This window comes from Dendrobates tinctorius, unplaced genomic scaffold (genome assembly GCF_039654945.1).
Source record: "Dendrobates tinctorius isolate UK_male_01 unplaced genomic scaffold, ASM3965494v1 ptg000046l, whole genome shotgun sequence".
Taxonomy (NCBI): domain Eukaryota; kingdom Metazoa; phylum Chordata; class Amphibia; order Anura; family Dendrobatidae; genus Dendrobates; species Dendrobates tinctorius.
The window spans coordinates 39,674,118-40,827,550 of NW_027361714.1; the positions used below are offsets into that span (position 1 = coordinate 39,674,118).

The 1,153,433-nt window shown below is 43.4% G+C and overlaps 1 protein-coding gene across 3 annotated transcripts; it reads left to right on the forward strand.

Annotated features, from left to right (window-relative positions):
* Positions 1 to 192,342: 192,342 nt before the first annotated feature.
* On the forward strand, positions 192,343 to 811,712 carry EYA4 (EYA transcriptional coactivator and phosphatase 4). Of its 3 annotated transcripts, none has more exons than XM_073575843.1 (19): positions 192,343 to 192,891; positions 301,874 to 301,968; positions 515,638 to 515,687; positions 545,501 to 545,619; positions 625,208 to 625,300; positions 653,012 to 653,078; positions 665,864 to 666,006; positions 666,110 to 666,253; positions 666,835 to 666,914; positions 668,694 to 668,874; positions 694,375 to 694,511; positions 709,311 to 709,394; positions 747,926 to 748,015; positions 759,187 to 759,245; positions 771,169 to 771,329; positions 772,391 to 772,505; positions 774,052 to 774,173; positions 786,193 to 786,293; positions 810,773 to 811,712. In XM_073575843.1, exons 2-19 carry the CDS (start codon positions 301,936 to 301,938, stop codon positions 810,851 to 810,853), a joined length of 1,860 nt encoding a protein of 619 aa, XP_073431944.1. In that variant the 5' UTR covers positions 192,343 to 192,891; positions 301,874 to 301,935; the 3' UTR covers positions 810,854 to 811,712. The 3 variants fall into 3 exon arrangements, with proteins under 3 accessions (XP_073431944.1, XP_073431945.1, XP_073431946.1); XM_073575844.1 differs by having other exon boundaries at positions 625,223 to 625,300; XM_073575845.1 differs by lacking the exon at positions 625,208 to 625,300.
* The last annotated feature ends 341,721 nt before the right edge of the window (positions 811,713 to 1,153,433 follow it).

A 1,153,433-nucleotide genomic window follows, 5' to 3' on the forward strand; every position in this document is an offset into this window, starting at 1 on the left:
ATCACACATGTGGGCCAATGTTCCAGGTGTCAATGATGCACTGCGAGTGCTGGGTGGAGGAGCACTTTCTGGCAAATCTACTGCCCTCTAGTCACGCATAAACCCTGTACCTGACCTTGCCACGCCAACATTTTCTCTTGCGCCCTGAGAAGCATCCTCCTCCCCAAAATAATCATCCCCATCATCTTCCTCCTCCTCCTCTTCCTCTTCTTCCTCCACCTCGTCCAGGAGAGTTCCCTGAACAGACAATGGCTGACTGTCATCAAGGCTTCCCTCCTCTTCATCCTCGGCAGCAGACGCCTGCTCCTTAAGGTGCGTCAAAGTTTGCATGAGCAGACGCATAAGTGGGATGCTCATGCGTATGATGGCTTAGTCTGCGCTTACCAGCCATGTGCATTCCTCAAAACACTGAAGGACTTTACAGAGGTCTTTCAGCTTCGACCACTGCACACCAGACAACTCCATGTCTGCCCTCATACTGCCTGCCCCTGTATCCTCCCACAAATGCATTACAGCCTGTCTCTGTTCGCACAGCCTCTGAACCATGTGCAGGGTGGAGTTCCACCTTGTTGCAACGTCGATAATAAGACGGTGCTTGGGAAGGTGGAGCAATCGCTGCAGCTTCTGCATACGACTGGTGTTATGATTGAGTCACCGTAGGAGGCAAAAACAGAAATGCTAGCTAAGTCCAGAAAACCAGAGAGGTTGGCAGCTATCGGATTGCAGACCCCTGAACCTATCAACACAACTAGCAGTAGCCGTGGGGGGTTCCTACGATGCCCTAGACCCCTCGATCACAGCTGGAGAATTAAATAGGCCTAAAGAAAGAAAGGGGAAATCTAAACTGCCCCAGAGCAGACCCCAAAGCCATAGGCAGCCCCCAACATATAATGACGGTGAAGCAAGATGAAAACACTAACACAGGCAGAAAGACAGACTGAGCAAAGACGGGGCCCAAGCTAACTAGATAGAAAAGGACAGGAAGGCTGCTGTCTGCAATCAAAAATGGCCTGTACCTTGGCTGGGTCCATTTCAATAGCTGACGGAGACAAAATAAATCCCAAAAATGAAATCCTCTGTACTCCAAAAAGGCATTTCGATCCTTTGACATACAGGGAATTCTCCCTCAAGATCCGGAACACAGTCCGAATATGTTCCACATGAGAATCCCAATCCTTGGAGAAGATCAAAATATCATCCAGATAGATAATCAAAAATTTATCGACAAAGTCTCGGAAAATATCGTTCATGAAGCACTGGAAGACAGAAGGGGCATTAGTGAGCCCAAAAGGCATCACCAGGTACTCAAAATGTCCCTCCGGAGTATTAAACGCCGTCTTCCATTCATCCCCCTGCTTAATGCGGATAAGATTATACTCCCCCCTGAGGTCAAGCTTGGTAAACCAGCAAGCACCTCTAACTCTAGAGAATAGATCCGAAATCAGGGGTAACGGATACTGATATTTAATAGTAATTTTATTGAGGGCACGATAATCAATACAAGGCCTTAAAGAACCATCCTTTTTGGCCACGAAAAAAAACCCGGCACCTAAGGGTGAAGAGGATGGTCTAATATGACCCTTCTCCAACGCCTCCTTAATATAGGACCACATAGCCTCGTGCTCGGGTAGAGATAAATTGAAGAGCCGACCCTTGGGAAATTTACACCCCAGGCTTAGTTCAATTGCACAGTCATAACTCCTATGAGGAGGCAAGGACGCAGACTCATTCTCACTAAATACATCATAAAAGTCCGCCAAATAGTCAGGAACATCATGCGACGAAGGAGAGGTGGAAAAAACCGGAGCCTCACTAAAGGCACACCGACAACCCCAACTCACCACAGACACAGATTTCCAATCCAAAACTGGATTATGAATTTGCAACCAGGGAAACCCCAGAACAACGGCATCATGCAGGCCATGCAACACCAAAAATCTGCAATTTTCTTGATGGTCTGGGGCGACCCGCATGACCACCTGGGTCCAAAACTGAGGTTTATTTTTAGCCAAAGGAGTAGCATCAATCCCCCTCAAAGGGATAGGCGTCTGCAGAGGTGTCATCGGAAATCCAGAACGTTTAGCAAAATCCAAGTCCATTAGGTTTAGCGCTGCTCCCGAATCCACAAAAGCCTTGGCGGAAAATGTGGACAGGGAGCAGATCAGAGTAATTGCCAGAAGAAACTTAGGTTGAACACCACCAACAGAAAACGTGTGTGCAAAGCGTTTCTCTCGTTTAGGACAAACAGAAATAATATGCGAGGCATCTCCACAGAAAAAACACAGCTTATTACGCCTTCTGAACTCCTGACATTGCGCCTTATACAATACTCTATCACATTGCATAGGTTCAGACGTCTGTTCAACCAGTGGCAACACCTCTCGAGCAATCCTGTGTTCACGTAAACGCCGATCAACCTGAATGGCTAATGACATAGAATCGTCCAGACAAGAGGGAACAGGAAATCCCACCATAGTATCTTTTACGGCTTCTGACAAACCCTTCCGAAAGAGAGCAGCCAAGGCATTATCATTCCAGGTAGTAAGGACCGCCCACTTTCGGAACTTTTGACAGTACATCTCTGCAGAATCTCGACCATGGTTCAATGCCAACACGGTCTTTTCAGCCTGATCAATAGCATTAGGTTCGTCATACAACAACCCCAAAGCTTGAAAGAATGCGTTCACATTAGTCAGAATAGGATCAACTGGTTTCAAAGAAAATGCCCAATCCTGGGGATCGCCACGCAGCAAAGAGATGACAATTTTAACCTGCTGTGCGGAGCTCCCGGACGAGTTAGGCTTCAAGGCAAAAAATAATTTACAATTATTTTTGAAACTCAAAAATTTAGATCGATCCCCAAAAAATACATCAGGTGTAGGGATCTTTGGTTCAACAACATGCGAACGAGCAAGGTAAGCGGAAATTCCCCGCACTTCCGCAGCGAGCTGCTCCACACGATCAGACAATTGCTTCATCTTCATTGAGAGAAAAAAAAAATTCCCCCTACGGCCTCAGAGATAAAGAGGAAAGAATATACACACACTTTTTTTTTTTCTTTTTAAACACAATTCTTTCCTGCTATTGAGTACCCTAGGATCTGCGGTATGGCGGGTGATTCTGTTATGATTGAGTCACCGTAGGAGGCAAAAACAGAAATGCTAGCTAAGTCCAGAAAACCAGAGAGGTTGGCAGCTATCGTATTGCAGACCCCTGAACCTATCAACACAACTAGCAGTAGCCGTGGGGGGTTCCTACGATGCCCTAGACCCCTCGATCACAGCCGGAGAATTAAATAGGCCTAAAGAAAGAAAGGGGAAATCTAAACTGCCCCAGAGCAGACCCCAAAGCAATAGGCAGCCCCCAACATATAATGACGGTGAAGCAAGATGAAAACACTAACACAGGCAGAAAGACAGACTGAGCAAAGACGGGGCCCAAGCTAACTAGATAGAAAAGGACAGGAAGGCTGCTGTCTGCAATCCATGAAAAAACCTATGAAAATAGTGCTCTAGAATCACTGCGTTGAGAAACACGTGATGGTGTCTCCGCAGTGTCGGATGTTGATCTCCATGAGGTCAATCATCCTCCTTTTTCATAGTCTTCCACTAGGCATTGCTCCTACTAGCCAGTTTCCTACTCCACACTGATGAGGGGCAAATACCCCAAAACAGCTGTCTGTGGATGGATACCATGTTTTGGCATAGGTGGCTTCCTTCATTGGAGACTGCCCTTCCCGTGGTTGTTCCTTCCCGGTGAAAGACCTGGCTAGTCATTGCTTGCGTTGAGAAACATGTGATGGTGTCTCCGCGGCTTCTGTTTTGCATGTTTTACATATTTCCCATAAGGGATGGGGGCAGTGCTCTAGAATCACTGCGTTGAGAAACACGTGATGGTGTCTCCGCAGTGTCGGATGTTGATCTCCATGAGGTCAATCATCCTCCTTTTTCATAGTCTTCCACTAGGCATTGCTCCTACTAGCCAGTTTCCTACTCCACATTGATGAGGGGCAAATACCCCGAAACAGCTGTCTGTGGATGGATACCATGTTTTGGCATAGGTGGCTTCCTTCATTGGAGACTGCCCTTCCCGTGGTTGTTCCTTCCCGGTGAAAGACCTGGCTAGTCATTGCTTGCGTTGAGAAACATGTGATGGTGTCTCCGCGGCTTCTGTTTTGCATGTTTTACATATTTCCCATAAGGGATGGGGGCAGTGCTCTAGAATCACTGCGTTGAGAAACACGTGATGGTGTCTCCGCAGTGTCGGATGTTGATCTCCATGAGGTCAACCATCCTCCTTTTTCATAGTCTTCCACTAGGCATTGCTCCTACTAGCCAGTTTCCTACTCCACACTGATGAGGGGCAAATACCTCGAAACAGCTGTCTGTGGATGGATACCATGTTTTGGCATAGGTGGCTTCCTTCATTGGAGACTGCCCTTCCCGTGGTTGTTCCTTCCCGGTGAAAGACCTGGCTAGTCATTGCTTGCGTTGAGAAACATGTGATGGTGTCTCCGCGGCTTCTGTTTTGCATGTTTTACATATTTCCCATAAGGGATGGGGGCAGTGCTCTAGAATCACTGCGTTGAGAAACACGTGATGGTGTCTCCGCAGTGTCAGATGTTGATCTCCATGAGGTCAATCATCCTCCTTTTTCATAGTCTTCCACTAGGCATTGCTCCTACTAGCCAGTTTCCTACTCCACACTGATGAGGGGCAAATACCCCGAAACAGCTGTCTGTGGATGGATACCATGTTTTGGCATAGGTGGCTTCCTTCATTGGAGACTGCCCTTCCCGTGGTTGTTCCTTTCCGGTGAAAGACCTGGCTAGTCATTGCTTGCGTTGAGAAACATGTGATGGTGTCTCCGTGGCTTCTGTTTTGCATGTTTTACATATTTCCCATAAGGGATGGGGGCAGTGCTCTAGAATCACTGCGTTGAGAAACACGTGATGGTGTCTCCGCAGTGTCGGATGTTGATCTCCATGAGGTCAATCATCCTCCTTTTTCATAGTCTTCCACTAGGCATTGCTCCTACTAGCCAGTTTCCTACTCCACATTGATGAGGGGCAAATACCCCGAAACAGCTGTCTGTGGATGGATACCATGTTTTGGCATAGGTGGCTTCCTTCATTGGAGACTGCCCTTCCCGTGGTTGTTCCTTCCCGGTGAAAGACCTGGCTAGTCATTGCTTGCGTTGAGAAACATGTGATGGTGTCTCCGCGGCTTCTGTTTTGCATGTTTTACATATTTCCCATAAGGGATGGGGGCAGTGCTCTAGAATCACTGCGTTGAGAAACACGTGATGGTGTCTCCGCAGTGTCGGATGTTGATCTCCATGAGGTCAATCATCCTCCTTTTTCATAGTCTTCCACTAGGCATTGCTCCTACTAGCCAGTTTCCTACTCCACACTGATGAGGGGCAAATACCCCGAAACAGCTGTCTGTGGATGGATACCATGTTTTGGCATAGGTGGCTTCCTTCATTGGAGACTGCCCTTCCCGTGGTTGTTCCTTCCCGGTGAAAGACCTGGCTAGTCATTGCTTGCGTTGAGAAACATGTGATGGTGTCTCCGCGGCTTCTGTTTTGCATGTTTTACATATTTCCCATAAGGGTTGGGGGCAGTGCTCTAGAATCACTGCGTTGAGAAACACGTGATGGTGTCTCCGCAGTGTCGGATGTTGATCTCCATGAGGTCAATCATCCTCCTTTTTCATTGCCTCAAGATGTAGACTGCCCAGCCATGACTCACTTTGTCGCTGCAAGTAGTCGGCCAGTACCTCCGCGGTGTGTCTGTTGTCGCCGAAACACATCATCTTCAATACAGCCTGCTGATGCTTACCACTTGCTATTCGATAGTGGGACACCTTGTGTGCAACACTGGCAGCTGCGGATGGAGTGCTCATGCGACTGCGCTCAGTGGACGAGCTTTCGCTTCTGGAGGAGGAGGAGGGTCGAACGCCTACAGCCAACGGTTTTCTATACCATGGGCTAGGCAGCACTGTCCCACCACCGCTGTCCCCTGTGGACCCTGCATCCACCACATTAACATTAACCCAGTGCGCAGTGATGGACACGTAACGGCCCTGGCCATGCCTACTGGACCATGCATCTGTTGTGAGGTGCACATTTCCACTCACTGATTGCTTGAGTGCATGGACAATGTGGTCTTTCACATGTAGGTGGAGGGCTGGGATGGCTTTTCGAGAAAAGAAGTGCCGACTGGGTAGGTCATAGCGTGGTACTGTGTAGGCCATGAGCTCGCGGAAAGCTTCGCTTTCAACCAACCGGTAGGGCATCATCACTAATGAGATTAGTTTGGCAATGTGGGCGCTCAAACACTGTGTACGCGGATGAGAGGATGAGTACTTTCTTGTCCTACTGAGAGTCTCTGGTAGGGTGAGCTGGACTTGAGAGCTGCATATGGTGGAACTAGCGGTGGACATGGCGGACTGAGAGAGGGTTGGTGATGGTGATGGTGTTGGTGGTCTTGCTGATGGCCTAGATTCAGTATTTCGTAGCAATAACATTGTGATTCCCTGACTGCTTTGGCCTTGCGACGACACCTCAACATTTGCTGCTGGTGGTGGGCTTACAGTGGGGGATGTAGCGTTGCTGACTACGTTCATTCGGAGCAGGTGCACATGTGGTACGTGAGGTTTGCTAGTCCGTCCACGCTTGCAAGTGCATGGTGGTTAAATGTCTAAGCATGCCACTGGTATTCAAATTTCTCAGATTTTTCCCTCGGCTAGAGGTCTTTGCGCACTTCTTACAGATAACCATTGCCTGATCATTAGGATTTTGTTCAAAAAAGTGCCACACTGCACTCTTCCTACTATGGAAGGCATTTGAGGCCTTGCATGCTATGCTAATTTGACTGTCCGGCCAAGCTGTCCTGCAACTCTTTTGGTTTTTGTAACCCCTTTTTTGGGCTGCTACGGGCCTGCCAGATAACAGCTGTTGCGATGTCGGTGCCTGCTGCGGATCCTCCTTCTCCTCTTCTGAGCTATTTGCAGCGGCACCCTCTTCCCCCAATGGATTCCAATCTGGGTCAGCAACTGGGTCATCCATCACCACCTCTTCAATTTCATGTGTATCTTCCTCTGTGTCACCGTGTAAGGTGGTATAGTATGCGGGAAGGGGCACCTGAGTTTCATCAGAGTCAGATTCTGGCTCAGTACACTGCGAGGACAATGTAGTGCTCAGAGTGAATGTACCAGCAGAAAAATCTAGCAGTGGCTGTGCATCAGTGCACTCTATGTCCGATTCATCTTGGACTGGGGAATTCACGATTTGACTTGCTAACCCAGGCATGGTATGTGAAAAGAGCTCCATGGCGTAATCTGTAGTGTGGCCTGCCGCATCCTTCAATTTTAGTAGGGGTGAAGGACACAAGGAAAGGTGTTGTTCCTGACCAGGCGCCTCCACTGACGACTCAGTGCTTTTATTTTTTGAAACTTAAGAAGAGGAGGCAGTAGAGCTGGAGGCTGTGTCAGCAATGTAAGCCAAAACTTGTTCCTGAAGCTCCGGCTTTAAAAGCGGTTTACCTACTCCCAGAAAAGGGAGCCTTTGAGGCCTTGTGGAGCCAGACGATGACGCAGGCTCAACACCTCCTGCCTTAGGTGCTATTGTGCTTTTGCCACTACCAGCAGATGCACCCCCACCCCCACCACCATCAGTACCACCTGGCAACCCCCGCCCACTTCCACGGCCTCCTCCACCATACTTCCTCAATTTCTGGAAAAATGTACCCAAAATACCACCAGCTATATGGTACTGTAAAACAAGGTACATGGTGTATATAGTATTGGGGAGAATTGGAAGCTTCCTAGAGATTTTAGGAGGATGAACTATTATCTCAGGCCAACTACAGATTACACCTCAATTTAACAGGCTGAAATAGGCAGGTGTATGACCAGGCACAAGGTGTGTATATAGTATTGGGGAGAATTGGAAGCTCCCTATAGATTTTAGGAGGCTGAACTATTATCTCAGGCCAACTATAGATTACACCTCAATGTAACAGTCTGAAATTGGCTGGTGTATGACAAAGTACAAGGTGTATATAGTATTATGGAGAATTTGAATATCCCTAGAGATTTTATGAGGCTGAACTAATATCTCAGGCCCAGTACAGATTACACCTCAATTTAACAGGCTGAAATTGACTGGTGTATGACAAAGTACAAGGTGTATATAGTATTGGGGAGAATTTGAATCTCCTTAGAGATTTTAGGAGGCTGACAATGATGCTCTCAGTCCAAGTATGGCAGCAGGCAGCCTAATAAGCAGGACTGCTGCACACAAAAGTGTGGAAAAATGAACGCTTGGTAACTGTGCAGAAAAGAGGAAGAAAAGTATTTTTGCTTTTAAAAAAGCAGTTTGCACAGCAGTGTGCAAACAGCAATGCAGCTATCAGGGAGCCTTATAAGGCAGCCTAATAGCCAACAGAGCTGATGGACAAAAAATATAGCCTCCCCTGTCACTGCACACAAACTGTTGTGTTGTACAGTGGAAATCGCTAACAGCAGAAGCAGTTTTTTTGTTCTTCTTCCCTGCCTAACGCTCTCCCTTATTCAGAATCAGCAGCTGCAACCTCTCCCTAATGCTAATATCGGCAGAAGTAAGATGGCGGTCGGCGTGCACGCCCTTTTATAGCCCCTGTGACGCCACACAAAGCAAGCCAGTCACTTGCATGCCCTTCTCAAAGATGGTGGTAACCGATGCCCATGTCACAGTGTGCGTCCTCCATCATTGGCAGCTCTTTGGTCTTGGCCATGTGGACAGGTTGGAGTGTGATTGATTGAGTGTATTTACACAGTTAGCAAGTTCAATCAGATGCAATAATACAATAGACTTGTATAAAGGTAAGCTCTCTAGTGCTGCTGCCATTATATTCTTGTCAGTGTAGGGATAGAACGCATCTGGAGTGGACAAATTCTGACTGTGCACTCTGCAAACATAACACTGTGTGTACTCTGCAACCCCTATATGTGCTACTTCTGTGGTAAAAGTCACTATGTGTACTCTGCAAACCTGTCTGTGAGAGTATTCTGTTGTTAAAATCCGCTGTATGTACTCTGCACCTCCACTTGTGGGAGTACTGTCTTTTAAGCTGCTGTGTGTACTCAGCACCCCCACCTGTAGAAGTACTGTCCTTTAAGCTGCTCTGTGTTCTCTGCACCCCATCTGTGGGAGTACTGACCTTTAAGATGCTGTGTGTTCTCAGCACTCCCCAGCTATGAGAGTGCTGTCCATTAAGCCACTGCGTGTACTCTGCACCCTCTACCTGTTGTAGCACTATCCTTTAAGCCACTGTGTGTACTCTGCACACCCATCTGTGAGAGTACTGTCCTTTAAACTGATGCGCATACTCTGAATCCCCCACCTTTGGGAGTACTGTCCTTACACTGTGTGTACTCCTCACTTGCCTGTCTGTGGAATGCTGTCTTTGAAGCCACTGTGTGTACTCCGCACCATCCTGCCTGTGGGTGTATTGTCCTTGAAGCTGCTGTGTGTACTTTGTACCCCCCAGCTGTGGGAGTAATGTCAGTTAAGCTGCTGTGTATACGCTGCATCCCCACCTGTGGGAGTACTGTCCTTTAAGCTGTTGTGTGCACTCTGCACCCTCAACTTGTGGGAGTACTGTATGTTAAGCTGCTGTGTGTACTCTTCACTCCCCCACCTGTGGGAGTACTGTCCATCAAGCTGCTGTGTGTACTCTGCACCCCCTGCCTGTGGGAGTACGGTGCCTTTAAGCTGCTGTGTGTACTTTGCACCCCTTGCCTGTGGGAGTACTGTCCTTGAAGCCTCTGTATGTACTCTGCACCCTCCTGCCTGTGGGAGTACTCTCATTGAAGCCTCTGTGTGTACTCTGCCTCCCCCTGCCTGTGGGAGTATTGTCCTTGAAGTCAATGTGTGTACTCTGCCTCCCTCCACCTGTGGGAGTATTATCCTTCAAGTTGCTTCGGTTACTCAGTACACCCCGCCTGTGAGAGTACTGTCCTTTAAGCCACTGAGTGTTTTCTATTAGTCTGAGAAATCAATTATCGACATCAGTCGTCTCATTGCTATTAGTCGCATCAGCCATTTCGTTGGCCTTTGTAAGCCACAAAAATATTTCATCAGCCCTGGTGTCTGTTTTCTAGCAATTTTGAAAATCAATATATCGCATCAGCCTTCTTGTTGTCATTTGTAAGCCCTAAAAATAATTTTTAAGGCATGATGTGTGTTTTCTAGTACTTTTGCAAATCAATATATCGCAGCAGCCTTCTCGTTTCTATTTCTAGGCCTCAAAAATATTTTTTAAGGCCTGGTATGTGTTTTCTAGAACTCTTGGAAATCAATATGTCACATCAGTCGTGCCGTTGGCATTTCTAGACCACTAAATTACTTTTTCAGGCTTAGTGTGTGTTTTGTAGTACTTTGGGAAATCAATAGATCGCATTAGCTGAAAAAATACTTTTTGCAGCCTGGTGTCCGTTTCCTATTAGTTTTGCAAATCATTATATTGAATCAGTCTTCTCGTTGCCATTTCTAGATCGCAAAAATATTTTTTCAGGTCTGGTGTCTGTTTTCTAGTAGTTTTGCAAATCAATATATTGCATTAGCCGTGTCACTGCCATTTCTAGGCCCCAAAACTAATTTTTCAGGGCTGGTGTGTGATTTTTATGAGGCTGGAAAAAAATAATTGGCATCAGCTGTCTATTTGCCATATTTAGGCCAAAGACATAGGTTTTCAGGACTGCCATGTTTTTTCAAGTACTATTGCAAATAAATAAATCTACTCTTCAACCATCTCTTTGCGAGTAGTGTTTACAAAATCAATTTCCAAAAATGAAGAGCGCATCAAATAAGGGATGTGGCCATGGTGAAGCTGGTGTAGCTGCTGGTGGTGGTGTAGCTGATGCAGGGAGAGGACATGATTGTTCTGTACCTGCTATGTGCCCAAATATAACACCTGCTTCTGGTGCATGCAGGCAACAGGACATTATGCATCCTTTTGCAGGCTCGAATACTGCTAAACATATAGAGAGGCCACAAGATGTTGAAAAGCTGTTAGATTGGATGGCTGAAAGTGGCTCCAGTTCTTTTACATTATCTTCCACATGGTCCAGTGCAGAAAATGCACAATTTGCACCTGAGGACCATGGTCACCCTGCTTCCAACTCATTATCTTGCAAATCAACAAAGCAGTCTGAGCCCCAAGTCATGCAGCAGTCTCTTCTGCTTTTTAATGACTCTGTTAGCAAGGGTTCCATGGCCCATCTATGTGCAGCTGCTCAAGGGAAGAAAATGAGTGCACTGATGCCCAACAACTTGTTATGTTGGATGATAAGTGGAGCGCCCTCACTCCCCAGGGCCGTGGGGTACTCAGTACCGGGCCGGTTGATCTTCTCAACAGGGGGTTGTCACGGCAGCAGTGACCCGATCCATGGCCCTGGGGTTCCATTACAAAAGGGGGATGTTCAGTGTGCTTATGGTAGTGAAAGTTTATAAGTGATTCGTGACGCCACCTGTGATATTCGGCAATAGAGATGTAAGCCGATGCTACAGACAGATCCTCTGGGACAGATGTTGTGGTGCAGCAGTGATGTTATAGCCCTCCACAGGCAGGGCTGTAGTCCCAGGGCAGTGTAGGTGAAGTGACACTTAGATGATGTAGTGTCAGGCGTGAGGGATGTAGCAGTGCTGGGCAGGTTGGCGCAGGAATAAGTGGAGGACACCAGGACATGTAGTTCCAAAGCTTTACTCACAGTCCGTTGTACAAACAGGTGCCCACTTCTGTGCCATGTCCTCCGGGCTAGGGACTCAGTCAACCTCCAGGCCAGATGGAATACTCCCTTCCAACACTACGCCAACATATGTGCCTTTTCTGAACGTCTCCTCTTATAGCGCCTTTGAGTGAACTACTCTTAGTACTGAGTTACACTGGAGTTCCTCCTGTCAGATGTTCCTATGAACTCTACTTGCATGGCAGAAAGCTGTAGCCTGCTTCTGGGACTCCTTGCTATTAAGTCCTGGCTCACTAATATGTTGCTGTTGTGCCACCAAGTCTTGTGTAGGAATAAAGTGGTCACTACTTCTATTCCTCCGGTGTCTGCTGCAGGACCATTAGCATCCGTACAACCTCGGGGACCGGACTTCGGCCTTGCGCTTAGAACTTGAAAAGGGTTCTCTTCTAACCCTAATCCTTGTCCTCTTATTCTCCTCATGTTCCATGCTAATCCTTCTTCCCAATGGAGAATCAAGATTCCTTTCTCTATCTCTTTTCCTGTGCCAGCAGACCCAGATCACTGTGGCCTGCTGCAGCACTTCCTTCTTCCATCCCTCTCCCGGGGATCTTCTCTGTCTCACATTCTGTCCTTCTACATCCTCACCCATTGACTGAGTGGAAGACTGACTGACTGACTCAACTCTTCCTGCTCTTTTGGTGCGAACTAAACTCCACCCACCTCCCAGCACGTTTCATGTTCCAAGCAGGGAGCCACCAAGGGGTGCTTTGCTATACTCCAAGCAGGGAGCCGCCGAAGGTGCTTTGCTACACTACTTTGTGGTGTGGGGTGCAGGTGTTGGAGTGTGGTCAGGTGCTCCCACCTTACCTGGATGGTGGGGTACCACACCTCAGGAGGAGGTGCAGTACCTCTGTGGTGACTGAGCCTCAGGGGCGCCACAATAAGTAAGTGGGAAGACTGGTGCACATAGTCAGTGGACCACCGCAGCACATGTCAGATGATGACAAAACTCAGTTGCCAACTGCAGCATCTTCATGCAGAGTGCAGACTGGCAAGGAGGGCAGGGTTAAGGAGTTGGTAAAAGATGATGTGGGGGATGATGAGGTCCTATACCCCACATTGAGCGGAGGCCAGCAAATTGACATGCGCAGTTCGGAGGACGAGGAGGTAGCCACAGTGCCTCAACAGTACAGCAAAATAGGAAGCAGGGTGCAAAGGCACAGAAGCTGCTACTGCCCACCACCCTGCTGCTATAAGCACACCAAAAACACCTCAGAAGAGCTCCATGGTGTGGTATTTCTTCAGGGAATGTGCTGCCGACAAGCCACAGGTGGTTAGTCCTGTGCACCCTCAGACCCTGAAGCGAGGCATAGATGTTCTGACCCTGAGCACTATCTATATGAAAGGGTATCTGAATTCCAAGCACAAGGTGCAGTGGAGTTCACACCTTAAAAACCATGACAGATCTGAGCCTCATACCGCTCCTTCTTCTGCTGCAGTTTTAGCCTCTTCCTCCCGCTCATGATCAACTGGACTACCTGCCTCCCTGCATTTAAGGGATGTAACAGCATCACTACTACCACCCCCAGTGTCACCACTGCAGCATCACTTCTGTTTACCCACTCTCTGGCTGATATGCGACATATGAACAAGGTGAAACTCCACCTTGCATATGCTGAAGAGACTGTGCAAACAACAGCAGGCAATATGCACTGTTCATCTACAGCACACACATGTATGTTGCACTGCAGAACAACACCACTTCACCACCAATGAGTGGGCCTCCATGTGGGACATGTGTGCAATATTCCACCATTATGGCCAATGCTGAGGATGCCATCATCAGTGTTACTATACCACTCATATGCCTGCTGGAAAAGAACAATTCACGCCATTATGGATGAGGTGGTGGCACAGGAGGAAGAGGAACAAAGCCAATTCACACTGTTATCAGAACTGTCATCCACACATGGCTCAGAGGGTGAGTTACTGTCCCAACATTGGCCAGGTATCTAACTGTACAGGTATGTGACAGTTTGGTAGGATGATGATGATGATGATAAGGAGGAGGTGTGGAAGAATGAACAACTGTTTTCACAGCAGGGTGGCACTCAGATCCGCTCACGGACATCACTGGAGCATGCCTAGAGGGACACAGAGTACCCAGATGATATACCTCCCACTGAGGTCAGCTGCATACCCAAAACTTTGTAGAATCTACAACTGAGTCGGTGGGAGTGACGTGTGTGTCAAAAAAAATTTCTACTTTTTTGTAACCGTGTCTGTTACAACAGTTGCTGTGTGTATTCTTGAACCCATATTTGTTGGAGTAGTTTGCCAAAAGCCGCTGTGTACTCTGTAACCCTGCTTGTGGGGGTACTGTGTGCTATTGTCTGAGTGTGAAAATTTTTATGAGCTTCTGTGGGGGATATTTGGAAACATGCTTTGTGGGTACAATTTTGAACTGGACTGCTCGCCTCGTTGTGGACTGCCAGCTAGATCCAAGATCATACTACAAGCTTTTAATTGGCAGAATTTGGAAGATAGTCTACTGGAGCAGACAATTTGAAACTGTGGAGGTACTCTGCCCCATAGTCTGTGGGTGAAATTTGGAAGCTGCTTCTTAGGGGGTACTCAGCCTCATGTTCTGTGGGTGAAATTTGTAATCTACTTCTTAAGAGGTACTCTGCCTTTGTTCTGTGGGTGAAATGCATAAGCTGCTTCTGAGGGGGTACTCTGCCCCATGGTCTGTGGGTGAAATTTGTAAGCAGCTTCTTAGGGAGTATTCTGCCCTATGGTCTGTGGGTGAAATGTATAAGCTTCTTCTAAGGAGGTACTCTGCCCAATGGTCTGTGAATGAAATTTGTAAGCTGGTAATGTAGGGTTACCGTGTCCCATGCTCTGTGCCTGAAATCTGTAACGGGACTGGAAGCGGCGATCCTCACTCTAACGCCACTGTTAAAATTTTTATATTACTCATTTACTTCCTATTTTTGAGTGTGAAATTTTTGATCAGCTTCTGTGCGAGACATTTGGAAACTTGCTATGTGGGTGCAATTTTTAACTGGACTGCTCGCCTCGCTGTGGACTGCCAGCTTGATCAAAGATCATACTACAAGCTTTTCATTGGGGGCATTTGGGAAGATAGACTACTGGAGCAGACATTTTGAAGCTAGGGGGTACTGTGCCCCATGCTCTTTGGGTGAAATGTATAAGCTACTTCTTAGGGAGTACTCTGCGCTATGGTGTGTGTAAATTTTTTTCTCGCTTCTTAGAGGGTACACTGCCCCGTGGTCTGTGGGTGAAATTTGAAAGCTGTTTCTTAGGGGGTACTCTGCACAATGTTGTGTGGGTGAAATTTGTAAGCTGCTTTTTGGAGGGTACTCTGACCCATGGTCTGTGGGTAAAATTCATAATATGCTTCTTAGGTGATACTCTTCCTTATAGTGTGTGGGTGAAATTTGAAAGCTGCTTCTTAGGGGGTACTTTGCCCCATGGTTTGTGGGTAAGATTTGTAAGCTGCTTTTTAAGTGGTACTCTGCCCCATCTTATGTAGGTGAAATTTGTAAGCTGCTTCTTAGGGGGTACTCTGCCCCATGGTCTGTGGTTAAAATTTGTAAGCTGCTTCTAAGGGGGGTTCTCTGCCCCATGGTCTGAAACTGACATTTGTAAGCTGCTAATGTAGGGGTGCCGTGCCCTAAGACCTGTGGCTGAAATTTTTAGCTGGAATGGAAGTAGCTATCCTCAGTCTCTATGTTGCCACGTTGACATTTTTATATTGCTCATTTACTTCCTATTTTTCCAATGATTGCTATGGTGACAGGACCACTTTAAGTAATTTCCCCATTTTTTTGCAGGGCAGTTGTCCTGCCTTCACCCCCATTTAGCTTCCTTATGCAGCCCACTAGACCTTACTATGACCATTTTACAGCCATTTGAAAGCACTGTAGTTCGGATCTCCATAGACTTCTATTGGGTTCGGGTCTGGGGTCAAGTTTAAGGTCAAGTTCGGACTTGAACCAAAATTTTTGCTGTATGTTTGTCGAACCCAGCGAACTCGACCATCAATGGGTTCGCTCATCTCTGGTTTTCACCTTTTCTATGGATAGAAAATAACTTATATTCACCAGACAGCCACTTTAAGGATGCAGTCAGGTGGGTGTAAGTGCTGCCAAATTGCCTTAAATTTTATCTATTAGAATTTTTTCTTACTTGCTTAAAAGTATGTTTTAAATCCAGTAAAACTTGATATATATGGTATTATGTGTCTAGCAAAGCAGTTTGTTTACAGTACAGTGGTATGATTTATCTGTGCAGTATATTGGTGCAATTATTATTCACAATGGAGCTGTATTATTTACGTGCATGATATAACAATAATGTGTATATAAACAGCATAATGGTTTTACATGTTTGCATAATATAGTAGTGTTATCTATATGTATGGGGCATTACTTTACTTTTTCTGGGGAAGTAGTGACTCGACACAATTAGTTAACTGCTAGCAACACACAGACCATATAACCAAAATGAAGGAAAGCTTAACTTCATCTATTTAATCAAATGTCATCATTTTTGTCTATTCTCTTTTTGCATAATCTGTGTCCTATGCATATCAAGAAGCTTTCCAAAACACATAACATAAAGTTGTCAGTGTCTCTTCTAACACACCTTACACAGCTATTCCAATGTTGGCAACCATATGAGCACTTGCACATAGACATTTGTATTTCATTAGGGGTGTCAGTTTACAGCCATTAGCTAAACAGATTGGCCACATCCAAAATGCTTTTTCTGTGCCTTATCTCCAGATCTCTCCTCCATTATGCAGGTCTTTAAAAAGTCTTTAAGTGCATTATGTTTTGTGGCTTGTCTCTGTCCTCCAGCCAGATCAGTCTCAAATAGGTTTTTCATTGGAAATCATTAAATTCCAGCACAGTGGAGAATATTGATCTATGGAATGTAATGATTCCCAGACTGCAAAATGAAACAGAAAGGGTCTTTGAATAAGCCAACATAATGTCAGCAACAATTCATTTTTTCGCTTGTTGTAATATTGGTTTAATATCCTGAAATAGGCACTTAACACCAAGGTCCGTATAAGATCTGTCAGGGCACTTGCACTTGACTGTTTCTCTTACTTTGTGCTTGCAGAATTCTATAGCAGATCTCCTTGTGTTGAGAACAGCTGAAGAAAATTTACTGGGCGCTCCTAAATGTTCGATATATATGACATGCAAATATATAACATGATAAAAGCTGTCTTGTGTTCTCTGTGCCGGCACATTGTAAGTGGGTGGTACAGTGAGCGAGCTTATACCAGAGACATGTCTATGTCTATTCTGCATTAAAAAATACATTTCAACAAAATATGCAAATATATAAAATTTGTAAGTAGTTGCAAATACTTCTACGAACTTTAGATCTGTTGCTTCAGCATCAAATCTACTTACGAATATTTGGCATCAAAACTACACATTGTTCCAGTAATGTGGAGTAATACGGTGTTCTCTGGAACCAATCAATTAAAATGTAGCTTTCTGTCATCAAATCGTTTATTTTCTAACATATCACTTAATATTGAAATATTTTGGCTATGAATGCTAGTATTTTAAAGATCTTTATTTTTTTGTTAAATCCTAAGGGCCTAGTCGCATGATGAAAAAGTAGAAGTAGTTCCAGCTTCTGGTAAAAAGTCAAGTAGCCCAAATTTATTCCATCAATGATAAATAATATCCAAGGCAAGATGACCAGTAAGCGACGCTTTTCGAACATAGTTATTTTTTTTCTTGGCTTGGTCACATGACCCTACAGCGCCTGTATTTTGTCGTCCATATTACAGCCACAATGGAAAGTCTCCTTACCTGACTTAACAGTGTTACGTCCTTTCCCATCCCTCGGTTGAACTTGATGGACATTTGTGTTTTTTTCATTGTGCTAACTATGTAGCAATATGCCTATAAGGCTGTTAATTTGGGTCAGAAGACCTATGATCAGATTTGGAATTGCAGTCATAACAAGGACTGCACAATACAAAATCCCTAGATCTATATACACTAGCATAGTTTCTACTTATCCGCAGTTGTCATATTTTAGGAAAGAGGGGAAAGAAAGCAGATGACCGTTTGCACAACCATGAACATTAACTGTACTTGTTTTCTTGGCCATGCTCTGTGGTTCAAGCAGGACCTAAGTGGGCCTAATGCTTCCTCCAGGATCCTTCAAAGTAAATTTTGGGAAATGCATCATCATGAGCCATGGTTTTTTGTTCTGTATTATGTGTAATAATAAATATATATATGAATTTCATGTATAATTTAAAAGTGTATGTCTATACAAACAGTAGTGGAATGAAGTCAAAACCTCTGATAAGTTTGCTCCAGGAAACTGTTTAAAATAAAATAATAAATAGCTATACTATGCTTCAAGTAGAGATGAGCGGATCAGACAACATTCAAATTTACCAATCAGCGCAGATTTTACCGGGAAATTCAATTTGCAAAGAAGATATTCTCCCTGAATTCAATGATCCTTATTATGTTTTGGGATCTCTCCAGACTCAGAAGCAAAATAAATGTTAGATGTAAAAAAAAAAAAAGAAATACTTATACTCACCTCACCGGTTGCTCCAACTGCTACCAGCCCACTGTAGTCATCCACGCCTGTGTTGTATCACTTCTTCAGACCAGTGTTCACTGTAGGCCAGGTCATCCAGCTGTGAGCAAGCACTGGAGTTAACCACATGTGTACAATGACTTCCAACACCTGCAGTCGGACGTTGTGATCACGTATTCAATCTAACCTGGAACATCCAGCCACAAGCATGCACAATTAACTCTGGGGCCTGTTTAAATTCAGAGGCCAATGTCTATAGTGAACACCAGGCTAGACATGTGATACAATAGAGGTGAGGAGGACTGGACAGTGGACAAGGAGCAGCAAGGGCAATGGAAGAGGTAACTAGCCGGTAAAAGGTTAATAAGAAAAAAGTCATGTAAAGGTATTGCTGGACTCTGAAAAACCTTATGCACATATAAGTAGTTTGGGGAAAAATCCTGCTCAACAGGTTTCCTTTAAATCCACCGTAACTGCTTTACCTGCTACCCAGCATGTAACGTCCATGGTGATAAAGCATTGTTTTGATTAATCACATTTAGAAAGCATTGGGATATTGGAAAGGATTAAGACTTGTGTTTATAGTGCCCAAGGAGCATCGATGTACTTATAATATTACTAGATGGAGGCCCGATGCTGTCGCATTGGGAGGGCGGTAATGTCACAATGGGGGCAGGCTCCCATCTGTGCTCTCTTCTTTGACCTGTCTACCCCATGTGCTATCCCCCTTGTCTGCTGTCTCTCTCCTTCCTGTGCTGTGTTCTCCAATCATGTGCTGTCCCGTTTGAGCTGTTGCCCCCCTGTGCTCATTCTCTCTCACCCCTGTGTCTGACCGTGTACAAAACATACCAAAGCTCCTGGGCAGGGGAGGAAGCAAAAGACAATACTGAGATTACAGCAGGAGATTGCAGAGGATACATTTTGTGAAGTAAAATGTTGCTTAAAAACAGTCAGTGAAATATTTTACCTCAAGAAATGAATCCTCTGTGATCTCCTGCTGTAATGTCAGTATTTTCTTTTGCTACCTCCCATGCCCAGGATATGTGGTATGCTCTGTACACGGTCAGACACAGAGTATTTTTTTAAATGAACTTTCGTTCATGGGAAAACCCCTTTAATGTGACCGGTTTCCTCTGCCTGTAGACACGTCGCACAACTGCCGCCGGGATCAGCCGAATGTTTCACTGCGCCTGCGTGGAATTCGCGCAGGAGCAGTGCGCTAGTGTTCTGCTGGTGGTACCATGTGAGTGAGTGAGTGTGAGTGTCGTGTGTACGGCATATAGAGTGTGTGTGTGTGTGTGGTGCGTACGGTGTACAGAGTATGTGTGTGGTGCATATGGCGTATAGAATGTGTGTGTGTGGTGCATACGGCATATAGAGTGTGTCTGTGGTGCAATGGTGTTCCGTTGGTGGTACCGCGCAATAGGTTGGTACTAGCAGCAGTTTCCATATTGAGACACCCATCACTTGGGTGTCCCAATATGGAGGTCGGTGAACTTCCTCCGCTTGGAATTCTGGGATACGGTGACATCTGGACAGAACAGGAAATGAAAACATTACAAGGCAATTATATAAATAGATGTACCCACATTTTTCAGAAAACAAAATGTGATGATGGCTTCATGACTGGGATTAAATCCAGATTGTCTGTGACACTTCTTTCAGTGACAAACTCAATTGGGATAATTGGCCATAAGCTATAGTTCTAAATAGACTTTACAAATGCATATAGGATTATTACCATCCTTGCAACTACAGCAGTCAATAACTAACCCTTATTTAACTGTACAGTTCTTGTTCTCTCTGAGGACTTTTGTCTTAAATCCTCAACATATGAAGAATTACTGATTTGCTCTGCGTGCTACATAAATCAGAGTCTGGGTGCAATTTCCTTCAAGGGAATTTTTTATTGGACATTGGTTTGGTGGTTTGGTACAGCTATATGAGTCAAAGCATTTACAGAACAAAAAAATCTGGTTTATTCTACATTTGGATCAATTTAGTAAGGTTAGGCTAGAAAGAGTTAAATTACCCCTAATTTCATTTAAACAAATACAGTATGCTAGCACAAAGAATTACATCTCATACTGTTATGCCTGATTATACTAGGATTTATAACCCATTTTTATATTTTACACTGTTTGATCAAACCACCAAAATGAGAGATAAATTTACATCAATTTTATCAACTATGGCAAAGTTGAAAGGGCAAATATTTACTTTTCATTATTATATCCCATTACATAAAACCATTGAAGTCAAATAGGGTGTACTTATTTTTTTCACATCTGTTTGATACTTTTCAATGTCTGAAAAGGCCTGAGAATTAGACATTTGTACACCTTAATTATTGATTTTTAGTAAACCTTTTTGGCGATCCACAAACCAACAGAGGGAAATGTTTATGAAGAGAACAACATCTGGGCAAGTAATCAGAAGTGCCAATCCATTTTTATGAGATTGTTTCTAAACATAAAATAATCTTTTTCAAGCTCAAGGGGCTTTTAAAATGAGTAAAATTAGTCCGCAGAGTATTAATCATATAAACTACAATATAGATTGATAATATGTTGTGCCCCAGGGACATGGAGATGAACACATGCAGAACTGTACTGGAAACAGGCATTACTGTAAAGAAAAAGCAAAAAAAAAGAAGAAAAAAACGGCATGTATGAACTATAGAGTTGAGCGACTTTTGGTTTTTTAGGGTCGCGTTTCGTTTCGTGAAACCCGACTTTTCCAAAAGTCGGGTCGAGCAAGATCGTCCGATTATAGGGAGAAGTCGGGGTCGTCCCGAAACACGAAACCCAATGTAAGTCAATGGGGAATAAAAGTTGGCAGTGAGAGGAGGACAGGAAACACACCAACAGTGCCCATTTGAATGCCAAAAGCATCAATTCTTCTTACTTAAGCTTGTCAACCTTAATTAACTTCATAATACAAGTTACGCACTGAAAAATGGGGGTTATTTGGCTAAAGTTGTGGGGGGGGCTGGCTCCAGGTTATCATGTGCCCTGGGCGAAAGAGCGCCCCTTTAACACATACCACAACTCATCATGCTCCGATACGGCAGAGAAATAGCGGTATAGTACAATGAAAAATACTTCACTTTTTACATCTCATGACAAGGCCCATCTATTTCTCCATACAGAATCATTGGTCCCATATAATGTTTGAAACAGTATATGATGAGCTCCACATAATGCTACAGTATATGTTGGTCCCCATGGATGAAGCTCCACTGTCTTATGGGCCCAAATAATGCTCCAAACATAATGGGCCTCATTTCTAATGCTCTAGTGTATAATGGGCCCTGTAAATGCTGCTCCAGTGTCTGATGTCCACCTTTGGAATGTTCCAGTGTATGGTGGGCCCCATCTTTCATTCTCCAGAGTATAGTGCTCCCCAAAAATTGCTGTCCCAACATTGAAAACAATCAAATAAGTCTCCTCGCTAGGGAATCCCTGTACTAGTCTGGACTCCTCGTCGTTCCCATCTTCCATCTCACTGCACAGTATTTCAACCTTGCAAGTGCTGTGATCCTGAGCAAGCAGGGGGGGCCCACTCGTTGGCGACGGCACTGGCACAGGGCCCCTGATAGTACGGTGGTGTGTCTGATGGCGGGTGGGCCGAACCTGCACTTTCATCTGCAGCTTCCTCTTTGTCACCGTGTAAGATGGAACTGTATATGGGAAGGGTAACCTGAGTTTCATCAGGGTCAGATTCAGGCCGTGTAGCGTGCGAGGGGAATGTAGTGGTCTGGGTCAATGTACCAGCAGATTCATCGAGCAGTGGCTGGGCATCAGTGCACTTGTGTCGCCCCCAGGAGTACGGTCGCCACAGTGGCATTACCTTCCTCCTAGGGAGTGTGATGTCATGCTTGGGAGCAACGAAGGATCTCTCTAGCAGGTTAACTGATTGGGCGGCGTTATTCCCATGAGTCATGACCCTCTAAACAGCGTTCATGAAGGCAAAGTGTTTGTTTTACGTGGGCAGTATGGTTGCAAAGCTGAACCTTAAAGGAATGTCCAGAAGGGCACCACCAGGAGTGGAGCCTACGGTTTAATTCGACTCCACCTGGGAAACCTCAACCATGCAAGCTACAGAACAGATGCACACATTGCAAGCTTAATTCCGTTAACGAACGAGACTCCGTCATGCCCCGCGGTCCGAGTCTGGCTTACTAGAGGGACACATGAGGCTCTGGCACATGAGATTGGCCAATAACTGGTGTGTCATGCCCTTACATGTCCGTGGCTGCATGTGCGCTACACTGAAAAGGCCAGCGTTTGTTGCTTACAGGTGCAGATAACCCGCTGAACAACGTTAGTGATGGGGATCTGTGATTACAATTATTACCCGCGAACGATGATTTCCCAGTAAGTGCAGGTCAACCACAGTTCCGGAATTAGGCCTAACCGTCATTCCTGAAAAAATGAAAAACTTACGTGTGCAAACCACAGGTGCTGTAGCTTGCTTAACAGCTCGCCATCTGTTCTCAGGCCCAGTATGGATTACACGTGATTGCACAAAGGTGAGAAAGGGTACCGTATCCCCGGATAACATGTATGGATAGCATAGTGTACACATTCAAAATACACTCACTGGCCACTTTATTAGGTACACCTGTCCAACTGTGTGTTAAGACTTAATTTCTAATCAGCCAATCACATGGCGGCAACTCAGTGCATTTAGGCATGTAGACATGGTCAAGACAATCTCCTGCAGTTCAAACCGAGCATCAGTATGGGGAAGAAAGGTGATTTGAGTGCCTTTGAACGTGGCATGATTGTTGGTGCCAGAAGGGCTGGTCTGAGAATTTCAGAAACTGCTGATCTACTGGGATTTTCACGCACAACCATCTCTAGGGTTTACAGAGAATGGTCCGAAAAAGAAAAAAAATCCAGTGAGCGGCAGTTCTGTGGCCGGAAATGCCATGTTGATGCCAGAGGTCAGAGGAGAATGGGCAGACTGGTTCGAGCTGATAGAAAGGCAACAGTGACTCAAATTGCCACCAGTTACAACCAAGGTAGGCAGAAGAGCATCTCTGAACGCACAGTGCGTCGAACTTTGAGGCAGATGGGCTACAGCAGCAGAAGACCACACTGGGTACCACTCCTCTCAGCTAAGAACAGGAAACTGAGACTACAATTTGCACAAGCTCATCGAAATTGGACAGTAGAAGATTGGAAAAACGTTGCCTGGTCTGATGAGTCTCGATTTCTGCTGCGACATTCGGATGGTAGGGTCAGAATTTGGCGTAAACAACATGAAAGCATGGATCCATCCTGCCTTGTATCAACGGTTCAGGCTGGTGGTGGTGGTGTCATGGTGTGGGGAATTTTTTCTGGGCACTCTTTGGGCCCCTTGGTACCAATTGAGCATCGTTGCAACGCCACAGCCTACCTGAGTATTGTTGCTGACCATGTCCATCCCTTTATGACCACAATGTACCCAACATCTGATGGCTACTTTCAGCAGGATAATGCGCCATGTCATAAAGCTCGAATCATCTCAGATTGGTTTCTTGAACATGACAATGAGTTTACTGTACTCAAATGGCCTCCTCAGTCACCAGATCTCAATCCAATAGAGCATCTTTGGGATGTGGTGGAACGGGAGATTCGCATCAGGGATGTGCAGCCGACAAATCTGCGCCAACTGTGTGATGCCATCATGTCAATATGGTCCAAAATCTCTGAGGAATGCTTCCAGCACCTTGTTGAATCTCTGCCACGAAGAATTGAGGCAGTTCTGAAGGCAAAAGGGGGTCCAACCCCTTACTAGCATGGTGTACCTAATAAAGTGGCCAGTGAGTGTATATGTCTATACATCAGGAGGCAGGCTCAGACGGTGTCAGGCCCAGTATGGATTGCACGTGATTGCACAAAGGTGAGAAAGGGTTCCGTATCCCCAGATAACATGTATGGCTAGCGTACACATTCAAAATATATGTCTATACATCAGGAGGCAGGCTCAGACGGTGTCAGGCCCAGTATGGATTGCACGTGATTGCACAAAGGTGAGAAAGGGTTCCGTATCCCCAGATAACATGTATGGATAGCGTACACATTCAAAATATATGTCTATACATCAGGAGGCAGGCTCAGACGGTGTCAGGCCCAGTATGGATTGCACGTGATTGCACAAAGGTGAGAAAGGGTTCCGTATCCCCAGATAACATGTATGGATAGCGTACACATTCAAAATATATGTCTATACATCAGGAGGCAGGCTCAGACGGTGTCAGGCCCAGTATGGATTGCACGTGATTGCACAAAGGTGAGAAAGGGTTCCGTATCCCCAGATAACATGTATGGATAGCGTACACATTCAAAATATATGTCTATACATCAGGAGGCAGGCTCAGACGGTGTCAGGCCCAGTATGGATTGCACGTGATTGCACAAAGGTGAGAAAGGGTTCCGTATCCCCAGATAACATGTATGGATAGCGTACACATTCAACATATATGTCTATACATCAGGAGGCAGGCTCAGAGGGTGTTAGGCCCAGTATGGATTGCACATGATTGCACAAAGGTGAGAAAGGGTTCCGTATCCCCAGATAACATGTATGGATAGCGTACACATTCAAAATATATGTCTATACATCAGGAGGCAGGCTCAAACGGTGTCAGGCCCAGTATGGATTTGACGACCCAGACTACACAGCGGAGGAGCAGGGAGAGGTAAAGATTGCAAATGCTGGGGCCCTGCCCAAGCAAGGGGGGCCCACTCGTGGGCGTCGGTACTGGCACTGGGCCCCTCATAGTACGGCGGTGTGTCTGACGGCGGGTGTGCACCACCACCGTCAGAGACACTTGATTGCACTATGAGGGACCCTGTGCCAGTGCCCGCGCCCAAGAGTCGGCCTACCCACCTGTCCAGGGCAACGGCACTCGCACGGTGTCGTGCACTAGGTGGTGACCCCGGCCATGAGGGGGGGAGGCAGCACAGTTAGGGAGTTTTAGAAAATGGCATATGTTGATGCTGGACATTCAGCTGATGCAAAAGGTGAAATAGGTCAAGTCCCAGGAAGAGGTGGACCAAAGCAAGCCATTTTTCTGTCACCCTATGTGTCATCAGGGGAAGGTGGGACAAAATCCTTGGAAACCCATGCGTGGTTCATTTTAATGAAGGTTAGATCATCCACATTTTGGGTTGACAGACGGGTCCTTTTTTCTGTCAGGATTGATCCAGCTGCACTGAAGACTCTTTCCGATAGCACACTTGCAGCTGGGCAAGCGAGCTCCTGTAAGGCATATTGTGCCAATTCAGGCCAGGTGTCCAGTTTAGCGGCTCAATAGTCAAAGGGGAATGACCTGTGTGGGAGAACATCGATATGGGAGGAAAAGTAGTTTGTAACCATAGTTGACAACTGCTGTCTCCTGTCACTTTCCATCGATGCAGTATTACCAGTTGTGTGAGCGGTACTTGAAAAATCAGTCCACAACATTGTCATGAAACCCCTGTCTCCAACGCCACTTCTGCTGTGTGCACCACGAACACCTCTGCCAAGCTGACCCCGGCCCGTACGGCTCGTGTGAGAACCATCACCACTGCTGTGTGCTGGGAATGCCTCAAGCAACCGATTTACCAGAGTTGCTTGTTTATTAGCCAATATTAGGTCAAGGTTCTCCTGTGGCATGATGTTTTGTAATTTGCCTTTATAGCGTGGATCCAGGATGCTGGCCAACCAGCAGTCATCATCGTTCATCATTTTGGCAATGCGGGGGTCCCTTTTTAGGATCTGCAAGGCATAATCTGACATGTGGGCCAATGTTCCCGGTGTCAATGATGCACTGCGAGTGTTGGTTGGAGGAGCACTTTCTGGCAAATCCACATCCCTCCAGTCATGCACAAACCCTGTACCAGACCTTGCCAAGCCAACATTTTCACTTGCCCCACGAGATGCATCCTCCTCCCCTAAGTAATCATCCCCATCATCCTCCTCCTCCTCCTCCTCTTCTTGCTCCACCTCGTCCAGGAGAGGTCCCTGAGCAGACAATGGCTGAATGTCATCAAGGATTCCCTCCTCCTCTTCCTCCTCATCAACATTGGCTGCAGAAGCCTGCTCCTTAAGGTGCGTCAAAGTTTGCATGAGCAGACGCATAAGTGGGATGCTCATGCTTAGGATGGCGTCGTCTGCACTTACCAACCGTGTGCATTCCTCAAAACACTGAAGGACTTTACAGAGGTCTTTCAGCTTCGACCACTGCACACCTGTCAACTCCATGTCTGCTCTCAAAGTGCCTGGCCGTGTATCCTCCCACAAATGCATTATGGCCTGCCTCTGCTCGCACAGCCGCTCCACCATGTGCAGGGTGGAGTTCCACCTTGTTGCAATGTCGATAATGAGGCGGTGGTTGGGAAGGTGGAGCAATCGCTGCAGCTTCTGCATACGAACGGAGTGTACTGGCGACCGGCGGATGTGCGCGCACAGTCTTCGCACCTTCTGGAGCAGGGCTGTTAACTCCGGATAATTTTTGAGGAAGCACTGCACCACCAGGTTCAAGGTGTGAGCCAAGCAAGGTATGTGGCTGAGTTTTGAAAGGGCTATGGCTGCCACAAAATTACGGCCATTATCACTAACTACCTTGCCTGCCTCAAGATGTACACTGCCCAGCCATGACTCAGTTTGTCCCTGAAAGTACTCGGCCAGCACCTCGGCGGTGTGTCTGTCATCCAAACACATCATCTGCAACACAGCCTGCTGACGCTTTCCACTAGCTGCTCGATAGGGGGACACCTCGTGTGCAACAGTCGCAGCTGCAGATGGAGTGCTCGTACGACTGCGCTCTGTGGACGAGCTTTCGCTTCTGGAGGAGGAGGAGGAGGGTCGAACGCCTAGAGCCAACTGTTTCCTATACCGTGGGCTAGGCAGCACTGTCCCACCACCGCTGTCCCCTGTGGACCCTGCATCCATCACATTAACCCAGTGCGCAGTGATGGACACGTAACGGCCCTGGCCATGGCGACTGGATCATGCATCAGTTGTGAGGTGCACCTTTCCGCTCACTGACTGCTTGAGTGCATGGACAATGCGGTCTTTCACATGATGGTGGAGGGCTGGGATGGCTTTGCGAGAGAAGAAGTGGCGACTGGGTAGGTCATAGCGTGGTACTGCATAGGCCATGAGTTCGCGGAAAGCTTCGCTTTCCACCAACCGAAAGGGCATCATCTCAAACGAGATTAGTTTGGCAATGTGGGCGTTCAAACCCAGTGTACGCGGATGAGAGACTGAGTACTTTCTTGACCTACTCATAGTGTCTGGGAGGGTGAGCTGGACTTGAGAGCTGCATATGGTGGAAGTAGCGGTGGACAGGGCGGACTGAGAGAGGGTTGATGATGGTGATGGAGTTGGTGTTCTTTCTGATGGCCTAGAATCAGTCTTTCGTTGATATAACAGTGGGATTCCCTGACTGCTGTGGCCTTGCAACGACACCTCAACATTTGCTGCTGTGCTAACCGGTGGGCTTACAGTGGGGGAAACAATGTAGCGTTGCTTACTACCTTCGTTGTGATCAGTTACACATGTGGCACTTGAGGTTTGGTGTTGTGTCCACGCTTGCAAGTGCATGCTGGTTAAATGTCTAAGCATGCAACTGGTATTCAAATTTTTCAGATTTTTCTCTCGGCTAAAGGTCTTTGCGCACTTCTTACAGATAACCTTGGCCTGAACATGAGGATTTTGTTCAAAAAAGTGCCACACTGCACTCTTCCTACTTTGGCAGACATTTTGCAGCCTAGCACGCTGTGATGTATTGACCCTCTGGACAAGCTGTCCAGCAACTATTTTGATTTTTGGAACCTGTCTTTGGAGTGCTCCGGGCCTGCCGGATAACAGCTGTTGCGATGTCGATGTCTGCTGTGGATGCTCCTCATCTGAGCTATTGGAAGCAGCACCCTCTTCCCCCAATGGATGCCAATCTGGGTCAACAACTGGGTCATCCATCACCTCCTCTTCAATGTCATGTGCACCTTCCTCTGTGTCACCGTGTATGGTGGTATAGTGTGCGGGAAGGGGCACCTGAGTCTCATCATGGTCAGAATCTGGCTCTGTACACTGCGAGGACAATGTAGTGCTCTGAGTGAATGTACCAGCAGAATCATCCATCAGCGGCTGTGCATCAGTGCACTCCATGTCAGATTCATCTTGGCCTGGGTAATTCACCATTTCACTTGATAATCCAGGCATGGTATGTGAAAACAGCTCCATGGAGTAATCAGTAGTATGGCCTGCGTCATCCTTCAATCTTGGTTGGGGTGAAGGACACAAGGAAAGGTGTGGTTCATGAACATGAGCCTCCAATGACGGCTCAGTGCTTTTACTTTTTACAACTGAAGAAGAGGAGGCGATAGAGCTGGAGGCTGAGTCAGCAATGTAAGACAAAACTTTTTCCTGATGCTCTGGCTTTAAAAGCGGTTTGCCAACTCCTAGAAAACTAAACCTTCGAAGCCTTATGGAGCCAGACAATGACGCAGGCTCAACACCTCCTGCATTCGGTCCTATTTTGCTCTTGCCACTACCATCAGATCCACCACCAACACCATCATTACCAGCCGGCAACCCCCGCCCAATTCCACGGCCTCTTCCACCAGCCTTCCTCATTTTTGGTAAAAATGTAGACAAAATCCAACAAACTATATAGTAATGTAAAACAAGGTACAAGCTGTCTATAGGACAGGGGATATTTTGAATTTCTTCTCACACTAGTGGACACTGGACACTTTTGGATTGTGTGAGGCCCAATGAATATCTGAGCGCTATGTGACAGGCTCGATGGCACTGCTGTGACCAAAGTGACTAGAGGATAAGTGAGATTTTGAATTTCTTCTCACACTAGTGGACACTGGACACTTTTGGATTGTGTGAGGCCCAATGAATATCTGAGCGCTATGTGACAGGCTCGATGGCACTGCTGTGACCAAAGTGACTAGAGGATAAGTGAGATTTTGAATTTCTTCTCACACTTGTGGACACTGGACACTTTTGGATTGTGTGAGGCCCAATGAATATCTGAGCGCTATGTGACAGGCTCGATGGCACTGCTGTGACCAAAGTGACTAGAGGATAAGTGAGATTTTGAATTTCTTCTCACACTAGTGGACACTGGACACTTTTGGATTGTGTGAGGCCCAATGAATATCTGAGCGCTATGTGACAGGCTCGATGGCACAGCTGTGACCAAAGTGACTAGACGATAAGTGAGATTTTGAATTTCAGCAGACACTTGTGGACACTGGACACTTTTGGATTGTGTGAGGCCCAATGAATATCTGAGCGCTATGTGACAGGCTCGATGGCACTGCTGTGACCAAAGTGACTTGAGGATAAGTGAGATTTTGAATTTCTTCTCACACTTGTGGACACTGGACACTTTTGGATTGTGTGAGGCCCAATGAATATCTGAGCGCTATGTGACAGGCTCGATGGCACTGCTGTGACCAAAGTGACTAGAGGATAAGTGAGATTTTGAATTTCTTCTCACACTAGTGGACACAGGACACTTTTGGATTGTGTGAGGCCCAATGAATATCTGAGCGCTATGTGACAGGCTCGATGGCACTGCTGTGACCAAAGTGACTAGAGGATAAGTGAGATTTTGAATTTCTTCTCACACTTGTGGACACTGGACACTTTTGGATTGTGTGAGGCCCAATGAATATCTGAGCGCTATGTGACAGGCTCGATGGCACTGCTGTGACCAAAGTGACTAGAGGATAAGTGAGATTTTGAATTTCTTCTCACACTAGTGGACACTGGACACTTTTGGATTGTGTGAGGCCCAATGAATATCTGAGCGCTATGTGACAGGCTCGATGGCACAGCTGTGACCAAAGTGACTAGAGGATAAGTGAGATTTTGAATTTCAGCAGACACTTGTGGACACTGGACACTTTTGGATTGTGTGAGGCCCAATGAATATCTGAGCGCTATGTGACAGGCTCGATGGCACTGCTGTGACCAAAGTGACTAGAGGATAAGTGAGATTTTGAATTTCTTCTCACACTTGTGGACACTGGACACTTTTGGATTGTGTGAGGCCCAATGAATATCTGAGCGCTATGTGACAGGCTCGATGGCACTGCTGTGACCAAAGTGACTAGAGGATAAGTGAGATTTTGAATTTCTTCTCACACTAGTGGACACTGGACACTTTTGGATTGTGTGAGGCCCAATGAATATCTGAGCGCTATGTGACAGGCTCGATGGCACTGCTGTGACCAAAGTGACTAGAGGATAAGTGAGATTTTGAATTTCTTCTCACACTTGTGGACACTGGACACTTTTGGATTGTGTGAGGCCCAATGAATATCTGAGTGCTATGTGACAGGCTCGATGGCACTGCTGTGACCAAAGTGACTAGAGGATAAGTGAGATTTTGAATTTCTTCTCACACTAGTGGACACTGGACACTTTTGGATTGTGTGAGGCCCAATGAATATCTGAGCGCTATGTGACAGGCTCGATGGCACAGCTGTGACCAAAGTGACTAGAGGATAAGTGAGATTTTGAATTTCAGCAGACACTTGTGGACACTGGACACTTTTGGATTGTGTGAGGCCCAATGAATATCTGAGCGCTATGTGACAGGCTCGATGGCACTGCTGTGACCAAAGTGACTAGAGGATAAGTGAGATTTTGAATTTCTTCTCACACTTGTGGACACTGGACACTTTTGGATTGTGTGAGGCCCAATGAATATCTGAGCGCTATGTGACAGGCTCGATGGCACTGCTATGAGCAAAGTGACTATAGGATAAGTGAGATTTTGAATTTCAGCAGACACTTGTGGACACTGGACACTTTTGGATTGTGTGAGGCCCAATGAATATCTGAGCGCTATGTGACAGGCTCGATGGCACTGCTGTGACCAAAGTGACTAGAGGATAAGTGAGATTTTGAATTTCTTCTCACAGTAGTGGACACTGGACACTTTTGGATTGTGTGAGGCCCAATGATTATCTGAGCGCTATGTGACAGGCTCGATGGCACTGCTGTGAGCAAAGTGACTAGAGGATAAGTGAAATTTTGAATTTCTTCTCACACTAGTGGACACTGGACACTTTTGGATTGTGTGAGGCCCAATGAATATCTGAGCGCTATGTGACAGGCTCGATGGCACAGCTGTGACCAAAGTGACTAGAGGATAAGGGAGATTTTGAATTTCTGCAGACACTTGTGGACACTGGACACTTTTGGATTGTGTGAGGCCCACTGATATCTGAGCGCTATGTCACAGGCTCGATGGCACAGCTGTGACAAAAGTGACTAGAGGATAAGGGAGATTGGATTGCTTTTAAAAAAGCAGTTTGCAGAGCAGTGGGTAAACAGCAATGCCAGCCTGTCAGGAAGCCTTAAAAGGCAGCCCAACAACCAACACCACTGATACACCACAATATAGCCTCCCCTTGCACTGCACACAGTGACTGGTGTGTTGTGCAGGCCAAATCGCTAGCAGCAGAAGCAGTTTTTTTGTCTTCTTCCCTGCCTAACGCTCTCCCTACAGAATCAGCAGCAACCTCTCCCTATACTGAGATCGGCAGAAGTATGATGGCGGTCGGCGTGCACGCCCTTTTATACCCCCTGTGACGCCCACCAAAGCAAGCCAATCACTTGCATGCCCTTCTGAAAGATGGTGGTGACCCCTGCCTATGTCATCACATTGCCCACAGTGTCCGTGGATCCTGATTGGCTGAAAAAGAGCGCAAAACAAACTTTTGAAACGCGACTTTGGCGCGTAAGTCGCCGACCTCGTGGCCGACCTCATCCTAGGGTTGGATTTCGTTTCATGAAACCCGACTTTGCCAAAAGTCGGGGACTTTTGAAATTTTTCGACCCGTTTCGCTCAACTCTAATGAACTATATAAAATATACACTGCAACTCTGAAGATGAAAAAGTCAGAATTATGAAAATCACAGGATTCATAGACATGATAATGATAGGCAAATAATGACAAAATGTAAACCAAATTTTCAAAACATTTTGATTTCCTTAGTACCTAATTCGAGCACCACATAAGGAAACATGCACTTACACACCTTGGTATGCTACTAATGAGGTATTTTATAGTTGTTTTAGGAATATTCTGTCACACTGGATGTACTTGGGCATGCAAATCATCAAGATTCAATGCTGCGGCCTGCAGCGTCTCCAGACTTGTCTCCCATTGAGAACATCTGGGACTTCATTGGTCGGCAATTACAAAGGTAGCTGCCAGCAGCAGATATTGGTGATTTCCATGCTAAAGGGCATTCAGCACACCGTTCCTCAACCATTAATAACCTCATTGATAGCAACCAAGACATGTAAGCCCATGCATTTCTGAATGTGACACTCATTCTCGATACTGAATAAATTAAAAAATTGTAAATTTCTCTTCCATTTTTAATCATTTTTATATAATTAACATTGATCTCAGTCCTGTGATATCCATAATTCCATGACTTTTACATATTGGTGTTGCAATCTTAATGTTGAGGAATGTAGTGAACTGCTCACTTAACTTCTTGGCATGTCTTTCTTGTCAATCTCTTATTCTGTAATTTTATTGGCAGCCAGATTTTCTCTTTTATAAAATGAAAATACCATATATACTCAAGTATAAGCTGACCCAGAATAAGCCGAGGCACCTAATTTTACCACAAAAAGCTGGGAAAACTTATTGACTCGAGTATAAGCCGGGTATGCATTGTCCCCTCATACCCATCCTGGCATGCATGGCCTCCTCATTCCCATCCTGGTATGCATGGCTCCTCATCCCTATCCTGATAGGCATGGCTCCTCATCCCTATCCTGGTAGGCATGGCTCCTCATCCCTATCCTGGTAGGCATGGCTCCTCATCCCTATCCTGGTGCGCACTGTCCTCTCATCCCTATCCTTATATATATGGCTCGTCAACCTTATCCTTGAATGCATGGCTCCATCCCTTTCCTTGTATTCATGGCTCCATCGCTAGCCTTGTATACATGGCCCCTTCCCTATCCCTATATTCATGGCTCCATACCTATCCTTGTTTACATGGCCCCATCCCTATCCTTGAATGCATGGCTCCATCCCTGTCCTTGTATTCATGGCTCCATCACTATCCTTGTATGCATGACCCCATCCTTATCCTGGTATGATTGACCCCCATCAAAAAAACAGTAAAAAAAGAAACTATTATACTTACCTTCCTGCACTTCGTCGCAGCGTCTTGTTCCATGCCAACAGCTGCTTTATGCTTGTAAGCAGCACATGGCAGGGACATCATGCGCTGTTTACAAGAATACTCACGGCTCCCCAAGCTGGAACTATATGCATGGAGGGCAGTGAGTATAAAGTAGTGTGTACAGCTTTTACTCGAGTATATATGGTACCTCTTATTTGAGTGACTAGAAAGCACAAACGAGAAAAGGCAGAGCTATAGGGGAGTATGGCTGGTAGTGGTAAAATCTAGAGCCTGATGCTTGAATGGGCCTGAAATTCCATCTGTCTGAGAAAAATACCTACAGTATATTGTAAATGACATTTGGTAGGTAAAGGGCTCAAAGAAGTCACCATTAAAAACACTTGTGTTTTCTTCATTGCTGATGATTTTTCATTGTGCATAGAGCATCAATTAACAAAATACTAAATTTTTCCTTGCCAAGGATGCATTGACTGCCTGTGCATGGTCTGAACAGTCATTTGTACCACAGTCTCCCTTTAAAAATGTTTTCTAACAGCAGGAAATGTAAAATAAAAAAACACCCAAGCAATATTATGTACCTGTTAAATCTTGTCACTCCAGCTCTTCATCTCAGATGTTCCTATATAAATTGCATAGTTAGATAGTTGAATAGGTTTAAAAAAGACCTAGGTCCATCAAGTTCAACCTGCTAGATTGGTTGGATTGGATTGTGGTCTGCTAGATGTTTGGCAAGGTATTATGCCATTCGTATAGGCATCATCACTGAGGCTAGCGACTGATCGCAAATTATCAAATTAGGTGGATGTTCTGAGATGGAAGTAAAAGAATTCCAAAGGCATAAGATGTTTGTAACATCTATACATAAACAGATGATCAAAGGAGGGGAAAAAGGGGTACAACTCAGCAGGCTAGTAGCTCGTGCATTGAAAGGTCAGGAGTTGGGGTATGTGCACACACTGAGCATTTGCAGCAGATTTTTTCTGCACCAAAACCCAGTGTTGGCAGTAAAAATTCTGTTTAAAATATGTGAATGCTTTACAATTTTGTCACGAATTTTTAATTGTGTTTTTTTTCCTCCATTTTTTGAATGGATGAAAAATTATGCAAAACTGCCGACATTTGGCAGATTTGAAAAAATGCATTTGATAGTTCAAATTTGCAAGAAAAAAGAATAGCAAGTGCATGAGATTTCAGAAATCAAATTTACTTTGCTAGTATTATAATGTGCAGGTTTTTTTTACCTTGTAAAAGTGTAGTGCATATACAAGTCCTTATAGTATAAACCTAATGTTCTATGCACAGAAGCTACTGAACCAAGGAACAATGCTAGTAAATACAAAAAGTAGACAACATTCCAAACTTGGTGAAAAAAAATTAATCCCTTATCCAGTCTTGACTAAAAACTGATATATCCATTTGCTGTGGTCAGAAGCAAATTCTACAGGTTTCGACTGTGCCCAACCTTAGCTGAAATGAAGGATTGCATTGAGATGGATTTTTATAAATAGTAAAAAAAAGTTTTATTTTATGAAGATAAGATAAAATTGAAAAGCAAGTGATTTTTCCTGCCCTGTGTGTTAAGCCCCCTTCACACATAGCGAGATCACTAGCGATCTCGCTAAAGCATCACCGATTTTGTGACGCAACAGCGATATCGATAGCGATCTCGCTACATGTGACACTTACCTCTGACCCGGCTCCCCGCTGGATATTGCTGATCGCGCGAGATCGGCCTGGTCCATTTCTCGTCGTCGGCTTCCTGCTCGACTCCATGGACGCAGGCGGAAGACGTCACCCTCGCTGCGTGTGACAGGTAAGTATCGACCGATGACCGACGCAGCACGTCGCTGGTGAGATCTGCCTGTTTGACAGCTCACTAGCGACCATTTAGCGATGCACCAGCGATCCTGACCGGGTCGTATCGTTATCGGGATTGCTTGTGCATCGCTAACTGTAACGGGGCCTTTAGTTAGTACATTAGTACATTGGTTATATCAGCTTTTGAGAGGTTTAGTTGTCATGTTATCTGATTCATCCACAAATCCCAGCAGACTTTGAATCCCCTACAACTAAATAACTAGTGGTGGGCAATGCTTCTTTGTGTCCATGATGTAATGTGTGTGCCATATTATTCATGCTGATCAGGTAATAATGGTCGATGGTCATTTTTTATACAACAACATAAAAATAAGGAAAAGTAATTTTTAAAGGAAATGAAAAAAACGTACTTAGCTAGTTACATAAAATACATCTGTCTTTTCAGACCATTTACAGTAGATATGTAAACAATGTGTTCAAAACCACAAAGACAATAGACCCTTTTATTGAAAATGAATTTTAAGAGTAGATTTTCTTCCTTAGGAAGTAGATTTTAATTTCTTGGTAATCAAGGTTATTGTTAACTCATCAAGTTCTGGGAAAGAACATTGCGTTGTAGACATTAAGCTACCAGACTAGTTCCTCTGTGGGTTTTTTAAATAAAATATTAGACATGCTTGTCGTTGGGAGTGGGGTGTGAATGACAACACAAAACCAAAGCAGAAATTAGTATAGAGAGATTTTATGAAAAAGTGAAACACAAGTATAAATACCAGCATTTGTGTCATTTCAAAGAGAAGTTGAGTTACCTGGGCAGAAAAGAGCAAAAATGTGAATGTGGTTAATGTGCAAAAACTATGTAGCAAATTGAGACCAATCTCTCAATTTACACACATGAAGTGATGTTTCTGTGCAGGACAACATTAAGGTCACATTCATTTTGAGTTCTGGTTTTATGTGACTATTGTGATGTTTGCTTCTGCTTTCTAGTGCATTAAGAAGGAATAAAAAATGTGCAATTGTAATTCAAATGCAGCAGGACATATGCCAGCCACATCATATCACTGGTCAATCACACTGAGTCTGTCACTACTGCTGTCACCTGTCATCTCTCTCTTTCCCATTATCAATAGGCCATGTTCACACATTCAGTGTTTGGTCAATATTTTACATGAGTATTTGTAAGCCAAAATCGGGAGTGCAACAGTCAGATGAAAAGTATAATAGAAATAGAAGTCACTAGGGATGAGCGACTTTGCCTTTTTTAGGGTCGAGTCAGGTTTCATGAAACCCGACTTTCTCAAAAGTCGAGTTGAACGAAATCGGCCGACTATCGTGAAAAGTCGGAGGTCCGACTGAAACACGAAACCCAATGCAAGAGGGAGTAGAGGACAGTAAACACACCAACAGTGCCCATTTCAATACCAAGAACATAAATTCTTATTACTTAAGCTTGTCAACCTTAATTTACTTTATAATAAGAGTTATGCATTGAAAACTGGGGGGTATTTGGCTAAAGTTGTGGGGAGGGGAGGTAGGGCTGGCTCCAGATTTTCATGTGCCCCAGGCGAAAGAGTGTAAGTGCGCCCCTTTAACACATACCACAATTCATGATGCTCCGATACGGCAGAGAAATATTGGAATAGTGCAATGACAAATACTTCACTTCTTACATTACATGACTGATATCTATTTTAACCCCATTCCTACAATGGATGTACTATTCTGTCCATGTGACCTGGGACCTAAGTCCAAAGGACGGAATAGTACGTCTAGTGAGATCAGCGGCGCTCACGTGGTGAGCGACGCTGATCGCGGCCAGGTGTCAGCTGATTATCACAGCTGACACCTGGCACAATGTGTCGGGGCGGTCACAGACTGCCCCCGGCACGTTAACCACTTGCACACCGCGATCAAACACGATCGCGGTGTACCAGGGGTTAAAGGGAAGCATCGGCAGGGAGGGGGCTCCCTCCGTGCTTCCCTGAGCCCCCCACCGCATCGCAATGTGCAGAGCTGTTGCAGGGGTCTCTTTCCCTACGGTCCCCGGATCCAATATGGCAACAGGGACCTTCGGGAGCCTGCAGGGAGCTGACTTCCTCAGTGCCTGCAAAGCGCAGGCATGAGGAAGTCTGCGTCTATGCCTGTGACAGATTGCTGATCTGTCACAGTGATCTGTGATGTGACAAATCAGCGATCTGTCACAGGACAATGATGTCCCCCCTGGGACAACCTAATAGTTAAAAAAAGTGTAAAAATAATTTTTTAAAAATCGCTAAATAAATTAAAAAAAAAATATTCCCTAATAAATTCATTTTTTGGAAATAAAAAAAAACAATAAAAGTGCACATATTTAGTATCACCACGTCCGTAACGACCCGCCCTATAAAACTGCCCCATTAGTTAACCCCTTTAGCAAACCCCTTAAAAAATAAAAATAAAAAACGAAGCAAAAAATGATTTATTATCATACTGCCGAACAAAAAGTGCAACAACGCACGATCAAAAAGACGCATATAAATATCCATGGTACCACTGAAAATGTCATCTTGTCCTGCTAAAAACGAGCCACCACACAGCATCATCAGCGAAAAAATAAAAAAGTTATTGCTCGCAGAATAAAGCGATGCAAAAATAATTATTTTTTATATAAAATTTTCATTGCATAAAAGCGCCAAAACATTAAAAAATGACATAAATGAGGTATCGCTGTAACCGTACTGACCCGAAGAATAAAAGGGCTTTATCAATTTTACCGCATGCGGAACAGTGTAAACGCACCCCCCAAAAGAAATTCATGAAACGCTGGTTTTTGTTCATTCTGCGTCCTAAAAATCAGAATAAAAAGCGATAAAAAGATGTCACGTGCCCGAAAATTATACCAATAAAAACGTCAACTCGTCCCGCAAAAAGTAAGACCTCTCATGACTCAGTGGATCAAAATATGGAAAAATTATAGCTCTCAATATGTGGTGATGCAAAAACTATTTTTACAATAAAAAGCGTCTTTTAGCGAGTGACAGCTGCCAAATATAAAAACCGTTAATAAATAGTAAATCAAACCCCCCGTTATCACCCCCTTAGTTAGGGAAAAATAATAAAATTTAAAAAATGTATTTATTTCCATTTTCCCATTAGGGTTAGGGTTAGGGCTAGGGTTAGGGCTAGGGTTAGGGTTAGGGTTAGGGTTAGGGCTAGGGTTAAGGTTAGGGCTGTGTTGGGGTTAGGGTTGGAGTTAGAATTGGGGGGTTTCCACTGTTTGGGCACATCAGGTGCTCTCCAAACGCAACATGGTATCTGATCTCAATTCCAGCCAATTCTGCGTTGAAAAAAATCAAATGATGCTCCTTCCCTTCCAAGCTCTGCCATGCACCCAAACAGTGTTTTACCCCCACATATGGGGTATCAGCCTACTCAGGACAAATTGCAGAACAACTTTTGGGGTCCAATTTCTTCTGTTGCCCTTAGGAAAATAAAATATGGGGGGTAAAAATATCATTTTTGTGGAAAAAAAATGATTTTTTTATTTTCATGCCCGGGCGTTATAAACTTCTATGAAGCACTTGGGGGTTCAAAGTGCTCACCACACATCTAGATGAGGGGGGTCTAGTTTCTAAAATGTGGTCACTTGTGGGGAGTTTGAATAGTTTAGGCACATCAGAGGCTCTCCAAGCGCACATGACACCCGCAGACCATTCCATCATAGTCTGCATTCCAAAACGTCACTCCTACTTTCCGAGCCCCGACGTGTGCCCATAGAATAGTTTTCTCCCACATATGAGGTACCAGCGTACTCAGGACAAATTGGACAACAACTTTTGGGGTCCAATTTCTCCTGTTACCCTTGGGAAAATAAAAAATTGGGGACTAAATGATCATGTTTGTGGAAAAAATACGATTTTTTTATTTTCACGCCCGGGCATTATAAACTTCTGTGAAGCACTGGGGGGTTCAAAGTGCTCACACCACATCTATATAAGTTCCTTGGGGGATCTAGTTTCCAAAATGGTGTCATTTCTGGGGGGGTTTCCACTGTTTTGGTACATCAGGGGCTTTCCAAACGCAACATGGTGTCCGATCTCAATTCCAGCCAAAAACGTCAAATGGCGCTGCTTCCCTTCCGAACTCTGCCATGCGCCCAAATAGTCATTTACACCCACATATGGGGTATCAGCGTACTCAGAACAAATTGCACAATAACTTTTAGGGTCCTGTTACCCTTGGAAAAATAAGAAATAAAGGTGAAAAGATAATTTTTTTGGAAAAAATATGATATTTTAATTGTACGGCTGTACGTTATAAACTTCTGTGAAGCCCTTGGGGGTTCAAAGTTCTCATCACACATCTAAATAAGTTCCTTGGGGGGTCTAGTTTCCAAAATGGTGTCATTTGTGGGGGGTTTCCACTGTTTTGGTACAACAGGGGCTTTCCAAAAGTGACATGGCGTCCGATCTGAATTCCAGCCAATTTTGCATTGAAAAAGTCAAACGTCGCTCATTCCCTTCTGAGCTCTGCCATGCACCGAAACAGTGGTTCCCCCCCACATATCAGGTATCAGCGTACTCAGGACAAATTGCACAATAACTTTTGCAGTCCAATTTCTCCTGTTACCCTTGGTAAAATAAAAAAAATTTAACTTGAAATATTTTTTTTGTGAAAAAAAGTTAAATGTTCATTTTTTTTAAATATTCAAAAAATCCTGCGAAGCACCTGAAGGGTTAATAAACTTCTTTAATGTGGTTTTGAGCACCTTAAGGGGTGCAGTTTTTAGAATGGTGTCACTTTTGAGTATTTTCTATCATATAGACCCCTCAAAGTGGCTTCAAATGTGATGTGGCCCTTAAAAATAAACTGGTGTTGCAAAAATGAGAAATCGCTGGTCAACTTTTAACCCTTATAACTTCCTAACAAAAAAAGATTTTGGTTCCAAAATTGTGCTGATGTAAAGTAAATATGTGGGAAATGTTACTTATTAAGTTTTTTTTGTGCTGTATCTCTGTGATTTAAGAGCATAAAAATTCAAAGTTGGAAAATTGCAACATTTTCAAAATTTTCGCCATATTTCTGTTTTTTTCACAAATAAACACATGTTATTTGAATGAAATTTTACCACTATCATGAAGTACAATATGTCATGAGAAAACATTGTCAGAATCACCAAGATCCATGGAAGCATTCCAGAGTTATTACCTCATAAAGGGACAGTGGTCAGAATAGTAAAAATTGGCCCGGGAGTTAATGTGCAAACCACCCTTGGTAGTGAAGGGGTTAAATTCTACAATGGCTCAAAAACCGGACAGTATATCTCTCCATACAGTATTATGGCCACCACATAGTGCGCCATACAGAATAATGAGCCCCATATATTGCTCCATACAGAATAATTGGTCCCATATAATGTTCCATACAGTATATGATGAGCTCCACATAACGCTACAGTATATGATGGTCCCCATATAATGTGCCATACAGTATAATATGGTCCCCATAGAGTAGAATGAGCCCCACATATTGCTTCATATCATATAATGAGTCGCATATAAAGCTCCATACAGTATATGATGGGCCCCATATATTGCGCCATACAGAATGGGCTTCATATAATGCTCCATACATAATAGGCCTCATATGTGCTCCATATAATGCTCCATACCCTATATGATGCCCCATAAATAATGAACTCCATATGATGCTCTAGTATATGATGGGCCCCATGGATGATGCTCCATTGTATGATGGGCCTATACAATGCTCCATATATAATGGGCCCCATATGATGCTCTAGTATATGATGGGCCCCATATGATGCTCCAGTGTATGATGGGCCTATACACTGTGTGCACAATTATTAGGCAAATGAGTATTTTGATCACATCATTCTTTTTATACATGTTGTCCTACGCCAAGCTGTATAGGCCTACGTAAATCAGGTGATTTGCATCTCTGTAATGAGGAGTGGTGTGGTCAAACGACATAAACACCCTATATAAGGTGTGCTTAATTTTTAGGTGACTTCTTTTCCTTTGGCAAAATGGGTCAGAAGAGAGATTTGACTGACTCTGAAAAGTCAAAAATTGTGCGATGCCTTGCAGAGGGATGCAGCAGTCTTGAAATTGCCAAACTTTTGAAGTGTGATCACCGAACAATCAAGCGTTTCATACAAATAGCTAACAGGGTCGCAAGCGTGTTGATAAAAAAAGGCTCAAAATAACTGCCCATGTATTGAGGAAAATCATGAGTGAAGCTGCCAAGATGCCATTTGATGCCAGTTTTGCCATATTTCAGAGCTGCAACGTCACTGGAGTATCAAAAAGCACAAGGTGTGCCATACTTAGGGACATGGCCAAGGTAAGGATGGCTGGAAAACGATCACCTTTGAACAAGAAACATAAGATAAAATGTCAAGACTGGGCCAAGAAATATGTTAAGACAGATTTTTGTAAGGTTTTATGGACTGATGAAATGAGAGTGACTCTTGATGGGCCAGATGGATGGGCCCGAGGCTGGATCAGTAAAGGGCAGAGAGCTCCACTCTGACTCAGACGCCAGCAAGGTGGAGGTGGGGTACTGGTATGGGCTGGTCTCAAAGATGAACTTGTGGGGCCTTTTCGGGTTGAGGATGGAGTGAAGCTCAACTCCCAGACCTACTGGTAATTTTTGGAAGACACCTTCTTCAAGCAGTGTTACCGGAAGAAGTCGGTATCGTTCAAGAAAAACATGATTTTCATGCAGGACAATGCTCCATCACATGCATCCAAATACTCCACAGTGTGGCTGGCCAGTAAAGGTCTAAAAGAAGAAAAAATAATGACATGGCCCCCTTGTTCATCTGATCTGAACCCCATAGAAAACCTGTGGTCCTTCATAAAATGTGAGATCTACAGGGAGTGAAAACATTACACCTCTTGGAACAGTGTCAGGAAGGCTGTGGTGGCTGCTGCATGCAATGTTAATCCTAAACAGATCAAGCAACTAACAGAATCTATGGATGGAAGGCTTTTGAGTGTCATCGTAAAGAAAGCTGGCTATGTTGGTCCCTTTTTTTTTTTGAATGTCAGAAATGTTTATTTCTAAATTTTGTGTTGTTATATTGGTTTGCCTGGTGAAAACAAACAAGTGAGATGGGTATATATTTGGTTTTTATTAAGTTGGCTAATAATTATGCACAGTAATAGTTATCTGCACAAACAGATATCCTCCTAAGATAGCCAAATCTAAAAAAACCCCACTCCAACTTCCAAAAATATGAAGCTTTGAAATTTATGAGCCTTTCGGTTGATTGACAACATAGTTGTTGGTCAATAATAAAAAGAATCCTCTCAAATACAACTTGCCTAATAATAATTATGCAAACAGTGTATAATGGGCCCCGTATATGATGCTCCAGTGTATGATGGGCACCATGGATGATGCTCCAGTGTATGATGGGCCCCATTTATAATGCTCCAGTGTATGATGGGCCCATATAATGCTCCATATGTAATGGGCCCCATACGATGCTCCAGTGTATAATGGACCCTATCTATGATGCTCAAGTGTATGATGGACACCATATATAATGCTCCAGTGTATAATGCTCCACATATATTGCTCCAAACATTCAAAAAATGAAATACCTCTCCTCGCTGGACACTGCTCTACTCTAGACTCCTCAGTGTCGCCATTTTCCAGCTCTGTGCACTTGGACTGTTCAGGCAAAGGGCGTACAGACGTGACGTCATCGTGCTCTCTGACCTGAATATCACTGTCAGGAAACGCGGAAGAGGTCACAGCAGTGGCGCAGGGAGAGGTAAGTATTGCAAGTGCTGGTGCCCTGAGCAAGCAGGGGGGGCCCACTCCTGGGCGACGGCACTGGCACAGGGCCCCTCATAGTACGACGGTGTCTGTAAGGGCGAGTGGGTCCCCCCACCTGCTCAGGGCTCCGACAATTGCCCGGGTGCGCCAGGTGCTGACGCTGGCCCTGGGGGGGACAGCCCAGTTAGGGAGGTGGAAAAACTGGCATATGTTGAGGTGTAGGCTGGATGTTCAGCAGCTGTAAATGGAGGAATTTGAGTAGTCGGAGGAAGAGGAGGACAAAGCGAGCCATTTTGCTGGCAACCTATGTGTCATCAGGGGAAGGTGGGACAAAATCCTTTGAAACCCATGCATGGTTCATTTTAATGAAGGTGAGATCATCAACAGTTTGGGTCGACAGCCGGGTCCTTTTTTCTGTCAGGATTGCTCCAGCAGCACTGAAGACTCTTTCTGATAGCACACTACCAGCAGGGCAAGCGAGCTCCTGTAAGGCATATTGTGCCAACTCAGGCCAGGTGTCCAGTTTACAGTAGTCAAAAGGGAATGAAATGTGAGGGAGAACATCAATAGGGGAGGAGAGGTAATTTTGAACCATAGTTGATAACTGCTGTCTCCTGTCTGTTACAATCGATTCAGTATTATCAGTCGTGTGAGCGGTCCTCGAGAAATCAGTCCACAACATGATCATGAAACCCCTGTCTTCAACGCCAGTTCGGCTGTGTGCACCACGAACACCTCTTCCATTTGGCCCAGTATGGCTCATGGTAGAACCTGCACCGCTTCTGTGTGCTGGGAATGCCTCTGACAAACAGTTCACCAGAGTTGCTTGTTTGTTTGCCAATATTAACTCTAGGTTCTCCTGTGGCATGATGTTCTGTAATTTGCCTTTATATCGTGGATCGAGGATTCTGGCCAACCAGTCGTCATCATCCTTCATAATTCTGACAATGCGGGGGTCACTTTTTAGGATCCGCAAGAGATAATCACACATGTGGGCCAATGTTCCAGGTGTGAATGATGCACTGACAGTGGTGGGTGGAGGAGCACTTTCTGCCAAATCCACATCCCTCCAGTCACGCACAAACCCTGTACCTGACCTTGGCTAGCCAACATTTTCTCTTGCCCCCCGAGAAGCATCCTCCTCCCCAAAATAATCATCACACTCATCCTCCTCCTCTTCCTCTTCTTCCTCCACCTCATCCAGGAGAGTTCCCTGAGCAGACGATGGCTGACTGTCATCAAGGCTTCCCTCCTCCTCCTCCACTGCAGATGCCTGATCCTTATTGTGCATCAAAGTTTGCATGAGCAGACACATAAGTGGGATGCACATGCTTATGATGACGTCGTCTGCGCTTACCAGCCATGTGCATTCCTCAAAACACTGAAGGACTTTACAGAGGTCTTTCTGCTTTGACCACTGCACACCTGACAACTCGATGTCTGCCCTCAAGCTGCCTGCCCGTGTATCCTCCCACAAATGCATTACAGCCTGCCTCTGTTCGCACAGCCTCTCAACCATGTGCATGGTGGAGTTCCACCTTGTTGCAACGTCTATGATTAGGCGGTGCTTGAGGAGTTTAAGCGATCGCTACAGCCTCTGCATACGACTGGAGTCTACGGGCGAGCGACGGATGTGCGAGCACAGTCTTCGCACCTTATGGAGCAGGGCTGCTAACTCCGGATAATTATTCAGGAAGCACTGCACCACCAGGTTCAAGGTGTGAGCAAGGCAAGGTATGTGTCTGTGTTTTGCAAGGGCTATGGCCGCCACAAAATTAGGGCCGTTATCACTGACTATCTTTCCTGGCTCAAGATGTAGACTGCCCAGCCATGACTCAGGTTCTCGCTGCATTTAGTCGGCCAGTACCTCCGCGGTGAGTCTGTTGTCGCCCTAAGACATCATCTTTAAAACAGCCTGCGGACACTTACCACTAGCTGTTCGATAGTGGGACACCTAATTAATTTAAAAGGACCATGTTTCCAGCAGCATGAGCTGAGCACAATATATGGGTAATAGTAATATGTAGTAGTATGGTTACTGTATGGGCACAATAATGTGCGGGCAATTCAGTGGCAGATTTGCAATTTTCACTCAGCAAAATTCACTGCTGCTAGTTTCTGGCAAACACCCATGGAGTCAAACTCATCACTGTAGATACATTCCCAAAGGGGTGTAATTTCCAAAATGCGGTCACTTGAGGGGAATTTTGTTCATCTGGTACTTAAGGGCTCTGTATATGGAGTCAGAAAAAATATTCTATGATAATTTTTCAGCAAAAGTCAAATAGCGCTCCTTCCGTTCCGAGTAAAACCGTGTGGCACATTCTGCACAAAATGTTGTGATAAATTGTGGTGCCATTTTCAGCCAATTCAATGTAAAATATGGTGCCAAAACAAAGTTTTTATGGTAAAAATGTAATTATTTTTTCTTCACCGCCCAATAGTATAAAATTCTGTCACACTTTTGTGGTGTCAGTATGATCACTGCACCCCTAAATGAATTCATTGTGAGGTGCAGTTTTTAAAATAAGATCACTTGTGGGGGTTTCTGCTGTTTTGGCACCTCAGAGGTTCTGCCAATGTGACATGACACACTCATACCATTCCAGCAAAATGTGCACTACACTATGGCGCTCGTTCCCTCTAGAGCTTTGCACTGTGTCATAACCCCTTTACGACCTTGGACACATAGGTACATCCAAGGTCACCTCCCCCTGTTTGATGCGGGCTCCAACAATGAACCCGCAACTTTTCCAGCACATGTCAGCTGATTTCAACTGTTAACAATGTTAAATGTCACTGTCAATCTCTGACAGCGGAATTTACTTAGATCACACCGGAAGCGTGTCACAGTATTTAGCACTATGTCACTAAGCAAAATTAATATGTGGCTCGATGAAGTAAATATTAAAATCTTGAGTCCATGGCCAGGAAACTCCCCAGAACGCAATCACATTGAGAACCTTTTGGTTAATCCTCAATGAGCGGATAGAGAAATAAAAACACAGAAATTCTGAAAAACTCCAATTACTTATTAGGCAAGAATGGGTAGCTATCAAAATTTGGCCCATAAGCTGATATCCAGCATGTCAGTTCTAACCGCAGAAGTCTTGCAAAATAAGGTCAACACTGTAATTATTGAGTCTTTGAGTAAACTTGACGTTTTTATTAAAAGTTTAAAACATTATGAAATGCTTATAATTGTACTTCTGTAACCATAGAAAAATCTGATTAGACAATCTAAAACCACTGAAGCAGCAAAATTTTGAAAAATTTGAAAAATTGTGTCAGTATCAAAACTTTTGGCCATGCCTGTATTGATTGTTATGGATGCAGTAATATCCTACATGTTTCTTTTATTAGATACTTGTTTTTTATTAGATTAAACTGCAATTTATTTGTAGAGATGAATGAACCTTAGTGGCCGGTGCTGAACTCTGAACACAGACTTCTCCTGGAAGTCTGTTTCAGTCTTCGGAGTTCCAGGAAAACTGAGAGAGAGAGGAAAAGAGGGACACAGAGAGAACCTATGTAGGGGTACTTTGCTTCCTTTATCATTCCTCTAGCCCTTACTATGACCATTGTACAGCACCAAAGTTCAGCACCCCATTGACTTCTATTGGGTAGAGTTCTGGTACTCCAACCGAATTTTGGACAAAAGTTCGGCTGAACATCATGAACCCGAACATTCAAGAGTCCTCTCATCCCAATTTATTTTAAAAAGCAGATTTCTTTCTTCCTTTTTACAATTTTTTTTTCTTTTACAATAACAATATTTATTTGCCCCAAAAAGGCTCATGCACATGACCGTATTTTAGGTCCAAGTGCTGTCAATAAAAAAAAATGGACTGCACTCGAACCAATGCTTTTTTTAATGGTGCAGTGGATGAGACTCCCCCACTGAAGTCTTTGGATGTGCAAAAACAAAAATCAGTGGGGGGCAAGCAAGAGAGGTGAGGTATTAAATGTGTTTTTCTTTTTCTACATCTTCTTTTTATTTTGTTTGTGGTCTAGAGAAAATAAGGGACATTCAGTTCTAGGACAATCAATTTGCTGCTAATTCAATTTCTTGGAGAAATCTGCATGATTTAACATATTTGAATCTCATCAGATCCGCTCATCTCTAGTAGAGCGGAATTATTTGACTGAAATTCTTAAGGGTACCATATGAATTATTAAATAGGCAATATACAAGTGTTATTTGTATACTGTGTATTATGTAGAAACAATTGATAGTGGTAAACAATGAGGAATGTACAGTTTTACACGTGTGTGTTAGAATGGTGGACAGTTTTTTTTATGTCTGCTCCGGGCTCCATTTTCTCTACTACTACAAATAGATATACAATTAGTTTGTAGTTTGTCTTCTGTAATTTGTTTCAAGTTTGATTACATAAAATCTAAAATTGTTGTGCATCATTATTTGTATGATATTGTCCTTCTGTTAATAAGGACTAATTGTAAATTTATTAAACATGAAACTGATCAAATGTAAGGCACAACAGGCCAACATTACTATAATTAGCAACTGTCCATAATTACGCTTACGGAGTTCATATCCCATGTGACAAACTGTCAAGCCAAGCAATAGTTCACATTCTGTAACTTGCTTGAAGCCAGCATACAGATAAATATGGCTAATGATCGATGAATTCAGAATAATTTTAATAACAATCCTATTTTAAGATGATTGTAATAATTTGTTATATATTGTCTCTATAGTAGAACACATTTTGTGAATGCAATTCTTTCTATTTATTTGCAAAGTTTCTTTTGCAGCACGGTGGTTCAGTGGTTAGCGCTGCAGCCTTGCAGCGCTGGGGTCCTGGGTTCGAATCCGACCAAGGACAACATCTGCAAGGAGTTTGTATGTTCTCCCCGTGTTTGCGTGGGTTTCCTCCGGGTACTCCGGTTTCCTCCCACACTCCAAAGACATACTGATAGGGAATTTAGATTGTGATCCCTATTGGGGACAGCGATGAAAATGTGTGTAAAGCGCTGCGGAATATGTTAGCGCTATATAAAAATAAAGATTATTATTATTATTTTGTTTTTAAAGGTTAAAATGAATTGAGTGACTAATGCGTCAATAAAAAAGAAACGAGGAGCCATCGGCATGCAATTGAGGGCCTTTTGAAAGATACATAAAACATTTTTAACACCACAAAACAACTTTGGAGTGTATTTGCCAAATTTATCTTTTAATCCTTTGCTTTGCAAATATACACATCTGTAAATTTTCTTATAGATAAAGGAGAAACAATAGCAGCAAATTGCTGATTTCTTCCTTTCTAGGTGTATTTGGAGCCCTATTAACAAAGACAGCAATACGGTACAAGCCATGGTGAAGTCGCAGTGGTTGGGGCTGATGGATTGCTCCCTGACACTCCAAGGATTAAATGCATTTGATGCTCATGTATGTTATGAAAGGATAATACACACTGGGGCTGCATTTAGTTGAGACAGGGTTAACTGTTTGGGAGGTGGCACTGAGAGTTGGTAGCAGGTACAGGAAGTGACAAGGTTAGTCAGTGTGTGGACAGCAATGAGTAAAGTAGCAGGCCTGGGACAAAAGGCTGCTAGGGACAGTGTGGGCCTAATACTCTGGGAAGTGGATTGCCGAAAATGCCCTTCCATTTAATTCCATCTAAATGGCCTGGGGCAATCTCGAGATGGACATCGGGGGCCTGGAGCACACTCAACCTATGAAGCTACAGGGAAAAATGGACTCAGACTACATGGGGCAGATGGTGTTGCAATCCGAATATACTGCTATTGGTGGAGAAGATTCCCTAGGGCTAGAAAAGCAAGTGAGAGGGACATTCTACCGATACCGAGGACCAGGGCTGAAGTTGTATCAGGTACCTGTGGGAAAGATGACATCCTGTTGGACCTTATCCTCTACATCTGCCTGTAAATATTGCAAATACTGCTATTCGCCAAGTAAATCTTTGGTTGGTTTTATGAACCACGTGTCTCCTGGAGTTTTTTGCTGCCCTGGTTCCAGAAGAAGGATTCTTGGACTCAGAAGAAAAAGAGGTCTGTAGCCTTAAAGTATGTGTGATGCACCTCACACACAGCAGCACACCGGGATTGTGACATGAGATGTCTGTAGGATACGAAAGCGAGTGGGAAGAGAAACTTACCCATAACTACCTCGCTTGAGCATCTTGCAGTGGTATTAAACCAATTCTCTTTGGTTTGGCCTAACCAGTTATTGAAATCACAACTGGTTCACTAAACCAGTGAGAAATATGTCCCAATCCAGTTCTTTTTAATATTCAATGTGGATAGAGCTTTAGTTTTGCGTTCTTACTGAATAGGTGGAATTAAGTTGGACAGACAGAAAAATGCAGAAAGATGCAGACTTTAGAGCCTTCAGAGTGATGATGCAGTCACGTGACACATGTGCTATGGCGCGATAACCTCTTACAGCATTACTGCATCCCCATTCTGACAGATCTGTAATCTGCTTCACCCCTGCACTATGCTGATATACCATGGGGCAGTTTTTGTGAGTGTGATGTCACCAGGAGGAAGTGGAGCCTTCTGCATTCCAATGCAGAGCTTATAACAGATAGCAGTTTACAGGCAACTTAGAAGAGGGATCAATTACAGAATGTGACTGTAATTAGATGGGTGTAGAGGAGTAATGTTTTGCAGAATGGAGCTGCATATGAATGAAATAGATGAATGGAGTGATTTACTGCAGTAGCTAGTTGCGACTGTAGGAGCTAAGAAGTGATATATTCTTGTTATTATTTTTTATTTTTAGAGCTCTATTGATTCAATGGTGTTACATCAAAAGAGGGTACATACAAGATACAAATATAAATTACAGTGAACAGACTAACCATAACTACATGGTAGAAAGGAGAGGATCCTGCCCTAGCAGCCTTTCAGTCTACAGGATAATGGGGAAGGAGACAGTGGGTTGGGGGGTTGTGGCATTTCTAGTGGTGGTGAGGTGGCAGCGGGGTCATTGCAGGCTGCAAGTTTTCTTGAAGAGATGGGTTTTCAAGTTCAGCCTGTAGGTTCCGAGTGTAGCGGAAAACCAAACTTGTTGAGGAACAGAATTCCAGAGGATGAGGGATACTCGGGAGAAGTCTTGAAGGCAATTAGGTGAGGAATGTATGAGTGGAAGAGGGAAAGAGGTCTTGGAAGGACTGGAGGTTGTTTGTAGGAAGATATAGAGGGATGAGTTTGGAGATATATGGAGTAGACAGATTATGGACTTTTTTGTAGGTCAGCATTAGTAGTTTGAACTGGATATGTTTGGGAATTGGGGAGATACTGGAGGATAAAAGTGTATGTAGAGCGGCTGAGATGATCAATATATTGCAGGAAAGGGCTGTGTAAATTTGGCTGAGATTAGCAATGTATTGCAAGATGGGGCTGCATATAGCAAGGCTGAAGGGATTGATGTACTGCAGTGTTGTGTTATATAAAGAGGAATTATGTATTTCAGACTGGAGCTACAGTTGTGCTCAAACATTTACATACCCCAGCAGAAATTTTGCTTTCTTGGCCTTTTTTCAGAGAATATGAATGATAATACCAAAACTTTTTCTCCACTCATGGTTAGTGGTTGGGTGAAGCCATTTATTGTCAAATTACTGTGTTTTCTCTTTTTATATCATAATGACAACCCAAAACATCCAAATGACCCTGATGAAAAGTTTACATACTCTGGTGATTTTGGCCTGATAACATGCACAGAAGTTGACAAAATGGGTTTGAATGGCTATTAAAGGTATAACATCCTCACCTGTGATCTTTGACAAATGCCAGAAAAATTGTTGAGGATGGAAAGAAAAATCTACAAACAACATCAGCTGAAATACTGAACTCTATGAAAACTAGTGTGGCTGTTTCAAAATGCACAATAAGGAGGCACTTGAAGAAAAATGGGCTGCATGGTCGAGTTGCCAGAAGAAAGCCATTACTGTGCAAATGTCACAAGGTATCTCGCCTACAATATGCAAAACAGCCCAGAGACAAGCCTCAAAACTTCTGGAACAAAGTAATTTGAAGTGATGAGATCAAAATTGAACTTTTTGGCCACAACCATAAACGTTATATTTGGAGAGAGGTTAACAAGGCCTATGATGAAACGAACACCATTCCTACTGTAAAGCCCGGAGGTTGATCGCTGATGTTTTGTGGATGTGTGAGCTACAAAGGCACAGGAAACTTGGTCAAAGTTGAAGGAAAGATGAATGCAGCACGTTATCTGCAAATACTGGAGGCAAATTTTCAATCATCAGCCCTGAAGTTGTGCATGGGACATACTTGGACGTTCCAACATGACAATAATCAAAAACACAAGGCCAAGTCAACCTGTCACTGGCTACCGCAGAACAAAATGAAGGTTCTGGAGTGTCAATCTCAGTCTCCTGACCTCAATATCATGGAGCCACTCTGGGGAAATCTCAAGCGCGTATTTTATTCTAGACAGCCCAGGAATTTACAGGAACTGGATGCTTTTTGCCAAAAAGAGTGGACAGCTTTACCATGTGAGAAAATAAAGAACCTCATCCACAACTACCACAAAAGACTTCAAGCTGTCATTGATGTTAGAGGGGGCAATACATGGTATTAAGAAATGGGGTATGTGAACTTTTGATAAGGGTCACTTTGCTTTCTTTTGGCGACTCAACCATGCAGCCCATTTTTCTTTAAGTGCCTCCTTATTGTGCATCTTGAAACAGGTACACCGCTAGTTTTCAGAGACCAGTATTTCAGCAGATGATATTTGTGGGTTTTTCTTTGCATCCCAAGCAATTTTTCTGGCATTTGTCACAGGTCCCTGGTGAGGATGTTACGTTTAGTAGCCATTCAAACCCATTTGTGTCAACTTCTGTGCATGTTAACAGGTCAAAATCACCAGGGTATGTAAACTTTTTATCAGTCATTTGGGTGTTTTGGGTTGTCATTATGATTTAAAAAGAGATAACACAGTAGTTTGACAATAATTGGCTTCACCCAACCACTAACTAATGAGTGGAGAAAAAGTTTTTGTGTTATCATTCATATTCTCTGAAAAAATGGCCAAGAAAGCAAAAATTCTACAGGGGAATGTAAACTTTTGAGCACAACTATATATAAAGAGAACAACTCCAATCAGAGAACAGGTCGCCTGCTTTGTTATACTCTCTGCATCTAATCAGTACAGTGGATGCTGTATGGTCTGCAGTCTGATCTTGGCTGGTAACAACAACTCCTAGCATCTCCTTAGCACTGTTAAGGTTATACTGGAAGGTATAAGTTTATTTGAGACAAGTGTATATGGAAAAGATTGACCTGACATTAAATATGATAACTGCACTAAGCTTAATACTATATTCATACATTGATGATGGTTCTGTTACTACAGTTATCTACTAATGGTGGGACTGGTGCTGTGTTCATGCACTGATGGTTATTTTGGTGTTCTGTGCATGTACTGATGATTATTTTGGTGCTGAATTCATGTATTGATTTTGGTTCTGGTGCTGTATTCATATACTGTTATTGATTCTGATTCTGTATAGATGCAGCAATCCTTAACTTTCCAGATGACACATGCTATATGGCTAGATTAATAAAGTAGTGTGCCATCTGACCAGTTGTGAATTAGAACAAATAGAGAGCACCGCGCTAAAGTTGCTACTATGTATGCCAGAAATGCCCAAACAAATTTTCATCAAGACAGCAATGACTTTTTATGTAGGTCATATAAATGTAACGTGCTTCTAAATTGCAAATAAATGCCTACATACCTTGGGGTGGATCTACAATCCAGCAAAGGCAATGACGCTTGCGTAAATTTCAATGTTCATGCAAGGTAAACTTCTAGGTAACTAACCCACGGGTTACTCCACAAGAGTAGCTGCAACAGGGGGATCCTAGACGCTGGTGCAGGAAGATGTGAACTGAACAGTTCACCAGTGCTCGCGTTGGACAACAGCAGCACGTAGGATAAATGAAGTGCAACCACTGTGAAGGGAGAATGGGGGCCGGGGAGTATCCCCCCCTGAATGGAACTCACCTTAGCCCTCACCGGAGGTAGGAAGCACACGGCATGCGTCGGCCGGGAGACGCCGCTGACAGTGCCGAAGTCTTGGGGACGTGGTCTGGGTGACGAAGAAGGTCCGTGCACCTTCGAAATGCCTTGGCGATTGGTCCTTCTCAACCTCCGTCTCCCAGCTTCCAGCTCTCTGCTCTACGTGACGTCACCCAGACCACGCCCCCCATGGGCATGGTTTCTCTTCATGCAAACTGGGAACCTATTCTTAAAATTTTGAATCTCATCCCTAAGTACAAGTAAAATGTAAGCTACAGTTCATCATAAAGAAAGAGGCCCAAGCCTTACTATGCAAATGGAAAAATATTCAGGATTGAGAGTCCTCAGTAGTTGATAGTAGTTGACTCTCAATCCTGAATATTTTTCTATCTACTGGCTAACACGGTACAAAGATATACATCTTCCCTGTATGCAAATGGAAAAACCCATGCCACATCATACCGAGAGATTTATTAGTGCTGCCATAGGTTCCCATACACACTGTAATTTTTTTTTGCCTCAAAAATATGCTAATTATTGCACTTTTGAGATACTTGCTCTCTTCCTTACTGCCACCTAAACTCATCATTCATTCTGGAAAAAACTGCTAAAATGCAATTCAGTCAATACAAGCTGGACAACCAGCTTACTGACGGATCATATTACAGCTTTATATTGAGATCTATGGAGTGTGGGGAAGAGATAGAAGAGGTGCAGAATGAAGGAAATCCAGACATGCACAAAATGATGCTGCTGCTCTCATGACTAATATGGATTTATTAGAAAGGAATCTGACTAGTATTGTCCTCACCACAGAGCAGAATTCACAGCTATGCTGCTCAGTACTAATATATGATATTCTCAGTTCAGGAGAGCAGGAATTCCTTATGCTTCTCTGTGCTCTGTAAGGAAGACAATATTGTAGCTAGTCTATACCCAGTAACCGAGAGTCAACTGAAGATCAGAGAAAGAGCCTGCAGAGGGGAAAACTATTGCAAAATACATGATACAAGTCAACTATTGACCGGAAATGACAGTTTATTTTGAAAAGTAATCTGAAATGACAGGTATACTTCTTTAATGAGACAACATTGAAAAAATCCATGCGTAAACAGCATAACCTATACATTTCTTAAAACTATTACATAAGGCAGCATCTCCTTTTCGCTTTCCTTACAATTTCAAAAATGTATAGTCATGTATAAAGGAATATTAAAATTCCAATTTTACAACTTGTGAAATGGATGGTACTGATAATATTAGTACCTTAAAAAGTAGGAACGGAGAAAAAAAAAGCATTCAACAGCTCACCATCTACTTTTTTAAAGTGAACTTGAAATTACTCTCAAATTCTGGCTTTAAATGTGTAATCTGAGCTCAAGCCACTCTGCAGGACGCCAAAAGAATTTACGATGTGCTAAATATTCCCTTTGTTCTTCACAGTGGTAGCCTGCTGTAGCAATTAGAAAGCAAATGTCTGCATGTGTTATCCGTGACTGTTTTCTGAAGAAATATCAATAACATGGTAAACTCCCCGTAACAACAGCTTAACCTTTTCAGATTGCAGGAATCTATACAATATATATCATTTCCTTCAAGACAACTCAGCTTAGATGTTATTGAAGACACACTTCTAATTAGATAATATGAGGCGCTGGCAAATCTAGGCCTGATGTGTTTCAGCTGACATTAGACTAGAACTTTTGAGGTCTGGCTCAAATTCATTCATCCGTTTGGCATGCAATCAGAAGTGCCTAAAAAATGCCATTTCCAGCTGCTAAGATTTATTTGTAACAGGCAATAATGATGCAACAGGTAACCTCGCACAATATAAAAAATACATTTTAGCGCATTACATAAAGGGGTTCTTTCCCTTGCCGTTGCTGCACAAAGATAGATCAATTATTTGCCAGTCCCCTTTGTATTGTAATGATTAATAGTATTTTGGTGTCTAGAGAATCAATCCAAAGAGTCAAATGTGTCTGTACATGTCATATCGAATAGAGCTGCCATATGACGGCATGACCATTGCTAAACAAGAAATCTCTGTGTGCCATTACATCACATTTCAAAACATTTTTTACTATGAAAAAATGCACATGCAAAATTTGACATAACTTTCATTTGCTGTAATTATTATGGCTAAAAAGAAATCATTGCATTTGTGTTAGGGTACGTTTCCATGTACCGTAATCACAGCGCTTTGGATGGAGAGGAAAGCCCGCTCCGCCCAAAGTCTCGCCCCCTTCTGTACGCACAGTGATTCCGGATGTGCTCATTGAACACATCCGGAATTGCCGCAGCGTATCCATAAAGTAATAAATATATGTATATACCAATGGCGCTAAAGCGTACACCCACAGAACACAAAGCAGCAAGTAATAAGGCAACACGCCACTCAAGTTGTCTCCATAAAATAATAATAATAAATAAACCTGATAGAAACTTGCGCTAATTAAATGTGTCTTGGTTAAATAAAGATATCTTATGAAGAAATCTATTACCTTTACTGAAGCTAAAAACTGGCGAGGCAGGGAAAAAGGTCTTCAGAATGCAGGGTGGATTTCCAGGTCCTTTCCCAATAATACTCCCCGACACAGGTATATAAAAAGTTACTGGAGCTAAAGGGTGCTACCTCCTAGCATGCCGCCGTCCCGGCCGGTGACTGGCGCACAGCTGGAGGTGTATATGGGCAGGCTGTAAGAGTACCAGCCGCCGCTTGCAAAAGCAGGCCTGCAAGGTCCGAAAAAGCTGAAGGACCTTGCGTGACGTCACAGTCACGTGATAGATCACGTGACAGGCAAGAAAGCCCTATGGGGCGCTGGTGGGGCCAGAAAGCAATGGCAAATCCTACGCATTGTGGAATTCACTGATTCCTTCTTCCTGGTACTTCCTGGTACTCTTACAGCCTGCCGATATAAACCTCCAGCTGCGCGCCAGTCACCGGCCGGGATGGCGGCATGCTAGGAGGTAGCACCCTTTAGCTCCAGTAACTTTTTATATACCTGTGTCGGGGAGTATCATTGGGAAAGGACCTGGAAATCCACCCTGCATTCTGAAGACCTTTTTCCCTGCCTCGCCAGTTTTTAGCTTCAGTAAAGGTAATAGATTTCTTCATAAGATATCTTTATTTAACCAAGACACATTTAATTAGCGCAAGTTTCTATCAGGTTTATTTATTATTAGTATCCATAAAGTAGGCTGTTTACGTTGCGGAGACTGAGCGTCTCCGCAAGGTAAACCGACATGCTGCGGTCTAAAAAGAAGCGCCACATGTCCGGTTTAGCTGGTGTGTCACCCACATAATTGGACACATAGTGGAGACGTGATTTCATAAAATCCCCTCCACTATGCAGGAACATCTGGCCGCAGCGTTCAATCCGCAGCAAATATTGAATGTTTCCAGACCGTGGAAACATGCTCTTAATATCTGAAAGTACTGTATGTTTAGGTAAATATATTTAGCAAACATGAACATTTTACCATAGCACACACTAGGTTCCAGCTGACAAAGAAAAAATCTAGGGTTGCTTTCGGCACAAGCAATTGGATAAAAAATGTAAGTTTATGGAATCAAGATAAAAGTCCATTAATAAACTTATAATTTTTATCCAGTTGATTGTGCCGAAAACTACCCTCATTTTTTTTTCAGGTGCACTCACCCGCAGGTGTCTGGTTTCTAGTCAGAACAACAAATTCATCCATGTTACTGGCATGAACAGCTCTAAGGCCGGAGTCACACTACTGTACAACAGAGATGAGCGACTTTGCCTTTTTTCGGGTCGAGTCGGGTTTCATGAAACCCGACTTTCTTAAAAGTCGGGTAGAACGAAATCGGCCAACTATAGGGAAAAGTCGGAGGCCGACTGAAACACGAAACCCAATGCAAGTCAATGGGGAAGCAAAGTCGGCAGGGAGTGGAGGACAGTAAACACACCTACAGTGCCCATTTCAATGCCAAAAACATCAATTCTTATAACTGCACCTTGTCAACCTTAATTTACGTCCTAATAATAGTTATGCATTGAAAACTGGGAGTTATTTGGCTAAAGGTGTGGGGGGGTTGGGCAGGCTCCAGGTTTTCGTGTGCCCTGGGCCAAAGAGTGTCAGTGCGCCCCTTTAACACATACCACAACTCATGATGCTCCGATACGCCAAAGAAATATAGGTATAGTACAATACACATACTTCACTGCTTACATGAAATGACTGATCTATTTTAAATTGTACAATAACTCAAAAACAGGACAGTATATTACTCCATACAGTGTTATGGCCACCACATTGTGCACCATACAGAATAAGGAGCCCCATATATTTCTCCATAGCAAATAATTAGTCACATATAATGTTCCATACAGTATCTGATGAGCTCCATATAATGCTCCATATATAATGGGCCCCATTTGTAATGCTCCAGTGCATAATGTGCCCCTTAGATGCTGCTCCAGTGTCTGATCTGCCCCATTTACATTGCTCCAGTACATGATGGGCCTCATGGATTCATGGATGATGCTCCAGTGTATGATGGGCTCCAATAATGCTCCATATATAATGGGCCCCATTTGTAATGCTCCAGTATATAATGTGCCTCTTAGATGCTGCTCCTGTGTCTGATCTGCCCCATTTACAATGCTCCAGTACATGATGGGCCTCATGGATGATGTTCTAGTGTATCATGGGCCCTAATAATGCTCCATATATAATGGGCCCCATTTGTAATGTTCCAGTGTATAATGTGCCCCTTAGATGCTGCTCCAGTGTCTGATCAGCCCCATTTACATTGCTCCAGTACATCATGGGCCTCATGGATGATGCTCCAGTGTATGATGGGCTCTAATAATGCTCCATATATAATGGGCCACATTTGTTATGCTCTAGTGTATAATCTGTCCCTTAGATGTTGCTCCAGTGTGTGATCAGCCCCATTTACATTGCACCAGTACATGATGGGCCCTATTTTTAATTAACCCAGGCATGGTATGCGAAAAGAGCTCCATGGAATAATCTGAGGTGTGTGCTTCCACATCCTTCACTTTTGGTGTGGGTGAAGGACACAAGGAAAGGGGTTGCTCCTGACCAGAAGCCTGCAGTTTCGACTCAGTGCTTGCACTTTTTACAACTTCAGAATAGGAGGCGATAGAGCTGGAGGCTGTTTCAGCAAGTAAGCCACAAACAGTTCCTGATACTCCGGCTTTAAAAGCAGTCTACCTACTCCCAGAAAAGGGAGTCTTACAGGCCTTCCAGAGCTACACCATGACGCTGGCTCAACACCTCCTGCCTTTGCTGCTATTGTGCTTTTGGCACTACCAGCAGATGCACCACCACCACCATCAGTACCAGGTGGCCCTCCATGCCCACATGCGCGTCCTCTTCCACCGTACTTCCTCATGTTTTTGAAAATGGACCCAAAATGCCAGCAGATATATGGTACTGTATCATAAACGTACAGCTCTATACAGTCTATGGATAACAGTAAATATCCGTATATATTTCATGAGGCATACACATACACTCACAGGCTCAGTATGGATTACCCAATAAAATAACAAGTTGAAAAAGGTACAGTATCACCAGATAAAAGGTTTATATAGTATAGTGTAAACATTCTGATTCTCCGTATACATTTCAGGAGGCAGACACAAGCGCTCTCAGGCCCAGTATGGATTACACAAGAATATGAAAAGCTGTAAATGGGTTATGTAACACAAGCGTACAGCTGTATACAGTGTTGGGGTAATCTTAAAGTTCCAAATATATTGCCGGAGTAACAGACATTTACAGGCTCATTATGGATTACACCAGAATCTAAATAGCTAAAAAGGTTACTGTATCAGAAGCGTTCTGCTGTATACAGTGTTGGCCAAATTGAAAATATCGGTATATATTTCCGTAGTCACCCTCAGACGCTCATTCAGTTTTGTTTTGACCATTTGACCATAATAAAAAATGTTGTAAAAAGGTTCATGGATAACAAGATAGCAAGTATATATTTTTTAGGGGACAATTGAAATCTCCGTATAAATAGTCCCGTAGTCACTCTCAGACGCTTACACAGTATGGATTGGACCGTAATGCTAAATGTCGAACAAAGGTACTGTATAACAAGATACAAGCTGTATCGAGTATAGTGTAAAAATTTGCTTCTCCAATTCACCATATATATAGAAGGGGTAACCCACACATGCTCACTCACTATGGATGATGTAGGGAAGGTGGACTGACAGACAAACCAGCCTATAGTGAGAAGCAGCGGTGTAGCGCAGTGTAGGTGTGAAACCGCTAAGATAAAGAGAAAGGGTGCAGTGTTTTAGCTTGCTCATTGGAGGGCAGTGGAGAGTGTAGGAGTGGGACTGAATAACTGCCATTGGTCAGAGAAACTGTTAGGTGATGGTGGGCGGAGTTATCAGAACTGGAAGTATAAAAGGCTGAGGGAAGGTTCTGGAAGAGTCAGTCAGCATTTGTTTCTCCGATTCACCATATATATAGAAGGCGTAACCCACACACGCTCACTCACTATGGATGATGTAGGGAAGGTGGACTGACAGACAAACCAGCCTGTAGTGAGAAGCAGAGGTGTAGAGCAGTGTAGGTGTGAAACCACTAAGAAAAAGAGAAAGGATGCAGTGTTTTAGCTTGCCCATTGGAGGGCAGTGGAGAGTGAAGGAGTGGGACTAAATAACTGCCATTGGTCGGAGAAACTGATAGGTGATGGTGGGCGGAGTTACCAGAACTGGAAGTATAAAAGGCTGAGGGAAAGTTCTGGAAGAATCAGTCAGCGAAGGGAGCACAGTAAAGAGGAAGTTCTGCTTGTTGTAGTGGATGTTTGAGAGACGGATGTGCGAGCACAGTCTTCGCACCTTATGGAGCAGGGCTGTCAACTCCGTATAATTATTTAGGAAGCACTGCACCACCAGGTTCAAGGTGTGAGCCAGGCAAGGTATATGTGTGAGTTTTGAAAGGGCTATGGCTGCCACAAAATTCCGCCCATTATCACTGACTACCTTGCCTAGCTCAAGATGTAGACTGCCCAGCCATGACTCAGTTTGTTGATACAAGTAGTTGGCCAGTACCTCAGCAGTGTCTGCTGTCGCCCAAAGACATCACTTTTAAAACAGCCTGCTGCCGCTTACCACTAGCTGTTCATTAGTGGGACACCTCGTATGCAACGCTGACAGATGTGGTTGGAGTGCTCGTGCGACTGCGCTTTTGCTACTGTGGAGGAGGAGGGTCGAACGCCTACAGCCAACTGTTTCCTATACCGTGGACTAGGCAGCACTGTCCCACCGCCGCTGTCCCCTGTGGAGCCTGCATCCACCACTTTACACCAGCGCGCAGTGATGGACATGTAACGGCCCTGGCCATGCCTACTGGTCCATGCATCTGTTGTGTGGTGCACCTTTCCACTAACTGATTGTTTTAGTGCATGGACAATGTGGTCTTTCACATGCTGGTGGAGGGCAGGGATGGCTTTTCGAGAAAAGAAGTGCTGACTGGGTAGGTCATAGTGTGGAACAGCATAGGCCATGAGCTCTCGGAAAGCTTCTCTTTCTACCGAACGGAAGGGCATCATCTCTAATGAGATCAGTTTGGCAATGTAGGTGTTCAAAGCCAGTGTACGCAGATGAGAGGATGAGTACTTTCTTGTCCTACTCAGAGTGTCTGGTAGGGTGAGCTGGACTTGAGAGCTGCATATGGGGGCACTAGCATTGGACATGACGGACTGAGAAGGGGTTGGTGATGGTGAGGGTGTTGATGGCCTAGTCTCAGTGTTTCCTCGCGAAAATATTGTGATTGCCTGACTGCTTTGGCCTAGCGACGACACTTCAACATTTCTTGATGGTGGTGTGCTTAACGGTGGCCTTACAGTGGAGAAAGCAATGGAGCGTTGCTGGCTAACTTCAGTCAGAGCAGGTGCACATGTGCTACCTGAGGTTTTGTAGTCCGCCACGCTTGCAATTGCATGTTGGTTAAATGTCTAAACATGCAACTGGTATTCAAATTTCGTAGATTTTTACCTCTGCTAAAGGTCCTTCGGCACTTCTTACAGATAACCTTTGTGTCATCAGTAGGATTTTGTACAAAAAAGTGCCACACTGCATTCTACCTACTATGGTACAAATTTTCAGGGCTTGCATGCTGTGCTAATTTGACCATCTGGCCAAGCCGTCCTGCAACTCTTTTAGTTTTCTTAGCAAGTTTTTTGACAGCTATGGGCCTGCCGGATAACCGCTGCTGCAATGACGACTAGCACCTTCTTCCTCCAATGGATGCTAATCCGGGTCAACAACTGGGTCATTCATGACCTCATCTTCAATGTCATCTGCACCTTCCTCTGCACCTTCCTCTGTGTCACCGTGTAAGGTGGTATAGTATGCGGGAAGGGGCACCTGAGTTTCATCAGGGTCTGATTCGGGCTCAGTAGACTGTGAGGGCAATGTAGTGCTGTGGGTGAATGTACCAGCAGAATCATCTAGCAGTGGCTGCGCATCAGTGCACTCCATGTCAGATTGATCTTGGACTGGGGAATTCAGGATTTGACTTGATAACTCAGGAATGGTATGTGAAAAGAGCTCCATGGAGTAATCTGAAGTGTGTGCTGCAGCATCCTTCACTTTTGGTGTGGGTGAAGGACACAAGGAAAGTTGTTGTTCCTGACCAGAAGCCTGCACTGACGACTCTGTGCTTGCAGTTTTTGTAACTTCAGAAGAGGAGGCAATAGAGTTGGAGGCTGTTTCAGCAATGTAAGCCAAAACCTGTTCCTGATGCTCCGGCTTTAAAACCGGTTTACCTACTCCCAGAAAAGGGAACCTTAAAGGCCTTCTTGTGCCATACAATGACACAGGCTCAACACTTCCTGCCTTAGCTGCTATTGTGCTTTTGCCAGAACCAGTCGATGCACCACCACCATCCGTACCAGCTGCGCCCCCCGCCCACGTCCGCATCCTCTTCCACCATACTTCCTCATGTTTGGGGAAAATGTACAAAAAATAACAGCAGAGAAATGGTACTGTATGAGTAGCGTACAGCTGTGTAAGGTGTATGTAAAAAGTGAAATCTCCGTATATATTTGGTGAGTCACAGACGCTCACCCAGTACGTATTTCACCGTAATCCAACAAGCATATATACGGTACTGTATCAGAAGTGTACAGCTGTATACTTTGTGGGTGAAACTGTCAATCTCTGTATATGTATTTACGGAATGACACACACACACGCTGACTCTGTCTAGATGTGACCGTAATAAGAACAGCTGATATACAATACTGTTTGAGAATCGGACAGATCAATACGGTGTATGGAGAAATGGAAATGTCAGTATATGTATTTACGGAATATCACACACACTCGCTGACTCTGTGTAGACGTGACCATAATAAAACAGCAGATATACAATACTGTTTGAGAATCGGACAGATCAATATGGTGTATGGAGAAATGGAAATGTCTGTATATGTATTTATTTACGGAATGTCACACACACACGCTGACTCTGTGTAGATGTGAATGTAATAAGAACAGCAGATATACAATACTGTTTGAGAATCGGACAGATCAATACGGTGTATGGAGAAATGGAAATGTCCGTATATGTATTTATTTACGGAATGTCACACACTCACGCTGACTCTGTGTAGATATGATCATAATAAGAACAGCAGATATACAATACGGTTTGAAAATCGGACTGCTCAATATGGTGTATGGAAAAATGGAAATGTCTGTATATATATTTATTTATGGAATGTCACACACACACGCTGACTCTGTGTAGATGTGACCGTAATAAGAACAGCAGATATACATTACTGTTTGAGAATCGGACACCTCTATATGGAGTATGTATGGAAAAATGTTTCTCCGTGGTTTTTTAACGGAGTCACACACATATAGCATGTACTTGTCCGTGATGCCAGCCAATACTCGGTAGTGTGTGAAGAGCGTACACCTCTATACAGTGTGTGCAAAAATTTATGCTCAGTATCTACTGTGCAGAGAAAAGGAATAGAAGTTTTTTGCTTTTAAAAAAGCAGTCTGCACAGCAGTGTGCAAACAGCAATGCAGATATCAGGTAGCCTTATAAAGCAGCCTAATCACCAAAAGAGCTGCTGCACACAAAAGAGTGAAAAAATGAACGCTTGGTAACTGTGCAGAGAAAAGGAATAATTTTTTTTTTTGCTTTTAACCCCTTAATGTCCGTCATCATCAGACATCTCCCCTGCTTTGATGTGGGCTCCGGCGCTGAGCCCGCATCAAAGCCGGGACATGTCAGCTGTTATGAACAGCTGACATGTGCCCACAGTAGGCGCCAGCGGAATCGCAGTCCGCCCGCGCCTATTAACTAGTTTAATCCCGCTGTCAAAGCTGACAGCGGGCATTTAAATAGCATTTCCGGCCGCCGGGCCAGAAATGACCTCATCGCCGACTCCTGTCACGTGATCGGGGGTCAACGTCATGTTGCCTGGACAACCAGAGGTCTCTATGAGACCTCCATGGTTGTTCCAGGCATATGGCTTTCAGCGCCACTTGGTGGTCGGCGCTGAAAGCACAGCAGTAAATCTGCTACATATGGGCGATCTGCTCATCGCCCATATGTAGCAGAGCCGATCGGGTTGCGCATGCTTCTAGCCTCCTATGGAGGCTATTGAAGCATGCCAAAAGTAAAAAAAAATGTTTGATAATAAAAAAATTAAAAAACCTAAAAGTTCAAATCACCCCCCTTTCGCCCCAATCAAAATAAAACAGTAAAAAAAAAAAATCACACATGCACATATTAGGTATCGCCGTGTTCAGAATCGCCCGATCTATGAACAAAAAAAAGCATTAACCCGATCGCAAAACGGCGTAGCGAGAAAAAAATTCAAAACTCCAGAATTACGTTTTTTTGGTCGCCAAGACATTGCATTAAAATGCAATAATGGGCGATCAAAAGAATGTATCTGCACAATAGTGGTATCGTTAAAAACATCAGCCTGGCACGGAAAAAATAAGCCCTCACCCGACCCAGATCATGAAAAATGGAGATGCTACTGGTCTCGGAAAATTGCGCAAATTTTTTTTTTGAGCAAACTTTGGAATTTTTTTCACCACTTAGATAAAAGAGGACATTGACATGTTTGGTGTCTATGAACTCATAATGACCTGGAGAATCATAATGGCAGGTCAGATTTAGCATCTAGTGAACCTAGTAAAAAAAGCCAAGCAAAAAACAAGTGTGGGATTGCACTTTTTTTGCAATTTCACCGCACTTGGAATTTTTTTTCCCGTTTTCGAGTACAAGACATGGTAAAACCAATCATGTCATTTAAAAGTACAACTCGTCCTGCAAAAAATAAGCCCTCACATGGCCATATAGATGGAAAATTATAAAAGTTTTGGCTCTGGAAAGAAGGGGAGGGAAAAATGAAAATGCAAAACCAAAAATACCCCTGGTCGTTAAGTGGTTAAAAAAGCACTCTGCACAGCAGTGTGCAAACAGCAATGCAGCTATCAGGGAGCCTATAAGGCAGCCTAATCACCAACAGAGCTGCTGCACACAAATATTTCCTCCGCTGTCACTGCACACTATACAGTTGTGTTGTACAGTGAAAATCGCTATCAGCAGAAGCACTTTTTTTTTCCTGCCTAAACACTCTCTCTATTGAGAACGAGCAGCAGCAACCTCTCCCTATGCTAAGATTGGCAGAAGTAAGATGGAGGTTGGCGGGCACGGCCTTTTATAGCCACTGTGACGCCACACACAGCCAGCCAATCACTTGGATGCCCTTCTCTAAGATGGTGGGGGCCGCTGCTTATGTCATCGCGTTGCCCACAGTGTACGTCCTTGATGATTGGTTGAGAAAAGGCACAGGAAGCATAGTGGGAAACACGACTTTGGCGCTCAAGTCGACGACCTCATGGCCAACCTCACGCTATGGTCGGGTTTCGATCGGCGAAACCCGACTTTAGCAAAAGTCGGCGAATTCTGAATTTGGCCGACCCGTTTCGCTCAACTCTACTGTACAACACAGCCGAGTGCTATGTGATAACACTCAGTCCAGAGTTATTCTATGGGGCAGATCACATCTATGATTATTTTCTTTTACCGAATCGTCAGCATAATGTGATTGGCATCGAGACTCAGCGAGACTTGCACCCATATAAGTCTACGGGTGCGAGTGACACAACGCATATCATCCGAGTGTGGCACGATACATGCTGACGCTGGCAGAAGAGTATATGGAGAAATTAATTTCTCCGTCTCCTCCGCATCTGTGCTCCGATCCTCTCAGTAGGTTCATCAACAGTATCCACAAGATAAGAATAAAGGTACTTGACAAAAAAATTATGATCAAAGTGTTCTGGACTGTGAATACACACAATTCATTCAGTCATTCACTACATGTATTACTTATGGAGTATATAAATATATCTCTTAATGCCAGGAAAACTCTTAAGTTAAGTTCCAATGAGTTTTTGCTGTGTATTTTCATTGTGGATGGGATTTATAGAAATCTCCTATTAAGTGTGCTATTTTTATACTGGATAAAGTGATCTGTGGTGCATTTTTTAAATCCTCAATTTGTCAATTTCTCTTACAGGTACACTGAGGTTTATGTGCAGATTTTCCTCAAATGCAAAATCAGCAGGTAAAAAATGCAAATATAATGTTAGTGCATTTTCACTGTGTAAGTGCTAAAGCTAAATACCAGGAAGTATCAAAAATAAAGCATCTTAATTTAAAAGATGACATAGGAAAAAGAGACAAAAACTGCAACATCAAAAATGAGGTAAAAATGCATATAAAAAGCGCACTCAAAATTACAATGAATAAAAAGCAAGTAGCCTCATTCAGCTAATAGCTGCAAAAATGCTCCAGAAGATCTGCAAAATTAAAAATGCACCAAATAAATTATATTTTGACAGATTTTTTATATGATTTTCATGCATTTATTTGAAGGAGTAAAAAATTGCAACTTTAGCTAAAAAAAACTAAGGTAAAGATGCACTCTGTGAATAAAATTTTAGAAATCTCATTTATTTTACTGCTACAATAAAATGTTAAACTTTTTACACACAAAAAATAAAAGGAGAAAATGGAGCAAAAATGCTACATGAGTACAAGCCCATGTACATTGTGAGAACTAAGCCAAAAAGTAGTATGTAACAAAACCCGTCCTGTGAATGCTGTAAAAGAAATCATCAAAAACACTTAGGCCGGGGTCACACTAGCGAGAAACTTGCACGAGTCTTGCGTCTCAATACCCAGCACTGCCGTCTGTACTCGAGAGCGGAGCGTTCAGCTGCATAGAAATACAAGCAGTCGCAAACTCCGGTATGAGTGCCGGCGGCAGTGCCAGGTATTGAGACGCAAGACTTGTGCAAGTTTCTCGCAAGTGTGACCCTGGCCTTACTGTGTTTTTGTCATCTTGCCTCCAATTAAATAAATATAGCAAGAAAAATGTCACAAAATATATACAAAGTAATAAAGTATAACTAAATAATGCAAATTTGGTATAGCTGTGTTTCTATGTTACATAGTTATGTTGATGAAAAAGTTTAATGGTTACAGTTCTTACAATATGACGAAACATAAAAACATAATTTTTTTATTGGATTTCATTACAAAAAAAGAATAAAATATAAATGACCAATACATGGTTCATATAATGAAGACTGTAATGACCCAAAAGTTAAAATGAGCATGCTTTTTATCCTGCCCAATGAACGCTATAAAATAAACATAATACATAAATAAAAAGAAAGCCGAAATTCCTGCATTTTGACAACTTGTCTCACATAAAAAGGAGTAAAAATCTATAAAAATACATATATTCCTCAAAATAAAAAATGTAATCTTGCAAAAATAAGACTACATATACATGAATTGAAAAATCAAAAAAGGTATGTTTCTGTAAATATGGTGGTGATGATAAATTTAGTATTAGGTTAATTGTGCCGAGCCACAGAATAAAGTTATGTCACAATTAAAAAAATAATCCTAATTAGGGAAAAATTGAAATGATCACTTTCTGCCTTCTTCCACACAGAATGTAAATTTTTTTGCAACACTGCTTGACAAGTGTCTTGAGGAGTATAGTTTTCAAGAAAAATTCTCTGTTTCTACTGCACTAATCTCAGGGGCCCTGGAAATGTGATTTAGTGACCAGAAACAATACCAGAATAAGGTCGGGATCAAATGGAATGCAGAAGTAATGCACTGTTTAAAAAGAGTGGAACAATCAGATGAAAAGTACAGTGGTGTGAAAAAGTGTTTGCTCCCTTGCTGATTTCTTATTCTTTTGCATGTTTGTCAAACTTAAATGTTTCAGATCACCAAACAGATGTATATGTTAGACAAAGATAACACAAGTAAACCCAAAATGCAGTTTTTTAATTAATGTCTTTATTATTAAAGGAAAAAGAAATCCAAACCTACAAGGTCCTGTGAAAAAAAGTGATTGCCCCTAAACCTAAAAACTTGTTGGGCCACCCTTAGCAGCAACAGCTACAATCAAGCATTTGCAATAACAATGCTCTGGAGGAATTTTGTCTCAGAGTCCGTCATTGGACGCCTCCCCGTTTGGTGCACGCTCCGGCGATGAGCCCTCACCTTTTCCGGCACATGACAGCTGATCAGTACAGCTGACATGTGGCCGAAACAGCAGCAGGTGGTATTGCGATTCACCTACAGCTGTTAACATGTTAAATGCCGCTGTCAAACTCTGATGGCGGAATTTAACATGCACGCACAGGAAGTGCTTCATTACTTCCTCCCATTGGTGCCCATGTCACATGACGGTGGGTCGCCGATGGGTTGGCATGACAACTCGGGATCAGCGGAAGACCCCTGTCATTGTCATTGCTGGATCGCTATCAAATATACAAATATTTGGCATTGCAACATTCAAAATCGCCCAATCACCCCTAGGATTCTTTACTGTTAGGACACAGAGAAACTGGAATTCCTTGCTTGAGGAGGTGGTGATGAAGAACTCAGTAGAGGGGTTCAAGAGAGGCCTGGAAGTCTTCCTGGAGCATAACAATATTGTATCTTACAGTTATTAGGTTCTTTAGAAGGACGTAGATCTGGGGATTTATTCTGATGGAATATAGGCTGAACTTGATGGACAAATGTCATTTTTCGGCCTTCCCAACTATGTTACTATCACTAGAATTAGAGTTACCAACACCAGAATTACATTCTTTTTGGTCGCTGCAACATTGCAATAAAATGCAATAACGGGCGATCAAATGAACGTATCTGCACCAAAATGGTATCAATAAAAAATGTCAGATGGGCGCAAAAGAAATAACCCATCACCCAGCCCCAGATCCCGAAATATGGAGATGCTACAGGTCTCGAAAAATGGCAATTTTTTTTTTTACAAACTTTGGAATTTTTTTTCACCACTTAAATGAAATAAAACCTAGGTATGTTTGTTGTCTATGAACTGGTAATGACCTGGAGAATCATAATGACAGATCATTTTTAGCACTTAGTGAACCTAGTAAAAAGCCAAACAAAAAACAAGTGTGGGTTTGCACTTTTTTTGCAATTTCACCGCACTTGGAATTTTTTTTCCATATTCTGTTACACGACATGGTAAAACCATGACAATTTTGACTAAAAAATAAAAAAAGTTATGGCTTTGGGAAGAAGTGGAGCAAAAAATGAAAATGCAAAACAAAAAATACCCCTGGTCATTAAGAAGTTAAGGTCGTACCACAGCATCTCAATCAGATTAAGGTCAGGACTTTAACTAGGACACTCAATTGTTTTCATTTTGTTTTTCTTAAGCCATTTAGAGCTGGACTTGCTGGTGTATTTTGGATCATTGTCCTGCAGCATAACCCAAGTGCGCTTCAGCTTGAGGTCACGAAAAGATGGCCAGACATTCTCCTTCAAGATTTTTGATAGACAGTAGAATTCATGCTTCCATTTACCACAGTAATTTTTCCAGGCAAAAGAACAGCCCCAGACCATCACACTACCACCACCATATTTTACTGTTGGTATGATGTTCCTTTTTTGAATGCTGTGTTACTTCTATGCCAGATGTAACGGGACACACACCTGTTATGAATGGGTCGCCGAGGAGGAAATAAAAAACAACACACGCTAAGTCTCAGAAAACCAAAGAGGTTGGTAACTATGCAGACTGCAGACCCCTGATCCTAACCACGCAACTAGTAGCAGTCGTGGAGCGTTCCTACGGTGGTCCTAGACGCCTCATCACAATCGGAGAGCTAAATAAGCCTAAAGCAGGAAAAGAGGAAAACTAACTGCCCCAGAGCAGACCCCAAAGGAAAGACAGCCCCCACATGTATTGACGGTGACACAAGATGAAAACACAAACAAAGGCAGGAAAATAGGCTGAGCAAATGATGAGGCCAAACTAACTAGAAAGGACAGGAAAGGAAAGAAACTGTCTGCAATCTGCCAAAAACCCTACCAAAAATAATGTCCAACACAACTGATAGCAAAATTAACCCTGAAGTCACTAGACTTCCCCCACTATATCAGCACTCTGAAATATTCTGAGACAGAGCAAAAAGAGGCCAATCTAATAAGGGACAAAAAAAGGCAAGTTGGCAAATACAGATAAATAAGAGTGGAATTTCAGCACAGCCCAGCTGGGCTGGCTGACCACACAAAAAACTGAATTAACCAACAAGAGCAAGAGTGAACATTAGCAAAAACAAACCTAACTTGAGAAGACTGGAACAGAGCTGAGTCCAAGACCTGAGAAGCAGACTGAATCACCAGCACCAGGATAGGGCATCGGCTGTCTTATATCCAGTCTGATACTCCAGAGATCCAATCGTTATCTTCCTCACCAGGTGGCAGATCACTACCAATTAAACCAACCTCACTACCTCCTGTCACCACCAGAAGGAGAACGGAAGGAGAACTCTCAACTGGTGGAGCAGAAAATGAGCTCATAACAGTACCCCCCTTGAGGAGGGGTCACTGAACCCTCATCCATGCCACCAGGCCGATCAGGATGGGCCTGGTGAAAAGTATGAACCAATTTATTGGCATGAATATTAGAGGCAGAGACCCAAGAATTATCCTCCTGGCCATAACCCTTCCATTTGACCAAATACTGGATTCTCCGTCGAACGAAACGAGAATCCAATATTTTCTCTACCTTATATTCCATATTGCCTTTAACCAATACAGGGTCAGGAGGTGCCGCCACAGGAACTACTGGCTCAACAAACCTCTTCAACAGTGATTTGTGAAATACGTTATGGATTTTGAACGTAACTGGAAGAGCCAATTGAAAAGAAACAGGATTAAGAATCTCCAAAATCCTATAAGGTCCAATAAATCTTGGCTTAAATTTTGGAGATGCAACCTTCATAGGAATATTCTTAGATGACAACCAAACCATATCACTCACCTTAAACCGGGGACCAATGGTCCTATGCCGGTTGGAAAAACGCTGCGCCTTTTCCTGAGAGAGTGACAACTTATCCACCACTTGGTCCCATATCTGCTGCATTCTCACAACCACAGTGTCCACACCTGGGCAGGACGAAGATTCCACTTGCCCTGAAGAGAATCGAGGATGAAACCCAAAATTACAGAAAAAGGGTGACATCAAAGTGGCAGAACTAGCTCTATTGTTCAGCGCAAATTCAGCCAAGGGCAAAAATGAGACCCAATCATCTTGATCAGCAGATATAAAACATCTTAAATAAGACTCCAGGGTCTAGTTTGTTCTCTCAGTCTGCCCATTGGTCTGGGGATGAAACGTGGAGAAGGATAACTGAATTCCCAGATTGGAACAAAAGGCTTTCCAAAATCTGGAAACAAACTGAACCCCTCTATCGGGCACAATGTTCTCAGGAATCCCATGTAACTGAACCACCTGTTGTAAAAACAAGGGTACCAACTCAGCAGAAGATGGCAACTTTGGGAGTGGTACAAGATGGACCATCTTCGAAAATATATCACAAATTACCCAGATAACAGTCATTCTCTGAGAGACAGGAAGATCAGAAATAAAATCCATTGAGATATGGGTCCATGGCCTCTTGGGTACCGGGAGGGGCATCAGCAACCCACTAGAACGAGAACAGGGTTTAGACCGAGAACAAGTCCCACAGGACTGTACAAAATTCCTGACATCACGAGATAAGGCAGGCCACCAAAATGACCAACTCACCAAATCTCTGGTACAAAAAATACCTGGATGACCAGCCAATGCGGAGCAATGGACTTCAGACATCACTCTCTTTCTCCACTGGTCAGGAACATACAATCTTCCCATAGGGCAACACTCAGGTTTATCCTCCTGAAATTCCTCCAGGGCGCGTCTCAAATCGGGCGAAATGGCAGAAAGAGCTACCCCCTCACCTAGGCTAGTAGTAGGCTCGGTCACATTAAGAGAATCAACAAAGAAACTCCTAGAAAGGGCGCCTGCCTTAACATTCTTAGTGCCCGGAAGAAAAGAGACCACAAAATTAAAACGCGTGAAAAACAAGGCCCATCTAGCCTGTCTAGGATTCAAGCGTTTGGCCGACTCCAGATAAATCAGATTCTTGTGATCGGTGAGGACCACAAATTGATGTCTAGCTCCCTCCAACCAATGTCTCCACTCCTCAAATGCCCATTTCATGGCCAACAATTCCCGATTCCCCACGTCATAGTTGCGTTCAGATGGGGAGAACTTTCGAGAAAAAAAGGCACAGGGATTCATCTTAGAAGTCACAGGGTCTTTTTGGGACAAAACAGCTCCTGCACCAATCTCAGAAGTGTCTACCTCTACTTGAAATGGAAGTGAGACATCAGGTTGCCTGTTAAACTGGAGCTGAAGTAAATCTCCGCTTAAGCTCCTGAAATGCTGAGACAGCCTCAGGAGACCAATTCAGCACATCAGCTCCCTTCTTGGTCAGATCAGTCAGTGGTTTGACAATACTAGAAAAATTACCTATAAATTTACAATAGAAATTAGCAAAACCCAAAAACTTCTGAAGAGCCTTCAAAGAAGTAGGCTGAACCCAATCATAAATGGCCTGTACCTTGGACAGGTCCATTTCAATAGTCAATGGAGATAAGATAAATCCCAAAAATGAAATCCTTTGTACACCAAAGAGACATTTCGATCCCTTAGCAAACAGGGAATTCTCCCTCAAAATCCGGAACACAGTCCGGACATGTTCCACATGGGAATCCCAATCTCTAGAAAAGATCAAAATATCATCCAGATAGATGATCAAAAACTTATCCACAAAGTCTCGGAAAATATCATTCATAAAGGACTGGAAGACAGAAGGGGCATTAGAGAGCCCAAAAGGCATCACCAGGTTCTCAAAATGTCCCTCCGGAGTATTAAACGCCATCTTCCATTCATTCCCGTGCTTGATGCGAATAAGATTATACGCCCCCCTGACGTCAAGCTAAGTAAACCAGCAGGCACTCTTAACTCTGGAGAATAAATCAGACATCAGAGGTAACTGGTACTGATATTTAACCGTCATCTTGTTAAGGGGACGATAATCAATACATGGTCTTAATGAACTATCTTTCTTGGTCACAAAAAAAACCCCAGCACCTAAAAGTGATGAGGATGGTCTAATATGACCCTTCTCCAACGACTCCTTAATATAGGATCGCATAGCATCATGTTCGGGTACAGATAAGTTGAAAAGCCGACCCTTGGGAAATTTACACCCAGGCACCAACTCAATTGCACAATCATAACTGCTATGAGGGGGCAAAGACGCAGACTTACTCTCACTAAATATATCAGAGAAATCAGCCAGATAATCAGGAATATCATGAGACTGAGGAGAGGTGGAGAAAACAGGAGCATCCCTAAGAACACACTGACAACCCCAACTCACCACAGACACAGATCTCCAATCCAAAACTGGGTTATGAGTTTGCAACCAGGGGAAACCAAGAACAATAGTATCATGCAAATTATGCAAAAATTTACAATTTTCTTGGTGGTCTGGGGCAACTCGCATTATCACCTGGGTCCAAAACTGTGGTTTATTCTCCGCCAAAAGAGTAGCATCAATACCCCTCAAAGGAATAGGCATCTGCAGAGGTGTCATGGACAAACCACAATGTTTAGAAAAGTCCAAATCCATCAGATTGAGAGCTGCTCCTGAATCCACAAAAGCCTTGGTGGAAAACGTGGACAAGGAGCAGATCAGAGTAATTGCCAAAAGCAACTTAGGTTGTACACTGCCCACAGCAAATGTGTGTGCAAAACGTTTCTCTTGTTTAGGGCAGACAGAAATAGTATGAGAGACGTCTCCACAGAAAAAACACAGCTTATTACGCCTTCTAAACTCCTGACGTTGCGCCCTAGACAAAGCCCCATCACATTGCATAGGTTCTGACATTTGTTCAAAAGGTGGCAGCGCATCCTATGTAGTTTTAGGTTCACGTAAACGCCGATCAACTTGAATGGCTAATGACATAGAGCCATCCAGACCAGAGGGAACAGAAAATCCCACCATAACATCTTTTACGGTCTCTGATAAACCTTTCCGAAAGAGGGCTGCCAATGCACTATCATTCCATGTAGTGAGGACTGCCCACTTTTGGAATTTTTGACAGTATAACTCTGCAGGACCCTGACCCTGGTTTAATGCCAACAGGGTTCTCTCAGCTTGATCAACGGCATTAGGTTCATCATGCAACAACCCCAAGGCCTGAAAAAATGCATCCACATTAGTCAGAATAGGATTTTCAGGTGTCAGAGAAAACGCCCAATCCTGGGGATCGCCACGCAGCAAGGAGATGACAATTTTAACCTGCTGCACAGAGCTCCCCGATGAGTTGGGCTTCAAGGCAAGAAATAATTTACAATTATTCTTAAAATTCAGAAATTTAGACCGATCCCCCAAAAACACATCAGGAGTAGTGATCTTAGGTTCAGCAGCATGTGACTGAATGAGGTAGGTGGAAATTCCCTGTACATCAGCAGCAAGTTGCTCCACATGATCAGACAATTGCTTGATCGCCATTAAAAAAAAAAATCCTCCTACGGCCCCAGAAAAAAAAGAGGAAAAAAAAAATTAAAAAAAAAAAAAAAAAAAAATTTTGACACTTTTTTTCCCCCTATTTTTAACAACTTTTTCCTGCTTTTGAGTACCCTAGAATCTGCGGTATGGCTGGTGATTCTGTTATGAATGGGTCGCCGAGGAGGAAATAAAAAAAACACACGCTAAATCTCAGAAAACCAAAGAGGTTGGTAACTATGCAGACTGCAGACCCCTGATCCTAACCACGCAACTAGTAGCAGTCGTGGAGCGTTCCTTGTGGTGGTCCTAGACACCTCGTCACAACCGGAGAGCTAAATAAGCCTAAAGCAGGAAAAGAGGAAAACTAACTGCCCCAGAGCAGACCCCAAAGGAAAGACAGCCCCCCACATGTATTGACGGTGACACAAGATGAAAACACAAACAAAGGCAGGAAAATAGCTGAGCAAACGATGGGGCCAAACTATCTAGAAAGGGCAGGAAAGGAAAGAAACTGTCTGCAATCTGCCAAAAACCCTACCAAAAATAATGTCCAACACAACTGATAGCAAAATTAACCCTGAAGTCACTAGACTTCTCCCACTATATCAGCACTCTGAAATATTCTGAGACAGAGCAAAAAGAGGCCAATCTAATAAGGGACAAAAAAAGGCAAATTGATAAATACAGATAAATAAGAGTGGAAATTCAGCACAGCCCAGCCGGGCTGGCTGACCACACAAAAAACTGAATTAACCAACAAGAGCAAGTGTGAACATTAGCAAAAACAAACTTAACTTGAGAAGACTGGAACAGAGCTGAGTCCAAGACCTGAGAAGCAGACTGAATCACCAGCACCAGGATAGGGCATCTGCTGTCTTATATCCAGTCTGATACTCCAGAGATCCAATCGTTATCTTCCTCACCAGGTGGCAGATCACTACCAATTAAACCAACCTCACTACCTCCTGTCACCACCAGAGGGAGAACGGAAGGAGAACTCTCAACTGGTGGAGCAGAAAATGAGCTCATAACAGTACCCCCCTTGAGGAGGGGTCACCGAACCCTCATCCATGCCACCAGGCCGATCAGGATGGGCCCGGTGAAAAGTACGAACCAATTTCACCAATTACACCTTCCAAAAAGTTCAACTTTTGTCTTTGGGGATCATCAAGATGTTTTCTAGAAAAACTGAGACAAGCCTTTATGTTCTTATTGTGACGTTAATCACTTCTCACGGCTAAGCCATGAGTCAGAGTGGTCAGAGAGTTCAAGGTCAGGAGTGTAAACAGAAGGAAGAGACAAAATGTGTAGTCAGGTAATGTTTCGAGGTCAGAGTACCTGGAGAATGAAGTCCAAAGTCAGGCAGTAGATCAAGAATAAAGAAAGCAAGGCACAGGGAGCACAAAGCACAAACCTCACAAGATGAATGTACATCTGGCAGTGGTCTAGGAGAAGCTGCTCAGTTATGTAGGCATGGCAATTACCTGGGATAGTGAACACCTGAGACACCCAACGCCTGTCAGTCACAGATTGGCTAGTTGAGCTCTCAATAAACACACTGACAGCTCAGCACACCACTGAACCAAACTGGATGGTCATGCTGTCAGTAAAAGTACTGACAGCTTCAGCACACCCCTGTACCAGATTGGATGGCTGAGCTGTCAGAAACTGCATCCAAGACACCCTGAGGGGTGGAACTGTGACAGTACCCCCTCTTCTATGGGGGTCACCAGACCCCCAGGCTTCTGAGGAAATTTTAGATGTTAGGCTCTGACTAACTGATTGGCCTTCACATCTCGAGCAAGAACCCAGGATTTCTCCTATGCTCCAAATCACCTCCAGTGGATGGGGTACTGGAGGGAATTACAGACCCTATGAAAATTTCCAACCCTCTGAACCTCATACTCCAGACCACCATCAACCGAAATGGGAGGAGGCGGGGATGAGGGAGACAATGCAGAAGGGACAAACTCCTTTAATGGGGATTTATGGAATACATTAGGGATGCAAAGGGATGGAGGAAGCTTTAAGCTAAATGCCACAGGATTGACCACCTCTAGAATCTCATATGGACCAATAAACTTCTTCTATCAGCCTTACATTTTTGGCAAATCTGAGCAGTCCTAATATTCTTTTGAACCTCCCTCCAGAAATCCCAGAGTCTCTGCACGGTGACCTCCACCCCATGGCATTCAGAACTAATCCTAGAAAATTTACCAAAATGGGGATGAAAACCATAATTTCAGAAGAATGTTGAGATTCCAGTAGATTGATTTACTCGACTGCTGAAAGAAAACTCAGCGAGAGGTAAAAATGAAGACCAGTCCTCCTGTTGCGCTGCCACAAAGTACCTTAAAATTTGTTCCAAAGATTGATTTGTCCTTTCAGTCTGACCATTGGTTTCAGGGTGATAAGCAGATGAAAATGACAAGCCAATCCCTAGTTTATTGCAAATAGTTCTCCAAAATTTGGAGACAAATCGTACTCCCCTATTAGACACAATGCCCAGAGGGATCCATGTAACCTTACAATATGAGAAATAAGCAACCTGGAGAGTATCTCTGCATTAGGTAATCATGACAAAGGAGCAAAATGAGCTTGTTTGCTGAATCGATCAACTACCACCCTGAGAGCAGTCTTTCCATCAGACAGGCAAATCTGTAATCAAATCTATGGACAAATGAGTCCATGGTCTTTCTGGATTAAGCAATGTAGCCAATTCCCCAGCCGGCTATGACTGACTTTGGCGTGTGCGCAGACTTCACAAGCAAATGCAAAATCTTTAATACCCTTATGCATGGATGGCCACAAAAAAAGGCTAGTGATGGCTTTCCTTGTGGCAGTAACCCCAGGTTGGCCATTTAAAATGGAATCATGAAATTCCTGTAACACCCGCAACCTTAGATACACAAGCACAAATAATTTGAACCCTGGGAATGTAGAAGGAGTCAACGACTGGGCTTTACGAATCTCCTATTCCAGCTCTGAGGTTACCATAGACACCACAATACCCTGAGGAATAATGGAGAATGAAGGTTCTGAAGGAGTAATGGAATCTAGACTATGAGATAAAGCACCATCTTTCACAGTCTTAGACCATGGCTTAAATGTAAGAGAAAAAATAAATTGAGAGAAAACAAGGACCATCTGGCTTGTCTAGGAGTTAACCTTTTAACCGATTCAATGAAAGCTAAATTCTTGTGAGCTGCGATCACTGTAACTGGTTGAACCGCAGCCTCCAAAAAATGCCTCCATTCCTCAAAGGCCAATTTGACATCAAGTAACTCCCGATTCCCAACATCGTAATTTGTCTCTGCCGGTGAAATTTTTTTAGAAAGAAAAGCAAATGGACACAGGTTAGTCAGAGTTTTGGGCCCCTGCGATAAGACTGCCCCCACTCCGATCTCCGAAGCATCCACCTCCACAATGAACAGCTCTTGGAGATCAGGTTGGATCAGAATGGGTGCGGACATAAAACACTCTTTTAATCTTTCAAAAGTCCTGATAGCCCCCAGCGACCAAACCTTTGAGATTCACCCCCTTGCGTGTAAGGTCAGCAAGTGGTTTAGGAATTTGTGAAAACCCCTTGATAAATGTTCTATAATAGTAGGCGAATCCCAGAAAATGCTGCAATACCTTAAGATCACGAGGTTGAACCCAATCAATTATGGCCTACACCTTGCCAGGGTCCATCGTAAACCCTTCGGCTGACAGGATAAACCCCAAGAATGTAATTTCCTGAACAGAAGAAACACATTTCTCTAATTTAGCAAACAAAGAGTTCTCCCTCAGTCACTGTAACACCACACGGACATGTTCCTGGTGAGTGTCCAAGTCTGGCGAGAAAATTAAAATGTCATCGACGTATATTACAACAAATCTTCCAATGCAATCAGAGAAAATATCATTCATAAAATACTGAAACACAGCAGGTGCATTAGATAATCCAAAAGGCATGACAGGGTGTTCAAACAGACCCTCAGATGTTAAAAACGCCATTTTCCACTCATCACCCTTTCGGATGCGTATCAAATTGTAAGCCCCTCTAAGATCAAGTTTAGAAAATGCCCTCACCCCCCAGAAGCTGATTACATAGGTTGGGGATGAGTGGAAGTGGGTAGGTATTTTAAATCGTGATCTTGTTTAGTTCTCGGAAATCAATGCAAGGACAGAGACCCCATCTTTCATTTTAACAAGGAAAAATCCAGAAGCTACAGGGAAGGAGGAAGGATGGATATGACCCTTCAGTAATCTTTCAATAATACTGTAAATTTTTTCATGGCGGTCTGTTCAGGCCCCGACAAATTGTAAAGATAAGCTTTTGGCAATTTGACGCTAGGAATAAGAGCAATAGCACAATCATAGGCTCGATGGGAAGGTAGTATCTACACCTCTTTTCCCCAGAACACATCTCCAAAGTCCTTCAGGAACCCCTGAAGACCCTCCAGACTAGCGGAGCATATTTGTACATTTTTAGACATTTCTTAGAACAGTTGGGGCTCCATTTCACAATCATCTTCAGACACCAATCAATAACTGGATTGTGAGTCTGCAACCATGGAAACCCCAGTACCAATCCAACAGGTAAATTATCCAACACAAAACAGGTGATGGATTCAGAGTGGAGTGCCTCAAGTTGGAGAGTGAAATCCACCATTGCTCTTTTGACCAAATTGTGAGCTAATGGTTTCTTGTCAAGGGCGATGATTTGAATGGGTCTTTTTAAACTAACTGTCCCTAACCCTAACTTTAGAACCAGTCCCAAATCAATAAAGTTAGCAGCAGACCGAGAGTCAGTGAATGCCAATGTTGATAACACCTGGTTCTCAAATGAAATCATAGTATGTATCAGTATTTTGAGGAGGAAAAAGGTACATGGGAGTCTGGGTGACCTCTTCGGTCATCACCCAGACTCAGATGTTCTCTCAATGGTTTGGTGGCTTGAGGACGAGTTGGACAATTCTTAAGAAAATGTCCAGAGAGACCACAGTATAGATAGAGTCCGAGATCTTGTCTCCGTCTTTTTTCCGCAACATGAAGACTGGCAACTCTAACCTCGGGTAAATGGACCTGCTCCGGGGAAGTATAACATGTGGCCTGCTGTTCACCTTGTCTCTCATGGATTCTGCGGTCCATTCGTATGGCTTGTGTCATGGCCTCCATCAGAGAACAAGGGGCGTCATGGAGGGCCATAGCATCCTTGAGTGTCTCAGAAAAGCCTTTTTGGAACTGGCACCTGAAAGCAGCATTGTTCCATAGAATTTCTGTGGACCACTGCCGGAACTCAGTATAGTAGTCCTCAGCTGTGTGACCCCACCTGTGCCAGGTTCATGATCTTAGCCTCAGCGACCTGGATTCTGTTGTGTTCATCATAGATCAGACCTAAACTGTCAAAAAAGGCATCAACAGAAAACCATTCTGGGGCTTGTGGGGACAAATAAAATGCCCAGGTCAGAAGACCCCTCGCAATAGGGACATGATTATGTTCACCCGCTGGAGCTCCTCCCCTGACGATCGGGGGGGGCACAGGGTAAAAAATAACTTACAGCTCTTTCTGAATGCCCTGAACTGGTCTCTCTCTCCCAAAAATTTATCAGGGAGGGATATGACAGGTTCGGGAAAGACCAACTGTGAATCAAAGGATACTGATGTCATAGCCACTGCCAGCAGCAGTAGGGGGCTATGGGAGGTCTTCATCAAGTTATTTATCTGGCACTGCAAATTATATTGTGATGACTCCAGACTCTGGCAATCCTTCACCATATCCTGAGTCATCTGCATCAAATTCGCCACCTGGTCACAAAGCGTGAGAACAGGATCCATACTGGCAAAAAAGAGAAACATATCGGCCAGACGTAATGTGACACTAGTCACTTTTCACAGCTAAGCTGTGAGTCAGAGTGGTCAGGGAGTCCAAGGTCAGAAGCCAGGTGGGTACGTCAAAAACAGAAGGAAAAGACAAAAAACGTAGTCAGGTAACATTCCGCGGTCAGAGTACTGGGAACACTAGAAGTCCAGACAGTAGTTAAGCACAGACAGCATCAAAGATGCATAGAGGACAGTAGGCAGCATAACATGGAGAGGCAGAGCACCGAATAACAAGCAGCAGCAGCAGGGAGTCCACCAGTAGTCAGGCAGGAGCTCAGGAGCCAACAGCAACAAAATACTCAGGCAAAGAGGAACACACGGCCCGGACTTAAATAATCAGAATAGACAGGAAGTTCCATGACAAGGCAAGCAACAAGACTACATCTTGGAAAAGGGTGAAGAGGCACAAAGGAAAGTCTGGAATCCTTACAAGCTGCTCAGTTAAGTAAGCATGGCCATTACCTGGGATAGTGAACACTTGAGACAGCCGACGCCTCCCTGTCACAGATTGGCTAGTTGAGCTGTGAATAAACACACTGACAGCTCAGCATGCCACTGAACCAGACTGGATGGTCATGCTGTCAATCAAAGTACTGACAGCTTCAGCACGCCCCTGTACCAGATTGGACGGCCAAGCTGTCAGTAACTGCATCCCAGAGACCCTGAAGGGTGGAATCGTGAAATTTATTGCTCAATAGTTGTTTTTGTCTTGGAACTCGGCCAATTTTGCACAGTCTCTTTCTTATGGTGGAGTCATGAACACTGACCTTAACTGAGGCAAGTGAGGCCTGCAGCTCTTTGGATGTTGTTGTGGGGTCTTTTGTGACCTCTTGGATGAATCGTCGCTACGCTCTTGGAGTAATTTTGGTTGGCTGGCCACTCCTGGGAAGGTCCACCACTGTAGCATGATTTTACCATTTGTGGATAATGTCTCTCACCGTAGTTCACTGGCATCCCAAAGCTTTAGAAATGGCTTAGAATCATAGAATCATAGAGTTGGAAGAGACCTCCTGGGCCATCTGGTCCAACCCCCTGGTCAAAGCAGGATTCACAAAATCATCTCACACAGATGTCTGTACAGCCTCTGTTTGAATACTTCCATTGAAGGAGAACTCACCACTTCTCGTGGCAGCCTGTTCCACTCTTTGATCACTCTGTCAAAAAGTGTTTCTAATATCTAATCTGTGTCTCCTCCCATTCAGTTTCATCCCATTGCTTCTAGTATTTCCTTGTGCAAATGAGAATAAAGATGATCCTTCTACAATGTGACAGCCCTTGAAATATTTATAGACAGCTATCAAGTCTCCTCTCAGTCTTCTCTTTTGAAAGATAAACATTTCCAAATCATGCAACCTTTCCTCATAAGACAGGGTTTGCAGACCGGTCACCATTCTGGTCACTCTTTTCTTAACTTGCTCCAGTTTGTTGATGTCTTTTTTAAAATGTGGCGCCCAAAACTGGACACAGTATTCCAGATGAGGTCTGACCAAAGAGGAGTAGAGGGCAATAATGACTTCACGTGATCTAGACTGTATGCTTCTATTAATACATCCTAGCATTGCATTTGCCTTTTTTTGCTGCTGCATCACACTGTTGACTCATATTCAGTCTGTGATCTATTAGTATACCCAAGTCTTTTTCACATGTGCTGTTGCTTAGCCCTATTCCTCCCATTCTGTATTTGCTTTTTCATTTTTATTCCCCAGATGAAGTATTTGCATTTTTCCCTGTTAAAAACCATTCTGTTAGTTGCTGCCCACTGCTCCAGTTTATTTATATCTTTTTGAATCGTCTCTCTCTCTTCTCTAGTATTAGCTATCCCTCCTAGCTTTGTGTCATCAGCAAATTTAATCAGTTTACCCTCAATTCCTTCATCTAAATCATTGATAAAGATGTTGAACAATACAGGACCCAGGACAGAGCCCTGTGGTACCCCACTTGAGACATTCTTCCAACTGGATGTGCAGCCACTTATGACCACTCTTTGGGTCCGATCACTAAGCCAGTTATGAATCCACCTAACAGTTGCCTTGTCCATTCCATACTTAGTCATTTTTTCAATAAGGATTGTATGAGATAATTTGTCAAATGCTTTGCTGAAGTCAAGATATACTATATCTACAGCATTTCCCTGATCCACCCAATCAGTGATTCCATCATAGAAGGAAATTAAGTTAGTCTGACATGACTTATTAGTTACAAACCCATGCTGACTCTGTTTAATCACATCATTCATATCCAGGTACTGACATACATGTTGTTTAATAATATGTTCAAAGAATTTTCAAAGATTATGGAGAGGGGTTCAAAAATTTCTTCTGCTATCTCCTTCAGTACTCTGGGTTGTACTTCATCTGGACCTGGAGACTTGAATTAATTTAAGTTAGCTAAGTGTTTCTTCACTATCTTTCGGTTTTTAGATATCCTGGATTCTTCTATTCCCTTAAAAGGACAGTGAAGAACAGTTGATGTTACATTGCCTTTCTGAGAGAAAACAGATGCAAAATAGGAATTTAAAAGTTCAGCGTTCTCAACATCCTGTCTTACCATTTCATCATTTTTATCCTGTAAAAATCCTATAGCATCTTTGACTTTTCTTTTACTTTTGACATATCCCCAAAATCCTTTATTATTGCTTTTGATGTCTCTTGCAAGCCTCAATTCATTGTCAGCTTTAGTAATCTGATTTGTGCCCTGCAGGTTCTGCAGGCAGCATTATATTCTTCTTTAGATATGTCTCCCTCTTTCCATTTTAACAACATTTCTTTCTTCCTTTTTAGCATGTGCTTTATAACCTTTTCCAGACTGATAGATCTCAATTACTTTCTTTCTCACTAGTTCCGGAATTTCTTTGGATCACAGCATGATGTCTAGCTTTGAGTATCTTTTGGTCTACTTCACTTTGTCAGGCAGATCCTATTTAAGTGATTTCCTGATTTAGAACAGTTGTGGCAGTAATCAGGCCTGGGTGTGGCTAGGGAATTTGAACTCAGCTTCCCACAGATGTGATAAACCACAGTTAATTTATGCTTTAAGCTGGGGGGGAATCACTTTTTCACACAGGGCCCTGTAGGATTGGATTTTTTTTTTCCTTAATAATAAAGACCTTCTTTTATAAACTGCATTTTGTGTTTATATATGGTATCTTTGTCTAATATTTAAAATTGTTTCTTGATCTGAAACATTTAAGTGTGGCAAACTTGTAAAAGAATAGGAAATCAGGATGAGTGAAAACACTTTTTCACACCACTGTATACTTTTCATCTGATTGTTTCACTCATTTTGGCTTACAAATACTGATTTTAAATATTTAACAAATACTGAAAGTGTGAATGTGACCTAATATAGAGATTCAATTGATAATGGGAAGGCGAAATATGACATGTGGCAGCAGCATTGACAGACTCTGTGATTGATCAGTGACATGATGTGGCTACTGGCTGGCATATGTCCTGCTGCACTTGAATTACAATTGCATATTTGTGATTCCTTCTTAATGCACTAGAAAGCAGAGGCAAACAGCAAAATAGTCAAATAAAATTAGAAATCAAAGTGATTGCTTCTTGCTTATCATAAGTGACAATACTGAGTTTTAGCATTTCTATTTGTTGTGCAATCCTTTTAGAGAAAGGAGGAATTATTGATTTTTTTTCAATTCAAAATAAAATTAAATAAAATCCAAACATTTAAATGTGACTGACCAATTCACAATGTATGTGAGTCTTTTTGCATAGTTAAATTTTAAACAGATACATGCCACATAAATACAGTGCCCTGTTGCAGGTGCTGGCACTTTCGTTGTGTACCTATATAGCATTTGTTATTTTGCCATTTTTGGGAAGAATACATTTCAGTGAAAAAATGAAAAAAAAGTAAATATTTATCTGTGCATTGCTGTTTTTTCACACATGCTTTACTAATACAATTTGACAACTGTACAAGCAACAACTATACTGTGGGCTGCTGCCACATTTTTCTTTCAGTATATGTACATGCCTACCTATGATTTACTCCAGCCATCCGCCTATAGTACTATGAAATGCAGGCCACATTTGTCCTCAACTTCTGAAATAGAAGAGGAGGGCATTAAGGAATATATGACATCTCACTCATTTCTGTCACCACACGATGATGTTACCTGTAAGGTTATGTTTACATGATGTATTTTTCAGGCGGCCAAAAATTGTCCATTTTTCAAACTGAAGTCGGTTCCGAAATAACTCATTTTCTCTGGTGTTTTGTAAGCCATAAGTATCCTTATAGCAGGGCAATTTCCAGGCATTTTTTGAGCCTTTACTCTTATTAGTAATGGAACGTGTAGAGCGTCTTTAGATTGGAAGATGCCTGGATACTTTTCATGTCACATATTTTAAATGCTTGGTGTCTTTGGAGACCTGAAGTGGTTAAAAGACAAGTAAAAGCCTTAAAGGTACTGTCACACTTAGCGATGTACCAGCGATCCCGACCAGCGATTTGACGCGGTCAGGATCGCTGGTGCATCGCTAGGTGGTCACTAGTGAGCTGCCACACTGGCAGATCTCACCAGCGACATAGCAGCGGTCGGGGGTCGCTACTTACCTGTCACACTAGGCGATCCTGCGTCCTCCAGCCCGGCTCCACGCTCGTCACTCGTCTCTCCACAGGAAGCGCCGCAGGAAGCTGACGATGAGAAACAGTCCTGGACGTTCTCGTGCGATCAGCGATAACCATCGGGGGAGCGGGTCGTAGGTAAGTATCAGACACAGCGATATCGCTAGCAATATCGCTATAACGTCACAAGTATCGCTTAGTGTGACAGGCCCTCAACACATAACCAGCATGTCTTTGGTTTACATTTTTTAGTATTTTTTGAGTGCTTTTCCAAGTGGGTTTTAAGAGCAATGCTGTTCATCGAGCCTAAAGTATATATCAGGAACTTTTACCACGCAGAGTCTGATGTACCTTGACCTTGGATTTAACCTCTAATCTTTTTAGAAACTGTTCTGGGCTCTTTGGTTACCTTTCGTATTGTCCATCGCTTTGATTTGTCATAAATTTTCCTCTAACAACCACCTTCAGAAAGTTTGGCAATAGTCCCATAGACTTTAAACTTCTAAATAATATGTACATCTGTAGTAACAAGAAAATCAAGCTCTCCTTAGCTTTCTTTGGTCCATGTTCAGTTTGGTACACGCCATGATACTAAACAGTACAATGACTACTTTTCATCCTTTAAATAATCTGACTGACTGGTCTCAAGATCTAGACACCTGTGATGCTAATTACAGAAGATACAGTACCTTAGGTTAACATGTCCATATGGTCAAATTATTTTCAGTCTTTCCTAGAGGTATCCTCATTTTAGTCCAGACAATTTTCATTATTTTTTTTTCAGTTGAAAGAAATACAAATGCAATTTCTGATTTTTATTAGTTGATATTTAATAAATTTAAAGTGAAAATTACTTTAGTCAGTTTTAAGTTATTTCAGTGACCATTGTGGGTTTTTAAACATTAACAGAAAGGTCGCAACAATTTTGCCCTTGTGTGTTGAAGACTGCTGAAAAGAAATGGTATAGATTTCTTTACATTCAGACACTATGGTAAATAAGTACCTGGCTGTCCATTCTAACAGTGTACGCTGCCGGGTACATACCTCCTGATTTGTTTTATATTATCAACCCTCACAGTGGTCATAAACGTAGTATGGATCGAATCTAAGAGAGATAATTTTTTAACTTTTTTTATTTTATTACCATGGAAAGTCTTTCAATGCACTGTGTCTACATTTGTTCTATATACAATTTCTCAAATTGGAGTACCTCTAATTTTATATATACAGTCATGGCCAAAAGTATTGACACCCCTGAAATTCTGTCAGATAATATTCAGTTTCTTCCTGAAAATGATTGCAAACACAAATTCTTTGGTATTATTATCTTCATTTAATTTGTCTTAAGTGAAAAAACACAAAAGAGAATGAAGCAAAAAGCAAAACATTGATCATTTCACACAAAACTCCAAAAATGGGCCGGACAAAAGTATTGGCACCCTCAGCCTAATACTTGGTTGCACAACCTTTAGCTAAAATAACTGCCACCAACCGCTTCCGGTAACCATCAATGAGTTTCTTACAATGCTCTGCTGGAATTTTAGACCATTCTTCTTTGGCAAACTACTCCAGGTCCCTGATATTTGAAGAGTGCCTTCTCCAAAGTGCCATTTTTAGATCTCTCCACAGGTGTTCTATGGGATTCAGGTCTGGACTCATTGCTGGCCACCTTAGAAGTCTCCAGTGCTTTCTCTCAAACCATTTTCTAGTGCTTTTTGAAGTGTGTCTTGGGTTATTGTCCTGCTGGAAGACCCATGACCTCTGAGGTAGACCCAGCTTTCTCACACTGGGCCCTAAATTATGCTGCAAAATTTGTTGGTAGTCTTCAGACTTCATAATGCCATGCACACGGTCAAGCAGTCCAGTGCCAGAGACAGCAAAGCAACCCCAAAACATCAGGGAACCTCCGCCATGTTTGACTGTAGGGACCGTGTACTTTTCTTTGAATGCCTCTTTTTTCTCCTGTAAACTCTATGTTGATGCTTTTGCCCTAAAAGCTCTACTTTTGTTTCATCTGACCAAAGAACATTCTTCCAAAATGTTTTAGGCTTTTTCAGGTAAGTTTTGGCAAACTCCAGCCTGGCTTTTTTATGTCTCGGGGTAAGAAGTGGAGTCTTCCTGGGTCTCCTACCATACAGTCCCTTTTCATTCAGATGCCGACGGACAGTACGGGTTGACACCGTTGTACCCTCGAACTGCAGGGCAGCTTGAACTTGTTTGGATGTTAGTGGAGGTTCTTTATCCAACATCCGCACAATCTTGCGTTGAAATCTCTTGTCAATTTTTCTTTTCCGTCCACATCTAGGGAGGTTAGCCACAGTGCCATGGGCTTTAAACTTCTTGATGACACTGCGCACGGTAGACACAGGAACATTCAGGTCTTTGGAGATGGACTTGTAGCCTTGAGATTGCTCATGCTTCCTCACAATTTGGTTTCTCAAGTCCTCAGACAGTTCTTTGGTCTTCTTTCTTTTCTCCATGCTCAATGTGGTACACACAAGGACACAGGACAGAGGTTGAGTCAACTTTAATCCATGTCAACTGGCTGCAAGTGTGATTTAGTTATTGCCAACACCTGTTAGGTGCCACAGGTAAGTTACAGGTGCTGTTAATTACACAAATTAGAGAAGCATCACATGATTTTTCGCACAGTGCCAATACTTTTGTCCACCCTCTTTTTTATGTTTGGTGTGGAATTATATCCAATTTGGCTTTAGGACAATTCTTTTTGTGTTTTTTCATTTAAGACAAATTAAATGAAGATAATAATACCAAAGAATTTGTGTTTGCAATCATTTTCAGGAAGAAACTGAGTATTATCTGACAGAATTGCAGGGGTGTCAATACTTTTGGCCATGACTGTAAATATCCCTATATATGTCATGGAGAAAAATTAAAAATCCATAAGACCTCCCCTCACATTTAACATATGTGATCAATTGTAGTTGGGAAGAGACAAACTACTTATAACTGGGGAAAAGAAAAAACTAATCATAACTAAGAAATCAGAGAGCTGGCACTTATATCTCCATTGAAGTAAGGGTAACCTGCAATGTCCAGGTAATTACAGCAGATACCTGCTCTGAGGAAAAGACACACAGTCTGAGATTCGTGTATTCAAGAGAAGAGAAGTGAAAAATCTAACAACTTCAGAGGTAAGTCTTGTTCTCTTAAAAGAAAAATGAAGATATCCTGTATTGGGGGTCTCAGAAAATTCTGAAAGACCTAGCAAATCTCACAATCAGCCCCCACATGAGCTCACCAAAGGAAGGTATGTGGGTGCAACCTTGATCTAATATAAATAAAAGTTTGGGTCTCTGTCATGGTCCTTCTGGAAGTCATAGTTCACTGTGAGAGTGTTTCATTTTCCCAATCAGAGTGCTTCCCTCCATAAAGATAAGAGCCATTCCTGCACTGTCAGGTTTAGCAAATCTCTTTTGATATTCCATTTTATGTTATGTAATTGTGTATATTGCACTGTTTTGTTCCCATTTTGTATCATCTTTGTATATTTTTTAGAAACATTGCCTACCTTTCTGAATTAAATAAAATAAAATTTAACAGCTCTGTTTCTCTTTTTCTCTTGCTCTATAAACTGCACCCCTGAACCTATATGCTACTTATAACGAATCGTTTAGAATCGGCCTGTATAAATTATTGGTGGTGGCAGCTAGTAGAGGTTCTATTTTTGTTATTGTGGATCTGGCAGTGACTGAGGTATACAGTATATCTAATATATAAAGCTCAATGTTTGTGTGTATGTATGTGTGTATGTCCGGGATTGGCATCTGCACCGTCGCAGCTACAGCCACAAAATTGTGCACAGTCACATGTCTGGACCTCGAGAGCATCATAGGCTATGTTGTGAGGGGAAATTTTTAACCCCGCGCATTCCAATTCACCAAACAATTTTGCCCCTATCTTACATAATGGGGAAAAAGTGTATGTATGTATGCATGTGTGTATGTCCGGGATTGGCATCTGCACCGTCGCAGCTACAGCCTCAAAATTTTGCACAGTCACACGTCTGGACCCAGAGAGCGTCATAGGCTATGTTGTGAGGCAAAATTTTAACCCCGCGCGTTCCAATTCACCAAACAATTTGGCCTATTATTCTTATCATTTCTGTGGTGTTATCGTCCTTCTGTAAAGCTGGAAATAAAACAATTTATTACCATGCCAACACAGACCACCCTCTGACACAGACTGCAGGGGGAGCCCAGTATCACACAGGATAGGATTAGATACACAGCTCAGCAGTCAGTATCACACAGGATAGGATTAGATACCCAGCTCAGCAGTCAGTAACACACAGGATAGGATTAGATACACAGCTCAGCAGTCAGTACCACACAGGATAGGATTAGATACACAGCTCAGCAGTCAGTATCACACAGGATACGAATAGATACACGGCTCAGCAGACAGTATCACACAGGATAGGATTAGATACACTGCTCAGCACACAGTATTACACAGAACAGTATTAGAGACATGGCTCAGCAGACAGTTTCACACAGAATATGATTAGATACACGGCTCAGCAGTCAGTATCACACAGGATAGGATTAGATACACGGCTGAGCAGTCAGTACACACATGATAGAATTAGAGACACAGCTCAGCAGTCAGTATCACACAGGATAGGATTAGATACATGGCTCAGCAGTCAGTATCACACAGGATAGGATTATATACACAACTCAGCAGTCAGTATCACACAGGAGAGGATTAGGTACACAGCTCAGCAGTCAGTATCACACAGAAAATGATTAGACACACGGCTCAGCAGTCAGTATCACACAGGATAGGAATAGATACACGGCTCAGCAGACAGTTTCACACAGGATAGGATTAGATACACAGCTCAGCACACAGTATCACACAGAATAGTATTAGATACATGGCTCAGCAGACAGTATCACACAGAATAGGATTAGATACGTGGCTCAGCAGTCAGTACACACATGATAGGATTAGGTACACAGTTCAGCAGTCAGTTTCACATAGCATAGGGTTAGATACACAGCTCAGCAGACGGTATCACACAGGATAGGATTAGATACACTGCTCAGCAGTCAGTATCACACAGAATAGTATTAGATACACGGCTCAGCAGATAGTATCACACAGGATAGGATTAGATACACAGCTCAGCATTCAGTATCACACAGGAGAAGGTTAGGTACACAGCTCAGCAGTCAGTATCACACAGAAGAGGATTAGACACACGGCTCAGCAGTCAGTATCACACAGGATAGGATTAGACACACAGCTCAGCAGTCAGTATCACACAGGATAGGATTAGATACACAGCTCAGCAGTCGGTATCATACAGGATAGGAATAGATACACGGCTCAGCAGACAGTATCACACAGGATAGGATTAGATACGCGGCTCAGCAGTCAGTATCACACAGGATAGGATTAGATGCACGGTTTTTATGTGCAATATGATCATTATAATTTGTTATAACTAACCACAGCTTGTTGCTATGCCCAATCAACGCCGGGCTCTTCAGCTAGTATATATATATTCCATGAGGTGGAATCAGAGGTTTTATATACCACACTCTCACTGTGAGTTCCTCAATAACTGTCCTAGTAATGGAAGCAGTCGTGGCCTCGTCCATCCCTCATTAGTCAATTGTGTAATTGACCTGACAATTAGTGGCACTGGAGTTGTATTCCCCTGACAGCAATGGTATCTGTATGACCCCCGCCGCTATTATCCTTGACAACTGGTGGCAGCGGTTGGATCTGAGTGATCTCTCCTGTGTCATGTGCGACAAAGTGTAACAGCATCTTATATTGCGGATGTACCGGCTCTGGCTGTGGTGGAGAGGTGGGGGAGCAGCATTGACAGAGCAGCGGGTCACAGAGGCAGAAGCAGGCTGCTGCGGCTAAGTCCTGTGCCTGATGCTAAAGAGAAATTAATATTCACTGCATTCCTTGCCAAGGGCATGGAGGGTAATGAAAATTCATTTCTCTTTAGCATCCTGGTATGATTGGCCCCCACCCTCATGCTGGTATGCATGGCCCCATCAAAAAACACAGAAAAAAAACCAAAACAGTAGCACACACAGAGCCGACGGCCTCCTGCAGCTGCCAGGGGAATGAATGTTCACTGCATTCTATGTCCATGGGAGTGGAGTGTGATGAATATTCATTTCTCTTAAATACAGCACATGTGACCACTGATAGCTGCAGGAAGCCAGTGGCTGACACTGTGCGCACTACTGAAGAGTAATGTTTACTCACTGCTCTGTGTGCACACAGTCTCGGCATGCAGAACAGTGAGTATTCTGGCAGCTGCCCTTTGGATTGCAAGCAGCGCATTATGTCTCTGCCATGTGCTGCTGACAAGCATAAAGCAGATGCTGCTAGGGAGCGATGGGAAGTTAAGTGTAATTTTTTTTTATATATGTTTTCTGATGGGGCCAATCGTACCAGAAAAAGGATGGGGCCATGCATACCAGGACTGGAATGGGGGCCATTTATAGCAGATTAAGGATGGGGCCCTGCAACTCAGGATAGGGATGGGGCCCTGCATACTAGGGTGAGATGGGGACTCTGCATACCAGGATAGGGATGAGGGCGATCATTGCTGCCAGGACAGGGATGAGGAGGCCATGCATACCAGGATAGGGATGAGGAGGCCATGCATACCAGGAGAGGGATAAGGGGGACCATTCCTATCGGGATAGGGATGAGGGGGCTATGCCTACCAGGACTGAGATAAGGGATACATGCATACCAGGCTAGGGATGAGGAGGCATGCATACCAGGATGGAGATGAGGGCCATGCACACCTGGATAGAGATGAGGGGGCCATGCATACCAGGATAGGGATGAGGGGGCCATGCACACCAGGATAGGGTTGAGGGAGCCATGCATACCAGGATAGGGATGAGGTGGCCTTGTGTATCAGGATGGGGATGAGGGGACCATATTTACAAGGATAAGGGATATTAAGTCCTGAATTGAACACATTTTTTGCTTCAATTTTTTTTCCTAATTATCACCCCTAAAACCTAAGTGCGTCTTATGGTCTGGTGCGTCTTGTAGTCTGAACAATACAGTGTATATATATTCATATACATATATCAGCACATAATAGAAGTCAGTGTTTCTTGGAAATCGAGCTCAAAGCAGCTATAAAATCAGAAAGCAGTTGCACAGTAGTGTAAAGTAATACATTCTCAGTAGATTAAATAATAAGATATTAATTTACAATGCAATAAACAGCAAAGATTGCTGCAGTTTTCTGTTACACTAACTTTTCTATTTCAATCACCCTTTTGTTTCTGTTACTTACATTTTGTATTATTATATATGGTTTCAAATGCAGATGTTCAGATGTTATATAAAACATGTTTTTATACAGGTCCTACACGTACATCTGGGTTAGGTGTAAAATTGTATTCATTCTTCTAAGTGCCAGATGGGTTGAAGGATCATACTGCCTCTGTAAATTCTAAAATTTGGCCTAGGACATGTAAAGAGTCATAGCATTAACATATTTGAAGAGATAAAAATAATGCATTTTATTCTTTGCTAAATTTTGTCCATATGTATAAAGCCTCAAACTAATTTTCTATCTTGGAAGCAGCCTATTTTAGGCTACCTTCACAAGTTGCATTTTGGTAAAAGCAATGAGATTTCAAAAATATCCTGCACACGCATTGTTTTTTTTTCCTGACAGAATTGGAAAATTGCTGAGTTTTTGAAAACTACAGCATGTCAATTATTTCAGCATTTTTGCAGCATGTTTTCACCCATAGAAAGCAATGAGAAAGAGCAAAACAACAACAAAAATGCAGGAATCAGGTATTGCTGCCTTTTTAGTGCCAAAAACGCAGGACAAGTACTAAACTGTATCAGGATGCATAATAGACAAATGTACCTGAAAAATAATGCAAAAAAAATGCAGCAAAACCTGTTTTTTTAAGCATCTTCTTTAGCGCCAAGAGAGCAAATTTTGAGTGCAAAGAAAAAAGACGCAACAAAAACAAGTGCCTTAAGATTGTGCAGACATACAACGAAGGACCAGAACAATTCTTTACCTGTTGGTAAAAGACAATTTCAGCAGCCAAACAGGAAAGTGTTCTTAACAGCTAGAGTAGCCATACTGTATAATGCCCTGCCGCAAAATGTAGTAATGGCTGACATTATGAGCCCCAATTCATCATTTGCAGTCTTTTTGAACGTCTTGTAGTATTAGTTGCTGTTTTTACATATTCTTCAAAATGGTGCATGCAATTAATGAATTTGGTGCAAAGTCAAAATGCTTTTCTATTGACTTGAACTGCTTTTACAACAATTTTGTGCCAAAAGTTGAACATTTCACAAAAGATGCAAAAATTGTGCAAAAGTACTGAAGTAGAGTTGTGCCAAACTTTGCGACTTTTAACCCCATCATCGGTCGTATCCCCACATCAGATGTGGTCTTCAATGCTGAGCCCACATCTTTCCCTGCACATGACAGTTAATTTGATCATCTGTCATGTGCCGAAGGCCTCTTTCAACTACCGGCGTATGTTACTGACATCACAGAGGTATTTCCTCCACACATGCTGGAGCTGAGTGCCAGAATGCAATGCACCTGAGACTCGGGGACCGCGGTGACATGAGCAACAGATGATTTGCTATGCTTTTGGATGTTATTGTATAAAATGCTCTGCTTAGGTAAGATGAGACACACTCCCCTTGATAAAGCATACCCACAAAATGCGCGTCGGGGCATTCGTGGCATCGTGGACGGGCACTCTGATCATTAATATGGGTAAGCTTAATATGGGTAAGCTATGAAATTCTACTGTCCTATGTTTGTCTTTATGGCTGGTATTTTGTGACCACTATGGTCAACACTATATGCATTTTAGTATCAGCCGGACAACTTAGGTCTCTTCCACTTTAGTATGTATCAGTATACAGCTACCATATAATCTGTTACCATTCCACTTTACCACTTAATGTATTTGAGCACTATCCTGTCCTTGGTTATGTCCTCATTTTTTTATTTGATGTATTTGATATGTGATGCATTTTAAAAATTAATAGTAAAAATTATATTTTATTCATTCACATACTTTTGTTAGTGGTGTGTTTGAGTTTTTGGTACCTGTAGTTTCAAGTGGTATTTAATATGCGCTAGAAGTAAGTGCCTTACAAGACATATCTATTGTATTTTCTCATCGCTTAAAAAAAAAAAGAACCTTTACATGTTTGATATCTGCATACTCATAACGACCTGGAGAATCATAATGGAAAATATAAAAAAAAATAATAATTGTAATAATAATTGTGGAATTGCACTTTTTTTTTTGCAATTTCAACACACGTGGATTTTTTTTTTCGTTTTCCAGTACATTATATGATAAAATCATTGGTGTCATTGAAAAGTATAAGGCCGGAGTCACACTACAGCGAGATACGGCCAAGTCTCGCATGTTAAAACCAAGCTCTTGCAGTGTGCAGCTCCATGTATTGCTGTGCAGCTGCACTCTCCGCTCCGGAGTGCCGGCACCAGAGCTTGGTTTTAACCTGCGAGACTCGGCCGTATCTCGCTATGTGTGATCCCTAACTTTCGTCCCACAAAAAACAAGCCTGATATGGCTATATTGATGGAAAAACAAGCTATGACTCTGGGAGGAAGGGAGCAAGAAACAAAAATGTAAAAACAGCAAATAACCCAGGAATGAGAGGGTTAAAAAGTCATACTTGATTAATCAGGTTTCGGTATCTTGAATCACTAACTCCAAAAAAAAGAATACAAGAATACGAGCACATACAAAATAGACTTCAAGAACAGGCTGAAATACAATATTACAGGGATGAGCAATTAATTTTCTCGAGGAGCCACATGGGAACCCATGGGTGCTGTGGAGGGTCGAATAGGATTATGTCATTCTTGTGCACTTTCTAAGACAAATTAGTTGGGCCTCAGTCTAGATTGTGAGCCCCATCGGGGACAGTGATGATAATCTGTGCAAACTGTAAAGCGCTGCGGAATATGTTAGCGTTATATAAAAATAAAGATTATTATTATTATACACAAGTGACATACTCTAAGTCTAATATTCTTTTCATATGCATTAATCCACAGCGCATATGTGCATGAGGCCCAAATATATGTTCCAGAAAAACACCTAGTGCCTGGCAAAAATACAGTATATTTGGCTCATTCAACATACAAGCCTCAATTTGTCTCTGTATGACCTAAGCCTATCAAGCTGACTGGTAGTGAACCTAGGAGATCGGTCATTTCTCTTTCTTCCACCTGGTGCACACACATTTTGCTTTTTACAAACACAACATGCAACATGACTGAGTCATGTGATGTACTGCTTTTTGGGGCACACCTATTATCTAGTGCGACTGTATTGCATGTATTGTTATCTGAGGCTTGAAAACAACTATTCGACAGCCCTGACTTCACTTCCAGGTTAATGATATGCACAGTAAAGGACTTTCCTCTGTCTTTAGTAGAACAGAACATAGAAAACTTGTGAAAACCTGCACTTTGACTGCGCAGGCACAAAATTTGCGTTGACCTATGGATATCCTAGGATGCGCCATCTACATCAATCAAGGCAGGAGAGCGGCAATTCTGCACAAAGAAAATGCACGAAGAAAAGACGCCCATCGGCCTGAGCTGCACAGTATGCCCAAAGTATAAAAGGTATTTTTTTGAATATGCAGGGGGAATTCAGGGCTTAGATGCAAGCCGATAGATTGCAGTAATAGAGCAGTCAATGATAGTGGCTTTAGTTTACATTGGGAAAACGCGGTGACAGGTTACCTTTAACATACCAAATTTTGAGGGAAAATGGGTGTGTTTCTTATAATCCAAATTGTAGCTGTGGTGAAACCTACTTGCTGTGGTGAAGCTGGACCCTATGGTCGTTGCTGCTGGAAGCTTCTGCCTGAGTCAGGAATTGGACGATGGCTGTGGGCTCCAGGCTGGTATGACGAGGTATTTGGTGGTGTAGGGGCTCCGCCAATATTTTGTGACTGCCATGCACTTTCCTTACTACCTTACTAGATATGCGGTGGACTCCAGGAAAATGGCTGCCGGAGGGGGTACATGCACAAATTGAGATTTTGGCACCATGATTTCATCTCTCGAGATCTTGACTCACGAGATCTCAATTACGCATGCGCCACCTCCTCAGGCCATTTTCCCTGAGTCCACCTGATTAGAAAGTATGGAAGGTGCAGGGTTCCGGGCTGTCACAAAATATCGGTGGAGCCCCCGCACCACTGATCACCTCGTCTTACCAGCCTGGGGCTCAAAGCCATGTCCCAACTCCTGCTGCTGAACACCCTGTCCTACCATCCTGGAGCCCGCAGCATCTCATGCCTCTGCCAGCAGCTACCATGCCACCTGAGAACCCCCTTCAGCACTGCTGCCCCCCAGGTAAGCTACCACAAAAGCAGACAATAACACACTCCAGTTTATTAATAAAAAGCATTTTTTTCCTATTTCCTTCCCCAAATTTGGGGTGCGTCTTATAAACCGCTGCGTCCTATAATCCGCAATATAAGGTGAATCTTTTTTTTCGGTCCAGTTTATGTCATTCATACTATGGTTATTTTTTCTTCATTTTGTCCCTTGCATATCACTAAAATATTTACAATATGACAATGAAAGGCACAGCTCAGTCTGTAATAATAGTATCGAATATATGGTAAAATATGTATGCTACTGTGAAACTATACCAGGCTCTACAGTGACTTGGACGCCAGAAGTCTGACTGGTCGGACTGATGGACTCTGATTATTTTTGTACTTTGTTTGACAGACACTTCTGGAAATATCTTCTTGTTTTACATCGTCAGCACAGCTTCCAGGCAGAGTTCCTTACGTGTCTTTAAATACTGCTAAGCTGATTGGCATTTACTCGCCCCCTCTGTATAAGAATCATAGGTTCTGCCTTGGCAGGGGATGATCTTTTTTTTTTTTACAGAACAGCTGACATCAACCAACTTGCTTTATAAATACTAATAAGGAGAAATAATAGACTAGATTTTGCCAATCTGAGGCCATTCGATGTGTTCTGAGCTGGTGTTTACACAATGAGTTTACTTGCTTACATGGTTCTTAGACCTGTGTTCTTTTTTTACGCAACATATGTTCTCTGCCAAGTTCTCGCTTGGACGTGCTGCGAGTGATTTTTGGATCAGCAGTAGCTCCTTCTATTTTAGGCTGTGACACAGCTTGAAGTTTCAATTTATTTTGATGATCCTGTCAATCACATTGCGACAGTTCTTGTTTCTGCTTAAGAAGATTTTCTAGCAGAGGAAATCACAGTAGATTTAGTGGTGTCATAACATCGGGCTGTAATGAATCTTTCAGTGGACAGGAGAGCATCACACATTATCGCTTTCTTTGCAAGATTTATTATTTTATTTTTATTAACAAGGTCTGGACATAAGAAAACAGGAAACTCATCTAGAGAAGCAAACAATAACTAAAAACAATTGTTGCATAACCCCTTAATGTCCAATGACGGAAACAGTCTGTCATTGGACTTCTCCCCTGCTTTGATGAGGGCTCGGGCGCTGAGCCCGTATCAAAGCCGGGACATGTCAGCTGTTTTGAAGCGATCCACCTGCACCTAGTAACCCGTTAAACGCTGCTGTCAAACGCTGACAACGGCGTTTAACGCCGGGCCGGAAATGAGGTCATCGCTGACCCCCGTCATGTGATCGGGGGTCAGTGATGCATTGGCACAATCAGAGGTCTCTTGGAGACCTCTTTGATTGTTGATGCCGCTTTGCTATGAGCACCACCAGGTGGTCGGCGCTCATAGCTATGCAGTATTTCTGCTACATATAGGTGATCTGCTCATCGCCTATATGTAGCTGAGCCGATCAAGTATGGCATGCTTCTAACCTACCATGGATGCTATTGAAGCATGACAAAATTAAAAAAAAGTATTTTAAAAAATATGAAAAAAAATAAAAAAAATATAAAAGTTCAAATCACCCCCACTTTCGCCCTATTCAAATTAAAACAGTTAAAAAAAATTACACATACACATATTTGGTATCGCCTCGTTCAGAATCGCCCGATCTACCAATTAAAAAAGCATTAACCCGATCGCTAAACGGTGTAGTGAGAAAAAATATAAAAACCCCAGAATTACATTTTTTTTTACCTCTTTGACGATGCATTAAAATGCAATAACGGGCGATTAAAAGAACGTGTCTGCATAAAAGTGGTATCATTAAAAATGTCAGCTCGGCACGCAAAAATAAGCTCTCACCCGACCCCAGATCACGAAAAATGGAGACGCTACGGGTCTCGGAAAACGGTGTTTTTTTTTTTTGCTTTTTTTAGCAAAGTTTGTTTTTTTTTTCACCACTTGGATAAAAAAGAATCTAGACATGTTTGGTGTCTATGAACTCGTAATGACCTGGCAAATCATAATGGTGGGTCAGTTTTAGCATTTAGTGAACTTAGCAAAAAAGGCAAGCAAAAAACAAGTGCGGGATAGCACTTTTTTGCAATTTCACCGCGCCTGGAATTTTTTTCCCGTTTTGTAGTACACGACATGGTAAAATCAAAGGTATTGTTCAAAAGTACAACTCATCCCACAAAAAATAAGCCCTCACATGGCTATATTGATGGAAAAGTAAAAAAGTTATGGCTCTGGGAAGAAAGGGAGCGAAAAACAAAAACACAAAAACGAAAATAACCCCAGTCCTTAAGAGGTTAATTCCAACAGTGTTTAGCATTTGAAAATAAATCTAGTATAATGGTAATAAATTGCGCAGTCTTTCCACAAAAGGAAAATATTATTTAAATGCTAATTCCTCCTCCAAGATGATTCCCCACCCTAGCCTGCATAGTAGCAGCTCTCAGCTCTCTCCAAGAGCTGCTACTGTGCATGCGCTAGCGGCGCCATCTAACTGGAGAATAAAAAAATTTCTCCTCCAAGATGGGGCTGCCGGCAAATGCGCAGTAGCATCTTGGAGATAGCCGACAGCTGCTACTGAGCAGTCACTGGGGGTGCCATCTTGGAAGAGGACATTTTTTTTCTTCTCCAGTAAGATTGCGCCGCCGGTGCATGTACAGTAACAGCTCTCAGATCACAACTACACCAATAGCAGCTATTGCGCAGGCATGGTGGGCATCATTTTCAAATTGAAGTTTTTTTTTCTATCCCCTAATTGAATAACTTGAATAAAACGTATTAATGGCACATAAAACTTGTAATTTTGCTGCAGAGCAGGTGTCACGGCCGGATTCCAGGAAACCAGGAATAGAAAAAAACTATAGAATTAAAGGAAATGTCATCTAATATATACTTACCTTGTAGTGTCTTCACATTCAGTTCCATCCAGATGTGTCCGGATACCAGAATTCCAAGAGGCGGAAGTTCACTGACCGCCATATTGGGACAACCAAGTGATGGGTGTCTCAATATGAAAATTGCTGGTGGTACCAGCCTCTTGCACGGTACCACCAGCAGAACACCGTCGCACCACACACACATACACTGTATATGCCATACACACCACACACAAACACAAACTCACACTGTATATGCCCTACGCCGTATGCACCACACACACACTCTGTATATGCCGTACTCACCACACACACACACTGTATACGCCGTATGCATCCTCTTGCGCAGTACCACCAACGGAACACTGTCACGAACACGCCACCACCGGGATCAGCCAAATGATTCACTGAACACTGCCATCTTTGTGCAGGAGGAGCACATGTGCAGTTTTAATGTGACCACCGCTATCTGTCTGCACAAAGATGGCAGCAGGTGCAGTGAATCATTCGGCTGATCCCGGCAGCAGATGTGCGATGTGTCTAAAGGCAGAGGAAACTGGTTAAATTTAAGGGGTTTTCCCACGAACGAAAGTTCATTTTAAAAATTGTCTGTGTCTGACCGTGTACGGAGCAAACCACATAACCTAGGTAGTGGAGAAAATAAAAGACAATACTGACATTACAGCAGGGGATCACAGAGGATTCATTTTGTGAGGTAAAATATTTCAATGACTGTTTTAAACAATATTTTACCTCACAAAATGTATCCTCTGCGATCTCTTGCTGTAATGTCAGAATTGTCTTTTGCTTCCTCCCCTGCCCAGAAGGGATAGCACATGGGGTAGGCAGGTCAACGAAGAGAGCACAGGCGGGAGAAGTCAGCACATGGGGAAAGAGAGAGTAGATAGGTGGGTGAGCACATGGGGGGAGAGATTTTCAATGCTGCAAGGCCAACCCCCATCGTGACATTACCGCCCTCCCGATGCAATAGCATCAGGCCTCCATCTAGTAAAAAATAAATTCCTAAATACATTTAATTAACAAATCACAACTGATTTGTCTAGGAAAGTAATCACTAAAGAATTAAAATAACCGCCTCTTTCCTAGGAGAGAAACCAGTCCTGGAATGTTAGGACAGGAGCCTGTGAGCATGTGCAGTAGGAAGCTCAGCTCCACTAACACTACTGAAGATAAGTGCTGAGGTAAGAAGAGGTCACTAACACTGCCGTATGCCCTGTCTTTCTGAAAAACAAGTCACAGCGGCGGGCTTTATACTGCACATGCTCACAGGCTCCTGTCCTAACATTCCAGGAATAGTTTCGGACTGTGTTAAAAAAAAAAAGAAGGCCATTTTAATTCCATAACGATTATCTAGATAAAACAATTGTAATTTGCTAATGAATTGAGGAATTTATTTATAATGACATTTCCTTTAGTTATTTAGTTTTTTCCAATCTCGGAGAACCCCTTTTAGCCAGATTTATTTATTCATTTATCTTTTTTACCTCAGTAGAAATTGTTTCACCTAGTAAATATTTGTTCTTTTCAAATATCCATTAGTCCAGTAAATAATAGCAGTGGTTGGACATCCGTCAGCATCCCAGTTTAGAAACTTGTCACAAAATTAATGTAGACTGCAATGTTGCAAAATCTTGATTAATATTAGTGACCACATTGATGCAAAATTATGACAGCTTTCAGAATTTTATGTGTTTACTGGAGAACCAATTTAGTAAGGGTTAAAATATCAAAGGTATGTTTTGTTAAAAAAAAACAGTTTAAATTTGATGCAATTGTGTTTCAATTTGTGCCAGATTTATTATTCAATTTTGTACCTCATTAAACAGTTTTTCTAGGTGTCTATAAAAGGAACATGGTTTAAAATGTAGCAAAACTAGGTCAAAACTGCATTAAAATTTGGCATAAAATATTGACAGAGAAAGCAGCTCTTCCTCCAGCAGGGCCTATTGCATTGAAGAACCTTGGATCCAGTCAGTTATAAGGGAATCATCCAAGTGATGGTTCCAAGAAGAGAAGCTGAAATGGTTCTGGACACGTATCACAACCAGTCTGGTTCACTTTGGGATCAAAAAGACAGAGTCCACCATCAGGCGGTGGTTCTATTGGATAAACCTGAGAACTGACATCAAGGCAAGAGTGCTCCACCTGTAATATGGCCAGGGATGAAAGGCATAATCAACCTTCTCATCTTCATCTCATTATAAAAGCCCCTTTGATCTGGTAGCCATTGACCATGTCAAACTGGAGCCTAGTCACCCTGGGTATACTTACTATGACAATCATTGACCACTGCACTAAGTTCATGGTGCCCATCCCCGTGAGAGACCTTACTGCCAGGACCTCTGCTGGTGTACTTATATTTGCAACATGATCTTTAATGATTTTTTTTTAGAAGAATTACTTTTGATGTGCCAAATGACAAATATTGTTTGAGATCAACTGCTCACATTTATATGAGTATTTTGTAGTATTGTAACACCTAAAAAATGTTGAGTGTTCTACATACTAAGGGATAACACTTTATATAAATAAGTGATTACATTGTATACCAAGGTTGGCACTATACTACTATTATAAGGGTGGTTGTTTTACAAACAAGAGTTTTACTCCAATTTTCTCTCTGCAAGTCAAAGTGTAGATACAATATAAATATTTACATTCAATAACTTACAACTCATATGATAGCTAAATTTTCTTTAGTTTTTTTATCTGCTCAGACTTTTGAGTCAATATCTTCCAATCGTAACTGATCTTATGACGGTGATCAATCACAGTAGCCTTGAAAATAAGGTCACATATATCATACATTTTTTTGCCTTATGATTAAAAAATCTCCTACACTGAGTCTCTGATTGTAAACATGAAAAAAATCAATAATTTATGATTAGCCAGGCACCATTCAACAGAAAACAGTGCCCCCTATTACCTTTAATTATAACTAGCCATATTTCCACCACCCAATAAACATTAATTAATGAGTCACTGCGACTTTCTCATTACATTCATTACAAATCACTGTCTTGTGTACTATCTCCCACTGCTCCAATTTTGTATGACTCAGTCCTCTCTCCCACCACCAGTTCATCATAAGTCCCTATGTTGTGTCCTTTTCCCCACCTCCTACTTCACTATAAATCTCTGTATAGTGTCGTTTCTTGTCACCTCCACAATTCAATATAAGTTCCTGTATATTTTCCTTTCTCCCCAAATAATTATAAGTCCCTTTATTGTGTCCTTTCCCCTATACCTAATTCTTTATAAGTCACTGTATTGTGTCCTCTCTCCCACCACAAATTCATTATAAGTTTTTTCTCTTATCCCCATTGTGCTCTCCTACAACTGTATTGTTAATCCTCCATGGTGCCTCTGCCATCCTATTGTGGACGTGCACCTGGCAGATCATGCACCAGCCAAGTCTTAGAGAAAACATTGGGGCGGAAGCAAAAAGAGGGCAAAATGGCCCTTGACCCTCCTTGGCCTTGAGTACTGAATGGTAGGCCAGATTGTCCTCATAATAATACGGCCCTGTATAACTGGCATGGACCCCCCTCCACCTCTAGATCTATGTGCAGGTGAATTGGTTGCACCAGTGGTATGTCTGGCTCTGGTGAGACAGTTTTGTGACCTAAACCAATACATTTTAGTAGCACACTGGACTGATTATGGATAATTACCTTGATGGCACTCCTGTGGCATATAGAAGCAGATGAGATTGGTAGGCATCCGACACTCAGTACCCCCAACTGTCGGCTGATAACTCCTTTGGGAGTAGACAGATGTAAGCAATGTATGCTGCAACGCCGTACATTGTTTATAAGCAGCTGCCAAATACACAGTAACTGAGAACAATGGCTTATGGGGTAGGGTGAGCTGCCGTGACATGGGCAGGTGCGCCAATGTTCCAGGAATAAAACGTTTATGTTTTTCTTTTTTATCCTGGACAATCCTTTTAATCTGTTGCCTAATTTTTGACACTAGTGCATTGAGCTATCTGTTAGTCCCTGCTCCGAGAAGTTAGAACTAAAATGCCGATGCCAGAAATAGTAAATCTCATAAACCTAGGTCCTCAATATTTTTAAATAAGCAAGAAAGTAACAAACTTGGTGGGCTAAGCAATGTGTGCAATCAATTGATAGCAAAGGTCCGCAATGCTCGATATACTCTATCGTTGATAACATTATGGACATGTTGTGGAAGGTGACTTAGTGGTTTAATAAAAGTATGCATTTTCTGTTAAATCGCAAACACACCTTCACTATATTAGAATATTTCACAAACCCACATGTACTGTCTATTTATTACTCCGTATAAATCTAAGCTGAATTGTGGTAACTATATTCTGAAATTATTATTTTTTTTTTAGTTTTCCCAGTAATTGTAAATATAATATTCCAGTAATTAAGTTTTCTATTTTTATTTGCAGAGTGGCATTAAAAATATTGCTGGAAATGTATAGCTAAGGCTCTGTTTTAATGGAAGCAAATAAGTAATTTTAGAAAAAAAAACAATGAAGAAAAATTATTAAATCTCATGATCCATTATGTTTGACCATGCACAGAGATTAAATAACATTTTTGTTGAAAGACAAAAGCAAAGGTCTTGGTGCCAAGAGGAAATGATCTCTCAGAAAGGAAATGATACATTGAATAGCTGCAGTTGTACTTTCACCTTTGGGAACTTGGTTTAAAGCCATCGTTGCTCTACTTGACAAGTAAAAGAATCCATTGAGAGTGAAAACTACTGTGGGACTGTTGTGGTATTAGCTCATATCCTAAAGGGGTAACTAGACACATGAAGAAATGCACAGCACAGACATTGGGAATTCACATCTAGAAATGCAGTGTATATTTCAGCTGGATGCATTCTTAACTACTTTTTCAGTTTTATATATATATTTTTTTATTATAGTTTGTGTGTTAAATTGCATTATACATTTACTTTAAAAATTAAAACAGATTGTTAGAAAAATTCTGAAACTTAATAACCCTTTCGCGCCTGAGCCTGTTTTTGCCTTCGTGACCAGGCCAATTTTTTCAATTCTGACCAGTGTCACTTTATGAGGCCATAACTCTAGAACGCTTCAACGGATCCTGCTGATTCTGACATTGTTTTCTCATGACATATTGTACTTCAGGATAGTGGTAAAATTTCTTAGATATGAACTGCGCTTATATGTTAAAAAAATCGAAATTTGGCAAAAATTTTGAAAATTTTGCAATTTTCAAACTTTTAATTTTTATGCCCTTAAATCAGAGAGTGATATCGCACAAAATAGTTAATAAATAACATTTCCCACATGTCTACTTTACATCTGCACAATTTTGGAAACATAATTTTTTTTTTTTAGGAAGTTATAAGGGTTAAAAGTTGACCAGCGATTTCTCATTTTTACAACAAAATTTACAACACCATTTTTTTTAGGTACCACCTCACATTTGAAGTGAGTTTGGGGGGTCAATATGACAGAAAATACCCAAAAGTGACACCATTCTAAAAACTGCACCTCTCAATGTACTCAAAACCACATTCAAGAAGTTTATTAACCCTTCAGGTGCTTCACATGAATGAATGGAATGTGGAAGGAAAAAATAAACATTTAACTTTTTTTCACAAACATTTTACTTCAGAACCATTTTTTTTATTTTCACAAGTGTAAAAACAGAAAATGAACCACAAAATTTTTTGTGCAATTTCTCCCAAATACGCCGATACCCCGTATGTGGGGCTAAACCACTGTTTGAGCACACGGCAGAGCTCAGAAAGGAAGGAGTGCCGTTTGACTTTTTCAATGCAGAATTGGCTGGAATTGAGATAGGACGCCATGTCGCATTTGGAGAGCCCCTAATGTGCCTAAACAGTGGAAACCCCCACAAGTGACCCCATTTTGGAAACTAGACCCCTTAAAGAACTTATCTAGATGTGTCATGAGCACTTTGAACCCCCAAGTGCTTCACAGAAGTTTATAACGTAGAGCCATAAAAATAAAAAAATCATTTTTTTTCCACAAAAATGATCTTTTAGCTCCCAATTTTTATTTTCACAAGGGTAACAGGAGAAATTGGACCCTAAGAGTTGTTGTCCAATTTGTCCTGAGTACGCTGGTACCCCACATGTGGGGGGGGACCACTGTTTGGGCACACGGTGGGGCTTGGAAGGGAAGTAGTGACGTTCTGGAATGCAGACTTTGATGGAATGGTCTGCGGGCGTCATATTGCATTTACAGAGCCCCTGATGTGCCTAAACAGTGGAAATCCTCCACAAGTGACCCCTTTTTGGAAACTAGACCCCCCCAAGGAACTTATCTAGATGTGTGGTGAGCACTTTGAACCCCCAAGTGTTTCACTAAAGTTTATAATGTAGAGCCGTGAAAATAAAAAAATCTTTTTTTTCCACAAAAATGATCTTTTAGCTCCCAATTTTTATTTTCACAAGGGTAACAGGAGAAATTGGACCCTAAGAGTTGTTGTCCAATTTGTCCTGAGTACGCTGGTACCCCACATGTGGGGGGGGACCACTGTTTGGGCACACGGTGGGGCTCGGAAGGGAAGTAGTGACGTTCTGGAATGCAGACTTTGATGGAATGGTCTGCGGGCGTCATATTGCATTTACAGAGCCCCTGATGTGCCTAAACAGTGGAAATCCTCCACAAGTGACCCCTTTTTGGAAACTAGACCCCCCCAAGGAACTTATCTAGATGTGTGGTGAGCACTTTGAACCCCCAAGTGCTTCACAGAAGTTTATAACGTAGAGCCATGAAAATAAAAAAATCATTTTTTTTCCACAAAAATGATCTTTTAGCTCCCAATTTTTATTTTCACAAGGGTAACAGGAGAAATTGGACCCTAAGAGTTGTTGTCCAATTTGTCCTGAGTACGCTGGTACCCCACATGTGGGGGGGACCACTGTTTGGGCACACGGTGGGGCTCGGAAGGGAAGTAGTGACGTTCTGGAATGCAGACTTTGATGGAATGGTCTGCGGGCGTCATATTGCATTTACAGAGCCCCTGATGTGCCTAAACAGTGGAAATCCTCCACAAGTGACCCCTTTTTGGAAACTAGACCCCCCCAAGGAACTTATCTAGATGTGTGGTGAGCACTTTGAACCCCCAAGTGTTTCACTAAAGTTTATAATGTAGAGCCGTGAAAATAAAAAAATCATTTTTTTTCCACAAAAATGATCTTTTAGCTCCCAATTTTTATTTTCACAAGGGTAACAGGAGAAATTGGACCCTAAGAGTTGTTGTCCAATTTGTCCTGAGTACGCTGGTACCCCACATGTGGGGGGGACCACTGTTTGGGCACACGGAGGGGCTCAGAAGGGAAGTAGTGACGTTCTGGAATGCAGACTTTGATGGAATGGTCTGCGGGCGTCATATTGCATTTACAGAGCCCCTGATGTGCCTAAACAGTGGAAATCCTCCACAAGTGACCCCTTTTTGGAAACTAGACCCCCCCAAGGAACTTATCTAGATGTGTGGTGAGCACTTTGAACCCCCAAGTGTTTCACTAAAGTTTATAATGTAGAGCCGTGAAAATAAAAAAATCATTTTTTTTCCACAAAAATGATCTTTTAGCTCCCAATTTTTATTTTCACAAGGGTAACAGGAGAAATTGGACCCTAAGAGTTGTCCAATTTGTCCTGAGTACGCTGGTACCCCACATGTGCGGGGGGACCACTGTTTGGGCACACGGTGGGGTTCGGAAGGGAAGTAGTGACGTTCTGGAATGCAGACTTTGATGGAATGGTCTGCGGGCGTCATATTGCATTTACAGAGCCCCTGATGTACCTAAACAGTGGAAACCCCCAATTCTAATTCCAACCCTAACCCCAACACACCCCTAACCCTAGCCCTAACCCTAGCCCTAACCCTAGCCCTAACCCTAGCCCTAGCCCTAACCCTAGACCTAGCCCTAGCCTGCCTACCTGCTTTTTTTTTCTTTACTTTTTTTAATTTTTGTGTTTTTTATTTTTTGTATTTTTGACTCATAGTAACGCCACTTCTCCTCTGATCTCACACTGGCAGATGATCAGAGGAGAAGCAGCGTTACTATGTGACAAGATCGCTGCCCGGCACATAGTAACGCCACTTCTCCTCTGATCTCACACTGACAGATGAGCAGAGGTGAAGCAGCGTTACTGTGTGACAAGATCGCTGCCTGACACAGCTATGCCAGGCAGCGATCAGCTGTGCCAGGCAGCGATCTAGTCACACTGTAACGCTGCTTCACCTCTGCTCATCTGTCAGCATGAGCTCAGAGGAGAAGTCGCGTTATAATGAGGGAGATCGCCGGGAAACAAGCAGCTTTCCCAGCGAGCTCTCTCATTGGCTGCTGTGACGCGACGTCATCAGGACCTGAACCAATCAGGTCTCGATGACGTCGGGGGTCCCAGCATGCATTGTGCACCGGGATCCCCGCGTTATAAGGTATGAGGGGGTCCCGGGGGGCACAAAACCGCCGACAGTAGATAAACGTCAGCGCTGCACAAAGCCCAGCAAGTGCCAACGTTTATCTACTGTGGGCGGTCGCGAAGAGGTTAATTCAAAAGGTTTTTTTTCAGAACTTTCCAGCTGCATTATTACGTCTTGTTGATGAGCCGGGAGTGCCCTGCTTGATATCTTCCCATGCAAGGTCAAAAGTCACCAGATTTCCCTCATATTTTTTTCCCTCTTCTCACAAGTTTTCTTTTTTTTCTTTTTTTCTTTTAATCCACCCGTGTTGAAGATATGGCCATTTTAGTTAGTGCTAATTTTTACGTTCTTTACTGAGGGGGCGGTTCTTTCAGGATTCCCAGGGGTATGACTTTATACTGCTTTGCTTAATTACCCTGTGAGTAATGCTCCCTTTGTAACAACCATAAAAAATGAAACCAAATAGAAATACCCATATTTCTGAAACCATTTGGTAGATTTAAAAAAAATGGAATAATCGGGAGCAGCGAAAATAAAACAGGAAGAATAAATAGGAACAAAAACTTGGAGACTTTTGACTTTGTGACAGGTACTCCTTAAAGGGGTTTTCTCATCTCCAAGATCCTGTCCCAATATGTAGAAGGTTACATATCAAAATAAGAAAGTGGTTGCACTCAAATTGCATTAAGGCATAGCATATTTGATATGCCTTAATGCAATTGAGTGCAACCATTTTCTTATTTTGATATGTAAGCTGTTTTTTGGTATGCACCTATTCAGACTAGGATGTGCGGTCAGTTTTTTCTGTCATTAATATGTAGTAGGTGTCATGATAATAATTAGGGATGGGCGAGTCTACTCGCTAGGACTCGTTACTCGGCGAATAGTAAGGGACTCGCTGGACTCGTTACTCGGCGAGTCTCCCAGTCATTACTCGCACAGTAACAAGTCCAATGCAAGTCAATGGCAATCCTAGTTTTGTCAGAGTTTTTTTTTCTCACTCGCTAGACTCGCTATATCACATCGCTGTCAACAGCGAGTCTGAGCGAGTCTGAGCGAGTCTACGATTCTGAGTCCTGTATACTGGATTCGGGACTCGCTTATACAGAATCTGTTATGTTCCTACAAGTTTCCAAGACAGCCTATGTCAACACACAGTGATTGTGAGCGAGTCTGAGCGAGTCTACGAATCCCGAGTCCTGTATACTGGATTCGGGACTCACAAATATAGAATCTGTTATGTTCCTACAAAGCTTCTGAGACAGCCTAGCGTGTTAGGTCAGAAAGCTTTTTTAGATGGACAAGCATGTTAGCCAATCATATTCAGTAATGTTGGTTGTGGCAGGACTATGATTGGCTTCTGTCCATCGTGATGCCTATGTCATGTATGAGAGGCGAGGCTGTATATAAGCCTTTTCCACCGCCATTTCCTCTACATTCCTGAGAGATCTGAGATAGAGCAGGGTGAGGTAGATGCTTGAGCAGATCATAGGGATTGTCAGTTAGTGTAGGGAAACTTCAAGATTCCTTATATTAAACCCAAACAGCTCTTCTGAGAGCTACCAGGAGGACAGAGGAGTACTGTGTAGACTGTAGGCAGGCAGGCAGGGAGGATCAAGCCTTACAGTGCAGTGCACAGTGCAGGGACTAGTGTGTAGCTTCACTGCTAGGTGTCAGCACACACACTTACCCCGCCAGCAAGTGACGCCTACAGCACCACCTAACTCCATCTCGGTGACTGTGCATTTGTCAACAATGTCACAAAAACCACAATTTCCCAAAAAAGAGGTTGCAAAGGGACGAGGTCGTGGCCGTAGCAGTGCAGGGAACATCACTTGCGCGATCTCCCTCCAGGCTGTAGTCCGCTGGATGTTATGCCCATAGGCAGGGTCAGTGGGGAGCCAAAGCAGGGGCCGAGCCTCCACCAGATCAATCAACTGCAGCGTGTTGACAGTGACACGGGCCATGATTGCTCTGTATTGCTCTGTGTGTGTGTGCGTATGTCAACTCGACTCGGATTATTTCCTGTTTGCTCAAAGCATGGTGTGTGCTAGAGAAAATCGCTTCCCTCGCCTCATCGGCGCTAAATAAGACAAACAAATGCGAGTTTGGACTCGGACACAGCAGCAACAAACTGTTGCGAGTGGGGTTTACAAATCGCCAATGCAAGCGCTTTCCGAGACACATCTGCGATTTGTAAATCGCACATTACTCGCTAAGACTCGCTTCCCCATTCATTAACATTGGACTTGCTAGACTCGCAACGAGTAGCGAGTCCCGGGCTCGGACTCGCTAGAGTCAAGCGATTCCGAGTAATTTATGACTCGCCCATCACTAATAATAATATTAGCAAATATTAGCAAATATCATTAGCAAACCTGTTTCTTAGGTTATTGGGGTGCGTCCAAATTTTGAGAAGGCCTTGAATTCACTTCAAGGGAAAACTTTCTGGTAGTAAAAAAATCATAAAAATGGGAACTTTGTTTTCATGTGGCCATTCAGGACATCTGTTCAATGGGATATTGGGGTGTGTCCAAAATTGGGTTCATGTCTTGCATTCAATGCATCAAAATAACAGTATAGAAGACCCACTGTTTAATAATGGGAACTACAAAGCATAGCCGGCTGATGGCTCTCTAAGAATAGTGAAGACCATCTGCTGTCCCTTTAAGAATATTAAAGTCCACCTGACGGCCCTCATAAATGAAACAGGATGTGTCTGATGATGTGTCACACACCACATGGCCAGCTAAGGCTTTAAACTGTTAAAATGACATTTCCCAGTGAATGCATTTGCCTTGTTTGAAAGCAATGCTAAAGTTGAAAAACGCATCAAAAACGCTGCGTGTGAACATAGCCCAAGTGGTGGGGGAACATTTTTGTTTGGGGTTATTTATTTTGCCTACATATAAATCATTACCCTGTAAAGGATGTTCCTTAACATATTTCCCAGGAAAATTCATTTTTGTTTAGTTTTTGGAATGTTTTATTGTGCGCCCGGAAAAATGGCGTAATACTCTGACAACATTGTTCACAGCAGTGACCTAGGAGACAGAAATGCTTCCAGGGATCTTCCCAATGATGTTCCCATGTCATTTCAGCACTGTTCCTATCGATTTCTGACATTTTTAGACCCCCTGGGGGAACTCGGGGCAGAAATGCTCGGGTTTCCCATAGACTTACATTGGGCTCGTTGCTCAGGTCAAGCACCTTAGCATTCCAATTTGCTTGACCCGAGCAACGAGCACCCGAGCATTTTAGTGCTCGCCCATCACTAATGAGTATGTTATCACAAGTACACCACATTACATTCGCATTTACAAAGGTTTGGGGAATTAAAAAAATCATGGGAGTACTTCTTGAAGATGAGTCAATTAAACAATGAAGTGAAGCAAATAATAAGCTGTTACACCACGCTGGCAGCAACTTAGCTGCTCATCTCTTGTGGGAACATAGGATCAAACATGTTGAAATAAAATGTTCTTGTTCCCTGTGTCTTGAGACATCTGTGATAATGGGGTGGTTGTGAAGCCTCCATGCAAAAGTGATCATTGCCCAATCCAATGGTTGAGTTGGTTACTCAGGATTTATTACTCAACTGATAATGGTACACTTTTCTTGGCAATTGGGATCAGAAAAGTTTCCATAAATTCAAACTGACCTGTTTTTAACAATTGTGGCCTACTACTTTGGCTGATTGCTGATTTATGATGCACAGTGATCATAATTTAATGAACTATTCTTAGAAATTCTTTTCCAAAAGTGGTAAGAGGTATATTGCGTGAGTAGCAAATTATAATCCAGATCGTAGGTTGAGAGAATTTTAGAAGTTGTATTCACATTGAGGAAAGGTTTGACTTCTTGAAGAGTATATACCCAGCTGTCACAGAAGATTGGGGCCTAGGTCTGGGGAAGAGACGAAGTATGTACTTTTTCCTGCTTTTACCTGCAGAGCAGCTGATTCGTACCAATGAAAAGTTAGTCCAACACGGAGGCGTTCTTTGGTGGTTTGAGAGAAAACTAGCTTGAATAGTGGAATGAGAAAGGTCTTTAAATGTTGTCAAAGGGGGTTGGAAGATTTTTGTAGCGTCTAATCAATTTTAATAGATCACTTCTTATTAAAGGAGAGTGGAAGGAAATTAGTATTATTATTATTTATTTATATAGGATCATTGATTCCATGGTGCTGTATATGAGAAGGGGTTGCATACAAATTACAGGCATTACAGAATGCTGTAGATAAGCCCCTGATGGCGGTGGCCGCAGCTTATAGGCCGAAAATGGGGTGACAGATTCCCTTTAAAGTGGTTGTCCACTGCTTGGACAACCCTTCTCATTCCCCACTCTTGGCCCCGATAAAATAAAAAAGCCTATACTCACCTCCAGTGTCAGTGCTGTTCCTGTGGTGCCGGCACTCACTGTCCCGAGGCTCTCATGCAGTTTTATAACACGTGAGCATGGCGCCTAGTCAGCGCTGCTGTCACTGCCCTCATCATCAGATAAAAATTGAACATGAGGAGGAAGTCAGGGCTGAGGCTGTTCACTGACTTCCTCTTCATGTTCAATTTGTACAAAGGCGGAGACAGTGATGCCAGCACTGTTTTCGTACCAGGCTCAAGTGTCATCACAACCACACCAGAACACTGGGACCGCGCATGCAAACTTCGCAGGAATTGTGCTGGCAAAGGAGGTGAGTATAGGCTTTTTTATTTTATCGGGGTCACGCATGGGGAATGAAAAGGGGTTTTCCTAGCAGTGTACAATCCCTTTAATGTACGTGTTTGCATATTTATTGTTCATATCATGATTATGTAAGATTTGAGTGTCGGTAAATTCTTCTGATCAAATTTCTTCATATCCAATGTCAGCTTGTTGAGAAAAGTCATCTAATTCAGAATGATGAGAGGAAATTGTGTCAGAGCAGTCTATAGCATGACTGCTACTCTATTGCAATGTGGACATTATTAAGTAGATTTCCATTTTGGGAGGTTGCAGAGGGAATAGAAATAGGTGTAATACTCTTTTTACAATAATTGTCCAGCATCTCTTCAATCTCCATAAGTATACCATAATTATCCTTCTTCTCCTTTTGCTTAATAAAGTGCTTGTTCTCTAAAGAGATAGATGTTAATACTGATATTGAGTCCATTCAACCAGTGTTAATAGGTTTACGTTCCGTTTTTTGCGTCATTCTCAATAGATTGCTATTTTGGCTTTCAATGCTGATATGTGACAGTGTGGGTATCTCTGCAACAGCAGAAAACTGTCCATTGATCACACCATTTTGCTTCAGTGAAAGAGATTCAGCAGGGACAATGTTCCCTATCTGTATCCCTTCAGCAGCTGACTTGTATACAATCTCCCCATCACCTCCATATCAGCCACAAGATAGCAAAAACTCCAATAAGCCAGACTGTTTAGTTGCTTCAGTGGAGAAGCTGCCATATGCTCTGCTTCTGAAGCGATGGCTGGGGGACCACCACAATGCAGGGAGACTACGGTACACAAGATGAGGTGCAAAGAACAAAGGGTTAATTTATTTACAGGCAAGGAATGCAGTGTTAGGAAAGTTTAAACAGGGTTATGCAATGACATAATACATTTTACAAAAGTGATAATCTCTAGCTGGTCCGTACAAATGGCACGGTGCACCAACTATCACAGATCAGTGTATTTTTCAAAAGGCAAAACAATACAATAAAGTACAGTATGCTGCTACTTTAACTATAGCCTGACTGGCCGCTGCTACTTCAGCCGCACGGCTACTGTGCTCTGTCTATTGCAATCCCACAGTTGATTTTCGGAAACAACTGTATGAAATTACTGAACAGGCCTTCCTTGATGGTATTATCACTAAGGAATTGAGTACGGTGTTGGTTCCTGATAAACCAAGAACACCTTGCTTATATTTGTTGCCCAAGGTACATAAATCCATTACAAACCCCCTTGGGCGACTCATTGTATCGGGCAGTGGTGGATTGTGTGAGATTGTTAACAAATTTTTGGATTACCACCTTAAACCTGTGGTGGAATCACTACCGTCTTACATTAAGGATACCAATGACGTAAATTAAATAAACTAGAAGGGATTCCATTTGAAAAGAACATGTGGTTGGTTAGCTATGATGTTGAATCCTTGTACACGTCAGGCGGTGAGGCATTTCTTAGGCTAGTTTCACACTAGCTTATTTTCCACGCAGCGCTCGGTGCCGCTAAGCCCCACCCCCTGCCGGCTCCCTGCCCTCCCCTTCCGGTCATCGCCACCTGCTATCACACACGGCTACATGCGATTTGCGCACCCTATCTTTAGCATAGGGTGCGCTGGCCATGCGCTAGTAGGATTTTAGCGTGCGCTGCACACTTTTGAAGGTGCACCTAGCGTGCCAAAATGCCACATGGTGCGTTCAAAAGTGTGCAGCGCATGCTAAAATCCTACTAGCGCACGGTCTGCGCACCCTATGCTAAAGATAGGCTGCGCAGATCGCATGCAGCCATGTGCAATAGTAGGCGGTGATGACCGAATGGGGCGGGCAGGGAGCCGGCAGGGGGCGGGGCTTAGTGGCGCCGAGCGCTGTGTGGAAAATAAGCTAGTGTGAAACTAGCCTCGCAGATGTCGAATAATGACAATGGGTTGAATGAATTTCTTCTCACTTTATTGGATTTTGCTTTAACACATAACTTCTTTATATTTAAGGAAGTTTTGTATCTTTCGCGCCCTCGCACGTGAATTTATTTTTAGGAGCTTGGTAATGTGACATTTTTCAAACAAATTGTGTCCCTCTCATTGAACAGGTTTCTACCTGGATGCGCTTTATAGATGACATTCTGGTTATCTGGCAGGGCTCTGAAACTGATTTATTGCTCTTCACTCAATATTTGAATGAGAATGTCTTGAACATCAAACTAACATGCAAATATAGTCAAGTAAGTATTGACTTTTTGGATACACAAATTTTTAAGGGGGAAGATGGCTTTTTGCATACAGAAGTTTTTAGAAAATCTACTGCCGTTAATTCGGTTTTACATGCCACTTCCTTTCATCCTAAACCCCTAAAGGACAGTAATCTGGATCTAATGAGGTGAGATTCATTACAACATATAATGGAAAATGGAACCTCATGAAACCAGCTCTATCAAAATTTTGGCCAATTATTATGAGTGACTCTACTCTGGCCAGGAGTCTCAACACCTCACCCTCAATGACGTATAGGAGAGCAAAGAGTTTAAAGGATGAATTGGTTCATAGCCACTATAAAGGCATGACTGTGGATGGCCATTTTGGCACTAAGGGACCCAGATGGGGTTTTTTCCCTTGTAAGAGTTGTTTGGCTTGTACCAACATGGACAAAGCTAAACAATTTAAGGATGCTAAGGGTGAGAGGATTTTTAACATCACCCACAACATTACATGCAATACTGACCATGTTATCTATTACACTACCTGTTCATGTCCTTTAGTTTATGTGGGAATGACCACCCATCCACTTAAAGTGCGTACACGTGAACATGTACGTGAAATCATATATGCTCAAGAGGTCAATGATTTGGCTTTGTTGAAACCGATACCACGCCATTTTAAAAAGGTACATAACTGCAATACCAATTTACTTCGGGTGATTGGGATTGATCGCATCTTGATTGATTCACGTGGTGGCGACATGAGAATGAAATTGGGTCAGATGGAGACACGTTGGATCTCCAAAATCGGTTCTATACAACCATATGGTTTAAATGAGGTGATTAGTTTTGCTCCCTTTCTCTAAGTATATACAAAATACGTTGATAGTGTTTTATTTCTTTTTATTTGATTTTAACATGTGTTTATCTTTTTCAGTATTTTTAGCCTTGATGGGTTTGCGATTACACAGGTCAACGAAAAAAAATTTTTTTTCTGGTGTCCAAAATATTTTAATGAATTTGGGGTATTTTTGGGGTGCTGATTCTGAATATGTCATCAGTTTTGCCAGATTGGCTCAAGTTTTTGAGATTTTTGGTATCTTATTTATAGCACTTGTTGGTAAATGCGACGCATCATCTCATTAATTTCTTTGGATTAGTACTTGAACTGAGCAGTTCTCAATATAGTTTTGTGTTAATTAGTGTTCTAAAAGTTTGTTCATAGCTTGATTTTTGCACTAACTTTATGTTGTTGTCTGTTTTCCAGTGAAAAGCATGAACTCATCATGAAGAAGTTGTCTTAACGATCCAGACTCATTCTGTTACATTTGTGGTGAATATACACTGCCAAAACATAGAAGAAACATAACACACTTCGTAAAAAAAGTGTATTTTGCCTATTTTGGGGTTATGCTTGGGGACCAAGACAAGTTTTGGGCACCACACATAGTGTGCAAAGCATGTATCGAATTATTACGAAAATGGAGCAAAGGACAAAGAAAAAGCTTCAAATTTGGTGTTCCAATGGTGTGGAGAGAGCCAAAAAATCATCATGATGACTGTTATTTCTGTGCAGTGCAAGTGCAAGGATTCAATAAGCATAAGAAACGAAAATGGGAGTAACATGGAATCTGCAAGAAGGCCTGTCCCTCATTGTGAAGATGTGCCTGTACCTGTGTTTACCATAAATAACAGTCATCATGATGATTTTTTGGCTCTCTCCACACCATTGGAACACCAAATTTGAAGCTTTTTCTTTGTCCTTTGCTCCATTTTCGTAATAATTCGATACATGCTTTGCACACTATGTGTGGTGCCCAAAACTTGTCTTGGTCCCCAAGCATAACCCCAAAATAGGCAAAATACACTTTTTTTACGAAGTGTGTTATGTTTCTTCTATGTTTTGGCAGTGTATATTCACCACAAATGTAACAGAATGAGTCTGGATCGTTAAGACAACTTCTTCATGATGAGTTCATGCTTTTCACTGGAAAACAGACAACAACATAAAGTTAGTGCAAAAATCAAGCTATGAACAAACTTTTAGAACACTAATTAACACAAAACTATATTGAGAACTGCTCAGTTCAAGTACTAATCCAAAGAAATTAATGAGATGATGCGTCGCATTTACCAACAAGTGCTATAAATAAGATACCAAAAATCTCAAAAACTTGAGCCAATCTGGCAAAACTGATGACATATTCAGAATCAGCACCCCAAAAATACCCTAAATTCGATGAAATATCTTTGGCACCAAAAATGCTGTTGACCAGTGTTATTAGTATATTCTTCAATCGGACTGACAGCCCTCTTTGAGTGTCATGGACCATCGTGTCAAGATGAGATTATTATATATGATTTTGTTTTGTTTTTTTAGTTTTTTATATTTTTTATATATATTTTTTTATTTTTTATTTGTGCACCTATACATATATGTTTATCATATATTTATATATTAATAAATGTATTGTACACTTTTTACAATGATTACTTAAAGAAAAATATGTCTTGATTTTGTGTATGTATATGTATATGTATTTGCATTTATACACTTTCACATATATAATGTATATTTGCATTTATATACTTTTACACTGGGTCTTATAAATGATTCTCACTTCTTATATATTTCTGTCACTTTTGTGTATTTGTTATACACTGACACTTTTTTATCTGTCTTGACAGTATTCCCATTATACTTCTTTCAGTCCAGTTTTTATTACAACTTTTTTGCCCCTTTCATCATGGCATGCTTCATCCTTCCTGCACTGTGCACTTGCGTGAGCCTGCAGCGTCCGGGCACCGTGGCAATGCGTCCCTCAGCGTTGTCTTCCCCTCCCTCTGGCACGTCAGAGGTGGGCGGGGACTGATGACGTGGGACGCCGGACCCGCCGCTTCCGGTCTCTGTGTGGCCTCCGTCAGCGCCGCTTCATGCGCGGTGTGAGTATAAATAGCTGACACTATCACTGTATACACTGACGCCCCCTATTGAAGAAGCCATTCAGCGAAATGCGCTTCGGGGTTTTTCTGCCTCCATGCCATCAATTGACAGGTATTATTCTAAGCATTTGGCTAATATCTATTCCATATGCACTTTATCCCTCTATTATACACTTCATTAGTAATTCTGCTTGACAATGGCATTATGTGGAATAATCCATGCGTACAGATCCTTTTAGCACTGCAGCAGTATGCACTTTTTTAGCACCTTAATTCCTAAACCATGAACCTGAATTTATGTAGCACTATGCACTTTATATATTATAATATGGCTCATGAATTAACATACATCTAACACTGTCTATTGTATGATTATCCACTTGGATGTCTTTTCTAGTTTTGAATATTAGTGTTGGTAACACATTGTGTACTTTATCAGTGCTTTTTGTGCGTATACCATTTATGCGTCCTGCTCTGATTGCATGGAGTACTCTCTGCCATGTTCTGAATATTTTGTATTGAAATTTTAGATTGTATCTAATAAAAGAGCATTTTATAGCAACATTATTTGGTCTTGAGCTTCCCCTTTTTGGATTCTTGTAGATTGTCGGAGGATGACCTTAGCATTGGTCATGTTTTTTCTTTGGGTTACTACTTTAACTATAGCCTGACTGGCCGCTGCTACTCCAGCCGCACGGCTACTGTGCTCTGTCTATTGCAGCCTATTCTAAGCCCTAAACATGTGCGCACATGGGGTTAACACTCCCAGTAATGTTGGTGTCTTAGTTCCTTCCCGTGGGCCCCCTGCAGTTCTCTGCAAGATGATGTGACGTCCTCCCTGGAAGCTCTGTGCAACGTGGTCTTGTCCTTGTGTGAAGATCCCAAGACTGCTCCTAGAAATGGTGAATTCCCTCCTCTGGATTCCTTCCTTGAAAATCTTCGTGGCTCCTCGCAGTAACACAGGAAAGCCACCTTTGCTATCACCAGAAGGGTATACACAATCCCACAAGTTCAGTCAGTTATAAGCTGCATGTTTTTCTCGTCACAGAATCCAGTACGCCAGCTTCCTGCAGACTCCCAGCTCAGAACACTCACAGGAAAAACAGCCCCTCCCCTCTCATAGCTGGCAGAACAAACCAAAACAGTCATATTGCAGGGAGAGCCAAATGTCCCATTGCTCTAGCCAAGGGGGTTCTGTCTCTTAAAGTGGCAGTTTGTCTCTACTGTCCATAGCAATACCACCTGTTATGAATGGGTCACCGAGGAGGAAAAAGCCTAAACATGCTAAGCCCACAAAAACCAGAGAGGTTGGTAACTATGCAGATTGCAGATCCCTGATCCTAACCACACAAGTAGCAGCAGCCGTGGAGCGTAACTACGATGAACCTAGACACCTCATCATGGCCAGAGGACTAAATAAGCCTAAAGCAAGAAAAGGGGAAAACTAACTGCCCTAGAGCAGACCCCCAAAGGAATAGACATCCCCCACACATGTATTGACAGTGAAACAAGATGAAAACACAAACACAGGCAGGAAAATAGGCTAAGAAAACGATGGGGCCCAAACCAACTAGAAAGGAGAGGAAAGGAAAGACACTGTCTGCAATCTGCCCAAAACCCTACAAAATAATGTCCAACACTTCTGATAAAAAAAATTAACCCTGAAGTCACTAGACTTCTCCCACTATATCAGCACTCTGAAATATTCTGGGACAGAGCAAAAAGAGGCCAATCTAATAAGGGACAAAAAGCAAATTGGCAAATACAGATAAATAAGAGTGGAAATTCAGCACAGCCCCAGCCGGGGCTGGCTGACTACACAAAAAACTGAATAGAACAGCAAAATCAAGTGTGAACATTAGCAGAGAAACTTAGCTTGAGCTGACTGGAACAGAGCTGAGAACCAAGACCAGACAAGCAAAAGGAATCACCAGCACCAGAGTAGGGCGTCGACTATCTTAAATCCAATCTGAGATTCCTGAGGTCCAATCGTCATCCTCATTATCAGGTGGCAGGTCTCTACTGATTATATCAGCCTCACTACCTCCTGTTTCCACCAGAGGGAGCCTGGAAGGAGAATTCACAACTGGTAGACCAGAAAATGAACTCACAACAGTACCCCCCCTTGAGGAGGGGTCACCGAACCCTCATCCACGCCACCAGGCCGATCAGGATGGGCACGGTGAAAAGCACGAACCAATCTATTGGCATGAATATTAGAGGCAGAGACCCAAGAATTATCCTCCTGGCCATAACCCTTCCATTTGACCAAATACTGGAGTCTCCGTCTAACCAAACGAGAATCCAATATTTTCTCTACCTCAGATTCCACATTGCCTTCAACCAACACAGGGTCAGGAGGTGCTGCCATAGGAACCACTGGCTCAACAAACCTCTTCAACAGAGATTTGTGAAATACGTTATGGATCTTGAACCTAACTGGAAGAGCCAATCAAAAAGAAACAGGATTAAGAATCTCCAAAATCTTATAAGGTCCAATAAATCTTGACTTAAATTTTGGAGATGCAACCTTTATAGGAATATTCTTAGACGACAACCAAACCATATCACCCACTTTAAACCGGGGACCAATGGTCCTATGCCGGTTGGAAAATCGCTGGGCCTTTTCCTGAGAGAGTGACAACTTATCCACCACTTGGTCCCATATTTGCTGCCTTCTCTCAACCACAGTGTCCACACCTGGGCAGGATGAAGATTCCACTTGCCCTGAAGAGAATCGAGGATGAAACCCAAAATTGCAGAAAAAGGGTGACATCAAAGTGGCAGAACTAGCTCTTTTGTTCAGCGCGAATTCGGCCAAGGGCAAAAATGAGACCCAATCATCATGATCAGCAGATATAAATCATCTTAAATAAGACTCCAAGGTCTGGTTTGTTCTCTTAGTCTGTCCATTGGTCTAGGGATGAAACGCGGAGGAGGATAACTGAATTCCCAGACTGGAACAAAAGGCTTTCTAGAATCTGGAAACAAACTGAACTCCTCTGTTTGACGCAATGTTCTCAGGAATCCCATGTAACCGAACCACCTGTTGTAAAAACAAGGGCACCAACTCAGTGGAAGATGGCAACTTTGGGAGTGGTACAAGATGGACCATCTTCGAAAATATATCACAAATCACCCAGATAACAGTCATTCTCTGAGAAACAGGAAGATCAGAAATAAAATCCATTGAGATATGGGCCCATGGCCTCTTGGGCACCGGCAGGGGCATCAGCAACCCACTAGAACGAGAACAGGGCTTAGACCGAGAACAAGTCCCACAGGACTGTACAAAATTCCTGACATCACAAGATAAGGCAGGCCACCAAAAGGTCCGACACCAAATCTCTGGTACCAAAAATACCTGGATGACCAGCCAATGCGGAGCAATGAATTTCAGACATCACTCTCTTTCTCCACTGGTCAGGAACATACAATTTTCCCATAGGGCAACGCTCAGGTTTATCCTCCTGAAATTCCTCCAGGGCGCGTCTCAAAACGGGCGAAAGGGCAGAAAGAACTACCCCCTCACCTAGGATGGTAGTAGGCTCGGTCACATTAAGAGAATCGGCAAAGAAACTCCTAGAAAGGGCGTCTGCCTTAACATTCTTAGTGCCCGGAAGAAAAGAGACCACAAAATTAAAACACATGAAAAACAAGACCCATCTAGCCTGTCTAGGATTCAAGCGTTTGGCCGACTTCAGATAAATCAAATTCTTGTGATCGGTGAGGACCACAACTTGATGTCTAGCTCCCTCCAACCAATGTCTCCACTCCTTAAATGCCCATTTCATGGCCAACAATTCCCAATTCCCCATGTCATAGTTGCGTTCAGATGGGGAGAACTTTCGAGAAAAGAAGGTACAGGGATTCATCTTAGAAGTCACAGGGTCTTTTTGGGACAAAACAGCTCCTGCACTAATCTCAGAAGCATCTACCTCCACCTGAAATGGAAGTGAGACATCAGGTTGCCGTAAAACCAGAGCTGAAGTAAATCTCCACTTAAGCTCCTGAAATGCTGAGACAGACTCAGGATACCAATTCAGCACATCAGCGCCCTTCTTGGTCAGATCAGTCAGTGGTTTGACAATACCAGAAAAATTACCTATAAATTTACGATAGAAATTAGCAAAACCCAAAAACTTCTGGAGGGCCTTCAAAGAAGTAGGCTGAACCCAATCATAAATGGCCTGTACCTTGGCCGGGTCCATTTCGATAGTCGATGGAGACAAGATATATCCCGAAAATGAAATCCTCTGTACACCAAAGAGGCATTTCGATCCCTTAACAAACAGGGAATTCTCCCTCAAAATCCGGAACACAGTCCGGACGTGTTCCACATGAGAATCCTAATCACTAGAAAAGATCAAAATATCATCCAGATACATGATCAAAAACTTATCCACAAAGTCACGGAAAATATCATTCATAAAGGACTGGAAGACAGAAAGGGCATTAGTGAGCCCAAAAGGCATCACCAGGTACTCAAAATGTCCCTCCGGAGTATTAAAGGCCATGTTCCATTCATCCCCGTGCTTGATGCGAATAAGATTATGCGCCCCCCTGAGGTCAAGCTTAGTAAAGCAACAGGCACTCTTAACTCTGGAGAATAAATCAGACATCAGAGGTAACGGGTACTGATATTTAACCATCATCTTGTTAAGGGAACGATAATCAATACACGGTCTTAATGAACCATCTTTCTTGGCCACAAAAAGAACCCAGCACCTAAAGATGACGAGGATGGTCTAATATGACCCTTCTCCAATGACTCCTTAATATAGGATCGCATAGCATCATGTTCTGGTGCTGATAAGTTGAAAAGCCGACCCTTCGGAAATTTACACCCAGTCATCAACTCAATTGCACAGTCATAACTCCTAAGAGGAGGCAAAGATGCAGACTTACTCTCACTAAATACATCAGAAAAATCAGCCAGAAAATCAGGAATATCATGAGACTGAGTAGAGGTGGAGAAAACAAGAGCATCCCTAAGAACACACTGACACCCCCAACTCACCACAGACTCAGATTTCCAATCCAAAACAGGATTATGAGTTTGCAACCAGGGAAAACCCAGAGCAATAATATCATGCAAATTATGCAGCACCAAAAATTTACAATTTTCTTGGTGGTCTGGGGTAACTCGCATTATCACCTGGGTCCAAAACTGAGGTTTATTCTCTGATAAAGGAGTAGCATCAATACCCCTCAAAGGAATATGCATCCGCAGATGCGAACGAAAAAACCACAATGTTTAGCAAAGTCCAAATCCATCAGATTCAACGCTGCTCCTGAATCCACAAAAGCCTTAGTGGAAAACGTGGACAAGGAGCAGATCAGAGTAATTGCCAAAAGGAACTAAGGTTGTACATTGCCCACAGCAAATGTGTGTGCAAAACGTCTCTCTCATTTAGGGCAGACAGAAATAGTATGAGAGGCATCTCCACAAAAAAAACACAGCTTATTACGCCTTCTAAACTCTTGATGTTGCGCCCTAGACAAATCCCCATCACATTGAATAGGTTCAGACGTTTGTTCAAAAGGTGGCAGCTCCTCCCGTGTAGCTTTATGTTCATGTAAACGCCGATCAACTTGAATAGCTAATGACATGGAATCATCCAGACCAGAGGGAACAGGAAATCCCACCATAACATCTTTTGCGGTCTCTGATAAACCCTTCCAAAAGAGAGCTGCCAAAGCACTATTAGTCCATGTAGTAAGGACCGCCCACTTTCGGAATTTTTTACAGTATAACTCTGCAGAATCCTGACCCTGGTTTAATGCCAACAGGGTTCTCTCAGCTTGATCAACAGCATTAGGTTCATCATACAACAAATCCAAGGCTTGAAAAAAATGCATCTACATTAGTCAGAATAGGATTTTCAGGTGTCAGAGAAAAAGCCCAATCCTGGGTATCGCCGCGCAGCAAGGAGATGACAATTTTAACCTGCTGCGCAGAGCTCCCCGATGAGTTAGGCTTCAAGACAAGAAATAATTTACAATTATTCTTAAAATTCAGAAATTTAGACCGATCCCCAGAAAACACATCAGGAGTAGGGATCTTTAGTTCAGCAGCATGTGACTGAATGAGGTAGGTGGAAATTCCCTGCACTTCAGCAGCAAGTTGCTCCACACGATCAGACAATTGCTTAATCTCCATTAGGCAAAAAAAAATCCTCATACGGCCCCAGAGAAAAAGAGGAAAAAATACATATAAAAAAAAATTCTGACACTTTTTTTTTTTAGCAACTTTTTCCTGCTTTTGAGTACCCTAGAATCTGCAGTATGGCTGGTGATTCTGTTATGAATATGTCACCGAGTGTGACGGTGAAGCAAAATGAAAACACAAACACAGGCAGGAAAATAGGCTGAGCAAACGATGGGGCCCAAACCAACTAGAAAGGAGAGGAAAGGAAAGACACTGTCTGCAATCTGCCCAAAACCCTACAAAATAATGTCCAACACTTCTGATAACAAAATTAATCCTGAAGTCACTAGACTTCTCCCACTATATCAGCACTCTGAAATATTCTGAGACCGAGCAAAAAGAGGCCAATCTAATAAGGGACAAAAAGCAAATTGGCAAATACAGATAAATAAGAGTGGAAATTTAGCACAGCCCCAGCCGGGGCTGGCTGACCACACAAAAAGCTGAATAGAACAACAAAATTAAGTGTGAACATTAGCAGAGAAACTTAGCTTGAGCTGACTGGAACAGAGCTGAGAACCAAGACCTGACAAGCAGAAGGAATCACCAGCGCCAGAGTAGTGCGTCGGCTGTCTTAATCCAATCTGAGATTCCTGAGGTCCAATCATCATCCTCATTATCAGGTGGCAGATCTCTACTGATTAAATCAGCCTCACTACCTCCTGTTACCACCAGAGGGAGCCTGGAAGAACTCACAACTGGTAGACCAGAAAATGAACTCACAACAGCCACCCCCTTACATTAATGCCACTCCCTAATTAAAGATGGTCATTCTCGACCATCACATCATCAAGGTTGCAGTGGGAAGAAGAAACTTGCAATGCAGAATAGCACCTATAGGGGAGGCAACACAAGCGGAAAAACAGACAGGGAACACTGTTCTACATAACGGACTGTTGGAACCTCTGTAGTAGACCTCTGGGATCTCCGGAGGTCTTGAGTATCTTCCAAAGGAATACTTGCTGCAGGAGCTGTAGGCTCCTGTCTGGACTCATCGTCACGTGGCGGTTGTGGTACCTCCAGAGGATTACCATCTCTGTCTGGCTGAGGACCCCACGGTCTCAGGGTCGATCCACCATTCATCATTGATTTCACCAGCAGACAAGACAGGTTCAGGAAGTGGAGCAACATCTTCTGGTGGCACTGGTACAGGACGGGGCCCGGACCGGCATGGCCACAGCATATTTCTTTGAAGCACTCTAGGGGCGGACGCCACATTCTCAACCAGCACCTTGTAGACTGGACCGTCAGCATACATTCGCTGGATGACTTTGTAAGGCTGTACTTCCCATCTGTCACTTAGTTTACCCTTGGGGCGTTTCTCTCTGACTAATACTCGGTCCGCAGGCCAGAGCGGTATCTCTTGAATCGGTTTACGGCCCATATGTTCTTTGTCCTGTTTGCAGTCGTTTCCGACGTTCTTTCACTCATGAAGCGACTCTTCGCTCCATCAGCTCCTCTTGCTGTTCCAACTTCAATTCAATGATCTTCCAAACAGCAGCAGATAGAGGGTGTAACCCATGGTGCAATGGACCCTATTGTTTTAGGTCCAGACCAACTCTTGCAGGAAATCTGGCCAGCATGCCTTCTTGACCGCTTCCAGCATCCTCAGCATTTGAACTAAGGTTTGGTTGATGCGTTCACATGCTCCGCTGCCTTGAGGATGGTAAGGGGTGGTCTGGGACCACTCAATGCCATACAAACAATACAGTTCTTCCATCACCTTGCCTTGGAAACATGCACCTTGGTCAGAGTGGATGCGCTTTGGGCACCCATACACTCGGATGAACTCTTGACAGATGGCCCGCATTGCTGACTCGGCAGTCTGACCTCTAGTCGGGGTGACTACCGCGAACTTGGAGAAATGATCGGTCATCACCAAACAGTACTGTGGCCCCCGGGCTGAGTGTCCCACAAGGAGATAGTCGATCATCAAGACTTCTAACGGTTCCTTAGTATGTATGGTCTGGATGGGTGCCCTTTGTTCAGTACTCTTAATGAGGTCTCATACCCGACATGGTCGGCAAACCTCTTCTACCACGGACTCCAACCAGGGGCAGTACACGTGCCGCTGTAACCACTGGTAGGTCTTTGTGGGCCTGAAGTGGGCTCCGAATTCTTGGGCATCTTTAGCCTTTTCTTGGGCCATTCCTCCTGGGATGATCACCTGCCACCTTACTTCAGTATCTTTTGGCTGTTGCCTCTTGCGATATAGCACTGATTCTCGCACCTCCAGCCTATCCCACTGATGTAAGATACTCTTCATCTCAGCGTCCAGACTATCTCTCTCTTGTTTGACTGGCTTCGGCTTCTGCGCTAACCAGCATTTCATCTGTCTCAGCCCTCCATTTTCATCTTGAACATTTCTCCACTGTTCATTGGCTCTCTCCAGAGATCGGGGTAGTGCGCAGGCCTCCCTACTCGACTGGACCGCAACCACTGAGGTCTTGAACTTACGGAAGTCTGGGGTTTCTTCCTCTTCGAGTTGTTCATCAAGATCTACCACTGGAGCTTCCACCGTCACTCATGACAGGCCATCGGCACTTGCATTTTCAGAGCGATAACGGATGGTAAAGTCAAACTTGGCCAGGCGAGCCACCCACCATTGTTCTAAGGCCCCCTCCATTCAAACTTGAATCTTGGTCCCTGTCATGGCCCACACAAGGGCCAGGAGCTCTAACCGCAAAGAGCTGTAGTTATGGGGGTTTCTTTCACTGTCTCACAGGGACCTATTGGCATACCCGATGACTCTCTCATGTCCATCCTGTATTTGGGAAAGTCATGTCCATCCTGTATTTGGGAAAGTACTACACCGAGTTCATGAAGGCTACCATCTGTGTACAACAGGAACGGTTGATCGAAATCTGTGTAGGCCAAAATTGGGGCTGAAGTAAGAGCATTCTTTATAGCCTGGAAGGCCGTATCTTGCCTCTGGTCCCAGGTAGAGATGAGCGACTTTGCCTTTTTTTAGGGTCGAGTCGGGTTTCATGAAACCAGACTTTCGGAAAAGTCAGGTCGAGTGAAATCGGCCAACTATAGGGAAAAGTCGGAGGCCAACTGAAGCACGAAACCCAATGCAAGTCAATGGGGAAGCAAAGTCGGCAGGGAGTGGAGGACAGTAAACACACCTACAGTGCCCATTTCAATGCCAAAAACATCAATTCTAATTACTGAAGCTTGTCAACCTCAATTTACTTCATAATAATAGTTACGCATTGAAAAATGGGGGTTATTTGGCTAACGTTGTGGGGGGGTAGGGCTGGCTCCAGGTTTTCGTGTGCCCTGGGCCAAAGAGTGTCAGTGCGCCTCTTTAACACATACCACAACTCATGATGCTCCGATACGCCAAAGAAATATAGGTATAGCAGAATGACAAATACTTCACTGCTTACATGACATGACTGATCTATTTTAAATTGTACAATAGCTCAAAAAAAGGACAGTATATTACTCCATATAGTATTATGGCCACCACATTGTGCACCATACAGAATAATGAGCCCCATATATTTCTCTATACAGAATAATTGGTCACATATAATGTTCCATACAGTATATGATGAGCTTCACATAATGCTCCAGTATATGATGGGCCTCATGGATGATGCTCCAGTGTATGATGAGCCCAGCCCAGTGTATGATGAGCCCTAATAATGCTCCATATATAATGGGCCCCATTTCTAATGCTCCAGTGTATCATGTGACCCATAGATGCTGCTCCAGTGTCTGATCTTCCCCATTTATAGTGCTCCAGTATATGATGGGCCTCATGGATGATGCTCCAGTGTATAATGCTCCATATATAATGGGCCCCATTTCTAAAGCTCCAGTGTATCATGTGCCCCATAGATGCTGCTCCAGTGTCTGATCTGCCCCATTTATAATGCTCCAGTATATGATGGTCCTCATGGATGATGCTCCAGTGTATGATGGGCCCTAATAATGCTCCATATGTAATGGGCCCCATTTCTAATGCTCCAGTGTATAATGGGCCCCGTAAATGCTGCTCCAGTGTCTGATGTCCCTCATTTGGAATGCTCCAGTGTATGATGGGCCCCATTTTTAATTAACCCAGGCATGGTATGTGAAAAGAGCTCCATGGAGTAATCTGAAGTGTGTGCTGCCGCATCCTTTACTTTTGGTGTGGGTGAAGGACAAAAGGAAAGGGGTTGCTCCTGACCAGAATCCTGCACTTACGACTCTTAGTTTGCATTTTGCTAAACTTCAAAAGAGGAGGCGATAGAGCTGGAGGCTATTTCAGCAATGTAAGCCAAAAACAGTTCCTGATGCTTCGGCTTTAAAAGCAGTCTACCTACTACCAGAAAACAGAGCTTTACAGGCCTTCCAGAGCTACACCATGACGCAAGCTCAACACCTCCTGCCTTAGCTGCTATTGTGTTTTTGGCACTACCAGCAGATGCACCACCACCACCATCAGTACCAGGTGGCCCCCCACGGCCACGTACACGTCCTCTTCCTCCATACTTCCTCATGTTTTGGAAAATGGACCCAAAATACCAGCAGATATATGGTACTGTATCAGAAGCGTACAGCTCTATACAGTCTAGGGATAACAGTAAATCTATGTATATTTTTCATGATTCATACACAGATGCTCACAGGCTCAGTATGGATTACCTAATAAAATAAAAAGTTGAAAAAGGGTACAGTATCACCAGATACAAGGTATATATAATATAGTGTAAACATTCTGAAGCTCCATATACATTTCAGGAGGCAGACACAAACGCTCTCAGGCCCAGTACGGATAACACAAGAATATGAAAAACTGTAAATGGGTAATGTAACACAAGCGTACAGCTGTATACAGTGTTGGGGTAATCTTAAAGCTCCTAATATATTGCCGGAGTAACAGACAGACATTCACAGGCTCATTATGGATTACACCAGAATCTAAATAGCTAAAAAGGTTACTGTATCAGAAGCGTACAGCTGTATACAGTGTTGGACAAATTTGAAATCTCGGTATATAATTCTGGAGTCACCCTCAGATGCTCACTCAGTGTTATGAATGAGTCACCGAAGGAGGAAAAAACAAAAATAAAAGCTAAGTCCAGAAAACTGGAGAGGTTGGTAGCTATCGGATTGCAGACCCCTGATCCTATCCACAACAACTAACAGTAGCCGTGGGGGGTTCCTACGATGCCCTAGACCCCTCGATCACAGCCGGAGAACTAAATAGGCCTAAAGAAAGAAAGGGGAAATCTAAACTGCCCCAGAGCAGACCCCAAAGCAATAGGCAGCCCCCAACATATAATGACGGTGAAGCAAGATGAAAACACTAACACAGATAGAAAGATAGGTTGAGCAAACGATGGGGCCCAAGCTAACTAAAAAGGACAGGATAGAAAAGCTGCTGTCTGCAATCCGCAAAAAAACCCTACCAAAAAATGTCCCAACCGTCTGATAGGAAAAACAGGCCCTGAAGTCGCTAGGACTTCAAAATGACTATATCAGCACTCAGGTAAATTCTGAAGACAGAGCAAAGAGACAAACTGATCAGAGACAAAAATGGAACTCAGCACACCCCCGACCGGGGATGGCTGAACTCCAAAAAACAAGGTAAACAAAACAAAACTAATAAGTTCAATAGCAGAGCAAAAACTTATCTTTGGGAAGCAGGAATCAGACTGGTCTCCAAGAATCCAGCAGAGAAATCACCAACGACTCAGAAGAGCGTCGGCTGCCTTATATCCAGTCAGCAGTTCCTGTTACCCAGTCATCATCTACCAGATCAGGTGTTTGGTAATCACCCTCACTACCTTCCTTCACCAGAAGAGGGAGTTCATCAGACATTGACGGTGAAGGGGAAAATGAACTCACAACAGTACCTCCCCCTTGAGGAGGGGTCACCAAACCCTCATCCACGCCACCAGGGCGATCAGGATGGACCCGATGAAAGGCACGAACCAATCTTTCGGCATGAATAGCGGATGCAGGGACCCAAGAATTATCCTCCTGGCCATAACCCTTCCATTTAACCAAATACTGGAGTCTCCATCTAGCCAGGCGAGAATCCAGTATCTTCTCAACCTCATATTCCACATTACCTTCAACCAATACCGGGTCAGGAGGTGCCACCACAGGAACTACTGCCTCAACAAACCTCTTTAACAGAGACTTATGAAACACGTTATGGATCTTAAATGTAACAGGAAGAGCCAATCGAAAAGAGACTAGATTAAGAATCTCCAAAATCTTGTAAGGTCCAATAAACCTAGGTTTAAACTTTGGAGAAGCCACCTTCATAGCGATATTCTTTGATGACAACCAAACCACATCACCCACCTTAAACTGGGGACCAATGGTCCTATGCCTGTTGGAAAACCGCTGGGCCTTTTCCTGGGAGAGAGACAACTTATCCACCACTTGGTCCCAGATCTGGTGCATTCTCTCCACCACAGTGTCAACACCTGGGCAGGCAGAAGGCTCCACCTGCCCTAAAGAGAATCGAGGATGAAACCCAAAGTTACAAAAAAAAGGTGACATCAAAGTGGCAGAACTAGCTCTATTATTTAAAGCAAATTCGGCCAAGGGCAAAAATGAAACCCAATCATCCTGATCAGAAGAAATAAAACATCTCAAATACGACTCCAAAGTCTGGTTTGTTCTCTCCGTCTGCCCATTGGTCTGAGGGTGAAACGCAGAGGAGAAGGACAACTGAATTCCCAGCTTGGAATAGAAAGTCCTCCAAAATCTAGACACAAACTGAACTCCTCTGTCAGATACAATGTTCTCAGGAATCCCGTGCAAGCGAACCACCTGTTGCAAAAACAAGGGCACCAACTCTGAGGAAGATGGCAACTTAGGGAGTGGTACAAGAAGGACCATCTTAGAGAATCTATCACAAATCACCCAAATAACAGTCATTCTCTGAGAGACAGGCATATCAGAGATAAAATCCATTGAAATATGGGGCCATGGCCTCCTGGGCACCGGCAAAGGCATCAACAACCTACTAGAGCGAGAACAAGGTTTAGACCGAGAGCAAGGTGGGCCACCAAAAAGACCGACTCACCTAGTACCAAAAATACCTGGATGACCAGCCAATGCAGAGCAATGAACTTCAGACATCACTCTCTTCCTCCACTGGTCAGGAACATACAATTTTCCAATGGGACAACGCTCAGGTTTGTCATCCTGAAACTCTTCCAGAGCACGTCTCAAATCGGGCGAGATGGCAGAAAGAACTACCCCCTCACCTAAGATGGTAGCAGGTTTGGTCACAACAGGAGAATCAGCAAAGAAACTCCTAGAGAGGGCGTCTGCCTTGACATTCTTAGTGCCCGAAGAAAAGAGACCACAAAATCAAAACGTGTGAAAAACAAGGCCCACCTAGCCTGTCTAGGATTCAAGCGTTTGGCCGACTTCAGGTAAATCAAATTCTTGTGGTCAGTAAGGACCACTACTTGATGTTTAGCTCCCTCCAACCAATGTCTCCACTCCTCAAATGCCCATTTCATGGCTAACAGTTCCCGATTCCCCACATCATAGTTACGTTCGGATGGGGAGAACTTTCGGGAAAAGAAAGCACAGGGATTCATTTTAGATGTTACAGGATCCTTTTGGGACAAAACAGCTCCTGCACCAATCTCAGAAGCGTCCACCTCTACCTGAAACGGGAGTGAGACATCAGGTTGACGCAAAACCGGAACAGAAGTGAACCTTCACTTCAGCTCCTGAAAGGAAGAAACAGCCTCCGGAGACCAATTCAGCACCCTTCTTAGTCAAATCAGTCAATGGTTTGGCAATACCAGAAAAATTAGCTATAAATTTACGATAAAAATTAGCGAAACCCAAAATCTTCTGGAGGGCCTTCAAAGAAGTGGGCTGAACCCAATCATAAATGGCCTGTACCTTGACTGGGTCCATTTCAATAGTTGACGGAGACAAAATAAATCCCAAAAATGAAATCCTCTGTACACCAAAAAGGCATTTCGATCCCTTGACATACAGGGAGTTCTCCCTCAAAATCCGGAACACAGTCTGAACATGTTCCACATGAGAGTCCCAATCCTTGGAAAAGATCAAAATATCATTCAGATAGATGATCAAAAATTTATCCACCAAGTCTCGGAAAATATAATTCATGAAGCACTGGAAGACAGAAGGGGCATTAGTGAGCCCAAAAGGCATCACCAGGTACTCAAAATGTCCCTCCGGAGTATTAAACGCCGTCTTCCATTCATCCCCATGCTTAATGCGAATAAGATTATACGCCCCCTGAGGTCAAGCTTTGTAAACCAGCAAGCACCTTTAACTCTGGAGAATAGATCAGAAATCAGGGGTAACGGATACTGATATTTAACAGTAATTTTGTTGAGGGAACGATAGTCAATACAAGGCCTTAATGACCTATCTTTCTTAGCCACGAAAAAAACCCCAGCACCTAAGGGTGAAGAGGATGGTCTAATATGACCCTTCTCCAACGACTCCTTAATATAGGATCGCATAGCCTCGTGCTCGGGTACAGATAAATTGAAAAGTCGACCCTTGGGAAATTTACACCCAGGGCTCAGCTCAATTGCACAGTCATGACTCCTATGAGGAGGCAAAGACGCAGACTCATTCTCACTAAATACATCATAAAAATCAGCCAAATAGTCAGGAACATCATGCGACTGGGGAGAGGTGGAGAAAACAGGAGCATCACTAAGGGCACACCGACAACCCCAACTCACCACAGACACAGATTTCCAATCCAAAACTGGATTATGGATTTGCAACCAAGGAAACCCCAGAACAATGGTATCATGCAAATTATGCAACACCAAAAATCTGCAATTCTCTTGATGGTCTGGGGCGACCCGCATTACCACCTGGGTCCAAAACTGAGGCTTATTCTTCGCCAAAGGAGTAGCATAAATACCCCTCAAAGGGATAGGCATCCGCAGAGGTGTCATAGTAAATCCACAACGTTTAGCAAAATCCAAGTCCATCAGGTTCAGAGCTGCTCCCGAATCCACAAAAGCCTTAGCGGAAAATGTGGACAGGGAGCAGATCAGAGTAATTGCCAGAAGAAACTTAGGTTGAACACCACGCACAGAAAATGTGTGTGCAAAATGTTTCTCTCATTTAGGGCAGACAGAAATGATATGCGAGGCATCACCACAGAAGAAACACAGCTTATTACGCCTTCTGAACTCCTGACGCTGCGCCCCAGACAAAACTCTATCACATTGCATAGGTTCAGACATTTGTTCACCAGGTGGCAACACATCATGAGTAGGGATCTTTGGTTCAGCAGCATGTGAATGAGCAAGATAGGCGGAAATTCCCCGCACTTCCGCAGTGAGCTGCTGCACACGATCAGACAATTGCTTCATCTCCATTGAGAAAGAAAAAAAAAATTCCCCCTGCGGCCTCAGATACATAGAGGAAAAAATATACACAAAAAAAAAATATTCTGACAAACTCTTTTTTTTTTTTTTTTACAATTCTCTCCTACTATTGAGTACCCTAGGATCTGCGGTATGGCTAGTGATTCTGTTATGAATGAGTCACCGAAGGAGGAAAAAACAAAAATAAAAGCTAAGTCCAGAAAAACGGAGAGGTTGGTAGCTATCAGATTGCAGACCCCTAATCCTATCCACAACAACTAACAGTAGCCGTGGGGGGTTCCTACGATGCCCTAGACCCCTCGATCACAGCCGGAGAACTAAATAGGCCTAAAGAAAGAAAGGGGAAATCTAAACTGCCCCAGAGCAGACCCCAAAGCAATAGGCAGCCCCCAACATATAATGACGGTGAAGCAAGATGAAAGCACTAACACAGATAGAAAGATAGGTTGAGCAAACGATGGGGCCCAAGCTAACTAAAAAGGACAGGATAGAAAAGCTGCTGTCTGCAATCTGCAAAAAACCCTACCAAAAAATGTCCCAACCGTCTGATAGGAAAAACAGGCCCTGAAGTCGCTAGGACTTCAAAATGACTATATCAGCACTCAGGTAAATTCTGAAGACAGAGCAAAGAGACAAACTGATCAGAGACAAAAATGGAACTCAGCACACCCCCGACAGGGGATGGCTGAACTCCAAAAAACAAGGTAAACAAAACAAAACTAATAAGTTCAATAGCAGAGCAAAAACTTATCTTTGGGAAGCAGGAATCAGACTGGTCTCCAAGAATCCAGCAGAGAAATCACCAGCGACTCAGAAGGGCGTCGGCTGCCTTATATCCAGTCAGCAGTTCCTGTTACCCATTCATCATCTACCAGATCAGGTGTTTGGTAATCAGCCTCGCTACCTTCCTTCACCAGAAGAGGGAGTTCATCAGACATCGACGGTGAGGGGGAAAATGAACTCACAACACTCAGTCTGGGTTTGACCATAATAAAAAATGTTGTAAGAAAGGTACTGGATAAGAAGATAGCAAGTATATATATATTACAGGGTACAATTGAAATCTCCATATACATAGTCCCATAGTCACTCTCAGACGCTTACTCAGTATGGATTTGACCGTAATACTAAATGTCAAACAAAGGTACTGTATAACAAGATACAAGCTGTATCGAGTATAGGGTAAAAATTGGTATCTCCGATTCACCATATATATAGAAGGCGAAAACCACACACGCTCACTCACTATGGATGATACCGTAATACAAAATTTTGAACAAAGGTACTGTATCAGCACATAGCAGGTGTATACAGTCTAGGGGTATTTGTAAATTTCCGTCTATACTTCCGGCGTCAGACACAGACACTCACAGGCTCACTATGTATTACACCAGAATTTAAAAAGTAGAAAAAGGGAAAGGTATTCATAGCGTACATCAGTATACAGTGTTGTGGTACTTTTAAATCTTCGCATATATTTCAATCTCAGTAAGCTAGTCCATACTCTCCGCTACTGGAAACTACATGGATACAAGTACAGACAGAAAGTCGAGTGTTAGCAGAAATTTGGGAATTACTCATCGTGGGAAAACCTCCTGGTAGATGTTGCAGATGCGATGCAGACCCTCAATTACTGTGCCTGTGGAGACAGTAAAAAAGGTTCTTTGTGAAGAAAGGATTGCTTTATCGCAGTAGATCACATCACCGTTACTCATCTCCATCAAATTGTGATCACAGGGAGAGATGTAGACATGGTCCTCACTGCCTATCATGATGTGTCTGGTCATTTTGGAGTGCAAAAGACAGAAGCCACAGGCCGTAGGCGATTCTATTGGATTAGCATGAGAGGAGACATTGAAAAATGGTGGCAGGAATGTCACACGTCTGTGACTATCACAACTGTGAAATGTGATCATAAAGCACCACTGCATCCACTTGTAAGCTGATGTCCATTACAAATGGTAGCCATTAATCATCTGAAGGTAGAGGCCAGCAGGACAGGCCACAGCTACATCTTATCCATCCTCGATCAATACCCCAAATTTCTAGTAACCGTCCCTGTGAAGGATTTAACTGCCCAGACTACACAGCGGTGGAGCAGGGAGAGGTAAGTATTGCAACTTGCAAGAGCTGTGGCCATGACCAAGCAGGGGGGGCACACTCGTGGTCGACGGTACTTGCACTGGGCCCCTCATAGTACGCTGGTGTGTCTGACGGCGAGTGGGCCCCCCACCATCAGAGACACTGTATTGTACTATGAGGGGCCCTGTGCAAGTGCCGTCGGCCATCAGTGGCCCCATCCACCTGCTCAGAGCAACGGCACTTGCCCGGGTGTGCCAGGTTTTGACCCCAGCCCTTGAGGGGGGTGGGCAGCCCAGTTAGGGAGGTTTAAAAAATGGCATATGTTGATGTGTTGGCTGGACATTCAGCTGATGCAAAAGGGCGGAATTGGGCGAGTCCGAGGAAGAGGAGGACAAAAGCTAGACAGTTTTCTGGCAAGCTATGTGCCATCAGGGGAAGGTGGGACAAAATCCTTTGAAACCCATGCATGGTTCATTTTAATGAAGGTTAGATCATCAACATTTTGGGTCGACAGACGGGTGCTTTTTACTGTCAGGATTGATCAAGCAGCACTGAAGACTCTTTCAGATAACACACTAGCAGTAGGGCAAGCGAGCTCCTGTAAGGCATATTGTGCCAATTCAGGCCAGGTGTCCAGTTTATAGGCCCAGTAGTCAAAGGGGACTGACCTGTGAGGGAGAACATCGATATGGGAGGGAAGTAGTTTGTAACCATAGTTTACAACTGCTGTCTCCTGTCACTTTTAATCGATGCAGTATTAGCAGTCATGGAGCGGTACTTGAGAAATCATTCCACAACATGGTCATTAAACCCTTTTCTCCAACGCCACTTCAGCTGTGTGCACCACGATCACCTCTTCCATTGTGCCCACTACGGCTCGTGGGAGAACCATCACTGCTGCTGTGTGCTGGGAAAGCCTCAAACAAACGGTTTACCAGAGTTGCTTGTTTGTTAGCCAATATTATCTCTAGGTTCTCCTGTGGCATGATGTTGTGTAATTTGCTTTCGTAGCGAGGATCGAGGATGCTGGCCAGCCAGCAGTCATCATCCCTCAACATTTTGGCAATGTGGGGGTCCCTTTTTAGGATCCGCAAGGCATAACCGTACATGTGGGCCAATGTTCCAGGTGTCAATGCTGCACTGCCACTGCTGGGTGGAGGAGCACTTTCTGGCAAATCCACATCCCTACAGTCACACACAAGCACTGTACCTGACCTTGGCACGCCCACATGTTCTCTTGCCCCCTGAGAAGCATCCTCTTGCCAAAAATAATCATCCCCCTCATTCTCCTCCTCCTCCTCTTCATCTTCTTCCTCCACCTCATCCAGGACAGTTCCCTGCCCAGACAATGGCTGACTGTCATCAAGGCTTCCCTCCTCCTCCACTGCAGACGCCTGATCCTTAATGTGCATCAAACTTTGCATGAGCAGACGCATAAGTGGGATGCTCCTGCTTATGATGGTGTCATCTGTGCTTACTAGCCGTGTGCATTCCTCAAAACACTGAAGGACTTTACAGAGGTCTTTCAGCTTTGACCACAGCACACCCAACAATTCCATGTCTTCCCTCAAACTGCCTGCCCGTGTATCCTCCCACAAATGCATTACAGCCTGCCTCTGTTCGCACAGCCTCTCAACCATGTGCAGGGTGGAGTTCCACCTTGTTGCAACGTCTATGTTTAGGCGGTGCTTGGGGAGGTGGAGTAATCGCTGCAGCTTCTGCATATGAGTGGAGTGGACGTTTGAGCGACGGATGTGCGAGCACAGTCTTTGCACCTTATGTAGCAGGGATGTTAACTCCGGATAATTATTAAGGAGGCACTGCACCACCAGGTTCAAGGTGTGAGCCAGACAAGGTATGTGTGTGAGTTTTGCACGGGCTATGGCTGCCACAAAATTATGGCCGTTATCACTGACTACCTTGCCTACCTCAAGATGAGGTCACTCATCCTTATGTTCATAGCCTTTCACTAGGCATTGCTCCTACTAGCCAGTTTCCTACTCCACACTGATGAGGGGCAATACCCCGAAACAGCTGTCTGTGGATGGATACCATGTTTTGGCATAGGTGGTTTCCTTCATTGGAGACTGCCCTTCCCGTGGTTGTTCCTTCCCGGGGAAAGACCTGGCTAGTCATTGCTTGCGTTGAGAAACATGTGATGGTGTCTCCGCGGCTGTTGATTTACATGCTTTTGCATATTTCCCATAAGGGATGGGGGCATTGCTCTAGATCACTGCGTTGAGAAACATGTGATGGTGTCTCCGCAGTGTTGGATGTTGATCTCCATGAGGTCACTCATCCTTATGTTCATAGCCTTTCACTAGGCATTGCTCCTACTAGCCAGTTTCCTACTCCACACTGATGAGGGGCAATACCCCGAAACAGCTGTCTGTGGATGGATACCATGTTTTGGCATAGGTGGTTTCCTTCATTGGAGACTGCCCTTCCCGTGGTTGTTCCTTCCCGGGGAAAGACCTGGCTAGTCATTGCTTGCGTTGAGAAACATGTGATGGTGTCTCCGCGGCTGTTGATTTACATGCTTTTGCATATTTCCCATAAGGGATGGGGGCATTGCTCTAGATCACTGCGTTGAGAAACATGTGATGGTGTCTCCGCAGTGTTGGATGTTGATCTCCATGAGGTCACTCATCCTTATGTTCATAGCCTTTCACTAGGCATTGCTCCTACTAGCCAGTTTCCTACTCCACACTGATGAGGGGCAATACCCCGAAACAGCTGTCTGTGGATGGATACCATGTTTTGGCATAGGTGGTTTCCTTCATTGGAGACTGCCCTTCCCGTGGTTGTTCCTTCCCGGGGAAAGACCTGGCTAGTCATTGCTTGCGTTGAGAAACATGTGATGGTGTCTCCGCGGCTGTTGATTTACATGCTTTTGCATATTTCCCATAAGGGATGGGGGCATTGCTCTAGATCACTGCGTTGAGAAACATGTGATGGTGTCTCCGCAGTGTTGGATGTTGATCTCCATGAGGTCACTCATCCTTATGTTCATATACCTCAAGATGTAGACTGCCCAGCCATGACTCAGTTTGTCGCTGCAAGTAGTCGGCCAGTACCTCCGTGTTGTGTCTGTTGTCACACAAAGACATCATCTTTAACACAGCCTGCTGACGCTTACCACTAGCTGTTCAATAGTGGGACACCTCGTGTGCAACACTGCCAGCTGTGGATGGAGTGCTCGTGCAACTGCGCTCTGTGGACAAGTTTTCGCTGATGGAGGAAGAGGAGGGTCGAAAGCCTACAGCCAACTGTTTCCTATACCGTGGGCTAGGCGCATTGTTCCACCGCCGCTGTTCCCTGCGGAGCCTGCATCCATCACATTAACGCAGTGCGCAGTGATGGACATGTAACGTCCCTGGCCATGTCTACTGGTCCATGCATCTGTTGTGAGGTGCACCTTTCCACTCACTGACTGTTTTAGCGCATGGACAATGCGGTCTTTCACATGCCGGTGTCGGGCAGGGATGGCTTTTCGAGAAAAGAAGTGCTGACTGGGTAGGTCATAGCGTGGGACAGCATAGGCCATGAGCTCGCAGAAAGCTTCGCTTTCAACTAAACAGTAGGGCATCATCTCTAATGAGATTAGTTTGGCAATGTAGGCATTCAAACACAGTGTACACGGATGAGAGGATGAGTACTTTCTTGTCCTACTCAGAGTGTCTGGTAGAGTGAGCTGGACAGGAGAGCTGCATATGGGGGAAGTAGTGGTGGACCGGATGGACGGAGTGCTTTGGCCTTGCAACGACACCTCCACATTTAGTGCTGGTGGTGTGCGTAACGGTGGCGGTGGTCTTACAGTGAGGGAAGCGATGGAGCGTTGCTGGCTACCTTCAGTCGAAGCACCTCCTTTTCAATGTCGTCTGCACCTTCCTCTTTATCTTCCTCTGTGTCACCGTGCAAGGTGGTATAGTATGTGGGAAGGGGCACCTGAGTTTCATCAGGGTCAGAGTCTGGCTCAATAAACTGCAAGGGCAATGTAGTGCTCTGGGTCAATGTACCAGCAGAATCATCTAGCTGTGGCTGTGCATCAGTGCACTCGATGTCAGATTCATCTTGGACTGGGGAATTCAGGATTTGTCTGGATAACCCAGGCATGGTATGTGAAAACAGCTCCATAGAGTAATCTGAAGTTTGGGCTGCCGCATCCTTAACTTTTGGTGGAGGTGAAAGACACAAAGAAAGGTGTTTTTCCTGACCAGAATCCTGCACTGACGACTCTGTGCTTGCAGGTTTCGAACGTTCAGAAGAGGAGGCAATAGAGCTGGTGTGTTGTGAGTTCATTTTTCCCTTCACCGTTGAGGTCTGATGAGCTACCTCCTCTGGTGAAGGAAGGTAGTGAGGCTGATTACCAAACACCTGGGCAGCTAGATGATGACTGGGTGGCTGGAATTGAGGACTGGATATAAGGCAGCCGACGCCCTTCTGCCTTGCTGGTGATCCTGCTGGATTCTTGGAGACCAGTCTGACTCCTGCGTCTCAAAGCTAAGTTTTTCTGCTCTGCTTTGTACACTTCAGTTTTGTTTTTGCTTTGCCTTGTTTTTTGGGAGTTCTGCCATCCCCGGCCGGAGGTGAGCTGAATTCCATTTTTGTCTCTGATCTGTTGATCTTTTGCTCTGTCTTCAGAATATACCTGAGTGCTGATATAGTCTTTTGAAGCCTAGCGACTTCAGGGCCTGTTTTTCCTATCAGTCGGTTGGCACATTTTGGATAGGGTTTTTGCGGATGGCAGACAGCGGCTTTCCTATCCTGTCCTATTTAGTTAGCTTGGGCCCCATCATTTGCTCAACCTATCTTTCTATCTGTGTTAGTGTTTTCATCTTGCTTCACCGTCATTATATGTTGAGGGCTGCCTATTGCTTTGGGATCTGCTCTGGGGCAGTTTAGTTTTTCCCCTTTCTGTCTTTAGGCTATGTAGTTCTCCGGCTGTGATCGAGGGGTCTAGGGCACCGTAGGAACCCCCCCACAGCTACTGCTAGTTGTTGTGGATAGGTTCAGGGGTCTGCAATCCGATAGCTGCCAACCCCTCTGGTTTTTCTGGACTTAGCTAGTATTTTGTTTTTTCCTCCTGCGGTGACTCATCATAACAGAATCACCAGCCATACCGCAGATCCTAGGGTACTCAATAGCAGGAGAGAATTGAAAAAAAAAAAAAAAAGTGTGTCAGAATTTTTTTTTTTTTTTGTGCATATTTTTTTTCCTCTATATCTCTGAGGCCGTAGGGGGAATTTTTCTCTCAATGGAGATGAAGCAATTGTCTGATCATGTGGAGCAGCTCGCTGCTGAAGTGCGGGGAATTTACGCCTATCTTGCTCATTCACATGCTGCTGAACCAAAGATTCATACTCCTGATGTGATTTTTGGGGATCGGTCTAAATTCTTGAATTTCAAGAATAATTGTAAATTATTTTTTGCCTTGAAGCCTAACTCGTCGGGAACTCCGCACAGCAGGTTAAAATTGTCATCTCTTTGCTGCGCGGCGATCCCCAGGATTGGGCGTTTTCTTTGAAACCTGATGATCCTATTCTGAATAATGTGAATGCATTTTTTCAAGCCTTGGGGTTGTTGTATGATGAACCTAATGCTATTGATCAGGCTGAAAAGACCCTGTTGTCATTAAGCCAGGGTCGGGATTCGGCAGAGTTGTACTGTCAAAAATTCCAAAAGTGGGCAGTCCTTACTACCTGGAATGATTGTGCCTTTGCAGGCCTCTTTCGGAAGGGTTTGTCAGAAACTGTAAAAGATACTATGGTGGGATTTCCTGTTCCCTCTGATCTTGACGATTCTATGTCATTAGCCATTCAGGTGGATCGGCGTTTACGTGAACGCAAAACTACATGAGAGATCTTGCCACCTGTTGAACAAATGTCTGAACCTATGCAATGTGATAGAGTTTTGTCTAGGGCGCAACGTCAGGAGTTCAGAAGGCGTAATAAGCTGTGTTTTTTTTGTGGAGATGCCTCGCATATTATTTCTGTCTGCCCTAAACGAGAGAAACGTTGTGCACACACGTTTTCTGTGGGTGGTGTTCAACCTAAGTTTCTTCTGGCAATTACTCTGATCTGCTCCCTGTCCACATTTTCCGCCAAGGCTTTTGTGGATTCGGGAGCTGCTCTGAACCTGATGGACTTGGATTTTGCTAAACGTTGCGGATTTCCTATGACACCTCTGCGGACGCCTATCCCTTTGAGGGGTATTGATGCTACTCCTTTGGCAAAGAATAAACCTCAGTTTTGGACCCAGGTGGTAATGCGGGTCGCCCCAGACCATCAAGAAAATTGCAGATTTTTGGTGTTGCATAATTTGCATGATACCATTGTTCTGGGGTTTCCCTGGTTGCAAATCCATAATCCAGTTCTGGATTGGAAATCTTTGTCTGTGGTGAGTTGGGGTTGTCGGTGTGCCCTTAGTGATGCTCCTGTTTTCTCCACCTCTCCCCAGTCGCCTGATGTTCCTGACTATTTGGCTGACTTTTATGATGTATTTAGCGAGAATGAGTTTGCGTCTTTGCCTCCTCATAGGAGTTATGACTGTGCAATTGAGCTGAACCCGGGGTGTAAATTCCCCAAGGGTCGGCTTTTCAATTTATCTGTACCCGAGCATGCGGCTATGCGATCCTATATTAAGGAGTCGTTGGAGAAGGGTCATATTAGACCATCCTCTTCACCCTTAGGTGCTGTTTTTTTTTTCGTGGCTAAAAAGGATGGTTCATTAAGGCCTTGTATTGACTATCGTGCCCTCAACAAAATTACTGTTAAATATCAGTATCCGTTACCCCTGATTTCTGATCTATTCTCCAGAGTTAAAGGTGCTTGCTGGTTTACCAAGCTTGACCTCAGGGGGTCATATAATCTTATTCGCATTAAGCATGGGGATGAATGGAAGATGGCGTTTTATACTCCGGAGGGACATTTTGAGTACCTGGTGATGCCTTTTGGGCTCACTAATGCCCCTTCTGTCTTCCAGTGCTTCATGAACGATATATTCCGAGACTTTGTGGATACATTTTTGATTATCTATCTGGATGATATTTTGATCTTCTCCAAGAATTGGGACTCTCATGTGGAACATGTTCGGACTGTGTTCCGGATTTTGAGGGAGAATTCCCTGTATGTCAAGGGATCGAAATGCCTTTTTGGGGTACAGAGGATTTCATTTTTGGGATTTATTTTGTCTCCGTCAACTATTGAAATGGACCCGGTCAAGGTACAGGCCATTTATGATTGGGTTCAGCCCACTTCTTTGAAGGCCCTCCAGAAGTTTTTGGGTTTTGCTAATTTTTATCGGAAATTTATAGCTAATTTTTCTGGTGTTGCCAAGCCATTGACTGATTTGACTAGGAAGGGTGCTGATGTGCTGAATTGGTCTCCGGAGGCTGTTTCTTCCATTCAGGAGCTGAAGCGAAGATTCACTTCTGCTCCGGTTTTGCGGCAACCTGATGTCTCACTCCCTTTTCAGGTGGAGGTGGACGCTTCTGAGATTGGTGCAGGAGCGGTGTTGTCCTAAAAAGATCCTGTGACATCTAAAATGAATCCTTGTGCTTTCTTTTCCTGAAAGTTCTCCCCATCCGAACGTAACTATGATGTGGGGAATCGGGAACTGTTGGCCATGAAATGGGCATTTGAGGAGTGGAGACATTGGTTGGAGGGAGCCAAACACCAAGTCGTGATCCTTACTGACCACAAGAATTTGATTTACCTGGAGTCGGCCAAGCGCTTGAATCCTAGACAGACTAGGTGGGCCTTGTTTTTCACACGTTTTGATTTTGTGGTCTCTTTTCTTCCGGGCACTAAGAATGTCAAGGCAGACGCCCTCTCTAGGAGTTTCCTTGCTGATTCTCCGGTTGTGACTAAGCCTTCTACCATCTTAGGCGAGGGGGTAGTTCTTTCTGCCATCTCGCCCGATTTGAGACGTGCTCTGGAAGAGTTTCAGGAGGACATACCTGAGCGTTGTCCCAGTGGAAAGTTGTATGTTCCTGACCAGTGGAGGAAGAGAGTGATGTCTGAAGTTCATTGCTCTGCATTGGCTGGTCATCCAGGTATTTTTGGTACTAGAGATCTGGTGAGTTGATCTTTTTGGTGGCAAGCCTTGTCTCGTGATGTCAGGAATTTAGTGCAGTCCTGTGGGACTTGCTCCCAGTCTAAACCTTTGTTCTCGCTCTAGTGGCTTGTTGATGCCTTTGCCGGTGCCCAGGAGGCCATGGACCCATATTTCAATGGATTTTATCTCTGATATGCCTGTCTCTCAGAGAATGACTGTTATTTCGGTGATTTGTGATAGATTCTCTAAGATGGTCCATCTTGTACCACTCCCTAAGTTGCCATCTTCCTCTGAGTTGGTGCCCTTGTTTTTGCAACAGGTGGTTCGCTTGCACGGGATTCCTGAGAACATTGTATCTGACAGAGGAGTTCAGTTTGTGTCTAGATTTTGGAGGACTTTCTGTTCTAAGCTGGGAATTCAGTTGTCATGCTCCTCTGCATTTCATCCTCAGACCAATGGGCAGACGGAGAGAACAAACCAGACTTTGGAGTCGTACTTGAGATGTTTTATTTCTGCCGATCAGGATGATTGGGTTTCATTTTTGCCCTTGGCCGAATTTGCTTTAAATAATAGAGCTAGTTCTGCCACTTTGATGTCACCTTTTTTTTGTAACTTTGGTTTTCACCCTCGATTTTCTTCAGGGCAGGTGGAGCCTTCTGCCTGCCCAGGTGTTGACACTGTGGTGGAGAGAATGCACCAGATCTGGGACCAAGTAGTGGATAAGTTGTCTCTCTCCCAGGAAAAGGCCCATTGGTTTTCCAACCGGCATAGCACCGTTGATCCCCAGTTTAAGGTGGGTGATATGGTTTGGTTGTCATCAAAATATATCGCCATGAAGGTGGCTTCTCCTAAGTTTAATCCTAGATTTATTGGACCTTACAAGATTTTGGAGATTATTAATCTGGTCTCTTTTCGGTTGGCTCTTCCTGTCACATTTAAAATTCATAATGTGTTTCATAAGTCCTTGTTGAAGAGGTTTGTTGAACCAGTAGTTCCTGTGGTGGCACCTCCTGACCCTATATTGGTTGAAGGTAACATGGAATATGAGGTAGAGAAGATACTGGATTCCCGTCTGGCTAGACGGAGACTCCAGTATTTGGTTAAGTGGAAGGGTTATGGTCAGGAGGATAATTCCTGGGTCTCTGCCTCTGATATTCATGCCGAAAGATTGGTGCGTGCCTTTCATCGGGCTCACCCGGATCACCCTGTTGGCATGGATGAGGGTTCGGTGACCCCTCCTCAAGGGGGAGGTACTGTTGTGAGTTCATTTTTCCCTTCACCATTGAGGTCTGGTGAACTCCCTCCTCTAGTGAAGGAAGGTAGTGAGACTGATTACCAAACACCTGGGCAGCTAGATGATGACTGGGTGGCTGGAATTGAGGACTGAATATAAGGCTGCCGACGCCCTTCTTCCTGGCTGGTGATTTTCCTGCTGGTTTCTTGGAGACCAGTCTGATTCCTGCATCTCAAAGCTAAGTTTTTCTGCTCTGCTTTGTACTCTTCAGTTTTGTTTTTGTTTTGCCTTGTTTTTTGGGAGTTCTGCCATCCCCGGCCGGGGGTGAGCTGAATTCCATTTTTGTCTCTGATCTGTTGATCTTTTGCTCTGTCTTCAGAATATACCTGAGTGCTGATATAGTCTTTTGAAGCCTAGCGACTTCAGGGCCTGTTTTTCCTATCAGTCGGTTGGCTCATTTTGATAGGGTTTTTGCGGATGGCAGACAGCAGCTTTCCTATCCTGTCCTATGTAGTTAGCTTGGGCCCTCTCATTTGCTCAACCTATCTTTCTATCTGTGTTAGTGTTTTCATCTTGCTTCACCGTCATTATATGTTGGGGACTGCCTATTGCTTTGGGGTCTGCTCTGGGGCAGTTTAGTTTTTCCCCTTTCTGTCTTTAGGCTATATAGTTCTCCGGCTGTGATCGAGGGGTCTAGGGCACCGTAGGAACCCCCCACGGCTACTGCTAGTTGTTGTGGATAGGTTCAGGGGTCTGCAATCCGATAGCTGCCAACCTCTCTGGTTTTTCTGGACTTAGCTGGTATTTTGTTTTTTCCTCCTTCGGTGACTCATCATAACACCTCTGGCTCCACTGTCTCTAGTATTTCCCCTGGCCTCCAACCCCGCCAGTGACAGCTCTGAAGTGGCGTCAGCACAATCCACACTTGTTCCTGTGTTACTTGGCCTCAGTCCCGTCAGTTGATCCTCCGATGTGTGTCCGGCAAGGTCTCCTGCTTTGTCCTCATTCACACTACTAGTAATCGGAATGTGGACAGAGCAGGAGACCTTTACGGACACACATCAGGGGATCAACTGACGTGACTGAGGCCAAGTAACACAGGAACAAGTGTGGATTGTGCAGACGCCACTTCAGAGCTGTCACTGGCGGGGTTGGAGGCCAGGGGAAATACTAGAGACAGTGGAGCCAGAGGCTTAAGTGGAGCAGGGTTAAAAATCAGTAGTAGTTTGAATGTGGATGGAGCAGGAGACTTTGCCGTCCACACAGCAGGGGAGCAGCTGGCATTACTGAACCCCACTAACACAGGAGCGAGTGTTTCTATCTGTGCGGACGGCACTTCCAGGCTACAACTGGCTGTGTTGTAGCCCAGGATCAATGCTCCGAGCAGGCTGAGGCCTACATGGAGCGAGGAGAAAAAGCATTGTAGTGTGAGTTTGGAGGCAGCAGGAGACTTTGCCGTCCACACAGCAGGGGAACAGCTGGCGTTACTGAACCCCACTAACACAGGAGCGAGTGTTTATATCTGTGCAGACGGCACTTCCAGGCTACAACAGGCTGTGTTGTAGCCCAGGATCAATGCTCCGAGCAGGCTGAGGCCTACTTGGAGCGAGGAGAAAAAGCGTTGTAGTGTGAGTTTGGAGGCAGCAGGAGACTTTGCCGTCCACACAGCAGGGGAACAGCTGGCGTTACTGAACCCCACTAACACAGGAGCGAGTGTTTATATCTGTGCAGACGGCACTTCCAGGCTACAACTGGCTGTGTTGTAGCCCAGGATGAAGCATGCAGCAGGCGGAGGACAACTTGCAGCTGGTTTTATAGAGGTTGTAGACTACTACTGATTGTCACCGAGCTCCACTATGGCCTCTGGCTCCACTGTCTCTAGTATTTCCCCTGGCCAACAACCCCGCCAGTTTCAGCTGTGAAGTGGCGTCTGCACAATCCACACTTGTTCCTGTGTAACTGTGGCTCAGTCCTGTCTGTTGATCCCCTGATGTGTGTCTGGCAAGCTCTCCTGCTCAGTCCTCATTCACACTACTAGTAATGTGAATGTGGACAGAGCAGGAGACCTTGTCGGACACACATCAGGGGATCAACTGACGGGACTGAGCCACAGTAACTCAGGAACAAGTGTGAATTGTGCAGACGCCACTTCACAGCTGTAACTGGCGTGGTTGTTGGCCAGGGGAAATACTAGAGACAGTGGAGCCAGAGGCCTAAGTTGACCAAAGTTACAGATCTGTAGTAGTTTGCATGTGGATGGAGCAGAAGACATTGCCGTCTACACAGCAGGGGAACAGCTGGCATTACTGAACCCCACAGACACAGTAGCGAGTGTGTTTTTCTCTGTGAATACGGCACTTCTGAACACCAACTGGCGTTGTTGGAGCCCAGGATGAGGCATGGAGCAGGTTGAGTCCTGATGGTGTTGGCATGTGGAGGCAGCAGGAGACTTTGCCATCTACACAGCAGGGGAACAGCTGGCATTACTGAACCCCACTGACACAGGAGCTAGTGTGTTTTTCTCTGTGAAGACGGCACTTCTGAACACCAACTGGCGTTGTTGGAGCCCAGGATGAGGCATGGAGCAGGCTGAGGCCTGATGGTGTTGGCATGTGGAGTTAGCAGGAGACTTTGCCATCTACACAGCAGGGGAACAGCTGGCATTACTGAACCCCACTGACCCAGGAGCTAGTGTGCTTTTCTCTGTGAAGACGGCACTTCTGAACACCAACTTGCATTGTTGGAGCCCAGGATGAGGCATGGAGCTGGCTGAGGCCAACTTGCAGCATGTTTTATAGAGGTAGTAGACTACAACTGATTGCAACCGTGCTCTACTATGGCCTCCGGCTCCACTGTCTCTAGTATTTCCCCTGGCCTCCAACCCCGCCAGTGACAGCTCTGAAGTGGCGTCAGCACAATCCACACTTGTTCCTGTGTTACGTGGGCGCAGTCCCGTCTGTTGATCCCCTGATGTGTGTCCGGCAAAGTCTCCTGCTCTGTCCTCATTCACAATACTAGTAAAGGGAATGTGGCCAGAGCAGGAGACCTTGCCGGACACACATCAGGGGATCAACTGACGTGACTGAGGCCAAGTAACACAGGAACAAGTGTGGATTATGCAGACGCCACTTAAGAGCTGTCACTGGCAGGGTTGGAGGCCAGGGGAAATACTAGAGACAGTGGAGCCAGAGGCCTAAGTGGAGCAGGGTTAAAAATCAGTAGTAGTTTGAGTGTGGATGGAGCAGGAGACTTTGCCGTCCACACAGCAGGGGAGCAGCTGGCGTTACTGAACCCCACTAACACAGGAGCTAGTGTTTTTCTCTGTGCAGACGACACATCTGAGCGACAACTGGCTGTGTTGAAGCCCAGGGATTATAGTTCAGGTGGTAGAAACATGAACACAACAGGAGACCTGGATACAGTTGCCAACCAATTATTTAGTCGGGAAGAGGACAGGCAAATTCTGGGGAGATCCAGGCCTTGTTCATTTTGAGAAAAGTAAGCCGGTCAACGTTATCGGAAGAAAGTCGCGTGCGACGGTCTGTTAGTACACCACCTGCGGCACTAAAGACGCGTTCCGATAATACACTGGCAGTAGGGCAAGCCAGCACCTCCAATGCATACTGGCTAAGCTCTGGCCATGTATCCAGCTTAGAGACCCAAAACTTGAAGGGGGAAGAGCCATCTGGGAGTACACTCACAGGGCAAGACATGAAGTCTGTCACAATCTGACGGAAGCGTAGCCTCCTGCTGACTGGAGCCGTCAGTGATGGTGTAGACAATAGTGGCGGACACACAAAACTTTGCCACATTTGGGCCATAGTGGTCTTGCCTTGTGCTGAGGCGCTGCCTCTGCTCCCTCTTTATGCCGAGTTTCCTCCACTGGCTCGACGCACAGAGGTGCTTTGTAAAGCACTAGCACCACTGCTGTCGGGTGGAATGGAAAACATGATGGACTGCACCAGTGGGTCTTGGTACTCCCGCAGTTAATGCTCCCGGTTCAACGTTGGTATGAGGGTTTGCAAGTTGTCCCGGTAGCGAGGATCTAGGAGGGTGTACACCCAATAATCAGCCGTGTAGAGAATGTGGGCGATGCGGCGGTTGTTTCTCAGGCACTGCAGCATGAAGTCAACCATGTGCTGCAGACTCCCATCTGCCAAAGAACCGCTGTCCCCTGCTTGAGGCGTGATCTCCTGTGGAGAGATGTCTTCCACCTCCATCGACTCCTCCTCATCCTGCTCACAAAGTGTCCCCTGCCTAGGCCTTTGTGAGGAAGCACGTAGCGCAGACTGTCCAGAAGCAGATGACATTTGGGACTCCTCATCCTCCACCTCTTCCAAAACCTCATCCCTTAGTGCTTGCAGTGTTTTTGGAAGCATGCAGATAAAGGGGACAGTCATGCTGACTAGTGCATCATCTGCACTTGCCATCCGCATGGAATCATCGAAGGCACGCAAAACGAAGCAGATGTCCTTCATAGAGGCCCACTCAGTGGTGCTGAAGTGTGACCGGCGCACATTGCGACTTGTTTGCGCCTGATACAGCTGGTACTCCATGACTGCTGCCTGCTGCTCACACAACCTCTCCAACATATGTAACGTTGAATTCCACCTGGTGGGTTGGTCACATATGATGCGATGTTCCGGAAGGCATAATCGGCGCTGCAGAGCAGCAAGGCGCGATCTTGCCGTGCTGGAACGACGCAAGTGACCGCACTCTATGCGGACCTTGTGCAGCAGTGCATCAAGATCCGGATAGTCCCTCAGAAAGCTCTGCATGACCAAGTTGAGCACATGTGCCAGACATGGGATGTGAGTGAGGTTGCCTAGGCCAAGAGCTGCCACCAGATTTCGGCCACTGTCAAACACTACCAAGCCCGGCTGGAGATTCGCTGGCACAAACCACACGTCGCTCTCCTGCTTGATGGCATTCCAGAGCTCCTGCGCTGTGTGGCTTCGATTCCCCAATGAAATTAATTTCAGTACGGCCTGTTGACATTTGGCCACGGCTGTGCTCATATCGGTTGTAACAGGCTCCTGCTGCGCTGTTTCAGAGGAACTGGAGTAGGAGGAGAAGTCAATATGTACAGACTGGATTCCTGCAATCCGTGGAGTTGGCAGAACACGTAGAGCGCCACTCTCCAGATCTGTACCCGGCTCCACAACATTGACCCAATGGGCAGTGAGGGAAAGGTATCGTCCCTGTCCATGGTTACTGGTCCACGCATAAGTGGTCAGGTGGACCTTGCTACTGACGGCGTTTAGTAGTGCATGTTTTATGTTTGCCTCCACGTGTTTCTGCAGGGCAGGGGCGGCTTGCCTGCTGAAATAAAAGCGGCTGGGCACGGTGTATTGTGGGACTGCCAATGCCATGAAGTCCCGGAAGGTGTCAGTCTCCACCAGCCTGAATGACAGCATTTCAAGGGCCAGTAGTTTGGCAATGCCAGCATTCAGAGCCTCTGCTCGGGGATGGTTTGCCGAGTACGGCCGCCTTTTCTCCCATGCCTGTGCTACCGATGGCTGCCGAGTGGCCTGGGAGTGTGAGGATGACTTGGAACGTGGTGCTGTGGGTGGAATGTCACAGGGTCTCCGGACAACAGTGCCAGAGGTTCTTCCTTGGCGATCCTGTGAGGAAGCCGAACCAGCTGTGTGTGAGCTGGAGGAAGAGGCCCCAACCCGAGCTGAAGAGGTGGTAGGTGGTGCTGTACGCTGGCCTACGTCTTCAGTGTGTCTGTGTAACTCCAGCTCGTGCTTGGTCCGCACATGTTTCCACATATTAGTGGTATGGAGGTTGCTGACATTTCTCCCTCTTTTGACTCTCTGATGACACAGCTTGCATTTGACAAAGCAAATGTCATCTGCAACTGTGTCAAAAAAGGAACACGCACTGCAAGTCTTGGGAGCGCCCTTTTTGCCTTTTGAAAGAGGAATGCTCCTAACGGGTGCCGAAGTGGAGTCTACAGGCAACCAAGTCTGCCCCCTCCCTCTCCCTCTGGTTTTGGCCGTTTGGGGAATCTCTTCCTCAGAGCTGCTCCCACCACCTTCCTGTTCCTCACGCCATGATGGGTCAAGGACCTCATCATCTACACTCCCCTCTTCAAACACCTGCTTCTCCTGGGTTGTCTCGCCAGCACCGTACGCACCAGAAAGTGGTAACTGAGTCTCGTCATCATCTGATGCGTACTGAGGTGTGCTGACCATAGGCACTGGCCCACCCGCCTCTTCAGATTCAGAGGGACAAAGAAGTTGCGCATCACTGCATACTCCCTCTTCTTCACATTCTGGAATGCTGCTTGGCTGGCCCCCTCTTTTCAAACCAACAGATTCCGAGAACAGAAGTAGAGACTGTGATGGCTTCTGTCCAAGGCTCTCTGACTGCCTGGGCACTTTGGCAGGTGGTGAAGAGACAGATGGTTGCTCTTCGGTGCTCTGGCCCTGAGAGGATGTGGAAGTAATTGAAGTCGATGCGTTAGCTGCCTTCCATCCGACAACGGCTTCAATTTGTTCCTCCCGCAGCAGTGGGTTACGGTGAGGTCCTACAAAGCTGCGCATAAAGGACTGTTGCCTGCTAAAACTGGGGGATGCTGACTCACTGGTGCCAACAGCAGGCACAGAATCCCCACGTCCTCTCCCTGCAGAATCCCCACGTCCTCTCCCTGCTGAAACTCCACGCCCACGGCCACGTGCCTTACTCCCTGCCTTCTTCATCTTGCTAGACTGAGAAAGATAGGCAGAAAAGTACAAAGGGGGGCCATAGTGTGCTTATTCCTGAACAGCTGGTTGCAGGTATAAGAAGCACTAATTTTATGAAGTGTGTGTGTCGACTACACTTTAATGGGAGCTAATGTGGCCTACACAACTTTCAAATGTAGTGTTTGGCGAACTTTGTTGCTTTTTTTTGGGGGGGGGGAAACTAAAAGGATGTGACCAAAGATTTGAAAGTCAGAGTATCACCAACTTTCTGGAGCTATTACAATGCAGGCAGGTAGCCTACAATGCAAAAGATGAGGCTCCAAAAAAATTGGGTAATACTAATCTGGCTGCAGCTGAAGGGCACAAGCCAGAAAAAAGGCTCCTCTATCTACTCCTATATAGTGTTTGAAACCAACCAATGTAGATGGATATGGATGGATGCAATTGCACACTAATAGGAGAAGAAAAAATGAGCTGCAATTAAAGAAAAATATGTGTGAGGCAGTGACGCACGCTGAGCAGCCTACAACCAGACGTAGCTGCAGGACACACTACTCAGCGTGAGCTGCACTCACACACAGTCAGAGACCTCTCAGACAGCCGTGAACAGTGCAGCTAAGTGGGCACTAGCACTGAAAGGCTGCAGAAAGGCTCCGCTGTCTACTACTAGTGTTTGCAACCAACGTATATGGATACGGATGGAAGCACACTAGATAGAATTTTTTAAAAATAAGCAGCTCAAAAAGAAAAATATGTATGAGGCAGCAGTGAGGCACGCTGGGTGGCCTACAACCAGACGAGGCTGCAGGACCCACTTCACAGCGTGAGCTGCACTCACACAGCCCTTGCAGACAGCTGTGAACACTGCTGCTAGGGAAAAGCAAGCTACAGTGGTGGTTTATGTAGCCTGGGTAAAGCACAATATTGTTTTGAGAATCGCTATTTCTAACTGTCCCTCACAGTCTTCAACAGCAGCCTGTCCCTAACTGAATTCACAGCAGAGTGTCCAGAAATGGCGGCGGCAGTGGCTTTTATAGTGCATCATGACATCATTTCAGCAGCCAATCACAGCCATGCCAATAGTTAACATGCCTACATGCCTAACAGGATGTGCCCACACTTCTGAGGATTCCCATTGGCTGAATCAAAGCGAGCGGGCTGATAGCATTATGGGAACTTCCGATTCCGGTATCCGATATGAAAAAAGTATCGGAAGTCAGTATCGGAATTCCGATACAGCTAATATCGGCCAATACCCGATAGTTGTGGTATCGGAAAGCGCAACACTAGTCACGGATATTGGAAGGCAGTGATTCTACAAGTGGTTTCAAATAGAAGTCAACGAATTGACATACGGGTTCACACATGCCACCTGTACCCGACATGATAGGGTGCCCCTGAGGGTCATGGGCATCCTTGTGGATCTTTGTATTGTGTTGATACGTAGAACATTTGTGCAGTTTATATTTTTCATAATTTTTCCTTGTTTTTTGCCTCCACATTATCCCGTATCTCCCCATGGTTTCTTATCAGCCTTTTCTTTCCTTGTTTTTAAATGCTTTTAATATTATAAGTGTTTTTTCACTAATTTTATATTTTTTTCGTTTTTCATATTTAGTTCTGTAGTCTACAGTATCCCTCTGCTTTGGCCACTGATGTGGGTTCACTCCATACCTGGACTGCTGCTATCAAATATATGCAGCATTACATGGACAGTAATACTTGTTCTACAATCCGGTTTTTCTTTGCCGTTACTCTGCTGTATATCTTCTACAATACTGCCATATGTTCTATTTATCCTTGTATTTTTCATAATTAAATAATTAAATGTGGTTACTATATGTGTGCTTTTGGGGTAATGCTATACATACATATATTGTGGCATGTTATTTACATGTGGTGGGTATTTAAATATTGGATGTACTTTGTATGGCATGTACATTAATTTATCATGTAACTTTTTGTCCCATGCATTTGCTGCATTTACTCTTTTCTATCTTTTGTCCTTTTTCTGCAATTAATGGCCGTGTGCATCGCTCCTGACATCAGCAGCTCCGCCTTGCAGCCGGCATCTATATGTGCTGTGCTCGCATCCGGGCAAATGACCGGCACGTGCGCGTTTGTACATGATGCCCGCTCTGCTCTGTGGGACCTGCTGTTGCGAGGGCGCATGCGCCGAGGGCGCCATTGTTATTGGTTAACTCAGGTCACGTGACCGGGTTCAGGGGCTATTTCCAGGTTCTGTGTGGACCTTTTTATGAGACTCCTCTTAATAAAGCAGCCTGAGGCGCCACGAAACGCGCGTCAGGGGTGGCATGACCTGGTTCTCCCTCTCCTCCCTTCTCCGGTAAGCTTCTTTGTGACCAACCTTGATATTGCCTTGCCGCTGTTCACGGCTGGCTATTATATTACAGAGGCACTCTTTTTCACGGCCATTGCGGTGATTGACTTTGGATCTTCGATTTGGGCGCCATTATTGTACACTTTATTGTTTACTGGATATATGTCCACAATGAGGATGCCTGCTGGGACCTTTTTTCCATCTTGTTGGGAGGAGTGGGTCATTTGGGTTGATACCGTCTGTATTGTCTGATTGGCACTTTGTCATAAACATATTACCTGTAGTACTTTTTTCTAAATAAAGTTTTGATAATTTTATATGCGAATTACCGCATGCTTTCATGTTTTCTCCTTGATTTTATAGACTACAGGGGAATGCAGATGCCCTGTCCAGAGTTCACTGTATGTCATGTGTCCACCCCCCTTGGGTTGAACATAGGAGAGAGGTATGTGGTACAGCAAAGGTTGTTTTACTGGATGGGAGATACATTTCTCCCAGCAGGTTAATGTTTGGCTGGGATTTTCCCTAAAGACAAGGACCTACGATGATGTCATGGTCACGTGATCAGCCCATGTGGTGTCTACCTCACCTATGGGAGGTGTTATGGGCTATGTAATGGAGGTTGGTATTTGGCACATGGTGAGTGTGTGTGGAAGATACAGGAACTTGGCTGGAGTTAGCCTGAATCTGTTGGTTGGACTGCACATGCTGCAGAGCTATATGTTACGTCCATCTGCAAGTCTGGGCTGCAGAAAGACAGCGCCCCGAGTAGCACCGACACCCTTTACCCCTATACAGGGATCTGGATTTACTGCAGAGCCCAGGAAGCACTGTCTGAACAGGAGCAGAGTGCCAGAGCAGAACGGTCGCAATAGAAAAGCAGTGAGGGAGCCAAAAATGAAGTCGGAAACCAGGCGAGCAGTGGAGGTACAGAAACGGCAGGCAGAGGCAGAGTCGAGAGTCCAGGCAGAGGTCACAAACCGGGAGAGTAGTGGAGGTACAAAATCGTCAGGCAGTAGAGGGGGGTCAGGAATCCAGGCCAAGGTCAGCATCAGTAATCGGGAGAAATGCAAGGTACTAAAACGGCAGGCAATAGAGTAGTCAGAAATTCAGGCTGGGGTCAGAGTTAACGATAGGCAACCACAAAGTAACACGTAGGGGAACCAAGAATATATCCGGCGGCTTGCAAGACCAGTCCCAAAGTATTTGAGGGATCAGGTCATCCCTCACAGGCTCCCGGACTGCTGATGTCATCAGAACCGCCCCCAGGACCAGACCCGATGATGATGCACAAACCCCTTCATGACAGACAGCAGAGCGGAGTCTGCGTCCACTAGACGCCTGTGCAGGAACCCTTTCACTGTTGCTGCCATCCCTCGGGCGCGAACCATGGCGCCTCCCAATGGCCGAGGTGGGAACAGCAGGCCCTGAGCTCGACGGCGATGTGTCAGTCCGGTGCCTCCTGGTGGTCGAGGCCCAGACCGCAGCCCCCGAGCCCATGGGCAGTGTGACCGTCCATCGCCTCCTCGTGGCTAAGGGCGGAACAGCAGGCCCCGAGTCTGATGGCGACGTGACAGTACCCCCTTCTCTAAGAGGGGCCTCCGGACCCTCAAAACCTGGTTTATCAGGATGAAGGAGATGAAATTTCCTAATTAATGCCTTGGCATGGACGTTCCTCGCAGGAACTCAGGATCTCTCCTCCGGGCCATAGCCCCTCCAGTGTACCAGATACTGTACTGAGCCCCTCACAAGGCGGGAGTCAAGGATACCCTGGACTTCATACTCCAAGGTACCCCCGACCGAAACAGGAGGAGGAGGGGACAGGACAGGGTGAACTGGTGAGCGATACAGTTTGAGAAGGCATTTGTGGAACACGTTAGGTAATTTAAATGACTGCGGAAGTTTCAAACGGAAGGCTACCGGGTTAACCACTTCTATAATTTTGTATGGGCCGATAAATCTGGGACCCAGTTTGGCAGATGGTACTTTAAGTTTGATGTTTTTAGTAGAAAGCCAAACCTTGTCCCCAACCCCCAAGTGTGGCCCCTTGGATCGTCGTTGGTTTGCAGCTGAAGCCTATCTAACCTGAGCCCCTTTCAAATTCGCATTTACTTCAGACCATATTGTTTTCAAGCAATGTATGTTTTTCTCCACCCCAGGGAGCTCAGACATCCTAGCCGAGAACGACCCAAAGCGCGGATGCAATCCAAGGTTACAAAAAAAGGGGTAGTTTTAATGGAGTCCTGGTAGCGATTATTTAAGGCAAATTCAGCCAATGGCAGATGTTCCACCCAATTGGACTGGTGTCCTGACACGTAACAATGGAGGTATTGCTCCAGAGCTTGATTAGTACGTTCGGTTTGCCCATTGGTTTCGGGGTGGTAGGCCGAGGAGAAGGATAACAACACCGATGCGTTTACAGAACGCCTTCCAGAATTTCGAGACGAACTGGGTACTAGAGTTGAGCGAAACGGGTCGAAAAAATTCAAAAGTCGCCGACTTTTGGCAAAGTCGGGTTTCATGAAACGAAACCCGACCCTAGGATGAGGTCGGCCACGAGGTCGGCGACTTACGCGCCAAAGTCGCGTTTCAAAAGTTTGTTTTGCGCTCTTTTTCAGCCAATCAGGATCCACAGACACTGTGGGCAACGTGATGACATAGGCACGGGTCACCACCATCTTTCAGAAGGGCATGCAAGTGATTGGCTTGCTTTGGTGGGCGTCACAGGGGGTATAAAAGGGCGTGCACGCCGACCGCCTTCTTACTTCTGCCGATCTTAGTATAGGGAGAGGTTGCTGCTGATTCTGTAGGGAGAGCGTTAGGCAGGGAAGAAGACAAAAAAACTGCTTCTGCTGCTAGCGATTTGGCCTGCACAACACACCAGTCACTGTGTGTGCAGTGCAAGGGGAGGCTATATAGTGGTGTATCAGTGGTGTTGGTTTTTGGGCTGCCTTCTAAGGCTTCTTGACATTCCTGCATTGCTGTTTACCCACTGCTCCGCAAACTGCTTTTTTAAAAGCAATCCCAATTTTTTTTTTGTCCTGCTGAGAAGAAAAAAAAACTGCTTCTGCTGCTAGCAATTTGGCCTGCACAACACACCAGTCACTGTGTGTGCAGTGCAAGGGGAGGCTATATAGTGGTGTATCAGTGGTGTTGGTTGTTGGGCTGCCTTCTAAGGCTTCCTGACATTCCTGCATTGCTGTTTACCCACTGCTCCGCAAACTGCTTTTTTAAAAGCAATCCAATCTCCCTTATCCTCTAGTCACTTTTGTCACAGCTGTGCCATCGAGCCTGTCACATAGCGCTCAGATATTCATTGGGCCTCATACAATCCAAAAGTGTCCAGTGTCCAAAAGTGTGTGCAGAGATTCAAAATCTCCCTTATCCTCTAGTCACTTTGGTCACAGCTGTGCCATTGAGCCTGTCACATAGCGCTCAGATATCAGTGGGCCTCACACAATCCAAAAGTGTCCAGTGTCCAAAAGTGTGTGCAGAGATTCAAAATCTCCCTTATCTTCTAGTCACTTTGGTCACAGCTGTGCCATCGAGCCTGTCACATAGCGCTCAGATATCAGTGGGCCTCACACAATCCAAAAGTGTCCATCCAGTGTCCAAAAGTGTGTGCAGAGATTCAAAACCTCCCTTATCCTCTAGTCACTTTGGTCACAGCTGTGCCATCGAGCCTGTCACATAGCGCTCAGATATCAGTGGGCCTCACACAATCCAAAAGTGTCCAGTGTCCAAAAGTGTGTGCAGAGATTCAAAATCTCCCTTATCCTCTAGTCACTTTGGTCACAGCTGTGCCATCGAGCCTGTCACATAGCGCTCAGATATCAGTGGGCCTCACACAATCCAAAAGTGTCCAGTGTCCAAAAGTGTGTGCAGAGATTCAGAATCTCCCTTATCCTCTAGTCACTTTGGTCACAGCTGTGCCATCGAGCCTGTCACATAGCGCTCAGATATCAGTGGGCCTCACACAATCCAAAAGTGTCCATCCAGTGTCCAAAAGTGTGTGCAGAGATTCAAAATCTCCCTTATCCTCTAGTCACTTTGGTCACAGCTGTGCCATCGAGCCTGTCACATAGCGCTCAGATATCAGTGGGCCTCACACAATCCAAAAGTGTCCATCCAGTGTCCAAAAGTGTGTGCAGAGATTCAAAATCTCCCTTATCCTCTAGTCACTTTGGTCACAGCTGTGCCATCGAGCCTGTCACATAGCGCTCAGATATCAGTGGGCTTCACACAATCCAAAAGTGTCCAGTGTCCAAAAGTGTGTGCAGAGATTCAAAATCTCCCTTATCCTCTAGTCACTTTGGTCACAGCTGTGCCATCGAGCCTGTCACATAACGCTCAGATATCAGTGGGCCTCACACAATCCAAAAGTGTCCATCCAGTGTCCAAAAGTGTGTGCAGAGATTCAAAATCTCCCTTATCCTCTAGTCACTTTGGTCACAGCTGTGCCATCGAGCCTGTCACATAGCGCTCAGATATCAGCGGGCCTCACACAATCCAAAAGTGTCCATCCAGTGTCCAAAAGTGTGTGCAGAGATTCAAAATCTCCCTTATCCTCTAGTCACTTTGGTCACAGCTGTGCCATCGAGCCTGTCACATAGCGCTCAGATATCAGTGGGCCTCACACAATCCAAAAGTGTCCAGTGTCCAAAAGTGTGTGCAAAGATTCAAAATCTCCCTTATCCTCTAGTCACTTTGGTCACAGCTGTGCCATCGAGCCTGTCACATAGCGCTCAGATATCAGTGGGCCTCACACAATCCAAAAGTGTCCATCCAGTGTCCAAAAGTGTGTGCAGAGATTCAAAATCTCCCTTATCCTCTAGTCACTTTGGTCACAGCTGTGCCATCGAGCCTGTCACATAGCGCTCAGATATCAGTGGGCCTCACACAATCCAAAAGTGTCCAGTGTCCAAAAGTGTGTGCAGAGATTCAAAATCTCCCTTATCCTCTAGTCACTTTGGTCACAGCTGTGCCATCGAGCCTGTCACATAGCGCTCAGATATCAGTGGGCCTCACACAATCCAAAAGTGTCCAGTGTCCAAAAGTGTCTGCAGAAATTCAAAATCTCCCCTGTCCTATAGACACCTTGTACCTTGTTTTACATTACTATATAGTTTGTTGGATTTTGTCTACATTTCTACCAAAAATGAGGAAGGCTGGTGGAAGAGGCCGTGGAATTGGGCGGAGGTTGGCAGCTGGTAATGATGGTGTTGGTGGTGGATCTGATGGTAGTGGCAAGAGCAAAATAGGACCGAATGCAGGAGGTGCTGACCCTGCGTCATCGTCTGGCTACATAAGGCCTCGAACGCTTAGTTTTCTAGGAGTTGGCAAACCGCTTTTAAAGCCAGAGCATCAGGAAAAAGTTTTGTCTTACATTGCTGACTCAGCCTCCAGCTCTATCGCCTCCTCTTCTTCAGTTGTAAAAAGTAAAAGCACTGAGTCGTCATTGGAGGCTCATGTTCATGAACCACAACTTTCCTTGTGTCCTTCACCCCAACCAAGATTGAAGGATGACGCAGGCCATACTACTGATTACTCCATGGAGCTGTTTTCACATACCATGCCTGGATTATCAAGTGAAATGGTGAATTACCCAGGCCAAGATGAATCTGACATGGAGTGCACTGATGCACAGCCGCTGATGGATGATTCTGCTGGTACATTCACTCAGAGCACTACATTGTCCTCGCAGTGTACAGAGCCAGATTCTGACCCTGATGAGACTCAGGTGCCCCTTCCCGCACACTATACCACCATACACGGTGACACAGAGGAAGGTGCACATGACATAGAAGAGGAGGTGATGGATGACCCAGTTGTTGACCCAGATTGGCATCCATTGGGGGAAGAGGGTGCTGCTTCCAATAGCTCAGATGAGGAGCATCCACAGCAGACATCGACATCGCAACAGCTGTTATCTGGCAGGCCCGGAGCACTCCAAAGACAGGTTCCAAACATCAAAAGAGTTGCTGGACAGCTCGTCCAGAGGGTCAAAAGATCACAGCGTGCTAGGCCGCAAAATGTCTGCCAAAGTAGGAAGAGTGCAGTGTGGCACTTTTTTGACCAAAATCCTCATGATCAGGCCAAGGTTATCTGTAAGAAGTGCGCAAAGACCTTTAGCCGAGGGAAAAATCTGAAAAATTTGAATACCAGTTGCATGCTTAGACATTTAACCAGCATGCACTTGCAAGCGTGGACACAACGCCAAACCTCAAGTGCCACATGTGCAACTGATCACAACGAAGGTAGTCAGCAACGCTACATTGTTTCCCCCACTGTAAGCCCACCGGTTAGCACAGAAGCAAATGTTGAGGTGTCGTTGCAAGACCACAGCAGTCAGGGAATCCCACTGTTATATCAACGAAAGACTGATTCTAGGCCATCAGAAAGAACACCAACTCTATCACCATCATCAACCCTCTCTCAGTCCGCCCTGTCCACCGCTACTTCCACCATATGCAGCTCTCAAGTCCAGCTCACCCTCCCAGACACTATGAGTAGGTCAAGAAAGTACTCAGTCTCTCATCCGCGTACACTGGGTTTGAACGCCCACATTGCCAAACTAATCTCGTTTGAGATGATGCCCTTTCGGTTGGTGGAAAGCACAGCTTTCCGCGAACTCATGGCCTATGCAGTACCACGCTATGACCTACCCAGTCGCCACTTCTTCTCTCGCAAAGCCATCCCAGCCCTCCACCATCATGTGAAAGACCGCATTGTCCATGCACTCAAGCAGTCAGTGAGCGGAAAGGTGCACCTCACAACTGATGCATGGTCCAGTCGGCATGGCCAGGGCCGTTACGTGTCCATCACTGCGCACTGGGTTAATGTGGTGGATCCAGGGTCCACAGGGGACAGCGGTGGTGGGACAGTGCTGCCTAGCCCACGGTATAGGAAACAGTTGGCTGTAGGCGTTCGACCCTCCTCCTCCTCCTCCTCCAGAAGCGAAAGCTCGTCCACAGAGCGCAGTCGTACGAGCACTCCATCTGCAGCTGCCACTGTTGCACACGATGTGTCCCCCTATCGAGCAGCTAGTGGAAAGCGTCAGCAGGCTGTGTTGCAGATGATGTGTTTGGGCGACAGACACACCGCCGAGGTGCTGGCCGAGTACTTGAAGCGACAAACTGAGTCATGGCTGGGCAGTGTACATCTTGAGGCAGGCAAGGTAGTTAGTGATAACGGCGTAATTTTGTGGCAGCCATAGCCCTTTCAAAACTCAGCCACATACCTTGCTTGGCTCACACCTTGAACCTGGTGGTGCAGTGCTTCCTCAAAAATTATCCGGAGTTAACAGCCCTGCTCCAGAAGGTGCGAAGACTGTGCGCGCACATCCGCCGGTCGCCTGTACACTCCGTTCGTATGCAGATGCTGCAGCGATTGCTCCACCTTCCCAACCACCGCCTCATTATCGACATTGCAACAAGGTGAAACTCCACCCTGCACATGGTGGAGCGGCTGTGCGAGCAGAGGCAGGCCATAATGCATTTGTGGGAGGATACACGGCCAGGCACTTTGAGAGCAGACATGGAGTTGACAGGTGTGCAGTGGTCGAAGCTGAAAGACCTTTGTAAAGTCCTTCAGTGTTTTGAGGAATGCACACGGCTGGTAAGCGCAGACGACGCCATCCTAAGCATGAGCATCCCACTTATGCGTCTGCTCATGCAAACTTTGACGCACCTTAAGGAGCAGGCGTCTGCAGCCAATGTTGATGAGGAGGAAGAGGAGGAGGGAATCCTTGATGACATTCAGCCATTGTCTGCTCAGGGACCTCTCCTGGACGAGGTGGAGGAAGAAGAGGAGGATGATGATGGGGATGATTACTTAGGGGAGGAGGAAGCATCTCGTGGGGCAAGTGAAAATGTTGGCTTTGCAAGGTCTGGTACAGGGTTTGTGCGTGACTGGAGGGATGTGGATTTGCCAGAAAGTGCTCCTCCACCCAGCACTCGCAGTGCATCATTGACACCGGGAACATTGGCCCACATGTCAGATTATGCCTTGCGGATCCTAAAAAGGGACCCCCGCATTGCTAAAATGATGAACGATGACGACTACTGGTTGGCCAGCATCCTGGATCCACGCTATAAAGGCAAATTACAAAACATCATGCCACAGGAGAACCTTGACCTAATATTGGCTAATAAACAAGCAACTCTGGTAAATCGGTTGCTTGAGGCATTCCCAGCACACAGCAGCGGTGATGGTTCTCACACGAGCCGTACGGGCCGGGGGCAGCTTGGCAGAGGTGTTCGTGGTGCACACAGCAGAAGTGGCGTTGGAGACAGGGGTTTCATGACAATGTTGTGGACTGATTTTTCAAATACCGCTCACACAACTGGTAATACTGCATCGATGGAAAGTGACAGGAGACAGCAGTTGTCAACTATGGTTACAAACTACTTTTCCTCCCATATCGATGTTCTCCCACACAGGTCATTCCCCTTTGACTATTGGGCCGCTAAACTGGACACCTGGCCTAAATTGGCCCAATATGCCTTACAGGAGCTCGCTTGCCCAGCTGCAAGTGTGCTATCGGAAAGAGTCTTCAGTGCAGCTGGATCAATCCTGACAGAAAAAAGGACCCGTCTGTCAACCCAAAATGTGGATGATCTAACCTTCATTAAAATGAACCACGCATGGGTTTCCAAGGATTTTGTCCCACCTTCCCCTGATGACACATAGGGTGACAGAAAAATGGCTTGCTTTGGTCCACCTCTTCCTGGTACTTCACCTATTTCGCCTTTTGCATCAGCTGAATGTCCAACATCAACATATGCCACTTTCTAAAACTCCCTAACTGTGCTGCCTCCCCCTCCATGGCCGGGGTCACACCTAGCGCACGACACCGTGCGAGTGCCGTTGCCCTGGACAGGTGGGTAGGCCGACTCTTGGGCGCGGGCACTGGCACAGGGTCCCTCATAGTGCAATCAAGTGTCTCTGACGGTGGTGGTGCACACCCGCCGTCAGACACACCGCTGTACTATGAGGGGCCCAGTGCCAGTACCGACGCCCACGAGTGGGCCCCCCTTGCTTGGGTAGGGCCCCAGCATTTGCAATCTTTACCTCTCCCTGCTCCTCCGCTGTGTAATCTGGGCCGTCAAATCCATACTGTGCCTGACACCGTCTGAGCCTGCCTCCTGATGTATAGACATATATTTTGAATGTGTACGCTATCCATACATGTTATCCGGGGAAACGGTACCCTTTCTAACCTTTGTGCAATCATGTGCAATCCATACTGGGCCTAACACCGTCTGAGCCTGCCTCCTGAGACATATATTTTGAATGTGTACGCTATCCATACATGTTATCTGGGGATACGGTACCCTTTCTAACCTTTGTGCAATCACGTGCAATCCATACTGGGCCTAACACCGTCTGAGCCTGCCTCCTGAGACATATATTTTGAATGTGTACGCTATCCATACATGTTATCCGGCGATACGGTACCCTTTCTAACCTTTGTGCAATCACGTGCAATCCATACTGGGCCTAACACCGTCTGAGCCTGCCTCCTGAGACATATATTTTGAATGTGTACGCTATCCATACATGTTATCTGGGGATACGGTACCCTTTCTAACCTTTGTGCAATCACGTGCAATCCATACTGTGCCTAACACCGTCTGAGCCTGCCTCCTGAGACATATATTTTGAATGTGTACGCTATCCATACATGTTATCTGGGGATACGGTACCATTTCTAACCTTTGTGCAATCACGTGCAATCCATACTGGGCCTAACACCGTCTGAGCCTGCCTCCTGAGACATATATTTTGAATGTGTACGCTATCCATACATGTTATCTGGGGATATGGTACCCTTTCTAACCTTTGTGCAATCACGTGCAATCCATACTGGGCCTAACACCGTTTGAGCCTGCCTCCCGAGACATATATTTTGAATGTGTACGCTATCCATACATGTTATCTGGGGATACGGTACCCTTTCTAACCTTTGTGCAATCACGTGCAATCCATACTGGGCCTAACACCGTCTGAGCCTGCCTCCTGAGACATATATTTTGAATGTGTACGCTATCCATACATGTTATCTGGGGATACGGTACACTTTCTAACCTTTGTGCAATCACGTGCAATCCATACTGGGCCTGACACCGTCTGAGCCTGCCTCCTGAGACATATATTTTGAATGTGTACGCTATCCATACATGTTATCTGGGGATACGGTACCCTTTCTAACCTTTGTGCAATCACGTGCAATCCATACTGGGCCTGACACCGTCTGAGCCTGCCTCCTGAGACATATATTTTGAATGTGTACGCTATCCATACATGTTATCCGGGGATACGGTACCCTTTCTAACCTTTGTGCAATCACGTGTAATCCATACTGGGCGTGAGAACGGCTGGCGAGCTGTTAAGCAAGCTACAGCACCTGTGGTTTGCACACGTAAGTTTTTCATTTTTTCAGGAATGACGGTTAGGCCTAATTCCGGAACTGCGGTTGACCTGCACTTACTGGGAAATCATTGTTCGCAGGTAATAATTGTAATCAGTGATCCCCATCACTAACGTTGTTCAGCGGGTTATCTGCACCTGTAAGCGACAAACGCTGGCCTTTTCAGTGTAGCGCACATGCAGCCACGGACATGTAAGGGCATGACACACCAGTTATTGGCCAATCTCATGTGCCAGAGCCTCACATGTCCCTCTAGTAAGCCGGACTCGGACCGCGGGGCATGACGGAGTCTCGTTCGTTAACGAAATTAAGCTTGCAATGTGTGCATCTTTTCTGTAGCTGGCATGGTTGAGGTTTCCCAGGTGGAGTCGAATTTAACCGTAGGCTCCACTCCTGGTGGTGCCCTTCTGGACATTCCTTTAAGGTTCAGCTTTGCAACCATACTGCCCACGTAAAACAAACATTTTGCATTCATGAACGCTGTTTGGAGGGTCATGACTCGTGGGAATAACGCCGCCCAATCAGTTAACCTGCTAGAGAGATCCTTCGTTGCTCCCAAGCATGACATCACACTCCCTAGGAAGAAGGTAATGCCACTGTGGCGACCGTACTCCTGGGGGCGACACAAGTGCACTGATGCCCAGCCACAGCTCGATGAATCTGCTGGTACATTGACCCAGACCACTACATTCCCCTCGCACGCTACACGACCTGAATCTGACCCTGATGAAACTCAGGTTACCCTTCCCATATACAGTTCCATCTTACACGGTGACAAAGAGGAAGCTGCAGATGAAAGTGCAGGTTCGGCCCACCCGCCATCAGACACACCACCGTACTATCAGGGGCCCTGTGCCAGTGCCGTCACCAACGAGTGGGCCCCCCCTGCTTGCCCAGGATCACAGCACTTGCAAAGTTGAAATACTGTGCAGTGAGATGGAAGATGGGGACGACGAGGAGTCCAGACAAGTACAGGGATTCCCTAGCGAGGAGACTTATTTGATTGTTTTCAATGTTGGGACAGCAATTTTTGGGGAGCACTATACTCTGGAGAATGATAGATGGGGCCCACCATACACTGGAACATTCCAAAGGTGGACATCAGACACTGGAGCAGCATTTACAGGGCCCATTATACACTAGAGCATTAGAAATGGGGCCCATTATGTTTGGAGCATTATTTGGGCCCATAAGACAGTGGAGCTTCATCCATGGGGACCAACATATACTGTAGCATTATGTGGAGCTCATCATATACTGTTTCAAACATTATATGGGACCAATGATTCTGTATGGAGAAATAGATGGGCCTCGTCATGAGATGTAAAAAGTGAGGTATTTTTCATTGTACTATAACGCTATTTCTCTGCCGTATCGGAGCATGATGAGTTGTGGTATGTGTTAAAGGGGCGCTCTTTCGCCCAGGGCACATGAAAACCTAGAGCCAGCCCTCCCCCCCCACAGTCTGTAGCCAAATAACCCCCATTTTTCAGTGCGTAACTTGTATTATGAAGTTAATTAAGGTTGACAAGCTTAAGTAAGAAGAATTGATGCTTTTGGCATTCAAATGGGCACTGTTGGTGTGTTTCCTGTCCTCATCTCACTGCCGACTTTTATTCCCCATTGACTTACATTGGGTTTCGTGTTTCGGGACGACCCCGACTTTTCCCTATAATCGGACGATCTTGCTCGACCCAACTTTTGGAAAAGTCGGGTTTCACGAAACGAAACGCGACCCTAAAAAACCAAAAGTCGCTCAACTCTACTGGGTACCTCTGTCAGACACAATATTTGAAGGAACACCATGAAGACGTATAATGTGCACCAGGAACAATTTGATCAAGGTTTTGGAGTTAGGTAACCCAGACAGGGGAATAAAATGGCACTGTTTGCTGAACCTGTCTACCACCACCCAGATACATGTTTTCCCATCTGAGGGAGGCAGGTCTGTAATGAAGTCCATGGATATGTGGGTCCATGGACTCTCAGGGGTGGGCAAGGACTGAAGCCAGCCAGCAGGGCGATTATGGGGGGGATTTGGCGCGGGCACAGACTTCACATGCTGAAACATAGTTCTTACAGTCCTTGACCACCGTCGGCCACCAAAAGTTCCTAGTTACCAACCTGGTGGTATTATTGAGCCCAGGATGGCCTGCCAGAACAGAGTCATGTGTCTCCTTATGAACTTGAAGGCGAAAGGTATTCGGAACGAACAATTTTTGGGGGGGTGTAGTGTCCGAAGCTCGTTCTGGAGACCTACGGATCTCCTCCAGAAGGTCTAAGGAAACTGCCGACACGACGATCCCATTGGCTAATATCGGAACGGGTTCACAGTCTTCGGCTTGTGTGGGGCAAAAGCTGCGAGAGAGGGCATTGGCCCTCACATTTTTCGTACCAGGGCGAAAGGTGATTAAAAAATCAAACCTTGAAAAGAACAAGGCCCACCTGGCCTGCCAGGAATTCAGTCTTTTAGCTGACTCCAGGTAGGTCAGGTTTTTGTGGTCAGTAATGACGGTGACCTTGTGTTTTGGCGCCTTCGAGAAAGTGACGCCATTCCTCGAAGGCCCATTTTATTGCTAGTAATTCCCGATTACCAATATCATAGTTCTTCTCTGTGGCAGAGAACTTTCGGGAAAAAAAAGCGCATGGGCGCAGCTGAGTGAGGGCTGCAGTGCCTTGCGATAGCACTGCTCCCACTCCGACTTCGGAGGCATCCACCTCCACAATAAATGGGCAGTCTAAGTCAGGTTGTACTAAAACTGGGTTGGCCACAAAGCACTCCTTTAACGTAGAAAATGCTTGAATTGCCTCAGGATTCCAATTGGCCACGTCCGCTCCTTTCCAGGTTAGATCCGTGAGTGGCTTGGCGATCTCTGAGAAACCCCTGATAAACTTACGGTAGTAATTGGCAAATCCCAAAAATCGCTGCAGTGCTTTCAGCGATTTGGGTTGCATCCAAGCCTTAATAGGTTGGATCTTGGCAGTATCCATGCGGAACCCTCTGCCTGAGACCATGTACCCCAAAAATTGTACCTCCTCAGCAAAAAAGACACATTTCTCCAATTTAGCAAACAAGGAGTTCTCTCGCTGTCTCTGCAGTACCGAACGGACGTGTTGAGCATGTGTCACAGGGTCAGTAGAGTAAATTAAAATGTCATCCAAGTACACAACGACATACACACCACAGATGTCCCTGAAAATATCGTTGACAAAGTGCTGAAACACTGCAGGAGCATTACTGAGTCCGAACAGCATTACCAGGTACTCAAAGTGACCAAGAGGTGTATTAAACGCTGTCTTCCACTCATCGCCATCTCTTATGCGGATTAGATTGTATGCCCCCAGAGGTCAAGTTTAGTAAACCAATGGGCTCCCATTAGCTGATTAAAAAGATCAGGGATGAGTGGAAGCGGGTACTGGTTCTTTATAGTGATTGCGTTTAATTCTCGGTGGTAAATGCAGGGTCTGAGACCACCATCTTTCTTCTCTACAAAGAAGAACCCAGCTCCAACTGGTGAAATAGATGGTCTAATGAACCCCTTTTTTAAGCTATCTGCTATGTACTCATTCCTGGCCTGACGCTCTTGGACCAGAGAGATTAAATATTCTCCCTTTTGGAAGACGGACATCTGGAATTAGGTCTATAGGACAATCATACTCTCTGTGGGGTGGTAGTTTCTCAGATTCTATAACGGAAAAGACATCTCCATAATCCCTGAGAGCAAACGGTATGAAGGGGTTTTTTTTTAGCTTGGCTTGATTTACTGCTACAGATATGCAATTATCCTGGCATTGCGAACTCCAGCGCACCACATCACCCAGGTGCTAGTCAATGACAGGGTTGTGTTGACGTAGCCACGGCATCCCCAAAATGACTGCAGAAGATAGATTGTCCAACACAAAAAAGGAAATAAGCTCAGTATGTAGTGCTCCTACTGACATAGCAATCTTAGCAGTAACAAATTTAACCCCCTCCTGAATAATGGATGTGCCGTTAATAGCCGTGGTTTTAAGTTTCAGTAGTGGGACACCAAGTTTTTTAGCAGCAAAAGAGTCCATAAAATTCCCTTCAGACCCGCTATCGACATAGGCTTTTAAACACAGAGAATCCTGACCAAAATACAAAGAAATAGGTAGTAAAACTTTGGCCACATCTGCGGGCGGTACCTGAGCCTCTGCGCAACCATAGCCAGGGCTGCTCAGAGGCTGATGTTCCCGGGGTACGGATCTCTGACGTTCAGCTTTGTCCCTGGAGTCTCCTAACTGCAGCATGCTCAAGCAGGAAGGTGAGACTGATCCTCCAGGCTGTATACTGAGGCTTAGTAACAGGTGTTTTAGGCCAACAATCAGCTCAGGCAAGAGAGGAAAGAAAAAAAAATTCAGAGAAACTGTCTTTATATATGTGTGATATATATATATATATATATATATATATATATATATATATATATACACAAGAGACAATTTTATTTTTTGGGCCGGATATAATGTTACGTCCGTCTGCAAGTCTGGGCTGCAGAAAGACAGCGCCCCGCGTAGCACCGGCACCCTTTACCCCTATACAGGGATCTGGATTTACTGCAGAGCCCAGGAAGCGCTGTCTGAACAGGAGCAGAGTGCCAGAGCAGAACGGTCGCAATAGAAAAGCAGTGAGGGAGCCAAAAATGAAGTCGGAAACCAGGCGAGCAGTGGAGGTACAGAAACGGCAGGCAGAGGCAGAGTCGAGAGTCCAGGCAGAGGTCACAAACCGGGAGAGTAGCGGAGGTACAAAATTGTCAGGCAGTAGAGGGGGGTCAGGAATCCAGGCCAAGGTCAGCGTCAGTAATCGGGAGAAATGCAAGGTACAAAAACGGCAGGCAATAGAGTCGTCCGAAATTCAGGCTGGGGTCAGAGTTAACGATAGGCAATCACAAAGTAACACGTAGGGGAACCAAGAATATATCCGGCAGCTTGCAAGACCAGTCCCAAAGTATTTGAGGGATTAGGTCATCCCTCACAGTCTCCCGGACTGCTGATGTCATCAGAACCGCCCCCAGGACCAGACCCGATGATGATGCACAAACCCCTTCATGACAGACAGCGGAGCGGAGTCTGCATCCATTAGACGCCTGCGCAGGAACCCTTTCACTGTTGCTGCCATCCCTCGAGCGCGAACCACGGCGCCTCCCAATGGCCGAGGCGGGAACAGCAGGCCCTGAGCTCGACGGCGATGTGTCAGTCCGGCGCCTCCTGGGGGTCGAGGCTCGGACCGCAGCCCCCTGAGACCATGGGCAGCGTGACCGTCCGTCGCCTCCTCGTGGCTAAGGGCGGAACAGCAGGCCCTGAGTCTGATGGCGACGTGACACTATAGCAGCAAGACTCCAAACAAACCCTGAGAATGGCACCTGGTGGATGTCGCTGACCTGGCAGCCGCTTAGTTAAGCCCGTCCCATGCAAGGGTGAGTCTGGGACCAGCAGGAGGATATTTGTGTTTTTCCGTTACTTTCTGTTAACCTGCTGTCTTAAAGTGACATTAAACCATTGAAGTTGGACTCTAAGCCTGTGTGTTGCCTCATTACTGCGTCCCTGCCATTGCCTACCAGAGCAAATCCCTTCAACTGACACACGTAGTCTATGCACATGTCAGCGTGGTGTCATGGACCGTGTGTACATGTGCCTTTTTTTTTTTTTTTTTAAATGGTAGCACGGTCCACAAATCGTCACAGACACACGTGTACACGAAGAACACACATGGATGTCCTCCCTGTGACACACATTGGCGCTGAAAAAGTGCCACAGTAAGCACTGTCCCCCGGCGGCAGGTGCTGAAGATGCTCTCATTATTCTCCCCGGCTCAGCTGGTGATTGGCGCAAACAGTTTATAATGATAGACGTTTTCTGCACCTGCTGCCGGCGACCAGTGCTTGTAGCACTTCTTCCACGGTGGACAGCCATGTGTTAATAATGCGTCACATGTGTGGTACACAGTTGCTAAATGTCTGTCGCATGTATTACACACCCATACACATGTACACATATCTCTGGTAAGGTTTTTTCCATTACCGTTAATACCATGACATGCCAAACCAACCTGTCAGCCTTTTATGCCGCTATAACATGCAAACAACGGGCGTATCCACTGCTTTGTATAAATAAATTCTTTAACCCCAATAGTTCTAACAAGCTAAGATAAATTACTTTTATCATATTTACCTGTGGGGCCGTACACTCTGATGGGTGTCGCAGGTCTGGTTCCGGCGCCTCCTATGTTCATGCTCGACGACACCCTCCAGCTTGCTTCATTGTTCGAATGTGCATGCGTAGTTTTCTGCCCAGCTGAGGATAGAGCAAAGTACTGAGGCGCGCATGTGCCGTGACAGTCTGACGTTTCCCCGTGCCTGCACCATGCATGAATTTGCTCTGCCCTTAACAAGGAAGGTAAGTACGGCTGCACAGTAGAGCGATGAACCTAGCAGGAGGGTGTCGGTGAGGCGCTGGGCAATGACCTGCAAAACCCATCTGACTGGACTGGCCCCTCGCAGTTAAGTTGACCCAAAATTATTATTGCTATCTTTCCAGTTGGACTTGGGACTTATCTACAGCCTTCGAGAACGCTGTACAAAAACCCTGAAAGGCGGTGGCCGCATCTTATAGCAGCCCTAACTGCTCACAGCTTCCCTTAGGGTGACATTTCTAATAATCTTTTCTTTTTCTTTGCTGATTTTTGGCCACAGGAGAAAGCTATACATTCCTACACCTCCAATTTAGAGTTGGTAAATCCAACATCTCTCAAATTGTGAGGTGCACATGTAACGTGATCTGGCATAAGTTGCAGCCCATCATGATGTTGTCCCCAGCTGAAGAGACTTGGCTGCAGGTTGCAGCAGGCTTTTAGTCTGTGGCCAATTTCCCAAACTCCATAGGTGCAGTTGATGGTAAACATGTGATAGTGCAGAAGCCACCACTATCAGAATCACGCTTCTTTAATTACAAGAAGTATTTTTCGGTGATCCTGATGGCGGGGGCTGATGCACACTACAAATTTGTTGCCATTGACATTGGTGCCTATGGCAGTACTGGGGATTCTCGGGTGTTGCGAACGTCACAGATTGGTCTGCAAATTATTCAAGATTGCAGAAGGCTTCCATCCCCACGACATTTGCCGGGTTCCACACATCCAGTGACCTTTGTGATGGTATCAGATAAGGTGTTTCCCTTAACGACCAACATGCTGCACCCATACCCACGAAGGGGACTGAATGCCCGGCTGAGGATTTTTAATTATCGCCTGCGTCGTGCATGAAGATATGTGGAATGCACCTTCGGGATCATGACGCTGTGATTCAGGCATGCTGTGTACTCCACAACTATGCTTGTGACTACAGAAATGACATAGATGTGGAGTACCAGCAGCCAGTATTTAATCCAGTGACCAACGTGTGTCATGGAAAGCCATCCAGCTCCGGTGCGTGTGTGAGAGAAACCTTTACTGATTACTTTATGAGTCCAGAAGGTGCCGTGAACTGGCAATACTCCTGTGTCGGTGATGTGCAGCCGTACCAGCAGAGGAGGGAAGAAAACTGATCCGAAGACAAAGAGAAATCGTAACTTTTTTATTGGAAAACTTTGTATTCTATTTTCATGAATTAAAAAAAAGATAACTCATCTTACTCTGTTGTATTTTTTTTCTATTATATTTTATTATTATATTATTACAATTATGAGTAATGGGAGAGAGAGTGTAAAATGACTCTCTCTCTCCTCCATCACTGCTTTGTTTATCAGCGTATTTTATGCAGATAGACAATTGTTGTGTGTGGGATGTTGTGTGCGGCGCCGTGACCTCAGGGTAACCATAGTGGCTGCATAGGGGCCCCTTCAGGAGGTGTTGCCCTAGGCAGATATTTAGATCATGTATGTTCAATAGATCAGATAATAAAATTGTCGCACCACTCCAGCAAAAACATATCTATAGCACTGTCAAAAGTGTGTTATTTATCTAAAGAGCCCTGGTATATATGTTAATATGGTATATATTAATTTTGATAAAATACTCCATGAAACAAGACTGTTGCCTTTATTACAATAAGGAATATGGTCTCTTGTTAGAGAAGCAGGTCTTGTGTCAGCAACGCTCAACTGTGTGGCAGACTTTAACATCATGGACCTGCCTTATGGCTTGTCTGCGACACTTTTAACCAATTTAAAATACTGTAGTCTGGGCTATACCCAAAGTTTTCTGAGTATGAATCAGAGTAGTAAGAGTAGTTGCTTTGTGGCCGGTGCTAGCGTTGGTCGTCACGCTGTTGTGGTGGTGGTGGCGGCCTTGCCCATATACTCTGAATGACCCCCGATCACAATTTCCACTAATGGTTCGATTGGTGCAGGGTCTTCAAATGCAGACAGACAGTAGAGCATGCACACTTGTCATAAACTTGGTCTGCCTTTCAGGTGACATTAACCGAGCCTTGCTGGATATACTGGCGCCAAAGAAATCCAAGTAGTCTTCCCTGAAAGACTTGTGGATGAGATCTATGGTGTCATTTACCCTCTTAGTTGTCGCATCCTTTTTTTTGGTTTTGCTTTTTTTTGGTTGGGGCTCAGTTAATGCCACCGGATTGGCAGCTCTTTGTGTGGTTAGGGTGGCATCAGTTTGGGGCGCAGAAGCAGATGCCGTCCCTGAAGATGCCGTCCCAGCAGATGCCGCAGCCGACGTTACAGTTACAACAGAACAAGGTGGAGAGTCAGATCCGCAGAATGAAGATCCATCCATCATATCAGCGGTTCCTGTTGGCTCTTGGCTGGCGTTTTCTGCGGCCTCAGGAGCAGAAATGTTTCCTTCAGTACTGTGAAAATAAACAAAAAGAAGTCTTCAGTATTAATTCAATTTATATTGATCATTACTATATTCAAATTATATATAACAAATCACCTCCTCAAAGTCCTGCTGATGACCAAAAAACTCAATTCGTCATAAAGACTAAAGTGGACTTTGGCTGGTGAAGAACCACTCTTCCCAATGGTGTTGATTTTTTGGAAGCGATCTCACACCGACCTCCACCGGTTTTTAACATCTTTATCTAAAATAAAAAATCAAAACACACTATCATCCTTACATTCTGTTTTAAAATGACTGGTATTAAGGTTTAAAGACCGTAAAAACGTAATTACTAATTTTCTGCTGCAGGGCACAGGTGTAGCCATCAAAATTGGGATATAGGTCCACTAATATTCTGCTCTAACATATATCCCTTGCATATTTATCTTTGTAGGCGTCATCGGCCGAGTCCCAGATGGCTGACATGTCCCTTATCTAGAATGGACAACAATATGTAATTAAATAACATATTCATGTTTATTTGGTTATCATATAAAATATATATATATATATATACACATCTATATATGTTATATATAATATATATAATGTATATATTATCTAGATACACATGTATACAGAAATAAAGAGCGATAGATGAGTGAGGTCAGATATGAGCCAAGAAAGGGAGCATGGTTTTTGAAACCCCCCTGGCTCCAAACATCTGCCCCCAGACACCCCAGAAAAAGGCGTAGCAGTAATATGCGGCACTTAGCCCCTCTCTTCCTCCTGCCCGGTAGCAGGGGCAGATGGGGTAATAACGTGTTACCATCACCTTGCTATTGTAAGGTGACATTAATCCGGGTTAATAATGGAGAGGTGTCAATAAGACACCATTAGAGATGAGCGGCTTTGCCTTTTTTCGGGTCGAGTCGGGTTTCGTGAAACCCAACTTTCGCAAAAGTCGGGTCGAACGAAATCGGCCGATTATCGTGAAAAGTCGAAGGCCGACTGAAACACGAAACCCAATGCAAGTCAATGGTGAAGCAAAGTCGGCAGGGAGTGGAGGACAGGAAACACACCTACAGTGCCCTTTTGAATGCCAAAAACATGAATTCTGATTACTGAAGCTTTTCAACCTTAATTTACTTCATAATACTAGTTACGCACTGAAAAATGGGGGTTATTTGGCTAAATTTGTGGGGGGGTAGGACTGGTTCCAAGTTTTCATGTGCCCTGGGCCAAAGAGCGCCCCTTTAACACATACCACAACTCATGATGCTCCGATACCGCAGAGAAATAGCGGCATAGTACAATGAAAAATACTTCACTTTTTACATCTCATGACTGATATCCATTTTAAATTCTCCAATAGCTCCAAAAATGGACAGTATCTTACTCCATACAGTATTATGGCCACCGCATAGTGCGCTATACAGAGTAATGAGGCCCATATATTTCTCCATACAGAATCATTGGTCCCATATAAAGTTTGAAACAGTATATGATGAGCTCCATATAATGCTACAGTATATGCTGGTCCCCATGGATGAAGCTGCACTGTCTTATGGGCCCAAATAATGCTCCATATATAATGGGCCCCATTTCTAATGCTCTAGTGTATAGTGGGCCCTGTAAATGCTGCTCCAGTGTCTGATGTCCACCTTTGGAATGCTCCAGGGTATGGGTCCCATATATCATTCTCCAGAGTATAGTGCTCCACAAAAATTGCTGTCCCAACATTGAAAACAAATAAGTCTCCTCAAATAAGTCTCCTCGCTAGGGAATCCCTGTACTAGTCTGGGCGTACAGACGTGATGTCATTGCGCTCTCTGATCAGAATATCACTGTCAGGAAACGCGGAAGACGTCATGGCAGTGGAGCAGGGAGAGGTAAGTATTTCAACTTTGCAAGTGCTATGATCCTGAGCAAGCAGGGGGGGCCCACTTGTTGGCGACGGCACTGGCACAGGGCCCCTCATAGTACGGCGGTGTGTCTGACAGCGGGTGTGCACCCCCACCATCAGAGACACTTGATTGCACTATGAGGGACCCTGTGCCAGTGCCCGCGCCCAAGAGTTGGCCCACCCACCTGTCCAGGGCAATGGCCCTCGCACGGTTGCGTGCGCTAGGTGGTGACCCCGGCCATGGGGGGAGGAGGCAGCCCAGTTAGGGAGGTTTACAAAATGGCATATGTTGATGTGGGACATTCACCTGCTGCTAAAGGCGAAATTGGTCAAGTCCCAGGAAGAGGAGGACCAAAGAAAGCTATTTTTCTGGCAACCTATGTGTCATCAGGGTAAGGTGTGACAAAATCCTTGGAAACCCATGCATGGTTTATTTTAATGAAGGTTAGATCATACACATTTTGGGTCAAGAGACGGGTCCTTTATTCTGTCAGGATTGATCCAGCAGCACTGAAGACTCTTTCCGATAACACACTTGCAGCTGGGCAAGCGAGCTCCTGTAAGGCATATCGTGCCAATTCAGGCCAGGTGTCCAGTTTAGCGGCCCAATAGTCAAATGGGAATGACCTGTGAGGGAGAACATCGATATGGGACGAGAAGTAGTTTGTAACCATAGTTGACAAGTGCTCTCTCCTGTCACTTTTAATCGATGCAGTATTACCAGTCGTGTGAGCGGGACTTGAAAAATGAGTCCACAACATGGTCATGAAACCCCTGTCTCCAACGCTACTTCAGATGTGTGCACCACCAACACCTCTTCCAAGCTGCTCCCGGCCCCTACGGCTCATGTGAGAACCATCACCGCTGCTGTGTGCTGGAAATGCCTCAACCAACCGGTTTACCAGAGTTGCTTGTTTGTTAGCCAATATTAGGTCAAGGTTCTCCTGTGGCATGATGTTTTGGAATTTGCCTTTATAGCGTGGATTCAGGATGCAGGCCAACCAGTAGTCGTCATCGTTCATCATTTTGGCAATGCGGGGGTCCCTTTTTAGGATCTACAAGGCATAATCTGACATGTGGGCCAATGTTCCCGGTGTCAATGATGCACTGCGAATGCTGGGTGGAGGAGCACTTTCTGGCAAATCCACATCCCTCCAGTCACGCACAAACCCTGTACCAGACCTTGCAAAGCCAACATTTTCTCTTGCCCCACGAGAAGCATCCTCCTCCCCTAAATAATCATCCCCATCATCATCCTCCTCTTCCTCTTCTTCCTCCACCTCGTCCAGGAGAGTTCCCGGAGCATACAATGGCTGACTGTCACCAAGGCTTCCCTCCTCCTCTTCCTCATCATCCTCGGCTGCAGATGCCGGCTCCTTAATGTGCGTCAAAGTTTGCATGAGCAGATGCATAAGTGGGATGCTCATGCTTATGATGGCGTCGTCTGCGCTTACCAGCCATGTGCATTCCTCAAAACACTGAAGGACTTTACAGAGGTCTTTCAGCTACGACACTGCACACCTGTCAACTCCATGTCTGCCCTCAAAGTGCCTGCCCATGTATTCTCCCACAAATGCATTACGGCCTGCCTCTGTTCATACAGCCGCTCAACCATGTGCAGTGTGGAGTTCCACCTTGTTGCTATGTCGATAATTAGGCAGTGCTTGGGAAGGTGGAGCAATCGCTGCAGCTTCTGCATACGACTGGGGTGTACCGGCGACCTGCGGATGTGCGAGCACAGTCTTCGGACCTTATGGAGCAGGCCTGTTAACTCCGGATAATTATTGAGGAAGCACTGCACCACCAGGTTCAAGGTGTGAGCCAAACAAGGTATGTGTCTGAGTTTTGAAAGGGCTATAGCTGCCACAAAAGTCCGGCCGTTATCACTAACTACCTTGCCTGCCTCAAGATGTAGACTGCCCAGCCATGACTCAGTTTGTAGCTGAAAGTAGTCGGCCAGTACCTCCGCGATGTGTCTGCCGCCCAGACACATCATCTTCAACACAGCCTGCTGACGCTTTCCACTAGCTGATCGATAGGGGGACACCTCATGTGCAACACTGGCAGCTGTGGATGGAGTGCTCGTGCGACTGCGTTCTGTGGACGAGCTTTCGCTTCTGGAGGAGTAGGAGGAGGAGGGTCGAACGCCTACAGTCTACTGTTTCCTATACCGTGGGCTAGGCAGCACTGTCCCACCACCGCTGTCCCCTGTGGACCCTGCATCCACCACATTAACCCAGTGCACAGTGATGGACACGTAACGGCCCTGGCCATGCCTACTGGACCATGCATCAGTTGTGAGGTGCACCTTTCCACTCACTGATTGCTTGAGTGTATGTACAATGAGGTCTTTCACATGAAGGTGGAGGGCTGGGATGGCGAGAAAAGAAGTGGCGACTGGGCAGGTCATAGCGTGGTACTGCGTAGGCCATGAGTTCGCGGAAAGCTGCGCTTTCAACCAACCGATAGGGCATCATCTCTAACGAGATTAGTTTGGCAATGTGGGAGTTCAAGCCCAGTGTACGCAGATGAGAGGATGAGTACTTTCTTGTCCTTCTCATAGTCTCTGGTAGGGTGAGCAGGACTTGAGAGCTGCATATGGTCGAACTAGCGGTGGACATGGCGGACTGAGAGAGGGTTGATGATGGTGATGGAGTTGGTGTTCTTTCTGATGGCCTAGATTCAGTCTTTCGCTGCAATAACAGTGTGATTCCCTGACTGATTTGCCCTTGCGACGACAACTCAACATTTGCTGCTGGTGGTGTGTTAACCGGTGGGCTTACAGTGGGGGAAACAATGTAGTGTAGCTGACTACCTTCTTTGGGAGCAGTTGCACATGTGGTACGTGAGTTTTGGTAGTCCCTCCACGCTTGCAAGTGCATGGTGGTTAAATGTCTTAGCATGCAACTGGTATTCAAATTTCTCAGATTTTTCCCTCGGCTAAAGGTCTTTGCGCACTTCTTACATATAACCTTTGCCTGATCATTAGGATTTTGTTCAAAAAAGTGCCACACTGCACTCTTCCTACTATGGAAGACATTTTGAGGCCTTGCATGCTGTGCTATTTTGACCGTCTGGCCAAGCTGTCCTGCAACTCTTTTGGTTTTTGTAATCTGTTTTTGGACTGCTCCGGGCCTGCCAGATAACAGCTGTTGTGATGTCGATGCCCCCTGCGGATGCTCCTCCTCCTCTTCTGAGCTATTGGCAGCGGCACCCTCTTCTCCCAATGGATGCCAATCTGGGTCAACAACTGGGTCATCCATCACTTCCTCTTCAATGTCATGTGCACCTTCTTCTGTGTCACCGTGTATGATGGTATAGTATGCGGGAAGGGGCACCTGAGTTTCATCAGGGTCAGATTCTGCCTCAGTACACTGCGAGGACAATGTAGTGCTCTGAGTGAATGTACCAGCAGAATCATCTATCAGTGGCTGTGCATCAGTGCACAACATGTCAGATTCATCTTGGCCTGGGTAATTCACGATTTGACTTGATAACCCAGGTATGGTATGTGAAAACAGCTCCATGGAGTAATCTGTAGTGTGGCCTGCCGCATCCTTCAATTTTGGTTGGGGTGAAGGACACAAGGAAAGGTGTGGTTCATGACCATGAGCCTCCAATGATGACTCAGTGCTTTTATTTTTTAAACTTCAGAAGAGGAGGCGATAGAGCTGGAGGCTGAGTCAGCAATGTAAGCCAAAACTTGTTCTTGAAGCTCCGGCTTTAAAAGCAGTTTACCTACTCCCAGAAAAGGGAGCCTTCGAGGCCTTGTGGAGCCAGGCGATGACGCAGGCTCAACGCCTCCTGCATTAGGTGCTATTTTGCTTTTGCCACTACCAGCAGATCCACCACCAACACCAACACCATCATTACCAGCTGCCAACCCCCGCCCACTTCCACGGACTCTTCCACCACACTTCCTCATTTTTGGGGAAAATGTACCCAAAAAAACACCAACTATATGATACTGTTAAATAAGGTACAAGGAGTGGGGAGAATTTGAATCTCTCTAGACTTCAGGACACAGTTGGATTCTGTCAGGCCCTGTTTATATTACACCGCAATGTGACAGGCAGATTCTGGATGGTGTAAGAAAGGTGTATAGAGGACTGTGGAGAATTGGAATCTCTCTAGACTTCAGGACACAGTTGGATTCTGTCAGGCCCTGTTTATATTACACCGCAATGTGACAGGCAGAAATTTCCTAGTGTGTGACAAACTACAAGGTGTATATAGAATTGGGCAGAATTGGAATCTCCGCAGAGTGTAGGTCCGTAAGAACGGACAAACTCCTCGGCTTTTCCTTACAGAGTCACACACTTAGATAGCTTCAATTTGGCCGTGATAACAGCCGTTACACGGTACTGAGAGAGGAGCGTGCACGTACACCGCTGTACGGTGTATGTAAAATTGTCAAGCTCCGTGTTTTTGTATACGGACTGACACACGCTGTCTCTCTCTAGTTTTGAATGTAATCAAACAGCAAATATACTAAACTGTTTGAAAAACGGACAAAACTATAAAGGTGTAGATCTGTAAGAATGGACAAACTCCTCGACTTTTCCTTACAGAGTCACACACGTAGATAGCTTCAATTTGGCCGTGATAGCAGCCATTACACGGTACTGTGTGAGGAGTGTACACCGCTGTACGGTGTGTGAAAAAATGAACGCTCTCTACCTCACCAGGACAAAACAATACAATTTGGATTGCTTTTAAAAAAGCAGTTTGAACACCAATGTGCACACAGCAATGCAGCTAGCCTTAAAAGGCAGGCTAATCACCACCAGCGCTGCTGCACAAAAGCAAAAATCTTCACCTTTCACTGCACAGTAACTACAGTGAAAAGCGCTAGCAGCAGAAGCAGTTTTTTTTTCTTTTTGCTTTCCTAACGCTCTCCCTACAGAATCAGCAGCTGCAGCAGCAGCTCTCCCTATTCTGAGATCAGCATAAGTAACATGGCGGTCGGCGTCCCCACCCTTTTATACCCCCTGTGATGCCACACAAAGCAAGCCAATCACTTGCATGCCCTTCTCCAAGATGGTGGTGACCGCTGCCTATGTCATCACGTTGCCCACAGTGTCCGTTCTTCCTGATTTGCTGAAAAAGGGCGCTAAAGCATCTTTTGAAATGCGACTTTGGCACTAAAGCCGCCGACCTCGTGGCCGACCTCACGCTAAGGTCGGGTTTCGTTTCATGAAACCCGACTTTGGCGAAAGTGGGCGACTTTTGAATTTTTTCGACCCGTTTCGCTCAACTCTGCTATCCATTATTAATTGAAGGAAAAAATTGGTGTGGGCTCACACCCAAATTTCCCATCCAGAAAGGGATAGCCAGCGACTGAGCGCTGATATTTTGTAGCCTGGGAAGTTGTAAATCTTCCCAGGCTATGAATATCAGCCCACAGTTGTCTGCGTAGCCTTTCTGGCTATAAAATATAGGGGTACCCCAAGTCAAGTTTTTTTGGGGGGTCCCCCTATTTTAATAGCCATTAAAGGCTCTTCAGACAGCTGTGGGCTGATATTCATAGCCTGGGAAGATTAACCCCTTCACAGGCTATAAAAATCAGCACTCAGTCACTGGCTTTCCCTCTTTGGACTTGAAAAAAATGGTGTGGGTTCCCGCCCAATTTTCAAGTCCAGAGAGGGAAAGCTAGCGACTGTGGGCTGATTTTTTGAAGCCTGGGAAGGGGTAAATCTTCCTAGGCTATGAATATCAGCCCGCAGCTGTCTGCAGAGCCTTTTATGGCTATTAAAATAGGGGGAACTCCCCCCCAAAAAATGACGTGGGGTCCCCCTATATTTTATAGCCTGAAAAGGCTGTGCCGACAGCTGCGGGCTGATATTTATAGTTGAGGATTTTGGCCCCCCCTGGCTACAAATACCAGCCCGCAGCTGCCCCAGAAATGGCGCATCTGTAAGATGCGCTAAATCTGGCACTTAGCCTCTCTCTTCCCACTCCTGTGTAGTGGTGGGAGATGGGGTAATAAGGGGTTACTGTCACGGTGACATTAAGCCCGGTTAATAATGGAAAGGCGTCAATAAGACGCCGATGCTTTATTAATCCTAGAGTAGAAAGAAAAAAAAACACAGACACAGAAAAAAATATTTTAATGTCCTGAATTTTACCATACTTACGAATACACCTAATTCCCCGAATCCCTCGATCACCTGTAACAAAAATAAAATTTTAAACCAACAATATACCACCTGTTCCGACATAGTTCAATTAATATCGAGTGTCCCACGATGATCTATAGTGGAGAACAGTCACATCAGGAGATGTAACTGCTCTCCATGGCTTCCAAAACACACTGACAGGAGCTAAAGCTCCTGCAGTGTGACTGCGCATGCACAAGAGTTTACCAGAGTTCAATGAACTCCGGGAATCTCATTTTACGGCACCATAAAGTGAGATCCCAGAGTTCATTGAACTGCGGTAAACTACCGGGGAGCTGCGATACACTGCAGGAGCGATTAACTCTTGCAGTGTATCACCGGAGGACGTCGTGGGATAGTCTATTGGATTACGGCGGACCAGGGATTTTTTAATTTTATTTTTTTTTAATTTTCAGATGATCGAGGGAGGGCTTCTGGGGCAAGGCGTATGTGGTGAGTATGTACTATATGTTGTATGTTGTGTGCACTGTAACATGTTTGTACTCTGTTTGTGTTTTTAACCAATTGTAGTCATTTGCCTGATGATGGGACAACTCTCCCATCATCATATTTGGATTGGAGCAGTTGTCCCATCCAACAAAAGACTATAATCAGTCCCTACAGACACACAGACTGACGAACAGACTGACACACAGACTGACACACACAGACCATATTTACCAAGTCAACCATACGCCTCACATCAATCCCCATGCGACGGTATGACTCCATTTTCTCTACACTCCGCCCACACACTTTCTCCTGTGACATCACTTCCCTCTGCTGCTTTTCTGACACCCAAAACTGCACCAAATCAGCAGCAACTCTGCAGATGTTTTTTACATCTGCGGTTTTGCTGCAGATTTGCATGACACAATGGAAGTCAATGGGTGCAGAAACGCTGCAGATCCGCACTAGAGAAGTGACTTGCTGCAGAAAAGGAAATGCTACGATTCTGTGTGGATTTTTCAGCAGCATGTGCACATCCAGTCTGCGGTTCCCATAGACTAACATTGGTTGTGCACTACACTGCGGATTTGATGCAATTCTGACCTGAATAAACACTGCGGATCTGCAATTAAATCCTCAGCATGTGCACATAGCCTAAAAAATTAATATCAAATAAACAATGTGTGAACTTGTTCAGATATCTAGATCTTTGTTTTAAGCATCTCTGTACCTTTTATATTATTACTGAAATCTATACAACTATTCAGAAACCCACATTTATATAATAGAAGTTTCACCCCTACATTTAATTTATGAGTTAACCACACTATTTAATAAATGAATAATGACCTTGTTCTCTGTAAATAAAATTAAAATATTTTAAAAAATGTTTTACTGCAGATCTGAACAATGCTCTAGCCACAAACATCTCAGTAAAAACTATATATGTGTGTGTGTGTATATATATATATATATATATATATATATATATATATATATATATATATATATACTGTATTTAAGTGGTGGTAGCTTTCATTCAAATTCCTAAGTTTATGCTGTTTTTGTTTCCATGATCCACTATAATATATTTGAGGCAAAGTTCACTGTTTTGGGGAGGTATTCATATATAATAAAGTCAAAGACATATAGCCAAAATAAAATTATTTTACAAACACTAAGGCGGAACCTGTAGTGGTTAATGCCTGAGAAAGACCCACGACATAAACTAGCCAGAAAGGCAGTCTATTAAATAAAGTATTCTAAAATATGTTGGAATATTCAGAATGATGTCACATGTCATGGCAAATTGCTCCATAATGAAATTGTGTACTTGTCAGTGATCCGAGCTGATAAAACAGATTACAAATACAAGCAAATTAGTTTGGAATGCAATGAAGTGTATTTATTCAAAAAGAATAATGCGCAATGTATCTATGCTTATAAATAACTCCCTAAGGACCTTGCTTTTTTCTGCTTAGACTCATTTGAAATTTGGGATCATAGAAATTCTTTTGTGTTAAGCATATTTCTGATAACCCAATTTTCTCTCACCAGTTTTAGATTTCTTAGAGTTAGGATGTTTTATCCTCATGGGGAAATTTAAAATGTGTGAATTATTGTCCATCATATAGATTTTATTAACTAAATATATTTTGCATCTCTTTTCCCTATTTTGTTACATTTTTTCACTAATATTGTGATCCCATTTATTATATGCATTATTTCCCTAGTCATCACCAAGGAAGGTACTCATAGATATAAATGTGTTTCTTTAAATTGTGAGGATCTCGGACATTGCTCCAAACCGGTGGTACTATATATTCTTCTTAAGACAATGAGAGCCATATCTTTTTTCAATATCCACCTATTTTTTGTTTGGTGTAGAAACTAATAGTTTTGTGAATGGAGGCAAAATAATCTATATTAATAGACTAATTTTCTGCTATTGGTATTAAGATTATTAAAAATCTAGACATGGTAGAAGGTAGGATTTGTCACTGGAGGCCTTAGAATCTGGATTTTACATCCTATGAACCATATATGATGATAATTATCCCATTGTAAACAATTGGGGTTTTAGAATAAGTATTTATTGGTTTTAAAGGTGACAGCTACATACTTACAAAAATTATATTTTTCAAAATGTACACCCTGTCCTAAAACACTTGGCATCTCTCCTAAAGAATATAGAATTATTTTTGTCAGGGCAAACATTGCTCAGGCACTGTCTCTTTTTTTGCTATGGCTACCAGTGTACAAGATTTCTTTAGGTGAAATATACATTCAGAAACGATAGTTTTGGCCAATACTTTGACATTTCGTTATTCTAAATGGACAAACCTAAAGGTAGAGAGATTTCAAAGATGATTCTTGGAAGAATAACCATTAGGTAGGCTTTTCTGACTAGTGGAGGTGAAATCTTTATAATATAATATATTATTCATAGTAACATAGTTAGCAAGGCCGAAAAAAGACATTTGTCCATCCAGTTCATCCTTTATTCCGTCAAAATAAATCTCCAGATCTACGTCCTTCTAAAGAACCTAATAACTGTAAGATACAATATTCTTGCGCTACAGGAAGACATCCAGGCCTCTCTAGAACCACTCGACTGAGTTTGCCATCACCACCTCCTCAGGCAAGGAATTCCAGATTCTCACTGCCCTAACAGTAAATATAATATAATATACAAGTAATCAGTTATACCTTTTGAAGACGTGCCTTTATTATTTATAACATACTAGCTGCTGGCCTGATTCTAAAGCATCGGGTACTCTAGAATATGGCCAGTGCGAGATTAAAATAAAAAAGTGATATACTCACCATCCGACGGCCCACGGACTCTGTCCCTCCTCTCCACACTCCCGGCATCTTCCGTTCCCAGTACTGCTTTGCGCCCGTGTGCCCGGAGATGACCCACGGCAACCGTCAGGAGATCAATGGCTAGCGCCGCTGATATCCCGACGGTGGCGGTGGTGTGCGTCCTTCTAATTGAGGACTGCACCTGCGCACTGCGCCTGTCGCTGATTGTGTTGCCTTTACACCAAACATATCATATCATATCAAAAGACTGATCAGAGATGCAGCCAAAAGGCCCATGATCACTCTGGATGAACTGCAGAGATCTACAGCTGAGGTGGGACAGTGTGTCCATAGGACAACAATCAGTCATACACTGCACAAATCTGGCCTTTATGGAAGAGTGGCAAGTAGAAAGCCATTTCTCAAAGATAGCCATATGTCTCCCAGGTGGCTTGTTGCAAACATTAAACAACACTTTTTATGGCTATCTTTGGGGACTGTTCCGTAGAGGCCTGTGTGAATGTCTGAAGGATGCCCTGGCACTCCATCCTCCACCTGACTCCCTGGAGGATGCCATGACCCAAGTGGTTCGCATGGATCGCAGACTGCAGGCTAGAGGTGTTATGCAACTGGAAACACCATTATTCTTCAGTGGAGATGAGACCCGGACTCTTCCTGTGGCTATGGAGGTGAGCGCGTCACCTGTGAGGAAAAGGAAAGAAGACGCCGCTGGGCGAAGCAGTTGTGCTTCTATTGTGGGGAATCTGGACACTGGAAGAAGGACTGTCCCTCCTGTCCGTCATCCTCCAAGATGGCGGGAAACGACTAGGTCTGGGTAGTAATCGAGGAGGCTACCCAGACCTTCAGGTACAATTTTCCTCATGTGCAAAGATGGTGCTGCAGGTGGAACTGGAACTTGGTAATGGTCTGGTTCAAACTACAGCTTTTGTTGACTGTGGTTCTGCCGTGAACTTGATTGATACCAAAATTATGACTCTTAATAAGATATGGACAGTCAGGCTTCAGGATCCTGTTAAACTTGTGGCAATTGACTCGTCCCCTCTTACCCAGGATGGTATCTGTTGCAGGTCTGAACTTTTTTCTCTAAAAGTGGGTTCCACTCATGTGGAAAAACTAAGTTGTCTTGTGCTAGATAACTTGCCTGCAGGACTGGTACTGGGGATGCCTTGGCTTCAACGCCATAATCCTACCATTGATTGGGTTACAGGGGAGATCACTCAATGGGGATGCAAGGATAAATGTGGTAACCTGGGACATCTTGCTAACAAAGACATTTTTTCCGAATGTGAAGCTGAGGCGCTGCCACCACATAGACCCTACGATTATGCCATTGATTCAGTACCCGGAGCCAAGTTACCTAAGGCTCGATTGTTCAATTTGTCCGGGCCCGAGCGCCTAGCCATGAAGGAGTACATAGCTGAGAGTCTCCGCAAAGGGCATATCAGGCCTTCTGTGTCACCTGTGGCAGCAGGATTCTTCTTTGTGAAGAAAAAAGATGGTGGTTTGCGTCTGTGCCTCGACTTTCGGGAACTGAACAAGATAATGGTTAGGAACACTTACCTGCTTCCCCTCATCCCAGAATTATGTAACCAGTTAGCTGGGGCCCAATGGTTCTTCAAGTTAGATCTCCGGGGGGCCTACAATCTGATAAGGGTTCGGGAACGGGACGAGTGGAAAACTGTACTCCTCACATCAGAAGGACTCTTTGAAAACCTGGTAATGCCGATTGGGTTAACTAATGCACCCGCTATTTTCCAGAATTTCATCAATGTTGTGTTTTCTGACCTGACAGACCATTTTGTTATTATTTATTTGGATGACATTTTGGTGTATTCCCCAGACAGCCAATCTCACTTGCAACATCTACAGACAGTTCTCCAGAGACTCAGGGAGAACCAATTGTTCGCTAAATTGGAAAAATGTTCATTTTTTGTACAGGAACTGTCTTTTTTGGGGTTGATTGTGTCCTGTGAGGGGTTTTGTATGGATCCTAAGAAGGTGCTGACAATCGCTGACTGGGTTCAGTCTTGAGATCTCAAGGGGCTCCAGCGCTTCTTAGGATTTGCAAACTATTATCGGAGATTCATTAAAGTTTTCTCACAAGTGGTTAAACCACTCACGGATCTTACCCAGAAGGGCGCTGATGTAAAAAATTGGTCTGTACTCGCTAAGGAGTCCTTCTCAGCTATTAAGAAATGTTTCATGTCCGCCCCGGTGTTGGTACAACCAGACCCGTCCAAACCATTCATTGTGGAGGTGGATGCTTCTGAAGTGGGGGTGGGGGCTGTGCTGTCCCAGAGTCTGGCCACCCTTACCAATCTCAAACCCTGTGCCTTCATCTCCAGGAAGTTCTCTTCAGCCATGAGAAACTATGATGTAAGTAATAGAGAACTTCTTGCGGTCAAGCTGGCGTTTGAGGAATGGAGGCACTTTTTGGAAGGGGCGGCTCACCCTATCACGGTTGTCACGGACCATAAAAATTTGGCATACCTTCAATCTGCTAAGAGGCTTACTCCAAGTCAAGCCTGTTGATCACTTTTTTTTTCACGATTTCAATTCTCCATTACTGTTCGACCGGGGTCCAAAAATGTTAAAGCGGATGCCCTGTCCAGAAGTTTTGACCCGGTGTCTCCCCCCAAGCAGCCATCCTCCATTCTTCCCCCAGGGGTGGTAGTGGCAGGGGTCTCATCTGAGTTGGAACAAGAAGTTCTAAGGGCTCAGGCCCTAGATCCGGCAACCAGGCCACGGGATAAAATGTTTGTTCCAGATTTTTTGCGGCCTAGACTTCTGCAGGAGTTTCATGAGTCTAGATTGAGTGCTCATCCAGGTATCACGGCCACTAGAGAGGCAGTAGCCAGGGGTTTTTGGTGGCCTTCACTAAGGTCCGATGTCAAGAATTTTGTTTCTGCTTGTGGTGTGTGTGCCCATTACAAAAGCTCGCATAACCGACCGGCTGGGGAACGCATACCTTTACCGGTTCATGATAGGCCATGGACTCATCTTTCCATGGATTTTATTATCGGCCTTCCACCTTCCAGGGGCAATACCGTGATCTGGGTGGTGGTGGATAGGTTTTCTAAACAGGCCCATTTCATTCCCTTGGCAGCATTACCCTCAGCAGAAACATTGTCAAGGTTGTTTGTGCAGCATGTGGTCCGATTGCATGGGGTACCCCTGAATGTTGTGTCTGACAGAGGTGTGCAGTTTGTGGCCAAATTTTGGAGGGCGTTCTGTATGAAATTGGGCATCTCACTCTCCTTCTCATCTGCATATCACCCGGAGAGTAATGGTCAGACAGAACGCACCAATCAATCCCTGGAACAAATTCTTAGGTGTCTGTCCTCCGCCAGACAGGAGGATTGGTATGATACGTTACCGTTGACGGAATTCGCTCTTTACAACCGGGTGAGTCAGTCCACCAACATGTCCCCATTCCTGATTAACTATGGGTTCAATCCACATTTTGGTGAGTTTTCACAGGTGGATTCCGGTTGTCCAGGGGTAGAGGGGTCCGTTCAACGGTTAAAAAACCTCTGGGCTGAAGTCCAGCGTAATATCTCTCAGGTCCAGGGGAGGTACAAATATTTTGCTGACAAAAAGAGAGCCTTGGGAGACATGTTTCAGGTGGGAGAGAAGGCTTGGCTTTCCACACGTAACATCAACTTGAAGGTACATCAGCTAAATTGGTACCAAAGTTCATTGGTCCGTACGAGATTATGGAGATAGCCAACCCAGTGGCATATAGGTTGCGTCTCCCCGCCTCCTTGAAAATATCCAATGTGTTCCAAAAATCTCTGTGGAGATTGTGGAGGGTCAGTTGGAGTATGAGGTAGGACATATTGTGGACTCTCGGCGCGTGCGCCACTCTTTGCAGTACCTGGTCCACTGGAAGGGATATGGACCAGAGGAGTGCTCATGGGTCCCTGCTCGCTCTGTAGATGCAGATCGCCTGGTTCGGGATTTCCATGCCAAGTACCCGGGGAAACCTGGGGGTCCAGAGGCCCCCCGTTGAGAGGGGGGTACTGTCATGATCCCAGTGCAGGTTTTTGAGCTGCACGTCAGGGGTTAATGTCTGGAGCTCAGTGCAGGTTTTGACCTGCACACTTGGGGTTTATGATTGTGGCCTCGTTTTGGTTCTGGGAGAGCTTCTTAAACCCCTGGGAAGCTCTAATCCATGTCAGTTATACTTTTGCCTTTGGCCGAGTGTGGTGACCTCTGTGTGCCTGTGCCTGTTCGTTGTTATAGCTTGTTTATATGGTTCTGACCCAGTTCTGTTCCCCCGTTGTGAGTTGCCTGTTGATTCTGTACTTCGCTACCCTCCCTGTGTATGACTCATTGCCTTTGATCTGACTACTCTCTGCTCGTCCCTCTTGTACCTTGCAGCTATCTCTGTGTATGACTCATTGGCTACATCCTGACTATCCTCCCTGTCTATGCCCCTTGGTAACTTTGTCTCGCAGTTACCCTGCTAGGAGTTCTCTTGCAGCTCCTAGCTCTCTGGAGTTTAGGTCACGCCCCCAGCAGTCACGTGCTCCAGGTCCTGCTGTTCTGAAGTACGCACCTACTCAGCTGCTGCCCGCTCCACAGGTATCTTTGAACACAGTTAGCTTTACTCAGGACACGCGCACTGGCTCAGTGAGCAAGTGCAGTGCGGTGTTCCTGACAGTATCTTTATGTTAGAAGCATGATATGTGGGAAAAGGTTGAAAAGTTCCAGGGATCCAAATACTTTCGAAAGGCACTGTAACTTATAATCTGCAATATTTGAGCCACACATGGCCTTTTACAAGTCATAAATTTCCAATTTGTGGCTTGTAAAAGGCCATTTGTGGCCAAACCACTGTCGCTTTTAGGTTTTCAATGTTGTAAACAATAAAGGAGCTTCTTGAGAAATTTCTGAGTGCGTTGGATACTTTTTTGGGGGATTTACTGGCAATATGGCGGAGAAGTGACTCAACAAAGCACTGGTCTGATAGAGTAACGCACAGAATTCCTTTATTATGAACTGCTCTTTATCAGTTGGACTAAATACCAGAAATTTATTGGTCACAATTAAAATAAATCAGATGCAAAAAGATATACAGAACAAGGCACAGTGTACTTCTTGTGACTATCAATTTAGATCAAATGAACCAGGTAAATAAGACAGCAGAAACACTATATTAGTAAAAAACCAGAAGTATATAACCACTAAATGTAAAACAATATATCCATGTGGGTATGAAGCAGTGGAATAAGACTGGTATATATGACAAATAATAAAAAATTCATAGAATGCCATATAAAGAGCACTGTGCTGGAATATTAAATGTCATGATTCATAGTGTAGTATAAAGTGCGCTGTGCTGCAGTGAAAAGCCATAATAAAGTAAACCTTGGAAGAAGTGACATTAGCGAAATGCGCGTCGGGGTTCCTCTCTCCTCGCCATTATCACCAGGCATACATTTTATCATATTGCTGGCAACCTTGTGGTTAATTTATTAATACTGGCCCTTGCTTGCACTTTGCATCACTTTGGCATTATACAGTGGGATATTCCCTGGGCTTATAGGTTTACTTTATTATGTCATATATACAAGTCTTATTCCACTGCTTCATACCCATATGGATATATTGTTTTACATTTAGTGGTTATGTACTTCTGTTTTTTTACTAATATAGTGTTTCCGCTGTCTTATTTACCTGGTTCACTTGATCTAAATTGATAGTGGCAAGGAGTACACTGTGCCTTGTTCTGTATATAATAATAATCTTTATTTATATATCTTGTGACCAATAAATTTCTAGTATTTTAGATTGTCTGGCACTTCCTCTTTTTGGGTATATTTAGTTACTTTTTGGAAGTTGACATCCACTATTTATGGTCTTCTTTTTGGATTTCTTTATCAGTTGGGCAGAGAGAGAAAAACTTGGTTTTTACCAGTCAGAGCATGGAACACTTCATATTCAAGAGATATTCTATTTTATGTGTAATATGTTTTATTGAAGTAAAAAAACAGTATTATTAAGGATTTTAGAGCTAATGGCTTGCCAATTGACACCTCATCAATGAACATATTTTTGAATACGTGTATCATTAGAAGCAGAGAGTTCCCTCAAAATTCTAGTACTTGGCAATAAACCTAGATAAATATCACTGTAGATTCCCTTTAAAACAATGGACAGGCAAAAAATATGATATTATATTTACTTGTGGAGAATTGTGCTTGTCCTCACATGGAAACAATTGCCATTTTGATGCTTACAAATATTTCCGCTTCATTATTTGAAAGCTCACTACTTCTACATTTTACACACAGCTCTATAGACATGTCTAAGGATAAATTGCTTGGCCCATAATGCACTAAAGTACATTTTAATTAAAATAAATGTGCATGTCCAGCGCTAACAAAAGTTAATGAGTTTTTTAATGCCTTTAAGTAATGTACTGTGGTAGTAGCCATAGCTGCATTAAGTAACTCTGGTTATGACTTGTATGTATTCTCTGCTCTGACGGCAGTAACTTTAAATGCTAATTGTAGGATAAGTTACCATATGGATGTAATTGTGTTATAACGCAACAGCATTCAAGAGCCACTAAGTGACTAATGGATTCCTTGACTAATGGATTGCTTGGCTGTATGTATGGGCCTTTAAAGTGTATGTATTTACAGGGACACTAAATATAAAATGTGTTATATCTTCATTTTCCATACTTATGATTGCAATCCATCGTTATTCCATAAGTAGTCATTTCAAGTAGGACTGATGCTGTACTAGGGGCTTCCACAAAGAATGTCCGCATCCACGATGACTATGTTATCTTAATTAGCAGCTCAAGTAAAAAGTAATTGTGGAAGCCATAATAATGTACATTGTAATACTGTTTACAGAGGATTCTTAATAAAATATTAGCCAATGGATGGAGTACAAGTCTAAAATATGGAATTAGAGAGACCAACGTGTTTAACTACTCAACTTTGCAGTATATGTCAAGAGATAGACCCACATTTTGCAAATTCAGTAGATGATCAAGAAGATAAATTGAATTGTATTTTACAAGTTTTCATAAATATCCACATAAAGCCTGTTTCTAAATATATTATTTTTTTTATTATGAATAATTAGGGTAAATAGTTTAAACCATAAAAACAAAAAAATAAAAATTAAATTTGAGAATTAGAAGAGTTTTGCATAAATTCTAGTTGTACTAATGTGATACAAACTCAAACAATACTCCCATTTGACTACCTGACACTTAGGGCTAGTGAATCTCCAATAAGAACATCACTTCCATGTGACCATTACGGGCTGGTGACTCTCCAATAAGATCATCAATTTCATGTGACCATTATGGGCTAGTGAGTCTCCAATAAGAGCATCACTTCCATGTGACCATTACGGGCTAGTGGCTCTCCAATAAGAACATCACTTCCATGTGACCATTACGGGCTGGTGACTCTCCAATAAGATCATCAATTTCATGTGACCATTATGGGCTAGTGAGTCTCCAATAAGAGCATCACTTCCATGTGACCATTACGGGCTAGTGACTCTCCAATAAGAACATCACTTCAATGTGACCATTACGGGCTGGTGACTCTCCAATAAGAACATCACTTCAATGGGACCATTACGGGCTGGTGACTCTCCAATAAGAGGGCTAGTGACTCTCCAATAAGAACATGATTTCCATGTGACCATTACGGGCTAGTGACTCCCCAATAAGAACATCACTTCCATGTGACCATTACAGGCTAGTGACTTTCCAATAAGATCATCACTTCCATGTGACCATTACGGGCTAGTGACTCTCCAAAAAGAACATCACTTCCATGTGACCATTACGGGCTAGTGACTCTCCAATAAGAATATCACTTCCATGTGACCATTACGGTGGGTGACTCTCCAATTTATCTACCACCCCAATGATGTCACAATTGACTTCCTAAATGGTGAGACCTAGTCACATGAGTGGATCTCAGATCTATATATCAGTCTTTGCTATTTGGTCACAGGTTCAGTCATCAAGGCCAGTCCAATATTTGCACAATAGTTTTAACAGCTAAATGATATCCTTTCCATTTTATCAGAGGGTTTGTTATAGGTCATGTCACCTATTTTATGTGTATTAGATAAATCATGTGACTATATATTACATATTGATTGTTTATGCTCATTTTTAATTGTTACTTAATTAACCAATTAATAAAACTGCACATTCATTGTTTTCCATATTGTATGCATGGTTGTTTTGAATTGTCTCTTGTTGTGAATATCTATATTTGTAACGTTATAGGAGCATTTCATCTAAGCCCCGGTGAAGGCCACATTTAGCTTTCAATAGTTCTAGGTGTCCTTACAAGTAATTAATTTTCAGCTGTTTTATACAATTGTTAAACTTTTTCCTAACATTCACAGTGAGGTTTCTTGAAGGAATAGCATAGTATAATGCGCATTAGCCTGAATTTTATTTCCATTTATGCACTGGCATCTAGTGGAGAGGAAAGAAAGGTAAATGTTCTACAATAACGTATGTAGATAAAATGACTTATTTCTATGGCACGGCTGCAGATGTGAGCACACAAGAACATATAGCAGTGTAAAGAACAGGGCAGAGAGCTGTGCACTGTCACAGGCTGGTAATGTGAGAGACTATCAGTAGAAAAAGAAGCAGAAAGGGGGAAGGAGGGCGAGAGAATTCCTGAGGACTTGGACTCTGTGTGCTGCACTCAGACTCTGTGTGGGAAGAAAAAACACCAGTGTAAACCTGACCAGAAGGAACTACTCTACTTAAACACATGCTACACACAGCAAAGGAGCCAATGACAACCGGCAGCTAGCTTCTCTGAAGACCAACATGAGCTCAGAGTCCTCAACACCAGCAGAAGCGCCTCTATGCTGAGCAGCATTACACATGGGATTCTAACTGCCCAGACCCTTGAGCTCTCAGTTGTCTCTTTCCTTCTGATAACTCTATGCTCTGCAATCTTCTTGAAGTGAATACTGCTGGAGTAATACTGGAGCTGCTGCTCTTCTGATTGCTTATGTGATCTGAAACTGTTGTGCAGGGGACAGTCAGTCTCAGTAGTGGGGACTTGAACTTCAAGAAGCCACCTCTAGTAACTGTCAGGAGGAGCAAGGATAAGGTAGCAGGATTGTAACAGAAGGTGAGTTATTCTATCCCACTCCAGCTCTCTTCCAGCAAAACAAAACTAGAAAATGTGGTGGTTGCTATCAGATCACCAGTTATGGGTGGTGTGTGGGTTAAGGGATCAATCAGTGACAGAAGTCTGGGAAGGAGCCTCCTAATGTCAAGAAGGAAAAGTTTTAGGGGGAGGTGTCCTGTTTGTTTGGGGTCATCTCTTCCTCGTGTGCTTTTTTTTTCTTTTTAAGTCACAGCATTGTGTTTCTCACTGTACTATTCTGCTTTATTACCCCTTTGCGCAGTTTAATAAAGGAAGATGTCAAAGATATTATTATGGTTAATGGAATTTCAGAGCAACTTTTACACTTATCACTCATAGCTTTAGAAATCTGTAGATTTAATTTTAGCTTAAGTTCTGTTTCATTTTATGCATTTATAATTCTCATTCTAAACTAAAATGTGTTACTATTTTATTACACTTCCATTATAAAAGTATTTTGATATTAAAATTTTAAAAAATATTGCAGGAAAAGCAATTATATATATTATATACAGTATATATAATGTACATATGTTTATTTCCTATATTTACATGGACTTCTATTAATGACACTTCAAAACCTAATGTCTATCTGTTACATTATGTCCAATGTTGTTAACAGAAGTACACGTTACCATACAATATGCACATATATATATATATATATATACAGTATGTATATATATATATATATACATACAGTTTATATATATTTATATTATATAATTTATTATATATATATGCATATATAGATATATATAAATATATATATATATCTATACATACATCTTTCTATCTATCTATCTATTAGAAATGTATCAGATTATATATATGTGTGTATACACATACACATATTATAGCCCTTTTACTGTTTCCCTATGGATTCTTCCCTACATTTCTGAGGCTTCCTCTTCCTTGATAGAAAAATATTCAGGATTGAGAGTCCTCAGTAGTTGATACCTTTTAATGGCTAACTGAAAAGATGGTAACACATTGCAAGCTTTCGAGACTACTCAGGTCTCTTCATCAGGCTAACTAATACAAAATCTGAAGTCACATATTTATGCATATCTCTTCCTTGATAGAGACACGAAGCATTGCTCCTAGCTCTTGTGTTTTGGTAAGAAGACAGTTCCACGTGGAGACTGTGTGTGTATCTGTTTTCATTAGATCAGTATGAAGGCAACAAGATTCTCTGTTTTCAAACCAAATGGGCTTTCGGCCATATGTTTGCCGATCTGGCCGTATTTCTCAGCACTTCGAAAACTTGATACCCTAGGAATAATGCTTTAGCTTGAATTTCACACATTGGCCCTAAATGCTTAACACTTCTGCTTGTTCACATCATTGTACTTTCACCTAAAAGATAAACACTTTTTTATCAAATACCATGAGAATACACATATGGAGTTTTTTTTAGATTTTTGTACAATTTATGGATACATTATTTCCCTACACTTTTTAAGAGATGCCGTTCAGAATAGTTTAGAATATGTATGCGATTTCTTTATCTAGTTACAGTACACGTAACTACAAAATATTAACAGAAACAGAAATGAATAATACAAACAATACATTAAAAAACATTAATATAACACCATTAATCTCCAATATCGTGAATAAACGTGAACTATCATAAATAAAACTGAACAGTAAAGTTATTCATGCAGCGTTAATATACGCCACAGACAGAAATATGGCCTTTAATGGAAGTAGGAAACATATTTATTCATGATAATAGACAGTTACATTAATGTGCTATTTAAGCTACTAGTTAAACGGGTGAATCAAATTGCTTACGTTTATGCTTTTTTGGAGTTCTTGGCCTTTATATACAAAATATATATGGTAGTTGTGTAAGTGTGAAATTAGGTATTTTTGTGTTGACTTTTTTATTTTTATACAAAACTATTAATTATTATACTAAACAATGGTGGTGCCTCTCCTTTTTTCATTGTAGTAATATTTTGGCATTACTCCAAACAATTCCTGTACTAAAGTGTAGTTTACTTCTTTAGTATCTCACATAGCGTTCTACACAAGTTCTTTTTATACATGCTATGTGTTTTGATCACATTTTATGCAATTATTTTCTATTTAGGTGAACTATTGTGTGTAGATCTACAATACATGTTACAAATAACACAAGCTAAAATATAGCTAATATTGGCGTAATGATATTTCTCTACCATCACCATGTTATCTTACTACTATGGGACAGGGAACATAATAATAATAATAATAATAATAATAATATGCATATTCTGGCCCGTGAACATGTAAAATATTATATAGTGTAAACACCAATGTAATAATAATCTATAAAATGTAAGTGTCAGTAAATGTTCAAGGTTCATGTTAAGGATCCGAATGGCCTGTTCGTCAGAGAGAGATTGTCTCATTCTGCATGATGCCTGAATAGCTGTGATGCATTCAGCATACTTCTGTGTTGCAGCTGCTGATCGTATTTCATAGAACTGGTAAAGCACTTAAAAACTAAAATTAGGCACTGTCTGGTTGTAAATATTTCAGATTGCAACATGAAGAACTAAACAGGGAGGCTTTCCCAATGAAGTCGAATATGTCAGGTTCTAGCTGCTTCCATAATTGTTTTTGTGAGGCCATTTCACGTCTATACTGAACGTGCTGTTACCTAGAAATGTGCTTCTAAGTGAATATATAGGGATTTTAAAGTCACTGCTTTCTTCGCATCTACAGAAATGTTACAGATACGTCCGTAGTCATGTACAAGATCTGGTTTGCCCGGTTGATACGAAATATTCCAATAATTTTAAAATTTTCTGATAGCATACAAAATATTCCAATAAATACAATAAATCATACAATTAAAAACATTTGGTGAACTTTTTGCCACTCTGTTGTTTTCTATTTTGTTTATTTCTGGGCCTTTAGGTACTCCTATAGTCATTAATATAACAAAGTAACCCTATTCCCTTTATTTTATTAAAACAGCTAAGCATTTCCAAGCCATTATTTTTTTTATTAAAACTTCACGTATATTTATATTTTACTTTATTTAGTGTATTATTAGTCACTAATGTACATTCTACAGTTTATTGTATGGTGCTGTCTCTACCATTGCTATTTGCCGTTACTTATCTGCTTGGGGCGCTATTAGGGTGTGTGCACATGGTGCGGATTCTGCTGCGGATCCGCAGCGGTTTTGGCTCAGCGGGTCTGCAGCAGACTCTGCTGCGTTGTACAGTACCTTTATTTCCTATGTAAAAAAAAAAAACGCAGTGCACATGCTGCAGATTTTTCCACGCGGTTTTGCTGCGGGTTACAATCCGCAGCATGTCAATTCTTTGTGCGATTTCCGCTGCGGTTTCACACCTTATTATTATGAGATGTGAAACCGCAGGGCAAAACCGCAGGCTAATCCGCAGATACACTGCAGGAATTTTGTCCTGCGGATTTACCTGAGGATTTCTCTACAAAATCCGCACAACCAAAAAACTACGTGTGCACTTACCCTTAGTACTGGAGAAGGTGTAGATTAACAGCACTTCCTAATCAGTCCCTTTTCATATTTACATATATTACTTTTTCTGGTTTTTGCCATCCCCTGTGAAACAAAATCCAGTAATTTTATGAAAAAATGCAGATGAACATGCTCTTAGACTAAATAATTATTCTCACCCATCAATGAAAGCATTAAAGGGCACTTGGTTGAGGTTCCTGCACTTCTCATGTTATGGTTTCTAAATCTGAAAAAGTGTAAAATAAACTAAAACAAGATTAACATTTTGGAAGTTTGTTAGAGACAGTTGTATGCGCTGTGCAGGTTCTCAGGGGCTCGCTGCTCTCTTGAAACCACATTTTGTCACAAGGGATGTGATATAAATGAGCCTGACTGTAACCTTTCATGTCATTGAAATGTGCTAATTGATCGCAGAGACCCTGACAGAATAGCATAGTTTGATATTTGAAACCTTTCAGCATTGGCATGGTTCTGTTGCCCCAGAGATTTCGGGGCATGGTTTTGCCGATGAAGTAAAATATTTTACTACTGTTGAAGTGCAAAGGAAAGGAGCTTATGAAAAATAAACATGATTAATGTAGGTGAACATACCCTGATACTATTTGCGGACAGCTCTTTATTTTGATTGGCATATACTTTTCTGAAAATTTATTTTTTAATGTTAATTTGCTTCTACAGACACAGAAGTCTATTTAGAAATTACTTATTTTTTACCATATATCATAGTATCTGCCTATGTGACATTTTGGTTAACTCAGATCGGTTGTGAGAGATTTTCTCAAATTTTTTCTAATTTGTAGGTGCCAAATACCTGATATCTATCTGCTGTTAATAGAATTTAATCAGTAACGTAAAGAAATATTGCTAATAATAATTATATTTTTTTAATATAATTAATTATAAGCTATTCTATTTCCTCCAAAAAACGCGAAATGTAGAAACATAATTTTAGGAAATATTGCGATGCTCATAACCTAAATAAATTTTCAGATAAATTGTAAAAGTTGCAAAATTGTGTTCGCGTATGCGGAGTACTGGAAGCTGATGAATATAGGTATATTCATGTATGTGATCAGTTACTTTCTTGTAATTATTTAATTGATTATATACTCACAAATGATGGTAATGCAACCTACAGCTAACCTAAAGTAGCTATACTCACATGTGATAATGGAGTGTGACAGAATTGTGTAAACTCCTATATACCCGGGTGTATGCCGTGTAAGTGGAGGAAAGTTTGTCATACAGATTATTTACATGGGGCAAAAATACTGGTCCTGTGACTATATCATGTAATGTATGAGAGGGGTTTGTGCTATGTCCCTTTCCATATACATTTTTGTATGATTTAACATTTTGGCATTAATTACAGCCAAACTCAATGTGCAAACAGTCTAATCTATATAGCAATATGATTATATTACATTGCATATTCCTGCAGTGACAATTTTGTAGAACGATTATGTCACATGAAATAAATGGCAGTGGTGTATGTTGTGGTTGTAACATTACAATTTTGTCAAAAAAAAGTTTGACTCACAAATTATATATTTGTTTGATTTGTATAAGCTTAAATTTATAAGATAAATTTGGATTGGGGGTTATTGTCTGAGAAATTTCCCAGTACAATTTGTTGTACTACATTGAGTTTTTTTATTCATTTATTTTATTATTTCGTAAATTAATGTGAGCATTACGGATGTGGCATCCATCCCTGTCCATGCACAGTTTTAATGTCAAATCACAAGAACATAATTGTTATAAATGAGATTTTTGGTGCTTATATTGCCTGCAGAATGTAGTACATTCATTCAATGTGCCTACCGCTGTCAAACACTGATTCAGATGCTTATAAACACTTAGGCTATGTGCACACATTGCGGATTGGGCTGCGAATTTTTCCGTGCTGATTTGGTAAAATCAGCAGGTAAATCCGCAGGTCAAAAGACCTGAGGTTTATCTGCGGATTAGCCTGCGGTTTAGCCCTGAGGTTTCACACCTCTACAATGTTAAAGGTGTGAAACCGCTGCGGATTCCGCACAAACAATTGACATGCTGCGGATTGTAATCCATGGAAGAAAATGCAGCGTGGGCACAGCGGACTTTAAAATCCATAGGCTGACATGGTACTGTACCATGTCAGCAGAACTGCTGCGGATCCGCAGAGCCAAATCCGCAGCGGATCCTCAGCAGAATCTGCACCGTGTGCACATAGCCTTAGGCCACATTCACACGTTCAGTATTTGGTCAATATTTTCAAACAGTATGTGTAAGCCAAAACCAGGAGTGGGTGAAAAATGCAGAAGTGGTGACGGGTTTCTATTATAATATTCCTCTGATTGCTCCACTCCTGGTTTTGGCTTTCAAATTCTGATGTAAAAAAAACTCACTAAATACTCAACATGTGCATGTGTCTTTATAGGACTACCTTCCCTATTATATACTCTTTACTTAATGATACTATCAATTACACTTTTTGGTTTTGAAACTTCAACTCCAGGGATATAACGAGTAACCATGGAGCCTCCTAGCAAAACTTACGTTGGACCTTTTCTCAAAAGATCAAGAAAGATGTATGACTTTTTTCTAGGTCTTCAAAAGGTCTCCCATGTTGTTTCCCATGATTTTTTAGGCTCCTAGTGGCTATCTTCAACTGGACTTATCTTTTTGGAGGGTCTTATAGCATCTGCTTTGCCAGCTACACATGATTAAAGATGTTCAAATCTGGAAGATTCGAAGTAGCTTAATAACATGGATTTTACAAGGAATTTAAAGTTGCGTTGACGTTGCATTGAAATTGTTTACTGTGAATTGGATGTTCCTTATTATGCTCTGGAGTCTCTCCAGACCCCAAACCACAATAAAGAGAGGATGTGAAATAAAGAATAATATTCACCTCAATGCTCGCCTTTCAAGCCACTAAACTGTCCCACTGCAAATGGAGCAGTTCATCTATTTCTCTGTGCCTCTTTTCACTTCACACTCAGGCTGTGGGCCCACGTAGCGTTTTAAAACGCTCACTAAAAACCGGACTCCTTCCCAGAAATCGCGCGTTTTTTTCCGCGCGATTTGACCGCGATTTTACCGCGATTATGATCGCGATTTTGCCGCGATTGTCGCGTGCGATATTCAAGCACTTTCCAAGCGATTTGAAGCATCGCTTGGAAAGTGATTGACAGGTTGGTCACACTCGTCAAACATAGTGTTTGACAAGTGTGACCAGGTTTTTACTATTGAGGCTGCCTATGCGGCATCAATAGTAAAGATAGAATGTTAAAATGCTAAAAAAAATAAAAAAATCGGGGTATATTTACCTTCCGGCGTCCCGCGCTGCATTCCCGGGCCTCAGCGTTCCCAGTAATGCCTTGCGAGACCTGTGATGACGTAGTCTCGCATTGCTATAGCGATCTCGCGAGACCGCTAGAGTCACACGAGACTACGTCATTACAGGGCCTTGCCGCAAGGCATTACTGGGAACGCTTAGGCCGGGAATGCAGCGCCGGACGCCGGAAGGTAAATATACCCCGATTTTTTATTTTTTATTCTTTTTTTTACAGGGGTATGGTACCCAGGGCCTGGAGGACAGTCTCCTCTCCTCCACACCGTGGGTACCAACCGCACATGAGACGCTTAACTTCCCGCATGGTGGGCATAGCCACATGCGGGAAGTAAGCGGTTCTCATGCATTCCTATGGGTGCGGAATCGCGGCAATTCTTTGCGATTCCACACAAAAGAATGAGCATGCTGCGATTTTTTCCGCGATGCGATTCCGCCTCAGAAAAAAGCGCAGCATTAGCACAGCATGTGCGGAATGCCATAGGAATGCATGGGGTGCGTTCTGTACACGATTTTTAAAAGTTTTCGCTGCGCTTTCGCGCCGAACATCGCGGCAAAAATGCTTAAAAATCGCTACGTGGGCACATAGCCTCATACTCTTTGGCTTGTTTTTCGCTATATTGGGTCTTACGGATTGACTAGGTCTCTGATGTCACTGTGTGTCATGTTGTAACATCACAACATTACTATTTGCTTTACTCGAGATATATTCAGTGTGCAGTATCATCGGAGGCCTCCTTGGTGTCAGAAGACATGTCATAAAGTAAAATTGGCCAAAGAGGATGGGGGTGATCAGAGAAGATGAAAATAAGCATCACAGATGACTGGTCTGTGGGGGCAGCAAGACAGGTGTGCAGTGAGGTGTTCTTTTTTAATTCTTTTGCCAGCCCTATACAGTTCATTAAATTGGTTGACATTGCTAGCGCTATATTGCTGAATTCACAAGGCAAAAACAGCAACAACAAAAAAAAAATCAGTTTTCTGGATGAATCATATTCTTGTGAGATTCAAGGAGAATTAACTTTCCACTCCAATAAATTTGCTAATCTACATTCTTGATTATGCAAACATTATACAGAATCACAGCATCTTGTCAAACAGAAAAGTTGCCCAGGAACTTGACAATTATTTACTTTAGTGACAATTATGGCTTCTGTTACAATTATCAGCACTTTGTACAAGCATCAATAGTACATTTCTGGAGCTATCAATTGCCATTGTTATACTCCCACACAAAGACTGTTCTGAAGCAGCTCATGTGAGTGAACATTTCAATCCAACCTCTTATGGTCACTCCTAAAACCCGGACCGAAAAATCTGGCCCCTTACTCTTGTTGGAACCTTTCATTTACAGGACATCAATGAGGCTAGCCACCTCAGTAACACATACAGTGGGGAAAAAAATATTTAGTCAGCCACCAATTGTGCAAGTTCTCCCACTTGAGAGATGCCTGTAATTAATATCATAGGTAGACCACAACTATGAGAGTTAAAATGAGAAAACAAATCCAGAAAATCACCTTGTCTGATTTGGCAAGATTTAGTTTGCAAATTATGGTGGAAAAAAAGTATTTGGTCGCCTAACAACATAGAAGATTTCTGGCTCTCACACACCTGTAACTTCTTATTTAAGAGGCTCCTCTGTCCTTCACTTATTACCTGTAGCAATGGAACCTGTTTAAACTTGTTATCATATACACCAGATTGAGGCTCAAACAGAGCCCCGAATAGAACATGAGCATTAACCCTTGAATTTAAATATCAAAAATTTATTAATCAATCATTAAAAATATTTGCATAATTAAGTTACAAAGTACAGAAACAATATTAATGACAAACTGGCTCCATAATAATAATACATATTGCCGCATGGTACGTGACATGGCACCATCTCTAAAAAGTGCATATTAGATATAATCATCCCTGTGTGAAACAATCCCCCCCGCATTTACTATGTAGCCACACAAATCAAATAATGCAGCACAGGGATTCACATCAGGGAATCAGTGGCCATGAACCCACTATATTTCTGTCTGAGTGCTTTTTGCTATTTACTTTGTTGGACGCATTGGACCCTGGTTTTTACTTTTCAAATAATTTTATTGGTTTTCAGTCATTAAACAGGGTAAGGGAAGGAAGGTAGGAAGGGAGGAAAGGGAATGGGAAGTAAAGAACCTTGTACAGGTACGGAAAAAATTTAAAACTAGAGAACCCACAAATAGGCATTAAATTGCATATAGCAAATAACAACAAAAAAGGAAAAGAAAATCGACAATCCTTATTATGGGGTAACATTCTTGGAAGGAGATACGACATCCCGGTACTACAACGGCCATGTTTAGGCCTCAAAATATAATACCTCTTAATAGGTGTATTTGATATGGAATTTGTTGTTCCAAGTCTTCCATTTTTTTGTATATTTGTGGATGTGATTGTTGTTAATCGCAAATCTGAGTTCTAAAGCACTATGTTGGCCTATTTTATCAAGTATGTCCGAAAACTTAGGAACCTCGACTTTCTTCCACCATTGTGCTAACATGGTCTTAGTCACTAAGAGGATGTGGATGATAATATGTCTTACCAAATCATCAAATTGTTCCATGTCTAATGAAAGAAGTGCTCTTTCAGGCGTAATTGTGAAGTCCTTAGCAATGAGGTTAATGGCTGTGTGACCTGGAACCAGAGGTTTTTGATCTTTGAACAACCCCAAAATATATGGTAAAGGTTCCCTTGATGTCCACAGCCTCTCCAGTACAAGGAAGATAATTCTGTGTTAAAATGTGATAACCTTGTCGGGGTATAGTACCACCTATTTAACAGTTTAAAATAACCCTCGTGAAGACCCATTGATATGTTGGAATTGTAAGTGAATTTGATGGCATTATTCCAATTCTCGAGACAGATATCAGCACCTAAATCGGACTCCCATCTCTTCATGTATATGTTTTTGTGGCTCGTTAGGTTCTTGACGACAGATCTATACAAATAACGCAGACTTATTTTTAAGGTTGCACAACAGTGAAGTTAGCATTTCATTATTTAAAGTCTTCCCTTTTATGATTTTCAAAATTCTGTCTTTCAACATGGTGTAAAAGACCAGCTCAGATGATGGTAGATTATATTTAGCCTTGATCTCACTGAATTTCAAGAACTCCACTCCACTAAAAACATCCCCCACCTTTTTGATTCCAGATTTCCCCCATACCTCCGGCATCGGGAGATCATCCATCAGTGCAAATGAAGATAGGGGTAGTTTTAAGATTTGCTTTGCTTTTTTGATATTTTTAGTCGGCTTAATGAGTTCCCTCCACGCTGAGATTATTGACCGAAATATAGGATGCGATGAGTTTGCACTGTGCTTTTGCAGAAGGAAGTAAAAGAAAAGCTTTCGCGTGGAACATCTATCACTAGCATCTCTCTCCAAGCCATACCAAGCTGGATGTGTCATGTTTTCCATAAACCAGTGCCAGCTCTGTTTAATAAGTGAGGCCTGATAATAAGCGTATATGTTGGGCAGTCCTGCACCCCCATGTTTTTTATTTTTATAAAGTAAGTCTGCAGATATTCTTGCTTTCTTAACTTTCCAAATAAATAGTCGGATGAGCTCTTGAATTTTATCAATGCATTGGCGTGGAAAGCTAACTGACAAAATCCTAAATATGTATAAAATTTTGGGAAGGATAAAGGCTTTGACTGCCAGTATCTTCCCAAAAATGGAAGTCTCTAACTGAGCCATAAAGGATAGATTGCCTGTAATAGTCTTTATAATTGGACCCTGGTTTTAACCCTTACTAGCAAGATCCCAGGTGGAGAAGCTTTTAGTGATGGGAGTTAATATATAGTGGGTTCATGGCCCCTGATTCCCTGATGTGAATCCCTGTGCTGCATTATTTGATTTGTGTGGCTACATAGTAAATGCGGGGGGGATTGTTTCACACAGGGATGCTTATATCTAATATGCACTTTTTTTGAGATGGTGCCATGTCACATACCATGCGGCAATATATTAATATTATGGAACCAGTGTGTCATTAATATTTGTTTCTGTACTTTGTAACTTAATTATGCCAATATTTTTAATGATTGATTAATACATTTTTGATATTTAAATTCAAGGGTTAATACTCATGGTCTATTCGGGGCTCTGTTTGAGCCTCAATCTGGTGTATATAGTCTGTGACTGGTGAGCTTAAAGTTATATTCACTTGGCAAATTTAAGATGATTAAACTTGTTATCAGCATAAAAGACACCTGTCCAAAACCTCAAAAAGTCACACTCCAAACTCCACTATGTAAAGACCAAGGAGCTGTTGAAGGACACCAGAAACAAAATTGTAGCCCTGCACCAGGCTGGGAAGATTGAATCTGCAATAAGCAAGCAGCTTAGTCTCCCTCGATCTGGGGCTCCACACAAGATATCACCCCATGGGGTCAATATGATCACAAAAACGGTGAGCAAAAATCCCAGAAACACATGGTGGGACCTAGTCAATGACCTGCATAGAGCTGGGACCACCGTAACAAAGGCTACCATCAGTAACACACTACGCCATCAGGGACTCAGATCCTTCAGTGCCAGACATGTCCCCCTGCTTAAGCCAGTACATGTCCAGGCCCATCTGAAGTTTGCTAGAGAGCATTTGGATTGTCCAGAAGAGTATTGGGAGAATAACATATGGTCTGATGAAGCCAAAGTAGAACTGTTTGGTTGAAACAAAACTCGTTGTGTTTGGAGGAGACAGAATGCTGAGTTGCATCCAAAGAACATCATACCTACTGTGAAGCATGGGGGAGGCAACATCATGCTTTGAGGCTGTTTCTCTGCAAAGGGACCAGGACGACTGCTCCGTGTACATGAAAGAATGAATGGGGCCATGTATCGTGAGATTTTTAGTGCAAACCTCCTTCCATCAGCAAGGGTATTGAAGATGAAACGTGGATGGGTCTTTCAGCTGGTAATGATCCCAAGCACACCACCAGGGCAATGAAGGAGTGAATTCGTAAGAAGCTTATGAAGGTCCTGAAGAGGCCTAGCCAGTTTCCAGATCTCAGCCCCATTGAAAACCTTTGGAGGGATTTGAAAGTCTGTGTTGCCCAGCGACAGGCCCAAATCATCACTGCTCTAGAGGAGAGCTGCATGGAGGAATTGACCAACATAGTATCAACAGTGTGTGCCAACCTTTTGAAGACTTACAGAAAACGTTTAACCTCTGTCATTGCCAACAAAGGATAATATAACAAAATATTGAGATGAACTTTTGGTAATGACCAAATACTTATTTTCCACCATAATTTGTAAAATAAATCTTGCCAAATCAGATAAGGTGATTTCTGGATTTGTTTTCTCATTTTGACTCTCATAGTTGTGGTCTACCTATGATATCAATTTCAGGAATCTCTCATCTATTTAAGTGGGAGAACTTGCACCTCCCATCCAGAACTTTACCAGATGTTTTCCTACACATCATACCTTAAATATCAGCATTGATTATGTCTAATCAAGTAAGATAGTCCACACATACCACAAATATTATTGTCTGAATCATTCAGTCTTAAACAGCCGCAATTAAAAGTGACAGTAATGTATCACCACTCCTGTTTGCCTTGGATGGGAGCCTCTACTCTGCTTCCTCTGTGTGAGCATTTTCCGTATACAGCACACATTGTCTTTTCTGCCTCTTTCATGTATTTGTTTTTCACGAAAGTGTTCCATTTGTGGTTTTCAAGGTTAGAAAACATACCTTTTACAGTCTATGTGGCTGATTATACGTGTGTGATATTTTTCGTGGAAAGTACTGTATGTCTGTGCAAAAATCATGTAGACATGTTCATTTTTTATTGGCATCACAAAGTATCAATGCAAGTCTATGGGTCCATGGAATGCAAGGGCAGCACACAGATGACATCAGTGTGAAGTCAGTGTGCTATTCATGGTAACATTTGTAACACTAATGGTAAAACCAAGACACTCACCAAACACTGATGAAACTAGTATACAAAACATTGATGCCACTTGCACCACTTCTTTGCGTATGTGAACAAACACCAAGGTCTTAATGAGGCCTTAGACTTTCTACGGAATCCTTCAGCTGCCTAACATCCTCACAAAGCAAAGTATCTCATAAGGCTTATTGACACATCAGCATTTTTTATTAGTGTTTGTATGCCAAAACCAGGAGTTTCTACAAAATACAAAACAGTTGTCATTTTATTATTATAGTTTCTTTCTGTTAGTTCCACTCCTGGATTTTGGCATACAAACATTGATGAAAAATACTGACCAAATACTGACTTTTGAATAAGTCCTAAGACAATGTCTCTTGATCTCAATTTACAATAATGCCAGGAGAACCACGGGTGTAAAATGACACACTGTGTGGCCCCTGATTAAAAAGGATTATTTTGCTACTTATTTTATTACACTCACTATGCTGATTCTTGTTTCATAGCATTAAAAATCACAGATGATGCCTGACTAGTTTCACCTTCCAGAATTGCCACTTCCTATTGTGGTTCTTTACGATATTGATTAAAGGGGTCATTTGGGACATACTGTACATATTGACGACCAATCCCAGAATCATCAATATCTGAGGCTAGTTTCACACTAGCGTTTATTCGATGCAGCACACGGCGCAGCTAAGCCCCGCCCCCTGCCGGCTCCCTGCCTGCCCCATCCGGTCATCGCCGCCTACTAGATCACATGGAGGCTTGCGATCTGCGCACCCTATCTTTAGCAAAGGGTGCGCAGATCGTGCGCTGGCCGTGCGCTAGTAGGATTTTGGCGTGCGCGGCGCACTTTTGAAGGTACGCCGTGTTCGCCGAAATGCAGCATGCTGCGTTCGGTGCGCACGGGCGCACCTTCAAAAGTGCGCAGCGCACGCCAAAATCCTACTAACGCACGGCCAGCGCACGATCTGCACACCCTATGCTAAAGATAGGGTGCGCAGATCGCAAGCGTCCATGTGCGATAGTAGGCGGCGATGACCGGATGGGGCGGGCAGGGAGCTGGCAGGGGGCGGGGCTTAGCGGCGTCGTGTGCTGCGTCGAATAAACGCTAGTGTGAAACTAGCCTAAGTCCCCCCAAAAAACCCTTAACGACCACAGACAGAATTTTTTAGAATAAGGAGGCAGACTATCCTACTTGAATATAATCAGTGCTGATATTTAAGCTGTGGTGTTGTTTTGTCTTTTGAAAAGATTAGTTGATATTTTCCTGTTTTGGTATATGTGACTTTATGTATATGTTTTAAAAGGTGTTTTTTAATGAAATTTCACAGGGGAACATTAGGATAGCAATATATAGCTCTGGGAAGCTTCTTGAACTCTGTTACTTGTCTAGATGTGGAAATTGGATTTTTCCTATTGTATCTTTGCGAATAAACATTGCATTGTTTCTGAAAATATATATAGGCACATTTTGACATCATTCCTAACCCCTATGTGGCTGCAATGTGATATTGTAATTACAGTTATTTCCTGCTTGTATTGCTGACTATACAGAAGGGCATTGGGGCATCACTAGGAAAGAGAAGACTGAAGAATTAATTGTTAGCACAGATAGGTTTCTCTCTCATTAGCCTTCTCTCCCTTCTCTCTCATTTGCATTTAACGCAGAAAGTTCACTTAAAGCAAAAGAGAAATACCATGCTGCTTTTTTAGAAAGAACAAAATGACATAAAGAAATATATCATCCCAATATAGTAATAAATCATAGAGTGAGCTCTATGTAGAAACATTATTATTTTGAAAAAACAGTAATTTGTGTTGATGGATCTGCTCTCTGTGGGCAGAGACATTGCTAAAAGCTCCTAGACCCTAGTGAAAATTCTGTAGCAAGTCCCCCGCCAAGTCTACCATGTGCCATTTATAATACTAATGTTTTGTTATATTGCAATGGAGTACTTGCCCTCTGCCTCTCCCATGACCAGGTGTGATAGCTACATTTACACCACTATTGCTCCCCTTCCTCATGTGTATTGGATTTAAAAGTACTTAATACAAATATTGAATTAGCAAATGAAAATTTTATTTCAATTTATTTCTATTGATTTGCAGACACTGAATGGAAAACACTAGTGTGGACAGAATCTAAGGGTCCTGCAAAAAATAAAAATAAAACTGAATAATGAACTCACATACATTTATATTACTTTATCATTTAGCTTTGCACTCAATTTAGTTCACCCGTAAGAAAAATGAAATTTCAAAAACTGCAAATGGTGCTGATAGAAACATTATGGAGAGACCAGCTTCACTTGTGCTGTTTGGTTAAAGTATAACTATTTTGCATCATATTTTACCAAACATCCAAAGTGAAACTTCAGTTGGATTTTTATTTTTATAAAAGTATAAGGTTTGAGGTATATTTGGAAGGACAAGCAAACAGCCCGACTGGTGTAGGGCTGCAGTGATAGTTGACTTTGTGGAACTTTCTCCCATCTCCCTACTGCATCTGTGGATCTCAGCCACAGTGATCTTGGAGTTCTTCTTTACCTCCTCTCATCATGACTCTTCTCTCATGATTGCTCAGTTTGGCTGGACGGCCAGGTCTAGAAAGACTTCTGGTGGTCCTAAACTTCTTCCATTTAAGGATTATGGAGGCCACTGTGCTCAGAGGAACCTTGAGTACTGCAGAAATTCTTTTGTAATCTGTGCCAGATCTGTGACTTGCTTCAGTTCTGTCTCTGATCTCCTTGGTCAGTTCCTTTGACCTCATGATTCTCATTTAGTCTGACATGTACTTTGAGCTGTGAGGTCTTATATAGACAGGTGTGTGCCTTTACAAATCAAGTCCTATCAGTTTAATTAAACACAGCTGGACTCCAATGAAGGAGTTGAACCATCTCAAGGAGGATTGCAAGGAAATGGACAGCATGTGACTTAAATATGAGTGTCTGATCAAAGGGTCTGAATGCTTATGATCATGTGATATTTCAGTTTTTCTTTTTTAATAAATTTGCAAAAATTTCTACATTTCTAGTTTTTGTCAATCAAGATGGGGTGCAGAGTGTACATTACTGAGAAATACAATGATCTTTTTTGAATTTACCAAATGGCTGCAATGAAACAAAGAGTGAAAAATTTAAAGGGGCCTGAATACTTTCCGTACCCACTGTATGCCATATTGAGAGTCATTGATCTAAATAATTGATTCTTAAGGAAAACAAATTTTCAGAAACAGTTTCAAATATAGCATAATCCTGAAACTTCATTTTGCATGATTTCTCCTGTGCTTAACACTAGGACTACTGGACTCGTGACCCCGCCTAGAACTACTGAAAGGAGTCATTTTGACTCCTTGCTTGTTTTCGTTTATTTTTAGAGTTTCATTTGTGGTTATTTATTAATAATTATATTTTTTGTAATGTATTATTATTGTGAGATCCAACAGTAATGCTTTTGATTGTTTTTTTTCTGCTTTTCTTATTTTTCTACAGAAAATAACAATAATTATAATAGACGTTTTTCAAACATTTTTTTTTATTCAAGTGCACACATATAAACAACAACTGAAGAACAAAAAGCAGAGAAAATGTAGGTGGAGGAGCATAAAAATGAAAATATGGCGCAGAATTCACCTTCTAAACATTTGGTGTTTCGCATTTTAGGCATTGCCTTTGATTTATGGCAGTACATTGCCCACACAAAGACTTACCACAAGTCTTACAATTGCCGACAGATCTATTTTTCTTGCACTTTTCTTTGATCTGGCAAAATTTTGTTTGAACCATCACTTCTGAGCATGTAGAAACTTGGGACGTGGAACCCTTTTCCCTATCTGTGACATAAGGACCACTCAACTCTCTCACAAGCATTTGCAAAAATGCCTTGCGTGACATTTTTTGGTGGGTAATCTCCTTGAATATTATCCATGCATTTATACCCACAAAGTCTAAGGCATTTTCAAATGCATGAACAGGCCATCTCCTTGTGCATGTTCGTGTGGTATATTTTCGTGCCATCTGATCCACTACATCTACTCCATATTTTGTTTCATTGTAAAACTTTACCGTTTCTGGAGTTTTTTTAGCGGAATCAGACGCAACAACAACATCTGGATGGACGGAACTCAAAATGACAACATTTTTGTTGGGCTTTCCTTGATATACTGTAAGTGTAAAATTGTCTTCATTTCTAAACACTTTAGTGTTGTACAATTCCTCTTTCATGGATTTTATTTCTTTAGGCACTTCTCGCCTTATCTTGTTCAGTGTTCCCATGATGGTTGTTCCTTTGCTTTTTAGCTATTTAGCTAATTTTACTGAAGTAAAATAATTATCGGTTGTAACATTGCGACCTTTTTTCAAAAACGGGTCCAATAACTTCATTACCACATGGTCAGCTAAACGGTCCTCAGCACGGCGTGTGTCATCTTTTGCCTAGATAAGGGAAGCCATTTGCCAGATATTTGCTCTCCTTATCAACAGCTAGCCAATATTTGTGGCCATATTTATCTGGTTTGGAAGGCATGTACTGCGTGAATGGACACCTAGTTTTGCTTGGGAAAAGTTGCTCATCCACCGTTATGTATGGGCCAGGTTTGTAACACGCAATACAATTTTCAATAAACCTGTCCCACACAGTAGAAAATAGAGCCAACTTGTCCGTTTGCAGTCTCTCCGATCGAGTAGATTTCTCATCAAATCTGATAAGATAAGAGCCTAGAGTAAACAAGCTATTTTGTTCAGCATTACACAGTAATACAAGCAGGTAAAACACAAGGAAAATGTGAAAAGTTGACATGTAAATTGAACTACATCTATATGAACATCAGGGTAAATAAGACAGAGTGAAAAAATTATGCACAAAACTTTATAGCAACATTTAGTGACAAAAGGACCTCAAAATATAGTAGGGAGTCAATATGACTCCCTTCAGTAGTTCTTGGTAAATTTTGAAAAAAACGCGCAAATTTTTCACCAAAATTATTTATTCTCACAAAATCTTTTTTCACATCATATTTGAGGAAAAGTCACCGAGTTTCAAGCCGGAATTCTGAAAAATGTAGTCACAGAAGAGAAATAAAAAACGAAAGGAGTCAAAATGACTCCATCAGTAGTTCTAGTGTACCTGTCACCTGTTTTGGCCGCTATAAGATGCGGCCGCTGCTTCTCAGGGCTTATCTACAGCATTCTATAATGCTGTAGATACGCCCCCGGTCCGACCTGTTAGATAAAAATAAGTTTTATTATACTCACCCGGGGGTACAGTCCGGTCCAATGGGTGTCGTAGGTCCGGGTCTGGCACCTCCGATCATCTTGTGATGTCGTCCTTCTGCTTGCTTCATTGCTGTTTTGTGCAGACACACTTCTCTGCCCTGTTGAGGGCAGAGCATAGTACTGCAGTGCACATGTGCACGGCCTCTCTGACCTTTCCTGGCGCCTGCGCACTGCAGTACTTTGCTCTGCCCTCAACAGGGCAGAGAAGTACGCCTACGCAGAAGTGCGATACCGGGAGCGAGGAAGCAAGCAAGAGGGCGCCGTCACAAGAAGATGGGAGGCATCAGACGTGAACCTGCGACACTCATCGGACCGGACTGCAGCGGATTGCCCTCCCGGGTGAGTATAACAAAACTTATTTTTCTTGTTTTGCAGGTCGGACAGGGGGCTTATCTATAGCATTATAGAAAGGTGGTGGCCGCATCTTATAGCGGCCAAAACAGGTGTCAGGTGCACTTTAAAGTAGTAATGAGACTGCAGCTCTATCAGTTGAAAAAAAGATGAGAACATATATAAATAAACTTAAAAAGAAGGCGCAAATAAAATAATGAATTGCGTGTAAACAAAAAAATGCACAAAACACACAAAACCAGACAAACAAAATAGACACAACAGCAATGTGAATCACAGGGCCATTATGTTTAACCCTTTCATACCAGAGCCTGTTTTCACCTTATTGACCAGGCCAAATTTTTCAATTGTGACCAGTGTCACTTTGTGTGGTAATAACTGTGAAATGCTTCAATGTGTCCCATTGATTCTGAGATTGATTTTTCATGACAGATTCTACTTCATATATATGTACACACAACCTCCTGAGAATTATTTGGAGGCAAGATGAAAAAAATGCCAAAACTTTTTTTGTAAGAGGAGTAATTAAATAATTTTTTACATACATTCTTGTATTTTTCATGCATTGATTTTTAAAGTAATTTGTGTGTGTTCTTGGTACTCACCTTACATTTCCCAGTGCTGTTCTTCATCATGTTCCGTTAGCTTGATGTGTAAAAAACTTTTTAACCATTTTATTATATTTCAATGAATAAAGATTTTTTTAATCTTACAAAAAAATTTTTGGCATTTTTTTCGTCACGCCTCCAAATAATTCTCAGGAGGTTGTGTGTACATATATGCGAAATATTGACATTTGTTTGCTTCATTTATTAGTTATAAGACTGTGTTTATTAATATTCTACTTCATGTTAATGATAAATTTATGTCAATATTTTTTTCATTATGTCAAAAAATATCGGAATTCTGGAAAAAAATTTAGCAATTTTCAAAATCTAATTTTTATGCCCATAAACCGGTTAATTATATCACACAAAATAGTTAATAAATAACATTTACCACATGTCTACTTTACATCAGCATCATGTCTGAAAGATTTTTTTTGTTAGGTGGTTAGGAGGGTTAAAAGTTTATCAGCAATTTCTCATTTTTCCAACAACATTTAGAAAATGAATTTTTCATGTGCTTCACAAAAACTAAATCAATATGTAAGGAAAAACTAAAAATTTTATTTTTCCCACAAAAATGTTACTTTAGCCCCAAAGTTTGCATTTTCACAGGGGTAACAGGAGAAATTGGACCATGCATTTTGTTATGCAATTTCTCCTGAGTATGCCAATAACCCATATGTGGTGGAAAACTGCTGTGTGGGTGCACGACAAGGCTTTGAAGGGAAGGAGAACCATTTGACTTTTGGATCTCAAAATGGGCTGGACTAGATAGCAGGCGCCATGTCACGTTTGTAGATCCCCTGATGTGCCTAAACAGTGAAAACACCCTACAAGTTATCCCATTTTTGAAAATACACCCCCTACGGAATTTATATAGATGTGTGATGAGCATCTTGAATCACAGGTACTTCACAGAATTTTACAACGCTGAGACGTGAAAATTAAAGAATCACATTTTTCATACAAAAATGTTTTTTTAGTCCCAATTTTTTTTATTTTAGAAGAAGTTAAAGAAGAAAATGGATTGCACAATTTGTTGTGAAGTTTCTACTGAGTATGCAGATTCCTCACATGTGGTAGAAAACTACAATTTGGGCACATGGCACAACTCGAAAGGGAAGGGACACCATTTTGGCTGCAATAGGTTGCGGACGCCTTGTCACATTTGAATAGCCCCTGGCCTGCCAAAACAGCAGAAACCTCCACAAGTGACCCCATTATGGAAACTACACCTCTTGAAGAAGGGGAGTAGTGAGTATTTTTAAACCTCAGGTGATTCACAGAAATTTAAAACTATGGGCTGAGTAAATAAAATATTACAATTTTTTTAAGCTAAAATGTTGCTTTAATTGTTATTTGAGTCCTATCATCCTTGGTCAGGAACTAATGAATATAATATGCATCATTAATTTCTTGTATAGATGGAAAGAGCATTTTCATGATTAACTATATCCTGACATTGGATCATTTTGGATTATTGCTACATTGTCAAGATATTATGGCTTAATATTTTAATGGTACAATATAAGTTAATTTTTAGAGTATCCTCTAGGTTGGTAATATATCTGTATGATTATACTGATGAAGTGCCCTGTTATATATAAAACAAGGGGTTGTGCTTCATATTGATAATTTTGGCCAGATATGGCATTTTTTTTGGAGGTCATGCTCAATACTGACCAGTGGCTGACAGAGGTTAAAGATATATTTTCAGACAGAACGTTTACTCAGAAAAAATACACCCCCTACATTTAATGCAGCTTAATAGAGCTGGCAAAACTGTATAAAGAACAAGTCTTATCAAGAATGGAGGTTCAGAGTTTGGAAAACTATTTTAAAAATGGAATTGTACCTCAAGGACTAAGAATTATGCTCCTTCCCACAATAAGAAGTAGGAGCACATAATTACTCTCTAAGTGGGAGAAGGAGGCCACGAGTAGCTCCATTAGGTTCATGCAGCTATTTTTGGAGGAGGAAAGGTTAAACTTGACAACACTTAATGAGACATTGAGGGAACAACTAGATCTTGCTAAAAAATTTCAGAATGGCCCCGAATTAAAAAATAAATAAACACTATTACAGAACACTGTTGAAAGGTTAAAGTACCAACCTAACCCCTTTACTCCCAAGGGTGGTTTGCATGTTAATGACCAGGCAAATTTTTACAATTCTGACCACTGTCCTTTATGAGGTAATAACTCTGGGAAGATTCCATGGATCCTGGTGATTCTGACATTGTGTTCTTGTGACATATTGTACTTCATGATAGTGGTAAAATTTCTTTGATATGACTTGCGTTTATTTGTGAAAAAAAATGAAAATTTGGCGAAAATTTTGAAAATTTCTCCATTTTTCAACTTTGAATTTTCATGCCCTTAAAACAGAGAAATATGTCACACAATATAGATAATCAATAACATTTCCCACATGTCTTCTTTACATCAGCACGATTTGGAAACAAATTTTTTTTTTAGGAAGTTATAAGGGTTAAAAGTTGACCAGCGATTTCTCATTTTTACAACACCATTTTTTCAGGGACCATATCACATTTGAAGTCACTTTGAGGGGTCTATATGATAGAAAATATGCAAAAGTGACACCATTCTAACAAATGCACCCCTCAAGCTGGTCAAAACCACATTCAAGAAGTTTATTAACCCTTCAGGTGCTTAACAGGAATTTTTTGGAATGTTTAAAAAAAATGAGCATTTAACTTTTCTTCACAAAAAATTAATTCAGATCCAAATTGTTTTATTTTACCAAGGGTAACAAGAGATATTGGACCCCAAAAGTTGTTGTACAATTTGTCCTGAGTACGCGGGTAACCCATATATGCAGGTAAACCATTGTTGAAGCTCATGGCAGAGCTCAGACGGGAAGGAGTGCAGTTTGACTTTTCAATGCAAAATTGGCTGGAATTGAGATCGGACACAATGTCGCATTTGGAGAGCCTCTGATGGGCCTAAACAGTGGAAACCACCAGCAGTTACACCATTTTGGAAAGTAGACCCCCTAAGGAATTTATCTAGATGTGTGTTGAGCACTTTGATCCCCCAAGTGCTTCACAGAAGTTTATAATGTAGAGCTGTAAAAATAAAAAATCTTATTTTTTTTCACAAAAATGATCTTTTTGCTCCCAATTTTTTATTTTGCCAAGGGTAACAGGAGAAATTGGACCATAAAAGTTGTTGTGCAATTTGTCCTGAGTATGGTGATACCTCAAAAGTGGGGGAAAACAATGTTTGGGTGCATGGCAGAGCTCGGAAGGGAAGGAGCACGTTTGACTTTTTCAACACTGAATTGGCTGAAATTGAGATTGAACGCTGTGTCACGTTTGGAGAGCCACTGATGTGCCTAAACAGTGGAAACCCCCCAATTCTAACTCCAACCCTAACCCCAACACACCCATAACCCTAATCCCAATCCTAACCCTAATCCCAAGCCTAACCATAATCCTAACTTTAACCCCAACCCTAACCTTAACTTTAGCCCCAACACTAACCTAAATTTAGCCCCAACCCTAACGGGAAAATGGAAATAAACACTTTTTTTAATTTTATTATTTTTCCCTAAATAAGGGGGTGATAAAAGGAGGTTTGATTTACTATTTTTAGCTGGTTTTTATAGTGGGTTTTTATCTTTGGCAGCTGTCACACACTAAAAGACGCTTTTTATTTCAAAAAATATTTTTTGAATCACCACATATTGAGAGCTATAATTTTTCCGTATTTTGACCCACTGAGTCATGTGAGGTTTTTTTTTTGCGGGATGAGTTGACGTTTTTATTGGTACCATTTTCGGGCACGTGACATTTTTGATTACTTTTTTTCCGATTTTTGGGAGACAGAATGAACAAAAACCAGCGATTCATGAATTTCTTTTGGGGGGAGCCGTTTATGCCATTCCCTGTGTGGTAAAACTGATAAAGCTGTTTTATTCTTTGGGTCAGTATGATGACAGCGATACCTCATTTATATAATGTTTTGGCGCTTTTATACAATAAAAACTATTTTATAGAAAAAATGATTATTTTTGCATCGCTTTATTCTGAGAGCTATAACTTTTCTTGTTTTTTACTGATGATGCTGTATGGTGGCTGTTTTTTGCGGTACAAGATGACATTTTCAGTGGTACCACATTTATTTATATCCATCTTTTTTTTGATCGTGTGTAATTCCAATTTTTGTTCAGAAATATGATGATAAAACATTGTTTTTTGCCTTTTTTAGTGGTATTCACTAAACTAACTAGAGGGACAGTTTTATAGGTTGGGTCATTACGGATGCGGCGATACTAAATATGTGTACTTCTATTGTTAGATTTTTTTAATTTAAACATTGATTTAATGATAGAATAAATATTGATTTTTTTAATTATTTTTTAATTTTTTATATTTTTACAATTATTTAAAAAAATATTTTTTATTTCATTTTTACTTTTACACTGTGTCCCAATATGGGAGACTCATTTTGTGCAGGCTGATCGCTTATATGGCATGCAAATCTGCATGCCATATAAGCTGTCAGCGCTGCACTCTGTGCACACTGACCACAGAGACTTCTTGACATGCATTGCGCATAACAGGAAGTCACTCAGCTCTGGTAATTCAGATGTCATCATGACGACATTGGGTTACCATGGGAGAGGGGTCTCCGATCCAAAGGCAGAGGGGCTGTCAGTCCCTCTGCCAGCTTCGGAACGCTGCGATCATATTTGATCGCAGTGTTCCAGGGGTTAAAGTGCCGTGAGCAGTCCGTGACCGCTCCTGGCACTTAGTGCCGGGTGTCAGCTGTGAGAATCTGCTGACATCTGGCCGCGATCAGCCGCGCTACCCACATGAGAGCGGCTGATCGTGTATGACGTCCTATTCCGTCCATGGGCATTAAGTTCCAGGGCACATGGACGGAATAGTACGTCCAATGTCAGGAAGGGTTAAATAATGAAAACATAGGCAATACTTACACGATTCACAGGACTTTAAGGACAATAAAGTCTACCAATTCATCAATGAGAGATCTCAATGAAAAGATAGGGAAACAGATCTCTCATCCACAGAAAACAAACATTCCATGGGGATCACTCTATTCTTGATAACCAACCTTGCTGAAGCTGACAGCTAAGGGTTTCAGCCCCCTGCTGTGAGTTTTGCCAGGCTATTTATCAAAAATACAGGGGAACCCAAGGCATTTTTTTTCTTTAATCATTTATTTACAGCGCAGGTACTGTCTGATGAATACTCCCATCAACTGTTCTTGCAGTCACTGCTATTAGCAGCAGCAGACGTCGGCTGATGGGAGCGATAGTACAAACAGCTGACACGAGTGACCGGAGATGAACTTTATACCTCTGATCCAGGCTCGGACTGGCCCATAGAGTAACAGGGGAATCCCCTGGTGGGCCCCTGTGCAATGTGGGCCTCAAACCCCACTATTTGGGTAGTAGTTGGCATAATTCACATGATTTACACTGTATAGAAAAAAATTGCATGTTATTCATTAACCAAACTACCCAGTTTATTATTATATAGAGATATGGATAAATTTGTGAACACGGGTAGTGTAATATTTGTATGCAGGTGAAAAGTGGGGTCCCCCAAAGTCAGTGTTACTGGTGGGCCCTTAGCAGCCCAGTCTGACACTGCTCCGATCACAGCTGCATGCTCACGCTGTCATTTGACCAGAGGGGATGATTTAATCGCCGATCAGAAGTGGTGTTTGCCACATTGTCATGCACATGACAGCATGACAAACACCCGGTGTTCGGGCAGCCAAACCCAAACAGTAACATGGACTTCCTGTTATAGCCTGTGTTTGGTGTCTGTGCCCGAACAGTAGGTGTTTGGTACAGATGCCGAACTTTACTGTTTGGGTTTGCTCATCTCTACTTATCACCAATGTTTTTCTTTTTGATAACAAGATCTTCCACCTGCTCAGGGGCAATGTTATGGGAAATTCCTGTGCACAGACTTACGCTAATCTCTCCTGGGCTGGTGGAGGAGATGGTGGTCTTTGTAGACGGGATGAATGATTATGCAATGCATGTGGAAAGATGGGAGGAATACTAAAGTAATCTCTTTCACCGGCACTGACTGTATTAAGAAAAATATCAGAGGGGGGAATTTTGAATTTTGATAAAAAAACTTACAGCAAAACGGAACAAAGTGGATATTCTGCTTGCAAACAATGGCACCTCATGGGGCTTAATGAGTAGCTCAATTATATCACTTTTATTTAGAACCCCAGAACCCAAAGGCCACAAACAAATAAATATGTTTGGATCCTTTATTTTGAATCATGTGGAGGCTTATAGATTTATGTAATACTATATATGCCTTTCTCTTAATTATGATGGCGTCTCCACACAAGCAATGTTTTTGCCATTCTTTTAAACAAATTATACGTAAGAGTCTGACTTCAAAGACATGTTCACGAATCTATCTCTATTTAATGCCTTGTGGATGATATTCATATGCTTATATTGAACACATTGACACCCTTGGATCATGAGAAGTCCCCTTTTTGTCAATTGGTTGAGCTGTAGTGATGATCTTAAAAAGGTCTTATCCAGGGATAAACGCTGCCCATAGAGGGATTATGATAAACTTGATTTTCATTTCCCCCTGAATAGCTATTTTCATTCTTCATCTTTTCCCTTCTTTTGGTTATATACAGTAGTGTAAAATTCCTTCACTCTCTGCCCCTTCTGTCTGTTCACCTGTATTCTGGTGGGGATATTCATGTACGGAGATAGGCTGTCTGCAGATGTGTGCCGATAATGCTGCGGATGGTGCTTCCTGGGCATGTGTTGCTATGAGCAGCTGGGATGCTATTAGTGGGTAGGCGTATGAGCAGGAGATGTACATGACGCCATGGTAATGACCGAGCCCAGCGATCACATGATCGTGGGAGATGGGAAGAGACTAAGATTACCATGAAGACATTTAGGTGTAAGAAACACAATACCGCATGTGAGGTGAGGGTACGAACCTCCTTACCAGACTACTGGATCCCCTTATGAATCCCAGTAAAGGAAGAACTACGCATTGAGAGGAGGTCTTCTGTTCTATTAATATCCTCCACATTGCCCTTTAGAATGGATGCATAGCAGAAAGGGGTGATATTCCGCAATCTTGACTTCAACCAAACCTTGGGTGAGTAAGTTCCACTATCTATCACTAGTTTGATATATGTACACCAAAATGGAACATGACACTCACCTTTGCTTGTACAATAGCTGCATATCATTATTTTTGATTATTTAGCATCTAGGGTACTGGCTACCTTCACAAGTTATACACTTTATAAAGCATGTGAGTAGGTGTTTCTTGTGAGCCTATATCTAAAATTCTACCACTCTTCTGTTAATCATTAGGTGTATCTGTGTAGGGGTTATAATGCTTTTCTAGTACTAATAGTGGGTATATGGCAGCTACTCTTATGGTGTGGCGACTCCTGGAGTGGACCCTCTGGGTCATGGCACCAACCCGCCCAGGGCAAGCTGACCTAGTGAGGACCACCCCCTATACAGGGAGTGTCAGGGGCAAGCCCCAGGGGGTTAGGTACCACGGCTGCTGGCACCAGGCGGCCGGCTCACAGGAGACACGAGTGAGTGTGTCTGCAGGAACATGCAAAGCGGGATGCGTGCAAAGGAGCACGCCAGAATACAGAGCTAGACAGCAGGTCTGCCAGGAGGCACAACAGAGTACTGGAACGGAGTACAGGATAGAGCGAGTGCCAGGAGGCACAACAGAGTACCAGGCAGAGTGCAGGATCAGAGCGTAAGCCAGGAGGCACAATGGAGTACAAGGCGGAGTGCAGGATCAGAGCGTGTGTCAAGAGGCACAATAGAGTACAAGGCAGAGTACAGGTTCAGAGCGTGTGCCAAGAGGCACAATAGAGTACAAGGCAGAGTGCAGGTTCAGAGCGTGTGCCAAGAGGCACAATAGAGTACAAGGCAGAGTACAGGTTCAGAGCATGTGCCAAGAGGCACAATAGAGTACAAGGCAGAGTGCAGGTTCAGAGCGTGTGCCAAGAGGCACAATAGAGTACAATGCAGAGTGCAGGTTCAGAGCGTGTGCCAAGAGGCACAATAGAGTACAAGGCAGAGGACCCGAATACAGCGCATAGCCAGGCAGGGACAAGGCAGACCAAGCCAGGAAGTACAATAATAATCAGGCACCTCCCATAGGAAGAGGTAGCCTGATATAGCACCTGAGTCCTAGAACTTCCGGGTCAAGTCCGCCAATATCATAGAGAGGACAAGACCAAAGACAGAGCTGGGCAGAGCGCGCGTGCACACTGGAACATAGCACAACCAAGGAGCTAGGAGCGAGAGGTGCGCGTGCGCACCCGACAGGACCCTCAGAGCGGCCACCGCACCGAAGGTGGTGACGACGAACCCGAGGTCCCGCCCTCAGGTGGGAGCGACGTGACAGACGGCGTGACATATGGTACATATCACTCACTCACCTGTGTTTTTGATACCTATTATTGCATACAGTCATATTCTATATACCGTATTTTTCGGATTATAAGACGCACTTTTGCTCCCCCAAATTTTAGGGGAAAGTGGGGGGGTGCATCTTATAATGCGAATCTGTGTGCTGCTGACTCCTGCTCCAAGCTCCCCCCGTGGCTTTCCTGTGTCTGCTGAGATCCTCCTCCTACAGGGAGTGCGGAAGCAGCTGCTCATTCAGGCAGGTCATCGCTTCAGGACCTTCCATGATGTGACCAATAGGACCTGCGGTCACATGACTACCAGTGTGCACTGCGAGTCACGTGAGCGCAGGTCCTATTGGTCACATCATGGAAGGTCCTGTTGCTACAATGAGCTGCCTGAATGAGCAGCAGGTGTGCACACTCTGCAGGAGGAGGATCTCAGCAGACACAGGAAAGCCACAGGGGGAACTGGGAGCAGGAGCCATCATCAGAAGGTGAGTTATCTGTTTATTATTTTATCATGTGCTTGCCAGCAGGGGGAAATATAGGGATGGGGGCCATGTGTGACAGCAGGGGGGAATATAGGGACAGGGGGGACAATGTGTGCTAGCAGGGGGAATATATGAACGAGGGGCCATGTGTGCCAGCAGGGGGGAATATATGGATGGGAGGAAAATGTGTGCCAGCAGGGGGGAATATAGGGATGGGGGGACAATGTGTGCCTGCAGGGGGGAATATAGGAACAGGGGGCAGTGTGAATGCCAGCAGGGGGAATATAGGGATGCGGGGGCCATGTGCGTACCAGCAGGGAGGCATATAGAGAGAGGGGGGCCATGTGCGTGCCAGCAGGGGGGCATATAGAGAGAGGGGGGCCATGTGAGTGCCAGCAGGGGGGCACATAGAGAGAGGGAGGCCATGTGAGTGCCAGCAGGGGGGCATATAGTGACCGGGGGGGCCATATCCAGGATGTCCAGGATGGGATGGGGGGGCTATGTGCCAGCACAAGGGGGCAATGTGCCAGGATGGGGGTCATATAGATACCAGGAAGAGGGACATATACGGTATATGATTTGAAATACGGACACTGGCATTATAAGAAACACCTCGATTTAACATTAAAAAAAAATGTTTTCTCTTTTTCTTCATCAAATTTGGGGGTGCGTCTTATAATCAGGTGCGTCTTGTAAAGCGAAAAATATGGTACTCTCTCGACCCTGGATGGTCTGATGGGAAAATAGGAGGAAATTTTTCAATTATATGCCTCTCGGGCTATTATGTTAATATTAAGTAATTAACTGGTTTAACTACCTGACCCTAGATATTTGGGTTTGTTGTATGTTTTGTGTGTCTAGTTGTGTGTTTTAATTCTCCTTATCTTAATTAGCACATTAAAAGTTATGTTTTAAAATTCCAACACCGCTATAGCCACCTGTATCATTTGAGCTCCAGCTGCCGCGACAACCCTCGGCTCCCCCGTGATCACATCATGCCCAATGTCTATAATGTAAAAGAAAAAAAATGACATCTGCATACAGCCTAAATATAAACATATATAAACTTGAATGGGGCAGTATTACTTGCGATTTTCCATTCTTGCGCTTTCAATTTTCCTCCCCTTCTTCCATAAGCCTTAAATTTTTTATTTTTCCGGCAATGTAGCGATAGGAGGGCTTGTTTTTTGCAAGATGAATTGTACTTTTGAATGACTCTATTGATTTTACAATATAGTATACTGGAAAACAGGAAATAAAATCTAAGTGAAGTGCAGTGAAATTTCAAAAAAGTGCAATTCCCCAATTTTTTTGGGGGGGGGGTTAATTTAGGGAAGCACGGTGGCTCAGTGGTTAGCGCTGCAGCCTTGAGAGGAGGAGTTCTCTCACAAACTTCTAAATGCTGCAAGTACTCTCGATCACAGCATCCAGAAGATAACACAGGTTGAGCATAATTGGCACCTAAGCCAATCAGGTCTCAATGATGTCGTCGGTAAGAGCTGTCACTATACACCGGAACCCCAGTGCTTGCAGGACTCTGGGGGTCTTGAGCACTGCAAAACTGCTGACCATAGAGAAAAATCGGCACTGCACAAAGTCCATCAAGCACCGACATTTATTTACCGCTTGATGGGCTTTGTGCAGTGCCCATTTATTTACATTTATTATATGTGAAGGGTTAAAGTAGCATCAATTCAGAAGAATTGCTATCCATAAAACCTACAGTATAGCATTAGAATATATGGCTATCATAGATGGTTGTTTGCAATTCAGGAACTCCTTTTGTCAGAGACTTTTAGATGTCTCCAATAGTGATAATTAGAGATGAGCGACTTTGCCTTTTTTCGGGTCGAGTCGGGTTTCATGAAACCCGACTTTCTAAAAAGTCGGGTAGAACAAAATCAGCCGAATATAGGGAAAAGTTGGGGTCCGACTGAAACACGAAACCCAATGCAAGTCAATGGGGAAGCAAAGTCAGCAGGGAGTGGAGGACAGTAAACACACCTACAGTGCCCATTTCAATGCCAACGATATCAATTCTTATTACTTAAGCTTGGCAACCTTAATTTACTTTATAATAATAGTTTTGCATTGAAAACTGGGGGTTATTTGGCTAAAGTTGTGGGGGAGTAGGACTGGCGCCAGGTCTTCGTGTGCCCTGGGCCAAAGAGTGTCAGTGCGCCCTTTTAACACATGCCACAATTCATAATGCTCCGATACGATACGGCATAGAAAAATAGGTATAGTACAATGAAAAATACTTCACTGCTTACATGACATGACTGATATCTATTTTAAATTCTACAATAGCTCAAAAAACGTACAGTATATTACTCCATACAGTATTATGGCCACCACCTAGTGCGCCATACAGAATAATGAGCCCCATACATTTCTCCATACAGAATAATTGGTCCCATATAACGTTCCATACAATATATGATGAGCTCCACATAATGCTACAGTATATGTTGGTCCCCATGGACGATGCTCCAGTGTGTTATGGGCCCAAATAATGCTCCATATATAATGGGCACCATTTCTAATGCTCCAGTGTACAATGGGCCCCATAAATGCTGCTCCAGTGTCTGATGTTCCCCATTTGGAATGCTCCAGTATATGATGGGCCAAATGGATGATGCTCCAGTGTATGATGGGCCCCATATATCATTCTCCTGTGTATATTGCTCCCCAAAAAATGCTCAAACATTTTAAAAAAATTAAATGCCTCTCCTCGCTGGGCACTGCTCTACTCTGGACTCCTCAGCATTGCCATTTTAAAGCTCTCTGCACTTGTACTGTTTCAGTAGAGGGCATACAGACGTGATGTCATCGCGCTCTGTAACCTGAATGTCACTGTCAGGAAAGGCGGAAGACGTCACGGCGGTGGAGCAGGGAGAAGTAGGTTTTGCAAGTGCTGTGGCCCTGAGCAAGCATTGGGGGCCCACTCGTGGGCGACAGCACTGGTACAGGGCCCCTCTTAGTACGATGGTATGTCTGACGGCGAGTGGGCCCACCCACCGGCAGAGACACTTTTGCGTGCTATGAGGGGCCCTGTGCCACTGCCATCACCCATGAGTAGGACCCCCCTACCTGCTCAGGGAACCGGCACTTTCATCTGCACCTTCCTCTGTGTCACCGTGTAAGGTGGTATAGTATGCGGGAAGGGGCACCTGAGTTTCATCAGTGTCACATTCTGGCTCTGTAGAGTGAGAGGGGAATGTAGTGCTGTGGGTCAATGTACCAGCAGAATCATCTAGCAGTGGCTGTGCATCAGTGCACTCCATCTCCAATTCATGTTGGACTGGGGAATTCAGAATTTCACTTGATAAGCCAGGCATAGCCTGTGAAAAGAGCTCCATGGAGTAAGTGTGGGCTGCCGCATCCTTCAATTTTAGTGGGGGTGAAGAAGACAAGGAAAGGGGTGGTTCCTGACCAGAAGCCTGCACTGACGACTCAGTGCTTGCATTTTTTTAAACTTCAGAAGAGGAGGCAACAGAGCTGGAGGATTTTTCAGCAATGTAAGGCAAAACCAGTTCCTGATGCTCTGGCTTTACACTGTGTTCCAAATTATTAAGCAAATGATATTTTTCTCTGATTTTCCTAAATAGTCGGTACAAATGACAGTCAGTCTAATAAAGGTCATCACTGGTTAGAGTATACGTCAAATTTTATTGAAGAAACCTCTCAATGATAACAGTATAATCTCCAAAATGAATAAAAACTCAAATTGCACTGTTCCAAATTATTAGGCACATTAGAATTTCTAAACATTTGATATGTTTTAAAGAACTGTAAATGCTCATTTGTGGAATTTGCAGCATTAGGAGGTCACATTCACTGAACAAAAAAGCTATTTAACTTCAAAACATTCCTAACAGGCCAAGTTACATGTTAACATAGGAACCCTTCTTTGATATCACCTTCACAATTCTTGCATCCATTGAAATTGTGAGTTTTTGGAGAGTTTCTGCTTGTATTTCTTTGCATGAAGTCAGAATAGCCTCCCAGAGTTGCTGTCTTGATGTGAACTGCCTCCCACCCTCATAGATCTTTTGCTTGATGATACTCCAAAGGTTCTCCATAGGGTTGAGGTCAGGGGAAGATGGTGGCCACACCATGAGTTTATCTCCTTTTATGCCCATAGCAGTCAATGACTCAGAGGTATTCTTTGCAGCATGAGATGGTGCATTGTCATGCATGAAGATGATTTTGCTCCTGAAGGCACGTTTCTGCTTTTTATACCATGGAAGACAGCTGTCAGTCAGAAACTCTATATACTTTGCAGAGGTCATTTTTACACCTTCAGGAACCTTAACACTAGGACTACTGGACTCGTGACCCCGCCTAGAACTACTGAAAGGAGTCATTTTGACTCCTTGCTTGTTTTCGTTTATTTTTAGAGTTTCATTTGTGGTTATTTATTAATAATTATATTTTTTGTAATGTATTATTATTGTGAGATCCAACAGTAATGCTTTTGATTGTTTTTTTTCTGCTTTTCTTATTTTTCTACAGAAAATAACAATAATTATAATAGACGTTTTTCAAACATTTTTTTTTATTCAAGTGCACACATATAAACAACAACTGAAGAACAAAAAGCAGAGAAAATGTAGGTGGAGGAGCATAAAAATGAAAATATGGCGCAGAATCCACCTTCTAAACATTTGGTGTTTCGCATTTTAGGCATTGCCTTTGATTTATGGCAGTACATTGCCCACACAAAGACTTACCACAAGTCTTACAATTGCCGACAGATCTATTTTTCTTGCACTTTTCTTTGATCTGGCAAAATTTTGTTTGAACCATCACTTCTGAGCATGTAGAAACTTGGGACGTGGAACCCTTTTCCCTATCTGTGACATAAGGACCACTCAACTCTCTCACAAGCGTTTGCAAAAATGCCTTGCGTGACATTTTTTGGTGGGTAATCTCCTTGAATATTATCCATGCATTTATACCCGCAAAGTCTAAGGCATTTTCAAATGCATGAACAGGCCATCTCCTTGTGCATGTTCGTGTGGTATATTTTCGTGCCATCTGATCCACTACATCTACTCCATATTTTGTTTCATTGTAAAACTTTACCGTTTCTGGAGTTTTTTTAGCGGAATCAGACGCAACAACAACATCTGGATGGACGGAACTCAAAATGACAACATTTTTGTTGGGCTTTCCTTGATATACTGTAAGTGTAAAATTGTCTTCATTTCTAAACACTTTAGTGTTGTACAATTCCTCTTTCATGGATTTTATTGCTTTAGGCACTTCTCGCCTTATCTTGTTCAGTGTTCCCACGATGGTTGTTCCTTTGCTTTTTAGCTGTTTAGCTAATTTTACTGAAGTAAAATAATTATCGGTTGTAACATTGCGACCTTTTTTCAAAAACGGGTCCAATAACTTCATTACCACATGGTCAGCTAAACGGTCCTCAGCACGGCGTGTGTCATCTTTTGCCTAGATAAGGGAAGCCATTTGCCAGATATTTGCTCTCCTTATCAACAGCTAGCCAATATTTGTGGCCATATTTATCTGGTTTGGAAGGCATGTACTGCGTGAATGGACACCTAGTTTTGCTTGGGAAAAGTTGCTCATCCACCGTTATGTATGGGCCAGGTTTGTAACACGCAATACAATTTTCAATAAACCTGTCCCACACAGTAGAAAATAGAGCAAACTTGTCCGTTTGCAGTCTCTCCGATCGAGTAGATTTCTCATCAAATCTGATAAGATAAGAGCCTAGAGTAAACAAGCTATTTTGTTCAGTATTACACAGTAATACAAGCAGGTAAAACACAAGGAAAATGTGAAAAGTTGACATGTAAATTGAACTACATCTATATGAACATCAGGGTAAATAAGACAGAGTGAAAAAATTATGCACAAAACTTTATAGCAACATTTAGTGACAAAAGGACCTCAAAATATAGTAGGGAGTCAAAATGACTCCCTTCAGTAGTTCTTGGTAAATTTTGAAAAAAACGCGCACATTTTTCACCAAAATTATTTATTCTCACAAAATCTTTTTTCACATCATATTTGAGGAAAAGTCACCGAGTTTCAAGCCGTAATTCTGAAAAATGTAGTCACAGAAGAGAAATAAAAAACGAAAGGAGTCAAAATGACTCCATCAGTAGTTCTAGTGAGCCCTACCAGCTGTTTCCCCATGATTCCGGCCCAAAACATGACTTCCACCTCCTTGCTGATGTCGCAGCCTTGTTGGGGCATAGTGGCCATCCACCAACCATCCACTACTCCATCCATCTGGACCATCCAGGGTTGCTCGACACTCATCAGTAAACAAGACTGTTTGAAAATTAGTCTTCATGTATCTCTGGGCCCACTGCAACCATTTCTGCTTGTGAACACTGTTTAGGGGTGGCTGAATAGTAGATTTATGCACCATAGCAAGCCTTTGAAGGATCCTACACCTAGAGGCTTGAGGGACTCCAGAGGCACCAGCAGCTTTAAATATCTGTTTGCTGGTTTGTAATGGCTTTTTAGCAGCCACTCTCTTAATCCGATGAACTTGCCTGGCAGAAACTTTCCTCATTCTGCCTTTATCAGCACAACATGTCTGTGCTCAGAATCAACCACAAATCTCTTAACAGTACGATGATCACGTTTAAGTTTTGGGGAAATATCTAATGTTTTCATCTCTTGACCAAGGCATTACACTATTTGATGCTTTTCAGCAGCAGAGAGATCCTTTTTATTTCCTAAATTCCTTGAAACCTGTGCCCTGCTTAATAATGTGGAACATCATTCTTAAGTAGTTTTCCTTTAATTGAGCTCATCTTGTAAACTAATTATCACAGGCGTTTGAGATTGATTTCAGTGATCCAAAGAGCCCTGATACACAATACCATCTATGAGTTTATTTGAAAAACAAAAAATTACATCTTTGGGACACTTAAATCCAATTTGCATAATAATTTGGAACACAGTGTAAAAGCAGTTTACCTACTCCCAGAAAAGGGAGCCTTAAAGGCCTTCTTGTGCCAGCTGATGACACAGGCTCAACACCTCCTGCCTTAGCTGCTATTGTACTTTTGGCAATACCAGCAGATGCACCACCACCATCAGTACCAGCTGGCCCCCCCACACCCACGTTCGCGGCCTCTTCCACCATACGTAATAATTTTTGTGAAAATGGAATAAAAATACCAGCAGATATATGGTACTGTTTCAGAAGTGGACAGCTCTATACAGTCTAGGGATAACTGTAAATCTCCATATATATTTCACGAGTCAGACACAGATGGTCACAGGCTCAGTATGGATTAGACAATGATATAAAAATTTGTAAAAGGGTACAGTATCACTAGATACAAGGTATATATAGCATAGCTTAAACATACTGAATCTCCGCATACATTTCAGGAGGCAAACACAGACGCTCTCAGGCCCAGTATGGATCCGACAACAATATAGATAGTTGAGAAAGGGTACTATGGTGCCCCTGAGGGTTCGGTCACCACAGAGGTACTGCACCTCATCCAAAGGTGTGGTATCCCACCCTCAGGTAAGGAGGGATCACCACTCAGGACTCCTAACCCTACACTCAACACACACACTAGTTAGTCAGTGCATTCTGGGTGTACCCGGTGGGAGGATGGCCTCATCCCAGACTGACTAGGAAAGGGTGTTGGGGGTTAGTGTGGAAGGTAGGTACAGTGGGAGGAGCATAGGTAATGGAGTGATTGTGGGCATCCAATCAGAGAGAGCAAGCTGACAGTTGATGGGTGCAGCTAGTCTGAGGTAAATGGATCTTTCTAGAGAGTTGTCAGGCGGTGACAGGACAGAGTAAGAGCAGGATTGCTGTGAGAGGGCTGAGGGTCGGAGAAGAGAGAAAAATCTTGTCCAAGCTCCTAGATTGGAAGGAAGGGGTCCTTTGGGGACGAGAAGTGCACTAAGCCACCTGTGAAGCCATGTCAGGAGAAGGAAGGACCAGGCCTCGTTGGGGAAGGTGGCTCCTGAAGGTACTGGAGAAATACAGGGCTCAGCTAGAAAGACGGAGGCTGAGGTAACTTTAAGTGCCTCAGTCGCAGCCGCATTCAATACTCAAAAAGGCAGCAGTTGGAATAAAGGACCCCGGAGCCTGATCCAGGTCACCCAGTGTGATCCGTGGCTGCCTGGCATGGGACACTGTTTGCGAAGGCGCACAGCAGGAAGGAAGTGAGAGATCAGTGCAGAGACACGGCCTAGAAAGGATACACAAGGAGGAGTCTTGAACAGGTGTTCCTGATCTACCTTTGAGTTTGCCGGTCCCCTCCCTCGGATGACACAGTACCAATCGGGTCATCTTGTACACAAAACTTTTGAGGAAAAACTCAGAACCTGCACCCAACTGTGTCCTTGGTGTCTTTTACAACTCGCCTGCTACACATGCTACACTCACCATCACTGTCAACGGTTCACAAACACCATCTCAACTGCCCTGGGATACAGCTCTGCCCATGAAGAGCATCATCATCTTGTCTGCTTTAACACCGGCCCAGAGGATCTGCATTGCATCGTCGGCTACCCTAGCCGAGTACCACGGGTGACGTCACGACGGGTGACGTTAATTTTCCAAATTAATTATCATACCATCTTCCCCCTCGTCTGAACTGTCATCTTCTTTATTGGACACCCAGGGCCACGGACTGAGTCCCAGTCACCACCGTGACATGCTTCCCCTTAAAAGAGCCTGAAAGGCCCGGTACTGAGTAACCCCTGGCCCTGCATGGCGTTTCATTTTAACACCAGATAACAGGGATATATTGTACAGTTTCAACATTATAAATCTACGTATATATTTGAGGAGGCAGACACAGACGCTGTCATGGCCAGTATGGATTCGACAACAAACTAAAAACTAGAAAAAGGGTACAGTATCACCAGATCCAAGGTATATAAAGTATAGTTTCAACATTCAAAATCTCCGTATTTATTTCAGGAGGCAGACACAGACGCTCTGAGGCCCAGTATGGATTACACAACAATATAAAAAGCAGTAAAAGGGGAATGGATCCCATGCGTACTGCTGTATACAGTGTTGGGGTCATTTGGCGATCTACATATATATTTCAAGAGTAACACACAGCCTCTCACAGGCTCAGTATGGATCACACCATAATATAAAGAGAAGATCCGCAAGAAATAATCACACATGCGTGCCAATGTTCCAGGTGTCAATGATGCACTTTGAGTGGTGGGTGGAGGATGAATTTTGGGCACAAAGGGTACTGGATCAACAGATACAAGGTATATATAGTGTACTTAAAATACAAACAAATCTCCGTATGTATTTCTGGAGGCAGACACTTATGCTCACACGCTCAGTATGGATTTGACAATAATGTAACTAGTTGAAAAAGGGTACAGTATGACCAGATACAAGGTATATATAGTATAGTTTAAACATTCTAAATCTTCGTAGACACTTCATGAGGCAGACACAGACACTCTCAGTCCCAGTATGCATTAGTCAAGAATATAAAAGTATAAAAAGGTTACTGTATCACCAGATACAAGGTACATACAGTCATGGCCAAAAGTATTGACACCCCTGCAATTCTGTCAGATAATATTCAGTTTCTTCCTGAAAATGATTGCAAACACAAATTCTTTGGTATTATTATCTTCATTTAATTTGTCTTAAATGAAAAAACACAAAAGAGAATGAAGCAAAAAGCAAAACATTGATCATTTCACACAAAACTCCAAAAATGGGCCGGACAAAAGTATTGGCACCCTCAGCCTAATACTTGATTGCACAACCTTTAGCCAAAATAACTGCGACCAACCGCTTCCGGTAACCATCAATGAGTTTCTTACAATGCTCTGCTGGAATTTTAAACCATTCTTCTTTGGCAAACTACTCCAGGTCCCTGATATTTGAAGGGTGCCTTCTCCAAACTGCCATTTTTAGATCTCTCCACAGGTGTTCTATGGGATTCAGGTCTGGACTCATTGCTGGCCACCTTAGAAGTCTCCAGTGCTTTCTCTCAATTCATTTTCTAGTGCTTTTTGAAGTGTGTTTTGGGTTATTGTCCTACTGGAAGACCCATGACCTCTGAGGTAGACCCAGCTTTCTCACACTGGGCTCTAAATTATGCTGCAAAATTTGTTGGTAGTCTTCTGACTTCATAATGCCATGCATACGGTCAAGCAGTCCAGTGCCAGAGGCAGCAAAGCAGCCCCAAAACATCAGGGAACCTCCGCCATGTTTGACTGTAGGGACCGTGTACTTTTCTTTGAATGCCTCTTTTTTCTCCTGTAAACTCTATGTTGATGCTTTTGCCCTAAAAGCTCTACTTTTGTCTCATCTGACCAGAGAACATTCTTCCTAAATGTTTTAGGCTTTTTCAGGTAAGTTTTGGCAAACTCCAGCCTGGCTTTTTTATGTCTCGGGGTAAGAAGTGGAGTCTTCCTGGGTCTCCTACCATACAGTCCCTTTTCATTCAGATGCCGACGGATAGTACGGGTTGACACCGTTGTACCCTCTGACTGCAGGGCAGCTTGAACTTGTTTGGATGTTAGTGGAGGTTCTTTATCCAGCATCTGCACAATCTTGCATTGAAATCTCTTGTCAATTTTTCTTTTCCGTCCACATCTAGGGAGGTTAGCCACAGTGCCATGGGCTTTAAACTTCTTGATGACACTGCGCACGGTAGACACAGGAACATTCAGGTCTTTGGAGATGGACTTGTAGCCTTGAGATTGCTCATGCTTCCTCACAATTTGGTTTCTCAAGTCCTCAGACAGTTCTTTGGTCTTCTTTCTTTTCTCCATGCTCAATGTGGTACACACAAGGACACAGGACAGAGGTTGAGTCAACTTTAATCCATGTTAACTGGCTGCAAGTGTGATTTAGTTATTGCCAACACCTGTTAGGTGCCACAGGTAAGTTATAGGTGCTGTTAATTACACAAATTAGAGAAGCATCACATGATTTTTCGAACAGTGCCAATACTTTTGTCCACCCTCTTTGTTATGTTTGGTGTGGAATTATATCCAATTTGGCTTTAGGACAATTCTTTTTGTGTTTTTTCATTTAAGACAAATTAAATGAAGATAATAATACCAAAGAATTTGTGTTTGCAATCATTTTCAGGAAGAAACTGAGTATTATCTGACAGAATTGCAGGGGTGTCAATACTTTTGGCCATGACTGTATAGTATTGTTTAAACATTATAAATCTCCTTATTTTTTTCAGGAGGCAGACACAGACGCTCAGGGTCCGTATGGATTGCACAATATAAAAAGCAGTAAAGGGGAAATTGGATCAGAAGCGTACAGCTGCATACAGTGTTGGGGTAATTGTAAATCTCAGTAGATATTTCAAGAGGCAGAAACAGACTCTCACTGGCTCAGTATGGATTAGACCACTATATAAAAATCAGTAAATGGGTAAGGTATCACAAGCGTACAGCTGTATACAGTGTTGAGTTAATCTTAAATCTACAAATATATTTCTGGAGTTACATACAGACATTCACAGGCTCAGTATGGATTACACAAGAATATAAAAACTTGAAAAAGGGTAATGTTTTACAAGCGTTCAGCTGCATACAGTTTTGGTGTCATTTTAAATCTCCTTATATTTTAGCAGAGTAAGACACAAACTCTCACAGGCTCAGTATGGATTACACCGGAATATAAAAATGAGAAAAAGGGAAATATATTCGAAATGTACACTAGTATACAGTGTTGGAGTACTTTGAAATCTTCATTTATATTTCAGTGTCAGTGTGCCAGTCCAGACTCGCCACTAAAGGAAGGTAGATGGATAAAAGTACAGACGTAAAGTCGAGTGATTTTAGATGTTTTTGAATTAGTAATCACGGGAAAACCTCCCAGGAGAATTCACAAAGGCGATGCTGACCGACAATAACTTTAACTGTGGATACAGCTAAAACGCAAATTAGTGAAGAAAGGGTTGTTAAGTCGCAGTAGCGTCGATCCCATCACCGTAACTTTTCTCCATCAAATTGTGATCACAGGGAGAGCTGTAGACATGGTCCTCACTGCCTATCATGATCTGTCTGGTCATTTTGGAGTGAAAAACACACAAGCCACAGGCCGTAGGGAATTCTTTTGGATTGCCATGAGAGGACACATTGAAAAATGGTGGCAGGAATGTCACACGTCTGTGACTATGAAAAATGTGAAAGGTGATCATAAAGCACCACTGTATCCGATTGGGAGTTGACGTCCATTACAAATGGTAGCCATTGGTAATCTGAAGGTAGAGGCCAGCAGGAAAGGACATAACTACATCTTAACCATCATGGATCAGTACACCAAATTTGTAGTGGCCGTCCCTGTGACGGATTTAACTGGCCAGAGTACACAGCGGTGGAGCAGGGAGAGGTATGCATTGCAAGTGCTGTGTCCCTGAGCAAGCAGGGGGGACCCACTGATGGGAGCCGGTACTAGCACAGGGCCCCTCATAGTACGCCAGTGTGTCTGATGGCAAGTGGGCCCCCACACCATCAGAGACACTTTATTTACTATGAGAGGCCCTGTGCCAGTGCCGTCGCCCAAGGGTGGGGCCACACACCTGTTCAGGGCAACAGCACTTGCCCGGATGCGGCAGGTGTTGATCCCGGGCCTGTGGTGGGGGGGGGCAGCCCATTTCGGTTGGTTTAAAAAATGGCATATGTTGATGTGTAGGCTGGACTTTCAGCTGCTGCAAATGGAGGAATTGGAGAAGTCAGTGGAAGAGGAGGACAAAAGCGAGCCTTTTTTCTGGCAAACTGTGTTATCAGGTGGGACAAAATCTTTTGAAACCCATGCATGGTTCATTTTAATGAAGGTTAGAACATCAACATTTTGGGTCGACAGACAGCTCCTTTTTTCTGTCAGGATTGAACCAGCAGCACTGAAGACTAGAGTTGAGTGACTTTGGTCGGATCGGGTTTCATGAAACAAAATTTGTTTCAGATGAAACTGGTCCGACTAGGGCAAAAAAAGTCAGAGTTTCGTCTTAAACCCGACCCCAATGCAAGTCAATGGGAATTAAAAGTCGGCATTGAGCGGATGACATTCATGTACTCAATACCGACTTTTAATTCACATTGACTTGCACTGGGGTCGGGTTTCAGACGAAACTCCAACTTTTTTTGCCCTAGTCGGACCAGTTTCATCTGAAACAAATTTTGTTTCATGAAACCCGATCCGACCAAAGTCGCTCAAATCTACTGAAGACTCTTTCAGATAGCACACTATCAGCAGGGCAAGCGAGCTCCTGTAAGGCATATTGTGCCAATTCAGGCCATGTGTCCAGTTTTGAGGCCCAATAATCAAAGGGGAATGACCTGTGAGGGAGAACCTCGATATGGGAGAAGTAGTTTGTAACCATAGTTGACAACTGCTGTCTCCAGTCACTTGCAATCGATTCTGTATTAGCTGTCGTGTGCGCGGGACTTGAGAAATCAGACCACAACATGGTCAGGAAACCCCTGTCTCCAACGCCATTTCGGCTGTGTGCACCATGAACACCTCTTCCATTTTGCCCACTACGGCTCGTGGGAGAACCAGCTCCGATGCTGTGTGCTGGGAATGCCTCAAACAACTTGTTTACAAGAGTTGCTTGTTTGTTAGCCAATATTAGCTCTAGGTTCTCCTGTGGCATGATGTGTAATTTGCCTTTATAGCGTGGATCGAGGATGAAGGCCAACCAGTTGTCGTCATCCCTCATCATTTTGGCAATGGGGGGGTCCCTTTTTAGGATCTGCAAGGCATAGTCATACATGTGGGCTAATGTTCCAGGTGTCAATGCTGCACTGCCAGTGGTGGGTGGAGGAGCACTTTCTGGCAAATCCTCCTCCCTCCAGTCACGCACAAACCCTGTACCTGACCTTGGCACACCCACATGTTTTCTTGCCCCCTGAGAAGCATCTTCCTCCCCAAAATAATCATCCTCCTCCTCATCTTCCTCTTCTTCCTCCACCTCCTCCACAACAGTTCCCTAACCAGACAATGGCTGACTGTCATCAAGGCTTCCCTCCTCCTCCTGTTGCTCCTCAGCTGCAGATGCCTGATCCTTGATGTGCGTCAAAGTTTGCATGAGCAGACGCATAAGTGGGATGCTCATGCTTATGATGTTGTCGTCTGCGCTTACCAGCCGTGAGCATTCTTCAAAACACTGAAGGACTTTACAGAGGTCTTTCTGCTTTTACCACTGCACACCTGACAATTCCATGTCTGCCCTCAAACTGCCTGACCGTGTATCCTCCCACAAATGCATTACAGCCTGCCTCAGTTCACACAGCCTCTCAACCATGTGCATGGTGGAGTTCCATCTTGTAGCAACATCTATGATTAGGCGGTGCTTGGGGAGGTTGAGTGATCGCTGCAGCTTCTGCATACGACTGGAGTGGATGTTTGAGCGACGGATGTGCGAGCACAGTCTTGGCACCTTATGGAGCAGGGCTGTCAACTCCGGATAATTATTTAGGAAGCACTGCACCACCAGGTTCAAGGTGTGAGCCAGGTAAGGTATGTGTGTGAGTTTTGAAAGGGTTATGGCTGCCACAAAATTCCGCCCATTATCACTGACTACCTTGCCTAGCTCAAGATGTAGACTGCCCAGCCTTGACTCAGTTTGTCGATACAAGTAGTTGGCCAGTACCTCCGCGGTGTCTACTGTCGCCCAAAGATATCATTTTTAAAACAGCCTGCTGCCGCTTACCACTAGCTGTTCGATAGTGGGACACCTCGTATGCAACGCTGACAGATGTGGTTGGAGTGCTCGTGCGACTGCGCTTTCGCTTCTGGTGGAGGAGGAGGGTCGAACGCCTACAGCCAACTGTTTCCTATACCGTGGACTAGGCAGCACTGTTCCACCGCCGCTGTCCCCTGTGGAGCCTGCATATTATCCCAGTGCACAGTGATGGACACGTAACGGCCCTGACCATGCCTACTGGTCCATGCATCTGTTGTGAGGTGCACCTTTCCACTCACTGATTGCTTGAGTGCATGGACAATGCGGTCTTTCACATGCCGGAGGAGGGCAGGGATGGCTTTTCGAGAAAAGAAGTGCCGACTGGGTAGGTCATAGGGTGGGACAGCGTAGGCCATGAGCTCTCGGAAAGCTTTGCTTTCAGCCAAATGGAAGGGCATCATCTCTAATGAGATCAGTTTGGCAATGTAGGTGTTCAAAGCCAGTGTACGCGGATGAGAGGATGAGTACTTTCTTGTCCTACTCAGAGTGTCTGGTAGGGTGAGCTGGACTTGAGAGCTGCATATGGGGGAACTAGCATTGGACACGATGGACTGAGAAGGGGTTGGTGATGGTGAGGGTGTTGATGGCCTAGATTCAGTGTTTCCTCACGAAAATATTGTGATTGCTTGACTGGTTTGGCCTAGCGACGACACCTCAACATTTCTTGATGGTGATGTGCTTAGCGGTGGCCTCACAGTGGGGGAAGCAATAGAGCGTTGCTATCTTGAGTCGGAGCAGGTGCACATGTGTTACCTGAGCTTTTCTAGTCCGACCACGCTTGCTAGTGCATGTTGGTTAAATGTCTAAGCATGCAACTGGTATTCAAAAATCTTAGATTTTTCCCTCTGCTAAAGGTCCTTCGGCAATTCTTACAGATAACCATTCCGTCATCAGTAGGATTTTGTTGAAAAAAGTGCCATACTGCACTCTTCCTACTATGGTACAAATTTTCAGGTCTTGCACGCTGTGCTAATTTGACCGTCTGGCCAAGCTGTCCTGCAACTCTTTTAGTTTTCTTGCCAAGTTTTTTGACAGCTACGGGCCTGCCGGATAACCGCTGCTGTGATGACGATGCCTGCTGCGGATCCTTCTCCTGTTCTGGCCTATTGTCACCAGCACCCTCTTCCCCCAATGGATGCCAAACCGGGTCAACAACTGGGTCATCCATGACCTCGTCTTTAATGTCATCTGCACCTTCCTCTGTACCTTCCTCTGTGTCACCGTGTAAGGTGGTATAGTATGCAGGAAGGGGCACCTGAGTTTCATCAGGGTCCGATTTGGGCTCAGTAGACTGCGAGGGCAATGTAGTGCTGTGGGTGAATGTACCACCAGATTCGTCTAGCAGTGGCTGTGCATCAGTGCACTCCATGTCAGATTCATCTTGGACTAGGGAATTCAGGATTTGACTTGATAACCCAGGAATGGTATGTGAAAAGAGCTCCATGGAGTAATCTGAAGTGTGTGCTGCAGCATCCTTCACTTTTGGTGTGGGTGAAGGACACAACAAAAGGTGTTTTTCCTGACCAGAGGCCTGCACTGATGACTCTGTGTTTGCAGTTTTTGTAACTTTAGAAGAGGAGGCAATAGAGCTGGAGGCTGTTTCGGCAATGTAAGCCAAAACCTGTTCCTGATGCACCGGCTTTAAAAGCGGTTTACCTACTTCCAGAAAAGGGAACCATAAAGGCCTTCTTGTGCCAGATGATGACATAGGCTCAACACCTCCTGCCTTAGCTGCTATTGTGCTTTTGCCAGAACCAGCTGATGCACCACCACCACCACCCTCAGTAGCAGCCCCCCGCCCACGTCCGCAGCCTCTTCCACCAGACTTCCTCATGTTTGGGAGAATGTACCAAAAATACCAGCAGAGAAATGGTACTGTATGAGTAACGTACAGCTGTGCAAGGTGTATGTGAGAAGTGAAATCTCCGTATATATTTTGTGAGTCACAGACGCTCACCCAGTATGTATTTCACCGTAATCCAACAAGCAGATATACAGTACTGTATCAGTGGTGTACAGCTGTATACGCTGTTGGTGAAACTGTCAATCTCCGTATATGTATTTACGGAATGTCACACGCTGACTCTGTGTAGATGTGACCGTAATAAGAACACCAGATATCCAATACTGTTTGAGAATCGGACAGCTCAATACTGTGTATAGAGAAATGGAAATGTCCGTATATGTATTTATGGAGTGTCACACACACACCCTGACTCTGTGTAGATGTGACCGTAATAAGAACACCAGATATCCGATACTGTTTGATAATCGGACTGCTCAATACGGTTTATAAAGAAATGGAAATGTCCGTATATGTATTTATGGAGTGTCACACACACACGCTGACTCTGTGTAGATGTGACTGTAATAAGAACACCAGATATCTGATACTGTTTGAGAATCAGACTGCTCAATACGGTGTATAAAGAAATGGAAATGTCCGTATGTGTATTTATGAAGTGTCACACACACACGCTGACTCTGTGTAGATGTGACTGTAATAAGAACACCAGATATCCGATACTGTTTGAGAATCGGACTGCTCAATACGGTGTATAAAGAAATGGAAATGTCCGTATGTGTATTTATGAAGTGTCACACACACACGCTGACTCTGTGTAGATGTGACTGTAATAAGAACACCAGATATCCAATACTGTTTGATAATCGGACTGCTTAATACGGTTTATAGAGAAATGGAAATGTCCGTATATGTATTTATGGAGTGTCACACACACACGCTGACTCTCTGTAGATGTGACTGTAATAAGAACACCAGATATCCAATACTGTTTGATAATCGGACTGCTCAATACGGTTTATAGAGAAATGGAAATGTCCGTATATGTATTTATGGAGTGTCACACACACACCCTGACTCTGTGTAGATGTGACCGTAATAAGAACACCAGATATCCGATACTGTTTGATAATCGGACTGCTCAATACGGTTTATAGAGAAATGGAAATGTCCGTATATGTATTTATGGAGTGTCACACACACACGCTGACTCTGTGTAGATGTGACTGTAATAAGAACACCAGATATCTGATACTGTTTGAGAATCGGACTGCTCAATACGGTGTATAAAGAAATGGAAATGTCCGTATATGTATTTATGAAGTGTCACACACACACGCTGACTCTGTGTAGATGTGACTGTAATAAGAACACCAGATATCCGATACTGTTTGATAATAAGGACAGCTTAATACGGTTTATAGAGAAATGGAAATGTCCGTATATGTATTTATGGAGTGTCACACACACACGCTGACTCTGTGTAGATGTGACTGTAATAAGAACACCAGATATCTGATACTGTTTGAGAATCGGACTGCTCAATACGGTGTATAAAGAAATGGAAATGTCCGTATGTGTATTTATGAAGTGTCACACACACACGCTGACTCTGTGTAGATGTGACTGTAATAAGAACACCAGATATCCGATACTGTTTGATAATCGGACAGCTTAATACGGTTTATAGAGAAATGGAAATGTCCGTATATGTATTTATGGAGTGTCACACACACACGCTGACTCTCTGTAGATGTGACTGTAATAAGAACACCAGATATCCAATACTGTTTGATAATCGGACTGCTCAATACGGTTTATAGAGAAATGGAAATGTCCGTATATGTATTTATGGAGTGTCACACACACACCCTGACTCTGTGTAGAGGTGACCGTAATAAGAACACCAGATATCCAATACTGTTTGATAATCGGACTGCTCAATACGGTTTATAGAGAAATGGAAATGTCCGTATATGTATTTATGGAGTGTCACACACACACGCTGACTCTGTGTAGATGTGACTGTAATAAGAACACCAGATATCTGATACTGTTTGAGAATCGGACTGCTCAATATGGTGTATAAAGAAATGGAAATGTCCGTATATGTATTTATGGAGTGTCACACACACACGCTGACTCTGTGTAGATGTGACCGTAATAAGAACACCAGATATCCAATACTGTTTGATAATCGGACACCTCTATATGGTGTATGTATGGAAAAATGTTAATCTCCGTGTATTTTTTTTACAGAGTCACACACATATATCATGTATTTGTCCGTGATACCAGCCGGTACACAGTAGTGTGTGAGGAGCATACACCTCTATACGTTGTGTAAAAAAATGTACGCTCAGTATCTACTGTGCAGAAGAAAAGGAAGAAAAGGATTTTTGCTTTTAAAAAAGCAGTCTGCACAGCAGTGTACAAACAGCAATGCAGCTATCAGGGAGCCTTATAAGGCAGCCTATTAACCAACAGAGCTGCTGCACACAAATATAGCCTCCCCTGTCACTGCACACTGTACTGTTATGTTGTACAGTGACATTCACTATCAGCAGAAGCAATTTTTTTTTTTTTTTGCCTGCCTAAACACTCTCCCTATTGAGAACGAGCAGCAGCAACCTCCCTCTATGCTAAGATCGGCAGAAGTAAGATGGCTGTCGGCGGTCACGGCCTTTTATAGGCACTGTGACGCCACACAAAGCCAGCCAATCACTTTAATGCCCTTCTCAAACATGGTGGGGGCCGCTGCCTATGTAATCGTGTTGCCCACAGTGTGCGTCCTTGATGATTGGATGACAAAAGGTGCTGGAAGCATTGTGGGTAACACGACTTTGGCGTGCGGGTCGGCGACCTCATAGCCGACCTCACGCTATGGTCGGGTTTCGATCAGCGAAACCCGACTTTAGCCAAAGTCGGCGGATTCTGAATTTGGCTGACCCATTTCTCTCAACTCTAGTGATAATTGATTAAGAATAATGAAGTTAGTCTTTTAGCAATAAGATTTAAAGTGATTGTTCAAGAAAATAAAATTTTGCCCAGGGGTCAAGATATGTAAAAATGATTATTCTCAGTCATACTCATCTGCCGGCACTCACCTGTATCCAGTGCAGGCTGCTCCTTAGGGGTACTTCACACTAAGCGAGATCGCTAGGGAGATTGCTGATGCATCACCGATTTTGTGACGCAACAGCGATCTTGCCAACAATCTCGCTGTGTGTGGCACGCATCAGCGACCGACCCCCCCGCCGGGTATCGCTGATCGTGCTGGAATGTCCCAGGCTATTTTTTGATCGCTGGTCTCCCGCTGGCCAGCACACATTGCGTGTGGCAGCGGGAGACCAACGATCAGCGAGCTCCCAGCGCTGTAAGCAGACGCTGGGAGCTGGTATCCAAGGTAAACAGCACCGCGCCCGCTTAGTTACCCATTGTTTACCCTGGATACCAGCTCCCAGCGCGAGCATGCTGGTATCCAGGGTAAACAGTGGGTAACTAAGCGATGCGCGCGCTTAGTTACCCGCTATTTACTGTAGATACCAGCGTCCTCGCTGGTCCTGATCGCTGGTGAGTCTGCCTGTTTGACAGGTCACCAGCGATCATGTAGCGACGCACCAGCGATCCTGACCAGGTCGTATCAGTGGTCACTGGACCACTGATACCTGTGATTTCCTGCAGCAATGACGTTAGTTTAACTAGCACAATATTATATAGTATTCAATAGCATGCTGCTCATGGTTGCAAGAGAGTATTGCTTATACTGTGTTTCTTAATTTTTACATATTTCATTCTCTGTGCACAGTTTTATTATGGACAACCCCCTTATTCCTTATTCTCACAAGTGATAAAAACCGGACTAATTGTTATCATTATGCTAGATCAGATTTTCATCAGTTTTATCAACTTTTTCATCAGTGATTTATTAGTATTTGTCATACGCCATAAAAATGGAAATTTCTCAAGCATATCTTACTAAACAGTCTGTGAAAAGCTGACCCATTCACTTGAATCTGTAAGTTTGATCCACAAATTCAATCAGATTGTGGATAATTTCTGTGCGAATAGAATGGGAATCTGAACACGCCCAATGTCTATAATGTAGAAGAAAAAATTATGTCTGCATGGAGCCTAAATATAAGCACCACTTATGTAAACTTGAATGGGCCAGTATTACTTTAACTGCTTTATGACCTTGCTATTTTCCATTCTTGCACTTTATATTTTTCGATTTTTCCTCCCCTTCTTCCATGACCATAACTTTTTGATTTTTTCCATCAATGTAGTCATATGAGGGCTTTTTTCTTGCGGGATGAATTGTACTTTTGAATGACACCATTGATTCTAGCATACAGTATACTGGAAAGCAGGAAAAAAAATTATGTGCTGTTAAATTTAAAAAAAAAGTGCATTTCCACAATATTTTTTTTTTTTAGTCGGGGGGGGGGGGTTATTTATCATGTTATCTATATGGTAAAACTGACTTGCCACTAGGATTCCCCACGTCAGTATGACTATACAGATATCAAAGATGTGTATTTTTTTTAATTACATGGTGAAATTTTTTTTTTTATCCTTTTATTGCCATATTCCAAGACCCATAGAGGTTTTAAATGTCGAGATCTCGGGCTGGCTGAGGGCTTATTTTTTGTGCCCTGAACTGTTGTTTTTATTATTTATTTATATTTTTTGGGGTTAGATATGATGTTTTGATCGCCTCTTATTGCATTTTATTGCAATGTTACAGAGGCCAAAAATACTTAATTCTGGTGTTTTGATTTTATTTCTCGTTACGCCATTTACCGATCGGATTCATCTATTTTTTGATAGATTAGACATTTCTGAACACAGTGATTGTAAAAATGTGCAACCTATAAGAGACTAGGAGCTAAAGTCCAGAGAGTTTTTGTTTAGAAAAATATCAAAAAGTTTATTACAAAAAAAGTTACAAAAGCAATAACAGAAGGAAAGTAAAGATAATAAAAATGTACCTTTCAATGGTGATGGCACAGGATGTCACAATGCTGCAAATCCACAATACAGTGCAGGGTACAGGTAAGTTTTGAGACCTATATATGCATATACAAAACATATAGTAGCCACAGTGCAGACATGTGCATAAGGCCCCTTTCACACTTCACACTTCCAGTTTTTTGCCATCAATCACAATCCATTGGCTAGTGGATCCGGTGAAAAAAATGGATCCGTTGCATAATTTTTTCCATCCCTTTCTTCCGTTTTTCGACTGGTCCGTTTTTAAAAAGCCGGCAATTGAGTGTGCTGTACAGTAAAATCACACTGACATGTAGAATCGAAAGGATATATACACACACACATATATATATATATATATATATATATATGTATATACACACGTCATTTAGACACATATATATTTATAGTTCATAGAGTTCTACATAGCATAATAGCCGCTAGATCAATTGCAGGCTTCTGTAAAATCATTCCTGAACTTGACAAAAGACACATGGTTTACATATAGTAAACCATGTCACATCAAAGCGATTTATATATGTCAGTGTTTAATCAATTTAGTAGTTTGTGTTAGGAAAAATTTGGAACTCTAGGGGTTAAATTTAAAGCTATAATCGTGGAAAACAATTGTGTGGGCTCCTGGAAAGCCAGTGAGTAAGGGCAGGAATTAATAGCCTAGAGAGGGACCATTGTTTTGCCCCCCCCAGACTACAAAAATCTGCCCCAGCCACCCCAGAAAAGGTGCACCTATAAGATGCGCCTTTTTCTGGCACTTAGCCTCTCTATTCACATGGCCTTTGGTGGTGGCTCGTGGGTTAATAATAATGGTTTAATGTCACCTTGCTATTGAAAGGTGACATTAAGTTGGTTTAATAATGGAGAGGTGTCAATAAGATACCTATCCATTATTAACCCTAGAATAGTAAAGGGTTAGTGAAATAAATACTCCAAGTTTTTGACCAGATTTATTATTCTGCCAATCCAAAAAAAGACCGCTGCAATCCATCACAAAGGGTTAATTAGTTTACAACAGGAACCCCTGCTGGTCTGTAGCTTTTTTGTCCCCAATGTCTGCTGCTTGACCTTGTTGTAATGGACTGCCATCTTAGAAATTTAAAGGATGGAGGCAACATGACACTCAGCGTATCCCTCTGCTAGTAAAGCCAGAATTGAGTCCTTCTTTTCCTCACTCAAGACTTTTCTTTTCAACTCCTTTAACATAGTTAAAAGTTATTTTTTCATTCCTATTACTTTTGGGATATTACTAGTACTTGTTTTGCTATCCAGCTTGTCCCATTACAAGAGGATTGTGAACACCACAGCAGGGTTTTTTATACTTTACTTAATTAAATAAGATTTGGTTCAAGTGATCACCTAACCAGAAGCTGATTGTTATAAAACAGTGGTCTCTTATTTTTTGCCAGAGCTATATATGTAACAAAATGTAAATGGTGCCATATCTTGCTTTTTTTCTGTTTGTTAGCTATATCTAGCTCATTTATTTATGTATAGAAATTAACTACTCACTTCACTCCCTTTCCCTCTCTGCTCCTGACAAGGTGCTGTTATAAATCTTGCAAAATAACAAGCCCACAGCATTGACCTCTCCCAGATCATGTCTCCTTATCCTATGTATCTTCAAATGGCTTGCTATATTTAAATTTTACTGTAATGATAAGTGTACACTCCAGGACAAACTACTAATTTCTGAATGTGCTATAGCAGAACTTGTACTGAGCTTTATAGTTCTACTAATACTACAGCTCTACTTCTTCTTTGAACTGTCACTCAAGGCATGAGTATTTTTCATCCTCTCAGCAGGGACTCCAGCGTGTTTGCTCATCCTCCTGTGCTGCTCCATTCTCTGCAGTGTCTGATTCCACCCAGGTCCTGAGTAGGGTGCGCAGGTCCCCTGGGAAGATGCTTAGGGCACGTGTGCTCTCTGCTTCTTAAGGGGGCCGCGCGTGTGCTTCTGAAAATGTCCTAAGCCAATGGCTAAGAAGCATCAGGTATTTAATGCACCCTCCTCAATGCCTTAGCAACTCTAGTCTATTAGTGTTTTCATTTCCATCTAAGCTGTAAGGTTCCTGTACCCATGCTCCCTGTTCTTGAACTCGTCCAGCCTTTTTGCACCTGCTCCTGATCCATCCTGCCTATATCAAGTCCTCATCCTGGCCATCCTGATCCACAAGTTTTAATGTGCCTTCATACTTCCAGGCTGAACCCTATCCTGTGGTCCTGCACCAGTCCATGCTGCGTTCTTGCAACCTGTCCCATCTGTTCCTGGTTTCCAATTCCAGTCCTGTCTACCAGTCGAGCAGTATCCACCCTCCTGCTATCCAGATCCTGGTCATCTAGTCTCTACAAGTCTACCCCTGCTTCCATAAACCCCATAGGGGGTCAGCTGCTGCAGCTCTGGACTCTGTCCTGGAGTGGTACCTGGCATCAACCTGGATCCAAGTCCACCACCAGGGGCTCTAACATAGCACCAGGTGGTCACTTAGTTACACCCCTTCTGGCTCTCTTCAAATCATAGCACAGTAGTTCCACAACCACATGCTTAATAGTAATCCCAGTCTGCAATTACTGTGTCGACACATAAGTTTATATTTAGAGAATGTCCCAACAACTCATGTGAATAACGAGAAATGTGAATAGAGTATGTTTGATTTTTTTCCCTTTATGACCATAACATGCTTTGTATATTTTTGGCATAGTTTTCTGATACCTATCAAGTGCTTCCATCTGTCAGATCCAGGTGTCAGAAACTTGCCTAAAAATGCCGTTAACAGGAATGTCATAGGGTCAGCATTCAACTCAATTTGTTTGCTAATTATTTTAACATAATTATATGTTTACATGAAAATTTAGACTTATTCATAGAAGTTTGTAAACTATAAATGTGTTTGATTTGGATTAACTAAAATATATGTCAAAAATGGCATTGAACTTGGTAACCGTGAAGCCTGAAACAGACAGTAATGGCAAGCACATAAAAAAATAATTTTTTGCACATATTTTATACATGTTATATAGTAGAGTTTGTGTCAACACAGCATTACTTCACAGAATAGATTATCTGAAAATAAAGTAAAATATACGCAATAACTTGAGTTTTAAGGGAAGAGTGTGAATCAAGACCCTACTCCTCTTTATGATTACCTCAAATTTGTTTTTTCACTAATTAGAAACATTTATCTTGATTATTAAACATTATGAAACAATAAATAATATTTGTAATATTTGTAAATTGTAATATTTATTAACGGTAACATGTTTCTACAAGACTTCAGAACTGCCACCAGTCATACATGTGTATGCCTTGACCTTTTCACCTTTGTGGACAATATGCAAATAAAATCTTTTGCTCACTTTCAAAAAGTATTAGAATTTCTCAAAATTAAATCTCTTGACCAGTGCAAATGGCCAACATAACTTCTAGGAATGAAACAACATATTAGTCGCTAGGATGCTTAGTGTCAGCATATTGGGTAAGGTATGACTGTAATTGGCAAAATGATGAAATAAAAGAGTAAGAGACAAAAAAATCCATAGGAGCACCACACCACAGAACATTCGCTTGTGAGAGAATAGAGTCTCATATTTAAGTGTCACTGGAAGGGGTTAACATGACTTGCTCTTTCCATATTCATGAACTAACTATCCTCAGATATACCTAGCAACATGGGGACATAATATCCTCCAATATTCCCCTAGTAGGCTCCCCATATTAAGCCCTACATAAACCTAGTGATGCTAATAAACACATGTGTGAGCACTAAGAAAAACCATGTACTGGTGGCGCTTCCTGGAAAGTCCCTCATGCCCCGACGCGCGTTTCGCTGTGCTTCATCAAGGAGGTGTGATCTGACAGCAGCATAATGTAGGAAGAGAACCCCATTCCTGCAATGTATAAGCTAATTCACTGGGTGCAGCAGTTGTGACACTGAGTTGTTTTTCCATGTAGCTGAGAAAGCTGACCCCCGCCAACACCAGGCTCTGTATGTACATAGTCTATTAATATTGAGCTGCTTATTGTAAGAGGGGCGAAGTCAGACTAGGGCTTGTGTGCATTGATGTCCAGGCAGTGATAATCTCCTGATGATAAAACCTTCATTCTAAGTAAACAACACTACACAGTCTAATAAGGGCCACATCCATGATATCTGTATCTCAGCGACTTCAGATTACATAGCGAAAACCTTCTGATAGGTTCCCTTTAATGTTGTCCTATTTTTTATGCTAGCCCTTAAAAACGAAATCTGAATTGTAATATTAGTAAATGGTATAAGTTATGTTTATGTGGCATTAATGTAGGCAAATGTATTGTCCATGGACATCCTCTTAATCTGTATGCTCTGTAGTTTGTGCTCCAATACCGGTCATGTAATCTTGTAATATAATTTTTAGACTTTACAAATACAGCAGAAGTCTTATATATCACTGAGACACAGGTCCGCACAGATGTCAGCTGGAAAGTTTCTCTTCTAACCTAGTTCTATGATAAAAAACCACTAATGCATTATTTGAGCACTATACTACTTTACACCATATTAAATACAGACCCTGGAGTCAACATAGTGCCAAATTTGGTTTAACTTGATGAGATGTTGTTCCTAAACCTGTTGATATATGTATACAGCATACAAAGCTGTTTTTTTTTATATATGGCTAGACCAGAAACCTGATCAAATTGTCTACGTGAGATGTGAGTGTATTATGTATGACCCACTGCATAGTATTAGACAAGCATCAGCAGTGGGTTAGTGTATGCTTGCATGTACAAAAGAAGTCTCAGTAAAACGCTGGCTTTTAATTATGCTTTTAAGATGTCAGTAGAAAATGTAAGAAAATCTAATAGCCATCAAATCAAATGCTAGCATTTCACAGGAGAGAATGCTCAGCTTGTGTCACTTATAAAGACAGTGAAATCATTGAGGATAGAAATATTCAACCAATTTATTAAAATGACATTATATCCACTGTTATTGCATTGAGCAGGAGGTACAAATTGAAAAAACAGAGCAAAGGCTCAACTTTGCACTATAAGAACTGATTATGTAAATACACATGTCTGATCATAAAATGTTATTTCATTTCATTTTTGTATGAACTACAGGAAACTAGGCAAATAGGCTGTTGTATCCAGATTCTCAAGCTTTTTAAGCTCTGTGTCATCAGAGCTGAATTGGAAGAGGCAAATATTCACAAGTGAATATATTTACTAGAAATAAGCAGATCAAGGAAAAAGAATCACACAAATACAGCGCTGTGCAAATTAATTGGGACAAAGCATTTTATTAAGTAAAATCATAAGTTGGTTACCAGTCAGTGGTTCAAACCAGTTTTAACTGCTTTGAACAGGCACTCACTGACTGGTAACCAACTTATGATTTTACTTAACAAAATGCTTTGTCCCAATTAATTTGCACAGCACTTTATACTCACACAAACAACAGAGGTATACACTGGGGAGTGGAGGAAGGGGTCAAACCATAGTAGGAGAAAGAGTAGAATTAACACAAACCCATAACCTAGCAACAATCTCAGATAAATCCACCAAATGCCTTCTCAAACAGCAATCTCCAACCACCATCTATTAATCATGCAGCCTAAGCTAGTTCTGGCAATGAGTGCTTGCCAGGGCCCAGAATATACAGGAGATGGGAGTGGCTAACAGTGAACATCTGAGAGCCTTAATGCAGGAAAGCTTCTATGAGCTCTAAACTGAGCAGATTATCCCCTGCACTGTTAAAAGAAAGCTTCACTGTTTAATATGAAGTTGAAGTTCTTGTAATCAGTGCAGGAGTAGGAAAAATTAAATGCTGCTCTCTTCTGACTCCTCTCTGTCATGGTAAACCTGTGACAAAGAGTTTTAATATGACTAATTTTTGTTATCATAAAAAGCCGTGACTAGAGTTGAGCGAAACGGGTCGAAAAAATTCAAAAGTCGCCGACTTTTGGCAAAGTCGGGTTTCATGAAACGAAACCCGACCCTAGGATGAGGTAGGCCACGAGGTCGGCGACTTACGCGCCAAAGTCGCGTTTCAAAAGTTTGTTTTGCGCTCTTTTTCAGCCAATCAGGATCCACGGACACTGTGGGCAACGTGATGACATAGGCACGGGTCACCACCATCTTTCAGAAGGGCATGCAAGTGATTGGCTTGCTTTGGTGGTCGTCACAGGGGGTATAAAAGGGCGTGCACGCCGACCGCCATCTTACTTCTGCCGATCTTAGTATAGGGAGAGGTTGCTGCTGATTCTGTAGGGAGAGCGTTAGGCAGGGAAGAAGACAAAAAAACTGCTTCTGCTGCTAGCGATTTGGCCTGCACAACACACAAGTCACTGTGTGTGCAGTGCAAGGGGAGGCTATATTGTGGTGTATCAGTGGTGTTGGTTGTTGGGCTGCCTTCTAAGGCTTCCTGACACGCTGGCATTGCTGTTTACCCACTGCTCCGCAAACTGCTTTTTTAAAAGCAATCCAATCTCCCTTATCCTCTCGTCACTTTGGTCACAGGCAGCTGTGCCATCGAGCGTGTCACATAGCGCTCAGATATCAGTGGGCCGCACACAATCCACAAGTGTCCAAAAGTGTACGCAGAGATTCAAAATCTCCATTATCCTCTCGTCACTTTGGTCACAGGCAGCTGTGCCATCGAGCGTGTGACATAGCGCTCAGATATCAGTGGGCCGCACACAATCCACAAGTGTCCAGTGTCCAAAAGTGTACGCAGAGATTCAAAATCTCCATTATCCTCTCGTCACTTTGGTCACAGGCAGCTGTGCCATCGAGCGTGTCACATAGCGCTCAGATATCAGTGGGCCGCACACAATCCACAAGTGTCCACTGTCCACAAGTGTACGCAGAGATTCAAAATCTCCATTATCCTCTCGTCACTTTGGTCACAGGCAGCTGTGCCATCGAGCGTGTCACATAGCGCTCAGATATCAGTGGGCCGCACACAATCCACAAGTGTCCACTGTCCACAAGTGTACGCAGAGATTCAAAATCTCCATTATCCTCTCGTCACTTTGGTCACAGGCAGCTGTGCCATCGAGCGTGTCACATAGCGCTCAGATATCAGTGGGCCGCACACAATCCACAAGTGTCCAGTGTCCAAAAGTGTACGCAGAGATTCAAAATCTCCATTATCCTCTCGTCACTTTGGTCACAGGCAGCTGTGCCATCGAGCGTGTCACATAGCGCTCAGATATCAGCGGGCCGCACACAATCCACAAGTGTCCAGTGTCCAAAAGTGTACGCAGAGATTCAAAATCTCCATTATCCTCTCGTCACTTTGGTCACAGGCAGCTGTGCCATCGAGCGTGTCACATAGCGCTCAGATATCAGTGGGCCGCACACAATCCACAAGTGTCCACTGTCCACAAGTGTACGCAGAGATTCAAAATCTCCATTATCCTCTCGTCACTTTGGTCACAGGCAGCTGTGCCATCGAGCGTGTCACATAGCGCTCAGATATCAGTGGGCCGCACACAATCCACAAGTGTCCAGTGTCCACAAGTGTGTGCAGAAATTCTAAAACTCCCCTGTCCTATAGACACCTTGTACCTTGTTTTACATTACTATATAGTTTGTTGGATTTTGTCTACATTTCTACCAAAAATGAGGAAGGCTGGTGGAAGAGGCCGTGGAATTGGGCGGGGGTTGGCAGCTGGTAATGATGGTGTTGGTGGTGGATCTGATGGTAGTGGCAAGAGCAAAATAGGACCAAATGCAGGAGGTGCTGACCCTGCGTCATCGTCTGTCTACATAAGGCCTCGAACGCTTAGTTTTCTAGGAGTTGGCAAACCGCTTTTAAAGGCAGAGCATCAGGAAAAAGTTTTGAGCTGTTTTCACATACCATGCCTGGATTATCAAGTCAAATGGTGAATTACCCAGGCCAAGATGATTCTGCTGGTACATTCACTCAGAGCACTACATTGTCCTCGCAGTGTACAGAGCCAGATTTTGACCCTGATGAGACTCAGGTGCCCCTTCCCGCACACTATACCACCATACACGGTGACACAGAGAAAGGTGCACATGACATAGAAGAGGAGGTGATGGATGACCCAGTTGTTGACCCAGATTGGCATCCATTGGGGGAAGAGGGTGCTGCTTCCAATAGCTCAGATGAGGAGCATCCACAGCAGACATCGACATCACAACAGCTGTTATCTGGCAGGCCCGGAGCACTCCAAAGACAGGTTCCAAACATCAAAAGAGTTGCTGGACAGCTTGTCCAGAGGGTCAAAAGATCACAGCGTGCTAGGCCGCAAAATGTCTGCCAAAGTAGGAAGAGTGCAGTGTGGCAGTTTTTTGAACAAAATCCTCATGATCAGGCCAAGGTTATCTGTAAGAAGTGCGCAAAGACCTTTAGCCGAGGGAAAAATTTGAATACCAGTTGCATGCTTAGACATTTAACCAGCATGCACTTGCAAGCGTGGACACAACACCAAACCTCAAGTGCCACATGTGCAACTGATCACAACGAATGTAGTCAGCAACGCTACATTGTTTCCCCCACTGTAAGCACACCGGTTAGCACAGCAGCAAATGTTGAGGGGTCGTTGCAAGGCCACAGCAGTCAGGGAATCCCACTGTTATATCAACGAAAGACTGATTCTAGGCCATCAGAAAGAACACCAACTCCATCACCATCATCAACCCTCTCTCAGTCCGCCCTGTCCACCGCTACTTCCACCATATGCAGCTCTCAAGTCCAGCTCACCCTCCCAGACACTATGAGTAGGTCAAGAAAGTACTCAGTCTCTCATCCGCGTACACTGGGTTTGAACGCCCACATTGCCAAACTAATCTCGTTTGAGATGATGCCCTTTCGGTTGGTGGAAAGCACAGCTTTCCGCGAACTCATGGCCTATGCAGTACCACGCTATGACCTACCCAGTCGCCACTTCTTCTCTCGCAAAGCCATCCCAGCCCTCCACCATCATGTGACAGACCGCATTGTCCATGCACTCAAGCAGTCAGTGAGTGGAAAGGTGCACCTCACAACTGATGCATGGTCCAGTCGGCATGGCCAGGGCCGTTACGTGTCCATCACTGCGCACTGGGTTAATGTGGTGGATGCAGGGTCCACAGGGGACAGCGGTGGTGGGACAGTGCTGCCTAGCCCACGGTCTAGGAAACAGTTGGCTGTAGGCGTTCGACCCTCCTCCTCCTCCTCCTCCTCCAGAAGCCACAGCTCGTCCACAGAGCGCAGTCGTACGAGCACTCCATCTGCAGCTGCCACTGTTGCACACGATGTGTCCCCTATCGAGCAGCTAGTGGAAAGCGTCAGCAGGCTGTGTTGCAGATGATGTGTTTGGGCGACAGACACACCGCCGAGGTGCTGGCCGAGTACTTGAAGCGACAAACTGAGTCATGGCTGGGCAGTGTACATCTTGAGGCAGGCAAGGTAGTTAGTGATAACGGCCGTAATTTTGTGGCAGCCATAGCCCTTTCAAAACTCAGCCACATACCTTGCTTGGCTCACACCTTGAACCTGGTGGTGCAGTGCTTCCTCAAAAATTATCCGGAGTTAACAGCCCTGCTCCAGAAGGTGCGAAGACTGTGCGCGCACATCCGCCGGTCGCCTGTACACTCCGTTCGTATGCAGAAGCTGCAGCGATTGCTCCACCTTCCCAACCACCGCCTCATTATCGACATTGCAACAAGGTGGAACTCCACCCTGCACATGGTGGAGCAGCTGTGCGAGCAGAGGCAGGCCATAATGCATTTGTGGGAGGATACACGGCCAGGCACTTTGAGAGCAGACATGGAGTTGACAGGCGTGCAGTGGTCGAAGCTGAAAGACCTTTGTAAAGTCCTTCAGTGTTTTGAGGAATGCACACGGCTGGTAAGCGCAGACGACGCCATCCTAAGCATGAGCATCCCACTTATGTGTCTGCTCATGCAAACTTTGACGCACCTTAAGGAGCAGGCGTCTGCAGCCAATGTTGATGAGGAGGAAGAGGAGGAGGGAATCCTTGATGACATTCAGCCATTGTCTGCTCAGGGACCTCTCCTGGACGAGGTGGAGGAAGAAGAGGAGGAGGAGGAGGAGGATGATGGGGATGATTACTTAGGGGAGGAGGATGCATCTCGTGGGGCAAGTGAAAATGTTGGCTTTGCAAGGTCTGGTACAGGGTTTGTGCGTGACTGGAGGGATGTGGATTTGCCAGAAAGTGCTCCTCCACCCAGCACTCGCAGTGCATCATTGACACCGGGAACATTGGCCCACATGTCAGATTATGCCTTGCGGATCCTAAAAAGGGACCCCCGCATTGCCAAAATGATGAACGATGACGACTACTGGTTGGCCAGCATCCTGGATCCACGCTATAAAGGCAAATTACAAAACATCATGCCACAGGAGAACCTTGACCTAATATTGGCTAATAAACAAGCAACTCTGGTAAATCGGTTGCTTGAGGCATTCCCAGCACACAGCAGCGGTGATGGTTCTCACACGAGCCGTACGGGCCGGGGGCAGCTTGGCAGAGGTGTTCGTGGTGCACACAGCAGAAGTGGCGTTGGAGACAGGGGTTTCATGACAATGTTGTGGACTGATTTTTCAAATACCGCTCACACAACTGGTAATACTGCATCGATGGAAAGTGACAGGAGACAGCAGTTGTCAACTATGGTTACAAACTACTTTTCCTCCCATATCGATGTTCTCCCACACAGGTCATTCCCCTTTGACTATTGGGCCGCTAAACTGGACACCTGGCCTGAATTGGCCCAATATGCCTTACAGGAGCTCGCTTGCCCAGCTGCAAGTGTGCTATCGGAAAGAGTCTTCAGTGCAGCTGGATCAATCCTGACAGAAAAAAGGACCCGTCTGTCAACCCAAAATGTGGATGATCTAACCTTCATTAAAATGAACCATGCATGGGTTTCCAAGGATTTTGTCCCACCTTCCCCTGATGACACATAGGGTGACAGAAAATGGCTTGCTTTGGTCCACCTCTTCCTGGTACTTCACCTATTTCGCCTTTTGCATCAGTTGAATGTCCAACATCAACATATGCCACTTTCTAAAACTCCCTAACTGTGCTGCCTCCCCCCCCATGGCCGGGGTCACCACCTAGCGCACGACACCGTGCGAGTGCCGTTGCCCTGGACAGGTGGGTAGGCCGACTCTTGGGCGCGGGCACTGGCACAGGGTCCCTCATAGTGCAATCAAGTGTCTCTGACGGTGGTGGTGCACACCTGCCGTCAGACACACCGCTGTACTATGAGGGGCCCAGTGCCAGTACCGACGCCCACGAGTGGGCCCCCCTTGCTTGGCCAGGGCCCCAGCATTTGCAATCTTTACCTCTCCCTGCTCCTCCGCTGTGTAATCTGGGCCGTCAAATCCATACTGTGCCTGACACCGTCTGAGCCTGCCTCCTGATGTATAGACATATATTTTGAATGTGTACGCTATCCATACATGTTATCCGGGGATACGTTACCCCTTCTAAACTTTGTGCAATGACGTGCAATCCATACTGGGCCTAACACCGTCTGAGCCTGCCTCATGCTGTATAGACATATATTTTGAATGTGTACGCTATCCATACATGTTATCCGGGGATACGGTACCCCTTCTAACCTTTGTGCAATGACGTGCAATCCATACTGGGCCTAACACCGTCTGAGCCTGCCTCATGCTGTATAGACATATATTTTGAATGTGTACGCTATCCATACATGTTATCCAGGGATACGGTACCCTTTCTAACCTTTGTGCAATCACGTGCAATCCATACTGGGCCTAACACCGTCTGAGCCTGCCTCATGCTGTATAGACATATATTTTGAATGTGTACGCTATCCATACATGTTATCCGGGGATACGGTACCCCTTCTAACCTTTGTGCAATGACGTGCAATCCATACTGGGCCTAACACCGTCTGAGCCTGCCTCATGCTGTATAGACATATATTTTGAATGTGTACGCTATCCATACATGTTATCCGGGGATACGGTACCCCTTCTAACCTTTGTGCAATGACGTGCAATCCATACTGGGCCTAACACCGTCTGAGCCTGCCTCATGCTGTATAGACATATATTTTGAATGTGTACACTATCCATACATGTTATCCAGGGATACGGTACCCTTTCTAACCTTTGTGCATTGACGTGCAATCCATACTGGGCCTAACACCATCTGAGCCTGCCTCATGCTGTATAGACATATATTTTGAATGTGTACGCTATCCATACATGTTATCCAGGGATACGGTACCCTTTCTAACCTTTGTGCAATGACGTGCAATCCATACTGGGCCTAACACCGTCTGAGCCTGCCTCATGCTGTATAGACATATATTTTGAATGTGTACGCTATCCATACATGTTATCCAGGGATACGGTACCCTTTCTAACCTTTGTGCAATGACGTGCAATCCATACTGGGCATAACACCGTCTGAGCCTGCCTCATGCTGTATAGACATATATTTTGAATGTGTACGCTATCATACATGTTATCCGGGGATACGGTACCCCTTCTAACCTTTGTGCAATGATGTGCAATCCATACTGGGCCTAACACCGTCTGAGCCTGCCTCATGCTATATAGACATATATTTTGAATGTGTACGCTATCCATACATGTTATCCGGGGATACGGTACCCCTTCTAACCTTTGTGCAATGACGTGCAATCCATACTGGGCCTAACACCGTCTGAGCCTGCCTCATGCTGTATAGACATATATTTTGAATGTGTACGCTATCCATACATGTTATCCAGGGATACGGTACCCTTTCTAACCTTTGTGCAATCACGTGCAATCCATACTGGGCCTAACACCGTCTGAACCTGCCTCATGCTGTATAGACATATATTTTGAATGTGTACGCTATCCATACATGTTATCCGGGGATACGGTACCCCTTCTAACCTTTGTGCAATGACGTGCAATCCATACTGGGCCTAACACCGTCTGAGCCTGCCTCATGCTGTATAGACATATATTTTGAATGTGTACGCTATCCATACATGTTATCCGGGGATACGGTACCCCTTCTAACCTTTGTGCAATGACTTGCAATCCATACTGGGCCTAACACCGTCTGAGCCTGCCTCATGCTGTATAGACATATATTTTGAATGTGTACGCTATCCATACATGTTATCCGGGGATACGGTACCCCTTCTAACCTTTGTGCAATGACGTGCAATCCATACTGGGCCTAACACCGTCTGAGCCTGCCTCATGCTGTATAGACATATATTTTGAATGTGTACGCTATCCATACATGTTATCCGGGGATACGGTACCCCTTCTAACCTTTGTGCAATGACGTGCAATCCATACTGGGCCTAACACCGTCTGAGCCTGCCTCATGCTGTATAGACATATATTTTGAATGTGTACGCTATCCATACATGTTATCCGGGGATACGGTACCCCTTCTAACCTTTGTGCATTGACGTACAATCCATACTGGGCCTAACACCGTCTGAGCCTGCCTCATGCTGTATAGACATATATTTTGAATGTGTACGCTATCCATACATGTTATCCAGGGATACGGTACCCTTTCTAACCTTTGTGCAATGACGTGCAATCCATACTGGGCCTAACACCGTCTGAGCCTGCCTCATGCTGTATAGACATATATTTTGAATGTGTACGCTATCCATACATGTTATCCGGGGATACGGTACCCCTTCTAACCTTTGTGCAATGACGTGCAATCCATACTGGGCCTAACACCGTCTGAGCCTGCCTCATGCTGTATAGACATATATTTTGAATGTGTTCGCTATCCATACATGTTATCCAGGGATACGGTACCCTTTCTAACCTTTGTGCAATCACGTGCAATCCATACTGGGCGTGAGAACGGCTGGCGAGCTGTTAAGCAAGTTACAGCACCTGTCCAGACAAGTACAGGGATTCCCTAGCGAGGAGACTTATTTGATTGTTTTCTATGTTGGGACAGCAATTTTTGGGGAGCACTATACTCTGGAGAATGATAGATGGGGCCCACCATACACTGGAACATTCCAAAGGTGGACATCAGACACTGGAGCAGCATTTACAGGGCCCATTATACACTAGAGCATTAGAAATGGGGCCCATTATGTTTGGAGCATTATTTGGGCCCATAAGACAGTGGAGCTTCATCCATGGGGACCAACATATACTGTAGCATTATGTGGAGCTCATCATATACTGTTTCAAACGTTATATGGGACCAATGATTTTGTATGGAGAAATAGATGGGCCTCGTCAGGAGATGTAAAAAGTGAGGTATTTTTCATTGTACTATACCGCTATTTCTCTGCCGTATCGGAGCATGATGAGTTGTGGTATGTGTTAAAGGGGCGCTCTTTCGCCCAGGGCACATGAAAACCTGCAGCCAGCCCTCCCCCCCCACAAATTTAGCCAAATAACCCCCATTTTTCAGTGCGTAACTTGTATTATGAAGTTAATTAAGGTTGACAAGCTTAAGTAAGAAGAATTGATGCTTTTGGCATTCAAATGGGCACTGTAGGTGTGTTTCCTGTCCTCCTCTCACTGCCGACTTTTATTCCCCATTGACTTACATTGGGTTTTGTGTTTCGGGATGACCCCGACTTTTCCCTATAATCGGACGATCTTGCTCGACCCGACTTTTGGAAAAGTCGGGTTTCACGAAACGAAACGCGACCCTAAAAAAGCAAAAGTCGCTCAACTCTAGCCGTGACCTATTCCCTGTTCTCGATTGAGAGCGCATGCACAATGAGACAAGCATACATGTGTATGAGGGAGACAGGAATAATAGCTCTAGGATGAATGCTGTGGTAAGCCAATAGCTAAAATGAAAATATAGGCCCATGTGGTCTCTTATATTGAAGCACACACCCAAACAGTACCCTAAGATATGAAATTTTGATTTGAAATAAATTTAAATTGGTTGCCTGGGTCTAATATATTGATGACTCATCTTTATAATTCTTTAACAATGTTATAACTATGGGGCCCCAACACCTGGTACCCCCACCAATCAACTGCTATCTGCTCCAACAATGTACAGAACAGTGCACTGCTGATTGGCATTACCTGGGAATGGCCACTAAACAACGTATGGAGCCTCGGACTCTCGAAATACTATGCCATGTGACTTTCAAAAAAAAAGCCAAAACAGAAATTCCATTTGTAGTCAAGTTTCATGTTGTTTTAACTAACCAGTAAATTGTTTTTTTTGTAATGCTCTCCACCTTCTAACTAATATTTTTTTATGACAAGTTTTACATAATTTGGAATGCAGGGAAATTACTTAGAAGATTTAGCCTTTTGCTGCTCAAATAACTGATCATTGTTGCCTTTTAGTTAGTTTCATTTTTTTCTTATTGCAATAATAGTAAGCCTTTGTTTTTTTCTTTGCAAAATCCTTTACTGATGAATAATTTCAGTTTTGTAATCAAAAGCTAAAAAAAACATGGTAACTTCTCATATGAGGAGGACATTAAATAACGGGTTCTACTGTACTTGAGGGCTCTGGAATAGATTTTTAAGGGATACAAGTAGCCCATCAGTTCTTCATGTTCTTGTATAAAGTATTTTGAAGCCTATATTTAGTTTAGTATAAATATATACTAAATGTTTTAATTTTCTGTATTGGGTTTTAACAGAGAAATAGTCTTTGTCTACTCCCCTTCGACTGCTCATTCACTGAAATACAACTAAAATCTGTCTTGCTAAAGACAAGATGAATTGCCAGATCACTAAGGGATCAGATGACACCTTCCTGTTAAAGTCTGTTAACCTGGATAAGGTGAAGGAGGGAAGATAAATGAGAGAAAGGCAGAAAAATTGTGATGACTAGGTTTATCTCACCCCAGAGTGGGATTCAAAGCTAATCTGCTCAGTACTGTTCCATGTTGGAAGTATGTTGCCCTGTATGCTGATGTTGCTTCTAAACACATATTATTTAGACTAGAGGAAGAGGAACAGTAACCTTTTTGAACTCTACTGTGTATTTGAGACATCATAGCAGCTAGTATTCCTCCACTAGCTCAGAAAACTGAAAATTTGAGATAGAGCCAGCAGAAGATAAAACTGGTGGGAAATGCAGCATGCAAGTCATATAATGATCAGAAACATGATTATTCTTCAGACAGAAACACTTGAGAGCTTATTCTGAAAAGTCACCTGAAAAGACATTTTAATATGGGTTTTTTTTACAAAGAAATTTCAGCTATCCATCTTTTTTCAAATCAACAACAAATGGAATGGACACAGTGGGCAGAAAAGACGAAATGTTGCAGGACAACAGTTTATTGGTTGGAATGACTCAACCAAGTTGACATTGCACCAGGTGATGCTAGAGGTAGTATGGAGGGTAGATTAATGAGTGATAATGAGTGGTAAAACTGTAACACAAGTTTTCAAAGTTTTTAATATGCAGGGTTGGTTGTGAGAAGGTTTCCTTTTATTTATAACTAGCTGAAGAGCCCGGCGTTGCCTGGGCATAATAACCAACTGTGGTTAGTTATAACAAATTATAATGATTATATTGCACATAAAAACATTTCACATCATATATTCAACACTACAGATTTGCAACACAAATTAACTAAACGATTACCAAGTATTGGTAGTATTTTATTTTCAACTCATTCAAGATTTTTGGTTTTTCCTTTCGGTGCAAAGATGAACAGATTTTTGGCAGTTCCAACTCTTGAACAGACCACATAAAGTTGACCATGAGAAAAGCATGGAGATTGCAAATCGATCCCTACTAATTTCAAGGACTGACCCTGAGCATTGTTAATGGACATTGCAAATAGCAGTTGAACTGAAAACTGGAGGTGTTTACAATTAAAAAACAAATCAAATGGAATGAGTGGAATTCTTGGAATGAAAATGTCCTCTCCTTTGGCATATCCTGTTTCTGAGCTGTGTATCTAACCCTATCCTGTGTGATAATGTCTGCTGAGCTGTGTACCTAATCCTCTCCTGTGTGATACTTTCTGCTGAGCTGTGTATCTAATCCTATCGTGTGTTACTGGCTGCTCAGCCGTGTATCTAGTCCTATCCTGTGTGATACTGACTGCTGAGCTGTGTACCTAATCCTATCCTGTGTGTTACTGACAGCTCAGCCGTGTATCTAATCCTATCCTGTGTGATACTGACTGCTGAGCCGTGTATCAAATCCTATCCTGTGTGATACTGGGCTCCCCCTGCAGTCTGTGTTGGCACGGTAATAGATTGTGTTATTTCCAGCTTTACAGAAGGATGATAACACCATAGAAATGATAAGAATAACAGGCCAAATTGTTTGGTGAATTGGAATGCGCGGGGTTAAAATTTCGCCTCACAACATAGCCTATGCGCTCTTGGGGTCCAGACGTGTGACTGTGCAAAATGTTGTGGCTGTAGCTGCGACAGTGCAGATTCCAATCCCAGACATACACACACATACATTCACTTTTACCCCATTATGTGCCTAGGGGCAAAATTGTTTGGTGAATTGGAACATGCGGGGTTAAAATTTCACCTCACAACATAGCCTATGACGCTCTTTGGGTCCAGACGTGTGACTGCAAAATTTTATGGCTGTAGCTGCGACGGTGCAGATGCCAATCCAGGACATACACACATACATACATACAAACATACACACACACACACATTCAACTTTATATATTAGATTAGAGATGAGAGAACCTGAAGTTCAGAGTTCATACTGGACAGTTAGTGTCCAGTGCGAAACGCTGAACACGGACCTCTCCCAGAAATCCGTTGCAATGTTTAGAGTTCTGGAGGAAGTCCGTTGCAGAGATAAGAGGGATTTTTGTACAGCTCAAAAGTTTGGGTCCACATTATTTTCAATAGGGTTTGGGTTCAGATTCAAGTTCTGGTACCCGAACCAAACTATAGAATAAAGTTTGGTCAGTTACAAGAACTCGACCTTTCACAGGTCCGCTTATCCCTATTTATCATTTAATAAAATATCACCCACAGAGTGAAAATTCCGATAAGATTGCTAAACAAAGGTTAAAGTAAGAACCTTACCTTAAAAAAATGGTGTCTCTGCTGATTGTTCTCTATTAATCCAATAATAGAGCCTGAAAATACAAATAAATACATAACACACACTTAAAATTGAGGAGAAGCTAGTTTTTATGTTTTTTTCATACTAGCTTGGAAGTACCAAGACGTTTGCAAGCAAGGGAAGAGCTCTGGCTCTATGCTTCCTCTTTGTGTTGAGTGACTGGTCCAACATTTGTTGTGGCACTTACCCAACATTTTGGAGGAAGTTCATTAGCAGTGGCTTTTTCAGTTTCAAGAAATGGCTACTGTATTGCACATGTACTACCAATGGACTGCATGATGCTGCCATAAGATTTCAGGGTAGCAAATGAAGGCAAAGCCTGTTAGTTTATACACAGTAACAATTTCGGGTTCACTATCAAGCCTGTGCCCTAATGGCCTGAATAAAGTAAAAGAAACTGCTTTATTAGACCTGACATTTTGTAACTAGAGTTTTTTTGGGGAATATTCCTTTTAATCTACTAACACTGTTATTGGTTCAGTGAAAAATCTGCTGACAGATTGCATTTCATATTTCATATATTGATTGAATTATGTGTAGACTGCATAGCTTTACACAGCTGCAGCTTCCAAGATCACAGTGACAATGTATTTTAGGTACTTGAGGCACAACTTTACTTGCACAAGGTCAGAGTTATTTCAATGACAGGAATAAAAGAAGAACACAATACTTTTTGCAGGCTTATAACTAGACATGTCCCGAATGACGTGGTGGGATGGCTTTTCTGTTTTTGGATCAAAATTATGTTTACCAAGTACTTTATATTATTTTCTTGCACTATTGTTATTTACTGCAGAGTATTTGTTCATTTTGTTTTTATTTTAGGTTTTGTCTGTTTAGTGACCAGTGTAAAAATGTGCCTACATGCTGCATACACACCGACTACCGTAATAGTGCAGTTAATTGCTTTTGGTTTTGGGTTCAATTTTTAAACTCTGTGTAAATAAGGACATGACCTCCCTTTTTCAGTCCTGATTGGCCTATATTCACATTTGTGTCATTGAACACATGGTAAGGTTGTAATACAAGATGATAGGACCATACAGAATAGGGTCACTGTAACGTGGTGGGATGGCTTTTACATTTTATCAAAATTATGTGGACCAAAAAACCTATATTATTTTCATACACTATTTTTATCTTAGGTTTTGTGTGTCTATTTATTAGTCTGTTAGGCTACTTTCACACTAACGTTTTTTTGTGCTGCGTTTTTGCGCTGCGTTTTTGCGCATACATGCTCATGCGTTTTTTTCCCTATACTTAACATGGGTGCGCATTGTCATGCGTTTATACGCGTTGGTATGCGCATGCGTTTTTTTGTAGTGTGCGCCCGGGTGCACAAAATGCATCCTGTTGCATTTTTTTGTGCGTCCGACCTGTCTCAAAAAAACGCATGCGCACAAAATTCACCCAAAAACCCATTAAAGTCTATGGGAGCGCATGGTCCTGCGTACGTCAGTGCAAAAAAACGCATGTTTTTTTGCAAACACCATGCGCAAAAAACAAGAAAACGCGTAAAAAATGCATGATGCGTTTTTTATGCGCGTTTGCACTGCGCACGCAGCACAGCGCAAAAAAACGCAAGTGTGAAAGTAGCCTTATGTTTACACAGAACTGGAAAACTTTCAGACAGGTGTGGAAAAAGTGTTGCAAAGCAAGAATGCTTTTAAAAAAAGTGTTAATATAATAAGAAATGAACCAAAAAAATCTAAACCAAGTCAATCTAACATTGAGAAAAGCATTTGCCTTCAAAACAGTCTCAAAGCATCACTTTTTTTGGGTACATTTGCACACAGTTTTGAAGAAGTTTGCCCTAAGCATCTTGGAGAACCGACCACAGACCATTTGTGGACATAGGCTTATGTAAATCCTTCTGCGTCCTCATGTGATTACAACAAACTTAACAAAGTTGACATTAGTGTTCTGTGGAAGACATATCATAACTATCACAGCTTCTTATTCTTTACACTGAAGACAGTTTTTAAATACATTGACTGTGTGTTTGGGGTCATTGTCCTGTTGAGGAATAAAGTTGGAGCCAATTAGATGCCTCCTTCATGTAACTGCATGATAGATACGTATCTGCCTGTTTCTCAGCATTCAGGCCACCAAGAAACGAACAACATTGAAAATTGCTGAGAAAACACTGTGAAATACAGTCAGATACTTATCAATTATTCACTACCATTAGGAGGCATCTGATTGGCTCCAAACTTTTTCTCCATCAAGACATTACAGCTAATTTCATTATGAGCTATCTTCAGCATTTAGAGGAACAAGGAACCATGGTTGTGATGATTAATGATGGGCGAACCTATACGGCAAATTTCAGGGTCCGTACCTAACACCTACAGTAGTATCAGTGCATGGACCCCGAACATGGATGTCTCCAAGAAGTCCATGTTACTGTTTGGGTATGGCAGCCTTAACATTGGATGTTTCCAAACTGTCATCTGTATGATTGCGAGAAAAACATTGGCACTGATCAGCAGTAAGTTCAATACCGCCAGTTAGGGCACTGCAGTTCTCATGCTGTCATCTGTAATGTTACCACCAGTCACAGGAGTCAGATGATGAGAGTACTACTCTCAGCATCATACACCTGCTCCTGCTTATAAGCAGCCAGAGCAGGTGTACGATGATGACTGTATTCACCAGCCGGTGCCTGTCCAATAAATATATAAATAAATAAATAATGATTTGCAGTCATCTCTATTTTTGACAACCAGGGCATGCACAACTGACTGCTCTGCGCTACAGCCCTCAGCTGTCAGTGCTATCTTCACTGGTTGAGAAAAATAGAGGGGCCCCACATTTTTGACAACCAGCCAAGCAAAAGCAAACAGCTGGGGGCTAATATTCTTAGACTGGGAAGAGGACATGGATATTTACACCTCATGCTAAAAACAACAGCCCACAGCCACCCCAAAAAATGTGCATCTATTTAATGCAATTCTGGCACTTTGTCAGGTGCTTCCCACTTGCCCTGGTGCAGTGGCAGGTGGGGTAATATTTGTGGGGTTGATCTCAGCTTTGCGTTATCAGCTGACATCAAGACCATAGGTTTTTAATGGAGAGGTGTCTATAAGATGCCCCCATTACTAACCTCATTAGTAGGATTGTAATAAAGACACAGGAAGAATAGTCTTTTATTTGAAATAAAACTCTCCACCCTCTTTTATCCATTTATTACTTTAAAATAAAAAATAATAAAACGCCATATTCTTCATCTGTGCGTTGATAAGATAATCCATATCTGTCCACAAAGAAGTCTAGCACTGCTACATCTGGGTAGTTTGTTCAGGGCTGGCATGATGCAACAGCTTAGCAAGCCATCCAGGACACACTGATACAGGAGAGTGATTATGCTCCAGCAGCGTATGACTTTTTGATGTGAGAAAAGGTCACCGGAGTTCATAGCAGATGAACTCTAGTCCCTTCACTGATATCACCATTCGTTACCACGAAGCGAGTGGTGACAGTGAGGTGACCATGGTTCATCAGCTATGAACTCAGATGACCTTCCTCACATCAGCGCTACAGCTGGACTTCTTCGTGGGACAGATATGGATATCTTCTCTTTCAACAGCTCAGGAATATGTTGTTTTTTACTTTTTAAAAATTAATGGGTAAAATAGTGTGGGGAGTTTTATTTCACGTAAAGGACTTTATTACTGCTGTGTTTTTATTACAAATTTACTATGGGGTTAGTAATGGGGGCATCTTGTATATGCTTCTCCATTACTAACCTGTGTGTTTGATGTCATCAACCACACAACTGTTACCCCACTTGCCACCGTCCCTGGGCAACTGAGAAGAGTTAGGCTAAGCACCATAATTGACACATCTATTGGATGCACCATTTCTGGGGTGGCTGAGAGTTGATGTTTTTGTTCTGGAAAAGGACAATATCCATTGCCTTTTCCAAGGCTATTCATATCAGCACATAGCTGTCTATTAAGCCTTTGATGATTATTGATTATAGGGGAAACAACACATCTTTTTCTAGGGTTTCTCCCTTATAATAACTAGTAAAGTGTTGTGAATTCTCTTGATCGGACTTCTGAGTCGGGGCTCCCTCTGGTGGTTATTGCAGGTAGTGGAGCTGGCCGGGTTGATAGAAGTCTGCCACCTGACGACGATCAGGGGTTACTGATTGGGAGGATATAAGTGAGCAGGCTTCCCTCAGTTGTTGCTGGTGATTAATTCTTTCTGTGCATTCTGAGGTCTGCTGTCTCCTGCCTGATCCTGCATTTTTCAGTTAAGTTGTTTATTTGCTAATCCTTTGCATCTGATCTGGTTTTGCCAATTTCTGCTTTGCTGTGAGGGTTCAGCGTGCTCACTGCTGGGGCTGTGCTGGACCCCGCTCCATATTTTGCAACTTGTGTCAGTTTGTTCAGTCCCCTGTTATATTAGTCTCTTTTGCTTTGCTTTGCTGCCAGTTTCACCAGAATGCTGATATAGTGGGGGAGAGGTTGTGAGAACTCAGTGTTTTTTGTACATCAGATGTGTTGGATTTTTTAGGGTTTTTGCATGATTGCAGACAGTGTCTTTCCTTTCCTATCCTATCTAGACAGTTTGGGCCCCATCATTTGCTCAGTCTATTTTCTGTCTGTGTTTGTGACTCATCTTGTCTCACCGACAATATATGTTTGGAGGCTATTTCTTTGGGGTTCTACTCAGGGGCAGTTTAGATTTCACCTTTCTTGCTTTAGGCTTAGTTAGCTCTCCGGCTGTGCAGAGGCGTCAAGGGCATCATAGGTACGCCCCACGGCTACTGCTAGTTGTGTTGTTAGGATTAGGGGTCTGCAATCTGCTAAGTTACCAACTTTTCTGGTTTCCTGGTGCCCTAGCCTATTCCTGCCATACTCCTCGGTGAACCAATTCATAAGAGTAAAGGCTAAGCCAACAGCTGTGAACTGATTTTAATAGCCTGTCAACCTTTATGGCTATTGGCCCATTCCCAGAATATTAACATTAGCCCCCAGGTGTCAGCTTTCCCTCAGCTGGCTATGAAAATTATGGTGGACCCATCTCCTTTTTTTATTTATTAACAAGTACATTAAGGTCACTTGATTTCATAGAAGTTGTTTTTTTTGCTTTGCAAGTGCCAGTGCCAGAGTGATGAACGGCAGCGAGTTCAACACTTGGAACTCTGGCATTCATCAGTTGAGCTACCATGAGATCCGATGGCTGTGAATTCAGGTAAACTTTCAGGTTACTAGAGCTCCAGGCAGCTGCGAGGCCTAGAACCTTTGAAGGACATTTTAAGTTACTGGAGTTACCTTGGGTGTTTGTCATTGTACTTGTCAGTAATGCAACCACTCTCAACATCAGTTGGAACACACTGGGCAGAGCCTGAGAAGCTCTTCCTGTGATAGTCTTATGCTCTGGTCAGTGTGCTTTGGCTGGAATGGAGAGCATTCACCCTCTTGATGTGACTGCTCTCCAAACCATTTGGATCAGCATGGGACACATATGGATAATCTCATCCGACAGGTGAGGAATATGTTGTTTTTATTATTTTTATTTTTTTCAAATAAATGGGTAAAAGTGGGTTGAGAGTTTTGTTTCAAATAAAGAACTTTATTTTTGCTGTGTCTTTATTACAGTCTTACTATGGAGTTGATAATAGTGGCATCTTATAAATGCCTCTCCATTACTAACATGTAGGCTTGATGTCAGCTGACATTACAAAGCTGAAATCAACCCCATAAATATTACTCTACTTGCCATCACACCAAGTGGTAAGAGTTGGGCAAGAATTGGTGCATCTAAGAGAAGTGTATTTTCTCGGGCATCTGTGGAATGCTATTTTTAGCCTCAGGGGGCAATATCCATGGTTCCTTCCCAGTCTGAGAATGCCAGCCTCCAGCTGTCTGCATTAGCTTGGTTTGCTATGAAAAATTGGAGGGACCCCACACTATTTTTTTTAATTATTTATTTGAATAATTAAAAATGGTGTGGGACCCCTCTATTTTTGATAACCAGCCAAGATAATGATGACAGCTGGGGGTTGCAGCCCTCAGTTGTCAGTTTTGCCTGCACTAGTTGTCAAAAATAGAGGTGACCACACGTCATTTTTAAAATTGTATTTATTTATTGTCAAAAATTGAAGTGACCACACGTCATTTTTAAAATTTTATTTAGTTATTGCACCGGAGTCAGCTGGTGAATACGCCAATCATTGTACTCCCGCTCTCACTTCTATCAGCGAGACTAGGTGTAGGATGATGAGAGTGACACTTTCATCAGTAGACGCCTATGATTGGCGATAACTTTCTAACCGCTAATCACAGTGCTGGCTCACGTGCTGTCATCTCTCTTTGACAGCTTGGGAACCACAGCACTCTGACGGCGGTAAGGAACTTATCACCAGAGTTGGTGTTTTTCACCCTGTCACGAAGATGACAGTGTGGGAAACACCCAATGTTCGGGCCCCCCTTTTATTTCAATGGAGTCCAGGTTTGGGATTGAGTTCGGGTACTCTTCTGTTACTGGAACCAAACCTTTTAAAAATGTTCGACCTAACCCGCCAGACCAGAACATCCACAGGTTCACTCATCTCCAATAATGATATGACCCATATAGAGCCCTAATCTCAACATCATTGAGTCTGTCTGTAATTACAGGTTTTTCCACAAGCTTACAGCCACAGAAAATCTGTGATTAATTCTCCAAGATGCTTGTGACAACCTTTCTGCCAAGTTCCTTCAAAAACTGTGTGCAAATGTGCCTAGAAAAACTGATGCTTTGATGCTGTTTTGAAGGCAAAAGCAGTCACACCAAATATTGATTTGATTTAGAATCCTCTTGTGTTTACTCACTTTGCATTTTATTAATTGATAAAAATAAACTACTAACTCACCTACTTTTATTTTTTAAAGCATTTTTAATTTGCAGAACTTTTTCCACTCCTTCACAAAACTTTTGCACACATCAGGGTTTGCCACTATATCAGGATATGACATTATCAGGAATGTTCCTTTTTATCTCAATAGTATATTATATACTGTTTTGGCAATAAATGCCACTAGATAGAGTACATATAGATGGAAATAAAGGACCATATTCTTGGAATTCCATTGTACACCTGGGCCAAGGTTGGATTATACAGCACATTTATATATAACATTCACTATTTATGTCATTGACTCGTTGTGCTTAAATAAATGGTCCATAATCTACCTATAAAAAAGACAGATTTGAGAGAAATATGTCCCTTAAAATTTATACCTATACTATACTTTTAAGAAAATCAAAACATTAAGAAATATAATATAGAAATTAACAAGAAATTGTGGTGAATTATTAGGGGAAAAAATGAGGAAAGTTTATTTAATTTCCAGTGAGAAATATTTTCCTGCAGAGAGGTGCACTACAGTGCACAATTATTAGAACACTGTGAATTATTGTAAAACTCTAATAGCATTGCTTGTTGTTTTAATGGATTGCTCTTATAAAAACAGCTTTGGAGGCCCACTTAAAAACTGAACTTTCCAAAGAGCAGAATGTTTTTATTAAACAAATTACTTCCATGGGAAGGAACAAATTTAAGATTTATAAGTGGAATGTACTTATAGCAAAAATTAAAGTTTTTTAAAACAAGGTATAAAAGGACACTTCAACAGGCCTGTTTAAACATACTATGATACATTGCATAACATGTGCAGTACAATGATGTATATACTGCAGATGAACAAAGTTCTGACCAAATCAAAGACGTTTGCCAATAAATATGCTAAATATTCAGCACAGGAGACATTTTATTTATATAATAGGCAATAATAAGCAAATTCTTCTGTTATGATCCATTCTCTTCTAGCCAACAGATGCTCAGGGCTTAGCTACATATGGGTCAAGGGGTTGCAGTTGCATCTAGGGCCTAAGGTCTAGAGAAGGATAATAACAGATCCTTTTGGCCCATAGAAGAAGACTAATGCTTTTAAAGAGGTTATGCGGACCTTTAACATTGATGGCCTATCCTTAGGTTGGGTCATCAATGTCTGATCGAGGAGGTGTGACATCCGGCACCCCTCCGATTAGCTGTTTCATGTGTCGACATTGGCAGGAACTGGTCAGTTACAAAGCTGAACAGCTCCATTGACCGTATAGTGGCCGTAGCCAGGTATTGCACATCTGCCACGTATTCAAACACAGTTTCATAGGAAAACTCAATAAGCTGCGTCATAAAAGTTCTCTACAAAAGAGAAAAATGGAGGAACACAATAAACGATTCAGAATTGACTTTTCTGTGTAATCCTTTTATAAAATACATGGAAACATGTTAAATCATTTAAAAATCCCGTGACACACAGATTATGTCTTATTGAATGAATTCTTTAGGTGACTACAGAGTCTTCAGGACTATACTGTACACTAGAAATGAATGGATCCATCTGATGAGAATCGTCTCAGTATAGTCGGACAAATTGCAAAAACATTTACAAAAAAAGTTCCAGAACTATTTCTCACATTGCTGAAGTTTGCATCAGCAAGAGAACATGCTCATAACATCAGTCGTGGCAGTGTTGGCATCACCATAATGCCTTGCATGCTAGCACATCACATGTTCCAGCACATTCAATCAGGTGGGACTATCATAGAGACCAGAGGGGGATTAAGAGAAGACAGGGACCCTGACAGTTTAAAAGGTGTGGGCCGCCCAGGAACCCAATGTATCACATGACATGTCACATGATCGCCTTTAATAGATCATGTAATCATGTGATTTGCTGTGCCACACAAATTTTTCCTTTATGTACAGCACTATCCATAACACAGCACTATATAATATAGAGCAGGGATGAGAGAATAATTTAGAGGCAGTGACTGTTGTGGAGGCCAAACCAATAGGCTGAAATTAATTCTGTCCAATATTAATATTAAGTTTACGGACATCACCTATATACGGTATGAGCCCCCACATAGCCCCCTTCATACAAGAAGAGACCCACATAGCCCCCTCAATCAGTAACCAAAGACATCAACTTATCCGGCCCATATACATGTAAACCACGAAAAAAACCATAATAAATTAAACCTTTTTTTATATCACAGATCCACCTATCAGAGTGTCTGGGATGCAGTTACTGACAGCTTGGCCATCCAATCTGGAATAGGGGTGTGTTGCAGCTGACAACTTGGTCCATATATATTTGGACAGAGACAACATTTTTCTAATTTTGGTTCTAGACATTACCACAATGAATTTTAAACAAAACAATTCAGATGCAGTTGAAGTTCAGACTTTCAGCTTTCATTTGAGCGTATCCACATTAAAATTGGATGAAGGGTTTAGGAGTTTCAGCTCCTTAACATGTGCCACCCTGTTTTTAAAGGGACCAAAAGTAATTGGACAATTGACTCCAAGTTTATTTCATGGACAGGTGTGGGCAATCCCTTCGTTATGTCATTCTCAATTAAGCAGATAAAAGGCCTGGAGTTGATTTGAGGTGTGGTGCTTGCATTTGGAAGGTTTTGCTTTGTTACCGTGGTCCTAGCTCTATGCAGGCCATTCACTAGGTCCCCCCATGTGGTTCTGGGATTTTTGCTCAACTTTCTTGTGATCATTTTGACCCCATGGGATGAGATCTTGTGTGGAGCCCCAGATCGAGGGAGATTGTCAGTGGTCTTGTATGTCTTCCATTTTTTATTATTGCTCCCACAGTTGATATAATCACACCAAGATGCTTGCCTATTGCAGATTCAGTCTTCAAATCCTGGTGCAGGGCTACAATTTTGTTTTCGGTGTCATTCGACATGCCTTTTGTCTTCATCATAGTGGAGTTTGGAGTATGACTGAGGTTGTGTACAGGTTTCTTTTATACTAATGACAAGTTCAAACAGGTGACATTACTACAGGTAATGAGTGGAGGACAGAGGAGCCTCTTAAAGAAGAAGGTCTGTGAGAACCAGAAATCTTGCATGTTTTTAGATGACCAAATACTTATTTTCCATCATAATTTGAAAAATAAATTTTGCCAAAACAGACAAGGTGTTTTTCTGGATTTGTTATCTCATTTTGACTCTCATAGTTGTGGTTTACCTATGACGTCAATTACAGACCTCTCTCATCTTTTTAAGTGGGAGAACTTGCACAATTGGTGGCTGACTAAATACTTTTTTCCCCCACTGTATGACAAACCCGTCAGAATCCAGGTTGCTGAGGCTAAGATCATGAACCTGGCATGGGGGGGAGGGATGGCACAGCTGAGGACTACTGTACTGAGTTTCGGCAGTGTTTCCACCGAAGTTCTATGGAATGATGCTGCTCTCATGTGCCACTTCCAAAAGGCCTTTCTGAGACACTCAAGGATGCTCTGGTCCTCCATGACGCTCCTTGTTCTCTGATGGAGGCCATGACTCAGGCCATATGAATGGACTGCAGTATCTATGAGAGACATGGTGAATAGCAGGCTGCATGTTATACTTCCCCAGAGCAGGTCCATTTACCAGAGGTTAGAGTTGCCAGTCTTCACATTGTGGAGAGAAGACAGAGACAAGATCTCGGACTCTGTCTATACTGTGGTCTCTCTGGACATTTTCTTAAGAATTTCCCAACTCGTCCTTAAGCTATCAATCCATTGGGAGAATATCTGAGTCTGTGTGATGGCCGAGGAGGTCACCCAGACTCCTAGGTACCTTTTCCTTCTTCTCATAAAGTGCTGTTAAATACGTTGATTTACTTTGAGAACTAGGTGTTATCAACATTGGCATTTATTGACTGTGTCTACTACTAACTTTATTGATTCAGGACTGGTTCTGAAGTTAGGGTTAGGGACAGTTAGTTTAGAAAGACCCATTCAAATCATCGCCCTTGACAAGACACCATTAATTCACGATTTGGTCAAGAGAGCAATGGTGGATTTCACTCTCCAAGTGGGAACACTCCACTCTAAATCCATCTCCTATTTTGTGTTAGATAATTTACCAGCTGGATTGGTACTGGGGTTTGCAGATTTACAATCCAGTTATTGATTGTTGTCAGAAGGAGCTTGTGAAATGGAGCCCCAAGTCTTACATGAAATGTCTATAAAAAATATACAATTATTTTCCACTATTCTGGAGGGTCTTCCGGGGTACCTGAAGGACTTCGGAGATGTGTTCTCGGAAAAAGAGGTGGAGATACTACTACCTCCTCATCATCCCTTTGATTCTGCTATTGATCTTATTCCTAGTGCCAAGTTGCCAAAAGCTCACCTTTAGAATTTGTCGAGACCTGAATGGACCGCCATGAAAAAAATGTTAACGAAAGTTTACGGAAGGGCCATATCCATCCTTCCTCCTCCCCTATAGGTGCTGGATTTTTCTTTGATAAAGAGCTAAATAAGATCACAGTTAAAAATACTTACCTACTTCCACTCATCCCCGACCTATATAATCAGCTTCTGGAGGCCAGGGTGTTTTTGTAAATTTGATCTTATAGGGGCTTACAATTTGATATGCATCCGGAAGGGTGATGAGTGGAAAATGGTGTTTTTAATGTCTGAGGGTCTGTTTGAAAACCTTGTCATTAGTGTTGAGCATTCCGATTGGTATCGGCCGATATTCGCGGTATCGGAATTCCGATACTGAGTTCCGATACTTTTTGCATATCGAATACCGGAATCGGAAGATCCCATAATGCTATGAGCCAGTCTGATTTGATTCAGCCAATGAGGAATCCTAAGAAGTGTGGGCACATCCTGTTAGGCATGTAGGCATATTAACTAATGGCATGGCTTTGATTGGCTGCGAGCAGACCACCCAGCTGCTCCTCCCCCAGACACACGCTGAACAGTGATCTATGGAAAGTGAAACTAGTGAGGGAGGAGGAAACGACAAGTTCTCATTTCAATGCCAGAACACACCCCCTGGACGTTTATCTTAGAAGCAAGAGATGATATGTTGGAAACCGTGCAGACAAGCCACAGAAGGTATATTACTTATTGTCAGCATTCTGCAGCCTAGATATGCACTGAGATTCTGTGAAAAGCCCGGACAACCTGTTCTGTTATGTATTTCCGCCAAGTTGGATCACCTGCCAGGGCTGGTGGGGTACTCGGTACCGGGCCCGTTGGTTTCAATGGGAGATGTCACGGTAGCTGTGACCCGGTCCGTGGCCCTGGGAGTCCATTATAAAAGGGAAATGTTGAACGTGTGGATAATGATTAAAGTTTATGAGTGAATGATTCGTGACGCCACCTGTGGTTTTCGACAATGAAGATGTTAAGCCGACGCTGCAGACAGATCCTCTGGGACAGATGGTGTGGTGCTGCAATGATGTTGTGGCCCTCAACAGGTAGGGCTGTAGTCCCATGGCAGTGTAGATGGAGAGGTAGTGAAGAGACATAGATGGTGCAGTGCCAGGTACAGAGATGTAGCAGTGCTGAGTGTGTTGGCGCAGTAATAACTGGAGGACACCAGGGCATGTAGTTCCAAAGCTTTACTCACAGTCTGTTGTGCATACAGGTGCTCGCATCCGTGCCGTGTCCTCCGGGTCAGGGGCTCAGTCAACCTCCAAGCTAGATGAAGCACTCCGCTCCAACACTCTGCCAACATGTGCCTTTTCTGAACGTCTCCCTCTATTGCTACACAACCCCTTTAACATAGTCAATATCTTTGTAACTCCGAACGTCTTAAAAAAAAATTAATTCCTGCTATTCCATTTGATTGGGCTAAACCTCTATGCCTTTAATGTCTCCTCTACCTCCCCCAACACATTCTACATTATTCTTAGTTGTTTTCCTTCATGTAGAATTAACCTACAAGGAAAGAAAGGGTTTATTTTAATTCCGATATTTCTGTCCCATTGACTTGCATTGGTTTCCGGTATCGGAATCGGCGATATCCGATACTTTTTGGGTATCGGTCCGATCCAATCCGATCCGATATTTCCCGATATCGGAAGGTATCGCTTAACACTACTTGTCATGCCTTTCAGAGTATATAGTGCACCTGCTGTGCTTCCAAATTTTATGAATGATATTTTCTCTGATTGCATTGGAAGCTTTGTTGTGAGTTACCTCGATGACATTCTAATTTTCTTGCCAGACTTGGACTCTCACCAGGAACATGTCCGTGTTGTGTTACAGAGATTGAGGGAGAACTCTGTTTGCTAAATTAGAGAAATATGTTTTTTTCTGTACAGGAAATCTCTTTCTTGGGGTTTATCTTGTCTTCAGAAGGGTTTAAGATCGACCCTAGAAAGGTGCAGGCCATAATTGATTGGGTTCAACCTCGTAATCTTAAGGCTTTGCAGTGTTTTTTGTGATTCGACAACTATTACAGAAAATTTATCTAGGGGTTTTTACAGATTGCTAAACCACTTCCTGACCTTACACATAAGGGGGCGAATCTCAAGGTTTGGTCGCTGGGTGCTCTCAGGGCTTTTGTAAGATTAAGTGAGCGTTTTATGTCTGCACCCATTGTAATCTAACCTGATCTCCAAGAACCGTTCATTGTGGAGGTGGATGCTTTGGAGATTGGAGTGTGGGCAGTTTTATCACAGGGGCACAAAACTCTGACTAACCTGCGCTCCATGTGCTTTTCTTTCTAAAAAAATTTTCACCGATGGAGAGAAATTATGATGTTGGGAATCGGGAGTTACTTGCTGTGAAATTGGCCTTTGAGGAATGAAGGCATTTTTTTGGGGGGGATGTTCATTCAGTTACGGTGATCACAGATCACAAGAATTTAGCTTACATTTAATTGGCTAAAAGGTTAACTCTGAGACAGGCCAAATGGCCTTTGTTTTTCTCTCAGTTTAATTTTTCTATTACATTCAGGCCAGGGTCTAAGAATGTGAAAGCTGATGCTTTATCTAGTAGTCTAGATTAAATTTCTCCTCCAGAACCTCCATCCTCCATTATTACATGGGTATTTTGGTGTCTATGGTAACCTCAGAGCTGGAAGAGGAGATTCGTAGAGCCCAGGTTTCAAATTATTTGTGCCTGTGTACCTAAGATTGTGGGTGTTACAGAAATTTCATTATTCCATTTTAAGTGGTCATCCTGGGGTTACTACCACAAGGAAAGCCATCGCTAGACTTTTTTAGTGGCCGTCCATGCGTAATGTCATAAAAGATTTGTATCTGCTTGTGATGCCTGAGCATGCGCCAAGGTCAGTCATAGGCGGCCAGCTAGGGAATTGGCTCCATTGCCTATTCAAGAAAGACCATGGACTCATTTGTCCATGGATTTCATTATAGATTTGCCTCTGTCTGATGGGAAGACTTCTATTTGGTGGTAGTTGATCGAATCAGCAAACAAACTCATTTTGTTCCTTTGTCAGGATTACCTAATGCAGAGACACTCTCCGGATTGTTTATTTCTCAAATTGTAAGGTTACATGGGATCCCGCTGAACATTGTATCTCTTAGAGTACAATTTGTCTCTAAATTTTGTAAAGCTTTTTGCTGTAAACTAGGGATTGACTTATCATTTTCATCTGCTTATCACCCTGAAACCAATGGTCAGATTGAGAGGACAAATCAATCATTGCAACAAATTTTATGGTGCTTTGTGGCAGCACGACAGGAGGACTGGTCTTCGTTTTTACCTCTCGCTGAATTTGCTTTTAACAGTCGAGTAAATCAATCTACCGTTACCTCACCATTCTTCTGTAATTATGCTTTTCATCCCCATTTTGGTGAATTTTCTAGAATTAGTTCTGAATGCCCTGGGATGGAGGTCACCATGCAGAGACTTGGGGATGTCTGGAGGGAGGTTCAAAAGAATATTGGGACTGCCCAGATTCACCAAAAATGAAAGGCCGATAGAAGATGCTCGGTGGGTCCTGTTTTTAAGATTAAGGATAAGGTTTGGATGTCTTCCAGGAATATTAAACTTAAAGTGCTGTCAGCAAAGTTGGGTCCAAAATTTTTTGGTCCATATGAAATCAAAGAAGTGACCAATCCTGTGGCATTTAGATTAAAGCTTCCTCCATCCCTTTGCATCCCTAACGTATTCCATAAATCCCTATTAAAGGAGTATGTCCCTTCTGTATTACCTCCCTCATCCATGCCTCCTCCGCTTTCAGTAGACAGTGGCCTGGAGTATGAGGTACAGAGGCTTGAAAGTAATACGGACAAGAGGAGAGATCCTGGGTCACGTCTCGAGATGTGAAGACCAATCATTTAGTCAGGGCCTTCCATCTAAAATTTCCTAGGAAGCCTGGGGGTCGGGTGGCCACCCTTGAAGAGGGGCTACTGTCATGGCTCCACCCCTCAGTGTGTCTGGGATGCAGTTACTGACAGCGCGGCCATCCAATCTGGTATAGGGGTCTGGTGAAGCTGTTGGTACTGCTAACATAGGAAAAAATTAAAAAAAATACACATATGAAAGGTTGACTCACCAAACCCTGACTAAGACACTAGCAGGATGCAGCAGACCTCCATTGATAAAGGCTGGGGCAGCATGGGTGCAACCCACTGATAAAGACAGCCAGTAACCCAGCAAAAGATGGGCTGACTGCCTAGTGGGAAGCTGTTCAGATTTAGTGTTAGGGACTCGCAAAATCTGGGGACCCTTGACGTTTGGGTTGCAAGCTTATCTACTTTGTCCAAAATAGTAACTAATACCCTGTATTATATTGGCTTGTTTTTTTCTGTGTGATGCATGTATGTAGTGCTGAACAGCCCACCTGCTAATACTATGGGTGCGATCAATAGGTTATTCAGACATTTTGCACCACACTGATCTGTGGTGTGACTGCTGTCCTACGCAAGCCTTATCTGTGTGCATTTTTCCCACTAGGGAGTCAGCCCTCTTTTGCTGGGTTACTGGCTGTCTTCATCAGTGGGTTGCACCTGTGCTTCCCCAGCCTTTATCAATGAAGGTCTGCTGCATCCTGCTAGTGCATTAGTCAGGGTTTGGTGAAGCTGTTGGTACTTTGATTGACAGTTTGGCCATCCAATCTGGTACAGGGGCATGCTGAGCTCTCAAAGTTTTGATTGACAGCTCAACTATCCAATTTGAGACTGTGAGGCATCAGCTGTCTCCATGTGTTCATTATTCCAGTTAATTGCCTTGCTTCTTAACCAAGCTGTGTCTCCCAGAATTCTGCCAGACGTACATTCAGTATGTGAGGGTTGTGCTTTCTTGTGCCTTGAGTTCTGTATGCTTGATCTGTTGCCAGACCGTGGACTTCGTTCTGACCATCCGCCTGTTAACCCCTTCAGCACTGTTCCGTTATCCTCCTGGTACTCTGATGTCGGAACGTTACCTTACTACGCTTTTGTCTCTTCCTTCTGCTTATGATGTATCCTCCTGACTTCTGGCCTTGGACTCCTTGGCCACTCTGACTCATGGCTTGGCCATGAGAACTGACTAGCATAATTTTACTCAGTTTTAAAACTAATACATACAAAACATAAATGCACTCATTTTTCACAGAAAAATGGTGATTTAAAAAAAGAGCTTAATACAGAATGAGTGGACATAGGGACTAGCTTTGCCCTTCACAACTCCTTTCATGACAGTGGCAGTTGGCACCCTACAGTCATATGTAAAAGTTTGGGCACCCCTATTAATGTTAACCTTTTTTCTTTATAACAATTTTGGTTTTTGCAACAGCTATTTCAGTTTCATATATCTAATAACTGATAGACTCAGTTATATTTCTGGATTCAAATGAGGTTTATTGTACTAACAGAAAATGTGCAATCTGCATTTAAACAAAATTTGACCGGTGCAAAAGTATGGGCACCCTTATCATTTTCTTGATTTAAACACTCCTAACTACTTTTTACTGACTTCCTGAAGCACTAAATTGGTTTTGTAACCTCATTGAGCTTTGAACTTCATAGCCAGGTGTATCAAATCATGAGAAAAGGTATTTAAAGTGGCCACTTGCAAGTAGTTCTCCTATTTGATTCTCCTATGAAGAGTGGCATCATGGGCTCCTCAAAACAACTCTCAAATTATCTGAAAACAAAGATTATTCAACATAGCTTTTCAGGGGAAGGATGCAAAAAGTTGTCTCAGAGATTTAACCTGTCAGTTTCCACTGTGAGGAACATAGTAAGGAAATGGAAGAACACAGGTACAGTTCTTGTTAAGCCCAGAAGTGGCAGGCCAAGAAAAATATCAGAAAGGCAGAGAAGAAGAATGCTGAGAACAGTCAAGGACAATCCACAGACCACCTCCAAAGACCTGCAGCATCATCTTGCTGCAGATGGTGTCACTGTGCATCGGTCAACAATACAGCGCATGCATAACGCCTTTTTGTATGACCAAACAACTCAATCTTTGTTTCATCAGTCCACAGGACCTTCTTCCAAAATGTAACTGGCTTGTTCTAATGTGCTTTTTCATACCTCAGGTGACTCTGTTTGTGGCGTGCTTGCAGAAACGGCTTCTTTCGCATCACTCTCCCATACAGCTTCTCCTTGTGCAAAGTGCGCTGTATTGTTGACCGATGCACAGTGACACCATCTGCAGCAAGATGATGCTGCAGGTCTTTGGAGGTGGTCTGTGGATTGTCCTTGACTGTTCTCAGCATTCTTCTTCTCTGCCTTTCTGATATTTTTCTTGGCCTGCCACTTCTGGGCTTAACAAGAACTGTACCTGTGTTCTTCCATTTCCTTACTATGTTCCTCACAGTGGAAACTGACAGGTTAAATCTCTGAGACAACTTTTTGTATCCTTCCCCTGAAAAGCTATGTTGAATAATCTTTGTTTTCAGATCATTTGAGAGTTGTTTTGAGGAGCCCATGATGCCACTCTTCATAGGAGAATCAAATAGGAGAACTACTTGCAAGTGGCCACTTTAAATACCTTTTCTCATGATTTGATACACCTGGCTATGAAGTTCAAAGCTCAATGAGGTTACAAAACCAATTTAGTGCTTCAGGAAGTCAGTAAAAAGTAGTTAGGAGTGTTCAAATCAAGAAAATGATAAGGGTGCCCATACTTTTACACCGGTCAAATTTTGTTTAAATGCAGATTGCACATTTTCTGTTAGTACAATAAACCTCATTTGAATCCAGAAATATAACTGAGTCCATCAGTTATTAGATATATGAAACTGAAATACCTGTTGCAAAAACCAAAATTGCTATTAAGAATAAAGGTTAACATTAATAGGGGTGCCCAAACGTTTACATATGACTGTATATACAGTATGTGTCCCCGCATACCACATTGGATACAGGATAAATATCAGCCCCCACATAGCTTCCTATATACAGTATGAGCCCCTCATATGGCCTCCTCTACACAGTTTAGCCGACACTGCCTCCTATATACATTATATACAATATAAACCCCCACATAATCCCTTATATACAGTATGAGCCCACACAGTCTCCGTGTATACAGTATGAATTCGCACAGTTAGGTCCATATATATTTGGACAGAGACAACGTTTTTCTAATTTTGATTCTAGACATTACCACAATGAATTTTAAACAAAACAATTCAGATGCAGTTGAAGTTCAGACTTTCATCTTTCATTTAAGGGTATCCACATTAAAATTGGATGAAGGGTTTAGGAGTTTCAGCTCCTTAACATGTGCCACCCTGTTTTTAAAGGGACCAAAAGTAATTGGACAATTGACTCCAAGGCTATTTCATGGACAGGTGTGGGCAATCCCTTCATTATGTCATTCTCAGTTAAGCAGATAAAAGGCCTTGAGTTGATTTGAGGTGTGGTGCTTGCATTTGGAAGGTTTGCTGTGAAGGAAACATGCGGTCAAAGGAGCTCTCCATGCAGGTGAAACAAGCCATCCTTAACCCCTTCATGACCAAGCCTATTTTGACCTTAATGACCAGTGTCCCTATATGAGGTAATAACTCAGGAACGCTTCAACAGATCCTAGCGATTCTGAGATTGCTTTTTCGTGACATATTGGGATTCATGTTAGTGATAAATTTAGGTCGATAATTTTTGTTTATTTGTGAAAAAATCAGAAATTTGGCGAAAGTTTAGAAAATTTCACAATTTTCAAATTTTGAATTTTTATTCTGTTAAACCAGAGAGTTATGTGACACAAAATACTGTAGCTACTAAATAACATTTCCCACATGACTACTTAACATAAGCACAATTTTGGAAACAAGATATTTTTTTGTTAGGAAGTTATAAGGGTTAAAAGTTGACCAGCGATTTCTCATTTTTACAACAAAATTTACAAAAAAACATTTTTTTTTAGGGACAACCTCACATTTGAAGTCACTTTGAGGGGTCTATATGGCAGAAAATACCCAAAAGTGACACCATTCTAAAAACTGTACCCCTCAAGCTACTCAAAACTACATTAAAAAAGATTATTAACCCTTCAGGTGTTTCACAGAACTAAAGCAACGTGGAAATAAAAAATGGACATTTTAATTTTTCCAACAAAAATTTTCTTTTAGCATCAATTTTTTCATTTTCACATGGGCAACAGGATAAAATGGATCCTAAAATTTGTTGGGCAATTTCTCCTGAGTACACCGATACCTCATATGTGGTCATAAACCACTGTTTGGGTGCACGGCAGGGCTCAGAAGGGAAGGAGCACCATTTGACTTTTTGAATGGAAAATATGCTGGAATATTTAGCGGTTGCCATGTCACGTTTGGAGAGCCCCTGTGTGCCTAAACATTGGAGCTCCCCCACAAATGACCACATTTTGGAAACTAGACCCCCAAGGAACTTATCTAGATGCAAAGTGAGCACTTTGAACCCCCAAGTGCTTCACAAAAGTTTACAACGCAGAGCCGTGAAAATAAAAAATATTTTTTTTCCTCAAAAAAATGATTTTTAGCCAGCAATTTTTTTTTCACAAGGGTAGCAGGATAAATTGGACCACAAAAGTTGTTGTCCAGTTTGTCCTGAGTACGCTGGTACCCCATATATGGGTGGGGACCACTGTTTGGGTACACATCGGGGCTCGGAAGGGAAGTAATGACATTATGAAATGCTGACTTTGATGGAATGGTCTGTGGGCATCATGTTATATTGGCAGAGCCCCTGATGTACCTAAACTGTGGAACCCCCCCACAAGTGGCCCCATTTTGGAAACTAGACCCCCTCAAGGAACTTATCTAGATGTGTGGTGAGCACCTAGAACCCCCAAGTGCTTCACAGAAGTTTATAACGCAGAGCCGTGAAAATAAAAAGCAAATTTTTTTCCTCAAAAAAATTATTTTTTAGCCAGCAATTTTTTATGTTCACAAGGGTAGCAGGATAAATTGGACCCCTAAAGTTGTTGTCCAGTTTGTCCTGAGTGCGCTGGTACCCCATATATGGGAGGGAACCATTGTTTGGGCACACGTAAGGGCTCGGAATGGAAGTAGTGACGTTTTGAAATGCAGACTTTGATGGAATGGTCTGCGGTCATCGTTGCGTTTGCAGAGCCCCTGATGTGTCTAAGCAATAGAAACCCCCCACAAATGACCCCATTTTGGAAACTAGACCCCCAAAGGAACTTATCTAGATGCCTGGTGAGCACTTTGAACCCCCAAGTGCTTCACAGAAGTTTATAACGCAGAGACGTGAAAATAAAAAATGAATAAAAAATAAAAATTTTCCACAAAAATAATTTTTTAGCCCCCAATTTTTAGCCCCAAATTTTTTATTTTCCCAAGGGTAGCAGGATAAATTAGACCCCCAAAGTTGTTGTGCAATTTTTCCTGAGTACGCTGATACCCCATTTGTTGGGGTAAACCACTGTTTGGGCACACGTCGGGGCTTGGAAGGGAGGGAGCACCGTTTGACTTTTTTAACACAAAATTGGCTGGAATCAATGGTGGCGTGGTCACGTTTGGAGACCCTTTGATGTGCCTAAACAGCGGAAACCCCTCAATTCTAACTTCAACCCTAACCCCAACACACCCCTAACCACAGCCCTAACCCCAACACATCCCTAACCCTAATCCCAACCCTAACCATAATGCTAACCCCAACACACCCCTAACCCTAATCCCAACCCTAACCATAACCCTAACCACAAGCCTAACCCTAATTCCAACCCTAACCCTAATTCCAACCCTAACCCTAATTCTAACCCTAACCCTAATTCTAACCTTAACCCTAATTCCAACCCTAACCCTAATTCCACCCTAACCCTAACCCTAATTCCAACCCTAACTCAAACTCTAATTCCAACCCTAACCCTAACCCTTTTTCCAACCCTAACCCTCTTTCCAACCCTAACCCCAACCCTCTTTCCAACCCTAACCCTCTTTCCAACCCTAACCCTCTTTCCAACCATAACCCTAAGCCTAATGGAAAAAAACAAAACAAAAATAATTTCTTTATTTTATTGTTTGTTCCTGTCTATGGGGGTGATAAAGGGGGGGGTTATTTACTTTTCATTCTATTTTGATCACTGTGAGAGTTTATCATAGTGATCAAAATGAATGAATGGAAATTGCAGCCGGCGGGCGCACTAAGCATGCGCCCACCATTTTCCAATATGAGAACCGGGGGGTAGGATGGGGGGTGATCGGAAGGCTGGGGGAGCAGAGGGAATGCAGGGGGGCAGATGATGACAGCGGTGGCACATCGCCGCTGTCATTCAGTGGCAGGGGCAGATCTCCCCCGCTAACCGTGGGGGGGTCGAATCGGTGTCACCAGCCACGTCCGATGCTACAGCAGTGTCGGACATGGCTGGATTGTAATATTTCACCAATTTTCATTGATGAAATATTACTATTGCTCTGATTGGCTGTTTCACTTTTAACAGCCAATCAGAGCGATCGTAGCCACGTGGGGGCGAAGCCACACCCCCCGTGGTGAAGTACAAAGCCCCCTGTATCTGCGGGTCGGGTGACCTTTCAGTGACCTAGGTCACCTGACCCGCAGGGGGGGCTTTAAAGTCATGACGCCACATAGGCATCACTGGTCATAATGGCACCTGTTTTCATGATGCCTATGTGGCGTAATTGGTCATGAAGGGGTTAAGCTGCAAAAACAAAAAACCCATCCGAGAAATTGCTAGAACATTAGGAGTGGCATAATCTACAGTTTGGTACATCCTGAGAAAGAAAGAAAGCACTGGTGAACTCACCAACTTCCCATCTCCCTTGCTACTATATGAACCCCCATATAGCTTCCTATATACAGTATGAGCTCGCACATAGCTCCCTAGATACAGAATGAGCCCTCATATAGCCTCCTATATACAGTTTTAGCCTGCACATAGCTTCAATATAAAAGTATGAGCCTGCACATAGATCCCTATATACACTTTGAGCCCACAGATCGTTCCTTATATACAGTATGAGCCCCCATATAGCCTTCTATATACAGTATGAGTCTGCTGTATACTGTAGGAAGCCTCACATACAGTGGGGAAAATAAGCATTTTACACTTTAATGATTATGCAAATTTTCCCACCAACAAAGAATGTAGATGTCTGTAGTTTTTATTGTAGGTACACTTCAACTGTGAGCAACAGAATCAAACAATTGTTGCCTTCTCATCAAGCTTCTTGCCTATTATCCTGTGGCCAATCCCAGCCTTGTGCAGGTCTAACATTTTTTCTTCATGGTGGAGAGGTTGGCGTGTGATTAATTGTGTGTGTGGACAGATGTCTTTTATGTTCCGGTCTGGGCATGTAGGGTTTAACCTTTCTCAGCCTAAGTCTGGGTTCAGGTTGCCTATTTATCGCAGCTGCTTCCAGCAGGTGATGTCAGTTATAGTTTTTGCCTAAGGCTGCTGTTGCTGACTTTGATTGGTCTGATTGGTCCTGCTATGTTTGCTATCTGATCCCATGTTTCTGTTTTCCCCTATTCCTGTCCAGACTCAGTGTTTCCCATTAGTGTGCTGACTACCTGGTTTTGGCTTGGCTTGTATCCTGACCTGCTTCTCTCTTTTGTCTTTTGTCTTATCTGCTTCCAACCATTGCTGATTCGCTGGCTTGTCTTTGACAGCAAGTTTTACTTATTCCTTCGGTACTGCACTACAGTCTAGGATTTGACTCGGCTTGTCTGACTATTCTGCTGTCACCTGTGGTAGCCTCATTGCTGAACTGTAGGCCAGCTCTGTTTAGGTGCATTTCTGCTTCCATTCTACTGTCATCTTGTGGAGCCTGCGCATTAATGCATTGCAGCAGCATGATATTTTATACACGTAACAAGTTCAAACAGGTATAATCTATACAGGTAATGAGTACAGAGTAGGAAGGCTTCTTAAAGAAAAACTGACAGGTCTGTGAGAGACATAATACGTGCTGGTTGGTAGGTGATCAAATACTTATTTTGTGCGATATAATGCAATTAATTTAAAAGCCATACATTGTGATTGTGTACCTGTAATAAAAATTACAGACCTCTCCATTCTTTGTAGATGGGAAAATTAGCAAATTCATCAGTGTATCAAATACTTATTTCCCTGCACTCTAGGCTCCTATATATAGTACAAGTCCTCAAGTAGCCCCCTGTATACAGTATGACCCTTCACATAGGCTCCTATATACAGTACAAGCCTTCACACGGCGTCCTACATACAGTATGAACTGTCACATAACTCACCATATACAGTATGAACCTCCCACATAGCAACCTATATATAGTATGAGTCCTTACAGTCTATATATATATATATATATAGGCACACATCCCATACACATATTAATTAAAAAAAAAATCACATACCTCGCTCCCGTTCCCTTGATGCTCTGCTCCGGTCCTTGAAGCTCCACTTCTGCTTGTGGCAGCATCTGATGATGTCATCATGCTGCACATCACAGCAGAGGTGACTGGAGAGACCCTGGAGCTGTGCTACCAATCAGTATCATGGAAAGCGGAGCTTCAGGAAAGCACCCTGCATAAATATTAGTGCCACCAATGGTGGCGCACAAAACATTACAATGAGGGCCATCTGGCTATGGGTCCCCTAAGGACGCGGGCCCTGGGCGGTAGCCCAGATTGCCCTCATTATAATCCTCCTATGATAGGGACTATAAAAGATAAGGTATAGGAAAGCAACAGCTATTTTAGGATTTTACAACCTATGGATAGGATTTTAGAGTGCATAGAAAAGAAGGTCTAAATGTAATTGTGATATACTACTGCAGCACTGAAAAATATTGAAAATTCTCAATCTGTGAATAATAATACAAATATTCAATTGATAGGAATGTGTAGTAACTTTGACTTTGAATTGATAACTCACGATATACTGCAGTACAGCACCTTTATATCATCATATATTTTTTCTTGATGCATTGAAACAGTAAAGGCAATTTAAATATCTGTTTGTCTGTACTTAATTTGTTACATAAAATGTGCTTACCCTTTTGTGACCCTTATTTTTTATATAATTGTCTAATTCTGTCTCTCTGTCTGTAATGGAAATCCCACTTCGCTGATTGGTCGCGGCAGTTAGGTCGTGACCAATCAGCGACAGTTGCTTAGTCGTCATGGCAGCACGGCTGCATTGCTTATTGCACAGGCACATTACAGCCGTTAAAGGCATCACTGCTGCATCGCTCATTACACAGGCACAGTTCTGTACATATTCTTGAGTATAATACATTAGGTAATTAGGTAACAGTAGAACAGTGACTGAAGCTCTGGGTGTAACTTGCGTACAATACATTAGGTAACAGCAGAAAAGTGCCTGCAGCTCTGGGTGTAACTGGAGTACAATATATTAGGTAAGATCTGAACAGTGACTGCAGCTCTGGCTGTAACAGGAGTATAATACATTAGGTAAGAGCAGAACTGTGACTGCAGCTCTGGGTATAACTGGACTACAATACATTAGGTAAAAGCAGAACAGTGACTGCAGCTCTGGGAGTAACTGGAGTACAATACAATAGATAACTGCAGAACAGTGACAGCAGCTCTGGGTGTAACTGGAGTACAATACATTAGGTAACAGCAGAACAGTGAGTGCGGATCTGGGTGTAACTGGAGCACACTACATTAGGTAACAGCAGAACAGTGATTGCAGATCTGGGTGTAACTGGAGTACACTACATTAGGTAACAGCAGAACAGTGACTGCAGCTCTGGGTGTAACTGGAGTACACTACATTAGGTAACAGCAGAACAGTGACTGCAGCTCTGGGTATAACTGGAGTACAATACATTAGGTAACAGCAGAACAGTGATTGCAGATCTGGGTGTAACTGGAGTACACTACATTAGGTAACAGCAGAACAGTGACTGCAGCTCTGGCTGTAACAGGAGTATAATACATTAGGTAAGAGCAGAATGGTGACTGCAGCTCTGGGTGTAACTGGACTACAATACATTAGGTAAAAGCATAACAGTGACTGCAGCTCTGGGATTAACTGGAGTACAATATATTAGATAACAGCAGAACAGTGACAGCAGCTCTGGGTGTAACTGGAGTACAATACATTAGGTAACAGCAGAACAGTGACAGCAGCTCCGGGTGTAACAGGAGTATAATACACTAGTTTGTGGCCCGATTCTATCGCATTGGGTACTCAAGAGTCTCTGTTAAAATGAAAAATAGTTATATAGTCACCTTCCGATGGCCCCCGGACTCTGTCCCACCTCTCACCACGCTCCCGGCATTTTCCGGTCCCAGTAATGCTTAGCGAGAAGTGCCGGAGATGACGTCACTCTCATGTGAGCGCGACGTCATCAGCGGTGTTTCACGCAAAGCATTACTGGGACCAGAAGATGGCGGGAGCATGGAGAGGAGAGAAAGAGTCCAGGGGCCGTCGGAAGGTGAGTATATAACTATTTTTTAGTTTAACAGAGACTCTAGAATTCCCGATGCGATAGAATCGGGCCACCATCTAGTTTTTAATATTTTTTGTCTTTCATTTATTTTTTATAAAGGTTTTGTTTTAAGAAAAAAAAAAGACAAAATAAATATTTCTGCAATTTAGAAATTGAAATGAACCTGTCTACCACACAGTGTGTTGGAAAATAAAAAAATGACTACATGCTGTTGCAACTTGCTCCGTTCCTGGCGTGGAACTACATGAAGCTACTTAGCAATGTAGAATTTTAGTGTTATGGTTCATTTTTGATCAATGGTGGGATAAATTAAAAATGCATGTATAAATAACCTAAAAAAGTTAAGGTTTTGCAACTGTTTTAATAGCCCAATTTAACAGACCCATGAGGATCAATACTGCTGGCTACTGCAACTTCCTTTCTGTGCATGTGCATGTCTAGCAAATAAATTGTTAAGGGTTACAGAATTTTTGTTAAAGGGATGAGGGCATCTTTAAACCAAAAAAAAGTTATAAGAAATATATTTTTTTTACATATTTTCACAACTGTATTGCAAGTACAATTTAACAAGTGTAAGAGATATAACAATACTGTTTTTCGTGCATGTACCTACCAGCCAATGTAACATTCATGGTTGCATGTTGTTTTTTCATGAGTGGATGAGATGATGTAATAATGTTTTAAAAAAGATATACAGTGGGGAAAAAAAGTATTTAGTCAGTCAGCAATAGTGCAAGTTCCACCACTTAAAAAGATGAGAGGCGTCTGTAATTTACATCATACAGTAGGTAGACCTCAACTATGGGAGACAAACTGAGAAAAAAAAATCCAGAAAATCACATTGTCTGTTTTTTTTTTCATTTTATTTGCATATTATGGTGGAAAATAAGTATTTGGTCAGAAACAAGCAATCAAGATTTCTGGCTCTCACAGACCTGTAACTTCTTCTTTAAGAGTCTCCTCTTTCCTCCACTCATTACCTGTAGTAATGGCACCTGTTTAAACTTGTTATCAGTATAAAAAGACACCTGTGCACACCCTCAAACAGTCTGACTCCAAACTCCACTATGGTGAAGACCAAAGAGCTGTCAAAGGACACCAGAAACAAAATTGTAGCCCTGCACCAGGCTGGGAAGACTGAATCTGCAATAGCCAACCAGCTTGGAGTGAAGAAATCAATTGTGGGAGCAATAATTAGAAAATGGAAGACATACAAGACCACTGATAATCTCCCTCGATCTGGTGCTCCACGCAAAATCCCACCCCGTGGGGTCAGAATGATCACAAGAACGGTGAGCAAAAATCCCAGAACCACGCGGGGGGACCTAGTGAATGAACTGCAGAGAGCTGGGACCAATGTAACAAGGCCTACCATAAGTAACACACTACGCCACCATGCACTCAGATCCTGCAGTGCCAGACGTGTCCCACTGCTTAAGCCTGTACAGGTCCGGGCCCGTCTGAAGTTTGCTAGAGAGCATTTGGATGATCCAGAGGAGTTTTGGGAGAATGTCCTATGGTCTGATGAAACCAAACTGGAACTGTTTGGTAGAAACACAACTTGTCGTGTTTGGAGGAAAAAGAATACTGAGTTGCATCCATCAAACACCATACCTACTGTAAAGCATGGTGGTGGAAACATCATGCTTTGGGGCTGTTTCTCTGCAAAGGGGCCAGGACGACTGATCCGGGTACATGAAAGAATGAATGGGGCCATGTATCGTGAGATTTTGAGTGCAAACCTCCTTCCATCAGCAAGGGCATTGAAGATGAAAAGTGGCTGGGTCTTTCAACATGACAATGATCCAAAGCACACCGCCAGGGCAACGAAGGAGTGGCTTCGTAAGAAGCATTTCAAGGTCCTGGAGTGGCCTAGTCAGTCTCCAGATCTCAACCCTATAGAAAACCTTTGGAGGGAGTTGAAAGTCCGTGTTGCCAAGCGAAAAGCCAAAAACATCACTGCTCTAGAGGAGATCTGCATGGAGGAATGGGCCAACATACCAACAACAGTGTGTGGCAACCTTGTGAAGACTTACAGAAAACGTTTGACCTCTGTCATTGCCAACAAAGGATATATCACAAAGTATTGAGATGAAATTTTGTTTCTGACCAAATACTTATTTTCCACCATAATATGCAAATAAAATGAAAAAAAAACAGACAATGTGATTTTCTGGATTTTTTTTTCTCAGTTTGTCTCCCATAGTTGAGGTCTACCTATGATGTAAATTACAGACGCCTCTCATCTTTTTAAGTGGTGGAACTTGCACTATTGCTGACTGACTAAATACTTTTTTTCCCCACTGTATACCTTTTAAATGTTACACACATTCTTTTTGCATTCCTGTTTTAATACTTAAATTTGGCAATTTTATACCCCACAACTATACTGTGGGCTGTGGCATCATTTTTATGCCATGTTCCTAACTCCTGACATTTGCTGTTATGTCATTCTTTTAGGGCAGGAGGGATTAACCTGCTTAATCAAATTTTTTTTAAAGAAATTATTACTCTAAATTAAGACATTTAATTGTGCAGGTCTGTTTTGGCATAATTGTTTAAGTTGTCAGATTGCAGATACATAAACAACTTTTGTTGCATTAGCCTCTTTGGCTATCACAAGTAACCCTACCTAGGTTTTCTCATTAAATTCCATACTTTTCTACTATTAGGTAAGTGTGGAAATATTATTGTAAATGTTATAATTGATTTCGAATTGCTTGTTAAAGTAAAAAGTGCAACGGACTTGGTAGTATGACAGAAAAAGAACAAAACTTATCTTAATCAGAATAGGATTATGTTACCTCTGACAGTGTCACAATCAGTTTGAGTCAGTGTGCTATACAGTCAATATCTTTCACCACAAAGAAACATAATTTTTGAAATAGAAGACTTTTAATTCTGTTAATCACACTTCAATCCATTTAACCTCTTGGCCAATAACCAACAATACCCCAGAGACTAAAGCCTCCGTTACACATAGCGATATCGCTAGCAATATCTCTGTAACGTCACTGATTTTGTGATGTAGCAGCGATATTGCTAGCGATATTGCTATGTCTGATACTTACCTCCGACCGGCTCCCCCACTGCTCATCGCTGGTCGTGCGAGAACGTCCTGGATCATTTCTCGTCGTCAGCTTCCTGCTGGGCTTCCTGTGGTGCCGACGAGCGACGCGTGGACGCGGACGGGAGGACGTCAGGATCGCCGCATCTGACAGATAAGTAACGACCCCGACCCCTGCTATGCCTCTGGTGAGATCTGCCTGTGTGGCAGCTCACTAGCGACCACTTAGCGATGCACCAGCGATCCATATTGTTGTCAGGATTGCTGGTGCATCGCTAAGTGTAACAGTGCCTTAAGGAAAATACTCAACAAGAAAAACTTATTTCAGCTAATTTACTGGATGATTTGGAAAGTGAGGAATTGAACTGGGATACCATGGGAGGAGAGGAGATAAAGTACATGATTCAAACACGTGTTGCTGTCTCTACAAGCTGTGGTTGTAGGTTCAATGACATTGGTAGTGGCATCCTGAGATAGGCAAATCTAAATATCTAAACCAGATGAGGAGGAATTGAATGCAGAAAATGCTCTATACTGAGACAAATGTGAGCCAAGTCATGGACAATACTCTTAGTAATTGGGAACTAGATCAGGGTGCAGAGTTTGTGTGCTGCCAGCAGATCTTCTTAGAGAAGATTTGTTTATTTTCTGGTTTAATTTTGGAAGTAGATGATGTCACAACTGATGTTGGTCAAGGAGGCTCAATAGTGCATTAAAGCTCTCTTGGTGGTCATGATGAGGGAGAGTCCTATGTGTGAGAATCTCTGATGTGAAAATTATTTTCTACTTTGCCAAAGGACAAATGTGTTGCATTGTGCAGCCTCTGCTGTTATAATATAGGCTGAGTACATCCTTACACACAACAAGGAACTACCTCTCTGTCAGTACATGAAATGGCATCACCAGCTCACATGGGGAAAATTAACTAACCAGCAAATTTAGCAAAGCTCCAGTAGTCCTCCTTCTTCTCATGATCAATTTTCTGGTAACCTGTCAAGAATTGCAAGTAATGTCTTGTCAAAGTTATTAGTCTGTCTTTTCATTTTTGTCAGTTATCCTTTTATGTGCTCAAGAAACATGCATACAGTCTTTCATTTGTAATGAAACTGAACAGTACTAAGGAATTATATGCATTCAGCCAAGATGGACAATACCTAGCCACCATTATTTATCGATAAAACCACATCTGTGTGCAGTTCAGGACACAAAATGCAATCTTTTTTGTAAAACTTGTCAAACAAAATTAATCATGTTCCATGCATCACATTTTTTCTTATTCTCTGCTTCTTTTTTTGTGAAATTGAATTTTTTTGTGCCTGCATCTGGTGTTATATTTCCATATAAGACCCTTTACAAGATTGGGACCCCTTGCAGATTTGGGCACAAAATGCTTAAATATTTCCAAAACAAAATTTGTAGTGTTATATGCATCACATTTTTTGCTACATCTCGTCTTCTTAATCTTTTTTTGTGAAAGTACCGTAATCTTTTTTGTGCCTGCATCTGGGATGACTTTTACTAATAGGACTATGTGCATGATTGGGTCCCTACACTGGTCTGGGCACAAATTGTAAACTATTTTCAAAAACAAAATTCATGGTATTCTGTGCATTAAATTTTTGCTATGTCTCAGCTTCTATATCATGTTTTGTGAAATATAATTTTTTTGTGCATGCATCTAGAGAGAATTCCACAGCTAGAAGCCTGTACAAGATTAGGCCCTTTTGTAGGGGTGGCAAAAAAATAGCCATAACTTCTTTAAATAACATTTTGGCTTACTGAAAATTTCTAGGGCATATAAGAAGTTTTTGGAGAGCACACACTGAGCTCACTTTTCCTTGTGAAATTTTGTGGGGGACTGGGCCCCATGCATAGAGCAGGGCACAAAAGGCAAAATTGTTGTAACTTAGCATTCAAACATTTTTGGTATTCCATAATTTAAATATTATTTAACAAAAGTCTTATTTTTTTCTAAATGGTCAATTATTTTTGGGGCTAAAAGTGAAGTTCCCTGGTCAGATTCAGCACAAGATTGTGTCCCTGTTTTTGAGCTAAATGCACCATTATTTCTAAAATATTTTTTCATTTTTTTATGTTAAATTTAATTTTTTTCATGCTTGCATCTGGGTGCCTTTCTCCATTAGAACCTTGTGCAGGAGGTCTGGGCACATAATGCAAATATATTTCTTAAACAACAATCATCATGTTACGTGCATCAAAATTTTGCTACATCTCAGCTTCTTTATCACTTTTTGTGAAATTATCTTTTTTTGTGCATGCATCTTCTCCCGGTAGTATTCTTCACAAGAATGGGCCCATGCAAAGGGCACAAAGGGCAAATTTATTGTATCTTATTTAGGGATTCACGCTCTCAGGTAGGCAGCATTCACATACACTCCCTGACAGAAGTTATGTTGCTTATCCATGTTATGTAAATAAAAGCTTGTAACCAGACATTAAATTCATCCATTGATTGTATAAATTATTCTTTTGAAAGCTGAAACTCTGAAATGTGGTTTAGGTTAAGAAAATAAATTGCCATCAATGCAGAAATATTGATCATTTACTGAACACAGAAAGGTCAGATTTTGGCAAGACAAAAGTTTTGTTGCCTGGTCATATAATGCACCCAATCCTAGTTTGCATCCTCACCTGCGCTCAGTAAATGATCGGTAATTAGTGGGTGTGTATAAAAAGAAACCCAGCACCCCAGACCTTCACTTGAGCTGCAATTTGAGCTCCGACAATATGCCAAAAACCCACCCTGCGACCAAAGCCTTGATTATCAAGAGGCTGAAGGCCAGATCCATTGCAGAGGTGACTTTATTGTGTCTCAGCATCAAGTACAAAAAAAAAAAGATTTGAAGAGACTGGAGATGTGTTTGACAAGCCCAGGTCTGGCAGACCCCGCAAGAAAACTGCTCAGGAGGAACGTTTGTTGGTTAGAAAATCCAAAGCAAACCCCTCTTCCACTGCAGCAGAGCTCCAATAGGCCTGATCACCTCAAGTCCCTATGTCACCTAGAACAGTTTGTAGGATTCTGTCTCAAAATGGCCTCCATGATCGAGTCAGTACCCAGAAGCCAGCACTAAACAAAAGGCAAATAAAAAACCGTGTGGCATTTGCAAAGTCCCACAGCCTGCTAAACAGATGGACGCTGGAAAAGTAGCAGAAGGTGGATTTCTCTGATGAATCTTCAGTAGAATTACACCACAGCCACCGCAAATACTGCTGGAGACCTAATGGAACCCTTATGGATCCAAAATACCCACAGAAAAAAGTTCAATTTGGTGGTGGAAAGATCATGGTCTGTGGTTACAATCAGTATGGGGGTGTGCAAAACATTTGCAAGTTGGAAGGCAATATCAATAACCTAAAATATCAAGAAGTATTAGCTGCCTCTTATATTCCAAATCATAAAAGGGGTTAAATTCTGCAGCAGGATGGTGCTCCAACTCATACATCCATCTCTACAAGAAAGTTCATCAAGGCAAAAAAGATCAAGGTGCTCAAGGACTGGCCAGTCCAGTCACCAGACATGAACATCATTGAGATTGTTTGGAGTAGGATGAAAGAGGAAGCTTGGAAGACAAAACCAAAGAATCTAGATGAACTCCGGGAGGCATGTAAGACTGCATTCTTTGCTATTCCTGATGACTTCATTAATAAATTGTATGAATCATTGTTGAACCGCATGGATGCAGTCCTTCAAGCTCTTGGAAGTCACAAAAAGTATTAAATATGACTCTAATAGTTAATTATTTGTTTGAATATCACATTACTTTCTTTGGGCGACAAAACTTTTGTCTTGCCAAAATCTGACCATTCTGTGTCCATTAAATGATCAATATTTCTGCATTGATGGCAATCTATTTTCTTATCCTAAACCACATTTCGGAGAGTTTCAGCTTTCAAAATAATAATTTATACAACCAATGGATTAACTTAACGTCAGGTAATAAACTTTTATTTACATGACATGGATAAGCTACATAACTTCTGTCAGGGAGTGCAGGTACTGAATTCTTGTATCAAAACTATGTGACATTTACTTTTCACTTTCTTGGTTTGGGCCTCTTGTGCCAACTAGCAGAGCCTACAAAGCTGTAAATTGATCCAAACATGAGGTTCCTGTTTAATGACACGCGGTTGACCTAGCAACTCCAAGAACCTGCCACTATTTATGAGTACCGACTTTTGATCTTGCTGTTTTATGGAAAGCAGCAAAGTTCCTGCCACACCCATGATGTTGGCTGATGACCAGGCCTCCCTTTTCCCTGGTTAGTGTACTTTATAGGTGACCTCTCCCACCTTTTCCAACACCTTATAGGGCCTCTGTCACTGTGTAAGGAGATTGCTCTCCCCTGTGAGCACTAACACAAGTACCGGATCCTCAGCATTAACTTGACTCAGTCAAGCAGACAAATTATACCTCTTATATTTTTCCTATTGGGCCTTTAGGAGGCTCTCTTTTGCCTGTCACTTCACTTTGTTACCATGACAGAACACAACATTATGTCTGGCCCCTTGCGGAAACTGACTATCAGCTCCTGTCTACTGGGGAACTCCGTTTACATTTTCCAGAGTACCTTTTGCTGTTAGGTCCCTGAACTGGGCAGTCTTAAGATGTTCTTGGACTCCTCCAGGTTAGGGATATTTGCTTCAGAGGATGCTTTCTCATCCTTCAGTACAGTGAACAGAAATTCATGATTTACATCATGGGCCTTTGTTACTATATCTGACTTCTGGCAACAAACTGGACGATTTAGTGTTACCACTTTAGTCCATAAGTCCCAGAACAAAGAAAAATCTCAACTGATAACAATACCATGCAGCAAGTGCTTGACCACTACCACTTGGTGTGACTTGGACCCACAGTCGATGTGCATGCTAACCTGGGCTATGGGATAATTTTTGGCATCTGCATGGATACACCTTACCCCCACCCGCTTTCCAGAGATTAGCACAAGCGGAAGTGTGGACCTTGCCAGGGTCACAAAACTGTCTGAGTCCAGAAGTCCTATCACTATCACTTGGACACTGTTTAGTCACTTTGAATTCCTAAGTCCCCTCTCACTAGGATGACGAACAACACTGTAGCCAGCCTATGCTGCAGTCCATCAGATCCGAGGTCAAAGGACAGTTGGCTGATATATGACCCAGGGCATGACACCTAGAACAGACAATGTTGCAAGATAAACCCCGTGAACCCGGCTTTGACCCCTTCTGATTCTTTGGGTGCCCCTTTTTTTGGGTAGCCCAGAGCAAGGTCACAAGGTCATCTGCACTCTGTGAATCTCATTGGGCAACTCAGCATTGCATTGATTTTGGTAGCTAAATCAGTCCGCTACAAATCTTTCCACCATGTGTGCTGTAGACTAGGTCTCGGACTCCATCCATTTTTGCACATGTAAATCAAGAAAGACACATCCAGCCCACGAATGGCAGTGCTTCCCAGGACTCACATCCAAAGATGATATTTCATATTTTTTATTATTTTTTATTTTTATGTAGCTCAGTCTAAAATACTAAAAATAAAATTTAAGTAAAAAAGATACCCAAAAAATTTGATAAATAGTGCATACAGCGATAACAAAGTAGAAACACAGGAGGAATGTTTAAAAGGAAAAAATAGGAAGGAGGATAATTTGACCATTGGTAAAGAAGAAGTGATGATCGCTGGAAATTGAATTTTGTGCCAACATTCAATAGGGGAAATAAAGTCATAAGAACTGTGCTTTCAAAATATTGGTATATCTTGAAGCGTGACCCTGTTTTGGGAAAACATTTCCCTGATAAACCAGGGATTACATATAGAAGGGGGAAAGCTTTGAAAAATATGGTAGCCCCCAGTAAATTAAAAAACAGTTAGATTTAAAAGGAAAAAACATTAAAAAAGTACTGATCAAATTTTTTGTGGTGTTTCTCAAGGAACTGGAGATTTTAAATGCACCTCTAAAAAATGTTGTACCTGTGGGATCCTAGATCACGGAGCTAAAACTATCAAATGTAATAATACTGGTGAGGTCTTTGAGATCTCACAAAGACTCAGCTGTAACACTGATTTTGTTGTATATGTCATCACATGCAGTTGCGGTTTGCAATATGTGGGACGCACTGTGCAGACACTGCGGTCCCGCTTTAATGGTCACAGAAATAGAGCAAAAAACGGCTTTTTAAAACATAGTCTCTCAAGGCATCTGCTAATTAAACATAACAAAATTTTTAACATAAAATTAACTCCAGTGGAGCAGATACCCTCTGGTGTTGCAAATAGGAATGCTCTTTTAAACCGGAAATAAACATTTTGGATATATCGTCTGGGAACATTATATCCAAATGGATTGAATGATATCATAGAAGGAGTTTGAACGTTGCCTTTTTTTTTTTCTTCTGGGTTTTTTTTTTACTCTGGGTTTTTTTACTCTGGGGTTTTTTTTTCTTTTCTTCTTCTTGCATCTATGTTGTCATGGTTGGATCAATCAGTGGGTGTTTTCCTGAACTTGGTCCACACCCTAAATCAAGTTTCTGAGACTGGGATAAAAGGTTGCTGCCATACATAAGTGTAACTGAATTTTATACTATTAGGATTTGTACTGTGTTTTTATGATACCTGATGAAGGATATACCGTATATACTCGTGTATAAGCCGAGATTTTCAGCCCATTTTTTTGGGCTGAAAGTCCCCCTCTCGGCTTATACACGAGTCATATACCTGGGGGGATCAGCGGGGGAGGGGGAGCGGGGGTGTCAGAAATCATACTCACCCTTCTCTGCAGCTCCCCTGCTTGTTCCTTGTTGTCGGCGCTGCTCTCTTCCTGCTTCAGCTGTCAAATGGCACCCGCTCATTAAATATGCACATATTTAATGAGCGGGTACCCCGTGACAGCTGAACCAGGAAGAGAGCAGCGCCGACAACATGGAACAAGCAGGGGAGCTGCAGAGACAAGCACCAGGACCGGGTGAGTATGGGGGGTATATTCACCTGTCCCTGCGCTCCGCTGTCTTGCATCCGCTGCCGTGACAATCAGGTCAGAGGGCGCTATCGTGCTCTCTGCCTGCACAGTCACTGCAGAGCCCGCAACGCTGATGAGCAGGGGGCAGCGATGGAGGTGAGTATACAGTTTTTTGTTTTTTTTGTAAGGGAGGCAGCGGCAGCAGCAACATGATGGGGCCACTCACTGTGCATCATAACTGGGGCCACTCACTGTGCAGCATTATCTGGGGCCACTCGCTGTGCAGCATAACTGGGGCCACTCACTGTGCATCATAACTGGGGCCGCTCACTGTGCAGCATAACTGGGGCAACTCACTGTGCAGATAACTGGGTCTACATACTGTGCATCATAACTGGGGCCACATACTGTGCATCATAACTAGGGCCACATACTGTGCATCATAACTGGGGCCACATACTGTGCATCATAACTGGGGCCACATACTGTGCATCATAACTGGGGCCACACACTGTGCAGATAACTGAGGCCATGCACTGTGCACTCTCGGCTTATACACGAGTCAATAAGTTTTCCTAGTTTTTTGTGGCAAAATTAGGGGGTCAGCTTATACTCGGGTCGGCTTATACTCGAGTACATACGGTACACTGTATCCGAAACGTGTTGTGTCTCCTCTTTTTTAACCTATCAAATAAAAAAATATGAAATATCATCTTTGGATGTGAGTCCTGGGAAGCGCTGCCATTCATGGGCTGGATGTGTCTTTCTTGATTTACTCATCCTGTGTGAGCCTGAATCTGGCTCTTTCACTTGGATCCACCCGAGGCAAGATGCAAGCCCTGTCTATTGAGAAGTATCCCAGAAGGAAGGATTTTTGAGGATACACAATCTAAAGCCATATTAGTCTTCTATGAGGTGAGTGCATAAAATTGTGCACCCTTTAAAGGCTACAATATTGTGTTTGCGCAGTTAGGGCGCCGTGATTTGTGTGTTCTTCTCTCCCAAACAGGGTGTTTTTTGCATTTTTGCACATGTGTAACAGGTAAAACATGTGGGACCTTGGAAGTTTGTCCTGTTGGTAGTGTGACAGGTGCACCCATTGTGCCTGGACTGACAGTGGGATGCCCAAACGTACCATAATTTCTGCCTTCAGCTTGCTGTACTCCTTGCCATCTTGCAAAGCAAGATCATCTATACTGTACTGCTGCTGCCAGGGATGGCACTGCTGGTCATACACTGCAAGACATTCCTTTGCCTGATCTACCATATTGTTAACCAATGTAAATTCTGCCGCTGCTACTGTGGTGTCCCTGAGGGTTCAGTCACCACAGAGGTACTGCACCTCCTTCTGAGGTGTGGTACCCCACCATTCAGGTAAGGTGGAGACACCTGACCACGCTCCAACACCTGCATCCCACACAACATAGTAATGTAGCAAAGCACCCTTTGGTGGCTCCCTGCTTGGAACACGAAGCATGCTGGGAGGCGGGTGGAGTTTAGTTTTGCACTAAAAAGAGCGGGAAGAGGATAGGATTTAGGCTGTTAGTCACAGGAGTCTGACGACATCAGTCTGTGAAAGTAGATCCCCTGAGAGGGATGGATGAAGGAAGTGCTGCAGCCGACCTCAGTGATCTGGGTCCGCTGGCACAGGAAAGGAACTTTAATAGAAAGCCTGACTCTCCATAAGAAGGAAAGGATTAGTACGGGACATGAGGCGAAGAAGAGAACCAAGGATCAGGGTTAGAGGAGAACCCTTCCCAAGTTCTAAGCACAAGGCCGGGGTCCGGTCCCCGAGGTTGTATGATTACTAATGGTCCTGCAGCAGACAACGGAGGAATAGAAGTTGTCACCACTTTATTCCCACACCATACTTGGGGGCACAACAGCAACGATAGTGAGCCGGGAATAGGTAGCAAGGAGTCCCCGAAGCAGGCTACAGTTGTCTTCCGTACAAGTAGAGTTCATAGGAACATCTGACAGGAGGAACTCCAGTGTAACTCAGTACTGTGAGTACTTCACTAAAAGCGCTAAGAGGTAGACGTTCAGAAAAGGCACATATGTTGGTGGAGTGTTGGAAAGGAGTACTTCATCTTGCCTGGAAGTTGGCTGAGCTCCTGACCCGGAGGACACGGCACCGATGCGGGCTCTGGTGCCACAACAGACTGTGAGTAAAGCTTTGGAACTACATGCCCCGGTGTCCTCCACTTATTCCAGCGTCAACCTGCCCAGCACTGCTACATCCCCTGCGCCCGACACTACACCATCTAAGTGTCACTTCACCTCCTATGCCCTGGGACTACAGCCCTGCCTGTAGAGGGCTATAACATCATTGCTACACCACACCTTCTGTCCCAGAGGATCTGTCTGCAGCGTCGGCTTAACACCTTCATTGTCGAACACCACAGGTGGCGTCACGACTCATTCATTCATTCTAATCATCATAAGCACACTGAACATTTCCCCACTTTTTAAAATGGGCACCCAGGGCCACGGGCCGGGTCCCAGCTGCCGTGACAACTCCCATTGAAGCTCATCGGGACCGGTACCGAGTAACCCAGGGCCCTGGGAGGGCGACCCAACACTACTGCCACAGCACTACCACATCAGCCACACATGTCTTGACTGAATACTATATTTTCTAGAGCAAAGATCCAAATATTCCAGCACATCTTCTTACTTAAAAGTAGAATCTTTATTGAGAAATCTTCATTAAAAATCCAAAAGCAGGATACAGGTTAAAAAACCATGGTAAAGACAGGCATTTACGCATTTCAACTCAACAAAGTCTTACTCATAATGACCACATACTACAATTTCCCAACCATATATCCTGCGCTAGGAACTGAAGACAAATCAGTATGCACCTGATGAATTAACTCAATGTGAACCGCAAATAAACTCAAAAGGATCATATGATTGCAAAGAGTACAGTCAAACCATCTACATGTAAAGGCAACCAACCCAGTATATATTATAGGATTGAAAACGCATGAGACACAAAAAAAAAAGACACAAAAAAACACCACAAAGAAAAAAAAAACAAAAAACGCATGCGTTTACAATACAATTCCCCTTTTCCCTTCAATATAAAAAACTCAGATCATTTTTCAAATTTAAACCACTAGGCGTTCTTGTATTTTCTAGAGCACAATTGTACTGCCTAAGCCGCTGTTGTTAGCCCTATTCTGCCAGACACCTCCTTCACTGGTTCATCTTTTTTTCTACCATGCATCTTCTTCTGCTGCCACTGCCTTTGCACAGCCATGCTGGCCACACAAATCCTGCTTGCACACTGTGCTTTATAGCGCTATATTGTTCTGCGACTGAATGGGCTGCCATTGCTGAGCCTACACTGCCAGATGCCTAATTGCTAGCTATACATCTGCTAGGGAGCATACCCTCTTCACTATGCAAAACATGAAATAGTTCCTAAAATAGAAATAATACCAACTTCGGTCTCAGCTTCTCTCCTTCTCCACCCCACCTCCTCCCCTACCTTGGACTTTACAATAAGGTAGAATTGTAATTCTAGTGAAGGCTCACACAGGTAAAAAAGACTTCTGGTTTCTACATAGAGCTTAGAAGGATTCAGCTAGTCTCTTTTTAATCGCCTAATGTTATAGACCTAATGGAAAAGAGAAGAATTAGCACGGTAGAAAGTCAAAATGAGCACTAGTAAGCACACAGTGCCATATGATATGATGACTGTAATATATTAAAAGGATAAATTATAATGGGAATGCTTCTTCAATTATCCTGCAGAAAATCACAAATCAGATTCAGGTGAGCAATGTTTTGGGAAAAATTAAAGATGAATTTCATTCACCTTGAATCAATTTTCTCATCTCTACTCAACAATTAAAATGTATATCAAGTGATGTTTGTGTGGCACTCCTGCGGTCTCAGTCGCCACAGGGTGCTGCACTTCATCCAGAGGTGCGGTACTCTGCTCTCAGGTAAGGAAGGGGCACTGCCAGGACTCACACACCAGCACCCAATACTAGTCCCCATCTGGCCAGGGAGGAGTTAAGTAGAGGGTGTGGGTGGAGAAAGTAGAGAAGGGGTGGAGCTTAAGGGAGTGACAGTTGGTGGGAGGAGTTAGTGCTAAGGCAAAGAGATTGTTCTGGAAATGTCAGTCAATCAGTAGGGAGTGATAAGGAGTCGCTTATGGACATTGAAGCTGAGTGCAGCTTGTCTCCAGACTAAAGAAAGTGAGAGCGACGGAGTGAAGATAGAGAAGAAAGGAAGGAAAGCTCAAGGAAGAAGAGGTCCTGGGGCAGGGATAGTGAGCAATCCATCCGTGGGACCCACATCCACCGGTGTGGTCGGTGAAAGGACCAGGTCATAGTTAGAGGACCGGCCCCAAAACTAGTGAAGAAACTAAGGACTCAGCTAGGAAACCGGAGGCAGCAGTATCTTTAAGTCTTGCAGCCGACCCCACACTCATTCGCTGAAAAAGCAGACATATAGGATCCAGGGGTCTGACCAACGTCGCCCGACAAGATCTGAATCGGTTGGCTCGGGACACTGTGTGTGAAGATGCAGGGCAGGGGAGATGGTAGCCAGCGGAGTGAGATGGCCAGGAAAGGAACATCAAAGGAAGCCCTGGCAATGTGCACCCCAAGCTACCTGAGAGCTGTCTGGACCACAAGCCTGGAGGATACAGAATCCCGATTGGGGACTGTAACAATTGAACAGTGAGTAAAAATGTGCAGACTGCACTCTGCTGTGCCCTCAGAATTATTTACTGCATCATCCACTCTGCACTGCACTACCACCACTACCACCATCTTAAATTATATCATTACCACTGCCCTGGGGCCCAGTTCTGCCTGTGGAGAGCTGAACCAACTCTGCTGCATCAACAATGGCCCCAGCGGACTGAATCTGCAGCATTGGCTAACACATTATTTGCTGAATACCACAGGTGGCGTCACAAACTATATAATTTATCCCCCTTTTATCCTCATTTTCATTGGACACCCAGGGCCACGGACCAGGTCACTGCTGCCATGACACATCCCCTGAAGTAACAGAACTGGCCCGGTACTGAATACCCCACGGCCCTGCGAGGCGCTCCATTTACACTAGTGTCCTCTTAAGTACCATTCAGCAGGGCCTATGCTCTAAAAGAAAAGGCCGCTGGTCACAATTGCCTAACCACAAAATTCTTCTAATTTTACTTCTTATTGGCTGAATGTTGACTGATTGGCTTTACATGACCCCTGCCTTTCTATCCTTTTAGTCAAAGTGTTTTGTAGAGAAATAAAAAGTACCCAAAGTAAACTATATATTCTTATGAGAAATGCACCATATCAGAGAGGAAGATTGATGTCTTTCTTGACTTTATTTTTTTAAATAATATATATTAGTCCAGAACATATAGGCCCTGATTCATCAAGATTGATCATTTTGTCGTAGGTCTTGAGTAGGGGGAATGTTGGAGTCATCGCTTCAGATTCAGTAAGAGGCGCATGACTCCTAATTCATCAGGAATGTCTGATGATTGGTGGGCACCTCTGTGCACCTCACCACAAGTCTTACTACATTGTGCAAACATTTAGTGACTTTTTAAAGCAATTTACTCCAGAATTCTGGAAAAATACTACAATGAATTGTGGCCTTAATATTTAATGCTTTCAATGAAAATGAAGCATGGCTGCTTACTAAACAATATAGAAATAAATATACTTACTCATTTTTGGTCACCCTGTAAATTTAGACTTCACTTTTCTTTGAACAACCACTGAGTAAAATATCTTTTCTTGTCATCCTTAATTTCAGGAATTATACTGTGTTTACAAGGTGAGATCACTTAAAAATTTGGACCTTCTAGAGAAACCTTAATGGACGACGCTCAAGACTTGAATGAGCAATCAGTAAGTACTCATCTACAAATGCTACATGATGCAGTGCTGTTAATTGGTAATTCTTATTATGCAGAAAGGAAAAAATGTACAATATCCGTGCGTTTCGAACCTTTTTTTTTGTCCAGAAGGAGCAGCATGATGTTTCAAAACACATAGACGTAGTAACAACCATATAATCTCATGGTGTGGACCTAGATTTGCCTTTATCTACCAAAAAAGAGAAAACACAGTAGTTTGACAATAAAAGGCTTCACCCAACCACTAACCATGACTGGACAAAAAGTTTTGGTGTTATCAATCATATTCTCTGAAAAAAGGCCAAGAAAGCAAAAATTCTGCCGGGGTATGTGACCTTTTGAGCAAGCCATGTTCTTCTCATTTGCACTGTATTTATAAAATATCTTATGATTAGCAGCTGAAGTATTTTCTATTTAGAAATGTGATATTAAGAAATATTTTTCAACAAAACTCTAAATTAATGTGTGCCATTTTTTGCAATAGGCACATAAATAATTAATGGGTAGACAATATTGAATTATTTGTTTTATCTTAATTCATTAAGCATTACCATGTTGGTCCTCACCCTGTGTCCTTCATAAAAAGTACCAGTATTAAGTATTAGCAAATGAAAGGGCTGGTTAGCCAAATACTGATTTAATTTTTCCATCTTTCCATGGCTCCTGCCATAGCAAAGACATTAAAGTTTTCCCACAGAAAGCATTTTATTACATGAATTCCCAAATTCCAATTTCTAAGAGCCCCGAGATCCATTATGATACAAAGTGAAAAACAATTGTCCACATTTAACAACCTCATAAGAAGGTCTTACTTGGTGTTTTGCAGATTTTTCTACAATATCACATTAATTTTTGCAAGTTTCCAAAAATTTATAAGAACGTATAACATATAAGAATGGCTGCAGTCCTGAAATTAAATTGCATTTCTTATAAGGAGACAAAATGTACATAAGGTTCTTTGATGTGGTTTCTAGGAGCTGTACTAGGAACATCTACTTGGTGGTTGATTAGAACTACTATCATAACCGATATGTAATTTTGCTGCTACTACACTGTGCCAAATGTGATTCTAGTTGTACCAGTCACATAATAAATTTCCTTTTTTTATTATTATTATTATTATTATTATTATTATTATGCATTTATATAGTGCCATTTATTCCATGGTGCTTTACATGTGAAAAGGGGAAATATAGACAAGTATAATAAACATGTGTATGACAAGGGACACACAAGTACATAAGGAGAGGGGACCCTGCCTGTGAGGGCTCACAGTCTATAGGGATGGGTGAGGATACAGTAGGAGAGGGTAGAGCAGGTCGTGTGGTGGTTCAGTAAATCATTGCAGGCTGTAGGCTTGTCGGAACAGGTGGGTCTTCAGGTTCTTCTTGAAGGTTTCCGTTGCTGGTGAAAGTCTGATGTGTTGCGGCAGAGAGTTCCAGAGTATGGGGGAAGCATGGGAGAAGTCTTGTATGCGGTTGTGGGAAGAAGAGATAAGGGGGGAGTAGAGAAGGAGATCTTGAGATGATCGAAGGTTGCGTGCGGATAGGTACCTAGAGACCATGTCACAGATGTATGGAGGAGACAGGTTGTGGATGGCTTTGTATGTCATGGTTAGGGTTTTGATTTGGAGCCTCTGGGCGATAGGAAGCCAGTGAAGGGCCTGGCATAGGGGGGAGGCTGGGGAATAGCGGGGAGACAGGTGGATTAGTCGGACAGCAGAGTGTAGGGTGGACTGGAGCGGAGCCAGAGTGCTAGAGGGGAGGCCAGAGAGGAGAAGGTTGCAGTAGTAATTTCTTTTACTTTTATCTATAACAAGATTGTGAAAGTGATTAGGTATACCAACCTGCAATATTTTATTGGTTGAGTTTCAGCCTTTTTTCCCACTGTTTGTTTTCTTGGGATTAACCAGGAGCAATTTCTGTGGATCGTATGTTCTGTATATCAATTGTGTTTCTATTACCCAAAGATTGCCCCTTTAAGTTTTGTTCTATTGTAATACAAGATTAAGATTTGATAAATCACCACGTTCAGTCAGTGATGGCTTGACAGGTTGTTGTAGTTTCCTGGTGTAATTTCATCTTGTGAATCTCTTGTACTTAGAGCTGTGTTTTTTTGTTTGTTATGGTGTTAAGAAAGCATTAAACAATGGACTAAACAGATGGCACTACAATATTTGGTTTAGTTTATAAAGACGTATACATCATCCAAAGAGAGATTATTTTCTCCTTCATTGAATAAAGCAAAAGCTTTTAACCCACTTTACTGGTGGCAATGCAATCACAATTTAACCCCTACTACACGAAGGCTCACACTGAATGTCACTTGAAGGTTGTTATATTTACATGATATTTATGATTCATTATTAATTTTATTTCTAGCCAGAAGAAAATTTGCGATGAAGTGACTTTTTGATACTCTATTTTGTTTTTACACATATTTAGTCAGTAAAAACTTTCATTCTTAAATATAGGTTGTTTCAGGTTATCCTTGAGGAAATCCAAGTGGTGTATGTGACTTCATGGCCCAATTCATCAAAGCTTTGTGCTAGAATTTTATTGTAAAAACTTTGAAAAGTTGGATATTTTAGGCTCAACTTGGAGTTGTCCCAAAGTGTTCCATTTTTGGCATCTTCACATAAGTTTCGCAGCTCCGCGATTATGTTGCATGATGCCACAGCTCGTCTAATTCCTGACAAGTTGTGATGTTCTCTAAGTTAGAAATCAGGTACTGGAGTGAGGTTTCTCTCATAGCATATGGAGGTGCATGTTGTTTGTCAGGTGCTTCAGATTCATGAAGAGGTGTGCACTTTTTCATGAACCAGGAGAGTCTGACTCAGGCACCATCGTGCCCTCTCATTAATACCGGAATGAATTACAGTCTTGAAGAATCATGCACACAGTATTTACTTGAAACTTTCATTGAAAACTATTAAAATATTGTCTAAATCAGACACACAAGAGTCTAAAAACAGATTGAAGATAAAGGATTTCCAGCTCAGTCAATCAGAGGGGACTGTCACAGGGACAATAAAAGATGGGAGCAATGGCCATTTTAGAGTTTTTCAGCCTAGGGATAGGAGGTCAGAACGCACAACTCATCATTACAGCTATTGGATATATAGGCTTAAATTTGATTGTGGTGTGCTACTGCAATGCTGAAAAATATGAAATGGGAATGGCAGTCTCATTCTATGAATAATAATATAAAGATTCAGTGACAGGGAGGTGCTGTACCTGCAGAGTCAGCCTGACTATGAATTGATTGATCTGTGATATACAGCCCCTTAATGACAATATTTTTTTCTTTGCTGACACACTGCAAACAAGGAGGGCAGTTTAATACCCCTTTGTCAGAATTTTGTGTTTGTATTATAGAGCTCACATGGGTTTAACACATTAGCAGAGTGTTATACATGTCTTTTCCAGGCATTTGGAAGCTTTGCAATATTGAGATTTACATTGATTTTTTGGGGATAAAAATGAGTGAAGCTTTCAATTTTTAATTTCAAAAGATCCTTTTATGTCTAGTGGCCAGTAATCGATTATACTGGGATGATGGTATGCCTTCTAAAAGAGACAGAAATTTTGTTTATTATTTTAAATGGAAATGAAGAACATTTTGTAGTATGAAAATGTCATGCGGTGAATTATTCATTCTTTTGCTGGTTTAATATGTTAACAATGATAAATACCCATGTCTTTGTTAGTGTATTGCTTAGGTATATTGCATGTCATTTCTAGAAGGTTGTATATCGGAAGGAATAGCTGGGAAGCAGACCTCCATGTCTAGACTGTGACAGATTTGGCTTGCAGCCCAGAAAATCTAGACTTTAGTTATGAGAGCAAACACGTAATTAGAAAAAACTATTTATCAACATAGGTTTACTCATACATTGTCAGCGGTGTCGATATTTCCATATCCAATTTGATTATGCCTTATATTTAATTAGCCCCTAAGGTTTTCCATTTATTGTTTAATTATTTATTTCCCAAAGTCTGCTTCCTTCCTTTCCTGCCGTCTCCCAAGTTCCTCAGATATACTTGTTGGAACAGGAATTTGTCCCCCATTCAGCTTTCCACTTTCAGTACACCAGATGTTGGAAGCAAATTTTACAATACAGCGCAGAATAAGCCTCACATCTGAATGGAGTGGATAAATGGCGGTTTCATATTCATTTAATGCAATAATAAGTCACTGTTATAAAATGTTTTGGTTCATTTGGGAAAAGGGTTAAGTGTAGGATCCAAATGATGCTTAACACTTGTGCACCCTGCCACAAATTATTGAAACATAATTAGTACCTTTTTATGTATCTCAGATGGATTGCAGAGAAGGCTTTAAGTAACTGACTGTGATGAAAGTTGGACGCTCCATATAACCGGTCACTGCTTTCAGTTCTTGTTTAATGTGGCAGTATAGCACTTTATGATGCACACGTGTATCTCGGAGCTTCCTGTAGCTCTGCCTCGGTGCTGCAAATGAGCAATAGAAAAATGTCATTATTTTGACTTACTTGAATAATCACTTCAAAATGGAGGCATGACCTTTGGAGCTTCTTTGCTGAACACTGAATAGCAATTAGTTAAGAATCTGATACATTTAATGAATCAATTTATTTTTTACTAAAGCTAAGTATTCCAAAATAACACATTATTGTTATTTTTTCTCTTGGAAATTATAAATATGATCATGGTGTCTCAGCAGCCAGTGAGCCCATTATTGGTGCATGTATACTTCAAACATAACTATAGGGGGCTATTGATTCATAAAAAACAGTGAGAATAGCATTTGTGCATTTACTGAATGAGCACACATTTGCCTAGCTGTTCCATGCATGTGCATAAGGTAAAAAAACAAAACAAGCACACATTTTATTTACAGTTGAAAAACTTATGACACTGTATGCCTGTACTGCATCATACAAGTGTTAGGTTAACCAGGTGAGGTTGACCCACTAGGCCTACATTCGGTGGGTAAACTGTCCACGAGCATCAGTGCAGCTGGCAGGTTGGCACACAGGAAGAGTGGACAAAGAATGCTCAGGAGTCTGCAGGGTAGTAAAGTCAGAAGGGGTAGCAGCAAAAAGCACAGTGTGCACAGGACAGGAGAGAAACAAACTAAGGTCTCGAACAGCTATCCAAATATACAGGTGTATGTTCTATTGGGCCTTAAGTAGGTCTACGGAGGTGATGTTTCACACCGGGCAATCTGCAAAGCCCATGTGGAACACAACATACAGCTCTGGCAAAAATTAAGAGACCACCACATCAAAACCATGTCATGGGCAGCCTATTCTTCAGACCTGAACCCCATTGTAAACCTCTGGAATGTAATCAAGAGGATGATGGATAGTCACAAGTCATCAAACAAAGAAGAACTGCTTACATTTTTGTGCCAGAAGCAGTGTGAAAGACTGGTGGAAAGCATGTCAAGACGCATGAAAACTGTGATTAAAAATCATGGTTATTCCACACAATATTGATTTCAGAACTCTTTCTGAGTTAAAACATTAGTATTGTTGTTTCTAAATGATTATGAACTTGTTTGCTTTGCATTATTTGAGTTCTGAAAGCACAGGGTTTTTTTTTAATTTTGACCATTTCTCATTTTCAGAAAAAAAACAATTTATTACTTGGAAATTCGGAGACATGTTGTCAGAAGCTTATAGACTAAAAGAACAATTTACATTTATTCAAAAATATACCTATAATGAGAAAAATCAGACAAACTGAACATTTGGAAGTGGTCTCTTAATTTTTGCCAGATCTATATAATTTACAGGAGCTTTTTAACCTACAGATATAGGCTCTGACTCATCAACATAGAAAACTGACATAGATAGATTTGAAAAGTTGCAACATTTTTACACAACATGAGGTTTTACAAAGTTGCAATTGACTTTCGGACCAAAATATTACACCCTAATATAGTTGACAGAAACAAGATCCATGTGAGTAACTGAAAGCAAGAAAATACTTTGTAACAACCCAATGACATTAGAAATTAAAATCTGGACAGAATTACTGCACATAAAGAATTAGGAGCACAGTCAAATGTTCAATTTTGGCTGGAGGTATGCTTCACCCATAACAGTACACGTTTAACAAAGTGATTGTAACCTCAATGTTCTTCTGACGGTAAACTTATTACAACTGATCCATCAAAGCACCTGACAGGAAGGGTAAAGTGAACATTGTATGTTATAATACTTATTCAGTATCACTTGTTTCAATGTATAGAATTTGTAATGAAAATAATATTCATGCACAAAATAAATAGCATTTAAGCAGAAAGTGAACGGAACGAGGGCTTCACATCTCAGTTACATCTTGGCTTATGACTTTTCCACAAATTAGGAATAGTACAACATGTGACCAGTCTGCCCAATGTGATATGAATATTGCAGAAATATATTTTTTGCTTGCAAAGAGTTCCCAACCAGTATACATTACTTTATGCAAGGTAACATATTATAAATGGGAATATTTTCCATTGCTCTCCATCATGATCTCATACACTCATGAATAAGGTGAGAGAACTATATTAACAGGAGCAGTCTACAACAAGTGATGAATGAGCTAAAGGGCCCAGGTTATTGGCAATATAAAAAATATGTACATACATTTAAGAGGGTACCCCTTCATTGCATTCAATGCATCCCCCAACAATCTTCTGGTATCCCTTTCTGGTAAAGTTAAATGGAACTTTTTTATGGATTTAGTGTTATTATATAAAATAACATTATCTGCATATCATATATATTTTATCTGTAAATTAAATAAAGAGATAATGTTATTTTATATAAAATTGAATGATCGATTACAATCATGTGATTAGTGTATATGTCACAGTATGAACTTTGACTTTTTTCCCAAAACATGTGACTATTGGCGCCAATTTTTTTCAAATGTCAAGTGTATTTAACTTGCAAGCAACGTTATTTTCTTCTGTATATCATCCCCTGAGGAAGAAGTGATTTGTACTTCGAAACGCGTTGGGAAAATGAATAAAACATCGATCTGTTAATGCACGAGTAATTGTGTGTCAAGTTAAGCAGCGCACTAAATCCATAAAAAAGTTCCGTTTAACTATATGTTTCGGTGGTCACTAGTTTGACCTGTGGATGTATGGCAGCTAACTGATAATTTCATGCATTATACCTCTCCTATATCAGGTGAGTAGAATTTTAACACCTCTCGTACCCTGTTTATCGGATAAGACCCTATTTGAGCTTCTTTCAGTTCCTATAGTGTGAATCAGTGATCCTTTTCTGGTAGAGATATCAGGTGACACCCCACATCCAAACAGTGACTGCAGACTGCAGCATGCACTTGATACCTCCGGCCAAAACAGGAACTCAAGCAGGAATGGACTGGGGGTGAAATTCAGCCCTGGCATTTACAATCCCACAAGCCCATGCTGTTCCTGTTCCCAAGCACTAGATAGCATATATTACTAATATTACCCTGGATGGTGGAAAGCAAGATTTAATACAAGACCAATATTTCTATTGATACCCGTGGCCTGCTGGGGTAAGTGACGCAGTCAGCAACTTTGTGCTCCATCACAACTCTTAACAATATGAGATCACTGATTCTGTTAACAACATAGCAGACAAGACAGCCCACAATCAGACAGGCCCTTCTAGTATTTGCCAGAATTGCCAGATGGCCAGTCTGGCCCTGAAGTCAAGAGACTAAGCAATTGGCATGGAATATGGAGGATTTGCACTTGTCCCATAGGTGAGTATGTTTAATATTTTTTATTCTACCACCATCTTGTGCCCATTAGAATATTAATCAAATGTGTGCAAAAATTAGTTTACTTTTCTTTTTAGCCATGTTTCATAATAGGCATGCAATTTTTTATTTATTCCTTTTTTATCACCAACATAACTTTATGAGGACTTGTTTTTATGGGACAAGTTGCATTTTTTAATGGCAAAATTTATTATAAAATTTAGTGTATTGAAAACCTGTGTTGGCTTGTATAAGGTTTATTTGTAGAGGGCTGTAGCTTTTATTGATGCCATTTTTGGGTATGCATGACTTTTATTATATTTTTGTGGAGATATTTAAAAAAAATGATAGTTCTGGCATTTTTATAGGATTCACATGAGATATGGAATAAAGGATCCACTTCTATCTGCTGCTTCAGGAATAAGAGAATATTACTACTGGTTACACAGGCTTCGAAGAAAAGATGGGGAAGTGAAATTTGGCTCAGGCCGCTTGTAATGTTTGTTACATGGATTTTATTGATTTATTAGGTGCGCCTTTTCTGGGGAAGCTGCCGGCTGCTGTTTTTAGGCTGGGGAGGGCCAATATCCATGGCTCCTTCCCAGTATGATAATATCAGCCCCCAGCTGTCTGCTTTAGCTTGGCTGGCTATCAAAAATGGAGGGATACCCCATTTATTCAAATAACTAAAAAATACTGTGTTGGACCCCTCTATTGTTGATAACTAGCCATGATAAAGCTGACAACTGGGGGTTGCAGCCCACAGCTGATAGTTTTACTTGCACAGGTTATCAAAAATAGATGAAACCCCAAGTCATTTTTTTAATTTTTTGCACAGGATTTGGATGATGAAAACTCTCTTCAGCCTCACCTGCTCTCACTATCTGCAACAGCAGGAGTACTCTTGTCAGCCCATGCCTGTGACTGGCGGTAACCTTTTTTCTGCTGGTCACAGTGCTGGCTCACCACAGCTGTGGGAACCACAGCTCTCATACAGATGGTAATGATCATACAGCTGATGAGAGCTGCCGGTGTTAGTGGTGCCGAAGCCAAACAGTTACAGTAATTCCTGAAGAAGTCCCTTGATCTGGGTCCATGAACAGACACTAGGTGTTCTGGTTCACTCATCAATAGTTACAAGTGTAAGTAGCCGAGATCATTCCCTCTTTTGGTTCATATTTGCATCTAAGCCTCCATTTGATTCAAACTTTGCAACTTTCTCCCTATATTTCAATAAGGAAAAGCACAACATGATGTTAATGATATAGTCTGGTACTATTCATGTCCACCATAGGTTGGATAAGTCTCATATACAGTGGGGAAAACAAGTATTTGATACACTGTCGATTTTACAAGTTTTCCTACATACAAGGAAAGGAGAGGTCTGTAACTTTTATTGTAGGTACATTTCCACTGGGAAAGACAAAATCTAAAAATAAAAAACAGAAAATCACATTGTATGATTTTTAAAAAATTAAATTGCATTTTACTGCATGAACTTAGTATTTGATCACCTATCAACCAGCAAGAATTTTGGCTCTCACAGACCGGTTAGTTTGTCTTTTAGTAGCCATCCTACTCTACACACCTTACTAGTATTAATTGCACCTATTTGAATTTGTTACCTTATAAAACCTGTATAAAAGACACCTGTCCACACACTCAATCAATCACAGTCCAACTTCTCCAGCATGGCCAAGATCAAAGAGCTGTCTAACAACACCAGGGACAAAATTTTAGACCTTCACAAGGCTGCGATGGGCTACAGGTCAATAGGCAAGCAGACTGTAATGTCACGTGTGACTGAATACACTGCCTCCAGCAGGGCGAATTTCTATAACACTCGTGACCCTGGATACACCGCCTCCAGCAGGGCCCTGCAATAGGGAATGGGGACGTGGAGTCCTCCTGCACTCCCCTGAGTCAGTGTCCCTACACTCCTGACGATTCCTAGGCAGGTTCCGCACCTGGCGACGAGCTGGATACCTCAAATCCCTAGCTCGCCCTGCACCTATCCCTTTCTAGTGAATTGGACGGTGCAGAAACTAATCCCACCACTGCAATAATACACACAAAAGGAAAGTAACAAACAGGGAAAAACACCACTTAGCTTTGCCCTGTTGCTATTGCTCCCAACAACAGAGTACGACACCAAAGTTCAGCTTCACCCCTGAAGCTCGACACCTGAATTCAGCTTCCGCCTGAAGCTATTACACCAGAGCTCCCCTGAGCTGCCAGGAACTCCTCTCGGTAGTTCCTTCCTTCACCAGACATGGTTGAAAATGAGCAATATCACCAACAGTGAGTGAGGCCACATGCAACTCCTTTATAGGTAGGAGCCAGGGAATCACACCTGCTTCATAATCACAGGCAATAACACTAGCGGCCACCGGGGGGACTAAACTAAAGTAACCAGAGTGCAATGACCCTAACGTCAAGGGGGGCCCACAACGATAGGTGCTGGCTTTTCCTCCAAGACATAGTATGACTGGAACTCATCATGATGTCCACTATGCAGCACAATGTCTTCTACGACTTGGTTTAACTCCTGGCTCAGTTGGACAGAGTCAATGGCTTGGACGCTTATAGGTTTGTCCGGTGCCTCACACCTCAGACCATGACTCTGGACAAACTGATCATCCATCGGACTGACTTCTGCTCCACTGTTAACAAGCACTGGTATGCCCTCAGGTACCTCGCCAACCATCACCTCTGCTGACATAGTACCTACTGAGGGCGAGGAGGAAATATACACTCCCAGGTCGTCTTCTTCCTCACGACCAGGGGGACATGGCTTCTTTGATATTACCGAAGTTTCGGCGTGCATGCCAAGGACTAGGTCATTAGTCTGCTCACTACAGGGACATTCCCCTTCACCTTGTGGAACACCAAGCAGCACCATGGGGACACCAACTCCTCCCACCTTCCTGGGTACGTCCACCTGTATAAGCAAGTCCTGCTCCCCAGCAGGGACTCCAAGGCGCATCTTCGCCAAAGCCACAAATGGACCCTCTAGTTGAGGCATAGGGTAGGCCTTAGACCCATAATTCCGCTGCAGGTGCTGCTTACACACCTCATTCAGCTCCTGACTCATCTCAGTGAGGACCAGCAGCAACTGCTCACTGGTCTGAACTTGGCCCATGGCTCACCAGAGAAAAATGATAGGGATTGGTGATAATGTAATGTCACGTGTGACTGGATACACCGCCTCCAGCAGGGTGAATTTCTATAACACCTGTGACCCTGGATACACCGTCGCAAGCGGGGCGAATTTAAACAGAGTTAAGGGAGACACTGGGGAAACAGTTACAATGGAGGGCCCTGCCATAGGGAACAGGGATGTGGAGACCTCCTGCACTCCCCTGAGTCAGTGCCCCTACACTCCTGACGATCCCTAGGCAGGTTCCGCACCTGGCGACGAGCTGGATACCTCAAATCACTAGCTCGCCCTGCACCTATCACTTTCTAGTGAATTGGATGGTGCAGAAACTAATCCCACCACTGCACTAATACACACAAGGAAAGTAACAAACAGGGAAAAACACCACTTAGCTTTGCTCTGTTGCTATTGCTCCCAGCAAAGTTCAGCTTCACCCCTTAAGCTCAACACCTGAATTCAGCTTCCGTCTGAAGCTATTACACCAGAGCTCCCCTGAGCTGCCAGGAATTCCTTTCTGTAGTTCCTTCCTTCACCAGACATGGTTGAAAATGAGCAATATCACCAACAGTGAGTGAGACCACATGCAACTCCTTTATAGGTAGGAGCCAGGGAATCACACCTGCTTCATAATCACGTGCAATAACACTAGTGGCCACCAGGGGCAACTAAACTAAAGTAACCAGAGTGCAATGACCCTAACGGCCACCGGGAGCAAAACTAGAACTAAAACAACCACAGTGTAATGACCCTAATGGCCACCGGGGTCAAAACTAACTTTAAGCAAACAGCTTAAAGGAAAAAAAAAGGTTACTTGTGCAAAATCTGTCATAATCCAACCTGGATCATGACACAGACTAGTAAGCAGGCAACAACTGTTGGCACAATTATTAGAAAGTGGAAGAAACACAAGATGACTGTCAATCTACATGGAGTACCTGGTCGATGACCTGAAAAGAGCTGGGACCACAGTCTTAAATATTATCATTAGTAACACACTAGGCCGTCATGGATTAAAATCCTGCAGGGCATCCAAGGTCCCCCTGCTCATGCAAGCACATGTCCAGGCCCATTTGAAGTTCACCAATGACCATCTGGACGATCCAGAGAAAGCATGGGAGAAGGTCATGTGGTCAGATGAGACCAAAATAGAACTTTTTGGTGTCAGCTCCACTCGCAGTGTTTGGAGGAAGACTAAGGATAAATACAACCCCAAAAACACTGTCCTAGCCGTGAAGCATGGTGAGGGAAACATCATACATCATTTCAAAGTCCTGTAGTGGCCTAGACAGTCTCCAGACCTGAACCATATAGAAAGTCTTTGAAAGGAGCTGAAAATCAATGTTGCCCAGTGACAACCCTGAAACCAGAAATATCTGAAGAAAATATGTATGGAGGATAGGCCAAAATCCCTGATGCAGTGTGTGCAAACTTGGTCAAGAATACAGGAAACGTCTGACCTCTTTAATTGCAAACAAAGGTTTCTGTACCAAATATTAAGTTCTGTTTTTCTATTGAATTCAATACTTTTTTTCATGCAATAAAATGTAAATTAATTATGTAAAAATCATGCAATGTGATTTTCTGGATTTTTTAAAGATTCTGTCTCTCACAGTTGAAGTGTACCTAAGATAAAAAATACAGATCTCTCCTTTCTTTGTAGGTGGGAAGACTTGTAAAATCGGCAATGTATCAAATACTTATTTTCCTCACTGTAGAAGCTCCAATTTTCTATTCCTATGATGAAACAAAAAATAAATGGAACACAGAACACTGTGAACAAGATTGCTAAACTGTATGGAAAGTAGAAGATAAATTACAATTTTTCTCTTGTGTGTCTAAAGGCCAATTGTATAAAATTTGTAATATTACACATATACAGAATAGAAATATTTAACTTAATATAAAACATGGTAAGTATGGTAAGTCACAGAAAGAGATCACAAAACTGTAACTGGACACTTGACGTGGGCAATTCTCTCGAACATGACAAATTATGTGTCAGCTTCTATGGCATTATTTTCTGTATCTTGCTGCATCAACATATGCATCATGAAAGGAAATATTACCTCTGTAATACATAAAGCATGCAATAGCCCCAGGAGAACACATTGATACTGTATATCTTTTATATAGATATTTTACTTTTTCTTTCAGAGAGACAGAATAGAAAAAGGGGATCCCAATCCCACAGTCACAATCTGTGATACTATTTTTAAGCAGTTCTCAATATTATAGTGGAAACTACCTTTGTAAGAGAATTTGTAGAGTTGTACTGCATTTGTTGATTTCAGCAGTTTTACAAAGAAATAACGCTTTGGACCATTTTTTTTTTGTTTTCATTTGTAAATCTGATCAAATTACATTAAAACATTACATATTAATATATTAAAAAGGATCTAAATAGTGATGTCAATCAAGGTTGGGCTGTAATGTATCAGGGCTCTTTATAGTAACTATGGGTAATGGGTGCTAAAGTAATATCAAATATTTAACTGAGCAGCAAAATTTGAGCAGCAGTTTGATAAAATGTTACATAAAGCTTACATTGCAGTTGGGCAAAGGTCCCAGATGTCACACATGAAAGAGATTGTTTGGTGATAGTGTGCCTTTTTAAGAATATAGGATACAATTGCCCTTGCTGATAGTGTGGCTTCCCCACTTAGGGATGATGGAAGGAATACAAGCAAACACATAAGACAGTTCAGAAGAGGCTTCACTCAGAAAAAGCCAGTGAGAATTTGATGATTGCAGACACTCTCCGGGACAGATAGGTATATACAAGGAGTCCAGTAAAAAACTTTCTAACAAAAAGAGGCTCCCCTTCCCATCTAACCACTTAGATGACATGGTAACTGTTCACTACAGAATCTAAGAGGTTAAACTGCTGTGATCAGAGCCAACTCCAGGTGCATAAGTTAAAGGGACATATGTCTGCTGTGTAAAACAGCTGGCATTCCACTCCATTCACAGGCCATAGAGCTTTTGGACTTAGGATAAAAGCCAAAACTAAAATCTCAATTTGCAGACACTGTGTTTTGGGGTATTGCCCCTCGTCAGTGCAAAGTATGAATAAGTCATGTGACAAGGCTCGTTAGAGAGTTAATATTGACGCTTACGATTGCTACTTCCTCTATGAAGAGACAATTTTCTTATTTTCCAGAGGAGCATTGTAGCTTAAAAGTCTCCTCACCTTGACATGTCAGGCTTGACATGTTACTCTCCACAAAGATAACGTTACCCCTTGTGTCAAGCTTGCACACTTCTACGGCATGCTCACTCATTTAATATGTATAAGTCCCTCCCACTGAGGCAACAGGCACCAGGTTCTACAGTCATAACCAAAAGTTTTGAGAATTACATAATTATTTTTTTCACAAAGTTGCTGTTCTAGTGTCTGTAGTGACAATTAACATTAACACTACATTGCTATTAAGAATGGTCAGATGAATTGCAAATGTAAACAAACCATTTATTAGATCATCAAGAACTTCAAAGAGAAATGTTCAATTCCTATGAAGTAGGTTTCAGGGCACCCACAATAATCCAGCATGTGCCATGACCATCTCTTAAAGCGGATACAGCTATGGTATCAATTCCCCACCAATGCAGAGCTTGTATATTAGTGGCAGCAGGCAGGTGTCAGTGCATCTGCATGCACAATTTGGCAATAACTTTTGGAGGCTGGCCTGGTGTCCAGAATGGCAGCAAAAGAAGCTACATCTCTCCATGAAAAACCTCAAAGACACACTGACCTTCTGCATAAAGTACAAGAATTGGACTGCAGGGATCTGGGGTAAAATTATTTCCTCCATAATAGCCCCCTTAAGACTGTTTGGGACATCAGGAAGAATGATTGTTTGGAGAGCAAAAAGTGAGTGCTGCCATGAGTTCTGTGTCATGTCAACAGTGAAGCATCCTAAAAACATTAATGTGAGATGTTGATTTGAATCCAATGTATTGGGTTTACTCGCAATTTTGACAAAGAATATTGCCATGAACACAGAGCAGTATCTAAATATCCTCTGAGAATATTTTCTCTGAATTAACCAATGTGGTATTAAACAATTCTTTTTGTGTCATGATGGGGAGCAAAAATATCCTTCTGAGGTGACAGATGACTCTTGTACTGGTTTTTATATACAGGTGATGAACAATGATGACGCCAGATCTTGTCAAGCGGTAGTCCAAAAATTATCCCTATTGGGGTGTAACAACAGATTTCTTATTTGTTAAATTAGGAAGGTATACATTTTTTTATTAACCTTCAAAAAATTATCATCTCATTTTAAGAGTAGCTGTAGGATTGTACACTCAGTGCTTCCCAAGGTAGACACAGGAACGTTTCTTGTAGTAAATCACCTGCTGCTTTATTATGGACAGCGTAAACCATAGCAAGGTTCAGAAAAATAAACAGAGTGAAAAATAAAATGAGCCTTTCTGGCATATTGGTAAAACAAAAAAAGATAACATATTACTAAGTCCACTTGTCTGAGGGATTCACCTGCTCAGATCACCAGGTGTATTCATCTCCGCCTAGAGCCACCGTTTGGAGACTTGCTCTCTCCAAATCACAATCCACATTGTATCTCAAGTCAAGCTTTTTAAGCCAGACAATGTGATGATCACATGACCGTCACATGATCCCAGGTCCTGTCAGTACACCTGCCAGTGTCGACTCTGCAGATGGAGATATGGTGGACACCTTCCCACCCACTCTATAGGTGTCCACCTAAAACCAGCCCATGTCTACAACTTGAATTTAACCCTCCCAACACATAGGGTGCTGGAGGAAAATATCCTGGTTTCATATCACTGATGCAATTATGCGCAGTGACACATACGAGGGGCGCCTGAAAACTTCGAGGCCCACCCATGAAATCTTTTTTGCATGGTCTTGTTTTGCAATGCAATATGTTGTTTAGTTAGTTGAATGGTCTCATGAGCAATCTGGATTTATTTTGATTTTTTTTGTTTCCGTTACAGCATTTTAAAGTTTGGTCGCAAGGCTGAAATATGGAAATGGAGATGTTGGCAAAGTTCACACATCGGCTGTTGCAATGGCTGCAAAGGCTGCAATTCCACCTTCCACCAAGATGCTTTTTCATCTGTGGGAATAAGTGATAGTCCGAGGGAGCCAAATCAGGGGAATAGGGTGGGTGCTGAAGCAGTTGGAAACCACAGGAGTGAATTGCAGCAGCCGATGTGTGAACTTTGCCAACTTCTCCATTTCCATATTTCAGCCTTGCGACCCAACTTTAAAATGCTGTAACGGAAACAAAAAAAATCAAAATAAATCCAGATTGCTCATGAGACCATTCAACTAACTAAATAACATATTGCATTGCAAAACAAGACCATGCAAAAAAGATTTCATGGGTGGGCCTCAAAGTTTTCATGCGCCCCTCGTATCTCCCCTCATACACTGTGTCAGTGACCCTGTGACATCGTTTAACAAGCGGGTGATTTTCCATTTTTTAAATGTTGTCATTTCCTCCCTTCTTCCAAGATCCATAACCAATTTATTTGTCTGTCCACAAAGAAGCCATGTGAGGGCTCATCTCTTGCAGAATCAGTTGTACTTTTTAAGTGTCACTATTCATTTCATCATATACTGTAATACATGACAAAGCAGTAAGAAAAAAAATCCAAGTGCTTTCAAATTGCAAAAAAAGTGCAATTCCACAATTGTTGTTTTGTTTTTTACTCACCTCGTTCACTATATAGTAAAATTGACCTGGCAATACGACTCTCCAGGACAGTAGGATTAGGCTGATAGCAAATATGCATTTTTTTATTTACGTTGTGAAAAAATGTGGAAATTTGCAAAAAAAAAATAGGCTTGTTTTGTCATTTTCATAGACATGTTACATTTTACATTTTTGAGGTTATGGGGCTGTGTGAGGGCTAATATTTTGCACTGTGAGCAGAAATTTTTGTTGATACCTGTTTTGGGTAGAAATTATGTTTTCAATGCCTTTTATTGAATTTTATTGCAATGTTGCAGTGGCCAAAAAAACGTAATCTGGGTGTCTTGATTTTTATTTTCTTGTATCCAGCACTGCTATGGATAGCTAACATCATGATCTCCTATGATCTCCTACGTTGTGGACCTTATTTTATGAGATTTACACGTAAACCTTGATACCTTCACTCAGCATAGAGTTGAGCCTTATTCAGATCTCTGGGAAGCAGAACACACAAATCAACAGCAATTATAGAATTGATTTTATTTACTTTTTATGCTTTTCCTTGTGTGGTATAAGTGATAAGACTGCTTTATTCTTTGGGTCAGTGCGAATACAAAAATACCGGACTTATATAAAAAAAAATATATTTGGTTACTATCACACACTAAAAATCGCTTTTTTTAACAAAAAGTTTTTGCATCACATTGCTTTGAGACTTATAGTTGTTCTATTTTTTCTGCTGCCAGAGTCATGTTAGGGCTTATTTTTCCAAGTTAAGGCGAAGGTTTTAATGGCACCATTTTTAGGCACATAACTTTTTTTTATTGCTTTCTATTCTGATTTTTGAAAGGCAGAATGAACAAACCCAGAAATTCAGGAACTGTTTTTTGTTTTTTATTTTTTATCCTATCTCGTAAAATTGATAAGATATATTTATTCTTCAGATCAGTACCACTACATTTATATAATTTTTTTTTAAATGTTTTGCCACTTTTACACAATAAAAACAATTTTTCAGAAAAAAATAATTGTTTTTTGCATAATTGTTTATATTCTGAGAGCTATTGCTCTTTTATTTCTCCACTGATTATGCTGAGTGGGGGGCTTTTCTTTTGTGGGACAAGATTTTGTTTTCAGTTATAACTTTTTTTTGCATTTGACTTTTTGATCTTGTTTTATTCCACTTTTTTGGTGTTAAAGCATAGTTTTTGCCTCATTTTTAATGAATTTTCAATTATGGTGTTGACTGAAGGGGTAACTAGTGTGATAGGTTTACAGATCTGGTCATTCTGTATGTGGTGATACCAAATATATGTTTACTTTTTTATTTATTTTTGCTTTTATATTAATATTTTTTTTCGTTTTTTAATTTGTGATGTTTTAAAAAAATATTTACAATTTTTTTTGATAATTAAAAAACATTGGTCAGACAGTAGGAAAGCTGGCTAAACAAAAACTAAACTAAACTAAACTACACTAAAAAATGGAAAAGATAAAGTATGCAGAAAGCTATTGTCTTTTTTCTACAATTATGGCATATTGCATACTGTTCCGTCTTTATTATCTTTGCTTTCAACTCAGTCTGATCAGAATGTTAAACTAATAACCTCATGTTCATTTTTGAAAATTTTTGCTTAGCTAGAATAGATCATTGTGAGAGTTTTGGTTGTGTGGTGTGTGCGTTTTTTCTACAGATGAACACAGCTTATTGCATACTGTCCCCTCTCTTTTTTTTTCACTTGGACCAACACTCCTCCCATTTGTTCCAGGTGCTTTTAATTAGCAGGAGACTGCAATATGGGTGCCACCTATTTTTGCTTTCAGCTTACAGTTTGAGAACATGTGGAGGGGGAGAATTTTTCATCTCCAATACTTGGTGTTGCAGTGATGATGTGCCTGTGTCAAGTCTCAGCCTCACTGCATGGATGCTGTGGGGCACCAGGTCACTCCTGCTGGCTTGCTGTTGCTTTGGCGGTGGTGGGAGCATGGTGAAACACTTCTTATGTCAAGGAACCACTGAGAGGTTTGCTGTGACGTGGCAGTGGCTTTCATAAAGTCTGATCAGAATGTTAAACTAAGAAACTCACCTTCAGTTTTATAAACTCTTATTTACCTGCAATAGAACAATTCATGATTTTTGGAGTTGTGCGAAGTGCCTTTTTTTCCAACAGTTACTTTACCTTAACATTTAATTATGCGCTTTTTATTTTTTTTATAAAGGCTATATCCCTCTATATTATGTTGGGAGTGACAGACTCCCAATAAGTAAGTTTTAAAATCATTGCACATGACAAATGTTTTGTTCGTTTATCAGGTGATTAACAGACTGTTTAGATAAAATGATAGCAGACCTCAAGCATTCATTCAAAATACAGTTCCTCTTAGAATAAGCAGCTTAGGAGGATGTACACACAGTGCAGAGCGGATACATTAGAGAGTCATAGTGCTGTATCCTGAGCTGTATACTTCTGGGAGGTATTTTGAACCATTTGGTGGATTTTTTTTTCAGGTCCCAGACTTGTGCCTATCTTCTTAGAATCAATGGACATAACATATCTTCCAAAAGTTAAAGGGGTTTCCCATAAAGAACAATGTAACCAATATATCTTGTTATAACATTTCCAAAATAGGATCTTTGCTAAAAAAAAATGTTCCTGTGCTGAGATAACCTTATAAATGTGCCCCTGCTGTGTACTGTGTAATGGCTGTGTCTGACTGTACAGCAGGGGTGGGGAATGTCTGGCCCATGGCCCATGGGCCGTATATGGCCTGCCATATCATGTTTGTGCGGCCCGCAGCCACTTTCCAGGTGCGGCAGTATTGTGCTCAGCAGGGCTGTGTTTTCCATTCACACCCCCCCGATCATACTCACCTCCTCCAGCCGTGCCTGCGCTGCAGCTCCCATGGTCCTGCTCTTCCTGTGTGAGTGCACGCAGTCACGTGGTACTGCTCATTAAAATCATGAATATGGACGTCTCTCCTCTCTCATAGGCGTGGCACCCATATTCATGATCTTAATAAGTGATACCACGTGACGGTGCGCTCCGCTCACACACAAACAGGAAGAAGCTGTGGCAGGGAATGGACGGTCCAAGCCACAGGTGAGCCAGGGGGAGAAAGAATGGTGGGGGGTAGAAAGAGCAGCAGCGGCTGGGCGGAGAATGAGTGCTGGGGGGTGGCAATGGGCGCTTGGGGGGTATAGAATGAGCGCCGGGGGGGATGGCTGCACTAGGGAGATGGCTGTACTAGGGAGATGACTGCACTGGGGAGACGGCTGCACTGGGGAAACGGGTGCACTGAGGAGATGGCTGCACTGAGGAAACGGGTCCACTGAGGAGTTGACTGCACTGAGGAGTTGGCTGCACTGAGGAGATGGCTGCACTGAGGAGATGGCTGCACTGAGGAGACGGCTGCACTGGGGAAATGGGTGCACTGGGGAGATGGCTGCACTGGGGAAACGGCTGCAGTGTGCAGGGTAATCACGGTACCTCAGGCCCGTTGCTCGAGGTTTCCTGAGCATGCTCGAGTGTCCTTAGAGTATTTTGGCATGCTTGGAGATATAGTTTGTCGACGCATTTGCATGATTTGTGGCTGCTGGACATCCTGAATACGTTTGAGGAATGCCTGTTTGTTAAGGAATCCCCACACGTATTCAGGCTGTCCATCAGCCACAAATCATGCAAATGCGTCGACAAACTAAATTTCCGAGCACACCAAAATACTCAGAGGACACCCGAGCATGCTCGGGAAAACCCGAGCATCGAGTATACTCGCTTATTATTATTAATAATTTTATACGGCACCCGAACGCTATTATATAATTCCAAATGGCCCTCGGGAGAAAAAAGTTTCCCCACCCCTGCCGTACAGGGACATGGTCTGATCATATCACATCTCCTTGGCAGGGGACAAAGGAAAAGAGTATACTGACATGACAGCAGGGGATCACAGCTGATCCTTTTCGTGAGGTAAAATATTTGCTGCTCGTTTTAAAACCCCTACCTGAGTGTGTGTGTGTTTCTCTTTTTTTTCTCCTCTCCTGTTATTCCAATAGCTATAACTTTTGTTCTACCCTTTGGCATAGGCATAGTAAGGGGTTGTTTTTACAAGACGAACTGTACTTTAACCATCCATTTTTTCATATCATGTCCTGGAAAGTTAGGAAAAAATTAAGTGTGCAAAAAGCATTCCACTGGTTTTCTTTTCTGAGAATTTTGGTATAGAGAAAATGAACGCCCTCCCCTTAGTGAATGCAAGTGGGATCGCATGATAACGCGGCTCCCATAACTATTAATTTGATGGTGTTCAGTTGGTTTGTTAAGCTCTGGTTTACAAAGAGCTAATGTTTCAGTAAGCTGTGATATTTCATGAGCAGGTTCCCTGTTGTCAGGCAGATTTGGCTTCCCGCTCTTTTTTTGAACCTGTTTTGATTGGCTGACAGAGTTTGAGCAGGAAGAACTTGTTATATAATCAGCTGTGTGAGACAGTTACCTCAGTTTACCTCAAGAAGATTTCAAGATGAGCAGGATGGAGATGGATTCACTACTTCAGCAGTTACTTATGAGGCATCGCAAGAACTCCAGCGAAGCCGGTCCACATCATCAGACACAGACGCCGGCACGTCAGTGAGGCGACGGGGAGGAGCACCCGGGGAAACAGCGGTGAATTTGAACTTACCGGAGACATCTAGCCGCGGCAGCCGTAAAAGAGCTGCAGCAGCCCAGGAAACCCCAGTACAAGCCAGGCAGCGTTCAGGCATTCAGCAGCGGTCTGTGCAAATGAAGACAGCGAGGCTGTGGCTGCTGCTTTATCTTGGAGAGCAGTCTCGACGGCAATGGATACCGAAGTATGCCAGGAATCATCTCCTCAGCAGCATTCGCCTTCCGTGACAGGCTTGAGTGCCGAAGCTTCCTTGGACCCGGTCGACACACATGATCAGAGGGGTGAGATTTTTAATGTCCCTTTATCTACCCCATTGTATGCTAATTTGAAGTGTTTGGTTAAAGAAGTGTTAAGTGAATGTATAGGTACTGTCACACTTAGCGATGTACCAACGATATGACGCGGTCAGGATCGCTGGTACATCGCTAAGTGGTCGCTAGTGAGCTGCCACACAGGCAGATCTCACCAGCAACATCGCAGGGTCGGGGGTCGCTACTTACCTGTCAGATGCGGCGATCCTGACGTCCTCCCGCCCGCGTCCAGGCGTCGCTCGTCGTCACAGCAGGAATCCCAGCAGGAAGCTGACAACGAGAAATGGTCCAGGACGTTCTCGCGTGATCAGCAATAACCAGCGGGGGAGCGGTCAGAGGTAAGTATCATGCAGCTTTATATGAAAATCCCTATTATAATTGCCAGACCTGAATTAACAAGCATTTTTCACCTACTGTGTCCCCCCATTTCCTTGTAGATTGTAAGCTTGCGAGCAGGGACCTCACTCCTAATGTCACTGTTTGAATTGTCTTAACTTGTATTGAATTTATTGTCTGTACATGTCCCCGCTTAATTGTAAAGTGCTGCGGAATATGTTGGCGCTATATAAATAAAAATTATTATTATTATTATTATTATTAAGTATCAGACATAGCGATATCGCTAGCAATATCGCTATAATGTCACAAAAACCAGTGACGTTATAGCGATATTGCTAGCGATATCACTTAGTGTGACAGGCCCTTATGTCTGCAGGAACAGCCCCAGTGTTACGCCCTCATGAGGTTTGCAGCCAGCAGCAGAGTAGTTGTAAAAACAGGGCTGCTAGAAGTCCTGTTAAAAGAATCTTTGTCATGTGAGATGTCCCCACTTGGCTTCCATATTAATATGTCAGTAAAAGAACAAATTTGGCATGGGGAATACATTGATATTTTCTCCCTTTTACCGTAAATTAAAGAACAATATCATAGATATGAAAGAGAAGATGAACCGGAAGAAAAGAAATGGGTGGTTATTCAGAGGTCATTTAATAATTGGCTTCAGGCATTTGCTATCTATGCTGCTGTATTGGGTGAAAAACACCCTTCGTTATATTCGGGGCTGTTTCAGCATTTAGATTCAATTTTGGATGCATATCGGAACTTTGGGGGCATGTCATGGTTACAATATGACGAAGCATTTCTTCAAAAATTAGCCATGCACCCTAACCTATCATGGGGTAAATAAAGACCTGGGATTATGGCTAATTTTGATGTTGCCCCAGAAGTTCCCATCATATAAGCAGAATATGTCTACACCTAATAAAAAAGGGGTGTGTTTTGCATTCAATGATTCAAGCTGTAAGTGGGCTGCAAACTGTCATTTTTGCCATGAGTGCTCGTTTTGCGGGGGTACACATGCAATGTTTAGATGCTTCAAACATCAGTCACAAAATGGTCAACAAGGACCCAATAAAGATGCACTTTCAAAGAGCGCTGACTCCAGTGAAGTTACAAAATATGGTCCCATGGTTAGAAATGTACCCAGACATGGAGAGTAGTTACATGCTAAAAAATGGTTTCTGTAACGGATTTTTTGGTCCAACATTTTCAGGTACTGGCTGTAAACAATGGAACAATTTGCGATCATAGTTAGATTATCCAATGATAGTTGAGGAAAAAATATTAAAAGAGATTGAAGCAGGTAGATTAGAGGGCCCATTTGACTCTCCTCCGTTTGATAATTTCAGGGTCTCTCCCTTGGGTTTAGTTCCTAAAAAAGAGGTGGGTTCGTTTAGATTGATTCATCACTTATCGTATCCCATAGGAAGTTCCCTAAACGATTAAGTGGATGCAGAAATTTTTTCATTGAAGTACACTTCGTGTGATGTTGCAGTAGAGTTTCTGCAAAGTTTTGATCACAAGTCATTGCTAGCAAAATCTGACATAAAAGCTGCGTTCAGGTTGTTACCAGTTGATCCGAGAGGTTTCAATTCCCTTGGTTTTGGTTTTAAAGATAATTTTTTTTTTTTTTATAAATGTCTCCCTATGGGGTTTTTTCATTATCTTGTTATTATTTTGAGACGTTTTCAACTTTTCTTCAATGGGTAGTGGAGTCAAAATCAAAAGGTGGCGGAGTAGTGCATTATCTTGATGATTTCTTGTTTATTGGTCCCAGAGATTCTGATGTTTGTTTTGCTTTGATGGATAAGTTTGTTAAAGTTTGCGAGCATTTTGGAATACCTATGGCAGAAAAAAAAAAGTGTCTCCTTGTACTTCTTTGGAATTTTTGGGTATTCTGATAGATTCTGAATCTATGACATGCTCTCTCCCTGCTGAAAAGATTGACAAAATTTGTTATATGATTAATCTGTTTTTTGTCAAAGGAAAAAGTTTTATTGAAAAAATTTGCAGTCGTTGTTAGGTTCCTTGAACTTTGCCTTAAAAATCATACCCATGGGTAGGGTTTTTTCGAGAAGGCTATGCGATGCCACAGCAGGTAACCTTGCGCCTAATTCACACCTGAGATTAGGTAGCGAGCTTAAGGAGGATTTGAAAACTTGGTTGTCGTTTCCTATCTAAATTTAATGGCAAGACAATGTGTAAAACCCTGTTTGTATTTGCCAAAGATTTGGATTTGTATATTGTTACGGACGAATCAGAAGGTTTTGGTTTATCTTTTAAATCACACTGGTCATCAAACAGATGGCCTAGTTTTTGGTCTTACATAGAGTTGAGCGATACCGTCCGATACTTCAAAGTATCGTATCGGATGGTATCGGCCGATCTTTAAAAAAAGTATCGGTATCGCCGATTCCGATACCGGAAGTCCCATTCAAGTCTATGGGACTTCCGGTATCGGAATAAGAAAAACCCTTTCCTGCCCTTGTACAGCCTCTCTGGGGTCTGTACGGGCCTTTCGGGGGGCTGTGCCGGCCTGCCAGGGGGTCTGTGCAGGCTCTGGTGGTCTGTGCCGGCCTGCCGGGGGGCTGTGCAGGCTCCGGTGGGCTGTGCCGGCCTGCCGGGGGGCTGTGCCGGCCTGCCGGGGGGCTGTGCAGGCTCCGGGGGGCTGTGCCGGCCTGCCGGGGGGCTGTGCCGGCCTGCCGGGGGGCTGTGCAGGCTCCGGGGGGCTGTGCCGGCCTGCCGGGGGGCTGTGCCGGCCTGCCGGTGGTCTGTGCAGGCTTCGGGGGTCTGTGCAGGCATCGTCCGATGGGACTACAAGTCCCATCGGGCGATGCCTGCTACCATGACAGTGATTGACACATTAGCCAATGATGGGACAGTAGTAGTCCCATCATCCGGCTAATGTGTTAAATGTAAAAAAAAAAAAAAAAATATTACATGCTACATACATACAACATGCATACTACATACATGCTACATTCATACTACATACTACATACATGCTACATTCATACTACATAAATACTACATGCAACATACATACTACATATATACTACATACATACTACATATATACTACATGCATGCTACATACATACTACATGCTACATACTACATACATACTACATGCATGCTATATACTACATGCATGCAACATACATACTACATATATACTACATGCATGCTACATACATACTACATGCTACATACATACCACATATATACTACATGCATGCTACATACATACTACATGCTACATACTACATACATACTACATGCATGCTACATACATACTACATGCTACATACATACTACATACTACATGCATGCTACATACATACTACATGCTACATACTACATACATACTACATGCATGCTACATACATACTACATGCTACATTCATACTACATACTACATACATGCTACATTCATACTACATAAATACTACATGCAACATACATACTACATATATACTACATACATACTACATACATACTACATGCATGCTACATACATACTACATGCTACATACATACTACATACATACTACATGCATGCTACATACATACATACATACATACTACATACATACTACATATATACTACATGCATGCTACATACATACTGCATGCTACATACATACCACATATATACTACATACATACAATACATTCATACAATACATACATAGACATACAGTACATATAACATAGAGTAACATACTTACCAATACTTGTCACATTGTTCCCCGAAGCCATTGTCGTCTACGGAATAAATATTAACATAACAAACCACAAAAATACTCACCCACGATCCGAAGCAGTCCACGAGTGTGTCCCACGACGATCTTGGGTAGAGAACTGCAGCATCAGATGATGCTGCCGTTCTCTACGGGCTGCAGGAATCCAATGACGGAAGGTAGGTATCCTTCCGCACTGTATTCCTCCGCCACTTAAAAAAAAAAAGTCCCTAGTCTCACTTTATGCCATTGCTGCGTGGGAAATTCCCACACAGCAATGGCATAAAGTGAGACTAGGGACTTTTTTTTTTTAAGTGGCGGAGGAATACAGTGCGGAAGGATACCTACCTTCCGTCATTGGATTCCTGCAGCCCGTAGAGAACGGCAGCATCATCTGATGCTGCCGTTCTCTACCCAAGATCGTCGTGGGACACACTCGTGGACTGCTTCGGATCGTGGGTGAGTATTTTTGTGGTTTGTTATGTTAATATTTATTCCGTAGACGACAATGGCTTCGGGGAACAATGTGACAAGTATTGGTAAGTATGTTACTCTATGTTATATGTACTGTATGTCTATGTATGTATTGTATGAATGTATTGTATGTATGTAGTATATATGTGGTATGTATGTAGTATGTATGTAGTATGTATGTAGCATGCAGTATGTATGTAGCATGCATGTAGTATATATGTAGTATGTATGTAGCATGTATGTAGTATATATGTAGTATGTATGTAGCATGTATGTATGTGGTATGTATGTAGCATGTAGTATGTATGTGGTATGTATGTAGCATGTAGTATGTATGTAGCATGCATGTAGTATATATGTAGTATGTATGTAGCATGTAGTATGTATGTAGCATGCATGTAGTATGTAGCATGCATGTAGTATATATGTAGTATGTATGTAGCATGCATGTAGTATATATGTAGTATGTATGTAGCATGTAGTATGTATGTAGCATGCATGTAGTATGTATGTAGCATGCATGTAGTATGTATGTAGTATGTATGTAGCATGCATGTAGTATATATGTAGTATGTATGTAGCATGTAGTATGTATGTAGCATGCATGTAGTATGTAGCATGCATGTAGTATATATGTAGTATGTATGTAGCATGCATGTAGTATATATGTAGTATGTATGTAGCATGTAGTATGTATGTAGCATGCATGTAGTATGTATGTAGCATGCATGTAGTATGTATGTAGTATGTATGTAGCATGCATGTAGTATATATGTAGTATGTATGTAGCATGCATGTAGTATATATGTAGTATGTATGTATGTAGCATGTAGTATGTATGTAGCATGCATGTAGTATGTATGTAGCATGCATGTAGTATGTATGTAGTATGTATGTAGCATGCATGTAGCATGCATGTAGCATGTATGTAGTATGTATGTAGTATGTAGCATGTATGTAGTATGTATGTGGTATGTATGTAGCATGTAGTATGTATGTAGCATGCATGTAGTATATATGTAGTATGTAGTATGTATGTGGTATGTATGTAGCATGCAGTATGTATGTAGCATGTATGTAGTATATATGTAGTATGTATGTAGCATGTAGTATGTATGTAGCATGCATGTAGTATGTATGTAGTATGTATGTAGCATGCAGTATGTATGTAGCATGTAGTATGTATGTAGCATGCATGTAGTATGTATGTAGTATTATTTTTTTTTTTTTTTTTTTTTAACATTTAACACATTAGCCGGATGATGGGACTACTACTGTCCCATCATTGGCTAATGTGTCAATCACTGTCATGGTAGCAGGCATCGCCCGATGGGACTTGTAGTCCCATCGGACGATGCCTGCACAGACCCCCGAAGCCTGCACAGACCACCGGCAGGCCGGCACAGCCCCCCGGCAGGCCGGCACAGCCCCCCGGAGCCTGCACAGACCACCGGCAGGCCGGCACAGCCCCCCGGCAGGCCGGCACAGCCCCCCGGAGCCTGCACAGCCCCCCGGCAGGCCGGCACAGCCCCCCGGCAGGCCGGCACAGACCCCCACAGGGTGCACAGACCACCGGCAGGCCGGCACAGCCCCCCGGCAGGCCGGTACAGACCCCGGGCAGTCCACACAGCCCCCCCGGCAGGCCGGCACAGCCCCCCGGCAGGCCGGCAGAGACCCCCGGAAGGCCCGAAATGACGGCGCATCATGATGCGCACACACCGCGCATCATGATGACGTCAGGCCGTCAATCAACTTTGAACTTCCGATTCCGATGCCGAATTCCGATATTGAAAAAATATCGGAAGTCGGTATCGGAATTCCGATACAGCAAGTATCGGCCGATACCCGATACTTGCGGTATCGGAATGCTCAACACTAGTCTTACAGTAATATTATTAAGAAGGGAGCAATTTTAGACCTTTTCGCCATATATGTAGCCATTCTTTTGTGGGGGCCTAGCCTTTGCAGTAAGCGTATATTATTTCGTTCTAACAACCAAGGTTTGGTTTTTATGTTAAATACATTTTCGGATAAAAACAGATGGGCTAACCAGATTCTTAGGCCATTAGTTCTTGCCTGTATGGACTGTAATATCTGGTTAAAAGCGTCATTTTCAAATGAGTTAATTAATGATTGTGCTAAACTTATTTGTCACCGCCAGTGGTCAAAGTTTTTGGAGCATGTTCCCGGAGCCGACAAAGAAGGAACGATTTGCCCAGAGAATATATGGGACATAGTACAGGTCTAATTCAATATTTTATTGGAAAGTTCTTGGCTAAAAAAAAAAAAAAAACTTGGTCCGAGTATTCGGGCGCTTGGAATGTATGGATAAGATTTTGTACAGCAAACAGTTACTCATATAAAAAAGCTAAGGAAGAAACAGCTCTGAAATTTGCAGAGCATTTGGTTTTGAATGGTCTGTCTTATTCAGCGTTAGCAAAACACATTGCTGGTGTTTCATTTTTCCTTAAAACTTTGGGCAAGAAACCGTTGTATGACAATTTTTTGATGAAACAATTGTTAAAAGGATTCAGAAGGGCTAATTTTAAACAGGATGATCGTCGTCCCATATCATTTCACTTGCTAAAAGACATTTGCGTGTCTCTCCCATCAGTTTGTGACAATTTTGAAGAAAGTTGTTTGTTTTCAGCAACATTTACATTAGCATTTTTTGCAGCTGTTCGTGTCGGGGAAATAGTTTCTCAGTCAAAAAATTCACCTTCTGGCCTGTTAATGGAGGATATAAAGGTATTTGAATCCTCTGTCGTTTTATTTATAAAAAGTCAAAAACGGATCAGTTAGGAAGAGGAGCTTCAGTTAGCTTATCTGCAATCTCAGATTCAGTCATTTGTCCAGTCTCGAATGTGAAGAGATGGCTTAGCATGAGACCAAGTTTAGAAGGTCCATTTTTCATTCACTGCAATGGTAAACCGGTGACTGTTTTTTCAATTTAATTTTATTTTTAAAAAATGTCTGGTCCAATTGGGCTTGAAAAATGTTAAAATCACGTCTCACTCTTTTCGTATTGGAGCAGCAACGGAAGCGGCTAGGTTGGGTTTTCAAGACAATAATATAATGAAAATTGGAAGGTGGGAATCAAAAAGGTTCAAATTGTATGTTCGGCCAAATTTATATGAATGCTAACATCTTATTCATTTTGTAGGTCCACTAATTGTGTGGATCATTGGACACTCGTATATTTATTGGGCCGAAAAAAGGGCGACGATGCGGTACTATACAGAGAATCTCTCATTTAATACTTCTTCCCTCCACATTTTTTGGTTTAGCAGAAGAGGAATGTTATGGAAGAATTTGGTTGGATGAATACAACAGCTGTCAAAGAGTCATCCATATCCTGATTTAATAATTTTGCATTTAGAGGGTAACGATTTAGGTAAAGTTAACACACTCGATTTATTAGCCTTCATGAGGAAGGATTTGAGTTTACAAAAAATGGAATTGTTTAAATCATTTTTTGTATTTTCAGAAATTGTTCCTAGATTGTTATGGGCAGAATACAATATGTTGTTTGTTTAAAAAAATAAGAAAAAGGGTTAACAGGTGTATGCAGAAGTTTATGGCTTTGATTGATGGATTTTCTTACAGACACGTCGACTTGGAAGAAAAGTTCCCCGGTATGTACAGAGGGGACCTTGTGCACCTTTCATATGTTGGCCTGGACATCTTTAACTTGGTTTTCCAGGACATCATCGAAAAATGGTTGTGGCGTTTTGGGGGGGCCATGCATTAATATGCCTGGCGTGTGGATAATCTCCCTGTTTTAGGGAGGATTGGGTCATGAGAGTAATAATTTTGATGGAGGTATTTAATGGTTTTAATGGTTAGGATGAAATAAAATTGGTTGTTGAGCAACTCAAAATAAACGCCACGGCCATTTTATGCCAAACTTAGAACTCGGTGTCCTGTGGTCTTTTTTCTTATGTATGAGAGTGGGACCTGTGTTATCATGTTTTAATCTGCTTATTAATTTTTTTTGTGGTGGATGAAAAACAGCACTTTTTCACAGTTTCTTATGAATGCCAGCTTTCACAGGAGTACATACATGACAGTCACAGACATCTTCATCAAAAAACAACCCATTAGCACCCCATAATCACATTTCCATCACCAAACTCCCATAATCTCCTTACCATTGTTAAAGGGATTATATCGGCACAAGATGACTGTTTAAACTAAGGGTACCGTTACTCTTAGCGATGCACCAGCAATCCCAACCACGATATGACCCGGTCAGGATTGCTGGTGCATCGCTAACTGGTCGTTAGTGAGCTGCCAAACAGGCAGATCTCACCAGCGACATAGCAGCAGTTGGGGGTCGCTACTTACCTGTCAGACGAGGCGATCCTGACGTCCTCCCGCCTGCGTCCACACGTCGCTCGTCAGCGCCAGCAGGAAGCCTAGCAGGAAGCTGATGACGAGAAACGGTCCAGGACGTTGTCGCGCAATCAGTGGGGGAGCCGGTCGGAGGTAAGTATCACACATAGTGATATCGCTAGCAATATCGCTGCTGCGTCACAAAACCAGTGATGTTATAGCGATATTGCTAGCGATATCGCTATGTGTAACGGGCCCTTTAGTCCTGACACTCGGCGCTAAACAACATGGCCAATCATTTTAAATACACCGACCTGTTTGTTTTCCCTCTATCTCCACAACCTCTATTTTGATTAATGTTTCTGGCTTCATAGAGGCAGAAAAGGGTGGAGATGGATAAAAACCAAGCAGGCAGGAAGGTGTGCCTGTACTTGATTTGAACAGTCATTTTGTGCTAACAGTCCCTGTAAGAACTTACTGGGAGTTGCAGTTTCACACGATAAGGGCTCATACTCACTTGCGAGAGTCTCGCACGATTCTCGTGGGAGTCACTTGCATGAAAACCTGGCAATGCTGCCAGCACTGGGATTGAAGCATGCGGCTGCATAGAAATACATGTAGCCGCATGCTCCGGGCTGAGTGCCGGTGGCTGTGCCAGGTTTTCATGCGAGAGACTCGTATGAGAATCATGTGAGTCTCATGCAAGTGAGTATGAGCCTTAAATTGTACATTCTGAGTACTGACATTGCAATTGATCGCTATACTATGTTTGTATTTGTATTCGTATGCTTAAATAGTTCTGGTGTCGCAGTCTTATACTGATGATGATTCTGTTAGTGTAGACATGTCATATTGAAGGCTTTGGTGATTGATACTCATATATACTGATGGGTCTGGTGCTGTAGACATGTACTGATGATGTTTCTGGCAATGGGGTCATGTACTGATGGTGGTTCTTGGTAATATATCTGTGCTTCTGATGGTGTATTAATGTTGTAATATTTTATTTGAGCTGCTACTAGATCTTTATAGGGCCAGTGTGCAGTCCATTGCTCATATGGACAACAGAAAGACTGAAATTAGAGCTATCTAAATGACTCCATATTTGCTCCCAAACACTGTAAACAGCTGTCCAATTATTTGAGTGGTTGCTATCTTGCCCAACTCTCCCATACACAGGACCACTCACTCTGCCAAGCGCTTCTTCTGTGTTGCCTGTGAGAAAACCGCTGTTTGAGATCATTTGTGACTGTTATAAGTAAGAACAAAATAATCTGCAGTCTGAAATTAAATATCCTGGATACTTATACCTCCACCCCCCCTCCCGACAATCATGAGTCATAGGCACTCTTACACATTGGAATGTAGGCTGAACCTTCAGGTATTATCAAGGTTTTATAAGGGTATGTTCCCACGGTCAGTGAAAGCTGCGGGTTGAACGCTGCATACATCCACAGCATCCAACCTGCAGTGGCCAGATGTTACAGCATAGTGGAAGAGAGTTCAAAAAATCCCATGCCCACTACATGTGCATAGACAGACAAGTGGCCCATATTCCCAGACTGCAACATGTCAATTTATTGTGCAGAGACGCAATGTATTGGACGTGGTGATTCCACACGGTTCAATGAACACATGCAGAATTGCCTGCTTTTAACGGACATGTGCTGTGTCCAAAGTACTGCCTAATACTGAAAGTCTGCACATATCCATACTGGCCTCAATTACTATAAAAATGGTATGCGCACTTGTAGCATATGTGCACCGAATCATCTTCTAGATGTCAATTATCCCCACAGGGCTTTCAGGTGGAAGATGTTTCAGGACTTGCTATCATCTTATGTCCTGAAACGACTTTTCCAGTTCACCATCCTGACAGCACCATGGAGGATGTCCTTCTTATCCTCACTGGGACAGGAAACAACGAGAGGTTTAAAGGACCCTGCTATCTCCACCCCTCAATGTTTTTTCCTGTCCCAATGAGGATAAGAATGACGAGAGGAAGCTCCTATCCCTGGTTGCACCGGGCAGATCAGTGTGAATCAGGGGCACAGCCTTTCACTTCCTGCTAGCAAGAGATCTGCTGCTGACACCCTCTGATGGGGGGGGTCCCTCAGCCTACCTCAGTGAAGCGCTGCTCCTGAGTTGTGAGCCGCTTTCCATTACCTGGGGGCTCTCGGCTTGGGCATGTGTCTCCGGCACACTGGAAGCCCTGCGGGCGCGCTTCCGGCAACATCATCTCTGCATGCTAGGCAGAGTACTTCTGGGTTGCGGCCAGCATACGTTCCAGTGTGTGTTCCAAGGTGGAATGCAGGAACAGAATCTGGCGAGGACATCAGCAGAAAAGTCCGACACATGGGTATCGTATAAATAGGGTCCTGGAATGTGTGTAGGCTGCCCTACTGTAAAGTTTGGAGATGGAGGATTCTGTTAAGGCTAGCATCACACTTGTATGGAAAATTGGTCCTAGTCTCCCTGCCGAGAGTCGCAGGAGTGTATTGTGAGTGTATTGCAAGTGCAATCCGATTTCTCGCACCAAGCATCTGATTTACATCCGAATACATTGCGATTGCTATCCGATTGCAATGTAATTTTTTTAACATGAGCTTTTACATACAGCAATTGTTTGTCATTTACATATCGTTTTCAAAACACACACTTACATATGGTGATATCAACTTCATGCTTGTGGCACATTAGTATATGGGAGGGGAAAAAATTTCCAGATGGGTGGTGACCATGGCGGCCATTTTGAAGTCAGCCATTTTGGATTCAGCTTTATTTTTTTAATAGGAAGAGGGTCATGTGACACATCAACCTTATTGAGAATTTCGCAAGAAAAACAATGGTGTGCTTGGTTTCAGCGTAACTTTATTCTTTCATGAGTTATTTACAAGTTTGTCTTTGTTTACAGCCATTGACATGTCGCAGAGGTTAACATGTGAGGAGCGGATAGAAATTGTGTTGCTGTCTGATGAACGCAGTACCCGGGTCATTGCAGCAGATTTCAATGCAAGACACCCATCACAAGAAAACTGTCACCATTTCGATTTTATTTAGGTGTATAATGTTCTGTGTAAACTTGGGGTCCTGTTCCAATTTTTGTTCTGCCCATTCTGCAAATTCAGCGCATCAATCTGGGTCATCAAACATTCCTATTTTATTTAGGTGTATCCATATAAATGGCCTACCCTGTGTATATATACAGCTCTGGCAAAAATTAAGAGACCACTGCAAAATTTTCAGTTTGTCTGATTTTTCTCTTTGTAGGTATATTTTTGAGTAAAATATAAATTTATCTTTTATTCTATAAACTACTGACAACATGTCTTCGAATTTCCAGGCACTAAATTTTGCATTTTCAGAATATTAGATATGGTCAAAAGAAAAAAAATCCAATGCTTGCAGACCTCAAATAATGCTAAGAAAGCCAGTTCGTAATAACTTAGAAACAACAATACTAATGTTTTAACACAGGAAGAGTTCAGAAATCAATATTTTGTGGAAAAACCCTGATTTTTAATCACCGCTTTCATGCGTCTTGGCATGCTTTCCACCAGTCTTTCAAAAATTTAACTCCTTCATGACATTTCATGTACTATACCGTCCATGTGCCATGGGCCTTAATGCCTATGGACGGTATAGTACATCATTTGCGATCAGCTGTGCTCACTGGTGAAGTGCGGCTGATCACGGCCTGGTGTCAGCTGATTCTCACAGCTGACACCTGGCACTAAGTGCCAGGAGCGGTCACGGACTCCCAGTAGGCGTGTCTCAAGGGATTTATATATATATATATATATATATATAGACACACTGCACTGAGGAAATCCTCGTCTTTGGCTGCTGTATCTAGCTGCAAGATGGATCTTGACCTGGACAGCTTCTTAGAAGATCTGGATTTACAATTGAAGTTGGCTGCTGCCTTTGCTTTTGCTTGTCAAGAACACAGAAGAGAGATACTGAGAAGATGTCATCATCGCTATTGGCAACACCTCATGCTTGAACTCCAAGAGAGCTGTGGAGCCTACCACTCCTTGTACACCGAGCTGCAGCAAAACCAGGAGAAGTTTTTTGTCACAACAGAGCTTCCATGAGTTGTTGCTACGTGTCCAAGGATCCATCACCAGGCAGGACACACAGCTCCAGCGAGCAATTCCTGCTGAGGAACGTCTCTTGGTCATCCTGAGGTACGTAGTGTTAAATCCTATCCCTAACCAGTGTACTCATTTTTGTTTTTCATTTTCCGCAGATTCCTGGCTACTGGAGAGACATTGTCTTCATTACATTTCAAATTCCAGATTGGGGTATCCACCCTTTTTGGGATTATTGTAGACACTTGTTGTGCTTTAGCTGGCATTCTGCAGCAAGAATTCCTCCCCAACCCACAACTGAACTCTGGATTGAAAATACTTCCAAATTCCAGGAAATTTGCAATTTTCCTAATTGCGTGGGGGGCTGTGGACAGCAAACACATTAGGATTATGAAACCAGCTGGAAGTGGAACAGAGTACTTCTATTATAAAAAAAACATTTTTCCATAGTTCTAACGGCTGTTGAAGATGCCGATTTTGTAAATTTGTTGCCGTGGACATTGTCTCTTTCGGACGAGGCAATGACTCGCAGACGTTCTAAAATTCAGACATGGGCCAACGTCTGTATGGGAATGATTTTAATTTTCTGCCTCCCCGACCTCTGCCCACCACTGATGGACTGCCAATGCCTTTTGTTGTTGGTGGTGGTAAGGCCTTCCAAATGTGTGCCAACCTCATTAAACCATACTCTAGTAGAAACTTAAATCACATCAAAAAAATTTTCAACTACAGACTGACAAGGGCACAAAAAATTGTGGAGTGTGCATTTGGATTGCTGGTATCGAAATGGCACATTTTGTGTACATATATTAACCTAACAATTGACACTATTGATGAGGTTGTAAAAGCATGTGTTCTTTTGCACAGCTACATAATGTTAAAAAAGCGACCAGCTTACAACCTGAGGAACCTGTTACATTGCATGTTTACCAATTTCACCCTCTGAGAACCACTGTTGAAGTTGCCCAGATGAGGGATAAGTTTGTCGCTTACTTTGTTTCAGATAATGGACATGTGGCCTGGCAAGACAAAATAATTTAAGCCGCAAAGCTAAATGTACCTGTTATGTTTTGTACGAGTTATGTACTCACATGCTATACACCCGACTTCATGTGCTCCATTGCAATTTTATTGAATTGAAATAAAAAGTTACATTTTAGCTGCCTTCTACTCTGCTGGATCCTTCCTTTCTGCTGTTCCATATGTTTGCTCCAAACTGGTACCGTACTGGGCGCTAGCTGGCATTGAGGAATCTTCACAGTTGTAGCTGATCTTTTTTTTGCTTATTTGTTATGTTTAAATGTACCTGTGATGTTAACATGTACAAGTAATAATTTACCCCTAATGTTTCCTTGTTTAAATATAAACTATCCTCCGTCCCAAAAAGTGTGTGTGTATGTGTTGTATTTTACCTCAAAAAACAAGTGTATTTGTGTCAAAAAAATAAAACAAGGTCAAGTGGTAACAAAATGCAACAAATTTTATTTTCAACATTTTTAACAAAATAAGGGTTAAGATTGTGGTTATTTTGTTTTTTCTTTGGGGTTTACGTGAGGGTGAAATGGGTAGGACCTTGGGGGTGTGGAGCTGTGAGGATTGTGTGGTAGTTGATGAGGATGGGGTTACAAGGGAAGGGTCTACAGGGGAAGGGGCAACCAATTGAAGGATTTGATCAGGGATGGCAGTGGAGACATTGGAGATTGATGACAAAGTGGAATCATGGGAATCGGAAGAAACAGACAGAGACACAAGGGAAGGTAGTGACAAATTGATAGGTTAGGGTGGAGGTGGTGGGTTCAAGGTGGGTAGACTTTTTTTTTTTGGCTCCTGGTGTTGGTCCTGTTGCCAAGATTTTTTCTTTCTATTTTTAGACCTTGCTTTTCTTGGCAGAGTGGGAGTGGTGGGCTCTGTAGCAGTCATTGTGGGCATGGTGCTGTACTGGGAAAGGGGTGGTGGACATTGTAGATTCTGATGGCTGCAGGGGTGCTGTACACTGGAGCATAGTGAATGCTGCAGGGCTGAAGGACTTGGCAGCGTGGTCATCCGATGAACTGGAGGCAGTGGTGGTGATGGCTAGTTCAGTGCTGTGGGAGCTGGATAGTACATTTGCTGCTGGTAGTATCCTCTGGCCTGTTGAGTGTAGGATTGTGACTGCTGCTGCTGTAATGCGTGGCTGTAAGCAACCTGGCAGACCTCTCCCAGGCCCTCAGCTGCTGATGAGAAGACCCAGCAAAAGCAGAGGCAGAGGGCTGGCAGAGGATAAAACCTGATGGACCGGCTGCCTCTTCCCCAGCCTATGAAGCCTGCAACGTTGCTCCATTGCTGGTGGATGACTGGGACTGTGTCTGTTCAGTGGCTGGTAGATGAGGGGCTGCTTCAACTGAGGAGGCTCTGGGTTGTGTTGTGCTGCTCCAGATTCTGTGTGGGAAAAATTAAACATTAGTCAAAAGAAAAAAAAATCTATACTTACGTTCACTGAGCAAGCATAGGCCTCAGAAAGGCAAGGTCCTGGTGGTACTTGTATTTTCTGAAACTTGCAGCAGAACCACTTCAAACTCGAAGCTCCTCTATCATGTCCTTGTTGAAGTGGTCCTTCATCGAGCGCCAATAGATTTTGATTCGCTTCACTTTGAAGGGGAAAAAATAATTAAAAAACAATGCACATCCATTCACAGGTTCACTGCTGTTTGAGACCACATTGCAATACTTACCAAAATCTGTTCTGGCATGCGGCATGACACGGTCCCAACCAGACAGCAGTGATGTTGCCACTTGTTCCCAGAGCCGTCGAATCACCACATTGTCGGAGTGCTGATGGTCACAGGTGTCTCACAATGGTACTCGCTCTTGCACTATGTGGATGAGTTTTATTATCTATATCCAGTGTGGCTTCTTCCTGTTGTGAAACCTAGAGATAAAATAGTAAATACAATTTTTTCAGTTTTACTTAAAATTCTTATTACATCTCTGATAAAACAAACACTTACACCCCATCTTTCCTCCTGAGACACATGAGCCCGATGACCCTGGGAAGAAGGCGCACTGGATATAGATCACTGCCAGGCACCAAATCAGAGTAAATCAAGTTCAAAAATGACCTACAATCCACAAAAGCTGAAGTGGAGGTACAACCGTTCTTGACACAAAGTTCTACTTCCTACAGCAGTTTAAGAGATGAGGAAAAAGGTACCGGAGAGTCTGGACAACCTCCTCGACAGTTAACCAGACTAAGACATTTCCCGGCACCTTGGGAGTAGGTGGACAGGAAGGACAGTCATTTTCCAGTGTCCCGAACTACCACAGTAGAAGCAGAGTCTCCCATCACATCATTGTCTACAATCTCTTTCCTTGACGGTGGTGACCCCCACCTCCATGGGCTCGGACTGGGGCGTAGCATCAGGGTTACTCGTAAGCATAGGAACTTCATGCTGCATGACACACCTCTCCCTTAGTCTTTGATCCATTCAGATGGCCTGACTCATAGCCTCCTCCAAAGAACTAGGTGGTGAATGGAGAGCCAGAGCATCCTTCAAATGGTCAGACAGACCACTCTGGAACTGGCACCTGAGTGGAGAGTCATTCCATAAGACCTCTGGGGACCATTGTCTAAGCTCCGAGCAGTAACACTCAGCTGAGAGCTTTCCCTGAGCAAGACCTATGATAGTATCCTCTGCCACCCTGACATGGTCTAGTTCATCATAGATAAGTCCTAGGGCCTCAAAAAACCTATCCATCGACATTCATTCAAGAGCAGTAGGGGACAACAAGCAGGCCTACGATTGGGGACCTTCCCTGAGTAAAGTAATAATTATTTCCACCCGCTGACTTTCATCCCCAGAGGATCGAGGTCTAAGTGAAAACAGCAATTTGCAACCCTTCCTGCATGTACAAATCTTATCCTTCTCACAAGTTAAGGTGTTAGGGAGATTGACCGAGTGTTCTGGAGAGTGCCAAATGACATCTACAGAATCGCCAGACCTGCTGACAACATGAGGGGTGGTAACCTGCATCATCTTAACTGTCACCATCAACTCTTTCTGCAATTGAGTATGGTATGTGGCCAGGGCCCTATCTTCCACTGACAATTCCCACATCATCTGCATCAAACTAGACACCTGGCTAGCCAGATTGTGCAGCAGATTCATTGCAAGGGAAAAAAAATGATTAAACCCCTCTAAATATATAGTCAGTTATAATGCTATCCCTGCTGCAGCGCAGTAAAACCCAACCTCCACCATGGGGTGAGGGTGAAGGAAAATGGGTACGCTCACAGTGAAACCACAGAGCAGCAAGTAGGAGCCTCTAGATGGTAGAAGAATAGTTAGAAAAGTAGTAGTAGAGTAGTTATAAAAGCCAGGCCAGCAACAGAGAGGGAACGAAGTACCAGAGGTCACAGCAATACGCGTTGTCAGAAACAAGCCATAAAAGTCAGAGCTGGACGGGAGCAGGAAAGCCAGAGATGAACGACAGTAACTCAGGCCAAAGGACAAGCCGAGTCAAACACCAAGAGGTCACAACACAGAGAGCGAGTACTAAGATGAGCAAAGTCACAGGGAAAAACAGGAATGGGACCTAGGTAAATGGGCAGAGGACAAATATGGGTATAATGGGGTCAGCTGCTTGAGCCAGAGACAGGAACTATAACTGATGCTTGCAGGTACCAGCGGACTGAAAAAGCCAGACAGATACCAAAAGGAGGCAGGGATGATTAACCCCCGCATAACCATCCCGGAGAGAGAATAATCAGAAACAAATCCCGGACTGGATCATGGCACTAATCATTACTATGCTGGGATCATATTGCAGATAGTGCAGCAAGAAGGCACTAAAGTCGAGTTCTACCATGAGGTCCAAGCCCATGCTGTGTTGGTGGCTGGGTAACAATGAGGCTCATTTCCTCCATCCCCCACCAGCCAGCCCCAAACAAGAGAGAGGGGAGGATCATCAAACAGTTGCTCGCCTATCACCTCTTCCTCTTCCATTAGTTCCTCGGATCTTGCACCTTTAATAGCAGTTTGTCTGTTATCACCAGCCCCCCTCGATCACAGCACTCCACTCTCCCTTGGCACCCGCCTGTGTAAGGACAGTCTTGAACTTTGAGACAATGTTATCCCTTCTGCAGCCTCCTCTGCTTCCTCCTTTTCTTCTGGGACTGCCATCACCTGCCGCAGACTATTCAAAGTCTGCTCCAGCATATAAATGAATGGAATAGTGATGTTGATGACAGCGCCATCAGAGCTAACCATCTTAGTATCCATTTCAAAACTGTGCAGAAGGGTTCAGAGGTCCTTAATCTGTGCCCACTCTGTAAATCTGATATACGCCACCTTCATTCTGCGTTGGCGCAGGCTATGCGACATGACACACTGTGTCAGGGCTTGTTGTTGCTGTCACAGTCGCTGCAAAATGTGCAGAGTGGAATTCCACCATGCCTGCACACTGCATATCAACCTGTTAACTGGCATGGACAAAAAGCTCTGTATTGATGCAAGACGATGAGCAGAGGGGTGCGACCAGCCGAAATGAGCACACAGCTTACATGCTTTCTGGAGCAGGTCATCCAGGCAAGGATAGTGGCTGAGTAAATGCTGCAAAGCCAGGCTGAGGATGTGAGCCATGCAAGGCATGTGTGTGAGCTTGCGTCACCGTAGGGCGACCACAAGGTTCACGCCACTATCAGACATGGCTTTCCCTGGATGCAGGTTCTGCAGAAACAGCCATTAATCAAATTCAGCCTGGAGAGCTGTCCACAACTCTTCAGCTGTATGACTGCGATCTCCAAGGCATATCAATTTTAAGACTGCCTGATTGCATTGAGCCCTGGCTGCACAATATGGAGGTGGTGAGGGTTTGCTTTTCATTGTTGGAATGCGTGTCTCGTGAAGGCAGAGGTTGAGGGCGCAGGTGGAGGCCCTAGAGGAGGCAGAAGCAGTGGAGGAAGTTTTAAATGTAGAGGTTTGGCCTGCAAGCCTTGTGGATTCCAAGACTTGTGGAGCAGCGCCTGTCCCCACAGCCACTAGAGTCACCCAGTGTCCAGTCAGTGAGATGTACGCCCTTGGCCATGCTTACTGGTTCAAGTGTCTGTGGTGAAATGCACCCTGGCAGACAGAGATTTAGTCAAGGAACAGGTGATGTTGTCTGCTACATACTGGTGAAGCGCAGGCACAGCTTTCTTCGAAAAATAATAGTGACTGGGTAATTGGTACTGGGGGACTGCAATGGCCATCAGCTTTCTGAAACCATCGATATCCACCAGGCGGAAAGGCAGCATTTCCATCGCCAACAAATTGAGATGGAGATGGCGGAGTTCAACCTCTTAGCTTTGTCATGCATAGGAGGAAACAATCTTTTCTCTTTCCCCCATGACAGCACCAAGGAGAGAGGGATCCACCCTCATCGACAGGAAACCTAGAGATGGAAAAGGTGGTACCTCTCTCCCACATCAATTGGTTTCCTGTCCCTGTCGGGGAACCTACAGCACGTACCTGCAGATTGACGCGGGATGCCGGGGACCGAACCAGTGCGGCAACAGGAAGTGGGGCTCCCTGCCTTGGCTGGGTCGGGGCCATGTGTTGGCTTCCCCCGAAGCACCACCACCAAGGTCGGCGGGCCTTGAGGGTGAGTGGGGAGAGGCAGTGAAGAATGAAGAAGTCTGCCGATCCCAAAAAACAAAAGGGGGTGTTGCCTCCTCCAAGAATAGTGGTGGCGGTCACTAAAGGAGAGCCGGGCCTCAGAGCGGCCAGTGGGGGTGGTGGCGGCCACCGGGAGCCACGGTATACAGGTCCTCTGCAGCAGGACGCCGGCATCGGACGCAGCAAGTGGATTCAGCTGTGGAAATAATCCCTACACCCAAGATGGTATCTCTCGTTCCACAAGGAGGGTGAGTGATCTCCGTGAAAGCCTGCTCACTAATGTGCAATTATTAATTTCTTTCAGGGGTGTAAATGCACAGCCAAATCCAAACACACGGTATTTGCTATATGCACGGAGGAGCTACCGCCTACGTGGGAGAAAAAGCTCTGTGCGGCATGCATAGAACAGACAATTCAGAACGAATCCTTGAGGTTTGCTTCAGGCCTCAAAACACTGCTAAGGACCCAGGTCAAAGGCGCCCTTAAGGGCGTTAGAGCCTCAAAGAAAAAATGTAGATCCAGGCATAGGTCTCCAGAGTCCAGTGTTAGTGAGTCAGGAAGTGAACTATCTGACTCAAGTAATTCATCATCCTCCCAGTCCTCTTCATCATCCTCAGAAGGGGGACGCAGCTGATTCCCTATTGAAGAAACGGACTCCCTGGTAAAAGCCGTGAGGATAACTATGGGGCTGGTAGATGTGCGCCCTAAGAAAACGGCCCAAGATTTAATGTCCAGTGGGCTAGAACAAAAAAAAAAGGAGGGCTTTTCCGGTCAACGAGAAAATCCACTCCCTAATTAAACGAGAATGGAAAAAGCCAAAGTCCTCCTAACACCCAAGAGAAAATACCCCTTTGACGACCCGGCCTTCTCCCTATGGAGTAAATCACCTAAATTAGACATAGCGGTGGCAAAAGCTTCTAAAAAATTTGCCCTGCCCTTCGAAGATATGGGCACCCTGAAGGACCAAATGTATAAAAAAGCAGAAACTTTTTTAAAAAATTCTTGAGAGGCGGCAGGAGGTGGTCTAAAGCCAGCCATAGCAGTCACGTGCATGGCACGCACTCTAATGGACTGGCTGGATCACTTAGATTCCCAAATAAAGGAAAAAGTTCCAAGAGAAACAATGCAAAGATCAGAGTCTGTAATTAAGTGAGCAGCAGCTTTTCTGGCGGATGCGTCTGTAGACTCGACTAGGTTGGCAGCTAGAGCAGCCTCCTTCTCGAATGCCGCGAGACGCGCCTTATGGCTGAAATGCTGGCCGGGAGACATGCAGACTAAAACAAAATTGTGTGCAATCTAATGTGAGGGGGAATTTTTGTTTGGGCCAACGCTAGACAACATCTTGGACAAGGCAGGGGACAAGAAAAAATCCTTTCCCGGGTTCCCTAGTCAGTCATACAAATGGCCTTTTCGGAACAGAAGATTTATGCGATGAAAACCCCCAAAAGGAAACAAGGAAGGATGGGACTATAAAAGAAATAAAAACAAAGGCTTTATGTTTAACAAACCCCCCTACAAAAAAACGCCACAATGAAGTTGCTCCCCGGGTCAGGGGAAGATTGTCCTACTTCCTCCAGGCCTGGGAAAAAATATCCGCGAGTGTGTGGATACTGAGCATAATAAAGGAAGGTCTGAGGCTAAAATTCAATACCCTCCCAAACAATTCTTTCGTGATAACACCCCAAAAGACATCACGCGAGCAGCTGGCTCTGCAACAAGAAATCGCGAATCTAAGGGAGAAGGACATATTAAAAGAAGTCCCCTACCAGGACAGAGGCAAAGGTTTCTACTCCCCTCTCTTCCTTCGCAGAAAGCCAGACGGAACGTACAGGGCGATCATAAATCTGAAAAGGCTGAACAAGTTCCTGGAAGTTCAGCATTTCAAAATGGAGACAATAAAATGTAAAAATGCTTCCCCCATCGTGCTTCATGGCTGTATTAGACTTGAGAGATGCATATTACCATGTGACTATTCACAGAGACCACAGGAAGTACCTCAGGGTGGCGGTGACAATCCAGGGGGAGATGAAACAGTATCAGTTCAGAGCTCTCCCCTGTGGGCTAGCTATTGCTCCAAGAGTATTTACAAATATGATGTCAGAAGTAATGGCCCACATAAGAGAGCAAAACATCCTGATAGTCCCATACCTGTACGATCTCTTAGTAGTAGGCGTTACTTTTCACCACTGCAGACAACAATTGGACATGGTCATGAGATCTCTACTGAGTCTAGGATGGATGCTGAATTTGCCAAAATCCAGACTTGTACCAAGTCAGGTACAGGAGTACTTGGGGATAATACTGGACTCAACCGAACAGAAATGTTATCTTCCGCAGACGAAGATTCAAAAGATGACACTAATGGTATCACAAATGATAGCTTCCTTAGTCACTACCATGAGAAAAGCAATGTCTCTATTGGGGTCAATGACTGCCTGCATGCCAGCAGTACAGTGGGCACAAAGCCACACCCAAGAATTACAGTGGGAAATATTAGACGGAGACGTTTCCCTACACGGGAATTTACAGTAGACAGGCAATTAGACATCTCACCAAACACAATACACTCCTTAACATGGTGGACAGATCCAGCCAATCTAACCAAGGGGGTTCCTTGGGTGTTACCAGCAACAAAGATCCTAACGACGGACGCAAGTCCCTGGGGGTAGGGTGCACATCTAGGCAGCCAGGTGGCGCAAGGGCCCTGGACTCAGGGAAGAGAGTCAGCTTCCTCAAACATGAAGGAGTTGCTGGCAGTAAAGCTAGCTCTCGTACATTTTTTGGATTCACTTCACTCACAACACACAAGGGTCTTCTCAGACAACTGGGTAGTGGTAGCATATCTAAACCACCAGGGGGGCACCAGATCTCGAGCGTTGATGGAGGTAACAAAATCCATCTTTCACCTAGCAGAACATAATCTAGAATCCCTGACAGCCCTCCACATAAAAGGTTCAGAAAACTGAACAGTGGATTTCCTAAGCCAAACACATCTAAAACAGGGGGAGTGGGAACTAAGTCAGTTAGTCTTCAACCAGATGAAACTCTGGAGCCAGCCAGAAATAAACTTATTTGCGAACAGTCAGAACCGGAAATTAGAAACCTTCTGCTCGATCGATCCCCGGGGGGGCCCAGTAGCTCTAGACGCCTTCACAATACCCTGGGATTATGGTCTGGCTTACGCTTTCCCACCAATATCTCTCATCCCTTTAGTACTGAGGAAAATACGGGGGAACAAAGCGATGGTAGTGGTAATAGCGCCCTTCTGGCCTCGGAGGATATGGTTCCTCTGGCTGAGAAGAATGTCCGTTACAGACCCCTGGGTTCTACCAGAAACCCCAGACCTTCTATCCCAGGGACCGGTGTATCACCCCCATATAAAAAACGTACACATGACAGCTTGGCTTTTGAGAGGAAACTCCTAAGCAATAGGGGCTTCTCGTCAAACTTGGTAACCCGCTACTACAAAGTAGAAAGCCAGTTACCACTAAGGCATATGGGAAAGTATGGAAAAAATTCATGTCAGTATCTGGTTCTGACCCAATCGGAGAAATCCCAATAAACAAAATTCTGGAATTCCTACAGGGGGCTGGAAAAGGGGTTAGCTACCAGCACCTTGAAAGTACAGGTGGCGGCCTTAGGAGCTTTGTATAACCATGACTTAGCCAGAAATCGGTGGGTTAGAAGATTCATGAGAGCCTCAAGTAGATCCAGGCCTATCCCTCTATGCAACACCCCCCCTGGGATCTAAACCTAGTGTTAAACGCACTGACCAACTCTCCCTTTGAACTCCTAGAGGAAGCTCCCCTAAAAATATTGTCCCTTAACACCTCCCTCCTCATAGCCTTAACTTCGGCCCGTCACATTAGTGATATGCAAGCTTTATCTGCCCACTCACCCTTCACTCAAATACTGGATGATAGGCTGGGTCGGTTTTGAGAATTACCCTATCTCCCCAAGGTTCCGTCACAGTTTCATAGGACCCAGGAGATCTCCTTACCCTCCTTCTACCCAATCCCAAGAACAAAACAGAGGAGGTACTGCACACCTTAGATGTAAAAAGGTGCCTGGTCCAATACTTCTTAACCACAAGGGACTTTAGGAAGGATAGGGCTCTGTTTGTCTGTTTTCAGTGTCCACGGAAGGGTCACAAAGCATTGAAGGCCACACTGGTGAGATGGATAAGAGAGGCCATCACCCTATCCTACTCCTCTTGTGGGACGCCCATCCCGGAGGACGTAAGGGCCCATTCAACCAGGGCAGTGGCATCATCCTGGGTGGAGAAAGCCGGCTGTTGTGAACTCATTTTCTAGTCTACCAGTTGTGAGTTCTCCTTTCGGGCTCCCTCTGGTGGTAACAGGAGGTAGTGAGGTTGATTTAATTAGTAGAGATCTGCCATCTGATGATGAGGATAACGATTGGATCTCTGGAATCTCAGACTGGATTTAAGACAGTCGACGCCCTATTCTGGTGCTGGTGATTCCTTCTGGCTTTTCAGGTCTTGGTTTTCAGCTCTGTTCCAGTCATCTCAAGCTAAGGGTTTCTGCTAAAGTTCACACTTGATTTTGTTGGTCTATTCAGTTTTTTGTGTGGTCAGCCAGCCCCGGCTGGGGCTGTGCTGAATTTTCACTCTTATTTATCTGTATTTGCCAATTTGCTTTTTGTCCCTTATTAGATTGGCCTCTTTTTTGCTCTGTCTCAGAATATTTCAGAGTGCTGATATAGTGGGAGAAGTCTAGTGACTTCAGGGTTAATTTTGTTATCAGGAGTGTTGGACATTATTTTTGTAGGGTTTTTTGGACAGATTGCAGACAGTGTCTTTCCTTTCCTGTCCTTTCTAGTTAGTTTGGGCCCCATCGTTTGCTCAGCCTATTTTCCTGCCTGTGTTTGTGTTTTCATCTTGTTTCACCGTCAATACATGTGTGGGGACTGTCTATTCCTTTGGGGTCTGCTCTGGGGCAGTTAGTTTTCCCCTTTTCTTGCTTTAGGCTTATTTAGTCCTCCGGCTGTGACGAGGTGTCTAGATTTATTGTAGGAATGCTCCACGGCTGCTGTTAGTTGTGTGGTTAGGATCAGGGGTCTGCAATCTGCATAGTTATCAACCTCTCTGGTTTTCTGTGACTTAGCTTGTTTAGTTTTCCTCCTTGGTGACCGATTCATAACAGAATCACCAGCCATACCGCAGATTCTAGGGTACTTAAAAGCAGGAAAGAGTTTTTAAAAAAGAAAAAGTGTCAGAATTTTTTTTTTATGTATTTTTTCCTCTTTTTCTCTGGGGCCGTAGGAGGATTTTTTTTTCTAATGGAGATTAAGCAATTGTCTGATCGTGTGGAGCAACTTGCTGCTGAAGTGCAGGGAATTTCCACCTACCTCATTCAGTCACATGCTGCTGAACCTAAGATCCCTACTCCTGATGTGTTTTCTGGGGATCAGTCGAATTTTTTGAATTTTAAGAATAATTGTAAATTATTTCTTGCCTTGAAGCCTAACTCATCGGGGAGCTCTGCGCAGCAGGTTATAATTGTCATCTCCTTGCTGCGCGGCGATCCCCAGGATTGGGCTTTTTCTCTGACACCTGAAAATCCTATTCTCACTAATGTGGAGGCATTTTTTCAAGCCTTGGGGTTGTTCTATGATAAACCTAATGCTGTTGATCAAGCTGAGAGAACCCTGTTGGCATTAAACCAGGGTCAGGATTCTGCAGAATTATACTGTCAAAAATTCCTAAAGTGGGCGGTCCTTACTACATGGAATGATAGTGCTTTGGCAGCTCTCTTTCGGAAGGGTTTATCAGAGACCGTAAAAGATGTTATGGTGGGATTTCCTGTTCCCACTGGTCTGGATGATTCTATGTCATTAGCCATTCAAGTTGATCGGCGTTTTACGTAAACGTATAACTACACGGCAGGTGCTGCCACCTTTTGAACAAACGTCTGAACCTATGCAATGTGATGGGGTTTTGTCTAGGGCGCAACATCAGGAGTTTAGAAGGCATAATAAGCTGTGTTTTTTCTGTGGAGACACCTCTCATACTATTTCTGTCTGCCCTCAACGAGAGAAACGTTTTGCACACACATTTGCTGTGGATAGTGTACAACCTAAGTTTCTTTTGGCAATTACTCAGATCTGCTCCTTATCCACGTTTTCCACTAAGGCTTTTGTCGATTCAGGAGCAGCTTTGAATCTGATGGATTTGGACTTTGCTAATCGTTATGGTTTTTCCATGACGCCTCTGCAGACGCCTATTCCTTTGAGGAGTATTGATGCTACTCCTTTGGCGGAGAATAAACCTCAGTTTTGGACCCAGGTGATAATGCGAGTTACCCCAGACCACCAAGAAAATTGTAAATTTTTGGTGCTGCATAATTTACATGATACTATTGTTCTGGGTTTTCCCTGGTTGCAAACTCATAATCCAGTTTTGGATTGGAAATCTGGGTCTGTGGTGAGTTGGAGTTGTCAGTGTGTTCTTAGGGACGCTCCTGTTTTCTCCACCTCTCCTCAGTCTCATGATATTCCTGATTATCTGGCCGATTTTATTTTTCTAATGTATTTAGTGAGAGTAAGTCTGCATCTTTGCCTCCTCATAGGAGTTATGACTGTGCATTTGAGTTGATGCCTGGGTGTAAATTTCCCAAAGGTCGGCTTTTCAACTTATCAGTACCCGAACATGATGCTATGCGATCCTATATTAAGGAGTCGTTGGAGAAGGGTCATATTAGACCATCCTTGTCACCTTTAGGTGATGGGTTTTTTTTGTGGCCAAGAAAGATGGTTCATTAAGACCGTGTATTGATTATCGTTCCCTTAACAAGATGACGGTTAAATATCAGTACCTGTTACCTCTGATGTCTGATTTATTCTCCAGAGTTAAGAGTGCCTGCTGGTTTACTAAGCTTGACCTCAGGGGGGGCGTATAATCTTATTCACATCAAGCACCGGGATGAATGGAAGACGGTGTTTAATACTCCGGAGGGACATTTTGAGTTCCTGGTGATGCCTTTTGGGCTCACTAATGCCCCTTCTGTCTTCCAGTCCTTTATGAATTATATTTTCCAAGAGTTTGTGGATAAGTTTTTGATCATCTATCTGGATGATATTTTGATCTTTTCTAGTGATTGGGATTCCCATGTGGAACATGTCCGGACTGTGTTCCGGATTTTGAGGGAGAATTCCCTGTTTGTTAAGGGATCGAAATGCCTCTTTGGTGTACAGAGGATTTCGTTTTTGGAATTTATCTTGTCTCCGTCGACTATTGAAATGGACCCGGCCAAGGTACAGACCATTTATCATTGGGTTCAGCCTACTTCTTTGAAGGCTCTCCAGAAGTTTTTGGGTTTTGCTATTTCTATCGTAAATTTATAGGTAATTTTTCTGGTATTGTCAAACCACTGACTGATCTGACCAAGAAGGGCGCTGATGTGCTGAATTGGTCTCTTGAGGCTGTCTCATCATTTCAGGAGCTTAAGCGGAGATTTACTTCAGCTCCAGTTTCACGGCAACCTAATGTCTCACTTCCATTTCAGGTGGAGGTAGATGCTTCTGAGATTAGTGCAGGAGCTGTTTTGTCCCAAAAAGATACTGTGACTTCTAAGATGAATCCCTGTGCCTTCTTTTCTCGAAAGTTCTCCCCATCTGAATGCAACTATGACGTGGGGAATCGGGAATTGTTGGCCATGAAATGGGCATTTGAGGAGTGGAGACATTGGTTGGAGGGAGCTAGACATCAAGTTGTGGTCCTCACCGATCACAAGAATTTGATTTATCTGGAGTCGGCCAAGCGCTTGAATCCTAGACAGGCTAGATGGGCCTTGTTTTTCACGCGTTTTAATTTTGTGGTCTCTTTTCTTCCGGGCACTAAGAATGTTAAGGCGGACGCCCTTTCTAGCAGTTTCTTTGTCGATTCTCTTAATGTGACCGAGCCTATTACCATCCTAGGTGAGGGGGTAGTTCTTTCTGCCATTTCGCCCGATTTGAGACGTGCCCTGGAGGAATTTCAGGAGGATAAACCTGAGTGTTGCCCTATGGGAAAATTGTATGTTCCTGACCAGTGGAGAAAGAGAGTGATGTCTGAAGTTCATTGCTCCGCATTGGCTGGTCATCCAGGTATTTTTGGTACCAGAGATTTGGTGAGTCGGTCTTTTTGGTGGCCTGCCTTATCTCGTAATGTCAGGAATTTTGTACAGTCCTGTGGGACTTGTTCTCTGTCTAAACCCTGTTCTTGTTCTAGTGGGTTGCTGATGCCCCTGCCGGTGCCCAAGAGGCAATGGACCCATATCTCAATGGATTTTATTTCTAATCTTCCTGTCTCTCAGAGAATTGCTGTTATCTGGGTGATTTGTGATAGATTTTCAAAGATGGTTCATCTTGTACAACTCCCAAAGTTGCCATCTTCCTCTGAGTTGGTGCCCTTGTTTTTACAACGGGTGGTTCGGTTACATGGAATTCCTGAGAACATTGTTTCGGACAGAGGAGTCCAGTTTGTTTCCAGATTCTGGAAAGCCTTTTGTTCCAATCTGGGAATTCAGTTATCCTTCTCCTCCGCATTTCATCCCCAGACCAATGGGCAGACTGAGAGAACACACCAGACCTTGGAGTCTTATTTCAGATGTTTTATATCTGCTGATCAGGATGATTGGGTCTCATTTTTGCCCTTGGCCGAATTTGCGCTGAACAATAGAGCTAGTTCTGCAACTTTGATGTCACCCTTTTTCTGTAATTTTGGGTTTCATGCTCGATTCTCTTCAGGGCAAGTGGAATCTTCGTCCTGCCCAGGTGTGGACACTGTGGTTGAGAGAATACAGCAGATATGGGACCAAGTGGTGGATAAGTTGTCACTCTCTCAGGAAAAGGCCCAGCGATTTTCCAACCGGCATAGGACCATTGGTCCCCGGTTTAAAGTGGGTGATATGGTTTGGTTGTCATTAGAGTTGAGCGAAACGGGTCGAAAAATTTCAAAAGTCGCCGGCTTTTGGCAAAGTCAGGTTTCATGAAACGAAACCCGACCCTAGGATGAGGTCGGCCACGAGGTCGGCGACTTACGCGCCAAAGTCGCGTTTCAAAAGTTTGTTTTGCGCTCTTTTTCAGCCAATCAGGATCCACGGACACTGTGGGCAACGTGATGACATAGGCAGGGGTCACCACCATCTTTCAGAAGGGCATGCAAGTGATTGGCTTGCTTTGGTGGGCGTCACAGGGAGTATAAAAGGGCGTGCACGCCGACCGCCATCTTACTTCTGCCGATCTCAGTATAGGGAGAGGTTGCTGCTGATTCTGTAGGGAGAGCGTTAGGCAGGGAAGAAGACAAAAAAACTGCTTCTGCTGCTAGCGATTTGGCCTGCAGAACACACCAGTCACTGTGTGTGCAGTGCAAGGGGAGGTTATATAGTGGTGTATCAGTGGTGTTGTTGGGCTGCCTTCTAAGGCTTCCTGACATTCCTGCATTGCTGTTTACCCACTGCTCTGCAAACTGCTTTTTTAAAAGCAATCCCAATTTTTTTTTTTGTCCTGCTGAGAAGAAAAAAAAACTGCTTCTGCTGCTAGCAATTTGGCCTGCACAACACACCAGTCACTGTGTGTGCAGTGCAAGGGGAGGCTATATTGTGGTGTATCAGTGGTGTTGGTTGTTGGGCTGCCTTTTAAGGCTTCCTGACAGGCTGGCATTGCTGTTTACCCACTGCTCTGCAAACTGCTTTTTTAAAAGCAATCCAATCTCCCTTATCCTCTAGTCACTTTTGTCACAGCTGTGCCATCGAGCCTGTGACATAGCGCTCAGATATCAGTGGGCCTCACACAATCCAAAAGTGTCCAGTGTCCACAAGTGTCTGCAGAAATTCAAAATCTCCCTTATCCTCTAGTCACTTTGGTCACAGCTGTGCCATCGAGCCTGTCACATAGTGCTCAGATATTCATTGGGCCTCACACAATCCAAAAGTGTCCAGTGTCCAAAAGTGTGTGCAGAGATTCAAAATCTCCCTTATCCTCTAGTCACTTTGGTCACAGCTGTGCCATCGAGCCTGTCACATAGCGCTCAGATATTCATTGGGCCTCACACAATCCAAAAGTGTCCAGTGTCCAAAAGTGTGTGCAGAGATTCAAAATCTCCCTTATCCTCTAGTCACTTTGGTCACAGCTGTGCCATCGAGCCTGTCACATAGCGCTCAGATATTCATTGGGCCTCACACAATCCAAAAGTGTCCTGTGTCCAAAAGTGTGTGCAGAGATTCAAAATCTCCCTTATCCTCTAGTCACTTTGGTCACAGCTGTGCCATCGAGCCTGTCACATAGCGCTCAGATATTCATTGGGCCTCACACAATCCAAAAGTGTCCAGTGTCCAAAAGTGTGTGCAGAGATTCAAAATCTCCCTTATCCTCTAGTCACTTTGGTCACAGCTGTGCCATCGAGCCTGTCACATAGCGCTCAGATATTCATTGGGCCTCACACAATCCAAAAGTGTCCTGTGTCCAAAAGTGTGTGCAGAGATTCAAAATCTCCCTTATCCTCTAGTCACTTTGGTCACAGCTGTGCCATCGAGCCTGTCACATAGCGCTCAGATATTCATTGGGCCTCACACAATCCAAAAGTGTCCAGTGTCCAAAAGTGTGTGCAGAGATTCAAAATCTCCCTTATCCTCTAGTCACTTAGGTCACAGCTGTGCCATCAAGCCTGTCACATAGCGCTCAGATATTCATTGGGCCTCACACAATCCAAAAGTGTCCAGTGTCCAAAATTGTGTGCAGAGATTCAAAATCTCCCTTATCCTCTAGTCACTTTGGTCACAGCTGTGCCATCGAGCCTGTCACATAGCGCTCAGATATTCATTGGGCCTCACACAATCCAAAAGTGTCCAGTGTCCAAAAGTGTGTGCAGAGATTCAAAATCTCCCTTATCCTCTAGTCACTTTGGTCACAGCTGTGCCATCGAGCCTGTTACATAGCGCTCAGATATTCATTGGGCCTCACACAATCCAAAAGTGTCCAGTGTCCAAAAGTGTGTGCAGAGATTCAAAATCTCCCTTATCCTCTAGTCACTTTGGTCACAGCTGTGCCATCGAACCTGTCACATAGCGCTCAGATATCAGTGGGCCTCACACAATCCAAAAGTGTCCAGTGTCCACAAGTGTCTGCAGAAATTCAAAATCTCCCCTGTCCTATAGACACCTTGTACCTTGTTTTACATTACTATATAGTTTGTTGGATTTTGTCTACATTTCTACCAAAAATGAGGAAGGCTGGTGGAAGAGGCCGTGGAATTGGGCGGGGGTTGGCAGCTGGTAATGATGGTGTTGGTGGTGGATCTGATGGTAGTGGCAAGAGCAAAATAGGACCGAATGCAGGAGGTGCTGAGCCTGCGTCATTGTCTGGCTACATAAGGCCTCGAACCCTTAGTTTTCTAGGAGTTGGCAAACCGCTTTTAAAGCCAGAGCATCAGGAAAAAGTTTTGTCTTACATTGCTGACTCAGCCTCCAGCTCTATCGCCTCCTCTTCTTCAGTTGTAAAAAGTAAAAGCACTGAGTCGTCATTGGAGGCTCATGTTCATGAACCACACCTTTCCTTGTGTCATTCACCCCAACCAAGATTGAAGGATGATGCAGGCCATACTACTGATTACTCCATGGAGCTGTTTTCACATACCAGCCTGGATTATCAAGTGAAATGGTGAATTACCCAGGCCAAGATGAATCTGACATGGAGTGCACTGATGCACAGCCGCTGATGGATGATTCTGCTGGTACATTCACTCAGAGCACTACATTGTCCTCGCAGTGTACAGAGCCAGATTCTGACCCTGATGAGACTCAGGTGCCCCTTCCCGCACACTATACCACCATACACGGTGACACAGAGGAAGGTGCACATGACATAGAAGAGGAGGTGATGGATGACCCAGTTGTTGACCCAGATTGGCATCCATTGGGGGAAGAGGGTGCTGCTTCCAATAGCTCAGATGAGGAGCATCCACAGCAGACATCGACATCGCAACAGCTGTTATCTGGCAGGCCCGGAGCACTCCAAAGACAGGTTCCAAACATCAAAAGAGTTGCTGGACAGCTTGTCCAGAGGGTCAAAAGATCACAGCGTGCTAGGCCGCAAAATGTCTGCCAAAGTAGGAAGAGTGCAGTGTGGCACTTTTTTGAACAAAATCCTCATGATCAGGCCAAGGTTATCTGTAAGAAGTGCGCAAAGACCTTTAGCCGAGGGAAAAATCTGAAAAATTTGAATACCAGTTGCATGCTTAGACATTTAACCAGCATGCACTTGCAAGCGTGGACACAACACCAAACCTCAAGTGCCACATGTGCAACTGATCACAACGAAGGTAGTCAGCAACGCTACATTGTTTCCCCCACTGTAAGCCCACCGGTTAGCACAGCAGCAAATGTTGAGGTGTCGTTGCAAGGCCACAGCAGTCAGGGAATCCCACTGTTATATCAACGAAAGACTGATTCTAGGCCATCAGAAAGAACACCAACTCCATCACCATCATCAACCCTCTCTCAGTCCGCCCTGTCCACCGCTACTTCCACCATATGCAGCTCTCAAGTCCAGCTCACCCTCCCAGACACTATGAGTAGGTCAAGAAAGTACTCAGTCTCTCATCCGCGTACACTGGGTTTGAACGCCCACATTGCCAAACTAATCTCGTTTGAGATGATGCCCTTTCGGTTGGTGGAAAGCACAGCTTTCCGCGAACTCATGGCCTATGCAGTACAACGCTATGACCTACCCAGTCGCCACTTCTTCTCTCGCAAAGCCATCCCAGCCCTCCACCATCATGTGAAAGACCGCATTGTCCATGCACTCAAGCAGTCAGTGAGCGGAAAGGTGCACCTCACAACTGATGCATGGTCCAGTCGGCATGGCCAGGGCCGTTACGTGTCCATCACTGCGCACTGGGTTAATGTGGTGGATGCAGGGTCCACAGGGGACAGCGGTGGTGGGACAGTGCTGCCTAGCCCACGGTATAGGAAACAGTTGGCTGTAGGCGTTCGACCCTCCTCCTCCTCCTCCTCCTCCAGAAGCGAAAGCTCGTCCACAGAGCGCAGTCGTACGAGCACTCCATCTGCAGCTGCCACTGTTGCACACGATGTGTCCCCCTATCGAGCAGCTAGTGGAAAGCGTCAGCAGGCTGTGTTGCAGATGATGTGTTTGGGCAACAGACACACCGCCGAGGTGCTGGCCGAGTACTTGAAGCGACAAACTGAGCCATGGCTGGGCAGTGTACATCTTGAGGCAGGCAAGGTAGTTAGTGATAACGGCCGTAATTTTGTGGCAGCCATAGCCCTTTCCAAACTCAGCCATATACCTTGCTTGGCTCACACCTTGAACCTGGTGGTGCAGTGCTTCCTCAAAAATTATCCGGAGTTAACAGCCCTGCTCCAGAAGGTGCGAAGACTGTGCGCGCACATCCGCCGGTCGCCTGTACACTCCGTTCGTATGCAGAAGCTGCAGCGATTGCTCCACCTTCCCAACCACCGCCTCATTATCGACATTGCAACAAGGTGGAACTCCACCCTGCACATGGTGGAGCGGCTGTGCGAGCAGAGGCAGGCCATAATGCATTTGTGGGAGGATACACTGCCAGGCACTTTGAGAGCAGACATGGAGTTGACAGGTGTGCAGTGGTCGAAGCTGAAAGACCTCTGTAAAGTCCTTCAGTGTTTTGAGGAATGCACACGGCTGGTAAGCGCAGACGACGCCATCCTAAGCATGAGCATCCCACTTATGCGTCTGCTCATGCAAACTTTGACGCACCTTAAGAAGCAGGCGTCTGCAGCCAATGTTGATGAGGAGGAAGAGGAGGAGGGAATCCTTGATGACATTCAGCCATTGTCTGCTCAGGGACCTCTCCTGGACAAGGTGGAGGAAGAAGAGGAGGAGGAGGAGGATGATGGGGATGATTACTTAGGGGAGGAGGATGCATCTCGTGGGGCAAGTGAAAATGTTGGCGTGGCAAGGTCTGGTACAGGGTTTGTGCGCGACTGGAGGGATGTGGATTTGCCAGAAAGTGCTCCTCCAACCAGCACTCGCAGTGCATCATTGACACCGGGAACATTGGCCCACATGTCAGATTATGCCTTGCAGATCCTAAAAAGGGACCCACGCATTGCCAAAATGATGAACGATGATGACTACTGGTTGGCCAGCATCCTGGATCCACGCTATAAAGGCAAATTACAAAACATCATGCCACAGGAGAACCTTGACCTAATATTGGCTAATAAACAAGCAACTCTGGTAAATCGGTTGATTGAGGTATTCCCAGCACACAGCAGCGGTGATGGTTCTCAAACGAGCCGTACGGGCCGGGGGCAGCTTGGCAGAGGTGTTCGTGGTGCACACAGCAGAAGTGGCGTTGGAGACAGGAGTTTCATGACAATGTTGTGGACTGATTTTTCAAGTACCGCTCACACAACTGGTAATACTGCATCGATGGAAAGTGACAGGAGACAGCAGTTGTCAACTATGGTTACAAACTACTTTTCCTCCCATATCGATATTCTCCCACACAGGTCATTCCCCTTTGACTATTGGGCCGCTAAACTGGACACCTGGCCTGAATTGGCACAATATGCCTTACAGGAGCTCGCTTGCCCAGCTGCAAGTGTGCTATCGGAAAGAGTCTTCAGTGCAGCTGGATCAATCCTGACAGAAAAAAGGACCCGTCTGTCAACCCAAAATGTGGATGATCTAACCTTCATTAAAATGAACCACGCATGGGTTTCCAAGGATTTTGTCCCACCTTCCCCTGATGACAAATAGGGTGACAGAAAAATGGCTTGCTTTGGTCCACCTCTTCCTGGGACTTGACCTATTTCACCTTTTGCATCAGCTGAATGTCCAACATCAACATATGCCACTTTCTAAAACTCCCTAACTGTGCTGCCTCCCCCCCCATGGCCGAGGTCACCACCTAGCGCACGACACCGTGCGAGCGCCATTGCCCTGGACAGGTGGGTAGGCTGACTCTTGGGTGCGGGCACTGGTACAGGGTCCTTCATAGTGCAATCAAGTGTCTCTGACGGTGGTGGTGCACACCCGCCGTCAGACACACCGCCGTACTATGAGGGGCCCAGTGCCAGTACCGACGCCCACGAGTGGGCCCCCCTTGCTTGGGCAGGGCCCCAGCATTTGCAATCTTTACCTCTCCCTGCTCCTCCGCTGTGTAGTCTGGGCCGTCAAATCCATACTGTGCCTGACACCGTCTGAGCCTGCCTCCTGATGTATAGACATATATTTTGAATGTGTACGCTATCCATACATGTTATCTGGGGATACGGTACCCTTTCTAACCTTTGTGCAATCACGTGCAATCCATACTGGGCCTAACACCGTCTGAGCCTGCCTCCTGAGACATATATTTTGAATGTGTACGCTATCCATACATGTTATCCGGGGATACGGTACCCTTTCTAACCTTTGTGCAATCACGTGCAATCCATACTGGGCCTAACACCGTCTGAGCCTGCCTCCTGAGACATATATTTTGAATGTGTACGCTATCCATACATGTTATCCGGGGAAACGGTACCCTTTCTAACCTTTGTGCAATCACGTGCAATCCATACTGGGCCTAACACCGTCTGAGCCTGCCTCCTGAGACATATATTTTGAATGTGTACGCTATCCATACATGTTATCCGGGGATACGGTACCCTTTCTAACCTTTGTGCAATCACGTGCAATCCATACTGGGCCTAACACCGTCTGAGCCTGCCTCCTGAGACATATATTTTGAATGTGTACGCTATCCATACATGTTATCCGGGGATACGGTACCCTTTCTAACCTTTGTGCAATCACGTGCAATCCATACTGGGCCTAACACCGTCTGAGCCTGCCTCCTGAGACATATATTTTGAATGTGTACGCTATCCATACATGTTATCCGGGGAAACGGTACCCTTTCTAACCTTTGTGCAATCACGTGCAATCCATACTGGGCCTAACACCGTCTGAGCCTGCCTCCTGAGACATATATTTTGAATGTGTACGCTATCCATACATGTTATCCGGGGATACGGTACCCTTTCTAACCTTTGTGCAATCACGTGCAATCCATACTGGGCCTAACACCGTCTGAGCCTGCCTCCTGAGACATATATTTTGAATGTGTACGCTATCCATACATGTTATCCGGGGAAACGGTACCCTTTCTAACCTTTGTGCAATCACGTGCAATCCATACTGGGCCTAACACCGTCTGAGCCTGCCTCCTGAGACATATATTTTGAATGTGTACGCTATCCATACATGTTTTCCGGGGATACGGTACCCTTTCTAACCTTTGTGCAATCACGTGCGATCCATACTGGGCCTAACACCGTCTGAGCCTGACTCCTGAGACATATATTTTGAATGTGTACGCTATCCATACATGTTATCCGGGGATACGGTACCCTTTCTAACCTTTGTGCAATCACGTGCAATCCATACTGGGCCTAACACCGTCTGAGCCTGCCTCCTGAGACATATATTTTGAATATGTACGCTATCCATACATGTTATCCGGGGAAACGGTACCCTTTCTAACCTTTGTGCAATCACGTGCAATCCATACTGGGCCTAACAGCATCTGAGCCTGCCTCCTGATGTATAGACATATATTTTGAATGTGTACGCTATCCATACATGTTATCTGGGGATACGGTACCCTTTCTCACCTTTGTGCAATCACGTGTAATCCATACTGGGCGTGAGAACGGCTGGCGAGCTGTTAAGCAAGCTACAGCACCTGTGGTTTGCACACGTAAGTTTTTCATTTTTTCAGGAATGACGGTTAGGCCTAATTCCGGAACTGCGGTTGACCTGCACTTACTGGGAAATCATTGTTCGCGGGTAATAATTGTAATCAGTGATCCCCATCACTAACGTTGTTCAGCGGGTTATCTGCACCTGTAAGCGACAAATACTGGCCTTTTCAGTGTAGCGCACATGCAGCCACGGACATGTAAGGGCATGACACACCAGTTATTGGCCAATCTCATGTGCCAGAGCCTCACGTGTCCCTCTAGTAAGCCGGACTCGGACCGCGGGGCATGACGGAGTCTCGTTCGTTAACGGAATTAAGCTTGCAATGTGTGCATCTGTTCTGTAGCTGGCATGGTTGAGGTTTCCCAGGTGGAGTCGAATTTAACCGTAGGCTCCACTCCTGGGGGTGCCCTTCTGGACATTCCTTTAAGGTTCAGCTTTGCAACCATACTGCCCACGTAAAACAAACACTTTGCCTTCATGAACGCTGTTTGGAGGGTCATGACTCGTGGGAATGACGCCGCCCAATCAGTTAACCTGCTAGAGAGATCCTTCGTTGCTCCCAAGCATGACATCACACTCCCTAGGAAGAAGGTAATGCAACTGTGGCGACCGTACTCCTGGGGGCGACACAAGCGCACTGATGCCCAGCCACTGCTCGATGAATCTGCTGGTACATTGACCCAGGCCACCTCATTCCCCTCGCACGCTACACGACCTGAATCTGACCCTGATGAAACTCAGGTTACCCTTCCTATATACAGTTCCATCTTACACGGTGACAAAGAGGAAGCTGCAGATGAAAGTGCAGGTTCGGCCCACCCGCCATCAGACACACCACCGTACTATCAGGGGCCCTGTGCCAGTGCCGTCGCCAACGAGTGGGCCCCCCCTGCTTGCTCAGGATCACAGCACTTGCAAAGTTGAAATACTGTGCAGTGAGATGGAAGATGGGGACGACGAGGAATCCAGACAAGTACAGGGATTCCCTAGCGAGGAGACTTATTTGATTGTTTTCAATGTTGGGACAGCAATTTTTGGGGAGCACTATACTCTGGAGAATGATAGATGGGGCCCACCATACACTGGAACATTCCAAAGGTGGACATCAGACACTGGAGCAGCATTTACAGGGCCCATTATACACTAGAGCATTAGAAATGGGGCCCATTATGTTTGGAGCATTATTTGGGCCCATAAGACAGTGGAGCTTCATCCATGGGGACCAACATATACTGTATCATTATGTGGAGCTCATCATATACTGTTTCAAACATTATATGGGACCAATGATTCTGTATGGAGAAATAGATGGGCCTCGTCATGAGATGTAAAAAGTGAGGTATTTTTCATTGTACTATACCGCTATTTCTCTGCCGTATCGGAGCATGATGAGTTGTGGTATGTGTTAAAGGGGCGCTCTTTCGCCCAGGGCACATGAAAACCTGTAGCCAGCCCTCCCCCCCACAACTTTAGCCAAATAACCCCCATTTTTCAGTGCGTAACTTGTATTATGAAGTTAATTAAGGTTGACAAGCTTAAGTAAGAAGAATTGATGCTTTTGGCATTCAAATGGGCACTGTAGGTGTGTTTCCTGTCCTCCTCTCACTGCCGACTTTTATTCCCCATTGACTTACATTGGGTTTCGTGTTTCGGGACGACCCCGACTTTTCCCTATAATCGGACGATCTTGCTCGACCCGACTTTTGGAAAAGTCGGGTTTCACGAAACGAAACGCGACCCTAAAAAACCAAAAGTCGCTCAACTCTAGTTGTCATCTAAGAATATTCCTATGAAGGTTGCATCTCCAAAATTTAAGCCAAGATTTATTGGACCTTATAAGATTTTGGAGATTCTTAATCCTGTTTCTTTTCGATTGGCTCTTCCAGTTACGTTCAAGATCCATAACGTATTTCACAAATCACTGTTGAAGAGGTTTGTTGAGCCAGTAGTTCCTATGGCAGCACCTCCTGACCCTGTATTGGTTAAAGGCAATGTGGAATATGAGGTAAAGAAAATATTGGATTCTCGTTTGGTTAGACGGAGACTCCAGTATTTGGTCAAATGGAAGGGTTATGGCCAGGAGTAAAATTCTTGGGTCTCTGCCTCTGATATTCATGCCAATAGATTGGTTCGTGCTTTTCACCGGGCCCATCCTGATCGGCCTGGTGGCGTGGATGAGGGTTCGGTGTAATTCTCTCTGTGGTGCTGTCATGGGGGAAATATAAAATCGTAGTTACTTACTGATAACGGTATTTCTCTGATCCCATGATGGCACCCGTACATCCCCTCCCTTTCACACACAGGTGTGCACATTAGAGTGAGTTAATTAGCCTTAGTACTTAGCAACACGGTGCCTCTATTAAGCTTAGTTTGATTAATTTTGGATTTTTTTAGCCATTTGACTTGCAGCTGGAAGTTCTGTGTAATGCTCTGTAAACCAACTGATGTGGGAGAGAGGTACCGCCTTTTTCATCTGTAGGTTTCCTGTCCCTGAGGGCGGATCCCTCTCTCCGTGGTGCCGTCATGGGATCAGAGAAATACCGCTATCGGTAAGTAACTACGATTTTCCGTGACCACAACTGTGGAACCATGGACTGGCTGCAGTCCCGTGAGAGGGCTGAGTGCAGTGACCCGGACAAACTGCTGGACCATGAGAGAGGTGCAGTCGGAGATGTTACTGTGGATTGAGAAACTTGTGGTGTGATCGTTCTCTTAGATGGGTCAAAAACAGCAGGCATGTCTGCTTCTGTTACAGCTGAAGGCAGCCTTTCAGTCAGCGTGACTCAATCGGATGAAGAACCTGAGGTTCTACGGTCAAAAACCTGAATCTCAATAGTTGGCACGGTAACAGGAGGAGGAAGAAGCAGTAGATGCAATTGATGGGATGCCTGGTGGTTAATGTTCGCTGGTCCGCATTTTTGCACAGTGCAATTCCTAAAGCATGTGAAAGTTCATACATGTAGTAGTCAAATTATTGCAGTTTTTACCTCGACTTAGTTTTTTTTTGCCAAGTTAGCAGATTATGTGAGTTGGCTCATCCTTTGCAGTGTCAAAAAAGGCCCAGGCTAGGCAACCCTTTTGAGCTGCAGACCCGTGGATGCTGCTGATCATAGGTAAAGTTGTGGCTGAGGATGCATCGCTTGTTGTGGCTGCATCACTACGTGTCTGCGATGGACAGCGCAACGTAACCTCCTCATCTTCCTCTTCAGATGACCTTCTTATCTGTGTGCCTCTGTGTTCATGCCAACTGGGATCTAACACCTCATCATCATCCTCAGTGTTATCATATTCCTGGCTATTATAGTCACTATCCTCTTCTTCTTTCCCTGACAGCACAGTACAGTCCGTGTGAGTCTCAGATATCTGAGTCTCATCAGGATCACCCCCCCGGGAGATAACGACTGACGAGGGTCAGGATGCTGTTGGGACCATACTTCTTCCTGCCCCAGATCCAAGCTAAAAAAATTTGGGCATCGGTGCAGATTTCCTCATCTTGACTCTGCAAAGCTTTTGAGTACACTTCTGATGAACGTGGCATAGAATGTGTGAACAGCTCTTCAGAATCACCTATCTGTGGTTCCGTGCAGTCAGTTGAAAGTTTAGATAGTTGGGATGTGGGTGTAAGCAAGAGGAATTTGGGTGCCACATCTGTGGACTGTATTGGGTGTGATGTTGAGGTGGAGGAAGAGGAGGAGGAGAGGCCACTTGAAGCTGCACTTGCCATTCACTCGAGTACATGCTCTTTCTGGGTATCATCAACAAGGTGTACCGCTGTGCGGCTGCCAAAGAAAGGTAGTGGTGTAGCCTGTCCAATTACATAAGTTGTCAGTTGTCTTTGCATAGGACGTGACGTTGCTTCACTAGTGCTTTCACTAACATTACCACCTACCCCACGTACACCTTGAACACCAAGCCTAATTCCCCTTCCACCATGGCCTGACTTTTTCCCAGTCATGTTGCTCAAATAGTGTGGTAGGAGCACAGTACTAACAACCAAAAGTTAGATTTCAATCTCTGCACCACTTCTGCAAATGGCGCTAATACCACATGTCCGATATTTCTATGGAGAGGGACATGTGATTTCAGACTGTCTAGTTAAAAAACCGTTATGTAGTTCAGTTTAGCATCCCTTTTCCCGTTATCTCTCTGCAAGGAATTCATTGCTGTTGGATAATTAAATAATAGTTAACCCCAGCATTTGTGTTACTGCATCCAAGCCCCTGCATATTACAGTTCCCTACAAAGTTAATGGAGATGTGATTATAAGGCTCTGTACACTACCTCTGTCTGCCACAGAATCTGCTAATAGCTGTTTGCTCGAGGTGGGAGATGGTGAACTCCTACTGATCGGATACTAGTGGCCTATCCTAAGGTTGGTCATTAGTATCTTGCGTTTAGTCATCCCATTTGAAATTTGAAGTTAAATGTTGGCATATACTTGTTTAATTCTAATGAAAGCCTATTTTATAAACCCAATGCTAGATCTACCCATGGAGCATCTTATATTACTATGTATAGATCACTAATATATTATATATAGTTATAAAACTAGCAGCAATAGTGTGTGAATTTTAAAGTTCATGACTTATTCAATGTAAAGTCTCTTCTCTGCATCCTGTCATGTTGTGGTGCTGGGAATTGTTAAGTTCAGGGATGATTCAAACTTCTTTGTTTCACCTCGACATCTGATAGCCCATGTTTTAGTCTTAGTGGTAATTGTGGTCCATGTCCTTTCAGGTGAAATAGGATATGCATTTCTGACTATGCACAACACCCATGGGGTAACTGTTAAAATGCAGGTGTCATTGTCTTCTTGTGATTGGACATCCAAGAAATACTGCATCTTACCTATCAACAACTTAAGAGATATTTAAATGGAATTGCTGAATTAAGTGTTTTTATATTTAAAAATAGTAGGGAGAAGGAACAAGGAAAGTCAGCTCATATTGCAATGTACCTTGTTAGTTGGAATCATCTGCACTGAGCTATCCCAGTCTAGGACGCCATCGGCAAGGCAAAAAGAGAAAGTGGTCTCCAGCGATGAAAAAGCTCAATTTCAGAGGTAAGGGTAAAAAACATAGCTTTTCATTAGTCAATTAAATTAGTACAGCCAGTATATCTAACATTACAGATGGTTCACACAGAAGAAACCACCTGTACTGTTACCTATACTGGCTGTACTGTTTTAATCGACTAATGAAAAGCTATGTTTTTTTTACCTTTACCTCTGAAATTGAGCTTTTCATCGCTGGATACCATCTTCTCTTTTTGCCTTTTTATATTTAATGCTACAAAATGTAAGATTTTCAAGGGTTTTTTTTGTAATTTTTGAGTTTATCATGCAAAGAAAATTAAACCAGTAGAACATGCTTTTACAGGGGGTATAAAAATTCCTCACATCCCTGTTTAAAATGCCAGGTCGTTGTGTATATGTAATCTGTACAAATTCTTTGAGAAACCAAAGTAAAAATCATTCTGAGGGGGTTAATAAAAAATAAAACTAAAATAATGCGGTTTCACATTTAACACCCTCTTAAAATTAGGGGTGTGGTTGTGTTCAGAATGAGCCAATCAAACTTAAATTCATGCTAAATAATATTCAGTACATGGCCGCCATCAGTTTATAGTGATTTGTTCTAGTAGGATTTTCATGACCTTCTTAGTTGAGTTTTACCATAAGAGCCATGGTCCATAAACATCTTACAACACAGCAAAGGGATCTCATTGCTAAAAGTTCAGTCAGAAGATGGGTGCTACACTTCCCAAGGCATTAGATATACTATGGAACTCTGCGAATTACATGATTTAAAATTGATGTAAAATTAATCAGGGAGGCTGCGATAGTAATATTTCATCAATGAAATTTGATGAAATATTATAATCCAGCCATGGCCGATGCTGAAATAGCATCGGGCATGGCTGGAGACACAGATCTGACTCCCCCCATGACTGACGGGGGCGATAGGCCCTCGCCACCGAGTGACAGGGGCGATCTTCTGCCACCATCATCATCTGCTCCCTCTCCCCTTCCCTCTGCTCCCCCGCCTCCTGATCATCCCCCTCCCTCGGTGCCCTCCGAGTCCCGCTGTGGCTCCCAGTGTCCTGCAGTCCCGGATCATGGGCGCCACCATCTTCCAAAATCCATTCATTCATTTTGATCACTGTGATAGATCCTATCACAGTGATCAAAATAAAAAAAATATTAATTCACCCCCCTTATCACCCCCATAGGAAGGGACAAATAATAAAATTAATAATATATTTTTATTTTCATTTTTCTATTAGGGATAGGTTTAGAATTAGGGCTAGAATTAGAGTTAAGGTTAGAGTTAGGGTTAGAATTAGGGTTAGGGTTGGAATTAGGTTTAGGGTTGGAATAAGGGTTTGGATTGTAATTAGGATTAGGGTTAATATTAGGGTTAGGTGTGTGTTGGGGTTAGGGTTGGGATTAGGGTTAGGCTTTTGGTTAGGGTTATGGCTAGGGTTGGGATTAGGGTTAGGGGTGTGTTAGGGTTAGGCTTATGGCTAGGGTTGGGACTAGGGTTAGGGTTGTGGTTAGGGGTGTGTTGGGGTTAGGGTTGGAGTTAAAATTGAGGGGTTTCCATTGTTTAGGCACATCAGGGGGTTTCCAAACGCGACATGGCACCACCATTGATTCCAGCCAATTTTGCATTCAAAAAGTCAAACGGTGCTCCCTCCCTTCCAAGCCCCGATGTGTGCCCAAACAGTGGTTCACCCCAATATATGGGGCATCAGCGTACTCAGGAAAAATTGCATAACAACTTCGGGGGTCTAAATTTTCCTGTTACCCTTGGGAAAATAAAAAATTGGGGCTAAAAATTATTTTTGAGGAAAAAAATAATTTTATTTTCACGGCTCTGCGTTATAAACTTCTGTGAAGCACTTTGGGGTTCAATGTGCTCACCAGACATCTAGATAAGTTCCTTGGGAGGTCTAGTTTCCAAAATGGGGTTACTTGTGAGGGGTTTCTACTGTTTAGGCATATCAGGGGCTCTGCAAACATAACAACGCCCGCAGACCATTCCATCAAAGTCTGCATTTCAAAACGTTACTACTTCCATTCCGAGCCCTAATGTGTGCCCAAACAATGGTCCCCCTACATATGGGGTACCAGCGTATTCAGGACAAACTGGACAATTTATCCTGTTACCCTTGTGAAAATAAAAAATTGAGGGCTAAAAATAATTTTTTTGAGGGAAAAAATGATTTTTTATTTTCACGGCTCTGCGTTATAAACCTATATGAAGCACTTGGGGGTTCAAAGTGCTCACCACACATCTAGATAAGTTCCTTAAGGGGTCTAGTTTCCAAAATGGTGTCACTTGTGGGTTTTTTCACTGTTTAGGCACACAGGGGCTCTCCTAACGTGACATGGTGTCCGCTAACGATTGGAGCTAATTTTCCATTCAAAAAATCAAATGGCGCTCCTTCCCTTCCGGGCCCTACCGTGCGCACAAACAGTGGTTTATGACCATATATAAGGTATCGGTGCACTCAGGAGAAATTGCCCAACAAATTGTAGGATCCATTTTATCCTGTTGCCCATGTGAAAATTGTGAAAATGAAAAAACTGAGGCTAAAAGAAAACTTTTGTGATAAAAAAGGTTTTTTTTATGGATCAATTTGTGAAGCACCAGGGGATTCAAAGTGCTCACCACATATCTAGATAAGTTCCTTAGGGGGCCTAGTTTCCAAACATGACATGGCAACCGCTAAATATTCCAGCATATTTTCCATTCAATAAGTCAAATGGCGCTCCTTCCCTTCTGAGCCCTGCTGTGTGCCCAAACAGTGGTTTATGACCACATATGAGGTATCGGTGTACCCAGGAGAAATTGCCCAACAAATTTTAGGATCCATTTTATCCTGTTGCCCATGTGAAAATGAAAAAATTGATGCTAAAAGAAAATTTTTGTTGGAAAAATTAAAATGTCCATTTTTTCTTTCCACGTTGCTTTAGTTCCTGTGAAACACCTGAAGGGTTAATAATCTTCTTGAATGTAGTTTTGAGTAGCTTGAGGGGTGCAGTTTTTAGAATGGTGTCACTTTTGAATATTTTCTGCCATATAGACCCCTCAAAATGATTTCAAATTTGAGATGGTCCCTAAAAAATTGGTTTTGTAAATTTTGTTGTAAAAACGAGAAATCGCTCGTCAACTTTTAACCCTTATAACTTCCTAACAAAAAAAAAATTTTGCTTCCAAAATTGTGCTGATGTAAAGTAGAAATGTAGGAAATGGTATTTATTAACTATTTTGTGTCACATAACTCTCTGGTTTAACAGAATAAAAATTCAAAATTTGAAAATTGGAAAATGTTTCAAAATTTTTGCCAAATTTCCATTTTTTTCACAAGTACACGCAAAAATTATCAACCTAAATTTACCACTAGCATGAAGCCCAATATTGCATGAAAAAACATTCTCAGAATCGCTAGGATTCGTTGAAGCGTTCCTGAGTTATTACCTCATAAATGGACACTGATCAGAATTGCAAAAAATGGCCAGGTCATTAAGGTCAAAATAGGCTGGGTCATGAAAGGGTTAACAGCGGTGTGTAGACTTTTTGTATCTACTGTAGATACAAGGAATATATGAAAAGTTACAGAAATTAAAGTTACAGTCATGGCCAAAAGTATTGACACCCCTGCAATTCTGTCAGATAATATTCAGTTTCTTCCTGAAAATAATTGCAAACACAAATTCTTTGGTATTATCTTCATTTAATTTGTCTTAAATGAAAAAACACAAAAGAGAATGAAGCAAAAAGCAAAACATTGATCATTTCACACAAAACTACAAAAATGGGCCGGACAAAAGTATTGGCACCCTCAGCCTAATACTTGGTTGCACAACCTTTAGCCAAAATAACTGCGACCAACCGCTTCCGGTAACCATCAATGAGTTTCTTACAATGCTCTGCTGGAATTTTAGACCATTCTTCTTTGGCAAACTGCTCCAGGTCCCTGATATTTGAAGGGTGCCTTCTCCAAACTGCCATTTTTAGATCTCTCCACAGGTGTTCTATGGGATTCAGGTCTGGACTCATTTCTGGCCACCTTAGAAGTCTCCAGTGCTTTCTCTCAAACCATTTTCTAGTGCTTTTTGAAGTGTGTTTTGGGTTATTGTCCTGCTGGAAGACCCATGACCTCTGAGGTAGACCCAGCTTTCTCACACTGGGCCCTAAATTATGCTGCAAAATTTGTTGGTAGTCTTCTGACTTCATATGCCATGCACACGGTCAAGCAGTCCAGTGCCAGAAGCAGCAAAGCAACCCCAAAACATCAGGGAACCTCCATCATGTTTGACTGTAGGGACCGTGTACTTTTCTTTGAATACCTCTTTTTTCTCCTGTAAACTCTATGTTGATGCTTTTGCCCTAAAAGCTCTATTTTTGTCTCATCTGACCAGAGAACATTCTTCCAAAATGTTTTAGGCTTTTTCAGGTAAGTTTTGGCAAACTCCATCCTGGCTTTTTTATGTCTCGGGGTAAGAAGTGGAGTCTTCCTGGGTCTCCTACCATACAGTCCCTTTTCATTCAGATACCGACGGATAGTACGGGTTGACACCGTTGTACCCTCGGACTGCAGGGCAGCTTGAACTTGTTTGGATGTTAGTGGAGGTTCTTTATCCAACATCCGCACAATCTTGCGTTGAAATCTCTTATCAATTTTTCTTTTCCGTCCACATCTAGGGAGGTTAGCCACAGTGCCATGGGCTTTAAACTTCTTGATGACACTGCGCACGGTAGACACAGGAACATTCAGGTTTTTGGAGATGGACTTGTAGCCTTGAGATTGCTCATGCTTCCTCACAATTTGGTTTCTCAAGTCCTCAGACAGTTCTTTGGTCTTCTTTCTTTTCTCCATGCTCAATGTGGTACACACAAGGACACAGGACAGAGGTTGAGTCAACTTTAATCCATGTCAACTGGCTTCAAGTGTGATTTAGTTATTGCCAACACCTGTTAGGTGCCACAGGTAAGTTATAGGTGCTGTTAATTACACAAATTAGAGAAGCATCACATGATTTTTCGAACAGTGCCAATACTTTTGTCCACCCTCTTTGTTATGTTTGGTGTGGAATTATATCCAATTTGGCTTTAGGACAATTCTTTTTGTGTTTTTTCATTTAAGACAAATTAAATGAAGATAATAATACCAAAGAATTTGTGTTTGCAATCATTTTCAGGAAGAAACTGAGAATTATCTGACAGAATTGCAGGAGTGTCAATACTTTTGGCCATGACTGTATACATTAAAATCTCTATTGACTAAAAGCAATAAATAACAAGCAACTATTTCTTACCAGATGAATACCGTTGTCTCTTTGGCGATGCAAGTTTGATGCACCCAGTTTACTTTGCTTACAGTGTTAATATACTATCTATGCACTTGAATGTTGTAAGCAATCCCTTGTTTATGCAGTGTCCTGCCATCCAGCTCAAGATTACAGCTCAGGCCAATGGTCCCCTCAGTTTCAAGTCTCCTAAGAGGACTATTAAATTCCTTAAAAAAAGTTCAAATAACCTCTGCTTTTACCCCATTAAAAATAAAGAATGCTCGTTTGGTATTGTCGAGTTCAAATATGTCAGATCTATCAAAATATAAAATAAATTAATCTGATCAGTAAACTGCGTAACCAGAAAAAAATCAAAGAGCTAGAATTACATCTTTTTTTATTTTCGCCATAACATTGAATTAAGCCGCCTGGATTACTGCAACACTCTATTAATTGGCCTCCCCATTACTCGACTATCCCCTCTCCAGTCCATACTTAATGCAGCGGCCAGGATCGTCCATCTGGCTAATCGGCACTCGGACACGTCCGCTCTTTGCCAGTCCTTACATTGGCTGCCCATTCATTATAGGATCCAATTCAAAGTACTTGTTCTCACCCACAAAGCTCTCCACTGTGCAGCACCCCATACATCTCCTCCCTCATTTCTGTCTATCGGCCTAACCGACCGCTGCGCTCTGCAAACTACTTTCGACTAACCTCTGCACTAATCCGTACCTCCCATTCCCGACTACAAGACTTCTCCTGCACTGCACCAATCCTCTGGAGTGCTCTACCCCAAGAAGTTAGGACTATCCACAATTTGTATAGTTTCAGGCGCTCCCTCAAAACACATTTGTTCAGAGCGGCCTATCATGTTCACTAATCACAGTCATTCTATGTGTAAGTGCATGTGTAGCCCATTCACTATCTCCATCCATCCCTCACTCCCTCAAGATGGCTGGACCATCTTTGTAAATATACCATTGTAAATGCACACCTGTACTTTGTATCTCCCCAACCTCATTGTAGATTGTAAGCTCTCACGAGCAGGGTCATCTTATTTTGCTTTAATTATTGTACTGTTAATGTTGTTACTCATGACTTATGTTTGGAACTGTTAAACTGTAAAGCATTGCGGAATATGTTGGCGCTATATACCGTATTTTTTGCTTTGTAAGACGCACTTTTTTTCCCCCCAAATTTGGGGGAAAATAGGGGTGCGTCTTACAATGCAAACATACCTTTTTGGTGCTGCCGCTGCCGGTGTCCGTTAATTGCCGCCGTCGCGCTGGGTCCCCCGGGTGCTGCCGCCGCTGCGCTGGGTCCCCCGGGTGCTGACGCCGCCGGGCTCTGTCCCTTGCTGAGTTGGGGGCATTTTCCAGGAAGCAATCCACCGCACAGTCATGGAAGGAACGTCAGAGCCCCCGACTCAGCAAGGGACAGGGTCCGGCGGCGGCTGCAGCACCCGGGGACCCAGCGTGGTGGCAGAATCACCCGGCAGCACCAGGTAAAGAGTGGGAGACAGCACCCCAGGGACAGAGTGGGCGACAGCACCCCGGGGACAGAGTGGACGACCACACCCCGGGGACAGAGCGGCCGACAGCACCCCGGGGACAGAGCTGTAAGCAATAAGATGCCTGGATTATAAGAAGCACCACCATCTTATTGAAAAAAACTTTTTTTCCCTATTTTTCACCTCAAAATTTGGGGTGCGTCTTATAATCCGGAGCGTCTTATAAAGCGAAAAATACGGCAAATAAAGATTATTATTATTATTAAAGGCAATCAAAACATCATGTCTACCCCAAAATTTTATCAGCAAAAAATAAGCCCTCATGCAGCAAAATATCCTGAAAAATTAGAATGTTACAGGTCCGAAAAAATGGCGACAAAAGTGTTTTTTGTTTTTTTCTTTTGAATTATTTTCCACCAGTTAAATATGTTGTTCAAAAGTACAACTCATCCCACAAAAAACAAGCCCTCCAATGGCTATATGGCTGGAAAAATGAAGTTATGACTCTTGGAAGAAGGGGAGGAAAAAACAAAAATGAAAAATTGCCTGAGGGTGAAGGGGTTAAGGAATAGTTGGCTTAATATATATTTTTTTATGTTTTCTTATACTTTTAACATTTTTGGAAGCGATTTAACATTCTTCTACTTCCCTTAACCTTGCAATCACTTGGAGAGAGGGCTCTGAGATGACCATAGATGGGCACAGTTCCAGATGGGTGTCATTCGTGTACCAAAGCCTACACTCATTGTGCATGCAGTAGGATCATGTTGGGTAGCAAATAGTTGAGACCAAATGCTTTTAGACTGAGCCAAATTTTGGCTTTCACAAACTTTGCTGCTTCGGCATTTTTTGATCTTTTAGCTATTTGTTTAGTGCATATACTTGAATACAATTATAAGCATTTAAACTTTATTGACAAATTCAAGACTCAGTATGCTCAGTTGACAGGATGTTTTACTGTTGGCATGACATAGGACTCTTTGTAGTTGTCACCCTATCTTCTCAAGACATTCTTCAAAATGTCCCAAACTGTCAAAGGGCAGTTCAGCAGAGAGAATAACTTTGCACATGCTTTTCATTTTGCTCTGATGCTAAACCCTCTTTAGCAGACATTCCTGGCACTTGCTGGACTTCCTTGGGAACTTTGAAGCTTTCTATACTGCAGCTGAACCTCTCTACTTGAAGTTCTTGATTATCTGATAAATAGTTGATTTACTAGCAATCTTAGAAGCAACGATGACCTGGCTTGTAAAGCCTTTCTGATGCAAAGCAATGAAGACTGCACATGTTTCCTTGGTGGTAAGTAGAGTTGAGCGAAACGGGTCGAAAAAATTCAAAAGTCGCCGACTTTTGGCAAAGTCGGGTTTCATGAAACGAAACCCGACCCTAGGATGAGGTCGGCCACGAGGTCGGCGACTTACGCGCCAAAGTCACGTTTCAAAAGTTTGTTTTGCACTCTTTTTCAGCCAATCAGGATCCACGGACACTGTGGGCAACGTGATGACATAGGCAGGGGTCACCACCATCTTTCAGAAGGGCATGCAAGTGATTGGCTTGCTTTGGTGGGCGTCACAGGGGGTATAAAAGGGCGTGCACGCCGACCGCCATCTTACTTCTGCCGATCTCAGTATAGGGAGAGGTTGCTGCTGATTCTGTAGGGAGAGCGTTAGGCAGGGAAGAAGACCAAAAAACTGCTTCTCTGCTAGCGATTTGGCCTGCACAACACACCAGTCACTGTGTGTGCAGTGCAAGGGGAGGCTATATAGTGGTGTATCAGTGGTGTTGGTTGTTGGGCTGCCTTCTAAGGCTTCCTGACAGGCTGGCATTTCTGTTTACCCACTGCTCCGCAAACTGCTTTTTTAAAAGCAATCCAATCTCCCTTATCCTCTAGTCACTTTGGTCACAGCTGTGCCATCGAGCCTGTCACATAGCGCTCAGATATTCATTGGGCCTCAAACTGCTTTTTTAAAAGCAATCCCAATTTTTTTTTTTTGTCCTGCTGAGAAGAAAAAAAAACTGCTTCTGCTGCTGATAGCAATTTGGCCTGCACAACACACCAGTCACTGTGTGCAGTGCAAGGGGAGGCTAAATAGTGGTGTATCAGTGGTGTTGGTTGTTGGGCTGCCTTTTAAGGCTTCCTGACAGGCTGGCATTGCTGTTTACCCACTGCTCGGCAAACTGCTTTTTTAAAAGCAATCCAATCTCCCTTATCCTCTAGTCACTTAGGTCACAGCTGTGCCATCGAGCTTGTCACATAGCGCTCAGATATTCATTGGGCCTCACACAATCCAAAAGTGTCCAAAAGTGTGTGCAGAGATTCAAAATCTCACTTATTCTCTATTCACTTAGGTCACAGCTGTGCCATCGAGCTTGTCACATAGCGCTCAGATATTCATTGGGCCTCACACAATCCAAAAGTGTCCAGTGTCCAAAAGTGTGTGCAGAGATTCAAACTCTCACTTATCCTCTAGTTACTTAGGTCACAGCTGTGCCATCGAGCTTGTCACATAGCGCTCAGATATTCATTGGGCCTCACACAATCCAAAAGTGTCCAGTGTCCAAAAGTGTGTGCATAGATTCAAACTCTCACTTATCCTCTAGTCACTTAGGTCACAGCTGTGCCATCGAGCTTGTCACATAGCGCTCAGATATTCATTGGGCCTCACACAATCCAAAAGTGTCCAGTGTCCAAAAGTGTGTGCAGAGATTCAAAATCTCACTTATTCTCTAGTCACTTAGGTCACAGCTGTGCCATCGAGCCTGTCACCTAGCGCTCAGATATTCATTGGGCCTCACACAATCCAAAAGTGTCCAGTGTCCAAAAGTGTGTGCAGAGATTCAAAATCTCACTTATTCTCTAGTCACTTAGGTCACAGCTGTGCCATCGAGCTTGTCACATAGCGCTCAGATATTCATTGGGCCTCACACAATCCAAAAGTGTCCAGTGTCCAAAAGTGTGTGCAGAGATTCAAACTCTCACTTATCCTCTAGTCACTTAGGTCACAGCTGTGCCATCGAGCTTGTCACATAGCGCTCAGATATTCATTGGGCCTCACACAATCCAAAAGTGTCCAGTGTCCAAAAGTGTGTGCATAGATTCAAACTCTCACTTATCCTCTAGTCACTTAGGTCACAGCTGTGCCATCGAGCTTGTCACATAGCGCTCAGATATTCATTGGGCCTCACACAATCCAAAAGTGTCCAGTGTCCAAAAGTGTGTGCAGAGATTCAAACTCTCACTTATCCTCTAGTCACTTAGGTCACAGCTGTGCCATCGAGCTTGTCACATAGCGCTCAGATATTCATTGGGCCTCACACAATCCAAAAGTGTCCAGTGTCCAAAAGTGTGTGCAGAGATTCAAAATCTCACTTATTCTCTAGTCATTTAGGTCACAGCTGTGCCATCGAGCTTGTCACATAGTGCTCAGATATTCATTGGGCCTCACACAATCCAAAAGTGTCCAGTGTCCAAAAGTGTGTGCAGAGATTCAAACTCTCACTTATCCTATAGTCACTTAGGTCACAGCTGTGCCATCGAGCTTGTCACATAGCGCTCAGATATTCATTGGGCCTCACACAATCCAAAAGTGTCCAGTGTCCAAAAGTGTGTGCAGAGATTCAAAATCTCACTTATTCTCTAGTCACTTAGGTCACAAATGTGCCATCGAGCTTGTCACATAGTGCTCAGATATTCATTGGGCCTCACACAATCCAAAAGTGTCCAGTGTCCAAAAGTGTGTGCAGAGATTCAAACTCTCACTTATCCTCTAGTCACTTAGGTCACAGCTGTGCCATCGAGCTTGTCACATAGCGCTCAGATATTCATTGGGCCTCACACAATCCAAAAGTGTCCAGTGTCCAAAAGTATGTGCAGAGATTCAAACTCTCACTTATCCTCTAGTCACTTAGGTCACAGCTGTGCCATCGAGCTTGTCACATAGCGCTCAGATATTCATTGGGCCTCACACAATCCAAAAGTGTCCAGTGTCCAAAAGTGTGTGCAGAGATTCAAAATCTCACTTATTCTCTAGTCACTTAGGTCACAGCTGTGCCATCGAGCCTGTCACATAGCGCTCAGATATCAGTGGGCCTCACACAATCCAAAAGTTTCCAGTGTCCAAAAGTGTGTGCAGAGATTCAAAATCTCACTTATTCTCTAGTCACTTAGGTCACAGCTGTGCCATCGAGCCTGTCACATAGCGCTCAGATATCAGTGGGCCTCACACAATCCAAAAGTGTCCAGTGTCCAAAAGTGTGTGCAGAAATTCAAAATCTCCCCTGTCCTATAGACACCTTGTTTTACATACTATATAGTTTGTTGGATTTTGTCTACATTTCTACCAAAAATGAGGAAGGCTGGTGGAAGAGGCCGTGGAATTGGGCGGGGGTTGGCAGCTGGTAATGATGGTGTTGGTGGTGGATCTGATGGTAGTGGCAAGAGCAAAATAGGACCGAATGCAGGAGGTGTTGAGCCTGCGTCATCGTCTGGCTACATAAGGCCTCGAACGCTTAGTTTTCTAGGAGTTGGCAAACCGCTTTTAAAGCCAGAGCATCAGGAAAAAGTTTTGTCTTACATTGCTGACTCAGCCTCCAGCTCTATCGCCTCCTCTTCTTCAGTTGTAAAAAGTAAAAGCACTGAGTCGTCATTGGAGGCTCATGTTCATGAACCACACCTTTCCTTGTGTCCTTCACCCCAACCAAGATTGAAGGATGACGCAGGCCATACTACTGATTACTCCATGGAGCTGTTTTCACATACCATGCCTGGATTATCAAGTGAAATGGTGAATTACCCAGGCCAAGATGAATCTGACATGGAGTGCACTGATGCACAGCCGCTGATGGATGATTCTGCTGGTACATTCACTCAGAGCACTACATTGTCCTCGCAGTGTACAGAGCCAGATTCTGACCCTGATGAGACTCAGGTGCCCCTTCCTGCACACTATACCACCATACACGGTGACACAGAGGAAGGTGCACATGACATAGAAGAGGAGGTGATGGATGACCCAGTTGTTGACCCAGATTGGCATCCATTGGGGGAAGAGGGTGCTGCTTCCAATAGCTCAGATGAGGAGCATCCACAGCAGACATCGACATCGCAACAGCTGTTATCTGGCAGGCCCAGAGCACTCCAAAGACAGGTTCCAAACATCGAAAGAGTTGCTGGACAGCTTGTCCAGAGGGTCAAAAGATCACAGCGTGCTAGGCCGCAAAATGTCTGCCAAAGTAGGAAGAGTGCAGTGTGGCACTTTTTTGAACAAAATCCTCATGATCAGGCCGAGGTTATCTGTAAGAAGTGCGCAAAGACCTTTAGCCGAGGGAAAAATCTGAAAAATTTGAATACCAGTTGCATGCTTAGACATTTAACCAGCATGCACTTGCAAGCGTGGACACAACACCAAACCTCAAGTGCCACATGTGCAACTGATCACAACGAAGGTAGTCAGCAACGCTACATTGTTTCCCCCACTGTAAGCCCACCGGTTAGCACAGCAGCAAATGTTGAGGTGTCGTTGCAAGGCCACAGCAGTCAGGGAATCCCACTGTTATATCAACGAAAGACTGATTCTAGGCCATCAGAAAGAACACCAACTCCATCACCATCATCAACCCTCTCTCAGTCCGCCCTGTCCACCGCTACTTCCACCATATGCAGCTCTCAAGTCCAGCTCACCCTCCCAGACACTATGAGTAGGTCAAGAAAGTACTCAGTCTCTCATCCGCGTACACTAGGTTTGAACGCCCACATTGCCAAACTAATCTCGTTTGAGATGATGCCCTTTCGGTTGGTGGAAAGCACAGCTTTCCGCGAACTCATGGCCTATGCAGTACCACGCTATGACCTACCCAGTCGCCACTTCTTCTCTCGCAAAGCCATCCCAGCCCTCCACCATCATGTGACAGACCGCATTGTCCATGCACTCAAGCAGTCAGTGAGCGGAAAGGTGCACCTCACAACTAATGCATGGTCCAGTCGGCATGGCCAGGGCCGTTACGTGTCCATCACTGCGCACTGGGTTAATGTGGTGGATGCAGGGTCCACAGGGGACAGCGGTGGTGGGACAGTGCTGCCTAGCCTACGGTATAGGAAACAGTTGGCTGTAGGCGTTCGACCCTCCTCCTCCTCCACCTCCTCCAGAAGCGAAAGCTCGTCCACAGAGCGCAGTCGTACGAGCACTCCATCTGCAGCTGCCACTGTTGCACACGATGTGTCCCCCTATCGAGCAGCTAGTGGAAAGCGTCAGCAGGCTGTGTTGCAGATGATGTGTTTGGGCGACAGACACACCGCCGAGGTGCTGGCCGAGTACTTGAAGCGACAAACTGAGTCATGGCTGGGCAGTGTACATCTTGAGGCAGGCAAGGTAGTTAGTGATAACGGCCGTAATTTTGTGGCAGCCATAGCCCTTTCAAAACTCAGCCACATACCTTGCTTGGCTCACACCTTGAACCTGGTGGTGCAGTGCTTCCACAAAAATTATCCGGAGTTAACAGCCCTGCTCCAGAAGGTGCGAAGACTGTGCGCGCACATCCGCCGGTCGCCTGTACACTCCGTTCGTATGCAGAAGCTGCAGCGATTGCTCCACCTTCCCAACCACCGCCTCATTATCGACATTGCAACAAGGTGGAACTCCACCCTGCACATGTGGAGCGGCTGTGCGAGCAGAGGCAGGCCATAATGCATTTGTGGGAGGATACACGGCCAGGCACTTTGAGAGCAGACATGGAGTTGACAGGTGTGCAGTGGTCGAAGCTGAAAGACCTTTGTAAAGTCCTTCAGTGTTTTGAGGAATGCACACGGCTGGTAAGCGCAGACGACGCCATCCTAAGCATGAGCATCCCACTTATGCGTCTGCTCATGCAAACTTTGACGCACCTTAATGAGCAGGCGTCTGCAGCCAATGTTGATGAGGAGGAAGAGGAGGAGGGAATCCTTGATGACATTCAGCCATTGTCTGCTCAGGGACCTCTCCTGGACGAGGTGGAGGAAGAAGAGGAGGAGGAGGATGATGGGGATGATTACTTAGGGGAGGAGGATGCATCTCGTGGGGCAAGTGAAAATGTTGGCGTGGCAAGGTCTGGTACAGGGTTTGTGCGTGACTGGAGGGATGTGGATTTGCCAGAAAGTGCTCCTCCACCCAGCACTCGCAGTGCATCATTGACACCGGGAACATTGGCCCACATGTCAGATTATGCCTTGCAGATCCTAAAAAGGGACCCCCGCATTGCCAAAATGATGAACGATGACGACTACTGGTTGGCCAGCATCCTGGATCCACGCTATAAAGGCAAATTACAAAACATCATGCCACAGGAGAACCTTGACCTAATATTGGCTAATAAACAAGCAACTCTGGTAAATCGGTTGCTTGAGGCATTCCCAGCACACAGCAGCGGTGATGGTTCTCACACGAGCCATACGGGCCGGGGGCAGCTTGGCAGAGGTGTTCATGGTGCACACAGCAGAAGTGGCGTTGGAGACAGGGGTTTCATGACAATGTTGTGGACTGATTTTTCAAATACCGCTCACACAACTGGTAATACTGCATCGATGGAAAGTGACAGGAGACAGCAGTTGTCAACTATGGTAACAAACTACTTTTCCTCCCATATCGATGTCCTCCCACACAGGTCATTCCCCTTTGACTATTGGGCCGCTAAACTGGACACCTGGCCTGAATTGGCCCAATATGCCTTACAGGAGCTCGCTTGCCCAGCTGCAAGTGTGCTATCGGAAAGAGTCTTCAGTGCAGCTGGATCAATCCTGACAGAAAAAAGGACCCGTCTGTCAACCCAAAATGTGGATGATCTAACCTTCATTAAAATGAACCACGCATGGGTTTCCAAGGATTTTGTCCCACCTTCCCCTGATGACACATAGGGTGACAGAAAAATGGCTTGCTTTGGTCCACCTCTTCCTGGTACTTCACCTATTTCGCCTTTTGCATCAGCTGAATGTCCAACATCAACATATGCCACTTTCTAAAACTCCCTAACTGTGCTGCCTCCCCCCCCATGGCCGGGGTCACCACCTACCGCACGACACCGTGCGAGTGCCGTTGCCCTGGACAGGTGGGTAGGCCGACTCTTGGGCGCGGGCACTGGCACAGGGTCCCTCATAGTGCAATCAAGTGTCTCTGACGGTGGTGGTGCACACCCGCCGTCAGACACACCGCTGTACTATGAGGGGCCCAGTGCCAGTACCGACGCCCACGAGTGGGCCCCCCTTGCTTGGGCAGGGCCCCAGCATTTGCAATCTTTACCTCTCCCTGCTCCTCTGCTGTGTAATCTGGGCCGTCAAATCCATACTGTGCCTGACACCGTCTGAGCCTGCCTCCTGAGACAAATATTTTGAATGTGTACGCTATCCATACATGTTATCCAGGGATACGGTACCCTTTCTAACCTTTGTGCAATCACGTGCAATCCATACTGGGCCTAACACCATCTGAGCCTGCCTCATGCTGTATAGACATATATTTTGAATGTGTACGCTATCCATACATGTTATCCAGGGATACGGTACCCTTTCTAACCTTTGTGCAATCACGTGCAATCCATACTGGGCCTAACACCGTCTGAGCCTGCCTCATGCTGTATAGACATATATTTTGAATGTGTACGCTATCCATACATGTTATCCAGGGATACGGTACCCTTTCTAACCTTTGTGCAATCACGTGCAATCCATACTGGGCCTAACACCGTCTGAGCCTGCCTCATGCTGTATAGACATATATTTTGAATGTGTACGCTATCCATACATGTTATCCAGGGATACGGTACCCTTTCTAACCTTTGTGCAATCACGTGCAATCCATACTGGGCCTAACACCATCTGAGCCTGCCTCCTGAGACATATATTTTGAATGTGTACGCTATCCATACATGTTATCCAGGGATAAGGTACCCTTTCTAACCTTTGTGCAATCACGTGCAATCCATACTGGGCCTAACACTGTCTGAGCCTGCCTCATGCTGTATAGACATATATTTTGAATGTGTACGCTATCCATACATGTTATCCAGGGATACGGTACCCTTTCTAACCTTTGTGCAATCACGTGCAATCCATACTGGGCCTAACACCGTCTGAGCCTGCCTCATGCTGTATAGACATATATTTTGAATGTGTACGCTATCCATACATGTTATCCAGGGATACGGTACCCTTTCTAACCTTTGTGCAATCACGTGCAATCCATACTGGGCCTAACACCGTCTGAGCCTGCCTCCTGAGACATATATTTTGAATGTGTACGCTATCCATACATGTTATCCAGGGATACGGTACCCTTTCTAACCTTTGTGCAATCACGTGCAATCCATACTGGGCCTAACACCGTCTGAGCCTGCCTCCTGAGACATATATTTTGAATGTGTACGCTATCCATACTTGTTATCCAGGGATACGGTACCCTTTCTAACCTTTGTGCAATCACGTGCGATCCATACTGGGCCTAACACCGTCTGAGCCTGCCTCCTGAGACATATATTTTGAATGTGTACGCTATCCATACATGTTATCCAGGGATACGGTACCCTTTCTAACCTGTGTGCAATCACGTGCAATCCATACTGGGCCTAACACCGTCTGAGCCTGCCTCATGCTGTATAGACATATATTTTGAATGTGTACGCTATCCATACATGTTATCCAGGGATACGGTACCCTTTCTAACCTTTGTGCAATCACGTGCAATCCATACTGGGCCTAACACCGTCTGAGCCTGCCTCCTGAGACATATATTTTGAATGTGTACGCTATCCATACATGTTATCCAGGGATACGGTACCCTTTCTAACCTTTGTGCAATCACGTGCAATCCATACTGGGCCTAACACCGTCTGAGCCTGCCTCATGCTGTATAGACATATATTTTGAATGTGTACGCTATCCATACATGTTATCCATGGATACAGTACCCTTTCTATCCTTTGTGCAATCACGTGCAATCCATACTGGGCCTAACACCGTCTGAGCCTGGCTCATGCTTTATAGACATATATTTTGAATGTGTACGCTATCCATACATGTTATCCGGGGATACGGTACCCTTTCTAACCTTTGTGCAATCACGTGCAATCCATACTGGGCCTAACACCGTCTGAGCCTGCCTCATGCTGTATAGACATATATTTTGAATGTGTACGCTATCCATACATGTTATCCGGGGATACGGTACCCTTTCTAACCTTTGTGCAATCACGTGCAATCCATACTGGGCCTAACACCGTCTGAGCCTGCCTCCTGAGACATATATTTTGAATGTGTACGCTATCCATACATGTTATCTGGGGATACGGTACCCTTTCTCACCTTTGTGCAATCACGTGTAATCCATACTGGGCGTGAAAACGGCTGGCGAGCTGTTAAGCAAGCTACAGCACCTGTCCAGACAAGTACAGGGATTCCCTAGCGAGGAGACTTATTTGATTGTTTTCAATGTTGGGACAGCAATTTTTGGGGAGCACTATACTCTGGAGAATGATAGATGGGGCCCACCATACACTGGAACATTCCAAAGGTGGACATCAGACACTGGAGCAGCATTTACAGGGCCCATTATACACTAGAGCATTAGAAATGGGGCCCATTATGTTTGGAGCATTATTTGGGCCCATAAGACAGTGGAGCTTCATCCATGGGGACCAACATATACTGTAGCATTATGTGGAGCTCATCATATACTGTTTCAAACATTATATGGGACCAATGATTCTGTATGGAAAAATAGATGGGCCTCGTCATGAGATGTAAAAAGTGAGGTATTTTTCATTGTACTATACCGCTATTTCTCTGCCGTATCGGAGCATGATGAGTTGTGGTATGTGTTAAAGGGGCACTCTTTCGCCCAGGGCACATGAAAACCTGGAGCCAGCCCTCCCCCCCCACAGTTTGTAGCCAAGTAACCCCCATTTTTCAGTGCGTAACTTGTATTATGAAGCTAATTAAGGTTGACAAGCTTAAGAAAGAAGAATTGATGCTTTTGGCATTCAAATGGGCACTGTAGGTGTGTTTCCTGTCCTCCTCTCACTGCCGACTTTTATTCCCCATTGACTTACATTGGGTTTCGTGTTTCGGGACAACCCCGACTTTTCCCTATAATCGGACGATCTTGCTCGACCCGACTTTTGGAAAAGTCGGGTTTCACGAAACAAAACGCGACCCTAAAAAACCAAAAGTCGCTCAACTCTAGTGGTAAGCACTGTTAACAGAAGAAGACAATGATTTCAAGCAACCACTCTGCTCTTATCACTTTGTCATGCTGATTGAAGTAAATCAGCTGCCTTGTTGTCTTTAAGTTTCCTGAATTAATACATAATTTTATGTCATTTCTCATTGTCACTTGGCCTTGTCTCCATGTCAGACATGGCTTTTTGGTCCGATTTCTTTCGTGAAGACCACTTCTAACTATTCTTCTCCAAACCATGTACTGGTGTATCTGGGTACTGATTGCTGACAGTTCTGAGCTGATGGCACTGCTGGACACATGATTTTTAAGGAAAGAAAGCATTATGTGTCTTTCATCTAATGATTTCCTTAGCCGAGCATTGAGGCTTTGGTCCTCACTGTTGCCCATGTTTTGGTGATTCTTCAAAAGAGCTTGAACAGCACATCTTGAAACTCGAGTCTCCTTTGAAATCTTTGCCTGAGAAGGACCGTGCTGATGCCGTTTAATACCTTTTTTGTGTCTTTTTGTTGTGCTCAATCTTGCCATGGTGTTTGACCTGTGACATGAAACTGTCGTCTAAAACCTCACATTTTTGTAATAGTTTGGCTGTTCTTCACTTAGCGTTAAGCTTCGTGCACAGCTTTTTCTGTTTGAGTTAATTACTGTTGTAAGGAAGCAGCTGGCAAGATCCTGGATGAGAGATAAGTATCACCGAGGTGGCTAGCATCGGTGATGAGAAACCCAGTGAGAAGGCTCCAGCACTGATAATGCTAATAGGGATTTTAACGGGCCGGGATTTGGGTTCCAGGTTTTGAGATCAACTGGAAGAGCTGGGTGGAGCTGGTTGTTGTCATCCTTCAATCCAGGATGTGTAGTAATCGCAGGTACGTGGGATGCAGCGATGAGACGGAAGCCGGAGTGAGCTTAGAATGCAACATATATACTGTATATATATATATATATATATATATCTCAAGTAACTAGCAAGCTAACAACAGTTAGCCTCGCAGGGATCAAAACAATAATACACAGGTAACACGACAAAAACTTCCCGGTCGGAATGGGTAACTATGCGGCCGAGGTATGGCCGACGACAGGTCCAAAAACTACGACTGATCAACTACAACGTGTCACCTATCCTCCTCTAATGTCCGGCAGAGTGGTGGTCAGTGTCTATTCGGCGTCTCAGCTGCTGGGCTCAGACGACGACGAGGAGTTGACGTAAGCTTCTGATGTTCCTACGCCCAGGAGGAGCGAGGGCACAACAGGCTCCTGAGGAGTTCCTCTGCACTGTGCCTCCCCGTGGCTGGGGCCCTGGGCATGCAGGCCGCAGCCGCAGGCTGGAGTCGGGCCACGGTGGCCGCGGATGGCGGCAGGCAGGCCGCAACCACAGGCCGAAGTCGGGCAGCAGCGGCCATGGGTGGCGGCAGGCAGGCTGCAACCGCGGGCTGAGGTTGGGCAGCGGAGGCCACAGGTCGAAGTCGGGCAGCGGCGGCCACGGACGCGGGTGTCGGCAGGCAGGCCACAACTGTGGGCTGAAGTCAGGCAGTGATGGCCGTGGATGGCAGCAGGCAGGCTGCGACCGCAGGCCGGACTCAGGCAGTGGCGGCCGCAGGTGATGGCGGGCAGGCCGCCACCGCAGGCTAAAGTGACGGGAGCACGGTTGTTCGGTCAGCGTCCCTCTGCTGGGCTGCTCGGGGCTGTCTCCTCCCTGGCCGTGGTGAGTCCCTCTCCAATCTTTCTGGTCATCACTCACTCCTTCTTGCTCTGGCTCTCTGGCGCCACCTAGGCTTCCTGCTCCTTCTCTCCCGTTCTGTCGCGTGCCCCCTGCTGGCATTCTCAGTTCCTTTTATACTTGCTCCGCCCCCACTCCTTCTAGAACTATCCCTGGTCCGTCTTCTAATTATGTCCCCTGGAAACATTTTCCCTAGCAACCTTGGTGCCAGTCCCCTTGGTTCCGGTCCGGTTACACAGTGGGAACTCTCCCTCCTACAGATGTACAGCTGATATAAAAGGGCAGCTGAGCTGCTCCACAAGGGTGTGCATGTGGAGAGGTGAAAAGACCTGTATGTGTTCAGTCTTCTCCTGGAGCTAAGAAACTGTGCATTTATCCAAACGAGTGAGACCATACTGCTGTAAGGACTGTTTTGTTTATTTTTCCCTTCATTCTGTAGAAAGGATGTTTTATTTTTTTATGCTGCAAGCTTATGGACTTTAATAAAGTTTCTTGTTGACACCAAGCTACCTTGAGCCTATACCTACCTTAACTTCTGCCAGAGTGAGTGATCCCTTATACTGTTTCAGTATACATATACCAAACTGGTGATCATTTTTATAATTAGCTACTTATTTTCCTCACTAAAGTATAATGCTCATGCTATATTCACTACTTTCACTGTAATACTACACTATAAAAACCTTCCTTTGTACAATTACTTCTAGTAAAATTGATGCCATTTTGAAGCAAAGGGTGGTCACACCAAATATTGATTTGACTTACATTTTACTTTGCATTTTGTTAGTTGAAAAATGAAAAAATTCTTGCTTTTGAAAGCATTCTTACTGTATCGCATTATCCTACATCACCTAATGCTTTTGTACAGTACTGCATTACCAAGAGTTATATTGATGGCAAGTAAATATATATACATATATTTTCCAACTCTAAGTGTGAAAGTTTGCTATATGTATAATGGTTTTCCAATCTTTTCCACAACACACCGTTTAGGAGAGCTTAACAGAATGTTGTCCAGTATTTAAAATTAAATGAAAAAAAAAAATGGCTAAGGGCATCAAATGATTAAAATTATTAAAATAAATCCTTATTTATTTAAACATTTAATTCCTCATTGCTTAAACACTCCAGCTTTAAATGTCCCTGGGAGTGCTGCAACTGTGATGTCATGTACACTTAATCTATATGCCCGATGCCGCATATCCATGACCTCAGAAATGAAGCTGCAGCCAATCAATGACCGCAAAGGTGATTTTCGCAGGTATAGAACCTAACTGCCGAGGCTACTGACTGGTTACCGTGCACACATGTAGATAAAACTGTATGTAACATCCTTACTTCTGGATTTGCTGGAACTACTGGAGCATTGGCAGATTGAGAAGGTGAGTTATAATTGTTTTATTTTCTTATACATGCTGCTCTTAGGCCAATTTTGAAAGTTCCCAGACAACTTTTTAAGCTCTTTTTTTAATATCATGTTTGTGAGTAATATCTTTCCTATGGCATTATTAACATGTAATGTGTTTAAGCTAAGCTCCTGCACTTTGCAGCTGTAGTGTCATTTATCATCGTGACTGACCTCAACAAATAATTGCTGTCCTTGTTGAGAATTTTAAAGAATCTGCTAAATAATGCACCTTCAACAGTCTGGGTTAAAACCCCTTCAAATCCCTGTGTCATCATCAGCATTATTTAAAAGATGGCATCTGGAAGCCAGTGCATCATTTAATTAAATTATCCTGTAATGAAATCTCTCATAATGAGATTAATTTTAATTATTAATTAGGAGCTGACATGGGCACAAGACATTATACATAATTAACGAAGGCTTTGTCTTTTTTTGTACGGAATGGCTTCACAGTGCTATGCAGCAGCTCAGTTTAGCAAAATAGGGGCAATGTACATTAACTTTATAGAGTACTAGCTGCCAGAGCTGAGCTTTTTTGATATTCTGTTAGCTTCAGTAATTATATGGTAATAGTATAATTTCAGGTATAGCATAAGTGACATATTTCAATATGGTCTAATGTCTAAAGATGAGCAGACTGCTTAAAATTTCAGATGGTTAGCTTCACTTTGCCCCAAAGAAATTACATTTACAGAGAATAAATTTATTGGAAATCATACTTCGAAGCCTCCCATTGCACGGAAAATAGGTGTATAGCACTTGGAGGTCTCCTAGGACTGTATTAAACCCTTTTTCGCTCTTTAATACTCCTTATCAATGTTCAAGTGATGTGAGCCCACCTGGCTAGGGAAAACCAGCCGTAACCATTTGTAGTATTTGGATGGAAGCAAGAAAATTGTAGTATCGCATCAATATGGACAGGCTTTTCAATGAAGCTACAGCTGTTTCAGGCATCCGTCCTTCAAGCCAATGAAATAAACAAGTGAAATGGTAATTAAACACTTCACTACCACATTATGTAGAGGTGAAATGAAAGCTCATCACACTTCAGATGGAATAGAGCAGACAAATCCTTGTGACAAGGTACCTATGTCAATAAGTATGGAATATAGTATCGATCCACTAAACTGAATCAACCGTAAAAATTGTATTGACTATACTCCCAAAAGTTGTTAAAAACAGTACTAAAAGTCATAAAAACAAATGCATTGAGAAATCCAGCTTGTGGCAAATGCCTAGTGTTCAACCTGACCCAGATTTTAGCCCTACAAATGATTGCTTCTTCCAGGGTGTCACCTCTTCTGGAACGGTATTCAGATGACTTGTACAAAAATGTGAAAACATTATTTCTTATTTATATCATACTGCTCAAAAACATTAAGGGAACACTAAAATACCACATCCTATATATCTCTGAATGAAATATTCCTGTTGCAAATTTTTATTCATTGCATAGTGGAATGTGTTCAAAACAATAAAACATGACAATTATCAATGTAAATCAAAATGAATATCCCATGGAGGTCTGGATTTGGAATGATGCTCAAAATCAAAGTGGAAAATCAAATTACAGGCTGATCCAACTTCAGTGGAAATGCCTTATAACAAGGAAATGATGCTCAGTATTGTGTGTGGCTTCCACGTGCCTGTATGACCTCCCTACTGTACAAAGCCTGGGCATACTCCTGATGAGGTGGTGGATGGTATCCTGAGGGATTTCCTCCCAGACCTGGACTAAAGCATCCGCCAACTCCTGGACAGTCTGTGGTGCAATGTGACATTGGTGGATGGAGCGAGACATGATGTCCCCGATGTGCTCAATCGGATTCAGGTCTGGGGAATGGGCGGGCCAGTCCATAGCTTCAATGCCTTCATCTTACAGGAACTGCTGACACACTCCAGCCACTTGAGGTCTGGCATTGTCCTGCATTAGGAGGAACCCAGGGCCAACCGCACCAGCATATGCTCTCACAAGGGGTCTGAGGATCTCATCTCGGTACCTAATGGCCGTCAGGCTACCACTGGCGAGCACATGGAGGGCTGTGCGGCCCTCCAAAGAAATGCCACCCCACACCATTACTGACCCACTGCCAAACCGGTCATGCTGAAGGATGATGCAGGCAGCAGATCGCTCTCCATGGCTTCTCCAGACTCTGTCATGTCTGTCACATGTGCTCAGTGTGAACCTGCTGTCATCTGTGAAAAGCACAGGGCGCCAGTGGCGAATTTGCCAGTCCTGGTATTCTGTGTCAAATGCCTAACATCCTGCACTGTGTTAGGCTGTGAGCACAACCCCCATCTGTGGATGTCGGGCACACAGATCATCCTCATTGAGTTGGTTTCTAATCATTTGTGCAGACACCTGCACATTTGTGGCCTGCTGGAGGTCATTTTGCAGGACTCTGGCAGTTCTCCTCCTGTTCCTCCTTGCACAAAGGCGGAGGTACCGGTCCTGCTGTTGGGTTGTTGCCCTCCTACGGCCCCCTCCACATCTCCTGGTGTACTGGCCTGTTTCCTGGTAGCGCCTCCAGCCTCTGAACACTACGTTGACAGACACAGCAAACCTTGCCACAGCTCGAATTGATGTGCCATCCTGGAGGAGCTGCACTACATGAGCCACTTGTGTGGGTTGTAGAGTCCGTCTCATGCTACCCTGAGTGTGAAAGTACAACCAACATTCAAAAGTGGCCAAAACATCAGCCAGATAGCATTGGTACTGAGATGTGGTCTGTGGTCCCCATCTGCAGAACCACTAATTTATTGAGGGTGTCATGATAATTGCCAATAATTTCCATCTGTTGTGTATTCCATTTGCACAACAGCATGTGAAATTGATTGTCAATCAGTGTTGCTTCCTAAGTTGACAGTTTGATTTCACAGAAGTTTGATTTACTTGGTGTTATATTCTGCTGTTTAAGTGGTCCCTTTATTTTTTTGAGCATTGTATGTGTATATATGTGTGTGTGTATGTGTATAGTATATATAAATATATATAATAAAATTCATTTTTTTGTCATAATAAAATAAAATAAATGGGTTGTCCATCTTGCAACGCATGAAGAACACATTTTGCAATACACTAGCTTTGTGGCAAAACTAGGCCAAAGTGTTATTAAACTGCCCTCCTTGTTTGCTGTGTGCGAGGACTAACAAAAATTGATCAATTCATAGTGTGGCTGATTTTCCATGACCTTTGTGCCTGTCCCTTCTACTCTTCAATTGTCAGTGACTATTTGGTAGCCTTGTTTTTACTATCTGGCCAATCTAGAAGCATTGGGGTCAAATTCTAGCTGGTATGATTTTCTTCCTATAAGCCCTGTGTGGGGTTGCTAGTACTGATGAGCGAGTATATTCATTGCTCGGGTTTTCCCGAGCATGCTCGGGTGTCCTCTGAGTATTTTGGCGTACTCGGAGATTGTTTGTGTCAAAGCAGCTGCATTATTTGCAGCTGCTAGACAGCCTGAATTCATGTGGGAATTCCCTAACAAACAGGCATTCCTCACAGGTACTCAGCCTGTCCTGCAGCCACAAATCATGTAGCTGCGTTGACACAAACTAAATCTCCGAGCATGCTAAAATACTTGAAGGACCCCCAAGCATGCTCGGGAAATCTTGAATAATGGTTATATTCTGTCATCACTAGTTGCTAGCTTTTTAAACCCGTGAGAATCCCTTTCTAGATATGAGTGACTTTACCTTTTTTAGGGTCAAGTGGGGTTTCATGAAACCTGACTTTCTCAAAAGTCGAGTCGAACGAAATCGGCCGACTATAGTGAAAAGTCGGGGGTCCGACTGAAACACGAAACCCAATGCAAGTCAATGGGGAAGCAAAGTCAGCTGGGAATGGAGGACAGTAAACACACCTGCAGTGCTCATTTCAATGCCAACAACATCAATTCTTATTACTTAAGCTTGTCAACCTAAATTTACTTTATAATAATAGTTATGCATTGAAAACTGGGGGTTATTTGGCTAAAGTTGTGGGGGGTAGCGCTGGCTCCAGGTTTTCGTGTGCCCTGGGCCAAAGAGTGTAAGTGCGCCCCTTTAACACATACCACAATTCATGATGCTTCGATACGGCACAGAAATATAGGTATAGTACAATGAAAAATACTTCACTTGTTACATGACATGACTGATATCTATTTTAAATTCTACAATAGCTCAAAAAACGGGCAGTATATTACTCCATACAGTATTATGGCCACCACATAGTGCGCCATACAGAATAATGAGCCCCATATATTTCTCCATATAGAATAATTGGTCCCATGTAATGTTCCATACAGTATATGATAAGCTCCACATATTGCTACAGTATATGATGGTCTCCATGGATGATGCTCCAGTGTGTTATGGGCCCAAATAATGATCCATATATAATGAGCCCCATTTCTAATGCTTCAGTGTATAATGGGCCACGTAAATGATGCTCCAGTGTCTGATGTCCCCCATTTGGAATGCTCCAGTATATGATGGGCCTCATGTATGATGCTCCAGTGTATGATGGGCCCAAATAATGCTCCATATATAATGAGCTCCATTTCTAATGCTCCAGTGTATAATGGGCCCCGTAAATGCTGCTCCAGTGTCTGATGTCCCCCCTTTGGAATGCTCCAGTATATGATGGGCCTCATGGATGATGCTCCAGTGTATGATGGGCCCAAATAATGCTCCATATATAATGAGCCCCATTTCTAATGTTCCAGTGTATAATGGGCCCCATGGATGATGCTCCAGTGTATGATGGGCCCAAATAATGCTCCATATATAATGAGCCCCATTTCTAATGCTCCAGTGTATAATGGGCCCCGTAAATGCTGCTCCAGTGTCTGATGTCCCCCATTTGGAATGCTCCAGTATATGAAGGGCCTTATGGATGATGCTCCAGTGTATGATGGGCCCAAATAATGCTCCATATATAATGAGCCCCATTTTTAATGCTCCAGTGTATAATGGGCCCCATGTATGCTGCACCAGTGTCTGATGTCCCCCATTTGGAATGCTCCAGTATATGATGGGCATCATGGATGATGCTCCAGTGTATGATGGGCCCAAATAATGCTCCATATATAATGAGCCCCATTTCTAATGCTCCAGTGTATAATGGGCCCCGTAAATGCTGCTCCAGTGTCTGATGTCCCCCATTTGGAATGCTCGAGTATATGATGGGCCTCATGGATTATGCTCCAGTGTATGATAGGCCCAAATAATGCTCCATATATAATCTGCCCCATTTCTAATGCTCCAGTGTATAATGGGCCCCATAAATGCTGCTCCAGTGTCTAATGTCCCCCATTTGGAATGCTCCAGTATATGATGGGCCCCATGGATGATGCTGCAGTGTATGATGGGCCCAAATAATCCTCCATATATAATGTGCCCCATTTACAATGAACCCAGGCATGGTATGTGAAAAGAGCTCCATGGAGTAATCTGAAGTGTGGGCTGCCGCATCCTTCACTTTTGGTGTGGGTGAAGGACCCAAGGAAAGGAGTTGCTCCTGACCAGAAGCCTGCACTGATGACTCAGTGCTTGCATTTTTTGAAACTTCAGAAGAGGAGGCGATAGAGCTGGAGGCTGTTTCAGCAATGTAAGGCAAAACCAGTTCCTGATGCTCCGGCTTTAAAAGCAGTTTACCTACTCCCAGAAAAGGGAGCCTTGCAGGCCATCTGGAGCAAGACCATGATGCAGGATCAACACCTCCTGCCTTAGCTGCTATTGTGCTTTTGGCACTACCAGCAGATGCACCACCACCACCATCAGTACCACGCCATTTTCTCTTGCCCCCAGAGAAGCATCCTCCTCCCCAAAATAATCATCCCCCTCATCCTCCTCCTCTTCTTCCTCCACCTCGGCCAGGACAGATCCCTGACCAGACAATGGCTGACTGTCATCAAGGCTTCCCTCCTCCTCCTTCTGTTCCTCCTCTGCTGCAGAAGCCTGATCCTTAATGTGTGTCAAACTTTGCATGAGCAGAGGCATTAGTGGGATGCTCATGCTTTTGATGGCATCATCTGCGCTTACCAGCAGTGTGCATTCCTCAAAACACTGAAGGACTTTACAGAGGTCTTTCAGCTTTGACCACTGCACACCCGACAACTCCATGTCTGCCCTCAAACCGCCTGCCTGTGTATCCTCCCACAAATGCATTACAGCCTGCCTCTGTTCGCACAGCTTCTCAACCATGTGCAGGGTGGAGTTCCATCTTTTTGCAACGTCTATGATTAGGCGGTGCTTGGGGAGGTGGAGCAATCGCTGCAGCTTCTGCATACGACTGGAGTGTAAGGGCGAGCGATGGATGTGCGAGCACAGTCTTTGCACCTTTTGTAGCAGGGCTGTTAACTCCGGATAATTACGTATTTAGGAAGCACTGCACCACCAGGTTTAAAGTGTGAGCCAGGAAAGGTATATGTGTGAGTTTTGCAAGGGCTATGGCTGCCACAAAATTCTGACTGTTATCACTGACTACCTTGCCTGGCTCAAGATGTAGACTGCCCAGCCATGACTCAGTTTGTCACTGCAAGTAGTCGGCCAGTACCTCCGCGATGTGTCTGTTGAGGGTCGACCGCCTACAGCCAACTGTTCCTATACCATGGGCTAGGCAGCACTGTTCCATCACTGCTGTCCCCTGTGGAGCCTGCATCCACCACATTAACCCAGTGCGCAGTGATGGACACGTAATGGCCCTGGCCATGCCTACTGGACCATGCATCTGTTGTGAGGTGCACCTTTCCACTCACTGATTGTTTGAGTGCATGGACAATGTGGTCTTTCACATGCAGGTGGAGGGCAGGGATGGCTTTTCGAGAAAAGAAGTGCCAATTGGATAGGTAATAGCATGGGACAGCGAAGGCCATGAGCTCTTGGAAAGCTTCGCTTTCAACCAAATGGAAGGGCATAATCTCTAATGAGATCAGTTTGGCAATGTAGGCGTTCAAAGCCAATGTACGTGGATGAGAGGATGAGTACTTTCTTGTCCTACACAGAGTGTCGGCTAGAGTGAGCTGGACATGAGAGCTGCATATGGGGGAACTAACGGTGGACCGGACGGACTGAGAGGGGGTTGGTGATAGTGATGTTGTTGGTGGTTATGGCCTAGATTCAGTGTTTCGTTGCAAAACCATTGTGATTCCCTGACTGCTTTGGCCTTGCGACGACACCTCAACATTTATTGCTGGTGGTGTGCTTACCGGTGGTGGTGGTCTTACAGTGGGGGAAGCAATGGAGCATTGCTGGCTACCTTCAGTCGGAGCAGGTACACATGTGGTACCTGAGGTTTTGTAGTCCACGCTTGCAAGTGCATGGTGGTTAAATGTCTAAGCATGCAACTGGTATTCAAATTTCTGTGATTTTTCCCTCGGCTAAAGGTCCTTCCGCACTTCTTACAGATAACCTTTGCCTCATCAGTAGGATTTTGGACAAAGAAGTGCCACACTGCACTCTTCCTGCTATGGTATAAATTTTCAGGGCTTGCACGCTGTGCTAATTTGACCGTGTGGCCAAGCTGTCCTGCACCTGTTTTGGTTTTTGTTTCTTGACAACTACGGGCCTGCCAGATAACTGCTGCTGCGATGTCAATGCCTGCTGCGGATCCTTCTCCTCATCTGAGCTATTGCCAGCGGCACCCTCTTCCCCCAATGGATGCCAATCCGGGTCAACAACTGGGTCATCCATCACCTCCACTTCAACTTCATCTGCACCTTCCTCTGTGTCACCGTGTAAGGTGGTATAGTATGCGGGTATTGGCACCTGAGTTTCATCAGGGTCAGATTCTGGCTCAGTAGACTGCGAGGGCATTGTAGTGCTATGGGTCAATGTACCAGCAGAATCATCTAGCAGTGGCTGTGCATCAGTGCACTCCATGTTAGATTCATCTTGGACTGGGAAATTCAGGATTTGACTGGATAACCCTGGCATGGTATGTGAAAAGAGCTCCATGGAGTAATCTGAAGTGTGGGCTGCCACATCCATCACTTTTGGTGGGGGTGAAGGACACAATGAAAGGTGTTTTTCCTGACCAGAACCCTGCACTGGTGACTCAGTGCTTGCAGGTTTTGAAAGTTCAGAAGAGGAGGCAATAGAGCTGGTGGCTGTTTCTGCAATATAAGCCAAAACCTGTTCCTGATGCTCCGGCTTTAAAAGCGGTTTTCCTACTCCCAGAAAAGGGAACCTTGCAGACCTTCTTGTGCCAGATGGTGATGCAGGCTCAACACCTCCTGTCTTAGCTGCTATTGTGCTTTTGGCATAACCAGCAGATGCACCACCACCACCATCAGTACTAGCTCCCCCCCTGCCCACGTTCGCGGCCTTTTCCAACATACTTCTTCATGTTTGTGAAAATGTAACAAAAATACCAGCAGATATATGGTACTGTATGAGGAGCGTACAGCTGTATAAGGTGTAGGTAAAAATTTAAATCTCCGTATATATTTCCTTAGTCACAGACGCTCTCCCAGTATGTATTTGACCGTAATCCAACCAGCAGATATACGATACTGTATCAGAAGCGGACAGCTCTATACAGTGTATGTGTGGAAAAATATAAATCTGCGTCTATTTTTTAATGGAGTCACACCCAGATAGTATGTATTTGTCGTGCTACCAGCTGGTACTCGGTAGTGTATGAGGAGCGTACAGCTCTATATGTGTATGTATGGAAAATTTTAAATCTCTGTCTATTTTTTTAAGGAGTCACACACACACGCTGTCTCTGTATAGATTTGACCGTAAGACAAACGACAGATATACGATACTGTTTGAGAAGCGGACCACTCTATGCGATGTATGTATTGAAAATTTTAAATCTCCGTCTATTTTTTGACGGAGTAAACAGCAGATATACGATACTGTTAGAGAAGCGGACAGCTCTATACGGTGTATGGAAAAATGGAAATGTCCGTCTATGTATTTACATACTCACACACACGCGCTGTCTCTGTATAGATTGGACCGTAATCAAAACAGCAGATATACGATACTGTTTGAGAAGCGGACAGCTGTATATGGTGTATGTATGGAAAATTTTAAATCTCCGTCTGTTTTTTATGGAGTCAAACACAGATAGCATGTATTTGTCCGTGATACCAGCTGGTACACGGTAGTGTGTGAGGAGCGTACAGCTCTATACGGTGTATGTATGGAAATTTTTAAATCTCTGTCTAATTTTTACGGAGTCACACACACGCTGTCACTTTATAGATTTGACCGTAATCAAACAGCAGATATACGATACTGTTTGACAAGCGGACAGCTCTATACGGTGTATGGATGGAAAATTTTAAATCTCCTTCTATTTTTTGACGGAGTCACACACACACACGCTGTCTCTGTGTAAAGCCCACTCACACACTACAAAATGTACCAAGTTCCTGCCAATAGTTTTATTGTCTAAATCTCTCTACATTTATTAACTCCTTCACGCCTCAGCCGTTTTTCGTTTTTGCATTTGTTTTTTGCTCCCCTTCTTCCTAGAGTCATAACTTTATTTTTCTATAAATATGGCCACGTGAGGGCCATTGGTTTTACAATATGTTGTACTCAAAAATGGGAAAAAAAATTTCAAATGCGTTGAAATTGCAAAAAGTTTAATTCCACAACTGCTGTTTGGATTTTTTTCTTCTATGTTCACCAAATGACCTGCAACTATGATTCTCCAGGTCATTACAAGTTTGTAGATACCAAACATATATAGGTTGTTTTTTATTTAAATAGTGAAATCCAAAGTTGAAAAAATTGCATCATTTTCCAAGACCCATAGTGTCTCAATTTTCCTTGTGATCAAGGACTGTGTGGCCTTATTTTTTGTGTGCTGAGCTGATGTTTTTAATGATACCATGTTGGTGTGAGTATGATGTTATTGCATTTTATTGCAATGTTGCGGCAACCAAAAAAACTTAATTCTGGCGATTTGGCTTTTTTTCTATATGCTGTTTACTGATCGGATTAATTCTTTTTATAGCTTGATAGATTGGTTGATTCTGAATGCGGCGATACCAAATATGGGTATTTTTTTTCTTAATTGTTTTATTTTGAATGGGTGTGATTTAAACTTTTATATTTTTTAATATTTTTAAAAACTTTTTATTTTACTTTTTGCATGCTTCAATAGTCTCCATGACTAGTGACCAAGACTAGAAGCTGCAGTTGTCCAATTGCCTCTACTACACACAGGCGATGATCAAGTCAGCTGTGTGCAGCAGAAATGCTCACTTGCTATGAGTTCCAACTGCTGGGTGGTGCTCATAGCAATCTGGCAATGACAACCACAGGGGTCTCCTGCAGACCCCGGGTTGTCATGCCAACCCATCGGCGACCCGCAGTCGTATGACACGGGCATAGATGGGCGAGATTAGTGACGCGCTTCCGGTGTGATCACATTAAATGGCGCTGTCAGAGATTGACATTGAATGGGTTAACAGCAGTGGGTGTATTGCAATTCCACCCGTGGCTGTTAGGGGCACCTGTCAGCTGTTCAAAACAGCTGACATGTCCTGGGAAAGGTATGTTTAACGCTGAAGCCCACTTCAAAGGGAGGAACACGACATGCGCCGTACATGTACGGTGCATGTCATGAAGGGGTTAAAAATACCCCATGATTCCCCCACATGTACAGTAATAAAGGCTTTTCAGCTATTGCACACAGTTGTAATGTCTTTAAAGTCACCCTTTCCACATATAGTAATAATGTCTACTGAGTGGACCCCGCATACTGTACGATAATATCCCAAACATACAGCTATAATGGCCTGGGTATCTCCTATACATGCTAATAATGCTGCCTGAGTTCAACCACAAAAAAGTAAGTATGCCAGAAAATAAAAAAATACATACTCCCCTAACACCCTAGTCGTGCCACCAACTGTGAAGAGACTCTGATGTCCTGTGCATGCTTTTGCTGTTTTGTTAGCCATAGGCCTAAAGCAACTTGCAGCCTACAGAGTAGTAAGCCTATACATGCCAGTACAGTTAAGTGATGGTCACTCAGAGTGGGACCCATACCCTGTATGTGACCCTGCTGCAACTACCCCCTCTTTCAAGAGGCTTACCATTTTATATATTTGTAGACATTTTATTGAATTTGCCGTGAACTGAAGACTGCTTACTACCCACCCAGTAGCTTCTCCAGCCAAAACATTGGTTAGGAAATACAAGATTTGTCTGCTGCAATAGAGGACAGTAAATGGGTGCGATATGAGCAAGATCTCTCTATCTTAGTGCACGTGAAACTAAAGCAGAAATGAACAGTAAATTAGTAAACCTTTGTTCAGTATTTTATAGGAGAATCCATTGTTTCAATAGAATCAGTAATGGGTGGGTGCTAATTCGTAAAAGTAACAGAATTGAAAGCTAATAGGGCTCAAGGGGTTCAACCAATTGGAATCCCCATACATAAGATCCTTAGTTGGTGCTTAAATTGCTATTTCTTGTGGACAACCTAATCTTTTTCTATCTAATTTTGCTTGCTAGAGGGTGCCAGGAATAAATCCAAGTCTTACATTCAGTAAGCCACTCTGTAGTTTCTTGAGTATCCCTTTCCCTGACTTTTGTACTGGACTGTTAAATTGAGAAGCACATAATAAAAGAGAACAGACTGCTTCCAGATCTGTTGATAAGCATGCTTGGGATAAGGCAAATGACACTTGATACATTATGTTTGAACTTTTCGCAATTTTTACATACACTTTTTTGAGTGATGTCTCCTATTTTTTCAGTGTTCCCTTTTTGTTAACTGTGTCATGTCCCCCTTACGCCTCTAGATTGCATTTATAAAAATACATGGGGAAAACATATTTTTTGCTTTTCCATTTGGTCATTCAGGATTTCATGTTAAAACTTTACATGTAAACAAAGGGATGACACCGCACGCTGACAAGGGTTAATGTAATAGTTGATAACAGCTGAATATGCCATAGAGGGCACTTTATTATATGGAGTATTACTTTTGAATTAACGGTTAAATATTAAGCACTAAATTCTTCTGACAAAGAACTGATCAATTTGGACATGTTTTATTGTTAGGAAAGACTGCAGATGACAAATTAAGCACATGGTGTCCTGCTGTGAAATGAAACAACCAGTGTTGACCTGTTCTGCAATCAAATTATCATTTTCATGCAGCACCACCATAGGAGAAATGAAGCTCTACGCAGAGTATATAGAAATCAATGGGCTGTGAAGAACCTATTTGCTAGATATAACTTTTTCATCTCGACCTGTTACTTCTGTTACCCAGGCCATTCTATATTCATTCTGTAGTCGACATTCATCATGGAGGAGACTTCTTGATCAGAATCCCGCTTTAGCACAGGCTCTGTGCATCCAAAGATGCAAGTGTAGCTGGGACCTAAAGTGCCACTTAGATGGTCAGTAGAACTTTGTGTGGAGTCCTGGTGGATTAATCTGCTCTCTACTAGGACAGCAATTGCCCTTCTTAAACTGTCAGCATTCATAAACTACCTCAGATTCTAACCTCTTGGTATCATTGAGACCATTCACAGTCACTTGCTCGACCAGCCGCCAACACCTTTGAGAATGTAATTTAACTACCTTTTGGGTTTTTCCATTTTTGAGTTTTCGTTTTTTTGTTTCACCTTCTTCCCAGAGCCATAACTTATTTTTCAGTCAACATGGCCATGCAAGGGTTTGTTTTCTTTGCAGGACAAGTTTGACCCACACCATTGGTTTTATCATATAGTGTACAGGAAAACAGGAAAAAAATTCAAAGTGCAGTGAAATTCCATTCTATTAGTCCCTGACGATTGTACAAGCTTATCTAGATCCTTCTGAATCCTTTCTGTCTTCTCTTCTGCCTGAGGGAGTGTGAACGAGCTGAGTGTGACCTGAGCGTAAGTGCAAACTGTGGTATGTGTGTGACTTGTGATTCAGTGAAGAGGTATTTGGAAAACCTATAACAAATACCTGTGTGAGTTGCTGAATTGTAGGTTGCTGAGTGCTTTCTACCTGTTCAATTTTGGTGGGGCTTGGGGGCTTGTTTAACCTATTTTTTCTTTCTACAGGGTTAATCTCTTCTTTTACTTTCTGTGTTTTTAAGGGTTAACTATATTGCATTTAAATCTTGAGGTGCAACTATATTCACAAGGGGTGAATTAAGGGTGGGAGTTCATAATTAAAGGTTTATAAGGGGCAGCTGGTTGGGGCTCAACTCCTTTTGGAAGTGCATTGAGCAGCAAGGTGGTGTGCTGGTAAAAGGGAAAAAAAATCTTTTAAATCTTCTGCCTGAGCGAGTGTGAACGAGCTGAGTGTGACCGGAGTGTAAGTGTGAACTGTGGTAAGTGTGTGACTTGTGATTCAGTGACTTTGGATTCAGGGAGTTTCCAAGGGAGGTATTACTGAATTGCTGTTATATTTTATTAATATTATTGCTGTTTATTACACTGGTCAACAGCATTTTTGGTGCCAAAGATATTTCATCGAATTTAGGGTATTTTTGGGGTGCTGATTCTGAATATGTCATCAGTTTTGCCAGATTGGCTCAAGTTTTTGAGATTTTTGGTATCTTATTTATAGCACTTGTTGGTAAATGCGACGCATCATCTCATTAATTTCTTTGGATTAGTACTTGAACTGAGCAGTTCTCAATATAGTTTTGTGTTAATTAGTGTTCTAAAAGTTTGTTCATAGCTTGATTTTTGCACTAACTTTATGTTGTTGTCTGTTTTCCAGTGAAAAGCATGAACTCATCATGAAGAAGTTGTCTTAACGATCCAGACTCATTCTGTTACATTTGTGGTGAATATACACTGCCAAAACATAGAAGAAACATAACACACTTCGTAAAAAAAGTGTATTTTGCCTATTTTGGGGTTATGCTTGGGGACCAAGACAAGTTTTGGGCACCACACATAGTGTGCAAAGCATGTATCGAATTATTACGAAAATGGAGCAAAGGACAAAGAAAAAGCTTCAAATTTGGTGTTCCAATGGTGTGGAGAGAGCCAAAAAATCATCATGATGACTGTTATTTATGGTAAACACAGGTACAGGCACATCTTCACAATGAGGGACAGGCCTTCTTGCAGATTCCATGTTACTCCCATTTTCGTTTCTTATGCTTATTGAATCCTTGCACTTGCACTGCACAGAAATAACAGTCATCATGATGATTTTTTGGCTCTCTCCACACCATTGGAACACCAAATTTGAAGCTTTTTCTTTGTCCTTTGCTCCATTTTCGTAATAATTCGATACATGCTTTGCACACTATGTGTGGTGCCCAAAACTTGTCTTGGTCCCCAAGCATAACCCCAAAATAGGCAAAATACACTTTTTTTACGAAGTGTGTTATGTTTCTTCTATGTTTTGGCAGTGTATATTCACCACAAATGTAACAGAATGAGTCTGGATCGTTAAGACAACTTCTTCATGATGAGTTCATGCTTTTCACTGGAAAACAGACAACAACATAAAGTTAGTGCAAAAATCAAGCTATGAACAAACTTTTAGAACACTAATTAACACAAAACTATATTGAGAACTGCTCAGTTCAAGTACTAATCCAAAGAAATTAATGAGATGATGCGTCGCATTTACCAACAAGTGCTATAAATAAGATACCAAAAATCTCAAAAACTTGAGCCAATCTGGCAAAACTGATGACATATTCAGAATCAGCACCCCAAAAATACCCCAAATTCATTAAAATATTTTGGACACCAGAAAAAAAATTTTTTTTCGTTGACCTGTGTTATTGATGTTATATCTTATTTATTTTTGTTTATCTTTTTGTCTGGTGCAATCCCCATTAGGATGTGCTCCACTATTGCTAATGCCATCCAGTGCACGTCTTGCCGCATGTATGAAATCCTTGAACAACCCGTCGCGGGTGCATACTGCTGTGCAAGATGTGAGCATGTTGTGCATTGGAAGCCCAGATGCTGGATCTAAATGTGCAGCTGGCAACACTGAGATCCATAGACAATATGGAAAGGAGTCTTCTGCTCACTGAGCAGACGCTCAATGGGATATATGAGGGGGGGATGCTAGGTTGGAGCTGCAGGACAGTGAAGCAGCTAGCTGGGTGACAGTTAGAAGGCAGGGTAGAGGGAAGAGCACCTCCCTGGGGAGGCTAGTCCTGATCTGGCACACCCCAATAAGTTTGCTAAGTTGGCATGTGAGGGGAGTGTTAGTGCAGGAGTAGCACTGCTGCAGCAAGGTATGTCCTCTGAAAGCCGGAGGAGTGTCTGCTCCAGTAAGGGGGGAAATAGGAGAGCAGGGCATGCCAGACAGGTTCTGGTAGTGGGAGACTCAATTACAGTCATATGTAAAAGTTTGGGCACCCCTATTAATGTTAACCTTTTTTCTTTATAACAATTTTGGTTTTTGCAACAGCTATTTCAGTTTCATATATCTAATAACTGATGGACTCAGTTATATTTCTGGATTCAAATGAGGTTTATTGTACTAACAGAAAATGTGCAATCTGCATTTAAACAAAATTTGACCGGTGCAAAAGTATGGGCACCCTTATCATTTTCTTGATTTGAACACTCCTAACTACTTTTTACTGACTTCCTGAAGCACTAAATTGGTTTTATAACCTCATTGAGCTTTGAACTTCATAGCCAGGTGTATCAAATCATGAGAAAAGGTATTTAAGGTGGCCACTTGCAAGTAGTTCTCCTATTTGATTCTCCTATGAAGAGTGGCATCATGGGCTCCTCAAAACAACTCTCAAATGATCTGAAAACAAAGATTATTCAACATAGCTTTTCAGGGGAAGGATACAAAAAGTTGTCTCAGAGATTTAACCTGTCAGTTTCCACTGTGAGGAACATAGTAAGGAAATGGAAGAACACAGGTACAGTTCTTGTTAAGCCCAGAAGTGGCAGGCCAAGAAAAATATCAGAAAGGCAGAGAAGAAGAATGGTGAGAACAGTCAAGGACAATCCACAGACCACCTCCAAAGACCTGCAGCATCATCTTGCTGCAGATGGTGTCACTGTGCATCGGTCAACAATACAGCGCACTTTGCACAAGGAGAAGCTGTATGGGAGAGTGATGCGAAAGAAGCCGTTTCTGCAAGCACGCCACAAACAGAGTCGCCTGAGGTATGCAAAAGCACATTTGGACAAGCCAGTTACATTTTGGAAGAAGGTCCTGTGGACTGATGAAACAAAGATTGAGTTGTTTGGTCATACAAAAAGGCGTTATGCATGCGCTGTATTGTTGACCGATGCACAGTGACACCATCTGCAGCAAGATGATGCTGCAGGTCTTTGGAGGTGGTCTGTGGATTGTCCTTGACTGTTCTCACCATTCTTCTTCTCTGCCTTTCTGATATTTTTCTTGGCCTGCCTCTTCTGGGCTTAACCAGAACTGAACCTGTGTTCTTCCATTTCCTTACTATGTTCCTCACAGTGGAAACTGACAGGTTAAATCTCTGAGACAACTTTTTGTATCCTTCCCCTGAAAAGCTATGTTGAATAATCTTTGTTTTCAGATCATTTTAGAGTTGTTTGAGGAGCCCATGATGCCACTCTTCATAGGAGAATCAAATAGGAGAACTACTTGCAAGTGGCCACTTTAAATACCTTTTCTCATGATTTGATACACCTGGCTATGAAGTTCAAAGCTCAATGAGGTTACAAAACCAATTTAGTGCTTCAGGAAGTCAGTAAAAAGTAGTTAGGAGTGTTCAAATCAAGAAAATGATAAGGGTGCCCATACTTTTGCACTGGTCAAATTTTGTTTAAATGCAGATTGCACATTTTCTGTTAGTACAATAAACCTCATTTGAATCCAGAAATATAACTGAGTCCATCAGTTATTAGATATATGAAACTGAAATACCTGTTGCAAAAACCAAAATTGTTATAAAGAAAAAAGGTTAACATTATTAGGGGTGCCCAAACTTTTACATATGACTGTATTAGGGGAACAGATAGGGCAATCTGTCACAAAGACAGGGATCGTCGAACGGTGTGCTGTCTACCTGGCGCTCGAGTCTGACACATCGCTGATCGGGTTGACAGATTACTGGGAGGGGCTGGCGAGGATCCAGCGGTCACGGTGCACATTGGCACAAATGACAAAGTTAGAGGTAGGTGGAAGGTCCTTAAAAATGATTTCAGGGAATTAGGCTGTAAGCTTAATGCAAGGACCTCCAAGGTGGTATTTTCAGAAATACTTCCTGTACCACGTGCCACGCCAGAGAGGCAATGGGAGATTAGGGAGGTTAATAAGTGGCTCAGGAATTGGTGTAGGAAGGAGGGGTTTGGGTTCCTGCAGAACTGGGCCGACTTCTCAGTTGGCTACAAGTTCTATGCTAGGGACAGGCTGCACCTCAATGGGGAGGGTGCAGCTGTGCTGGGGGAGAAAATGGCTAGAAGGTTGGAGGAGTGTTTAAACTAGGGATGGGGGTATTCCTTTTATAGGAGGGGAAGACAGTGCAGATAGAGACCTGGGCACAAATAATGAAATTGGGGGTGGGGTTGGAACAGTTAATAATTTAAGAAAGAATAGAGGTACAGAGAGGTACATAAAGTGCATGTATACTAATGCCAGATTCCTCGCCAACAAGATGGAGGAAATGGAGTTAATGTTGTTGGAACATAATTATGACATGGTGGGGATATCTGAGACATGGCTGGACGAGAGCCATGACTGGGCGGTTAATTTACAGGGCTATAGTCTGTCAGAAATGACCGAACAAATAAGCGAGGGGGAGGCGTGTGTTTATATGTAAAATCATCATTAAAACCCATCCTTTGTGATAATATATATGAATCTAATGAAAATGTAGAGTCCCTGTGGGTAGAGATAAGGGGAGGGGGGAAAAATAATAAATTACTGATAGGAGTTTGTTATAAGTCTCCAAAAATAATGGAAGGTAACAGAGAATATCCTCATAAAGCAAATAGATGAAGCTGCGACTCAAGGAGAAGTCGTTATTATGGGGGACTACAACTACCCTGAAATACATTGGGGAACCGAAACCTGCAGTTCCAGTAAAGGTAATAGGTTTTTGACAACTATGAGAGACAATTACCTTTCACAACGGGTTCAGGACCCAACAAGGGGGGGGGGCACTGCTAGACCTAATATTAACCAACAGGCCAGACCGCATATCAAATGTAAGGGTTGAAGGTCACTTGGGTAATAGTGATCACAAATTAATAAGTTTTCATGTGTCCTTTAATAAGATGTGTAGTAGAAGGGTTGCAAGGACACTAAACTTCAGGAAAGCAAATTTCCAACGGATGAGAGATGATCTTGGTGCAATTAATTGGGATGATATCCTTCGACATAAAAATACACAAAGAAAATGGGAGACATTTATTAGCATCCTGAATAGGACCTGAGCACAATATATACCATATGGGAATAAACATGCTAGAAATAGGAGGAAACCATTATGGCTAAATAGAGCTGTAAGGGGTGCAATAAGAGATAAAAATAAAGCATTTAGAGAATTAAAGCAAGTAGGTAGTGATGAGGCATTAAATAAATACAGAAAATTAAATAAATTCTGTAAAAAGCAAATCAAAACAGCAAAGATTGAGACAGAGAGACTCATTGCCAGAGAAAGTAAAAATAATCCCAAAATATTCTTTAACTACATAAATAGTAAGAAGCTAAAAAATGATAGTGTTGGCTCCCTTAAAAATAGTCTGGATGAAATGGTGGATGAGGATGAGGAAAAAGCAAATATGCTAAATGACTTATTTTCAACAGTATTTACACAAATAAATCCCATGACGGATAACATGATCAGGGATAAAAATTCTCCATTAAATGTCACCTGCTTAACCCAGCAGGAAGTATGGCGGTGTCTAAAAATCACTAAAATTGACAAATCCCCGTGCCCGGATGGGATACACCCCCGAGTACTGCAGGAATTAAGCACAGTCATAGATAGACCATTATTTTTAATCTTTAAAGATTCCATAATAACAGGTTCTGTACCACAGAACTAGCTTATAGCAAATGTGGTGCCAATATTCAAAAAGGGGACAAAAGCTGAACTTGGAAATTATAGGCCAGTAAGTTTAACCTCAACTGTGGGTAAAATCCTGGAGGGTTTTCTAAGGCTAGTTTCACACTAGCGTTTATGAGCGCAGCGACGGCCTGCGCACGGCCGCTGCTAAGCCCTGCCCCCTGCCGCGCCTCCGCCGGTAGCTCCGCCCACCGGCGCATGACGCTGCATGCGCCCTGCGTCCCCTATCTTTATCACTGGGGGCGCAGGCCGTGCGCAGTATGCGTTTGGCGGCGCATGCGCCTTTTTGACGGTGCGCCGACGCAACCAAACTGCAGCAGGTTGCGTTTGGCGCAGGTCGGCGCACCGTCAAAAGGACGCATGCGCCGCCAAACGCATACTGCGCACGGCCTGCGCCCCCAGTGATAAAGATAGGGGACGCAGGGCGCATGCAGCGTCATGCGCCGGTGGGCGGAGCTACCGGCGGAGGCGCGGCAGGGGGCAGGGGTTAGCGGCGGCCGTGCGCAGGCCGTCGCTGCGCTCATAAACGCTAGTGTGAAACTAGCCTTAGAGATACTATACTGGAGTATCTGGAAAAGAATAACCTCATGACCCAATATCACCATGGGTTTACAAGGGACCGTTCCTGTCAGACTAATCTGATAAGCTTTTATGAAGAGGTAAGTTCAGGACTGGACCAAGGGAATGCAGTGGACGTGGTGTACATGGACTTTTCAAAAGCTTTTGATACGGTGCCACACCAAAGGTTGATGCATAAAATGAGAACAATGGGGATAGGAGAAAATATGTGTAGTTGGGTTAAGAGCTGGCTCAGGGATAGAGTAAAGGGTGGTTCTTAATGGAGCACACTCGGACTGGGTCACAGTTAACAGTGGGGTACCACAGAGGTCAGTTTAGGGCCCGCTTCTTTTTAGCATATTTATTAATGACCTTGTAGGGGGCATAGAGAGTAGAATTTCAATATTTGCAGATGACACTAAACTCTGCAGGGTAATCAATACAGAGAAAACAATTTTATATTACAGGAGCATTTATGTAAACTAGAAGCTTGGGCTGATAAATGGCAAATGAGCTTTAATGGGGATAAATGTAAGGTCATGCACTTGGGTAGAACAAATAAAATGTATAATTATGTGCTTAATTTTAAAACACTGGGGAAAACTGTCACTGAAAAAGACCTGGGTGTATGGGTGGATGACAAACTCACATTTAGTGGCCAGTATCAGGTAGCTGCTGCAAAGGCAAATAAAATAATGGAATGCATTAAAAGAGGCATAGATGCTCATGAGGAGAACATAATTTTACCTCTATATAAGTCACTAGTGCGATCACACTTAGAATACTGTGTACAGTTCTGGTCTCCGGTGTATAAGAAAGACATAGCTGAACTGGAGCGGGTGCAGAGAATAGCGACCAAGGTTATTAGGGAACTGGGGGGTCTGCAATACCAAGACAGGTTATTACACTTGGGGTTATTTATCTTGGAAAATCGAAGGCTTAGGGGTGATCTTATTACAATGTATAAAGATATGCGGGGACAATACAAAGACCTTTCTAATGATATTTTTACTCTTAGACCTGTGACGGGGACAAGGGGGCATCCTCTATGTCTGGAGGAAAGAAGGTTTAAGCATACTCACAGACGCGGATTCTTTACCGTAAGAGCAGTGAGACTATGGAGCTCTCTGCCATATGATGTTGTAATGAGTGATTCCCTAATAAAATTTAAGAAGGGTCTGGATGCCTCTCTTGAAAAGTATAATATTACAGGGTATATACACTAGTTTCCTTAATATTGCGTTGATCCAGGGAGCTAGTCTGATTGCCGTATGTGGAGTCGGGAAGGAATTTTTTTCCCCAATGTGAAGCTTACTGTTTGCCACATGGGTTTTTTTTTGCCTTCCTCTGGATCAACATGTTAGGGCAAGGTAGGATATGATATGGGTTGAACTAGATGGACTTAAAGTCTTCCTTCAACCTTAATAACTATATTACTATGTTACTATGTCTAGTGTTAGCTATCCCTCCTAGCTTTGCATCGCCTGCAAAATTGATCAGTTTACCATCAGTTCTCTTATCTAGATCATTTATAAAAATGTTGAACATCACTGGGGCCAGGAAAGAACCTTGTGGTACCCCACTTGAAACACACTACCAGTTGGATGTGCAAACATTTATTACCACTCTTTGAGTGCGATTGGACCAGTTCCAAGAACTAAGAGAAAAAGTGCTGAAGGATTTAGATCAATGTCAAAATGTGGAAATAAACAATCTTACATCTAACTAAAAGATCGCCATGGAAAAACTCAGAAAAAACTAAGATTTATTAATAAAAACTGCAAACAAGGGGGTGAGGTTGTGGTTTTAAATTCATCACAGTACCACAAACTTAATATAAAGGCATATATACCCAATTTTTAGGCTTAGCTTAAAGGCACTTTCAATCATATAAATAAATCCAACAAAACAAAAATAGGAAGCCTATGCCAATGTAGAGTTAAAACTAATCAACTTTATTTACCATAATTAAAATACATCCATAAATTTATTTTTCAATGGAGATTAAAGTCACAAAAATATACTGTTCACCAAATGGCAACATGCTTAGATTAACCGCAGTAATCAGATTAAGTAAATGACCTGTCCAAAATGATGAAATCAGTCTGCATGAATGATAATTAGGGCATACATACACATAAAAATCTGCATTATTTTTCTCATATGGTAGTATCCAAATAGATCAGATTCAGCGTGACAAAACAATCACAGCATTGAGAGATGAGCAAGCACTAACATGCTCAGATGCTTGTTATAAGGGGTGAGGTTTCTCCTTGTGGAGAGTGACATACCAGCTCTGGCTTGTCAAGGTAAGGAGGCTTATTCTCCGTGCAATGCTCCTCTGGGATAATAATATGCAAATTGCCTCTTCAGAGAGGAAGAGGACTTGAACTCTATAGCGCCACCTGTTGGTAGTAGCGATCCTACAAGCCACAATCAACCCTTTAACGAGTCTTGTAATATGACTTAGGATAAAAGCCAAATCAGAATCAAATTGAGATTCTGATTTGGATTTTTATCCTAAGTCATATTACAAGACTCGTTAAAGGGTTGATTGTGACTTGTAGGATCGCTACTACCAGCAGGTGGTGCTATAGAGTTCAAGTCCTCTTCCTCTCTGAAGAGGCAATTTGCAGATGCTTGTTAGAAATTCCTCGGATGCTCATTTAGAGTTAAATGTATAATGAGTCAATAGGAAATCCGAGCATTTTTCCTACGAGGAGTTCTTGGGGGCAGTGAAAATGTTTAAATAGATGGAAAAAGTGCTGAATAGAAGGAGAAGAGCACGGGGAAGACCCCTGGAAAGATCTCTGACTCCCTGATAGCTGCTGAGAACAATGGTGTCACACTTTTACTCGACTTTAAGGACTGATAATAATCCACTTTAAGGACTGACAATAAAATATTCAAAGTTGATGAGAAATTGGACTTTACAGGAAAAAAAGTTAAACATTTTTTCCTATATAATTAGTTATATATGACAAAATAAAAAAAAGTTATAAATTATAATTTAAGTTACCCAAAAAATATTTTTTCTTTAAAAAAAAAAAATTGAAATGTCAGTGTAATTTTGTCAAGAATGGTAGCTCGGTACCTGAACAAACCTCTCGCGCTCCTGGGTAGGTTCCAGCTGTGGGTCACCTGTCATTCTTCACTGGCCATGAGGGGCGAGGTGTCACCTCTGGAGAGTGGAGCCTGCAAGGGTACTTACTCAGTCTGGATATCGCATCCTAGGGGATGCACTTCTAGCAAAATTGGGAGGTGATTATGCTGTGCTGGGACTCCAAGACACTGGGTCCCCCACTGTTAGGTGCTGCCAGCTCGTGTGGGACATCGCACCTGCTGGGGTAGTCAGATGGTGGGATGCTCCCAGCTGGAGTTCCTCATTCAAATATTGTGAACAAAGTGTAGTTGTTTTACTCCTACAGTCATAAAAGCCCTGCACACAGTGCAAAGCCTGCCAATAATCACAACCAGGATCATTCATACACCCTTGAAGACACCAACTGGAGTGCCTAATAAAAAGTTGAAGTAGGTGTAGTTGTGGCACTTTTACACGTATAAAGGATGTGCACAAAGTGCAAAGTATGGAAAAAATATAAGCGGGGTCATTCAGTCATCCATAGACTCTACAAGGCAACAACTGGCCAGCCTCATTCAAATATTTGAACAATAAAAACACTTTACAGTATGTGCTTATGTCATCTGGTGGTATAGAAAAGTTGGGTCTAATCCAGGCTTTGTTCATTTTTATGACAGTGAGCCTGTAAGCACTTTCTCCTGTCTGTTATGACCCCCCTCATGGTGACACTAAAAACCCACTTGGACAAGATGCTAGCGGCAAGGCAGCATAACACCTCCATGGCATAGAGGGAGAGCTGACCATCAGCCAGGTGTCCAGCTTTGAGATCCAATAGCTGATGGTCACAGAAGAATTAGGGAGTACTCTGGTTCTGTCAACCATTTATTGCTTTTCCCTTTTTGTCAAAAATAGCCACTCATCAAGGCATGGACATAGGGAGAGTGTCATGATTTTGGTCAGGCCTTAGACAGTGTACCCCTTCATCTGCTGCTCCCAGTGTGTGTCTCCCTCGCCTTTTCTCCTTGATCCCTACTGCTAGATATGTCTGATGGGAATTCTTTTACAATGGGCTTTTGGTATAGCACTATTCTGCCTCTGAAAGAAAAGATACAATCTTCTCCTTGTAGCATGGTTCTAGCAGGGTGAACAACCAGTACTTTTTTTTTTTTGGGCAAGATGAATGTAATGGGAGGATCATGAGAAAGACAGCATTATTTGCCAAGCTCCATACAGGTAATACTTCTGTCTCCACCGTGATGACTTCTCTCCATTTCCTTTCCCTCCTCCATCTCTTCCTCTTCATTCCCATCCTCAGCCCATCTGCGTAGGAGAGATGGAATGAAGCTTGTGTGTGTACTAGCTTCTTTTGTCAGCTACTGTTCCTCTTCTTCTTCAGCCTCCACCTCCTCATTGTTACCTTATCTGTGCAGAGCTAATGAGATGAGGCTGGGTAGTATAACTCTCTCGTGTTCCTCCATCTCCACCTAGTTTGCATGCAAAGCTTCATGTTTAATTGTCAGGAGTGACTGTTTAAGCAAACACAGAAGAAATATCATTGCATTGATGGCATCATCACTGCTGATCATCTTTGGGAACTCCTGAAAGTTTTGGAGAACCACACAAATGTCAGACATCCATGCCCTCTCTTCAGTTATGTTTGGAGGCTGACCAGAATATGGTTGGGTATGTGGGAGCTGATATTCCACAACTGGCCTCTGCTGCTAACAATGCCTTGCCAGCATATGCAATGTAGAGATCCAGCGCATGTGGGTCGCCCGCCAGGGCAGTGGGGTACTCGGTACCAGGCCGGTATCTCAGAGGGAAGTGTCACAGTAGTGGTGACCCAGTCCGTGGCCCTTGGCATCCATGTAAAAGAGGGTTAAGTGTGGCTGATTAAAGTTTATAAGTGGATGATACATGACACCACCAGTGGTGCTCGGCAATGAAGGGGTTAAGCCGACGCTGCAGGCAGATCCTCTGGGACAGATGGTATAAGGCAGCAAGATGTAATAGCTCCCCACAGGTAGAGCTGTAGTCCCAGGGCAGTGGGAATAGGTGTTGAGGAAGACGTTGCAGTGTTAGGCACAGAGATGTAACAGTGCTGAAGGGGTTGCAGGAAGAAGGCAATGACACAACAGGGTGCAGTTTCCTTTACCTTTGCTTTGCTTTGCAAGTGCAGTCCAGGATCCAGATTACAGATGGAACAGGAGTTGGCCAGCCTGGAAGCAACTCCGGAATCTCTCTATGCAGATGGGTTGTGTAGTCTCTTTTCTAGCGCTTATCTGAGGTACATGCAGTACTGAGTTACACTGACGTTCCTCTTGCTTGCTCTCTTTTAGAACCCCCTCGTATGGCAGACAGCTGTAGCCTCCTTCTTCTGGCTCACACATTGCTGTTGTGCCTCTGAGTCTTATGTGGGAACAGAGCATTTACAGCTTCCAATTCCTCCATCAGTATCCATACAACCTCGGAGACCGGACTCCAGACCATGCGCTACACTAGAAGTGAGCCTGAACTCTGCTCAATCATCCAGCTCTTCTCCTCTCCTCCACACACTTTGCCCTACTCACAGGAACTGAATAACTTCCCCTTCCCGGCCCCCAGAGAGCAGCTCCTCCCCCAGCTTTGGTTCAGAGCTCCCTCTGCTGGCCTGGAGTGGGAACCATGCTGTGTGTTGAATTTACCTGACAGAGAGACCCTTTATTGCTTCCAAGCATGAAATCACACTCCCTAGGAGGATGGTAATGCCACTGTGGCGACCATACTCCTGGGGGAACCACATTACCCCCTCGTGCAATTCAGTACTCCCAGACTGAAGAAAACATGCAAAACATATTAACAAATGAACAATTGTAAATGTAACAAGATTTCAAAAACGAAAAATTACAAAAACCAAAGCTCAAAAATGGTCCTTGTGACGATTAGTCCATGCGTCAATGTCCATGGTCCAATTCCTGAGCAGTTGGTAAACTAGATACAAGATAGTTTTGGTCTCACATAGTCCTGTGGCCCAATTGTCCATCAAAAACAAACTGATATTTCCAAAAGGTTCTTACAGAGTCTCTGTAGGCACATAATCTTGAAAAGTTGCATATTTACATTTTACCATTTACATGACTTATTTATATACAAAACCTTAGGGGTGGCATACCTTGTACCTTGGGTACTGCGGACAGACCATTCTGTCCTTTAGTTGGTCAGGGCACAGTTTCAGATGATCCCTCGATACTGCTGATGAGGTTTCACCTCCATCCTTACTGATAAGGCACACTTTGGTGTTGTCAAAGTTTGATGGTAGGATGGTGTAGGGTTCAGCTTTCCATTGGTCATCCAATTTATGCATCCTTCTTTTCCTCTTTAGGACTTGTTCTCCTGGTGACAAGGGAACTGCAGGTGCATGTTGATTGTAGTGCTTCTCCTGTTTTTGTCTTGCCTGCGCTAGACTCTTTTCTACACACTCTTGTACTCTACGGTACTGCTGCTGCCACTCTGTATCCCAGTCAGCATCTGGTGATGTCACCTCAGGTGTAATGACTCCCATATCCAAATCAATAGGCAACTTGCCAGGCCTCGCTCTCATTAGATAGGCTGGAGTGCAGTTGGTGGAATTCACAGGAATGTGATTGTAGAGGTCTACCAGATCTGGCAACTTCTCTGGCCACAGATTCCTCTCTTCCAAAGGCAAGGTCTTCAGTAGATCGATCACCACCTGATTCATCTTTTCACACATGCCATTGGTCTGTGGATGGTACGGTCTTGTCCTGATCTTCTTGCAACCATACAAGTTACAGAATTCCTGGAATACTTCTGCCTCAAAGGCTGGACCTTGATCTGTAAGCACTTGCTTGGGATATCCGTGTGGTCGATAAAAGTGCTGCTGAAAGGCTCTGGCTGCTGTCCTGGCTGTTTGATCCTTGACAGGCACGACTACCAGGAATTTCAAGTAGTGGTCATTGATGGTAAGAGCATAAACGTAGCCTGAACGGCTTGGGACCAGCTTCACATGGTCCAGGGCGACCAACTCAAGTGGCTTTTTGGTTATTATTGGCTGAAAAGGAGCACGCTGGCTGTTAAGGTCCTTCCTGTGCAGGTTGCATTGTCCACACTCTCGGCACCAATTTTCAATGGCCTTCCTCCAGCCCAATAGAATCTCTCTCGGAGCAAGGCCTCCAACTTCTTCCACTCAAAGTGTTCAGCTCCATTGTGGTATGCTTCCAAGACCATTGATGCCTCCCTCTTTGTGACTACCACCTGCCAGACCAACTCATGAGTGCGGTCATTGATTCTCCTCCGGCACAGGTTTCCCTCATAGATGAACAGCCGTCCTCTTTCCTTCCACAACTGCTGGGTTTCTTCAGGAGCATCTGGACCTGGTCGTGAGTCAGCTTGTGACAGTAGCTCCTTTACCAGGCGGACTGCGGGGTCGCTATCCTGCGTTTCTGCCCAGTCATGATGAGGCAATGGATTTAAGGTGGCCTCTTTCACGATAGATCGTCTGTTTCTCACTCCTTGGGCACGTTGGACCGCAATTGGCCGGTGGAAGGCAGGTAACTATTTCTTCGAGTATCTCAGGGTCTTCTCCTGCATCTGGCAGATTGGGCATCCTGGACAGCGCATCAGCATTGGCATTCTTGTGCCCCGCTTGGACTTGATGGTAAATTCATAGTTAGACAGCCGGGCCATCCATCGCTGCTCCAGTGCACCTAATTTTGCAGTTTACAAATGAGTCAACGGGTTGTTGTCCGTGAAGATGGTAAACTTGGCTGAAGCTAGGTAATGCTTGAATCGTTCAGTCACAGCCCAGACTATGGCGAGGAACTCCAATTTGAAGGAACTGTAGTTGTCAGGGTTCCTTTCAGTGGGACGAAGCTTCCTGCTGGAGTAGGAGATCACTATTTCTTTGCCATTCTGTACCTGTGACAGTACTGCTCCCAGACCCACGTTGCTGGCATCAATATATAGAACAAATGGTTGGTCATAATCTGGGTAGGCCAGAACTTCATCTCCTGTGAGAGCCATTTTCAGTCGAGTGAAGGACCTCTCCAGTTCCTCATTCCATTCAAATGTAGGACTCTTTTTCCTGGCTTTCTTGGGCTGGCCCACCAGAAGATTTTGCATAGGCGTGGCTATCTCAGTGAAGCCTTTGATGAACCTTCGGTAGTAGCCTAGCAACCCGAGGAACTGATGTACCTCATGGAGGTTGCTGGGCTTCTGCCAGTCCCAGATGACAGTGACTTTGTCAGGATCCGGTGCCACACCTTCTGCACTCACTACATGACCGAGGTACTGTACCTTGGGCTTCAGGAGGTGGCATTTGGAAGGCTTCACTTTCAGGCCAAAGTTGGACAAGACTTCAAACACCTCAGCCAGGTGCTCCAGATGGTCTTCATAAGTCTTGAAGAAAACAATGACATCACCAAGGTACAACAGGACTGTCTCGAAGTTCTTTTGTCCAAGACAGCACTCCATTAGCCATTGAAATGTCCTTGGGGCGGTTGTTGTGACTCATTTTCTGGTTTACCTCTGGCTTCGGGTGAGGGTGGTGGAGCTGGCTGTGTTGACAGAGCAGTCATGAGTTCTCCATCCGGGCTCCCTCTGGTGGTGACAGCAGGTAATGAAGCTGATCTAAATGGCAGAGACCTGCCACCTGAGGAGGAGGACTGTGAGTGGACATCAGGAGTCTCTGACTGGATTTAATTTTGTGCTGGTGATTTTTTCCTGCTCTGAGGTTCTGGTTTCCAGTTCTGTTCCTGCCTTCTCAAGCTAAGTGTGCTCTGCTATTTTTTTCACATAAGATTTGGTCTGGTTTACTCAGTTTTTGTGGTCAGCCAGCCCCTGCTGAATTTCCATTCTTATGTCTCTGTTTATGCCAGTTTGCTTTTTGCCCCTGATCAAATTGGTCTCTTTTTGCTCTGTCTTCAGAATATACCAGAGTGCTGATATAGAGAATTGAAGTCTAGCAACTTCAGGGCTTTTGTTATCAGAAAGTGTTGGACATTTTTTGGCAGGGTTTTTGTGCGTGATTGCAGACAGCATCTTTCCTTTCCTGTCCTTTCTAGTTAGTGTGGGCCCCATCGTTTGCTCAGCCTATATTTTTATCTGTGTTTGTGTTTTCATCTTGTCTCACTGACAGTACATGTTTGGGGGCTGTCTATTGCTTTGGGGTCTGCTCTGGGGCAGTTTAGATTTCCCCTTTTCTTGCTTTAGGCTTATTTAGTTCTCCAGCTGTGATGAGGCATCTAGGATCATCGTAGGTACGCTCCACGGCTACTGCTAGTTGTGTGAATAGGATCAGGGGTCTGCAATCTGCTTAGTTACCAACCTCTCTGGTTTTCTGGGGCTTAGCTTGTTTTTGTTTTTCCTCCTCGGTGACTCATTCATAACAGGCGGTGCAAAACGGCATGTAGTTGAACTCGCAGAGACCCATTGGTGTAGTAAATGCTGCTTTCTCCTTGTCTGCCTCTGCCACGGGAACCTGCCAATACCCACTAGTGAGATCTAAGGTGGAAAAATAGTTAGCAGTTGTAAGTGCTGCTAATGACTCCTCAATTCTGGGTAATGGGTAAGGCATCCTTATGTGTAATGCTGTTAATTTTTCGGTTATCAACATACATTCTCATGGTACCATCTTTCTTTTTCACAAAGACTATTGGAGCTGCCCAGGGGCTACAACTGTCTCTGATCACTCCAGCCTCCTTCATTTCCTGCAACATAATTTTGGCACATTGATATTGTGTTGGGGGAATAGGCCAGTACCTTTCTTTAATGGGTGGATGATCTCCAGTGGGGATATGGTGTTGAACCCCTTTTTTCCTTCCCAAAGTCTAGGGGGTGTTTACTGAATACCCGCTCATACTCCTGAGTCACTCGGTAAACCCCACTCTTTTGGTATGAAGGGGTGGAGTCAGTTCCCACATGCAGCTGCTGACACCACTCCTCCAGCTGCTTTACAGAGCCATTGTCCTCCACCTGGCCGGATGAGACCAAGGGCTCTGCTGCCTGTATTGCGTTGTTACTGACAGTAAACAGCTTAGCAACTGTGGCATACCAAAGTATTGTGGCCTCCTCTTCCCCACAATTCAAGAGGCGTACAGGTACTCTCCCTTTGCGAACATCAACTACCCCTCTGGCTGTCAGGACAGTGGGCCTGCTAACAGAGTACACTGGCTCTACCAAGGCTTGGTAATCTTTTCCTCTGAAGCTTATGGCTGCCTGACACCAAATTAACATTTCACATCTGGGGAGTATCGCAACGGGGAAAGAATCACTCACTCTGACGCTGCCAATTTGTCCGCCAGACAGTTTTACCTGCTGTCTTTGCATCAGGGTCTTGATCTGCTTCTGCAGGACTTGTTGTTCACTGGAACCAGCAGTCTCGGCTACCTGTTGCAACAAAACAATAACCTCGGCAACACAATTTTCAATCACATTAGTACCTAAGGTCATCATTGGGTTACATTCTCACCGATCAATGTCTACAACTATCAGACCTTGAGATTTTAACTCTACTCGCCCCACTTTAATGTTAATCTCTTACATCCTACTTGCGGCAAAGACTGACCATTGCTGGCAACTACGGTCAGTTCATCACTTGGGCCACGGGTAAGTTCAGAGTCAGCCCAATACCGCTTGTAAAGGATATATGGCATAGTTGTCACCTGAGAGCCAGTGTCCAGCAAAGAGTTCATGGGGATGCCGTCAATCACCACTGGGAGGACCGGTCGCACTCCAACATACTTGGCTTGCCAGTTCTTTGGGCCTTGTGGTCCTACTCCTGGGGGTTGGCCCTTTGCCCGAGGGGTTGCTCGATTAAATAACAGAATCTTGTGATGTGGCCTGCCTTGTGGCAGTGACGACAGATGGGATGTCCGTCCTGGTCATAGCAATCGTTGTTTCTCCCTCGGAGTGGCGGGATCCTCTTCATCCATAGCCATGGGACATCCTCTGGACTGGAGGCCAGCTGGATCTTCTCCTTTGAGGACACCTGCATGGACTGCACAGTTTTGGCAAGTGCAGCCATATTTTTGGTCAGCTCTTGGACCTGAAGATGCAATTCTGTAGATGGATCATTATCCAGAGTCTGTGCATCAGGCCCCACAGGGCTGGGAGGGAAAGATGCTGCTTCTTGGTGGTATGTGATCGCTGGACACCTAGGGGCCGCTGGACGGCTGACATTTGGCTCATGCAGAACCCAGATAGCCCTGTCTTTGAAGTCTGCAAAGTCTAGGTCAGGGTTTTATAGGGCTATGATGCGCATCCATGCTCTGTGGGTACTGGATAGGAGTCCATCAATAAATTGCTCCTTTAACAGTCTGTCTCTATCTTTCACACTGTCTGGGCCAATCTGCTTTTTGGCTCGCAGCACCTCCTGCAGGTTAAGAGCATAGTCCCGTATACTGTCCTGTGCTCTCTGCTTACACCCAAAGAATCTCATTTTTATTTCAGCTGCAGTGCAAGTGTCAAAGGTGCTTCTTAGCTTAGCCAGAATCTTTTTAACAGTCTCTTTATCAGTGTCCTGCCAGGCTTTACTTCTCTTTGCGCTGCACCAGTTAGCTGCCCAATAAGGATGTTCACTTTCTGGCTTTCAGACAGAGGATAAACCTCAAACAAACTGCACAGTCTCTCTTTAAATTCACTCAGGCTATGTGATTCCCCTAAGTACTGCGGTAACCAGGCCACTCCCGGTATATAGGGCATGGACAGCGGCATTACGGGGACTGCCGCGGTGGGCGCTTGTTCCTGCTGCGCTCTGGAAGCGGCGCTAGCCGCTGGATTCTGCGGTGCCATTGGGGCCGCAGCTGTGCTGGCCCGCCCCTCTGACTTCCCGCACGCGCCAAGCAGTGGGCAATGGCAGCAAATGCACAATAAGTCCACGGCACACAACAGAGTCTCTGGCACACAGGACCCGGTGGCACCGGGCTCCGTAAATCCTGTTCTTGACGCCAAAATTGGTCGCCCGCCAGGGCAGTGGGGTACTCGGTACCAGGCCGGTATCTCAGAGGGAATTGTCACAGTAGCGGTGACCGGTCCGTGGCCCTGGGCATCCAGGTAAAAGAGGGTTAAGCGTGGCTGATTAAAGCTTGTAAGTGGATGATACGCGACGCCACCTTTGGTGCTCGGCAATGAAGGGGTCAAACCGCTGCTGCAGGCAGATCCTCTGGGACAGATGGTATAAGGCAGCAAGATGTAATAGCTCCCCACAGGTAGAGCTGTAGTCCAAGGGCAGTGGGAATAAGTGTTGAGGAAGAGGGTGCAGTGTTAGGCACAGTGATGTAAATGTGCTGAATGGGTTGCAGGAAGAAGGCAATGACACAACAGGGTGCAGTTTCCTTTACCTTTACTTTGCTTTGCAAGTGCAGTCCAGGATCCAGATTACAGATGGAACAGGAGTTGGCCAGCCTGGAAGCAACTCCGGAATCTCTCTATGCAGATGGGTTGTGTAGTCTCCTTTCTAGTGCTTATCTGAGGTACTTGCAGTACTGAGTTACACTGACGTTCCTTTTGCTTGCTCTCTTTTAGAACCCCCTCGTATGGCAGACAGCTGTAGCCTCCTTCTACTGGCTCGCACGCTGCTGTTGTGCCTCAGAGTCTTATGTGGGAACAGAGCATTTACAGCTTCCTATTCCTCCGGTTTCTGCTGCAGGAACATCAGTATCCATACAACCTCGGAGACCGGACTCCGGACCATGCCCTAAGCTAGAAGTGAGCCTGAACTCTGCTCAATCCTCCAGCTCTTCTCAATCTCCTCCACACACTTTGCCTTCCTCAAACAAACTGACTAACTTCCCCTTCCTGGCCCCCAGAGAGCAGCTCCTCCTCCAGCTTTGGTTCAGAGCTCCCTCTGCTGACCTGGAGTGGGAACCGTGCTGTATTGAATTTACCTGACAGAGAGACCCATTATTGCTTCCAAGCATGACATCACACTCCCTAGGAGGAAGGTAATGCCACTGTGGCGACCATACTCTTGGGGGCGCCACACATGGCTGTAGGGGGATGTGCTATGCATGACGTACCTGCCGTCCTGGTACTGTTATGTTATGGTTATGTCCATTTGTGTACAACATATTGTATAAGAAATATATCATGTTATTCTTTGATATGTCAGTTAATTATGCTAAATACTGGTACTGCTACACATAAATGTGTATTTCCACTGTTCTTCACTGGTATTGCTACACTTAAATGTGTATTAACATGTTGTAAATTGTATATAGTTCATTTACTGCTGTATTTACAATAATAGGGTAAGTGTAGTTGTAATGATGGTCACTACTTTAGATGGGGAGCATTATAGTGTATAAGACTCTCAGCTAGTGTGTAGTGGTTATCATAGGAAACAGTTAACAGTAGGAGTGGCTGCTGTGTGGTAAGTAAGTGTATATTGTAAGGTTGAGGCAGAAGGGCGGGAGCGCCCAAAGGGTCCACATGAGCTATAGGCCCAGGAAACCGCAGCAGCCATGTAACGTTTAAGCAAGAAGCCCAGCCATCCACAGCCCCAGGCCAGGACAGCATCGGGCCAGTACAGCAGGGGATCACAGTGAACTGGGAACAGACATGAGATAGGAACAGTGACAATGCGGGCACACAGGTTACTTCAGCATGTGGCAATGTAAGGGGGTGATTGGGTTCATCACGTGCCCCCCCTTCTTGATGCTGTTCACGTGTCTAACATGGCACCTTGATGGTTATTCTTGTACTGTACTGCAAATGTATTGTAAGTTGCTTTAACGTTTACTGTAATGTATTTGCCATGCCTTGTTATGTGTTGTGCATTATGCCTTAGCTTAGGGATAGATTAGTAGGTAGTGCAGGATTATGGGGACTAGAATAAAGGGGATACATTAGAAAGAGAGCATAGGAAAGATAAAAGTGTTAATTCGTTCCAGGCAGCAGAGGATTTAAGCAGATGGGAAGGGCTCAGAGCAGAGCAGCAGCATCAGGGAAATATAGTAATCATAGAATCATAGAATCATAGAATCGTAGAGTTGGAAGGGACCTCCTGGGCCATCTGGTCCAACCCCCTGCTCAAAGCAGGATTCGCTAAATCATCTCAGTCAGATGTCTGTCCAGCCTCTGTTTGAAGAATTCCATTGAAGGAGAACTCACCACTTCTCGTGGCAGCCTGTTCCACTCATTGATCACTCTAACTGTCAAAAAGTTTTTTCTAATATCTAATCTGTGTCTTCTCCCATTCAGTTTCATCCCATTGCTTCTAGTCTTTCCTTGTGCAAATGAGAATAAAGTTGATCCTTCTACAATGTGACAGCCCTTTAGATATTTGAAGACAGCTATTAAGTCTCCTCTCAGTCTTCTCTTTTGCAAACTAAACATTCCCAAATCCTGCAACCTTTCCTCATAAGACAGGGTTTGCAGACCGATCACCATTCTGGTTGCTCTTTTCTGAACTTGCTCCAGTTTGTTGATGTCTTTTTTAAAATGTGGTGCCCCAAACTGGACACAATATTCCAGATGAGGTCTGACCAAAGAGGAGTAGAGGGAAATAATGACTTCATGTGATCTAGACTGTATGCTTCTGTTAATACATCCTAGAATTGCATTTGCCTTTTTTGCTGCTGCATCACACTGTTGACTCATATTCAGTCTGTGATCTATTAGTATACCCAAGTCTTTTTCACATGTGCTGTCACTTAGCCCTATTCCTCCCATTCTGTATATGCTTTTTTCATTTTTATTGCCCAGATGTAGTACTTTGCATTTCACTCTGTTAAAAACCATTCTGTTAGTTGCTGCCCACTTCTCCAGTTTATTTATATCTTTTTGAATCCTCTCTCTCTCTTCTCTAGTATTAGCTATCCCTCCTAGCTTTGTGTCATCAGCAAATTTAATCAGTTTACCCTCAATTCCTTCATCTAAATCGTTGATAAAGATGTTGAACAATACAGGGCCCAGGACAGAGCCCTGTGGTACCCCACTTGAGACATTCTTCCAACTGGATGTGCAGCCATTTACGACCACTCTTTGGGTCCGATCACTAAGCCAGTTATGAATCCACCTAACAGTTGCCTTGTCCATTCCATACTTAGTCATTGTTTCAATAAGGATTGTATGAGAGACTTTGTCAAATGCTTTGCTGAAGTCAAGATATACTATATCTACAGCATTTCCTTGATCCACCCAATCAGTGATTCCGTCATAGAAGGAAATTAAGTTAGTCTGGCATGACTTATTAGTTACAAACCCATGCTGACTCTGTTTAATCACTTCATTCTTATCCAGGTACTGACATACATGTTGTTTAATAATTTGTTCAAAGATCTTTCCTGGTATAGAAGTCAGACTCACTGGCCTATAGTTGCCTGGGTCCACCTTCTTCCCCTTTTTGAAGATAGGAACAACATTTGCTCTTCTCCAGTCTTCTGGCACTTCTGTTCTCCAAGAATTTTCAAAGATTATGGAGAGGGTTTCAAAAATTTATTCTGCTATCTCCTTCAGTACTCTGGGGTGTAATTCATCTGGACCTGGAGACTTGAATTCATTTAGGTTAGCTAAGTGTTTCCTCACTATCTTTCTGTTTATAGATATCCTGGATTCTTCTATTCCCTTAATAGGACAGTGAAGAACAGTTGTTGTTACATTTCCTTTCTGAGAGAAAACAGATGCAAAATAGGAATTTAAAAGTTCAGCCTTCTCAACATCCTGTCTTACCATTTCATCATTTTCATCCTGTAAAAATCCTATAGCATCTTTGACTTTTCTTTTACTTTTGACATATCCCCAAAATCCTTTATTATTGTTTCTGACATCTCTTGCAAGCCTCAATTCATTTTCAGCTTTACTAATCTGATTTGTGCCCTGCAGGTTCTGCAGACAGCATTATATTCTTCTTTAGATATGCCTCCCTCTTTCCATTTTATAAACTTTTTTTCTTCCTTTTTAGCATGTGCTTAAGTTCTGTGTTCATCCATCCTGGTTTCCTTAAATGCTTCCTATTCTTCCCTCTTTTCGGAATTGTTAACAACTGTGCTTTGAGAATTTCATTTTTCAAGATTTCCCATCCTTCCTGGACATTTTTGTCTTTAAGGATATCCAGCCATTGGATCCCTCCAATTCTCTTTCTGAATCCCTTTAAATCTGCCTTTCTGAAATCTAACCTTGACGTCTGAGTCTTCACAGGTCTTCCGCCTCTAGTTATCCAAAATTCTAAAATAGCATGGTCGCTACCTCCTAGGGTCCCAGCCACTTTTACCTCCTCAACCATTTCCTCCCTGTTTATAAGGATTAGATCCAAGGTAGCAGTTCCCCTTGTTTTCTCCCCTACCTTTTGGAAGATACTTCCTGGTTGGTGAGCAGTTCCCGGGCATTTTGCCTGAAGGCAAGATGCATGTAGCTGACAGGACTTTTATAGCCAGAAGAATAAAATGGCTATGGCTGGAGGGAGTCTCAGGATAGGGTCCAGTGTGGATGGCCACCAGTGAACAGAGGTCAACTCAAGGAGGATTCAGGGTCTATGACAGGGGCAGGTGGAGCTGAGAAGAGCGTACCTAGCACCTTTTCCTAAGGAATCTGAGTCAGTGACTGAGAGGGAACTGGTGATCCTCGAACACGTGTGGAGCAAAGTAAGTGCAGGAGGTGGAAGAAGTTGTCAGGAACAGATCAGAAGCTGATCATAAAAAGGATTTATAGGAATTAGTCCTAAGGATACACCGGATTTACCAGACAGTTGTAGCAGTTGGAGAAAGCCTGTCAGATTGCCAGGGAAAAGAAGGAAACTGACACTGCATGTGATGTATGCTGCCAGAGAAATTAAAGTTTTGATGTTCAGTAAAGTTGCACCGTTGAACCAACATGGGAGTACAGTGTTTACTGGGACTTAATTGTCAGATACTGAAGCAGCAGTGATCGTGGAAATTACTGTGACTGAAGTGAGTACAGTATTGCATACTGCATTAAAAAGACTTGTTGCTATTCATGTGAGACAACAGGGTGTGGAAACAGTTCTAACCATCGTCACGACTACCACCCTGGCTGCCTTACAACTCATCACTTGGGCTGATGCCTTCAGATCCAGGGCAAAACGGCTGAAGAAACACTAAGATGTAGCGAGTCAGGACCGGGAGAATGCTGTGTCACCACAGAAGACAGTGCAGAAGGGCATGTCACTCGCCATGTGGCAACTGACTTCGGGAGCTTATGATCATATGTCTGGGGTGAAACAGACAGGTGAATTTCTACCCATAGCAGAGCTGAACAGGGAGGACGCTGAGGGTTTGTCTCTGACAGTCCAACCCAGGATTGCGCTGTGCAACCGTGAGAGAAGTGCAGGGAAAGATAAAGAAAAATGCAGTGTGAAGCCTGTTGTTAATGTTGTAAAGACTATGGATGTGCAGTGTAGAGAACCCAGTAAAGATGTTCTTTTTAAAGTTGAAATGGACTGTGTCTCAGTTAATGCAAATCCGCCTGGAGAGGGTATCCTACAGCATTGGGTAGATCCTGAAGGAGCTGGACCTGAAGACACGGGTATGCTAACTAGTGAACATTGTTTCCTGTGATGCCCAGGTGTCCTTGGCCATGACTACGGTCCTGACTGAACCTTACATGGTCACATTGCAAGCCAGTCAGTGAGACGGCACTTATATGCGCTGGTGCAGCACTGCCAGAGCTGTGGTAGCTGAAGTTGACTTGTGGAAATGAGTGCTGATGCAGTGTACCTTGACCAGAAGCTCTAGCAAATTGGGTAGGCTTTCAGAAGCTATTGAAATACCAAGTTGAGCAAGGGGGCCTAGTATGGTACATGTGTGAGCTTGCCAAGCTTCACAGCCACCATCAGGTTATACACATTATCACACACAATTATGCCTGGTTGTAGGTTCAGTGGTAAGAGCCATAGATCTGCCTGGTCTGCTCTTCCTTTTAATAACTTTGCCGCAGTGTGCATTTTGTCACGTAGACAACTTTTCTTCAACAAATCCTATTGCAGCTTCGCTGAGGCAGTGCTACTGAGCTTCCGGCTGATGTGGGCGACATGCTCTGAGATATCCTTAATCTCCGATAGAGGAGCAGGAGTGGGTGCATTAACTGGTGTAGTAGGTGGAGGGAAAGCAGTAATACTGTAATCCTCTTCAGGTGCCCGCTTCTTCTTCCTCAGGTGTCTGGGAGACTGCTTCCACCAACCTTCTTGGAGCCCAATTCCCAGGTGTATTGGCAGTAAGTGACCCAGCTTCGGTTAGTGCGGGAGCCTCCGACATGTAGAAATGTTGCGATAACCCCCTGTGTCACGTGCACAATCGGTTGCTTCCATATACGAGGTTTGGAACCCCAAGAACAGACCAATGTCTTGGGGGTGATTGCCCCTTCTTGAGGAGCCTCTTCCAGGCTTGTTAATTTCTCAAGAAGGGGTCATACTCCTTTCTTTCTTCTTGGATCAAACCCACCGCATATCAGCGATGATGCCTCTATTTTTAGGAATGTGACCCTGGTTCCAGCCGTCATCTTTTGTAGCCTTCAAGGCAAATGTTCCACCTCTACTGCCTGCTGGTTGAATGATATGTGATGATGGGTCCCAAAGATTATATAAGAAAGGAGAGTGGCAAACAATGCACAGCTGAGATCCTTAACATAGGAAAGCTTCCAAGAGCTCTCAACTGAGCAGATTTACCCCTGCACTGTGAAAAAAAACTTACATCATTTAATATGAAGGTGAAGTGCTTCTAATCAGTGCAGGAGTATGAGAAATCAGATGCTGTTGTCTTCTGGCTGCTCTCTGTTGCGGTAAACCTGTGATGGTAATACTCTATGCATGAGTAATTGAATACAACAAAAATGTTCAACTCTTTTTTTGTAGTGTTATAGAACACAGAAATGTACCACAATGCACTTAATACTCTATAAATGACACTATAGTAAATTTTTTCACCTAAAAAATAAAAATGTGTTCACCTGCCTCAGCTATATATTTAACAATGGACTGCAAAGAGACTGTATCAAACTAAACTCCCTTCTACTGCAACTCTCTGTCCCTCCCTAGGCTAAATGCAGAATTATGACAAAAACAGAAAAGCACCAAATTAGCCCTTCCAAGGACTGTTGGTATAATGGTTCAGCCTCAGCACCAGTATCTACACTGCAGGACTCTAATTCATTAAGCTGTGCACCTACATGCAAGGACAAGCACACTCTCCTTCCAATAAAAACTGTCATAGAGCTAAGCAATGGCATCAGTGTGCCCAGCCTGGTGGCACCTGTCCTTTTGTAACCCCTGATGATGTTGCACGGCCAGCCAAAAACAGTAATGCCACTACCAAGATGGCTACAGTGACGCACAGGGAATCCTCACAATCTTATTGGCTACGTAACAAACGCCAAACATGAGGGGCATATATATATATATATATATATATATATATATAAGCTTGGCCACACACATTATAGATCCAGTGAAAAATGTGATTTAATTAGAGGTACAGTACATACAGTATAGATGTTTCGGTCACAACTAGAGTTGAGCGATACCGTCCGATACTTCAAAGTATCGTATCGGATGGTATCGGCCGATCTTTAAAAAAAGTATCGGTATCACCGATTCCGATACCGGAAGTCCCATTCAAGTCTATGGGACTTCCGGTATCGGAATAAGAAAAACCCTTTCCTGCCCTTGTACAGCCTCTCTGGGGTCTGTACGGGCCTTTCGGGGGGCTGTGCCGGCCTGCCAGGGGGTCTGTGCAGGCTCCGGTGGTCTGTGCCGGCCTGCCGGTGGTCTGTGCAGGCTCCGGGGGGCTGTGCCGGCCTGCCGGGGGGCTGTGCCGGCCTGCCGGGGGGCTGTGCAGGCTCCGGGGGGCTGTGCCGGCCTGCCGGGGGGCTGTGCCGGCCTGCCGGGGGGCTGTGCAGGCTCCGGGGGTCTGTGCAGGCATCGTCCGATGGGACTACAAGTCCCATCGGGCGATGCCTGCTACCATGACAGTGATTGACACATTAGCCAATGATGGGACAGTAGTAGTCCCATCATCCGGCTAATGTGTTAAATGTAAAAAAAAAAAAAAAAAAAAAAAAATTATATGCTACATACATACAACATGCATACTACATACATGCTACATTCATACTACATACTACATACATGCTACATTCATACTACATAAATACTACATGCAACATACATACTACATGCATGCTACATACATACTGCATGCTACATACATAACACATATATACTACATGCATGCTACATACATACTACATGCTACATACTACATATATACTACATGCATGCTACATACATACTACATGCTACATACTACATATATACTACATGCATGCTACATACATACTACATGCTACATACATACTACATATATACTACATGCATGCTACATACATACTACATGCTACATACATACCATATACATACTACATGCATGCTACATACATACTACATATATACTACATGCATGCTACATACATACTACATGCATGCTACATACATACTACATGCTACATATATACTACATGCATGCTACATACATACTACATGCTACATACATACTACATATATACTATATGCATGCTACATACTAAATGCTACATACATACTACATATATACTACATGCATGCTACATACATACTACATGCATGCTACATACATACTACATGCTACATACATACCACATACATACTACATATATACTACATGCATGCTACATACATACTGCATGCTACATGCATGCTACATACATACTACATACATACTACATGCTACATACATACCACATATATACTACATACATACAATACATTCATACAATACATACATAGACATACAGTACATATAACATAGAGTAACATACTTACCAATACTTGTCACATTGTTCCCCGAAGCCATTGTCTTTTCCGGAATAAATATTAACATAACAAACCACAAAAATACTCACCCACGATCCGAAGCAGTCCACGAGTGTGTCCCACGACGATCTTGGGTAGAGAACTGCAGCATCAGCTGTTGCTGCCGTTCTCTACGGGCTGCAGGAATCCAATGACGGAAGGTAGGTATCCTTCCGCACTGTATTCCTCCGCCACTTAAAAAAAAAAAAAGTCCCTAGTCTCACTTTATGCCATTGCTGTGTGGGAATGTATTGTATGTATGTAGTATATATGTGGTATGTATGTAGCATGTAGTATGTATGTAGTATGTATGTAGCATGCATGTAGTATGTATGTAGCATGCATGTAGTATATATGTAGTATGTATGTAGCATGCATGTAGTATATATGTAGCATGTATGTAGTATGTATGTGGTATGTATGTAGCATGTAGTATGTATGTAGCATGCATGTAGTATATATGTAGTATGTATGTAGCATGTAGTATGTATGTAGTATGTATGTAGTATGTATGTGGTATGTATGTGGCATGTAGTATGTATGTAGCATGCATGTAGTATGTATGTAGCATGCATGTAGTATGTATGTAGTATGTATGTAGTATGTAGCATGTATGTAGTATGTATGTGGTATGTATGTAGCATGTAGTATGTATGTAGCATGCATGTAGTATATATGTAGTATGTAGTATGTATGTAGTATGTATGTGGTATGTATGTAGCATGTAGTATGTATGTAGCATGCATGTAGCATGCATGTAGTATGTATGTAGCATGCATGTAGTATGTATGTAGCATGCATGTAGTATGTATGTAGTATGTATGTAGCATGCAGTATGTATGTAGCATGTATGTAGTATGTATGTAGTATATATGTAGTATGTATGTAGTATATATGTAGTATGTATGTAGCATGTAGTATGTATGTAGCATGCATGTAGTATGTATGTAGCATGTAGTATGTATGTAGCATGCATGTAGTATGTATGTAGCATGTATGTAGTATGTATGTAGTATATATGTAGTATGTATGTAGCATGTAGTATGTATGTAGCATGCATGTAGTATGTATGTAGTATTTTTTTTTTTTTTTTTAACATTTAACACATTAGCCGGATGATGGGACTACTACTGTCCCATCATTGGCTAATGTGTCAATCACTGTCATGGTAGCAGGCATCGCCCGATGGGACTTGTAGTCCCATCGGACGATGCTTGCACAGACCCCCGGACATCAGCACAGCCCCCCGGCAGGCCGGCACAGCCCCCCGGCAGGCCGGTACAGACCCCCACAGGGTGCACAGACCACCGGCAGGCCGGCACAGCCCCCCGGCAGGCCGGTACAGACCCCGGGCAGTCCACACAGCCCCCCGGCAGGCCGGCAGAGACCCCCGGAAGGCCCAAAATGACGGCGCATCATGATGCGCACACACCGCGCATCATGATGACGTCAGTCTGTCAATCAACTTTGAACTTCCGATTCCGATGCCGAATTCCGATATTGAAAAAATATCGGAAGTCGGTATCGGAATTCCGATACAGCAAGTATCGGCCGATACCCGATACTTGCGGTATCGGAATGCTCAACACTAGTCACAACGAACTTCATCAATGTACCAAGTAATGTACTGTAAACTGTGACAATAGGGCAGAACTGAGGCACTCGGAACAAGCGGTGGATACTGCGCCTTTGCGCTTTTTAACCGTCTCCTACCAGACTGATTTATGGTCCTCTAATACCTCATTACTACCTAAGGGACATTCTGCCCTATTGTCAGTTTACAGTACATTACTTGGTACATTGATGAAGGTCGCTGTAACCGAAACGTCTATACTGTATGTACTGTACCCTTAATTAAATCACATTTTTCACTGGATCTATAATGTGTGTGCCAAGTTTATATATATAAATATATGTGTGTATATATATATATATGTGTGTATATATACATATATATATATATATATATATATAAAAGTAAAAAAAAATAGGCAGCACTCAAATTAAATGTGAAAAAAAAGTGGATACTTTACTGATCCTCAAGTGGCAACGTTTCCACGAAAACTCATACTTTTATTAATCAAATGAGTTGCCAAATGAATTTAAAATTTAGTCCATACATTGACAGGGTTCAAAGAAAAGATGTTTATTTGAAATAATAATTTTCTCCTTCAAACTCTGCTTTCGTCAAAGAATGCTCCCTTTGAAGCAATTACAGCATTGCAGACCGTTGGCATTCTAGCAGCTAATTTGCTGAGGTAATCTGGAGAAATTTCACCCCATGCTTCCTGAAGCCCTTCCCACAAGTTAGTTTGGCATGATGGGCACTTTTTGTGTACCATATGGTCAAGCTGCTCCCACAACAGCTCAATGGGATTGAGATCTGGTTACTGCGCTGGCCACTCCATAACAGAATACCAGCTACCTGCTTCTTCCCTAAATAGTTCTTGCATAATTTGGAGGGGTGCTTTGGGTCATTGTCCTGTTGTAGGATGAACTTGGCTCCAATCAAGCGCTGTCCACAGGGTATGGCATGGCGTTGCAAAATAGAGTGATAGCCTTCCTTATTCAAATCCCTTTTACCTTGTACAAATCTCCCACTATACCAGCACCAAAGCAACCCCAGACCATCACATTACCTCCACCATGCTTGACAGATTGCGTCAGGCACTCTTCCAGCATCTTTTCAGTTGTTCTGCGTCTCATAAATGTTTTCGGTGTGATCCAAACACCTCAAACTTGGATTCGGCTATCCATAACACTTTTTCCAATCTTCCTCTGTCCAATGTCTATGTTCTTTTGCCCATGTTAATCTTTTCCTTTTATTAGCCCATCTCATAAATGGCTTTTTGTTTGCCACTCTGCCCTGAAGGCCAGCATCCCGGAGTCGCCTCTTCACTGTAGACGTTGACACTGGCGTTTTGCGTGTCAGCAAAGCTGCCAGTTGAGGACCTGCCAGTTGAGGACCTGTGAGGCATCGATTTCTCAAACTACATACTCTAATGCACTTGTCTTGTTGCTCAGTTGTGCAGCGGGGCCTCTAACTTCTCTTTCTACTCTGGTTAGAGCCTGTTTGTGCTCTCCTCTGAAGGGAGTAGTACACACCGTAGTAGGAAATCTTCAGTTTCTTGGCAATTTCTCGCATGGAATAGCCTTCATTTCTAAGAACAAGAATAGACTGTCGAGTTTCACATGAAAGGTATTTTTATTGGCCATTTTGAGAGTTTAATGTAACCAACAAATGTAATGTTCCACATTCTCAACTAGCTCAAAGGAAGGTCAGGTTTATAGCTTCTCTAATCAGCCAAACTGTTTTCAGCTGTGTTAACATACTTGCACAAGGGTTTTCAAGGGTATTCTAACCATCCATTAGCCTTCTTACACAGTAGGCAAACACAAAGTACCATAAGAACACTGGAATGATGGTTGTTGGAAACAGGCCTCTATACACCCATGAAGATATTGCATTACCAACCAGACGTTTGCAGTTAGAATAGTAATTTACCACATTAACAATGTATAGAAGTGTATATAATATATATATATATATAGTTATCGATTGGAATCCTGCTTGAGCACCACTGGCTTGTAGTTGTGCCAACAGTTCTATGTAAAATAAACATGAGGGGCAGTGATATGAGTTTGAAATTGAGCACCGGCTAATGCTCACAGAGTCCCTAGCACATCTGAGTACCCAGATACTCGATTGATATCAGCTGTTGTGAACTCTCTTGATATGACTTCTGAGTCGGGGCTCCCTCTGGTGGTTACTATGGGTAGTGGAGCTGGCCGGGTTGACAGAAGTCTGCCACCTGATGACGATGCTTGGAAGTCAGGGGTTACTGACTGGGAGGATTTAAGTGAGCAGGCTTCCCTCAGTTGCTGCTGGTGATTTGGTTTCTTCCTGTGCATTTTGAGGTCTGCTGTCTCCTGCCTGATCCTGGATTTTTCAGTTAAGTTGTTCATTTGCTAATCCTTTGCACCTGATCTGGTTTTGCCTTTTTCTGCTTTCTGCTTTGCTGTTAGGGTTCAGCGTGTTCCCGGCTGGGGCAGTGCTGGACTCCGCTCCATATGTTACAGCTTGTGTCAGTTTGTTCAGTCCCCTGTTATATTAGTCTCTTTTGCTTTGCTGCCAGTTCACACCAGAATGCTGATATAGTGGGGGAGAGGTCGTGAGACATCAGTGTTTTTCGTACATCAGATGTGTTGGATTTTTTGGGGGTTTTGCGTGATTGCAGACAGTGTCTTTCCTGTCCTATTCTGTCTAGACAGTTTGGGCCCCATCATTTGCTCAGTCTATTTTCTGCCTTTGTTTGTGCCTCATCTTGTCACACCGACAATATATGTTTGGGGACTATCTATTCCTTTGGGGTTTAGTTTTCACCTTTCTTGCTTTAGGCTTAGTTAGCTCTCCAACTGTGCCGAGGCGTCTAGGGCATCGTAGGTATGCCCCACGGTTACTGCTAGTTGTGTTGTTAGGATTAGGGGTCTGCAATCCGCTAAGTTACAAACCTTTCTGATTTCCTGGTGGCCTAGCCTATTCCTGCCATCCTCCTCGGTGACCTATTCGTAACAATCAGCGTATCATCGAGCATGTTCACTTATTCCTAGTTTTTAATCAAAACTGTTTATGGGTATGCTCACATATACACATTATTCACTGCAAACTGTGTTGCATATGGATTCAGTGAGAATGTTGCTTTGAATTTCAAGCATATTTCACCTAGTACTTTGCAAAGTGTGAAATCTGCTTTGTCCTTTATTTGCTGTGGATTTAAAATCTGGATTTTGGCGAAATGTAAATATATGGAGATATTTCAAATGCAAACCTTGATGAAAAATAGAAAGCCTTCCTATGCTATTTGAACAAATCCTTTATCTTCTTTTGAACGTCAAATAATGGAATTAAAGACTTATAATCTTATTGTGCTATATTTAATATTACCTAGTATTATAAGTATTCTAAATTAACGTGCAGTTTTAGGAGTTTGCAAAATCTCAGTTTAAGTGACCCTGCTCATTTTAATGTTTTCAGAACTTATTAAATGCAGTAAACATTATGTTTAGGGATTAGCAACCTGTACTGAAAATTTTGGGGTCCATATCAGTTACCTAGTGTCTGGTACCGAACCACGAGCACAAACTTTAAACAGGACGTCAGGTTTACTATTCGGCTTCGGATGCCTAATAAAGTTTGCTACAAGGCTGCAGAGCAGCCAATTAACAAGCATTTAAGGCTGTGGGCATTTCCTTTGCCATCACAGCCATGTCAAGTACTGGCATGACCGTGATTGGCCGGAGCAGGACGTAACCCGGCCTGTATAAGTGCCGGATCACAAGTTCCACCATTATTCTGCTCTGACTAGTGTAGGGACAGGACACAGCTGGAATGAGGGACTCTTGTTAGGTTGCGGACTCTGCCAAAAACTATATGTACTATGCACACTCATCTGTGGGAGTTCTGTGCCAAAAACCGCTGTGTGTAACCGCTGCAACCCCGCTAGTGGCCGTTGTGGGTACTGTGCCAAAATAGCCAATGTATACTCTGCAACCCCTCTATTGGGAGTACTGTGCCAAAAGGCTACTGTGTGCACTCTGCAGTCCTGTCTGGAGCAGTGTGCATAAAATATAATTCTACTCTGCGCCCATCTCTTTGCCATTTGTAGGTCTAACACATTTGCTATAGTGCTGTTTCTTTTCTGGTGGTGTGCCAAATAAGCAATTGTACTCTGCAGTTGTGTCTTTGCTAATTTAGGAATAAAAAAATAATATATTCTACAGCTGTCTCTTTGCCCTTTGTAGGGCAAAAAAATAATTTTACTGTACCGCTGTTTCTTTTCTAGTTGTCATTGTTTGGACATGGTTAATGTCCTGTTCTCTCAGGGTTTATTTTGCTGGCTTCCCTTTGGATCTGGGAGAGGTATTTATACTCCCTCAAGACTAGGATTCCCTGTCAGCTATACTTTTGTCTAGTCTATGTGCCTGACCCCTGGAGTGTGTGCTCGGTTTGCAATTGTTTTGCTTGCTCTCCGTGCGATACTCTGCTTGTTTGATCTTTTGAATTTCTGACCTCTAGCGTCCCTTCTCACAATCACCTGTCTCACCCCTTTGGTACCTCGTGATCTCCTGGTCCTGATCTTAGCTTGTTTGAATACTCTCCTGAGTTTATTGTATCCTCTGCACCCCAGTGTCTTGCTCCACCCCCGACCACCTCCTAATCTGTCATATGGTTCAGGTCCTGTTTAAATGGTTAGTTACCCGGTGCTTTGCTCAGCTCCCTTGCTGCTGTGTGCAGCTCTCCCAGCAGCAGTAATACCCGGGAGTCATGACACTAGGACTGTGGCAAATAAATCTCAGCTGCCATCTCTTTGCCATTTGTAATCAGAATAGTAATTTCCACACTCGAAGTACGATCCTACCCCATGTAAATTTTGTAGAAAACTTGGTAAATGTTGTAAGAAGGTAATTTTATTGCATGCTGGAAATCCAAAAATAAAGTAGATGCTTCGGTAATGTAATGACCTTCATGAGCTAGACAGATTGCATAATACAAGCTATAATGAAGGCTCTGGATAAACAGCGGCCACTCACTGCTACAGCACATGCTGCTTATTCAAACTAGATGATTGCCAATATATGACAGTGTGACGCTCGCTAGGGCCGGGGTACTCTGTACCAGGCAGGTCAGTTCTTCTGGGGATGTCAAGGCAGCAGTGACCCGGTCCGTGGCCCTGGGTGGTCCTTCTTTTTCTTTCTCTTCCCTCCATCCCAGACTAGGAGGTGGATCTCCGTGACTGACGGGCATGTCCTCAGTGCATAGAAGTATCTACATGGTTTGGGAGCAAGCGCAGAGAAATGGCCAGGAAAGGAATATCAGAAGGGGTGCTGGTACAGATACTTCTATGCACTGAGGACGTAAACCTTCTGAACCTTAGCACAAGGTTCATTGGAATACACAGCTTTTAAAATTGATAGATCTGATCATCCTGCTGCTCCCTCTTCTACTGTGGTCTCAGTCTCTTCCACGTGCTCACCACCTGCCTCCCCGCAAAGTGAGGATGTGACAGGACTACAATCACCTCCAGTGTCACTGAGCATATCCACACCATCTCATGGAAGTTTTCAGCTTTCCATCCCCAAAACCCTTATGAAAAAGAGGAGATATTTCCCTCCCCCTTAGCAACGCATATGTGGTGCCCCTGAGGGTTCAGTGGCCACAGAGGTACGGCACCTCCTCCGGAGGTGTGGTACCCCACTATCCAGGTAAGGTGGAGACACCTGACCACACTCCAACACCTGCACCCCACACCACAAAGTAGTGTAGCAAAGCACTTTCGGCGGCTCCCTGCTTGGAGTGTAGCATAGCACCCCTTGGTGGCTCCCTGCTTGGAACTCGAAACGTGCTGAGAGGTGAGTGGAGTTAGTTCACATAAAGGAGCGGGAAGAGTTGAGTCAGTCGGTCAGTCAGTGATTCATTCAGTCAGTGAGTGAGGATGTAGAAGGACAGAGTGTGAGGCAGAGAAGATCCCAGGGAGAGGGATGGAAGAAGGAAGTGCTGCAGCAGGCCACAGTGATCTGGGTCTGCTGGCACAGGAAAGAGACAGAGAAAGAAAGCTTGATTCTCCATTGCAAAGAAAGATTAGCACGGAACGTAAGGAGAATAAGAGAACAAGGACCAGGGTTAGAGGAGAACCCTTTTCAAGTTCTAAGCGCAAGCCCGGGACCCGGTCCCCGAGGTTGTATGGATACTAATGGTCCTGCAGCAGACACCGGAGGAATAGAAGTAGTGACCACTTTATTCCCACACGAGACTTGGGGGCACAACAGCAACATAATAGTGAGCCGGACTTAGTAGAAAGGAGTCCCCGAAGCAGGCTACAGCTGTCTGCCGTACAAGTAGAGTTCATAGGAACATCTGACAGGAGAAACTCCAGTGTAACTCAGTACTAGGAGTACTTCATTCAAAGGCGCTATAAGAGGAGACGTTCAGAAAAGGCACATATGTTGGCGGATTGTTGGAAAGGGGTACTTCATCTTGCCTGGAAGTTGGCTGAGCCCCTGACCCAGAGGACACAGCACGGATGCGGGCACCTGTACCTGCAACAGACTGTGAGTAAAGCTTTGGAACTACATGCCCTGGTGTCCTCCACGTATTCCGGCGCCAAACTGCCCAGCACTGCTACATCCCTTGCGCCTGACACTGCACCATCTACGTGTCACTTCACCTACACTGCCCTGTGACTACTGCCCTGCCTGTGAAGGGCTATAACATTATTGCTGCACCACACCATCTGTCCCAGAGGATCTGTCTGCAGCATCGGATTACATCTCTATTGCCGAACACCACAGGTGGCGTCACGAATCACATAAACTTTCATCACCATAAGCACACTGCAACAACTCCTTTTACAACGGGCGCCCAGGGCCACGGGCCGGGTCCCAGCTGCCGTGACATCTCCCATTGAAGCTCATCCCGGCCCAGTACCGAGTACCCCACAGCCCTGGGAGGGCGGCCCACATGGTTCTGTATGACAGAATTTCAAAATTACTGGCCTTTGAAATGCTGCTATTCAGGCTGGTGGAGATGGATAGTTTGAGAAAACTGATGGCGGTGGCTGTCTTGCAGTATGTTTTTCTCAGCCACCACTACTTTTTCAGGTCTTGCCATGCTTGCCCTGTGCACACATGCTGAGGGCAAAATGAGGTGTGCATTTCCCAAAGCATAGCAAGTTCGATATAACCACCAATGTGTGGACCAGTAAGCACGGCCAGGGACATTATATTTCCCTAACTACCCACTGGTAAATGTAGTGGTGGCTGGGACAGAGGCGGAAGATGTTCTAGCCCATATCCTACCACCAATGAGGATTACTTGACGTTTCTTTTTCCAGGTTCGTCCTCATCCTCCTACTCCTCATTCGGTCACACTAAAACCTACACCACCAACTTCAGTACAGCCAGGAGGAAATGACAGCAGGCTGCTCTTAAACTCCTCTGTTTGGGGGACAAATCCCACAGCACACAGGATGGGGATAAAACTTCAGGAAGATGAGTGGTTGGTGCCAGTGAAACTCAAGCCAGACCTGGTGGTGTGCAATAACTCCCGAAATCACAAAGCAGCTCACGGCCTAGTCGTTATGAAGCACATCCCTTGCTTGGAGCATGTGCTCAACATGGTGGTGCAGAGCTTCCTAAAAAAATACCCACATGTGTCAGAGCTGCAGCTGAAAGTGTGGACAGTGTGTGTGTGTGGTGTGTGTGTGTGCTTTTTCTATTCTCACCCTCCTGCTGCTAGCCTGTCTGCTCTGCAGCATCACTTCTGCCTTCCCGCTCACCAACTAATATGTGACGTACCAACAAGTTGGAACTCAGTGTGGCACCCCTGAGGGTTCAGTTAGTTGCCACAGAGGTACTGCACCTCCTCCTGAGGTGTGGTGCCCCACCATCCAGGTAAGGTGGCAACTCCTGACCACGCTCCAACACTCGCATCCCACAAAACACAGTAGTTCAGCAAAGCTACATTGCGGTTCCCTGCTTGGAGTGTAGCAGAGCACCTTTCGTGGCTCCCTGCTTGGAACACTAAACGTGCTGGGAGGTGGGTGAAGTTTAGAATAGCTAAAATAGGGGGAAGGTTTAGAATTTCAGGAGTCAGTCCGAGATAGTCACTCAGAGAGGAGTGAGGAAAGGAGATCCCTGGAAGAGTGATGGAGGAAGGAGTGCTGCAGCTGCCTCAGTGATCTGAGCCAGCTGGCACGGGAAAGGAAAGAAGGAGAAAGACATTGAACTGAAACCTGATCTTCCATAAGAAGGAAAGAATAGTACGGAACGTAGGAGTAAAAGGGAACAGAGGACGTGGGTTAGAGGGAGAACCCTACCTAGAAGTTCTAAGCGCAAGGCCGGGGCCCAGTCCCCGAGGTTGTATGGACTCTAATGGTTCTGCAGCAGAGACCGGTGGAGTAGTGGGCTGTAAATGCACTACTCCCATCTAAGGCTTGGGGGGCACAGCAGCAACATTGATAGTGAGCCGGGACTCAGGAGTAAGGAGTCCTCGAAGCAGGCTACAGCTGTTTGCCGTACAAGTAGAGTTCTTGGGAACATTTGTCATGAGGAACTCCAGTGTAACTCAGTACTAGGAGATCTTCACACTTAAAGGTGCTATGGAGAGACGTTCAGAAAGGCACATGTTGGCGGAGCATTGGAATGGAGCGTCCTATCTTGCCTGGAGGTCGACTGAGCCCCTGACCCGGAGGACACAGCACGGAGGCAGGCACCAGTGTGTATTACAGACTGTGAGTAAAGCTTTGGAACTACAAGCCTTGGTCTCCTCCATTCATTCCTGCGCCAACACCCCTGGTACTGCTACATCTGGGTACCAGCTTCTACACTGCCTGCACCTCTCAGCTACCCCTACATCTACACAGCCCTGGGACTACAGCTCCACCTGTGAGGAGCTTCACCATCTTGGCTGCAACACACCACCAGTCCCAGAGGATCTGCATGCAGCGTCGGCCTAACATCTCACTTGCTGAACACCACAGGTGGCGTCACGAAATGTTCATAAACTCTATTCACCCCCTTTTTGCCATGGAGCCCCAGGGCCACGGACTGGGTCACAGCTTCCGTGACAACTTCCATTGAGAACAACGGGCCCGGTACCGAGTACCCCGCCAGCCCTGGTCGGGCGCTCCATTCTGGCGTCATGAACAGGATGACGAGACCCGATGCCATTGGGTTCTGTGTGCCTAAGATTTGCTGGACTTAAAACTTTTGAGAATGTGCAGAAGACCCAATTTGATAGACTGTGAAATGAATACTAAAAATGGCCCGCAGCCTGGAGAAGAAGGGTGTGATCATACAGTATGGGTGGTCCTAAGAAAAGAGCCCGGACTGTCCTGGGCCTCCCCTGTCTAAACTTCTATGCGACAGCAACTTGGCCCACCCCCCCGAGGGGTTCGTATACTGGCTTGGTATGGAGGAGTTGGAAGAAGATGCCGCCCCCAGAAGGAGGAGCGGAAGCCAGTGGCGGGAAGGAAGCCGAGACAGGAAGAAGAAGAACGCCAGAATGCCATGATGGAAGAAGAGGGAAGGAGGCCTGCTGAGTGCGGGGAGGTTGAGCTGGATCTCCCCGGCACCATGGCTGAAGGCTTGGACCCTGCTTCTAGGCTGAATCGACGGCAGCTGGAGGAGGAGATTGCCAGACTGACCCAATGTTTGCGACTGAGGCAGGAGGCCTTGTGGAGGCTGAACTGGCAGCACGCCCGGGAGGGGCCTACACCTGCGGTAACCGCTGCTGCTGCACCGGAGCTTCCCCAGGCAGACTCTACGGAGCCTGCAGCTGCCATCACACCACCGGCAGCATCCAGAACCCCTTCGCTGCCGCCACAGGAGGAATTGTATGAGATCCCTGGAGCCGAAGCAGAGGAAGGGAAGCTCCCGCCCGGACCTGACGCGGCCGCGCAGGTCCCACCAGAGACTCTTGCGGACCCGGAGCCGCCATTAGCTCCACCGCCGTCCCCGATGTCCCACCGAACAGCGTCCACCGGCACTATGCCTGCACCGGAGCAGAGACTGCACCACCGGGAGGGACCAGGTATATACCCCGGTCCTCCTAATGGGTTGCCCCCCCAAGTTCACGTTGTCAGAGGCTGGCTTGCAGGAACTCGAAATGGGGCAGTTGGAAGAGTCAGCTGGGGGCACTAGACTGTCGGAAATGGGGAGGTGGAAGAGGTCCTTACTGAGAAGGGTACGGCTGGAACAGGCACGCACGATTCGGCATCTTTGGGGATTGTAGGAATCTAGGTCGCTTTGGGATAGTGACCTCGGGATCCCATGGCTGCAAAGCACCCGCGTAGCCGCTTACCAGCTCCAACAGGCTATGGCTTGCCCAGATGTCAGGCCTTGTACCAGAGCAGCGGAACCACCCGTCAATGAGGGACAGTTGATGGGCATTGATATGCATCATGGGTTCCCTTTACCACAGCTCCAATGCCCTTTGGCAAGCAACCAGCAACAAGACGATGACACCCAAAGTTTCACCCCTGGAAGCAGTTCCAGTCCAGAAACCCCAGGAGGGGATAACCATTAGTCAAGATGCTTCTTGAAATAACTCTCGTTACCCAGGAGGGTATTTGCACAGTTGTGCTTTGTTTTCTATTATGTTTTAGTTTTGGTTTTCCAGTGTTGCCCTGCTTTGTTGGCAGCCTTCACACCTGAACTGTGGAGATCATGAACGCTGAATGGTCCAGAACTGTAATCTGTAAATAGTTTGCCCCTCTTTAGGTGCTCTCTCTTGGTTTTACATAGGACTCTCTTCGTGAAAGAAGATCTACCTCCTTATAGGGACATTTCTAGACACGATGGCCGGACCATTGTCTACAATTGCACTTATTGATAATGCTTAATGTTATTCTTTGAATAGAAATGAGAAAATTGATATAATGAAAGTATTATTGACAGATTTTATGGAAGTATCTTGAGAAAAAGACATAGTGAATGTTTACAGAACTTTGAATAAAGATGTTGAGGACGTGAATATAGAATTGAAAGTACAGGTGATGAACCAGGTATCTACGGTTGTCATCCTACATCTAGAAAAGACAGTAGAAAGAGGAAAATGTGAAAGATAGCGGAAAGAAAATGTGTTGCTAGCAAATCTGAATTGATATTGAGTTTGCTTATATAGCACTTTAAATTAGGTAGCATAATTTAAAATTTAGATAGTGAGTTAAAACTGTTTGCAACATTCAAGAAACCGTGCCTCCTATATTAGGAAGTTTAGTATAGGACATGTTTATTCAGCATTACAAAATTTTGTATGTTCCTGTATGGTCAACTTTGTTTGCCTTGCAGCCCGCCGACGTGCTGTGTTTAACAGGGGGGAGTGTGGCGCCCTAGAGGGTTCAGTTGCCACAGAGGTACTGCACCTCCTCATGAGGTGTGGTGCCCCACCATCCAGGTAAGGTGGTAACTCCTGACCACGCTCTAACACTCGCATCCCACACAACACAGTAGTTCAGCAAAGTCACATTGCGGCTCCCTGCTTGGAGTGTAGCAGAGCACCTTTGGTGGCTCCCTGCTTGGAACACTAAATGTGCTGGGAGGTGGGTGGAGTTTAGAATAGCTAAAATAGGGGGAAGGTTTAGAATTTCAGGAGTCAGTCGGAGAGAGTCACTCAGAGAGGAGTGAGGAAAGGAGATCCCTTGGAAGAGGGATGGAGGAAGGAGTGCTGCAGCTGCCTTAGTGATCTGAGCCAGCTGGCACAGGAAAGGAAAGAAGGAGAAAGACATTGAACTGAAACCTGATCTTCCATAAGAAGGAAAGAATAGTACGGAACATGGGAGTAAAAGGGAACAGAGGAAGTGGGTTAGAGGAAGAACCCTGCCTAGAAGTTCTAAGCGCAAGGCCGGGGCCCGGTCCCCGAGGTTGTATGGACACTAATGGTTCTGCAGCAGACACCGGTGGAGTAGTGGGCTGTAAATGCACTACTCCCATCTAAGGCTTGGGGGGCACAGCAGCAACATTGATAGTGAACCGGGACTCAGGAGTAAGGAGTCCCCGAAGCTGGCTACAGCTGTCTGCCGTACAAGTAGAGTTCTTGGGAACATCTGTCAGGAGGAACTCCAGTGTAACTCAGTACTAGGAGATCTTCACACTTAAAGGTGCTATGGAGGAGACGTTCAGAAAGGCACATGTTGGCGGAGTGTTGGAAGGGAGCGTCCTATCTTGCCTGGAGGTCGACTGAGCCCCTGACCCGGAGGACACAGCACTGAGGCAGGCACCTGTGTGTACTACAGACTGTGAGTAAAGCTTTGGAACTACAAGCCTTGGTGTCCTCCATTCATTCCTGCGCCAACACCCCTGGTACCGCTACATCTGGGTACCAGCTTCTACACTGCCTTCGCCTCTCAGCTACCCCTACATCTACACAGCGCTGGGACTACAGCTCCACCTGTGGGGAGCTTCACCATCTTGGCTGCAACACACCACCAGTCCCAGAGGATCTGCATGCAGCGTCGGCTTAACATCTCACTTGCCGAACACCACAGGTGGCGTCATGAACTATTCATAAACTCTATTCACCCCCTTTTTGCTAGCCAGAAGTGCCCTGAGTGCCATTAGGTACCAGAATTAGATCCTTAGACTCATTGTGAGACCATATGCAGGTTTACTGGGCCCTGGGTTCCTTTTGATGTATGGCAATGCTAGGCCTCATGTGGCTTAAGTGTGTCAGCAGTTCCTGCATGATGAAGGCATTGATGCTATGGTCTTACCACCCCATTCCACAGACCTGAATCCAATCGTGCATAATCTGGGACATCATGTCTCGTTCCATCCACCAACGCCATATTGCACCACAGACTGTCCAAGAGTTGACTGATGCTTTAAACCAGGTCTGGAAGAAAATCCCTCAGGAGAACATCCACCGCCTCATCAGGACCATGCCCAGGCGTTGTAGGGAGGTCATACAGGCACGTGGAGGCCACACACACAACTAAGTACCACTTCCTTGATTGAAGCCTTTCCACTGAAGTTGATCAACCTGTAATATGATTTTCCACTTTGATTTTGAGTATCATTCCAAATCCAGACCTACATGGGATATTATTTTTTGATATATAGTGATCATTTTTGTGTTTTATTCTCAACGGATTCTACTTTGTAATGAATAAAGATTTGCAACTGGAGTATTTAATTCAGTGACATCTAGGATGTCGCTTTTTACTGTTCCCTTTATTTTTTGAGCAGTGTATATGTGGAATCTCACTATTGCGAATAAAGGGTTTTTCCAAGCTATTGTAAACCACATAAGATGTTATTTACGCTTTTTTTTTGCTCTTCAGGTCCTTCACTACCATGTGCATATCGGGCACTTTCTTCTTTAGTTATGTTTTCAAGCCAAGAAAACAGGGGATCTTCAAAATCGGCATGCATGGTCATCACTGTGGTTTCCATAGTTTTCATCATCATTTTCTTAAGGCATGGAGCTAAGCAGCATAGAATTAAGGCTAAAATAATTATAACACATAAAATAGCTATTCCAAACTTTGTAAGTGATCTTTGCCAGCCATCCCACCACCCAAACCAGGTATCCCATTGATCATCTACTCCAGAGTTTCGAGCTAACTCTTCTGATAGGTCAGTAAGGCCTTTAAGTGCTCTGGATATACTTCCAGAGGGGGCAGTATTGTTCGGTATATAGGTACAGCAACTGGAACCTATCATTTTGCAGACTCCGCCTTTTTCTGCTAGGATCATGTCTAAGGCCATCCTGTTCTGGAAGGCCATGATGGATGTGGGGCCCAACTGTTCAATAAGTCCCCATATAGCATCTCTAGTAAAATTAACAAACCTCTGCTGATTATAGTATAAGTAGTTTATCCATTTTACATTCTTGTTTACCCCAATCATGGGAATAATTGATTCAAAACCAGCTGCTATCTCATTTCTGGCTTTGAACTCATTAGGTACCCCCTGTGGAACCCAAATGGAATCTATGTAAATATGGGGGTCAAAAGAACCTTGGAGTTCCCTTTTTACCCTTTTTGGCAGATGCTTTTCTTGAAGTACTTGATCCCAGCCAGGTAGATCAAATATATGGAAGGGCATAAGGGCTTTTACTATGGTACACTGTCCTTTCCATGGAACAGTGAGTCTTGGCCTGATCTTCATGTCCCCACATAACCAATATACATCGGGCAATTGGTAAATTTGGCCTACTAACAAGGAGTCGTTATATAGGCTACCTTCCTGGACCTGAATGACTTGATTATTACAGTAATTAGATGGTAGGTTGCTCACCTGTCTACCAGGGGCATCTCGTTGGAAGCAGGTGTAGTTACCTGGGTAGGGGGTGATCCCATGACCAGTTGGTTCGGTATTTTGGTGAGGTGGGTATAGGTGGGCTATGGATTGGCATTTCTGTGAATCACCTGATTGATTATCCATGTATAGAGATAGAGTACACAGGAATCCCTTCTCATCTACCCAGGGGTTAATTGGGAAAGGTACTGTGCCTAAATGGGGTCTGGCGGTGGTGCAAGCTACACATGAGGAGCGATTTGCACTAGTGGCAGTATATCTCACCCACTCGAGCCAGATATTGGAGTCAGAAAACCGTATTTCTATGGCAAGTTCTTCTTCATATGTCAAATCTAATAGGAACTTGGCTCCTGGTACTGGTTCATCTATCCCTTCAATTGGTGGTCTGGATTCAATCTTTCTTAATCGGAATTTACCCATGTTGTCACCCTCCCCGGCTATACCAGCTTTTGTACTTGAGCCTAGTATGTACAACCCTTGGTCATTCTCTGAGGGGTTGTCAATAGTAAGGTAGAGAATTATGCATCCCTCCCTGGGACAGTGGGTGGCGGGGATGGGTAAGCCTGGAAAGGCTCTCTGGCCTTTAAAAGGGGCTTTAGTCAGAGTCATGCAGGATAATAGGCTCGCTCCCCATTTGTCCCTTCGCTCTAAGGCTGGGAGTGGTCGATAACCCTAATCAAGTTCACCGGTGTTCCATCCAACAAGAGCCCAATCCTCACAGTTTGACCCTTCCCCCCTTTCAGCTGTGGTGACACAGATGAATTGGGTACCTAACCAAATATCAAACTGTCCCATGGGGCCTGGGCAGTCTACTATAAGGCAATAGTCAAATTGATATGTTACCCTGGGGGTGGAAACATTATACCAGAAAGTCACGATACCCTCCTCATGAGTGATTGTCCCTTGGAGGCTGACTACAGGGTGAATTAAGTAAAGGATAAGTATCAGGCGGATGAAGAGTGGCGGTTGCCACTGGCCTCTGGATCTGGGACCTTCTTGCAGTGTGAAGCGTGGATCCATGTGGGCTTGCCCTCGAGCTTGACAGCTGTGGTAGTAGTCAGCAGGACCTGGTATGGGCCGTCATATCTGGGTTCCAAGGTACGTCTGTTGAATCTCTTAGTGAGGACACAATCACCGGGCTGGATCTCATGGGTTCCTTCTAAGTCCTGTGGATCTGGGATGGATGAAAAAACTCGAGAATGTATTTTAGTTAAGTGCTTAGTTAATTCAATCACAAACTTAGTCAAAGTGTCATACTGCATAGACAACTGTTGTGGGAAATACAGTCCTAGTCTGGGAGCACTACCAAACAGGATCTCGTATGGACTAAGGCTGGTTTCACATTTGCGTTTTTTAGCGCTGGAAAAAAACGCATATGTGCGCATGCGTTTTTTCCCCTATATTTAACATGGGTGCGCATACCTGCGCGCTTGTAAGTGCATGTATGCGATTTTCATGCGCTGCGTTTTTTTGGGGTGTGCGTTTGTATTTTCCAGACGCAGCATGTTGCATTTTTTGGCCCTGCAAAAAAGCGCATGCGCACATATGCGCACGTTTTGCGCTAAAAATGGCCATTATAGCCTATGGATGCGCATATGTGCGCACTGGCATGCTCATGTATGCGTTTTTTTGCATATGCGTTTTTTTTTTTTTAGCCATGGAATTTAGGGGTTTGGGTTAGAGTTAGGGTTAGTTAAGGGGGTTTAGGGTTAGGGTCAGGGTCAGGGTTAGGGTTGGGGTTTGGGTCAGGGTTAGGGTTAAGTATGGTTTGGTTAAGGGTTAGGGTCAGGGTTAGGGTCAGGATTAGGGTTAAGTATGGTTTGGTTAAGGGTTAGGGTCAGGGTTAGGGTTAGGGTTAGGGTCAGGGTTAGGGTTAGGGTTATGGTCAGGGTTAGGGTTAGGGTCAGGGTTAGGGTTAAGTATGGTTTTGTTAAGGGTTAGGGTCAGGGTTAGGGTCAGGATTAGGGTTAAGTATGGTTAGGGTCAGGGTTAGGGTTAGGGTTAGGGTTAGGGTCAGGGTTAGGGTTAGGGTTATGGTCAGGGTTAGGGTTAGGGTCAGGGTTAGGGTTAAGTATGGTTTTGTTAAGGGTTAGGGTCAGGGTTAGGGTTAGGGTCAGGGTTAGGGTTAAGTATGGTTTTGTTAAGGGTTAGGGTCAGGGTTAGGGTTAGGGTTAGGGTCAGGGTTAGGGTTAGGGTTAGGGTTAGGGTCAGGGTTAGGGTTAGGGTTAGGGTTAGTTAGGGTTTAGGGTTTGGGTTAGGGTTAAGTATGATTTGGTTAAGGGTTAGGGTCAGGGTTAGGGTTAGGGTTAGGGTCAGGGTTAGGGTTAGGGTTAGGGTTAGGGTCAGGGTTAGGGTTAGGGTTAGGGTTAGGGTCAGGGTTAGGGTTAGGGTTAGGGTCAGGGTTAGGGTTAGGGTTAGGGTTAGTTAGGGTTTAGGGTTTGGGTTAGGGTTAAGTATGATTTGGTTAAGGGTTAGGGTCAGGGTTAGGGTTAGGGTTAGGGTCAGGGTTAGGGTTAGGGTCAGGGTTAGGGTTAGGGTTAGGGTTAGGGTTAGGGTCAGGGTTAGGGTTAGGGTTAGGGTTAGTTAGGGTTTAGGGTTTGGGTTAGGGTTAAGTATGATTTGGTTAAGGGTTAGGGTCAGGGTTAGGGTTAGGGTTAGGGTTAGGGTTAGGGTCAGGGTTAGGGTTAGGGTCAGGGTTAGGGTTAGGGTTAGGGTTAGTTAGGGTTTAGGGTTTGGGTTAGGGTTAAGTATGATTTGGTTAAGGGTTAGGGTCAGGGTTAGCGTTAGGGTTAGGGTCAGGGTTAGGGTTAGGGTTAGGGTCAGGGTTAGGGTTAGTAAAGTCATGGTTTGGGTTAGTGTGAGGGGCCACCTAATGTTGGAAAAAAACGCAAACGCGGTAAAAACGCACTAAAAACGCATACAAACGCATAAAAACGCTGCGTTTTTTTCATGCATGCTCATAAAAATGCTTGAAAAAAACGCAGCAGTTGTATGCTTTTGTATGCGTTTTTTCAATGCGTTTTTTTGCGGGAAAAACGCGCTGCAAAAAAAAGCAAGTGTGAAACTAGCCTAAGCTTGGTGGGACCAGCAGGTGTATGTCTGATGCTGAACAATGCAAGGGGAAGACTCTCATGCCATGGTCTTCCTGTCTCCTGTGCAGCTTTGAGCATTTTACACTTCAATGTCCCATTTAACCTCTCAACCTTGCCACTGCTCTGTGGGTGATATGGAGTGTGTAGGGCCAACTCGGTCCCGAGGGCCTCCCATATCTCCTTTGTGAGGTTGGCTGTGAATGCGGGCCCCTGATCACTTTCTATGGTCTCTGGGAGCCCATACCTGCACACTATCTCGGAGAGAAGTTTCCTAGCAGTGGTTCTTGCTGATTGGTTCTTGACAGGGAAGGCTTCTGGCCACCCTGAGAATATGTCTATCACTACTAAGGCATACTCAAAACCCCCTGAGTGTGGCATTTGTATGTGATCAATCTGTATGCGCTGGAAAGGGTACAGGGGTCTGGGTGTGCATTTCTGGGGTGCCTTTTCCGTTTTTCCTGGGTTGCATCGGGCACAGACAAGACACCCTTTTGTGATGTTGGCGGCTACTGTTGAAAAGCCTGGTGCATGGTAGTACTGGCGGACAAGGTTGTGCATCTTGACCTTGGACTGGTGAGTTGTGCCATGAGCCCATTTAGCCACCATAGGGTAGAGGACTCTGGGTAGGCAGGGCTTTCCTCTGTTCATCATCAGATGTCTTGCATCTTCTGTGGCTCCATCCAGGGTACATTGGTCCTTCTCTTCCTTGGATGCCTGTTTCTGAAGTGTAGAGAGTGTCTTCTCCCAGGGCTCCTTCTTTTCTTCTGCTTCTAAGTCCTTGAGAGGGAAAAGATGAACTGCTTCTGGGTCATGTGGTAGTAAAGCTGCTTCTTTTGCTGTGACATCAGCCAGTCTGTTGCCCACCGCTTCCTTTGAAGTACCTCCAGTGTGTGCTTTTACTTTTACCACCGCAACTCTTTCTGGCATCAATAAAGACTCCATTAATTCTTGTATGGCTTTGTGGTGTCTGACAGGCGTTCCATTGGATGTGATGAAGTCTCTTGCTCTCCACATTGGTCCATAATCATGACAAACACCATGAGCGTAGCGTGAGTCAGTGTATATTGTGGCTGTGCGTTGGGCAGACATCTTGCATGCTTCTGTCAAGGCTCGCAGTTCCGCTTCCTGGGCAGAGACGGATGGGGGTAATGGTTGTGCCAGTAGCACAGTATCTTCTGTAACTACTGCCATACCCGTGTGAAACCGGCCTTCTTGGTCTGCATACCGTGATCCATCCACAAAGAGCGTCAGGTCAGGGTTTTCCAGAGGAACATCCGTGACTGAATCAAACCCGGAGGTTTCCTGTCTCATCAGGGCGAGACAATCATGTTGGGCCATTTCAAAGTCGACTACCTCTTCCACTGATGTGTCAGAGATGTGGTCTTCACTCTCTTCTCCCCCTGGCAGGGGTAGGAGAGTGGCTGGGTTAAGAACAGCACACCTGGAGATGGTAACGTTGTCTGGAAGCAGAAGGGAGCATTGGAGACATAAGTGGCGGGCGGCAGACAGGTGCTTCGGCTGTGTCTGGGCCAGGATGGCAGTAATGTCATGAGGTGCCATGATCTTCAGCTGGTGACCCAGTATGACATCAGATGTCTTGTCCAGGAGTAGGTGAGTTGCAAACACAGCTCTCATGCAAGTTGGGGCTCCACGAGCCACTGGGTCCAGTCTGGCGGAGTAATACCCAAGAGGGCGCTGTCTACCTCCATGGAGCTGCGTCAGGACTCCAGTTGCATGGCCTTGTTTTTCCATGACGAACAGGCAAAATAGTTTGTTGTAGTCTGGCAGTCCTAGGGCCGGAGAGGATGTGATGGCAGTCTTTAGCATGTAGAATCCATCAATGGCTTCCTTGGTCAGGCTGAAGGGATCTACCTTGAGGCAGTCATACAGAGGTTGCATGTGCAGAGAGGCATCGAGGATCCAGGGACGGCAATAGGAGACAAGGCCAAGGAAGGTCTACAGCTGCGGGGGCTTGGTTGGCAGGGGTATATTCCATACAGCCGCTTTCCTGTCCTCAGTCAGGTGTTTGGTTTGGTGGGAAATACAGTGTCCCAAAAATACCACTCTTTCCTTGCAGAACTGCAGTTTGTCCTTCGATGCTTTACATCCATTATGTGACAAGAACTGTAGTAAGGAGATGGACTCTGTTTGAGCTTCTGTCAGGGTATCAGCACAGAGAAGGAGGTCATCCACATACTGTAGGAGAACAACAGTGGGATGTGTCATCTTCCAGGGGTCCAGGACAGTCATCATGGCTTGGGTGAACATAGAGGGGCTATTTTGTGCCCCTTGAGGCATCACAGTCCAGGCATATTGCCGACCCTCGTGTGTAAAAGCAAACAGATACTGGCAATCAGGATGTAGAGGCACACTGAAAAATGCATTTGCTAGGTCAATCACCGTGAACCACTTAGAGGTGGGTGGGATGGATGAAAGCAGTGTGTGTGGGTTGGGCACAATTGGTGTGTCCAGTACTGTGGCTTCATTGACAGCTCGCAGATCATGTACCATGCGGAACTTAGTGGGTCGTCCCTTAGGTGTTTTCTTCTTTACTGGAAACAGAGGAGTATTGCAGGGTGACTTGGTGGGTGTGATGGCTCCATTTTCTAGGTAGATTTTCAGTTGCTGTGTAATAGCAGCAGATTGTGAGATGGAGAGCGGATACTGTGGTTTCCTGGGCAACAGTGCTCCTGGTTTCAATTCTACCTTTACGGGCGGAACCTTAAGTCTTCCAATGTCTTCTTGGCCTTGCGCCCATAGTGTGTCTGGGACCAATGCCATGAATTCAGGTTCTACCTGATCTATGGGCGTGCCCTGCTTATTGCACTGCAAAGAGAAAAAAGCGTATAATTCTGCAGAGTGATCATAAGAAAGTGGGGTCTTGAGACTGACTGTCCCGTCTTCGTGAAACAGAATATTAGCTTGAAATTTTAACAGCAGATCTGACCCTAGCAGATTGACTGGACAGGTGGATGAGACTACTAATTGGGACAACATGGTTTGTGTTGGCTGGAGACTTACATGGAGGGGTCTGGTCATTGGTGTGTACCGAGTATTTCCATCCATCCCCACACAAGGTACGATTTCATCCGTGAGAAAGTCTGGATCTGGTAGGTCAATGTTTCTAATTACACTTCTGGCTGCACCGGTGTCCACCAGGAAAGTGAGGGGTCTGCCCTCAACCTCTAACTGGATAGTAGGCGTTGGTCCACTCGGTTGTTTTGTGGAGTGCATGAGTAATGGGGTGTGTGGTGGATCCGGCTTGCCAATGTCCTATTGTGGGCGGGGTCCAGGTGGTCCCTGGGTGGGCTGCTGTCACTGTTCTGGCCCTCTCCTGAGTGGAGCTGATCTGCAGTTCCTTTTTAGGTGTCCTACTCTCCCACAGTTGAAGCAGGCGCCCCTAGGTCTCTGTAGTCTGAGGTTGCCCTGAGACGGGTCCTGAGACAACAGAAGGGTAGTACAGGGTTTAGCTGACTGATTTAACTCTAATCCTTTTGCCACTGTATGTAGCACTTCTGATTCTAGCCTGCGGTATTCTGGCCTGGCGGTCTGCAGTTGTTTGCGTATTGGTTCTCTGAGACCCTGCACAAAGGCCTGCACCCAAATTTGGTGGTGGGCTTTGTCCACGAGGTCAAATCCTAAATCAGTAAACATTTGGTTTAACCTGTGGTAATATTTTTCCACCGATTCATTTTTCTCTTGCATTGTATCTTGTAAGGAAGTGGCTTGGTCTATTAGGCGGTCCTTGGCCCAGAGCTGGAGCTTTTCTAGGAAGTCCTCCCCAGAGGGTAGGGACTGATAATATTCAGGCATTCCACCCGTGGGTTTGAGGGATGGTTCCATTACAGGCCAAAATGAATCACCTGCTTTGATCTCAGCCAATCCAGCTAAATCTATCCATGATGCTGCATGGGTTTTGTGTATCTGACTCATTTTCCTATAGAAAGGCATAGGATGCCCCTCTGGATCAGGTAAGCTGTTAACTAGTGTGGCAGCTTCCTGTGGTTTCCAACTCACATAACGGGTACTACGTCTGGAAGGAACTAGAATATCATTGGTGGGAGGTATACGCCTAGTTCGGCGTGGGTAGAAACCATCTATATATTCAGAGCTGCCTGGGAGACTGTCATCCTCGTACAAAGGTAAAGACATCCTCCCTAGATTGCCTGATGCTGCTATACCACTGCTTGGGTCTGTATTCTGTGGTAAAGATGTGGTTGTGGGAAAAAAAGGTTTCTGGTTTTTCTTCCTTATCCTCTCCCTCAGTTTCACTCTGCTCACCATTTGTATATATGCCAGATGCTACCAGAGCTAAAATGGCTGCTGGATGACGTGTGCCCTTACATAAAATGGCTGCTGGATGACGTGTGGGTGTAACTGTGGGTGTGGCTTGCCTCAAGACGGCCTCTGGGACATGAGGTGTGCCATCTGCATTGAGGACTGGGTACAAGGAGGTGCCTCCAACTGTAGGTTTGCATGGGCGCGGTGCCCCACAAACGGCACATGTGTCCCTCCAATCTGGGTTCTGATTTTGACAGACTGCACATGTCCACCCCTCTGGAGAATACGGAGGTGGTTTATACGGTGCAGGTGCAGCTGCCAAAGCCGGAGTCATCTTATCAAGAGGTGGCTTATGCATATATTCACCAGTGGCAGAATCACATTCTTCAACCCACATTTGTCTCTTAATTTCTCTCACGGTACGATGCCACGCTTCTGCATCCCTCAATACATTTTTGTCACGTAACAACCCTTTCTTGGTAATTAATGTGTCTTTCCACTCTGTCTCATCAAGTCTCCCCCCTCGGGTTGTAGACCCTGTAAGCTTCAGGAGGAGTTTCACATTTTTAACATACTGTTTGCCTTCTCTTTGTGCCACTACCTCTTGAGCAGAAAAATAATTAGTCTTAGACTCACTATGACCCATGTTTATAACTTAATTTTCAACCACTGTATTTTTAGCAAAAAATCTCATAAATTTTTATATTGCCGTAATTATAAATATGCTTGAAGGGTTACTGTGTATGTGTGTATACTATAAAACAACTTATTACACTCTATAAAATATAATTTTATATCCTCCGGACTGAATACAGATAATTTAGCGTGATTGTTAAACACTTTGAATTCAGGAAATGCAGCTGAAGTAGCAGTCTAACCAGTATGGCAGTATATTCAGTATGAGGGCTGCGGACAGGCGTGTCTCAACAATGCATCAATTCTACAAAACATAAAAACTATTGTGAATAGCAATACAATAATTACTGTATCCCTTATCCCTTTTACTGTTTCTTTTGTTTCCAAGGCAACTAGGGCTGGGTTTTTTGTCACTTCAGGCGTAGCAAGTAGTGGTAATCACCTCTAGATAGGTGGTTGATATTTCAGCAGAAGGGGAAAATAGTAATCACCTCTTTCCTTAAAAATATGTATATGCCGTGTCATTCACGTCACCGGGCCCAGTTTATACCGTGGGCGTATGGCCGGACGTGAGCACCTATATGTATATATATATATATATATATATACCTATAACTTCTTCGACCGTCTAAGGTCGGAACCAGGGTGATAACCCAGTGGAAATACCCCCCCTTGTACTCTGCTCTGTTATGTTTCTAGTAGCCCTAGTGCAGTATGAAATAGTTTTTAACAGATACTAGACAGATTCTAGACACACCCTCCAAATTGGTTAGACCGGACAATACACACAGACAATTAAGGAATTATATATATCTGACCGGGTTTGTAGGCTCAGGACTTTCAAACGTGGTCAGTTTAAGGGTTCAGAGAAGACAGCCAACTATCTCCTCCCAGCCGGACGTGTATACAGAAGGGTAGGTAAGATGATATATTTTCTCACCTGGTCTCGAGCTGCAGCCTCGTCCTGCTGGAAAGACGTCCGTCCTGGGGGAGATTTTGCTGCTGCTGTCATCGTCTGGTATCGTCCTGAGCCCCACGTTGGGCGCCAACTGTAGATTCTGAGGATTCTGCCACACTAGGGTGTGGCCCGTCTTAATTGTCTGTGGCCGAATTGGATCTCTGGCAGAGATTTTACGTGCATGGAGAAAAGAACACACAAGACAAGGTGTATCATGTCAATATGATTCTTCTCTATCTTTAATCCAAGGTGTACAGTTTTTATAACAGAAATCATTGTGTTACATCATGGGTGCATTTCCAAATTACTGTTTACCCCAAATAGTAAATTAGTATTGATCTCGTGGGATCTCATATGTTCCCATATCGCTACATAATCATTATGTACATAATTATTGTCTTCTAGCCCGATCCACCCTAGTCCACCCAGTCCACCCAGTATTGCATGAAGCCTAGGTGGGTTATACAATACAGAAAACAATTCTCAGAAAATCTGAAGTATCTTAAAGCAACATGATCCCAATACTCAGCAAAGAGTCTATATAGTGGTACAGTTATGATTCTTGTATATATTCATATGCCATATATTTTCCCCTTAACACTAGTCTTATGGAGATAACTGCCAAACTTAAATTTTTATGGGTCACTTGAATACATACATTTAAAATGATGTTCTTTCGAAAAATACTTTATGCTGTTTGTTGCCTACCCATTAAGTTTCCTAAATTTCTTTTGGGTAAATTTATCTTCGCCAATATGCATTTGATTTTATTTAGGCAAACCAATGCCAGAGAATTTCTAGTCCAATACTATTTCACACCTTTAAAACTAGAGGCATGATACTTCCAAATGTTACTATTTACCAGAAAACTGTTTTATTTTAGTCATTTACAGTGTGGTGGGATCCAAACTCTTCACAAAAGTGGATACAGGTTGAATGACCTTTACGTCAAGCACAATTATACGTTACTACTGCTAGAAGGGGAATATTTGAAACCCATCTCATAAACGTATGAAATTGTTAAATCTCCCCTTTGAATTCCTTGTCAAACAAAGCTTTGGAATACCATATCCTTCATTGCTCTTTGATAGATTAGCAGAAAAATCAAAAAATAACCCTAACCGATTTGACTAACAAGTTCTTAAAGGGATTGTCCAGTCTAAATTGACATATCTGCAGTCACTCTGTGTGACTTTGTAGGTAACAGCAGGTTCGCAGGATGCAGTGACGAGACGCGAGACTGGTTGGATTTTGAAAAGCAAACTTTTCATAATTTAAAGCCGCTAGGACTATACCAGGCAACCAAAACGGAGTAACAACAGTTGTCCTCGCAGGGACTCAGTACAACCAAATACTATTTGAAAAGAACACGACTAACCCGGCAGAGGCCAGTTACTATGGAGCCATGGTATGGCCATCTACGGGTCCTTATACTCTATAATGTCACTTATCTGTCCTGACGTCCCTCGGCGCCTCTGTGGAAGCTGCGTTGTTGATTAAGCTGCTTTGGCATCTTTGATAAGGCTGTTCTGGTGTCTTTGATGAGGCTGCTGTGGTGTCTTTGATGAGGCTGCCTTGGCGTAGCAGCCACTGGGCCCAGCTGCTGAAGTTTTGGAGTAGTCTTCGGGCGCCCCAGCGCCCAGGAGGAGTTGGGGCACAACAGGCCCTGATGGAGTCCTGAGATGGAGTAACCCCCTGTTGTAACAGCGGGGTTGCACTTTTTAGCGAGTTCAATGGGACTTCTGTCCCCAAGCAGGGTTGTGTCACAGTGCTCAAGACTTGCGGTTTACTGGCCGCACGCACAGCCTGGGGCTGTGTGCGGAGTGTCTCTGTTGACGAGGAACAGGCCCCAACTGCCGACTGCAGCGGGGTGAAGGCAGCTGTGTGCGGTGATAGACAGGCCGCAACCACGGGCCGACGTGAACCAACAGCGTCCGTGGGTGGCAGCGGGCAGGCTGCAACCGTGGGCTGAAGGGGAATGGCAGCAGCTGGGAGAGGGAGCGGACAGGCCGTGGAGGGCTCGAGCCCAGCGGTAACGGCCGAGGATGACCGGGGGCAGATCGCAACCCGGGATTGGGGTGAAGAGACAGTCCCCCGTCGGTAAGCTCGGCGCCTCTTTCCTGGGGGCCACTGCATATCTAAACTCTGCTGCTGGTCTCCTCTCTGAACTGTCAGTGTCCTTTCCGCTCTCTCACGCCCACTCCGTCTCCTGCTCCATGTCTGACGTATCACCAACTGACTCCTCTGCGCGCTCCCTGCCCCTTTTATACTTGACCCTCCCCCTGCTGTCCTATCACTCTCAACAGTCCACTCTCCTCCTCTGTTCCCTGGGTACTTGTTCCTTAGGAACTCCCCTTGGTTCTGACCCAGACACTCTGTGGGGGTCCTCCTCCCTACAACGTCATGCTTTTAAATCCCCCCTGAACATGCACCGTGGGCTGTGAGAATTTTTTGGTTTTTGAGGAGGGACCGGCAGGTACATACGTATTTTGCATACCCCCCGGCTAGAAGTCGACTAGTGGTCACAGCCTCACTCAATAAACTTGTATTGAGAAGGGCCACGATACTAGATGTCCGTGCCCACTGGACGGCAGTGTCATTAGAGGGGTCACGGCCTCGCTCAATGCAAGTGCATGTCCGAGGCCACGCTCACTATTATGGTTCTGGCGGGGAGTATGAATAACACATACATACTGTACCTGCCATTTTCAGTTCAGGAACTGGCAAATGTTGGTAGCGCCCAGTGCACGTACTGGGAGGATTTATAAGTCTGCATTCATTCTTTTAGATGAGGGCTAAATATAAAAATGATGCAAATTGTTTATACATATATAATCAATGGTAATAAGCAATATTATGGACTATTAAGAACATTTTTGTGTTAATCACACTGAACAAATTAAGAAAATTCCTTTGGGATGAGAAGAATTTTAATAGACTTGCCCATAATAATATTAATTATCCTTCCACTTGTAGAAGACAATGTGGGGACAAATATTTGGGAATAAATATTTAGGTTTATCTCTAACATTGCTGCCTTGCTTCTTGACAATGCTCTTCCTCTCCTTTTATGAGAATCTACCCTCATTACGTTATAATTAGAGATGGCTATTTTGTCATATTTTTATGCCCTAGTGAACACTTAGCTTCAAAATGGAATCGAACTACTATGCTTCCCTATCTAAGCGAAGTGCGAAAGTTATCTCCCATATACAAAAATTTATCTTTGACCCCCCCCCAACCTCCTTGTTCATGCAAAAAAAATGAAATCCCCTTTCAATTGTAATTATAAGATGGTGATGACTAAAACTTGGCATTTTTTTATGACCCTCAGTTCTGTTTGAAAAATATTCTGTGATATTTTATCACAATAAACCCCCACCCCATTTTCTTTGTTATATTTTTCTTCTACCCACTTATTTTCTTGACTATTGTAATGCTGAATTACTAGCTGTGATGTGTTTGCAACTTTGCTTCCAGGCCCTAGACAAGCATATCATTATAATATCTTAAACTGTACTTTGAGTAAATGAATGAGAATACTTGCATTTAAAACTGTGACATTGTTGTGGGTATGTATATAATTATATTACCATATATAATTTATTAGTGATCATTATAAATGAGGGCATGTGTCAGAAAATGCAAAATATTTAGTTTCCTTTCAGAATCCACATTTCAACATTTTCTGTGGGTTACCATAGTACAAAAAACTCCCATGGTTATTGATTGCAAACAAGATTTGTTATTTTATACTCCCAGACAAGTAATTTTCCGAGCAAATTTATTCAAGGCCATGTTGCAATAAAAAGTACACCCCAATGAAAGTCTTAGGAGCAAACCTAAAGTTTAGACAACAAAATTATGGAAAAAAAAGCTATAAAAAGACCAACAAAGCTCGATCAGAATACTGCAGCAAAAGTGATAAATGTATCAAAGATGGAACTGCAACCACCTCACAGAGATATCCATGTCGACTATGGAAGATAACAACAAAACAGGAGGTTCTTCTTATCAGATGGGTTGAAGAAATTCAACATGCAAGTTAATTTTCAGATGGCTAAAAAACTAGAAAGCCAAACCATGGTGAGTGCTTCCTGCCACACAATACAGTGTACACTGCAAAGGAATGGCATGCATGGGTGCCGTCCATGATGGAAGCTTCTCCTAAAGTCCATGCACACAAAATTCCAACTACAATTTGCCAGGGCCCATGTTAAAAATATGAAGACTACTTGGACTCTACTATGGATTAATGAGACCAAAATAAATTTCCTTGAAACTGATCACTTCAATACTGTATGGCATAGCAAATGTTAGTAGTACATAAAAATGCATAGTACCCACAGTGAAACATGGTGGTGGCAGTGTCCTTATATGGGGCTGTATGATTGCTGCTGGTTTCGGAGAGCTACATTTCACTGATGATATCATGAACTAACAGATGCACTGCTCTATACTGAAAGAGAAAATGCTACAATCACTCCATGCCCTTGGTACATGTGCACTTTTCCAACATGGAAATGATTCAAAACACACTGTTTCCTTTCTGAAGAAGAGAGGAGGTGAAATTGATTCAGTGGCCAAGTATGTCTCCTGATCTGAACCCAATCAAACAACTATGGGGAATTTTGAAGAGACAAGATGAGCATCACTCTCCATTCAGTATCTAGGTTCTAAAAGAAGTAGTTCTTGAACAATGGAAATAGATCAATGTTGCAATATGTCACTAACTTGTTAATTTTCATACCTGGAAGACTTGATGCTGTTCGTAAAAATCATGGCGGTCATACAAAATACTAGATGTAGTTGTTTTTGATGTGGGTTGTATTCATTTTTTTTATTCCTGCATCAACAAATTCAAACAAATTAGAAGATTTTCAATTAAAGTTAGTTATATTATTAAAGCACCACTTCAGTGTGTTTTTTTTCCCTTTCAGCGCTGAAGTGGTGCTACTAATCGAAGTTCCCTGACTGTAGGCTTATACTTTGAAAGCGACTAGCTGCCATCAACCAATCTATTTAAAGTGATCAGTGCCAATGCATTTATTCAAATGACCATTCATTCAATTAACAAAGCACAATTATCAAGAACAGACTTTACAAAAGGGGTGATAATAAATCTTTATTAAAAAAGAAAGGCTCCATAAAAAGTACAAAACACCAATGAATAACCTTTTTAAAAGAAAAACATAACAAAGGTAGACATGATAATAAGCTTGATAAATACGCTTTTTTTACCCCATGGTTTACAGCATGCAGTACAAGGAAATTTAAAAGGATTTTAAAATATTTACCCATTCTTGATCAGGATGGTCACTATAAAAAAAAATACTGCAAAATGGTATTATATGTGTTTCAAAAAGGGGGTTTCTGTTGTAGACGCCCTGTCTCCTAGTTACTTCTTCTCAAATGTAGTCAAATCTCACATCTGGATGACATTACATGTTCTTTTTTAAATGCGGTGGCAGCAAGTGCAACATTTGTCAATTTGCAAGCAAAACATGTCCATTTTCCACAATCATCAGAGTCAAAAATATAATTGGATCCACAGTAAACTGTGACATCACACATACAGTTTTTACATTGCGGAATGTACCTGTTGCAGCCTAAAATATATACGAGAAATCAAAAAGTGTTGAACATATAGCTAAAACAAATAAAAAGAAAACTATATATATATCAGGTGCCACAAAGCACTTTTTAGACAAAAATAATGGTAGCTTACATTTTTTTTGAGGGGTGCTCTGCCTTCCTCCATGTATGGCGCTGAGTGGATTTCTGCATACAGCAAAACCTCATCCACTTCCCCAGTAAACAGACTGTATGGATGCTTAAGTCTATATTTTTTGAGGTGATGATGTGAACTTGGTAACAGTGAACGATGATGGTGGACAATAATGGTGGACAATCATGGACAATAATGGACGATATAGTGGACAATAACGTGGACAATAACGTGGTTAAAACTTCAAGGGAATAACAGTGTATCAGTACTTGGTGCATTACAGCATGATACAGGATGCAGGAACATGAATAACAGGGACATTACATAGATAGCGCATAACACAGAGATACAGTTATCATGGCTATCCAGAGCAAGTTCAGGCTGCCAGCATTGTACTACTTATACAGACATGCATCTACCTGCATACAGAAAAAACAACAATATGATACAAAGCCAACATGCCTAACTACACAGTATGGTACACGGTGGCTGCATAACTGTTCAAACACAAACATATAGGTACATTTGACCCTCACCGGAATCCGCTTGTCAGGAGCAGTGATTTGTAGGGGGAGAGTGCAAGGAAAACATGTGTAAGGCTATGTGCACACGTATGCAGAAAATTCCTGACTGAAAACCGGACTCCTTCCAAGAAAACGCGCTTTTTCTGCGAGTTTTTTGCGCGTTTTTTGAGCAAAAAATTCGCGTTTTTTTGTGCAGTTTTTTCCGGAGCGTCCCCAGTCTCATAGAAAATAGCTAGAAATGCGAAATTTTCCACGAAATTAATGAGCATGCTGCGTTTTTTACCGCAATGTGTTTTTTTCGCGGAAAAAAATGCATCAATATGCACAAAAAGTGCAGAATTCATTAAAATGAATGAGATGCTTCGTTTAAGCATTTTTTAAGTGTTTTATTTGGTAAAAACGTGAAAAAAAACGCTTACGTGTGCACGTACCCTAAGACTCAAAGGTCTGGGGGGAAATGTCTGCAAGCCTTCTTGCCTGGGAAACTAAGGGGGCTGTTCTAATCAGAACACACTGCTTAAAGAGAAATGCTTACTTTAACCAGGAACAGGACAAATGGGTACCTAATGACCTCTATTGGTTATAACTGGTACTACACTATGAATTAACTTGCTGCACATAAATGGGCAGAACAACGGGACTGAAAAAGTTAATAAACCTAGACAGAGTGGTGACTAGTGCAAGATGCTACTTAAAAGGGAGTCATTTTGGATATTATAGCTCCATACTCTCTAATAATAGCATGAATTTCCATAATGATTTAATATATATTGGGTGTATTATAGCATTATCCATATATTTGATATATGATTATGAAATATTTGAAATTTAACTTTGTTTATTCATATCAAAATATTTTTGTGATCTCATTTGAGGGAGAGTGGTATTTGGTATCCTGTCTGCATTTTTATGATATGACCAAGACCGTCATTTGCTATCACTTTTCCCTGACATGCATATGGAATTCTATTGAACATAAAATAAAGGATTCATATTTTTTATGTAAATGCAACAGCACTTTTACTACTGTGGCATGTAAAAGTTTGGGCACCCCTGGTCAAAATTCATCTTTTTGTGAAGAGCTAAGCATGTTGAAGATTAAATAATCTCTAAAAGGCCTAAAGTTAAAGATCACACATTTCCTTTATATTTATTTTGTTTGCATAAAATATATTTTCATTGTTTACATCTTAAATATTACAAAAAAGAAAATGGTCCAATGCAAAAGTTTGAGCAGTCTCCATGGTTAGTACCTAGTAGCACCCCTTTTTTGAAAGTATCACGCTTGTAAAGGCTTTTTGTAGCCAGACAAGAGTCTTTCAATTCTTGTTTGAAGGATTTTCATCCATTCTTCTTTGAAACATTCTTCCAGTTCTGTGAGCTACCTGGTTTGTTTTACATGCACTCTTATTTTGAAGTCTAGTCACAGATTTTCAATGATGCTCAGATCAGGGGGCTGTGAGGGCCATGGTAAAACCTTCAGCTTGCGTTTTTTGAGGTAGTTTATTGTAGACATCAACGTGTGTTTAGGATCATTTTAATGATGATGTGTTATCCAAACACGCTCATGTCCAAACCAAGCATTTTCGGTGAGGAATACTAGAGTCGCAGCAGCTGCATGTCACATGACTGTTCGACAGCCACAACTCATGAAGCAATTGCCTAACAAACAGGCAATTCTTTCTTGTGTTGTGGCTGTCGAACATCCGTGAGACATGCAGCTGCGGCGACTCAAGCATTATTTTTGACACACTGAAAATATCCGATTAGGACATGAGCGTGCTCAGATAACACCTCATCCGAGCAAGTTCGCTCATCAATAATCATTATCCATTGGCTGCAACACAACACCAAAGCATGTTTGATCCACCTCCATGCTTAATGGTTGGGGAGATGTTTTTTTCTTGAAACTCTGTGTATTTTTCTTGACACATACCTTTGATCCTTCATACTATAAAACTCGCTATCACATCAGAGTGTCATTCGTGATTTATGTCTGTAACCTCTGTAACCACAGCAGGAAAACCTATCTCTTCAGAATGGTTTGCCACCTTCAATAACCCTACTACAACCTGAGTTGTTTCAACCCCTGACTTACTGTCACATCTCTCTATACCTTGAAGATTGTAAGTCTTCAATGGCAGTATCCTTTATACTTGTATTTCAGACTTCTAGTGTATAAAAACCCTGCATCAGGTTAATTTTCTCTGTCTATGATTCACTTTGTGACATTTTCCTGCTAAAAAAAAATTAACTGTATCACCAATCTGAAGATATATTAAAGATGTACATTGGTAGCTTTTGTGCTGGTTAGAGAATGCTCATTTTCCATCTCCATGCTACATTTATTAGCTCTGTGTTACATACAGAATGAAACTAGCAGACTGTGGGTGGCTCTAGGTGTTTTACTCAGCTTCCCATGGAACAAAGCATTTATTCACAACACAATAGGAACCATTCTCCTCCAGTCAATAGTTATCAGATGAGCTGCTGCAGTGGCTGGTGTCATTGCATTTCACTCCTTTCCCATCCCCAGTGACATCCTCCTTCCAGCTAAAAGCGGGTACACAATGCAATTGTTTCTTTTGAAGTAGTTTTCAGTATCAGTTGATTGTGGGAAGAAGTGTACAGTCACAAAAATAGTTCTATTCTCAATTAATAGGCACATGATCATATCTATTACAGTTGCAAAGATCACTAAAAATTGCGTGTTTTTGCTTTAGTGGGACGGAGGTTAATGCCTTATGAAAAATTACTTATTTTTTCCTATTAAATTATTGCTTGGTTAAATTTGGATGTTACGAATGCATGAACTACATTTTCATGATGGCTTATGATTTGTTTTTTGTGTTTCATGTTTTACTGTAGACACAATGCATTTAGAAAAATGCATGTTGCCTCCAGAGAGACTTGGTAGATGTCTTATTATGTGGGGCTGTGTGAGTATTGCTGGTGACAAAACACTGCTATTAATTAGTAGTATCATGAATTCACAGATGTACTGTATTGAAAGAGAAGCCGCTACCTTAACTCCATGCTCTTGGTAGTTGTGCACTTTTCCAACATGACAATGATAAAAAACACATCTAAGGCCACTGTTGCATTTTTAAACAATAGGGTGAAATTGATTTAATGGCCAAGTGTCTCCTTATCTGAAACTCAATCAATCCCCCATGGGAAATTCTTAAGAGAAAAGATGAGCATCACACTCTACCCAGCATCCATGCTTTAAAGAAGGTCATTTTTGAAGAATGGAAAAAGATGTTACAATACATTATTATTATTTATTTATTGTTATAGCGCCATTTATTCCATGGCGCTTTACATGTGAGGAGCGGTATACATAAAAACAAGTACAATAATCTTAAACAATACAAGTCATAACTGGTACAGGAGGAGAGAGGACCCTGCCCGCGAGGGCTCACAATCTTCAAGGGATGGGTGATAATACAGTAGGCGAGGGTAGAGCTGGTCGTGCAGCGGTTTGGTCGATCGGTGGTTACTGCAGGTTATAGGCTTGTCGGAAGAGGTGGGTCTTCAGGCTCTTTTTGAAGGTTTCGATGGTAGGTGAGAGTCTGACATGTTGTGGTAGAGAGTTCCAGAGTAGGGGTGATGCGCGAGAGAAATCTTGTATGCGATTGTGGGAAGAGGAGATAAGAGGGGAGTAAAGAAGGAGATCTTGTGAGGATCGGAGGTTGCGTGCAGGAAAGTACCGGGAGACGAGGTCACAGATGTATGGAGGAGACAGGTTGTGGATTGCTCTCTTCAAAAATCATGGAGGTCATACAAAATACTAGATTAAATCATTTTTGATTTAAAATGCTTTCCCTTTTTGCATCAACTAATTTGAGAAAAATTGAAGATGTTGCAATGAAAGTTATATTAACCTGACTTTCATGTTATGGGTTCAAAAAATGTTCTATGGAACTTCGTCAAAATTTTGGAAATTGTTCTTATGTTCAGTGAGATATTGATTAAATTCTTACATTTCAAAGGGGGTGTACTCATTAGAGCTGAGCAATGTATTTATAATATTTCCATATATTTAAAAACTACTATTATCTTTTGATTTTGCATATAAAGAAGTAGTTCTTGTGGGGCTTCTGTACCATTCTGTGAACTTACTACTATATAGTATTTTACATATGGGAAACAGAAATTCACTGCACATTAGAAAGGCTAAAATGGGGCACATTTTTATTAAAATACCTATTGTGGGCAGTTTTTTGTCCAAAATACACTCTTGAGCAAAAGGCTAACAATGTTTTGAACTTTTGAATTCCAGGCTCCATATCTCACCATTGAAAACTGCTTAGAACGTAAGACTACCACCATTTTATTGACAAATCTTCTTGGCTATCTAATACATTGTCTTGCAGCTATTTTGCATATGATTAGTTATATTAACCCCTTCCTGACATCCGACGTACTATCCCGTCCACTGTACCCGGGCCCATATGACCGTGGACGGGATAGTACGTCTACCGCGATCAGCGGCGCCCACGTGGTGAGCGCCGCTGATTGCGGCCGGGTGTCAGCTGATTATCACAGCTGACACCCGGCACAATGTGTCAGGGGCGGTCACGGACTGCCCCCGACACGTTAACCCCTTGCACACCGGGAGTTAAAGGGAAGCAACGGCAGGGAGGGGGCTCCCTCCGTGCTTCCCTGAGCCCCCCAACGGCAGCGCAATGTGCAGCGCTGCTGCTGGGGGCTCTTTCCCTACAGGCCCACGGATCCAAGATGGCGACGGGGGCCTTCGGGGGCATGCAGGAAGCTGGCTTCCTCAGTGCCTGCAAAGCGCAGGCATGAGGAAGTCTGCAGCAGTGCCTGTGACAGATCGCTGATCTGTCACAGTGATCTGTGATGTCACAGATCAGCGATCTGTCACAGCACAGTGATGACCCACCTGGGACTATATAATAAAGTTAAAAAAAATTTAAAAAAAAGTGTAAAAATAATTTTAAAAAAATCGCCAAATAAATTAGTAAAAAAAAAAAAAATATTCCCCAAAAAATTCATTTTTTGAAAATAAAAAAAAAAACAATAAAAGTACACATATTAGGTATCGCCGCGTCCGTAACGACCCGCCCTATAAAACTGTCCCATTAGTTAACCCCTTTAGCGAACCCCTTAAAAAATAAAAATAAAAAACGAAGCAAAAAATAATGATTTATTATCATACCGCCAAACAAAAAGTGTAATAACGCGCAATCAAAAAGACACATATAAATATCCATGGTACCGCTGAAAACGTCATCTTGTCCCGCAAAAAACGAGCCATGACACAGCATCATCAGCAAAAAAATAAAAAAGTTATAGCTCGCAGAATAAAGCGATGCAAAAATAATTATTTTTTATATAAAATAGTTTTCATTGCATAAAACTGACAAAACATAAAAAAACGACCTAAATGAGGTATCGCTGTAACCATACTGACCCGAAGAATAAAACCGCTTTATCAATTTTACCGCACGTGGAACGGTGTAAACGCACTCCCCCAAAAGAAATTCATGAAACGCTGGTTTTTGTTCATTCTGCGTCCCAAAAATCGGAATAAAAAGCGATAAAAAAAGTCACATGCCCGAAAATGGTACCGATAAAAACGTCAACTCGTCCCGCAAAAAATAAGACCTCACATGACTCGGTGGGTCAAAATACAGAAAAATTATAGCTCTCAATATGTGGTGATGCAAAAACTATTTTTACAATAAAAAGCGTCTTTTAGCGTGCGACAGCTGCCAAACATAAAAACCGCCATAAATAGTAAATCAAACCCCCCGTTATCACCCCCTTAGTTAGGGAAAAATAATAAAATAAAAAAAATGTATTTATTTCCATTTTTCCGCTAGGGTTAGGGCTAGGGTTAGGGCTAGGGTTAGGGTTAGGGTTAGGGCTAGGGTTAGGGTTAGGGCTAGGGTTAGGGCTTGGGTTAGGGCTAGGGTTAGGGCTGAGATTAGGGTTAGGGGTGTGTTGGGGTTCAGGTTGGAGTTAGAATTGGGGGTTTCCACTGTTTGGGCACATCAGGGGCTCTCCAAATGCAACATTGCGTCTGATCTCAATTCCAGCCAATTCTGAGTTGAAAAAGTCATATGGTGCTCCTTCCCTTCCAAGCTCTGCCATGCGCCCAAACAGTGTTTTACCCCCACATGTAGGGTATCAGCCTACTCAGGACAAATTGCAAAACAATTTTTGGGGTCCAATTTCTCCTGTTACCCTTAGGAAAATAAAAAATTGGGGGCAAAAATATCATTTTTGTGGAAAAAAATGATTTTTTTATTTTCACGTCCGAGCGTTATAAACTTCTGTGAAACACTTGGGGGTTCAAAGTGCTCACCACACATCTAGATCAGTTCCGTGGGGGGGTCTAGTGTCCAAAATGGGGTCACTTGTGGGGAGTTTCAATAGTTTAGGTACATCAGGGGCTCTCCAAACGCACATGACACCCGCAGACCATTCCATCAAAGTCTGCATTCCAAAACATCACTGCTTCCCTTCCGAGCCCCGACATGTGTCCATACAGTAGTTTTCTCCCACATATGGGGTGTCAGCGTACTCATGACAAATTGGACAACAACTTTTGGGGTCCAATTTCTCCTGTTACCCTTGGGAAAATGAAAAAATTGGGGACTAATTGATCATGTTTGTGGAAAAAATACGATTTTTTTATTTTCATGCCCGGGCATTATAAAATTCTGTGAAGCCCTTGGGGGTTCAAAGTGCTCACCACACATCTAGATAAGTTCCTTAGGGGTTCTCGTTTCCAAAATGGGGTCATTTGTGGGTGTTTCCACTGTTTAGGTACATTAGGGGCTCTCCAAAGGCAACATGACACCCGCAGACCATTCCATCAAAGTCTGCATTCCAAAACGTCACTACTTCCCTTCCGAGCCCTGACGTGTGTCCATACAGTAGTTTTCTCCCACATATGGGGTGTCAGCGTACTCAGGACAAATTGGACAACAACTTTTGGGGTTCAATTTCTCCTGTTACCCTTGGGAAAATGAAAAAATTGAGGACTAATTGATCATGTTTGTGGAAAAAATACGAATTTTTTATTTTCACGCCCGGGCGTTATAAACTTCTGTGAAGAACTGGGGGGTTCAAAGTGCTCACCACACATCTAGATAAGTTCCTTGGGGGGTCTAGTTTACAAAATGGTGTCATTTGTGGGGGGTTTCCACTGTTTAGGTACATCAGGGGTTTTCCAATCGCGACATGGTGTCCGATCTCAATTCCAGCCAAAAACGTCAAATGGCGCTGCTTCCCTTCCGAGCTCTGCCATGCGCCCAAATAGTGGTTTACCCCCACATGTGGGGTATCAGCGTACTCAGGACAAATTGCACAATAATTTTTAGGGTGCTGTTACCCTTGGAAAAATAAGAATTGAGGGTGAAAAGATCATTTTTGTGGAAAAAAATATGATTTTTTAATTGTACGGCTTTATGTTATAAACTTCTGTGAAGCCCTTGGGGGTTCAAAGTTCTCACCACACATCAAGATAAGTTCCTTAGGGGGTCTAGTTTCCAAAATGGTGTCATTTGTGGGGGGTTTCCACTGTTTAGGTACATCAGTGGTTTTCCAATCGCGACATGGTGTCCGATCTCAATTCCAGCCAAAAACGTCAAATGGCGCTGCTTCCCTTCCGAGCTCTGCCATGCGCCCAAATAGTGGTTTACCCCCACATGTGGGGTATCAGCGTACTCAGGACAAATTGCACAATAACTTTTAGGGTGCTGTTACCCTTGGAAAAATAAGAATTGAGGGTGAAAAGATCATTTTTGTGGAAAAAATATGATTTTTTAATTGTACGGCTTTATGTTATAAACTTCTGTGAAGCCCTTGGGGGTTCAAAGTTCTCACCACACATCTAGATAAGTTCCTTAGGGGGTCTAGTTTCCAAAATGGTGTCATTTGTGGGGGGTTTCCACTGTTTTGGTACATCAGGGGTTTTCCAATTGCGACATGATGTCCGATCTCAATTCCAGCCAAAAACGTCAAATGGCGCTGCTTCCCTTCTGAGCTCTGCCATGTGCCCAAATAGTAGTTTACCCCCACATGTGGGGTATCAGCATACTCAGGACAAATTGCACAATAACTTTTAGGGTCCTGTTACCCTTGGGAAAATAAAAATTGGGGTGAAAAGATCATTTTTGTGGAAAAAATATGATTTTTTAATTGTACCGCTGTACGTTATAAACTTCTGTAAAGCCCTTGTGGGTTCAAAGTTCTCACCACATATCTAGATAAGTTCCTTGGGCGGTCTAGTTTCCAAAATGGGGTCACTTGTAGGGGGTTTCCACTGTTTAGGTACATCAGGGACTCTCCAAACGTGACATGGCGTCCGATCTGAATTCCAGCCAATTTTGCATTGAAAAAGTCAAACGGCGCTCCTTCCATTCTGAGCTCTGCCATGCGCCGAAACAGTCGTTCCCCCCCACATATCAGGCATCAGCGTACTCAGGACAAATTGCACAATAACTTTTGCAGTCCAATTTCTCCTGTTACCCTTGGTAAAATAAAAAAAATTGAACCTGAAATATTTTTTTTGTGAAAAAAAGTTAGATGTTCATTTTTTTTTAAATATTCAAAAAAATTCCTGTGACGCACCTAAAGGGTTAATAAACTTCTTGAATGTGGTTTTGAGCACCTTAAGGGGTGCAGTTTTTAGAATGGTGTCACTTTTGGGTATTTTCTATCATATAGACCCCTCAAAGTGGCTTCAAATGTGATGTGGTCCTAAAAATAAAATGGTGTTGTAAAAATGAGAAATCGCTGGTCAACTTTTAACCCTTATAACTTCCTAACAAAAAAAAATTTTGGTTCCAAAATTGTGCTGATGTAAAGTAAACATGTGGGAAATGTTAGTTATCAAGTTTTTTGTGTGCCGTATCTCTGTGATTTAATGGCATAAAAATTAAAAGTTGGAAAATTGCGAAATTTTCAAAATTTTTGCCAAATTTCCATTTTTTTCACAAATAAACGCAAATTATTTGAATGAAATTTTACCACTAACATGAAGTACAATATGTCACGAGAAAATAATGTCAGAATCACCGGGATCCATGGAAGCGTTCCAGAGTTATGACCTCATAAAGGTACAGTGGTCAGAATTGTAAAAATTGGCCCGGTCATGAACGTGCAAACCACCCTTGGGGGTGAAGGGGTTAAATACCAGAAATTCATTTAAATAACAATCAAGGACATTTATAAGTCCAATAACTCAATCATGTTATGCATAAATAACCATGTTATACCCAATTCCATATGGAAGGAAAACAAGGTTCAAATGAGCATTCTTGTAAAAATATGTACATTTTTATTCAATACAAATATATAAAAATACTAGCTGAAGAGCCTGGCACTGCCCGGGCATAGTAACTAACTGTGGTTAGTTATAACAAATTATAATTATCCTCCATCCCATATTCCCGTGCCCATATACCCATCACACATCCTCCATCCCATAGGCCCGTGCCCATAAACCCATCATACATATCCTCCATCCCATAGTCGAGTGCCCATATACCCATCACACATCCTCCATCCCATAGTCCCATGTCCATATACCCATCACACATCCTCCATCCCATAGTCCCATGCCCATATACCCATCACACATCCTCCATCCCATAACCCATGCCCATATACCCATCATACATATTCGCCATCCCATAGTCGAGTGCCCATATACCCATCATACATATCCTCCATCCCATAGTCCAGTGCCCATATACCCATCACACATCCTCCATCCCATTGTCCCGTGCCCATATACCCGTCATACATATCGTCCATCCCATAGTCCCGTGCCCATATACCCGTCATACATATCCTCCATCCCATAGTCCAGTGCCCATATACCCATCACACATCCTCCATCCCATAGTCCCGTGCCCATATACCCATCATACATATCCACCATCCCATAGGCCCGTGCCCATATACCCATCATACATATCCGCCATCCCATAGTCCTGTGCCCATATACCCATCATACATATCCTCCATCCTATAGTCCAGTGCCCATATATCCATCCTCCATCCCATAGTCCCGTGCCCATATACATATCCGCCATCCCATAGTCCCGTGCCCATATACCCGTCAAACATATCCTCCATCCCACAGTCAAGTGCCCATATACCCATCACACATCCTTCATCCCATAGTCAACCATTATGACATCATAATGAGCGGCGGCAGGGCTGGCAAACTATGATGACATCAGCATCGCCATGGCAACCATTGTGACATCATAATGAGGGGTGAGGCTTGATACGCACACACTTCCCCAGTATGCAAATAGGGGCATTGTGACTTCGCAATGAGGGGCGGGGCTTGACGCGCATAAACTTTTTCCCCCAGTATGTAGATAGGGGCAAAATTGTTTGGTGAATTGGAACGCGCGGGGTTAAAATTTTGCCTCACAACATAGCTTAGGACGCTCTCGGGGTCCAGACGTGTGACTGTGCCAAATTTTGTGGCTGTAGCTGCGAGGGAGCGGATGTCTATCCCGGACATACACACATACACACACACGCATACATACACACTTTGAGCTTTATATATTAGATGGAGCACACACTACCAAAAAGGCTATATGTAGAGAGGATTTAGTCACAGACGATAACTATTCCATACCATGCTTATAAGAACCAGGCACTAAAAATTGGGCAAACATAACCAATTCATAACAACAACTATTTACATCCCATAGTTTCTTATCCAGAGTAATAATTATGGTAATATAAACTGCCCCCGAAAAGGTATGCCAATCATAAAGGGCAATAAGTGCATTATAATGTGCTACATATTAATTAATCACTGCCCAAGGCAGCATTTACTAAATAAAGTGCTAGTAGGCTGTACTAAATAGAATTAATCATGGGTGAAAAAACAAATAAGTTGCACCCTAACATATAACATAACAAACAGCCTACCATGAACTTACTGGTATGGAGATGAACTGTGTCCCCAAGCCTGGCACCCCTACGCACGTTTCGATATAACTTCGCCAGGAGGCGCCGGTGACCTGCGATCACATGATGCGAGTCACTGGTGTGCATAATTCTGGCCCGCTGGCTGAAAGTGCCATTTAAATGCTACTGAGAAAAAGGAAAACGGTCTTAGGAGCGCAGGAAAGAGACTCAGACAAGAGAAGGGGTTAAACCACAACGTGTTTAGACGGAGGATCCGTCTTCATCAGGTGGAAGGAAACTTCTACCTGATGAAGACGGATCTTCCGTCGAAACGCGTTGTGGTTTAACCCCATTTCTTGTCTGAGTCTTTTTCCTGCGCTCCTAAGACCGTTTTCCATTTTCTCATTGCTCCTATCCTCCATTGGAGGTTTTCGGCTGGAGCTGCGGTGGAGACCTGACATCCTTGTCTGACTCTGGGTTGCTTCCAAAGCGTTCCTTTATGACCGCTTATCACTGACTCTTATTTAAAAGTTACTGTCAGTGGTTGACAGCGGCATTTAACTAGTTAATAGCTGTCGGTGGATTGCAATTACACCTGCAGCTATTGCGGGCACATGTCAGTTGTTCAAAACAGCTGACATTTCCCCGGAAAGATGTGGGCTCACTGCCAGAGCCCACATCAAAAGGGAGGGATACCAATGTTGGTAAGGGGTTAAGTCAGAAGTGTTCGATTGAGTTGAGTTCTGGAGACTGTGGAGGCCAATCCAGCACCTACACTTAGTTGTCATTGAACCATTTCTTTGCAAATCTCGATGTATGCTTCAGATCGTTGTCCTACTGGAACACTATCTTACTTTTCATACCAATAGTACTCGAGTGTATGAAACAGCTTGTCTCATAGGATACTCACATATAGTGCAGCACTGAGACCTCCATCAATCCTGTGCAAATATCCAACGTCTTTAGCTGTGAATCAACCCCATATCACAAGATTTCCTCCATCAAACTTGAAAGTTCTTTCAATTTCTTGATCAGTTAGCCTCTTTTTCCCTTGTTTCTTCCATTTGCATCCATCAGACCTAGTCCATTGACTTTTGTCTCATCTCACCAAATCAACAGTATCCAATGTTCTATTGCCACTTTTCATACTTTTTTGCAAACTCAAGCCAATGCTTATTATAACGATATTGAAGTCAAGTTTCTTCCCTTTTTTTGGGCCACCTCCAGATTTTTGTAACATGTATTGCATGATTCTTGCATGGATGTCTGTGATCTCACTATTATGAAGCATACCAGCAACCTCCACTTCCGTGTTTAAAGCTCCAGAATAGCAATATCCATAACTGCTCGCATTCCTCACTAGTAAGATTGTCAAGGTACTTTCATAAGATTTTTAGTGACAATCTGGAAAAATAAGTCCACATTAGCACAGGTGGATAGGGGGGAACTTCTTGGAACGTGTGCAAAAACATGGAGGTATCTTGCCTCCATCAGAAGTTTGATGTTCGATGTATAGGTCTTCTAAAATCCTCATTGCAAATTGTTCCTCCTCTGTAGGTAATAAAGTATGAAAATTACCATCATGAAAATGTATTTTGAACAACAATGAATGTGCAAAGATGTGGAGATCTTTAATAGCCAAAAACGTGTCAAATCTACAAAGCAGAGAGAAAGAGAACCCCTTACTTAGTAGTGAGAGATCAGCCTATCATTGTTCGTGGCCCCTTTTTAAACTCCATACTCACTATCCCTGCATTCTCCCAGATGAAGTCAAGTCCAAAACATGCGTTCACATGTAGTTGTGCCCTCTCAATATGGTCTCTCCGCCAGGTATGCACTTAATATCTTAAATATCTATTGGTCATACGCCATTGAATACTCTTATTACCCTAGTGCATTACTCATATGTGTACTTGTGTTGTGTATACCATACCACTTAGGCATGGATTCTGGGCAATTAGTCTATAATATTTATATTCTTAATACTATGGTTATCTACCATCTATAACAATATGATGTGCTGACCATCCGCCTTTTATATTGCATATGTGCACTTTTCACTTTCCCCTCCTTTCTAATCTGTTCGCATTATGAAATGTCAATAAAGTATTTGTATATTTTTTCATGATTTGGACTATTTGATCGTTGTTTTTCTCACATCCCATACGTAGGTATCATAATGGATGATGATATTTACACATATTAATAATTAAGAATGATACGTTATAACTGTTGAGCTACTTTTACTCACATGATACAGTTTGGCAATTTTCTTGGCCAAGAGACTGCTATCAATGATCTGGGTGATGCTGATTCTTTTTTCTAGGAAAATCTTCATGGCTGCTCCTCGATTCGAACCAGTGACCTTTTGCTTGGGAATCAACTTAATAACACACTGCGCTATTAGAGAATGTGAGAACAGGTTGTAATTTACAGTACACAGGAAGAAATTGATTTCTCCACCACATTCCACCATGTAGCAATACCGTAACAATACAGTGACATGACAAGAATCTGCATAATTAATCATATGCAAAATAGTTACAAGTCAAATCTGTGTATGAGATTGCCAAGATAATTGTCTATAAAATTATTGTAGTATCATGTTCGAAACAATAGTGGATGGTGAGATATAGCCTTGATATAGGTCTTTGAATGAGGCATTTATTCTGAAATTTTGCCATATTTGCAGTTAAGGATTTTTTTCCTCCTGATAAGTGATATCTGTCTCATTTTCTCTGGATCAATACTGTAGGACAGGTTGAACTTACTGAACAAGAGTCTTTTTAAAGGATAATGTTAATAGGAGTAGAAATGAGATTTGAACATAGTTTACTGTGTTACGGCGTCATATTTATAAAGCATGTGGCCACCATTATTTATTCTTATCTTGTAGTCTGCAGTTTGACGTCAAAATGCATTAAAAAGGTAGTGAACCTACAGGATACATACTGTAGATCAGATAAGTCATACATTGTAGTGTTTTTTGTTTTTATAGCGTAGTTCTTTATATTTTTTTAACTTGATACTTGTCACTTGCCGTTTATGCCCTTTGTAGACATGTCTAATTATGTTTTGGTATTCCTGCTTGCTTCTTCAGTGAGTTTTTAATAATATACAAAATATTATGCACCATATGTATTTTACAAATGTGTGGCATCATGCGATTAGTTAGGGATAAAGAAAGCAGCTGCATTGTCCAAACCTCAATCACACACAATCAAATGTTCCTGCTTTGCACTGAGGGGGGGCAAATGCACCAAAACATGAGTCTGCAAATACAGTTTCTGGTTTGGCTTTTATCCCAAGTCATGTGGTAAGGCTGGTAAAAGGGTCAATATTGAATTTTAGGGTTGCTACATCCATTAGGTGGCACAGGAGATCAAGTCCTCTCCCTTCTGAAGAGGCTTTTGCATAATACAAGGGCAAATACAGAAAGAAGCCATGTAGAAATTTTTAGTACTATATTTTACGCTATCCTCTTTCAGATCTGTCCGCAGTTGTGACTGACAATATTGATATAGTTATACTTCTCCATTACATGTTTACTGATGATTATAGATTTAATTTACTGACATTTAGCTAGTTCTTGCATTATATGCTGTAAAATGTGCTTTTTTTTTCTTGGAAGTCACAAAATCTTTCTCCCTACAGACTGAACAAATGATGCATCTTCAACATTTACACAGTGAAGGACAATGGGAATCCAATTTGGAGATAATGTTAGCCTGTTATGCACAGTATCTCTTTACATATATTACATCTAATTTTAACCCTACTATTAATCTACACTAGCTGTCATTAAAGATTTTAAAGCTCCCGAGAATAGGATGCCAGAACATAAATATTTATTAATGACTCCCACAGTTCTGGGAGACCGGTGCTAAGAATAAAATTGTGGGATTGTAGACTTGTCAGAGGATGGCAGTCACTTTTCAGTCTGAACTGCCACAGCTTACTCATAGAGTTCATCAATCATGTTTTATGAGTTTTAACCCAAGTCAGACGCCTATCTGTCATTTCAACATTGTAGTGGTGACAAAAACTGGTGCCGCCGAAAATGTGTTGCAGGTGTAACTTTCACTCAGACTATTTCTGGGCTTGTGACGTTGTCTGGAGTCACCTTGGGAAAGAGCGCCACCTTGAGACCTAAATCAATAGTTGATGTTTCAGGCTGCAATAGCCTGGTCTGGCATGGAAGGCTTGGCTGCATTGTGTGAATGTGAAACCTCTGAGGGTGTCGATTGCGAGGCAATTGGCTAAAACCTGTCATTCACTGGAGCTGGTACAGTGACATCTTTTTCTGTCTCTTGTTCTTCTAGAAGAGTGATTTTTTGCTGAGAATAAACTTAAAATCCAATGTATTATGATGGAAAGTGGGATTATTTCCCTGGTACAACTGCCTTCGTAAATCTTATTTCTAAAGTATATATTTTTAATTTGATTAGTACATTAATTCTCTCTCTCTCTCTCTCACTTTCTCCCTCTCAAAAAAATATTTATATATTTTAATATGTATGTTTTAATTCAAAAACATACACTTAAAGAATGTATTATGCTTTCTTTTTAAATTTGAATAATATTAGGTTGTAGGCAGTGGTTGTAGTCGTACTAGGACACGGATCCTAAAGGGGCCCTATATGTTCCTCTGTCTTAAATGAGGTGACCTGTGCTATAAATGATGTGATTGTGGAGGGTGGAGGAATTACAAATTTCATATTGGGAGCCTTAGAGCATTTATATATAGGACTTCCATAAAATAGAAAGGATAACATTTCAATTATTATGTTGCGTAACACCCAATATTGATAAAGATCTGATTTCATGCCACATAATATAACAGCTGTTTTATAAACCACGTCCAGAAGCTTTCAACATTAGACTATTGGAGATATTTTTTTAAAACCTATCCTTTTTGTTATTTTCTGTATACAGTTAACTTACACATATACTGCAGTGCTTTGGGATCACGCAAGAATTTCTATTGTGTATGTTCTTTTGTGCTCATGGTATTAAAGGGCACTTTTAGCCATCTGCTCAACCAGTCTTGGTGGACTATTGGGTTTCTATTTGTCATGTTGTGACAGTTCTTGTGCTAACAAGATACTAGACACATACTCATGGGGTAGATGAAGGTTAGTAGAATTACTGGCACATGCCAAGGCATATTTATGAAGACGAGCACAAAAAAAAAGTTGCAGCAGATTTGTAAGAAATATTATTTATGGTAAAAAACAACCTTATTTTCTGAGAAAACGGATGATATACCATATATTTATGAAGCTGCATTCGTAGGAGAACCCAGGCTAATAATTACCATAATGGCAACAAAGATTGAAAATGAAATGTATGTTATCCAGTTGCTGACAAGTGAAGTTAGTCATGTGGTTTGCTGATAGAATTACAGCTCCATTGTAGTTCCCATCATGATGAGTATGAAAATGGATATTGTCTCTGCTGCCAAATTGATTGAGAACTATCCTGAAAGCCTCCTTTATTTAACCCTACATTATGACCGTCCTTTATTAGTAGGTCACATTATATAAAGGTGTAACATTTTCTGGCCTGGAGCTTTATGCACCTGTCTCGATGAGTCACGCTACCTGTAACCAACACTTACTGTAGCTGCATACTGTCACAAAGTCATCAATGTAATGGTGCATGCCAATCAGTGCGCACACATGGGTGGAAATGTACCATTTTTGGGAATGCATGTTAGAAAAGAAATAAGGCTGATAAAGGCTGAGAAGTCCATTGCAATATTTGGGGGAGTCAATGGGTTAAGAATGCCTCCTGGGTGGCTTCTGAATCAACACTGGGCCTCCTATGCCCTTTGACATCTCGAGTCCCCAGTCTTTTCTTCTTCCTGCAGCAAAACCTAAAGATATAACAGCGAACTGGTTTCTAGTAGCATTCACCCATATTTCATATAATTGGTGAAATTTCTAAGGATAGATTGCAATGTTCTGATCTGACTTAGTAATAGCTAGAATAATTGCAGAAGGCTTATACAAATGTATAAAGTGCTTGTCATTTTACATGTCATTTAATATTTATATGTTCTTTATTTTTTAACTATTGTAGTATGAACACCCATATATATATATATATTTCTATCTTATTGATGCATAGTGTTGTCAACTTTTGTGGTACTTTATATACTAATATTTTTTATCACCTTATGGCTATCTTCACATGCAGCGTTTTTGCAGCGCTATTTACTGCTGCATTCAATATTCCGGGTCTGCTGTATTTTTTTTATTGCATTCTTTCTGTGTTTTTACTTTTTTGGGGGGGTGTTTTTGCTGTGATTTTGTTACTTTATGTGATTTGTCTACAGCACATGTTTCTAAAGTTCACTTTAATCGCCAAAAGCACAGCAACAAATGCAGTATTTTTACACTTTGCTCACTGTGGGTGAAAAATGCAGCATGTTGCAGTGCTCCATTTCAGTTGGGGGGAAAAAAAACAAAAATGTGTGCGTGAGATGTCTGAAAAAATCGTCGCTTTCGCTGGTACTGTAGACAACAGCTTCTCTTCTGCAGAAAAAAACGCAGTGTGTGAACATAACATTAAATTTTCATCATGTTCTTGTAAGATCCAATACAGGTTGAAATTTGTATTTAACACTTATATAGTATTTACTATGCTACTTCTGAAAGAAGAAATAATTTTTGGACAAATTCTACTACTGCTTCTGCGACTGTTACTGACAACACAATATTTGTATTTGTAGCATATAAGTATTTCAATAATGTGTAACAATTTAACACAGTAGACATTCAAAATTCCAAAAACTGAGCAAACCTATGTAACAGTTTCTGGTACTTACTACATTTACAGGGACAACACTCAGTGGACCCTTACTCATAGAGCTCATTCCCATTTTCGAGAAATCTTGAACAATAAGGAACAGATGCGTCACTGTGACAGCCGGTGAGCAGAGTCTCGGGAAGGTGGCTTGATAAAAAGAGCCTTAGGGTGTATGCAGCACACTAGATACCCAGAGCAAGGCGGCAGGAGCTGCTGATGGCAGTGACCTCTGCTCACAAGTCATCCTACTATAAACAGAAGGGTGTGGAAAGCCATTGGTTTGCACAGGACTTGTTTACTATCTAGATCACCTCTTTAGTTAACTTCAATAACTGCAGGGAGCTGGCAGCAGAGTGACAGCTCAAGGGAGGACATGTTTCAGTGTTGCTCCATTCCAGATAATACTGACAGCCAACACAGGATCCTGTGATACAGAAATTCACTACCTGCTCCATTCCTACCGCCGTTTACTGGGATTGTGTTCTTCGTCAATGGAATACTGGATCTAATTGTTTCCTGATGACAAGTTTTTGGTTTCATTTCAATCTTTTGAAATTTTAAACGGTGAGTTTCTCATGGCACATTTAATAATGCGTTATGGCTTCAGTCCTGTTTATGTGTGATTATATAACCTGGCCTTTTGTGATAGATTCTAAATTACTTAATTCTACTTTGTAGAGGCGGAATAATAATGTATCAGAGTTAAATACTTCGCTATTAGAGTAAGCAGTCCATTATGATTTAGAAAAAGTTATCGCAAAAGGCAAATGCGTCTATTCTAGGCTACTAATGACAAATTAACATCTGCTGCATGTAACAAGCTCATTCCCGCAACTTTTAAGTTAATATTTCTGTAACAATTTTAGCTATACTTATGGTGAAGTTGTCATTTTTATTATATTAACTTAGAATATTCTGTTCTCTTCTCAGTAATTCATTAGGAAGCCTGTCTGACGAAAGGGCCTCTGTGCTCTGAAGGCTTGAAAATATCATTTGTCTGGTTGGCTAATAAAAATATGACTCCTAGAATATTTTGTCATGTTTGGGCATAAAAGTTTTTACATTGATCCTTAGATAAGAAAACCATCATGTATGTTCTTGTTCACTCTACAAGATGCAACTCATTTTTATAAACTTTTACTATACCGGAACATACAAGTTCAGATTTATGATGCAAAAAAAAATCATTAAAACTGCTCTAGCGATATTTTGTATAGTTTATACCTTTGTCTTTTGGATCAGAGCTAGATTTGATTTTTAAAATCCTAGTTGTATATTTAAAGCTTCCCAATTCCGCGTAGAAGTCAACACCGCAGCTTGTAGGATGCAAAACAGCAAATTACGGAGTAAAGCTTGTTGAAAAACATTTTACATTATGACAGCCAGTATTACCTTGGTCTGGTTTCTCGTGTCTGATGAGTGGTGAGCAGTTAGGTTCGGTTACATGCTTGTTTTCTATGGTTTGTGCTCTAGTAGTTACCTGTCCTGAGCAAGTCTTATCAGTTTACAGTATCTCCCTAAGTGGAGATCATTATGTGTTTCCAGATACAAAGTGAGTGCAGATAGCAGCAGTCTACCAGCTGATGCATTATATTTCATTTTCTGCACAATGCATAATTTACACTGTATTTTCATATATCTCATGCTTTGATTTTCCTTTTAAATTTAGACTTAATGTTTTTTTTGTAAGGATCAAATACATAAATATGAGATTTTAAATTATTGCAGCGTAATTAACATGATTAGTTTAATTTTAGATATAGAAAACTAAGTAAAAATAAATTAAAATTGATAAAAAAAGCTCAAGAAATTAATTTGCCGACATTTGACTCTACAACAACTTTCTTCATTGAGTTTCAACAATTATGTTGTGACTAAAGTAATACAAAGACCATGTTTAATATTTTATTATATTAATATAAGATAATTTAGTGTTCAAAAGTGGAATTTGTACCCTGCTAGGTTTCCTCAATTTTAAGTACGGAAACTTTTCAGGACAGCCTACTTCTACATTTACAGTTCTAAAAAAGGGGTTAAGAAAGTTCTATAAATACCAGGAGTCAGTGTGGCTAGCTGTGAAAGATAAGATCTGTGGCTAGTAGTAAATCAAAATGCCTCAATAAAATACTTTGCTATACAATGCAAAACTAATATTACATTACATGGTATTAGTTTTCTTCTGCACGCCTATTTTCTATGTGATCGCATCTATTTTTGTAGAACTTCTACACATTGAATTTCTTAACTGCTGGATATAAAAAAAAGATTGTAATATTATATTTATTAATAATGGAGTCTATGGTTGAAGTAATACTCATGCCTGGAACTTCAGACACTACCTGTCTGCCCATTATTTGATGCAGGCTAGTTTTCTAGTGACTGACATCTAATGTGTGCCTGTGGGGTATATACTCTTTGAAGTGTGACAGTTGTGATGATAACTGTTATTAGGAGTTTGTAAAGTGTGCTGATAATACTATAGTTAATCTGGATTTTGTGTCAGTATCCTAACATGTAAAGGAAAACATAAAGGACTTGGATTTGGTGTTTTGCTCACTCAAAGCGTGGAGATCTAACTACTCCTTTAATTAGGCATTAAAAGGATCTGTCTGGATTATCTAGTGTTGTAGACTATGTGATAAAATATTTGCACGCTTTTTGTATTGGTTTATTAGCGATTATTCATCCTATCTTGATGACTATGGGAATTCCCAAAATGTTCACATACTGAAAAATTTGTTTCATTTCTTGGTAAATTAAATTTGACACATGTGGCTTTTTCCCCCTTTTTGTTAATAGGATTACTAAAGAAATGCGTTGTGTTTTTTATTAAGATTCTGATCTCTTACTGCATGCGTATAATTAAGTGCTAAATACAGTGGAAATATTTCTCTAATTTTGACACTAATCCTAAATGAACCTCAGCCCTAATTCTTGGAGTGTACATGAGATAATTGGTATCTATAGATACTGTTTCTTGCTTGTTATTTCCCTTTTTCATGTAGTTCATATTTATTTGTGAAAATTAGTATATGAAAATCTGTTAAAAATTAATCAATGTCTGCCTACATTTTGTAACCTGGAGTATCTGATACAATCAGGAGTTGTGATAGGGTTATTTTTATCTTTACGACATTACTACATTTCATAATTTTGACCGGTAAATGCTTATAATGACAAAAGATGGACAACCAGTTGAGTACATGTCTAATGGCCATTTTTAATATTTTACTGTTGCCAAATGCATTCGATTAGTGCTTCTCCATCTATGAGGCAGGCCTGATTGGTGATGTTCAGCTCTAAAAGTAGTTTTGACATCTTTTTATATGCCACACAGGCTTCTCTACAGTTGCAGTAATTTCTGTTTTGTCAACAAGTGTTTCAATGCTCAGGAGCATGCATTCTGACATGCAAGGCTTGGCATGACATTCTCTACAAGGAGAAATGTTACACCTTAGATCCCAATGTTCAGGAGAGAAAGTATAAAATATCACAAGGTAATTTTCATAATATTTGGCATGGAATATGACCAATGGTAATGCACAAGCATCTCTATTTTCTGGTTAATAAGGCCTCAAAAGAAAAAACAGCATGAAGCCGTGGGTATGATAACTGTTGGTATATCCTACTGGATCTAGTAGTAATCTGTGTAAGAACAGCATAACTATATTGGATAATATTTAACACTTTGGCTATCCCCAGAAATCAGGAAAGAAAGGATATAAGAAATTGTTAAAATGTTAATTTGTTCTGAACCTGTGTGCTGAAAAGCAATGAGAAGAGAAAACTGAAGAGACTGATGCAAAATTGTCAAATTTTGTTTTGGTTCAATTGGGACCCAAGCCATTATCCATGTAGACTCAAATGAAAAGTGGAATATCAAAGCAATTAAAAGTAAAACCCTGGAAGACAAATGATTTGTGCCATGATTTTTACAGAAAGCATGTTATCTTTGCACTGGTCTGCAAATAGCCTGCAAAGCTTCTAGAAGAAAAAGATGGGAAGGCGGAGTTTTTTTTCTGCAACGTCTGGATAATATTAAAAAGATGGCTCTCATTTGATATTAATTATAGGCTCCAAAAATACCACTCTGGGTATTATTTAAAGAAAAAAATCTGATATTATGAATAGGTTTTCCAGATTACTTTTCCTTCTAAAGTTTAAAGGTGCTCGCTGGCATTTTTTTATCCCCCATTCATTAGCCATCATTAATGTGTACAGTGCGTGCATTAAAATACTTACCTAACACTATCTTCTGCTATATCCAGCATTTCTTTGGTCCTCTCCTGGATCATGTGACCGCAGCGCTTTCCGTGTGGAACACAAGCCATTTTTTCATTGTAAGTCTATGATACTAAGAACAAGGCACTCATAGGATTACGGTATATTAGGAAGGTAACTATCAGTCTTCAGTGAGAGTCGGCAAGTGAGAGCTGTGGTCTCATAATGCTGAAAAAGACCGTAGCAGCAGTGGAAACAGCAGAAGACCGCAATGGGTAAGTATTTTAATGCCCGCATTGTAACACAATATTGATAGCTAATGGAGAGAGCGGTAAAAGAAACAACTGCTGTTGTGTTCTTTTATGGGTATGTTCTTCTGTGGGAAATAGACTGCATATGGACCAATGTTAGCACAATTGCAGTAGCATATAAGGTATTTTCTACAAGGATCACAGGTCCATGTGGAAAATAATCACAACATGCACTAGTCTTGTCCAATGTGCAACCTAGAAGAGTGGATGAAAATAATAGAGTGCTTTCAGCATCCATCCGCTATGTGCACATCTAAAAGTGTGGATGTAGATAATAGAGAGCTCCAGCATCCATCTGCTATGTGGACACCTAGAAGAGTGGATGTAAATAGTAGAGAGCTCCAGCATCCATCCGCTATGTGGATAACTAGAAGAGTGGATGTAAATAAGAGAGCTCCAGCATCCATTTGCTATGTGGACACCTAGAAGAGTGGATGTAAATAATAGAGAGCTCCTGCATCCATCCGCTATGTGGACACCTAGAATAGTGGATGTAAATAATAGAGAGCTCCTGCAACCATTCGCTTTGTGGACATCTAGAATAGTGGATGTAAATAATAGAGAGCTCCTGCATCCATCCGCTATGTGGACACCTAGAAGAGTGGATGTAAATAGTAGAGAGCTCCAGCATCCATCCACTATGTGGACACCTAGAAGAGTGGATGTAAATAGTAGAGAGCTCCAGCATCCATCCGCTATGTGGACACCTAGAAGAGTGGATGTAAATAATAGAGAGCTCCTGCATCCATCAGCTATGTGGACACCTAGAAGAGTGGATGTAAATAAGAGAGCTCCAGCATCCATCCGCTATGTGGACACCTAGAAGAGTGGATGGAAATAATAGAGAGCTTACAGCATCCTTCCGCTATGTGGACACCTAGAAGAGTGGATGCAAATAATAGAGAGCTCCAGCATCCATCCGCTATGTTGACACCTTGAAGAGTGGATGTAAATAATAGAGAGCTCCTGCATCCATTCACTATGTGGACACCTAGAATAGTGGATGTAAATAGTAGAGAGCTCCAGCATCCATCCGCTATGTGGACACCTAGAAGAGTGGATGTAAATAATAGAGAGCTTTCAGCATCCATCTGCTATGTGGACACCTAGAATAGTGGATGTAAATAATAGAGAGCTTTCAGCATCCATTCACTACGTGGACACCTAGAATAGTGGATGTATATAGTAGAGAGCTCCAGCATCCATCAACAATGTGGACACCTAGAAGAGTGGATGTAAATAAGAGAGCTCCTGCATCCATCCGCTATGTGGACACCTAGAAGAGTGGATGTAAATAATAGAGAGCTCCTGCATCCATCCGCTTTGTGGACACCTAGAATAGTGGATGCAAATAACAGAGAGTTCCTACATCCATCAGCTATGTGGACACCTAGAAGACTGTATATAAATAGTAGAGAGCTCCAGCATCCATCCGCTATGTGGACACCTAGAAGAGTGGATGTAAATAAGAGAGCTCCAGCATCCATCTACTATGTGGACACCTAGAAGAGTGGATGTAAATAATAGAGAGCTTTCAGCATCCAACCGCTATGTGGACACCTAGAAGAGTGGATGTCGGTAGATAATAGAGAGCTCCAGCATCCATCCGCTATGTGGACACTTAGAAGAGTGGATGTAAATAAAAGAGCTTCAGCATCCATCCGCTATGTGGACACCTAGAAGAGTGGATGTAAATAATAGAGAGCTCCTGCATCCATTCACTATGTGGACACCTAGAATAATGGATATAAATAGTAGAGAGCTCCAGCATCCATCCGCTATGTGGACACCTAGAATAGTGGATGTAAATAAGAGAGCTCCAGCATCCATCCGCTATGTGGACACCTAGAAGAGTGGATGTAGATAATAGAGAGCTCCTGCATCCATCCGCTATGTGGACACTTAGAAGGGTGGATGTAAATAGTAGAAAGCTCCAGCATCCATCCGCTATGTAGACACCTAGAATAGTGGATGTAAATAATAGAGAGCTTTCAGCAGCCATCCGCTATGTGGACACCTAGAAGAGTGGATGTAGATAATAGAGAGCTCCAGCATCCATCCGCTATGTGGACACTTAGAAGGGTGGATGTAAATAGTAGAAAGCTCCAGCATCCATCCGCTATGTAGACACCTAGAATAGTGGATGTAAATAATAGAGAGCTTTCAGCATCCATCCGCTATGTGGACACCTAGAAGAGTGGATGTAAATAATAGAGAGCTCCTGCATCCATTCACTATGTGGACACCTAGAATAATGGATATAAATAGTAGAGAGCTCCAGCATCCATCCGCTATGTGGACACCTAGAATAGTGGATGTAAATAAGAGAGCTCCAGCATCCATCCGCTATGTGGACACCTAGAAGAGTGGATGTAGATAATAGAGAGCTCCTGCATCCATCCGCTATGTGGACACTTAGAAGGGTGGATGTAAATAATAGAAAGCTCCAGCATCCATCCGCTATGTAGACACCAAGAATAGTGGATGTAAATAATAGAGAGCTTTCAGCATCCATCCGCTATGTGGACACCTAGAATAGTGGATGTAAATAGTAGAGAGCTCCAGCATCCATCTGCTATGTGGACACCTAGAAGAGTGGATGTAAATAGTAGAGAGCTCCAGCTTCCATCCGCTATGTGGGCACCTAGAAGAGTGGATGTAAATAAGAGAGCTCCAGCATCCATCCGCTATGTGGACACCTAGAAGAGAGGATGTAAATAATAGAGAGCTTTCAGCATCCATCCGCTATGTGGACACCTAGAAGAGTGGATGTAGATAATAGAGAGCTCCAGCATCCATCTGCTTTGTGGATACCTAGAAGAGTGGATGTAGATAATAGAGAGCTCCAGCATCCATCCGCTATGTGGACACTTAGAAGAGTGAATGTAAATAGTAGAGAGCTTCAGCATCCATCCGCTATGTGGACACCTAGAAGAGTGGATGTAGATAAGAGAGCTCCTGCATCCATCTGCTATGTGGACACCTAGAAGAGTGGATGCAAATAATAAAGAGCTTTCAGCATCCATCCGCTATGTGGAAACCAAGAAGAGTGGATGTAAATAATAGAGAGATCCAGCATCCATCCGCTATGTGGAAACCTAGAAGAGTGGATGTAAATAATAGAGAGCTCCAGCATCCATCCACTATATGGACACCTAGAAGAGTGGATGAAAATAATAGAGAGCTCCTGCATCCATCCTCTATGTGGACACCTAGAAGAGTGGATCTAAATAGTAGAGAGCTCCAGCATCCATCCGCTATGTGGACACCTAGAAGAGTGGATGTAAATAATAGAGAGCTCCTGCATCCATCAGCTATGTGGACACCTAGAAGAGTGGATGTAAATAAGAGAGCTCCAGCATCCATCCGCTATGTGGACACCTAGAAGAGTGGATGTAAATAATAGAGAGCTTACAGCATCCTTCCGCTATGTGGACACCTAGAAGAGTGGATGCAAATAATAGAGAGCTCCAGCATCCATCCGCTATGTTGACACCTTGAAGAGTGGATGTAAATAATAGAGAGCTCCTGCATCCATTCACTATGTGGACACCTAGAATAGTGGATGTAAATAATAGAGAGCTTTCAGCAGCCATCCGCTATGTGGACACCTAGAAGAGTGGATGTAGATAATAGAGAGCTCCAGCATCCATCCGCTATGTGGACACTTAGAAGGGTGGATGTAAATAGTAGAAAGCTCCAGCATCCATCCGCTATGTGGACACCTAGAAGAGTGGATGTAAATAGTAGAGAGCTCCAGCATCCATCCGCTTTGTGGACACCTAGAATAGTGGATGTAAATAACAGAGAGTTCCTACATCCATCAGCTATGTGGACACCTAGAAGACTGTATATAAATAGTAGAGAGCTCCAGCATCCATCCGCTATGTGGACACCTAGAAGAGTGGATGTAAATAAGAGAGCTCCAGCATCCATCTACTATGTGGACACCTAGAAGAGTGGATGTAAATAATAGAGAGCTTTCAGCATCCAACCGCTATGTGGACACCTAGACGAGTGGATGTCGGTAGATAATAGAGAGCTCCAGCATCCATCCGCTATGTGGACACTTAGAAGAGTGGATGTAAATAAAAGAGCTTCAGCATCCATCCGCTATGTGGACACCTAGAAGAGTGGATGTAAATAATAGAGAGCTCCTGCATCCATTCACTATGTGGATACCTAGAATAATGGATATAAATAGTAGAGAGCTCCAGCATCCATCCGCTATGTGGACACCTAGAATAGTGGATGTAAATAAGAGAGCTCCAGCATCCATCCGCTATGTGGACACCTAGAAGAGTGGATGTAGATAATAGAGAGCTCCTGCATCCATCCACTATGTGGACACTTAGAAGGGTGGATGTAAATAATAGAAAGCTCCAGCATCCATCCGCTATGTAGACACCTAGAATAGTGGATGTAAATAATAGAGAGCTTTCAGCATCCATCCGCTATGTGGACACCTAGAATAGTGGATGTAAATAGTAGAGAGCTCCAGCATCCATCTGCTATGTGGACACCTAGAAGAGTGGATGTAAATAGTACAGAGCTCCAGCATCCATCCGCTATGTGGGCACCTAGAAGAGTGGATGTAAATAAGAGAGCTCCAGCATCCATCCGCTATGTGGACACCTAGAAGAGAGGATGTAAATAATAGAGAGCTTTCAGCATCCATCCGCTATGTGGACACCTAGAAGAGTGGATGTAGATAATAGAGAGCTCCAGCATCCATCCGCTTTGTGGATACCTAGAAGAGTGGATGTAGATAATAGAGAGCTCCAGCATCCATCCGCTATGTGGACACTTAGAAGAGTGAATGTAAATAGTAGAGAGCTTCAGCATCCATCCGCTATGTGGACACCTAGAAGAGTGGATGTAGATAAGAGAGCTCCTGCATCCATCTGCTATGTGGACACCTAGAAGAGTGGATGCAAATAATAAAGAGCTTTCAGCATCCATCCCCTATGTGGAAACCAAGAAGAGTGGATGTAAATAATAGAGAGCTCCAGCATCCATCCGCTATGTGGAAACCTAGAAGAGTGGATGTAAATAATAGAGAGCTCCAGCATCCATCCACTATGTGGACACCTAGAAGAGTGGATGAAAATAATAGAGAGCTCCTGCATCCATCCTCTATGTGGACACCTAGAAGAGTGGATCTAAATAGTAGAGAGCTCCAGCATCCATCCGCTATGTGGACACCTAGGAGTGGATGTACAGTAAATAAGAGAGCTCCAGCATCCATCCGCTATGTGGACACCTAGGAGTGGATGTACAGTAAATAAGAGAGCTCCAGCATCCATCCGCTATGTGGACACCTAGACGAGTGGATGTAAATAATAGAGAGCTTTCAGCATCCATCAGCTATGTGGACACCTAGAAGAGTGGATGTAAATAATAGAGAGCTCCTACATCCATCCGCTATGTGGGCACCTAGAAGAGTGGATGTAAATAAGAGAGCTCCAGCATCCATCCGCTATGTGGACACCTAGAAGAGTGGATGTTAATAATATAGAGCTTTCAGCATCCATCCGCTATGTGGACACCTAGAAGAGTGGATGTAGATAATAGAGAGCTCCAGCATCCATCCGCTATGTGGACACTTAGAAGAGTGAATGTAAATAGTAGAGAGCTCCAGCATCCATCCGCTATGTGGAAACCTAGAAGAGTGGATGTAGATAAGAGAGCTCCTGCATCCATCCGCTATGTGGACACCTAGAAGAGTGGATGCAAATAATAGAGAGCTTTCAGCATCCATCCGCTATGTGGAAACCTAGAAGAGTCGATGTAAATAATAGAGAGCTCCAGCATCCATCCGCTATGTGGAAACCCAGAAGAGTGGATGTAAATAATAGAGAGCTCCAGCATCCATCCACTATGTGGACACCTAGAAGAGTGGATGAAAATAATAGAGAGCTCCTGCATCCATCCGCTATGTGGACACCTAGAAGAGTGGATCTAAATAGTAGAGAGCTCCAGCATCCATCTGCTATGTGGACACCTAGAAGAGAGGATCTAAATAGTAGAGAGCTCCAGCATCCATCCACTATGTGGACAAACAGCCATGAGCCAGTTATATCCACAATTTGCTGAAGTGACTTGTCCGCTAAGTTCAGTGCTCATTTAAAGTTTTTTAAGATAGAACCCATATTGAAAATATATTTTAGATCCATTACTTCAGTGATGCCAGCTTTTTGAATGTAAACCTAATTTCTTTACTTTTTCATGTTTTCCACATTATGATACATAGACCAAAGTTATTGTTATGGAAACCTTCAAAGACACGTAAACCTATATTCTGCTTTTATCCTGGTGATCAAATAATCATTCATATAATTACCAGAACCAGACACCAGGACACTTAACACTGCATGAAGTGATGTCATGAACTGGCAGGTCATTAGTATAAAGGCATGCTCCTTCTGCTGAACCCTCTAATACAAATACAAACACAATGATACAATATTGGGCATAGCTAAGCTTGGGTACATACAGTAGACGTATACAGCAAAGTTCAATTTGCAACTTGCCACATTTTGTTTTTTAAAAAAATGTGCTACTTTTTTTTTAGTTCAAATTATGCCAAAAACTAGAGTAAATAAGTAAATTATTCAGCATAAATTTACCATATAAAGAAGAGAACAATTACATAATCTGCTACTTTTAGTTTTATCATTTATGAAAGTTAATCATTATAAAACAGCTTATGTTTGCTGGAGCAACTCCCTGTAAGACAATTGAAATACTGTGTATGCAAGATACCATCAGAACACTTCTGTGCCCGAATGAAGCCTTGCCAGCTATGACGTTATTATTTTTATGTATTATATAATTAAGGCACTATTATTAACCTTAAGGTACTCCAAGCAACAATGACATACAGTATATACAGTTGATGTAAATCAATAGAAAATTAACCTACAGGATAAAAAAAAGTAATCAAAAAGAAACCCAATGCCTGACCTTTAGTAAAAAGTCAATTATTTACAATGCTGAACACCCTTTGACAGCTTCACTGTAGAGAACATTAACTGTACATCAATTGCCTTGTACCCGTCTAGCTTGGGATACATATATATAATATATATATTATGCAAAGAATTCTTTTATTACAGATAAAATCATAGAGCAAACTTAAAGAAACCCATCCACAGGTTTGTCCCATATGAGATAAGACCACCACATTTCAGCCAAGAGATACAGCATTCTACTATGCTGTATATATGTCCCTAGTCCAGCCTGCAAGACAAGAAAAACACCTTTTTACTGTAATCGCCTGCGGGGCATTTGGGTCCGATGGGCTTCACTTTCCTTTTCCGTGCCTCCCTTCTGCTTGCAATGCAGTCCTCCTTCTGTGCTTCATGTGTATAACACATCCTACATCATCCACATAGATTCCCCGGCATCACTCTCCTGCAAAGATGTACTTCTCTGTCCTTACCATAGCAGCGCAAAATACTGCTGTGCGCATATTAGAATGCTGTATATTATGACTGAAATGTGGTGGTCTTATCGCACATGGGACAAAAATGGTGGCAGGTTCCCTTTAAATCCACCATTATTCAAAAATGATAATTTGGCATATTAAAAGGATACTACATTTTTAGCAAATCATATTTAATATTGTCGCTCATAATTTAGAAGTAGCCATTTCAGTAGTTGGTGTGGCCATCTAGAGTGTTCATTTTCGGTCCCAATATACTACTTTAACTCTCTTGTATGAACCCCCAAGAGTATAAATAGTGTATAATATATGTAATGATTAAAATTACGCTGTAGCTCTTATGTGTGTATCTTACATATGTATTTTAATAAATATTCATATATACATGCAGTACATCATAAAAGTGAGTCCACCCCTCACATTTTTGTAAGTATAAGTATTTTATCTTTTCATGGGACAGCACTGAAGATATGAGACTGTCCCATGAAAAGTTATGTAAAGTAGTCTGTGCACAGGTTGTATAAGGATCTATATTTAGTGTGCCCTCTAAATAACGTGACATAAAACCATTATGTCTAAACCTCTGGCAATAAAAGTGAGTAAACTCCTAAATGAAAATGCCTGAATTGTGCCAAATTAGCTATCTTCGCTCCCTGTTTTCATGTGACTCATTAGTGTTACAAGGCTCAGGTGTGAATGGTGAGCAGGTGTGTAGAATTTGGTGCTATCAGTCTCACATGCTCTCATACTAGTCACTGGAAGATCATCACACCTCATGGCAAATACCTCTCTGAGGATCTAAAAAACATAATTGATCTACATAAAGATGGTCTAGGTTATAAGAAGATTGTCAACACCCTGAACTTTGTCCCAGAAGGAAGCCTCTTCTATAGATGATGGACAAGGAAACCCACAAACAGTTTGCTAAAGATACGCAGGCTAAAGACATGGATTACTGGAACCATGTCCTGTTGTCTGATGAGACCAAGATAAACTTATTTGGCTCAGATGGTGTCAAGATTATGTGGTGTCAACCAGGTGAGGAGTACAAAGAAAGTGTGTCCTGCCTACTGTCAAGCATAGTGGTGGGGCTGTATGAGTGCTGCTGGCTATGGGGAGCGACAGTTCATTGAGATAACCATGAATGCCCACATGTACTGTGACATACTGAGGCAGTGCATGATCCCCTCACCTTGTAAACTGGGCTGCAGGGCAGCAGGGTATTCCAACATGACAATGACATTAGCACACCTCCAAGACAACCAATACCTTGATAAAGAAACCAAGGGTAAAGGTGCTGGACTGGTCAAGCATGTCTCAAGACATAAATCCTATTGAGCATTTGTGGGACATTCCTAAAGGGAAGGTGGAGCAGCTCAAGGTCTTTAACTTCCAACAGCTCAATGATTTTGTCAGAGGAGTGGAAGAGGATTCTGGTTGCAACCTGTTAAGCTCTAGTGAACTGCACTAGAGGCAGTGTTTGAAGATAATGGTGGCCACATAGAATTTTGACATTTTAGGCATAATTTGGTCATTTTCAATCCGGGGTGTGCTTAGTTTTGTTGCCAGTGGTATAGACATTAATGACTGTGTTTAGAGTTCTATAGAGGGCACATCAAATATATATACAGCCCCTCCTTCTAATTTCTCAGCCCTCCTCCTGCAGAAAAAACTACTCCATTACAGAGGATCAACTTTCTGCTCTACTGTCAAGATCACATCTCATCACCTGTACACTTGATCCGATCCCATCCCACCTCATCCCAAACGCATGACAGTCTTCATCTCAACCCTAACCCACTTCTTCAACCTATCACTAACAACTGGTGTTTTCCCCTCATGCTTCAAACATGCCTCAATCACACCCATCCTCAAAAATCCCTCTTTTGGCCCAACCTCTGTATCCAGCGATAACCCCATATCACTTCTCCCCTATGCCTCAAAACTACTGGAACAGAACATTAATTTTGAACTGTCCTTTCACCTCTCCTTCTACCTCCTTCTGACCACATCACTCCACTGAAACTACCCAGAATAAAGTCACCAATAACCTACTAACTGCCAAAGCCAAGTGACACTATTCTGTCCTCCTCCTGCACTTGTCCTGCGCCTTTAACACAGTGGATCATTCCCTCTTACTACAAACTCTCTCATCTTTTGGCATCACAGATGTGTCCCTATCCTGGATCTCATCATACCCAATAGACCGGACAATCAGAATCTCCCACTCACATATTACCTCCTCATCTCGCCCCCTATCTGTCGGTGTTCCCTAAGGTTTAGTTCTAAGACCCCTGCTCTTCTCCATTTACATCTTTGGCCTGAGTGTCATGATCCATTTTTGGATCCGTGTCAGTGTGGGCTTCTCGTATATAAACTTTTTTCCTTTCAGGCCATTGGGTGTTAATGTCAGTTTTTGCCCCCGGTGGCCGCTGGTGTTACTAAAACTTTAGTTAGTCTGCTGATGGTTTTTTTCCGCCCAGTGGCCGCTGGTGTTACTGCATTGTGATTAATTATCCATGCAGGTGGGTGCCCCTCCCACCTCCCTTTATAAGGCCACCTGGTGCTGCAGCTCCCTGTTGGTAATACAGGTCATTTGGAAGCCAACCGTTCTGAAGAGAGAAGCTATCTTGAACAGTGGTGTTTGCAGCAGATCTGGAGTAGTGGTTTTCCTGTTTGAAGCTGTGTTCGGGTGCCTTACTCAGCAGTCCAGTGCATGGCTGCAGAGCAAACTGTGTTGTTTGTTTTTACCTGTCTGTTATTTTCCTTATTGCCTTATTGCCTTATTGCCGTAGAGCAGTGGGACCAGTGTCAGCACTTGCCAGTTCCCTAGTAAAGGATATGTGCAGGGTATGTGAGGGACCTAGGTATCCTGGTCGGCAACAGGTTGAAAGAACCTGTATAGGGAACGTCAAGAGAGTTCAGGACTCTTTCTTAGGTGAGTACAGGAGGTGTCCATTTCCCCGTTCCCTATTGCAGGTCCCACAGTTGTAATTGTTTCCCTGGTGTCCCCTTGTTTGTCTTTGTTGGTTTTGTGACTGACCAGTCAGCAGGTGGCGCCACGCAGGGCCAGTCACATCGTGACATTATTACCAACCGCCCCCATTTTTTTTTCTGGTGAGCCATGGCCCAAATGCAGGCCTTTGTCCAATTGCTGCAGACCCTCACTGTGGAGCGTGGGATGCTGCATGGTGTGGTGGAGCAGCAGCTGCAGCAGTTGGTGGGGTTCAGGGCCTCACCTCAGATGCAGGCTCAACCAAAACCCAAGTTATCTCTCCCAGACAGGTTTTCTGGGGGGAGAGAGAATTTTTTGGCTTTTCAGGAGGCCTGCAAGCTACACTTCAGGCTCTGCCCTCGTTCATTAGGGAATGAGGGACAGCGGGTGAGATTCATCATATCCCTACCTAAAGGTGATCCCCAATCCTGGGGCTCCCTGCTAACCGATTCACCATCTCTACGGTCGGTGGATGAGTTTTTTGCGGCTTTAGTGAATATGCCCCCTGTAGTCCTTGCTAGGAAGGAGGACTCATTGGTGCAGTCGGATGAGCCCAGGCAGGTGGGAGGAGTTGGTTCCTCAATATTGTTGCCTGCAGTTTGCCATGGTGTGAGGTCATGTTTTCACTGTGGGCAGACTGGTCATTTTATCAGGGTCTGCCCAGCTTGCTCCAAAACATCTGTACCACCTAAGATGCCGTTTCCCCCTGGTCGGGTGCAGGGAGGCGACCAGGGAGTGTATATTTCCTCTATTTTTCCCCTCAGTGTACTTTGTCAGCAGAGGTGGTAGTTGGCGGGGTACCTGAGGGCATACCGGTGTTTGTGGACAGTGGAGTGGGAGTCAATCTGGTGGATGCTCACTTTGTTCAGACCCATAGCCTGAGGTGTAGGACACTGGCCAAACCCCTAAGCGTCCAGGCCATTGACTCTGTCCCACTGAGCCAGGGGAGGTCGACCCAAGTCATGGAAAATATGCATCTGCGTATAAGGACTCATCATTTAGCGTCCCTGTCATGCTACGTCTTGGGTGTATGCCATCACCTTTCATTTTAGGCCTCCCTTGGATGGAAAAACACAACTCGGTCATAGATTGGTGGTCCAGGGAAGTAATCCGTTGGTATCATTCATGTGGCTGACTGGGGGCTGCTGTCTCTGCTGTCTTTCTACATCCATCCCCTTCTTCTCCAGTGGGGGCAGCAGAGGTGCTGCCAGGGAGTAGGGGCAAGTCTCAACCCTCGCCATTAGTCAACCCTGAGAGGCGGAGTCCTCATAGGAGGAGGGGTCAGAGGAGGGTGGTGGTTCCCTCTGTGAATTGTGGGGGTGTGGTGACACAGGGGGATGCTTCTGTTGTCAGTTCCTGGAAGAGTTCACTGTCTTGTAGCAAACGTGTGTGTGGCAATAAATGTTCAGGTCCGGACCTGTGTGTGAACATGTATGTATGGGTGTCCACCAAAAACATCCAGTGGAAGTGTGATGCTGGGGTCTGGAGTTCTCGGGTGATCGGGCCATATCGGGTGTCGACCATCCTCAGCCCGGGGACTTACCAGCTGGAGCTACCCCGAGCAATGCCCATACACAACTCATTCCCCAGGTCGGCGCTCTGGAGATTTATGGTGCCTCCAGAGCATACGTTGCCACCTTTATCTGCCCACGTTTGTCATAAACCTGAGAGTCAGGTGGTTGCTGAGGTGAACTCTGGTGGATCTAGGCGCCCTCACTGCAGGTGGTTTTCCGCTGAGGTGTGGTGTTGAGGGCCCAGAGGCCCCTCATTGTAAGGGGGGTACTGTCATGATCCATTTTTGGATCCATATCAGTTTGAGCTTCTCTTATATAAACTTTTTTCCTTTCAGGCCATCGGGGGTTAATGTCAGTTTTTTCCCCCGGTTGCGGCTGATGTTACTACAACTTTAGTTCATCTGCTGATGGGTTTTTTCCCCCCAGTGGCCGCTGGTGTTACTGCATTGTGATTAATTATCCATGCAGGTGGGTGCCCCTCCCACCTCCCTTTATAAGGCCACCTGGTGCTGAAGCCCCCTATTGGTAATAAAGGTCATTTGGAAGCCAACCATTCTGAAGAGATAAGCTATCTTGAACAGTGGTGTTTGCAGCAGATCTGGAGCAGTGGTTTTCCTGCTGGAAGCTGTGTTCGGGTGCCTTACTCTGTGGTGCAGTGCATGACTGCAGAGCAAGCTAAGTGTTGTTTGTTTTCCCTGTCAATTTTCCTTATTGTCTTATTAGTACAGTGGTGGGACCAGTATCCGCAATTGCCAGTTCCCTAATAAGGGATAGGTGCAGGGCAAGTGAGGGACCTAGGTATCCTGGTCGGTGACATGTTGAAAGAACCTGTATAGGGAACATGAGGAGAGTTCAGGGCTCTTTCTTAAGGGAGTACAGGAGGTGTCCATTTCCCCGTTCCCTATTGCAGGGCCCACCGTTGTAATTGTTTCCCCGGTATCCCCTTGTTTGTCTTTGTTGTTCTTGTGACTGACCGGTCGGCGGGTCACGCCACGCAGGGCCAGTCACATCGTGACACTGAGATAGCTTATAGAATCTTATGGCTTGCAGTATCACCTCTATGCTGATGACACACAGATCTACCTCTCTGGACCCGATATCACCTCCCTACTAACAGAAACCGGCAATGTGTGTCTGCTATTTCATCTTTCTTCTCTACTGGCAGAACTATCCATTAAAGTAAATGGCTGCTGACTCTCCCCAGTCCCAAAAGCTTGTTGCCTTGGTGTAATCATTGACTCTGATCTCTCCTTCAAACCACATATCCAAGCCTTTTCCGCTTCCTGACGTCTTCAACTCAAAAATATTTCCCGGATTTGTGCATTCCTCAACCAAGAATCTGCAAAAACCCTAGTCCATGCACTCCTCATCTTCCTCTTTGACTACTGCAGCCTCCTGTTTTGTGACCTCCCTTCTAACACTCTTGCACCCCTTTAATTTATTCTAAACTCTGCTGACCAACTAATTCACGTATCCCCCTGTTATTCCCCAGCCTCTCCCCTCTGTCAATCCCTTCACTGGCTCCCCATTACCGTGAGATTCCTGTTCAAAACCCTAACCATGGCATACAAGCCATCCACAACCTGTCTCCTCCATACATCTGTGACCTAGTCTTTCATTACTTACCTGCACGCAATCTCCGATCCTCACAAGATCTCTTTCTCTACTCCCCTCTTATCTCCACTTACCACAATCACATACAAGATTTCTCCTGCGCATCTCCCCTACTCTGGAGCTCTCTACTCCGACATATGTGACTCTCGCCTACCATGGAAACCTTCAAAAGGAACCTGAAGACCTACCACTTCGAACAAACCTACAACATGCAGTAACCACTAATGCACCAAACAGCTACACGACCAACAAGTATTGAACACATTACCAATTTTCTAAGTATATTTCTAAAGGTACTATTGACATAAAATTTTCACCAGATGTCCGTAACAACCAATCCAATCCATACAATCAAAGAAATCAAACCATATATGCACAAATATCGAACACTCTTACTGAAATGTATTTAATACCTTGAACAAAAACCTTTGTTGGTGATGACCGCTTCAATACACCTCCTGTATGTAGACAGTAGCTGCATGCATTGCTTAGGTGTGATTTTAGCCCTCAGAAACACTCTTCAAATTTTGAAGTTTGTATGAGCTTTGAGCATTAGTTCCTTCTATAATGTTTCTATTGAATTCAAGTTAAGAAATTGGCTGGGCCATTCTAGCAGCTTTGTTTTCTTTCTCTGAAGCCAATTGAGAGTTTCCTTGGCTGTGTGTTTGGATCATTGTCTTGTTGAAATGTTTACCTTTTTCAACTTCATCATCCTGGTAGATGGCAGCAGATTTTTATCAAGAATGTCTTGGTACATTTGTCCATTCCGTATGCTGAAAAACAGCCCGACACCATAATGTTCCCACCTCCCAAGTTAACTGTTGGAATGTAGTTTTTGGAGTGATATGCAGTGCTTTTAGACCTCCAAACATGGTGTTTATTATGGCATCCAAAGAGTTCAAGTTTGGTCTCATCTGACCAGACTATATTACAGGCTTGTCTAATTGTTAAACAAACTTTAAATGAGCTTGAACATGCTCTTTGTTCCGCAATGGAGTCTCGCATGGATAGCGTGCGTACAGGCCATAAAGGTTGAGTGCAATATTAAGAGTTTTCTTTCAAACAATTGTACCTGCTGATTCAGACTCTTTCTGTAGCTATCCACAAGTGATCCTTGGCTCTTGCACAACTCTTCTGATAATTCTTTTCACTCCTCTGTCTGAAATCTTACAGGGAGCACCTGGTCGTGGCTGGTTTATGGTGAAATGAAGTTCTTTCCACTTCTGGAATATTGCCTCAACTGTGGTCACTGGAGCCTTCAGTAGTTTAGAAATTCTTCTGTAACCAATGCCATCCGTATGCTTTTCAACAATAGGGTTTTGAACGTCTTGAGACAGCTTATTGGTTTTACTCATCATGCAATATTTCTTGTGAGGCACCTTTAGTAATGAGACACATTTTCATAGGCCATCAGTTTAGCCCCCTAACGACTGCCGATACGCCTTTTAACAGCGACAGTTAAGGGTACATAAACAACAGCGCCATTGATTAATGGTGCAGAGGAAAAAGTGTATAGTAGACCCCAGAGTCAGAATTTCTCCGGGGTCTCGGCTGCCGGGTATAGTTGAGACCCCAGAGAACATGATTTGGGTCGATTTTACCAACCCCTGGGTTGCGATCGCTGTTATTAACAAAAAAAGTCAGATTTGCCATTTAATTTCTCTTTCTTCTGATGTACAATCACAAAAAATAGGGTCCCCGATCCCCCCAGTACCTCCCGGTGTCCCTGGGTCCTTCTGTTTCCCCCCACGGCCGCCAGATTCTTCTTCCAGTAGAAAATAGCGGGCGTATGCGCAGTGAGATCTGTCAGCCGGCACCCAGCAACAATAGGAGATTTTTCTTATTGGTTCATTTTGATCACTGCAATAGACCCTATCACAGTGATCAAAATAAAAAAATAGTAAATCAAACCCCCCTTTATCACCCCCTTACTTAGGGAAAAAAATAAAATAAGAAAAGTATTTATTTCCATTTTCCCATTAGGGTTAGAGTTGGGCTAAAGTTAGAGTTGGGGCTAAAGTTAGGGTTAGGGTTGGGGCAAGAGTTGGGGTTAGGGTTAGGGTTTGGATTACGGCTATGATTGGAATTAGGGTTAGGGGAGTGTTAGGGCGACGTTTGTGACTATGGTTATGGTTATGGGTGTGTTGGGGTTGGGGTTAGGGTTGGGATTAGGGTTAAGGGTGTGTTGGGGTTATGGATGGGGTTAGAATTGGAGGGTTTCCACTGTTTAGGCATATCAGGGGCTCTCCAAATGTGGCATGGCATCCAATCTCAATTCCAGCCAACTCTGCGTTGAAAAAGTCAAACGGTGCTCCTTCCCTTCTGAGCTCTGCCCTGTGCCCAAACATAATTTACCCCCAAATATGGGGGTATTCAAAGTTCTCAAAACACATCTAGTTCCTTGGGGGGTCTAGTTTCCAAAATGCAGTCACTTGTGGGGGTTTTCTTCCATTTAGGCACATCAGGGGCTCTGCAAATGCAACATGATGCTCGCAGACCATTCCATCAAAGTCTGCATTCCAAACCATCACTACTTCCCTTCCAAGCCCTGACATGTGCCCAAACAGTAGTTTTCTCACACATATGGGATACCAGCGTACTCAGGACAAATTGGACAACAACCCTGGGGGTCCAGTTTCTCCTGTTACCCTTGTGAAAATAAAAAAATTGGGTGCTAAAAATCATTTTTATGTACAGAGAAAATTATTTTTTATTTTCACGGCTCTGCATTATAAACTTTAGTGAAACATTTGGCTGTTCAATGTTCTCAAAACACATCTAGATAAGTTCCTTGTAGGGTCTAGTTTCCAAAATGGGGTCACTTGTGGGGGTTTCTACAGTTTAGGCACATCAGGGGCTCTGCAAACGCAACATGATGCCCGCAGACCATTCCATCAAAGTCTGCATTCCAAAATGGCGCTCTTTCCGAGCTCTGCCGTGTGCCCAAACAGTGGTTTACCACCCACATATGGGGTATCGGCATATTCAGGACAAATTTGACAACAACTTTGGAGATCTAATTTCTCCTGCTACCCTTGTGAAAATAAAAATTTGGGAGCAAAAATATCATTTTTGTGGAAAAAATATGATTTTTTTTTTCACGGCTCTACATTATAAACTTCTGTGAAGCACTTGGGGGTTCACATTGCTCACCACACATCTAGATAACTTCCTTTGGGGGTCTAGTTTCCAAAATGGTGTCACTTGTGTGGGGGTTTCCAGTGTTTAGGCACATCAGGTGTTCTCCAAACACGACATGGCGTCCGATCTCATTTCCAGCCAATTCTGCATTGAAAAAGTCATACTGCGCTCCTTCCCTTCCGAGCCCTGCTGTGCGCCCAAGCACTCGTTTACCCCCACATATGGGGTATTCTCATATTCAGAAGAAATTGCATAACAAATTTTGTGGTTAATTTTCTCTTTCTACATTTGTGAAAATAAAAAACTGCTTCTGAAGTAAAATGCTTGTGAAAAAAAGTTAAATGTCCATTTTTTCCTTCCACATTGCTTCAGTTCTTGTGAAGCACGTAAAGGGTTAATAAACTTCTTGGATGTGGTTTTGAGCACCTTGAGGGGTGCAGTTTTTAGAATGGTGTCACTTTTGGGTATTTTCTGTCATGTACACCTCTCAAAATGACTTCAAATGTGAGGTGGTCCCTAAAAAAATGGAACACGTGGGAAATGTTATATATTAACTATTTTGTGTGACATATCTCTCTGATTTAAGAGCATAAAATTAAAAGCTTGAAAATTGTGAAATTTTAAAAATTTTTTGCCATATTTCCATTTTTTTCATAAGTAAGCGCAAGTCATATCGAAGAAATTTTACCACTAACATGAAGTACAATATGTCACGAAAAAGAACTTTGAATCAGTGGGATCCGTTAAAGCGTTCTAGAGTCATTACCTCATAAAATGGCAGTGGTCAGAATTGTAAAAATTGGCCTGGTCATTAAGTGGCAAATTGGCTCTGTCACTAAGGGGTTAACCAACTGTTACTATTTTTTCACAAAGCAGAAGGACTGCTTTCTATTTACTGATGTCATGATTTTCCACGGCTTTTTGCACCGCTTTCTTCATGTGGGCAATACTTTTCCCTGTGTTATTTCTCATTATTACATGCAACTTAATATAAGGACATACTGTATATGGTTAGATTTCTTGACTGTGTGGATTGGATGGGTTGGTATTGGCATCTGGTGAGAATTTCATGTCAATAGCACCTTGTATAAATGTATTAACTTTGAAAATGGATGATGTGTTCAATATTTGCTTCACCAGTTTTATTTGTGTGTGTTTTGTAAATGTGTATGTGTGTGTGTGTGAATATATATATCTCCTATGACAAGGATGGGTTTTTTTTGTGAGTGGCTGCAAAAGATGGACGGGACGGCCACTCATCATATCTCCTCCCCAAGGGTGTGGTTTGACAATTTAAATGTCTGGCCACTGAGTTTTTTTTTCTCTGTCTGTGGATCTGGAGGCAGTAAGCTCCAGAGAAGTGTTTATGTGCTACCTTGCTGGACTCTGCTGACTGTACCCTGAGCGGGCGGATCACCGCAGTCATATGGGCTTTACTATATGTTATCTTTTGTTTTACCATTTTGTCAGAAAGGCCATGCTTGTGTTACTGAATCCTGCACTGGATAATGATGTGTTTGAATAAAAAAGCAAAAGAAACATTCCTGTGTCTACCTCTGTGAGTAGCTGAGTGAGTCGCATTACCACAATATATATAAAATGTGCATTCCTATATAATAACAAGGAAGAATAGCAGCACAGTCTTAATGTTGTGGATACAAGACTATCTCAATCAACCAGCCAAGACACCTCCAATTGTAGAAAAAATATACTGGGAGCTGGAGTCAAGCATGAGAAAGGCTTAAAATGAGAAGTTGAAACGTTGCATGTATCTGTGTGAAAGTCCACTTATTTCACTGATTTCCATTGGAACATTGCTTCGTGTGTATATACGTATGTATGTGTGTGTATATGTGTGTGTGTGGATGTGTGTATATATATATATACAACTCTGGCAAAAATTAAGAGACCACTGCAAAATTTTCAGTTTGTCTGATTTTTCTCTTGACAGGTATATTTTTGAGTAAAATGTAAATTGCTCTTTTATTGTATAAACTACTGACAACATGTCTTCAAGTTTCCAACCACTAAATTTTGTATTTATTTTCAGAAAATGAGAAATGGTCAAAAGAGCAAAAAATGCAGTGCTTGCAGACCTCAAATAAGTTCATAATCATTTAGAATTAATAATACTAATGTTTTAACTCAGGAAGAGTTCAGAAATCAATATTTTGTGGAATAACCATGATTTTTAATCACAGCTTTCATGTATCTTGGCATGCTTTCCACCAGTCTTTCACACTGCTTTTGGGTGACCTTATGCCACTCCTGGTACAAAAATTTAAGCAGTTCTTCTTTGTTTCATGGCTTGTGACTATCCGTCTTCCTCTTGATTACATTCCAGAGGTTTTCAATGGGGTTCAGGTCTGGAGATTGTTCTAGCCGTGACAGGGATTTCATGTGGTGGGCCTTCATCCACACATATAATTGACCTACCTGTGTGGCATGGCACATTGCCTTGCTGGAAAAGCCAGTCCTCAGAGTTGGGGAACATTGCCTGAGCAGAAAGAATCAACTGTTTTTGTTTCCAGGATAACCTTATATGTGGCTTGATTCATACATCCTTTGCAAAGATTAACCTGCCCAATTCCAGCCTTGCTGAAGCATTCTCAGTAGAGTTGAGCGAAACAGGTCGGTCAATTTAAAAAATCTCCGACTTTCACCAAAGTCGGGTTTCATGAAACAAAACCCGACCATAGCGTGAGGTCGGCCATGATGTCAGCGACCAGAGCGCCAAAGTCGCATTTCAAATGATGCTTCCAGCACCTTTTTTCAGCCAATGATGGAGGACACACACTGTGGGCAACACGATGACATAGGCAGCGGCCAGCACCATCTTAGAGAAGGGCATTGAAGTGATTGGCTGGCTTTGTGTGGCATCACAGGGGCTATAAAAGGGCGTGAACGCCGACCGCCATCTTCTGTCGATTTTACAATAGGGAGAGGTGCTGCTGCTGATTCTGAACAGGGAGAGCGTTAGGCAGGGAAGAAGAAAAATAAAACTGCTTCTGCTCATAGCGCTTTTCACTGTACAGTTAGTGTGCAGTGAAAGGGGAGGATTTTTGTTGTGTGCAGCAGCGCTGGTGGTGAGTAGGCTGCCTTTTAAGGCTACCTGTTAGTTTCATTGCTGTGTGCACACTGCTGTTCAAACTGATTTTTTCAAAGCACTCCAAATTTTATTATTTTGTCCTGGTGAGTTACTGAGCGTTCATTTTTTCACACACCGTCTAGCGGTGTACACTTCTCACAGTCTACCGTGTACCGGCTGGTATCACGGACAAATAGAAGCTATCTGGGTGTGACTCTGGAAGAAAAAGCCGAGGAGTTTGTCTGTTTTTCCAGACCTACACCTTAGAGTTGTGTCCGACAGTTTCGTATATCTGCTGTTTGATTACAGTCAAAACTAGACAGAGACAGCGTGTGTCAGTCTGTATACAAATACACGGAGCTTGACAATTTTACATACACACACCGTACAGCGGTGTATGCTCCTCACACAATACCGTGTACCGCCTTCTAGCACGGACAAATGGAAGCTACCAGTGTGTGACTCTGGAAAAAAATCGAGGAGTTTGTCCATTTTTACGCACCTACACCTTAGAGTCGTGTCCCTTTTTCAAACAGTTTGTATATCTGCTGTTTGATAATGGTAAAAACTAAACAGAGACAGCGTGTGTCAGTCTGTTTAAAAATACACAGAGCTTGACAATTTTCCATACAGACACAGACTAGTGGTGTACGCTCCTCACCGTGTATTCCGGCTGGTATCACGGACAAATAGAAGCTACCTGTGTGTGACTCTGGAAAAAAAAAACAAGGAGTTTTTCCATTTTTCCAGACCTACACCTTAGAGTCGTGTCCGTTTTTCAAACAGTTTCATATATCTGCTGTTTGAATACGGTCAAAAATAGAAAGAGACAGCATGTGTCAGTCCGTATACAAATACACGGAGCTTGACAAATTTACATACAGACACCGTACAGCGGTGTAAGCTCCTCACACACTACTGTGTAACGCCTTCTAGCACGGACAAATAGAAGCTACCTGTGTGTGACTCTGGAAAAAAAAAACGAGGAGTTTGTCCGCTTTTCCACACCTACACCTTAGAGTCGTGTCCGTTTTTCAAACAGTTTCATATATCTGCTGTTTGATCACGGTCTAAACTAGACAGAGACAGCGTGTGCCAGTCCGTATACAAATACACGGAGCTTGACAATTTTAAATACACACACCGTACAGCGGTGTACGCTCCTCACACACTACCGTGTACTGCCTTCTAGCATGGACAAATAAAAGCTACCAGTGTGTGACTTTGGAAAAAAAAACGAGGAGTTTGTCCGTTTTTACACACCTACACCTTAGAGTCGTGTCCTTTTGTCAAACAGTTTCATATATCTGCTGTTTGATTATGGTCTAAACTAGACAGAGACAGCGTATGTCAGTCCGTATACAAATACACGGGGCTTGACAATTTTACATACACACACCGTACAGCGGTGTACGCTCCTCACACACTACCGTGTATTGCCTTCTAGCACGGACAAATAAAAGCTACCAGTGTGTGACTTTGGAAAAAAAAAACGAGGAGTTTATCCGTTTTTACACACCTACACCTTAGAGTCATGTCCGTTTTTCAAACAGTTTCATATATCTGCTGTTTGATCACGGTCTAAACTAGACAGAGACAGCATGTGTCAGTCCGTATACAAATACACGGAGCTTGACAATTTTACATACAGACACCGTACAGCGGTGTAAGCTCCTCACACACTACCGTGTAACGCCTTCTAGCACGGACAAATAGAAGCTACCTGTGTGTGACTCTGGAAAAAAAAACGAGGAGTTTGTCCGCTTTTCCACACCTACACCTTAGAGTCGTGTCCGTTTTTCAAACAGTTTCATATATCTGCTGTTTGATCACGGTCTAAACTAGACAGAGACAGCGTGTGCCAGTCCGTATACAAATACACGGAGCTTGACAATTTTAAATACACACACCGTACAGCGGTGTACACTCCTCACACACTACCGTGTACTGCCTTCTAGCATGGACAAATAAAAGCTACCAGTGTGTGACTTTGGAAAAAAAAACGAGGAGTTTGTCTGTTTTTACACACCTACACCTTAGAGTCGTGTCCTTTTGTCAAACAGTTTCGTATATCTGCTGTTTGATTACGGTCTAAACTAGACAGAGACAGCGTATGTCAGTCCGTATACAAATACACGGGGCTTGACAATTTTACATACACACATCGTACAGCGGTGTACGCTCCTCACACACTACCGTGTATTGCCTTCTAGCACGGACAAATAAAAGCTACCAGTGTGTGACTTTGGAAAAAAAAAACGAGGAGTTTATCCGTTTTTACACACCTACACCTTAGAGTCGTGTCCCTTTTTCAAACAGTTTCGTATATCTGCTGTTTGATCACAGTCAAAACTAGACAGAGACAGCGTGTGTCAGTCCATATACAAATACACGGAGCTTGACAATTTTACATACACACACCGTACAGCGATGTACGCTCCTCACACACTACCATGTATTCCGGCTGGTATCACGGACAAATAGAAGCTACCTGTGTGTGACTCTGGAAAAAAAAAAAGGAGTTTTTCCGTTTTTCCAGACCTACACCTTAGAGTCGTGTCCGTTTTTCAAATATAGTAGGAAGAGTGCAGTGTGGCACTTCTTTGTCCAAAATCCTACTGATGAGGCAAAGGTTACCTGTAAGAAGTGCGGAAGGACCTTTAGCCAAGGTAAACAACTCAGAAATTTGAATACCAGTTGCATGCTTAGACATTTAATCAACATGCACTTGCAAGCGTGGACACACTACAAAACCTCAGGTAGCACATGTGCACCTGCTCTGACTGAAGGTAGCCAACAATGCTCCATCGCTACCCCCACTGTAAGACCACTGCCACCATTAAGCATACCTCCTCTTCCTCCTCTTCCTTGGACTTGCCCAATTACGCCCTTTGCAGCAGCTGAATTTCCAGCCAACAGATCTACATATGCCAATTTTTAAACCTCCCTAACTGGGCTGCCCACCCCTCCCCCAATGGTGGGGGTCAAGACCTAAGCACACCCCTGCAAGTGCCGTTGCTCAGAACAGGTGGATGGGCCCACTGATGGCCGCCGGCAATGGCACAGGGTCCCTCATAGTACAATACAGAGTCTCAGATGGTGGGAGGGCCCACTCGCCGTCAGACACACCAGCGTACTATGAGAGGCCCTGTGCCAGTACCGTCGACCACGATTGTGCCCCCCCTGCTTGGTCATGGCCACAGCACTTGCAAGTTGCAATACTTACCTCTCCCTGCTCCTCCGCTGTGTTGTCTGGGCAGTTAAATCCTTCACAGGGACGGCCACTCAAAATTTGGTGTATTGATCAATGATGGTTAAGATGTAGCTATGGCCTGTCCTGCTGGCCTCTACCTTCAGAAGATCAATGGCTACCATTTGAAATGGATGTCAACTTACAAGCGGATGCAGTGGTGGTTTATGATCACCTTTCACAGTTGCGATAGTCACAGACGTGTGACATTCCTGCCACCATTTTTCAATGTCTCCTCTCATGCCAATCCAATAGAATCGCCTATGGCCTGTGGCTTCTGTCTTTTGCACTTCAAAATGACCAGACACATCATGATAGGCACTGAGGACCATGGGTAAATCTCTCCCTGTGATCACAATTTGATGGAGACCAGTAATGGTGATGTGATCCACGCTACTGCGATAAAGCAATCCTTTCTTCACAAAGAACCTTTTTTGCTTTCTCCACAGACACAGTAATTGAGGGTCTGCATCGCCTCTGCAACATATACCGGAAGGTTTCCCCGCGATGAGTAATTCCAAAATTTCTGCTAACACTCAACTTTGCGTCTATACTTGTATCCATGTAGTTTCCAGTAGCGGAGATTCTTGTCTGGCTTACTGAGATTGAAATGTATACGAAGATTTAAAAGTACCACAACACTGTATACTGATGTACGCTATGAATACCTTTCCCTTTTTCTACTTTTTTAATTCTGGTGTAATACATAGTGAGCCTGTGAGTGTCTGTGTCTGACTCCGGAAGTATAGATGGAAATTTAACCCTAGACTGGACACACCTGGTATGTGCTGATACAGTACCTTGTTTCAAAAATTTGTATAAAGGTATCATCTGTAGGATAACCGACTGGGGGGGACCCTCTTCTTGCCGCAGACAAACACGAGACTGAGACAGAGTTTGTATTGAACAGGTCCGTTTTTAGTGCCCATCCTTCTGTCAACAACAGCAATTCACCACAGCCATTTCACATTTCTCTGTACACAGGCCCCGGTACCTTCACTTCCTTTGTAACTATAATCGTGGAGTCCTCTGTGGCTCTTCCACTGTGGCTGGCCTAGGCCCAACCACCACAGCGCTGCACCAGTCTGAGCACACCGTCCGTATGATAGCCCCAGGCCGTCTTTGTCTGCGGCTACCGTCCTCTGGCCCACCCCCCCGTGACCGCCTCAACTGTCAGTCCTCTCTGGAGCCTTTCCACTGTCTCTATTTCCTCAGCACAACTTCCTCTTTACTGCGCTCCCTTCGCTGACTGACTCTTCCAGAACCTTCCCTCAGCCTTTTATACTTCCAGTTCTGGTAACTCCACCCACTATCACCTAACAGTTTCTCTGACCAATGGCAGTTATTCAGTCCCACTCCTACACTCTCCACTGCCCTCCAATTGGCAACCTAAAGCACTGCACCCTTTCTCTTTATCTTAGCGGTTTCATACTTACACTGCGCTACACCTCTGCTTCTCACTACAGGCTGGTTTGTCTGTCAGTCCACCTTCCCTACATCATTCATTGTGAGTGAGTGTGTGTGGGTTACGCCTTCTATATACACGGTGAATCGGAGAAACAAATTTTTACACTATACTCGATACAGCTTGTATCTTGTTATACAGTACCTTTGTTTGACATATAGCATTACGGTCCAATCCATACTGTGTAAGCGTCTGAGAGTGACTATGGGACTATTTATATGGAGATTTCAATTGTCCCCTAAAAAATATATACTTGCTATCTTGTTATCCAGGAACTTTTTTACAACATTTTTTATTATGGTCAAAACCAAACTGAGTGAGCGTCTGAGGGCGACTACGGAAATATATACCGATATTTTCAATTTGGCCATTACTGTATACAGCAGAACGCTTCTGATACAGTAACCTTTTTAGCTATTTAGAATCTGGTGTAATCTATAATGAGCCTGTAAACGTCTGTCTGTTACTGCGGCAATTTTTTTTGGAACTTTAAGATTACCCCAACACTGTATACAGTTGTACGCTTGTGTTACAAAACCCATTTACAGCTTTTCATATTCTTGTGTAATCCATACTGGGCCTGAGAGCGTTTGTGTCTGCCTCCTGAAATGTATGCGGAGAATCAGAATGTTTACACTATATTATATATACCTTTTATCTGGTGATACTGTACCCATTTTCAACTTGTTATTTTATTGGGTAATCCATACTGAGCCTATGATCGTCTCTGTATGCCTCATGAAATATATACGGAGATTTACTGTAATCCATAGACTGTATAGAGCTGTACGCTTATGATACAGTACCATATATCTGCTGGTATTTTGGGTCCATTTTCAAAAACATGAGGAAGTATGGTGGAAGAGGACATGGATGTGGGCGTGGAGGGCCATCTCGTACTGATGGTGGTGGTGGTGGTGCATCTGCTGGTAGTGCCAAAAACACAATAGCAGCTAAGGCAGGAGGTGTTGAGCCAGCGTCATGGTGTAGCTCTGAAAGGCCAGTAAGGCTCCTTTTTCTGGAAGTAGGTAGACTGCTTTTAAAGCCCAAGTATCAGGAACTGTTTGTGGCTTACATTGCTGAAACAGCCTCCAGCTCTATCGCCTCCTATTCTGAAGTTGTAAAAAATGCAAGCACTGAGTCATAACTCCAGGCTTCTGGTCAGGAGCAACCCCTTTCCTTGTGTCCTTCACCAACAGCAAAAGTGAAGGATGTGGAAGCACACACCTCAGATTACTCCATGGAGCTCTTTTCACATACCATGCCTGGGTTAATTAAAAATAGGGCCCATCATGTACTGGAGCAATGTAAATGTGGCAGATCAGACACTGGAGCAGCATCTAAGGGGTACACTATACACTGGAGCATTACAAATGGGGCCCATTATATATGGAGCATTATAGGAGCCCATCAGACACTGGAGCATCATCCATGAATCCATGAGTCCCATCATGTACTGGAGCAATGTAAATGGGGCAGATCAGACACTGGAGCAGCATCTAAGGGGCACATTGTACACTGGAGCATTACAAATGGGGACCATTATATATGGAGCATTAATAGAGCCCATGATACACTGGAGCATCATCCATGAGGCCCATGATATACTGGAGCAATGTAAATGGGGCAGATCAGACACTGGAGCAGCATCTAAGGGGCATATTATACACTGGAGCATTACAATTGAGGCCCATTATATATGGAGCATTATTAGGGCCAATGATACACTGGAGCATCATCCATGAGGTCCATCATGTACTGGATCAGACACTGGTGCAGCATTTAATTGGCACATTATACACTGGAGCATTACAAATGGGGCCCTTTATTTATGGAGCATTATGTGGAGCTTATCATATACTGTATGGAACATTATATGTGACTAATTATTTGGTATGGAGAAATATATGGGGCTCTTTATTCTGCATGGTGCACAATGTGGTGGCCATAACACTGTAAGGAGTAATATACTGTCCTGTTTTTGAGCTATTGTACAATTTAAAATAGATCAGTCATGTCATGTAAGCAGTGAAGTATGTGTCTTTGTACTATACCTATATTTCTGTGGCATATCGGAGCATCATGAGTTGTGGTATGTGTTAAAGGGGCGCACTTACACTCTTTGGCCCAGGGCACACGAAACCTGGAGCCAGCCCAACCCCCCCACAACTTTAGCCAAATAACCCCCAGTTTTCAATGCGTAACTATTATTAGGAAGTAAATTAAGGTTGACAAGCTTCAGTTATAAGAATTAATGTTTTTGGCATTGAAATGGGCACTGTAGGTGTGTTTACTGTCCTCCACTCCCTGCTGACTTTGCTTCCCCATTGACTTGCATTGGGTTTCGTGTTTCAGTCGGCCTCTGACTTTTCCCTATAGTCGGCCAATTTCGTTCGACCCGTCTTTTGCAAAAGTCGGGTTTCATGAAACCCGACTCGACCCGAAAAAAGGCAAAGTTGCTCATCTTTAATCCCCAGATCATCACCAATCCTCCACCAAATTTCACAGCGGGTGCAAGACACTGTGGCTTGTACACCTCTCCAGGTCTCCGTCTAACCATTAAATGGCCAGGTCTTGGGCAAAGCTGAAAATTTGACTCATCAGAGAATATTCCCTTACTCCAGTCCTCTATGGTCCAATCCTTATGGTCTTTGGCAAACTTCAGCCTCTCTCCTTTGCTTCTCATTGATGAAAGACTTTTCTAGCTTTTTATGACTTAAGCCCTGCCTCTAGGAGCCTGTTATGAACTGTTCTTGCCATGCACTTCTCCCCAGCTGCCGTTTGCCTTTTCTTTTGTAGGTCACTTGATGTCATCCTATGGTTGCTGAGAGAAATTTGAATAAGATGAAGGTCATCCCGGTCAGTGGAGAGTCGTTTTATTCCCTCTGCCAGTCTATAGCTTTGTTGTCCCCAATATCTGCTGCTTGACCTTGTTGTAATGGACTATTGCCTTAGAAATTTTAAGGATGGAGGCAACATGACACTCACTGTATCCCTCTGTTAATAAAGCCATAATTGAGCCCTTCTTTTCCTCACTCAAGACATTTCTTTTCAACTCCTTTGGCATGTTTAAAAGTTATTTTTCATTCCTGTTACTTTTGGGATATTACTAGCCCTTGTTTTAACATCCAGTGTGTCCTCTTGCAAGAGGATTGTGAACACTGTGGCTCCCCCAGGAGTATGGTCGTCACAGTGGCATTACCTTCCTCCTAGGGAGAGTGATGTCAGGCTTGGAAGCAATGAAGGTTCTCTCTGGCAGTGAACCATAACATGCAACACAGTTCCCACTCCAGGCCAGCAGAGGGAACTCTGAACCAGAATTGGGGGAGGAGTGCTCTCTGAGGGCCAGGAAGGGAAATTAGTCAGTTAGTGTGAGGAGGGCGTCGTGTGCAGATGTGGAGGAGATGCGCTGGGGAGACTGAGGAAAGTGGAGAGCTCAGTCCCAGTGATAGCGCATGATCTTGAGCCTGGTCTCCAAGGGTGTATGGATACTAACGGTCCTGCACCAGAAACCAGAGGAATAGGAAGCTGTAAATGCTCTATTCCCACATAATCCTCCGAGGCACAACAGTGACGGGTGAGCCAAGAGAGATAGAAGGCTACGGCTGTCTGCCATGCGAGTGGAGTGTGGGTAACATCAGAAAGGTGGAACTCCAGTGTAACTCAGTACTGGGAGTACTTCATTGAGAGCGCTAGTAAGGAGACTGCACAATCCATCTGCCAGAGTGATTCCTGATTTGCTTCCAGGCTAACCAGCTCCTGTGCCATCTGTACTCAGGACCCTGGACTGCATTTGCCAAGTAAAGGTAAGGAAACTGCAACCTATTGTGTCCTTGCCTTCTTGCTGCAACCTCCCCGGCACTGCTGCATCTCTGTGCCTGACACTGCACCTTCCTTCCCAACACCCATCTACACTGCCCTGGGACAACAGCCCTGCCTGTGGAGGGTTATAACATCTTGGCTGCACCACACCATCTGTCCCAGCGGATCTGTCTGCAGCGTCCGCTTAACATCTTCATTGCCGAACACCACAGGTGGCGTCACGAATCATCTATTCATAAACTTTATTCCATCACTTCACTCCCTTACATGGACGCCCAGGGCCACGGACCGGGTCACCGCTACTGTGACACTTCCTTGTGAAATACCGGCCCGGTACCGAGTACCCCACTGCCCTGGCGGGCGATCCAACACCACAGCAGGGTTTTTTATACTTTTCTTCATTAATAAGATTTGGTTCAGGTGACGCACACTAAGTAGAATGAGGTTTACTCTGGTTGGAATTCAACTGACACTAGAATGGAATGGCTGTCAGACATGTAGAGAAGCTTATTTTTATAAAACTGTGCAGTGGTCTCTTAATTTTTGCTTGAGCTGTATATATGTATGTATGTATGTATGTGTGTGTGTGTGTGTGTGTGTGTACCTGAATTTCCATCCACTTAAGATCATGGGAAGCTGAAGGGTAAGAGTGGTGATAACATAAGGAAGGAGTTCTTTAACCTTTCCCCTAAGAACACTGCACTGCAGTTTGTATTGGGGCAGAGGTGAAAGTAAAATATTGGGATCTTTCTGATGTCACTTACAGCTTCCCCCTCACATCTCTCCCTTATGGAGACACAGAATGAGGAACTAAAGCTATTCATGTTTATCTACAGGGTGGGCCATTTATGTGGATACACCTAAATAAAATTAGAATGGTTGGTGACCCAGATCTGCATGCTGAAGTTGCAGAATGGGCAAAACAAAAATTGGAACAGGACCCTCAGTTTATACAGAACGTTATGTTCAGTGATGAGGCAAACTTTTTTGGGTGGCCCATTTATATGGATACACCTAAATAAAATGGGAATGGTGACAGTTTTCTTGCGTAGGGTGTCTTGCATTGAAATCTGCTGCAATGACCCAGGTATTGCATTCACCAGACATCAACACAATTTCTATCTGCTCCTCACGTGTTAACCTCTGCGACATGTCAATGGCTGTAAACAAAGAGAAACTTGTAAATAACTCATGAAAGAATAAAGTTATGTTAAAACCAAGCACATCATTGTTTTTCTTGTGAATTTCTCAATAAGTTTGATGTGTCACATGACCCTCTTCCCATTGGAAAAAATAAAGTTGGATCCAAAATGGCCGACTTCAAAATGGCCACCATGGTCACCACCCATCTTGAAAAGTTTCCCCCCTCCCATATACTAATGTGCCACAAGCAGGAAGTCTATATCACCAACCATTCCCAGTTTATTTAGGTATATCCATATAAATGGCCCACCCTGTACAACTTAAATGAGTACTCAGTCTCAAATATTGAACCTAAAATTTTATTTTTTAAAAAGAAAAGATTCTGGGCTTTATCGTTTTTGCATTTAGTGGGAGTTTTTCAATTTTCAGGAAAAAAAATAGCAGCTCTAATGACCACCTGCGCTTAATCAGGATATTTATCAGCTCTTTCTTCTTACTGGCAATTGTATCGCAAATAATCTTGATCTATTTAATTTTGGTGAGTATGTGAAGATATGTGCATGTAGACATAGCCATAGGCAATATTTATAAACTTTACAAATCCTGAACTTTTATATTTAGGCAGTCTTGTGTGTCTCATTCTCATTATTCAGACTTTTAGCAACAAATCTGAATTTTCATGTATTTTTTTAAAATGCTTTTTATTCTTGGTTGCAAAATTGTGCATTTGTGCCTAACAGGTGCTAGGCAACATTTTCATTATGATATCTTAGCACTTAAACTTTTAACAAATAATCAAGACAATATATGCTATTCAAATTTTACTGAAGAACTACAAGGATTATCACAATTACAGCTATCATTCCATCATCATCATAATCAAAACAATTTAGCATGCACTTATTTATGACAAGCAAAATTGAACACTATATTTTTTTAAGTTAAAAAGATAAATACGTAGGCATTGTTTCATTGTTTATAGCTTTATATATTTTTTGTTACTTTTTAACCCATCCAAGACCATGGAATTTTTACAATCCGATGTTGCTGTAGTTTAAATGATATAACTACGGGTATTTGTCTTTTTTCTTTTATACAAATAAAATGTTATTCCTATACATTTTGCTATAGTTTACATTTTGTGTTTTTATTTTCATGGTTATAATAAGTAAACAAAAAACACTGAATATGTATCCGGTAAATGTATAGCTATAAATGACTTTCATTTTCTTTTTCCCACACAAGATTACAATAGGTGGTGAGGGTGTTGTTGAATTTTTACAATAGTTTACCTTTGTATCTTTATCAAACTGGGAAAACTTCCATTTAATAATAATAAAAAAGAAAAAAATTCCACTTTGCATCAAAGCAACATATCCACCTTGAACTGTCCTATCCACCTTTCATCCAACTCCATTTTCAACTTTTCAAGCTCTAGAACCCATCACACTGTGGAAACCTCTTGAACCAAAGTCCCTAAAATGATCTGATAACTGTCAAACTTTGACCATATCACTTGGTCCACCTCCTTCTACAAAAGGTCCTCTGCCTTTAGCACAATAGAATACTTTTTCTTTTTACAAACTCGCTCATCCCTTAGTATCAGAGACTTTGCCCCTTCTAAGGGTACCGTTACACTTAGCGATGCACCAGTGATCCCGACAACGATATGGATCGCTGGTACATCGCTAAGTGGTCGCTAGTGAGCTGCCACACAGGCAGATCTCATCAGTGACATAGCAGGGGTCGGGGGTCGCTACTTACCAGTCAGACTTGGCGATCCTGACGTCCTCCCGCCCGCGTCCACACGTCGCTCGTCGGCGACACAGGAAGCCCAGCAGGAAGCTGACGAGAAATGGTCCAGGACGTTGTCGCGTGACCTGCGATGAGCAGCGGGGGAGCCAGTCAGAGGTAAGTATCAGACATAGCGCTATCGCTAGCAATATCGCTGCTACGTCACAAAATCGGTGACATTACATCGATATTGTTAGCGATATCGCTATGTGTAACAGGGGCTTTAGTCTCCTTATACCTTACCAAAGATTATGTCTCTCGCTCACAGGTCACCAAATTATCTTGTCCATGTCCTCAAGGCTCTGCTCTGGAGTACCCATTCTTCTCCATCTAGCCCTTTAACCTCAGACAGTTGAAACAATGCCAAGGCTTTTATGTTGATGACTAGAGATGGGCAAATTGAATCAAGTGGAATTTAATACTGCTCGAATTTTACAAAAGTCCATATTCTGCAGATAAATTATTTTTTTTCGTAATTATATCTGAGCAAATTCAGCAAAATGGTGGCCAGTTGTATTGTAGAGGGCCAGAAAAAGGTTAAAAAAAATACTGTCTTCTGATTCAAGGTCCCCATAGCAGCCACATGGAATGTGGTTACTAGTGGTACACCACTGCATCATACCTTTCACAGTCGTAAGTCTTGTATCTTAGAATAACCTTTTTAATTCTTTTCCATCTTTCAAACCACACATCAAGCCATTTCCACCTTCTGTTGCTTCTACCTTACAAACATTTCTAGAATTTACTCCTTCAACGTCTAGTTAACAAACTTTTACTTGCCCCAGCCTACTATATGAATAGCTTTTACCCTCACAGTATCCTTTCTTTGTTCACTGACTCATCTCTATAGATTGTAAGCATCGTCTGTCCCTCTATTAGTTTTTGTCTAAATTGATGTATAGCAATGCTTTTCAAACTGTGAGGCTGGCTTTTCTAGTGAGATGCTCTCTTGTTGTGCCTTTTTGAGTAGGAGGCAGAAGTGACTTAAAAGTGATTTATATATATTTTTTTAATGTTGCAGCAATCTCCTATACACGTGCTGCGCCAATTCTTTGGAATGTTCTTCCCAGGTCAATACGAGTAGTCCCAAATCCCTACAATTTTAAGCGTTCCCTGAAAACTCATTTATTCAGACTGGCCTACTGCCTCAACACATTAACCTAATCTATCCCTGTGTGACACAGCCAAAAGTTTTACCACAACCAGGTTCCCCGCATTATGTTCCCACATGCTTTATGCATCCATTAGCCCTCTGTGTCTGTACTGTTACACACTTAACATTATGGCTGGTCCAAAAAATCAGGGCAACTGTTACCACCCACCTTTCGTGTCTCCCCTTTTTCCCTCATAGATTGTAAGCTTGCGAGCAGAGCCCTCATTCCTCTTGGTATCTGTTATGATCTATGTGATTATTGTTATGCTGTAATGTCTATTGTCTGTACAAGTCCCCTCTGAAATGTAAAGTGCTGCGGAATGTGTCGGCGCTATAGAAATAAAATTTATTATTATTATTATTATAATCTCCAGTTAATATTACTGACTCATTCTGTATTTTCATTTTAATGGTATAATGGGTTCAGGAAGTAAAAAAATGGAAAATTGAAAATCTTTGGGCATGAATTTACACTACAGATGGTGAGACCCCCAAGCATTATCTTAGGCAGTTTGTAAGGTCCCGGTATAAATAGTTTAAAAAGAATCTTTCATTTTGTATATGTTAGTGCGATCTATGGACAGCATGGTATAGTAAAGTCAAGCTTAGCAGAATAATATATGTCATGCCTTTATACAAATGCATATAATCAGTTATGCAATGCTTTGCATTGAATTGTAGTGTATTTATAACATGAGTGTACTATATTGTGATAACTTATCCTACAGCGCCATCTATTGACAATCTTCTACTTACAGTTTACTTTCTGTTTCATTACTTACTGTGCAATTTAATATTTAAGGCTCATCAAGGCTTCCGTAGTTCCCATCAACCTCTGCATTGGCCTTGCCCCTTCTTCTTCAGCAGCCATTTTGGCCTCATGGATAATGATATGCTGATTATCTCTCCCTGATTTTCAGCCAATCTGGTTGTTTACCTCCATAAAGCACAGTCGTTTTACACTGATCCTATCAATAAAAGTTGTAAAGGATCCCCTGCGTCTACCTCAATGCATCGATAGGAAAGAGTTTAGCTCTCTGTCAACTCACTTTTCTTAAGCACAAAGTTGAAGGTGCCAGAACAATATACTGTATATTTTGTTGGAAAAGATTCACTAGAACTTGTATTTTATTCATTGAAATCTCTCATCTTTGTATTAGTCCAGTGGGCAGTCATTCTAGCTATTGGCTGCTATCTCTGCTATCACAGTAATACAGGGAAGATTATTAGTCATTGAATAGTACCGCCCACTGGACTTGTATTCATCAGGGATTTCAATTAATAAAATGCAAGTTTAACTGAAACTTTTCCCGCAAAAATGTATGTCAGTCTGATTAGCTCCTCCGTCTCTATAACCTCATGCTACGCACGTAGTCAAAATTGTTGGTACCCCTCATTTAATGACAGAAAAACCCACAATGGTCACAGAAATAACTTGAATCTGACAAAAGTAATAAATAAAAAATCTATGAAAATGTACACATGAAAGTCAGACATTGCATTTCAACCATGCTTTCACAGAATTTAAAAAAAAAAATAAAACTCATGAAAGTAGGCATGGACAGATATGATGGTACCGATGAAAATAATGTGACAAAGGGATCATGTTAAATCAAGGTGTGTTCACTAATTAGCATCACAGGTGTCTACAATCTTGGAATCAGTGAGTAGGCCTGTAAAGAGAGCTACAGATACTCACTGTGCTGTTTGGTGACATGGTGTGTAAAACACTCAACATGGACTAGAGGAAGCAAAGGAAAGAGTTGTCTCAGAAGATTAGAAAGAAAATTATAGACAAACATGTTAAAGGTAAAAGTTACAGGACCATCTCCAAGCAGCTTGATGTTCCGATGACTACATCTGCACATATACCGTATATACTCGAATATAAGCCAAGATTTTCAGCCCATTTTTTTGGGCTGAAAGTCCCCCTCTCAGCTTATATTCGAATCATATACACCAGGGGGTCGGAGGGGGAGGGGGGCGGGGGTGTCAGGTCATACTTAACGGTCCTGGCACGGTCTCTGCAGTCCCCAGCTTCTCCATGATCTCCCTTCCTTCCTTCAGTGGTCATATGGTACCGCTCATTACACTCATGAATATGCGCATATTCATGAGGTGTAATTAGCCGTACCACGTGACCTCTGAAGGCAGGAAGGGAGATCGCGGAGAAGCTGGGGGCTGCAGAGACCATGCCAGGACCGGTAAGTACAGCGATACTCACCTGTCCGGGTCCATCGCTGCTTGCTGCTGTCTGGCACATCATCTGTCACTGACGTTCAGACAGCAGAGGACGCTGTGACGTGTTAGTGCACGCCGCGCCCCCTGCAGTTTGAACGTCACTGACAGATGATGTGCCAGACAGCAGCAAGCAGCGATGGACCTGACCCCAGCGATGGAGAGGTGAGTACGTCATTTTTTTAAATTTTAAATGCAGCAGCGGCAGCACATGGGGCATAATGTATGGAGCATCTTATGGGGGCAGCACATGGTTGCATAATGTATGGAGCATCCTATGGGGGAAGCATATGGGGGCATAATATATGGAGCATCTTATAGGGGCAGCGTATAGGGGTATAATCTATGGGGCATCTTATGTAGGCAGCATATGGTGGCATAATCTATGGAGCATCTTATGGGGGCAGCATATGGGGCCTATTCTATGGTGCATCTTAAGGGGTCATAACTTTATGGAGCAGCATATGGGGCATATTATTCTAGGGAGCATCTTATGGGGCCATTATTAACCTTTGTGCAGCATTATATGGGGTGTATTTTGTATGGAGCATCTTATGGGGCCATCATGAACTGTATGGAGCATTATATGGGGTTGCTGATTCAATATGGATATTCAAAAACATTTAACCTACTGATGTCTCAATTAATTTCACTTTTATTGGTATCTATTTTTATTTTTTAAATTTACCAGTAGCTGCTGCATTTTCTACCCTAGGCTTATACTCAAGTCAATACGTTTTCCCAGTTTTTTGTGGCAAAATTAGGGGGTCGGCTTATACTCGGGTCGGCTTATACTCAAATATATGCGGTAATTCAGATATCTGAAAATTCCAAATGTGCTTGTCTGTGAATACAGTTTAAAACTATTTAAAACTTTGTAAAACCTTGAACATAAAGGGATTCTCCCACCACAAAGAATTGTACCCTATTGTCAAGATATGGCATAAATGGGGACTGGTGACGGGCGCTTATATTAATCTTGGGAAGGAGGTTCCTATTTCCAGAGGATAGGTGGTCATACATTCACAGGAAAACTATAATACCTGATTGAACATTCAAAAAATCAGAGTATGCTATGTTTTGGATGGTCAATCTCCTCTGATATATTCATAACGTAAAATTAATTTTGCATTATTAATGATCACTTCTATAATATAGTATAATATAATAATCCTTTACGCTTTTTGCAGATTAAGAAATCGTGCACAGAATCCGATGTTCCTGAGCCTCAAAATTCCAGGTATCTGTCTTTAAAATACTTCACGATGGAGCAGATGGAGTGCAAAAGTGATTTGTAAGGAGGTAGTGTGCTTTCATGAGTAAATCATATCCAAGGACCATGAGCGTGAAAGAAAACAGAGGCAGAAAAGACCTGGGCGTATGGCATATGGGCTAGGCACACATGCTTTGAAATGTAACTCACACCAGGCATGCTAATGGTGTTAATGGCTTTTACAATTAATACGAGAGTGGAATGGAGGAGATAAAAGCAGAAACACTTTGCAGGAACAATATTGCCAACTTGTCACCTGTTAGACATCAGAAGGAATGGTTATTTTCTAACTCCCAGCTGAAATAGGTGACTTATCATGAATTAACAGTGCTTTTTAATTCTTAGGTGATGCTAGAAACATGGAAACACCGAGTCAACTACACACATACTACATATAGGAGTGCATGGGTTGGAATTTTGCACAACTGTTGCGTGTGTGTGTGTATATATATATTTATACATACACAAAAAATACATTTTAAGCATGTTCTAAAAAATGTTGAAAATGTTAGTGAAAGTATTTTTCCTGGTTTTCTTTTGTATCAGTAGCTTATATTACCGTGTAGAATTCTCAGTGATTCTTTATATATTGCCATTCCTATAAATATCAATTTTATCATTTGAAAAAATGTATTTTGAAGGATTTTTCTTAGGACTAGATTAATTATTCTGAACCTTTGGTGTGCATAAAATGATTTAAGTCCCTTCCCAAGATTAAAACCTGATAATGAGTTTAAAAAAAGAGTATTCCAGGTTAGAACAATTATCACCTAAATTGCTGGATGATGTTTTGGTCCCACAAGTTGCTCCATTCAGTTCTCTGTAGTCATAGTTGTGTAACAAGGGAAGAATGGGGAAAGTCTCTCTACTGGAATACCTATTTAAAAGTGTTTTCCACTTTGACAAAAGCAGTGCCCAAACAATTGCATAGCTGTAAAACTACAAACATCAATGGCACACAGCGTTCCCAGTTCAAGCACCAGCTTTCAGCGGCTGCTCTAGTCATTGTATATCTCTGCAACAGGACAACTGCAGCAACATCATCACAACTACAGGATCATCATCCATGCTGTGCCCATCACTGAGCTCAGCAGCTCTGCTAGCATGAGCTCAGTGATTGGCTGCAGCGGTGATGTTCTCTGCAGCCGTGACATCACGGCGGCAGCAAAAGTCGGCAGCGCACCTGCCTAGGTGAGTGGGCTTCATTATGAAATCATTTGGTTGCCACTTTTATAAACCTAGGAAACCTTTTAACTTATTTTCTGCTGTTGTTGCCAGCCCATTTTTTGTACTTTATAAACTGAATCACCAGATGATAATTAGAAACCACCAACAATCAGACTAGATGCTGTTGCAAGAGCTTATTGTTTTTTTTTTTTCTATTTAGTGTCTTGCTTTAAAATTGTGCCTAATGTTAGTGTTCTCAAGGGTTAAAGAACATCATTTGTTACATTATTGTTTTTTCCTTGGTTTTATCAAGTCCCAAATTTGATTCTGTCATGGCAGTACTCAACTATATTGTTATCACTGCTATATTTGCTCTACATTTACAAATAAATAGATATACACAGAAAACCTCTTTAAAGTAGAACTACCAAAAATTAGAGTTGAGCGACTTTGGTCAGATCGGGTTTCATGAAACAAAATTTGAGTCGGATGAAACTGGTCCGACTAGGGCAAAAAAGTCGGACATTCATCCACTCAATGACGACTTTTATTCCCCATTGACTTGCATTGGGGTCGGGTTTCGGACGAAACTCCGACTTTTTTTGTCCTAGACCAGTTTCATCCGACTCAAATTTTGTTTCATGAAACCCGATCCGACCAAAGTCGCTCAACTCTACCAAAAAATATTTACCAATTTGTCAGAACATTAAAATGCTGACAAGAAAAGTAAATGACCTTGATTATCTGTGCAAGTTGCCTCTTCAGAAAAGGTATTGAACTCTAGTGCCACCTATTGGAAGTAGCAATCTTAAAAGTCAATATGGAACCTTTAACAAGCCTTGTTATATGACTTCAGATAAAAGCCAAACCAGAATCTTAATTTGTTGACACACTGTTTTGTATTGTTACCTCTCATCAGTGCAAAGCATGAAATCTGATTTTGCTATGTGAGAGGCTTCTGACTGGGATATAAGGAGTAATGTTTCTCCTTGAGGAGAGTGACATGCCTGGCCTTGCATTCTTATGTGAAGAGGCTTATAAGCCCTGCAATTCTGCTCTTGGAAATTACATTTGCAAATTGCGTCTTCAGAGAGGAAGAGGGCTTGAACTCTAGTGCCACCTATTGGAAGTAGTAATGCTAGAAGTCAATATTGAACCATCCTTTAACAAGTTTAGCCAAATAGGTGGCACTAGAGTGCTTCCCCAGACACAAGATCTACCCCCAATATACGCCATAGCTTTATTTTATACGATTTTTATAGTATGCTTGAAACATAATCGGAATTCCAGAAATAAATCCTAGCTACAGTCAGGACCGGCATTTGGGTTGGTGGGCAAACTGGACATTTGACCAGGTCACCCACTTTGTTAGGGGCTCCAAGCATTTCTACTCTGAGTTTAAGACTGCTTAAGGACTTTTGGTGACATCACGGTCATGTGACCATGATATCAAAGATCCTTTACCTGCAGAAGTCTAGAGGAACTGAAGAGACAGGCTGGTGTGTACCATATGTGTAGTGTGTATATATTTACATGTATTTGATATCGATTCGATACCGATTTTGTAATTTTCTTTGCAGTTCTCATTACCTTTATGAGATCTCTATCCACACCACTCAATCAATCCCACTACAACATTGTCCTCATGGCATAAGGGCAAAATTGTACACCTGCACAAGGCTGGGATGGGCTACAGGACAAAAGGCAAGCATTTTGGTGAGAAGGCAACATCTGTTGGTGCAATTATTAGAAAATGAAAGAATCACTAGATGACTCAATCTTCTTCAGTCTGAGGCTCCTTGGGGCTCCATGCAAGGTCTCAGCTCATGGGGTAAGGGTGATTCTGAGAAAGGTCAGAATCAGCCCAGAACTACAGGGGAGGATCTGGTCAATGACCTGAAGAGAGCTGAGACCATAGTCTCAAACACTACCATTAATAACATACTAAGCCATCATGGATTAAAAACCTGCAGGGCATGCAAGATCCCCCTGATCAGGCCAGCAAGCCCATTTGAAGTTCCTCAATGACCATCTGGGTGATCCAGAAAAGTCAATGGAGAAGGTCATGTGGACAGATAAGACCAAATTAGAACAAATTAGAAAGTGCCACTTTTGGAGGAATGATGAGTACAACCCCAATAAAACGACCCCAACCCTGAATCATGGTGGGGGAAATTTCATACTTTTTGGTTTGATTTTCTGAAAAGGGAACAGGACGATTGCACTGTATTGAAGGGAGGATGAATGAGATCATGCATAGCAAAATTTTGGCCAACAACCTCCTTCCCTCAGTAATAGAAAAGAAGATGGCTTGTGGCTGGGTCTGCCAGTTTGACAATGACTCGAAACACACAGCCAGGGCAACTAAAGAGTAAGATCTCTGTAATTGCAAACAACGGCTTCTGTACCAAATATTAAGTTCTATTTTTTTATTGCATCAAATTCTTATTTCATGCAATAAAGTGCAAACTATTTACCGTTTATACTCGAGCATAAGCCGACCCGAGTACAAGCCGAGGCCCCTAATTTTGCCACGGAAAAATGGGTAAGCTTATTGACTTGAGTATAAGCAGGGTATGCATTGTCCCCCATCCCTGTCTTGCTCCGTGTGGCTCTCCCCCCTCCCAGTATGCATGGCTCGGCTCCCCTGTCCCATCCTTCTATGTATGACTCAGCTCCCTATCCTCTCCCATCCTCCTCCATGCTTCCCCGTCCTACTCTGTGCTCTTCTGTGCTCCCCCATCCTCCCCCAGTCCTCTTCCATGCTCTTCTGTGCTCCCCTGTCCTCCTCCGAGCTCTTCTGTGCTTCCCCATCCTCCTCCATGCTCTTCTTTGCCCCCCATCCTCCCCCAGTCCTCCTCCGTGCTCCCCCATCCTCCTCCTTCAAACTCACCCTCCTGTGCTGTCTCTGAACGTCCCTGCATATGCTTCCACACCCATAGGCGTGGAGTCGCGTCGATATTCATGACCTTAATGAGCGGTACCATGTAACCGCTGAAGACAGGAAGAAGCTGTCAGCCCTGGGACAACAGTGGATGCAGGGGACGTTCAGCAACAGCACAGGAGAGTGAGTATGATGTCCCAGCAACCTTCTCCTGCCGCCACTCCCCCTCCCCCGCTGGCTTTCTTCACAATGACAGCTGAAAATGCCCCCTCGGCTTATACATGAGTATATACGGTATGTAAAAATCAGACTATGATTTTCTGGATTTTATTTTTAAGCTTCTGTCACTCACAGTTTAACTGTACCAACCATAAAAACTAGAGACATCACTTTTGTTTGTAGGTGGGAAAACTACTATCATACTTATTTTCCCCACTCTAATTATATTTGAATAACTGGTGATTTCTTTTTATTCAAGAATAAATGTGGATTGCTGTTCATGGAAAAAATAAGACCTCCCTTAATTAAATAAAAAATTGGAGCAAAAAAATTATATAACCCTCCGTCTTATTTTCGACAAAACACATAAATTGAATAAGAATTGTTTGTGAGATACACATACTACCAGGGCTTTTTTTGTAAAAAAAATATTTGCCGGTACGCAATATTTGCCCCCGACCTCCTCTGTGCAGCCCCTGTCCTCCTCTGTGCAGCCCCCGTCCTCCTCCTTCATACTCACCATGCAGTGCCGTCGCTGAACGTACCCGAATCCTGCATTGTCCAGCGCTGACGGCTTCTTCCTGCCTTCAGGGGTCACATGGTACTGCCCATGGGCGTCCATATTCATGAGCTTAATAAGCGATACCATGTGACCGCTGAAGGCAGGAAGAAGCTGTCAGCGCTGGGACAAGGAGGATGCAGGGGACGTTCAGGGAGGCACGGGAGGGGTGAGTATGACTTCCCAGCCACCGGCTCCTGCCGCCGCTCCCCCTCCCCCGCTGAAGCACCTTCAGATTTCCGGTACACCGTACCGTCGCAAAAAAAGCACTGCATACTACAAGTATTATTTTTCTATGAAACATGCATTTTTGCATTAAAAACATTTATCCTTGTGCTATGGAAGCTTCATAAATCAATCAACCAGATTGTTTTTGTTTTTTGTACTTTGATACTATGATTAAGTAACAGTATATTTATCTTGACGTCACAGACTATCTCCTCATGGGAAGGTTTATTCTATGGATGTAAACGACAGTTTGGCTCATCAAAAACAGATATTTGAGGAGTTTAAAGTTATTCATATGTTAAAATAAAATTCAGCTGCACAAAAATGAAAACTATAAAAATTAAATGAAAAAAGAAACTAGTGCATTCTGCATTTTTCACGCAGAGATTCGGTCCATGAAAAAAAAAATCTGAACAACCCAATTAAACAACATTGGCCCGAGTGCTCTCAGTTTTTATTTTAAGGAAAGCAATTGGACCTTAAATTTGGTCACGTGAACTTGGCGTATAAGTCACTACCTACGTAAGTGAATAGTTGAAAAACTAGATCTATAAAAATGTGCTATGTATAGCACTTTTCTCACATATACTAATAAACCTTTTAGTCTAATTTTATACTCATGATATAGACATTTGGATGAGAATGGCCTGTGTCAGCAGTAGTATTAGGTGTCATCACTTCTCGGGAAAAAGTGATAACTATAGTATGAACAGTAAAATGAAATAATATATTGCACTGAGTGCGACTTCACATATTTACATTGTCTGCTTTTTGGTGGTTAATTGATTGATTGAAATCACATAAATTGTAAAATCATCCTAAAAGAATGAAATCAAGAAAATGAGCAGGTGAAATAAGATGTAAGGCAGTGCTTACTGAATATGTTGGGGGACACTAGCTTCACAATGGAATTAAAGCACACAGGGACGTTTTTTCACGCAAACAGTCCATGCGGTTTATTATACACTCATAAACAACTTGAGACCATGTTACATATCACAGGCTTAACACATAGTCCACAACACTTCTTAGTACACAGCTTTAATTCGCGGACTCTAAACACGTGAGACTTCTCTTCATCCTGTTACCGTGGGCGCGCCGACTCCACGCCGTGCCAATGTCTCTCACAACTTTACTCGACGACACATGACATTAGGTTGCAGTCTCCAAACATGCTGGACTTCACTTCGTCCAGTTACCGTGGATGACTGCACAGTTCATTAACATCCATGGAACATAACAAGCACCAACAGTCTGTTCCAATGGCAGATACTTGTCTCCCCTTACTATAACCCCCCTTGTCTGGAGTTACCTTACCGGAGCTCCTGCTCCACATGCTGACTTCTTATCAGTCCTAGCTTCTGGGGAAGCTGCTTAACTGGGATCACCGTCCTGGATGATGACTTGTACCACAGGCCAAACCCGACAGTCCAGACCCTCAGAAAGATGGTAGCTTCCCCAACGAAGTGTCATCACAGACTCTGCAAGTACATGGTCTCACACTGTGCTATTCAGGAATCCTGTCCACCCACAGAAACTTCCAACACATTGACCATTCATGTCCACAGTCTCTCCATGTGCTATTCAGAAATCTGAACCACACACAGGGCCTTCCAACACACAGGTCATGACCTCATACAGTACCTTACAACCTCGACCCTGTGACCCTAACCATGGTCACATTATGTAGCTGAAACCACCCCCATAGGTGAGAGGTGTGTGTGGTTAGCCAGTCCTGCCCAGCTCTCCAGTTAACCCTGTAAGCCCCCCCTTATAAACAAAATCAAAAGCTCGTAAAACTACAGGTCCCAGAGGAACATTTCAGGCTTACAGCGCAGCAGACATCCTCCGCTGCAACACATACCAGCCATTTACATCAATGCTGGTCTGTTATGAGCTCATTTTCTGCTCCACCAGCTGGGAGTTCTCCTTCCATTCTCCCTCTGGTGGTGACAGGAGGTAGTGAGGTTGGTTTAATTGGTAATGGTCTGCCACCTGACGAGGAGGATAATGATTGGATCTCTGGAGTATCAGACTGGATATAAGACAGCTGATGCCCTATCCAGTTGCTGGTGATTCAGTCTGCTTCTCAGGTCTTGGACTTCAGCTCTGCTCCAGTCTTCTCAAGTTAAGTTTGTTTTTGCTAATGTTCACACTTGCTCTTGTTGGTCAACTCAGTTTTTTTGTGGTCAGCCAGCCCGGCTGGGCTGTGCTGAACTTCCACTCTTATTTATCTGTATTTGCCAATTTTCCTTTTTGTCCTTTATTAGATTGGCCTCTTTTTTGCTCTGTCTCAGAATATTTCAGAGTGCTGATATAGTGGGAGAAGTCTAGTGATTTCAGGGTTAATTTTGTTATCAGAAGTGTTGGACATTATTTTGGGTAGGGTTTTTTGGCAGATTGCAGACAGTATCTTTCCTTTCCTGTCCTTTCAAGTTAGTTTGGCCCCATCGTTTGCTCAGCCTAATTTTCTGCCTTTGTTTGTGTTTTCATCTTGCTTCACTGTCAATACATGTGGGGGGCTGTCTTTCCTTTGGGGTCTGCTCTGGGGGAGTTAGTTTTCCACTTTTCTTACTTTAGGCTTATTTAGCTCTCCGGTTGTTACGAGGCATCAAGGACCATCGTAGGCACGCTCCACGACTGCTGCTAGTTGTGTGTTAAGATCAGGGATCTGCAATCTGCATAGTTGCCAACCTCTCTGGTTTTCTGAGACTTAGCATGTGTTGCTTTTTTTCTCCTCGGTGACCCATTCATAACACCGGTCACTGTCTCACAAAGAATATTGCAATAATTATAAATTACATTTATGTAATGAATGTATTATTGAACAGGACTTGCCACCAGGTAAAAAGAGACCAGATTTTGTGCTTATTTTATTCCCTAATTTGGTTTTTTTCTTGGGCATTATTATTTAATACTAATTTTTATGGCCTTTACCAAGAGGGAATGGCTCAAAGGATTCTCTGAGGATGTGTCTTTAGATTGTGTGTGCAAATGAACACTAGCGCCCCTTCAATATAATAGCACTGGAGCAGGGTAAGATGTGTTTGTACGCACCCTAAATAAAATCACAAAAAAAATAGACCTGTATAGTAACGTAGCTCCTGTTGTAATGGCTTCATAACAGAATGAAAAACAAGCAAAAAAATAAAAAATGAATAATAATAGGTCAACACTTAACCTTAGGAATTCTGCACATACAGGCCCGAATCATCAAAGTGATTATGCCAGAAATATGTCATGAAATGCTTTGAAAAGTTGCAAAGTTTTATGCGCAACACAATTATTTTAGCTGTATATTATAAAATGGCTAGACTAAACTTCAGCCCTGGATAAATTATTGGTAACAATCGATTATTTCATTTAAAGTATATAATGATATATCTGATTTGGAAGTAGAACCAGGTTTAATTAAATTAAACTGTCTCTTTTGTCTTTACATACAAAGAGCTCCGTATGCAATAGATAGCTGTTGGCTGAAAGATGGATTGAGTAAAATATATTTTGGATTATGATAGTAAATAATAAAAAAATAATTTTTGACCTGAAAATGGGAGTCCATCTTTTAGTCTCAATGTTGCTTATTGTGGGTGGGATGGTGGAAGTTGAGCGGATCACAGGAGGCAGGGTAGCCGCCGTCAGCAGCAGAAGTGGTGCGATGCTGCAGGGTGTAAGGTGAGGGGGAGGTGGTGTCCTGGTGGTGCAAGGCAGAAGCCATTGGTCTCCCAGTATGGGCTTCATGAAAATGTCAGCGGTGAGATGCAGGAGCAGAGTTTCCACAGTGCACATTGATCTCCCAGCGGTAGGCTTCAGCAAAAAGGCTCTGAAAGCAGTGCATTCGCAGATTTGAGATCTTGTCTAGTCGCTGAGCTGAGATCTCTATCTGCATATGTGCCATCAAGTCCCCATTTTTCTGAAGCCCACCACCGGGAGGTCAATGCCTCTTGCCTCGCACCATCGGGATACCCCTCCTTCCAGCCCAGGGCACGCAACATCGCTCCACTCCTGATACTGCTGTTTTCTTGCAATAGTGACCCGGCCTCCTGTGACCCTGCTCCACCCCGCCATCACCCCTAGATAAGCTACATTCAGACTATAAGACACCCCCCATTTTCTTCCCAAATTTTTGGGGAAAAAAGGGCATTTTATAATCTGAAAAATACTTTAATTGTTCAGCTGGCAGCTGTCTCTTCCAACAACTCTGTACAGTGGAGTGATCACCCTGCCGAGCCTTCCTCTGTTCCCTCCAAGAGAGCATATGTCAAACTCCACTTGTAAAGGTTCTGCAGTACAAAATGAGACATGCATGGACACGCTTATCTCCCGAACAATCATCTGTCAGGGAAACATATTAAACTGACGGCCAAGCCTATCGATATCGGTAGTTTTTACCATTGTTAGTGTCAAGTATTTGAGGGCCATAAGATTAATTCCATATTCCAGCTTCTTGACTGAACCTATGGTACATGTCAGGGGAAACAAGTACTGTTGGCTTTCAGCATGATTGATCCAATGATCTGCCATGAGAGAGCCTATTATCATGAGTGTCTGGCAGCATCTTGTCTTCCTTTTTCCTTTTGAAGTAATATGAATGCTGCTCAGGCAACTATGGTTATGGGGCGTTCAATAATCAGAATACATTTATTAAGGGTTTAAAGGGGTAGTTTGGCTGACATCTCATATGTAAAGGCTAGTTAAATTGGATTTAATTGTCAAAATTCAAATTTGACTGATTGTGATCAAGAACGGATAGCTCATTTCATTGCAGTGATAAGTTACAATATGGAGAGTTTCAAGGTTATAAGTTGTTGCAATCGGTGATCTATGTTACCTAGCAATTTAGTGGTACAGAAATAACTATTTATCTTCCTACCATATAACATGTTGTTGAATACATATACTGGCTATATCTATGAGAAATCTGCCACTGAAACAATGCATTTTATCACATTGTGTACAGCTTTGGCTTTGGTTTTTCATTTAAAAAAAAATAGCTAAATATTGCAGTGTTGAAGCGCACTCTGGTGGCTCATGTAGTTATTACCCTCAATAATTGCCACACTTTCTATTTTCATAGAATTTCTTTCCTCACAGATTGTGAGTATATCATATATTCTAGGTAAATTAGATGCAATATATTTGACGTGAACAATACATCATCCCTATTGAAATAATATGCACCCCTATATTTATTGTCTTTTTTCAGAAAAATATATTGTGCATGTAGTTTAGGGAGAAAGTAGAACACATGGAAGCCATTATAGGTGTGCAGAACAGTAGTTCATTTAGTCGAATTAGAGAAAAATGAAGAAAATAAACATTTACACTTGAGATGTAAAAAACAAATGGAGACAATACTTACAATGCTTCTTGTTTTTTTTCCGCTGTCTGAGGGACACCTGAAGAAAGAACAAACGAGTCTTTCTTTTCAGGCTTTAGGGGCCAACACATTGGGCATAACAGCTGGCCATATTGAAATGGAGCACTGCAGGTTGCCTGATCCCTTACATAGATATCAGGTGAACCCAACATCAGAGTCCAGTATCAAAAAACTACTTTTAACAAAAAAAAAAAAAAAAGCAGAGAAAAACACATTGTTTCAACTTATGAGGGTGTTTAACAGTCTTGACAGAAGAGGATCCCCAAGAGTTTGAAACATTGCGTCCCAGCTGATGAGTGGACAAGAAGTGGACAATTTAGCTTGGAGTGCTGTGGACTTCTTTGCTTTTGTTTTCTAAATAGCCATTGTGTACTGCTCATTTTTTAGGACTGTAAAGTATACTGGTTGAGGACCATGGTCAAACTGTGGTGCCGATGGTCCACTATTGAAATTTATTCTGGGGACCTACTGTTCAGCAATATAAAAAAATACCTGACGCTTGTTCAAAAAATGGTCTATGCTTCTTTATATTGATGGGCTGGGTAGTATAAATGGATGTTTAGATGCTGCCCTTGTCTGTACATCTCGCATTAAGTGTACTGTCCAAACACTGGAGATGTATGGCAGAGGTGGGGAACCTCAGGCCTGCGGGCAGTTCATGGCCCTTTACGATCTTTTATCCATCTCCATGCATTGCTCTTCTTGCCCTGTGAGCATGGGCACGCAGTGTTTACTACTGAACGCTATGGCGCATGCAACGAAAGATTGCGACCTGACACCACAGCGAGCATCAGGACGTACTTTGGGGGCAGAGTCAGCATGCAATTTGAACGGTCCCTGGAGGATGGCATACATATCCAAATGGCCCATGACTGAAGAAAGATTCTCCACCCCTGATGTAGGGGTTGGGTGGCCAACCTTGGCACAGGGGCCCACTGGTAAACTCCTCTGCTCTCCAGTGGCACAGTCAAAGTCTATTGATGACTGTATAGTGGTAATGATCTAGGCATCATATGGCACTGTTGTTCAGGCATAATACAGTATATTAATGGTAGTGTCTAGGAGTCACTGTATTAGGGCACCAGAGTATGATTAAACACTTTTCGATCAAATTTTTTTAGACAGTATAAGAACTTTCTCCTTCTTTACAATAATAATTTTGTTAATTTAAAGCGTAACTCTTGTTTTAATTTTTATTTCTTAAATCAATTGTAATAAAAAATCATCTTTGAAACATGTCTAATGAGAAGGAGAAATCGGATGGCACTCACCGGTAAAATCCAAAACTTTATTTCCCCAAGTTAAAACATCTGCGGTGGGAGAATGGGAAAGGGAGTGCAGGAGGAGATGACGGCCGTTTTGCACTGTTGCGCTTCTACGGGTCACACTACAGGTGTGACCCGATAAGGCCGTCGTCTCCTCCTGCACTCCATTTCCTTTTTCATTCTCCCACCGCAGATGTTTTAACTTGTGAAAATAAAGTTTGGGATTTTACCGGTGAGTGCCATTCGATTTCTCCTTCTTGTTGGACTTGCTGTTATGTGGTTTCATGGAGAGGCACCTAAGGTACCTATCATGATGCAAGCACGATGTGAGAACAATTATCATTGATGTGACCCAGGTCTTTTGTTGTGTGGATCACTTTGCCTTTTTAGTGTGTATTTGTAATATGTCTGGTCAGAGGACTCTGCTTCTTTCTTTGCCAGAATTGATCAGTCATTGTTAAAATTCTCAGTTTTGAGGCAAAATCCATTACTGAGAAGATAGGAGATGGTAGATGCTGCGGGTAAAATTCTATGTAGACGGCAAGAGGGAGGAGCTAGATACAGAGCTCCACCCTCCTCCTCCCCATCCTATGTAGATAGCATTTTATCGTGATGTGACAAAAACGATGCCTACCCTTGAAATATCTTACAAACACACAGTGGTTCTGATGATGTCTACTGTTTACTACTTTGATATTAGTACAATGTATGTCCTTTTTCAAAAATAAAATGCAAGATAGAGTTAAACATTATTGAATTCCTTTTCCCTTTGCATCTTAAATATAATGCAGCATTTTGGGCTGTACACATAGCTGGAATTCTAAAATGACCTATAAGATCAAAGTCAGGTAGCCTTGTAGATGTTTTTAGTGCAAATTAAAACCATAAATAGAGATATATGCAATAAAGCCAATTGCAGTTATTGATGTTTCGGTGATTATTGCCATCTTTACATTACTATGTGACAAATTCGGCACATGCTATAGGAAAACTCCCAACACATACTCATTGTGCAGCAAATGAAGTTTGATGAAGGGCAAAAGAACCCCTTTGTGAATATGATGTAAAATGGCATACCTTTTTAAGGACTCCAATTTCCTAAACTGCAAGAAAATTTAAAAAAATACAGCGCTATCTCATGGTAAAACTGCTGTGTATGGCAGTATTATGAAGTCTTTTTAAAGCAGTGGTCCCCAAGCTTTTTTTTAAACTTGAGAACCTCATTCAGCTCTGGGAAGTTGTCGTGAGCCACGTTCTATGCGAATAAATTATAGAAGCTATATTGTGACTTATAATTAGTAATAAAATGGTTATTCTGGCTCACCTCATTTATGTATTTGGAAGTCAAGCAGTACTAGTAATGTAATGTCATATCTACAGATAACTGTCAATGGTGCACACATCCTAGCACGTATTCTGAGTATGACATCACCAGTACCCTTCACCTCCCCATATGGAAGTGAGTGGAGATGGATAATCTTTTACAGCTGTACAAATGGAACAGAACTTACTTTTAAACATGAATCTGGAGTTTATTGTATTATTCAGGATCTTCTCACTTCTATATTGGGTGACGTCATGTCTACAGATGTCTGTCAGGACAAATTTGCCATAAGCAGATGTTGCACACCTGTCCTGATAAATAGGAAAGATGAAGAATACCTGCTGATCACATGCGTCTCAGCAGGAATCTGTAATCTTGATGCACCACTGGTGCCATAATAATCATTTCATAATTAATGGTAATTATATGAAATCTCAATTCTTATGAAATAACTGTTGCTGGATTTTGGGAGAGGGTAGGGTTGCGGAGCCGCTATTTGTATGAATAGTTCATACTCCTTCATTAGAGTAGAGGAGCATGCAGTTTGGAGTAGGCACGGAAGTGGTCAGGGGGCCTGCAATGTTGAGGACAACTGCACGAAACAAGCTTGGCGTAGGAGGAGGCGGAGGCTACCACATATGCTAAAGGGGATAGTGTCACTAATAAGGGAGAAGAGGCAGTTGCAGCACAGCCAATCTACCCAATGGTGGGTGGCTCTTCTGAATTCACTAGTGGAGCTCCACGCTGTATGCTTATTGCATCTGTACAGGCACTGAAAGAGAGGAAAATACACTTAAGGCCGGGGTCACACTAACCGACGCAAAATACGGTCAGTATTTTACATGCGTAATACGGATGAATGGCCCCTAAACAGTGCTCCGTATGTCATCCGTAATCAAGGTGTGGTCGCGTATTTTGCGCATGTAAGCATCCGTATGTAATCCGTATGGCATCCGTATGGCGAGATTTTCTCACAGGCTTGCAAAATGGACATATAATGGAGCCCTATGACAGGGTTTTTAACAGAAACCAAAGAATAGATATAGACACATAGAATGCATATATATATATGTGTATTCTATGTGTATATATCTATTCTTTTGTTTCTTTATTAAACCTGTCAGTGTGAGTTTACTGTATAGCGCACTGAATTGCCGCCTTTGCTAAAAGACACCGGGTGCGTATTTCTCGCAAGTCACATGTGTGGTCCGTGTGTAATCCGTATTTTTTGCGCACCCATAGACTTGCATTGGCGTACTACGGCCGTAGTACGCTGACAATCGCAGCATGCTGCGATTGGCACGGACCGTAGAATACGGATGAGAAATATACGGCTGGTGCGAGGGACCCCATAGAGAATCATTGGTCCGTGTCTAATGCGTGCTTTTAGCGCCTCTTACTCGGCCGTATTCCTCGCCAGTGTGACCCCGGCCTTAGGCTGAAGCTACACAACAACTTCAGCTATAGCACATGTCACAATAGAGGGTAAATGGGGATGCATTGTGATGCCTAGGGTACCGCAACTATGAAAAATAAGTCTAAGAATTTGGACCGAGTTAACTTTTTTTGTGACATAATTGTCGCAGTACTCTAGGGGTCATAATGCAACCCTATTCAACCGTATTATGCTGCAATGTATCAGTGACACATACACTGTGGCTACACGGCAACCTGTCATGGCCAAAGACTCCATGTAGCCCCAGCCTTGTTTTGAAAAAAGCACAAACTAAAGAGATTGCAACATTACACTTATAACCAGGAGTGCAAAGCCTGGATTAAGGTGCCTAGTGATGCTTCTGGTATATAGTAGACCTTTAAGCATTATGTATGGGAAATTATTGTGTATTTATAACACACAGGTACAGTATGTGCTCAGCTGAAGGAGGAATAGGGTCAGTGGCCAGTCTGAGCCTGAATTCACCAGAGCATTGATGCAAGAAGGCATCATCGTGTTAGGAACGGTGGAACGCACAAAATAAAAATGAATAATAAAGTGCGTTCGCCGCTCGGGGTCCACCGTGCAGTAGGTGTTACTCTGCTGCTAGGTAACGACAGACAAGCAATATGGCGGTATAATGCACACAAGTTAGACTTCACCCGAAGCGCGCAAAGCGGGCTCTGTTCACACACAGAGGCGCCGCAACATAAACATACAAAAACGCTGAGCCTGTTAGTGTCACAGGCTTCAGGTAAATGCACACACGGTATCAGGTCACAGGAGCAGGACCTAAGACATAGAAGCTGCGTCCATCTAGACCTACCATGTGTGCGGCGTCGCTACTGCGAGCGCCAAGAAGGGCTGCAACTGCAGCGCAGCATAGGACACTGCCGAAGGATGACACAGCTACAAAGCAGGCACAATGTCGGACGCTAGCGCAGAGGTGCGGTGTGCACAGTGACCTAAGGCTTGCCACTGACTGGCGCTGACTGCTGAACTAATTCCCTATCCACATGCGTAATATCAGAGGGAAGGGGTTTCTTAATAAGTCAGTCACCAGAATCATACATCCGTCACCATTCACACATAGCAAGTATAGTCTATACTAGCGCATGGCCGAATGGTCATGCGCGCTTTTTATAGCCGTGCGGGACCTTCCAGATCTCCGAGATGGACTAATGAGATCTGGAGCAGGACCTGGGCACATGACTCCCGATCTCCAATGGGAGATCGTCTCATGAGCATGCCCAGTATGAGCACAGAGGAACTTAGTCTCTGGAGCGGTCTGCTGCAAAGTAATCTTCTCTGCAGTAGATAGACAGCAGGAGACCGCAGAATGTGAGGCTCTGGATTCCTGCAGAGCAGACGCAGAAACCTGACGCCTAACACATCGTCATAGATTACAAGCAGTGATTTACTGTAGTGACTGTGTGCTTGAAGCTCCATGCTCACTGATCAGTGCTGTGCGTGGCTGAGAAACCTGATCTTGCACTGAGAAGCAATCACAGAGCATCGGAATCACAATAATTAGAGGTTTTCCACTATTTTATCATTGATTACCTATCCTTAGGTCCTTAGAATAGGCCACTAATGTCTCATCAGTTGGAGTCCAACACCTGGCACATCCCGCTGGCTGGATCTGCTCTGTCTTCTCATAAACTCCGCGACTGGGTACTGCACATCCACCTCTTATTCAAATCAATAGGTGCAGTATCCTGCCCGTCGGCATAGAGTTCACTGTTGGAGACCTTTGTGCCTCTATGTTTGATCCAGCCCTATGTTTGCACATGCCCTTTTGCACAAGCTGGAACTAGAAGCAGAGCACAGGGAATTTACTATTCAGGAGGAAGAGCTACAGCAGCCTGCAACCTTTGTGTATGCCCTTAGCAGCGTTTGCACACTAAAATAAACTTTATTTAAAATTGACTAAAACACAACCCTAGAACTTCGGGGCAATGCACTTATGATTCATGGTGCAGGACCTGAATCAAAGAGCTTAGCGGCGCTGCTGCCCAGCACTAATTCACAGAGCTAGTAGATCGCCACAAGCCACACAGCGTCACACATGGGGCTTGTCAGATATAAGTTGGAAAACAATGTTATAAGGAGTACTTATCCCCATTCTGTGGCTGCATTTTTTAAATAGGTGATATTTTGTAAAGTCCTCAATCTGTGGCTGCCCATTGTTTAGTTAGAATAAAAAAGGACACCCACAAATAGGTACTCATTAAGGGAGTATCATTTGTGTGGCGCATATTTTTGGGGCATTGCATGATTAGAATTATGTATACTAATGAAAAGCGGTAGCATCTTTCATACCTGTATACTATGTACGGCCGGATGCAAGTTTTATAGGACCAGACTGTTCTTTGATTTTACAGAATCTCAGAAACAAGAATCCAGCAGTAGATTGTTTGACTCTTGACTAGTGTAATGCAAATATAAATTTTTTTAAGATAGTACTACTATGCTTCCGCTAATGCTATCACTACTACTACTCTCCTGCTAGTATTATCACTAGTCACTACCACTATCACTACTACTATGCTCCTGCTAATAATATCACTACTACTACCATTACTACTACCTATCACCTACTATCACTACTACTATGCTCCTGCTAATACTTTCACAACTACTGTCACTACTACTACTACGCGCCCGCTAATACTATCACTACTACTACGCTCCCGCTAATACTATCACTACTACTACTCTCCTGCTACTACTATCACTACTACTATCACTACTACTATGCTCCTGCTAATACTATCACTACTACTATCACTATACTATGCTCCTGCTACTAATATCACTACTACTACTATCACTACTACGCTCCCGCTACTATCACTATTACTACACTCCCGCTACTACTATCACGACTACTATCACTATGGCCGGATGCACGTTTTATAGGACCAGACAGTTCTTTGATTTTACAGAATCTCAGAAACAAGAATCCAATAGTAGATTGTCTGACTCTTTACTAGTGTAATGCAACTATAAATTATTTTAAGATGGTACTACTATGCTTCCGCTAATACTATCACTACTGCTACGCTCCTGCTAATACTATCACTACTACTATTATGCTCCTGCTAATACTATCACTACTACATCACTATACTTCGCTCCCGCTACTAATATCACTACTACTACTATCACTACTACTCTCCCGCTACTACTATCACTACTACTACACTCCCGCTACTGCTATCACTACTGCTATCACTACTACTTTTCCGCCACTACTATCACTACTACTACGCTCCCGCTACTACTATTACTACTACTTCTAGTACTATTTTTCTACTGCTAATTGTTGAAAACCCCAAATTTCTTTTTTCAGGCTGTGTATTTTATTATGTTAATATCTTTACTTGCTCTTTGAATCTCACTGGATTGATTGCATGGTGACAGACAGGTTGTGTGAACTGTCTGAGATTTAAATCTGCTTCTTTCTATAGTTAAAGTGAAAGGTGAAGGTATCCTAAGATTGATTTGCCCTTCGCTGGCTCACAGATACACGTCCACACTCGGAGCTACAGTTTTAGAAATGCAGGATGCTTTTAATGGAGAGGCAAAAATATCCTGATAAATGTAACTATTCTTGCTTAAAATGCTGCAATGTAAAAGAACAGTTTCGCTTGTGTTTAGATCATACCGATATTTTAATAATGGGTAATATAATTTATTTTTTTCTTTAAGCAAAATGTGAGTGTACAATACAATTGTTTTTGTGTTTATTGCTTCACTGAGGTTCTCTAAACACCTCATCTTATGTTGCATCTTTTTTTCCCAATTTAATATATGGGTTGCAATGAAAGAAGAGATTTCTAATATTCCATGGGTGAAATAAATATTGAAAAGGTGACCAATTTTCTGAGGAAATATATTTCTAAGGGTGCTAGTAAAATGAAATGCTCACCAGATGCAGATTATTCTTTTAGCTGTGGAATTTCACATTAATTCTAAAAATGTCTATGTTATGAAGTTGGCTCATTCATTGAGCATTATACAGTGGGTAAAATAAGTATTGAATATGTCACCAATATTCTAAGTAAATAAATTTCTAAAGGGGCTGTTGACATGAAATTCTCACGAAATTTCAGTAACAACCCATCCAATGCACACAGGCAAAGAAATCAAGTCAAAATGTCCATATATTAAGTTATGTAACATAAGTATTGAGTATGATGTAATAATGAGAAATGACAGAGGGAAAAAGTATTGAACACATTGAAAAAGAGAAGTGCAAAAGCCATGGAAAGTCATAAAACCGTCTGAAATCTATCAGTGATTAGAAAGCACTCCTGCCACTTAGCTAAAAATAAAATCATCTGGTTTAACTGATGAGCTTTAAACAGCTGTCTCATTAACAAGGTGCAACACAAGAAATATCTCATGATGGGTAAAACTAGTGAGCTGTCTCAAGACCTTTGCAACCTTAATGTTGCATAACATACTAATGGCATTGATCACAGACAAATTTCTAAATTACTGAAGGTTCCAGTGAGTACTATTGGAGCCATAATCAGGAAGTAGAAATAAGATCATTTCTCCATTAACCGGACATAAAAAGGTGCTCTCTGCAAGATTTCATATAGAGTCAAGGAATACCTGCAGAGAGCTACAGACAGACCTGGAATCAGCAGCTATAATTATTTCAAAGAAAACCATTAGTTATGCACTCAAACTCCACTGCTGAACAAAAAGCATGTCCAAATGCGTTTAAAGTTAGCTCATCAACATGTAGACAAGTTTATGAATAGTGGGAGCATATAGTTTGGACAGATGAGACACAATTTGAATTCTTTTGATACCATAAAACAAACATGTTTGGAAGCAAAAAAATGCTGCATGTCACCCAAAAACACCATACCAACAGTGAAGTTTAGAGGTGGGAACATTATGGTGAGGGGCTGTTTTTCAGCATAAGGCACTGGCAAACTTCATATAGATGAAGGACGAAAGGGCAGACATACAGAAACATTGTTGATAAAAATGTGCTATCATCCACTAGGATGATGAAGATTAAATGAAGGTGAACATTTCAGCAACATAATCTCAATCACACAGCCAAGGAAACTCTCAAGTGGTTTCAGAAAAATCATACTGCTGGAATGGCCCAGCCAATCACCTAAGCTGAATCTAATACAAAATGTATGGAAGGAACTAAAGATCAGAGTTCATCGCAGATCACGGGACCTTCAGGATTACTGCCAGGAATTCCTCAGCTATGCCTTAACAAAGTAGAACAGAGGCTGGCACTAAGGACCTTTTTAGGTTCAGACCTGCTCTCAAAAACCACCTGTATATGTCTGCTTATAATTAATAAGTCCTTCTTTATCATGCTGAGATCATTACTGGTTGATGCATTACAAGATTTAAACCTCCAAGATCAACCTTTTTTCCATCCTGGCCATTGCCACAGTATAGTGTCTGTCACAACTCCCTGTATGAAAGATCATGTATTTATAATCAATGTGTCCCTTCCAAAGAGCACCATTAATGGATTATATGGGGGGCCTCTGGATCTTGAATTACATACAGTGAAACCTCTCCTACTGACCACCACTTTGAGACAACTACCTCTGTATCCAGACCATACGTCTTTGTCACTGCATACTATACAATTTTGAGAAACCGACTATGAAAAAAGAACACTTTTCAATGCAATTTTGGATGGTCATCTCAAAGTGGTTTCAGTGCATTCTTAATTATATAACTTTGGTCACTAATTCTCTTTCTTCAGCTACTGCAAAGCATGCCACACAATGTAGCTTTCAGGGTGTGGTGGCAGTTATTTTTATTACTGGTTGTAAACCACTGATATATAAGGTTTTCATGGTGGATATCTATCACGGATTGTCCCATCTGAAACATGCTCTTTATGGTCAGTAGCAGTAAACCTCTGGGCAATAATAGCGCCATATTGTGAAGGCTGAAACCACCAATTTCTGGCTTCATTCTTGGTGATGTGTGTGTATGGTTTCCATGTAAATGAATCATCTGATTCTTCTTACTTTCTCCCTTTGACTAGTAATTAGAGGATTCAGATGACAACCTGTGGAAGATATCGCTCAATGCTTAGCAGCATCTGGCTCTTTGGCAGATTTTCCTGGCACTTCTGTTAATGGTTTTGAATGTGCCCATGGGTCTTTCATGTGGTTGAATTGCAGATGGGCTGTCTGTACTGCCTTGTTCTCCTAGGTGCTTTATGTTTTGCTCCTCACTCATTTTAGGAAAACATGCCATTTTAAAAAGGTAAAATAAAATCTTTCATTGCTTTAGAAGGTCCTATATGCATAGCCTTCCTTTCCAGAGTAGTCTAAAAGATTTCTTTGAAAGCAAACACATGTGGCCATCTATTCAAATCCAGAGCTGTGAAGTGATAAAATTAGGCATTTAATGGAGTGTCTGTGAAATTTAGCATTTTCACGTACCCTTTGCAAAGTACCTTAACAATAATATAACAGACCTTTATTTTTCTCATTCCTATAACTCAAAGACATGGTTTTGTATATTCTTTTGGAGATCCGCTATCTATATCCACTTTAGCCTCTTATTGTATTATGTAGACTTAGAATTTAGTAATGCAACACTACAGCGAAATAAAAACATTACTCCTGATCAAGGCAAACTATCTCAGGCTAATATCACCAAATACAGTATGTTGCTTCAGGACAAAAATATCTGTAGAATAAATCGAGTAAGAGAGAAGATTGGGATCCGTGCTAATCAGTCACAGAATGAGGGTAACTATGGTCAATATAGCCACTGATAATCTCTCACTTTATACACTCACTGGCCACTTTATTAGGTACACCATGCTAGTAAGGGGTTGGACCCCCTTTTGCCTTCAGAACTGCCTCAATTCTTCGTGGCAGAGATTCAACAAGGTGCTGGAAGCATTCCTCAGAGATTTTGGACCATATTGACATGATGGCATCACACAGTTGGCGCAGATTTGTCGGCTGCACATCCCTGATGCGAATCTCCCGTTCCACCACATCCCAAAGATGCTCTATTGGATTGAGATCTGGTGACTGAGGAGGCCATTTGAGTACAGTAAACTCATTGTCATGTTCAAGAAACCAATCTGAGATGATTCGAGCTTTATGACATGGCGCATTATCCTGCTGAAAGTAGCCATCAGATGTTGGGTACATTGTGGTCATAAAGGGATGGACATGGTCAGCAACAATACTCAGGTAGGCTGTGGCGTTGCAACGATGCTCAATTGGTACCAAGGGGCCCAAAGAGTGCCCAGAAAAAATTCCCCACACCATGACACCACCACCACCAGCCTGAACCGTTGATACAAGGCAGGATGGATCCATGCTTTCATGTTGTTTACGCCAAATTCTGACCCTACCATCCGAATGTCGCAGCAGAAATCGAGACTCATCAGACCAGGCAACGTTTTTCCAATCTTCTACTGTCCAATTTCGATGAGCTTGTGCAAATTGTAGCCTCAGTTTCCTGTTCTTAGCTGAGAGGAGTGGTACCCAGTGTGGTCTTCTGCTGCTGTAGCCCATCTGCATCAAAGTTCGACGCACTGTGCGTTCAGAGATGCTCTTCTGCCTACCTTGGTTGTAACGGGTGGCAATTTGAGTCACTGTTGCCTTTCTATCAGCTCGAACCAGTCTGCCCATTCTCCTCTGACCTCTGGCATCAACATGGCATTTCCGGCCACAGAACTGCCGCTCACTGGATTTTTTTCTTTTTCGGACCATTCTCTGTAAACCCTAGAGATGGTTGTGCGTGAAAATCCCAGTAGATCAGCAGTTTCTGAAATTCTCAGACCAGCCCTTCTGGCACCAACAATCATGCCACGTTCAAAGGCACTCAAATCACCTTTCTTCCCCATACTGATGCTCGGTTTGAACTGCAGGAGATTGTCTTGACCATGTCTACATGCCTAAATGCACTGAGTTGCCGCCATGTGATTGGCTGATTAGAAATTAAGTCTTAACACACAGTTGGACAGGTGTACCTAATAAAGTGGCCAGTGAGTGTATATTGCAAGTGAAATTTCAGTTATAATTGTATGGATTGTGTTATATTACATGTATCGTCCAAATGAATAGTACCCGATTTAAAAGGATTGTTACGTATAGAGAGAATCCTTCTACATATGGTCAAATGTTTATTTAAATAAAAAGAAAATAATTCTACATGGCCAAATTCAATGACCAAACAAAACTGATTGCTAAGGGCTCCAGAAATAAATCCTGTTTGATTTCTCACCACACCAGCAAATTTAAAGGAGTTATCCGTCCTTAATAAAGTGTACTCACGTTACCCACCCTGACTGCTCTTCAAAGGCTGTCTATATCCTTCACTAATTTCCAAATTTCCTGTTATGTACAGATGGGCTAATGACTAGAGTTGAGCAAATTTTTCACAATGCGCTTCCGATTATGATCGGCAGCGAATAATGTTTTTGCAATATTCGATGAACACAGCCGAACGTCATTGGAGTGAGTGGGAGTAGAAATGAATGACTATGTTCGGACATCATCAAATATAAATTTGACACAAATAACGTATCAGCATGGCACGAATATGGCAAATTCAGCCACCGATTCTGAACATATTCTCTCAACTCTACTAATGACCACTGCAGCCAATCAATTTCTGGAGCGGTATCTAACCTGTCAATACTGCAGCTAGTGATTGGTTGCAGCAGACAGATGCTTGTGTGTTCCGAATAGGAAGCATAAACACTGGTATGAGAATGCAGGCAGTATTGGAGAGCAGCTGCAGAAGACTGGTGAGGGTAGTAATCTTTATTCTATTGATGTATCCCCTGGCTTGACAACCTCTTCAGTATTGAAATAGAGCTAATTTAGAAGACAATCCATGATAACCACAATAGTAGTATTTATGTAATTTTTATTAAAAAACATGTTTTATACAGTAGTGTGCAAAAGTTTTAGGCAGTTGTGGAGAAAATGCTGCAATATAATAATGCTTTCAAAAATTTGAAGTAATAGTTTATTTTTATCAATTAACAAAATGCAAAGTGAATGAACAAAAGAGAAATCTAAATAAAGTCAATATGTGGCGTGAACAATGTTTGCCATCAAAACAGCACCAGAGCATGAGTTTTTCTAGGTACAGTTGCACAGTTTTTGCTTTTATAAAGGAGCTTGACAGTGCAGTTGTTCCATAAAGTTTGGAGAACTAACCACAGATCTTCAGCAGCTTTAGGTTTGTGCAAATCCTTCTGTTTCTTCATGTAATCCCAGACAGACTCAGTGATCTTGAGGTCAGGGAATCAGTAGCATCTATATCCTAAGTTATAGGACTCCTCGCTCTTCTTTGTACTGTATATAGCTCTTAAGGACATTGGTTGTATGTTTGGGATCATTGACCTGCTCCAAAATTCATTTTGAGCCAATTAATACTTCCCTGATAATATAACATGTTGTATAAGCATCTGATTGTAAATCTGAGCATTAAGGACACCATTAATCCTGATCAAATCCCCAACTCTATTTCCTGAAATGCAGTCTCAAACTGGCAAGAACCCTCTACATTGCGTCACTGTTGCTCTGTTCCATGCAGACTCACAATATTCTGCCACTCTCCAGCCAGTTAGGAACATACAGCTTTCAGTTACAGCAAAATATTGAAAATGATAACTCATCCGTTCAGAATACCTGTTGCCACTTCTCTGAAACCCAGTTCCTATGGTTTTATTACTCGTTGAATTGCTTGGACTTTTTCCATCTTGAAGATATATTTTTTTGGCCAAAGATTCCTCCATAAAGATTAAAGTATAGGAGTAACCCCGGCACACTAATAACATGAAAGTAAAGTCTTCTCAACGACAGTCTTTAATTGTTGTGATTTTATTGATTGTGAAAAAAAAAGGGTGGTGTTACAATCCAAAAAAGGGTGGTGTTACAATCCAACGTTTCAGCTCTACATCTCGAGCTTTCATCAGGGATATGACTAGATCCTTGGTTTTGAGGTGTGTGTATAAGTGGTATAGGTTTGCCTTTGTAATCCAGCTGCTGGAACGGTACCTATAGTAACCACGATGTGTAGGGTCAGCACGTGACTCCCGTCCTTGTGTCCTAAATCTAGTCAGGTGTGGAGGAGGCCGGCCTCCTCCACACCTGACTAGATTTAGGACACAAGGACGGGAGTCACGTGCTGACCCTACACATCGTGGTTACTATAGGTACCGTTCCAGCAGCTGGATTACAAAGGCAAACCTATACCACTTATACACACACCTCAAAACCAAGGATCTAGTCATATCCCTGATGAAAGCTCGAGATGTAGAGCTGAAACGTTGGATTGTAACACCACCCTTTTTTGGATTGTAACACCACCCTTTTTTTTCACAATCAATAAAATCACAACAATTAAAGACTGTCGTTGAGAAGACTTTACTTTCATGTTATTAGTGTGCCGGGGTTACTCCTATACTTTAGTCTTGTTTTTTCCCAGAGCACCTAAGTTGGGGTTTGAGCCTGTCATATCTACTTTATATCCTCCGTAAAGATGACTTTTGGCCAGATTTCTCAGAACACTTAATGGGTGTAGCTGGGCCCATTGCTTGCTGTCAGTTCTGAACTGATGGCTCTGCTGGACATCATCTGATTTCAAAGGGAGGTAAATATAATGTGTCTTTTATCTGCTGCACTAAGTTTCTTAGGCTGACCACAGCATCTACTGTACTCAATGTTGTCCATTTCTTTGTGTCCCCAATGCTGAGAAATACAGGCAGATAATTATCCATCCTGAAATATCAGGGGAAAGCTAATTGGCTCCAAACTTTTCTGCAGGAGAACAATAACCCCAAACATTTCATGAAGAACTACTTTCAGCATAAAGAGCCTTAGAAGTGATGATCTCAAGATCATGGAGTCTGTGGAGATTTACATAAAGAGACACAAGGATTTGCACCAAACTATGTCCACAGATGATCTGTGATTCTGTGATTGGTTCTTTAAGATGTTTGGAAAAACCTCCGTGCTGAGTGTCTTCAAAAACTATGTGCAAGTGTACCTAGAAGAATTGATGCAGTTTTGAAAGCAAAGGGTGGTCACACCAAATATTTATTTGATTTAGATTTTTTGCTTGTTCATTCACCTTGCATTTTGTTAATTTATACAAATAAAATATTACTATTTTTACTTTTTTAAAGCCTTTTTTGCAGCATTTTTTACACCTAATTTTTGATCAGTACTGTGCATATTTAAATTAGTATTTTTTTTGCTTTTTTAATTTGTATTTTTGGCAAAAAAATCCTACAATAGAGCAAGAATAAGAAACTGGCACAATGTGGAAAAAAAAATTCAGTTTACTCACTGCAATTGCTGCAGTGTGGCCACTTGACATCAGTCCATCCCACAGTATGTGGTGCCACCCGTTCTCCCTAGAAATAACTTTTTTAGTGCTCTACCCTTGTCGCAAGAATGCACTGCTCTTATACTCACTCCATACTGTTGATGAAAATTTTTAAGAGACACACTTCAGTGATTGGCTATGAACGCATACGAATATACTGCACATTGACATGGGTCTGATTCATGAGTTTGCCTGTGGTAGTGTTTAGCACTAGATTGCACGTTATGAGCTATCGGTCATAACTAGAAATGTTGCTTGTACCTTAAAATCTTGACAAAAATTATGACTATTTGATAAATGTATAGGGAAATATATTTTGTAGGATCCAACACAAACCTGACTTTCTTGTATGTGTGGTTTGTCGAAATTTTTTGGGTAGAAAAATTACAGACATTCCAGGTATGCAATCCTTTTCATTTCAGAGCTAAACCATGCACAGATTTTATGCCATGGAAAGCAGTGGGGAACATTTTGATGGATTGCAGAATACCATAATGTTTGCTACTGATTTGTGCTGAGAATCATTAAGTTCCTACAATAAGAATTACATATGTTTAATTGTGGGCCTGACAAGCTGCAGAAGCTTTCTATCAATTCTAATGAGAGTGTATGTAAAATCTAAGATAAAAAACAATGCTATAAGGCGCTCCTTGTTCTAATTAGTCCATTTTCTGAGCTCATAGCTGAATGACTGTCAAACATTTAAGGTAAGTTCACACTGGGCATTTTTGCTGCTTTCTTTTTCTGCAGCTAATCCTGATTTCTTGGCAGGAAATAAGCTGCGGCTAAATCACAGGTTATGGTGCAGTTTTTGTTGTGGATTTGTTGCAGTTTTGGTGCAATTTTTGATGCATTTTTTGGGCTAACTTGTGTCCCTTTGTGCATAGTGCCCCCATGATGTTTCTGCAGAAAAAAAATGCTGCAAATAATGATACCTGCATTTTTGCTGCATTTTTTCAACACCCGTTCAAGCCAATGGGTGAAAAACGCTGTAAAAATGCAGAAAGAAGTGACATGCTCTATGTCCAAAAAAGCAGCAAAGCACAAAATCCTGATGATGCAAAAAAAAACCCAATGTGTGTGCATGAGATTTCTGAAATCTCATAGGCTTTGCTTGAACTGTAAAAGAAGATTCTAATGAACTTATTAGGTGGAAACAGTTAATATAAATCCACAGGATAAAATATATCCTTATATGGTCACCATAATAGAGGACAATAAATAACCAACTGTAATATACAAATCAAAAAAATCGAAGGGCCAAACAGTCATAAGGTCAAAGAAGGGACAAACAACTTTATTAATTGTATTAAAATATATGCAGACAAACAGACAGATGGGGCTAAAAGATGGAATCTGATGGTTCCAGCATCATACAAAAAAGCCCAGGGTGGGAATGTCCAAGGAAGTGTACATTAACACACAGTAAACAAGATGCTAATCTTTAACAACAGTATTTATATATCAGGTGTCCCCGATTAACATTGATGGAAGAAAAAACATGGCAGAAATAGCCGAGGTATCATACCGGAGACTGACCAGAATCAAGCTGACTCCATAACCAAAATCTCAAAGTAGTATACAAGTGTATATGAGTATCTGATATATAGTGGAAACACTCTCCTGGACGGTCCCCCCTGCCCCGACGTGCGTTTCGGCCATGCCTTTCCCAAGGGGCATGTGGCCAGAGTGAAATGCATGATTTAAATACTCAAAGCCCGGGAAGTTAGCGTGGCGACATGACATCCCGGCCGCCGTCATGTCCGCCGCAGTGCGAGCCCGCAGGCAGCCGAAAACCAGAAGTACGTGGGGCCCCACGTGACCGGAAGTCGGCGCACTACTGAGCTCCAAAGCAGCAGACCCGGCGGCGGCAGGGCGCATGCGCCCCACACCAAGAGTCAGAGGATGCCATATAGACTACTGGCAAAATGGGCACAAGTGCAGAAACAGATAAACATTAAAAAAATAAAAAAAAACATTGACGCAATGTTCTGACAAGTATGCAATAGATCTGTGGACATAATATATAGTGCTGGCAACAAAAGTGATCACATACAGATATATTAGCAACCATTATAGATAGAAAATAGACATATAAACATGTGCATATGCGGAAAGGCACTATATAATGGCGATCTTCATAAAAGTCATAATATTACACATGATCATACTAACAAAAATAATATTCAAATAATGCCATCAAAATGCATAACTGCACATGTACATAAAGAAAAAGGCTAACATATAGCTACAAACAAATATTTTTATATAAGAGACAGAATGACGTCAATATACATCAGTATCGATCACATGCATGCAGTTTTTTTTAATGTTTATCTGTTTCTGCACTTGTGCCCATTTTGCCAGTAGTCTATATGGCGTCCTCTGACTCTTGGTGTGGGGTGCATGCGCCCTGCCCCCACCGGGTCTGCTGCTTTGGAGCTCAGTAGTGCGCCAACTTCCGGTCACGTGGGGCCCCACGTACTTCCGGTTTTCAGCTGCCTGCAGGTTCATGCATTTCACTCTGGCCACATGCCCCTTGAGAAAGGCACCGCTGAAACGCGCAGCGGGGCAGGGGGGACCGTCCAGGAGAGTGACTCCACTATATATCAGTTATTTAAATACACTTTTATACTAATTTGAAATTTTGGTTACGGCGTCAGCTTGATTCTGGTCAGTGTCCGGTATGATACCTTGGCTATTTCTGCCATGTTTTTTCTTCCATCTATGTTAATCGGGGACACCTGATATATAAATACTGTTGTTAAAGATTAACTTGTTTACTGTGTGTTAATGTACACTTCCTTGGACATTCCCACCCTGGGCTTTTTTGTATGATGCTGGAACCATCAGATTCCATCTTTTAGCCCCATCTGTCTGTTTGTCTGCATATATTTTAATACAATTAATAAAGTTGTTTGTCCCTTCTTTGACCTTATGACTGTTTGGCCCTTCGATTTTTTTGATTTGAACTGTAAAAGGCAGCTAAAAATTATCATAAAAAGCAGCAAAAACGCCCAGCGTGAACATACCCTTATATTGCTAAATAGATCCCTCTTGAAAGAAGAAACCTGCCTCTCCAGCTTCACCCATAGGGTCAGACACTGATGTATAAGTTAGTGACCCATAGGATACACTGGAAAGACAATTGTCGCTCCTCTAGCATAGAGCTATTTTACATACCTTTAGCATGAAGCATTGCTGTAATTAACCATTGCAGGATTTGTGCAAGGAGAATCAGTAATTTTATGTTTTTTGTTATGGAGACATTTTGCTGTATATCTTTGTAATTTATATATATGGTAGATAATGGAATGCCCTTAAAAGGAGAAAACTGTAGCGCTATCAAAGCATAGTAACTGAAAAACAGGTAGTAGGGTGAGAGAAATATATAAAAAATGCTCACCTTGTTAGGTTGTGACAACTAAGGCACAACACTAAGTATAAGTGGTAAAAAGATGCAGTGGACTGCAGCCAACCGGGTGAACAGTGGGATGATCCTCCAATGGAGTTCCAATGGTGAACTGCAGAAAATGAATTCAAAGGTCTGGCGTTTGCACTGCTAAGATTGACATGAGTGTAATATTGGGATATAAAAATTTTCCACAAAATTTGTTGGTTGATAAACCATAAAAACACAACATGTTTCAGCTGAGAACAGCTTTCTTAAGCTGAAGACACCTGAAGAAGGCTGTTCTCAGATGAAACGCATTGTGTTTTTATTGTTTTAATAAATCAAGTCAAGAAAATCTTTGGAAGATTTTTATATCACCGTATCACATTTATCTCATCCTTGGTTGTGGAAATGCCTGACCTTTGGATTAATTTTCTAATTTATATATACTAATTGCTGAATGACATGACTTACAACACTATTATGTGTACCGTATATCACAATACACTTGTGATTATTATAGCTAGTAACATATTTTCTCCATAGGTCTATGGAAATGCAGGACCTAGCAAGTCCGCATAATCGCGTTGGAAGTGGAGATGCATCAGCCTCCAAGCTGGATAAGTCAAGTATCGGCAGCAGCATCACGACTAACGGTACTGGAGGTAAGTCGACTTGTTTGAGTAGTTTTCTTTTGTGAAAAATCACTTAATACATTTTCATGAGCTTTTAATCTTTGTTTTCTGATTTTGCCTCTATATTTTAAAATGTATTAGAAGTATATCAGCCTATGTGGAATTATATATTTTAATAATGGAGAGACTATTACACAAGATCCAGTTGTTCATGTGATATTCTGCAGTAACGATGACCTGAAGTTTAGGTTACTCGTGCATGGAAATGGGAACACAGCAGATTTTTCAGCATTAGGGCTTCATATTATTCTGCCCACACCTCCTAATCCAAGCTCTGTGAGTGCACAGCTCTTATGATGCCTATGACAGCAATTAATTATTTAAACTGTATTACTTTAAGCAAACCATCTCCACCCATGGGACGCACAGCAGTTGAAGGAGCACAGTAAAATCAATGGAGAATTTTACTTAGCACAAAAAAACTACCTATAAGATTTAACCAGTTACATGTGAAAATAAATGTTACATGATAGACCTGGATTTTAAAGGTGAACCAGCATTTTTCTATGCAATACATATATCACCCTCATTTTGTGCAGTAATTTGAGCAGAAAATTAGCAGCATCTTGAATAAAAATGTCAGCGATTCGGCAGGACATATCCAGCAATCTATAGTAAGGAAGTGCAGTGCAAATCACTCCTTCGAGCCACAGGACTCACAAAGCATAGAGAAGAGAACCAGTGGTGAAACCTGAAGCTCATGAGCATCATTGCAAAATTTCAAACAGGGCCCCCAGTACCACTGATCTTTTACAGTATTGGTATTCTCAAATGGTTATAGGACCCCTTTGAGACCCTCAAAGCTCAAAGGCCGGGGAGAGGGTCATTCCTGCACTTATTACAGTTACGCCACTGAAGAGAACATATCACTGTAAGAATAATTGTATCCTGGATGAATATTTTTTCAATACTCCTATAAGTTCCTTGGATAATTTTTTTTTTTTCCTTTACTGTAGTACCTGTACAATAAGCATTCTGCAATGTAAACATTTCTTCTGCAGAAGCAGTCTATGATCCATTTATATTACTAGGTTGGCCGTATGTTTTTTGGTCTGCGGCAACCAAAATGTAAAAAAAAAATTAAATACATATGATATGTATCACGTGTTTTCTGAATTAACAAATGTCAAATAAAAAAAGTCTTTGAGCAGTATTTTGTCTCTGATGCCATATTGTAGCCATCCCAATTCAATATACAAATGTCCACATTTCTATATTGTTATTATACAGTTAGGTCCATATATATTTGGACAGAGACAACATTTTTCTAATTTTGTTTCTAGACGTTACCACAATGAATTTTAAACAAAACAATTCAGATGCAGTTGAAGTTCAGACTTTCAGCTTTCATTTGAGGGTATCCACATTAAAATTGGATGAAGGGTTTAGGAGTTTCAGCTCCTTAACATGTGCCACCCTATTTTTAAAGGGACCAAAAGTAATTGGACAGATTAAATGATTGTAAATAAAATGTTCATTTCTAGTACTTGGTTGAAAACCCTTTGTTGGCAATGACTGCCTGAAGTCTTGAACTCATGGACATCACCAGACGCTGTGTTTCCTCCATTTTGATGCTCTGCCAGGCCTTCACTGCCGTGGTTTTCAGTTGCTGTTTGTTTGTCAGCCTTTCTATCTGAAGTTTAGTTTTTAACAAGTGAAATGCATGCTCAATTGGGTTGAGATCAGGTGACTGACTTGGCCATTCAAGAATATTCCTCTTCTTTGCTTTAATAAACTCCTGGGTTGCTTTGGCTTTATGTTTTGGGTCATAGTTAGAGTTGAGCGACTTTTGGTTTTTTAGGGTCGAGTTTCGTTTCGTGAAACCCGACTTTTCCAAAAGTCGGGTCGAGCAAGATCGGCCGATTATAGGGAAAAGTCGGGGTTGTCCCGAAACACGAAACCCAATGTAAGTCAATGGGGAATAAAAGTCGGCAGTGAGAGGAGGACAGGAAACACACCTACAGTGCCCATTTGAATGCCAAAAGCATCAATTCTTCTTACTTAAGCTTGTCAACCTTAATTAACTACATAATACAAGTTACGCACTGAAAAATGGGGGTTATTTGGCTAAAGTTGTGGGGGGGTAGGGCTGGCTCCAGGTTTTCATGTGCCCTGGGCGAAAGAGCGCCCCTTTAACACATACCACAACTCATCATGCTCCGATACGGCAGAGAAATAGCGGTATAGTACAATGAAAAATACTTCACTTTTTACATCTCATGACGAGGCCCATCTATTTCTCCATACAGAATCATTGGTCCCATATAATGTTTGAAACAGTATATGATGAGCTCCACATAATGCTACAGTATATGTTGGTCCCCATGGATGAAGCTCCACTGTCTTATGGGCCCAAATAATGCTCCAAACATAATGGGCCCCATTTCTAATGCTCTAGTGTATAATGGGCCCTGTAAATGCTGCTCCAGTGTCTGATGTCCACCTTTGGAATGTTCCAGTGTATAGTGGGCCCCATCTATCATTCTCCAGAGTATAGTGCTCCCCAACAATTGCTGTCCCAACATTGAAAACAATCAAATAAGTCATCTCGCTAGGGAATCCCTGTACTAGTCTGGACTCCTCGTCGTCCCCATCTTCCATCTCACTGCACAGTATTTCAACCTTGCAAGTGCTGTGATCCTGAGCAAGCAGGGGGGGCCCACTCGTTGGCGACGGCACTGGCACAGGGCCCCTGATAGTACGGTGGTGTGTCTGATGGCGGGTGGGCCGAACCTGCACTTTCATCTGCAGCTTCCTCTTTGTCACCGTGTAAGATGGAACTGTATATGGGAAGGGTAACCTGAGTTTCATCAGGGTCAGATTCAGGCCGTGTAGCGTGCGAGGGGAATGTAGTGGTCTGGGTCAATGTACCAGCAGATTCATCGAGCAGTGGCTGGGCATCAGTGCACTTGTGTCACCCCCAGGAGTACGGTCGCCACAGTGGCATTACCTTCCTCCTAGGGAGTGTGATGTCATGCTTGGGAGCAACGAACGATCTCTCTAGCAGGTTAACTGATTGGGCGGCATTATTCCCACGAGTCATGACCCTCCAAACAGTGTTCATGAAGGCAAAGTGTTTGTTTTAAGTGGGCAGTATGGTTGCAAAGCTGAACCTTAAAGGAATGTCCAGAAGGGCACCACCAGGAGTGGAGCCTACGGTTAAATTCGACTCCACCTGGGAAACCTCAACCATGCCAGCTACAGAGCAGATGCACACATTGCAAGCTTAATTCCGTTAACGAACGAGACTCCGTCATGCCCCGCAGTCCGAGTCCGGCTTACTAGAGGGACACGTGAGGCTCTGGAACATGAGATTGGCCAATAACTGGTGTGTCATGCCCTTACATGTCCGTGGCTGCATGTGCGCTACACTGAAAAGGCCAGCGTTTGTCGCTTACAGGTGCAGATAATCCGCTGAACAACGTTAGTGATGGGGATCACTGATTACAATTATTAAAGGCGAACAATGATTTCCCAGTAAGTGCAGGTCAACCGCAGTTCCGGAATTAGGCCTAACCGTTAGAGTTGAGCGACTTTTGGTTTTTTAGGGTCGCGTTTCGTTTCGTGAAACCCGACTTTTCCAAAAGTTGGGTCGAGCAAGATCGTCCGATTATAGGGAAAAGTCGGGGTCGTCCCGAAACACGAAACCCAATGTAAGTCAATGGGGAATAAAAGTCGGCAGTGAGAGGAGGACAGGAAACACACCTACAGTGCCCATTTGAATGCCAAAAGCATCAATTCTTCTTACTTAAGCTTGTCAACCTTAATTAACTTCATAATATAAGTTACGCACTGAAAAATGGGGGTTATTTGGCTAAAGTTGTGGGGGGGGGAGGGCTGGCTGCAGGTTTTCATGTGCCCTGGGCGAAAGAGCACCCCTTTAACACATACCACAACTCATCATGCTCCGATACGGCAGATAAATAGCGGTATAGTACAATGAAAAATACCTCACTTTTTACATCTCATGACGAGGCCCATCTATTTCTCCATACAGAATCATTGGTCCCATATAATGTTTGAAACAGTATATGATGAGCTCCACATAATGCTACAGTATATGTTGGTCCCCATGGATGAAGCTCCACTGTCTTATGGGCCCAAATAATGCTTCAAACATAATGGGCCCCATTTCTAATGCTCTAGTGTATAATGGGCCTTGTAAATGCTGCTCCAGTGTCTGATGTCCACCTTTGGAATGTTCCAGTGTATGGTGGGCCCCATCTATCATTCTCCAGAGTATAGTGCTCCCCAAAAATTGCTGTCCCAACATTGAAAACAATCAAATAAGTCTCCTCGCTAGGGAATCCCTGTACTTGTCTGGACAGGTGCTGTAGCTTGCTTAACAGCTCGCCAGCCGTTCTCACGCCCAGTATGGATTGCACGTGATTGCACAAAGGTTAGAAAGGGTACCGTATCCCTGGATAACATGTATGGATAGCGTACACATTCAAAATATATGTCTCAGGAGGCAGGCTCAGACGGTGTCAGGCACAGTATGGATTGCACGTGATTGCACAAAGGTTAGAAAGGGTACCGTATCCCCGGATAACATGTATGGATAGCGTACACATTCAAAATATATGTCTCAGGAGGCAGGCTCAGACGGTGTTAGGCCCAGTATGGATTGCACGTGATTGCACAAAGGTTAGAAAGGGTACCGTATCCCCGGATAACATGTATGGATAGCGTACACATTCAAAATATATGTCTCAGGAGGCAGGCTCAGACGGTGTCAGGCACAGTATGGATTTGACGGCCCAGATTACACAGCGGAGGAGCAGGGAGAGGTAAAGATTGCAAATGCTGGGGCCCTGCCCAAGCAAGGGGGGCCCACTCGTGGGCATCGGTACTGGCACTGGGCCCCTCACAGTACAGCGGTGTGTCTGACGGCGGGTGTGCACCACCACCGTCAGAGACACTTGATTGCACTATGAGGGACCCTGTGCCAGTGCCTGCGCCCAAGAGTCGGCCTACCCACCTGTCCAGGGCAACGGCACTCGCACGGTGTCGTGCGCTAGGTGGTGACCCCGGCCATGGGGGGGGAGGCAGCACAGTTAGGGAGTTTTAGAAAGTGGCATATGTTGATGTTGGACATTCAGCTGATGCAAAAGGCGAAATAGGTGAAGTACCAGGAAGAGGTGGACCAAAGCAAGCCATTTTTCTGTCACCCTATGTGTCATCAGGGGAAGGTGGGACAAAATCCTTGGAAACCCATGCGTGGTTCATTTTAATGAAGGTTAGATCATCCACATTTTGGGTTGACAGACGGGTCCTTTTTTCTGTCAGGATTGATCCAGCTGCACTGAAGACTCTTTCCGATAGCACACTTGCAGCTGGGCAAGCGAGCTCCTGTAAGGCATATTGGGCCATTTCAGGCCAGGAGTCCAGTTTAGCGGCCCAATAGTCAAAGGGGAATGACCTGTGTGGGAGAACATCGATATGGGAGGAAAAGTAGTTTGTAACCATAGTTGACAACTGCTGTCTCCTGTCACTTTCCATCGATGCAGTATTACCAGTTGTGTGAGCGGTATTTGAAAAATCAGTCCACAACATTGTCATGAAACCCCTGTCTCCAACGCCACTTCTGCTGTGTGCACCACGAACACCTCTGCCAAGCTGCCCCCGGCCCGTACGGCTCGTGTGAGAACCATCACCGCTGCTGTGTGCTGGGAATGCCTCAAGCAACCGATTTACCAGAGTTGCTTGTTTATTAGCCAATATTAGGTCAAGGTTCTCCTGTGGCATGATGTTTTGTAATTTGCCTTTATAGCGTGGATCCAGGATGCTGGCCAACCAGTAGTCGTCATCGTTCATCATTTTGGCAATGCGGGGGTCCCTTTTTAGGATCCGCAAGGCATAATCTGACATGTGGGCCAATGTTCCCGGTGTCAATGATGCACTGCGAGTGCTTGGTGGAGGAGCACTTTCTGGCAAATCCACATCCCTCCAGTCACGCACAAACCCTGTACCAGACCTTGCCACGCCAACATTTTCACTTGCCCCACGAGATGCATCCTCCTCCCCTAAGTAATCATCCCCATCATCCTCCTCCTCCTCCTCTTCTTCCTCCACCTCGTCCAGGAGAGGTCCCTGAGCAGACAATGACTGAATGTCATCAAGGATTCCCTCCTCCTCTTCCTCCTCATCAACATTGGCTGCAGACACCTGCTCCTTAAGGTGCGTCAAAGTTTGCATGAGCAGACGCATAAGTGGGATGCTCATGCTTAGGATGGCATCGTCTGCGCTTACCAGCCGTGTGCATTCCTCAAAACAGTGAAGGACTTTACAAAGGTCTTTCAGCTTCGACCACTGCACGCCTGTCAACTCCATGTCTGCTCTCAAAGTGCCTGGCCGTGTATCCTCCCACAAATGCATTATGGCCTGCCTCTGCTCGCACAGCCGCTCCACCATGTGCAGGGTGGAGTTCCACCTTGTTGCAATGTCGATAATGAGGCGGTGGTTGGGAAGGTGGAGCAATCGCTGCAGCTTCTGCATACGAACGGAGTGTACAGGCGACCGGCGGATGTGCGCGCACAGTCTTCGCACCTTCTGGAGCAGGGCTGTTAACTCCGGATAATTTTTGAGGAAGCACTGCACCACCAGGTTCAAGGTGTGAGCCAAGCAAGGTATGTGGCTGAGTTTTGAAAGGGCTATGGCTGCCACAAAATTACGCCCGTTATCACTAACTACCTTGCCTGCCTCAAGATGTACACTGCCCAGCCATGACTCAGTTTGTCGCTTCAAGTACTCGGCCAGCACCTCGGCGGTGTGTCTGTCGCCCAAACATATCATCTGCAACACAGCCTGCTGACGCTTTCCACTAGCTGCTCGATAGGGGGACACATCGTGTGCAACAGTGGCAGCTGCAGATGGAGTGCTCGTACGACTGCGCTCTGTGGACGAGCTTTCGCTTCTGGAGGAGGAGGAGGAGGGTCGAACGCCTACAGCCAACTGTTTCCTATACCGTGGGCTAGGCAGCACTGTCCCACCACCGCTGTCCCCTGTGGACCCTGCATCCACCACATTAACCCAGTGCGCAGTGATGGACACGTAACGGCCCTGGCCATGCCGACTGGACCATGCATCAGTTGTGAGGTGCACCTTTCTGCTCACTGACTGCTTGAGTGCATGGACAATGCGGTCTTTCACATGATGGTGGAGGGCTGGGATGGCTTTGCGAGAGAAGAAGTGGTGACTGGGTAGGTCATAGCGTGGTACTGCATAGGCCATGAGTTCGCGGAAAGCTGTGCTTTCCACCAACCGAAAGGGCATCATCTCAAACGAGATTAGTTTGGCAATGTGGGCGTTCAAACCCAGTGTACGCGGATGAGAGACTGAGTACTTTCTTGACCTACTCATAGTGTCTGGGAGGGTGAGCTGGATTTGAGAGCTGCATATGGTGGAAGTAGCGGTGGACAGGGCGGACTGAGAGAGGGTTGATGATGGTGATGGAGTTGGTGTTCTTTCTGATGGCCTAGAATCAGTCTTTCGTTGATATAACAGTGGGATTCCCTGACTGCTGTGGCCTTGCAACGACACCTCAACATTTGCTGCTGTGCTAACCGGTGGGCTTACAGTGGGGGAAACAATGTAGCGTTGCTGACTACCTTCGTTGTGATCAGTTGCACATGTGGCACTTGAGGTTTGGTGTTGTGTCCACGCTTGCAAGTGCATGCTGGTTAAATGTCTAAGCATGCAACTGGTATTCAAATTTTTCAGATTTTTCCCTCGGCTAAAGGTCTTTTCGCACTTCTTACAGATAACCTTGGCCTAATCATGAGGATTTTGTTCAAAAAAGTGCCACACTGCACTCTTCCTACTTTGGCAGACATTTTGCGGCCTAGCACGCTGTGATCTTTTGACCCTCTGGACAAGCTGTCCAGCAACTCTTTTGATGTTTGGAACCTGTCTTTGGAGTGCTCCGGGCCTGCCAGATAACAGCTGTTGCGATGTCGATGTCTGCTGTGGATGCTCCTCATCTGAGCTATTGGAAGCAGCACCCTCTTCCCCCAATGGATGCCAATCTGGGTCAACAACTGGGTCATCCATCACCTCCTCTTCTATGTCATATGCACCTTTCTCTGTGTCACCGTGTATGGTGGTATAGTGTGCGGGAAGGGGCACCTGAGTCTCATCAGGGTCAAAATCTGGCTCTGTACACTGCGAGGACAATGTAGTGCTCTGAGTGAATGTACCAGCAGAATCATCCATCAGCGGCTGTGCATCAGTGCACTCCATGTCAGATTCATCTTGGCCTGGGTAATTCACCATTTGACTTGATAATCCAGGCATGGTATGTGAAAACAGCTCCATGGAGTAATCAGTAGTATGGCCTGCGTCATCCTTCAATCTTGGTTGGGGTGAAGGACACAAGGAAAGGTGTGGTTCATGAACATGAGCCTCCAATGACGACTCAGTGCTTTTACTTTTTACAACTGAAGAAGAGGAGGCGATAGAGCTGGAGGCTGAGTCAGCAATGTAAGACAAAACTTTTTCCTGATGCTCTGCCTTTAAAAGCGGTTTGCCAACTCCTAGAAAACTAAGCGTTCGAGGCCTTATGTAGACAGACAATGACGCAGGGTCAGCACCTCCTGCATTCGGTCCTATTTTGCTCTTGCCTCTACCATCAGATCCACCACCAATACCATCATTACCAGCTGCCAACCCCCGCCCAATTCCACGGCCTCTTCCACCAGCCTTCCTCATTTTTGGTAGAAATGTAGACAAAATCCACCAAACTATATAGTAATGTAAAACAAGGTACAAGGTGTCTATAGGACAGGGGAGATTTAGAATTTCTGCACACACTTGTTGACAGTGGACACTTTTGGATTGTGTGAGGCCCAATGATATCTGAGCGCTATGTGACACGCTCGATGGCACAGCTGCCTGTGACCAAAGTGACGAGAGGATAATGGAGATTTTGAACCTCTGCCCACACTTTTGGACACTGGACACTTGTGGATTGTGTGAGGCCCACTGATATCTGAGCGCTATGTGACACGCTCGATGGCACAGCTGCCTGTGACCAAAGTGACGAGAGGATAATGGAGATTTTGATTCTCTGCGCACACTTTTGGACACTGGACACTTGTGGATTGTGTGAGGCCCACTGATATCTGAGCGCTATGTGACACGCTTGATGGCACAGCTGCCTGTGACCAAAGTGACGAGAGGATAATGGAGATTTTGAATCTCTGCGTACACTTTTGGACACTGGACACTTGTGGATTGTGTGAGGCCCACTGATATCTGAGCGCTATGTGACACGCTCGATGGCACAGCTGCCTGTGACCAAAGTGACGAGAGGATAATGGAGATTTTGAATCTCTGCGCACACTTTTGGACACTGGACACTTGTGGATTGTGTGAGGCCCACTGATATCTGAGCGCTATGTGACACGCTCGATGGCACAGCTGCCTGTGACCAAAGTGACGAGAGGATAATGGAGATTTTGAATCTCTGCGCACACTTTTGGACACTGGACACTTGTGGATTGTGTGAGGCCCACTGATATCTGAGCGCTATGTGACAGGCTCGATGGCACAGCTGCCTGTGACCAAAGTGACGAGAGGATAATGGAGATTTTGAATCTCTGCGCACACTTTTGGACACTGGACACTTGTGGATTGTGTGAGGCCCACTGATATCTGAGCGCTATGTGACACGCTCGATGGCACAGCTGCCTGTGACCAAAGTGACGAGAGGATAATGGAGATTTTGAATCTCTGCGCACACTTTTGGACACTGGACACTTGTGGATTGTGTGAGGCCCACTGATATCTGAGCGCTATGTGACACGCTCGATGGCACAGCTACCTGTGACCAAAGTGACGAGAGGATAATGGAGATTTTGAATCTCTGCGCACACTTTTGGACACTGGACACTTGTGGATTGTGTGAGGCCCACTGATATCTGAGCGCTATGTGACAGGCTCGATGGCACAGCTGCCTGAGACCAAAGTGACGAGAGGATAATGGAGATTTTGAATCTCTGCGCACACTTTTGGGCACTGGACACTTGTGGATTGTGTGAGGCCCACTGATATCTGAGCGCTATGTGACACGCTCGATGGCACAGCTGCCTGTGACCAAAGTGACGAGAGGTTAATGGAGATTTTGAATCTCTGCGCACACTTTTGGACACTGGACACTTGTGGATTGTGTGAGGCCCACTGATATCTGAGCGCTATGTGACACGCTCGATGGCACAGCTGCCTGTGACCAAAGTGACGAGAGGATAATGGAGATTTTGAATCTCTGCGCACACTTTTGGACACTGGACACTTGTGGATTGTGTGAGGCCCACTGATATCTGAGCGCTATGTGACACGCTCGATGGCACAGCTGCCTGTGACCAAAGTGACGAGAAGATAATGGAGATTTTGAATCTCTGCGCACACTTTTGGACACTGGACACTTGTGGATTGTTTGAGGCCCACTGATATCTGAGCGCTATGTGACACGCTCGATGGCACAGCTGCCTGTGACCAAAGTGACGAGAGGATAATGGAGATTTTGAATCTCTGCGCACACTTTTGGACACTGGACACTTGTGGATTGTGTGAGGCCCACTGATATCTGAGCGCTATGTGACACGCTCGATGGCACAGCTCCCTGTGACCAAAGTGACGAGAGGATAATGGAGATTTTGAATCTCTGCGCACACTTTTGGACACTGGACACTTGTGGATTGTGTGAGGCCCACTGATATCTGAGCGCTATGTGACACGCTCGATGGCACAGCTGCCTGTGACCAAAGTGACGAGAGGATAATGGAGATTTTGAATCTCTGCGCACACTTTTGGACCCTGGACACTTGTGGATTGTGTGAGGCCCACTGATATCTGAGCGCTATGTGACACGCTCGATGGCACAGCTGCCTGTGACCAAAGTGACGAGAGGATAATGGAGATTTTGAATCTCTGCGCACACTTTTGGACACTGGACACTTGTGGATTGTGTGAGGCCCACTGATATCTGAGCGCTATGTGACACGCTCGATGGCACAGCTGTGACAAAAGTGACTAGAGGATAAGGGAGATTGTATTGCTTTTAAAAAAGCAGTTTGCGGAGCAGTGGGTAAACAGCAATGCCAGCATGTCAGGAAGCCTTAAAAGGCAGCATAACAACCAACACCACTGATACACCACTATATAGCCTCCCCTTGCACTGCACACACAGTGACTTGTGTGTTGTGCAGGCCAAATCGCTAGCAGCAGAAGCAGTTTTTTTGTCTTCTTCCCTGCCTAACGCTCTCCCTACAGAATCAGCAGCAACCTCTCCCTATACTAAGATCGGCAGAAGTAAGATGGCGGTCGGCGTGCACACCCTTTTATACCTCCTGTGACGCCCACCAAAGCAAGCCAATCACTTGCATGCCCTTCTGAAAGATGGTGGTGACCCGTGCCTAGGTCATCACGTTGCCCACAGTGTCCGTGGATCCTGATTGGCTGAAAAAGAGCGCAAAACAAACTTTTGAAACGCGACTTTGGCGCGTAAGTCGCCGACCTCGTGGCCGACCTCATCCTAGGGTCGGGTTTCGTTTCATGAAACCCGACTTTGCCAAAAGTCGGCGACTTTTGAATTTTTTCGACCCGTTTCGCTCAACTCTACTAACCGTCATTCCTGAAAAAATGAAAAACTTACGTGTGCAAACCACAGGTGCTGTAGCTTGCTTAACAGCTCGCCAGCCGTTCTCACGCCCAGTATAAATTACTCATGATTGCACAAAGGTGAGAAAGGGTACCGTATCCCAGGATAACATGTATGGATAGCGTACACATTCAAAATATATGTCTATATATCAGGAGGCAGGCTCAGACGGTGTTAGGCCCAGTATGGCTTGCACGTGATTGCACAAAGGTGAGAAAGGGTACCGTATCCCCGGATAACATGTATGGAGAGCGTACACATTCAAAATATATGTCTATACATCAGGAGGCAGGCTCAGATGGTGTCAGGCACAGTATGGATTTGACGGCCCAGACTACACAGCGGAGGAGCAGGGAGAGGTAAAGATTGCAAATGCTGGGGCCCTGCCCAAGCAAGGGGGGCCCACTCGTGGGCGTCGGTACTGGCACTGCGCCCTTCATAGTACGGCGGTGTGTCTGACGGCGGGTGTGCACCACCACCGTCAGACACTTGATTGCACTATGAGGGACCCTGTGCCAGTGCCTGCGCCCAAGAGTCGGCCTACCCACCTGTCCAGGGCAACGGCACTCGCACGGTGTCGTGCGCTAGGTGGTGACCCCGGTCATGGGGGGGGAGGCAGCACAGTTAGGGAGTTTTAGAAAGTGGCATATGTTGATGTTGGACATTCAGCTGATGCAAAAGGCGAAATAGGTCAAGTCCCAGGAAGAGGTGGACCAAAGCAAGCCATTTTTCTGTCACCCTATGTGTCATCAGGGGAAGGTGGGACAAAATCCTTGGAAACCCATGCATGGTTCATTTTAATGAAGGTTAGATCATCCACATTTTGGGTTGACAGACGGGTCCTTTTTTCTGTCAGGATTGATCCAGCTGCACTGAAGACTCTTTACGATAGCACACTTGCAGCTGGGCAAGCGAGCTCCTGTAAGGCATATTGTGCCAATTCAGGCCAGGTGTCCAGTTTAGCGGCCCAATAGTCAAAGGGGAATAACCTGTGTGGGAGAACATCGATATGGGAGGAAAAGTAGTTTGCAACCATAGTTGACAACTGCTGTCTCCTGTCACTTTCCATCGATGCAGTATTACCAGTTGTGTGAGCGGTCCGTGAAAAATCAGTCCACAACATTGTCATGAAACCCCTGTCTCCAACGCCACTTCTGCTGTGTGCACCACGAACACCTCTGCCAAGCTGCCCCCGGCCCGTACGGCTCGTGTGAGAACCATCACCGCTGCTGTGTGCTGGGAATGCCTCAAGCAACCGATTTACCAGAGTTGCTTGTTTATTAGCCAATATTAGGTCAAGGTTCTCCTGTGGCATGATGTTTTGTAATTTGCCTTTATAGCGTGGATCCAGGATGCTGGCCAACCAGTAGTCGTCATCGTTCATCATTTTGGCAATGCAGGGGTCCCTTTTTTAGGATCTGCAAGGCATAATCTGACATGTGGGCCAATGTTCCCAATGTCAATGATGCACTGCGAGTGCTGGGTGGAGGAGCACTTTCTGGCAAATCCACATCCCTCCAGTCACGCACAAACCCTGTACCAGACCTTGCCACGCCAACATTTTCACTTGCTCCACGAGATGCATCCTCCTCCCCTAAGTAATCATCCCCATCATCATCCTCCTCCTCCTCTTCTTCCTCCACCTCGTCCAGGAGAGGTCCATGAGCAGACAATGGCTGAATGTCATCAAGGATTCCCTCCTCCTCTTCCTCCTCATCAACATTGGCTGCAGACACCTGCTCCTTAAGGTGCGTCAAAGTTTGCATGAGCAGACGCATAAGTGGGATGCTCATGCTTAGGATGGCGTTGTCTGCGCTTACCAGCCGTGTGCATTCCTCAAAACACTGAAGGACTTTACAGAGGTCTTTCAGCTTCGACCACTGTACACCTGTCAACTCCATGTCTGCTCTCAAAGTGCCTGGCCGTGTATCCTCCCACAAATGCATTATGGCCTGCCTCTGCTCACACAGCCGCTCCACCATGTGCAGGGTGGAGTTCCACCTTGTTGCAATGTCGATAATGAGGCGGTGGTTGGGAAGGTGGAGCAATCGCTGCAGCTTCTGCATAAGAACGGAGTGTACAGGCGACCGGCGGATGTGCACGCACAGTCTTCGCACCTTCTGGAGCAGGGCTGTTAACTCCGGATAACTTTTGAGGAAGCACTACACCACCAGGTTCAAGGTGTGAGCCAAGCAAGGTATGTGGCTGAGTTTTGAAAGGGCTATGGCTGCCACAAAATTACGGCCGTTATCACTAACTACCTTGCCTGCCTCAAGATGTACACTGCCCAGCCATGACTCAGTTTGTCGCTTCAAGTACTCGGCCAGCACCTCGGAGGTGTGTCTGTCGCCCAAACACATCATCTGCAACACAGCCTGCTGACGCTTTCCACTAGCTGCTCGATAGGGGGACACCTCATGTGCAACAGTGGCAGCTGCAGATGGAGTGCTCATACGACTGCGCTCTGTGGACGAGCTTTCGCTTCTGGAGGAGGAGGAGGAGGGTTGAACGCCTACAGCTAACTGTTTCCTATACCGTGGGCTAGGCAGCACTGTCCCACCACCGCTGTCCCCTGTGGACCCTGCATCCACCACATTAACCCAGTGCGTAGTGATGGACACGTAACGGCCCTGGCCATGCCGACTGGACAATGCATCAGTTGTGAGGTGCACCTTTCCACTCACTGACTGCTTGAGTGCATGGACAATGCGGTCTTTTACATGATGGTGGAGGGCTGGGATGGCTTTGCGAGAGAAGAAGTGGCGACTGGGTAGGTCATAGCGTGGTACTGCATAGGCCATGAGTTCACGGAAAGCTGCGCTTTCCACCAACCGATAGGGCATCATCTCAAACGAGATTAGTTTGGCAATGTGGGCGTTCAAACCCAGTGTACACGGATGAGAGACTGAGTACTTTCTTGACCTACTCATAGTGTCTGGGAGGGTGAGCTGGATTTGAGAGCTGCATATGGTGGAAGTAGCGGTGGACAGGGCGGACTGAGAGAGGGTTGATGATGGTGATGGAGTTGGTGTTCTTTCTGATGGCCTAGATTCAGTATTTCGTTGATATAACAGTGGGATTCCCTGACTGCTGTGGCCTTGCAACGACACCTCATCATTTGCTGCTGTGCTAACAGGTGGGCTTACAGTGGGGGAAACAATGTAGCGTTGTTGACTACCTTCTTTGTGATCAGTTGCACATGTGGCACTTGAGGTTTGGTGTTGTGTCCACGCTTGCAAGTGCATGCTGGTTAAATGTCTAAGCATGCAACTGGTATTCAAATTTTTCAGATTTTTCCCTCGGCTAAAGGTCTTTGTGCACTTCTTACAGATAACCTTGGCCTGATCATGAGGATTTTGTTCAAAAAAGTGCCACACTGCACTCTTCCTACTTTGGCAGACATTTTGCGGCCTAGTACGCTGTGATCTTTTGACCGTCTGGACAAGCTGTCCAGCAACTCTTTTGATTTTTGGAACCTGTCTTTGGAGTGCTCCGGGCCTGCCAGATAACAGCTGTTGTGATGTCGATGTCTGCAGTGGATGCTCCTCCTCATCTGAGCTATTGGAAGCAGCACCCTCTTCCCCCAATGGATGCCAATCTGGTTCAACAACTGGGTCATCCATCACCTCCTCTTCAATGTCATGTGCACCTTCCTCTGTGTCACCGTGTATGGTGGTATAGTGTGCGGGAAGGGGCCCCTGAGTCTCATCAGGGTCAGAATCTGGCTCTGTACACTGCGAGGACAATGTAGTGCTCTGAGTGAATGTACCAGCAGAATCATCTATCAGCGGCTGTGCATCAGTGCACTCCATGTCAGATTCATCTTGGCCTGGGTAATTCACCATTTGACTTGATAATCCAGGCATGGTATGTGAAAACAGCTCCATGGAGTAATCAGTAGTATGGCCTGCGTCATCCTTCAATCTTGGTTGGGGTGAAGGACACAAGGAAAGGTGTGGTTCATGAACATGAGCCTCCAATGACGACTCAGTGCTTTTATTTTTTACAACTTCAGAAGAGGAGGCGATAGAGCTGGAGGCTGAGTCAGCAATGTAAGACATAACTTTTTCCTGAAGCTCTGGCTTTAAAAGCGGTTTGCCAACTCCTAGAAAACTAAGCCTTCGAGGCCTTGTGGAGCCAGACGATGACACAGGCTCAACACCTCCTGCATTCGGTCCTATTTTGCTTTTGCCAGATCCACCACCAACACCATCATTACCAGCTGCCAACCCCCGCCCAATTCCACGGCCTCTTCCACCAGCCTTCCTTATTTTTTGTAGAAATGTAGACAAAATCCAACAAACTATATAGTAAGGTAAAACAAGGTACAAGGTGTCTATAGGACAGGGGAAATTTTGAATTTCTGCAGACACTTGTGGACACTGGACACTTTTGGATTGTGTGAGGCCCACTGAATATCAGAGCGCTATGTCACAGACTTGATGGCACAGGTGTGAAAAAAGTGACTACAGGATAAGGGAGATTTTGAATTTCTGCAGACACTAGTGGACACTGGACACTTTTGGATTGTGTGAGGCCCACTGAATATCAGAGCGCTATGTCACAGGCTCGATGGCACAGGTGTGAAAAAAGTGACTACAGGATAAGGGAGATTTTGAATTTCTGCAGACACTAGTGGACACTGGACACTTTTGGATTGTGTGAGGCCCACTGAATATCAGAGCGCTATGTCACAGGCTCGATGGCACAGGTGTGAAAAAAGTGACTACAGGATAAGGGAGATTTTGAATTTCTGCAGACACTAGTGGACACTGGACACTTTTGGATTGTGTGAGGCCCACTGAATATCAGAGCGCTATGTCACAGGCTCGATGGCACAGGTGTGAAAAAAGTGACTACAGGATAAGGGAGATTTTGAATTTCTGCAGACACTAGTGGACACTGGACACTTTTGGATTGTGTGAGGCCCACTGAATATCAGAGCGCTATGTCACAGGCTCGATGGCACAGGCGTGAAAAAAGTGACTACAGGATAAGGGAGATTTTGAATTTCTGCACACACTAGTGGACACTGGACACTTTTGGATTGTGTGAGGCCCACTGAATATCAGAGCGCTATGTCACAGGCTCGATGGCACAGGTGTGAAAAAAGTGACTACAGGATAAGGGAGATTTTGAATTTCTGCAGACACTGGTGGACACTGGACACTTTTGGATTGTGTGAGGCCCACTGAATATCAGAGCGCTATGTCACAGGCTCGATGGCACAGGTGTGAAAAAAGTGACTACAGGATAAGGGAGATTTTGAATTTCTGCAGACACTAGTGGACACTGGACACTTTTGGATTGTGTGAGGCCCACTGAATATCAGAGCGCTATGTCACAGGCTCGATGGCACAGGTGTGAAAAAAGTGACTACAGGATAAGGGAGATTTTGAATTTCTGCAGACACTAGTGGACACTGGACACTTTTGGATTGTGTGAGGCCCACTGAATATCAGAGCGCTATGTCACAGGCTCGATGGCACAGGTGTGAAAAAAGTGACTACAGGATCAGGGAGATTTTGAATTTCTGCAGACACTAGTGGACACTGGACACTTTTGGATTGTGTGAGGCCCACTGAATTTCAGAGCGCTATGTCACAGGCTCGATGGCACAGGTGTGAAAAAAGTGACTACAGGATAAGGGAGATTTTGAATTTCTGCACACACTAGTGGACACTGGACACTTTTGGATTGTGTGAGGCCCACTGAATATCAGAGCGCTATGTCACAGGCTCGATGGCACAGGTGTGAAAAAAGTGACTACAGGATAAGGGAGATTTTGAATTTCTGCACACACTAGTGGACACTGGACACTTTTGGATTGTGTGAGGCCCACTGAATATCAGAGCGCTATGTCACAGGCTCGATGCACAGGTGTGAAAAAAGTGACTACAGGATAAGGGAGATTTTGAATTTCTGCAGACACTAGTGGACACTGGACACTTTTGGATTGTGTGAGGCCCACTGAATATCAGAGCGCTATGTCACAGGCTCGATGGCACAGGTGTGAAAAAAGTGACTACAGGATAAGGGAGATTTTGAATTTCTGCAGACACTAGTGGACACTGGACACTTTTGGATTGTGTGAGGCCCACTGAATATCAGAGCGCTATGTCACAGGCTCGATGGCACAGGTGTGAAAAAAGTGACTACAGGATAAGGGAGATTTTGAATTTCTGCAGACACTAGTGGACACTGGACACTTTTGGATTGTGTGAGGCCCACTGAATATCAGAGCGCTATGTCACAGGCTCGATGGCACAGGTGTGAAAAAAGTGACTACAGGATCAGGGAGATTTTGAATTTCTGCAGACACTAGTGGACACTGGACACTTTTGGATTGTGTGAGGCCCACTGAATTTCAGAGCGCTATGTCACAGGCTCGATGGCACAGGTGTGAAAAAAGTGACTACAGGATAAGGGAGATTTTGAATTTCTGCACACACTAGTGGACACTGGACACTTTTGGATTGTGTGAGGCCCACTGAATATCAGAGCGCTATGTCACAGGCTCGATGGCACAGGTGTGAAAAAAGTGACTACAGGATAAGGGAGATTTTGAATTTCTGCACACACTAGTGGACACTGGACACTTTTGGATTGTGTGAGGCCCACTGAATATCAGAGCGCTATGTCACAGGCTCGATGCACAGGTGTGAAAAAAGTGACTACAGGATAAGGGAGATTTTGAATTTCTGCACACACTAGTGGACACTGGACACTTCTGGATTGTGTGAGGCCCACTGAATATCAGAGCGCTATGTCACAGGCTCGATGGCACAGGTGTGAAAAAAGTGACTACAGGATAAGGGAGATTTTGAATTTCTGCACACACTAGTGGACACTGGACACTTTTGGATTGTGTGAGGCCCACTGAATATCAGAGAGCTATGTCACAGGCTCGATGGCACAGGTGTGAAAAAAGTGACTACAGGATAAGGGAGATTTTGAATTTCTGCAGACACTAGTGGACACTGGACACTTTTGGATTGTGTGAGGCCCACTGAATATCAGAGCGCTATGTCACAGGCTCGATGGCACAGGCGTGAAAAAAGTGACTACAGGATAAGGGAGATTTTGAATTTCTGCAGACACTAGTGGACACTGGACACTTTTGGATTGTGTGAGGCCCACTGAATATCAGAGCGCTATGTCACAGGCTCGATGGCACAGGTGTGAAAAAAGTGACTACAGGATAAGGGAGATTTTGAATTTCTGCACACACTAGTGGACACTGGACACTTTTGGATTGTGTGAGGCCCACTGAATATCAGAGCGCTATGTCACAGGCTCGATGGCACAGGTGTGAAAAAAGTGACTACAGGATAAGGGAGATTTTGAATTTCTGCAGACACTAGTGGACACTGGACACTTTTGGATTGTGTGAGGCCCACTGAATATCAGAGCGCTATGTCACAGGCTCGATGGCACAGGTGTGAAAAAAGTGACTACAGGATAAGGGAGATTTTGAATTTCTGCACACACTAGTGGACACTGGACACTTTTGGATTGTGTGAGGCCCACTGAATATCAGAGCGCTGTCACAGGCTCGATGGCACAGGTGTGAAAAAAGTGACTACAGGATAAGGGAGATTTTGAATTTCTGCACACACTAGTGGACACTGGACACTTTTGGATTGTGTGAGGCCCACTGAATATCAGAGCGCTATGTCACAGGCTCGATGGCACAGGTGTGAAAAAAGTGACTACAGGATAAGGGAGATTTTGAATTTCTGCACACACTAGTGGACACTGGACACTTTTGGATTGTGTGAGGCCCACTGAATATCAGAGCGCTATGTCACAGGCACGATGGCACAGGTGTGAAAAAAGTGACTGCAGGATAAGGGAGATTTTGAATTTCTGCAGACACTAGTGGACACTGGACACTTTTGGATTGTGTGAGGCCCACTGAATATCAGAGCGCTATGTCACAGGCTCGATGACACAGGTGTGAAAAAAGTGACTACAGGATAAGGGAGATTTTGAATTTCTGCAGACACTAGTGGACACTGGACACTTTTGGATTGTGTGAGGCCCACTGAATATCAGAGCGCTATGTCACAGGCTCGATGGCACAGGTGTGAAAAAAGTGACTACAGGATAAGGGAGATTTTGAATTTCTGCAGACACTAGTGGACACTGGACACTTTTGGATTGTGTGAGGCCCACTGAATATCAGAGCGCTATGTCACAGGCTCGATGGCACAGGTGTGAAAAAAGTGACTACAGGATAAGGGAGATTTTGAATTTCTGCAGACACTAGTGGACACTGGACACTTTTGGATTGTGTGAGGCCCACTGAATATCAGAGCGCTATGTCACAGGCTCGATGGCACAGGTGTGAAAAAAGTGACTACAGGATAAGGGAGATTTTGAATTTCTGCAGACACTAGTGGACACTGGACACTTTTGGATTGTGTGAGACCCACTGAATATCAGAGCGCTATGTCACAGGCTCGATGGCACAGGTGTGAAAAAAGTGACTACAGGATAAGGGAGATTTTGAATTTCTGCAGACACTAGTGGACACTGGACACTTTTGGATTGTGTGAGGCCCACTGAATATCAGAGCGCTATGTCACAGGCTCGATGGCACAGGCGTGAAAAAAGTGACTACAGGATAAGGGAGATTTTGAATTTCTGCAGACACTAGTGGACACTGGACACTTTTGGATTGTGTGAGGCCCACTGAATATCAGAGCGCTATGTCACAGGCTCGATGGCACAGGTGTGAAAAAAGTGACTACAGGATAAGGGAGATTTTGAATTTCTGCACACACTAGTGGACACTGGACACTTTTGGATTGTGTGAGGCCCACTGAATATCAGAGCGCTATGTCACAGGCTCGATGGCACAGGTGTGAAAAAAGTGACTACAGGATAAGGGAGATTTTGAATTTCTGCAGACACTAGTGGACACTGGACACTTTTGGATTGTGTGAGGCCCACTGAATATCAGAGCGCTATGTCACAGGCTCGATGGCACAGGTGTGAAAAAAGTGACTACAGGATAAGGGAGATTTTGAATTTCTGCACACACTAGTGGACACTGGACACTTTTGGATTGTGTGAGGCCCACTGAATATCAGAGCGCTATGTCACAGGCTCGATGGCACAGGTGTGAAAAAAGTGACTACAGGATAAGGGAGATTTTGAATTTCTGCACACACTAGTGGACACTGGACACTTTTGGATCGTGTGAGGCCCACTGAATATCAGAGCGCTATGTCACAGGCTCGATGGCACAGGTGTGAAAAAAGTGACTACAGGATAAGGGAGATTTTGAATTTCTGCACACACTAGTGGACACTGGACACTTTTGGATTGTGTGAGGCCCACTGAATATCAGAGCGCTATGTCACAGGCTCGATGGCACAGGTGTGAAAAAAGTGACTGCAGGATAAGGGAGATTTTGAATTTCTGCAGACACTAGTGGACACTGGACACTTTTGGATTGTGTGAGGCCCACTGAATATCAGAGCGCTATGTCACAGGCTCGATGACACAGGTGTGAAAAAAGTGACTACAGGATAAGGGAGATTTTGAATTTCTGCAGACACTAGTGGACACTGGACACTTTTGGATTGTGTGAGGCCCACTGAATATCAGAGCGCTATGTCACAGGCTCGATGGCACAGGTGTGAAAAAAGTGACTACAGGATAAGGGAGATTTTGAATTTCTGCAGACACTAGTGGACACTGGACACTTTTGGATTGTGTGAGGCCCACTGAATATCAGAGCGCTATGTCACAGGCTCGATGGCACAGGTGTGAAAAAAGTGACTACAGGATAAGGGAGATTTTGAATTTCTGCAGACACTAGTGGACACTGGACACTTTTGGATTGTGTGAGGCCCACTGAATATCAGAGCGCTATGTCACAGGCTCGATGGCACAGGTGTGAAAAAAGTGACTACAGGATAAGGGAGATTTTGAATTTCTGCAGACACTAGTGGACACTGGACACTTTTGGATTGTGTGAGACCCACTGAATATCAGAGCGCTATGTCACAGGCTCGATGGCACAGGTGTGAAAAAAGTGACTACAGGATAAGGGAGATTTTGAATTTCTGCAGACACTAGTGGACACTGGACACTTTTGGATTGTGTGAGGCCCACTGACGCTGTATGGTGTGAAAAAATGCACGCTCAGTACCTCAGCAGGACAAAAAAAAAATTGGGATTGCTTTTAAAAAAGCAGTTTGCAGAGCAGTGGGTAAACAGCAATGCAGCTGTCAGGAAGCCTTAGAAGGCAGCCTAACAACCAACACTGCTGATCCACCACAATATAGCCTCCCCTTGCACTGCACACACAGTGACTGGTGTGTTGTACAGGCAAAATCGCTAGCTTCAGAAGCAGTTTTTTTTTCTTCTTCCCTGCCTAACGCTCTCCCTACAGAATCAGCAACCTCTCCCTATGCTAAGATCGGCAGAAGTAAGATGGCGGTCGGCGTGCACGCCCTTTTATAACCCCTGTGACGCCCACCAAAGCAAGCCGATCACTTGCATGCCCTTCTGAAAGATGGTGGTGACCCCTGCCTATGTCATCACGTTGCCCACAGTGTCCGTGGATCCTGATTGGCTGAAAAAGAGCGCAAAACAAACTTTTGAAACGCGACTTTGGCGCGTAAGTCGCCGACCTCGTGGCCGACCTCATCCTAGGGTCGGGTTTCGTTTCATGAAACCCGACTTTGCCAAAAGTCGGCGACTTTTGAAATTTTTCGACCCATTTCGCTCAACTCTAGTCATAGTCCATCTGTAGTGTGAAACGACCAATCAGTTTGGCTGCATTTGGCTGGATCTGAGCACACAGTATAGCTCTGAATACCTCTGAATTCATTTGTCTGCTTCTGTCCTGTGTCACATCATCAATAAGCACTAGTGACCCAGTGCCAATGGCATCCATGCATGCCCAAGCCATTACACTGCCTCCGCCGTGTTTTACAGATGATGTGGTATGCTTTGGATCATGAGCTGTACCACGCCTTCGCCATACTTTTCTCTTTCTCTTTCCATCATTCTGGTAGAGGTTGATCTTGGTTTCATCTGTCCAAAGAATGTTCTTCCAGAACTGTGCTGGCTTTTTTAGATTTTTTTTAGCAAAGTCCAGTCTAGCCTTTTGATTCTTGATGCTTATGAGTGGCTTGCACCGTGCAGTGAACTCTCTGTATTTACTTTCATGCAGTCTTCTCTTTATGGTAGATTTGGATATTGATATGCCTACCTCCTGGAGAGTGTTGTTCACTTGGTTGGCTGTTGTGAAAGGGTTTCTCTTCACCATGGAGACTATTCTGCGATAATAAACCACTGTTGTATTCCGTGGGCGCCCAGGTCTTTTTGCATTGATAAGTTCACCAGTGCTTTCTTTCTTTCTCAGGATGTACCAAACTGTAGATTTTGCCACTCCTAATGTTGTAGCATTTTCTCGGATGGTTTTTTTCTGTTTTTGCAGCTTAAGGATGGCTTGTTTCACCTGCATGGAGAGCTACTGTGACCGCATGTTCCCTTCACAGCAAAACCTTCCAAATGCAAGCACCACACCTCAAATCAACTCCAGACCTTTTATCTGCTTAATTGAGAATGACATAACAAAGGGATTGCCCACACCTGTCCATGAAATAGCCTTGGAATCAATTGTCCAATTACTTTTGGTCCCTTTAAAAACAGGGTGGCACATGTTAAGGAGCTGAAACTCCTAAACCATTCATCCAATTTTAATGTGGATACCCTCAAATGAAAGCTGAAAGTCTGAACTTCAACTGCATCTGAATTGCTTTGTTTAAAATTCATTGTGGTAATGTCTAGAACCAAAATTAGAAAAATGTCTCTGTCCAAATATATAGGGACCTAACTGTATATGGCTATAGTCTCCTTAAGTAGGCAATTCACGTTAGATTAATGTTGGGCCAATCCTGATGATTTTGAGGGTCCCAGCAGACCATCTTACTTATGTGGTGAGGAACAGACGTCCATTGACAGGAAATGTTGGAAATAAAAAGATTGGGCTATTGGATTTTGGCAAGACAATTCTTTTATTTTCATGTGAGATAAGGCAGAGATTTACTCCCCATTGTATATAGAGAACATATACAAGCTAAGCCAAGCAGAGAATTGCATGTACTTTGTAAATTACCTCTTCAAAGAAGACAGCAATGTTTCAAGTGTCACCTATTGGAAGTAGCAAACCTATAGCAAACTTATAGCTTAAAGGGAACCTGTCACCCCCCCAGTGCATTTTTAAGTAAAAGAGCCACCTTCAGCGGCACTAAGGCTGCATTCTGTGAAGGTGGCTCTTCTGTTTCTGACCCCTAGTAACGCAGAAATATTGACTTTTATAAATAGGCCCTCATACCTGTAATGCATCCCATAGGTATGGTGTGTCCCCCTGTATCAGCCGCCTACCATCCGTCCATCATGCCTCTGTCCTGTGTCTGGGTGCCGCCTCCTCCGGTGTAGTATGTCTGTGCTGTGACAACTCTAGCTGCAGCTTCCCCCATCCCCCTCTTTCTTTTTCCTCCCTCAGCATGCAGCGTCTGATGAGCTGACCTGCCAGTGACCTGCTTGTATGCCAAAAATGGAAAAAGAAAGAGGAGGAGGGGGATGGGGGAAGGCGTAGCTATAGTTGTCACAGCACAGGCATACTACACAGGAGGAGGCGGCGCCCAGACACAGGACAGAGGCATGATGGACAGCTGGCAGACGGCTGATACAGGGGGACACACCATACCTATGGGAAGCATTGCAGGTATGAGGACCTATTTATAAAAGTCAATATTTCTACGTTACTTGGGGTCAGAAACAGAAGATCCACCTTCATAGAATGCAGCCTTAGTGCTGTTGAAGGTGGCTCTTTTACTTAAAAACGCCCTGGGAGGTGACATTTTCCCGTTAATATTATTCCTTTAAATGGTCTTGCCCCATATCTTGGGATATAAAGCCAAACTAGAATCTTTAGCAAAAGGAAATTAACTCTTGTAGAAGAGAGATGTGTCTTGGTTCTTGCCCCTTGTTATTGCAAACATGAAGACTAGTTGGCTGGATAAGCGGCATTTAGCATGAACCCCAAAACAGCTGGCATAAGCTCTTTTCCATTTTTGATTTGGCTTTAGATCCTAAGTCATGTGGCAAGGCATTTTAATCAATGTTGCATCAATGTTGACTTCAAAGATTGCCACCTTCAATATGTGGGACTGAGTTCCTGTCCTTTTTTTTTTTTTTTTTGAAGAGACTTTGCATACCTTTTTTCTCCAGGGACCACTTCATGGCCTATCAGTCTCCCTCAAGGAGAAACTTTACCCCCTAGAGTGTTTAAGAGAAATGGCTATACAACAGCCGTTTAGAATGTAAGGGTCCCTTTACACTAAACGACGCACCAGCGATCCTGACAATGATACGACCTGGTCAGGATCGCTGGTGCGTCACTACATTATCGTTGGTGAGCTGTCAAACAGGCAGACTCGCCAGCGATCAGGACCAGCGAGGACGCTGGTATCCAGGGTAAATAGTGGGTAACTAAGCACGTGTGCGCATCGCTTAGTTACCCGCTGTTTACCCTGGATATCAGCGTGCTCATGCTGGGAGCTGGTATCCAGGGTAAACAGCAGGTAACTAAGCGTGCGGCACTTAGCTGTCCGCTGTTTACCTTGGATACCAGCTCCCAGCGCGAGCACCCTGGTATCCAGGGTACACAGCGGGTAACTAAGCGACACGCACGCTTAGTTACCCACTATTTACACTGAATACTAGCTCCCAGCATCTGCTTACAGTGCTGGGAGCTCGCTGATCGTAGGTCTCCCGCTGCCACGTGATGCGTGCTGGCCAGCTGGAGACCAATGATCAAACAATGGTCCAGGACATTCTTGCACGATCAGTAAAACCCGGCGGGGGGCCTGTCACTGATGCGTGCCGCACACAGCGAGATCGCTCTTGCGTCACAGAATCGATGACGCATCAGCGATCTCGCTATCGATCTCGCTTAGTGTGAAGTACCCCTATGACCAGCTATTTCTTAGTGGTCATTTACATTTTCTTGTTTATTCCATATTATTCCATGTATTTTATTTGGCAAAATATATATGCTAAAAATAATAAGAATAGTAGAGTTTTATATCTACATACCAATGCAAAATGGATGCAATAATATTAAATTAACTAATACCAACTATATTAAATTCCAATTCTCAGGGGAGAGTATGACTGTCCTAAATACTGCTGACTGGCTGCTCAGTTGTAGCACACCCTCTTCTGCAACAAGTAGGAACTATATTAGTATTATGCATGGTGTTTGAGCGGTTTTCTGGTTAAAGTGTTTGTTTCCAACTACAATCTTGTGTGGTTTGCAGTGTCTCCATCTATAATCTCAATTTCAGACTTTTTTTTACATGATTTGAAAATTGATTGTACTGTACATACTTATTTTCTGCAACTTGGAATTATCCTACTTTTGCTATTCAAGTGTTTCCACTCCTGTGTGTTCTTTTTCAAGAATTTGAATTAGAGTTGCACCTTTTATTGAGCCTTATGTTATGTAAAAGGGATCCTGCTTGTAAGGGCAGTGATATCAAATAATTGTTATTTATGCAATATCTGTTTGTGTAATTTGGTAAGATATGAACTCTACCATTCCTGTTAATGATGCAGACAATAATAGAGATTTGGTGTATTTTCCCAGCAGAGTGGGGAAATATGTGACCATTTCCTTTATTTCGAGACAGAGAAAAAAATGGTAATCAGCTCGCCTTCCAGGACGTTGGTGCTGGATCTCAGTCCTCATGGGCCCTCCACTGTTTCAATGTACAAATTTCCTTCAGAGAGGAAGAAGACTTGAACAATAGTGCCATCTATTGAAAGTCTCTATGCGTTTTTGATGCATTTTCGCAGTGTTTTTTTTACGCGCATTAATAACAATCCTAAAGTGTTGTGCACATGATCAGTAAATTTCAATTTCAATTCTTTTTGCATTTCTGCAGTCTTTTTGACTCATTGACTTCAGCTGAGTCAGTCAAATCTACAGCAAAAACGCAGGTGTAAAAAGGTTTGAATATTTGCTGCTTATTTGCTGCAGATTTGCTGCCAAAAATGCTGCGAATTGTCAAAGGAAATGATGTCAGAAAGAGGATGAGTGTGTGGGTGGAGAATGTGTGTGGGTGAAGAATATGTGTGTGTTTCTGTGTGTGTGTGTGTGTGTGTACCTATGCGACAAACAGCCCATAGTAATTAGTGATTGTACTTAGGCGTTGTCTGATGAGACTACTACTCACATCCAGCTACATCTTTTGTCACATATAACAGAGACAGCATGAGCCAATGATGGGAGAATAGTCTCATCATCCGGTGCCTGTGTTCAATTGTAAAAAAATCAATCAAAACATTTACATAATTGCATACATATTCACTAAAAAAAACATACTCACCGAACACCTAATCCCCAATGCCCGTGTCTCCTGCAAACAATCAAAATAATAAACCAACATGTACTCACCTTTCCGCCTTAGTCCATTTAATACCGAATGTCTCACGTCAATCACAACTGGTAATCGCTCCCACACTGTATCATTGAGCGGCCACGAGAGAGTTCTCCGGAGTTCATCAGCTCGTCAGCTCTGGTGCACTCACTTACGGCACCGCTGCGTGAGAAAGTTCTCACACAGTGGTAGTGCTGTATGTGAGAGTAACGGAGCTGATGAACTCTGGTGAACTCCCACGGCAGTTCAGTAATACACTGCGGGAGTGATTGCGTCCTGTCAGTGTATCACCGGCTGTCTTTGAGAGCAGTCACATCACTGATGTGACTGCTCTCAAAGTGATCAGGATCATCGTGGGACATTATGGATTACCTTCTCAGCTGACAGGTAAGGAATATTTGTAGTTTATTTTACTTTTGCTGCAGGAGACGTTGGCGTTGGTGGATTAGGCGTTTGGTAAGTATGGTTTAATTAAGATTATTAAGAGTCTGTGACATTATTTCAAATATAGGCTGTGCCTTTATTTACCATATCACTATAGGATTAGTAATGGATGTCACCTGAAAAAAACAAAGCAAATGTCAACCCCGCAAATATGAACCCAACTTGCCACCGCTATAGGGCAAGTGTGAAGAGCAAGGCAAAGTGCCAGAATTGGCGCATCTATAAGATGCGCCACTTCTGGGGTGGATGAGAGCTAATATTTTTAGCTGGGGGAGCCAATATCCATAGCCCCTTCCTAGGCTGTTAATATAAGCCTGCAACTGTCTGCCTAGCCTTTGCTGGTTCGATTTTATAGGGGGACCCCAAGTCAATTTCTTCTGGGGTTCCCCTGTAAACTAGCCAGTAAAGGCTATGTAAATAGCTGCAAGCTGATAATAATAGCCTGGGAACGTTTATGGCTATTGTCTCCTTCCCAGAATGTTAACATCAGTCCTCAGCCATCGGCTTTCCCTCTGCTGGTTATGAAAATTATGCGGAAGCCCACGCAATTTTTTTAATTTTTTTTTAAAAAATACAGATATTGTGTTTCACGCAGCTTTCTGACAGTTGCTGTTTTGTTACAGCATATGTAGGTTAATTATGTTAATGCTCCTACATACGTTGGTGACTGTGTGCGTATGTCTTTATTTAACTCTTTATGTACTGTTTTATTAATAAGGGTATCCGACTGACATCTGTTCATTACTAAACCTTGGGCTTGATATTATATGCAGTGTGTGTGTGTGTGTGCATATATATATATATATATATATATATATATATATATATAATATATATTATATATTTGTTTAGTGTGTAAATATTATAAATGTGAACATGGTATGTAAAGACATTATGGTCTTCAATGGAGAATGAAAAAGAAGAGGTTGAACAAAGAAATGACATCCCAATTGTTTTTTTTAATAATATATCTTTATTTAGCTCTATGGATTTACAAAAATGAATGAAAATACGCATCAAAAACATGCATATTTTCCATTGCATTTTTCTGCCAAGAGATGCAGAAATTTCTGCAAGCAAATATGCAACGTGTTCACATAGCCTTAAAATCAATATCGACCTTTTAACGAGCCTTGCCATATGACTTAGGATAAAAGTTGTCTCTTCTCAGTGCAAAGCATGAGATCTGATTTGGCTGTACAAGAGGCCTCTGACTGACCAAATCAGATCAAGTACTTTTCACTGAGGAGGGGCAACACCCTTAACATGTGTCTGCAAATTCAGATTCTGGTTTGGATCATAAAGGATCGATATTGACTTTCAGGATTGCTACTTACAATATGTGGCACTAGAGTTCAAGTCCTCTTTCCAATTTGAATATTTAATTTCCAAGAGAAGTATTGCATGGTCTATACAGTAGGTACGGAAAGTATTCAGACCCCTTTAAATTTTTCCCTCTTTGTTTCATTGCAGCCATGTGGTAAATTCAAAAAAGCTTATTGTTTCTCACTAATGTGCACTCAGCACCCCATCTTGACTGAAAAAAACAGAAATGTGGACATTTTTGCAAATTTATTAAAAAAGAAAAACTGAAATATCACATGGTCATAAGTATTCAGACCCTTTGCTCAGACACTCATATTTAAGTCACATGCTGTCCATTTCCTTGTGATCCTCCTTGAGATGGTTATACTCCTTCATTGGAGTCCAGCTGTGTTTAATTAAACTGATAGGACTTGATTTGTAAAGGCACATACCTGTCTATATAAGACCTCACAACTCACAGTGCATGTCAGACCAAATGAGAATTATGAGGTCAAAGGAACTAGTCAAGGAGCTCAGAGAAAGAATTGTGGCAAGGTATACATCTGGCCAAGGTTACAACTGAATTTCTCAAGGTTCCTAAGAGCACAATGACCTCCATAATCCTTAAATGGAAGAAGTTTGGGACCACCAGAAGTCTTCCTAGACCTGGTCATCAAGCCAAGCTGAGCAATCGGGAGAGAAGAGCCTTGGTGAGAGAGGTAAAGAAGAACCCCAAGATCACTGTGGCTGAGCTCCATAGATGCAGTAGGGAGATGGGAGAAAGTTCCACAAAGTCAGTGATCACTGCAGCCCTCCACCAGTCGGGTCTTTATGGCAGAGTGGCCCAACGGAAGCCTCTCCTCAGTGCAAGACATATGAAAGCCCGCATAAAGTTTGCTAAATAACACATAAAGGACTCTCAGACTATGAGAAATAAGATTCTCTGATCTGATGAGATGAAGATAGATATTTTGGTGATAACTCTAAGAGGTATGTGTGGAGAAAACCAGGCACTACTCATCACCAGCCCAATACAATCCCAACAGTGAAACATGGTGGTGGCAGCATCATGCTATGGGGGTGTTTTTCAGCTGTTGGCAGCATTCATGATCAGGAAACATTAATGCAGCCAAGTACATAGATATCCTGGATGAAAACCTCTTCCAGAGTGCTCTGGACCTCAGACTTGGCCGAAGGTTCCCCTTCCAACAAAACAATGACCCTAAGCACACAGCTAAAATAACAAAGGAGTGGCTTCAGAACAACTCTGTGACCATTCTTGACTGGCCCAGCCAGAGCCCTGACCTAAGCCCAATTGAGCTTCTCTGGAGAGGCCTGAAAATGGCTGTCCACCAACGTTCACCATCTAACCTGACAGAACTGTAGAGGATCTCGCAAGTAAGAATGGCAGAGGATCCCAAAATCCAGGTGTGAAAAACTTGTTGCATCATTCCCAAGAAGACTCATGGCTGTACTAGCTTGAAAGGGTGCTTCTACTCAATACTGAGCAAAAGTTCTGAATACTTATGACCATGTGATATTTCAGTTTTTCTTTTTTAATAAATTTGCAAAAATGTCTACATTTTTGGGTTATTTTAAGTCAAGATGGGGTGCAGAGTGTACATTAATGAGGAAAAAATGAACTTTTTTTTAATTTATCAAATGGCTGCAATGAAATAAGAGTGAAAATTTAAAGGGGTATGAATACTTTCCTTACCCACTGTTTTTTTTTTTTTGGTTCCTTTTAAGCATTTCTTTTATGCTTACATTTCTGGCCGTTGTTTTGCCCAGGAATTAAAAAAAATGGTTAACTTGTTATCCGCTGTTGTGTTGTGTTTTTTTTTTAAATGTTATGTTATGTTGTGTCCCTGAGGCAAGGGGAAGGCGCGCAGTGTGGACCGTGCAATCTGCAAAGGCTGGTCTGTGTGCACACTCTGCTCAGGACCTGGGATGAGGTCGCAGAAGGGGGAGGGAGGAGTGAGGGGGTCACATGATCAGGGGCCTCCGTGCCAATTTTTTAATTATTTTGATCTGCGGCCCATTTTAATCAGCCGAATTTGAAACCCCTGATATACCACATCCATTACATGTACTCACATCCATAACATGTACGCATCAATATAAATGCACCAAACCAAGCCCATTACCCTGCCAAGTTGTCATGGCAAAAAGGCTATGCTTAATTCATCAAAGACCAGTGCAAGTTATAAGAAATAAAAAATTTTTAATTATATACAACATTTATTTCAACAATAACATAACTTATTCGAATGGTAAATTTTCTATTTGTGCACAATATTACTATCCAAATATAAACAAAAATTAAAACAAACATCGCTACAAGTCCTGGTACTGGTTTTCGTCAGTCAAATAACCTCGCCTGGGCGGAGACTAAATTTGAGGCAAAAAAGATTGTTGAAATGCGGGATACTGGGGTGGGGGGGTGGATCGTCAGGTTTTGCGGCGGACCAATCCTCCGCACTGGCGTGCTCCGAAGTAGCTCCAGTATTTGTGTCCATGACTGCTCTGAAAGACCCTGATCAAGCACACTTCGTACAGTTGAAGACTCATCCAGTTGACATTCTGCAGCTTTTCTTAACATTTCAAATATAACCCTTTCGGCGTGGCTCCTTTGTCTTGCATCCAGCCTACCTAGTCTATCAACCGCAAAGTTCGCAAAAGTGTCCATACAGCTCTTGGCCTGAATATCCATAATTTTATTAGCCAAATCCAGAAGATCAGGAGATGGCTGCATGGCGGCCTTTCTTTTTCGAGAAAGCTGTTGTCGACGGGGTAGAGTAGAGGGCGCTGGCTCTTGACTGTACCCCTCATAAGGGTCCTCCATACTGTGCTCACTACACGTGATGTCCTCAGTTGTTGCTCATGGGGCTGCAGAAAAATAAAATAACGGTTAAAGCAAAACACAACAAAATATTTTTGAACACCATGCAGCACAACACTGAATTATTTGGCATTGCATTTATCATGGACAGCATGGGTTAACTCAAGGTAATGAAAATGGAGTCGGGCAAATAGAGTTTAGTTGTTTACTTATCTGAACTGGAAGGGAAAACTTTGGTAAACTGCAGAATTAAACAGGTAAAACCTTAGTTACTATTATCAATTCCACGATAAAAATGCACATACAAATGTAAATTGCTATATTCTGGGAAGCAAAGAAGGTACTTACATCTCCAACCGGGGAGTCTGGATCATTATGGATCACAGGGTCTTCTTCCAGGATCGGCCACACCGATGATACCGTTGCCCGTGGTAGCTCCTGGTCATGGGTGAAGCCAAGCAAGTCATAATACCTCAAAGAGGGCACATAAACCTCATCCGTGCCGGCACCTGACTTACTTGACTTTTCCACCTTGTTGAGCTCCTTCTTGTACACGGTGCGTAGACCCAGGATCTTTTTCCGAACAAAGCTTTCATTCACCTTCTTGCTTGGATTATGCCGCTTAAAGAGGGCAATAATTTTTTGTCTGCCTCCCTTTTTTCATTCTATTGCTATAATCGGCCAATTTAATTTGCCAAAGGCAGGGCAGAGACCGATACAGCTCGATAAGTTCACGAACAAACTCCTCGTTATTGAAAGACATCTGAAATAAAGAAAACCATACAGTGAGCATATATGTAAAATTTGAAAAAAAAAAAAAATACGTTTGAAGCACACTACTGTAGTCGTTAAAACGTGGGTGTGGGCACACGAGTCCACCTAAAATGGTACGTTTAGAACCCCCCAAAAAAAGTTTGAAGCGCACACGTGTTCTGCTTTTACGGGTATGTGCACACAAGCCCACCTAAAATGGCTGCCCGTACAAAAACATATGGACACAGATAGGTGCCACGCCCTCCCTCCCTCAAAAACGATCACAGCCGATAATTGGAAATTGTTCTTTAAAATGCATCTCATTTGAGACCCCAAAGATACCTACCGTGCAAAAGGTATTGGTGTCCAACAATAACTTGTAAGAATATAGACTTCGGTTTTGAGTCGCAGCCGGAGAACGCTAGTGTGATCTGTAAACCAACATGCAGACAGGAACAGATAACAGAAGCGCTGCTAGGTTTCCTTTGTTCACGTAGTCAGGGACAAAGAACAGAAGCGCCGCCAATCAAAACACAGTAGTGACCACCAATCGGAGACAAGGGGCATGGAAAAGGCAACGCTAAACCACGCCTGGGTGCCTACTACGTCACAGAGTACAACCCACATCGCGATCTGCATCATCAGAGCAGAAGTGGTGTGACAGGGTTTTAACGACCGCAGACATCGTTACAAAGATCGCTATGGGTCGTATCGTTGCTGGGTCGTTGGGAAGATCTGTCTGTTTGACATCTCACCAGCGATCACATAGCGATGCAGCAACGATCCTTATCTGGTCGTATTGTTTGCGGGATCGCTGTAGCGTCATTATGTGTGACAGGGCCCTAAGTCTCCTTATACTGGCATGTCAGAAATGTCACTCTCTACAAGGAGAGACATTATCCTTTAGACCACACTCTACAGACACATATATCTCTAATTGTGTGCCTGGCCTTATGAGTAAGTTGTCCACTCTTGAGAACTTTTTTTTATTGAAATGCATGTAATTTGAAGAAAAAACAAACTTTTATTTTGCTATTGGCTTTCATTAAAAGAACTCATCAGTCAGCCAGCTATGATGGTCTAGTAGGGAATTTGTAATTTAGCTGTTTTTGTTTCTAGCTCCTTTCAGCTGATTTAGGACCACAGACAACATCCAAATCGAATTTACAGGGACACAAAGATCCCGTAAGAGTCAAACGGTGTAAAATTTAAATAGACTATTTGCAAAAATAATTGTAGCCCTAAATACATGCATTTAAGTAAAAAGAAAAAAAAATGTCCCCAAAGATGGATGAACCTTTAAAGGGAATCTTTCAGCAGGTGTGTAATCAGAGGACAGCATGAGGTAGGGGGTGATGCAGTGATTTCAGGGATGTGTCACTTATTAAGCTGTGTGCTTTTTTTCCCATACAATGAATGCTTTATCACCAGGAGATTACTGCCCAGGCAAGCTCCCTCTTGACATGTGGTCCGACCACGCCCCCTCCTTTGATAAGCAGTCCACTTCATAGACAATGTACATAGAAATATGTGTTGTGGGTGGGGCTAGCTTTCTCAGCTCTGCTGCATGCTACATCTAAAAACTCTGATTGTGTCACAGCTGTTGCACCTAAACTTAGTGATACATCATTTGAAGCAGGGTCTCTTTTCCTACATCAGTATTCTGCTCTTAAATGAGATAGCAAAAGACTGGTGACAGATTCCCTTTAAGGCTTGCATTTTCAGATTACTCTGCCTATAGGGAACACTGCTATGAAATGTCACATTGCTGATTCAGTGGCAGCTTCTTTTTCAAGATTGGCAGGGTTCCTAGAGGTCAGAACTTCATTGATCTTAAAATGATGGCATGGTGCTAGGATATGTCATGCCATCACTTTATGACATGGAAATGTCCGGTTACTTATAGTACTAGAATCAAGACAAATATATCAATCTTTATTCTATTTCTTATTAGGTATAATCCCCAAATAAAGAAGATACAAGTTTTGTAGAGATCCATTATGACAATCATGAGAAATCTAGTGTAGAAGCAATCTGCAAATCAAGCTCTTGGTGCAATGAGGGGCGTATTAATACTCTTGGAAGAAGCCTTCCAAGTGATTCTCAAACCGCCAGTACACACCCAGCCTGATTTGCAGGTAATTTCTACTCTAGGTTTGTCATATGTCTGCAAAAAAGGTAACATTTGTACTTGGAGCCAATAGCCTTTAAAGCCATATCAATACTTCTATATGTAAAACAGTGCTGCCAGGTTCCTTTTAAGAGGCCTAAATGATGATCAGAACTTTTGTAAACTATATAAAATGCCAGTCAAAATTTCATATCGGAGACATGATCCACGTCTTCAAATATTGAAATTTACATCAACAAAGGAAGACAGCCGCAGATTAAGGTGCTGTTATTTGATACGGGAAGAAGTGCGTAATACAATACGCTTTTTTTCTGATAAATTAGCCTAAGTAAGAACAATTAATATTTAATGCGTCTTTGTACACTTAAGTATTTTAAACTATTTAATTAATCTCAGTGAAATATTCCCATGGATGATATACATTACAAACATTATCCTAATATGGATTTTATATATATTGCTCAAGGGGCTGCTATTTACTGTAGATAGAAATCTTAGCATATGAAGGAAATCTAAACAGCAGATTCTTCCTTTTTCTTTCAAATAATGGCTAGGGTCAGGATTGTCTATCCATTTTCCACGCTGTAACAGGATATATTATTATTATTATGCATTTATATGGCGCCGTTTATTCCATGGCGCTTTACATGTGAAAAGGGGAAATATAGACAAGTATAATAAACATGTGTAAGACAAGGGACACACAAGTACATAAGGAGAGGGGACCCTGCCCGTGAGGGCTCACAGTCTACCGGGATGGTTTAGGAATATATATAGAATATATATATATATATATATATATATATACATATATAAATCAAGCTTGACAACGACGGGTCACCGTTGAAACGTTGCCATCTGAGGATCAGTAAAATATCCACTTTTTTCACATTTAATTTGAGTGCTGCCTATTTTTTTTTCTTTTTTTCCTTTTTTTTCCTATATATATATATATATATATATATATTCCCACCTAACTTATAAGACTTCTCTGGTTATATGTATATATATTCAATAATAGCAACAAAAGCCATTAAAAACGTACAAATGACCAACTCCACATCAGAAAAGTTATCTGGAATGCGTGGCGTTTATGAAGAACTAGCATATTCTTATAGTAGGCTACCAATATCAAATCAGTGAGGGTACAACAATACCACCCCCACAATCGGCTGTTCCAGCAATGGTAGGATGTAAGCAATGTAAGGAGCTGGAACAACATGGCTCCATACATTATTTAGTGTACGCTCTCATGTACTTCAGCTAATCTCTTATTCAAGTGAATGAGCGATAAAGTGCAATACCTGGGAACAGGTGTGCCCACTATATTTTTCAACTATTTTTTTCTTCTATTAGCCAAATTATATAATTTTTGTGTTGTTTTGTTTCATAGGAATACACATATATAGCGGTAATGTGATGCCTTCACATAGATCAACATGTTCACTGGACTCTTATTCTTTAACTTGAAGCTCTTTAAAAGGAGTCTGTCACAAGGTTATTGCCACCTAATTTGGGAGCAGCATAATGTAGCGCTAGAGAGACTGATTCCAGCAATGATTCACTTACTCAGCTACTTGCTGTAATTCACAGTTTTATCAGCAGATTTTCTCTAGAGGACTAGCAAACCTGCTGCAATGTAGATCCTCCATATTCATGAGCTCTGTATAACTCTGCCTCACCAATTATTGGCAGTATTCTGCCAATGCACAGTGTGCACTGAAAGCTGCTAGTCGGTAGTGTGGATGGGATTATACTGAGCTCAGTATTCAGAGAACTGTGAGCTATACAGCAGATAAAAGTGATTATCAAAACTGCAGCTAGCAGCACAGTAAGTGATTCATTACTGGAATTAGGGTATCTGCCCTGACACCATGTTGCTTTCAGATTGGGTAGCAAAAACCTAGTGACAAATTCCCTTTCAAATTGTTTTGTGTTTACAGTCATGGCCAATATTATTAGCATCCTTTAAATTGTTCCAGAAAAGGAAATATTTCTCTCAGCAAAATATTACAATTAAGCATGTTTGTTTTGTTATACACATTTACTTCCTTTGTGTGTATTAGAACAACAGAAAAAAAGGCAAACTGGACATCCTTTCATGCAAAACAGCAAAAATGGGCTCAACAACATTGTGGGCACCCTCGACAATATTTGGTTGCACAACCTTTGGAATAAATAACTGCAATCACTTCCTAAAACCATAAACAGGCTTCTTACAAGTCTCAACTAGAATTTTGGATCACTCTTCTTTTCCAAACAACCCCAGGTCTCTCACATTTGAAGAGTGCCTTCTCCCAACAGCAATTTTAAGATTTCTCCACAGGTGCTCTATGGCATTTAGATCCAGGCTCACTAAAGGAAGACCCATGACCTAGGACGCAAACACAGCTTTCTGACACTGGGCACTGCAATGCAGTCCAAAATTCTTTGGCTATCTTCAGATTTCATGATGCCTTATACAAATCTTAGAAACCCAGAGGCAGAAAAACGGCCCCAAAACATCCTTGAACCTCCACCATATTGAACTGTAGGTACTGTGTCTTTGTAGGTCTCATTCTGTCTTCGATAAGTAGTAGAAAGATAATCTTTACCAAAAAGCTCTATCAAGATGTCATCTGTCCAAAAGACCCCATCCCAGACAATTTTGGCTTACTTATGTAAATTTTGGCAAACTGCAATATAGCTTTTTTATATCTGGGTGTCAGCAGTGGGTCCTCCTGGGTCTCCTACCATAACATTTAATTTAATTCAAATGTGGATGGATAGTTTACTCTGACACTGATGCACCTTGAGCCTGCAAGACAGGTTAAATTTCTTGGTAACTTGATTGGAGCCGCTTATCCACTATCAGAACTATCCTAGTTTTCACCAGTTTTTCTCTGCCATCCATGTCTAGAGAGATTAACTATTGTGCTACGGATTGAAAATGACTTGATTATGTTGCATACAGTGGACAAAGAAACAGCAACATCTCTGGAGATGGACTTGTATCCTTGAGATTGTTGATATTTTTCAACAATTTTTGTTCTCAAGTCCTCGGACAGTTCTCTTCTTTATTTATTTTTTCTCTGTTTTTCTTTGTGATATTCCAAAACACACTAATGAAATAAACATGTGTATAACAAAATGTGTAATAGCGATAATTTTCTTGAAGAAATATTTAATTTTCTGGAGCAACTTCAAGGGTTCCGACTCTTTTGGCCATGACTGTATATAATTTGATAGTAGATAGTAGATAGTTAGCCCGATGATCTATCTTTACTATCTAGAAAAGTTAAATTAAAATCCATTAATATTTCTGGTGACAATTTTGAAGAGTTAAAATCCTGCATAAAGTTGTGGGAAGCAGGGTGTGTTGCAGTCCGCGCTGCCGAGATTCACAAATCACCTGGGATACAAGATGTTGTAGCAGTGTACTCCTTTATTTCCTCCTACTCGTTTCGGCACCCTTCCTGGCACCTTCCTCAGGAAGCGTAGGAGGAAATAAAGGAGTACACTGCTACAACATCTTGTATCCCAGGTGATTTGTGAATCTCGGCAGCGCGGACTGCAATACACCCTGCTTCCCACAACTTTTTGAAGGTTTTTCCACATGTGAGTGGTTGGTGGAGGTCCTGCAGCAGCTGATTCTGTGATATGCTCTCAAGCCAGTTGTGGGTTACACAACTGTAATAGGTGAGTGGAACTGTATTATACCGCTCATACTTCAAGTGTCACTAGTGATAGGGCACTATTGCACCTCTTGTTCCCCCCACCATTTTTTGTATTGATAAAATCCTGCATAAGGTATACATGTCATTATAGTGGAACAGAAACTGCTTTGGGCAGGAGAGACAGTGAGGCAGGTCTAGTGTGCCATAAATGTAAATCTACGGGTGTGACATAGCTAATGCAGTGAGAATGTTTGCACGGCGTCTCCTGCTCAAAATGGTCAAAATATCCTGACTTTAGGGCATTTTCTGTTCCTCACCTGGCACCACAGGGTTTATCTTGCAGCCAGAAAGTCTCCTGAACAAACAAACGCAGCGTTTTGATATGACATGCAGAAATAAAGACAACAGTGGTGCTGAGAAAAATATTTCCAAGATTGTGCTGACTCCAAGACAGTGACAAGTAAAACAAGTAGCTTTGAAGACTGAAGCTTTATAATGTCTTCCAAACTTGCAGGCTTACCTAGCTCCATACCTGCTGTAACCGCACAGAAAAAAAAAGAGTTACAAGTAGTGTTGAGCATTCCGATACCGATATTTTTACATTATCGGATACCGGAATCGGAAGTTCCCATAATGGAATGAGCCACTGTTATGGCTGTGATTGGCTGCTGAAATGATGTCATCATGATGCGCGGTCTGTGCGCATCATGATGCGCGGTCTGTGCGGGCCTGCCGGGGGTCTGTGCGGGCCTGCCGGGGGTCTGTGCAGACTTCCGGGGGTCTGTACGGGCCTGCCGGGGGGTCTGTGCCAGCTGCTGGGGGTCTGTGTGGACTGCCGGGGGTCTGCGTGGGCCCGCCTGGGGTCTGTTTGGGCCTGCCGGGGGTCTGTGCCGGCTGCCGGAAGTCTGTGCAGACTGCCGGGGGTCTGTACGGGCCTGCCGGGGGTCTGTGCCAGCTGCTGGGGGTCTGTGCGGACTGCCGGGAGTCTGTGCCGGCTGCCAGGAGTCTGTGCGGACTGCTGGGGGTCTGTACGGGCCTGCCGGGGATCTGTGCCGGCTGCCGGGGGGTCTGTGCGGACTGCCGGGGGTCTGTGCGGGCCTGCCGGGGGTTGTGTGTGTGCATGCATCGTCTGATGGGACTACAAGTCCCATCGGGCTATGCCTGCTGCAATGACAGTGATTGACACATTAACCAATGATGGGACAGTAGTAGTCCCATCATCCGGCTAATGTGTTGAATGTAAAAAAAAATACATACATACTAGATATATACAGCATTCATACAACATATATACATACTACATACTACATACATACTTCATATATACTACATTCATACAACATACATATATACTACATTCATACAGCATACATACATACTCCATATATACAACATTCAAACAACATACATACATACTACATACATACTACATATATACAACATTCATACAACATACATACATACTACATATATGCTACATTCATACAACATACATACATACATAGTACATACTACATATATACTACATTCATACAACATACATACATACTACATACTACATACTGTACATACTTCATATATACTACATTCATACAACATACGTACATGCATACTACATACTACATACATACTACATATATACTACATTCATACAACATACATACATGCATACTACATACATACTGCATATATACTACATTCATACAACATACATGCATACATATACATACTACATATATACTACATTCATGCAACATACATACATACTACATACATACTTCATATATACTACACTCATACAATATACATACATACTACAGTACATACTACATACATACTACATATATACTACATTCATACAACATACATACATGTATACTACATGCATACTATATATATACTACATTCATACAACATACATACATACTACATACATACTTCATATATACTACATTCGTACTACATACATACTACATACATACTACATACATGCTACATATATACATACTACATACATACTACATTCATACTACATACATACGTACTACATACATACTTCATATATACTACATTCATACAACATACATACATGCATACTACATACTACATATATACTACATTCATACAACATACATGCATACTACATACTACATACATACTACATATATACTACATTCATACAGCATATATACATAGTACATACTACATGCATACAACATACATACGACATGCTACAGACATACAAAACACATACTACATACATACTACTTACATACTACATACAATACATTCATACAATACATACATATAGACATACAGTACATATAACATAGAGTACATACTCACCAACACTTGTCACTTTGTTCCCCGAAGCCAGTGTCATCTATAAAAAATATGAAAAAAACAAACAAGCAATATACTCCCTGATCCACAGAAATCCATGAGTGTCCCACGACGATCTCCTGCACTGCATCACTGAGAGGTTACTATAGTTCACTGGTCTCACTTTATGGCAAAAGCTGCGTGGGAACTTTCTCACACAGCAATGCCAAAAGTGAGACTAGGGACTATTTTTTTACAGTGGCGGAGGAATACAGTGCGGAAGGATACCTACCTCCCATCATTGTATTCCTGGGGCCCCTAGAGAGCGGTGGCATCAACTGATGCTGCTGTTCTCCACGGGAGATCGTCGTGGGACACTAGTGGATTTCTGCGGATCATGGAGTATATTGCTTGTTTGTTAATTTCATATTTTTTATAGATGACACTGGCTTCGGGGAACAAAGTGACAAGTGATGTTGAGTATGTACTCTATGTCTATATGTATGTATTGTATGAATGTATGAATGTATTGTATGTAGTATGTATGTAGTATGTATGTAGTATGTATGTAGTATGCATGTATGTATGTATGTATGTTGTATGAATGTAGTACATATGTAGTATGTATGTCGTATGCATGTATGTATGTTGTATGAATGTAGTATATATGTAGTATGTATGTAGTATGCATGTATGTATGTTGTATGAATGTAGTATATATGTAGTATGTATGTAGTATGTAGTATGCATGAATGTATGTTGTATGAATGTAGTATATATGTAGCATGTATGTAGTATGTAGTATGCATGTATATATGTTGTATGAATGTAGTATATATGAAGTTTGTATGTAGTATGTATGTATGTTGTATGAATGTTGCATATATCTAGTATGTATGTAGTATGTCTGTATGTTGTATATATGTAGTATGTATGTATGCTGTATGAATATAGTATGTATGTAGTATGAATGTAGTATATATGAAGTATGTATGTAGTATGTATAAATGTTCTTTATATGTAGCATGTATGTAGTATGTAGTATGCATGTATGTATGTTGTATGTATTGTATGAATGTATGAATGTATTGTATGCAGTATGTATGTAGTGTGTATGTAGTATGCATGAATGTATGTTATATGAATGTAGTATATATGTAATATGTATGTAGTATGTATGTAGTATGCATGTATGTATGTTGTATGAATGTAGTATATATGTAGTATGTATGTAGTATGTAGTATGCATGTTTGTATGTTGCATGAATGTAGTATATATGTAGTATGTATGTAGTATGTAGTATGCATGTATATATGTTGTATGAATGTAGTATATATGTAGTATGTACTATGTATGTTGTATGAATGTAGTATATATGTAGTATGTATGTATGTTGTATGAATGTTGTATATATCTAGTATGTATGTAGTATGTATGTATGTTGTATGAATGTTGTATATATGTAGTATGTATGTATGCTATGTGAATGTAGTATATATGTAGTATGTATGTACGTTGTATGAATGTAGTATATATGAAGTATGTATGTAGTATGTATGTATGTATGTTGTATGAATGTTGTATATATGTAGTATGTATGTAGCATGTATGTTGTATGAATGTTGTTTATATGTAGTATGTATGTATGCTGTATGAATGTAGTATATATGTAGTATGTATGTTGTATGAATGTAGTATATATGTAGTATGTATGTAGTATGTATGTATGTATGTTGTATGAATGTTGTATATATGTAGTATGTACAGTATGTAGTATGTATGTAGTATGTATATATTTTTTATTTTTTACATTCAACACATTAGCCAGATGATGGGACTACTACTGTCCCATCATTGGCTAATGTGTCAATCACTGTCATTGTAGCAGGCATAGCCCGATGGGACTTGTAGTCCCATCGGACGATGCCTGCACACACACACAACCCTCGGCAGGCCCGCACAGACCCCCGGCAGTCCGCACAGACCCCCGGCAGCCGGCACAGACCCCCGACAGGACCACACAGACCCCCGGCAGTCCGCACAGATCCTCGGCAGCCGGCACAGACCCCCGGCAGGCCCGTACAGACCCCCGGCAGTCCACACAGACCCCCGGCAGGCCCGTACAGACCCCCGGCAGGCCCGAACAGATCCCCGGCAGGCCCGTACAGACCCCCTGCAGGCCCGCACAGACCCCGCCCGCACACACTGACACGCACAGTGTCCGCCCATGCACCACCCACACTCTTCCCCCCTCCCAAACAGGATGTGCAAGTAAAGAAAGGGTTTTTTTTAATTCCGATATTTCTGTCCCATTGACTTGAATGGGACTTCCGGTTTCGGAATCGGCGATATCCAATACTTTTTGGGTATCGGTCCAATCCAATCCGATCCAATACTTTATGGTATCGGATGGTGTCGCTCAACACTAGTTACAAGGTCTTCCATACAGGCAGCAGACATGTCATAAGCATCTGTAGATATAGAGGAACTACTTTTTGTGCAGTACTTGTACTTGCACTGTTTCACTCATAATTTCACAGTCTCCGGAAGATTGTAACACTCCATCAGAACTCACTCTTGTGGATGTTTTTCTGGTAATTACTACATGTAATACCACTTTAACTTCTCAATCTGAGGAAGTTAGCTATGTAAAACAGGAAATGAGGATGATTAGAAACCAATAAATCTGAACATATATTGGCCAAGGAGAGTCGTAACTGTGATCTATAGGATAAGGTGGCACAAATTCAAAAAGACATCCATAGGCACAGTCAACTAATTGAAGACATGCAGAATAAAGTGGATGACTTCATAAATAGCTTGCAAAGAAATAATGTGCAATTGGTTGAGGTCCCTTAGAGAGATGGGCGCATCATAAGTGTTGAATATTTTTGGTCACTGGTTGAGAACTACCTTTGGGAAACATGCTCTATCTTCTTTAAATGCCATAGAAAGAGCACACAGGGTTTCCATCTGTTCTCCTCCCTCCACGCACGGAGTTAGTAAAATTTCTGCACTATAACGACAGTGATTTCATTAGAGAGAGGGTGAAAGTAACCAATGATCGCCATAGAGATGAATTCTTTCCCGACTACTCAGCTGAAATACAAATGAGGAAAGCCAAGTTTTAAGATACAAAGAGAAGATTGTGTGCCTTACAACCCCTATTTGTGATGCTGTACCCAAGGTGGCTGAGAGTGCCTTTTCTTGGCAAAATGCATTCCTTTGAGTAAGCCAAAGAAAGATGCTGCACAATTGTTGGGTTTGAATCAAAGAGGACTGGGAGATTGAAATACCTGATGTTTCAAAACTTTAAAAAGCAAAAATGTGCCTGTGCCCATCGTTATTAAGTTGCCCATGAAACTTTATCCAGTTTGGGTCATCATAGGCTGGGGTTTTTTCATCCTTTCCTGTGAGATCTCAACAGGGTACTTTTGAGTTTGTAATGCATATGTTATTATTATATTCACCATGATTAGAAATAGTGAACTGATTGACTCTAATTTCGCATTGTTTGGCTTCAAATACAACTGGCACCCCGACTTGCTGAAGGAAGGGCAAGTATTTTAAAATCTTTAGGAACTGATCTTGTCCTATTAAAAGGGGCTGTTAATTGCAGGTTGTATGAATATATACAAAAATTTTGCAAAAATTTCTACATTTCTGATTTTTTTTCTGTCAAGATGGGGTGCAGAGTGTACATTAATTAGAAAAAAATGAACTTTTTTGAATTTACCAAATGGCTGCAATGAAACAAAGAGTGAAAAATTTAAAGGGGTCTGAATACTTTCCGTACCCACTGTATGTATGATGAGCCAACATTCATTCTGTTCAATGGATGGACATATTACCTTGTTATCATTGAATTTTGAGGGACCCAGTGAAACATACAGCAATTTTTAATTATCTTAAAGCCTACCGCCCTGCAGTGTTGTTTTTACATGAATGTACATGTCAAATGTAAAAGGCAGGGGTTGCAAAAAGCATACATTAATAAAGCTAATCACCCTGGATATTGCAGAGGGTTTGTATGCTAGTGCATTAGTCTGTCCTATTTGAGAAAATAGTCATGAATATAGATGCTGAAGGCAGATATATATGTTTTACACTGTAATATTTCTAAACCGTTTGCTATAGTGAATATATATATATATATATATATATATATTGCCCCTCCTTTAAATGTAATATAATACAAATAGAAGCTTTTTGTAGGGCTTTGAATGGCTATCCCATTGTTATTTTGAAAACTTCAACAATTCTATTCCTTCTTATTGGGATCAAATGCGAGTAGATATGTCTACTCAAAATAATTTCCCAACAACATTTGGCAGATGCTTACAGGAACTTATGTTACTAGATCTCTGGCGTTGAAACATACAACTGACAGGGAATTTTCTTGTTGTTCTTTTTCACGCCATGTTCTTGGACTGTTTAGCGACTGCTAGGGAAGCTGGTAGAATGATATATTTAGCCAGAGCCTTGTCAGACCATTCCCCAATGTTATTACAGTTAAACAAATTGCAGAGCGTCTCTCCGGGACTTAATATGTGGAAATTGAATGCTTCATGGTTGCATATCATAGACAAATCAATTTTTACTATGACACTCATGGAGTTCTTTGCCCTTTAACAATGAAACTGCTGGCCCAGACGTTATTTGTGATCCTATGAAAGCTAAATTATGGGGATGCCTTATACAACAAATCAGTGCCTTTAAATGTAGAGCTAGATGACTTTGGGATTTATTGAAAAATGGGGTACAGGCTATGGAGGCTGCTTATGCTGTGCATCACTCACCTGAATCCCTGGCAAAATGGTAGAGTTTCAGGATCATTTGTTGTTTGTGGTGCAATATTAGATGGTCCATCTATTGGCAAAACTTACCAGGGCCTGGATGATTCAATCATATATAGCCACTCTGTTTGAGGATAATAATTTTACAGTTATGGAAGATGGTGATATAGAGAGCATCTTTAGCTTGTATTATGAATCTCTGTATAGCTCTAAAATTACTAAGGCTAATGGACAAATTGCAGAATACTTGGACATCTTACAGTTGTCTACATAATTTGGTGATGACAGAGAATTTCTAAGCACGCCTATAAAATTAGAGAAGTTGCAGGAAGTAGTGTTTGCTCTACCTAATGACAATACCTCAGGTTTGGAAGGCCTCAGGTTTAGATGGCATACCAGCCGAAACCTAATTGTGCTATGAAGAATGGCAAATTTTGCAAGTGTTTTATTCAGTGGTGGAAGGATTAGGCATGCTGGTTTCTAGGAAAGAGGCTGTAAAGATCACCACATTGCAGATTCAGATAGGCAGATATCTACATTGGCTTCTGACATTAAAATATTAGCAAAGCTGATGGTTTCTCGATTATTTAGTCATATCTACAGTGATTCAACCAGTTCAAACTAGCTTCATGCTGAACAAATTAATAGCTATAAACATTAGAAGACTATAAATCAATTTACAGACAATAACAGACAATAACACTAGGGAATGCCTGGTGTGCTCTCTTGATACTGCTAAGGCGATAGTGTAGAATGGTAATATATATGGGATGTCCTCAGAGGATGGAGTTTAGAAATTATTTTTTCTATTCTGCAGTTGCTGTATGATAGGCAACTGGCAAGAGTTAAAGGTGTGTTCTCAAGTTTAGGGGATAACTTATTGACTTCTGGGGTTCTGACTGCTGTGACCCCAACTGGCCACAAGAACAAGGCCCAGCTTAATAAAGCAGAGATCAATCATCTGCACTGCATCTCAATTCATTCTAATAAGAGCTCCAAAGATCATCCTAGCTCTGAGCCCATCAATCTCTGGTGCAGATTGAGTGAAGAGATGGGGCACGTAATTGATCTCCCCTCTATCCAGCTGTGGCTCTCCAGAGACCCTGTAGTCGGGATTAGTGTTGGTCATGGTGGTTGGACTCACCGAGATCAGAAATGTATCCCTATTATCCCATGGATCAGGGATAGAATTTAACTTGAGAACACCCCATTTATTTATTTTTTTGACAAAACCATTTTCTCTGAAGAGAGGTATGAAATGCTGTTTGCCCTGGCAATTGAGTTCAGCAGCCAAAACAGTACCCATACATTAACTTTACTATCAAAGATGATCTGCACACAACCCGTCTAGGTGAACAACAAATTGTAAGTTCACCCTCACATAATACTAAACGATATCACACAGGGAGTGCCTCTCTTCTTCCTTTCTTAAAATACTTGACATGAATAAAAAAAATTGACTTTGGGAATGACGCAAAAAAACGATCATGAACCAACGTGATAATAAATCCCTAAAGTAAATAAACGAAAAATAATCTTTTAACAGCTTTTGTAAGGAACTGAATTTTTGTTAAGAAGCTTTTAATTCTTCGAAAAAAGCAATTTTACTACAAAGGCTCTCAGATATCAAATAAAACATAGGCAAAATCCAACTTTTTTCCTTTTTTTGCTAAGTAAAAAGCGATTTTTAAGATTTATTTGGATATGTTCAGAGATCAGGAAACTAATCGGGTTACTATTGAGAAGGTCAGCTAGTTTTTACAGTCAGTACTTTAAGCTTATGGAATGCTTATTGCTCAATGTACTGTAATTTAGACTATCTCACACTCTATGAAATCAAACTATATAAAATGCTATGGGGATGTTCTTAGCATTACTCATTTCTCCTTTTCTCCTTTATCATGTTGTAAAACGTAAAGATAAATCATTCAGTCCTGGCACAAAGTAAAGTATTTACGGTATGTCCTGCAAAAATATGGGCAGTTTGTGTTTGGCACTTGTTGAATTAATTAGGTGTAAAATACTTCACAAGGTTATATTTCAAAATAAGGAAATAGACACCGGCATAATTTTAGCTTTTCCGTCATATAAAAAGTATGGCTTATGCAAAGGTTCAATACTGAGACTATGAGTAAGTGCTGCTGCCAGAAATGAGTCAGAATGGGCATTTCTTAATAGAAATTATCTGGACAATCTGTTCATTTTTAATAATGTGAAATAAAACCCAAACTTTTACCAGAATCTAGCCATTGGATCCCTTTTCTCCTTTTTTCTTTTCAACACTGAGACACCTTACCTAATACCACACATGATTATGTTTGCTGGATAGAAATGAGATTATGAGATCCAATGAAGACTAGTGGGTTACATTAATCAAAATAGAACAGTGGAAATGAATACACAGAGAACCAAAAATAAGCGGATCTGCCAAAATTTGAATTCAACCGATTCGCTCAAATTCGGTTGGGAAATTTGATGTGCATAAAATGTATTTGATGTGAATTGAATGATCCCCTTAATAAAGCTATTATGCTCTAAGATCTTCCAACCCCAAGGAATAATAAATGAATGGGCTAGGAATGGATTAAATGCAGTAAAATATCATATACACCAAGCCTCTCATCTGTTCATGCCTGAGCAGCTCCTGGCAGATCTGCCTGCTTCCTAAGGCATCAGATCTGCTACACTGCCAGTCTCTTCTTCAGTCATAAACAAATCGAGGTCTAGCTGGTGAAGAGTGAAAAAGAGACTGGTGGAAGAACCAAGCATGTGTCTTAAGAAACCAGGACCTGTGTAGAGCTGCAGCATCAGGGACAGAATAGGGACTAGGTGTCACAGAGTGACTGGCCCCATGTGACACAACCTGTAATAATTATAGGGGATAACTCAGGAGACTCTGTGCATGGAACAAGATGACTACAGGACACAGCTTTATAAGTGGTAAAGTCTATATTAACACACGGTGATACAACAGATGCAGAAAGAAACTCAAGTCCACAACACTTGGAGAAAATATAAGAAGCAGCTTAGCAGTCTATAGGAACTTCAGAGGAAGATGCAATCAAGCAAGAAGTCTATGAAGCACAGTTATTTCTTGAGGATACTTGGCATGAATAAATCCTTGTCTTAGTCCAGACACAGATAGGTAAGCTTAAAAGGCAGTTCAAATCTTATCTTAGCTTGACCAGGAAAATAGTCTCAGGCTCTTGCAGAGCAGGAACAGCTTACATGTCCAGCAAATGCAGATGGAAGTGAAACACGAGCAGCAGAGGAAGAAGAGTTCTGGAAACTGGAGTATGCAGCAGGAACTCAGAGCAGAGCAGCAGGATCACCACACAGGTTCACAGGAGACGGTATATAGCCAGGGAGCAATCAGAGGTCAGGAGCTGGATGCAAGGCAGAATACTCAAGCACAGACTGAAGGCTGGGGTGGAGTTTTATAGCAGGAGGACACAATGCACATGAGACCAAGGACACCATCTTGGAAAAGGGCAGTAATGCAAAAAGGTAAAAATGTTCAGAGTCCTGACATTACTCCCTCCTTAGAAGCGGCCTCAGGACGATCCTGGACCTGGTTTCTCAGGGAATCTCCGATGAAAACGAGAAATCTTCTGTTGGGCATTGATGTTTTCCACAGGTTCCCAAGAGTCTTCCTCAGGGGAATATCCCTGCCATCTTATCAGATATTGGAGCCGATTCCTGCGAATCCTGGAATCAATAATTTCCTCCACCACAAATTGTTCTTGCTCATCAATCACCACAGGCTGCGGAGGTGGCACAACACGTCCCTGGAAGGTATTAGGAGATACAGGCTTTAGTAAAGATACATGAAAAACTGGGTGTACCTTCATAGTCCTAGGCAGCTTCAGCCGGCAGGCCACAGAGCTCACAATACCGTTGATCTTGAAAGGGCCAATGAATTTCTGTCCAAGTTTCTGTGAAGGAACGTTTATCTTCAGATTCTTAGTTGCTAACCACACGGAATCTCCTACCTTGAACATGGGTGCAGGTTTACGGAATCTATCAGCCGATTTCTTATAACGTTCTTGAGCTGTGGTCAGGGATTCCTTCAGAACTTCCAGATTTTGCCTCAACGTAGTCAGTCTTTCCTCCACTGCCGGAACCGGAGAATTAATTGGCGACCTAGGTAAGATACACGGATGATAACCCAGATTGGCAAAGAAAGGTGTAAATTTAGTGGAGGCGCTCTGAGAATTGTTATATGAAAATTCGGCTAATGGCAGCAACTCCAACCAGTCATCCTGGAGATGGCTGACATAGCATCTTAGATATTGTTCCAGCGTCTGGTTGGTCCGTTCAGTCTGACCATTAGTCTGGGGATGGTAAGCGGAAGAGAGACAGATCTTAATAATGAGTGCAGAGCAAAACCCCTTCCAGAATCTTGAAGTGAACTGTACTCCCCGGTCAGAGATGATCTCATCCGGGACCCCATGTAACCGAAAGACATTCTGTATAACCAAGTTCACTGTATCTTTAGCTGAGAGGAGGCTGGTGCACGGAACAAAATGGGCAGCTTTGGTCAGGCAATCAACTACCACCATGATTGTATTCATGCCCCCCGATGTGGGCAGCTCCACGATAAAGTCCATTGATATAGACCCCCAAGGGCGAGACGGAACAGGTAATGGTTGTAGAAGACCCGTAGGTGCCACATGAAGAGTCTTGTAACGAGCACATACCTCGCAAGAGAGCACATAGTCCTTGGTATCCTTCAGGCAAGTTGGCCACCAGAAGAATCGTCTCAGGAACTCTTATGTCTTCTGTACCCCCCTGTGACCAGCCAACTTGGAGTCATGTACCAACTTGAGGATCTGCAGACGGACGACCTCAGGGACGTAGATACGTCGATCTCTGAACCACATGCCACCCTTAAAGACAAGATTAATATCTACTGGTGGGTTGGCCAGAAATACATCACCGTCATAAGCCTCCCTGCACTCCTTCCACAAGTCCTGGTCGTGGATAACTCCGATGAAATTGGCATCCGATAGAATGGTCTTGGGCAGGGCTCCAGGTACGGAATCCGCTGCATGGATTCGGGATAAAGCATCAGCCTTCCCATTTCGAGAACCTGGAAGGTACGAGATAACAAAGTTAAATTGGTTTAAAAATAAGTTCCAACGAGCCTGACGAGGAGAAAGACATCTAGCGGATCTAAGGAACTCTAAATTGCGATGGTCAGTTAGCACTATGATCTGTTGTGCAGCTCCTTGCAGATGATGTCTCCATTCTTTGAAAGCCGCAATAATGGCCAGCAATTCCTTGTCTCCCACATCGTAATTCTTCTCTGCTGAGGTTAGTCTACGGGAAAAGAAAGCACAAGGATGTAGCAGACCCTTCTCTCCAGTTCTTTGGGAGAGAATCGCCCCCAAAGCATTATCGGAAGCGTCCACCTCCACAATGAAAGAAAGTGTTGGATCTGGGTGTATCAACAGTGGTGCTGAGGTGAAACAGATCTTAAGCCGATCGAAAGCTTCTTGAGCCTGTGATGACCACTTAAAGGGCTTTTCCTTCTTTGTCAAGGAAGTAATGGGACGGACAATATTTCGAATAAAGCGTCTGTAGAAATTTGCAAAACCAATAAAACGTTGGACCTCCTTAACGTTCTTGGGTACCGGCCAGTCAAGGATAGCCTGAATCTTACCGGATTCCATGTTCAGCCCCTGGGGAGACATGATATACCCTAAGAACTGTATCTCAGAACGATGGAACTCGCATTTCTCCGGCTTAATATACAGATGGTTCTCTTTCAGACGTCTTAAAACAGTCTTGACATGTATTTCATGTTCCTGTAGAGAGTCAGAAAAGATTAGTATATCGTCCAAATAGATCACCACAAACTGGTTCAACAAATCTCTGAAAACGTTGTTAGCAAGGTGTTGAAACGTTGCAGGGGCGTTACAAAGGCCGAAGGGCATCACAAGATATTCAAAGTGTCCATACCGGCATCTGAATGCTGTCTTCCACTCATCCCCTGGACGAATACGCACCAAATTATAAGCCCCACGAAGATCTAGTTTAGAGAACACTTTAGCATTGCGGACTCTTTCCAGTAATTCGGGAATCAGAGGCAAAGGGTAACGATTTCGTATGGTTACCTTATTAAGCTCCCGATAGTCAACACAGGGTATCAGGGTCCCATCCTTCTTCTTTACAAAAAATATAGGTGCCCCTGCTGGTGAGGAAGAAGGACGTATGAAGCCTTTGGCCAGATTTTCATCAATATACTCCTTTAAGGCTTGAAGCTCAGGTGCCGCCAAAGGGTATACGTTACCAAAAGGAATAGCTGCCCCAGGAAGCAGCTCAATGGGACAGTCATAATGCCTGTGTGGAGGAAGCTGATCTGCATTCTTCTTGTCACAAATGTCAGAGAACTCTTTATATGCTGAAGGTAAAGTAAATACCTGTACATGTGGTTCTATGGCCATGGACTCAGGGACAGCTTCTGTTAATGCTGCGTTGCTCCTTGTTGGAAAGATGATCTCCTTGGTTTCCCAGTTGATGCTTGGGTTCTGAGAACGCAACCAAGGAATGCCTAAAATCACAGGAAAATGAGGAGAAGAAATTAGCAAGAAAGAAAGTTGCTCCTGATGACTACGCTCCAACAAAATTTCAAGGGGTACAGTCTCCTGATCCACAGGCCCAGAGATTAAAGGTGACCCATCCACTGTTTCCATGGTAAGTGGAGAGGCTCTTTGCTGAATTTTAATACCATGTTCCTTGGCAAATGCGATATCCATGAATTGCCACCTGCTCCAGAGTCAATCATAGCTGCACTGGAAATCCACTCTCCTGAACACAGGATCTTAATAGGGAGAGAACAGTGAGAGTTCTTCTCCTTCAGCTCCTTGGGGGGTGAAGTCATAGAAAGTGAATGAAATACAGCGTTTCGAGGCAGGCTACATTCAGAGATGTCAGATTCATCATCACAGTTGTCATATTCTCCTACTGCTGCTAGCACCTTATTAGGCCGCTTGGGACACTTGGGACAGTTGATTAAAAAGTGGTCAGACTGACCGCAGTAGAAACATAGACTCTCACGAAGGCGATGCTCCCGGCGCTCATTACTCTCGCGCCTCTGAACGGAATCAATTTGCATGGGCACCTCCTCCCCCTCCCGAGAGGTTTTACCTTCAGGCTCTTTGGAAGGAAGGGAAAAGTTAGGAATACGGTTATATGCAGCAAATTTCTCCTGCCTACGCTCAGTAAGGCGAATGTCTATGCGCACACAATGCTGTATAAATGTCTCTAGCTCTTGTGGTGACTCAGAGCGAGCTAGTTCATCCTTTACAACACTGGACAGACCCCTCTTAAAAATAGGCAATTGTGCATAACTGTCCCAATTGGTATCTACCGCTAATCTCCTGAATTCAGTATACTCAATAACAGAACGTTTAGCCTGGCGTAAAGACAACAAAGCAGATTCGGCGGTTGCACGGCGATTAGGGTCATCAAACATTAATGCCATAGCGGCCAAGAAATCATCCAAGTTATTTAACCGTGGGTCATAAGACTCAATCATTGGATTCGCCCAGGCGAGCGCTCGTGAGGTCAGTAGCATTATTACACACAATACTTTGGATCGATCAGTAGGAAAACGGTCGGCATGCACATCAAAATATAGCATACATTGATTCACAAAGCCAAGAAATTTGTCGCGATCACCATTAAATCTGAATGGGGGCAACTTGGGTGGGCTAGCTGGTGGCGGTTGCCCAGCGGCTAAAGTTACTTGTGCAGCTATTTGCGTGCTTATGTCCTGAAAAGCCCGTCCATACTGGGACTCTATGCCAGCAAGTTTGTTTTCCTGGGCTGCCATGCGGTTGCTTAAGTCCTGCAAAGTCTGTCCAAACACTTGTTGTTCAAAGCTTCCAAACTTCTTTTGTAGACCTTCCACATCTTTCTGCAGTGATCTAATTATGGAAAACACCTGCTCTAGTCTGCTATTATGCCCTGAGATCTTCCAACCCCAAGGAATAATAAATGAATGGGCTAGGAATGGATTAAATGCAGTAAAATATCATATACACCAAGCCTCTCATCTGTTCATGCCTGAGCAGCTCCTGGCAGATCTTCTGCCTGCTTCCTAAGGCATCAGATCTGCTACACTGCCAGTCTCTTCTTCAGTCATAAACAAATCGAGGTCTAGCTGGTGAAGAGTGAAAAAGAGACTGGTGGAAGAACCAAGCATGTGTCTTAAGAAGCCAGGACCTGTGTAGAGCTGCAGCATCAGGGACAGAATAGGGACTAGGTGTCACAGAGTGACTGGCCCCATGTGACACAACCTGTAATAATTATAGGGGATAACTCAGGAGACTCTGTGCATGGAACAAGATGACTACAGGACACAGCTTTATAAGTGGTAAAGTCTATATTAACACATGGTGATACAACAGATGCAGAAAGAAACTCAAGTCCACAACACTTGGAGAAAATATAAGAAGCAGCTTAGCAGTCTATAGGAACTTCAGAGGAAGATGCAATCAAGCAAGAAGTCTATGAAGCACAGTTATATCTTGAGGATACTTGGCATGAATAAATCCTTGTCTTAGTCCAGGAAAGATGTATATCTTTGTACCGTGTTAGCCAGTAGATAGAAAAATATTCATGATTGAGAGTCCTCAGTAGTTGATACCTTTTAATGGCTAACTGAAAAGATGGTAACACATTGCAAGCTTTCGAGACTACTCAGGTCTCTTCATCAGGCTAGACTAATACAAAATCTGAAGTCACATATTTATGCACAATACAGCCTAGAAAAAATGCAATAGATAAGACAAGTGATGTGAAGCAGAACAATCAATATGGGAGAGGGAGAAACATAAATATATATATTGGACCAGTTCATAGATTAGGAGTCCGGATGTTTTATGGTCCTCTGATTGGGGCTAGTTCTGTGTTGTGATGCCCCCACACGGTTTTAAAAGGAAATTCCTTAATTGATGTAAAAAGACATAAATCCATGCGACACATTCATTCCAGCACTGAGAGTGTCAAAGTTCGTCATAAATTTGTATTCCCAAACTCGTCTCTCTCTCTGAGACTTGAAGTTACCTTTCAATACCAGTAATTTCATATCCACGCTGCTGTGATCAGGGATACAGAAATGTTTTGCCACAGGTAGATCCATTCTTTTTTCTCTTATTGTGTGACGATGAGCATTCATCCTTGTTCTAAGCTTTTGCCCTGTCTCCCCCACATACAGACCCCCAGTTGGACATTTAGTACAAATAATTAAGTACACCACATTAGATGTAATGCAGCTGAAAGTACCTGCGATCTTGTAGTCCTGATGTGAGTTGGGGATCTTTATCTTGTCCGTGGTCATTATAAATGGACAGGTTTTACATTTTTTCTGGTTGCAAGGAAAGGTTCCTGCAGCTGTTGGAGAGGACAGGGAGCTTCTGACAATGATGCTTCTTAAATTTGGGGGCTGCCTAAAACACAGCAGTGGGGGGTCTGGAAAAATGGATTTCAATCGGGCATCTTTTTGTAGTAAAGGTTGTAATTTCCGTGCAGCTCCCCTTAGCACCTCCAGATTTGGGTTGTAGGTGACTACTAGAGGCACTCGGTTATTTTCTTCTTTAGCTTTGTAATTTAGCAGGTGATTCCTTGACAGTCTGGTGGCTCTTGTAATTTGGTTTTCAATTGTTCTTGGATGGTAACCCTGATTCAAAAAGGTCTTTTTGAGGCGACCAAGGTGTTTGTCTCTATCCATGGGGTTGGAACATATACGATTGTATCTGATGGCTTGGCTATAGATAATAGAGTTCTTTATGTGTTTTGGATGGAAACTGTCCCATTTAAGGTATGTTGGACGGTCGATTGGCTTCTGATACAGGGATGTCTCTATTTCATTGTTTTTTAGCTTAATGATGGTGTCCAAAAAATTAATCTCAGTACTGGAGTAGTTGAGTGTTAAATTGATGGTGGGATGAAATTGATTAAACTGTTCGTGGAACGTCTTTAGCTGTTGCTCAGACTCCGTCCAGATGATTAAAATATCATCAATGAAGCGGTAGTAGGCCAGGGGCCTGATGGGGCATGAGGACAAAAAGTCGCTTTCAAGCTTTGCCATGAAAAGATTTGCATACTGTGGAGCCATTTTACTTCCCATAGCTGTGCCAGTCTCCTGTAGATAGATCCTGTTGTCAAATTCAAAGTAATTGTGGGTGAGGATGAATTTTATAAGTTTCACCACAGCATCAGCATCAGTCCCTGTGTTTTCCATGAAGAATTTGCAGGCATTTAAACCATCTTGGTGAGGTTGGTTTAAATGCCTGCAAATTCTTCATGGAAAACAAAGGGACTGATGCTGATGCTGTGGTGAAACTTATAAAATTCATCCTCACCCACAATTACTTTGAATTTGACAACAGGATCTATCTACAGGAGACTGGCACAGCTATGGGAAGTAAAATGGCTCCACAGTATGCAAATCTTTTCATGGCAAAGCTTGAAAGCGACTTTTTGTCCTCATGCCCCATCAGGCCCCTGGCCTACTACCGCTTCATTGATGATATTTTAATCATCTGGACGGAGTCTGAGCAACAGCTAAAGACGTTCCACGAACAGTTTAATCAATTTCATCCCACCATCAATTTAACACTCAACTACTCCAGTACTGAGATTAATTTTTTGGACACCATCATTAAGCTAAAAAACAATGAAATAGAGACATCCCTGTATCAGAAGCCAATCGACCATCCAACATACCTTAAATGGGACAGTTTCCATCCAAAACACATAAAGAACTCTATTATCTATAGCCAAGCCATCAGATACAATCGTATATGTTCCAACCCCATGGATAGAGACAAACATCTTGGTCGCCTCAAAAAGACCTTTTTGAATCAGGGTTACCATCCAAGAACAATTGAAAACCAAATTACAAGAGCCACCAGATTGTCAAGGAATCACCTGCTAAATTACAAAGCTAAAGAAGAAAATAACCGAGTGCCTCTAGTAGTCACTTACAACCCAAATCTGGAGGTGCTAAGGGGAGCTGCACGGAAATTACAACCTTTACTACAAAAAGATGCCCGATTGAAATCCATTTTTCCAGACCCCCCACTGCTGTGTTTTAGGCAGCCCCCAAATTTAAGAAGCACCATTGTCAGAAGCTCCCTGTCCTCTCCAACAGCTGCAGGAACCTTTCCTTGCAACCAGAAAAAATGTAAAACCTGTCCATTTATAATGACCACGGACAAGATAAAGATCCCCAACTCACATCAGGACTACAAGATCGCAGGTACTTTCAGCTGCATTACATCTAATGTGGTGTACTTAATTATTTGTACTAAATGTCCAACTGGGGGTCTGTATGTGGGGGAGACAGGGCAAAAGCTTAGAACAAGGATGAATGCTCATCGTCACACAATAAGAGAAAAAAGAATGGATCTACCTGTGGCAAAACATTTCTGTATCCCTGATCACAGCAGCGTGGATATGAAATTACTGGTATTGAAAGGTAACTTCAATTCTCAGAGAGAGAGACGAGTTTGGGAGTACAAATTTATGACGAACTTTGACACTCTCAGTGCTGGAATGAATGTGTCGCATGGATTTATGTCTTTTTACATCAATTAAGGAATTTCCTTTTAAAACCGTGTGGGGGCATCACAACACAGAACTAGACCCCAATCAGAGGACCATAAAACATCCGGACTCCTTATCTATGAACTGGTCCAATGTTTATATTTATGTTTCTCCCTCTCCCATATTGATAGTTCTGCTTCACATCACTTGTCTTATCTATTGCATTTTTTCTAGGCTGTATTGTGCATAAATATGTGACTTCAGATTTTGTATTAGTCTAGCCTGATGAAGAGACCTGAGTAGTCTCGAAAGCTTGCAATGTGTTACCATCTTTTCAGTTAGCCATTAAAAGGTATCAACTACTGAGGACTCTCAATCCTGAATATTTTTCTGTCTTAGTCCAGACACAGATAGGTAAGCTTAAAAGGCAGTTCAAATCTTATCTTAGCTTGACCAGGAAAATAGTCTCAGGCTCTTGCAGAGCAGGAACAGCTTACATGTCCAGCAAATGCAGATGGAAGTGAAACACGAGCAGCAGAGGAAGAAGAGTTCTGGAAACTGGAGTATGCAGCAGGAACTCAGAGCAGAGCAGCAGGATCACCACACAGGTTCACAGGAGACGGTATATAGCCAGGGAGCAATCAGAGGTCAGGAGCTGGATGCAAGGCAGAATACTCAAGCACAGACTGAAGGCTGGGGTGGAGTTTTATAGCAGGAGGACACAATGCACATGAGACCAAGGACACCATCTTGGAAAAGGGCAGTAATGCAAAAAGGTAAAATGTTCAGAGTCCTGACACAACCCACCAATCGGGCAGTCACTAAACAGCAAAATAAAAAGCACACCAGGGAAACTTTAACAATGGTGGGCCCTGCGATAGGGAACAGGGGAACGGACACCTCCTGCACTTACCTGAGGATGTGCCCTGCTCTTACTACCATCCCTATATGGGTTTTTTCAACCCGTCGCCGAGCAGGATACCTAAACCCTCACTTGCCCTGCTCCTATCCCTAAGTAGGGAAGTAGGGAATTGGCAAGTGAAGACACTGGTCCTACTGCTGCACTAATACAACACAAGGTAAGGTAAGACAAACACCATAGGGAATAGGATACACAAAAACAACACTTAGCTTTCTCTGCTGCAGTTCACCGCACAGCAGAGTAAGGCACCAGATCACAGCATTTAGCTGAAGCACCACTGCACCAGCAACCTCCTGTCTTCAGCTTGGTTGGTATCCAAAAGGACCTGTATCACTAACAGTCAGCTGATGCATCAGGTGACCTTTAAAACGATGGTGGGAGTGGTCACAATGTGCATCAAGAAACTCAGCAACAATGTAATTACACCAGCAGCCACCAGGGGGAAAAACTGACATTAACCCCCGATGGCCTGAATGAAAAAAAGGTTTAATATGAAACTCCAAATCAGCCTCAGATCCAAAAATGGATCATGACACTAAGTGAGTATGACAGTTCAATTGATTCCACCAAAATGGGAGATAATCAGTCACTCTTTTGATTAATTTGTACAAGTTGAATCCTGCAAAATTCTAATGTTAGAATCTGAGAATTTTGGTAAGTTGTTATAATCAAATTTGATTCGCCCATCCTTAGAAACATTCAAAAATTAAAAATCCTTCTTCATTTTTCAACATTGTCTTAAATTTTACAGTATACTCATTAGAGATGAGTAGGTCTGGTAAAATCTGAATTTGCCAAATTGCACAGAAATTACCAAGAAATTTGATTTGCAGAAAAGTTATTCTCTACAAATTGAATGTTCCCTTTATTGCTCTGGGGATCCCAGAGCATAGTAAACATAACTAGTTTAAAAAAAAAACAACTAATACCTCAAAACTCACCTGTACCCCCGCTACCTGTTCTCAGTGCCTCTTCTTTCTGCATATGTGCACTAGTATATTTATTCCACAATTGGACTTCTGGCTGTCACCAGGCCTCAGAGTTCAGGAGCATATCATGAGGTCACAACGTGCCATGACCTCCTGGTGTCTTCACCCTAGAACAGAACATCCTGATCTAGAGTAAAGATACTGATCTGCAACTGTGGAAAGAAGAGGCTTTGAATACTTAAGAGCAGGCAGCCGACACCAGTGGTGTCAGGGCAGGTAAGATGAGTATTATATATTTTTTCTTTGTTAACTTTTTTTGCTGGCCCTCTACATTTCAGCAAAATTGCAGTCACAGCTGGCCACAATTTTGCAGAATTCACGCAAAATGCAAAGCAAATTATAAAATCCATATTTTGGAGACTACATATTTGCCAAAATTCAAGTAGAATTATATTTTGCTCGAATAAATTCACACATCTCTAATCTGCATAATACAAATGCCAAATGTGCATATTAAAAATTTAGTTATCCCAATAATTGCATTCTTGAAAGGCTCAACTCTGGATATGGAAACCGTTTCTGCCTCTTTAGTTAGCAGTGGAACTTTTTTATTTGACATTGCATTTTGAAGTATAAGGCATTTTTTTGTGGAATAAATTGTTTATTTTTGTACTTTTTTGGTCTACGTATAAAATACCATGTAACATATGCAATTATTTCTTGCAAGACAAACATAGAATAAACGTTATTTTTTCTGATCAACCTGCCGAATATATTCTTTAGAATTCTTCAAGTTATTACAGTTGTTTTCTATATTACTATGTAATAAGATGCATCTAATATGAAAATAAAATCAAAAATATATTTTTCTTGATTGGAGAGGGTCAGGATGTTTATTTTTTGTATTACTTTTTTATTTAGCCCTAATGTTTTGTACACTATAGTAAAATAAGTCACTGGCATAGCTTATCTACTCTGCTAGGACCTAGGAGCTCTGCTATGCAATGCAGAAATCCAGCAATAATGTGACCCTGAGTCCTACAGTCCTACAGCAGCATCTAAAGCATTGATGTTTCAATTCATTAGATAGCACCCAGCTGTAAAAACAAGAAAATAGGGCAGAGGCAGTATTAAACCACTTCTGTCTTCTCACAGTTCCTGGATTGCAGCAGTATGAACATTAATCCCAATCTGTAATGTTACAGTCATGCAGAATTAGAGCCCATGATCACGTGCCATATATTTTTGGTGTTTGTTCATTATGAGGTTAAATAAGCATTCACAGTACCTTGCTTTTTTTTTTTTATTAAAATGTGTGTACATGCATGTAGGGCCGGACTGGCCATCTGGAAATTCTGGCAAATGCCAGAAGGGCCAGTCTGGTCATGGGCTGCCTTGCCTGCTAAGTTGTTAACAGAATCGGTGTTCTCAAGACACCCATACTGTTAAGAGTTGTGATGGAGCATAAAGTACCTGACTCCATCACTTGCCATAGCAGGCAACTGGTATCATTAGAATATTGGTCTTGTAGTAAATGTTGCTTTCTTTCATCCAGGGTGATATTAATAAGATACCCATCTAGTGCTTGGGGATGGGGACAGCATGGGCCTGTGTGACTTGAAATGCCAGGGCTGAATTTCAGACCCAGTCCGTACCACTATACTCGCCTACCATTGCTTTCTCCGGTGTCCAGTGTGGATCTTCTCTGCTTCTGAGTGGTGTCACTGCAATTGCAACTAGCCGGCTCGCTCTATATGTGAGACGGAAGTTGGCGTTCTGAAGCTCCATAAGCTTTTGTTATTAAAAGAGAGACTTCCAGGTCAAGAAGAGCACAACATGACCTGACCTGTCTGCAGAGAGGTGATGTCACAGAGAACTGGAGAAGAACGGAGCTGGACACCAGAGAGTGTACCGGTAAGTGAGTATATTAATACACTCAGAGTACATTACATGTACATGCACACAAATAATAATAATAATAATAATAATAATAATAATAAAAAAAGTTAGTGGGAGTGGTTCTTTATTGAAAAAATTTCAGTTAGAGCCAAAAGTAAAATAAATGACTTAGAGTAAACTACAAACCAGCATTATAACTAAAAGAAGCAAATAATGCAAATGTTTGATTTTGTTGAACCTGTATCTGACTTTGCTACTTAAGGCATAAATATTTATTTTAACATGAAAAGCAATCAAAATGAAATGCTTAAAAATGTTTTGCAAAAATGGAAACATTTGTAGTATTTTGTAACTTAAATGCCCATTATAAGTTTTGGACCAATTGGCCTCTTGCATACTCTACTTTGATTTGGTCATAAATCAGCTTAAAAAATGACTGCGGAGAGAGAGAGAGGACCATCCATTGGATGATTTGTCCGATAGATTTCACTGTTAAAGGCGACCTTTTTGACACTTTTTTTACTTATAAATGGCATTTTCCTGTAAAAGTAGCAAGAATATGCATAAAAAACTAAAACAATAAGTTTTATTTTCTTTTTGTCTGCTCCGCTATGGAGACACAGGTGTTATGATTAGGTAACCAAGGAGGATAACGGGGGAATAGGCGAGGCAACCAGATAACCAGAGAAGTTGGTAACTTAGCGGATTGCAGACCCCTAAACTGAAAACACAACTAGAATTAGCCATGGGACGTACCTACAATGCCCTAGATGCCTCGGCACAGCCAAAGAATTAACTAAGCCCAAAGAGAGAGAAAGGGGAAAACTGGCTAAACTGCCCCAGAGTAGAACCCCAAAGGAATATATAGGAATAGATAGCCCCCGAACATATATTGCCGATGAGACAAGATCAGGCACAAACACAGGCAGAAAATAGAGTAAGCAAATGATGGGACCCAAACTGTCTAGATAGAATAGGACAGGAAAGGATACTGTCTGCAATCATGCAAAAAACCCTAAGAAAAACTCCAACACGTCTGATATGCAAAAATATTGAGGCCACACGACCTCTCCCCCACTAAATCAGAACTCTGGTGTAACTGGACGCAAACAAAAGATACTGATATAACAGGGGATTAGAAATACTGCAAAGACTGACATAAGCTGTGGCAAATGAAACAGAGTCCAGCACAGGTCCCAGCAGGGAACCAGGCTGGACTCACACTAGCAAGGCAGAAATCAGAGAAAAGCAAAAATGGATAAAATGCAAAAAGATTCAAGCAGACAAATAACTTATCGGAAAGATGCAGGACGAAGCAGAAGGCAATCAGACTTCCAAAAAGCACAGGAAGAAAACCAAATCACCGGCAAGAGCTGAAGGAAGGTTTCTCACTTAAATCACTCCAGTCTGTAACACCTGACCTCCAATCATCCTGCTCAGGTGATTGACTTCTGTCAGCCAGACCAGCTCCATTACCAGCAGCAGCCACCAGAGGGAGCCCAAACTCAGAAACCAGGTCAAAAGTGTTCACAACACACAGGGCACAAAATTACTGGCACTGAATGTTATTTTTTATCATTCAACTGGTTGCTTAGTTTCGTTTAGCTATGTGGGCATCTAATTTCATCCCATTATGACGCTGTCCAATCATAAAAAGCAGCATCCATTGGTAGGAAAAAGTTGACATCCACAGTTCTGACTTAAATGAACTGCAAATGAATGTACAGTTTGTCAGCCAAAAAATGGTGAAAGGTACTCTCATTTGCAGCTAGCTATGTGCTAGGGTACAGGAGCCAAATTGATGGTTTGCAATTTTTAATAAAACGTTACTGCAAAAGTGTTTACTACTAGAGATGAGCGAATATTTCAATATTCAGTTTGGATTATGATCACCGTATTTGCAATATTCGCTGAATATAGCCGAAAGCCATCGGAGTAAAATAGAGTCCTGCGAGGGAATATGTTTGGAAACGATCATCAAACATAAAATTGGCCTGAATATGGTACAAATATGGCACATTCAGATTTGGCGATCGTTTTCCAATTATTCGCTCATCTCTATTTACTACCACAAATACATGCATTTAAGAAATTTTAAAAGCCACCAAAGTCGCCCTTATCCAGTAGAAATCACAACTTCTAATTCATTCTTTACAAGGATGACTTTTTTTTACGTTCAATCAGCCGTCAAGAAAAGTTTACTCTTTGCTTATGTAACTAGTTATTATTAAAGACTAAAATGGAGGCTCTTAAATATGCCATGTATACATCTGTTTCAGTTCATGTTCTATTTCCAGGCTGACTGCTGTGTTGATTCCTTTTTCCCTTTTGCCATGATTTCCCTAATGCAGACCACATTTCTGATAATGCCTCTGTCTCATTGCACTGCACTTGTTTAACTCTGAGACCTAAGGGCAGCAGTGACATACAGAATGATATAATTGCTGCACTCTCACTCATACTGCAGACGCTCAGAATATCCTTTGTAATGCTGTTTCAGTCTGTCTCCTCTGTCTTCTGCTTGTAAGACTGTTTTACCAGTTAACATTTATAAGCAGGAGCCAGGGGAGAGAAATTTGACTTGCATTGCATAGGATACACAGGACATCTACCCTATACACCAATACTAAAGGTAGGCAGTGTTAGTCAGGGTAGGTTTATAATCATTTTATGGACTCAAAATATTGCTACTCTTTACATAAAGCAAAATTATTTATGAAATGGGAGAGGAAAACAACTGCAAAAAATGGTACACACAACATACAGTATATACACAGCATACTTTCCGTATGTACAGTGGTGAAAATAAGTATTATTCACATATGATTACAGTGGGGAAAATAGGTTTTGATAAACTGATGATTTTGCAAGTTTTACCACCTACAAAGAATGGAGAGGTCTGTAATTTTTATTGTAGGTACACTTCAACTGTGAGAGACGGAAACTTAATATAAAAACCATGAAATCACACTGTGTGATTTTTACATTTAATTTGCATTTTATTGTATGAATTAAGTATCTGATACAATAGAAATACAGAACTTCATATTTTGTACAGAAACCTTTGCTTGCAATTTAAGAGGTCAGACATTTTCTGTAGTTCTTGACCAAGTTTGCAAACACCACAGCAGGGATTTTAGCCCACTCCTACATTCAGATCTTCTCCAGATCTTTCAGGTTTCTGGGTTGTCACTGGGCAACATTGAGTTTCAGCTCCCTCCAAAGATTTTCTATTGGCTTGGCCACTCCAGGACCTTGAAATGCTTTTTATGGAGCCACTGCTTGGTTACCCTGGCTGTGTGTTTCAGGTCAATGTCATGCTGGAAGACTCGGCCATGACCCATCTTAAATACTCTTACTGAGAGAAGTAGGTTGCTGGCCAAAATTTTGCTTTACTTGATCACATCCATCTTTGCTTCAATATGGTGCAGTTGTCCCCTTTGCAGAAAAATACCATCAAAGTATGATTACCCCACCATGCTTCTTATTCCTCAAAACATGTTTAGTTCTCATCTGACCACATGACCTTCTACCATGCCTCCTCTGGATCATCCAGATAGTCATTGGCAAGCTTCAAATGGGCCTGGACATGTGCTGGGGAACCTTGCATGTCCTACAGGATTTTAATCCTTGATGGTGTAGTGTGTTACTAACGATAATGTTTGAGACTGTAGTCCCATCTCTCTTTAGGTAATTGGCTAGGTCCTCCCATGTAGTTCTGGGCTGATTCCTGACCTTTCTCATAATCATTCTTTCCCCACGAGGCGGGATCTTCCATGGAGCCCCGGACTGAGAAAGATTGACAGTCATCTTATATTTCTTCCATTTTCTAAAAATTGTACCACATTTTTACCTTCTCACCAAGCTGCTTGCCTATTGTGCTATAGCCGATCCCAGCCTTGTGCAGGTCTACAATTTTGTCTCTGGTATACAGCTCTTTGGTTTTTGCCATGGTGGAGAGGTTGGAGTGTGATTGAGTGTGTGGACAGGTGTCTCTTATACAGGTGTTCAAACAGGTGCAATTAATACACATAATGGGTGCAGAGTAGGAGGGCTTCTTAAAGAAAAACTAATTGGTCTATGAGAGCCAGAAATCTTGCTTGTTAGTAGATGATCAAATACTTATTTCATGCAATAAAATGCAATTTAATTATTTAAAGATCATTATGCGATTTTCTGGTTTTTACTTTTACATTCTGTCTCACACAGTTGAAGTGTACCTATGGTAATTCCTCTCAATTCTTTGCAGGTGGGAAAACGTGCAAAATTAGAAGTGTATTAAACACTTATTTTCCTGTGTGTGTGTAATATATATGTATGTATGCATGTACGTGTGTGTGTGCATGTGTGTGTATATATATATATATATATATATATATATATATACTGCTCAAAGAAATAAAGGGAGCAATGTGTGTGTATATATACTGTATATATACACACAGCTGTTAAAAAGTGTTTTCCCCCTTCCTGATTTCCTATTCTTTTGCATGTTTGTAATACTTAAGTGTTTCTGCTAACCGAACAAATTTAAATATTAGACAAAGATAACACAAGTAAACACAAAATGCAGTTTTTAAATGAAAGTCTTTATTATTAAGGGAAAAAGAAATCCAAACCTTCAAGGCCCTGCGAGAAAAAGTGATTGCCCCCTAAACCTAATAGCTGGTTGGGCCACCCTTAGCAGCAACAACTGAAACCAATCAAACATTAGAGATAATTGGCAATGAGTCTTTTACAATGCTCTAGAGGAATTTTGGCCCACTCATCTTTGCAGAATTGTTGTAATTAAGTCACTTTGGATGGTTTCTGAGCATGAACCGCCTTTTAAGGTTATGCCACAGCTTCTCAATCGGATTATGGTCAGGACTGTGACTAGCCCACACAACATTTTTAGTTTTATCTTTCTTAAGCCATTCAGAGGATAACTTGGTGTGTTTTGGTTCATTGTCCTGTTGCATAACCAAAGTGCACTTCAGTTTGGGGTTACAAACAGATCGCAGGACACTCTCCTTCAGGATTTTGTGGTAGACAGCAGAATTCATGGTTCCATTTACCAGAGCAAGTCTTCCAGGTCAAAAAGCAGCAAACCAGCCCGTTGGTAAGATGTTCCTTTTCTGAAATGCTGTTACCTCTACATCAGATATAATGGAACATACACCTTCCAAAAAGTTAAACTTTTGTATTGTTGGTCCACAGAGTATTCTCACAAAAGTCTTGGGGATCATCAAAATGTTTTTTTGGCAAAACTGAGATGATATTTTATGTTCTTATTGCTCAGCAGTGGTTTGTCTTGAAACTGTGCCATGCAGGCTATTTTTGCCCAGTCTCTTTCTTATGGTGGAGTCATGAACACTAACCTTAACTGAGGCAATTGAGGCCTGCATTTCTTTGGATGTTGTTGTGTGGTGTTCTGTGACCTTTTGGATGAGTCATAGCTGTCCTCTTGTGGTAATTTTGGTTGACCAGTCACTCCTGGGAAGGTCCACGACTGTTGCATGTTTTCACTGTTTGTGGATAAAGACTGTCAGTATGGTTTGCTGGAGTCCCAAAGCTTTAGAAATGGCTTTTCAAAAGTGATAGATCTCAATAACTTTGTTTCTCAGTTGTTCTAGAATTTCTTTGAATCGCGGCATGATGTCTAGCTTTTGTGAATCTTTTGGTCTACTTCATTTTGACAGGCAGGTCCTATTTAAATGATTTCTTGATTAAGAACATATGTGGCAGTAATCAGGCCTGCGTATGGTAGGGAATTTGAACTCCAGTTTCCAAAGATGTGATAAACCACAATTTATTTATGTTTTAAGAGGGGGCAATCACTCTTTCGCACAAGGGCATGTAGGTTTGGGTTGTATTTTCCCTAAATAATAAAGACCTTTATTTAAAAACCGTAATTTGTGCTTACTTGTGTTATGTTAGTCTAATATTTTAATGATCTGAAATATTAACCCCTTCCCGACCTGTGACACAGCATATGCGTCATGAAAGTCGGTGCCAATCTGACCCATGACGCATATGCTGTGTCATGACTTCAAAGCCCCCATGTGGGTCGGGTGACCGGGGTCAATGAAAGGCCACCTGACCCAAAGATACAAGGGGCTTTGTACTTCACCACAGGGGACGTGGCTTCGCCCCCACATCGCTATGATTGCTCTGATTGGCTGTTTCACTTTTAACAGTCAATATGAGCGACAGTAATATTTCATCAATGAAATTTGATAAAATATTACAAATCAGCCATGGCCGATGCTGCAGTAGGATCGGACATGGCTGGAGACACCGATCTGACCCCCATGCTGGCGATTGGCCCCCCGCCACTGAATGACAGCGGCGATCTGCCGCCGCTGACATCATCTGCTCCCCCTCCCCTTCCCTCCACTCCCTGCCAGCTTCCGATCCCCCCTCACCTCCCGATACCTTCTGAGTGCCACTGTCGCTCCTGGTGTCCCACGGTCCCAGATCATGGGCGCCACCATCTTGGAAAATGGCGGGCACATGCGCAGTGCACCTGCTCGAATCTGCGGCTGCAGATTCCATTCATTCATTTTGATCACTCTCACAGTGATCAAAATGAAATAAAAACTAAATAAACCCCCCCGTTTATCACCCCAATAGGTAGGCACAACTAATAAAATAAAGAAAATATTTTTATTTTTATTTTACCATTAGGGTTAGAGTTAGGGTTAGGGTTGGAATTAGGGTTAGGGTTAGGGTGGAATTAGGGTTAGGGTTTCAATTAGGATTAGGGTTAGGGTGGAATTAGGCTTAGGCTGGTTTCACATTTGCGTTTTTTAGCGCTGGAAAAAAACGCATACCTGCGCATGCGTTTTTTCCCCTATATTTAACATGGGTGCGCATACCTGCGCACTGGTAAGCGCATGTATGCGATTTTCATGCGCTGCGTTTTTTTGGGGTGTGCGTTGGTATTTTCCAGACGCAGCATGTTGCATTTTTTGGCCCTGCAAAAAAGCGCATGCGCACATATGCGCACGTTTTGCAGTAAAAATGGCCATTATAGCCTATGGATGCGCATATGTGCGCACTGTCATGCTCATGTATGCGTTTTTTTGCATATGCGTTTTTTTTTTTAACCATGGAATTTAGGGGTTTGGGTTAGAGTTAGGGTTAGTTAAGGGGGTTTAGGGTTAGGGTTATGGTCAGGGTCAGGGTTAGGGTTGGAGTTTGGGTCAGGGTTAGGGTTAAGTATGGTTTGGTTAAGGGTTAGGGTCAGGGTTAGGGTCAGGATTAGGGTTAAGTATGGTTTTGTTAAGGGTTAGGGTCAGGGTTAGGGTTAGGGTTAGGGTCAGGGTTAGGGTTAGGGTTGGGGTCAGGGTTAGGGTTAGGGTCAGGGTTAGGGTTAAGTATGGTTTTGTTAAGGGTTAGGGTCAGGGTTAGGGTCAGGATTAGGGTTAAGTATGGTTTTGTTAAGGGTCAGGGTTAGGGTTAGGGTTAGGGTTAGGGTCAGGGTTAGGGTTAGGGTCAGGGTTAGGGTTAGGGTCAGGGTTAGGGTTAAGTATGGTTTTGTTAAGGATTAGGGTCAGGGTTAGGGTCAGGATTAGGGTTAAGTATGGTTTGGTTAAGGGTTAGGGTCAGGGTTAGGGTTAGGGTTAGGGTTAGGGTCAGGGTTAGGGTCAGGATTAGGGTTAAGTATGGTTTGGTTAAAGGTTAGGGTCAGGGTTAGGGTTAGGGTTAGGGTCAGGGTTAGGGTTAAGTATGGTTTTGTTAAGGGTTAGGGTCAGGGTTAGGGTTAGGGTCAGGGTTAGGGTTAGGGTTAGGGTTAGGGTCAGGGTTAGGGTTAGGGTTAGGGTCAGGGTTAGGGTTAGGGTTAGGGTTAGTTAGGGTTTAGGGTTTGGGTTAGGGTTAAGTATGATTTGGTTAAGGGTTAGGGTCAGGGTTAGGGTTAGGGTTAGGGTCAGGGTTAGGGTTAGGGTCAGGGTTAGGGTTAGTAAAGTCATGGTTTGGGTAGTGTGAGGGGCCACCTAAAAATGTTGGAAAAAAACGCAAACGCGGTAAAAACGCACTAAAAACGCATACAAACGCATAAAAACGCTGCGTTTTTTTCATGCATGCTCATAAAAATGCTTGAAAAAAACGCAGCAGTTGTATGCTTATGTATGCGTTTTTTCAATGCGTTTTTTTGCGGGAAAAACGCGCTGCAAAAAAAAGCAAGTGTGAAACTAGCCTTAGGGTTAGAATTAGGGTTAGGTGTTGTGAATTCGCTTTCTGGCCTCCCTCTGGTTATTACTGAAGGTAGTGGAGCTGGTCAGATCGACAGAGGGGTTGTGAGTTCTCTTTCTGGGCTCCCTCTGGTGGTTACTGGAGGTAATGGAGCTGATCTGATTGACAGAGGCTTGCTCCGGTTCGATGGCAACCTGATGTCTCACTCCCATTTCAGGTGAAGGTAGATGCTTCTGAGAATGGTGCAGGAGCCGTTTTGACCCAAAAAGATCTGGTGACTTCTAAGATGAATCCCTGTGCCTTCTTTTCTCGAAAATTCTCTCCATCTGAATGCAACTATGACGTGGGGAATCAGGAATGGTTGGCCATGAAATGGGCATTTGAAGAGTGGAGACATTGGTTGGAGGGATCTAGACATCAAGTTGTGGTCCTCACCGACCACAAGAATTTGATTTATCTTGAATCAGCCAAATGCTTGAATCCTAGACAGGCTAGGTGGGCCTTGTTTTTCATGCGTTTTAATTTTGTGGTCTCTTTTCATCTGGGCACTTAGAATGTTAAGGCGGATGCCCTTTCTAGGAGTTTCTTTGCGGATTCTCTTGATGTGACCGGGCCTACTACCATTCTAAATGAGGGTGTAGTTTTTTCCGCTATTTCACCTGATTTGAGATGTGCCCTGGAGGAATTTCAAGAGGACAAACCTGAACGTTGCCCTATGGGAAAATTGTATGTCCCTGACCAGTGGAGGAAAAGAGTAGTGTCTGAAATTCATTGCTCCGCGTTGGCTGATCATCCAGGTATTTTTGGTTTCAGAGATTTGGTGAGTCGGTCTTTTTGGTGGCCTGCCTTAACTCGTGATGTCAGGAATGTTGTGCAGTCCTGTGGGACTTGTTCTCGGTCTAAGCCCTGTTCTCGTTCTAGTGGGTTGTTGATGCCCCTGCCCATGGACCCATATCTCAATGGATTTTATTTACGATCTTCCTGTCTCTCAGAGAATGAGTGTTATCTGAGTGATTTGTGATAGATTTTCTAAGATGGTCCATCTTGTACCACTCCCAAAGTTGCCATCTTCTTCTGAGTTGGTGCCCTTGTTTTTACAACATATGGTTCGGTTGCACGGGATTCCAGAGAACATTGTGTCATACAGAGGAGTCCAGTTTGTTTCCAGATTTTGGAGAGCTTTTTGTTCCAAACTGGGAATTCAGTTATCTTTCTCCTCTGCATTTCCTCCTCAGACCAATGGGCAGACTGAGAGAACAAAACAGACTTTGGAGTCCTATTTGAGATGTTTTATATCTGCTGATCAGGATTACTGGGTCTCATTTTTGCCCTTGGCCGAATTCGCGCTAACCAATAGAGCTAGTTCTGCCACTTTGATGTCGCCCTTTTTCTGTAACTTTGGGTTTCATCCTCGATTTTCTTCAGGGCAAGTGGAATCTTTGGCCTGCCCAAGTGTGGACTCTGTGGTAGAGAGAATGCAGCAGATTTGGGACCAAGTGGTGGATAAGTTGTCCCACTCTCAGAAAAAAGCCCAACGGTTTTCCAACCGGCCTAGGACCATTGGTCCCCGGTTTAAAGTGGGTGATATGGTTTGGTTGTCTTCAAAGAATATTCCTATGAAAGTTGCATCTCCAAAATTCAAGCCAAGATTCCATAACGTGTTTCATAAATCTTTGTTGAAGAGGTTTGTGGAGCCAGTAGTTCCTTTGGCAGCGCCTCCTGACCCTGTATTGGTTAAAGGTAATTTGGAGTATGAGGTAGCGAAAATATTGGATTCTCGTTTGGCTAGACGGAGACTCCAGTACTTGGTCAAATGGAAGGGTTATGACCAGGAGGATAATTCTTGGGTCTCTGCTTCTGACTTTCATGCCGAAAGATTGGTTCATGCTTTTCACCGGGCCCATCCTGATCGGCCTGGTGGTGTGGATGAGGGTTCGGTGACCTCTCCTCAAGGGGGGGTACTGTTGTGAATTCGCTTTCTGGCCTCCCTCTGGTTATTACTGAAGGTAGTGGAGCTGGTCAGATCGACAGAGGGGTGCAAGTGCTCTTTCTGGGCTCTCTCTGGTGGTTACTGGAGGTAATGGAGCTGATCTGATTGACAGAGGCTTGCCACCTGATAATGATGATGACGATGGGAGATCTGTGGTTTCCGATTGGGATTTAAAACAGTCGTCTCCCTCTATCCCTTCTGGTGATTTGCTTCCTGTTACTCCTGAGGTCTGATTTCTCCAGCTCTGTCCCTGCATGTTCAGCTAAGTGGTTTATTTGCTATTCTGTTTGCATTTGATCTGGTTTTGTCTTTCTCTTCTTGTTGCGGGTCAGCCAGCTCCGGCTGGGGCTGTGCTGAATCACCGCCCATATGTTACTGCTTGTGCCAGTTTGTTTTATCCCCTGCTAGATTGGTCTCTTTTTGCTCTGCTTTCAGAATATATCAGAGTGCTGATATAGTGGGGGGCGAAGTCTTGTGACTTCAGTGTTTTTTGCATCAGACGTGTTGGACTTTTTGCAGGGTTTTTTGCGTGATTGCAGATAGTGTCTTTCCTTTCCTGTCCTGTCTAGTCAGTGTGGGCCCCATCATTTGCTCAGTCTATTTTCCTGCCTGTGTTTGTGTTTTCATCTTGTCTCACCGACAATATATGTTTGGGGGCTATCTATTCCTTTGGGGTCTGCTCTGGGGCAGTTTAGATTTCCCCTTTCTTGCTTTAAAAAATGATTTTTTTTTTCCACTGCTCTGCGTTATAAACTTTTGTGAAGCACTTGGGGTTTCAAAGTGCTCACTACACATCTAGATAAGTTCCTTAAGGGGTCTAGTTTCCAAAATGGTGTCCCTTGTAGGGGGTTTTCACTGTTTAGGCACACAGGGGCTCTCCAAATGCGACATGGTGTCCGATAATGATTAGAGCTAATTTTCCATTCAAGATGTCAAATGGCGCTCCTCCCTCCGGGCCCTGCTATGCGCCCAAACAGTGGTTTATGACCGCATATGAGGTATCGGTGTACTCAGGAGAAATTGCCCAACAAATTTTAGGATCCATTTTATCCTGTTGCCCATGTGAAAATGAAAAAAATGATGCTAAAAAGAAAATTTTTGTTGGAAAAATTAAAATGTCTATTTTTCCTTCCACGTTGCTTTAGTTCCTGTGAAGCACCTGAAGGGTTAATAATCTTCTTGAATGTAGTTTTGAGTAGCTTGAGGGGTGCAGTTTTTAGAATGGTGTCACTTTTGGTTATTTTCTGCCATATAGACCCCTCAAAGTGACTTCAAATGTGAGGTGGTCTGTAAAAAAATGGTTTTGTAAATTTTGTTGTAAAAATGAGAAATCACTGGTCAACTTTTAACTTTTATAACTTCCTAACAAAAAAAATTGTTTCCAAAATTGTGCTGATGTAAAGTAGTCATGTGGGAAATGTTATTTAGTAACTATTTTGTGTCACATAACTCTCTGGTTTAACAGAATAAAAATTCAAAATTTGAAAATTACGAAATTTTCAAAATTTTTGCCAAATTTCTGATTTTTTCACAAATGAACGCAAAAAATTATCGACTTAAATTTACCACTAACATGAAGCCCAATATGTCATGAAAAAACAAACTCAGAATCACTAGGATGCCTTTAAGCGATCCAAAGTTATTACCTCATAAAGGAACACTGGTTAGAATTGCAAAAAATGGCCTGGTAATTAAGGTCAAAAGAGGCTGGGTCATGAAGGGGTTAAAGTGTGACAAACATGGAAAAGAATAGGAAATCAGGAGGGGGCAAACACTTTTTCACACAACTGTGTGTGTATACATGTGTGTATAAAGTAGAACAGAATAATCATTAAATTCTATGAAAAAATATGAAGTATTAATAATTCAAAATTGTTGTCATATTGACTTTTACCATTATTGGGATCTATTTTAACATGATATAATATTTTGTTTGCATGACATTGTAGAAAAAGTTTGTTTTTTAATAATTATAATATATAATCGGCCATCCCAAATTTTAGCTCAATTTCAATGGGGAGCCTGAAAAAATGCAAATACAATTGTATTTTTCAGTGCAGAATCTCAATATTTTTGCAGATTTCTATTGTGTATTTTGGTATGCACGTCTCCTAAAGGTAAGGTCAGTCTAAGGCTACTTTCACACATCAGGTTTTCGGCGTCAGGCGCGATCCGGCGTCGTGCCGGAACGCCGGATCCGGCAAATGTTTAGTAAAACCGGATGTGACGGATCCGGTTTTCTGCCGGATCCGTCTTTTTCTTGACAGACAAAACCGGATCCGTCTCATCCGGTTCATCCGTTTTTCTATCCGTTTTTCGATGGATTATGCCGGATCCGGTTTCTAAAATTGACCCTTGTGGCCTTCCGAACGGGATTGGCTACTGGAAAACTATATATAGCATGTTCCTACAGCCCTTCTTTGACAGGTTGTAGAGGAGAAAGTGCAGGTTGGAGAGAAGAGCAAGTTACTGGCGAAGATGGATGTTGTCATTGGAAATATTTTGAAGAATTTGGCGGATTTTACAGCGGAGGCAAATCGTTTGAGGGTGATTGTTCTGGAGAAGGAGAGAGCGAGACAGCAGCGCATCAGGCATCATAGACGACGTTTGTGGATCCACCCCATCACAGCCAAGAGAATGACGCGTGGGGTCTATTCTACACTATGCATGGACCTTCGACGAAACCCGGATAAATTTTTTGGATATGTTCGGATGAAAATGGAGAATATTGATTACTTGGTGGAGCGCATTGCACACCTCGTAAGAAAAGCGGACACCTATTGCCGCTTCTCTGTTTCACCCGCAGAGCGTCTGATGGTGACTTTAAGGTAAGCCACATTTATTGGATATGATCGCATCAGAGCACACTTTCACTGCAATCTTGTTGGTGGTAATTTGTATCTCCAAGTGTTATAGGTCAGTTTTGGTATGTAATGCTGTGATTTAAAACTAATTTATTGTTTTTTAATTCCCCACAGATTTCTTGCAACTGGAGAATCCCATTCGTCACTGCATTTCCAGTACAGACTCGGGATTTCCACCATATCTGGAATTGTGAAGTACACATGCCGTGCACTGTGGGACTCCTTAGCTGAAGAGTTTTTACCAGAGCCCACAACAGAGAGGTGGATTGAAATTGCTGACAAGTTTCAACAGATATGTCAGTTTCCAAACTGCTTGGGCGCTGTGGACGGGAAACATATCCGCATTGTAAAGCCAGCTGGATCGGGATCGGAATATTTCAATTACAAGAAATATTTTTCAATTGTCCTCATGGCCATCGCTGACGCGGAATACAAATTTATTGCGGTTGATATTGGGGCCTATGGCCGCTCCAATGACTCTCAAGTTTTCAAACTGTCTGCCATGGGGCGTAAACTGTATGGAAACACCTTCCAGTTCCCACCACCTAGACCGCTGCCGCAAACATCTGGTCCACCTATGCCATTTGTCTGTGTAGGGGATGAAGCCTTCCAGCTGTCAGAACACCTTTTGAAACCGTACTCTAGCAGAGGATTGACAAGACCAAAACGCATTTTTAATTACCGCCTCACAAGAGCAAGAAGAATGGTTGAATGTACCTTTGGTATTCTGACAGCCAAATGGCGGGTCCTATTGACTGCGATCAACCTCAAGACAGAAACTGTGGACGAGGTGATCAAAGCGTGCGTGGTACTCCACAATTTTGTTATCTGCAAGGAACCCATTTCCATTGAGGACACCTCTGAAGAAACCACCTTGCAAGATTACCATGACATTACCACTAGAAGTTCTGTGACGGTTTCAGTAATGAGGGACAATTTTGCACTATACTTTATGTCACCTCAAGGCAGAGTACACTGGCAGGATGACAGAGTGTGAAAGATTTGTGCCCTAACCAAACTTGTGTACCTTCTGTACCAACAGTATATACCTTTGCCAACCAAAGTTGGCTATCTTGTCATGGTCTCTATTTTTAGCTTTAGGCCACAGGTGTGTACCTGGTTGTGTTTTATGCAAAGTATTTCACCTTTTAACAACACAACTTTTTAGGTGAAATACTTTGCTTCAAACACAACCAGGAACACAACTGTGGCAAAAAGCTAAAATTTACCCACAGTTATATACCTAGTTTTGAATACCATTTCACCTTTTAAATACCCTGTATTTAACCTTTTTCGCCGCAGAAAGAAATGACAGACAACCAGTGTAAAATAATTTAACTTTTATTGAAAAATGTTTTTTTTAGTAAACTTTTTTAAAATTTTAATAAACTTGTTTAATAAAACTTTGAAACTATAAAACTGAAACCATAAAACTGGTCATTTTTATTTAAATACACACATTATAATTCTGTGTAGTGTGTGGTGGAAATACTGCTGTAGGGGCTGCGGGACACTTCGACACTGGGAGTGTGGAGAGAGGACTGGGATCGTGGTGGGGAAGGAACAGTTAGAGGTGAAGGTGTGGAAAAAACTACAGAATGGGTGGACATGTGGGAAGCAGAAGAGGTGGTGGGTGGTGGAGTGGAGGGTTGGGCAGGGACTGTAGGAGCAGATGATGTTGATGGCAAGTTGTATGGGGAAGGAGTTTGGTACGGGGCAGGTTGCTGGAAGTGGGGAGATGTCTGGTACGGGGCAGGTTGCTGGAAGTGGGGAGATGTCTGGTACAGGGCAGGTTGCTGGAAGTGGGGAGATGTCTGGTACGGGGCAGGTTGCTGGAAGTGGGGAGATGTCTGGTACTGGGGAGGTTGCTGGTACTGGGGAGTTTGCAGGTACTGTGGAGGTTGCTGGTACTGGTGAGGTTGCTGGTGCTGGGGAGGTTGCTGGTGCTGGGGAGGTTGCTGGTGCTGGGGAGGTGGATGGTGCTGGGGAGGTGGATGGTGCTGGGGAGGTGGATGGTGCTGGGGAGGTGGATGGTATGTAATAGGAGGGGGAGGATGGAAAGTGGCTGGAGGTGGATGGTATGTAATAGGAGGGGGAGGATGGAAAGTGGCTGGAGGGGGTGTAGATGTAATAGGAGGGGGAGGATGGAAAGTGGCTGGAGGGGGTGTAGATGTAATAGGAGGGGGAGGATGGAAAGTGGCTGGAGGGGGTGCAGGTGGAGGAACTACTGTGGTGGGAGGAGGAGGAGGTTGGGAGGTAACTTGCTGGAGAGCAGCGTGGCATGAATGCATTACATGCATCTGCTGGGCAGGAGAGAGCGTTTCCATGCGCTCCACAACAGACCTGAAAAAGGTGTGGTTTGGCGAAGATCTTGCTTCTGAATGCATGGTTTGCAGAAGTGTCTTCACCTCCAGAATGCTGGAGTTGATCTGCTGATAGCCTGCGGAGATTTGCTCTGACAAGACTTTTAGACAGTTCTGGAAAGATGCATTCAGATGCAAGAACTCTGGCGCATAAGTCTTTTCCTGACCCCTCTGCCGCTGCCGCCCAGTACCCGCAGGTGTACTAGAGGTGGCAGGGGCAGAAGGGTGGGGTAAAGGGAAAGCGATCTCCTCACCAGCAGCTTCATGTAATGTAGGCGGCCATGATGCTCCTGTGCTGGTGGATGGGACAGATGGGTCGAATGTGTGGGAAGGCTGGGAAGGTGCAGATGTACCGGGGCGGTCGAAGTGTCCCTCGGTGCCGGTCTCCTCAGGGATCGCCTCAGAAGGGTCCAATCTTGCCGGCTCCCGAGTGCTGCTCACCGTGCTGTGGAATAAAGAGAAAAAAAACAATTAAAATACTGACATGGTATGGCCCTGGCTGAAAAAAAAATGTACATATAACATTTTTTTTCACATGTGGTGTGTAATATTTACCTTCTGGTGACCATTGTTTCCCGGAGGAACGACAGGGCTTTTGCGTACTTGTACTTGCTCCTGCGTCCTCCAGATCCACTCGGGGCCCGCATCTCTTTATTGAACTCCTTCTTGAAACGATCTCTCACAGACCGCCACCGATTCACAATTCTGTTCCCTGAAACGAGAAAGGAGTGGTTAGTATACAACATCAGTGTTTCCCAAACTCCAGTCCTCATGGTCCCCAGGGGTCATGTTTTCAGGATTTCCATAGTAAATAGAAATCCTGAACACATGATCCGTGGGGACCACGAGGACTGGAGTTCGGGAAACACTGGTTTACATCAAGCAACCGGTACTGTATATACTTACGCTCTTTAATCTGGGCCCGAGCTTCGAGGTCCTCCCAGCGGCCCACAAGGAGCGAACAGATTTCCTCCCAGAGTCGTCGGGTAACGATCAGGTCAGCGTGGCGGCGGTCAGCCATATTCCAGAGCGGCTCCCTTTCTCTGACGAGATCGATGAGGCGGTCCACATCAATCCCTCCATCCTCACCGTCAGAGTCGGGAGCACGCTGTGAAGGCTGTTAAAGAAAAAGACAAAAATAACATAATTAGCCTCCACAAAAGAAATGAAATAAAAAGTGCAAAAAAACAAAGCAAAAATATTTATACTTACACGCTGGTGACCGCCGCGTTGCTGTCGCCGACGACCCTGGGAGGCACTGCGAGGACCTCTTGGCCAAGCACCAGATTGGGAAGACTAGAGAAGAAAACAAAAAATGTTATGTCTTTGGATGTAGGCATTTGTTTACTGTGTGTGGTCTGCAGAACATTGTTTTCTATGTGTTGTGTGTAGTGTGATGTTGTGTTTCTGCGTTTGATGCAAAAAACTTACCAATTGTGAGCCCACTCCAGGTGTCTGTCCACCCCTTCCTTCTTCTTCTGGGAGCTCCTCTTCATCTTGTGATTCCTGTTTTGAAATAAAAGGCAATGAATAGACATATATTACAGAGAAGATGGATTTTGGAAATAAAAACTTACCGTCAAACGCTGACGATGCGAGGGAGGGCTCCCAGAAGATGATGTGCTGTCTTCCTGGTGGCCACACTCCATGCCTGTGGGTGGTGTTCCAGCTGCTGCCATTGCTGCTGCTGCTGCTGCTGCATCTATTGGGCGGCTGTTGAATAAAGAGAAACAAAGGGCCAATGAATATCTTGATATTCAATAGCCCTAGTTTGGAGGAATGGGTGATTTGATAATTACCGTCTCTCATCTGCTGCTGGACTCCCCTCCCGTTGTTCAGCATGCTGCTCCAATTGGGGTGGTGCTGATGGTGCTGCTGCAGATGTCTCCTGCCTTCTCCTGCGCCTGGTTGCTGTCTTGGGTGGCATGTTGGGTGTGGCTGTGGGTCCCACTGTCTTGCTTTTATATATGTCTTGTGGGCAGAGCTACTGAGCATGCTCAGACCAAAAAACCGGATCCGGCCGCCGGATCAGGCTTTCGCCGGATCCGGCGCATTGCGGCGCTCATAGGCTTTCATTGTGTGAAAAAGCCGGACGCGCCGGATCCGGCGTGTCCGGCTTTTTCGCCGGAGACAAAAAACGTTACAGTAGACGTTTTTTCCAGACGCCGGATCGCGACACATTGCGACACATTGCCTGATCCGGCGAAAACCGGATGAAACGCATGGCCATCCGGCGCGATCCGGCGCAAATGCAAGTCAATGGGGGGGAAACCGGATCCGGCATTGCATTTCGCCTGATCCGGTTTCTGTCAAAAGCGCCAGATCGCGCCTGACGGCGAAAACCTGATGTGTGAAAGAGGCCTAAGCAACCATTATTTCAAATTGCTCATTAAGGTTATTGTCCAGTAAGTTAATATTGGTGACCTATCCTTAGAATAGATCATCAGTACCAGGTTAGTGGGGTTGCAACACGTGGGCTCCAATGACGATCAGTTGTTTCCTGAGCTTGCCGTGACCAGATGCCTTGAATTGTGGAGCGGCACAGTATACCCCTGTCAAATGTTGCAGATGGGCAGTACACTGCTATGGTCACTATGCAGCTCTGCAACTGATCATATCGGATGACCGCCAGCAGTGGAGACAGTTGATCGGTTGGAGTGCTAGGTGTCACAGGCCCACCGATCTGGTATTGATCACTTATCAGAACAATGGGCCATCAATTTTAAAGTAGAGGACAATCCTTTAAAATAATTAGCTGCTCCGCTGCAAAATCAAATGCGATTTTTCATGTACTCATGTTAAACATTTGGCACGACTTGGACTCTTGGAGTAAATTATAGTTAAACCTGTGTATGGCTCCCTCCACTGAGCTTTTATTACAAAAGTGGCAAGTGTGATATAAAATGGAAAAAAGATCCAACCTTTTTTTTCAACAGAACACTGGTGCAAATACGTTTTAGGCTATGTTCACGTAATCGTATTTTCAGTCTTAGTGCTGTCAATGGGAAAAATTGACGCTACAATGTAATTCAATGGTGCTCAGATGTGTTTAGTGTGCAAAAACTATTACCAGTCTCTTGTGAATTTCTGATGAAACTCGTCTATTCAGTTCTATGAGTGGAGTAAAAAAATCGGATCCCATACAGATTTGTGTCGCATCCTATTTTTACAGATACATTGCCGTAATTAATATAAATGAATGTGCAAAAACAAATGCCATACGGACGCTATACAGATTGCATGCGGATGACAATACAGATGAAAAATAGCTCATTGTTTAAGACTATAAAAAGCTTTGCTTACAATATGTCTGATTTTAGCTAAAGTTTTTTACTTTCTATTTTTCTCCAATTTCCTAATCTTTGTACTGCATGAAAATTGAGTTTTGGCTGTTTCTAGTTAAAATTGGGCATGAGGCCTCATTTGATAAATTTAGAAAAAGAAACTTATCTCTGCTTATTCTTCTATGTAGTGTCTCTTCTTGCAGTCAAAACAGAGCCAATGAACAGCAGTGAAGCTACCACAACAACGGGAGATGGATCGCTTGACACTTTTACTGGGTCAGGTAAAGCAATTTGATGACATATTGCACACACTAAAGAAGCAGAAAATGTGTAATCCAGACTAATACACACATCTTCTAAAATTTCAAGTCTGGCAACAGCCTTGTTAAATTTTGTGAAAGTTTCAAAGTAGAATAGGTCCAAAATGTCATGCCTGCAGATGCCTGCAATTAGTTATCAAGCATAAATTTTCTTTAACAGTTTAGACATTGCAAGGAACTTAAGATTTAGCAAATGCAAGGTTTTTGGTCAGTGGCTCTTGCAGATGTTATTTTCTTACTAATATAGACATTTAGTTATGATGCTTTTGGTTATTATTAATTCAGTGCTCACAATCTTATAGCTGGAAACATGATTCTATGTATATAACGCTGGTAGCATGCCAAACGAGATCTGTTATGTGGATATGCATCATGCGTAATTAAAAAGAAATTCCAATTAATATATAGGTATCCATGGAAACTATAAACATAGCTATTTTACAATTCCTAAATCAGGTATATTAGAAAAAATTCCATTCACCTTGAAAATTGGGCAAAAATAAATCCATTTACCTACTTAAAGAAACACAAAGGCCCGATTCGTTAACGTGATTTCGCCAATGAATTACTTAGAAAAGTCTACATTTTTAATGTGAAATTGCCAAAAAAATTGAGACTCTTGAGGTTTTACAATCAGTTTTGCCAAGCTCCTCTGAAGTGTGTGGAGCTAGGGCAGGATGGGGGCATGAAGCCAAAACTGGTCTAATTCATGAAGAACTGTAGCATACCTTTAGCTAACTTAATCCAGGAAGATTTGTGTCAAAGTGCACGGTGGTGCACACCAACTTTCAGATGCGCCTCATTTATTATGAGGCATTCACTTCTTAATGAATCGGACGCCTCTGACTATAGCACATTCCCTCTTCAAGACCAGCATGAACAATGATGGACTTGATGAATTGGGGCTGAAATGTCACCACTTTGGACCACCCCCAAGTGCTTTATATTTTGGGGACATTTTTAACATTTGAAGTCTGCCTGTGCTATACTATGAACATGAGGCATGTTGTATAGGAAGGAGCTAGGAAGAGTTATATGTAGTATTGTAGTACACTTAAGCTCTCCTTTGGAAATGGCTCACAAGTGGTCAAAATAATTTGGCCTAAATCCTATCCCTTCTGTGCTCCAGTTTGCAGGACAGTCCTGGCAAATCCATCACTGTTGGCAAATATGTGATATGTCTATTTTAATTCATTACTATTTCTCCATAACCATAGGCAAGTTGGTAATTTATAGACTGTGTGAAAGTGCAAAGCACTGAGTGGCTTGGCTCATCTTTAGGCTTGTGTTATATGAAACACTCAAGTAGAAATTAATAGCAAAGTGGTAACGTATTGTTAATTACTGCACAATTTCAGCAAAATTATGCAGCCATTAACAATGAGCAATCAATTTTTCACTTAATTTCTAATTATATAGGGTGTACTGTGTACATGGATACACCTAAATAAAATGGGAATGGTTGGTGATATCAACTTCCTGTTTGTGGTACATTAGTATATGGGAGGGGGAAAACTTTTCAAGATGGGTGGTGACCATGGAGGCCATTTTGAAGTTGGCCATTTTGGATCCAACTTTATTTTTTCCAATGGAAAGAGGGTCATGTGACACATCAAACTTATTGAACATTTCTCAAGAAAAACAATGGTGCACTTGGTTTTAACATAACTTTATTCTTTCATGAGTTATTTACAAGTTTCTCTTTGTTTACAGCCATTGACATGTCAAAGAGGTTAACACGTGAGGAGCGGATAGAAATTGTGTTGATGTCTGGTGAATGCAGTACGCGGGGCATTGCAGCAGATTTCAATGCAAGACACCCTATGCAAGAAAACTGTCATCATTCCCATTTTATTTAGGTGTATCCATATAAATGGCCCACCCAAAAAAGTTTGCCTCATCACTGAACATAATGTTCTGTGTAAACTGAGGGTCCTATTCCAATTTTTGTTTTGCCCATTCTGCAAATTCAGCTCACCAGTCTGGCATCGGTCGAACATCCCTTCGGCAGATATTAGCTATTCACAAATGGCACACGTACAAAATCCAGCTGCTGCAGCATCTCAATGAGGATGATCCAGATATGAGAGAATAAAGTGAAGTAGAATTAAATTCTACTCAAATTTTACAAAAATCCACATTTTGAATTTCACTTCCTCATAGATTCAGGAAAATGGCAGTTGATAGCTGAACTTTTCTGACTCGTAAAAAGTCATCAATATGCTATGTGACACTTGACTCCAGCTCTTCTGCAAAGCATGAGCCATGTGTCAGTGCTCCATTCCTCCTTCATGAAAGAATAGCAGCACATTTGCAGAGGAGCCAGAGAAAATAATTTCTTCATCTCCTACATGGCCTGAATCTGCGTATATTGGACTGCACTGAGATGACATCCGCATGCAGTCTGATGTTTTACTTGCTCCCATAGACTTTTTTGGGTGTGAGTGAGCTGAGTCTTGCTGCCAATTGCAGCATGCTGAGTTTGTTCTTTCATCCTGAATCCGCATAAGAAAATAATGCAGATCTGAGCTGCCCCATAGTATAAACACAGGGCCGAGTGCTATGCGATGTTTTATTGCATAGCACTTGGCCATGTTATATGGTTGTGTGACCCTGGCCTTTTACTCACCCTACTGCACACTTCTCTGGCCCCTCTACATCACCTGTACGGTGTTTGCTGTATCTTCAGATCGATGTCTGTCCCACTGAAATCCCCAGGCCTCTCACACTGGGCCAATACTTCCATCTTTGAAGAAGTCTTGGGGGGGTACTGTTCAAGAGCATAAAATGCCACAGTGTCATGACTTTACGCTCTCAGTTGCAGAACTCTCCTGAGCGCCAGCAATCCCTGAAGTCCCAGCCCAGTGTGAGAGGATTTCAGCATGACTTGGTAAATTGAAAAACAACAAACAAAGCTTTACTCCTCTTTGGGCACTTACTGGGATCTAGCACATGCCTTGTCTTTGGTAACACTGGCAGGAAGTCATCACTATTCAAAGTGGCAGCAGACCTGTTGGGACTCGTGATTGACTTCTATATTGGGTTGTCTACACATCAAGCGCTGCTTAAGTCACCTGACCACATCAACCAACCACAGATCCCAGGGGTCCTGCTGCCACTTTGAACTATGAACACTTAATGCTGGTATAAATGCAGATCATGCAAAACCTGCAATGGATACCGGGAAATGTTGGTAGGTGACCATTTGCCCAAACAGCCCCTTTTAAGCAGAGAAGGCTATCAATGATTGAGAAAGACAACTTACTGTTTTCATAGTCATGAAGCTAGGAAACTAACATTCAACATAAACTGCAATTGTATATCAATTTTTTAAAGGAACATGTCAGGTTGGATAATAATGTTAACCTGCAAATATAGGGTTAATATGCAAGTTAATAGAATTTAAAAGGTGCCCAGGCTCCGTATCGGAAGAGCGCCAAGAAGAAAATTGTCTTTTTTCTCTTGAGAAAAACTGACTTTTGTGATGTAGGCATACCAGCACGCCTTCAGGATTGCTCACTATCTTGTGAGCAATGACTGTAAGCATTCTCTGGCACTTTGAGGGAGAGCCGCCTCTCCAGTGATGCGCTGCCGAGTCTGGTGCCGCACTTTCAGTACAGCAGCCAGGCACCTTTAATAACTATATTAACCTGCAGATTAACCCTATATCTGCAGATTATCAGCATTAACTTACATTATGGGCACGCTTTTACTGCTTTGTTACATGCCACCTGCCTCACAGAGCAGCATGTTCAGTGTGACAGAGGAGCAGTAGGGGGTTTGTCTTCTAAGGCCTAGAAAACAATAGTATCCCTATAGCGAGCACAGTCATCACAATTCAACCAAAACCCATCATAATAAAAAAAATCTTATTTATGAAGCACAGTATATTATTGAGACAGATTTATTGAAACTTCCATTAATAAAAAATATGTATTGCTTATAGTAGAGATTCACATGGCAGTTTACATTTTACCAAAGGTCAAAAAACAAAAGTTGACCTCTACACAATTCATATTGGCAACAAAGACTTTTTCTTTCAGGGTATGTGCACACATTAAGCATTTGCTACAGACATTTCTGCTAAAAAACATGTTTCTTGGCAGGAATCAAAAAGGTAATGTTTCTCCTTGTGGGGAGTGACATGCCAAGCCTGGCATGCCAAATGTGAGGAGGATTTTATGCTCTGCAATGCTCCTTTTGGAAATTAAATTTGCAAATTGCCTGCTCACAGAGGAACAGGACTAGAACTCTGGTGCTATCTATTGGAAGAAGCAATCCTAAAAGTCAATATTAACTATTTAAGGAGCTTTGCCAGATTACTTAGGATAAAAGCCAAACCAGAATCTCAATTTGTAGACATGGTGTTTCAGGGTACTGCCCTTCATCAGTGCAAAGTGTAAGATCTAGTTTGGCTAGGCGAGAGGCTTCTGTAAGGGATCTTGGCGGGAAAACACTGCATAAAAACTGAGAATTGTTTTTTGCATTTATTATATTCATTAGACTAAGTGAAAAAAGCTGCAAAAATACTGAAAGAATTGACAAGTTACTTGAAACTGCTTTCAAATATGCAGGGAAAATATAAGTAACATGTGCAATAGATTAAGATTTAAGAATATCATAAGATGTATAACAAGTGCACAGGTGAAGTGTAATAAATGACCACGGCAATAAATTTAGGCATTGCTTTCATTTTGCTAATGAAAAGTGGAATTTGCTTGTTTTTTATGATTGCTTAAAGCATAACTGTCATTTAGTTTTGAACTAATCATAATGTAGAGCAAGAAATTAGAAAGAAAAACGTTTCAAAAACCTTCTAGAAGATGTCCCACTATGCTGTTTCTGAAGCAAAAAACATATTCAGTTCCACACACTGAATATGGCTTTCTAAGGATGGGGTGGAGTCTACACAGCATGCGATCCTGGCTGAATCCCACGCACTGTGTGTCAGTGTGTCGGCAGTTTTCCTCAGTCACACAATGCACAAGTTCTGTCAGCTGCCAGTTGTCGGCACATAGCTCATCTGCCTATCGGCTGGTTCTTGTGTGCTCAGTGATGTTGGCAGTTTTCTTGTGTGAAGAACAGACACATGGGACAATCAAAGGACATGGCAGAAGGAGCTCAGTAACATTGACAAGTCCCCTCAGTGTTTACCACACTGCTCGATCTGCCTTGTCACCTTGTTTATGTGTGAGTAGTGACATTGGCACTTCTCAGTGTTATTCTGTCAGCTGCCGGCTCCTGTGCTGCCTGTGAGTGATGAAAATTCCAGCAAATGTGCCTCAGTATGATCAATAACACAGAGAAGTGCCGATGTCATTGAGTGCACAGGAATCATCTGACAAGCAAAAGAGCTGTGCGCCAACAACCAAGAGCTGACGGAGCTTGTCTGCTGTGTGATTGAGGTAAACTGTTGATGCGCTGACACAAAATACAAGGGATCCAGCCTTGTACTTTGTGTCAGGAGCGCATGCAGTGCAGGCTCCACCCCCACCTTTATTCAGTGTGTGGCGTTGAATACAGATTTACTTCAGAAATGGCATAGAGGACATCTTCTAGAAGGTTTTTTAAAGGTTTACTTTCAGATTTCATTTACAGTATAATGTATATTTGAAAGATTAAGTGTGCTAAGTAAGAACCTTATATTGACGTTATTAGATCTGACTATCTACGTCCTGATCATCCTGTTAGGAGAAACGCGTTGAGGTTTTCCTTTTCAGCTACAAACCTTGAGTACCCTTTTACTTACTGTTATCATTATTATGTGTTAATATTTTTTCTTGCCACACATGTTGACAATTGTTTGGTGGCATGATTGATACCTTTCATGTGTTTGCTGTATTGTCTTGTTACTCTTGCTAATGGCTATCAGCTATATCAGGGATTCCAAGGGATAGCCGTCGTGGAACGGGGGCACCATTCCGCTGTCCAGTAGGGTGCCAACCTCCACTGACAGGAAGGTTTACAGATACAGGGAACAGTACAGTCAGGTACTCCATTGTTTTGCACATGTCACTTTATTGTCTGTGTCAATAGCACTTTTTTGCACACTAATTCATTGCTGTCTACCCAACTACCTTCATCGGCAACCTCTATATCCTCCTTTCCTGGGTAAGTGAGTGACCGCATGCTGCACCAGTCCAGGGACATTTAGGAGTTTTAGGGTTCAGCCTTTGTTGAGCGGGGGCGCCAATCTCGATTGTGTTTAAGGTGCCAACATCCGCTGTCAGATAGTTTGCAATCAGGGCTCCTTGCAGGGCCATGGCAGGCAGCATGGTTGGTTGATTTTCTGTGTGGTATTGTCTTGGTTTTACATAGATTTAATAAAGGTAATTTTTATCAGGTATAATGTCAATATAAGGCTCTTGTTTAGAACACTTGATTCTTTGACCTTATTTTTCCATATTTGATTAATACTTTTCATATTTGAAAGATTAGTAAAATCACTTGGTCTACATTAATATTAGAGGAAAATTAAAATGACAATTACTCTTTAAGTAATCATACAAACCAAGCAAATCCCACCATTCATTAGCAAAATAAAAGCAATGCCTAACTTTATTTCCATGGTCATTTATTAAATTTCTCCTTTACACGTGTTATACGTCTTTTAAGCTGATATTCTTAAGCCTAAAATAGTAAATTTTAGGGCATCTTCTAGGTGCTTTTTAAAAGGTTTCCTTTCAGATTTAATTTATACTAGCTGAAGAGCCCGGCGCTGCCCAGGCATAGTAGCTAACTGTGGTTCGTTGTAACAAATTATAATTATCCTCCATCCCATAGTCCCATGCCCATATACCCATCATACATATCCACCATCCCATAGGCCCATGCCCAGGGCCGGACTGGGACTAAAATTCAGCCCTGGCATCTGAAGTTACACAGGCCCACTAGTCACATGGTGACTATATAATATCTTTAAAGGATGGAATCTCCAGCGCTGGACTTCAGTTAAAAATACATCATTTATTGTAAATTCTTAAAATCGAACAGAAAAAGTGTGGATAAGGACATACAGGCAGATGGGGTCTCTGGTGGTCTCCAACCAACGCGTTTCGACCTAGAGGGTCTTACTCATGGTTCCATGAGTAAGACCCTCTAGGTCGAAACGCGTTGGTTGGAGACCACCAGAGACCCCATCTGCCTGTATGTCCTTATCCACACTTTTTCTGTTCGATTTTAAGAATTTACAATAAATGATGTATTTTTAACTGAAGTCCAGCGCTGGAGATTCCATCCTTTATTTTGCTTCAGTCAACACCCCTGATCAAGGTGACTCCGTGCGCAGGAGGATTATGGATCGCAACCGAGACTGGTGAGCTGACCTCCCTTCATTTTCCCTATCCTTCTATAATTATATATAATATCTTTGTACACTTGTAGTTTACAAGAAGTGAGAGGAGATTAACACGACTATATAACATGTAGTCATAGCTGTGCCCAGTATTTCAGCTCAGTCTTATTTATTGCTTTTAGGTACAGTACTCCTCCCAAATCTCTGTCCCCTTTTGTATGCATGATTACAGAATTCCTGGCAGAACTGCTCTCTATTGGGCAACCAGACCCCCTGGTCATAGCTGCCCCTATCATACCTCCCAACTTTTGAAGAAGGGAAAGACGGACAAAGACTGCGGCGCGCGCAAATTTTGGCCACGCCCAGCCACACCCATTTCACAACTAGTCACACCCATGTCCACACCTAATCGCACCCATTTAGCACTGCTGATCACACTGACTGGTACTGAGGGCACAGTGGCTGGCATTATGGGCACACTGACTGGCACTAAGGAAGAGAGAAAACAGAGAGAGAGAGAGAAAAAAGAAAACAGAGAGAGCGAGAAAGAAAGGGGAAAGAAAGAACAGTGAGAGACAGAGAAAGAACAGAGAGAGACAGAGAAAGAACAGAGAGAGAAAGAAAGAGGGGAAAGAAAGAAAGAACAGTGAGAGACAGAGAAAGAACAGAGAGAGAAAGAAAGAAGTAAAGAAAAGAAAGAAAGAACAGAGAGAGACAGAGAAAGAACAGAGAGAGAAAGAAAGAAGTAAAGAAAAGAAAGAACAGAGAGAAAGAGAGGAAAGAAAAAGAAAGAAAGAGGGGAAGAAAGAACAGAGAGAGAAAGAAAAAGAGAGAAAGAAATAAAGAAAGATTCTACAAAGATACTATAGCAGCCCGGCTCCCATTGTAGTGCCCACCTGAGCCTCCCGGTGCAGGACCTATCATGATCCGCTCACATGGCCGGCATCCCCGATTCCAAGGCGGTCCTGCTGTCTGCGCTGTCGGAGGAGGACACGGTGATGGATCTGAAGCATTCCTGGTTCCGTCACAATCTCCTCAAGAAATTATCTCATTTCCGGTCAGCTTCCAGCACATCACTTCAGGTGGAACGTCATGTGTGTGTTTTAAAATGCTCCTCGGGGCTCCGCCGTGTACTCCTGTGTCCGTGGGAAAAGCACGCTTTGTATGCTTTGTACACACTTGGCTCCGCTCCGTACACACACGGCTCAGCTCCGTACACCTCGTACACGCGTGGCTCCTCTCCGTACACCTCGTACACGCGCGGCTCCTCTCCGTACACCTCGTACACGCGCGGCTCCGCTCCGTACACCTCGTACACGCGCGGCTCCGCTCCGTACACCTCGTACACACGGCTCCGCTCCGTACACCTCGTACACACGGCTCTGCTCCGTACACATCGTACACGCGCGGCTCCGCTCCATACACCTCGTACACACACGCGGCTCCGCTCCGTACACCTCGTACACACGGCTCCGCTCCGTACACCTCGTACACACTGCTCCGCACACCTCGTACACACGGCTCCGCTCCGTACACCTCGTACACACGGCTCCGCTCCGTACACCTCGTACACACGGCTCCGCTCCGTACACATCGTACACGCGCGGCTCCGCTCCATACACCTCGTACACACACGCGGCTCCGCTCCGTACACCTCGTACACACGGCTCCGCTCCGTACACCTCGTACACACTGCTCCGCTCCGTACACCTCGTACACACGGCTCCGCTCCGTACACCTCGTACACACGGCTCCGCTCCGTACACATCGTACACACACAGCTCCGCTCCGTACACCTCGTACACACACAGCTCCGCTCAGTACACCTCGTACACATGCGGCTCCTCTCCGTACACCTCGCACACACGCGGCTCCGCTCCGTACACATCGTACATGCGCGGCTCCGCTCCATACACCTCGTACACACACGGCTCTGCTCCGTACACCTCGTACACACACAGCTCCGTTCCGTACACCTCATACACACACAGCTCTGCTACATCCACACTGTAAATCCTGACCCCACACATACTTACCTCAACCAGCACCATGACAACAGCAAAGCAGAGTCTTGCAGACGGTAGAGGCAAGGCTGAGCGCACAGGACCTGTGATGAGGTCACAGGAGGGGCGGAGTCAGGGGTGACATGATCGGGGTCTGGACAAAGGCTCCTGATCATGTGACCCACTGACTCCTCCCATGCTACGGCGAGGATGGGGTGCGTGGGGGGCGTGGCGGCTTATCTCCCTGCAGTGCGGGAGGAACTTGGAAACTATCACAGCCATGCCGCAGAGGGCCGGCGGCAGGAGCAACAGTGGCCGCAGCAGCTGGCAAGCGGCCAGATGATCGGGCGCTGCCGCCCGCAGCCCACGTGACAGCGGCCCAGCGGGAAAATGCCCGGTTGGTTACATTACCAATCCGGGCCTGCCCATGCCCATATACCCATCATACATATCCTCCATCCCATAGTCGAGCGCCCATATACCCATCACACATCCTCCATCCCATAGTCCCATGCCCATATACCCATCATACATATCCTTCATCCCATAGTCCCGTGCCCATATACCCATCATACATATCCGCCATCCCATAGTCCCATGCCCATATACCTGTCATACATATCCTCCATCCCATAGTCCAGTGCCCATATACATATCCACCATCCCATAGTCCCGTGCCCATATACCCGTCATACATATCCTCCATCACATAGTCCCGTGCCCATATACCCGTCATACATATCCTCCATCCCATAGTCCCGTGCCATATACATATCCTCTATCCCATAGTCCCGTGCCCATATACCCATCATACATCCTCCATCTCATAGTCAACCATTATGACATTATAATGAGCGGCGGGGCTTGCAACCTATGATGACATCAGCATCGCCATGGCAACCATTGTGACATCATAATGAGGGGCGGGGCTTGATACGCACACACTGTTTCCCCATTATGTAGATAGGGGCATTATGACATCATAATGAGGGGCGGGGCTTGACACACATACTTTTTCCCCAGTATGTAGATAGGGGCAAAATTGTTTGGTAAATTGTATTGCACGGGGTTAAAATTTCGCCTCACAACATAGCTTAGGACGCTCTCGGGGTCCAGACGTGTGACCGTGCCAAATTTTGTGACTGTAACTGCGACGGTGCGGATGCCTATCCCGGACACACACACACACACACACACACATACATACACACACACATACATACATACATACATACACACTTTGAGCTTTATATATTAGATTTAGGGCATCTTCTAGGTGCTTTTTAAAAGGTTTCCTTTCAGATTTAATTTATAAAGTATATTTGAATGATTATTTTAATTACTTGCTCTATATTTTGTATTTAATAAAAATTATGCTTTAAAATGCGAAAGTTATGTTTTAGGTTTTCCTTTGTACCAGTTTTGATACATTACTATATATAGCTCTATAAAAAACCTAAGGTTCTCAATCTTATGGGGATAATGCTGAAAAAGAAACTAATATAACTATACATGAATGTATATCATATCACACGAGAATTATATCATGTATATATTTTGTCTACAATATATCATACATTGCAGGAGCTATACAGTGAAAACAAGTTATCACCTAACCAAAGGATAGGAAATAAGTAGAGATGAAAGGAATGATCCATGCAGGATTAACTTCAAGTCGAATTTCCTGAAATACACATTTAGTCACAAAATCAAATACTCTGCAATTTGATTTGTGTGGAGTGCCCCACAAAAAAGCAAAAAATAGCCACAGTTATGCCACACATTTCTGAAGGCAAAGAGAGAAGGCTAATGATGTCAAGCAAGGTAGCGCTAGGTTCCCCATAAGGCATTGCAGCTATCTAATCATATGGTCTAGCGCAGATAATAAAGGGAGCTATTACAGCCAATAAAAAAAATATAGGTGCTGGCCAAGGATTTTCATTTAATGTACAGTGTAGGGATAAAATGTCAGATGGTACAGCTCTTTCCACCTAGGTATAGAAAAAAGCCTAATCTGATTGTGTTGTACTACTTTTAGTGCTGAAGCAGATTGAAAATAGAGCTTGAAGTCTGAGTCTATGAAGAAGAATAATAATAATAATAATAATTTTATTTCTATAGTGCCAACATATTCCGCAGCACTTTACATTATAGAGGGGACTTCTACAGAAAATAGACATTACTGCATACCAATAATCACATAGATCAAAACAGACACCAAGAGGAAAGAGGACCTGCTCACAAGCTTACAATCTATAAGGAAAAAGGTGAAACACGAAAGGTGGATGGTAACAATTGCTTTTATTGTTCGGACCAGCCATAGTGTAAGAATCGGTGTTCCTGTTGCTGTATGAACCAGGTAACAGTCTAAATATGTAACAGTACAGACACAGAGGGCTATTAAATGCCTAAAGCATGTGAGAACATGATGCGAGGAACCTCGTTATGGTAAAAAATTTTGAATGATAAACAAAGGGATATTTAGGTTAATGCACTGAGGCGATAGGCCAGTCTGAGCAAATGCATTTTTAGGGCACACTTAAAACTGTAGGGATTGGGGATTGATCATATTAACCTGGGTAGTGCATTCCAAAGAATTGGTGCAGCATGTGAAAAGTCTTGGAGACAGGAGTGGGAGTTTCTGATTATTGAGGATGCGCAGACTTTGCAGGAAGATCCAGGCCCGGCTGAGAAATAGAGATTACCGAGTGTCAGGGATTTATTTTTGTCAAGACATTCTTAATCCCATAAATTCCTAATATCACAGGCCAGGAAGGTCATGAGTACCACCCTCTGTGATCTTTGGAGCGAACAGCTCAGCTGAATCCTATTGTCCGTAAAATTAGAATATTGGCCGACTGTCACGTCACGTGTGTCTGGACGCAGCGAGTACCGCAAGGCGAACCCATGACAGGCGTGACCCAGGATACACCGCCTCCAGTAGGACGAATTTAAATAATAAAACGTGCAGCTTGATACACCGCCTCCAACTGGCGAATTTAGGTAATACACATTATATATACAGTAGTCTGGAAACCCCGCCTCCAGTAAGGCGAATTTAAATAATAAAGGGGAAACCTGGGTAACAATAACAATGGTGGGCCCTGCGATAGGGAATAGGGACGTGGAGACCTCCTGTACTCCCCTGAGCTAGTGTCCCTGCACTCCTAACATTCCCTATGCCGGTTCCACACGGGCGACGCACACGTACCTCAAACCCTGACTCGCCCTGCACCTAAACCCTCACTAGGGAATTGGTCGGTGCAGAAACTAATCCCACCACTGCACTAAACACACACAAGGGAAAATGACAATACAGGGGGAACACCACTTAGCTTTGCTCTGTTACCTATGCTCCCCACAAAAGAGCCCACCACCTGTGTGCATCTTCTCCTTCAACCAGATCCATCACCATAACCGGATCCATCACCATAGTGCAGCCTTGGAGCAGAGTCCACCACCAGTTGCAGCTGCCCAGTAAACAGAGTCCCAAAGATGAGTCCAGCTTCTGCCAAAAAGTCCAGCATGCTTGAGTCCAACTTTTCTGCCAATAAGTCCAGCATGCTTGAGTCCAGTTTTCAGCAACCAAGTCCAGCGTGCTGAGTGCAACTCTCACCATAGTCGCCACTCCACCAAGTCATGCAAGCACTTCCTGCTGACACCATAAACTGTGACTCCACCACGCCATGCCAGCCCTTCCTGCAGACCCCATCATTGGACTCCACCAATCCATGCCATCACTCCTTGCAGACTCCATAGCTGACTCAACCCCTCTGGCTGGGCTGCCCAGGACTCTCATTCAACTCCTTCATCACCCAGGCTTGCTTCCCAAATGACGAACTATCAATATCACCAACAATCATCAAACACACCTGAAACTCTTTTATAGAGCCTCACACCTGATTTGTAATACGTGCACATTAAAACTAAAGTGTAATACCACTCACCACCACCGGGGCAACTTAGAACAAACGACACCATGTGTAATAATTCTAATGGCCACCGGGGGCAATCAACCCACTTTGGCACCAAGCCAAAGGAAAAAAAGTTCACTTTGTCCATTTACTTGTCAGATCCACCTTGGATCATGACAACGACAATCAACAGAAAAGGCTGCAGTTGCCTGTTACTGATATTTGCTTTTAGGACATGAATCTACCTAGCTTTTTTCATTCTGCTATTTGTTGCATAGGTGTGTCATCGTCTTTTTGTTTTTTTTTAAGAAATTTCATGTTTTAATTTTTCAATGCCAATTTAATTATTTAATTTATCAACCCTATACCCCACTACAATAATGCATACTGTTGGGGTATGTTCACTTCCGGTTATGAAGCTACATGTAGCTATTTCACACCGTAGCACATTAGTGTTTTTTTAAGGGTTTTAAGTTGAATTTAAAAATCACAGGCCGCACAACAATACTCCTGGCTGTTGCTAAAAATTTCATTCCGTGCAAGAAATTACATAGCAACCTAGTTTTTTGTTAAAAGGGGTGGGGGAGTTTAAAACATAAAAAAAATCTATAACCTAGAAAAGATTATGAAATTAATCATCCAGTTTCACACTCTTTTTTTTTCTTCATACCTATTTTAAAAATACAGTTTAGCAGTGGTACGACACACAACTATACTGTTTTCTGTTGCAGGATTTTAGGTGTTTTCATCTTCTGCAATATGTTTTACCTGGTCCATTTTGGTTAGGGGAAATTAATCTGCTTTTATCCAAAGTTTGCAAACAATTACCATAATTACAGCAAATAGAGACATATGACAGTGGAGGACTGTTTTGCCTTAACAGTTTAAATTGTAAAATGTAAACATTATACTTGTGTTCAAAATGTATGCTAAACTAAAAAAGTGGCAGAGGTGACATACGTGGAAAAAAATCTCACAGAAAAACTGTGGGAGTCGCTAACACCAGCAACACCATCAGCACTTCTGGCAGCAACTATCCTGGCAGTAGTAATACCAAGGACAGGTCACACTTATGCTCCTTTGCCTTTGGCAAATGTATTAGCTTAGAGGAGTAATGAAATATTTGTCACATCACTCATATCATACAGAAGAATGATATTGCCTCTGACAATGACACCATTGACTGAAGTCAGTGTTCTGCATTGTCCACCTCCTTTCGCCACCATAACATTTAATGTTATACATAATGGAATTTTCCAGTTCATCAATGATATCTGTTTATATTCTGTGCCATAGTTCCCTAATCCACAGCACCCTGGTGGATAAGGAACATGATAAACCAGAATAACTTCTTCCAGTTTTTTTTATCAGAAGAGATGTACAGTCAGCCTTTTTATTTGAATGACATAAGAAAATGGAGAACACGATTTTAACACCAAGCTCTGTTGATGGATCTGCAAGCCAGATGGTAGGGGCTTTGGCAGTGGTAGTAGTTCTCTGGCCCACAAGAACAATCGAGGTGGGAAACAGACAGTGAGAAAGGAGCTCAGGCCATTTCCCATACAGAGGCAACTGTCACCTGAATCAGGCATGATGATGATAACATGATAATTCTGTGGCGAACAAGACCTGTGAACCTGACAGACACTGGTGATGAGAGGTTATCAAAAAGTGATGTTGTTGCCCTTGGTGATTCTCAACACTGGCAACATGTAGCTAAAAGAACTTCTGAGGCAAAATCATCTTTTTTGTAGTCAACTCTGGAGCAGATGACTCATGCCGCTTGTACTGTTGGTGGAGGAGGCTCAGCAGAACATGAAACGTCAGTACATGATGGTGACACATGGGATTTCTTTTTACATTCCTGCCAGATGAATCATTGGCAGTCTGCATGCAATCTTGTGGAGTCTACTGCCTTTTGAGAAATTATGGTGTGCATTCAGCCTCACTGGAATATACCCAGCTGCCATTGTTACTCACAGAAAGGGGTGCCATCTTTCTGTTTTCAGGTACAGGATATTTTAGCCCTCTCTCTTGACTGGTCCTTTGAGCTCCAAAGTGAACTGCTTGTAGATACCAAGAAGCAACTATGGCCAAGCACAATATATGAGTTTCATGACTCACTGGGTGAATATTTTTAGCAGCAGTGATAGAATCACAACTGGGACAGGTGTTGATGCCTCAATGTCTGGGAGCTATGTTTCCATCACAATGTGGTGGTTCTTAATTTCCTCCATCACCTTCTTTGAATCCTGCAAAATTGAAATGACATTATCCCCAACAGGTATAGAACACATCATTGATTCCATATACTGCTGTAATTCTTTTTGCTTATGAGAGTTAAAGTGCTGCCAAGCAGTTTAACAGCTTGAACTGTTACTGTGCTACTGTACAAAAACTTCAGCCATTGCCCGACATCCCGTGAACTGCAACTTGGAATGGTCATGAGCAACTATGCATACAACCTTCTAGTTGCCTTAGTCGGTCAGAGTATCTCATGCTCAATGCATTTCCCATGTCCTTATTTTAAATGTGTAATAATTATTTCGCTATGGCTGTGGCCAGGAAAGTGTCAGTTCCTTTCAAATGATCTTATGTGGCAAAATGCACCCTCTTGGCTTGGCAAAAGAAAATGATCTGCCACAGCACCATTTAGTTTAAGATGTTGCAACCTGCTGGAATTCGATCTTTTTTGTATTGCAGCACCTGTACAAGCAGCATAAAGCAGTAGCTAACAACATGCTAGAGACAAACGGAAGGGTGGGTTACTTTGATAGCCAACACTGGCAGCTAATGAGGAATGTGTGTCTTTTTCTATACCCCTTCAAAGAGGTTACAAAAATCATCAGTATTGTCACGTGTGGAATAAATCATGTCATCATCATAAAAAAATGAAAAAACTCACCAGAATGCTAATGGCGATGGAGGAAGCACAGTAGCTTGCATCTGTTCATTGCTGCCTTATTATGGACTCTAAAGGTCCATGTTACATGCTTGAGAGTTTGGAGGAGGAGCAGTAGAGGGTGGATATGAAGGAGACATAGACTTGGCACATGCAGGGGAAATGATGTTGACATTTTGGCCATGAAAACCAAAGTCCTCAGTTGTGTGGGTAATTATGGCAAGCAGTATTCTGGAATGCTTGTGGGATGACTTCAAGCAAAGTGATGACTACTGGATTACCATGGTTTTAGATCTTTGTTGTGTAGCAAAATGGAGGAATTTTTTTCCGGCCTCAGAAAGGAAGAAAGACAGAAAGGAAGTCCAAATAAGCTTATTAGCAGGATAAGATGTGTTACCTACTCTGTGCAACCCAGTAGCTTAGGCTGCAGTAGCAGCTACAGTACATTGGACTGTAGGAACTAGATGTTTAATATGTCAAGCCATTACTTCTTTATTTTGAAAACAGCTAGTCTATTCCTGCTTTCTAAAAAAAGGCTAAAGTTGGACAGCTTGATAAAAAGCCTTTGCATACTACTTTTGTGTATAATCTAATGCTAATTCCATAAAAAAAAAATTTTCTTTCCTAGCTGAGAAACCATTGGTACTTTACATTCAGAGCAGTGCAACTATTTTGTCTCCATAAATAGTGATAATTTTAAGATTCATGAGGACGTGGTTAAAATCATGAAGTCTTCATTTAAAATCATTAGAAAAATACAAAATACAGGAAACAAATACCCTTTGTAATGGAGAAGTAGTAGGGGAGGCACAAAAAATAAGAGGATACCAGACTCGTTTCAAATTCAAGTGCATTCTTAGCCTTGGCTTAATTCTTCAGGACAGGAATTCTTCAAGACTGCATGATTTTAACTGTGTCTTCATGACCTGCGCATCAGAGCCTGGATGAACTTTTTCCTTCTCTGTGTCTAATGAATGCCGTGTGGTGACATGGATCACTGGTTTCTGTGCAGATCAAGCTACATTGAGGGGTGAGCTGATCTGCTCATCTCTAATGATAACACAGTGATAGATGATTTTTCAGAATGGGGAATTTTATCCATGACGGAGCACTTTTTTTTGTTACAAAATGGAATGGCAGGACCATCTATCCTTTCATTCTCTAAGGGGCTGCCAGGAAAAGCCATTACACACTGCAGCCCTGTAGAGAGTCAATCGAGCAGCAGTTAAGCATGCTCACTACCTCTCCATTTTAATGATATTAATGTGCTGATGGATACTGGTTCCTGCTGTCAGCCTCCCCGACAGTCACTTGTGAAATGAATATACCCTTGAATACATACTTATATAACTCTGTATAAAGATATGCATTGTATTGATTGTTTTAGTATCTACCTTTCTGGTAAAGAATGAGAAAAATCTAAGAAGTGACATACTGTCAAACAGTAGAACAAGAAGTGATGGTTTCTAGGAAGATGACTCCACAAAGCAATTAGAAAGGTTATCTTACCCCAGAGAATAGAGATTTCCGCTGAATGACAGACTATTCAAAAATTCTCAAATAGAAATTATGATAGTAAAGGTTTTAATTTTATTTTAATTTGATTATTATGAGTGAGTTGTTAAATGTAGACAAAAAAAGACAAGTTCAAGAAAAATATAGTAGTTAAAAATCTAAAGACAATATAACATAGAATAACATACAAGTATGATACAGATGCTTCTCACAAAATTAGAATATCCTCAAAAAGTAAATTTATTTCAGTTCTTCAATACAAAAAGTGAATCTCATATATAGAATCATTACAAACAGGGTGACATTTCAGTAAGCCAACATTTCGAATTTAAAAATCATTTTTCAAGCTGGTGTTATAAAGTATTCTAATTTACTGAGATAATGACTTTTGGGTTTTTATTGGCTGTAAGCCGTAATCATCAACATTAACAGAAATAAAGACTTGAAATAGATCACTCTGTTTGTAATGACTCTATCTAATATATGAGATTCACTTTTTGTATTGAAGAACTGAAATAAATTAACTTTTTGATGATATTCTAATTTTGTGAGAAGCACTTGTAGTTACAATTAAGTCATTGAAAATAGGTTTGGACTATAATTTGTTTGTTTTATTTTTAATTTAGTAGTTCAATCAAATGCGCTTATTAACAGACCAAAAAAAAGAGTAAAGCAAAATAAAAGAACCGCTGGGTGAAATTAAAATATTGAAGAAAAATGGTTTTATACCATTAGATAGTGTAGCAAATATGAAACCAAAATAATAATCTTTCAATGATTCAGATATTTTTTTTCTTTAAGTTATAGACTATTTCACATAAACAGCAAAATATTACATAATAATAAAGGAAAGAACAAACAATAACTAACCTGGTTTTGCCAATTGTTCCATATTTGCCAAATATCATATTCAAGGGGTCAGCAGTCAAAATGTATTTCTATCTTTCCATTACTTTTAAAAATGTGAATAATTTTTTATCAAATATCTAATTGCATTGTATGTAGTCAGTATAGAGAAAGTCATCACTTGATTATATCATCGAGGTAAACAAAACATAAAATCATTATAGTCTCTTAAAAATGGCATCTGCTCCATACTGATGGCCATGACACCTGCATTGTTGTGAGGCATCTCCAGAGACACTATTGGCCATGGTAGCACATTTAGGCCACATGCTCACATCCAGTATTTGGTGATTTTTTTTACCCCAGTATTTGTAAGCCAAAACCAGGAGTGGGTGATAAATACAGAAGTGGTGAAAATGTTTCTATTATGCTTTCCCTCTGACCGTCCCACTCCTGGTTTTGGCTTACAAATAATGGGGTAAAGAACTCGCCAAATACTCCATGTTTGCACAAGGCCTTAGGCCACACAGGCTGCTAAAGCTAAATGTGCATGAAATGTAGATTAGGAAGGGTCCGGTTAGCATACATTATGCCACTGCCCACTATAATTCCAGATTTAGAGCTGGTGTAATGTTCCCTCCTGAAGACCTCTTCATTTGAGTCTTCCAGTGCCCTAACAATAAAAAGGGAAAAAAAATGAGACTTGATCTACTTCCATAAATAGCAGTGATGTTGTAAGGAGATGAACAAGTGAGAAAACTAGCACAGTTAATGCCTGACAGAGTGTCTGCAAGCGAACAACACCATCTGCTGGTTAAAGATGATAGGAAAAAGGAAAGCCAATTGCATCAGCAGGAACTGAAGAGAGAAGTGCATGTTTCCACAGAGAAAAAATTGGAGGAGACACCAAGTCAGGTGACAGCTGTGGCACAATTAATAAAAGGCCCAGGAGGGCAGTGAAAGTAAGGAGTTGGTGCCTGAAACTGTAGCAGGAAGCATGTGTGGTGCAGCGAAGTTGGCTTATAGTCGCTATTACGAGTGGCCAGACCCAAGTGAAGAAATGAGTGACCAGACCCAAGTGAGGAATCAAGAGATCAGATCCAAGTGGGGAACAGAGTCAACAAACTGGGACCCAAACCAATAGAATAAGAAAGTAACCAGAACCAAGATGAGAGACCAGAGCTAGGAGTTCCAAGCTGAGAGAGTAGAGCTAAAGCTGAGAGAGACAACCAGGCTGTTGAAGAAGGACATTCATGCTAGCTGTGAATTCCAGTAAAGGCGTACGGTACACAAGGGACTGGGGCCTTGCTTTAGGGGAGGAAGATGGCCAGTGTAACTGGTGTCCAAAGTATCTCATTGATAAGGGACTTGGAGCCTAATAGCATTGTGTCATAGGCCTCTGTTCATATTGCCTAGAGAGTGACAGATGGTGGTAACTGGCCTGAAAGTGACAATGACATACCCCAGGTTAAACCAAGACATTATTGATGACAATATATTATTTTTAATAATAAAAGTGTGCAATTAGAATTTTGTTGATATTCTGAATAGCCAAATTGCTGTACTCTATTGTACAATAGCTCACAGTCTTTCCACAATTTGCTTTATTCTGTATATTATGGAATAAGCAAAACTTATACTTGTGTTAATTAAATAAATATTTGTATATTAAGTTACCATTGTGTCCTCATCCTCTGCACTGTTGCATCCACATACTTATCTACAATGGCCTCCTCTTCACTGCAGTCTAAGTATGTGATATGGTCCAGGCAACGCAGTGACATGATGTCTTTGCACCACCTGATGTTCCCTGCATGATCTCAATCTGACAGGCCCCAGAGTTAAAGAGGTGTCCAAGCTTAGGAAAAAAGTCTGCAGTCACTGCTGATAGGTGACAGTGTGTGGTACACACACTGTCACGATTCCCTGGTATTACTAGTGCAAGTGGGCAGTCATGTGACTAAATGTATGTGATTTGCATACTTGTGGTCATGTGCTGACTAGTTTCATCCAGCTTCTCTGAATTTTCTTCCAATGAGAGAACCTGAAATGTTTATTCACATACATAAGGTCAGTTGACTGCCCACTCTCACAGAGATTACCACAGAATCATGGAAGTGTGCCTCTTGAGTGTCTAGATTGACTTTAGACTTTTGTCTCATCAAAACGACAGCCGCTAAGGGGCCTTATTATCTCATAGGAAAAAAGGGTATATCGCCCCCTCAGAGTCCGCAATCTCTGGTGTATTGGCTACTGGAGTAGCTGAGAACCTTGACAACATGATTGGGGCCTGATTTTCCGGTCCCCGGTCACTTAATCACTGTCATTCAAAGAACAAAAGTGATCAAGTAAAACAAAAAGTGTGTCTGCTTTAAATATCATTTCTCTCTCTTCTGACATGATACACTGTATATATGTCAAAGAAAGACATGATGTCCCCAAGCCTACCCCCCCTACCTCCTCCTTCCTCTGGGCCGTCCTGCTCTTTCCCCCAGCCTTACACCTCCTCTTCCTGAAAAAAATATGTTGGGCGCATGTGCAGTGCACTCGCCAAGATCTGCTGTCTGGCACCCTGCAACAGCAGGAATTTTTCATACAGGTTCCCTTTGATAACTGTAATAGACCCTGTGATCACAAGCCAATAGTTAGTAAATCATCCCCATGTCATCCCCTTTAGATTATTTTTTTTTATTTTGTCATTTTGATTTTTTTTCTTTCTTGGCCGTTAGGGTTAGAGTTTGGCTAAGTGTTAGAGTTGGGGTCTTTTCAAAAGTGAAAAAAATTACAACTAATGTTGAGCGCAAGTGCTTGCTACTTGAGTTTGCATCGGGTGCTCAGGTATGCACCGAATATCGACATACCCTGGTAATCCCCGCATGTTTTTTGGCATACCCGAGCACTCAATGCAAACTCGAGAAGTGAGCACTTCCACTCAAAACTAATGATGACATATTCAATAAGATGACCCAATTTTATCAAATTTTGTGAAGCACCTATGTGTTAAAAATCCTCACTATACCCCTGGATAAAATCATCGAGGGGTGTAGTTTCCAAAATGGGGTCACTAATGGGGGATTTCCACTGTTTAGGAACATCAGGGATTCTCGAAGTGTGACAATTCCAACCACATATGGGGTATCATTGTACTCAGGACACATTTTAAAAAATGTTTTGGTTGTAATTTTTTCTTGTTACCCTTATGAAAGCAAAAAATTTGAGTTACAGTAAAATTTTTGCAAAAAAAGTAAAATATTCATTTTTTTCTTTCCATATTCCATTAATTCCTGTGAAGCACCTGAAGTGTTATTAAGCTTCATGAATGTGGTGTAGAGGACTTTGAGGGATGCAGTTTTTAGAATGATGCCAGTTTTGGCTATTTTGTATCATATAGGCCCCCAAAGTCACTTCCAATGTGATGTGGTCCCTAAAAAAAATATTTTGCAAATTTTGTTGGAAAAATGAGAAATTGCTGATCAACTTTGAACTCTTCTAAGTTCCTTTCAAAATAAAATTGTTTAAAAAATGATGCAGATGTAAAATAGACATATGGGAATTGCTATTTATTAATTTTGTGTGGTATAACACTGATTTAAGGACATAAAAAATTAAAGTGTGAAAATTACAAAATTTTCAATTTTGTCAAATATTCAATATTTTCATAAACATATGCAAATCATATCGACCAATATTTACCACTAACATGAAGCATAATTTGTCATGAAAAAATATTCTCAGAATCACTGGGATCCGTTGAAGTGTTCAAGAGTTATTACCATATAAATTGACCTAGGTCAGATTTTAAAAATTTGGTCTGGTCACTCAGGTCAAAATTAGCTCTGTCATTAAGAGGTTAAAGCAGCATGTAGCTTACTAGATTGAGAGGTAGACCTGCAAATACTATCAGGGTTGGGGACTAAAACAGAGATGTCAACAATGAGGGAGCTTGACCTTATAATAAGTTCTCTTAACAAAGCAAATTATGTGTCTGTGATGCTCTGAAGAAGAGAGTAGTACTTATAAGTTATTATTATTATACATTTTATAGCGCCATTTATTCCATGGCGCTTTACATGTGAACGGGACAAATATAAACAAGTACAATAGACATGAGCAAAACAAGGCACACGCAAGTACAGAAGGAGAAAGGACCCTGCCCCCGAGGGCTCACAGTCTACAGGGGATGGGTGAGGATACACTAGGAGAGGGTAAAGTTGGTCATGCGGCGGTTAAGCAGACTGCGGATCGCTGCAGGTTGTAGGCTTAATAGAAGAAGTGGGTCTTCATGTTCCTTTTGGAGGTTTCCATGGTAGGCGAGAGTCTGATGTGTTGGGGCAGAGCGTTCCAGAGTATAGGGGAAGCACGGGAGATGAGAGGGGAGTAGAGAAGGAGATCTTGAGATCTCTTTTTATCATTAAATTTATCTGTACTTCTGAATTTTCTTTTTACACATTTGACTCTAGAAATTTGGGCTAGATGAGAAGTAATTCAGGAGAAGAGACAAAATAAGATGACAACCCTGACTGATGTTTCACATACATGTTGTAGTTTAAAGCTTCCAGAGAATATGTTGCTAATGCAGCAACTGATGAATGATGCCACATTTTTTTCTTGACAGACTATATGTATTGTCTCATGATGAACCAAGAGGTTTTCATCAAGAGAAAATACCACAAAAAGCATTATTTAAAGGGAACCTGTCACATCATTTTTCGCTATCAAACTAGCCCCAATGTGCATCACTAACACGTTTTTAAGCAAAATAGTGCAGTATTCATTTCAAAAAATCTCTTTCAATAGTTATGTTCTACTTATATATGAGTCATATCTGTGGGCTTCCGTTGGTTTCAGTCACAGTGTCGTCATCTTATCCACGCCCTTTGATTGATTTGCGGTACTGACCTGATGTCAGGGGAATCTTCTCTGTAATTCCTTGCTTGTGCAGTGACAAGCAACTGCGCTGCACCAGGGGATGCACACACAGTAAATGAAGCTGGGGACGTACACCCAAGTTCAGTGCGCATGCCCAGGGTGATTCTCGTCACTGCGCAAGCGCAGGATTACAGAGGGGATTTCTGTGACGTCAGGCCAGTACTGCAGATGAATCAAAGGGCATAGGCATGGATAGGATGACGAGACCGTGACTGAAATCAATGCTAGACTACTCCATGACTGAAAGACAAGCTGGAATATAACTATACAAATGCTTTTTTGGAATGATTACTGCGCCATTTTGCTTAAAAATAATGTGTTATTGATGCATATTGCATCACTAACAACACACTAGGACTAGTTTAATAGCAAGAAAAGCTTGTGACAAGGTCCACCTTTCATCACTCCAGTGCCGGTATTCTGAGCTTCTCTGCCAGTTTTAGTTTATTTGCCACTCTAATGTCAATGTGGCAACCAAGACTGGCCTCCATGGTTAACAGTGCTTACATTATTTAAATGATAGCCTTTTTTTCTTGTACTTATGTATAACACTAGCATAGATTTTATATTTTTTTATTTTTTACCATTTACTTTGATGCTTCTATATCCTAGAATAAAACAATGTTTAGAAACAATGCAGTAAGTAAATAATTAGCACCACATTAATAAAACATAGGGTGCACTGCTCAGTTGTCTCTTTTTTTTAATCAAAAAAGCATAAAAATCCATTTCATTGTGAAAAGGCGTACCCGGTCGGGATGATTTCAATCTGTAATGTCTGAGCTTTCTATATGCCAACAGGCCTCAAAATTGATGGGGGCAGAGCAAGACCTGGGCCCGAGTGTTTGACACCTGCCTATGGAAAGAGAGTTTATATTTTTACTTTGCAATTATTTTACATTTACTTTTATACTGTAAGCATAATAGCATTATAACATGTTTGGCAGGGTTTGATGTGTTAGTTTTCAACCTTCAATTTTCTTTCACTTAAAGCTCAGAAAAAAATTAATGGATTTATCTTGAATTAGAACAGTAGCTCTTATGCTAATGTCCCACAATGAGCATTTGGTGCATTTTTCTGCAGTGTATTACATTTCGAGCAAAAGGTATGACATTTCTCTAACCTCATGACCACTGTGCATAAACTGACCTGCTCTGCAGTTTTGTAATTCACAATATGCTAATTTCTCTTGAGAGAAATACTAGCTACTTTTTACATCTATTGATTTTCCCTACAGACTTGTTTGAGATGAGAAATATCTGCAGATAAAATTCACACATGTAAAAAAAAGCATGTAGTCCGCACATGACATTCTTAATGAAATTTTATTAAAGCAACAGGAAGCATCCAAAACAAAGCAGTTTTATGTAAAACATGACATGCCAAAAGGAGACAAAAACTAGAGCTGTAACAATGCGGGGAAAAAAGTGCAGAAATGCTTCAGAAAAATTTTCAACATCAAAAACTCACCAAATACCCAACGTGAAAGCCTATCCTTAAGGCCATGTTGTCTTTGGTGAATTTTTGATGCTGTATATATTTATTGCATCAAAAATGTAATGTAACCATTCCAGAAAGTGAATGGCATATACAGATTTTTTTTAACGCTTCAAAAAAAGACTGTGATGAGTGTTTCAAATTCTGCATCAGATCAATTTCACTTGTGAGTTTTATGTGAGGATTTTCCCCATCGAATTGTCTTACATGCGCAAAATCATCTAATCTGCAGTTTTTTTAACTTCTTAATGACTGCTGATACGCCTCTTGACAGCAGCAATTAAGGATACTTATTCCTTGTGTCTTTTATTACGGCACTGAGAAATTAGGGTATAGTGCCCCCCAGTGTCGGAAAATCTCTGGGTCTCAGCTACCGGTGGTAGCTGAGACTCTGGTGAACATGATCAAGTCTCGTTACGTGATCGCTGTTATTCACTGAATAAGGGCGAACACAAAAAAAAGTGTGCCCGCCGAGATCTGCTGGCCGTCACCTGGCAAAAATAGGAAATTGAGCTTATTGTGAGTTTTTGACAATGTGTTTTTTTTTCGATGTGCAAAAAATATTTAATTTGACAGTTCCAGTAAAGTGGATTTCATTTACAGAAATCTCATTCCCAATGTGTTTTTTTAATGCAATATAAACTGACCTACAGGACATTTTTGAAATTCATAAATATCAATTTTTCTTGTTATTTGTGGATTTTCTCCATAAAATAATCTACAATTCCATTTATTATCAGTAAAGTTTTATCAAGGCTAACTATTAGGAAATTTTAAAAAAGCAGTTTTATTTAAAACATGACATTTCAAATGGAAACAAAAAATGCAAGTAGTCTGATTTAGCTAAATGGTGCAGAAATTCTGCAACATCAAAAATTCACCAAATACTCATCATGAGAACTTAGCCTTATGGTATGTTCAAACTTTGCTTTCTTCTGGAGGTTTTTGAGCAGTTCCCCATCCCAAAAAAGCTTATAAAAACGCTTAGAAAATGCTTGGAAGACTTTTCCAATTCATATATTTTATACAAAGACTTCAAGTTTCCAAAATTGCCAAGCTGTTAATAGAAGTAAGGGGAACATTCTTCAGACATTTTCCACTATGATGTCGCTCCATGCTTTATAGCAAAAGGTAGTGGCAAGCCTAAAAAAATGTTCGGGATATGCCTGGGCATATTTTCAAGTATTTCACACATTTTTAAGCCTCAAAAAATCCTGGCGTATTTTGTGTCAAGACACAACAAAATCGCCCCAACAAGGCTTAATAAACAGTAGAAAAAACGTTAAAAATGTTTAAGACTAACCTAATTGCGTACATTCCCTTACGCCATGTGTGAGAGTTTTTTGAATAAGTCAAAAACTATGGTTTTTGACTGATTCGTGGTCAGTCAAAAATTTGAGGTTTTTGAGGGAAATTTGCCTGAAAAAGCACTGCAAAACCCCAAAACAAACGTAGTAGTAAAAGCAGTATGTTCACACTTAGTAGATAGACAGCAGATTTCTTTTTGTGCAATGTAGAATTTTAGGCTTTTCTCCTAAAGGGAAGACATGAAAGTGAATGTTTTAAGCTTATGTATGCTGCTGGAGAAAATAGCGCAATAGGGTCTTATCGGAGAAACAAATGATTGAAATGATAGTATTGCACTCACCAGATTGAGCCACAAAACATGCTTGTAGAGATATCCGCTGCAGCAGATCCACCGGTCCACTCGTGACCAACCGAAGGAAAAAAATTGGGTAGATTGTGGATTTAATCTACGCTACTGAATGATTCAACGTACAAAACATGTCAATGACGTTGTGGTGTTCCTGATGAAGAAGTCGTGTACTTTGAAACACGTTGAATAAATCTACAATTGAATGGCTATATGTTTTGGACCTTGAATCATTCAGCAGCGCAGATTAAATCCACAATGTACCCAATGTTTTAAGCTTGGCACATTGGGTGCTGCTAACAATCTGTCCTTCGCTTATTTGCATCCAATAATTAAGATTTATTTTCAATTGAAGCCCATATGATTGTGATTGGATTTAATACATGTTTGCTACACTAAAAGTGTCTTCCATTAATCATTTTGAAAGAGAAACATGAGCACTTGGCCTAGCATTACCCTGTATGTTTTCTCTATGGATTTTCTATGATGGGATGGGTTCACCATTATGCTGAATGTATATTTGGCATGCATCTGTCTTGATAGAAACAGATGGTTGTGCGAAAGGAAAAAAACGTCTGCACTAAGTTTGGAGTTAGTCCACATAAGATAAAGATTTAGGATGCCATGTCGAGAAGATGATGAACTGCAGCAAGTCGATGATGCTGAACCCCAGTACCAGCCTTGCATGCTACACCGTTAGTATTCACATATTGATGAGAAATGGATGCTTGTATTGTAAGGTAGAACGCTTTACTAACCAGCAGTGATGGTGACTTTTAGATGAATCCTTTAAATTAACCATCAGATCAGTATATTTTATATACCTTTATATTTTTCTAACAAATACTTGTGAACAGTGAGGTATTACCTATCAGCAGTGTACTTATTTTTAGTGCTTAGGACTTTGAAGCATTCTCCGGCAGAGCAGGCCCCCAAATAATTGCTGTTGCCAACATGTCGATTTAGTTCCATACCAAATACTTCCACACTTTGTAGTCCTATTTTACACAAAAATAACTCATTTTGTCAGCATTTATGATCTATGCTAAAACTGTTAGAGCGTGAATTCAGGTTATTTATGGTACTAAGTTTTGTAAGCGTATTTTATGTTTTACAGTAATAACAAGCAGTGGCTACAGTCCAAGATCAGCACACCAGTACTCGCCTCAGCTTTATCCCTCTAAGTAAGTGACAAGTTCTTTAACTTATGGGACACACTGTATACGGTTGCTTTAAGCAGCGGGACCATTTATATGTGTATGTTTAATTCTTTTGAACTGCTCCTTTTTTCCTTCATTTTCATCAGTATATAAAGAGTTAAAGTCCTATATATCCTGACATGAAAAGTTATGCTTCATCTCTGAAAATCTATAATGTAGTATTAAAACTCAGCATGAGAAGATTGCGGTAAAGTTAAACAGCTGCAAAGAATTTCATGCTCCGTAATGAGACCATGTCATCCTTGACCTTAAACTATAAAACTGCCTGGACCATGATCACCCTGATATTAACAGTGGTACGGTAGTAATAATGATGTTTGTTTTATTCTTTTAAAATTGTAACATGAATTTAAAAAAAAAAATATTTTTCCACATGCAACTTTCATCTATGCAATCTTATGTTACCTTTCTTTTTTATACATGGACGAATCCACATTAAGACGCTGATAGACTTTTATAAGGGCACACTGAACCTACACCAAGCTGGTATCAGAAGAAATGTCCATGGCTCTATAGTACAGAGCCACAAGAACTTTTGATGTCTACATTGAGGCTTTCTAGTCTTAAATGTGTTGAGAAATAAATATGTCGGTAGACAGTTCTTCCTTTTAAGCACTCTGACAATGTAATGATGTATTAAGCACCTCAGCATTATGTTACACAACTTCATTATTGATGAACTTGTGGGATGTGCTTGGCTAACATGAATAAATTGCAGCACTATTTTCATCATTAGCTGTGAAGCTTGTTTTGGCAACTATGTATATTGTGTGCAACCCAAATAAGTCCTTCTTATTAGCAGAAAAGGCTAGGTAACCAGTTCAGTTCTGCCACCACCGCATATAGCACAGGATAGCCCATTGGCTAAGGCAGGTATTTTACATATGTGGTGTATATAGGCATGAAAACTCAACACCGAAAAGGATGATGGATAGAAACTCTTACTGTAATAAGTGAATTTTATTGATCCGGCAAGTGATAGATAAGGTCCTACGTTTCAACTGACACAAGTCTTTATCAAGGAAATCTATTAGAAGAGCCAGAATAGGGTATGTGGGTGCAGCAATGTAAAAACATTGGACCCTATCTATCAATTTCAATATCAATAAAATTCATTTATTACAGAATTTCTATTTTTCATCCTTTTCAGGGCTGAAGTTTTCATGTCTACATTAGGAACTCAGTCCTTTCCTTGAGCAAGCACTCTCCCTATCAGTGTTGTCGGTCTCTTCCTCCTTTATTCACGCACGTGGTGTATGTTGCAACTAAGACTGGAAGATTATAAAGCGTCAACATCTTGTTTTCTTGTCCTGATGGGATAATATTTTAATGGACTTTGAATAAAACAATTTATTTTGTTGGAACTTACACTACTTTTTGTGATGATCAAGGTTGGATTATGACAGATAAAAGCACTAGTAACCTTTTTTTTTCTTTAAGCTGGTTGCTTAAAGTAGTTTTGCCCCTGGTGGCAATTATGGTCATTACACAGTGGTGTTTTTTGTTCCAGTTTGCCCCCTGTGGTGGTTAGCGTTATTACACGGGAATCACCAACAGGTGTGATTGCTCTGGCTCTTACCTATAAAAGAGTGGCAGGTGGTTGCAATCACTGTTGCTGATATTGGTCATTTCAACCATCCTTGGTGGAGGAAGGAGCTAGAGAGAGTTCCTGGCAGCTCAATTAGAGTCCTGGTGTGGAAGGTGCCATAGAGAGGAGTTCCTTGCAGCTCTGACAAAGCTTGGTGAAGGAGCAGCTATTCAGGAGGAAAGCTGCATTCTGGTGCTGGACTCTGTTGCTGGGAGCAAGAGCAACAGAGCAGAGCTAAGTGGTGTTATCCCTGTTTTTGTCTTTCCTTTTGTGCATTTTAGTGCAGTGGTGGGATTAGTTTCTGCACCGTCCATTTCACTAGAAAGGGCTAGGTGCAGGGTGAGCTAGGTTTTTTAGGTTCCTGCTCGACGACAGGTGCGGAGCCTGCATAGGGACTATGAGGAGTGCAGAGATACTGATTCAGGGCAGTGAAGGAGGTCTCCACGTCCCTGTTCTCTATTGCAGGGCCCTCCATTGTATCGGTTTCCCTGGTGTTTCCCTTATTATTTAAATTCGCCCTGCTGGAGGCGGTGTGTCCAGTTACATGTGTACTTCTGAAATTCGCCTGCTGGAGGCGGTGTATCCGGCTGCACGTTATTTTATTTAAATTCACCCTACTGGAGGCGGTGTGTCCAGTCACACGTGACCATCACACTTTTTTTTTCTTTGTATGAGGTTCTTCTTATAAATTCTCAGATTTTGATTCTACAGCATTGATAAAAAAACAGGTTGTCAGGAGCTGAGAGAGAAAGGAGGGAGGTAAGCAGCCAGCTAACTGCTGTATATAAATTGATGGGCTGGAGACAGCTGACTGGTATGGTAAGAGTTAACTACACTTGACACTCGGTACATGCAACAATGCTGGGGTGTAACTATACTCTGGCAGCGTCTGGGCAAGCACTGTTGGTTAAACCCCCATGAAAATCAGCTGTACATAATGAAAAATAAAAGCTCTCATTGCACTACAATCACAGAAGAAATACAAAGGAAATCAATTGCAACCTAGCTTAATTTGATGCTGCCTTACTTATTAACGCAATTTATTTGATAAATAATATAAATGGGATCCTAGTCACTGTGTATTCAAATAGACAAACCACTATTCTCTTCTATTAGTAAGAATACACTTAGAGTACTGATTATTGGGTTGTCTGAATTTGCAGCAGTCAAAATAACAGTGGGTTTATTGGTTTTAGGCATAATGCCCACAAGCATGTTACTGCTCTGTAAAATGTATGAAAGTGCGACACACTAGCATATAGACGTTTTTGTCATTGGGATTTCATACATGTTGCTTTGGTTGCTGTAATACAGAGCTTTTGTTTCCTGGAACACACTTCCTTTGCACATTTGCCAATTGGTACTTTTTTGCTAGCCCTCAAAATCTAGAATAATACATTTTGATTTTTGGTACTGATTTTGTTGCCACTGTTAGAAGTAAATCTAACAGGAAGGAGACCTGTAAGGCTATCATCAGATAAAGGGTTTTTTACGGATTGGGCAAAGATTGCCAAAGGTGGGGAGATGGAATAAAATATTAATAGACTAAATATTCACCTGTAAAAACCCTTCTAGGCTGCTATGGTCCTCTTCACTGGTCGCTGTTTTCCTGAATGCAAAATTAACGTGCCATTTACCATACGTGTACAGTACCTCACATAACATGATGTGATGGCCTTAGTGCTTGGCCTTCTTGTATTTTATTTTATACCATATTATTCATCCCATAATTTGCCTAATTTCAAAATATCTCTTTATCCATTTTATTATGGCCACTAAACAGACAAAACTCAAGATAAAAACAAAATGACTAGTGTTGAGCGATACCGTTCGATACCCAAAAATATCGTATCGGATGGTATCGCCCGATACGAAAAAAATATCGGGTATCGCCGATTCCGATACCGGAAGTCCCATTCAAGTTAATGGGACTTCCAGTATCGGAATTAAAAAAAGCCCTTTATTTCCTTGTTGGCTAATTCTACATAATTGAAAACAAATAAGAATCATGTAGAATGTATTGTGGGAGGTGGAGGAGACATTAAAGGCATAGTGGTTTATTCAAATCACATGACATAGCATTAATTCCAATTTTTTTTTTCAAGACGTTCGGAGTTAAAAAGATATTGACTATGTTAACTTTTTTATATTTTGTCAGATATGTATGTTTCACAACTTCCATGCTCTTCACCTTCTTTTGTACTTCTCCCACACTTTCTCCTTCATGATCCGCAGCAGTAGCATTTTTTTTATCAACTTTTTCTTCACCTTATTCATCTTCTTCTTCTTCACCTTCTTCCCATTATTTTTTTTTTCCATTCTTCATATTCTTCTTATTCAGCTATTATTAATTTTCATATGCTATTTCTTCATCTTCTTCCTATTCTTCTTTTTCTTAATTTTCTTATGGTGACAGGCATTCCTGTAGTACTTATCTACAAAAATTATAAGATTACACCTTACGTTCTGCCTGTCACAAAAGATTTACAACAGGATTTGTCCATGTTCAGTTTGGCCTGCAGCAGCAGGCATTTTCCAGGGGCAGCACGAGGAGGAACGGACTCACCCCCATTTACTGCTTAGTCTTCTTCTGCTTATAATTTTGATATCTTCTATGCTGATTTTTAGTCTTATGCTTAATGTTCTTCTGCTTTCTGTTCTTCTGCTTTTGCTTCTTCTGCTTCTTGTTCTTCTGTCTTTTGTTCTGTATCTTGGTGGTTGTCTTCATGTTCTTTGTCCTCTTGGTCATATTATTTAGGGTCATATTTCTGGTCTTCTTTGGTGTGGTCTTCAGGGTCGTCGTCATCAGGGTCGTCGTCATGGAGATCAATAAGGATTACCAAAGACAATTTCAAAAAGCTTGATCTTGGAAATGTAGCAGAAGGTACAAGAAGGCTGAGAAACTGGCGAGAACCAGCTGACAGTACTGGAACCCGTAGTGGCAGCAGAAGGAACAAGAGCCAATGGCACTACCGAGGACCAACTGACGGTGCTGGACCACGGTTACTAAGCAGAAGGTACCTGTGCTAAAAAGCACTACCAAGGACCAGCAGATGGTGCTGGACCTCGGATACCGAGATGGAGGCACCTAGGCCAAAGGCTGTGACGAGAACCAGCACCCGGGTGGGTAGCAGAAGGTACCCATTCAAAGCAAAGTAGCCAGGCCGCAAGCCGGCCGCAGTTACCGAAACCCACAGTCCTACATGGGCTCCATGTCCCATTGGTACTACGGATCCAGCCTTCAGTGCCAGTTCCCGCAGCCCACATAGGAGTCACCTAAACTGCAGGCACCGTAGAGTCGGCTAACCCGGCCGCAAGACGACAGGACAACGGATTGGTGGCATAGTGACCTTGACACTGCCCGGAACAGCAGGCATGCTGAAAACTGGCTGGGCAACAGGGAGTACCCGTGCCAAAGACACTGCCGAGAACCAGCTGACGGTGCTGGAACCCAGATGGGTAGCAAAAGCTACAAGAGCCAATGGCACTACCGAGGAACAGCTGACGGTGCTGGACCATGGTTACTAGGCAGGAGCTACCTGTGCTAGAAAGCACTACCAAGGACCAGCTGACGGTGCTGGACTTCGGATACCGAGATGGAGGCACCTAGGCCAAAGGCTCTGGCGAGAACCAGCAGACAGTGCTGGAACCCGGGTGGGTAGCAGAAGGTACCCATTCAAAGCAAAGTAGCCAGGCCGCAAGCCGGTCGCAGTTACCGAAACCCACAGTCCTACAGGGGATCCATGTCCCATTGGCCCTACGGATCCAGCCTTCAGTGCCAGTTCCCGCAGCCCAAATAGGAGTCACCTAAACTGCAGGCACCGTAGAGTCAGCTAACCCGGCCGCAAGACGACAGGACAACGGATTGGTGGCATAGTGACCTTGACACTACCCGGAAACAGCTGGCGTGCTGGAACCAGGCTGGGCAACAGGGAGTACCCATGCCAAAGACACTGCCGAGCACCAACTGGCATTGTTGGAGCCCAGGGACAATCATGGTGCAGGCCGAGGCCTACTTGGTGGCAGTTTTAGATTGTTTGTAGGCTACAACAGACTGTGAACATGCTCCAATTAGGCATCTGTCTCCACTCTGTTTCCAGGATTTCACGTGACCACCAACACCGCCAGTTTATGCGTACAGCAGCCGTCTACCCAATCCACACCTGTTCCTGGGTTATTGGGGTTCTGTAATGTCAGCAGATCCCCTGATGAGTGTCTGCCACTGTCTCCTGCTCTGTCCACATTCCCACCGCTTGCAGTGGGAAGGTGGACAGCGCAGGAGACAGTGGCGGACACATATTGGGGGATCTGCTGACGTTACAGAACCCCAGTAACACAGGAACACGTGTGGAATGCGTGGACAGCAACTGTGAGCAGGAACTGACGGTGTTGGAGGTCAGGGGAAATACTAGAGACAGAGTGGAGACAGAGGCCAAATCAGAGAATGTTTAAATCTGAAGTAGTTACAATTTGGAGGCAGCAGCACTTTGCCCTCCACACAGCAGGGGATCAGCTGACGTTACTGACCCCCACTTTCGCATGAACAAGCGTTTATTTCTGTGTGGACAGCACTTCCGAGCAACAACTGACGATGTTGGAGCCCAGGGATAGTCATTTTGTAGGGTAGGCTGAGGCCTACTTGGAGGCAGTTTAAGATAAGACGTTGTTTGAATTTGGAGGAAGCAGCAGTTTGCCCTCCACACAGCAGGGGATCAGCTGACGTTACCGAACCCCACTTTCACATGAACGAGTGTGTTTTTCTGTGTGGACAGCACTTCTGAGCACCAACTGGCGTTGTTGGAGCCCAGGGACAATCATGGTGCAGGCCGAGGCCTACTTGGTGGCAGTTTTTGATTGTTTGTAGGCTACAACAGACTGTCAACGTGCTCCAATTAGGCATCTGTCTCCACTCTGTTTCCAGGATTTCACGTGACCACCAACACCGCCAGTTTATGCGTACAGCAGCCGTCTACCCAATCCACACCTGTTCCTGGGTTACTGGGGTTCTGTAATGGCAGCAGATCCCCTGATGAGTGTCTGCCACTGTCTCCTGCTCTGTCCACATTCCCACCGCTTGCAGTGCAGAGTGCAGAGCTTCCTCCACTGCCTCTACCCACATGGCTGCTTTGAAAAGCACTACCAGCAACACTTGCGGGGGGAATGGAGAACATGATGGCCTGCACAAGTGTTTCTTGGTACTCCTGCATTTTTCGCTCCCGGTTCAACTGTGGTATGAGGCTTTGTAAGTTGTCCCGGTAGCGAGAATCTAGGAGGGTGTACACCCAATAATCAGCCGTGTGGAGAATGTTGGCGATGCGGCGGCCATTTAACAAGCACTGCAGCATGAAATCAACCATGTGCTGCAGACTGCCAACTGGACCGGAAACGCTGTCCCCAGCTTGAGGCAGCATCTCTGCCTGCTCAGCATCACCCCACCCTCACTGTACACACTGACTACTAGAGCCTTGTGTACCTCCCTCCTCTGGAGAGATGTGTTCCTCCTCCTCCATTGACTCCTCGTCATCCTCCTCACTAAGTGTCCCCTGCCTGGGCCTTTGTGTGGAAGCACGTTGCGCAGACTTGCCAGAAGCAGATGGCATTTCTGACTGCTCATCCTCGACCTCTTCAAAAACCTCCTCACTTAGTGCTAGTAAGGTTTTTTGAAGCAGACAGATGAGGGGGACAGTCATGCTGATTAGTGCATCATCTGCACTGGCCATCCGCGTGGAGTCATCGAAGGCACACAAAACTTGGCAGATGTCCCTCATAGTGGCCCACTCAGTGGTGGTGAAGTGTGTCCGGCTCACAGTGCGCCTGATGCAGCTGGTACTCCATTACTGCTGCCTGCTGCTCACACAACCGCTCCAACATATGTAACGTTGAATTCCACCTGGTGGGGAGGTCACATATGATGCGATGTTCTGGCAGGCGGAATCGGCGTTGCAGAGATGCAATGCACGATCTTGCCATGCTGGAACGCCGCAAGTGAGCACACTCTAGGCGAACCTTGTGCAGCAGTGCATCAAGATCCGGATAGTCACTCAGAAAGCTCTGCACGACCAAATTGAGCACATGTGCCAGACATGGTATGTGAGTGAGGTTGCCTAGGCCCAGAGCTGCCACTAGATTTCCGCCATTGTCACTCACTACCAAACCTGGCTGGAGATTCGCTGGCACAAACCACACATCGCTCTCCTGCTTGATGGCATTCCAGAGCTCCTGTGCTGTGTGGCTCCGATTCCCCAAAGAAATTAATTTAAGGACGGCCTGTTGATGTTTGGCCACACCTGTGCTCATACCTGGCCTAACAGGCTCACGCAGTGCTGATTCCGAGGAACTAGAGTAGGAGGAGGACTCAATATGTACAGACTGCATTCCTGCAATCCTTGGAGTTGGCAGAATACATACAGAGCCACTCTCCAGATCTGTACCCGGCTCCACAACATTGACCCAATGGGCAGTGAGGGAAAGGTATCGTCCCTGTCCATGGCTACTGGTCCACGCATCGGTGGTCAGGTGGACCTTGCTACTGACTGCATTTAGTAGCGCATTTTTAATTTTTCCCTCCACATGCTTTTGCAGGGCAGGGACGGCTTGCCTGCTGAAATAAAAGCGGCTGGGCACATTGTATTGTGGAACTGCCAATGACATAAAGTTCCGGAAGGTGTCAGTCTCCACCAGCCTGAATGACAGCATCTCAAGGGCCAGTAGTTTGGCAATGCCGGCATTCAGAGCCAGTGCTCGGGGATGGTTTGCCGAGTATGGCTGCTTTTTCTCCCATGCCTGTGCTACCGATTGCTGGTGAGTGGCCTGGGAGTGTGCTGATGACTGCGAACGTGGTTCAGTGGGTGGAATTTCACTGGGTCTCTGGACAACAGTGGCAGTGGTTCTTCCATGGCGTTCCAGTGAGGAAGCCGAACCAGCTGTGTGTGAGCTGGAGGAAGAGGCCCCAACACGAGCTGAAGAGGTGGTAGGTGCTGCTGAAGGTTGGCCTACATCTTCAGTGTGTCTGTGTAACTCCACCTCGTGCTTGGTACGCACATGTTTCCACATATTTGTGGTATTGAGGTTGCTCACATTTTTCCCTTGTTTCACTTTCTGATGACACAGCTTGCATTTGACAAAGCAAATGTCATCTGCAAATGTGTCAAAAAAAGACCACACACTGCAAGTCCTGGGAGCGCCCGTTTTGTGTTTTGAAAGAGGATTGCTCCTCACGGGTGCCAAAGTGGAGGCTACAGGCAACCAAGTCTGCCCCCGCCCTCTCCCTCCTCTTTTGGCCGTTCGAGGAATCTCTTCCTCAGAGCTGCTCCCACCACCTTCCTGTGGCTGACGCCATGATGGGTCAAGGACCTCATCATCCCCACTCCCCTCTTCAAGCACCGGCTGGTCCTGGGTTGTCTCGCCAGCACCGTACGCACCTGAAATTGGCAACTGAGTCTCATCATCATCAGATGAGCACTGAGGTGTGCTGACAATAGGCACTGGCCCACCCGCCTCTTCAAATTCAGAGGGACAAAGCAGTTGCGCATCACTGCATACTCCCTCTTCTTCACGCTCTAGAATGCTGCTTGGCTGGCCACCTCTTTCCAAGCCAACAGATTCTGAGAACAGAAGTAAAGATTGAGATGGCTCCTGTCCAGGGCTCTCAGACTGCCTGGGCAATTTGGCAGGTGGTGAAGAGACAGATGGTTGCTCTTCAGTGCTCTGGCCTTGGGAGGATGCGGAAGTCATTGAAGTGGATGCGTTAGCTGCCATCCATCCGACAACGGCTTCAATTTGTTCGTCACGCAGCAGTGGGGTACGGCGAGGTCCTACAAAGCTGCGCATGAAGGACTGTTGCCTGGTAAAAGTGGGGGATGCCGGGTCACTGGTGGCCGCAGCAGACACCGAATCCCCACGTCCTCTCCCTGCTGAATCCCCCCGTCCTCTCCCTGCTGAAACTCCACGGCCACGACCACGTGCCTTACTCCCTGCCTTCTTCATCTTGGTAGACTGATAGATAGGCAGAAAAGTAAAAAAAGGGTGGCTTAGTGTTCTTATTCCTGAACACCTGCTAACCAGTATAAGAAACACTAATTTGGCTAAGAGTGTGTGTACTACACTTTAATATGATCTAATGTGGCCTAGACAACTGTAAAGTGGAGTGTTTGGTGAACTTTATTTCCTTTTTTTTGGGGGGGGAGAAAAGGATGTGACCAAAGTTTGAAAGCTATAGTATCACAAACTTTTTGGAGCGATTACAATGCAGGAAGCTAACCTACAATGCAATTGATGAGGCTCCAAAAAATAGGGTGATACTAGTCTGGCTGGCCCTGAAGGGCACAAGCCAGCAAAAAGGCTCCTCTATCTAATCCTATATAGTGTTTGCAACCAACCAATGACGATGGATGCGGTTGGAAGCACACTAATATAGGAGCAAAAATCTGGCTAAATTAGCTGCAAAAAAAGGACTATGTATGAGGCAGTGACGCACGCTGAGTGGACTACAGCTAGTGGTGGCTGTAGAACACACTGCAATGTGAGATGCACTCACACACAGAGAGACCTATCAGACAGCCAAAAACAGTGCAGAGAAATGGGCTATAGCACTGAAAGGCTGCTGAAAGGCTCCGCTGTCCACTCCTTTAGTGTTTGCAACCAACGTATATGGATACGTATGGAAGCACACTATACAGGAGAAAAAAAAAGCAGCAATAAAAGAAAAATGTGTATGAGGCAGAGACACACGCTGGGCGGCCTACAAGCAGACGTGCCTGCAGGACACACTACACAGCGTGGGTCTGCACTCACACAGTCCTTGCAGACAGCTATTAAAACAGCGCTGCTGGGCTACAAAAATGCTACAGTGGTGGATTATGTAGCCTGGGTAGAGCAATAGATATTTTGGATGATCGCTATTTCTAACTGTCCCTCACAGTCTTCAACAGCAGCCTGTCCCTAACTGAATTCACAGCAGAGTGACCAGAAATGGCGGCGGCAGCGGTTTTTATAGTGCATCATGACATCATTTCAGCAGCCAATCACAGCCATGCCAGTAGTTAACATGCCTACATGCCTAACAGGATGTGCCCACACTTCTGAGGATCCCCATTGGCTGAATCAAATCGAGCTGGCTCATAGCATTATGGGAACTTCCGATTCCGGTATTCGATATGAAAAAAGTATCGGAACTAAGTATCGGAATTCCGATACAGCTAATATCGGCCGATACCCGATACTTGCGGTATCGGAATGCTCAACACTAAAAATGACCAAATACCCTGCAGTAAACTAAAAAACAGCAATAGTGCATGAAAGTAACATGGGGTAATTAGTTCACTTATTGTTGATCAAAAAAACATAAAAGCCATCTCACCGCATTAAGGTGACCCTATTCGGGACCTCTAGAATTAAAACCTTACCATATGTCAAATGACGTAAATGTGAATAAGGGCCAAGAAGGACCGAGACCCTGACTAATGTACACCCAGTCATGGGGAGTTATATAAAAGTAATGTGCAGCTCTAACAAAAGGGAGGCTACAGTCTTATTTGCACAGAGTATAAAAATCTGAACCAAAAATCCAAGGAGATGAACTGGAATATAAGTTAGTATGCATGCAGCACATGAGCACATTTGCATACTGGCCACTAAACAGAGAAAACCTAAGATAAAAACAAAATGAGCAACTACCCTGCAATAAATAAATAAATAGCAATAGCGTATGAAAATAATATAGGGTATGTAGTTAACATAATTTTAATAAAAAAAACATAAAAGCCATCCCACCACGTCAAGGTGATCCTATTCAGGAAGGTCTCAACCTCTAGTATTAAAACCTTACCATATTTCAAATGATGTACATGTTATTTTCATACTAATGGTTAGGACTGTATTGAACAGGGTCACCTAGACGTGGTGGGATGACTTTTACTATTTTTTTATCAAATTTATGTGAACTTATTACTCTATATCATTATCATGCACTATTAGTATCTCTTTATTTACTGCAGGGCATTTGTTACATTTTCTGTAATCAGAAAGTAGTGCCAATATGACCAAAGGAACATAAATGATCTTTTTTAACCCTATTATGCCTTAGAAAGATCTTATGTTTGGTTACATCTTTTTTATTTATTCATCCCAGACGTGTTTTTGTTAGTGGTACAATTAACTTCATCAAAGGGATACAAAATATTACAGAGCATTTTTGGTGGGAACTCTGAAGTTGGCCATACCACTAAAAAAAAGGTGCTGAGAAGAATAAAAAAATAATGATGTAACAAGAAAAGTATCACAAAAAAACAAACAAACAAGGGAAATCAGTCATCAGATTGTTATATAAAAAAAACTTGCTTTCTAGCAAAAAGGATGTATGTTTAAAAAGTTGCAAGCTTTAAAACATGGCTTGGACTCTGAAAATGAGTCAAACAGCCAGAGAAGACACAAAGTGCACAAAAACATGAAACAAGTGATAAGTGGAAATTATGAATACTGTAATGTAATTAAAGATACGAAATACCACATAGGGAATATTGTGTATTATATAACATGTTATGCGATATTTATTTATCATTAATTTCATTATTCATAGTTGCTACTTAGCATTTGTTTCGTGTTTTTGGTCACTATGTGTCCTCTCCTACTGTTTGACTCCTTTTCAGTGTGCAATCCATGTTTTCCACTTTGTAACTTTTTTATTGGGCATTATTTTTGCTATAAATAAAATGTTGTATACTTTTTTTTATATACAAATCTGTTTAATGACTTTTGTTTTCTTGAGATTTTGAATTTGGTTTATGCTCCCTTTGGTCACCACATGTGCAGTGTCAAAGTGTTAGCTTATCAACATTTATAAGGGTGTTTGTCTTCATAGACCTTTTCTGTTGGTCAGATCTTACATTGTTGATAAAGAATGAACATTCTAATTACAAAACTCACTAAGTCTATGATTGTTTTGCTGCAGTTTTCTTTTTCCTGCATAAGTTCTATGCTTCAATATTAGACTTTTATTTTATCTGTTCAATTCAATTTGCTGCTTTAAACAAAGGGAGATAAAGCAGCCTTCTATGATAAAATAGAACAAAATTATGATAAGGGAAACAAGCTAACAAATATCATATATGCTATATATTAAAACGAAATTCATCTTATTTTGTTTTTTTTATTTTGACGTTAGACCCTATCCACATATTCTCTCAACACCTGCAGCTCAGACTATGTCAGCCTATGCAGGTCAGACCCAGTACTCTGGAATGCAGCAACCTACAGTTTACACAGCATACTCACAAACTGGACAGCCTTACAGTTTACCAACATATGGTATGTTTTTTTTCCTTGCACTACGCTGTGTGTGTTCGGTTTTGAGCCCTCTTCATGCATTACGTAACTGCTATTAAGAAATATTTCTATTCATCTGGTGCAGATCTAGGAGTAATGCTTCCCGGTATCAAGACAGAAGGTGGTCTCCCTCAAACTCAGTCTCCATTGCAGAGTGGTTGCCTCAGTTACAGTCCCGGATTTTCTACACCTCAACCAGGCCAAACACCTTATTCCTACCAAATGCCAGGTATAGAATTGATGTCTTTTAAAATGTGATAGATCATAGATAAATATAAAAACCATATAAAAAGTGAATATTCACCATCTAATATTATTTTCATAAATTATTAAATATTATTTTAGTATCTGACTAAGGACTTGTATTTCACATATATTGCCCATTCTGGATATTCTCCTACAACTCTAGTTTGCGCCGTTTCTTTGTTAACAGTTTAAAAATATATAAAGTTATTTCACATAAATGACACAGTTCAATACATGGAGAAAGGTATTATCAATGGTCATGCATTTCCATGAGGAATAAAAAAGAAATAGCCGAATGCAGTATACATAGTTCTTCATAGTAGGAGTACTTTGGAGTTGACAGTTGATCTATGCATATAATAACTGATCACAAGAGATGTGACCATTGACTGAGGATGACAGCAAGTTTCTCACTTTTGCTTTTTTTTAAAGAAGTTGTACAGATTTGATATCCTTTTTTAAGTTTGACAGATCTTTTTGTTTGTCTTTTACCTAAAATAATTCATTATCAAATAATTATTTCACTCCAAAATAATTAGTCATATTACCTTTTTTTTTTTACAGGTTCTAGTTTTACCCCATCTTCAAGTATTTATGCAAATAACTCCGTAACCAACTCAACAAACTTTAGCAATCCTCAGCAGGTAAGAAAAACTACTGTTTGTTTAAAAAATTGATGTGTAAAATTAGCACAATACCTATAATACCTAATGGGCACCTCCTTACCAGAGGTTTTCCAAGAATGTGATAAAATGGCCTCCTCTACATAATTCAAACTGCAGCCTCTCCTAGTCATGTGTCAAGACAGGTTGCAGTTCGAAGAAACACAACCAGTGACTTGTATCTCAACTGACAGAAGTGTGGGATCACACATACCTCACTCAGTGAGGAGGATTATGACATTAGATTAAATTAATCTTCTCCTTTCTGACAGAGCACAAAGGATTTTTTCTCAATCCCCTGTCCTCCATGAGCCATGAGTCAGCAAGATTTATTTCTTATCATGTCATAGCCTTGCTCTGACAGCTCATTGAGGTATGTGTTTTTATAATACATCTCTTCTGTCAGTTGAGACACAGGTCTCAAGTTGTGTTTCTTCAGACTGCAACCTATCTTGACTTGTTAATAGGATGGGCTGCAGTTTGAATCATGTGATTGAGGCATTTAATAACATTCTTAAAGATCTCCTTTAAAATAAACTCTCCAATAATATGTCTTTTTTCTCATGAAATTAAACCACTAATGTGATTTGCTAATCGTGAGCAACATTATTTGTAACTTTTTTTGCATAAGTCCTTATAAAAACTTTCTATTCAAATCAGATTTCAGCCTTCTGTAAGAGGCACTATATATCTTTGAGATACCTTTGTTCAATAACATATTTTACTAAACTAATGCATACCTCACTATATGTTAATATATTTTTTTGGCATATGTTGGATCTGTATGGCAATTATCATACTTTCGGAGCCGGTCATCTGAGCTTTGGGGTAACATATGCCAATCAAAGAGTTTGTAAATCCACCATTATCCTGTAATTGTTAGAGGGCTGGCTGATCCATATACAGTATGTGTATAGGTTTCCTTGCAGTGATTTCACTTCAGTATTTTAATTTGGGGATTTGTACCACAAATCATCAACCATTGTACAGTATGTAAAAGAGAGTCTGAAAGAAACAAATCCAATATTCAGCATGTCTCTGTAATATTAAAAGCACACATGGAAAGAAGATACGTTGACTTCCTTTTATTCTTAGGAAAAATTGTTTGGAATTGAAGTCATGGAAGAAAATAACTTGATATATGGTTTTAAGGTTAAAGTGACAGATGCCATCTCTAAATAACTATCAGCCATTTTCTGGATTTGAGGGTGACTCTCAGCTGGATAACTTCTTATTTCCTAAATTTACCGGTGAATGTATTATGCTTCTAACCTTCTTCCAGTGTCACTTTTATTAACACTTACGGATGAAATTATTAGGTTTTATTTGCTAAAATAGTTTTGCAATTTAATTCATTAATTGACATGATATTTCCGATGTGAGAGATTTGCTTTCAACAGGCAGGTCTCCATTTGGTAATATTATACAAGATACACATATGGGGAAAAATGTATGCATGAGATGGATGAAAAGGCTAAGAGTATGCCTTTTTAGAATACCTCATAGCCACCTGTGGACTTGGCTTTCAGGAATGTTCTGTAATGATAGGCTACAGCACAGCACTGAATGTGACTAATATTTTAAGACCAAGCATTTTGAAAGCGATTTTCTTTGGTTCTGTGCTAATTCAATGTTAAATGTACCTGAAGTAACAGGATATCGGCATCAACCTACTGTTAAGTGCTAATTAATCCTTCCTCCTGCCAAATCTCAAATAATCATTTTACTACTTCACTTAATAAATTGTTCCTACTGTTCTAGGATTATCCCTCTTACACAGCTTTCGGCCAAAACCAATATGCACAGTATTACTCAGCATCAACATATTCAGCCTACATGACCCCAAATAACACGGTGGACGGCACCTCATCATCATCAACATATCAGTTACAGGATTCGCTCTCTGGCCTGACTACCCAACCAGGTACAGATCTTCATACAGGTAATCTGCAGATAGAATTTCTCTAAATTTACTAGCAGATTTATATATATTATATACTTTATATCAAGCTGCAATTTTGACTTTCATAGAAGATACATGTTGGCTTTGATTAAACAAACTTTTTATTCTTCTATAGTAATATTCAATGTGAAAAGGTTGGGCTAAGCAACTTATTAGTTATTAGTGAAAATAAAATACCTAGTCATATATATTATTTAGCACTAAGATGGCATTAAACATGAGTGCCCAATAGGAGTCCACAGGTCACACTTGCCACACTGGTATTCACTGTGAAATGTATATTTCACCAGATCAGCACAGACATTGTCAGATCATCTTTGTAATGGTGCAGTAGCTCACCTCTCTGGTTATTTAGTTCCTGGTTGCCACTGTCCTCCTGTCCTTGTGGGGTCATGGTAAGTACTGACCTCTTAAATGGTCTACGAGAAAGAAATTTCAAATTGATCTAAGTCTAGCCAAAGCTCAAATGTGTTTCAAAAGGATTTTTATTGTCCTTTCATCATCTCAATTGTCCTGAGTAACAAGGTATTTTTGAGTTCCTAGTCTTCTACATTGTGACTACATTGTGGCTCCAAGGGGGAATTTTTCTCCTTGCTGACAATACCAAGCTGGCATAAGGAAGCGTAAGCTATGCAATGCTCCTCTGGGAACTTAAATATGTAAATGGCCATTTCAGAAATGGCTACTTCCATAGTCTTCTACAGGGTATTTTCTATTGTATCCTTTGGTTTTGAATAGCTTGATTTCCTGACCTCAGTCACTTGTCTGCTGCCTGTTCTGACTTCTTTATGATCTAAGCTAATGACTGAACTTCATCGGCCTCAACATTGCTCCATGTGAGCTCTGCAGTTTAGTTCTTTTGCTTGTTTATGTGTTGGCCATTGCTAACTGAAACTACTTTCTTACAGCAAAGTCCACACCCTCTACTTGAGTCTAAGGCTAATTTCCCACTATGAGTATTTGGTGATTTTTTTTTGCTCTGCATATTTTCTAAAAAATGCAAGTAACCTATTTTACTTAATTGGTGCAGGAATGGTGAAGAAATTTTGTAACATTAAAACTCATCAAAAGATCATCATGGGAATATAGCCTAAAGCCCCCGTTATATTTAGCGATGCACCAGCGATCCCGACCACGATATGACCCGGTCAGGATCGCTGGTGTATCACTAAATGGTCGCTAGTGAGCTGCCAAACAAGCAGATCTCAGTAGCGATGCAGCAGCGGTCGGCGGTCGATACTTGTCAGATGCGGCGATGATGACCATCTTCCGCCCACGTCCATGGTTCGCTCGTCGGTGCCAGCAGGAAGCCAACGACGAGAAATGGACCAGGCCGATCTCGCGCGATCAGCGATAGCCAGCGGGGGGAGCCGGTCGGAGCTAAGTGTCACATGTAGCGAGATTGCTACCGATATCGCTGCTGCGTCACAAAATCGGTGACGCTTTAGCAATATCGCTTTGTGCAAAGCCCCCTTAAGATAGAATAGCACACAATCTCCCTAAATTCTGCTATCTAGTTTGGCCCTAAGCCAAACGTTAGTGACCTGGATAGTCCACCTATCCAGTTAGCCATTGTTATGATATTTAGAATAGGACCCAATATATTTCTCATGTCATCCAAAATAGGAACTGTGGATGAACAGGATAAACAAAAAAAAGAAGATGAGAATTACAGAGCCCTGCAATATTACCGAGAAAAGTAAAAAAGTTTACACACTGCGGTTATATTAAAACCTTTGTTAGCTGCATTATCTTCTCAGTGCTTTCCTTACTATCTCTACAATCACTGCTGTTCAGGTTTGAGCATGTTACTTCAGTTCCTTTGTGACTTTGGTGGGAGAAGAAATGGCTGCCCCACTTTTTTTGCATAAAAGAGAAGTGCACAATGGTTTAAATAGATTATTTTTTGTCGTCCGAGGGTGGGTCTGGGACCGATATGTCTAGAAAACTTTGTGCACAATATGGAGAAAGTGTTTTGTCATAACAAATAAGTGTGTATGAATGGATAGAAAAGCAAGGAAGATTGCACAAATGTCAGCCATGAAGAAAGAGCCGGACGCCTGTCCACGACTGATAACAGCATTGACTATTAAAGCATCCTCCCTATAGACTTGATCTTGTCCCATCTGATCTGTTTGTTCCTCTGAATGAAGCTTTACGAGGATGAAAATTCATGTGTGATGAAGGAGGTAAAACAGCGGTGCATTCGTAGCTTATAGCTCAGCCTTCAATATTTTTTAATGAGGAAATTTGAAAGTTTGTTGACAGTTTCATAAAATATAATTAAGGGCAGTGAAATTTTGTTAAAAAATATGATATATTTATATTTTCTGAAGATGATTTAAATTAATTCTACAGCCAAAATGCAGATTATTTTGAACTTTGTTCACTGCAATTCTACAATAGTTTTCAATCACTGTTGAGGAGACATTATATAAGTAACCATTTGGGATATTTAGAAAAGAGTGGTAAACAATTTTCACTGATGTAACTGCATTGTTAAAAAGGTTACAAAACATACAAAAGATAAAATGAAAAAAACCCTGCTATAATTAAATAACTAGAATGCAAAAGTGCATTTGAATCATACAGAGTTCTTAGTATTACTGTATTTGATCAAACATAGCATAAAAGCCGTCCCACCGTCGACAAGGTGACTCTGTGGTCGGGGCGGTCCTACACTGTCTAATATTAATAACCTTGTCATGTGTCAAAGTTGACGTCTGTGTGAATAAGGGCAGACAAGGACCGGGTTCCAACCAGCATGCATGTGTACCAACTCAAACCAAGCTCAATTTTTGTGTTTTTTCATTATTAAAAAGGTTGTCTCATGACTGACTGACAGCTATCTAACCATATCACCCATCACATCACATCACCCATGACTGTCATTACATGTCTCAAACTGAGATACCTCTTCTGAACTTGTATGATTTGCTCTTTTTCTCCTAGTATGTTGCTGCCTGCTTATGATTGGTTATGTGTATACATGGGAAAAAGTACACGCCTCCGTGAAAAAATCTCTTGTCATGCTTCTTTGTTTCAACATGGCCCTGGTTTTCTATGTTAACACTGTGACATTGCTATGGGGACACAGTGGTTGTCAATTTTATATGGAAAATAAAGTTCAAAATATGGCACATTTCTTAAAAATGTCTTATCACAGCCCCCCGAAGATGGAGGTCATTACGAGTAAGGTAACTTGGCACTCAACTTAAGGGTCCACAGAAGAAAATTTTATTATGCAGTCTGCAAAATGTTTCGACCTACATGGCCTTCATCAGTCCACTGCTTAAAAGTATTGTGGAGAAATGGGGAACAAGCGTGAGTTCCTACTGTAATGGAAAACTTGCAGGTGAGCTGTCCGGCTCCCTAGTATCATATATTACTTCAGAATAGTTGTAGGAAGAACCTGTTACGTTGAAAAGGAGGCTTGTTACCAGTTTCTCTGTAGTTATATTAGTTGCCGTGTGGTAGTATAGCATGTCCTTATGAGGCATGGGAGGTCAGTGGTGATGGGCATCAGGCTGGACGTGGATTTCGCCGCTTGTCTTATCACAGAGTCACCTACAAGTTTTACATTACAGTAGGAACTCACGCTTGTTCCCCATTTCTCCACAACACTTTTAAGCAGTCGGACTGATGAAGGCCATGTAGGCCGAAACATTTTGCAGACTGCATAATACAATTTTCTTCTATGGACTCTTAAGTTGAGTGCCAAGTTACTTTTCACTATTGAGCTTTGGTTTGCACTGCAGGAGTGCCACACTATATTATACACGGTTATGGGTAAGGTAGCCTGTCCATTTATTTATTTATGAATCCATATGGTGGTACACAGTTAGCTTTGTGAAGAGTTCTCCTTGCTCCCTTTATTTGGGTATACCTTTCTTGGCAAGGCAGTACCAACACTCAGTATATACTTTTATATTTAGCACCCTAATTGTTACTGGTGGTTACATAAGCTCAGGCTTGGCCTGTGTACTCTATCTTTAGCATTGCCAAGCCGATGTATGCGGATGCCTCCGCATGCTTCCTTTTGATGGTGCGGCGACCTGCGCGAACGCAACTTGTTGGATTTTGTTGCTGTCACCGCACCAACAAAACGACGCATGCAGAGGTATCCTCATACGTCGACATGGCCTGTGTACCTAATGCTAAAGAATATGATATGCAGGCCTCATGCCGACGTAGGCGGAGCTGAATGGAGGAGGTGCGGCAGTGGGAAGAGCTTCACGGAGGAAGTCCGCATCCCTTTGCAGCTCTGCCATATGCTAGTGTGAAACTTGCCTTACTCTTAACCCCACCCTATCTATACTTTTCTTTGTGCATTTATTGGCACTCGTCTGACACCGTGTGCCTTTTGTATTGTATTTCTATGCTTTATATATGTTCTGTATTTATGATTGTTAATAAAATTACATATTTTTTCTATAATCTGGTTTATACTCCTAGTTTTCCATTGGATATATATCTGTTTTGAAGTTTCCAGTATCCAGTTACATTTATGGTCATATAGTTATGGGGTATGCATATATCGCTATATGATGTTTTCTGTTTGGAAAATTTAAATTTTGGTAGTTATTCTAAAGTTTGTAGGATTTTCCTATTCCTGGGAAAGGGGATAACTTTCTGGGGGCTGTGACCTCAACCGATTCCGAGAATTGCTCTGAAAAGCCCCATGTGAATGATGCTTTGGTAAATCATTTGCACTGCTGCTCCATTCATTCTTATGAGTGTGCCAAAGACAAGCCATGTGCAGCACTCAGACTTCTCCAGTGGTCCCTTTAAGAATGAATGGTGCTGCAGTGCATATGATTGACAACCGCACCATTCTGAGATAACTTACAAACTTGAGAAGTTTTAGTTTCTGCATATAAGTGACAGCCACTGTGACTCAATAACAATGTCGGGCATGGGGATCCCTTAAAATTGTGAGGTGTGGTATCAGATAGACTACACTATTAGGATTTTTTTTGCATTGAGAAGTTAAAATACAGCTGCTGTAGAATAAGCAAAATGAGGCACAATACAGCTACAAGCAAATAGTCGTTCTTGTCTGGACTACTGAAAAGTATGAATTCTGGAAGTATAAATGTATACTTGGACTATGTTTAATGGTATGCATTGTGGCCTCATTAAAAGCATAGTTTGAGTTTACAATTATATCTCTATACACACACAATATGTAGAAAAAAAGGATTGAGAATTCTACACCTTACACCTGCAGAAGCTTTTATGGCATCCCATTTCAAATCCATAGGCAGTATGGAGTTGATCCCCTCCTCCTTTGCAGCTAAAACATTATGTACTCTTCTGGGATGGATTTGTACAAGATTTTGAAGTGTGTCTGTGGGAATTTTCATCACATTCAGAAGAGCATGTGTGAGATCAGACACTGATGATGAATGAGAGGGTCATTCAAAACTGTTCAATAGTGTTGAGGTCACAGTGTGCTGAAACATTTAAATTTTGTTTCATTGTTACCATGGGTCCTAAGCCAAAACCACAAAAACAACCACATAGTGTTATCTATACACCGCCACATTATTACTCAATACAGTCAGGCAGGTAAGGTTCTCCTAGAATTCACTGAACATAAACTCTTCAGATTGCCAAATGGTGAAACATGAAAACGTGAAACATTTTGCAGATAACATTTCCATTACTCCAGAGTCTAGTGGCAGAGTACCTTAGACCACTCCATCCGACACTTAGCTTTGTGCTTGGTGATGTTAGGGTGGTATACAGAAGCTTGGCAATGCCATAAAGCTCCCATTGCAACATTTTGTGCCAATGTAAGTGTCAGAGGAGGTCTCGAACTCTGCAGATCTTGAGGCAGCAGAGGGTTGGTAAGTTTTATGCACTATGTACCCCAGAACTCAGTTATCCCACTCTGTAGCTTTACATGGTCTGCCACTTTGTGGATAATTTTCTATGGTTCCCAAATACTTCCACTTTTCAATAATATCACTCACAGTTGATCTTGGAATACTTAGGAGGGAATACATTCCGCAAACTGATATATTACCACGATGGCACCCTATTACAAGACCATTGTGGAATTCAGTGAGCTCCTTAGAAAGAGAAATTCCTTCATAAATAATAGTGAAGGCATACTGCATGACTTTGCTGTTGGCACATACCAATGTGACAGAAGGAGAAATCTTAAAAGTAAAGCTCTGTCCCAATACTTATATGCATACTGTATAGAGTATATTTATTTTTACCCACTTAACTTCACAGTGCTTTACAGAAATCAGTGTGTGTATATAGATGGATAGTGTGTGTATATATATCTAATATATAAAGCTCAAAGTGTGTATGTATCTATGTATGTATGTGTGTATGTATGTGTGTGTGTGTCCGGGATAGGCATCCGCACCGTCGCAGCTACAGCCACAGAATTTGGCACAGTCACATGTCTGGACCCCGAGAGCATCCTAAGCTATGTTTTGAGGCAAAATTTTAACCTCGCGCTTTCCAATTCACCAAACAATTTTGCCCCTATCTACATACTGGGGGAAAAAGTGTGTGCGCGTCAATCCCTGCCCCTCATTATGATGTCATAATGCCCCTATTTGCATACTGGGGAAACAGTGTGCGCGTATCAAGCCCCACCCCTCATTATGATGTCACAATGGTTGCCATGGCGACGCTGATGTCATAGGTTGCAAGCCCCGCCGCTCATTATGATGTCATAATGGTTGGCTATGGGATGGATGATGTGTGATGGGTATATGGGCACGGGCCTATGGGATGGAGGATATGTATGACGGGTATATGGGCATGGGACTATGGGATGGAGGATATGTATGATGGGTATATGGGCAATGGACTGTGGGATGGAGGATATGTGATGGGTATATGGGCACGGGACTATGGGATGGCGGATATGTATGATGGGTATATGGGCACGGGACTATGGGATGGAGGAGGATATGTATGATGGGTATATGGGCACTGGACTATGGGATGGAGGATGTGTGATGGGTATATGGGCACGGGACTATGGGATGGCGAATATGTATGATGGGTATATATGGGCACGGGACTATGGGATGGAGGATATGTATGATGGGTATATGGGCACGGGACTATGGGATGGAGGATATGTATGACGGGTATATGGGCACGGGACTATAGGATGGCGGATATGTATGATGGGTATATATGGGCACGGGACTATGGGATGGAGGATATGTATGATGGGTATATGGGCATGGGACTATGAGATGAAGGATGTATGATGGGTATATGGACACTCGACTATGGGATGGAGGATATGTATCATGGGTATATGGGCACGGGCCTATGGGATGGTGGATATGTATGATGGGTATATGGGCATGGGACTATGGGATGGAGGATGTGTAATGGGTATATGGGCACGGGACTATGGGATGGAGGATGTGTGATGGGTATATGGGCACTGGACTATGGGATGGAGGATGTGTAATGGGTATATGGGCACGTGACTATGGGATGGAGGATGTGTAATGGGTATATGGACATGGGACTATGGGATGGAGGATATGTATTATGGGTATATGGGCAAGGGACTATGGAATGGAGGATAATTATAATTTGACCACAGTTAGTTACTATATATATAAAATTGAATGTATGTGTGTATCACCAATTAATCACGAAGCATCTTTCATTTCACCAGAGCTGTTTAAAACAAGCTGAGCTGTGATTAGTTGCTATGAGCAACAGTTTTCCCACTCCACGACAACACCTCAGCAGGCACTGGCCGGGTGGGAGAAATCAAGCATCCCCGGGAACATAAGCTCCCAGCCATTGTCTGCTCCCCAGAAAGGAGCAGAGAACACATGACAGAAATGAATCCCCCCTCCTGTGCCCATATACCCATCAAACATCCTCCATCCCATAGGCACATCTTCCCTCTTAAAGGGATCCTCAGTATGGAAGTTAGGGCAAATCCCTCAGTGCTCTGATTCTGACCCCAGGCTTCTATTAAAGGGATCATTGGTATGGAAGTCAGGGCAAATCCATCCAGTGCTTTGGCTTTGACCCCAGGCCTCTCTTAAAGGGGTCCTCAATATGGAAGTTAGGACCATTCCACTCAGCGCTTTGGTTCTGACCCCAGGGTGTCTTAAAGGGATCTATGGTATGGAAGTTAGGGCAATTCCACTAAGCACTCTGGTTCTGACCCCATGCCTCTCTTAAAGGTATCCCCCTTATGGAAGTTAGGGCAATTGCACTCAGCATTCTGGTTCTCACCCCAGGCTCTTTTAAAGGGATCCCCGGTATGTAAGTCAGGGCAATTGCCTTCAAATGCTCTGGTACTGACCCCAGGCTCTCTTAAAGGAATCTTATGTATGGAAGTTAGGGCAAATCCCTCAGCGCGCTGATTCTGACCCCAGGATACTATTAAAGGGATCATTGGTATGCAAGTCAGGGCAAATCCACTCAGCGCTCTGGTTCTGATCCAAGGCTCTTTTAAAGTGATCCCTGGAATGGAAGTTAGGGCAATTCCACTCAGCGCTCTGATTCTGACCCCAGGCTCCTCTTAAAGGGATCCCGGTATGGAAGTGAGGGCAAATCCAAACTGCGCTTTGGTACTGACCCCAGGCCTCTCTTAAAGGGATTTCCGGTATGGAAGGTAGGGTAAATCCCTCAGCGCTCTGATTCTCACCCCAGGCTTCTATTAAAGGGATCATTGGTATGGAAGTCAGGGCAAATCCACTCAGCACTCTGTTTCTGACGCCAGGCCTCTCTTAAAGGGATCCCCGGTATGGAAGTTAGGACTCTTCCACTCAGCGCTCTGGTTCTGACACCAGGCTGATGGGATGATGTGGGATATTAGGGGTAGTAGTCCAGTGACTCTTTTTGATGGGATGATGTGGGATATTAGGGGTAGTAGTTCGGAGGCTCTGGCTGATGAGATGATGTGGGATATTAGTGGTAGTAGTCCGGTGGCTCTGGCTGATGGATGATGTGGGATATTAGGGGTAGTAGTCCGAAGGCTCTGGCTGATGGGATGATGTGGGATATTAGGGGTAGTAGTCCAGTGGCTCTGATGGGATGATGTGGGATATTAGTGGTAGTAGTCCGGTGGCTCTGGCTGACGGATGATGTGGGATATTAGGGGTAGTAGTCCGGAGGCTCTGGCTGATGGGATGATGTGGGATATTAGGGGTAGTAGTCTGGTGGCTCTGGCTGATGTGATGATGTGAGATATTAGTGGTAGTTGTCCGGTGGCTCTGGCTGAGAGGACAATGTGGGATATTAGGGGTAGTAGTCTGGTGGCTCTGGCTGACGGATGATGTGGGATATTAGGGGTAGCAGTCCGAAGGCTCTGGCTGATGTGATGATGTGGGATATTAGCGGTTGTAGTCCGGTGGCTCTGCCTGGATGATGTGGGATATTAGAGGTAGTAGTCTGGTGGCTATGGTTGACGGGATGATGTGGGATATTAGGGGTAGTAGTCTGGTGGCTCTGGCTGATGTGATGATGTGGGATATTAGGGGTAGTAGTCCGGTGGCTCTGCCTGGACGATGTGGGATATTAGAGGTAGTAGTCTGGTGGCTATGGTTGACGGGATGATGTGGGATATTAGGGGTAGTAGTCCGGTAGCTCTGGCTGACGGGATGATGTGGGATATTATAGTGAACGTGGTTATGCGGAGTGAGCGGTGCTCTACACTTAGCTTTATATACACTCACTGGCCACTTTATTAGGTACACCTGTCCAACTGTGTGTTAAGACTTAATTTCTAATCAGCCAATCACATGGCGGCAACTCAGTGCATTTAGGCATGTAGACATGGTCAAGACAATCTCCTGCAGTTCAAACCGAGCATCAGTATGGGGAAGAAAGGTGATTTGAGTGCCTTTGAACGTGGCATGATTGTTGGTGCCAGAAGGGCTGGTCTGAGAATTTCAGAAACTGCTGATCTACTGGGATTTTCACGCACAACCATCTCTAGGGTTTACAGAGAATGGTCCGAAAAAGAAAAAAAATCCAGTGAGCGGCAGTTCTGTGGCCGGAAATGCCTTGTTGATGCCAGAGGTCAGAGGAGAATGGGCAGACTGGTTCGAGCTGATAGAAAGGCAACAGTGACTCAAATTGCCACCCGTTACAACCAAGGTAGGCAGAAGAGCATCTCTGAACGCACAGTGCGTCGAACTTTGAGGCAGATGGGCTACAGCAGCAGAAGACCACACCGGGTACCACTCCTCTCAGCTAAGAACAGGAAACTGAGGCTACAATTTGCACAAGCTCATCGAAATTGGACAGTAGAAGATTGGAAAAACGTTGCCTGGTCTGATGAGTCTCGATTTCTGCTGCGACATTCGGATGGTAGGGTCAGAATTTGGCGTAAACAACATGAAAGCATGGATCCATCCTGCCTTGTATCAACGGTTCAGGCTGGTGGTGGTGGTGTCATGGTGTGGGGAATTTTTTCTGGGCACTCTTTGGGCCCCTTGGTACCAATTGAGCATCGTTGCAACGCCACAGCCTACCTGAGTATTGTTGCTGACCATGTCCATCCCTTTATGACCACAATGTACCCAACATCTGATGGCTACTTTCAGCAGGATAATGCGCCATGTCATAAAGCTCGAATCATCTCAGATTGGTTTCTTGAACATGACAATGAGTTCACTGTACTCAAATGGCCTCCTCAGTCACCAGATCTCAATCCAATAGAGCATCTTTGGGATGTGGTGGAACGGGAGATTCGCATCAGGGATGTGCAGCCGACAAATCTGCGCCAACTGTGTGATGCCATCATGTCAATATGGTCCAAAATCTCTGAGGAATGCTTCCAGCACCTTGTTGAATCTCTGCCACGAAGAATTGAGGCAGTTCTGAAGGCAAAAGGGGGTCCAACCCCTTACTAGCATGGTGTACCTAATAAAGTGGCCAGTGAGTGTATATATATAGATATAATCATTATAATTTGCTATGCCCAGGCAACACCAGGCTCTTCAGCTAGTAGATAGATAGATAGATAGATAGATTGAAAGATAGATAGATAGATACAAATATACACATATGAACACAAACTTACTATACTGTATGGACATAGGTTTTGGGACACATGCTTTTATAGTTGAAATCAAGCTTTCCATTCATTTTATTTTATTATTGTATGTATACAACATACAAAACTTTGATTAATTTGTGTGTTGAAAATTTTTGAAGAGAGAAGAATAATGTTCCCACTGGAAAAAAAAGACTGTAAACCGTGTAATATTTCTGAGGAAATATCTGAACACGCATTCATGCTTACAAAAGGTTAATGCAAATCAGTATTAGGAAAACCAGACAGTTAAAAGTCCAGTTGTTCAAAAACCATGCAGTGCTGACTTATGCAATTCTAAAATAGATGCATACCTTGCGTTCAACAGGACAGCTGCTCATTCTGAATTAGAGATAAGCTTAATGAAATAAAGTTGGTTCTGAAGAAAGAAATAGTGAAGTGAAGGGCACAACAGTTGAGGTTCACTTACAAAGTGGCTGGGCACAACCCCAAGAATATTAGTGCTAGGAACACTGAACATTAATCCACAGCTACATCACAAATTTATATTTGCGACGCACAAACATCTTCCAAAATAAAGTACATAGCAAACTATAGATAAGACTAAGTATTGTTAAAAAATGTAATAAATGGTTGACATATGGATCTGTGTATTTGTTCTATATACAAGTAATATAAGTTGCTTAAAGTCATATGGAATCGGGTTTTTTTTACAGAATATCACTGCCTCCAACCTTCTGGATTTCTGCTTGCCAGTGGAGGTGCCCTTATGTTTGATTGACAGTTTGGACCAGCAGCATGTTTATGCTGCTATTCTGGACTACATGTTTGCCTCTGCAGCAAGAGAGGAGAGCAGGGACACTATATCTTTCCAAGATCCAGAAATTTGGTCAGGTTCAGACTAGCGTTTACAAGCTCTATAGCTAAGAGCTCAAGCACTGTGCTACTTAATTACAGACCATAGACAATGAGTAGTACACAATAAAATAAAAAATCCCTACTCTCAATTCTTGATAATGGAGAGGGGTTTTTTTCTATTACATTACAAGAGTGCATGTTTTACAAGTTCTTTGTAATTTTAGTAATTACTATGCAATGCCAAAACACTTTTTAACTGACCCTAAAGGTGACTATGGAACTTTTATAACTGTAGACCCTGACTCCTCCTTTTCCATGGTCATTTGGCTTGTCAGGGTTTTAAAAGGGTGGTCTGAAGGAGAAAGTAAATTTTATCTAAATCACTATCTATTTGATGGCATAATCTAAGCTATTTTCTTATATACTTGCTTTAAAAATTCCCCACTGCACTATTTAACTGCTAGTATTTTTTTTCCTTCTTTTCTGATGACGATTCATTTGAGAGCCCCCAGTGCATTCTGGAATACTCAAATGATGAGTCATCAGAGCAGAAGGCAGAGTCTGCAATCCCTGTTACAGCTTCTGTCCTTGCCCCCTCTCTGAAATCAAGCCTTGTCAGTGATGATCTTTCTTTACACTGTGAACTGTGAAATGTGCACAGTGACAGCGCACGCTCTTTTGCCGGCTTAGATCTGAAGTAATGAGCTGGCAAGATAGCGATCTTACAATACCCAGCAAAGACCAGTGATGTCCCTTGCAGCGGCGCTGCTGATTTCCTGCACACCAGGTATTGTAACACAGCTGTGTTGCTGGCTCATTTCTTCAGATTTGAGTTGATAAGAGAGTGGGCTCTGTCACTGTGCATATTGCACAGTGTTTAGAAAGAGTGGGGACTAGCCCTGCCCCTGAAACCAGTGTCACTGATGATGCTTCCTTTCAGTGAGGGAGCAGAGGCTGTGGCAGTGACCGCAGCCCATTACTCCTGCTTTGGGGTCACTTTGTTTGAGTATCCCCAGATGCACTAGGGGCTCTCAAATCGACATCCGGAAGGAAAAAAAAAACTATATAGGTGAGCAGTTAGACAGTTTAGTTGGGGAAGAGTAGGGAATTTTTAAAGTCTTTTTCCATTCCCAGAAAACAATAATTTATATTTGACATTACTGATTTTACTTAGAGAATACAATTGTTGAGGTGCTATGCCAGATACAGTCATATGTTACAGTTTGGGCATCGCTATTAATGTTAACCTTTTTTCTTTATAACAATTTTGGTTTTTGTAACAGCTATTTCAGTTTCATATATCAAATAACTGATGGACTCAGTTAGATTTCTGGATTCAAATTAGGTTTATTGTACTAACAGAAAATGTGCAATCTGCATTTAAACAAAATTTGACAGGTGCAAAAGTATGGGCACCTCAACATAAAAGTGACATTAATATTTCATAGATCCTCCTTTTGCAAAAATAACAGCCTCTAGTCGCTTCCTGTAGCTATTAATGAGTTCCTGGATCCTGGATGAAGGTATTTGTGACCATTCCTGTTTACAAAACAATTCCAGTTCAGTTAAGTTTGATTGTCGCCAAGCATGGACAGCCCGCTTCAAATCATCCCACAGATGTTCAATGATATTCAGGTCTGGGGACTGGGATGGCCATTCCAGAACATTGTATTTGTTCCTCTGCATGAATGCCTGAGTAGATTTGGAGTGGTGTTTTGGATCATTGTCTTGATGAAATATCCATCCCCTGCGTAACTTCAACTTCGTCACTGATTCTTGCACATTATTGTCAAGAATCTGCTGATACTGAGTTGAATCCATGCGACCCTCAACTTTAACAAGATTCCCGGTGCCGGCATTGGCCACACAGCCCCAAAGCATGATGGAACCTCCACCAAATTTTACTGTGGGTAGCAAGTGTTTTTCTTGGAATGCTGTGTTTTTTAGCCTCCATGCATAACACCTTTTTGTATGACCAAACAACTCAATCTTTGTTTCATCAGTCCACAGGACCTTCTTCCAAAATATAACTGGCTTGTCCAAATGTGCTTTTGCATACCTCAGGCGACTCTGTTTGTGGCGTGCTTGCAGAAACGGCTTCTTTCGCATCCCTCTCCCATACAGCTTCTCCTTGTACAAAGTGCGCTGTATTGTTGACCGATGCACAGTGACACCATCTGCAGCAAGATGATGCTGCAGGTCTTTGGAGGTGGTCTGTGGATTGTCCTTGACTGTTCTCACCATTCTTCTTCTCTGCCTTTCTGATATTTTTCTTGGCCTGCCACTTTTAGGCTTAACAAGAACTGTACCTGTGTTCTTCCATTTCCTTGCTATGTTCCTCACAGTGGAAACTGACAGGTTAAATCTCTGAGACAACTTTTTGTATCCTTCCCCTGAAAAGCTATGTTGAATAATCTTTGTTTTCAGATAATTTGAAAGTTGTTTTGAGGAGCCCATGATGCCACTCTTCATAGGAGAATCAAATAGGAGAACTACTTGCAAGTGGCCACCTTAAATACCTTTTCTCATGATTTGATACACCTGGCTATGAAGTTCAAAGCTCAATGAGGTTTCAAAACCAATTTAATGCTTCAGGAAGTCAGTAAAAAGTAGTTAGGAGTGTCCAAATCAAGAAAATGATAAGGGTGCCCATACTTTTGCACTGGTCAAATTTTGTTTAAATGCAGATTGCACATTTTCTGTTAGTACAATAAACCTCATTTGAATCCAGAAATATAACTGAGTCCATCAGTTATTAGATATATGAAACTGAAATAGCTGTTGCAAAAACCTAGATTGTTATAAAGAAAAAAGGTTAACATTAATAGGGGTGCCCAAACTTTAACATATGACTGTAATATGGCCCACTTTAAAATAAGGCCCTACAGAAGATCACTTCAACTTCAAAAGGACTAGCGCAGGAACCAATTATTTCCCTAATACATGCATAAATAAAAAATGTAATAGTCAGCTAATCATAATACATACTGTATATATTCTCACTTCAGTGCTGGGAAGTTCTCTATCATTGGGGAAGAAGTGTGGAAGCATGCAAAAACTTTCAGCAGCTATGAAGTTAGCCTTAACGTTGCAAGATGATTTTGTTTTAATTTTTTTTCTTTACATTTAAAAAATACTGTAAATTTTAAGACATTGAACTAAACCTACCTTGGTTAATAATACATAATATTCTAGTTTATCTTTTCACTCGAGAAAAAAAAATGCTCCCTAATTTTTCTTGTAAGATCCTGCTCTATCCAGTGGTCTGCAACGCCGCGTTAGGCAGCGTCACAACAGAAATGGTACGGAACAGCTGCCTCTTCTATAGTGCCCTTTTGGCTTGTAATGATTTGCTTTTTTTCCAACAGCCCAAGAAGCAGATGTGGTAAAGTGTGATCAGTATATGTTTGAAAACTATAAAAAAAAAATGATGCCAGAAGTGGTCAAAGGGATTGTAAAAAATCTTGGAGTCTTGATTATAGGAGAGGAAATGGATTTATGGACAGCTGGGGAATGAAGAAATAAGGGATTCTGCCATTCAGAAAAACACAAAGGTTATTGTAAATTTCTCAAGTCAATCGGTATTTAGTCCCCAAACAAAAAACCCCATTAAATATACGTATGAATTCACTGCTCCTGGTTCCTTTCTATTTCTATTTATATACGAGAAAGGATTTTCTAATTTTTCCCACATGCCATTTAAAAGGTGAAACTGGGATTTGCATGTAAGAACGTCATGTTTGTTTTTAAGTAGGACGCTGTGCAGTGTTTCGTACAGAGTCACCGAGGCACATTTAAAGTGCACTGTGCAATTGTAAAACCCTATTGCACTGCAGAACAGGATGAAACTGCATTTTATTATGGGAGAAAACATGTATAAACAACGTGATCTAGTAAATAATTCCTAGCATATAGTAAATGTACATTTTGTTGGGTGTAGTGTCTGGCATATTTTGATTAGCACATAGAAACATAGTGTTATGGGCTATATTCCAAGCAGCCATATGCGACCTACTATGCCAGGCATTAACCGAAATGATGTAAGCCCAACAACTCTTAATACACTAATTGTACCTGCGCTAAAGGTACTATGACCCTTTAAGTTTTGTGATATGAACATGCGAAACAATAAAACTCATAAACATAAAGCCAGAAACATTTTCTATGAGCCTATTTAAAGAGGTTATACATTTTAATATTTTATTCATTCCTAAATTTCAGCTTCACAGTAGGTTGAGATTCCGTTTCTAGTTTTATCACTGTTTCTGTATCTGGAAAAATGTTGAAGCATAGACTTGCATATCTTTTGTGACTAATTCGTAAGTCATATTTGCTGATCTTTTGAGATACAAAAATGTTTCTGCTCGATCGTTAAAAGCGGAGAATAATAGCATAGTAAAGTAAAATATGTTAAATTAAAAAAAAAAACCTGTATAACCTGGTCTCTGACACCTTGCACCGCAGTGAAAGTCTCACGGTGCTAGCAGGGATCTTCCCAAGGTCATCGCAGTTCAGCCCAACTGGGAATGCAGCCTCAGTGACTAGAGGTAACCTCAGTGACATCAACACCGGTGACAGCAGCTGCGCTCGCAGCAGCTCATTCCTCAGTGGTTCTCAGCCTGGACGGTCACATCTTGGCACCATCCAGGTTGAAAACTGTTTATCCCCCAGGCATGGATTATGGTGTGGAACAGAACGACAGTCAGGTGAGGGATATTGTTGTATTTTATTTTACTTTTATTGCAGGAGAATGAGGGCTTCGTTGGAATTAGGCGTTAGGTTAGTATAACTGTGTTTGTCATTTTTAAATAAATATGGAAACTGTTTTGTTTTATCTCTAATAAAATACTTTATTCTTGCTGTGTCTTTATTTACCATACAACTATAGGATTAGTAATGGATAGGTGTCTTATAGACTCCTCTACATTACTAAGCTGTGGGCTTGATGTCACCGGACAATACAAAGGAAACATCAATCTCACAAATATGAACCCAACTTGCCAGTGCTACAGGGCAAGTGGGAAGAGTCAGGCAACGTGCCAGAATTGGCGCATCTAGTAGATGCGCCTTTTCAGGGCTGCTGCCAGCTGTTATTATTTGGCTGTGGAGACAAAAATCCATGGCCCCTTACCAGCCTGAGAATACCAGCCCACAGCAATCTGCTTTAGCAAGGCTGGTTGTCAAAGAATGGGGGGCCCCACATCGTTTTTTTAATTATTTATTTAAATAATTAAAAAATACGGCTTGGGGACCCCTCTATTCTTGATAACCAGCCTTGTTGAAGCTGACAGCTGAAGGTTGAAGCCCCCAGCTGTGAGTTTTGCTTGGCTGGTTATCAAAAATACAGCCAGCTTTTTATTTTAGTTACTTATTTACAGCGCATGAGCCATCTAATAAATACACCCATCAGCCTCTCCTGCTCTTGCTTTTATTAGCAACAGCAGTCATTGGATGATGGGAGTGTTACAGCTCTGGCAAAAATTAAGAGACCACCACATCAAATCCCTGTCATGGACGGCCCATTCTCCAGACCTGAACCCCATTGAAAAACCTCTGGAACGTAATCAAGAGGATGATGGATAGTCACAAGCCATCAAACAAAGAACTGCTTTTGCGCCAGAAGCAGTGGAAAGACTGGTGGCAAGCATGCCAAGATGCAAGAAAGCTGTTTTTAAAAATCATGGTTATTCCACAAAATATTAATTTCTGAACTCTTCTGGAGTTAAAACATTAGTATTGTTGTTTATAAATGATTATGGACTTGTTTTCTTTGCATTATTTGAGGTATGAAAGCACTGTTTTGCTTTTTGCTTTTAATAGTGACCATTTCTCCTTTTCAGAAAAAAAAAACAAAATTTACTCCTTGGGAATTCTGAGACATGGTATCAGAAGTTTGTAGACTAAAAGAAACAATTTACCTTTTACTAAAAAATATACCTATAAAGAGAAAAATCACAGAAACTGAACATTTGGAAGTGGTCTCTTAATTTTTGTCAGCGCTGTAGTCCCATCTGCTGACACCACTGGAAAATAATCAAAATAACCAAAAGGGTGTAAACTGCTTACAGAAATAGTACGGTCTTGCTCTCCTAGGACGGCGTGCCAACCCAATGCGCGTTTCAGCTTGTTACCTTCGAAGGTAGTGGAGTACACTTCTGTTATGAAATGAGTCACCGTAGGAGGCAAAAGCAGAAATACATGCTAAGTCCAGAAAACCAGAGAAGTTGGCAACTATCAGATTGCAGACCCCTGAACCTATCAACACAACTAGCAGTAGCCGTGGGGGGTTCCTACGATGCCCTAGACCCCTCGATCACAGCCGGAGAAATACATAGGCCTAAAGAAAGAAAGGGGAAATCTAAACTGCCCCAGAGCAGACCCCAAAGCAATAGGCAGCCCCCAACATATAATGACGGTGAAGCAAGATGAAAATACTAACACAGACAGAAAGATAGACTGAGCAAAGATGGGGCCCCAAAACTACCTAGATAGGAAAGGACAGGAAGGCTGCTGTCTGCAATCTGCCAAAACCCTATCAAAGACATAAGCCAACCAGCTGATATGAAAGAGGCCCTGAAGCAGCTAGGCTTCAAAAACTGAATCAGCACTCAGGTATTTTCAGAAGACAGAGCTAATTGAATTCAGCACACCCCAGCAGGGAATGGCAGAAATCCAGAAAAACAAAGTCAAAACACAAAAGCAAAAGGCAGAGCAGCAAACTTAGCTTTGGAGGAGCAGGAATTCAGACTGGTCTCCAAGGATCCCACAGAGAAATCACCCGCAGGGCAGAAGGGCGTCGGCAGCCTTATATCCAGTCCGTAACTCCACTCAGCCAGTCATCATAATCAGCCTCAGGTGTTTGACAATCAGGCTCACTACCTTTCTTCACCAGAAAAGGGAGTTCCTCGGGCCTCAGTAATGAAGGGGAAAATAAACTCACAACAGTACCTCCCCCTTGAGGAGGGGTCACCGAACCCTCAACTACGCCACCAGGGCGATCAGGGTGAGCCCGATGAAAGGCACGCACCAATCGTTTGGCGGGAATCCAGTACTTTCTCTACCTCATACTCCATGTTACCTTCAACCAATACAGGGTCTGGAGGTGCCACCCCCGGAACAACAGGTTCAACAAACCTCTTCAACAAAGATTTATGGAACACATTATGGATTTTAAATGTGACAGGAAGAGCCAAACGAAAAGAGACTGGATTAATAATCTCCACAATCTTGTAAGGTCCAATAAATCTAGGCTTAAACTTAGGAGAAGCCACCTTCATAGCAATATTTTTTGATGATAACCACACCATATCACCTACCTTAAACTGGGGACCAATGGTCCTATGTCGGTTGGAAAACCGCTGGGCCTTCTACTGGGAGAGAGACAACTTATTCACCACTTGGTCCCAGATCTGGTGCATTCTCTCCACCACAGTGTCAACACCTGGGCAGGCAGAGGGCTCCACCTGCCCTGAAGAAAATCAAGGATGAAACCCAAAGTTACAAAAAAAAGGTGACATCAAAGTGGCAGAACTAGCTCTATTATTCAAAGCAAATTTGGCCAAGGGCAAAAATGAAACCCAATCATCCTGATCAGCAGAAATAAAACATCTCAAATATGACTCCAAGGTTTGGTTTGTTCTCTCTGTCTGCCCATTGGTCTGAGGGTGAAAAGCAGAGGAGAAGGACAACTGAATTCCCAGCCTGGAACAGAAAGTTCTCCAAAATCTAGACACAAACTGGACTCCTCTGTCAGATACAATGTTCTCAGGAATCCCGTGCAAACGAACCACCTGTTGTAAAAACAGGGGCACCAACTCAGAGGAAGATGGCAACTTAGGGAGTGGTATAAGATGAACCATCTTAGAGAACCTATCTCAAATCACCCAAATAACAGTCATCCTCTGAGAGACAGGCATATCAGAGATGAAATCCATTGAAATATGGGTCCATGGCCTCTTGGGGACAGGCAAAGGCATCAACAACCCACTAGAGCGAGAACACGATTTAGACCGGGAGCACGTCCCACAGGACAGCACAAAATTCCTGACATCACGAGACAAGGAGGGCCACCAAAAAAACCGACTCACCAGATCTCTAGTACCAAAAATACCTGGATGACCAGCCAAAGCAGAGCAATGAACTTCAGAGATCACTCTCTTCTTCCACTGGTCAGGAACATACAACTTTCCACTGGGACAACGCTCAGGTTTGTCCTCTTGGAACTCTTCCAGAGCACGTCTCAAATCGGGCGAGATGGCAGAAAGAACTACCCCTTCGCCTAAGATGGTAGCAGGCTTGGTCACCACAGGAGAATCAGCAAGGAAGCTCCTAGAGAGGGCGTCTGCCTTGACATTCTTTGTTCCAGGAAGAAAAGAAACCACAAAATCAAAACGTGTAAAAAACAAGGCCCACCTAGCCTGTCTAGGGTTCAAGCGCTTAGCCGACTCTAGGTAAATCAAATTCTTGTGGTCAGTGAGGACCACGACTTGATGCTTAGCTCCCTCCAACCAATGTCTCCACTCCTCAAATGCCCATTTCATGGCCAACAGTTCCCTATTCCCCACATCATAGTTACGTTCAGATGGAGATAACTTTCGGGAAAAGAAAGCACATGGATTCATTTTAGATGTTACAGGATCCTTTTGGGACAAAACAGCTCCTGCACCAATCTCAGAAGCATCCACCTCTACCTGGAATGGAAGTGAGACATCAGGTTGCCGCAAAACCGGGGCGGAGGTGAATCTTCGCTTCAGCTCCTGAAAGGAAGAAACAGCCTCTGGAGACCAATTTAACACATCAGCACCCTTTTTAGTCAAATCAGTCAATGGCTTGGCAATACTAGAAAATTTTGCTATAAATTTCCGATAAAAATTAGCAAAACCCAAAAACTTCTGGAGGGCCTTCAAAGAAGTGGGCTGAACCCAATCGTGAATGGCATGTACCTTGGCCGGGTCCATTTCAATAGTTGACGGGGACAAAATAAATCCCAAAAATGAAATCCTCTGTACTCCAAAAAGGCATTTAGATCCCTTGACATACAGGGAATTCTCCCTCAAGATCCGGAACACAGTCCGAATATGTTCCACATGAGAATCCAAATCCTTGGAGAAGATCAAAATATCATCCAGATAGATAATCAAAAATGTATCGACAAAATCTCGGAAAATATCGTTCATGATGCACTGGAAGACAGAAGGGGCATTAGTGAGCCCAAAAGGCATCACCAGGTACTCAAAATGTCCCTCCGGAGTATTAAACGCCGTCTTCCATTCATCCCCATGCTTAATGCGAATAAGATTATACGCCCCCCTGAGGTCAAGCTTGGTAAACCAGCAAGCACCTTTAACTCTGGAGAATAGATCAGAAATCAGGGGTAACGGATACTGATATTTAACAGTAATTTTGTTGAGGGCACGATAATCAATACAAGGTCTTAATGAACCATCCTTTTTGGCTACAAAAAAAAACCCGGCACCTAAGGGTGACGAGGATGGTCTAATATGACCCTTCTCCAACGCCTCCTTAATATAGGATCGCATAGCCTCATGCTCGGGTACAGATAAATTGAAGAGCCGACCCTTGGGAAATTTACACCCCGGGCTCAGTTCAATTGCACAGTCATAACTCCTATGAGGAGGCAGAGACGCAGACTCATTCTCACTAAATACATCATAAAAGTCCGCCAAATAATCAGGAACATCATGCGACTGAGGAGAGGTGGAAAACACCGGAGCCTCACTAAAGGCACACTGACAACCCCAACTCACCACAGACACAGATTTCCAATCCAAAACTGGATTATGAATCTGTAACCAGGGAAACCCCAGAACAATAGTATCATGCAGATTATGCAACACCAGAAATCTGCAATTTTCTTGATGGTCTGGGGCGATCCGCATTACCACCTGGGTCCAAAACTGGGGTTTATTTTTAGCCAAAGGAGTAGCATCAATTCCCCTCAAAGGGATAGGCGTCTGCAGAGGTGTCATCGGAAATCCACAACGTTTAGCAAAATCCAAGTCCATTAGGTTTAGGGCTGCTCCCGAATCCACAAAAACCTTGGCGGAAAATGTGGACAGGGAGCAGATCAGAGTAATAGCCAGAAGAAACTTAGGTTGAACACCCCCAACAGAAAACGTGTGTGCAAAGCGTTTCTCTCGTTTGGGACAGACAGAAATAATATGCGAGGCATCGCCACAGAAAAAACACAATTTATTACGCCTTCTGAACTCCTGACGCTGCTCTCTGGAAAAAACTCTATCACATTGCATAGGTTCAGACATTTGTTCAACAGGTGGCAACACCTCTCGTGCGGCTTTGCGTTCGCGCAAACGCCGATCAACCTGAATGGCTAATGACATAGAATCGTCAAGACCAGAGGGAACAGGAAATCCCACCATAGTATCTTTTACGGCTTCTGACAACCCCTTCCGAAAGAGAGCAGCCAAGGCATTATCATTCCAGGTAGTAAGTACTGCCCACTTTCGGAATTTTTGACAGTACAATTCTGCAGAATCACGACCCTGGCTCAATGCCAGCAGGGTCTTTTCAGCCTGATCAATGGCATAAAGTTCGTCATACAACAACCCCAAAGCTTGAAAGAATGCGTTCACATTAGTCAGAATAGGATCATCTGGTTTCAAAGAAAATGCCCAATCCTGGGGATCGCCACGCAGCAAAGAGATGACAATTTTAACCTGCTGCACGGAGCTCCCTGACGAGTTAGGCTTCAAGGCAAAAAATAATTTACAATTATTTTTGAAATTCAAAAATTTAGACCGATCCCCAAAAAATACATCAGGTGTAGGAATCTTTGGTTCAGCAGCCTGTGAATGAGCAAGGTAGGCGGAAATTCCCCGCACTTCCGCAGCGAGCTGCTCCACACGATCAGACAATTGCTTTATCTCCATTGAGAGAAAAAAAAATTCCCCCTACGGCCTCAGAGATATAGAGGAAAAAATATACACACTTTTTTTTTTTTTTTACAATTCTTTCCTGCTATTGAGTACCCTAGAATCTGCGGTGAGGCGGGTGATTCTGTTATGAAATGAGTCACCGTAGGAGGCAAAAGCAGAAATACATGCTAAGTCCAGAAAACCAGAGAAGTTGGCAACTATCAGATTGCAGACCCCTGAACCTATCAATACAACTAGCAGTAGCCGTGGGGGGTTCCTACGATGCCCTAGACCCCTCGATCACAGCCGGAGAAATACATAGGCCTAAAGAAAGAAAGGGGAAATCTAAACTGCCCCAGAGCAGACCCCAAAGCAATAGGCAGCCCCCAACATATAATGACGGTGAAGCAAGATGAAAATACTAACACAGACAGAAAGATAGACTGAGCAAAGGTGGGGCCCCAAAACTACCTAGATAGGAAAGGACAGGAAGGCTGCTGTCTGCAATCTGCCAAAACCCTATCAAAGACATAAGCCAACCAGCTGATATGAAAAAGGCCCTGAAGCAGCTAGGCTTCAAAAACTAAATCAGCACTCAGGTATTTTCAGAAGACAGAGCTAAATGAATTCAGCACACCCCAGCAGGGAATGGCAGAAATCCAGAAAAACAAAGCAAAAACAAAGTCAAAACACAAAAGCAAAAGGCAGAGCAGCAAACTTAGCTTTGGAGGAGCAGGAATTCAGACTGGTCTCCAAGGATCCCACAGAGAAATCACCCGCAGGGCAGAAGGGCATCGGCAGCCTTATATCCAGTCCGTAACTCCACTCAGCCAGTCATCATAATCAGCCTCAGGTGTTTGACAATCAGGCTCACCACCTTTCTTCACCAGAAGAGGGAGTTCCTCGGGCCTCAGTAATGAAGGAGAAAATGAACTCACAACACACTTCTATTTATTCAGGTGTCTCCTCTCTCCATCTAGTAGCTGTGCTTTTCCAATGTATCCACATATCATGAGTGTTTTATGCACTTTTATTCTTATCACTTTTGTGTGTAATAACATCACCACCTTACTGAGTTTATAACTTTCATGAAACGTTATCAGTAAGCACTTTACTGCAGGCATATTATTGTGTATATTGAGCATGACACTTGTATTGTTATTTTATCACTATTTTATCATTTTTTACATTGTGAATTGCAATTTTTGGCCTAATTCTATCTGTATATTCTATTTTTTCTGGGCCATTAATTTACATGTGGATGTGTGGACGCATTTTTAATTAATTGTTCTTGTATACTTTGTTTTCTTTTGTTCCCATTATTGTCTTTCTGATTTTATAATAATTATTCAATAAAATATTTAAATTATTATTATTATTATTATTATATCTTTTGGACTTTCTGATCCGTTTTTCTCTCTTCTTTATATTTTCCTTTGGTATTTTGCAATTGGTCCGTGATTAATTTTCACACTGTCTTTCTCTTTTGGTTGCAAGGTTCACACTTTTTATCCACTTATATATAATTTTTATTTTCACATTATCTTCACCTTGCTTCTATTAGTATTCCTTTGTTTTATCGTTTTTGCTGACACCAGTGACCGGAGTAAACTTTATATCTCTGATCACAGCTGAGCGCTCACGCTGTCATTTGACAGCGTGGGAACCGTGGCTCTCTGACCAGCGGGAATGATTTCACAGCCGATCAGAAGCAGTTTTTGCCACACTGTCATGCACATGACAGCATGACGAAAACACCTGGTGTTCAGGCAGCTGAACCCGTACAGTTACACAGACTTCCTGGTGAAGTCCATGTTCGGTACTGATGCCGAACTTTACTTTTTGGGAACACACATCTCTAATTCTTGGCACTGACCCAGCATGATGGTCCCTTGCCTCTGGTTTGTTCCTTTCACCAGGAGCCTTTCCATGGAAGCAATCCAGTGGACCCCATTATAAGTCCAGATCCCTTTACTGTGATTAAAGGCTAAGGGCTGGTGTTGCTCTGAAATCTGCCAGACAGAATCTCCTTGTGTCAAGTATGTCCAAGGTAGTCCTTTTTGAGCCTGAGGCCTCTGACAGAAGTGACAAAAAATGTTACTTGATAAAGTAATCTATAAAATAAAGAGTAAAAAAATCTTTTCTGGGTCTGTACCAGGTCAACATTTTACATTCTTAAGACACGTATCCTTGGTTTCTTTAAATATTTATATATTTACATGACAAACTACTTTTTTGTGATATCTGATCCATTGTTCACTACAGTATTGAGAATGTCCTTAGTGCTGCTGTTATGTTAACTGTCTAGACTTGGGTTCAAATTCTACTCCTTAATATAAAAAATGTCTATGTTTATGAATACATTGTTCAAGGAATAATCAACATTTAGGTAAAATATCAATGTCAAAATCAGAGAGTATAATTAATGAAAGTGAGCTGCAATACTATTAAAGACCACAACAACACAATGTGTGAAGAGGTTCTGGTTCCTGTGTGCTGAAACTCCTTCAATCAGAAGAATGGGTGGGGGTTTTGAGGCCGCTACCCTACTGATCTGATATTGTTGACTTATCCTAAGGTTAGGTCATCGATATTAAAGCCTTAAAACAAAATTGTACTAGTTTATCATGTATATTAGTTGATATATCACAAGATGGGGAACTGTAGTACTGATTGTTTTATCTAAAATGTGTTTCCCTTTTTTTCTAGGGGATTTTGACACAGTACAGAGTCCCTCAACGCCTATCAAAGATCTTGATGACAGGACGTGTAGAAGTGCTGGGTCAAAGTCTCGGGGAAGAGGAAGAAAAAATAATCCGTCACCTCCACCTGACAGCGATTTGGAAGTAAGAAAGTATTTATGAATACACTGAAATTTCTATTGCTTATGAAGTTTCTGTTTTAGCTGAGGTGTACGAGCATGGCTGTCAAACAAATATCCCTGTTCAGGTCTTTAAGCCTGTAGTCAGGGTATTTGCTGTCTGGCTCAAGAATAAGGAATAGGTTATTTTTTAGTTGTACATACCGTATTTATTTTTATAGACCGTTGTTGCCAAGATTTAGAAAATTCCAAGTTTACTTTCAGCTATGAAGATTCTGTGCTGGCTACTGTCCCAGATACTATTGAATATGGATTTACACGTGCATTTGAGTAGTTTGGTATTAGGGGTTTTGAGCTGTTTTAGCATGCCAAAATAACTGTCCTGTGCTTCATTGAATGTAGGAGTTTATTTCAAAGGGAGTTACTGATTTAGTAGATGTGGAAGTGTGCCGTGCTTCTTATAAAAAAATTCTACGCATAAAGCACCCTTTCTACTCACATCACATTGAGCGTACTAATAGGTACATTTCTTGCTGTTTCATCAATACCCTTACCATGGCATACCATAGGATAGTACAAAGTGCCAATATTCTGGTATATGGACACCATACTAAAACGGTCTCCAGATATTTACCCCTATGCTCTCAGGCTGTAGTCAACATGCAATTCAAACCCTTTCCAAAACTAGTCTGATTATGTTGTAGAGGTTACGGAATAATTTTTTCCCAAAAAAATATGAAATCCTATTCCATTTTAAAAGCCACCCAACTTAGACCTCTCCAGTTTGGAATTTTATCATTTACATTTTTGCTGCCATGTTCCCGGAGAATCCCTCTTCTGGGAAGTAAGATGAATTCTTGATAAATCAAAAACTTGTGAGCATCCTAACAAATATTTTGAATATTTTCTGGAACCTGTTCATCCTCAATGCTATTTCCCCAGAACTTAGAATGGAACATTTCCTTGTTATCACCACTTTTTTTTTTTTTTTTTGCTCATCTTATTTAATATTTTCCTTCCTGCACTTTCCCCATAAATTGAAATTATAAGGCTGTGCGCATACGTTGCATTTTTGTGATGCACATTTGTCACAAAACTCGAAAGGTCTCCTGATGTCAGCAACGTGAATGAGAATCCTGAAGTCTCATGCACACGTTGCGTAGGCCGGGTTCACATAGCGTTAACCAGCCCTATCAACGCATACCATTGACGGGCTGCGTTAACGCTATACGCTGATGATTCATCAGCGCTAGCTGTGACGGAGCCTCAGACGCTGCAGGCCGCGTCCGAGGCTCCGTCAGTGCTTAACGGCACATCGTGAACGTGTGCCGCTTTACGGCATACGTCGCGATGCGCTAGTTAATGGGGGGGCTATGGCAGCGTTAACAGACTGTGTTACACCGCGTTATACCGTGGTGTAATGCAGTCCATTAAATGGACTGTCATAGCGCAGTATGAATCCAGCCTTATTTGTGACTTGCAGATTTACATCTGCAGCATGTCCATTCTTTGAGCTTTTGTTGCAGATTTCACCAATATGAATTAGTGGAGAAACATCTGCAACAAAAGCTCATGTAAAAAAATTTGCCAAGTTGCATTTTTCCTGCCAAAAGAAATTATTCTAGCAAATACTTACAAAGTGCACATAGCCTTGCAGTTCATTGTTTCTTCAGGTAGCTTTATAAATACTTTAGGTACACTAATTAATCGGCATGTTTAGTTCCTTGATATGCACAAATGCACATACAGTTAGCACATTTATGGTTATAGATGAAAAATAATGAAGCTTTGGTATAGTAACAATCCTGAGTGAATGAATGGATATTTTTTCTCCTTGTGTTAGATTATACTGATGAAGCAGTGTAACTGATGTAACTTTTGTGATGAGCATCTGTACTACACAAATAGACATTAGCTATATCTGTGTGAAAATCCAATATTTGATTGTTCTCCTACATATTTTATTAACCATGGTAAATTATAATATCCACTGATTGAAATATCTAAAAGTACTCAAGTAGACCATGTATCAATATACCAATATATCAATAGAGAATTTTGAGCCACCGTTAAACAAAAAGTATCTAAACTTTGCTTTTTATCATTTTGACCAGCATGGAAAGTTAGAAAACTTTGCAAATTATTTTATTATATTTGTCTTCATTCCTGAAAAAAAAAAATATATAAGTTGCTTAAGCACCCTTGCTTTTGCAGTCTATTTTACTCCATTTAGCTGTACTCATTTGCAGTACAGATGATGACAGTGAAAGGGTCAGCACTCTGGGTTTAAGCTGCTGCTGGAGATGTGTCATGCTGTGATGGCCTTCGGTAAGAAAGAAGGGCCTCAAACTGTCCATGGAACTGAGACTCTAACTATTCCTCTCCCTGGGGTACTCTTTGTTAGGAATCTGTGTCCTGCCATACATATGCAGAGATCCAGATCCGCTCATTTGTCTCCAGAGGCTAAGTCCTTTCAGCCAGCTTCTGAGCATGGTCGTGGAATGAGTTCCCATTGGAGTTCAGGAGTCAGGTGCTCAGGTCCTGCTCCTGATTCCATTGGTTCAGCTCAGGGCTCTGGAGATTTGCGGCAGGTCCCGTACGCTATAAAAAGTGCGCATGGCCATTCCGCCATGCGCTAGTATTTTCATACTGCTGCTGTATGTATGGTGATGGATGCTTGGACTGGTGACTGACTTATTATGAAACCCCTTCCCTCTGATATTACGATTGTGTGAGTGATTGGGCAGCCACCAGTATCAGCGCCAGCGCGCCTAGCTCCATCTTAGTCAGCACCTTAGCGTCTGCATTGCGCCAGCCGTTTGGAGCGTCTTGCCTGCGCTCTCGCCACGCTGCAGTTGCAGCCTATACCCGCGTCCGCAGTTGCGACGCCTCGTGTCTTATCAAACGGTAGGTCTAGAGGGAGTAGTCCTGCTGCCTAAGGCTACTTCTGTGACTGTAAATACCGTGACACTTTCGCTGAGACTCTGTGAGTCTAAAAACAGACTCAGCGTTATTACACATGTATGTATGCTTGCAGCTCTGTGGGTGAGACAGAGTTTGTGTATACTTGCAGCGCTGTGAGTAAAACTGAGCTCGCTCCAGCATTACTTTATATGTCTTTATGCTTGCAGCTCTGTGTGTTCAACAGAGCTTGCTTTCTGCATCTGGGTCTCGTCCAAACCCTGGGCACTTCACCGCCTGATAGCTCTGCAACCGTCTAGCAGCAATTTCACCAACTACCGCACGGTGGACCCCGAGCGGTCGGCGCACTTTATTTATAATTTTATTTAGTGCGTTCCACCGCTCATAACATAATACTAGCGCCAGGGTCTGGCTAGAGATGGCAGACCAGCAGCAGCTGTTACAGGTCGTGCGACAGCTCGAGGCTCGTCTGGCTACCCTTGAGAGGTCTCTCGCAGCTGCGCAGGCCACAGATGCTGCTGTTCAGGCACTCACAGAGGCGGTAGGGCGTATGTCCATGTCCGTCCCTGCGCCGACAGTTACCTGCCTCCCATTGCCCGATAAATATTCTGGGGATGGCGCCTCCTGCAGGGGTTTCATCAGCCAGTGCTCGATACACCTGGAGCTGCTGGCTGCTCAATTCCCCATGGAGCGGGCTAAGGTGGCCTTTATTGTCTCCCTACTGTCGGGCAAGGTGCTGGAATGGGCTGCGCCTCTGTGGGAACGTGGTGATCCTGAGATTCGGACCGCTGCCAACTTGCTTACAGCCATCAGGCAAGTTTTTCTCGGTCCTCGGGTCACTCACGACACGTCTCTGCAATTACTCGCCCTAACCCAGGGGTCACTCTCGGTCAGCCAGTATGCTGTTCGTTTTCGGACACTGGCGTCCGAGTTGGAATGGTCCGACAGGGCCTTAATCCCCGTCTTTTGGCGAGATCTAGCAGAGCACGTGAAGGATGCTCTCTCTACTAGAGAGATCCCCACCAGTTTAGAGGAGCTAATTTCCGTCTCCTCACGGATTGACCTCCGTTTTTCGGAGTGCGGTATGGAGCAGGCGCACTCCAAGCGCAAATCCGTTTCAGCTCCCAAATTTTTTGGACCTCTTGAGCTGGCGGAGCCAGAGGTTCTACCTCCTGAGCCCATGGAGATATCTTGTACCAACCTTAATTCAGACTCCGACCAGGAATCCATTTGCGGTTGTCACCATGTTTGTGCGGTTTCTTCGGAAGCCGTCTCCCCGCAAAAGGTGGAGTCTGAACCGGTCATCGAGACTTTTGTGCCTCCTCATCTCAGGGCTCAGGTGCTCGCCTGGGCACATGCGCCCAACACGCACCATCATCGGGGCTATATGCAGGTCTCAAAGCTACTGGCTGGTGCGTATTGGTGGCCCCATAGAGCTCGGGACATTAAAAAATTTATTCAGGCTTGCACCCTTTGTGCTCAGCCTAACCATCCCAGGTAGAGTGTGGTGACATCTGCCGACACGCGGCGGCGTGCCTCGGTCATTCCCGCTCCTGCCATCTCCCAGGTGTCCCTCTTGAAACCTGGTGACCTCGATTCCACTGATGTCTTCCTCGTGTCTCGGGTGACTGTAACACCTACCTGGACACCAAGCTCGTCCTCGGACGAGTTTGAGCCCTGTGCCAACGTAGGGCACGGGTCAGTCGCTCGGAAGGTTCAGGGAGGAGGGGGCCTTAGGAGGGGGGTAATGTTAGGAATCTGTGTCCTGCCATACATATGCAGAGATCCAGATCCTCACATTTGTCTCCAGAGGCTAAGTCCTTTCAGCCAGCTTTTGAGCATGCTCGTGGAATGAGTTCCCATTGAGTTCAGGAGTCAGGTGCTCAGGTCCTGCTTCTTATTCCATTGGTTCAGCTCAGGGCTGTGGATATTTCCGGCAGGTCCCGTACGCTATAAAAAGTGCGCATGGCCATTCCGCCATGTGCTAATATTTTCATACTGCTGCTGTATGTATGGTGATGGATGCTTGGACTGGTGACTGACTTATTATGAAACCCCTTCCCTCTGATATTATGATTGTGTGAGTGATTGGGCAGCCGCCAGTAGCAGCGCCAGCGCACCTAGCTCCATCTTAGTCAGCAGCTTAGCGTCTGCATTGCGCCAGCTGTTTGGAACGTCTTGCCTGCGGCTCTCGCCGCGCTGCAGTTGCAGCCTATACCCGCGTCCGCAGTTGCGACGCCTCGTGTCTTATCAAACGGTAGGTCTAGAGGGAGTAGTCTTGCTGCCTAAGGCTACTTCTGTGACTGTAAATACCGTGACACTTTCGCTGAGACTCTGTGAGTCTATAAACAGACTCAGCGTTATTACACATGTATGTATGCTTGCAGCTCTGTGGGTGAGACAGAGTTTGTATGTGCTTGCAGCTCTGTGAGTGAAACAGAGCTTGTGTATGCTTGCAGCTCTGTGAGTAAAACTGAGCTCGCTCCAGTATTACTTTATATGTCTTTATGCTTGCAGCTCTGTGTGTTCAACAGAGCTTGCTTTCTGCATCTGGGCCTCGTCCAAACCCTGTGCACATCACCACCTGATAGCTCTGCAACCGTCTAGCAGCGGTTTCACCAACTGCCGCACGTTGGACCCCGAGCTGTGAACGCACTTTATTTATAATTTTATTTAGTGCGTTCCACCGCTCATAACACTCTTGAAGGTAGAGAGTCCTGGGTCTCCGACCTTGCTAGGCTACCTTTAAACCTTAATTTGTCCCCTCCCCCATGAGGCATGGGACATAAAAGTAAAGTAAACAAGACAAAACAGGGATAGCAGAAACCTCTATCATACAAAAGCAAAAAAACAACAACATGGAGGAATAAAAACTAAATGGGAACAGGGACCAGGAAATAACCACACACATACTACAGCAAACGACAGAACACTACTACAATAGCTCTACTCCAACCACTTTAGCACTCAGTACAGGAAAATTAATCTTTCACCGGCAGGGACAAACCACCCAGAGCCAGTATATATAGAGGGAGTAAATGATAAGCAGTTTCAGCTGAGAACAACTAGTTTGTATGGTCTAGGCCAGCGTAGAAAGAGTCCTTAACCCTCTCAGTACCAAAGGAAACTAAATCCATTTAAAATAGGACATGAATCACACCATCTTTAAAAACCTGTGATTCATTACCTGACGCGAACATCTAACGCCGGGTCTTCCAAGGGGATTTAACAAGCTCATGACAAGATGGTTCTGAAAAGCACACCACTCATAGAGTGAAGTCAGATGCTGAATCTTTCACTGCCATGATCAGTACGCCAAATCAGAATGTTTTGATATCAATACAGCTGAAGACAGGCAAACAGAATGGGGAAATGTAACGTTCCATGCAGAACAAAAGCATTTTTAAAAAATGAAACATTAGCTACTCTTTGAACAGCACCAAGTGGTATACAATACAACTGCCTCATTGTAAATGCTGTGCAACAAACACTGTTTACCATTTGTTGCAAATTCAGTAGAAATTCTACTTAATTTCTACAAAACTTACTTTGTGACTTTGAAAGGATCATTTAGAAATTGAAATGTCTTCCCAAGTGTAGCTGTGCTCAAAGAAAACAAATAGGTAACCGAATGGCGACAGGAGCTCAGTCCCATATCCTATACAACTGCATGTTCTTACTTTTAATACAAATGGAAGGATAAAGTTGCCAAGATGCATAATGTGACTTAGTAAACAGAATAGGTTGTGAGGGAACAGTTCCATATATTAGTCAACTTGCAGAAAACTTGCCAATATTGTTCCAAATTCACTTGCTATTTTACATAACAGTAAAATAATGTAAATAATACAATACAAGTGCAATATTAAAGGCAAAAGTGGACAGTGTACAGTACTAGCAACCTCATTATATATTACATGTGCTTCCTGTATCTTAGCCACACTAAAGGTACATGTATTTAAAGGAGGAACCTTCTCATCTCAACTTTCTTTTTTCATATAGAGTATAAGAGTTAGAATTACAAAGCAATTTGATTCTTAAAAGGAAAATTGTGACCAGTTGACATGTTTTACTTAGCCAACAAATGTCACACATCCCAGCATTTAAAGTGGCCGAAGAGGAACACTTGAGGTGGTTATGCGCTAAAGCAAACACTATTTTTAACGCTTGCTGCCCTAAAATAGTAGTGGAACTTAATGTGGTCTGTGTACTAAAGCTGTTGCATTCTTAGACAGTTAATACACTGTAATACAGTTGGTCAGTCAGTACCTTTCCACTGTATTCGCATGTATAAACGGCAGTATGTTTGGACGCAAACATACATAGTCAAGTGTTTTAGTTTAAAGACAATCCTTGGTCTGATCACAATTGCTACAAAGATCAGCTAATTTCTAGGGGCCTATTTCATGCAATCTTCAGCTTAACAGGTTTTCACTGCTATATGTTTCACTTGCAATGAAAAAATAAATGGTCATCTATGCTTTATATGGATTGGCATTGTCCATCCAAGCTTTTAGATAGCAGCTGGCGACTCTAAATCGCAGTTAGTGAGGCATCTCAGATGAACAACACCTCAAGAAGCTCCATGCACTATATTAAGGAAGTTATCAACATATCTTTGAACACAGACACACAAAATATTTAAAGAATTAGCAAATAATTAAACTAATTCATTAATTAGTGTGATATATTTACAAGAATTAATCTTTTATAAATTTGACAGTTTCAAGAATTGTCCTGTATATATGCTGACTCGATAGGGATGAAATCAAAGCGTTTATATCTACCATCATTGTGAAACTTTTGCTTCTTCCTCAAGTTACAGGAACTGTACTTCTTGAGACAATCCAACACAATCCCAGTTCACATCTCCCATGTCCTTATTTCCAGATCTCTTTGATAAAACTATGGCTGAACAAAACTTAACTGATAGATTGGATCTGATCACCAATGATCCCGGAGCTGGTCAAGTTTTAAAGTAGTTGTCCAGGACTAGAGATGAGCGAACATCATTGGCTCCCTCCTTATTCGTCAAGCTATAGCACTTACCGAAGAAGCTGCATCGGGAACCTGAATACCTGGAGCGCTCGAGTCCCAATATTCAGCTGTTCAAAGCCGCATCTGCATGTGTCGTGGCTGTGTGACAGTCACAACACATGCATGGAGAGCAAGCTTCTTCAGTAATCTATATCCAGGACTAAGGCTAGTTTCACACTTGCTTTTTTTTGCAGCGCGTTTTTCCCGCAAAAAAACGCATTGAAAAAACGCATACATAAGCATACAACTGCTGCGTTTTTTTCAAGCATTTTTATGAGCATGCATGGAAAAAAACGCAGCGTTTTTATGCGTTTGTATGCGTTTTTAGCGCGTTTTTACCGCGTTTGCGTTTTTTTCCAACATTTTTAGGTGGCCCCTCACACTACCCAAACCATGACTTTACTAACCCTAACCCTGACCCTAACCCTAACCCTAACCCTAACCCTGACCCTAACCCTAACCCTAACCCTGACCCTAACCCTTAACCAAATCATACTTAACCCTAACCCAAACCCTAAACCCTAACTAACCCTAACCCTAACCCTAACCCTGACCCTAACCCTAACCCTAACCCTGACCCTAACCCTAACCCTAACCCTAACCCTGACCCTAACCCTAACCCTAACCCTGACCCTAACCCTTAACAAAACCATACTTAACCCTAACCCTGACCCTAACCCTAACCCTAACCCTAACCCTGACCCTAACCCTTAACCAAACCATACTTAACCCTAATCCTGACCCTAACCCTGACCCTAACCCTAACCCTAACCCTAACCCTGACCCTAACCCTTAACAAAACCATACTTAACCCTAATCCTGACCCTAACCCTGACCCTAACCCTTAACAAAACCATACTTAACCCTAACCCTGACCCTAACCCTAACCCTGACCCTAACCCTAACCCTAACCCTAACCCTAACCCTGACCCTAACCCTTAACCAAACCATACTTAACCCTAATCCTGACCCTAACCCTGACCCTAATCCTTAACAAAACCATACTTAACCCTAACCCTGACCCTAACCCTAACCCTGACCCTAACCCTAACCCTAACCCTGACCCTAACCCTAACCCTAACCCTAACCCTGACCCTAACCCTTAACAAAACCATACTTAACCCTAATCCTGACCCTAACCCTGACCCTAACCCTTAACCAAACCATACTTAACCCTAACCCTGACCCAAAACCCAACCCTAACCCTGACCCTGACCCTAACCCTAACCCTAAACCCCCTTAACTAACCCTAACTCTAACCCAAACCCCTAAATTCCATGGTTAAAAAAAAAAAACGCATATGCAAAAAAACGCTTACATGAGCATGCCAGTGCGCACATATGCGCATCCATAGGCTATAATGGCCATTTTTAGCGCAAAACGTGCGCATATGTGCGCATGCGCTTTTTTGCAGGGCCAAAAAATGCAACATGATGCGTCTGGAAAATCCAATCGCACACCCCAAAAAAACGCAGCGCATGAAAATCGCATACATGCGCTTACAAGCGCGCAGGTATGCGCACCCATGTTAAATATAGGGGAAAAAACGCATGCGCAGGTTAGCGTTTTTTTCCAGCGCTAAAAAACGCAAATGTGAAACCAGCCTCATATCCTTAGTAGTGGTCATCAATATTTGTGAGGATTTGAGAAACAGTAGTCCTACATTTGAATTATAACTGCTTTGGCAGCGGCTGGATATAACCAATGCTGATGGTGTTGTTGTCAGAGGCTAGATCATCCAGCTGTGAAGTTTCATATATTCCACTCCCACTGCTTCCTTCCCACTAATACACTTGCTGGAGGCAATGAATGCCAAGTGTGACCTGCATTTGGTACTACAAGTGCTTGGACGGTTGCTACCAGCAGTGCAGGCGGTACAGTGGCTCCTATGTTTTTTTGCTGTTATATTTTTTTTCTCATGCAGCTACATCCATTGCCAGTTCACTTTTTCTCATAATATATATATTTGGACAGAAGAAATGTTTTTTTGTAAATTATGTAAATGTTAACCACAGTTAACTAAACCTGAAAAAATCAAAGAGAAATACTAGCTCGAATACACATGATGGATGGCCAAAAAGGGCTAATGCCATAGTAGCCTGCCTTTAAAGATCAGTGTCAGAAAATGTGTTTTCAATTTCACAATTTGAACAGTTGTGCAAAAACAGGCCTGCACAGTTAAATGTCTCAATGTAGTATAATAATTTTTCAGATTTATGTTTAAGCAGATTAATTCTTCCGGATCAAAAACAACGCCATAACAACAAATGACAGGTTTGTTTTGCTATGTGCAGGTAGCTTTTGAAGACAGATTTTCTAATTTCGACCTCTTTGTAGAACACATGGTGCTTTCATTCATGCCACATTGGTGTCCCACTTTTGTTGCAGTCTCGTGAGAATAAATAAATAAAATGTCAAGAAATCTAGAACTTTCACATTTTGTGGTGTCAGCACTTTCTTCTGATGCTTAGGAACACTGCAAGGAGACTTAGAATATGTGTGACATTTAGACATCTTGAGAACGCACTCATATACTAGTTCTGTACAGTACACAAAGCATCCGAGCTAAAACCAATCAGCAGCAAACAAGAGCTTGTACTGTAGCTTACTGTGTAATTGGCTACTTCCAACCCTTACAGCCAATAGCATGTCATCATGGAGCCTACATCATCGCCCATACCTGATACAATGGTGTATTCTTTCTCTCTAAACACAACGAATCTGAGCTAAATACTTCTGCAGGGTTTTTCAAAGATTTTGTAGATCTGTGAAAAAAATCCTGAATGCAAATTGAAAAGTTTGCGAATTTATGGATCCTGAAATGCAAATACACAAACTATTACTGCTTCTATGTGTATATAATACTGTATAATATATATGTATATTTTTTATAATATACACTTTGTGAGGTAGACGGTTGCAATTTAACTTTTCAAATGCGGAGATTTTTCCTTAGCTTATTTTAAAGATTAAAATAAAAAAGGCAAAATTAACGCAAAAAATATAGCTTGTGGCTGGTTTGACTAGCAAGGCAGGACGCTGATTTCTAAGACAGACAAGTCTTGTTTTCAGCATTTTTCTTCAGTGGCATAATTAGGACAAACTGCCCTCCTATTTGTAATTTGTCAACAAGAAAAACTACGTGATTATTTTATTTCTCTTACTGAGAGCAATCAGTCATAGATTCAGGGGCATAAATAGAATTCATGGGTCCCCATAGCAGAATTTCTAATTGCCCCCATACATCTCCAAAAAAAAAAAGAAAAATCACATATTTGTTGGGGTCATAGAAGAGCATATTTCACAACTTTGCAGCCTTTAAAAAGTTTTTTTTTAACTCCTGCTGAAGTTCTAGATTTCTCTTTCATTGCCCCCATAAAGTTTGATGTCCCCAAGCAAAGTAAAATACTCCCATGTTGAATTCCTCCACATTAGCTTCCACATGCATAGCATTATGGCAAAGCCCACCTCAACTCCCAAAGCAAAGTATGGTGACCCCAACACAATATGATCTCCCAGTGGTGACCTACAGACAGTCCTCCATGCAGTATTATGGACCTACAATTATTATAATGGCCTGCACTAGCCCTCCATGCAATATAATGTCCGCCACAAGGCATGAAGGATCCCACATAAACCTTCACTCTATAATTGCTTGCATGCAGTATAATGGCTCCCCTATAGCCCTCTAAATATTATGATAGACCCCACATAGCCCTCCAAATATTACAATGAGCCCCACATGGCCTTCCATATAGTATAATGGGCCCCATATAGTGCTCCATATAGTATGATGCACTCCTCATAATCCTCCATATGATATAATGGTCTTCTATAGAATATAATCCACTGCCCATAGTCCTCCATAGAATATAATGTTCTCACCATCGTCCTGCATTTAATATAATGCACTCTACATGATCCTCCATATAATATAAGGCAACCCTTATGGTCCTCCATATAATATAATGCATTCTTCATGGTCTTTTATTTAAATATAATGCACTCCCCATGGTCCTCCCTAGAATATAAGGCACTACTCATGGTCCTCCATAGAATATAATGCTCTCCTCATGGTTTGGTCCTTCATACAATATAATGTACTCTCCATGGTCCTCCATACAATATAATGCACTCCCCCATGGTCCTTCATACTCTTTCATGGCCAGCAGTCACTGATTTAACAAAAAAAGACAATATTCACCTCTCCTTATTTCACTCGTTGCTCCAGACTCCTGAATGTGTAATGTGAAGCATCGCACATTTCAGAACAGTGGGCTCGCTGTAATGATGTCATCGTGCTCGCCAGCCTGAGATGTCAAATGCCAAGGAAGAATGATGGAGAGGAAGTGTCAACTAATGCTCCATCCTCAATCATCATTGCTCGCGATGGCGATAATGGGTGGAGGGGCGCCGCCAAAACTGGTGGTTTGTCACTGCATGGAATAAATAAAAGTTGTTATATTGCAGTGCTGCTCATCAGTATATCACAGATCAAGCAGTTCATAGTCACACTCAGTGACTACGCATGTCCTGTACCTTCCGATCACTTGAATCTTGGCATTAGGGCTCATGCAGACAAGCATTTGAAAAATCGTCCAAGTTTCTTCCAAAGAACTCAGACGATTTTCTTTTACTTTTCATCCATGTACCATCTGTATTTCCTTTTTTTTACATCCATGTGACATCCGTGTGTAATACATGTGAGATCCGTTTTCATGCAACTATATTTTTAGAAATGTATCCATAAAAATCAGATGCCACTCAGATATTCTGTTTGGAATCTCTTTTTTTTTTTTTTACTTATCCATAGACTCAAATGGATGAATCCCTTGGATATATTCAGAAGTGGTGCAATTTTTTTTTTTTCTTACGGACAGTTGAATCGAGAAAAATCATTCATCCCCAACAGCCCAATTGAATAATATGTGCTAGTGGGCTGTCCGTGTGCTATTTGATTAAAAATTAGACAGCACACATCCGATTTATAAACTTGTTTGCATGATCCCTAATTCACAGACTGAGACTACCACATTAATTTTTAATGTCTTTAGCACTGATATAGTATATCACACTCTGGTTTAGGCTTTATATAAGGATGAGCTGTAGAAAAGGTCTACATGCAGAAAAAAATGGCATTTACACTAGTTAAAAATAATCCATAATTATGTCGACAGTTTCTGTTTGAATCAGTTAAGAAACCGGTCCAAGGAATAAAGAATATTTTAAAATGACTTAGATTATTTAAAAAAAAAGTATTAACAATCAAACAAATTCAGCAATTTTTTTTCTTTTTATGTGCTCATCTGGTTCCCTCGGGTCTCTACCGCCTAGTCTCATCTAGACATACCAGAAATTGACAGTCAATAATTCGATGGGATTGGTCACGGTTGTAATAATTTCAACTTGTATTTCAACTTCATTGACATTTTAAGAACTCTGTCAAATGACACAAGTTCTTGAAATCGCCGTTTGTGAAATATAAAAATATGTTTTTTATGTATTTTCCACATACAGGTGCTTCTCACAAAATTAGAATATCATCAAAAAGTTAATTTATTTCAGTTCTTCAATGCAAAAAGTTAAACTCATATTATATAGTCATTTCTAACAGAGTGATCTATTTCAAGTGTTTATTTCTGGTAATGATTATGGCTTACAGCCAATAAAAACCCAAAAGTCAATTTCTCAGTAAATTAGAATACTTTATAACACCAGTATGAAAAAATGATTTTAAAATCCAAAATGTTGGCCTTCTGAAATGTATGTTCAGAAAATGCATTCAATGTGGCGTGGCATGGAATGCGATCAGCCTGTGGCACTGCTGAGGTGTTATGGAAGCCCAGGTTGCTTTGATAGCTGCCTTCAGCTCATCTCCATTGTTGTGTCTGGTGTCTCTCATCTTCCTTTTGACAATACACCATAGATTCTCTATGGGTTTAGCGTTAGGCGAGTTTGCTGGCCAATCAAGCACAGTGATTCTGTTGTTTTTAAACCAGGTATTGGTACTTTGGGCAGTGTGGACAGGTGCCAACCAAGTCCTGCTGGAGAATGACATTTCCATCTCCAAAAAGCTTGTCAGCAGAGGGAAGCATGAAGTGCTCTAAAATTTCCGGACAGACGGCTGTGCTGACTTTGGTCTTGATAAAACCCAGTGGACCTACACCAGCAGATGACATGGCTTCCCAAACCATCACAGATTGTGGAAACTTCAAACTAGACCTCAAGCAACTTGGATTGTGGCCTCTCCACTCTTCCTCCAGACTCTGGGACCTTGATTTCCAAATGAAATGCACAATTTACTTTTCTTGTGGCGTGTGTCAATGACTGCCTTCTGGACATCTGTCAAGTCAGCAGTCTTCCCCATGATTGTGGAGCCTACTGAAACAGACTAAGAGAACGTTTTAAATGCTTAGGAAACTTTTGCAAGTGTTTTTCTTTTAAAATGTTTCTAATTTACTGAGATAATGACTTTTGGGTTTTCATTGGCTGTAAACCATAATCATTAACAGAAATAAACACTTGATATAGATCACTCTGTTTGTAATGACTCTATATAATATTAGAGTTTGACTTCTTCTATTGAAGAACTGAAATAAAGTAATTTTTTGATGATGATCAAATTTTGTGAGAAGCACCTGTATGTTACAAAAAGAAGTAATTTAACCCCTAACATCAGTCAAGTGCTTGTGGAATGTTAAATTATCTTATTCCTCTTAACTTGTCACAGAAGGTTTTCTCACTTAAGATGGTGCATTATTTGTCAAGTCAGACTTGGCAACACCTGTATGTAATATGTTATATATCACTTTATGCACTATATGTTCTGCCATCTAATATACCTGTTTTGTATGTTTATTTCTAGCGAGTTTTCGTTTGGGATCTGGATGAAACAATAATCATTTTTCATTCGCTGCTAACTGGGACATTTGCACAAAAGTATGGAAAGGTAAGAAAATCTCCTATTGATAGAATATTTTAAGACTTGTCACTAAATATTTTACATAATATGTTAATGAATTTGATCCAAAATTTGTATGATCTTTCAAAGAATGCTTATGAAAAAGGTAATAAAAAATATAAATAGTCTGGCAGAGAGATCTTCACTATTGTTATTGCATTCATTTTAACAGTAATTATATTTTAAAGGGGTATTCCCATGATTCGCTATGACTTTTTCCTCATGTGCTGCCATTGCAAGACTTTAACCCCTTTCTGACATATGACATACTATCTCATCCATGTACCCTGGGACTTAATTCCGAAGGATGGGATAGTACGTTATAGCGATCAGCAGCGCCCCCCGGGGGGAGCGCCGTTGATCGCGGCCGGGTGTCAGCTGATTATCACAGCTGACACCTGGCACTATGTGTCAGGGGCGGTCACGGACTGCCCCTGACACGTTAACCCCTGGCACACTGCGATCAAACATGATCGCAGTGTACCGGGGTTTGGAGAAGCATTGGCAGGAAGGGGGCTCCCTCCATGCTTCCCTGAGACCCCCAGGGCAGCGCGATGTACTGCGCTGCTCTGGGGGCCTCTTTCCCTGCAGGGAGGCAGCTTCCTCAGTGCCTGCAGAGAGCAGGCACGAGGAAGCCTGCTGCAGCGCCTGTCAGATTGCTGATCTGACACAGTGCTGTGCAATGTGTCAGATCAGCGATCTGACACATGACAGTGATGTCCCCCCCCGGGACAATGTAATAAGGTAAAAAAAAAAAAAGTGTAAAAATAATTTATAAAAAAATGCTAAATAAAAAAAAAAATATTCCCTAATAAATTCATTTTTTGGATATATATAAAAAAACAATAAAAGTACACATATTTTGTATCGCTGCGTCTGTAACTACCCGCCCTATAAAACTGTCCCACTAGTTAACCCCTTTAGTGAACCCCTTAAAAAATAAAAATAAAAAACAAGCAAAAAGCAATGCTTTATCATCATTCGGCCGAACAAAAAGTGCAATGACGCGTGATCAAAAAGACGGATATAAATAACCATGGTAACGCTGAAAGCGACATCTTGTCCCGCTAAAAACGAGCCACCATACAGCATCATCAGTGAAAAAATAAAAAAGGTATAGCTCGCAGAATAAAGCGATGCAAAAATGATTATTTTTTATATAAAATTGTTTTCATTGCATAAAAAGTGCCAAAACTTAAAAAAAGACATAAATGAGGTATCGCTGTAATCATACTGACCCTAAGAATAAAATTGCTATATCAATTTTTCCACATGCGGAACGGTGTAAATGCACCCCTCAAAAGAAATTTATGAAATGCTGGTTTTTGTTCTGCGTCCCAAAAATCAGAATAAAAAGTGATCAAAAAGGTGCCCGAAAATGGTACCAATAAAAACATCAACTCGTCCCGCAAAAAATAAGACCTCACATGACTCTGTGGATCAAAATATAAAAAAATTATAGCTCTCAAAACATGGTGATGGAAAAACTATTTTTATAATAAAAAGCGTCTTTTAGCGTGCGACAGCTGCCAAACATAAAAACCCGCCACAAATAGTAAATCAAACCCCCCTTTATCACCCCCTAAGTTAGGGAAAAATAATAAAATTAAAAAAATGTACGGTATTTATTTCCATTTTCCCATTAGGCTTAGGGTTAGGGCTAGGGTTAGAGCTAGGGTTAGGGCTAGGATTAGAGTTAGGGCTAGGGTAAGGTTGTGTGCACACGATGCGGATTCTGCTGCGGATTTTTCTTGCACAGATTTGGTTAAATCCGCAGGTCAAATGACCTGAGTTTTACCTGTATATTTAGTGCGGACTAGCCTGCGGTTTTCCCCTGCGTTTTGACACCTGGTAAAGGAGCAGGTGACAAACCTCTGCGGATTCCGCACAAAGAAGTGACATGCTGCAGATTTAAAACCGCAGCAAATCCGCTTGGAAAAATCTGCAGCATGTGCACTGCAATTTTCATTTGCCATTGAATATAAAGATACTGTACAATGCAGCAGAAACTGCTGCAGATCTGCAGGGCCAAATCTGTTGCGGATCCGCAGCAGAATCTGCAATGTGTGCACATATCCTTAGGGTTAGGGCTAGGGTTAGGGCTGAGATTAGGGTTAGGGGTGTGCTGGGGTTAGGGTTAAAGTTAGAATTGGGGGGATTCCACAGTTTGGGCACATCAGGGGATCTGCAAACACAACGTGGCGTCTGATCTCTATTCCAGCCAATTCTGTGTTCAAAAAGTCAAATGGTGCTCCTTCCCTTCCAAGCTCTGCCATACGCCCAAACAGTGGTTTACCCCTACATATGGGGTATCAGCCTACTCAGGACAAATTTCACAACAAATTTTGGGGTCAAATTTCTCCTGTTACCCTTGGGAAAATAAAAAATTGGAGGAAAAATATAATTTTTGTAGGAAAAAACATGATTTTTTACTTTTATGGCTCTACTTTATAAACTTCTGTGAAGCACTTTGGGGTTCAAAGTGCTCACCACACATCTAGATAAGTTCCTTGGGGGGGTCAAGTTTCCAAAATAGGGTCACATGTGGGTGGTTTCCACAGTATAGGCACATCAAGGGTCTCCAAAATCAACATGACACGCGCATTTCATCAAAGTGTGCATTCCAAAACATCACTACTTCCCTTCCGAGCTCCAACGTGTGCCCATACAGTAGTTTTCTCCCACATATGGGGTATCAGCGTACTCAGGACAAATTGGACAACAACTTTTGGGGTCCAATTTCTCCTGTTACCCTTGGTAAAATAAAAATTTTGGGGACTAAATGATCATGTTTGTGGAAAAAATATGATTTTTTTTGTTTTCACTGCTGGGCGTTATAAACTTCTGTCAAGCACTTGGGGGTTCAAAGTGCTCACCACACATTTACATAAGTTCCTTGGGTGGTCTAGTTTCCAAAATTGGGTCATTTGTGGGGGGTTTCCACTGTTTTGGCACATCAGGGGCTTTCCAAATTCGACATGGCTTCTGATCTCAATTCCAGCCAAAAAAGTCAATTGGCGCTACTTCCCTTCCGAGCTCTGCCATGTGCCCAAATAGTCATTTACCCCCACCTGTGGGGTATCAGCGTAGACAGGACAAATTGCACAATAACTTTTAGTGTCCTGTTACCCTTGGGAAAATAAAAATTGGGGGTGAAAAGATCATTTTTGTGAAAAAAAATATGATTTTTTAATTGTACGGCTGTACGTTATAAACTACTGTAAAGCCCTTGGGGGCTCAAAGTTCTCACCACACATCTAGATAAGATCCTTAAGAGGTCTAGTTTCCAAAATGGTGTCATTTGTGGGGGGTTTCCACTGTTTTGGCACATCAGGGGCTTTCCAAACACGACATGGCGTCCGTTCTCAATTCCAGCCAAAAAAGTCAAATGGAGCTGCCATTTTTTGTGAAAAAAGTTAAATGATCATTTTTTTTAAAACATTCAAAAAATTCCTGTGAAGCACCTGAAGGGTTAATAAACTTCTTGAATGTGGTTTTGATCACCTTGAGGGGTGCAGTTTTTAGAATTGTGTCACTTTTGGGTATTTTCTTTCATATATACCCCTCAAAGTGACTTCAAATCTGATGTGGTCCCTAAAAATAAAATGGTGTTGTAAAAATGAGAAATCGCTGGTCAACTTTTAACCCTTATAACTTCCTAACAAAAAAATATTGGTTCCCAAATTGTGCTGATGTAAAGTAAACATGTGGGTAATGTTACTTATTAAGTTTTTTGTGTGCCATATCTGTGTGATTTAAGGGCATAAAAATTCAAAGTTGGAAAATAGCGAAATTTTTTGAAAATTTTCACCAAATTTCCTTTTTTTTCACAAATAAACGCAAGTTATATGAATCAAATTTTACCACTGACAAGAAGTTCAATATGTCTCAAGAAAACAATGTCAGAATAACGGGGATCCATGGAAGCATTCCAGAGTTATGACCTCCTAAAATGACAATGGTCATAATTGTAAAAATTGGCCCGGTCATTAACGTGCAAACCACTCTTTGGGGTAAAGGAGTTAAGTATCCATGTATATTACATTAACTAGCTAACTATCACTATATCAGTGGTCATAACCATGGATACCTATGGTTCTCAACTACTTTGACATTGATGACCCACCCAATCTTCAGCTCAAATAAGAAGGAGCTGATCAGAAGTAAACAGTAGCATCCAATAAAGTTTTAAGGAGTGGTGATGTTCAGCTTCTCAGGTTGTTTAATATCTGGATGCTGATTAGGAGAGGTGCCTGTTGTTAAGCCACCACCGTTATGATATTGATTACCTATCCTATTCTTAGTAGTGGAAATTACAGTGTGCATTATATAGACCAGAAGTGCATTTGTAATGTTGCTGTCTTCAGAGCTGAAATATTCCTTGCTTGTTCAGCTTTTCACTTGTTTTTTTTTTTTTTTAATCTAAGTAATATGTTCTAGGTTGGAAGACGTCTTTATAGGACTTTTAAATAGGCAGGAAAATATATGTACAATGGCAAAAAATATTACATGAATCACACCGTAAACAAAACAATTGTTATGCATTTTAATGCATTTTGAGATGCCAGAAAAAAAACAACTGTGTGAACAAGGCCCTGGTCTATCTAATAGCTCCAACTAAAGTGTGAATACAGGGTTTGATATTTAATCATAAGTTGTAATCTGCTTAACTCTATTTCAACATCCTGGTCATCCAGCTAGAAAAGCCTTGCCAGTTTTTGACGAACCCTACGAATGATACTTTATCCACTGTCATGTATGCTATGATGGAATGCCTGGAAGTGCAGCTCTTGGCAGAGGGACTGTGGTATGTTTCTGGAATGATGGCCCTCAGAACTCCAGAGACACTCTTCTAGGAGGCCAGCAGTGTTAGACACCTGCTGTTTTGCGTGGTGTGTCTGTGTGTAATTTGGCTATTTAATTTCAACTTGGACAGTCTGCATTGTGTCCAAGTAAAATAAATATAAACTTTTCATCACATAGGGAGTATACCATATTTATTGTGTAAAGTTATAGATCATATAAAGCAGAAACTGTGCTTCTTGCATTAGCGGAGTAGCAGAGTAACGTTACCATGGTAAATATTATGGGAATGAAATATCATAGTTTCTAAGATAACAATTTTTAGTTGGTACCGAGGAACTACTAGTTGCTTTGCTGCATGAGGTACTGTGGCTTTTTCTGGATATAATGCTTCTATAAGAAACTAGTATTGTCTACTAAATTCCATATGAATCAGGCTCCGAAAACGTTAAGGGGCACAGTGGTAAAGTATAAACCATAGTGTTATGAATGTCACATTATAGAAATGTATGGAGTAGATTCATTAGAGAGCATTGACCATGAGCCTTGTTGTATTTGACTTTTCAGTCTGCCCCAAAACTAATATTCAATTTCACTCTACTTTTTTTTCTTAACCCCCTTCACTCACCAAGCGTTTTTCCACTTTCATGACCAGGCCAAATTTTACGATTCTGACCTGTGTCAATTTATATGATAATAACGCTAGAACGTTTCCATGGATCCCACTGATACTAAGATTGTGGTAGTGGTAACATTTCTTTGATATGAATTGTGTTTAACCCCTTTCCGACATGGGGCGTAAATGTATGCTGATGTCGTACTCCCTCCCTTTGATGTGGGCACCGGCGCTTATCCCACATCTTTCCTGGCACATGTCAGCTGTTTTGAACAGCTGACATGTGCCTCTAACAGCCACTGGTGGAATCATGATCAACCTGCGGCTATTAACCCGTTAAATGGCGCTGTCAAACACTGACATTTAACATGTGCTTCCGGAAATCACGCTGGAAATCCACCATCGGTAATCTCTGCCATGTGATCACGGGTCACCGATGGGTTGACATGACAACCAGAGGTCTCCTGCAGACCTCTATGGATGTCTTGGCCGGATTGTTGTGAGCACCGCCCGGTGGTCGGCGCTTATAGCAAGTGCTATGTTTCTTCTGTAGGAGAAGATACTGGGACTAAGTACCTTGCTTTATCGCCTTTATCCGCCCTCCATCTGTACCCCACCCAGGGAGTAGTTGTGCACTATAGTACAACAACCAGATTATTGCAGTATATTTTTACTGTGCTTAATTAGTCCCATCAACTAATGATTTTTTCATTCTGCTTCTTAAAGATCGCAGTAAGACTCTGCTTACATTCATCCTGCGCTCTGTGCTCAATGCTTACATCGGGTTTTCTGTTGAATTCTCTGAAATACGTGATTCAGATGGAACCTCCTGCAGAAGATTCCCTATAATGAGGCATATGGAGGAACAGTTGACACCATCTGACCTATGATCTGGCGGTGTTAGTCTTTTAAGGTGTGCATAAAAGCACATCAACCACAGTTTTGTGCACCTTTGGAAAGGATACCACTATACAGAGGTCAGACTGAGTCCAGAGTAACTCTGTTGCCTCATTACAGTGAATGGATCCCTCGGGGGTTTCATCTGAATTACGCTACTCAAAGATTTAGATGGAAACCCTTATGTAAATGTTCAGCGTAGAGTGCCGGATAAACGTGATCCCAAACATTATGTAAAATGTTCCCAATAACAGCTTCAAATCAATCCACAAAAAAAGCAATTCCTGACTCAAGTCCATCCTCTTTCAATGGAAATATAGGGGGTTTCCACGTTACTAATAGTACAAAGGCTCTGGAAAAGTGAAATAGTTCCTCACTCCCCCAAAAAATCCAGTGAATTCTTTGCTCGCAAATCCAAGTGCCCCCTCCCTTCGGAATCCCAGTGTGCCTAAACCATATTTACTGTCAACATGTTTGGCATTTCTGTAGTGATGAGAGCCTGGCTAATTTTCGGGTGCATGTCTACACAAGCATGAGCTAGGCACTCTTATGTAAAAAGCACTACAATGTACTGGTCAATACAAAAGCAGTTTGCAATTTTCACTCTACAAGATCCACTGGTGTTTGTTTCTGGAAAACACCAAAGGAGTCAAAATGCAGTGGCAACTTTAAATTCCCAAAGGTGTATAATTTCCAAAATAAGGTCACTTGAAGGGGGAATCTGGTCTTCTAGCATTGAGGGGCTTTGTATATGGAGTCGGCAAACTATTCTAGAATAATCTATGCTCCAAGAGGCAAATAGTTCTCCATCCTTCCGTGTCTCGCCATTTGATTGAGCAGTACTGTACAGTCACAAATGGAATATTTCTACATTCTGCAGAAATTGTGGGATAAATTTTGGTACAATTTTTACCCATTTCCTAGTGTGAAAATGTAAAATCTGGGGCTAAAATAACATTTTGATGGTAAAAATATAAGTATTTTTTTCTTCACAGCCCAATGATATAAAATTATGTGACACACCTCGATTATTATTATACACTCATCATAGTGCTCCATATAGTATAATACACCGCCAGTCATCCATGTAGTACAATTTACTTCCCATAGTATAATGTACCCCATAGTTCTTCATATAGTATAATGTATTCCCCATAGTCCTCGATATAGTATAATGCAGCCACCCTCAGAGGGGGTAGTGCAGATGTATGGTTCTGATCTGTCTTTTCATCAGGACTTAACTGCGCATGAACCATTGCTGGGAATGAAGACACTTGCGTGAGATTTAATCCAGGAGAGGCTGGTCACTCAGACAAGACTGACCTGTCAGTCAGGGAGCTTCAGATAAGTGCAGAACCTCGTTTGCAAAGGATTACAAAAAAGATATCGATTTAATCTGAATTATGGTGGCCTAACATAGATTTGTTACGTTTATTTTACAAAAACTTGCTGACTTGTCCCCTTTAGATGTTGAGTCAGCAAGTTTTTGTAAAATAAACATAACAAATCTATGTTTAACATATGGAGGACTATGAGGAGTGTATTATATTGAGGACTGAGTGTATTTTAATATATGGAGGGCTAAAAGGAGTGTGTTTGTCATGATCCATGCTGGATCATGACAGATAAAATGCACTAGTAACCTTTTTTTTTCCATAAGCTGTGATGCTTAAAGATGGTTTTGCCCCCGGTGGTCATTAGGGCCATTAGGGTCATTCCACTGTGGTGGTTTCAGTTCTAATTTTGCCCCGGTGGCTATTAGGATCATTGCACTCTGGTTTCTTTAGTTTAGTGCATGTGATCATAAAGCAGGTGTGATTGCTCTGGCTCTGCTATAAATGAGTGTCAGGTGTGGCAATCACTGTTGGTGATAGTGGTCATTTCCAAACATCCTTGGTGGAGGAAGGAGCTAGAGAGAGTTCCTTGCAGCACAGTCAGAGTCCTGGTGTGGAAGGAGTCACAGAGGGGATTTCCTTGAAGCTCTGACAGAGCTTGGTGGCAGCTATTCAGGAGGAAAGCTGCATTCTGGTGGTGGACTCTGTTGCTGGGAGCAAGAGCAACAGAGCAAAGCTAAGTGGTGCTCCCCTGTTTGTATTTTTCCCTGGTGTGTATTAGTACAGTGGTGGGGCCAGTACCTGCTCCACCGAGCTCCCTAGAAAGGGATAGGTGTAGGGCGAGCTAGGGTTCTTAGGTTCCTGATCGGCGCCTGGTGCGGAACCGGCCTAGGGATCGTTAGGAGTGTGGATACACTGACTCAGCGGAGTGCAGGAGATCTCCACTTCCCCATTCCCTATCGCAGGGCCCACCATTGTAACTGTTTCCCCTTACCCCACGTGTCGTGTCTTGTTGTTTTAGTTACCGGCCTGCGGGTCGTGCCTCACAGGACGGGTCCACGTGACAGTATTATACTATATGGAGGACTGTTATGAATGAGTCACCGTAGGAGGCAAAAACAGAAATGCTAGCTAAGTCCAGAAAACCAGAGAAGTTGGCAGCTATCGGATTGCAGACCCCTGAACCTATCAACAACAACTAGCAGTAGCCGTGGGGGGTTCCTACGATGCCCTAGACCCCTCGATCACAGCCGAAGAACTGCCTAGCCTAAAGACAGAAAGGGAAATCTAAACTGCCCCAGAGCAGACCCCAAAGCAATAGGCAGCCCCCAACATATAATGACGGTGAAGCAAGAAGAAAAAACACTAACGCAGATAGAAAGATAGACTGAGCAAATGATGGGGCCCAAGCTAACTAGATAGGACAGGATAGGAAGGCTGCTGTCTGCAATCTGTGAAAAACCTTATCAAAATAAGAGCCAACAGACTGACAGGGAAAAAGGCCCTGAAGACGTTAGGCTTCAAAAAGACTATGTCAGTAGTCAGGTATTTTCTGAAGACAGAGCAAACTGACAAAAAGGAATTCAGCTCACCCCAGCAGGGAATGGCAGAATCCAGAAAAGCAAGGCAAACTAAAACCAAAACACAAATGCAAAAAGGCAAAGCAGAAAACTTAGCTTTTGAGGAGCAGGAATCAGACTGGTCTCCTAGAATTCCACAAAGAAATCACCAGCGAGGCTGAAGGGCATCGGCTGCCTTATATCCAGTCAGAGATCACTGTCGCCCAGTCATCCTCTCCCAGCTCAGGTGCTTGGTAATCAGCCTCACTACCTTCCTTCACCAGAAGAGGGAGTTCATCAGACCTCAATGGTGAAGGGGAAAATGAATTCATAACAGTACCTCCCCCTTGAGGAGGGGTCACCGAACCATCATCCATGCCACCAGGGCGATCAGGGTGAGCCCGATGAAAGGCACGCACCAATCTTTTGGCATGAATATCAGAGGCAGAGACCCAGGAATTATCCTCCTGACCATAACCCTTCCACTTAACCAAATACTGGAGTCTCCGTCTAGCCAGACGGGAATCCAGTATCTTCTCTACCTCATATTCCATGCTACGTTCAACCAATACAGGGTCCGGAGTTGCCACCCCAGGAACTACTGGTTCACTAAACCTCTTCAACAAGGACTTATGAAACACATTATGGATTTTAAATGTGACAGGAAGAGCCAACCGAAAAGAGACCGGATTAATGATCTCCAAAATCTTGTAAGGCCCAATAAATCTAATCTTAAACTTAGCAGAAGCTACCTTCATAGCGATATTTTTTGATGATAACCAAACCATATCACCAACCTTAAACTAGGGACCAACGGTCCTATGTTGGTTGGAAAACCACTGGGCCTTTTCCTGGGAGAGAGACAACTTATCCACCACTTGGTCCCAGATCTGGTGCATTCTCTCCACCACAGTGTCAACACCTGGGCAGGCCGAAGGCTCCACCTGCCCTGAAGAAAATCGAGGATGAAACCCAAAGTTACAAAAAAAGGTGACATCAAAGTGGCAGAACTAGCTCTATTATTTAAAGCAAATTCGGACAAGGGCAAAAATGAAACCCAATCATCCTGATCAGCGGAAATAAAACATCTCAAATACGACTCCAAGGTCTGGTTTGTTCTCTCCGTCTGCCCATTCATCTGAGGGTGAAACACAGAGGAGAAGGACAACTGAATTCCCAGCTTGGAGCAGAACGTCCTCCAAAATCTAGACACAAACTGAACTCCTCTGTCAGATACAATGTTCTCAGGAATCCCGTGCAAGCGAACCACCTGTTGCAAAAACAGGGGCACCAACTCAGAAGAAAATACCGGGATGACCAGCCAATGCAGAGCAATGAACTTCAGACATCACTCTCTTCTTCCACTGGTCAGGAACATACAACTTTCCACTGGGACAATGCTCAGGTTTGTCCTCCTGGAACTCTTCCAGAGCACATCTCAAATCGGGCGAGATGGCAGAAAGAACTACCCCCTCGCCTAAGATGGTAGCAGGCTTGGTCACCACAGGAGAATCAGCAAAGAAGTTCCTAGAAAGAGCGTCAGCCTTGACATTCTTAGTGCCAGGAAGAAAAGAGACCACAAAATCAAAACGTGTAAAAAAACAAGGCCCATCTAGCCTGTCTAGGGTTCAAGCGTTTGGCCGACTCCAGGTAAATCAAATTCTTGTGGTCAGTGAGGACCATGACTTGATGTTTAGCTCCCTCCAACCAATGTCTCCACTCCTCAAATGCCCATTTCATGGCCAACAGTTCCCGATTCCCCACATCATAGTTACGTTCAGATGGGGAGAACTTTCGGGAAAAGAAAGCACAGGGATTCATTTTAGATGTTACAGGATCCTTTTGGGACAAAACAGCTCCTGCACCAATCTCAGAAGCGTCCACATCTACCTGGAACGGGAGTGAGACATCAGGTTGCCGCAAAACCGGGGCAGAAGTGAATCTTCGCTTCAGTTCCTGAAAGGAAGAAACAGCCTCCGGAGACCAATTCAACACATCAGCACCCTTCTTAGTCAGATCAGTCAATGGCTTGGCAATACTAGAAAATTTTGCTATAAATTTCCGATAAAAATTAGCAAAACCTAAAAACTTCTGAAGGGCCTTCAAAGAAGTGAGCTGAACCCAATCATAAATGGCCTGTACCTTGGCCGGATCCATTTCAATAGTTGACGGAGACAAAATAAATCCCAAAAATGAAATCCTCTGTACCCCAAAAAGGCATTTCGATCCTTTGACATACAGGGAATTCTCCCTCAAGATCCGGAACACCGTCCGAACATGTTCCACATGAGAATCCCAATCCTTGGAGAAGATCAAAATATCATCCAGATAGATAATCAAAAATTTATCCACAAAGTCTCGGAAAATGTCGTTCATGAAGCACTGGAAGACAGAAGGGGCATTAGTGAGCCCAAAAGGCATCACCAGGTACTCAAAATGTCCCTCTGGAGTATTAAACGCCGTCTTCCATTCATCCCCATGCTTAATGCGGATAAGATTATACGCCCCCCTGAGGTCAAGCTTGGTAAACCAGCAAGCACCTTTAACTCTGGAGAATAGATCAGAAATCAGGGGTAACGGATACTGATATTTAATAGTAATTTTGTTGAGGGCACGATAATCAATACAAGGCCTTAATGAACCATCCTTTTTGGCCACGAAAAAAACCCAGCACCTAATGGTGAAGAGGATGGTCTAATATGACCCTTCTCCAACGCCTCCTTAATATAGGATAGCATAGCCTCATGCTCGGGTACAGATAAATTGAAGAGCCGACCCTTGCGAAATTTACACACCGGGCTCAGTTCAATTGCACAGTCATAACTCATATGAGGAGGCAAAGGCGCAGACTCATTCTCACTAAATACATCATAAAAGTCCGCCAAATAGTCAGGAACATCATGCGACTGAGGAGAGGTGGAAAAAACCGGAGCCTCACTAAGGGCACACCGACAACCCCAACTCACCACAGACACAGATTTCCAGTCCAAAACTGGATTATGAATTTGCAACCAGGGAAACCCCAGAACAATGGTATCATGCGAATTATGCAACACCAAAAATCTGCAATTTTTCTTGTTGGTTTGGGGCGACCCGCATTACCACCTGGGCCCAAAACTGAGGTTTATTTTTCGCCAAATGAGTAGCATCAATCCCCCTCAAAGGGATAGGTGTCCGCAGAGGTGTCATAGGAAATCCACAACATTTAGCAAAATCCAAGTCCATTAGGTTCAGGGCTGCTCCCGAATCCACAAAAGCCTTGGCGGAAAATGTGGACAGGGAGCAGATCAGAGTAATTGCCAGAAGAAACTTAGGTTGAACACCATCCACAGAAATCGTGCAAAACGTTTCTCTCGTTTAGGACAGACAGAAATAATATGCGAGGCATCTCCACAAAAAAACACAGCTTATTACGCTTTCTGAACTCCTGACGTTGCTCCCTGGACAAAACTCTATCACATTGCATAGGTTCAGACACTTGTTCAACAGGTGGCCACACCTCTCGTGCAGTCCTGCGTTCACGTAAACACCGATCAACCTGAATGGCTAATGACATAGAATCGTCCAGACCAGAGGGAACAGGAAATCCCACCATAGTATCTTTTACGGCTTCTGACAAATCCTTCCGAAAGAGAGCTGCCAAGGCATTATCATTCCAGGCAGTAAGGACCGCCCACTTTCGGAATTTTTGACAGTACAATTCTGCAGAATCTCGACCCTGGCTCAATGCCAACAGGGTCTTTTCAGCCTGATCAATAGCATTAGGTTCGTCATACAACAACCCCAAGGCTTGAAAAAATGCGTTCACATTAGTCAGACTAGGATCATCAGGTTTCCAAGAAAACGCCCAATCCTGGGGATCGCCACGCAGCAAAGAGATGACAATTTTAACCTGCTGCGCGGAGCTCCCTGACGAGTTAGGTTTCAAGGCAAAAAATAATTTACAATTATTTTTGAAATTCAAAAATTTAGACCGATCCCCAAAAAACACATCAGGAGTAGGGATCTTTGGTTCAGCAGCATGTGAATGAGCAAGGTAGGCGGAAATTCCCTGCACTTCCGCAGCGAGCTGCTCCACACGATCAGACAATTGCTTTATCTCCATTGAGAGAAAAGAAAATTCCCCCTACGGCCTCAGAGATATAGAGGAAAAAATATACACAATTTTTTTTTTTTAATTCTTTCCTGCTATTGAGTACCCTAGGATCTGCGTAAGGCTGGCGATTCTGTTATGAATGAGTCACCGTAGGAGGCAAAAACAGAAATGCTAGCTAAGTCCAGAAAACCAGAGAATTTGGCAGCTATCGGATTGCAGACCCCTGAACCTAACAACAACTAGCAGTAGCCGTGGGGGGTTCCTACGATGCCCTAGACCCCTCGATCACAGCCGGAGAACTGCCTAGCCTAAAGACAGAAAGGGAAATCTAAACTGCCCCAGAGCAGACCCCAAAGCAATAGGCAGCCCCCAACATATAATGATGGTGAAGCAAGAAGAAAAAACACTAACACAGATAGAAAGATAGACTGAGCAAATGATGGGGCCCAAGCTAACTAGATAGGACAGGATAGGAAGGCTGCTGTCTGCAATCTGCGAAAAACCCTATCAAAATAAGAGCCAACAGACTGACAGGGAAAAAGGCCCTGAAGACGTTAGGCTTCAAAAAGACTATATCAGTAGTCAGGTATTTTCTGAAGACAGAGCAAACTGACAAAAAGGAATTCAGCTCACCCCAGCAGGGAATGGCAGAATCCAGAAAAGCAAGGCAAACTAAAACCAAAACACAAATGCAAAAAGGCAAAGCAGAAAACTTAGCTTTTGAGGAGCAGGAATCAGACTGGTCTCCTAGAATTCCACAGAGAAATCACCAGCGAGGCTGAAGGGCGTCGGCTGCCTTATATCTAGTCAGAGATCCCCGTCGCCCAGTCATCCTCTCCCAGCTCAGGTGCTTGGTAATCAGCCTCACTACCTTCCTTCACCAGAAGAGGGAGTTCATCAGACCTCAATGGTGAAGGGGAAAATGAACTCATAACAGAGGACTATGAGGAGTGTATTATCCTATATGGAGGGCTATGAGGAGTGTATTATACTATATGGAGGACTATGTGGAGTGTATTATACTATATGGAGGACTGAGGAGTGTATTATACTATATGGAGGACTATGGGGCACATTATATTATATAGAGGAGTATGGGGTGTAAACTGTAGATGTGCTGCTGATAACATGATACTGTGTGGTGATCTGTTAGTGATCCATTTGTGATTGTTCTGTCCCCATCATTCTTTCTTAGATGGTGGAAAGAGGCCAGGAAACAAGTGTTGAACAACTTCAATATTGTCGATCACACTCATTTAGCGGCCTGAACTCAGCGCATGTAAATACAATCAAAATTCTTCTGTGTGATGTGCAATATGTTAGCATTTGGGGCCCCATTTTAAACTTTGCCTAGGGCCCCACTTTGCCTAAATCAGGCCCTGCTGCTGTGTGAGTCATCTGTGGTCACAGCAGCAGCAATACCTCCCCCATCCCTTTTCCAATATCTCCCTCCACCCTCTCCCTCCCTTCCAATTGAATTTTTAGAGCATTTTTTTGAACTTTTTTCGCGTGCGCGGCATCCTGCACAGAGCATGCATGCTCTACTATGTCATCAATGCTCTGATCAGTATCGCTGCTGATCAGAGACTGCACCACAGGACATTTTCTTTTTTTAGCTAGTAAGTTTTTTTGTTTTTTTTAGAACAAAATAATAATAGTAGTTAGTACAGCGTAGTTTTAGATGTAGCAAGGTAGCGTAGCCGGCGTCTCAGTGTTAGTGATGACCAATAGGGTTTTTTTTTAGAAAAAAATAATTGTAGTTAGTACAGCATAGTTTTAGATGTAGCAAGGTAGTGTAGCCATCGTCACAGTGTTAGTGATGACAGATTTACTTTTAGAGAAAAAAAAATCATACAATGTAGTTTTATAGGTAGAGTGTTAGTATAGCCAGCATCAGTGTTTGGTGACATTCAATCTTGTTTTAGATCTGAAAATGAAAGAATAAAGAATGAAAAAAACATATAGAGTAGTTTTATAGGTTAGGGAGGTAGCATTTTTTTATTTTTTGCATAAAAAACCTGCTATCACCGTGTAATTTCTAGTGCATTAGGGGAGCGTACGTCACATTGTTGGTGATGTTCATTTTTCTTTTTGTTAAGAAAAATAATTAGGTGCATCGAATAAATGTTTAACAAGCGCATTGGGGGAGCGTACATCACATTGTTGGTAACGTTCATTTTTCTTTTGTAAATAAAGAATTAGTTGCATTGGCTAAATTTATAAGGAAGGCATTAGTGTAGTGAATGTCTATTTTTTACACAAACTTATTTTTTTACATCTGATTTTTCTTTTCGTTTTTTTCTTTTTTCGTCTACATTTTTTCTCTTGACTTTTTTTTCCCTCTGTTTTGTTATAATAAAAAGTAACCTATACACAAGCCCCACACATTACATATGTACAAACACCACTTACATACACATCCCCGAGGTTTGGGGGGGTAAGTGGGAAAATTCTGTGGGATTGCTGCACCCACTGCTGGATAAGGGTTATCACCTCTACATTGATAACTTTTACACCAGCATCCTGCTCTTCAAGACCCTCTCTGCCAGAGGTACAGTTGCTTGTGGCACTGTGCAAAAAAATCAGCGATGCCTTCCTAAGCCGCTAATTGGGCAATCCCGGAGAAAAGATGAAAGCAGAGCCCAATGCAGCGACAACATGCTGTTGGTCAAGTATAAGGACAAAAGGCATGTCCTTATCTTGACCACAATACACCGTGAAAACAGCTCACTTGTCACTATTCGTGCGACCACAACACTAGTCCCAAAGCCAGATTGTGTCTTGGATTACAATCGGTACATGGGGGGTGTCGATCTCTCAGATCAGGTCCACCAAGTATACAGTGCTATGCAAAAATCCAAAGTATTGTATAAAAAATTGACCGTGCACATTGTACAGATGGCACTGTACAATGCTTTTGTGCTGTTCCAATCTGCATGCAATACGAGGACCTTCCTTCAGTTTCAGGAGGAAGTCATCAAGGCTCTAATGTTTGGCACTCAGGGAGGTGAGGGTCCCAGTAATTCTGAATCTGATAGTGCCCGTATTGTCCCATGTCAACATTTCCCAGGACAGGTTCCTGAAGCAGCGAGGACAAGACGATCAGAAAAACGGTGCAGAGTATGCTCCAAGAGGGGAATCTGAAAGGACACGGCTTACCATTGTGAGACCTGCCCTGAGAAGCCTGGTTTTTGCATTAGGATTGTTTCAAAGCATGCCACATGTCCACAAATTAATAAAATTAGTTTATACCCTGTTGACACAACACACTTTTATAATCTAATGTACCCTGCACATCTTACACATAACACTATATTATAAATTCATACACCAGTAAAACCAAAAGCATTGTAATCAATGCTATAAAACTATGCCTCTAGATAAATTCCTCCAGGAGTGTAGTTTCCAAAAGAGGGTCACTTGTGAAGTATTTCTACTGTTTAGATACATCCGGAGCTCTGCAAAAGCAACATGACGCCCTCAGACCATTCCATCAAAGTCTGCAATCCAAAATGTCACTCCTTCCATTCTGAACCCAAACAGTGGATTTCCTAAACATATGAGTAATGTAATACGCGGGAGAAACTGCACAACAACTTTTTCAGTCTATTTTCTCCGATTAACCTTAGGAAAATAAAAAAATCAGGGCTAAAAGATCATTTTTGTGGAAAAAATGTTTGTTTTTTTTTACGACTCAACTTTATAATTTTCTGTGAGGCACCTGAAGGGTCACGGTGCTCACCACATAGCTAAATAAATTCCTTGGGGGACTAGTTTCCAAAACTTAGTCACTTTTAGGAGATTTCCACTATATAGTCACATCAGGGGCTCTGCAAACGCAACATAACGCCCTCAGACCATTCCATCAAAGTCTGCAATCCAAAACCTCACTCCTTCCATTCCGAGCCCAGCTGTGCGCCAATCAGTGGTTTTCCCCCACATATGGGGAATCGGCGTACTCAGGAGAAATTGCACAACAACTTTATTGGTCCATTTTCTCATTTTACACTTTTGAAAATAAAAAAATTGTTGCTAAATTATCATTTTTGGGGAAAAAATGTGATATTTTTTATTTTCACGGCCCTACGTTCTAAACTTCTGTGAAGCACCTGGGGGTCCAAAGTGCCCAACACACAGCTACATAAGTTTCTTGAAGGGTCTATTTTCCAAAATAGGGTCACTTGTGGGGGTTTTCCAATGTTTAGGCACATCAGAGGCTCTTTAAACGTGACATGGCATCCACTCTCAATTCCTGCCAATTTTTCATTCAAAAAGTCACATGATGTTCCTTCCCTTCTGAGCCCTTTCCGTGTGCCCAAACAGTGGTTTTCCCCCATATATGGGGTATCGGTCTACTTAGGAGAAATTGCGCAACAAAATTAGTCATCCATTTTTTCTTTCACACTTTTGAAAATAAAAGAAAATTGTTGCTAAAATATAATTTGGGGGTAAAAATATGATTTTTTTATTTTTACGGCTCTACGTTCTAAACTTCTGTGAAGCACCTGGTGGTTTAAAGTGCTCACCACACAGCTAAATAAGTTCTTTGAAGGGTCTAGTTTCCAAAATGAGGTCACTTGTGGGAATTTTCCAAAGTTTTGGCACATCAAGGGCTCTTCAAACGTGACATGGTGTCAGCTCACAATTCCAGCCAATTTTCCATTCAAAAAGTCAAAAGGTGCTCCTTCCCCCACATATGGGGTATCAGCGTACTTAGGAGAAATTGCACAACAACTTCAGTGGTCCATTTTCTCATTTTACACTTGTGAAAATAAAAAAATTGTTGCTTAAAAATAATTTTTGGGAAAAAATCTGATATTTTATTTTCATAGCTCTGCGTTCTAAACTTCTGTGAAGCGCTTGGGGGTCCAAATTGCTCACCACACAGCTACATAAATTCCCTGATCAGTCTAGTTTCCAAAATGGGGTCACTTGTGAGGGTTTTACAATGTTTAGGCACATCAGGGGCTCTTCAAACGTGACATGGCGTCTACTCTCAATTCCAGCCAATTTTCTGTTCAAAAAGTCAAAGGGGTCTCTTTCCCTTCTGAGCCCTGCAGTGCACCCAAACAGTGGTTTTCCCCCACATATGGGGTATTGGCGTACTCGGGAGAAATTACACAACTTTAGTGGTCCATTTTCTCCTTTTACCCTTGTGAAATTGTTGCTAAAATTCATTCTTGTGACTAAAAAGTTAAATTTTCATTTTTTCTTTCCACATTACATCTGCTCCTGTGGAGCTCCTGAAGGGTTAATAAACTTCTTGAATGTGGTTTTGAGCACCTTAAGGGGGTGCAGTTTTTATAATGGTGTCACTTTTGGATATTTTCTTTGATATAAGTCCCTCAAACTGACTTCAAGTGTGATGTGGTTTTTCAAAAAAATTGTTTTTATAAAATTTCACGAAACAATCACTGACCTCATGGAGACCAGTCAGAGGAAACACTGCGGCAGCCGGCAAAGGCGCTCAATCAGTGAAATCCTAGGTGCAATGCTCCCTGGGAAATATGAATATGCAAATAAAGTCTGTGGAGCATCATTTAAGAGACTCAAACATGGGACTAGCCAGATCTTCCTCCAGAGAAGGACCCAGTCAAGGGGTGGCTCCTTTCAGAAACCACCATTACCACCATATTAAGTGGCTCTTTAAGTCAATATCCAACTCTTTATGAGTTTACAGATATGACAAGGGAAATACCAAGGCCAGGTATCCATCCACAGACAGCTGTTTCGGGGTGTTGCCCCTCATCAGTGTGGAGTAGGATTCTGGCTAGATGGGAGCAATGCCTAGTAGATCAACATCACGAAACTTTGCAAAATTTGTTGAAAAAATGAAATTCGACGGTCAACTTTTAACTCTTATAACTTCCTAATAAAAAAAATTTTGGTTCCAAAATTGTGCTGATGTAAAGTATAGATGTGGGAAATGTTATTTATTAACTATTTTGTGTGATATTACTCTCTGAATTAAGGGCATAAAAATTAAAATTTGAAAATTGCAATATTTTCAAAATTTTCACCAAATTTCCCTTTTTTCACAAATATATGCAAGTCATATCAAAGAAATTCACCCGATACCATAAAGTACAGTTTGTCACGAGAAAATACTCTAAGAATCACTGGTATCTGTTGAAGCGTTCCAGAGTTATTATCTCATAAAGTGATAGTGGTCAGAATTGTAAAAATTGGCCCGTCATGAAGGTGAAAACAGGCTTCGTCTCAAAGGGGTTAAATCAATGTACCCTTGTCCTATATAAAGTAGTTGTGGATCGATTTCAGGTTATGTGGCCCTTTAAGAACTCAATCCTTTTTTAACTGGATTAACCTAGTATCTGGAGAAGATTTTAAAGTTTCATGTATTAAGGCTTTGCAGAAAAGCATCTGGTGTGAGTAAGGGTGATGTCATTGGATGAACTGGTTTTTTGTTTGACAGAGAAAGAAGTTCTGAGCACATGTTATTTGAATTTAGGAAAACTCAAATTAATCTTGAATTGTGGTAAACTTCATGGTGCATGGTGTTTCTTCTTCTGTGTGAGTTACAGGGAAGCATGACTAAACACCTAATTTATGTTCATCATTAAACAGTATAAACCACATCCTAACATTTTAGTCTGTCCAGCTGATCATAGTTTTTCCCCACTCATGCAATTTGTGCAAATTTTACCATTAGGAAATTGTGCAACACACCCAACTGCTATGATGCTTACTCTGAATAATAGTAATCTCAACAAACACAGCAGCACTTGTATACACTCTACACAAGCAACCAGCACCAGGAGAAATGTGCACAAAAGCACTACTCCCATTATGGATGATGATGGTGTAAACCGCAAAAAAAAATTGTGCCCTCAATTATAAAAAATTTTCTGTAGGACCCCTCATCCGGAATAACAAATCAATACTGAAATGCCCAATACTTATAAAAGTCCTCCATACAAATTATATAAATATTTGAAGATTAGATACAGAGAGATTTATTAATTTCTTTGGTCAAAACGGGGTACATTTTTATTTACCTTATATTACTGTGTGGCAAAAGCAGATGTTATAAACATAAGTTCTGGTATGTCATACATCCTAAAAATTTCCGTGTATGATATATATCTTAGGCAACTTAAAATATAGTATTCATTAAAATGAATGTCCTTTATTTATAATATTAATGCAAAGACTGGCGCATTGACTGAGATGACACCATAAGGCTTCCACACGTCTATTATTAGATATCTACTGAAGTGACAAATTTTAACACTGGTATGTGACCTGTCATTGATGATGATTTTCACAGATGTGATTGCATGAATTGGATCATTCAGATTTATCCAAACCTAAAGGCAAGGACGTTTTCATTATCTGAACATTTTCCAAAAAACAGACCAAAAACCTGTTTATGTCCATTCAACCATACAGCAAATGCTTTTTCCAGATTTAGAGTGCTGGTTCTTTTTTGTTCTTTAACCCTTTTACCCAGGGCCGGCTCCAAGTTTTAGTGGGCAATGGGCGAAAGAGTCTCAGTGGGTCCCTTTAACACATAGCACAATTCATTATGGACAGATTCGGCAGAGAAATATAGGTATAGTACAATGCCAAAGATTTTACTTACTTCTTACATTACGTGAGTGATATCTATTGTAAATTCTACAATATCTCAGAAACTGGACAGTATAGTCCTCCACACAGTATTAGGGGCACCACATAGTGCTCCATATAGAATAATGAGTTCCATATATCATGCCATAATAATAATAATTCTATTTCTATAGCGCCGACATATTCCGCAGCACTTTACATTTCAGAGGGGACTTGTACAGACAATAGACATTACTGCATAGCAATAAACACATATATCAACAGATACCAAGAGGAATGATGGCCCTGCTCGCAAGCTTACAATCTATGAGGGAATAGGGGAAACATAAAAGATGGATGGTAACAATTGATTTCATTGTTCGGACTAGCCATAATGTAAAAAAATGGGGTGTTCTTGTAGTGCTGCATAAACCAGTTATCAGCCTAAGTATGTAACAGTACAGACACAGTGGGCTATTAAATGCATAAAGCGTATGAGAACATGATACGAGGAACCTGATTATGGTAAAAATTTTGAATGGGCAACACAGGGATAGTAAGGTTAATGTGATGAGGCGGTAGGCCAGTCTGAAGAAATACGTTTTTAGGGCACACTTAATACTGTGGGTATTGGGGATTAATCAAATTAACTTGGGTAGTGCGTTCCAAAAATTAGTGCAACACATAAGTGTTATGCGGGGCTTAGGTCAAAGGAGGCTGACATACCCGGGGCCCCTGCGGAGTCCCTCAAACTAGGGAAAACCCTGTCTGACCCTCAACCCAGGGTTTTTGCTAATGGTGCAAATGCCTGAGCCTCCAACCTTTCCTTATCTCCTGCTCAGCCCTAAGCTGAACCCTCCACCCAGTGAGCTGTCAAACCACCAAAGCCCACACAGTAATGACAGACAGGGAGAACTTAAACCACACCGCGCCGCAAACACACAGGACAATACTGTAATGTGAACAGGGCAAAACAAAGCACAAATATAGGAAGGCGAAAAGGTAACAACGGATCATACGACACCAGATATGAATTTCTCTCTCCAACACCACCTCTCCAGACCGGAACCACTTGGCATAAAGCACAAGCTATAATCGGCGACGCCCACAGGCCAGCATGACTATTTAAAGACCGTGGGCGTGACCAAACATCCCACCTGATTTCCAGCTAGATTAACCCCAGATAACCTGAGTAAAATCAAGCCGGCGCCACTGAGGCTATAGTGGACAGAGATGGAACTACTGCTGCCTGCCGGACGCTGTGGTGTGAATAGCGTCCGACATGACAGTACCCCGTCTTCTACGAGGGACCCCAGGGCCCTCAAGACTCATAGGACCCGGCTTGTCCAGATGACGGCGGTGAAAGGAACTGACCAGCCGATCCGCATGTATGTCCGAGGCTGGTACCCAAGACCTCTCCTCCGGACCATACCAACACTTGTGTACCAAATACTGAAGAGAACGGCGCAGTACTCGAGAGTCCACCACCTTGGAGACTTCAAACTCTAAATCGCCATCCACCATGACTGGAGGTGGCATTGGCGTCGTATCCACAGAGCCCACCACCTTTTTCAATAAAGACCTGTGAAACACGTTGTGTATCCTGTATACCGCAGGAAGTTCCAACCGATAAGCAACCGGGTTAATGATGGCAGCAATCTTAAAAGGGCCAATAAACCTTGGACCCAAATTTCAATGATGGAATTTTGAGTTTTACGTTTTTAGTAGCTACCACACCCAATCACCCACACACAGGTCCGGACCTGGCACGCGTCTAGTGTCAGCCACACGTTTGTACCTTGCACTCATGCTCAGCAATCGCTGTTTCACACTCCTCCAGACCGATGATAGTTGAACTCCTAACCGGTCCTCCTCTGGGATGCCCCCAGAGCCCCCCTGACGCAAGGTACAAAATTGAGGATGGTGCCCATAAACACAAAAGAACGGAGACTCTCCTGATGATTCTTGGGGGTGATTATTTAATGCGAACTCGGCCAAGGGAAGGAACGTTGACCACTCCTCTTGGTTGTCAGACACAAAACATTGCAAATACTGCTCCAGATTTTGGTTCATGCGCTCAGTTTGACCATTTGACTGCGGATGAAACGCCGACGAATGAGACAACTTGATCCCCAATCGTGAGCAAAAAGCTTTCCAAAACTTCGCCACAAACTGGGTACCCCTATCAGACACTATGTCCGATGGAACTCCGTGCAGTCTGACCACCTCCTGCACAAAGACCTGAGCCAACGTCTTCGCGTTGGGCAAGGAAGGCAACGACACAAAATGCGCCATCTTCGAAAATCAATCAACCACCACCAGGATGACCGTGTTCCCCGCCGAGGCAGGCAAGTCCGTGATAAAGTCCATGGAGATTTCTGTCCATGGCCTACTAGGTATCCTCAGAGGCTGTAGAGTGCCAGCAGGATGGGTTTGGCGACTTGGCCCTGGCGCACGTGATGCAAGCTGTCACGTACGAAACCACGTCCTGCCGGATTTTTGGCCACCAGAAGCGGCGCGATACCAGTTCCAAGGTGCCCCTAACCCCTGGATGACCGGCCAGGACCAAGTCGTGGTGTTCCCCCAACACTTTAAGACGAAGATGAAGGGTACGAACGACTTATTAGCGGGAAGTCCTGGTGGTACCTCCTCCTGGGCCTCGGCAATCTCCGCCTCTACTTCAGTCGTGAGAGCCAAAACCACTACACCTTCCTGGAGGATGGGTACTGGATCTTCCCGAGGTTCTCCCCCCGGAAAACACCTGGACAAGGCATCCGCCTTGGTGTTTTTAGCCCCAGGACGGTAAGTCACCAGAAAGTTAAAACGTGTAAAAAACAATGCCCAGCGAGCCTGCCTGGGAGGCAGACGCTTGGCCGACTCCAGATAGAGCAGGTTTTTATGGTCTGTGATGACTGTGACCTGGTGGGCCGCCCCCTCCAAGAAGTGTCGCCATTCCTCAAAAGCCAATTTGATGGCCAACAACTCCCTGTTGCCGATGTCGTAATTCCGTTCGGCAGGCGACAGCTTTTGGAGAAGTAGGCGCATGGACGCATATTGCTCAAGGACGAGCCCTGTGACAGTACTGCCCCCACTCCCACCTCAGACGCATCGACCTCCACCGTAAAAGGTTTAGATACGTCCGGTTGCACCAGAATGGGGGCTGAAGCAAAACGGTTCTTCAGAAGCTCAAATGCACGCACCGCATCCTCAGACCAGATAGCGAGATTGGTACCTTTTTTCGTCATGTCCGTGAGCGGTTTGGCTATAGTAAAGAAATTCTTAATAAACTTCCTATAATAGTTGGCAAACCCAAGGAACTGCTGGAGCGCTTTTAGATTATCAGGCCGTTCCCATCGCAGCACCGCTTGCACCTTCGCGGCGTCCATTTTAAACCTTGCGGCGTACACAATATATCCCAAAAAAGGCAACTCCTGAACAAAAAATACGCATTTTTCAAGCTTAGCATAGAGATTATTCTCACGGAGCAACTGTAACACCTGCCTGACATGCTCTAAATGAGTGTCCTGGTCGCTCGAATAAATGAGGATATCATCCAGGTACACAATCACAAATTTCCCCAGCACATGAGCGAATACATCGTTTATGAAATGTTGGAACACAGCAGGCGCGGTTGTCAACCCAAATGGCATAACTAGGCTTTCAAAATGACCCTCAGGGGTATTAAATGCCGTCTTCCACTCATCCCCCTGACGGACCTTTATGAGGTTATATGCCCCCCTGAGGTCAAGTTTGGAAAACCACTTCGCACCAGCCACCTGGTTGAACAAATCAGGGATCAGAGGCATCGGGTAGGGATCACGGACCGTAATCTGGTTTAACTCCCGGAAATCCAGACACGGGCGTAACCCCCCATCTTTTTTCTTAATGAAGAAAAACCCTGCTGCTACAGGTGAGGATGAAGGCCGGATGTGCCCTTTACTTAAACTCTCCGCAATGTAGTCTTTAAGAGCTTGTCTCTCCGAACCAGAAATACTAAACATCCTCGCCTTTGGCAATTTAGCCCCGGGTTTTAACCTAATCTGACAGTCATAGGCTCGATGTGGAAGTAATTCTGAGCAACCCCTCTCAGAGAATACGTCCAGAAAATCCAGCAATGCCTCCGGAAGGCTGGACTTCACGTCGGACACACATGTGGCCAAGCAATTTTCCTGGCAGAAACTGCTCCACTGGACTATGTCCTGGGTTCTCCAGTCAATCACCGGGTTGTGCTTGGACAACCATGGGAAACCCAGGACCATTTGTGCTGGGAGATTATTGAGTATCCTACATATAACCCACTCAGAATGTAGGACCCCAATGTGGAGTTTAACCTCAGCTACAAACTCAGTAATCTCCCCCTGTGGGAGGGGAGCGGCATTAATGGTAACCACGCGAATAGGATGAGGGAGTTTTTCGATCTTGAAACCTGCCATGCGTGCAAACTCCTCATCCATGAGATTGGTGGTGGAACCGCTATCCACAAACACTGATATTGGTAGCTCTCTGCCCGCAATAATAACCCTGGCAGGGAGCAGACATTGAGATACCATCATGGAGGATATGCATACGCTCAGTTGGGCCTCCTCCATACCCTCTGAGCTTACAAGTTTTCCGCCGGTGCGACTTTCTTTGGTAGCACAGGACAAGCATTTACATAATGATCTCTTTTACCACAGTAAAAACATGCTCCATGCTTCCTGACCCCAGGAACACGATGCTTAACATGTGATACCCCAGCGATTTGCATAGGTTCTGTGGGCTCACCTGCAGCAACCACACTGGCACCTCTGCTTTCCCCCAGGGGCAGCGTCTCCTGCACCCCTTGACGCAAATGGCGATCAATACGAATAACCAAACTCATGGCAGACTCTAACGATGCAGGAGTCTCATACATTAGGAGGGCCTGTTTAACTCTTTCTGAAACCCCATGAATAAACTGACTCCGCAGCGCTGGGTCGTTCCACTGTGTGTCTACTGCCCAACGGCGAAATTCTGAACAATAGTCTTCCGCCATACGTTCCCCCTGACGGAGGGCGCGGATTTTAGATTCCGCCAAAGCCAATCTGTCGGGATCATCATAAATGAGCCCGAGTGCTGAAAAAACATTCTCAACCGAATGAAACGTAGCAGAGTCGGCTGGTAAGGAAAACGCCCATGCTTGAGGGTCCCCACTCAGTAATGATAACACCAGACCCACCCGCTGAGCCTCACTACCTGAGGAGACTGGGCGCATGCGAAAGTATAACTTGCAAGCCTCCCGAAAGATGACAAATTTGCTGCGTTCCCCAGAAAATCGTTCAGGCAGTGGAATCTTAGGCTCTGCACCTGCACCTGCAGAAGCCGCTTGCACATTAGCTACAACGAGGCCCTGCTGCTGAACTGCCCCCTTCAACTCGGTGACCTGTAAGGACAGCGCCGCCAACTGGCGGTTTATGGAAGTCATGGAATCCATGGAAAAATGTTAGGCCGATTATAATGTTATGCGGGGCTTAGGTCAAAGGAGGCTGACATACCCGGGGCCCCTGCTGAGTCCCTCAAACTAGGGAAAACCCTGTCTGACCCTCAACCCAGGGTTTTTGGTAATGGTGCAAATGCCTGAGCCTCCAACCTTTCCTTATCTCCTGCTCAGCCCTAAGCTGAACCCTCCACCCTCCACCCAGTGAGTTGTCAAACCACCAAAGCCCACACAGTAATGACAGACAGGGAGAACTTAAACCACACCGCGCCGCAAACACACAGGACAATACTGTAATGTGAACAGGGCAAAACAAAGCACAAATATAGGAAGGCGAAAAGGTAACAACGGATCATATGACACCAGATATGAATTTCTCTCTCCAACACCACCTCTCCAGACCGGAACCACTTGGCATAAAGCACAAGCTATAATCGGCGATGCCCACAGGCCAGCACAACTATTTAAAGACCATGGGCGTGGCCAAACATCCCACCTGATTTCCAGCTAGATTAACCCCAGATAACCTAAGTAAAATCAAGCCGGTGCCACTGAGGCTATAGTGGACGGAGATGGAACTACCGCTGCCTGCCGGACGCTGTGGTGTCCGACATGACAATAAGTCTTTGAGGCGGAAGTGGGAGGTTCTGATTATTGAGGATGTTAACTTCAGGTCATTAGCAGAATGGAGGGCACAGGTAGGGTGGTAGACTGAGGCGATGGAGGAGATGTATGGTGGTGCTGAGCCATGGAGTGTTTGTGGGTGAGGGTAATACGTTTATACTGAATTCTGGAGTGGATGAGTAACCAGTGTTATGACTGGTATAAGGTAGAGGCATTGGTGTAACAGTTGGTGAGGAATATGATCCTGGCTGCAGCATTCAAGACAGATTGAAGAGTTTGGTAAGAGAGAAACCAATTAGTAGAGTTACAATAGTCAAGACGAGAATGAATAAGAGAAACAGGAAGAGTTTTTGCAGAGTCAAAAGTAAGAAAAGGTCAAATTCTAGAAATGTTTTTGAAGTGCAGATAACAAGAGCAAGTCAGTGATCGCATGTGGGGGGTGAATGAAATCTCTGAATCAAGTATGACCCCAAACAGTGGGCATGTTGCTGGGGAGTAATGGTAGAACCACACACAGAAATGGCAATGTCAGGCATGGGTAGGTTAGTAGAGGGAGGAAACACTAGGAGTTCAGTTTTTGACAATTTCAGTTTCAGATAGAGGGAGGAAATGATGTTGGACACAGCGGTAAGACAATCACTGGTGTTTTCTAGAAAGGCAGGAGTGATGTAGGGAGAGGAGGTGTATAATTGAGTGTCAACAGCATAGAGATGGTACTGGAAACCAAATCTACTGATTCTTTGTCCAATAGGGGCAGTATGCAAAGAGAAGAGGAGGGGCCTAGGACTGATCCTTGAGGAACCCCAACAGTAAGGGGAAGATGAGAGGAGGGGGATCCAGCAAAAGATACAGTGAAGGAGTGGTCAGAGAGATAGGAGTAGAATCAGGAGAGAATAGTGTCCTTGAGGCCAATAGAGCAGAGCATAATAAGGAGGAGCTGATGATCCAAAGTGTTGAATGCTGCAGAGAGATCCAGGAGAATTAGCATGGAGTAGTGACCATTCGATTTAGCAGTTAGTAGATCATTAGAGACTTTAGTGAGGGCAGTTTCCGTAGAGTGTAAAGAGCAGAAACTGGATTGAAGAGTGTCGAGAAGAGAGTTATCTGAGAGATAGCGGATAAGATGGGAGTGGACCAGGCATTCGAGGAGTTTAAAGATGAAGGGAAGATTAGAGACAGGTCTGTAGTTAGCGGCACAGTTTTGGTCGAGGGATTTTTTTAAGTAATGGATGTATTATGATATGCTTAAATGAGGAGGGAAAGATACCAGAAGTGAGAGAGAGGTTGAATATTTTTTGTTAGGTGAGTGGTGACAGCAGGGGAAAGGGGCTGGAGGTGATGTGATGGAATGCAAGGAGCCTGATCACTTCTTCTGTGACTGCTTCAAAATCAGAGAGTGAGCTAGATGCAATGGGGGAGGGAGGACAGTGCATGGTATGAGTGGATTGGGAGAAAATTTCCTGTTGGATATGATCAATTTTTTCTTTGAAGTAATTGGCCAGATTGTCAGCACAGAGATCCGTTGTTGGGGTCTGCATTCTTGGGTTGAGTAGGATATGAAAAGTGTCAAAGAGACCTTTAGGGTTATTGGATAGTGAAGTGATGAGGGTGTTGAAATAGTTTTTTTTTGTAGAGGTGAAGGGCAGTGTTGTATGTTTTGAGCATAAACTTATAATGGATGATATTTTCGGGGAGATTGGATTTTCTCCACAGACGTTCGCTGCATCTGGAGCACCGCTGTAGGAACCGTGTTTGCAGTGTGTGCCAGGGTTGTCGCCATGTATGCCACGTTGTTCTATGTATAGGAGGTACGGTTTCATCAAGGGCACTTTGCTGTGTTTCATTATTCTTCAGTGCAGAATCAGGACATGAGAGGGAGGAGATAGGGGCCAATGATGACTGCAAGTTCTTCATAAGTTTATGGGTTTTAATGGCCTGTATATTTCTATAAGTGTGGATAGTGGGGGTGACCTGAGTGGGATGGCAGTTCTTAATCAAGAATGAAAGAAGGATGTGGTCAGAGAGCGTGAGAGGTGAGTTTGTAGAATCATACACTGAGCAAAGCCGGGAGAAGACCATGTTGAGGGAGTTTCCATCTTCATGCATAGGAGAGGTAGTAAGCTGCTAAAGTCTGAAGGAGGAGGTTAGAGATAAAATATGGGTATCAGATGAGTGAGGGGAAAAGCAATGGGGATGTTGAAGTCACCCATGATGTGGGTGGGGATGGCATAGGAGAGAAAATGTGGAATCCAGGTGCAAAGGAATCCAGGAACTGATGGGAGGGGCCCGGAGGACAAAACACCACCACCACTCGCATGGAGAAGGGGATATAGAGTCTGACAGCTTGGACCTCAAAAGAAGGGAAGATAAGTGAGTGTACTTGAAGGATAACCTTATAGGAACATTTGGGTGAAAGGAGCAGACCAGCGCCTCCACCTGCTCTGTTGTCTGGTCTTGGGGTGTGAGAGAAGTGTAGTACACAGTATTATGGGCACCACATTTTGCTCCATACAGTATAATGAGCCACATGTATTGCTCCATACAGTATTTTGGGCACCACATAGTGCTCCATACTGAATAATGAGCCCCACATATTGCTTCATACAGTATTATGGGAACCACATGTTGCTCCATACAAAATAATGAGCCCCATATATTGCTCCATAGAGGATCATGGACCCCATATAATGCACCATACAGTATAATGAGCCACATGTATTGCTCCATACAGTATAATGAGTCCATTGTAATACTACACACACTATATGATGGGCCCCATATATTGCTCCATACAGAATGGGCCCCATATAATGATTTATACAGAATAGGCCCCAAAAAATGCTACATACAGTATATGAAGGGCCCCATATAATGTTCCAGTATATGAGGGGCCCCAAATATGACTCCAAGCAGAATGGACTGTATATAATGCTCCACATACAGTATAATGGGCCTTATATGATGCTTCATATATAATGGGCCCCATATGATGGTCCAGTATATTAAGGGTCCCATGTATTGCTCTGTATATGATGCTCCAGTGTATGATGGGCCCCATATAATGATCCTTATATGATGCTCCAGTACTGTATATGATAGACCCCATTTATTGCTACAAACAAAAAAAAATGAAATACCTCTCCTTGCTGGCCACTGCTTTGCTCCACAATCCTCAGTGTTGGCATCTTCTGTCTGTCTGAGAGGCCACACTAGTCACGTCATTGAGTCCATTGACCTGAATGTCACAGTCAGAAAACTGATGACAGATGATGCCACAGTGGTGGAACAGGGAGAGGTAAGTGTTGCAAGTAACGGGACCCTGAGCAAGTGGGAGGGCTCACTTGTGGGCTTTGGCACAGGGCCCCACTAGTGTACTGGTGACCATGATGGCGAGCGGGCCCCCCATGCTGATGCCATTAAAAGTTGATCAGTGACTTCTCCATTTTTTTTTTGCTTTTTTGTGGATTGATTTGAAGCTTTTATTGGGAACATTTTACATAATGTTTGGGATCTCATGTATCTGGCTCTCTACACTGAGCACTTACTTTGGTGAGGTTTCCTTCTAGATCTGTGAGTGACATTATTCAGAATAAACCCCCGATAGATCCATTCACTATAATGAGGCAGCAGAGTTACTCTGGACTCCATCTGGCCTCTGTTCAGCCTTGTCATTCTGTTCAAAAGTTCACCAAACTGTGTCCGAGAGCAGTTTTATGCACACCTAAAAAGACGAACACCACCAGATCACAGTGCCTCCATCTGCCTCATTCTAGGGAATCTTCCGCTGGTGGTTCGGTATGAATCACGTATTTCAGAGATTAACACAGAAACCCTGGTGTTAACACTCAGTGTAGAGCGCAGGTTTAACGTGCGCCGAGCCTTAGTACGATCTTTGGGAGGCAGAATGAACTGAAGAATTTGAAGAATTGGTTTTATTTATTTTTTTACGCCGTTCCTTGTTCAGTATAAGTGATTAGATGACTTTATTCTTTGAGTCGGTGCGATTACAGCGATAACCGATTTATAACGGGTTTTCATTTTTGGTTGCTGACACACACTAAAAGACTCTTTTCATTTTAAAAACTAGTTTTTGTATCACTAGTTTGAGAGCTATAATTTTTCCATATTTAGGCCCACATAGTCATATGAGGTCTTGTTTTTTGCTGGACGAGTTGACGTTTTCATTGGGTTCATTTTCAGAGACATGACATTTTTTGATTACTTTCTATTCTGATTTTTGTGAGGCAGAATGAACAAAACCCAGCAATTCAGGATTTTCTTTTAATTTTTTTTGTTCCATGTGTGGTAAAATTGCTAAAACAGATTTATTATTCAGGTCCAAATGATCACAGTGGTACCACATTTATATAGTTTTTGGTGTTTTGGTGCTTGTACACAATAAAAACTATTTTATAGAAAAATAATTTTTGCATTGCTTTATTCTGAGAGCTATAACTTTTTTATTTTTCTGCTGATGGAATGTTTGATGTCTTCTTTTTTTGCGGGACAAGATTACATTTACAGCGGTACCATGTTTATCTATATTTGCGTTTTTGTTAGCATTTTATTCCACTTTTTGTTCGACGGTAAAATGATAAAGCATTTTTTTTGCCTTGCTTTTTATTTTTTTTAAGATGTTTCACTAAAGGGGTTAACAAGTGGGACAGTTTTATAGGTAGGGTTCCGGACGCAACAATACCAAATGTGTACTTTTACTGTTTATATTTTTTTTTCTAAAAATATTTATTTATGGGTATAATATATTTTTATTTATTTTTTTTAAAGATTTTTATAATTAATTAAAAACTTCTTTGTTTTACTTACTTTTTTACTTTGTCCCACTGGGGAACTTTCATTTTTTGCAGGCTGATCGCTTGTATAGCGTAGAGATGCAGGAGCATTCCCATGCTATGCATTGACAGACAAAGTTGCTTCATCATGCTCTGAGTATGATGAAGCAACGTTGCTAGCTTTGGTGACTTGGATGTTGTCATGACAGCGATTCGGACCCTGCAATGATGTCGCAGTATGAGATCACTCGAGGCACTGAGTACCAGGTGTAAGCTGTCAGATTCAGCTGACACCCGGCCTCTGTACTCGCAAAATTGCCAGGACATATCCATGCAGCACAGGTCAAAAAGTTCCAGGTCACAGAAATGTATGGATATGTGTCATGTAGGAAAGGGGTTAGGGTGTGTACACGCGTTGCGGATTTTGATCTGGATCCGCAGCGTTTTTGGAAGCGCGGAATTTCATCAAATCTGCAGTGTAGCGCACAAACAATGTTAGTGAATGATAAATTAAGAATTGCTGTGCAACATGCTGTAGAAAAATCCACTTAGATTTGCAGCGTTTTTTCCGCAGCATGTCAATTCTTTTTGCGGATCCGCACCAGCGATTTCTAGTCTGGCATATATTCTCTCTCTCTATCTATCTCTCTCAGCACAGGGGAGAAAATTCACAAACCAAATCCATTCCCAGTACCAAATCCGCACATCAAAAGCGCATTAAAATCCGCAAGAAATCCGCATTAATTCCATATGGAAACCGAAAGCGTTTTGCACTAAGTTTTCTGCCAAGAGATGCGGATTCTCTACAGAAAATTCTGCAGGCTAATCTGCAACATGTGCGCATACCCTTACAGTTTGAAGGTGAAGTCGAACTTCGCTGTGCTCTCTGAAGAGCTGGGGTTCCCCTTCTTTTTTCCACCAAACCACATTTGAGATGTCATGATTTAATCTAAAATGTAAAGTAACAGTCAGATCCAGCTGTGACAAAAATGTGACTCATTGCCTAAATGATAACGAAAAACATAAAACTAAAGCAATTTATAAAGCAGATGTTCTTTTCACTGGAGTATATATACTGTGTGTGTGTATATATATATATATATATATATATAATCCAGGTGAAAAAGTCCGCTTTATTTAGCAATCCACATTAAAACTTCATGGCCGGGAGGCTGGAGGGAGGAGTGAGCAATGTCTGACGACGGCCGTTTCGTGCTTACTAGAAAAATGGCATATTTATCTTCTGCACTAAAGTTACAAGTATTTTAATTTTGAAATGTAAAATGTTTTGAAATATCTCATGTTATACTTGCTATACTAAAAAAATATATATATATTCAGGTTAGAAGGAACCTGACACCATGATAATGTCACCCAATCTGCAGGCATCATGATAAAGAACAGGTGGAGCTTAGTAGATTAATTATATTGTTTTTGAGAAACAATTTGATGTAACCTTTTAAACCTCTGCTCTTTCTATGATCTTTAGTCCAGCGGATTGTCCTATCTGTGATGGACAGCATCTTTAGGCAAATTTATACAAGTAAAGCTGTCTTTCACTGATTGGGATTTCTGGTCTAGTTGACTGTCCTGTCAGTGACAGACAGCTTTCCTTGTATAAGTGTACACTCCGTCACTGATGGGACCGTCTACTGGATCGAAAATCACAGAAAAACAGAAGATTGAATGACTAAATGCAGGTTATACTAAATCTTTTCTTATAAAATGTATATATCAGTCTATTCAGCTCCCCTGTTATATAACATGTTGTCTATAGACTGGACGGCATTTTCATGTTGACCGATTCCGTTTAAAGGGAATCACCAGAAGACTAAAATGGAAATTAACAAGCAAGACTTATTTTGCATCCCAAATGAACTAAGGGATGATAACTATCGTATAAGTATTGAATTTGCCATTTATCCTTGGCTCTACACGAGAAGGACTGGAATATTTGCCCTGGGTGAACAAAAGTCTAGTATGGTTCCTGAAACTGCTGCCAGACACAGTTGCTTGACTCTTTGGAGAACAAAACCCTTGATCTTTTGCTCTCCAAACATCATCTGGGGAGTTCCCTATAGGCGCCAAATTGTTGACTGGGCCAGACGATACGCAGATGTGCACAATAATGCCACAACTATTAAATGCATATCTCTTGACTTCCATTTAATTATTAATTTCTTTAATGACGTTGACAGTTTAATCTCAACCATCATAGTTCATCTGATCAACAAGACGATTAGTCATTGGCATCCATGACTCCAGATGATTATTTGGAAACATTATAACACCCATGAAAGCAGCCAACAAGCAATCTAAATGAGCCATTAGTTTGGCATGTGATGAATAATTACACCTACGGAAATATCTTCTGATAATGCCCTGACCATCACAAAGTAACACTTGACTCCAGCATTGCCTTATCTCCTTTGCAGTCATATGAAGTGGATCACAATTTGGAGATGTAATATAAGATTGAGTACAAATCTTTTCTCAGTGGGGAGTGGGGTTCAATAAACTTTGGTTGATGAGGCAGCACATGTGTTGGAAGTCTAGCATCATCTGTTAAGTTTATGCAGGACATTCCAATTCCCTATTTAACAGTTTTTTCACCACCCTGTGACATTGATCTCTTGTTGGCATGTGTCAGTTAATCTTAGTTTAAGATTTTGCATATAATAGAAACTTGAGTTTCAGCTTTTCTGTGAACACATAGGAAAGCAAACATTTTTTAACTGCAGTAGTGTAAAACACAAAAATCACAGTGTGATCTTTATTTTTCTAAACCACCCGCAGATTAGGTTTTTTAGTGAAATTTAGGAACTTTCTGTTGTTTGCAATAAAGCAATCAAACAGTTGAACAATCAAACCGTTTATAAAGCACAGAACAATTAATATAACAAGTGATTTCTCCAACTCAAAATGCAGTCTGAGAATTAATCAACCCTTTCATGGCAAGCATCAATAATAATTAGCAGCTCGCCATTTGCCTGATGCATAGCCAGACATGAGCTTCTAGTTACATCCCTGAGGAATCTCAAATCATTCCTAAGTGTCAATGGCTTCCACTTCACTAATATTCTTCAGTTATTATAAGACTGGTTTAAAAAGTTAGGAGAAGACATCATTATTACCTTGCACATAAAAAGGTAAAGGATGCAAAAAGATAGTACAGGAATTGAATGTTTCTAGACACACAATTGGAAATATGTTTTGCAAGTTCAAAGTTTAAAGAACACTACCTAGACATGGCAGATAGGGGAATTGATCACCAGCCATCGCCACAAAAATGACTAAGTGACTGAAAAATAACTGTAGCAAGATTTCGTGGCACCAGGTACAGAGGATTTCAGTTAGCACAGTACGATACATACTAAATACTGAAGGTCTCCATGCCAGAACTCTAAGAAATACACCTCTACTGAAGCAAAAGCATAAAAAAGTCATCTCATATATGCTCAACAACATATAAATAATGGTATTTTGCTCTATGGAGCAATGAAACAGAACCTAATTTTTTAAGGTCTTTCAATAAGCAGTATGTCTGAAGAAAGAACAATGAAGCATACACTGTAAAGTATACCCTGCTCACAGTGAAATATGGAGGTGGCTCTGTAATAGTTTGTAACTCCATTGCTTTCTCTAGCACTAGAAACTTGCAGTGTGTAGATGGCAAGATGGATTCAATCAAATATCATGAAATCCTATGAGATAATCTCCTATAAGAGAGTTAAAACTAGAGCAACCTTGGATTTTCAAATGAATATGGACAATAAGCATACTTAATAGTCCATCAAGGTGTGGTTTCAGAAGACGTCCAGGAAAATTCTTTGGTGGAATTTTAATGCAGGCAGTTGGAACATGCAAATCAAATCCAAGGGTGCTCTACAGAGAACTAAAGACACTTGACATGAAGGTATTAAATAATTCTGAAGACAGAAAAAATGAAAACAAGGTAATTGTGGGTGCTGCCAGGTCCAGAGGAAACAGGGAGACCAAGATATTAGAAAGAGGGGAATATTATTGACAATGCATTTCAGAGTTGTAATTCCATCATCAGGTATCTCATAAATACATTATTATTAAAATTCCCCACCTTTCTAAACTCCTGGTCACCCTGTTTCCTCGGAACTTGCTAGCACCTGCACACACCGGGTTTTCCATTCTTTTTTTTTCTCTCCTCAAGTTGCGATTCTGACTGGGTAAGGGTCAGCCGAGGAGCAGCAGCCACATCCTATCATTTCTCAATCCCTATGTAGTGTTGTTCTTGCAATTTGCATAACTTTAGAAGAAAAGTGGCTTCCTTGAATCCCACTGATTTCATACATGTAGTGCCCCTGCTTCTTATTCGTGAATAATTCTGCAGTAGTCAGTAAAGTGGCATTTTGTGTAGAATTCAGAGAAATCATGCTAGATGTTAGTTGTATTGCGCTATCAAAATTGTTCTTGTATGATTGGTTTATTGCAAACAGCAAAGAGTGTAAATTTTGCTAAGAATTTATATAGCGTCAACAAATTCCACAGCACTTTACCATTAAGCGAGAATCTGTACAGAAAATAAAGACATCACAAAGTAGCGCATAATTCAACAGTTACAGGGGTAGTGAGGGCCCTGCTCGCAAGCTCACAATTTATAAGGAAATAGAGGGACACAATAGGTAAAAATTGCTTGTCATGTATGTGTCATGATCCATTTTTGGATCTGTGGCAGATCCGGGCTCTCATATTAAAACTTTTTTCCTTTCAGGCCATCGGGGGTTAATATTAGTTTTTGCCCCTGGTGGCCGCTGGTGTTACTGCATCATTAGTTGGTCTTCTGGTGAGTTTTTCCCCCCGGTGGCCGCTGGTGTTACTGCATTGTGATTAATTATCTATGCAGGCCGAAACCACTCCCACCTTCCTACATAAGCTCCCCAGGTGCACCAACTAACTGTTGGTGATATTGTTTCTCTTTGGAGACCAACCAAGCTGGATTTCAGGAGCTAACAGTCTCTGTGGCTCTTCAGTTGTCTGCTGTTTTCAAGTGGCTAACTCTGCTATCCTGGAGCATTGCCACAGAGCAAGCTAAGTCTTGTCTTTCAGTTTATTTTACTCCGAGGTGTCTGTATTACCCTTTCCCTGGTTTTTGGTGCAGTTTACTTTATTCCCTGTCTCACGTTCTGGGGAGGGGGTTGGGTGTCTAGCTCAGGGCTGAACAGGAGATAGGGACACGTCGGAGACTTTGGCCTCACTACCTTTAAGTTTACCGCCAAGTTAAGGAAAGTCAGGGCACCGCCTTAGTCTTAGGGGTAGTTCAGGGGCCCTGGTTCCACATCCCCTGTTTTCCCCTTACTGCCCTGTGACAGTTTGGTACAGCCATTATTATAATAAATAGGTGATTTCAAATATGATGTATGATCCAGTCATCAGCCAGTATCTGTCTAAGTGCAGTTACCAAGTGATATTGGGTGCATCGAGGATGTAGAGCAGATGAGTAGGAGGAAACAGAGTCTGGGGAAAATTTATAAAGAGGAAACAATGAAGATTTTGGCTTATCTCCGCACTTCACTAATTGATCTAAAGGCATGTATTTTTAATTCATGCTTAAAAACATGGAGACTAGGTATTAGTCTGATTAACCGGGGTAGTGAAATCCCGAAAACTGGTGCAGCACGAGAGAAGTCTCCCGAGACAGATTTGGGAGTTTTAGATTATGTAGGATGTTAGTCTTAGATCAGTTGTGGAGTGGAAATCGAGTGTATCTGCAGTGAGGGTTAAATGCAGCTGTATGTATCATTAATTTTGGTTAAATAACTCATTTACTAAATAGCAACATATTAATATTAATGTAGGCTTACCCTTAGTTAAATGGGTTATCTTAAGGGTTTGTTCATATGTGACAGGAAAGTGTTTTGGATTCGGTCATAAGTTTTGTTGCATATCAGCGACAAAATTCACAAGTGTTGCGTGCAAATTTTAAAGCGGATTTACTTCAGCTTTCACCCTAGGCATTAAAAACTGTTCACAGCATGTGTATGCAGTTTTTGTGACTTCATGTTTGTAATATATGTTTCCACATGTATTATTGTCATATATGGATATAGGGACACTAACAGATACTATTAGACTAGGTTACTTTGAATATTCACATATTCAACCCAACAATCTTGAAAAGGGAAGGGTAATGCTCTGAATCTGGACTACAGCCAAATATTTTTTTAATGGTGACATCCAGTTTTAGTTTCATTATATCAGCTAGAAACTTTCTTTTACTTCATCAAAGGTCTATTGAACACATAATGGCTGTTTTTTATATTTGCTTTTTTGTTTTTATTATATAATAATCTAGCTAAACTGTTGTTTTATATATTCTGTACATAATTTATAAATCTAATTGGGCATCAACCTCTCCCTTAAAATTTTCATCTAACTCTACCCTAATTATCTGGTGCTATATTTCTTCATTTTGGTTGTTAGTTTTGACACTCACTTTTTATCTTTATTAGGACATCTGTCACCTTCCTGCTACTAATGTTTTATGATGTGTGCTTAGCAGTAAATATTCAATAGTATTGTATTAAACAGACATAAGTTAAAATCAAGAGTGCAGCCAGTGGCAGGAAGAACATTGTGCCAACGCTAGTGTTGACATAAGTCTGGAAACCACAGTACCGGCTTCTAAAGTATAGAGATTTCAAAGAAAAGGCAAAAGACAAATGTGTTCAAAACCCTGATGTGAATTATTTTAGTCAAGTTACATATCTCATTGAGACTTTGTAATACTTCATGTTTTAAAGGATTCACCAACAGCTGTGACTCTTGGACTGCGGATGGAAGAAATGATTTTCAATCTCGCCGATGCACACTTATTTTTTAATGATTTGGAGGTAAGCCAGAATCTTTGGTGTATGTGTTGCTAAATTTGGGCTGGGAGTGCTCTCCAAACAGCTGTTGCTTTCTCACTTCATGAGTGCAGATATAAAACTAAAGTGTTTACCAAAGTCTTTTATATGTATTTAGGCTTTGATAAGCCCAATAAGAAAATTTCCCACAAGTGAGTTCCTAATGCTACATATCGGAATGTGTTGTTTTTGGAAGCCAGTAGACCTGGTAGTCTGTTAGCATTGCTTTAGTCAAAATTGCAGAACAAATGTCACTAAAAACTGGATAAATGTACAAGTAACCCAATAGATGATTTAAAAATAGAGCCAATAATTATGCCGTAAAGGTTTAAAATCTTGCAGTGCCGCAAGGTCCCCCTGCTCAAGAAGGCACATGTGCAGACCTATCTGACCCAAAGAACACCATCCCCACTGTCAAGCATGGAGGCGGAAACATTATGTTTTGGGGATGTTTCTCTGCCAAGGGTACAGGGCTACTTCACCGCATTAATGGGAGAATGGATGGATCCATGTGCCGCAAAATCCTGCGTGACAACCTCCTTCCCTCTGCCAGAACATTAAATTTGGGTCGTGGCTGGGTCTTCCAGCAAGACAATGACCCAAAACATACAGCCAAGGCAACAAAGGAGTGACTAAAAAAGAAACACATGAAGGTCATGGAGTGGCCTAGCCAGTCTCCAAACCTTTATCCCATAGAAGACGTATGGAGGGAGTTGAAACTCTGAGTTGCCAAGCAACAGCCCCCAAATTTTAATGATTTTGAGATGATCTGCAAAGAGGATTGGACCAAAATTAATTCTGACATGTGCACAAACCTCATTATCAACTTCAAAAAATGTCTGACTGTTGTGCTTGCCACCAAGGGTTTTGCCACCAAGTATTAAGTCTTGTTTGCAAGAGGGATCAAATACTTATTTCTCATTGCAAAATGCAAATAACTTTATATAATTTATACTATGTGAATTATGGAGGTGGCTCAGTAATGGTTTGCAACTCAATGTGATATTCTGTCTCTCAATGTTAAAATTAACCTACCCTTAAAAATATAGACTGTTCATGTCTTAGTCAGTGGGGAAACTTTGTGAATATATAAATATCACCTGTTCAAGCTATAATAATGTAATTCAAGAAGCAAAACCACAACTGTTATAATGCAGATGAACAAAATTAAACTATTAACATTGCACAAATATATTCTACGTAAAGTATAATTTCTATATGCTTTGGAAATATGTTGAACTACTTATCTTCTGTCATGTCTTCAGAAACTGCATTCCAATTTCTGCTTCTTGCCTGTTTATACTCAGTCTACAAGAGCTATTTGGAGAGCTTTTGTGGGGTCATCATACTGTTTGGAGGAATGTTTATGGGGCCATCATACTATTCTGAGCACTGTGTGTGGGCCACCATGCTATTTAAGGGATGTTCAAGGGCCATTATATTGTGTGGAGGGCTGTGGGGGAGCCATTATTCTGTGTGGAGGGTTGTGGGGGGCCATTACACTGACTGGAGAGCTATGTGGGGGGCCATTATACTGTTTGGAGTTCTAGTGGGTGCCATTATAGAGTGTGTGAATACTAATGGGCTTCTATACAAGCAGAATTACTTTGTAATGTCTGCAGAATTGTAGCATATTCTCTTTTTTGCTCCTGCCAAATATTTTTTTTGGGGCCCCAATTAGGACTTTTGCTATGGGTCCCCATGATTTCTATGTACTCCCCTGTACCCCACATCAAAAATTAGTGCATCTAGTTTTTTGAATGAACGTAATTAGAGTTAAGGGCAGCAGCGAGTCTTCTAGGCATGAAATGAATCATTTGATGACATAACGACATATTACAACATCTATATTTTTCCATTCATCAAGGATGACCTCTGATAGAGCCCGGATACCGGATGAAGAGTGATGATCACCTTGTCTATTCAGAAATCCACATAGGGGTTTGATTGCTTTCAGATCAGGAAACATTTTAGGCCACTGAATCACTTTCATCCTGTTTTTCTTTAAAAATGCAACTGAGGCCTTAGATGTGTTGTTTGGATTATGGCCATGTTGTTAAAAGTTCACAACTGCCAAGGGCATGGAGTTATGGTAACATCTTCTCTTTTAAAATGGTGCAGTACAATTCTTTGACTTCATTATGCCATCAGTGAAATGTAGCTCCTTGACACCTTCATCACTCATGCAGCCCCACATAATGACACTGCCACCACCATGTTTCACTGTAGACCAAATGTATTTTTCTTTGTACTTCTCTCCTTTGCGATGACATAGAATTTTGAAACCATCAATTCCGAAAACATTTATCTTGGTTTCATCACTCCAGAGTGTTCTCCAGTAGTCTTCATATTTTTCAGAAAGGGCGCTAGCAAATTGTAGCTGGGATTTTTTGCTCATGGGCTATAGGAGAGGCTTTCTTTTTAGGCAACATGTATGCTTGCCATTCATCTGCAGTGTTCACCATATAGTATCACAAGAAACACTCACCTCAGTTTTGCTTTCTATTACTTAAGGTAACTGCACTGAACTTGCATGTTGATATTCTTCAACCCTTCTCATCAGAAGACTCTCCTGTTAATTTCTGTAGTCGTCCATATTCTCTCTATGTCTGCAGGACACCTGATTAATGAATAATAGACTTAAACTGGAGTCACACATAGCAACTTACCTGCGATCCCGACAACGATATCAACCTGTCAGGATCGCTGGTAAGTCGCTATGTGATCGCTGGTGAGCTGTCAAACAGACAGCTTCACCAGCGATTAGCACAGCGATGCCGAGCGTGCGGCATCGCTGTGTTCGTTAGCGCTGATGCCATATTCATGTCAAAAATAGAATTAAAATAAAATATATTGTTATTCTCACCTTCCGACGTCCCGCGCAGCATTCCCGCCTCTCTCCACGCTCCGGTCCCAGTAATCCATTGCGAGAATTACCATGATGACGTCCGCTCTCGCGGGATCGCGAAGTCTCGTGGTCATTCTTGCAAAGGATTACTGGGACTGGGAGCGTGGAGAGAGGCGGGAAGACTGTGCGGGACGCCGGAAGGTGATAATAACAATATTTTTTATTTTTTTTATTATTTTACAGCTGATCGCTGGTCTCCCGCCTGTCACACGCAGCGATGCATGCTGGCCAGCGGGAGATCAGCGACGAAAAAAATGTCCAGAGGTTTCTTGCAGCGATCAGCGATACCGGCAGGGGGGCCGGTCGCTGATCGCTGTCACAAATAGTGATCTCGCTGGTGAGATCGCAGTTGTGTCACAAAAGTTGTGACTCAGCAGCGATCTCACTAGCAAGATTGCTATGTGTGACGGGGCCTTTACCTGTGGTTGAATTCATGTTATTTTAGAATTTGTAAGGAAAATCAGTTTTTCGGGTGAGCAAAATAACAAATCTTGTTTGCAATCAATGGCCCACATTTATAGTATGGTATTCCGTACAGAATGTTGATTCTGAAAATAAACTAAAGGGGTTTGCTGTCAAATATGTTGAGGTTTACTCCTTTATGCTGAGAACTGTGTATGTATGTATCTAAGTGTGTGTCTATATATATTTATATATACTCTCAATACGCTTCTGGATAATCCAAATGCTCTCTAGAAAACTTCAGACAGCCCCGGACATGTACTGGCTTAAGCAGGGGGACATGTCTGGAACTGCAGGATCTGAGTCTCTGGTGACATAGTGTGTTACCGATGGTAGCCTTTGCTATGGTGGTCTCAGCTCTATGCAGGTCATTCACTAGGTCCCTCGAGTGGTTCTGGGATTTTTGCTCACCCTTCTTATGATCATTTTGACATCATGGGGTGAGATCTTGTGTGGAGCCCCAGATCGAGGGAGATTATGAGTGGTCTTGTATGTCTTCCATTTTCTTATTATTGCTCCCACAGATGATTTCATCACATCAACCTGCTTGCCTATTGCAGATTCAGTCATCCCAGCCTGGTGCAGGGCTACAATTTTATTTCTGGTGTCCTTCGACAGCTCTGTGGTCTTCACCATAGTGGAGTTTGGAGTGTGATTGTTTGATGTTGTGGACAGGTGTCTTTTATACTGATAACAAGTTCAAACAGGTGCGATTACTACAGGTAATAAGTGGAGGACAGAGGAGCCTGTTAAAGAAGAAGTTAGGAGCCAGAAATCCTGCATGTTTTTAGGTGACCAAATACTTATTTTCCACCATAATTTGCAAAATAAATCTTGCCAAATCAGACAAGGTGATATTCTCGATTTATTTTCTCATTTTAACTCTCATAGTTGTGGTCTACCTATGATGTCAATTACAGGCCTCTCTCATCTTTTTAAGTGGGACAACTTGCACAATTAGTGGCTGACTAAATATTTTTTCCTACTGTATGTATATGTATAGATATATACAAACAGAGAAAAAGAGAGATCACATAAATGCAAATAAATACGATCTCTCTCTTTCTGTGCAAGTGTGGGCCGGACAAAAATGTTTGCATCATCATCTTAATATTTGGTTGCAAACCCTTTGGAATAAGTAACTGCATTAAATCGGTTCCTATAACTTTGAACAAGGCTCTTACACCTATCTACTGGAATTTTGCACCACTCATCTTTTACAAACTGCTCCAGGTCTCACATATTTGAATGGTGAGTTCTCCCATCAGCAATTTTAGTATCTCTTCACAGGTCTTCAATGGGATTTAGATGCAGTCTAATTGCTGACCACTTCAAAGCTCTCCAGAGCTTTGTTTCCATCCATTTCTGGGTGCTTCTTGAAATATGTTGTATCATTGTTCTGCTCGAAGACCCATGACCTAGGATGCAAATCCAGCTTTTTGACAGTGGGCACTGCAATGCAACCCAAAATTCTTTGGTAATCTTCAGATTTCCTGATGCCTTGCATGCAGTCAAGGAAACTAGTGCCAGAGGCAACTGTTATGATTAGGTCACCAAGGAGGATAGCTGGGGAATAAGCTAGGCAACCAGAAAACCAGAAAGGTTGGTAACTAAGCGGATTGCAGACCCCTAAAACTAACAACACAACTAGAATTAGCTGTGGGACGTACCTACGATGCCCTAGACGCCTCTGCACAGCCAAAGAGTTAGCTAAGCCTAAAGCAAGAAAGGGGAAAGCCCTAAATTGCCCCGGAGTAGAACCCCAAAGGAATAGATAGCCTCCAAACATATATTGCCGGTGAAACAAGATGAGGCACAAACACAGGCAGAAAATAGAGTAAGCAAATGGTGGGACCCAAACTTTCTAGAAAGAACAGGACAGGAAAGATACTGTCTGTAATCACGCAAAAAACCCTAAGAAAAATCCAACATGTCTGATATGCAAAAATACTGAGGCCACATGACCTTTCCCCCACTAGATCAGCATTCTGGTGTGAACTGGAAGCAAAGCAAAAGATATTGATATAACAGGGGACTAGCAATACTGAGCAGACTGACATATGCTGTGGTATATGGAACGGGGTCCAGCACTGGTCCCAGCAGGGAACAATGCTGAACCCACACAGCAAAGCAGAAAGCAGAGAAAGGAAAAAACTGGATCAAATGCAAAAAGATTCCAGTAAACAAATAACTTATCTGAGCGATGCAGGACCAAGCAGGGGGCAAGCGGACTTCAAAATGCACAGGAAGAAAACCAAATCACCAACAACAACTGAGGGAAGTTGGCTGACTTAAATCTTCCCAGTCTATAACACCTGACCTCCAATCATCCTCTTCAGGTGATTGACTTCTGTCAACCCAAACCAACTCCATTATCCGCAGTAACCACCAGAGGGAGCCCAAACTCAGAAGTCAGGTCAAGAGTGTTCACAACAGGCAGCAAAATAACGCCAATCATCTTTGTACCTCCACCATATTTGACTATAGATACTGTGCTCTTTTCTTTTTAGGCATCATTCTGCTTCATTTGGTAAACAGTAGAATGATGTGCTTTACCAAAAAGGTATTACCTTGATCCCCTCTATCCACAAGATGATTTCTCAGAAGGATTGTGGTTTACTCACGTACATTTCGTCAACCTGCAGTCTAGCTTTTTTATATCTCTGTATCAGCAGTGGGCTCCTCCTGTGTCTCCTACCATAACATTTCATTTCATTCAAATATTGACAAATAATTAGCGCTTTCATTAATGCACGCTGAGCCTGCAAGACAGCTTGTTTCTTTTAAACTTGATTATGTTTGCTTATCCACAATCTGAACTATACTGTGTTGCAACCTTTCAGCAATTTTTCTCTGCCATACATGTTCAGGGAGATGAGCCACAGTGCCATGGGTTGTACACTTCTTGATTATGTTACACACTGAAGACAAAGGAACATTAAGATTTCTGGAGATGGACTTGTAACCTTGATATTGTTGATATTGCTCAATAATTTTGGTGCAAAGTCGCCAGACCATTCTGTTCTCCTCTTTCTTTTCTCCATGCTTAGTGTGACACACATAGACATACAATCCTATTAACTTGTAGATATGGAGTTTATCTGAAAGTTAATAACTTTATTAACCTGCATGGTACCTGCATTTAGCTGAAAACTGCAGGGAGAAAATTAACTTTTTTCCCCCTCAGTGTTCGAGTTTCAGTCACAGGGGCAGTGGTGATGCTGGTTCAGTCACCGTTCTGAGCATACAGAGTGGCTGCTTTAACTGCACCCTAGGCCCTTACTTACACTTACTCTGCATTGGGGCTGACTGCCAGTCAGGGCTGGGGGCCATGGTTACAGCCCCAATTACGTACACTCAGAACGTTGACTGAACTCGTGCCAGCCCTGTGACTGAAACTTGAATGCTGGGAGGAGAATTAGCCTCATGCTACGGGGAGAAAATTAAGTTAAGTGCCGGCACCGGGCAGGTTAATAACGCTATTAACCTGCAGATTAACCCTTTATCTGCAGGTTAATAGCGTTTTTCTGGTGGCAGGTTCCCTTTTAGATGTAGCTTAAAGCTAGTAAACAAGAGCCAACGGAAACATGGGCACAGGCAAAAGCTTAATGTATGAATGTTAAATGTCTTCAAGACTGCATGACCTGTGCACTTGCAACTGATTATCAGAAGGATTTATGGTTTTATACATACTTTTGGTAGTAAATAAAATAAGGAATATGGCAGCTCGCTAGGTAGGCGATGAAAATTTTTGCTAGAACATAGTTAAAGAAGTTTCCAACGGAAAACCCCTGAAACATTCAAAAAAGTTATTTTGTACAAATTATACTTTACTGGATCTGAGGTATTCAACTAATTAAAAAAAACTTTGATATTAGTCTTTAAAATCTTGTCTGAACTTTAAAGGGAAGCTGTCAGTTGTAAATTACTTGTTGTTAAAAAATGTTTTGTGGTATTTAAAAAAAAATTGGCATTTTTTCATATCACACTCTATATTACAATTAAAAAATAATTGCCATTCACACTGACCACTGGGATTTTTAGAATCTAACATGCTGCTGTTTCAGGAAACAACACATGTACATAGAGATGATGATTGGACAATGATCAGACCCAACCCTACTATTTTTATTGAAATGTCTAATGAGACTGTGCATATGCTGTTGTGAAGAGCAAGAGTGCAGGGTCAACTGCTACATAATGAATCATAATTAGTGATGAGCGAGTATACTCGTTGCTGGGGTTTTCCCGAGCATGCTCGGATGTCCTCCAAGTATTTTGGGTGCTTGGAGATTTAGTTTTCATCGCCTCAGCTGCATGATTTGCGACTGCTATACAGCTTGAACACATGCGTGGAATGCTTGTTTGTTAGGGAATCTCCACATGTATTCAGCCTGTCTACAAGTCGCAAATCATGCAGCTGAGGCGTTGAAAACTATATCTCCGAGCACGCCAAAATACTCGGAGGTCACCCGAGCATGCTCGGGAAAACCCAAGCAGCGAGTATACTCACTCATCACTAATCATAATTGGTGGATACTGTGCTATCAGCAGTGTATAGGGGTATTATATTATCTGTTATTGTAATTGTGCCGCTTATAAGATGGAGCCTTGCTGTAAATGTTTCCTGAAGGATAGGAAGTATTAACCTAAAAAATCCCCAGTGGCCAGTGACAAAATCAAATTTTTTCATTAAAGATAATGATATGGGAAAAAACATTGCCAACATTTTTTTTTTTTAAAAGGCAAGTAACACAAAAACCTGATTTAAACAATGAATCATTTTCTGACCTTAGTTTCCTTTTAATGTAATACAATCTACATGTGTATTCCCGCCCTTTAAAAATGTGCATAGCATTCTTTTTTTTAATAAGCAAATCACATTTAAGACATTTTACATGCAACAGATGTAGATTATTATGTAGTAGATAGTTTGGCATTAGTTGGCTTGCCATATCCCTGCAGTTCTCATAAAACAAGAATGCCACATTTTACCCATTCACCAAAAAGTTATTATGAGGCTAAAGAAAGATTGTTATTAAAGTTATGTGATGCCCTTGGGATGTTACAATTCATCCGATGTGGATCTATATGACTGAAACAATACGACTTTTTGGGGAGTTTAGTAATTTGTTATAGCTTTTTGATATACTTTTTGAGTATTTTTTTTATTTTAAATAACAAAAATGTTTTTATTCAGCTGTTACCATGATGTAGAAACATAAAAACCCCATAGAAAACAAAAACAAACTAAAGATAGTTATAATAGTGTGAATTTACTTTAATAAGATGAGTAGGAAGAAAATGTGGATATTGGTGCCATCTACTGGGCAAAACTTATTATACACAGTCAAAGTCAACCTACTGTTCATTTTTATTTATACAGTACAATGCTTAAAAAATATAGGCAAGTGGAAAAGAAATGATGCAAAGTAAGAATTCATTCAAAAATAGAAGTGTTAACCCCTTTCCTACATTGGATGTCCATGTGACCTGGGAGCTCCCCCCGAGCGCAGCTGATCGCGGCCGGGTGTCAGCTGATTATCACAGCTGACACCCGACACTATGTGTCAGGGGCGGTCATAGACCGCCCCCGCCACATTAACCCCTGGCACACTGCGATCAAACATGACAGTGATGTCCCCCCCCGGGACAATATAATAAAGAAAAAAAAAAAAACACGTGTAAAAAAATTTTTAAAAAAATCACAAAATAAATAAATAAATTAAAAAAAAATATTCCCTAAAAAATTATTTTTTTCTAAATAAAAAAAACAACAAAAAGTACACATATTTAGTATCGCCGTGTCTGCAATGACTCACCCTATAAAACTATCCCACTAGTTAACCCCTTTAGTGAACCCTTTAAAAAAAAACAAAGCAAAAAACAATGCTTTATTATCATACCGACGAACAAAAAGTACAATGACGCGCGATCAAAAGACGGATATGAATAAACATGGTACCGCAGAAAACATCATCGTGTCCCTCAAAAAAACGAGCCACCATACAGCATCATCAGGGAAAAAATAAAAAAGTTATAGCTTGCAGAATAAAGCGATGCAAAAATTGTTATTTTTTATATAAAATTGTTTTTATTGCATAAAAGCGACAAAACGTAAAAAAACAACATAAATGAGGTATTGCTGTAATCGTACTGACCCGAAGAATAAAAGCGCTTTGTCAATTTTACCACACGTGGAACGGTGTAAACGCACCCCCCAAAAGATATTCATAAAACACTGGTTTTTGTTCATTCTGCGTCCCAAAAATGTTGTAAAAAGGAGAAATCGATGGTCAACTTTATTATAACTTCCTAACAAAAAAAAATTTTGGCTCCAAAATTGTGCTGATGTAAAGTAAACATGTAGAAAATGTTACTTATTAAATTTTTTGAGTGCCATATCTCTGTGATTTAAGGGCATAAAAATTCAAAGTTGGAAAATTGCTAAATTTTCAAAATTTTTGCCAAATTTCCAGTTTTTTCAAAAATAAACGCAAGTTATATCAATGAAATTTTACCACTGACATGAAGTACAATATGTCACGAAAAAAGAATGCCAGAATCACCAGGATCCATGGAAGCGTTCCAGAGTTATTACCTCATAAAGGGACAGTGGTCAGAATTGTAAAAATTGGCCTTGGCATTAACATGCAAACCACCCTTGGGGGTAAAGGGATTGATAGCTTTAATTTTTATCATTTAGCAAAAGATGAGTATATGATCCCCATGAGGTCCAATATGGTGTCTGTGATAGAGGCTGCTTTGGAGGTGGATGTGGACCCTTTAACCTCTGAGCCCCTATGCAGGTTGCGCCTATAATCGGTATTACATGACGGATAATGAATTTGCCTGCATTTTTTAGCATTGAAGATGCTTTTAATCCTGACCAAATCCCCATTTTTATTTTCTGAAATGCAGCCCCAAACATTAAACAAACCTCCACCATGCTTCATTAAAGCCTGCAGACAGTCATTATTGTACCAGCGAAAAACAAACAACTTTTTTTTGCAATCAAATATTCTAAGTTTTATCTCATCCATCCAGAGCACTTACTGACATAATTGTGAACCATGGTTTGTATGTTTTAATGTATATTTGAATCACCTGGCCCTGGTTCTTTATTGAATGTATGGTTTTGGGAAACAATTCCTACATGAAGGCTACTTCTGGCCAGACTTCTCACTGTTGTTGGGTGCAGCTGGATCCCACTTGTTGCTGCCAGTTCTGAACTAATGGCACTGCTGGACACCATTTTTTTGGTGTTTCATCAAAATAACACATCTTGAAACCACAGTCTGCTTCAAAATCTTAACCTGGGAATGACCTTGCCGATGCCATATAATGCTTCACATGTTGTTGCTATGCTTAGTCTTGCCATGTGTATGATCTGTGACATGAGACTGTCTTTTACAACCGCACCTTTGTTTCGTAATTTGACTGCTCCTCACCTAGCTTTAAGCCTCCTACACAGCTGTTTCTGCTTCAGTCAATGACTGTGTTTCAACTTACATATGAACTTGATGTCAACTTTTTGTTTGGTACAATTAAGTCATACACCTGATTATAATACTACAAAATTCTGATCATTTTTTTCTGCAAGTGTGCTTTGATTAGAGTAATTGATCTCATTTTGAAGGCAAAGGGTGGTCACAACAAACCTTGATTTTCATGATTCTTTTTATTGATTTTGTTAATTGATAAAAATAAACTATGTACACCTATTGTTGCTTTGTCATGTTGGTACCACACTGCTTTATATTAATTTTCTCCCCTTTTTTATTAGGAATGTGATCAGGTCCATGTTGATGACGTCTCTTCAGATGATAATGGCCAAGACTTAAGGTATTTTGCTGTTCAGATTAGAGCAATGAAATATTTATTAAAATAATAAATGGCCCAAAAAAAGATTTTCTTATCACCTATGGTAATGTAAAAGTGTCCTGAAAACTGTCACAGTTGATTTATTACATGTTGAACACTTAATAGACCTGAGGTTTTAGCTTTCAAAGGGGCATGGCAGGGAAATTATGTGACTTGATTTTTTGCATCTGCCGAACATTTTCACATCAGTTTGCAATGGCAATCACTTTGCGGTTCTGGCTTGATGCTAATGCCATTAACCTGCCAAAATAACTTTATTTACATGCAGTTTTGCTGCAGCGACATAATGGTGCAAGTCTCTGGTTCCCCTTTATCCTCCCATGAGAAAATACCCGTATGAGACTTCACATTACCTTTAATCTGCAGCATATTTTATTAAATTAATAAATACATTCTGTGTCAGATTGCTTTTTCTCTGTAAGCAAGTTACTTCAAAATTTTTGCCCTTTGAGAAAAATTGAATATGTTTTTTGAGTTGTGGTAATATTTATGTGTGATATTGTATCGTCATACTTCCCTAATTTTTTAGGGAACAGTTTTAATTGTTTATATTTTTTCTTTTACTATTCTAAAGATAAAAATGTGCCAGGAACAAGTTGTTATTTGCTACAAAGTGATATACTTTTAGCATACTTTATTTAGAATAAAACATAACATTTTTAGTAGTGTTGAGCATTCCGATACTGCAAATATCGGGTATCGGCCGATATTCGCTGTATCGGAATTCCGATACCGAGTACTGATATTTTTTCAATATCGGATACCGGTATCGGAAGTCCCCATAATGCAATGAGCCACTGTTGTGGCTGTGATTGGCTGTTGAAATGATGTCATCATGTTGCGCGGTCTGTGCCGGCTGCCGGTGGTCTGTGCGGGTCTGCCGGGGGTCTTGTGTGTGTGCAGGCATCGTCCGATGGGACTACAAGTCCCATTGGGCAATGCCTGCTTCAATGACAGTGATTGACACATTAGCCAATGATGGGACAGTAGTAGTCCCATCATCCGGCTAATGTGTTGAATGTAAAAAAAAAAAAAAAACATACTACATACATACTACATATATACTACATTCATACAACATACATACATACCACATACATGCTACATATATACGACATTCATACAACATACATACATACTACATACATGCTACATATATACTACATTCATACAACACACATATATACTACATACTACATACATGCTACATATATACTACATTCATACAACATACATACATACTACAAACATGCTACATATATACTTTATTCATACAACATACATATATACTACATACATACTTCATATATACTACATTCATACAACATACATACATACTACATACATGCTACATATATACTACATTCATACAACATACATACATACTACATACATACTACATATATACTACATTCATACAACATACATACATACATACTACATGTATACTACATTCATACAACATACATACATACTACATACATACAACATGAATTCATGCTACATACTACATACATGCTACATATATACTACATTCATACAACATACATACATACTACATACATGCTACATATATACTACATTCATACAACATACATACATACTACATACATACTACATATATGCTACATTCATACAACATACATACATACTACATACATGCTACATATATACTACATTCATACAACAAACATACATACTGCATAATACATACATACTACATATATACTACATTCATAAAACATACATACATACTACATACATGCTACATATATACTACATTCATACAACATACATATATACTACATACATACTTCATATATACTACATTCATACAACATACATACATACTACATACATGCTACATATATACTACATTCATACAACATACATACATACATACTACATATATACTACATTCATACAACATACATACATACTACATGTATACTACATTCATACAACATACATACATACTACATATATACTACATTCATACAACATACATATATACTACATACTACATACATACTACATGTATACTACATTCATACAACATACATACATACTACATACATATTACATATATACTACATTCATACAACATACATACATACATGCTACATATATACTACATTCATACAACATACATATATACTACATACATGCTTCATATACACTACATTCATACAACAAACATACATACTGCATAATACATACATATTACATATACACTACATTCATACAACATACGTACATACATACTACATACATGCTACATATATACTACATTCATACAACATACATACATACTACATACATGCTACATATATACTACATTCATGCAACATACATACATATTACATACTGTACATGCTACATATATACTACATTCATACAACATACATATATACTACATACATGCTTCATATATACTACATTCATACAACATACATACATACTACATACATACAACATGCTACAGACATACAACATACTACATACTGCATACATACTACATACATACTGCATACAATACATTCATACATTTTTACAATACATGCATAGACATACAGTACATATAACATAGAGTACATACTCACCATCACTTGTCACTTTAATCCCCGAAGCCAGTGTCATCTATGAAAAAATATGAAAATAACAAACAAGCCATATACTCCCTGATCCGCAGAAATCCACGAGGGTCCCACGCCGATTTCCCGTGGAGAACAGCAGCATCAGCTGATGCGACCGCTCTCTAGGGGCTTCAATAATCCAATGATGGGAGGTAGGTATCCTTCCGCACTGTATTCCTCCGCCACTGTAAAAAAATAGTCCCTAGTCTCACTTTATGGCAAAAGCTGCGTGGGAACTTTCTCACACAGCAATGCCAAAAGTGAGACTAGGGACTATTTTTTTTACAGTGGCGGAGGAATACAGTGCGGAAGGATACCTACCTGCCATCATTGGATTCCTGCAGCCCCTAGAGAACGGTCGCATCAGCTGATGCTGCTGTTCTCCATGGCAAATCGGCGTGGGACCCTCGTGGATTTCTGTGGATCAGGAAGTATATTGGTTGTTTGTTATTTTCTAATTTTTTATAGATGACACTGGCTTCGGGGATCAAAGTGACAAGTGATGGTGAGTACGTACTCTATGTTATATGTACTGTATGTCTATGTATGTATTGTATGAATGTATTGTATGCAGTATGTATGTAGTATGTATGCAGTATGTAGTATGTATGTTGTATGTCTGTAGCATGTTGTATGTATGTAGTATGTATGTAGTATGTACTATGTATGTATGTTGTATGAATGTAGTATATATGAAGCATGTATGTAGTATGTAGTATGTATGTATGTTGTATGAATGTAGCATATGTAGTATGTATGTAGTATGTATGTAGTATGCAGTATGTATGTATGTTGTATGAATGTTGTATACATGTAGTATGTATGTAGTATATATGTATGTTGTATGAATGTAGTATATATGTAGCATGTATATAGTATGTAGTATGTATGTTGTATGAATGTAGTATATATGTAGCATGTATGTAGTATGTATGTATGTTGTATGAATGTAGTATATATGTAGCATGTATATAGTATGTAGTATGTATGTTGTATGAATGTAGTATATATGTAGCATGTATGTAGTATGTATGTATGTTGTATGAATGTGGTATGTACTGTATGTAGCATGTATGTAGTATGCATGTATGTTGTATGAATGTAGTATGTATGTAGCATGTATGTAGTATGTATGTATGCATGTTGTATGAATGTAGTATATATGTGGTATGTATGTAGTATATATGTATGTTGTATGAATGTAGTATATATGTAGCATGCATGTAGTATGTATGTATGTTGTATGAATGTAGTATATATGTAGCATGTATGTAGTATGTATGTATGTTGTATGAATGTAGATTATATGTAGCATGTATGTAGTATGTATGTATGTTGTATGAATGTAGTATATATGTAGTATGTATGTAGTATGTATGTTGTATGAATGTAGTATATATGTAGTATGTATGTAGTATGTATGTTGTATGAATGTAGTATATATGTAGTATGTATGTAGTATGGGTTTTTTTACATTCAACACATTAGCCGGATGATGGGACTACTACTGTCCCATCATTGGCTAATGTGTCAATCACTGTCATTGTAGCAGGCATCTCCCAATGGGACTTGTAGTCCCATCAGACGACGCCTGCACACACACAAGACCCCCGGCAGGCCCGCACAGACCACCGGCAGCCGGCACCGGCCCCCGGCAGCCAGCACAGACCACCAACAGCCGTCACAGGCTCCCCGAGAGGCCCGTACAGACCACCGGCAGTCGGCACAGGCCCCCGGCAGCCGGCACAGACCACCGACAGTTGGCACAGGCCCCTGAGAGGCCCGTACAGACCACCGACAGCCGGCACAGGCCCCTGACAGGCCGGTACAGACCCCCGAGAGGCCCGTACAGACCACCGGCAGCTGGCACAGGCCCCCGACAGCCGGCACAGACCCCCGAGAGGCCCGTACAGACCACCGGCAGCCAGAACAGTCCCCCGACAGTCGGCACAAACCCCGAGAGGCCCGTACAGACCACCGGCAGCCGGCACAGGCCCCCGACAGTCGGCACAGACCCCCGAGAGGCCCGCACAGACCACACCCACACACACAGACACGCACAGTGTCCGCCCACGCACCGCCCACACTCTTCCCCCCTCCCGAACATCATGTACAAGGCAAGAAAGGGTTTTTTTTATTCCGATATTTCTGTCCCATTGACTTGAATGGGACTTCCGGTATCGGAATCGGCGATACCAATACTTTTTGGGGTATCGGACCGATCCAATCCGATCCGATATTTCTGAATATCGGATGGTAACGCTCAACACTAATTCTTAGTTTAAAATGTTTTCATACTGTAACATTATCTTCTCAGAGTTCTTATTTTCCTTTCAGGTGTTGTTCATTATATCTTTATTTTAACAAATGTGTTGGGGACAAGACTATGAGGCAGATGCTAATATATGAGTATTGTGGTTTCTCATCCTGCACTTGTTAACTTTTGCCACAGATTACACAGCTCTACTGTGCTCTAAAAGTCTGCTATTGGAGGAGCTTGTGACCTGACCTGTCCATCTGCCTTCACCAGTTTTTGTTCGGAAAAAATTGAGAGACAGATCTAGACAAATCTGGACAGGTCTGGACTCCTTTAACTATGCCTGGAACTTCAAGAAGAACTCCCATGAAGAATTTATTTAAATAAATCTGTGTTCATGTTTATATAATGGAGTGTGAATATGTTAATATGCTCACTTACCACAGCCTTCTCCGGGATCCTACATCGGTTTACTACTCTTCTCAGTGATATCAGCACTCTTCAGATGATCTGACTTTAGCTGGAAGTCTCATTGGCAATGAAAGCCTAACGAGCCTCGTTTTTATGCACCATAAGCTTGCATTGTAAAAGCTACGTAGAGCACAATGTGATGAGGAGAGTCTGAAGATTGGAGATGTCATTGAGAAGTGGAGAAGAACGGCAGTGGACACCAGAGAATGCAGAGGTAGATGAATATATTCATACACACACACTACGTCAAATTCACATGTACACGGATTTATTAAAAAAACCTTCATGGGAGGCAGTGGCGTAACTACAAAGTTATGGGCCCTGGTGTGAACTTTCAAATGTGGCCCCCCATGCCAATATATTTTCCGCCCAAATTCACATTTTCCCTATTCATTTGGCACACTGTAGTTTTGCTGCAAGGTTGTATAGCCTGACCTAATACTGCCCTGTTATCACTGAGAAAAATGATTTTATAACTTACATGTCCCTATGCTAACTAGGGTGATGTCTTCGGAAGTGCAGACACTCTGGGCGTTCATGTCCTCCCTCGTTCCAATTCTAAGCGCACTCCTCGCATTTGAAATCTGTGTGCTGTTTCATCCTGGTATGACGCTGCAGCATGTCATTTCTGGTTCTGTGCAGTGTGGGGGTCTATTGAGTGTACTAGATGCCTCCGGAGATTGTTCACTGCACATTCTGAAGCTGGCGAGTACACCAAATATTCCCCCACAATGCACATGACCGGAAATGACGGGGACACGCTTCATACGAGGAAGAAACAGCACACAGATTTCAAACACCGTCAGTGCACTTCAAATTGGAGTGAGGGAGGACATGAATGCCCAGAGCTGAGCGCAGAGGTATCAACTTTTTCCAGCACCCAGGGTAAGAATTCAGTTTGGCGCCCCCTCCCAAAGTAAATATACAATTTGCACACTTAGTCATGTACTGATGAGCTGCTCTCCCTAACGCTCTCAATGATCAGTGAAAAACTGAGAGAAGCAGAAAGAGAAGCTCGTTGTCACAGGACCTTAAGTATGAAAATCACATATGAGTGAAGTGTCCATGTGATGACTACTGGAACCTGCAGAGCTGAATCCTGACATTGCAGCTTCTGAATTCTCAACGAATGCACTGCCCACTTTTAGGATTTTCCCTTGCCGATGGACAGTCCTGTCAGCACAAGTATGTGATTTGTATACTTCTGGCCACATTCCGACTAGATGTGCCCGGCCTTGCTCAGTTCATTTTCGTTGAGTGGGGCCACACATGTCTAGTCAGCACATGACTGCATGTATGTAAATCGCCAATACCAGAGAATCCTGAAAGCATGCAGTGACCACTGTGAGAATTCAGAAGTCTGCAGTCACATAGAATGACTGCAAAATACAAGGTGCAATTATGGGCGCACTCAGCTGTGCACAATAGCAACATCAATGAATTTTTTATGTTTGTTATGTCCTGTGTTCCCATCCACCCCCATGTGTATTGTATTGTATGGTGTCTATGTATGTCCGGTTTTTGTGTGTTTCTGTACTCCCAGGAGTGGCGCGCACGTTTATTTATGTACTAGCAGTAAGTCATGCTGGTGGTGGTAATATGCGCGCAGGTTCAGTGCGCCCCAAACAAGCTAGTTTGCGTTCCACTGGACGCAGGCGTGGTGGGGCTGATATTCTTGGCCCTTACGGGCTCTTATAATACTTGCGTGCTGCGGCAAGACTGCCGGCTTGTATTTGTTTTGCGCTTACACAGGGCATGTGCGGTTGCCATGGGCCCTGCTCACATGACCGGGATGCTGGTTTATACACTTCCTGCTTTTGCTGACTCATAGAGGGGATGTTCACAGAGTGTGGTAACGCCCCGACTGACTTCTGCATGGTATTTAAAGCCCCCTAGATCACTGTGTGTCACTTCCCCTGACGAAGCCGTACAGGTTACGGCGATACGCGTGGGGTAATGGTCCTGGGTATGGCATCCGTGTATCTGTATTTTCATTGCGGCTATTGATCATTTTTATGGCAGTTTTTGATACTATGTGTTTTGGCACCACTGATATGTGGAGGGTTTAACTTTTTCCCCCTTTCTTGCTATCTGGGCTTATTAGGGTCCTGGTATGAAAATTATATAACATGGATTTTTGTGTGTGGTTGCTCCAATCCATCTATGGGCTGGGCTTTGTCTAGGGTTATATAGTCCTCATGAGCCTAGGAATAGGGAGGGATACTGCTATAGTGCCACAGTGTTGCTGAATCATATGCTCACGTTATATGTGCTTATATGTATGATATTTATGTGTTGATATGTGTTATGGGTACTATGGATGCCATAGTTTTGTGATTTTATCATGTTTTTATTGTGTATACTCTTTTGTATCTATAAAAATTACTTATTTCAGTCTTAATTATAATTGGTGCAGTGTGCGCTTTTTTGCAGTGGTGCTTTCTCTCTTTTTTTTTTTTCCTATAGAATGACTGCAGACTCAGCACAAACCTGAACAACACCTTTTATGTTCCTAACATAAATAAAAACATGAGAATTAGTCAGTTTCACAAATAACATTTACATCTAGGTACCTTATAGATGACGTCTCTGGAGTCATTCCCCTTCTTTTCTTCATCTTGTCTAGACTCCATGATGAGTTTTCTCATCCGCAGCTCATCTCTGCAGACTTCCATCTTCTCATTATAATGCACCTGAAAAAAAAATTGCCCCTCACTATATTGTCTGCACAAAATTTGACCCCCACACTGTCCCTCTTATGGTACATGCTCTTTACACTGACCTCTCCTTTCCATACTGGCCCCTCTACACACTGTCCTCTCACAGTGTATCCTCCCTATAGGGCCCAGTCTCTATTCTGTACTCTGTCATCACACTCCCCCCTCCTTGGTATACTGTCCCCTCCTGGTTGTACCCTTACACTCTCTCCCCATGCTATGCCCCTACTACTCAGTTTCTATTCTGTGACCACTAACTTTCCCTCCCATACTGTCTCCTCACACTATTCCCCTCCCTCCTTATACTGTCTCCTCTCCCATCCCCCATACTGTCTGCTTGTATACTTACCCCCATCACTTTCTATACTGCCTACTTACACATACCCCCACTGTGTCTGCACACATCCTATCAGCCTCACTCCCCATACTCTGTCCACATACATTTTTCACATCACTTCTCATTCTGTGTCCACATACATTCCCTCGTTCGCTCCTCATACTTTCTACACCCATCCCCCTATAGTGTTTCCTCATACATGCCCCCATTCCCCCATACTGTTTCCTCATACATGCCCCCATTCTCCTGTACTGTTTCCTCATACATGCCCTGCATCTCTCCCTTTGCTCCTCATTTTGTGTCATCAAATCTCTGCCACACATTAAATCCACCATCCCCTTCACACACTCACACACATACACACTAAATGCCCCCATTCCCACTCCCAATCTCCCCACACCCTTTAAATCTCCCCCCAGTGCACTTAATCTTTGATGTCTTCAGCTCCACTGGAGCATTTACCATCCATCTGCATCTCTGCAGTGCTGGCAAGTCATGTCAGTAGCGGGATCACATGACATGAACTGCTGGCATCGCTCTGACCCGACCAGAGCTTCAATTGATTCAATTTATTTGCTATTTGTACTCGCATCTGTAAGATGCGAGTAAAATTGAACACAGGGAGCCAGTGCATTGCAGCTTCTCTGTGCCTGCTGTAAGTTTGACAGCTGGCACAGAGAACGGCCGACTCCCAGTCTGGCGAGCAGCAGAATGCCGCCGCAAGGGGAGACAATGCGGACCGCCACGTGCGATTGCGCCCCCTGCCAGCTGCGCCCAGGGCACATTCCTGGCTGCCCCCCCAGATACGCCCCTGGCTAGGCGGGCCCCTAAGTACTTCAGGCCCCATCGCAGCTGCGACCCCTGTGACCTCGGTAGTTATGTCCCTGATGGGAGGGCTTCTTTCAGTCTCAGTCTTTAATTATCATGGTATCTCAAATCTATCTGCCAAATTCTGATCTTTGTCTTTGTCTGCTCCAAGTTTTTGATGCTTCTTTTTATGCTCCAATTCAAAAACAATAAATGACCATGTTCTAGCTTATTCGCTCATTTCTGTTTTTACACTTCACTTTTTGTCATTTGCTTCTGTGCAAATTCAGCAAAGTGGTGGCTGCTGGCCGACATTTTTCTGAGCTACAAAAGACTTTCACAATATATACAGTGAAGGAAATAATTATTTGATCCCTTGCTGATTTTGTAATTTTGGCCTCTGACAAAGACAGGAACAGTCTATAATTTTAAGGGTAGGTTAATTTTAACATGGAGAGATAGAATATCAAAAATAAGATCCAGAAAATCACATTGTATAAATTATATGCATTTATTTTCATATTGCAGTGAGAAATAAATGTTTGATCCCGCTAGCAAACAAGCCTTAATACTTGGTGGCAAAATGTTTTTGTAGTTGATGATGATGTTTGCGCACATGTCAGGAGAAATTTTAGTCCACTCCTCTTTGCAGATCATTAAGATTTTGAGTCTGTCACTTGGCAACTCGGAGCTTCAACTTCCTTGATTAATTTTCTATGGGATTAAGGTCTGGAGACTGGCTAGGTCACTCCATGACCTTAATAATTATTTCCTGCACTGTTTACATATAAAAAAAACTTATAAACACCTCTCCTGATCCTTTGCTCCTCACTGCCACTCATCTGGTACTTGTCACACCTTTGGATCAATGCCGGCAGTGGTGAAATCCCCTGGCCATTGGCGCCAGACCAACTTTTCAAGGTTTGCTAGGCCCGAGAGAGTTCTGTGCATGCACCCTCAAAGATCGTGGTGTCAAGCTATTGCAGCGCAGTATAGTGCAACCTCCACCAAGGGGTACTGGTGAGGGAAGAGAGGTTGCACAAACAGCATAGCAACACTGAGCAGCAGCACAAGCGCCACCAGGTGGCAAAAGAGTGGTCAGACAAGCCGAGTCAGCAACAGTCAGCAGCAGAAGTACCAGAGGTCACAGCAGTAAATGTGGTCAAAAACAAGCCAGGGGGTCAGCAACGGTCAGAAGCGGATGAGACAAAGACAAAAGACAGAAGCAGGTCTGAATGCAAGCCAAGTCAAAACCACGGAGTCAACAAACTTACATTGAAACACTGAGTCAGGACAGACAGAGGGAATACACGGACAAGGGGCAAGTCAGGGATCACAGCAGGACTAATCAGGATATATCAGAGTCAGATACACACCGAAAGCAGAACTATAGCTGACACCGCCTGCAGTCTGCAGCTGAGCTAAATAGCAACCCTGAGACAAAACTGAGCCTGAGAAAAGTTAACCCCTGAAATGACCAAACAGGGAACATGGAAAGAAAGGACTCAAAACCCGGTCTGGATCATGGCACGTGGCCCATGTAAAGGGTTATGTTGTCACCCCATGCACCACAATCTATCCGGGCACATGGCACACACGCAGAACTCTCCTGGGCCAGGTAAATTCAGTAGCTTTGGCCTGGGTAATCACTGCAGTCAATGCCAATCCAAAGATGTGAAGACGACCAAATTAGTGGCATTGAGTAGTGAAGAGATCCCACAGCATAATAAGTAGTTTAAATTTGCAAATCCCATAAGAACAGGAGAATTCAAATTTTGCCTGATCCTCTCATCTCTACTCTTCCATTTAGTGAATTTAATGTGTTTTTTTCTTTGTTTTGGAGACGTTCCCTTGTCATTCTCTAATTTTCAACATGTACATTAAAGGGAATCGGTCACCTCATTTTTGGCCTATGAGATGCTGCCACTGCCATCAGGGGCTTATCTACAGCATTCTGTAATTCTGTAGATAAGCCCCCAATGTGCCCTGATGTAACCTGAAAGATAAGAAAAATAAGTTAGATTATACTCACCCCGGTCCGATGGGTGACGTCCTCCTTCTTACTTTTTTTTACTATTGAGGGCAGAGTACTGCAGTGCACAGGCACCGCAACAGGTCAGAGAAGTCCGGCACCTGTGTACTGCAGTACTTTACTCTGCCCTCAATAGGGCAGATAAAGTACGCCTGCGCAGGAGCCATGGCAGAAGTAAGGAGGAGGACGTCATCGCTAGATGGGAGGTGCCGGACCGCAACACCCACCGCACAGGACCACGCCCCCGATGAGTATAATATAACTCATTTTTCTTATCTTTCAGGTTACATCGGGTGCTTATCTATAGCATTACAGAATGCTGTAGATAAGCCCCTGATGGCGGTGGCCGCATCTCATAGGCCAAAAATGAGGTGACAGATTCCCTTTTAGATGATAACATCATGTACTGTATGTAAAACTCCTGTTGCATTCTGATAAATTACTACTACATCATGCAGATCATGCAGCTACGGTGACAGAAACTAAATTTCCGAGCACATCCAAATACTCGGAGATAGCCCGAGCATGCTCGGGAAATCTCAGTTAATGAGCATACTCGCTCATCACTACTAACTATATGTGTGAATTTTTACCTTTACATATTTTAAATAATCTTTTCTTTCCCAGTTCCTACAGTTTTGCCACTGATGGCTTCCGGGCAGCAGCAAGCAGTACAACGCTCTGCTTGCCGACTGGTGTTAGAGGCGGTGTAGATTGGATGAGAAAATTGGCTTTCCGATACAGACGAGTAAAAGAGTTGTACAATACTTACAAGAACAATGTAGGAGGTAGTTTACATTTTATTATTTGGATCACACTGACATGTCTACTTATTATCCACATGTATTTCTGCAGGGAGTTTATATATATTGTTACTTAGTAGTTTTTGTAATGAGAAAATTAGTCAACTTGACACAATAGTTTTATTCCCACTTGGCTAAGATCACACTAATTCTTTATTAGGCAGTAATGTGAACTTCACATTGACACAAACATATTTTTTCTATCGCTGTAATATATTTTACAGAAAAAACCACTTCTAATGGTTTATTTACAACAGTTCTGAAATTAACTGGCCATTTTCAGCAAGATCACAGAAGATGAAAAAGATGCAGTTGAGGATTGTTTGCTCAGTCTGTTACCCAAATTTTCACTTCTAGACGTATATTGTCATATTTACTAACAAATGAAATGCAAAATTCTGGATATTAAAGCCCTGTACCTACAAACTGGCAGAGCTTCTCCCAAAATGCCCACTTTTGGGCATCCTTTTGCAAAAACCCACCATTATTGTAGCCCAATACGCAGGATTGTACCTGCAAAATTGGGACTTTAGACAATTATATATTGAAAATATTGTTGTAGCAGGGAGAATGTCAATTCCAGGAAAATCTGGGCTCATACTGGATCCTGTCATTAAATTAGGCCCATGACAATCGGAGCAAACAGTGATGTTCATTACATGATTGACCAATGTTAAAATATGTTCAGGTTAGAGCTACTGAGATTAAAGTAAATTGTAGACCTATATATTTAAAATAAAAACATAGGCTGTCAATAATCGATCGAATCCTACTAAACGCAAAGCTCTTATTACATAATTAAATTAATATTGCATTGAGAGTTCTCCTCTTGATCATATGACTGGTTGCTTTGCATGCTGGTGTGTATTGCACAAAGGTATCATTCAGTTATAGACTTTTGCATATAATAAATCAGTAACTTTCCTATAATGAGAGGTTCTATATCATTTTGTAAAAAATTGGGGGAAAATTTAATGGAAGAAAACATTTCACATTTCCATGAAAGCAGTATTTAATCTATGATTTCCTGCCTGTTTGTGCTGAAGGACTTTTTGGCCCAGCTAAGAGAGAAGCCTGGCTTCAATTGCGAGCAGATCTTGAAGTCCTGACAGACTCCTGGCTCTCAAATGCACTTAAATCACTATCACTCATTAGCACAAGGTAAGCCGAAATGTATGCTTATATTTCATCACTAAATGCACAGTTATACTGTCACTTTAGACTTGTTTTTGTAATTCATTTCTTTGCCAACCTAATTTAAAGCAGATACAAATGTGGTCAAAGTACACAATAGTAGGCAGTGTTCTCACTCCATTACTGCGCATAATCTTTGTGTCCAAATGTGGCCTGAGAAGGTGTCACCTTAACAGCTATTCCATACTGTACCCTGCTCAATTCACACATACAAAGAAGAAATGACTTTGGGAATATGTTCCTGGTCAGGTTCATATGCTCCTCAACATTAAAATTGCAACATTAAAGCAAACCTGTCACCAGGTTTGGCCGATACGAGTTGCTGCCATCACCTTTCAGGGCTTATCTACAGCATTCTATAATGCTGTGGATAAGGCCCAATCTGACCTGCAAGAGAAGAAAAATAACTTTTCCTGCAGCGCAGTCCAGTCCGATGTGTATCACTAGCCTTGGTCCGGTGCCTCCCATCTTCTTGCCATGCCGCTCTCCTGCTTGCTTCATGTGGATGACGCGTTCCTGCGTCATCCACACAGGCTCCCTGGCATTGCGCTCCTGCACAGGCATACTTATCTTCCCTGTTGAGGGCAGAGCAAAGTACTGCAGTGCACAGGCACCTGGAAAGGTCAGAAAAGCCCAGCGCCTGTGCACAGCAGGAATTTGCTCTGACCTCATCAGGGCAGATAAGTACACCTGCACAAATGCATCCCTATGTATCGATGACATAGAAAAGCAGACTTGTCTCTATACTATTTGACAAAACAGCACAAAAATATTCTGTCTTATGATTAATAGGAGAGAACTAAACTGCATCAGTCCAGTCATTGAGTCAATTTATGCTCTGAGGGATGGGAGCAGGCTAAAAGAAGTGGAGATGCACTCCCCTCATAAAAACATTTGATTCATTAATTGTGTTCCGTTAAGTGTCTGATATTTTCAATGAGAAAAATGTCAGAATATTATCTTTCCATTTTAGCTAATGAGTTAGAGTGCTTTCACATTGCATTCTGCGTCACTGTGGGGGCATATGTTCAAAATCCCCCACAAAACGGGGTCCGGACGTATGCTCTGACATGGCCAATAGACTGCAATGGTGACGGGCTACTCTGCTGGGAACTTTTTTCAGGAGTGTAAACCTACATAAGACGGACACTCAAACACAGTCTACTTCATCTGAGTGTGCACCTCCTGTAGGTGTACACTCCAGAAAAAAGCGCACAACAGTGCTCACGTTTGCTTTACCGTCACCATTGTAGTCTATTGGCCCCATTGGCGCATACTTCTGGACCTTGTTTTGCAGGGGATTTTGGACTCATGCCCAACGGTGACACAGAATGCAATGTGAAAGCACCCTTAGTGACTCTGGCCCTACAGTATGCTGCTGATACTGTACATAAAGCATTATTTGATTACAGATCTGCTTTAAGGCTTTATTTTACTATGTCCAGTGTTAAATAATGAATCAGTTGACAGAGTGTGCAATATTATCTTTTTTCCTATGTTTTTTTCCCAACAGAAGTAATAGTGTAAATGTCTTGGTGACAACAACGCAACTTATTCCAGCACTTTCCAAAGTCTTGCTGTATAGTCTAGGAGGAGTATTTCCAATTGAAAACATCTATAGTGCAACTAAAATAGGTAAGAGATTCTATTTATTTTACAAGAAATATGCTACAGAGAATGTTACTTTCAATATAATGTATGTAGAATGCGATGACTTACTAGAAAAACTCTGTTTCCGTATGCACAATCCTCTTTATATTTTCTGGCATAGCAGTTTGATTCACATATTTTTCTCCAAATGTAATGCACACAGGCCCAGATACTTTTAATATAACTGACCTTATGCAAATTACGAAAAGTGTTTTGTTTGTATTGAATTTAATAATATGTTACAGATATCATAAAAGTCTATGGGGTCTGAATATCATCAATGTACCTCCCAGACTGAGCTTCAAAGTAGCATGTGAAGCTACTTCTGACATCTTTAAGTGATTATTTCTGTTTTAACTGATTTGTTGGTGATCTCTTTTTGTGGCACTTATTAATATATAACTATTACAGGATCTGGAGCGCACCAGGGAGGGACGTGGGGGTACTCGGTACCGGGCCCATCAACTTGAATGGGAGACGGTGTCACAGCGGCGGCGACCCAGTCCGTGGCCCTGGGGCATCCAGTAAATAAAATAGGGGAAAGATGTGTGATGTTGAAGTGTGGTAAAAATGAAGATAAAGTTTATAGATGATTAAATACGTGACTCCACCTGTGGTATTCTGGTCAGAGGCGACCAGCACTGCGGTGTTGTTCCCCTGAGACTGCTGGTGTGTCGCAGCTGAGGTGAAAGTAGCTCTCCACAGGTAGAGCAATAGTCCCAGGGCAAATATATTTGATTAATAGTTAAGATGGCGGTGGATGTTGGGGTGCAAAGAAATGAGGGAAGGACACAGAGAGGTGCAGTTTCCTTACCTTTTACTGGCAATTGGTTGTAATCCGGAGTACCACATACAGGTGATGGATTGAGTCCGGCTCGCCTGGAGGCATTCAGGGGAGCCACCCTGCCAGGTGGGGGTTTGAGACCTTCCTTCTGTGCTTTGTGTGCATGTCTCTGCTGTTTGTAACTAAGCTGTGACCCTCTATTTCATGATGGTTTCTCTAACTTGTACAGCTGACAGCGTGAGCCTATTCCACGGGTACCGTCCTTTTCACTGTCAGCCCCGGGCTCCTGATCCGCTGCCGTGCCCTCAGGTGTTCAATCTCGCTCAGGAACTTACAGTCCCCTGTACTTCCAGATTCAGCGGTCAGGACATACAGCTCCTGTCCACTCAGGACTCTGGCGTCCCTTTCTCTCTATTAGCGCTTCGCTCTGGGGTCTGCTATATGCAGTTTTTAGCTTCCCCAGAGCCTCTCTGTTTCTGCTCTTGTTCTTTCCCTCTTCACAGATCAGCTTCCCCTCACCAACTGACTGGATCTTCCAGAAAGATCTTTTTACCTCAGGTTTTAACTGTCTTGTAATTTGCTCACAGATGCTCTTGTTTCCATGACAACTCCCTCAGCTGACTTCTAGCTGACTCACCAACCCCATTTGCTGGCCAGAATTTATAAGGCAGCTCCTTTTTCTGACCTTCAGCAGGAATTGTGATTTAATCTATGATACCTGGCATGGGGGCCCCCTTCTGCCTCCAAGCATGACTTCACCTCTTAGAGGGAGGCAATGTCACTGTGACAACCAGACTCTGGGGTGTCACAGATCCCCTCTTGCACTTGTTACTCCAGCCTTCCTCATGGACTGTACAGCTTTTCTGTTCTTAAAATGGCTGCTGATGGAGACGCATGTGACCAGACTCATGTGCAGTGCTTTTCAATTGGAGGAACCTGATGGATAGGTCTGGTCACATGCCCCTCCATCAGCAGCCATTTTGAAAACCATGCAATCTGTTAGGAACACTACAGTTACAAATGGAAGAGGATAATCTGTACTACTTGTATATTAGTAAGTGTCACAAAATCATGTCTCTAATAAATATGTTAAAATAAAGTGGCTAGCCCATTTAGCATGTATCTGGGCTGGTGGTTACTCGGTACGGGTCTTTCAGGCTCTCCAATGTCAATGATGATGGAAGTTCAGATGCAGGGGGAAGATGTTAGGAAAGTTGTAGGGAAAAGGGGATTCGTGATGCCACCTGTGGTATTCGGCAATGCCGGTGTTAAGCCGACGCTGCTCTGCAGATCCTCTGGGGCGGTGTTAGGGCAGCGGGGATGTTAAAGTTCTCCACAGGTAGAGCTGTATCCCAGGGCAATTGAGCCAGTGACGGTGATGTTGAGTGCGGCTTATGGCAGCAGAGATGTAAAAAGACAAAGAACACAGTTGGGTGCAGTTTCAGGGTTTTTACTAACAAGTTTCTGGTTACTTGATGACCCGCTTGGTACTGTGTCCTCCGGGTGAGGGATCCAGCCAACTCCCAGGTAGATTGGGTTAACCTTTTCAGGACTCCTCTTTGTGTTAACCTTTCTAGGCCGTCTCTCTGTGTTGTTCACTCCTCTCGCTCCTGCCCTGTGCCTTCGCACACAGTGTCCCCAAGCCGGCAGCCACGGATCTCACCGGGCGACAGGGGTCAGGCCCCGGGATCCTCTACAGCCACCTTTGCTAGGAATGTGTATGGTTGTGGCCGAGGCACTAAGTCACCTCAGCCTCCGGCTTTCTAGCTGAGCCTTATAGTACTCCACTAGTCTGAGGGGCCGGCTTCCTCACTGCGGCCTGGTCCTCCCTTTCAGGATGCGGGTCCCGCGGTTGGCTTAACGCATGATCCGTGCCCCAAGGACCCCTTCTCTTCTCTTAGGAGCTTCCCTCTGAATGTTTCTCTCAATGACTGAGACTCTCACTGCGTCAGTCCTGCTCCTCCGCTATCCTGTCACTGACTGACTATTCTCTGGAAAGATCTATTTACCTCAGAGCTAACTCCTCCCACCAACAGTCACCTTCCTCAATCTGATTGGATGCCTAGCTATCACTCCACTTCTAAACTCCTCTCAATCGACCTACCATTCCCACCTGCCTTCCACCATCCTTTCCTGGCCAGTCTGGTCTGTATTGGTTGCAAGTGATAGGAGTCCTGTGTGGTGTTCCCTCCTTACCTGAGTGTGGGATACCACACCTCTGGATGAGGTGCAGCACCTCTGTGGTGACTGGACCCTCAGGGGCGCCACATATCCACTTTAAGAGAAGCGGAGTCAATAGGAAAGTGGATCAAGACCCACCAAGTTAAGTACTGCTTCATTTGTGGTGGTTCTTCTCTGGGCAGGTACAAAACTTGAGCTTTGGCCATAATATTTCAGTAAGAAAACCTCAGAGGCTGATATTATAGTATATGCTACCTTTGAGAATTATATCACTTTAAATGTAATGTCTCTTCTAAGAAACATTAGATCAAAGATTTCTGTTTTGCTTCGGCTTCCTTTATCTAGGGCAGACAGTTGCACTAATTAAAATTGTGTTTTTCCTAATTTTTGAACTATGTTCTGGCACATGTTAGGATTCACCAGTCAAATTTGTTTAAATCTTAGAGTAAAGATGGCGTTGCCCTCCCTTATTTTAGAAGGTATTTTGTAGTAATTCATCTCCAGATTCTTTGGAGTGGAGAGAATTAGCTATTGTAGGGCAACTGGTTGATATAGCTGAGGAGACTGCCAAATCCATTTTTGAGTTACTGGAATCCAGGCGCTTAGTTTTGTGTAGTTGTAAATCATGACCTATTTTTAAGCTACTGGATGTAACATGGAAATTTTATAAAAATATTCTTGGGCTTAAATGTTCTCTTGATTGTACTCCTTTGTGGAAACATTACTGTTTAAAGGAGTTTTTGTGAATTCTGAATATAACTTAGTGGAAAAGACATTTCCTACATTACTGAAGCATCAGGGAGCAGGTTATCATCATATCGCGTTGTTGTATGGACCTCTCCATAAAGCCTCTAAGCTCTGAAATCTTACAAATTGTCATACCTTATACAGTATAGTAGTGGTCAGTACAGTTTGTACAGCAGAGTCATTTTTCATCTCCAGAATCACTGTTTCTTCTGTAGTCTAAAGATCAAATGGACTGCTAGGTCCTCTTTCTCTCACACTTGTAAAGTGCAAGCTCTCATGGTTAGCTGTTCTCTATGTCTCCTCTACTATTTTCTGAGCAGTTACAAACTTTCCAGCATTGAGATTAGCAAAAATGTAATCGCCGAGAATCAAATGTTTGAGGAAAAATGAGCAGTCAGTGAATTTAAATTTAAAAAGATCCGCTCATATCTTGCACTAAGCATAGACAAGAATAGACAAGTTAAGCCTACAATCTTCTCACTGTATTCTTTATCTAATATGGGCTCCACACAAAGAAATGAGGTTATTAATGGATGTCTGAGGGTTGTTCTGCTGCACTGAATACACTTGTACATGCAAATTGTCAAGAGCTGCTGCTGTTAGCACCCTTTGCAATTGCCAATCTATGACATGCCAGATAGGCTCGAGAGACAAATAAGGAGATGCTGTAGGCCATAGTAGCACAATTAGGTTATACAGGCTCATCACATTAGCACAAGAAACATGCAGCCTGGAATTATTGTGTTGAAAAACTGCTCCTGTGACACTTTAGAGAAATGGCCGTACCACTGGTTCCAGGATCGATCCATTCTGTTCTGCAAGAGAAGATGGATGCAAAATACCAAGCTTAAGGTGTCAAACAGTTTTCTATAATACAATAGCAAGGCCAAAAAGAGGTTTCATTTCCGCGCTGCCAGGAATACCAGTGGATATTCCAGAGAAAGAATCAGGATCCAGCATAATGGAACGCGAATTTCATAGTACAGTACAGCAAACTTCTGCCTCAGGACAAACTACCATTCCGTGTGGTTTGTCCTGTGGAAGAGGTTTGTTATACTTTGAAAAGTGTCAACAATAAATTGCATTCCTTTATCCTGATTCTTTCTCTGGAATATCCTTTGGTATTTGTGACAGTGTGGAAATTAAACCCCTTTTTTTCCTTGCTGTTTTATTGATGACAGCCGTGCGGGTCTGCAACAGCCATATCAAGCACGTTGTAAGTTGTGGTTTCACAACCCAACCAGGTGAGCATTTCCCTGTACCCTAATATCCTAGTCACCTGGAGGATAAGACACTATTGCACCATTGTTTTTTTTCCAGCTTCTCCACATTAAACCATGTCTATACAAATTATAAGATGACATTTGCATGAAACTAGGTTACGAGCCAGGTGTCCAGCTTCAGGTCTTCCACTGACCAAATGCACCCTCTCTCAAAGGTTATTATGATGTGGAGAAAGAATGCAATGGAAGCTGGAATCTAGTCTAGCCTGTTTATTGATAGTCCTGCCCTGCCTTGGGTGTAATTATAGCCTTAGATTGTTCTTGAAATTACATGGGCAAAACCAAGAATAGACATTCACGATAAAAGCTACACCAATCCAACTTCTGGGATTATGGTATAGAGTGGCAATCTATGGTAACCAGATGCCTCCAGTCTTCATTACAGATACACTAACAGCTTAAAATTACATTGAGTTGGTTGTGGACTTAGGGTTATAGCCATTTCTCCAAAGTGTCACAGGAGCCATCTTTCAACACCGCAACATGCGGCCACATGTTGTTGGTGCTCCTCTCAGCAGCCTGCATGGCCTAAACTTGCTGCCATGGCCTGCAGCATATCTGAATTTGCTTCCCATTGCACACATCTGTAATGTTAATGATCAGCAACTGCAAAAGGACCTGCCAGTAAGGGACCTTACAAAAAAAGGCGTAAGATGAACAATAAAATTACAATATTTTATTACAAATAATTTAAAAGACAAACAATGTTAAAAAGTGCCAATATAGTGCAAGATGATGAGCCAAAGAAAATAAGTGGCACCACCAGATGGCAGACAATAGCAAGAAGTAATGCTCAAAGATTGAAAATACACAGATAAGTACCAACATAAATAAGACTTGCATCCAGAGACTAGAAAAAAAACATATTGTGTATTGACTATATTCCCATAACCCTCAAAATTACGGCTAAAGTGCCTGCAATACACATTGGATAGAACACTGCAGCATAGATGTGAAGACCATAGTATCCTACATTGATGTATTGAATGTAATAAACATATCTTACCTCACCATGCAATGGTGAATTTCCCCTACACGCGTTTTGGTGGCGTGCACTCCCCCTGACAACCTTTCTCCACCAATTATACATTTTGTCACTAAATTAATTCCATATTTTCATCATTTTCATGTCTATGAATCCCTTGATTTAAATATTTCCATAACTCTTGCTTCTTGCAATTGTAGGGTAAAGGAGTGTTTGTTCTGTGTGTGTGTATTATATTTACTTATTCATTTGTATGTGTTCTCTTTGTGATGATTTTAATTCCTATATTGGTTTGTTGCTAGTGAAGAGTGAACATGCTCGGATAAGATGTTATCCAAGCACGCTTGTGTGCTAACCGAGTGACTTTGGCGTGCTCAAAAAATATGTTCAAGTCACCGAAACTACATGTTTGCCAACTGTTCGACAGCCGTAACACGTGCAAAAATTGCCTAACATACAGGACATATAGTTAGTTTTTCTACCATGTACAGTCCACAATTCAATAAGATAACGGACATTGTCAAAAAATATTTACCTATTTTACACAATGATAATAAACTTGGTCAAATTCTGGACAATACCCAGATACGATACATAGCCAGGAAAGCTCCTGCTTTGAGCGATATCTTATCCCCCAGTCTTTTTATCAGTAATAGGAGAACTAAAAATAATACTTGGTTGTCATATAAAGGCTTTTCCAAATGTGGACATCATCCCTGTAAAGTCTGCAACTATGTGGTTAAAACCAGCAGATTTACTTCTAGTGTTACTGGCATATCATACCCTATTCAGTCTCACATAAATTGTAATTCAGAAGGAGTAATATATGTTATTGAATGCGTTTTTTGTAACCTACAATATGTAGGCTGCACAATAGGACCTCTTAAAAAGAGAATTAGGAAACACTTGTCAGAAGCTACTAGTAGCAATTATAATATTTCAGCAGTTTCTTATCATTGTAAAACTGTTCATGGAGGTAAAACTGATAGTCTCAAAATTATAGCAATAGAGAAAGTCTATAGATCTACTAGGGGAGGTGATTTCAGGAGAAAATTATTAAATCGTGAATCCTTTTGGATTTTTAAATTAAATACAAGAGTACCATTAGGTCTGAACAAACGACTTGATTTAATATTGCAATTAGATTGATATTTTCTTCTGTATATTTACATTCTACTTAGTCCTATTCAATTCTGGTTATTCTGATAATTTTTGTGATTGTTATTATATTCTTATGATATCTTTTTATTAGGTTTTTTTTTTTTTTTTTTTTTTTCCTGTTTTTCCGACTAGTTTTTGTTTCAGCTCCACATTAGGCTGAGTGTTTGCAAGAGTTAACTGGTAGGGATACTCCCTATTTTCATTAATTCTTTTGTCCAACACCTGTGATTTACTAGTTTTTGTACTATTTGTAGTCGTCAGTATTGGTCTAGTGTGAACCATGAGTAAGACCCTCTAGGTCGAAACGCGTTGGTTGGAGACCACCAGAGACCCCATCTGCCTGTATGTCCTTATCCACACTTTTTCTGTTCGATTTTAAGAATTTACAATAAATGATGTATTTTTAACTGAAGTCCAGCGCTGGAGATTCCATCCTTTATTTTGCTTCAGTCAACACCCCTGATCAAGGTGACTCCGTGCGCAGGAGGATTATGGATCGCAACCGAGACTGGTGAGCTGACATTCCCTTCATTTTCCCTATCCTTCTATAATTATATTTATGATCTAGTCCTGCTCCCTTACTCTATAATTGTTGTGGACGCTTGTAAACACTAATTCTATGGACATGGATTTGGACAGAAATAGGCAGCATATCTTTGCAGCCATTTTTGACTCTACAGATGATGTTACTAATGTGAGCAGTGGGGTCTCTCAGGTAGAGTCTTTAGAAAACCTTTTTAATAAACTGGAAAATCGGAAAAATAAGGAAACCAGATTATGGTGGGACATGACCTCTCTAAAATCTTATCTGACGAAAAAACTTATCCCTAGGGGATTGAGACTGAATAAAAGACCTACCTTCATCTACTCAGACACTTTCAGATTAGAGTGGGAGCAGATTCTTACACAAAGTTCTTTCAAATTAATGGAGTTGATTATTAAATATGAGGAACTGGAGATGACTTGTGTTAAAGAAGAGATCACTAAGATGCAGACTTCTCTGAACAAACACAATAATGTGAAAGACTTTGACAAATTTAATTCAAGAATGGAAAAAAATCTTTCCAAACTGGAAGAATATATTGCAGATATAAAACGCAGTAAATTCACAAGAGACAAACGCGACTTTGAATTGAACCAGGTCTATTCCTGGAAGAAAAGCCGTCCTTTTCAAGAAGGTAAAAAACGATATCAGCATGGTTTTTCAGGCTTTCACCATAGAGATCGCAGGGTCAGCTTCACCAGGTCTCATGATTCAACAGCGTCTTCCAGTTCTAATCTGAATACGTCAGAAGAGTTCTTAGATGCTTCCTTCAATACTAATCATTCTGAGGATATCCGTAGTGATGGAATTATCGTAAGGAGATCAAAAAACGACGGAGAAGAGCGGGGAGGAAACATAAAAAGAAACTACCACTTCAGAAACCGGAGGAGATATCAACATGCCCTGTAATAAATCTTTCAAGCTATATCCTATCAGAAGCTCATATGACTCTCTTGAGCAAAGGCTTGGGATTTAGTCCAGTCAACAAATTTGATATTTATCAGACTCTTCTAGATGTGAATAAGTTTGCCAGAAATTTAACTTTGAAATGTCATTTTGACTACCAGTCCACCTCTTCAGAGACCTTGTCACTGTCTGGATCTACAAACATTCCTGAGTTAATTTTTCCCTATGGAAATTTTTCTTTTAAAGATCTTATAGGCTATTCCACTCTTAGAGACTTACAATCACATTCCTTACCAAAAAATAGGACTTTAAATGATCTCTTTAAAATGCCCAATCCAGGGTTTTATCCAGTTCAGTCCAGACCTGCTATTCTAGATATATTCCAAGAACTAATAGAGAAAGATTTAGTGGAGCTTGATAAAATAACAGAAATGACATATGACAATTTAACAGCACAAGAGAGAGCAGCTATGAAAGAGTTAAAAGATAATGCTGACATTCTGGTGAGACAGGCAGATAAAGGGGGTGGAGTAGTCGTGCTTAATGCTGGCCTGTATTATTCAGAAAATCTGCGCATTTTGAATGATTCTGCTACCTATTCCAAGATTTCTAGTGATCCCACGTCTAAATTTCAGTGTGATTTGTCAAAATTATTAAACGATGGTTTAGTCACAGGGGCCATAACACAGAAAATTTATGATTATGTTAATATCAAGAACCCTGTGATTCCCATTTATCATGCGTTTCCTAAAATCCACAAGGATTTGTTCCCCCCCCCCTTTAGAACTATAATTTCGGGGATAGGGTCTTTTTCAGAGAAATTGGCAGAGTGGGTTGATCATTACCTACAACCTTTGGTCATTGATCTTCCAGGATATATCAGAGACACCAAAATGTTAATCTCTGCCTTGGATGATTATCATTGGTCACCAGAATATTCATGGATTACCTGTGATGTGGTGGGTTTATACCCGTCCATACCACATAATGTGATTATCTCTAGTCTCACATTCTTTTTGGACAAATATAGCACATATGTGATAGAAATTCAATCCTTCATTGTGGATGCAGTTTCCTTTCTTCTCTCACATAATTATTTTTCATTTGATGGAATTTTTTTCTTACAAAAACAAGGAGTAAGTATGGGGGGTAAATGTTCCCCAGCCTTAGCTAATATTACAGTAGCTGTTTGGGAAGAGAAATATATCTTATGTAACAATAATCCCTTTTCACAAAATATACAACTATATGGCCGCTTTATAGATGACCTGATTTTGATTTGGAAGGGAGACATCTCAGGGATTAGTGATTTCATTAGCTATATTAATATGAATGATTTTAATCTTTCATTTACATTTACAGTGTCGGATTTTTCTATCAGTTATCTGGATGTGACTTTGTCTGTGAATCCTGACAGCCAAAAGGTCTGCGTTTTTCCTTTCAGAAAACCCACAGATACAAATTCAATTTTACAAGCTTATTCTTGTCACCCCAAGCACGTGGTTAAAAACATTCCAGTGGGAGAATTAATTAGGTTAAAAAGAAATTGCAGTTCACCTATAACATTTGCTAAAGAATCAAACAAAACCCTCTCTAGACTTAAGGACAGAGGATATGCTAATTGGATGCTAAGGAAAGCTGATGATATTGTCAGCAGGATTGATACACACCCTGCTGAATGAATCTCCTTTGAGCCTTGTACACACTGGAGTTACTGCTAGCAAGAAAAAGAATCGCACACGGGCCCCCTGTAATAATTATGACCGTCCTATAGTTAGTTTTTCTACCATGTACAGTCCACAATTCAATAAGATAACGGACATTGTCAAAAAATATTTACCTATTTTACACAATGATAATAAACTTGGTCAAATTCTGGACAATACCCAGATACGATACATAGCCAGGAAAGCTCCTGCTTTGAGCGATAACTTATCCCCCAGTCTTTTTATCAGTAATAGAAGAACTAAAAATAATACTTGGTTGTCATATAAAGGCTTTTCCAAATGTGGACATCATCCCTGTAAAGTCTGCAACTATGTGGTTAAAACCAGCAGATTTACTTCTAGTGTTACTGGCATATCATACCCTATTCAGTCTCACATAAATTGTAATTCAGAAGGAGTAATATATGTTATTGAATGCGTTTTTTGTAACCTACAATATGTAGGCTGCACAATAGGACCTCTTAAAAAGAGAATTAGGAAACACTTGTCAGAAGCTACTAGTAGCAATTATAATATTTCAGCAGTTTCTTATCATTGTAAAACTGTTCATGGAGGTAAAACTGATAGTCTCAAAATTATAGCAATAGAGAAAGTCTATAGATCTACTAGGGGAGGTGATTTCAGGAGAAAATTATTAAATCGTGAATCCTTTTGGATTTTTAAATTAAATACAAGAGTACCATTAGGTCTGAACAAACGACTTGATTTAATATTGCAATTAGATTGATATTTTCTTCTGTATATTTACATTCTACTTAGTCCTATTCAATTCTGGTTATTCTGATAATTTTTGTGATTGTTATTATATTCTTATGATATCTTTTTATTAGGTTTTTTTTTTTTTTTTTTTTTTTTTCCTGTTTTTCCGACTAGTTTTTGTTTCAGCTCCACATTAGGCTGAGTGTTTGCAAGAGTTAACTGGTAGGGATACTCCCTATTTTCATTAATTCTTTTGTCCAACACCTGTGATTTACTAGTTTTTGTACTATTTGTAGTCGTCAGTATTGGTCTAGTGTGAACCATGAGTAAGACCCTCTAGGTCGAAACGCGTTGGTTGGAGACCACCAGAGACCCCATCTGCCTGTATGTCCTTATCCACACTTTTTCTGTTCGATTTTAAGAATTTACAATAAATGATGTATTTTTAACTGAAGTCCAGCGCTGGAGATTCCATCCTTTAACATACAGGAGATCGCTTCATGTGTTGCGGCTGTCTATTAGCCATGAGACATGCAGCCGCAAGAACTCGTAAATATTTTTCAAGCACGCTGAAGTCACTCGGTTAGCACACGAGCATGTTCCGATATCACCTTATCTGAGCTAGTTTGCTCACCACTATTACCAATAGTGTACATACCTAAAAATACCTTTAAAAAACTATTTTTTGTGTACGGAGCTATCCATTTATTAAAAAAGCACTAGACTATACATAATTGGAATAATAATTGTGACAACTGATGATCCAAAAACTTCAAATGAGGAATCCTTTAGATAGCAATCACATGATGACAGAGGAGCTAGATGAGGAAGTAAGCCTTGCATTGTTTTTTCAGGCAAAGAAATCTGTTTTCAGCGTATAATGTCCAGATTTGGCTCCCATGTTACTTATGTTGTGGTGGGTGATGCCCAAGATGAGGAGCATGCTGCTAATCAGGTAACTGAAACTTGCTCTCATTTATCTTTCAGGGAAAGAAAGTTGCTTTGAACGCATAATACAAAGGTTTGGCAGAAAAGTAGTATATGTTGTAATTGGGGATGGTGTAGAAGAAGAACAGGCAGCAAAAAAGGTAAAATATGTTCCAGTGTGCCATGAAAATGTGTGCTCACCTGTCTGTGTATTTTTCTGTATAGTGTAGGTCAATTTACATGTTTGATTTTTCATTTTTAACCCTTTAAGGACACGGCGATTCTTCATTTTCGTGCTTTTGTTTTTAACTCCCCTTATTCCAAGATCCATCGCTTTTTTATTTTTCCTTTGACATAGCTTTACTTTGGAAAGACACCTTTCATGCTGTCCTAAGATATAATGGAGAGTGGCAAAAAAAAATTCCAAGTGTTGCAAAATTCCAAATAAAAGGTGCAACTCCGCAATTTTTATTTTTTATTTACAGTATTCATTTTACTGCAAAAATGATTTTGCAATGTAATTCTCCTGGTCAGTATGATTACGCAGATACCAAACATGCATAGGTTTTGTTTTCTTTAAGTGGTGAAAAAAAATTCGGAAATATGTAACCCCAAAAAATGTTTACTTCTGACGCCACTTTCTGAGAGCTGTAATGTTTTCAATTTTCAGGATATGGGGATGTGTGAGGGTTTCTTTTTTACACCCCAATGTTTTCATCACCTCTTATGGCATTTCCTTTCTTGCTGCGGCGCCTGAAATAACACAATTATAGCATTTTGATTTTTTTTCTCCTTATGCTGTTTACCGATCAGATTAATCTAATATTTGAAGCTGAATGTGTATGTATGTCCGGGATTGGCATCTGCACCGTTGCAGCTGCAGCCACAAAATATTGCACAGTCACACGTCTGGACCCCGAGAGCATCATAGGCTATGTTGTGAAGCGAAATTTTAACCCCGCGCGTTCCAATTCACCAAACAATTTTGTCCCTATGTACATAATGGGAAAAAAGTGTATGTTTGTATGTATGTGTGTATGGTCGGGATTGGCATCTGCACCGTCGCAGCTACAGCCACAAAATAATGCATAGTCACATTTATGGATCCCGAGAGCGTCATACCCTATGTTGTGAGGCAAAATTTTAACCCTGCGCGTTCCAATTCACCAAACAATTTTGCCCCTATCTACATAATGGGGAAAAAGTGAAAGGAAAGTGTTGGAGGCAAATTGACAGCTGCCAGATGGGAACAAGGGGGACTAAAAGAATGAGAGCGATGGCACCAAAGCGTATATAATGTACAGTTGCTAAGGTGGGGCCCTGACATGGGATACTCACCACACACGGGGATATGAACACACACACAAAATGTGCCACACACTACCATGTGCTTCAACACATATACCACCCTCAGCACACATTTCACCACACATACACCAACCTCGCCACATAAAAGTCGAAACATTAAAGTCGCCACTCAAAACTCGCCACGTGCAAAACTCGCCACATGCAAAACTAGGCTCACGCAAAACTCGCCACATGTGCAAAACTCACCTCATGGAAAACTCGCCACATGCAAAACTTGCACACGCGGAAAAATTGCCACATGCACAAAAGTTGCAACACATGCAAAAGTTGCCTCACACAAAAATTGCACATACTCAAAAAGCACCACACATAAAACTCGCCACGCGCAAAACTCGCCATGTGCAAAACTTGCTGCACACAACTTGCTACACCAACCTGTCACATGCAACTCGACACACAAAAAGTTGCTACACGCATGTCGCCACACAAAACTCGTCTCACAAAACTCGCTATATGCATGTCGCCACACGCAACTCAACACACACAACTTGACACATGAAACTCGCCCTAAAACACACACAAGTCTGGTATCATCCTTCAAAAATAAAAATCTGATTAATAAGCAGACAAACTACAAGAGCAACAAATGTAGCATATAGGAAATACGGCAGCTGTCAGTCACATGACCTGTCTAATAAGTAGAAGATTACTTCACATTACTTGGCCAATTTAGTTAAATCTGTGTGGAATATCTCTGGTGTTGAAATATATGTTGTGAAATGCTTCTATTAGCTTAGTTTTTGCCTTTTAATAATTACATTTCTATCTATTTGTTTTGTGGTTTTTGTGTGCAGAATAAATTTTTGTTAACACATTCTATTTTGCTAACAGCAATTATTAACTCGGGTGAAGCCAGGTAGTACAGCTTAGTTTACTTTATATTTTGATAGATTTGACTTTTACGAATGCAGCAATACCAAATGTGTGTTTTTTATTTTTTTCTATTTCTTATTTTTAATGTGTTAAGAGGGGGTTATTTGACCTAATTTTTTATATTTTTCATATTTTTTAAAACGTTTCTTTTTTTTCACTGCACTGCATTTAATAGTCCAGTTAGGAGACGTAAAGCTGCGATCATGCGCTGCTACATATAGCTAAAATCATGGTCTCCTACGAACTTTAGCTGAACATTGGCTTTCACACGAATACCGTGATTACAGACACATGGGTCTTCAGCAGACCTCTGGCTGTCATGCCAACCCATCGGCGTCCTGCAATCTGACCTCGGGCAGTTCGCTGAGCAGTTAAGAGTAGAGATGAGCGACTTTGCCTCCGGGAGGGTCAAGTCAGGTTTCGGACCACTCGACTTTACCAAAAATCGAGTTGAATGAAATTGGCCAACTATCGGCAAAAGTCAGAGGTCCGACCGAAACCCGACCCCAATGCAAGTCAATGGGGAATAAAAGTCGGCAGTGAGTGGAAGACAATAGACACACCTACAGTGCCCATTTCAATGGCAACAACATCAATTCTTATTACTTAAGCTTGTCAACCTTAATTTACTTTATAATAATAGTAATGCATTGAAAACTGGGGGTAATTTAGCTAAAGTTGTGGGGGGGTGCAGCCCAGTTCGGGAGGAGGAAATACTGGCATATGTTGAGGTGTAGGCTGGACGTTCAACAGCTTCAAAAGGAGGAATTGGAGAAGTCAGAGGAAGAGGAGGACAAAGCGAGCCATTTTGCTGGCAACCTATGTGTCATCAGGGAAAGGTGGTACAAAATCCTTTGAAACCCAGGCATGGTTCATTTTAAATGATGGTGAGATCACCTACATTTTGGCTCATCAGCTGGGTCCTTCTTTCTGTCAGGATTGATCCAGCAGCACTGAAGACTCTTTCTGATAGCACACTACCAGCAGGGCAAGCAAGCTCCTGTAAGGCATATTGTGTCAATTCAGGCCAGGTGTCCAGTTTACAGGCCCAGTAGTCAAAGGCGAATGAACTGTGAGGGAGAACATCGATAGGGGTGGAGAGGTAATTTTGAACCATAGTTGACAACTGCTGTCTCCTGTCTGCTACAATCGATTCAGTATTACCAGTCATGTGAGCGGTACTCGAGAAATCAGTCGACAACAAGGTCATGAAACCCCTGTCTCCAACGCTACTTAGGCTGTGTGCACCACGAACACCTCTTCCATGTTGCCCAGTACAGCTCATGGTATAACCTGCACCGTTGCTGTGTGCTGGGAATGCCTCTAACAAATGGTTTACCAGAGTTGCTTGTTTCTTCGCCAATATTAGCTCTAGGTTCTCCTGTGGCATGATGTTCTGTAATTTGCTTTTATAGCGTGGATCGAAGATGCTGGCCAAGTAGTCGTCAAACGTCATAATTTTGGCAATGCGGGGGTCCCTTTTTAGAATCGAGAAATACAGCAAAAAAAGCCAATTTTTGTCAAAAATGACACATATCTCTCACCCCAAAACTTTATATATCTATACAGCAATAAGTGAGGTTAAAAAATATCTTTTAATATGTAACTTAAAAGCACCAAAACAATAATGTCACGAATAGTGATTAAAAGGATGCCATTTGATGGGTAATCCCTAGAAAAAAATGGGAACCACCCAACCGCATCAATCAGGATATAAAACGTTGCTAATATATCATGTCAGGCAACAGTTTGTATAAAGGATACAGCATTTAACAGTTAGCACACAATGCCATAGCCAATTGCATATATGTATATTGTGTTTGGCTAAACCAAAAAAGGTTTATAGCCACGAGATACAAGAAGGTGAGATATATAAAATAGGAACAATCTCACCGGTTTTTGCAGATGGCCAGGAGTCTCCAGGGATACTCTGTATACACACAGGGAGGTAGCGATGGGAAGACAATACCCCGTCAAATCCCTCAAAAACTAACCATCATCTGATCCCCAGACTCCTGCCCTTACAAGGGCAGTCCACAGCTCACCCTATATTGCACATGCCCTGCACTTTCCCTTAGAAGAGCGTCCCAACGCATTTCATCCAAGTAAATCTTCAGGGGACTAGCTTGTTACAAAGTGCCATAGTGCTAAAGCTCAAAACATGGATCCTTCCACTATCAATGCTGTCTGCTGTCTGCAGAGAGTGGAGGACAGAGGGCATATTTATATGGTAAGATGACAAACCATCAACACCTGATGCCACAATCAACATGTCACACAAACACTCACTCCCATATCTGATAAATCAAACGTCCGTCATTAAGCGGTTCAGCATCTGTGGAACGCACGCCGAAATCGGCGCTAACTCCGCCCACACCAGCATCACAAGCATCAGGCAAATCAAAGGGAAGAAAGATGCCCCACTTCCGGTTGGACCACCAAGATGGAGAAGTGCCCCACTTCCGGTGACGTTTATCTGGAGGCGGATCGCCTCAGATGCAAATGCCACACTTCCGGTGACGTTTTTAGAGGTGAACCGCCACAGATGCAAATGCCACACTTCCGGTCAGCGGACATACTGCAACAATGCCCCACTCCTGGTAACATTTCATCTGCGGCGTCGCCTGATAATCATGTCAACGAACAAAGCGCTTGACCGGCGCTAACTCCGCCCACACCAGCGTCACAGGTATCAGTCAAATCAAAGGGAAGAAAGATGCCCCACTTCCGGTTGGACCACTAAGATGGAGAAGTGCCCCACTTCCGGTGACGTTTATCTGGAGGCGGATCGCCTCAGATGCAAATGCCACACTTCCGGTGACGTTTTTAGAGGCGAACCGCCACAGATGCAAATGCCACACTTCCGGTCAGCGGACATATTGCAATAATGCCCCACTTCCGGTAACATTTCATCTGCGGCGTCGCCTGATAATCCTGTCAAGCGCTTGATCGGCGCAACCACAACAAGGGAGAGACGCACATCACTGCAGGAGCCCAAAAATAGATAAAACCAAAAATGAACTCCTTTCCAAAAGACGTCACAAGGGCACATAAATAGGAGACAGTGGTCCAGCTAGCATCAAATGCAGAAGGGTAATTAATAGGAAGTAAAGTGTAACATGACAAGTCATAGAAGTTAAATGGCAACAGGAGATACATATATAAATGTATACATATATATATACACATGCAAAACCTGAAAATAGGTGACTAATTAGTGATTTAGGCTTAATAACGTTCCTACATATAGATCAAAAAAGGAAAGGCGGAAAAAAGGAGGAATTCAAATAAAACAATTATAATTAATTTGTTCATTGAGGCCCTTAGGTGCCACCGTGTCCAAATAAAAAATCCACTTTGCCTCACGTTGCAACAGCAACTGGTCCCAGTTGCCCCCTCTCTGTGGCTTAAAGACCCTGTCAATGGCAGTAAAGCTGAGATGCGCGATCTGACCTTGATGTGCACCATGAACATGTCTAGCAATCGGCGTGTCCCTTTTATGTGTTACATCTCCCACATGTTCGCCAATCCTCCTCCTAAATTCACGGATGGTTTTGCCGACATATTCCAGTCCGCATTTACAAGTGACCTTATAAATGACACCCTTGGTGCTACAATTCATGAAATATTTAATAGAGTAATTCTTCCCAGTCACATTACTCACAAAATCCCTACTTACCCCAATGTGTGAACAAGCCACACAATGACCACATTTAAAACAACCTATGACATCACTGTGGAGCCATGTTCTATTCACAGGGGTGGAAAAATGGCTTCGCGCTAGTCTGTCATTCAACGACCGTGCTTTTCTGTATGTGATCATAGGGGAATCACTCAAGTAGGGGGAGAGGTCACTGTCCATCTGTAGGATCGACCAATGCTTCCTGATGATGTTCCTCACAGGAATTGCTCCATTATCATAAGTTGTAATAAATCTAAGGGTATCATTCTCCATAGGTTTCTTATTATTAGTGTTCAATAGTTCAGAGCGCATACGACTCTTAGCTCCTTGGTAGGCCTGTTTTAACACCTTTTTGGGATAACCCCTATTCAGGAATCTATCCCTTAAGTCCCTAGCTTGGGACTCAAACGTCCACATATCAGAGCAGTTCCTCCGAATTCTGAGATATTGTCTCTTAGGAATGGCTCTCTTTAAATGTTGGGGGTTGTGGCTCCCCCAATGTAGTAGGGAATTAGTAGAAGCAGGTTTTCTATACGTTGATGTCCCCACTTCTCCTTTCTCATTTTTCTCAATCGGGATATCAAGGAACGACAATCTTGTTGTCTCGAAAACGGCGGTAAAAAACAGGCCTATATCATTGTGATTAAGACCAGCCACAAATTCATCAAATTCATCAGCTGAGCCACCCCACACAATGAATATATCATCTATGTACCGTGTCCATAACTCAGGGACACGGCACATAGGAGAAGCTTCATCTAGTTCACCACCAAAAACCAAAGTCTCTTCCCACCAGCCGAGGAGGAGATTCGCATAAGCCGGTGCACAGGGGCTCCCCATAGCGGTCCCCCTCAGCTGGTGGTAAACCTTATGGTTGAAAACAAAGAAGTTTCTGGTTAAACAAAACCGAAGGAGCTCCAGTATGAAAAGGTTATGCTTTTGGAATTGACAACCCCTATTGTTCAAAAAATATCTAGCCGCTTGCAAACCATGTACATGCGGAATAGATGAATACAGCGCCTCAACATCTATACTTGCCAGAGAAGCTTTTGGATCTACAGTAAGCCCCTCTAAACGACGGAGGAGGTCCGGTGTGTCCTTAACAAACGACTGTAACGAGGAAACAAAAGGGATAAAATCTGATCCAGATAAATCCCTACATTCTGACAGAGACTGCCAACTCCTGATACAATTGGCCTACCCTTAAGAGGACTAAACCCCTTATAAATTTTGGGTAAGCAATAGAAGGTGGCAGTGACTGGATGCTCAGGGAATAAAAATTCAAATTCAGTCTTATTAATGATCTTTTTACTCAGAGCCTCTGATAGAATCTGTCGCAATTCTTCTCAGTAAACATTCATAGGGTTATGTGCCAGAACTTCATGTGTCACTGTCAGAAAGCATAGTGTCACACATCTGTTGATAATGATCCACCCCCAGGATGACAACATTGCCACCCTTATCAGAGGGTTTGATCACAATGCTGTCATCCCATTCCAGATGCGCAATTGCATCCATTTCCTCCTTAGAACAGTTAAAGTGGCAATAAAATTGATCGCGCGAAAGTTTAATCAAATCCTGAGTTACTAAATTAGAAAACACATCAATTGCAGATAAATCACCAGTAGGTGGAGGCATTTTTGTGCTTCTATTTCTCAGCTCCGTAAAAGGTCCCTGACCCAAAGTGTTGGGATTAATCTCAGAAAGAGAATTGAGTAACCTAACATCAGGTAACATATCATCAGGAATACCTAATTCTGAGCTCATACGAGAATCTTGTTTCTGAAAAAACTTTTTCCACCTAACTCTATGTAAGAATAGGTTAAGATCCATAACTGACCTAAATAAATCAAAATCTGTATTGGGAACAAATGAAAGACCCTTACTCAGAACAGATTTTTCAGCATGATCAATGCTCCTTTCTGAGAGGTTAATAATTTGAATGTCCTGGGTACGGGATAAATCATTCGGTACGGGATTAATCACTTCTTGATTTGTGGTGGTCTGTTTCTGAGTGCATAAACTTGATCCAAAAAATGACCACTAGGTGTATTTTCAGATCTATCAGACGATCCTCGTGAGCCTCTACCCCTGCCCCGCCCTCTATTTCTCCCTCTTACAGAGCGATTCCTGCTCTCGGATTCAGAAAAATCAGTATCCGTAGAGGAGAGTTCTGTATCTCTATCAGGGGCACTCATACGTGGGGTCAAAACTAAGTAAGCTTTATTATCTTTGAAATCTTGGACGTCACGCAAATACTGTTTGTGTTTTCTCTCTTTGAGATGATACTGGAATCGTTCAATATGTGTCTGAAGTTTAATCTCCTTCACCCCATAATCTGCTTCAGTAGAGAACTTTTTAGTGACCTCAATATGTTCCCTTAATTTGTCATTCAACAAACCAAGGGTAACCTTTTCTTCATCTAATAATAATTGCATGAAGCGTAAGGAGCTCTCCGTGGCCTCTCGTTCCCATTTATGTACAAAAGCTGGGTTTTTATGCCTGTTCCCAGCGGTTAAATTAATTCTCAAGCCGCGAGGAACAATCTTAGCCTTAAGATAGCTTTCAAGGCTTTGAACTTCCCACCAGGAAGTGATTTGGTCCCTATATACCCGCTGAAGTTCCTTCAAGGCAACATTGAATGTAGGAAGATATTTCTTTTGGGTAAATGTATTTTCAGAGAAAACCTCCTTAGCCTTTTTAGGATCCGCAAGAGATAATCACACATGTGGGCCAATGTTCCAGGTGTCAATGATGCACTGCCAGCGGTGAGTGGAGGAGCACTTTCTGCCAAATCCACATCCCTCCAGTCACGCACAAACCCTGTACCTGACCTTGGCAAGCCAACTGTTATGATTGAGTCACAGTAGGAGGCAAAAACAGAAATGCTAGCTAAGTCCAGAAAACCAGAGAAGTTGGCAGCTATCGGATTGCAGACCCCTGAACCTATCAACACAACTAGCAGTAGCCGTGGGGGGTTCCTACGATGCCCTAGACCCCTCAAACTAAACTGCCCCAGAGCAGACCCCAAAGCAAAAGGCAGCCCCCAACATATGACGGTGAAGCAAGATGAAAACACTAACACAGGCAGAAAGATAAACTGAGCAAAGACGGGGCCCAATCTAGCTAGATAGGAAAGGACAGGAAGGCTGCTGTCTGCAATCCGTGAAAAAACCCTATGAAAATAAGAGCCAACAGACTGACAGTGAAAAAGGCCCTGAAGACGCTAGGCTTCAAAATAGCTATGTCAGTACTCAGGAATATTCTGAAGACAGAGCTACAGGCAAAAGGAGATTCAGCTCACCCCAGCAGGGAATGGCAGAATCCAGAAAAGCAAGGAAAACAAAAAACAAAACACTAATGCAAACAGGCAAAGCAAAAAAACTTAGCTTAGAGGAGCAGGAATCAGACTGGTGTCCTAGAAGTCCACAGAGAAATCACCCGCAGGGCAGAAGGGCGTCGGCAGCCTTATATCCAGTCCGTGACTCCACTCAGCCAGTCATCCTCATCAGGTTCAGGTGCCTGATAATCAGGCTCATTACCTTCCTTCACCAGAATAGGGAGTTCACCAGACCTCAGTGACGAAGGGGAAAATGAACTCACAACAGCCAACATTTTCTCTTGCCCCCTGAGAAGCATCCTCATCCCCAAAATTATCGTCCCCTCATCCTCCTCCTCCTCTTTCTCTACTTCCTCCTCCTCATTAAGGACAGTTCCCTGAGCATACAATCCTGACTGTCATCAAGGCTTCCCTCCTCCTCCTCCTCTGCTGCGGACACCTGATCCTTAAATTGCATCAAAGTTTGCATGAGCAGACGCATAAATGTGATGCTCATGCTTATGATGGCATCGTCTGAGCTTACCAACCGTGTGCATTCCTCAAAACACTGAAGAACTTTACAGAGGTCTTTCAGCTTTGACCACTGCACACCCGACAACTCGATGTCTGCCCTCAAACTGCCTGCCCATGAATCCTCCCACAAATGCATTACAGTCTGCCTCTGTTCGCACAGCCTCTCAACCATGTGCATGGTGGAGTTCTACCTTGTTGCAACATCTATGATTAGGCGGTGCTTGGGGAGGTGGAGCAATCGCTGCAGCCTCTGCATATGACTGGAGTCTACGGGCGAGTGACGGATGTGTGAGCACAGTCTTCGTACCTTATGGAGCAGGGCTGGTAACTCTGGATAATTATTTATGAAGCACTGCACCACCCGATTGAAGGTGTGAGCCAGGCAAGGTATGTGTCTGAGTTTTGCCAGGGCTATGGCCACCACAAAATTACGTCCGTTATCACTGACTACCTTGCCTGGCTCAAGATGTAGACTGCCCAGCCATGACTCAGGTTCTCGCTGCATTTAGTCGGCCAGTACCTCCGCGGTGAGTCTGTTGTCGCCCTAAGACATCATCTTTAAAACAGCCTGCTGACGCTTACCACTAGCTGTTCGACAGTGCGACACCTCGTGTGCAACACTGGCAGCTGCGGATGGAGTGCTCGTGCGACTGCGCTCTGTCGACGAGCTTTCGCTTCTGGAGGAGGAGGAGGCGGAGGGTCGAATGCCTACAGCCAACTGTTGCCTATACTGTGGGCTAGGCAGCACTGTCCCCCTGCCGCTGGCCCCTGTGGACCCTGCATCCATCACATTCACCCAGTGTGCAGTGATGGACACGTAACGGCCCTGGCCATGCCTACTGGACCATGCATCTTTTATGAGGTGCACCTTTCCACTCACTGATTGTTTGAGTCCCTGGACAATGCGGTCTTTCACATGCAGGTTGAGGGCAGGGATGGCTTTTCTAGAAAAGAAGTGCAGACTGGGTAGGTCATATTGTGGGGCAGCATAGGCCATGAGCTCTTGGAATGCTGCGCTTTCAACCAAATGGAAGGGCATCATCTCTAATGAGATCAGTTTGGCATTGTAGGTGTTGAAAGCCAGTGTACTCGGATGAGAGGATGAGTACTTTCTGGTCCTACTCAGAGTCTCTGCTAGGGTGAGCTGGACTTGAGAGCTGCATATGATGGAACTAGCGGTGGACATGGTGGACTGAGAGGGGGTTGGTGATGAGGGTGGTAATGGCCTAGATGTTGTCTTGGAAAAACATTGTGATTCCCTGACTGCTTTAGCCTTGCGACAAAACCTCAACATTTCTTGCTGTCGGTGTGCTAACCGGTGGGCTTACAGTGGGGGGAAGCGATGTAGCGTTGCTGGCTACCTTCAGTCAGAGCAGGTGCACGTGTGCTACCTTAGATTTTGTAGTCCGTCCACGCTTGCAAGTGCATGGTGATTAAATGTCTAAGCATGCAACTGGTATTCAAATTTTGGAGATTTTTCCCTCGGCTAAAGGTCCTTCCACACTTCTTACAGATAACCTTTGCCTCATCATCAGGATTTTGGTCAAAAAAGTGCCACACTGCACTCTTCCTACTATGGGAAAAAATTTTGGGGGGCTTGCACGCTGTGCTAATTTGACCGTCTGGCCAAGCTGTCCTGCAACTCCTTTTGTTTTCTTAAAATGTTTTCGGACTGCTACGGGCCTGTCAGATAACCGCAGCTGTGATGTTGATGCCTGCTGCGGATGCTCCTCCTTTTCTGAGCTATTGCCAGCAGCACCCTCTTCCCCAAATGGATGCCAATCCGGGTCAACAACTGGGTCATCCATCACCTCCTCTTCAATTTCATCTGCACCTTCCTCTGTGTCACCGTGTAAGGTGGTATAGCATGCGGGAAGGGGCACCTGAGTTTCATCAGGGTCAGAATCTGGTTCAGTAGACTGCGAGGGCAAAGCAGTGCTCTGGGTGAATGTACCAGCAGAATCATATAGCACTGGCTGTGCATCAGTGCACTCCATGTCATATTCATCTTGGACTGGGGAATTCAGGATTTCACTTGACAACTTAGCATGGTATGTGAAAGAGTTCCAGTAATCTGAAGTGTGGCCTGCCGCATCCTTCACTTTTGGTGGGGGTGAAGGACACAAGGAAAGGTGTTGTTCCTGACCAGGAACCTGCACTGACGACTCAGTGCTTGCAGTTTTGAAACCTCAGAAGAGGAGGCGATAGAGCTGGAGGCTGTTTCGGCAATGTAAGCCAAAACCTGTTCCTGATGCTCCGGCTCTAAAAGCGGTTTACCTACTCCCAGAAAAAGGAGTCTTCCAGGCCTTCTGGAGCTAGACTTAGATGCAGGCTCAACACCTTCTGCCTTAGGTGCTATTATGCTTTTGGCACTACCAGCAGATGTACCACCACCACCATCAGTACTAGCTGGCCCCCTTCGCCCACGTCCGCGGCCTCTGCCACCATACTTCCTCATGTTTGAGAAATTATATAAAAAATACCAGCAGTTATATAGTACTGTATGAGGAGCATACAGCTGTATATGGTGTAGGGAAAAATATAAATCTCCATATATATTTCCAGAGTCACACACAGACGCTCACTCAGTATGGATTTGACCGTAATGCAAACAGCAGATATACGGTACTGCATGAGGAGCGTACAGCTGTATACAGTGTAGGGGAAAATTTAACTCACCGTATTTATTTCCGGAGTCACACACAGATAGTCAGCATGTGTTTGTCCGTGATACCAGCCAGTACACGGTAGTGTGTGAGGAGCGTACAGCTCTATACGGTGTGGGAAAAAATGAATGGTCAGTAACGGTGCAGAAAAAAAGAATAAAAGTATTAGTGCTGTGTATAAAGCAGTCTGCACAGCAGTGTACACACAGCAATAGAGCTATCAGGCAGCCTAGTAACCAGCACTACTGCACACAAGAAAATCCTCCCCTGTCACTGCACACTAACTGTACAGCACAGTTGCTATCAGCACAAGCACATAAGAACTTCTTATATCTTTACAGCCCTAACTCTCTCCCTACTGATAAACAGCAACCTCTCCCTACTGTTAACATGGGCAGAAGTAAAATGGAGGTCAGCGATCATGGCTTTTATAGACACTATGACACCCCCCAAAGCAAGCCAATCACTGCAATGCCCTTCTCTACAATGGTGGTGGATGCTGCACATGTCATCTCGCTGCCCACAGTGTACCTCCTTGCTCTTTGGCTGAAAAAAAGACACCTGCAAGCATTCTGGGAAATCTGATTTTGGCACACGTTTTGCCGACCGCATGGCCGACTTCACGCTATGGTCGGGTTTCGGTCAGCGAAACCCGACTTTGGCATAAGTCGGCGACATATGAATCTGGCCGACCTGTTTCGCTAAACTCTAGTTAAGAGTTCCCGCCCTGCCGGCGAGTGTCAATTTGTGACAGTGGCATTTAACAGGTTAACAGCCCCATGCGAAGCTTTGCTCCACCCGCGGCTGTTAGAGGCAGATGAGGGCTGATTAAAACAGCCAATAGTTTCTGGGTAGGGAGGTGGGTTATTCCGGACGCTGTATGTGATAAGTAGTTAAGGGGATAAAACATATACTGATCCATCTGACTTGTCATCACTATTGGGGGAGTGGTTGTTCAATAGTTATCATCCTCTTTAAACAAGGTGTAATCAAACTGTATAAAATTAAAATAAATGGTAGTCTATCAGCAAGTTTACTAAGATAAAACCATTTAAGTGCTGAAAATAGCTTAAACACCAAAGAGTAGGCAGAGACGGTTTATTACTGTCTTACAGTAGCTTTCTTGAGCATTATATAAACTGCACTAAAGAAGCATTGTAGGGGAGGGGAACTTATATGGATACACCTGGGTGGGCCATTTATAATGATGCAATCCAAAATGGCCAACTTCAAAGTGGCCACCATGGTCACCACCCATCTTGAAAAGTTTCCCCCCTACCATATACTAATGTGCCACAAACAGGAAGTTGATATCACCAACCATTCCCATTTTATTTAGATTTATCCATATACAGTGGGGAAAAAAAGTATTTAGTCAGTCAGCAATAGTGCAAGTTCCACCACTTAAAAAGATGAGAGGCGTCTGTAATTTACATCATAGGTAGACCTCAACTATGGGAGACAAACTGAGAAAAAAAATCCAGAAAATCACATTGTCTGTTTTTTTTTCATTTTATTTGCATATTATGGTGGAAAATAAGTATTTGGTCAGAAACAAGCAATCAAGATTTCTGGCTCTCGCAGACCTGTAACTTCTTCTTTAAGAGTCTCCTCTTTCCTCCACTCATTACCTGTAGTAATGGCACCTGTTTAAACTTGTTATCAGTATAAAAAGACACCTGTGCCCTCAAACAGTCTGACTCCAAACTCCACTATGGTGAAGACCAAAGAGCTGTCAAAGGACACCAGAAACAAAATTGTAGCCCTGCACCAGGCTGGGAAGACTGAATCTGCAATAGCCAACCAGCTTGGAGTGAAGAAATCAACTGTGGGAGCAATAATTAGAAAATGGAAGACATACAAGACCACTGATAATCTCCCTCGATCTGGTGCTCCACGCAAAATCCCACCCCGTGGGGTCAGAATGATCACAAGAACGGTGAGCAAAAATCCCAGAACCACGCGGGGGGACCTAGTGAATGAACTGCAGAGAGCTGGGACCAATGTAACAAGGTCTACCATAAGTAACACACTACGCCACCATGGACTCAGATCCTGCAGTGCCAGACGTGTCCCACTGCTTAAGCCTGTACATGTCCGGGCCCGTCTGAAGTTTGCTAGAGAGCATTTGGATGATCCAGAGGAGTTTTGGGAGAATGTCCTATGGTCTGATGAAACCAAACTGGAACTGTTTGGTAGAAACACAACTTGTCGTGTTTGGAGGAAAAAGAATACTGAGTTGCATCCATCAAACACCATACCTACTGTAAAGCATGGTGGTGGAAACATCATGCTTTTGGGCTGTTTCTCTGCAAAGGGGCCAGGACGACTGATCCGGGTACATGAAAGAATGAATGGGGCCATGTATCGTGAGATTTTGAGTGCAAACCTCCTTCCATCAGCAAGGGCATTGAAGATGAAACGTGGCTGGGTCTTTCAACATGACAATGATCCAAAGCACACCACCAGGGCAACAAAGGAGTGGCTTCGTAAGAAGCATTTCAAGGTCCTGGAGTGGCCTAGCCAGTCTCCAGATCTCAACCCTATAGAAAACCTTTGGAGGGAGTTGAAAGTCCGTGTTGCCAAGCGAAAAGCCAAAAACATCACTGCTCTAGAGGAGATCTGCATGGAGGAATGGGCCAACATACCAACAACAGTGTGTGGCAACCTTGTGAAGACTTACAGAAAACGTTTGACCTCTGTCATTGCCAACAAAGGATATATCACAAAGTATTGAGATGAAATTTTGTTTCTGACCAAATACTTATTTTCCACCATAATATGCAAATGAAATGAAAAAAAAGCAGACAATGTGATTTTCTGGATTTTTTTTTCTCAGTTTGTCTCCCATAGTTGAGGTCTACCTATGATGTAAATTACAGACGCCTCTCATCTTTTTAAGTGGTGGAACTTGCACTATTGCTGACTGACTAAATACTTTTTTTCCCCACTGTAAATGGCCCACAAAGGTGTATCCATATAAACGGCCCACTCTGTATATGCAGTAATATGATGGGCTTCCTCTTCCAATTTTCTCTTTTGTTTACAAACTTCTGACATTTTTTTCTCCACATCAAAGGAAGAAAACACTGTTGCAAGTTTGGTACCAGCATAATTGCCCTTATCTGTAAAATTATGATTCTGAGTCATTTTTTACCAAAGAATGAAAGCAATAAAATCAAAACACAAGAAACTGTGGGAATTGCATTTTTTTACACAATTTCACCACACTTGGAATTATTTTCTATTTTCCAGTACAATGAATTGTGTCATTCAAAACTAAATCTCGTCCCTCAAAAAGTAAGCCCTTATTCAGCTATAACAAGACAGAAAGCAAAAAGTCTTGGAGGAAGGAGAGGGAAAAAATAAAAAATGCAAAAATGAGAAATCGCCTGGTCTTTAAGGACTTTAATATAACTGCACAATAAAACAATGGAGAATCCAAGCTTAGAAAATTATCAAATGTCACCACTCCAGTATTGATATTTGATCCACTGCATCAAGAAATAGAAAAGGGCAAAATAGAGATGTATTTTTCAATGAACTCTGACCTACAATGATGATGCTGATAAGGCAGGGTTGAGACACAGTGGAATTTGCATTACTGCAAAGGGTAAAATCTATAGCAAAAAATTATGGCAAAACCTATATACAGTAGTTCAAGATACTGTTGGACGTTACTGTAGGTGTGGATTCAATATCTAAACTACACAGCTAATGAAAGACAATTTTGAATGAAAAAGCCATGAAATAACCAATTTAGGGGATCTCAAGGTTTATCAAAAAAGTCTGCAGTCACTCTCTGTGACTGCAGACTTGTGAATCCTCACACCGTGCACTCTGCATAGTGTGGTGATTTTATGGTGCAGGCGGCAAAACTGAGCAGTCAAGTGATGGCAAGTGTGCAATATGCATATTCCCGAACACATTCTTACTATACTTGCATGGCCTCGCTCTATTCACTTGTATAGAGTGAGGCTGCTCAAGTCTAGTCAGAATGTGGCCAGAAGTATGCATATCACATACTTGTCATCACTTGACCGCTCGGTCTCCACGAAGACATTGGAGAACTCTAATAGTGAATGTTTTGAGGATTCACACAAGTCTGCTGTCACGTAAAGTGACTGCAGACTTTCGTGAAAAACCTGGACAACTTTTTTAAGTTACAATGGAGCTAATCCATTTGTGGGTCTGCTGGCATACTCTTGGTACAAATCCAAGTTTCAGCTTTAAATTTCTACTGCAGATTATTTTGATATATTAGGTCAGATTCTCTAGAAATATAAATTCAAAATTATTGTAAATATTTGCTATGTGGCATTTTCGATAAATTTCTGGTGCATATTTTTGTGGAAATCTGCCAGGCACTATTATCATATTAGTCGTGATGCAAAATGTAAAGGGATATGGGATATATCTGATAAGATGCACATTTTTTTGCAGCTATAAATTGAGAGGAAAATATCATTAAAGGGAAAATATAATTTGAAAAGAACTACTGTTTAAAGCAAATTTTTTGTGTTAAGTTTAGAAAAAAAAATAGCAATTTTTTATATCACAATTTGTATAAAAAAAATCTAAACAGTACTTTCACAATAGATACTGTGGATGTTTTAGACTAACCATTCTTGTTCTTTCAGGAAGAGTATTCTGATGTCTCATTATCGTCACAAAAATTATTACAATGACAGGTAGCACTAGTTTTCACAGCTATTAACATAGGATTAATTATTCACAATAGATAATGTCTTCATGATGACCTTTACACGATGAGTCGATCGCTGATAATGTACATGAGGATTTCCTGAATCAGAAAGTCTTAGTTTAAAATAGCCCAAGTGGAAATGATAAGATTTCTATTTTTTTTAAAACATAGATTAAATAAAAAAAATAATTAAAAATACATTTAAATAAAAGCAAATTTAAGCAGTAGTTCATTTTCTCACGACAAATTCACTACAACTGGAAATAATTATGGTGTACTGCACTGCACCAAAACAGTTTAGAAATCTGTGATGCTCAGATTTTATTTTATATTTTGCAGAATAGAATATACTATACAATTAAGATTTTAAGTCAGAAAATACCATTTATCCTCAAATCCCAAGCTTGCCTGTTAATTTAGGGTCTTGCTTTTCTTTCTTGCACTTCTTTTGTATTAGATGATAGCCTTTTTTCCAGATATTCTCCATAAATAATAGCTTCCTTAATTTAGGAGTATAGAAAGTTCAACAGGTTACCTTATACACATATGCATTGCTGTAGTGTAAACAATAACAAATATGCACCCTTTTCTACCCTAGAGGTCAGAATTTTATCATTAATTACTGTATAATGTATGACTGAAATCTTCTAAAAGAATTTTATGTGATAGACATGCTATGACTTTTTGGGGGATGAAACCCTCAGTTCTTCACTGCATAGATATGGAGTCACATGGTGTTGTGAGTTCCACAACACCATCAGATTTATTATGTGCGCCAGATACTTTCTGCACCTTGTCAATCAAGGGGGTTTGTCATTACTGAAAATAGAGCTTGGAAAAATACAAGAAAGACACAGTCTAACGTCAGCCAAAAGTGCACCAAAAATTTGGAGCAAATTTTTAGCACTAAGTAATTTAATAGGTGGTGTAAACTTAGACTGGGTAGTTTTAAAATATGTTAGATTTATCAAAAAACATGAGCCATTGTGATTGGAGATGGGCAAACCCGAACAGTAAAGTTCGGCTTCGTACGGAACACCGAACATGGACTTCACCAGAAAGTCAGTGTTACTGTTCGGGTTCAGACCTCCGAATATCGGGTGTTTGTTGTGCTGTCATGTGCATGACAGCGTGGCAAACACCGCTTCTGATTGGCAGTAATATCGTCGCTGCTGGTCAGACAGCCAACGTTTCCCATGCTCTCAAATGACAGTGTGAGCATGCAGCTATGATCAGAGGTATAAAGTTCACCTCCGGTCATTGGTGTTGGCTGATGAGACTACTTCCACCGCTACAGGGCAAGTGGGAAAAGCCGGGCAAATCCAGAATTGACGTATATCTAGTAAATGCACCTTTTCTTGACGGCTGCAGGCTGCTTTTTTTAAGCTGGGAGGGGAATATTTATGGGCCCTTACCAGCCCCCAGCTGTCTGTTTTAGCTTGGCTGGTTGTCAAAAATGGGGTGGACATCCACGCTGATTTTTTAAAATTATTTATTTAAATAATTAAAAAATACGGTATGGGAACCCCCCTATTCAGCCTTGCTGAAGTTGACAAGTGAGGGTTACAGCACCTGGCTGGTTATAAAAAATACAGGAGAACCCAAGTTGTCTTTTTTCATAATTTATTTACAGTGCAGGTGCTGGCTGATGAATACTCCCATCAGCAGCTCCTGCTTTCACTGTGATTAGTTGCAGCAGGCGTCGACTGATGGGAACAGTAGTTGCATTATCTGACACCAATGACCAGAGGTTAACTGTCATGCTCATAACAGCGTGGCAAACGCTGGATGTTCGGGCCCCCCTATTCAAATGAATGGGGCCTGGATTTGGTTTTGGGTTTGGGTTCGGGTACTGTTCTAGTGCCCGAAGCTGAACTTTTTGTAACTGTTCGGCCGAACCTGCCAGACCTGAACATCCAGATGTCCACCCATCTCTAATTGTTATAAATCTGGTGCATTTAAGACTGTCTTGTAAAAGATTTAGGAAGAATTGATAAATATGCCCTAGTCTGTAAATGTTTAGAACTGTATGGGTACCATATTAAAGCTTCAAAACACTAAAGCAAAAATAATATTATTCATAATAGTTTCAGGAATTTTAAGAAGGTTTGGGATGAAGGGGTGAAGTTTGAGGCTCCGGATTCATCAAGAGGTGCTTCACCTTAATTCTTGCTCCGATCCCTGCTGGAGTAAGATTTGTGGCATAGTGAATGCTGCCACTCATCACGAATTTGACAATCAGTGGATACCTGTGCCCCTGTGCTGCCACAGGTTTGTGTCGGAACAGGGTGAAACTGGCATGAGAATGTCAAAAGTTGCAACATTTTAGCACAGCTTTGAGTTTCACCAAAACGTTGCCACTTTTCAAACCTTTTTTCCAATCAGGCCCTTACTATCTCTTGTCTATTTAACATGTGAAACATGTACTCTAGGTGGTGCCTGAGATATCTATACGGGTTCTGGCAATATGCTATTGCTGTTATTAGGTAGCATATTATATGATTATACCAATAGGGATACATTAACCCCTTCACCCCCAAGGGTGGTTTGCACGTTCATGACCGGGCCAGTTTTTACAATTCTGACCACTGTACCTTTATGAGGTCATAACTCTGGAACGCTTCCATGGATCCCGGTGATTCTGACATTGTTTTCTCGTGACATATTGCACTTCATGTTAGTGGTAAAATTTCATTCAAATAACTTGCGTTTATTTGTGAGAAAAACGGAAATTTGGCGAAAATTTTGAAAATTTTGCAATTTTCCTACTTTGAATTTTTATGCCCTTAAATCAAAGAGATACGGCCTTAAATCACAGAGATACGGCACACAAAAAACTTGATAACTAACATTTCCCACATGTTTACTTTACATCAGCACAATTTTGGAACCAAAATTTTTTTTTGTTAGGAAGTTATAAGGGTTAAAAGTTGACCAGCGATTTCTCATTTTTACAACACCATTTTATTTTTAGGACCACATCACATTTGAAGCCACTTTGAGGGGTCTATATGATAGAAAATACCCAAAAGTGACACCATTCTAAAAACTGCACCCCTTAAAGTGCTCAAAACCACATTCAAGAAGTTTATTAACCCTTTAGGTGCGTCACAATAATTTTTTTGAATATTTAAAAAAAAATGAACATCTAACTTTTTTTCATAAAAAAAATACTTCAGGTTCAATTTTTTTTATTTTACCAAGGGTAACAGGAGAAATTGGACTGCAAAAGTTATTGTGCAATTTGTCCTGAGTACGCAGATACCTGATATGTGGGGGGGAACCACTGTTTCGGTGCATGGCAGAGCTCAGAATGGAAGGAGCGCCGTTTGACTTTTTCAATGCAAAATTGGCTGGAATTCAGATTGGACGCCATGTCACGTTTGGAGAGTCCCTGATGTACCTAAACAGTGGAAACCCCCTACAAGTGACCCCATTTTGGAAACTAGACCCCCCAAGGAACTTATCTAGATATGTGGTGAGAACTTTGAACCCACAAGGGCTTTACAGAAGTTTATAACGTACAGCGGTACAATTAAAAAATCATATTTTTTCCACAAAAATGATCTTTTCACCCCAATTTTTATTTTCCCAAGGGTAACAGGAACCTAAAAGTTATTGTGCAATTTGTCCTGAGTACGCTGATACCCCACATGTGGGGGTAAACCACTATTTGGGCGCATGGCAGAGCTCGGAAGGGAAGCAGCGCCATTTGACGTTTTTGGCTGGAATTGAGATCGGACACCATGTCACGTTTGGAAAACCCCTGATGTACCAAAACAGTGGAAACCCCCCACAAATGACACCATTTTGGAAACTAGACCCCCTAAGGAACTTATCTAGATGTGTGGTGAGAACTTTGAACCCCCATTGGCTTCACAGAAGTTTATAACATAAAGCCATACAATTAAAAAATCATATTTTTTCCACAAAAATGATCTTTTCACCCTCAATTCTTATTTTTCCAAGGGTAACAGGACCCTAAAAGTTATTGTGCAATTTGTCCTGAGTACGCTGATACCCCACATGTGGGGGTAAACCACTGTTTGGGCGCATGGCAGAGCTCGGAAGGGAAGCAGCGCCATTTGACGTTTTTGGCTGGAATTGAGATCGGACACCATGTCGCGTTTGGAAAACCCCTGATGTACCAAAACAGTGGAAACCCCCCACATATGACACCATTTTGGAAACTAGACCCCCTAAGGAACTTATCTAGATGTGTGGTGAGAACTTTGAACCCCCATGGGCTTCACAGAAGTTTATAACATAAAGCCATACAATTAAAAAATCATATTTTTTCCACAAAAATGATCTTTTCACCCTCAATTCTTATTTTTCCAAGGGTAACAGGACCATAAAAGTTATTGTGCAATTTGTCCTGAGTACGCTGATACCCCACATGTGGGGGTAAACCACTATTTGGGCGCATGGCAGAGCTCGGAAGGGAAGCAGCGCCATTTGACGTTTTTGGCTGGAATTGAGATCGGACACCATGTCGCGTTTGGAAAACTCCTGATGTACCAAAACAGTGGAAACCCCCCACAAATGACACCATTTTGGAAACTAGACCCCCTAAGGAACTTATCTAGATGTGTGGTGAGCACTTTGACCCCCCCAGTGCTTCACAGAAGTTTATAATGCCCGGGCGTGAAAATAAAAAATTTGTATTTTTTCCACAAACATGATCTTTTAGTCACCATTTTTTTATTTTCCCAAGGGTACCAGGAGAAATTGGACCCCAAAAGTTGTTGTCCAATTTGTCCTGAGTATGCTGATACCCCATATGTGGAAGAAAACTACTGTATGGGCACACGTCGGGGATCGGAAGGGAAGTAGTGACGTTTTGGAATGCAGACTTTGATGGAATGGTCTGCGGGTGTCATGTTGCCTTTGGAGAGCCCCTAATGTACCTAAACAGTGGAAACCCCCCACAAATGACCCCATTTTGAAAACTAGACCCACTAAGGAACTTATCTAGATGTGATGTGAGCACTTTGAACCCCCAAGGGCTTCACAGAAGTTTATAATGCCAGGGCATGAAAATAAAAAAATCGTATTTTTTCCAGAAACATTATCAATTAGTCCCCAATTTTTTCATTTTCCCAAGGGTAACAGGAGAAATTGGACCCCCAAAAGTTGTTGTCCAATTTGGCCTGAGTACGCTGACACCCCATATGTGGGAGAAAACTACTGTATGGACACACGTCGGGACTCGGAAGGGAAGCAGTGACGTTTTGGAATGCAGACTTTGATGGAATGGTCTGTGGGTGTCATGTGCGTTTGGAGAGCCCCTGATGTACCTAAACTATTGAAACTCCCCACAAGTGACCCCATTTTGGACACTAGACCCCCCACGGAACTTATCTAGATGTGTGGTGAGCACTTTGAACCCCCAAGTGCTTCACAGAAGTTTATAACACTCGGACGTGAAAATAACAAAATCATTTTTTTCCACAAAAATGATATTTTTGCCCCCAATTTTTTATTTTCCTAAGGGTAACAGGAGAAATTGGACCCCAAAAATTGTTTTGCAATTTGTCCTGAGTAGGCTGATACCCTACATGTGGGGGTAAAACACTGTTTGGGCGCATGGCAGAGCTTGGAAGGGAAGGAGCACCATTTGACTTTTTCAACTCAGAATTGGCTGGAATTGAGATCAGACGCCATGTTGCATTTGGAGAGCCCCTGATGTGCCCAAACAGTGGAAACCCCCCAATTATAACTCCAACCCTAACCCCAACACACCCCTAACCCTAATCTGAGCCCTAACCCTAGCCCTAACCCTAGCCCTAACCCTAGCCCTAACCCTAACCCTAGCCCTAACCCTAGCCCTAACCCTAGCCCTAACCCTAACCCTAACCCTAATGGGAAAATGGAGATAAATACTTTTTTTTAAATTTTATTATTTTTCCCTAACTAAGGGGGTGATATCGGGGAGTTTGATTTACCATTTATGGCGGTTTTTATGTTTGGCGGCTGTCGCACGCTAAAAGACGCTTTTTATTGTAAAAATAGTTTTTGCATCACCACATATTGAGAGCTATAATTTATCCGTATTTTGACCCACCGAGTCATGTGAGGTCTTATTTTTTGTGGGACGAGTTGACGTTTTTATTGGTACCATTTTTGGGCACGTGACTTTTTTGATCGCTTTTTATTCCTATTTTTGGGACGCAGAATGAACAAAAACCAGCGTTTCATGAATTTCTTTTGGGGGGGTGCGTTTACACCGTTCCGCGTGCGGTAAAATTGATAAAGCGGTTTTATTCTTCGGGTCAGTACGGTTACAGCGATACCTCATTTAGGTCGTTTTTTTATGTTTTTGTCGGTTTTATGCAATGAAAACTATTTTATATAAAAAATAATTATTTTTGCATCGCTTTATTCTGCGAGCTATAACTTTTTTATTTTTTCGCTGATGATGCTGTGTGGCAGCTAGTTTTTTGCAGGACAAGATGACGTTTTCAGTGGTACCATGGATATTTATATGCGTCTTTTTGATCGCGCGTTATTACACTTTTTGTTTGGTGGTATGATAATAAATCATTATTTTTTGCTTCGTTTTTTATTTTTATTTTTTAAGAGGTTCGCTAAAGGGGTTAACTAATGGGACAGTTTTATAGGGCGGGTCATTACGGATGCGGCGATACCTAATATGTGTACTTTTATTGTTGTTTTTTTTATTATTTCCAAAAAATGGATTTATTGGGGGAATATTTTTTTTTTTTTTCTAATTTATTTGGCGATTTTTTTTAAATTATTTTAACACTTTTTTTTATTTTTTTTTTTACTTTATTAAATAGTCCCAGGTGGGACATCACTGTCCTGTGACAGATCGCTGATCTGTCACATCACAGATCACTGTGACAGATCAGCGATCTGACACAGGCACTGCAGAAGGCTTCCTCATGCCTGCGCTTTGCAGGCACTGAGGAAGCCAGCTTCCTCAGGCCCCCCGAAGGCCCCCGTCGCCATCTTGGATTCGGGGGCCTGGAGGAAAGGAGCCCCCCGCAGCAGCGCTGCACATTGCGCTGCCGTGGGGGGCTCAGGGAAGCACGGAGGGAGCCCCCTCCCTGCCGATGCTTCCCTTTAACCCCCGGTACACCGCGATCGCGTTTGATCGCGGTGTGCAAGGGGTTAACGTGTCGGGGGCGGTCCGTGACCACCCCTGACACATTGTGCCGGGTGTCAGCTGTGATAATCAGCTGACACCCGGCCGCGATCAGCGGCGCTCACCACGTGGGCGCCGCTGATCGCGCCGACGTACTATCCCGTCCATGGGCATAGGGGCCCAGGGCACATGGACAGGATAGTACGTCGGATGGCAGAAAGGGGTTAATGTCATCTAACTGGTTTAGAAGGCTCTTACAGTAAGCTGGGTCTGTTTCTTTGGTATATTTATGTACTAGTTCAGTGTTTCATATGTTTTGTATCATTTTAGTCTTTTTTTTTCGTTCGTCTTTAATTTTAAACCTTCCTCTTTTGTCCTGCAGAATAATATGCCTTTTTGGAGAATCTCAAGTCATTCAGATCTTTTGGCTCTTCACCAAGCACTGGAACTAGAATATTTGTAACTATTTGCATCTTGGACGGCCTTTTATAAAATGTACATAAAAATATATAAATATATTTTAAGTACACACTGAATTTTTATGTGTGGTTTAACGCCTCAGGCTTTTTACACACATGGACTGTCTTAAACAAAGGAAAATCAACAGTGATGATTGATGACAAAGAATTCAGACTGCTAGATGAAGGAAAATGAAGACACTGAGCGCTGCAGAGTGACACTTGTGGTAACCTTGGACAGTTAACCAAAAATCGGTCAATGGAAGGCCGCGGTGAAGTGCAGATGTGCGGAACTCTTGATAAGCATAGGCACATGTTTTCCGACCGAAGAGGTGGTGTTCAACATTCCTCATAATGGGATCTCATTCTCAGCACTGAGGTGTGAATCAGACATAAACCTACCTAACCCGGAAAATCTGAATATAGAATGCACTCCATCTTTATGATGACAATCATGTCTAGACCTGTAATTTTGTGTAAATTATTGACAAAACAAATAATAATTTACTGTGATTTTATTAGCAGCTGATTTTGAAAGTGGATGTAACGTTTCTATTTTTTCTTTTTTTGAGAGGGTGGGGGGGATGATTGGGCAGTGGGTGGTGAGATCTAAAAAAAAAATTAACATACTGTCTCTTTTATAGGTTTGGCAATCAGAATGTGGATAATGATGTGTTGTGCCTTAAAGACAAGACAGTGTTTGAGTGTTACAATGTAATTTTGGTTAAGAGAAAGGTAGTTATATGAAATCTTCATTTGGGATGATTTCTTCATTCATGACCAAATTGATCTATGAAACAGAAAAAAAGGCTGCAGTCAGCAGCTGCTCTTTGTTGCAGGAATAAATAAAAAATACTAATATTATGGATGTCTCTTTTTATTTCTAAATGTGATATCAAATAGTTTGCAGTATCTTGAAAAATTATTCATACCCTGTGAACTTTTCACATTTTTTTTATCTTGCATACATGATGTACAATAAAAAAAAATATTGTGATACTGTGTTAGTCAGAAAAATACATCTAAATACTTTTATGCCCAAAAATGGCAAAGTATTCTCGGAAAAGGTATCACTTGGAGAATAATTGTCATTTTTGGGCATAAAACTATTTGCATTCATGTTACACCCACAACTTAAATATATTTTATTGAGATTTTGTGTGATATATAAATGCATATAAGCAAGTATTTGTGAAGTGTAAAGGAAATGATAGATGGTTTTCTAATCATTTTAAAAATATAAGTCTGAAAATTGTGATGCGCATTTGCATTCAGCACTCTGCAGCCTTTCTTATACCCCTAAAGAAAATCCAAAGTGACCAATTACCTCTAAAAATAACATGATTAGTATATTAAGCATACCTGTCTGTAATTTATTCGCAGTATAACTAAAGCTGTTCTGAGAAGGCCTCAGAGGTTTGTTTGAGAACATTAAGGGACAGAGCTAGCATGTGGAAGAAGGTGCTCTGGTCAGTTGAGACTAAAGTAAAACTTTTTTGGCTAATGCAAAACTATATGTGTGGCGTAAAAATAACACTGCACAGTACCCTGAAAACACCATCCCCACTGTCAAACATGATGGTGGAATCATCATGCTTTGGGGATGCTTATCTTCATTAGGGACAAGAAAGCTAATCAGAGTTGATGGTAAGATGGATGGAGCTAAAAAGAGGGCAATCCTGGAGGAAAACCTGTTAGAGACCGCAAAAGACTTGAAACTGAGGTGCAAATTTATCTTCCAATGAGCCTAAACATGCTGCCATAACTACAATGGAATAGTTTAGAGCAAAGCATATTCATGCGTTTGAATGGTCCAAAGTCCATACCTAAATCCCATTTGAGAATTTGTGGCAAGATTTGAAAATTGATGTTCACAGACGCTCTCCATCTCATCTAACTGGGCTAGAGGTAGTAAATAAAAATGGGCAGAAATGTCAGCCACTTGATGTGCAAAACTGGAAGAGATACAGACCAGCAGACTTGTATCAGTAATCGTAGCTAAAGGTGGTCCTATAAAGTATTGTCAAAAAGTGGTTGAAAACAAATGCATGTCAAAAATATTTTGAAAACTTTGTATTTGTATCATTTCCCTTACACTTCACAAATACATACTACCTTGTGTTTGTTAGTCATATAAAATCCCAATAAAATATATTTGTTTGTGGGTGTAATGTGAAAAATGTGGAAAAATTCAAAGGGTATGAATACTTTTTCAAGGCACTGTATACAACATGTATTAATATTAACATTCTATGTCCACCTAATCATTTTATTTTTGTGGCAATATTTTTTTTAAATGTTGAAATTAATTTAATACTAAGAGCCATTTTTTGAAAAAATTGTTGCATTTATACAAGAGAATATGTGGTGCCTTTGGATTTATGAAGTCGCAACATATAAATATTGTTAAAAGGATAATCCTCCTTACTCACATCCACTCAACTAACATGAATCATAGATACTGAATAAGCCTAATGTGTGCTATACCTTTATTCCCCTTGAAACTATGCAAAGAAAATTGGTGCACAGAGCTTAGAACAACTAGGCCAATGTTTTCATAATTTGCTGTATAGATCTGCATTTGAGGCCAAATTTCGTAATTAACATAACTTCATTCTACAGTACTGGTGGATTTATCAAAAGCTGAAAATATAAAAAAAAGGAGAAAACATATTTAAAGGATTTAATTCCTTCTAATGCATTACAGTCAAAGTGAACATCAAAAAATATATAACATGAAATGACAATTAGAGATGAGCGGATCTTTTGAAATTCAAATTCACCTAATATTTTTTAAAAAAGTGATTACACTGAATAAATTTACGCAGATTTCAATGCTTGGAACATACACATGAGGGAAAGGAAAGAGAGAGAACCTCTCTGACCATGAGGGCTTACACGTTCTAGACGAGAGAGATAGACCCCGATGACCATAGGAACTAAAGGCCCCGTCTCACTTAGCGAGATCACTGAAGCATCACCGATTTTGTGACGCAACAGCGATCTCGCTACATGTGACACATAGCGGTGACTGCCCCGCCTGCTGGATATCGCTGAGCGTGCTTGAATGTCCTGGGCCATTTTTTCATCATCGGCGTCCCGCTGGCCAGCGCGCATCACTCTGTTTAACGCCGATGAGCGACCTCGTTGTCACACAGAACTCAGGGATCCAGGCAGGAGTCGTCAGAATCTCTGCTATGTGACAAGGTACCTACGACCGCCGAGGTCGTTGTACGGATCACCATCAGATTTCTGCGTCGTTGAAGAGATCTGCCTGTTTGACAGCTAACTAGCGATTTGTTGGGAATCTCTCTCAGGCAAAACTAACAGGTCAAGGAAATTCTTATCCTCTCTTGCTGACAACTTTATCTTCCAAAAGGTAAGGGAGAAAACAAGGGGAACTGCTACCTTGGATCTAATCCTTATAAACAGGGAGGAAATGGTTGAGGAGGTAAAAGTGGCTGGGACCCTAGGAGGTAGCGACCATGCTATTTTAGAATTTTGGATAACTAGAGGCGGAAGACCTGTGAAGACTCAGACATCAAGGTTAGATTTCAGAAAGGCAGATTTTAAGGGATTCAGAAAGAGAATTGGAGGGATCCAATGGCTGGATATCCTTAAAGACAAAAATGTCCAGGAAGGATGGGAAATCTTGAAAAATGAAATTCTCAAAGCACAGTTGTTAACAATTCCGAAAAGAGGGAAGAATAGGAAGCAGTTAAGGAAACCAGGATGGATGAACACAGAACTTAAGCACATGCTAAAAAGGAAGAAAAAAATGTTTATAAAATGGAAAGAGGGAGGCATATCTAAAGAAGAATATAATGCTGTCTGCAGAACCTGCAGGGCACAAATCAGATTATCTAAAGCTGAAAATGAATTGAGGCTTGCAAGAGATGTCAAAAGCAATAATAAAGGATTTTGGGGATATGTCAAAAGTAAAAGAAAAGTCAAAGATGCTATAGGATTTTTACAGGATGAAAATGATGAAATGGTAAGACAGGATGTTGAGAAGGCTGAACTTTTAAATTCCTATTTTGCATCTGTTTTCTCTCAGAAAGGAAATGTAACATCAACTGTTATTCACTGTCCTATTAAGGGAATAGAAGAATCCAGGATATCTATAAACAGAAAGATAGTGAGGAAACACTTAGCTAGCCTAAATGAATTCAAGTCTCCAGGTCCAGATGAATTACACCCCAGAGTACTGAAGGAGATAGCAGAAGAAATTTTTGAACCCCTCTCTATAATCTTTGAAAATTCTTGGAGAACAGGAGAAGTGCCAGAAGACTGGAGAAGAGCAAATGTTGTTCCTATCTTCAAAAAGGGGAAGAAGGTGGACCCAGGTAACTATAGGCCGGTGAGTCTGACTTCTATACCAGGAAAGATCTTTGAACAAATTATTAAACAACATGTATGTCAATACCTGGATAAGAATGAAGTGATTAAACAGAGTCAGCATGGGTTTGTAACTAATAAGTCATGTCAGACTAACTTAATTTCCTTCTATGACGGTATCACTGATTGGGTGGATCAAGGAAATGCTGTAGATATAGTATATCTTGACTTCAGCAAAGCATTTGACAAAGTCTCTCATATAATCCTTATTGAAAAAATGATTAAGTATGGAATGGACAAGGCAACTGTTAGGTGGATTCATAACTGGCTTAGTGATCGGACCCAAAGAGTGGTCGTAAATGGCTGCACATCCAGTTGGAAGAATGTCTCAAGTGGGGTACCACAGGGCTCTGTCCTGGGCCCTGTATTGTTCAACATCTTTATCAACGATTTAGATGAAGGAATTGAGGGTAAACTGATTAAATTTGCTGATGACACAAAGCTAGGAGGGATAGCTAATACTAGAGAAGAGAGAGAGAGGATTCAAAAAGATTTAAATAAACTGGAGAAGTGGGCAGCAACTAACAGAATGGTTTTTAACAGGGAGAAATGCAAAGTACTACATCTGGGCAATAAAAATGTAAAAAACATATATAGAATGGGAGGAATAGGGCTAAGTGACAGCACATGTGAAAAAGACTTGGGTATACTAATAGATCACAGACTGAATATGAGTCAACAGTGTGATGCAGCAGCAAAAAAGGCAAATGCAATTCTAGGATGTATTAACAGAAGCATACAGTCTAGATCACGTGAAGTCATTATTTCCCTCTACTCCTCTTTGGTCAGACCTCATCTGGAATATTGTGTCCAGTTTTGGGCACCACATTTTAAAAAAGACATCAACAAACTGGAGCAAGTTCAGAAAAGAGCGACCAGAATGGTGACCGGTCTGCAAACCCTGTCTTATGAGGAAAGGTTGCAGGATTTGGGAATGTTTAGTTTGCAAAAGAGAAGACTGAGAGGAGACTTAATAGCTGTCTACAAATATCTAAAGGGCTGTCACATTGTAGAAGGATCAACTTTATTCTCATTTGCACAAGGAAAGACTAGAAGCAATGGGATGAAACTGAATGGGAGGAGACACAGATTAGATATTAGAAAAAACTTTTTGACAGTTAGAGTGATCAATGAGTGGAACAGGCTGCCACGAGAAGTGGTGAGTTCTCCTTCAATGGAAGTCTTCAAACAGAGGCTGGACAGACATCTGACTGGGATGATTTAGCGAATCCTGCTTTGAGCAGGGGGTTGGACCAGATGGCCCAGGAGGTCCCTTCCAACTCTACGATTCTATGATTCTATGATTCTATGATTCTATGATCATGTAGCAACGCACCAGTGATTCTTACCAGGTCGTATCATTGTTGGGATCGCTGGTACGTCGCTATGTGAAACGGGACCCTTACACTCTACAGAAGAAAGACAACCACATTGACCTTAAGAGCTTGTACTCTACAGAACAAAGAGAGAGAGAGAGGACCCCACTGATCCAAAAAGCTTGCACTGTACAGGAGTGAGAGAGGACCCTGCTGATCATAAGAGCTTGCACTATACTGGAGAAAGACTTATCCTGTGGCTCTGAGATAGAAAATGACTCTGCCATACAAACTGTGCTCCACTGGGAATCACTGGTCTGTGATAGCCCAGGTACTGACCACCATTGTACAATGCATGATAATGTCGTATCTGCACTCTGCACAGCATTATGGGGAGGCCCACGCAATATGCAAAATTATGCTTGCTAGCTCTTTGATGCTTCAGTGATGTGGGAAATCCTGTTGGGCAATTTTTATGGTTTTGCTAATCTAATCTCAAAATGCTTCCATTTGCGTCAGATTTTCAGAAAAATCAACTCAAACTCGATCCTCTGTGATCGTTTCCGCTCATCTCTCATGACAAGAACATAGCTTTTGTTGACGTGTAGTCTATATTTCAGTCAGTAATGTGACACCATAAATTACTTTGTAAAAATTTTGCTTGTGTCATCATATAATGTCTTGTACTTATGACATGATAAATATGCTTTTCAATAAAAATTAGAGTTTCAGGTGTTTACAGCTCAGAATATGAAAGGGAGGAGGAGGAGAGGAGGCTGCATACAGGTAACTCCTGAGCTTTCTTGAACTCATTCAGCTAACTGAAAAATAACATGAAATTTAAAGTGAAATTTCATTACACTGTTTTATTTCTTGCTCTAAACCATTACTTTTGTTTGACAGGATAGTATACCATGTGGTATAGGAGGAAACATTGCAGCCCAGCAAAACATTAGAGGCTGTGAATGCTGTTAGACTATGCGTGCTTCAACTAGACTAGGCATAAGGTCGAAAATGATGTTCAAGAGAGCGCACTGCGCATCATTACAGTTAATGGCCTCATCAGTGCATGCGCCGTAATCTCATTTTGTGGAGCTTTGGATTTTAAGCACTGACAGAGCCACTGAACGTATGCTAAAACCTTACGTGAACATGTCCTTAATTTTTTCATGTTCAGTTGCTTCCCTAAATGCAAACATTAGGTATCCTACTGAATAGTAGTAGGTTGTTCTACTGCTTACATCATAGATCTGACAGCACAATGCTCTCGCACATATAGTGGGTGCGGAAAATATTCAGACCCCTTTACATTTTTCACTCTTTGTTTCATTCCAGCCATTTGGTAAATTCAAAAAAGTTCATTTTTTTCTTATTAATGTACACTCTGCACCCCATCTTGACTGAAAAAAACAGAAATGTAGAAATTTTTTGCAAATTTATTGAAAAAGGAAAACTGAAATATCACATGGTCATAAGTATTCAGACCCTTTGCTCAGTATTGAATAGAAGCACCCTTTTGAACTAGTACAGCCATGAGTCTTCTTGGGAATGATGCAACAAATTTTTCACACCTGGACTTGGGGATCTTCTGCCATTCTTCCTTGCAGATTCTCTCCATTTCCGTCAGATTGGATGGTGAACGTTGGTGGACAGCCATTTTCAGGTTTCTCCAGAGATGCTGAATTTGCTTTAGGTCAAGGCTCTGGCTGGACCAGTCAAGAATGGTCACAGAGTTGTTCTGAAGCCACTCCTTTGTTATTTTAGCTGTGTGCTTAGGGCCATTGTCTTGTTGAAATGTGAATCTTTTGGCCAAGTCTGAGGTCCAGAGTAGTGATGAGCGAGTATACTTGTTGCTCGGGATTCCCCGAGCATACTCGGGTGATTTCCGAGTATTTTGACGTGCTCGGAGATTTAGTTTTTGTCACCTCAGCTGCATGATTTATGACTGCTGAACAGCCTGAATACACGTGGGAATTCCCTCACAAACAGGCATTCCTCATATGTATTCAGCCTGTCCAGCAGCCATAAATCATGAATCTGCATCGACAGAAATTAAATTTCCAAGCATGCTAAAAGACTCGGAGGGCACCAGAGCCTGCTCGGGGAAACTCGAGCAACGAGTATACTCGCTCATCACTAGTCCAGGGCACTCTGGGAGAGATTTTCATTCAGGACATCTCTGTACTTGGCTGTATTCATGTTTCCTTCAATTGTAACTAGTTGTCCTGTCCCTGCAGCTGAAAAACACCCCCATAGCATCATCCTGCCACCACCATGTTTCACGGTTGGGATTGTACGGGGCAGGTGACAAGCAGTGCCTGGTTTTCTCCACACATACCAAAAAGTTATACCTACGTCTCATCAGTCCAGAGACTCTTATTTGTCATAGTCTGGAAGTCCTTCATGTGTTTTTTTAGCAAACTCTATAGGCTTTCATATGTCTTGCACTGAGGAGAGGCTTCCATCGGGCCACTCTGCCATAAAAGCCAGACTGATGGAGGACTGCAGTGATAGTTGACTTTGTGGAACTTTCTCCCATCTCCCTACTACATCTGTGGAGCTCAGCCACAGTGATCTTGGGGTATTTCTTTACCTCTCTCACAAAGGCTCTTCGCCCACGATTGCTCAGTTTGGCTGGACGGCCAGGTCTAGGAAGACTTCTGGTGGTCCTAAACTTCTTCCATTTAAGGATTATGGAGGCCACTGTGCTCTTAGGAACCTTGAGTACTGCAAAAATTCTTTTGTAACCTTGACCAAATTTGTGCCTTGCTACAATTCTGTCTCTGAGCTCTTTGGTCAGTTCCTTTGACCTCATGATTCTCATTTGGTCTGACATGCACTGTGAGCTTGTGAGGTCTTATATAGACAGGTGTGTGCCTTTGCATATCAAGTCCTATCAGTTTCATTAAACACAGCTGCTGGAATCCAATGAAGGAGTAGAACCATCTAAAGGAGGATCACAAGGAAATGGACAGCATGTGACTTAAATATGAGTGTCTGAGCATAGGGTCTGAATACTTAGGGCCATGTGATATTTCAGATTTTCTTTTTTAATAAATTTGCAAAAATTTCTACATTTCTGTTTTTTTCAGTCAAGATGGGGTGCAGAGAGTACATTAATGAGAAAAAAATTAACTTTTTTAAATTTACCAAATGGCTGCAATGAAACAGAGTGAAAAATTTAATGGGGTCTGAATACTTTCCATGCCCACTGTATTTATTTATCTTGCACATGTTGTCTGTTTTTTACTTTTGATTTTTCTACAGATAGCACACAGATAAATGATAGCCTATGGTTGCTGTTGTTAAAAAAATCTGCACATGTCTCAGTCCAGTTCTATTTGAAGACCAAACATATATGTTCTAATGAGTATCATGTTAATGAACAGCAATCCATGTTTTGTCTGTTTCAACCACATATGTGTTTGTCTTCACCCTTAGAGATACCAGTGAATTGAAGAAGGAGACTGTACACTGCAGAAGAGAGCTTAAGGAGGGAGAACATCTAAGTCTTCAGGGAAGGAGGATCACAGTACTTTTCATGTATCAGAGTGTAGAGACCTTAACAGACAGAATGGGAAGAGGTCACATAGGCTTTGTGCAGAGTACCAAAAGAGAACTCGTGGCAGCCTCTGGGGTTTGAGAGCTGAGAAAAGCACACCCTTTCCAACATCAGTGTCTACAAAAGGGAGAAGAGATGTTTGAGAAATTTGCAATGCTGATCTATGAGAACCTATAAAGCAACAGCATCCTGGACACACACACACACCGGCCATATGGCATGTCTAAATAGTAAGGACAGTTCAACTCCTCTAATAAAAGACAGCACATTTCATTTGCTTGCCCAGAACTGTAAAAAAATGCATGGATATAGGAATCAGTGAAAGTCACACACATCCAAATTTATCAATATGGCATATAAGGCAAGAATACAGTTCATATTTTTCTTTTTCACTTTTCTTCTAACTGTGTTTTGCATAGAAAATATACCCATATATTCAGTTGATCCTTTCACATGTATGCTTTTAGCCAAAAAAAGACACATTTGTGGATCGAAATCGCCCATTCAAGTCAATGGGTTTGTAAAAAAATAGGCAGCACACAGCCACAACTTGTGCTGTAACTTATGCCCTTCTCATTTCACTGTTTAATGGGTTGGAGACAACAGAAAAAAAGGGCCAGCACTAGTGTTGAGCATTCCGATACCGCAAGTATCGGGTATCGGCCGATACTTGCAGTATCGGAATTCCGATACCGACTTCCGATATTTTTTCAATATCGGAAGTCGGCATCGGAATCGGAAGTTCAAAGTTGATTGACAGCCTGACGTCATCATGATGCGTGGTGTGTGCGCATCATTTCGGGCCTTCCGGGGGTCTCTGCCGGCCTGCCGGGGGGCTGTGCCGGCCTGCCGGGGGGCTGTGTGGACTGCCCGGGGTCTGTACCGGCCTACCGGGGGGCTGTGCCGGCCTGCCGGTGGTCTGTGCACCCTGTGGGGGTCTGTGCCGGCCTGCCGGGGGGCTGTGCCGGCCTGCCGGGGGGCTGTGCTGATGTCCGGGGGTCTGTGCAAGCATCGTCCGATGGGACTACAAGTCCCATCTGGCGATGCCTGCTACCATGACAGTGATTGACACATTAGCCAATGATGGGACAGTAGTAGTCCCATCATCCGGCTAATGTGTTAAATGTTAAAAAAAAATAAAAAATACTACATACATACTACATGCATGCTACATACATACTACATGCTACATACATACTACATACATACTACATACATACTACATACATACCACATATATACTACATACATACTACATACATACTACATACATAACACATATATACTACATACATACTACATACATACTACATACATACTACATACATACTACATATATACTACATGCATGCTACATACATACTACATGCTACATACATACTACATATATACTACATACATACTACATACATACTACATACATACTACATGCATGCTACATACATACTACATGCTACATACATACTACATATATACTACATGCATGCTACATACATACTACATGCTACATACATACTACATATATACTACATACATACTACATACATACTACATGCATGCTACATACATACTACATGCTACATACATACTACATATATACTACATGCATGCTACATACATACTACATGCTACATACATACTACATATATACTACATACATACTACATATATGCTACATACATACTACATATATACTACATGCATGCTACATACATACTACATGCTACATACATACTACATATATACTACATGCATGCTACATACATACTGCATGCTACATGCATGCTACATACATACTACATACATACTACATGCTACATACATACCACATATATACTACATACATACTACATACAATACATTCATACAATACATACATAGACATACAGTACATATAACATAGAGTAACATACTTACCAATACTTGTCACATTGTTCCCCGAAGCCATTGTCTTTTACGGAATAAATATTAACATAACAAACCACAAAAATACTCACCCACGATCCGAAGCAGTCCACGAGTGTGTCCCACGACGATCTTGGGTAGAGAACTGCAGCATCAGCTGTTGCTGCCGTTCTCTACGGGCTGCAGGAATCCAATGACGGAAGGTAGGTATCCTTCCGCACTGTATTCCTCCGCCACTTAAAAAAAAAAAAGTCCCTAGTCTCACTTTATGCCATTGCTGCGTGGGAATTTCCCACACAGCAATGGCATAAAGTGAGACTAGGGACTTTTTTTTTGAAGTGGTGGAGGAATACAGTGCGGAAGGATACCTACCTTCTGTCATTGGATTCCTGCAGCCCATAGAGAACGGCAGCAACAGCTGATGCTGCAGTTCTCTACCCAAGATCGTCGTGGGACACACTCGTGGACTGCTTCGGATCGTGGGTGAGTATTTTTGTGGTTTGTTATGTTAATATTTATTCCGTAAAAGACAATGGCTTCGGGGAACAATGTGACAAGTATTGGTAAGTATGTTACTCTATGTTATATGTACTGTATGTCTATGTATGTATTGTATGAATGTATTGTATGTAGTATGTATGTAGTATATATGTGGTATGTATGTAGCATGTAGTATGTATGTAGTATGTATGTAGCATGCATGTAGCATGCAGTATGTATGTAGCATGCATGTAGTATATATGTAGTATGTATGTAGCATGTAGTATGTATGTAGCATGCATGTAGTATATATGTAGTATGTATGTAGCATGTAGTATGTATGTAGTATGTATGTGGTATGTATGTAGCATGTAGCATGCATGTAGTATGTATGTAGTATATATGTGGTATGTATGTAGCATGTAGTATGTATGTAGCATGCAGTATGTATGTAGCATGCATGTAGTATATATGTAGTATGTATGTAGCATATATGTAGTATGTATGTAGCATGTAGTATGTATGTAGCATGCAGTATGTATGTAGCATGCATGTAGTATATATGTAGTATGTATGTAGCATATATGTAGTATGTATGTAGTATGTATGTAGCATGCATGTAGTATATATGTAGTATGTATGTAGCATATATGTAGTATGTATGTAGCATGTAGTATATATGTAGTATGCATGTTGCATGCATGTAGTATATATGTAGTATGCATGTTGCATGCATGTAGTATATATGTAGTATGTATGTTGCATGTAGTATATATGTAGTATGTATGTTGCATGTAGTATATATGTAGTATGCATGTTGCATGCATGTAGTATATATGTAGTATGTATGTTGCATGTAGTATATATGTAGTATGTATGTTGCATGTAGTATATATGTAGTATGTATGTTGCATGTAGTATATATGTAGTATGCATGTTGCATGCATGTAGTATATATGTAGTATGTATGTTGCATGTAGTATATATGTAGTATGCATGTTGCATGTAGTATATATGTAGTATGAATGTAGCATGTATGTAGTATGTAGTATGAATGTAGCATGTATGTAGTATGCATGTTGTATGTATGTAGCATGTAATTTTTATTTTTTTTTTTTTTTACATTCAACACATTAGCCGGATGATGGGACTACTACTGTCCCATCATTGGCTAATGTGTCAATCACTGTCATGGTAGCAGGCATCGCCCGATGGGACTTGTAGTCCCATCGGACGATGCCTGCACAGACCCCCGAAGCCTGCACAGCCCCCCGGCAGGCCGGCACAGCCCCCCGGAGCCTGCACAGCCCCCCGGCAGGCCGGCACAGCCCCCCCCCGGCAGGCCGGCACAGCCCACCGGAGCCTGCACAGCCCCCCTGGCAGGCCGGCACAGCCCCCCCGGCAGGCCGGCACAGACCACCGGAGCCTGCACAGACCCCCTGGCAGGCCGGCACAGCCCCCCGAAAGGCCCGTACAGACCCCAGAGAGGCTGTACAAGGGAAAAACAGGATTTTTCTTATTCCGATACCGGAAGTCCCATAGACTTGAATGGGACTTCCGGTATCGGAATCGGCGATACCGATACTTTTTTTTAAGATCGGCCGATCCATTCCGATCCGATACTTTGAAGTATCGGACGGTATCGCTCAACTCTAGCCAGCACTTCAATACTAGTGTTAACAGGCATCAACCAAAAAAAGCATATAAGCAACAAATAGTAAGGTTGCACCATAATATACAAAGGAGGATTACTCTTGAACATTGAAACTACATTGCTGCCATAGGAAATAGGACAAAATTGAAAAAAGCGCTACATAATGTACACAAGAAATATTAATCTGCAAAAAATTGAAACTACATTGCTGCCATAGGAAATAGGACAAAATTGAAAAAAGCGCTACATAATGTACACAAGAAATATTAATATTAATAATATAATATACATCTGCAAAAATTGCTGTAAAAAAGGATGAAAAATGGGTAGGAGAAGCTTGAAAACCTTCATTTTTTTAATTTGAGTAGAAAAGAAACGGATTGTAAATACTGATGGTAAAATTGTCAAAGTGACTAAAAAAGCATGATCAGATCCAGCACACTGACGAAAAATGGTATGTTTATTTCCTGTACGTCAAAAAAATAACATGTGAATCGGGCCATAGACACATTTGTTTTCCTTATGCCACATCATGACAGGGATTAAATTATAAATAATCTGTCAAAAAGACCTGTTAAATCAGAGACAGAGATGCCTTATGGGGACATAGATGTAGTTAGATGCTCTGTTATGACTGTTGCTTACAACAAAGAGGTTCTGCAAAGCTGTAATATAAGCATGTGCATGAAATCTCAGAAATTAGTTTTTAATTGGTAAAAACACAGAAAATAAATAACTGTTAAATATTATAATGTAAATATATTTTAGAATTTGAACATCTTTCCTGCGGACAAATTGGTACACTTTATTTTCTGTTTTGGCTATAATGTGCTATTTGAAGTTGGAAATAACCACCTCTTTTACTACGTACAAGCTGCCATCAGGGAACAAAAAGTTAATGATATGGTCTAATGAAATCCAAACATTTGCTAAAAGTGTCAAACATTTTAACTGAATCAAGTTAAAGAACTGCACAGCTGGAATGCCAAACACTGTATAGTACAGTTTGTATCGCATCTCAAGCTGTAGATCATAAAAATGAGTCAAATACACACATGAAATCATACAATAATTCATTATTGCTTTTGCGCCTGTTTTTTGCTTAGTTTTGTGTGTTTTGCACCTTTTTTTGTTTGCACCCAATATATTATTCTATTTGTACCTTTTTTGAAGTCTATTCTATATGAGTTTGCTTGCCTTTTTTGCTGCTTGTTTATCACTTTGTGTGTGATTCATGAATTAGCACAGCAAAAAAGTGGTATCAGTATTTACCTGTCCAGGTCTCAGATCTAATGCACCATCAGGATGCAGCAACCCATATAATAAAGATGGCGGCAACACAGGTGCAAAGTACTGATGAGAAAACTACTCACAGCCTACCAATTCATAGAATCATAGCATGGTAGAGTTGGAAGGGACCAGGGCTGGACTGGCCATCTGGCAATTCTGGCAAATGCCAGAAGGGCCTGTCTGGTTGTCGTTCGCCTTGTCTGCTATGTTGTTAACAGAATTGGTGTTCTCAAGACTCCAATACTATTAGAAGTTGTGATGGAACACAAAGTCACTGACTCTGTCACTTACACGAGCAGGCCACAGGTGTCATTAGAAATATTAGTCTTGTAGTAAATCTTGCTTTCATCCATCCAGGGTAATATTAGCAATATATCCTATCTGGTGCTTGGGGACGGGGATGCCATGAGCCTGTGTGATTTCAAATGCCAGGGCTGAATTTCAGCCCCAGTCCATAAGTAGAAGGGACCTCCTGGAACATCTGGTCCAACCCCATGCTCAAAGCAAGATTCACTAAATCATCATTTGAAGACTTCCATGGAAGGAGAACTCACCACCTGTCATGGCAGCCTGTTCCACTCATTGATCACCCTCAGTGTCAAAAAGTTTTTTCTAATATCTAATGTGTCTCCTCCCATTCAGTTTCATCCCAATGCTTCTAGTCTTTCTTTGTGCAAATGAGAACAAAGATGATCCTTCTACAATGTTACAGCCCTTGAGAAATTTGTAGACCACTATTAAGTCTCCTCTCAGTCTTCTTTTTTGCAAGCTAAACATTCCCAAATCCTGCAACCGTTCCTCATAGGACAGGGTTTGCAGACCGGTCACCATTCTGGTCGCTCTTTTCTGAACTTGCTCCAGTTTGTTGATGTCTTTTTTAAAATGTGATGCCCAAAACTGGACACAGTATTCCAGATGAGGTCTGATCAAAGAGGAGTAGAGGGCAATAATGACTTCATGTAATCTAGAGGAGAGGGTGACTGCTTAGCATTCAAATTGCACAAAACTGGCTTGTATAAGGCATTAGTCACACACAGGTAATGCACAGTGTCTGGCTTACAGCCTAATAGTGATGCCCATACTACTAGATTAGGAGGGCTGCCCAGCACTAAGTGCACTCCATGAGGACAGAGAGCCTAGTTTACAAGGAAACAATGATGGACTTGGCTGCACCCTGACTATAAATAATGTACAAAAAATATATTTGATGTATTGGTCTATATTTTGCCAAAACTACGCAAGCGCCCACTATATGAATTGGTAGATTGTGAGGGGACTCATCAGGGTTTTGCACCTATTTTGTCGCCATCTTCACTATATGGGTTTGCTGCATTCTGATGGTGCATTAGTTCTGAGATCTGGGTAGGTAAACACTGTTGCCCATTTTTGCTGTGTTAATTCTTTAATTTTTGGGGGGAGTCTTATTCCTCTTTTTGTGGCTTTTGTTTTTAATTTTAGCCATTCAAAAAAAAATAAAAATAAAAAAATTTGGCACAACTCCACTCCAGTTTCCCCTGTGGTGGTGTTGTTTTTTTTAGTTTGCCAGTTTGGGGGGGCAAATTTTGCCTCATTTTAAAAAAAAAAGTGTGAATTTGTTTCCAAAAAAAGTCATGAAAACCATTCAAAATGGAATAAGGCCATTTTATTTTACTTTACCTTTTTACTTTCAAAAATCATATGTGCCATGTTGAAGAATTTTGCCCCAAAAACGGCAACTAATACCACGAGACATAAAAGAAAGGTGACTTTAAAAACAAAACTCAAGTGATGAAGCGAAGTCATAGCCCTTCTAAAACTGATTGACATCTTAATTAAACAAAAGTATTAAATACTGACTGCAAAAATAGCTGTCTATTGACAAAATGGAGACTTTTACAGAATTACATTAGTATCCGTTACACTTCACTCATGTGATACTATGGCTCTGAAAAACTAGGCAGAAGTGATCAATGCAGTTTCTAGGCAAATGTATGCTACCTTGACACAAAGACAATATTGCCATACACTGACCATATACTTGTCAGATGTTTCTTCCATACACATGGTCTGCAAGGTTTTGTATTCCACTCTATTCAATTGAATACAGTATTTATTAGATTTAGTTACATGTAGAATGCCTAGAAATCACATACAAAAAATCTTTGTGTCTTCATACCCTCTCGAAAGACAAATTCAGAGCCAAGACCAGATTCGTCCATTTATTCATTCCACAGACCTTGCTGCAAACCTTTAGCTCTTTTTTTCTAGAATAGTGGCAGTTAATTTGTTGGTTTGCTTGTTGTTGTTAAGCTAAATTGACTGACAGACCTAAATTGTACTAGACCTGCTATATGAATGTATACCCTGGCTACTCTTTAATTTAGGGCTTGTCCTTACAGGATCCTGATTCCATATGATTCAAAGACCTGGTGGTCACCTCTGTACACTACAGTGTGTCTTGACATTGGTTTTCGTAGTGAGGTCAAAAATAATTTTTTTTTCACTTGTGTAGCAATAATGGAAATCATATATTCATTAATTGCAGAGTGCTGTTGCATAGTGTTTGCCTATACATCCCTTGTGGTGAAGCACCGATAGAAAAAATGTTCAATGTCTGAGCCTTTGTAAAGATTATCTACTTTCAGACTGGCCAACATTATTTAATGCTGGTTTGATCATATAACATTCTGGATGTAATTGGCTTGCTCCAATTCCAGGATAAAACATCAATTTAAGAAATAAATAGAATGTTTAAACGTCTGTAAAAGTTCTCTGAATATTGTGAGCAAAATGTATAAAAGAAAATCAAAGAACCTATCACAGTACAAACCCCACTCTTTCTCCAAAGCCTTACATTCGTTATATTGTAATGCTCTAAAAATTTATTTTAGTGACTTCTTTCTACTAAAAACAATACTTAGATGTGAAAAACAAACTTTTGGTTTTAGAAATTCTCCATAAGGCCCCCTACAAGGCTAGGGCAAACGAACGTATAAAAAGTGTTCTGTGATTCATTCAGAATAGTGGGATGATTTTTTTCTCACTTCTCACCTGTGTGCAGTCCCTATGCAGTCCGTCATATTGTTGCAGCTGAGATTAATAATTTACAAGACCATTTACAGTTTTCTATGTTACAGAACTTCAATGTCTCTGTAAAAATTAGATGCCATACCTTGTCACTGTATGATTTTTTTCGGTCAGTGAAAAAAATCACTCATCTGCACTTCCCCATAGACGGCACTCGGACCAAAACCGGTCGTGTGAACGAGCCCTGAAATTGGCTGCTGTGCTCATTGCTCTTCCATGTACTATAATGTCATTCAGTAATGGCTATCACTTAATGGTACATTACATGGCCAGATACGGCTTTCCCAGCTGTCATCCTTTGAGGTTAAAAAAGGGTTACTTCAATGCACACAGGGTTGTATTCAATGGACCACCGCTCTAATATAACCAGAAAAAAGGTAAAATTAGCTGAAAATTATCTATCTAGTTTGGGAAAAAAAATGGAAGAATTATTAAAATGATTAGAATTAAGAAAAATGATATGTTTTACAAACCTGCAAGTACAAAAAAACTCAATATGTCTAGTCATTAACAAAAGAAATCTGCTGGCCTCGAACTGGTAAAGCATTGGTCACATAATAGTACTGGTTCATCGTCACCAAAAGAAAAACAATCCAAAAGCTTTGATAATCCTCCAAGTGAATCCAAGTGCACAGACAGATAATTTATGTCAGGGATCATTACACAAAAATAAATTGTGCCTGATGAAGTGTCAAGAAGGGAAGTATTAAACTCTTCTGTAAATATTTTTATGTGCTTTCATCTACAAGTTTACATTACCTGTAAGCTGCAATCACATGATAAATTTGCTGCTAACTTATATGTAGATGGGAATTTGTTTTGTGGATAAGAAATGTTAATGATCATGAAATTTTTGAGGGAAAATCCCAATTAAGAAAAGGTCTGTCTTGGCAGTGGGACTTTAACCACTTCAGCCTCCAATGACCAGGCCAAATTTTACAATTACGACCAGTGTCACTTTATTTGGCAATAATTCTGTCTGATTATGACATTGCTTTTTTCATCACATATTGTACTTCATGATAGTGGTAACATTTCTTCAATATGATTTGCATTTATGTGTGAAAAAAAGCAGAAATTTGGCAAGGTTTGAAAATTGTGCAAATTTCATGCTTTTAATTTTTATGCCTTTAAATTGGAGAGTTATTTCAAACAAAATTAGCTCACAAATAACATTTACAACATGTTTACTTTACCACAGCACAATTTCTGAAATGTAATTTTTTAGGAAGTTAAGGGTTAAAAGTTGACTAGTGATTTCAAATTTTTTCAACAAAATTTACAAAATCATTTTTTAGGGATCACATTACATTTGAAGTGACTTTGAGGGGGTCTGTATGACAGAATATACCCACAAATGACACCATTCTAAAAACTGCACCCCTAAAATTGGTCAAGAAGTTTATTAAACCTTCAGGTGATTCACATGAATTTTTGGAATGTGGAAGGAAAAAATGAACATTTAGTTTTTTTTTCATCGAAATTTTAATTTAGACCCAAATTATTTTATTTTCACAGGGGTAACAGGAAAAATGGACCAAAAAATCTGTTGTACAATTTCTCCTGAGCATGCCGATACCCCATATGTTGAAGAAAATTACTGTTTGGGTGCACGGCAGGGCTTGTAAGGGAAGGAGCGCCATTGATTTTTTGAATGCAAAGCTTGCTGGAATAATTATCAGATGCCATGTCATGTTTGGAGAGCCCTTGATGTCCCTAAACAGTGGAAACCCCCTACATGTGACATCATTTGGGAAACTAGATCCCTCAGGGAACTTATCTAGATGTGTGGAGAGCACCTTGGACCCCATAGTGCTTTTATAGAACTTTATAGCATTGAGCCTTGAAAATAAAAAAATCAAATTTTTCCCTCAAAAATTTTCTTTTAGTCCTCAATTTATTTTCAAAAGATAACAGTAGAAAATGTACCAAAAATGTTCATGTCTCCTAAGTATGCAGATATCCCATATGTGGTGAAAAACAACTGTTTGGGTGCATGGCAGGGCTCAGAAGGGAAGAAGTGTGTTTTGGATCACAGATTGATGGAATGGTCTGCAGATGTCATGTTGCATGTGGAGAGCCTCTGATGTGCCTAAATAGTGGAAACCCCCCACAAGTGACACGATTTTAGAATCTAGACCCCCTAAAGGAATGTATCTAGATGTGCAGTGAGCACCTTGAACCCTCCCAGGGTGTCACTGAAGTTTATAATGTAGAGCTGTTAAAATAAAAAATATATATATTTTTTCCCAGAAAAATGTTATTTTAGCCCCAATGTTTTTATTTTCACAAGGTAACAGGAAAAAATGGATCTCAAAATGTCTCCTGAGTATGCAGATACCATATATGTTGGGGTAAACTACTGTTTGTGCTCACGACTGGGCTCAGAAAAGATGAAGTGACATTTTGGAATGAAACTTTGATGGAATGGTCTGCCGATGTAATGATAGGCCTAAACAGTGGATAACCCACATAAGTGACCTCATTTTGGAAACTACACCCCTCAAGGAATCTACCTAGATGTGCCATGAGCACTTTGAACCCATAAGTGCTTCACAGAATTTTGCAACATTGATCTGGTAAATGAAGAGAAAATATTTTTCACCCAAAAATGTTTCATCCCCAAATTTTTTCACTTTCACATGATAGCAGAAGAAAATGGAGCCAAAAATTTGCTGTGCAATGTTTCATGTGTATGCCAATACCCCAAATGTGATGAAAAACTACTTTTGAGGCACAGTGCAAAGTTCAGAACGGAAGAAGTGCCATATTGGAATTCAAATTTTGCTGAACTGGTGTGAGGATGCCATGTCACATTGGAAAAGATTACCACATTAGTGCCATCACAGCAGAATCCTCCCAAAGAGACCCCATTTAACACACTGCAGCTCTCAATGAATTCATCTAGCGGTGCTGAGATCACATTGATACCACAGATGGATCACAGAATTGTCTACTATTGGGGTGCGAAGAAAAAAATAATTACATTTTTAACACCAAAATTTAGTTTTAGCATCAGATTTTACATTTTCACACCGGAAAATGGATACAAATTAGAGATAAGTGAACATCATCGGTTTCCTCCTTATTAGGCAAGCTATAGCACTTACCAAAGAAGCTGCATCGAGAACTCGGATACCTGGAGTGCTCTCGATGATCAGCTGTTCAGTGCTGCAGCTGTATGTTTCGCGGCTGTGTGACAGTTACACAGGCTCTCCATGCATGTGTTGTGACTGTCATACAGCCGTGATACATGCAGCTGCATAGCTGAACAGCTGATCATTGGGAGCACTCTAGGTATCCGGGTTCCCAATGTCGCTTCTTTGTTAAGCACTTTACCTTGCCGAATAAGAAGGGAGCTGACGATGTTCTTAACTTTAATAAAAATGGCACCAAAAATTGTCCCACACTTTCTACTGCTTGTGGAATTACACCATATCTGGTTGTACAGTACTGCTTAGCCACACAGCGAGACTTGTGAGAGATGAAGATCTATTTGTCTCCTGGAGCGCAGATTTTCCTAGTTTAGTTTGGGGATTCTATATATATTCATGTGACCCCATTTTGGAAATTATATCCCATTGGGAATTTATTTACAAGTATAGTGATGATTTTGAGTCCATGGAGTTTTTCCAGAAACAGTAGTGGATATTCTAGGATATAAATTTTGGCGAGTCCCAAAAATAGATAAAATCCTCAATTTTATTTCAAATAATTTAAAAGATCATACAGGTTGGGGATACATCTCAATGTGTTTCTGGCAAAAACCCTTATTCACTGAGATACAGATTCCTTATGATGCATGGTATAAAAACTAATGGTAACCAACCGTTGATTAATGAACACACCTGCTAACAATCAATCACATTTGAGAATAATTTGCATAATCACCAAGCTAGATCCAAAAAAAAAAATCAAACCCATAGTCAAACCACTGGAATTTAATATAGATAAAAGTATAATTTCTATTATTCATACCTCATACCATTGGGCATTTAGTATCAAGTTTAATGATCCAAAACAGTTCTCTTTGGAGGAGTTTTTTCTTCCAATCACTGCCTCTAATAGGATTATCTATTCTTTCTATCCCATAGAATGAAAAATTATTTAATTCCCCTTTATGTCTATCTACAAAATGTTTGCAAGCTCCTGAATAAAATGAATTTTTATTTTTGATGTTAGTAACATGTTCTGCCATCCTTTTCTTTAATTTACGTATTGTGCAGCCCATGTATTTCATTTTACATTCGTTGCAAAATATTCAATATACAACATAGTTTGTATTATAATTGATGAATCTTATAATTGTAGCAGAGTGTATCTTTTGAGAATCCACTGGTACACAGGAGAACTTCACTGAGCAAGTTATCTTGAGTAAACAGCATTTACTTCTTATGGGTAAACATGAGATAAGAATTCAGTAGCACACAGCCCTTGCTGCTGGCATAATACAGTCAAAAGCGAAAGTAAAACTGACATAAACACTAGAGCTTCCCTCCCCACAATACAGCAAACATATAACTTCACACTATCGCCATCTGCTATCAGGCTAGTGTAAAGTCCTCCTTTACATAAACAATAAGTCCATTTTTGTTGCATATGCCAACACCCTTTCTTAACAGTAAGGACTTATTCAGTCAAACCAAACTTTTTTTATCAGTCTCTGGTGTTTATCAGCATTCAACGCCTTCACGATGATGTCTGCTGTCATTTCTTCAGTAGGATAATCCTTCAAGAAATTATACTTCACATTTCCCAAGTCTTTGATTTCAAAATGTCGCTTCAGGATTTTTAGAATGTTTTCTTTATCCCTTTCTTGTTCAGAACAAATCAAAATGTCATCTACATATATGAGTACATAAATCCATCTATTCATCAGCCTTTTTGTGTACAAGCATGGATCAGCTTTGCTTCTTTGAAAATTTTCATTTGTATGCACTTCCGTGATTTTGTCATTCCACGCTTTAGCTGCTTGCTTTAAACCATATATACTTTTCTGTAATTTGCAAACTTTGTTTGGGTTTCTTTCATCTTTGAATCCTGGAGGTTGTTCCATGTAAATTTCTTCTGTTAAATCTCCATTCAAAAATGCTGTCTTTACATCCAGATGTATCAGTTCCATCTGTTTCATTGCTGCAACTGTAAGTAAAGTTCTTATTGTAGTATGCTTGACAACTGGAGAAAATGTCTCATCATAGTCTTCTCCATATTTTTGAGAACACCCTTTAGCTACGAGTCTTGCTTGGTATCTTTCAGGTGTGCCATCTGTCTGGCATTTTACTTTAAAAATCCATTTACATCCTATGGCTTTTCTTCCTTCTGGTAAATCTGTCAGTGTCCATGTATTTGAGTCATGCATGGATTTAATTTCTCTTTCTGTTGCTTCTATCCATTTATTAGCTTCTTCTTTAGGGAGGTTAGATATGTCTTCCCAAGAGGTGGGTTCATAAATTTTATTTGTGCTTGTCTTGTATGAGAGACATTTTGGTGGTTTACCTTTGTTTTCTCTCATTGAACGTCTTGGTTCTGTGTCTGTATTTGTATTACTTCATTTTCAGTATTCTGTTCTTCATCAATTTCAACTACTTTCTCATCAGATACCTCTTCAACTATGTCACTGCTGTTTTTCTCATTTTTTATGTCAATTGAAATCATAGTGTCTTCATTTAGATCCTCAATGAATGTCACACTGTTACTCACCGTGACTCTGTCTGTTTTGGGATCCAGGATTCTGTATCAGTTGCAATTTTCACTATATCCAACAAATAAGCCCTCCGTGGATCCGTTTTGAAGCTTGGAACGTTTTTCTGTTGGAATGAATACAAAAACTTTACATCCAAAACTTTTAAATGATTGACACTTGGTTTCATACCTTGCCACAGTTCATATGGAGTTTTCTTCAGTTTTCTGGAAAAAAGTCTGTTCTGAAGATATGTAGCTATCATTGCTGCCTCACCCCAATATTTATTTGGTAGTTTGGAATCTGTCAGCAAACATCTCATCATTTCTGTCAGAGTTCTGTTTTTCCATTCTGCTACTCCATTTAGTTCAGGTGTGTATGGAACAGTTTTCTGGTATTCTATACCATTTTGTCTTAAGTCGTTTTCTATTTTGTGACCTGTAAATTCACCTCCATTATCACTTCTGATGACAATTGGCTTCCTTTGAAATGTGTTACTCAACCTTGTTACATAGTTTACAAGTTTATCAAAAACTTCACTTTTGTTCTTAAGTATGTGACTGTGTATCTTGAGTAGTCATCTATGAAAGTCACCATGTATCTATTTCCTCCTGATGTAGTCACTTGCATGAGTCCACGTACGTCAGTATGCACCAAATCAAGTGGTCTTTTGATTTTCATCTCACCTTCTTTTGGAATAGATATTCTTGTGGCTTTAGATTTTATACAACAGTTACATCTTACGGTAATTGAGCAATCTGATATCTTTAGATCTTTTGTCAATTCTTTTCTTTGTAGTTCCCTTTTACTGTCAGGGTGTCTGTGTCCTAGACATCTATGCCACACGTGAATACAGTTCTTACGATCATGTGTACATACCTTCATCTGTTCCTTTGGTGTGTCAAGATGATATAATTGTTCATCTGCCTTGACATTGGTTATCACCTTGTTTCCTGCTAGAATTGCACACTCATTGTCTTTGAATTTTACAGTGAGTCCATTGGCTGTTAAACGCTTCACAGATAACAAACCTCCTTCTGCAGTTATTTTGCTTCCATCTGCAAGATAAATGGCTTCTTTCTTATCTAAATCAAGATCAGCGAAGAAATTCTTGTCACTTGTCATATGACTCGTTGCTCCTGAATCAGTAAACCAACCAAGTGATGATTTCTTGTCTGTTACTTTAAATGTACCATTCCAATTAGTCTCACATGAATCAGAAATTGTGTTTTTCACTTTCTGTGAATCCTCTCAATGTTGTAATTTTTGTTGTTCTGCTTTCCATATGGTACAGTCTTTCTTTAAATGACCTTTTTTCTTGCATCAGAAACATTCTCTTGTCTCCTTATTATAGGGTTTTTTAAATTCTGTAGCTTTAAGAGCGTTTCCACTGTCCTTTTCAGTAGAAGAATCATTTGTCTGTTCTTTTCGTCTCTGATATTCATCTATTAGTCAGGTCTTCACAAAATCTAATGTGATGTATTTTTCTGGTCTTGTCTCTAGTGCATTTATCAAGGCTGTATACGAATCTGGTAAACTGCACAACAATATTGCTGCTAAATGACTTTCTTTAATGTCTTCACCAATAGACCTTAGCTCTGATATTACTTCCATCATTGAGAATATGTGCTTCTGCATATCGTCATTTGCACTCAATCTCATACTGTAAAGCTTTCTTAATAGAAATAACTTGTGATTTAAACTAGATCTTTCACATAGCTTTTTCAATGCATCCCACATTCTTTTCGCTGTTTCTTCATTTCTTATGTGTATTAATTGAGCATCATCCACTAATAAGCTAATGGTGGCTCTCGCTTTTCTATTCTTTTTATCCCATGTCTGATTTTCTTCATCAGGTCTATCTGTAGTAATTACTCCCCATATATCATCTTTAGATAACAACATAACAACATCTCTACTTTGAATTTTCATAACTGATCATTTTCACTGTTCAGCTTAGCTACTGTGAGTTACAGCTCAGTGCTGCACTTCATTTTTATATAATCTTGTTTTATGAAGATATTCTTCTTTCTTCTTGAGACTTCCTGTATATCCTGTGTGTGGTGATTCTCTGTAATTATCTCCAGTGTGCAGTCATCCAGTTCCTGGGTCATAAATTCCTTTGACCTTCTGTATCTGGATTTTTTTTCTTTTCAGTGGCCGTTCACTGGGTTTTATCTTCTTCTGTTAACAGAGCTTATCTGCTTCTCTGGTGTCTGGATTTATCTCCTGGGATTCTGTGTTCTGGAACTATCTCCTGTTCTGGGTGTCTGGGCCCATAACCTGTAGCAGAGTGTATCTTTTGAGAATCCACTGGTACACAGGAGAAGTTCACTGAGCAAGTTATCTTGAGTAAACAGCATTTACTTCTTATGGGTAAACTTGATATAAGAATTCAGAAGCACACTCCTGTGCTGCTGGCATAATACAGTCAAAATCGAAAGTAAAACTAACGTCAACAAGAGAGTTTCCCTCCCCACAATGCAGCAAGCATATAGCTTCACACTATCGCCATCTGCTGTCAGGCTAGTGTAAAGTCTTCCTTTACATAAACAATAAATCCATTTCTGTTGCATATGCCAACATTAATGTTATTGGCTGCATCAATCTTTTGAGTTTGCAGTGTATATTGACACATAGTGCATTTGGGACATGCTCATTTAAAAAAACCTTTGCAGCTTAGCCAAGTTTTTTTTATCACTTTTTGGAGACATGTATAGGCTTGGGGAAAGAATAGCACCTATTGATCTAACTTTTCTCGGCACACATACTAATCCATTTTCCAGGACTTTATATTAGTCCCGATCTTGGAATAATATAGGGACATATCTATGTACAATATTTTTTATTTCCTGAAATTGGCAACTATATGGGGTACTAAAAATGGTTTTATTTTTCATTTTGTTTAATTTTGTTGTCAGTTTCTTACTGTTGTTTAAACCATCATCTCGAGTGTTTCTTACAAGAACTTTTTTTATTGCTGTATCAATTTGTTTTTTTCTATATCCCCATTCTATTAGTCTCAACGTTGCTATCTCTGCCTGTTCATCGAATAGTGTGATATCAGAGCTGTTTCTATAGGTTCTATTTAATTCACCATAAGGGATTGAATTCACAGTGTGTGCAGGTTGGCATCTGTCTGCTCTAAGGGTGGTATTCCCACTACTAGGTTTTCTATAGTTTCGATATCTGACTTTTTGTTCTTTTGTTCTTTTACATCTCTCATAAGAAACAAATCCAAGAAACTGATTTTATTCTGTGGTTCGGTATATGTAAATTTTAAATTTACATCATTGGCTTTGATAGAGGATAAAAAAGTGGGATTTTCTCCACTTGCCCTACCCATATTAGTAAAACATCATCCAAACATCTCACATATAGTTCAATGTCTTTTTTAAAGGATTTTTGTCTGTAAAAATGTTTTTTTCCCACCACGATACAAAAAGTACTGCTAAAGATGGAGAGAAACATGAGCCCATTGGGCAACCTTTGATTTGGAAATAATATTCCTGACTGAACATAAAAAAGTTATGCTCCAAAAGATATTCATTGCTACGGAAAATAATTTCCTTTGTTTCATCCGTGTATCCGCTGCATTTTTGTAGGTGATGGAACACAGCAGTTAATGTTAAATTATGTGGAATAGATGAAAACAAGTTTACCACATCACATGACAGGAATTTAGATTTTTCAGACCATTTTACATTTTTCATATACCATATATACTTGTGTATAAGCCGACCTGAGTATAAGCCGACCACCCTAATTTTGAAACAAAAAACTGGGAAAACTTATTGACTCGTGTATAAGCCTAGGGAGGAAAATGCAGCAGCTACTGGTAAATTTCAAAAATAAAAATAGATACCAATAAAAGTAAAATTAATTGAGACATCAGTAGGTTAAATGTTTTTGAATATCGATATTGAATCAGGAGCCCCATATAATGCCCCATACAGTTCATGATGGGCCCCATAAGATGCTCCATACAAAATACACCCCATATAATGCTGCACAAAGGATAATAATTCCCCCATAAAATGCTCCATAGAATAATATGCCCCATATGCTGCCTCATAAGATGCTCCATAAGTTATGGCCCCATAAGATGCTCTATAGAATATGCCCCATAAGATGCTCCAAAGATTATTCCCCCATAAGATGCTCCATAAAATGCTCCATAGATTATGCCCCATAAGATGCTCCAAAGATTATGCCCCATAAAATGCTCCATAGATTATGCCCCCATAAGATGCTCCATAGATTATGCCCTCATATTCTGCTCCATAGAATATGCCCCCATATGCTGCTCCATAGACTATGCCCCCATATGTTGCCCCATAGAATATGCCCCCATATGCTGCCCCATAGAATATGCCCCATATGCTGCTCATAGAATATGCCCCCATATGCTGCTCCATAGACTATGCCCCCATATGCTGCCCCATAGAAAATGCCCCATATGCTGCTCCATAGTATATGCCCCCATATGCTGCTCCATAGACTATGCCCCCATATGCTGCCCCATAGAATATGCCCCCATATGCTGCCCCATAGAATATGCCCCCATATGCTGCTCCATAGAATATGCCCCCATACGCTGCTCCATAGAATATGCCCCCATTATGCCGCTCCATAGAATATGCCCCCATATGCTGCTCCATAGAATATGCCCCATATGCTGTTCCATAGAAAATGCCCCCATATGCTGCTCCATAGACTATGCACCCATATGCTACCCCATAGAATATGCCCGCATATGCTACTCCATTGAATATGCCCCCATATGCTGCCCCCATTTGCTGCTACATATATTATGCCCCCATATGCTGCTGCTGCAAAAACAAATTCCTTACTGACCTCTCCTGCTCAGGACCTAGCACCTGAGATATTCACCTGTCTGGGGTCCATCGCTGCTCACCGCTATCTGCTGCTTCCTGTGTCAGTGACTGTTCAGCCAGCAGAGGGTACGCTGCACACTAACCATGTCACTGTACCCCCTGCTGCCTAAATGTCACTGACACAGGAGTCTGCAGACAGCGATGAGAGTTATGATTGGGTCACCAAGGAGGAGAGCAAGACCAAGCTAAGCCACAGAAAACCAGAGAGGTTGGTAACTAAGCAGATTGCAGACTCCTGATCCTATCCACACAACTAGCAGTAGCCATGGAGCGTACCTACAAAGATCCTAGACACATTGACACAGCCGGAGAGCTAAATAAGCCAAAAGCAAGAAAGGGGAAATCTAAACTGCCCCGGAGCAGACCCCAAAGGAATAGATAGCCCTCAAACATATATTGTCGGTGAGACAAGATGAAAACACAAATGCAGGTAGGAAAATAGGCTGAGCAAACTATGGGGCCCACACTAATTAGACAGGACAGGAAAGGAAAGACATTGTCTGCAATCATGCAAAAAACCCTGCAAAAAATATCCAACACGTCTGATAGAAAAATAATGAAGTTGCACGACTTCGCCCACTATATCAGCACTCTGGTATATTCAGAAAGCAGAGCAAAAAGAGGCCAATCTAATAAGGGACAAAAACAAACTGGCACAAGCAGTAACATATGGATGGAGATTCAGCACAGCTGGCTGACCACACAAAACTGAAATAGACAAAAAACGGATCAAATGTGAACAATAGCAAAAGAACACTTAGCTGAGCATGCTGGGACTAAGCTGGAACTAAGACCTCAGGAGGCAGGAAAAAAATCACCAGCAGGGATAGAGGGAGTCAGCTGTCTTAAATCCAGTCAGAAACTCCAGATCTCCAATCGTCCTCCTCATTATCAGGTGGCAAGCCTCTGTTAATCAGATCAGCTCCATTACCTCCAATAACCACCAGAGGGAGCCCAGAAAGAGAACTTGCGACCCTCTGTCAATATAACCAGCTCCACTAACCAGGGGTTCTGGGAGTTAATGGCTGTAGATAAAAATCCACCCATCGGCTTAAATTTTCATTCAAGGAAGAAATGCTTGATATAATGGGATGCAGGGGTATAGAAAATTCTAATTTATGGGTTTTTAGAAGCCCATGAAATATTGGTGTTATCGGATTATCAGGTATAATATTGCAAATTATTTGTATACAAAACACCCCCATTTTCTCTCCCTCTTCAACCAATTTACTCAGGGTTTTTCTGCATGATTCTGTAGGGTTAAATTGAATCCTTTTATAGGTTTCATTATCATCCAGGATATCATAAACACATTTTTCATAAAGTTTCTTATCCATAAGGACAATGCAGCCTGCTTTATCGAATTTCTTGATCACCGGGTCATCTCTTTTGAATAAGCTGGTGATTGCTTTTTTTTCTTCTATGGTTAGATTATTTCTTTTAAGTTATACATTCTGTTTATTTTTTTGAGAAAGTTCTATCAAATCCCTTTCAATTAAAGATTGGAAAGTTGAAATACATTCTACCTTGGAATCTTTTGGGTAAAAAGATTGATTCAAAATACGAAAATCATTTGTATCAACATTAATTGAATCCACTTCACCTGATTCACCTTTTAAATCCTCCAAAGTAAGCCGCATACATTGTTCATCAAACATAAGTTGTACAGAATTTTCACAATTATCATCCTCCTTATACAATTCTCCAGGAACATTGAGATCATTATAGAAATGCTTTTTAACTGTCAACAATCTAGCTAGTTTATTCACATCTAAAATAGTTTAAAATAAATCAAAATCCTGATCAGGGACAAAATTCACCCCTTTATTCAAGACACTGATCTCATGTTCAGAGAGAATTGTAGGAGTAAGAACAATTACACTGGACCACAAATTGTCTATTTTTTCTTGCCCCTCGTATTGGAACTTGGGGGATCTGAATTTTTTTTTCCTCCTCCTCCTCGGTCATTTCTCCTGTCATTTTTTGAAGCCGAAAAACTTCCATCTCCTCCAGTTTCCTCATTTGAGGTTTCTGAGTTCTCTGCATTAGTAGTGGATATTGCTGAGTGAAAATTGCAAACTGCCATTGTAGTGACCAGTACTTTGTGTCCAGCTCATGCTTCTGGAGATATGCACCCGTAAATTAGGCAGGCTGTCATCGGTGCAGAAATTCCAAACGTGTAGTCTAAAAGGGGTTAAGGCACACTATGGAGCTTAGTGGGGAGAGGGATATTTGGATTTGGGAGCACAGATTTTATTGAATTTCTTGTGGGATTCAAGGAGCCATTTTGCTTTTCCAGAGCTTTAGTACTACCAGTACTACTCTATATAAAATATGAGTTTCAATTTTTGTATGGAGGAACTGAAATAAAATAACTTTTTGATGATATTCTAATGTTGTGAGAAGCACCTGTATATTGTAAGTTTTGAACTTAAACACTCCCCTTTAGGTTTGAATTAATTAAATGTGTGTAGGTGAATGTCATGTAGTATGACTATATTAATGTACTCACCTACAACACTTTCCCCGATGTCCAGCTCCAATCTTCTCCTCTTCTGAGTGATGTCATCACAATTTCAATTAGTCACATCATTTTATGCTCTCTGTGTGAGCCAGAAGTCTCTTTTACAATGAAAGCCTATGGAGTTTCATTCTGACACACCATAGGCTTACATTGTAAAAGCCACTTCTGGGTCACACAGAGAGCAGCATGAGCCGGATTGCTTGCACAGAAGAACGGTGCAGGACACTGCAACGATATGTAAGTATATTAATACACTCACATTACAGTACATGTACATATGCAGATTTAATGAATAAGAAACTTAGTGGGAGGGATTCTTTTAATGGAGCTAGTGTAAGTAAGGATAGGCATGCTTAAAATTGTGGAAATTGGGAATTAATCAAATTGTCCTGGCTAGTGAATTGAAGAGAAGTGGCACAGCTTACGAGAAGTTTTGGAGACAGGATGGGAGGTTTAGATTATTGAGGATGCAAGACTTAGTTCACTTGCAGAATGGAGGATATGGGTAAGGTGATAGAAAGTGATGAGGGAGGGGATGTAAGGTGGTGCTGAACTGTAGAGAACTTTGTGGGTGAGAGGGTTAAGTTTATATTGGACTATGAAGTGGATGGGCAAACAGTGCAATTACTGGAACAGGGTAGAGCCATCAGTGTGGGAAAGGAAAGGAATATGATCCTGCCTGCTGAATTCAGGAAGGATTGGAGAGGGGAGAGTTTAATAAGGGGGAGACCGATTAGTAGACAGTTGCAGTAGTTCATACGAGAATAAATAAGAGTAACGGTAAGAGTTTTCGCAGAGTCAAAGGTAAGGAAAGGTCAAATTCTAGAGATATTTTTGAGGTGTCAGGCTAGTTTCACACTTGCTTTTTTTTGCAACGCGTTTTTCCCGCAAAAAAACGCATTGAAAAAACGCATACAAAAGCATACAACTGCTGCGTTTTTTTCAAGCATTTTTATGAGCATGCATGAAAAAAACGCAGCGTTTTTATGCGTTTGTAAGCGTTTTTAGTGCGTTTTTACCGCGTTTGCGTTTTTTCCAAACATTAGGTGGCCCCTCACACTAACCCAAACCATGACTTTACTAACCCTAACCCTAACCCTTAACCAAACCATACCCTAACCCTAACCCTGACCCTAACCCAAACCCTAACCCTTAACCAAACCATACCCTAACCCTAACCCTTAACCAAACCATACCCTAACCCTGACCCTAACCCTAACCCTGACCCTAACCCTAACCCTAACCCTTAACCAAACCATACCCTAACCCTGACCCTAACCCTAACCCTGACCCTAACCCAAACCCTAACCCTTAACCAAACCATACCCTAACCCTAACCCTTAACCAAACCATACCCTAACCCTGACCCTAACCCTAACCCTGACCCTAACCCTAACCCTTAACCAAACCATACCCTAACCCTAACCCTAACTCTGACCCTAACCCTAACCCTAACCCTTAACCAAACCATACCCTAACCCTAACCCTAACCCTTAACCAAACCATACCCTAACCCTAACCCTAACCCTGACCCTAACCCTTAACCAAACCATACCCTAACCCTGACCCTAACCCTAACCCTGACCCTAACCCAAACCCTAACCCTTAACCAAACCATACCCTAACCCTAACCCTAACCCTTAACCAAACCATACCCTGATCCTAACCCTAACCCTGACCCTGACCCTAACCCTAACCCTTAACCAAACCATACCCTAACCCTAACCCTAACCCTGACCCTGACCCTAACCCTAACCCTGACCCTAACCCTAACCCTAACCCTTAACTAAACCATACCCTGATCCTAACCCTAACCCTGACCCTGACCCTAACCCTAACCCTGACCCTAACCCTAACCCTAACCCTTAACCAAACCATACCCTGATCCTAACCCTAACCCTGACCCTGACTCTAACCCTAACCCTTAACCAAACCATACCCTGATCCTAACCCTAACCCTGACCCTGACCCTAACCCTAACCCTAACCCTAACCCTAAACCCCTTAACTAACCCTAACTCTAACCCAAACCCCTAAATTCCATTGTCTAAACTAATGTTAAAAAAAACGCATGTGCAAAAAAACGCATACATAAGCATGCCAATGCGCACGTATGCGCATCCATAGGCTATAATGGCCATTTTTAGCGCAAAACGTGCGCATACGTGCGCATGCGCTTTTTTGCAGGGCCAAAAAATGCAACATGCTGCGTCTGGAAAATACAAACGCACACCCCAAAAAAACGCAGCGCATGAAAATCGCATACGTGCGCATGCCAGCGCGCAGGTATGCGCACCCATGTTAAATATAGGGGAAAAAACGCATGCGCACGTATGCGTTTTTTTCCAGCGCAAAAAAACGCAAATGTGAAACCAGCCTCAGTGACATGAGCAAGTGAGTGTTTGGCTGTGAGGAGTAAAGGAAAGATCTGAGTCAAAGGCTGCGGGCATGCTGCAGGGGAGCAGTGGTAGACTCACAGACGGAAATGGTAATATTGGGTTTTGAAATGTTAGTAAAGTGAGTAAACACAAGGAGTTCATTTTTTGGCACATTCAGTTTGAGATAGAGGGAGAACATGATGTTAGAGACAGCAGAAAGACAATTACTGATATTTTGTAATAATGCAGGGGTTATGTTAGGGGACGATGTGTATAATTTGGTTTAATCAGCATAAACAGTAGATGGTACTGAAAACCAAATCTTCTGATGGTTTATCCAAAAGGGGAAATATTTAAGGAGAAGAGGAGGGAACCTAGAACTGAACCTTAAGGAACCCCAACAGAGGAGAGGAAGAGGAGAAAGCAAAAGATACAGTGAAGGAGCGGTCAGACAAGTAGGACGAGAACCAAGAGAGAGCAGTATTCTTGTGACTGTGAGAGCGGAGCATAGTGAAAGGGATTTGGTGATCCACAGTGATGACGTCAGTTTTAGATAGAGTGAGAACATGATGTTACAGACATCAGAAAGACAATCACCAGTATTTTAGAAAAATGCAGGCGTGATAACAGGGGTGGATATATATAATTTGGTGTCATCAGCATGTAGATAAGATGGTACTAAAAAACAAATCTACTGATGGTTTGCCTAAAAGGGGTAATATATAGGGAGAAGAACAGGGGACCTAGAACTGAACCCTGAGGAACCCCAACAGTAAGGGGAAGAGGAGAGGAATAGGAGCCAGCAAAAGATACATTGAAGGAGCAGTAGGAGGAGAACCAAGAGAGAGTAGAATACTTTTGCCTGATAGAACAGAGCATACTGAGTATGATCTGGTGATCCACAGTGTCAAATGCTGCAGAGAAATCCAGGAGAACCCGCAAGGAGTAGTAATCATTAGAGTTAGCTGTTAGTAGATCATTAGATACTATACTAAGGGCAGTTTCATAAGAGTTTAAAGAGCGGAAACCAGATTGTAAAGGATCAAGAAGAGTGTTATCTGAAAGCGGATTAGACGGGAGTGGACCAAACATGCCAGAAGTTTAGAAATGAAGTTGTGATTAGAAACACCACAGTATATGATTTAGCATTGTCTTGCTGAAATATGCAAGGTCTTCTCTGAAATAAACATTGTGTGGATGGGAGCATAAGTTGTTTTAAAATCTTTATATAATGCTTAGCACTGATGGTGCCTTGCAAGATGTGTAAGCTGCCCAAGCAATAAGTAATTATGCAACCCCATACCATCAGAGCTTTTTGAGCTGTGCGCTGACAACAAGCTGGATGGTTCCTCTCATCTTGAGTCTGCAGGACACTGTGTCCATGATTTCAATAACGAATTTAAAATTTGATTTCATCTAACTGCACAACAATATTCTATTTTGCCTCAGTCCATTCTGTTCCAAAACAATATTGCTACAATTGATTCTGTTCCAAAACAATATGGCTACAATTGATTTCCATATCATTTTATTCTTCGTTTTTTTGGGAGGGTTGCTGTTTTTTTGTGTTTTTTTTTACAGTTTTCACAGCGTCTCGATTGTATTGGAATTGGGAATGTAGATGTTGCTAATAAATTTTTCTGCAACAAAATAATTTTAAATGATAATAACAAAATAAAAATCCTCCTTGTGCTTACCACACAATCATGGCAAAGAGTTGTCTGTAATGGCAACCTTAGATTTATGAGTATCTTCAGAAAATGCTCATTTAACATTTTCCTCTGCATATAGTTTTAGCCTTACAAAACAAAGAAAAGGTAACAAATCATTTATCAATGTAGATTCAAAGCAATAAACCTAGACAAATATGTAAAAAGTTTTATAGTTCTACAATTTCACTAGTAGAACTTAGAAAAACCATGAGAAAATACCCCGCAGTAAGCAAATAAATATTAATAGTACGTGTACATAACATAGGGAAATTATTTTACATTATTGTGATCAAAAAAGCATGAAAGCCATACCACCAAAACAAGGTGTACCCAATCAGGATGGTCTCCAACTCTAATTTCACTGGTAGTAGGATAACTTTAAAACTATATAAACTTATTCCCAGTTATACACAATTATTATCATGACTAAAACACATAGAAAATAAGTAGATTTAGTTAATTCATTACATTAAAGTTCTTTCGCTCAACAACATGCTTAATCGAAATGTGGAAGTGTGTATTGCCCTCTTCTGTCTTTTATTAGAACTGCAGTTTGAAATTGAAACATTAAAGTACAGAAAAAAAAGATGGCTATCAATAGAAAAGTGCACCCAAGGCTGATTTTAGAGAAAGTATGGATCTAGGCAAAAATTAAAAGTGCTAACATCACACAGAAGAATGTAGGGTGCATTTACATTTACGGCCTAATTCAGACCCTTAATTGAACGTTTGAATACCGGCTTCTTTTGTTAGGCTGATAAAGAGTGATGGGAACAGAATGATATTAGAAACAGCATAAATAATGTTTATGCCGATGTGCTGCTGAGAACAATGATTTTTGTTCTAGCATAAACAATCCAATCATCTAATGAATGAGCGTTTTGCTCATTTATTAGTAAAATATTGACATATTCCTGGTATTTTTGCTGCTTTTGCCACTCCATACATTGTGCATTGTACCATGCTGTTTTGCTTGTTTCTTCACCTTTGATTATTTGGATTTTATTATCACTCCTAAACTCTCAGGATATAGACCATTCAGCCATTCCTCTGATTGTCCACATACTTTTAGTTACCAAAAGCTCTATTGCCTTCCACTGGAAGAGACCTGATCCTCCCAAAATTCAGGATATCAAGGAAAGAATAATACTCCACAAATCTTTCGAACAAAAAATAGCCACAGTTAATAACAATCTTGACAAGTTCAGAAGAAAATGGTTCCGATGGATCACTCTATTTCCCTAGAATTAACAAAGCTAAATAATATTTATGTTTCTTTCATGACAACTGATTCTGACTGCATTTATTGTCTGTTGTAGTTACTGGATATACTGTATATAATAAATTACTGTTTGATATTCAGATTGTTATTCATTATATTAAAGGTTTCAAGGACCACTTGGTCCTTTTTCCCCTTTTCCCTCCCCACCCTTTCCCTCCCCCCTGCCCTCCCTATTAATAAAATATTTGGAAAATAATTTAATTTTATGGCCTATGACCATTCATTTCAAGTTTTTCTTGACCCCTTCATTTCAGGTGATATTAATTGCAATTTTAAACCAGGACATCAATATATTTAAAAATGCCATACAGCTTGTTGCACAAAAGGGAAGAACAATTGTGAATATTTTCTCACTGAGCATTTATACAAGTGAATCATCTCATAAAACGTGGCTATCCCAAAAAGGATTGTTTAAATGTGGAGATAATGGCTGAACTGTCTGTGTAAACGCTAAAGAAAACTAATCACATAATTCATAGCAAAAATGAAAAATGTGAGCTTGAAATATTTATGAATTGTAATACTTCACACCTAGTATATATCATAGAGTGTGAATTATGTGTAGGGGTATGTGAAAAAAAACTCGATTCCTTTAAGTTCCTTATGCTCCTCATGTGTATATACAGTGGGGAAAAAAAGTATTTAGTCAGTCAGCAATAGTGCAAGTTCCACCACTTAAAAAGATGAGAGGCGTCTGTAATTTACATCATAGGTAGACCTCAACTATGGGAGACAAACTGAGAAAAAAAAATCCAGAAAATCACATTGTCTGTTTTTTTTTCATTTTATTTGCATATTATGGTGGAAAATAAGTATTTGGGCAGAAACAAAATTTCATCTCAATACTTTGTGATATATCCTTTGTTGGCAATGACAGAGGTCAAACGTTTTCTGTAAGTCTTCACAAGGTTGCCACACACTGTTGTTGGTATGTTGGCCCATTCCTCCATGCAGATCTCCTCTAGAGCAGTGATGTTTTTGGCTTTTCGCTTGGCAACACGGACTTTCAACTCCCTCCAAAGGTTTTCTATAGGGTTGAGATCTGGAGACTGGCTAGGCCACTCCAGGACCTTGAAATGCTTCTTATGAAGCCACTCCTTCGTTGCCCTGGCGGTGTGCTTTGGATCATTGTCATGTTGAAAGACCCAGCCACGTTTCATCTTCAATGCCCTTGCTGATGGAAGGAGGTTTGCACTCAAAATCTCACGATACATGGCCCCATTCATTCTTTCATGTACCCGGATCAGTCGTCCTGGCCCCTTTGCAGAGAAACAGCCCCAAAGCATGATGTTTCCACCACCATGCTTTACAGTAGGTATGGTGTTTGATGGATGCAACTCAGTATTCTTTTTCCTCCAAACACGACAAGTTGTGTTTCTACCAAACAGTTCCAGTTTGGTTTCATCAGACCATAGGACATTCTCCCAAAACTCCTCTGGATCATCCAAATGCTCTCTAGCAAACTTCAGACGGGCCCGGACATGTACAGGCTTAAGCAGTGGGACACGTCTGGCACTGCAGGATCTGAGTCCATGGTGGCGTAGTGTGTTACTTATGGTAGACCTTGTTACATTGGTCCCAGCTCTCTGCAGTTCATTCACTAGGTCCCCCCGCGTGGTTCTGGGATTTTTGCTCACCGTTCTTGTGATCATTCTGACCCCACGGGGTGGGATTTTGCGTGGAGCACCAGATCGAGGGAGATTATCAGTGGTCTTGTATGTCTTCCATTTTCTAATTATTGCTCCCACAGTTGATTTCTTCACTCCAAGCTGGTTGGCTATTGCAGATTCAGTCTTCCCAGCCTGGTGCAGGGCTACAATTTTGTTTCTGGTGTCCTTTGACAGCTCTTTGGTCTTCACCATAGTGGAGTTTGGAGTCAGACTGTTTGAGGGTGTGCACAGGTGTCTTTTTATACTGATAACAAGTTTAAACAGGTGCCATTACTACAGGTAATGAGTGGAGGAAAGAGGAGACTCTTAAAGAAGAAGTTACAGGTCTGTGAGAGCCAGAAATTTTGATTGCTTGTTTCTGACCAAATACTTATTTTCCACCATAATATGCAAATAAAATGAAAAAAAAACAGACAATGTGATTTTCTGGATTTTTTTTCTCAGTTTGTCTCCCATAGTTGAGGTCTACCTATTATGTAAATTACAGACGCCTCTCATCTTTTTAAGTGGTGGAACTTGCACTATTGCTGACTGACTAAATACTTTTTTTCCCCGCTGTATATATATATATATATATATATATACACTGCTCAAAAAAATAAAGGGACACGAAAATACCACATCCTAGATATCACTGAACAAAATATTCCAGTTGAAAATCTTTATTCATTACATAGAGCAGTGTTCCCCATCTCCAGTCCTCAAGAGCCACCAACGGTTCATGTTTTCAGGATTTCCTTAGTATGGCCCAGGTGATAGAATTATTGCCTGTGCAGGTACTGCAATTATCGCCTTGGCCATACTAAGGAAATCCTGAAAACATGAACCGTTGGTGGCTCTTGAGGATTGGCGTTGGGGTACACTGACATAGAGGAATGTGTTGAACAATAAAATATAAAAATTGCCAGTGTAAATCAAAATTAATATCCCGTGGAGGTCTGAATTTGGAATGATGCTCAAAATCAAAGTGGAAAATCAAATTACAGGCTGATCCAACTTCAGTAGAAATGCCTCAAGACAAGGAAATGATGCTCAGTAGTGTGTGTGTGTGGCCTCCACATGCCTGTATGACCTCCCTAAAACAACTGGGCATACTCCTGATGAGGCAGCAGATGGTCTCCTGAGGGATCTCCTCCCAGACCTGGACTAAAGCATTCTCCAACTCCTGGACAGTCTGTGGTGCAACATGACATTGGTGGATGGAGCAAGACATGATGTCCCAGATGTGCTCAATCGGTTCAGGTCTGGGGAACGTTCAGGTCAGTCCAAAGCTTCGATGCCTTCAAATTGCAGGAACTGCTGACACACTCCAGCCACATGAGGTCAGGCATTGTCCTGCATTAGGAGGAACCCAGGGCCAACCGCACCAGCATATGGTCTCACCAGGGGTCTGAGGATCTCATCTCGGTACCTAATGGCAGTCACGCTACCTCTGGCGAACACATGGAGGGCTGTGTGGCCCTCCAAAGAAATGTCAGCCCACATCATTACTGACCCACTGTCAAACCAGTCATGCTGAATGATGTTGCAGGCAGCAGATTGCTCTCCACGGCATCTCCACACTCTGTCAAATCTGTCACATATGCTCAGTGTGAACCTGCTTTCATCTGTGAATAGCACAGGGTGCCAGTGGCGAATTTGCCAATCCTGGTGTTCTGTAGCAACTGCCAAGCGTCCTGCATGGTGTTGGGCTGTGAGCACAACCACCATCTGTGGATGTTGGGCACTCAGACCACCCTCATGGAGTCGGTTTCTAACCGTTTGTGCAGACACATGCACATTTGTGGCCTGCTGGAGGTCATTTTGCAGGGCTCTGACAGTGTTCCTCCTGTTCCTCCTCGCACAAAGGCTGAGGTAACGGTCCTGCTGCTGGGTTGTTGGCCTTTCTACGGCCCCCTCCACATCTCCTGGTGTACTGGCCTGTCTCCTGGTAGAGCCTCCAGCCTCTGGACACTACACTGACCGACACAGCAAACCTTCTTGCCACAGCTCGCATTGATGTGCCATCCTGGATAAGTTCCACTACCTGAGCCACTTGTGTGGGTTGTAGAGTCCATCTCATGCTACCACGAGTGTGAAATCACAACCAACATTCAACAGTGACCAAAACATCAGCCAGAAAGCGTTTGTACTGAGATGTGGTCTGTGGTCCCCACCTGCAGAACCACTCCTTTACTGATTGTGTCTTGATAATTGGCAATAATTTCCACCTGTTGTCTATTCCATTTGCACAACAGCATGTGAAATTGATTGTCAAGCAGTGTTGCTTCCTAAGTGGAAAGAAGTTTGATTCACTTGGAGTTATATTCTATTGTTTAAGTGTTCCCTTTATTTTTTGAGCATTGTATATATCCTTGCTATGTGTTACCATGATTCAAACCATATTGTGATACAACGTATTTAGTTCCTGATGCTGTTTAAACTATTTATATAATAGGGACAGTACAGTTAGGGTAATGACCACTAGATGGGGGCATGGAGTTCCTTATCCAAATAGTATAGTATTAAGGGGTAACAATAGGGGGACTTCCTAGTTAGATTTAGTTAGGGCAGGAGAGTTCAATCCCTGTGGACGGGCTTCGTTGCCCGGGGTTTAAAAACCTTCAGTTGACATGGGGCAGACAGACTACTAGCAACGTTCAAGTAACGTGCTCAGCTATCCAGGAAAGAGGAACAAGCACAGCAGCAAGGTCAGGGGGATAGAGTTCCCCAGTGAAAGAAGTGAGACAGATGGGCAAGTGTCTCATTATGTGGCGGCTCGCAGCCTGGGTGCATTCTCAAAGAGCCAGGGCAAAACAGCAGAGGGAAGCACCAGTGATAGTGAGTACGGACAGAAGGGACATCAGTAATATGCACAAGTGGGTAAGACCCGACCTTGAGCTACGTAGGAAAGAGAGTAAAGAAGGGAAAGTTGCTATGGAATGTAATGAAGATTCTATTGTCCATAATGATTGTAATCTGGATGAGCTGCAAAGAGATGTCAATAAAGTTCTACATTGTGAGTTAAGATTGGACACTGTCTTTATTTGTACGCAAGTGACAGAAGGTAGTCCTAGAAGGCAGAGGGAGGACTCTGCCAGCACCGTGAGTACAGATCGTGCTATACAGAAAATGTACCTTTTTCCTGTGATGGGAGGCCCGAGCACAACAGTACCGGAGTGTTCGGCTATGACTACAGCTCGGTGCTTCCCTCACATATGCATAATGCTTAAATATATTGGAATAGAGATAAGCGAATATTTCAATGTTTGGTTTGGATTATGATTGCCGAATTTGCAATATTCGCCGATTAATTCGACAAATATTCGCTGAACATAACCGAACGCCATTCAGCTCAATAGGAGGCAAAAATAAATGCATGCACAATATCTTATAACATCCCAAATGCTGCCAAAACACATTAAATGAGGGGCAGACACCAGGAAAGTGGCATCAATTCACCCACAGTACAAAGTTTTACATGGAACTGCAGCAATCGGTCAGGCACGAGGTATCGGGGTCTGGGACAGCATTTGCAGCTTTTAATTCAACGTCACAGTAAGAGGAGGTGGGTGAGGTATCGGTGTAGGCCTCCTGTGCTGGGAGCCGTAATACCACCTCAACCTGCTCAACCAGCTCAACCTGCTTTCATACTCAGACACACTCAGGTGGCACAAATATCATATAAATTTCGTAGACTACTATTTTAAGAAAAATCTAAGCATCGTAACACAGAGTCAAGGAAGTTGAGGACTGACAGTCATGGAGGCCTACTGCTGCAGGCAACACACATGAAGGAGACCCAACCAAGAGTCTACACATTTGCAAAAATTAGTGGCACACATCAACAAAGAGGCATCAATTGCAATAAAGTAGAATTAGTATAGCGGGGACCGACACCTCTTCCACTACAGCCAACCCAGCAGATGGAGACTTTAAGGGCAATGTGGTGGAATCACTGTTCCATATCCCTCTGAAAACCTGGAAGGAGCGTAACTAGGTCGCCTACCAAATCCCTACTCGGACAAGTGGCAGCAGGCAAAAACTGAGACCTAAGGAGGTACAAAGAGGCGGCACCAGGTGCTACACCATGGCAGACCTACAGAAGGTGGCAGCTGACCCCCTACAGCAAGTAAGGTGCTACGACCCAAAGGAGGTATGAAACATGCAGGCAGGCACTGTAGAGACTCTACAACCATGGGTGCAGATGGGACCAGCTGAGGAACAGAAAAGCACTGGCAGGTGTGGGCTGGATGGGGGATTAGACATATGGGCACTGGCAGGTGTGATCTGGACCTGCAGATGGACAGAAGAGCATCGACAGGTACCAGCAGATGTGCACAAACAGGTAAGAGCAAACAGGTACAGGGTAGATAAGCAGACAGACGGACCTGGGGAACCTGACAACTAGGAAGCATGCAAGCAAACTAACAACATAGCTCAGGCACTTCCATATTGGTGGTGAAACCTTAAATAGAAGGTGTTGGCAATAGATTAAGTTGATGCGGGCGGTCCATTTAAGAGGGAGCGTGCACAAGCGTGGTCCCTCTAAGCATAGTTCTCAGTCCTACAAATGAACCTTGGTGGACACAGACACACAGTGGGCGAGATGAGTAGGTGGTGTGTGAGCGGGAGACACTGAATGTCCTGTCTGTTTGGTACGAGGAGATACAACAAGGGCTAAGTCTGTAATGTCAACAGATTGGAAAGTCTGTAGTAAGAGGAAATGTACCACTGTGTTAAAGACAGATACAAGGTCCAGGAGAGGGAGGAGGACAGTCTCACTTCACTTTCATTGGGCAATTAGTAGGTCATTGGTGACTTCAGTCAGGGCAGCTTCATTGGAATGGTGCGGTCTGAAGTCAGATTGTAAGTAGTCAAAGAGGGAGCAAGAGCAGAGGTGTTAGGACAGTTCAAAATGGATATGTTATTCCAGTAGTTTGAAGACATAGGCGAGAAATGATATGGGGTGATAGGTAGACACAGATGATGGGTTAATGGTGGGCTTTTTGAGGATGGGTGTGATCGAGATATGTTTCAATCAGGATGGAAGACATCATTAATTAGTCGCAGGTTGAAGAGGTGGGTTAGGCTTGTGATGAAGAGTGTAGTAAAGTTTGGAATGAGGTGGGACGTTATTGTGTCAAGTTCAGAGGTGGTGAGGCAAAGTATTCAGCTGAGAGGAGGTAAAAGTGGCTGGGACCCTAGGAGGTAGCGACCATGCTATTTTAGAATTTTGAATAACTATAGGTGGAAGACCAGTGAAGACTCAGACATCAAGGTTAGATTTCAGAGAGGCAAATTTTAAGGGATTCAGAAAGATAATTGGAGGGATCCAATGGCTGGATATCCTTAAAGACAAAAATGTCCAGGAAGGATGGGAAATCTTGAAAAATGAAATTCTCAAAGCACAGTTGTTAACAATTCCGAAAAGAGGGAAGAATAGGAAGCATTTAAGGAAACCAGGATGGATGAACACAGAACTTAAGCACATGCTAAAAAGGAAGAAAAAAATGTTTATAAAATGGAAAGAGGGAGGCATATCGAAAGAAGAATATAATGCTGTCTGCAGAACCTGCAGGGCACAAATCAGATTATCTAAAGCTGAAAATGAATTGAGGCTTGCAAGAGATGTCAAAAGCAATAATAAAGGATTTTGGGGATATGTCAAAAGTAAAAGAAAAGTCAAAGATGCTACAGGATTTTTACAGGATGAAAATGATGAAATGGTAAGACAGGATGCTGAGAAGGCTGAACTTTTAAAATCCTATTTTGCATCTGTTTTCTCTCAGAAAGGAAATGTAACATCAACTGTTCTTCACTGTCCTATTAAGGGAATAGAAGAATCCAGGATATCTATAAAGAGAAAGATAGTGAGGAAGAACTTAGCTAGCCTAAATGAATTCAAGTCTCCAGGTCCAGATGAATTACACCCCAGAGTACTGAAGGAGATAGCAGAAGAAATTTTTGAACCCCTCTCCATAATCTTTGAAAATTCTTGGAGAACAGGAGAAGTGCCAGAAGACTGGAGAAGAGCAAATGTTGTTCCTATCTTCAAAAAGGGAAGAAGGTGAGTCTGACTTCTATACCAGGAAAGATCTTTGAACAAATTATTAAACAACATGTATGTCAGTACCTGGATAAGAATGAAGTGATTAAACAGAGTCAGCATGGGTTTGTAAGTAATAAGTCATGTCAGACTAACTTAATTTCCTTCTATGACGGAATCACTGATTGGGTGGATCAAGGAAATGCTGTAGATATTGTATATCTTGACTTCAGCAAAGCATTTGACAAAGTCTCTCATACAATCCTTATTGAAAAAATGACTAAGTATGGAATGGACAAGGCAACTGTTAGGTGGATTCATAACTGGCTTAGTGATCGGACCCAAAGAGTGGTCGTAAATGGCTGCACATCCAGTTGGAAGAATGTCTCAAGCGGGGTACTACAGGGCTCTGTCCTGGTCCCTGTATTGTTCAACATCTTTATCAACGATTTAGATGAAGGAATTGAGGGTAAACTGATTAAATTTGCTGATGACACAAAGCTAGGAGGGATAGCTAATACTAGAGAAGAGAGAGAGGATTCAAAAAGATATAAATAAACTGGAGAAGTGGGCAGCAACTAACAGAATGGTTTTTAACAGGGAGAATTGCAAAGTACTACATCTGGGCAATAAAAATGAAAAAAGCATATACAGAATGGGAGGAATAGGGCTAAGTGACAGCACATGTGAAAAAGACTTGGGTATACTAATAGATCACAGACTGAATATGAGTCAACAGTGTGATGCAGCAGCAAAAAAGGCAAATGCAATTCTAGGATGTATTAACAGAAGCATACAGTCTAGATCACGTGAAGTCATTATTTCCCTCTACTCCTCTTTGGTCAGACCTCATCTGGAATATTGTGTCCAGTTTTGGGCACCACATTTTAAAAAAGACATCAACAAACTGGAGCAAGTTCAGAAAAGAGCGACCAGAATGGTGACCGGTCTGCAAACCCTGTCTTATGAGGAAAGGTTGCAGGATTTGGGAATGTTTAGTTTGAAAAAGAGAAGACTGAGAGGAGACTTAATAGCTGTCTACAAATATCTAAAGGGCTGTCACATTGTAGAAGGATCCACTTTATTCTCATTTGCACAAGGAAAGACTAGAAGCAATGGGATGAAACTTAATGGGATGAGACACAGATTAGATATTAGAAAAAACTTTTTGACAGTTAGAGTGATCAATGAGTGGAACAGGCTGCCACGAGAAGTGGTGAGTTCTCCTTCAATGGAAGTCTTCAAACAGAGGCTGGACAGACATCTGACTGGGATGATTTAGCGAATCCTGCTTTGAGCAGGGGGTTGGACCAGATGGCCCAGGAGGTCCCTTCCAACTCTACGATTCTATGATTTTATGATTCTATGAGATAAGAGGGAGGGGGATCTGGTGGACGCAAGAAAGAATTGAAAGTACGGAATAGCTGTTTAGGGTTGTGAGACAGGTATGATATGAGTGTTGAGAAGTCGGTTTGTTTTGCTGCAGTCATAATTTTCACAGCATTTTTACAACTTCTGTTACTGGACAGGCAACTCTGCTTCATTTCTTTGGCAACCATGCAATGGTATGCTTTGTAGATGAGAGCCATAAAGAATATGTGCTCCAGTAGATGGCAAGCACTGCATCAAGTGGCCTCTGCTCCTCTTCTTCCACCTTAACATAACACACAGTACAGTTCTCAGTGGTGGCACCCCAATTACCCTTTTTTTCCCCACATTACAACTCTCCAAGCACCCAGCTGACTGTTGGGAAATACAGAAGGATGAGTCTGCAGATGTTTTCACACATTGTATGCCACGGGCATATTAAGTGTATTCTAAAGATCCACATAGTCAAGAGAAGGAAATCATCTGCAACGATGGCCAAATTTTTTCTCACTTTGATCCATGGCCAGACAAATTTTGGTCCGAGCATAAACCAAACCCTCGTAAACAGATGTTAACCCTGTTGGGTGAAGGTGACCCATTTGTGATGAGACTCAGATATTTGAGGCTCCCACAGACTTTACAGTGCTGTCAAGGCAGGAAGGGGACGAGGCTGTCTCTCAGGGCTAGGAGTGGGAGAACCGAGAGGATGATGATGAGGTAGTAGATCACACATGGTGTACACCCAGAGACATGCAGCTGAGTAGCTCAGCAAAGGAGGAAGACGAGGAGGTTATGTAGACACAGTTATGGAACCATGACAACTAATGCATCCTGAGGCCCAACTCTGGCAGTGGACAGCAGCATTCGCGGTTCTGCAGTTGCTTAGCTTGGGTCTTTTTTCCATACTGGCAAAAATGTAAAAAATCATGTTATCTGTCAACTTTTTTTTAAAAAAAAAACCTAGTAGAGTTAAAAAAAATGGAATAATTTAGCTACATGCATGATCTGGCACACGCGCAATTAACATGCAATAATCTGGTAATGTCACTGTGCTAAAATGCAGACTACCGGGTCTTGCCAACCACTGTCCACCCCATCAACCTCATCTTCTGATTCTTCCTTCTCCCTCACTGTGACAAATGTTGTCAAACAGTTCTCTGGCCAAAAAAACTCCACTTGTTTACCCCCTACAGTTGTGGTGCCTGAAAGCCTGTCAGCTGATTGGACATGCCTGCTGTTTTTGACTGATCTTACATACCAAACACACTCCATCTTTCTCAATCCACCATAACATCTTTGCCTGTACCTCTCTCATAGTCCAGCAACTTGTCGTGTTCACCCTATTCCACCCTGTATCAGCACAGCAGCAAACCTTCGTTTGTGCAGTTGTGCTCACGTAAAATATTCTTTACTTCTACACATGACAAAGTTAACAGCTTGATTTTCACCATCTTCAATCTACTAGTAATAATAATAACCTTTATTTATATATTGCAAACACATTCCGCATAGCTTTACGAGTCAGCAGTTCATATAAAACAGTCAAAAGATACCAAGTTTAGATAATCAATAGTGATGAGCGAGCACTAAAATGCTCGGGTGCTCATTGCTCGGGTCGAGCAAATTGGAATACTCGGGTACTTGACCCGAGCAATGAGCCAAATGTAAGTCTATGAGAAAATCGAATATTTTTACTGCGACCACCCCGGGGAGGTCTTTCTAAGGGCTCATACCCATTTGCGAGAAAAAAAACGGTCCGATTTCTGGACTGAAAAAACGGACGAGTGTCATACAAGTGTCATGCGAGTACAATGCGATTTTTCTCACATAGCATCCGTATGGCGTCCGTATGCAATGCGCTTTTTTTGTCTGCAACTATTTTTCTACAGTCATTTACAGGATCATTTACAGTGTTCTATGACACAGAATGGTAATGTATTCGTAGAAAACGGATGGAAAACGGATTGTCCTTTTTTCGTCCGTGTTTTTCTTGCACCTATTGACTTGCATTGGTGAGTGTCATCCGAGAATCGCAGCAAATCGCACCATGCTGCGATTTTTGTCTCAGTCCAATTTCAGCTGAGAAAAAAAAAATTGCAAATGAGATGTCACCTATTGAATAACATTGGTGCGAGTGCAATTTGATTTTTTTAACGGATTGCACTCGTCCGTATTTCTTGCCAGTGAGTATGAGCCCTAAAGTCTAAAAACATCTGAAAATGATGGAAACAGTGCTCAAATGACATGGGAACATCATGGGAAATGGCCCTGGAAGCAGTTCTGACTCCAAGGTCACAGCTGTAAACAATGTTGTCAGTCTTACGCCATTTTTACAGGCGCCCCAAAAAACATACAAAAACGAAACCAAAATGGAATTTCCTGGGAAATATGTTAAGGAACATCCTTTCTAGGGTAATGACTTTTATATAAAGCACAATATTTAACCTAAAACAAACATTTTCCTCAACCACTTGGGCTATGTTCACACGTAGCGTTTTTGATGAGTTTTTCAACTTTAGCATTGCTTTCTACCAAGACAAATACATTCACTGTGAAATGTCATTTTAACTGTTTACAACCTTCTTTGGCCATGTGGTGTGTGACATATCATCAGACACATACTGTTTCATTTATGATGGAGGGAGTCTGAAAGTCACAAAGTCTATATTTAGAGGGCCAGCAGTCGGCCCTCATTATTCTTAGAGAGCCATCAGCCGGCTATGCTTTGTTGTTTCCATTATTAAGCATTGGGTCTCTTATACTGCTATTGCGTATGCAGTGAATGGCAGGGCTGCCCAAAATTTGGACGCACCCCAAAAACCATTGAACAGACGTCATGAATTACCACATGCAGCCATAGTTTCCAGTATTCATATGGTACTCCCATACTGTTTGCTTATGTATTGAATGCAAAGCCTGCCCTGTACCAAAATTAAATGCAGCCCAATAAGCCTTTGAAACTGCATACTGGATGGCCACATGCAACCATAGTTTTCAGCATTCATTTGGTACTCCCATACTGTTTGCTTATGCATTGAATGCATGGCCTGCCCTGCACCAAAGTTACATGCACCCCAATAAGCCTTTGAAGCCATATACTGGATGGCCATATGTGCAACTATAGTTCCCAGTTTTCATTTTGTACTCCCATACTGTTTATTTATGCGTGGAATGCAAGTCCTGCCTTGCACCAAAGTTACATGCACTACAATAAGTGTTTGAACGCACGTACTGGATGGCCACAGGAAAGCCAAGTTCACATTTTTCATTTGGTTCTGCCATACTGTTAGCTTATGCATTGAAAGGAAGGCCTGCCCTGCCACAAAGTCACATGCACCCCAATAACCCTTTGAAACGACATACTGGATGGCCACATCAAACCAAAGTTCCCATTATTACTTTTTTTACTACCATAAAGTTTGCCCATGAACTGAATTAAAGGCCTGGCCCAAATTTGCATGCACCCAATCCCCCTTTAAAAACCTTCAGTTGACATGGGGCAGACAGACTACTAGCAACGTTCAAGTAAAGTGCTCAGCTATCCAGGAAAGAGGAACAAGCACAGCAGCAAGGTCAGGGGGATAGAGTTCCCCAGTGAAAGAAGTGAGACAGATGGGCAAGTGTCTCATTATGTGGCGGCTCGCAGCCTGGGTGCATTCTCAAAGAGCCAGGGCAAAACGGCAGAGGTAAGCTCCAGTGATAGTGAGTACGGACAGAAGGGACACCAGTAATACGTACAAGTGGGTAAGACCTTACCTTGAGCTACGTAGGAAAGAGAGTAAAGAAGGGAAAGTTGCTATGGAATGTAATGAAGATTCTATTGTCCATAATGATTGTAATCTGGATGAGCTGCAGAGATGTCAGTAAAGTTCTACATTGTGAGTTAAGATTGGACTCTGTCTTTATTTGTATGCAAGTGACAGAAGGTAGTCCTAGAAGGCAGAGGGAGGACTCTGCCAGCACCGTGAGTACAGATCGTGCTATACAGAAAATGTACCTTTTTCCTGTGATGGGAGGCCCGAGCACAACAGTACCGGAGTGTTCGGCTATGACTACAGCTCGGTGCTTCCCTCACATATGCATAATGCTTAAATATATTGGAATAGAGATAAGCGAATATTTCAATGTTTAGTTTGGATTACGATTGCCGAATTTGCAATATTCGCCGATTAATTCGACAAATATTCGCTGAACATAACCGAACTCCATTCAGCTCAATAGGAGGCAAAAATAAATTCATGCACAATACCTTATAACATCCCAAATGCTGCCAAAACACATTAAATGAGGGGCAGACACCAGGAAAGTGGCATCAATTCACCCACAGTACAAATTTTTACGTGGAACTGCAGCAATCGGTCAAGCACGAGGTATCGGGGTCTGGGACAGCATTTGCAGCTTTTAATTAAACGTCACAGTAAGAGGCAGAACCAATATTCATTTGGTTCTGCCATACTGTTAGCCTATGCATTGAATGCAAGGCCTGTCCTGCCACAAAGTCACATGCACCCCAATAAGCCTTTGAACCCACATATTGGATGGCCACAGGAAAGCAAGTTCACATTATTCATTTGGTTCTGCCATACTGTTAGCTTATGCATTGAAAGCAAGGCCTGCCCTGCCACAAAGTCACATGCACCCCCAATAACCCTTTGAAACGACGTACTGGATGGCCACATCAAACCAAAGTTCCCATTATTACTTTTTTTACTACCATAAAGTTTGCCCATGAACTGAATTAAAGGCCTGGCCCAAATTTGCAAGCACCAATCCCCCTTGAAAGAACATGGAGGAGGGCTTCATAAAAAAATGTTCCCAATACAAAGGAGCAGGTCTCCTACACTTAGAATGCCCATACACTAAGTGTATGGGCTGACGAATATTTCCCCCTGGGGGTACACATCAACATAGTGTGTAAACTTTATTTTTTACGGGCATCATAAACACCCTGGAAAACTGTAACGTGGTTTCCTACACAGTTGCTGCTGGGAAGGTGCAGGTTTTTAGCAAAAATATGGCGGACAAGTCATTGGATGAAGTGATCAGGAAAAGTGGCATGGTGACAGCAGGAATGGGAACATACAGGATTAATAACAGCAGTGGCTATGGGAGGTATGAGATCCAGGATACAGCCTACAATGATTAGTCATTTAGCCACCACCAATTACCAGAATCCTTTTCATGCCCATCAGAAGATCGGTGTAACAGATGCACCTCTGAAGCTTGGCATAAAAGATGCCAATAAGAAATATGTTGCCAAAGACACACATGTCCATATAAAGGGCAAAGTGCAACATGCTCGTGAGATGCTGAATTCTATCTAGAAAGCAGATCATTGTTGGAGGAAAACCAAAAAAAACTGATGGATGCTAGTGAAAAACAAAGTTTAAAGAGGAGTGCATCGGCCGTAACTATCGACAAACCCAGGGCACAAGGTTCTTCATCTTCATCCGTACATGTTACCAATAATATCCAAATGTCACAGTCGAAAGCTATTTGTTCCAGTGTAACGAACACTGTTAACGGAATGCCAATAAACGTAGTTAACCACAAACCTGGGAAACAACAGATTTCCTCTTTACAAGATATGGACAATGATGGTATTGATGCCAATTTGGAACTTTACAACAACCCCACCAAGAAGATAAAGATCACAGCTGCAAACAATGTGAAAAGAAGGTCGTGAATGTCTGGAAATTCATTTTATCTTGGGCAAACTTTACCTCTTAATAAAGTGGTACAGAATGATGAATACACAGCTCCCATGTCTACTTAGCATGACACTTCGCCAATCGCCACCTTTATTGCACACATAGGCTCTAACCAATGTGTCACAGACACTTGTCATAAAGGAGGCCAGTTCATCAGTAGGGACCACTCATATGGAGTCTGTCTTTAGCTCTTTAGAAGGCACAAATCGTGGAGTTTTACTGTGTATGCGGTGCTTTGAAGTGCACCTGTTTGTTGAGTTCTGGAGTTGCAGAGGTTGTGTTTGTAAGAAAGGAAGATGCAGTTGGTGCCTACAAAAAATACAACAACAGATACCTAGATGGACAACCAATGAAATGCAATCTTCCTTTGAATGGTAGTGTGATAACATCAGACCAGCCCATACTTCTTGTCATGGTCACGCGTGTCTGGACGCAGATGTTACCGCAAGGCGAACCCATAACACACGTGACCCTGGATACAGCGCCTCCAGTGGCGAATTTAAATAATAAGGGGGAACCTGGGAAACATTAACAATGGTGGGCCCTGCGATAGGGAATGGGGACATGGAGACCTCTTGCACTCCCCTGAGCCAGTGTCCCTGCACTCCTCACATTCCCTATACAGGCTCCGCACCTGTCGCCGCACACAAACCTTAAAACCTTGCTCGCCCTGACCCTAAACCCTCACTAGGGAATTGGTCGGTGCGGAGACTAATCCCACCACTGCACTAACAACACACATGAGGAAAGAAGACAATACAGGGGAAACACCACTTAGCTTTAGGCTCTGTTCTTATGCTCCTGCAGCAGAGCCCCACCACCTGCATGCGTCTTCTCCTCCACCCGGATCCATCACCATTCTGGATCCTACACCATAGTGCAGCCTTGGAGCAGAGTCCATCTCCAGTTGCAGCAGTCCAATAACAGAGTCGCAAGGATGAGTCAGCCTCTGCCAAAATTCTAAGCATGCTTGAGTCCAGCTCTCGGCCACCAAGTCGAGCATGCCGAGCACAACTCTCTCCATAGTCGCCACTCCACAAAGCCATGCACGCACTTCCCGCCGACAACACAAACTGTGACTCCTCCACGCCATGCCAGCAATTCCCGCAGACACCATTAGCTGACACTCGTCTCCTCTGGCTGACTGCGCAGGACTCCTCTTCAGCTCCATGTTCACCCAGGCTTCACAAACTCAGAATGAATCAATCAATGAATGAATATCACCAGCCGTGATTGCACACCCTGAGACTCACTTATAGAGCCCCACACCTGATTCATAATTACGTGCACATTAAACCTAAAGTGCGATACCACTAACCACCACCGGGGACAGTCAAGTCACTTGGCACTTGCCAAAGTAAAAAAAAGTTCACCCTGTGCAATTTAAAACTGTCAGATCAAATTCAGATCATGACACTTCTAAGATTAAGTGACACCCCATCAAAGAAGGAAGGTAATGTCGAAGAAACGCAAATTCCTCCTCCAGTGTTGCTTAAAATTCTCCAGCTGAAGTTGATCTTAATACTATCTTAAAAGTACTCTTTAAATCCTCAGGGTCATCAGCAGTCATCCAACCACCTGCATTTAAGATTAAGCTCTGATGACACCAACACAACTTGGAGACTGTAGTAACAGAGATTCACAGTTCACATATGGGCCCGAGACTCCTTTAAAAAAAAATATTTTTGTTTTTTGTTTAACGCTGGTGATGAAAACCAGCAGGTAGTTGATGTTTGAAGGAATCTGGCATCAGATATTGGACAATTTATCCTGTTCACAGCATTGTAGTACAATTCACCTTTGTTGTGGGGCAGCTGCATTATTGCAACAAGAATTTCTGTTTTCCACTTGCTCTAGTATTGTGAAACAGCACAATTATGGTTCTACTGTTCTGTCAAGGGAGGCTAAATCAATGTTGAATAACGTGTTTAAATATCTTCAATAATCTGCTTCAACTTAAAATATAATATTTGTTGTTTGATAGCTTTAATATCTGGATTCCTACAAATGGATCTCAAGACCTTCATATTCCAGTAAATGGGGGGGGGGGGGAATTACTAAGTGTCCACCAACTGTGTTCTAGAGAAATAATTTTTTACGACTATTTAATGTTTCACACTGTAAAATTGTCATCCAGAACTGTTCAATCGTAGGCCATACTTGTTGCCCTGCGACTGAAGCATGTTATGATATCTGTGACCTGAAGACAGAGAAATGTTAAAGGAAAATAGATTAATAGATCACACTAATAGTGATCTAAATATTGAGATGTGTACATAGGAATGCTGGGAGGACATAGATTGTGGTTTTCTATCAACTTCATCTGCATTTTAAAATTTTTATGTAATGCTGGTAATTAAAAAAAGGTACTCTACTGTTGACAGGTAGCAGTGCCATACCATGACTATCTATTTGCTCTTCCTGTACAACCCTATAATTGTTTAAAAATTAATATTTATTTGTACCCCTCATTGGAAGGGGGGAGACACAAGAAACTCTGGCTGAGACCACAAACATCCCTTTGCAAACAATAACGTGGCTGTTGCATAACGAAACATATTCACCCTGGTGTTCTAGTCGTGGTGTCTGAAGAGATGTGGAGGATGTGTGGTATCCCACAAAGAAGACATTTATATGGGATACCATATATATTGTGCATTTTCATATAAATGCTCTCCATTTTTATGTGGGCTGGGCATTTTAAATACATTGTGAGGCCTGCTGACAGGCAGCACAAAAAGGGTTAATTTTCTCCTACCAGGCTTGATCAGGTGATCCAGTTCAGTTGTAATATGCATAGGGTATCAGGCCTCCATCACATTTTTTTGGTTGTGTCTTAGCCTACTTATTCACACAATTTTCTGCCCCCCCCAAAAAAAAAAAATACAGGCAAGATATTTAAGAGTGGCCTGTCTCCATCAGATGCCTCATCTATCTGTGGGCTACAAGTTTTGGCCTTTGAGTCCTCCATTGAACTGTTTTTCCTTTCTCTCACTTAAATTATTGACACCAGTTTGATGAAAAAAAATTTTTTACCAACAGGCCAGATATTTTAAACTGTGGGTTTCCCACACATGGATAACATATAAGTTTGCTCCAAATTCAGCCATTTGGAGTGAATGTGGAAAATAATGTAGTACATTTAAAATGGGCAAGGCGTGTGGCAAAGGATGGGGAAGTGGACGTGATGGTGAATGCAGAGGCTGAGGCTGTGGGCAAGCTGACATTGGGCCACACCAAAACACCCACATCTTTTCACTCAACCTTCCTGTCCCATTTACTAGGAGAATGCATCAGCACACCACGTATTGAACCCACAGAAGTGTCAAAAGGTTGTTGGTTGGAGAGCGGATAATGCTTCCAGTTACTTTGCCACCACGACCAGCACCCTGTCTTCCACACGGTCACGTCTGAGTAGCCATGAATCTGGACCGCATATTCCTCACCCTGATCCTCCTTCCTCCCACCATACCAATTGCCTGTAGACAACTGATCCCACACTTGGACACTCCCAAAAACTGTTCACTTTACCATTTATAGATTCGGACCTCTCTCATTATATACTTGAAGTGGGGCAAGGTGATATTGCATGTGGTGCTGCCCAAATATTTGAGCAGCCACAGTCACATGAAGGCAACAGTGGAAACCTGTCACAAGAGGTGGATGATGATAAGACACAATTGCCAGAAAGTCAGGAGGAGGACCAGGGTGCGTAAGTGGAAGACGAAGTGGTGGATGATATTATTATTATTATTACAGGAAAGATATATATCTTTGTACCATGTTAGCCAGTAGGTAGAATAATATTTAGAATTGAGAGTCCTCAGTGGTTGATACCTTTTAATGGCTAACTGAAAAGATGGTAACAAATTGCAAGATTTCAAGACTACTCAATTTTATATTATTAGTCATTTTTATAGCGCCATTTATTCCATGGCGTTTACATGTGAAAAAGGGGCATACATAGACAAGTACACTAAACATGAGCAATACAAGGCACACACAAGTACAGAAGGAGATAGTACCCTTCCCGCAAGGGCTCACAGTCCTCTCTCCTTCACAGAATGAGTGTGGATAAACTAGGAGAGGGTAGCGCTGGTCGTGCGGTTCAGTAGACTGAGGATCAATGCAGGTTGGAGGCTTGTCGGAATAAGTTGTTCTTCATGTTTGTTTTGAATGTTTCTGTTGTAGGTGGTAATCTGATGTGTTGAGGTAGAGAGCTACAGAGTATGGGTGAAGCACAGGAGAAGTCTTGTATGCAGTTGGGGGAAGAAGAGATAAGAGGGGAGTAGATAAGAAGATGTTGAGAGGATCGAAGGTTGCGTGTAGGTAAGTCCAGGGAGACCATGTCACAGATTTATGGAGGAGACAGGTTGTGGATGGCTTTGCTTGTCATAGTTTTAGGGTTTAGAGAGAAGAGGCTGGGGAATAACGGGGAGAGAGGTAGATTAGTCAGGCAGCATAGTTTAGGATAGATTGGAGTGGTGCAAGAGTGCTAGAGGGGAGGCCAGAGAGTAGAAGGTTGCAATAGTTGAGGCAGGAGGTGATGAGGGCGTGCAAAATCGTTTTTGCAGTTTCTTGGTCAAGGAATGTAAGGATTTGGGAAATGTTTTTGGGTTGGATTAGGCAGGAGGGGGCAAGGGCTTGGATATGTGGCTTGAAAGAGAGGGCAGAGTCGAGGATCACCCCAAGGCACCGATCATGCGGGACTGGGGAAAGTGATCAGCCATTAACATTGATGGATAGTTCTGGTGGAGGGGTGCAGTGAAATGGTTGAAAGATCATGAATTCTGTTTTGTCCATGTTCACTTTTAGAAGCAAGCAGAAAAGAAGGATGAAACAGCGGACAGACATTGTGTGATTTTGGTCAGTAAGGAGGTGATTTCAGGTCGAGATAGGTAGATATGCGTGTCATCGGTGTAGATACGATATTGCAAACCGTGGGATTCTGTGAGCTGCACCAGGTCAAAGGTGTAGATGGACAAGGGTAGGGGTCCTAGAAATGACCCTTGGGGAACACTGAAACACAGTGGGCAAGGTGAGGAGGTGGTGGGGGAGATGGAGACACTAAATGTCCCCATAACACCACGGAAGTTGCCAGTTCAACTGTTTTTTAATGACTCAGGCCATTTGCACCACCGGCCATGCCTGCATCAGCAGGGGTAGCAAAACTACCAGTCTGTCCACCACCAGCATGATCAGGCACATGGCAGCAAAGCACTCGACTTTGTGGGCTGAACAGCAGGCTCCAGGAACAGTGTCAGCAGGTGATACCACTGTGTATTCCGTTGTTGTGCATGCAAGCAAGTCCCCCATCCATGGTGCATGCGAATATGCCTCCTGCCCTGCATCTGTCGCATGGGCGGACATACCGCTGGTTCAACAGGTGCGACTGCACAGGGGCCCAGAGCCTCCAGGGGGCCCTTCAAGGCGGCTAATGATGAGGGAAATCTGGCCATTTTCTCCTGGCCCGAGGCTCCGGGAGCCCCTGGCCAGATTTCACTCATGTGTAGCGGCAGGCAGGGAGCGATCCAAGCAGCTCCACTGCCTGCAAGAGGAAATAGCAGGAGTGGAGCTGCAAGGATCCATCCTGCTTCCTGCCCGGAGGCCGCGCTTCCTGTCTCTGACACAGAGAGAAGCACTGCTAAACGACGTCATCATTCAGCGGCCGCTGCTGTGTCAGAGTGAGGAAGTGCGGGTGATGCTGCGGACAGATGAGAGGAGAGAGGTGGTGTGAGTGTGTGTGTGTGTATGTATGTGTGTATGTATGTCTGGGTGTGTGTGTATGTGTGTGTGTGTATGTATGTGTGTATGTCTGTGTGTGTATGTATGTATGTGTGTGTGTGTATGTATGTCTGTGTGTGTGTGCATGTATGCGTGTATGTGTATATGTATGTGTGTATGTCTGTGTGTGTGTCTCGGTGTCTGTAGGTGGAGCCTGGCCCTGGAGGGGGTAATGGGAGAAGGCCATGGTGGGGGTGATGGAGAGAAGGCATTGATGGGATCATGGGTGTGATGGGGAGAAGACAATGATGGGAGTGATGGAGAGAAGGCAGTGATGGGGTGATGGAGCAGGCAATGATGGGGGTGATGGTGAATGCAATGATGGGAGTGATAATGATGGGAGTGATGGAATGATGGAGCAGGCAATGATGTGAGTGATGGGAAGAAGGCAGTGATGGGGTGATGGAGAAGGCAATGATGGGAGTTATGGGGAGAAAGCAATGATGGGAGTGATGGGGTGATGGAGCAAGCAATGATGGGAGTCATGGGGAGAAGGCAATGATGGGAGTGATGGGGTGATGGAGCAGGCAATTATGGGAGTGATGGGGTTATGGAGAAGGCAATGATGGAAGTGATAGGGTGATGGAGCAGGCAATGGTGGGGGTGATGGAGCAGACAATAATGGGAGTGATGGGTAGAAGGCAATGATGGGAGTGATGGGGTGATGAGCAGGCAATGATGGGATTGATGGGGAGAAGGCAATTATGGGAGTGATGGGGAGAAGGCAGCGATGGGGTGATGGAGAAGGCAATGATGGGAGAGATGGGGAGAAGGCAATGATGGGGGTGATGGAGAAAAGGCAATGATGGGGGTGATGGGGTGATGGAGCAGGCAATCATGGGATTGATGGGGAGAAGGCAATGATGGGAGTGATGGGGAGAAGGCAGTGATGGGGTGATGGAGAAGGCAATGATGGGAGAGATGGGGAGAAGGCAATGATGGGGGTGATGGGGAGAAGGCAATGATGGGGGTGATGAGAGGGCAATGATGGTGGTGGTGGAAAGGGCAATAATGGGGGTGGTGGTGGAGGAGGAAATGATGGAGGTGGTGGAATGGGCATTCTATTATACAGCTAACAAGACAGGATGGTATATAATAAAAAACAGTGCTCTATATAATTCAATATGTAAGGGATGGTACTGTACATAACAAGAGAGGGCACTGTGTAAGGGACAGCAATATACATAATAAAGGAGACTATGTAATATACAGTGGGGCAAAAAAGTATTTAGTCAGTCAGCAATAGTGCAAGTTCCACAATTTACATCATAGGTAGACCTCAACTATGGGAGACAAACTGAGAAAAAAAAATCCAGAAAATCACATTGTCTGTTTTTTTTTCATTTTATTTGCATATTATGGTGGAAAATAAGTATTTGGTCAGAAACAAAATTTCATCTCAATACTTTGTGATATATCCTTTGTTGGCAATGACAGAGGTCAAACGTTTTCTGTAAGTCTTCACAAGGTTGCCACACACTGTTGTTGGTATGTTGGCCCATTCCTCCATGCAGATCTCCTCTAGAGCAGTGATGTTTTTGGCTTTTCGCTTGGCAACACGGACTTTCAACTCCCTCCAAAGGTTTTCTATAGGGTTGAGATCTGGAGACTGGCTAGGCCACTCCAGGACCTTGAAATGCTTCTTACGAAGCCACTCCTTCGTTGCCCTGGCGGTGTGCTTTGGATCATTGTCATGTTGAAAGTCCCAGCCACGTGTCATCTTCAATGCCCTTGCTGATGGAAGGAGGTTTTCACTCAAAATCTCACGATACATGGCCCCATTCATTCTTTCATGTACCCGGATCAGTCGTCCTGGCCCCTTTGCAGAGAAACAGCCCCAAAGCATGATGTTTCCACCACCATGCTTTACAGTAGGTATGGTGTTTGATGGATGCAACTCAGTATTCTTTTTCCTCCAAACACGACAAGTTGTGTTTCTACCAAACAGTTCCAGTTTGGTTTCATCAGACCATAGGACATTCTCCCAAAACTCCTCTGGATCATCCAAATGCTCTCTAGCAAACTTCAGAGGGGCCCGGACATGTACAGGCTTAAGCAGTGGGACACGTCTGGCACTGCAGGATCTGAGTCCATGGTGGCGTAGTGTGTTACTTATGGTAGGCCTTGTTACATTGGTCCCAGCTCTCTGCAGTTCATTCACTAGGTCCCCCCGCATGGTTCTGGGATTTTTGCTCACCGTTCTTGTGATCATTCTGACCCCACGGGGTGGGATTTTGCGTGGAGCACCAGATCGAGGGAGATTATCAGTGGTCTTGTATGTCTTCCATTTTCTAATTATTGCTCCCACAGTTGATTTCTTCACTCCAAGCTGGTTGGCTATTGCAGATTCAGTCTTCCCAGCCTGGTGCAGGGCTACAATTTTGTTTCTGGTGTCCTTTGACAGCTCTTTGGTCTTCACCATAGTGGAGTTTGGAGTCAGACTGTTTGAGGGTGTGCACAGGTGTCTTTTTAAACTGATAACAAGTTTAAACAGGTGCCATTACTACAGGTAATGAGTGGAGGAAAGAGCAGACTCTTAAAGAAGAAGTTACAGGTCTGTGAGAGCCAGAAATCTTGATTGCTTGTTTCTGACCAAATACTTATTTTCCACCATAATATGCAAATAAAATGAAAAAAAAAACAGACAATGTGATTTTCTGGATTTTTTTTTCTCAGTTTGTCTCCCATAGTTGAGGTCTACCTATGATGTAAATTACAGACGCCTCTCATCTTTTTAAGTGGTGGAACTTGCACTATTGCTGACTGACTAAATACTTTTTTGCCCCACTGTATATACATGTATATATACATGTATATACATGTGTGTGTGACTATATAATATCTCTCTCTATATATATATACACACATACATGTAGCTTTGACGCCATAAAAGGTGGGGGGCCCAGACACATTTCTTGCACAGGGGCCCCAAGCTGTCAGTGTCCGCCCCTGATCTGTTGTTGTACACAAACTCAACTAGTACCATCAACAAGGACGTCGACGTCCTTGTCCCAGCTCAGCGTTCAGTTGTGCATACCTCTGTCCTTGAAATGCAAGTGGAAATATCCAGGAAATGCCCCAAAGGCCACAGTACTAAATTCACACATTTCTTGTCTGCTTGCACTCGAAATGTTGCCTGTTAGGCTCATGGAGACGGAAGCTTTCTTCACCCTGATTTTGGCATCTATCCCAAAGCACTCAAAGTACTGGGCCCTCAACCATGCTGTTAACTGGGAAAGTCCAACTAACCACGGACTCATGAACAAGTGCTTGTGGGCAGGGACAGTACATCTCGCTGACGGTTAAATTAATGGAAGCCGGGACACAGTCAGACATTGTGATTGAACACATCCTCCTGGGCCATACATCAATCAGGCTTGCTCCTAGTGTACAGGTCCTGCACCTCCTCCTCTTCAGCCTCCATCTGAGCATGGTCAGTCGTCCTCTTGGTGAGGACATGGAAGTCGTGCCTTAGCAATCTGTATAAAAAGAACCTGGCACTCAACTTAATGCTAGTGAGAAGTTGTTTTTATATGTAGTACTTAACAAATGTTTCGGTCCCAAGGACCTTCATCAGTTGCGTACTAGTAGTTTCAAAGCGAGTATACAGCAGTACAGACAAATATATCCACATCAAATAGAGAGGTTGTCTTTATGCCTTAATATTAGGATGAGGAAGAGGCTGTGAGTGTGCTGGCATCTGTGTCCTGACGCGGCATCCACCGCTTGTCTTTTTTATACGTATCACATGGTGTGGGAACCTACATTGGCACCCTCCGCAGTAGTGCACATGGTATTTCTGTTTTTTATGCCTTAGCAATCTGGCACACATTGTTTGAGTTTATGTTACACTGCCTTTCCCGTGACCCTCGCGTTCTCAAAATTTTGGCTAACAGGCAATACTGATCGGTGACACTTCTAGACCCACGCTAATAGGAGAACTTGATATCTCTTATTCCAGAGGCAGAAAGGTGTACTAAAATGTTTCTGTACCAAAGGGCACTTGTGAAATTATTAAAAAAATTCCCATCTCAAAATACTGGCGGCAGAGGTCACAGTTCGTTGAACAACCAAGAAGTACAGGTGAGAGAGACACAACTCCAATCCAGCAGAGGCAGTGGAACACTGGCAAAATTCTGGGAGAGTTTTCTCATACCCTCCCATCACCCTGGCCCTGAGGCACAAGGTACTCTCACAAGGAGTGCAAAGTTTCGGAAGCTGCTGAGGGAGTACCTTGCTGACTGTACCAATGTTCTCAATCATTCCTCTGTGCCTTATAATTATTGGTTAGCCAAGCTGGACACGTGGCATGAACTGGCTCTCCGTACTGCGCACTTGTGCTGAATTCACGGTCACGGAGTGCACGGCGCCTCACTCTCTGGTGGCCACAAGGCACATGGCCCCTCGCGCTCTCACAGTACCGCTTTTAGCAACAGGAGCCATCTGGAACAGTCTTTCTCGGCTCCAGTGCTCTAAGAACGGAGCACACAGCTCAGCCTCCTACGCGCTGCTTGTCCACGCTAAAAATCTCTGTTATTGTGCCTGCTTTTTCTTAGGCTCACCCCCCTGCCTCTAGGTCTCTGGGTCTGTCTGCTGCAGTCCATCACAGCACCGGCGCTTCAGGTACATAGTGCACTGACGCCTTGCTGCTCACACTCTGACAGCAGGGGACTCACTCCTGCACGGTCTTTCCTCAGCTTATGGCCAGATCCCCTCTTTAAGCACAACACCTCTTCCTGGCTCATGAGGCCTGTCTGGTTTCCTATTTCTTCCCCCAGAAAGCATGGGACGCAGCCTCGATAGTTCCAGATCCAGAGAAGCCAAGGTACCCTCAGCATGGTCTTCCTCCTTATATAGCTGTCCAATCAGTTCTTTCATGCAAGCATCATAGAAGGCATGTGATCCAATTTGCGAGTGCAAATTGCTAGAGTTGAGCGACTTTTGGTTTTTTAGGGTCGAGTTTTGTTTCGTGAAACCCGACTTTTCCAAAAGTCGGGTCGAGCAAGATCGGCCGATTATAGGGAAAAGTTGGGGTCGTCCCGAAACACGAAACCCAATGTAAGTCAATGGGGAATAAAAGTCGGCAGTGAGAGGAGGACAGGAAACACACCTACAGTGCCCATTTGAATGCCAAAAGCATCAATTCTTCTTACTTAAGCTTGTCAACCTTAATTAACTTCATAATACAAGTTACGCACTGAAAAATGGGGGTTATTTGGCTAAAGTTGTGGGGGAGCAGGGCTGGCTACAGGTTTTCATGTGCCCTGGGCGAAAGAGCGCCCCTTTAACACATACCACAACTCATCATGCTCCGATACGGCAGAGAAATAGCGGTATAGTACAATGAAAAATACCTCACTTTTTACATCTCATGACGAGGCCCATCTATTTCTCCATACAGAATCATTGGTCCCATATAATGTTTGAAACAGTATATGACGAGCTCCACATAATGCTACAGTATATGTTGGTCCCCATGGATGAAGCTCCACTGTCTTATGGGCCCAAATAATGCTCCAAACATAATGGGCCCCATTTCTAATGCTCTAGTGTATAATGGGCCCTGAAATGCTGCTCCAGTGTCTGATGTCCACCTTTGGAATGTTCCAGTGTATGGTGGGCCCCGTCTATCATTCTCCAGAGTATAGTGCTCCCCAAGAATTGCTGTCCCAACATTGAAAACAATCAAATAAGTCTCCTCGCTAGGGAATCCCTGTACTAGTCTGGACTCCTCGTCGTCCCCATCTTCCATCTCACTGCACAGTATTTCAACCTTGCAAGTGCTGTGATCCTGAGCAAGCAGGGGGGGCCCACTCGTTGGCGATGGCACTGGCACAGGGCCCCTGATAGTACGGTGGTGTGTCTGATGGCGTGTGGACCGAACCTGCACTTTCATCTGCAGCTTCCTCTTTGTCACCGTGTAAGATGGAACTGTATATGGGAAGGGTAACCTGAGTTTCATCAGGGTCAGATTCAGGCCGTGTAGCATGCGAGGGGAATGTAGTGGTCTGGGTCAATGTACCAGCAGATTCATCGAGCAGTGGCTGGGCATCAGTGCACTTGTGTCGCCCCCAGGAGTACGGTCGCCACAGTGGCATTACCTTCCTCCTAGGGAGTGTGATGGTCATGCTTGGGAGCAACGAAGGATCTCTCTAGCAGGTTAACTGATTGGGCGGCGTTATTCCCACGAGTCATGACCCTCCAAACAGCGTTCATGAAGGCAAAGTGTTTGTTTTATGTGGGCAGTATGGTTGCCAAGCTGAACCTTAAAGAAATGTCCAGAAGGGCACCACCAGGAGTGGAGCCTACGGTTAAATTCGACTCCACCTAGGAAACCTCAACCATGCCAGCTACAGAAAAGATGCACACATTGCAAGCTTAATTCCGTTAACGAACGAGACTCTGTCATGCCCCGCGGTCCGAGTCCGGCTTACTAGAGGGACACATGAGGCTCTGGCACATGAGATTGGCCAATAACTGGTGTTTCATGCCCTTACATGTCCGTGGCTGCATGTGCGCTACACTGAAAAGGCCAGCGTTTGTCGCTTACAGGTGCAGATAACCCGCTGAACAACGTTAGTGATGGGGATCTGGGATTACAATTATTACCCGCGAACGATGATTTCCCAGTAAGTGCAGGTTAACCGCAGTTCCGGAATTAGGCCTAACCGTCATTCCTGAAAAAATGAAAAACTTACGTGTGCAAACCACAGGTGCTGTAGCTTGCTTAACAGCTCGCCAGCCGTTCTCACGCCCAGTATGGATTACACGTGATTGCACAAAGGTGAGAAAGGGTACCGTATCCCCGGATAACATGTATGGATAGCGTACACATTCAAAATATATGTCAATACATCAGGAGGCAGGCTCAGACGGTGTTAGGCCCAGTATGGCTTGCACGTGATTGCACAAAGGTGAGAAAGGGTACCGTATCCCCGGATAACATGTATGGATAGCGTACACATTCAAAATATATGTCTATACATCAGGAGGCAGACTCAGACGGTGTTAGGCCCAGTATGGATTGCACGTGATTGCACAAAGGTGAGAAAGGGTACCGTATCCCTGGATAACATGTATGGATAGCGTACACATTCAAAATATATGTCTATACATCAGGAGGCAGGCTCAGACGGTGTCAGGCACAGTATGGATTTGACGGCCCAGACTACACAGCGGAGGGCAGGGAGAGGGCATCGGTACTGGCACTGGGCCCCTCAAAGTACGGCGGTGTGTCTGGCGGTGGGTGTGCACCACCACCGTCAGAGACACTTGATTGCACTATGAGGGACCCTGTGCCAGTGCCCGCGCCCAAGAGTCGGCCTACCCACCTGTCCAGGGCAACGGCACTCGCACGGTGTCGTGCGCTAGGTGGTGACCCCAGCCATGGGGGGGGGAGGCAGTACAGATAGGGAGTTTTAGAAAGTGGTATGTTGATGTTGGACATTCAGCTGATGCAAAAGGCGAAATAGGTCAAGTCCCAGGAAGAGGTGGACCAAAGCAAGCCATTTTTCTGTCACCCTATGTGTCATCAGGGGAAGGTGGGACAAAATCCTTGGAAACCCATGCATGGTTCATTTTAATGAAGGTTAGATCATCCATATTTTGGGTTGACAGACGGGTCCTTTTTTCTGTCAGGATTGATCCAGCAGCACTGAAGACTATTTCCGATAGCACACTTGCAGCTGGACAAGCGAGCTCCTGTAAGGCATATTGTGCCAATTCAGGCCAGGTGTCCAGTTTAGTGGCCCAATAGTCAAAGGGGAATGACCTGTGTGGGAGAACATCGATATGGGAGGAATAGTAGTTTGTAACCATAGTTGACAACTGCTGTCTCCTGTCACTTTCCATCGATGCAGTATTACCAGTTGTGTGAGCGGTACTTGAAAAATCAGTCCACAACATTGTCATGAAACCCCTGTCTCCAACGCCACTTCTGCTGTGTGCACCAAGAACACCTCTGCCAAGCTGCCCCCGGCCCATACGGCTCGTGTGAGAACCATCACCGCTGCTGTGTGCTGGGAATGCCTCAAGCAACCGATTTACCAGAGTTGCTTGTTTATTAGCCAATATTAGGTCAAGGTTCTCCTGTGGCATGATGTTTTGTAATTTGCCTTTATAGCGTGGATCCAGGATGCTGGCTAACCAGTAGTCGTCATCGTTCATTTTGGCACTGCGAGTGCTGGTTGGAGGAGCACTTTCTGGCAAATCCACATCCCTCCAGTCACGCACAAACCCTGTACCAACCTTGCCACGCCAACATTTTCACTTGCCCCACGAGATGCATCCTCCTCCCCTAAGTAATCATCCCCATCATCCTCCTCCTCCTCCTCCTCTTCTTCCTCCACCTCGTCCAGGAGAGGTCCCTGAGCAGACAATGGCTGAATGTCATCAAGGATTCCCTCCTCCTCTTCCTCCTCATCAACATTAGCTGCAGACGCCTGCTCCTTATGGTGCGTCAAAGTTTGCATGAGCAGACACATAAGTGGGATGCTCATGCTTAGGATGGCGTCGTCTGCGCTTACCAGCCGTGTGCATTCCTCAAAACACTGAAGGACTTTACAGAGGTCTTTCAGCTTCGACCACTGCACACCTGTCAACTCCATGTCTGCTCTCAAAGTGCCTGGCTGTGTATCCTCCCACAAATGCATTATGGCCTGCCTCTGCTCGCACAGCCGCTCCACCATGTGCAGGGTTGAGTTCCACCTTGTTGCAATGTCGATAATGAGGCGGTGGTTGGGAAGGTGGAGCAATCGCTGCAGCTTCTGCATATGAACGGAGAGTACAGGCGACCGGCGGACGTGCGCGCACAGTCTTCGCACCTTCTGGAGCAGGGCTGTTAACTCCGGATAATTTTTGAGGAAGCACTGCACCACCAGGTTCAAGGTGTGAGCCAAGCAAGGTATGTGGCTGAGTTTTGAAAGGGCTATGGCTGCCACAAAATTACGGCCGTTATCACTAACTACCTTGCCTGCCTCAAGATGTACACTGCCCAGCCATGACTCAGTTTGTTGCTTCAAGTACTCGGCCAGCACCTCAGCGGTGTGTCTGTCGCCCAAACACATCATCTGCAACACAGCCTGCTGACGCTTTCCACTAGCTGCTCGATAGGGGGACACCTCGTGTGCAACAGTGGCAGCTGCAGATGGAGTGCTCGTACGACTGCGCTCTGTGGACGAGCTTTCGCTTCTGGAGGAGGAGGAGGAGGAGGAGGGTCGAACGCCTACAGCCAACTGTTTCCTATACCGTGGGCTAGGCAGCACTGTCCCACCACCGCTGTCCCCTGTGGACCCTGCATCCACCACATTAACCCAGTGCGCAGTGATGGACACGTAACGGCCCTGGCCATGCCGACTGGACCATGCATCAGTTGTGAGGTGCACCTTTCCACTCACTGACTGCTTGAGTGCATGGACAATGCGGTCTTTTACATGATGGTGGATGGCTGGGATGGCTTTGCGAGAGAAGAAGTGGCGACTGGGTAGGTCATAGCGTAGTACTGCATAGGCCATGAGTTCGCAGAAAGCTGCGCTTTCCACCAATCGATAGGGCATCATCTCAAATGTGATTAGTTTGGCAATGTGGGCGTTCAAACCCAGTGTACGCAGATGAGAGACTGAGTACTTTCTTGACCTACTCATAGTGTCTGGGAGGGTGAGCTGGACTTGAGAGCTGCATATGGTGGAAGTAGCGGTGGACAGGGCGGACTGAAAGAGGGTTGATGATGGTGATGGAGTTGGTGTTCTTTCTGATGGCCTAGATTCAGTATTTCGTTGATATAACAGTGGGATTCCCTGACTGCTGTGGCCTTGCAACGACACCTCAACATTTGCTGCTGTGCTAACCGGTGGGCTTACAGTGGGGGAAACAATGTAGCGTTGCTGACTACGTTCTTTGTGATCAGTTGCACATGTGGCACTTGAGGTTTGGTGTTGTGTCCACGCTTGCAAGTGCATGCTGGTTAAATGTCTAAGCATGCAACTGGTATTCAAATTTTTCAGATTTTTCCCTCAGTTAAAGGTCTTTGCGCACTTCTTACAGATAACCTTGGCCTGATCATGAGGATTTTGTTCAAAAAAGTGCCAAACTGCACTCTTCCTACTTTAGCAGACATTTTGCGGCCTAGCACGCTGTGATCTTTTGACCCTCTGGACAAGCTGTCCAGCAACTCTTTTGATTTTTGGAACCTGTCTTTGGAGTGCTCCGGGCCTGCCAGATAACAGCTGTTGCGATGTCGATGTCTGCTGTGGATGCTCATCCTCATCTGAGCTATTGGAAGCAGCACCCTCTTCCCCCAATGGATGCCAATCTGGGTCAACAACTGGGTCATCCATCACCTCCTCTTCAATGTCATGTGCACCTTCCTCTGTGTCACCGTGTATGGTGGTATAGTGTGCGGGAAGGGGCACCTGAGTCTCATCAGGGTCAGATTCTGGCTCTGTACACTGCGAGGACAATGTAGTGCTCTGAGTGAATGTACCAGCAGAATCATCTATCAGCGGCTGTGCATCAGTGCACTCCATGTCAGATTCATCTTTGCCTGGGTAATTCACCATTTCACTTGATAATCCAGGCATGGTATGTGAAAACAGCTCCATGGAGTAATCAGTAGTATGGCCTGCGTCATCCTTCAATCTTGGTTGGGGTGAAGGACACAAGGAAAGGTGTGGTTCATGAACATGAGCCTCCAATGACGACTCAGTGCTTTTACTTTTTACAACTTCAGAAGAGGAGGCGATAGAGCTGGAGGCTGAGTCAGCAATGTAAGACAAAACTTTTTCCTGATGCTCTGGCTTTAAAGCGGTTTGCCAACTCCTAGAAAACTAAGCCTTCGAAGCCTTATGGAGCCAGACGATGACGCAGGCTCAACACCTCCTGCATTCGGTCCTATTTTGCTCTTGCCACTACCATCAGATCCACCACCAACACCATCATTACCAGCTGCCAACCCCCGCCCAATTCCACGGCCTCTTCCACCAGCCTTCCTCATTTTTTGTAGAAATGTAGACAAAATACAACAAACTATATAGTAATGTAAAACAAGGTACAAGGTGTCTATAGGACAGGGGAGATTTTGAATTTCTGCACACACTTGTGGACACTGGACACTTATGGATTGTGTGAGGCCCACTGAATATCACAGCGCTATGTCACAGGCTCGATGGCACAGGTGTGAAAAAAGTGACTACAGGATAAGGGAGATTTTGAATTTCTGCACACACTAGTGGACACTGGACACTTTTGGATTGTGTGAGGCCCACTGAATATCAGAGCGCTATGTCACAGGCTCGATGGCACAGGTGTGAAAAAAGTGACTACAGGATAAGGGAGATTTTGAATTTCTGCACACACTAGTGGACACTGGACACTTTTGGATTGTGTGAGGCCAACTGAATATCAGAGCGCTATGTCACAGGCTCGATGGCACAGGTGTGAAAAAAGTGACTACAGGATCACAGAGATTTTGAATTTCTGCACACACTAGTGGACACTGGACACTTTTGGATTGTGTGAGGCCCACTGAATATCAGAGCGCTATGTCACAGGCTCGATGGCACAGGTGTGAAAAAAGTGACTACAGGATAAGGGAGATTTTGAATTTCTGCACACACTAGTGGACACTGGACACTTATGGATTGTGTGAGGCCCACTGAATATCAGAGCGCTATGTCACAGGCTCGATGGCACAGGTGTGAAAAAAGTGACTACAGGATAAGGGAGATTTTGAATTTCTGCACACACTAGTGGACACTGGACACTTTTGGATTGTGTGAGGCCCACTGAATATCAGAGCGCTATGTCACAGGCTCGATGGCACAGGTGTGAAAAAAGTGACTACAGGATCACAGAGATTTTGAATTTCTGCACACACTAGTGGACACTGGACACTTTTGGATTGTGTGAGGCCCACTGAATATCAGAGCGCTATGTCACAGGCTCGATGGCACAGGTGTGAAAAAAGTGACTACAGGATAAGGGAGATTTTGAATTTCTGCACACACTAGTGGACACTGGACACTTTTGGATTGTGTGAGGCCCACTGAATATCAGAGCGCTATGTCACAGGCTCGATGGCACAGGTGTGAAAAAAGTGACTACTGGATCACAGAGATTTTGAATTTCTGCACACACTTGTGGACACTGGACACTTATGGATTGTGTGAGGCCCACTGAATATCAGAGCGCTATGTCACAGGCTCGATTGCACAGGTGTGAAAAAAGTGACTACAGGATAAGGGAGATTTTGAATTTCTGCACACACTAGTGGACACTGGACACTTTTGGATTGTGTGAGGCCCACTGAATATCAGAGCGCTATGTCACAGGCTCGTTGGCACAGGTGTGAAAAAAGTGACTACAGGATAAGGGAGATTTTGAATTTCTGCACACACTAGTGGACACTGGACACTTTTCGATTGTGTGAGGCCCACTGAATATCAGAGCGCTATGTCACAGGCTCGATGGCACAGGTGTGAAAAAAGTGACTACAGGATAAGGGAGATTTTGAATTTCTGCACACACTAGTGGACACTGGACACTTATGGATTGTGTGAGGCCCACTGAATATCAGAGCGCTATGTCACAGGCTCGATGGCACAGGTGTGAAAAAAGTGACTACAGGATCACAGAGATTTTGAATTTCTGCACACACTAGTGGACACTGGACACTTTTGGATTGTGTGAGGCTCACTGAATATCAGAGCGCTATGTCACAGGCTCGATGGCACAGGTGTGAAAAAAGTGACTACAGGATAAGGGAGATTTTGAATTTCTGCACACACTAGTGGACACTGGACACTTTTGGATTGTGTGAGGCCCACTGAATATCAGAGCGCTATGTCACAGGCTCGATGGCACAGGTGTGAAAAAAGTGACTACAGGATCACAGAGATTTTGAATTTCTGCACACACTAATGGACACTGGACACTTTTGGATTGTGTGAGGCCCACTGAATATCAGAGCGCTATGTCACAGGCTCGATGGCACAGGTGTGAAAAAAGTGACTACAGGATAAGGGAGATTTTGAATTTCTGCACACACTAGTGGACACTGGACACTGGACACTTTTGGATTGTGTGAGGCCCACTGAATATCAGAGCGCTATGTCACAGGCTCGATTGCACAGGTGTGAAAAAAGTGACTACAGGATAAGGGAGATTTTGAATTTCTGCACACACTAGTGGACACTGGACACTTTTGGATTGTGTGAGGCCCACTGAATATCAGAGCGCTATGTCACAGGCTCGTTGGCACAGGTGTGAAAAAAGTGACTACAGGATAAGGGAGATTTTGAATTTCTGCACACACTAGTGGACACTGGACACTTTTCGATTGTGTGAGGCCCACTGAATATCAGAGCGCTATGTCACAGGCTCGATGGCACAGGTGTGAAAAAAGTGACTACAGGATAAGGGAGATTTTGAATTTCTGCACACACTAGTGGACACTGGACACTTATGGATTGTGTGAGGCCCACTGAATATCAGAGCGCTATGTCACAGGCTCGATGGCACAGGTGTGAAAAAAGTGACTACAGGATCACAGAGATTTTGAATTTCTGCACACACTAGTGGACTCTGGACACTTTTGGATTGTGTGAGGCTCACTGAATATCAGAGCGCTATGTCACAGGCTCGATGGCACAGGTGTGAAAAAAGTGACTACAGGATAAGGGAGATTTTGAATTTCTGCACACACTAGTGGACACTGGACACTTTTGGATTGTGTGAGGCCCACTGAATATCAGAGCGCTATGTCACAGGCTCGATGGCACAGGTGTGAAAAAAGTGACTACAGGATCACAGAGATTTTGAATTTCTGCACACACTAGTGGACACTGGACACTTTTGGATTGTGTGAGGCCCACTGAATATCAGAGCGCTATGTCACAGGCTCGATGGCACAGGTGTGAAAAAAGTGACTACAGGATAAGGGAGATTTTGAATTTCTGCACACACTAGTGGACACTGGACACTGGACACTTTTGGATTGTGTGAGGCCCACTGAATATCAGAGCACTATGTCACAGGCTCGATGGCACAGGTGTGAAAAAAGTGACTACAGGATAAGGGAGATTTTGAATTTCTGCACACACTAGTGGACACTGGACACTTTTGGATTGTGTGAGGCCCACTGAATATCAGAGCGCTATGTCACAGGCTCGATGGCACAGGTGTGAAAAAAGTGTCTACAGGATAAGGGAGATTTTGAATTTCTGCACACACTAGTGGACACTGGACACTTTTGGATTGTGTGAGGCCCACTGAATATCAGAGCGCTATGTCACAGGCTCGATGGCACATGTGTGAAAAAAGTGACTACAGGATAAGGGAGATTTTGAATTTCTGCACACTCTAGTGGACACTGGACACTTTTGGATTGTGTGAGGCCCACTGAATATCAGAGCGCTATGTCACAGGCTCGATGGCACAGGTGTGAAAAAAGTGACTACAGGATAAGGGAGGTTTTGAATTTCTGCACACACTTGTGGACACTGGACACTTTTGGATTGTGTGAGGCCCACTGAATATCAGAGCGCTATGTCACAGGCTCGATGGCACAGGTGTGAAAAAAGTGACTACAGGATCACAGAGATTTTGAATTTCTGCACACACTTGTGGACATTGGACACTTATGGATTGTGTGAGGCCCACTGAATATCAGAGCGCTATGTCACAGGCTCGATGGCACAGGTGTGAAAAAAGTGACTACAGGATAAGGGAGATTTTGAATTTCTGCACACACTAGTGGACACTGGACACTTTTGGATTGTGTGAGGCCCACTGAATATCAGAGCACTATGTCACAGGCTCGATGGCACAGGTGTGAAAAAAGTGACTACAGGATAAGGGAGATTTTGAATTTCTGCACACACTAGTGGACACTGGACACTTTTGGATTGTGTGAGGCCCACTGAATATCAGAGTGCTATGTCACAGGCAGAAATTGGCTAGTGTATCACAAACTACAAGGTGTATGTAGAATTGGGCAGAATAGGAATCTCCCTAGAGTGTAGGTCTGTAAGAACGGAACAAGTCCTCCACTTATCCTTCCACAGTGACACACAGATAGCTTCATTGTGGCCGTGATAACAGCCGTTACACGGTACTGAGAGGAGCGTGCACGTACACGGCTGTCCGGTGTACGTAAAATTGTCAAGCTCCGTGTTTTTTAAGTATACGGACTGACACACGCTGTCTCTATAGTTTTGAATGTGATCAAACAGCAAATATATTTAACTGTTTGAAAGCTAGACAAAACTAGTAGGTGCAGGTCTGTAAGAATGGAACATGTCCTCGACTTATTCTCACAGAGTGACACACAGATAGCTTCACTGTGGCCGTGATAACAGCCGTTACACGGTACTGAGAGGAGCGTGCACGCACACGGCTGTCCGGTGTACGTATAATTGTCAAGCTCCGTGTTTTTTATGTATACGGACTGACACACGCTGTCTCTCTATAGTTTTGAATGTGATCAAACAGCAAATATATTTAACTGTTTGAAAGCTAGACAAAACTAGTAGGTGCAGGTCTGTAAGAACGGAACATGTCCTCGACTTATTCTCACAGAGTGACACACAGATAGCTTCACTATGGCTGTGATAACAGCCGTTACACGGTACTGTGTGAGGAGTGTACACCGCTGTATGGTGTGAAAAAATGCACGCTCAGTACCTCAGCAGGACAAAAAAAAAATTGGGATTGCTTTTAAAAAAGCAGTTTGCAGAGCAGTGGGTAAACAGCAATGCAGCTGTCAGGAAGCCTTAGAAGGCAGCCTAACAACCAACACCGCTGATCCACCACAATATAGCCTCCCCTTGCACTGCACACACAGTGACTGGTGTGTTGTACAGGCAAAATCGCTAGCAGCAGAAGCAGTTTTTTTTTCTTCTTCCCTGCCTAACGCTCTCCCTACAAAATCAGCAGCAGCAACCTCTCCCTATGCTAAGATCGGCAGAAGTAAGATGGCGGTCGGCGTGCACGCCTTTTTATAACCCCTGTGACGCCCACCAAAGCAAGCCAATCACTTGCATGCCCTTCTGAAAGATGGTGGTGACCCCTGCCTATGTCATCACGTTGCCCACAGTGTCCGTGGATCCTGATTGGCTGAAAAAGAGCGCAAAACAAACTTTTGAAACGCGACTTTGGCGCGTAAGTCGCCGACCTCGTGGCCGACCTCATCCTAGGGTCGGGTTTCGTTTCATGAAACCCGACTTTGCTAAAAGTCGGCGACTTTTGAAATTTTTCGACCAGTTTCGCTCAACTCTACAAATTGCAAATTACATCCTGAACAGTTTCACTTTCAAGGACTTTGTGGCTCACATCAATCCACAAGATGATTCTAGTCTCATACTTCAAAATTTCGGTGGTAAATCATTGCCACACAGAAAGGTTGCATGTTCTGACTTCTGTAACATTATTTGGGTGATAATTATTCATACATATTTGCTTCATAATATATTCATCATCTTCTTCAAGGCTTCGGAATATAACATTGTAAAAGTGAAAGCAAGTTGGTGAAGTGTGTGGTAACTAATTTGTGAAAGTAATTGTAATCTTTACTATTTCTCCATTGCATGTGCGGCTAACCACCTCATTGATCTTATTTAGTTTCTTTGGCAAGAAAAGAATAGCTCCATGAAAACCACATGCTTTTCCTATTAATTCTTCATGCAGGTAAAATAGAGGTGAGATTAGAGATCTGGATAACATCTGTGGACTGTAGTCAACATGGCACTGTAACAAGACCCACTGGGGTTTAGCTATCAGTTTGACATAGTTTGTGCAAAGCTTAACAGATTTGCGAGAAAAAACAGATTTTGATTCAATAACATGTTGGATGGATTGTCTAATGGAAACACCTATATCATAGAAGTCACATCTACGACCACCACGCTCTCCAAATGACACATTTTGAAATCCAGCCAAAATGTCAAAATCTCTAGCTTATAATAATAATAATACATTTTATTTCTATAGCGCCGACATATTCCCCAGCACTTTACATTTCAGAGGGGACTTGTACAGACAATAGACATTACAGAATAACAATAATCACATAGATCATAACAGATACCAAGAGGAATGAGGGACCTGCTCGCAAGCTTACAATCTATGAGGAAAAAGGTAGACATGAAAGGTGAATGGTAACAATTTCCCAGATTGTATGGACCAGCTTCTCTTCTAGAAATTGCAGGGGCTCCTTTTTGACATCTTCGTGCAACAAGTTCAGTATTAGTAGGTGACGGATTGTCAAAATCCAGCCCAGGAACACCAGGTTTCGGTAGTTGCGAGTCCTGGCCCCGTTTTCTTCCACGTGCTCTTGCTCTGGCTCATACAGTCATGATTTAATCTAGAAAATTTCACCTTTGTAATCCAGAGACAGAGTACAACACCGCCCAAGTGTTCTCCCTCTGCTCCTAAGACTTTCTATCTGTGCAGTAACTGCCTCTTGCAGAAGATGATGAAGGTGGTTGCAGTTGGTGCATTTAAGACACAGTCATGAAGCAGCCATAACAGTTTGGAACAGAAGTATTTTTGCCGATATACCACACTGCTCAACATGTGGCCTGTATTTTTGTTCTTTTACAGAAAAATAATGTATAGAATTACGGTAAGACACAGCAAAAAAGGTGAATGTAGGCCTGAAATGGCACAATTTGTAGCCCACAGATAGAAGAGGCGTTTGCCGGAGATATCACACTGTTCAATGTGGCCTGTATTTTTGCTATTTTACAGGAAAATACTGTATAGAATTCGGGTAACACACAGCAAAAACAGTTGAATAGAGCCCTCAAATGCCACAATTTGTAGCCCACAGATACATGAGACGTGTCACGGAGATAACACACTGTAAAATATGTGGCCTGTATTTTCATTTTTTACAGCAAAATAGTGTTTTGAACTAGGGTAAGACACAGCAAAAAAAGGTGAAAGGAAGCCTCAAATGCCACAATTTGTAGCCCACAGATACATGAGGCGTGTCATGGAGATACCATGTAAGGGGGTGGTGTTGCTATGGACAGTAAAGAGACACGCTGCCATTTTAAGAGACAGCACCCCCTTGGCTGGTGTGATGGTACATTCTGTCTCCCCTGCAAAAGACTGTGTGTTGTTCTGCATGACTGATGAGAGGAGGAGTTTGGCTCTGTGTGCAGATTCTGAACTGAAGATGCTGCAGGGCCTGGTGTGCCTGCAACTGTGAGAAGACGCATAGCTTAAGGCTGACAGAACTTTTGAGATTGTGTAGACTGTTCTGGGGATAGTTAAGGTGGCTGTCCTGTGTTCCTTTGAGAGGCCATGAAGAAAAACAAGAAAGGAATCTACAGTTTCCAGGAGCATCTCCAGGACTGTCATGCAAGGAGAAGACCACGTTTCACAGAGCTTCCGGAGAGCCGTGTGCACCATTGCATAGGACTGCAGGGGGCCCCCGGGACCAGACTGAGTCTCCAACGTTACTGTGAGTTTAACCCCATATGTGCACATGTTAGGGCCTAGGATAGGCTGCAATAGACAGAGCATGGCAGCTCATGCTCGCTCATCACTAGTAATAAATAACACTTTAACGTGAAATCAAAAACTCTGAGATTTGGCCTATTATATTCTTAAAGGGAGCACGTCACTGGAAAAATATGTTATTAATCTGCATATATGGGCTTAATCTGCAAGTTAATAATGTTACTAATCTGCCGAGTGCCTGCACTTAGATGGATGCTGCAGGGAGAAAATGATCTTTATTCCTCCGGCAGCATTACAGTTTCAGCCATGGTGGCAGCCCCAAGGCAGAGCCAGTTTCAGTCAGGGTGAGGAGCTTGGTTACAGCCACCACTCTATATACTATGAGTGATGACTGAACCTGCGCCAGCGCTGACTCCGGGTCTGAAAGCAGAACACTGCTGGTGGGGATTAAGTTTATTTTCTTTCTGCAGCATTCAGCTAAGTGCAGGTGCTAGGAAGGTTATTAAAGCTATTAACATGCAGATTAAAACTCCCTCTGCAGGTTAATAGCATTCTTTCTGTTGACTGGTTTCCATTAAGGCTAAATTTAAATGTTTGCAGACATTAAGTAATGTATATAATACAATTGCATCAACAGACCAAACATATGCTAAAATAGCATACCAAGAAATAATGGCAAGCATAGCATATATATGGGTAAAACTAATTATACATAATAATAGACCTGACACATTGTCATATACCACCCACAATATACTGTATGTTAGGACTATGTCTGAACCAACTGCACCTACAAATACCAAAACCGGAAAAAACACAGTCCAAATAAGTAATGACTATGAAAAACTTTATTATTCAAATATTAAATAGAACAAGTCCAAAAGCAAGAGAGGGGAATACATATGCACACCTACAGCCAACATACAAAAATTGGGCTGGAAGGATCATACAAAAACATCATATGAAAATTATTGCACCTGTAGTAGCATACATTATACCCACTAACCCATATATCACAGAGTTCAGAATCAAATTATTTGACATGTATTAGGGGCCATAGAAGCAATATATAAAAATACTTGACAGTGCAGAAACAGGGTCCACCAGCCCACCCTGATGCGTGTTTCGGAGCAGACTCCTTCCTCAGGGGGCGTGGAAATAGAGATAAACTGTGGGTATATATATATATATACCGCCGACTGGAAGTGCCATTAGACACATAGTGATGCGTCGACAAAGCACCGCTATGTAGGCCAGGACATCTCCCGCCTGGCCAGCCGACGCCGGAAACACGTGGGGCCCCACTTGATCAGGCACTGGATGCCAAGCGAAAGTAAAACTGGCCGAGACAGAGGAGAAGGGGGACGCATACACACAATAAACATCATAGCGGTGGCCATCTTGGATGTGGGCAACAAAAAGGGAAAAGGATAATAAGGGCACAAAACATATATTATATGTTGCATTCACTGCATCAGAAAATACTCTACACATAAACACCACAGGAGGATGACTCAAATAATACGGATATACCATAATATAGGTGCCCCCCATATGGCATGTAGATGAGCAGCACGAGACGCTGCAGGCATAATACAAAAGAATAAATAAACAAAATTATCATAATATCCAAAAAGATAAATAGATAAATATTTCAAGGCCACAATATATCTTAGGCTGGTTTCACATTTGCGTTTTTTAGCGCTGGAAAAAAACGCATACCTGCGCATGCGTTTTTTCCCCTATATTTAACATGGGTGCGCATACCTGCGCGCTGGTAAGCGCATGTATGCGATTTTCATGCGCTGCGTTTTTTTGGGGTGTGCGTTGGTATTTTCCAGACGCAGCATGTTGCATTTTTTGGCCCTTGAAAAAAGCGCATGCGCACGTATGCGCACGTTTTGCGCTAAAAATGGCCATTATAGCCTATGGATGCGCATACGTGCGCACTGGCATGCGCAGGTATGCGTTTTTTTAGCGCTGCGTTTTTTTGGTGGTGTCCACTTGTTGTCCTAGTTAGAATCTTCTAAAGTAAAAAAAAAAAAGTCTATATAAAGGAGGTGCCTGCCAAAACTCTGCCACTACTACACTGACAGATTGAAGAGCAGACAGTCAACCAAGAACCCATTATATCAGCGAAGAATGTGAGTATATTACATTATATGCCTGTCCTTTTAAATTATGTATGTACTAATGATTTTTATTATTTTTACATGCAGTATGTCTTCAGAATCAGAGTATTCCCCATCGCGGCAGGAATTGGCGCAAGCAGACCGTGAGGTGATTATTTTTGTGCATCTGGTAAGTATATCTGCTGCTTCTCCAAATCTCTTACGTTTTTTTCAACTTTTTTAAGACATCGTCATCATCCTCTTCTGTGGACGGGACTAGTGAGGGCGAAGAGCAGGAGCAGCGAAGCCAAGTCCCGGTGGTGATACGGAATGTAAGTATCAAATGATTTGTAATGTTCTTTATTTTTTATCTTCTATTTTTACTCTTTTTTATGTTTCTTTTTTTGTAACTTTTTATTCAATTTAAATTGGATTATTCTAATGAATGTGTTTTGTCTAGGTTCCACAACGAGATGAAGACGTGTACCTGGATAATGAGCAGCTCATCAGCCTGGTCCAGGAGCGTTCGCCGTTGTGGGACAGCCGTGACCGGCTGCACAAGGACATTGTGGTGACCCGGCGGCTATGGAATGAGGTGGCCGCAGCGTTGATGGATGGCTGGGACAGCGCCACAGCATCCTCCAAAAAGGCGTTTAGTGAGTATTTCCCCGCTCTGTATTGTGCCGCAGTGACTGTTGTCCTTGACGACACTGTTGGGTTTCGTGCTAGGTGTATTCTAGCAGGAAACCCAACAGTGTCATCGTGGTCTACAGTGACTGCTTTGAGTATTGTATTGCTACATTGTGCCGCAGTGACTGTTGTCCTTGACGGCACTGTTGGGTTTCGTGCTAGGTGTATTCTAGCAGGAAACCCAACAGTGTCATCGTTGTCTACAGTGACTGCTTTGAGTATTGTATTGCTACATTGTGCCGCAGTGACTGTTGTCCTTGACGGCACTGTTGGGTTTCGTGCTAGGTGTATTCTAGCAGGAAACCCAACAGTGTCATCGTGGTCTACAGTGACTGCTTTGAGTATTGTATTGCTACATTGTGCCGCAGTGACTGTTGTCCTTGACGGCACTGTTGGGTTTCGTGCTAGGTGTATTCTAGCAGGAAACCCAACAGTGTCATCGTGGTCTACAGTGACTGCTTTGAGTATTGTATTGCTACATTGTGCCGCAGTGACTGTTGTCCTTGACGGCACTGTTGGGTTTCGTGCTAGGTGTATTCTAGCAGGAAACCCAACAGTGTCATCGTGGTCTACAGTAACTGCTTTGAGTATTGTATTGCTACATTGTGCCGCAGTGACTGTTGTCCTTGACGGCACTGTTGGGTTTCGTGCTAGGTGTATTCTAGCAGGAAACCCAACAGTGTCATCGTGGTCTACAGTGACTGCTTTGAGTATTGTATTGCTACATTGTGCCGCAGTGACTGTTGTCCTTGACGGCACTGTTGGGTTTCGTGCTAGGTGTATTCTAGCAGGAAACCCAACAGTGTCATCGTGGTCTACAGTGACTGCTTTGAGTATTGTATTGCTACATTGTGCCGCAGTGACTGTTGTCCTTGACGGCACTGTGGGGTTTCGTGCTAGGTGTATTCTAGCAGGAAACCCAACAGTGTCATCGGGGTCTACAGTGACTGCTTTGAGTATTGTATTGCTACATTGTGCCGCAGTGACTGTTGTCCTTGACGGCACTGTTTTTTTTTTATCAACAGTGGACAAAGTCCGAACACGTTGGCGTTCGATCAAGGACCGCTTCAACAGTGATGTTCGTGCTGAGGGCCAGGTTCGCAGTGGATCTGCGTCAAGGACCAGAACTAGATACCATCACTATAACGCGTTGCAGTTCCTAAGACCGGTCCTTGCCACGAGATCGTAAGTATTATAAATTTTGGGTTTTTATTTTTATTAATCTGTGTTTTTCTAATCCACAGCTGATGCTTCTTGTAAAGGCATGGTAGTAATGATTTTCCTTTCTTCAACAGCACCTGGAGCAGCACCCTGCAACCTGGCCCTGGAGCGGTCCTTCCTCGGACGTCCTCTGACCCGTCCCAGCCATCCGACAGCCAGGAAGCACCTTGCAGGTCAACCACACACACAGCTGGTGACCAGGAAGCTGGGCCATCAGGTGTTCCCCTGTCCCAGGTCTCTGCCACTGGTTATGCGTGCACTACCCGCCAGCGGCAGAGGGCCTTGGACAGGAATGTCTTGCCCGAGTTTATGCATTTGAGCGAGACATTTAATTCCAGCCTCAAGTCACTGTCCGACAGAGTTGAAAGCGGTTTTGCACTCATGGAACGTGGTTTTAACCACTTTGAACACCGCTTCAATTCTGTAGAACAGCGCCTTGACCGTCTGGAGGCCGACCTCAACAGACCAGCACACCATTTTTTTAGTAAGATTGAAAAGGGCATGGCGGAACACCTTAGTCCTGATCAACAGCTGAATGTGCTGCAGGCCTGCAACAATGCTTTCTTGCAGGCTATGCAGCATAATCGGTACGGTCAGCAGTCAGTGGTGTCCTTTCCACCTGTGCCACCATTGACTCGCTTCACCTCACTACCGACTTGTGCTGCATACCACTGCACGGACACCTCCATTCAAAGCCAGGACACCCACCGTTACACCACCACAAGTCTGAGTGCAGCTGGTCACTTCACCGACACCACCATGGCAAGCGCTGCTCCTGTCTGGAGCACCACCGCCACTCCCATGCATGCGTGGAGCTCAGCCACCACTAGGCAAACATGGAACAGCCCTGCCGCTACAACAACGTGTAGTAGCCCTGCCACCACCACTCTGCAAACCTGGACCATCACTGCCGCCACCAGTCCTCCTGCAAGGACGAGCACTGACAACGAAGAGCAGCAGCAGCAGCCACCTCAGCAGCAGCTCCAGCCACCTCATCAGCAGCCACCTCAGCAGCAGCAGCAGCCACCTCAGCAGCAGCTGCAACCACCTCAGCAGCAGCAGCAGCCACCTCAGCAGCAGCAGCCGCCACCTCAGCAGCAGCCGCCACCTCAGCAGCAGCCGCCACCTCAGCAGCAGCCGCCACCTCAGCAGCAGCAGCCGCCACCTCAGCAGCAGCAGCAGCCACACCTGCAGACGGGGGACCTACACTCAATATTTGCCCCTACTTCAAGGCGAAATCCATCAAGGCGGGCATTGGGCCAAAGTCGGTCCAGGCACTCAAGCCTACGGCGACATGCCATTACAACTAATGTACCTGAACAGATTTCCTCTCCTCCAAGTGTTCCTAGTTTGATTCCCTTAACTGGACTACCTTCCCCCACAAGTTTTGTTGCCCCTTCCCCTCAAACACCGTCTTCAACAGCAAGTGTTGCATATTCCCTGCACACCCCCAAATTGAAACCATCTGCCCCCAAACGCCGGAAAAAATAATTTTTTGGTTTATTTTTGTGATAAAAAATAAATTTACATTTGTGGTTCACCATTACTAAGTTTCATTAATGTTGTTTGCGCCGCTCACACACACTGATGGGTAAATACATGTTAAAAACCAACCCAAGGCCTAGTATAGTCATATGTGAAATAACACGGACTAGTATAGTCATAACAAGGCCTAGTGTAATAACTCGAGTTTTACCAACTTGGATCTGGTTTCATGAAAAACAAACTGTTGAAACTTGTCTTAAAAATAAGTTTCTTTCTAGTTTCACCAGTTTGTTTTTTGTGAAACAAGATGCTAGTTGTTAAAAATCGAGTTATTACAGTAGGCCTTGGTATGACTATACTAGGCCGTGGTATTTCACATATGACTATACTAGTAGGCCCAAGGCCTACTATACTCATATTTGAAATACCACGGCCTAGTATAGTCATTCCAAGGCCTAGTGTAATAACTCTAGTTTTACCAACTAGAATCTGGTTTCATGAAAAACAAACTGTTGAAACTTATAAGTTTCTTTCTAGTTTCACCAGTTTGTTTTTTGTGAAACAAGATGCTAGTTGTTAAAAATCGAGTTATTACAGTAGGCCTTGGTATGACTATACTAGGCCGTGGTATTTCACATATGACTATACTAGTAGGCCCAAGGCCTACTATACTCATATTTGAAATACCACGGCCTAGTATAGTCATTCCAAGGCCTAGTGTAATAACTCTAGTTTTACCAACTAGAATCTGGTTTCATGAAAAACAAACTGTTGAAACTTATAAGTTTCTTTCTAGTTTCACCAGTTTGTTTTTTGTGAAACAAGATGCTAGTTGTTAAAAATCGAGTTATTACAGTAGGCCTTGGTATGACTATACTAGGCCGTGGTATTTCACATATGACTATACTAGTAGGCCCAAGGCCTACTATACTCATATTTGAAATACCACGGCCTAGTATAGTCATTCCAAGGCCTAGTGTAATAACTCTAGTTTTACCAACTAGAATCTGGTTTCATGAAAAACAAACTGTTGAAACTTATAAGTTTCTTTCTAGTTTCACCAGTTTGTTTTTTGTGAAACAAGATGCTAGTTGTTAAAAATCGAGTTATTACAGTAGGCCTTGGTATGACTATACTAGGCCGTGGTATTTCACATATGACTATACTAGTAGGCCCAAGGCCTACTATACTCATATTTGAAATACCACGGCCTAGTATAGTCATTCAAAGGCCTAGTGTAATAACTTGTAAGTTGGAATGGAGCAGATTACATTCATCCACTCAATGCTGACTTGTATTCCCCATGGACTTTCATTGGGGTTGGGTTTTGAGGGTTGTGTTTTGAGAAAATCACATACTTTGTTTTCAACTAGTTGCACAATTTTCTCTTGAAAAAAAATGGTTTCCTGATTCATGGCCTGCAGCTTTGCTCGTTCCAATATATTTCACGCAGACTAGCAATGCTGCATTTTAACTCATATGTGTATTTACCTGCCCAGGTGTGTGAACATCAAAAAATTCAGTTATACATGGGAAGTTTTTTATTAAATTGGAGTTTCAAAAATATAGTGCACTCAGTAATGGTATCAAATAAGGTTTTTTATTACCATAAACAAACAAAAACATTACACCATTTCATCTTGCCAGTGCACCCGTCCTACATCAGAAATAAAGTAGGCCGCAAATTGGTCCCTCATTTGGCCAACTTCAACGGATGACCTGAGAGTGTGCTGAGTGAATTCAGGCAATGGGTTAGGAGCATCATCGTCCAGTTCAAAGGTCGGGTGCTCTTTAGCCATCACAAAGTTATGTAGAACCACACAGGCCTTCACCACCTCATCGACTGTTTCAAGTTTAAGATTAATGGCCGTGCCCAGAATTCGCCATCTGGAAACAAGAATCCCAAAAGCACACTCGACAGTTCTTCTGGCCCTGGTCAGCCTGTAATTAAATATTTTTTTGGTGTGGTCCAAGTCCCGGCTGGAGTAGGGTTTCAGTAAGTTTCCGCACATTTGAAAAGCCTCATCGCCAACCATTACAAAGGGCAGTGGCGGAGCTTCGGTGTGAGGAAGAGGCCGTGGCATAGGGAAATTAAATTGGTTGCCATACAACCTCCGGCCCATGTCTGAGTTTTTAAAAGCCTGTGAGTCATTACCACGGCCAAATGCTCCAATGTCCACTGCTACAAACATACATCCGGCATCCGCAATCGCAATGAGTACTATTGAAAAGTACTTTTTGTAATTATAGTACTCAGATCCCGTTCTTTGGGGTTTGATGATCCGTATGTGTTTACCATCAACAGCTCCCAAACAGTTGGGAAAATTGCATACTGTCCAGAATTTGTCAGCAATTTCCATCCACTTTTCAGCGGTGGGCAGGGGCATAAATTCTGGGCAAAGAACATTCCAGAGAGCCCGGCAGGTGTCAGCAACAATTCCAGACAAGGTAGAGATTCCAATACGGTACTGGAAGTGTAGTGAAGATAGGGTTTCTCCAGTCGCCAGGAATCTGTGAACAGACAAAGAAGTAAAATTAATATTTATGTATATTATTTTAAAAAACTATAAAATAAAATATTAGTACATTCACGAAAACTAATTACCCACGGTTTTGAATACTAAATTTAAAAAAAAACCATCAGACCGCACCCCTTGGTTTTTAAAACATACTGTAATGTCACCAGTAGCCGTTCCTCAGGAGGAATCGCACGACGGAGCTGTGTGTCCTGTCTCCGGATGGATTGTTGGACACGAGCAAGCAAATCCATGAAACTTTCGTGGGACATCCTGATATAATCTGTAAATTTCTCCGGGTTTGCCTGTAGCTCGCTGTAGAGGGTGTGGTATGCCCCACGGCTCTCCCGGAGTTCAACAATCGGATGTATCCACATACGCCGCCGTCTTCGCTGCCTCTCTCTCTTCCTTTGTTCATGGCAAGCAACTGCATACGCCTGAGCCATCGCGATGTCCAAATCCAAGTTGAAGTGAAAACTCTTCCAGCGCAGATCCATGGTCACGAGAAGAATCAAGCAAATGTGAAGAATACTGTAGACAGGGTCTATATATTAACATACCACACCCACAATGAAGTCCCATTGGTCTTGTGTGTTGTTGAATGGTTGTTTTTTCATTTTTGTGGGGTTTTTCCAAAATCTGTAAAAAAACGCAAACGCACAAAAAACGCATACAAACGCGCAAAAACGCTGCGTTTTTTTCCTGCATGCGCACAAAAATGCTTGAAAAAAACGCAGCGTTTGTATGCATTTGTATGCGTTTTTTTAATGCATTTTTTTGCGGGAAAAACGCGCTGCAAAAAAAAGCAAGCGTGAAACTAGCCTTAGCAAGGAGCCAGTAACAAAATACAAATTAAATAAAACCTAAAACATGAAGATACAAATACTCATGCGTATACACTGGAAATGCTACAGAAATTACCAGTAGAAAAGGCACTACCATTATTATTGAACTATATAGTATTCTATCATCAACCTTATTGGTACTAGGCTGTGAAGCAATAACAGTGTAAACGCAGAGTAGGAAAAAACAATAAAAAATAAACATACGTATGTTTGCCTATGTATTCCCCTCCCTTACCTTTGGACTTGTTCTATTTTATATTTGAATAGTAATGTTTTTGATAGTCATTACTTATTTTGACTGTATGACTGTTTTTTTCCGGTTTTGATAAAATAGCTTACAGTAGTGTTCTCATCATTCATGCGAGCTTCATTCGCTGTTGTACCATTATACAATTCATAAAAACCAAAACAGAGGCACATTAATACACCAAGTTTTTGGTCAAATACACTTCTAGATATACCCAGAGTAGAGGCAATCCAGTGGATTAAACAGAAAAATGTTCTAACAGCAGGCAAATAAGAGAATAAATCCTAGCTTTTATTACATCCAATTTTTCAATTTTGAAAATTTGGTTACAATAAAAGTTAATTTTATTCCACTATTTGTATGGTAGTTATATTTGTGATCATTGTTATTTGTGATCATTTAAATTGAGATGTCTCCAACACAAGATATTTTACTAAGCACAATTTTTGATTTTTTACGTTTTGTCTAGGCTGTTTACAGAAAGCAATCTGCAGTTTTCAGTCGATAACAGCATTTGTATAGTTATGTTTTTACAAAGAACTTAGAATGCCTTACTATACAAACAGTAGGGGGTGCAATTGTCCTGGCCAATGATAATCTTCACTATGCATATTCACAGGAATATATCTGAATCTTCATAGTATTTTCATTTATTTCTGTTTATACAGATTAGCATAAATCCTATCCAAATCCACAACATGTTCAGGGTGTCTTTTTTTTTAAAGAGAATATTAAAATGCTACATTGCAATACCCAAAAGTTGAAGCTAAGGAAAAGCAACATAAAAAATATACATCAAACTTGAAAATGTTGTTCAACAAGTATTGTGTATTTCGCTAATTGACTAAATGGCTATATAATTCTAAAAGTGAAAAGAAAGAAAAGATTACTATAGATTACTATATTAATATTTTACTGTACACGCCCAATGTAAGACATGTGAAATATGTAAAAGAAAATCAGAAGATGTTACAACTGTATTAATATCTTTGCTAGCCATTACTCTAAGCAGAGTATTTTCTAGGTAATCTGACTGATAGGGCAAACATCAAAAAATAACCGTATGCCAAGAAGCAAGAACCACATAAGAGGCTTAAAAAGAATGTCTACCTTTTCAGTGATGAGTTTTGCTTTTTTTTTATGCATTGATAGCCAGACATTGGTCTGGATACCAAGTGGGCAACACCATGAAGCAAACTTGAGAGAATGTCACATAGGTTCTGCTCCAGGAATTACAGTGTTAGGCCGGTTTCACATTAGCGCTTTTTCAGTGCGCGCACGGCCGGGGGTAGCTCCGCCCCCGATCCGGCTCTCTGCCCGGCGTGCCCGCCCCTTCCTTGTAGCGCCGCCTCCTAGCGCACAGCGGCGCCTGCGATCGGCGCACCCTATCTTTAGCATAGGGTGCGCAGATCGTGCGCAGGCCGTGCGCTAGTTGCGCTTTGACCTGCGCTGCGCACTTTTGACGGTGCGCCGTGCGCGCCAAAATCAAACTTTTCGGATTTTGGCGCGCACGGCGCACCGTCAAAAGTGCGCAGCGCAGGTCAAAGCGCAACTAGCGCACGGCCTGCGCACGATCTGCGCACCCTATGCTAAAGATAGGGTGCGCCGATCGCAGGCGCCGCTGTCCGCTAGTAGGCGGCGCTACAAGCAAGGGGCGGGCACGCCGGGCAGAGAGCCGGCTCGGGGGCGGAGCTACCCCCGGCCGTGCGCGCGCTGAAAAAGCGCTAATGTGAAACCGGCCTTAGATGTAACACACAGTTGCAGGACCTATCTTGTTATCATCCTAGGAACATTAAACCGGTCAGTGAATCATTGAACGGCCATTCTCCATAGTTTCCCAGGAGCCATTTTTCAACATGGCAATGCCAAGCCATGTGTTGCTTGTGCTACTTTAAGCAAATTGCATGGCCTAAACACACTGTTATGGCCCGCAGCGTCTCCAGAATAGTCTCCAATCAAGCACATCTGGGATATCATTGGTGTAATGGTCAACGTGTGACTGGACACACCGCCTCCAGCAGGGCGAATTTATATGACACATGCGACCCTGGATACACCGCCTCCAGCAGGCGAATTTCAGAAATACACGTGAAACTGGATACACCGCCTCCAGCAGGGCGAATTTAAATAATAAGGGGAAACACCAGGGAAACAATTACAATGGTGGGCCCTGCGATAGGGAACGGGGACGTGGAGACCTTCTGCACTCCCCTGAGTTAGTGTCTCTACACTCCTACCAATCCCTAGGCCGGTTCCGCACCGGGCGCCGATCTGGATACCTTTAAACCCTAGCTCGCCCTGCACCTACCCCTTTCTAGTGAAATGGCCAGTGCAGAGACTAATCCCACCACTGCACTGAAACACAAATAAAGGAAAGGCACAAACAGGGAAACATCACTTAGCTTTGCTCTGTTGCTCTTGCTTCTAGGAACAGAGTCAACCACCAGAATGCAGCTTTCCTCCTGAATAGCTGCCACCAAGCTCTGTCAGAGCTGCAAGGAAATCCCCTCTGACTCCTTCCACACCAGGACTCTGACTGTGCTGCAAGGAACTCTATCCAGCTCCTTTCTCCACCAAGGATGGTTGAAATGAACACTATCACCAACACCAGTGAGAACACCTGACACACCTTTATTGTTAAGCCAGAGGAATCACCTGTTAGTGATTCCCGTGTAATAACGCTAACCACCACCGGGGGCAAACTAGAACAAAAGACACCACTGTGTAATAATCCTAATGGCCACCAGATGAAAAACCAAACTTAAGCACACAGCTTAAGGAAAAAAAAGGTTACATGTGCTTTTAACTGTCATCATCCAACCTGGATCATGACAGTACCCTCCCTCAATGAGGGGGCCTCTGGACCCTCAAGACTGCTCCTCATCAGGGGAACACCCACAGCGAGGATGCCCAGATCCAGAGTTCACGCCTGCAACTACCGGCACTTCAGGCTTACCACAAACGAGCACCGCTGGTATTGGCAAAGTATGTTCCGGAGGCACCACCCATCTCCAAAGTGCTGATGTGGGGAACGAGAGGTGTATGGGCAAGTATGTGGGTAACTCCAGCTGGTAAGTCTCCGGGCCCTGGATAGCCAACACCAGATACGGCCCAATCACCTGAGAATCCCAGACCCCTGCAACACACTTCCACTGGATGCTTTTGGTGGCCACCCATACATGCTCGTTCACACACAGGTCCGGACCTGAACGTTTATTGCCACACATTCGTTTGTCAAAATAGGGTGAACTCTTTCTGGAACTGACAACAGAGGCGTCCCCTTGTGTCACCACACTCACACCCCTGCAATTCACCAAGGGAAACACCACCCTCCATCCCCTCCCACCACAAGGTCTGCGCCTCTCATGGTTGGCTAATGGCGAGGGTTGAGCCCTGCCCCTATTCTCCTGCAGCATCTCCGCTGCTCTCACAGGAGAGGCAGGGGATGGTTGTAGAGAGACGACAGAGACAGTAGCCCCTAGGCAGCAGCCCTCACACGACTGCTCCCAGCTGACTACTTTCCTAGTCCGCCAATCTAAATCCAGGTTGTGTTTTTTAGACCAAGGGGGGGTCTACAACAATACGTGCTGGATTTCCCTCCAAGACGTAGTATGACTGGGACTCGTCATGATGTTCACTATACAGCACAATGTCTTCTACGACTTGATTTAACCCCCCATGGCTCAGTGGGAAAGAGTCAATGGCCTGGACGCTTATGGGTCTGTCCGGCGTCTCACACCTCAGACTATGAGTCTGGACAAACTGAGCATCCACCAGACTGACTTCAGCTCCACTGTTCACAAGCACCGGTATGCCCTCGGGTACCTCACCAACCATCACCTCTGCTGACATGGTACCTTCTGAGGGCGAGGAGGAAATATACACTCCCAGGTTGTCTTCCTCCACATGACCAGGGGGGCACGGCTTCTCTGACAGTACAGAATTTTTCAGCGTCAGTGCCAAGGACTAAATCATTAGTCTGCTCACTACAGGGATGTACCCCTTTACCTTGGGGAACACCAGGCAGCACCATGGGGACACCGACTCCACCCACCTGCCTGGGTACGACCACCTGTATAAGCAAGTCCTGCTCCTCAGCAGGGACTCCACGGCACATCCTGGCCAAAGCCATATATGGACCCTCTAGTTGAGGCAGAGGGTAAGCCTCAGACCCATAATTCCGCTGCAGGTGCTGCTGGACCGCATCATTCAGCTCCTTACTAATCTCAGTGAGGGCCAGCAACAACTGCTTACTGGTCTAAACTTGGCCCATGGCTCACCAGAGAAAAATGTTTTAGTTGGTGATAATGTAATGGTCAGCGTGCGACTGGACACACCACCTCCAGCAGGGCGAATTTATATGACACACGCGACCCTGTATACACCGCCTCCAGTAGGGCGAATTTAGTTAATAAGACGTGCAGCCAGATACACCGCCTCCAGCAGGCGAATTTCAGAAATACACGTGAAACTGGATACACCGCCTCCAGCAGGGCGAATTTAAATAATAAGGGGAAACACCAGGGAAACAATTACAATGGTGGGCCCTGCGATAGGGAACGGGGACGTGGAGACCTTCTGCACTCCCCTGAGTTAGTGTCTCTACACTCCTACCGATCCCTAGGCCGGTTCCGCACCTGGTGCCGATCTGGATACCTTTAAACCCTAGCTCGCCCTGCACCAACTCCTTTCTAGTGAAATGGCCAGTGCAGAGACTAATCCCACCACTGCACTGAAACACACATAAAAGAAAGGCACAAACAGGGAAACATCACTTAGCTTTTCTCTGTTGCTCTTGCTCCCAGCAACAGAGTCCACCACCAGAATGCAGCTTTCCTCCTGAATAGCTGCCACCAAGCTCTGTCAGAGCTGCAAGGAAATCCCCTCTGACTCCTTCCACACCAGGACTCTGACTGTGCTGCAAGGAACTCTCTCTAGCTCCTTTCTCCACCAAGGATGGTTGAAATGAACACCATCACCAACACCAGTGAGAACACATGACACACCTTTATAGTTAAGCCAGAGGAATCACACATGTTAGTGATTCCTGTGTAATAACGCTAACCACCACCGGGGGCAAGCTAGAACAAAAGACACCACTGTGTAATAATCCTAATGGCCACCAGCGGCAAACCAAAGTTAAGCACACAGCTAAAGGAAAAAAAAGGTTACATGTGCTTTTAACTGTCATCATCCAACCTGGATCATGACAATTGGTCAACCATTGCAAACTTACCTGTAGCAGAGTACCTCAATGATTTGCGTGCCCAAGTGCATTTGCTGTTGCAGAACATTCATCAGACAACCATTAATACTCTCATTGCTATCATGCCAAGGCGTCTAACTGCGTGTATTTCTGAGTTTATTCTTGTTACTGCAAAAATTTAGATATTTTGAAAATTGTGTTTTCATTTTTTTGCTATTTGCATGTCGTTTAAATATCTATTGATCCCATGATTTGCATAACTCCTTGACTTTTCCTTCTTAGTGTTGCCGTTGAGAAATGTTTTATCACCATACTGAAACTGAACAAAACCCAGTACATTGAGAGAAATTTTACCTATTTTGCCCCCAAATAGAGAGCAACAAATACTGTCAGATCATGAACACATATTTAAAACTGATAGTGAGCAAATAACATAAGTATATGACATAAGCATATGTGGTATCTCAGTATCTCCCTGGCAGCTGCAGGAAGCTCCTGCTGACACTATGCTCACTATTAAAGAGCAAGAATACTGCTCTCCAGGCACACAGTCCTGGCGTGCAAGGCAGTGAGTATTCCAGCAGCTGCTCTTCAGCTTGCAACAGCGCATGACGTCCCTACCATGCGCTCCGTACAAGCATAAAGCAGCTACTGGCATCTGAACAGAGACCGCTGGGAAGGTAAGTGTAATTTTTTTTAATGTTTTCTGATGAGGCAATGCATACCAGGATGAGAGTGGGGGCATGGAATGCAGTGAATATTAATTTCTCTTTAGCAACGGGCACAGGAATTAGCCGCACAAGCTGGTTCCTGCCTCTGACCAGCTGTCCACCTCCCCACCACAGCCAAAGGCAGTACATCTGGACTATAAGATGCACCCCCCATTTTCCTCCACATTTTTGGAGGAAAAATGTGCTTTTTATAGTCTGAAATTTATGGTACCCCTGGGGTTATATACATATATATATATATATATATATATATATATATATATATATATATATATGAGAATTGCAGTGGAAGGCCTCATACACATCCTGCTAAAATTATGAAGTATGGCTTCATACACACCCTGTAAAAATTAAGAGCAATCGTCGCATGATAACCCTTTAAAAATTTTGAGTGAGGGCCGCCTGATGAGCCTCGAAAGATTTTGAGTGAGGACTGCCTGGTGACCCTATAAAGATTTTGAGTTTGGGCCACCTGATGGCCCGGCCCCATAAAGACTTTGAGTGATGAGCAAGTATACTCGTTACTCGAGATTTCCCGAGCATGCTCGGGTGATCTCCGAGTATTTTGATGTGCTCGGAGATTTAGTTTCTGTCGCCATAGCTTCATGATTTGCGGCTGCTAGCCAGGCTGAATATATGTGGGGATGGCCTGTTTGTTATGAAATTCCCACATGTATTCAGGCTGTCTAGCAGCCGTAAATCATGCAACTACGGAGACAGAAATTAAATCTCCGAGCACATCCAAATACTCTGAGATCACTTGAGTATGCTCGGGAAATCTTGAATAACGAGTATACTCGCTCATCACTAGTTACAGCCACTTGATGACCCTTTAAAGATTTTGATTGAAGGCTGCCTGATGATCCTGTTGATATGGAGGAGAAGGAGGACAAGACAAAGAAGAAACCATTAGCTACTGTATACACGCTGTAGTGCAAGCAACTATCTCCTGTTCCTCTTCCTCAGCCTCCTCCTCCTCATTATCACCCAATCCACGATGAGACTATGAGATGAGGCTGTGCCAGATAGCATAACCTTGTGTACTTTCTTCTTAAATCTCCACCTGGCCCACATGCAAAGCTTCCAATTTAATCGTGAGCAGCAAGCGTTTGAGTAAACACATCAAAGGGGTGGTTACATTGAATATGGCGTCATCACCGCTCACCATCTTGCTTGATTCCTCAAAGTTTTGTAGAACCTCACAGATGTTAGATATCTGTAATAAGCAGATGCTGGAATGCAGTAACAAATGCTGCAGAGCATGGGTTAACTATATTTAATTAATCAACAGTAGGGAACTCTGCCCAGGGAGATAGAAGGGCAAAAGGGTACAAACGAAAACTAAAAGTCTATAGTTAACAGTTCACTTATCGTGGCTCCACAGCCTGTTATTTGCTGACGGTCCCGTGGGGAGCAGGATGCTGGCAGCGGTCGGTGTAGTGTCTGCTGGCGTCCTCGCCCAGCACATGGTCCTACTTCTGGCGGCAGCAGGCGGTTTCCGGTTTTGCCCGCTGAGCCCCTAGTCCACATATCTGCAGAGCAAAAGAATAGAGCTCTCCACAGGATTCCTCTTGGCACTTGTCTTTTTGAGCAGCTGCCGTCACCTGAAAGGCTGCACTGCAATGCTCTGCCTGACATGCACCTCTCTGGATGTCAGAGCTGCGAAGCTCTGTCGGTCGGACGCTCCACTGCATACCTGCTGGTTTCTGTGAGTCCCTCACTATGCCGCCCTTTCTCTTCATACCACGGCCTGTCGCTCCCCCTGTCAGCATTTGCGGTCTGTACCTCATCAGCTTTCTGGCGGGAAGACTGCTTCCATTTCCACGAAACCCATTTTACCTCACACTGACTGGCCACTCCCCTTTCACCCTGGTTTCTGGCTCGCTCCGGCTGTTATCTCGTTCCCCCAAGGAACAGGAGGTTCGGCCCCAGCAGTTCCAGATCCAGCTCTTCAGCAGCTCTGGCAGCTCGGTCTTCCCTTCTACATCTCTGTCTTCCTTTAGCTTGCCATTTGACCGGCGAGAGCTCCTTCACCAGTCGTTTGCACTTCTGTATTTCTTGGATCATTTTTTACCAGATAAATTGATCTTGCTCATAATGGATGGGAGGCACTCCAGCTGTGGTTCACTCTGACCAACGTAGTTCAGGCTGACTTGTGGGAGGTAAAGAGATGCTCTGACCAGGTGGGTCTGCTGCATTAGCCATTTACAATGTGGACAACTGGGTGTTAATCTCCCCAGGGGGGATAGGCAGCACATCATTGAGGCATGGGCATGAAGCTAACACTCCCTATTCTTCATCAAAATCAGGAACCATAGCTGGGAGCACCTCCCTGGCTTTTGACAACTCTCCTCCATTTTTTGGCTCTTTGGACAAGCAGGGCCACAGCATATTACAATGGACTACTCTAGTGGGTGCTCCTTCCTCCTGTTTAGGCTGAACTTTGTACACCGGACCATCATGACCAACCTGTCGTGTCACTCGGTTTGGAGTCTGCTCCCACTGATTTTCCAATTTTCCCCGGGGCCGCTTATTCCTGTCCAAGACTCGGTCACCGGGTCTCAGAGCTGTCTCGTGAATAGGTAGTGCTTCATGGTGCTTAAATTCCTGAAACTTCATCTGCACTTGTCGATAGAGAGCCTGCAATTGGTGGCAAATGTTCCTTAACCAAAGAGAACACCCCTGTCTGTGAGTAGTCCTCCTCCGGGTCCAGTTCCAGCTCTGTAATCTCTCGTCCTTTTCGCTCGATCAACCAGGTGTACGATGTGAACCCGGTCATGCTGTGCACTCGGTTGTTGTACACTCACAACAGCTCTGCCACAAACTAAGGCCACCGTATCTTCTGGTCTTCTTCCAAAGTGCATAACATCTGGATTAATGTTTGTTTTAAGCACTCACATGCCCATTCCCTTGAGGTTGATAGGGCATGTGAGTGCTTAAAACAAACATTAATCCAGATGTTGTCCAGATGATTAATCCAGTTTGAGTCTTCCCAAATCAGTACAAAAGGTGTAGTTCTTGCATAACTCGCCCTGGAAGCAGGCTCCTTGATCGGAGTGGAATTTTTTTGAGAAGCCACACATGTGGATGAAATCTTATCAGATAGCTTGTGCAGCTGATTCAGCTCTCTGATCTCTAGTTGAAGTTACCGCAGCAAATTTGGTGAAGTGATCGGTCATCACCAGTCAATGTTCGTTGCCAAGATGCACTGGTCCTACAGTCAGGTAGTCAATCAGCAAGACTTCGAAAGGGGAGGAGGTCACAATAGTCTGTGTTGGGGCCCGCTGTTCTGGGGGTTTACCAAGCTCACAGCTTCTGCACTGTTGGTACGCATTTTCCACCGCATTCCTCAGTCGTGTGTGATACGCCAATCTCTGTAGCCACAGGAACGAGTTCTCTGCACCGAAGTGAGGCCCTCACTCATGATTCTCGGTGGCCACCATCTTGATCGACTTTTCCGGGAGCACTACTTGCCAAGTGACTCCCTCTTCTCGTAGTAGTTGCACCTTCCAATATAACAATCCATCTCTCAAGCAGAGTCTGTTATGATTAGGTAACCGAGGAGGATAACAGGGAATAGATTAAGCAACCAGAAAACCAGAGAGGTTGGTAGCTAGCGGATTGCAAACCCCTAAACTGACAACATAACTAGAATTAGCCGTGGGACGTACCTACAATGCCCTAGACGCCTTGGCACAGCCACAGAATTAACAGCCTAAAGAGAGAAATGGGAAAGCTAAACTGCCATGGAGTAGAACCCCAAAGGAATAGATAGCCCCCGAACATATATTGCCGGTAAGACAAGATGAAGCACAAAACACAGGCAGAGAATAGAGTAAGTAAATGATGGGGCCCAAACTGTCTAGATAGAACAGGACAGGAAAGGGTACTGTCTGCAATCATGCAAAAAACCCTAAGAAAAATCCAACATGTCTGATATGCAAAAATACTGAGGCCACACGACCTCTCCCCCACTAGATCAGAACTCTCGTGTGAACTGGTTACTAAAAAGACTAACATACACTGTGGCATATGGAACAGGTTCCAGCACAGGTCCCAACAGGGAACTAGGCTGAACTCACACAAGCTAAGCAAAAATCAGAGACAAGCAAAAATGGATCCAATGCAAAAAAAGATTCAAGAAGACAAATAACTTATCTGAAAGATGCAGGACGGAGCAGGAGACAAGCAGACTTCAAAATATACTCAGGAGGCAAACCAAATCACCGGCAAGAGCTGAGGGAAGGTTGTTCACTTAAATCTCCCCAGTTAGTAACACCTGACCTCCAATCATCCTGCTCAGGTGATTGACTTCCGTCAGCTGGACCAGCTCCATTACCCACAGCAACCACCAGAGGGAGCCCAAACTCAGAAGCCAGGTCAAAAGTGTTCACAACAAGAGTCCTTCCCATTGTCCTCAGGGTGCCTGAGGACAGTGCATTGCTCTCCCTCTGACTAGGAAGTTGCTTCAATGCCACCCACTGTCGCAGTTGAGCACTCTCCTTGTACATTTGCTGGAGTTGGATCCAGTCATCTCGGGACTGCCCCAGTATCTGATCTTCAGACTCTCTCGATCTGCCTCTGCATTGCCACCCACGAGGTGGGCAGGCTTCTGAATCCAGGAATCTCCTTCGCATCAAGCTCCTCATCTCGATCATGGCCAGGACGTTCGTGTGTCACTCTGGAGAGGGCGTCAGCATGGATATTTTCGGCCTTGGCCGGGTAGACAATCTTGCAATGATACTTTGCCATGGGGGCCAACCATCGATGCTCCAGGGCACCTAGCTTTGCATTCTTGAGGTGGGCTAAAGGGGTTGTTGTCCATTCTCAGCATAAGCAAGTATGGGTGCTTCGGTGAGGGCCATTTTCAAGGCTCAAAAGGCTTATTCTTCCCGGTCTCCCCACTGGATGGTCCTGTTTTTTGAGCCAGTTGACACTCCCTTCAGCAGTGCCAGTAAGGGGTTCGCTATATGGGTGAAGTTTTTCACAAATCGCCGATAATAGCCAGTAAGCCCTAAGAAAGTCCGAACATATTTCACCATCTTAGGAGTGGTCTATTCTTGCACTGCTGCCACTTTCTCTCGTGCAGGTATTACTCCTTCACTTGACATAATATGCCCCAAATATAATCAATTTCATAACGGAAAAGATGACATTTGTGTGGCTTCACCTTCAGGCCATGATTCTGTAACCAGCTCAACACTTGTTCTAGCCACTGTAGGTGCTCCTCAAAGGTGGAATCGTAGACGATGATGTCAAGGTAGATCAAGGTAGCCTCAAAATTCAAATCTCCCAAACATCGCTCCATTAAGTGCTGAAACATCCCTAGAGCATTAGCCAGACAAAAGGGCATGTGATTGAACTCGAACAGTCCCATGGGCAGTACAAATGGTGTTTTTGGCCGGTCATGTTCTGCCTTTGGCACCTGACAGTACCCGCTGGCCAGATCGAGGGTGGAAAAATACTTCACCCGTCTCAGGGCAGAGAGCGACTCCTCAATTTGGGGTAATGGATAAGAGTCCTGCACAGTGCAGGCATTCAGCCACCTATAATCGACACGGAACCGCAGAGTCCCATCTTTTTTTCGGACTAGCACAATGGGAGCCACCCACGATCTCTGACTCTCTTGTATTACTCCACTTTGCAGCATATAAGCCAGCATCTCCTTTACCTCCTTCTACTTCTGGGGGGGTATTTGGCGATATCTCTCTCTGATTGGTGTGGCACTTCTGGTAGGAATTTCGTAAGTGACAGTCTGAGTGCAACTGAAGTCATCTTCATGGCGGGCAAAAACTTACTTATAGCACTTCAGTACATCCTCTACTTGCTGAACTTGCTGAGGTGACAGTCCCGTCAATTCTGCCAGCATCCGCTCTAAAATTCTGTGACCTTCTTTCTGGCTACCAGGCGGAGACTCTGATGTGGCTGTAACTGCTAGAGTGCAGGGATCCCCTCGCACAATGGCCAGTTGCACTACTTTGGGTGGCATTAGTTTCTCTGGCATGCCCAGGATCTGGGCCATCTCACTCTTGGGTAAAAGAGTGATACTGTCGGTCTCCTGGTTGATACACCACACTACAAAGTTGCCGTCTTGAACTGTAGCTAGTGTTCGAGCGACGAGCAATCCAGGGGGTATTTGGTATATAGCTGCTGGCTCAATCTGCACCTCCACTCCCTCCAGAAGAGTACAAGCTCACACTGGCAATGTTAGCACTGTTTGGCCAGATGGTAAAGTAATCTTTTCAGCCCTTCAATACCATCACCTTACCCAAGACTCTTCCGTCTTCTGACATTTCCTGTGCTTGATCTGCTCAGATTAGCTTCTGAAACACCTTCTGTTGGGAGGTTCGTGGGCTCCATTAATTCAAGAAAGGTTCCTGTGGCTCACTAATCATTAGTTGTCCCATCTCCTTCAGCATATTCATCCCCAGAGTCATTACGAGTCCACGAGCGGCATATTCTGTGACCAACATGACCCACTTGAGGCTCACATCCTTCCCGCATACTTTAATCTCCATCCAGAATACTCCTGTGACCAGAATGGGCAACTGATTGGTGGCTGTTAGTCTTATTACTGGTCCCCACTCTGGCCACAAGACCTCCGGAAAGTGTCGTCTGAAGTAGGCTTCCGGCAGAGTAGTCTCTTGTGACCCGGTGTCAATCAAGTAGTGAACAGCTCGCCCATTGACTTCGGCCCAGACTGTAGGGCTCGCAGAAACTATATTTTTGGGACTTCCTTCCCCCTCCTTTCATATTCCTGGCTCTGGGCTGCATCCCTCAGCCGCGGAGCCTACTAATTTAATGGCTGCCATATCCATGTCAAACAGCCTCGAGCAAAATGTCCAGTCTTCCCACAATTGAAACATGTCAGTCCCCCTTCAGCACCAAGAGGTCTCAATCCCTGATGAGGCCTGGTAGAATGGCGAGATCCTGTTACATTTCTGTCTTGGAATAAGGAATCTTCCCTCAGTGGCTCTTGAGCTAGAACAGGGTCTCTCCTGACTGGTCCAATCTCTCCGCATCTCTTGAATCTCCTTCCATATCTCTCAGGCCCACTCTGGCTCTGCTTCAGGTGGAGTAGGTACTTCATAGCTGTGGACCATCCCTGCCAGAGCTGTCACCCCCTGCTCCTGCTCTCTTACGCGCGCCTCTGCCCCCACCTCTAAGAAGGTTATGCATGCATCTGTTTCAATGGTGCATCCCTAAGGCCCGACACAATTTTATCCCTCAAAGTCCTATCAGGAGGCCCCACTCCCATGATTCCCCATCTTCCCTTTTTGTAATATGCGCATGTACCTCCTGCAACGCGTTGATATATTGCATCACCATCTCCCCTTCTAGCTGGACGCGATCAAACAAACGCATGTGCAACTCTCCAACTTTAGTGGGGTCCCCGTGCATCTCATCCAAAACCTGGACCACTTTTTCAAATGTATCCCACTGATGTGAAGGGCAGAACATTGGACCTCCCCATCTAGTGCCATTAACGCTATCTCTGCCTGTAACGCAGAGGCCATAGGGTGAATTTGTTGCATGCTTCTGACCCATTCAGTCCAGTCCCACAACATCATGTTATCTCCCGTGAACTTCGGGAGATTACTAAGCATTGCACCCAATGGCAAACTGGACCTGGGGGCACTCATAGTGAACTGGTTTGTAGCATCTGTGTCAGTGGACTGCATCCTGTTGACTATGCCAAATGTAATATGAAGGTGCTGGAATGCAGTAACACAAATGCTGCAGAATAGGGGTTAGCTATATTTAATTAATCAACAGTAGGGAACCCTACGCAGGGAGATTGCAGGGCAAAAGGTTACAAAACTAAACTGAATAAACAATTGTTTAACTAACAGTCTCTGATTAACAGTTCACTTATCATGGCTCAGGAGCCTGTCACTCGCTGAAGGTCCCATGGGAAGCAGGATGCTAGCGGCGGTCGATGTGGTGTCTGCTGGCATCCTTGACCAGCACACAGTCCTACTTCTGGCGGCAGCAGGCGGTCTCCAGTTTTGCTCGCTGAGCCCTTAATCCACATATCTGCGGAGCAAAAGAATAGAGCTCTCCGCAGGATTCCAACATGGACACAGGAGTATGCAGGGTACAGGATAATACAGGGTGAGAGTACGGAGGTACGGAGTTTTCAGGACAAAACAAGGCATGTACACGGGAGTGCACTAGATACACGACAGTGCAAGGTGAATACACGGGAGCACGTTTGGCGTGCACTGACAAGCACGCCCGGGAGAGGGCAAAGCAGGACACGTCTAAAGGAGCACGCTAGAGCATAGAATTAGGCAGAGCACATGCTGTGAAGCACGTCTGAGCGTAAAGCAATGCAGAAGGTGTGCCAAGAAGCACGACAGAGCGCAGAGCAGAGGGTAGGAACAGAGCATGTGCTAGGAAGCACAGTAAGGCAAAGTACAGGAGCAGAGCACAAGGCAGAGTATAGGCACAGAGCACAAGGCAGAGTACAGGAACAGAGCATGTGCTAGGAAGCATGGCAAGACAGGGTACAGGAGCGGAGCACAAGGCAGAGTACAGGTACGGAGCACAAGGCAGAGGACCTGAGTATGGTGCGTAGCCGAGCAAGGACCAAACAGACCAAGCCAGTAAGCACAAAAATAATCAGGCACCTCCCATAGGAAGAGGTAGCCTGATATAGGGCCAGGTCCAGGTCAGGTCCTCCAGGACCATAGAGATGACAAGACTGGAGAAAGAGCTGAGGAGAGTGCGCATGCACGCTAAGAACATTGTGCAGCCATGAGACTAGGTACGAGAGGTGTGCGTGCGCACCCGACGGGACCCATGGTGCGGCCACGGCACCAGAAGTGGTAACATCGGGCACAGAGTCCCACCCCCAGGTGACAGCGGCATGACAGGCGGCGTGACAGTACCCCCCTTTATGCCCCCTCTTTCTAACGCTGGAGAAGAGCTTAGACAAAATCTGGAGTGCGTGGATATTCTCCCTGGTTTCCCATGACCATTCTTCAGGGCCAAAACCCTTCCAATCAATTAAAAAAAGGGTTTTCCCTCTTACCTTCTTCATGGCCATAATGTCATTCACCTCAAACTTATCAACCAATGCAAGGTGTGGGGAACATTTTTTCTGCCAAGGATATTTGGATATTTATACCATCCTTCGGGGGGCAATACAAACTCCGCCCACAAATTACATCCTGACTCTGGCACTGATGTCAGGACATAATCTTTCATTGCATGCCCTTCAGTGTTCATTAGTGAACACTGCGTGTGTGTGCTAACAGAGCAAGAAGAAATTAATGAGTATGTGGCAATCAAAATACAGCTCCCTGCCCAAGAATGTGGTCCCTGGGAATCTGCCCGGGGGCCTGATAAAAGGTCATCGAGGGCCATAAATGGCCCTGGTGCCTGAGGTTCCCCATCCCTGCCCTATGCCAACAGGCTGGGGAGTGTGGCCTGGAGAAGGATGAAACCGGTTAAGTACCACAGGTTTGAGGAGGGACACATGGAAGGAATTGGGAATACGAGGTGAAGGGGGTAACTTTAGTTTGTATGCAGCATCATTAATACGCCTGAGGACCTCAAAAGGACCAATGTAATGGGGACCCAGTTTGTAAGATGGTACCTTAAGAGGAATGTAACTGAAGGAAAGCCACACCTTGTCACCAGGGAGATAAGGAGGAATGTCCAGGCGCCTCTTGTCTGCGTGAAGTTTCATCCTGTCACGTGCTTTCTCAAGAGCGGTTTTGGTCTCATGCCATACTCCATGGACAGAGAGTCGGCTGCAGGTACCCCTGAGACATATAGTACCAGTAGAGGCACACTGGGACGTTATCTGAAGATGATGAAGAAGGGCAACTTGGTGGATGATTCACTGGAGTGGTTATTGTAGGCAAACTCATCCCAAGGGAGTAGACTGTCCCAGTCATTCTGATGAGCATTTGAAAAGTTCTGGAGATAGGATGTAAGGACTTGGATGGTATGTTCCACCTGCCCATTGGTTTGGGGGAGATAGGCGGAAAAAAAGTCCAGTGTCACATTCATGAGTCCACAAAGAACTCTCCAAATCAGGAGGTGAATTGAACCCCTCTGTCTGACACGATGTGCAGAAGGAAGCCGTGAATTCTGAAGATGTGGGAAATGAAGGTCTTCGCCAATTCAGGAGCAGAGGGTAGACCAGGAAGAGGAATGAAATGGGCCGTCTTCGATAATCGGTCTACAACCACTAGGATCGCAGTACAACCGGAGGAACGAGGCAGATCGATAATGAAATCCGTGGCTATGTGCTGCCATGGAGACGAAGGTAAAGGAAGCGGGAGCAGAAGACCGGAGGGTGGTTGTCTGGGTACCTTGTTCTGGGCGCAGGCAGGACCAGAAGCCACAAAGTCTTTAACATCCTGGGAAAGGGATGGCCATCAATAGTAGCGAGAAATTAGGGAAAAAGTCTTCTTGACACCAACGTGGCTGGCAATCTTGAACGAATGTCCCCAGTTTGACTCTTGTTTTTGGATATTCTCAGCCACAAAGGTTCTTCCCGGAGGTAAAGTGGTCAATTTGACAGGAGCAATGGTAATTACCTTGAACGGGTTGATGATATGAGAAGATTCATCTTCAGTATCAGTCGACAGGAAAGATCTTGAAAACGCATCCACTTTAACGTTTTTATCGCCGGGCCAAAAATGGAGTTCAAAGTCAAAGCGGGCGAAGAACAAAGACCAACCAGCTTGCCAGGGATAGAGCCTTTGTGCAGACTGGATGTACGCCAGGTTTTTATGGTCCGTGAAGATCTTGAATGGATGTATGGCACCTTCCAGTAAGTATCTCCATTCCTCCAAGGCCTGTTACATTGAGGTGTAACATACACAGGGCCTGAGAGAATCCTTCAGTATCCAGAAGTGTGTAAGGAGAATCAAATTCTCCCCAGTCCTCTATACACATTTTTTACAGCATCCAAAATCAGCCTGTTACATTGAGGTGTAACATACACAGGGCCTGAGAGAATCCTTCAGTATCCAGAAGTGTGTAAGGAGATTCAAATTATCCCCAGTCCTCTATACAAATTTTTTACACCATCCAAAATCAGCTTGTTACATTGAGGTGTAACATACACAGGGCCTGAGAGAATCCTTCAGTATCCAGAAATGTGTAAGGAGATTCAAATTATCCCCAGTCCTCTATGCACATTTTTTACACCATCCAAAATCAGGCTGTTACATTGAGGTGGTTTTACAGTACCATATAGTTGGTGGAATTTTGGGTACATTTTCCACAAAAATGAGGAAGTGTGGTGGATAGAGTTGAGCGACTTTTGTTTTTTTATGGTCGAGTTTCGTTTCGTGAAACCCGACTTTTCCAAAAGTCGGGTCGAGCAAGATCGGCCGATTATAGGGAAAAGTTGGGGTCGTCCCGAAACACGAAACCCATTGTAAGTCAATGGGGAATAAAAGTTGGCAGTGAGAGGAGGACAGGAAACACACCTACAGTGCTCATTTGAATGCCAAAAGCATCAATTCTTCTTACTTAAGCTGGTCAACCTTAATTAACTTCATAATACAAGTTACGCACTGAAAAATGGGGGTTATTTGGCTAAAGTTGTGGGAGGGTAGGGCTGGCTCCAGGTTTTCATGTGCCCTGGGCGAAAGAGCGCCCCTTTAACACATAATACCACAACTCATCATGCTCCGATACGGCAGAGAAATAGCGGTATAGTACAATGAAAAATACTTCATTTTTTACATCTCATGACAAGGCCCATCTATTTCTCCATACAGAATCATTGGTCCCATATAATGTTTGAAACAGTATATGATGAGCTCCACATAATGCTACAGTATATGTTGGTCCCCATGGATGAAGCTCCACTGTCTTATGGGCCCAAATAATGCTCCAAACATAATGGGCCCCATTTCTAATGCTCTAGTGTTTAATGGGCCCTGTAAATGCTGCTCCAGTGTCTGATGTCCACCTTTGGAATGTTCCAGTGTATGGTGGGCCCCATCTATCATTCTCCAGAGTATAGTGCTCCCCAAAAATTGCTGTCCCAACATTGAAAACAATGAAATAAGTCTCCTCGCTAGAGAATCCCTGTACTAGTCTGGACTCCTCGTCGTCCCCATCTTCCATCTCACTGCACAGTATTTCAACCTTGCAAGTGCTGTGATCCTGAGCAAGCAGGGGGGGCCCACTCGTTGGCGACGGCACTGGCACAGGGCCCCTGATAGTACGGTGGTGTGTCTGATGGCGGGTGGGCCGAACCTGCACTTTCACCTGCAGCTTCCTCTTTGTCACCGTGTAAGATGGAACTGTATATGGGAAGGGTAACCTGAGTTTCATCAGGGTCAGATTCAGGCCGGGTAGCGTGCGAGGGGAATGTAGTTGTCACGTCACCGCCAGACTCAGGGCCTGCTGTCCCGGCCTCGGCCAGTAGGAGGCGCCGGACTATCACATCGCCGTCAGACTCAGGGCCTGCTGTCCCCGCCTCGGCCAGTAGGAGGCGCCGGACTATCACATCGCCGTCAGACTCAGGGCCTGCTGTCCCGACCTTGACCACTAGGAGGCGCCGGACTGTCCTATCACCGTCTGACCCGTGGCCTGCAGTCCCGGCCTTGGTCTCTAGGAGGCGCTGAGCTTCAACCCCGAGTGGTGGCGGCGATAGTCATGAGGCTCATGCGCAGACGTCCGCTGGACGCAGACTTCGCTCCTCGGTCAGTCATGAAGGGGCTGGTGCATCACCATCCAGCCTGGTCCTGGGGGCGGTCCGGATGACATCATCAGCCCACGGGCCTGTGAGGGATGACCTGATCCCTCAAATACCTTGGGACTGATCTTGCAGGCCGCCGGATATATTCTTGGTTTCCCTGCGTGTTACTGTGTGTATTACTGTTGACTGACTCTGACTTTTGCCTGGACTTCTGACCCTTCTTCTGCCTAACGATTCTGTACCTCTGCGACTCTCCTGGTTTATGACACTGATTTCGGCCTGGATTCTGACTCTGCTTCTGCCTAACGATTCTGTACCTCTGCGACTCTCCTGGTTTATGACACTGACTTCGGCCTGGATTCTGACTCTGCTTCTGCCTAACGATTCTGTACCTCTGCGACTCCCCTGGTTTATGACTCTGGCTTCGACCTGGTATCTGTCTTTGCTGCTGTCTACCGTTTTTATACCTTTTCTGCCTGACTGGTTTAGTCTCGGATATCATTGCCTTTGTGTCCTGTGTTGGAACACCTGTCTGGCGACCGTCCTGCTCTGGTCATTGCTCCTATTCAGACAGCACCTCCTGGGCTCTGCTATAAATCCAGATCCCTGTATAGGGGTAAAGGGTATCAGTGTTTCTCGGGGTGCTGTCTGGCTGCAGCCCAGACCGCAGGCAGACGTCACATTATATCCGGCCCAAAAAATAAAACTGCTTTTTGTGTCTACACTTAACACATATAAAAGCAGTTTTCCTCACCTTTTTTTTCCTTCCTCCTGACTGAGCTGATTCTTGGCCCAAACACCTGTTACATTGCACAGCCTGGAAGGTTACTCTCAGGCTCAAGCATGCTGCAGCCTGGAAGCTTCAAGGAAAATGCTGGCTGTTGGAAATCCACACTCCGGGATCATCACCCCCTGGACAGCTTTGGGGGTCAGGTATTGCCCGCAAATGCGGCCAAACTGTTGTTACCAGTTTCCCTTTCTTTTGCTAAGAAACGTCTGTGTGTGAAAGCTTTTGTAGATTGTGGGGCTGCTGGCAACCTTATGGATTTTTTATTTGCTAAGAGCCTTCGTGTACCTCTGTCAAGGCTTAAAGCGCCTATTCAGACTACTGCGATTAATGGTACATCTATATTCCAAGGAGGCGTGGAATTCGTTACTGCCGAAATTTCTATGTCAGTGGGGACATTACATATCGAACAAATGTCATTTCTTGTTATATACAATTTATCAGATCCAGTTGTGTTAGGCATGCCATGGTTGCACCAACATAATCCGGTTATTGACTGGCGCATAGGTGACGTTGTGCGCTGGAGTCCATGGTGTCAGAGAAACTGTATGTCTTTTTCAGTAAACCAGATTAAAATTAAAACACCTTCTATTCCCTATGCGTTTAGGGATTATGAAGATGTTTTCTCTATAGTGGAGTCGGAGAAACTACCTCCTCACAGAGAATACGATTGTCCTATTGAATTGGTCCCTGGTGCCCGTCTCCCTAAGGGGAGAATATTCAACCTCTCTGGTCCTGAGCGTGTAGCCATGAAGGAATACATAGCAGACAGCCTTCGAAAGGGCTTCATTAGACCTTCCACCTCACCTGTAGGAGCTGGGTTTTTCTTTGTAGAGAAAAAAGATGGTGGACTCAGACCATGCATTGACTACCGTGAGCTGAACGCCATAACCGTAAAAAATCAATACCCACTGCCACTCATTCCTGATCTGTTTAATCAGTTACTGGGAGCTCGCTGGTTTACTAAGCTTGACCTCCGGGGGGCATATAACCTGGTCCGCATAAGAGATGGGGACGAATGGAAAACGGCCTTTAATACACCCCTTGGCCATTTTGAGTACCTGGTAATGCCCTTCGGACTCAGTAACGCTCCTGCAGTATTTCAGCACTTCGTCAATGATATTTTCAGAGATATTTGTGGGGTGTATGTCGTCGTATATCTGGACGACATTTTGATTTATTCTGCTGACCCTGTGACACATGCTCAACACGTCCGTTCTGTACTGCAAAGACTGCGCGAAAACTCTTTGTTCGCGAAATTTGAAAAATGTGTTTTTTTTGCCGAAGAGGTGCAGTTCTTAGGATACATGGTCTCAGGCAAGGGGTTCCGCATGGATCCTGCCAAGATTCAACCCATTAAGGATTGGGTACAACCCAAATCGCTGAAAGCACTGCAGCGATTTTTGGGATTTGCGAATTATTATCGCAAATTCATCAGGGGATTCTCAGAGATTGCCAAGCCACTCACGGACCTTACCCGGAAAGGGGCGGACGTGACTAATTGGAATCCTGAGGCAACCCGGGCTTTTTCTACACTAAAGGAGTGCTTTGTGGCCAACCCGGTGTTGATTCAACCAAACTTGGACCACCCGTTTATTGTGGAAGTAGATGCCTCCGAAGTCGGAGTGGGAGCAGTGCTCTCACAAGGCACTGCATCCCTCACTCAGCTTCGTCCATATGCCTTTTTCTCCCGCAAATTCTCTGCCACGGAGAGAAACTATGACATCGGCAACCGAGAACTATTGGCAATCAAGTGGGCCTTCGAGGAAAGGCGCCACTTCCTCGAAGGTGCCAAACACAAAGTTACTGTTATTACCGATCACAAAACCTAACCTACCTAGAGTCGGCTAAAAGACTAAACCCTAGGCAGGCCAGGTGGGCCTTGTTTTTCTCCAGGTTTGATTTCTTAATCACCTTTTGCCCCGGAACCAAAAATGTGAGGGCAGATGCCCTCTCCCGCAGCTTTTGTCCCACACACACCGAGGACTATGAACCAGGTCCCATATTGGCTAATGGCATTGTCGTGTCGGCAGTATCTCTGGACCTTCTGGAGGAGATCCGTAGGTCATCAGAACGAGCTCCTGACACTACGCCCCCCAAAAAATTATTCGTTCCAGCTACCTTTCGCTTACGAGTGTTAAAAGAATCTCACGACTCCGTCCTGGCAGGCCACCCGGGTCTCAATAATACCACTAGGCTGGTAACCAGGAACTTTTGGTGGCCAACGGTGGCCAAGGACTGTAAGGAGTACGTCTCAGTGTGTGAAGTCTGTGCCCGCGCCAAGTCCCCCCATAACCGTCCTACCGGCTGGCTTCAGTCCTTGCCCACCCCTGACAGTCCATGGACCCACATCTCCATGGACTTCATTACAGACCTGCCACCCTCCGAGGGGAAACTTGTATTTGGGTGGTGGTGGACAGGTTCAGTAAACAGTCTCACTTTGTTCCCCTGTCCGGCTTACCCAACTCTGAAACCTTAAGCAAGTTGTTTGTTCTTCACGTTGTACGTTTGCACGGCGTTCCGGCAAATATCGTATCCGACAGGGGTACCCAGTTCGTCTCGAAGTTCTGGAGGGCGTTCTGTAGACGTATTGGTGTTGAGTTGTCCTTCTCCTCGGCATACCATCCCGAGACGAATGGCCAAACTGAGCGTGCCAACCAAACGCTGGAGCAATACCTCCGCTGCTATGTCTCAGCACATCAGTCAGATTGGGTGGAACATTTGCCATTGGCAGAGTTCGCTCTCAATAATAGATACCAAGACTCCATCAAAACTACCCCCTTCCTCTGTAACCTTGGACTACATCCGCGCTTTGGATCATTTTCGGCCAAGATGTCGGGTTGAGCAAAATATACATCGTCTGAAGACTATTTGGTCCGAAGTAAACTCTACTTTAAAAGGGGCTCAAATTAGACAGACTTCGGCGGCTAATAGACGACGATCCCAGGGGCCGCACCTGGGAGTTGGTGACAAGGTTTGGCTCTCTACAAGAAACATCAAACTTAAGGTACCGTCGGCCAAACTGGGTCCCAGGTTCATCGGCCCATATGAAATATTAGAGGTAATTAACCCGGTAGCGTTTCGGTTAAAGCTCCCGCAGTCGTTTAAAATTCCTAACGTTTTTCATAAGTCCCTCCTCAAGGTATACCGTTCCCCAATTCGTCCCGTCCAGTCCCCTCCTCCTCCAATTTTGGTCAAGGGCGCCTTGGAGTACGAGGTCCAAGGCATATTTGATTCCCGTCTAGTGAGAAACTCGGTACAATATTTGGTGCATTGGAAGGGCTATGGCCCAGAGGAGAGGTCCTGGGTCCCCGCTAGTGACATTCGTGCTAAGCGGTTGATTAGAAGGTTTCACCTCCTCCACCCTGACAAACCGGGTTTTGAGGGTCCAGAGGCCCCTCTTAGAGGGGGGGTACTGTCACGTCACCGCCAGACTCAGGGCCTGCTGTCCCGGCCTCGGCCAGTAGGAGGCGCCGGACTATCACATCGCCGTCAGACTCAGGGCCTGCTGTCCCGGCCTCGACCACTAGGAGGCGCCAGACTGTCCTATCACCGTCTGACCCGTGGCCTGCAGTCCCGGCCTTGGTCTCTAGGAGGCGCTGTGCTTCAACCCTGAGTGGTGGCGGCGATAGTCATGAGGCTCCTGCGCAGACGTCCGCTGGACGCAGGCTTCGCTCCTCGGTCAGTCATGAAGGGGCTGGTGCATCACTATCCAGCCTGGTCCTGGGGGCGGTCCGGATGACATCATCAGCCCACGGGCCTGTGAGGGATGACCTGATCCCTCAAATACCTTGGGACTGCTCTTGCAGGCCGCCGGATATATTCTTGGTTCCCCTGCGTGTTACTGTGTGTATTACTGTTGACTGACTCTGACTTTTGCCTGGACTTCTGACCCTTCTTCTGCCTAACGATTCTGTACCTCTGCGACTCTCCTGGTTTATGACACTGACTTCGGCCTGGATTCTGACTCTGCTTCTGCCTAACGATTCTGTACCTCTGCGACTCTCCTGGTTTATGACACTGACTTCGGCCTGGATTCTGACTCTGCTTCTGCCTAACGATTCTGTACCTCTGCGACTCCCCTGGTTTATGACTCTGGCTTCGACCTGGTATCTGTCTTTGCTGCTGTCTACCGTTTTTATACCTTTTCTGCCTGACTGGTTTAGTCTCGGATATCATTGCCTTTGTGTCCTGTGTTGGCACACGTGTCTGGCGACCGTCCTGCTCTGGTCATTGCTCCTATTCAGACAGCACCTCCTGGGCTCTGCTATAAATCCAGATCCCTGTATAGGGGTAAAGGGTATCAGTGCTTCTCGGGGTGTTGTCTGGCTGCAGCCCAGACCGCAGGCAGACGTCACAGTAGTGGTCTGGGTCAATGTACCAGTAGATTCATCGAGCAGTGGCTGGGCATCAGTGCACTTGTGTCGCCCCCAGGAGTACGGTCGCCACAGTGGCATTACCTTCCTCCTAGGGAGTGTGATGTCATGCTTGGGAGCAACGAAGGATCTCTCTAGCAGGCTAACTGATTGGGCGGCGTTATTCCCACGAGTCATGACCCTCCAAACAGCGTTCATGAAGGCAAAGTGTTTGTTTTACGTGGGCAGTATGGTTGCAAAGCTGAACCTTAAAGGAATGTCCAGAAGGGCACCACCAGGAGTGGAGCCTACGGCGTAATTTGACTCAACACGGGCAACCTCAACCATGCCAGCTACAGAACAGATGCACACATTGCAAGCTTAATTCCGTTAACGAACGAGACTCCGTCATGCCCCGCGGTCCGAGTCCGGCTTACTAGAGGGACACGTGAGGCTCTGGCACATGAGATTGGCCAATAACTGGTGTGTCATGCCCTTACATGTCCGTGGCTGCATGTGCGCTACACTGAAAAGGCCAGCGTTTGTCGCTTACAGGTGCAGATAACCCGCTGAATAACGTTAGTGATGGGGATCACTGATTACAATTATTACTCGCGAACGATGATTTCCCAGTAAGTGCAGGTCAACCGCAGTTCCGGAATTAGGCCTAACCGTCATTCCTGAAAAAAATGAAAAACTTACGTGTGCAAACCACAGGTGCTGTAGCTTGCTTAACAGCTCGCCAGCCGTTCTCACGCCCAGTATGGGTTACACGTGATTGCACATAGGTGAGAAAGGGTACCGTGTCCCCGGATAACATGTATGGATAGCGTACACATTCAAAAGATATGTCTATACATCAGGAGGCAGACTCAGACGGTGTAAGGCCCAGTATGGCTTGCAAGTGATTGCACAAAGGTGAGAAAGGGTACCGTATCCCCGGATAACATGTATGGATAGCGTACACATTCAAAAGATATGTCTATACATCAGGAGGCAGGCTCAGACGGTGTCAGGCACAGTATGGATTTGACGGCCCAGACTACACAGCGGAGGAGCAGGGAGAGGTAAAGATTGCAAATGCTGGGGCCCTGCCCAAGCAAGGGGGGCCCACTCGTGGGCGTCGGTACTGGCACTGGGCCCCTCATAGTACTGCGGTGTGTCTGACGGCGGGTGTGCACCACCACCGTCAGAGACACTTGATTGCACTATGAGGGACCCTGTGCCAGTGCCCGCGCCCAAGAGTCGGCCTACCCACCTGTCCAGGGCAACGGCACTCGCACGGTGTCGTGCGCTAGGTGGTGACCCCGGCCATGGGGGGGGGGGAGGTAGCACAGTTAGGGAGTTTTAGAAAGTGGCATATGTTGATGTTGGACATTCAGCTGATGCAAAAGGCGAAATAGGTCAAGTCCCAGGAAGAGGTGGACCAAAGCAAGCCATTTTTCTGTCACCCTATGTGTCATCAGGGGAAGGTGGGACAAAATCCTTGGAAACCCATGCATGGTTCATTTTAATGAACATTTTAATCAACATTTTGGGTTGACAGACGGGTCCTTTTTTCTGTCAGGATTGATCCAGCTGCACTGAAGACTCTTTCCGATAGCACACTTGCAGCTGGGCAAGCGAGCTCCTGTAAGGCATATTGTGCCAATTCAGGCCAGGTGTCCAGTTTAGCAGCCCAATAGTCAAAGGGGAATGACCTGTGTGGGAGAACATCGATATGGGAGGAAAAGTAGTTTGTAACCATAGTTGACAACTGCTGTCTCCTGTCACTTTCCATCGATGCTGTATTACCAGTTGTGTGAGCGGTACTTGAAAAATCAGTCCACAACATTGTCATGAAACCCCTGTCTCCAACGCCACTTCTGCTGTGTGCACCATGAACACCTCTGCCAAGCTGCCCCCAGCCCGTACGGCTCGTGTGAGAACCATCACCGCTGCTGTGTGCTGGGAATGCCTCAAGCAACCGATTTACCAGAGTTGCTTGTTTATTAGCCAATATTAGGTCAAGGTTCTCCTGTGGCATGATGTTTTGTAATTTGCCTTTATAGCGTGGATCCAGGATGCTGGCCAACCAGTAGTCGTCATCGCTCAACATTTTGGCAATGCGGGGGTCCCTTTTTAGGATCCGCAAGGCATAATCTGACATGTGAGCCAATGTTCCCAGTGTCAATGATGCACTGCGAGTGCTGGTTGGAGGAGCACTTTCTGGCAAATCCACATCCCTCCAGTCACGCACAAACCCTGTACCAGACCTTGCCACGCCAACATTTTCGCTTGCCCCACGAGATGCATCCTCCTCCCCTAAGTAATCATCCCCATCATCATCCTCCTCCTCCTCCTCTTCTTCCTCCAACTCGTCCAGGAGAGGTCCCTGAGCAGACAATGGCTGAATGTCATCAAGGATTCCCTCCACCTCTTCCTCCTCATCAACATTGGCTGCAGACGCCTGCTCCTTAAGGTGTGTCAAAGTTTGCATGAGCAGACGCATAAGTGGGATGCTCATGCTTAGGATGGCGTCGTCTGCGCTTACCAGCCGTGTGCATTCCTCAAAACACTGAAGGACTTTACAGAGGTCTTTCAGCTTCGACCACTGCACACCTGTCAACTCCATGTCTGCTCTCAAAGTGCCTGGCCGTGTATCCTCCCACAAATGCATTATGGACTGCCTCTGCTCGCACAGCCGCTCCATCATGTGCAGGGTGGAGTTCCACCTTGTTGCAATGTCGATAATGAGGCGGTGGTTGGGAAGGTGGAGCAATCGCTGCAGCTTCTGCATACGAACGGAGTGTACAGGCGACCGGCGGATGTGCGCGCTCAGTCTTCGCACCTTATGGAGCAGGGCTGTTAACTCCGGATAATTTTTGAGGAAGCACTGCACCACCAGGTTCAAGGTGTGAGCCAAGCAAGGTATGTGGCTGAGTTTTGAAAGGGCTATGGCTGCCACAAAATTACGGCCGTTATCACTAACTACCTTGCCTGCCTCAAGATGTACACTGCCCAGCCATGACTCAGTTTGTCGCTTCAAGTACTCGGCCAGCACCTCGGCGGTGTGTCTGTCGCCCAAACACATCATCTGCAACACAGCCTGCTGACGCTTTCCACTAGCTGCTCGATAGGGGGACACCTCATGTGCAACAGTGGCAGCTGCAGATGGAGTGCTCGTACGACTGCGCTCTGTGGACGAGCTTTCGCTTCTGGAGGAGGAGGAGGGTGGAACGCCTACAGCCAACTGTTTCCTATACCATGGTCTAGGCAGCACTGTCCCACCACCACTGTCCCCTGTGGACCCTGCATCCACCACATTAACCCAGTGCGCAGTGATGGACACGTAACGGCCCTGGCCATGCCGGCTGGACCATGCATCAGTTGTGAGGTGCACCTTTCCACTCACTGACTGCTTGAGTGCATGGACAATGCGGTCTTTCACATGATGGTGGAGGGCTGGGATGGCTTTGCGAGAGAAGAAGTGGCGACTGGGTAGGTCATAGCATGGTACTGCATAGGCCAGGAGTTCGCGGAAAGCTGCCCTTTCCACCAACCGATAGGGCATCATCTCAAACGAGATTAGTTTGGCAATGTGGGCGTTCAAACCCAGTGTACGCGGATGAGAGACTGAGTACTTTCTTGACCTACTCATAGTGTCTGGGAGGGTGAGCTGGACTTGAGAGCTGCATATGGTGGAAGTAGCGGTGGACAGGGCGGACTGAGAGAGGGTTGATGATGGTGATGGAGTTGGTGTTCTTTCTGATGGCCTAGATTCAGTATTTTGTTGATATAACAGTGGGATTCCCTGACTGCTGTGGCCTTGCAACGACACCTCAACATTTGCTGCTGTGCTAACCGGTGGGCTTACAGTGGGGGAAACAATGTAGCGTTGCTGACTAGGTTCTTTGTGATCAGTTGCACATGTGGCACTTGAGGTTTGGTGTTGTGTCCACGCTTGCAAGTGCATGCTGGTTAAATGTCTAAGCATGCAACTGGTATTCAAATTTTTCAGATTTTTCCCTCGGCTAAAGGTCTTTGCGCACTTCTTGCAGATAACCTTGGCCTGATCATGAGGATTTTGTTCAAAAAAGTGCCACACTGCACTCTTCCTACTTTGGCAGACATTTTGCGGCCTAGCACGCTGTGATGTTTTGACCCTCTGGACAAGCTGTACAGCAACTCTTTTGATTTTTGGAACCTGTCTTTGGAGTGCACCGGGCATGACAGATAACAGCTGTTGCGATGTCGATGTCTGCTGTGGATGGTCCTCATCTGAGCTATTGGAAGCAGCACCCTCTTCCCCCAATGGATGCCAATCTGGGTCAACAACTGGGTCATCCATCACCTCCTCTTCAATGTCATGTGCACCTTCCTCTGTGTCACCGTGTATGGTGGTATAGTGTGCGGGAAGGGGCACCTGAGTCTCATCAGGGTCAGAATCTGGCTCTGTACACTGCGAGGACAATGTAGTGCTCTGAGTGAATGTACCAGCAGAATCATCTATCAGCGGCTGTGCATCAGTGCACTCCATGTCAGATTCATCTTGGCCTGGGTAATTCACCATTTCACTTGATAATCCAGGCATGGTATGCGAAAACAGCTCCATGGAGTAATCAGTAGTATGGCCTGCATCATCCTTCAATCTTGGTTGTGGTGAAGTACACAAGGAAAGGTGTGGTTCATGAACATGAGCCTCCAATGACGACTCAGTGCTTTTACTTTTTACAACTTCAGAAGAGGAGGCGATAGAGCTGGAGGCTGAGTCAGCAATGTAAGGCAAAACTTTTTCCTGATGCTCTGGCTTTAAAAGCGGTTTGCCAACTCCTAGAAAACTAAGCTTTCGAAGCCTTATGGAGCCAGACGATGACGCAGGCTCAACACCTCCTGCATTCGGTCCTATTTTGCTTTTGCCACTACCATCAGATCCACCACCAACACCATCATTACCAGCTGCCAACCCCCGCCCAATTCCACGGCCTCTTCCACCAGCCTTCCTCATTTTTGGTAGAAATGTAGACAAAATCCTACAAACTATATAGTAATGTAAAACAAGGTACAAGGTGTCTATAGGACAGGGGAGATTTAGATTTTCTGCAGACACTTGTGGATACTGGACACTTGGATTGTGTGAGGCCCACTGAATATCACAGCGCTATGTCACAGGCTCGATGGCACAGGTGTGAAAAAAGTGACTACAGGATAAGGGAGATTTTGAATTTCTGGGAGATTTTGAATTTCTGCTGACACTTGTGGACACTGGACACTTGGATTGTGTGAGGCCCACTGAATATCACAGCGCTATGTCACAGGCTCGATGGCACAGGTGTGAAAAAAGTGACTACAGGATAAGGGAGATTTTGAATTTCTGCAGACACTTGTGGACACTGGACACTTGGATTGTGTGAGGCCCACTGAATATCACAGTGCTATGTCACAGGCTCGATGGCACAGGTGAGAAAAAAGTGACTACAGGATAAGGGAGATTTTGAATTTATGCAGACACTTGTGGACACGGGACACTTGGATTGTGTGAGGCCCACTGAATATCACAGTGCTATGTCACAGGCTCGATGGCACAGGTGTGAAAAAAGTGACTACAGGATAAGGGAGATTTTGAATTTCTGGGAGATTTTGAATTTCTGCAGACACTTGTGGACACTGGACACTTGGATTGTGTGAGGCCCACTGAATATCACAGCGCTATGTCACAGGCTCGATGGCACAGGTGTGAAAAAAGTGACTACAGGATAAGGGAGATTTTGAATTTCTGGGAGATTTTGAATTTCTGCAGACACTTGTGGACACTGGACACTTGGATTGTGTGAGGCCCACTGAATATCACAGCGCTATGTCACAGGCTCAATGGCACAGGTGTGAAAAAAGTGACTACAGGATAAGGGAGATTTTAAATTTCTGCAGACACTTGTGGACACTGGACACTTGGATTGTGTGAGGCCCACTGAATATCACAGCGCTATGTCACAGGCTCGATGGCACAGGTGTGAAAAAAGTGACTACAGGATAAGGGAGATTTTGAATTTCTGCAGACACTTGTGGACACTGGACACTTTTGGATTGTGTGAGGCCCAATGAATATCAGAGCGCTATGTCACAGGCTCGATGCAGCAGGTGTGAAAAAAGTGACTACAGGATAAGGGAGATTTTGAATTTCTGCAGACACTGGACACTTTTGGATTGTGTGAGGCCCAATAAATATCAGAGCGCTATGTCACAGGCTCGATGGCACAGGTGTGAAAAAAGTGACTACAGGATAAGGGAGATTTTGAATTTCTGCAGACACTTGTGGACACTGGACACTTTTGGATTGTGTGAGGCCCACTGAATATCAGAGCGCTATGTCACAGGCTCGATGGCACAGGTGTGAAAAAAGTGAATTGTAGAATTGGGCAGAATAGGAATCTCCCTAGAGTGAAGGTCTGTAAGAACGGAACAAGTCCTCCACTTATCCTTCCACAGTGACACACAGCTTCACTGTGGCTGTGATAACAGCCGTTACACAGTACTGTGTGAGGAGCGTACACCGCTGTATGGTGTGAATAAATGCACGCTCAGTACCTTAGCAGGACAAAAAAAAAAATTGGATTGCTTTTAAAAAAGCAGTTTGCAGAGCAGTGGGGAAACAGCAATGCAGCTGTCAGGCTGCCTTCTAAGGCTTCCTAACAACCAACACCGCTGATCCATCACAATATAGCCTCCCCTTGCACTGCACACACAGTGACTGGTGTGTTGCACAGGCAAAATCGCTAGCAGCAGAAGCAGTTTTTTTGTCTTCTTCCCTGCCTAACGCTCTCCCTATAGAATCAGCAACCTCTCCCTATGCTAAGATCGGCAGAAGTAAGATGGCGGTCGGCGTGCACGCCCTTTTATAACCCCTGTGACGCCCACCAAAGCAAGCCAATCACTTGCATGCCCTTCTGAAAGATGGTGGCGACCCCTGCCTATGTCATCACGTTGCCCACAGTGTCCGTGGATCCTGATTGGCTGAAAAAGAGCGCTAAACAAACTTTTGAAACGCGACTTTGGCGCGTAAGTCGCCGACCTCGTGGCCGACCTCATCCTAGGGTCGGGTTTCGTTTCATGAAACCTGACTTTGCCAAAAGTCGGCGACTTTTGAAATTGTTCGACCCGTTTCGCTCAACTCTAGTGGTGGAAGTGGGCGGGGGTTGCCAATTGGTAATGATGGTGTTGGTGGTGGTGGTGGATCTGCTGGTAGTGGCAAAAGCAAAATGGCACCTAATGCAGGATGTGTTGAGCCTGCATCATCATCTGGCTCCACAAGGCCTCGAAGGCTCCCTTTTCTGGGAGTAGGTAAACCGATTTTAAAGCCGGAGCTTCAGGAACAAGTTTTGGCTTACATTGCTGACTCAGCCTCCAGTTCTATCGCCTCCTCTTCTGAAGTTTTTAAAAAATAAAAGCGCTGAGTCGTCATTGGAGGCTCATGGTCATGAACCACACCTTTCCTTGTGTCCTTAACCCTTACCAAAATTGAAGGATGAGGCAGGTGACACGACAGATTACTCCATGGAGCTGTTTTCACATACCATGCCTGGGTTATCAAGTCAAATCGTGAATTACCCTGGCAAAGGTGAATCTGACATGGAGTGCACTGATGAACAGCCACTGCTAGATTATTCTGCTGGTACATTCACTCAGAGCACTACATTGTCCTCACAGTGAACTGAGCCAGAATCTGACCCTGATGAAACTCAGGTGCCCCTTCCCGCATACTATACTACCATACACGGTGACACAGAGGAAGGTGCACATGACATTGAAGAGGAGGTGATGGATGACCCAGTTGTTGACCCAGATTGGCATCCATTGGGGGAAGTGGGTGCCGCTGCCAATAGCTCAGAAGAGGAGGAGGAGCATCCGCAGCAGGCATCGACATCGCAACAGCTGTTATCTGGCAGGCCCGGAGCAGTCCAAAAATGGGTTGCAAAAAGCAAAAGAGTTGCAGGACAGCTTGGCCAGATGGTCAAATTAGCACAACGTGCAAGGCCTCAAAATGTCTTCCCTAGTAGGAAGAGTGCAGTGTGGCACTTTTTTGAACAAAATCCTAATGATCAGGCCAAGGTTATCTGTAAGAAGTGCGCAAAGACCTTTAGCCGAGGGAAAAATCTGAAAAATTTGAATACCAGTTGCATGTTTAGACATTTAACCATCATGCATTTGCAAGCGTGGACGGATTACCAAACCTCACGTACCACATGTGCAACTGCTCCCAATGAAGGTAGTCAGCAACGCTGCATTGTTTCCCCCACTGTAAGCCCACCGGTTAGCACACCACCAGCAGCAAATTTTGAGGTGTCGTCGCAAGGCCAAAGCCGTCAGGGTATCACAATGTTATTGCTACGAAAGACTGAATCTAGGCCATCAGAAAGAACACCAACTCCATCACCATCATCAACCCTCCCTCAGTCCACCATGTCCACCGCTAGTTCCACCATATGCAGCTCTCAAGTCCAGCTCACCCTACCAGAGACTATGAGTAGGACAAGAAAGTACTCATCCTCTGGGTTTGAACGCCCACATCGTCAAACTAATCTCGTTAGAGATGATGCCCTACCGGTTGGTTGAAAGCACAGCTTTCCGTGAACTCATGGCCTACGCAGTACCACGCTATGGCCTACCCAGTCACCACTTCTTTTCTCGCAAAGCCATCCCAGCCCTCCACCTTCATGTGAAAGACCGCATTGTCCATGCACTCAAGAAATCAGTGAGTGGAAAGGTGCACCTCACCACAGATGCATGGTCCAGTAGGCATGGCCAGGACTGTTACGTGTCCATCACTGCGCACTGGGTTAATGTGGTGGATGCAGGGTCCACAGGGGACAGCGGTGGTGGAACAGTGCTGCCTAGCCCATGGTATAGGAAACAGTTGGCTGTAGGCGTTCGACCCTCCTCCTCCTCCTCCAGAAGCAAAAGCTCGTCCACAGAGCGCAGTCGCACGAGCACTCCATCCGCAGCTGCCAGTGTTGCACACGAGGTGTCCCTCTATCGATCAGCTAGTGGAAAGCGTCAGCAGGCTGTGTTGAAGATGATGTGTTTGGGCGACAGACACACCGCGGAGGTACTGGCCGACTACTTTCAGCGACAAACTGAGTCATGGCTGGCAGTCTACATCTTGAGGCAGGCAAGGTAGTTAGTGATAACGGCTGGAATTTTGTGGCAGCCATAGCCCTTTCAAAACTCAGACACATACCTTGCCTGGCTCACACCTTGAACCTGGTGGTGCAGTGCTTCCTCAATAATTATCCGGAGTTAACAGGGCTGTTCCAGAAGGTTCGAAGACTGTGCTCGCACATCTGCCGGTCACTCGTACACTCCAGTCGTATGCAGAAGCTGCAGCTATTGCTCCACCTTCCCAAGCACCGCCTAATTATCGACGTTGCAACAAGGTGGAACTCCACCCTGCACATGGTTGAGCAGCTGTGCGAACAGAGGCAGGCTGTAATGCATTTGTGGGAGGATACACGGGCAGCAACTTTGAGGGCAAACATGGAGTTGTCAGGTGTGCAGTGGTCGAAGCTGAAAGACCTCTGTAAAGTCCTTCAGTGTTTTGAGGAATGCACACGGCTGGTAAGCGCAGACGACGCCATCCTAAGCATGACATCCCACTTATGCTTCTGCTCATGCAAACTTTGACGCACAGTAAGGAGCAGGCGTCTGCAGCTGAGGATGATGAGGATGAGGAGGAGGGAAGCCTTGATGACAGTCAGCCATTGTCTGCTCCGGGACCTCTCCTGGACGAGGTGGAGGAAGAAGAGGAAGAGGATGATGATGGGGATGATTATTTAGGGGAGGATGCTTCTCATGGGGCAAGAGAAAATGTTGGCCTGGCAAGGTCTGGTACAGGGTTTGAGCGTGACTGGAGGGATGTGGATTTGCCAGAAACTGCTCCTCCACCCAGCACTCGCAGTGCATCATTGACACCGGGAACATTGTCCCACATGTCAGATTATGCCTTGCAGATCCTAAAAAGGGACCCCCGCATTGCCAAAATGATGAACGATGATGACTACTGGTTGGCCAGCATCCTGGATCCACGCTATAAAGGCAAATTCCAAAACATCATGCCACAGGAGAACCTTGACCAAATATTGGCTAACAAACAAGCAACTCTGGTAAACCGGTTGGTTGAGGCATTCCCAGCACACAGCAGTGGTGATGGTTCTCACACGAGCCATAGGGGCCAGGGTCAACTTGGAAGAGGTGTTCGTGGTGCACACATCAGAAGTGGCGTTAGAGACAGGGGTTTCATGACCATGTTGTGGACTGATTTCTCAAGTCTCGCTCACACGACTAGTAATACTGCATAGATTGAAAGTGACAGGAGACAGCAGTTGTCAACTATGGTTACAAACTACTTTTCCTCCCATATCGATGTTCTCCCTCACAGGTCATTCCCCTTTGACTATTGGGCTTTCTTTGGTCCGCCTCTTCCTGGGACTTGACCAATTTCGCCTTTAGCAGCAGGTGAATGTCCCACATCAACATATGCCATTTTGCAAACCTCCCTAACTGGGCTGCCTCCTCCCTCCATGGCCGGGGTCACCACCTAACGCACGCAATCGTGCGAGTGCCGTTGCCCTGGACAGGTGGGTGGGCCAACTCTTGGGCACGGACACTGGCACAGGGTTCCTCATAGTGCAATCAAGTGTCTCTGATGGTGGGGGTGCACACCCGCCGTCAAACACACCGCCGTACTATGAGGGGCCCAGTGCCAGTACCGACGCCCACGAGTGGGCCCCCCTTGCTTGGGCAGGGCCCCAGCATTTGCAATGTTTACCGCTCCCTGCTCCTCCGCTGTGTAGTCTGGCCTGTCAAATCCTTCACGGGGACTGCCACTACAAATTTGGTGAACTGATACATGATGGTTAAGACATAGCTATGCCCTGTCCTGCTGGCCGGGCTCTAGCTTCAGATGATCAATGGCTTCCATTTCTTATGGATGTCGACTCACAATGAGATGCAGTGGTGGTTTATCATCAGCTTTCACAGTTTTCCTACTCACAGACGTGTGACATTCCTGTGCACATTTTTAAATGTGCCCTCTCATGCCAATCCACTAGAATCGCCTACGGCCTGTGGCTTCTGTCTTTTGCACTCCAAAGTTACGTGACAGATCATGATAGGAGGTGAGCACCATGTCTACATCTCTCCCTGTGATCAAAATTTGATAGAGATGAGTAACGGTGATGGGATCAACAGTACTGCGATACAGCAACCCTTTCTTCACAAAGAACTGTTTTCGCTGTCTCCACACACAAAAAGTAATTGAGGGTCAGCATCGCCTCTGAGAATTCTCCCGGAAGTTTTTCCCGTGATTAGTAATTCCTACATTTCTGCAATCACTAGACTTTTATGCATCTCATTTTCCTATTGCGGAGAGTCTGGACTGTCTTACTGAGACAGAAATATATATGAAGATTTAAAAATACCACTAAAAGTGTATACTGGTGTACGCTTCATACTTTTCCTTTTTCCTACTTTTTAGATTGTTGTCTAATCCATACTGAGAACACGGAGATTTTACATGTTTAAACTATGCTATCCAGTGATAATGTACCCTTTCTCAACTTTGTACTATCTGGTCAAATCCATACTGGACCAGAGAACGTCTGAGTCTGCCTCCTGATCTATAGACATATATTTGTAATGTGTAAACTATGCTATATATACCTGTAATCCGGTGATACTGTACCCTTTCTCTACTTTCTGCAATCTTGTTGAATCCATACTGTGCCTGAGACCATCTGAGTCTGCCTCCTGATTACAGCTGAGTGGTGTTTGAGTGGAACTGTTAGCCAAGTTCAAATTCTAGCTGTTTTGGGCGGTGTTAGATCCGTTCGTCGAACAACAAAACTTTGATTACAATTCCGCTGTTTGAGTTTCCGTTCCAGAAAGTTTCATTAAACAAACGCATAACTATATTTTCACATTAATTATGGTTTTCAAAGATAATAGACAGTTTCAGGCCATAGTAGCGGTGTCTGGTAGCCAGCAGTGTAGTACACCTGTGAAGGAGCTACACCGTGTGTGCTCCTAATAACTTTATAGCGCATATTGTCATGAAAATCCATTTTTGGCCTAGTAACTGTCTGCTACTCAGCAGAGGAGCCCACCCGTGAACCGTGCTATGCCGCCTGTTTATAAAAGAATCAGTTTTTGACTGCACTTACACCACTTAATACTTTGGGCCTAGTTACTGTGTATGCTACTCAGCAGCGTTGGCCACAAAGCTATGCCGCCTATTTAGGTAAAAACTGTGTGCTACTCAGCAGAAGAGCCCAGCTGTTAAGCAAGCTACAGCACCTCTGGTTTGGACACTTAATTTTTTCCTTTTTTCTGGAATTCCGGTTGACCTGCACTTACTGGGAAATCCTCATTCGCGGGGAAGAATTGTAATCACAGATCTCCATCACTAATGGTGTTCAGCGGGTAATCTGCACCTGTAAGCGACACATGCTGGTTCTTTCAGTGTAGCGCGCATGCAGCCACGGACAGGTAAGGGCATGACTGACCTGTTATTGGCCGATCTCGCGTGCCAGAGCCTCGCGTGTCCCTCTAGTAAGCTGGACGCGGACCGTGGGGGCATGACGGAGTCTCGTTCGTTAACGGAATTAAGCTTGCAATGTGGGCATCTTTTCTGTGGCTGGATGGTTGAGGTTGCCCGTGTTGAGTCAAATTAAGCAGCAGGCTCCACTCCTGGTGGTGCCCTTCTGAACATTCCTTTAAGGTTCAGCTTTGCAACCATACTGCCCCCGGAAAACAAACACTTTGCCTTCATGGACGCTGTTTGGAGGGTCGTGACTCGTGGGAATAACGCCGCCCATTCGGTTTACCTGCTAGAGAGATCCTTCATTGCTCACAAGCATGACATCACACTCCCTAGGAGGAAGCTAATGCCACTGTGGCGAACGTACTCCTTGGGGCACCACAAGTGCACAGATGCCCAGCCAATGCTACAGTAGATGATTCTGCTGGAACATTGACCCAGACCACTACATTCCCCTCACACTCTACACAGCCAGAATCTGACCCTGATGAAACTCAGGTTACCCTTCCCACATACTATACCACCTTACACAGTGACAAAGAGGAAGGTGCAGAAGAAAGTGCAGGTTCGGCCCACCCGCCGTCAGACACACCACCGTACTATGAGGGGCCCTGTGCCAGTGCCGTCGCCAACGAGTGGGCCCCCCTGCTTGGTAAGGATCACAGCACTTACAAAGTTGAAATACTTACCTCTCCTTGCTCCTCCGCCGTGACGTCTTGCGCATTTCCTGACAGTGTCATTCTTGTCAAAGAGCGCGATGACATCACGTCTGTACGCCCTCTGCCTAAACAGTCCAAGTGCAGAGAGAGGGAAGATGGGGACGACGAGGAGTCCAGACTAATACAGGGATTCCCTAGCAAGGAGACTTATTTTATTGTTTTAAAGGTTGGGAGCAATTTTTGGGGAGCATGATACTCTGGAGAATGATATCTGGGGCCCAACATACACTGGAGCATTCCAAAGGTGGACATCAGTCACTGGAGCTGCATTGACAGGGCCCATTATACACCGGAGCATTAGATATGGGGCCCATTATATATGGAGCATTATTTGGGCCCATAAAACAGTGGAGCTTCATCCATGGGGACCAACATATACTGTAGCATTATGTGGAGCTCATCATATACTGTATTGAACATTATATGAGACCAATGATTCTGTATGTAGAAATATATGGGCCTCATTACTCTGTATGGCGCACTATGCGGTGCCCATAATACTGTATGGAGGAATATACTGTCTGTTTTTGGAGCTATTGGAGAATTTAAAATGGATATCAGTCATGAGATGTAAGAAGTGAAGTATTTTTCATTGTACTATACCGCTATTTCTCTGCCGTATCAGAGGATCATGAATTGTGGCATGTGTTAAAGGAGCCCATTGACACTCTTTGGCCCAGGGCCCACGAAAATTTGGAGCCAGCCCTACCTCCCCCACAACTTTAGCCAAATAACCCCCAGTTTTCAATGCCTAACTATTATTAGGAAGTAAATTAAGGTTGACAAGCTTAAGTAATAAGAATTGATGTTTTTGGCATTAAAATGGGCACTCTAGGTGTGTTTCCTGTCCTCCTCTCACTGCTGACTTTTATTCCCCATTGACTTGCATTGGGTTTTGGTGTTTCAGTCGGCCTTCATCTTTTCACGATAATCGGCCGATTTCGTTCGACCCGACTTTTGCGAAAGTCGGGTTTCACGAAACCCGACTTGACCCGAAAAAAGGCAAAGTCGCGCAATATCTAATGACCACCATAACAATGCCGGGAGGGAAAGAGGCAGAATTTTTGATTGACACTGGGGCAGCCGGGACTGTTGTACACAAGGATTTGATAATGCTAGACATGACTACTAATGAGATAGTGGAATGTGTGGGGGTAGAGGGGCAAGTGACAGAAGCCCTTATGACTAAACAAATAAGACTAAAATTACGAGATAGCCAAGAGGTGCTTATAAAACTTATTGTTAGTGACAATACCCCTATGAATTTACTGGGAGCAGATGTGCTGCATGCAATCCCGGCCACCATACAGTACTCTCCTGAGGGTATTACAGTCACAAGTCCCCTCTCAGATAAACATTTGTGTAAGATTGCGGCAATGGTGTATATGACAAAAGTGGTGAAACTAACACCTGACACCAAAATGCCTGAGTATGGGGAAATGGGACAGGTGCCCAACACTGTTTGGGCAAGGGGAAAAATGATGTGGGTCGGTTGCCCTAATCCGAACTCACTGGTGATCTGGCATACCTGACGCTTGGTCAGAACAAAAAGCAGCTACGACAACTTGAAGTTAACCCCTTGATAACCAAGACCTCTGCAGTCATTTAGATGGTGTGACGATCTGGTTATACCTGCGTCAGTAGTTTATGCATTTGTTGACATGTTTTTGCTACGTAAATACATAGATGTGAGGAAACCAATTTCTCCATCATTCCTTAATAGACTAAACCCTGGCAAGCCATTTTGTTCCAGTTGTTTGTTTGGATTTTAATGCATTTGTCTATTTGTATGACATGCACTAAAGCAGAGTCAGTGTTTTGTAATTGACTGAGGATTTTCAGAGCTTGTTGGCAATTACAATATGTGAAAGAGCGGCACAGAAAAATTTGTTACGAGAAACAAACATAAACAATTTGCTTTCTAATGTGGAAAATTATCTTGTCAAATTAACAAAAGCTTTGCGTAGCTCCCATCCCCTAACTCCAGACAATTTAGTTTATTTTCAGCTCTAGTTATAACATATGGAGAAGCAGTGCTTTCCTAAGAATTACAAGGCAATATGTTTAAATAAACTTGCTCCTGTGATTAGGCTTCCCCATGTGAACATGGATTTCCAGATGTTTCTCATGGGTAAGGCTTTGCTTAAAGTGACATCAGAAAAAATTTCTATGGATGGACCACCAACATTGGTTGGAATTGAAAGTGGTATGTAAAGTGCTTGTTTTGGGTTATAACATTGACATTTCTTGACAAAGGTTATGCTCAGTAGATAACTTACAAATTTGGTTTTCAATGCAATCTTACCAATATCTACAATATGATCTAAAGGATAATTGTGTGTATAAAGTTGATTAACCCATTCACGACCTTAGATGTATCCATACATCCTGGTTTGGAAGGACTTTCCGAACTAAGACGTATGGATGCATCCTGTTCGGTTACGCGCCCCTCTGTTCGCAAGTGATCATTGCCGGGTCTCCAACGAATTGTAGAGCTAACACCTGGCTCTTACTGCCAGGTGTGCCCGCACCGATTCCCTAAGTGTTGCGATCAATATCAAATTCAGCATTTAAGAGGCATGGAGAGGGATGGAGCTCCCTCTGCCATCCGATTGGTGCAACAGTGACATCATGGCGAGAGACTGATCGTTCCATGTTGATTTGACTACCAAGCTTGATAGACCATGCACAGAACATGGTCTAACAAGCTTGTGTGTCAGTACAGAACTGACAGTTATGAAGCATTGCAATGCTCGTTCATTGCAACGCTTTATAACAGCGATCAAAGAGAAAAAAGTGAAAGTCTCATAGTGGGACAAAGTAAAACAAGTGAAAAAAGTGTGTATATATATATAGCAAGGTAGCACTTGTTATTCAGGTTAGGGATACTCGCTAGGCAGCCGATTAACCAGGTCCGGCACGGGTTTCTCAACATAAATCAGTTCATGTGGTTTATTGGGTAGCATAAACCATAAACAGCAAGAGGCTTTTCACATCAAACAGCATAACGTTCATGACAGAGCTCCGCTTTGTTAACCCTGTGGTCACACAGGCTGTGTTATGTCCGTTACGCAGGCTCTCGCCTAAACACAGTTAGCTCACCCTGTCCGGGTTACCTTCTTCGCTGCTTCACTCTGCAGACGTCCGTTTCCTCCTGGAACTGTCAGACACACGCAGCCATTATACACGTACCTCCACTAGTGCTCTCAGGAAGGCAGTCCACCTTCTAGCACGTCGCCCTGACGAAACCTTCCATACGGACCAATCAGGTCCAGGCATTCACTCATGTGACCTACCCTGGTCACCTTATATGGTCTGTAGCCACGCCCACCAGATTACCTGGCTATGACCTCATCGCAGGTCTTACAACCATTCACACACATACAGTTTACTATGGGCGTTTTTAGACACACGTCCTGGGTGGGTTTGTAGATGACTGGTCCCACCTGTCTCACCAGTCACCTGAAGGCTTCCCTGACACATTGTAACAGAAACGTCAGCAGTACCTCTGCTGATCAACACATAATCAAGCCTTCATCCCAAGGCCATCCACATTGGCATACATAATGGTCATTTAGCATACTACTCCTATTATCACACTGCATATGCCTGTACGCCCGTCCTGGGACACCCACACAGCACCCCCTAGCGGACACAGTGGTCACTAAACCACAATATATATACATGTACATACAAAAACAAAAAGCAGCACAATAATATTGTTGGGTGCAAAAAAAAAGCCTCCCAGGCTGCACATGAATTTCTACTTACTGGTGTGCTGCCTTCGTTTTTTTGGCAGCATTTTTTCTTTTTTGTCCTTTTTTCAGAGAATATGAATGACAGCACCCAAACTTTTTCTCCACTCATGGTTAGTGGTTGGTTGAAGCCATTTATTGTCAAGCTACTGTGTTTTCTCTTTTTAAATCATAATGACAACCCAAAACATCCAAATTACCCTGATCAAAAGTTTACATACCCTATTTCTTAATATCGTGTATTGCGTCCTCTAACATCAATTACAGCTTGAAGTCTTCTAGGGCAGTTGTAGTTGAGGTTCATTATTTTCTCAGATGGTAAAGCTACCCACTCTTCTTGGCAAAAAGCCTCCAGTTCCTGTAAATTCCTTGACTGTCTAGCATTTATGCATGCTTGAGATCTCCCCAGAGTGGCTCAATGATATTGAGTTCGGGAAACTGAGATGGCCACTCCAGAGCATTCACTTTGTTCTGCTGTAACCAATGACAGGTCAACATGGCCTTGTGTTTTGGATCATTGTCATTTTGAAACGTCCATGTACGTCCCATGGGCTGATGATTGCATATTTGCCTCCAGTATTCCCTGATAACGTGCTGCATCCATCTTTCCTTCAGTGGTTGGATGAAAGATGCAAGAGTCTGTCTGGATACCAGAAACTCACTCAGCTTTTATGCACACTGATTACAAAATCACCAGGATATGTGAATTTTTGATCAGGGTTATTTGGATGTTTTGGGTTGTCATTATGGTTTAAAAAGAGAAAACACAGCAGTTTGACAATAAATGGCTTCAGCCAACCACTAACCATGAGTGGAGAAAGAGTTTTGGTGTTATCATTCATATTCTCTGAAAAAAGACAAAGAAAGCAAAAATTCTGCTGGGGTAGGTAAACTTTTGAGCACAACTGAATATATTACATATACATTATATAAAACATACTGATAGGGAATTTAGATTGTGAGCCCCATTGGGGACAGTGATGATAATGTCTGCAAACTGTAAAGTGCTGTGGAATATGTGAGCTCTATATAAAAATAAAGATTATTATTATTATATTACCTTGTTTACATATCTTACAGTCACTCAAGATCAAGACAGACCAATCTCAGCACAGCCTGGATTGACTACAGGAAAGGGAAAGCCTATGACTCAATGCCACAAACTTGGATCTGTGAATTCTTGGCTCTCTGCAATGTCAAAAGGAAATGACATCAATTCACTGATCCACTTGACAAGGATCTACAGCAAAGACATCGGGATGTCCTTCGGACTGGAGACGTGCAGCAGGTTGGTAATAAAGAGAGGCAAGGTAGTCAAAATTGATGGAGTGTAATTACCAGCAAGGCACATAGCAGATGTACAGAAATGCTACAAGTACCTCAGCATCCCACAGGGATACCGGCAACCATGATGAGGAGGCAAGGAAAGCAGCAAAATCCAAATACCATCAAAGGGCAAGACAGGTCCTGAAGATCCAGCTCAATGGGAAGAATAAAATCCGTGCCATCAATACATATGCCCTGCCAGTTATCAGATACTCTGCTGGCATAGTGTGCTGGCCCAAAGAAGAGATGGAAGCTTCAGATGTGAAGACACAAGAGCTCCTCATAATGCATGGAGGTCTCCACCCTAAGTCTAGCACCCAAAGATTGTATACCAACAGAAAGGAGGGTGATGGATGCTTATAAAGCCTCGAAGACATCTGTCAAATTGGTACTATAGGTTCTATGGAACTCGGTAGCATGGGTCAGAGAAGACAGACACAGTATATGTTCAAAGGTTCAGTATTGTATTGTAGCAACAGGTCACAGTACTATGCAAAGATAGTTCAGGGGTATTGCAGGAAGCAGGCTTCAGTATTACACGGTAAGCAGATATAAGTTCTGGCAACAGGTAGAGTCTGTACGAACCAACTGGCAAGAGTCTGAGGTCCGGGAGCACACAGTCCTAAAGTCCTGAGCCTGGACCAGGCTTCAAGCGGAGAGCAGGCCGCAGAGATGAATGAAGCAGAGCAGATCCGGACAGGAGAGGCGGTCAGGCAGGACGGCAGGTAAGTAACAAACGGGGAATCCCGAGGTATAGAAGAAGCAGGCACAATGCGAGTTCTCCAAGCTTGGCAGCAGGTGAAGATCCAGATACACAAGCACAGGTATAATGTGCTGAGTCCCTTTTGTACACAGCAGGCAGGAAACAGGAAGAGTCAAACAGGAACAAGATGGCCCTTGTGAAGCTACTTACTCCATCTTTGATAAGGGCAAAAGTAAGGGCAAAGTCAAACAGGAACAAGATGGCCCCTTGTGAAGCTACTTACTCCATCTTTGATAAGGGCAAAAGTATGGGCAAAGTCAAACAGAACAGGAACATGGCTCAGAGCCTCACACTATTCCCTCCTTCAAGGATGTCCTCCGGACGACCTTAGATCAGGTTTATTGGGGTATAGGCTGTGGAACCGTTGGATCAGACGGGGAGCTCGAATGTTCTCCTGAGGTTCCCAGGAATTCTCCTCCGATGGGTAACCCTGCCATTTCACCAAGTACTGAAGTTTCCCCCTATGGATACGAGAGTCGATGATCCCTTCCACGATAAATTCTTCTTGCCCGTCAATGAGAACCGGACCAGGTGGAACAGGTGTATGTCCAGGAAAAGGATTCGGTACTACCGGTTTAAGCAAGGAGACATGAAAAACAGGGTGTATTTTCAAAGATGTAGGAAACTTAAGACGGCAGGCTACAGGACTCACTATGTTGTCGATTTTGTATGGGCCAACATATTTCTGTCCTAACTTAGATGTCGGAATCCTTAATTTCAAATTTCTTGTCGAAAGCCAGACCATGTCTCCTACCTTGTATGTTGGTGCTGGTTTACGGAACCTGTCTGCAGCTCTCTTGTATCTCTCTTGAGCTGTAGCCAGCGTTTGTTTCAAAGACTCTAAATTCTGTTGTAAACACGTAATTCGGTCAGCTGCTGCGGGTACAGACGTGTCTATCGGGAGTCGAGGGAGGATGCTGGGATGATACCCCTTATTGGCGAAGAAAGGAGACTGCTTGGTGGAGGCACTCTGCGAGTTGTTATATGTAAATTCGGCCATCGGGAGTAAGTTTACCCAATCATCTTGCAAGTGGCATACGTAGCAACGTAAATACTGCTCCAAGGTTTGATTAGTCCGTTCCGTTTGTCCGTTAGACTGCGGATGAAAAGCAGATGATAGATTTACCTTGATGTCCAGGGCGGCACAAAAGCTTCGCCAAAATTTTGAGGTAAATTGGACCCCTCGATCTGATATCACTTCGTCAGGAACTCCATGTAGCCGAAAAACATTTTGTACGATGAGGTCCGCTGTCTGTTTGGCTGTCTGAAGACCGATACAGGGAATGAAATGGGCAGCCTTGGTCAAACGGTCGATCACTACTAGGATAGTGTTTTTCCCCTTAGAAGTAGGCAATTCTACAATGAAATCCATTGAAACAGACCCCCAAGGGCGAGATGGAATAGGGAGGGGTTGTAACAGTCCCGTAGGTGAGGAGCGGGGAACCTTTGATCTTGCACATACCTCACATGACGAGACGTAATGCTGAACGTCTCTCCGGTAGGTCGGCCACTAAAAGAAGCGAGACAAGAATTCCTGAGTCTCCTGGACTCCTCTATGACCGGCGATCTTTGAGTCATGCATTAATTTTAGTACACTTAGTCTGACCGTTTCCGGAATATACAGGCGTTGCCCCTGAAACCAAAGTCTGTTTTTCAAGGTTAGGTTTACCTGATTGGGGGGTCGGATCAGTAGTGGGTCTCCAGCGTAGGCTTCCTTAATACCTGTTAATAGATCTTGATTGTGTAACACTCCTATGAAGTTTCTTTCTGAGAGTATAGTCCTCGGAGGTAATGCTGGAGTTACGTTTCCTGAGTGAATCCTAGATAGTGCATCGGCCTTCCCATTACGAGAGCCTGGCCTGTAGGAAACAATAAAGTCAAACTGATTAAGAAATAAAGTCCATCGGGCCTGTCTAGGTTTTAGACACCTTGCCGATCTCATGAATTCGAGGTTCCGATGATCCGTAAATACAACAATCTGGTGAGATGCTCCCTGTAGTAGATGCCTCCATTCCTTGAATGCGGTTATAATGGCCAATAGCTCTTTATTCCCGACATCGTAATTTCTCTCTGCGGGCGACAATTTCTGGGAAAGAAAGGCACAAGGGTGTAAAAGATCTTTCTCACCTGTTCTTTGCGAGAGTATGGCCCCTATCGCACAGTCGGAAGCGTCTACTTCCATTATGAAAGCTCGATCCGGATGTACGAGGATCGGTGCTGATGTGAATTTAGCTTTTAACTTGGAAAATGCTGTCGGCGCTTGCGGTGACGAGACAAATGGTATCTTCTTCCGGGTCAATTGGGTGATGGGTATGACGATCTCCGAAAATTTTTTAATGAATCGTCTGTAAAAATTGGCGAATCCAATAAATCGTTGTACTTCTTTCACAGACTTGGGAATTGGCCACTCCTGAATGGCTTGAGTTTTACTGGCATCCATGCTGAGACCCTGAGGAGAGATAACATACCCCAAGAATTGGATTTCCGTCTTGTGAAATTCGCATTTCTCCAACTTGATATACAAGTGATTCTGCCGTAGACGATCCAAGACTACTCTCATGTGCTGCTGATGCTCCTCGATGTTGCTGGAAAAGATCAAAATGTCATCCAAATAAACAACAACAAAAATATCGAGTATGTCTCTGAAAATGTCATTCACCAAGTGTTGAAATGTAGCCGGCGCATTACGGAGACCAAAAGACATGACGAGGTACTCAAAATGCCCATAGCGTGACCGGAAGGCTGTTTTCCACTCGTCACCGGGGCGGATCCGTACTAGATTGTATGCTCCACGGAGATCTAATTTCGTGAAGATTTTAGAGTGTCGCACCCTTTCAAGTAGTTCAGGAATTAATGGCAGTGGATAGGAGTTCCTGATCGTAATTTTGTTGAGTTCTCGGTAATCAATACATGGGCGGAGTGAACCATCCTTTTTTTTTTTTACGAAGAAGATTGGGGCACCCGCTGGAGAGGAAGATGGTCGTATAAATCCCTTGGCTAGGTTCTCATCGATATACTCCTTGAGGGCTTTTAGTTCTGGCCCAGCCAAAGGGTAAATGTTACCGAACGGAATCGCGGCACCAGGTAGCAATTCCACGGGGCAATCGTAAGGCCGATGTGGAGGTAATTTGTCTGCATTTTTTTTGTCACATACATCGATGAAATCCTGATACTCTATTGGTAGATTTAGGTCAACTGAGCATGCTGACCCAACTAAAGCTGGTTCTTTAGATGATATCTGTCTTCTTGGAAACTGTATTTCTTTCGTCTCCCAATTGATAGTAGGGTTTTGCAGTCGTAGCCATGGTAATCCTAAGATTATGGGAAAATGAGGGGAAGAAATTAACAAGGACAGTCTTTCTGAGTGATCCGCCCCATACGGACTTTCAGTGACGTTGTTTCAAGGTCTACGGGCCCGGATACCAGTGGGGAACCATCCACAGTTTCCATCAATACCGGAGAAATCCTCCTTTGTGAACATATACTGTGTTTTTTAGCGAATGTAATGTCCATAAAATTGCCGCTGGCCCCTGAGTCAACCATAGCGAAACTAGTAATCCACTGGGACTGGGTCCATATCTTGATGGGGATATAACAGTGCGAGTCCTTCCTTGAGCCATCCAAGGTCGAAGTAGTGGAACTTACTGATGAGATGGCTGCATTCACCGGTGAGAATATTTCTGAAGTACAGTCAGAGAAGTCGTGATTCCAGTCGACTATTTCCTTCCTAGGAGGGTTTGAGTGGGAAACTACTGAAGATACATCCGAAAAGTCACATTCGATTACCGTAGCCGTGGTCTTGCGATTCTTACCGGGACAATTTGAAATATAGTGACCTGATTTTCCACAATAGAAGCATAAATTTTCTCTAAAACGGTGCTCCTTGCGTGGGTCAGGAGGACTTCTCCAGACTGCATCGACCTGCATAGGTTCTGACTCAACCGGGAGGAAAGACTTGTTCTGAGCTTCCCTGGAGGGAGACGGCAAGGTTAAAAAATTACTGCGGTTAGCATCTGCCCATCTCTCTTGCCGGCGTTCTGCAAGACGAATATCAATACGAATGCAATGGTTTATGAAGTCTCCCAGGGCAGTGGGTGACTCGCCTCTAGCCATTTCGTCTTTAATTGCGGCAGATAACCCCCTCCTAAACACTGCGTATTTTGCTGAGTCGCACCATGTGGTATCCAACACCCACCTCCGAAATTCCATCGCGTATTCTACGACAGGACGCTTTCCCTGATGGAGGGCCAGCAATGCGGTTTCTGCTGTGGCACTTCGGTTGGGTTCATCGAACATCTGACACATTGCGGAAATAAAGTCATTTAAAGAATTCAAACAGACATCATTAGTTTCAATCAGGGGATTTGCCCAAGCAAGAGCCTTGTTGGTTAACAGCATTATCATAGCTAACACCTTGTCTCGTCCTGTTGGAAACTGAGCCGCATGCGCAGCAAAATACAGCTGACATTCATTTAGGAACCCTCGGAACTTTTCTCTTTCGCCACCGAACCTGAAGGGCGGGAGTTTAGGGAAAGCTGGAATCGAAGGTGGGGTTGCGGCTGGGGCTGAAACTGTAGTCTCTAGTTTTGAGAGACGAGTAGCTAACGCCTGAATGGACGTATCGGCTATGGTAGCATTATGGTTAGCTTGAGTCTCTAGTGCCGACAATTTTGTTTTGGTAGCCTGAAGCTCCCCTTGAAGTCCTGAGATAAATGTGCATATCTTTTTAAGGCATACTTCCACAGAATCTGACCCAGCGAGCTCCATATTATTGGCTTGTGTATCCTGTCAAATTGGTACTATAGGTTCTATGGAACTCGGTAGCATGGGTCAGAGAAGACAGACACAGTATATGTTCAAAGGTTCAGTATTGTATTGTAGCAACAGGTCACAGTACTATGCAAAGATAGTTCAGGGGTATTGCAGGAAGCAGGCTTCAGTATTACACGGTAAGCAGATATAAGTTCTGGCAACAGGTAGAGTCTGTACGAACCAACTGGCAAGAGTCTGAGGTCCGGGAGCACACAGTCCTAAAGTCCTGAGCCTGGACCAGGCTTCAAGCGGAGAGCAGGCCGCAGAGATGAATGAAGCAGAGCAGATCCGGACAGGAGAGGCGGTCAGGCAGGACGGCAGGTAAGTAACAAACGGGGAATCCCGAGGTATAGAAGAAGCAGGCACAATGCGAGTTCTCCAAGCTTGGCAGCAGGTGAAGATCCAGATACACAAGCACAGGTATAATGTGCTGAGTCCCTTTTGTACACAGCAGGCAGGAAACAGGAAGAGTCAAACAGGAACAAGATGGCCCCTTGTGAAGCTACTTACTCCATCTTTGATAAGGGCAAAAGTAAGGGCAAAGTCAAACAGGAACAAGATGGCCCCTTGTGAAGCTACTTACTCCATCTTTGATAAGGGCAAAAGTAAGGGCAAAGTCAAACAGAACAGGAACATGGCTCAGAGCCTCACAACATCATCATGGATGAAACAAGGTGTCCAGGAATACATCAGAAAAATGGCACCAAAAGATGAGATGCTGAGAGAAAGCCTAAGGCAGCAACACCAACCGATCTGGAAGGAAGAACAGGAACATAAAGCACCATGGCAAGACAAGCCTCTGCATGGGATATACTATTGACAGATAATGGAGGTGGCTGACATGGAGAAATCCTACCAATGGCTGGAGAAAGCAGGACTCCGAGACAGCACAGAGGTACTAATCATAGCGGCACAAGCGCAAGCACTAAGTACCAGATCCATAGAAGCAGGAATCTACCACACAAGACAAGAACCACGGTGCAGACTATGCAAAGAAACCTCAGAAACATTCCAACACATAGTGGCAAGATGTAAAATGCAAGCAGGTGTAAGGAGGTGGCAGAGAACCTCATTGCCTCCTCTCTCCTTTACTGTATGTAACCTGTTGATGAGTATTATCTTGTAATGTATGTGCTGTGATGTTCTCTGTGTTTTACACTGTTATTAACATGTACTAAGAAATGTGTTGTACCTGCTATGCACATGCTGGAGGCAGGGACAGAAGGGGTTAACCCAGGGGGTTGGGTTAATAGCCCAAAGACGGAACAGGAAGTTCTTGTTGGAGTTCAGTGCCCAAGGCAGGCTTTCCCAGGGCGGGTGCTCAGCAGGAGCTTGTCAGACCCCCAGAGTGGACAGCGACTGCTGCCCCAGACCCACGGGCAGTGAAGTGGGCACCTGGACTACGTAAGTTCCCTGCCGAGGACTATAAGTGTCCAGACATCGACTTATGGACTGCCACTATTACTGTTGCTGCCACTGATACGGCAATGAAGAGTACTAGGGAAAGAGCCGAAAGTTACACCCGAGTTACTGCATGTACTTTTTCTACTTCTTTTATTCTACACTAAGTTGTTTCCCTGTTGGATTACAACTGTGTCCCTGGATCCTGATTGCTCGTGCTGCAGTTATTGTGGAGGAGAGGTAAATTGCCCAGGGTTGCATCTGTCTGGTCTGTTTTATGTGCAAGGGGCTGGGGTGCTTGTGGACTGTTGCTTTAACCTCTTCATCACTGCCAATGGTAGATATTTGTCGGCGATAGCAGGGATTTGTGCAGCACCAACGTTTGTCTACGGTCATCGGTTTTGTGCAGATCTGGACCCCCACGTACCTTATAATTATGGGATTCCGGCAAACAATGCTGTCTGTAACCCCCCGACCTCATCGAGACCAGATTGGTTCAGGTCCTGATGACATCAGCGTCACACCAGCCAATGAGACAAATCACTGGGAAATAGAGTTGAGCGAAACAGGTTGGTCAAATTCAAAAATAGCCGACTTTAGCTAAAGTCGGGTTTCGCCGATCAAAACCCGACCATAGCCTGAAGTATTGTATATCTGCCGTTAGCATTACAGTCACATCTATACAGAGTCAGTGTGTGTGTGTGCGACACTCAGTAAATACATATACGGAGATTGATAGTTACACAAAAAACGTATACAGCTGTACACTTCAAATACAGTTCCGAATATCTGCTAGTTGGATTACGGTCAAATACAGTTGTGGCCAAAAGTATTGACACCCCTGCAATTCTGTCAGATAATACTCAGTTTCTTCCTGAAAATGATTGCAAACACAAATTCTTTGGTATTATTATCTTCATTTAATTTGTCTTAAATGAAAAAACACAAAAGAGAATGAAGCAAAAAGGAAAACATTGATCATTTCGCACAAAACTCCAAAAAGGGGCCGGACAAAAGTATTGGCACCCTCAGCCTAATACTTGGTTGGACAACCTTTAGCCAAAATAACTGCGACCAACCGCTTCCGGTAACCATCAATGAGTTTCTTACAATGTTCTGCTGGAATTTTAGACCATTCTTCTTTGGCAAACTGCTCCAGGTCCCTGATATTTGAAGGGTGCCTTCTCCAAACTGCCATTTTTAGATCTCTCCACAGGTGTTCTATGGGATTCACGTCTGGACTCATTGCTGGCCACTTTAGAAGTCTCCAGTGCTTTCTCTCACAAAATTGTCTAGTGCTTTTTGAAGTGTGTTTTAGGTCATTGTCCTGCTGGAAGACCCATGACCTCTGAGGGAGACCCAGCTTTCTCACACTGGGCCCTACATTATGCTGCAAAATTTGTTGGTAGTCTTCAGACTTCATAATGCCATGCACAAGGTCAAGCAGTCCAATGCCAGAGGCAGCAAAGCAACCCCAAAACATCAGGAAACCTCCGCCATGTTTGTCTGTAGGTACCGTGTTCTTTTCTTTGAATGCCTCTTTTTTTCTCCTGTAAACTCTATGTTGATGCCTTTGCCCAAAAAGCTCTACTTTTGTCTCATCTGACCAGAGAACATTCTTCCAAAATGTATTAGGCCTTTTCAGGTAAGTTTTGGCAAACTCCAGCTTGGCTTTTTTATGTCTCGGGGTAAGAAGTGGGGTCTTCCTGGGTATCCTACCATACAGTCCCTTTTCATTCAGACGCCGACGGATAGTACGGGTTGACACTGTTGTACCCTCGGACTGCAGGGCAGCTTGAACTTGTTTGGATGTTAGTCGAGGTTCTTTATCCAACATCCGCACAATCTTGCGTTGAAATCTCTTGTCAATTTTTCTTTTCCGTCCACATCTAGGGAGGTTAGCCACAGTGCCATGGGCTTTAAACTTCTTGATGACACTGCGCACGGTAGACACAGGAACATTCAGGTCTTTGGAGATGAACTTGTAGCCTTGAGATTGCTCATGCTTCCTCACAATTTGGTTTCTCAAGTCCTCAGACAGTTCTTTGGTCTTCTTTCTTTTCTCCATGCTCAATGTGGTACACACAAGGACACAGGACAGAGGTTGAGTCAACTTTAATCCATGTCAACTGGCTGCAAGTGTGATTTAGTTATTGCCAACACCTGTTAGGTGCCACAGGTAAGTTACAGGTGCTGTTAATTACACAAATTAGAGAAGCATCACATGATTTTTCGAACAGTGCCAATACTTTTGTCAACCCTCTTTTTTATGTTTGGTGTGGAATTATATCCAATTTGGCTTTAGGACAATTCTTTTTGTGTTTTATCATTTAAGACAAATTAAATGAAGGTAATAATACCAAAGAATTTGTGTTAGCAATCATTTTTAGGAAGAAACTGAGTATTATCTGACAGATTTGCAGGGGTGTCACCTTAGGAGGCAAAAGCAGAGATACAAGCTAAGTCCAGAAAACCAGAGAAGTTGGCAACTATCAGATTGCAGACCCCTGAACCCATCAACACAACTAGCAGTAGCCGTGACGGGTTCCTACGATGCCCTAGACCCCTCGATCACAGCCGGAGAATTACATAGGCCTAAAGAAAGAAAGAGGAAATCTAAACTGCCCCAGAGCAGACCCCAAAGCAATAGGCAGCCCCCAACATATAATGACGGTGAAGCAAGATGAAAATACTAACACAGACAGAAAGATAGACTGAGCAAAGACGGGCCCCAAAACTACCTAGATAGGAAAGGACAGGAAGGCTGCTGTCTGCAATCTGCCAAAACCCTATCAAAGACATAAGCCAACAAGCTGATATGAAAAAGGCCCTGAAGCAGCTAGGCTTCAAAACTAAATCAGCACTCAGATATTTTCAGAAGACAGAGCTAAATGAATTCAGCACACCCCAGCAGGGAATGGCAGAAATCCAGAAAAACAAAGCAAAACAAAGTCAAAGCACCAAAGCAAAAGGCCGAGCAGCAAACTTAGCTTTAGAGGAGCAGGAATTCAGACTGGTCTCCAAGGATCCCACAGAGAAATCACCCACAGGGCAGAAGGGCGTCGGAAGCCTTATATCCAGTCAGTAACTCCACTCAGCCAGTCATCATCATCAGCCTCAGGTGTTTGATAATCAGGCTCACTACCTTTCTTCACCAGAAGAGGGAGTTCCTTGGGCCTCAGTAATGAAGGGGAAAATGAACTCACAACAGTACCTCCCCCTTGAGGAGGGGTCACCGAACCCTCAACTACGCCGCCAGGGCGATCAGGGTGAGCCCGATGAAAGGCACGCACCAATCTTTTGGCATGAATATCAGAGGCAGAGACCCAGGAATTATCCTCCTGACCATAACCCTTCCACTTAACCAAATACTGGAGTCTCCGTCTAGCCAGACGGGAATCCAGTACTTTCTCTACCTCATATTCCATGTTACCTTCAACCAATACAGGGTCTGGAGGTGCCACCCCCGGAACAACAGGTTCAACAAGCTTCTTCAACAAAGATTTATGGAACACATTATGGATTTTAAATGTGACAGGAAGAGCCAAACGAAAAGAGACCGGATTAATAATCTCCACAATCTTGTAAGGTCCAATAAATCTAGGTTTAAACTTAGGAGAAGCCACCTTCATAGCAATATTTTTTGATGATAACCACACCATATCACCAACCTTAAACTGGGGACCAATGGTCCTATGTCGGTTGGAAAACCGCTGGGCCTTTTCCTGGGAGAGAGATAACTTATCCACCACTTGGTCCCAGATCTGGTGCATTCTCTCCACCACAGTGTCAACACCTGGGCAGGCAGAGGGCTCCACCTGCCCTGAAGAAAATCGAGGATGAAACCCAAAGTTACAAAAAAAAGGTGACATCAAAGTGGCAGAACTAGCTCTATTATTTAAAGCAAATTCGGCCAAGGGCAAAAATGAAACCCAATCATCCTGATCAGCAGAAATAAAACATCTCAAATATGACTCCAAGGTCTGGTTTGTTCTCTCTGTCTGCCCATTGGTCTGAGGGTGAAAAGCAGAGGAGAAGGACAACTGAATTCCCAGCCTGGAACAGAAAGTTCTCCAAAATCTAGACACAAACTGGACTCCTCTGTCAGATACAATGTTCTCAGGAATCCCGTGCAAATGAACCACCTGTTGTAAAAACAGGGGCACCAACTCAGAGGAAGACGGCTACTTAGGGAGTGGTACAAGATGAACCATCTTAGAGAACCTATCACAAATCACCCAAATAACAGTCATCCTCTGAGAGACAGGCATATCAGAGATGAAATCCATTGAAATATGGGTCCATGGCCTCTTGGGGACAGGCAAAGGCATCAACAACCCACTAGAGCTAGAACACGATTTAGACCGGGAGCACGTCCAACAGGACTGCACAAAATTCCTGACATCACGAGACAAGGAGGGCCACCAAAAAAACCGACTCACCAGATCTCTAGTACCAAAAATACCTGGATGACCAGCCAAAGCAGAGCAATGAACTTCAGACATCACTCTCTTCTTCCACTGGTCAGGAACATACAACTTTCCACTGGGACAACGCTCAGGTTTGTCCTCCTGGAACTCTTCCAGAGCACATCTCAAATCGGGCGAGATGGCAGAAAGAACTACCCCTTCGCCTAAGATGGTAGCAGGCTTGGTCACCACAGGAGAATCAGCAAAGAAGCTCCTAGAGAGGGCGTCTGCCTTGACATTCTTTGTTCCAGGAAGAAAAGAAACCACAAAATCAAAACGTGTAAAAAACAAGGCCCACCTAGCCTGTCTAGGGTTTAAGCGCTTAGCCGACTCTAGGTAAATCAAATTCTTGTGGTCAGTGAGGACCACGACTTGATGCTTAGCTCCCTCCAACCAATGTCTCCACTCCTCAAATGCCCATTTCATGGCCAACAGTTCCCTATTCCCCACATCATAGTTACGTTCAGATGGAGAGAACTTTCGGGAAAAGAAAGCACAGGGATTCATTTTAGATGTTACAGGATCCTTTTGGGACAAAACAGCTCCTGCACCAATCTCAGAAGCATCCACCTCTACCTGGAATGGAAGTGAGACATCAGGTTGCCGCAAAACTGGGGCGGAGGTGAATCTTCGCTTCAGCTCCTGAAAGGAAGAAACAGCCTCCGGAGACCAATTTAACACATCAGCACCCTTTTTAGTCAAATCAGTCAATGGCTTGGCAATACTAGAAAATTTTGCTATAAATTTCCGGTAAAAATTAGCAAAACCCAAAAACTTCTGGAGGGCCTTCAAAGAAGTCGGCTGAACCCAGTCGTAAATGGCCTGTACCTTGGCCGGGTCCATTTCAATAGTTGACGTGGACAAAATAAATCCCAAAAAAGAAATCCTCTGTACTCCAAAAAGGCATTTAGATCCTTTGACATACAGGGAATTCTCCCTCAAGATCCGGAACACAGTCCGAATATGTTCCACATGAGAATCCCAATCCTTGGAGAAGATCAAAATATCATCCAGATAGATAATCAAAAATCTATCGACAAAATCTCGGAAAATATCGTTCATGAAGCACTGGAAGACAGAAGGGGCATTAGTGAGCCCAAAAGGCATCACCAGGTACTCAAAATGTCCCTCCGGAGTATTAAACGCCGTCTTCCATTCATCCCCATGCTTAATGCGAATAAGATTATACGCCCCCCTGAGGTCAAGCTTGGTAAACCAGCAAGCACCTTTCACTCTGGAGAATAGATCAGAAATCAGGGGTAACGGATACTGATATTTAACAGTAATTTTGTTGAGGGCACGATAATCAATACAAGGTCTTAATGATCCATCCTTTTTGGCTACAAAAAAAAAAACGGCACCTAAGGGTGACGAGGATGGTCTAATATGACTCTTCTCCAATGCCTCCTTAAGGCTACTTTCACACATCCGGTGTGTGGGGTCCGGCGGCGTGCGGCGAAAAGCCGGGCCGCCGGATCCGGCCTGCAGCCGTGACACCGGATGTGTGTGCGGCGAGATGATACGGCTCGGACGTTATTAAAGGAGCCGCAGGACAGAGGCAGCCAATGAGACAGCTGCTGAAAGGGAGGTGAGGGGAGGAGAGGATAGGAGAGGAGAGGGGAGGGGAGGGGAGGAGAGGAGAGGGGAGGGGGGTGGAGAGAGAGAGACATGGGGGGTTAACATTAGTGTCCAGGCAAGAGAATCTCTCTCTCTTGCTGGGCACTTGTGGGGTTAACCCCACAGAGAGATCTCTCTCTCTCACCCAGACACTGTGAGTGTTAACCCCACAAGTGCCCGGCGAGAGAGATCTCTCACAAGTGTCCGGGTGACAGAGAGAGATCTCTCTCTCTCTCGCCGGGCACTTGTGGGGTTAACATTCACAGAGTCCGGGCATGCGCTGTGGAAAAAGTCGGTCCGGCGCTGAGAAAAAACGTTGCAGAGAACGTTTTTTCCAGATGCCGGACCGGCTGTTTTTGCCGGATCAGGCAAAAACCGGATACGCCGCATAGGCATCAGGCGCGATGCGGCGATAATGAATCTGAATGGGGGAAAAACCGGATCCGGTGGCAACCGGCGCCGGATCCGGTTTTTACACTTTTCGCCGCATCGCGCCTGATGCTGAAAACCGGATGTGTGAAAGAGGCCTAATATAGGATTGCATAGCCTCGTGCTCGGGTACAGATAAATTGAAGAGCCGACCCTTGGGAAATTTACACCCCGGGCTCAGTTCAATTGCACAGTCATAACTCCTATGAGGAGGCAGAGACGCAGACTCATTCTCACTAAATACATCATAAAAGTCCGCCAAATAATCAGGAACATCATGCGACTAAAGGCACACCGACAACCCCAACTCACCACAGACACAGATTTCCAATCCAAAACTGGATTATGAATCTGTAACCAGGGAAACCCCAGAACAATAGTATCATGCAGATTATGTAACACCAAAAATCTGCAATTTTCTTGATGGTCTGGGGCGACCCGCATAACCACCTGGGTCCAAAACTGGGGTTTATTTTTAGCCAAAGGAGTAGCATCAATCCCCCTCAAAGGGATAGGCGTCTGCAGAGGTGTCATCGGAAATACACAACGTTTAGCAAAATCCAAGTCCATTAGGTTTAGGGCTGCTCCCGAATCCACAAAAGCCTTGGCGGAAAATGTGGACAGGGAGCAGATCAGAGTAATAGCCAGAAGAAACTTAGGTTGAACACCCCCAACAGAAAACGTGTGTGCAAAGCGTTTCTCTCGTTTAGGACAGACAGAAATAATATGCGAGGCATCTCCACAGAAAAAACACAATTTATTATGCCTTCTGAACTCCTGACGCTGCTCTCTGGAAAAAACTCTATCACATTGCATAGGTTCAGACATTTGTTCAACAGGTGGCAACACCTCTCGTGCAGCTTTGCGTTCGCGCAAACGCCGATCAACCTGAATGGCTAATGACATAGAATCGTCAAGACCAGAGGGAACAGGAAATCCCACCATAGTATCTTTTACGGCTTCTGACAACCCCTTCCGAAAGAGAGCATCCAAGGCATTATCATTCCAGGTAGTAAGTACTGCCCACTGCCCACTTTCGGAATTTTTGACAGTACAATTCTGCAGAATCACGACCCTGGCTCAATGCCAGCAGGGTCTTTTCAGCCTGATCAATGGCATTAGGTTCGTCATACAACAACCCCAAAGCTTGAAAGAATGCGTTCACATTAGTCAGAATAGGATCATCTGGTTTCAAAGAAAACGCCCAATCCTGGGGATCACCACGCAGCAAAGAGATGACAATTTTAACCTGCTGCGCGGAGCTCCCTGACGAGTTAGGCTTCAAGGCAAAAAATAACTTACAATTATTTTTGAAATTCAAAAATTTAGACCGATCCCCAAAAAATACATCAGGTGTAGGAATCTTTGGTTCAGCAGCATGTGAATGAGCAAGGTAGGCGGAAATTCCCCGCACTTCCGCAGCGAGCTGCTCCACATGATCAGACAATTGCTTTATCTCCATTGAGAGAAAAAAAAATTCCCCCCACGGCCTCAGAGATATAGAGGAATATACACACTTTTTTTTTTTTTTTTTTTTTTTTACAATTCTTTCCTGCTATTGAGTACCCTAGAATCTGCGGTATGGCGGGTGATTCTGTTATGAATGAGTCACCGTAGGAGGCAAAAGCAGAGATACAAGCTAAGTCCAGAAAACCAGAGAAGTTGGCAACTATCAGATTGCAGACCCCTGAACCTATCAACACAACTAGCAGTAGCCATGGGCGGTTCCTACGATGCCCTAGACCCCTCGATCACAGCCGGAGAATTACATAGGCCTAAAGAAAGAAAGGGGAAATCTAAACTGCCCCAGAGCAGACCCCAAAGCAATAGGCAGCCCCCAACATATAATGACTGTGAAGCAAGATGAAAATACTAACACAGACAGAAAGATAGACTGAGCAAAGAAGGGGCCCAAAACTACCTAGATAGGAAAGGACAGGAAGGCTGCTGTCTGCAATCTGCCAAAACCCTATCAAAGACATAAGCCAACAAGCTGATATGAAAAAGGCCCTGAAGCAGCTAGGCTTCAAAACTAAATCAGCACTCAGGTATTTTCAGAAGACAGAGCTAAATGAATTCAGCACACCCCAGCAGGGAATGGCAGAAATCCAGAAAAACAAAGCAAAACAAAGTCAAAGCACCAAAGCAAAAGGCCGAGCAGCAAACTTAGCTTTAGAGGAGCAGGAATTCAGACTGGTCTCCAAGGATCCCACAGAGAAATCACCCGCAGGGCAGAAGGACGTCGGCAGCCTTATATCCAGTCAGTAACTCCACTCAGCCAGTCATCATCATCAGCCTCAGGTGTTTGATAATCAGGCTCACTACCTTTCTTCACCAGAAGAGGGAGTTCCTCGGGCCTCAGTAATGAAGGGGAAAATGAACTCACAACAAGGAAGTATGGTGGAAGAGGCCGCGGACGTGGGCAGGGGGGCGCAGCTGCTACTGATGGTGGTGGTGCATCGGCTGGTTCTGGCAAAAGCACAATAGCAGTTAAGGCAGGGGATGTTGAGCCTGCGTCATCGTCTGGCCCAAGAAGTCTGTAAGGTTGCCTTTTCTTGGAGTAGGAATACCGCTTTTAAAGCCGGAGCATCAGGAACAGGTTTATGGCGTACATTGCCGAAACAGCCACCAGCTCTATTGCTTCCTCTTCAGAACGTTCAAAACCTGCCAACATAGAGTCATCAGTGCAGGGTCCTAGTCAGGAATAATACCTTTCCTTGTGTCCTTCACCCCCACCAAAAGTTAAGGATGCGGCAGCCCACACTTCAGATTACTCTATGAAGCTCTTTTCACATACCATGCCTGGGTTATCCAGTCAAATCCAGAATTTCCCAGTCCAAGATGAATCTGACATGGAGTGCACTGATTCACAGCCACTGCTAGATGATTCTGCTGGTACATCGACCCAGAGTACTACATTGCCCTGGCAGTCTATTGAGCCAGAATCTGACCCTGATGAAACTCAGGTGCCCCTTCCCGCATACTATACCATCTTACACGGTGACACAGAGGAAGGTAGAGAGGAAGGTGCAGATGACTTTGAAGAGGAGGTGATGGATGACCAAGTTCTTGACCTGGATTGGCATCCATTGGGGGAGGAGGGTGGCGCTGGCAATAGTTCAGATAAGGAGAAGTATACGCAGCAGGTATTGACATCGCAGCAGCGTTTGTCTGCCAGGCCCGTATCTGTCCAAAAACATGGAACAAAAACTAAAAGAGTTGCAGTACAGCTTGGCCAGACGGTCAACTTAGCACAGCGTGCAAGGCCTGAAAATGTATACCATAGTAGGAAGAGTGCAGTGTGGCACTTTTGTCCAAAATCCTACTGATGAGGCAAAGGTTACCTGTAAAAAGTGCGGAAGGACCTTTAGCCGAGGTAAACAACTCAGAAATTTGAATACCAGTTGCATGCTTAGACATTTAATCAACATGCACTTGCAAGCGTGGACGTATTGCAAAACTTCAGGTAGCACATGTGCACCTGCTCCGACTGAAGGTAGCCAGCAACGCTCCATCGCTTCCCCCACTGTAAGACCACCGCCACCGTTAAGCACACCACCAGCACTAAATGTGGAGGTGTCGTCGCAAGGCCAAAGCACTCAGGGAATCACAATGGTTTTGCAACACAACACTGAATCTAGGCCATCACCACCAATACCATCACCAACCCCCTCTCACTCCGTCCGGTCCACCGCTTCTTCCCCCATATGCAGCTCTCCAGTCCAGCTCACCCTACCAGACACTCTGAGTAAGACAAGAAAGTACTCATCCTCTCATCCGTGTACACAGTGTTTGAACGCCTACATTACCAAATTAATCTCATTAGAGATGATGCCCTACTGTTTAGTTGAAAGCGAAGCTTTCCTCGACATCATGGCCTACGCTGTCCCATGCTATGACCTACCCAGTCGGAACTTCTTTTCTCGAAAAGCCATCCCTGCCCTTCACTGGCATGTGAAAGACCGCATTGTCCATGCACTAAAACAGTCAGTGAGTGGAAAGGTGCACCTCACAACAGATGCATGGACCAGTTGACATGGCCAGGGCCTTTACGTGTCCATCACTGCGCACTGGGTTAATGTGGTGGATGCAGGCTCCACTGGGGACAGCGGCGGTGGAACAGTGCTGCCTAGCCCATGGTATAGGAAATAGTAGGCTGTAGGCTTTCGATCCTCCTCCTCTATCAGCGAAAGCTCGTCCACAGAGCGCAGTTGCACGAGCACTCCATCTGCAGCTGGCAGTGTTGCATACGAGGTGTCCCACTATCGAACAGCTAGAGGTAAGTGTCAGCAGGCTGTGTTAAAGATGATGTCTTTGGGTGACAACGGACACACCGCGGAGGTACTTGCCGACTACTTGCAGCGACAAACTGAGTCATGGCTGGGCAGTCTACATCTTGAGGCAGGTAAGGTAGTCAGTGATAACGGCCATAATTTTGTGGCAGCCATAGCCTGTGCAAAACTCACACACATACCTTGCCTGGCTCACACTTTGAACCTGGTGGTGCAGTGCTTCCTTAATAATTATTCAGAGTTAACATCCCTGCTCCATAAGGAGCGATGACTGTGCACGCACATCCGTCGCTCAAATGTCCGCTCCACTCGTATGCAGAAGCTGCAGCGATTGCTCCACCTCCCCAAGCACTGACTAATCATAGACGTTGCAACAAGGTGGAACTCCACCCTGCACATGGTTGAGAGGCTGTGACAGAGGCAGGCTGTAATGCATTTGTGGGAGGATACACGGGCAGGCAGTTTGAGGGAAGACATGGAATTGTCGGGTGTGCAGTGGTCAAAGCTGAAAGACCTCTGTAAAGTCCATAAGTGTTTTGAGGAACGCACACAGCTGGTAAGCGCAGACGATGCCATCATAAGCATGAGCATCCACTTATGCATTTGCTTCTGCAAAGTTTGATGCACATTAACGATCAGGCGTCTGCAGTGGAGGAGGAGGAGGGAAGCCTTGATGACAGTCAGCCATTGTCTGGTCAGGGAACTGTCCTGGATGAGGTGGAGGAAGAAGAGGAAGAGGAGGAGGAGGAGGATGAGGGGGAAGATTATTTTGGGCAGGAGGATGCTTCTCAGGGGCAAGAGAAAATGTTGGCGTTCCAAGGTCAGGGACAGTGTTTGTGCGTGACTGTAGGTATGTGGATTTGCCAGAAAGCGCTCCTCCACCCACCACTGGCAGTGCATCATTGACACCTGGAACATTGGCCCACATGTGCGATTCTGCCTTGTGGATCCTAAAAAGGGACCCCCGCATTGCCAAAATAATGAGGGATGATGACTATTGGCTGGCCAGCATCCTCGATCCACGCTGCAAAGGCAAATTACATAGCATAATGCCACAGGAGAACCTAGAGATAATATTGGCTAACAAACAAGCAACTCTGGTAAACCATTTGTTTGAGGCTTTCCCAGCACACAGCAGCGGTGCTGGTTCACCCACGAGCCGTAGTGGGCACAATGGAAGAGGTGTTCATGATGCACACAGCTGAAGTGACGTTGGAGACAGGGGTTTAATGACCATGTTGTGAAATGATTTCTCAAGTACCGCTCACACGACTGCTAATACTGCATCGATTAAAAGTGACAGGAGACAGCAGTTGTCAACTATGATTACAAACTACTTCTCCTCCCATATCGATGTTCTCCCTCACAGGTCATTCCCCTTTGACTATTGGGGCTCTAAACTGGACGACTGGCCTGAATTGGTACAATATGCCTTACAGGAGCTCACTTGCCCTGCTTTTAGTGTGTTTTCTGAAAGAGTCTTCAGTGCAGCTGGATCAATCCTGACAGAAAAAAGGACCCGTATGTCTACCCAAAATGTTGATGATCTAACCTTCATTAAAATCAACCATGCATGGGTTTCCATGGATTTTGTCCCACCTTCCCCTGATGACACATAGGTTGCCAGAAAACTGCCTCGCTTTTGTCCTCCTCTTCCTCGGACTTGCCCAATTCTGCCCTTTGCAGCAGCTGAATGTCAAGCCAACACATCAACATATGCCATTTTTTAAACCTCCCTAAGTGGGCTGCCCACCCCCCCTAATGGCTGGGGTCAACACCTGGCGCACCCGGGCAAGTGCCATTGCTCTGAACAGGTGGATGGGCCCACAGATGGCCGACGGCACTGGTAGAGGGCCCCTCATAGTACAATACAGTGTCTCTGACGGTGGGGGTGCCACTCGCCATCAGACACACCAGCGTACTATGAGGGTCCCTGTGCCAGTATCCTCGACCACGAGTGTGCCCCCCCATGCTTGGTCATGGCCACAGCACTTGCAAGTTGCAATACTTACCTCTCCCTGCTCCACCGCTGTGTAGTCTGGGCAGTTAAATTCCTCACAGGGACGGCCACTAGAAATTTGGTGCATTGATCGATGATGGTTAAGATGTAACTATGCCCTGTCCTGCTGGCCTCTACCTTCAGATGATCAATGGCTACCATTTGTAATGGACGTCAACTTACAAGCAGATGCAGTGGTGCTTTATGATCACCTTTCACAGTTGTGATAGTCACAGACGTGTGACATTCCTGCCACCATTTTTCAATGTCTCCTCTCATGCCAATCCAATAGAATCACCTACGGTCTGTGGCTTCTGTCTTTTGCATTACAAAATGACCAGACAAATCATGATGGGCAGTAAGGACCATGTCTACATTTCTCCCTGTGATCACAATTTGATAGAGACAAGTAACGGTGATGTGATCAACGCTACTGCGATAAAGCAAAACTTTCTTCACAAAGAACTGTTTTCACTGTCTCCACAGACACATTAATTGAGGGTCTGCATCGCCTCAGCAACATCTACTGGGAGGATTTCGCGCGATGAGTAATTCCCAAATTTCTGCTAACACTCGACTTTCCGTCTGTAATTGTATCCATGTAGTTTCCAGTAGCGGAGAGTCTGGACTGGCTTAATGAGATTGAAATATATATGAAGATTTAAAAGTACCACAACACTGTATACTGTTGTACGCTTCGACTACCTTTCCCTTTTTCTACTTGTTAAATTCAGGTGTAATACATACTGAGCCTGTGAGTGTCTGTGTCTGACTCCAGAAGTATAGACGGAAATTTACAATAGCCCCTAGACTGTATACACCTGGTATGTGCTGACACAGTACCTTTGTTCAAAATTTTGCATTACGGTATCATCCATAGTGAGTGAGCATGCGTGGTTTACGCCTTCTATATATACGGTGAAACGGAGTTACCAATTTTTACCCTATACTCGATACTTCTTGTATCTTGTTATACAGTACCTTTGCTCGACATTTAGTATTATGGTCAAATCCATACTGAGTAAGCATCTGAGACTGACTACGGGACTATGTATATGGAGATTTCAATTGTACTGTATAATATATATATTTGCTATCTTGTTATCCAGTACCTTTTTTCCAACATTTTTTATTATGGTCAAACCAAGACTGAGTGAGCATCTGAGGGTGACTCCGGAAATACAGTGGGGAAAAAAAGTATTTAGTCAGTCAGCAATAGTGCAAGTTCCACCACTTAAAAAGATGAGAGGCGTCTGTAATTTACATCATAGGTAGACCTCAACTATGGGAGACAAACTGAGAAAAAAAAATCCAGAAAATCACATTGTCTGTTTTTTTTTCATTTTATTTGCATATTATGGTGGAAAATAAGTATTTGGTCAGAAACAAGCAATCAAGATTTCTGGCTCTTACAGACCTGTAACTTCTTCTTTAAGAGTCTCCTCTTTCCTCCACTCATTACCTGTAGTAATGGCACCTGTATAAACTTGTTATCAGTATAAAAAGACACCTGTGCACACCCTCAAACAGTCTGACTCCAAACTCCACTATGGTGAAGACCAAAGAGCTGTCAAAGGACACCAGAAACAAAATTGTAGCCCTGCACCAGGCTGGGAAGACTGAATCTGCAATAGCCAACCAGCTTGGAGTGAAGAAATCAACTGTGGGAGCAATAATTAGAAAATGGAAGACATACAAGACCACTGATAATCACCCTCGATCAGGTGCTCCACGCAAAATCCCACCCCGTGGGGTCAGAATGATCACAAGAACGGTGAGCAAAAATCCCAGAACCACGCGGGGGGACCTAGTGAATGAACTGCAGAGAGCTGGGACCAATGTAACAAGGCCTACCATAAGTAACACACTACGCCACCATGGACTCAGATCCTGCAGTGCCAGACGTGTCCCACTGCTTAAGCCTGTACAGGTCCGGGCCCGTCTGAAGTTTGCTAGAGAGCATTTGGATGATCCAGAGGAGTTTTGGGAGAATGTCCTATGGTCTGATGAAACCAAACTGGAACTGTTTGGTAGAAACACAACTTGCGTGTTTGGAGGAAAAAGAATACTGAGTTGCATCCATCAAACACCATACCTACTGTAAAGCATGGTGGTGGAAACATCATGCTTTGGGGCTGTTTCTCTGCAAAGGGGCCAGGACGACTGATCCGGGTACATGAAAGAATGAATGGGGCCATGTATCGTGAGATTTTGAGTGCAAACCTCCTTCCATCAGCAAGCGCATTGAAGATGAAACGTGGCTGGGTCTTTCAACATGACAATGATCCAAAGCACACCACCAGGGCAACGAAGGAGTGGCTTCGTAAGAAGCATTTCAAGGTCCTGGAGTGGCCTAGCCAGTCTCCAGATCTCAACCCTATAGAAAACCTTTGGAGGGAGTTGAAAGTCCGTGTTGCCAAGCAAAAAGCCAAAAACATCACTGCTCTAGAGGAGATCTGCATGGAGGAATGGGCCAACATACCAACAACAGTGTGTGGCAACCTTGTGAAGACTTACAGAAAACGTTTGACCTCTGTCATTGCCAACAAAGGATATATCACAAAGTATTGAGATGAAATTTTGTTTCTGACCAAATACTTATTTTCCACCATAATATGCAAATAAAATGAAAAAAAAACAGACAATGTGATTTTCTGGATTTTTTTTTCTCAGTTTGTCTCCCATAGTTGAGGTCTACCTATGATGTAAATTACAGACGCCTCTCATCTTTTTAAGTGGTGGAACTTGCACTATTGCTGACTGACTAAATACTCTTTTTCCCCACTGTATATACAGAGATTTCAAGTTTGGCCAACACCATATACAGCTGTACGCTTGTGTTACATTACCCATTAAGGGTACGTGCACACGCTGCGGAATCCGCTGCGGATTAATCCGCACGGATTTTGCAAAAACCGCAGATAATCCGCAGGTCTTTGGACCTGCGGATTATCTGTGGTTTTGCCTGCGGTTTGGTCCTGCGGATTCACTATCTCCACAATGGTGGAGATAGGAACCCGCAGCAGTTTCCGCAGAAAGAATTGACATGCAATTCTTTCTGCGGATTCAAAACCGCAGCAAATCCGCGCGGTTTTTTCCGCAGCGTCGGCACAGCGTTTTTTTTTTCCCATTCAAATGAATGGTACTGTACACCGCAGCTAAAACTGCTGCGTGTCCGCAGCGGCCAAAACCGCTGCGGAAACGCAGCGGAATCCGCAGCGTGTGCACACAGCCTTATAGCTTTTCATATTCTTGTGTAATCCATACTGGGTCTGAGAGCGTTTGTGTCTGCCTCCTGAAATGTATACGGAGATTCCGAATGTTTACTCTATACTATATATACCTTGCATCTGGTGATACTGTACCATTTTTCACCTTTTTATTTTATTGGGTAATCCATACTGAGCCTGTGAGCGTCTGTGTATGACTCATGAAATATATACGGAGATTTACTGTTATCCCTAGACTGTATAGAGCTGTACGCTTCTGATACAGTACCATATATCTGCTGGTATTTTGGGTCAATTTTCCAAAACATGAGGAAGTATGGTGGAAGAGGATGGGGACGTGGGCGTGGGGGGCCATCTGGTACTGATGGTGGTGGTGGTGCATCTGCTGGTAGTGCCAAAAACACAATAGCAGCTAAGGCACGAGGTGTTGAGCCTGCGTCATGGTGTAGCTCTGGAAGGCCTGTAAGGCTCCGTTTTCTGGGAGTAGGTAGACTGCTTTGAAAGCCGGAGTGTCAGGAACTGTTTTTGGCTTACATTGCTGAAACAGCCTCCAGCTCTATCGCCTCCTCTTCTGAAGTTTAAAAAAATGCAAGCACTGAGTCGTAAGTGCAGGCTTCTGGTCAGGAGCAACCCCTTTCCTTGTGTCCTTCACTCACACCAAAAGTGAAGGATACGGCAGCACATACTTCAGATTACTCCATGGAGCTCTTTTCACATACCATGCCTGGGTTAATTAAAAATGGGGCCCATCATAGACTGGAGCATTCTAAATGGGGCAGATCAGACACTGGAGCAGCATCTATGGGGCACATGATACACTGGAGCATTAGAAAAGGGGCCCATTATATATGGAGCATTATTAGGGCCCATAAGACACTGGAGCATCATCCATGAGGCCCATCATATACTGGAGCATTCCAAATGAGGGACATCAGACACTGGAGCAGCATTTATGGGGCCCTTTATACACTGGAGCATTACAAATGGAGCCTATTATATATTGAGCATTGTTAGGGCCCATCATACACTGGAGCATCATCCATGAGGCCCATCATATACTGGAGCATTCCAGATTGGGGACATCGGACACTGGAGCAGCATTTACGGGGCCCATTACACACTGGAGCATTAGAAATGGAGCCCATTATATGTGGAGCATTATTTGGGCCTATAACACACTGGAGCATCGTCCATGGGGACCATCATATACTGTAGCATTATGTGGAGCTCATCATATACTGTATGGAACATTATATGTGGCCAATTATTCTGTATGGAGAAATATATGGGGCTCATTATTCTGTATGGTGCACAATGTGGTGGCCATAAAACTGTATGGAGTAATATACTGTCCTTTTTTTGAGCTATTGTACAATTTAAAAGATCAGTCATGTCATGTAAGCAGTGAAGTATTTGTCATTGTACTATACCTATATTTCTGTGCCGTATCGGAGCATCATGAGTTATGGTATGCGTTAAAGGGGCACACTGACACTCTTTGGTACAGGGCACACGAAAACCTGGAGCCAGCCCTACCCCCCAACAAGTTTAGCTAAATAACCCCCTGTTTTCAATGCGTAACTATTATTATGAAGTAAATTAAGGCTGACAAGCTTCAGTAATAAGAATTGATGTTTTTGGCATTGAAATGGGCACTGTAGGTGTGTTTACTGTCCTCCACTCCCTGCCGACTTTGCTTCCCCATTGACTTGCATTGGGTTTCGTGTTTCAGTCGGCCTCTGACATTTCCCTATAGTCGGCCGATTTCGTTAGACCCGACCTTTGAGAAAGTCGGGTTTCATGAAACCCGACTCGACCCTAAAAAAGGTAAAGTCGCTCATCTCTACTGGGAAAGTTTGTTGTAGCAAAAAACTTTCCCGGCGATCTGCCTCATAAAAATGCTGTTTCTCCTCTGATCTCCTGTTAGTGAGAGATTAGAGGAGAAACAGTGCTACAAGTTGCTGATGGCTACAGCTGTATCAGTCAGTGATCTTATTATAAAGTAAAAAAACAGATAAGGCAGGTTAGGGTTAGGGCTATACTTAGGGCTAGTGCTATTGTTAGGGTTAGTGTTAGGCTAAAGTTATCGAAAGGGGTAGGTTAAAGTTAGGGTTAGTGTTAGGCTAAAGTTAGGGTTAGGATTAGACTAAAGTTAGGGTTAGAGTTAGGCTAAATTTAGGGTTAGGCTAAAGGTAGGGTTAGGGTTAGGCTAAAGTAAGGATTAGGCTTAAGTTAGGGTTAGTGAGTAACAATTATATGGGTACTACGGAATCTGATTGCGTGGGATAATACGAAACTGAAATGCACAGCACAACATGGAAATGTCCAGGGTAACTGAAGAGCGGGGCACGACGGCTAATATGAACCAGTCCAACAGTAATATGACCCAGGTGTGCACAAGGCACTAAATGTGGAAGTCCAGCAGTAAGTATGAGAGTAAGCACACTGCATTTAATAAGGACGTTCAGCTATATTATGAATGAGCATGCACACAGCACTAAAGTGTAGAAGTCCAGCAATCATATGGGTGGAAATGCACATGGCACTTAAACGTAGAAGACCAGCATTACACGGGAGTGGCATTAACAGGAGAAGGTCACTATATGTACCTTTTTGGACTGAAAGTGCCACACAAGTCCAGCACCGCAGCCCAGCAAACACGGGCCTAGAGGACATGGTGATGTCAGGATTCTTTACAAGCCACAGCAGATCCAGAGACGAATAGTTCCACACTAGAAGTTCAGATAGTAGTTAAGTAGTTAAGCACAGACAGCATCAGGAATATGCACAGAGGACTGTAGGCAGCATAATGTGGAGAGGCAGAGCAACGAGTAATGAGCAGCAGCAGGGAGTCCACCAGTAGACAGGCAGGAGCTCAGGAGAAAACGGCAACAAAATACTCAGGCAAAGAGGAACACACAACCCAGACAGAACAGACAGGAAGTTCCATGATAAGGCGAAATACAAGACTATCTTGGATAAGGTTGAACAGGCACAAAGGAAAGTCTGAAATCCTTACATAGTGTTAGTCTAAAATTAGGGTTAATGTTAGGCTAAGGATAGTGTTAGTGTTAGTCTAAAGTTACGGTTAGGGTTAGGCTAAAGGTAGGTTTAGGCTAAAGTTACGGTTAGGGATAGGCTAAAATTAGGGTAAGGCTAAAGTAAGGGTTAGTGTTTATTCTAAAGTTAGGGCTATTCTAAAGAATTAGCCTTTTTCAATTGTTTAACCAATAATTTGGTCACATCAGTCACGTCAGTCTTTTCACGTCAGTCATGTCATGTCAATCACATCAAGGCAGTCACGTCACGTCAGTCACGTCACAGTTTTCTATTTCTGGAAAAAATAAAAATAAAAAACTAATAAAATGGCCAGTCAGTATTATAGTGCAGAGGAGGCTTATGCATTTTTATGTTGTGACAGCGAAGAAAGTGCAATGTCAGTGGCGATGTGAATTTCGAGGGCTTTAGTAGCGGAGACAGTGATAGCTCAAAAATGAGCAGTAATTTTGGTCCATCCTCACAGAGAAGAACCAGTAAAACAAGAAGGGCAAATACCACTTCTGGAGAAATGTCTCCAACTCAGGGAACAATGCCCAGTACTAGCGCTGTCCCTAGTGCTCGTGAATTGGCTCACACCAATGTCCAAAGGGCTTTACCTCTTGATGTAGCATTTCCCAAGATGGGAAGCTTTGGATCCGGCTACTCCATTCATCCGTAATTTTAATGCCATTCCTGGTATAAATGAGGAGGTGGAAAATTTTGGACCAATACTTTTTTTTAATTTGTTTATGACAGATATACTAGAGCATATTGTCCTACAAACAAATGTATACGCGTCCCAATTCATCAGCCAGAATCCACGATCCTGTAATGCTAGGTCAAATTTAGGAACACCAACTAATGTCCTGGAAATGAAAACATTTTAGGACTTACATTTGCTATGGGGCTTGTTAAAAAAATGAGCATTCAGTCCTACTGGTCCAACTGCCCTGTTCAAGCCACCCCTATGTTTTCTGCCATTCTTCCTAGGACCCATTATGAAATGCTCATGATATTTTGGCATTTTAATGGCAATAGTCAATGCCTACCCAGAGATGCCCCAGGACATGACAGACTATTCAAAATCAGACCTACAAGTATCATCAAAGACTTGACAGAAAAGTTCTTAAAGCTCTACACCCCAACAGAAAATGTTTCCATTGATGAGTCCCTTGTAAAATTCAAAGGAAGACTGCACCTCAAGCAATTTATTCCTTCTAAGAGGGCAAGGTTCGGAATAAAGCTCTATAAAATGTGCGAAAGTTCAACCCGATACACATCAGCTTTTCACATTTACGAGGGGAAAGATAGCCATCCAAACCCACCAGGATGCCCTGCTTATCTAGGGACATCTGTAAAAATCATTTGGGAGCTGATAACTCCATTTTTGCAAAAAGGATACAATCTGTATGCTGACAACTACTACACCAGCATACCCCTACTTAAAAGTCTGATTGAACATAACATAGGGGCTTGTGGGACCATTCACAAAAACCATCAGGAGTTTCCAAAATCATTGGTCAACGAAAAGTTCCGAAAAGGGCAGTCAGGGGCTTTCCGCAATGGAGAGCTGCTCGCCACAAGGGCCACTGAAGAACAGGGATCCACTACTCCAAAACATGTGTCTGTCATTGACTACAACAAATAAATGGGGGAATTAGATCTTGCAGATCAGGTTCTACAACCATACCAGGTATCAAGAAAATTATATACATGGCATAAGAAGTTAGTCATTTATTTGTTTCAGGTGGCCACATATAATTCTTTTGCGCTAGAAAAAAGCCGGAAATGCAGATACTTACATTGATTACCAGGAAAAGGTAATTGAAAATCTTGTTTTTGAAAATTTTGTCCCCGCTCATTTATTAAAATCTGAAGATGTCAGAAGACTCACTGAGCAACATTTTATTGCAATCATCCCATTAACAGGAATAAAAAAGAACCCCCAGAGAAGATGTTGTGTATGTTCCAAGAGAGGAACAGGCATGATACCCACTATTTTTGCCCACAATGCCCATCATTGCCAGCCTTATGCCTCTATGACTGCTTTAAAAACTTCTACACAGAACCATGTTTTCAAACTGTTTTGACATTCAAACATTTGGTTTATTTAGTGACAGACACATTTGAGTAGAGCTGACTAGTGTTGAGCATTCCGATACCGCAAGTATCGGGTATCGGCCGATATTAGCGGTATCGGAATTCCGATACTGACTTCCGATACTTTTGTCATATCGGATTCCGGAATCGGAATCGGAAGTTCCCATCATGCTATGAGCCTGCTTGCTTTGATTAAGCCAATGGGAATCCTCCGAAGTGTGGGCACATCCTGTTAGGCATGTAGGCATGTTAACTATTGGCATGGCTGTGATTGGCTGCCGAAATGATGTCATGATGCACTATAAAAGCCACCGCAGCCGCCATTTCTGGTCACTCTGCTGTGAATTCAGTTAGGGACAGGCTGCTGTAGAAGACTGTGAGGGACAGTTAGAAATAGCAATTCCACCAAACATCTAGTGCTTTACCCAGGCTACATAAACCACCACTGTAGCCTTCTTTGCCCTAGCAGCAGTGTTCACAGCTGTCTGTAAGGGCTGTGTGAGTGCAGCTCACGCTGTGGAGTGGGTCCTGCAGCCACGTCAGGCTGTAGGCCACCCAGTGTGATCACTGCTGCCTCATACATCTTTTATTTTTTGAGCTGCATTTTTTACATAATTTCAATCTAGTGTGCTTCCATCCGTATCCATATACGTTGGTTGCAAACACTAGTAGTAGACAGCGGAGCCTTTCTGCAGCCTTTCAGTGCTAGTGTCCACTTTGCTGCACTGTTCACGGCTGTCAGAGAGGTCTCTGACTGTGTGTGAGTGCAGCTCACGCTGAGTAGTGTGTCCTGCAGCTACGTCTGGCTGTAGGACGCTCAGCGTGCGTCAGTGCCTCACACATATTTTTATTTGAGTGCAGCTCATTTTTTCTTCTATTAGTGTGCATCCATCAGTCTCCATCTACGGTGGTTGCAAACACTATATAGGAGTACACAGCGGAGCCTTTCTGCAGCCTGTCAGTGCCAGTGCCCACTTAGCTGCACTGTCGACGGCTGTCTGAGAGGTCTCTGACTGTGTGTGAGTGCAGCTCACGCTGAGTAGAGTGTCCTGCAGCTACGTCTGGTTGTAGGACGCTCAATGTGCGTCACTGCCTCACACATATTTGTCTTTGAGTGCAGCTCATTTTTTCTTCTCCTATTAGTGTGCATCCATCCGTATCCATCAACATTGGTTGGTTGCAAACACTATATAGGAGTAGATAGAGGAGCCTTTTTTTCTGGCTTGTGCCCTGCCGGCGCAGCCAGATTAGTATTACCCAATTTTTTTGGAGCCTCATCTTTTGCATTGTAGGTTACCTGCCTGCATTGTAATAGTATCACCAACTTTTTGGAGCTATCAGTTTCAATTCTTTGTTCACATACTTTGAGTTTGTTTCCAACAAAGAAACCACAAAAAAAGTTCACCAAACACTACATTTGGAACTTGTGTAGGCCACATCAGCTCCTATTAAAGTGTAGTCCACACACACACACACACTTCATAAAATTAGTGTTTCTTGTACCTGTAACCAGCTGTTCAGGAATAAGCACACTAAGGCCCCCCTTTGTACTTTTCTGCCTATCTTAAGCAGTCTGGCAAGATGAAGAAGGCAGGGAGTAAGGCGCGTGGGCGTGGGCGTGGAGTTTCAGCAGGGAGAGGACGTGGGGATTCTGCAGGGAGAGGACGTGGGGATTCTGCAGGTAGAGGACGTGGGGATTCTGGGCCTGCTGCGGGCACCAGTGGATCAGCATCCCCCAGTTTTAGCAGGCAACAGTCCTTTATGCGCAGCTTTGTAGGACCTCAACGTACCCCACTGCTGCGGGAGGAACAAATTGAAGCTGTTGTCGGATGGATGGCAGCTAACGCATCGACTTCAATTACTTCCGCATCCTCTCAGGATCAGAGCACCGAAGAGCAACCATCTGTCTCTTCACCACCTGCCAAAGTGCCCAGGCAGTCAGAGAGACATGGACAGGAGCCATCACAGTCTCTACTTCTGTTCTCCGAATCTGTTGGCTTGGAAAGAGGGGGCCAGCCAAGCAGCATTCCTGAATGTGAAGAAGAGGGAGTATGCAGTGATGCTCAACTTCTTTGTCCCTCTGAATCTGAAGAGGCGAGTGGGCCAGTGCCTATGGTCAGCACACCTCAGTACGCATCAGATGATGACGAGAGCAGCTGTTTGAAGAGGGGAGGGAAGATGATGAGGTCCTTGACCCATCATGGCGTGAGGAACAGGAAGGTGGTGGGAGCAGCTCGGAGGAAGAGATTCCCCTACCGGCCAAAACAGGAGGCAGAGGGAGGGGGAAGACTTGGTTGCCTGTACCCTCCACTTCGGCACCCGTTAGGAGCATTCCTCATTCCAAAGGCAAACCGGGCGCTCACAAGAGTTGCAGTGCGTGGTCCTTTTTTGACACAGTTGCAGATGACATTTGCTTTGTCAAATGCAAGCTGTGTCATCAGATAGTCAAAAGAGGGAGAAATGTCAGCAACCTCAATACCACAAATATGTGGAAACATGTGCGCACCAAGCACGAGTTGGAGTTGCAGAGACACCCTGAAGACGTAGGCCAATGTACAGCACCACCTACCACCTCTTCAGTTCGTGTTGGGGCCTCTTCCTCCAGCTCACACACTGCTGGTTCGGCTTCCTCACAGGATCGCCAAGGAAGAACCTCTGCCACTGTTGTCCGGACACCCTGTCAGATTCCACCCATAGCAGCACGTTCCCATCCATCACAGCCATCGGTAGCACAGGCATGGGATAAAAGGTGCCCTTACTCGGCAAACCATCCCCGAGCACAGTCTCTGAATGCTGTCATTGCCAAACTTCTGGCAGTTGAAATGCTGTCATTCAGGCTGGTGGACACTGACACCTTCCGGGACTTAATGGCATTGGCAGTCCCCCAATACAACGTGCCCAGCCGCTTTTATTTCAGCAGGCGAGCCGTCCCTGCCCTGCAGAAACATGTTGAGGGCAAAATAAAACATGCGCTACTAAACGCCGTTAGTAGCAAGGTCCACCTGACCACCGATGCGTGGACCAGTAACCATGGACAGGGACGATACCTTTCCCTCACTGCCCACTGGGTCAATGTTGTGGAGCCGGGTACAGATCTGGAGAGTGGCGCTGTACGTGTTCTTCCAACGCCATGGATTGCAGGACTCCAGTCTGTACACATAGACTCCTCCTCCTACTCAAGTTCCTCAGAAACAGCAGAGCAGGAGCCTGTTACGACCGATATGAGCACAGCCGTGGCCAAACGTCAACAGGCTGTACTCAAATAAATTTCTTTGGGGAATCGAAGCCACACAGCGCAGGAGCTCTGGAATGCTATCAAGCTGGAGAGCGATGTGTGGTTTGGGCCAGCGAATCTCCAGCCGGGCTTGGTAGTGTGTGACAATGGCCGAAATCTGGTGGCAGCTCTTGGCCTAGGCAACCTCACACACATCCCATGTCTGGCACATGTGCTTAACTTGGTCATGCAGAGCTTTTTGAGGGACTATCCGGATCTTGATGCACTGTTGCACAAGGTCCGCATAGAGTGCGCTCACTTGCGACGTTCCAGCTCTGCAACGACGATTTGGCCTTCCGGAACATCGCATCATATGTGACCTACCCACCCGGTGGAATTCAACGTTACATATGTTGGAGCGGTTGTGTGAGCAGCAGGCAGCAGTCATGGAGTACCAGCTGCATCAGGCGCAAACAAGTCGCACTGTGCGCCGTTCACACTTCAGCACCATTGAGTGGGCCTCTATGAAGGACATCTGCCTCGTTTTGCGTGCCTTCGATGAATCCACGCGGATGGCGAGTGCAGATGATGCACTAGTCAGCATGACTGTCCCCCTTATCTGCCTGCTTCAACAAACACTGCAAGCACTAAGGGATGAGGTTTCGGAAGAGGTGGAGGATGAGGAGTCCCAAATGCCATCTGCTTCTGGACAGTCTGCGCTACATGTTTCCTCACAAAGGCCTAGGCAGGGGACACTTTGTGAGGAGGATGAGGAGGAGTCGATGGAGGAGGAAGACATCTCTCCAGAGGAGGGAGGTACACAAACCTCTACTCAGTATGTACAGCGAGGGTGGGGTGATGCAGAGCAGGCCGAGGTCACGCCTCAAACAGGGGACAGCGGTTCTTTGGCAGTTGGGAGTCTGCAGCACATGGTTGATTTCATGCTGCAGTGCCTGAGAAACGACCGCCGCATCGTCCACATTCTCGTCTCGGCTGATTATTGGGTGTACACCCTCCTAGATCCTCGCTACCGGGACAGCGTACAAAGGCTCATACCAACGTTGAACCGGGAGCGTAAACTGCGGGAGTACGAAGAGTCACTGGTGCAGTCCATAATGTTTTCCATTCCACCCGACAGCATTGTTGCTAGTGCTTTACAAAGCAGCTCTGTGCGTCGAGGCAGTGGAGGAAACTCTGCACAAAGAGGGAGCAGAGGCAGCGCCGCAGCACAAGGCAAGACCAGTATGGCCCAAATGTGGCAAAGTTTTGTGTGTCCACCACAATTGTCTACACCATCAGCGACGCCTCGAGTCAGCAGGAGGCAACGCTTCCGTCAGATGGTGTCAGACTACATGTCTTGCCCTGTCGCTGTACTCCCAGATGGCTCTTCCCCCTTCAAGTTTTGGGTCTCTAAGCTGGATACATGGCCAGAGCTTAGCCAGTATGCATTGGAGGTGCTGGCTTGCCCTGCTGCCAGTGTATTATCGGAACGTGTCTTTAGTGCCGCAGGTGGTGTACTAACAGACCGTCGCACGCGACTATCTTCCGATAATGTTGACCGGCTGACTTTTCTGAAAATGAACAAGGCCTGGATCTCCAAAGACTTTGCCATTCCTCTTACAGACTAAATTAGTGGTTGGCAACTGTATCCAGGTCTGCTGGTGTGTTCATTTTTCTACCACCTGAACTATAATCCCTGTGCTTCAACACAGCCAGTTGTCGCTCAGATGTGTCGTCTGCACAGAGAAACACACTAGCTCCTGTGTTAGTGGGGTTCAGTAACGCCAGCTGATCCCCTGCTGTGTGGACGGCAAAGTCACCAGCTCCATCAACATTCAAACCACTACTGATTTTTAACCGTGCCCAACTTGGGTCTCTGGCTCCACTGTCTCTACTATTTCCCCTGACCTCCAACCCCGCCATCTACATTTCTGAAGTGGCGTCAGCACAATCTACACTTGTTCCTGTGTTCCTGTGGCTCAGTCCCATCAGTTTATCCCCTGATGTGTGTCCGGCAAGGTCTCCTGCTCTGTCCACATTCCCATAACCAGTAGTGGGAATGAGGACAGAGCTGGCGAACTTGCCGGACAAACATCAGGGGATCAACTGACGGGACTGAGCACCAGTAACACAGGAACAAGTGTAGATTGTGCTGACGCCACTTCAGAGATGTAGCTGGCGGGGTTGGAGGCCAGGGTAAATAGTAGAGACAGTGGAGCCAGAGGCCTAAGTGGAGCATGGTTAGAATCAGTAGTAGTCAACAACCTCCATAAAAACCGCTGCCCATTGGCCTCTGCATGCGGCATGCGTAATCCTGGGCTAGTTATGGGAATGTGGACAGAGCAGGCGACATTGCCGGACACACATCAGGGGATTAACTGACCGGACTGAACACCTGTTACACAGGAACAAGTGTGGATTTTGCAGACGCCACTTCGGAGCTGTAACTGGCGGGGTTGGAGGACAGGGGAAATACGAAAATCAGTGAAGCCACAGGCCTAAGTGGAGCTTGGTTAAAATTAGTAGAAGTCTACAACCGATCTTAAAATTTCTTCAATGCAGCCTCAGCCTGCTCCGTGCTTGTCCCTGGGCTTCAACACAGCCAGTTGTTGCTCGGAAGTGCCGTCTTCACAGAGTAAAACACTAGCTCCTGTGTTTGTGGGGTTCAGTAACGTCAGCTGTTCCCCTGCTGTTTTGATGGCAATCTGTCCTGCTGCCTCCCAATTGACAGCACATCAGGCCTCAGCCTGCTAAGTGCTTGTCCTGGGCTCCAACATCGCCAGTTGCTACTCATAACTGACTTTGGCACGGGTACTCCCTCCTGCCCAGCTTGGTTCCAGCCCTGCCTGCTGTTTCCGGGAAGTGTCAATGTCAGTTTGCCACCCCAAGTTGCCATGTCGTGTTGCGGTTGGGTTAGCCGAGGCTAGGGTGCCAGCAGTTTAGGTGCTTCCTATGTGGACTGCGGGTTCTGGTAAGAAAGGCTTGTTCCGTAGTGCCAGTAGGACAAGCACCCCCTGTAGGACTGTGTGATTCGGTAACTGCGGCCAGCTTGCGGCATGCCAACTTTGCTTTTCAGGGGTAACTTCTGCTACCCCTCCGGGTTCCAGCACCGTCAGCTGGTTCTCGTCAGAGCCTTTGGCCTAGGTGCCTCCATCTCGGTATCCGAGTTCCGGCAACGTCTGCTGGTCCTTGGTAGTGCTTTGTAGCACAGGTACCTCCTGCTTAGTAACCGGGTTCCAGCACCGTCAGCTGGTCCTCGGTTGTGCCATTGGCTCTTATTCCTTCTGCTGCCCCTCCGGGTGCCAGCACTGTCAGCTGGTCCTTGCTATTTCCATTTGCTCTTGCAGCTTATGCTACCCCTCCGGGTTCCAGCACCGTCAGCTGGTTCTCGTCAGAGCCTTTGGCCTAGGTGCCTCCATCTCGGTATCCGAGTTCCGGCAACGTCTGCTGGTCCTTGGTAGTGCTTTGTAGCACAGGTACCTCCTGCTTAGTAACCGGGTTCCAGCACCGTCAGCTGGTCCTCGGTTGTGCCATTGGCTCTTATTCCTTCTGCTGCCCCTCCGGGTGCCAGCACTGTCAGCTGGTCCTCGCTATTTCCATTTGCTCTTGCAGCTTATGCTACCCCTCCGGGTTCCAGCACCGTCAGCTGGTTCTCGTCAGAGCCTTTGGCTTAGGTGCCTCCATCTCGGTATCCGAGTTCCGGCAACGTCTGCTGGTGCTTGGTAGTGCTTTGTAGCACAGGTACCTCCTGCTTAGTAACCGGGTTCCAGCACCGTCAGCTGGTCCTCGGTAGTGCCATTGGCTCTTGTTCCTTCTGCTGCCCCTCCGGGTGCCAGTACAGTCAGCTGGTTCAAGAGGACAAAGAACAGGAAGACAACCACCAAGATGCAGAACAACAAGAGAGAGAAGACAAAGAAGCATAAAAAAACAAAGCAGAAGAACATTAAGCAGAAGACTAATACTCTGAGCAAATGATATTATCTTATTTATAAGCAGAAGAAGACTAAGCAGTGTATGGGGGTGAGTCCGTTCCTCCTCGTGGTGCCCCTGGAAAAGGCCTGCTGCTGCAGGCCAAACTGAACGCGGACAAATCCTGTTGTAAATCTTTTGTGACAGGCAGAACGGAAGGTGTAAACTTCTAACTTTTCTAGATAACAACTACAGGAATGCCTGACACAAACAAGAATATGATGAAGAATAGGAAGAAGATGAAGAAGTTGAATATGTAGAATAATAATTGTTGAATAAGAAGAATATGAAGAATGTAAGAAAAGGAAGAAGAAGAAGAATGTAAAAAAATGAAGTAGAAGAATTTAAAAAAAGGAAGAAGAAGAATGTGTAAAAAAAGGAATAAGAAGAAGAATGTAAAAAAAGGAAGTAGAAGAATGTAAAAAAAGGAAGAAGAAGAAGAAGAATGTAAAAAAAGGAATAAGAAGAAGAAGAAGGTAAAAAAGGAAGAAGAATAAGAAAGAAGAAGAAAGAAGAAGAAGACATACATGTCTGGCAAAATATAAATGAGGCTAACATAGTCAATATCTTTGTAACTCCTAACGTCTTTAAAAAAAAAGTTTAATTCCTGCTATTCCATTTGATTGGGCTAAACCTCTATGGCTTTAATGTCTCCTCCACCTCCCACAATACATTCTACATTATTCTTAGTTGTTTTTCTTTATGTAGAATTAACCTACAAGGAAAGAAAGGGGTTTTTTTAATTCCGATATTTTGGCCCCATTGACTTGCATTGGTTCCCGGTATCGGAATCGGCGATACCGATACTTTTTTTAAGATCGGCCGATCCATTCCGATCCGATATTTTCAAGTATCGGCTGGTATCGCTCAACTCTAGAGCTGACTTAATTTCCGGGGGTAGGTGGGGGGGGATATCTCCAGAGACACAAGCTGGGCACAATATATTGGGCACTACAATGACATTTTTGCAATTTTTGCTCTAAAACTTCCACTATGTGTTTTTGGAAATCATCCATGTAGTGAAAATGGTAACTATATCCATAGTTGAATTCCCAGAGGGGTGTCATTTCCAAAATAGGGTCACTTCAGGGGGGATTCTGTTGTTATGGCACTTAGCGGCTCTCCAAAGTGCCATAATAGCAGAATACCCCTGAAGTGACCCTATTTTTGAAATCACACCCCTCTGCAAATTCATCTATGGGTGTAGTGACCATTTATCTGTCTACCTATTTTTCAATGCCCAATGGTATAATTTTCTATAAGAATAGAATATACATCACTCCATCTTCGAGGTGCACGGAAAAGGATACTACTCCTCAAAACGTATAGTATAAGAAATTCCGGCACTCAAAAGAAGTATATGCAGAAAAAATTTATTTGTACAACATTCTCCCAAAATCATGTGACGTTTCGGTCTATAACTCAGACCTTCATCAGACTGGGAACAAAAGACAAAACAACAAAGATCCATTAAAAACATAAAAACCACAATGTATCAGAATCAATATTACAAGGGCTAGTGAAAGATGGGAATCATCACAAATATATAGATACATGTCAAAAAACAAGAATCACCAAATCGCAAAAGATTCACACTTCATATATGACAAAAATATTTAAAATCTTGAAATATAACATAGTTACTGTAACATGTTTGGTAGTGTACAGGAATGACTACAACGGGCTTCTCTTATGACGCAGCGGAAGTTGCTAGTATTTTGGCACAAGTTTCTACTTCTAGTGACTTTTTACAAGTTCCTAGTAACGAATTTAAGTCACATGATTTTGAGAGGAAATCTCGACGCCTCATCGGATTGGAACTACACAGTGTAGCAATAGCGGAATACATCAAGACCCAGCATATCCCAAGAGGAGTACGCGTTTCTCTACGGCCCACCTTAATTCAAGAAAATATCGACTTTTGTCAACGATTTGAGCAAATCCTAAACAAGTGCTCTCTGGACTTGATAACCCTTACTCTGGAATACCTCCAACAAGGAAGTCAAAATTAGTCAAGAAAAATTATCTAGTATAGAGACCCAACTCAAGGACTCCTCATCTAAAGAAGAATTTGAGTCTATTAAATCCCAGGCAAAAGAAAATCTGGACTCTTTTCGCTCAGAAACAGCAAAAAGAAAACATCAGAAATTCATTCGGGATACACAGGATTATCTACAAAATAGAGTATACAGATGGCGTGGTTCCATGGCTCCATTCAGAACGAATTTCAGAGGATACAGATTCACAGATGACTCTTTGGCATCGAGTTCAAGCAATGAACGAACAGACAGAAGCAAATCCTCTTTATTAGGCCAAGGCACAAGACATTTGCTAAGAAAAGGACGAGGAGGGGAGGACAATGCCTCATAAACCGGACGTCACACGATGAACACGAGGTCACAGGTACTGACTCCAATTTGATAATTAACATTTCATCTACTGTAAGTCACTTGACCATACACAACTACGACTATTACAGAGAGGCCTATCATTTTGCCCCATCTATAAATTTAACACTTTTCAGTTAGACCTTGACCTCCAGAGGTTTTATAGAAACCTCAGACTTAAAGCATTTTTTCATAACCAACCCCCTCCTGGTAGGACAGATAATTCAATAACCCCAATTAATCTACCAAGCTTAGGCCTGAAGGTACAAAGCCATTTCAATCCCCCGAAAAATAGTCCACCGATTGAGACTTTTATTTCACTCATTGACAGAGAGGTCAATGAGTTTACCAAACAGGTTTCAAGAGGTGAACTATTTTTTCAGCCTAACATGAAAGAAGATGAACTCGAGGCACTTCGGTCTTTATTAGCAGATAAAGACATAATTATAAAACCGGCAGATAAAGGGGGCGCCGTGGTTATCATGGACCATTCTAAGTACCGAAATTAGATTTTGTCACAACTCCAAAACCAAGATATTTATCTACCTATATCCCACAATCCCACGGCTTCAATTAGGGACGAGATTAACGATACTCTTGAACAAGCAGCACTTTCTGGTATCATTGACAAAAAAAAGGAGTTTCTTATCAAATCGGATCCAATCATTCCGGTTATCTATACTCTATCAAAAATACTCAAACGACTAGATTACCCCCCGGGGAGGTCGATATTGGCATCTACAGATTCCATTTTATCACCTTTATCTATTTTGCTAGAGAAGATGCTCACCCCCCCTAGTCAGAAAAATGCCATCCTTCATTCTGGACACTGGTGCTTTCCTGAATAGAATTAAACACATGGACCCATTTTCCAGGAGAAACCCTTTTAGCTACACTAGAAGTGAACAATTTGTGCACATCTATAAAACATGAAAAAGGAATACAGGCCACCAAGATTCTTTTAGAGTAATCTACAGTAGTTTGGAACCACCAGTTATAAATTTTCTACTCAATCTACTCAAATTGGTACTGACCGAGAACTTCTTCCTGTTTGAAGACACCTTTTATACAAGTACTAGACACAGCAAAGGGGTCCAATGTGGCTCCCCCATATGCAAATGCATATATATCATATTTTGAATCACAACATATTTACACTAACTCATTGTATAAAACCCACTGCCATCTATGGCTGAGATACATAGACGATGTATTCTGGATCTGGAAGGGACCCATGGAATCCCTGACGATATTTTTCAATCAGATCAATAATGTTTGGCCAGAACTAACATTCACCATCAATAGCAGTCCTGTCCAAATTAATTTTCAGGATACCACAATTACAGTTAATTCCCAAGGATTATTAAAAGCGGACCTCTTTACTAAAAAACGATCGTAACTAGTGTTGAGCATTCCGATACTGCAATATCGGGTATCGGCCGATATTCGCGGTATCGGAGTTCCGATACTGAGTTCCGATACTTTTAGAATATCGAATACTGGAATCGAAAGTTTCCATAATGCAATGAGCCAGTTTGATTTTATTCAGCCAATGAGGAATCCTAAGAAGTGTGGGCACATCCTGTTATGCATGTTAACTAATGGCATGGCTGTGATTGGCTGCTGAAATGATGTTATGATGCACTATAAAAGCCGCCGCCGCCATTTTGGGTTCACTTGAATTTACTTAGGGACAGGACGCTGCTGTTCTGACTGAGGGACAGTTTGAGCTAGCGATTTGCTTTATTGTGCTTTACCCAGGCTACTTTAGCAACCGCTGTGTGAGAAGCTTTCTTTTGCCTTGCAGCGCTGGTCATGCCTGTCTCTGAGGTCTCTGTGTGTGAGTGTGTGTGAGTGCAGCTCACGCTGTAGTGTGTTCTGCAGCCACCTCTGGTTGTAGTCCACTCAGCGCGTGTCACTGCCTCATACATTGTCCTTTTTTGCATTAGTGCAGCTCCTTTTCCTGATTTCTCCTATTAGTGTGGTTCCATCCGTATCCAGCTAGATTGCTTGAAAACACTATATATGAGTAGATAGAGGAGCTTTTCTGCAGCCTTGCAGCGCTGTTCACGGCTGTCTGCAATGTCTCTATGTGTGAGTGCAGCTCACGCTGTAGTGTGTTCTGCAGCCACATCTGGTTGTAGTCCGCTCAGCGTGCGTCACTGCCTCATACATTGTCCTTTTTTGCATTAGTGCAGCTCATTTTTCCTGATTTCTCCTATTAGTGTTGTTCCATCCGTATCCAGCTAGATTGCTTGAAAACATTATATAGGAGTAGATAGGGGAGCTTTTCTGCAACCTTGCAGCGCTGTTCATGGCTGTCTGCGACGTCTCTGTGTGTGAGTGCAGCTCACACTGTAGTGTGTTCTGCAGCCACCTCCGGTTGTAGTCCGCTCAGCGTGCATCACTGCCTCATACATTGTCCTTTTTTGCTTTAGTGCTGCTCATTTTTCCAGATTTCTCCTATTAGTGTGGTTCCATCCGTATCCAGCTAGAATATTTGCAAACACTATATAGGAGTAGATAGAGGAGCCTTTATGCTGGCTTGTGCCCTGCAGCCCCAGCCACATTAGTATTAGCCTATTTTTTGGAGCTTCATCTATTGCATTGTAGGTTACCTTCCTGCATTGTAATAGCTACAAAAAGTTTGTGATACTATCAGTTTTACATCTTTGGGCACATCCAGTGGCTTTTTGTGAAAAAAAAAGTTAATAAAGTTCACCAAACACTCCACTTTATAGTTGTGTAGGTCACATTAGCTCATATTAAAGTCTAGTCCACACTTTATAAAATTAGTGTTTCTTATACCTGTTAGCAGCTGTTCAGGAATAAGCACACTAAGCCCTTAGTACTTTTCTGCTTATCTTTATCAGTCTACCCAGATGAAGAAGGCAGGGAGTAAGGCACGTGGTCATGGAGTTTCTGCAGGGAGAGGACGTGGGGATTCTGTGCCTGCTGCGGGCACCAGTGACTCAGCATCCCCCAGTTTTACCAGGCAACAGTCCTTTACGCGCAGCTTTGTAGGAGCTCGCCGTACCCCACTGCTGCGGGACGAACAAATTGAAGCCGTTGTCGGATGGATCGCAGCTAACGCATCGACTTCAATTAGTTCCAGATCCTCTCAGGTCCAGAGCACTGAAGAGCACCCATCTGTCCCTTCACCACCTGCCAAATTGCCCAGGCAGTCAGAGAGCCCTGGACAGGAGCCATTTCTACTTCTGTTCTCTGAATCTGTTGGCTTGGAAAGAGGGGGCCAGCCAAGCAGAATTCGAGAATTTGAAGAAGAGGTAGTATGCAGTGATGCGCACAGCTTTGTCTCTCTGAATCTGAAGAGGCGGGTGGGCCAGTGCCTATGGTCAGCACACCTCAGTACGCATCTGATGATGAGACTGAGGTGCCTCATTCTGGTGTGTACTGTGCTGGCAAGACTACCCAGGAGAAGCAGTCAATTGAAGAGGGTAGTGTAGATGATGAGGTCCTTGACCCATCATGGCATTAGGTACAGGAAGGTGGTGGGAGCAGCTCTGAGGAAGAGATTCCCCGAACGGTCAATAAAGGAGGGGAGGGCAGACTCGGTTGCCTGTAGTCTCCACTTCGGCACCCATTAGGAGCATGCCTCTTCCAAAACCCAAAACGGGTGCTCCCAAGACTTGCAGTGCCTGGTCCTTTTTTGACACAGTTGCAGATGACATTTGCTTTGTCAAATGCAAGCTGTGCAATCAGAAAGTGAAAAGAGGGAAAAATGTCAGCAACCTCAATACCACAAATATGTGGAAACATGTGCGGACCAAGCACGTGGTGGAGTTACAAAGACACGCTGAAGACCTAGGCCAACCTACAGCGCCACCTACCACCTCTTCAGCTCGTGTTGTAGCCTCTTCCTCCAGCTCACACACAGCTGGTTTGGCTTCCTCACAGGATCGCCATGGAAGAACCTCTGGCACTGTTGTACAGAGACACAGTGTCATTCCACCCACAGCACCATGTTCCCTGTCATCCTCACATTCCCAGGCCAGTCTACAGCCATCGGTAGCACAGACATGGGAGAAAAGGCGCCCATACTCGGCAAACCACCCCTGAGCACAGGCTCTGAATGCTGGCATTGCAAAACTACTGTCCCTTGAAATGATTTCATTAAGGCTGGCGGAGACTGATGCCTTCCGTACCTTCCGTAACTTCATGGCATTGGCAGTCCCACAATACAACGTGCTCAGCCGCTTTTATTTCAGCAGGCAAGCCGTCCCTGCCCTGCAAAAGCATGTGGAGGGAAAAATTAAACATGAGCTACTAAATGCAGTCAGTAGCAAGGTCCACCTGACCACCGATGCGTGGACCAGTAACCATGGACAGGGATGATATCTTTCCCTCACTGCCCATTGGGTAAATGTTGTGGAGCCGGGTACAGATCTTGAGAGTGGCACTGTGTGTGTTCTGCCAAATCCAAGGATTGCAGGAATCCAGTCTGTACACATTGACTCCTCCTCATACTCCAGTTCCTCTGAATCAGCGCTGCAGGAGCCGTCACAGTCTACCTCCACATGGACCCGTGAACGCTTACCTGTTACGACCGATATGAGCACAGCCGTGGCTAAAATTCAACAGGCCGTATTGAAATTAATTTCTTTGGGGAATCGAAGCCACACAGCGCAGGAGCTCTGGAATGCCATCAAGCAGGAGAGCGACGTGTGTTTTGTGCCAGCGCATCTCCAGCCAGGCATGGTAGTGTGTGACAATGGCCGAAATCTGGTGGCAGCTCTGGGCCTAGGCAACCTCACTCACATACCATGTCTAGCACATGTGCTCAACTTGGTCTTGCAGAGTGTTTTGAGGGACTATCTGGATCTTGATGCACTGCTGCACAAGGTTCGCATAGAGTGCGCTCACTTGCGGCATTCCAGCATGGCAAGATCGCGCATTGCAGCTCTGCAGCGCCGATTCCGCCTTCCAGAACATCACATCATATGTGACCTACCCACCAGGTGGAATTCAACGTTACATATGTTGGAGAGGTTGTGTGAGCAGCAGGCAGCAGTAATGGAGTACCAGCTGCATCAGGCGCAAACAAGTCGCACTGCGCGCCGTTCACACTTCACCACCACTGAGTGGGCCTTTATGAAGGACATCTGCCACGTTTTGCGTGCCTCCGATGATTCCACGCGAATGGCGAGTGCAGATGATGCACTAGTCAGCATGACTGTCCCCCTTATCTGCCTGCTTCAAAAAACACTGCAAGCACTAAGGGAGGAGGTTTTGGAAGAGGTGGAGGATGAGGAGTCACAAACGCCATCTGCTTCTGGACAGTCTGCACAACGTGGTTCCTCACAAAGGCCTAGGCAGGGGACACTTTGTGAGGAGGATGAGGAGGAGTCAATGGAGGAGGAAGACATCTGTCCAGAGGAGGGAGGTACACAATGCTCTAGTAGTCAGTATGTAGAGCGAGGGTGGGGTGATGCAGAGCAGGCAGAGATGATGCCTCAAGCAGGGAACAGCATTTCTTGGCCAGTTGGCAGTCTGCAGCACATGGTTAATTTCATGCTGCAGTGCCTGAGAAACAACCGCCGCATCGCCCACATTCTCAACACGGCTGATTATTGGGTGTACACCCTCCTAGATCCTCGCTACTGGGACAACTTACAAAGTCTCATAACACCATTGAACCGGGAGCGTAAAATGCGGGAGTACCAAGACACACTGGTGCATTCCATCATGTTCTCCATTCCACCCGAGAGCAGTGCTGCTAGTGCTTTACAAAGCAGCTCAGTGCATTGAGGTAGTGGAGGAAGCTCTGCACAAAGATGGAGCAGAAGCAGCACCTCAGAACAAGGCAAGACCAGTATGGCCCAAATGTGGCAAAGTTTTGTGTCCCCGCCACAAATGTCTACACCATCACAGATGGCTCCAGTCAGCAGGAGGCAACGTTTTTGTCAGATGGTGACAGACTACATGTCTTGCCCTCTCAGTGTTCTCCCACATGGCTCTTCCCCCTTCAAGTTTTGGGTCTCTAAGCTGGATACATGGCCAGAGCTTAGCCAGTATGCATTGGGGGTGCTGGCTTACCCTGCTGCTAATGTATTATCAGAACGCGTCTTTAGTGCCGCAGGTGGTGTACTAACAGACCGTCGCATGTGACTATCCTCCGATAACTTTGACCGGCTTACTTTTCTGAAAATGAACAAGGCCTGGATCTCACAGGAATTTGCCAGTCCTCTTCCAGATTAAATAATTGGTTGGCAACAGTATCCAGGTCTCCTGTTGTGTTCATGTTTCTACCACCTGAACTGTAATCCCTGGGCTCCAACACCGCCAGTTGCTGCTCAGAAGTGACGCCTGCACAGTCAACACTTGCTCCTGTGTTATTGGGGTTCAGTAATGTTAGCTGATCCCCTGCTGTGTGCCCGGCAATTTCTCCTGCTCCGACCACACTCACACTACTACAGATATTAAACTTGCTCCAATTAGGCCTCTGGCTACACTCTGCTTCTCCTGTAATCCCTGGGCTCCAGCACCGCCAGTTTCTGCTCAGAAGTGCCATCTGCACAGTCTACACATGCTCCAGTGTTATTGGGGTTCAGTAACGTCAGCTGATCCCCTGCTGTGTGTCCAGCAACTTCGCCTGCTCTGTCCACATTCACACTACTACATATATTAAACTTACTTCAATTAGGCCTCTGGCTATACTCTGTTTCGACTGTAATCCCTGGTCTCCAACACCGCCAGATGCTGCTCAGAAGTGTCTTTGGCATGGGTACTCCCTCCTGCCCAGCCTGGTTCCAGCACGCCAGCTGTTTCCAGGTAGTGTCAGCGTCACTTTGCCTCCAATACGTTGTCCTGTCGTGTTGCGGTCGGGTTAGCCGACTCTATGGTGCCTGCAGTTTAGGTGTTTCCTTTGTGGGCTGCGGGATCTGGCAATGAAGGCTGGTTCTGTAGTTCCAATAGGACAAGCTCCCCCTGTCAGACTGTGGGTTTCGGTAACTCCAGCCGGCTCGCGACCTTGCAACTTTTTTTTTCATGTGTATCTTCTGCTGCCTATCTGAGTTCCAGTACCATTAGCTGGTTCTTTGGAAGTCAATCTTGAATATGTCCCCCTGGGTTCAAGTAATGTCAGCTGGTTCCAGGCAGAGCCTTTGGCTTAGGTGCCTCCTTCTCGGTATACGAGTTCCACCAACATCTGCTGGTCTTTGGTAGTGCTTTCTTGCACAGGTACCTTCTGCTTAGTAACTTGTTCCAGTACCATCAGCTGGTCCTCGGTAGTTCCATTGGCTCTTGTACCTTCGGCTACCCATCCAGGTTCCTGTATCGTCAGCTGGTTCTCAGCAGTTCCTCAGCCTTCTTGTACTTTCTGCTACATTTCCAAGTTCAAGCTTTTTGAAATGGTTTTTGGTAATCACTCTGGATCTCGCTGACGACGACCCTAAAGACGACGACCCTGAAGACCACCCCGAAGACGATGACCCCGAAAACGATGACCCTGGAGACTTTGACCCTGAAGACCACCCCGAAGAAGATGAAGACCCCGAAAATGACGATCCTGGAGACGATGACCCTGAAGACCACCCCGAAGAAGATGACGACCCCGAAGATGACGACCCTGAAGACCACCCCAAAGAAGACCAAGAAGATGACCTGAAGAAGATGACCAATAGGACAAAGAATAAGAAGACAACCACCAAGATACAGAAGAACAAGAGACAGAAGACCAAGAAGCAGAAGAACAAGAACAGCAGAACAAAAAGCAGAAGAACATTAAGCATAAGACTAAAAGTCAGAGCAAAAGATATTATCTAAATTATAAGCAGAAGAAGACTAAGCAGTGTATGGGGTGAGTCCGTTCCTCCTTGTGGTGCCCCTGGAAAATACCTGCTGCTGCAGGCAAAACTGAACGCGGACAAATCCTGTTGTAAGTCTTTTGTGACAGGCAGAACGGAAGGTGTAATCTTCAAACTTTTATAGATAACAACTACAGGAATGCCTGTCACAAATATGAATATGAGAAGAATATGAAGAAGATGAAGAAGTAGAATATGAAGAAGAATAGTTGAATAAGAAGAATATGAAGAATGTAAAAAAAAGAATAATAGGAAGAAGGTGAAGAAGAAGAAGATGAATAAGGTGAAGAAGAAGTTGATGAAAAAGATGCTGCTGTTGAGGATGATGAATAAGAAAGTGTGGGAGAAGTAAAAAAGAAGGTGAAGAGCAAGGAAGTAGTGAAACATAAATATCTGACAAAATATAAAAAAGCTTAACATAGTCAATATCTTTGTAACTCCGAACGTCTTAAAAAAAAAATTAATTCCTGCTATTCCATTTGATTGGGTTAAACTTCTATGCCTTTATTGTCTCCTCCACCTCCCCCAATACATTCAACAATATTCTTAGTTGTTTTCCTTCATGTAGAAGTAACCTACAAGGAAAGTAAGGGCTTATTTTCATTCCGATATTTGTGTCCCATTGACTTGCATTGGTTTCCGGTATCGGAATCGGCGATATCCGATATTTTTGGGGTATCGGTCCGATCCAATCCGATCCGATATTTCCCGATATTGGAAGGTATCGCTCAACACTAATCGTAACAATTTACTTTCTTACCACAGTTGCCATCCTAAGGCCATTAAGAAATCTATCCCTTTTTCACAGTTCCAGAGAGTTAGGAGAATTGTTAGTAATCCAGATAAGTGCGAACAGCGATTGGATGAAATGCAGGCAAAATTTAAGCAGTGAGGTTATCCTGAAAAATTATTACAGAATTCCGATAATAGACCCATATCCCCATGCACCACGGATACAGTAAAAAGAATACCATTTGTACATACTTTTCATCCATTTTTTTACAGACTACACCCAAAAATTTGAAAGCATTGGCCTATTCTAAACACAAGTTATCCGGAAATAACCGAATTTGGTGTACCATTTTTACCCTGTTTCAGGAGACCAAATAACTTCAAAAATAAACTTGTCCAAGCAGGTATAGGTTCTTCTTAGAAAAAACCAAACAATTGTTCCTTCAGACACGTAAAAGGGGCACCATGCCTCCAATGTGCTCAGTGTTCTAACGTACTTAAAGGTGATAAGTTCTCCCACCCTTCTAACGGTTCAGACATTCCAATAAAAGATTTTTCACTTGCGATTCCAAATATGTAGTCTATGCAATTAAGTGTCCATGTGGGAAAATCTATGTAGGGGAGACTACACAGGCGGTCAAAGACCGAATCTCCCAACACAAGTCTGACATCAGATGCGGACAACACCATTTTCCTATTCCTCTTCATTTTCACAATGCAGGCCATACTATTGCCCAATTAAGGTTTCTTGTTCTAGAACAACTTCAACAAAATAGGAGAGGGCGTAACCGAGTGAGACAACTCAAGCTCAGGGAGGCTTTTTGGGTCCATCATCTACAGAGCATGGAACCAAGAGGTCTCAATAGAGAATATGATGTAGTCTGTCTGTTCTGATATGTACCTTATGCTCCAATTGGCGATTAATTGATTGATTTTGTCTTTTTTCCCTCTCTAGCATGTTGTGTCGCGTACTTGATTTATCACGTCAAGAAGTATGGAGTATTTTTTCGGTTTTATTTTTTTATTTTTTATTTTCATTTATTTTTTTTATTTTTACTTTTTATTATTATTTTTATTTTATTTTTTATTTTTTTAATTTTATTTTTCTTTTTATTCTTCATTTTTTTCACATTTTATTTCATTTTCATTTCCTATTATATTTTCATTTTCTTCTATTCTAAATTCATTATAATATCTATTGTTTTTCACCTTATATTCATATTTTCTTTCTCTATTTTCTTTCTCTCTTCCTTTCATTATCTGGCTCCCTCAATTCCCTCCTTTTTCCTTCCCTTCTCTTAGTCTTTGCACCATACTCCTTCCTTTACCTTCACGCTCCCCTGCTCCCTCCCTCTCCGCTAATGTCATTGCTCATTCTCATAAAGTAGGTGCTGAATTTTTTCCTTTAATGACACGCTATACAGCGACATCACTTCCGGGTCTCAATTTAGCTTGCGGTCCATTTGATCACCATTTGCGTTCCACCGCTACATCACGTCCGGTATTACATTTCCGGAAGTGTCGTCACTCATAGCAGCCACCTCCAGTATTTAGAGCGCCTTCATGCATCACAGGATGCTTAACCACGGGGCACTCCATCCCCCCTGCCAGCGCTGTGTACACGCCTAACTATGTGCAAAGGTAATTAAAGCTCAACCTCCCTGTTTCTCCCTGTCCACTTTTTTTTCCATGTGAGCATTTTTTGATGGTATGACGCTTTTTTTCTTTAGGGACTTTCTCTATTTGTCCCAAGACCTTGATCCCCCTAAAAAGAGTAAGCTTACACTCACTGGCCACTTTATTAGGTACACCTGTCCAACTGTGTGTTAAGACTTAATTTCTAATCAGCCAATCACATGGCGGCAACTCAGTGCATTTAGGCATGTAGACATGGTCAAGACAATCTCCTGCAGTTCAAACCGAGCATCAGTATGGGGAAGAAAGGTGATTTGAGTGCCTTTGAAAGTGGCATGATTGTTGGTGCCAGAAGGGCTGGTCTGAGTATTTCAGAAACTGCTGATCTACTGGGATTTTCACGCACAACCATCTCTAGGGTTTACAGAGAATGGTCCGAAAAAGAAAAAAAATCCAGTGAGCGGCAGTTCTGTGGGCGGAAATGCCTTGTTGATGCCAGAGGTCAGAGGAGAATGGGCAGACTGGTTCGAGCTGATAGAAAGGCAACAGTGACTCAAATTGCCACCCGTTACAACCAAGGTAGGCAGAAGAGCATATCTGAACGCACAGTGCATCAAACTTTGAGGCAGATGGGCTACAGCAGCAGAAGACCACACTGGGTACCACTCCTCTCAGCTAAGAACAGGAAACTGAGGCTACAATTTGCACAAGCTCATCGAAATTGGACAGTAGAAGATTGGAAAAACGTTGCCTGGTCTGATGAGTCTCGATTTCTGCTGCGACATTCGGATGGTAGGGTCAGAATTTGGCGTAAACAACATGAAAGCATGGATCCATCCAGCCTTGTATCAACGGTTCAGGCTGGTGGTGGTGGTGTCATGGTGTGGGGAATTTTTTCTTGGCACTCTTTGGGCCCCTTGGTACCAATTGAGCATCGTTGCAACGCCACAGCCTACCTGAGTATTGTTGCTGACCATGTCCATCCCTTTATGACCACAATGTACCCAACATCTGATGGCTACTTTCAGCAGGATAATGCACCATGTCATAAAGCTCGAATCATCTCAGATTGGTTTCTTGACCATGACAATGAGTTCACTGTACTCAAATGGCCTCCTCAGTCACCAGATCTCAATCCAATAGAGCATCTTTGGGATGTGGTGGAACGGGAGATTCGCATCAGGGATGTGCAGCCGACAAATCTGCGCCAACTGTGTGATGCCATCATGTCAATATGGTCCAAAATCTCTGAGGAATGCTTCCAGCACCTTGTTGAATCTCTGCCACGAAGAATTGAGGCAGTTCTGAAGGCAAAAGGGGGTCCAACCCGTTACTAGCATGGTGTACCTAATAAAGTGGCCAGTGAGTGTATATACCAGTATATTTAGTCTTCCATCGCTAAGGTTCTTTTTATGCATCTTATCGCTATGTATATTTTCATATTGGTCAGCAATTCATTTCTATTGTGTTTTGTTTTTCCTCTCTTATTCATCTTTTTTCATGTTTGTGAGCCCCATCGGGGACAGTGATGATAATGTGTGCAAACTGTAAAGCGCTGCGGAATATGTTAGCGCTATATAAAAATAAAGATTAATATTATTATGTTTTCTTTTTTTCTATTTTTTATTTTTTTCTATATTTCTCAGATTTTTTGCCCTTTTTTCAGTTTTATTCAATTTTTCCAATTTTTCTTCATCCATTTTTTTCATTCATTTTTTCATCCATTTTTAATTCATTTTTTCATCCTTTTTTCATTTTTTTTCATCCATTTTTTTCATATTTTTCTCATCCATTCTTTTCATCCATTTTTTCATTCATTTTCTCACCCCCTTTTTCATTTTTTTCATCCCTTTTTTTCCATCTCCCCTTTTTTCATTCATTTTTCTCATTTTTTTTCATTTTTTTCATTTTTATTCTTTTTCTCTTCTTTTTTTCCATTTTTTATTTTTATTTTTTATTTTTCTTTCTCTCTTTTTTAATATTTTTTATTTTTTGTTTTTGTATTTAAATCTTTATGTTCATGAATCCATGCTCACACATATCTCCATACCTCTAGGTACCAGTCTATTCTCGTATATTTTCTCTTGTCCGGTAATCTCTCCAAAATCGATAATTTTCCTGTAAGCTACTGAACATGTTACAGTAACTATGTTATATTATCAACATTTTAAATATTTTTGTCATATATGAAGTGTGGACCTTTTGCCATTTGGTGATTCTTGTTTTTTGACATGTATCTATACATTTATGATGATTCTCATCTTTCACTAGCCCTTGTAATATTGATTCTGATACACTGTGGTTTTTATGTTTTTAATGGATCTTTGTTTTGTCTTTTGCTCCCAGTCTGATGAAGGTCTGAGTTATAGACCAAAACGTCACATGATTTTGGGAGAATCTGTTGTAGGTATAATTTTCTATGGAACAGCTGTGGTGTCAGTATGCTCACTGCACCACTTGAAGAATTCATTCAGGGAAGTATTTTGTAAAATGCAGTCACTATTGGGGGCTTATGCTTTTCTGGTATGTCAGGTGCTCTGACAATGTGACATGTCATCCTCAAACAATTCCCACAAAATCTTCTCTCCAATATGGCACTCCTTCCCTTCTGAGATTTGCCGCCATGCACCCAAACAGTGGTTTACCTCCACATATGAGGTATCAGCATACTCAGGACAAATTGCACAACAACTTTTGGCATCCAATTTTTCCTGTTACCCTTTGAAAAATAGAAAATTTGAGGTCGAAACGATCATTTTTGTGGAGAAAATATGATTTTTATTTTCACGGCTCTACGTTATTTACTTCTGTGATGCACTTGGGGGTTCAAACTGCTGACCACACATCTAGATAAGTTCCTTGAGGGGTCTAGTTTCCAAAATGGGGTCTAGCCCTGCCGTGCTCCCAGACAGTAGTTTTCCACCACATACTGGGTATTGGCATACTCAGGAGAAATTTCACAACAAAATTCGGGGTCCATTTTTTCTTGCTACCCTTGTGAAAATAAAAAATTGAGGTCGAAAAGATCATTTGTGTGGAAAAAATATGATTTTTTTAATTTCACAGCTCTACGTTATTATCTTGTGTGAAACACTTGAGGGTTCACAGTGCTCACCACATATCTAGATAAATTCCTTGGGGGGTGTAGTTTCCAAAATGGGGTCACTTGTTGTGGGTTTCCACTGTTTAGGCATGTCAGGGGCTCTCCAATCGCAACAAGACGTCTGCTATAGATTCTAGTCAATTTTGCATTCCAAAAGTCAAATGGTGCTCCTTCCCTCTCATGCCCTGACATGCGCCCAGACAGTAGCTTTCCATCACATATGGGGTATCGACATACTCGGAAGAAATCGTACAACAAACTTTATTGTGCTTTTTTTTCCCTTGTGAAAATGAAAAATTTACAGTCGAATTAAAAGTTTTGTGGGAAAAAGTAAAACTTTCAATTTTCCATTCCACATTTCATTAATTCCTGTGAACATCACAAAACAATCACTGACCTCAGGGAGACCAGTCAAAGAAAACACTGTGGCAGCCGGCAAAGGCACTCAATCAGTGAAATCCTAGGTGCAATGCTCCCTGGGAAATATAAATATGCAAATAAAGTCCATGGAGCCTCATTTAAGAGTCTCAAACACGGGACTAGCCAGATCATCCTCCAGGGAAGGACCCAGCCAAGGGGTGGCTCCTTTCGGAAACCACCATTACCACCATATTAAGTGACCCTTTAAGTCAAAATCCAGCTCTTTACGAGTTTACAGATATGACAAGGGAAATACCAAGGCCAGGTATCCATCCACAGACAGCTGTTTCTTTTTTTTTTTTTTTTTTTAAAAACCATTTAGGTTAGTTATAAACAACTCAATATAGGCTCATCAACTTAAACGTCGTTGTTTCAACTCTCATCATCATGGTTCATATTTATTTTATTATAACAAACCAAGGGTATACACAAAAGACATCCTGAACATCAATAAACATCGCTAAAATTCACTGATATTTGATCAGGTGCTGCCATTTTTTCAATTTCCAGACACCCTCTGCATCAGAACCACCACCGCCTTCGCTGTCTAATTTATAAATCAAGTATAATCTAGAAAGGATGAGCCCGACACACTTATTTACAGATACATGCTTCTCTTTGAAAATTCCTAAATTCCTCACATCCCACAAACTCTGCATCACACAAGTCATAATTAACCATAGGATTCTATTTTTCACACGACCACATGCACCAATTCCAAACATCGCAACACGCCAGTCAATAAAACTCACACCTGCTAACTCCTTACACAACCCACCTACACACTTCCACACACTGCACACGTAATCACAGTCTCACATAGTATGCCACACAGTCTCTCATCCACCACATCCTTCCCTTGGGCACACATCAGCTCTGGTCAGACCTCATCTCTTCTGAACCTGTCGCATAGGTAAAATATTGTGCAAGGACATCCATACAATATCCCTTTGTCTATTAGACATCCCGTGCATTCCCAAACTCTTCCATGTAGCCGAAACTTCATTCCCTCTCAACCCCACAATATTACATTCCACATCATTCTTACGTATTATTTTCATAAAAATTCTTAGCCATTCTAAAATCATTCATCGGTACACTCAGCAAATCATGCTTCCTCACAAACTTCTCAATCACCTCATACCAGTCTGGACACTTGAAAGCAACAGGCACTCTAGTATCCCTCTTTCTCCAACATAAGCCATATAACATCCAACGAGCAGAATAACTTGCCATATACGCTCCCTTATTTCCTTTATTCAGCAAAATAGCAACAGATTTGATATCCTGAAGCCCCAGAAAAATCTCAATGTTTGGAAAGGCCATGCCGCCATGGTGACACGCCTTGAAAAGACTCTCTTAAGTTTCTCTATTTTACTGCTCCAGAAAAAAGTAAAAGCGAACTTTTCCACTCTTTTTATTTTCCTACACGACGGTGGAAAAACTCTTGCAATAAAAAGCAAAATCGGAAGAATCACCGCTTTTATGACCAAAATCTTACCACACTCAAGGTCAAGTCTCTGAGTCGCCAAAAATTTAACTTACGCTCTATGCGCAATCGACACTTCTTCCAGCTCTCCTTACCTTCCAAGTCCTTATTAAATAATACTCCCAGCACTTTGATAGTACCCTCCTCACACTTTACCCCCTCCATTTTAACCTTGTCATCCCCAAAACATTTAAAACTACATTTATTCCAATTCACTCTAAAGCCAGATGCACCACAGAAAAACTCCAGAAGCAACTTAACCCTACTCATAGACGCAACACTTTCACTCACAGCTACAACATCATCCATATATCCAAGAACTTTCACATGCTTCCCACCACTCCCAGGTACCAACAAACCTCGCATCATTTTATCATGTCTCACCAAGCACAACAGAGGTTCAATCACACATACAAACAAGACAGGGGACATGGGACACCCCTGCCTTACACCAGACTTAATATTCACTTTCTCACTCAACCACCCATTAACAAGAAACTCACTTGACACACAATCATACAAAGACATTATCCCATTCACAAATTTTTGAGGAAATCCCATTCTATCCAGAACTTTAAACAAAAACACATGCGAGACCCTATCAAACGCTTTCTCAAAATCAATTGACAGAACCGTACACTTCCGCTTCCTTCCTATGCAGTCTCCAATCAAATCCCTTAATAACAATAAGTTATCACTCATACTTCTTCCAGGCACAGCACACACTTGATCCTCATCCACAATACTACCAATCACCTCACGCATACGATTCGCCAACAATTTGATATAGATTTTGAAATCTGTGTTCAGCAATCTTATAGGTCTCCAATTCTCTAAACACTTTCTCTCACCTTTCTTATGCACAAGCACAACCACCCCCTCTTTCATTGATTCACACAACTTACCACTCTCTCACATATACTTACATATCTCAGTCAAATCAGCACCCAAAAAATCCCACGCCTTCACATAGAATTGTACAGGCAATCCTTCTTTACCTGGAGTCTTATTCTTTTTAGCTCTCTTCATCACATTTTCTACTTCTTCCATAATTACGTCCTCATTCAAAATATCACATTCTCCAATATCCAACTTGTTCTCTAACCCATTCAGCACTTCTGAAACAAGACCAGAATCAATCCATTCTTTATCATATAACTTTCTATAGAACCTATTCACCTCCTTTATCACATTCTCACCTGACACACGCAAACCATTCCTATCCAGGATTTTATCCATATCAGCCTTTCTCCCATTCTTTTTCCTAAAAAAGAACCTCATGCACTTTTCATCTTTCTCAAGATGTTCTATTTTCGTGCGATAGATGATTTCTTTCGCTTTTTCATCCATAGCACTCTTTAATTCACTCTTTGTCTCAGCCAGCAGATCAGACACATCCATGCCATTTTCTCCACACTTCCTTAACCAGTCTAAGCGCCTGTTAAAATCATTAAATCTACTCCGATAAATAGCAGCTTTTTTATAGCCCCACTTTTTGACGAATTTTTTGCAACACACCTTAACCCAGTCCCACCATTCCAGTACACACGCAAAATCCCTCTTACATACTCTCCACTCTTTATACTTTATTTTTAATTCATTCATCACATCCTCATCTTCTAACAATCTTACATTCAGCTTCCAAACCCCACCCCCTACACACGGTCATCAATCGCACTAAACACACCTCTCAAACACTCATGATCAGAAAAAGGTACAGCATTTTGTTCAAAATTCATACACAACATATTTTTGGAAAACAACATTTTATCTATCCTGGATGCAATACCACCCCTATCAGCATGGTATGTTGGCGGTGGTGGGATGCCAAATTTCAGAGCAGCAGCATCTAGAAGGGAAAGATCAGAAATAAGATTGGATAACTTTTTACCAGTTATGTCACAATTCCCTTCTGTGGTGCAATTAAAGTCTCCAACTAAAACTGTAGGCATTTTGCCAGGAAGAAACAAACTTTTCCAAAAGAGCCAGATGCTCCTTTTTCCTGTCGTGTCCTAATGGACAGTACACATTAATAATTCTAGCCCACCACCCCCTATAGCTAACATGTGCAATTATACATCTACCCACCTCTACCACCGTGTAGCTATCTAAGCTAATCTCCCTGTTACCCCTTAATATCCCTACACCATCATTCCTTTTAACACATGAGCCAGACCATACATGCTGTCCGTAAGGCCAGTCCTTATCACTTGGAGCGTCCACAATCCCACATTCCTGAAGACAAAAGATGTGAGCATTCATCTGTTTAATATAATCTAGATCAATTGCCCTCCTGAATTTGGATCTAATTTGCCTGATATTCAGGGATGCAATGCCCCAACCAGCTTGGGGAGCCATAAAATGAATGTGTTATTTACATGACGACAAACACGCCACTTCCTCTTCAGCCGTTTTCGTCTTCCATCTGGAACTGCAACTCCTTGAATCTGTTTACGTCTGCGGGAATGCCTAAAAATGCATTGGTGTCAGGAGAGAAGACATCCTGAGGGTAACTACATTCACTCACCGGACTTAAACCAACTTCACTGGGGTCTGCCCAATCCATTCTGGGCTGGGCTTCTTACAGAAATTTCCAGGCTCCTTATCCTCAGAGGACCTCGCAAGAGTGAAGTCACCTTGATCTCCACAACTGGCCAACTCCTCCTCAGTAGCAAACCAAGATACACTGGGGGTATTGCCAAGAGTACTCTCCAACTCCCCCTCCCCACAGACATCAGACTGATGAGGGAGCTCACATTCAACATCAGTAGCTTCCAAAACTGCCACCTCTGGGCTGGGAGACTCCGTTTGGGGCAGGGCCTCCTCATGTGCATCCATGATTTCAGGTTCCTCAATAAGTTCCTGGTCTGAAACCTGTGGAATGTCAACAACAGCAGCAGGGGGTGCAGCTGCTCCACCTGAGACCTCAGCGTAAGACCTAGGACTGATCCTGGCCTTACAGTCACGATACTTATGGCCCTCCTCACCACAAACATTACACATAACAGGATTTGTACAGTCTTTTGCCATATGGCCAGAAGCATTGCAATTCCTGCAAGTTGGCATCTCCTTGCAACTATCCTAGGTATGCCCGAAATTTTTACACCTCCTGCAATACATCGGGGCATCTGGAAAGAACAAAAACCCAGTATTTTTCCCAATTGAAAAATTAAGAAGGGGGTAATGGATGCCTCCCGGGCCTTGGGGATCCATCCCAAATCTCACAAAAAATTTGTACTTCCCAGTCCAGAGCCCTTCTCCATTCAGGACCCTGTGGGAGTACTGAACATAAATGCAATGTCTTTTCAAAAATAAAGCAATGTCCTCCAGGGAAACAAAAGGGTTGTGCATGAAAACTACAAGTGGGATATCTCCCTTAGAGTACAGCACAGTAAAGGTAAGACCTTCCAGCAAAGGATTTGCCACTCCATTTTTCAGGGCAGTAAACAAATTCTGGCAAACTGCCATAGAAGATAGCACCAGTACATACCTGCCTTCTCTCCTAAACTCCTGCAGGCATATTATATCGGACTTATGAATCTTCAGGATGTCATAAAACACCATGTTGACCAAATATCCCAGGGAAAAATGCAACTTCTTATCTTCAGCGATGTCAATCCTGAATCCATATTTGACCTGGCTATCATCGGTCCCAGAGAATTGAAGTCGGACTCCCATCGTCCACAATTCCAAGGGTCTCCTCCCCGAAACCTGCTGGCTATCTTCCAAAAGCAGCGACCGGCTTAAGCCACCAAAGTGTCGATGCCGGAAGGCCAATAGACAGCGCTCAAGGTATTCAGGAAACTCCGCACCTCATCAGTGTGGAGTTGGATTCTGGCTAGGTGGGAGCAATGCCTAGTAGACCAACATCACAAAATAATCACTGACCTCAGGGAGACCAGTCAAATAAAACACTGTGGCAGCCGGCAAAGGCGCTTAATCAGTAAAATCCTAGGTGCAATGCTCCCTGGGAAATATAAATATGCAAATAAAGTCCATGGAGCCTCATTTAAGAGTCTCAAACACGGGACTAGCCAGATCTTCCTCCAGGGAAGGACCCAGCCAAGGGGTGGCTCCTTTCGGAAACCACCATTACCACCATATTAAGTGGCCCTTTAAGTCAATATCCAGCTCTTTACGAGTTTACAGATATGACAAGGGAAATACCAAGGCCAGGTATCCATCCACAGACAGCTGTTTCGGGGTGTTGCCCCTCATCAGAGTGGAGTAGGATTCTGGCTAGGTGGGAGCAATGCCTAGTAGACCAACATCACAAAACAATCACTGACCTCAGGGAGACCAGTCAAAGAAAACACTGTGGCAGCCGGCAAAGGCGCTCAATCAGTGAAATCCTAGGTGCAATGCTCCCTGGGAAATATACACTCACTGGCCACTTTATTAGGTACACCTGTCCAACTGTGTGTTAAGACTTAATTTCTAATCAGCCAATCACATGGCGGCAACTCAGTGCATTTAGGCATGTAGACATGGTCAAGACAATCTCCTGCAGTTCAAACCGAGCATCAGTATGGGGAAGAAAGGTGATTTGAGTGCCTTTGAACGTGGCATGATTGTTGGTGCCAGAAGGGCTGGTCTGAGAATTTCAGAAACTGCTGATCTACTGGGATTTTCACGCACAACCATCTCTAGGGTTTACAGAGAATGGTCCGAAAAAGAAAAAAAATCCAGTGAGCGGCAGTTCTGTGGCCGGAAATGCCATGTTGATGCCAGAGGTCAGAGGAGAATGGGCAGACTGGTTCGAGCTGATAGAAAGGCAACAGTGACTCAAATTGCCACCCGTTACAACCAAGGTAGGCAGAAGAGCATCTCTGAACGCACAGTGCGTCGAACTTTGAGGCAGATGGGCTACAGCAGCAGAAGACCACACTGGGTACCACTCCTCTCAGCTAAGAACAGGAAACTGAGGCTACAATTTGCACAAGCTCATCGAAATTGGACAGTAGAAGATTGGAAAAACGTTGCCTGGTCTGATGAGTCTCGATTTCTGCTGCGACATTCGGATGGTAGGGTCAGAATTTGGCGTAAACAACATGAAAGCATGGATCCATCCTGCCTTGTATCAACGGTTCAGGCTGGTGGTGGTGGTGTCATGGTGTGGGGAATTTTTTTCTGGGCACTCTTTGGGCCCCTTGGTACAAATTGAGCATCGTTGCAACGCCACAGCCTACCTGAGTATTGTTGCTGACCATGTCCATCCCTTTATGACCACAATGTACCCAACATCTGATGGCTACTTTCAGCAGGATAATGCGCCATGTCATAAAGCTCGAATCATCTCAGATTGGTTTCTTGAACATGACAATGAGTTTACTGTACTCAAATGGCCTCCTCAGTCACCAGATCTCAATCCAATAGAGCATCTTTGGGATGTGGTGGAACGGGAGATTCGCATCAGGGATGTGCAGCCGACAAATCTGCGCCAACTGTGTGATGCCATCATGTCAATATGGTTCAAAATCTCTGAGGAATGCTTCCAGCACCTTGTTGAATCTCTGCCACGAAGAATTGAGGCAGTTCTGAAGGCAAAAGGGGGTCCAACCCCTTACTAGCATGGTGTACCTAATAAAGTGGCCAGTGAGTGTATATGTGCAAATAAAGTCCATGGAGCCTCATTTAAGAGTCTCAAACACAGACCCAGCCAAGGGGTGGCTCCTTTCAGAAACCACCATTACCACCATATTAAGTGGCCCTTTAAGTCAATATCCAGCTCTTTACCAGTTTACAGATATGACAAGGGAAATATCAAGGCCAGGTATCCATCCACAGACAGCTGTTTCGGGGGGCTGCCCCTCATCAGTGTGGAGTAGGATTGTGGCTAGGTGGGAGCAATGCCTAGTAGACCAACATCACAAAACAATCACTGACCTCAGGGAGACCAGTCAAAAAAATACTGTGGCTGGGTCCTTCCCTGGAGGAAGATCTGGCTAGTCCTGTGTTTGAGACTCTTAAATGAGGCTCCATGGACTTTATTTGCACATTAATTCCTGTGAAGCAACTGAAGGGTTAATAAACTTCTTGAATGTGGTTTTGAGTACCTTGAGGGGTGCAGGTTTTAGAATGGTGTCACTTTTAGGTATTTTCTGTCATATAGATCCCTCAAAGTGACTTCATATGTGATGTGGTCTGATATGATTGGGTCACCGAGTAGGAGAGCAAGCCCAAGCTAAGCCACAGAAAACCAGAGAGGTTGGTAACTAAGTGGATTGCAGACCCCCGATCCTATCCACACAACTAGCAGTAGCCGTGGAGCGTGCCTACGATGATCCTAGATGTCTCAGCACAGCTGGAGAGCTACTAAGCCTAAAGCAAGAAAGGTGAAATCTTAGCTGCCCCAGAGCAGACCCCAAAGGAATAGATAGCCCCCAAACATATATTGTCGGTGAGATAAGATGAAAACACAAACGCAGGTAGGAAAATAGATCCCAGGAGCAACATCTGAACTCTCTGTTCAGAAAAGCACATGTTAGGAATCTGGGTTATATAATGCCTATGCGGGAATCCAGATTCACATATTTGTCTCCAGAGGCTAAGTCCTTTGTCCCAGCTTCTGAGCATGCTCACGGGACTAGCTCTCATTCGAGTTCAGGAGTCAGGTGCTCAGGTCCTGCTCCTGATTTGATTGGTTATGCTCAGGGCTCTGGAGATTTCCGGCAGGTCCCGTACACTATAAAAAGTGCGCATGGCCGCTATGCCATGCGCTAGTATTTTCATACTGCTGCTGTATGTATGGTGATGGATGCTTGGACTGGTGGATGACTTATTATGAAACCCCTTCCCTCTGATATTATGTTTGTGTGAGTGATTGGGCAGCAGCCAGTAGCAGCGCTAGCGCCAGCGCGCTCCAGTCATACTTTTTGCAGCAGCTAAGCGTCCTGCATTGCTCCAGCGTTTTTGCAGCGCCTTGTTTGCGGCTCTGTTCTCGCCGCGCTGCAGTTGCAGTTTATTTCTGCGTCCACGGTTGCGACGCCAGCACACCTGTTACCACGGTAGGTGTCGGACGTAGTGTCATCCTAACTACTCCGGTTTTTGCCTACCGCATGTGTGCCGCTGAGTCCCTGTGTTGCTAACAGGCTCAGCGTTACTTTTCTATTTTTTCCTGGAGCAGCTCTGTGCACTTAGCAGAGACTGCTTGATTGCACCTGGGTGATATAGAACCCCGTGCACATTACCGCCACAGTGCTCTGTGTCTTCTAGCTGCGGTTTTTCCATCTGCCGCACGGTGGACCCCGGGCGGCAAAAACGTTTATTTATATTTTTTTAAGCGTGTTCCATCGCCGTAACATAATACTAGCGCCAGGGTCTGGCTAGAGATGACAGAACAGCAGCAACCCCTCCAGTGTGTGGGACAGCTCGAGACTCGCTTGACCACCCTTGAGAGAGCTCTCGCAGCTTCGCAGGCCACGGATGCTGCTGTAAAGGCACTTACTGATGCGGTCGGGCGGATGTCCATGTCCACCCTTGCGCCGACAGTTACCCGGCTCCCATTGCCCGATAAATATTCTGGGGATGGCGCCTCCTGCAGAGGGTTTATCAGCCAGTGCTTGATCCACCTTGAGCTGCTGGCTGCGCAATTCCCTACAGAACGGGCCAAGGTGGCCTTTATTATATCCCTACTGTCGGGCAAGGCGCTGGAATGGGCTACGCCTTTATGGGAGCGGGGTGATCCCGAGATTCGGACCACTGCCCACTTGCTGACAGCCATCAGGCAAGTTTTTCTCGGTCCCCGGGTCACCCATGACACCTCTCTACAGTTGCTTGCCTTGTCTCAGGGGTCTCTCTCGGTTAGCCAGTACGCCGTTCGTTTTCAGACACTGGCGTCCGAGTTGGACTGGTCCGACAAGGCACTGATCCCTGTTTTTTGGAGAGGATTAGCGGGGCATGTTAAGGATGCTCTTTCCACTAGAGAGATCCCTACCTCTCTGGAGGAGCTAATTTCTATCTCCTCCCGTATCGATCTCCGTTTTTCGGAGAGCGGTATGGAGCGAGCTCACTCCAAGCGGAGAGGTACCCCGGCTCCCAACCGTTTTGAGCCTCTGGAGCTGCCCGAGCCAGAAGTTCTACCTCCCGAGCCCATGGAAGTGTCTCGCGCCTTTTCAGAGACCTCTCCGGCTCACGGGTCCATATGCGATTGCCACCACCTACATGCTGTTTCCCAGGAGGACAGCCCCCCACAGTGGTCTGACTGTGAGTCGGTAGGTGAGACTTTTGTTCCCCCTCGCCAGCGGCCTAAAATTCTCGCGTGGGCACACGCGCCCAATGCGAACGGCCACCGTGGCTATATGCAGACCACGAAGTCTCTGGCTGGATCATATTGGTGGCTGCACAGGGCTCGGGACGTAAAGAAATTTATTCGGGCATGCACCCTATGTGCTCGGGATAATCTTCCCGAACGGAGTGTGGCTACACCCGTCGCTACATGGCGGCCATCTCCTAAAACTCACATTGTCTCCCGGGTATCCCTCCTGAGACCTGGCGATCTGGCCTCTCCTGATACCGTCCGTGTGTCCCGCTTTTCGGTTTCACCTACCGTGACATCAGGCTCGCCTTTTGACGAGTCTGAGACCTGTACCTCTGTCGGGCACAGGTTGGTGGACCGGAGGGTTCAGGGAGGAGGGGGCCCTAGGAGGGGGGGTAATGTTAGGAATCTGGGTTCTATAATGCCTATGCGGGAATCCAGATTCACATATTTGTCTCCAGAGGCTAAGTCCTTTGTCCCAGCTTCTGAGCATGCTCACGGGACTAGCTCTTATTGGAGTTCAGGAGTCAGGTGCTCAGGTCCTGCTCCTGATTTGATTGGTTATGCTCAGGGCTCTGGAGATTTCCGGCAGGTCCCGTACGCTATAAAAAGTGCGCATGGCCGCTATGCCATGCGCTAGTATTTTCATACTGCTGCTGTATGTATGGTGATGGATGCTTGGACTGGTGGATGACTTATTATGAAACCCCTTCCCTCTGATATTACGTTTGTGTGAGTGATTGGGCAGCCGCCAGTAGCAGCGCTAGCGCCAGCGCGCTCCAGCCATACTTTTTGCAGCAGCTAAGCGTCCTGCATTGCTCCAGCGTTTTTGCAGCGCCTTGTTTGCGGCTCTGTTCTCGCCGCGCTGCAGTTGCAGCTTATTTCTGCGTCCGCGGTTGCGACGCCAGCACACCTGTTACCACGGTAGGTGTCGGACGTAGTGTCATCCTAACTACTCCGGTTTTTGCCTACCGCATGTGTGCCGCTGAGTCCCTGTGTTGCTAACAGGCTCAGCGTTACTTTTCTATTTTTTCCTGGAGCAGCTCTGTGCACTTAGCAGAGACTGCTTGATTGCACCTGGGTGATATAGAACCCCGTGCACATTACCGCCACAGTGCTCTGTGTCTTCTAGCTGCGGTTTTTCCATCTGCCGCACGGTGGACCCCGGGCGGCGAACACGTTTATTTATATTTTTTTAAGCGTGTTCCGCCGCCGTAACAGCACAATGCTGGGAAAAAATAAGATTCTATGCAGGATCCTCAAACTCCCAGGCCTCTGGTAGAGGACTCGAGAATGTGGAAGGAGAAAAAAAGACCACCCTCATTGCGGGGTGAGAAGGAAGTTTGATATATATATATATATATATATATATATATATATATATATATATATATATATATAATATATATATGAACAACGGCAAAGCAAAGTCCAGCAATAACGTGAGCATCCAGGATGCTGTTAAAAAAATTTTTCTTTCTTTTTATTCATAAATCCATTGAAATACAATGGTCCAAGCAGTTCAAAACAGCAATAACGCAGGAAAGTAGTGCAGATAGGACTACGCGTTTCAGCGGTAGAACCCGCCTTCACGGTCCAGAAGGCGGGTTCTACCGCTGAAACGCGTTATTGCTGTTTTGAACTGCTTCGACCATTGTATTTTAATGGATTTATGAATAAAAAGAAAGAAAATTTTTTTTAACAGCATCCTGGATTGCTCACGTTATTGCTGGACTTTGCTTTGCCGTTGTTCACATTTGTATGGATGGACTCCTACATCCAGATCCGGGCACAACGGAGTTAACCAGGTCAGCTGAGGTTCCAGGTGGTTCACAGGAGTGAGCTGGTCTACATTGTTGATTTTTTTTTATATATATATATATATATATATATATATATATATATATATATACTTATGGTTAATATATATATATATATTAACCATAAGTAAGTTTTTTATGTTAAAAAATAAATAAAAAGTACACATATTTCGAATTGCCGCATCCCGAAGGACCCGACTTTTTAAAACTGTCACATTAGTTAACCTTCAGTGAACATCATAAACAAACAAAAAAAATGAGGCAATAACTACACTTTGATGATAGTATAGAGTGGATGTATATAGGCATCAATATTTCAGTGCTTATTTATTCAGTCACATACAGTAATGGACCCGAAGAAGCGTCAGGCAGATGTGAAACGATCGTTGTCCATCTCTTTCCCCCGCATACTTTTCCTTGCATACAGTACATGTATACTGCTAAACCATGTCCATGTAATTTGGAATAACTTAGAGGGACTTTTCGACTGCAAGGATTTAGTGAGTGCTGCTTTTAGGTTTCTACAAATCGAAAAACTATGCTTTTTCGTCATACCGCTGAATAAAAAGTGGAATAAAATGCGATCAAAAAGATGAATGTAAATAAAAATGGTATCAAGAAAACCGTCATCTTGTGCTGGAAAAATAGGCCATGATACAGCTTCATCAGCAGAAAAATAAGAAAGTTGTAGCTCTTAGAGTACAGTGATGGAAAAATAATCCTTTTCTCTACAAAATAGTTTTTATTGCGCAAAAGTGCCAAAACATAAAAAAATATAAATGAAATATTGCTGTAATCGTACCGACATGAAGAAAAAAGCAGCTTTATCAATTTTACCATACGTGGGATGACATAAGAAAAAAACAAGAAAAAACAATTCCTGAATTGCTGGTATGTGTTCATTCAGCCTTCCAAAAATTGGAATAGAAAGCGATCAAAAAATGTAATGTCTCTGAAAATGGTATCAATAAAAACGTCAACTTGTTCTACAAAAATAAAGCCCTCTCTGTCCTTTCAGTGCAGGAAAAAAAAATAAACAGTTCTTGACAAAGTCTCTTTAGAGCCCATCTTGGTCACACAGGGTGGGTACCATCCAGTGTACCGGCTCAGTCTGAAGAAAAAACCCCCTTCACATGTCCTTTTTTGTGTCCGTATGCAGTCTGTTTTTTAAGGACAGCAAATACGGGCAAATGCACACCTATTGCATTTAATTGTGGCGTGCTCATGTCAGGTTTTTCAAAAGGAACATTTGTGTGAAAAACCAGCAGACATGCCAGTTTTTTACAAAATGCGTGCCGCACATGTGCACACTGGTGACACACGGGCGCCACCTTACAATAATCGGTGTAGGCATGTTGGCATCTGATGGAGCATGATCTAATTTTGGTTCAGTCACACATAATCTTATTAGAGAAACACCCAAATTGCTAAGTGTATCAACCGGAAGTATATGGAGGCACATCTTAGCCTCATATACTATTTGTGCCCAATTACAAATATATCCATGGTTATACAAAATGGTAACAAAGCCATGGACAATAGTTTGCATGTTCTTTCTGTGTTTGTGTGAGTATTCTCCCACACAAATATAACATTCTGATTATTTCATTGATTTCCCTACTCCATGCGAATGAGAATTTACAGTAGATAGGACAATCTCAGTACTACGATGCAGAATATTTTACGAATGTGTGAATCAGTTTGTCACATATTGATGCCTAATTTAATGGCCTGTACGAGAGATCAAGTCTTTGCCTGTCTGCTATAAAGTTTTACGTGTAACCACTGGTATTCTTTCGTGGGACCATTCCCTGGATAAATCTGATGTTTTCATAACAAATACCGAGGTTGACATTGCTCTTCCTCTTGAGAAGACGGGTCAGAGAGTCAACATAGACCACTGATGCAGACAAGAAGATCCGAGATTTACCATCTAATCATCAAGAGTTAAACAAAATATCTGAGCGCTGCTCAACAAAAGACATTTATGATGTTTACTTAAATTTTCTGGACCATTTAGTTGAAGTGACATGAGTTATTGCATGTGATATCTGGCCAGAAATCTTACTGACCAGTCAACGTTTTTACTACTGTGTAAGCTGCCAGCATCCCCTCTTAAAATAAAAACAAAACTGGTCAAATCTCACTTTTTTCATCAGATTTGGACGAATTAATGGATGATTTTGCCAGAGAGTACCTTTTGAAGTTTACATTTCCATGGATATTTATTTATTATTCTCTCGTAACAATGACAATGGTTGAGATAAACTATATAGCTCTAAATAGAAAATACATCTGCTACATATGCTGGATTGTTTGTGGTTGCTGGAGTGTTAGCAAGCTAAATCAAGTAGCAAATCGGACCTTTTAAGTGAGATGTTGTATGATCATTTGCATCTGCCTTACTAATTCATATGCAAAATGTTTTTTTACATTCTGCTCCTCGTTACAATGTTACTCCACAACTTCTCATAGACAAGTACGCGATGCTGGTGTGGACATAAGTGACCTGGGAAATTTTTTGTTCCGGTTAATCTTTCCATTCTCTAATATGGCTCCATTTGGCTACTTTTCTCTTCCTGCATCCCTCTCATGTCCCATTCTGAGGACCTAAGTTCCCTGGCAGCGCGCACTGTGCATCCCGAGAATTGTTGTCACAGCGCAGGCACCCGCCGGCATGTAACGGCAAATACAAAAGAAGGAGGCGGTGCAGGGACGCTATAGAGGGGGGTTGATGGACAGCTGGGAGGCGGCTTAACAGAGGGACGCGCCATACCTCTGTGACAGAATGCAGGTATGATGAGCTATTTATAAAAGTCTATATTTTGGTGTTAATGGGGGTCAGAAAAGGAATAGCCACCTTCACAGAATGCAGCCTTAATGCTGCTGAAGGTGGCTCTTTTAGTTAAAAATGCCCTGGGGGGGTGACAGGTTCCTTTTAACGATTGTCATTGGTGATGGGGACTTTAAATAAGTAGACGGTATGTTTTTTAGTCACATGCTCTGCACTTGTTTGTCAGTATACTGTCTCTAATGATGCGTGCTTAACCTGTGGAAAGAAGTGCTACCAGGGGGCCCTTATCTATCTATTCTAGCTTCACCTACTCTGTGTTTTCAGGCACTTTATAGCTTCGTACAGTGTTATTGTGATCCCTATTTTGATCCTGGCTCTTTCAGTATTTTTTCTTTTTTCACTTGTCTTCTGGTATATTGGTCTTCTTTTGAGAGATTGATTAAGCAGCCAACACAATATTAATGCTTATTTGTAAGTTCCTTGTCTGTATTATGCACTTTAGTACTGTATATACTTATGTTTTACTAGATGGTGGCCCGATTCTAATGCATCGGGTATTCTAGACTATGTAGGCAGATCTCCAGACGGTAGGGGTGACACGCGTTGTTCGAATTCCACGCCAATTCGCGGCCGGACTGCGCCTGTCGCTGATTTGTCACGGCCGGCTGCGACCAATCAGCGACGCGGGATTCGCGGCCGGACTGCGCCTGTCGCTGATTGGTCGCGGCCGGCCTGGCGCAACCAATCAGCGACGTGGGATTTCTGTTACAAACATTTCTGTTTCTCTGTACTCCTTATTTATTTTTTTGTATCCAGATGACTGATGGTCTTTAGTGACCAAAACATCTTAATTTTGGGGGGGATTTTTCCACTGTCAATACATGATTTTGTTGAATACACCAAGTAGTGTGTCAAGTTTCATAAAATATAGCAAAAAGACTGAAGTTGGATTTACACTGGATGATTATAGTGATTAAGCATTCATAGGAACCAGGGTCATAAAAATCATGGTCGCAGAGGGTGTGAGCATGGCAAGGCCTGGGTTGGAGGAAGATCCACAAAGCTAATTTCATCTGGATGTGCGTCCACTGATTCACATTCAGGTGACATGTATTGCGGCAAAGAAACCCTACAGGTCCCTGAGCTGCAATACATGTCGCTGGCCAATCAGAGGTCGGCAGTAGACGTTGGCTTGCTAGTAACGAGTGGCACATGGCAGTAACATCATGCGCAGGCTGCAGAAGATAATTCCATACGGCAAGAAAATGGGGAATGTGAGTAGAATAATTTGTTTATTTTTAAAATGTATTGGAGAATAATGGAAGGGGTCCAGCATGGAGGACATTATACCAGCATGAGGGATATTATACCAGAATGAGACATTATACCAGAATTGTGGACATTATACCAGTATGGGGGGACGTTATATCAAAATTGGGACATACCTGGGGAAATTAGAAGAATATTATACCAGGATGGTGGAAATTATAACACAATTTGGCATTATACCACAATGGGGACATTACACCAACATGGGAGACATTTTACCTGCATGGGTGACATTATACCAGATTTGGGGACTTTATACCAGGATGGGGGACATTATACCAGTAAAGGGACATTATGCCAGAATGGGGACATTATACCAAGAAAGGGGACATTACACCAGGATGCGGGACATTATACCAGGGTTGAGGACAATAATAACAGGAAAGGGCCCAGGATGGGGGAGATTATTACAAGAAGAAGCCGAGATGAAGGGCGTCATTACATGGGGCGAACACATATGTCTTTATAAGATCTAGAAAAATACAAAGGCCCATACATCTGATCAAGATCCAAATTTTGCACCGGGGCCCATCAAACTCTAGCTACGCCACTGATAGGAATGTTTCATTACCGGCATTGGACAGTGTAAGCAGATTTACAAACATCTAATAAACAAAACACAACACTTGTGCATAGGGTGACAACATTTTTAAGCTGACTTAAAAATTATGGTTCTCGGCAGCACATCATCCTGTAAACAGGACTTGTGCTACTAAGAACAATGACAAGTTATGTGCACAGAATGTTCTATTACTGATCGCTCTGTGTTCATCGGAAATGCATTCTGCCTGTCTAAATAAGTTATTAAATGATAGCCAATCCGCAGACAAGTAGCTGATCAGCGGACATTTAATGCAGTAAAGTGGGTGGATCCATCCTTACGTAAGTTCAAAGACTTATCTAACAAGTTTATCCTTTTTCTGAACTCCATGGGCAGCTTCAAATTTAGAGTCAGATTGCTGGAGATACTTAAGTGCTTAGGTGCTATAATGCATTACTATTTAACAAATGATTTCTATAAGGCATTATTATTTAACAAATGATTCTATTAAGAATTAAAGAATGGGTTCAATAAATATGTAATGCATTTTTTTTCTTATTTCTGCATTTGGAGAGATGTATACTCGATAACGCTTTCATTATAATAAATATTTCTCTTTCTTGTGAATTATTGTAAATGATCAAGACAGTCTTTCTTTGGCAAAGTATGAAGTGTCTCATTAGAGCTTATCAGCGCATTCCACCCTGTTAGTTATATGTAACTTTATAATTTAATGTTTCATGGAAAGGCCTCTGAACATGGGGAGACATGATGCCCAAATATGCATGAAATTAGAGATGAAGAAAAATCATTTGTAGTTTAATCTTACTACAACTTAATGAAAGTTCCATGTAGAAGTTATATGTATATAAACGTAAAAACACCAATCCTAGAGGTTTTGTTAAAAGAGGCTCTTTCCACTGATACAAAATAATGCATTTACTAAAAGACCTCAACGATGGGGTTTTTGTATCCATTCCCATATTTAACTAGTCTTCCGCTATGATATGGCAACAAAGTTTTGGGCAAAAAAAATTAGTCAACGGTTTTTTATTTTATGCTTATGTAGGATTATTTTTAGTCATGCACAGAAGTGGATGGCAAAATTGCTAACTCTTTACTTTTCCTTGTGTTTAATTTCTGCACTGAGTTTAAAGAAAAGTCATCAAAAGCTATCATTAATAATTTGAGGGGGTATTTCTTTAAAGGAATCTGTCACCCCATTTTTGGCCTAGAAGATGCGGCCACTGCCATCAGAGGCTTATCTACAGCATTATGTAATGCTGTAGATAAGCCCCCGATGTAACCTGAAAGATAAGAAAAACGAGTTTCATTATACTCACCCCGGGGTCCGGTCCGGTCTGATGGGTGTCGCTGTCCGGTCCGGCGCCTCCCATCTTCTAGCTACGATGTCCTCCTTCTAACTTCTGACATGGCTCCTGCGCAGGCGTACTTTATCTGCCCTGTTGAGGGCAGAGTAAAGTGCTGCAGTGTACAGGTGTCGGACCTCTCTGACCTTTCCCGGCGCCTGTGCACTGCAGTACTTTACTCTGCCCGCAATAGGGCAGACATAGTATGCCTGCACAGGAGCTGTGGCAGATGCAAGGAGGAGGACGTCATCGCTAGAAGATGGGAGGCGCCGGAACAGGACCTTGACACCCACCGCAGCTGACCGCGCCCCCGGTTAGTATAATCTAACTTGTTTTTCTAATCTTTCAGGTTACATCGAGGGCTTATCTACAGCATTGCAGAATGTTGTAGATAAGCTCCTGATGGCTGTGGCCGCATCTTATAGGCCAAAAATGGGGTGACAGATTCCCTTTAAAGCCTCACACTAATCTGCATTTAAAACGTCGCTACCTTGTTGATCCAGAAAAGTAGGACGAGTGCCATGCGAGTATCACGTGAGTATAATGTGATTTTTCTCACAGAGCATACTTATGACATGCTTATGCAATGCGTTTTTTTTTCCTCTGGAGCTATTATTGTACAATCATTTACACGACCATTTACCATGTATTATGCCACAGAATGGTAATGTATCCATAAAAATGAGACGGCAAACGGATAGTGTGTGTGCCACTCCTTTTTTTCTCACACCCATTGACTTGCATTGGTGAGTCTCGTCCTGTGAACGTGGACAATCGCAGCATGCCCTGATTTTTTTTTCATCCAGATTCCAACATATCCAAGATGTATGTATAAAAATCGGATGGCATACACATGGGCCAAGTGCTGTGCGAATTTGCTCTCGCACCCATTGACTTGTATTGCTGAGACAAGGCTTTTTTATGCAGCCATACACAGTATGCTGCAATTTTTCCTCACCCAAATTCCAAGTGAGGAAAAACTTGCAGACTACCTCATTGAATAACATTTGTGCAAGTGGAATGTAATTTTTTTCTCTCATTGCACTTGTTGATTTTATATGCAGATGTGAGAGAACCCTTAACATGTGTCCAAGGTCGGACTGGCAATTCTGGGAAATGCCAGAAGGGCCTGTCTGTTCGTGGGCTGCCTTGTCTGCTGCATTGTTATCCGAATCTGCATGCTCAAGACACCAATACTGTTAACAGTTGTAATGAGCACAAAGTCTCTGGCTCAGTCACTTGCCTCAGCAGGCCACGGGCATCATTTGTGGCTGCAATCTGCTGGAGGCAAGCACCAGCAAGTGCATTATCATGCTGAAAGACCAATCCACATTTCATCTTCAATGCCCTTGCTGATGGAAGGAGATTTGCACTCAAAATCGCACGATACATGGCCTCATTCAATCTTTCATGTACACAGATCAGTTATCCTGGTCCCTTTGCAGAGAAACAGCCCCAATGCATGATGTTGCCACCTCCATGCTTCACAGTAGGTGTGGCGTTCTTTGGATGCATCTAAGCATTCTGTCTACTCCAAACACAACAAGTTTTGTTTCTAGCAAACAATTTTAGTTTGGTTTCGTCAGATAATATGACATTCTCTTTTGGATAACCCAAATGCTCTCTAGCAAACTTCAGATGGGCCTGGACATGTACTAGCTTAAGCAGGGGGACACGTCTGGAACTGCAGGATATGAGTTCTTGGTGGTGTAGTGATGGTAGCCTTTGTTACGGTAGTCCCAGCTCTATGCAGGTCATTCACTAGGTCCCCCTGTGTGGTTCTGAGATTTTTGCTCACCGTTCTTGTGATTACTTTGACCTCACGGGGTGAGATCTTGCGTGAAGCCCCAGATTGAGGGAGATTATCAGTGGTCTTGTATGTCTTCCCTTTTCTTATTATTGCTCCCACAGTTGATTTCATCACACCAAGCTGCTTGCCTATTGCAGATTCAGTCTTCCCAGCCTGGTGCAGGGCTACAATTTTGTTTCTGGTGTCCTTCAACAGCTCTTTGGTCTTCACCATAGTGTAGTTTGGAGTGTAACTGTTTGAGGTTGTGGACAGGTGTCTTTCATACTGATAACAAGTTCAAACAGATGCAATTACTTCAGGTAATGAGTGGAGGACAGAGAAACCTCTTAAAGAAGAAGTTACAGGTCTGTGAGAGCCAGAAATCTTACATGTTTTTAGGTGACCAAAAACTTATTTTCCACCATAATTTGCAAAATAAATCTTGCCAAATCAGACAATGTGATTTTCTGGATTTGTTTTCTCATATAGATTCTCATAGTGAAAGGATTCTGGACTTTCCTTTGTGCCTGTTTGCCCTTATCCAAGATGGAGTCTTGAATCCCACCTTGTCATGGAACTTCCTGTCTGTTCTGATTATTTAAGTCCGGGCTGAGTGTTCCTCCTTGCTTGAGTATTTTGTTGCTGTTGGCTCCTGAGCTCCTGCCTGTTTACTGGTGGACTCCCTGTTGCTGCTGCTCATTACTCGTTGCTCTGCCTCTCCACGTTATGCTGCCTACTGTCCTCTGTGTGTCTCCTTGATGCTGTCTGTGTTTAACTACTGTCTGGACTTCTAGTGTGGAACTATTTGCCTTCTGGATCTGCTGTGGCCTGTAAAGAATCCTGACATCACCTTCTCCTCTAGGCCTGTGCTTGTTGGAATGCGGTGCTGGACCTGTGTGGGACTTTTCAGCCAAAAAAGGTACATTTAGTACCTTCTCCTGTTAATGCCACTCCCGTATAATGCTACTCTTCTATGTTTAAGTGCGTTTCCACCCATATGGTTGCTGGACTTCTACACTTTAGTGCTGTGTGCGTGCTCATTCATAATATAGCTGGAGTTCCTTATTCAATGCGGTGTGCTTACTCTCATACTTACTGCTGCACTCCCACATTTAGTGCCTTGTGCACACCTGCATCATATTACTGTTGGACTGGTTCATATTAGCGGTCACGCCCTGCTCTTCAGTTACACTGGACATGTCCATATTGTGCTGTGCATTCGTTGCTGTTGCAGGAAGTGCTCTGTTAGTTTTGTTTCACTTGCATTATTCTATACTGTGCTGTGTTTTCATTACTATTGCAGGAAGTGCTCTGTTATTTTTGTCTCTATTGTTAATATACTCATTTGCATTAACTTTGGTCTTAGTTTCGTATTATCCCAGGGCAATCAGATTCCGTAGTACCCATATAATTGTTACACATAGTTGTGGTCTACCTGTGATGTCAATTACAGGTCTCTCTCATCTTTTTAAGTGGGAGAACTTGCACAATTAGTGGCTGATTAAATACTTTTTTCCCCACTGTAGGTGGCATGTATAAACATCTAATATTAGATTAGACGGTATCCTACAGATCGCAGCTGGGATGTCAAGATAGTCCGTATCTGAGACTGGTTGCTGTGGGTCACTGAACCACTGTGTCATGCTGAGGGACGCCAGGCGTTTGCTTCCCTTGCCTCTGCGTTACCTCACACAAACTGAATGTTGCAGAGCCACCTGCTATGTAGTTTGCAAACCAAGACTGACCCACCCAACACTTTGCTGCAGGGTTTTTAAATGGGATCTGTGGCTATGGACCACTTGTAAGACTCAGCTGGAGAGAGTGAACCACCCCATTACCATCCTGTAGTTCACCCCAAAAATAAAAGCCCATGCCGTGTTTCCTTACCTCCTTTGAGACGGAGCCTTTTTTCACCTTCATGACTAGGCCAATTTTTACAACTCTGACCAGTGTCACTTTATGAAGTCATAACTCTGGAACGCTTCAATAGGTCCCGGTGATTCTGAGTCTGTTTTCTCATCACATAATGTACTTTATGGTAGTGGTAAAATTTCTTCAATATAACTTGTGTTTAATTGTGAAAAAACAGAAATTTGGCGAAAATGTTGAAAATTTCACAATTTTCAAAACTTTAATTTTTATGCCTTAAAATCAGAGAGTCATATCGCACAAAATAGTTAATAAATAACATTTCCCACATGTCTACTTTATATCACCACATTTTTTTTTGTTAGGAAGTTATAAGGGAAGTTACAAGGTGACCAGCGATTTCTCATTTTTACAACACAATTCGCAAAACCTTTTTTTAGGGACCACCTCACACTTGAAGTGACTTTGAGGGGCCCATAAGGCTATGTGCACATGGTGCGGATTCTGCTGCGGATCCGCAGTGTTTCTGGCCCTGCGGGTCTGCAGCAGTTTCTGCTGCTTTGTACTGTACCATTTTTTGCAATGGTAAAACCAAAAACACTGTTCACATGCTGCGGATTTTTCCACGCGGATTTGCTGTGGGTTACAATCTGCAGCATGTCAATTCTTTGTGCGGATTCCGCTGCGGTTTCACACCTTCACCATTGTGAGGTGTGAAACCGCAGGGCTAAACCACAGGCTAATCCGCAGGTAAACCGCAGGTATTTTGACCTGCGGATTTTCCCAAATCCGCGGGGACAAATCCGCAGCAACTACTGTAAATCTACGTGTGCACATAGCCTAAGACAGAAAATACCCAAAATGACACAAATCTAGAAACTGCACCCCTCAAGGTAATCAAAACCACATTCAAAAAGTTTATTAATAGTGAATAGCGAGTATACTAGTTGCTCAGGTGGCCTCCGAGTATTTTAGCTTGCTCTGAGATTTAGTATCTGTCGATGCAGCTGCATGATTTATGGCATGTGAGGATTGCCTGTTTGTTAGGAAATTCCCACATGTATTCAGGCTGTCCAGCACCACAAATCATGCAGCTGAAGCGACAGAAACTAAATCTCCCGAGCACGCCAAAATACTCGGAGATCACCCGAGCATGCTCGGGGAAACCCGAGCAACAAGTATACTCGCTCATCACTATTTATTAAACCTTCAGGTGCTTTGCAGGAATTTTTGGAATGTGGAAGGAAAAAATAAACATTTACTTTTCTTTCATAAAAATTTTCCTTTTAGCATTTAAATAAGAGTAAAAGGAGAAATTGCGCATAGAATTTGTTGTACAATTTCTCTTGAGTACGCTGATACCCAATATGTGGGGGAAAACAACTGTTTGTGTGCACGGCAGGGCTTGAAAGGGAAGGAGCGCCATTTGACCCTTTGAATACAAAATTTGATGGAATAATTAACGGACACCATGGCGCGTTTGAAGAGCCCCTGATGTGCCTAAACAAATTAAACCACCCACTAGTGACACCATTTTGGAAGCTAGACCCCTTTTGGGGCATTATTTAGATGTGTATTGAGCACCTTCAACCCCCAGGTGCTTTACAGAAGTTTATAACATTAAGCCGAGAAAAAAAAATCACATTTTTCCCACAAAAATTATTTTTAGCTACAAATTTTGCATTTTCACAAGGGTAAAGGAGAAAATGGACCCCAAAGTTTGCTTTGCAATTTCTCCTGAGTTCACCAATACCCCATATGTGGTCAAAAACTACTTTTGAGGCAAAGTGCAAAGCTCAGAAGGGAAGTAGCGCCATATTTCAGTGTTTGAGGGTGCCATGTTACATTGACAGAGCCCCTGAGGTGCCAAAACAGCAGAACCCCCCATAAGTGACCCCATTTTATCAATTAAACCTTTCATTGGATTCATCTAGGGGTGCAGTGATTATATTGACATCACAGGTGTGTCATAAACTTTTACACCATTGGGCAGTGAAGAAAAAATAATTTACATTTTTATAACCAAGATTGTGTGTTAGTCCCAAGTTTTACATTTTTACACTGGGAAATGGTAAAATGGCATGAGAATTTGACCCATAAATTCTGCTGAATGTAGAATTACCCGATATGTGGCTGTACAGTACTACTTTGCCATACGGAGTGACTTGCAATCCTAAAAAGATGGACACCCTCGGATCACAGGTGCTATAGCATCCATAGTGTCTCCATCTGCCTCATCATAGGGAATGTTCAGATAGAGGTTCTGTCTGAATCATGTATTTCAGAGATTTATATGGAAACCCCGGTGTAAGCACTCAGGACAGAGCGCACGATAAATGTGACCAGAGCTTTACTGCGATCCTTGGAAGGTAGAATGAAAAAATCAACAGCATGTGAAGAATTGGTTTTATTTATTTTCTATGCTGTTCCTCGTGTGGTATAAGTGATTAGATGACTTTATTTTTTGGGTCGGTGCGATTCCAGTGATTCCAGTTTATATCTGGATTTTATGTTTGGTTGCTGTCACCATCTTTTCAGTTAACCATTAAAGGGTATCAACCACTGAGGACGCTCAATTCTAAATATTCTTCTTGGTTGCTGTCACATGCTAAAAGACGCTTTTTATTGTGAAAACTAGTTTTTGCATATTTTGAGAGCTATAATTTTTTTATATGTCGGCCGACAGAGTGATGTGAGGTCTTGTTTTTTGCGGGACGAGCTGACGTTTTTATTGGTACCATTTTCGGGAACATGACATTTTTTGATCGCTTTCTATTCTGATTTTTGGGAGACGAAAACCAGGTATTACTTTTTTTTTTTATTCTGTTCCGCGTGTGGTAAAATTGGTAAGGCAGCGTTATTCTTTTGGTTAGTATGATTACATCGATACCTCATTTATTTTTTTATGTTTTGGCGCTTTTACACAATAAAAACAATTTTATAGAAAAATTAATTATTTTTGCATCGCTTTTTTCTGAGAGCTATAACATTTTTATCTTTCTGCTAATGGAGCTGTATTGCAGCTTGTTTTTTGAGGGACAATATGTCGTTTTCAGCGGTACAATTTTTATTTACATCCGTCTTTTTGTTCACTTTTTATTGCATATTTTTTCACGGTGTTCACTGAAGGGGTTAACTAGTGGGACAGTTTTATAGAGTAGGTTGTTACGGACGCGGCGATGCCAAATATGTGTACTTTTATTGTTTTTTTATTTACATAAATGTATTTTTTGGTAAAATATTGTTTTTCTTTTCTTTATTTGGGGATTTAAAAAATTTTTTTTTGCACATTATAATATTTTTTAAAAATGTATTACATTGCTGATCTGACACTCTGCACTGCAGAGAATCAGATCAGGATCTGACAGGCAGGGAAGGAGGCATGCCTGCGCCTGCTCTAAGCAGGAACTCACAAGTCACCTTCCCTGCAGGACTCAGAAGGACCCCACGGCAATCTTGGTGCCAGAGATCTCCATAGAGATCATCAGAACAATGGGATCGCATCATGTTGTTCGGGTGGGAGCATGCAGGGAGTCCCCTCCCTGAGCGATGCTTCTCTATGCCGCTGTCACTGCTGACATCAGAGAGTTTAAGTGCCCACAATCGGTGGTAGCACTGATTGTGGGCGTTGCTGTGGGGTATCAGCTGTCACATACAGTTTACACTCGCACGAGATCACCGCGGCGCTCAGCATGAGGCCGCGTGATCACTGCGCCGTACTAGTACTGCTCTCGGCACAAACACACCTCCCGCAGAGCAGTACTAGTATACGGCGCATGTCGCGAAGGAGTTAAATCTGCCTTGGCCAAAAAACTTTACCAAGTCCACTCTTACTTTTATCCTGCACTGCAACCACAGCTATATTTGTGACTGCAATTTACTCCAGCGGCCTCAATATGCTTCTATGCGCATCCTGGGGAATACATACCGTCCTTCGCATATATCATCCCTCACTACATCACAATATCTATATCTATATATATCTATATATATCTATATATATATATATATATATATATATATATATACACAGTGCCTTGCAAAAGTATTCGGTCCCCTAGAACTTTTCAACCTTTTCCCACATATCATGCTTCAAACATAAAGATACCAAATGTAAATTTTTGGTGAAGAATCAACAACAAGTGGGACACAATTGTGAAGTTGAAAAAAATGTATTGGTTATTTTAAATTTTTGTGGAAATTCAAAAACTGAAAAGTGGGGCGTGCAATATTATTCGGCCCCTTTAACATAATTCTTTGTTGCGTGACCTTTTGCTGCGATTACAGCTGCAAGTCACTTGGGGTATGTCAGTTTTGTACATCGAGAGACTGAAATTCTTGCCCATTCTTCCTTGGCAAACAGCTCGAGCTCAGTGAAGCTTGATGGAGATCGTTTTTGAACAGAAGTTTTCAGCTCTTTCCACAGATTCTCGATTGGATTCAGGTCTGAACTTTGACTTGACCATTCTAACACCTGGATACGTTTATTTGTGAACCATTGTAGATTTTGCTTTATGTTTGGGATTGTTGTCTTGTTGGAAGACAAAACCTCTGTCCCAGTCTCAGGTCTTTTGCAGACTCTAACAGGTTTTCTTCAAGAATGGTCCTGTATTTGGTTCCACCCATCTTCCCATCAACTTTAAACATCTTCCCTGTCCCTGCTGAAGAAAAGCAGGTCCAAACCATGATGCTGCCACCACCATGTTTGACATTGGGGATGGTGTGTTCAGGGTGATAAGCTGTGCTGCCTTTACGCCAAACATATCATTTGGCATTGTTGCCAAAAAGTTCAATTTTGGTTTCATCTGACCAGAGCACCTTCTTCCACATGTTTGGTGTGTCTCCCTGGTGGCTTGTTGCAAACTTTAAGCAACTTTTTATGGATATCTTTGAGAAATGGCTTTCTTTTTGCCACTCTTCCATAAAGGCCAGATTTGTGCAGTGTACGACTGATTGGTGTCCTATGGACAGACTGTCCCACCTCAGCTGTAGATCTCTGCAGTTCATCCAGAGTGATCATGAGCCTCTTGGCTGCATCTCTGATCAGTCTTCTCATTGTTTGAGATGAAAGTTTAGAGGGACGGCCGGGTCTTGGTAGATTTGCAGTGGTATGATGCTTCTTCCATTTCAATATGATCGCTTGCACAGTGATCCTTGGGATGTTTAAAGTTTTGTAAATCATTTTGTATCCAAATCCAGCTTTAAACTTCTCCACAACAGTATCATGGACCTGCCTGTTGTGTTCCTTGGTCTTCATGATGCTCTCTGTGCATCAAACAGAACCTTGAGACTATCACAGAGCAGGCGCATTTCTACGGAGACTTGATTACACACAGGTGGATTATTACTTCTCATCATTAGTCATTTAGGACAACATTGAATCATTCAGAGATCCACAATGAACTTCTGGAGTGAGTTTGCTGCACTGAAATTAAAGGGGCTGAATAATATTGCACGCCCCACTTTTCAGTTTTTGAATTTCCACAAAAATTTAAAATAACCAATAAATTTCATTCAACTTCACAATTGTGTCACACTTGTTGTTGATTCTTCACCGAAAATTTACATTTGGTATCTTTATGTTTGAAGCATGATATGTGGGAAAAGTTTGAAAAGTTCCAGGGGGCCGAATACTTTCACAAGGCACTGTATTTTAATACACACACACTCATTTTTAGAGGTTGATTAAATGTAATACATTTGATACTCTATCAGCCTTCACACAGGCTCTACAAACACACTGTGTATACAAGCACAACATAGACAGAAAGCCTCTTTAAGTAAACTTTCCATGTTTTTTTAATGGTACAATTTGATAGTGCTTCAGGTCACTAATAATAATAATAATAATCTTTATTTTTATATAGTGCTAACATATTCCGCAGCGCTTCACAGTCTGCACACATTATCATCACTGTCCCCGATGAGGCTCACAATCTAAATTCCCTATCAGTATGTCTTTTTTAAAGTGTGGGAGGAAACCGGAGTACCCGGAGGAAACCCACGCAAACACGGGGAGAACATACAAACTCCTTGCAGATGTTGTCCTTGGTGGTAGCGCTAACCACTGAGCCACCGTGCTGCCCAGCACTACACTGCTGCTGAGCAGAGGAACTGCCTAGCTACAAGCCTGGAATCCGCGGGTGTGTCTCAGCACTGTATGCTGAGCTGCTAGTCCCAAGATGGCACCTCCCATAATTGTGATATTCTCATAACATTATTCATGTAATCATAGTCATTATTCTTCCAAAGGTATTTTTTAAATCTTTACTCATATATACAGTCTTCCTGCAACAGCATACTAGTAAGTGTGAATGTGATATGTCCTCTTTAAGTTTCAGGATTTAAGTTATTTCTTTTTTTGAATCTCAAAACACAAGGATCGTACTTTCATATACAAACAGAAGAAACCTTTGAATTCAGATTTTGCTGCAAAATCTGCAATCAGTGGTTGTGAGTGATGGATGACACTAGAGAGATCACACATATCCCACCACTGCCACCAACATGTGATGAACTGCACCTCACAGCCCTGCCTGATGCCAATATTACGCTAGAGGGATCACGTGGTACGGTCTCCTCATTTTCACCAACTTAACATTCCGCACCCCCTTTGCATATGTAAGGTCAGCTTGGCACAGGTTTACACAGACCTTCCCTGTCCATACAATTGCAGGGAGGCATGGGGATTGAGTGTGTGTGGCCTCAGACTTTCAGCTTTGTGAGGCACCTTTCACTAGCACCAGTCTGCCACCAGTTCCTCATTAGATATAAGCCTGGTCCTTTAACAGGATTAAATAGGGCCAGAAACCAGCCCTGGTAGCATTGAAGTTCAACTGAGAGCACGGATGAGTGGATTCTTGGATTTTGGATCGAGATAAAAAAGCAGCCAAAGGTTAAATTAGATATTTATTTGCCTTAATGGCACATTAGACAAAACATTACATACACAATGGATATACATATGCAATGGTCAGATATCCAAATACAGGTGGTAATAAAAAAATGTATAAGCAGATGAAACAATCAGTTGCCAGTTTGATGTTCCACCTTGTAAGGTGGACCTCATGGGGCGTGGGATGCTAGCTGCTTCTAGTTCCTTCCAACAAGTTACAAGTCGTGACCCCCCCCCAGAAGTGAACAGCAAGCATGAGAGGAAGAAACAGCCACATGGTCTTACACAAGCATTAAACCTCTTGGTTGGTTACTCCCTTTTTGGCCCCCGGGATGGTCCTAAACCCCCTCCCTTGGTATTTTGTAGCTGAAACTCCAAACCTTATGATAGATCATAACTTCCCAGTGGAAAGTCATAGGATTGCAGTTTTGGCACCAACAGATCTGGCCGGGCTCCTGTTACACTTGGAGACCAAACATGGCTTTTTTGACTGGCTTCTACTAGCCATTCTGTCTATCTCCCCACCCTGGCAGGTATTTGGCCCGTTCCTGAGATCTTACAAATGTAACTTGTGTACATTTAGGATGTGTGATAACTCCATATTCTTCTTAAATATCCTTATGAAATCCTCATCTGGGAGATTAAAATGGAGTAGTTACACAGTATGGGCTCTGCAGAGGGTCATCCTGCCATGAATGTCAGGGTACAAGATAAGTGGGTGTGTCAGTTTTTCCCTTTGAAGCTGAGGAGGCTGGACCATCTGCTGAGCCAGGTGTCCTGTTACAACTACACATGCTAAAGGAGGATTATAATCTCGGACGGGATATGATACAGCTGATTGGCATGACATTAACTCCCCCCATATTCTTACTGTGTGACAACCAAAAAAAACAAAAAACGTCTATTAAAAGTTCTGTTGCTGCTGTATATCACATATCTATTAATTCACAATCACAGTGGTGATGTTGAGACCGCTGCAACAGTGCACTGTATAGCACTTGAATCTTGGATTTCTATTCACAGTCTGAGATTATTACTTCTATTTTCAATGTTGTACGTCAGCAGTGAAGTAGTACACCGCAATCACATTAGGCCTTTATCTATGCTTATCCTGTGTACTCTGAGCATTCCTATCCATACCCAGTAAAGGCATGAAATGGCATTCTTTGGCTCCTATGTTTCATACTACCTATGATAGTCCCCTTGATTAGTTGTGCTATACCATGAACGTGATTGGATTGCTGCAAGGCGTTATGGGGAAGCCCTCGCTGCCATGCCAGAAGCCATTATAATAATAATAATAATACATTTTATTTCTATAGCGGCAACATATTCCGCAACACTTTACATTTCAGAAGGGACTTGTACAAACAATAGACATTACAGCATAACAATAATTACATAGATTATAACAAATACCAAGAGGAATGAGGGCCCTGCTCGCAAGCTTACAGTCTATGAGGAAAGAGGTAGATATGAAAGGTGGGTGGTAACAGTTGCCCTGATTGTATGGACCAGCCATAATGTTAAGTGTGTAACAGTACAGACACAGAGGGCTAATGGATGCATAAAGCATGTGGGAACATGATGTGGGGAACCTTGTTATGGTAAAACTTTTTTGCTGTGCCACACAGGGATAGATTAGGTTAATGTGTTGAGGAGATAGGCCAGTCTGAATAAATGCGTTTTCAGGCCACGCTTAAAATTGTGGGTATTGGGGACTAATCGTATTGACCTGGGAAGTGCATTCCAAAGAATTGGTGCAGCACGTGTATAGTCTTGGAGACGGGAGTGGGAGGTTCTGATTATTGAGGATGCTAACCTCAGGTCATCAGCAGAACGGAGGGCGCGGGTAGGGTGGTATACTGAAACAAGGGAGGAGATGTAGGGTGGTGCTTAGCCATGGAGGGCTTTGTGGGTGAGGGTAATAAGTTTATACTGAATTAGCCCTCTCACAGAGTCTGTGGAATGTATGAAATGGCATTGGACAATTTTTTTAACACCAAGCTACAAATCTTATTGCAGATTGTTCGAATTCACTTGAAATTGCAGATGTCAGGAATTCGACTGAAACGCGATCTTCATTGAATCTATCCGCTCATCTTTTTTTGCTATTATTTGATGGAAAGAGAGTTATATAACAAATGGTTAGTATTTTCTCAGTTTAGGTCAGACATGCAATATTTAGGGGAAAAAAAGATTTCAGCATTAGACTCAATACTAAATCACTAAAGTGATGGCATGTGAGAGTTCTGCATGTTAAATGTGCTTATAGGGGTATTCTTCACTTTAAAAGTTTATAATTTTCATCTCTTGCAAGAGTCATATTTATATTAAAAATAATCACCTGTGAATTCCATAGGCCCAAAGGGCTAGAACATAGAAATGCAGGGGCAATGATTTATGAAGTTGTGTGTAAGACCATTCTTTTTGGAAGGAATGAGATTTTAGAGTTTAGAAATGCTCAGACTATTCTCTAAACAAAGATGTGGGAAACTATTAATGTTTATAGAAACAATTCCCATGTTTTCCATGGTTATAGTAGGACATCGATAGTAACATTGCCATGGTTTTCAGGCTAAACCATGCTTTAATTTCATAAATTTGAAAAATGTGTCATACCTAGGTAGAGATGCCTATTAAATAAAAAATGTTGCAATCTTATTTATTCAGAGGTAGGCGAGTGTACATCATATAATTTGAAAGCACTATAGCAAAACATGCATTTAGAATACTTCAGACCAAATTTACACTTTTTTTTAGAAATATTTATTTTTTCTTGTAATTTATCTACACCAAAACATTCTGGGCTAAGATGAAGACTGTTGCCTATTAGACTTTTTTGCATCCCAAACTTCAATTTATTTCCAGCAGCCCACTTTCTGAATAATGTGTGTGTATTCATACAGCCACTATGGAGGTTTCCTGAGCAAATTCAGGTTTCCATTCACATACCAGAACTAAAAGCACTGGCTATCCAGGAATTAGACACTTGAGTATATCTGCAAGTCCACTAAGGTAAAACAATACAGTAATGTTGTGGTATTTAATAGGGAACCAGGAAAATGTCCCAAATAAAATTAATTATTGTTCTATCTGCTGAAGTAAATAGATGATTTGGGTTTAAAAGAATAAAAATAAAAAAAAAATCATGGGTCTTAGATGCCATTCTCTTAATATAGTATAAAAAAAATTGTTAGAACTTTATGAAAATTCAACACAACTTTTTCCAAGACATGATTATAACTGTATCAGTAAATGTGACCAATTTTTAAAAAGTTTCTGACAATTTTCGAAGTGGAGATAATATCTACAGCATCTCTCTATCACAGGGTTAAGCCCCCGTCACACATAGCGATCTCGCTAGCGAGATCGCTGCTAAGTCACAAGTTTTGTGACGCAACAGCAATCTCACCAGCGAGATCACTGTGTGTGACACTGACCAGCGACCGGCCCCCATGCCGGTTATCGCTGATCGTCCTGGAATGGCAAGGACATTTTTTTGATCGCTGGTCTCCCGCTGGCCAGCACGCATCGCTGCGTGTGACAGGCGGGAGACCAGCGATAAGCGATCAGCGCGCTGGTAGCTAAGGTAAACGTTGGGTTTCTAAGTGGCGCGCAGCGCTTAGAAACCCGATGTGTACCTTAGTTACCAGCGTGCTGGTGCAGGGAGCTGGTAACCAAGGTACACATTGGGTTTCTAAGTGCCACGCGCTGCTTAGAAACCCGATGTGTACCTTGGTTACCAGCTCCCTGTACCAGCGCGCTGGTAACTAAGGTGCACAGTGGGTAACTAAGCGACATGCGTTGCTTGTTACCCTCCTGTTGCTGGTGCTGATCACTGGTGAAGCTGCCTGTTCATGTAGCGACACACCAGCGATCTTGACAAGGTCATATCGTTGTCGGGATCGCTGGTGCGTCGCTATGTGTGACGGGGCCCTTAGTGCTGTGAATGCCACTAATTACAATTACACAGAACAAATGGAGCAGCCATATTGGCTTGTTTATCATTATCAAGTTAAAGTGTTCTGCCCATGTCCTGTCTAACCAGCCAACAGCTGCTAATATTAGTAGGCCAATTTCACACATTTGTGAAGCACGGAATGTTTTTCGGATTGGATGACCTGCCATGAACACTGTGTCTCCCAACCTGAGCAAACTGTTTCATATATGCCTATTAAGCAGTTAGCAGACCCGGCGGTCAGGCTGGGCCTTCCGATAACAGCAAGGTTGGTGTGTCATGGATGTTTGAAACAAGCCTTTCAATAAATATAACACAGATAAGCTAGCGTTTTTTCCTTTCAACCCCTTCAGTACCCTCAATACTCTATGGATTATAGAAATGTAGAAAAATAATAATTTATAATGATTCAAATATATATGATTAATAGGAAGCACAAGTATCATCTACTGTTTCACTGAAATATGAATTCATCTGAAACACAGCAATGGTATGAAGTAATTTCCAAGTTTCTCATTGTCTTCCCTTTCCTGTGTCTGCCTTATATCTCAGCTCATTAAAAAAAGGATGATAATAAAAGACAAGATACTGTTTCCTTTGAGTTCTGAGCCCAGAAGAGGCTTTGTCCATTTCCATTCATGCAGCCTTTAACTTTAACCTCCTATCTGGAAGGAGAACAGTGTTTATTGTGAGGCATGCAAAATAAACTCAAAGAGTTCATCATAAAATATGACAACTACTTTAAATAATGTTGACTAAATTAAACTTTAAACTTTATTTATATATTTTATGGCTGCAGTGTGAGCTCTTCTCGGATGTTTACCCCAGTGAAGGAATCCATCATGCAAAATCCTTGAAGGAATTAATCCCCCTTTCCCTGGCACAGAAATGAACTCCAACAATTTAGATCTAAATATTTAGTGATGGATGATACATGTTTATAGAACAGAGGGCAGCATGACATTTAAATGGGATGCATAGTAACTAGAGTGTATGTTATGCTGGAAGGATTAGGGAAACTGGAGGTCACTAAAATACCATTGTGAACCATTGGATGATAATGAATTTAGCCCGTCGTAAATGTATTTGTTCCTCCCTTCCAATCTCAGTGTTTGGAATCTTCTTCTCAACGAGGTTACGTATAAGTTTCAGACATCAAACTGCTGACTCTTTCACATTTGCTTGTACATCCCATGGTTAAACTAATAGCCTTATTGGGTGTCAGCCAAAGGTTATGGGCCTCTCAAAATATTCTTGGAAAAAAAACTTTATCATTGAGCTAAAGTTTCTCATTAGTAACCCTGTGTTGTCTAATCCGTGAAATTACATGATTAACTCTTTTTTTTCTGGAAAGCAAGAGTTGAAATTTGAAATCCCAGAGGAAGTTATTAAATGTATCAACAAGATAGCTCCCCTCATGTACTCTGCCCCATGGGGTAAAGGAAATACATCACTGAACAAGTACTTAATAACAGTGCTATACACTCACTGGCCACTTTATTAGGTACACCATGCTAGTAAGGGGTTGGACCCCCTTTTGCCTTCAGAACTGCCTCAATTCTTCATGGCAGAGATTCAACAAGGTGCTGGAAGCATTCCTCAGAGATTTTGGACCATATTGACATGATGGCATCACACAGTTGGCGCAGATTTGTCGGCTGCACATCCCTGATGCGAATCTCCCGTTCCACCACATCCCAAAGATGCTCTATTGGATTGAGATCTGGTGACTGAGGAGGCCATTTGAGTACAGTAAACTCATTGTCATGTTCAAGAAACCAATCTGAGATGATTCGAGCTTTATGACATGGCGCATTATCCTGCTGAAAGTAGCCATCAGATGTTGGGTACATTGTGGTCATAAAGGGATGGACATGGTCAGCAACAATACTCAGGTAGGCTGTGGCGTTGCAACGATGCTCAATTGGTACCAAGGGGCCCAAAGAGTGCCCAGAAAAAATTCCCCACACCATGACACCACCACCACCAGCCTGAACCGTTGATACAAGGCAGGATGGATCCATGCTTTCATGTTGTTTACGCCAAATTCTGACCCTACCATCCGAATGTCGCAGCAGAAATCGAGACTCATCAGACCAGGCAACGTTTTTCCAATCTTCTACTGTCCAATTTCGATGAGCTTGTGCAAATTGTAGCCTCAGTTTCCTGTTCTTAGCTGAGAGGAGTGGTACCCAGTGTGGTCTTCTGCTGCTGTAGCCCATCTGCCTCAAAGTTCGACGCACTGTGCGTTCAGAGATGCTCTTCTGCCTACCTTGGTTGTAACGGGTGGCAATTTGAGTCACTGTTGCCTTTCTATCAGCTCGAACCAGTCTGCCCATTCTCCTCTGACCTCTGGCATCAACATGGCATTTCCGGCCACAGAACTGCCGCTCACTGGATTTTTTTTCTTTTTCGGACCATTCTCTGTAAACCCTAGAGATGGTTGTGCGTGAAAATCCCAGTAGATCAGCAGTTTCTGAAATTCTCAGACCAGCCCTACTGGCACCAACAATCATGCCACGTTCAAAGGCACTCAAATCACCTTTCTTCCCCATACTGATGCTCGGTTTGAACTGCAGGAGATTGTCTTGACCATGTCTACATGCCTAAATGCACTGAGTTGCCGCCATGTGATTGGCTGATTAGAAATTAAGTCTTAACACACAGTTGGACAGGTGTACCTAATAAAGTGGCCAGTGAGTGTATATCACTCACAGTTATTAAACATGTCAGATAATATTGCTTTAATGTTGAGCCTAGCGGAATAAAACTGAAACAAGCACATTTAAATCTGATCTGATACAATTTGTACTGAAGCATGCAGAAAGTGCTATCATTCGATATCCAGATGATCTATAGTTAAAATGTATTGCTTCATGTAATAGATGTGAAGTTTAGATAGTTTCAGATAGTTTCAGGTTACTGTGTATCACTGTACACAACAGGGAATTCAAACTTGATGCTTCAAATATTTATTTAACATAAAACATTACAACTAAACATAACATTTCTAGAAAATGAGCAGCCGATATTATTCCAGACATCAATGTATGCACATATTCCTCAAGGTTCACGGAGGTTCTAAGGAATGGAAGTTCAGTGAGCAAAAGAAAGTAAAATCTTTCTGAACTTGTCAGTGATCAGGGAATATTTACTTTTGTTTACTAAACTTTCGCAGTTTACTGACTCTCCAACGCATGAAGACAGAAACTCCCTCGACTTGGTCTTCTCTCGGCTTTGCTCAGTGGATAATTTTACAAACTCCCCTCTCCCGCTCTCTGACCACAACCTTCTTTCATTCTCTATCAAGAACTGCCATTCCGCTCAGGTCAACCCTACTTTCCACAGTGTGTGTATAGAAACATACAGGCCATTAACATCAATATCCTTATGAAGAACTTGCAGTCATCATTAGCCTCTATCTCCTCCCTCTCAGGTCCTGATTCTGCACTGAAGCATTACAACGAAACACTGCAAAGTGCCCTGGATGAAACTGCACCTCCTATACATAGAACAATACAGCACAGATGGCGACAACTGTGGCACACGCTGCAATCACGTTTCCTGCAGCGGTGCTCCAGGTGCGCCAAACGTCTGTGGAGAAAATCCAATCTACACAAAGATTTCATCCATTATAAGATTATGCTTAAAACATACAACACTGCCCTTCACCTCTCCAAACAAACCTATTTCAACACCCTCATCACCTTACTATCCAATAACCCAAAACGTCTCTTTGACACTTTTTGTTCCCTACCCTACTCATTAGTGCATGCCCCAACCACTCATCTCTGTGCTGATGATCTGGCCAATTATTTTAAAGAAAAAACTGACCATATCTGACAAGAAATTATCTCCCAATCCCCTCATACCATACATTGTCCTCCCTCCCCACTGCATCTAGCTCACTCTCTGACTTTGAACCAGTCACAGAAGAAGTAATCAGGCTCCTTGCATCTTCTCGCCTGACCACTTGCACCAGTGACCCCATTCCGTCACATCTCCTCCAGTCCCTTCCCCCTGCTGTCACCGCTCACCTAGCAAAAATATTCAACCTCTCTCTTGTGATATCTTTCCCTCATCATTTAAGCATGCCATCATATATCTATTATTTAAAAAACCATCCCTCGACCAAAACTGTGCCGCTAACTATAGACCTGTCTCTAATCTTCCCTTCATCTCTAAACTCCTGGAACACCTGGTCCACGCCTTTCTTATCTGCTATCTTTCAGATAACTCTCTTCTCGACCCCCTATAATACGGTTTTCGCTCTTTACACTCTACTGAATTTACCCTCTCTAAAGTCTCTAATGATCTGCTAACAGCTAAATCTAATGGTCACTACTCCATGCTAATTCTCTTGGAGCTCTTTGCAGCATTCCACACTGTGGATCATCAGCTCCTCTTCACTATGCTCCCCTCCATCGCCCTCAAGGACACCATTCTATCCTGGTTCTCCTCGTATCTCTCTGACTGCTCCTTTACTGTATCTTTGGTGGCTCTTCCTGCTCTCATCTTCCCCTTACTGTTGGGGTTCCTCAAAGATCAGTTCTAGGCCCACTTCTCTTTGTATACAGCCCGTATTGGTCAAACAATTAGTAGATTTGGTTTCCAGTAACATCTCTATGCTGATGACACTCAATTATACATTTCTCCTGATATCACGCCTGCCTTTTTAGAAAACACTGGTGACTGTCTTACTGCTGTCTCTAACATCACATCTTCCCTCTATCTGTAACTGAACCTGTCAAAAACTGAACTCCTTTTGCTTCCTCCCTCTACTAATGTACCTATGCCCAACATTGCCATTTTCATGTGTGGCTCCACCATTACTCTGCAGCAGCAAGCCCACTGTCTTGGGGTCATACTTGATTCCGAGCTTTCATTCACACTTCACATCAGATCACTGGCTCACTCTTGTTATCTGTACCTCAAAAACATTTCTAGAATTTGACCCTTTCTTACTTTCGACTCTGCAAAACTCTTACTGTTTCTCTTATTCATTCTCGTCTAGACTATTGTAACTCTCTACTAATCGGTCTCCCTCTTACCAAACTCTCCCCTCTCCAATCTGTCTTGAAAGCTGCAGCCAGGATCATATTCCTCACCAATCATTACACCAATATATCTACCTTTTGCCAGTCATTACACTGGTTACCCATCCACTCCAGAATCCAGTACAAACTTATTACCCTCACCCACAAAACAATCCATGGTTCAGCATCACCTTACATATCCTCCCTCATCTCATTCTACCACCCTACCCGTGCCCTCCATTCTGCCAATGACCTGAGGATAACATAACCTCCCACTCCTGTCTCCAAGACTTTTCACTTGCTGCACCAATTCTTTGGAATGCACTACCCAGGCTAATACGATTAATCACCAATCCCCAGTTTTAAGCATGCCCTAAAAACACATTTGTTCAGACTGACCTACCATCTCAATGCATTAAGCTATCCCTGTGTTGCCCATTCAAAATCTTTTACCATAGCCAGGTTCCTCGCATCATGTTCTCACATGCTTTATGCATTTAATAGGCCTCTGTGTATGCATTGCTACATACTTAAGCTGATAACCGGTTCATACAGCATTACAAGAACACCTGATTCTTACACTTTGGCTGGTCCAAAAAACGAAAGCAATTGTTACCATCTACATTCATTGTCTCCCCTTTTCCTGATAGATTGCAAGCTTGCGAGCAGGGCCATAATTACTCTTGGTATCTGTTGATATATGTGTCTATTGTTATGCTGTAATGTCTATTGTCTGTACAAGTCCCCTCTAAAATGTAAAGTCATGCGGAATTTGTTGGCGCTATAGAAATAAAATCATTATTATTATTATTGTAATTATTATTATCACTTTCGCTTTAAAAAATATCCTGAAATGTTTGCAATTTTCACTTTGTCCACTAAGCCTAAGATTAGGCTAATGTCAGTTGTATAGAGATCCCTTTTCTGTAGTTCTCTCATTAATATCGCAGCCATGATTGCAAAGCATGTCCAAAGAATAAAGTAAAAAAAAAATCTACTTGTAGAAGATAATAAAAAGATTTGAATTACTGGGCTTTGTAAACTATTAAGAAAGTGGGAGTTAAAATACATGTAAGTACTGTAGTTTTTACTTGCTTTTATTTGTTATTCCTTTTTGTTTGATTAGATAATGGATATGTGCTTGTTTTAAAATTTTAACCTGAAGTGTAGTGATGAGAGAGCATACTCAGTTATGCTTGGTACTCGCCCGAGCATTGCTGTACTCGCAGTGCTCAATGAGCACTGAACATTTCTGGGATTGTTTGGCGAGAGTTTGGGGCCACTCCATGCATGTTTGGCGCTGCCAATCAACTTGCAGGGATTGTGTGCCACGCACTGAAATGCCACAACCATGTTGGTGTTGGCATTGCAGTGATTGGCTGGCCGCAGAGCATCATCAGGTCTATATCAGACCAGGCACCGCCCTGCTCGTCACATTCAGCTCCCGAATCAGCTGGTGAAGGGAGAGTTGCTGCCGAGATAGGGTCAGATTTGGGGGTTTCAAAGATAGTGTGGGTATACCATAATTAAATACACAAATCCAGCTAAATCAACAGTCCTTCTATGGACTAATTATGGGGTATATAGATTGCAGTGCTAGGTAGGCAGGGAATGTATGTGGGTATATAGATATCAGTAGCAGGCAGGCATTGTATGTAGCATACTTCATTGCATATATTAAGAGTGTCCGTTCCATTACTCCAGAGCACACTTTTCTTCTCCATTTTTTGTTGGGATTGCAGATTACAGCCAGATACTTTTCATAATAGAGAGTGAAAATCCAGCCATTTTAAATGGGTTTGCCCATTCCAGTGATCACATCTGAGTGTGCAAAAAAAATATTTAGCTACAGGACAGTTATTTTACACTAGATTCTGTCTGCCACATGGATCGCATCTCATTGACACTCTGGAACTCCCACCCGGGACACTTTGCTCATCCACCTTCTCAGTCATGTCTTAGACCCCTTACATTTCAGCGTTATAAGATTGAGGTCTCGTTAACTCTTACTCTCTTACTATCTCTAGAGTCAAACTACACATATTACTAGTATTACACATAGCACAATTCACAATGCATATTACATTTCAAAACTTTTTAAAAAAAATGTGATGCTACTCACTAAACAACTAAACATGGACTTACCATGTGGTCCAGGGTTAGTATCAAGAGGGCTCGTAATAAACAGAGGGAAAAGACAAAAGCATAGTCAGGAAACAGTCCAAGGTCAGGATATTAGGAAAGTAGCGGATCCAAACATGGGGGTAAATAAAACGGATGGTCAGAAGGTAATTCTAAGATCAATGGAGATCATGACAATACTAATGGGGGTTTTACACATAGCGATATCGCTAGCAATATCGCTAAAACGTCACCGGTTTTGTGACGTAGCAGCAATATTGCTAGGGATATCGCTATGTGTGATACTTACCTCCGACCGGCTCCCCCGCTGTCCATCGCTGATCGCGCGAGATCGGGCGGCTCCATTTCTCGTCGTCTTCTTCCTGCTGGGCTTCCTGCTGTGTGAGACGAGCGACGCTGGACGCGGGCGGGAGGACGTCAGGATCGCTGTGTGTGAAAGGTGAGTATCGTGCGCTGCGTCGCTGCTGCATCGCTGTGAGATCTTTCTGTGTGAAAGCTCACTAGCGATCATTTAGCGATGCACCAGCGATCCTGACTGGATCGGATGGCTGGTCGGATCGCTGGTGCATCGCTAAATGTAAAAGGGCCTTAAGAGCAGAGAGCAGACAAACACACCACTTGAGCAGAGCTACAATTGGAAAGGTCTGGCAGTTGTCAGAGTTCTAAATATCCCTGTAATTACCCAAGGATAGATAACACCTGGAGGAAATCCCACAGACCAAGCCAGATTGCTGTCAATCACAACACTCACACCTCAGCTTTAGATTGGGTGGCAGGGCTATCAATCATAATCAGTGATGAGCAAATTTGTTCAGAAAACGATCGCCAAACATAAATTCAGCACGAATATGGCACATTCGGATTTGGATCGAAAGCATGAGCAAAATTTTCTAAAATCGGTAAAAATTGGTAATATTCGGTAAAAAGTGTGGGAAAATATTTGCTTTGCCACAAACGTATTTTCAGCACTTTAGCAATAATAATGGTGGCTTATTATTAACGTTTGGCACGTGTTTGATGAGGGGAGGTGGTTTGAAGAGCTCAAAGGTGCTGCATTCTTATAAACAGTAATTTTTTTCCTTAACTTTATGTGTGCATATTTTGTCTAGCCAATCAGGGTGCAGGAAACATCCACAATGTCCAGACCCAACAACTTGTATCATTGGCTGCTGAAATCACATGTCCTTCTCCATATAAAGAGCATAAATCTTGTGTTAACGTTATTTTGAAACTGTAATAGCGCAGAGGCTGCTCCTGACTCTGGCACTGTTAGCATGAAGATTTTAGCTAGTTAGCTAGGTGGTTGTCTATCAGTCAGATAGTGTAGCTAGTTAGTGTCCAGTGTGGCTGTTAAAGCTACCTTTTTTGGCCATTACTGAGGTCCACAGACAAAGCCAGCAGGGCACATGTCCTACAAGTGTGTTGTGCACTGCTTCTATTGTGCTCCACTCATGAGTATAGCATTCTAAATAATATTTTTGCACTAGCTAAATGTGAAACAGCCTGCTGTATCCCACATTGTAATTAATTTAGTGCTGTGGGTGATATGAAACTGTCTGCAGACCTAAAGCACATTAAAAAAATTATAATTTTTCAGTTGCAAAAAGTTAGGCAGCCCGTGGTGTAACACTTTGTCATTTTGTTGGGTTGAGATTAAGCTATCCACAGATCTCACGCACATAACCAAAAAATGTTTTCTGTTGCTAAGTGTCATACAGTAGGGGACCTGACTTTAAAATTTATTGTAGCATCTAGTGTGTTATAGAGGCCTGATCCAGAGGCCACCAAAAAATTCTTCTGTTCCTAGTGTTATACAGTAGGGGACATCTCACATTCAAATAGTTTGTAGCATCTTGTGTGTTTTAGAGGCCCGATCCAAAGGCCACAAAAAATTATTGTGTTCCTAACGTCATACAGTAGGGGACATCTGATGTTCAAATTGTTTGTAGCATATCTTCTTTGTCATATAAACCTCATCCACACAAACAATTCTTTCTTTAGTGAATAATGCGATACAGCACGTCATATTTCTCCTTGGAATTTACTGCTGCTGAAATTCAGTTGTTTGCAGAGGTGGTGCTGAGTTTAAAATCTAATTTTTTGTTGCTAATACTGGGTCTCCTACCACACTATCTGAGCAACATGCCTTGGAAAAAGTGAGGCTATGGTGGAAGGGGAATTAGGCTTGGTGTTCAAGGTGTATGTGGGGTAGGTGCTAAGGTTAGTGACAGCGCTAGTGAACCAACAACATCACGTCCTATGCAAAGACATCTGACAACTTCTGTTACTGGACAGGCTACTCCACTACCTTTCTCTGACAGACGCATAGTGGTATGCCTTGTTGATGAGGCCCAGAAAGAGCATGTGCTCGAGTGCATGGCAAGCGCAGCTTAAAGTGGCCTCTCCTCCTTTTCCTTCACCTCATCATCACACCCAGTACAGTCCACAGAGGTGGCACCCAAATTCCCCTTGCTTCCCCCCGCAACCCATCTCTTCAACCATACAACTGACTGAACAGAACCACAGATGGGTGAGTCTGAAGAGCTGTTCACACGTTCTATGCCACGGTCATCACAAATGTACTCCAAAGCTTCACAGAGTTAAGAGGAAGAAATCTGCACCGATGCCCAAAATTTTGTTTAGCATGGATCTAGAGCAGGACCCGAGCAGCATCCTGACCCTTGTTATCAGATGTTAAACCCTGGAGGTGGAGGTGATCCTGATGAGACTCAGATATCTGAGGCTCACATGGACTGTACTGTGCTGTCAAGACAGGAAGAGAAGGAGGGCGACTCCAAGGGCGAGGAATGTGACAACACAGAGGATGATGATGATGAGGTGTTAGATCCCAGTTGGTGTGAAAACAGAGGCACACAGCTGAGTAGGTCATCTGAGGAGGAAGACGAGGAGGTTACATTGCTCCATACATTGCAGACACATATTGATGCAGCCACGACGAGCAATGCATCCTCAGCCTCAACTGTGGCAATGGTCAACAGCGTATGCAGGTCTGCAGCTCAAAGGGGTGGCAAGGGTTACCTAGCCTGGGCCTTTTTAGATACTACAAAGGATGAGCTAACTCACGCAATCTGCCAACTTTGCCAAAAAAAATGATTAGAGGTAAAAGTGCAATAATTTGACTACTACTACATATGTGAGCCTTCACGTGCGAAATCAACATGCGTTACTCTAGGAATCACACTGCGCAAAAATGAGGACCAACAACCATCAGCTGCCCAATCAATTGCATCTGCTGCTTCTTCTTCCTCCTCTGTTACCATGCCAACTATTGAGATGCAGGTCTTTGACTGCAGGACCTCGGGTTCTTTACCCTCTTCAGTCATGCTGATTGAGAGCCCGCCATCAGCTAAAATGGATGCGGACATGCTGTTTAAGACCCATCTCAGAGAACAAGCACACCATAACTTTCGCATTCCACCATAACATCTCTGCCTGCACCTCTCTCATGGTCCAGCAGTTTGTCTGGTTCACCATATTCCGCCCTCTCTCAGGACTGCAGCCAGCCCACAGAACCATAGTTGGGGTCACGTAAAAGAATGTTTCCTTCTACGCATGACAAAGCTAAGTAGTTGAACTCTATCATCTTTAATTTGTTGGTCATGGAAATGCTGCCTTTCCGCCTGGTAGATACAGACAACTTCCATAAGCTGATAGCCGTCGCAGTCCCCCAGTACAAATTGCCCAGTCTCCATTACTTTTCTATGTTCTATGAAAGCTGTGCCTGCCCTACACCAGCATGTCACTGACAGCATGACCTGTTCTTTGACTAAATCTATGTCTGCCAGGGTGCATTTCACCACAGACACTTGGATGAGTAAGCATGACCAAGGGCGTTACATCTCGCTGACTTGGCACATGGTGACTCAGGTGGCTGTGGGGGCAGTGCTGCTCCAAAAAGTCTTGGAATCCCCAAAGCTTGCAGGACAAACCTCTACCTTTGACCAGTGCTTATGCCTCCTCCTCTGCCTCATCTAGGGCTTCCACCTGTGACCTCTACCTTAATGAGACACGCGTTCCAACAGTGCAGCGTGAATCCCCACCACCTCTGTACTGTGCAGCCAGTTCTCATTGTAATCAGGCAGTGTTAAAATTGATATGCCTTGGAGATCGCAGTCATACAGCTGAAGATTTGTGGACAGCTCTCCAAGCTGTTTGATCAATGGCTGTCTCCTCTGAACCTGCATCTGGTGGAGGCACTATGGTGAGGCAAGCTCACACACATGTCCTACATGTCTCATGTTCTCAACCTGGTGGCACAGCATTTTTTCCACCACTATCCTTGCCTTGGTGAGCTGCTCCAGAAAGTACGTAAGCTGCATGCTCATTTCTGCGGTTCGTAACCCTCAGGTCATCGACTTGCATTGATACAGAAGTTTTTGTCCATGCCAGTAAACAGGTTAATATGTAATAACCTGCAGGTATGGAGGATGTCGCCATGGATCTAAGGCAGACAAAGAGTTAAAGGTTTATTTACAAGGATATTCACTCCACGCAGGGAGGAGCAACAAGGAGGATAATTGCAATAAGTAAACGGTAATACGGTATTTAAGGAAATAAACGAAGGCAGGAATAAACTTATCAGTCTGTAGAAGGCTTGATTGAAGGGTCTAATTCTCCAACGTTGGCACCGTCAACAGCGGCACATGCAGAATCTAAAGTCTCTGTCCACGATGAAATGGCCTCCGGGGAAAACAACAGCGTGCTGGGTGGTGATAGGGGGTCTGCTCTCACTACTTAGTCACATGTTTACACTCAGAATGTGTCACTGCAGGAATGATGCTGTGCTGCTCGGTCAATCCAGCTACTTCTCTCAGGGGCTCTGGCCTGTCACTGTGTACGCCGGGCCTGCACACACTAGTGACTGACTCTGACCTGTCAGGGGAGTCTCCTCAAGTCACGGAGGCTGGAGGGTCCACATTCACACAAAGGGCGCTCACAGCATACTGCCTGTCTGTCTCAGTCCTCAGCCGGAGGGCCCTCATGCTCAGTGAATGTGGCGCAGCTCACAGCTCTCTCTCTTGCATGCTGTACTTTCCCACCCTGACTCTGCTCTGCATTCTGCATGCAGCCGCTTTTTAAGAGGTCACCGCCAACTGCTGTCACATTGAAAGGTCGGTCCAGGTCCGATAACCTTCCCCAAGGAAACACTGCTGTCTGGCCAGATGGTTCCAGACACGGAACAGGAAAGGTAGCCCCATTTAAGTTTCTCCTTCTCTTCACCCCCTTACAGATATGTGATGTGCCAACATGGTGGAATCCCACTCTGTACATGTTGCAGCAACTGTGGCAGCAGCAAGGAGCCCTGACACCGTATGTTATGTTGTATAGCCTGGGCCACTGCAGTATGGATGTGGTGCATATCATGTTTACGGAGTGGGCACAGGTTAATTAAGGACCTCTGCACCCTTCTAAACAGTTTTGAAATGGCTACTAAGATGGCTAGCACTGACGACGCCATCATCAGCATCACTATCCCGGTCATCTATATGCTGGAGTAGAATTTGAATAGCCTGCAGGAGGAGATGGTGGTCCCAGAGGAAGAGGAGGAAGCATAGGAGGATGTGGAAGGGATAACATTGTCTCTAAGTTCCAGACTGTTGTCACACAGGGAGGTGCCAAGCAAGGGTGGATTACTGCTTACTGCGATCGAGAGGGGCTCGTGATAAAAAACTGTTATCGAAGTCATGTTTGGTCTACATTCGCTGGGTTAGTGGTAGTGGAAGACGTGTCAGTCCCAATTACACTATTTCTACTGTGGTGAAATTGATGACACTTTGATACTGTCTGCCAATATTTTTTGGATATGTGAACACTCCTGGTTGGGTGTCCATCTGCTGGATTGGGTGAAGTGGAAGATCTGTTGATCCCTATTATACTATTTCTACTGTGGTGAAATTGATGTCACTTTGGTATTGTCTGCCAATAATTTTTGGAAATATGAACACTCCTGGTTGGGAGTCCATCTGCTAGATTGGGCATAGTGGAAGACTTGTCAGTCACTATTATACTACTTCTACTGTGGTGAAATTGATGCCACTTTGGTGGTGTCTGCCGATAATTTTTGGAAATGTGAATGCTCCTGGTTGGGGCTCATTCATGCATGTTGCCTGTAGAGTATGAAAGGATTATCATGTGCTCATAGGTTCAGATTCATCAAGCAGTTTGCAACTGAAAAGTAATTTTTTTTTTTGCACAATTCATATTCGTTCAGAAAGTTAATGATTTTTGTTAGTATTCCATCAGTTTTATCAACATTTTGAAAAGTGGAAGAAGCTTAACAGAATGGGGTATGGCCATACTGTACATGTTACAATAAATTCATCATTTAAAGCTGGTGTTCTATAGCTGAAAGATGCGATAATTTCATTACTAGGTGCAGACCTCCTAAAAAAAATTGTCAGATGCCACTCCAGTACACTCAAAATCAAGACTGCAATATAAAATGACAATTTTAGGCTCACAAAAAAAAGACCTGACACTAACTTGATCCCCTTTTACTTCTATGATCCAATGGAGATTATGGTCTCTTTAATCAGGTTGCACTACATTATTCCTTGAGGAGGTGATCAGCTGTTGAGCAAATGTTCCAAACATTGGAATCAAGGATAGAGAATTTCCGGAGGCAATATCCAAAAGTGCTGAAACTCTTCTTTACTACATCATGTTAAAATGAGTCTATAGGCAATCCCTTCTTGCACTGTGTCTGACAAGGAGTGAGGTCTTGTTTCAAAAAACATGGTGCGTGTCCAGAAAACAAAGCAATGCCTAACGTGCAGCACCATGAATCAAAAATGTGCCAACATTTTGGCACACATTTCTCTCAAGAAGCAAGCCAATTAGTAGGTAGTGTAAACTGTGAGCTGTAATGTATTATTATCCAGATTCACTCTAAAATGACTGGTGCATTCACTGTTTCTGCTTTTATACAGGCTCTAATTGTCCCTCCGATTGGCTGTGTTATACCATGTGATAGCTACAAGGCATTATGAGGAAGCCAGTGCAGCCATGCCTAAGGCCCTGTGCGCGTTTTCTTGCTCATGCAATCTTCTGAATACTGTAAAATGGTGGTGGTAATCTTTGTTGATTCTTCCAAAGCAAATCACATATTGTTCAAATGCGCCGGATCCATCGAATCTCTGGGCCTGCGAGATAGGCTGAATATGTAGTTTAAACTGATCCTGAACTTCTTTATTCTCTCTTAAGTTCATTTTTACTTTATTTTTCTTAATATGTACAATTCTGCATTTCCACTTATAAGATTTTTCTCATATTCCCTGAAATCTTATTCTGAAATATGTTTCTCTTGGAATCGAAGAAACATTCTGAATTAAAATGTTGTAAATTAGTATTTTGATGAAATATTCCTTTGCTGTGTTTATCAGTTCTTCTTTGTTGTTCTTGTTTTCTTAGTGCATAAAGTTTTCTTATTTTACAAAAGTGATTTCAAATAAATTATATCCACTGGTAAGACATCAAAGACTGTCTGCAGAATCTTAATTTCTTGAAGTTCAGTCTCCTTGAACTCTAGAAAGAGTTCAGTTCATCCTCACTAACTTATCATCTGTAACCCTGGTGTTCTACCAACCAAAACAGTCAGATATGAGCAATGGCCATTATCTATGATAGATTGTAAGATGTCTTATAAAATGTTAGGGCAGGCTATAATTACATGTTACGGAAGCAGTTGTTGCTATATTTGCAGAATAAAATCCTCTTAATAAGACATTATATTTTATTGAATTACAAAATGTGACAGACTGTGACTTGTAGGCTAAAGCCCCCTTTACATTTAGCGATGCACCAGCGATCCGACCACGATACGACCCGGTCAGGATCGCTGGTGCATCGCTAAATGGTCACTAGTGGGCTGCCAAACAGGCAGATCTCACTAGCGATGTAGCGACGCAGCAGCGGTCGTTACTTACCTTTCACACGCAGCGATGCTGACGTCCTCCCGCCCGCATCCACGCGTCTCTCATCGGCGCCAGCAGGAAGCCCAGCAGGAAGCGCCCGACGAGAAATGGATCAGCGACAGACAGCGGGGGAGCGGGTCGGAGGTAAGTATCACACATAGCGATATCGTTAGCAATATCGCTGCTGCGTCACAAAATCGGTGATGCTTTAGCGATATTGCTAGCGATATCGCTATGTGTAAAACCCCCTTATGACTAAGTTCCCACAATGAGTATTTGGTGCATCTTTGATCCTGCAGATTTAATTTCCGCACCAATTATTTAAATTAGGTTACATTGTGAAAAGTACTTTTGTTCATCTCTTTTTATTTATTTTTTTTAATAAATACAGCAATTATGGAATAGTTTTTCATATTGTATTTAATTTCTCAATAGAGCATTAATGTTTTTTATATAGTATTTGTCTCATTTCTGGTCATTATGGAGTAACGCTTATATGATATTTTAGGGTTGCTCTATCTGATCTCATTTATACTGGAATAACTTTTTGGATTATAGGTTTCCTTTATTTTAAATGCATTCACCATAAGGGATGAAAAATAATAAAATAGTATTGCACGGATACAAACGCATTGATACCGAATATACGTAATTTTTTTTGTTTTTTTCCACAATTAAACCACTTTATAATACTGATTTGTGTTCCATGGATTGTGAGACGGGCAAGCCATATTGTTTTATTTTTTTTTAAAGACACATTTCCATAATCCAAAAATATACACACAACTGTCAAGATTGCTTAGTGTTATACACACATCTTCTGGGCCATCAGATGCTTTTCAGAATTGGGATTGATGCCGAACCTATTCACTGCAAATCAAATTATGGGGAAAAGTCAGAGAAGCTGACATCTGAATTTCAAACCATCCAATCATGTCAACCTTTTGAATCATTCTTTTGTGGTTTTAGTCATATTTTAGAGGGAAATGCATTAATTAGTACTAGACAGTGAGTTGTTGAAAAGGAAAAGTTTTGACATGTACAATATATCATTGATACAATGTTTACTAGCAAATTGCTATATATACAAGCCATAGTAATGGTGAAGGCTTGTGGGCTAATCCTGCCACATCAGCAGCCAGCATCACCTGTAACATATGTAGTCTGTCCTGATGAAGAAGTTGGATGACTTCGAAACGCGTTGACACATAAACCGCATTGAATATTCTTCAATCTCCTAGATCTTCTACTATTCTTCTGCAGCGTAGTTAACCCACGTTTTTCCATCTCCAATTTACATCCATATCCTTTGTGGGCATGCAGTAGCTGACATTTCATGCTTCTATATAGCAGTTATGTCTCTCACAATCCCATAAGGTGCGCAACTATATGCACCCTTAAGTGTTCTCTACAATCCTTGGATAAGACCCTATTGCGCTTTTCACTGTATCACCAGCATTTTTGAACTTATGTAGGGAATTAAAAATTACCTGCAAAAACTAAATTAAAATGTGAACAAAAAATCTTATGGACCCCAAGATCATAGTGATAAAAAATAAAACCTGTCTCCAAAAAAAACAAACCAATTCAAAGCTAAACTGATATATAAATTAATGGCTCTTTGAATATAATGACACAAAGGACACATGCTTATGAAATAGCACATCGGTGGCTAAGCGTTTACAGTAAGGTAATGATGATAATGATGGAATGATGTTACCAATGGGTAACAGCTAAGGCTAAGTTCACATTAGCATTCGGGGGCTTTGTGGAGGGCTGCGTACTTCCTCTGTTAAGCTCCGCCTACTTCCGCATACTTTTGCATGCGTCCTGCGTACCTATCTTTAACATTGGGTACGCAGGACATGCGGATGTTTGCAGATGCGTTGTTTTGACGTGCCTGCCGACCGCACAGGAACGCAACAATGTCCTGCATTGTTAAAGATAGGTACGCAGGATGCATGCGGAAGTATGCAGAAGTAGGTGGAGCTTAACAGAGGAAGTACGCAGCCCTCCGCAAAGCCCCAGAACGCTAATGCGAACCAGGCCTTAGTAAAGGATATGGCAATGCTGGGCTAGGGCAAAAAGAGAAATTTTACAAGAAGAAACAAGCTTTCACAGCGGAGATTTGTGAGATCCTGCTCTGTATACCAGAATCCAGAAGTTCTAGCTAGCCTAGTTAAAGATGTATTTGTATTTTAGGCAAAAAAACACACACACACACATATATAATCTTTTACATTTTAAAAATTACTAAAAGGAAAATGAGTCAGTGCTAAAGTTTAGGCACCCTGTGTGGTTAGTACCTAAAAAAACCAAAGGTATGAACTGGGATATAAAATGGAGTGCATGCAGTGTGTAAGCACACATTCACACTTGGCCACTGAACAGGAAAAAAACAAAGGCAGAAACATAATGATTAAATAACCTGCTGTAAATACATATATAGCATAGTGCTTGAAAATAATATACTGTGCTTAGTTAATTTGTTTTTTGATTACAAAAATGCAAAAGTCATCCCACCGCTTCACAGTGACCATAATTGGGACAGTCCTAACTCTAATATTTAAAACCTTACCATTTTTCAAGTATTATGAATGTGGATAAGGGCTGAGACAGACTGGGCCCAACTAGTGGACACACAGATATGAGAGACCACATAAATATAATGCCCAGCAGCTCAAAGGAAAGGCAGGCCACACCTTTATATGCGCATGATGAAACAGTCAGAAAAAAAAACCAAAGATATGAGCTGGGATATAAACTGGTTTGCATGCAGACAGTAAGCACACCTTCACACTTGGCTACTGAACAGGAATCTAAAACCTCATAGCACACCTTCACACTTGGCTACTGAACAGGAATCTAAAACCTCATCTTCATCCTCTCTGTTCTCACACTCATCCTGAGTCACCTTCCTCCTCTTCCTGTCGTGAGTTGGGTCATTCTTTGCGGTCTCAAGAAAGGCCCAGACAAGGCAACCTGCAAACTGCAGACCCGCAACCGCTGCTGGCCACAGCCAGAGTTGTCGCTAAGGATGCAGTGTTTGTCATGCTTGCATCACTCCGGGTCTGTGCGGCAAGCCGCAATGAAACCTCCTCGTCTTCCTCCTCTGCCACCTCTACTGAGCTACTTAGTTGCATGTCTCTGAGCTCACACCAAGTGGGATCTACAACCTCATTGTCATCCTCTCTGTTCTCCCACTACTCACCCTTATAGCCACCCTCCTCCTCTTCCTGGCCTGACAGCGCATTACAGTCCACGTGCACCTCAGGTATCTGAGTCTCATTAGAATCACCTCCACCCCTGATGGTTAACGTCTGGTTATGAGGGTCTGGATTCTGCTTGGACCCTACTTTGTCCTGCCCCAGATCCACCATGAAAAAATGTTGGTCATTGGTACAGATACTTTCCTCTCTTGTTTCTGTGATTCTTTGGAGCAGGCCTCTGATGCCCATGAAATGCAATGTGTGAATAGCACTGTAGAAAGGTCCATCTGAGGTTCCCTACTGTCAGTTGGGTGTTTGGAAATTTATGATGTGGGGGAAACAAGAGTGATTGGGGTGCCACCTCTGAAGATTGTACTGTGTTTGATGCTAAGGTGGAGGAAGAGAAGGAGAGGCCACTTTATGCAGTGCTTGCCATCCACTGGAGCACATGCTCTTTCTGAGCCTCATCTACAAGACATACCGCTGTGCAGCATCCATAGGGAGTCAAGTAGCTGGTCAAGTAACAGTTGTTGTCAGTGGTCTATGGATAGGACAAGATGATGTTTGTTCAGTTGAGCTTTCATTAGCACCTAACCAAAGTACACATCGAACAACAAACCTATTCCCCCTTCCACCATGGCCTCGCTTTTTCCCACTCATGTTGTATGTAGCCTTCGCTTCTTGTAACCTGCTGTTTTCCAACCTTAGGCCAACTGCTGTCAGTCACCTGGCACTAAATGAGCAATCAATATTTGTTTTCTTAGATAGGTGTAACAGTGTTGTTCAGGCACACTAACGATTTTTAAGTGGAAATCTGGTCTTCTGATTTGTCACTGAAACACAGTTTCATCACAAACAATTTGGATTAGCTAATTGGGCCTCCTATCTGCACCCCAATATTAAGCCAAACGATATTTAAGTGGAAATGTGGCCTTTTGATTTGTAATTGTCATTGAAACACATTTTTATCAAAAACAATTTAGATTAGCTATCTGGGCCTCCTGGTTGCACCCCAATATTAGGCCTAACAATTTTTAAGTAGAAATCTGGCCTTCTGATTTATCACTGAAACACAGTTTTATCACAAATGATTTGGATTAGCTAGTTGGGCCTCCTGGCTTTACCCCAATATTAGTCCTAACAATTTTTAAGTGAAAATCTGGCCTTTTGATGTTTATGAGAGCTAGAATTCTTGCTGGTTGGTAGGTGATCAAATACTTATTTCATGCAATAAAATGCAATTTAATTATTTAAAAAATCATGAAATATGATTATCTGTTTTTTATTTTTAGATTCTGTCTCTCACATTTGAAGTGTACCTATGATAAAAATTACAGACCCCTTCATTCTTTTTATGTGGGAAAATCGTCAGCGTATCAAATACATATTTTCTCCACTGCACCTCTGATCATTGTGGCCAAAGAGTTCTATTTTACATGAACTGGTCCACAGGACTTGCTTCTAAAATGCATCAGGTTTGTTTAGATGCTCTTTTGCATACTTCTAAAAGTTGAATTTTATGGTGAGGATGCAAGAGAGGTTTTCTTCTGATGACTCTTCCATGAAGGTCATATTTGTGCAGGTGTCTCTGAACAGTAAAATATTGTACTCCAAAGTCTGTTAAATTTTTCTGAAGGTATTTTGCAATCAAGAAGGGATTCTGATTTTCCTCTCTAGTAATCCTGCGAACAGCTCTCATTGAAATTTCTCTTGTTCTCCAAGACGTTATCTCCAGTGTTCCGGTTAACTGCTATTTCTTAATAACATTTTGAACTGAGGAAAGGGCAACTTGAAAATGCTTTGCTACTGTGGGGGAAATAAGTATTTGATCCTTTGCTGATTTTGTAAGTTTTTCCACTGACAAAGACATGAAGAGTCTATAATTTTAAGGGTAGGTTAATTTTAACATTGAGAGATAGAATATCAAAAATAAAATCCAGAAAATCACATTGTATAAATTATATAAATTTATTTGCATTTTGCAGTGAGAAATAAGTATTTGATCCCGTACCAACCATTAAGAGTTTTGTCTCCTACAGACCAGTTAGACTCTCCTAATCAACTCGTTACCTGTATTAAAGACAGCTGTCTTACCTAATCACCTTTATAAAAGACTCCTATCCACAGACTCAATTAAACAGTCAGACTCTAACCTCTACAACATGGGCAAGACCAAAGAGCTTTATATGGATTTCAGGGACAAGATTATAGACCTGCGCAAAGCTGGAATGGGCTGCAAAACCATAAGTAAGGCGCTGGGTGAGAAGGAGACAACTGTTGGTGCAATAGTAAGAAAATACAAAATCAGCAAGAGATCAAATACGTATTTCCCCCACTGTATCTTCTTTTAGTCGTGTCCTGTTTTGTGGACCTCCACCATTTTCATTTTCAGAGAACTAGGCAGCTGTTTAGAGGAACCCATTGCTGCTGTTTTTTTGGCTCAAGGTTAGAGGAGGCTGTGTTTTTATAAATCTGGGAAATTTGCATCACCTGGCCTTTCTTAAAAATGATAGTAAACAAGCCATAGCCATAACAAACTATTTAACCCCTTAATGTCCAATGACGGACACAGTCCGTCATTAGACATATCCCCTGCTTTGATGTGGGCTCCGGCACTGAGCCCGCATCAAAGCTGGGACATGTCAGCAGTTATGAACAGCTGACATGTGCCCGCAATAGGCGCGAGTGGAATCGCTGTCCGCCTGCGCCTATTAACTAGTTAAATCCCGCTGTCAAAGCTGACAGCGGGCATTTAAATAGCATTTCCGGCCGCCAGGCCGGAAATGACATCATCGCCGACCCCGTAACGTGATCGGTGGTCGGCGTCATGTTGCCTGGAGAACCAGAGGTCTCTATGAGACCTCTTTGGTTGTTCCAGGCATATGGCTGTCAGCGCCACCCGGTGGTTGGCACTGAAAGCACAGCAGTAAATCTGCTACATATGGGCGATCTGCTCATCGCCCATATGTAGCAGAGCCGATCGGGTTGCGCATGCTTATAGCCTCCTATGGAGGCTATTGAAGCATGCCAAAAGTAAAAAAAAAATATGTTTAAAAATAAAAATGAAAAAAACCTAAAAGTTCAAATCACCCCCCTTTTGCCCCAATCAAAATAAAACAGTAAAAAAAAATCCCACATACACATATTAGGTATCGCCGTGTTCAGAATCGCCTGATCTATCAATAAAAAAAAGCATTAACCTGATCGCTAAACGGCGTAGCGAGAAAAAAATTCAAAACGCCGGAATTACGTTTTTTTGGTCGCCAAGACATTGCATTGAAATGCAATAACGGGTGATCAAAAGAATGTATCTGCACAAAAGTGGTATCATTAAAAACATCAGCCCGGTATGGAAAAAACAAGCCCTCACCCGACCCCAGATCATGAAAAATGGAGACGCTACGGGTCTCGGAAAATTGCGCAATTTTTTTTTTTTTTTTTTAGCAAATTTTGGAATTTTTTTTCACCACTTAGATAAAAGAGGACATAGACATGTTTGGTGTCTATGAACTTGTATTGACCTGGAGAATCATAATGGCAGGTCAGATTTAGCATCTAGTGAACCTAGCAAAAAAGCCAAGCAAAAAACAAGTGTGGGATTGCACTTTTTTGGCAATTTCACCGCACTTGGAATTTTTTTCCCGTTTTTGAGTACATGACATGGTAAAACCAATGGTGTCATTTAAAATTACAACTCGTCCCGCAAAAAAAATAAGCCCTCACATGGCCATATAGATGGAAAAATAAAAAAGTTATGGCTCTGGAAAGAAGGGGAGGGAAAAATTAAAATTCAAAACCCAAAATACCCCTGGTCGTTAAGGGGTTAAGTTCTTACGCCTTGGTCAAAGTTATCTGAGCACACAAATCTCTAAGGGTGCCCAAACTTTTGCTTAAGCCCATGTTCCTTTTTGTCTTTTTTTAAATGTAAAAGATGAAAATATATGTATATATATTATTTTTTTTTGGTCCAAAATACAAAGGAAATGTGTCATCTTTAACTTTAGGCCTTTTAGAGATAAAAATTCTCCGCTAGTCACTGAGCCTGTGCGTGCTACTTCCTATTCATTCCCCAGCAGTTTACAGCCCGAGCAGTCGCATTAGTGTAAGGGTCGGCCAGGACTGTAGTCGTGGCCGAGGATACTGGGGCAACGGTCCTGGCCTTCCCTCACATAGACATGACAGCTTCCTGTCAGCTTACCTGCAGCTCCATTCTTGTCAGGGCTTTCTGTAATGCGCTGTACATAGAGATGAGCGACTATGCCTTTTTTCAGGTCGAGTCGGGTTTCGTGAAAGTCGGGTCGAACGAAATCGGCCGATTATCGTGAAAAGTCGAAGGCCGACTGAAACACGAAACCCAATGCAAGTCAAAGGGGAAGCAAAGTTGACAGGGAGTGGAGGCCAGGAAACACTCCTACAGCCTACAGTGCCCTTTTGAATGCCAAAAATATCAATTCTTATTACTGAAGCATTTCAACCTTAATTTACTTCATAACACTAGTTACGCACTGAAAAATGGGGGTTATTTGGCTAAATTTGTGGGGAGGTAGGGCTGGCTCCAGGTTTTCATGTGCCCTGGGCCAAAGAGCGCCCCTTTAACACATAGCACAACTCATGATGCTCCGATATGGCAGAGAAATAGCGGTATAGTACAATGAAAAATACTTCACTTTTTACATCTCATGACTGATATCCATTTTAAATTCTCCAATAGCTCCAAAAATGGACAGTATATTACTCCATACAGTATTATGGCCACAGCATAGTGCGCTATACAGAGTAATGAGGCCCATATATTTCTCCATAGAGAATCATTGGTCCCATATAATGTTTGAAACAGTATATGATGAGCTCCACATAATGCTACAGTATATGTTGGGCCCCATGGATGAAGCTGCACTGTCTTATGGGCCCAAATAATGCTCCAAACATAAGGGGCCCCATTTCTAATGCTCTAGTGTATAATGGGCCCTGTAAATGCTGCTCCAGTGTCTGATGTCCACCTTTGGAATGTTCCAGTGTATGGTGGGCCCCATCTATCATCCTCCAGAGTATAGTGCTCCCCAAAAATTGCTGTCCCAACATTGAAAACAATCAAATAAGTCTCCTCGCTAGGGAATCCCTGTACTAGTCTGGACTCCTCGTCGTCCCCATCTTCCATCTCACTGCACAGTATTTCAACCTTGCAAGTGCTGTGATCCTGAGCAAGCAGGGGGGGCCCACTCGTTGGCGACGGCACTGGCACAGGGCCCCTGATAGTACGGTTGTGTGTCTGATGGAGGGTGGGCCGAACCTGCACTTTCATCTGCAGCTTCCTCTTTGTCACCGTGTAAGATGGAACTATATATGGGAAGGGTAACCTGAGTTTCATCAGGGTCAGATTCAGGCCGTGTAGCGTGCGAGGGGAATGTAGTGGTCTGGGTGAATGTACCAGCAGATTCATCGAGCAGTGGCTGGGCATCAGTGCACTTGTGTCGCCCCCAGGAGTACGGTCGCCACAGTGGCATTACCTTCCTCCTAGGGAGTGTGATGTCATGCTTGGGAGCAACGAAGGATCTCTCTAGCAGGTTAACTGATTGGGCGGCGTTATTCCCACGAGTCATGACCCTCCAAACAGCGTTCATGAAGGCAAAGTGTTTGTTTTACGTGGGCAGTATGGTTGCAAAGCTGAACCTTATAGGAATGTCCAGAAGGACACCACCAGGAGTGGAGCCTACGGCGTAATTTGACTCAACACGGGCAACCTCAACCATGCCAGCTACAGAACAGATGCACACATTGCAAGCTTAATTCCATTAACGAACGAGACTCCGTCATGCCCCGCGGTCCGAGTCCGGCTTACTAGGGACACGTGAGGCTCTGGCACATGAGATTGGCCAATAACTGGTGTGTCATGCCCTTACATGTCCGTGGCTGCATGTGCGCTACACTGAAAAGGCCAGCGTTTGTCGCTTACAGGTGCAGATAACCCGCTGAACAACGTTAGTGATGGGGATCACTGATTACAATTTTTACTCGCGAACGATGATTTCCCAGTAAGTGCAGGTCAACCGCAGTTCCGGAATTAGGCCTAACCGTCATTCCTGAAAAAATGAAAAACTTACATGTGCAAACCACAGGTGCTGTAGCTTGCTTAACAGCTCGCCAGCCGTTCTCACGCCCAGTATGGATTACATGTGATTGCACAAACGTGAGAAAGGGTACCGTATCCCCGGATAACATGTATGGATAGCGTACACATTCAAAAGATATGTCTATACATCAGGAGGCAGGCTCAGATGGTGTTAGGCCCAGTATGGCTTGCACGTGATTGCACAAAGGTGAGAAAGGGTACCGTATCCCCGGATAACATGTATGGATAGCGTACACATTCAAAAGATATGTCTATACATCAGGAGGCAGGCTCAGACGGTGTCAGGCACAGTATGGATTTGACGGCCCAGACTACACAGCGGAGGAGCAGGGAGAGGTAAAGATTGCAAATGCTGGGGCCCTGCCCAAGCAAGGGGGGCCCACTCGTGGGTGTCGGTACTGGCACTGGGCCCCTCATAGTACGGCGGTGTGTCTGACGGCGGGTGTGCACCACCACCGTCAGAGACACTTGATTGCACTATGAGGGACCCTGTGCCAGTGCCCGCGCCCAAGAGTCGGCCTACCCACCTGTCCAGGGCAACGGCACTCGCATGGTGTCGTGCGCTAGGTGGTGACCCCGGCCATGGGGGGGAGGCAGCACAGTTAGGGAGTTTTAGAAAGTGGCATATGTTGATGTTGGACATTCAGCTGATGCAAAAGGCGAAATAGGTCAAGTCCCAGGAAGAGGTGGACCAAAGCAAGCCATTTTTCTGTCACCCTATGTGTCATCAGGGGAAGGTGGGACAAAATCCTTGGAAACCCATGCATGGTTCATTTTAATGAAGGTTAGATCATCCACATTTTGGGTTGACAGACGGGTCCTTTTTTCTGTCAGGATTGATCCAGCTGCACTGAAGACTCTTTCCAATAGCACACTTGCAGCTGGGCAAGCGAGCTCCTGTAAGGCATATTGTGCCAATTCAGGCCAGGTGTCCAGTTTAGCGGCCCAATAGTCAAAGGGGAATGACCTGTGTGGGAGAACATCGATATGGGAGGAAAAGTAGTTTGTAACCATAGTTGACAACTGCTGTCTCCTGTCACTTTCCATCGATGCTGTATTACCAGTTGTGTGAGCGGTACTTGAAAAATCAGTCCACAACATTGTCATGAAACCCCTGTCTCCAACGCCACTTCTGCTGTGTGCACCATGAACACCTCTGCCAAGCTGCCCCCGGCCCGTATGGCTCGTGTGAGAACCATCACCGCTGCTGTGTGCTGGGAATGCCTCAAGCAACCGATTTACCAGAGTTGCTTGTTTATTAGCCAATATTAGGTCAAGGTTCTCCTGTGGCATGATGTTTTGTAATTTGCCTTTATAGCGTGGATCCAGGATGCTGGCCAACCAGTAGTCGTCATCGTTCATCATTTTGGCAATGCGGGGGTCCCTTTTTAGGATCCGCAAGGCATAATCTGACATGTGGGCCAATGTTCCCGGTGTCAATGATGCACTGCAAGTGCTGGTTGTAGGAGCACTTTCTGGCAAATCCACATCCCTCCAGTCACGCACAAACCCTGTACCAGACCTTGCCACGCCAACATTTTCACTTGCCCCACGAGATGCATCCTCCTCCCCTAAGTAATCATCCCCATCATCCTCCTCCTCCTCCTCCTCTTCTTCCTCCAACTCGTCCAGGAGAGGTCCCTGAGCAGACAATGGCTGAATGTCATCAAGGATTCCCTCCACCTCTTCCTCCTCATCAACATTGGCTGCAGACGCCTGCTCCTTAAGGTGCGTCAAAGTTTGCATGAGCAGACGCATAAGTGGGATGCTCATGCTTAGGATGGCGTCGTCTGCGCTTACCAGCCGTGTGCATTCCTCAAAACACTGAAGGACTTTACAGAGGTCTTTCAGCTTCGACCACTGCATGCCTGTCAACTCCATGTCTGCTCTCAAAGTGCCTGGCCGTGTATCCTCCCACAAATGCATTATGGCCTGCCTCTGCTCGCACAGCCACTCCACCATGTGCAGGGTGGAGTTCCACCTTGTTGCAATGTCGATAATGAGGTGGTGGTTGGGAAGGTGGAGCAATCGCTGCAGCTTTTGCATACAAACGGAGTGTACAGGCGACCGGCGGATGTGCGCGCACAGTCTTCGCACCTTCTGGAGCAGGGCTGTTAACTCCGGATAATTTTTGAGGAAGCACTGCACCACCAGGTTCAAGGTGTGAGCCAAGCAAGGTATGTGGCTGAGTTTTGAAAGGGCTATGGCTGCCACAAAATTACGGCCGTTATCACTAACTACCTTGCCTGCCTCAAGATGTACACTGCCCAACCATGACTCAGTTTGTCGCTTCAAGTACTCGGCCAGCACCTCGGCGGTGTGTCTGTCGCCCAAACACATCATCTGCAACACAGCCTGCTGACGCTTTCCACTAGCTGCTCGATAGGGGGACACCTCGTGTGCAACAGTGGCAGCTGCAGATGGAGTGCTCGTACGACTGCGCTCTGTGGACGAGCTTTCGCTTCTGGAGGAGGAGGGTCGAACGCCTACAGCCAACTGTTTCCTATACCGTGGCCTAGGCAGCACTGTCCCACCACCGCTGTCCCCTGTGGACCCTGCATCCAACACATTAACCTAGTGCGCAGTGATGGACACGTAACGGCCCTGGCCATGCCGACTGGACCATGCATCAGTTGTGAGGTGCACCTTTCCACTCACTGACTGCTTGAGTGCATGGACAATGCGGTTTTTCACATGATTGTGGAGGGCTGGGATGGCTTTGCGAGAGAAGAAGTGGCGACTGGGTAGGTCATAGCGTGGTACTGCATAGGCCATGAGTTCGCGGAAAGCTGCGCTTTCCACCAACCGATAGGGCATCATCTCAAACGAGATTAGTTTGGCAATGTGGGCGTTCAAACCCAGTGTACGCGGATGAGAGACTGAGCACTTTCTTGACCTACTCATAGTGTCTGGGAGGGTGAGCTGGACTTGAGAGCTGCATATGGTGGAAGTAGCGGTGGACAGGGCGGACTGAGAGAGGGTTGATGATGGTGATGGAGTTGGTGTTCTTTCTGATGGCCTAGATTCAGTATTTCGTTGATATAACAGTGGGATTCCCTGACTGCTGTGGCCTTGCAACGACACCTCAACATTTGCTGCTGTGCTAACCGGTGGGATTACAGTGGGGGAAACAATGTAGCATTGCTGACTACCTTCTTTGTGATCAGTTGCACATGTGGTACTTGAGGTTTGGTGTTGTGTCCACGCTTGCAAGTGCATGCTGGTTAAATGTCTAAGCATGCAACTGGTATTCAAATTTTTCAGATTTTTCCCTCGGCTAAAGGTCTTTGCGCACTTCTTACAGATAACCTTGGCCTGATCATGAGGATTTTGTTCAAAAAACTGCCACACTGCACTCTTCCTACTTTGGCAGACATTTTGCGGCCTAGCACGCTGTGATGTTTTGACCCTCTGGACAAGCTGTCCAGCAACTCTTTTGATTTTTGGAACCTGTCTTTGGAGTGCTCCGGGCCTGCCAGATAACAGCTGTTGCGATGTCGATGTCTGCTGTGGATGCTCCTCATCTGAGCTATTGGAAGCAGCACCCTCTTCCCCCAATGGATGCCAATCTGGGTCAACAACTGGGTCATCCATCACCTCCTCTTCAATGTCATGTGCACCTTCCTCTGTGTCACCGTGTATGGTGGTATAGTGTGCGGGAAGGGGCACCTGAGTCTCATCAGGGTCAGAATCTGGCTCTGTACACTGCGAGGACAATGTAGTGCTCTGAGTGAATGTACCAGCAGAATCATCTATCAGCGGCTGTGCATCAGTGCACTCCATGTCAGATTCATCTTGGCCTGGGTAATTCACCATTTCACTTGATAATCCAGGCATGGTATGTGAAAACAGCTCCATGGAGTAATCAGTAGTATGGCCTGCGTCATCCTTCAATCTTGGTTGGGGTGAAGGACACAAGGAAAGGTGTGGTTCATGAACATGAGCCTCCAATGACGACTCAGTGCTTTTACTTTTTACAACTTCAGAAGAGGAGGCGATAGAGCTGGAGGCTGAGTCAGCAATGTAAGACAAAACTTTTTCCTGATGCTCTGGCGTTAAAAGCGGTTTGCCAACTCCTAGAAAACTAAGCCTTCGAAGCCTTATGGAGCCAGATGATGACGCAGGCTCAACACCTCCTGCATTCGATCCTATTTTGCTTTTGCCACTACCATCAGATCCACCACCAACACCATCATTACCAGCTGCCAACCCCCGCCCAATTCCACAGCCTCTTCCACCAGCCTTCCTCATTTTTGGTAGAAATGTAGACAAAATCCAACAAACGATATAGTAATGGAAAACAAGGTACAAGTAGAGTTGAGCGAAACGGGTCGAAAAAATTCAAAAGTCGCCGACTTTTGGCAAAGTCGGGTTTCATGAAACGAAACCCGACCCTTAGATGAGGTCGGCCACGAGGTCGGCGACTTACGCGCCAAAGTCGCGTTTCAAAAGTTTGTTTTGCGCTCTTTTTCAGCCAATCAGGATCCACGGACACTGTGGGCAACGTGATGACATAGGCACGGGTCACCACCATCTTTCAGAAGGGCATGCAAGTGATTGGCTTGCTTTGGTGGGCGTCACAAGGGGTATAAAAGGGCGTGCACGCCGACCGCCATCTTACTTCTGCCGATCTTAGTATAGGGAGAGGTTGCTGCTGATTCTGTAGGGAGAGCGTTAGGCAGGGAAGAAGACAAAAAAACTGCTTCTGCTGCTAGCGATTTGGCCTGCACAACACACAAGTCACTGTGTGTGCAGTGCAAGGGGAGGCTATATTGTGGTGTATCAGTGGTGTTGGTTGTTGGGCTGCCTTTTAAGGCTTCCTGACACACTGGCATTGCTGTTTACCCACTGCTCCACAAACTGCTTTTTTAAAAGCAATCCAATCTCCCTTATCCTCTAGTCACTTTGGTCACAGCTGTGCCATCGAGCGTGTCACATAGCGCTCAGATATCAGTGGGCCGCACACAATCCACAAGTGTCCAGTGTCCAAAAGTGTACGCAGAGATTCAAAATCTCCATTATCCTCTCGTCACTTTGGTCACAGGCAGCTGTGCCATCGAGCGTGTCACATAGCGCTCAGATATCAGTGGGCCGCACACAATCCACAAGTGTCCAGTGTCCAAAAGTGTACGCAGAGATTCAAAATCTCCATTATCCTCTCGTCACTTTGGTCACAGGCAGCTGTGCCATCGAGCGTGTCACATAGCGCTCAGATATCAGTGGGCCGCACACAATCCACAAGTGTCCAGTGTCCAAAAGTGTACGCAGAGATTCAAAATCTCCATTATCCTCTCGTCACTTTGGTCACAGGCAGCTGTGACATCGAGCGTGTCACGTAGCGCTCAGATATCAGTGGGCCGCACACAATCCACAAGTGTCCAGTGTCCAAAAGTGTACGCAGAGATTCAAAATCTCCATTATCCTCTCGTCACTTTGGTCACAGGCAGCTGTGCCATCGAGCGTGTCACATAGCGCTCAGATATCAGTGGGCCGCACACAATCCACAAGTGTCCAGTGTCCAAAAGTGTACGCAGAGATTCAAAATCTCCATTATCCTCTCGTCACTTTGGTCACAGGCAGCTGTGCCATCGAGCGTGTCACATAGCGCTCAGATATCAGTGGGCCGCACACAATCCACAAGTGTCCAGTGTCCAAAAGTGTACGCAGAGATTCAAAATCTCCATTATCCTCTCGTCACTTTGGTCATAGGCAGCTGTGCCATCGAGCGTGTCACATAGCGCTCAGATATCAGTGGGCCGCACACAATCCACAAGTGTCCACTGTCCACAAGTGTGTGCAGAAATTCTAAAACTCCCCTGTCCTATAGACACCTTGTACCTTGTTTTACATTACTATATAGTTTGTTGGATTTTGTCTACATTTCTACCAAAAATGAGGAAGGCTGGTGGAAGAGGCCGTGGAATTGGGCGGGGGTTGGCAGCTGGTAATGATGGTGTTGGTGGTGGATCTGATGGTAGTGGCAAGAGCAAAATAGGACCGAATGCAGGAGGTGCTGACCCTGCATCATCGTCTGGCTACATAAGGACTCGAACGCTTAGTTTTCTAGGAGTTGGCAAACCGCTTTTAAAGGCAGAGCATCAGGAAAAAGTTTTGTCTTACATTGCTGACTCAGCCTCCAGCTCTATCGCCTCCTCTTCTTCAGTTGTAAAAAGTAAAAGCACTGAGTCGTCATTGGAGGCTCATGTTCATGAACCACACCTTTCCTTGTGTCCTTCACCCCAACCAAGATTGAAGGATGACGCAGGCCATACTACTGATTACTTCATGGAGCTGTTTTCACATACCATGCCTGGATTATCAAGTCAAATGGTGAATTACCCAGGCCAAGATGAATCTCACATGGAGTGCACTGATGCACAGCCACTGATGGATGATTCTGCTGGTACATTCACTCAGAGCACTACATTGTACTCGCAGTGTACAGAGCCAGATTTTGACCCTGATGAGACTCAGGTGCCCCTTCCCGCACACTATACCACCATACACGGTGACACAGAGAAAGGTGCACATGACATAGAAGAGGAGGTGATGGATGACCCAGTTGTTGACCCAGATTGGCATCCATTGGGGGAAGAGGGTGCTGCTTCCAATAGCTCAGATGAGGAGCATCCACAGCAGACATCGACATCGCAACAGCTGTTATCTGGCAGGCCCGGAGCACTCCAAAGACAGGTTCCAAACATCAAAAGAGTTGCTGGACAGCTTGTCCAGAGGGTCAAAAGATCACAGCGTGCTAGGCCGCAAAATGTCTGCCAAAGTAGGAAGAGTGCAGTGTGGCAGTTTTTTGAACAAAATCCTCATGATCAGGCCAAGGTTATCTGTAAGAAGTGCGCAAAGACCTTTAGCCGAGGGAAAAATCTGAAAAATTTGAATACCAGTTGCATGCTTAGACATTTAACCAGCATGCACTTGCAAGCGTGGACACAACACCAAACCTCAAGTGCCACATGTGCAACTGATCACAACGAAGGTAGTCAGCAACGCTACATTGTTTCCCCCACTGTAAGCCCACCGGTTAGCACAGCAGCAAATGTTGAGGTGTCGTTGCAAGGCCACAGCAGTCAGGGAATCCCACTGTTATATCAACGAAAGACTGATTCTAGGCCATCAGAAAGAACACCAACTCCATCACCATCATCATCCCTCTCTCAGTCCGCCCTGTCCACCGCTACTTCCACCATATGCAGCTCTCAAGTCCAGCTCACCCTCCCAGACACTATGAGTAGGTCAAGAAAGTACTCAGTCTCTCATCCGCGTACACTGGGTTTGAACGCCCACATTGCCAAACTAATCTCGTTTGAGATGATGCCCTTTCGGTTGGTGGAAAGCACAGCTTTCCGCGAACTCATGGCCTATGCAGTACCACGCTATGACCTACCCAGTCGCCACTTCTTCTCTCGCAAAGCCATCCCAGCCCTCCACCATCATGTGAAAGACCGCATTGTCCATGCACTCAAGCAGTCAGTGAGCGGAAAGGTGCACCTCACAACTGATGCATGGTCCAGTCGGCATGGCCAGGGCCGTTACGTGTCCATCACTGTGCACTGGGTTAATGTGGTGGATGCAGGGTCCACAGGGGACAGCGGTGGTGGGACAGAGCTGCCTAGCCCACGGTATAGGAAACAGTTGGCTGTAGGCGTTCGAACCTCCTCCTCCTCCAGAAGCGACAGCTCGTCCACAGAGCGCAGTCGTACGAGCACTCCATCTGCAGCTGCCACTGTTGCACACGATGTGTCCCCCTATCGAGCAGCTAGTGGAAAGCGTCAGCAGGCTGTGTTGCAGATGATGTGTTTGGGCGACAGACACACCGCCGAGGTGCTGGCCGAGTACTTGAAGCGACAAACTGAGTCATGGCTGGGCAGTGTACATCTTGAGGCAGGCAAGGTAGTTAGTGATAACGGCCGTAATTTTGTGGCAGCCATAGCCCTTTCAAAACTCAGCCACATACCTTGCTTGGCTCACACCTTGAACCTGGTGGTGCAGTGCTTCCTCAAAAATTATCCGGAGTTAACAGCCCTGCTCCAGAAGGTGCGAAGACTGTGCGCGCACATCCGCCGGTCGCCTGTACACTCCGTTCGTATGCAGAAGCTGCAGCGATTGCTCCACCTTCCCAACCACCGCCTCATTATCGACATTGCAACAAGGTGGAACTCCACCCTGCACATGGTGGAGCGGCTGTGCGAGCAGAGGCAGGCCATAATGCATTTGTGGGAGGATACACGGCCAGGCACTTTGAGAGCAGACATGGAGTTGACAGGTGTGCAGTGGTCGAAGCTGAAAGACCTTTGTAAAGTCCTTCATTGTTTTGAGGAATGCACACGGCTGGTAAGCGCAGACGACGCCATCCTAAGCATGAGCATCCCACTTATGCGTCTGCTCATGCAAACTTTGACGCACGTTAAGGAGCAGGCGTCTGCAGCCAATGTTGATGAGGAGGAAGAGGAGGAGGGAATCCTTGATGACATTCAGCCATTGTCTGCTCAGGGACCTCTCCTGGACGAGGTGGAGGAAGAAGAGGAGGAGGAGGATGATGGGGATGATTACTTAGGGGAGGAGGATGCATCTCGTGGGGCAAGTGAAAATGTTGGCGTGGCAAGGTCTGGTACAGGGTTTGTGCGTGACTGGAGGGATGTGGATTTGCCAGAAAGTGCTCCTCCACCCAGCACTCGCAGTGCATCATTGACACCGGGAACATTGGCCCACATGTCAGATTATGCCTTGCGGATCCTAAAAAGGGACCCCCGCATTGCCAAAATGATGAACGATGACGACTACTGGTTGGCCAGCATCCTGGATCCACGCTATAAAGGCAAATTACAAAACATCATGCCACAGGAGAACCTTGACCTAATATTGGCTAATAAACAAGCAACTCTGGTAAATCGGTTGCTTGAGGCATTCCCAGCACACAACAGCGGTGATGGTTCTCACACGAGCCGTACGGGCCGGGGGCAGCTTAGCAGAGGTGTTCGTGGTGCACACAGCAGAAGTGGCGTTGGAGACAGGGGTTTCATGACAATGTTGTGGACTGATTTTTCAAATACCGCTCACACAACTGGTAATACTGCATCGATGGAAAGTGACAGGAGACAGCAGTTGTCAACTATGGTTACAAACTACTTTTCCTCCCATATCGATGTTCTCCCACACAGGTCATTCCCCTTTGACTATTGGGCCGCTAAACTGGACACCTGGCCTGAATTGGCCCAATATGCCTTACAGGAGCTCGCTTGCCCAGCTGCAAGTGTGCTATCGGAAAGAGTCTTCAGTGCAGCTGGATCAATCCTGACAGAAAAAAGGACCCGTCTGTCAACCCAAAATGTGGATGATCTAACCTTCATTAAAATGAACCACGCATGGGTTTCCAAGGATTTTGTCCCACCTTCCCCTGATGACACATAGGGTGACAGAAAAATGGCTTGCTTTGGTCCACCTCTTCCTGGTACTTCACCTATTTCGCCTTTTGCATCAGTTGAATGTCCAACATCAACATATGCCACTTTCTAAAACTCCCTAACTGTGCTGCCTCCCCTCCATGGCCGGGTTCACCACCTAGCGCACGACACCGTGCGAGTGCCGTTGCCCTGGACAGGTGGGTAGGCCGACTCTTGGGCGCGGGCACTGGCACAGGGTCCCTCATAGTGCAATCAAGTGTCTCTGACGGTGGTGGTGCACACCCGCCGTCAGACACACCGCTGTACTATGAGGGGCCCAGTGCCTGTACCGACGCCCACGAGTGGGCCCCCCTTGCTTGGCCAGGGCCCCAGCATTTGCAATCTTTACCTCTCCCTGCTCCTCCGCTGTGTAATCTGGGCCGTCAAATCCATACTGTGCCTGACACCGTCTGAGCGTGCCTCCTGAGACATATATTTTGAATGTGTACGCTATCCATACATGTTATCCGTGGATACGGTACCCTTTCTAACCTTTGTGCAATGACGTGCAATCCATACTGGGCCTAACACCGTCTGAGCCTGCCTCATGCTGTATAGACATATATTTTGAATGTGTACGCTATCCATACATGTTATCCGGGGATACGGTACCCCTTCTAACCTTTGTGCAATGATGTGCAATCCATACTGGGCCTAACACCGTCTGAGCCTGCCTCATGCTGTATAGACATATATTTTGAATGTGTACGCTATCCATACATGTTATCCGGGGATACGGTACCCCTTCTAACCTTTGTGCAATGACGTGCAATACATCCTGGGCCTAACACCGTCTGAGCCTGCCTCATGCTGTATAGACATATATTTTGAATGTGTACGCTATCCATACATGTTATCCGGGGATACGGTACCCCTTCTAACCTTTGTGCAATGACGTGCAATCCATCCTGGGCCTAACACCGTCTGAGCCTGCCTCATGCTGTATAGACATATATTTTGAATGTGTACGCTATCCATACATGTTATCCGGGGATAAGGTACCCCTTCTAACCTTTGTGCAATGACGTGCAATCCATCCTGGGCCTAACACCGTCTGAGCCTGCCTCATGCTGTATAGACATATATTTTGAATGTGTACGCTCTCCATACATGTTATCTGGGGATACGGTACCCTTTCTAACCTTTGTGCAATGACGTGCAATCCATACTGGGCCTAACACCGTCTGAGCCTGCCTCATGCTGTATAGACATATATTTTGAATGTGTACGCTCTCCATACATGTTATCTGGGGATACGGTACCCTTTCTAACCTTTGTGCAATGACGTGCAATCCATACTGGGCCTAACACCATCTGAGCCTGCCTCATGCTGTATAGACATATATTTTGAATGTGTACGCTATCCATACATGTTATCCGGGGATAAGGTACCCCTTCTAACCTTTGTGCAATGACGTGCAATCCATACTGGGCCTAACACCGTCTGAGCCTGCCTCATGCTGTATAGACATATATTTAAATGTGTACGCTATCCATACATGTTATCCAGGGATACGGTACCCTTTCTAACCTTTGTGCAATGACGTGCAATCCATACTGGGCCTAACACCGTCTGAGCCTGCCTCATGCTGAATAGACATATATTTTGAATGTGTACGCTCTCCATACATGTTATCTGGGGATACGGTACCCTTTCTAACCTTTGTGCAATGACGTGCAATCCATACTGGGCCTAACACCGTCTGAGCCTGCCTCATGCTGTATAGACATATATTTTGAATGTGTACGCTATCCATACATGTTATCCGGGGATACGGTACCCCTTCTAACCTTTGTGCAATGACGTGCAATCCATACTGGGCCTAACACCGTCTGAGCCTGCCTCATGCTGTATAGACATATATTTTGAATGTGTACGCTATCCATACATGTTATCCGGGGATACGGTACCCCTTCTAACCTTTGTGCAATGACGTGCAATCCATACTGGGCCTAACACCGTCTGAGCCTGCCTCATGCTGTATAGACATATATTTTGAATGTGTACGCTATCCATACATGTTATCCGGGGATACGGTACCCCTTCTAACCTTTGTGCAATGACGTGCAATCCATACTGGGCCTAACACCATCTGAGCCTGCCTCATGCTGTATAGACATATATTTTGAATGTGTACGCTATCCATACATGTTATCCAGGGATACGGTACCCTTTCTAACCTTTGTGCAATCACGTGCAATCCATACTGGGCGTGAGAACGGCTGGAGAGCTGTTAAGCAAGCTACAGCACCTGTCCAGACAAGTACAGGGATTCCCTAGTGAGGAGACTTATTTGATTGTTTTCTATGTTGGGACAGCAATTTTTGGGGAGCACTATACTCTGGAGAATGATAGATGGGGCCCACCATACACTGGAACATTCCAAAGGTGGACATCAGACACTGGAGCAGCATTTATAGGGCCCATTATACACTAGAGCAGTAGAAATGGGGCCCATTATGTTTGGAGCATTATTTGGGCCCATAAGACAGTGGAGCTTCATCCATGGGGACCAACATATACTGTAGCATTATGTGGAGCTCATCATATACTGTTTCAAACATTATATGGGACCAATGATTTTGTATGGAGAAATAGATGGGCCTCGTCATGAGATGTAAAAAGTGAGGTATTTTTCATTGTACTATACCGCTATTTCTCTGCCGTATCGGAGCATGATGAGTTGTGGTATGTGTTAAAGGGGCGCTCTTTCGCCCAGGGCACATGAAAACCTGCAGCCAGCCCTCCCCCCCACAACTTTAGCCAAATAACCCCCATTTTTCAGTGCGTAACTTGTATTATGAAGTTAATTAAGGTTGACAAGCTTAAGTAAGAAGAATTGATGCTTTTGGAATTCAAATGAGCACTGTAGGTGTGTTTCATGTCCTCCTCTCACTGCCGACTTTTATTCCCCATTGACTTACATTGGGTTTCGTGTTTCGGGACGACCCCGACTTTTCCCTATAATCGGACGATCTTGTTCGACCCGACTTTTGGAAAAGTCGGGTTTCACGAAACGAAACGCGACCCTAAAAAAGCAAAAGTCGCTCAACTCTAGGTACAAGGTGTCTATTGGACAGGGGAGATTTAGATTTTCTGCACACACTAGTGGACACTGGACACTTTTGGATTGTGTGAGGCCCACTGAATATCAGAGCGCTATGTCACAGGCTCGATGCAACAGGTGTGAAAAAAGTGACTACAGGATAAGGGAGATTTTGGAATTTCTGCAGACACTTGTGGACACTGGACACTTGGATTTTGTGAGGCCCACTGAATATCAGAGCGCTATGTCACAGGCTCGATGCAACAGGTGTGAAAAAAGTGACTACAGGATAAGGGAGATTTTGAATTTCTGCAGACACTTGTGGACACTGGACACTTGGATTGTGTGAGGCCCACTGAATATCAGAGCGCTATGTCACAGGCTCGATGGCACAGGTGTGAAAAAAGTGACTACAGGATAAGGGAGATTTTGAATTTCTGCAGACACTTGTGGACACTGGACACTTTTGGATTGTGTGAGGTCCACTGAATATCAGAGCGCTATGTCACAAGCTCGATGGCACAGGTGTGAAAAAAGTGACTACAGGATAAGGGAGATTTTGAATTTCTGCAGACACTTGTGGACACTGGACACTTGGATTGTGTGAGGCCCACTGAATATCAGAGCACTATGTCACAGGCTCGATGGCACAGGTGTGAAAAAAGTGACTGCAGGATAAGGGAGATTTTGAATTTCTGCAGACATTTGTGGACACTGGACACTTGGATTGTGTGAGGCCCACTGAATATCAGAGCGCTATGTCACAGGCTCGATGCAGCAGGTGTGAAAAAAGTGACTACAGGATAAGGGAGATTTTGAATTTCTGCAGACACTTGTGGACACTGGACACTTGGATTGTGTGAGGCCCACTGAATATCAGAGCGCTATGTCACAGGCTCGATGGCACAGGTGTGAAAAAAGTGACTACAGGATAAGGGAGATTTTGAATTTCTGCAGACACTTGTGGACACTGGACACTTTTGGATTGTGTGAGGCCCACTGAATATCAGACCGCTATGTCACAGGCTCGATGGCACAGGTGTGAAAAAAGTGACTACAGGATAAGGGAGATTTTGAATTTCTGCAGACACTTGTGGACACTGGACACTTTTGGATTGTGTGAGGCCCACTGAATATCAGAGCGCTATGTCACAGGCTCGATGGCACAGGTGTGAAAAAAGTGACTACAGGATAAGGGAGATTTTGAATTTCTGCAGACACTTGTGGACACTGGACACTTTCGGATTGTGTGAGGCCCACTGAATATCAGAGCGCTATGTCACAGGCTCGATGGCACAGGTGTTGAAAAAGTGACTACAGGATAAGGGAGATTTTGAATTTCTGCAGACACTTGTGGACACTGGACACTTTTGGATTGTGTGAGGCCCACTGAATATCAGAGCGCTATGTCACAGGCTCGATGGCACAGGTGTGAAAAAAGTGACTACAGGATAAGGGAGATTTTGAATTTCTGCAGACACTTGTGGACACTGGACACCTTTGGATTGTGTGAGGCCCACTGAATATCAGAGCGCTATGTCACAGGCAGAAATTGGCTAGTGTATCACAAACTACAAGATGTATGTAGAATTGGGCAGAATAGGAATCTCCCTAGAGTGTATGTCTGTAAGAACGGAACAAGTCCTCCACTTATCCTTCCACAGTGACACACAGATAGCTTCACTGTGGCTGTGATAACAGCCGTTACACGGTACTGTGTGAGGAGCGTACACCGCTGTATGGTGTGAATAAATGCACTCTCAGCACCTCAGCAGGACAAAAAAAAAATTGGGATTGCTTTTAAAAAAGCAGTTTGCAGAGCAGTGGGGAAACAGCAATGCAGCTGTCAGGAAGCCTTAGAAGGCAGCCTAACAACCAACACCGCTGATCCACCACAATATAGCCTCCACTTGCACTGCACACACAGTGACTGGTGTGTTGCACAGGCAAAATCGCTAGCAGCAGAAGCAGTTTTTTTTTCTTCTTCCCTGCCTAACGCTCTCCCTACAGAATCAGCAACCTCTCCCTATACTAAGATCGGCAGAAGTAAGATGGCGGTCGGCGTGCACGCCCTTTTATAACCCCTGTGACGCCCACCAAAGCGAGCCAATCACTTGCATGCCCTTCTGAAAGATGGTGGTGACCCCTGCCTATGTCATCACGTTGCCCACAGTGTCCGTCGATCCTGATTGGCTGAAAAAGAGCGCAAAACAAACTTTTGAAACGCGACTTTGGCGCGTAAGTCGCCGACCTCGTGGCCGACCTCATCCTAGGGTCGGGTTTCGTTTCATGAAACCCGACTTTGCCAAAAGTCGGCGACTTTTGAAATTTTTCGACCCGTTTCGCTCAACTCTAGTCATCAGGGTAAGGTGTGACAAAATCCTTGGAAACCCATGCATGGTTCATTTTAATGAAGGTTAGATCATCCATTTTTTTGGGTAGAGAGATGGGTCCTTTTTTCTGTCAGGATTGATCCAGCAGCACTGAAGACTCTTTCCGATAGCACACTTGCAGCTGGGCAAGCGAGCTCCTGTAAGGCATATTGTGCCAATTCAGGCCAGGTGTCCAGTTTAGCGGCCCAATAGTCAAATGGGAATGACCTGTGAGGGAGAACATCGATATGGGATGAGAAGTAGTTTGTAACCATAGTTGACAACTGCTGTCTCCTGTCACTTTCAATCGATGCAGTATTACCAGTCGTGTGAGCGGGACTTAAAAAATCAGTCCACAACATGGTCATGAAACCCCTATCTCCAACGCCACTTCTGATGTGTGCACCACAAACACCTCTTCCAAGCTGCCCCCTGCCCCTACGGCTCATGTGAGAACCATCACCGCTGCTGTGTGCTGGGAATGCCTCAACCAACCGGTTTACCAGAGTTGCTTGTTTGTTAGCCAATATTAGGTCAAGGGTCTCCTGTGGCATGATGTTTTGGAATTTGCCTTTATAGCGTGGATCCAGGATGCTGGCCAAACAGTAGTCGTCATCGTTCATCATTTTGGCAATCCCTTTTTAGGATCTGCAAGGCATAATCTGACATGTGGGCCAATGTTCCCGGTGTCAATGATGCACTGCGAGTGCTGGGTGGAGTAGCACTTTCTGGCAAATCCACATCCCTTCAGTCACGCACAAACCCTGTACCAGACCTTGCCATGCCAACATTTTCTCTTGCCCCACGAGAAGCATCCTCCTCCCCTAAATAATCATACCCATCATCATCCTCCTCCTCCTCTTCCTCTTCTTCCTCCACCTCGTCCAGGAGAGTTCCCGGAGCAGACAATGGCTGACTGTCTTCAAGGCTTCCCTCCTCCTCTTCCTCATCATCCTCGGCTGCAAACGCCTGCTCCTTAATGTGCGTCAAAGTTTGCATGAGCAGACACATAAGTGGGATCCTCATGCTTATGATGGCGTCGTCTACGCTTACCAGCCATGTGCATTCCTCAAAACACTGAAGGATTTTACAGAGGTCTTTCAGCTTCGACAACTGCACACCTGTCAACTCCATGTCTGCCCTCAAAGTGCCTGCCCGTGTATCCTCCCACAAATGCATTATGGCCTGCCTCTATTCGCACAGATGCTCAACCATGTGCAGGGTGGAGTTCCACCTTGTTGCTACGTCGATAATTAGGTGGTGCTTGGGAAGGTGGAGCAATCGCTGCAGCTTCTGCATACGACTGCAGTGTACCGGCGACCGTCGGATGTGCGAGCACAGTCTTCGGACCTTCTGGAGCAGGCCTGTTAACTCCGGATAATTATTGAGGAAGCACTGCACCACCAGGTTCAAGGAGTGAGCCAAGCAAGGTATGTGTCTGAGTTTTGAAAGGGCTATGGCTGCCACAAAATTCCGGCTGTTATCACTAACTACCTTGCCTGCCTCAAGATATAGACTGCCCAGCCATGACTCAGTTTGTCGCTGAAAGTAGTCGGCCAGTACCTCCGTGGTGTGTTTGTCGCCGAAACACATCATCTTCAACACAGCCTGCTGACGCTTTCCACTAGCTGATCGATAGGGGGACACCTCGTGTGCAACACTGGCAGCTGTGGATGTAGTGCTTGTGCGACTACATTCTGTGGACGAGCTTTTGCTTCTGGAGGAGTAGGAGGAGGAGGGTCGAACGTCTACAGCCAACTGTTTCCTATACCGTGGGCTAGGCAGCACTGTCCCACCACCGCTGTCCCCTGTGGACCCTGCATCCACCATAGTAACCCAGTGCGCAGTGATGGACCCGTAACAGCCCTGGCCATGCCTACTGGACCATGCAACAGTTGTGAGGTGCACCTTTCCACTCACTGATTGCTTGAGTGCATGTACAATGCGGTCATTCACATGAAGGTGGAGGGCTGGGATGGCTTTGCGAGAAAAGAAGTGGCGACTGGGTAGGTCATAGCGTGGTACTGCATAGGCCATGAGTTCGTGGAAAGCTGCACTTTCAACCAACTGATAGGGCATCATCTCTAACGAGATTAGTTTGGCAATGTGGGCGTTCAAACCCAGTCTACGCAGATGAGAGGATGAGTACTTTCTCGTCCTACTCAGTCTCTGGTAGGGTGAGCTGGACTTGAGAGCTGCATATGGTCGAACTAGCGGTGGACATGGCGGACTGAGAGAGGGTTGATGATGGTGATGGAGTTGGTGTTCTTTCTGATGGCCTAGATTCAGTCTTTCGATGCAATAACAGTGTGATTCCCTGACTGATTTGCCCTTGCGACGACATCTCAACATTTGCTGCTGGTGGTGTGCTAACCGGTGGGCTTACAGTGGGGGAAACAATGTAGTGTTGCTGACTACCTTCTTTAGGCGCAGTTGCACATGTGGTACGTGAGTTTTAGTAGTCCGTCCACGCTTGCAAGTATATGGTGGTTAAATGTCTTAGCATGCTACTGGTATTCAAATTTCTCAGATTTTTCCCTCGGCTAAAGGTCTTTGCGCACTTCTTACATATAACCTTTGCCTGATCATTAGGATTTTGTTCAAAAAAGTGACACACTGCACTCTTCCTACTATGGAAGACATTTTGAGGCCTTGCACGCTGTGATAATTTGACCGTCTGGCCAAGCTGTCCTGCAACTCTTTTGGTTTTTGTAACCTGTTTTTGGACTGCTGCGGGCCTGCCAGATAACAGCTGTTGTGATGTCGATGCCCGCTGCGGACGCTCCTCCTCCTCTTCTGAGCTATTGGCAGCGGCACCCTCTTCCCCCAATGGATGCCAATCTGGGTCAACAACTGGGTCATCCATCACCTCTTCTTCAATGTCATGTGCACCTTCCTCTGTGTCACCGTGTATGGTGGTATAGTATGCGGGAAGGGGCACCTGAGTTTCATCAGGGTCAGATTCTGCCTCAGTTCACTGCGAGGACAATGTAGTGCTCTGAGTGAATGTACCAGCAGAATGATCTATCAGTGGCTGTGCATCAGTGCACTCCATGTCAGATTCATCTTGGCTTGGGTAATTCACGATTTGACTTGATAATCCAGGCATGGTATGTGAAAACAGCTCCACGGAGTAATCTGTAGTGTGGCCTGCCGCATCCTTCAATTTTGGTTGGGGTGAAGGACACAAGGAAAGGTGTGGTTCATGACCATGAGCCTCGAATGACGACTCAGTGCTTTTATTTTTTAAAACTTCAGAAGAGGAGGCGATAGAGCTGGAGGCTGAGCCAGCAATGTAAGCCAAAACTTGTTCTTGAAGCTCCAGCTTTAAAAGCGGCTTACCTACTCCCAGAAAAGGGAGCCTTCGAGGTCTTGTGGAGCCAGACGATAACAGAGGCTCAACACCTCCTGCTTTAGGTGCTATTTTGCTTTTGCTACTACCAGCAGATCCACCACCAACACCATCATTACCAGCTGCCAACCCCCGCCCACTTCCACAGACTCTTCCACCACACTTCCTCATTTTTGGGGAAAATGTACCCAAAAAACCACCAACTATATGGTACTTTAAAACAAGGTACAAGGTGTATATAGGAGTGGGGAGAATTTGAATCTCTCTAGACTTCAGGACACAGTTGGATTCTGTCAGGCCCTGTTTATATTACACCGCAATGTGACAGGCAGATTCTGGATGTTGTAAGAAAGGTGTATAGAGGACTGTGGAGAATTGGAATCTCTCTAGACTTCAGGACACGGTTGGATTCTGTCAGGCCCTGTTTATATTACACCGCAATGTGACAGGCAGATTCTGGATGGTGTAAGAAAGGTGTATAGAGGACTGTGTAGAATTGGAATCTCTCTAGACTTCAGGACACAGTTGGATTCTGTCAGGCCCTGTTTATATTACACCGCAAAGTGACAGGCAGAAATTGCCTAGTGTATGACAAACTACAAGGTGTATATAGAATTGGGCAGAATTGGAATCTCCCTAGAGTGTAAGAACGGACAAACTCCTCGGCTTTTCCTTACAGAGTCACACACTTAGATAGCTTCAATTTGGCCGTGATAACAGCCATTACACGGTACTGAGAGAGGAGCGTGCACGTACACCGCTGTACGGTGTATGTAAAATTGTCAAGCTCCGTGTTTTTGTATACGGACTGACACAAGCTGTCTCTCTCTAGTTTTGAATGTAATCAAACAGCAAATATACTAAACTGTTTGAAAATTGGACAAAACTATAATGTGTAGGTCTGTAAGAACGGACAAACTCCTCGACTTTTCCTTACAGAGTCACACACGTAGATAGCTTCAATTTGGCCGTGATAACAGCCGTTACACGGTACTGAGAGAGGAGCGTGCACGTACACTGCTGTACAGTGTATGTAAAATTGTCAAGCTCCGTGTTTTTGTATACGGACTGACACACGCTATCTCTCTCTAGTTTTGAATGTAATCAAACAGCAGATATACTAAACTGTTTGAAAAATGGACAAAACTGTAAGGTGTAGGTCTGTAAGAACGGACAAACTCCTCGACTTTCCCTTACAGAGTCACACACGTAGATAGCTTAAATTTGGCTGTGATAACAGCCGTTACATGGTACTGTGTGAGGAGCGTACACAGCTATACGGTGTGTGAAAAAATGAACGCTCACTACCTCACCAGGACAAAACAGTACAATTTGGATTGCTTTTAAAAAAGCAGTTTGAACACCAGTGTGCACACAGCAATGCAGCTAGCCTTAAAAGGCAGGCTAATCACCACCAGCGCTGCTGCACAAAAGCAAAAATCTTCACCTTTCACTGCACAGTAACTACAGTGAAAAGTGATAGCAGCAGAAGCATTTTTTTTTCTTTTTGCCTTCCTAGTGCTCTCCCTACAGAATCAGCAGCTGCAGCAGCTCTCCCTATTCTGAGATCAGCATGAGTAACATGGCGGTCAGCGTCCCCGCCCTTTTATACCCCCTGTGACGCCACACAAAGCAAGCCAATCACTTGCATGCCCTTCTCCAAGATAGTGGTGACTGCTGCCTATGTCATCACGTTGCCCACAGTGTCCATTCTTCCTGATTGGCTGAAAAAGGGCGCTAAAGCATCTTTTGAAATGCGATTTTCGCGCGATGGTCGCCGACCTCGTGGCCGACCTCATGCTAAGGTCGGGTTTCGTTTCATGAAACCCGACTTTGGCGAAAGTCGGCGACTTTTGAATTTTTTCGACCCGTTTCGCTCAACTCTAGCTGCACGTTCTCCTCAGACGATCTGCAACAAATAAATTCACAGTCCCATTCAACTTTAACAATAACAGCTTTACTCATTTTTGTACACAGCACATCCATTTTCTTTACAGTGGTTACCTCAGATTCCACAGTGCACAATTCTGTCACTTTCTGTTAGGGCTGGCGGAACGCACCAGATTATAAAATAACAGTAGGTGCGTTCGCAGCTCGGGGTCGACCGTTCAGAGGTAGTACACTGCTGCTAGATAATGGCGTACGCTCAATATGGCGGTTTAATGGCAGAACACACGCGGGTTAAGCATCACCCGATGTGCACAGGGCGAACTCTGCTGCTTCATAGAGCCGCCGAACCACTAAACACAAATACCGAGCCAGTTCAAGCTCACAGAGCTCGGGTAGATGAACGCTCAGTATATGGTCACAGGACTCGGGCCCAAGGACACAGGACCAGTGTCCCTCTTGACCTACTGAGCGTGCGGCGTCGTAACTGCAAACGCCGCTAACTGAGGCTGACTGCAGCAGAGCGACACTGACTGCCGCGGTATGATAGTGCCCTATAGTAGGCGACACCATCGGACGCTAGTGCTGTGGACTGATGTGCACTGTGGCCTATAGCTTTGCCACCAACTGGCACTGACTCTAATAATGATACCCTAACCACATGTATAATATCCAAGGGAGGGGAATCTTAAGTCATTCACCAGGTACATGCATTCGTCATCATCCACACATACAGCAACTAGAGTCTATACTAGCGCATGGCCGAGCTGCCATGCAAGTCTTTTATAGCCGAGTCCTTCGGGAACCTTCCAGATCCCCCTGATGGACCAATTAGAACTGGAGAAGGACCTGAGCATGTGACTCCCGATCCCCAATGGGGAATCGGCCCATGAGCATGCTCAGTGGTGCGACGGAAGGACTTAGATTCTGGAGTCTTTTGCTGCTGGCTAGGATGCATTGTCATACCTGAACCAGAGGTGGCAGCAGCAACTTATCCCACGCTGCTGGTCTGGGCAGAGCGCTGGGACCGACGAGACTGCTGAGCAGGCTCCACTGCGGCCGAAGGAGAATTGGAGACTGCCGAGTGCAAGGCTCTGGATTCCTGCTGTGCAGTGGCAGGAACCTGATGCCTAACATTACCCCCCCTCCTAGGGCCTCCTCCCCTCTGAGCCTCGCTATGCTCAAATGCTGCGATAAGGAGCGGAGCGTGGATGTTCTCCACTGGCTCCCAGGTCCGAGCCTATGGACCATGACCATCAAATGTCCATCAAATAAAACTTTTTACCGCGCACCACCCTGCATCCCACAATGGCATTGACTTCAAACTCGTCCAAAGACAGGTCTGAAGTCCCAGCAGATGACTCGGAGAACCGGGATATGTTAACAGGTTTAAGGAAGGACACATGGAAGGCGTCAGAGATAGCCAAGTGTGGAGGAAGAGCCAAACGATGGACCACAGAGCTGATCCGCTCGAGGACTTTGAAGGGACCAATGTAGTGAGGAGCAAACTTAGTGGACTCGACTCGCAGCCTGATGTTACAGGCAGAGAGCCACACTAAGTCGCCAGGGGAGAAGGTGGGAGCAGGACGCCGATGTGCATCCGCGGAGGACCTCATTCTCTCCTTAGAGGCCCGAATGGCATCCTGGGTGCGATCCCAAATATCACATGCCTCCACCGCCCAGTCTGCCACCCTAGAGTCTGTGGATGACACGGGCATGGGCACAGGGACACAAGGATGTTGGCCGTAGTTAAGGAGGAATGACGTCTGACCAGTGGAATCGGCCACCGTGTTGTTCAAGGCGAACTCTGTCCACGGCAACAAAGATGCCCAGTCATCCTGCCTGGCCGAGACAAAATGTCGGAGATATGTGACCAGGGTCTGGTTGGCCCTCTCTACTAACCCGTTCGTCTCGGGATGATAGGCCGAGGAGAGATTCAGTTCAATACTGAAGGTAGGGGAGAAAACAAGGGGAACTGCTACCTTGGATCTAATCCTTATAAACAGGGAGGAAATGGTTGAGGAGGTAAAAGTGGCTGGGACCCTAGGAGGTAGCGACCATGCTATTTTAGAATTTTGGATAACTAGAGGTGGAAGACCGGTGAAGACTCAGACGTCAAGGTTAGATTTCAAAAAGGCAGATTTTAAGGGATTCAGAAAAAGAATTGGAGGGATCCAATGGCTGGATATCCTTAAAGACAAAAATGTCCAGGAAGGTTGGGAAATCTTGAAAAATGAAATTCTCAAAGCACAGTTGTTAACAATTCCGAAAAGAGGGAAGAATAGGAAGCATTTAAGTAAACCAGGATGGATGGAACACAGAACTTAAGCACATGCTAAAAAGGAAGAAAAAAATGTTTATAAAATGGAAAGAGGGAGGCATATCTAAAGAAGAATATAATGCTGTCTGCAGAACCTGCAGGGCACAAATCAGATTAGCTAAAGCTGAAAATGAATTGAGGCTTGCAAGAGATGTCAAAAGCAATAATAAAGGATTTTGGGGATATGTCAAAAGTAAAAGAAAAGTCAAAGATGCTATAGGATTTTTACAAGATGAAAATGATGAAATGGTAAGGCAGGATGTTGAGAAGGCTGAACTTTTAAATTCCTATTTTGCATCTGTTTTCTCTCAGAAAGGAAATGTAACATCAACTGTTCTTCACTGTCCTATTAAGGGAATAGAAGAATCCAGGATATCTATAAACAGAAAGATAGTGAGGAAACACTTAGCTAACCTAAATGAATTCAAGTCTCCAGGTCCAGATGAATTACACCCCAGAGTACTGAAGGAGGTAGCAGAATAAATTTTTGAACCCCTCTCCATAATCTTTGAAAATTCTTGGAGAACAGGAGAAGTCCCAGAAGACTGGAGAAGAGCAAATGTTGTTCCTATCTTCAAAAAGGGGAAGAAGGTGGACCCAGGCAACTATAGGCGGTGAGTCTGACTTCTATACCAGGAAAGATATTTGAATAAATTACACAGGTCAACGAAAAAAAATTTTTTTTCTGGTGTCCAAAATATTTTAATGAATTTGGGGTATTTTTGGGGTGCTGATTCTGAATATGTCATCAGTTTTGCCAGATTGGCTCAAGTTTTTGAGATTTTTGGTATCTTATTTATAGCACTTGTTGGTAAATGCGACGCATCATCTCATTAATTTCTTTGGATTAGTACTTGAACTGAGCAGTTCTCAATATAGTTTTGTGTTAATTAGTGTTCTAAAAGTTTGTTCATAGCTTGATTTTTGCACTAACTTTATGTTGTTGTCTGTTTTCCAGTGAAAAGCATGAACTCATCATGAAGAAGTTGTCTTAACGATCCAGACTCATTCTGTTACATTTGTGGTGAATATACACTGCCAAAACATAGAAGAAACATAACACACTTCGTAAAAAAAGTGTATTTTGCCTATTTTGGGGTTATGCTTGGGGACCAAGACAAGTTTTGGGCACCACACATAGTGTGCAAAGCATGTATCGAATTATTACGAAAATGGAGCAAAGGACAAAGAAAAAGCTTCAAATTTGGTGTTCCAATGGTGTGGAGAGAGCCAAAAAATCATCATGATGACTGTTATTTCTGTGCAGTGCAAGTGCAAGGATTCAATAAGCATAAGAAACGAAAATGGGAGTAACATGGAATCTGCAAGAAGGCCTGTCCCTCATTGTGAAGATGTGCCTGTACCTGTGTTTACCATAAATAACAGTCATCGTGATGATTTTTTGGCTCTCTCCACACCATTGGAACACCAAATTTGAAGCTTTTTCTTTGTCCTTTGCTCCATTTTCGTAATAATTCGATACATGCTTTGCACACTATGTGTGGTGCCCAAAACTTGTCTTGGTCCCCAAGCATAACCCCAAAATAGGCAAAATACACTTTTTTTACGAAGTCTGTTATGTTTCTTCTATGTTTTGGCAGTGTGTATTCACCACAAATGTAACAGAATGAGTCTGGATCGTTAAGACAACTTCTTCATGATGAGTTCATGCTTTTCACTGGAAAACAGACAACAACATAAAGTTAGTGCAAAAATCAAGCTATGAACAAACTTTTAGAACACTAATTAACACAAAACTATATTGAGAACTGCTCAGTTCAAGTACTAATCCAAAGAAATTAATGAGATGATGCGTCGCATTTACCAACAAGTGCTATAAATAAGATACCAAAAATCTCAAAAACTTGAGCCAATCTGGCAAAACTGATGACATATTCAGAATCAGCACCCCAAAAATACCCTAAATTCGATGAAATATCTTTGGCACCAAAAATGCTGTTGACCAGTGTTATTAAACAACATGTATGTCAGTACCTGGATAAGAATGAAGTGATTAAACAGAGTCAGCATGGGTTTGTAACTAATAAGTCATGTCAGACTAACTTAATTTCCTTCTATGACGGAATCACTGATTGGGTGGATCAAGGAAATGCTGTAGATATAGTATATCTTGACTTCAGCAAAGCATTTGACAAAGTCTCTCATACAATCCTTATTGAAAAAATGACTAAGTATGGAATGGACAAGGCAACTGTTAGGTGGATTCATAACTGGCTTAGTGATCGGACCCAAAGAGTGGTCGTAAATGGCTGCACATCCAGTTGGAAGAATGTCTCAAGTGGGGTACCACAGGGCTCTGTCCTGGGCCCTGTATTGTTCAACATCTTTATCAATGATTTAGATGAAGGAATTGAGGGTAAACTGATTAAATTTGCTGATGACACAAAGCTAGGAGGGATAGCTAATACTAGAGAAGAGAGAGAGAGGATTCAAAAAGATATAAATAAACTGGAGAAGTGGGCAGCAACTAACAGAATGGTTTTTAACAGGGAGAAATGCAAAGTACTACATCTGGGCAATAAAAATGAAAAAAGCATATACAGAATGGGAGGAATAGGGCTAAGTGACAGCACATGTGAAAAAGACTTGGGTATACTAACAGATCACAAACTGAATATGAGTCAACAGTGTGATGCAGCAGCAAAAAAGGCAAATGCAATTCTAGGATGTACCGTATTTTTCGGACCATAAGACGCACTTTTTTCCCCCAAAATTTTTGGGGAAAGTGGGGGGTGCGTCTTATGGTCGCAATGCACGGTACCTGGTGCGGTGGTGGCAGCGGGCGAGGCTCTGCGGTGCGGTGGTGGCAGCGGGCGGCGCTCTGCGGTGCGGTGGTGGCAGCGGGCTGTGCTCCGGTGCAGGGGCGGCGGCTCCGCCGGCGTTTCTTCGCAGCCCGTTTCTTCGCAGCGAAGAAACGCTGGTGGAGCCGCCGCCCCTGCACTGGAGCACAGCCCGCTGCCACCACCGCACCGCAGAGCGCCGCCCGCTGCCACCACCGCAGAGCCCAGCTGCCCCTGCCCCAGCCTACCTGCCCCAGCACAGCTGCCCCTGCCACAGCTGCCCCTGCCCCAGCACAGCTGCCCCTGCCCCAGCACAGCTGTCCCTGCCCCAGCCCACCTGCCCCAGCACAGCTGCCTCTGCCCCGGCACAGCTGCCCCTGCCACAGCTGCCCCAGCACAGCTGCCCCTGCCCGAGCCCACCTGCCCCAGCACAGCTGCCCCTGCCACAGCTGCCCCAGCCCCAGCACAGCTGCCCCTGCCCCAGCACAGCTGCCCCTGCCCACCTGCCCCAGCACAGCTGCCCCAGCACAGCCCACCCGCCCCAGCCCCAGCGCAGCTGCCCCAGCACAGCCCACCCTCCCCAGCGCAGCTGCCCCAGCACAGAGCTGCCTCCACCGCACAAGCCTGGACCACTGAATGACCCCTGTGACTACTTCTCCACCTGTGCCGGATCCCTTCCCAGGTAAGCTGAATTCGGACTGTAAGACGGACCCCCATTTGACACATTATTATTTTTTTCCCTATTTTCCTTCTGAAAATTGGGGTGCGTCTTATGGTCCGGTGCGTCTTATAGTCCGAAAAATACGGTATTAACAGAAGCATACAGTCTAGATCACGTGAAGTCATTATTTCCCTCTACTCCTCTTTGGTCAGACCTCATCTGGAATATTGTGTCCAGTTTTGGGCACCACATTTTAAAAAAGACATCAACAAACTGGAGCAAGTTCAGAAAAGAGCGACCAGAATGGTGACCGGTCTGCAAACCTTGTCTTATGAGGAAAGGTTGCAGGATTTGGGAATGTTTAGTTTGCAAAAGAGAAGACTGAGAGGAGACTTAATAGCTGTCTACAAATATCTAAAGGGCTGTCACATTGTAGAAGGATCAACTTTATTCTCATTTGCACAAGGAAAGACTAGAAGCAATGGGATGAAACTGAATGGGAGGAGACACAGATTAGATATTAGAGAAAACTTTTTGACAGTTAGAGTGATCAATGAGTGGAACAGGCTGCCACGAGAAGTGGTGAGTTCTCCTTCAATGGAAGTCTTCAAACAGAGGCTGGACAGACATCTGACTGGGATGATTTAGCGAATCCTGCTTTGAGCAGGGGGTTGGACCAGAAGGCCCAGGAGGTCCCTTCCAACTCTACGATTCTATGATTCTATGAAGCAACAGAGCTCTCTCCAGAAGTGAGACGCAAACTGGGGACCCCGGTCACTGACAATCTTGTCAGGCATGCCATGTAAGCGGAAAACATGTTTGATGAACAGCACTGCTAAACCCAATGCGGAAGGTAGCCGAAAGAGGCACCAAGTGCACCATTTTAGAAAAATTGTCGGTGACGACACAAATAACTGTGCTGCCACTGGACTTGGGTAGACCCACCACAAAGTCCATGCCAACCATCTCCCAGGGCCTGTCTGCCACCGGTAAGGGGTAGAGTAACCCAGCAGGTTGATGCCGGGAAGGCCTATTCTTGGCGCAGGAGACGCACGCCTGTATGTAGTTTTTGATGTCACGAGCCATATGCGGCCACCAGTACGTCCTTGCCAGAAGCTCAACTGTCCACCCCCTCAGACGTGAGAGCCCAAGAGAGGACCTCCAGATGCAAACAGGCAGGGACAAAAGTCTTGACCGGTGGTGCAGACTCAAGGGCGACCAGAGCCACTGTCCTCAGACTCTCCGATGGTACGATTAACCGAGGCTCCTCCTCCTCTGCTGATACCACGGAGCGAGAGAGCGCATCAGCTCAGACATTCTTCTCACCGGAAAGGAAATGTAGGGTGAAGAGGAACTGAGAGAAGAAGAGAGACCATCGAGCTTGGCGAGAATTTAACCGCTGAGCGGTTTGGAGATAGACCAAATTTTTGTGGTCAGTGTAAACTTGGAAGGGATAGTGAGCCCCCTCCAGGAGGTGTCTCCATTCAGAAAAGGCCAATTTCATGGCTAGCAACTCCCTGTTCCCAATGGAACAGTTCTTCTCCACCGGTGAGAAGGTCTTGGAAAAGAAGAAGCAAGGATGCTTCCGACCTTGAGCATCCTTTTGGAACAGGACTGCTCCAGCACCAACGGATGAGGCATCTACCTCTAAAAATAAATGGCTTATCCACATTGGGGCGATGTAAAATGGAAGCACTAGCGAAGTGAGACTTGATGGAGAGGAAGGCCTTAGATACCTCCCCAGACCACAATTTAGGATTCGCTCCCTTCTTGGTGAGGGCAACCAAGGGAGCTACCAAAGTCGAGAAGTGCTGGATGAATTGGCGGTAATAGTTAATAAATCCGATAAAGCGCTGCACCGCTTTAAGGGAGTGAGGCTCCTGCCAATCCATTACTGCCAGCAGTTTGGCAGGATCCATGGCCAACCCTTGGGCCGAGATGATATAGCCCAGGAAAGGCAGCGACTCCTGCTCAAACACGCACTTCTCCAACTTGGCATATAGGGCGTTTCCCCTTGGAGATCAAAGACTTTGCAAACCTCTCTCCAGTGGGACTCCAAATCTGGAGAAAAGATGAGAATATCATCCAGATAGACCACCACCGAAGAGGAAAGCATATCTCGAAAGATATCATTTACGAAGTCTTGAAAGACGGCCATGGCATTACATAGGCCAAAGGGCATGACCAGATACTCATAATGGCCATCCCTGGTATTAAAAGCCGTCTTCCACTCGTCTCCCTCACGGATGCGTATCAGGTTGTAGGCTCCCCGCAGATCGAGTTTGGTAAATACACTTGCTCCCCGCAACCTAATGAACAGCTCCGATATCAGGGGCAGAGGGTACTTATTCTTAACGGTAATGGCGGTAAGACCCCTGTAATCGATGCAAGGTCACAATTCACCACTCTTCTTCTGCACAAAGAAGAATCCCGCCCCTGCTGGTGACATCGACTTCCTAATAAATCCCCTGGCCAGTTTCTCCTTGATGTATTGTGACATGGCCTCCATCTCCGGGAGAGACAGGGGATATACACGACCCCGGGGAGGCTCTGTACCATGCAAGAGGTCTATAGGACAGTCGTAGGGGCGGTGCTGCAGGAGAATCTCTGCTGCTCTCTTGGAGAACACATCAGAGTACTGCTAATAGTGTTTAGGGAGTGAAGAGAGATCTGTGGGAGCCGCAGTGGTGGCAACCTGAACGCAGTTGCTCAGATATCTACCCTCACAGGTCTTACTCCAAATAAGAATTTGCCCGAGGACCACTCAATATGGGGAGAATGGCAACGCAACCAGGGAACTCCCAGGAGAACCTGATCAATACCCTCGGGCATAACAAGGAGGGACACTGTCTCGTGATGGGATGGAGACAGAGAGAGTCTTAATGGAGCAGTCTGATGGTTAATCTGCGAGGGTAATGTCAAGCCATTCACCACTTTGATGGTGACTGGTTGAGGTAGCATAACCAAGGGGATTGCGTGCTGGAGAGCAAAGGCTGAGGACTTAAAATTACCCTCCGCTCCAGAATCTACGCAAACCTCTACCGGCAGAGTGGAGGAGCCGAACTCCAGCACCCCCTTGAAGGTTAGCTTGGAGGAAAATGGTGTGGTGTCTGGTAGCCCTCCTGCTGTTGCCATTAGACACGGGCGTTTCTCTGAGCACTGTGGGCACCTATTGGCAAAGTGATCACACTGTCGGCAGTGAGCGCGAGCCATGGAGGTTCGAGCTGGGAGGAACTTAGAGCCCTGTGAGGCACCTCCATAACCACCGACGACTCGGACTCTCGATCGGATGGCTCCAGAGGTTTAGAGAAAGTTGGAGCCAACCTAAACCACTGTCTGGACTGGGAGCGCTCCAACCCTCGCTCTAAGAAGTGGAGATTTATATGGGTAGAGATGGTAATGAGCTCCTCCAGAGTGTCGGGAACCTCCCGAGTGGCTAGAGCGTCCTTAACGTGGTCAGCCAAACCCCTCCAAAGATTGGTATTAGGGTCTTATCTAACCATTCCAACTCGGAAGCCAGTGTCCGAAAACTAATGGCATATTGGTTGACCGGGGATGAACCCTGTGTCAGAGCCAACAGCTGGATCGCGGTATTGTGTGTGACCCGTGGTCCCAGAAAGACCTACCTCAGGGAACCTAGGAATTGAGAGGCTCTCTGAATCGTGAGGTCACCACGCTCCCACAGTGGGGTGGCCCACTCCAGAGCCCTGCCAGCCAGAAGGGAAATGATGAATCCGACCTTAGCCCGCTCAGAAGGAAATCGCATGGCCAGCAGCTCTAGCTGAATAGCACACTGGCTCACGAATCCCCTACAGGAGGCACTATCACCCGAGAACTTCTCAGGCAGTGGGAGGTGGGATAACATCGGTGCAGGGATGGAAGTGGGAACACGGGAGACAGCCTCTGCGGCTGCCTGAGCAGCGGCCGCAGTAACATTCACAGCTGAGGTTGAACGCTCGAGAGCCGCCAACCTGCCCCCCAGCTGCCGAATGTGCTGCAGTAGCTGCTGTTTATCCGCCATTACAAGCCAGACCCTGGCGCTAGTATAATGTTAGGGCTGGCTGAATGCACCAGATTATAAAATAATAGTAGGTGCGTTCGCAGCCCGGGGTCCACTGTGCAGAGGTGGTACACTGCTGCTAGATAATGGCGGACGCTCAATATGGCACTATAATGGCAGAACACACACGGGTTAAACGTCATCCGGTGTGCACAGGGCGAATTCTGTTGCTTCATAGAGCCGCCGAACCGCTAAACACAAATACCGAGCCTGTTCAAGCTCACAGAGCTCGGGTAGATGAACGCTCAGTATATGGTCACAGAACTGGGGTCCAAGGACACAGGACCAGTGTCCCTCTAGATCTACTGAGCGTGAGGCATTGCAACCGTGAACGCCGCTAACTGAGGCTGACTGCAGCGGAGCGACAGTGACTGCCGCGTTACGATAGTGCCCTATAGTAGGCGACACCATCAGACGCTAGTGCTGTGGACTGATGTGCACTGTGGCCTATAGCTTAGCCACCAACTGGCGCTGACTCTAATACTGATACCCTAGCCACATGCGTAATATCCAAGGGAGGGAATCTTAATAAGTCATTCACCAGGTACATGCATCCGTCATCATCCACACATATAGCAACTAGAGTCTATACTAGCGCATGGCCGAGCTGCCATGCGAGTCTTTTTATAGCCGAGACCTTCCGGAACCATCCAGATCCCCCTGATGGACCGATCAGAACTGGAGAAGGACCTGAGCATGTGACTCCGGATCCCCAATGGGGAATTGTCCCATGAGCATGCTCAGTGGAGCAACGGAAGGACTTAGATTCTGGAGTCTTTTCCTGCTGGCCAGGGTGCATTGTCATACCTGAACCAGAGGTGGCAGCAGCAACCGATCTCACGCTGCTGGTCTGCGCAGAGCACCGGGACCGACGAGACGGCTGAGCAGGCTCCACTGTGGCCGAAGGAGAATGGGAGACCGCCGAGTGCAAGGCTCTCCATTCCTGCTGTGCAGTGGCAGGAACCCGACGCCTAACACTTTCCCTATGCTCTCACTTTCTTCCTTCAGCATATTTATGGGACATCCCATCCCATTCAGCATCACAGCATCCTCTCTGTCCAGCTTCACCATTTTTAGGAGTTCCCTTGTCTGTTTCACCCCAGACAAAAACGCGTCTGCCCACGTAGCAAGCTGCCTCATAACGAGCGTCCCTGTCGTATCCCTGCCAACTGTCTCACTACCATCTGTAGTGTAGCCATCTGCGCTGCTGTGTTCTGCAGTGTTGTCATCTGTGGCCCTCAGGCCCTGAACGGCTGGGCCCGTGTCTTTAGCATTACGGAGCTGACTGCCCTGTCAGGGCGCTCCCGCCCAACTGATTCAAATTCAGCTGTTCCTCAGCTTAACGGCCATTAGCTCTTCCTACTTTAACTATTTGCAGGCTGAGTATGTGCTCCACCCCCATCTAGTGGCCTAACTGGGGTACTACGCTTTTCCTACAACTATAATAGTAGTTATACTGTACATAGCATTAACATAAATATACATTACACTTTTATCCCTTAAGGTAATACACAGAATAGTGTAGCAGTACCTATGTGACACACATAATGGTAATACACATGAATGTGTAGCAGTACCAGTAAAATACGAGAAAGAGATAAAAGATAGACCAATAACATTTTCCATTCCCTTACATTAGCACCACTCCGCCTGTAAACTTATTAAACCCCAGAGATGGATTTACACCATGGGACTTGACTAAGTGCCGGACAGGTATGCTATATTGTTGGGTTTTTTTTTTTTTGTTTTTTTAAAGGTGATCTATTCCTTCAAGATGGAATTAGCAGTCTAATAAAGATGGGAAAAATGTGTGGTATATTATTTCATTAAAAGACTTTATTCTTAATGTGTGTGTGTTTATTTAACCCTTTACTTATAGTTCTTATTCTTGTTATTATTATATTGTTATTATTCTTATTAACACCTCTCCATTACTAAGCCAGGCTTAATGTGACCTTACAATAGCAAGGTGACAGTAACCCCTTATTAACCCCACTTGCCATCTCTAGAGAGCAAGTGGGAAGAACCCGACAAAGCTCCAGAATAGGCGCATCAAATAGATGCGCCTTTTTTGGGCAGCTGTGGGCTGCTGTTTTTAGGCTGGGGGAGACCCATATTAATGGCCCCTTACCAGCCTGAGAATAGCAGCCCGCAACTGTATAGTTTTGCCGAGTTGGTTCAAAAAATAAGGGGGACCCCACATCCGTTTGTTTTCATTCATTCTTCCCTGCTCAAGCTGTTGCCGGCAGACTAGGGAAGAATGAGAGCTGAGTTCAGCATCACATGCAGAGGAACAGCACATACTGTAGCGCTACTTCCCCTGCAGCCGTCCTTTTGGTACTGATGCGGCACAGTGAGAGGCTTTACTGAAAAAAGTGTCCACATTCATCCAGGAATTCAGACATCAGCCTAAGAGAGGTATTCACATTGTAGGGACCCATCAGTTTTTGAGACCACCTCGACGTTGGTTGATGGGCAGGCATGATTTGGCCAAATTTTGTGCAAAGTGTCTCATATTTTTTCCTAATATTCAGAAGCCGTATTGCTATTCATATTTCATATATTTCACATTGACATGCTTTAGCATGATAGAGTGCAACCTTTTTATGTATATACGTCTTTAGTATTGACAAATGGCATGTGCATTTTATTCTATCATCTGTGTGCCATGATGGAATGCCATTTTGTCACACTATTCCTGTCCATGAATTATTTAGATGGCTGTTGGTTGCAACAGGGAAAATGTTTGGCCATGGAACACTTCCCCAGCAAAACAGTCGCAACAATGAGCAACAATGAGCAGATTTTCACTGCATTTTACCCCAATAATTTCAAGTTATACAACATTTCGACATAGCTATTTAAATTCTATCTATTGTTGAAAATATTAGGCAGAAATTCAGATATTCTGGAACTTCTTTCTTTTAGACCACAAGTGGACTGCTCAATAACCCGTTTTTAACTGGATTAGGAGCAAATTATCTGCTGTTTAGGACAGAGTTCATTCACACATAACCTATTGTATGATATTACTGATATGGCTCCTATTCACAATTATAACAGTATAGGTTAAGATGTATGTAACAGAGGAAGATGCATGCCTTCTATATCAATTAATGACAGTCTATCAGTCATTTTGTCATGTGGCCTAAAGGAAACTCCGTCTCTACATGGGCAGGGGTGACCCTAGCCTCTCTGCTGCCTGAGGCGAACTGCAAAATGGTCCCCCCCCATAGTAAAATCAGTACAAATAAATCTGGTTTACTCTTTACTAGCCTAACCTGACGCACATGTAAAATACATACACTTTTAAATATGAATATATTTGAAACATGGATCTTTACACTTCTTCAGGGATTCAATGCCGCCTGAGGCAAAGTGATCAACTTGCTTAATTTTAGGTGCACCCCTGGCTGGGGAACAATGTTTATTATAGCACTTCTTCCCTGGCGGCCGTCCGTGTGGTAATAAAGCACCACACAGTTGCCAAACGTATTACAAACACGGACAGGGATATCTCCACTAACGTTTTTTCCGGTACCGGAAATATGAGGATGTGTGAAACCAGCCTAAAGCCACATTCACACATTCAGTATTTGGTCAGTATTTTACCTCAGTATTTGTAAGCCAAATCAGGAGTGGGTGAGAAATTCAGAAGTGGTGACGTGTTTCTATTATACTTTTTCTCTGATTGTTCCACTCCTGGTTTTGGCCTACAAATACTGAGGTAAAATACTGAACGTGTGAACATGGCCTGATAGAGGGTTTCTGCTACTTCTGACTTCCCGCAGACAGAAGTTGCAGTCACAAGATGGCGCCGATAAAAGGTGGAGACAGTGACATTATACACAGGAGCTCTGTATATAGTGTATAGTGTACAGGTAATACAGGGATCACCGGTGACATACACAGGAGCTCTGTATATAGTGTCAGTGTACAGGTAATACAGTGATCACCAGTGACATTATACACAGGATCTCTGTACAATGTCAGTGTACAGGTAATACAGTGCTCACCGGTGACATTATACACAGGAGCTCTGTATATAATGTATAGGTAATACAGTGATCACTGGTGACATTATACACCGGTGAGCTGTATATAGTATGCAGCATATAGTGTCAGTGTACAGGTAAAACACTAACTCACCAGTGAAGTCTCTAGGTGAAGTCTTTAGTTTTCATTTCTCATCCAGCACTGACCGCCGTCACTTGTTCCAGCCAGGGCTCATCTCTGCAGGAAATAACACAGTTATCTAGAGCACAACTTCCAGAACACATTACTTAATTTTATCCCAAATTCTAAACTACACCAGATGAAGAAAAAAAGCGACAGTGCCGCTCCGCACATTAACAGGACTGCCCACCCATTTAAAACAGTATCCTCAAAAAATAAAATAAATACATCACTGCAGTAATAATATCCCTTAATCTAATATATAAAGCTCAATGTGTGTATGTATGTATGTGTGTGTGTGTGTATGTCCGGGATAGGCATCCGCACCGTCGCAGCTACAGCCACAAAATTTGGCACAGTCACACGTCTGGACCCAGAGAGCGTCCTAAGCTATGTTGTGAGGCGAAATTTTAACCCTGCACATTCCAATTTACCAAACAATTTTGCCCCTATCTACATAATGGGGAAAAAGTGTGTGCGCGTCAAGCCCCGCCCCTCATTATAATGTCATAATGCCCCTATCTACATAATGGGGAAACAGTGTGTGCGTATCAAGCCCTGCCGCTCATTATGATGTCATAATGGTTGACTATGGGATGGAGTATGTGTGATGGGTATATGGGCACTGGACTATGGGATGGAGGATATGTATGACGGGTATATGGGCACGGGACTATGGGATGGTGGATATGTATATGGGCATGGGACTATGGGATGGAGGATGTGTGATGGGTATATGGGCACTGGACTATGGGATGGAGGATATGTATGATGGGTATATGGGCACGGGCCTATGGGATGGAGGATGTATGATGGGTATATGGGGACGGGACTATGGGATGGAGGATGTGTGATGGGTATATGGGCACTGGACTATGGGATGGAGGATATGTATGATGGGTATATGGGCACGGGACTATGGGATGGCAGATATGTATGATGGGTATATGGGCACGGGACTATGGGATGAAAGATATGTATGATGGGTATATGGGCATGGGACTATGAGATGAAGGATGTGTGATGGGTATATGGGCACTCGACTATGGGATGGCGAATATGTATGATGGGTATATGGGCATGGGACTATGGGATGGAGAATATGTGTGATGGCTATATGGACACTGGACTATGGGATGGAGGATATGTATGACGGGTATATGGGCACGGGAATATGGGATGGCGGATATGTATATGGGCATGGGACTATGCGATGGAGGATGTGTGATGGGTATATGGGCACTCGATTATGGGATGGAGGATATGTATGATGGGTATATGGGCACAGGACTATGGGATGGCGGATATGTATGATGGGTATATGGGCATGGGACTATGAGATGAAGGATGTGTGATGGGTATATGGGCACTCGACTATGGGATGGCGAATATGAATGATGGGTATATGGGCATGGGACTATGGGATGGAGAATATGTGTGATGGGTATATGGGCACTGGACTATGGGATAGAGGATATGTATGATGGGTATATGGGCACGGGACTATGGGATGGCGGATATGTATATGGGCACGGGACTATGGGATGGAGGATGTGTGATGGGTATATGGGCAGGATATGTATGATGGGTATATGGGCATGGGACTATGGGATGGAGGATATGTATGATGGGTATATGGGCATGGTACTATGAGATGATGAATGTGTGATGGGTATATGGGCACTCGACTATGGGATGGCGAATATGTATGATGGGTATATGGGCATGGTAATATGGGATGGAGAATATGTGTGATGGGTATATGGGCACGGGACTATGGGATGGAGGATATGTATGACGGGTATATGGGCACGGGACTATGGGATGGTGGATATGTATATGGGCACGGGACTATGGGATAGAGGATATGTATGATGGGTAGATGGGGCACGGGCCTATGGGATGGAGGATGTATGATGGGTATATGGGCACTGGACTATGGGATGGAGGATATGTATGACGGGTATATGGGCACGGGACTATGGGATGGCAGATATGTATGATGGGTATATGGGCATGGGACTATGAGATGAAGGATGTGTGATGGGTATATGGGCACTCGACTGTGGGATGGCGAATATGTATGATGGGTATATGAGCATGGGACTATGGGATGGAGAATATGTGTGATGGCTATATGGGCATGGGACTATGGGATGGAGGATATGTATGATGGGTATACGGGCACGGGACTATGAGATGGCGGATATGTATATGGGCACGGGACTATGGGATGGAGGATGTGTGATGGGTATCTGGGCACGGGACTATTGGATGGAGGATGTGTGATGGGTATATGGGCACTGGACTATGGGATGGAGGATATGTATGATGGGTATATGGGCATGGGACTATGAGATGAAGGATGTGTGATGGGTATATGGGCACTCGACTGTGGGATGGCGAATATGTATGATGGGTATATGAGCATGGGACTATGGGATGGAGAATATGTGTGATGGCTATATGGGCATGGGACTATGGGATGGAGGATATGTATGATGGGTATACGGGCACGGGACTATGAGATGGCGGATATGTATATGGGCACGGGACTATGGGATGGAGGATGTGTGATGGGTATCTGGGCACGGGACTATGGGATGGAGGATATGTATGACGGGTATATGGGCATGGGACTATGGGATGGAGGATATGTATGATGGGTATATGGGCATGGGACTATGAGATGAAGGATGTGTGATGGGTAGAGTTGAGCGATACCGTCCGATACTTCAAAGTATCGTATCGGATGGTATCGGCCGATCTTTAAAAAAAGTATCGGTATCGCCGATTCCGATACCGGAAGTCCCATTCAAGTCTATGGGACTTCCGGTATCGGAATAAGAAAAACCCTTTCCTGCCCTTGTACAGCCTCTCTGGGGTCTGTACGGGCCTTTCGGGGGGCTGTGCCGGCCTGCCAGGGGGTCTGTGCAGGCTCCGGTGGTCTGTGCCGGCCTGCCGGTGGTCTGTGCAGGCTCCGGGGGGCTGTGCCGGCCTGCCGGGGGGCTGTGCCGGCCTGCCGGGGGGCTGTGCCGGCTCCGGGGGGCTGTGCCGGCCTGCCGGGGGGCTGTGCCGGCCTGCCGGGGGGCTGTGCAGGCTCCGGGGGTCTGTGCAGGCATCGTCCGATGGGACTACAAGTCCCATCTGGCGATGCCTGCTACCATGACAGTGATTGACACATTAGCCAATGATGGGACAGTAGTAGTCCCATCATCCGGCTAATGTGTTAAATGTAAAAAAAATAAAAAAAAAAAAATTACATGCTACATACATACAACATGCATACTACATACATGCTACATTCATACTACATACTACATACATGCTACATTCATACTACATGCAACATACATACTACATATATACTACATGCATGCTACATACATACTGCATGCTACATACATACTACATATATACTACATACATACTACATGCATCATACATAACACATATATACTACATGCATGCTACATACATACTACATGCTACATACTACATATATACTACATGCATGCTACATACTACATGCTACATACATACTACATATATACTACATGCATGCTACATACATACTGCATGCTACATGCATGCTACATACATACTACATACATACTACATGCTACATACATACTACATATATACTACATACATACTACATGCATGCTACATACATGCTACATACATACCACATACATAACACATATATACTACATGCATGCTACATACATACTACATACATACCATATACATACTACATGCATGCTACATACATACTACATGCATGCTACATATATACTACATGCATGCTACATACATACTACATGCTACATACATACTACATATATACTACATGCATGCTACATACATACTACATGCTACATACATACTACATATATACTACATGCATGCTACATACATACTACATATATACTACATGCATGCTACATGCATGCTACATACATACCACATATATACTACATACATACAATACATTCATACAATACATACATAGACATACAGTACATATAACATAGAGTAACATACTTACCAATACTTGTCACATTGTTCCCCGAAGCCATTGTCTTTCCGGAATAAATATTAACATAACAAACCACAAAAATACTCACCCACGATCCGAAGCAGTCCACGAGTGTGTCCCACGACGATCTTGGGTAGAGAACTGCAGCATCAGCTGTTGCTGCCGTTCTCTACTGGCTGCAGGAATCCAATGACGGAAGGTAGGTATCCTTCCGCACTGTATTCCTCCGCCACTTAAAAAAAAAAAGTCCCTAGTCTCACTTTATGCCATTGCTGTGTGGGAAATTCCCACGCAGCAATGGCATAAAGTGAGACTAGGGACTTTTTTTTTTTTAAGTGGCGGAGGAATACAGTGCGGAAGGATACCTACCTTCCGTCATTGGATTCCTGCAGCCCGTAGAGAACGGCAGCATCATCTGATGCTGCAGTTCTCTACCCAAGATCGTCGTGGGACACACTCGTGGACTGCTTCGGATCGTGGGTGAGTATTTTTGTGGTTTGTTATGTTAATATTTATTCCGGAAAGACAATGGCTTCGGGGAACAATGTGACAAGTATTGGTAAGTATGTTACTCTATGTTATATGTACTGTATGTCTATGTATGTATTGTATGTATGTAGTATATATGTGGTATGTATGTAGTATGTATGTAGCATGCATGTAGTATATATGTAGTATGTATGTAGCATGCATGTAGTATATATGTAGCATGTATGTAGCATGTATGTGGTATGTATGTAGCATGTAGTATGTATGTAGCATGCATGTAGTATGTATGTGGTATGTATGTAGCATGTAGTATGTATGTAGCATGCATGTAGTATGTATGTAGTATGTATGTAGTATGTATGTAGCATGCAGTATGTATGTAGCATGTATGTAGTATGTATGTAGTATATATGTAGTATGTATGTAGTATGTATGTAGCATGCATGTAGTATGTATGTAGTATGTATGTAGCATGCATGTAGTATGCATGTAGTATGTATGTAGCATGCATGTAGTATGTATGTAGTATGTATGTAGCATGCATGTAGTATGCATGTAGTATGTATGTAGCATGCATGTAGTATGTATGTAGTATGTATGTAGCATGCATGTAGTATGTATGTAGTATGTATGTAGCATGCATGTAGTATGCATGTAGTATGTATGTAGCATGCATGTAGTATGTATGTACTGTAGCATGCATGTAGTATGTATGTAGCATGTAGCATGCATGTAGTATGTATGTAGTATATATGTAGTATGTATGTAGTATTTTTTTTTTTTTTTTTTTTTTTTTTAACATTTAACACATTAGCCGGATGATGGGACTACTACTGTCCCATCATTGGCTAATGTGTCAATCACTGTCATGGTAGCAGGCATCGCCCGATGGGACTTGTAGTCCCATCGGACGATGCTTGCACAGACCCCCGGACATCAGCACAGCCCCCCGGCAGGCCGGCACAGCCCCCCGGCAGGCCGGTACAGACCCCCACAGGGTGCACAGCCCCCCGGCAGGCCGGCACAGCCCCCCGGCAGGCCGGCAGAGACCCCGGGCAGTCCACACAGCCCCCCGGCAGGCCGGCACAGCCCCCCGGCAGGCCCGAAATGACGGCGCATCATGATGCGCACACACCGCGCATCATGATGACGTCAGGCCGTCAATCAACTGAACTTCCGATTCCGATGCCGAATTCCGATATTGAAAAAATATCGGAAGTCGGTATCGGAATTCCGATACAGCAAGTATCGGCCGATACCCGATACTTGCGGTATCGGAATGCTCAACACTAGTGATGGGTATATGGGCACTCGACTGTGGGATGGCGAATATGTATGATGGGTATATGAGCATGGGACTATGGGATGGAGAATATGTGTGATGGCTATATGGGCATGGGACTATGGGATGGAGGATATGTATGATGGGTATACGGGCACGGGACTATGAGATGGCGGATATGTATATGGGCACGGGACTATGGGATGGAGGATGTGTGATGGGTATATGGGCACTCAATTATGGGATGGAGGATATGTATGATGGGTATATGGGCACGGGACTATGGGATGGCAGATAAGTATGATGGGTATATGGGCACGGGACTATGGGATGGAGGATATGTATGATGGGTATATGGGCATGGGACTATGAGATGAAGGATGTGTGATGGGTATATGGGCACTCGACTATGGGATGGCGAATATGTATGATGGGTATATGGGCATGGGACTATGGGATGGAGAATATGTGTGATGGGTATATTGGCACTGGACTATGGGATGGAGGATATGTATGATGGGTATATGGGCACGGGACTATGGGATGGCGGATATGTATATGGGCACGGGACTATGGGATGGAGGATGTGTGATGGGTATATGGGCACTCGACTATGGGATGGAGAATATGTATGATGGGTATATGGGCATGGAACTATGGGATGGAGGATGTGTGATGGGTATATGGGCACTCGACTATGGATGGAGGATATGTATGATGGGCATATGGACACGGGCCTATGGGATCGTGGATATGTATGATGGGTGTATGGGCACAGGACTATGGGATGGAGGATAATTATAATTTGTTATAACTAACCACGGTTAGTTACTATGCCCGGGCAGCGCCGGCCTCTTCAGCTAGTTAGCATATAAATCAGGAATAGAACAATCCACAAAATAGATCTGTGTAGCAAGGTGGATATTAAAACTTAACCTTTATTAGGTAAAATTGTAAAAAGCCAAATTAGTCAAACAACAATTAAACAAAGGGGTACCAAAGTGAAGGAAGTGCCCTATAACCAATGAACAGAAAAAAAGGGGAGGTTGTTAAAAAGGTACTACTGGCCTCTCAGATTCCCAATATTAATCTGTGTCAAATATAGCGTGGCACTACCGCAGGGTGCGCAAGTAGGTTACCCAGACCAAAGTGAATAATAAAGTAACTTGGCACTCAACTGAATAATCCTTTGCAAATTAGATTTATTTTATAATTTATTGCAGTCCTGGAAACGTTTCGGCCTATTATCGGCCTTCCTCAGTCTGCCGACTGCTATCGCGAAATACTAATCCGGTACCCAAGTAAGGATTCCTATGGAGATTTCAGAATGTCATGTTGATCTAAATGGTATCTCCTATTATTTTAAGAGTGGATATACTGATTTAAATGCCTTGTTTAGATATGGAGGTGGCATACACAGCTGACGAGCGGGGGAATACCACGTCCCACCTGTGAGCAGAGAGAGAGAAAGGAAGAACAGAGAGAGATAAAAAAGAAAGAGAGGAAAGAAAGAACAGAGAGAGAAATAAAGAGTGGAAAGAAAGAAAGAACAGAGAGAGAAAGAAAGAAGGGAAAGAAAGAAAGAAAGAAAGAAAGAGAAATAAAGAAAGAACAGAGAGAGAAAGATAGAACAGAGAAATAAAGAAAGAACAGAGAGAGAAAGAAAGAGGGGAAAGAAAGAACAGAGAGAGAAAGAAAGCACAGAGAGAGAGACAGGATAAACAGAGAGAAAGAAAGAGGGGAAAGAAAAAGAACAGAGAGGAAAGAAAGAACAGAGAAAGAGAAAGAAAGAGGGGAAAGAAAGAAAGAACGGAGAGAAAAAAAGAAGGAGGGGAAAGAAAGAACAGAGAGAGAAAGATTCCAAGGCAATACCACTGCCCGCACTGTCGGAGGAGGACACCGTGATGGATCTGAAGCATTCCCTGAAGTGCCTCCATGGTTCTGTCACAATCTCCTCCTGAAACTACTTAATTTCCAGTCAGCTTCCAGCACGTCACTTCTGGTGGAATGTCACGTCTGAGTTTTAAAGTGCTTCTCGGGGCTCCGCCGTGTACTCCTGTGTCCATGGGAAAAGTAAGCTCCCACCTGGGACAGAGGGGCAGACTCTCAAAATCGGGACTGTCCTGCTGGATCTGGGACGGTTGGGAGGTACAAACACCGACCTCATACATGCACGGCTCCGAACACCTCATACACACACGGTTCCACTTTGTATGCCTCGTACACACACGGCTCCCCTCCGTGCACCTCGCACACACGGCTCCACTCCGTAAACCTCGTACACATGCGGTTCTGCTCCGTACACCTTGCACACATGCGGCCACACTACATACACCTCGTACACACACGGCTCCACTCCGTAAACCTTGTACACATGCGGTTCTGCTCCATACACCTCTTACTCATGTGGCTCCGCTCCATATACCTCGTACTCATGTGGCTCCGCTCTGTACACCCCGTACACACATGGCTCAGCTCTGTACACTTCGTACACACAGGGCTCCGCTCCGTACACCTCATACACACACGGCTCCGCTCAACTTGTACACACGGCTCTGCTCCATGTCGTACGCACACAACTCAGCTCTGTACACTTCATACACAGAGGGCTCCGTTCTGCACACCTCGCACACACACGGCTCCACTCACCTTGTACACACACAGTTCCGCTCCACACACCTCGTACACACACGGCTCTGCTCACCTTGTACACACACGGCTCCGCTCACCTTGTACACACACAGCTCCGCTCCGCACACCTCGTACACACGGCTCCGCTCACCTTGTACAGACGCGGCTCCGTTCCGCACACCTCGTACACACATGGCTCTGATCCGTACACCTCATACACACACAGCTCTGCTACATCCACCCTGTAAACCCCTCCTGACCCCACTCAGAAACTTCCCCTCATCCAGCACCGTGACAACTAGCACAGCAGAGTCCGGCATACACTGAGGCCCCTGATCATGTGATCCCTACTTCCCTCCTGTGACCTCATCACAGGTCATGTGTGCACAGAACAGCCATATATGAAGGAGAGGAGAATCTGCCGCCCCCTCTCTTCAGGGAAGCACCGCCGCCTGAGGCAGAGTGCTCAACTAGCCTCATGGTAGGTGTGCCCCTGTACATGGGTTACTGGTGTGCCTTGAATGCTTTATTCTCGGAGATTACTGCTCCTGGATAACATTTTATTAAAAAATAAGTTTCCATCCATGAAACATTGTTGTTTTCCAGTGGTAGTTTTTAGTTGTTAATGTTAGATTGCTTGTCTAATCACGTCACAAAGTGAGTGCAGTTGTGTCCAAGGAATAAATGGGTTATTAAAGATGCTCAATCCAGATAATGTTTCCCAAGGGTGAACAAATCCCAAGGAAGTGAAATATTTGTCTCCGTGGGCATCATGTTTTATAGCGGAGGAGTAAAAAGAGGAGGCTAATTGTCCCAAGCACCTCTTATTCTAGAGATAACATGAGCTTAATTGGAAACAAATGCAGTACAATAATCCACTTTGTGCCTTGGCTGAGAATGTAATGGACAAAAGAAGAATCTTAGTTAAAAACTCTTTGTCAAATGGATGTAATTACAGTCATGGCAGTGTTCCAGTCGATCAAAACCGAAGCTTGTTTTTTATCGGGATCCTTTACAACTGCCATTAAGATGAATTCTTCAACAAATCTCATTTTTATTGGTCTTTTCTAACCATTTTTTTTTCTAGTTCCCAGCCTGTTATATCTGTAAAATAAATACGATCCTAAAAATGTCTTGGTTGAAGACTTGCAGGAAAGATTATGCACTTTAGACACAGATAAGACGACCCCTGTATTTGCTTCATAGTGGTTGTGTTCTACTATAAACAGAGCGCTAGTATAAACATGGTAGTAACAACCTACATTAACTCCTCTGGAATACGAAAGTTTCATTTTACAATGCTGTAATTTTGTATTTTACCTGAAGTGCTCCAGTGTGTAATTGTAAGCAGTGAAAACTGTGGGAACTTTGGTAAGACCAAAATATGTATTCTGTGATTTGATCTGTGTACATTGTTATATGAGTCTGGGTTGGTTCAAAAAAGTGGCAAAGCTTGACTTTCTATCGCCTTGCACAGGACAAGTGTTTTGTGTTCCCTATCCCTTATACCATTACACATAATTTTTAACTTTTAAAATTATATAACTTTTGGACTTTTTTTTATTACATTTTTGTATTTTTATGTAACTATTGTACTACCCTAGCCATAATATTTTCCTTGACACTAGCACTACCATTAATTCTCGTCTTACTGCTAGTATTATCCCTAACTCTGGACCTAGCCCTAGTTAGGGTAAGAAAAAGCATATAAAAAATTTAATGTTTACTTTACTGTCAGTGTTTAGTTTTTTTCAAAGGGGCGCAATTGAATTTCGGACAGTTACCATAGCAGATCTCTGTCTCCTTCCACACAATTTCAAGCTGAGAAAAGAGGCTGTGAGAAGGCATCATGTATCATTTGTCATTTCACTTGCTGACTATGCAGACTGCTGCAGTTGAGATGAGTTTGTCATTGGCTGATGTGCTTTAAATACACTGACTGAGATGACAAAGCTTACTTAATCATACTGAGAATTTTGTTTTCTTGGCTGCTGCCTATTCAACTTGACTAGCTGAACTTTGAATAGAAATACATGAGGAAAACTTAGATGTCAAAACAACCTCAGTCTGCTTTGATCACTAAGTTCACCAAGCTGATGGGTGAGAACATAACATGCATGAGCGGCATTCCAAGCAGAAGTGGAGGTAGGGCAGGAGGCCGTTTGAGTGGAACTTATAGAGAAAAACTATAATTGAAGATTTGCACCTGTTCTGTGTTTTGAAGACACTCCTGGTTATTGCATAGAAATACTGATCAAAAAATACTGGTGCGTGAATGAGGCATGAATCGTCTGCGTATTTATGATTGTTGATGATTCGTCAAGCAATTTTGATTCCTTCTTATATTTCTGCAAGTCCAGCCTTCCTGCATATAGCTTCTGCATATAAATGAAAGAGAAGTGGTGAAAGGATGAAGCCTTGCCTGATGCCCCGCTCTACTTTGAACCATGTTGTGTTAATATGTCCCGTTCAGACTGTTGCTTCTTGGTCTGATTAGATGGCATGTTTGATGCCCCACTCTACTTTGAACCATGTTGTGTCAGTATGTCCCATTTGGACTGCTGCTTCTTGGTCTGAATAGATGGTTTGGCACACCCATATTTTTCATAGTATTCCAAAGTTTCTGTTGATCAACTTAGCCAAAGACTTTGCTGTTGTTGATGAAGCAATAGATTTCTTTGGTCTTCATCAAATGTTAAATCACATCTCATGTTTCTCTACCTTTTCCGATGCTTGCTTGTTCTTCTGGCAGTTCTTTGCTCTTTGCTGTAACCATTTTTGTAGAGTAATTTATTGGCTTGAGGTATGAGCATAATAGTCCTATAGTTTTCACAGTCGGTAGCATCTCTCTCCTTTGGAATAGGAATAAACACGGATCTTATCCAGTCCTTGGGCCGTGTATCAGTTGTCCATATCTGTTGACACAGGCATGTGATGTCATCAACTGCTGCTTCAGAAGACTTTATTAGCTCTATTGCAATATTTTTCACATACAGATGTTGATTGACAGAAGCATTATTGCAAAAATGTCTTAGTCTTTCAGGATCTTCGGCTCTATCATTTCCAGTTTCAGTTTCTTCACGTATCACTGAATCATACTTATGGAGGTGTTCCATGACTTTTTCCATCTTTTCTTGATCTGTTCTGGCTGAGTTAGTTTGTTCCTGTTGGCGTTTTTCATCATGCCAACTCTGGATTGAAACTTTCATTGCATCTCTTTGATCTTTAGGTATGCCTTCTGGCCCTGCCCCTCAGATGTTTGCTTTCTATCTCTATGCATATCTTTTGGTAATAAAGTTCTTTGTCTGCTTGAATAGCTCTCTATAGTCTTTTACTGTTGTTGTCTGTCCGGCTTGTTACATTTTTCTTTTGTCCTTTGTCTTTTTTTAAGGGACCTAGGGGGCACAGCCAGGGCAAGGAGGGAAGAGTCAGGGCCAAGGGACCTAAGGGGCACAGCCATGGCCAATGCACAAAGGAGGCACAACCAGAGCCAAGGGACCTTGTGATCACAGCAGGATCAAGGGACCTAGGGGGCACAGCAAGGGTCAAGAGACCTAGGGGGCACAGCCAGGGTCAAGGGACCTAGGAGGCACAGCCAGGGCCAAGTGACATAGGGGCCCTAGTCAGGGCCAAGTACATAGGGGTCCTATGTCCCTTGATCCTGTATGTGCTCCCTAGGTTCTTTGGCCTGGCCCCAGCATCATGCACAGTGAAAGAATGGGGAGAAAGCAAAAAACCTCTGACCTGCCTGTGCTCCCAGGGTGCCACGTGTCATCGTCATGTTAAAATGTCCTCCGACCTTGAAGAGATCAGCGGCTGACATGCGTGCGCCTGTAGCAGGTATCGGTTGACGGTGACATCATATGCCGGCGACGTTACTGGCATTTGCCACCTGCAACGGACCCTCACAGTGACACACACATCAGTCTCTGGCCTTTACTAGGATGGTGACCTATTGTGATGGCGATGGGGAAATACATTTCAACAGAACGTGCATCCGAGGATGCACATTCAGTTGAAACTAGTGGGTCCCCTCTACGTTCTGCTCAGGGACAAGCTAAGGCACAGGGGTCCACCGGAGAATTATCCGGTGTCCCGGGGGCCAGTCCAACTCTGGACTAGATATATTGTTTTAAAGACTAAGCTAGAATTATTGTAAAGATGAAATATGGAAATAATAACCAATTATATTTAAGTTTGCATACCTTTAGTTTTAAATATTATGTATAGACTCTCATGATTTGCATTTTTCCATGACAGTTGTGAATGAGACCCTTAAAGGGGTAACTAAGCACCCCAACAATCTGCTGTTATTGGCTGCATTGGCAGCAGGATGCAAACAATGAATGCAGCTGGGCAATTTTTATATCCAGTTCACACTTGAGTTAATGACAGCTTATTAGTGGGGTTGCCAAGTGTTGGGATCTCATTGTTCTGATATTGATGATGATGACTTAAATATAAACTATTGTCACAAACAGCACTTCGCTTGCCAATAATCATCAGAAAAATCGCACAATTAAATTGATGAACAAGGCAATGTCTGTGTTTGCTACTAGGCAGGCTATTGAGCGCTTCTCAGTGAATGTATAGTTGTCAGGATTCGTACCGGGGTCTAGTCTGTGTTCCACAGCAAGTCTCCCTGCCTTACTGGTTGCGCCACACAACCAGTCTTAATATACAGTTTCTGATCAACTAGTTCTTTTTCGTTCTTCCTCCGTTCTGGTGATTGGCTGCTTCACTGTTTCCTGTGCTTATGTCCCGCCTTTTTCCTATTTAGCACTCCACAGGGCTTTCACTCCTTGCCGGTGATTCTTCTGTGGTACGGATTCCTGTCTCCCTACAACGCTGTCCGGTACAACCTCTGACAGCTTCCCGGTCTCTCTTTCTTCGAGTACCCCTGGGACTCCAGCTTTCCGCTTTTGTCTTTGCTGTAAGCTTAGTATTTTTTGTGTTAGTTTGGGGTTTCGTGGTTTTCCCCTTCAGGTTCATTCACTCTTTAGTTTCACACTAGTAGTCCTCCTTGCTGCTGCTTGTCTCTCTTAGGTTGTCCTGCACTCATTCCACCCTCGGCTTACCCTCACTGTAGCTCCCTGCACTTACGCCGAGGTAGGGACCGCCGCCCAGTTGTCGCCCACCGGCTAGGGTGGGACCGGCAAGTAGGTAGGGTCAGTGGGGGGTGGAGCTCAGTGGCACCTTCTTCCCCCGCCGTGTGGTGGAATCATAACAGAATCACCGGCCTTCCCTATGGACGCTATGACCTCTTTAGTCAATCAAATGCAGGGTCTTACTCAGCTGGTGCAAGATCTTGCTGCGCAGGTCCAGCGTCAGGAGCAGATTCAAGCAGCTGCCGTTGCAGGGACAACTAATTCTGAGCCTAGAGTTAACTTACCCGAGCCATTTTTCGGAGATAGAAGCCAATTTGCTTCTTTTAGAGAAAATTGTAAATTATATTTTCAATTACGACCTATTTCTTCTGGCCCCCCAGCTCAGAGTCCGTATCATAATCTCTCGCTTACGGGAGGGACCCCAAGAGTGGGCCTTCTCTCTGCCGCCAGATTCAAGTCTCCGGGATTCAGTAGACAACTTCTTTCAAGCCTTGGGGAATATTTATGATGAGCCTGACCAAGTCGCTCTGGCCGAGGCAAACCTTACCTCCCTGACCCAGGGTGATCAGGAGGTAGAGGTTTATTGCACCCAGTTTCGCAGATGGAGCTTAGCTACCCGTTGGAATGATCCCGCCCTTCGGAATCAATTTCAGCGGGGCCTTTCACCAGCCCTAAAGGTGAATTGGAGAAGTGGGGTGCAGATTGTTCACAGAAATGCTTGTTAACACACGTTTGTGGTATTGTCTCCATACAAGCTTCTCTTCAGAATCTTTTGGGCCAATTCGCAGATGTCTTTTCTATGAAGGAGTCTGAGCGGTTGTCACCTCATCGCCCCTATGACTGTACTATCAATTTGGTTCCCAATTGTAAATTCCCTAAGGGACGCCTATATAATTTATCACCTCCTGAAAGAGAAGCTTTACGTGAATATGTACAAGAGGCTCTAAGAAAGGGGCATATCCATCCGTCCACCTCACCCCTGGCCGCAGGTTTCTTTTTCGTCAGTAAAAAGGATGGAGGACTTAGGCCGTGTGTAGACTACCGAGGTCTTAATGAAATAACTGTCCGTAACCAATATCCACTACCGTTGATTCCGGACCTGTTTAACCAGGTTCAGGGGGCTCGATGGTTCTCGAAGTTGGACCTGAGGGGGGCGTATAATCTCATTCGTGTAAAGGCTGGCGACGAGTGGAAGACCGCCTTCAATACCCCCGAGGGCCACTTCGAGTGTCTAGTTATGCCCTTTGGGCTGTGCAATGCTCCGGCAATTTTTCAAAATTTCACTAATGATATTTTCCAACATGCTATTGGCCGCTATGTAATTGTCTATCTGGATGATATTTTAGTGTTCTCTCCTGACTGGGACTCACATTTAAATCATGTAAGGGATGTTCTCCAGGTACTCCGCAATAACCAACTTTTCGCCAAGCAAGAAAAGTGTATTTTCGGGGTCCAAAGTCTATCTTTTTTGGGTCATATTTTGACACCCCAGGCCATCACAATGGAGCCGGAGAAGGTAGAAGCGGTTCTTAATTGGGCTCGTCCTGCATCTTTGAAAGCTCTTCAAAGATTTCTGGGGTTTGCCAATTTTTACCGCAAGTTTATAAAAAACTTCTCCATTGTGGTGAAACCTCTAACAGATCTTACTGTGAAGGGTTCCGACTTGGTAAACTGGAGTAAAGATGCAGTGGACGCCTTCACGTTTCTTAAGGAGAGCTTTGCCACTGCTCCTGTTCTTACCCAGCCCGATCAGGAGAGACCCTTTGTTGTTGAGGTTGACGCCTCGGAGGCAGGGGTGGGGGCAGTACTTTCACAGGGGACTTCGTCTTTGACTCATTTGAAACCCTGTGCGCTCTTCTCAAAGAAGTTTTCCCCAGCTGAAAAAAATTATGATATTGGGAATAGGGAACTGCTCGCTATAAAATTGGCCTTTGAGGAATGGCGACATTTCCTGGAGGGGGCCAAACATCCTGTTACTGTCCTCACCGACCATAAAAATCTTGAATATCTCAAAACGGCCAAACGGCTTAATCCAAGACAGGCAAGGTGGGTGTTGTTCTTTTCACGTTTTAATTTTGTGATTTCTTTCAGACCCGGCTGCAAAAACGCCAGAGCAGACGCGCTTTCTAGAAGCTTCTTGCCTGAACAACCGTCAAACATCCCACCTGTTCCCATTTTACCTGATAAAGTATTTTTGGCTGCTAATTCCTCTGATTTGTTTGCTGAAGTTAAGCAATTTCAACATTTGTCTCCGTCCGGCTCTCCTGATAATAAATGGTTCGTTCCCTGTCATTTGCGTTTGAGACTGCTGAATGAACACCACAACTCTCCTCTTTCAGGTCACCCTGGTATCTCTGGTACTATGGAGTCAATCTCCAGAAATTTTTGGTGGCCGACTTTACGCCGGGATGCCACTGCCTATGTCAAAGCGTGTGACATTTGTGCCCGGTCTAAGGTTAACCGCTCACGGCCTTTGGGTGAACTATGTCCTCTGTTCCCTCCAAGCCATGGACCCATCTTTCCATGGACTTTGTTACTGATTTACCTTCCTCCCTGGGAATGACTACCTTGTGGGTTGTGGTGGATCGCTTTAGTAAGATGGCGCACTTTATTCCTTTACCCAAATTGCCATCCGCCAAGCAATTGGTCCCCTTGTTTCTAAATCATGTGGTGCGGCTGCATGGAATTCCTTCTAATATTGTGTCGGATAGGGGTACCCAATTTGTCTCCAAATTCTGGAGAGCTTTCTGTAGTAAAATTGGCGTTTCCCTTGCTTTCTCATCGGCCTTTCACCCGGAGACCAATGGGCAGACAGAACGGGCCAATCAAGCCCTTGAACAATTCTTACGTTGCTATGTGGCTGATAAGCAAGAGACCTGGGCATCGGTTGACGGTGACATCATATGCCGGCGACGTTACTGGCATTTGCCACCTGCAACGGACCCTCACAGTGACACACACATCAGTCTCTGGCCTTTACTAGGATGGTGACCTATTGTGATGGCGATGGGGAAATACATTTCAACAGAACGTGCATCCGAGGATGCACATTCAGTTGAAACTAGTGGGTCCCCTCTACGTTCTGCTCAGGGACAAGCCAAGGCACAGGGGTCCACCGGAGAATTATCCGGTGTCCCGGGGGCCAGTCCAACTCTGGACTAGATATATTGTTTTAAAGACTAAGCTAGAATTATTGTAAAGATGAAATATGGAAATAATAACCAATTATATTTAAGTTTGCATACCTTTAGTTTTAAATATTATGTATAGACTCTCATGATTTGCATTTTTCCATGACAGTTGTGAATGAGACCCTTAAAGGGGTAACTAAGCACCCCAACAATCTGCTGTTATTGGCTGCATTGGCAGCAGGATGCAAACAATGAATGCAGCTGGGCAATTTTTATATCCAGTTCACACTTGAGTTAATGACAGCTTATTAGTGGGGTTGCCAAGTGTTGGGATCTCATTGTTCTGATATTGATGATGATGACTTAAATATAAACTATTGTCACAAACAGCACTTCGCTTGCCAATAATCATCAGAAAAATCGCACAATTAAATTGATGAACAAGGCAATGTCTGTGTTTGCTACTAGGCAGGCTATTGAGCGCTTCTCAGTGAATGTATAGTTGTCAGGATTCGTACCGGGGTCTAGTCTGTGTTCCACAGCAAGTCTCCCTGCCTTACTGGTTGCGCCACACAACCAGTCTTAATATACAGTTTCTGATCAACTAGTTCTTTTTCGTTCTTCCTCCGTTCTGGTGATTGGCTGCTTCACTGTTTCCTGTGCTTATGTCCCGCCTTTTTCCTATTTAGCACTCCACAGGGCTTTCACTCCTTGCCGGTGATTCTTCTGTGGTACGGATTCCTGTCTCCCTACAACGCTGTCCGGTACAACCTCTGACAGCTTCCCGGTCTCTCTTTCTTCGAGTACCCCTGGGACTCCAGCTTTCCGCTTTTGTCTTTGCTGTAAGCTTAGTATTTTTTGTGTTAGTTTGGGGTTTCGTGGTTTTCCCCTTCAGGTTCATTCACTCTTTAGTTTCACACTAGTAGTCCTCCTTGCTGCTGCTTGTCTCTCTTAGGTTGTCCTGCACTCATTCCACCCTCGGCTTACCCTCACTGTAGCTCCCTGCACTTACGCCGAGGTAGGGACCGCCGCCCAGTTGTCGCCCACCGGCTAGGGTGGGACCGGCAAGTAGGTAGGGTCAGTGGGGGGTGGAGCTCAGTGGCACCTTCTTCCCCCGCCGTGTGGTGGAATCATAACAGAATCACCGGCCTTCCCTATGGACGCTATGACCTCTTTAGTCAATCAAATGCAGGGTCTTACTCAGCTGGTGCAAGATCTTGCTGCGCAGGTCCAGCGTCAGGAGCAGATTCAAGCAGCTGCCGTTGCAGGGACAACTAATTCTGAGCCTAGAGTTAACTTACCCGAGCCATTTTTCGGAGATAGAAGCCAATTTGCTTCTTTTAGAGAAAATTGTAAATTATATTTTCAATTACGACCTATTTCTTCTGGCCCCCCAGCTCAGAGTCCGTATCATAATCTCTCGCTTACGGGAGGGACCCCAAGAGTGGGCCTTCTCTCTGCCGCCAGATTCAAGTCTCCGGGATTCAGTAGACAACTTCTTTCAAGCCTTGGGGAATATTTATGATGAGCCTGACCAAGTCGCTCTGGCCGAGGCAAACCTTACCTCCCTGACCCAGGGTGATCAGGAGGTAGAGGTTTATTGCACCCAGTTTCGCAGATGGAGCTTAGCTACCCGTTGGAATGATCCCGCCCTTCGGAATCAATTTCAGCGGGGCCTTTCACCAGCCCTAAAGGTGAATTGGAGAAGTGGGGTGCAGATTGTTCACAGAAATGCTTGTTAACACACGTTTGTGGTATTGTCTCCGTACAAGCTTCTCTTCAGAATCTTTTGGGCCAATTCGCAGATGTCTTTTCTATGAAGGAGTCTGAGCGGTTGCCACCTCATCGCCCCTATGACTGTACTATCAATTTGGTTCCCAATTGTAAATTCCCTAAGGGACGCCTATATAATTTATCACCTCCTGAAAGAGAAGCTTTACGTGAATATGTACAAGAGGCTCTAAGAAAGGGGCATATCCATCCGTCCACCTCACCCCTGGCCGCAGGTTTCTTTTTCGTCAGTAAAAAGGATGGAGGACTTAGGCCGTGTGTAGACTACCGAGGTCTTAATGAAATAACTGTCCGTAACCAATATCCACTACCGTTGATTCCGGACCTGTTTAACCAGGTTCAGGGGGCTCGATGGTTCTCGAAGTTGGACCTGAGGGGGGCGTATAATCTCATTCGTGTAAAGGCTGGCGACGAGTGGAAGACCGCCTTCAATACCCCCGAGGGCCACTTCGAGTGTCTAGTTATGCCCTTTGGGCTGTGCAATGCTCCGGCAATTTTTCAAAATTTCACTAATGATATTTTCCAACATGCTATTGGCCGCTATGTAATTGTCTATCTGGATGATATTTTAGTGTTCTCTCCTGACTGGGACTCACATTTAAATCATGTAAGGGATGTTCTCCAGGTACTCCGCAATAACCAACTTTTCGCCAAGCAAGAAAAGTGTATTTTCGGGGTCCAAAGTCTATCTTTTTTGGGTCATATTTTGACACCCCAGGCCATCACAATGGAGCCGGAGAAGGTAGAAGCGGTTCTTAATTGGGCTCGTCCTGCATCTTTGAAAGCTCTTCAAAGATTTCTGGGGTTTGCCAATTTTTACCGCAAGTTTATAAAAAACTTCTCCATTGTGGTGAAACCTCTAACAGATCTTACTGTGAAGGGTTCCGACTTGGTAAACTGGAGTAAAGATGCAGTGGACGCCTTCACGTTTCTTAAGGAGAGCTTTGCCACTGCTCCTGTTCTTACCCAGCCCGATCAGGAGAGACCCTTTGTTGTTGAGGTTGACGCCTCGGAGGCAGGGGTGGGGGCAGTACTTTCACAGGGGACTTCGTCTTTGACTCATTTGAAACCCTGTGCGCTCTTCTCAAAGAAGTTTTCCCCAGCTGAAAAAAATTATGATATTGGGAATAGGGAACTGCTCGCTATAAAATTGGCCTTTGAGGAATGGCGACATTTCCTGGAGGGGGCCAAACATCCTGTTACTGTCCTCACCGACCATAAAAATCTTGAATATCTCAAAACGGCCAAACGGCTTAATCCAAGACAGGCAAGGTGGGTGTTGTTCTTTTCACGTTTTAATTTTGTGATTTCTTTCAGACCCGGCTGCAAAAACGCCAGAGCAGACGCGCTTTCTAGAAGCTTCTTGCCTGAACAACCGTCAAACATCCCACCTGTTCCCATTTTACCTGATAAAGTATTTTTGGCTGCTAATTCCTCTGATTTGTTTGCTGAAGTTAAGCAATTTCAACATTTGTCTCCGTCCGGCTCTCCTGATAATAAATGGTTCGTTCCCTGTCATTTGCGTTTGAGACTGCTGAATGAACACCACAACTCTCCTCTTTCAGGTCACCCTGGTATCTCTGGTACTATGGAGTCAATCTCCAGAAATTTTTGGTGGCCGACTTTACGCCGGGATGCCACTGCCTATGTCAAAGCGTGTGACATTTGTGCCCGGTCTAAGGTTAACCGCTCACGGCCTTTGGGTGAACTATGTCCTCTGTTCCCTCCAAGCCATGGACCCATCTTTCCATGGACTTTGTTACTGATTTACCTTCCTCCCTGGGAATGACTACCTTGTGGGTTGTGGTGGATCGCTTTAGTAAGATGGCGCACTTTATTCCTTTACCCAAATTGCCATCCGCCAAGCAATTGGTCCCCTTGTTTCTAAATCATGTGGTGCGGCTGCATGGAATTCCTTCTAATATTGTGTCGGATAGGGGTACCCAATTTGTCTCCAAATTCTGGAGAGCTTTCTGTAGTAAAATTGGCGTTTCCCTTGCTTTCTCATCGGCCTTTCACCCGGAGACCAATGGGCAGACAGAACGGGCCAATCAAGCCCTTGAACAATTCTTACGTTGCTATGTGGCTGATAAGCAAGAGACCTGGGCATCTTTTATTGCCCTGGCAGAGTTTGCCATAAATAATAGGGTGAACTCTTCCACAGGGATATCTCCCTTCTTCTGTAACATGGGATTTCACCCTAAATCCAGCTCTTTCTCTGAGGATCCCTCGGACAATCCTGAGGTAGAGATTTTTTCCTCTGATCTGCGGTCAGTTTGGGAGCAAGTCCAAAGCAGCATCAAAAAGGCTCATGAGTCACAATGCCACTTCGCTAATATGAAAAGGAGGAGAAGTCCTTCCTTTGAAGTTGGGCAGAAAGTGTGGCTTTCTACTAAAAATCTGAAACTAAGAGTCCCCTCTGGTAAACTGGCTCCCCGGTACATTGGTCCTTTTAAAATATCTCAGATAATCAACTCTGTTTCTGTCAAATTGGATCTCCCCCAGGATATGAGAGTGCATAAGGTTTTCCATGTCTCTCTCCTAAAACCTTATGTACCTCCAGTTTGTCCGGCTGACACACCTCCTGCTCCTGCTGTTGTACTTGGTCACCCCGAGTTTGAGGTAAGAAAGATCTTGGATTCCAGGAAAGTTCGTGGGGTCCTGCAGTACCTGGTGGACTGGAAGGGGTATGGCCCTGAGGAGAGGTCGTGGGTGTCTCATTCTGAGGTTCATGCTCCCAGGTTATGTAAGAGGTTCCATATCAATTTTCCTGAGAAGCCTTCCTTGTGTGAGGGTCCAGGGGCCCCTCATAAAGGAGGGGGTAATGTCAGGATTCGTACCGGGGTCTAGTCTGTGTTCCACAGCAAGTCTCGCTGCCTTACTGGTTGCACCACACAACCAGTCTTAATATACAGTTTCTGATCAACTAGTTCTTTTTCGTTCTTCCTCCGTTCTGGTGATAGGCTGCTTCACTGTTTCCTGTGCTTATGTCCCGCCTTTTTCCTATTTAGCACTCCACAGGGCTTTCACTCCTTGCCGGTGATTCTTCTGTGGTACGGATTCCTGTCTCCCTACAGCGCTGTCCGGTACAACCTCTGACAGCTTCCCGGTCTCTCTTTCTTCGAGTACCCCTGGGACTCCAGCTTTCCGCTTTTGTCTTTGCTGTAAGCTTAGTATTTTTTGTGTTAGTTTGGGGTTTCGTGGTTTTCCCCTTCAGGTTCATTCACTCTTTAGTTTCACACTAGTAGTCCTCCTTGCTTCTGCTTGTCTCTCTTAGGTTGTCCTGCACTCATTCCACCCTCGGCTTACCCTCACTGTAGCTCCCTGCACTTATGCCGAGGTAGGGACCGCCGCCCAGTTGTCGCCCACCGGCTAGGGTGGGACCGGCAAGTAGGTAGGGTCAGTGGGGGGTGGAGCTCAGTGGCACCTTCTTCCCCCGCCGTGTGGTGGAATCATAACAGAATCACCGGCCTTCCCTATGGACGCTATGACCTCTTTAGTCAATCAAATGCAGGGTCTTACTCAGCTGGTGCAAGATCTTGCTGCGCAGGTCCAGCGTCAAGAGCAGATTCAAGCAGCTGCCGTTGCAGGGACAACTAATTCTGAGCCTAGAGTTAACTTACCCGAGCCATTTTTCGGAGATAGAAGCCAATTTGCTTCTTTTAGAGAAAATTGTAAATTATATTTTCAATTACGACCTATTTCTTCTGGCCCCCCAGCTCAAAGAGTCCGTATCATAATCTTTCGCTTACGGGAGGGACCCCAAGAGTGGGCCTTCTCTCTGCCGCCAGATTCAAGTCTCCGGGATTGAGTAGACAACTTCTTTCAAGCCTTGGGGAATATTTATGATGAGCCTGACCAAGTCGCTCTGGCCGAGGCAAACCTTACCTCCCTGACCCAGGGTGATCAGGAGGTAGAGGTTTATTGCACCCAGTTTCGCAGATGGAGCTTAGCTACCCGTTGGAATGATCCCACCCTTCGGAATCAATTTCAGCGGGGCCTTTCACCAGCCCTAAAGGTGAATTGGAGAAGTGGGGTGCAGATTGTTCACAGAAATGCTTGTTAACACACGTTTGTGGTATTGTCTCCGTACAAGCTTCTCTTCAGAATCTTTTGGGCCAATTCGCAGATGTCTTTTCTATGAAGGAGTCTGAGCGGTTGCCACCTCATCGCCCCTATGACTGTACTATCAATTTGGTTCCCAATTGTAAATTCCCTAAGGGACGCCTATATAATTTATCACCTCCTGAAAGAGAAGCTTTACGTGAATATGTACAAGAGGCTCTAAGAAAGGGGCATATCCATCCGTCCACCTCACCCCTGGCCGCAGGTTTCTTTTTCGTCAGTAAAAAGGATGGAGGACTTAGGCCGTGTGTAGACTACCGAGGTCTTAATGAAATAACTGTCCGTAACCAATATCCACTACCGTTGATTCCGGACCTGTTTAACCAGGTTCAGGGGGCTCGATGGTTCTCGAAGTTGGACCTGAGGGGGGCGTATAATCTCATTCGTGTAAAGGCTGGCGACGAGTGGAAGACCGCCTTCAATACCCCCGAGGGCCACTTCGAGTGTCTAGTTATGCCCTTTGGGCTGTGCAATGCTCCGGCAATTTTTCAAAATTTCACTAATGATATTTTCCAACATGCTATTGGCCGCTATGTAATTGTCTATCTGGATGATATTTTAGTGTTCTCTCCTGACTGGGACTCACATTTAAATCATGTAAGGGATGTTCTCCAGGTACTCCGCAATAACCAACTTTTCGCCAAGCAAGAAAAGTGTATTTTCGGGGTCCAAAGTCTATCTTTTTTGGGTCATATTTTGACACCCCAGGCCATCACAATGGAGCCGGAGAAGGTAGAAGCGGTTCTTAATTGGGCTCGTCCTGCATCTTTGAAAGCTCTTCAAAGATTTCTGGGGTTTGCCAATTTTTACCGCAAGTTTATAAAAAACTTCTCCATTGTGGTGAAACCTCTAACAGATCTTACTGTGAAGGGTTCCGACTTGGTAAACTGGAGTAAAGATGCAGTGGACGCCTTCACGTTTCTTAAGGAGAGCTTTGCCACTGCTCCTGTTCTTACCCAGCCCGATCAGGAGAGACCCTTTGTTGTTGAGGTTGACGCCTCGGAGGCAGGGGTGGGGGCAGTACTTTCACAGGGGACTTCGTCTTTGACTCATTTGAAACCCTGTGCGCTCTTCTCAAAGAAGTTTTCCCCAGCTGAAAAAAATTATGATATTGGGAATAGGGAACTGCTCGCTATAAAATTGGCCTTTGAGGAATGGCGACATTTCCTGGAGGGGGCCAAACATCCTGTTACTGTCCTCACCGACCATAAAAATCTTGAATATCTCAAAACGGCCAAACGGCTTAATCCAAGACAGGCAAGGTGGGCGTTGTTCTTTTCACGTTTTAATTTTGTGATTTCTTTCAGACCCGGCTGCAAAAACGCCAGAGCAGACGCGCTTTCTAGAAGCTTCTTGCCTGAACAACCGTCAAACATCCCACCTGTTCCCATTTTACCTGATAAAGTATTTTTGGCTGCTAATTCCTCTGATTTGTTTGCTGAAGTTAAGCAATTTCAACATTTGTCTCCGTCCGGCTCTCCTGATAATAAATGGTTCGTTCCCTGTCATTTGCGTTTGAGACTGCTGAATGAACACCACAACTCTCCTCTTTCAGGTCACCCTGGTATCTCTGGTACTATGGAGTCAATCTCCAGAAATTTTTGGTGGCCGACTTTACGCCGGGATGCCACTGCCTATGTCAAGGCGTGTGACATTTGTGCCCGGTCTAAGGTTAACCGCTCACGGCCTTTGGGTGAACTATGTCCTCTGTTCCCTCCAAGCCATGGACCCATCTTTCCATGGACTTTGTTACTGATTTACCTTCCTCCCTGGGAATGACTACCTTGTGGGTTGTGGTGGATCGCTTTAGTAAGATGGCACACTTTATTCCTTTACCCAAATTGCCATCCGCCAAGCAATTGGTCCCCTTGTTTCTAAATCATGTGGTGCGGCTGCATGGAATTCCTTCTAATATTGTGTCGGATAGGGGTACCCAATTTGTCTCCAAATTCTGGAGAGCTTTCTGTAGTAAAATTGGCGTTTCCCTTGCTTTCTCATCGGCCTTTCACCCGGAGACCAATGGGCAGACAGAACGGGCCAATCAAGCCCTTGAACAATTCTTACGTTGCTATGTGGCTGATAAGCAAGAGACCTGGGCATCTTTTATTGCCCTGGCAGAGTTTGCCATAAATAATAGGGTGAACTCTTCCACAGGGATATCTCCCTTCTTCTGTAACATGGGATTTCACCCTAAATCCAGCTCTTTCTCTGAGGATCCCTCGGACAATCCTGAGGTAGAGATTTTTTCCTCTGATCTGCGGTCAGTTTGGGAGCAAGTCCAAAGCAGCATCAAAAAGGCTCATGAGTCACAATGCCACTTCGCTAATATGAAAAGGAGGAGAAGTCCTTCCTTTGAAGTTGGGCAGAAAGTGTGGCTTTCTACTAAAAATCTGAAACTAAGAGTCCCCTCTGGTAAACTGGCTCCCCGGTACATTGGTCCTTTTAAAATATCTCAGATAATCAACTCTGTTTCTGTCAAATTGGATCTCCCCCAGGATATGAGAGTGCATAAGGTTTTCCATGTCTCTCTCCTAAAACCTTATGTACCTCCAGTTTGTCCGGCTGACACACCTCCTGCTCCTGCTGTTGTACTTGGTCACCCCGAGTTTGAGGTAAGAAAGATCTTGGATTCCAGGAAAGTTCGTGGGGTCCTGCAGTACCTGGTGGACTGGAAGGGGTATGGCCCTGAGGAGAGGTCGTGGGTGTCTCATTCTGAGGTTCATGCTCCCAGGTTATGTAAGAGGTTCCATATCAATTTTCCTGAGAAGCCTTCCCTGTGTGAGGGTCCAGGGGCCCCTCATAAAGGAGGGGGTAATGTCAGGATTCGTACCGGGGTCTAGTCTGTGTTCCACAGCAAGTCTCGCTGCCTTACTGGTTGCACCACACAACCAGTCTTAATATACAGTTTCTGATCAACTAGTTCTTTTTCGTTCTTCCTCCGTTCTGGTGATTGGCTGCTTCACTGTTTCCTGTGCTTATGTCCCGCCTTTTTCCTATTTAGCACTCCACAGGGCTTTCACTCCTTGCCGGTGATTCTTCTGTGGTACGGATTCCTGTCTCCCTACAGCGCTGTCCGGTACAACCTCTGACAGCTTCCCGGTCTCTCTTTCTTCGAGTACCCCTGGGACTCCAGCTTTCCGCTTTTGTCTTTGCTGTAAGCTTAGTATTTTTTGTGTTAGTTTGGGGTTTCGTGGTTTTCCCCTTCAGGTTCATTCACTCTTTAGTTTCACACTAGTAGTCCTCCTTGCTGCTGCTTGTCTCTCTTAGGTTGTCCTGCACTCATTCCACCCTTGGCTTACCCTCACTGTAGCTCCCGGCTAGGGTGGGACCGGCAAGTAGGTAGGGTCAGTGGGGGGTGGAGCTCAGTGGCACCTTCTTCCCCCGCCGTGTGGTGGAATCATAGCAATAGTACTGTATATACACAAAGAAAAAGAGAAAAGAGCAGCACCAGCAAAAATTGGGTGAAAACTGAAAAGCCTTTTTATATTGAAAAAAATTGGAGGCAGCACACCATCTCAAGTGAAAAAGATGCTGTTTAATATCCCATCATGCAACGTTTCTGCTGAATGTGTATATACTTGTGCAGATCCAATTCCAACACATGGATCTCTATACTTAATTACAGTCACTGCCAAGCTCCGCAATAACCAAAGAAAAACTAGCTGCCACCACCAATTGTGGGGCCAATCGTGGGTTCTCATGAGGATACAGGGGTACTGTTTATCAAGCAAGAGGAACTAAGCTATTGCATTTTATATATATATAATCCAACAATTAGGCAGTGCTTATAAACATATATGAGATGTTACAAAGGGGAGAAGACAATACAATATATACAGTCACATAAAAATATAAAGGGATAACAAAAGAAAGTAAATAGTCCTACTGTGATAGCAATGGCGCAGATCTTGCAAAGGGGAGCACTCTGTTTAATACTGTCACGTAGTGACTGACTAGTGCGACACAACCCAACGATTTGTCGGTCACCAAACGGCAAAACAAAAAACACAATAGGAAACACCAGGGAAAACTCTAACAACGGTGGGCCCTGTCGGTAGGGGACAGGGAATGTACACCTCCTGCACTCACATGCAGATGAGCCCTGCTTTAACTAACGTCCCTATATGGGTTCTTTTACCCCAGCAGGATACCTAAACCCACACTTGCCCTGCTCATATCCCTAAGTAGGGAACTGGCAAGTGAGGACACTGTTCCCACTTCTGCACTAAGACAACCCAAGGTAAGGTAAGACAGACGTTGTATATAGCTAGAGAAGCATCAGCAATATCCTTCCACTTATTCTACCACATCACAAGGAGTAGGAATATAGTAAAAAATAGTAGTTTAAAACTTAGCTTTTACTCATTAGTTTTTTAAAAAGGGGTTTTCACCACTATAACTCTAATGTGAACCAATACACTATTGCACAAAATACAAAAAACACACTGGTTAACATCCCTATCCAGGATATTTTGTAAACTCTTTCACTGTTTGGGAAGACAATCTACTTCAATAACTTGTTTTTCATCAAAATATGGACAAATTTAGCTCAACCAAATTTAACGGCATTTCATAATGAGCTCAAAAAACATATCCATATAAACAATGTAGAAGGATAAAAGGAACAATCCCTGGTGGGATATGCTGCCCATTACTCCTGACAAAAGGAAGATATGTGCCAATCCCCTGATGAATCAAGATATTGAGGCTACGTTTCGGGAGGCACACAGGGTCAGTCCAGGGCTGGCTAGTGGCAGGGCTAGCTGTGGACTGTCTTTGTAAGGGCAGGAGTCTTGTGGTGTCAGGATCAGTCCATGATAGGGACTGATAGGGACAACATATGGACCCCGGCTCCATGGATTGAATAGAGGAATACCAACAATGGGTGAGATTGTTCCTTTTTGCTACAATTGTGGCCAAAAGTATTGACACCCCTGCAATTCTGTCAGATAATACTCAGTTTCTTCCTGAAAATGATTGCAATCACAAATTCTTTGGTATTATTATCTTTCATTTAATTTGTCTTAAATGAAAAACACAAAAGAGAATGAAGCCAAAAGCAAAACATTGATCATTTCACACAAAACTCCAAAAATGGGCCGGACAAAAGTATTAGCACCCTCAGCCTAATACTTGGTTGCACAACCTTTAGCCAAAATAACTGCGACTAACCGCTTCCGGTAACCATCAATGAGTTTCTCACAATGCTCTGCTGGAATTTTAGACCACTCTTCTTTGGCAAACTGCTTCAGGTCCCTGATATTTGAAGGGTGCCTTCTCCAAACTGCCATTTTTAGATCTCTCCACAGGTGTTCTATGGGATTCAGGGCTGGACTCATTGCTGGCCACCTTAGAAGTCTCCAGTGCTTTCTCTCAAACCATTTTCTAGTGCTTTTTGAAGTGTGTTTTGGGTCATTGTCCTGCTGGAAGACCCATGACCTCTGAGGGAGTCCCAGCTTTCGTACACTGGGCCCTACATTATGCTGCAAAATTTGTTGGTAGTCTTCAGACTTCATAATGCCATGCACATGGTCAAGCAGTCCAGTGCCAGAGGCAGCAAAGCAACCCCAAAACATCAGGGAACCTCCGCCATGTTTGACTGTAGGGACCGTGTTTTTTTCTTTGAATGCCTCTTTTTTTTCTCCTGTAAACTCTATGTTGATGCCTTTGCCCAAAAATCTCTACTTTTGTCTCATCTGACTAGAGAACATTCTTCCAAAACGGTTTAGGCTTTTTCAGGTAAGTTTTGGCAAACTCCAGCCTGGCTTTTTTATGTCACGGGGTAAGAAGTGGGGTCTTCCTGGGTCTCCTACCATACAGTCCCTTTTCATTCAGACGCCGACGGATAGTACGGGTTGACACTGTTGTACCCTCGGACTGCAGGGCAACTTGAACTTGTTTGGATGTTAGTCGAGGTTCTTTATCCAACATCCGCACAATCTTGCGTTGAAATCTCTTGTCAATTTTTCTTTTTCGTCCACATCTAGGGAGGTTAGCCACAGTGCCATGGGCTTTAAACTTCTTGATGACACTGCGCACAGTAGACACAGGTCTTTGGAGATGGACTTGTAGCCTTGAGATTGCTCATGCTTCCTCACAATTTGGTTTCTCAAGTCCTCAGACAGTTCTTTGGTCTTCTTTCTTTTTTCCATGCTCAATGTGGTACACACAAGGACACAGGACAGAAGTTGAGTCAACTTTAATCCATGTCAACTGGCTGCAAGTGTGATTTAGTTATTGCCAACACCTGTTAGGTGCCACAGGTAAGTTACAGGTGCTGTTAATTACACAAATTAGAGAAGCATCACATGATTTTTCAAACAGTGTCAAAACTTTTGTCCACTCTCTTTTTTATGTTTGGTGTGGAATTATATCCAATTTGGCTTTAGGACAATTCTTTTTGTGTTTTTTCATTTAAGACAAATTAAATGAAGATAATAATACCAAATAATTTGTGTTTGCAATCATTTTCAGGAAGAAACTGAGTATTATCTGACAGAATTGCAGGGGTGTCAATACTTTTGGCCACAACTGTATATTCCTACTCCAAGGTAAGACAGACACCGAGAGGAACAGGGAAATACAACACTTAGCTTTCTGCTGCAAAGTACCGTACAGCAGGATTAATACACCAGATTCCACGATTAAAGCTGAAGCACCACTGCAGCCAGGAAACTCCTGTCTTAAGCTCGGTCGCTGCAGAATGAACTAACACCAACTGTCAGCTGATGCATCAGGTGACCTTTTAAAGGATGTAGGAGTGGTCACCACCCACATCAGCTGACCCAGAAGCAATGCAATTACACCAGCGGGGGAAAAAACTGACATTAACCCCCGATGGCCTGAAAGGAAAAAAGTTTTAATCTGCCACAGATCCAAAAATGGATCATGACAAATACAGTCCGTACAGCGAGTTGTATCTCCCTGTACAGAGCAATGGTTTTAAGTCAGAATCTGATTTTACAAGCTACAAGCACCCACTGTTGACCTCAGATGGTTGCCAGTAAATGAGATGCAGGCTCAGGTACAAAAAATTATAATATGCTCGATCATAAGGATATCTGCCCCACTGGAGGTCCCAGGTGGGAGAATTTAATGCCATATTTCCATTCAAGATTTTATCTTTCAATAAATATGTGGCATGGCATAAACATCTTTATCCGTCTGGCTAACATTAATTCTGTACTCTTTGGCAGGCTGCACTGCAATGCAAGTATGTGCATTGCATTTGACCCTGCACTATGATGCTGAAAATATGTCTCCCGTATCAATAGAACCTACACCTGACATAATAAACCCAATATTCATATATGGTATCCATCTCAATCCCAGGTAAGCCCTTACTTTGTTGTATACCATTCGCACTGATCATATTTCTCAGTAGGTGGCTACATCACAGTGGGGAGGGAGGCATAAAGCAAAGATGGTTAAATGGAGTGTTAGCTTTTTTTCATATACAATTTATAATGAAGCCATGCTTCTATGCTCAATATGAGGGAGCAATTATCAATATTACATGCCTAGAAAGCTTCTTTAATTTTCTGCTGTTTTAAAGTTGGCAGTCCTCTTGGCAAAAAAAACACTAGAGCCTGTACATTCTATGTTTGTCTACCATTCACTTTATGCTTGAGTTTCTTAAAATGGCACAAAGATGTTAAGTAGAAATAGCAGATCAGGCAAAATTCTAATTCACCTGTTAACATGGATTTTCCATGGAGATTTAATGTCTCTTGTTATGTGCTAGAATCCCTCCACCTCCTGCACTCACCTGCAGATGTGCCCTGCTCTTACTAACATCCCTATACAAGTTCTTTCACCCCGTCGCCGAGCAAGATACCAAAATCCTGACTTGCCCTGCGAACTGGCAAGTGAGGACACTGGTCCCACTGCTGCACTAAGACAACACAAGGTAAAGTATGACAGACACCAAAAGGAACAGGGAAATACAACAACTGATGGCCTGATAGTAAAAAAGTTTTAATCTGCCACAGATCCAAAACTGGATCGTGACAGTAAAAAACTCCAGAGCGCCAACCTGTGGAATGAGTTGTGTATGGGCATTACTGGGGGTAACTCCAGCTGGTAAGTCCCCAGGCTGAGAATGGCCAACACCCAATATGGCCCGATTACCCTATAACTCCAGGCCCCAGTGGCATACTTCCACCGGATGTTTATGGTGGAAACCCATACATACTCGTTCACACACAGGTCTGGACCTGAACGTTTATTGCCATGCACACTTTTGCCACATGATGGTGAACTCTTTACAGAACCGACAACAGAGGCGTCCCCCTGTGTCGTTACACTCATACCCCCACCATGCTCAGAAGGAACCACCACCCTCCTCTGACCCCTCCTCCTAAGAGGAAAGAGGACTCCAACACTCAGGGTTAGCTTGTGGTGATGATTGAGACTTGCCCCTATTCCCTGGCAGCACCCCTGTTGCCTCCTCTGGAGAAGAAGAGGATGGTTGTAGAAGGACGGCAGAGACAATAGCCCCCAGGCAGCAGCCCTCACACGACTGATCCCAGCTGACTACTTCATGGACTGCCAATCTATGACTGGGTTGTGTTTGTTCAACCAAGGGAGGCCTAAAACGATGGGTTTTGGCATTCCCCCAAGATGTAGCATGACAGGGACTCTACATGATGAGTCCCTACACGCTGGTGTATATCATCTACGACTTGAGTCACCCTCCCATGGCTGAGTGGGACAGAATCTATGGCCTGGATGCTTAGGGATTTTGGCACAGTTCTACACCTTAGGCCATGGGTCTGCACGAAGTGAGCATCCACCAGAATGACACTTGCTCCACTGTCCAACAACACTGGTATACCCTCTGTTTCCCCGCAACCACCACTTCAGCAGACAAGGTACACTGAGGGAAAAAAATGGAGGAAATATACAATCCCTTGTCGCCTCCCTCCACACGACCAGGGGGACGCGACTTTTTAGCTAGTACTGGTATTTTGGTGCAAGCTGGGCAGACACTGATGAAATGACCAGTCTGCCCAAAGTACAAACATGCCCCCACACCATGGCGAATGGCAGACAACCCAGTTTGGGAACCAACTTCTCCCACCTGCATGGGTTCATCCGCCAGCTCAGGTGTGTCCTCCTCCCTAGCAAGGACTACAGGGGGCACATTTGGTGTATGCCTCTCCCTCAAGCGCCTATCCACCTGGATGGCAAGGGACATGCCAACGAACTGGGGGCAGTGTACTGCATAAGAGTATCCTGAAACCTGGAGACAGACCCTGCATAAAATGGCTCCTAAGGGCAGGGTCATTCCTGAACTTCGAGCAGTACTCCTCAGCCGACCGCTCCACTTGATTTTATGGAGTCGGGATTCCGCCAGGGAGACGCCATCAGGATTTCCATACACCAGCTTCAGAGCCGCAAAAAACTTGTCCAGTGACCGTAGAGATTGAGAACCACTCGTCAGGGAGAAGTCTAGGATTGGGAATCACCCTTAAGAAGGGAAACAATATGTGACATCGGCAGTCGTGCCCACCGATGCCTCATCAGCGGCGGCACCTGCCGCTGCCTCCTCTCACCTGCGCTCCTCCATCAGCGTGCCCTCTCTCCCGGCCGCCCGCTCTGCTGCTGACCTTTGCGCCGTCCATAGGCCGCAGGTGCGCGCCCATCCGTCCTCTTCATCTGGCAGTGGGCGTCGCTGAAGGGCGGGGCTTGCAACCTACTTCCTGGCTATAAGGTATTTCAGGCGTCCTCTCTATGGGGGAGTTGCCTGATGATTGTCTGGTATCCCCGCGCTGTTCTGGCCGCTATAGTTCCACTATAGTTCACCTGCCTTGAGGTTCTCTCAGTTCCACCTTGCTTCGTCTCTGTCCCTGTCCTGTCGCCATCCCCCCTGTCTGCCTTCGCCTCGTCCTTCCAATTCACCCCTCTCAGTGTCTCCCTGCCTATCATCTGGTATACTTTCCCCTGGTCCGTCTCCTTCCTTCCTGGGTCTCTGTCCTCTGCTCGTCCGTTGCTATATCTTCCCCGGGGGCTTACACGTCTGCACTCCTTCGCCTCCTGTGGCTCTCTCCTGCTGCTCCTACGGGTAAATGCTGCCTGGTTCCCTCCTCATCCGATACCCTCGCTCCGGTACCCTAGTCTCTGTCCGGTGTCCCTGTCCTTCCTCTGGCCTTGCTAGTCCTCCGAGCCGAGCCGTCCCTCTAGGTACCGGCTGTCGTGGTTCTGACCTCTGCGGTCCTGCCCCTAACGATCCCTGTATAGGGGTCGGTCATCACCTGGCCTGCTCGGCCCAGGGGCTCCAGATCCGTGACCCAGAGGGTCCACTCTTGGACGTTATCTGGTCCTGAACGTCACAGTATCATCAGGCCATGGATCCTGTCGGTGCCGCGGCCGCTACACAGAAGGAACTGCTTTTCTTACGTGAAAATCTGACCCGGATAATGTCCTTCATGAAATCCATGGACACCCGGCTGTCCGCCCTGCAAACCTCTGACCCAGGGCATGCTCCTCTCTTAGCCAGTCTCTGGCAGGAGCTCGCGCAGCAGCGCGATGCTCAGTCTCACATCCTGGATTACATGGCGTCCGTTGACGATTGACTGCTTGCTTTGCAGTCCTCTGCGGCCGCCTCAACCTTACCCCGGGATGCAGTTTCGTCCCCGCCTCCTCATCTGGGAAAACCTCCCAGGTATAGCGGGGATCCTAAGTTATGTCAGGGTTTTTTAAACCAGTGCAGATTGCACTTTGAGCTTTTGCCCCAGCAATACCCCACAGATCGCGTCAAGTTGGCGTTCATTGTGTCCCATCTCGAGGGGAGGCTCTGGACTGGGTGAATCCTTTGTGGGAGAGGGATGATACTGTAGCATCTAGTATCCAGAATTTTCTGGAGATGTTCCGCAAAGTATTTGACGAACCTGGACGCTTAGCATCAACCACGGAGGCCCTTTTTAACCTCCGCCAGGTTTGCCTTACTGTAGGACAGTACGCCATCTGCTTCCGGACATTGTCATCGGAGCTGGGATGGAATAATGAGACACTTATGGGTGCCTTTTGGAGAGGCCTCTCAGGTAAAATCAAGGACGAGCTTGCCGGGAGAGATACCCCTACCACCCTGGAGGATCTCATATCCCTGGCTACTCGCATCGATCTGCGGTTTTTGGAACGCGCTCGAGAGTCGGCTAGGGAGAAAAAGCCCTTACGGCTGTATCAAGCTCCCATTCCATGCTCCTCTGCACCCTCTTCTAGCGTCGCCCCCGAGCCCATGCATATAGATCGTATCAGGCTGTCTGAGCAGCGGCGCAGGGAGAGGATGGCGAATGGTCTCTGTCTGTACTGCGCTGGAGCCAACCACTTTGCGCGCACCTGTCCTGAGAAACCGGGAAACGCCTCCACCTAGGTCAGGTAAGAGAGGTCTCCCTAGGTGATCATAATTCCTCTCTACCCCTTACCCTTTCAGCTTTAATTATTTCAGGTCGGGAGCGTAGATCTGTGGAGGCGTATGTGGACTCGGGTGCGGCTGGTAATTTCATTCTGCAAGAAGAGGTTGATAAACTCCAGATCCCGGTGGTTATCCTAAAAGACCCACGTGCAATCACCTCCGTTGATGGCAAACCTCTCCCCGAGCTCATCACCATGGTTACTACCGAAGTAGACCTACAAATTGGAGCGCTTCATCTTGAGAAAATAGCCTTTTATGTACTGCCTCAATTGTCCCATGCTATCCTCCTAGGATTACCCTGGCTCAGGCTGCACGAGCCTGTGCTCGACTGGCGCTCAGGGGAGATTCTGCGTTGGGGTCACTCCTGCCATGAACTTTGTCTGCGGCCCATCGTCCATCCTCGTTCTCTGCCTAAGCCAGTCGATCTTCTGGGCCTTCCCGCACCGTATCACGCGTACGCCAATGTTTTTAGCAAAAAGGAAGCGGATTCTCTGCCTCCGCATCAGGCCTATGACTGGCCTATCGACCTGGTCCCCGGATTCACCCCTCCCAGAGGGAGAACGTATCCTCTATCCCCAGCAGAGACCACGGCTATGACTAAGTACATACAGGAGAACTTGGCCAAGGGGTTCATTTGGAAATCCTCATCCCCAGCAGGCGCGGGCTTTTTCTTTGTTCAGAAGAAAGACGGATCACTTCGACCTTGTATTGACTACTGGGGCCTGAACAATATCACCGTTAAGAACCGATATCCGCTTCCGCTTATCCCTGAACTCTTCGACCAGCTGAGAGGGGCCCGGATCTTCATGAAGTTGGATCTGCGGGGAGCTTATAATTTAATCCGGATCCGCGCAGGGGACGAGTGGAAGACTGCCTTCAATACCCGTGATGGTCATTATAAATATTTAGTCATGCCGTTTGGTCTCTGCAATGCTCCAGCTGTGTTTCAGGAATTTGTTAACGAGGTGTTTCGGGATCTACTGTATTCCTGCGTGATGGTGTACTTACAGTAGATGATATTCTCATCTTTTCGCAAGATCTATCCTCTCATCGGAGAAGCGTACGCATGGTCCTAAGTCATCTTCGGGAGAATCATCTCTACGCCAAAATTGAAAAATGCCTTTTTGAGCAAACCTCGTTACCCTTCTTGGGATATATAATCACAGATTCCGGTCTGAAGATAGATCCCGAGAAGCTCTCTGCGGTGCTCAAGTGGCCCCGTCCCGTTGGTATAAAAGCCATCCAGCGTTTCCTCGGATTTGCTAATTATTACCGACAGTTTGTGCCTCATTTTTCCACAGTGACCAAGCCCCTCATGGCCCTGACCCGTAAAGGAACTAAGTCAAACAGCTGGTCTCCCGAAGCTGAAGACGCCTTCCTTGCCCTGAAACGATCTTTTGCATCAGCACCGATCTTACATCGCCCGGTGGTCAGTAGGCCTTTTGTCCTAGAGGTGGATGCCTCCTCCACCGGAGCCGGGGTGGTCCTTTCCCAGCAGGTTCCATCAGGACGGCTGATTCCCTGCGGGTTTTTTTCTAAATCCTTTTCGCCTGCAGAGTGCAATTACTCCATTGGAGACCGGGAGTTGCTGGCCATTAAGATGGCTCTGGAAGAATGGCAGTACATGCTTGAAGGGGCAGTGCACCCCTTTACTATCTTGACGGACCACAAGAATTTGGCCTATCTGCAGTCCGCTCAGAGACTCAATTCCAGACAAGCCAGATGGGCCCTGTATTTTTCTCGTTTTGATTTCAAGCTTCACTTCCATCCCGGCAATAAGAACATCAAAGCGGATGCACTCTCCAGGTCTTTGCAGTCGCCTGAAGGGGATGAGGGTCCATCATATTATTGAGCCTGCCAAAGTTATCACCGCAGCTCCTGTGAATTTCTCTACTCCTCCACCAGGCAAAACCTTCGTTCCTCTGAACAAACGCTCGGAGGTGCTGCGCTGGGGGCATTCCTCCAAGGTTGCTGGGCACGTTGGGACCAAGAAGACCCTCTTGCTTCTCTCCCGTTACTACTGGTGGCCCTCCCTTCACCAAGACGTGATGGACTATGTAGCCTCTTGCACGATCTGTGCTCAGAACAAGGTTCCGCGGACTCTGCCTTCTGGCCTTCTTCACCTGTTACCTGTTCCGGAGGCTCCTTGGCGGCAAATCGCAATGGATTTCGTAACAGACTTGCCCTGTTCAGCTGGATGCACTACCATCTTGGTTGTAGGAGAACGCTTCTCCAAGATGGCCCATTTCATCCCCTTGCCCGGATTGCCGTCAACTCCGAGGTTGGCCGAGATCTTCATCCACCAGATCTTCAGGCTACATGGCCTTCCTCAACGGATTGTGTCCGATCGTGGGGTCCAGTTTACCTCTCGATTCTGGAGGGCTCTCTGTCGGCTTTTGGGCACATCTTTCGACTTCTCCTCCGCTTATCATCCACAGACCAACGGACAAGTGGAACGGATTAATCAGGTTCTGACAACCTACCTATGTCATTTTTCTAACACCCATCAGGACAATTGGGTCTCACTCCTACCTTGGGCAGAATTTGCCCATAATAATCATCCCAGCGAATCAACCGCCAAGTCGCCGTTCTTTGTGGTCTCTGGTCAGAATCCTGGTGTTCAGCTGCCCTTTTCCACGTCGTCTGGAGTTCCCGCAGCAGATACTCTCGCCATGGAATTTTCGCAAGTCTGGAAGGAGACCAGGGAAGCGCTCGTGAAGGCCAGTGCCAGAATTAAGAAACATGCGGACAAGAGACGGAAGGACCTTCCCCCGTACCATCCTGGAGACAAAGTCTGGCTTTCGACCAAGCATTTCCGACTGAAAGTCCATTCCTACAAGTTAAGTCCCCGATACATCGGGCCTTTCGAAGTGCTTGGGCGCATCAATGAGGTGGCTTATAAACTGAGGTTGCCGGTTTCACTCCGAGTCCCTAACGCCTTTCATGTCTCGCTCCTGAAACCTGTGGTTCTGAATCGGTGCCAACCTGCTCCCATTGCTCCTCCTTCATCAATTGGGTCGGATGACGTCTTTGAAGTAAAAGACATTTTGGCCATGAAAAGAGTTAGGGGAAAGACTCTTTTTCTTATCAATTGGAAGGGATTTGGTCCCGAGGAGAGGTCCAGGGAGCCTTGAGAGAATGTTAATGCCCCTCTTATACTGAAAAATTTTTTGGCCAATCTGAGAAGGGGGGACGTAAGGAGGGGGATACTGTGACATCGGCGGTCGTGCCCGCCGATGTCTTATCAGCAGCGGCATCTGCCGCTGCCTCCTCTCGCCTGCGCTCCTCCATCAGCGCGCCATCTCTCCCGGCCTCCCGCTCTGCTGCAGACCTGCACGCCGTCCATAGGCTGTGGGTGTACGCCCGTCCGTTCTCTTCATCTGGCAGTGGGCGTTGCTGAAGGGCGGGGCTTGCAACCTACTTCCTGGCTATAAGGTATTTCAGGCGTCCTCCCTATGGGCAAGACACCTGATGATTGTGTAATATCCCCGCACTGTTCTGGCCGCTATAGTTCCACTATAGTTCACCTGCCTTGAGGTTCTCTTGGTTCCACCTTGCTTCGTCTCTGTCCCTGTCCTGTCACCGCCACCCCTGTCTGCCATTGCCTCGTCCTGTCCATTCACCACTCTGTGTCTCCCTGCCTATCATCTGGTATACTTTCCCCTGGTCCGTCTCCTTCCTTCCTGGGTCTCCTGTCCTCTGCTCGTCCATTGCTATGTTTTCCCTGGGGGCTTCCACGTCTGCACTCCTTCGCCTCCTGTGGCTCTCTCCTGCTGCCCCTATGGGTAATTGCTGCCTGGTTCCCTCCTCATCTGATACCCCCCGCTCCGGTACCCTAGTCTCTGTCCGGTGTCCCTGTCCTTCCTCTGGCCTTGCTAGTCCTCCGAGCCGTCCCTCTGCGGTTCTGCCCCTAACGATCCCTGAATAGGGGTCGGTCATCACCTGGCGCGTTCGGCCCAGGGGCTCCAGATCCGTGACCCAGAGGGTCCACTCTTGGATGTTATCTGCTCCTGAACGTCACACAATAATTCCCTCCCGTTGTTCCTCACTCCCTGTTGAACGAGGGCGGAGCCTAAAGTATATCTTGCAGGCCTCCTTAAAAGCCAAAAATGTATCTCTCCTTCCAGAGAACCTGTCAGGGAGCGTTATCATGGGTTCTGATTGAGCCTGTACCTGAGCTGAGGCCAAGAACCTCATCAACTGCTGCAGCTGCTGCACCACCTCACTACACAGCTCCTTAAGCTCAGTGATGAGAGTCTGGAGCAGTTGGGCAAAGGCCTGCATTTGGGCCATGGCTCACCAAAAAAAATGTGATGGTCGGTGTTAATGTAACGGAGTGACTGACCAGTGCGACACAACCCAACGATTGATCGGTCAACAACGTAATATATAAAAAAATTAAACAAAATCCCTAAACTCACCTCACAGTTCATCTTTCTGGCACCTATGCTCCCCACTGTCACCCATATGGTCCTCTTTGCATATTCTGATCACTATCACACTTGCTGAAATCCCAGGGTCTCTCTAACTGAGCCGTGACTACCAGAGCGTCCAATTTTCCATATTGAAGGCTGTACTTCAGGACATTGACAAGGAATAGTTACTGTCAGTTACTGATTAGAGATGAGCAGATCTTTTGAAATTCTTGACTTTGCTGAATTTTACCCAAAGATATGGACTTGTGTGAATCTTAAGGAAAGCTTGTAATTGCTCAGAAAACATACATTGTGGAGAGGAGAAATAGAGCTCTACAAGAGAGAGAAAAAGAGGACCTTGCTGACCAAAACAACTTAAACTCTACATGAGAGGTCCCCACTAATCCTAAAAGCTTATAAACCACAAAAGAGAGGGAAAGGGAGCAAGGACCGTGCTGACCATAAGAGATTACACTCTACAAAAGAGAGAAAAGATGCCACAGACCATAAAATCTTACACACTACAAAAGAGAGAGAATGGTCAACGCTGACAGTGGTGTTACTAGAATCCAATGGACCCATTGCACAATTTGGACCTGCCCCCCCCACATGTTCTTTAGATGTATGAGCCCTTTTATCATCCTAAATCCAATAAGGACATACGAGTTGCTCAGTAATGTCCCCCATCTTAGGCTCCTTTCTGCTTCTCACTAAATTAGAATATCATCAAAAAGTTAATTTATCTCAGTTCTTCAATGCAAAAAGTGAAACTCATATTATGCTAGCTGAAGAGCCTGGTGTTGCCTCGGCATAGTAACTAACTGTGGTTAGTTATAACAAATTATAATGCTTATATTGCACATGAATTGTCGCTGTATGTTATATCTTCCTGTATATAGTGTATACCTCTGTGTCATTTCCTCTTGTATATAGTATATACACGTATGTCATCTCTGTCATGCCCGCCATGTCCATTATGTCTGTCATGTCCGTCATGCCCGCCATGTCTGTTTTGCCGCATGACCCCTGGAGCAGTGTGCATGTGCACCGAACTATCATGCCCGCCATGTCTGGTGTGCCGCATGACTCCTGGAGCGGTGTGCACATGTACTGAATTCTCATGCCCGTTATGTCTCATGCTGCAAGATGCCTGGAGCGGTGCGCAAGCGCGCCTTACCTCATCGCTGCACGCTGTTGCTAGGTAACCATCCGTCTCTGCTCTGATTCTGAAATCCTCTGTAGTTCTGGAGCCCCTGATTATGTGACCTTTCCTATGTTCCAACGCTGTCTGATTCTGCGATCCTCTATAAATTCCTGGACCCCCTGATCATGTGACCTTTCCTATGTTCCAGCACTGTCAGATTCTGCAGTCCTCTATGTATTCCTGGAGCCCTGATCATGTGACCTTCTCTATGGTTCTGCCCTGTCTGATCTAGCAACGCTCTCTATGATCCTGGAGGATCTGAACCAGAAGTCCTTCCCTGATCCTGACCCAGAACTGCAGGTGCTACGGTGCTATATCAGACCGCCCCTTCTTATAGTCGGGGCCTGAGTATCGTGTTGCTTCCCTGCATGGCTGCTTGGTCTGCTCGGTCGCTCCATGTATTCTGTGCCCCTGCACGCTGCCCTGTAGTGCTTCTCTGCACACGCTCTGTGCTTGTATTCTGCCTCTTGTCTTGTGCCACGTCTTGTGTTGTCTTTTGTGCCATGTTTTGTCTCTGCTATCCTTAGACTTGTAGTCCTTCCGGTGCTCTCTGCCTTGCCTGCTTTCCATGTCTATTCCTTGCTATGCTTTGCCTTGTAGTACTTCCTCTGTTCTCTGCCTTGCCTGTTTTGCCATGTCTGGCCTTTGCTATTCTGAGCCTTGTAGTACTCCCACGTTCTCTGTCTCTGGTACTCTGTCTTATGGTGCTCTCTTGCACATTCCATGTCTAGTCTCAAGGTTCTGCCTTGACCCAGCTCTGGGCTTCAGCCTACGCTCCGCTGCTAGACTCTGTCCTATCGTGCTCTCTAGCACATTTCATGGCTAGTCTCAAGGTTCTTCCTTGACCCGGCTCTGGGCTTCGGCCTACGCTCCGCTGCTAGCTCTGTTCTCGCTCTGACCTCACTCTGTGTTTCTGCCTACGTTCCGCTCCTGATTCCGTACCCTGTCTAGCTTTGCCTTGTTTCTCACTTTGCCTCACCTTGTTTCTTCGTGTGCCCTTTGCATGCACCTGGCCTTCCTTGCCTCCTGTTTGTGCCTCAGCCGTGCCTGCCCTAGCCGTGCCCGCCTGCTTGTGCCTCAACCGTGCTCGTCGGTCAGTGACAGCTGTGTCGACTGCTATGCCCCAGCCGGGTTCGCTGAAGTCTTACCCGCCTGTTTGTGCTGCAGCCCATCCAGCTAGCCAGTGCCCAGCCGTGCTCTCTGTGCTTCCTTGCACCTACGCTGTCTCTGCACTGTGCTCTCCGTGCTTCTCTTAGCACGTGCAGGCCCTCGCCTGCACCGTGGCATACCACATGTGCTTCTGTAAAAGTACACGCAGGTCTTGCCATGTACCCTGTCGTGCCCTCTCGCACGCACAGGTCCTAGCCTGTACTCTGACCCTGGTGTGGCTTTCTGCACGCGAAGGACTCTGCCTTGAACCCTGACCCTGGCATGCCCCTCTGCACTCGCAGGACTCTGCCTTGAACTATGACCCTGGCGTGCCCTCTGAACACACAGGACTCTGCCTTGTCCCTTGTGCCTTGGCTGTCTCTACACATGCATCCTGCCTTGTATGTTGAAGTTTGAACCCTGGCGTGTCCCCTACACACGCACCGTGTTTCACACCTTGAACCTGGCGTGTCCCCTACACACGCACCTTGCCTTGCACCTTGCCCTGGACCCTGTTGTGCCCCTAGTACGCACCCTGCCTGGAATCCTTCCTTGGACCTCGGCATGTTCTCTAACACGCAACCTGCCTGGAATCTTGTCCTGCCTCCTTGCCTGTACCCTGGTTTGCCTGCTGGACTCCTGGAACCTGCTGTCACTGCCAGAGATCGTAAGCATGAAGTCTACAGCCTGATGCCCTGATCCCTGCCAGCTGTCCGTAGTCCGATGCCATTGTGTCCTTGCCAGTAACCAGGCTTGCCTTCTAGCACGTACTATTCATGGACCTTGGCATGCCATCCATGCACCTTGCCGTGTTTTCTTGTTATCTCGTTTTTGCACTGAATGTTATCCTGAATTTGCCTTAATGAAGATACCTTGAACTTATGTCTTGTCTTGTTTCCTGCTTGGCCCTGGTCGTCTGACACTCACATTGTGTCTTCCTTGAGCCCGCCGTCTGGTGCCAGGAGAACCACCCCCTTGGTCTTGCCCCTGACACTCCCTGTATAGGGGGTGGTTCCTCACAAGGTCAGCTAACCCTATGTGGGTGGGTGCCACGACCCAGAGGGTCCACTCTAAAGAAAAAGTCGACTCAGTGTAAGCTGACCTCATCACAATCTCCTTCTGCATATAGTATATACCTATATGTCATCTCCTCCTGTATATAGTATATACCTGTGTGTCATCTCCTCCTCTATATATTATATACCTGTATGTCATCTCCTTCTGTATATAGTTTGTACCTGTATGTCACCTTCCCTGTATATAGTATATACCTGTATGTAATTTCCTCCTGCACATAGTATATACCTGTATGTCATCTCTCTTGTATATAGTTTATACCTGTATGTCATCTTTCCTGTATATAGTTTTACCTGTATGTCATCTCCTCATGTATATAGTATATACCTGTATGTCATCTCCTCCTATATATAGTATATACCTGTATGTCATCTCCTCCTGGATATAGTATATACCTGTATGTCATCTTCTCCTGGATATAGTATATACCTGTGTGTCATCTCCTCCTGTATATAGTAAATACATGTATGTCATCTCCTTCTGTGTATACTGTAGTATATACCTGTATGTCATCTCCTCCTGTATATGGTATGTACCTGTATGTCATTTCCTCCTGCACATAGTATATACCTGTATGTCATCTCCCTTGTATATAGTATATACCTGTATGTCATCTTTCCTGTATATAGTTTTACCTGTATGTCATCTCTCCTGTATATAGTTTATATCTGTATGTCATCTCCTCCTGTATATAATACATACCTGTATGTCATCTCCTCCTGGATATAGTATATACCTGTGTGTCATCTTCTCCTGGATATAGTATATACCTGTGTGTCATCTCCTCCTGTATATATTATATACCTGTATGTCATCTCCTTCTGTTTATAGTATATACATGTATGTCATCTCCCCATGTATATAGTATATACCTCTTTGTCATCTCCTCCTGCATATAGTATATATCTGTATGTCATCTCCTCCTGTATATAGTATATACCTGTGTGTCATCTCCTCCTGTATATATTATATACCTGTATGTCATCTCCTCCTGTATATAGTATATACCTGTATGTCATCTCCCCTGCATATAGTATATACCTGTATGACATTTCCTCCTGCACATACTGTAGTATATACCTGTATGTCATCTCCCTTGTGTATAGTTTATATCTGTATGTCATGGCACTGCCTGAGCATAGTAACTAACTGTGGTTAGTTATGACAAATTATAATGATTATATTGCACATGAATTGTCGCTGTATGTCATATCCTCCTGTATATAGAGTATACCTCTGTGTCATTTCCTTCTGTATATAGTTTATACCTGTATGTCATCTCCTCCTGTGTTTAGTATATACCTGTATGTCATCTCCTTTTGTATATAGTGTATACCTGAATGTCATCTCCTCCTGGATATAGTATATACCTGTGTGTCATCTCCTCCTGTATATATTATATACCTGTATGTCATCTCCTCCTGTATTTAGTATATACCTGTATGTCATCTCCCCTGTACATATTATATACCTCTTTGTCATCTCCTCCTGCATATAGTATATACCTGTATGTCATCTCATCTGTATATAGTATATACCTGTATGTCATCTCTCCTGTATATAGTTTATACCTGTATGTCATCTGCTCCTGTATATAGTATATACCTGTATGTCATCTCTTCCTGTATATTGTATATACCTGTATGTCATCTACCCTGCATATAGTATATACCTGTATGACATTTCCTCCTGCACATACTGTAGTATATACCTGTATGTCATCTCCCTTGTGTATAGTTTATATCTGTATGTCATGGCACTGCCTGGGCATAGTAACTAACTGTGGTTAGTTATGACAAATTATAATGATTATATTGCACTTGAATTGTCGCTGTATGTCATATCCTCCTGTATATAGAGTATACCTCTGTGTCATTTCCTTCTGTATATAGTTTATACCTGTATGTCATCTCCTCCTGTGTTTAGTATATACCTGTATTTCATCTCCTTTTGTATATAGTGTATACCTGAATGTCATCTCCTCCTGGATATAGTATATACCTGTGTGTCATCTCCTCCTGTATATATTATATACCTGTATGTCATCTCCTCCTGTATATAGTATATACCTGTATGTCATCTCCCCTGTATATATTATATACCTCTTTGTCATCTCCTCCTGCATATAGTATATATCTGTATGTCATCTCATCTGTATATAGTATATACCTGTATGTCATCTCTCCTGTATATAGTTTATACCTGTATGTCATCTGCTCCTGTATATAGTATATACCTGTATGTCATCTCTTCCTGTATATTGTATATACCTGTGAACAACGGCAAAGCAAAGTCCAGCAATAACGTGAGCAATCCAGGATGCTGTTAAAACATTTTTTTTTTTCTTTTTATTCATAAATCCATTAAAATGCAATGGTCCAAGCAGTTCAAAACAGCAATAACGCATTGTATATACCTGTATCTCATCTCCCCTGTATAGAGTATATACCTCTTTGTCATCTCCTCCTGCATATAGTATATACCTATATGTCATCTCTTCTGTATATTGTTTATACCTGTATGTCATCTCTCCTGTATATAGTTTATACCTGTATGTCATCTGCTCCTGTATATAGTATATACCTGTATGTAATCTCCTCCTCTATATAGTATATACCTTTATGTCATCTCCTCCTGTGTATAGTACCATATTTTCTGGCGTATAAGACGACCAGGCGTATAAGACGACCAGGCGTATAAGACGACCCTCCCAACTTTTCCAGTTAAAATAGTAAATCTTCTTAAAAGTCTGGGGATCTTCTTATACGATTGTGTCATCTTATATGCCGGGTACGGAGCAATCTTCATATGGCGGGGGAGTGGTCCCGATGAAGAAGGGAGGGTGTAAGTGGAGTTATCATCCCCCTTTTACCTCATTGGTGGCTGCGGGTCTCTGCTGTGGGGATCGGCGGCTCCTCCATCTGCAGTGTGGCGGCGGCTCCTCTTTGTCCAGTGTGAGAGCGCTGTGCTTGGGGCTCTCTGTCCAGCGTCGGGGCTCCGACATTTCCCCATAGCCCGGAGGCCCAGGCAGCTCTATTGCTGAGATGCGGTGGCCTCCGGGAAAATGACCACCGGAGCCTGCGCGAGCCCAGATTCAGATCTCGTCTCCCGAGATATCGGGACGAGATCTGAATCTGAGCTCGCGCGGGCTCTGGCCGCCATCTTCCCGGAGGCCATCCCATTGCAGCAATGGAGCTGCCTGTGCCTCCGAGCTATGGGGAAATGCCGGAGGAGCCGCGACGCAGGACAGAGAGCCGCCGCCCCCACGCTGGACAAACAGGAGCCGCTGCCGCTGACCACCAGCACAGAGCCGCCACACTGCTGAAGGAGGAGCCGCCACACCGCTGCCACCAATGAGGTAAAAGGGGATGATAACACCACCTACACCCTCCCTTCTTCATTGGGACCACTCCCCCGCCATATGCACTCGGCGTATAAGACGACCCCTGACTTTTAAGCAGATTTTTAGGTGTTAAAAAGTCGTCTTATACTCCGGAAAATACGGTATATACGGTACATCTTGCAGATTCCCTCCCATCTGTACACGGTGAAGGCGCAGTGTCCCTGCAGCACAAAGCATTTCAGAGCATCGACTCTGCCCCATGACTCTCAGTTCTGCGCATCTGAGGCCACGGTGTGAGGAGCAGATGCCGGAGCTGCTGGGTGAGGTGAGTTATGGGGGTGCTCAGGGGCAGGGAGCTCGGGATGTGCTCAGTAATCGGGGGCGGTGAGGCCAGGATGTGCTCAGTGCTCGGGGCCGATATTTCTCAGCTCTGATATTTGTCTACTGAGGTAGAGACAGCAGTTGGGATACCGGGATGAATGATGTGGTATATTAGGGGTAGTAGTTCGATGGCTCTGACAGGATGATGTGGGATATTATGGGTAGTAGTCCAGTTAGATGTGGCCTGTGCCTGCCGTGCACTAATGCTTTGTGTGTCGAGTGAGTGTGGTTATGCAGAGTGCGCAGGGATATGTGGAGTGGGCGTGTCTTGATACATACACACACACATACACTTAGCTTCATATATATAGATAGTAGATAGATAGATAGAATCATTGCAAACAGAGTGATCTATTTAAAGTGTTTATTTCTGTTTATGTTGATGATTATGGCTTAAAGTCAATGAAAAAACAAAAGTCACCATCTCAGTAAATTAGAATAATTAACAAAAAATACCTGCAAAGGCTTCCTAAGCATTTAAAAAGGTTGTTTAGTCTGCTTCAGTGGGCTCCACAATCATGAGGAAGACTGCCTCACTTCCTAAGCATTTAAAAAGATCTCTTAGTTTGTTTCTGTGGGCTCCACAATCATGAGGAAGACTGCTGACTTGACAAATGTCCAGAAGGCAGTCATAGACACACTCCACAAGGAGGGTGAGCCACAAAAGGTCATTGCTAAAGAAGCAGGCTGTTCACAGAGTGCTGTATCCAAGCATATTAATGGAAAGTTGAGTGGAAGGAAAAAGTGTATTAGAAAAATGCGCACAAGCAACCAGGATAACCGCAGCCTTGCGAGGATTGTTAAGAAAAGTCCATTCAAAAATTTTGGGGAGAATCACAATGAGTGGACTGCTGCTGGAGTTATTGCTTCAAGAGTCACCACAAACAGATGTATCCAGGACATAGGCTACAAGTGTCGCATTCCTTATGTCAAGCCACTCATGACCTATAGTTAATGGCAGAAGCATCTTTCCTGGGCCAATAAGAAAAAGAACTGGACTATTGCTCAGCAGTCCAAGATGTTGTTTTCAGATGAAAGTAAATTTTACATTTCATTTGAAAATCAAGGTCCCAGAGTCTGGAGGAAGAGTGGAGAGGCACACAATCCAAGCTGCTTGAAGTCTAGAGTGAAATTTCCACAATTAGTGATGCCTTGGGGAGCCATGTCATCTGCTGGTGTAGGTCCACTGTGTTTTATCAAGACCAAAGTCAGCACAGCCATCTACCAGGAAAATTTAGAGCACTTCATGCTTAACTCTGGAAACCAGATTTTTGAAGATGGAATTTTCATTCTCCAGCAGGACTTGGCACCTGTCCACACAATGCCTCAGGGGTCAGCTGTTAGTTAATTTATTTGCAAACCTGTCCACACTGCCAAAGGTACCAATACTTGGTTTATAAACCACAATATCACTGTGTTTGATAGGCCAGCAAACTCACCTGACCTTAACCCCATAGAGAATCTCTGTGGTATTGTCGAAAGGAAGAGGAAAGACACCAGACCCAACAATGCAGACGAGGTGAAGGCTGCTATCAAAGCAACCTGGGCTTACATAACACTTAAGCAGTGCAACAGGCTGATCACCTCCATGCCACATTGATGCAGTAATTGATGCAAAAGGAGCCCAACCAAGTACTGAGTGCATTTACTGAACATACATTTCAGTAGGCCAACATTTTGAATTTTAAAATCCTTTTTCAAGCTGGTGTTATAAAGTATTCTAATTTACTGAGATAATGACTTTGGGGTTTTCATTGGCTGTAAGCCATAATCATCAACATTAACAGAAATAAACACTTGAGACAGATCACTGTTTGTAATGACTCGATATAATATATGAGTTTCACTTTTTGTATTGAAGAAATGAAATAAATTAACTTTTTGATGATATTTTAATTTAGTGAGAACTTGTACAGTCATTGCCAAAATTGATGGCATCTTTGAAATTGTTCCAGAAAATGATTGCAGTTACACATGTTTAGGTATACACATGTTTATTTATATCTATGTACCGTGTATTGTTTATTTATATCACTGTATCATGTTATCTAGTAGATAGAAAAATATTAAAATTTAAGAGTTCTCAGTGGTTGATACCTTTTTAATGGCTAACTGAAAAGATGTTAGCAAATTGCAAGCTTTCAAGATTACTGAGGTCTATTCATCAGGCAAAGAAGGGTCACATTTTTATGCACAAGAGGACACAGGAAAAATGCAATAGATAAGACAAGTGACGTGAAGAATAACTATCAATCTGGGATGGGAAGAAAACAGTTATGTCTATAAATATTGGAACACTTCATAGATAAGGAGTGTGAAAGTTTTATTGTCCTGTGATTGAGGTCTGGTCCATGATTGTGAAGCCCCCAAAATGGTCTGAGGAGCACATTCCTTAGTTGATATAGAAAGACTTAAATCTATGTGACACATTAATTCCTGCACTGAGTGTGTCAAAGGTTGTCATAAATTTATACTCCAAAATGTTTCTGTCTCTCTGAGATTTGAAGTTGCCTTTTAATACAAGTAAGTTCATATCTATGATGCTGTCATCAAGAATACAAAAATGTTTGGCCACAGGTGAATCTATTCTTTTTTCATATTTAAAAATCACATTTAACAAAATTAAAAAATGGGCCATACAAAACTGTTGGAACCCTCATCTTAATATTTGTTTGCACACCCTTTGGAATAAATAACTGCAATCAATCGCTTCCTATAACCATCAACAAGCTTCTTACACATCTCGATTGAAATTTTTGACCACTCCACTTTTGCAAACTGCTCCAGGTGGTCTGTCATATTTGAAGGGGGCATTTTCCCGACAAAATTTTTAAGATTTCTAGACAGGAGTTAAATGATTTTTAGATCCTGACACATTGCTGGCCACTTCAGAACTCTCCAGTGCTGGAAAACCCATTACATAGGACGCAAACCCAGCTTTCCAACACCGGGCACTACATTGCAACCCAAAATCCTTTGGTAATCTTCAGATTTCATGATGCCTTGTACACAGGCAATGAAAATGAGGATGAGTGACCTCATGGAGATCAACATCCAACACTGCGGAGACATCATCACATGTTTCTCAACGCAGTCATTGGCTAGTCATTGCTTGCGTTGAGAAACGTGATGGTGTCTCCGCGGCTGTTGATTTACATGTTTTTGCATATTTCCCATAAGGGATGGGGGCATTGCTCTAGCATCATTGCGTTGAGAAACATGTGATGGTGTCTCCGCAGTGTTGGATGTTGATCTCCATGAGGTCACTCATCCTCATTTTCAGAGTCTTTTACTAGGCATTGCTCCTACTAGCCAGTTTCCTACTCCACACTGATGAGGGGGCAATACCCCAAAACAGCTGTCTGTGGATGGATACCATGTTTTGGCATAGGTGGTTTCCTTCATTGGAGACTGCCCATCCCGTGGTTGTTCCTTCCCGGGGAAAGACCTGGCTAGTCATTGCTTGCGTTGAGAAACATGTGATGGTGTCTCCGCGGCTTGTGTTTTGCATGTTTTTGCATATTTCCCATGAGGGATGGGGGCATTGCTCTAGAATCACTGCGTTGAGAAACATGTGATGGTGTCTCCGCAGTGTTGGATGTTGATCTCCATGAGTTCATTCATCCTCATTTTTCATAGTGTGGAACACAGACGCACAATGCAAAGCTTGAGTCATACTCTCCCCTTTTTATTTGGTTTCAGATGTGATTTTAATATTGCCCGCCTCTGTTATTTGTCACAGATGAGTTTAAAATAGCATCTCATGTTTGAAACAAAGTTGTTTGCCCACATTTATGTAAAGGTGTCAACAATTTTGTCTGATTCGTTTTTGGGGCTTAGTGTGAAATTTTGCCCGATTTGCCTTTTTTTCTGTTTTTTTTTGTGCTGTTCTAGTACACATAAAGAAACTAAACATGTAACAAAACACATCTAACTGTGTCAATTTTCTGGGAGAAATACTTCATTTTCTGGAACAATTTCAAGGGTGTCACCACTTTTGAACATTACTGTAACCCAATATTCAAATGTAAATTAATGTCGACCCCTCCCCACTAACTACAATACTTGCAAAAAGCATGCTCAGGACTAAGTCATAATAGGATAAAAATGCAAAGACACAGAGAAATCCTTAAGAACCATTAATATATATATATATATATATATATAAATATATATATACCATAATATATATATAAATATATATATATACCATATTTTTTTAACTATAAGACGCACCCCAAATTGGTTCATTCGGTGGACCAGGATGGTGCGGTGGCCTCTGTGAAATCCCATCCCAAGCTGGTGTGGTGGCGGCGGTGGCTCTGTGCTGGGGTAAAGACTCTGTGTTGGGGCAGGGAGGCTGTGCTGGCGCTGGGGAGCTGTGCTGGTGCAGGGGGCTGTGCTGGGGCTGGAGAGCTGTGCTGGGGCAGGGGGGCTGTCCTCCGATGCAGGGGCTGTACTCCTGTGCAGTGACAGCTGCTCTCTGTGCTCCGTGGGGGGCTCCGCCTGCATTTCGTCAAAGCCCGGAGGCCCCCGCACATCCGTTGCTGCCATGTTGCGGTGGCCTCCAAGAACATGGCCTCCGGGAACATGGCCGCTGGGCCGGGGGTGGCGCATGCTCAGATTCAAATCTCGGCAACGAGATCTCGTCCCAAGATTTCAGGAGAGGAGATCTCGTTGCCGATATCTGAATCTGAGCATGCGCCACCCCTGGCCCGTTGGCCATGCTCCCTGAGGCCAGCACAACATGGCAGCAATGGATGTGCTGGGGCCTCCGGGCTTTGACAAATGCCGGCGGACCCCCCATGGAGAACAGATAGCCGCTGCTACTGCCCTGGAGCACAGCCCGCCACCACACCACAGAGCCCCACCGCTCCCGCACCAGCCATAGGATTTGTAAGTATATTGTGACCATAGACGCTCCCCCATTTCCCCAAAAAAATGTTTGGGAAAAAGTGCATCTTATGGTCTGAAAAATACGGTGTATATATATATATATATGTGTGTGTATATGGAAGGTTTTCCAATTCATTCAGGAACCTCATTCCATCATTTCTCTTCATAAACATTCTCCAATAACTTTCATGACAAAATAAAAAAATAAGCAGCATATTAAAAATGTGTGTGTATATATGTGTGTGTCTATATATATATATATATATATATATATATACAGTCATGGCCAAAAGTATTGACACCCCTGCAATTCTGTCAGATAATACTCAGTTTCTTCCTGAAAATGATTGCAAACACAAATTATTTGGTATTATTATCTTCATTTAATTTGTCTTAAATGAAAAAACACAAAAGAGAATGAAGCAAAAAGCAAAACATTGATCATTTCACACAAAACTCCAAAAATTGGCCGGACAAAAGTATTGGCACCCTCAGCCTAATACTTGGTTGCACAACCTTTAGCCAAAATAACTGCGACCAACTGCTTCCGGTAACCATCAATGAGTTTCTTACAATGCTCTGCTGGAATTTTAGACCATTCTTCTTTGGCAAACTACTCCAGGTCCCTGATATTTGAAGGGTGCATTCTCCAAACTGCCATTTTTAGATCTCTCCACAGGTGTTCTATGGAATTCAGGTCTGGACTCATTGCTGGCCACCTTAGAAGTCTCCAGTGCTTTCTCTCAAACCATTTTCTAATGCTTTTTGAAGTGTGTTTTGGGTCATTGTCCTGCTGGAAGACCCATGACCTCTGAGGTAGACCCAGCTTTCTCACACTGGGCCCTAAATTATGCTGCAAAATTTGTTGGTAGTCTTCTGACTTCATAATGCCATGCACACGGTCAAGCAGTCCAGTGCCAGAGGCAGCAAAGCAACCCCAAAACATCAGGGAACCTCCGCCATGTTTGACTGTAGGGACCGTGTACTTTTCTTTGAATGCCTCTTTTTTCTCCTGTAAACTCTATGTTGATGCTTTTGCCCTAAAAGCTCTACTTTTGTCTCATCTGACCAGAGAACATTCTTCCAAAATGTTTTAGGCTTTTTCAGGTAAGTTTTGGCAAACTCCAGCCTGGCTTTTTTATGTCTCGGGGTAAGAAGTGGAGTCTTCCTGGGTCTCCTACCATACAGTCCCTTTTCATTCAGATGCCGACGGATAGTACGGGTTGACACCGTTGTACCCTCGGACTGCAGGGCAGCTTGAACTTGTTTGGATGTTAGTGGAGGTTCTTTATCCAACATCCGCACAATCTTGCATTGAAATCTCTTGTCAATTTTTCTTTTCTGGCCACATCTAGAGAGGTTAGCCACAGTGCCATGGGCTTTAAACTTCTTGATGACACTGCGCACGGTAGACACAGGAACATTCAGGTCTTTGGAGATGGACTTGTAGCCTTGATATTGCTCATGCTTCCTCACAATTTGGTTTCTCAAGTCCTCAGACAGTTATTTGGTTTTTCTTTTCTCCATGCTCAATGTGGTACACACAAGGACACAGGACAGAGGTTGAGTCAACTTTAATCCATGTCAACTGGCTGCAAGTGTGATTTAGTTATTGCCAACACCTGTTAGGTGCCACAGGTAAGTTACAGGTGCTGTTAATTACACAAATTAGAGAAGCATCACATGATTTTTCGAACAGTGCCAATACTTTTGTCCACCCTCTTTGTTATGTTTGGTGTGGAATTATATCCAATTTGGCTTTAGGACAATTCTTTTTGTGTTTTTTCATTTAAGACAAATTAAATGAAGATAATAATACCAAAGAATTTGTGTTTGCAATCATTTTCAGGAAGAAACGGAGTATTATCTCACAGAATTGCAGGGGTGTCAATACTTTTGGCCATGACTGTATATAGATATATAAACTAGATGTATAAGTGAACTTTGTTTAATTTAGAATCCTTTCCCTGTATAACTATGCATAAAATTTTTTTGGGAAAAAGTGCATCTTATGGTCTGAAAAATACGGTGTATATATATATATATATAATTGTGTCCATGGAAGGTTTTCCAATTCATTCAGGAACCTCATTCCATCATTTCTCTTCATAAACATTCTCCAATAACTTTCATGACAATATAAAAAAACAAACAGCATACTAAAAATGTGTGTGTATATGTGTGTGTGTGTGTATATATATATATATATATATATATATATATATCTCTCTCTCTCTATATATATATATATATATATATATATATATATATATAGATAGATAGATAGATATAGATATATAAACTAGATGTATAAGTGAACTTTGTTTAATTTAGAATCCTTTCCCTGTATATCGATGCATAAAAATTTCCCCTTAATTATATTAACACATTATACACAACCAAGAAAAGGAACATTTCCAGTATTAGCTGTGTTAAATACTATCTGAGTTTAGTGTCTTGTAGGTACAATATCTGTTTTCGCAAATTTATTCCTAAAATTCGGACCGTTTCTGTGATGACACAGCATTTAATCTTAATTGTCCAGATGTCTATTTTCAGTAGGCCAGGAGGCATAGACTATCATCTTTATGCTGACTTTTGAATTTATGTGTTTTTTCTTTGGTTGGTCAAGAAACTTACACTATTGTTCATATGAGCCTTCAACATTGACTTTTGAGTGGATATTTGTTGTAACTTGTTGTCTGTTATCTTGGATAGTAAGGGTGCAGGAGAATTGAATAATATATGATTGTTAATATGTTGTTTACACATTGTACAAGTACAGCTAGTTTGTTGGCCTGCAAAGCATAGACAGAAGAGCTATGAAAAATGATTAAATACTCACACAATGAGCGTTACACTCATCCTACCTCCCCCTGACCTGTGGATGATGACCTGAGCTACAGATGTGGGTATAAAAAAGGATTTATATTGTTCTGCAAGAAGAATCAAGGGACTTAACAGAACAATAGCCAGGACACCATAACTCCATAAAGGAACACTCTACCAGGACAACATGGCTACTTCAAGAGGGACACAGATTTGGCATTCTACAGATTATTCACTTAGGGGACTACAGCCCCAACTGAAAGAACACAGATCTGTTTCAATGGCTCTCAGTGAACACATGGATACATTTGGGGAAGAAAGAATTTGGACCCATTGGTCACCTGAGCCCCATTGATCTGTTTAGAGAAGTCAGGATTTGCACACTTTCGTCACCTAGCTCCATGGAGACATTTGGAGAAGCCAGATTGTGACCCTCCGGTCACCTGTCCATGTACTCCAATGGACTGTCAGCTTCCTAAGCTTTTCATTACCTCCTCTCTGCGGGTGCTCCCCAAAATCCCCAAGATCGGGATGCTACTGATGGGAGTAGTTGGCCCTGGATGCCCTGGAGTCGCAGCTGCTATAATCCCGATTAGTTAGCGGAAGGGTAAAACGCTGTAATTTTGCACCATCTTGAGTATTTTGCTGGGTCTTTTCTATATATTTTTGTCTGTTTTGTGGTTCAATAAAGTATTGCCACACTGTTTTATCCTCACCCTGAGTTGTCTGAGCAGTGGTCTATGGTAAAAAAGGAGAGTGGGCATTCAGTAGGATGAGCCCTGGTTTACGCGTCTCAGGCCAGAAGATCAGAGCACACACTGACCCCCCATGTCTCCACACCTTCTATTAAGGGTGAATATAATTATCAAACATATATGTGGCAATTGACGCTATTGCATTTGGATTAGACCCACTGCACACTTTGTTAGTGCCGCAACAGGAAGCTGTTATTTTATGAGGGGCTACACCAACTGCAAGACCACTAGAGTAGTTTATTTTGCCACCTACTCATGCTCCTTAAACTAAAAAGGGAAGACAAAATGAGAGTTTAGAATATGGGAGCATTTGGGTTGGATATCAGCAACATCAGAGACTGACATCGATTGCCACCTCCGAGAGTTCCAACAGGAAAATGATAGGTCCTTCCCTTCTCCACACTTATTAGTTCCTCACCCAATCGCCTCCAAGACTTCTTCCGAATATCTCCCATTCTCTGCAATTCTTGGCCTCAACATGTCCAATTATCCAACACATTTGGATCCTGCACAAAGAACTTGAAAACCAACCTCTTCAAGAAAGCTTACAGCATGAAATGACTATGCTGTCTCCTCACCACTGCCGATGCTGCCACCTTGCCAACACCGGAGCTGCTGCATCCCCTCAACCTACTGTCTCCTTCCCTCATTCCTGTAGATGTAAACCCGCAAGGGCAGGGTCCTTTTTTATCTGTACCAGTCTGTGATTTTTAGTTTGTTTACTGTAAGCAATATCTGTATTTTCTATGTAACTCCTTCTCATGTACAGCACCATGGAATCAATGGTGCTATATAAATAAATAAATAATAATAATAATAACATTCTATGTACTGGAGTTTACTAAACAAAACTTGAGGAAGGGGGATGGGAAAAACAAAATACTGTGTAAGGAGTGTGAATGAATTTTTAGAATGGAAACCCCAAAATCTGAGAGGACTAAATTAACAGCTCAGCTATACCCCTTCTTGTAGCCTCCATGGTACTGTACTTGGGGGTCACTTTTGTTCCATTATTGTTTTGAGGAATCATCACAGACATATTTTTGTAAATAGGGTTCATTTTCTTTTGCAGAGATGAATGTCCTATATTATCAAAACCGAATTTGGAATGAATAGTTTCTTGGAGGGATTTATTTAAGCCCCATTTATATTATTTATCAATTCTTACTTATCAGCTAACTGTATATATACATTATCTTTTGTTACCATGCAACAAAAATGGCTGACACATCCTCTTTTTTATATTATATTTGGGACCTACTTTATGAGTACACAAAAGGGATGAATGTGCCCCCAATCTAATGTATCATAATACCTAGGGGTATTGTCAGATATGGCTGGAATGGCTCCTTGTCGATGCTTTATTATTCGGAGTGTGTGCATTAAGTTGTAGGACTGTAAACAGTCTGACACCTAGCTTTTGGGGCTCATGTTCAGGTGCATGCACACTAGATGCAGCACTGTGTATTATTTGGCATAGTGCAAATGAGCCGCCCTTAGATCGCGGTCATGTCATCTTTGATGCTAATCAAGTCATCCGAGTATTAGTTTATGCATCGGGCATCAGGTGATTTCCCTGTCACATGATAACCCTCTAGTGAAAGATGCAATGCTTAATTTCCTTATGAAGTAAAAGATGTCCTGCAGTGACATCAGCTCAGCAGTGGCACCCAGCTATACCCATCTACTGTTCAGAGAAGTCTGGCCAGATGTTGTCTTCATGGAAGAATTGTGGCCATATAGCCATACTTTTGAAATGGAAGCAAGGCGAAGAGACTTAACTATGCATGGAAACATAGTAAATAGGGTGCAGAAAATGGCAGCAGGTGTTCTGGACTCATGAGTCAAAATGTGAAATCTTTGGCTGGAATAAAATGCAATTTGTTAGCCAAGGTGCTGCAGAGTGGTACAATAAGGATTCCAAGCAAAGAAAAAAGCTTGGTGGAGGTCACTTTGTTGAGGATTTGGTCAGAATTAATGGTGTCCTTGTGAGCAGGTCACGGGATGCAGTGACAGACAGGAGAAAGAGCAAGGGTTAACTGGGTTTAATTTATAGTGGGATACTCCACACAGGGAGGTAAAGGGTTAAACAGGGAATTAAGCAGTTCAAATGTAAAATTGTAGGTAGTATTAAAGTACAGTAAAGACAGTAAGGGCAGTTCTTGTAGAGTTAACTTATACTATCCGTCTATTCCCAGGCCGTGAGAGTTGTTAAGCGGTGATGGCACCAACAATGGCTGGCACGATGCTTGCGAAGGTCCTGGAAATAACGGTCATCAGTCTTCTGGTGGCAGCGGTTGGTCTCTGGTATCTTCCGCCGAGCCCCTAGTCCATGTACCAGTGTGGCTGGAAGGATAGAGGCCACAGCACTGTCTGAGCCCAACATGGTCCGGCAAAAGAATACTGGAGAAGCAGCATGCAGATCACAGTTCCACCCTCGGTCTCTCTCAGGCGGCACACGCACAGTACTCACGGGCCTGGAGCGCTCAGCTCCTTGCTTAGTAATGATCAGCGAGCACACTGCACGTCCATTCTCACAATCTCTGCTGGCAGCAGCGGGGATGCTTCGGCGCAGGTCTGTGTCGTTCCAGTGCTCGAGAGATGTAGCGCTCACTCCTTTATGATGCGCGCTGTCTCTTACCGCCAAGTCTGCCTGTTCCCACGCATGCTGTCTTCTCAGAGCCTTAGTCACGCCTCCTGTTGCTAAGTACAAAGGTTGGTCCAGTTCACTAAGCTTTCCCCCGGACAACAGAGGATGCAGCCAAGACAGTTCCAAACCCAGCGCAAGACAGGTACCCCTGGTCCGGTCCTTCTTCTTACACCCTCATTGCTAAGAAATATAGGCAGTTACTTATCTTTCTTACAGTAACATCAGGTAAATGTCTGTTTGGCTACAAATTTATTCTGCAGTTGGACAATGACCCAAAACATACAGCCAATGTAATTAAGAACTATATTCAATGCACAAAGGAGCAAGGAGTCCTGTAAGTGATAATATGACCCCAACAGAAGAAACAGAAGACTTTGGGCAAGCCTAAATCCACAGTGTAAGTGGATGAAAAACTGGAGAGACAATAAGCGCAGTAGGGTTTTATCTGAGTTAAAAGGGAAGGTAAAAAGTGAATTATGCTTACTTATAGGTCAGCTTAGAAAGTTGGCTGCTGTAGATCCACAATATGGATAGACATGTTAGACTGGAAGTGAGTGGGTATACTGTAAATTGAGGCTGCCAATGGTCCAGAATGGAATAAGAAACCGGAATAGTATAAATGGGGTTTTTAGTTGTCATTTGTCAACACGTTTCCAAGTAAATATAGTTGTTCATCAGGGCAAACAACAGCGATCTTCTCATTTAAACTCTTCCGGTCTCTTACTCCTTCTGGACCATTAGCAGTGTAAGGTGCACAGGGCGGTAAACATGGGCGAGTGGCTGCTGTATTCTCACACCTGGCACACTACAAATAAACAGTGTCCCAATTCCCATGTGCTGTGCGTGTGGTACAGAACACTCATGTTTCAACCGCAGGCCTCTGCTGTCCTGGATCCATGAACATTCGTACCCAAATCAGAGGACAAACAGTAAAAGTTTACTTAGCATTTTGAGTCCAATTGATGTTACAGCACAGTAGGTTTCCAAGTTCTCTATTTCGCCTGAGCTATCGCTTTCCTCACTGGCATCTCTTCCATGAGTCCAGTCCCGTCGTCCTCATGCATTTCACCACCCTGCTTCCACTTGTTGGAAGGAAATAAAGCACGCCTTCTAGTGCCTAGTTTGGGTCGTAGGCACGAACGTTACAAGAATGTACGCTGAAGACAGTTGTCGATGTTCTCATACTGCCAAACAGTTTGTACTTCTCGGGCCATCCAGCCCTCTGGCCTAAAATTCCTGCTAAAACTTTATCTATCATAAATCTTATCTCCAACTCTCTAAACAGGAAGTGCTCCCTTTCTTAACTGACCTTGCCCCTCTCATGCTGGGGCTAGTCCCAGCCATTTAACTATATATTAACCTGTAAACCCAATTCCTGTATCTAAGGTGCACACAACTGAAACTTCCCCCTTTCTATCCTAGTCCCTATGTTCTATGCTATATCTATTTCCTATACTTAACCCCGTAATTTCGCTATATACTATACATAAATCACACTTTACATTTATCACAGTGCATTACATTAACAGCATACATTAGTGCCTATAAATATATTATATACAAATATTAGTACAGTCACAAAAGTACAATAAAATCACACACTTTGTAGAAACACTAATAACAGCAGCAAAGATGTATACACCCACTAACTTCCAGTCTATCAAGTAAATCCACAGTTTGGTGCAAACGTGTGGAAGTGTATCTACTGTAGAAGAATTAATACTCTTTTGAAGGCGAACAGTGGTCACTGGAAACACCAAATGTTGATGTGATTTAGATTTGTCTGTTATTCGCCCAAATTACATTTTGTAAACTGCTAAAAAATAAACTATCAACACATTTTTTCAAGCATTTTTACTTTCCAGCATTTGTTCTACACCTGCCTAAAACGTTTGCACTTTCCTAAGGCAATTATTACATTTTATGGATAAACTATGGTATATTATATATTGGTACATTTTAATAAAATAAAAGTTTTTCCTGTTAATAATCTAGATAAGGTACATGAAACCATATGGAGTGAGACAACTCCCCCTGACATTTTTATTAAGGTTATGTATATGGCTCTTCATCTCCAATCACATGGTGCTAATTGCTGTCTGCGGGACTGATGGCTACTGTGTACAGAGACCACATGCTCTCTCACTGACATGACCATTGCAGAGGGTGCACTGATTTTCATTTGCTGTCCTCTGACATAAACCTGCTGGTGCTAGGATGAACAGCTGGGAATATTCTGCTTTTAAAAGCTTATCTTGTTGATACTTGAATTGAACTATTACAGAGAGGAACAAGCAAACAGAGTGAATAAACCCTTTGTGGGCAACTTGTAGGAACAATAAGGGCCTCAATGTGTTTGCAGATTCATCTCAAGTCTAAGTGATGACGACGATGTTTAACAATGATACCGGCCAAATTCGTTCACAGCAAAGGAACTAACCAGATGTGGGGAGCAATAAGTATGCAAGACCTGGAAGTTGACTTCTACGCAGATAGCGAACAGCTGCTTAGTGTGCTGCTGTATTGGAATGGGGAAGAGTTCCTTTTTTTAGAACCTGAAAAAGATAAATATGCAATGTATGTAGACAGTTTCCTAATTTTTTTTAAAAATCCATTAATTGTAGAATCGAAAAATTCTGTTTAGACATTGCTATGTCATTCTGTTCTTGGAGGAACCGAAACATCTTTTACATTGGAGTGATTATTCCATTAGAAAACTATATTATTTCATTAGTGATATTAGTATTATTGAAATGTATTGGTCTATTTAAAACTGGGTACTAAGTTTAACTTTTCTATGAATATTGAGGTAAAATTTGATCCTTCTTGTGACTAAGAAACTGTGTAACACTTAGCACTAGTTTTATAAAAAAAAATATGGGTCCTGTTCAACTTGGATAATAAAGTAAGACCTTGAACGTCAAAGGCTTAAATATAGGATAAAAGTGTAAATTTCTATACAATACAATTAAAAAGAACTGGCATCAATGATCAAATATTGCCAAATATAGCCTATATGGTGAAAGTGTTTGAAAAGAATCTGCCATTAAAATCACGTTGCCTGAAAGACTTTATCAGAGACTGGCTACATGATTGTAACTAGTTGTATTTTACGCTTAGTGTGTGACATGTCAGAGGAAAGCATACTTTGAAAAGCTGACTTGGGATGATGGGGTGAGAATTGACCAGTCTTGTGGCATTTTCTAGTCCCACTCCAATTGACAAGTTCCTTCCATGTGGGCCACTACATTTAAGAATAAAATATACCCAGACCTCTCAGAATGAATAAAATGATAGGTTCTCCTTAAGGTGTTTTCTAACTGCCTAAAATAGTCTTAATAAAACTATTTTGTGTTACGCCTTTGGGAAGAGAGTGCTCTAGAGTGGATCCTCAGGGCCGTGGTACCGAACCTCCCCTGGGTGAGCTGAATCTAGTAATCTGACCCCTTTACAGGGATAGTCAGGGGCAAGCCCAGGGGACCCAAATACCACAACTGCTGGTACTGAGAAGGCAGCTCGTAGGGGCAAGGAATAGGAAGGCACAGAGGGTAGCAGCATTCAGGTCCATAATGAGTCACTGGGTGCAGGGGAACCAGGTTTTCAGGTAAGTGATGGATAATTCCTGGGGCTACTGGAGTGAAGCTGGAAATGTGGAGCAGGACATGGGAGCCACCGTAGATGCTTAGGAGGCAGGCGGCGAAGTGGAACAGACAAAGGCAAGGCAGAGATTAGGTGGGTACTAAACTAGAGTACCGGGAAGTACACGGAGGACCTGAGTATAAGCAAAGCGAACTAACACAATAATCAGGCACCTCCCCATAGAGGAGGCTGCCTGAAATACCCAGTACCTCACATCTATTGGCCGAAAAGTACTTCCAGGTTAGGGCATGACAGCTCTTTAAGTCACAGGCGAAGGGCATGGCCACCTCCTAAGATGGCTAGGGGGCGTGCACGAGCTCTGAGAACCAACAGTCAGAGGCAGAACAGGAAAAGCTGCAGAGGGAGAGGTATGTCAAAGTCTCCTATTTGTAGCATGAAGGGATGCCGGATGCACAGTAGGCAAAGCATGGTGAGAGGTGAAGGGCCGAGGGGCAGCAGCTGAAGACCTAACAGAACCCCCTCCTTTACACCCCCTCTTCCTAAGGCCAGAAAGGAACCTCTCCAGAATACCAGGTGCATTGATGTTCTCCCATGGTTCCCAAAATCTCTCCTCAGGAGCAAAGCCCTTCCAATCAAGTAAGAAGAAAGTTTTCCCTCTAACCTTCTTCATGGCAAGCCATCCCTCACCTCAAAGATGTTCTCGGTGCTGATAGGCTGGGAAGCAGTACAGGGTGAAGAATGAAAGCGATTAAATACCACAGGTTTAAGGAGGGATACATGAAAGCCGTTAGGAGTGTGGAGCGAGGCAGGCAACTTCAAATTGTAGGCAACTTCATTAATCCGTCCCAAGATCTAGAAGGGCCCAATGTAACATGGACCTAATTTGTAGGATGGAATCTTTAGCGTAATGTATTTGGAGGAGAGACAAACTTTATCGCCAGGGAGGTAAGGAGGTGAGTCCAAATGTCTTTTATCAGCATGTCTCTTCATCCTACCAGAAGCCCTTTCAAGAGCATTTTTGGTCTCCTCCCATATCTTAGAAAACTCCAAGGACAGAGTGTCGGCTGCCGGAACGCCCAAGATCGGGGAAAACGGAAGAGGCATACCAGGATGTTGTCCGAAGACAATGAGAAAGGGAGACTTGGTAGAAGACTCACTAGAATAGTTATTATATGCACATTCTTCCCAAGGAAGAAGTCTGACCCAGTCATCTTGATGAGCATTAGCAAAGTGTCGAAGATAGGAAGTTAAGACCTGGTTAATTCGCTCCACTTGACCATTGGTCTGGGGATGATATGCAGAGAAGAAGTCCAAGTTTATGTCCATAAGCTTGCAGAGCACCCTCCAGGACTGGGAAGTGAATTGAACTCCCCTGTCTGACACAATGCATCGAGGAAATCTGTGGAGTCTGAAGATGTGATTGATGAAAATCTTCACCAACTCAGGAGTGGATGGCAAACCAGGCAAAGGAACAAAGTGAGCCATTTTTAAAAAGTGATCTACGACCACCCAAATAACCGTACAATCGGAGGAACAAGGAAGGTCAGTAATAAAGTCCATAGCTATATGTTGCCAGGGAGTCGATGGAACCAGGAGGGGAAGCAGATGTCCTGATGGCAATTGTCTCAGGATCTTGTTCCTAGCGCAGGATAGGCATGAAGCAACAAACTCTTTGATATTTTCGCAAAAAGAAGGCCACCAATAGTGATGGGAGACAAGAGAGAGTGTCTTCTTCAGCCCACCATGGCTGGCAAATTTAGAAGAATGTCCACATAGCAGAACCTTCCCTCTGTCGTCCTCTGCCACAAACGTCTTATCGGGCGGAAGTCTAGCCAGGCTTAAGGGAGCCACAGTGATCATCTTAGAAGGGTTGATAATGTGTGATGGCTCCTCCTCTTCATTGGATGACTGGAAGGACCTCAACAGAGCATCAGCCTTGACTTTGTTACTGCCTGGCTGGAAGTGGAGTTCAAAGCCAAAAGAGGCAAAGAACAGAGAAATGCCGAGGATTGAGCCTTTGAGCGGACTGGAGATAGGCCAGGTTTTTATGGTCAGTGAAGATTACAAAAGGATGTACGGCTCCCTCGAGAAGGTACCACCATTCCTCCAATGCCAATTTTATGGCAAACAACTCACGGTCTCCGATTGAATAATTGCGTTCGGGTGCAGAAAAAGCTTTGGAGAAGAAACCGCAGGTGACTAACCCTCCTGAACAAGACTTCTGGGAGAGCACAGCACTGGTTGCCGTGGAAGAGGCGTCTACCTCAAGAATGAATTGTTTGTTAGCCTCTGGTCGATGTAGAGCAGGAGCCGCCGCAAAGGTTTGCTTCAGGGTCAGAAAGGCGTTCTCAGCCTCTGGAGATCAGACATTTGGATTAGCTCCTTCATGGATAAGAGAAGAGATAGGCATGGTCAACGAGGAAAAGTGAGGAATGAACTGCCTGTAATAGTTTGCGAAACCAAGGAACCGTTGGATGGCCCTAGTCCTGAGAGGTTGCGGCCAGTTGAGCATGGTGGACACTTTCTCTGGGTCCATCCTTAAGCCAGAGTCGGAAATAATATACCCCAGGAAGGGTAAGAATGTTTGTTCAAAAGCACACTTCTCGAACTTGTCATACAGACGATTCTCCCTCAATCGCTGCAACACTTGATGAACATTCCTTCTATGGGACGGTAGATCTGGAGAGAAGACAAGGATGTCGTCCAGGTACACTACAACATAGGAATATAAGAGGTCTCGGAAAATGTTGTGGGCAAATTCTTGAAATACCGCGAGAGCATTGCAGAGGCCAAAGGGCATGACCAAATATTCGCAATGTCCATCCCACGTGTTGAAGGCGATCTTCCATTCATCCCCGGAGCGAATGCGGATCAGGTTGTAAGCACCACGAAGACCTAATTAGGTGAAGATCTGGGCCCCTCTTAAATGATCAAAGAGCTCTGGGATAAGCAGAAGAGGGTACTTGTTCTTGACAGTGATAAAATTCAAGCCTCTGTAATCTATACAGGGACAAAGCAAGCCATCCCTCTTTTTGACAAAGAAAAACCCCGTGCCTGCAGGAGAGGAAGATTTCTGAATAAGCCCCCTGGCCACATTCTCCTGAATATATTCATACATAGCCTGTGTCTTAGCAGGGGATAAAGGATAGATTCTTCCTCTGTGGGGGCGTGGAACTAGGATTTAGCTCTATCGGACAGTCATATGGCCGATGAGCTGGACGATTCCCTGCCTTCTTCTTGTTGAAAACATCCGCAATAGACCAATAGACAATGGTAGCCCAGAGGGAGCAGAAGAAGGCTGTGGAGAACATACTGGTTGGACAGACTGAAGAAACTCCTCATGGCAGAGCTGTCCCCATCAAAGCACGTCATCCGAGCACCAATCGAGAATAGGTTCATGAGATCTTAGCCAGGGAAGACCAAGAAGGAGCTCATGTGAGAGATTGGGCAGGACATAGAAAGCTATCTTCACCCGGTGCAAAGCTCCAATCTGCAACTCCACCTCTTCAGTAACCATCATGATGGTCTCCTACAATGGTCTGTCATCCACCGATGCAATCAGATGTGGATTCTCCAGAGAGATGACAGGAATCCGATACTGATTAACCTCTTCAAGCCTCATGAAGTTTCCTGCCACGGCCGAATCCACATAAGCCACCTCAGAGTAGTGTCTCTGACGAATGATTACCTGTACAGTGAAGGTAAGGGGTGGAGAGGAATCATATACTCCTAGGGAGGCTTCTCTTACCTGTCCTAAGTGGAGGAGTTTTATGGCCTCTCAGGACAGTAGCGGAGCACATGAGATGCACTTTCGCAATAAAAGCACAAGCCCTGTGTCTCTCCCTCCGACGCAGTAACACCATTTTGAGCCTATGTACTTGCATCAGTTCAGGTAAAGCAGCAGAGGTAGTTACTGTAGGTCACAGGTTGAGTGGCCTGTGAAAGGAAGGGGAAGGTCGAAGGGATCTCTTCTACCAGGCCGACTCGTGGGAGCGCTTCTGGAAATGCAGGTCAATGCATGTGGTGAGGGAGATTAGGTCTTCTAGAGTAGTAGGAGTATCCCGACCTGCGAGTTCATCTTTAATTCTGCCTGACAGACCACACCAGAAGGACCCAACCAGCGCCTCATTATTCCATCCCAACTCAAAGGACAAGGTGTGGAAGCGAATATTGACCCACCGTGAGTGTGCCTTGATGGAGATTGAAGAAAGATTGGGTCGCGGAGGCAACCCGGCCTGACTCTTCGAAAACCCCATGAAAAGTCTCCAAAAAGGTTGGCAGCTGAGACACTATAGGATTATCATGCTTCCATAGAGGATTAAACCAATCCAGAGCCTCTCCCTCCAAGTGGGAGACCACGAAAGCCACTTTAGCCCAGTCAGTGAGATATTGCAGAGGTAACAGTTCAAAGTGAAGATGACACTGGTTCAGGAAGCTTCTGCAAAGCTTGTGATCACCACTATACCTAAGCGGCTTTCCAAGGCGAGGCAGGGATTCGGTGCTGAGACAGTATCTGGATCACAGGATATGGCCTGAGCAGAGGCTGTAGCAGCAGACTGAAGGTTATACAGACGATCATCCACCAAAGCCGTATAACTCAGCATGTGAGACTATTTATCTCGCTGCTGGGTGAGTTCCTGCTTTTGACTTGCAAGCTGCTTTGCGTTTACCGGATCAGCAGCCTGCATCAAAGTCAGTCAAGATTCCACAGACTGCATGAAAGTCATAGTGCAGGTAATGTTGGTTTCACATTTGCTTCTGTTTGCACAGCGTTTCATCCGCAGCAATCAGCATGCGTCATGTTTCCATATCTTTACCATGGTGTACGCTGGTGAATGCGTTTACATCAGTTCGCATGCATCAGCGTACGTTTGCGTTGTTTTTCGGTGTGCGGCGGGGTCCGGCGAACGCATCATGTTGTTTTTTCGAAAGCTGTAAAAATCATCATCATGCAGATGAGTGCACCAAATAAATGCATTACTGTCTATGGAAACGCATGCATGCGCAAGGACATGCGTTTCTTTAATGAGCTGGTCCAGGAAGGGATTCATCTACCTGATAATTGAGAGCTCTATAAAAGGAAGTGTGGACACAGCAAGGCCATAGCTCTCTGTACTCTGGATGATACCACATCACTGGCTATGTAAGTATACAAGCTTAGAAAATGTCTGTCTCTCTCACTGCTTTTTTCACTTTCTATTAATTTTTTTTCTGTTTAATTTTAGACGTGCTTGTTGGCTCCTGTTTGGCTGCTGGTTGGCTCCTGGTGCTGGCTGTGTCACGGTGAGGACAAGACTGTCAATGTAAGTATAGAAGCTTTGGAAATGTCTGTGTCTCTGAATGCTTTTTCTGTTCCTTGTAGACTGGCTGATTCTCTGTGGCATAGTGGTTGGTTGTCTCTCCTGTTACAGTGTTTTTCTCCACCTCATCTCCTGGTGCTGCTTTCAGGCGTGGTGAGGACAAGACTGTCTATGTAAGTATAGAAGCTTTGGAAATGTCTGTGTCTCTGAATGCTTTTTCTGTTTCTGGTAGACTGGCTGATTCTCTGTGGTGCACAGGTGTCTCTCCTGGTGCAGTGGTCTTCCTGTGGTCGTCTCCTGGTGCTGTGGTTGTCTCCTGTTGCTGCCGTCTGTCACTGGCCTGTGCTGACTGCTGTGGTGTTGGACTATCCAGGACATCTGTTTTTGGGTTATTGGGGTTCATCCAAATTTGGAGCCGGCCTTGCATTCACTTCATGGGCAAACTTTATGAGAGTACAAAATTCATAATAATGAGAACTTTGGTTTCATGTGGCCATCCAGGATGTCTAATCCTAGTGTTATTGGGGTACGTTTAACTTTGTAACCAGGTGGGTCTTGCATTCAATGCATAGGCAAACAGTATGGGAGTACCAAATTTCTAATAATGGTAACTTTGGTTTCATATGTCCATCCACTATGTCAGTTCAAAGGGTAATTGGGGTGAGTGTAACTTTGTGGCAAAGCGGGCCTTGCATTCAATGCATAGGCAAACAGTGTGGCAGTACAAAATTTCTAATAATGGGAACTTTGGTATCATATGGCCATCCAGGATGTCTGTTCCAAGTGTTATTGGGGTGCATGTAAGTTTGTGGCAAGGCAGGCCTTGCATTCACTTCATTGGCAAACTGTATGGGAGTAAAAAAAATAAACATAATGGGAACTTTGGTTTCATGAGGCCATCCACTACGTCAATTCAAAGGGTTAATGGGGGTGCATGTAATTGTGTGGCAAGGTGGGCCTTGCATTCAATGCATAGGCAAATACTATGGGAGATCCACTTTCTCCTAATGGGAACATTTTTTCATGATAACCTTCCTGTACGTTTCATCAAAGGGGTATTGAGGTGCGTCTAAATTTGGTGCAGGGCAGGCCTTGCATTATATGCATAGGCTAACAGTATAGCAGTACCAAATGAAAAAATGGGAACTTTGGTTTCATGTGGCCATCCTGTACGTCGGTTCAAAGGGTTATTAGGGTGCGTCTAACTTTTTGACAAGGCGGACCTTGCATTCAATGCATAGGCAAACAGTGTGGCAGTACAAAATTTCTAATAATGGGAACTTTGGTTTCAATCTGGCCATCCAGAATGACTGTTCCAAGTGTTATTGGGGTGCATGTAAGTTTGTGGCAGGGCAGGCCTTGCATTCACTTCATGGGCAAACTGTATTTGAGTAAAAAAATAAGCATAGTGGGAACTTTGGTTTCATGTGACCACGTCGACTATGTCGGTTCAAAGGGTTATTGGGGTGCGTGTAACTTTGTGGCAACGCGGGCCTTGCATTCAATGCATTGGAAAACAGTGTGACAATGCCAAATAAATAATAATGGGAACTTTGGTTTCATGTGGCCATTCAGTACGTCAGTTCAAAGGATTATTGGGGTGCGTGTTACTTTGGGGCAAGGCAGGCCTTGCATTCAATGCATAGGCAAACACTATGGGAGACCCACTTTCTTATAATGGAAACATTTTTTCATGAGGCCCTCCTATACGTCTCGTGAAAGGGGTATTGGGGTGCGTCCTAATTTTTGGCAGCCCAGCCACTCACTGCATAGGCAATAACAGTATAGGAGACCCACTGTTTAATAATGGGAACAACAAAGCATACCCGGCTGATGGCCCTTTAAGAATATTAATGTCGCCTGATGTCCCTATAAAAATAGGCTTTGTGACTTTCAAAGTCCCTCCTTCATAAATGAAACAGGATGTGTCTGATGATGTGTCACACACCACATGGCCAGCTAAGGTTGTTAAATGTTAAAATGACATGCATTTGTATTGGTTGAAAGCAATGCTAAAGTTGAAAAACACCTCAAAAACGCTACATGTGAACATAGCCCAAGTGGTGAAGGTACATTTTTTTTTTTGGGGGGGGGGTATTTATTTTGCCTTACATACAATTCATTTCCCTGGAAAGGATGTTCCTTAACATATTTCCCAAGAAAATCCATTTTGGTTTCGTTTTTGTATGTTTTAGTGTGCGCCTCTGACAACATTGTTCACAGCATTGACCTAGGAATCAGAAATGCTTCCAGGGATCTTCCCCATGATGTTCCCATGTCATTTCAGCACTGTTCACAGGGCCGCCACTAGAAATTTTGGAGCCCCATACTGGCAAAATTTTCGGGGCCCCCTTGAGACTCCGCCCATGCTCTACCCCATCCCCGCCTCCACCCCTCGAACTGTCCACGGTCCCACTGCTCTCTCTTGGAAAAATTCGCCTTCTCACCAATCACATATTAATTAACAGTTCCAATCACCAGATCACACATACAGCCAGCAGTTTTGTTTTGGCCAAAAGATTTTTTTAAGCCGCTACCATGACAAGGTAGACTCTTTTGGCCGGGCCCTACTCTATTCTATTAAACATTTGTTTAAATATCCAATACAATTTAGGTATATTTTTATTTATTTTTCAATTTTTTAAATAACCAATTATATCACATCCAAAGGGACAAATACCACTGCACCATGTCCAGATCACATATTACCACCACATGGTGACCAATAATACCACATACAAGGAACAAATACAGTCACACCATGTCCAGACCAAATATTGCCCTCATCCACCACAGTGACCGAATAATGTCACATACAAGGGACAAATACCACCGCACCATGTCCAGACAACATATTACCACCACAGTGATTGAATATTATCACTTACAAGGAAAAAATACCACCACACCATGTCCAGACAACATATTACCACCATATGGTAACCAATAATTCCACATACAAGGAACAAATACCACCACACCATGACCAGATCACATATTACCACCAAATGGTGACTGAATGCTACAATACAATCATTAATAAAAAAAAACAATACTATCACTATAAATGCCATTTTACATAGGAGATCTGTACTTAGTATGCAGTGTCTGTGTACAGGTAATACAATGATCACCAGTGACATTATACACTGGAGCTCTGTATATAGTGTCAGTGCACAGGTAATACTGCGATCACCGGTGACATTATGCACAGGACCTCTGTATATAGTGCCAGTGTACAGGTAATACAGTGATCACTGGTGACATTGTACAGAGGAACTCTGTATACCGTGTATAGTGTCAGTGTACATGTAATACACTGACTCACCAGTGACGTCTCTAGGTGAAATCCTTCAGCTTCACTTTTCATCTTTCATCCAGCACAAACCGCCATCACGTCTTCCAGCCAGGGCTCGTCTCTGCAAGAAATAACACAGTTATCTAGAGTTCCGCTTGCAGAACACATTACTTAATTTTTCCCAACTTCTACACTACACCAGGTGAAGAAAAAAAGTCGACATAGTGTCGCTCTGCACAGTAACAGGACCGCCCCCCATTTAAAACAGTATTTTCAAAAAAATAAAATAAATACATCACTGCAGTAATAATATCCATTAATTAACCCCTATGGTAATAATATCCCCCATCCTGACAACTGTGTGTCTCACATCCTGCCTCCTATGTCTCACATTCTGCCTCGTGTCTCACATTCTGCCCCCTCTGTCTCACATCCTGCCCCCTCTGTCTCACCTTCTGCCCCCTGTGTCTCACATTCTGCCCCGTGTCTCACATTCTGCCCCCTTGTGTCTCACATCCTGCTCCGTGTGTCTCACATTCTTCCCTCTGTGTCTCATTCTGCGCGTGTCTCACATTCTGCCCCCTGTATCTCACATTCTGCCCCCCGTGTCTCACATTCTGCCTCATGTTTCTCACATCCTGCCCCATGTCTCACATTCTGCCTCGTGTCTCACATCCTGCCCCCTGTGTCTTACATCCTGTCCCCTGTGTGTCAGATACTGCCCCCCCTGTTTCTCACATTCTGCCCCCCTGTGTCTCACATTCTGCCCCCCTGTGCCCCAGGTTTGCTGCTTTCAATAAAAAAACTTTCTCTTTACTTGGCCACGCTCCTGCGGCGAAGCTCGCTCCACTCCGTTCAAGCACGCATTTGCCGACGAATGACAATGACGTCATAAGCCGGCGTCGTGCGCGCTGAAGTCAGCTGCCAGCCTCCGATTGTCTGGCAACTTTTAACTATTGTTAAACTATAGAGTTAAACTGAACATGCGTCTCGGATGCAGGTTCAGTTTCCGCACCGGCAGAAGCCTGCGGCTAAGGCCTGGTGAGCAAATGAGATGGGGCCCGATGCAGTAATACCCTGATGGCAGTCCTGGAGGGCGGTATAAGATGATCCATGGGGTGATGCTATGACAAATGCTCTGCAGGGGATGAACTGCTGCAGCACCCACATGGATTCTATGGGCATGTGCCAATGCCATCTACCTAAAGAATGCAGGGCAGGCACACAGTCCACAATAACTGCAGTCCTATGTAAATGGACCTATGTACAGGACCCTGTACTGCCACATTGGACAAGAACTGTTCATGGGGATCCCTGGAAATAATTCTCAAGTACAACAGAAGTGTTATCATAGGGACATCGCACAGGACAGGCACTGCCCGTGTGCCACCCTCATACCACCACTGTGCGCTGCTAATCCCGGGATCACTCTGCGACACTTGCGGAAGTCGCAGCAGAGGTGGAATACAAAGCCATCAGGAAACCATCCAATATTAATAGCTCTGCTGCCTCCACCCAGCTCTGCACCTCCCCGTCCTGAAGCCTGCACATACCGTCACATGTGCCGCCACGGCACTACTGCTGATATGGGACCGGCCCCTGCTGACAGCCTGCTGCTGTATGACCAATGACAATGGACAGGCTGCTCATAGCTATCACCCTCCCAGTGCACGACCATCTGGGAGTAACGCACGCAGAGCAGCAGGTGGACCACTGACCTTCCCGCTCATGTGGCTCCGCCCATCACAAACTACCTCTGCCCTCTCAGCTATAGCGTTCACACTATTCCACGCTCCTCAACACCTTTTTACTCTGTCCACCACAGCCTGTTATTTTGCCGCCCCCTGCACACTCATCGCATCTTACTCCGCCCATTCCCACCTCTTAACTGCCCCCTTATCCACCCCACAGCCTCTTGGTCCACCTGCTGCTCACTCTTACTTCACCTCAAATGATGAGAAAGGGCCCGATGCGGGCCCCTTCTGCCTACCGGGCCCCGTAAGACAGTCAGGGCAGTAATGCCCTGATGGCGGCCCTGACTGTTCCCATCGATTTCAGACATTTTCAGACCCTAAAAAGACCCTCGGGGGGTCACGGCCAAAATGCTTGGGTTTCCCGTAGACTTACATTGGGCTCGCTGCTCGGGTCGAACACCTGAGGATTCCAATTTGCTCGACCCGAGCAACGAGCACCCAACTATTTTAGTGCTTGCCCACCACTAAAGGAGATCATTTTGTGGCATTTACTATTATTTACTGTAGGTATGAGAGGTTTTCCTGCTGTTTTTGCTATTGCACACTTCCTCACAGACTGCATAGCTCTCAGGACTTTCAAAGTTCAGTTAGGTTCAGAATGGAAAAAGTACCGATGTTCACTGAACAGTTCATCAAAGATATCTGAACCCCAAGTGTGTTTCGATTCTACAGCATGCATGCATCCCTTTCCAGGGGGGAGCATCTGGCAAACTTTACTCTTATACTATTCCAGATATTGCAGCAAGAAGGCGCTCAAGTGTCAGGCGCTTCCATAAGGTCCAAGTCCACGATGTGTTGGTGGCGAGGTAACACTCAAGCTTGATTCCTCCATCTCCTCCTGCCAATCACGAACAACAGAGAGAGGATCATTATCCTCTTCATTTACTGACTGTCGTTCATCCATTACCTCTTCCTCCAAGTCCTCCTCTATTTGGTCCTCAGCTCTTGCACCTTCACTAACACCTTCACTAACTAACAGTTTATCTAGTACCATGAGCCTCCCTTGATCACTGTAATCCACACTCCCATAGCACCTGCCTGTGCGACAACAGTCCGGAACTTAGAGATATTGTTATCCCTTCCGCATCCTCCTCTGCTTCCACCTCTTCCTCTGGGACCATCAACTTCTCCCACAGACTATTTAAAGTATGCTCCAGAATGTAGATGACCTGAATATTGATGCTGATGACAACATTATTATTATTTATTCATTTAGCGCCATTGATTCCATGGTGCTGTACATAAGAAGGGGTTACATACAAATTACAGATATAATTTACAGTAAACAAACTAACAATCACAGACTGATATAGAAGGGAGAGAGGACCCTTTCCTTTAGGGCTTACTTTCTACAGGATGGTGGGGAAGGAGACAGTAGGTTGGGGGGTTACAGCAGCTCCAGTGATGGTGAGGCGATAGCTCCAGTGGTGGTGAGGGGGCAGTGGGGATCATTGCAGGCTGTAGGCTTTCCTGAAGAGATGGGTTTTCAGGTTCCGTCTGAAGGATCTGAGTGTGGTTGATAGCCGGACGTGTTGGGGCATAGAATTCCCGAGGATGGGGGCTATTCAGGAGAAGTTTTGGAGGCGGTTAGGTGAGGAGCGAATAAGTGTGGAGGAGAGAAGGAGGTCTTGGGAAGATCGGATATTACGTGAGGGAAGATATCGGGAGATTAATTCAGAGATATATGGAGGAGACAAGTTATAGATGGCCTTGTAGGTCAGTATTAGTGATTTGTCAGTGCTAACTATCTTAGTAGCCATTTTCAAACTGTGCAGTAGGGTGCAGAGGTCCTTCATCTGTGCCCATTCCACCAGCGTGATTTGCACCACGTACATACTGTTATGCTATGCAAAAGGACATACTGCACCAGGACTCGTCGCTGCTGCCACAGTTGCACCAACATGTGCAGAGTTGAATTTCACTGTGTCGGCACATCGCAAATCAAACGGTTAGCCGGTAAGCCGAAAAACCTCTGTAATAATGCAAGTCGATGACCTGCGTGGTGTTAATGGCAGACATGAGCACACAGGGACCGTGCTTTCTGCAGCAGCGCATCCAGGCCAGGATAGTAGTCGAGAAATTGCTGTAACACCATGTTGAAGACGTGAGTCAAGCAAGGCACGTGTGTTAGGTTGCCCCGATGTAGAGCCGCCACCAGGTCTGCACAGTTACCGCACATGGCCTTCCCTGGCTCCAGGTTCATTGAAGACAGCCATTGCTCAAACTCAGCCTGGATAGCAGTCCACAACTCTTGAGTGACTGTAAACTCCAAGGAATTTTAATTTAAACACTACCTTATTGTAGTGAGCCCTGGCTGTGCAGTACGAAGACCAGTACCAGAGGAGGAGGAAGAGACAGAAGCAGTGGAGGAAGTGTTAGATACATATGTTTGTCCCGCAAGCCTTGGGGATTTCAAGACTTGTAGAGCAACCCCTTGCCTTCTTTCTGCCACTGCCACCAAAGTCACACAGTGCCAAGTTCGTGAGATATACCACCCCTGGCCCTGTTTGCTATAAAAGGACTCCGAGGTGAAATGCACCCTGGCAGACATAGATTTTTACAAGGAACAGATGATGTTTTCTGCGACATGCTTGTGTAGCGCAGGCACAGATTTCTTAGAGAAGTAATGGCGACTGGGCAACTAGTACTGGGGACTGCAATGGCCATCAACTTTCGGAAACCATCTGTAACCACCAGGTGGAAAGGCAGAATTTCTGTGGCCAACAGATTAGAGAGGGTGGAGTTCAAGCTCTTAGCTTTGGCATGTGTAGAAGGAAACATTCTTTTACATCACCATAACTATGGGTCCAAGGGCTGACTGCTGTGTCTGAGGGAGGGTGGACTTGGGTGAACATGAAAAGCTGCTGGACTGTGAGTGAGGTGCAGTTGGAGATGTTCTGGTGGATTGAGAAAGATGTGGTGTGCTCAATGAAGCAAAAATAGCTGGCATCTCCACTTCCGTAACAGCTGACAGGCTTTCACCAATCTTCCCCACTGTAGAAGGTAAACAAGTGGGGGTTCTGCGGCCGGAGACCTGTGTGACGGAGCAGGAAGAAGCAGCAGATGTGTTAATGAGACAGTCAGTGGTTTGCGAGGCTCACTAGGCCGCATTTTAGCACAGTGAGATTCCCAGACTAACGCATGTTGATCGCGCATGTGCAGGTTCATGCATGTAGTTGTCAAATTTTTGCAGTTTTTGCCTCTACTGAGTTGTTTTTTGCAAAGTTTGGAGATAACTTGAGTTGGGTCATTCTTTGCGGAAAGGTCCAAGCTAGGCAACTCTTGCCACCTCTGCAAACTGCAGACCCACCACCACTGCTGGTCACAGCTAGAGTTGTGGCTGAGGATACAGTGTTTGTTGTGGTTGCATCATTC

Excerpts from the sequence above, each read along its gene's own strand:
- EYA4 (XM_073575843.1), top strand. The coding sequence starts at position 301,936 with ATGGACGACGCTCAAGACTTGAATGAGCAATCA. Across the intron at positions 625,301-653,011 it reads TGACACTTTTACTGGGTCAG|TAATAACAAGCAGTGGCTAC; the intron begins GTAAAGCAATTT and ends TATGTTTTACAG. Across the intron at positions 668,875-694,374 it reads AGGTACAGATCTTCATACAG|GGGATTTTGACACAGTACAG; the intron begins GTAATCTGCAGA and ends CTTTTTTTCTAG.